Raw genomic sequence first — 1,076,589 nt, 5'->3', positions numbered from 1 at the left:
TCCTCTACGCCACGTCTGTCAAGAACACAATAAGAGCCTGCCCTCTACACTGAGGGTAAAGTGAACCCTTTCTCTTCCATCAAAGAATAATTCTGAAAATATGAGTCTGATATTTCGCCTCCAAACAGAGAAAGGCTTTAAAGGTTTTGCATAATCATTCAACCACCGTCTGAATATAAACGCCTGTTTTGATTTCTTGTTCTTTCTTGTTTATAATCAATCACCTAATTTCAATTAATACGTTTGAGTGCTTGCTAAGTTACTGAGTAAAACCAAGTTAAAATCACCCCAAATCTACCTAAAGTTGGACAGTGAAAGAGTTCATAAACACACTTTTAATTCTTTGGGATCAATCTCCATGCAACCAGGCCCAATCCATCCTGCCCTGTAACCCCTGAGCCAGGCTTCAGGGAAGGGACTAAAAAGAGAGATCCCCCAACTCATTTGTTTCCTGGCAGAGAGAGAGCAGGAGATTGAGCAGAAATTGAGGAAGACGGCCGCCTACCAAGCCCTGCCTAGGGGAAATTAATGCTTCTTTGTGTTTTTTCTCGGCTTTTGGCACTGTACTACGTACTGATTAAGGAAGCAAAGTCAAGCACTCAAAACTTACGAAATGGCAGAATTAAGGGCTGGGCTAAGGCAACTAAGTCTCTTAATTCTCCCTGAGTGAAAATGCATCTGAAAGTCTCTTTTGTATGGTCAATACATTCAAGGAAGGGAAACAAAATACGCACAAACTTCCCCTGTAGATATTATATAAACACACAGAAACACTCCTAAGCACTAGAGATGGGCTCTTAAACATGTAAAATGCCCATGGCTAAAGTCCTCAAGAAGGTCTTGACCCTAAATAACACTCAGTACAATGCGAAGTGGTGCTTCTGCAGACCACAGGTGTGTGAGCAAGAGTTTGCTGACTCAGACCCAAGTAAGGCAAGAACCAAGAAAGGGAGCTTGGAGGCAGGTGTTACTACAACACTAAGTTACGGTTGAGTAACTCAACTATACATTCTGTAACCCATTTTGGGCAGGAGGCTTCCTCGGTCACCGGTCTGAAAGTGCTCTACGCACCTATGAAATGTATCAGGAGCCCGTATTCCAAGCAATACCATTGTCTGTGCGAGACAAAGCACTGAGACTTTCACGGGAGTGTGAAAAACCACGTGCAATATTACAGGCACCAATACACAAGAGGTTTCTACCAGAGGACTGGCTGAACTGGCCACACATCCCAGAGCAATAGTGGTGGGAAAGTGGGATTTTAGTTATTTATGCTTAATACGAGATGTATATTCAAATGACAGATCTCAAGTGCGTGTTGGAGACATTCTGATCAGGGAAAGGAGGAGAAAGAGCTAGAAGGGAGAGGGATTTTCCCAACAGCATCATGCCAGCTGCCAGACAGGAGTGAATGAAGAGTGCAAAGAAAACGGCAGAAGAAGCCCTGTACGTCAGCTAAGGCCGCTCTCGTTCTCTTCTCTGCCGGGCTTTGCTGACTTCCAGCAACACCTTGTGTGTGAAATAAGCAGGAGGTTTTGTGTTTCTTCGGTGAGACCAGTGTGAGAAGCGCTGTTAAAATTTAATGCTGCGGGTGAACCTAAGCAGGCTGAGTGCCTTGGACCAAGAACCACTCTCTCCTAGCTGGGAGGGAAATAACAGGCTACTTGTTCATGTAAGCCCCTGTCACAGATACAGGTGCGATGGCCCAGATAAGACGGATGTTCCATGCATTCAAACCCACCCCACCACTGACGGAGGACTAGAGGGCAGCTGCAAGAGGAAGTAAGAGAAATACAGGATCAGTCACGTAACAGTTAGCAATATACAGTCACTGGGTGACTGGAATGTGATAGGTCTGTCTTGATTTACCAGTAGGACGATAGTGACATGTGAGGCTTCATCTCTCCCATGTGAGTGGCAATTTTTCCCTCTTACAAAAGGAAATAAAAGTGAAAGAAACAGATAATATGAAAGAAACCATAACTATTTATCCTGGGCCAGCAAAAAGACGGGAAGAATAGTAAGAGACCAACACGGCTCTTTAATGACCTGAAAATCAAAAGGGAATTGTATAAAAAGTGGAAACGACAACAAATTACGATGGATGATTTCAAAATAATAGTGCAAGCGTGTAGGGAGAAAATCAGATTGGCTAAAGCACGAATGAGTTACAATCAACAAAGGACATAAACGGCAATAAGAGGGTCTATACATTCCATAGAAGGAAAGGAAAGTCAAAGGACAGTGAAGGCCCTTTACTTAACGGGGAAGGAGAGCACAGAACAGATGACATGGACACCGCTAAATTATTTAATGCCCTTTCTGCTTTCCACATCTACTAGGTAAAGGCCCTGTAAGCCCCCAGCTCGCATCGCTCAGGGGAGGGGGTTCGGGGAAGGGGACAGAGCAGGGGTGAGGCTTGGAGGAAAGGGAGGAACAGGGTGGGGGCTGGGCCCATGGTGGAGGGGGGATTGCCCTGGCCCCCCCAGGCCCCGTGCCCCACTAGGGACAGCCCTCCGGACAGAGACAGGCACGTTTGTAGACACCCCCCGCCCCCTCAGAGGCCTAGGCGCCACTGGCCAGGTTGGGAAGCTCTGTCTGAAGCCAGGCTGCCTTTGCAAGCTGCTGACGTCACAAAGGTGTCAACTGGCAACCGGCGCCGCCTGAAGATGTTCCCATTTGCAAGCAGCTCTTCTTTGCTTTCCAGCCCCGAAAGCGAGCGAGCTCTGGCGCAGCAGCCAAGTGGGCGCTCTGCCAGGGCGCTGCCTGAGCGAGGACACAGAGAGCTTCCAAACAGCCTCGCAGCTCCACTCCTCTTCCACTTTATTGCAATGAGACAACTGCTCGGCCGCCCGGCGGGGCCTCTGCCCCTGCGCCCTCGGACGGGCTGAGAGCGCCGAGGAGCTACAGTCAATGAGGGGCCGGGTCATGTCCCCTCCTCATGGCCCCGACCCCCTGTGGCTGGTGCTTCTTTCTGCAGTGGGAGCGATGGCCCAGAGCCCGAACTGCCCAGCAAAGTGCACCTGTCAGTACCTGGGCGTGAACTGCACGGGGCAGCAGCTGCAAGAGTTCCCCACAGCCATTCCTCTGGACACGAGGCAGCTGATTCTGGCGACCAACAACATCTCCTACCTGCCGTCGGTGGAGCTGAACTTCCTAAGTGACTTGGTCTATCTAGACTGCAGGGAGAACGTCATTAGCGAAGACCTGGATTTCGCCTTCATCAGCCTCAACAAGCTCGTCTACCTGGACCTCAGCTTCAACAACCTCACCCGGGTCACCTGGAGCACTTTCTCCCAGCTGAGTAACCTGGTGGTGCTGAAGCTGTCGGACAACCCCAATCTGGCGGAGATCGAGAAGGACTCCTTTTCCAACAACACCGGGCTGAGGCACCTGGACGTGAGCCGGACCGGCTTGACGTTCCTGGATACTAGCACTGTCAAGGAGTTGCCCAATCTCAAGTCCCTGGGTCTCAGTGAAAACCCCTGGAACTGTAACTGCTCCTTCCTGGACTTCGCCCTCTGGATGAAAGAGAATGGTGTTCGCTTCCCAGGTGAGGACTTTGGGGCCAGCCCAGGCACCCTAAGAGTTGGCTGGAACAAAGCAGATGGCCCTGCTTTCTGTATCCCAATCTCGCTGTTATCCTTGCACATTCTGGGCCAGATTCTCAGTTGGGGTAAAGTAGCATAGGTCCACTGACGTCAAGTTACCTGTGCCAATTTACCCGAGTCGTGGATCGGGCCCTTAACAACACACACACTGTCAAACACGTACCAGGGCATCCATGCATGCCCAGCTCGCAGACTCACAGACCAGAAGGGACCACCATGCTCGACTAGTCTGCCCTCCTGCATGTCACAGGCCACACAGTTTCGCCCGCCCCCTTCTGTAATAGACTCCGAGCCTCTAGCTGAATTCCTGTCTTACGTTACAGAGAAACCACCATTTGCACTAGCTTAAACCAGCAAGTGACCCCTGCCCCATGCTGCAGAGGAAGGCAAAAAAAAACCAATCTGACCTGGGGAAAATTCCTCCTCAACCCCCAAAACGGAGACCACTTAGATCCTGAGCATACGGGCAAGCGCCACCAGCCAGCCAACAGAGAAAGAATTCTCTGCAGTAACTCCGAGCCCTCCCCAGAGAGTGTCCTACCCCGGACCGTTGGGGATGGAGAGTTGCAGCTGGGCCAGATGCCGCGGTAGGCAGCAACAGCATACCAACCCCTCTCTAACCTTATCCAGCTCAGTCGTGAAGCCAGGTAGGGGCTTGCCCCCACGGCTCCCCTTGGAAAGCTGTTCCAGAACTTCACTCCTCTGATAGAAACTTTCTAAGCCTAACCTTGTTGATGGCCAGTGTGTATCCTTTTGTTCCTGTGCCAGCACCGGCCTTTGGCTTCAGTAACTGCTCTCCCTTGTATTTATCCAGCTATTTACGCACTCCTAGAGAGCAATCCTCCGCAGCATACAAACAACCCTGCACGCACACACACAGACACACTCCAACCACCACAACATTCTAAGTGAACAACCAAGAACCGGCTTTGAGGTAAGAAACGGGCCTTTCAAACCCTGCTAGTGCCACTGTGGTCTGTCATCACTGCACAGCGCCACGCAGGCCCAACCACAAGGGAGGGGAAAAGGGGCCACCCAGAGGCCCGGTTGATCTAAAGGGCCTGGGGACCCCAGCTGCTACCGTGGTGGCAGTAGTGGCCGCCGGGAACTCCGCCAGGCACTTTTAAATCCCTTCCGCTCCTTTCACCTGCACCATCCCACTTCCCTCAACCAGAGCCACTGGGCAGGGCTAGGGAAGAGAGGGGAGGCGCCGCTGCGGCTGGCACACGGATCCTCCGGGCAGGTGGGGGATCCTTCTGCCCGGCCGGAGGAGGGGGGCACTCGGAGTTTCTCTAGCCAAGGGGACTTGTGGCTGCAGCCAAAAGAGGGGGGCAGGGCGCCCATGGATCATTCTGTCCTGGTGGCAATCCCAGAATTGCTGTCAGCAGGCCAGGGGCCAGGTCTCTGTCCTGCAGGCAGTTCTGGGGCAAGCCGCTCCCCTGAACCCATGTCTGAACCCCACCCTGTCTGACAGTGTTTTGCTAGGGACGTTAACGTTCTGTGTTTTTAACGGTCGAGTGAAATAACCCGCTGACGTGAAAACGCAAGAGGTACCCGGCATTCCAGCCCTGGGGCCTCCCACCTCGCTTCGGGCTTGCTGTACCCTGCTTTTCCAACCCCAGGCTCCCCACAGTTCTGCCAATGCATCCCCAGCCTAACCTGGAACCCCCTGCAGTTCCATCCCCAGGTGCCTCTCCTTGAATCTTTGGGCCAGCAACGTGGTCATTTTGCTCTGTGCACACATAAAGATGGAACTGAGTCTGCTCCTGTTCCCTCGGGACTCCACCTGGGACAGGTCACCTGGCCCTACTGAAGTCAGTGGGAGTTTTGCCATCGATTTCAATGATGCCAGGACATCATTCTACTTTCATAGCCTGCTCATATTTCTGTCACATGAGCAGTCCAGGCAGTGCGTGGCCTTTTTCCTTAAGGTTAAGTGCTGTTCTGTTCTCCATTTCACACCAGCTATCACAGCACTTTCATCTTCTGCCCTGAATGCAGATACATTTTGCACGGCACTCACTATTAAGGGCCCGAGCCACAGCCCACGCTGTACTTAGTGGGAACATTAAGTGTGAGCGTACTCTGGACCGTATCTCTTGTGGGGCTCCCGTCTGTTCTCTCTTGTTCTCAAGGATGCCGGCGCAAACTGACTCAATTACAGCATGAAGTCCTGGATCAGGAAAGTCCATGAGCACATGCTTACAGCGGTGATACTGAAGCACACGCTTAAGAGCGTTGTGAATAGTGGTGCTTTCCTAAGTTGGAGCTAGGGTTGCCAGGTGTCCGGTATTGAACCGAAATGTCCGGTATTTTCACCTCCTGTCTGGTAAAAAAAATTCAGAAAATACCAGACATCTAAAATGTCCGGTACTTTCTGATTTTTTCCTGGCCAGGAGGTGAAAATCCCAGGCTGTCCAGCTCAATATGGAGGCAACTTGGCAACACTAGTGCTTACCGGGTTCCGCAGGGGAGCTGTCTGGCCCGGCGCAGGGAGGTAAGATGGCAGGCAGACACCGGACGCCTGTTAGGGCCAAAAAGCCTCACCGTGCTTTTTTTTTTTTTTTTTGCTCAACGAACGTTTTCCTGGCGTGTTTTTTGTTGTTGTTGTTGTGTATTTTTTCCTGAAACCATCTGGCAACCCTAGTTGGAGCCTGAAAGATGATTTTTTTCTTAAGTCACCTGAAACACCTAGATCAAGCTGGTTTCCTTCTGCCTAAGTAAGAAGTTTGATCTGGATTATCTGGATTGTAGCTGTTGCTTACGCACAAGGTAGGAGGGTCTCCATTTCACTTTCCCAGAGCTGTTTTGGTCCCAAGAGTAAGAGGGGGTTTGGGAATCACAGATCTGTAGGCTGGCTTTTCCCCCAACTCCAAACAAAGACAAGCCCTAGTCTTTAAAAATTACACACAGCACAGTGCTGAGAGGGGATTCTGCAACTCGTCCTTGTTTAGGGATTGGCTGGGCAAGTAAACCCTCAGTAAAAGCAAAGACAGGAAGACTGGAGGCTGGTGGTACTCAGTGCTGCAGGGTTAAGGTTAATTGAGCATTTGCCTTTAGGGCAGGAAGCTCTTTTGTTGGCCTGTAAGTGCTATCCAGGCATATGGAGAACTAGTCATAGCGATAACATTGTAGATGGAAGAAACTGTAAGAAACCATATGCATTATTATAGGCACCGATACAAAAGAGTGCATCCCTCTCAAAGCCCCATGCAACAGCTGCAGGAAGCTAAGGGCTTTGGTTTAATATGTGTGTTTCTCTTGCACTAGGAGAGAGGTTACTCTCCATATTCACATCACAGATTTCATAGCCTGTGCTGGAGATGTTCACAGGTGGGGTGGAGGGAGGAGAAGCAGCAGCTTCTGCTAGGACTGAGGGGGAGGAGAGGGATTCTCCTTAGTAGCACCAGAGCTGCTGCTTATGGGTGTGAGGGCGGTGGGTGAATAGTTGATGCAGAGGGCAGAAGGCCTCCATAGCAGCTCTCATTCTCTTCCCTGTCAGGCTTTGCTACCTTCCAGCAACACTTGGTGTGTGTAACAAGCTGGAGGTTTTGTATTTCCTGGGACTAGTGTGAGAAGTGCAGTTAAACTTTAATGCTGCTGGTAACATATCCAGGCTGAGTGCCTTGGAGCAAGAGCACCTCTCTTTCAAGCGGGGTGGGAAATAAGAAGCTCCCTACTCATGTGAGCCTCGGCCAGAGATACAGACGAGATGGCCCGGATAAGACGGATGTTCCATGCATCCAAACCCATCCCAGCACAGGGGGACTCCAGGGCAGCTGCAGTTGATGGGCAACTAAAAGCAATGCCCCGTGCAGGCCTTTTAAAAGCTACTGATGCCTCAGGAAAAAACAAACAGAGCACCAACGTTTTATGCAGAGCTGCGTTTGGCTCCACATGCAGAAGTAAAGTTTGGGGGCGTTCCGGTTCATCCTGGATGTTGTTCAGTTAAGAGATAAAAGCACACTGATTGTACCCTCCCCGGCATCCCTTATTACCAGGGACATGTGCATGAAGACAAGTCATTTTTCTGCCTTGCCTCTGGACACCTATTTACTATTGCTCAAGTGAGTGTTTCTTCTGTGTTTCCTCTACAGATCCGAAGAACATCTCCTGCTACAGTCCAGCCGCTCTTCGTGGTTGGCCACTGCCTGAGGTGGAGTCGAAGCTCCACTACACATGTCTCCTCCATTTACAGGAGACAGACTATGCCTTCCTGGGGCTGATTGGCTTCTGCATATTCTCTGCAGGCACCGTGGCAGCCTGGCTGGCTGGGATATGCGTAGTGCTCTATGAATTCCACACTACAAAGGGGGAGGATGACGAGGAAGAGGAATATGAAGAAGCACTCACCTAGAACTGGCCTGATACTAGTTGTACCTTTCTCTTGGTCTCCTGGCCTTTCCCCATCTACCTCCCTTTCCAGATGTGATTCTTTTGACCCAAAGCACGATTACTGGAATACAAAATCCTTTTGCTGTAGTTTAACCCACTGTTGGGAATTTCTTACTTCCTTCTTCTGTACCCCTAAGTTTCTCTCTCTCTCTGGGCTTGGGCCATTGAAACATTAATTGATGCCTGCCAAAAGTATGGTAAGTACCCATCTATCAACCAGCCAGATAATTACTACTTGTTATTTATGGAGTGCCCCAACATAGCTAAGAACCTTACTGAATATGTAGAAAGCCAGGACCAAAGACAGTCCGAAATAGGGGCCTAAAATCAGGCTCCTCAGTTTATATTTAGGCTCTTGGACTATATGTTCCGATTTTAAAAAATGCCTAGCACTCAGCAGCACCAACGGAAATCACTGGGGGAGTTAAATGCTTTTGAAAATCGGGTTGTTTATTTTCAAGCCTAAATAGGGACACAGAAACCTCACTGTGGGCTCCTATTCTTGGAAATTTCGGCCCCTGTCCCAGAGACCTTGCACTCTAAGTACAATTTGTAAAAGGTACACAAATTATTCCCCAAAAGATGCTGGAGATGAAGCAGCCAAATGTTACAGAAAGAGCACTACAGAGTGACCTCTGCTGATGTGTATGTTTATCATGTCCTTACTGTTGCAGCCAGGAACAGATAATTACCTGCCGAGACCAGCTCAGCATAGCTCTGAGTGGCTGAAACCAATACCAGAATCTTACTTGAAAGATGAACGCAGATTGGTTTGGATATGATATTCACTTCAGACCACTGGATGGACAATAAACATGTTAATGATAAACGGCAATGAATCAAGTTTGCAGGAGATGTCTAGTGGGATGCTGTTTGGCCTGGACTTTCTTAATATCTTTGTTAGGGTGCGTCTACACAGCAGGGCTTAACTCGAAATAAGCTACGCAAATGGAGCTATGTCAATTACATAGCTTATTTTGAAACAGCTTATTTCAAAATAAGGAGCGTCTACACAGCACTTATTTTGAAATAGAGCGCTCTTCCTCCGACTTCCTTTACTCCTTGTACAGTGAGGGTTACAGGAGTCAGAGTAAGAAGTCCTCAAGCTTGCCAGTATTTTGACATTATTTCGAAATAATGTTGTTGTGTAGACGTACCCTATTAGAGCAGGGCTACTCAACACGCAGCCTGTGGGCTGCATATGTCTCATGGCCTGCTTGTTTGTGGCTTGTAGTGTGGTTTGGGTTTACATGCGGCTCAACACGTGGACCGCAGGTGAGAGCCAAAACAAAAAAGTAGTCAATATAATTGTTGTCTGTTGATATGCATTTTAGTATATAAATTCCTGGACTGTCAGTGCTCATTAACAGTGCTGTCATACGCATGGAAATTGGGTAAACACTGCATTTTATTAATATCAGCAGAACCAACTTAAATGGGGCCTATGTGTTGTGTAGTCTTGCTTTAATCTTTTGTATTCATGCCTGTCAGTGTGAAATGAGCTATTTGCATATATTTGCATATATATTTGCATGTCTATGCAACCATACTTAAGTTGCAGCCCTCCGCATGTGCTGTGAGTATCATTGTGACCCCTGGGCTTCCAAAGTTGAGTAGCCCTGCCTTAGAGACTAACTTGGGAAAAGCTGAAAATATCAGCAAAGACAGAGCTAACTCAAAGAGACCAAGAATGAAGAAAATGCAGGCAGAAAAGAAGAAGACCAAAAAGCTGTGTCTTGTGGAAATGACATCAAGGGTACGTCTAGACTACATGCCTCCGTCGACGGAGGCATGTAGATTAGCCAGATCGGCAGAGGGAAATGAAGCCGCGATTAAAATAATCGCGGCTTCATTTAAATTTAAATGGCTGCCCCGCTCTGCCGATCAGCTGTTTGTCGGCAGATCGGGGCAGTCTGGACGCGACGCGCCGACAAAGAAGCCTTTCTTGATCGGCACAGGTATGCCTCATGAAACCAGGTTTACCTGTGCCGATCAAGAAAGGCTTCTTTGTCGGCGCGTCGCGTCCAGACTGCCCCGATCTGCCAACAAACAGCTGATCGGCAGAGCGGGCCAGCCATTTAAATTTAAATGAAGCCGCGATTATTTTAATCGCGGCTTCATTTCCCTCTGCCGATCTGGCTAATCTACATGCCTCCGTCGACGGAGACATGTAGTCTAGACACACCCCAACACATGTGGCGTGGTATTACTCTGTGTGTTGCAGTAGCACTTCTTAGAGTGTGTTTTGTGCACATATATAATTACGGACAGGCCCCGTCTTTTACAGCTGAAAGGGATAGAGTGTGAATCCCTCACCCACACTGCAGTGCGGTTACTCAAATAAGTATTGCCACTCACTTCAGGAGGGCTACTTGTGTAATTGGTCACCAGTATGAATAATAGGTTCACAATCTATCCCAAACTGATCTGAAACATATTCAAGAGGCAGGAGAAACTTAGGAAACAGAAATGATGCTAGGAGATAACGAATTAGACCTAAGTTTGCATTGAGAGGGGCTTCTTTAGTTTAAAAAGATTCTTAATTGACTTAAGCTAAACTGAAATAAGCCTTGTTTAGCCCCAAGTCAGTGCCTGCACAGACTTTTACATGGGTTTAACTAAACTAGTTTAACATCACATCTTACATTAAACCAATGCAGCTTTCTCATGTAAACGAGACCTAAGACCCATATCAGTGTGATAGTCCTCTCTTTCAGACAAACGTTACTTACAACTCAGAAGTGCCTTACTTAATTGTGAAAATTCTTGTAGACTTCACGGGGCCAGATAAGTACCATTTGGAAAACCAACCTTTTGCAGGCATCTCCTCAGCTATTGCAGACAAAGACTCTGATCCAGCAAGGATTTCAAGCATTCCAGCAAAGTAAAATTTCTGATTAGCTTAAGGCTAGCATTCAAGTAGCTCTAAGTCAATGAAGCAAAATGCAGGACAATGTAGCACTTTAAAGACTAACAAGATGGTTTATTAGATGATGAGCTTTTGTGGGCCAGACCCACTTCCTCAGATCAAAAAGTTTTTGATCTGAGGAAGTGGGTCTGGCCCACGAAAGCTCATCATCTAATAAACCATCTTGTTAGTCTTTAAAGTGCTACATAGTCCTGCATTTTGCTTCAGCTACACCAGACTAACACGGCTACATTTCTATTACTACTGTAAGTCAATATTACAGTTAAGCACATGCTGCAGTGTTTTCCTGGATCAGTGCTTGAAGGAAGGCTTGAATCCCCTCTCTGCCTAAGCCTGCCCACCTGAACACCCCCTTCTTCATATTAGGTAAAGGGTGAGGTGAGGAGCAGCTAGTGTAGAAGGCAGAAGAGGTTTCTCTCCAGAGAGCGTTCCCCTGTTTTCCACTGCTTGTGGACTTAGAGGATGGGAGAATCCAGCTCCAAAATTCCAAATATCTTATCAGATGACATAGTGAAGTTGGAATTTTTTCATATTGTACGGGAGTGTTCAAAACTACCAGTTACATGTGACAGAATCCTCAGAAATGACAGGCATTGAGACACAAATCACCTCCGAGTTATGTATACAGAATATAAAAGATGAAAAATGTACAGATATAAGATCCTTAGTATCACAAGTGCTGTTGATTGCCAAAAGAAGAATCATCTTACACTGAACAAGGAAAGCAACTCCACATACGAAACTCTGGCCTCCTGAGCTGATCCAAAGCTGCACCTGTTGAGGAAAAAGGACAAGCATTAGAAAATGTCAACAATCCTGGTCAAAATTCACACACTGTCTCATTACAAATTATACTACGACCTGTACATAAGACTGTAAAACCGACTCATGAGCCTATAGCTGGAAATAACACTTGATGATCTTAAATCTAATCTCATACACAAGAGGATATACCCCAAAGTGCTAAGAAAGTATATTTTATTGATAAAATATTTTATTGATAAAATATATATACTGAAATACAATGGTTCTCAAACTGTGCTTCGGGATCAATGTTCGCTCTACTCTTTTCCATCTGTGTGCGGACTTTTTTCCATCCATGTGCGGAATAATTTTTTCTGTGTGAATCCCTGCTGTAACAGAATGAGCTGCTTCAATGAGGCCATAAACTCTTATTCATACTGAATAATCACAGCATGAGTACTCACAATGACTTCAATGGAATGACTTGTGGAGTAACATACAACTCAACGTGAGTAATGGTAATAATCTGGCCCATGAGGTTAAACAGAAAATAATCAGATAGTCTTGGCTACTGTTCAGCTAATTGATGTCTCATATCTTAAAAATGAAAAGCGAGATTTAAACATGCATCAATGACAAAGACGACACACTAGGACTCATATACTCATTCAGAGACCATATGTCAAAGTGCTCATTCTACACTGTGAAAGAAACTCAGATCAAACTGGTTCAAAGGATACCTGAAAAATGATACTTCCTATAAATGTTGAGGAAAATATAACAGGTCTGGGTTTCAATTTTCAAAAATGACTAGTGATTTTAGGTACCGTAGTTTTTGGGTGCCCAACCTGAGTCACCTTAAAAGGGCGTGGTTTTCAGAACGGAATAAGCACCTGCCTTTTGAACATCACGCCAGTTCAAGGTATCTCAAGTTGGGGATGGGCACTCACAAATGGAGAAATTGGAAGTCACTAGTTCCTTTAGCAACTGGTGATGGTTTTGCACTGTCATATTAGATTTCTGCATAAAGGTCAAAGACATTCTAAATGGTGTCAAAGGACTCCACATTCCATTTCATCTTCCACCTTAAGACTCAAATATTCCTTTGATGAGCTTTTATCAAAAACTTGGTAATCATCCTATTATGGTGAAAAAAACCCACCTGCTATTGATTGATACATTCTTACCATGGTCAAATTAATTATTAGCTTTACAGACAACTACAAGGACTCTATGGGTGCTCTATTCAAGCACCGTAACTCGAAATATGATATGCAAATTGCATATCTTATTTCGATGCTATTTCGAAATAGTTTATTTAGTCATTTGGCACTGTCTACACAGTGCCAAATTTCAAAATAAAGTGCTATTCCAAAACACCCCTTACTCCTTGTGGAATGAGATTTACAAGGATGTTGGAATAGCGAGCCCAAAATAACAGGCTTGCTGTTAAGATAGGGGATAGCTATTTCGGCATACTCTGGTATCCCGAAATAGCACTGCAGTGGTGATGTAGCCTATAAGTGCAGGACCTCTGAGTATGAAGGAAAGATGACGGATGCAGAACAAGAAGCAATGGTCTCAAGTTACAGTGGGGGAGGTCTAGGTTGGAAATTAGGAAAAACTATTTCACTGGGAGGGTGGTGAAGCACTGGGATGGGTTCCCTGGGGAGGGGGTGGAACCTCCATCCCTAGAGGTTTTTAAGTCTCAGCTTGACAAAGCCCTGGATGGATTGATTTAGTTGGGATTGGTCCTGCATTGGGCAGGAGGCTGGACTTGATTACCTCCTGAAATCTTTTGCAGCTCTATGATTCTATGATTCTATGTTTCCCAGTGCAGGAAGTTTTGGTTATGGACAATATTTTCAAAAGCTTGCAAAATATACATCACACCTTCATTGATTGAATTGTAATGTTTCCTGTTCTTAAAGGCTGCAGTGTTTCACTTGGGAGCACTCCAAGAAGTATGACAGCTATGTACCCATTCCCAACATCTCTAGAAAGTGGACTTTTTGCTAACATTCCCCCATGATTGCTCTCCCTGGGGAGGGTGATGTAATCAGACTGTGGCATTTCGGAAGTCCTCAAGGCAGGCAGAGGAAGCCAACTTAGACTTATGGTCACCTCTGTGAGGGGGAAGATTGCACATATTGACCTTTTAGGTCAGAATGGTGGCAGAAACCCAGGAATGTAACTGAAGAAATCTGCCGTGTGACATCTGGACAGAGCTTTTTGTGGCTTTCAGCCCAGGAATATGTAATGGCTCAAAGCAGGAAATCCCCAACCCATTAAAACGCTGTAAATGGTTGTTCCATCACTGCATACCTGCTTTTCAGCATTTGAGCCCTGATTTCCCAGCTACAATTACTACTCCATAGCTCAGATCAGCACTTAGTACCCTACCTCACCAAGTCCTGGTCTAGCAGGAATGGCTTCTTTGAGTCGCTCATACTCACCAGAAACGATGAATCCGTTGATCTGCAGGCTCCCTCGTCAAGTTAAGGACCTAAGTTATGACTCGGGGGCATCTGGTTCTGTTTTACTCAGCACCCCTCCCCCAGGAAGATCTGTCCTATCCATAGGAAGCCATGTGCATATGAGATGTCTTGAGGATGGATATGGTGCCCTCTGTGAAATTGCCTCAGTGGCCATGAATGGCTGAGTGAGTTATTTTGTGTTTGGGCAGCCCCCCCCCCCCGCCCCCATGCCCTCTGCGATGGAGATTAAGGGGGGATTTTGTGAGTGGTGTCTGAGGGATGTTATAGGTGGGTGTCTCAGAACTTGGGTAGCGCTCTGGAGATTGCATAGGGTTGGGGCGGGGAGATTTCCCAGGGAGGAAATGGGACCAGCTGGGTGTACTGGTGAATAAAAAGGACAATGAAGGACAGAAGAGTCTCAGTGACTTGAGGGTGTTTGGAGGCAGTCGGTGATTATCAAGGATTTTGTGGGCCACGGCTGTCATAGCGATTACAGGGGGCCTCATATAGGTGCAGGGTATGTCCCCCTAGGTCAGAGAGGGTGCTGGGGAGTGGGTGATCCATCAGAGGGGTGTTGCGGGGGTCGCGGTGACTGGGGGTGACACAGTGAATGGGGAGTGCGGGGGGGGGGGGTGTCTCCCCTCAGAGGGGTGTTGGGGGTGACGCGGTGACTGGGGGCGGGGCGTGTCTCCCCTCAGAGGGGCGTTGGGGGTGACGCGGTGACTGGGGGGCGGGGGGGTGTCTCCCCTCAGAGGGGCGTTGGGGGTGACGCGGTGACTGGGGGGCGGGGGGTGTCTCCCCTCAGAGGGGCGTTGCGGGTGACGCGGTGACTGGGGGCGGGGCGTGTCTCCCCTCAGAGGGGCGTTGCGGGTGACGCGGTGACGTGCTGAGGGGGGCGGGGCAGCGCCAGGGGGCGGGGCGATCCGGGCCAGGGGGCGGGGCCCGGGGCGGACGCGGCGCTGGCTCAGACGGTCCCTGCCCGGCTCAGGGTTCCCGGTTCCCGGCCGGTGTCCGCGCGGCGCAGGCAGGTGAGCGCGTCCGGGCCAGGCGGGGAGGCCGCGGGCGGGGCCCCGGTTCCCCAGCCCGGCTCCCGGGGAGGTTCCGCTTGGCCGGGCCCGGCTCCTGCCCGGTTCCCGGTGTGTCCCGCGGGCGGCTCTAAGGCGGCGGGAGGGGCCCAATCCCGCCGGCTCCGCTCGTTGCTTGCTGCAGAGCCGCCGAGCGCTAGCCCGAGGGCTTGGTCCCTGCGCCGAGCTGGCCAGCCAAAGCCCAGACCGGCCCCCTCCGGTCTGAGCCCCCTTGAGACGGGCACAGCCTGGGACCAAAGGCCCGCGCGGTAGCTGAGCCCAGCGTCTCTGCGGGCTGCAACCCCCGAGATCTGGATTTAGTGGTGGGCATTGCAGCGCTCGGAGTTCCTGCCGCTTCCTGTTCCTGTGACCTTAGCGCAGCGCTCTCAAGGTGCCACACACACGTGTCCCTCCTGAGACTCCAAACACAGCGAACATTCCAGCCTGGTGGGCGTGCGTCTAATTCCTGGATCTGTCACTATAGTCACTAGACCCTGTTGTGTCAGCCTCTGCAGGAATACCCTGTGTGACTTGGCTTCAACTTCAGGCTATGTCTACATAACAAAAAAAACCCAGACAGCCCTCTTGGAGCCTGGGTCAGCTGACTTGGGCTCACACTGCATGGCTAAAAGTTGTGGTGTAGACATTCTCATTTGGACTGGAGTGTGAAGCCTGGAAGACGGAGCTCTCCGAGCCTCCCCTCCTCATCACATAGCTAGTTTTAGCCCTGTTGTGTGAATCTGTTGACCCAGGCTCTGAGAAATGCTGCTGTATTCAGTTTTATGTATGTATGATTTTTTTTGTAGTACAGTATAGACATACCTAAAATGGTGACCAAAACTCATGCCCAATTTGTGTCACCATAGAAATATCGGGACTGTCCAGTCTGATCTGCCACAGTTTTGCTGGAGAGCTTAGCTCCAGGATTGTGCACTAATACTTACATGAATCTGTAGAGATGCTGGCTGTTACAAAGGCTTCCTTCATTCGAAATGTTAGTCCGAGTTAAACAGGACTTAACAAAGACCAACCAACCAGTGGCTTCTGAACAGTCTTGATTTCCTATTACAATTACTCCACTTTCACTCTCAGGTCTTGTGATTACACTGTTTTACTAGTTATCCTGGTAGCAAGTTTTCCAGCCTGGACAACTGACTCTCCAATGTCCCTCAGTCCCGACATTTTTAACGTTTTTTTATCTGGCAGGGAAATGCCACAATCAGAAATGAAGGTTGTGCATGTGAGTGTGAATCAGGCATGGTAGATGGCTACCATGTGTTGGACACTAGAGACTGCTGTGAAACTGCCAGCCTATGAGGATTATATGACGTGTAGATGGTAATTTATGTGCAGTGAGTTTGCTCTGGAAACTTGTTGCCTGAACTAGTTATCTCCTAGGTCTGTAGTGATGGTGTTAAAAGGAAATGCTCTTGAATAACCTTACCTCCTAGCTTAGGAAGTGTTTAATGGGACTTTGTTAATGTTTGTCAAATGCTGTGAGATTTTTACTGAGCTGGTCCTAGAGCTGTGGTCACCAAGCAGTAGATTGGGATCGACTGGTAGATCTTGGAGCCTCTGACAGGTGATCCTGACTGGTTTGGCCACGTGGCTATCTAGTGCCAGCACTTCAGCTGCTCCTCCTCACACTGCTGTGCATCTCTGGCCCTTTGCCTTGGAGCTGTTCCTCCAGGAATCTCCTGCTTCCTGTGCAGGACGGGGGCGGGGGGGAGGAAGAGGGGCGCTGATGTCAAGGTGCCCCCTCTCCCACCCTGTATCCTATCTCTACAGATCAGAGAGGGGACACAACAGGACTTGGGGTGGAATTTGCTGGCTGCTTTTGGGAGTGGGCCAGGGCCAGGGCCAGGACAGGGGTGAGCCTGCCTAAGCCCCATTGCACCACTACCCAGGAGCCACCTGAGGTAAGCAGTGCCCACCTGGAGTCCACATCCTGAACCCCTCCCCAAGTCATGAACCCCTTCCTGCTCCCCTAGTCCTGAGCCCCTCTGCATCCAAACACCTTTCCAGAGCCTGCACCTAGAACCCTCTCCAGCACCCCAACAGCCTGCCCCAAGCCCCGCTCAGAGCCCTTCTCACACTCCAAATCCCTTAATCCAAGACCAGATCCTGCACCCCAACCCTCTGCCCCAGCCTGGTAAAAGTGAGGGAGGACGGAGTGAGCAGGGGCAGGGCCTCAGAGAAAGACAGGGCAAGAAGCACAAAGGAGGGGGGCAAGGATATTTGGATTTGAGGTAGATCTTAGATTGCACTTAAATTCCAAAAGTGATCTTGTGTGTAAAAAATGTTGGAGACCACTGTCCTAGAGAGCCAAAATACGTAACTGGTTGAGGCGCACCAATAGCAGTGCACTTTGCTGAGAAATGTGGGGACTAACTTCAGGGTATACCTACATCATAGAGCATTGACAAAATACTTCTACCCCCAATCTGCTTTCTACAAATCTTTGTCATTCATGGGGAGAGGAATTAAGCACCACTACAAAAGTGCAAATATAGACGTAGCCTGAGGCTCTGTCTCAAAGCATTTACAGTCCAGTTGACTATTACATGTTATCACTAATTACAGTGTTGATTGTGTTTCTTTAGTCATTTGTTGCCTACTGAGCCACTGCAGGCTTTTGAGCATTGGAATATGTAGTGATCTGCATCCTCTTCAATCTTTTGAGCTCAAGTTGTCTCAAGTCTCTTAAGATCTCGACTACTTGGGAAAATTGACTGGCTGGGGCTATTCTAGAATAACTATTCCACTATCCCTGTTCTGGGATAACGCCCCACGTGGACAGTCTTATTCTGGAATAGTTGCTACATTTTAAATCCATGCTGCACGTTACTGGGGAAGAACTGCTTTTTATAGATAAGCCCCTAAGTATGTGCAACTCAGGGGGAATGACTGCAGCCTGGTGAACCATATCATTTGGTTTGTTAGCAGAGGGTGTGGGGTTGAGGTCAAAGGTTGCTAAAATACACAGTGTATGTGCAGGTCATAAAAAAATAAGACCTGAGTCCTGTTGAACTCCTTTGCCTCTTTTACTGTATTCTAGTGTGACCTCCGTGTAGATTTGTACAAGCATTTAGTATCTATTATAATATTGACTTTAATATAACCTACCATTGTGTTAGCCTTTGCTACAATTGAACATGGTTGTTCCTGCTATCCAGTGGTTGTAAAATTTGTTGTCAGTTGGCTCAGTGCACTGTAACTGTGATTATGTTACTGCTAGACTGACGATTGACTGTGCACAGAGGTTGTAACGTAGCAAAGTTTCCTTCAGCCCTGGCTCAGTTAGCAGGATTGTTCCAGCAATGCTGAGTCAGGATGAAAAGCCAGGCTAGCAACATCTATAGCAGTGTTACAGTGCCAAGGTCACTGAGACACTCTTGTAACCTATGGATTTATGCCATTGTGAGGCAGACATGAGACTCCTTCTATCAGGTGAAAGGATCTCTGTGTTGCTATCAGTATTCCCACACTTGTCCTCAGATGTTGTCTCCAGGCTCTTCCTTACAACACTTTCTTATTCCTTCTTGCTTATTTCTTTTGACTGTTTATCTGGTTAACATGCATTTAACATATTCACAGTGATACTCACATGTAACTTTCTGATTTTTCTTCAACTGTCTTTGAAGTATGGAAGCACGTTTTCCTTTCCTTACTCTTTTTCATTTGATGATACTCTTTAATTATGATTCACAGCTTTGATCTCCTCTTCTTCATACGTGTTTTGGTATTTGTTATGAAATAAAACTAACTTTGTGTCTTTGATATTGCAAAATTACAGAGCCACTTCAATGATCATCAAGTATCAGAGAGGTAGCCTGGATAGTCTGAATCTGCAAAAGTGACGAGGAGTCCTGTGGCACCTTATAGACTAACCAGTTTATTGGAGCATAAGCTTTCATGGGCAAAGACCCACTTTGTCAGATGCAGCTAATGAAGTGGGTCTTTACCCATGAAAGCTTATGCTCCAATAAATCGGTTAGTCTATAAGGTGCCACAGGACTTCTCATCGCTTTTTCAATGATCATGTAGCCTGCCCTTCTGCATAACACAGGTCTTAGAATTTCATTTAGTTGTTCCTACAGTGAATTATTCTTTCCTACCACATAAGAGAACAGGATTGAGACCAATAACTTGTGGATTTATCTAACCCTGGCAGCTGCTTCTAGGCGTCCAACACACCAGCCACTAGCTGCATGTGACTATTTGGCTGATTGAGTGTGGCTAGTTCGCTATAGCTGTGCATATAGTGGCTACTTCAGAACTGGTTGGACACCATAGATCTAGGTGTTTTTGGACATTTGGTCTTCGCCTAAAAATTCAGTTAGGGCTGTCAAGTGATTTAAAAATTAATTGTGCTTTGTTTGTGTGATTTAAAAAAATCATTTGCTTTTTGTCAAATCTGCTGTGAAAGTGTTCTTAAAACAAACATGTGCTGGGTTATTATCTGAGACTGCTCTAACATGACATTTATGACAAAATGTTGGTAAAACAGAGTAGGCAACATACAAATCTCCCCTAAGGAGTTCACACACAAATTTTACTAACACGTTATCTTTTTAATGAGCATCTTCAGCGTGGAAACATGTCCTCTGGAATGGTTGCCAAGAAACAAAGAGGTTTATGCATATAGGGAATACCTTGCTTTCAGGTGACATTGTAAGTAAAAAGTGGGAAGCATTGTCTCCTGTAAATGTAAACAAACTTGTTTGTCTTACTGATTGGCTGAACAAGAAATAGGTCCGAGTGGACTTATACATGCCAAAACAGCATTTCTCAAACTGGGCTCTGTGGATGCCTTGGGGTCCGCAAGGGAAGTCCAGGGGGTCCATGGGTCCCACTGATCAACCCTTCCCTCAACTCCTCCCCCTTCCTCAGAGTGTCTCCTGGGGCCTGAGGCCCAGGGCTAAGACAGGCTGCCTAACCTGTACTGGTTCCATGTGGCTCCTGGAAGCAGCCTCCCAGTCCCTGTGGCAGCCTGTCTAGGCACATGAGCAGCCAGAGCAGCTCCGTGCGCTGATCTAGCCCGAGTGCCAGTTTAAAGCTCACATTGGCTGGGTACGGCGACCAATGGAAGTGGCAAGGGCAGCATCTGTGAGTGCGAGGGCAGCAGGCAGCAACTAGGGACCTGGCAGCTGCTTCTAGGAGCGGCAGTAAGCAACACTGGGGCCCTACACCCCCAGCCCCAGGATGCCCTCCCGCATTCAACCCCTCCCTCCCACATCCCAACCCCCTTCATCCCAAACCTGTCATCCCCAGCCCAGACTCTTAAAGAGCCTGCACCCATCCCTCCTCAGCATACCAACCCGGAGGCCTCATCTCCATCCCATAGCCTGTACTCTCACCCCAATGCCCTCCAGTACCCCAAACCTCTCATCCCTGGCCCCACTTAGAGCCTCACCCCCTCCCAACGCTTTGCCCCAGCCTGAGGACAATGAGTGAAGGGTGGGAGAACAAGCAACAGGGCAGGAGGGTGGGGCCACAGAAGGGCGGGGCAGGAGGTCCCTGACATTTTTAAAACAAAAATGGGGGTTTTGCTCCAGTTTGAGAACCGCTGCTCTAAAGTTTTGCATTGTTTTGTTTGATTGCAGTTATGTAACTAAAATCGCTGCTTGTAAATTGCACTTTCATAATCCAGCAATTGAGCTACAGTGTTTGTATGAGGTGAAATAAAAATGTCTGTTGTCATTTTTACAGTGCACATATTTGTATTAAAAATAATCCTATACAGTGCACATGTGCACTTCGTTTTCTGTGTTGTAACTGAAATCTTTATATTTGAAAATGTAGAAAAGCACCCACAATATTTATTACATTGTAGTTGGTATTCTGTTGTTTAACTGTGCTGCAATTAATCACGATTTTTTTCATTTAATTGTGAGAGTTAATTGTGATTAATTGACAGCCCTAATTCAGAGTGGTGAGATTTTGGTAAGTTGTACCACTGATTAATTACCCTCTTCTGTATAGGAACTGCTTAGTGCACAGGGAACACACTTTATTTACAGTATTTCCTGTAGTGCTTGTTACCCTCAGCTACATGCAAACAGGAAGTAAAAGAGGGGTGGAGCCTGGCTCCAATCCACAATACTGCAAGTATCCAAGTTAATCCCTTGATGATCACTTCACTGTTTCAAATGTTGCATCTAATTTCCAATTTGAATTTACATTTAACTTCCAGTCATTGGAATTTGCTGCTGCTTGGCCTGCTCAAAAGCCCTCTGGGAACAGATTTCTTCAGGGGCTGTAAGCCTCTGCACAGGATCAAGTTACTTGTTAACTTTCTCTTTGATAAGTGTAATGGATAGGCACTCCTTCAGTCTCTCTCAGTGCTCTTCAGACCTAGACTCGTTTTTGTAACGCTTCTCTGCACCCGCTCCAAGTTTTGAAGCGTCTCTGTTCTTAAATGTCTGACACTGCGTTTGGCTGTACAAAGTCAATGGAAAGACTCAGAAGCATGGTCTAGGGGGAGCCTTACAAAAGCTATATCCCACCAGTGCAGCTGCAGAGGGGTTAGTGTCAATGAGGGATGTTAACTAACCTGTATGTGTGTAAATGTGTAACACTGGATTTTTAGTGGTTACACATTTACATGGGGGGGGGGGCAGAAAGCGAGTGACCACTTGGCCTCAGAAGCTGTGGGAGGAAAGGCCTTCTGGCAGGCAGTCTGGACTGCTGTGGCACTGTATGTGTAGGTTACGGCTCCTGTAACATCTCCCCACTCAGGTCACCAGTATCTGCTGCCTTCTGGTACAACACCCTCCCATTTAAATCAACAGTGTCTTGGCAGTGACTTCAGTGGGAGGAAGCTAAGGGCCCTAATCTAGAATTTGGGACAGTTGCAACAGTAGAATTTACATATTTCCTAGTAAGACTTACTCAGAACAATCAAGTGAATTTAGTACTGTTGAAAATCTGTCAGGTAGACCCTTCCACAGGCAGCTGCTCCAACACCGGTTTTATCTACCCTAAAAATTGTGCTGCTCCCAATTATATCAGAACAAGCAGCCCTGTATGGGTGGAGTTGTATCGGTATAGCTATTCCTGTATAGGAAGAGAAGAAACAATACCAGTATGGCACCTTTATACCACTGTTAGGAATCCACACTAAGGCTTTGACTAGTGGAACTATTGCAGTGAAAAGATTCTGCTGGTACAATTGAAATGTACGGCAGACCACAGTCACAGATGGGTGCAAGCCTTTGCCCGTCATCTCCTTGTATGCACTGGCCAACGGCTCCTCATCTCGACCAAACGGACCACTTGTGGGTCACTGGGTTTCCAGGGTCCAATCCATCCATGGCTGCTGTACCGAGAGTGCCAGAGAGGCATCGCAGTTGTGATGGAGATGGTTATGCTGTGGACACTTGCCTAGTGTGAACTGGACAGAAGGACCCTGACTTGTTTCACATAGTATTTAGCTGTGTTCAACAAGCGGTCTAGAGGTGAAAGCTCCATCATTTGTCACTTCCCTCAGCCAGCCAGGTCGCCAGGCTGGACGGATGCTGGGCTGTGTTCAGTAAATCCCCATTTCTCATACCAATGGGGGGTTAATAGCCCTGTGGTTCTCAGTCCTGCCCTGACATTGGAACCGAATACTCCTCTCTCTCAACAGTGTCAAGATGGTGGTTCTCTCCAAGGAATACGGCTATGTGGTCCTGACTGGCGTTGCCGGCTTCATCATGATCACACACCTTGCTGTGAACGTGGCGAAGGCACGCAAGAAATACAAGGTGGAGGTGAGTGGGGGTCCTGAACTTGAAGCAAAGGGAACGCCCTGGCTATCCTGAGGGAAAGAGGCCAAGACATCTCATGAGCTAAGTATGGCAGAAACACTGGCAATTAGGAGAAACCCAAGGCTTTGTGGGTCAGCCCCTTCGTTATGTGAGCTGTTTGGTGAATGGGAATCTGGACTCTGATAGATCCTGGTACATGAGGAACTTTGAAATAGAGGGTGTCATGAGAATCCTGCACTTCTCCAGTGTTTGGCTCTTAGCCTTGTGTCGCATCGTGTGTGCTACGTACGTATCCCTTTTGACGGGTCTGTTACAGTCCTTGGCTGGAGAGCCTGGTTCTTTAGCTCAGGCTCTCAAGTCCCTGCTTGGAGCTGTGAAGTCCTTGGTTCGGTCTCTGGTGTGTCGGCCAAGAGAACAGCAGTTGTGTTGTCACTGACTCTGAGGGGTTGTCCACGCTTGAAATACTGCAGCAGTGTACACATTACCTCTGCCAAGGGGAGGGGCTCTCCCATCCACGCGGGTCCGCCTCCCCACGGAGTGGTAGCGAGCTCAACAGAATTCTTCCATTGATCCTGTGTCCACAGTGCTGGGACTTAGGTCGGCTTAATTCTATCACTCATGGGTGTGGCTTTTTCAACCCTCGGGTAATGCCGTTGGGTCGACACAATTTTCTAGTGTAGGCCAGCCCCTAACGGGCAAAAATAGTGAGGTGAAGGAATTCAGACCTGTGCAGCGATTCCCCGCCGTGCATTTATCCTTTGAGTGAGCCTCCTAGTGGTGCTTGCAAGAACCCTCCCCATGGGAATTCTTACGCTCAAAACGTGAAATCCGCGGCAGAGAGCGGCTGAGTCAGCCCTGGTATCTGCATCTCTCTCCCAGTCACAGCAGGCTCCTTCCAGTGCCTACAGAGGCACATGAGAAGGCTTTCCCCTTCTTGATCTCCATGTCCAGTTGCCTGCTGCTTAGCTCCCTGGCTGTTTTCCCCAGGCGAGGCGAGGTACAGGACCTGGCAGCAGTGGGCTGAGAGTTCAGGCTGGGGGAGATAGGACAGGACTGGCTTTGCTTAGATGTTTTCCCCAGGCACAGACTGCCACCGCCCTCCCCACCTACTACAGCACCTTCAAATGACACCCCCTCGCTTGGACCAAAACTTTGCAAGGTCTCAATTCTGCCTTCTTCCTGTTCTACTCCTCTCCTGGGACTGCTCTGCTACCTACATATGCAGCAGCAGCAGCAGCAGACACAATTTTCTACACTCTGGGTCCTTATGGCGCTCCCCCCTTCCCCTCCCCCCCCCCAGTCTGGCACCTGAGGTGACCGCTTCAGTTGGCCTCATGGTAAGGCCAGCCCTGCCTTCTAGAACTTTTCTCCCTCCCCTCCCCAACCTAGCTGCAAAACCAGTTTCCAGAACTCTCAAACTTAGAGGCTACGTCTACACTGGCCCCTTTTCCGGAAGGGGCATGTAAATTTCACCAGTCGTCGTAGGGAAATCCGCGGGGGATTTAAATATCCCCCGCGGCATTTAAATAAAAATGTCCGCCGCTTTTTTCCGGCTTTTAAAAAAGCCGGAAAAGAGCGTCTACACTGGCCCCGATCCTCCGGAAAAAGTGCCCTTTTCCGGAGGCTCTTATTCCTACTTCAAAGTAGGAATAAGAGCCTCCGGAAAAGGGCACTTTTTCCGGAGGATCGGGGCCAGTGTAGACGCTCTTTTCCGGCTTTTTTAAAAGCCGGAAAAAAGCGGCGGACATTTTTATTTAAATGCCGCGGGGGATATTTAAATCCCCCGCGGATTTCCCTACGACGACTGGTGAAATTTACATGCCCCTTCCGGAAAAGGGGCCAGTGTAGACGTAGCCAGAATGTTGTGGCACAAACACCAGTTCCCCACCCTAAGCCTGGCAATCTGCCTCCATGAGCATGGGTGGGTGGGGAGCTGGCGGGTCTCTGCTCTGAGGCGCTAGCATGGTGCAGATCAGCTGTTTGGGAGTGAGTGGGGTCTCCTGAAGGGTGTCTAAAACAGAGACACTTAGGAGCCTTGTGACAAGCAAATAGTCCCTGCCCTATCTGGTTATCTGGTTATGCTTTTCGCTGCTAGGAGGGTAGGTCTTTCCCCAGTTTGGACTTGTAGCAGGGGACAGGGAGAGGATCTTAAAGAGGAACATTTAAAAAGAGGGGGGGCGGGGGGAGGGCTTGTAAAATGCAAAGGAGACACGTAAGAGGAACAGTAGCCAAGAGGACCCTTTGCAAACTCAGCCCCAGATCCACCCTGGGAAAGACGAACAGCTGACGCTGTGAGTCAGGGCCTTGGCATGCAGAGCTTACTGTGCCTGGAAGCAGCTTTGGCACTTTGCACACTTCCTCCAGGGCGTGATTTGTACACACTTGAGAAGGGGTGGAGGAGCTGGGTGGTGTCTCCCCAAGAGAGAGCCCGCCATTGTGCCCGAGGCTGCTGCAGCATCCGACTCCTGGGGTTTTGTGTACCATTGCTGCTCTATCCCCACACGAGCGGCATGTTCAGGGGACCTAGATCACAACATAACAGGCAGGCTGTGGAGTATGGCAAGCGCAGGGAACCTTTTTGGGGTTGGGGATCAGTGGAAAATCAGTCAGGCCCAAAAAACCCCAAACCCCAGTGACTGCACTTGATGCTGGTTCCTTCCTACACGACTTGGCAGCCTGTGTCAAGTTGTGGGCTAGCTTTGTGTTGTGGCGTGGCTATCCCCCGGGTGGAGGCAAGGGACTGTCCCTTCGTGCCCATTTGGAGTAGTCTGAGTCGAAGCACTGAGCAGTGAATTCAGTGCCGGCAGATGGCAAGAGAGGGCTTAGCATCGTGTAGACCCTCCCAGATGCAGTTCTACCGTTCTAACCCAGCTTGCTTCAGGAAAGCATCGGCAGCCAAGGGAGCGCTCGGATCTGCAGGGCTGGGGGGAGGCAATGCGCTCCCAGCCCTTAAGGACATTCTGCTCAGCCCCCCAGATGAGCCAGTGACCCGCATTTGTGGGGGCAGGAGCGTGGGGTGCTTCTAGCTTCCGTTCCATCCTTTGGACTGTCTCCACAGTGCGTGTGGGATTGCATAGAGAAGGCCCATCCAACTGCTGGCTGCTGCCGCTGCTTTTCCTCTGGAGGCCACGTAGAGCTGCAGGCATGGGCCCCCTTCTAGAAGCACTAGTGAGCAGAGTGGGGAGTGGTCTTAGCAGAGTAGCAGCTGCTCCATGGACAAAGCCTCCATTTCGTGTCACCTTGAGGAGCGTTTGCAGTCACTGAGATGTGCGGCCAGGATTCACTTCACGCTCTAGCTCGCCCATGGCCAAACTGTGGCTCTTTTACAGTTAAAGTGCAGCTTGCAGAGCCCCCTAGAGACTTGTCATTCTCCACCTACCAGACGAGGGGGAGGATGGGAGGGTCTTGGGGCATCTGGCCTGCTGTGGGGTGGTGGGACTAGGGGGTGCTTCCATGCACCCTGTCTTGAAGTGGATTCTATTATATACCGGATTTACAGGCTGGTTCACTGCATAGTAGGGGTACCAAATTGCTCCAGCACCCTGAGGATGGTGGTTCAAGGACTTTAGCCCCACACGGGGCATTAGGACAGAAGCCTCTTCCCTGGCAGCCTTCTCCCTCCCCTCCCCCCCATGGGGCAGGTTATGTGTGTCATGCAATTGGCAAACTTCTGGGGTCAGTTAGTTTGGCCGGTCCTAGCCCAGACTGCATGCACTGCTCAGCCAAGGCGCCCAGGAGTTCCGAGTGCAGCCTGCCGCTTGTTCTTGAGGTAGCACAACTGGGACCCCAAGGCAGTCGGGTGGTCTTGCCAAGGAAGCAGAATTGAGATTCAGACTGTCCTGGGTGAGTCCCCTGGGAAGTAACAGCCTCTGCGGGAAGCGGCGAGGGCTGCTGGAGGCCGCCTGTGCGTGCTAACACGGTGTTCTCTTTCACAGTATCCAACCATGTATAGCACGGACCCTGAACACGGCCATATCTTCAACTGCATCCAGCGTGCGCACCAGAACACGTGAGTACCTCGGGTGGGCCAGCGGGCTGCCTTGAAGAGCGACGTGATTAAGACCAGGATGCCTGGAGTGTAGGGTTTGCTGCTGTTGTGTCTGGGCTGGGCAGTGAAAAAGGTCAGACTCTGCTGCAGCCGCGTGCTTAGTAGGCGAGAGAGGCCTTTGTCCTGCCGCACACCATAGGGGACCACTGCCGGTCAGACTGGCCTTTCCCGGAGGAGGTTCCTGTGCTCCAGCAGTTTGCCCAGGTGGATGGATCCTAAGGCACAGAAGCGCTTTGTTTCCGGTGGGGTACGCTGTGCCCTGCCTTTTGATGGTCTCAGTTGTTTGGCTGCTTGATGAATGCCTGACGGTCTGGGAGAACAGATCGCCTGTTGGTCACTTAAAACTACCAAAAATCCCCATCCCTCCTGGAGTATCGTCATCCGTGCAAATCTGTCTTCTCTTTTCAGATTGGAAGTTTACCCCTCCTTCCTGTTCTTTCTAGCCGTGGGCGGAATTTCCCACCCGGTGAGTCACGTTCCTGGCTAGGTTTGAAAGGACTGGATTAGAAAGTAGCCTGTGAGGTGGAAGTCTGCAAATGGGGAAGTGCCAGTCTTGTGTGTTCATACTTGCTGAGATTACGTGCAACCCAGGTGTGGAGCGAGAGGCAACTTCTACCACAGGGCTCCAATCCAGAAAGTAGCAAAAAAACAAGCGTCAGAAAAGAGGGTTGAGCAAAGCCAACTAATCTGGGGGCTCAGCACGGAGCAGAGAACACCTTGCCATTGTATGGACTAGCCATTTCTAATCTCCATAGTCCCTTTAATGCTGTCACGTCTGTACCCGACAGTGCTCTCTGCACTGTGCATAGGATGCTGAGTCGGGGAAAGATCTGGAGCACAACGAAGAAAACAGTTAGAATTTGGTTAACCAACGTCTGGTAAATTAGGGTTACGATATACTAGTGGCTAGAGGCCTGGCAGGTCACTGGGGATGTTAGGTGGTGGATGGGCAAGAGGGCACATGCCATATACATTGTTGACACCAGGATCCATGTTAGGGCACAGTGTGACATCCATGTCTCCCTGTCCGAGTGAACGTGCCACTATGTGCTATGTTTTATGGCACCGTGTGCTCCTCTGGGACACTGATTTCGGGTGCTGCTCGCTGAGTGGGGACTCCACAGCCTAACAGGAGATGCAGATCCCTCCTCTACCTGACTCCTTACCATGCTGGCACCCCATATTTATAAAGCAGAGCCCTCAGAGGGTGGCCGAAGGAGCATGGCAAGGTTTGCGCAGCGCTGACACCCTTAACCTTTCCTGCTTTTCTCTAGCGTGTCGCTGTTGGGTTTGGCATCACCTGGATCATTGGCAGAGTCCTCTATGCCTATATTTATAAAGCAGAGCCCTCAGAGGGTGGCCGAAGGAGCATGGCAAGGTTTGCGCAGCGCTGACACCCTTAACCTTTCCTGCTTTTCTCTAGCGTGTCGCTGTTGGGTTTGGCATCACCTGGATCATTGGCAGAGTCCTCTATGCCTATGGCTATTACACAGGAGGTGAGTCTCTAGACAAAGGGCTCCGTTGGAGAGCTGGGCACCCAGTGCTGACCACCTAGCCTCTTTTGGGGGGAGGGGAAGGTCAGTGTGCCGGAAGGCTTCTTGTGCCAATGGGGTGACAGCAAAGACATGGCATTGCAGGCTGCTCTTGTCTGTCCCTGTGCATAAGCAGCAATAGCCTGGGGCCAGGGTGAGCTAACTACGGCTACCCTTGCTGCCATGGTAGCTGTTGCTCTGCCCCGGGACTGAACTCCGGTCTCCGCTCCCTTGTTCATGGCTCTGAGTTTGCAAAGGCAGGTTTGTCTCCATGGGGCAGTGTCCTACTTCAAACTGCATCATGGCCAAAGTGGGACGAGTGTGCTATTGCGTGTGTGTGTGTGTGTGTTGTCCCCTTCTCCCACCACACACGTGGCGGTCCCTCGGACTTAGAAGCAAGTTCCTTTAGTCCTGAGCAGCTTTCTCCTCCCCTTGTTCCATGACAAGCTTGATCTCCGGCCCAAACCGGGACTATTTCATTGTGTAGTTAGAGCCTTACTAACATGGGGCTTGTCTGCTTGCTTAGATAGTAGGGAAAACAGATCCCCCTCCCTTGTCCTGATGGGAACAGCAGCCCTCTCGACCTCCATGTATAGGGCACCATTCAGAAAGCAACAGAGGTCATTTGCCTCTCACTTTCTCCAAGCACGGTTAGTCCGGTCATTCGGTGTGCAGGCCATAGTCCCCCCCTCCCCACTGCTGGCTCATCCGTGTGGAGTGCTACAGATTTGTAATCTAGCGCTGGAGCCCCCAGGCCTAAAAGGGATTGGGTTACAGCGCACGTGTGTAAATGGATACAAACGTCACAAGCCTCTCCCTGGCGGTAACACAGTGAAGCTCTGTGGGGTGTCCTGCATTCAGCACTCCGACCCGCTGTGCTGCTCTGTCCCTGAGGGGTCTGTCTGCCTGCGGCTGTCTTACCCACTTGGTTTTAATTGTCCATGCGCCATAAAAGCGTTTTGGCTTCCCCTCCAAAATGGAACCCCCTGGGCAGCTGAGACTGAAGGTTCCTGCAGCAAGCTGAGTGCTCCCTTGTGAAAGGCACATGAACCCTCCTTGGAGCAGGGGCTGGTGCAGAGGAGCTGGGTGGGGCTGCTGCACTAGCTAAAGCACCTGCCGCTTTGTTTCTTTCTGCAGATCCCCGGAAGCGAAACCGAGGGGCCATCGGTTCAGCGGCACTCATCGGCTTGGTGGGGAATACGCTGTACTCAGCCTTGCAGCACCTTGAGTGGGTCTCCAAGTAGTAGCCAGCCTCCATGCCCCTTCACAGCTTCCTGCACAGTCTCCAAGGTGTAAACTGTTGGGTTGCTGGGAAGAGGTGTTTTTTGCATAATAAATTTCATAACTTCCCACTTACTGAGTTTTTTCTAATTGAAATGCAGAAGGAATTGTTTTCATGTTCAAGTACAGGGCAATAATACAGAGTTTGTACTATGCATACTGGGATGTGGAGAAGTCTAGGACACTAGAACTTTTGTGCAGCCTGGTGTGAGCTTAGCCTGCTTACCTATCACATGCTGGTCAAACTAGGCCACCTAGTTCCTCTGCTAGGACTGTACAGACAGAACACTAGTTCAGCAGCCAGTTGCTAACAGCAAGTGAGTAGAAAAGGTGGAGTTGTGTCCAGGTCTCAGTAGAAAGGTTTTTTTTTCTTTTCCCATGGAGAGAGGCAAGCTCTTGGTGCCCACATGGTGTTAGCCCAGCATCACTGGCCAGTTCTTGGTTGGCATTAGCAGGCAGTACTAGTTGAACTAGATAAACAGCAGGATCACTGACAATTCATCCCCAAGATCCTGCTGTTGAAGCGGCACTACAGCAATGGTACAAAGCTGCTGAAGTAGGAAATTCTGGCCCCTCTCTGCCAAAGATGGGTCCACCCTGGCCCTTCACCCAGATCCTCGCATGTGGTGATCCCCTTTCTCAGCAGGAGCTACGCCCGTGGTAGCAATACTGCAGCCTTTGCAAGTGAGCCTGGCCCCTGAGGTGTTTTACCCTGCACTCTATTGCTGGCAGCTGTGGATAACTTGCATTAAACTTTTGGATAAGGTATGCAAATGAAGTGGGGCCAGGACATGTGTGCCCTGGGGAACAGAACTAACTTTATCCTTGTTTCTAAGCTGCTCCTTGGAATCTCTCTCTAGGGGAAGAGGCACTCTTGGCCTTGCTTTAGAGGTGCAGGATATTTCAGATTACCTTGGGCAGGCCACACTGGGTGTTCCCCCGACTCCGTCAGGAGGAGCTGGAAACCGCTACTATTCAGTGTTGTGCACTCAGCTTTTGAACAATAGAAACCTTCAGTGATTCTTACATGTAAGGCATTTTTTCCTTATGCTCAGGGCCTCTTCAGTGTTAATCCCTTTCCCAGACAGCTTTACAGGCTGCTTCCTTCAGTCCCTCTAATGGTGGGTGCATTCAGATGGGCATTGCTGTCTGGGCCCCCCTAGCTTGCTGGTCCTAGAACTGACCACTGTGCTAAGTGCATTCTATTTACCACCTTCTGAGAGCAGGGTTTCTGTTAGGCCATGGGAGGCAGCTTTGCAGGGGGCAGCGCCTTCCTGTACTTACCAGTTCCATGTCTGAGGCTTTCCCTTGGATGTTGCATTTAAATACCCAGTCATCCCCACTGAGTCCTCCACGCACTAGTAGGTGGGATTCTGAGTTAACGTTCCTGAACTCCATGCTGGATGGCTTGAGCCTGCTCCATTCTTGTTCCCCGCTGCACACTCGTCCTTACCCCACAGCTGGTAGCATTTCTCTAACTGCCTTGCAAGTGACCCTGTCTTGACTTCTACAGTACTAACAAGGGGCAGGCAGCGCAGGGTGTCAGCTCCCATTCTTCCACAAACATCTTTCAGACAAGGCCATTACCAGCACTTTTGTACACTCCTTTATGTGAGCAAATACAACTGCGTGCATACATAAAGACTAGCTTGCCTAACTGTAGGGATGTTGGGGGATGATGACCCTGGGCAAAACTAGATTGGAGCCCTAGCGCTAACCCACAGCTGCAGGGGGATGCCATTCAATGAACTGTACTTGGAAAAAGGCCCAACTGAGCCTCAGTCCACTACCACCCATCTACAGACGTGGCCCTGTGCTGCAGCAGTAGCCCTCGCTGCGGAAGTAGTTTTGCCCAAGGGCACTGCTGTTCAGGACTAGTCTAGGAGATGTCAATCGTGCTCCTACCACAGCTCTCCCGGCTCAGTGTGCAAGGAGGAAACCTCTGCTGACAGACTGTGGCATCGCTGTAGGTTTTCTCCAGGCACAATGGAGAGTCAGAACCTGCCCAAATAGCTAGTCAAAGGGTAATTTCCAGTAGACAGCTGCTGAAGAATCAAGGTCACTTCAATTTGAGTCCTAGGTTCTCCCAAGCAGGTTGTGGAGAATAGGCCACTCAGACCCCCCCCTCCCCCCCAATGTTAGACACACCCATCCCTCCCTTACAAGCGAGTAGGATTGCAGCACACTGCCCCCAGCCAGCTTCCCCCTTTGGCACTGCCCCTGGAAAGAGCTAGCAGCAGTGGCGTGGAACAGCCCGTCCTTAGAACACCGACTCCACGTCACCCATCTCCACGCAGACGGTTTTCAGCTGCGAGTAGTACTCCATTGCTGCCTGGCCATTCTCTCTGCCGAACCCTGGAGGGGAAACACCACACCCAGGAGTGAGACAGCAGTGCCCCCACCCTGCTGTCACTGCCTGCTCCAGCGATAGGGTCAGAGCACAGCCCTACAGACCACTGCCCCGCTGGAGACAAGTATTTCGAGTTGTGCCTAGAGGGAGTAGCTGAGTCAGCTCTGAGCTAAGAGCCAGGTTAGGCTACGTCCAGTACTCTCCGGTGACTTCTCTGTATGCAACACAGCAGCCCCCTCACCAACCTCCTGCCCGTTTCTAACTGCAGCCTGGGGACTTGAGGGATAGGTGCTCAGAATAGCAGCCCCCCATCCCAATCTCCCAGCTGAGGAAGACACCGCCAGGTCCTGTCATCACAGGAGTAAGGACTAACCTCCAGCTTATCGGAATAAGGTTAACAGAGCCGGTGCCTTGCTCACCTGACATCTTGTACCCTCCAAAGGGCAGCTCCACGGGGCTGATATTATAGTTGTTGATGAAGCACATTCCAGCCTGGAGAGCAGCCACCACCCTGTGAGCCCTCTGGATATCCCTGGGGGAGAAGAACAAGGGTTAGCAAGAGCCTTCCCTTCCACGCTGATCCTCCCATCCTTCACACCTCATGCCCAGCAGCAGTGCTGTGGACCAGGGCATGCAACTCAAGGCTGCAGGCAGTGGCTTTGATCCCTAGGAGAGAAGCACCCCATTGCCAGGAAACCTAGTGCAGAACTTAATTACAAGCTAGCAGGACTAGATTGGCTGGCAGGCTTCTCCCACACCACTGCAGGGGAAAGCAGGCAAGAGCTGCCTTTGAACACTGTATGCATGAGCCCCAAAAGGAGGCAGAGTTCTCCCCCATGGCAGGGAAGACAGGTTGGGCTGTGAAGGAGTAGGAGTGGCAGCTAGAGATAGGTTAGGAAACTGGGATTGGGGGGGGGGAGGAGGAGGGAGACAAGACTGTTATTTACAAGGTCTATACCAGTGTGTCAACCTTTTTTATAAAGTACCCCTTTACCAAAAAAAAAATAAGTACCCCCAGTTTATAGACAGAACTTTTTTTCTGCCACTACAACACATTTGTTTAAACAACTTAATCATAGCTGGGTGGGCAATGAAATGTTTGGGTGTAAAAAAGTACAAAAATAAAGCGCTGTAAAACTTAAAACAAAGATTTCTCCAAATTTCAGTTGTGTTGACGTACCTCTAAATGCACTCATCCCACTGGTTGGGAAACACTGGTCTATGCTCTTGGCATGGTGCACTGTGTGTTACAAGCTCCTTGGGGCAGGCCTTGTTTCCTATTGTCTGCACAAGGGGACTCCGATCCCAGCGGGAATACAAACCACACCAGAGACTACACGGCCAGCGAAGAGTTAGAGGCAAGGACTGCCTTTTGTTCCAGGTTTTGTATGGCATCTCTCACAAAGATTCCCAGGACTCTGGGTGCTACTATACTACAAATAATAGTATTCTGTCCTTATCTGAGCCATCTTGCTCCTCAGTGGCTGTTAGGCAAGAGCATCCATGGTGCACAGTTGCCACCATGACTTCCCCTATGCCTAGGGCATTGCAAGGGCTGAGTGCTGCCCCCCAACCTGTACCTGGTAAAGACACCACCTGCCAGCCCAAAGGTGGTGTTATTGGCTCTCTCCAGGACTTCTTCCTCCGTGTCAAATGGCAGGATGGACATGACAGGCCCAAAGATCTCCTCTTTCACACACGTCATGTCGTCCTGGCAGTCCCCTGAAAGCATTGCAGCACACTTGTACTTGCAGCAGTGAATTCCGTATGTATAACCGTAGCCCCACCCCAGCTGTACATGACATGGCCAGTCCCTCTGACGAATCATTCTACTGGGCTCCAACCCGAAGCACTTCTCTGTCAAGGCCACTATGTCCCTGTGCCCGATCAAAGCCCATCAACCTATGAACCCTGCCTGCCTTGCACTGTGCCTGAATCCATCAGCTACATTGCTTGCAGGGCCCGGTGCAGTTCAGGAAGAGTTAGCTTCTCTGGCACCCAAACTACCTGGAAAAAGTTTCTGAAAGGGATATCAACTTGGGAGAGAGTGAGCACTATCTGCTCAGGAGCAGGGAGAAATTCCACCTCCCCCCCCCTTTGGGCCAGTTCTCTTGCAGTTGTCCATACTGGGGATGTAACACACCTTCCCCTGAAGCGCAAGATTCTGGTCGCTGCCAGAGACACAACCCACCACTGATCTTAGCCTCTAGTGTACCACGTGTTAGCTTGTGTAGCTCAGGCAGCTGGGTCCCTCTGAGAAGAGGGATGCCTTTCCCCAGCTCCCCTTTAGGCAGAGGGTCTGACTGAGCTCAGGAGTTCGTTAGCACCATCCTACGCAGGGGAGACAGCTCCATGGAGCTGAAGAGGATCTTACCTAGCACACACGGTCGCATGTAGTAGCCATTCTTCAGCTTGGGGTCCTCAGGAACGTATGGATCCCCACCGCACAGCACCGTCGCCCCCTGAAAGCGAGCCATCCCAGAAGATACAGGTGTCAGAGCCAGCACAACGCCTCAATGGGCCTGCTGGCCCGCAGCAGCCAGGGCCTTAAGAGGCAGCCTCAGGTGGCTGGAGTAGGCTACAGTCACAGGAACAAGGGATTCCCGAGGGAATGGCAACAGTCTAATCGGCTTCTAAGGGAGCTGAAGCCCCTGGACTCCTTGGGAGACTAAGAACAGGAGCTGGCACCCAGTGGTGATGTGGAGACCTGGCCAGGCAGCTCTCAGTGACAGGGCAGGCCCCAAAGAGCAGGAAGCCTCCCTCCTTCCCTGCATGCCTACAAAGTGCGGGGGAACAGCCGCAGCTTGCACCAATGGTTCAGTAAAGCCAGGCTGGAATCCCAAGGGTATTTTGCATCCTTCACCTCCAGCAGGGATGACCTCTCCCCTCCGGGCTCCTCTAAGAGTCTGGACACACACTGAGATGCTGGCTAGTCACACATCTAAGCAGCATGTCACTAGCCAGATGCATTCTGGGAAGCCTGCTCTACTGGCGCTCGCACACACTCATCGCCCGTGGCTTGAGCATGTGATTTTTAAACAATGAGGCCACCCAGCAATAAGCACTGAAAACCCTGGAGTGCAGAGTCACTCAAAGCCCGCAGATTGCCTGCTGCTCCCCAGGCCACAGCCAGAAAACACGGCGCCCAGGTGCAGCAACAGGCAGCCAACAGAGAAGCCTGTTTTCTGGCGTTGCTACTAAGAGCTGGCCAGGGTCCAAAGTTCAGGGCTCAGCAATCTCATCTGTAACCAGAGAACGGCAAACATGGCTGGTGGAGCCAGGAGCTGCAGTCCCTTGTTAGTATGTCAGAGCCCTCCTCTTGGCCTGTGGCTAGAAGAATGCATTTCCCGCTGCTCTGTCTGAAGAGCTCAGCAAGCTGTAATTGGAATCTGCCCAGGTGATCTGTTACTGGCCTGGCATGTTAAACAAAGAGCTCTGCAGTTAAACTTGAAACCAGGACCGTCAGACCCGTTCTGGGGAGAGAGCCAAATTCAGGGCAACGTTCTCCTCCCAGCCCACAGCAGAGATCCGACCGGGAGGGAAGTTTGCACAAAGAGCATGGGTGGACTCTAGCCTGCATGTAGTAAGTCTGGACCAACCCTTGGCTGGTGCAAAGCAGCATTCCTCCAGCAGAGCTGTGCCACTTTATACCAGTTAGGGACCTGACCCTTGGTTGCTCACTCTCTCAGTGCCATGTTAACCAGGAAGATATTCAACCACAGCAAGGAGAGGGCTTCAGCCTAGAAAAGTTAGGGAGAACACGCCCTCTAACAGCAGTGGAGGAAAATCCTTTCCCCAGCATGTGATTCTTTCCAACAAGCCTTCCCAAACCCAAGAAAGCCGGATGCTCTCACCTGCTCCTTCGCCTGCGAAATGAACCCCAAGACTCGCTCCAGGTGTGGGCGGCTGATGAGGGCCCCCATCCTTGTGTCTTCCAGAAGCGGGTCTCCAATTTTAATCTTCTGGGTGCGTTTCACCACTTCCTCCGTGAAGGCCTTCAGGATCTCCCTCTGCACAAACACTCGTGTGCCGTTGCAGCAAACCTGAGACATCGAAATCAGCACTGCCTTATACCAGGCTGTTCGGGTGGAGAAGGGTATGTGACACACTAGGGTCCCCCACGTGGCACGTGACCCCACCACGGAAGCAGCTCATGCACCACTTGTTTCGCTTACACTACCTCCCAGGAATGGGATTCGGCTGCCAGTGGCTACAAAGTGAGCAACGTACCAAGTTTAACCCCCTCAGGATTTTCCCTCAGGCACATTGGGAGTGAGCGCAAACATTCACGCTCCTTTTCTGACCAACACCAGCTCCCTCTGAGCCACCAACATGGCTGCTGCCTGCGTGCCAATCTGACTGATGAGAGAGGAGCTCAAACCAGCCTAGGAGCCATCCTTCCCAACGCCAGGGCTGCTCGGAGAGTACAGAAATGAACAGCCTTCTGCAGCTCAGGCCAGTGCCAGGGCCAAGGGGAAGCCCCACGCTGCTGCAGACTCTCAGCAGCCGGTCTAGCCAGTAACTGGAATCCTAGGAGGCCACAAATGGGATAGCAGAGCCTCACGTTCAGACCTCTGTGCGCCAGGCTGGATTCCGGTTGTTCAGCCCCTCACCGCTGAACACATCACAGCCAAGTACTTTAGCTCCCTCGCTGCCACCAAGTGGTGAGCAATATGATCCGAGCTGGCTGCTCAGACCCCAAAGGGACACTTAAGCATGTAGCCAGTCTGATGGCAGACAGGCCTGCCAAGAGGGGTGCGCAAAAGGGACAGGTGCCCGGGGCTCCTGCAGCAGCTGGAGCTCCAAGACCTTTAGAATCATTGAGCCATGTGCTCCAGCCGGCTCTGAGGGCCAGCAGACGGGGACCCTGCACCGGGCCATCCAGGCAGCACTGGGGACTGGTTGCCAAGCCCCACCCCTTCTGCCCAAGGGCCTGCCCCTTTGGGGGAGTGTGAAGCTGGCCCCACCCATAGACACAGTACCCACACCCAGAAATCGTGTTGGTTCCCTTGGCCACAGAGATTACAGAAAATGCTCATGTGTCCCTGGGGCTAAGTAACCTCTTACAGATAGGTATGGGGGCGGGACAGAGTATTATCAGCTCCTCGCTGCTGCAGACTCTCGGCAGCTGGTCTAGTCAGTAACCGGAATGCTAGGAGGCCACAAATGGGGCAGCAGAGCCTCACGCTCAGATCTCTGTGCGCCAGGCTGGATTCCGGGAGCCAAGCTGCAGGAATGGTGGATCTGGGTAAGGTACCAACCCAAAAAAGCAGCTCCCGGAGCGACCACCTCCACCCCAGGGAACAACATTACCTCCTGGAGCGAGTGAAAGAGGCACGAGAGCAGGCACTCAAAGCCCCATTTGCCCGCTACCAAGATTCTTGCTGGAGGCAGCACCCAGGAGGATCCCCTCAAGCAGGGTGTGCTGGAGCTATCTGCAGGACTGGTTTTAATCCCTGCTCCTCTGGCAGTGGGCTCTGCGGGATCCCAGTCCTGCTGTAGTCTCACGCGGGGCTTTACTGTGTGCCCTTCCCCAAGCCTGCGAAACAGCCTTAGCCTCCTACCCAGGCTCCATCCATACACTGCTCCTCGGGGCAGTTCTATCCCGCTCGAGGAGGGAGAACCCAACTTGAGTACGTTGGGACCTCAATCGCTGTAGTGGCGATGCGACTGGAGATGAGGAGGGAGACAGGATGGACCCCTCAACCCAAGAATAGCTTTGCTGCCCTCTCCCCAGCAGAGACTAAGCAGGAGGCAGTCGCATGCCCTTGGAGCTACGCACCTCGCCCTGCGTGAGGAAGTTGGCCATGAGGGCTCCGTTCACAGCATTCTCCAGGACGCTATCAGAGAATATGATGAGGGGGGATTTGCCACCCAGCTCCAGAGTGACTGGTTTGATCCCTTTGGCCGACATCTCCATGATCTAATACAAAGGGAGAAGGGACAGGATGAACAAACCAGGGTGCCAGGAAGGGCCCCGTCTGGTCCAGAAGGGCCACAGCGACCACAAATACCCACACTCCCTAGAGAAGGGGGGTGAGAGGAGCAATTCACTGCCTGCCCACATACCCGCCCTTTGCGCATCCAGGCCGTTAGGGACAGGTTTTTGTACTGGGGGGTGCTCAGTGCTGCTTCCAGGCTGCTGCAGTCAAGAGATCTTTTGCGGATTCAAATGGTAAGATGAAACCCAAAGAGCTGTGCATGTTAAATTCACAGATGTAAGGGTGTGTAAATCAGAACATGCAATTGACTAATGTCACGCAAGGTCCAGACACACCCAGGCTGCACATCACCTAGACTAGCAGGGCATGCGGGTGTGTCTGAAAATACCTACAATACCAGAAGCAGTGACCCAGTCTGTGCTGTGCTACTCTACTCTCAGGTCTCTCTGGAGCCTCGCCAGCCTCACAGAACGGACAAGGACTCTGGTTTCGCAGCAGAGAGGCTTTGCCACAGACTGGGAGGGGGTGGGGGAAGCAGGGAGGAGTGTTTGTTTGCTTCCGAAAATGCAGCAGCTACAGACTGAGGGGAATGAACGAAATCCCCTCCCCCCCAGGAAGTGGCCAGTGTCAGTTTGGAGCGGAGGATCACTGCTTGGTGCTCCATTGGGACGTCCTGGCGTTCCAGGCTCACGTGGCCCAGGAAGAGCAAACGGTCTCACTGCATGCCTAGGAGCAGCATTCGCTGTAGCTCAGGGTTTAATCCTACTTATTCCCCAAGATACCACTGCAAGGTAAGCAGCTGTCCAGTGACTCACGGTGATTGCTACCCTCCGTCTCCTAGGAAAAAAGGGGTCTCTGCATATTCGTTTCACAAGACTGGAGGGGAACATATTCGTTTCCAGGACTTCTCACATGTTGTCTTGCTGCTTAGTTCAAACACGTCCTGACCCAGGTTTACCCATTTTGAGACCTGTATTTCTTCCCTGCCAGAGAACCTGCTCTTCACCAGGTCAGAACAGGTTTAAAACACTAGCAGAAGCAGCCTTCGAGGCCCTCCCCCGACTCGTACGCCAGGCAGACCCTAATAGCATCTGCTCAGCCTTCTCCCAGACATTTCTGTGCCACATCAGATTAGCAGTAAGTCATGCCCATGCAACCAGCCATTCCCCAGGGCAAGCAGCTTGTGGGAGGACCGGCCGCTGCAACATACCATGTCCCCTGGTATTTGTGCCACAGTCAGAAGCCCTTTGCCCACCCTTAGTGCAGAGGGGTCTTTACCTTGATACCAGTTGGCACGCTCCCCGTGAAAGAGACTTTGGCCACATCCCGGTGCTGGCACAGAAATTGGCCAGTGGCAGCTCCCCCTTGCACCACACTGAATAGCCCATTGGGCACACCAGCCTGGGTGAAGATCTCTGCCAGCATCACCACTGAGATGGGGGTGAGGGGAGATGGCTTGTAGATCATGGCATTCCCTAGGAGAATCAACACAAGAGCAGGGGGGAAAGCAGGGTGTTCAGACCTGAGACACACTGGGGACAGGGAGGTGGAGGGAATGCATGTGCAAACATCTCACTCTCCAGCAGGAGGATGGAATTTGCAAAGAAACGGACAACAGGAGAGTAACTGGCAATTTTGTCCCTTTTGATCCCAAGAGGTGTACAGACATGGCTCCCAAAACACTCTCACTGAAACCCTTACCTATTTGGTGGGAGGCAATAAAAGCACCTGCTTCCTCATAGAAGACTAGGGGTGGAAGAGACCTCAGCAGGTCATTTAGGCCAACCCCTGCTCAAAGCAAGACCAACCCCAACTAAGTCATGTTCCTGCCAAAACAAGCGTGTCTTCTGAACAGACCTAAGACAAACAGATCCTTCACCACCCACTAACGGCTCTTAGCTCATGAACCCTTGACCGGACTGTCCTCCACCACATTATCACCCACATCAAAGAAACCTGCACAGATGGGGATGGGGGTGGGGGGGGGGGGAAGGGGAGTTCCCATTACCACAAGCCAAGGCTGGAGCCGACTTCCAACAGGCAATCTGGAAGGGGTAGTTCCAGGCTCCAATCCCAACACACACTCCAAGTGCCTCTCTTCGGGTATAAGCAAAGGACCCCCCGGGAAGCTGGACATGCTGACCTGGGCAGGGAGAAATACAGGTGGATGAGAACAGATGGTGTTAGATGAGCACAAACTAACAAAACCCTTTCCAGCCCTAAGACAGCTTCAGGCCAACTTTCCTGCCCCTCTGCCGAAGTGGGATCTAGCAAAGCCCTCTCTGCTAACAGGTTTGCAATTGCCCCCTAGACTGAACGGGATCTATCCAAAGAACTCAAGATATTAACTCAAGGAGTGGCTCCACCTCAGAGACTGAGTGAAACACTCACAATGCCACAGAAACTAGCAAAGGAGAGAGACTAAAGACAATTCTCTGCCAGCTCAGGTGGGTGCCCGCAAGCCCACTGAAACCAGCTGCACTTGGTTATACCAATAAGGGCACAACGATCTTGTGGTTAAGGCACTGGGCCTGAGATCGGGATGATCAGTTTTGTCAGACTCCCTGTTTGACTTTGGGCAGGTGACATCTTTCTGTGCCTCAATTTCTTCATCTGTAAAACAAAGATAATAAGCCTGTCTCCTCGCCCTTTGTCTTGTCTGTTTATGCTGCAAGTCCTTCACAGGAGGAATTCTCTCACTCCATGTATAAACAGCCCCTAGCAGAATGGGGTTCTGATATCACCTTGGGCTTTTAGGCCTGGATAACATGAATTTGGTCTCTGGATATAAAACAAAAAAGAAACATAACTTCCATTTGTGAGCTGTTTTACTACAGTCTCACCCACTTATATTATTGAGGGCTGTGCTCTCATCTTAAAGATTGCCAGCAGAGCCACCTTTAAGAGAAGACATTAAATCTTGGTACAGCATCTGAGTACAGCTCACTGTCTGGGTAGAAGCTGAAAATCCCACTGCACTTTGAAAAAGAAGCCGGCAATATCACTAAAGCTATGGCCAGCTGCCTTTCCCCGTCACAATCAGCATGAGTGCAAATGGACTCTTGCTACGTGGAGAATGGCTGCCTTGTTTACTTGGTCACCACATTCCCTGGGCCAAATTCTAGCTCAGTTTAATCCCCATGCACTCCTGCTTAAAGTCAATGGAGTCACATGGGTTTTAAAGCGGGACACAATTCCCTCCCTTCCATCTCTAATGCACCACCGCATAATGTGTTGGGATACCTGGGACAGGAAACATGGTATCTGAAGCCAAAGTTCTACACTATTCCAAATAGCCAGGGACTTTCTAGTGGCCCTAAGGCTGGTCAACATTTAGCTAAGTGATCATTGCAGTGTACTGGTGTTCACCTCACAGCTGGGGACAGAAATGAGGCCCAGTGACTAGCATAGCTCTCACCTGCGATCGCCCCCGCTAAACCTGCAAAATACTCCAGGCACTGCCAAGATATGTCGATGTCCACTCTGGCTTCAAAGATGGATTTCCCATTATTGATGGTTTCCATGGTGGCAATTTCTTCCCTCCGTTCCTAGAAGTGCAACACAGGACCAGCATTAGACAGACTGTTGCAACACCCACAGCATGCTAGCATCTTTCCTTATGCAGATGAAGGCAGTCTTTGCCATTAGCGATGTCCTAATGCACTCTACAAGGCATGTTTTTCCCTTGCCATTTATCAGCTTGCCAACCTGTGAAGCTGGGTGTAGAGCTGCATCTAACAAAGACTGCTGGGTCTGCCATAGGTCTACTCTTACTTAACATCCCCGTTTAGAAGTATTGATCATCTAGATTTTCAAGTGGGAGCAGAGAGAATATTAAAGAAGTTCACAGATGATACTAAGTTGGGAAGAACAGCAAACAGCAAGGCAATGAAAAATCCAAGGGCATAAAGGGCGTAAAGAAGCTAGAATCATTGATTTAAAAAAAAAAAAAAAAAAAAAACCACTACTGTTCAAAATCCTCTTTTTCACTAGACTGCCCTGAAGACGGGATTATGTAGGGATGTGAGCGACTAGTCGACTATCCAATAAGCATTTGACTAGTGATTTGACTACTCACCTCTGTCAGAGAGAGGCAGCAAACGGGGGGGGGGGGGAGCAGGATCCAATGCTGGGGGGAGCTGGCTTAAAAGCCAATTCCCCACAGCACCGTCTCCGTGGGGAGAAGGGGCAGGGCTCAATGGAGAACTAGCAGCTCTTCCCCCTTTGAAACGTCTTGCAACATTTCAAAAGAAGAAGCACTGTGGGGTGGCTGGGGCGAGGGCTCTTGCACATTTCAAAAGCAGGGAGCGCAGGGCCAGCGGGGGATGGCTTGAGTCCCCCATTGGCTGTGCTCCCAGTGGCACTTCTGCCTTTGAAATATAAAAAGAGCCAGCAGGGCTCTTGCTACATTTCAAAGGCAGAAGCACCCTGATCAACTAAATGAATAGTCAATGCAAATTACATCGACTATTCAATTAGTTGATTAATCTAAATTTAACCTCCTTAGTATCATGATTCCACTGTTGGATAGTAGAAGCTGGACTATGAAGGAAAAAATTAGCACAAATCCCTCCAAAAATATAGCAGAGGCAAACATGAAAAGCAGACAAGTATACGTTTCAGTTCAAGTATTCTTTCATTTGACCTAGAATGTGACTCTTAATAATGCACCACAGCCACGGGGTTACTGCATTAACTCTTAAACTATGCTATGAAGTTACATTGGTATAATACTCTAATAGAATTATTAGTCTTTCAAGGGCCACTGGACTCCTTATTGTTGTTGCTAACATGGCTACCTGTCTGAAAACTGGTATAACTATGTTGCTCTGTAGTGTGGAAAATCCACACTGCTGGAGCAACACAATGATACTGACTTCACTCCAAGCATAGACAGCGTCATGCTGAGAGGAGGGTTTCCTCCTGCTAACACAGCTACCAACTCTCAAGCAGATGGATTGACTACACCGACGGGAGACGCTCTCCCATCAGCAGGGATGTCCTTACCCGTATGCAGAACACACAGTTGTGTAGGGCACTCAGAAATTTGAGGCATCACTAAATCTTAATGTCCACCCATCCCCTTCTTCTGCATCTGGAGACCATCTGGTTAATTTGAAAGTGACAAAGCCGGCCAGAGCTAATAGCAGAACACTGAACCAATGAAAGAGCCATTCAAGTGGTAAATGGCTTCATTCACAGGCATTTGCCAATGCCAGGTATATACTGTCCGTTTCTGAATTTACTGCATTAGTCGGCAGGACCGTATATTTTCAAGGAAATTTTAAACTTTCTTTAGTGTGTTGCTGAAGATTATAAAGTCATCTCTCTAAAAACTGTCACCCTCAACCCCAGGCTGCCATCAGATAGAGAGGCACCAGTTCAATAGTTCTGCGTAGGGCCCCATAAATCTTAAGGATGGTGCTTCCCACTGGTGTTAGCAGCGTCTTCACTAAGTGCTACAGCTTGGCATAGCTAAGCATAAGCAAGCCCCTAGGAGTTGTGAAGAGAAGGCAGTGTAACAGTTACAAAAGCAGAGGCAGGAATAATGCCCTCTGTTTCCTGCAGGCACAGGAGTTCTGGACTTTGAGAGGTTACACTTCTAGGAAGCTTATATGGATTTTTATCCATCTGCTGTAAACAAAATTAAGTTTGCTACAAGGACACAGAAGCTGCAGTAGTGGGACAAGCAACCCAGAGACCTCAACCTCAGGCATAAATTTGATCTATATTCATTGGGAAAGGGGAGACCCAAGAGAAAGGGGAAGCAGGCACACTGAAGGAGCTGAAGAGAAAGACAAAAAACTAAGCTAGCGTCATATGCAAACAAAGCTGCCTTGAATGACCGGATGAGACCGGAGGGTCCAGCCCTGCCCAAAGGAATCTACCATCTCTGCTGATCAGAGGTGACTCTCAAACTGTGCATTATTCATGCAGTTTGATTAAGTGTTACTGCATTAGTGGTCTTCTCTAATGCTGCAAGCACAGGCTAACAGCAAGATGTCCAGGATATTAAAAGAACTGAGGAGGAGGATCAAGGACAGGACCACTCCAGTCCGCCACAAGAGAAAAGCTCTACCATGTACCCGGATAATCCTGGCAGCCTCCAGCATAATCCTGCTCCGCTCCATGCCTGATTTCTGGCTCCATATTTTAAAGGCAGCTTTGGCACTCTGCACAGCCAGATCCACCTCCTTCTCCCCAGAGAAGAGAAACTTGCCCATCACTCGACCTAAGAAGAAAGAAGCTTCATACTTTATAGGTTGCATTCAGAGATTTTTGCCAATAACCTTGCTATCAACAAGCATTTATAGGAGTAGCACCAACGTGACCATGGTTTACAATATCAGAAGAAGTGTTTATTCTGTCTCTAACTGCCTTTGCATTTATGCTAACAGATTTTAAGGCCCCAAAAAGTCATTGTGATAATCTAATCTGACCTGTATATAGACTTTCACCTCGTATTTCCTATACTGAGCCTAACAGCTTGTGGTTGGAGTACAGCATCTTTTAAGACGACATCCAATCTCATATTTAAAGATTTCATGTGCTAGAGAATCCACCACAGCCCGTGGAGAACCATTTCAACTTTTCTGTTCAAATTTTGCTCTTTATTTCCAGTTTGACTTTGTCAAGCTTTGACTCCCACTTGTTACCTCCTAAGATTAAGGAGTCTCCGCCCGCTACTGATGCTGTAGGACTAGTGAGAACATCGCCCCCTCCAAACATCCTCCCCCCAAAAGCCTTTTAATCCCAGACTTCCAAGACCATTGTCGTTTGAAATACATTTTGAACAGGCCATCTGACAGTACCAGGTACCGGAAGAGTTTGTTGGTATCATCAAGGGTCAGATCTTGTGGAGTGCTGCATGGAGCCTCCATTGAAGTCAACGGGCATTCTACTGAAGGCAGGGCAGAGCTGCCCATGTTGGGAATGGTATGGACTGGGCCAGCTTCTGGTATTGAAACTAATTCCAAGTGTTATTTGCTAAAATACTCATGTGACAGACAAATTGCATCGGAATAGGACCGTTATACTTCTAGCCCCAAGTGCAATCTGCTGGAAATAGGATTTTCCCAGGGCGGGGAGTAATCTCAAGATAATCCCCACCTTAAGACACTGTGAAGGGATCTGACTTTCAGAGACTGGGTGCCCAGTATCTTCTGAAAATCAGAACGTCAGCCCCCCCCCACCCTCATGAACCCCCAGCCCTGCACCCCCCACATTCTCTGCCCCCTGCCCTGTGCCCCTCCCCCCACACACAACCCTAACTCCTGCATCCCTCTACACACCAGCCGTGAGCTCCCCACATCCCTACCCCCTGCCCTGATTCCTGCAGCCCCTATATCTCCAGCCCTACTGCCCTGAGCCCTCCACATCCCCAGTTCTCACTGCCTCAAGTCCCTCCTCGCACTCCCCCACCCTGACTCCTGCACCCCATCCCCTACTCCAAGCCCTCTGCACTTCCCTTCACAGTTTAGTGTCTTACCGGTACTGTCATATAACCCCCTCTCCCAACCTCCTGCCCTCAGGGATCCCCCAGGGAGGGGTTTGCAACATGACAATATCTGTAAGAAATTTAAATTACTTCCACCCCGGCTGTGAGTAGGATTTTGGTCCCCACTTGACACGCTGAGAACAGCTGTCTGGTGGAGGCAGCAGGCAGGCGAGCAGCAGCACTGGGGGAGGGAAGAGCTGAGCTGCAGGGGGCAGGTGGACAACTAACCAACTCCCCAGAGCAGGGGTTCTCCTCCCTCTTCTCCCCCTGCTCCACATGTGCAGCCATTGTTATTCCTGTCCCCTCCCCACCTTTCCTCCCCAGAGCTGCCCTGACCACTCTGGACGGGGACTGTCCTGTCTGCTGCGCTGGGGGGCAGGTGGCTCATGTTGGGTGACTCCTTCTCCGCCCTCTCCGAGCTGGAGCAATGGGACAGAGGATCTGTGTGCACTGCTGCCTTTCTGGAGCTGGAGCTGCACTCTCAGTTGCTTGTGTGAACACAAGCCTGCAATCTCCTGATGCAGAGTGTTCAGTGCCCTTGCGCACTCAGGCATGCACGCTTTCTCCCCCTCCTCCGCCCCAGGGCTCCCTGTCTGCCTGTCACTCTCCCACCTGGGCGGAGGCATCCCTGTGCTCCCCTCCCTTTATTTGTGCACCCCCTGGGCTGCTTGGGGTGAAGCAGAAGCAGTCCAGTGGGGGAGCTGGCAGCACTAGCAGCTGCTTTGTGTATCCAGTTGGGCTAGCTTCCTCACGGGGGTGCAGAAGAGAAGTGCAGGAGGTAGGAATGAAGGGGGTACTGTGCAAGGGTTAAGGTCACAGCAGGGACGTGCAGGCATTAGGAGCCAAGAGGGCACAGCACAAGGGCTATGGGTATAGGAGGGACGTGCAGGGAGTGGGGAGCCTAGGGAGCCCATGGAGGACCAGCAATGAGGGGCACCATGACCACAGGGGCACTAAAATGCAAAGTTGCCCAGGGTGCCATTTTCCCTGAAGCCGACCCTGACGGTACAGCATCTATAGACATTCTCAGACAATACAACAGACGTGAGGAGCAGAGGTGCTGGCAGTACAACACATGATGTTGGAAATTCACGGGTGGCAAAGGGAAGAGCTAGGTCTATGCACCCCACAAAGTGGCAGTAGTGCAGGGCACCCAGCTAGAGATAAGAAAGTCCACACTTTCTTGTCTACCTCATCACACTAGGAATTTGGTTAGCACCTGTGTTATTTCACTCTCTTCTGTTAAGTATGAAAGAGCCCTCATCTCCATCTACATGAGGACTTGGGACCCAACTATCCCCAAGGCTGATGCAACAGAATGGATAATCCAGGCCACCTAACTACCACGGGTTTGGCAATGTGTGCTGCAGTAACAAGGACTAAGGAGAAAGAAAGACTGTCAGATAGTATCTCCTCTTTCTGTCCTAAGAATGTTCTCGTGGGGAAAAAAGCCCAGTAAAACATCTTTATGGGTAAGACGAGCTTTGTAATGTTATCCAAGTTGAAGGCAGCGCTGTTGTAGCTGGGAGAGAGACAAGGAGATAATATCTTTTAGTAGACCAATTTCTCTTGCTGAAAGAGACCAGTAAAGAAACTGGGTAAGCATGGAAGTTTGTCTCTTTCACCAACAGGAGCTGATCCAACAAAAGATATTACCTCACCCACCTGGTCTCCTCAAGTTATATAGAGGGTGACTTGGAGATACCGCATTAGCTGGGCCTCACAATGGAGCGTGCTATTTCATCAGCTGTGTCTATCTTGCATTCCAATCCAGGCCAGGGGCCCTAGTAAGTTATGCATCTTCAGGCAATTTCTACTGAGAATACAGCAGCTCCTCTTTGGATCCAGGATCCCAAGCCTCTCCTTCCCCACTAGAATGAAAAGCAGTTACCTGTAGCTGGTTCATACACTTCCTCACTGTGGCTTCCATCCACAGGCTGAACTCGGGCCCCAGCCCGGTAGTTGAGCGGCTGCTGCAAGTGGAAGGTGCCCGTGCTGCTGCTCATGGTGCCAAAGGAGCAAACGCGAGGTAAGAGGGACCACAGGGCGGGCCGTAGGAGCATCCAAAGGGAAAGGCACTAGGAATAGGCTGTCGGGAAAGAGAAACAGAGACAGGTGTGAGTGACCAAGTGCAGAGCCAGGAACCAACACCACCACCCCATGCAAAGGGGAGAAGGGGCAGTGGCTCGGAGGAAGATTTGAAGGGGCTGCAAAAGCCCCCACACCACCACCAAGGGTAGGGAGTCCACACTAGAGTGGGAGAGGGTATGAAATGCCCCATCACATCCTGCAGAGATGCTGGTATTAGGGAGTGAGAAGAAAATATGGAATCCCCGATAGCGCCCTGCAGAGGGGGCCCCAGCACTGGGGGCGGAGGGATACGGAATCCCCGATAGCGCCCTGCAGAGGGGGGCCCAGCACTGGGGGCGGAGGGATACGGAATCCCCGATGGCGCCTCGCAGAGGGGGGCCCAGCACTGGGGGCGGAGGGATACGGAATCCCCGATGGCGCCCCGCAGAGGGGGGCCCAGCACTGGGGGCGGAGGGATACGGAATCCCCGATGTCGACCTGAACTGGGGGGGAGCAGGCGGAGGGATACGGAATCCCCCATGGCGCCCCACAGAGGGGGGCCCCAGCACTGGGGGCGGAGGGATACGGAATCCCCCATGGCGCCCCGCAGAGGGGGCCCCAGCACTGGGGGCGGAGGGATACGGAATCCCCGATGGCGCCCCGCAGAGGGGGCCCCAGCACTGGGGGCGGAGGGATACAGAATCCCCGATGTCGACCTGAACTGGGGGGAGCAGGCGGAGGGATACAACCGCCCCAGCACGGGACTCACCTCACGAAGGGCTCCGCACGGCAGCCGGACAGCTCGACTTTACCCACCAGGGGCCCCCGCCCCTTGCGCCTGGCCCCGCCCCGCGAGCGGCCGTCCCGATACCCACCCTGTGTCCCTCGCTCGGGAAGGGGCAGGGAACGTGCGCATGGGCAGTGGGGTCTGCGGGCCCTGCCCCGAGGGACCCGAGCCCGGGGCCTGGCCCGGCCGAGGCGTGTCCGCGCAGGCAGAGCGGGGCCGGGGCCCGCGCTCGGCCTGGGGGGGGGGGGCCCGCGCTCGGCATGTGCGCACGGACTTAACCGCCCCTCCCTCGCCGCCCCGGCGCGCGCCCCGCGCAGATCGCCGCCCCGCGACGCTGCCAGCAAGGCGCACGAGCGCCCCTCCGCAGCGCGCGCCGGGCTAGCGGGGGGGACGCTGAGCGCTGCTCGCGGGTTCCCTGAGAGCCCCCCCCCCCCCAAAAAAAACGGTCCTTGCAGAGGGGCAGCGCGAGAGCGGCCTCGCGCTGCACTGCGAATAGTAGCGCGGCCGCTCTTCGTTTGTAAGCGCGCCGGTGGGTTCAGCAGCTGGACCCCGCTGGAAACGACGCTTAGAGAGGCTCAGGCAGCCTGAGACAGGGCTCCGGGGCCGGGATCTAATGCAGCTCTAGTGCCCCAGGTTGCCACAGACGCGTGGTCTTGCATTTAATTCAGGCCCATTGTCAAGGCTGCGTCCCCACCCCGCTAGGCTTCTGGCAAAAGGTGCGCACGTTGCAAACCGCACTGGGCCTGGCTTTTCTGCCTTTTTTTTCAGAAGCAGCTTTTCCAACAGTTGGCCAGTCTACACTGAGCCAAATGTCGGAACAAAACCCCTTTTTCAGAGCAACTCTTCTTCCTCCTAAAATGAGGGTTACAGAGAGCCAAAAGAGCACGGCTGTTCTTCCAAAAAAAAATTTCAGAAGAGCAGATGCTTCCCTGGACATGGCAGTTTTTCCAGGATAGCTCCATCTCAGAGAAACTCTGTAATGTGGACATAGCCTACATTAGTTCAGTTGTTAGGGCCCAAGTACTATGAATGATAGGTGCCATGTAAATACTTCCAAAAAACAGGCAGATTTCTTCCTCGGGAGTGGTATATAAAGTGTGATGGTAAGAAGAGCAGAGATGATATTTAAAGCCATTCCACCTCTCAGTACCTCTAGTACCGTCCATTATGAACCCAATACAAGTTTAGCTTCATAAAGTGAGTTGGGCTCCAAGGTTGAGTGTTGAGACCTTTGAAACTGATCACTCAAGTTGAAAGTACAGTAGCATTCAACGTCTAGTACATGCTGTGTGTGTACACCGTAACCCCAGGTCTTAAAGAGTAGGTGCAGCTGGTATCGACAAAAACAAATAAGAGGTTATGTAACTTGAATCAAAGTGAGTCTAAAGGCCAGGTTTGTTTCAAATTATGACTGCCATTGAATAGATTACAGCTGAGCAGACACTTGGAACATAGGCAGTGTAATGCTCCATAAACCAATGCCAAGCTGAACTCCTCAGGAGGAGGAGGGGATTATTCAGAAGCAGCACAACAAAACTCCAACTGGAGCATGGCACCGTAACCTGAGTACTGCACCAATAAGGAAACAAGCTGCAGCTTTAGATGTATTTTCACATACACACATTTGAGAGTGAACAGAACTGAACATGCTGAGTTTTGCTGTAGCTGAGTTCCTAATAGAGGTCTCCAGCCTATTTGTCTAAGAGAATGGGGACACAATTAGTACTAGAGCATGATGGTACAGGGATGTCCAAACATCTGTTTATTTTGCAGATCCTTGTCATCTGACACACCTTCTCTATGATGGCTCCCAATAAGGTTTTATTATCCTTGCAGTAGTTTTGCAAAGCAAGACAGTTCCTCTGTCCCTGCAATGTGATTAGGTGACTACATTGTAAATGCAAGGGGCTTGATCCTTTATTGCACAGACATCAAATACCTGCCAAGAATTTTGTTTCAATGGTGACAAGGTGCTTGTAGAATACTCCGAATACAAAAATGCTTCCGGGAAGGCAGTACTCATCCAAAAAGCCGCTTCAAGCGAACAGAAAGCCAGTTGTGGAATCCAATCTTGTTACAAACCAAGAGCAGTCTGTCTTTGATACCAATATCAAGGGGAGCTGCTCTGGAAGGTGCATGACTGTACTTCAAGAGAATTTCCCGGCTTGAGGAGGGGGGCCAAGGAAACCCCCAGCCTGCTTAGTGGCAGCCCGAGAAGGAGCCAGGCCAAGCATCTTCTGAATATTCTGTGGAAGTGAAAAACAGAGTGATGTTACAGTGGAGGGAGTAAAGGAAGCCAATCATAGGGTGAATCCTGGTTCCATTAGGCTAGTGGCAAACCTCTCAATTTCCAACTCCAAAGTTTTACAACTCAGTTTAGCCAGTGTATGTGTGATACACCTTGTATCCATGCAAAAGGGCCAGGAAGAAATGCAACCCAGAGAGATTAATTGATTATATGCATAATTCACAGTAATTAGAGGTGGACCCAAGCTCGAGTTTGTTTCCTAACCAACTCTCCCACAGTTGGAGTGGGTTCCAGTCTGCAGCTGCAATTTAATTCTATCTTCACCTACAGGGGCGGATATAGGGCAAGGCGAGCGGGGCGGCTGCCATGGGCCCCGCGCTTCAAGAAGCCCCGCGCATGCGCCATGGTGCCAACGTGCATGCGCTGTGTCAAAAGGGGGCCCTGCAAAATTGTGCTGCCATGGGTCCCGCAAAATCCTCATCTGCCCCTGTTCACCTACTAAGTCAAAGACAATGGACAGGTAATAAGAGTTCTTGGTGCAGGCAACAGCCTTTGGCTATATTGTTTTCTTTAAGATGGTCACGTTAGATGCATATGAATTGTAGGTGAAATGCAAATATAATAGCAGCTTCCTGTCTTCTGCTCACAGGCAGAAAAACTAGGAGCAGCGCTCTGCTGTTTTCACACATTCCAAAAACCACTGTCAAGGGAGGCTGTAATCAGAACCCAAGGATCTGCAAACAAGACAGGAAGGATCTCACACAATACAATCAGAACTGGGTGGCCCACCTGGCAACCAGAAGAATTGCTGAATTCCTGCCAAAGTAGAGCTGATTTCTATGCTAATGATGTAGATGGAAACAGTATTTTCTCTCCTAAGACACACATGGTACAATAATGAATACCTATCAACAACAAAAATAAGTTTGTGCAGTTGACCTCTTCTCTGCCTTTGTCCAATTGTTAGATTTTCAAATGTTGGAGCAGTGTTTTAACGGATCACACTAGTGTTATTGAAACATTAAGATTGAGAAAAAAATAACCAAGCATTTGATTCAGGCAAGTCACCTCTCAAGAAACATGTTGGAGTCACTGTGGACAGTTCTCTAAAAATCACAGAACACTAGAACTGGTAGGGACCTTGAGAAGTCATCGAGTTCAGTCCCCTGCCCTCATGGCAAGACCCAATACCATCTACAGTCCAGTGGTTCACAGACTTTTTAGCATCATGCCCCCTTTTCAATTTGAGAAATCCTCATGCCCTCCGCACCAAAAAAACAGCAAAACTTGAGGGAAAAAAAGGGTTACCCTTTTAAGAGCAGAGCAGGTATTGCCCTTTTAAGGCAGACATTTTGAAGTCTGTCCAGGATGCTCCATCCTCCCCCAGGCCCCAGCTAGACCAAGCTGCACATGTTCCAGTGGACACCAGAGCCAGGAAAAACAGAAAATACTGGACATTTCACATGGTATTTTCTGAATTTTACTGGATGGACCGAGGTCTTTCTTGGCGGGGGATTGAAGGGGGAGGCTGGGTCGCCTCGCATCCGCCCTGGAATTTCTTCACACCCCCCAGTTTGGGAACCTATGATCTAGACCATCCCTGATAGATGTCTATCTAACCTGCTCTTAAATATCTCCAGAGATGGAGATTCTACAGCCTCCCTAAGCAACTTTCCAGTGTTTAACCAGATAATCTGCTTAACGTGCAGCAACAGTCAAAAAAGCCAACGTTAGGAATCATTGGGAAAGGGATAGATAAGACAGAAAATATCACTTCTCACATTGCATGCAGTTCTAGTCATGCCACCTCAAAAAGGATACATTAGGATATATTAGAGAAAGAACAGAGAAGGGCAACAAAAAGGATTAATTAGGGGTATGGTACTGCTTCCTTCTGAGGATGGATAAAAAAAACTGGGTCTGTTCAAATTAGAAGATGACTAAGGGGGATAGGATATGAGAAATATAAAATCATGAATATAGATAATGTGTGGAACTCATTGCCAGACCTTGAAGGCCAAAGGATAACTGGGTTCAAAAAAGAATTAGGTAAGGTTTTGGTGGATAGGTCCATCAAAGGCTATTTGGCAAGTCTGGTCAGGGACTTAACCTCACACTTCAGGTGTCTTAAAACCCACCAGAAGCTGGAACTGGGCAAAAGGGGATGGATCATTTGATAAATTGCCCTGTTCTGTTCATTCTCACTGAAGGCTCTAGTTTCAGCTCATTAAGAGACAGGATACAGTGTTAGATGGACCAGTGGGGTCTGACCCAGTATGGCCATTCTTTTGATTTGCTGATGTGTTGAGCACTCACAGCTGAACTGAAGTAAATGGGAGCTGTGCTCTGAACATACGAAGCACTATACTGTTAAGTACTTTGCACATCAGGTCCTCAGCATCTCAAACTGGACACCTGAGTTTGGTCCACACTTTTGATTTTAAATCTTTGAGCCTCAGTTGTCCATCTGTAAAAGGGGACTAATACCCCCTCATCTCAGAGATGTGTTGTGAAAATAAGATCAGGAATGTTTATTAAACACACAGCTAGTGTAGTGCCGAGCATGACAGAAAAGCCCCTGAGAAGATTAACAGTTCCGTCATTAGAGGAGGGTTTGACTAGTGAGAGTAACCAAGGTCGGAGACTGTTGTGTACTGGGTTGTAGATATAGATCTTGTTATAGTAACTGAGTTAGGTCACTGGGGTCAGCCCAGCTGGTTTGGGCTGGTTCAAGTTAGTTCTGTGATATCCAACAACAAAAAATGGACACTTGCAACTATTCAAGCTCTCTGTTTCCACTGATTGCTTCCTATACTGTGGAACTCCACACGATGTAACAGAGGCCACACACTGAATGAGGAGGAGAAAACAGTGATGAAGTGAATTCTCCATCCTGTGCACTGAATGAGGCAGAGTCCTGTAGAAAAAATAACGTGGTCATTTGATTAAAGGCTGTATCATAATGCATATGCACAAGTGACCTTAATTCTGGCATTTCCTAACTTCTAAGTGCTTTGATTAGCAACTTTAATAATGCTCTTTTAACACAAAGCCTGTGTGTAATATCCTGGATTTTAAAAAAGCAAACTGGAAACAAAAAACAAATTCCATCCTGCATCATTATATTGATGCCCACATGGCTCATCAGCAAAGCTGAAATTTTACATCCAACCCAGACTTCTGCCACTTGCACTACCAGGGATAACCGACAGCATGGCAAATTCAGCCCAAAGGTTTAAAGCTTGGCAACGTTGGGAAACTAACATAGCAGGGCACAGACTGTCCAATAAGTTCTTGGACTGCACTGAAGACAACTTTTTATTTCAGAAGGTTGAAAAAACAACTAAGGGGGAAGCTGTTCTAGATTTGATTTTAACAAATAGGGAGGAGCTGGTTGAGAATTTGAAAGTGGGAGAGAGCTTGGGTGAAAGTGATCACATGAAATCATAGAGTTAACGATTCTAAGGAATGGTAGAAGGGAGCACAGCAAAATAAAGACACTGGATTTCAGGAAGGCAGATTTTGGTAAGCTCAGAAAGCCTGTAGGTAAGGTCCCATGGGAAGCAAGACTAAGGGGAAAAACAACTGAAGAGAGTTGGCAGTTTTTCAAAGGGACATTATTAAGGGCCCAAAAGCAAGCTATTCCACTGCATAGGTAAGATAGAAAGTATGGAAAAAGACCAGATCTTGCATGATTTTTTTTTTTTTTTTTTTTTTTTTAAATAAAGAGTCATAAAAAGTGGAAACTAGGACAAACTACAAAGGATGAATATAGGCAAACAATGCAGGTATGCAGGGGCAATATTAGAAAGGCAAAGGCACAAAACAAGCTCAAACTAGCTACAGACATAAAGGGAAACAAGAAGACATTCTAGAAATATATTAGAAGCAAGAGGAAGACTAAGGACAGGGTAGGCCCACTGATCACTGAGGCGGGAGAAACAACAAGAAGAAACTTGGAAATGGCAGAGGTGTTTAATGACTTCTTTGTTTCGGTCTTCACCAAGAAGTCTGATGAAGAAGGAATGCCTAACATAGTGAATGCTAGTGGGAAGGGGGTAGGTTTCGAAGATAAAGTAAAAAAAGAACAAGTTAAAATCACTTAGGAAAGTTAGATGTATGCAAGTCACAAGGGTCTGATGAAATACATTCTAGAATAACACCGCTATCAGCTCCTAAAGTATCTGAGCCTTTAGCCATCATCTTTGAAAAATCATGGAAGACAGGAGAGATTCCAGAAGACTTGAAAAGGGCAAATCTAGTGCCCATCTATAAATAGGGAAATAAGAACAACCCAGGAAACTACAGATCAGTCAATTTAAGCTCTGTACCAGGAAAGATAATGGAGCAAGTAATTAAGGAATTCATCTGCAAACACCTGAAAGATAATAAGGTGATAGGTAAGAGCCAGCATTGATTTGTAAAGAATAAATCATGTCAAATCAATCTGATAGCTTTCTATGATAGGATAAAAAGTCTTGTTGATGAGGGAGAGGCAGTGGACATGGTGTACCTAGACTTTAGTAAGGCATTTGATAGGTCTCGCATGATCTTCTTATCAATAAACTAGGCAAATACAACTTAGATGGGGTTATTATAAGGTGGGTGCATAACTGGCTGGATAACAGTTCTCAGAGTAGTTATTCATGGTTCACAATCATACTGGAAGGGCATAAGTGGGGTACTGCAGGGTCTGTTTTGGGAACAGTTCTATCTATTCAATATCTTCATCAACAATTTAGATATTGGCATACAGAGTACGCCTATTAAGTTTGCAGAGGATACGAAGCTGGGAGGGGTTGCAACTGCCTTGGAGGCTAGGGTCATAATTCAAAATGATCTGGACAAACTGGAGAAATGGTCTCAGGTAAATAGGATGAAGTTTAATGACAAAAAATTCAAAGTACTACACTTAGGAAGGAACAATCTGTTTCACACATACAGAATGGGAAGCAACTATCTAGGAAGGAGTCCTGCAGAAAAGGGATCTAGGGGTCATAGTGGCCCACAAGCTCAATATGAGTCAACAATGTGATACTGTTGCAAAAAAAGCAAACATGATTCTGGGATGCATTAACAGAAGTGTTGTGAGCAAGACACAAGAAGTCATTCTTCTGCTCTACTCTGCGCTGATTAGGCATCAATTAGAGTATTGTGTCCAGTTCTGGGCACCACATTTCAAGAAAGATGTGGAGAAATTGGAGGAGGTCCAGAGAAGAGCAACAAGAATGATTAAAGGTCTAGAGAACATGACCTATGAAGGAAGACTGAAAGAATTGGTCTTGTTTAGTTTGGAAAGGAGAAGACTGAGAGGGGACATGTTAGCAGTTTTCAGGTATCTAAAAGGGTGTCACAAGGAGGAGGGAAAAAATTGTTCTCCTTAGCCTCTGAGGCTAGGACAAGAAGCAATGGGCTTAAACTGTAGCAAGGGAGGTTTAGGTTGGACATTATAAAAAACTTCCTGTCAGGATGGTTAAACACTGGAATAAGTTGCCTAGGGAGGTTACAGAACCTCCATCACTGGAGATATTTAAGAGCAGTTTGGACAGACATCTATCAGGGATGATCTTGGTCCTGCTGTGAGGGCAGGGGTCTGGACTCGGCCTCTCAAGGTTCCCTTCCAGTTGTGGTGTTCTATGATTCTAAGGTTATGAATAACTGAAAACAGGCCCTTAAAACAGGAAATGGTGATGAACCTTAATAAAAGGGGATGCCTCCATCCCATTTGTGATGATATACAGGTACACTATAGTTTAATAAAAACGTTAAACACAGCAGAAAACCTCTAAGTAAATTGAAAGCTCTTACTACACCTTCCTACTTATGGGATAGTTGCTAGACAAGAAACACTAGGAGATGTATATAAAACAAAAATTTTTTTGCTGTGGGAGTCTCCATTTTGAGTCTCTTGTCCTAGGACTTTGCTGCAGATATTAGGGAACAGCTATGCAAAAGGGACTTGACTGACCAGTAGGGGGTACTATAGTATCAGGAGTGAGGCGCACCAATAGAACAGAATATAGTAGGTCAAGGCCAAAGAGCAAGGGGAAGCTTGCACTGTGTCCTTTCAATTCTTGTGCCATCACTCAGCCCCATATGTTCTACCTGCTCAGACAGGCTCTCATAATCCCTCCTCCCACCAGGGAGATCTAAGTGGCAAATGGACAAGTTGACTTGAATAGCCATCCAAACTATAGCAAATCCGAATCTCTGGCCAGCCTTTCTTCTCCCACAGACATTATGGAAGGCTGCACCATTGTGTGTTCCCACAGCATGATGCACACTTCTCTGGGAAAGTGATGGTAACAGCCACCAATGGGAGTGGAAGAAGGCAGCAGCAGGGGAGCAAGAATATTTGTACCACACAATAGTCCCACCCCCCCTCACGGGATCTGTTTTTTTAGTCCCGCCCCCCTCACCGGATCTGTTTTTTTGCTGTCTTCCTACCCCACAATCAGTGCAGGGAGAACAGATAACAGTTTCACACAGAAATGGTTAAGTGCCCTAGGGGAAGAAGAGTCAGAAACCACTGCCCTACCCCAGCACAATCAGGACAGTTTGGCTCCCTGTCCTATCTGTAAAGGGAAATTGCTGGCCCCCTCTCCCAACAGGAGCACATCTTGAGCAGAAGAAGGGGACAGGTCTACCATTCAAGCAAGTGTGAAAAGGAAACTAAACACTGGCAAGCGTCTATGCAATAAAGGTTTATTACCGGACGAACAGGACAGTTGAAGGCTGTTAGTGCACTAACTGCAGGAGGGGCCGAGGATGTAACTGACTTTCTACATCACACCCAATTCAGCAGCAGACTTCCCCAGCTGAAACCCAGCCGCTCACTGGCCTGTAGAAAACCTCCCCCAGCAGCACTCTCTCCAAACAGGAAGGCACAAGGAACTACCGAACAGGATTTACGTGCAGGGGGAGATGGGAATAACGCAGAGGAAGTTACTCACGGCAAACTAGATATTTCGGGAGATACTGGTAACAGGCAAAAAGCAGTCGAGCTTTTCTCAACACCGTGGTGGCTCAGGATTATGAGCCTGGGTGAAGAGTTGCTGTGCTACCTCTCCCCATCCCCATAGGCAAGGTCTGTTTAAATCAGTGGTCACTCCCCCTAGTTAGTCCTCTCCTCCCACCAAACAGACAGACATCCACACTCTGAATTCAGGCTCTGCCTCCATTCAATGAGTTCTGGGGATCCTCTGCTACACCCCTCCCCTCAAATGCTGGGATCTTCCCCTCCTGCTATTTAATTCCAGGACCCCTCTTCTCTGCAGCACTCCGTTGCCCCCATGGACTACACAGGGGTTCCTACACCTTCCAATTTCATGACAGCCAGTTTAAACTATACCTTAGAGCACTGGTTCTCAATCAGGGTCCAGGCCTCCTGGGGAACTGCAAGCAGGTTTCTGAGGATCTGCCAAGCAGGGCCAGTGTTAGGCTCACTGGGGCCCAGGGCAGAAAGCCAAAGTACCTCTGCATGGGGCTGAAGCCCAGGCCCCCGAGTCCCATCACTTGAGCTGAAGCAGAAGTTTGAGCAACTCAGTATTGTGGGGCCACATGTGGTATGGGACTCCAGGCAACTGACCTGCTTGGTAACCCCTAATGCTGATCCTGGGTTTTATATGCAAAAGAAGTGTCATTGTGCCACAAGTGAGCTATAGAGTTGTTACAGCATATCGGGAAAGCCCCAGAAAGAAAAAAGTTGAGAACCCCTGGCTTAGAAGCAAAATATTTGAGTATAGAAGGAAGAGCTGCCTCGTAACGTAGTGCTGGGAGTACAAAGCATGTCAGTTCTACAGGTTTAAAAAAAAAAAAAAAAGAGAGTTAAACTAGTGAGGCATCAGCATATGAAACAGCACAGCTGAAATAGCCTTCCCAAAGCAATGCTGCTACTTCCCCACCCCAGAGCCTTAGCAGGGACTCCCCAGCACAAGTAAAAACCCTTCCTGGAATTTCCTCTTGAAGGCTTCTTGGCCTGAACAAGCCAAATACTAGTAGCAAAACCCAAAGTGCTTATGTCTAGCCATTCGTTTGGTGCTGCTTCCAGTCTGTTTCATCACAGGAGACAGTAGGAAACAGCCAAAACAGGAATTTACCTTGGGATTTTTCTCTTTAAACATGTAAAAAAGCCACTAGGCCAATTCAGTAGCTGAAAAATGCCAAATATCCAACTGGAGCGGTGAAAACATGCAGCAGCCAGCACAATCCGAGTTTCACTCTCTCTGCACATGGCCTTTCAGGGGTGCAAAAGAGTCTACTGGTATCAGAACAGAAAGGCATGGAACCCCACTGGAACACACTGGTGGCAAGGAGAGTTTCCCCAGGGGACTGCAAGGCTCTGGCTAGTCATTGCGGGGCAGTCACTGCAGAACACACAAAAAGCCTCCCAGTGCATGACACAGAATCCACAAACAAGACAACAGCACTGCACCTACTAGCCTAGACCCAGGCCAGGGAAACCGCACTGAGCACCTGCTGTGCTGACAGCATTTAATAAGACGTCAGTGGAGTTGATGGCTGTTTGCTAATTTGTTTGCCTTGTTCCTTCACACAAGACTGGACAGAGCGCTGATTTAATGCAGGACCCTGCTGTGGAAGGAGGGAGAGAATTGGTTTGATCCATTAATATGCTCTTATTTGGGGGTATAGGAGCTGTCACTCTATTACTGAGACACTTCACCAAGCCCATCCTGACCCCTCTGTTAAAGCTGGCTCAACATCAATTTCCTCTGCTGACCTGCTGTAAGAGTTTCTAAGTCCCTTGGCACCTCCAGAGGAAAAGCATCAGAGATCTGCGAGTCAAGGAGAAATAAGCAGCAAGCATTCAGGAAGAGAACCAAGCAAAAGGAAAGATAAAAATAGAGAACCAGCTAAGCGCATCAACATTAACCCAACTTCCAGCATCTATTAGCCTCTCCCCACTCCCTGGGGGAAATTCAACAAGCGGAACACTCTGTCAGCAGCACTCAAGTCCCACTGGTCCTCCCCAACACAGACTGACACTCCATCCCACCTAGTCACATGCTAATAGCAGCTCTACTGTCAGTTAAACAGCTCCTTCACCGTTAACCCTGCTTTAGCGCAGTGCAGCTGGTAAAATGATGGCATCACTGGTTGGGCAAGGCACCTATCCCTAACCGCAAAGAAGCTTCCCATTTTCAAGGACAGCGCTTCTTACTTGCAGCAGAAGGGCCTCTGTATGGGTCACAGTCTACTACGGTGGTAAATTCTTAACGGTGTTCCCTAAAATGGCCTTGCACTGTGTCACACCAGACCCCCGTTGTATAAATTACTTTACCCACTGGTGATCAGGAACAGAGAATACTCTGAAGGGAAAACTATTCGAGAGAGAGAGAGAGAGAGAGACAGAGAGAGAGAGAGAGAGACAGAGAGAGAGAGAGAGAGACAGAGAGAGACATGTGTTGAGCAGGCAAGGGGAGGGAAGAGAATAAGGCGCTTGAGAAAAATGCAGACTGCTTCCACAGCAGATTTTTTGGATGCAGATTGAGCCTTTTGGAGTACCAAGGCAGCTTATGTTAGGGCTATTCTACACTGCACCCGGGAATGAGCCTCCGAGCCTGGGTCCACAGAGTTGAGACAATGCTCTCAAAATAGTGTGTGCTTTGATGAGCTTAACGTGTCGAGCCCACCTCCACTGGCTTCAGAACTGGAGCCATCATCATCTACTGGCCTCATCTGAATGTTCTGGAGCAACCCTGTTGACTTTTGCCATGTCTCCTTCATGGGCTGAGATAAGACCTCATATAAAGTGAGACTTTTCTGCACTTTTCCTTTGACAGCTAAGCCTACGGGAACCAAAGGCTAATCTGAAAGCTTTGAACAAAGGCAGACTACGTGTGATAAATTGGTAACTGGGTGCATGCTACTACTTACTGGGTGGCAGATCAATGCCTGCTCCATTCTCCACCCATAGGAAGCAGCACAGCACTCACCTGCCGGATAGACATGGTACAGAGAATGTAGAGGAAGATGAAGGAGCAGTCAGTGTAATCCTCCCCCAGCAGGTTGCGGTGAGACAGGCCCTGGATGTAGGAGAGGGGAATAAAAGGAAGTTTTGCCACCACTCGGCCATCAAATCTGGAGGGGGAAAAAAAAAATAGATGACTTAGCGTGAGAAGCCGAATAAGCACCCAGCACAGAGAAGTGGTACTCAGCCTGGATTGCAGAAAAACAGATGTAAGGGTTTACAATCAATCAATCAAACAGGCCTCCAAGAGGACAAAGCCCGATACAAGATCAAGTCAAAAACCTAGAAAAGTCACATTGCTTCACCTTCATGTGCACAAAACCAGAGAGACTAATATACGTACACACCTGCCATCCTCACACCACCACATCACAACGGCCAGTCATCCACTGGCTGCACTGTGCAGGCCTCCCTCATCACATGCTGTGCAATGACAAGGCGTCCCTCCTGGAGGCCAACCTATCAGGGATTAATGGTTGGATAAATTGCTGACAAAGGTTTGTGGGATACAGACTAGGAATCAACATCCTCAAGTTCTGACACCTGCTTTTTAAAAGCCAGATCAGACATAGGCTTTTCCATGTAACACTCCTGTTACTTTACCCCTGCTCCTCTCTCAGCCCTACAGTTACTTTATGTAGACTGGTGGATTTATATACTAGAAGGGTGTGCATAGAAAACAAACTGAAGCCCAACTCTGTTTTTTCAATCTGCTGCATTTATCAGTAATCAAAAGGGATGTGGGCACCTGCCCTGGAAAGATTCCTTTTAATACAATATTCTCTCTCTGCATTCACTCTTCAGAGCAGGGGCGTTAGATATTCAAAAGGTACTTGTGCAGCTCTAGGAGGCGGGAAGCATTCAGTACTACATTCTAGAGCTGGAGTGATGGCGTGAATTTGAGCAGACTAGAAGAGATTCAGCTTCACAAACCAGACCACCAATATGACCCTTTGAAGCAGTGCATGTACCATGCTGCATCAGCGTGCACTCAGAGCGTGAAGTTATTTTTTCCTCAAGTGCTGATTTTCTAACAGGTGTTTCTGGTTTCAAAAGCTTCTAAATGAGCATTCTTTCCTGTGGAAAGGCATTCCCACAGAGCTATGGCTCTACCATGTGCCGACTTCGCTTACACCTCACAAGCAGTTTGGCAGAAGGGCTAGGAACGGATGTTTGCCTCCTTGTACCATCCCCAGTATTTTAGGAGTCTGTGTTATTCCTGCTGTGGGGACATAAGAGTAGCTCAGAGGTGATACCTTGAGGTACCTACCTTCTCTTCTGGCAGGTAACCTAGGTTTTAAGGCACATGTTCTTTTAGGGAATTCTTTGGCAGAGCTGGGTGAGATTCAGGACTAATGGGAAAAGGTGTTCATGTTTGGAGAGTACCAAGAGGCACAGCAGGTAACTTCCCTCACCAGACACCCCTATCTGCCTGATTTTCAGTCAAGAATTCACCTGCAGATTGCCCTAGCAGACATACCTTCTCCATGGATCCTACCAACTTACAAAGAGATTATCCTGAATAGATCATCTGGATCCTCAACCTGGCTTTCTGCTTTTAGTAGTCAAGCCAGCCTTCTTGCATTTGTCCCTCCCATCCCTGAACTGTAGAATCATAGAAGATGATTGGAAGAGACCTCAGAAGGCCATCTAGTACAACCCCCAAACTGTGTATTACAGCTCCAATTTTCAACAAGAAAAAAGCTGAGAGAAACTACATTCACCCTTTCCAAAATACATCAAGTGTCGTTGTCCCCCAGGGACTCATTCAGCCTTTAAATTTTATGTAAGCATGATGGCAGATTTGGGACTTGGGGAAGGACCAGAAAATGGCTTTATGGTCAAATTCAGAGAGGGTGTCCCACATAAAGAGCTGCACAGAAGAAACTGTGAAGATTATTATGAGAGAGGTAGACAAATAAGGAGCTGAGGCTGGCATTACTGGTGATGGGGAGGTGATAACAAACCAACAGATAGGGATAGATTTGTGAATGATCAATTAAATTTGAGACATTCCACAAATCCAGAGACCAACAATCAAACTAGAACATAGGACTAGTCATGATTGCTGTGGACTGAAATCCTCCAGCATTTTTGTGTGTGTTTGTTTGGGGGGGGGGGGATTTTGTAGCTCTCCAGTGATTGCTCTAGTATTACATTCTTAAAGACAAAGAAAATATTCTGGCGGTACTACTTAGGCATATAAATACATGAAAAGTAGAGCTTATAGAAACATCCTAGTCAAGTCCAAAATCTTTTTTTTTTTTTTTTTGCGTCTCAGCTTTGGGGGGGAAAAGCCAGTACCGTTTTTAGAAAGCAACGAAGCAGCCAACGCAGAGGTGACAGAAAGGTCTTGAGACTGCAGAAGACTGCCTGAGCTCCACACAGCTATTTTGGATTAGCCAGATTTTCATCCTGGTCATATATTGCAGAACAGCGGGCACGTTCAGTTGTGGCTAAAATGCAGGCAGGAGAATCCCTGCACGCAATGCTCCATGCCAAGCGCTGTGACATGCAGAGTCGCAGGCTGCAACTCCCTATCAAAAAGGAAGAGAGCTACAGTTTGATCCATTTTACACACGTTAGGTGCAGCTCTCAACGGAACCCCATGAACATCAGAAGAATGAGTCCAAGTGGCAAGGGAGAGAGGGCATGGATGGGATACATTCACTTGGAAGACTCTGGGAGCGGGGGAGAGAAGAGCCAGACACAGCTGATACTTACATGGAGTTGAACATGCCCATGAGGGCAGTGAAGCAAAAGCCAATTGCAAACATGGACTTCATTCGAACCTGCAATCAGAGAGGTCGGAGAGGTTCATTATTGACAGCTAATGCAGAAAGAAGCCATTAGATCTTACTGTGAGTCCATCTGTTCAAGAACTCCTCCTAAACTGTCAGAACTAGGATGACCAAATTTGATATGCAGCTTCCTCTTATTAGAACTTAAAGCAAGTTCAGAGTTTGGTTGTGCCAGGATAATGGGATGTGGGTGGAACTCAATTGTTTCTCATAAAATGAAAAGGAAAGGGACTGGCAGAAGGCAGGTATGCTGCAGAATGACCATAGAGGGACAACAAGGGTCCAGAGATGGGGACTGGGCCAGCAGGGGTGGAGAAAGGGACAGCTCTCTACTTTCTATTTCAGAGTGTTTGTCTGTTTGCGTGTCTATCTGCATGTCTGTCCCCCAGCCAGGGAACATGCACCCCTCCCCCAGCTGTGCCCGCTGGAGTGCAGCACTGGCTACAAGCTGGCCACACTCTGCTGAAGAGAGAGAGGGCTAGGATTGTCCTCTCTTTCCGTGGCAGCCTGCATACTGAACCCTTCATTCCCAGCCCCACCCCAGAGCAACGATTTAAAGGAAGAAAAACAATACTTATTTGAGGTAAGGACCCAAGCAATGCCAGATACATTTTCCAGCTAAAAATGAAGACAAGTCCCGCAGTTAGGGCTTAGAGGCTTTAACACTGAATACAGAGGGTGTGCAGCAGCCTCAGGATCAAAAGAGAAGGCAACCTTGCCGCTTACTCTCTCAGCTTGTAGGAGAGGAGACCAGGACAAAAAAAATATATATATATATATTAAGAGGGGCTGAAGAACGACAAATACTGAAACAGCCATGAGTGGCACAACGGGTGCGAAGAGCTTGTGGAGGAAAAGGATTGCTCGAGGCTGTCCTGTTAACCAAGAGGTGACGACGCATACAGAAAGGAAGTCCCCAGGAACCATAAGGAGGGAAGGGAAATGACAAATGCAGTCAGCTCACTAGGACAATGGAGACTGAGGGGGATTGAGAATTAAAGAAGCTATGCGTGAAGAGAAGGGGACACTGAGTGTAGAACTCGGTGAGCCACACTGCAGCTTGCAGATGTCAAAGGTGTAGCCCATGAAGACAAGTGACTATGAGCACCTACTCGCTCTGTTTTAGAGCCTTAGACGTTAAGGGTGACCCTGTACCTCCTGGAGAGCTCAAGATTGAGCCCTTCACTAGTGTGGGCATTGCCCCTAATTTACAGCATTCTTACCATTGACAGGTCCCTGTTGTTGTTCTTCAGCTTCTCTTCTTGCCTCTCTGTAAAGTGGTGAAGAACACAGACGTTATTCCAATCCAGGCACCAGAATGATTTCACTTCCTTGTTAGCCAAACCAGTAAGAGTTCCAAGAGAGACACCAGCTCTGTATGCCAGACATTAGTGTGAAAAATGGCACACAGCCAACTGTCCTTGAATCACACAGCAGAACAATTATGAGAGGTTTGTCAACATTCAATGCACAATATGCCAAGATTGCAAGCTCTGAAAATGTACATGGCAACTGGAAAATCAAATTTTAAAAAAATCAGATAGTGCCAGCATATTGTATACTGAAGTAGTGTTGCTCTGAGAATGTTATTTGCACATCTAACCTTATTAGCTGTATGGATATGCTGCACTATATACATTAGCTCATCCTTCGTTACAGAGCTGTCCACAGGGATTCCAAGGTCAGATCACCAAGGCTGCACTTACAGTAGGATGAAAATCCTAACGTTTCAGACTTCAAAAGCATCTAAGGAACAATTTGTACAAAAATTGAATTTTCTCTGCTATATTTAAGTAAAATATGCACTAGCTTTCTGCACAGACCACTTTAAAATACTCTTCTCTGAAGCATTACACTGTATGCCCTCCCATGTCAGTCATCACAAACTCCAAGTTTCACGTATCCTGATAACGTCTCACACAAAGGCCACTCCAATTTTTTTTTAAGTTAGTCGTTTTTATTTCCCTGATTCAGGAGTGCTCTTTTGTGCTATGCCATGGTTAGCCACTGGAGCGGTCACGTTTCAACCGCTATTTGCACTGCCCCTACTTTGCCAGACCCAGAGACAACCTGGGAAAGCCAGGATAGGGGGTCGAATAGGAATGTGGAAAACCAAGAGATATGGACGAGGGAATGTGAACGAAGCCTGCGGTAGTCTGTGGCAATGCAGGGGTTGCAGAGTCCTGCATCTCTGTAACAGGGTATTAACACAACAGGTGGACCCCAAACACTGTTGCTGTGAGACTGCAGCACCCGGAAGGTCTGTCAAGCCCCAAAGTCATAAGCAGCTGGCTATAGGGGGTTACAATAGGAAATGTTAGGTGAAGCAGAAGTAACATATCTCATCTCTCCCCCTTGTGTCCAGTTGCTAATAATTAATCTTAACAGTATCACATTTTTAAACTAATTTTGACATCAAAACAAAACACTAGTGTCTACTCTGGCTCTTTGTCAATAACAAGAGGAATGTGAGTCTTCATAGGGGTGGAAATTTTTGGTCACCAAAACTGGAAACAAAACAGAGAGTATACACACTGCAATGTGACTTTTGTGAGGGGAAAATGCCCAAACAGCAGTTTTTTTATGACAAACTTTGGTAGCGTAGACAAGGTCCAAGGGAAACCGCATCTGTAAATGTGGGATTGACACTTCACTAGCTCAAAAGGGCATTGTGAAAATAATTTCATTGGTGTTGGTGAAGCACTCATACTTCAGTGAATAGATGAGAAGTCCAAAGGGAAATAAGGCATTCCTTGGCCACAGCAGGGTTTGGATACAAGCTGTAAATAAGGTCTAAGTCCACACTAATTAATGAGGATAAGAAGGAACAGCAAAAAGCTTCTTCATTCACTATGCACTTCCATCCTACGCTCTGAATGAGCCAGAGATTCTCTGGGATACAGATATGTCATTGTGTAATTAAGGCCTGTACCATAATGCACAAGGGGAAGGAATTAAGGTTCTAAACCTGGGAGAAGTCCAGAGATCCCAAGTTTGATACCTAGGAAAAGCTCTTAAATGATTTAAGCAGAGGTTTTATAGCTATTCTGAGCCTTGCACAGAACTGACTGTAACAAAGACACCTGCTTTTATAGGAAAAAGGACAAAAACACAGTCCAAATAAGTTTTGTATTTGTCTAGAACATTACAGATAAAAGTTCTCCTTAACTCAACTGGCTGTTCTGCATCACTCACTCACGCCTTTAACATTTGTGAGTAATGCAGCTAACCTACGCCCATATGCATTTCTTCTCCTAGAGCCTCAGACAAAAGATGTTGAGATGGTGTTAAGGAGTATACATCGGTAATTTAAGGGAAAAGACACATTAAATGAATGTTGTAATTATTCCACAACCAAATGCTACAAACACAGCTGAGACCAAGTCTGAAAGAAAGCTGAACACATACGGCTATAAAGATGCAGTTATTACAAACATCCTTGACTCCAATCTACAGTGATGCTATGAAGAAAAAAAGAAAAAAAAAATCTAACCTCTAAAAAGATAGGGACCACAAGCACTAACACACATTACAGCAATCCCACAGTTATCGCACGTTGATAATGCACTACAGCAATGAGCTCTCAGAGACAGCATCTGAGAACAGTTAAGACTAAAATATTCCTTGGTCTGGGTCCATGTGAACCAATCTTGCTTAGGCAGCAGTATACTTTGGAAATCCAATGCCACTGGGTTTGCCTAAGGTCAACCTAAAATGGAAAAGGCTAGTTCCCCTGAAAGATGTTTCCATAGGGAAAAAGAGAAAGTCACATTTTAGCTATCCCATCAAGAACCAAGTCTCCTTCCATTCCTAAATAAAGCATTACGGTTTTAACCGTCAGGGGAAGAGGAAAGGAAAAGGAAAAAAGTCACCTCCAGCAGCTTTTCTTCACAGCTTCCCCCTCACTTTTGGAGCATCACATCTCCCCTCCCCAAATCTTACCTATTTTCTTTTTTTGCTGTCGTCCTGCTGATTCAGTTATCGTTTCCTTCTTCTTTTCTACTGCAAAGGGCAAAGACAACACTGAATCACTTTCTCCACTGTTTGTATGAATTATACTACAAAACCCTTCTCCTCCCTCGTATACCCAAAGTCTTCATGCAAACGGGCAAGAAAATGCAGGAAACAAGATAGGGATATATGTCTATGATATAAGTTCAATGTCACAACCTGACAGAGAAGAACTGGTATAAATGTTTTCAAGACCAGGAATCTGAGTTTTTCAGGCCTAAATGAGGAAAAGAACAATTTCAATCCCTATCAAGAGCTAGAATTTTAAAGCCTGCCGAAGGTGATTCAAGGAGCCAGAATATCATTTTATCATTTAACAGCTCTTACTTGATTTGCCATTATGAATTCTAGACAGTACTTGCAATTCAGCAAGTGTGATGAAATGAGCTTTATGGGAAACTATGACCTAGCTATCTGCAAGTGGGATGCAGAACACAGAAAGGCCTCTGTTCTGTTCCATGGAGAATGCCTGCCTGTGCAGAAGAGACAGAAGTGCTGTCCTAGCAGTCTGGCACAAGCAGATCCATTCTTGCTGCCCATCCAATCAGGGCTGAAATAATTTTTATCTTCAAAATATTGAAAGTACGTATCAAGTTCAAACCTAGTTACCAAAGCTACCAGAAAACCAAATAAGACAACCAATCTAGACTGCAGACATTCCACAAATGGCTAGAAGCAAAGCCAACAGATATTCACAAGCTAGACTGCTGCTGACCTGCTGATACTGTGATCCAGCAAATTTGCTTTTCAATCTGCAAATGGAATCACCTCCATGAGCAGAGAAATTTTTTGACTGATGTTCTCAGAAAGGGAAAGCCAAGTTTTAGTTTCAGGTTTGTATAGCCAATACCACAATATGAAAATGGGATAATAAATGTTATAAGTACGGTTAGGATACGCAATATTGATAGCTTCCCCCTCTCCTCCCAACAGCACATCTGTATCGTATCTACTTTATAAACAAACCCATTTTCAGTCCCGTTTCCCAGAGTCAGCAGTGCAGAGTTCCGTCTCACATATTAGTACATCAGTTTGGTTTTAATGGAAGAATTTTTATTCCTGGCAAGGACCACAGTTCTCTGTAAGGAGCATGCTTGTGTGGCTGCGCACAAAGGTGTAAAAGGATGTGCACTTAGTGGTGTGCAGATTGGCTCCATTAATTAGGTGCGTCCTGGACCTTGGAGAGGACTTGGAGGAAGGTGAGATGGGGGGCAAAATATGGGGTTGGGGTAGGTGGGGGACAAGGAGTATGGGGCATCTTGACTCCCAGCAGAGCTTTGGTGGCAACCAAGACAGGAAAGAGAGTCGGACTCTCACAGCATAGCAGTCTCAGTTGGGGTGCCACTGCCGAGAAGAGAGAACTCACTCCCAGCCCCAGGCTGGGCTGGCGGAAGCAGGCTGCACAGAGGTGAGGGGGATGAGGTGGGTATGGGGGAGTTTAGGGTGTCCCAATTTTTTTACAGGTCTCTGTTGCACTTGCATATCATGGAGCCTATATGCTCAATTAAAATACCCGTAATCAACTATCTGGCATCTTACTTCCCTTTGTATTTTCAAGTGTTGCCAGTAGCTTATTTGTTTGTGGCTTTGTTTGCTGTCTACATTGCTTTATTACTTATTTGTATTGTTCTATGTGTGTGAAGTATTAATCAAATTAAGAGTTGACATGACAAAGAAACTGTATAAACCTGAGTGAATGCCTTTTACTCGCCTTTCAAGGGTCAGAAAATAGTGCATTAATAGTTTTAATGAGAGCATGACTACTTCTAGCTGACTCAAATTTGCTTAACATATTAAAGCTGGGCAATGTGTGCAGATAATAGGCAGGCAAGAGGGATAGTTCTGTGAACTGCAAAAGTCCATAGCATGCTAGTGTTCTGGCAGATGTCTGATTCTATGATTATAAAAATTGGGCCTCTGATGCATATTTTTTATGCTTTTACTTAATGGACACTGTTTTATTCATACAACTATTTTCAGTATGCTCCATTTTGGTGCGTTTATTAGCTTGAGATGTTACAAAGGATGATAAAATACTTGTACTTCGAGGGTAGTGTTAAATTTTCTTTTATTTGATTTCACATTAAATAAACATTTAACCCGTGCACCTTGTTATTTATCCCTTGTTTTAATATTTTTCTTCTTCCAAACTTATGAACTGTTTAAAAATATATAGATTTTTTTGTTTGTACTGGTAGAGCATATCCACACATTACTTCGATATTGGTGTTGCACATAAGAAAATTCAATCCATGCATGGGTGGAAAATAATAGAAGGAAAACTGGTCCTGGCCAAAACAGAAAGACCACGCCTAAATTTTCAGGCCACAGGAGAATCTGTGATACTAATTGACAAAAGTTTTGCGAGCCATAAACCAACCTTGCACAATTGTCAATAAAACTTAAATAGCACAGGCACAAAACCTATTCATCTGCTTTTACCACAATGTTGTTGATGAAAAAGTTAATCATGAAGTTTACTTATCTATAAACTAAAATCACACATGTCAGACAAGCAGGCCAGCAGGATTATGCAAGGATGATGCAAGCTGAGCAAAGGTCACTAAGAGTAAATACAATTGCATAACATTGTTATTCTTACTGTAACCACACTTCAGTCTTACAACTTTTTCTATTGTCAGATAATAATCAGACATCTATCCTGCAACTTTCAGGCTCGCTGAGTTCTGAGACAAGGCTGTACCATATACCAGAAGAATGTTTTGTTGAGAGATTAAATCATAAGCACTCCCCGATCTAACAGCCCTAATTTATTCACTTTCAAGGCTCATCTGTTTTCTGTAGCTGTGATAGAATGGCAAGGCTCTTACAGAGGAGCCCAGTGATCTTATCTCTAAGGGTTTGTTTTATTGGTTCTTGCTATGGGTACCTTGACAAATGACTGAAAGCTGTGGCAGGAGTTGTCTGTTTTACAGTTGTATGCTTAAGAATGGTTAAGGGCTTCCTAGGACAGATAAGTGCACCTTTTAAAATGGATATGTGGATAAATTGTGATTAAGAAATACTAATCAAATGTGAAATTGTAACTAATGTTTTTCTCAACTCTGTCATTGAAGCTGTAACTCATAATCAATTATTACTGATGTTGATGCATGCACCTCACACCTGGCACTTTGTGGACACGTGAAAATGAGTTAGGAGGAATTACAAAATAACCAGAGTAAAATCTCTACAGAAATAATAACATACCAGAGATTAATCTATACAAGCTGCTGCTAAGTTCCACAGCACTCAAATGAGTAGGACATTATCCTGAAAATCCAGCAGAGGATTTAGGTTGCTTTCATAACTTATACTAGTAGGTTTTATCCATAGCTCCTCTGCACTGTCTTATACCTTCTGGAACTGATCTTCTCCAGAAGGCTCAGGAAAGAGGGAGACAGAAGCCAACCCAAATCTTCTGTCAAGCTACCACTTGCTTAAATCCATCACTTCACTTATTTGTACTGATGCTTTTGTGCTCTCCTCTTATCTTATATCATAGACCTTCTAACTCTTCCTCCTCTTTATCCTCTTCCCTCTGTCACCATTTCTCATTTCAACTCATTTCCCTCCCTCCTTCTCCAACCTACACACACACAGAAGTCGCATGAGTTTATACAAGGTCTTCTTTCTTCTGTCATTTCCCCCCACCACCACTACAAAAACATCCTCATCTCCTCTGACACCTTTAATCTAATTTTTTATCTATGCCTCTCTAGTCTGTCATACCATTCATCCAACCACAATTCTTTTTGTTTCCAATAACTCCTCCTGTTCTCTCTCTCCTTCCTCCCCAGATCTGGGCTCCCTCTCAAAGAACACAGGCAGTCTCCATGAGTTCACCTCAGTGCAGCTGGTGGACTCTATATACACAATCAATGGTTAATCATGCTAAGGAAAGGAAATCTTACACCTATCTCTGTTCCTCCTCCCCATTCTTCAATGGAAGTTAGGTAGGGGGTGGAATTAAAATCAGAACAAGTCTTAGTACTAACCCTCTGCCTTCCAGCAAAGGACAAAAAAATAAAAAAGCTAGGGGCTGGTACCTTCAGATCAGAATGGAAGCAGTCAGGTGTATAGCTCCCAAGTATTCTGTGGTGAGGCAGAGACCCTCAGGAGTAAATGAAAGGTACCTCTTGCCAAGAGCAGACACTATTTTGAAAAATCCTGAAGAAGAAAACAAGGAGACAACAAGAACAGCCATATTTCCTATAGATTCAAAGGTAACACTTACATTTTTTGCTTTGTTTTTCCACCTCAGCTTTCAGTCTCTTGTATTTTTCTGTTCTGTAAACCAGCACCCATGTTATACCTGCAGTAAACATCAGACAAAATAAGGGGGGAAAAGAGTGACTTTCTATATAGCTCTATTGCAGTTTTCCCCGAGGTACCACGGCATTTAGATTTGGGTGCATTAACAAGGAGAAAGAAACCCAGAGAAGAGCAGCGAACAGTAAGCAGACAGCCGTCTTTGCCAGGTAAGGATCTGAAGGTGCAACCGTATGCACCATCAGGCTTATCGGCTAACGTTCACGATTACTCGTCGGCTCCTGTGCAGACCAGCTCCCAGGGAGCCTCCTCCCCACCTGCTACCTCTTTATCAGACACAGCTGCGCAGCGGGAGGGGGAAGGCGGGAGCCAGTTTGCACAGGGGGCCGCCTGCCACCCCACGTGTAACACTGTCACAGCGGACATGTTCAGCAATGATACGACCAGGGCACGGAGTCACCCCAAGGCCCTGCGGCCCGGGCAGGCCTGGCCCCAGTTACCGCTGCAGCCCCGGCCAGAGAGGAGCCACGGGGCGCCCCGGCTGCTCGCTGGGTCACGCCCCCCGCTCACCCTCGGCCAGCAGCGCCGTGCACACCGAGATGAAGACGATGAGGACGGTGTCGGCGAACATGGTACTCATGGTGCCCCCGACCCCGGGAGAGACCCTCCCCCCCGACACACACCACCACACCGGAAGCTACAGAGGCCCCGGCGGGCAGCCTAGCAACCGGCTCCCCTCTCCGGAAGTGACATCCTCCACGCTTCCGGCCGCGCCAAGCGGAACTCCCGCCTACCGCCCAGGGGTGGGGCGAGCTGCTGGTTGGGTGAGCGGCCTGCCAATAATAACCTTTCCGTTGCCCTCGCCCCGCCTTTCCCTACTCAGGCCCGGCCTTACCCGCGCCCGGTTAGCGCCTGAGGGGGGGGGGGGCTCAGGACCCGCCGCCTCCTCCTTTTCAGCCCGTGGCGCGTCTGACGGGCCCGTTAAGCCCCGGGGGCGCGCGCTCCGCGGGAGCTGCCCAGCGCGTGTCCCTGTCACGTGGGGTTGTGCCCATGGGGGGAGGGGTCTCACTGTACGTGCCCGGCTCAGCGTGGCCGCCTGGACTCCTGCAGGCAGACTCCTCAGCACCTGGCCTTGGCTCCCTCCCCTGGCTGCTACACGTGTGCACTGGCCTGATTTGTGACTCCTCCGCTACGGCTACACTGGCATGATTTTCCGGAAATGCTTTTAGTTTTCCGTTAAAAGCATTTTCGGAACGTTTTCGTGTCTAGATTGGCACGGACGCTTTTCCACAAAAGCACTTTGCGGAAAAGCGGCTGATTTTCTGGAAAAACTGGCCAGTCTAGACACAGCCCTCCTGTAAACACATCCCTCCAGCTCCCGCCCCGGTTATTCTGGGGGCTTTTCTCTTCCATGCCCTCCAGCTTTGCCCATAGCTGTATAGGAATTGGTTCTTCCACGTATACTTTTATTTCCGGTCTGCTTAAAGCTTAGTACTAGAGATGCAGCCATGTTAGTCTGGTCTGGCTGAAACAAAAGACAGGACTATGCAGCACTTTAAAGACTAACAAGATTATTATTAGGTGATGAGCTTTTGTGGGCCAGACCCACTTCCTCAGATCAAATTGTGGAAGAAAATTGGCACGACCATATATACCAAAGGGATACGATCAAAAACGGGTTTGATTCAGACCATAGGTTCCTTTGCATTATTTGATAATTGGTATTCACAGGTTTTTCTATGTGAAGAATGAAGGTATTAAATAAGACTGAACCAACACTAACATGTTAAAATCCTCCCTACAACTCGGTACATTGCTATTACCCTCTGTTTATAGTCTTTCTGCTAGTTTTCGGGCAACGTGACAGAATTCCTATTCAAGCCAATTTGAAGTAATTTCAAGTGTTTCCTAAGACAGTATCACATGTTTTAGTAAAAGTCAAATATAGTACAACTACTTCATCCACCAGCTATGGGCTGCACTGTGACTTGAACTATGCATTAGCACAGAGGTATGAGAGGAAGACTCTTCCACCCTGCAACAAGCTACCTGGAACAGAAGTGTACAAAAGTACACTTGACTCTGCCTTTCTGTGTGCTGGCTAGCACATCTGAGCCAGTGAAGGATACAAGGATGTTGTAATATGCTGTTGGCATAAGCTATGAGCAGATTGGTACCCTTGAATGAGAGAGGTGCCAAGAAAGTAGTATCTCAGAGCCACCTTTCCTCCTAAGGCTGCTACTGGAGTCATTCAGTTTATTCACAGCTCTTCACCTAGGATTTTGTCTGCCCTGTGCATCTGGAGGTTCCATCACCCTTATTCATGCTATGAGAGGGGGCCACTGAAATCATATCTACTATTTTCAGATGCTGGTACTTCACGCCATGACTAAGGGTCACAGAATCTGACCCTAAATAAGGCAATGATTTAAGCACTACATCAATTAAGCATTTAGGCAATGAAGCACTACAGCAACAGCACAGTTGCAGACACTGCCTACACCAATGGGAGGGGTTCTTTTATTAGCACGGGTAATCTACTTTTTGAGAGAGGGTAGCTGACAGAAGAATTCTGTTAACCAAGCACTGTCTACACCAGGGTTCTGGCTATCTTAATTATGCTACAGAGCCAGTGTTCCCTCTAATTTTTCTCACAGGTGCAGAATTAATTTTGTTATGTGCACCAATAGGGAGATGATGTATGGGGTTGGGGCCAAGGGGTTTGGCATGCAGGGTGGGGACAACTTCAGCTGGGGGTGTGGGTTTTAGGGTGGGGCTGGGGATGAGACGTTTGGGGGGCAGGCTGCCTGGGGAACCCCCTCCCTCCCAGCTCTCTCTCCTTGCAGCAGCACTTGGTCTGGGGAGAAGGGCAACCCCAGTTATCTCTGGTGCTCAGTTGGGGACAAAGGAGAGGCGCTCCTCCCTCAACTGTGGCAGATCCTGGCTGGCGAGCTTCCCTTATTACCTGCACGATGCTTACACAGCTTACAAGGAATTCTGGTTAGGAGGGTTGATTTTTCATCTCTCTGAGGTACATAGTTGTGTAAATATAGCTTTTTAGTGTAGACCAGACCATACATAACCACAGTGCTATAGCTGTGTCTCAGTAACCTTCTAGCATAAATGCAAACTACAGCGATGGAAGGGATTTTTCCATCACTGTAGGAACTCCAGCTTCCTGAATGAGGGTGGCTACATCAACAGAGTTCTTTTTCACAAACCTGAGCATTGTAGCTATGTTGGCCTAAATTGTAAGCATGGACCAGACCTAATACTGTTGTGGGCTGGGCAGAACATCACCGAAACTGATGAATGCTCAGGAAGTAGAACAATGTGGGCGGAGAGAGAGGCTCTGGAGTCCAGACACCTGTAGATTGAACAAGCACAGTGTGTAGCCCTGAGAAAAGCCTAGGAAGAGCTTTCAAGATGGGTGCTGCCAAAAGGAATCTTGAAGCTGTAAGCAAAGCTGTTTGATTCCTGCTGTGTTCTGGGAAACACGACTTTGTACATTCTTTGTAAATAAACAGGATTACATCAAAGAAATACCTGACCCCATACTAGCGGAAAAAACCCGCAGGGCCCCAAACTTTGGCCAACCACTCTTGTCAAAAGGGGCAACAGTACTATCAAAACAAAGGCATCAAAAGAGAATAAAGGAGCAAAAAGCACTCTCTTGCTTGCTTCCCAGCCTCAAATGGCTGCTATATTTTCCCTCTGCGCATATGGGCAAGAAGAGATGGGGAATAAGTCAGCTGAGCACCACTGGGGAATTTAAAGCCGGGGCAGGGTATGATCCATGTCACCCTTACCCACCCTGCACCAGAGCTGAAGGGGACTGTTAGGCAGATTGGCCCAGATCCTCAAAGATAATTAGATGCCTGCCTCCCATGGAAATCAGTTGGAATTAGGCACTTAAATACTTAGAGGATATGGGTCATTTTGACTTCCTCAGTCAGAATCTGCTTCCTGATGTGCTGCTAGGGCAACACAACAATGTACTGGTCCATATGTGGGGCTTGTGCAAAGCCACAATTGACCCCTTTTGTTTTGCAATAGCTGTGCTTTTTACCCTTAGCTCTTTATTGACAATATTTGGTTATTTCCCCCTCTTATTTGTTCTCTTATTCTCATCGTAGGAATAAATGTTACATTTAAGAGATCCTTTTGTATTTTGAACACTGCTATTACGTTTGCTTTCATCCAATCTTTCAATACCTTCCCATTTGTCAAGATTTTTCAAAACTCTAAAATCAGTTCATTTGCTGATCCCATTAATGGCTGGTATTCTATGATCAAATTGCATAAATATTCCATTACCTGTTCTTTATTGTTAGTCTTCCTTCCCCTCGTTACTGCAAATGTGGGAAGAAGCACTATGAGCCATCCTATGAAACCTAAGAGTCTGTTAAAGGGAGGATACTGGATGTGATGACTCACATTGGTCTTGATCCAAAACTCACTGAAATCAATGGAAAAACTGGTTGATTTCAGTGGTCTTTGGATTAAATTTGTGGAGAAGTTAGAAACATGAGTATGAAACTATGTTATTCAGATTGGAGAAATGCAACCTAATGCATGTGGAGAAAAATAATCCAGAATAACAATGTTTAATGAGATGGAGAAGCCTAAAAATCAATTGTGACAGATATTGCAACTGCATGCAGTATCTTTGGGAGCATATTGTATTACAGTTATGAATGGTTTGTTGTGAATTCTATGAATTAATGTATTGCTGTGGGGCAGGGATTGTATACATAGAGTCCTGCGTGGATACAAAATTGGTATCCGCATCTGCAAAAGTGGTCCGTGGATATCCGCATCCTCACTTGTGGATGTAGATACCCATGGATTGAAAGCGGATATCCGCAAATAAATTTGTATTCACGTCCATATCCGGAAAAATGAGCCATGGATATCCACACCGCACATATATAACCAGGGCTTGACAATTAGGGCAATCTACTCACCCGTGGCAAGTACATTTTAGCCCAGCACGGCACCGCAGTGCGATCAGTGCATGCGCAGCGTGCCAAATCAAGTGGCTGGAGAGCAGGGCTCGCCGCCGCTTGTCAAGCCCTGTGGATAACCATGGATACAAAGCAGATATCTGCAGATTTGCGGGGCACTATGTATATAACTGCAGCAGACAGGTTACCCTGGGTCCTTCAGGAACTGAAAACGGTGGATGGAGGGTGCTAAGGTGAATCATTCAGATTGTAACATCTCCAAAGAGGTAGCATTCCTGAGAGGCACTTACGTCTATGGTTCAAACTGGGTTTTCCAGACACCAACAAAGAAAGGGCTTTTGGTATTAAAAGGTGGTGTTTAAACTGACTTGGGGTCTTCTTTTTGATCCAGCAAACAGACAGGACCTTCTGCCCAAGAAGAATGTAAACCTTGTGGAAGGGTTGGAAAGACTTTGGCTGATCAGGATCCCATAAGACTGATGGGTGAGCTTTGGTAAACTTTTAGTGTGTTCACAGGGAATTGTATTAATTTGTATATGTAGCACAAACTGGTACCTGAACTGGATTCCCTTCCATGTTTCCATTATTGGTGTTTTTTGAAAGTTGATATTGTGTGTTGCCTGTCTTCTCCATTAAAGAATTTAATCTTAGATTCTCAAAGGTTAGGTGCAAATTGGGTGCCTAAATACCTTTGAGGAGCTGGATCTTATTTTGGGGGGCAAAGATTATATATATATTCTGAGCTCTTGTTACACTGACCAGGTCTACATTTAAAACACTGCAGAAAGTACACCAACAGGACAGCTTCTCCCATCGGTATAGCTGATTCACCTTGGCAAGAGGCGGCAGCTATGTCACATATGGATTTGTTACACTCCTGAGCAACGTAGTTATAGCAACGTAAGTGTGCAGAGTAGACCTGGTCCTAATTATTTTACACACACCTTTTTAAGACAGAAGGGGATTCCGAAAGATAACTTTAGGCTGAAATAGAGCCTTTCTTCTGATATGCCATAGGGGATGTTATTTCTGTATGTTGTAAGACTTTGTGTGGGGTTGGCCGTTTTTCATAGCATCCTAACACGATGGGATCCTATCTGTTTATTGATGGCTTCCTCAATTTGTTTTATGTGCCATAAAACTGCTGTTTTTAAGACTGGACTGTGAATACTAATAGGTGAGGAAATTCAGTGGTGTGCCTCTTGGAGAGAAACTCAGTTCTGGCTACAGAGAAGGGAGAATCTGCAATGGGTAATGGTCAGTGCAGAAAGTCATAGACATGATAGACATTTTGAGCTCTGTCTCCACATAGGGCCGCAAACAAAATGGGGCAGATCTGTATGTGGCCAAGTAGAGCAAAATGACCTGAAAGATACTAGACGTAATTCCAGAGATGGCTCCAATGGGGAAAAGGAGCTGATATCCAGATGCTCAAAGGTATTTAGGTGCATAATTTCCATTGCTCACAATGAAAGTTAGGTACCTAAATACCTTTGAGGATCTGAGCCTAACTAAAGGCACTGATATGCCCTGTTGTTGTGTTGTTTGTTACAAACATTTAATAGTTCCTCGTGCTTGTCACTGTGCCGCCAATCATAGTTTTAAAGTTGATATGGAGTCATGGGAATGCCATTGGAAATTACCCTTGCAGGAAGCTCTCATTTATTTCTCTGCCTATAGCGCTTCCTTCCTTGGCACTAGCAGAAGGTAGAGCACAACTGGCGCAGAGGTGGGCCCCTCTGACATTACAAGAGACACTCTGAGGAGTATGGGGACAGAAGAGATGACACTGATGAGCCCACGTCCTCTTGCAGTTCATATCCTGAGTGCTGGAATTTGGGTCCTGATCATGCAACCCTTTACTTGTTTTAAGAATCAGAAGAGTAGCCCTGTTATTCTGAATCTGCAAACACCATGAGGAGTCTTGTGGCACCTTAAAGACGAGCAGGTTTATTTGGGGGGCATCAGCTTTCATGGGCAAAATCCCACTTTGTCAGACTGAGGTTTTGCCCCCAAATACATTTGCTCATCTTTCAGGTGCCAGAGGACTTTTCGCTGTTTTCATCTACTTAAATGTATTCATGTGTGTAAAGTGAAGTGTGTAAGTTATGCCTATAAATTCCTGTATCAGATGGGGGGGGGGGGGAAGGGGATGAGTTCCATCATGAACATTACTGGGTTCAACTCCAGTAGCATCCCCTGGCAGCAGGTCTCTGGAAATGGCTTGGGGAAATGCATCCCCAGAAAAGGCTGCTCTGAGCTGATTCAGAGCAGCGGGTAAAGATGAGAATGAAATCATCACATGCATTCAGTGCCATATCGGGGTATCCTCCCTGATAGCAAGGCAGGGCATTGGGAAGACTCGGCGCCCCAAAGCCATGATACAGGCACTCCCAGGGCGGCCGGTTTGGAGCAGAGGGCTTCAGTGCTAGAGAGGGGTTAACTGGGCGCAGGTGTTGGAGGAGGCGTTACCCGGACACGCTCCGCTTTGTCCTCCGCAGCAGCTGGAGGCGGCAGTGGGCGGAAGGGGGATGGCTGCTGGGTACTTGCGGCTCCTGAGCCCCAGCCCGGTGGCAAAGCCAAGCCTCGGCCCGCGCGGCGGGAGCATGTGCAGCTGCGGCAGGCACCTGGCAGGGAGCCGCAGGCTGGGGATGTGAAGCAGGCGGGGAGAAAGGCCCTTCCTTGACTCGTCAGATCCATCCAGCCCCACCAGGCGACGGGCGAGCCGGCGGCGTCAGCAGCATGGCAGGGGACAGCGAGCAGAGCCTGCAGGAGCACGGCCAGCCCGGCGGCGGGGAGCCCTTCCTCATCGGGGTCAGCGGCGGCACGGCCAGCGGCAAAGTGAGCGGGGGAGCGCGGCGCGGCGGCCACATGGCCGGGGGCGGGCGGGCCCTGCCCGAGTGCCCCGGCCCCCGCTGGGCTGCAGGGACACGTGCGCGGGGGGAAGGGGCAGGAGAAGGCCCCGCTCACCCTGGGGCGCGGCTCCTAGCCAGGCCGGGCGCCCCTCTGCGCTCGCCGCCGGGGGCAGGGCGGGTGGCGCGGCTTTGCAGCCCGCCCCGGGAGCGAGCTGGGCTGCGGGCGCCTCCGCAGAGCGGCTGCTTCCTGCCCGCGGGGCTGCGCCAGACACAAAAGGCCGCCTCCCGGGGCAGGTGGCGCGGCGGGCTCGCTCCGGAGGGGCCCCGGCCCCGCGAGGAGCAGGTGTCTGTGGGGCAGGGGGGCCGGGGGGCGCCCCCCTCGGCCTCCCTTCTGCCTTGGGGGCGGCGCTGCCCCGCGGCGGGGGCTCAGAGCCGGCGCAGACTTGGGGGGGCCCATGAGTGTCCCCCTCCCCCCCCGGGCTGACCGCCCCCTCCCCCGGCCATGTGGAGGCGTCGCAGCGGGCCCGCCTGCCTGGCAGGGGAGGGCGGATAGACGCTGTTGTGAGCGCGCTTGGCCCTGGCACCGGTGCCGTTGTGTTAACCGCGCCCGCTAGACCGGCACCTGCGCTCCTAGTGGGGGGGGGGGTACAAACTAGGGGCACAGACAGCGCTGGCGGGCTGACAGTAACAGCTGTGAACTGTAACCAGGGACATTTCCCCAGACTAAACTCCTCCACTTTATTAACGCGAGAGCACCCTCGCTGTTCCAAATGGTTCATGAATCTCTGGGCTCTCCGTGTGTCTAGCTCGTATGTGTAAGCACCCCTAGGAGAGCTGGCTCGGGGATGTTCTAGCTGCCTCCAGAGCGAGGCGCTTAGCTCGTCACTTTCCTCATGCTAATATTCAACTTCTTGGCATAATCCGCTAGAGTAACAGCTTTAAAACAACACCAGTTTAACTCTGTCAATAGACCCCCGCCCCCCTGACTTCACCCGTGCTCTGGTCCTTTTTAGCTGGGTGCTGTGAAGCTTACACACGTGTCTGTGTACTATGCCGTCCCCAAAGATCTCTGGTAACTTGGGTGGTTTTACAATTGTATTGACCTTTACTGTATTTTGAAAGACTCAAACAAATAGAGGCAACACTGAAACTGGCTATCCGCAGATAATGAAACGGGCAGAGGAGGGAAAGGACAAATATTTACCCTTCTCTAAACCCTTTCTGGTGCAGTAATCTGAAGTGTTGCTTAGAATGATAGGCAGCGAGGGTCGTGATCCCTGCATGGGATGGGAACATGGGGGTCTCTTGTTGACCCAGATTGATAGCAAGTGTTGGAATCCTGCTGGGAGATGCTGACTCATAATGGCAGATGTGACTCCATAAACTCCACCCTTGACAAAGAACTGGAGGGAGGAAGGGAGGAGAGAGAATGTAGGAACTGCTGAGTTCTTGGAGAAGTGGCTTGGCTCGAGGCTTATGGTGGGTTTGTTTGAATTACTAGTAGAGGTGAACCCTGGCAAAGGATTGCTCTGCCTACTGTTTTTGCCTATTTCTGTGTTCCGGGAGGGGACTTCTTCCAGCACATGGTGTCCATTTAAAAAGTGTTCCAGGTGAATACGCTTAAGGTGGAAATGCTCCTGAAATCATCTTCATTACTGGGAGCACTAAATGCCTGGCTGCAACTGGAAGAGCATAGGGCTATGTGCCCTCAGCTTTTTATGTATTTATTTTTAGGTGACTTAATACATCAGGCCTTCATTGAAATGATAGCGGTGGCTTTTAGCTGTTCCTCTTGCTGGTTGAAAATACACATGTGCAAGTTCTCCGAGTGAAACGTCCCAGAGAAGGAGAAGAGGGGTGTGGAAATCTCTCTGGGAACCAACTCTGAATTGTTCCTACTGGTTCTTTTCTGGTGACTCAAGTGTTCTGGGCTTGTGGAAGGCCTTCCATGTATGGGCCTAGCGCTCTAGCTGTCTCCGTAGCATTGCCTGTCATTGCACAGTGTGATGTCTCAGAGCACTCTGCTTTGAATCCACAAGGTGAGGCCAGTAATTACAGTCCACTAGGGTACAGTTCCCAGCTTCAGAGTGAAACCTGTTCAGCAGCAGGTGCTGCTGTAAAACAAGGAAGGGATTTTCTTGTCTCTGGCCAGGTGGCTTACTACATGGCCTTTCCTTTATCAGCTTTGACTTCCCCAGGCCGTGATTGCAGGCTGCCCTTTAAAGGAACTCGGCGGATGAGTGCAAACTTCAGAGCTAGCTCTCTTGCAGTCACAGAAGCAGTGGGCAGAGATTATTGATGCTTACATTTTTAGTATCTCAAGGCCTCTAATTTTGGTGATATTTTGGATTGCTGTGATAGAAGGCAAGTGGGTTGTTGGAAAAACAAAGAATGCTGTAATATCTATAGTGATATGCACCACACTGAGCCTGAGACAAGGGGTGCCCTGCATGAGGGCAAATAAACTTGCCTGGGTGCCCTGTGGCTAGCAGTATGGCTGATGATCCCTTCTTAAGGTCCACGTGCACTGTCCCTGGTTAGAAGCAGAAAGGAGGTTGGGGGATGGGAGGGGAGAAGGAAGACAGATTTTCCTATTCCAAAGCTACAAGTCCCTCTAACTCCTAGTAGCATTAACTGTGGACTCTTGTAAACACACTGCTATCTTCATTCACTCTGGTGTGTTGCCAACCGAGGATGCTTTCCTCGCAAAGGGGTGCGTGCAAAAAAGCCGTTGAGTCACAGACGGGCAACAGTTTCTCTAGAGACTAAGCAGCTGTGAGACCATGGAAGGGGAGTTGAGAGAGTTTCTGTGGCTTACCACACCTGACTTTTAGCATGTCTCCTCTTGGTGAGCAAGCATTCCTTTCCAAATTGACCACCCTCCTCCGCCCCTCCCCCGAGGGTTGGGGAAGAGGAGTTCAGTTAGCATTTTGGTAAATGGATCCAATTGACTTTTTTTTAAAATTTTCTATAAAGAATAAATACAAGTGAAGTCCCGTATAAGCCCCCTGGATTGTATGTCTCTGAAGGCCATAAGCAGGGCCGGTCTTGGGGACAATAGTGCCATGGATGAACTAGTACAGTGGTCCCCAACGCAGTGCCCGCGGGTTCCATGGCGCCTGCTGGGGCATTTGTGTGCCAGCCTAGCGATCAGGGCCAGCCCCCACCCCTGGATGGCCGGCAGCCCCAAAAGGTTGGGGACCACTGAACTAGTATTTCCCCCCCCCCCGACCCTCAGGCTCCCCACCCATTCCCTAGCCCCAAGTACCCTGCTGGAGCCTCACACCCAGGGCCTGCCTTACCTCTTGGCTACAGTGTACTGGGCAGTCGTCCAATCACAAGGCCAGCCTTGCCCACGTTGCAGAAGCGTTGCTGGCCGAAGTAGGAATAGGCAGTTGAGAACACGGGTTGCTGCTCATGACTAGAGCGGTCACGGAAGAAGCGCTAATGTGATGGCCTAGCAGGCCACAACGCAGCTCCTTTATTAAGAGTCTGTTTTCCAGTGACGTGCATCGCTAGTAAGAGCTGGCTGGGATACAAAGCCTTCCCGCTGTCTGAGTTCAACCTATGCTGGGCTGCTCTAAATACATTACCCTCTGATGGTTGTGAAGAGGTAAAACTAGCCCCCCGTTGACAGTCCCACCCTTTCCTGCTCTCGTGCCCCTACCAGGTGATTTCCCAAGGCTGGTCTTAGTATTGCTTGCTATGCTTATTAAATCCTCTGCAACAGCTCTACTTCTTCTCCGAACCAAAGATCCAATGGAAACTCCTGCTGCCCTTCCTTTCTCCTTGAAGGAAGGATTCCCTGTAAGCTGGGTGCTTGTGCAGTCGCTCGGAGACTCGAGTGATGAGCAGAACTCCCAATGTTTCTACTGCTGGTGCACTTTTGCACATGCCTCTGCATGTGGATGGAAAAGAGTAGAGAGAATACTGCTGTGGACAATTTTTTTTTACAATGTTACTGGCATAGTGCACCATGGGGAGTGGGCAAAGCAGTGCATGAGGGAGGTCTTGCATTAATCCCACATGACATTCTCAAACAATCCAGGGATATGAATGGTTAACCAGTAAACATCACCCTCCCATATTTCTATGTGATCGCTCAGGACCTCTCCCATTTTACAGGTAAGAGAAACTGAGGTGTAATTCTAAGACTGTTCAAATACAGGTATGTCAAACTGGCTTTGTTTTACGTTGAGGTATGGAGGAGCAACAGCTTCCAAGCACCTGAATGAATTAGGCCAAATATGGATTTTTTTAATGTGGCCAGCTAGTTTTATGTTCTCAGCACTTTTGGGTGAGTTGGCGGAAGACAAGCTGCTTTCAGCGACATGCCTAGCTTTGCATGCTTGTGATAGAATATGTGATGTCACCAGGACCACAAAGGGAGCTGGTGTGAGCGCCGGGCCTGACTTCTGGTTCGTAGTTTCTAGCCCATTCCATATGTATAGCTTGTTGCTGGTCTGCCAAAATGAAGCTCAAAAGGTCCCTTGGGAATGTTGACTTTTGATGACAATCTAGTGGGCCCCTGCCTGGTTCCCCAGAAGTCTGTGCTGCCTGGCTCAGCTCTTCTTTGCAAGTCCTAGCTGCTTGCCCAGAGCTGGGGCTCTTTGGGCAGCCCTCCTAGAGCTGTTCTCTGAAATTCCGAGCGCCTCTTGATTCTACAGAATCTCCCCCCCCCCCCCCCCCCGGCCACTTACCCTCCCCAAACCTCTCACATTCTTGTGGAATAGAAAATGCTGCCTTGCGTCCAAATTTACTTGAAAACTGAACAGCAGAGAACCAGGCCCAGAGTTCACGTGGGCATCCTGATGGCACATTTCTACTGGTGAGTGAGGGCTGCTCTCTTGGCAGCAAAGCGAGGAAGCCAAGTTTCCCTGAAATCTCGAGGGAATTGCTGCTCCTGGAATGTGCTAGAGGAGTCCTGGATGGAGGGATATACTAAGTAGCAACTGCTTCCAGGCATCTGAATAAATGAAGCCCGGGAGTAAAGATATCCAAAGGGTGTTGGAGCAAGATGCCTGCCTGTCATAGGCAGGGCTGCTTCCATTTCCGCTAGGATTAGTGCCGCTATCTCTGCGGCCGGGCCCCCTCTCTGGACCTGGAGTAGGTGCACAGTTCAAATAGCTCTTCCTTAATGTTAAGTGAGCCGGGATGATTAGAAATGGATCTTTGAGCTTGGTACTTCAGAGGTTAATGTGGCTCCCAACTTGGCTTTGCAGGTGTCATGCGACCATAAAAAGACACCTTTGTACCTGATGCTATTCAATGCAGTGCAGAAAAATCCCAAATGCTTATGTTATAGCTGTCTTCAACATTTCACTTGCTAGTAGGTTGGATTAGCTTATGGGATAGATATTTGACTCATTCTCCTAATGTTAATGTTCTGAATAGCATCAGGCCATCTACAGAGCTGCTTGGATACCATGCATGAGTAGGAATTGAATATATTTGATGGATGCAGGTAAAATGAATGAAAGGAGTATTCCAGTCCTTACTAGCTGCCATTACTGAGTTCCTTCTACCCCTCTCTCTCCTCTTCTGTTACAGGCCATGTTGCATGTCCTCCTGAACGGTCTCCAGTATTCATTTCCTATTTTGTTTCCTCCTTGATTTTCCTTCCTTATTTTCCTCTTACCCTCCTAACATTGTCCAGCCTTGTGCCTATATTGCAAACAGATGTGAGAGTCTGCAAGGGAAGAGGAAGATGTTTCCGTTGCATAATATCTGCCCCTTTTTGCTGCAGGAGGGGCAGGGCTTGCCCAATAACTCTCTTCAGCCTGTACCCTGCTGGTACTCAGAATGTTCTCCAAGTCCTAGCAGAATGTCACGTGCATTGTTGCCACGGACTCCTGAAAAAGAGGAGCAAAAGAGAACAGGCCTAGAGTCGCTTGTCGCTCTGTTGCAGTGTGGGGTCGCTCTGAGCAGCAGCAGGGTCCCAGAGCAGACTCGGGAAGACCTCTCGGCTCCGACTTCACTCAGGTTACGTTACAGGCGCTTTCTTTGTGGCCACGAAAGACTAAACTAGTGTTGATATTTAAGTGAAAGCTTAGATTCTGGAAGAGGGGAAGGCCATCCCCTGGGAAAGCATCCTGTTCCTTGGTGCGTGGGTGGCTTTTGTCCAACTCCTTCATGACACGTGCCCATCTGCTTGCATCATATCCTTTCTGAGAGAGCATGACTAAAACCGAACGCCCTAGTCTAGGTGACAAGGCCACATTCGTTTTATATAAAGGGAGCTGCTTTATATGTATTTTACAGTAATGCCTAAAGGCTCCAGCTGAGATTGGGGGAGGGGCTTTGTGCTCATCTGAAGAGCTTGCAATCCAAGTAGACCGAACAGAGGCATGGGGAAGGGAAGGGACTTGCCCAGGCTCTCACTGGTCAGTAGCAGGAATCGATTGCAGGGCTCTGGGGTACTGGTGAACAGGACCACACTGCTCTCTGAAGGCTAGAGGTATACACAGTTACACCGCAGCCCACCCCCTTCATGCTGCTGCTTCTAAGCCAGATCCCCAGGAGCACCTGCCTGTCTCTTCCCCTCTGTGTGTCTCCTCCCCCCTCCTATTGCGCTGCCTCTGATACAGAGGCAGCAGGGAGGGTAGTTGGCTCCTGGGAAATTTCTGTGGCTACACGTTTACATAAATAAGCATGTTGTAACATCCCTGCAGAAGGCATTACCATAGCTTCTGTCCCAGTTATTGATCCTAGGACATTCTTTTACTGCCAGCTGCTTCACGTCGAGTTGTCAAAAAATGTCTCATCCCACAGAGCTTAGTTAATGTAAAGCCCAGCAGTACAAGTCCAGATTACTCCTTCCAATATGCATTACCTTGCATCTGTCAGCGCTGGATTTTCTCTGCCCATCCACTGAGCATGGCTAGAGCCCTCTGAATTTCTTCAGTTTCCTCAGCACTTCACTAATGTGTAACTTCTGTCCTCCGCCATCTTTGCCCTCTCTCTGGTCATGCCCTCTTCCAGATCGCTAAGGGAGTTTTCACGTCGCTCCCTAGTTGCAGTCTCCTGTATGTTCTACTTGGGATTTGCATCATTTGTAGGGGGAAGCTTCCCAATGCTAGAGGCATTTCTGTTCCCATGTGCAGGGAGCTTATGAGCTTGGTATCTCTAGTCTTTCCTTCTCAGAATCTTCCTTTCAAGCCAATGGCTGAAGTTTTACCACCAGGGCACCGTTCGTTGGTGTCCATCAGAAGCAGCTTCGCAGAGAGGGACTAGATCTTTTCTCTACACCACCAGCTTTTTGGCAGGAATTTCCTGAGGGCTTTTCCTCCTTGTACCCTGTTAGCCTGAAAAATTATTTGGGGGAGGGAGGAAGGAAGAGTTTTCCCCCAACAGTTTGATTGGATATGGGCAATCCCATTAGTGAACAGCTGAGCGAGTAGTTCTGGGGGGAGAGAATCCTCACTGTTACTGGAGTTTTAAGGGTGGGTTTGGGGCGGTTTAATTTTCCCAGCTGTACTGGCTGAAATGCAACAAGCTTGTTTGGGTGCAGAACTGAGGAAGTGAACCTGAGCCATCTCATTCCACTGCTCGAGCAAAGGGACGAAAATGGCTGCAGTGATGGAGGGGGAGGGGGAACAAGTCCAGCTTGTGAAATGACCCCGTTGGTGACCAGCCGGAGGGGGAGCGATGTGGCTCTCCTCCTTTCCCAGAGTCTGTCCCCCTCTTGGGACCCTAAGCCCAGCTCCCTGTGAAGCTTGGCGGGACCTTTCCTGGTTGCTGCTCCTGCAACAGGTAGTCTCACTTGGCCAGAACTAGCTCCTTCCAGCTCCACCCCACGGTCCCCTCCTTTGGAAGCACCGTTCCCTGCATGGTTTGCATGGATCAGCTCGAATCACGGACCGGAACTCTGCACAGCTGGAGGCTCAGGCTGCCTTGGCGCTGAATCCCTCCCTTGTGTGGGTGGGACACGTGCCCTTTCGGAGCAGTAGTTGATCGGAGGGTAGCATCCGTAGCCATCTTTCCTGGCTGGAGAGCAGGAAATCCCCCTGGGTGCCTCCCCCGTTGTTCCTGACAGCCCTTCAAATCCACTAGGAGAAGTGAAGCAGGCTCCTTAGCCCACACTGTGCTGCTTCTGCTGCGGCTATTGACAGCCACCCCTTCTGGTGCCTGATGGAAGCAGGCTGCTGGAAGGCAAAAGCAGCTTTCCTGTGCTCCAGCCAATTCTTGCCTGACTGCAGGGAGGCCAGAAGTTACTCCCTCGGTGTTCCCCTGGCTGTGACATCTGTTCTCTCCTGCTGCCTGGCACACTCTTTCTGTCTTTGATTCCCAACCGCGGGGACCCAACCCCCCCATCACCTGGGTAAACAAAGTGTAGCTCCATGGTAGTCAGACTGACACCAGCTGACAAAAAGGGCGAACTCCCAAACAGAAAGGTCATGGGAAACTTCCACAAGGAACCTGGCAGAGGCTGGCGGCGGGCTCTACCCGTAGCATGTCCTGACCATGATTCTCAGGGCTGGAATGTCAATATTGATGGGCAGCCGCCTATCTGCAGGGAGAGGCCGTGGAGGCTGAGGGTCTGTGTGGCAAGTGTTTATGACAGCAGTAGGATACAGTTTGATAACCCAGAGCGCAATGTTGATACGCAGCAGGGAAGGATTGGGAAAGCAAAGGGGGGAGGGTGATGGCAGATAAGCCATGTGGCTGGAGTCAGGAAATGCGCTGTCCTGCAGTGTAGGGCGGTGGTGGGATCAGATGCTCCAGTTGGACTCTGTTTTTAATTAGTCTCGATAAGCGAATACCCGTTGGTATCGACAGGAATTGTGTAGCTGACGGTTGCAGGAGTCGGAAAGGGCAGCCACCTCCCACGTATAAAGCACAACTGGCCGACAGTCGCTGAGGTGGGAGTGGGATGCACCCTTTCCTGACCCCCTGCACAGCTGCCTGTGTGCTCTCCACCCCCACTAACCTTCCTTTCATACTGTGGGGTTTTGGGTGGTGGTTTCTAAAGCTGGAATTGGTTTCAGAATAAAAAACACAAACCCAGGTGCTGCTGTTGTAGCTGAGTTTTGGGGTGCTCCAGAAACAAGCTCCAGCTGCATGCGAGGAGGCTGCACTTCAAAACCTGAAGTGGTGACTCTCATCCGGGCTTCAGGGCAGTTCTGCCTCTCCCAGTGCATGGCAGGAGGCGGGGTGTTGCTGGAAGCTGTGGGGCAGGAATGGAAACGTGGGGCACGTGGCTGGGAGGGCAGTCAGCCTGCAGGAAGGGGAAGGAGTGTCAGCTGGCGAGGCAGCAGGCTGGCTGAATCCGTTGGGGGGGGGGGGGGGGGGGAGTCAAGCAATAGCTCCTGATTTTCCCCCCCGATGCCTACCAACTGGATGCAGTGGCCAACATCTTGTAGCATAGGTACCCAGAATGCATTGCCAAAAGGCTGCCTGAACAGGCCAAGTGTGGCAGGCAGCTTTCCTCTGTCCTGCTAGTTCAGTTTTTAATCTTCGGACCTGGTCACACTTCAGCCTAATCCCCCAGCATCTGCACTTGGTGTCCTCTTTGCTGCCTTCCATTCCGGTGCCCCCATGTCACTTGCTTCCCTGTTGAGTCAGTTGGGTAGGAAGCAGCAGGCATGGAGCTGGGGACTTGCACCAGCCACATGTCTCCTTCCCCCTGCTGTTGGGACCCTTCCCAGACTAGCTTAATCTGCATCCCAACAACCAGATCTTGGGTATATCTGAAAGGGTCACTTCAGCCATCTTCCCTACAAACGGTTTGGGATCCCCAGCAGCCCCTCCATGGGGCCCATCCCCAACCCCCAGCTGCACGGCTCTTCTGCTCTGCTCCCTGTCAGTGTGAATGGGCAGGATGTCAGCCGGAGCCCTGTGGCCTGTGTCAATACAAACCGAGCTGCTCATGAAACAGCTTCTTTAGCCTCTGTGCCAAGAGGCACCAGGATGTGCTTTCTGCAGCAGCAAGCAGGGCTGGGAGAGCTCTGATAAAGGCGCTCGTGTGTTCTGGCTGGTACAGAATCCACTACATTTTGCTGGGCTTTATTTAGGGTATTGAACTGACTTCTGTACAGACTTTCTGCCTGCTAGCTTCCCCCAGGAGAGCCTGAATTCCGATACATCAGCAACGGCTGCTGAGAGGAGAACTCCGCAGACTTCCACGTGTGAGTGAGGGGAGAATGGGGCCTGCCACCTCGTGTCCCACAGACACGGCTCTTGGAGCCGGTTTGAAGGCAGCTCCCTGAGCCTCTGCTGCTCCTTGCAGGCCTGCTCGGTTGCTCTTAGTGAGGACTGACCCTGACCTGAATGGGAACCCCAAGGGCAGCGGAGCAAGTGACGTGGCTTCATGCTGAGGAAAGCGCAGAGCAGTCCCTGGAACTACTCCCGCAATAGGGGACAAGCCAGAGACTGGAGGAGGAATAGGATAGTGGAGATTTGTGGCAGCTAGAAGGTGTTGGGCTTGCTGGGAAAATGGGTCTAGTGAGTGCAGAGAGGGAGTCATGTGTCGGCTCCCCCCAGCAAGTAGGAGTCGGAGACAGGTGAGTGCTCCACTCCTTGGCTAAGGAGCAAAGCGTCAGCTGAGGATGGGACTGTCTTGCCCTCTCCCTCCCCCAAGGCTACCAGGCTCCTCCTCAGAGTAGTGTCCATTAGCATCAGCCTCCTCTTCTGGTTTCCCCCTTGCTTCATCTCCGGAAGTCGTCGGTTTGCGCCAGAATCGTCCAGCTGCTGGGCCAGAATGAGGTGGATTATCGCCAGAAGCAGGTGGTGATACTGAGCCAAGACAGCTTCTACCGGGTCCTCACCTCTGAGCAGAAGTCCAAGGCGCTCAAGGGCCAGTTCAACTTTGACCACCCAGGTGAGTGGAGCCTGAGCTTTGGGAGGAGGTGTTGGGCTGCAGAGGGCATCAGTGAAGCCCTCTGGTCCAAGCCGTTGCTTTCGTTCCACTGGCACAGACCCTCTTGGCAATGCCAGGGACCCAGCATCTTGCCCCCGTGCACCAATGCTGGGTGGATGGCTAACGATGCAATGCACCAGCTTGCTTGGGACCGGCGGGGTTCCTAGTGCGGTGAACCTGGGATGGAATGGGCGGGGGAGACTCTGATGGGCGCTCCCGTTCCCCTAAGAAGTCCACACCTCCTGGAAGGTACCCTGCTGAGCAGGGTCTCTCCAGAAAACAAATTAGCCTCAAATACAAAGGAAGCCCAATTCCTATCCCTACAACAGACTCTTTCAGCCGCGTCATGGGCTGGTGGGAAATTCCAGAACCGCCTCACCCAAAGCCCTGCTGCCTTGGGCAGTGAGCTGCCTGCTAACAGAGCCCTCTCTGTGAAGCTGTGGGCGGGAGCCGTTCCGGGAGAAAAGGCTGCTCTAGTCTCCCAGGGGCTGAAGTTTGGGAGGAGAGTCACTCTCATCTTGGCTTCAGACACAGTCAGTATGAGGATTGTATTGATCCTCCAGGGCTAGATCCCTGGGCTGCTGTATAGCAGGACCACCCCCCTGAATCGATGGCGTTTTGCCTCCTTTCACCAGCTGGGATCCTGGCCCATTAGCACACCGACCTTGAGACCCTACGAATCTGCCTGCCTGCCGTTCTGGGTAACTTACCAGGAACTCGGTCTAGTTGGAAATAGCAGGATGTATGGGGGCAGGGGTTGGCAGGCAGCCTTGGTAACAGCTTGTCTCTCCTCAGATGCCTTTGACAATGAGCTCATCGTCAAAACGCTCACAGAGATCATGGAAGGGAAGACTGTCCAGATTCCTGTCTATGACTTTGTCTCCCACTCCAGGTGAGAGAGAGACTCCTGCTGCTTTGGGCAGAGCTGCATTACCGCACCCTCCCCGCCCCAAGTCCTTCTAATTTGCAGTACGCTCCCTTCCCTGACACTCCAGGCAAATCTCTTGAGCAGAAATGACCAATCTGGGGTCTCCCCCCGTCAGTTCCTTTTTTGGCTCAACAAGTTTTGTTGCTATGGGGCGGGCGAGTGTTTCTCAAAAAGGGGGTGTGATGCCGAAAAGTTTGGGAACCACTGACCTACAGCGATTGCATGATTCTTGGTGCAGAGGTGGAGTACTCTGCTGTCTTAATCAAGTCTCTGGAATCCATCCTCTGCTAGCATGGGCCATCAGACCTTTCAAGCTTCAGTTCATAGCAGAGAGTGTCCAGAAGTGACTTGCTGGATTGAAGACAAATGGAGGATCCCCCAGGGCCCACTAGACCCGTGGCCATGTGGACGGGTCCCATTGTTCTCACTGCCAGAACCACCTTCCATGCATGACTCATCAGGCCTTTTTAGGCAGGTTTTTAGGCCCGCATTCCAGATTGACGGTTTGCAGGAAAGTCCATTCAGCTTCCTTGTTCATTGAACGTTCCTTGATGGGCCAATTAATCTGAATAGCCTTCCCCAGACACGCTGGCTAGCTACTCTGTGGGTTTTACTCCAGGGGCTAGGATCTGAAATAGACATGTAGCTATATTCACCTCTTCAAGTATAGAAATGCTACACAAGTAGTATAAACCGAATCAGCGAGTCATAAGCTTTTCATAGGCCTCTTACTTGGTACAAAATGCAGTGCACATTTATAAGCGTGAATATAATAACTTGTATGCCCATACTAGCGGGAGCAGGTGTGGCTCAGGAAAGTGGAGGAACAAAATTTAGAAAAACAGTAGTCCATTATTGTTTTTTGAATGGTAGAAAAGTTGCACCGAGTTCTATAGGGATTAAAATATATACCAAAAAATATAAAACAACCAAGTTTACATGTTATCAAAAACTTTATTGTAAACGATTTTTTTCATTATTCTTAACAAATATGTACAGATTTTTTTCCACTTCCAACTCTTGAACACACAACCTAGAATTGTCCATGTGAAAAGCAAGAGGTCTCCAAATCAATTCCAACTACTTTAAGTGACTGCCCTTGCGCTTTGTCAGGATACATTGTTGAAATATAAGTTGACAGTTGATATAACTGAGGTGAGGAGCCTGAGGGGAGGGAGGGGGAAGGGAGCTGCGCGTTGCTTCCTTGTCCCTCCGCCGGCCATAATAAGTGACTGGCCCTGCCGCTTCCCCCAGGAAGCCGCTTCTCCCTGCACTGCCAAGCTCGGTGCAGCCCCGGGGAGAGGCGTCGGTCTCATCTCTTCCCTCCCACAGTCCCTTAAAACCTTCTCCTGGATGAAAGATTATCCCATGCAAAGTTTGGTTGCGGCAGCTCTTATAGCGTCCAAGTTATTAGCGCACAAACATTCTCCTTTATATATTCGATTACAATCCACTAAGGTGCAGAGCCAATCAACAGCCAGCCCCAGCACATCTCCCATCAGAGCAGCTCTTCCTCCTGCCCTGCATCTTGTTCTGACATGCCTTTCTTGTGCATGGCAGGAAAGAGGAGACGGTGACGGTGTACCCTGCTGATGTGGTCCTCTTCGAGGGCATCCTGGCCTTCTACACTCAGGAGGTCCGGGACCTCTTCCGGATGAAGCTGTTTGTGGATACAGATGCAGATACCCGGCTATCCCGCAGAGGTGAGGCTGCGTCACTAGCCAGGTAGAAAGATGCTGCCTGGTGCATAACGGATCTGAGGAGCTTGCTTCTGTGAGACATTGAGAGCAAAGTGATTAGAAGCAGGATTGGTCTGGTAGATCAATGGAAGGGCATCTTCCTGACCCTGAGTCAGACAAATAGCAAGGGTGCTTGGCTTCGTGATCCAGGATATTAGATTCCCCCAGATGGCATCAGGAAACTCCTACCCTGTATCCAAGTGGTCATGGAGTGTGAGAGATGCTTCCCAAAGCAGCTGGCTTTGGTCAGTGTGAGTGACAGGCGTCCCAATCAGCTGTTCAGCTCTGTTGTGACACACTGCAGAGAGCAGCGTCTAGCTGTCGTGGGCCCTATGGATTCCCTTCAGAGCAGACGAGTGACTATAGCAAGGTAGAGTCTCTGCAGACATGTCTCCTGACGGTGAATAGGTGGCTGTCTCTTAAGGGCCTGCGCTGCCCCCTCCGCCCCCCCCACCCCCCCCCCCAAAAAAGTTGATGGCTAATGGCACTGCATCCTGGAACTCCTTATGTGTCTACTGCTGGCTGGAGCAGATGGTTTAGGGGTCAGTCCACCCAAGCAAAGCAATTTTTGGAAGTATTTCTGGGAGCTGATGGGTCTGCCTGCTAGACTTCCCCTTGCCTGGTTGGCTCCACCTATGAAGGCTGGCCAAGAACTGATGGTGTGGGGGGCATTGCATGGCAGTTTGGAGTTGGGAATGGGGCTATGTAGAACTTGGGAGGAGAGAAGGGCTTGTGACACTGGGTTGTCTTTCTCAGCTGCCTGTAGAGTTTGGGGAGTAACAGGCGTGTTACATCCACTAGTGAGAATCTCCCTGGAGTCCTGTTGCCTCTTCTGTCCCAGTTCCCCGAGGGCGCAGAGTAACCTGGGAACGTCTGGCTCCAGATTTCCCCTGCCGCTCGGAGTAATGCTCGTGGCAAGAGCCGGGCTGCCGGAGAGGCTGGACTCTGATGGGGCAGAGGAAGGCCCTGAGTATTCCGCCTGGCTCACACGGGCAGGTCAGTTAGACGCTCTAGTTACCATACTGCCAGGTTTTGGAACTGAGACGACTGACCCGTGCAGTATCCCTGAGCGCCTCGCGGTACCTGAGCCCTGGCTCCAGTCACCTGCAGTACAACATCACATGGGCACAGCACCACTGGCCGCACTCCTCCTTCTGGCCTGGTGTTGCCAGTCAGTGCTGCCGCTGGGTGGGTTGCATAAGAACGGCCACACTCAGTCAAACCCATAGTCCATCTAGCCCAGTGCCCTGTCTTCCGGCAGTGGCCAGCTTCAGAGAGAATGAACAGAGCAGGGCAGTTTGAGTGATCCATCCCCGGTTGTCCACCCCCAGCTTCTGGCTGTTGGAGGCTCGGGACACCCAGATCATGGTGTTGCATCCCTGATCATCTTGTTAATAACCATTGCAGGAGCTGTCCTGCAGGAACTTTCTTTTAACTCGGTTACAATTTTTGGCTCTCACAACATCCTGCGGCAACGAGTTCTGCAGGTTGACCGTGCATTGAGAAGTACTTTCTTATGGTGTCCCAGACCAGTTACCTATAAACTTAATCGGTTCTTGTGTTATGTGAAAGGGTAAATAAAACTTCCTTATTCGTTTTCCACACTTCAGAATCTTATAAACCTATATCCGATCCCCCTCTGTCTCTTTCCCAAGCGGAACAGTTGCAGTCTCTTTAGTCTCTCACATGGAAGTGGTTTCATACCTTTAATATTTGTTCCCTCTCTATCTTTGCCCAGCTCATAAAAAAGATGAATTATAATAGGAAACCAGCACTGCATGCCGTATTCAAGGTGTTGGCCTACCAGAGATTGAGTGTCACTGATATTACAGTTCTGCTCTCTCTCCCTTTGCTTATGGTTCCGAGTACTTGGCTAGCATTTCGACTTCTGAAAACATCCCTCTCAATATTCAGCAGAGCTATCCGCAGTGATTTCGCTATCTCTTGGGTGGGAACAGCTAATTTAAATCCCCACCTACTGCATGTCTGGTTGGGATTGTTTTCCAATGTGCATTTGCTTTTTATCAACATCACTCATCTTGCTGCCCGGTCTCCGAGTTCCACGAGCTCTCTTAGTAACTGATTGCAGAATGCATTGGGCCTCACTAGCGTGAGTAATTTTTTTGTAGTGTCTGTACATTTTAGCACCTCGCTGTTAAATGATTAACCGTGTGATCACTTACAATGTCAGTGTTTGCACCCGGGGCGGCAGCTGGCTCCTCGCGCACACCGGCTCCTGCCTAGTCTCAGGGAGCCAGCTGCTGCTATCTCTGATGGAGAAGCAGCAGTGCAAGGCAGCAGGTGGCTCCCCAGGAGCGGTGCAGAAGTCTGGGTAACGATAAGCTCATACCTGTTGGTTATCTGTTTACATGGCGCCACTCTTGCTGCCCTAGTTTGCACCTTTATTCCAGGTCGCTTATGAATATGTTGGACAGCACTGGTCCCAGGAGAGATCCCTGGAGCACCCTGCTATTTACCTCTCTCCAGTCTGAGAACTGACCTCTGATGCCTCTGGAGTAACCAGTTACGATCCAGGAGAGGACCTTTCCTCTTATCCCATCACTGTCGCCTCACCTAAGAGCCCTTGGTGAGGGCCCTAGGCAGAGAGTTGTTGGGATAAATTCAAGTTGCCCCTTCAGAAAAGGGTTTTCTTCAAGCTGCTCCAAACCGGTGACTTGAAGAGCCCCTGCGGCCCAACTCACACCGGTCGCGTTGCTGTAGGACTCCAGTTCCTTGGCCTGGCGGTGAGCTCTGCTTGTGCTGAGCAGGGCCCTGGCATAGCTCATTGTTTTCTCGAAGGTCTCGATTGGAGCAAGCCTGGCATGTAGAAAGCAGAGGATTGGCTGCTGGGGCGTGCTCAGCAGTGGCTAGGCCTTCCAGAGCAAAGAGGGGGGCCGTGGGCAGCCCTGCTCTGTGGCTGGAGGGGCAGCGTGGCGAAGAGGCCTGGGTTAGCACTCGCTACAGAACAGGAGTTGCGTTGCAGGGTGGCGCTGCCGTGCACTCACTGCCTGGCCTCCCCCGAAAAAAGGGGAGCCCCTGTGAGAGTGTCAGTCTGGACCTGGACTGATGACTTGATGCCCTGTGTTGGGATCACAATGCCTGAGCCAGCTGCTGCGGGTGCCTCGTTGCTAACGTATGGCCTTAAACCCAACTGTCTGCTAGGTCTGGCTCTTCCTGCACTGTGGGAAGGACTTGGGCACCAGAGGGGCTGGAGGAGACTAGCCACTGGGAAATACTGGTCAGGAGGTTTTATTATTATTGGCTTAAGGCAGGGATTCTCAAACTTGATACTGCAACCCCCCCCCAGTTGTTCGCGACCCCCCGGGGGGTTGGGACCCACAGTTTGAGAAATGCTGGCCTAAGGAATTTAGAGAACTTTTAATGGGAGTTGTCTTTAAATCCCCGATGCTTAGAACTTCGTGCAAATCAGCTTCCCAGAGGGCATGGAAAACGTGAAAATGCCCCTAACCAATATTTTAAATAGTTTTGTCTAGAGTAAACGTTGTGAAACTAATTCCGAGCAAATGCTGTGAAAGGGGACATTTCACCGTCCCCACGGTCGTCAGCTTTGCAAAGATGTGCTTTTACACTGGGCCCCAGCTACGCAGCCTTGGGTGTGCATCTCCGCAGCCAGGGTGTCGGAGGATAGATCGAGGACACCAGCGTAGATCCCTTCCTAGGGTTCTAAGGAAGGCCCGCCCAGTACACGTTGACGTCTTCTGTAGAACTCAGAGATGTGTCATCGTGCCGCTGAGCTGAGATTTCAGTGCTCATCACCAACGCTCGAGCCAGGATGCTGCAGGATCCCTGTCACGGCCAAGCCAACCGCACTGCCTCATTCGCAGCTGAGAGAGTGTCAGTGCTGAGGAACACTTCACTTTTTCACCCTTCTGTCTCCTCTGCCCAGCCGGCTGCTTGCGTGTGACTCATTCCAGAGGCTACAGCACAGTCCTGGCTGGGGAGGGAAGGAGAACTAGCAGGTCACAAACACTCTTGCAAAACAAGTCTCTTGCGCCATGGGCGTGATATGGGGGAATCTAGGATTTGCCAACAGTCGGACTTTCTCCAGCTCTGCAGGTGGCTGGCTTGATGTTCCAAGGGAAGGTGACAATCTCTTGCATTTGGCTGACATGACAACGCTTTGTATAGGGTCTCTGCACACGGGCCTGGCGCCTGTGCCAATCAGATAGTGCCATGAAGCATGAGATTTGGCTACTTCTGCCTCAGCATGTGACCTTGGAATGTGGCTGGTCTTACAATTATCCAGTCCCTTTAAGGTCCACCTGTAGTTCCTTCTGGTGCTAGGAACTGAGAAATGGCCCTCCTCCCAGCTGAGGAATGAACCCCCCTCCCACCTCCATGGAACAACTGAGCCACCTGATTTGGAGAGACCTCTTCATTGAGGGCGCAGGTGTGGCTTACAGGCCTTGGCTAAGGGAGCCCTGGGGGTTAGAAATCTTAGATAGTGAGGGGCCAGCCATGCTCCTGTGAGTACTCGATTACCCTCCTCTAGCCCTTGCCATAGATAAAGATCAGTGCCTGGGAGCTGTTGGGTGGAAAGAGATGGAAGGACACGCTCTGCCCATCCCAGCTTCTGAAGCCCTGCAGCCGGGCCCCTGATCACCAGCCAGCCAAGTGGAGAGCAGCTCCCTCATTGTTCAAGGACTCTCTTTTCCGGGGGGGGAGGGAACTGACTGACCAAAGACTTTGTGTTGCCTTTCGTAAGTGTCGCAGGCAGCATTAGCCACGGTCCCCTTTCTCTCCTCCCCTCAATGGCCAAGCACGTACCTGCCTTGGCCAGCAATGGGCTGGGGGAGTGCCGAAGGCCTGCGTTCAGCAGCAAGCCAGAGCTGATGACCAATGGCCCTTCCTGGCTGCAATCTCGGCTCTACAGAAACGAGGCAGGATGAGGCAGTGGGAGCTGGCTGAGTCCCACGCAGCCGACTCCCGAGGCATTACTGTAACCTCGCTGGGAGCAGCCCCCTCTCGAGGCTTTGGCTTTTGTAAATTGCATCATGGCCTTTCTGTTCAGAGAGGTCCTGCTGCCAGATGGCAGAAGTGGCCAGCTGCTCCAGATACCGCCCTGTGCAACGGGACAGATCGCCTCCCCTCCATTGACAGGAGCCTTGCCAGGGACTGATGGGAGATGCATCTGGCCTGATCTGACCTTCTGCCAGCCCCCCTTGCTCTCATGTGGAGATCAGGGTGCGAATCCTGCGTCAGCAAAACACACTGATGCTTAGGACCTAAAAAGGACCGTGGCTCCGGATCAAGCCCAATTCCTGGGGTGAGAGGCCTGGTGGAAACAGGATTAGTCTCCCTTGGGCACTCCCTGCCCGAGTCTGGCCCTACTGCTCCCGCTCAGTATCGCTGTTGGCACGATGGTGCATCCGAGGTGCTATACTCCCTGCCGTTGTAACCTGAATGCTGAAGCGCCCAGCCACGCGATCATACTTGTACAATGGCCAGTGCCGGCTGTTTCAGAGAGCGGTGCAAGCATCCCACAGTGAGTGGGATAAACTGCCCTGGGGAAGGTTTCCTCCTGTCCCCTGGTAGCGAATGCCCATGCGTGTCCTGAAGCATGAGGCTCTGTCTCCTAAATGCCTCTGGGAAGCCGTCTGGTTCTGGGCTCGCTTGGTGGTTAATAAAGCCTCATTGTGGCAGAAGGGAGCAGTGGAAGCCACGCTAGCCGTGGAGTCATGTGAGACCCTCACGCGCTTGCTAGGGAGTGCAGAGGGAACCGGGAAAGCTAAACGCTCCCTCCTCTCTCCCGGTGGTTGTGTGCTGCTCCGAAAACCCCAGCTCAGATCTCAGCAGCTCACTTGGAGAGAGAAGTCGGCTGGGCTGGGCGGCAGGGAGCAGCCACGGAGCTTGCCAGTCTCTTCCCGTCCCCTCGTGTGCGCCGCGGAAGGCGTGTCTCGAACAGAGCCAAGCCAACGCAGGAGACGCCAGAGCTGCTGGGCTGGCTCCAAACAAGCACTTAGAGCCCGGTGCTGCTCTGCCAGTGCGCTGGGTGTTCACCGCCCCGCTGGCTGAGCCTCCTGGGCAGGCCGTTGTGCCGACACGCTGAGGGGGGGAGAGTCCCTTCAGGCTCATTCTGAAATGACCCCTCTGGGTTTGCCCCAGCTTCAGCCGTGAGCTGGCTGCCCCGGGGCCAGCCCTTCGTGTAGGGGGCAAAGCCCCACCACACTAGTCACTGCTGTGACCGGTTCCCGTGCTTTGCTGGGGCTGCTGCAGCGGATTACGGGAGTGTCGGAGATCTCCAGGGCATGCGCAGCCAGGCTCTCCTGCCCCCGGGGAGGGGGAGGTATGGGATTGGTCAAGAATGAGACTTGGGAGTTCCACGACCCATGTGACCATCTCTTATCCCCGCCCCAAATTGTACTCAGACCGGCTGCCCCCCAAAGGGGCTCGGCATGGACACAAAGGCAGGGCTCCTACGTGGGGAGGGGAGGTGGCTTTCACTCTTCTGCCTAGAGACGTTAGTTGGGTCCCTCTCCTGGCTTGAGAGCCTCCACCCTCGCATTCCCACCCCCCAGATAGGACTTATCCAATTTGCACTGTGAAACCTGCTCTGTCCGCCTTGCCTTCTGCGTGCCCCGCCTTGGGGGCAGTGCAGGCTTGGGGTGTATCCATGCAGCCGGGTGAGATTGGAATGGGGGGCTGCAGGTCAGGATCGAGGAAGCGGGGGGGGGGCGGACTCCAGTAATGCAGTAGCCTCAGGGCTGCGGTGCTTGTATTGGGAGGACTGGAGGCAGGACTGGAGTGGCACGAACTGAAGTGTAAACATAGAACGGCCTCAGGATGGGGAAACTGGCACAGGCCCTGCTCCCCGTTGCCTGGTTCGGGCCTGTAATAGCCTCCTCACGGCATTGGAGCTGGCCAACACGTGGCATTGGAGTGTGAGTGTGTGGCCTGCAGGGGCCAGCTGGGGAAGGGGGTGGGGACGCATTGGCTGGTGCAATTGGCTCCTGACTGCCTTGTTTTTCTCCTCCTAGTGTTACGAGACATCAGCGAGCGAGGCCGGGACCTTGAGCAGATCTTGTCTCAGTACATTACCTTCGTCAAACCAGCCTTTGAGGAGTTCTGCTTGCCAGTGAGTGAGAGAAAACAACCGCCCCCCGCGCCGGCTGGGAGCTCTCCTCTTGCCCCGCCCGGCAGCCATGTCTCCTTGCCCCGGGCAACACGGCAGACACATGGCTCTTGCTCCATGGGGCTGGGATTCCCAGCCGGAGGCGGCAGGGCAAGTCTGTGTTAGCAGGTGCCGCTGGCGCATAGCCCCTGTGGCTTACAGGCCATCTGGCTAGGCTGGGAGGCAGCTAGTGCCCAAAGCTTCTGGGCCCCCAAAAGGAGGGGTGGGGCACTGCTCTACTGCAGCCGTTCTGGTTGCCTGCAAAGCCAAAGAGGAGCTTGCTGGGGACTCCTGGAATCGGAAGGGAAGTGACTCCAGGTGCCCCCAGGGGAGGTGGAAATGGTTTTGGCTCCCAAGGCAACCTGAGGAGGCACGGTGAGGCTGGGCTGGGGGGGGGGGGTGAACAGAAGGAACCCGCTGCCAGGCTGTCTCCTGTTTAATGACTGACAAGGCAGAATTAGGGTGGGAGGGGCCTGCAACAAAGATCAGGGCTGCTTGTGCCCGGCACTGACTAAGAGCCAGACCCTGCCCCACCGAGCATGTGTAGGCACCGTGGACCAGGAAGGATTTCCCCCCCCTTCTTGCCCTTGGGGATAGTGATACTCTGAGCTGTAGTGACAGGCCCCAGGTCATAGGTCGGTCGGCGGTGGGGTGGGACTAGAACCCAGAACTCCCGACTCTTAAGTGCTTTAACCATTGGACCACCCTCCCCCTTAACTGTGTGACTTTCCCATTCCCAGCCCTGCACGTCCTTCCCCTGGAGCCGAGGAGGGATGCCCTTGCTTTGCTCCACCAGGCGAGCTGCCTTAGCAGGTCCCTTGAGGAAGCAAGGGCTCTGGGACAGTCCAGGCTTGGCCCCTTCTCTCCAGCTCTCTGCCGTTCCACCTGGTGACTTCTGGGCCATGTGGAGTGGAGCAGCCCTGCCCCAGAGCCAGCTCCCTGCTTCATGGGGTCAGGGCAGTGTAGAGGCCCAGCAGGAGGGGGAGCTAGTCAGTTGCAGACGCGGGGGCAGGAAGCTGTGTTCAGCCAGCTTGGCATGCTCCTTTCCTGGTCACGGACCCCCGGCAAAGCTGCCCTCCCCTGCTGATGGCCCGGCAGGGGCAGGCGTGCGCAGCAGCGATGGCAGTAGCAGCTCTCTCCCCGCCCCCGTTCCTGCACCCGTGCAGAGCAGGCCAGGCAGCCAGCTGTAAGCACTGGGCTCTGTGGTACTGGGGGCAGGAGGGACACAGAAGCCCCCAGAGCATGGTTCCCAAGTCCCATGCTGGTCACTGAGGCTAGGGGGCTGGAGGTCGCATGGCTGGACTGCGGCACGAAAGCTTTGGAGGTAGGGGAGCAACGAAAACGGGTCAGTGACGCGCTCTGGTGTCTCCCTTCTCACAGACCAAGAAGTATGCGGACGTGATCATCCCCCGGGGGGCGGATAACGAAGGTGAGCGGTGATGCGCCGCCGTGGCCGGGGGCTTCATGGGGTGGGCGGGGAAGAGCGGCTGAAGTGCAGCCTGCCTGTGGGTAGCTGGCTTGGCTGGTGATGCGGCTCCCTGCCGTGCTGCCAGCCAGCCGCCTGACGTGTGCCTCGCTGCATTGCGGGGAGTTGGGGACAGCCCCGTTCTTACTTGCTACAGCCCTAACCACCTTTCTTCCCCCACCCCCAGTGGCCATAAACCTGATCGTGCAGCACATCCAGGACATTCTCAACGGAGGACACAGCAAGCGCCAGACCAACAGCTGCCTGAACGGCTACACCCCGCCGCGCCAGAGGCAGCCTTCCGAGTCGAGTAGCCGGCCACACTGACCCCAGACCCTGGGGTGAGGTTGGGGGTGGATGGTGGTTGGGCTTTGCTGCAGCCGATCTGTGCATACTGAGTCCGCTCGCCCCCTGCCCCCCAGATATTTAAGAAACCGGATGGAGACACATGCCTTTAATTTTGTATCTTGGAAACGAAAGAGGAGCAGCTGGGCACCCCGGATCCCAGGTGCTGTGGGGAGGCCGACCGCTGGCTTCGTTCCGTCAGCGCTCCCGCCGGAACCGGCTATACATAGCTATAAATACAGATTCGCTCTATTTTTGTGTAACAAGAACAATGTAAAACGACGTGCCATAAGGTATTTGCCAGGCTTGGTATTGCTGGGGGGTTGGGATGGCCGGGGGGGAGGGGGACTGCTGGGTTGGGGAGCTGAGACGCTCATTGGTGAGCGTAGGAGGGGGGTTTCAAACAAGGCAACCAAATGGTGTGAGGGCTCCCAGCGTTCAGCTGGGCCAGGCTTCAATGGGGCACAGGCTGTGGGACTCACTGGTAATGTCACTGCAGTGCTAGAGCCTCCCTGGAGACCCAGGTGGGGAGGGTGGAATGGGAGTTTGGGGCTGGAGCTGCACTGGACAGAGTCCCTTCTGCTCAGGCTGGGCTCCGAGGGACAAGGAATCCCCCGCGTGAACCCGGCGTCCTTCTGGGCTCTGCACCGTAGCCTCAGCTGCCTGGCGCTTTGCTCTCTTGCCCTCCGCAGCTCCCCGCGTGGGCCTGGTGCCTTGTCGGCTCATTGGTTGCCTTGGGTGCTGGTGGGAGGTTTGTGGGGCCCACAGTGGGCGTCTGGAGTCCTGCACGGCTGTGGCGTGTTTCTGGCCTTGGGCTAACTGGTGAGGAATAGCAGAGGCCTAGCGTCTCGGAGAAGGTTCTTCCATTCCCCCTCTGGGTTCAGCTGGAGGGTGTGCGGTGGTCTCTCGGGTGCGTCGAGACAGCAGCTCTATTTTGGGATCCTTCCGCAATCCCGCAATAGCATTTTCCACGGCTTGACCGCACCTGTTGTGTTGAAATAGTCGCGAGAAGCCACGCCGTTTGTGTCGCTCCAATGGCGTAGCTGCGGGTGCAGTGCAGACGCACCCTCTGAGACCTCCAGGGGGCACGGAGGGAACAGGTGCCCCAGGTCCGCACTGCTGGGGCAGAACCCTTCCCTCCTTTCCTCTCCTGTGGTGGGATGTGGGAGCCCTTCTCCCCTCCATCCCATCCAGAAACACCCGCCTCCACAACCTCTCTTGCCAAGGCCCAGAGCTGCCTGGGAGCCAGCGGCCAGCCCTTGGAGCCAAGGGCGAGGTTGCCAGGGGCTGGTGGCGACTGACGTGCTGTTCTGCCCTCCCCTGTAAATAAAGATGAAATAACTGGATCCTGGTGCTTGTCTCCTCTGTTGCAGGGGTGGTGCGGCCGTGGGTCTCCCTGCTTTCTGCTCTGGAGGGAGAGCCTGCCTGGCCCGTGGCGCTAACCCCCAGCTGCAGGTGCTGTTGCTGCGGACTGACGGCTGGCTGACCAGGCCACGCTCCTGGCTGCCGCGCCACAGCAGGGCGTCCTCCAGCCCGGAGGGTGGATTTAATCAGCAGCTGTGACGGGCCTGGCAGAGCCAAAGCTTTTGTGTTCTATGGCCCCAGCTTAGAACGGCTGCGAATCTTCCAGCTGTCCCATGCGGGCTGCTGCTCGTTCTCCAGCGTGCTGAGCTGCCAGAGCCTGACGCTGGCCCTCCAAAGAGCAGGTTGCCCACGTGGCTGAGGGCTCCAGTGGTGTTCCTGCCTTGGGCGCACCACTGCTGCTTGTGCACTCACCCAGGGCAGCGGTAGCCCTCCAGCTATCCTCCCTCCCTCAAAGGCCTCAGGCCTGTCATGCAGGAGTTCAGCCAAGGAGCCCCTGGCTGGCCCTGGAACCAGGGTGCTACTGCTCCCTGCAAGAGGCTTCAGTGCCTGGAAACCAAGTCCCTTTGCAAGGTGGTTTTGCCCTGGCCTGTATTTCAATATGCTTTGACCTTTTCCACACAAGTTAAACTCCCCTGCCCTGGCTTTCCTTGCCAGGTAATGCTGCTGGTGGATGGAAGGGCAAGGGGGAGATCCCTGCTGAGCCATGGGACCCTCCAAAGCCAGGGGAGTTGGGGTTCATGGAAGCTCTGCAGTGAATCTAGCCATGCTCTGTGCTTCCCTGGAGGGCCCTCGGGGCAGCCCCTGGTGGGAGCACGGCTCCTGTTGTGCTCCAAGGGTGGGTGGGATTTTTGTTTTAAACGTGAGCAAAGGGGGCAGCAGCCCTGGGACCAGCAATGTTAAAAGGCCTGGAGCGCCTGCTGCTGGTATGACAATGACGGCAGCAGCTCGAGCCTGGGGCCCTTTACGTAGCCACTGCCATGCTGCATGGGTGCCCTGGGGCAGCTCTCTGGGCTGGCCGGGAAGGAGGGAGCACGGCACATTTGGGGCACCAGAGTGTGGGGGGCCAGTGGGGACAGTGAGCGCAGGAGAGAGCTATCTGGCAGACACACTGGGGCCAGCCAGGCTGGGGCTCCGCCATCTTGCCTGCCACCAGACCGGGTAGGTTCTGGCCCCTGGCCTGCCACAAACTCCTTATGTGACCCTGAGCAAGTCACTTAACAGTGAGGTGCCTTAAGTTCCCCTTCTGTAACTCTGGGCTAATCCTGGCGTGCTGAGGTGTCGGGAGGGTTCGCCTGGGGGCGTATGCCTGCTGGTTTCTGCCCCAGACGTATTAACACTGGCCTGGCAGGGCAACAGCACGTTGGCGGGCTGAGGTAATGCAGGGACTAGGCCATGCTGCGCACTGAGGGTACTGTACCCATAAGGAATAGGGGGAAACTGCCGCAGGATTGATCCCAGGCTCCAGCCATTAAGCGTGTCCCTGGAGGATAATGCCATTGTAATGATTGCGCCTGCTCCCCAAAGCTGGCTGCAGCTCTGAGGCCCGGCAGCGACGTGACTGAAAATCCAGTCCCAACCGCCTGCATGGGTGGGGTGGGGTGGGGGGGCGGTACTAACACAGGCATAGCCTGAGATGAGACATCTTTCAGAGCTCCCACCCACCCGGCAGGATCTCTGCTACCAAGCCCCACAATGCAGCCACAGGAAATGCACCTCGGAGCAGGGAGACCGGGACAGACCAGTGCCCAATCCCAGGTGCTTCTGAGAGAATTAAGGGAACAGGGCAGTTACCGAGTGATCCTCCCCATTAGCCAGTCCCAGGTTCTGCCAGTCGGAGGTTTAGGGATACTGAGAGCAGGGGTTGTATCCTGGACTGTCTTTGCTAATTGTTCCTCTGGGAACTTGCCCAATTCTTTTTTTGAACCCAGTTATAATCCCCACCCCCCTCTCCTGCTCCCACATCCCCTGGCAACAAGTTCCACAGTGTGATCGTGTGGTGTGTGACCTCTTGTCTGTTTCAAATCTGCTGCCTATTAATTTCAGTAGGAGAGCCCGGGGTTTTGTGCCTTACAGAGGGGTTATTAACTAGAGCCCTGTACATCTGCAGCTATCCGCGAGTATCTGCTTCCGCCGTTCATTTTTTTACAGAGACAGATGCAGATACAAAATTTTGTACCGGTGCAGGACTCTATTAGTAACACCTCCCTATTCACTTTCTCCTCCCCCTGTATGATTTTCTGTGCCTCTGTCTATCCCTCCACCCCCACTCTGCTCAAAGCTCCGCTCCCATTAGCTGTGCCTAACTGCACCACTCCAGCCCACGGCTCCTGTGCAGACCCGCTGGAAGTGCTGTGATTTGAATGGAAAATGGTTCCTGCAGCAAGGGCTGGTGCTCTTTGGAGGCCAGGAGGGAGGCTGATGTCTGCTCTTTACCTCTGCTTGAAACCTCCCAGGCATGGCCAGGTGCTGTGGATCTGGAGCCTCCTATTTCCTGCTACTGCTGGCTCGATGCCAGTGGTTACAGCCCTTTGCTGCTTAACACGCCAGCGTTCCCTCTTTCTAGCCACGGGGCAGAGCCTTTCCAGCAGCTCCAAGGCCTAGGGGCACAGAGCCCCCTCCCCACCTATTCTCCTAGGGTTGCCTCTGGGCCAGGAAGGAACAGCTGGTGCCCGTTTTGGGGGGTGATAAGCCAGGGCTTCCCGTCACAAAGGCAATTTGCCCCAAATTCCATGGTGTTCTGGGTAGCTGCATGGTGCATGTGGGCTGTATCCGTGGACCTCTGGTGACCAGCCCTCACCCCCACTCCTGTGGGCTGCACCCAGCAGGGCCATCCCTGTGCAGGTGGGGGGCCAGGGACACCCCCTGCTCTGCCATACCTCCACACCACCCCTGCACTCACCAGCAGCCGTGGGAAGCGACGTGCCCTGGTCTTAGCCCGCTCTGCCTGCTCCCAGCCACGATGCTCCGTTTCCTGCAGCCGCTGAGTGTGGGCGGCGGTCCCATCCCCTCCCCCAAGCGGCATGGCTTGGAGCCGGGGGAGCAGAGTGACTTGGGGCTCGGTCACTCCACTTGCCACTGTGCCAGTGAGCATGGGAATGAGTCTCATCCCTGCCCTGCTCCTGCCCCCGGATCTCTGGGCCTGCCCCTCACAGCTCCTGCCCTTATGGCTCTGAGCACAGTCCTGCCTGCCTGCTGTGGGGCTGGCTCCGCCCTCCCAGGGAGGGGGCTGCAGAGGGCTCCCAAATTTCTAGGGACGGCCCTGGCTGGTGCCTCACTAAGCAACAAGGCAACTGTGTATATGAGGGTAACTCCAGGCTTGGCTCCTAATGTGCAGTCCAAACCCTAACCACTAGACAAGGCTGCCTCCTAGTGGGTGCCTAGGCCAGGACTCTGCTCTCTGGAAGTTCTAGGCAAGCTTCGGCCGCCTGTAGCATGGCTCCCATCTTTGTCCTTACCGAGCCTTTAACGCAACTCCCACTGGAAAATGGGAGCAGTGCAAATGCACAGGCAGGCAAGTCAAAGGCAGCAAGGGAAGCGTGGGTGTTTACAGACTCACTTGCCTTTCCCGTGGAGAAGGGCAGACTTGCCGGTTATGAGAGTGAAAAGCCCTGCCAGGCGCTTGGGGGAGACCTGGACCTGAGGGAAACAGGAGAGGCCCGGAGAAAAACGGTCCAGCTGTGTTCATCGTGCCTTGCGTGAGCCCCGGGTGCAGCATGAGAGCAGGCGGCAGATGGGAAGAAAGTGGAAGAAAGACTCTCGTGCAGGTTGTTACCATGGAAGGGGCCTGTCGGTTTGACAGGCCACACGCAGCGAGTCAGCTGGAACTCAAAGGTGCTCTGTTAATCGATGGGTCGTTTTTACAGGCCCTTTTCTGACCATCGCTGCCCTTTAGTAGTCGGCGGAACAGGTTTTATTACCTCCGCTCATGATAGAGATAGCAGCCAGGGGACGCGCCGAGTCACGGCTCCAGGGGGCTCTTAGTGTCACATACAGGGGCTGCCCTCAGCAAGTTCTTTGCACCCCCAGCGTGAGAGCCCCCTTTGGTTGCCTAGCATGTGTCAGCTCTTTGTGGCATTCGCCTGCCCCACTGAAGCCTTCAGAGCCAGGTCTAAATGAGGTATGGGCTTTGCCGTGGCCCGAGGCATAGGCTGAATTGCCGCTGGCGTGGACAGACAGGTACACTAAGTTTTAAAGGGCATTTTTACAAGGTGCCTGTGGCAACGGGCAAAAAAGCTGTTCCCTGACATACCCTTAGGATCCCAGGCGGAACTTGGCTGAAGGACACCGGCACAGGACACCGGCAAAGGCAACAGCTCCTCCCACAGTGGATTTGACTCATTTTGCAGCCCCTTTGGTGCAAGCTGGTGCTCTGCCTGCTGCTGTGGGAACGAATCACACTCGGTGGCGGAGGCGCTTTGATGCTTTTGATTAATTTTTGTGCTTCACCCAGGAGATTCTCCGAGCAGCCATGTGCTGGCTGCACTAGCCAGCTGAGCGGATGGAATCCATTCCGATAGCTCCTGGCCGAGTGCCACTTGTGGGCAGCCCTGCAGCACGGGAGGCAAATCCCCAGGGTCTGGCATGAGGAAAAGGAGCCCCCGCATAACCCTTGGAGGCCACCCCGGCTTGATGCAGAACACAATGAGCGTGTGTACCGGGCCCTCCCAGTCACAGAATGGCATCGATCCTAACGAGAAAGAGCCTGAGGTTTAAACAAGCCCGGGGAAAATAACCGAGAAGCACCACGAAGGCCAGACAAGGGAGCCAGAGCGCAGCCTCCATCCTTCGCCTGGCTGGGCGATCTTACGCTGCACCCCATGGTGGGGGGAGATGGCTATTTTTAGAGGCGCTTTCTCCTTCCTGTTTCAGGGGGCATGATCCTCAGAAGGTTTTCTGCCCTTTGGGACAACAGCGACGCCTGGGAAAGCGACCGAGAGGTACGGCCGGCTCAGCCTGAGCTTTGAAAGTGGGAAGTTCCCGGCCAGCTGGGGCTCTCGTGCGGGTCTGCAGTTAGGAGCCTGGCGGTGCAAAATCCACTCTAAATGAAGGGTCTGAGACGGGCTGCCCCCTGTTGGACTCACTGGGAGCTGCCGGTGCTTAGCCCCTCTCAAGATCAGCCTCCAGCTGACTCGAGTGGTGAAGCGACCAGGCTCCGGATCAGAAAGGGCCTAGCAGCAGGAGATTCCACCCCAAAGACAGTGTCTAGCCTCCTCCTGCGGGGGTGCCGCAATACAGCCTCATTGAACTGGAAGTGCCACTCCCCCGGGTGAGCGCGGGGGCAGCGAGTGCCGCATCTGACCCCACAAAGCACCCTGGCTGTCTTGGCGTTCAGACACTGAGCACAGCTGGAGCTGTCCTGCTGAGTCTCCCCGTGGGCCTGGCCCCGCCCGAAGCCGGGCTCCGGGGCTGTACTTCCGGTTGTACAACTACATGGGTGTGAGCCTTAAAAACAGATGAGACCTGAGCCAGGCAGGAGCTGTGGGAACGAGGCTTCAGCTTTTGTTGCAGTTCTGCGCAGACTTGGCGCTCTTCACCGTCGGAGGGCCTGCAAGACAGCAGATTTCCAAGCGATGTTCCGTTGCGCCCCGACTCTGCCTCCCCTAGTGCAGCTATGGACTAACGCGTACAGCAAGCACGGCCGTGCAGCTGAGTGAGCTAAGGCGACTGGCCGCATCGTCACCAGACCCCGAGCCAGAGGGCTACGCACACCGCTCACTTTTGTCAGACGTGCTGATGGGCCGTTCCCTTGCCGTATGCCCCTTCCTCGGGAGAGCTATTCAATCCCCGTGCTTTTAGGCTGTGGGCGGGGTTTCAGGCGGGCGCCTCTGACATGTGCTCTCCATCTTAGCTCCAGCTACTGAGCCTTTGGTGTCTAAGGGGAATCCCAGCCCAGATGTGCCGAGTGATTCCTTTAAGAGCTTACACCCAGGTCTCTTCCCCATTACTTGCTCTTCCCTCCCCACTCCCACCTGCTTTGCAGGCCTCTGGCTTCGTTCCTGGGAGGGAAGAGGGCTGGGAGAGGACAGTGCGGGAAGGTTAGGGCAGGTGAGGGACTCAGGGCTTGAGGAAGGCAGAGCCTGTGGCCTGAGCAAAGGAATGAAGTGAGGTGGGTGTGAGCACATGGGCAGGGCTCAGCTTGGAGCCAGAGAGGAGTTTCCAGGTGCTCTCCTGTGTTTTGGGTGGCTCCGAGGCCAGGGCAGCGCATGGGTGGCCGGGGCTGAAAGGCTGGGTGCCTGAGGGACTGCTGGGGCTTGGGAGCCAGCGGGAAGAGGGAGGGCGTCCTGGCCAGGGATCACCTGGGCGTGGGATACGGACAGGCAAGCAGTCCATGATTTCCTGAGGCGGTGGGAGGAAAAGAGCCCCCTGCAGCCCTGTTCGCATTCCTAGCTCTGCGTTGCTCCCCGGCCCAGGTGCCCACCTCTCCCCCGCCTGCCGTTCTGCAGAGCGTCTGGAGGGTTCATCTCTCCCTCCCCCGTCAGCCGGGATGGAGCCCAGCACAAAGCTACCCCAGAGGACCAGGGCATCAGGCCCATCATCTTTCTGTGGCCGCACACCCTTGGGTAATCTCATCCTACAAATGCCCGATCCCCCAGACCACCTGGCAACAGATGGGTGACATCTGCATCGGCATGGTCTCTCCAGAGCCCACCCTGTGTTCGGTGGTGATGACTCTTTGAATGTCGGTTCAGTAATTGATTCATGTTCACTAATGATGATTAGACACGGACACTGATGATCATATAACAGAACATAGAACCATAGAGCTGGAAGAGACCTCAGAAGGTCATCAAGTCCAGCCCCCTGCCCTAGGCAGGACCAATCCCAACTAAATCAACCCAGCCAGGGCTTTGTCATGCCAAGACTTAAACATCTCTAGGGATCAACCTGGCCGGTCCTGCCCTGGGATCCGTAGCCCCAGTACTCACGGGGCATGGCCAGCTTTGTGAAGATGGGCAGCATGATCTCTTCCAGATGCTGCTTCTGATCCACGAAGTCTTGCCTGGTGGGCTCCTTGGTGTTCTCAAGCCAGTCAGATTTCACCCGGCAGGCACTCAGAGACATGCTCTGTAGGAGGGATGGGGAGAGGAGGGATTCACCTTAGAGAGGGCGAGCTCCGGAGATCTATCGCTTGTTCTAGAGGAGGTTACATGGGGCCCCTCTCCACCAGGCAGGAGGCTGGAAAGCAGCTAGGTGATCTAAGCAAGCTTACAGGCCTGCCCCCAAAGGGAGGGGGCACCACTGGCCTGCTCGGACTGCACCTGGCCTCTCCTGCGAGGAGCTACCAATAAGGCCCAGGGTAGCAGGTAACTGCGGAGAGAGGTGCAGTGATCAGAGCACAGAGTGGGAAGCCAGGCACTCCCAGGAGATCAGCCAGAGCCTGATGCTGACTCTGCCTGGGCACGACTCCTCGCAGCCCAGCCGTGCTGTAGCTATAGGGGAGGCTGCGGCGTGACCCAGCACTGAGCGCCCAGCGAGAGGGCTAAGCAGCAGGCAGGGCCGCAGGCTCTGTTCTCCCTGTGTGACCTTGGACTCACCACTTCCCCTCCCCGGGGTCACCATCCCCACCTGGGAAAGGGGACAAGACACACCTGGCCGAGGACCCAGGAGGCCTCATGCATATGCATAAAGCTCCTGGGCTAGCTCCTCAGTGGTCTTTAGGAGCCTGACTCCCATTGAAATCAATGGGGGTTGGGCACCTAACTAGCTTTGAGATGGGAGCCCTGGGTGTTATCTGGCCCCTTCTCCAGCAGGCTATCAAAGGACTATCATAGGGACCATGGGAGGTCATCGAGTCCTGCCCTCATGGCAGGACCCATCATGCCTGGGCTGAGCTGCGCGCTTCTGAGGGTTCGCTCCTCCCCTCTGGCTGGGGAAGGCTCGGCAAGGGCGGTGCGAGCAGAGAACCTGTCGCCCCCCAAGCCCCCCGGCTCGGCAGCTCTAACATTCCAACCGCGACTAAGTCGGCTCTCCCGAGAAGAGCCCTGCACTGCACCTTGTCTTCCTTGTTCAGCCTTCCCTGCACCTTCTCTGGATCTGCAATCGTTGCCTGGACGTGCGCAATGAGCGTCCGCAGGGCCTGCTTGGCTTCTGAGAAACAGATCACATGTCACGAAGGGGGTTTGGATCCTGGGGGCCGATTCACAGACTGAGGCAGGGGCTTATCGCGAGGCAGATAGCTACACTAAAGGGAGCAGCCTCCTGGCTCATGTTGATCCAGATTTTGCCCTTCCTTGGAAGCCCTTGGGGCTTATAAATATTAATGATCTGATGGGGCTAGGTCTATTGTCCCATTGAACAGATTGGGAAATGAGGCACTACCGGGCCGATCCGCAGCCGGTGTAAATCTATGCTTTCAATGCCAGGGTATGCCAGGCAGGGCTCTAGGACAGATGGGCCTGCCCGTGAGATGGTGGTGCCCCTAGCTCCCCTGGACTTCTAGGGGAGTCCCAAGAGCTCCGCCCCTCTGGATCACACCAACACTCAGGCTGCAAACCTGGGGGGTCACTGCCCTGACCGAGTTACAGGGGGGGGGGAGAGACTGTGAACCTCAGACTCACAACAGAGCAGTTACCCACATGGGGAGTGCGACTTCAGCGGGGCTAGTAGTGTGCCGAGGGGGTTCCCAACCACTCAGTGACGCCAGGTTCCATGTTCCCCAGTTCCATAGTTATGGGTGACAGGGGAGGGATCACATGGGGATTACCTGTTGTGATCCCTCCCTCTGGGGCACCTGGCATTGGTCACTGTCGGCAGACGGGACACTGCGCTGGATGGACTTTTAGTCTGACCCCGTCTGGCCGTTCTTATGTTTAACTGGCTGTATCAGACCAGCGCCCTGTATTAGTAATAGCTTGCACTTACATTCCATCTGCGGATTTCAAAGCACCGCACCAAACGGGTCAGTAGTATCTCTGCTCCACAAATGGGGAAACTGAGGCCTGGAGCGGCTAAATCGGTTGTAGCGCTGGGATTATAAATCAGCCTTTCTAAGCCCTCGTCCCACTCTGGCCCCAAAACCAGGTGAGGCTGCTTATTTCTTTAACTCCTTACAGGGCCCGCCGAGAAAAGCTTTGCCGTCCTTGTGACATCACAATCCCTTTCCTGAAAGCAAACCACTGGCTGACGATGTCACCAGCTGACAGCCCCTCTGGCACTCAGGCCTGGAGTTGGAGCCAAGCCACGAAAGGCCGGGGGGTGGTGAGGTTCGTTGGCTTTACATCCACCCAAGGCAATACAGTATGAACTCTCAGGGCTGTTTGCTGCTGGATCTCTGGCTGCAGCTGGTACCCGCTGATGATCAAGTCACTGGAGCCCTTTCCTCTTAAAAGAGAAGATGATGTTTGTCCGAGATCTCTTCCTACTCTTTCCTGTCTGGATTGTCTTCTTGTTCCAGGACAGCCTCTGCCTTTGTGATCGCCCAAGTTGGGTCAGAGTGGGATGGGAAATTCTCCCAGAGGATCTGGAACAACTGCAGCTTGGCGCTCAGTTCCAATCTAGCTGCCTGCCCTACCCTCTGGACCAACTGTCTCACTGCTTTACCAGCCTGGAAATAGCCAGAGACTGCTTAGAGGTTCTGTATGGCAGCTGCAAGATTACTTTTTTCCTCCTGCTAGGTTTATGTGTACGCTGTCTTTGGAGCAAACTGAGAAGGCCTCAGAAGAAGGTGAGTGATGTAAAAGAGCAAGGTGGAAATGGTGAGGGTTAGATTAGAGCATGGAACTGAAAAAAAAAAAAATCAACTAACTCTGCTACTGACTCCTTGGCTGGCCTTGGGCAAGTTCCTTAAGCCTAAATTTTCAAACAGTGTCTGTTAATCTGGGTGCCTCCATTTTGAGGTGCCATTGAAGATGTGGAGCCAACAGGTTCAGAAATTGGAGCCTCAAGTGAAATCCACATTTGGACACCTCAGGCCTGATTGTCAAAAATGCCCAGCATTCCAGATCTCCCATTGACTGTACCCAATTCTCCAGGGTCTCTGCTCAGCACTTTGGGAAGTCAGCCACTTATGTAGGCGACCAACTATCCTGTGCTTTGAAAAGCTGGGCAGAGAGCCAGAGGCATTGTCAGCTTTTGAGTTTTGTGCCCATAATCCAGCCATAGGCTGTGAAAAGCTAGAGCCAAGGCACTAATATGGAGAAATAGCAACCAGTCCAGGAGAGCACCCATTGCTTTGCCTTGGATTGAGTCCCATTTCCTGGGGGAGATGGGAGCCCTCTGGGTGCAATCAGAGGTCTAGGGGAAACCCCCACCCCTGTGCTATTACTTGAGTAGCACTTGCCCCAATAAAGGATCAGGGTCGCATGGTGCTCGGTGCTGCAGAGACAGCAGGAAAACAAACGCAGTCCCTGCCCGGGGAGCTCAGTGTTTGTTACCGAATGGTGCTCTCAGTTCAGAGGGGAAAGGAACAGGCATTGGAGAGATGAGAGGGCGTCGCCCTCCAGCATTCGGTGAGCACGCACCAGCTGACACCTGGGACCGTGCCGCCGCCAACGAATCCAAAGTCCAAGGGCTTGTTCCAGCCGGCCCGTGTGGCAGGGCTGCCGTCTGCGCTCAGACCACACGGAGCCCTCAGTGGGGAGACGCTTTCACATGGAGTCAGCTCTTGGCCCAGGCCCTCAAAGCATTCGGGCTCCTAACGTCACTGGAGTCAGTGGAAATGAGGAGCCGAGATGCTGTTGAGGACCTGGGCCTTGGTGCTTTTGCAGCACGGTGCTATGGGCGGTCCTACATCCGACGGAGGGGCTGTTCACAAAGTACGCTGCGGCTCACATCGGTGAGTTTTGCCATCCACATCAGGGGGCCCAGGACTGGACCCTACACCAGCAGTGTCTGATGAAACGTGATTTGTTGATCATTGCTCTCTTCAGCACCGCTCCCCGAGGCTGACAGCCTCTCCGTGAAGGACCGGTTTTAAAGGTTCAGGTCAACTGGGCCTCATTGTCTGAAACGGAATTGTTATTCTGAGGACTGACCGTACCAGCAAAGGACACAGTAGCATGGGTTTGCTCAGGAATTTCTCTCAGGCCCCACGAATATAGCAACATAAGAATGGGCAGACTAGCAATCGTCCAGTCCAGTGTCTCAAGGACAATGCAAGAAACCCCCGCTAGGTGAATGTGGGGCAATCTCATCCTAGTCTCTAATAGTTAAGAGATTGATTTAACCCTAGAAAGGGCAACGGAGACATTTGAAAGTACTGTAACAGCGAGGGTAAAACCCAGAGGGATCCTTAGCAGATGAATGGGAGGGTACGTTTTTTTATAGCAACCTGCAGAGAATAAATCTCTGGAGAACAGGCTGGACCAGATACCCCTCTGGTATGAACCAGCATAGATCCATTAAGTCCATGGGCCAGATCACCAGCTACTATAACACAGACTAGTTCTCAAGTCAACAGGCCAGATCCCCTGGCGGGGGTCAATCAGCATCACCCCACTGAAATCAGCAGAGGTGATTTACACTGGCTGAAGATCTGGCCTGCAGTCATGTGACTGGGGGAGAAAGAAACACAGCCAGGCTGATGCCTTTTGGCTCTCTAGGAACAGAATCCCTGTAACCCCGTCGTCTGCTTTGTCTTCCCAGGTGTCCGTCCAAACCTCTTCCTTGTCCGTCACAACGGAATTCCACGCTGAGTGCACCTGCAATGTGGACAAGATGCTCTGCAGGCTGGTGGCGAACACGTCTGTCATGATGAAATACCTGAAGTACGTGTGCCACCAGCAGAGGAAAGAAGCCAGGCAGCGGAAGCTAAGTAAGAAGAGGAAGGGAGAAGAAATGAAGGATGAAGTGTCCTTCCCCATTTGTCCCTACAGCCACAGCTCCAGCATGGATACCGTGATGCAGGAAGTGTAGGGGAGCGGATGCCCCCGGGGACAGCAATCCTATTTTTGTGCTCTAATCGTTGTTTATCCAGATTCTGTGCAAGGATGTTGCTAAGGCAGGAGAGCGGGGAGGCCAGGGACAGAGCCAAGGCGCATGACAGTGTGAGAGCTGAATGTTGTTGAGGATCTTGTGGACAAGGGGGAAAAGGAGGAGGGGGGAACGAGGGACAATTAAAAACAATCTTTCAGAACATTGCACCGGGGAGAAAGAAGCCCAGGTTCTTTCCTTGATCCATCTGCTTTCCACCACTCCCACAATGCAAGGCAGCTGGAAAGCTGCCTCATCCAGTTAGCTGGGGGCTCGTCTCGCCAAAGGTGAATCCCCATATGCGTGGAACCAGAATAAGAGCCGGGCACCAGCCCGTCCAGTGGGTCTGGCCACGGGACAGGGGGCATGAGCCACTGTGTCCAGCACCACTGGCTGCTAGAATGGCCCCTTAGGGTGGCAGCTGTGGGGTGTAACAGAGCAGCTCTGTGCCTGCGGTAAGTCACACCAGGGGCCACACGGCTGCTTGACTGCCCTGCATGTCAGGGAGCTGCACAGACAAAGTAAACCAGCCTTGTCCCTTTCCCACTGGTCCGGCACCAAGCACAGCTTGGCAGGACCAGAGAACCCCAGCCTGATGCAGACTTTCCTTGGGGCATAGGCAGCCTTCCACAGTTACTGGAGCAGATCTCACGTTAGTAGCTGAATTTGTTGTTGGATCAGTCAGCTTACGGGCCAGGCCTAGCGTAGTGTTTGAAATTGCCCTGGCCTACAGACATGGGGGCATATCCTCGCTCAGCTGGTGTAAATCAGCTCCAGTGCAGCTCTGATGGACTTCCAACAGCTGAGGCTCTAGCCCGCGGTGATCACAACCCCTGTAGCCAGCCAGTGTGGGCGTTACCAGTCTCACCTGCCCAGTCCAGGAAGTCAGCACAGTCCGTCTGTGCATAACGGTGGGCTATATCTCGGGCCTTTTCACCCCGGAAGGTTGTGGCTAGAATATCAGCTTCCAGTTCTACCAGAGTTTTCAAAGTCTCCAGCTGGCCCCAAGCTGCCGCACAGTGCAGGAGCGTGTAACCTGGGGGACGAAAGAAAAGGCATGAGAACCAAAGGGAGAGGAATCTTGCTGGGGGTTAACTGCCAGCTAATAATACTTTGCATTTTCAGAGCAACTTTCTTCCCAAAGTGTTATGTACCCGTGGCCCCCACCTTGCCCTGAAATACAGCTGCCACGGCAGCGTGAGGGTGAGGAGAAAACTGTAACCAAGGGCAACCCTCAGACACAAGGTACAGGGATGGAGGGGAGGGGCAAGACATGTGGAGTCTGGAATCAGTCCTGTGACAGTGGAAGGGGTAGATTTGCAGCAAGGAAGTTGGAGAATTTAAGTTGCAGGAGGTGGGCTGGGGCAGCAAACCAGGAAGCTCAACTTTTAATAGTGAACAGCTAAAAGAAGGGAACAGAGGAGAGGCCAGGATGGGGGAGTGAATGGGCATGGAGAGGAGGTGAGTATGAAGCCATGTGGGGATCTAGGGCCGGAGCCAAAGCCAAGGGAAGTCAATGGAGAGGCTCCCGAGATGTCAGTGGTATTTGACTCAAGATCCGCAGAGGCAGAGGGAAGGGTGGACCGGACAGAGTAGGTGAATGTGAATGAAAGGGGCCAGGTTTTGCTTGGAGGAGCAGAAGGGCTGACTTAGCACCACTGCAGTCCGTGGGGTTAGCTTGGATGGGAACTGGGTCAGAGCTGGCGTCAGCAGGTGTGTGGCCAGCCTGCTGCCCCCAGCTGTCAGCAGCGTACCCCTGGCTGTTTTATCCTGCATGTCCACCCCGTATTTTGCCAGTGCTCTGACAACTGCACTCTGTCCAGCCATGCAGGTTGCATACAGGAGGTCTCTCCCTATGATGTCCTTGTCCAGGAGAAGCTTCATGGCCTTTTCCCCATCAGGGTCTTCTGGGTCAGCAAAAATCTGCTGCACCCCTTCCACATCTCCAGTGAGAGCAGGCCTCAGGAGAGGGTTAGAATACTCTGTCTCCTTGGCCTCCCCTGTATCGTCTGGCTGTGGCGCTCCTACTTGCTCCATTGGGTCGAGAGCAACACCTGCCGAGAAAGGAGGAAGAGGACGGAATCCTGTAAAGAGGATGGAATCCTGTAAAGCAGCTGATTGGTTTTGCACTGTGTCCCTTACATATAACCACCCGCGTCTCTTCCAAAACAGAATGCGGCACAATGTTTACCAATGACCCTCCCAGATGCAGAGGCACTCGTTTACATTGGTGCCAGCTCTCATTGTTTATCATGGATCTTGTCATTTGTAGGTTGTTTTTTTAAAGCCCCAGAGGCTGGAATCATGCTATTGCATGAGCATCTCAGCTTTCATTTAAAAAGCAAAATACAAGAGCAGATTGCTGCGATAAATTAAGACTGATTTCCATGAGTTCATACATCAGGCAGAGCTTGGTAGAACAAGACATTGAACTTTCTGTGAACTCAGTAGCCCTTATGTAAAGTTTTCAAATGTAATTTGCCCCTCTCAATTTAGTTCCATTACTGTATATTCATTACAGTGCTGGCTCCCCCTGCTGGCTAAAGAGAAGCACAGCAGTTCATTGTGTGACCTTTTACTAACCCTGCTGCTGTTTTTGATCTGAGGAAGTGGGTCTGGCTCACGAAAGCTCATCATCTAATAAACCATCTTGTTAGTCTTTAAAGTGCTACATTGTCCTGCATTTTGCTTCAGCTACCCCAGACTAACACGGCTACATCTCTATCACTATCCTGCTGCTGGAGAAGGATAATTATTTTGCTATTGGAGCTTGTGGGTCCCTGTCCTTTTGCAACTGTTAGGGATCTTGCATAGACCAATGATTAGAGCCAAAAGTTGGCATTGCTGAGTTCTAGACCTTGCTTGACATTTACTAGCAATGGGTCTGCTCCATCACCCACTGAAATCAATGGGAAAACGCCCATTGATTTCAGTAGACATTGTTTGAGGTCCTATGTGGCCTTAGAGTCACCTGACTTTTCCAGGCATTGGTTTCTCTGCTAGTAAAATAGGGATGATAATAATATACATTTCCAAGGTTGCTGTGAGGCAATTAATTACAGCCGTAGGAAACTAGCAACAGTGATGTCGGTGGGGAGATAGGGACATAGTATTTAATGCCATTGAAACTGGACACACTGGCTGTGTCTAGACTGGCAAGATTTTCCGCAAAAGCAGGTGCTTTTGCGGAAAAACTTGCCAGCTGTCTACACTGGCTGCTTGAATTTCCGCAAGAACACTGACTTCCTACTGTAAGAAATCAGTGCTTCTTGCGGAAATACTATGCTGTTCCTATTTGGGCAAAAGTCCCTTTTGCGCAAAGATTTTGCATAAAAGTACCAGTGTAGACAGCTCAGATTTGTTTTGCGCAAAAAAGCCTCGATCGTGAAAATTGCAATCGGGGCTTTTTTGCACAAAAGCGTGTCTAGATTGGCACGGATACTTTTCCACAAAAAGTGCTTTTGCAGAAAAGCGTCCATGCCAATATAGACGCTCTTTTCCTCCAATGCTTTTAACGGAAAACTTTTCTGTTAAAAGCATTTGCGGAAAATCATGCCAGTCTAGACGTAGCCACTTTGTTTTTTGTAGGGATGCACTAGGAAAATTATATGTATATAAGTATTTAACATGGACTGTCAATTGCAGTTAATGCAAGCGATTAATGCAAAACAAATAAAATTAAAAATAGTGACTAACTGCAATTACAATGACACTGTTAGACATTAATGGAATACCTATTTACATTTGTATAAATATTTTTGGTATTTTTCTGCATTTTCAAATATATTGATGTCAATTATAACAAGGAATACAGAGGGTAGAGTGCTCACTTTATATTATTTTCATTAGTATTGGTACAGAAAAAAAATCCAAAGCAATGCAGACCAAATGCACCTTCATTTGCATCATATAAGTCAGAGACCACCAACAGAAATTAACCTTTTTTTTTTTTAAGGAACATCATCAGCATGAACACATGTCCCGGAATGGAGGTCAAAGCGTGAAGGGGCTCTCCTAAATGTTTAGCATATCTGGCATGGAATTGCCTTGCAACATTGGTTACAATGGTGCCATGAAAATGCCTGTTCTCACGTTCAGGTGACATTGTAAATAACAAGTAGGTAGCATTATCACCTGTAAATGTAAACAAACTTGTTTGTCTTAGCAATTGGCTGAACAAGAAGTAGGACTGAGTTGACTTGTAGGCTCTAAAATTTTACTTTTTTTTTTAAGTGAAATTCTACATTTGTAAACAGGACTTTCATGATAAAGAGACTGCACTACAGTACTACTATGAGGTGAACTGAAAAATACTTTTTCTTTTATCTTTTTTTACATGGCAAATATTTTAATCAAATAATATAAAGTGAGCACTCTGCACTTTGTATTCTGTGTTGTAATTGAAATCAATATTTGAAAATGTAGAAAAACATAAAAAAATGTATAATACTTTTAAATTGGTATCCCATTATTTGCAGTGTGATTAAAATTGTGATTAATTGCAACTATTTTATCCCATGATTAATTGCAATTTTAAAAATCATTTGACAGCTGTAATATGTGCATTGTTTATTTTCATTTTCTCACAAAATAATTTATCTACAGATTTAAAATACATAAGCACTTTTGAGACTAAGGAATCAAAACACGGGATTTTAGTGTCAATATGCTCCATAAGAGTGGAACTTTCTAGGGATAGTTTGGCATGTGTTTCGCCAGGATCAGAGCCTAACTCAGTTAATTCGGGGCAGAGGATTATGGGATGTCCCAGTGAAGTCAGTGACACTCTGCAGAGGAAGAAGGGTCTGTACTTGGAAACTACCTCAGGCCCAATGTCATTTAAGCTGACAGGAAACATTTGGTTTGTTTTCTCATGACTGGGTAAATACATTCTTACTGTGTGGTTACTTCTCTCTGCAGCCATGGGAAAGTGCTGTTTGCACAAACATTTAAGAAGAGAAGCCATGTTAGAGGAGTATTTGCCCTAAAAAGACCTGATCCTGACTGGTGCTGGGTGTCCCAGACTCACTGATCCCAGTGGGAACTGCAGGCACCACGCTCACCCCCTTTTTGGGGTAACTGTGTTGAAAAACACACGCGAAAGGGCCAGTTGTCAAGGGGCAGTCCCCTGCACTGTGGCTTCGAAGCTCACACGGTGGGGGCTGACTGCACTGGATTAGGATGTAGCAACTTCACTGTTCTCTGCTCAGAAGCGTCTTGGTGGCTTCCAACCAGACCCCCAGCACCCAACATGGCACGTCCCACATCTCCCTAGCGCAGAGTCTCAGGATCAGACCCTTAATGAGAACACTGAACAAGACACAATTTGGGCCCCATAGTTCCTGTAGGGCTCACATAAACAAACCTGTGCATAGGATGTGTGTCCTCCCCTCCGAGTCCCAAGGAAACTATTCCCGGCCCTGACTGGCCCCACCGATGCAGACAGCTTCTGTTGTTGCCATAGCAACTGTACGCTGTGCGCCAGCCTCTCTGTGCCTGTCTGGATTCCAGGGAAGGCTGACATCACGGAAAGGCCCCGCCCAGCCAGCTGAGGGACCAGGCTCACTGCAAAGGGTGCACAATGCCTCTATGGCTGGAAGTGAGAGAGCCAAAAGGGAAATCACTGGTTAATACGGCTGGAGAAACCATCAACACCTTATGATGCCAGGAAATTTCAGAGGGTCTGTAACTTTAAAAACAACAAATGGTCCTGTGGCACCTTAGAGACTAACCAAAATACATAGAATCATGGGCAAAACTCACTTCATCAGATGAATTGGAGTGGAAATAATATATATGTTTCTGTTATTTCCGCTCCAATATATTATTTCCACTCCAATTCATCTGATGAAGTGGGTTTTGCCCATGAAAGCTCATGATTCTATATATTTGGTTAGTCTCTAAGGGTACGTCTACACTGCACACGTATTTGTATCCCAAAATAGCTATTCTATGTCTTGATAGCGTGCCCATTATTTCGAAATATCGTTCAAAATAACAGGAGCACTATTCTGACGTCCCTGTAAACCTCATTCCATGAGGATTATGGGGCATTTCAAAATAGCAGTGTATTTTGAAATTTGGTGCTGTGTAGACAGCAGCAAATTATGAAATAAGCTATTTTGAAATGCACTCAAAATATGCTACGCAGTTTGCTTATTTTGAGCTAAGGGTGCAGTGTAGATGCACCCAAAGGTGCCATATATATTTATATATATATCAGCAGAAGAAATACCTGTCAATTGTAGGACTTGTGTTACTGAGGCTACTTAAGTGGTGTGCTGGATGTGTCCCATACATAGCTTTTGATGTGGAAATGTAGCCGCCTTGAATATTTTAAATAGAAAGGTGGGGTAAAAATATTTAAATAAATAAAATAAACAAATAAAAATGGTAATGGCAGGAGAAAATTGGCTTTATAGCACTAACCAGTTAATTTCTTAGTTCTATATCCTGCCCTGTAACAAATGCGTGGTGTGATCATGGGCCAATCATGCAAACCCTCCATGCATCCCTTTCCTCATCTGCAGAATGAGGATAATGACCCTTACCCAGAGCACAGGAAGAAAACCCACCCCTCTCCAAAATGTCTAGGATTTCATTTTAAATAAGAGGAAATGTGCCAAGCCCTGTGTTTATGGATGCTAATATATCTAGATTAACGCACTTACAAATTTAGGATGTTTTTTTTTTAAAAGTGTGACCCTGTGTTTTATTATTCTGAATTCTTGTCATCAGAAGTGCTGAGTCATTAAGCCACGTTTGGTAATCTATTAATCGGTGGGTTGGTGACACTTCACTTTGGTTTGGCTATGGTTTGTCCCAACATGGTGATGCTTGCTTGAGATGTTCCTCCATAACAGTTCACTGTGAGGCTTGTGACACAGTGATACTTCACTATGCTGTGATGCCACTTTGCTCTGATGCTCTCCTGTGGCCTGGTGATACTCCATTGTGGCCTTATGACCCGTTAGTGTGATATGTTTCTCCATGACACATTGCCATGATGGAGGGATGCAGTACTGTGAAGCGAAGGCTTCTCCAAGACATTATGACACTCAGTGATGACCCATTGCAATGACACAGTGACAGTTGATAGTGCCCCATTACCATGCCACTCGGTGGTGACTGTTGCCTTGACACTTGGCAGTGACCTCTTACCATTCCCCTTGGTGGTGGCTGCCGTCATGACACTTCCCCATGACAAAGTGAGACAGTGGTTGACCTGTTACCATGACACTTTGCCATGACACTAGGTGGTGACCCGTTACCATGGCGCTTGGTGGTGGACTGTTGCCGTGGTGCTGTGACACGTGGCAGTGACCTGTTACCATGGCCATGATGCAGCGACCCTTGGCAACCCTTCAAAACACAAGGTCCTGTTTTCTCAGCACCCCCGCCCCATTAAAATAACCCGCCCAGGCTGGCCTGGGCTGTTTCTTGCTGCCTCTTGCAAGACTCAGCAGCTCCCCATCTTGTTGTGCAGAGATGGAAACACAAGGGCCTGGTGGCCACCCTGCTGGGCAGTGACCAGGCCCTGCCATGAGGCCTTGCAGGGAGGGGCGGGCACCCCCGGGGCCATGGCGCTGCCATGGCAACCAGGCATTCGCCTGGGGCGGGCCGGTTGGAGCCCGGAACGGGCGTGTGCGGCGGCGGTTCCGGGGGAAGGCTGGGGAGGCCGGACCGCCGACGGGCTGAGGGGGGCTGGTCACTCGCTGTTCCGGGAGCCGCAGCGGCAGCAGGAGGCACGGACCCGGCGCCCGTGAGTGACAGCGCGGGGCCTCCTCCGCCGGCTACAGCCTCCCAGGCAGGACCCGGCCCCGGGTCGGGGGCCAGGCTCCGCAGGCAGGGGGGGCCCGGGCCTAAGGCTGGGACTCGGTGCGGGGGGAGGAGCAGTTGGCCTGGGGTACAGGTGGGGTCCTGGGGGAATGCAGGGGAGGAGCAGGGGGGCGGGTACAGGGTGAGGGCTGGGGGGAGTGTGGGGGGGAAGGGTTCAGGGCTGGGGGGAGGAGCAGGGGGGCGGGTACAGGATGGGGGCTGGGGGGAGTGTAGGGAGGAAGGGTTCAGGGCTGGGGGGAGGAGCAGGGGGGCGGGTACAGGATGGGGGCTGGGGGGAGTGTAGGGAGGAAGGGTTCAGGGCTGGGGGGAGGAGCAGGGGGGCGGGTACAGGATGGGGGCTGGGGGGAGTGTAGGGAGGAAGGGTTCAGGGCTGGGGGGAGGAGCGGGGGGGCGGGTACAGGGTGAGGGCTGGGGGGAGTGTGGGGGGAAGGGTTCAGGGCTGGGGGGAGGAGTAGGGGGGGGGGTGGGGGCTGGGGGAGTGTAAGGGAAGGTTCAGAGCTGGGGGGAACATGGGGAGGAGCAGGGGGGATGGGTACAAGGTGGAGACTGGGGGAAGGAGCAGGGGGGACGGGTTCAGGGCTGAGGGGAATACGGGGAGGAGCAGGGGATACAGAGTGGAGGGGTGGCGGGAATGCAGGGGCTACAGAGTGGAGGGATTGGGGGGAAGACTGGGAGGAATATAGGGGGAGAAGCAGGGACTGTGGGGTCCAGACTGAAGGAAGGTGCAGGGGTAGGGCAATGACGGGAGAGGGAGTAGAAGATTCAGGGTTGGGGTTCGGGGGCGGGGAAGGCTAAGGGAGAAGCAGTTGGCCTAGGGTGCAGGGTCGAGGCTGGGGGGAGGTGTAGACGGAAGATGGGGGAGGAACAGGGGGTGCAGAGCTGGGGCTGAGGGAAGGAGGGGGAGTGGTGGGGCTGTCCATCTTCAGCCATAATAACTTGAAATTCCCAGTGCACCCAATCTCCCCCAAGGAGAGTGGATCATGCTGGTTCCTTGTCTGTGAGGACATTTAATTAGGGACATTACAGCAAAATTGTACATAAATTTCTTCTCTTGATTTTAATGATACTGAGAGAATAATTCTTACACAAAAGACTGTGAAGAACATAGCTTCAATCCCTTTAGTGTACAAAATACCTGCTGCATACTGTGAACATCTGCTCACATTCCTGCAAAAGGGGTCAGGTGTGGACATGCCCTTTTATCTAAATGTATACCAGTAATTTGTGACATGATACTGTTAACCTTGGGGTGGAATGATCTTTATAACTCCCTGAAGCCTTTTGATGCATGTGGAAAGTGTTGCACACATTTCAAGGGAGTTGTGTGTGCTCATCACACCTCAGGATCAGGTTTCAAATTATTTAGTAGTCAACATTTATTGGCAAATAATAAATCAGTATGATAATTTGAGAAGCCTGCAAATAGCAAATCTAAACATCATCTTGATTAACAAGCAAGCTCAATATTAGGGCAAAATGTTACATTTTCTCTATGCATTGATATAATATCGTGTTAATGGAATTTACATATATGGTCAAATCAAGAAACAATTATGATATTTATATAAATTAGGCTGCAGAAACAATAAGTAAAGTTAAACCTTAAATATATACAGGAGTTAGGGAATTATTATTATGCCTATTTTGTATATAAACAGATGAGTCAGAGACTGGTCTTAACGGAAGTGTGTGATAGAATAGAGAACTGAGTCCAGATCTGCTGAGTTCCTGTTTGGTGTCTTAACCACAAGTCCATCCTTGTGAAGCTTTATTTCGTATGTTGAGGAAGCCTGCTCTTGTAGATAGTATAATCTACTGCTTTCCAATCTCCTAGCAATATTGTTTGATAAGTGCCCTGTGATTCTTAGACAGAAAGCCTTGTGGAGTTAGAAAATAATGTTATAATGCTCTTGCTTCTTTTGTTCAAATGTTAAAAGCTGTTATGAAACACCTCAATAGAGAAGGGAGTATTTGGTGTTTCCATAAAGTTTAGTTTATATATTAGCTTGATGTTCCCATTTTAAAAGAAACATAAATGTTGGACTACTTTGTGTACCTACTATAGATTTCTTTTATCTTCTAAGATTGAACAGATATAGAGTATTTTAATATTTTTTTCATTTTCTTATTTGACAGTGCTTTTACTTAGTCAGTGCCCCTTACCAGTCAGTTTCTTCCTTTCTAAAAATACTTTTATGGTTATTAACATGGGAACAGGAAAAAAAGAGAGAGTAATAAAATAATCTTCACATCTTGTTTAAAGGATGCTGTATCAGTGTAGTAGACATCTTTAAAAATATTATAGTTGACACGTTCCTGTAAAAAAGAGGATGTACTCTGCATTAGAACTGAAAGTTGGTAATGGAGAGCATCTGAGGAGTACAAATTATGTAACTATTGCGTCTACTAAAAAGTACATATACAGTTAAGGGAATTGGAAAGTGAGTTACAGTATCATGCAACTTAATCTGTTTATTCCATGCATATGTGGCTTTGTTAGCATTTCTGTTATCTTGGGAACACAGTTGTCTAAACCCAAGTTTAGTCTTATACCAAATGCTGACCCTAAGTCAGAGCTGTGCTTTTAAATGAGTGCCATCCTTTTCTTGTAAGTGTGTGAAGCATAAATATTTCCTGACACTTTTCTGGAAGCAGAGAGAGAGCTCTTCCCCCATGTGCTAGATAACCTTTCATTTCTTGACAAATTGTTTCATGTCCAACATAGTATTCGGTTTACAGAGTGCATGATGGGTGTCACATTTGCCCATACTCTAAATGTATTAAACTCATTATTTTTAAGGTGCTTACATTTTCTTCTATTTTATTCTCTGCAACCCAGCCATTGTTTCATTAAATTGTGGATTTTCCAGCTGAACAAGGGCTTGAAGTCATACTGTTTGGGTATGGTCAGTTATTGTTTGCATGGTGAAAAGATGAAATAGGATATACTTTCACTTTTGTCATCCTTTCTTTTTCTTTAGGTCAGGCCCTAAAGCGTAAGGTGCAGGCTTCTCTTCACGGTGCATGGACGGAAAGCCAATGCGCAGGTAAGGTGCAGAACAAGAAATGATTCTTCTCTGATCAAAACTAACAAGTGGTATTGAGTTGATTTAATAAGTAGCTAGCTCATAGCATGTTCATTTGAAACGTGTATGCCACAAAATGATCTGCTCCGCTCTTCCTTAATCCCATTGTATTTGCTGATTTTCCCAGCCCTGCACACTGACGGAAGCTAATTTCTGAATATCTGCATAGTTGAGTGTGAATCTTTGATCCTTGCATACACATTTCCTCTCCAGTCTCCCACTCTTTGTCTTTTAATCAACCGGAGCATTCAGGAGCATCATCTCAGCTCTTTGTGTGGGGGAAGGCAGCCACCCTACCATATGAGAATCAAGTGCTGCCTTCTGTCTTTCACACCTCTAAGCCACTGAGTCATCATTTCATTCCCTGCGCATATTTATGCATAATGCACACGTAATGCAGTTAATTTATTATGCTGGTTCAGACATATGCCATCAGCTGAGTCCTTTTAATTCACTCTTCTGTGCCTCTGTGTATCAGCAACCCACAGTACATACCATCAAGCATCTGGTCTTCTGATCTAGTGTGAAAATTCCCAAGTCTACTGATATCCAGCAGTATCCAGAGATAAAAGAAAGGACTATGCATCACTTTAAAGACTAACAAGATGGTCTTCCAGAATTTGATCTGAGGAAGTGGGTCTGGCTCACGAAAGCTCATCACCTAATAAACCATCTTGTTAGTCTTTAAAGTGCTGCATAGTCCTTTCGTTTGTTTCAGCAAGATCAGACTAACACGGCTGCATCTCTATTACTATCCAGAGATAAGTTATGGATGATTTGGGAGTACTGACTTTGAATTTCCTTGCATCTGTTCAGTTTGCCTTAATCATTAAGTAACATTCTGTTAGGAAATATCAGATACCTTGGAGGTCCTTGTGACGGCACGTTGGGGGTTCCCCGTCTCCTGCACCCTGAAATGGCACAAACAGACTGTACCAGCCAGTGGAATTGAGGGTGGTTTATTGCTCCTCCAGCACAGCGCAGCACAGATGTAATCTGGTTACAGGAACTGGGCTAGGATGCCTCAGGCCCCCTTGAGATGGGGGAGACTGGGCCCCTAAAACTCCAGCTCCTCTCCCTAGGCTGTCTCGTCCATCCTCCCAGACAGCCACCAACCAACTAACCCACTTCCAGCCCTGCCCCCCAGCCAGGGCCGCATTCACCTTCCTTTGTTCCTCTCCATGGGGGGTGTCTGGCCACTGGTTCAACAAGTTTGTCCTTATCTCTGCCTAGTGAGGTTTTCCCTGCTGGGTCTTGCTCCAGACAGCAGGGGTCACCACATCCCAGCAAGTACCCCCACTACGTCACAGTCCTAGAATACCATGACGATGGGCATGGTCTAAGAACCTGAATAGAATGGAATCATTTTCATTAATAAGCCACAAATTCATCTATCAGTTTACAACTGGCTTAGTCTAGTGCAAGGAAGGGGGATTTCATTCTCCTCAACTAGAGACAAGGGGCTAGGGTTTTTCACTACACAAATTCAATTAATTGGCAATATAGTGTGAGCTGGGCTAGAAAGACCAAGAGCCTAAGATTTCATAGGGAGCTTTCCTCAGTCTAGAGGGTGCTTGTGATTCTCTCCTGGTTCTCTTGTCAGCTCTCAAAATCAATTAATGCCATGTCTACACTAGAGACCTTACAGCAGCACAGCTGTACGAGTTCAGCTGTGTTGCTGTAAGATCTCTCATAGAGTTGCCAGTAAAATTTAGGTCACTCAGGGGTGTGTTTTTTTCAGATAGTGGAAGTGGCTAAGTAAACCACCCTATTTGTAGGGGAGTAGCCTTTGCCGTGTGGAATGGAAGAGTTTGGGAGTGCTGCTCCAGGGCAAAATTTCAGGGGGCTTATGTAGTTAGGGAAACTCAGACGTGTCTTAAAATTCAGACATAAAAAGAAGCATCCCAATTTTCAGAAAGTGGCTCCCCTAATAGAAATAACCCACACTTTTCTGTGATATCATTTATAATTTCATCAGGGTCACTTTGCAGTTGGTGGCAGCATCTACCTTTCTCAGAGATGCTGTGGCTGCAAGCTTGTTCTCATTGGCCAGTTTTCTAAGTTGTGCATGGGGGTATCGCCGCAGTTAGTTTACACAATTCACACTGGAGAGAGTTTCCTAACAATGTATGTGAAATTATCTTTCTGAAAATGGGGCATGTCTTTGAAAGTGATGAGAGAGCCCCACCTTGTGGAATGAACTTGAAAAGTGCAGGAAGTGCAGTGAGAGTTTAACAATAAAAGGGTTTAGCAGAGGTGTTAGTAAGCGAGAACAGCGAGGCATATAAAAGGATAGAGTTGGGGGAGGGGGAAATCAGCCAAGCTATTCAAAGTGTACAGAGACCGAATAGAAGCAGCCAGTAGTAAAACCTAGAGGAGAGACACAGCTGAACCTGTGTAACCAAGATACAAGGGAAAGACAATAGTCTGAAACATCTGAATGTGATAATTGCTGAGGAAGTGGGGAGAAAAAATGAAACCAGTCTAAGATGAAAATGAATTATTTGAAATGTTCTGAAGAGAACAATTTTCCAGTAGTTAAGAAGTGCATTTGACCTCATAATGAAAGAAAAAGATGTGATCTATTTTTAATTCTTCTTCCTTCAAGCATACAGCAAAATGTACCATGCAGTTGCAAAGTGAGGGTAAATTTTAAGTGAGAATATTTTGCTGCTAATGGTTGGGAACAGCGTAGAATCATAGAGCTGTATGGTTGAAAGGGAACTTGAGAGATTAATAAGTCCAACTGCTTGTACTGAGGTAGGACCAAGTAACCCTGGAGTCGAACACCCTGACAGGTGTTTGTCCAGTCTGTTCTTAGAAACCTCCAATGATGGGGATTTCACAACCTCCCTTGGAAATCGCCTAGTGCAATGCTTAGCTCTCCTTATAGTTAGAAAGTTTTCCTTAACATCTATTTCTCTTGCTATAGATTTAACCTTCAGTGGACATGGAGAATAGTTGGTCACCACCTTCTCTATAACAGCTCTTGCTATATTTGTAGACTGCTATTAGGTCCCTTCTCAGACTTTTCTTGAGATTAAATTCACTCAGGTTTTTAACCTTTTCTCACATGTCACTTTTTGTTTCTCTCCTCTGGACTCTCTCTGGTTTGTCCACAGCTTCCTTACAGTGCGGTGCCCAGAACTGGAGAGAGTGCTCAGCTGAGGCCTCACCATTGCTGAATAGAGCAGGACAGGCACTGCCCAGGTCTGACATACAACACACATTAATACACCACAGAATTACATGAGTCTTTTTTGCAACTGTGTTCTGCCTATTTAGAGGCAACTTATAGAGGGGTAGTGTACAGTGCAGTTCCTACCAGGTTGTGTGGCTGGTGGTAATAGTAAAAAGCAGCGCCTCTACTCCTAAGACAGGCAAGAGGGTGGTGCACAACTAGGTGGTGCCTAGCGGAGCACAACAGAGAGCTATAGCATTGTACCTGTGGCTGAAAATTTTATACACCTTAGCTAATGACAGTGTTAAAAAAACAAAGTTACTGTTTATATATCTTTCTGAATGGCTTCTAATTTTTAAAGTTCCTATCTTGACGGTTTTTTTCCCTTTTGGAGAAGGGGAGTTGATTTTTTTTTTTAAGTTTTGTTGAAAATGTTTTGATTGTTTAGGATCCAGTCACACTAGCTGCAGTCCTTAGTATGTCCTTCCTTGGAGAAATTAACAACTTCTTGGAAACCACCGAAACGTCAGCGTGTGTATTGTGACTGAAGAGTCCAGGTACAATAATCATTGAGATAAATAAGTTAATGGATACTCTAGCAGCCTGGGAAGTAACCATGATAGTAGACATGCTCAGATACTACAGTGATGAGTACCAGAAGAGTCTATAAAACAGATATCAACATGAGCCTTTTGAAAGCTGGCTCTTGTTAACAAACTGGGTTGCTATGGTTTTGACTGATTTTTTTTTTCTCTAGCTATTTGATCAGAAGTGCTTGTTTCCCTAGGTGGCCAAGGAAGCTGGAAGTGGTGGTATTTCTGTGTCCAGATCAGACCGGACAATGATGGACACAGAGTCACCAAAGACATCTAGCAAGAGATGAGTCAATGCTAATCTTGTTCATTGCTTGCTCCTTTGCAGGTGTACCAGTACGCGACCAGGAGAGACCGGAATGGATGTGACGAGCCGGTGCACCCTTGGAGATCCCAACAAATTGCCAGAGGGGGTACCGCAGCCTGCTCGCATGCCCTACATCTCAGACAAGCACCCTCGACAAACCTTGGAGGTTATCAATCTTCTACGGAAGCACCGGGAGTTGTGTGATGTCGTACTAGTTGTGGGTGCCAAAAAGATCTATGCCCATCGGGTGATACTTTCAGCCTGCAGTCCTTATTTCCGGGCCATGTTCACCGGGGAGCTGGCAGAAAGTCGGCAGACAGAGGTTGTGATTCGAGACATAGATGAAAGGGCCATGGAGCTGCTGATTGACTTTGCGTACACCTCCCAGATCACAGTGGAAGAGGGCAATGTCCAGACCTTACTGCCAGCAGCTTGCCTTCTCCAGTTGGCTGAGATCCAGGAAGCCTGTTGTGAGTTCCTAAAAAGACAGTTGGACCCTTCGAACTGCCTGGGTATCCGGGCTTTTGCTGACACTCACTCCTGCCGTGAACTGCTGAGGATTGCCGACAAGTTCACGCAACATAACTTTCAAGAGGTAAGCTGCAGGGTGTGGGATCTAGGCATTTCTTGTTTAGTGCCTCATTACAGATCCTGCCTTTCTACCTGCAATGTCTTTTGTTCCTGGTCAGCGTTCAGTAGCTCAGTAAGGGTACGTCTAGACTACTTGGCTCCATCAACGGAGCCATGTAAAGTAGTTAACTTGGCATAGTCAAAGAAGTGGGGATTTAAATAATCCCCGCTTCATTGAAATAAAAATGGCCGCCGCGCTGTGCCGACGATCAACTGATCCGGCACAGCGCGGCAGTCTAGACACAGCATGGTCGACAAGGGAAGCCTTTGTCGACTGCTCTGGTATGCCTAGTGAAACGGGGTTTACCGGAGCGGTTGACAAAGGCTTCCCTTGTCGACCGCGCCACATCTAGACTGCTGTGCTGTGCCGGATCAGCTGATTGTTGGCACAGCGCGGCAGCCATTTTTATTTTAACGAAGCGGGGATTATTTAAATCCCCGCTTCTTTGACTATGCCGAGTAAACTACTTTACATGGCTCCGTTGACGGAGCCATGTAGTCTAGACATACCCTAAGAGGGAGAGGATATATCTGTACCTGTAGTACTATAAGTTGCATGATACTTCTGTATCACATGCTAGTTATTTTTCAAGTTGATGTTCTGGTGCGAATACTGTACATATTATAAACTGTGAAGCTGAAAACTAATTGGTGAGGGGCAATGTGTGTGGATTGCCTCTGGCATATTGTTCTTGAACAGAAGTTTGCTTTCAGAAGTGTTTGAGGTACTGCACAATTTAGCGCGCGCGTGCGCGCGCGCACACACACACACACACACACACACACACACACACACACACACACACACACACACAACCCCTCTTTCCCCCCAGAAGTCAAACACAGCAACATCAATCCAAAAACTAAACAGAGAGTTCTAATAAAGGACCTCGAGAAGCTGTGGCAAAAAGTGCAGAGGCCTCAGAGAAGCCTTCAACTCCCTTCCCTAATCAGAACCTGGTTTTCACATCTGTCATTCAGCAGCAGTTATCTCAGAGTAATTCAGATGTGTAGCTGCAGATGTGACCTTTTAAAACCTGAGTCCAGGTTTTTTTTTTGTTTTTTTTTTTTTTACTTTTTCAGTTATTTATAGCAGACTTGAAAGACTTGCTAGTCAATAGCTCAGTGAAGGAGTAGTCCTACTAACCAGAAGTAAATAAGATCGAATAATGTGGGGTCCCACCAAGGAACTGCACGGGCAAAGCTCTGGTGAGACGCATAGCCTCGCCTTACATTCTCCTTTGGGAGTAATAGGGCTGCATTTTCTATTTGGATGCTTTTCCTGGTCACTGCTGGGTGGTGTGGGGGCTATGTATTTTGTGTCAGCCTCTGGCAAGAAGGTGTTTTCTGACCTTCCAGTTGTACATCCCTGGTGGGAGAAGGAGTTTTATACCTCTCCTACCTACTCCAAAGCCTGCATTCCTTTACCCCTCATAGGAGGTAGGAGGCTTGAGAGGAGTTACCCCGGCTCAACCAATTATCTTGCTACCATGCTGTATGATAAATTGTCCTGATTACACTCAGCATGAAAACAATAGTGTAGCCCAGTGGTCCCCAACCTTTTGGGGCTGCTGGGTACCTGAGGGCAGGGCCGCTCATATGCCGGGCACCCGGGGGCGATGCGTGCCTAGAGCCGGTGCCTGTGCCACACGCCCAGGAGCTGGCAGCCCGGGGGCAGGGCTGGCGCCGATCACTCGGTGGGCGCACAGAAATGGCCTGGCGGGCGCCATGGCGCCCGCAGGTACCACATTGGGGACCACTGGTGTAGCCCATTCAAGACCTTTTGTAGAGTTATGAGTTTTCAGTAAGGAAGCAGCCAAATAGTCTATTAATGTTAGCCAGATAATAACTTGGAAAATTGGGACAAAGATGATGATTAGACATTTTTAAATGACACAATTGATAAATTATGTATGCTAGCAAGTACACAGAGGTAGCAAGTCCGTTGGTAGAAACACTAGCATTACTGTCAGGCTCTTACAAGACCTCCCATTATAAAATAAATTGGAGAGTTACAGGATTTTGCTCACTTCGGGACTCTGCTACTTTTCAGACTGATGCTCTGCAACTATCAGGGCCAGTTGTAGGCACAAGTTACTGTTTGTGGGGTTGGAAGGCAAACTCAACAGACATGCTGGCAGCCCAGATTCTACCTCCTTCTCTAGTAGTGGGACTACAGGGGCAAGGAACTTAATCTCAGTGACATGATCGGAATCCCTTCTAGCTACATGTGCTATTGTGAGCATTTGGGGTATTTTCGAATACACACCATATTTTGAATCAATTTGTCAAGTAGAAAAAAGGACCCATGCAGCTAATCACTAGAAGAGTGGAACTTAGGGCTGTTAAATTTTGATTAATTAATTGAATAGTCGATGGAATTTCCATCGACTATTCAATTAGTTGATAAGAACTTCTGCGTTCCACCTTTGAAATGTACAAGAGCCCCAGAAGGGGCTCTTGTGCATTTCAGAGTTGGAATACGATGTGGAGCTCAGGGCCAGTGAGGAGTCTTGCTGGCCCCAGGTTCCATGCTGTGCTTCATCTTTGAAGTGCACAAGTCCCTGATGGGGCTCTTGTACATTTCAAAGCTGGCTGCCTCTGCACCCCTACCCTCTCCCATGGAGCTGGAGCTGGGGGGAACTTGCTTTTAAGCCAGCTTCCTCTAGCACCCCTCCTTTGCCCCCCCCCCCCCCCCGTTACCTCTTTGTGATAGATGCAGCAAAGGGGGGGAAGCAACTAGTCAACTAGTGTGGTGTTGATCCGATAAGCTTTTGCTTATTGGAAAGTTGACTAGTCGATTAGTCACTTACATCCCTAGTGGAACTCTTTGCTAAGAGAATTTCTTTTTATTATGCTTAAGATCTTTCAGTCAGGCAGTTGAGTCTTGCATGCACCTTACTTCCTGGGGAAGGCCAATGTTCACGCACTTCATGTTGCTGAGCCTCCTTCCCAGCTGCCATGGTAGAAACTGGTCACATTTGTGTGGGAATGGGATGGCTGTCAGCAATTGTGCCGTGTACATAGTTCTGTTTTATTTAGGTTATTTTGCCTCTCCCATTGCCGTAGTATCTGAGTGCCTCAGTTTGATATTCAGTCTGTCGTAGCACACAGCCACCCAGAAAGGTCTCCAGTCTGCAGCATGGCTATGTAGTGTAGCTATCATGGTGCTATGATTTGGTGTGAGCATAGGAATGTGAAGAAAAATCTTGATCTTCTCGTGCTGGCTAATGTCTCCAGAGAAACTTTCTTCTTATCTTAGGTACAGAAGAAATTATTAATATGTTTGCAGATTGTCAGAGGCTTATATTTCATTGGAGATCAGTCCTTGGGATTTTTCAGAGGCTCTCATTCCCTTTAAGTGCATTTGAACTCTCTCACTCTGTGTATATATTTAGAGAGAGTGAAAGAGACAGAGGTAGGATCATATGAGTCCATCTGCTGTCCTGAGATACTTTCCGTTCTCCTACAAATCAACAAGAAGAAGATTTTTTTCTACATATCTACAGTGTCTCTGGTAATAGTTTTTTTGAGACTTTTTACCTTGAGTTCTGTTTTGGATTTATTATGTTACAAATAAAACATCTTTATTTTGATGCAGCTTTCCTCTCAATTGTTTACCAGCTGCAGAACATGTTTCTTGCTGTTGAATGTGTTCCCCATGGCAAATGAGGAGGCTGGCTTAAAACAGAGGGCTTGTTTTTTCTGAATTTTGAAACTAAATCAGTGAATTCTGTGACTTACCACTTTACAGAACTTTTCTATTCCCCATTCATTTGCATTGCCATCTAAAAGTTGTCTGAACTGCACTGTTGGAGCCCAGTTTTGTGAAGCAGTGAGGATTCTCCACTTCCACTGACACGATCAGACCATTAAATCCTCTCTAAAGGGAGGGATTTCTCCCTTAACTTTGAGGTAGGGTCCAGTAGCAGTCAATACTCTGAGATGCCGTCCTTAACCTTTTTCTTTATCCTCGTCTTTTTGAACAGGTGATGGAGAGTGAGGAATTCATGCTTCTTCCAGCCAATCAGCTCATAGATATTATATCCAGTGATGAGTTGAATGTTCGCAGTGAGGAGCAGGTGTTCAATGCCGTGATGGCTTGGGTAAAGTACAGCATTCAGGAGAGGCGACCCCAGCTACCCCAGGTAACCTTGAGCATGGCTCACATGCATCTGTTCTGTACAAGGCAAGAGACATTGGATTTTGTCAGTGTACGTAGTGGAAATAATTCCCCTCTTGACTTCCCAGAGGTGTTAAACCACTCACATTTTCTAGTCAATGAGCCCTGTGTCCAGATATATTAGCAATGGGCCCTTCCTATCTGTAAGCATTTCTAAACATAAGATCTGTTATACTGGATCAGACCCTAGGTTCCTCTACTCAGTTCTGTCTCCAACAGTGGCCAGTGCCCGATTCTTCAAAGGATTGTGACTGGAATAGCCTGCCCCTCGGGGAAATTTCTTCTTAATCCCGGGTAGTTGAATTATTCCTTGAAGTCTGAGGGTTTAATATTAGAGCTAGCCACGACAGTATCAATAAAATATGCTCTTTTGCGGTAGCATTATCAGTTTTAACAAAGTTTTTCAGGGGACGGTTCCTGAGTTCCAGGATTCTCTGGTCTTACAAGAGAAAGAGAGACTCTTGCTGCCTTTGTTTGCCCTTTTTGTTCCAAAATGAACATTTCAGCACAATTGCATTTAATGAGAACTTTCAAAAATTGTCATGAAACATAATTGTCATTCTCCTGTCAGCTCTAGTTTATACCGCCTTACACCTCTGTGACCCCTTGTAGGACCATATATTCATCTGTGTTTAATTCTGTATTCTACTATACCCGCGTGTGCATTTAAGGTATTAGCTATTTATGACATTTGTTGTAGTTCACTTACTAAACAGCGTAGTGTACACTCCAGAGGGTAAATAGATGATAAAACAAGTGCTTTGGGCAATATGTAGGGACATCTGCAGTCTCCTAAGGATTTTCAGTCAGGTTGTTGGTTTCATCCATTAGCAGTCCCATTTGATCAGCTCTTTTAAAATCTGATGTTCTCCTTCTGGATACCTCAATTGGTTTATTGAATTGCACAGGTGCTGTAGACCAAACACTGCACTGAGCTAGAATGCGACGATCTGAATTGTTACTGGGGCTGTTACTAGTCTCCTGTTGCTGATCTCTCTGCGCTTGTGACTAGGGATGTAATAGTGTAACCATTTAAACGGTTAACTGACAAGTATGAGCTTTTTGGTTACTGTAATGTTACACGCTGGTTCCCAAGGAGCCGTCTGCCAGCCTGCGCTACTGTATCAGCGCCTGCAGTGCAGGGCGGCAGCCAGCTTGCTGGGAGCCAGCTGCTACCCTACTTTTGCTGCCTCTGATACAGGGAGTAGGGCCAACTTAAAAGCAGACTCTGGCAGGCACTGGCTCCTGGGGAGCCGGCTGCCGCTTCGTGCTGTTGGCTCTGTGGTGTAAAGCTTATACTGCAGAACCTGCAATGCAGCCGGGAGCTGACTCCTGGTGCGCCCAGGAGCCAGCTGCGCTGTGGGCTCTGCATTATAAGCTTTATGTAGCAGAGCCTGCAGCGTGTAACCACTAAGATTTTTTTAACAGTTGCACGGTTGCCTAATTAAAACCTTTCAACATCCCTGCTTGTGACTGCAGTATGACTGAACTGGATCACAAAGCACATGGAAACAAATTAGCCGAGATTGCTCTCTCTTTCACCGCTCCCCCCATCTGTAAGGTGGTAAGTGTGTTGCTTATAATGATGTCCTGTTTTGTCTCATAGGTGCTGCAACATGTCCGTCTGCCACTGCTCAGTCCCAAGTTCCTGGTGGGGACAGTCGGCTCAGATCCACTCATTAAAAGTGATGAAGAATGCAGGTGAGTCCTGCTGGAAAGAGGGAAACTGAACAGTGCACTTATGTAAATTTCAGTTCATATGGATACTTGATCTGTATTTGCTGTCCAAGAATATTGTGGTTTGTCAATGGTAAAACTAGGGTGATACTTAGCAGTTTCCCTTTCTGGGATTGGGTAGAGAGGAGATAGAAGGAAGCACTGCATTGTGAGTATGTATTTGTGTAAAAGTTACCCTTGAAGATTTTTAAATCAGTATTTTGGTGGAAGAGAAAGGTTAGGATAGGCAATTTGCCCTTCTGATAAATCACCCTTCACAAGATAGACTGTGTTTATAGCGCTTTGACTGTAAAGCCAGTTGCCTAAGTTACCATGAAACCCGCTGACCACTACCCAGATGAAGCCATATCGTAAGCAACCTAAAACAGCTTTTCTGTATCTGAAAAGGTCATGACTTCAGTGACCAGTGTAGTCAGGGGTTCCCAAACTTCTTTTCCTGAGGCCCATCCGTGCAGCTACAATAGGCACCGCGGCCCACTATTAACACTTCTTGAGGAAAATTTATTAATTTTTAATTATTACATGTATATAAACTATAACCGTGTAAATAAACAATTGTATTCTTCTTTTTCATGTTAACGTAAACAGTTGTAATGATAGAAATCCCCAGCAATATGCACTCAGAGAAACGCTACAAGATCTTTGAAACCAAATAGTTTTATTAAAACTATACTTCACTTTTAAAAAAAGTGCTGAGAGCAAAATGTGGCATTCAGACAGGGAAAATGAAATGCATAATACACAGGGCATAAAATTGAACAATAAGCAATGCAACAATGTTAACAAAATCATTATTAACAACATTATTATTGATTTTAAAACAAAATAGTTGTTCAGCTTTGAATACTATATTACGTGTTGGTTCTTTTTTAGTGTCAAATTTTAATTTCTCTTCTATGTAAATAAAGACCCAATTCTACCTCCACTAAGTAGAAAATAATCAAATACGGTAAATCAAAATATAAAATAACAGTTATAATATACTGTGGCAATAGGTAACTCATTCTGTCTGATAAAGGAGAAACCAAACTTCCAATATATGTCATCATATATGCTTACCACTTTCTTTACTTTTTTGGATGGCTCATTTCATGTAGCTGTTGATGGTCTGGGGCTTTCAGTATCTTCTCCACCAGAAAATCCTGCTCACTTTCTAAAAATAAATTGATCTACATCAGATTGAAATACTGCTTGTCATTTTTAACAGTTGTAAATGGTGGTCTTTTGGGTGGGTTACTAAGGTACCTTGAAGTTAAATGTGCCATTGTATCCATGAAAATTAAATATTGACATATTGCAGCTTGTTTTTTTTAATAAATATTTTTTTTTTCTATATTCTGTCCAAAATATACAGGTCAAAACATGACATTTGTATTGCTCTTATTTAGCTTATGAGAGTCACACAGCGTTAAATATTTATTAAGACTGGACAGTGCAGTTGTGCTGGTGGATCACTTGAGACTGTGTCATGGCCTTGACCTTGCTTTAAGCTAGATGAGAGGAAGCTGCATACCCAATTTGGTGGTCCGAGCTCTTATAGTTTCAGGAGGTCTTCAACAAATGGGCTTATGGATGGATTGACTCACGGACAGAGACAGAAGCACAACTCTCTAAAATATATATTTAGATATTGTACATAAGTCATTCATATTGTTTAGTATACCAACAACTGGAAAGTGATTGATTCTGGCTGCTTTTTTGAAGGATGGCATGTCCTAAATAGTACTTTTTCCTGAAAAATGCCACTATCCCACAGACTTTTAGAATAAATGTTTTCTCTTGCACAGGGACCTGGTGGATGAAGCGAAGAACTACCTGCTGTTGCCCCAAGAGCGGCCGCTGATGCAGGGACCAAGAACTCGACCACGCAAACCCATCCGCTGTGGAGAAGTGCTCTTTGCAGGTGTGTCTGAGACTTTGGCTGAGAGGTTCCAGTGCCTGAGACTTTGGCTGAGAGGTTCCAGTCTATATGCTCTTTGTTTCAAGGTTAACCCATATAGCCAACCCTAACTGTCAGCTCTTCAGAAGTGACTTTTTATGTTACCTGTCCCATGCTTTCAGTTAACCTACAGTTTCTTCTGGTTGTGCATTATCTTTGTCTTTCCAAATAGAGTAGTGGCCCATGATTAGGGCTTCCAGGCACTGTGGTAACACTATGAATAATACACGCAAAAACAACTGGACTTGCAATGAGATTTGTTGGTCCTCAACTCATTTAGGCACTTCTGAAAATCCCATCCTCTTTTCTTATTGACAGTCTCCCATGTAAACCGTTCTGTCTCTTTGGGATACCGTGTCAGAAGCATCTTTGGGCAGAAGGGATAGATAATTTATTGCGGACACATGCCCAATGTGGATTTGATGTGCTAGCCTTACACTGCCGCTTTCATTGATTCCCGCAGTGGGAGGCTGGTGTAGTGGGGATGCAATTTCCAGTGTGGAGCGCTATGACCCTCAAACCAATGAGTGGCGGATGGTGGCTTCCATGAGCAAAAGGCGCTGTGGAGTTGGAGTCAGTGTTCTGGACGACCTTCTGTACGCTGTGGGAGGCCATGACGGTTCTTCTTATCTTAACAGCGTAGAAAGGTAGGTCTCTAGCCAAACATTGCAGGGTTAACTTGCATTCAGGACCTGGTGTTGTCTGCGTGGTTCATATGCTGAAAGGCTAAAATCCTACCTCTAAGCCCATCTCGAGTCCATAAACTACAGCGCGTAAGCTGATGTGTGCCAGTGGTTACTATCCTTTTCAGCATCTTTATCACTGCTATACTGAACTAAGACATCAGACATAGCAGCATTCCAGCCTTACTTCCCTAATTTAATGGTATTTTTAGTCTGAGTTCCGCTCTGAGCTTGCTATGAGGCATAGTCTGTGATGTGTAAAGGAGTAGGGAAATGAATTGTAAAGAGCAGGCCTGGCTGTAGTCTATGATGGGCATGGCTATCTTTGCTAGCCTCCTCACACATGTATTCCCATTGGCTTGTCTGTGTTGCTCATGACGGTGAGACTGCAGGCATGTATTTGCTTGTAAGATAGGGAAAACTATCCAGACCTTTTTTCTGGGGTTGGTGAATAGAGAATTATGTGAACGCTGGAAATACCTATGAGAGAATAGGAATGGAGGTCAGATTTGGGCCTTTGAAGCCTTCGGTGATTTCAAGTAAAAAGCAGTGGAGCCAGGTTTTTGTGGAGTCAATAACTTTCCCAAGAATGACTTCATGCTGAGTGGAAGTTTTACTGCCACCAGAAGCATGGGAACAATTAAGGACTTTGGTCCATCTTCCTTCTAGTTCCACTCTGAATTCAGTGTGAGCAAGTTCTGTTACACTCCAATCCCAAACCACAAGGGCACTGGAGATTTCTTTCAATAAACCATGCAGACTTGAAGTATTTGACACACTTTGTAGGTACGACCCGAAGACGAATCAGTGGAGCAGCGATGTGGCTCCCACCAGTACCTGCAGGACCAGTGTTGGAGTGGCAGTTCTCGGGGGATATCTGTATGCTGTTGGTGGCCAGGATGGCGTCTCTTGTCTCAACATTGTGGAAAGGTATTAAAAATAAAGAAGCGGGAGGGGAGAAGGAAAGATCTTAGAATAAGGATCAATTGGTGCAGGTGAGTTTGGAAGGAAGTGACAGAAGCTGAGTGGGTTTTAAACGATTGCATTTGGAGCTGGATGTCTTTAGTTTAAACCTGAATTCCAGCAAACAGCAACTGTCTGCCTTCCTGCCACGATGCGCATACGCTGAACCTCTTCTAGATGTTAGAACAAGAATAGACGTGTTAGTCTTACCCTGCCTGAATGCAAAATACGGGTCCCCAGATTCCTTTGGTTGCTTAATGCAGTTCCCAAGAGAAACAGGACCTGCTGTTTATATTTGAAAGCTCAGCTGGTCTGTTTTTTCTTGTGGCAGGTATGATCCAAAGGAAAACAAATGGACTCGGGTGGCTTCCATGAGCACCAGGCGCTTGGGAGTGGCGGTGGCTGTGTTAGGGGGCTTTCTCTATGCTGTGGGAGGTTCTGATGGGACGTCCCCTCTCAATACAGGTATGTCATTTCTCCGTACTGCACTGCAGTCGGTACCTTCCATTCTCCTGTTCTTTTGCCCATAACCCTTTCCCACACCACTGATACTTGTATGATCTGTTTTCTGAGTGGATTACTCACCTGAAGTTGATTTTGCTACACATTAGTACATCCCCATCCTCCTAAACAACTGCTAGCTCTGTGTGTGTGTGTGTGTGTGTGTGTGTGCGCGCGCGCGCGTGCGCATCTACTTCTCACTAGGACGTTGTGGTAGGCAGTTACTTTGTGCATTTGCTTAGCACTTCCCTGTGAAGAGCTGGTGCATTATCTCTGCAATATCTCTGCTTTTCATTGGCTTGGGCAGCAGGATACGTACTGAAGGTCACTCTGTCGCAACTGCAAATGGCAATACAGACCAGCTGTAGCTTCACCGGATTGTCATTCCTCAGATGAGGTGTATTAAATGATGGAACATCTGGATTTCCTGTCTGTGTTTGACTGGGCTTGGAGAGAAGGGACAGGGAATAGCAAGCCTTCTCAAGAAAGCAGGGAAAAGCAGAGTGGACAGTGACAAACCGACACAGTATTTTTTCTGGTGTGTGTGTGTGTGGGGGGGGGAATGTTGTCTCTTTACAGACTGACCCATGCCAAGGTTACAAGCACAAAGGGCTTCAGATAGTGTCTAAAGATTTATAATGTGACTTTCTCCACAGTGGAGCGGTACAATCCCCAGGAGAACCGCTGGCATACAATAGCTCCCATGGGAACTAGACGGAAGCACCTAGGCTGTGCGGTATACCAGGACATGATCTACGCTGTGGGAGGCCGAGATGACACCACTGAACTCAGCAGTGCCGAGAGATACAATCCCAGAACCAACCAGTGGTCTCCTGTGGTGGCTATGACATCACGGCGGAGCGGCGTGAGTAGTTCTTCATTTGCCAGCTTGTGCTGGGCATAAGTACTTAGCTGGAGCATAGGGAAGGGTTCTGTGCATCTCGTTTCCTTCACTTCATCTAAGAGGGAAATGTTTGTAAAAAGGCAAAGCACATTGCCACAAGGAAGTACAAGATGTAGCAGTAATAGCTTTCTATGCTGCAAGGGGTGAGTAGATGATGACAGCTTTTTCATACAACTGGGAAGGAGTAATTGCTTTTAGGAACGTTTTTTCCAAAGGAGTTCTGACCACTAACACTGAGTCATGAGCACTTAATTCTGAAGAAGGGGAATTCTTGCTCCTGACTCAGTGCTGATAAGTAAGCCATAACCCTTTCCCCCCTCCCCCGCACCTCCCATAACCTTAGAAGCCATTTGAGGAAAGAAAATGCCATTAAACATACATCGTACACTTTGGCGGAATTAGCAAATGAACATGGTAGCTCTCCGGCCACTGAGACAAACTAATAAACGTAGTGATAAATGGTCACTGACAGCAAAAATCATGCCACGTTCAGGCTATTTCCTGTTCCAAGAAACTGGTCCTCTCAAATTGATTGGTACACTAGATCTTACATCAAAGAGACCACCTGTAGCCTTTCCTGTAATACACTGTCTGAAGGTTTATTGATTAGGAAGAAGGCATGAGAGTTATTTACAGGCTAAAGCAAGCAAACATATACAAACAAATGACTTACCATCCGAATCCTAAGAGCGACAGCATTGCAGTGATCTCTCAATTCAAAGTGACATTAGGGAGACTCAGGAGGCAGTCCCTGGGGATCTCTGGCTTCATCTTAGACTAGAGTCTGACCCTTCAGAGATCAAACAGCCAAAAAATGGGAACATTTTCCTGTGACTTTGTTTTATTTCCTTCATTCAGCTTCAAGGTCACAGACAGGGCTTCCTTGCATGCAGCATTTCCAAGGTGTGATAGGGCCATTAACTCATCCTTTGTATTACAATGATCCTTGATGGCCTGTCTGACTTTGGTAGTCCTTCAGGGTGAGCAGGGAGAAGGATTGCCATGCCTGCCTGGGTTCACAAGTTCAGTGCAAACACTTCTAAAGTGATAAAGCAAAATGTATGTATGTTCTTATAGCACAGGACACAGACGTCGTATTTAGTGCATGCAGCAACTTGCAAGCATTTCATAGACTCTACACACTAAAAGCATTCCTGTAAGACTAAGACCTATTTTGAGCAAAACTAACACACAGGTGACTTGGTCTGCTCTCCGGCTATGAAGCGGTCAGTTCTTATCTAATGCTTGTATCAATGTCTCATTGACAGCAGTGACATTTAAATCACTTGTAAAACCACCGTGCTGATGTGAAGGGTGCGACATAACTGCCAATGCACCAAGCAGCGAAACGCATTTTTTGTCTTCTATCAAGAGGGAAGCTCTAATCTCCCTTTCCTTTCGGCTGACTCTACTCAGCATCCCAGAGAAGCAGCCGTGTGTCGTGGGGGAATCTTTACTGAAATGTTCTAGTTGAATTCAATTTCGTGCTAGGTTGTATGAATTTGTATTTTAACAGAAATACTAAAATATAGTCATCCATTCTCTTACCCCTCCTGCCTCCAGGAAAGTGTGTGCTATGTATTGACATTTCCCTAGCGCTTGACTCTGCAGAATGATTGAATGGCCTTTTATTGAAGTGTGTTTCTAGTGAGAGAATGTAACCCACACATCTAGTGTGGTTCATGGTCCCATGTCCGGTGGCGGTTACAAGAAGCCTCCAAGACTTGCAATGAAGCATGAATAACATGTGGAGGGGTTGTGTTCCAGGTTGGCCTTGCAGTAGTGAATGGACAGCTAATGGCAGTGGGAGGTTTTGATGGCACAACGTATTTGAAGACCATCGAAGTATTTGATCCTGATGCTAACACATGGAGGTAACCTTTCAATTCATGAAACAGTGAAATTGCAAACCTTAGGCCTAAATTACACCTATGACTAGTCTTCCCAGCAGCGTAGAGATGACCTTGAAAGTCCTTTACCCACTTCTGTGAATTAAGCCTCACAACACCATTAGGAGGTAGGGAAGTGGTGATTTGCCATCACACAGCTGGGGAAACTGAGGCCCAGAGAAGGCGAGTGACTCGGTTATGTGATGAGCCATTGGCACACACTGTACTAGAACCTTGACCTCTGAATCTGAGTGCTTACGCCTATAAAAATGTGCGAGCCGAAGTGGGAAGAAGTATACATGCATTGAGCCACGCCTGCTCAGTTTACCAACAAAAACAGACCCGCACCTTAAAGATACAGAGTGCAGAACAGAATTGCAGCATGCGCCTTTGGGGCTCTCTAGGCTGTGCAATTGTATGCGCTGATTCTAGAATCTCCCTCGGTGGGGATACTCTGTATTAAGCACTGCAATTTGAGTCTATGCAGTTCTGTTAAATCTGTAGGACCTGTAGTTAGAAAAATCGCACTTTGACTTGTAAACTGAGCAGGTCTGGTATGAAACCACTGGTGGAAGATGTGTTCTGATCAGAGAGAGTTTTTTCCAGAATTATTTTTCAGACCATAATTGCACTTGAAAACAATGGTTTGTACATTAATCTAATCAATTTCCAATTCCTATTTATATCCATGATAAGGATTTGCTGCTGTAAAAATCTGTCAGGGTGCAGGGAATAGGAAGAAACTAATGTCTTTGTCTTATTGAGCTGGCCTAAACTAATATATTGACCCTGGGGTGGATCTGTCCAGGCCCAGGCTACTCCTTTCAGGGGAAGAGCAAGTCCTGTCCACCCCAGCCCAGCTGGGACTAGCATCTGAGCCTGGTAAAGGGTTGGAGCTATTAGCTGGGGTGTCCCCAGCAGTGACCAGGTGCTCCAGGTGTCTAAAGTGATGCAACTGCATTGCTAGGGAAGGGCACGAGACCACTCTTGCGATCTCCCTTTGCTTCTCATACAGAGAGTCATTTTCTGTAGGGAAGCAAAGAAATCTACAGGGGACATGAATTCTGTGCACATGCTGTGGTGCAGAATTCTCCCAGGAGTAACTTGATTCTGCTTTTTAGCTGGATGGGGACAGCCACTCTCCCTGGCAGAAGTAATAGGACATACAGTCCAGAGACCTAGCCAAAGCATTTGTTTGTAGTTAATACAAGTCATTATTGAGGATACTAGTTTGTTTGTTACCAGCACTGAACTGAAGAAAGCTGGTGATTGTCTTCTGTAATCTTCTCTCTTTTTCTCTCTCTGTTGGTTGCTGGACTTTTTGCTTTGTGCAGCCTGTGGGGTAGCCGTGTTAGTCTGTAACTTAAAAAACAGCTAATAGTTCTGCAACACCTTACAGACTAACAGAAAATGTAGATGATATCACGAGCTTTCGTGGGCACAACCCACGTCTTCAGAAGTGAAGTTTTTCTCCTGTTTGAGGAGCACCCCTGGGAAATCCTTGATGTGTAATCTAGGGTTACTGGGAGGCATTAGTGACTGTTACTGAAAGAACTCCACGGTCAGATTTCATCCAGCAGACTAACTGCATCAGCATATAGAGGAATATGCAGCTGAAGGAAGAAATGGGAGCTGATAGGCATCAGATTTCTATCTGAAATGTGGGCACTGTTTCAGTATCAAAGCATGGAGAGAACAGATGTTAGAAATGCATTATACATTGGTCTGTTCAGCTGTGTATAGTATAAAGCAGATATAAGTCTGGAATTAGCTTTGCAACATGTAGATCTACCCTTGCTCCAGGGTTGCCCAAAGCATAGTCAGAGGGCCAAATGCAGCCCAGAGTTGCTGCCTTCTGTTCCTGTAACTGCAGGAGTGGAAAGGAAATTCAGTGCCATTCTCTATTTCTGGAAGAGATCCATATATAAGCAACTATGGTTATTTAATTTAGATGGGTTTGTATAGAGCGGGGACTCCTGCTTTATTCATCAGATCGCTTAATCACAGGCATCACCCGAAATGGAGACCAACAGTTGTGCTGAAGTACACATGCTCCCTGCAGAGGCTGAGAAGACAGTACATTAAGAGTCTCTAAGCAGTATGACCAGCAACATCTTTTCTTTGCAGGTTGTATGGCGGAATGAACTATCGTCGGCTAGGAGGCGGTGTAGGCGTTATCAAAATGACACATTGTGAATCCCATATATGGTAAGCATCTAATGGAGGGAAAGCCCTTGGTTCTCAATCCTATACAAACTGAAGAGACTTACTGACTCTGGAGCTCTGTGTGGCTCTAGTACAATATAGACCCACCTTAATTCTTTGCCGGTGCCTCTTTCTATGGAATTATACGTAAAATGACTTTTTTGAGCACACATGCCTAATGCGAGACCACCTTGTCAGACTCCAGGGAACCACCTACCACAACTAGAAGCTTTGCTTATGTCCATATTTTTTTCTAAACCGTGTCTCAGTTTTTTGAATAAACTGAACTGTCTGTTACTCTAGCATAAACAGTGACCTGGGACTGCAAGCTGTGCCAGGGGTCTGGCAAAGAGGAGGGCGTCTCCTCCTGGAGCAGTGGAAGTGTCATCCATGCAGTGGGCACGAAAGAGGAAAGTGATACTGAAAATAGTGCTTTTGCCTTATTTACAGAGAGCTTCATTTAAAAAATTTTTTTACTTGACCTGAAAGGTGCCACCTTTGCACAGAAGCTTTTCTGAGTGCAGAGTATATTTATTTTTCATTTAATTTGTATAATCTGTTTTCTTTATATTGCTCACAGTGAAAGATTCCATCTCTTTTAATTTATATTATATCTATATGTAATGAGGGATTGAGTTCTGACAGGCGGTTGGTTGGAGCAGGGCTACATCCTGTCATGCTTCTGGATACTGCAGTGCCAAATCACCCGGGCCTCTTAGAGCACAGGAGCTGTGAAGATCAGTGTCCTGAGTGTCTGGTCAGTTTTTCGGGAAATGAGGAGCAGGACTGAAATTCCCATCTTTCTGCTGATTTACTGATGCTCAAAAAGGAGGTTGGAAACGAAAGGTGAAAAATAGACTCCAAAATTATGCATTTTTCCAGTGTGCGGTACAAAAGTTCAGGATCTATGGTTTTCCTGTACATGAACCTTATGAGAGCATTTCTTGTCATTTAAAAATATCTCTGTACCATGCTGTCTGCTATACTTACCAGTTCATGTCTAATGCTCATATGGGAACCACTCGTTACTTTTGGAGAATCTAGAAAGGTAGACTGGCCATTTCCTGACACTTGCCACTATTGCAGACTTGAAATAGCTCCTGCTGAAAAACTCTGGTCAGAAGCCACTTAGTTCCCCTGTCTCTCTTCTGTTTCTTTGATTCCCGTTGGGGAACATTGGGATAAAGATCAGCTGTTACCTCCCTTGAGTGAATTTTTGTGCAGTTCCTTATGTTGGTTTTAGAGCTGGAAAGGATATGAGGCCTACTTAATAGACTTCTGGAGGAGGAGGTGTGCAATTGCATTGTGAGTAATGGGGTATATTTTAGTGAGTCTGAAAAGCAATGGGGTACTCTGCCATCCAGCTTGAGCAACTCGGACAAGTTTGCTGTACTGTTAAGCTCCAGAATGAGAGAATATCATGAGGCATACCTACTAAATTAAGAAATGTTAAAGTGTGGCAGGAATGTAAATCCTTGATATTAAACAAGCAATGCTAACATCTCAGCAGGATGGGATTCATATAACTCAGCACTTTAACGTGCTTGACGCTGTAGAAAAATAACACTATGCTAACAAAAATGAGTTATTAAACAAGCTTTTTTAAAAAAAACAAAAATAAGCCCCTTAAAGGTTGGCATTCTTGTGTTTACATTTGACGATCATTTGCACCTTTACAAGGAAAAACAAGTATTCTGTAAACAATTGTTTACATGTATCATTTATGCTTTTTTCTAGCATGAGTAACTTGTATAAATAGTAGTGTTACCTTAATAAATTTCTTCTATGCTGTTATTTATCACTTGTTCTTTTTGTGTAAAGCAATACATGGAGGAATAATTTAAGTTTCATTTTATGGCCTGACTGTGTTAATTTTGACTTTGAGAGAAAAAGAACAGGCCCATTGTACCATATCTGATAAAAACAGGACACAGATGAAATTCTCATAAGATGTTACAGTCCCACTCTCCAATAACATTATGGGGGCTAATCACTGCTCTGTTCAGGTATAATGGGAAGAAAAATGGCTCTCTGCCAACTGCACAGGGTATTTCTCAATAGGGGAGACATGTCCCTTAAGCATTTAGCATTGGCCCAGTGAAGACAACATACTGGACTGAACAGATGACTGGCTGAAACAGTTCCTATGCAAAACTGAGTTGTAGCCCTGCTGGTTGTGGAGAAAATGGTATGTGCCACATCATTAGCCTAGGAGTGGATTGTTCAGGACAAAACTACTTTTCTAGAGGGAAAGGTGGCCTAGTAATCTAACTCTAGCCTCAAAGTAATTCCACTGATTTACAGACAGGCGTTTATTCTAGTACACTACCAGCAAACCACTGTCATGTAACTCTGGACATATGGAAACAAAATTATTTTGCAGCAGGCTATTCATAGATGAAGTATTTTCTGAGTTGGAATGTGGCTGTAGATCATGCAAGGGAATGGCTCACTGATGTAAGATTTTCTGTATCACAGGTACAGTAAAACTCCAATTGTCCGGCAGCCAGTCGTCCAGCACCAACTGGAACACGGAAGTACTCCGGCCAGCTGGACAATTGGAGCTGCTCCGTGCTGCTTCCTCAAGTCTGCTGCTGCCACTGCTGAAACGACCAGCTGTCAACCTGGGGAAGTAGAGCAGAGCATCTAGGGTGCTGCAGGGTTGGTCCCGCAGTACTGCCCTCATCCCCCTGCTTGGTGCCTGGCAGCATCCCAATGGCTTCCCCAAGTCTGCCTGACCACTGGCAGACTTGGGGAAGCCCTGGGGCAGAGCAGCTGGGGTGCTGCCAGGTTGGTCCCGCAGCACCACTCAGGTGAGGGGCAGCGCTATAGGACCAACCCGGCAGCACCCCCGCTGCTCTGGCCCACGGCTTCCGCAAGTCCGCTGCTGCTGAAACTGACCAGCGGCGGACTTGGGGAAGGGTGGGCAGAGCACCTGGGGTGCTGCTGGGTTGGTCCCACAGCGCTGCCCCTCACCAGCACCTGGCTCACCCCACACTGTGCTGTTTCCCACCTGACCCTCTCCCCCCCCCCCCCCCACACACCACAGCCCCCCTGCCAGAGTACCTCCTGATAATCTGGCACCCCCTCGGTCCCAAATTATTGGAAGTCTGCTGTACATGGTATTGAATTTTCTTTCAGAGCTACGTAAGTCAAAGCTGGACTGAATATGGGCTAGTATTACATTTTTGTATTAAATTCAGTATATTTATTTCAGCTCTTGTAATGCAAACAAGAGGGATTTTGGTATCAGAGCAGCAGTGAGACTTATAATTTTGGGATAAGTGTCAGAATTTTTCTCCTAAACTGATCATCAGTGCAAGTCATTAGATTTCACAATCGAACTCCTCACTACAAACAGGAACAGTTTCAAGCAGCCAACCTTTGTATCTGTTCTCAGTCTCCTTCAAACATAAGGGCTAGAATGTACTTTTGTTTAAATGAACACTTAAGCCAGAAAATTTCAAAAATGGGACTAGGAAATTGTTCTAAACAATCAATATTTAGGTATTTTTTTATCCAACTGTAGCCATGGCTAAATGGGGACTGTCAAATGCTCACCACTTCTGAAAAGTCAAGCTGTACCTGTTGTATTATAGTAGCACCTAGAAGTCATAGTGCCAGGTACTACACAAATAACAAAAATATTTAAATACGGACATTCAAGAAGCAGTAGAGTACCTGAGTTGGCATCACTGTCTACTTCAATAGCAACACATATACTATCTCTATGGCATGGAGGCTGCATGTGCACAGTGGTGGGCTGATTGAGAACCACCACTATAGGCTATGCAGCAGGAGCAATGTTCCATCTTATGCCTGACTATGAATAATACTTAGATGCCACTACAAAATGTTACTTTATTGATGTGACCATTCTATTATAGCAAAACATGCATCTAAATTATTTTCTTCCTATGGGCCTCTGCTTCATTACCCATTGTGAATTTCAGTCCAGGAACCACTGAAGTCAAATGAAACGACAATGCTTTCACTTTGTGGACTGGCATTTTGTGAAGAGGCTAAAAAAATCTGCAGGAAAGCCAGCTTTCTGCAGTCGATGTCTCAAACATGAATATATTGCAGATGGACTTAATATGATCCAAGCAGAGCATCTGTCATGAGTTCAAGGCCAACAGACGTAGAGCACAAGGTTTCACTGTATCTGTGATATCGCCAGCTCTGTCAACAGCATCAACACTCCTATTAAGTGCTTGCTATGTAGGATCTGCAAGAAAACCATTAGCTGTAGTCAGAACAGAAATACAGTAAGCTATTTAAATCACTACAGTAATATCAGTTGTCAAAGTCTCTTCTACACATTTAAATAACAGAGGGCAATGAAGGATTTAGACTGCAGGTTAATTTTGTCACCCTACTACTTTCCCTATTTCTTTATTGGACTCCTCCTAGTGGGTATACATTGAGGGCTAGAGCCCTAGCTGCTCCTCTCCACATAGGCCTTTCTGATCTTCTCTCATCTTTGGGAAAAGAACAGCAGTTCAAGGGGCACACTGCTCTCACCACCTCTGAAAGGAGAGAGAAGTCCCAGCCATTGTGTTGCCTCACTCATAGGCTCCAACTTCTGCTCTAGCTAAGGTGCTTGTGACCCCACTTACTCCTGTACTTGCTCCTCCCCCTCCCTGCTCTCACTCCACCCCTTCCCACAAGCCTCCCCCTGTCCCTTTCTGCCCCCTCCTCTGAGCGTGCCACATTCTCTTTTCTCCCTCTCCCTCAAAGCCTCAACACTACAAAACTGTTTCAGTGGCAGAAGGCACAGAGAAGAGTAGAAGATCAGCAGGACCGCTGGGGAAGAGGGGAGCTTGGCTGCTGAGTAGAGATACAAGCAACTACTCATGTAGAATAGTAATAGAAATGTAGCCGTGTTAGTCTGGTGTAGCTGAAGCAAAATACAGGACTATGTAGCACTTTAAAGACTAACAAGATGGTTTATTAGATGATGAGCTTTCGTGGGCCAGACCCACTTGATCTGAGGAAGTGAGTCTGGCCCACAAAAGCTCATCATCTAATAAACCATCTTGTTAGTCTTTAAAGTGCTACATAGTCCTGTATTTTGAAGCAACTACTCAGATAGCAGCTTAGGCTTATCGGGTAGTCTAGTCACTACTCTCACATCAGGCAGCAAGGAGGGGAAGAAGCAGGAGCCAGCACTGAGGAAGCAGGCTTAAAAGCCAGTTCCCCTCAGCACTGTCTCTGGGGAGGTACAGCCGCAGCTGTGCCAGACACGGTTCAAGCTGGGACTGCTTAATCCCAGCTTGCACTGCCCCCAGGAACAACCCCCGCTGTGGCTCTGCATTTTAAATGTAGCAACAGCTGGGATGCCTGCATGTCTGGCTTCAACTACATTTAAACTAGAGAGCCGCAGTGAGGGTAGCGAACGCGCTCCCGCCCCCTATTATCGACTAATGGCATAGCGATGGATATTTTTAATAAAATGACTTACATGTTTTGAGCAATAAAGGAACATTCACAGAAGACTGTGACTTTACTAAAAATATCCATAACAAAATGGGGAACTCAGCTGTGGAGTCCTCACACCACCTACAATGGCTGGTCAACTGTGAAAGTTTCCAATGGTGTGGGGGGACCCTGCAGCTCTCTGCCCCATGGGGATGAAAGTCAGAGATACCTACAACTCGCAAATTCCAGGACTTCCATGTCAGTGAAAAAAAATTATCCCCTTACACAAACATAGGAATAGTATTTTAAAAAAAGTTAATACCAAATAATTAAAATGTATCTATTGGCTGTAGATTTCGTAAGTTTGTGTTTTTTAAATCAATTTTAGCCAAAATGAGGCAAGAGCTGTCTTTTGTTCTATGCTTGTATAACACCCAACAGAATAACTGAGGATTCACCACAATACAAAATCTTGACTACACAACTGCCAGCTATGCTGTGGTGCCCACTAGAAACTAGTTATGTCTCAAACTAAAGTTTTTAATTTTTTTTTTTAAAGAGGGAAATTGTTATGAGTACCAAGAAGCCTCCAACTTTAAGGACAGCTCTCTTTCTGGCCAGGAAGCACTATTTTAATTATAGTGCCTAGAACAGTATCAATCAAAACCTCGTAAGTGAAAGTTAGTTTAGTACCTTTATAGTCCCATCACAGTGTGCTGAGGCTATAGATGTGGAGACTTTCACCAGTCTTGTGGCTGACAAGTGGATCTTAAAGTGTCTATGGAAGTGAGAATAAAGGCAATCCATAAATAAATTCACTTCTTCTTGAGTAACCTCCCCTGGAGTTTTTTGGACTGTGTCCCATAAGGCTTTTGCATCCTCAGGGTGTATGGCATATGAAATGTCCAGAGTCTGGGGAAGGCAGGGCACAGAGAAAACAAGTTCTGTTGCAGCCATATGACTGTCAACTTCGCACCCAGTCCACATTGCAGCCATCCATGCAAGATTGAGTGGGCTGATGGTTAAACGACTGAAACAACAGTCAAAGGTCTTCTGAAACCAAGTGCCAACTATAGTTGTGTAACTCTCCGCTCCATTTGCAAGGAACAAAGATAAACAGGTAAAATCCTCTGGTACATTTTCCAAAAAATCATCTCCAGATACACAGCAGAACCAGCCTGACCACACCACTCTGTCTTCTGCATTTTCAACTGGAAGCTGAGATCTTGATGCAATCTTTAAAAAAAAAAAAAAAAAAAGTCTATTACATCTCCAAAGTTCTAGAATGCACTTGAGAGTTCTTAGCCAAAGCATAGGATGTTCTAATAAGATTTGCGAAAGTACAAGAATTTTCTCCAACATACTATTTTAACAAGAGATCAGAAGGAATCAGCTCCATTCAAGTCAGTGGTTTGATTTTCAGAGGTGCTGAAGTTGCTATCTGGGTTTGGTGTCCAATTTAAAAACTTTGGCCTTGGACCTCAATTTTTGCCACTGCATTGAACTGATTTTTATGCCATTATAATCAAGTTAGTCATCTTGATCATTTAAAGAGTTTTCACAATTCATCTATTACACCTATAGAAGGCCTGGGACCTACATCCGTCTCCCACTAAAGTCAGTGGAAGTGTTGCCATTTTCTTCAGTGGGAACAGACGACTCAAGTGTACATTAGTGCTGCTTAATGCAGCATTTGCATTGTGCATTAATTTTCCTATATTGTAGTACAGAACATTACAGGTCAATAGCATCTTTCCTCTGAGGAGCTCAGTGTTAATAGACCTTAACACTGGCAAGGACGTAGCATCATATGCATTTTACCAATTAAATAAAATGACCCATGCAAGGTCATACATTAAATTTATGTCAAGAAGAGAACTGAAGATAGTCAACTCCTGCTTCTGTGATCTAACAAAGATTTGTCCCCAAGTCTATGCTTGAACCAACTGACAGTTTATAAAGAGTTGTCTCCTGAAGATGTTAAACACAGACAACACACATTGATTAAAAGCAAAGAAATGCAAAAGTTTGTCATGTACAGTGAGCCCTCGCTACTTCGCGGTTCGACCATCGCGGATTCACGACTTCGCGGACTTTTTTCATTACATTATGTATATACGTGAATCCGCGATGGTCGAACCGCGAAGTAGCGAGGGCTCGCTGTATACATGTTAAATATGGTGTCCCTACTTCGCGGATTTTCAACTATCGCGGTCGGGTTTGGAACCTATCTACCGCGATAAACGAGGGTTCACTGTATCCTATGATTCAATTTCTATAGTAGGAGCCACAAATATTGTAAGGTGTTATAGGGAGGCAATTCCAAAGGATTAAGACACCCCATTACTATAAACAATGCTAGCTGCAGCTCTTACCTGGACAAGGATTGCAGCCTGGTCTTGATCCGTACCTTTCAGTCCTAAAAGGGCGGACAAAGTCACTTTGATACCAAGATCATTGCCCACTTCTACAGCAAGTCCTTTCTGCTTTTCAGCTGCAACAAAGGCACTCAGAAGTCTAGAATACTCCTTCAGATTACCGTAAGAAAATTTGTACATGGGTGTCACGCTATATAAGGTCCATTGTTTGCGTAGAAGGAATGCTATCTTCTGAGGATCAGCATTTTCCTGGAAGCAAGACAACAGCGTTCAGTTTTCTAAGCCTGCCCACAATTCCTGTATTGGAACTGAAGAAACATCTGCACATGACATTAAATATAAAACTTAATCAGTTGTGTTTATTCTATTAGCTATTTTTCCTAACCTGCCAATTATTCATTTTAACTTAGGGCCTGCCACCCTGCCCCACCCCAGCTGTGACTACTCACCATTGCTGTGGGATCCTGCTGCCTTGCCCACTGGCCTCTCCACAAATGGAGCTGCTCCAATCCAGCATGGCTGATGGCCACCAGAGTTCATCAGCAAGGGCAATTAACAAGTAAGCATACTAGTAAGCCTTATGAGGCTTACCAATATGCTTACCCGTTAACTGTTTAACATCCCAACTTAAGAAGTTACTTTACAGTACAGGCAGTCCCCGAGTTACGCGGATCCGACTTATGTCGGATCCGCACTTATGAACAGGGCTCTCTCGCCCCGGAGCTCGCAGGCAGCGGGACCGCCCAAAGCGCAGCAGTCCCGCCACCTTGACCTCCGGGGCGAGAAAAGCTGCTCCAGGTGCCCCTGGTCTGCTGGGGACCGTCTCCAGCAGACCAGGGACACCTGGAGCAAAGCCAGAGAGGCCGAGGGGTCCCGCACCTCTGAGGCTTTGCTCCCGGTGTCCCTGGTCTGCTGGAGACGGTCCCCAGCAGACCAGAGGCACCGGGAGCAAAGCCGGGGAGGTGGAGGGGTCCCGCGCCTCTGAGGCTTTGCCAGAGCAAAGCCTCAGAGGCGCAGCACCCCGCCACCACTGCGGCTTTGCTCCCGGTGCCTCTGGTCTGCTGGGGACCGTCTCCAGCAGACCAGGGAGACGTGGAGCAAAGCCCCGGGCCTGTGGTAGAGCGGGGGGGTACTGCCAGTTGGTCCCGCAGCACCGCTCCTTGGCGCTACTGGACCAACCCAGCAGCACCCCAGCTTCTCTGCCCCAGGCATCCCCAAGTCAGCCACTGCTGAAACTGATCAGTGGCTGACTACAGGAAGCCCCTGCCCCTGGCTTCCTGGAATCAGCCACTGATCAGTTTCAGCAGCAGCTGACTTGGGGATGCCTAGGGTTCTTAAGTTGAATCTGTATGTAAGTCAGAACTGGCGTCCAGATTCAGCCGCTGTTGAAACTGATCAGTTTCAGCAGCGGCTGAATCTGGACGCCAGTTCCGACTTACATACAGATTCAACTTAAGAACAAACCTACAGTCCCTATCTTGTACGTAACCCGGGGACTGCCTGTATAGTAAAAATCTTTCCACAAAGAGGATGAATTCCAGAAAGCATGGGTTAAAAAAAAAAAAATCATTTCATTGCATTACATCTAGGTCTACCCTTCTGGTCTGGTTGAAACTAGTAACTCCCACAACAATTAGCACACTGCTCTACAATGAATAGCCAAGTAATTGCAACATAGCGGAAAAGCCATTATATCAAAATAGAAGATACCCTGAGAAATACAAATGACATCAATGACTCAGCATACATATCCAACAATAGAATGGTTATTTAAAGTAATCAAACAAGATGTGACAGCTGATTTAAGATATGAATAGATACATTTTCTTAGTTATATTCATCTACTAAATACCCACCTGCAGCAAAGATGTTTGTGGAATTATTCTCCTAGCTGGGCTCTGACCAAACAGAGTGTGTGTTCTGATGAACGTCAAACCTCTTGAGAAACGCGTAGTACTTGTAAAGTTGATTCCAGTCTCTGCAGTTTTTCTTCCTAAAGGTGTCATGCCCAAAGAATCAGGAGTGCCCATGTCCTGTGAATGGAAAGATCCCAAAGACTGAGAACTTGTTATAGTTAGGGTGGAATTGAAATTATGTATTTACAAATACTTAAATGCTTATCGGATAGTTGATATGCTAGTCGACTAGTTGCTCCCCCCAGCTTGCTGCCTCTATCAGGAAGAGGCAGCGGGGGGAGGGAAGGAGTGAAGAAGGGCTGCCTCAAAGCTACAGTGCAGTGTGGAGTCCGGGGTCAGCTGGGGATTCTCCTGCTGACCCCAGGCTCCATGCTGGTGCTGCTGCTTTGAAATGTGTCAGAGCCTGATGCTGGATTCCGCACAGCATTTCAAAGCGCCAGTGCCGGACTGTTTGAGTCCCCCGCTGGCCCCATGTTCCCCACGGCGCTTTCATCATTGAAGTGTAACAACAGCCCTGGGAACTTCCCTCTGGCCCCCAGCTGCTCGGGAGTTCCGGGGCTCCTGTACATTTCAAAGGAGGAATGCAGAAGTGCCTATCCACTAGTCCGTGGAACCCCCTGGACTAGTAAATTACTTGATATTTAACATCCTTGATGTAGAGGGAAGGTCTCCGCTAACATGGCAGCGTGTAGGTGGGGGGTGGGGAGGCGGCGCTGGAGATGCTGCGAGCAGGCCACAGGGCAGTGTGACCCCAGCTAGGTCTGCGGTGTGGATTGGGTCCCAGACGCTTCCCCGGCCTGTGCTGGCTCAGGGCCAGGCACGTTCCCCAGGGAGGAGGAAAAGGCTCCCGAGCCCGACCTGGGACGGCTGAGCGGGCACAGACCGGCCCCCCCGCGTGGGCACGTTGGGTTCACCTCGAAGGCGGCCAGAGCGCTGGTGCAGCGCAGGCCAAACGGCAACGGGCCCGCCCGCCCTCGGGGGGGGGGGAGAGTAGGCCCGTCCGGGGGCCTGGTTCCGCGGGGGTCGCCTCCGCACGGGCGGGGCGCTGTGGGGATCGCGTCGGCCCCGCGCTCTCACCTGCTGCGGCCGCCGCCCCCGGGGACTGGGCCGCGCGGATCGCCTCATCGTCCCCTCAGCCCGCGGGCGCCAAGGCGGTTTGAATCCGCTTCCCGGCAGCCCGCGCGCCAGGCAGCCTCCTGTCACGTGACGCGCTCCCGCTCTCGTAGCCCGAACCAACGGGTGGGTGGGGGGGATGTGTCACGGCGGCCGGGCGGGGACAAACTTGGCGAGACTCGCACGCTCCCCAGCCCTGAGGTAGGTGCCGAGAGCGGCGGTGTGGGGACAGCCTAGCCCCGGCGAAGGGGGGAGGGGAGACCCCTGCAGCCGTTTCAACCCCAAACGGGCCCGAGCCTGGGGCTGCGCGGAGCCCCCCCCCCTTTGCTGGCCACGGCCTGTGGGGCTGGAGACGGGCGCTCCCCGCCGCGGCCCGCTCAGCCTCGCGCGTCATGCGGGGTGCCAACGTGACTGGGCCGGCCGTTAACCGTCGCCGCGAGCCTCAGCCCGCTGCTGCCTCTGGGTCAGTGGCAGCAGTGGGGGAGGGGCCACACGCTTACCAGCTCCCGCCTTGTCCCCCCTCCCCCTGCACCACTGGCAGCACGGGGGGGGGGCAGCTCCACAGAAGCGGGTGCTGATGGGAAACCTGCTTAAAACCCGCTTTCCTACATGCAGCGGCTCCTGGGGAGCGGCCCCTCTCTCCCCTCCCTCGTGTGAGTGTGTAGCCACTGACATTTGCACCATCAAGTAATTCAGAGACCTCTGGGTGAGAGAGGCTTCTGCGATGGAGGGCGCTAGACCATACACTATAATGGTATCGCGGAGGCCTGGGGGAGACGGGAACTAGAAGGGGTGACAGACGGGGCGCGAAGGTGGCGTTTGTACCTGTGATTGTGATTTATGTAATAATTAAACCCCCATTGTGCTAATCGCTGTACAGTAGCTTCTGAGGCGCAGTCTCTGTTCCAGAGATCCAGTCTAAGTTGACAAGACCGAAAAAGGTTGGGAGGAGAAGCCAGAAGTATGGAGAGATGAACTGACTTGTCCAAGATCACACAGCAGAGTGCCATCACTGTAGGGCAGTGGTCCCCAACGCGGTGCCTGCGGGCGCCATGGTGCCCACCGGGGCATTTGTGTGCGCCCGCTGACAACCTGGGCCGGCCCCGCCCCCGGCGTGTGGCGCACTGGAGGCGCTGGCCCCAGGTGCGCGACATGCACCAGTGCCTGGTGCGCGGCGCTCAGGCGGCCCCAGCCCCGGGGCACATGCAGGCGCGTGGCGCCGGTGCCAGCCCCAGGCGCGCAGCTCGGGCAGCGGCGCCAGCCCCGGGCCCACGGCACAAGGCGCTCGGGCGGCCCCAGCCCCGGCCCCGGCCCTGGGGCACATGCTGGCGCCGGGTGCAAGGGCATCCCCGCTCCTGGCGTGACCCTGGACGCGTGGCCCCGCCCCCCGGGCGCCCGGCGCGTGATTGGCCTCGCCCCCGGGCGCCCGGGAGGCTCTAAAGGTTGGGGACCACTGCTGTAGGGAATAAAAGTCTCAGGTCTCCTAATTCTCAGTCCAGTGCCTTAGCTGTTAGATCAGGGGTGGGCAATACTTTTCACAGGGGGACTCCACAAATTTTAGTAAGCTATCAGGGGCTGCACATTTCTTCTTAATTAAATTATGTCACCATCTGTTCCAGGAGTGGGCAAGATCTGGCCCATGGAACAATTTGACCTGGCCACAGACTGCATATGGCACTTACTATTTATGTCCTGCTGCCAGAGCCGTAAGCCTTTTAAATAACCGCAGCAACCGTGGGTAGCGGCCAAGCAATACGGTAGAGGCAGTGATAGTGCTACTTTTTAAAAGGCTTGCAGCTAACACTTTAAATAAGGTCCTGCTGCCTAAGCCATCTCCTGAAAATTCTGTGGCACTGGCAGCAAGACTTAAATAGTAAGCAGCCAGATGCAGTCCGTGGCTGGATCAAATAGTTAGGTGGACCAGAGCCAACCTGCTGGCCATATCTTGCCCAATCCTGTGTAAGACTATGTGGACCCTTCCAAACATTATGAGCAGCTGGCCAATCAAGGGAGAATCTGACACAAGTATTGACTGAAGAATAAAGACTGAGGGTTGCAAAGTGAAATTACGTTCCATGTTGCTGTTTCCTAAAACTGTCCAGAAGGTGAAAGATCCAGGACTGTCCTCCTGTCTCTTATCCAGCTGTTGTGGCCTGTAAGATGTCCTTCCGCCATGGGCTGCGACTGCTATACTGTCAGCTGCCTCTGTTCTCTAGAGAGCTAACCAGAACTTGGTGCAGATATGTTTCAAGCAGTTTGGCACTTCGCTCAGAGACAAGAGCATCAGGTGAGTTGGGTCAGAGAGAAGTCTGACTATAAATTTTTATTTTCACATACTGAGTTTGTAAAAACAGGTCTTGTATCTTATTTGTCTTATCCTCAACTTTGCACTTATTCTAGGTGGCAGATCTCATATGGTAGTCTAGACAGAAAATTAAAACGATTGCTAAAATGAGACATGCATTAGTTCTTCCCTGTAGATATTTTTTAAATGTATATTTTAAAAAGACGTTCACCTATTTATGCTGTTTACTTTTTGCACATCACTCCCACATGAGGCATGTTCCAAAGCCAATTTTTGTGGCTTTTAGATCACATTTTCCTCTCTGAAAACTGGCTTTTCCCTTTCCCCTATTGTAGTGTGAGGACTTAGAAAATTGATTGTCATAAGTTTTATTATAAACTTAAAAACCTAAGAGTACTGTGTAAATGTTTAAGAATGAGAGCATGAAACCAGCCAGTCTAGTTTTATTATCTAAGCAGTGATGCAGAGTCCATTGAAATCAATAGGAAATCATCTATTACCTTTTGAGGGCTTTGGATCAGGCCTTTTGTTAGTCTTGTGTAAAGCAGGTAGAGATTTTTCAGTTTTCTATTATGTGGCTTTGTTGATATATTTTGACCTTGATCTAGTGCTAGTCTGTTCCTCAACCTCCTCCTCCCTCTTACCCCCAGCTCTGCCAACATGACTCAGTCCATATCTGCAGTATCTTCTGCTATTTTTGTCCTTGGTCTTTTTTGAGAAGGAATTGACAAATATGGTGAATTATATTTAAATGTCATGTCAACATCAAAGAGCATCATGTTAAAATTAGGATGAAAGACCAGCAAGCCTTTTGTCACTGCTACATAAGTTCATCAAGCCAGGCTGCCAGAATTAGTATACACAGGGGCTACGTCTACACTGGCCCCTTTTCCGGAAGGGGCATGTAAATTTCACCAGTCGTAGTAGGGAAATGCGCGGGGGATTTAAATATCCCCCGCGGCATTTAAATAAAAATGTCCGCCGCTTTTTTCCGGCTTTTAAAAAAGCCGGAAAAGAGCGTCTACACTGGCCCCGATCCTCCGGAAAAAGCGCCCTTTTCCGGAGGCTCTTATTCCTACTTTGAATAAGGAATAAGAGCCTCCGGAAAAGGGCGCTTTTTCCGGAGGATCGGGGCCAGTGTAGACGCTCTTTTCCGGCTTTTTTAAAAGCCGGAAAAAAGCGGCGGACATTTTTATTTAAATGCCGCGGGGGATATTTAAATTCCCCCGCGCATTTCCCTACTACGACTGGTGAAATTTACATGCCCCTTCCGGAAAAGGGGCCAGTGTAGACGTAGCCAGGTTGTTTGACGCAAGGGTGTGGCAAACATGACTGTTCTTATTCTTAGAAAGCTGATGAGGTTCACATATGGCCATGTTTCAAATGTGCCTCCCTAAAGCTGTCCCTGTATTCTTTGGCTATACAGTATTCTTTACAAACCATTTTTGGCAAGATAAGTATTGTTTCCATGCCATCCTTAAAGGCTACTGGCTTCCTCCCAAGAGGTCACTTTAGTAGTGGGAGAAATGATTTGTTTATATAAGGCCATAAAATGCATTTGGATTATTTTTATTTATTTGTGTCACCGTAGTGTTTAGGAGCCCTAATCTGGAGCAGCACCCCATTGTCCTAAGCACTGTGCAAACACAAAACAAAAAACTTTGTGGAGCTGGGACTGTCCTTTTTGTTTTGTGTTTGTACAATGGTCTTTGGATAACAGGACCTAGATTGCTCTCATTGTGCAGCTACGTTAGCATTCGTACTCCCATTGAAATTGTTTTTCTCAAGATTTCAGTAGCTTTGTGGCTCGGACCAACACTTGCGGAGAGTTGCGTTCTGCTCATGTGGGCCAAGAGGTCGCCTTGTGTGGATGGATTCAGTACCAAAGGTAAATGCAAACCGTGTGGACTTTGGAGAGGTTACATTGCTGGAGTCAAGGGCCTGAATCCTGATTACATTAACTGCCTTTTACACCATTCCGGCAGAATAAAAGGGCTTAACAATGGGAGGAAACACCTCCCTGAGAATATCTTTAGTACGTGTGCAGTCATGTGTCTTTGTGCTGGGATTTTCTTGTTTCTCACAAAATAATCATGGCTGCTTTGGGTCACTTCTGGGTCAGAAGACCGCCAAAGAAAATTCAGGTACTGCAAAAAATGGCACTGAATGATTTTAGCTAGCTGGATGTCCACTTTTCATGGGTGTTGCCAAGTTTCCTGCAGACCCATAAAGTTTGTTTACAGCCATCAGTCCTGGCTCTCAGTGTTCTGTGCTGTAATTTAGCTCTAATTTACCCCTAAATGTCTCCTAAGAGCCTAGTAAACAGTGGAAGAAGTATTGATAATGCTGCTAGACAATATTGACCTGTGGTCCAGAAAATTCTCTGGTTCGGATCAGTCAGGTCCCAAGGACGCCAGACTAGAGAGATTCAGACTGTCCCTGAATCTAATCCAGATTAAAGATTTGTTTCTCTCCTGATTTCCAAAGAGGGTAAAGGGAGTCCTATATTCTTGCTGTTTCTGAAGTGTTTTGAAATGAAAGCCACAATATCCCCAAAATACAAGATACTAGCATAGGCTTTGGCTTAGAAAGCAAAAAAGATTGAACTCTGAGAGAAACAATTCTTCATTTTTTGTTTTCATCATGGTTCAGACAGGGCCTCTTCCTGGTTCTGAGGGACTTTCAGGGGCTGATACAAATCATCATTCCACAGGATGAGGTAAGGGCTGCCAAGGGATGAGTCTCTAGATTTGTTGCTTTAATAGTTTATTTGGCCCCAGGGCAAAATGAGCTGTCCTGCACTGGCAGACTGAATTTACTTTACAGGTTGCAGTCTGCTCTGATTTATGTACATCATCTCAGGCCCTCAATCTCCTGGCAGATTGCTAGTGCAGCCGCCAGCTGGGGAAAATTTGATCACTTCTGAAGTAAAGCAAAAGGACTGTGATTGCTACAGCTCTTGGCTGAGCTAAGGTCCTAACTAAGAGGGAGTTGTGCTCAGAATGTAAGAGTTCTTAGATTGCAAGCTATTTGGGAAAGGAGCCAACTTTTTGTTCTCCCTTTGTACAGCTTCTCGCACTGTGAGGTTCTGGTCCATGACTAGGGCTCTTAGGTGCTACAGCAGTACAATTAATAATAATGTCATCATAGCCATAAAGAAAGAAGAAAAACACCTAAGCTTGGCACCGATTGCAGTGTGACTTCACTTTCCAATGACCCGTTGATATTTTCTTCTTCCTGCAGGCACATTCCCATGTGAAGAAGGTCTTGTATGATGCCCCTGTGGAATCTGTTGTGAGGGTAACTGGGACAGTCATCTCTCGGCCCTCGGGGCAGGAGAACCCGGTTAGTGCTTTGAAATCTTCCTGGGCTTTTCTCCAGTTTGACACTCTGGGAAAGTGCTCTGAATTTAGAACAGAGGTTTGGCAAGTGGTTTCATGCTGTACATGCTATGTGATTGCTTTGCCATTAGCAAGTTTGTTTTCTCCAAAGTGTGGGAACCCATCTTGGAGTGATATGAAAGAATTGTGAATATAGTAAAATAGAATTAGCTGCTGTGACATGCACCTTTCAGGAACTTCATAGCACGTCACAAACACTCATGAATTCAGTCCCACAATACCCCTTTGATAGGCACTGGTCACTGTTAAAAAAATCCATGGTTTTGGTTTTCTAGGTGAAATATAAGAAATGCAGTAGTACATTCTGCAGTCATTGTTGATTGCTTTTACTCATGCCTGCTGTTGTAAATGTGATAGAGAAGCTGATGCATGTAGGTTAATGGCATAATTGTTTAGAGGTGATTGATATTCATAGCTCTCATTGTCAGCAGCAGAATCATACACCTCTGGTCACTGGTAACACTGAGTAGAGAATCTCTATGGCCCAGTCCATTTCTCTAAGTGCTAGGAGCTAATACAAAGTGGGTTGATTCTGGGCTTCACAGTTGTCTTCAACACATAAGAGTATGGGAAACTTTAATTTGTTCTTCTCTGAGTAGTAGAAGACGTTCCACTCTGACCTGCAAGATGGGAAGGAGTGGATTACAGTTTAGTAGACTTTATTGTGGGAGGAAAAATTCGAGTCTACCTTAGAACTCTGCCAATGGAAATTGGTGTAACCTTTACAGTTCCTGGGTGTCATAAGGGACAGTCCAATGAGCTGAACCATAGCTCTCCTCCACATTAAAGGCTAAGGGCCTGATACTGTCAACACTTCATAGATTTTAAATCTAAATGGGACATTAATCATCTAGTCCCATGGTCACCAACCAGTCGACCAGTCAATTGCGAGGGCTTGACCAGTTGATCGTGAGATGTTTGGGCTTCCCCCTCCGATTTCCCCCCACCCCCAAGAAGCCTCACTATCTACCTCCAGCGACAATGGAGGATGCCGGCTTCCTGCAGGGTGGACGGAAGTTTGGCAGCTGAGCACCACTTCCAGGAGTTTTGGAAGTGTGCTGGCTGCTCTCCTCCCCCAGGTCTGTGGTGTGCCAGGAACTTGCGGGAAGTCCCCAGAGGAGGCGCGCTGGGGCTTTAACCTTCTCTGCGGGTGGAGGTGTCGTCCCCAGAGGAAGCGCACGCCGGGGCTTTTCCTCCTCTGTGGGAGGGGAGGAGGGAGTCATCCCTGGAGGAGTCCAGACAGGAGGCGGGTGTGGGGACTCCCTGCTCCCTGCAACACCCTGTCCCCTGCCTCCTCCCCTCCCCGGCCGATCCAGCAGATTGTAACATTAAAATTGATAGTTTACATGAGGTATTTTGTCCAAAGCATCTTCACATTATCCACATTTACATTTATATTCGTAAGTTAAATTCATAAAGTATGGGGGGAGCCATCACCGTGATAAGAGATTGTGATCAAGTCACCCCTTAAGAGTCCCTTTGTTAAATTATATCGATTGAGCTCCTTGAGTTTATCACTATGAAGTATGGATTTACAATGGTTTAATCATTGTTGTGGCTCTTTTCTGAACATTCTCCAATTTATCAAAATCAATCTGGAAATCGGTACACGAGATTCCAGTATTGGTCACACCAGTGTCATATGTTTGCAGTTCCTCTGTGTATACATCTGTTAAGCTGATGACACTATTTTTGTGCATAAAGTTAAGAATCCATGAGTGTTGGCAGGATCAGGCCCTAACTCTTGCCTTGTTGTTGGTACGTATCAGAGAGAGCTGACTATGGGTAAGAAAGCAGGTTCACTTCTAAAAGGGATGGATACACTACTGAAGGAGAGTGAAACCCAGTGGGTCTTTAATAGGAACTGATCAGCCTTAATCTGCCAATGAATGTTGAGGAAGATTTGGAGAAACAGATCATTGGGAGAAATTCTCTGCTCTGTGCTATGCAGGGGGTCAGACTGGATAAGCATAAGAATCCCTTCAAGCCTGAAAATCCATGAATCTTAAAAAGAACCCCGTCCAAGTATTTTGCCTGATGTTCAAATCTATGTTTCTGTTTCAGAGAATGCCGACAGGTGACATTGAAGTGAAGGTGAAGACAGCTGAGGTCCTGAATTCCTGCAAGAAGCTGCCCTTTGAAATTAAAGACTTTATCAAGGTGTCTGCCAGTCTCTTGATATTAAGCATTGGCTCTTTAGAAGAGTTAGAATTTGGCATGCTGAGTGGAAGAGCAGTGTCTTTGCACCATTTAAGGTATCCTCTTCTTACCCCTGCCTTCTATGCTCTTCAGGAAAGAGTTGTTTACAATGGAATGTGGCTAGAGAGAGCTGAGAATGCTATTACAATATTAGAATTTCAAAGTAGAATGTAAGGTCTAAATCGGCTCTTGTGCTTTGGTTTTAAAAATATGTCAGTAAGAGTTGGTGGTGTTATGGGAACAAGAAACATTTGGGATCATGCCCATCTTTTGTGAAGCTAAAAGTGTCAGGAAACAGTGGCACATGTAAAGGTTAAGGTATATAGCATCACCCAGGCATACAGCCAGCTAGCATGAGACTTAATCCTTCCAGGACAACAAGATCAATCAGACTGATGGTTAGATATGTCTCACATCACTGATTGTGTCCTTTCTCTTCCCTGGGCAACTCAGGCAATGTCTTGTACCGCGATGTTCCCCGTTTGTAAAATTAGATCAGTGATTTAAAATACGCTATCAGTCCCAAGAGTGGTATTCATTATAATCTGTTGCTGCCAAGTGGAAAGTGAGCAGATTGTAGCACTTAAAGCATACAGAACCCATCACAAAACCCACAGTTACTGAGTGACCTAGGCAACTAATGCTTTTCCACATAAGTCATGAGTAACTTCCAGTAATACAGGGCCCTATATTTGCTCTCTGCTTTCCATTCTTTTAGGAAGCTATTACAGGTAGCGGGTTTTACTTTGCTTTTAATCACAATCCCTTTCTCTTTAGAAATCCGAGGCCTTGCGCATGCAGTATCGCTACTTGGACTTGCGTAGCTTCCAGATGCAACATAATCTGCGGCTGAGATCGCAGATGGTAATGAGAATGCGGGAGTATCTCTGTAATCTCCATGGTAAGAGAACTATACCTAGTGAGTATCTAGTTCTTAGCACTTGATCACATTTTGTTTCTTTTCTCCTTGTTCTCACTATCTGCTCTGCCTGACATGCTAGAGTAAAGGTGCTGGGCAAAGTGCTGCCCTGACGTGCTTCAGAGACATACCAGCTTTCCATGGGGACTACAGTGGGATGTTGCGATGTCTTAAGCAGGGATGTAAAATCCCATGTAAATTGTTAATCAAGGGCAGGGGGAGAGGGGTTCTGGAGCAGCCCTCCCACCCACAGTGTAGTAGGCCAGGCTGGGCAGGGCCCACTGCACCGCAGGCAGAGGGCTGTTCTTGCTTGGCTGGGCTAGCGTGCCCCATCCCCACCTGCAGCTAGGTGTGGTGGGACCAGGCAAGGCTCTCTGCACTGAGCTACTGTCAGAGGGAGGGCTGCTCCAGCTGGGCTGTAGTGTCTTCCTCCCTGTCCCCCCCCCAAGTATGGCATGGAGGACTGGGCTGGGCAGGGATCACCACACCGCAGGCGGAGGGGGCAGTGTCCAGACAAGTGGAGCAAAGCAGGGCCTGCTGCACCATGCGAAGGGGTGGGGGCTGCTTCAGGCCGCATGCTGCAGACAGGGGGCTGTTTCAGTCAGACCAGGCACCACCTGTTACCCTAGTAAACATGATGGTAAGGCAATGCTTACTGGTTAACTGGTTCAACCTTTACATCCCTAGTCTGAAAAGCACAGTGGCTGTCAGTCCCTTATCATGCCACAGATGATGATGTCTGAATGAGCAGTATCTATAAAATAAATGTTAAGGTCACAGTTTTAAAAAATGACTCGTGGTTTTTCTGCATCTCAAATTTTGGGAACCTAAGTTTAGATGCCTTATAAAGGGGCTGGTTTTCAGAGGGTAGTTGCTCATCTTAAAATTACTTTTGGAAAAAAATTGCCTAATTGTTTAGAGTAGCCATTGCAAACCTAAGCCACAATGCAGTTTTTAGAGGGGAAGCTAGGAACTAAAGTAATGATAGACGTGGTAGATGATCAGCACCGCTGAGGATCAGTTGTGTCTGTCCAGCTAATCCTTTGTCAGCCTGAAAAATAATCACACGGGTCTGTATATGACTGAGGAGCTGTATGCTCTGCCAGACAACCTTGAGCTGACTAACCACAGTCTCTAGCCAACTTGTCTCATACCAGTGTTCTTAGCATCGTCAAGTGTCTGAAATTTGTTTGTTTTTTAGGGTTTGTGGATGTAGAAACTCCAACACTATTTAAGAGAACTCCGGGGGTATGTATGCTCTGAGCCATCCTTCTTGGCCTCCTCCAGTCATACAGACTAATTTGCTCATGTCTCCTGGTCTGTCCTCTGCCTTTTTTTTTTGTGTACCTGCCAGTTAGGAGCATCATTTCAGAAAATTCCAGGGGTGGGAGGTAGGCAAAATTGTGTCAGTGTATAGAACACTATAAATGGTTATGTTGTATCCTGCAAGGGGTGGGGGACTGCCTCCCTTGCCCCTCAGCGAATGTTGCTCTCGCTGACAGTTCTAATACAGGCAGTCCCCGGGTTACATACAAGATAGGGACTGTAGGTTTGTTCTTAAGTTGAATTTGTATGTAAGTCAGAACTGGCGTCCAGATTCAGCCGCTGCTGAAACTGACCAGTGGCTGACTACAGGAAGCCCGAGGCAGAGTTGCTCTGCCCTAGGATTCCTGGAATCAGCCGCTGATCAGTTTCAACAGCGGCTGAATCTGGACACCTGGGACAGAGCAGCTGGGGCGCTGTTGGGTAGGTCCCTGCAGCGCTGCACCTCAGCGCTGCGGGGACCAACCCAGCAGCGCCCCAGCTGCTCTACCCCAGGCGTCGTCGGTGAGAAAAGCCTGGTCTGCTGGGGGAAGGCGCGCACTACCTGCGCCCCCCCCCCACCCCCAGCAGACCAGGGAGATGCGGGTGGTGGGACCGCCGAGACGCACCACGGTCCCGCCCGCATCCTCCACGGCTTTGCTCCGCATCTCCCTGGTCTGCTGGGGGGGGGGTTCCCCCCAGCAGACCAGGGAGACGCGGAGCAGCTTTTCTCGCCCCGGAGGACGCGGGCGGCGGGACTGCAGCGCATCTGGGCGTCCCACCGCTCGCGTCCTCTGGGGCGAGAAAAGCCCCATTCGTAACTGCGGATCCGACATAAGTCGGATCCACGTAACTCGAGGACTGCCTGTATATCAAATGGGCTCTCTTGGGGCATGAGAGGGTGGATAGGACAAGGGGAGAACCTGTATTTTGGCTCAGAAGCTTCTAGTCTTATGAAAGAACAAAGCTGCTTTCTTGCAGTGCAGTGCAGTGCATATGATGACCGTTAATCCTGTATTTTGAGGATCCTATTCCAGAAAACACCCATCCTCCAAACACTGCATTCTGTTGGCATCTCCTGTGTTAATCACGATAGTAGCATTCCCATGTAAGCATATTTATTGTCCAACTATGTATTCTGGACTTTTTTTGTTTAATTAATAATGTGGCGGTAGAGAGCGCTAGCCCAGGAATGAATGATGTAAGGATCTAGGGCAGTGGTCTCCAACCTTTTTACACCCAAGATCACTTTTTAAGTCTCAGAACAGGCGAAGATCTACCGCCCTGCCCCTTCCTTGAAGCCCCGCCCTCTCTATTCTCCTGTCCATCACTTGCTATCCCCAGCCCTTATACACTCTGTTAAACAGTTTATTTTTAAATTATGCAATATATAAAATTAAAATCACGTTTATAGTTATGAAATAAATGGTCTGTTTTTAATTCATGCTGTTTAAATGTCAAATGAAGCATTTACAATTATACATTTTATTCTCTGCTATTTTGTAAATCTAAAATCAAGTATTGATAATTATATATTTTTTCTTTTAATAACAAAGTCTCAGTGTGACACCTGTGACTGAACAGTATCTGCCAGTGTCTTGAAGTCTGGGTTGTAGTCTGAGATTGCTAGTTGTATACAGTCCATCAGAGGGCATCTGTGATCCTGCGCTCAGCCTGGGAAGCTTGCTCCAGCACAGCTGGAGCTAGACGCAGCCTCCCTGGGCTGAGCGCAGGGCAGCCGGGCTGGCGGGAAGAGAAGTGGCTGCCCGGCCAGCTGGCCATGGTGCTCAGCCAGGGTGCACCAAGCTCCATGTGGGCAGGCGCAGAGGAGAAGTCGCCGATCAGCTGGAGCGTGGGGCAGCCGCTTTCAGCTGAAAGCCACAGTCAGCTTGCTGGGGTGTTTCAGCCTTCCCGACCTCCCAGCTCCCACCATTCCTCGCAGCTACTCACCTGTGTTGTTGCTCGGTGAGTAGCTGCTCCTCAAATGAGGAAATCTAATGTAAATGTACTGAGCAGGCATGCAGTTCAGAGAGGGCTCAAGAGCTACTCTTAGAGCCCCTGAGATCTACCAGTAGATTGCGATCTACTGGTTGGTGACCACAGATCTAGGGTCTGTCCTCTGACATACATCAGTCTTATATTTAGATGGCCTTCTTAAATCCATATATTGGGGTACCATGTTATTGAAGAAGTGATGAAAACAATCCTTTGGGATATTTAAATAGGAGAACTTTTTATATACTGAAGGGAACCATCCAGTCCTTTCTGAGGTGATTCTACAAGATATATCTATAGGACATTTTCTTCTCGAACTAATAGGGGATGCTGGTTTTTAAGTTCTCATTTGTGAGCACATTGTAAATGTTCAGTCCAGATTTTAGCCACTTATGGAAATCCACACCACAAGCATTAACAAAAGGCTGCCCAGTTTCTGCATCATAAAAGCCTAGACTAGGCTGTGAGAGTTCTTCTGGAATAAGATTGTCAGGGCTTGTGTTATATTCTGCAAGGCAGAAGCCCACTCATTGGTTCTGAATCTAGCTCTGGTTGCACTGAGCTCAGCACAGAGTTTCCTTTTACATGGTGACGTGGACGTGCGACTGAAGCAGGAGCAAGGATAGAGAGGATCTGTGCGAAGCTTATTGAAAGCAATAAAAAGACTTTGAGTGAGCTTTGGATCAGGCCCTTACAGTGACTTTACCACAGTGACTAGAGAATTCTAAAGACAGCCTGAAGTTCTGTTAGCGCATTTTCCTTTGTACATCTCCTCCTTAGCTATCATGCTGACTTCTCCTGAATAGCCATAATAGGGCCCACCAACCTGTGGCTGCCAGACTCTGCTGACCCTTGGAATACGACACCAGGACTGGGATTCAAACCCAGATTGTATTCTTGCCTGTCCTATGTCCTGACTGCCTGAGGCCTATCATTTTCAACTCTTTTCCTGTGCCTGGGATTCCCATCTTTCCAGCAAAGATTTGGCTAATCTGCCTCTTTGGTTCTTGGCAGCCTAGTTACAACTAAGAGTAGCATTTATATAGCCAGCTGCATTTACCTGTTTATCTGTTTCCTAGTTTTCTGGGGAAAGACAGAGAAAAAGAAAATGTTGCAAAAAGAAGAAAAAAATTGCATTGACTCATAACACACCTGACACAGGAAAAAGAGTGAAGGGGGGGACACAAAGAGAGAGACCATCTTTTCCTATGTTCTGTCCCCTCCATCCTCTCCCACATACCTGCCTTCACATAGTACACTCATTTTTCAGTACAGTACCCTGGGAGAAGATTTTAGCCTCATAGATCCTTATTAGTGTAAAACCACATGTGCTATTCTTACTCATAGGTATCCTGAGAAAAAGTTCTTTGAAGTCCACGGAAAGTCTGCTGTTGACTTCAGCTGGCTTTTGATCAGGTTTATTATGGTTTAGTTCTCTTTTGAAACTTACTGAATTGTTTGCCTCAATAAGATGGCAGGGTTCAAGATAGCATTAAAAATTCTCTCTCTCCTCTTTGGTACAAGGGTGCAAAGGAATTTGTGGTACCTTCCAGGGAGCCTGGAAGGTTTTACTGTCTGCCGCAGAGTCCTCAGCAGTTTAAACAGCTCCTGATGATTGGTGGTCTGGACAGGTGAGCATTCCTTTGCCTTCTTTTCTCTAAAATATTAATGTTATGGGGTCTATTCTCTTTAACTTGAGAGAATTTAAAGATTCCTCCAAGAACTGATTTTGTGGTTTTGGGGGGGCGTTGTGTGTAAGATGGCCTTAAATGGTTGAGCTAAATAACAGAAAGTGGGAGAAGCTTAGAAACAGTAAAGCATCACTTTTGGGAGAATTCTGCGTCTTTGGGTACATACAGAATTGATGTCTGGTGCATAATTTTTTCCCCCCGCAAAAAATATATGCTGCCCCAAAAGTGCCGCAGTTCCACTTTCTTCACAGCAGAGGCCACTATGGTTCAAGAAAGCTGGGCGAAGAGGGGAACTGCAGCACTCCTCTGGCAGAATGTATTTTCTGTGCGTGCGCAGTGTTTCAGAATTCCCCCAGGAGTAAGAGTTCATCCCTGCTCCCTGTCCACGGAGCCAGATTAGCAATGACAGGGTGGAGCCCCCAGAGCTGAGAGGGGAGCGGGGATAGAGGGTCACAGAAGACAGAGATTTAAAATGGTAAGTGGCGGGGTGGGGGGTTCAGGAGCTAGTGGAGTAACAACATTGAGCTAGGGGCTAAATGGGAGTGGAGTTGCAAGGCCACATGGGTACAAGGGATGTGCGAGTTTGTTGCAGAGACCCATAGGGAAGGGGAGTGTAAGGACAGGGGCAGATATCCCTGGCTGAGAGGCAGGGACTTGGGGCCAGAGCCTGCATGGAGGAGGCTTTCCAATTCCCTAACAATTTCACTTCTCCCTCCCACACCCAACAACCCTCCAGGTTCGCTCCAGGAACCTTCCCTCTCCCTTAGCTCCTCTGTTACCCCTGACTCCCCCAAGCCTTTGCACTGCTGCGAGCAGGGACGGAAAACACTGTTCTATATTTCAATGTAAATACTTGCTCAAAGTTGTATGTTATGCCTAGCAAGGAAACTATTTGTCAGAAAAAATTACCAAAATCTGTTTTTGGTCTGTATTGTTACAGACATACTTGCTGGCAGAGATTTTGAAATAAATTACCAAAATAATTGAAACCGGCAATGGTTATATTGTGTTTTGACAATCAAAATGTGCAGAATTTTAAAATAGTGTGTGCAATTTTTAAATAAATGTTTGGTGCAGAATGCTGCCCAGGAGTAAAAACATAGACTATGAGTCTCAAAGTCAAGCAGTTCAGGGGGTTCTCCATTCTCTTCTCCCCCAGAACATGCAACAACTGCTTTTCTACATTAGATGGCAGCACTCAGGGCTATTGTCTGGGGCCCCACACCAAAGGGTGCCCTGTGAAACTAAGTTGCTCAGGCTTTGGCATCAGCCCCAAGTGGAGGGGCCTAGGGTCCTAGTCATGAGTTCTGTGCAGCAAGGCTTCAGCTTTTTCTTCCCTAGGCCCCACTGAGTCTAATTCTGCCCACGTACCCAGAGGCACAGAATTCTCCCAAAAGTGGTGCTTTATAGCTCTAAGCTGACAAGACCTCTGGTTGAGAACTGCTGAAGTAGTGACCACCACTGAAATGAATGGGAGAGGTGTGGTTTAATCACCTAATTGCAGGTTTGAAATTTTCCATTTTAGTCTGATTTTGAACTAAAGCATGGGAGGAAGTGTTTCAGGGAAGGGATGGATTTCCTGAAGAGCAGAAGATGAAAGCATGGTACAGCCTTCATCTGGAATTGACCAGTAAAACAAACTCCCATTTGTGATAAGAGACTTGGAAAAGACACAGTCCCAGCACGAGTGCAGTACCTTTTAACATGCTTCCTCTATGAAATAAAAGCAGGAAATGCCAGAATGGTGGGAAACATTCTAGAGGAACTTTTAGAATGTTTCTAACAACATCTGGTTGGTATCTCCTGTATGAATCTTCAGGAGGAATCATGGGACTGGAAAGGATCTTGAGAGCTCATTTAGTTCAATCCCCTGCACTCATGGCAGGACAAAGTAAGAACCCTTATAATTCATCCAATAGCCAAAATTTAACTTAGCATGCCTTTAATTGCAGGTACTTTCAGGTTGCCCGCTGCTATCGAGATGAAGGTTCAAAGCCAGATAGGCAGCCTGAGTTCACTCAGGTAATGTATTCCCAAACAGGCTTGAGCTGCTTAACTCTAGCAAAGTCTCGGGCCTCTCAGGAGATTGCAAACTGCATTGCTTGTTGCAGTTATGATTTGTATAGTCAGTCCATTTGGTGTGAAACTCATCACTGTTCACCTTGGAAACGCTGTTTGGCCTGGGGTGTGGGGATGTGTATTTCATGTGCCCTAGTGGGTGTTCATGTGTTCTCGGATGAAGGATGGTTTCAACTACAATGGGTGCCCGTAACAGCTAATTTGGTTATTTTGGCACTTTGGTAGTGAAACATGTTTTGCTTTCCAGGGCTGACCTGCTCCTCTTCCACAGGGGCTCCCAGGTCTGTGTACTTCCTGGCTTCTGGGTCTTAAACAGGACTGGTTGGCCCAATTCATTCTCCTTGTGACCTGAAGTCACTAACAGTCATTTAGTTTCTCAACGGGGGTGATTGCTGATGGCTTGGGCAGAAGGCTCTGTGATCATGTGTGTAACTATGTGAGGTTAGCACTATGCGCTTTGAGTAAGGCAGCTGGGGTGTATATAGTAGGTTAGATCTAATGATCTTTATGATCACTTTATATACAAAGCCTTTGGGTGCCAAGAAGAGCTATAAGGGGGGAATCAGATGCGGCTTTCCTGGTGCCTGTAGCTAATGTGTAATGACCCCCTTATTATGTTTTTAAGATCGATATTGAGATGTCGTTTGTAGACCAAGCTGGTATCCAGAGACTGATTGAGGACCTTCTCCAGTATTCCTGGCCTAACGAGAGAGGCACTATTACCACTCCTTTCCCTTCCATGAGCTATGCTGAGGCGTTGGCAGAGTACGGGACTGATAAGCCAGACACTCGCTTTGATATGAAGGTGGGTTGTCTCCCATTGGAAACATCTATCCTTTCTCTCCTTTTTGTCAACGTTTCCTGATCACCTCTGTTTAAACCCCACTTCCCTACCTGGAGGGAAGGAGGAAAGTCTTGGTGCATAACAGCTACAGGTTCTGATAGCCCTGCAGTTGTAGCTGCAGCTGATGGGGGCTCATAGACTACATCTCTCTTTCAAAAAGAGAGATGTAAATTAGGCAGATCAAAAGTGCAAATGAAGCGTGGATTTAAATATCCTGCGCTTCATTTGCATATTTCGCGTCTAATCGCTGTTTCGAAAAAGGATATTTTGAAAATGAAACTACAGTCTAGACACAGTTCTTTTGGAACAAACACAACCAAACCCTTTTTTGAAAGATCCCATACTCTTGAAAAAATGAGGAGTATGGGATCTATCAAAAAAGGGTTTTTTTCCCCGAAAGAACTGTGTCTAGACTGCAGTTTCACTTTTGAAATACCGTTTTTCGAAACAGCGATCGGACGCGATATATGCAAATGAAGCACAGGATATTTAAATCCATGCTTTATTTACACTTTCGATCTGCCTAATTTACATCCCTCTTCGAAAGAGTGATGTAGTCTAGACATAACCTGGAAGCTGTACTAGAGGCGTATTAAGGTAATGATGCAAGATGGATTTAGGATCTTCCAACCAATTGGTTCTTTTGGAAGGGGTATCCTGTCTTTCTCATTTATGGTCTTACAAGAATACAGTGGCACCGAGGACATGCCTTGCAATGCTGGGAATGAAAGTCCTCAAATCATCCATAGAAACCATGATTGCTCAATAATGTGTATCTCACTCCAGACCTGGCAGGACCCGCTCAAGGGATAGGCTAGTTCTGTCCTTGGTCTTTCTAAGACTGTCACCAAGAATGCCAGTTGTGGCTTTGGGTTTTTTTTTTTTTTTCCTTCAATAATTTTTACTGTCCATAAATGGATGGGGAAAACATCACTGGGAAATGTTGCTCAGCATTTTATACTTGCTTCTCTGTGACGATTTGAAAGGATTGCATCATGTCTGAGCTGAGCTGACATTATTCCAGTGTGGGTTTGTGCACTGGGGAACTTGGGCTGAGATCCCCAAACTCATGTTTCACAGGACACCCCATCGACAGTATATGCCGAAAGCCTTTGGCTACTGTTGATTTGACTTTGGCCACATTCAGACTGGTTGTCTTAAGAGCTGAAAGGATTTGGATTCCCTTAGCAATCTCTTAAGTCTGTTTAGATTTTCTCTTCCTAAAGTCTGTGACTTCTAAGCCTTTGCCCTCTTTGTTTCTTGAAGTGCTCTATGATTTCTTGAAGCCTCGTTTGCTGTTTGGGGAGATCTTGCTGCAGTTGGAGGATACTGGAACAGGTTCCCACTGCATGTTTCTGACTTCCCTTCTTTTTTATGTGCTGTTTCTCTTAGATAACTGATGTCAGTGATGTGTTTAGGAGCGTGGAAATCAGATTTGTGCAGAATGCTCTCCTCAAGTCCCAAGGCACTGTCAAAGCCATTTGTATTCCTCAGGGAGCGGTGAGTGATGTAGTTCTTCATGGCTAGTGGTAAAGAATAAGTATAAAGAAGGTAGAAATTAATAAGTTCTGTTGGTTTAAGTTGATGCTTAATTAATAGCAATTTCACTGTCACCATGTGACTAGCCCTAAATAACAGGAATACTCCTCTTACACAAATACAACAATACTTAGCTCTTCTATAATACTTTGATTCATAGACCTCAAAGCATTTTACAAAGGCGGGCAGTATCAAATAAGTTTATTGTATGATAAAATCTGTTAGGTAGGGAAGGTAGTAGATACTGGTTTATCTCTCTTGTGCTATTGCTGCACAAAAGGCTGTCTAGGGCTCTCCAGCCACAGTTTCTCGTTAATTACTGTTAGTTTGGCAGTAAAAGGTGCAGTCTGTGGCATCCCATGAGGTGGCGCTGTGGTGAGTATTTAAGAAAACAAAAACGGAATGTTGATCATGTTTCCCAAAAAATGAGTAATTCTGAAATCACGGTCTCCATGCAGGAACATGAGTTGAACCACTACATTTGGTTTCTGGACCTACAGCAATGATAACTATTTAACGTTTGGGGTTTTTTGCTTTTTTTTTTCCAGCGACATCTTCAAAATAAAGATTTAGAGTCTTTAAAGGAATCAGCAAAATCCCAGTTTAATCAGGTGAGGCACAAACACTTATACACCGTAAAGAGATCATCTGAAAGGGGCAGATTAATGTGTAAAGCATTATATGGAATTTGCAAGCAGATTCTAGATGGAAAAGTTAGTTAAGTTTTCCACCTTGTGTACATATAATCACCTATTTTGAGATAAAATTATTACTATAGATGGTGGCAGCTTCTTGTCTGTTGAAGGTAAATAGCCTAGCAGCTGTGTGTATTGCATTGTGCGCTGCATAAAGATTCTCTGTCTCCTGAGAGTGCCCTGGAGTATTCTAGTAAATAAGATGGTAAATCTGTTAGGTGGCTTTATAGGCTGTAGGAACTTCAGGAAGAATCTTCTGCTGAGTGAAAGAGACAAGTGAAACAAAGACCGTGGACAATTTGATCGAATGTGTGGCCATATTGCAGGAACTGAACGTGCCTCACAGCTGCGTCTGTCTTTTACAATAGGAAGTTTTACACTTGATCCTGAAGCCTGACGGGACCTTGAAGTCTCTACTTAGCAAGTTTCTGAGGGAGGAGCACCAGCTGGAAATCATCCGAGCACTCAAGGTCCAAGCGGATGATGTGGTGCTGCTGGCCGCTGGAGAGCACAAGAAAGTGGTAGGGAAAACTGTGGCTGTTGGTGAGGGCTGAACATTACTCTCTGTTAATATTAATAATATTAGCACATCTATAATTCTTTTCACCTTAGGCTCTCAGAGCGCCCTGAATGAAGTCCCATGATAACCTTTGAGAGAGGGGTGCTGTGAACCCCTTTTCACAGATGGGGAGAGGGAGACAGTGAGAGATGAAGTGACTTGTCCCAGATCACACTGCCAGGGCTGGGAAGAGAACCGGAATAAATGGACACGTGTTCTCTTCCCAGCAGCAGGTGGCAAGGTGTGTGGCTATGCAGCGTGCTTCCCAGCACTGTGAGGCACAAGCCCAACAGGAGTAAGCATTTTTCCCCTAGTTCGCTTTGTGAATCACTAATGAGAGCCGAGATAGAATCTGTTCTGGAAATACAACTTTAAATGAGTGTTTATCTCTGAACAGGGACTAACGATCTGAGCTACAGTTCTGAGATAGAGATTATAGTTAAACAGTCTGCATTTCCTCTCATCCTAACTCAGGAATACAGACTGAATAGGCCTTGCAACTGGGATCCTAATGCTTGTGTTAGTCAGCTCTAAGAAAGCCTTTGCAATTGAGTGAGAATACACTGGTGAAGGTAGTGAAAACTGCATGAGTTCATGTTTAAAAATCGGTTCTGGTCCTTGGCTCATGGAAATCCATATCATGAAGGTAGTCTGGTTTATAGAAGTGGAGGGTCTGAGATCATCTGACCCGGATGCATGTCAGGATACTTGTGATTAAATGTTATCTCTGAAAAGTGTGCATGCAATTCTTGCTGTTGTTAATTAGGGAGGCAGCGTTACATCTCACTGTTAGAGCCAGGAAGCTGTGAGTTAGTCTTGGAATCTAACCTGTTCTGCGATCATCTGTGAGTTGCCTTGAATTTCTGTGCCTCCATTTCCCAGTGTGTAAAATGGGGATAATATTGCTTACTTAACTCACAAAGCGTTGTGAAAATTAAACAGCATTTGTGAAGTGCACTAAAGAAGCAATAGAGGGGCAGAGTGTGCATTGCCCCAATGAGGTGAACTTCCCAGCTCCTGCTCAACCTTGCAGAAGCTGGAATGCTGAGGACTGGCAATAGCTGCATGGATGTCTCCCTTGCTGTGATGCTATCTCAGCAAAAGACTGATGCCTTCTAAAGATGTTGCAGCTAATGCAAAAATGCAGTGAAACTGACATGGTGGTTCATGTGTGTGATTCTGTCTGTGGAGAAAATTTAAAAAAAATTTATTCCCCACCACTGGGTACATGGGGCCCTTCCCAGGGCGCTCTCTGTGCATGACATTAGATGGGAGTTCATTGTTCTCTCTCTGTTCCCTTTCCTTCTCCCCCCCTCCCTGTGCCTTTCAGTGCTCTGTGTTAGGAAATCTGCGCTTGGAGAGCGCAAACCTGCTGGAGTCTAGAGGATTGGTGCTTCGTGATCCCACTGCTTTCCACTTCCTGTGGGTGGTGGATTTCCCGCTCTTCCTTCCCAAGGAAGAAAACCCTGCTGAACTGGAATCTGCTCATCATCCCTTCACAGCCCCTCACCCCTCGGACACCAGCCTCCTCTATTCTGAGCCAGCAAAGGTGACTACAGCCTCCATTCATCTGAAGAAGTGGGCTGTGCCCAGGAAAGCTCATGATCCCATCTACATGTTTTGTTAATCTCCAAGGTGCTGCAGGATTATTAGTTGTTTTAAGTTTTCCCTCTAGCTTAGTTTTTCATAATCACTTTCTTTGAAAAAATGGACAAAGCACAACCTTAAGCTGCTGAGTTAAGGGACATGAACTAATGCAGACAAATATGCATTTTACATATCTGCTGAGGAAAGGTAGATCCCAGGTTACTCAGAACTAGCAACTACCTAAGTGTGTCACCAGCTGATTGGCTTTCTTCCTGAAGGGTTATGGGAAAGAATTGATTGGAGTGAGGAGTTTCTCTGGAAGACGAAGCTGAGTGAGAAGTCTGCCCGAGAAGTCCCTGAGGATGGGTGTTACGTTCATCTGTAGGATTGAGGCAGTTAACAGCAATGTCTCCAAATGTCTGAGATTCTGCTGATAAAGCAATGTTGTAATATCTCTTTTTTTACGTGAAACTGTTGGCAGTCTGAGTGAGGAATGATGTGAGCACAGTGAACTGCACCCTGGGCATGCTAACGCGCTTGTCTATCTCCCTTCTCCAGGTCCGTAGCCAGCACTACGATCTTGTGCTGAATGGCAATGAGATTGGAGGTGGCTCCATCCGAATTCATAATGCAGAGCAGCAGCGTTTCGTTCTTGAGGCGGTGTTGAAGGTAACAGCCTGCAAAAGTTTTGAATGTCCTCTCAGAAGTTTTAAATGAATAAAGATGCATTTAAAACATCAAACAGCTACCTCTCTAGTATAGCACTCTTTGGTCCGGCAGCATCTGTGGTCCAGCATTTCAGTTAGCCGGGTGTCCACTTATGCACCCATGTTTCCCGCGGTCCCATAAACTTTGTTTAGTCACCAGTCCTGGCTTTCGGTGTTCTGTGTTATTTAGCTCTAATTTACCTCTAACTGTCTTCTATGAGCCCAGTAAGCAGTGGAAGTGTTGGGAACGCTGCTAGACAATATTGACCTCCCGTTGTTTGGCAAATTCTCTGGTTTGGCATTGGTCAGGTCCTGAGGGTGCTGGGACTAGAGAGGTTCAACCTGTAGTTTGCAAATGGTACAATTATTGGTTACAGAAATCCAAAGGAATTCGGTTTACTAATGATTATGCTGTGCCAATAGGAACCTCTCACTGACAGAAAAGTGAGCTACTTGGGAAGACACTAATGAGCCATTGTAAAATAAAAATTGTAGTCCCCAGTCCTGCAAACATTTATGTGTTTGTTCATATATATGAGCAGTCGCATTGATAGGATACACTGACTTATTCCTCTGTTGAGACTGATATTTCTTATGCCTCTTATACTTTTGGGAGTCACGCATGTACATTTCTTCTCTCATAGCTCTCAGAGAATGGTGATGCTCATGATAGCTAGCTCTTATGTCATGTTTTTCATCTTTTAAAGCACTTTACAAATAAGCCCAGTATAGCCTTAGACATGGGGAAACTGAGGCACAGCTGTAAAGTGTTTTGTCCAAGGTCACCCAGTGGGTCAGTGGCAAAGCTGGGAATAGAACTTAGGTTTCCTAAGTCTGAGGCCAGTGATCTATTCGCTAGGCAACACGGTCTCCCAAATCCAGATAGGGCTGGAGGTAGAACACCAGTTCTGTCTTGTGTGACACACGAGGAATAGACCATAACTCATACAAGAGATGAAGAATCATGTTTCTCTAGTGCCAGTGTACTATAAACTGTTCAGAAACCCTGTGCTACTGGGTTGCTGAACCCTGCTTTATCTAATTCCTGGTGTCTCACTGAGGCAGTTGAGAACTTTTCCAAATGAGCAATGATTACATGTATTTAAAACATCAAGCAAGTAATTACTGGCTTTGGATACACAACGTAACTTACAAGTAGCTCTGCCTTCTGAAATAGTTTCGCATGTATCGCTAGATGACACCTAGCTTGCTTAAGGCAAGTTACTTTAGGTGGTAGAACTTCTTTGTTAACCACTGTGACAGTGGGGGAGGGGAACGGGGCCACTGGACCACCATTGTGGTAATACAAGTAATGAAATGTGACTCCCGGTCCCAAGGAGTGATGACTCAGCTTCCCCTCTGTACCCAATACAAGCGTCTGGCTCAAGATGACATTTTGTGTGTGATGTTCCAGGAGGATCCCGAGTTGCTGTCCCACCTGCTTGAGGCTTTGGAGTGTGGCGCGCCCCCTCATGGAGGAATTGCTTTAGGTAGGTGCACCCAGTGGGAGATGGTCCAAGACCGCTGTGCTGGTGACTTTTCACTGGTATATTGGGACTGGAATAGCAACACACTCAATATCAAAAAGAGGGCGTGTGCCTACTGGCAAAAACCCTTTCTCCTTCTGATTGGGACTGCAGTGAGGGACTGCAGTACCACTGTCCGTGCTCACCTTGTCTCTCCACTTCTGATTCTGCACTATTGTGTCTCTTCATTCTGCCTAGAGCATGTAGAGAGGAACATGCTTCACCTGACAACACCCAGGGGCATGCACCGTGCTCCTAGGATTGCAGCAAGTATGAGGGAGGGGACAGGTTCCTGTTGTGTGGTGTTTTCAGTTCTTACGTGCGGATTTGGTTGCAGGGCTCTGGGTCAGAGTATACTCCTTGTCTACTGCATTAGAGATAGCATCCTCCTAGAAGTTAAATCAGTTAGTCCAGTGTTTCTCAACCAGTGGTACAAGTCCCCTTGGGACACTCGAGAAGTCTGGGGGGTACGTCAACACAAGTGAAATTTGGAGAAAACTGAATTTTTGTTTTTAAGTTTTACAGCACTTTATTATTTTTGTATTTTTTTACACCCAAACATTTCATCGCCTGCCCAGCTACGATTAAGTTGTTTAATGTGTTTCACAATTTTTTTCTACTATTGCATCTGAAAACTGTAGATACTGGGGGTACTTATAATTTTTATTTTATTTTATTTTATTTTAAAAAAGGGTACTTCATTAAAAAAAGGTTGAGAAACACTGATTTAGTCTATTGTGTCATTTGGCCACTGTAGAATTATTTTCCTTCGTTGCATGTCCTGCTGTTTATATCTGAACTAATCTTCAGTATGCCAAGCAATGGGCCAAAGGAAGCTGTTCTGTAGCCTGAGAGATCTCGCTATTATAGAACTTTAACTCAGTGCCCCCCTTTTTTTTTTTAATTTCATCCTAATGCTTCTCTTTGTCGCCTGTAATAATTCCTCTCCCTTCTTGGTATTTCTGCCCTTCAACTATCTGTAGAGTGGGATGCCTTTCCCCAGTCATAGCTCCCACTTGGTTGTTGCTGACCCCTGCTAGTGCTTATTTTGCTCAAGTGCATTGCAAGACGCTTTTCTGAAACTCTAAAAGCAAGTTTTATATTCCCCCCTCACCCCGCAAGTAAGGAGTGTGTAGTTGATGTGTTAATACAAGTGCTAAGATGTAAGAAAAGCTGCTTGCTTTCTTCTTTCTCTGAGGTGCTTGTGATGCCACTCATTCTGGCAGACGAAACAAGATGCCTTCCTCTGAGATTGCTCACGGCCCCTAAAGGATGTGATGATCCATCTCAGAAGTGATCAGGAGTGGCTTGAGGCCGGCAGCGGTAGCTGGCGCCCCAGGCGGAAGGCGCAATTGGCATCCCCGCCTACGTGGCCATCAATGGCCGTGACATAATCATCGGGCGCCCCGTGATATCATCATCGGGTGCCCTGGGCTGGCGGCACCCATGGTGACCGCCTAGTCTGCCTAGCCTCATGGGCCGCCCCTGGAAGTGGTTAAACCCCAGTGCTATTTACACAGCTTTACAGCAATGGTTATATAGTGTTTTCCTCTTTAGAATATTGCACGTCTGGGCTGTAGTTTTTAATCTGTTTGCATTTCACCTTCAGTCTTGCCATATACCTCGGTCCCCTCCGGTCATCTACTTGCTCTTGTTCTTCCCTGATACCTCTACCCCTGTTTGTCTACATCTACTAAGATGCTGAAACCTGAGCCCTGTTGTTCTGGGTGTCATCTCAGCCAAGCCCTAATGAGTGACTGTCACCTGCTCTGCCTTGTGTGAAGTCTTTGCCTTTTCAGCACAATTGCACTGGGCTTTTCTCTGCAGCACTGCACTGCAAACTCACTGTCAGCCCTAGGCCACCTTATCAGTGTCTCCAGTGTGTTCAATCCCAGTTTCTGATTCTTGCCCTATTTTTGTCCTGGTTCCCAGCAATGTGGTTTACTGCCTCATTCAAAGAGAAGTAATGTGAGGCTATAACACAGCTATTTTAACTCATTTAATGTCTGCTTCTAGGACTCGACAGACTGATCTGTCTCGTGGTTGGAGCTCCAAGCATTCGAGATGTCATTGCCTTCCCCAAATCCTTCAAGGGACATGACCTTATGAGCAACGCTCCAGATTACATTACCGCTGAGGAGCTAGAGCCGTACCACGTCCAGGTTGCATGGCCTGCTGCAGAAGCAAAGGCAAACAAGAACTGACTCGAAGCAAATGATTGAAGCTGATCCTATCAGCAGCATCATTCCTGCTCTACCTTCCAAGGACAGAAAACATTCACATGGTCTGAGACATACACTGCAGGTCACATCATTGAACTTTCAGAAGACAACAGCGACTGGTGGGGGGGAGAGGATGAATTGAAGCACAAAGGAAAAAAACTCAGGTTGCTTTTCCCTCTCATGTACAGAGGGGAAGCCTGGGACCATTGGCATGGTGTGTGGTGATGGGTCTGGCATTTCCTTTCATTTTGAAATGTACCAATGGAGTCTGAGCAACTCCCCCTGGAAAAGATCACATCTTAGCTTCTTTTTCAGGAGCCCTGTAACATAAGAATGATGGAATCATGGTTAGCTAAGGACTAGATGCTCCTGTTAGAGCAGAACTGTTCTGGGCTGAGAGCCCTAAATGTAGCCTAGGGTTGTCTGTTTCCTTTATCTGCAGGATGGGGATGCAACAGATCAACTACAACTTACTACTTATGAACTCTGCAGTACCAGTATCTGTTCACTCATTGAGGAGCAATATAAGCATACACAGAGATTGTGCATTTATCTTGTTAAAAATTGTGTATGCGTGTGAGTACATGCAGCCGTTGGAGCTTGGCAAGTTCCAAATGCTCTTGGGTCTTGCAAGGTGTGGTTGTGCTTATAGCCCGAGATGGAAAGTAGATCTGTCTTGGAGCCTGTGGTCTTGGTACTTTTAGAAGATTTTTTCATTCTAACCTTTTTATGTTTGTAAATCAAGTTCAATCCAGGAAACAAGGCTTTACTCTTTAAGGGAACATTGGTTTGAACAGAACTTCTCATTAACTTCAAGAAATGGATTGAAAGGAACATGTACAATGGAGTTTACTTACAGATGAGTCCGTGGCACTGCAGGAAGACAGGCAAGAAAATCTGTGATCATAACAGAAGTTCCACATCACAGTGCAGAGATTCTGCTGCAGTTGTGATAAAGCTGCCTGTGGCTCTTTGAAAGCTGTCAGACATCCATTGGCACTCTCACCACCACTAGTGCAGCCATTCACAGGAGGCGTTCCCCTGTTTCGCAGGAATGCAAGTTCAGGCAGCAGCCTGCCCACCCAAATGCCTCTGCTCTGCTTCCCGGCTTCTCAGATGTAAGAGTACAGCTGGCCCTGCCACCAAAAAAACACCAGTAGATGTCCCTTGTGGAGCACGTGGGCTCAAATGAATGGGAAGGAGACAGCAAAAAGAGAAGGAGAAGACTGGCTGAGAAGGCTAGAAAAATGGAGCAACAGGCGAGAATAGAGCAGCTGCGCTATGATTTGGGGCCGTGGGACATGGCGGGTTGGCCTTCCACACAAGTGGAGGGAGGCTTTCCCAAGGGCCTCACTGACCTACTCACAGTCTGACTGACTGCCATATTTGAGGTCAGGAAGGAATTTTCCTGTATCTCAGATTGGCAGGGACTTTGGGAGAGTGTTGCCTCCCTCTGAGGTGTGGGGCAGGGGTCACTTGCTGGATTGAACTAAAGTAAATGGTGGATTCTCTGTAATTGGAAGTCTCTACATCCTGATTTGAGGACTTCAGCAGCTCAGCCAGAGGTTACCGAAGTGGGTGGGTGAAGTTCAGTAGCTTGCAATAAGCAGGAGGTCAGAGTAGAAGACCATGATAGTCCTTTCTGGCCTTAAAGTCTGAGTCCAGAATGAAGCTGGGAATTCCCTCTCCCCCCGGCTGCCAAAGAGAGCAGAGAGATGTACTGGGGTCAGGCATAGGGAGAAGACAAAGCTCCCTACTCCACCAGGTAACAGGTGGGGAGAACGGGATAGAGAGACATGTGGAGTGGTCATGTGTCCTCCCCTTTATGTTATGCCCCCCAATATGTGGAGATGCCAGTTGTCTATGAAGGTAGCTTTCTAGGTTGCCATTACTTCTTCCAGAAGGGTCTGCGAAATCTAAGCTCTTATTTCAGAACCATCCTACACTGTCTTCTACAAGGGCCAGGTTCTTGGTCTTGCCGTTCCAGGATGCCTTCTTACCAGTCTTCTATCCAAAACCACACGCTACCAGTGAGGAACCAAAGACTCCCCTTGGTGAATGTTAGGCATTCAGGCAGTAGTCTTTTATAAAGAAAAGACAAAACCCTTTCAGAAATTGACTCCGCTTTTGATAGCCTTACAGACTGAAGAAAAGTCCTTCCAGTCTCAGCCCAGGGAATTTTATCGTGGATCACTTCTGGTATCCACATGTACTGTGACCTAGGGAAGGTCCCGGCTCCACTGACAGCCCGTTCTCCACGGGCTAACGCATCAGTGTCATCGTCCCTGGCTTAAATTCCGATTCAGGACATCAATAGAGGTCATCGTTCCATGTTTTTGCGTCCCGCCACGCCATCGCCCAGCAAGCTAGAGACTACATGGGTTTCAGCCACGCGGTGTTACAGTCAGCATTCCAATGAACCCCAAGCCTACGTTGGAATGGACGTGAGCAAGCGCTCAAAGAATTAAAGACAATTACTAACCTTCCATGACTTGTTCTTCAAGATGTGTTGCTCATGTGCATTCCAGCCCCCCTCCCCTCCGGTCACACTGTCAGAGGTAGCAGGCAAGAAAGAACTGAGGGGTAGGCAGGTCGGCAGGGCCCTTTACCAACACCATGAGGGTGCGACTCCAGGGGTCACTAGAGTCAACTCAATGGATGTCATAGAGGGAAAACTTTGCCAGTGGTGCTCGGAATGAGCACACACCTACATTGGCACAGACATGAACAACACCGCTCAAAGAACAAGAGTTACAGAAGGTTAGTAACAGGTTTTTTTCAGCATCTCTTCCATTTGGAAATACCATTTAGTCTGCACAGGCCCATTTAAATCAGAAACCGAAAGGTAGGTAGGTAGGTAGGGGTAGGGGTGTGTGTGTGTGTGTGTGTGTAATTTACATAATATAAAGTCGATTTATAAGACAATAATCTGAGCGTCTAAAGATTTTACAGCCTCTCCCCACTCCGACCCAGCTGCCGCCATGTCTTTTCCATGCATGCGAGAAACAAAACAATGATACGAAAACAACATCTCTGGAGAACAGTGCCGGTTGTTGTTCATGCCGTGGCCCCTACATTAAGCACAGTTGCTCTTTGTTGGGAGTACAAATGTCAACTGAGCAGGTCATGCATGGGGATTGGTTTTGTGTTTCTCTGTTTTAGGAAGGATGGGAATTCACAACTGGTTTGCATTTCTCCTAGAATTTCCCGCTCCCTTTTAAAAGCAACACCCATTGCTGCTAGCTGTTTGTGCTAGCTGAGACACCAGATTTATACCAACTGCTATGACTGGCCACTGCTGAGGTGGGCCAGAGGAAAGTTGCTGTTGTTCTTTCATGGCTTCATGTCCAGTAGAGACTAGAACCCCTGGTAGATACTGCATACCAATATTACACTGATGGAGAGACCTAAGAGCCTCTGCTGCCCTGGCCTTCCCATGCATGTGTGTGTTTTTGGGGAAATCTAAGGGTGCTGGTGCTGTTTCCTAGTCCTTCTCTCAGTACATCGGGCCAAAGCGAGTGCTTTGCTCTGGCTCCGGGTTCAGCAGAGAGCCCCCAGCATTGGTGAAGCAGCAGCAAGCTGGCCTCAGTGGAAGATGTTGCAATAGTAACTCCAGAGAGCCCGACACTGAGACGTGGTGCAGAATGCATGGTGTACCTGCCTCCACCCTCCTTATGCAACTCAGAAGCTGTGTGACGATGGCTTACTATTCCTTGTGGAAAAGCTTTCAGTGCAGATGCTGCTTTTACCCCCCTCGAAAGGCCAGCAGCCCTCTGTGCTCTGTTTGCAAGTGCTCTAGTTAGCCAAAGAACAGGCAAAGCACGTGTAGCAGCTAGAACAGCTTCCCCAAAGCCAGATCTGGAGGACTGTCCTTGTAGCGGAGCAGGGTGTTCAGTCTCCAAGACTAGGTAGTCATTTGGCTGGGTGGGAGTTCAGGCTCTGAATGCTTGTGCTTTAAGAGCCTCACAGTTGGCAATCAGCTTTTTTTCCCCATAGCCATGTTTATCCCTAATTTTTTTCTTTTCCCACACCCCACCTCGGTCCTTATGCGTACGGTCATTGAAATAACGGTGTTACACTTAGAGAGAAGTGGGCCCCAGTTTCAGTCATTTTAATAGGCTTCTTAATAAAACACCATAAACAGGAGCTTATAAAAAATAAACCCTTTTCCCCCAGGGTTGTCATTGTAGGGAGAACAAGTGACTTCTCTGATGTTCCCCTCCTTCCAGCATGGGAGTTTGTCCCTGAATTTCACAGTAGAATGCTCAGCAGGCAACAGACCCCTTCTGGAGGTGGCTTAATACATTAGAAATGGGCCCAAAAATCAGATCCAGGTTTGGGATTTCAACACCATAAAACTCAGGTGTGTTCAGCTCAAGGCTGTTTTGTTTACACCACTACAAAGATAGGAACCATTTGCAAAATTTAGATCAGATAAATTTCATTACATAAGGCTCTGGTTTAGGTATAGTGTTATACAGCTTCAACAGGATCTCATAACAGCTTTATGTAACCTCTTATACAAGTCAGCTGAGGGAGTCCATTAGTTTCAAAGTCTAGTTTTAAAAAAATACATAATTGGGAAAAATACTTACGAATTTCAACTGCAATCATAACTTTTGCTAAATACTGAAAATCATAGACTGTATAGAAACATTGGAACTATGGCTTATTACAACAATCTAACCCACTTACCGCCCCCCCCATGATTGGAGAGGTGTGAATGTACCTCTTCACCTTAAGTGAGCCTTTAAAATGTTAACGATGTATGCTAAATAATCCTCCTTCCTTCCCTGTAGCTGTGCCATTACATTTCCTACCCCCTGAAGAAGAGCTCTGAGTAAGCTCAAGAGTTTCTCTCCAACAGAAATTGATCCAATAAAAGGTCTTTCTTCTCCCACCTTTTGTCTCTAGATGTCAGCTGATAATGTCAGTGAAAGATGGACAAGAGGAATTTGAAAATGCACTGTGGCATACACAGCTAGAGTCTGTATCTTACTATCATTCTCTAGCAGCAACCTCCTTGAGTCAAATCAGTTACAGGGAGAAGTTATTTGCATATAATTCTGTCTTTGTCAGAGAGAACATAGAGCCAAATTACGAGCACAAGTGAGCACAGCCACATCACTCCCAAGTTACACAAGGGCTGAATTTGACCTATGGCTTTGAAACTCATGTGCCAGGTCCCATCCCAGGCATGCTGCAGCATGTGAGCAGGAGGTGGGGTTATTTGGGCTGGTTTTGCAGACAACCAATGAGAGCCATAGGGACGAGCAATGCTAGAATATTAGGCTTTTCATAACAGTGGTTCTCACCAGTAGGAATGTGGCGGGGTGGAGTTTGCCCATAGAGCACAGAAATAAACGCTGGAAAGACAGTGTTTTAAGAGTGTGCGCAGCTTGGAGACAGGAACAGCAACGTCACAGCTAGAGGACAATTGGGCTTACGCTTCAAAATGTAAGTGTTGGGTCCAATTTTTTTTTCATCTGCTTTCTAACAGCAAGTGCCTGCAGAATGGCATGACCAGGTTGCTCTTCCTCACCACTGTCGCTGTAAGAAACCCCCGTGGTTTTTCTTCTCCCCGTGACCCCACAGTGAGTGAGCTAGCCCAGGTGACACAGCAGCAGGATGGAGTGTGTAGATGGGGTGTTTAACGCTGGGGATGAAGTGGAATTCTCACTGAAAGAAAAGTTTATAATTTCAGGTGTAATGGGCAAAGTGAAAGTCACATAAATCAGTGACAGAGGGAAATCCAGCTGACCTTTACTGTTGTTCTAACTGGAAAAAAACTTAAAAAACAAGGACTGGTCCTGCAGCACCTGTTGTTCTAACTGTAATGTTGGCACTCACTATAAATTATGGTGCTCAGAGTTCTCGTTTGGAGAACTGTCTGGAGATGACAGGGCTATTGTTGCATGTTGGAATGTATTCCTTTACCCAGTAGCCCATTGTCTCATGTTTAGTGGTTCTCTGTTCGTTGCATTTCGTAAGCAGTGTTTACTGTAACTTGCACACAGAGTCCATTTGTACGTAGGAATTATCAGCGTTCGCCAGAAAGTTAGAGGCCATGTGACAAGATGTGGGGGAGGAAGGGAGTCTGAAATCAGTTCTAGGGAGAGAAACTCTTTCTATTCCAGTGCCCAGGAGATGAGAGCATGCGAGAGAATTTCCTTAAGTAATCAAAAATGAAGTGCTTTTCATCAAAGAGCAGCAAAAAAAGCAGGTGAAACCTAGGAGAAAAGGGAGAGCTGGCAGAGATACAGCATCACTGCCGTTGAAACAGGAAGAGATGGGGGTCAAATCCCCAAATATGATCAGTTCTGGATCAGACTGGATAGCGTGTCTGCTTCTGATACATACCTTGCGAGTCCGTCACTCTTCTCTGATGCCTTAGTGGTATGTTTTATGCCATAGGAGTGTGAGTGTATTACAGTTGGACCTTCTTGAATGGCCCCTTTGATAAGCAGTCTGCCTGCAGAACTGAGATGATCTCACTGCATCTGTTTGCTGGCAGGGCGGGGATGTTGTGCCTGGCCTTCCCTGCAGCTAAGTCACTGGAGTTTACAGCTGCATCTTGGTTTACTGGCATCAGTGTTTTGCCGTGTAGTGCTCTGATATGTGGGTGCCAATTCCCTGCTCTGTTGGGACTGCTAAAGCAGCTGTTCTTCATTTAGTAGAAGGTTTGAAATATTTCAGTGATCTGTGTGCTGCTTACTTGTTCTTATGTTTGGGAGCAAGTACAGTACATAACTTTTCCTTATTTACTTCTTCCACACCAGTGATGATTTTATAGACATCTAGCATATACCCCCCACTCAGTCTCCTTTTTTCTAAGCAGAAAAATTCCTGCCTTTTTAATCTCTCTTCATATGGCAGCTGTTCCAAACCCCTATTAATTTTTGTTGTCCTTTTCTGAACTTTTTTCCAATGCTAAGCTATCTTTTTTTGAGATGAGGCAACCACATTTGTACACAGTAGTCAAGATGTGTGCATACCATTGATATTCTGTCTTAATCTCTATCCCTTTTTAATGATTCCTAACTTTGTTTGCTTTTTTGACTGCTGCTGCACACTGAGAGGATGTTTTCAGAGAACTATCCACAATGACTCCAGGATCTTTCTTGAGTGGTAATGGCTAATTTAGTCCCCATCATTTTGTACATATAGTTGGGATTGTTTTCCAATGTGCATTACTTTGCATTTATCAACATAAACATTAATTTGCCATTTTGTATCCCTGTTACCTAGTTTTGTGAGATACTATTGAAGCGCTTCACAGTCTGCTTTGGTCTTAACTCTCTTGAGGAATTTAGTATCATCTGCAAATTTTGCCACCTCACTGTTTACCCCCTTTTTAATAAGGTTTTCTCTGCTTCCTTGAGGGCTAGAGATTCCATCTTTTAAATATTGTCGACTTTCACGTGACTCCAGGAGCTGGAGCTTAAAGGAAGAAACATGAGAGTTTCCAACACTGTAGTGTGGACTTTACCCCCTCTTGATTTTGTGTGATCTAGAACATACACCCCACTCCAGGAGGAGACAGTCTAATGTTTTATCTCCATACTTCACTTGCAATGGTAGATAGAAAAGGCAGAGGTGTTGCCTATAAAATATTATAAATCAGCTGGGAAGAAAATAAATGAGCTAGAATGATGGAAAGTCAGTGGGCAGCTGGAACTGTTCCTCAAGGAAAGGCTGGTTTGAGTGGGGCAAATAGAAAGAGAGACTATTAGTGGGGTCACAGAGGCAAACATTTGTAGCATCCTCTCCTTTGGCGGGTGTAGATCACATGGGCAGGTTTTGATAGCTGGCAGGAATGTGGGGAGAGGTCAAGAAGGCTGCAGACTCCTTCAGTGTTTAATCTCTTCCATCCATGTATGGAATAGACGTTGATGTGCACTGAGGCATTTGTGGGTGTGCACCACCAGCAGAAACAAAACTTAGCAGTGGTTGCCCTGCCAGCCAGCGGGGTGGCATTTGAATCTCTCCAGCGTGGCCACACAAGCGCACAGCTTACAGGGAACACCGCCTCCTTCCTTTTATTTCCCAAGCAGAGTAGCATTTGACAGCATGCAATAGCTGAACTGATACAATGCACCAATGACCTTGTCTTGCTGGCTAAGTTGGGTGAGCTGCTGCAGCTGATAGCCCATCTAGTTAGGCAAACAATTGTGTGCACTGGTATGGTAAGTAATCCAGATAAAATTAAGTTTGTGGCCATTACCATCAGGTAGCTTCCAATCCCAGAGTACAACCATCAACCCATGCATATCAGGTGGCAACTGGGCAGCTTTTGATAGCTGGCAGGAATGGCAACTCAACTATTTGGGGGAACTTTTATTGACAGTGCTGGGAATGCCTGAAAGATGTGGCAGCTGATGCCAAGTTTAACCCTCTTCAGCAGCCTCCGTGGCAGTGTCTTGACATCCCACTTGTTATGAAGCTGCCATGCTACAGCACCGTACTTATGCCGGCTCTGCTGCATGGAAGTGAAGCAGTGGCGCTGGGGAGGGCTGAAGGACACCAGAATGCTGGTTCCATCAGCTGCTTCATATCAAGTGGCAGCAGCAGATCAGAACAGAGTATTCTGAGCTGAACCCTGCAACCACCTCCACTAGCTTGGGTCTGGCTTCTTGGTATTGGTCTGGAAGGTCAGTTCATTCCAAAGCATGTTTAGTTGGTGGCACAGTGATGCACATACACTAAATATTCAGCTAGACCATCGGATGCTTCTTGTCACGCATCAGGCGGGGAGGCCCTCAGTTTGCAAGGGGAGGGGTGTCACATCCCTGGGGGTTTGCCATGAGGATGAGGAACAGCCGCTTGAAGATTTGCCCCTTGCCAGACATTCTGGCTCCATGTATAGATCTCATTCAGTGTGTGGCTTTCCAGAGTTTTACAAATGTGGAATGTGATGTGCATGGCGGTGGTCCCTGAGGCAGCAGTGCAGCTGCCCAGCCTGGTGTCAGAGTCGCTGGTTCAATTCCTGGGGTGACCAGGACAGACAAAACACTGGGGGATAAACCCATGGGCTAGCCATGAAAACCAGGGACATCCCCAGTGTTCAAGGCCTGTCATCCTTTTGGTGGCCTAAATGGACAGCAAGCACCTGCCAAGAGTAGAGGAGGAAGAGAGTGGAAGTGCTCTCTTTAGTGGCATTGCGCACGCCTGCGAAAACCAACATCAGGATCTGAGATTAGGCAAGAACCCTCGAGCCCGTGCACTGTGGGATATTCCGTCCCAGTGTAATGTTTCCTGCCTTTCAGCCCGGGCAAGATGATCAAGTCCTTCAAACAGACGTTTTTGTCATTGGAGCTGCAGTCACCCAAATGGAGCGCCGCAGAGACCGAGGTAAATGCCGGGGTAGGAGGAGATCACTGTACGAGTGGCACTGCCCATGCGGGCAGATGCTTGCAGCAATAAACTCATTAGTGCTGTCAGGGAAGAAGTCATGCAAGAAGGAAGCTTCCCTTCAACCTCTGCAGCTAGAGCACAGTGGCCAAGTGTGTCTTTGGCCTCATCTACACTAGAAAGGGTTCATGGGTGCAGCTGTCCTGACAAACCCTCCAATGTAAATTCAGCTTTTGCCAGTCCAGGTGGGGTGCCTGCTGACTGGATGAGTAAGGATGTGGATTGGGCTGGAACAAATGGCACAGATGGTTTGGCAGCAGGGGGATGCCCTGTTGGGGCAAGTGACTTGTTGGGGAAAGGGTGTATGACTATGGGGCAGCTGAGGGATTGCGAGGGGCACGCTCCCATGGAGGTGGTGTGGCAGGGAGGTGGGCGCTGGCGGAGACATTCCGGTGACCTGAAAATAAAAGCCCCCTTGACTAAGCGGCGTGCAGTAACTGTAGATCCGTTTCAGGTGCAAGATTATGAGCTGCGTCGCTACGAGACAGCCAAATGGGCAAGCACAGTAATTAAAGGAGAGGTGCAGAAGGAGGCGCTGCGCCAGGGCTTCTGGAAACTCTTCCACTACATTCAGGGGAAGAATGAGAGAGGTATGAAGTCACCCAGGTTTGGAATGGCCAGTGGGAAACCCATGGAGACAGCTGGCTGGAGACAGGACACAAACAAGAATGATCTGGGAACAGCAGTGGTTGGGGGAGATGGGAAATGCACCAGCAATGTCAGCGATGCTAGTCTGGGTGAGTTAATGTGAGACAGGAGCTTTCTTGTCCTTGTTCTTCCAGAGGTGAAGATTGAGATGACTGTGCCAGTGACGTGCTTGGTGAAAACTGGCTGCACTGACTTTAAGGTCTCATTCTTTGTGCCATTCGAGTATCAAGACTCACCGCCGCAGCCCACGGAGCCGGGTGTCTTCATCGAGGAGCGGAAGGGAGAGGCCATCTTTGTCAGGTAGCACCGTCCTGCTGCCGCCTCTTTGGCAGAGGAGCCAGCCAACAGTACAAAGCAGGGTGGGGAGGGCTGGCTGCTGCTTGCAGTTTGACCCTTTTGCTGTTCAATACAGCTGGTAAAGAGAAACCTAGCAGAGAGCACCCCCTTTAGAGCTGCCTTGATTTGTGATGCCCAAAGGCTTGTCTCTCCCAACAAAAATGGGTCCAACAAGCAGCTAGCACCGTGGGTCCAAGCGACTTTGCAAAGCACCAACCTGTGTGGTGAATGGCCAGGGCCCATTATGTACATTAAGATCTGCATGGTCACACCAGCACATGCTGGTTGAACCCCCCCATTAGGAGGTACCTGAGGGCCTTAGCTACACAATATGTAGCCAGATACCATCTGGGAATGTTTAGACCCAGGCTGCTGGTTTAGCCCATTTTAAAGAGGAAGCCCCTATAGGAAATTGAGCTCCAGATCTGGTTTCAAGTGTGGCTCTGGTGACATTCTGGTAAGTGGGAGCCAGCTGAACACTTCAGAATCCAGAATGGCCTCCCTCGTGTTTGAGCTGATCCAACAAAGCCCCTCTCCCTGCTGTCTTCCCCAGGTCCTTTGGGGGGTTTGCCTCCCCAGAGAAGTATGCAGAGGAAGCCCAGGCCCTGTCCAGAATCCTAAAGAAGGCAGGCCAGTCGTTCCATGAAGACTTCTATTACACTGCTGGCTATGACAGTCCCTTCAAGCTCTTCAACAGGCACAATGAAGTGTGGTATTTCAAGAAGTAAACTGGAGAGTGCTGGAGGATGGACCTCGCTTGTCTCTCTTGCTTCCTTGACTTTGTATGTACCAAAGAGACTTTATAGCTTTTTACCTAGGACTATAGATCAGACACCAACTTCAAAAACCCAGATCTCCAAGTACAGAAGGGAAAGGCTGTCACGGAGGAGCTCTGAAGTCTACTCAAACCTGTTGCTGAGGGGTAGCAGAGGTGTGTTTCCAGACCATTTCTTTCTGTGATCTGAAAGCATGTGTGTGTCCTTTGCAGTAAAATGATTTAGGAATTTCCAAAAGTTGTACCCAGACTCAAAGTAGGCAAATAACTGCTACTGTGGGGATAGGCTAGGATAAAGGTGAACTGCATTTTGTGTAGCCACTGTTATAGATGCTTGATTATGCCAAGGTTTGTTTTATCCTGTCCTCAGCAATAGGACACCCAGTTTTAACCATAGATGGGGGAGTGGTTGGGGGTGTGGGGAGAGAAGTGTACCAGCTTATGCCACTTACCTTTTAGTCTGAATAACCAGATTCACACTTAGTGTGGTAGTAACAATGCTAGTTGAGATTAATGGACTTTCTATACTACACTAACTTAATGACCTTTTCTCTTTAATAACGGTGTCTGAGTTTTTATAAACTGCTGTATTTCAAGGATGGCTTCTGTAGCTGTTTATCCTGGGCAATGGGATTTAGAAGCCAGCCCCACAATCCTGGGCTGTAGGGTGCAGCAGCACACTGCACTTACAGCTGGAGAGGCTCACTATTGCAGATACACTTGTATGTGTTATGGGGTTGGTTGTAGATCTCCACCACTACAGCTGCTCTTCCTAACAGGTGGGGCTTTAGCTTAGACTTTACTTAGTAAACTGCTAGAGGTATCACAGAAGGTACCAGCCCCGCCACTAGCAGTCACCAAATTGATCTTATTTGAGCCTAGCAGTCAGTGACGTGACTAGCAGCCAAAGCCTACTGCAGTGCCAAGCCAGGCCCTTGTACCTTTTAAACAGGTCCATGGGCATTTAGTGTTATGATGGGAAGTAGGAAGAGTCCTGTTGGAGAAGAGCTGCATGGGAGAGGGAAGCCCTAGTACACCCTTCCTTGAGGGGAAGAGTCCTAAACACCTTGACTGTGTCTACATTGGCATGAATTTCTGGAAATGCTTGACGGAATAGTATTCCATTTTCAGTTTTTCCAGAAAAGGAAGCTGCTTTTCCAGAAAAGCGTCTGTGGCCAATGTAGATGCACTTTTCCGGAAAAGAGCCCTGCTTGCCATTTCCACGATTGGGGTTTTCTGGAAAAAACTACTAGGCTGTCTCCAGTGGCCCTTTTCCAGAACAGTGTTCTGGAATAAGGACTTATGCCCAAGTGGGAGCAGAATAGTTTTTCCAGAATAGTGGCTGATTTTGTACATTGTTGCTTTTCCAGAAATTCAAGGGCCAGTGTAGACAGCTCGCAGCTTATTCCAGAAAAGCAGCTGATTTTTTGGAATAAGTGGCCCAGTGTAGACCACCCCCCTGTGATTGACTGGTCAGGGCTTCCTGATCAACCAGTCAATTGTGATCAAGAGGTTGGTGATTACAGGCTTAAGCCCACTGTCTGGTTAGATTTCCCCATTAGTGCTATGGTACAAGTCATCAGTCCTCAACCATTTGGGGCTGCCACACACCTACAGCACAAGAATAGCTTAGGCCAGCCCTTGGTCACTCAAGTGGTAAAAGTTGTTTATATTTACATCTACTCTAGACTGACAGGAGCTCTACAGCATCACAGCCTAAACAATTAAGTTTAGCTTATAGTATATTTTAAGAGACCACATCTTGAAACCGAGTAAAAGTACAAACTCCAGGGGTGCCATTTAGGTTTATTAATACATTTAAGAGAACAGCCTTTTTACTTTTAAAAGCAGTTGAAATACAGTAAATGTTTGTCTAGTTTAAGATGTGGGTCTTATAAGCAAGGTAGTGTTTTAACATTGACACCCACTACTGCAGAAAGGGCTCTGGTCTCTTCTCTCCCCCACCATGGCCACTACCAGCCATCTCAGAAGGGCAGAATTTGGACATTAGAATATCTCCTACTTCTCCCTCCCCTGCAGGAACCCAATAGGAAACAGACAAGAGTTGCCCTCCCATCACTCTGAAAATTAGAGGCTGTCCACTGCTCACCCTCCTAATTAAGGGCAGGAAATTTTGTATGGAGCAGTGTTAGAAAGTAATTGACAAGGTGTTACTAGAATGCTAGTTGAGCACTCAAGAGCCATGTGTGACATGCCAGGGTTTCAAGGATCCAGAGTAGATGTCCCTATCAAACTGTGCTAGCACAAAACTCCTGCTTCTTCACTGTTGCTCCAGCACTGGGAAGTGTCCACCAAATCTTACAGCTCTTCACACTGCAAGGAGAGAATAATGTTTAGGGTGAAGCTCTGAACTTAAGTACAAGATATTTATTAACAGGAATGGATCAGAACTTAGGTTTTCCATCACTCATCAGAGAGAGAGTTCAAGCTAAGTAGTAATCATCATCTATCCATTCCAACAATGCTTCTATCACGGATTAGTGCTGAATGCTAGTAAAGCCATACCCACCTTTCTGGTTCCTCAAGTGGTCAGGCATAGCTTGCTTCCTAGAAAGGAAAAATGGACAATAAGACAATAAGAATAAAATTGAAGTGTACTACTGATGGAGAACTTCAGAAAGAGTGGAACAAATTAAATAAAAAATGGAGGGCTACCTATCTCAGAACTGGAAGGGACCTTGAGGTCATGGAGTCCAGTCCCCTGCCCTCACAGAAGGACCAAGTACCATCCCTGACAGACTTGCCCCAGATCCCTAAATGCCCCCCCAGATTGAACTCTCCAGCCTGGGTTTAGCAGGCCAATGCTCAAGCCACTGAGCTATCCCTCCCTGTCAGGGTCACAGTACTGGAGCTCACTGGGCAGAAAAGTTTGTGTCTGTAAAAGTGGCAAGTGCACATGGCAATGTGCAGTAAGAATGCCACTTTCACAGTCACTTAAGCCAACAGTCTGTAGTGTCAGGATTCAGCAATAGCTAGATGCATCAGACAGGAGGGAAAGAAAGCTGTGCTCGTCAGAGTTCTGCTGAACTATCTTGCCAGCCCAGTATTGGGGTGTTGGGTTTCAGGCTGTCAGCCCTGTTTCCATGCTCCTGCTTTAGGAGAGGTAAGTGAAACAGACTAAGTTACTTGCCCCTTTAAAGCCAGCACATATTAATCATTTGATTGAGTCACCATGTATCTTAGGGTGACTAAAATGAGCTTCTAACTTTGACTGCATCAATCGTGGTGTTAGCATATGGTCATCACAGCAAATAGCTCAATCCTGCTCTCTTTAGCATCAATGGAAGCAAGAGACACAGTGCCAATGGCCAGTCATGTTATCTAATGGTTCATGAAGAACCAGGTGAACATTCCTGCTTGGTTAAGAGTCAGGAGAATTCTCCTGCCAACAGCAGAAAGAGCATCATGGGAGCCAGCAGCTAAATTCCCTCCACCCAACCCCCAGTCCAGCGCTCCTCCCCAAAGCTGAAAGCCCTATTTAAGAGCCCTCACCCCAACACTAAGCTGTCCTGGAATCAAGAGATTCCAAAAGACATAAGCCTGGAAAAAAGTCACTAATGTTTAACACAAGCTCCCAGTACTCTGCTTTAGCCTTACCTCTCAGGCAGGCAGGATTGCTTTACAATGTTTGACCAGCTTCATTCTGGAACAGAATTACATTTTTACAAACATGTTCTGGTTGATTGAGTTAGTAGACAGCTTGAGTTCTGTACTGTTTCAGCATAAGTGTCCTCCTCATTCTCTTTCAGAGAGATTCCCATTGTTTACAACAAAAAATCATCATTAACAGTACACACAGACAGCATTTCACGCTTGTATGTGGAACAGTTCTCATTCACTGCTGCTGGAGCTAAACAATACCACTATACTTCAGTATACAGAGCTGAAAGTCACACAAACACACAACCCTAATTCCAACTTGCCACAGGGACGGCTAGCATGCACACAAAAATATTAGATCAGGGAAGATACAGAATGCTGTTAGGTTGGTGTGACTTCTTCTGGGATGCCTCTGCTTTTTACAGTCAACAATAAAATTCAGTTTTATGAAGCCAATCTCACTGCTAGTTAAGATTCCTTCTCCACTTCACTTTCATAATGAGTGAAAGTATCAGATAAATGCAACAGCAGCCAATTTAGCATGAAGTCACAAGTTAAAGTGATATTACCTCAACTTAGTGATCCTTTATCCGGGAAGAGTGCCCTAGCTCTGAAATAAAAAAAAATTCAAATGTAAAATTCAAATTCTTCGCCCTGCCTGCAAACACAGTATTCGCTTCAAAGCCTCAGTGTGAAGTTTTCAGAAACGTGTTCTGTCCACTACTCTTATAATTCAGGTCCTCACAGGCTTTGATTCCAGCCCCAAACCAGGCATCCCTGTTCAGGCTGTAAATGAAAGTAAAGAGGAAAGGGAACCTGGAATCCAGATTAAAACCTCCCAACTGCCTATCTAAATGCTTTCACAGCCAGAATCCTCACTGAACACTGGAGGAACACCCTCCCAGACACCAATATCCATATTGGTAAATTTGCAGCTGAATCTGACTTGTGGTGTGAGTGTGTTCTGTCTGCCCAGCTCTGCTCATGTTAAAAAGAAAAAAGCATTTTCTCACCCCACCCCGACTACAATAGGAACAAGAGCTTACTCCAAGGTGTACCTACTACAACTGCAAGCTTAAAAATGTGTAGTTTTGACAATATGACGTGTGTTTCTTGGACCACAGTTAAAGACCTCAGTATTTAAGTGAAAGCCAGCCCCAGACGGCCCAATGGAAGGTTGGTTCCATCACACAATGCAGTTACTTTTACATTATTAAAACCCAGCTAGTTTGCCACAACACCCACAAAGGAACAAAATAAAATACAAACCTCAGTTGAAACGCTGTCGTGATCATCTGTCAATCTTCTAATAATGCTTAATGGGGACAAAAGAAAGTGGTTTCAAGTAACCGAGTTAGTAACCCAAATGAGCAAGACTAACATGCTCAATTAGATGTCCTCTCAATCTACGAGTTGAAAACTAGCAGCAGTGACCAACTGAAGCTTGAACCAGCTTTCTAAAAGCAGTGTGAATTTAATCATTTACGGAAGTGAGCAAATCATTCTATGGACCATCCAAAACAGTAGAGGTTTCAGACCCTGTCACCTCAGAGAAGTTCAGATGTATCATTTAAATTGGTAGTTAGGGCAAAGGGGACACATTCTAACAGCTGAGAAGGTACACTGCACTCCATGGGTTGAGCACAGCCGGTCCCTGACTTACGAACGGGTTATGTTCCGAACAGCTGGTTGTAACTCAATGTGTTCAGAAGTCGGACCCCATTCATTTCAATGGGACGATGCTGTTCATAAGCACAGATCGACGTTCGTAAAGTCGGGGCCATGCTTAATAGGAGGTTGGTCGTAAGTGTGTAAATGCGTTTAAGTGGGGGACCAGCTGTACACACATTTTAAAACCCCTGCCACTGGCTAGAGGACACTGCCTCACTTCTAAATTGGCAAGAGCAAGACTGTAACCTCAGAGTAAATGGAACGGAAAGGAGTAATATCACTGACATTCATTTGGCAGAATCTAATTTCATCACTGGTTACAACAATGCTCCTCCTAGCTACAAGTTAAACACGGGTCCAAACAAATTAAATACACTCACCTAAGTTTATTGAAGCCAAGGCCTAAAAAAAAAAGAAGTGAATCCATTAGCTTTTTTATCTCTCCATGAGTATAAAATAGAATGCAGTTCTGAGCACAGTAAAACAGTATCTTAATTTACAGGGTCTTTCAGTAATGAAGCAGTCCACATATTGATTTCAGGTCAGACATTTGTCAACATCATTATAAACCCTGAAGGGACAATTGCTACATGGATGAGCCTGCCACACGAGTCATCCTTCAAAAATCCAGTGAGTTGTGTATTCACAGATCTCAAAACAAAGCATTACCTATGGTGAAGCACTGCCTTGGATTATCCTTAAGTGACCCAGCAGGCTAATGCCTAAAATCTTAGGGCAGAAAAGTTAAGGACAAGCCAGGAAATCCCATCCTACTGCAGCAGACCTTTAGAGGGGTCAGCCCCTGGTCACCAGGCTATAGCTGGGAACCAAACAGGCAAACTTTTTTGGTACACTGAGGTCAATGGCCAAGTTAAAACCAAAGCTTTTACTAGTTTTGCTGACTACTTACCACTGCTAATCATAGCACTGTCCACATCCAAGTTACAGGCCTGGAATGAAGCAGAGTGTCAGGGAAATTCAGAGAATCAACCATGAAACAGGAAAATCCAAGCCAAATGCCTGAAAAATCAGATAGAGCTAATTACAGACCTCCATGGCTGAGTCAGTCTGTTTGCATTTCATCATACAGGCTGCTTGTGTGGACCAAACAATGGGCAGCAATGTGGTGGGGAAAGGCCAGCCAGTTAGATTTACAGCTCACACTGAGTGAAGATACTGTTAGTGTTGGGACCCTTGACAATTCTTCCAGCATCTTAACTATTTTAGAATGGGACATGCAGTAAGCAATCAGCATGTGTTTTTATAGAGGCTTATAACACATTCTGGTTAGTTAGAACCTCTGAAGTGAGGCACACTCTAGAATTCCCCTTAAGTTAAATACAATACTTACATGATATCCAAGCACCTTTGGAAGCCTGCATCTACAAGAGAAAACTGGTATTATTCGAGGCCTGTAATAAGCTTCTTTAGTATTTTATTTTTATGTGTAAAACTGTATCAGTGGGTAGTCAATTTTATCCTCATTAGGATCAGAGACCTGATTCAACATCATGTACAGCAAGCAACCTGCTTTTAATTACACAGGACATCCTCCTCTAACCTAGAAGATAAGCACTTACCTGAGAAGCCTACAGGAATCTTCCACTAGACCCTCGGGGGCCATAAAATAAATCACTCCTTCTTGGGTAGGCCTCATGATTTAACTTAGGTCATCAGCACTTGGATCTAAGCACCCAGGTAGGCTTAGCCTGGGTACAAGCAGCCTAATTCAAATATGCTTTGCAGTCTCTCCACTAATGCTGCGTTTACCTGTGTGTTTGTAGGACTTCTGGGTGCACACCCCATGGCTCTAACGCATTCATTGAGCTGTATACCCTGGGACAGGCCAGCTAGGTATGTGAACAGGAGTGTAGCAAGGCTCTTACTCTGGTGTGGCCACTAAGGTAACTGCAGTCAAGACCTAGGCCTCAGGCCTTGTTCATATCTGCCTACCTCCCAAATAAAGACACAGGGCTCCTTCTGAAGCAAACCCTGACTAACTTACATTTCTTTCATCTGCCAAAAGATGCTGACATACAGATTAGCCTCTCCCTCTGCAATTCTCATCTCTGCTCGAGCTGCTTACTGCTCTACTCTTACGGACAAAGATTTCAAAGGCCGTTCCTTCCCCACAGTTAGTCAATAGTAAGTTTAGCCTCCAAACAAGGTATTTTATCTTGTATCTAAAAATATTAGCCAACCAAGGAGTGTTTAGGCACCATAGAAGCACATTAAGCACTCCCTGTTCTGAACTACTTGTTCTAAACAGATGGGCCAGGGGAGGAAAAAAAAGTGAGAAATGAGGCATCTGGAGGAATCTGCAGCAGAACCAAGAATTAAACCTAGTACTCCAAGTCATGATTCAATCTTAAAATCTTTGCTGCCCTCCTTCCCCAGAGCAGGTCCAATACTACAAATACTTGAATACATTGAAAGTTACCTATTATTTGCTCCCTTCCCCTTAACGAGAATTTTAGCCAAAATACCCAATAACTAGTGCTACCACTAGTTTGGATTTTTCAAGCCCAAAGGAAATCCAAACTTTAAAGTTTCCCACTGCCAATGTTAAAACTCAATCATAGGCTAGAAGCAAAAGTATTTACAATTAAACAGGTCCTCTAAGTTACCTTCTGTATTCTCCTTACAAACAGTAAGTCACTGTGTTCAAGTTGGATTTTCCCCCGTATGCATCAGGCAGGTGGTGGGCAGAAGCCATCTATTTAACAGTGCCTGTAAAGACAAGACACTATGATACCTGTATCACTAATTTATTTATTATTTGTATTGCTGGAGCACATGGGTCCTCATCTATGAGGAGTCTCCTATTTCTGCAAAGGACTGTACTGACAGAACAGAGACAGTCTCTGCCTCAAACAGCCAACCATGCAAGAATAAAACAAGGTAATGGAGGGAAGACAGACTTTGGGGTGGGGGCAAGAGAAGGACAAAAACTAAACAAGCCAGATATGGCATCACCATGTTAAGACACTACTAAGGCTAAATGTAAATCTGTGCTTCACCTTATGTTCATTTGTGGGAAGACCCCCCCCCCACCACCCAACTTTGAGAGTCTACTCCAGTTACTCGAGACTGGCTTGCTTATAGCAAAAAAGTAGTTGTGCCAAGTCTTTCAGAACACTTTAGACAAGCAGAGAGGACACTTTCCATGTGAACTAGCTGCTGGAGTAATGCTCAAGCCACTGGAGGATGCATCAGATAGGAGCGAAAGACAGTACAGCATGTTCTTCATAGACCATCTGCTGAACTATGTTATCATCATATACAGCCTCCACTGGAGATGAATGAGTGGCAGTTGAAAATACAAAGCCCCTTAAATTTAAATGTAAACTGAAGCATTTAAACTGTCTGAAAAACAAGACAGACTTGGGGAGTCCACAACCAACCTGCCCCGTCCCGCCTGAATGATTTACCTTTCACACCAGCATTTGCCTTCCAGGACCTACATGAAAAGAAAAGGAAGTTACACACCATTTCAGCATTTCTAATGTGTACTGGGGAGGATCATGACAGCCAGATACATCAGATAGGAGCGAAAGACAAAATTGTTTTCGTCACTGTGGATTCTGCTGAACTATGTTATCATCATTGTATTGGCTTTAAGCTATTTTTCTAAAAAGGAATGTGGTTTAGTTTGAGCTAACAAGAAATATGGAGTGGTTCTAGAGAAAGCTACCCAACCAGAAGACAATCCAAGAGCCTCCAAGAAATAGCAAGAGTTAAAATTGTTCTGCTGCATTCAACTGATACAGAACCCAAACAGGTTCTTGACCCAGCCTAGTCATTGCACTGAATCAGTTCCATAAAGGAAGGAGAAACCCACAAAAGAACCATGAAGATGTTTTGTTTCTTACCAGAGAATCCATCTTGTATGGCGATTCTAAAGTCCTCCACTAAATCCTGAGGAAAGAGGAAAGTTATGAAGCCGATTCAGTCATCTATAGATTAAACTGCTCATGACTAATGTTGTGCCTCAGTTTGAAATACAGGTGGTTGAGAGTTCTCATCATTCTCTTGAGTCAAGAGTAGCAAATAAGTGTCATCATTGTGGCACAAGCAGAAACTGGCATTAAGCTGCTGGAACATGTTTAACTAGCATGCCAATCAGATTAAAAATAAGGCATCTAGACCACAATTTAGATGCAGTTCTCCTTAAGGTTAGCTTCCCTCATTTATGATAAAAATTAAACATGATTTTTACCTTGGCAAGTGTCACTAGGTCTTGACCTCCTAACAAAAACAAGAAAACCACACACTTAAGGCATTGCTATTAAAAAGTTAAATATCAGAGATAACAGGCACTGAATAAGCCTCAGAATAGAGTTCTCAGAAATCCCTTCTGTCCACTACTCTTATATTTATAGCATCATCGGCCATTCAGTTTAATAGCAGTCTTTAATGCAATTGTAGCAATTGGCCCCTCCCTCCCAAAAAGTGAATTCATTGTTTAGCCCCTTCAGGTGACCTCCAAAGATGCAAAAAAGTGTTACTAGTGGAGGGAATGGAGAATTACATCATGCAGTATCCCTTTGACTGAAGGGAGACAAAGCACAGGAAAAAAAATGGTGTTCACCCACTGCAGTGAGTGCCGGTACAGGCACAGAAGGCCAATTCAGAGTAATTTGCTATATAAGAGCAACACTGGCTCTGCACCTGGAGAGATCAGCCAGGAACTACAGATTTCTTGAGATTAGTCAAACATCTTCAAGTGGGCTTGTAGTAGGCCAGATGGTACTCTGCCACCTCCCCCCCATTAAAACCTATATTTAAAAAGCAATTCCTACCAGTTTTGTAGTTACCAGCGAAGAACGAACTTGCTTGATGCATCATGGCTAAACACAGAACGTTATAATGGTCAAAATTTCCTCAGTTTCAGAAAAAAGCCTAGCAAGATAGTGTGAAAATGTCTTGTCATGTTGACGACTCTAAAATGACCCATTCCAGAACAGCTACACCATATGCTGCACAAGTTCATCTACATCTGTTCTGTAGGCTGTTAGTTCACCAACTATCAAGAAGCCCATTAATACAAACTAGACAGCCTTTTGCAACAAGAAAAATCCAGCCACCTTTAAAGGGATATTAGTTACCCACCACTGCTTCTTCCGTGCAATTATAACCTTTACAGGCACTTAGTCACTCAGGCAACCACTAATACAATTTGATTGTTCCCAACTAGGTATGCTATTGCCCAGTAGCAAATACAACCCATGTCTCGCTCAGAGATGTTGGTATTCATCATGCTCTCAGATGTCCCTACCAACATGGTTTTCATCACATGCAGGTACATGGGAGGGCAAGTTCATCAAATGAGACACGGCACTGTCCCATTTTAAAAAAAGGAAGCCTGTTAACTATTACTATGGCAAAACCATGGTTGTATTGAGGCCTGCCTGCTCCTCCAGATAGGATTAGGAAATTCAACATGTTCCACCAGGCCACGTGTTCTCGGGCAATAGTCCTGTAATTCTACTTCAAGGTATTCCAATTTACTCCAAGGGTGTTTCCACTTTCTAGCTACACTGATATTTCCAATTCCATCTGCACCGTCACCATTTGGCCTGGAAGAAATACCAGCCTGTGTCCCACGTGTGATGACCCTGACTAGGGCTCTACACAGCATTATAAACCAAGAGGCTCAGGGCCGTGTAACTTTTGATCTATTTCTACAAGCGGCTCAGTCCTAACAAGCCTGTGTTTGAAGAGCTTTAGAGGAAGGCAAAGCGAGGCCTATTGACGAGTCCAGGCTTGCCCCCCCCCCCCCCCCCGACCGGTCTAATTCTCTAAGATAGTGGTTCCCAGGCTCTCTCCCGTGCAGACCCGAGAACAGAAGGCCGCAGCGCTGCAGTGGCCTGGCTCTGTTGAAGACCCGCCCATTCCGGAGAAGCTAAGGGCAGAGTCCCTCTCCCGGCAGGGCACCACGTGCAGCCCCAGCCAACACCCCTCTGGCGCCCTCCCAGAAGCCGCCTGCAGACCCCCGCCGCCCACGCGGAAGACCCGCTCCTCGGAACTACAACCCCCAGCATGCACCGCTCCGCCGGGGCCCAGCGCTCGCGGCCCCCCCCCCCGTTAACGCCAATGAAGCAGCCCAGGCTTCGCGCCGCTCCCTCGCGAGGAGCCAGCGCCACACACGGGGGGGGGGGGGGGGAGATAATCCGCCTCCATCCGCCTCAGCCCGCGCCCATCGGCGGCAAAGCGCCTCCCGCAGCGGCCGCCCAGCGCCCCGCGAGCGCGATGGGCTCGGTCCCCCTCAGCCCCGAGGCCGCAGAGGCGCGCGCCACTCACCGGCCCGCAGCGCACCCGCCGGCTGAAGGCGCGGAGGGAAGGAAGGAAGGGGGGCGGCGCCAGCGGTATATATACCCGCCCCGCCGCGCGGTCACGTGACCAGGGCGCTGCCGCTCCTCGCGGACTCCTCCCCCAGCGCCCTGCCGATGACGGGACACAGGCCCCGCCCCCCGCACGGAGCTATGGCGGCCGCATTCCTGTGGGCGTGGTCACATGACGTGCGGCCGCTCCTCACCGGGGCACCGGGGGGCGGGGGGATACGAACTGGCAGGAGGAGGGGGGGGAGGAATTTTCTTCCGGGGTGCGGGGCGCTCGGGGGGGGTTCGCTTCCGGCACGGCGTTCCGGCCCGTTCCCAGCCCCGGGAGGTAGGTACCTGCTCCCGCCCGGCCCCGCAGCCCCGGGTGCGGCCTGGACCCGCCCCGCCCCGCGGCGCTGTCACCCCCCGCGTCCTGCCCCGCCCGCCGGCCCTGCGAGGGGCAGCGCCCCCAGGGACCCCCCCCCCCCCCGCGCGCTGCTCCCCTCGGCGCCTCAGGCTGCCGGCCCCGCCCCGCGGCCGCTCCCCCGCTTCCCCCGGGGGCCGCTCCCCGCCACGTCCCCGTCCCCCTGGGGCAGCTCCCCCCGCCCCGTCCCCAGAGGACGCTCCTAGCGCACACAGCCCCGTCCTAACTCCCTCCCTCCCTTCCCTTCCCTTGAGTGTCTGCTCCGGCCCACCGAGAGAAAGTGCCCCTCGTCCCCCCCCCCGGGAGCTGCCCCCCCATCACCCCCCACAGCACCGTCGTACCCATGGGACCTTTCCCCTAAGCGCCATCCCCCCAGGGCTGTCCCTGGAACTACAGCCATGTCCCACTGGGCTGTCCCTCCAGGAGCAGCACTTCTCTTTTCTTAGCAAAAGGCAGGACATCCCTATCCAGCAAATTCTTTAGCCACCCACCAGCCTTTGAATCCTCCTTACACAAGACCACAGAGTGGAGGTTGTTACTCTCTAGACTTTTGGGGGGATTCTCCCTTGGGTGCACAGCAACAAGGCAATGCTAGCGCTTGTATGACTGCTTGTACATGCAAGGCATGGACTGCCACCTGTGTTTTCAGTCACTGTGCCCTCTAGATGTGCTCTGAGTAGGATGCTGACTACATCCCCACACTACAATTGCCCGTAGTGATGATGCTGGAACATCAGTGCAAGGTGTGAGGGAGAGAGCCTCCCACCCTTTCCCTGGGTTGAGAGTCCTCTCACCCCCTAGCCTAGTCCTTTCCATATGAGGGGCAGGATTCTGCTTCATCTTGGGGAAACCTCCCTCCCCCCATGTGTTACTTGTACAGCACAGTTATTTATACAAGTTGCAATTGTCTTGCTAACGTAAGATGCAGTCCCTTCCTTGAGGAACTTAACTTTTAAAGTGCAAGGGCAACAACAAGTAGTGGGAGGTAGAAGCCCAGTCAGTGATTACAATAAGATCCTGTGGTTGCTTCGGTTTGTGATACACACACACAGGATGGTTCTGCATTTTAACTGTTCCTTAAGAGTAAAAGCTTTTATCTTGAGTTCTCTTATTCTGATTAAACTGGAGTGGTCGGAGTAAAGGAGGGTAGATAGTGTGTGAGCACCAGAGGTGGTTAAGAAGCTGCAGGGGAGGAAAGTTGTGGGGAGATATGTGCAATGGGGGGGAGGGGGATAAAAAGCGATGGGGATCAAGAAGATAGATGCAGCTATTACATGAGGGAATTGGCAAGTTGTGACACTTCAAGTTAACTACCTCGGTGACTACATTCAGGCTAATGGAGATAAAGGAGAGGAAGGCAATGGTGAAATAAGTTTGTAGTGAAAGGTCCTAAAGACCTGACAGAGTGGTCAGCTTTTGCAGTCCTGCCATGTGAAGTATCTCTTGCAGAGATCTCCCTCCAGGACAGAGCTGGTCCTGGAGCAGAAGTGTGTGGCTTGCTTGAGGTGGGGACGAAGAAAAAATGGTAGCATCAGGAAAGCAGAGAACAGTAACTTGAAACATGCCCAGGCTGCTGGCATCAGTGGAGTTTCAGCAGAGGCTGTTTCCAGAATTGGGCTCAAGCATTAATTTTGGAGTTGCATAGAGTGTGGAATGCTGATTTGCTGTTCAGGTGACACCGGCTGGATATGTTGGACCTGTATGCTCCTTACCACCTTGTGCTTTGGCTATTGGAAAAAAAACCCTGTCTTAATACATTCCACACTCTAGCCAAGAAGCAGTAGCTACCAGAAATATTCCGTTTGTCTCTTACTCCTGTGCAGGGAGTTTATGAAGAGACTCAGGAATGAAGTGGGCTTTAGTATCTAGACAACGTCAGACTCTGTATGATGATGTATAGATTAAAACCTTCTAATACAAGAGCCCTATTATTGCTAACTCTGAGCATTCAGAAGTCCTGGTTAGGATGCAAACCCTCTCCCCAAATATTTAAAACTGAATAAATATGGTTTTGTTACCCTTTTGGCCCTTTAAAATCGACGAGTTCAAGCTTCTCTTCAGCCATGAGCACTAGAAGCTTTTTAAAAAAAGCTCCAAAAGCTGCAATTATCATCCAGCTCTAGGAGCAGGAGGGTTTGAGACACCAAATATAAACTCAAAAAACCCACCGCGAGAGCTGGCAAGTTTTATTGCTGGAAAAAGTTGGTGAGTTACAGAGACAAGGTCCCCATTCAGTTTATAATTTGGACCAAGAATTTGTCAATTACATTTTCCAGTTCAAAAGCTATTCAGTTGACCAGTGGCAATAGTTAATACTGCCAGTCCACAAGCACTACACTTCTCCTGTTTAACTCTCAACCCCTCCAACAGAGGGTTTGCAGCTTTCCCTGTGAGTCCACCGAGCCTGCTCTTTGTGTCTAAGGGTGAAGGTCAAGTTAAGGACCTTTCACTGAAAACATACCACGCAAACTTTAGGCAAAGATTGAGATACCATAGCAGTTGAGATCTCCAGAGTGAGGCATTTTCTAATATAAGCAGAAAACTAGTGTTAAGGCCAATACCTTAAGCAGTATTTAAAAATACATCAGAAGTCTCTACAGCCTCTGGGGCACATTTGTAATATGCTCCCTGTAAGCAGTACTGGCCAAGTGATGCTTCCAAAGGCTCTTCAGGTAAAGACCTGGAGGAATGCGTGTGGGGTTTGCTGTCAGACTGGAAGGGCGTATGAAGTGGGGTACCTCTGTTCTGGGCCTACTTCTATTCAATATCCTCATCAATGATTTAGATATTGGCATAGAGAATACATTTTTGAATTGTGCAGACAGTACCAAGTTGGGAGGGGTTGCCAGGGCTTTGGAGAATAGGATTAAAATTCAAAGTTATCTGGACAAACTGGAGAAATGGTCTGAAGTAAAGAGCATGAAATTCAGTAAGTTCAAATACAGAAGACATCACTTCAGCAGGAGCAATCAGTTGCACGTGTTGAAAACGGAAAATTACTGCCTAGGAAGGAGTACTGCAGAAAAGGATCTGGGGGGTTATAGCAGATCACAAGCTAAATATGGGTCAATGTGACACTGTTGCAAAAAACAAACATACATACATTCTGGGCTGTGTTAGCAGAGCTTTGTTAACAAGACACGAGAAGTAATTCTTCCGCTCTGCTCAGTCTTGATTAGGCCATTGTGTCCAATTCTGGGCACCACATTTCAGGAAAGGCGTGGACAAACTGCAGAAAGTCCAGAGAAGTTGTTAAAGATCTAGAAAACATGAGGGAAGATTTAATAAAAAAGGGGGGGGTGTTTAGTCTGGAGACAAGATGACTGAGGTAGGACAGAACAGTTTTCAAGTACATAAAAGTTTGTTAGAAGGTGGAGAGAGAAAAATTATTCTCCTTAATCTCTGAGGTTAGTTAGGACAAGAAGCAATGGGCTTAAACTGCAGCAAAGGAGGTTTAGGTTGGACATCGGAAACATTTTCCAACTGTTACAGTGGCTGAATTCTGTAATAAATTGCCTAGCAAGACTTTGAAAGGTTTTGAAAGACTTGGGAGACAAACACCTGCCAAGGGTGATCTAGAACTTAGTCCCCTGCACTCAATGCAGGATTGATCTAGAAGGCCTTTCACAATCCCTTTCAGTCCTACAATTACATAATTCAAAGTTGGGATGGGGGGGGGGGAGAGGCGGAGGGATTGTTTTTGGTTTTGCTGCAACACTACAGCTAGAAACTAATACCCGAAAATGCAAAAATTGTCTCTCAGGAGTATTGACTCCTAGGCTATGTTTACACTCGCGACTTCTTGCGCAAGAACATCTTGCACAAGGGTTCTTGTGCAAGAAGTCTTGTGCAAGAAAATGTCCACACTGCCATGTGCACGCTATGCTTTTTCGCAAGAGCTCCCATGGTAGTGTGGACGCTCTCTTGCGCAAGAAAGCTCCGACGGCCATTTGAGCCATAGGGCTTTCTTGCGCAAGAAATCCCTGCTGAGCGTCCACACTGCCCTCTTGCGCAAGAGCTCCTGCCCAAGAGGGCTTACACCTGTTAAAAAGGAGCGTAGCTCTTGCGCAAGAAGCCCTCTCTTACCACGCCGTACTGCACATTTCCTTGCGCAAGAGTGGGCGAGCAGTGTAGAGGCTCTGCGGATTCTTGCGCAAGAACGGCCGTACTTGCGCAGGAAGCCGCGAGTGTAGACATAGCCTTACAGTGTATGTTTATCTTTTGTTGATTGGGGAGGGGGCGGGGGGAAGCGTGTTAAAGGTGATTTTTCAAAGGGAAAGGAGGAAATTTGTCTGTGGACAAGATACAACCAAAAGCTCTCTCAGAAGCTTACCCAAGTCCTAAAGTATCATTTCTTCAGAGTCAATGTAAACAAAAATCTTCAAATCCCAGTGCCTCAAGGGGAAACAAACACATGTTCTGATTTTCCTCTGCCATCAGGGTTAAGGGAAATAAACTGACAGATTGTTCTTAAGATGTTCTCCCAAGAACAGCTGACTTCCCTTACCATGCCTGTAGAATACTACTGCCAACACTTCTATATCTCAGGCTGGGTTCCTATCCATTAACCCTTGCCTCCCAACCTAGGGCTGCCTGGTGCCCTAAGGTTTCCAGACCCAGATGTGTAGAATGTTGGTCTATTTAAAAATTCTAATCTGAGGATTGTATTACTTTAGCCCTTTGCACTCTGTTTTCTTGTTTGTGTTTTAAAAGACAGGAGAAAAAGGAAGAACCTTTAGATGTGTCACCGTGAAGTTACACAGTTGCTTTGGGCAACTTACAGGTTTTAATCTTATCCGCCCTGTAGATACACAAAATTTCTGTACTGTTTTGCAATTTTTCACACAGCTTTGTGGTATGACAGACAGTTATGTAGCTTCAAGCTTGGTATCACACTTTGCTGTGCATGGACAAACCTGCTTCCTTTGAACCCTGATTCCCTGATCTTGGAAAGACATACATACTTAACTTTATGTGTATGACTAGTCTCATTGATTTGTGATTTCTCAGAGTAGACGCAATCTAAAACAGGATATTCCTGGATTCCTCACTATTGTTTTGATGCCTGCTTCAGTCTGTCTAATCAGTATGTCAGATGCCATCCAAGTTGGAGTCTGTTTATGCCACAAGTGGTCTTTATTGAATCCTATTTAGTTTCATGGTCTCCATCTATAGTCTTTTTAATCATTCTTATTTGTATTTACGTTTGGCTCACTTGGAGTTTTTACCAGATAGAGCCAAGGCTCATTTTCATTGCCAACAAGATACTCAAGGGTCATAGAAATGAGTTAAGCCCCTCTGAAAAGTTCAGCCTTGTTTGTGGGAAGCAGGCTTTAGGACCCAGCGAGTCTAATGCCAGCCTGGGAAAACTCATTACAAAGGGGTCACGACTCACAACCCATTTTGTGGTCCAGACCCGCAGTTTAAGAACCACCGATCTAGACTGATTATCTAATCTGACCTCCTGCATAACCCCAGCCGGGGAATTTACCCAACATAATTCCCAGAGCAAAGCTTTTGCAAGAGCATCCAATCTCAATTTACAAATTGCCGGTGATGGAGAATCCATCATAAGCCTTGGTAAATGGTTAATTACCCTCCCTGTTAAACAAGTACACCTCGTTTCCCATCTGATTTCTCTGTCTTCAGCTCCCAGCCGTTGGATCGTGTTGTGCATTTCTCAGGTAGGCTGCAGAGCCCATTAATAGAAACGTGTTCCCAATGTAGTTATTTATACACTGTAATCAAGTCCACGGGTGGAAGGTGCTGCATGTGCAGATTATCACTGGTCCCATTAAATCCTGTTTTCCTTTCTAGCGGGGTTGTGCACCTACATCTGGGGCAGCCATGGAGAAAAGTGGGAACATTCAGCTGGAGATCCCGGACTTCAGCAACTCTGTCCTGAGCCACCTCAACCAGCTGCGCATGCAGGGCCGCCTGTGTGACATAGTGGTCAACGTGCAAGGACAGGCGTTCCGCGCTCACAAAGTGGTGCTGGCTGCGAGCTCGCCCTACTTCCGCGACCACATGTCACTGAACGAGATGAGCACGGTCTCCATTTCCGTCATCAAGAACCCCACTGTTTTTGAGCAGCTCCTTTCCTTTTGTTACACCGGGCGGATATGCCTGCAGTTGGCTGACATCATCAGTTACCTAACTGCAGCCAGCTTCCTGCAGATGCAGCACATTATAGACAAATGCACACAGATCCTGGAGGGAATTCACTTCAAAATTAATGTGGCAGAGGTTGAAGCTGAACTGAGCCAAACTCGGACAAAGCATCAAGAGAGACCCCCAGAGTCTCATCGGGTTACCCCAAATCTAAGCCGCTCTTTGAGCCCACGGCACAACACTCCAAAAGGGAGTCGTCTAGGCCAGGTCAGCACTGTGCTGGACATTCGGGAGCTGAGCCCCCCTGAGGAGTCCACCAGTCCTCAGATAATTGAGCAGAGTTCCGACGTGGAGAGCCGGGAGCCCATCTTGCGGATTAACAGAGCGGGACAGTGGTACGTTGAGACGGGCGTGGCAGACCGAGGGGGACGGAACGATGAGGATGTTAGGGTGCTCGGAGGAGTGCGCATTAAAACTGAGAACCTGGAGGAGTGGCTGGGGACGGAGAATCAGCCATCAGGAGAAGATGGAAGCAGCGCTGAGGAGGTCACAGCCATGGTAATTGACACAACAGGCCACGGATCAATGGGCCCGGAGACTTACACATTAGGGTCATCAGGAGCCAAAGTGGTTAGGCCAACCAGCAGTGAGATTGACAGGTGAGGTTCCTTTAACCCATTTACTGAGTGTGGTTGGAAGAGCAGAGTCCATGATATTTGTACCTGGCTTGACCATGTGTCTTTCCTGATCGTTTGCTACCGTTCATTTCACACGCTCTCCTTAGGCATGTGCGCTGAGAGATTTTCTTCAAAAGCATTTCTGTTACTAGTCCTCAGGTGTCTGCTGGGTGGTGAATAAGAACAGCATCTGCAGTTACAGGCTAGGTAGGATAAAATCAACCTCTTTCAGAAAGGAGCTGGTCGCCAGCTGTGACTCAGGAGGAAACTTCCTCCTGGTGGTACAGGATTATAGAATTCAGTGTGTTGGGGAGGGTGTTAAATCTTCCTCTGAAGCAGCCGCCACTGGCCACTTTGGGACAGAGAACACAGGATTGGATGAACAGCTGTTCTTTCCTGATGTGACCGTTTCTCTGGTAAGAACACAAAGCCTTGATTTATAAGAGGTGATTATATTTGTGTTGTGTCAACTCCCTATCCCTCTGCCTGCCTGACTTGTTCTGATCAAAGCAAAAGGTTCCGGCTGTGTTTGTTGTGTGCGTCTTTCTCACCCTTCCCTCTCTTCTCTCCCATCCTCCCGACTTTCCAGGCCTCTGAGAGAGCAGCTTCCTGGAAGTAGTGGATGCTCCGTCATTTAAAACAATAAAAGCTCTGTAAACTATACTGAGAGGTATCAGTCCTGGGCTTGCCCACAGGGGGAACAAACCGGCTCTGGATAGGTCTCGTTTTTAATTTCTGTGATTCTATTCATTCGTCTCCTTAGATCAGCAGGCCTTAGACACTTGGGTATTCATCGTTTTTCACCACACACAACGTTCACCACTTCTTCCCTGGAGCCATCTGCATCGCCCATGGGACATCCCTCAGCTGCATTTGCCCAGGGAGCTTGGAAGACTGGAGGTGCCTTTTGAGCAGAGCTTTCTTCTCTTGTAGTGCTTCCTAAGGCGTTGGGCTATCCCACTGCCTTTTTTTTATTTTAATAACAACCCAAAACCTGCCTGTTCCTGAATCAAGGTGATTGACACAGCTTCATATTTCAGATATTAAAACTGAAAGCACAGTCTGTCCTGGTGTTTCTTTTTCATTTGCACTGCTCTACGTTCTGTCTTCTGATGGGGAAGAGCAAGAAGAGATTCTCTGCGGCTATTCTTCTTGCCCCTTTGTATGTGTACTGACTGTACTGCACCGGTAGCCATTAAAAACTATTTCTGCTCTTCCCCCCCGCCACAGATTTAGCCCTTCTGGCAGTATGGTCACTGTAACTGAGCGGTTCCGATCGAAAAGCGAGTCTCCCGGGCGGATGGATGAGCCGAAGCAGCCCAATTCCCAGGTACACAACCTAGCACCAGGGGTTGGGTTTGCCTGTTTGGATAACCAGGGACTGATAGTGTTGGAAAGCTACAGTTACTGTATTGTGACCAAAAAGGCATGTCATGTTATATGATAGAAATACTGTATGGATCTGTGGCAACCAAAGACTTAGGCTTTTCCTTTGCTTCTTATTCGCTTGCTTTTTAAGTGCTTGGGTTTTATAAGTGGTGTAAGAGGTAATTCGCACTTTGGTTAAAAGAACAAGAAGACTCCTGCTAACCATGTTTACACAAACTCCTGGTGGTGCTGCCATGGGTGCAGCTGTGTTGATGGTAGCTCTGGAAGGAATTTTTTTCCCTAAAAATGCCCTCGGATTGCTAGAGTCATAGAAGATAAAAGCTGGCTGCTGGCTCACAGCTAACTTGAATAGTTCAGGCATTAGGAGTTTGTGCAGATGGTTGTGGATTCTGTCTTCATTGATGCTCTGGAGAGGGTGGCAAAAGTGCACCTTTTAAGTCATTTAAAATATGTCTTTGAGGGATAGAGGGATACATGGAAAAAGATTTTGCAAAGCTGTCAAAAAGCAGCCATATTAAAGGCTCTTACTCTTTGAATGTAAGTACTTTGTGTATTAAATGCTTAGTACACGCTTTGCTTGTCAGCAGTCCATAAACCTGGAAACTATGAGGCTTTTGTGTGGTTGTTGTTATAATGGGGGACTAATGGGACACATCTACAGAGCCAGGACCACAGCTTCAAAAACTTTGTGTCTGCTACTGGAGCCAGAGGAAGAGATTTCAGCATTTGGCACTTAATATATTGGTGCCAAGAGAGGATTTAAGTGTTTCTTATTGTCCTTCTCGCTGACTGTCTTCCTTTTTCTGTCTTTCTGGCCCAGGTGGAGGAGTCAGCCATGATCGGAGTGAGTGGTTATGTTGAGTATCTCCGTGAACAGGAAGTGTCTGAGCGGTGGTTCCGGTACAACCCACGGCTCACCTGCATCTACTGCGCCAAATCCTTCAACCAGAAAGGCAGTCTGGACCGGCACATGCGTCTCCACATGGGCATCACGCCCTTTGTCTGCCGCATGTGCGGTAAAAAGTACACCCGCAAGGATCAGCTGGAGTATCACATCCGCAAGCACACAGGCAACAAGCCCTTTCACTGCCATGTCTGCGGCAAGAGCTTCCCTTTCCAGGCCATCCTCAACCAGCACTTTCGCAAAAACCACCCTGGCTGTGTGCCTCTGGAGGGGCCGCACAGCATTTCCCCCGAGACCACCGTCACCTCCAGAGGGCAGGCTGAGGAAGAGTCTCCCCCGCAGGAGGAAGTTGTTGCGGCCGGGGAGACGGCACAGGGATCTGTGTCCACCACTGGGCCAGATTGAAACGGGCTGTGGGGGAGGACCCTATTCCCGTTTGGCTGTAGGCAGTCAGCACCGAGACGGCAGGCTGGTACTGTCATCAGCACAAGGCCACCACCGGACAGGATGTTGCCAAAACAGAAGAATAACACAAACAAAGTGCTAAAAGCTTTTCCCCGTTTCCTCATCTCCTTGGGAAAACAAACACAAAACAACTGGGTCATTCGACTTCGGATTCAGGGATCGACGGGATTTTTTAAAATGTTTTTAATATATTCAGCAGCGAGCCAGGAGAAGCAGCCGTTTTATTTCTTGACAACATTTTGGCTCAGCACCTCGGTCTCTGTGATGGTGTTGGCTGTAATGGCCCCGATTCAGTGCGTGCAGTGCACAGGTGTCTGTCTTCGAAACAGCTGCTGGTCCGTCACATGGGATAGCAGGGGCAAGGAACACGTTACCCTTCTCTTTTCCCAGGTAGTTGTCCTGTTAAAGAAATATCAGTCTCCTGGATCTTCCCCTGCCTTAGTGTATTTATCCCTGTCTTACTTTGGTGTGTGTCGTTCAAAATTTTAATTAAACCGTTAACGTGAGGGCTTTCTGCTTGCCCTTTCCAGGCGTGTGGCATCCTGCCCGCTTGTTAAAAGCGGGCAGCAGCCTTTGAATAGTATTCTAGAGGTCAGCAAAATCTGAAGCGTTTAGGCTACTGAAAGTGAAATTAACAGCTGTGAGGTTTGCATTAGACTCTACTACACTTTTTAGGGAGGGGGTTTGGGACAGGGAAGGCTTACTGGTGGTAGTATTAATAGCACAGAGCATTCCAGCTTCCTGACCCGTTTCTGCACACTGCAGTGTTTCACATGTTGCCAAGAGTTAGGAAGGGGTTTCTTGTCTGAATGAATTGACAAGTGAGAGGCTGACTACCAAAGTCATCTTTGGCTTCCCCTGCACTTGGTCTTACATAAGAGCAATACTGTCTATCGAAACAGTCCAATCCCAGTGAAATTGTCATGGGCTGTTGTTTTTAACTATGTCTCCGTGTACTACTTTGATAAGTTTATATAAATCAAATGCAAAAAAACCCAACATTAACTCCTCAGAATGGTTCAGGAAATTCAAAGTTGCTGTTCCTACAGTAATTGCAACTCCGTCCCTTGCACATATTATATTCCTCATAGCTCTAATAAGTGTAGCAAGCCCAGAGAGACATGCCTGCAGCACGTCTCAGAGGTGTTTGCTCATGCGCTTGTGGTTTTTATAAATAAAAATATAGTATCGATGCAAATTCAAAAGAGCAACAGTTTTGATGCCCCTTTTTAAAAGTCTTTAAAAATATGCAATAGTTTGAGAGTTTGCTTTGGCTTTGGTGCTGGGTTTTTGTGTAGGTGCAAATAGGGATGAACTTCTGGTCTTACTCTGGTTGGAGATTAGAATTAGGAGAGTCTGCGTGTCTGAAGGAACCCTGCCTTCAGAGGGAACGCAGAGAGGATGAACGCTGGGTTTGTGAGAGGAGCAAGGGGGCGTTTGAAAAACAGTGTAAACATGAGCACAGATTTGGCAGACAGGAGACCTCAGTGTTATTCCTTGCCCTTCTAGTGACTTTGCGTACAGCGATATAGCAAAAAAAAAAAAAAGACCTGTGGCAGTAATATCGGAGCTTCGTCAGCTGACCCAGACTCTGAGACTTGTTGCCACAGGATTTTGTGTGTTGCTTTGTTGATGTACCTGACAGTGAAATCTTGGCCAAACCAAACCTTCCCATGCCAGTTTCCCTGTCTGTAAAATGGGGATAATAATACTTCCCTACCTCACAATGGGCTTGAATGGAAGAACTCTAGAAGGGCAAAGTATTATTATCCATTCTCCTTCTGTGTACTCAAAGGGTCACACTGCCTCTTTCCCAGATAGCTCCGGCGGTGGTAGCTCTGTGCGTGCAGTGTAGGGGAGAGGAATTGGAATGAGCAGTTTGAATCCGGTGGTGCCACCATAGAATGCAATCAGGATGCTGTCTCTCAGGAAAGCTTTGGGGATGTTCTGAGGTAGGATAGTTGCAAAGTACAGAGCTGTTAATTACAGTTGGGATTGGTCCTGCCTTGGGCAGGGGGCTGGACTTGATGACCTCCTGAGGTCTCTTCCAGCTCTATGATTCTATAATAGTAGAACCTCAGTTATAAATTGGTCAGCCAAAACCAGAAGTATGCAATCAGGCAGCCACAAAGACAAAGGAAAAAGGAAAAAAAAAGGAGAAGGAAATACATACTGTGTAAAACGTAAACTACTAAAATAACAAAGGGAAAAGCAGCACTTTCCTTCTGCTTAGTAAAGTTTCAAAGTTCTAGTAAGTAAATGTTCAGCTGTAAACTTCAGAAGGAGCAGCCATAATGTTTTGTTCAGCACTGCGAACATTGAGTTACAAACAGCCTCCTTTCCCGAGATGTTCATAGCACTGAGGTTCTACTGCATTTAAAATGCAGAGGCTGATAATGTACGGGCCTGTCAAGTGGCAGCCTAAGACTGTGAGCTAGTGAAGGTCAAACAAAGTATGACCGGAAACCTTACGAGTGTTTGAAAGTGGTCACAAAAGAAAGGAGAGAGGTGGTTAGTAGTGTGGATTTCTCCAAAATCACAGCAGGAGGGGAAGTGGGAATCCACAGAATATGCTGCTTTAGTCATAGCTTTTGAACTTACCAAAAAAACCTACTAGAGAGCATCAGAAAATACTTGTAGTTACCTGCACAATTGTGTTTAAAATAGAACTTTTAAAATACTACCAACTGTAAAACATAAAATTATTTATATACATACAATATATATATTATATATATAGTGGGAAAGTTTCCCTACTGAGCTTGCTGTGAAGAGAAGGGTGAAGATGAGGTAACTGCTATATAAGCAAAATTTCTCCGAAGCTAATAGCAACAGATCCATCGGGATTAAGCAATGAAGGCCTGAGATGAAATAGTGAATGCCTTGTTCGTATGGCATGGGTGTGAGTTTCCTGAACAGGTTTTTACTGTATTGATACTGTGAACAGAGAAGATCCCAGTAATCGAGGATCATATCAGCACTTCCTTGCTTATTGATTCACTCCTTAATTGGCCTGGCAAGAGCCATGAAATTGTTTATTAGCCGAGGCTAGTCTCAGAAATAAACAATAATAAAGCTTGTGAATTTTTGTGTGTGTGCAGTACTTGCCGTTGTACAAACAACCATTTCTGATTGCATGTGAAAGAGCCAGTATTCTTGTCCAGGCCTTGTTGAGGTGAAGTTTATAGCTTGTAGCTAGGGCAAGTGTAAAGTATGGGTGTGGAGATCATTAGTACACTTCCTGTACCTTTACTGAATGAGTATGTGCGGATATTTGTGTGTGCGTGGAGCTCCTGGTGTCTCTTGTGCTTTCTGTAACAATGCTGAAAGCTATCTGCACTAGCAGTTTGAGAACCAGGTTGGAAAGGGCAGTTTCTGAAATTATCCATCCCTAGTGGTGCAGTTTTCTAGTGCAAACAAAGCCAGAATGGGAAATACAGGCAGTCCCCGGGTTATGTACAAGATAGGGACTGTAGGTTTGTTCTTAAGTTGAATTTGTATGTAAGTCGGAACTGGTACATATTGTAGGGGAAACTCGAGCCAAACATTTCTCCAGAGCTCAGTTTTATTCTCCCACACCTCACTTCCCTCAGTCCTTTATTCTCAAGCTGAGGTGTCTGCTGAGAAAAGCCGCTCCGTGTCTCCCTGGTCTGCTGGGGGGGAGGTGGGGAGGAGCGCTAGCTTCGCGTCTCTCTGGTCTGCTGGGGGGAAGCAGCAAGTGCGGGGTTGCCTCACCCCGTTTGTAAGTAGGGATCCGATGTAAGTCGGATCCATGTAACCCGGGGACTGCTTGTAACAGAAATGACCGGTGTCTTCCCTACAGAAGAAAAAGGAATGCTCATTTTTTAGCAAGGGTGCTGCTGCTTTTAGCAGCTTTTCATGGCATGGTGATAAAAACCTTAGGGTGGCACACATGGGGATTTTACTTCTATTGCAGCTCCACTGATGTTGGGGGGAAAAGATAAATATTTTTCTAGTATTGACATATCTTGGATTGGCTGGGGATCTGACTTGGCATTTCGCTGTGTAACTGCAGCTTTTCACCTTTGCCAAACTGTGATTTCAACTGTGATTTAAAGGGAGCTGTGTAGAGAAGAGCTCTGTTGTGTATTAATACTTCTGTAATTAACATTTCTGTGCAAACTTTAGAACCAGGGCTTAAAAGCCCACTTGCTTACATGCTCCAGGCAAAAGAGGAACATGGATCATCGATTTCTGCAGAATATCGTTTTTCTGAAGTGAGGGGAAAAAATTCGTATTCTCGACAGCAAAGATAACCTTCCAAATATGAACCGATGCAGGCATCTCCCTGAGTCTGCAGTAAGCTCTGGTCCCTTCACAGCTGGCCATAGCTTTGCCAAGTAGCAGCAGAGTGAAATTAATGCTACTCTGAACAGTTTCATTGCTGCTGCTGGGTTTTCCATGAATAGCTGGGGGGGGGGGGGGGGGGGGGGAGAATTGTGTCAGTACTGTGCTGCTGCTTTTCAGGAAAGCTGAAATGCCTCCTGGCAAGGAGAGGAATGGCAAACTCTCAACTACATTCTTGCAGCAGCCTTGAGACTCTGGAGTTACAGGAGGGGAAAAGAGAGCTGCTTCTCTTTTCCCACAGCCAGCTGGAGAAGGGTGGACGATACACATATTTGTATTTCTAGACAGGCTGATGTACAAGTTGGAGTCTCCTAATAGGATCCGGAGATAGCAACCTGATAAGAATCCAAGCAATCGACAGGGTGAGGGGGGTGGGGAAACCCCTACTTACTTTCGTATCAGTCTCTGGGCTTCTCATCGGGTTATTGCTGGTGGAGTTTCTTCATGGGCACCCACTGATCATCTTTCACACTCTGGTCAGTGCGGTTAGTCCTCAGGCAAGTCAGGTTGTTTGTAAAATTTTCTAGCAACCTTCTATAGAATTCAGCTGTCAAAGGCCTGGATAACGAAATAGAAATGAAATAAGGATAATTTCACTTGTAGATCACTGGTTTAAATCTCGCTGGGCTGTGTAGTGACTAAACTTTGTTTTCCTCTGGCAGCTGATCAGTGCAGGAAATATGTTTGGAACTAATTGGCAGCGTTGCGGAAAGTCTTAACAGAGAGACTGTGGATTGAATGAGCCCAGAACCAGGACACATGCAGCCTCACATATGGTCCTTCCAGACCAGAGTGGAAACAAATCAATAGGACAAGTGCAAGTAAACCAGAAGAACACATCCTTGCACTTGTGTGGAATCCCTTTGACTTAAATATAGATCTGTTTGAAGGATTTGGGGCCTTAACTGTTACATGCTACTGCATAAGCTGATGAACAAATGAAAAATGATCTGGAAGATGCAGTTTACTTAGCAGAAATTAGCCCGTAAAATGGATATGTTGAGTCACGCATTTTAATTAGCAGCAAAAATTAGCACCCAGAAAACCTAAGTAGTTAAATTTTATAAAAATCTGCTGGTTTGCACACAGTGGTGCCTGACTAATTTAGAGTGCAATTAGAGCAGGCAGATGATTTCCATTTTCAGGGCTGCTAACTGCTTTGCTTGCTCTTTTGGAAATATTTTGAGGGTAGCAGAGAAATGCTGCTTCTTGGAACATCAAATTGTTTTCTGGTTTTAGTTTGGGGTTTTGGTGTAATTCAAGTTTGTCAGAGAAGAATATTACCCTTAATTCTCTCTTTCATGAGATGACGATCTAGTGTCTGATGCTTGGGATCTGAAATCAGAAAATCTGTGCTCTTTGAACAACTCTACTGTGTGTCGCTGGACAAGTTTCCCTTGATTGAAATGGAGATAATGGTTTTCAGTGGAGTGCAATATATGTTGTGAGGCACAGTTCACTGATAGTTGTAAAGCACTTTAAGATCCTCGAGGGAAGGCTGTGGAGCTAGCAGAAAATGTTCCTTATGTAAGCCATTGTCATTCAAGGGAAATTTTTATATAAAAATATATATTTGTAACCAAATGGAAGCTAGTACTATGCAAACACTACAGGCTGTGGTTTGAAAGCAATCCGTGCCGGGTGTTTTAGGGCTGTTTGGGGAGTAGAATACCTTGGCTTTTAAACAGGCATTTTGGCCAGAAGAGTCCTCCCTTGTCTAGTTACCTTGGCGCATTGTTGCATGTGAATGAGCAGTGAAGTGCACCCTAAAAGGGCCATCTTTGAAAATGTAGCTTTCTGGTAAACGTAATGGGAAATAGAGAGCCTGGAGTTTGGGAAGGTGGAGCTGAAGTATTTGGGTTGCTAGCTACTAAAGCACAGAAGGGTCTAGTGCAGAAGTTCCCAAACTGTGGGGCATTCCCAAGGGAGGGGCCTCACAAGAACATGATGGGGCCATGCTGAAAGGCCAGGGTCGAGGTGAGGGGATTCAGACCACCCAGATTCCCTGTGAGTACTGAACCCTTTCCCTGATCAAACCTCTCTCCACAGTTACGGAGGGGCGAGCCTGAGACATGAATCTATGAAGATGGGCTCCACAAGAACATTTGGGAACCTCTGATCTAAAGAACAAGGCTGTGACATTTGCATGGTTGAGTGAGAGTCTGACTGGAAATGCAGGTCTTCCACACCGAGGGTTGAGTTGGCTTCTCAAGAATCTTCTTATCCCTGAATATTACTGAGGGCGAGTGGCTGGGATCCATTGTGTTAGTGTCATGGGGCTGAATCTAGGCCTATTGAAGTCACTGAAATCTCGACATAGACAGGACCAGAATTTGGCCAGTTGAGAGCAAAGAGTCTGATGTGGTTTGTGCCATTTCTCCACGTCAGGTCAGAGCTTTGCTTCTGGTGTGACTCTTTCGCCTTAACTTCTAAGGTGAACTCAGAATATCTCTAGCCAGACTCTTCATTGCTCTGTTTCGCTTCCTCTTCCCCAGGGATTGCGAGGTTTCTTGTTGTGTTCTCCTCCTCCAAACTGTGAAGAAATTACTACTGTCTCTTTTCATTTGCTTTTGTTTATAAAAGTCAGCCAGTCTGCAACTCATCTGTGTAAGTTTCACTATCCAGAGCTTTGGTATCTGGTATGCCCCAGGAATGGTTGCAATAGATCATATATGTTATGATACTGTGGTGGGGAGAAATTAAGCCATCAGTAAAGAAAACAGAATTTTGCTTATTCCAGCTATCAGTAGGAATGTATAAACTTTGCAATATTAAACCACCCCACAACATTCTACAGGCAGTCCCCGGGTTACGTACAAGATAGGGACTGTAGGTTTGTTCTTAAATTGAATTTGTATGTAAGTCGGAACTGGTACATATTGTAGGGGAAACTCTAGCCAAACATTTCTCCAGAGCTCAGTTTTATTCTCCCACACCTCACTTCCCTCAGTCCTTTATTCTCAAGCTGAGGTGTCTGCTGAGAAAAGCTGCTCCGTGTCTCCCTGGCCTGCTGGGGGAGGGGGGGGGGCGCTAGCTTCGCGTCTCCCTGGTCTGCTGGGGGGAAGCTAGTGCGGGGTTGCCTCGGATCCATGTAACCCGGGGACTGCCTGTACTTTAAAATCAACTTTAGTCTGGTCACAAATTATAGATTGCTATATGACACCTCTTGATAGCGGAAGGGCAGTTGGAGGGGATGTCTCTGAGCAGTTCTTAGAACTCTTATTTACATCCATCACTTTGACTTGGGAACCAGCATTGGTGAATCTCTTAAGAATTTTAACCTTGAAATCTTTGCGACTGGGTGAGGAGAATGGATTGAGGGTTAGAACAAGAGATTTCTAAATTATATTTTCTCTTCCAAACTAGTGAAATATTTCTGTTTTTGGAGACACAAGCTTTCTCCTTTTGGCTCTCGTTACCGACTTCTCTAGTACAGGGCAGGGCAATCTAGGCTAGAGAGTGGCCTCCTTCATCTCAGGGGGCCACAAAATTGTTGTAACCAAGACAGTCTCCTGGGATAAGGCAGATTTGCAGAAAGCGCTTGCGTCCCTAGAATTTGTGAGATGTGCCAATTGAACCGTAGCAGCACTTTGATTGGATGCCGAGGGAGCACATGGCTCTTACTGGGGATGTAAAATCCCGTGTAATTGGTTGACCGGTTAAACATAGTGCTGACGCTACATTTAACTGATTAAAGGGGCTTGGAGGGGTTTGCTCAAGCAGGGCTGGAGCAGCCCCCTGGCCTGCCGGGGTTGGGCTAGAGTAGCCCCACCATAGGAAGGGGTGCTCCAGCCCGGCTCTCCCAGCCCCCTGCAGGGCTTGGCGCAAACGTTCCTGCCGGACCCTGCGTGGGGGCTGCTGGTGGAACTGGAGCAGTTCTCTGCCTGAGTCTGGGCCACGGGCTGGGGGCTGTTCCTGGGTACTGGTTAGCTGGTTAACCATTATCCAGCAAGCCTCGCCCATTCAGGGTGATGCTTATCGGATAACGCTTAACCGGTTACCCGTTAACATCCTTAGCTCTCACAATGTTGTGTGCCATCAGCGCCCACCTCACCTCATGTGCCCTTGTTTTAAGTGATAGAAATGTAGCCGTGTTAGTCTGGGGTAGCTGAAGCAAAATGCAGGACAATGTAGCACTTTAAAGACTAACAAGATGGTTTATTAGATGATGAGCTTTTGTGGGCCAGACCCACTTCCTCAGATCAAATATTCCTCTATTTGATCTGAGGAAGTGGGTCTGGCCCACGAAAGCTCATCATCTAATAAACCATCTTGTTAGTCTTTGAAGTGCTACATTGTCCTGCATTTTGCTTGTTTTAAGTGTGTGTCACTTCTGTAATACTGGCAGGAAAAAACCTACGTGGACGAAAACCAGCACAATCTGGCAAGCCCATGCATGGGAAATGGTAAACAAACTGTCTTGTGGGCCACACCTAGTGCTCCAGTGGGCCACAGCTCACCCATCACTGCTCCACCTTCCCAAGCGTCTCAGAGTTTTTCAAAGGGTGCATTGTACAGTTAGTGTCTACTTAGACGGGACAGGCTACCCCAATACAGTTCACATCCCTAGCAGCTGCTGGTCCCTAAGGAGAGTTTTGCCGCCACTTCAGAAGAGGCATGTATCTTACTGTGGTGGCTGACCAGAGATCAGAGGGGTGGCATGAGGAATATGACTCTTGATATTACAACTTCTCCTATTTGCTAGTTCTTCTGTGTATTGGAATGAGTTGCTTTTCTTTTGCATCTGACAGCAGCGCCCTTTCGGACTACTGGCTATTGATAAATCCCTGCTTGAGTATGATAGCAAGAGAGCTGACAGGCAATGACATTAGCAAAGCAAATTGCTTCTGTCGATTTATTGTGACTCCACAGTAGAACGTGAGTTACTGCCTCTGTGATTGGCCAGAGAAGATAGTAGTAAGCAGAGATGTGGTTATTCACTTACCTTGAGTCTAAAATATCAGTGGCATACTCAGCCTGTAAGAGACCATAGGCCATCGCAGCTGAGTCAGGTAGGGAAGAGAAGTAAACATTGTCTTCATTATAATGTGACTATTCCCCTGACTATTTCATCTGTAATGCAGAAGTATTTGTATCTGTTCCCCTCTAAAGTTAAAGCCAGGTTTATATGGGGTGGCCATGCATAGTAGAGGAGAGTGAATTCTAAAATGCTCCACCATGGAAGGGAATAGTTATTTATAATTACAAGCAGTATAGTATTAAGGCGGATTAGGGTAGGTAATTTGAGTGCATGGCAGCCGGACCTGTGCAGCCAATTAGCGTACACGTTTGGTGTGCTTTAGAATTCACACCCTTCTAGTGCACATTGTGGTATTGCGTAGACGAGGCCTAAGTCTCTAACTGGTGAATCGGAAGGTTAATTGTGTGCAAGACATTGATCCAAGAAACTGCATTGTGCCAGCCTGGCCTTTCTGTTAGCACGAATGTTTTGTTGTATTCAGATCATTGTGGAAAACTTTCTGAAACCTGTACTCTTTTGGCAAGAGCAGGTCCTTTATCACTGTAATTTAGTCATGTTTTTGCTTGGTAGGACTGGGAAGTCAGGCTGCCCTCCTGATCGTTATTGTCACTCCCTAGAGAGACCCCTCATTTTGCTGTGCCGTGCACCGCATCAAGGGAAGTGGAGGTGACGGCAGGGAGAAGCGAGTACGGAATGGTGTTTGGTCTGGGTGAACAGCTGTCTTTCCCTGGCTGCTCACAGTCACAATCCACGCACAGTGTAGGGTCCAAACTGACTCCCCTCACAGGATTCTGTTTTATTACCACAGAAATAAACTATGTACGTAGCCCAGAACGTCTCTCCAGGCTTAGCTGCTCATAATGTTTCTCCCACTGCATTACTCAGCCCTTGCCCTAGAGCGGTGTTTCTCATCCTTTTTTTTTATAAAGTACCCCTTTAAAAAAAAATTGCAAGTACCCCCAGTGCCTACAGTTTTCAGACACACACATTTGTTTTTCTACTGTTGCAACAAATTTGTTTAAACAACTTAATTGTAGCCAGGTCGGCGATGACATTTTTGGGCGTAAAAAGTACAAACATAATAAAGCGCTGTAAAACTTAAAACAAAAATTCAGTTTTCTTCAAATTTCAGTTGTGTTGACGTACCCCCCAGACTTCTCGAGTGCCCCTCAGAGTACTCGTGCCACTGGTTGAGAAACACTGCCCTAGAGCACCTCCCTCTAGAAACCTTCTCCGTCTTCTCCTATATCCAGTGTGGTAAAGAGCCACCTCCCTCTGGGTGAGTTAGCAGAACTCACTGCACAGTCCCCAACATAATCAGTGTCTGCTAGCAGGGTGTCTGCAAATACAAAAAAGATTTAAGTTAACTAGTTTCTGTCTGGTCCTGCCTTGTGGGGACTAGGTGTTCCACTGTGCTAGATGCTGTACAAACACATAGGAAGGCATATCCCTGCCTCAAGGAGATTGGACGTACTTCAGTTTTGTGAAGCAAGACTTCCTGTATAGGCCAAAATTTCCTGACGTAAAGCTTAGCTTGCAGTCAGTTTGTGGCGTTTGTGAGGTTATGATGGACATAATAGCGCTATGGTTCTCAGCCTTTTTTCATTTGCAAACCCCTTGCCCATTGCAAATGGAGGTAGGTTTAGGCCCCTTTGGAAATTTCTCGTCCGTGTAGATAGTTGAATTCTGTTCAGTCAGATTTCCGGCCAAGTCTTTTGCAGAGCTTTTGGATGTTGTCCATGGAGCACAGGTTGAAAACCACTGCACTAATGGACCCTTAAGTACAGTTGCCTTTAACAGGAGCCATGGGAATAAACTAGTTCAAGGGGAGGAGTATAGAATCGTGGGAGGACGCTTGCCTAAGAGCAAACATCCCTGCTAACCAGGGAGGAAGAGAAGAGTCATCGAACAAATGGACAAATATTTAGGGTGTGCATGGTATTTCTATTTGTATTTGGGCTCAGATAGTTTGAAATCATGTCACTTTTATTAACAAGAAAATAGCCCCTTTTTTTCCTTGGAAACAGGCAGAATAAATGAACACTAATCTAAATCAGCTAGAAACCCCCACCCTGATTGCACAGTGGCTTAGTAAAGATACTCCATGCAAAGGGTTTTGGTGGGCAGTCTGGCAGTTTTATTTATGTAAATGCATGTTTACAACACTGTTTTCACATCTGCAGTCTTGAGCGCCTACAAGCATTTAATATGAACGTGCCACATTGTTTTAAAGCTTTAATGCTTGTTCTGGAAATCTGTCTGCAAAACGCACAGATTTTTTCCAGTGCAATGTTTTTTGCACTTTCTGTTTATAGTTAATCTTGTTTAGTACCCTTCTTTAAGTAGGCCTCTAGGCCAGGCTGATATCAGTATTACAAGTCAGTGGTATGTTACAAAATGTGGGGAAAGAGGTGAAGGGACTCGCGCCATGCACGAGGACAACTGGCAGATACCAGAGACTGAGTGAGGACGTTAAGTATTGAGGCTTACCAACTGTGGCCTGACATTTACTGCAGTGATTTCCTTTTCCTCCAACGTCATTGTCACTGGCCACCTGTTGCACGAGCTATGGCTGTAGTGTGTCACCCCTAACCCCTCTTAAGCCAGAGTGGTCAAGGGGATTAATGGTTGAAGTTAGAGTCGTTGTAGGTGTTCAAGTCCATTGGGAGGCGTGTAGCTAATAACTGAGCTGAGATGCTAGATACTAGCAGAGGGACCAGAGGAGGGTCGCTACAGAATTCAACCCCAGTAAAAGACTTTTTAATTTGCCGTTTACAGTGATCATTACAAATGATGCCCAAAATCCATTTTTAGCAAGACAGTAGTCATTCAGGGTCGGCCTCAAATGCCGCTCACTGTATTAGGTGTAGTCAAATGGTTCAGCTTCTGCATGGTGAAATGGGCAGTTCTCGTCACTGCCATTTTAGATGTCTGGGAAGGAGAAAGTGGCTGGAGAGTTTCATTTACAGATCCTTCAGGGGTCTCATTGTTCCATTTCACGTGTCTAAATCCCTTTTTAAGTCTCAATGTTCCTAAAGTCCTTATGGTATGCCAGTAAAATATGCTTTTGCACACGCGAGTAACTGCCCCTGTATGTTTGCCTGAGCCTTTACCTATTTGCACACATGTCCACACACATTGTGTTGGTGTAATTGTAGGGATGTTGCGTGTGTGTGTGTGAAAGAGAGAGAGGGAAAATATAGCACTTTCAGGGCAGGGCCTATTGGTCTCTCGGTAGAGAGGCCTAAAGCCCTGTTGTAGCACAGCGATTTGTCTGTTTCTGCCATTAAGGAGAGATGAACGATAATTTCTCCTCTTTCCTAAGAGTATTTGTGGTGATAGTCACAGCGAACCAGAGATGTAGAAAATGGCTCTCGCTCTACAAGCACTTAACAGCCGCCACCACAGTAACCAGGAATCTAGGTCCCATCCTTGAATCCACATATCACAGCTCATGTCTGTCCCCTTTCAGGGCAGCTGAAGAAGGCTCCTCCAGACCAGAAAAGTAATTGAGGTAGAGCTGCTGGCGCGGGTGACTCTCAATATAAAACTGTCAGGGCAGAGCTAAAAGTGATTAGTCTAAATTGGAGAGCTGGCAAAGTGAAGTCTTGTCTGAGAGACGACCTCTCTCTCCCTGCCATAGGGCCCCAACAAAGAGCACAGTCAGCCAAACCTCCTCCATACAGATGGGCTGGGATTTGCTAGTAGGGTGTTCCCTGGGAGGAGGCCACATTTGAAATTCATGCTCTCCACTGCCTGCAAGAGTCCAGCTCTGTTAACTTTCAGGGAGTAGTACAAGGCCCACCCTCCCCCTGCCTTCTCCAGCTCCAGTTGCGGGGGAGTTGAGGTTTGTGGTGTTTCAGTCACTAGGAGGCAAGTATTTTACGTTGGGAGGAGGAGCCTTTAAACTTTGTTGTGAACTTAAATGAAGCCCGGGAGATGGGCTTTTATAAATCACCATTATACAGAAATAATGCAGTAAAGAGGTGGAGGCCGCTTGACTACGTTGCAAGCTATAGTTTCTCCATGTCCATGAGAGACTGTGTTAGGTGATGGTGAAACAGCAGGTCAGGGAGTGGATGGAGATGAGAGGGAAGAGAAGTTTTTGGACTCAGACCAACACCCCTTACTGGACTGTCAGGTTGCGCCAGCCTCATACAATCCTTGCGAAGGAGGGACGCGTGGGTTGCTAAAACATACTGCATTTGATAACACACTGGCTCATTTAGCACATGCAGTGTGCGGCTCAGTTTGCGGCTGGCGTTCGGGAGCCCTAGTTTGCTCTTGCAGTATGTCTCTGCTAGGTGAGAATTTGCTCCTGCCTGTCGGATTTGTGACTGCTTAGAAACAAAGGCCCGTGGCCTTCTGCGCATAGGAAATGGCCTCTTGCTGGTGGAGGAGACCGAACTCAGTCGTGCTGTGACCGACCCGCGCAGAGTAGGACTGAGCTCCCGTTATGTACCGGGGTGGGTGAGTGGGCTGTGGGAAAACCAGGAGTGTGTGAAGTGCTGCGCTCGGTATTCCTACCTGCATCTCTCTGCTGAGCACGCCACGCCTGTTTGGGTGCCGGGGAGTAGTGTCGCAGGCCAGCGTGTCTAGCGTTCAGAATGCGGCGCGTTTAGACGAGCTGTTTGGAAACACGAGCACTTGGCTGCGAGTGTGATAGGTCTGTGCTGACTGAGGTGGCCGCCTGGCTCACACTCTGGGAGGGCTTCTCGGGCTGGGCCAGGAAGCAGGCAATGGGAGCGTGGCTGTGGCGGGTAAACAGAAATCCTGTGGCAGGTGAGGTTGGTTTGGTGGTATTAGCATAATGACAAAACGCGGGGGGAGGAGCTCGATGGGCCAAGGCAAGCGGTTGGCCCATGGCGTCCCACTGTTGTGTGTCAGGGGGATAGCTTTGTCTGCCCTGCCACTGTGCTGCACTGTCACTATGTCATTCAGGGGTGGGAAAAAACATATACCCCCCAGAGCGCAGCAAGGAACAGCGAAGCTCCCGGTGCTGTAACTGACCCCGCTTGCGGAGGTGGTTTTCCTAGGGCCGGGACCACGCTGCCCCCTGAAACTGCTGCCACGGCAGCGTGTTACACGTAGCAGTGTAGACAAAGCCTAAGTGTGGCTAGTGGCCGCCAGCAATAAGAGTGGAGGCACAAGGGGCGGAAATGCGCCTACGGAGCTTGGTGGGAAAGAACGGTGTGGCGCTAGCATGTTTCAGCTGCAGTGCAGGGGGAGGTAGCAAATTAAAAACGTAGTTAGATTCCTTCGGCACGCCCGGGGGTGCTTTCCCCGCATTGTATGTGTATTGTTTCTCAGCAACAGCCGGCATCGTGCAGCTGCAGCAGTTAAGCCCCAAGGACAGGCATTTCTGGTCATGAATGCTGGGCAAGGGGCCTGAATCCTGTCTATACCCACGCAGCTACCAGGCAGCGACAGGGACTTGCTGAAATACAGCAGTTACGTGTACAGGCAGTCCCCGGGTTACGTACAAGATAGGGACTGTAGGTTTGTTCTTAAGTTGAATTTGTATGCAAGTCAGAACTGGTACATATTGTAGGGGATACTCTAGCCAAACATTTCTCCAGAGCTCAGTTTTATTCTCCCACACCTCACTTCCCTCAGTCCTTTATTCTCAAGCTGAGGTGTCTGCTAAGAAAAACTGCTCCGCGTCTCCCTGGTCTGCTGGGGGAGCAGGGGGGCACGCTAGCTTCGCATCTCCCTGGTCTGCTGGGAGGAAGCAGCTAGTGCGGGGTTGCCTCACTCCATTTGTAAGTAGGGATCCGATGTAAGTCGGATCCATGTAACCCGGGGACTGCCTGTATTTCGTCTAGCCAAGGTGAGGATGAGGGGAAGCTTAGTAAAAAGTGGGCTGTGTGGGGCTCCCTCAGGCCTTGTGCTCAAACATTGGCTGAAACACACCGCTCTGCCTGAGGCATTCGAGTGAACGGCGATGAAGCACCTAGCTTTCCCGAAGTGGCTCTAAAAAGCCCTTTCTCTGACATCCTAGAGCAGGGCTCAAGCTTTTAAAACCAAAGAGCCAAACTACAGCAACCTTCAGGACAAGGGGTCGACAAAGAGCCGGAGAAGAACGCCCCTTTGCATGACTGAAAATAGACAACGTAGTATTATTGGTCATTGACAGGACGATGAATCATAGCATCAATGAAACATTGTACTCACGGGCTTTATTTAACGGGACTTCTGCTGCTGCATCTTGTCGCACATTTCTTTGAAGTTTACATCATAACAGGACAAATTCAGGTTCATACAGGCATTCGAGCCATGCAAGTAATTATGCGTTTCTAAGATTTTGAATTCAGCTTTCATTTTCATTTTAAAAAGTTGTGTGCATTTTGGGAATGACAAAAGAGCCAGATTTGGTTCCATACTGAGCCAGATTTGGCTTGAGAGCCCTAAATTGCAGATCTCTGTTCTAGAGCCTTTTTTTATCAGCCGTTGGTATTTTGAGTTTAAACAGCAGAAGGACAGCAAGGAGTGCATCAACACTGAAGTGAAGTGTAGAGGACTGTCAAGGAGTTTCCTGCACATGCCCCACTTTAAAAAATGTGACATTCACTAGGGGCAAGTGGCATATGTGCTTTTGAAAATCTTGCCTTAGCTCGCTATCAGCAAGGGATATGTGTATGTCCGTGAAATTACATTTCTTACCTAAAACTGTGCCATAGAAACCTGCTGCGTCATATTGCAGTTCTGGTTTTCCTGGATTGATACAAACCAACCAGGCCGAGCTTACTATAAGCATTATCATTTAACCAATGGCTCACAAGAGGCTGTCCAGTTCATATCAGTGAAGCTTTTGAAACATATTCAGGTGTCTTTAAATACTGCTGTGTAATTTCCTTTTTCAGTTTTACATGTTAAGGGAATAGTAATCTAAGGCAGTAATAAAAAACCATCCACTGCATTATTTTTCCAGGGGTAGCAGTCAGGTTTATTAAGCCCCGTATTTAGTTTGGTTTGTATAAACCCACCTTTAAAAACTTAGTCCGCATCTATGAATAAGTATTTTCATGATTTTTAGATAGTAGTGAAATGTATTTATGTAAACTTGCCCTGTTGGGTTTGGATTTTGAATACATGCCATTGGATAGGGCAAGGGAAATTGTGAAACGGCTTTGAAAAAATAAAGCGACCCTGCCCAGGCAAGTTTCAGGTGATTGTAGTGAAATACCGAAAATAGTGGTTTAAAAGGAGGGAAGTAAATTTTAACGCACTAAATCTGAACAAGCTTAAAAACCTAACTTTAGACAAAGACATTTAAAAAAAAAATGATTGTGTCACTTTAGTAGTTCCTAAGTTTTAGTAAAAGTTTTACAGTGTGAGTCGCATAAAGCCAGCAGATCTTTATCCAGCTGTCTAGGGCATTCAGTACAAATGGGAATTTGTGCCTCCCATAATGCTATATCCCTTAGGGTTTCACTTATAAGGAAGCTCTCTGGGTTACTGTGAAGCTTTTTATTTAATAGCTTTATATCCTCCCAATCAGTATGTGAACACACTGACACATGAGGGGGTGGGAGTAAAAGGCAAGCGCTAGGCTCAGTTTGTATTCGAAGCCAGACATTATGTACCCTTCACACTAGCAAAGTGTTGGCCACGTAGGAGCTTACAGCTCTGATTTGACGAATGGTTTTTGTGAAACATTCCACCAGTCTCTCGCTCTGCTGCGGAATGCTCTCCTCCTCCCCCACTGACTCCTTGCAAGTCGGCTGCAAAGTAAATCGGAGGCATCCTCCAGGTCATGGTGACTTACAGCACAGGCATACTCTGTTCACCCACCGCAGTAGAACACACCACGCTGTCTGGGTGCGTTCAGAATACAGGCCTCAGGCAAAACGTGCATCTTGTCTCTGCCACAGCAGCGCTAGAGATTTTTGGTGCGATGCGCTTCTGTTCTTCCTAAACACACACACAGCTGTGTGGGGGCTCCCTCCCTATAGGGAAAGCAGCATGTCTGAGCGGAGATCAGCTACGTGGCTTGCAGAACTGAGTCGTGCATTAATCGTATCACACCACTTACCAAAGCGGCATTTGTTCCCTTTGGCTTTAACCCTGCGTTCCCTCCCTTGGCACCATATGACTTGCAAAGGATTCTGCGGCTGTATCTTCAGCAAGACACCCGAGGCAGGGAAGTTTGGTTTTTTTCCTCCTTTGAATGAGGATGTGTTCCTTTTATGCGGGCGTGTGTGAAATTGCTGGGCGAGTCGTAGGCCAGGCAATGTGATATAAGAACCATCTTCTCGCTGTTGGAGGAAAAGCTAGGGGAGCACGACTTGCCCACAAGCCTGTTTTAAAACAGGCTGTTGGCTCTGCCATTGGGCATTCCAGTTGTACTGTGAAGCCTCCACCTTGTGCTGTGCTTACAGGGAGGGCAAATGAGTGATAAGAGAAGGAAACATAGCAGTTTTGAGTTGTGACATTGAAAACGAGCTATTTTAAGCAGTGCGTTTTGGGGGAGTAGGAGGAGGCTGGACGCAGTGCCTAGTTTGCTCCCTGCCCCCTTTGCACCTGAGCCTATATTCTATCCAGAATTGCCCCCCTGCAGGACCCTCTCCCTTGTCTCCGCCGACCCACATCTCCCATGTCCTACCCTTGTCCCTGCCTTTTCTACACAAGGCTGTGAATGTGCCCCATAGCCCCCTGGATGTGGGGCTACTGGCTCTTTGTTTCCCTTTGTAAATGTGTCCAGTAAAACGGCTTGTTGCATCAAATGTTCTGCTCTCGGCACATCAGCAGTCACATGGTAACCTTGAAGAATAGCTCTGACTGAGAAATCTCCAACCCTGCAGAGTGATGAATGGGCCCGTTCCCATGGAGAACGGAAAGAGTAAAAGTGTTAGTAACAAAAGGAAATTTAAACTTAATATTGTACATGGCTTTTTATTGCAATTTGCTAATCAAATTTGATTCATAATATACTAAACTGACAATCAATTTCTAAAATACAAAACCCCCTTATAGGGGGAGGATTGAACGTGTTTTCAGTAGAAAATAACCGGGGTAACTTTGTCCTTAGAAAAATAAGACAGGAAGTGGGTTTTGTGGTGTTTGTTTTCTGGAGCAATCACTCCAGCCACCGAGCTGCAGAAGATGCACAGGACAGTAACTACCTCAGACTGCTGAGGTTGGCATGCCCCACACATTGCTATTTACAAAGCTTTCACATAGAACAGTGGTTCTCAGCCTGTTTTCACTTGCAGACCCCTAACAAATTTCAAATGGAAATCAATTATCTGTACTTGTAGCTTAATGCTGGTCAGGCAGCCCTTCTACAGACCTCTTCTACATAGTCTGTGGACACCACAAGACAGGACAATGCAGCACTTTAAAGACTAACAAGATGGTTTATTAGGCGATGAGCTTTTGTGGTGATGAGCTTTCATCACCTAATAAACCATCTTGTTAGACTTTAAAGTGCTGCATAGTCCTGTCTTTTGTTTCAGCCAGACCAGACTAACACGGCTGCATCTCTTACTGTGGACACCACAGGTTGAGAACCACTGATATAGAACAAAGGTTTAATCTTCCCCCAGCTGTGTTTTTAAAATGCAGGTCTGCTCTGTGAAGTGACTCTGTGAAAATGGCACCCAGCATCTGTGTTCATTCTCACTGACTCTAGCGTTGGTTTACAAGCAAGATCTTTTTTTAACAGCCAGCCCTACCACTGACCTTTGGGCTCTGAAAGTCAAGCTGGGTTCTTTCTGGCTTGTGAAGAAGTGTGTGTGTTTGGGGGAGGGGGGGCAAGGGTGTTTTAACTTCTTGCAGTTAGCACTTAGTTAACAATCCTGTTAGAGTAGGGGAAGAATCCAGCTCCTTCCCTTTCCAGAAGAGTTGGCAGGGGTGAAAAGCAATAAATACCTTATTTTAGTCACTAGACAGTGGGTCTGACTCCACGGAGGAGAAACAGAACTGCTGAGTAGAAGGTGCCATTTTTACCAAGTCCCTTTTCAAATTAGAACAGCACTTTAAGTTACTTGTAAGGAAAAAAACCCATTACTGAAAAAAAGCACTTTAAATCTTGAGATGGGTGTGGCTGTTGCTGGCTTTGTAGCCGCTTGTACACGCAGCTGGATCGTTTTAGCAAGAGAGTTTGGGAAGGAGGGATGTTGCTAAAAACCTTTGGCTGCTGCAGCCTCCGGAGCAAATGCACCTCGACCGCCTACCTCAGCAGCCCCTCCTAGTGCAAGATCGGGGCCTAGGCTACACTTAAAAAGGAGAAGCCACTGCTGCACAGGTGGTTGCATTCTTGGGGCCTAAGCTACAGCTGTAGAGCATGTTTCATACCCATCTGCAACAGGTCAGACATTACATCGAGTTCTAGTACAGCAGATCTGCACCCACCCAGCTATTCAGGACTGTTCTTGGGTGTTTAGTGTAGCTGTGGCCCTAGTCAGGTCTGTGGTTTTAAAGTCCAATTTTTCTCCATCTCACACGGACCCTGTTTTTGCCTGGTGTTTAGAGCAACCAAAAATAGAAAAATCCGGACATCTCCTTAAAATGCTGACCTATGAATCTGAAAGGACATCTGTCTTAACCCTTGAGACTTTTTCCACAGGTAGGAAGTTTCATGCTGTACTAACGGCACTAATTATTTTGGGGTGGGGTGTTGCTGGAGTTATTTTAAAAAGGTAACATATCCACTGAGTCTGCAGTAGGTTGAAGGGGCCCCCTGCTCTGTATAATTTGTGAAGCTCAGAACTGGTCTTAAATGATTTTACACACTTCTCCCAAAATGGTCCTCGAACCTTCCTTTCCTCTCTGTGACCCAAGCCTGCACTAGCACTTAGTGAGGGCTGGCCAGTGCCCGCACTAATTACTGGTGGCGCTGACAGGGAAAGGGAGCAAGAGGACCAGGAGCTGAGGCATAAGGGTGAAGAAAGAATTGTACCAACATTTAAATCAGTTTAGCAAAAGCTCTCAGCAAACAGCTTTAAGAACAATGTGAATGAAAACGTAGCAACTTGGTTAGGAACCTTTGAAAAATTCTATAAATGTATACTTGAAATTCTGTTTGTATTAAACAAATTGCATTTTCTTTCTTTTAACACTGTAAAAGAACATTATGCATGTGAGTGGTTTGAAAATTAAATGGTTTAATACTCAATTTGTCATTTTTGGAGCCGACTAGTGTGTTCTAGGGCTGCAGTTCATTCCGGCTGTGATTTACGCAGTGGGAGGGAGCCATTCAAACACAAACTCTGTAGCTGGAGTTGGCCCTGGGCCATTTGGTCCTAGCCTCTAATTTTATTGCTCCTCCACCCCACCCTCTCCTTGTCAAGCTCAGGACCCCCTTGGCGTCTCCCTCCGTCTCAGAGAAGGACCGATGACTCTGATCCTAATATCTTTGGTCTCTCCAAGCTCCCCTGTGAGATTTATTCGTCTTAAGGACTCAAGAGGAGGAGAGGTGACCTTCTGATGACCATTTTGGGTCCCTTCCACCTTCCTCTAAGCTTGAAAGGGCCATTCTGGACCAGGATTCCTGTGACTTGTGCAGGCTGGGAGTGTCTGCAGATAACCAGCAGTCTTACCCTGCACGTGAAAATACTGAGTTGCCTTTCACACAGCAGGCTTTCCCTGGGGGCAGAGATGCTCTTAGTACCTCTGCACAAGCCACAAGGCCCTGCTGGGAGAAAGGCTGACACAGGCCCTGGCTGCAGATCTCCAGGTGTTGCCAGAACAGTGCTCTCACCGGTGGCCAGCCATCTCACCTATGCCTTGTTCCCTCCAGACCTGACTCCATGCTTCAGGGGCAGAGCGCAAGCAGAAGGCTGGAGAACTGGTTCCTCCTTGCCCCATGCTCTCTCTCCGATTTCCTCTTTACCCCCAGCACCATCCCACCTCAGGGTCCAGGGAGGGAGATGGATCTGAGGGCCCAGGGCTGGAGCGGTGAATTGAGGTCGAAAGAGGTGTCTGCTCTGGACAAGAAGCAGCAGGGGCAGCGGCCTTTTCCTCTCCTTTACTACTGGGCCACGTAGCATCCACCTGAGGATGCTGGGGTGCCAGCCTCTCTCCCTGCAGCCAGCACAACAGCCAGGCCTCCTCTTCTGAGTGTGATGCTTTGCCCTCAATTGCCTCAGGAGAGTAGCGGCAAGGGCTGAATGAAGGGGCCTGCTAGCCTTTCCTCTCCTACACTCGGTGCAGGTTTTGTCAGGCCACTTTCCCTAAGACGAGAGCCCAGGATCCCACAGCAATAAAACCATTCCAAAGGCTGAAGTTACCTGGACCTAGGATTAGAATTAAGATTTTAATTTTAAGCACCTCTATAAATAGTGATACTCTAAAAGCAAACTAGAGTCAGCCAGTTGGTCTTTCCCTACTAAAAGGTGACTGCTGGGGAAGTTAACGAACATTACAAGGAAACATACAGGGATTCAGTGCTTTGGCTTGAGAATCCCTATGGCACACCCTTAACTCTGCCCTCAACCCCCATTGAGAACTAGGAGTGCTGATGCAGCCAACATACCTGTCTGTACTGGGGAGGCCAGAGACTGGCCGATCATCTAACTTCAGTACCTTAGGGTCTGTCACTCATAGGGCTGTTGTGCCAAGAGCTAATTTTAATGACTTGCATAGCGGAAACCCTTTACAGGGCATGTTTCAGTGGTCTAAAATTCTGGGCCCTAGGCTACATAACCTTGGGTGCCAGCTACTGGCACCTTACCTTCAGGCATACCTACAATGTTTACTTATAGACATACACAGAGTGGGGATGGAAAATCCTGTTTAACCAGTTAACTGGTTTAATGGGACTCTGGAAGGGGGGGAGGGTGCCAGGAGGGACTGCTCCAGCCAGGCTGGAGTGCCACCCCCACAGTGTGGCAGGCCTTCCTTGGTCCACTTCAGCATCAGGCTGGAGCCTCCGTGTCAGATGAGGGAAACTGCTCCAGCCTGGTCCTTGGGTACTGGTAAGCATCACCCAACTGAAGTGCACCTCCCCATTCCGTATTAATACCTTATTACACTGCTGCCTCAAGGCCAGGCCCTGGTCCCTGACAAGGGACGGGCTTTTATAGCCCTTCTGCAGTGATGCCCCAGTCTGAATGCTGACTGGTTGTTGTGACAGTGACAGGAGGGGAGCACTGGGATTACCTTAACGGTGGCATCTGTAACCCGCAGTGGAAGCATAACGCACACGGAGCCTTCTGGCCTCATTTGCAGAGCGGATGGGAACCCTTTCAGGAGCAGCGTGTTTACAACCTTGCCCAGCAGGGCCTGTCACTGGTGGAGGAACAGGCTGCCGGTCGGCCTGTCTGACAAGCCAACACCATTTCAAAGCTGCATAGTGGGGGAGCTGCAGCTCTACAGGTACTAGGACCCAGAGTAGGGGGTGCCAGATGGTTGAAACAAAAATACCAAACTCCCTTCTCCCTCAAAAAAAAATTCTGTTGAAGGGGAAAAAAAGGGGGGAGAACAAAGTTGAGCCAAAAAAAAGCATGTCCCCTTTAAGAGTGAGTGCAGGGATAGGAACAGGGAGCAGTTGAGCATTTGCCCTAGGTCTTTTGGCCAGCAGCTATTTTGTGCCAGCAGCCTTGGGGAATCAGGTAAGGCTAGGGGCAGGGGTCAGGGGGGTATTGGGGACCGGGGGGAGGGGGGGAAAGAGAGGCCGGGTGCTGAGTGTTTGTAGGGTTGCTTCCTCCTGGCCAAGGAAGAATTCAGAAAATACTGGACATCTCAGGTGTCCGGTATTCACTGCATTTTTTTTTTTTAAACCGGACAGGAGGCAAAAATCCTGGACTGTCCGAGTGAATACCAGCCACCTGCAACCCTAACCCAGAGATATTTCTGCCAAAGCTTCTGGGACAATATTTGCCAATTAAATTGCTGCGATTCCTTCCTGGCAGCTGGGATCCTGCCTAGAGACCAGAACTGCCTGAAGGCTAACAGCATTGGAAAGGGCAGCAGCTCTCTGTGTGGAGGTAGATTCACACTGTAATGCAAGGCCACGCAGGGGGAGGAGAATTTGAGTCCAGCTTTGGACCCTTGCTCCGAGCCCTGAGTTAGCACAATTCATGTTCAGATGGAAGGGGAATTAGACCTGCTCCCGAATTTGAGCCCTGGGCTTACACTGCTGCGTAGACAGGACTGCCTTGCAGTTGATGGCTATGGAGCTGGGTGCAGCCTTAATTTAGCCCTGTTCTAATGCTAAATTTATTTCATTAATTTTGAGCCCATCCTGTTGACAAAAATGGGATTTTCTAATCTAATTTACATGGAATCGGAATTGTCACTACACTGATTTACTTAAATTAGAATCCCATTGCCGCAAATCAGTCTTTTGATCCCAATTTTGCATAGCTCAGGAAAACTTTTTAAAGCACATACCTTCATAACCCATGTTTTCAGGGCAGTATTGAATATGGCCCAGCCTCCTGGGTCATGGCTGAGAAAAGGCAGGCCAAATCTCAGTGAGTGGCACTATTAGCCCATGAGACTCACCACATGCCAGCAAGAGGTTGGACATATCCCCGCTCCCTATCCTTGGGAACAGCTGTGCTAGGCTAACTGCAGGCAGGAGGGAAACACCCGTGCGTTAAAGAGAAATCGTTGTGACAAGGAAGAAACTGGCCAGGCAAGTTCAGCTTGCTAGGTTGTTTTTTTGTTGTTGGTTTTTTTTTTCCCCAATGGAAGATGTAATCAGAGTTACTGCTGAGGCCTGAATGAGAACGATGATGCACAGTAAATCTGGGAGAATCCAGCCTCCATCTACTAGACAGAGTGCAGGATGGGACTGGGACTTTCCGCACTGCCGAGAGGCGCATCACCCGCGATGCAGCACCTCCGGTCCCATGACAGCGAGGGGCTAAACAGTTTAGAAGTCCACAGTCCCTAAGTTAGAAGTCATAAGGGAACAGCTGCCCTGGGCCTTCCCAACTGCTGGCCAGCAGGAGAAAATGCTGCACAGGAGACAGACAGACACGGGCGGGGATATTTTATTAATTGGATACCCATGTGGACACAGAGGCTGGACCCACAGCTCCTTAAGTGCAGGGGTTGGATATTCGGCCCATGAAGATGATGGTGTTGATGGTGGCCTCCCTGATGAACAGCAGGAAAGGCCTGTTCGCGTTGAAGATCATTTTGTTCATGGGAAACGAACGCCCCGAGATGACAACTGCGGTGGAAGCTGCTGCCTCGCTGCCTTCCTCATTCACCTGCCAACCAGACGGGAGATGGGATTAACGCACAGGAGAGAGGTGCACCCTGCAGTCCCCTCCCCCTTGCCTCCAGGCAGTAGGAGAGCCCAGACTGCTCCACATGGGTCCACAAGCACCTGCCACAGTTAAGGGAGGATTTCCAGGGATCAGTTTAGAAGGTTTTCCCCATTGGTTTCTGGCTCTCGAGCACAGAGAAGACTACCTGGGAGAAGGCCATTACACCAGGATAACCCCCGATGTAGCTGGACCAAAGAGGCCAGATTCTCAAACTCCTCTGTTTCCAGACTGAGGCGTTTGCTTCCCCCCGTGATTTCCAGCCTGCCCCGTATAGTCCCGTGCACGTTGGAGGGACCACCGCATGCCTGAAAAACAGGCCTCCCAAACGAGCTTTGCTAGTCTCATCAATACACCGACAATCCCGCGTCAAGAAGGGGAGGGACTCGTGCCCAGATCCTCAACGGTCCTTGGGCTCCTGCCTCCTGCTGGTCTCCGTGGGAGTTCAGCGCCCGAGAACTTCAGGATCTGGGCCCAGTAAAGGGGCGTAAGATGCAGCAAAGTTTAAATCCACAACGTTCGCTATGGAAACAAACCCAGCGTAAGGATCACTGGCTGAGCGATTCAGCGATGGGACTGGGCAGTATTAGCCAGCCAACCATGGATGAGCCATGACGGATCATATCCTTGGTGCTTCTCCAAATAACCCAGCCCACGGGGCCAACAGCATTGCCAAGGGTTAATACCGGCCTAGACCTGGGGTGAGCATTAAGTGGCCCGGCTGCAGTTCCCGAGTTAGCCCCTGGTGGCCCACCAGGCGCTTTATTTACCAGTGTGTGTGGCGGTACGGCCGTTCCCGGCCAACGGGAGCTGCGGGAAGCCTGGTCTTGGCCCGCACCACTTCCCGCCGCTCCCATTGACCAGAAACGGCGATCCGCGGCCAGCGGCAGCTGTGAGCAGCCAGACCTGAGGATGTGCTGGTAGATAAAGTGTTTGGCGGCCTGCCAGGGGCTAACTGTGTTCGCCTCATGGGCTGCTTATTGTCCATCCCTGGCCTAAACTGCTTCCTTAGACGTGCGCCTCGATTCTACCGCGGGAGCAAGGCCAGGGGCACCACACCAGTGTGGGTGCCACACCAGGGTAGCCGCCCCCAGCGTTCTTAGCACAACGTCGTCCTACTCAGCACCGCTCTGGTCTACCCAAATGACTTAAAATGCTGGCGGCCAACCTCTCCTTGGCCACACGGGAGCTGCTGCTGCTCCCCCGGACTCTCCCTGGGACGGGGCTATTGTAAACAAAGGCTCCAGTGCAGCCAGTGCCCAGAGAAAGGGGCAGGAATTTTTACGGGAGATCGGGGCAGTGAAGCTGCAAGGACCCGATTCTGCAGAGACGTTCACGTGGGCGGAGACGTAACTTTGTGCATTGAAAGTGGCGCCTTCGACTTCACCAGAGAGACGCGCATGCCGGCTCCTGCAGCTGCTCAGCGCACCAGCTCGGTGCTCGGAGGAACACGCAGACCCCCGCCCCGCCAGCCACTTCACGAAGCAGAGCAGGTGGACTGGAGCAGCATCACCCCACTGTGCTGCTGATGGGGGAGGCGAAAGCTGGGGGCCCCAAGGCCCTTTTAAACCACTTAGGGGCAGCAAGAGAGGCTGAGAGACTCTTCAGGGGAGGCCTGCGGGGGCAGCAGATGGGTCCGGGAGAGAGATCCAGCCCTGAACATGGGTGGTGGTAGGCCCCTGAACATTCCTGGAACCCAGGCACCACGGGCCCACACAACCCGCCAGCTGTGGCCACAGACTAGAACCTAGAAGTCACAGGATTAGATCAGAGGTGGGGGGGGGGGGGGGGGGAAGGGGAAGGTTTGTGGTGGTGTTCCAAAAACGACACAAAAAGTTACGAGAGAGAGAGAGAGAGAGAGAGAGAGAGAGAGAGAGAGAGACACCACAGATGCGCGATGGGAAGCCCAGCTTACCTCAAGGAAGGCTTTGTGGAAGGCATCAGAGACATACAGGTCTGTACGGCCCTCTGTAACGATACCTAAAAACCCCCCAACAAGCCGTAAGCAAACTGGGATCTTCAAGAACAGCTTTTTGAGAAGACAACACCCCAGGGATAAAGCATTTGGCTCTCACACCAGAGATAGTGAAACTGGCGTGCCAATTCTCTTCCAGAATATGACCTGAGGAAGTGGGTCTGGCCCACGAGCTATTAAACCATCTTGTGGATTTTGTGACCTGGACACTGGTGTACTGATGAGTGGCGAGGCTGCCCCAGGACGCCCCCCGCCCCTGCTTCGTTCCATTTCCCGGAGCCAACTCTTGGTGTGGGAGCCCGCCAGGACTGACCTGGCAGCTTGGCGAGTTCAGGGTCGAAGAGATCCACCAGCCCCATGTGCCGCAGCTTCTCCTTCAGGCTGAAGTTGTCTTCGATGCGGAAGCGGGGGAGGTAGACGGAGAGCGAGATCTCCTTCATCGAGCTCAGCCAGTCCTGCAGCCGCTCTGGGTTCAGGTCCCGCTCCACCGCCCCCAGGGACTTGCCCTTGTTGGGCAGGATGAGAACCATGGTGATGTCATCCCCTTTGTAAGGCAGCTCCACCACCTGCACATGGTCGCTGGGGACGGAGACGTGGCGGAACTTGGCCTCCTGGTACATCATGGGGGTTGTACAGACCTCACCGTCGCTTCTGTAGAACTTATCCATTTTGGTGTTCACAGTTGGGAACTGTGACTTCCAGTGCCCCTGGGGGATTGACACAATCAGCCACAGCTCACACAGAGAATCCCAGCCCTACCACCCGCTGAGTCACGAGACGGGGGCAGAGGGCTGCATTTCTCTGCCCTTTCGAAAGGGACGCTCTCCGGATCATAGAGTATTAGAACCGGAAGGGACCTCCAGAGGTCAAGTCCAGTCCCTGCCCTCACAGCAGGCCCAAGCACTGTCTAGTTCAGTGTTTCCCAATTTTATTTGGCCACTGAACCCTTTTCACACGAAAGAATTTTGCGGAATCCCTAATAACAGTCTTATATATGGAGCTGAAGAAGGAGACCACAAGAAAGTAAGGATAATAATAAACAAATGCTAAACAAAGTCATGATAGGTAGATTAATCTATCATGGTCAATTTGTGTGTGTCATGGTTACATTTTTAAACACAAGAAATCACACGACTATACCGAAGTAAGGTACTCGCGCGAGCATTGCCTGCGCACTCCCATACAAGCAACTGGTCTGACAGCTGGAGCTTCTACTTTGTCCGATGCAGCGCTAGTCTATTCGCATTCAGTCTCCCACATGATCCAAGCTCCCCGAGAGCAAGTCCGGGGATTTACGGGGGCATAGAACAGGCAATCGCACCACCGCGCGTGCAGTGTTGAGTAGTGACACCATCGTCCCAACTCTGTGGCTAAGCCGGCATTACACAGGGACACTTATCGTGGCAAATACAAATGAAAATGGTTTTCAATAAAATTCATAAATGCTTAAATATTAATTTTTTTTTTTAAATCATAAAATGTTCTTGTAATGGAACTTTCTCGCAGACCCCTTCTTTTCACTTCACAGGGTTCTGCAGGACACCACTTGGGAAACATTGATCTCTAGATCAACCCTGAGAGGTGTCCCTCCAACCTAGTCTTCAAAATCTCCAGTGATGGCATTCCACAACCTCCCTGGCTTCCCATCTGTGGCTAGCAGCACCTCCCATTCTCCGTGCAGGGAAAGCCAGGAGCGGGGTCAGCTGGGCTGTTGCAAAACTTCTGTGAGGATTTCTCTTTTCAGGAGCAAACAAATCAAAGTTCTATGGAACCTGAACTCCCCAAAGTTTTGAGGTCGAAGGGGACTGACAACTGGAGACAGAGCAGGGGACGGGACTGGATGACCTCTTGAGGTCCCTTCCAGTTCTAGGATCTTAAGGAGCTGGTTCCCCGCAGTTGCGATGAATAGCACTTTGCAATTCTGTCATGAACAGCATGAGAGGTAGCCTCACAACCAACCCCTCCAAATGGTGGGGTATTTTCTGGGCTGCAGAATTTGGAGCTGGATTCAGTATCAGACCCTGGCCATGGCTTAGGGGGGTTTGTGTATGGGATTGTGGCACAAAGAGTGGCCAGGCAAGGAATTCTGATCTGGATTCTAGATTCCAGACTACACCTACACCGCCCCCAGGGGTGAGGAGGTGTAGGGTTCTGGTTTGGGGAGGTAGGTTTGGGTTATCACAGACTCCCCCATCAATCCCCACAGGCTGACAGGTCTGAGCCAGTCTGTGCCTGGGTTAGGAGAATGATACCGACGTCTCGTCATTTCCCTAGGGGCGTTGGCTGTACCTTAAAGTAAATGGTGTTGACCAGCACCAGCACAGTGAGCGGGTCAATAGCTCCCTCGGGGATCACATCAGTGATGCGCTTCTCGGTTTTATTGGAGACCCACTCGTTAATTAGAGCCCGCGACTGCTCTGGCTTTTCCTGGAGGAAGAGACCAAAACAAAAATAAGTGACATGGGGATTTTCAGCACCCCCCTTGTCTCGCTCTGTAGGAAGCCGCCGCTGCCAAGTGGCGGAAACGTTTCTGGTGCAGACCTGTATTCTGCGCACCACGTGCAGTAGATTGGGTCCGTAGCAAAACTGTGCTGCCCCCAAGTACACTCAGTCACAGGCACCCGCCTCCTGGGTCGCAGCGCCCACCCTGACAAGCCAGCATAAGGAATAGGAAAGGGGTAGAAAGCAAAGTGCTTTAGACTCACTTGGAAGTTCAAGGGCCAGAGTTTGGCTCCGTAAACCACTTCACTGATGTTCTGGTAGGTCTCGTTGAAGGTCAGAGACTTCTCCCCAAAGAGCCGGTTGGCCGACACTAGCTCGGAGGACTTGTTGGCCTTCTTATAGAGCCGGCAGTTCAGCTTGGCGAAGAAGAAGTGGATCTGATCAGAGGTCTTCTCTGAAATGCTGTCAAACCGGAACACCTAGGGAAGCAAAGGAGTGAGAGAAGGAGTCCTAGACCAGACACCCCATTTCCTGCAGCCACAGGCTAATGGGACCGGCTGATTATCGCTCCGCGCCACACAGGAATGCCGGACCGCTCCCTCCGGACTTGGGGAGAGCGCTTGGTTTGTTTGGCTTTATTCACATGGAAGCAGAGAGAGGCCGGAGCCAATTGACTCGACCAAGCCTGTAAATGTGTGGAGTTTAGAGACGTGCACAAACTCTGCACCTAAGCCTCTCTCTCTACCGTCTTCTAAGCCTCCGGCCTCTCAGTTTTTGTTTACCACCTGTCCTCCGCCCCCTTTCAGGGAGCAGATGAAGCCCTTACGGCTGCTGCACTTGGAATCAGGAGACTTGGATTCCCTGAAATCCTGGGCAACTGGAAAACCCATGTTCAGTTCCCAGCTCTGCTGTGCGACCTTGGGCAAACCACAAAAGACTTGTTTCTTGTTTAATATCAGTGCCATTACACCACCACTATAGCGACCCATGGGGATGTGCTTAATCAGGAATAAGCATCCAAATGGAGCATTACACAAGTACAAATTGAACCTCTCTAGTCTGGTACTCTCCAGTCTAGCAACATCCGTGGTCCGGCATGATTTGAGTGAGCCAGATGTCCACTTTTCATGGGTGTGGCCAAGTTTCCCGTGGTCCCATGAAGTTTGTTTACAGCCACCAGGCCTGGCTCTCAGGGTTCTGTGCTGTTATTTAACTCTAAAGTACCCCTCAATGTCTCTGAAGAGCCCAGGAAGTAGTTCCATAATGCTGGGCCTCCCATGGTCCGGCAAAGTCTTTGGTCTGTTCCCAAAGGTGCCGGACAAGAGAGGCTATAAAATTTTGTGCATAAAGTTTCACAACTCCTTGCTTTGCCCTACTATAACTTTCCCAGGCACAGCTCTCGCCTCCCTGGGCCTCAGTGCCCCTCTTGAAAGGGATGGCGGCACTTCCCTACCTCCTAGTGCTGTTGGGAGGCTAAAGGCATTAAGGATGGCGGGATATTCAGTTACAGCCACCTTAGCCAGACCGATGATGGCTAGAGAGGAAGCTGGTGTCAGCAGAAGGAGCAGCACACCCGGCTCCCACTCCTGTGCCCAGAGCACCCCTCACCAGGTTAGTCTGAGCGGAGCAGAAGCAAAGTGAATGATACTAGAATCCCAAATACAATTGGGGCTCGCCCACTCCGCCCTGCGGGCAATGGATGGAGCTGGTTTCTGGAGCTGTCGCTTTGCTAAAGCCCCTCAATCATCTACTCAGCCTTTGCCCTGCTGCAGTAACCACAGCTTGGAGATCTAATGCCAAACAGAAACGGGCACAAGCCATTGATGGTCTCGGCAGCAATCCTCTCTCCTGGCTTCTGTCCCAGGCATGCGATGAAGGAGTTCCCTGGAAACTAACTCCGCCTTGGCCACAGGAGACTCTCAGCACCACACAAGCTATGACCTAGTAACACCGGTCTAAACTCTTGGGCAACCCGAGAGCCCTGCTCCTCGCTTCGGCCGCTCTTGGCTTCAGCTTTATTTGATCTATTGCCCATCTTTCCAGAGAGACGCTCGTGCAGGTGGAAGCTGCTGCAGTCAGCCTGGGAGACCGAAATCCTGTTTAGCCCTGGAACAGGAAGCAGCAGGGTAACCCTCCCCAGCATTATGGACACATGCCTCAGCGCTGACCCAGGAGGATATGGGGTTACCATGTTTCTGTGAGGTTTCCATAAGGAAGATCTCTCCCTGCGTGTCTAACCTCACCCAACTACACAACTGTCCGGTCCACTCAGAGCCGTCTTTGCTTTCTCCTCCCTGCCCCCAGAAGAGTTTCCCTCTCCTTCACTTGGAGCCAACAGACCCAAACCCAGCAGGGAGAAAGAGTTTACTCCATTGGAGTTACAGGAGTTGGGATTCCCACAAGACCAGGAGAAAACCAGTCCGGAGCTTCCTGCAGCGTTCTCCATAAGGACAAAGATGTCCTGACAAGGGGCTTGTTTAGCCGATGGGTCTCTTCCTCTAAGCAGGGAAACCTCCTGAGGGGAGGATCCCTGGCGGGAGCTTTACCGCTGACGAGAGCTGGCAGCCAGCCTTTAGTGACCTCACTCTAACTTCAGCAGCTAGAAGAGGTTGAGATGGCACCACTCACCTCCATGAGCTGCTGGAGGGTGCTGCCACAAGCACCGAGTTTGGTCATAGCGAAGGCCGTGGAGATGCTGAGGGGCGACATGAAGATGTTTTCGTTGTCATTCTTGGCATCTGCCAGGTGCTTGTAGAATTCCATGGCGAAGCGGGTGTTGGCCTTGGATAACTCCCAGACACGGGGATTAGTCAAGTCTGGGATCTTCTCCTTCTCTTGCTCCTGCCCTAGCCCCTCACTCTCCTTCTCGGGGTTACGGTAAATGCACATGGGATTCACCGGGATGTCCTTTGGCTTTGCAGTGCAGATATCCACCACGTGGTGATGAGCAGACGCTGCACCCCACAGGCCTAGGATCAGCCACACGAACAGATGCATCCTCCTGCAACCAGAAAGAGACGTTACAATCTGGCTGGAAGCCCTGCAGGAACCATCCCTCTGAATGGGCTCTCAGACAGAACAGCCCCTGCCTCAGCCTCCTCTCCAAACTCACTGGCCCCTCTGGCATCTTCGTATAGAAATCGGTCCATGCCTCTCCACATGTTCCCTGTCCTTAGTGGGACAAGCGCCACACTCCGTCCCAGCTCTACTTTATGTTACTGAAAGTTATCGACATGGGAAATACCAAGTCAGAAGAGAGAGGACAAGAATATGGTCTTTTAGAGGGGGAGTTCTGCAAGGTGCTGAGCAGTGGTGCTGTGGTTGTTTGAGGATCTAATGCAGTTCACATTCATTAACACCCACTGTGCCCCCGCGCAGCAAGTCGCTGGTACTGAAAGGCAAGTCAGGCCAAGCAAGAAAGGGGCTATTTTCACAATGCCACAATATGGCACAGGTTAGCCAAGTAACTATCACAGACTGATGGTCATCTCTCTGCTGTAAGCAGGGATTTTAAATCCCACCTTCTATTTGGCTCTGATCAGTAGAGCTCTGCACGGATACAGCTTGTTGTACCTGCATCTGCAAAAGCGAGCTAAGTCTATCCCGCATCCACAGATGTGATCTGTGGACAGAAAGCGGATATCCACCAATCTGCAGGGTTTTAGATACAAAATAGGCATCTGCAAAAATGAACCAGATATCTGCAGCCACATTTACGGATGCGGATACCTGTGGGTATCTGCAGGTTTGCAGGGGTCTACTGTTCAGCAGTAGCAGAGCACCCATAGCGTAGGTCTGGGGAGGAACACACAACATTTAGCAGACCTATATCTAAGGCTTCTGTCACCATCTGCATTGCTTAACATTGGGTATGCGAAGCATGGCTGAACATTGGGGCTGTTCAGATATCCCATGCACTGAAAGCACACAGACCATGTTCTCCTCCGGCTTGAAGAGGTAAGGAATGGAGACTTGGCTACTCACCCAGCACTCAACACTCCACGGAGAGCCTTTGCAAAGAGATGGCTCTATCTATCTTTGGCTTTCCCTTGTAACCAAGCATTGCTTCCCGCACGGCTAGGTTCAAGCGGGGATGCGTTTATCTGGAGTGAATTCCAGAGTTATGAAGAGCACAGCCCCAAGCAGTACAATTTGTACTTAAAGGGATTTAGACACCCTGGCATTCGGAAGGAAAGGTGGTTCTGTGACTTATGACACCGGAGAGGTGAGTTCAATTCCTGGCTCAGTCACAAACTCTTGTGCCTCACTTCCTCACCTAGAATGGAGCAAATATTTTCCCCCTCCTCTCCCCCTGCTGTTTTGTCTCGTTTGATTGCAAGATCTCCAGTGCCAAAGTCACCTTGTTAGGGGTCTGCACCGTGCTTTGCACAACCAGGCCTTGTCTCGATGACCGTGGGCTGTCGACCTAAGTCGCACAACTTCAGCTACACGAGTAACGTAGCTGAAGGCAATGTACTCAGGTCTGCTCACCACAGTATCTTTGCAGCAGTAAGTCCACAGCTGAAGCTCCCCTGTTGACTCCACTCACTCTCCTTGTTTTAGTGGAGTGCCAAAGTCCACGGGAGAGCGCTCGGACGGTGGTTTATCACATCGCTGCCCCTCGATCCAGAGGGCAGGGAAGACATGCCCTGAGGCCCTCATCTTGCTGGAGGGTGGAGTCACTTTATTAATGACCTAACAGCTAACAATGTGGTGATGACACACCATACCGAGATACCTGGAAACAGGATGAAGAGCCGCAGACCAATAGCTGGGAAAGCTCCCTGCAGTGCTAGCTTCTGAACATCTTTCCCAACGAGCAAGGGGTCCAGGCAAGACTGAGCTGGGCACATGCCGGATCTCTGCGGTGGACCTGACTAGCCCGAACAGCCCTTGCTTTCCTCACTTTTAGCCGGTGGCTCTTTGCTGTGGAAGGTTATTCTGGGTATTTCAACTGCTCGCCCAGCATTGTATCAGTGTCGGATTTTGCATCATAGCTCCCGTTTCAGGAAGTTGCGAGAAGCAGCAGCAAGCTGCAGGCCACAATTCGGCTCTCTGTCTCACCTGCGGGACGGACAGGGTTATAGGCAGGCCTGCTGCTGTCTGACAGCCTAATGCCTGAATAATGTGAAGCTAAAATCTCTTGCAAAGATGTGTGCCTTAATGCTCATCCGCACAGTGCCTCGGCGTTACTTTTTGCAGAACTAGGTGAAAGCTGAGCTGCATTCTTCAGGAGTGAATTCCACAGACCCAAGACAAACCTCACTGAAAGGTGCTCAGAGCATGCATGCAAGCTTGAATACGGCCGAGGTGGTCATGAAGAGATCACGCCTTACTCCGCGAGAAGACGGAGAGTGGTCTTGTTGTGCACACAGAGGGTGGAATTCTAGTCTGGCTGCAGTCAAAGGCTAAACAGTGGTGCCAAGTTATCACCCTTAGATTCAGTAGAAGCAGCATTTCGACTCCTAGCAGGATCACTTCAGACCAGCATACGTCAAAAACCATGCAACTTACCTTGAGTAAGTGATGCAGATGAAACATGACACGTGCAAAGAAACCCAGAACAAGTAACTCCACCCCAACTCAGAGATGGCATCTGCCATGCCCCAAGAGCCCTTGTTACTTTTCAGGACAGCATTTGTCCTCGTGATCTTGGCTAAAATGCTCCCCTTCTCCTGCCACTCTTGTGCAAAACGCCGTGTGGCGGACACTCCCCAGCCCAGAGGTGGGTGCACATGCATAACTTGTGGAGTGCTTTAGGATCCTTTCAGGAGAGGTGTGCTAGAAACAAACACTGTTGCTGATTCGGAGCACGCCTGGCCACAGAGGGGAAGATTTTTTCCCTTCCTCCTATACTAATGCTGGAGGAGGAGGGTTGGTAGAGAATGGCTCGATCAGCTCAAAATCACCTCTTGCATTGTTGGGGGGAAGTTCAGGCGACAACCTCATCCCCTGGCAGCAGCAGCGGGGTCAGTCAGTGAATCAGTCACTGTCCCCTCCAGCGCTAGCCACGTTTGCTCCACAGCTTGCCTTCTGCACTGCCGTCCCAACCCACCGCCAGCTCCCTGGCGGACACGCGCTCCCTCCACACCATGCTAGAAGCAGCGCCAAGAAAAAAAAAAAGCAGGATTTGCTCCAAGCGCTTTAATATTAAGGAGTCTAAGCTGCTGCGCTTTTATTTTTTTAAATTCCCAAGAAAAGTTGGTGCCTTCACTGTGGTCCCCCAACCGGAGATAAACAGCATTTTAGAGATGCTGTGGCTTTCCAACCCTCCCTAGCACATGAATTGCTCCCTACCGTACAGTTTCAGAAGTCACGGGTTTGTAGGCATTCTAGTAGGCAGCGCATGATTTAACCAGGATCTCTGGGGAACCTAGACCAAACTCCCCAAAACAGCCCCTCAGCACTACAGTCAGGGAGCCCCAAGCAGTCCTGGTGTGGCTGGAATTTGTAGGTTTCTACGGAGCGGGATGAGTCTGTGAGAAGCCCCGTTAATGAAGATGAAAATGGCATTGGAGGAAAGCAGGACTGGAACCAAGTCCTCTTACCTTGAAGTGGCGTCTCCGACTCCTTGCCTGCAGATTAGGGTAAAATCAGAGACAAAGCTAGTCAATAGTAGCTTCTGCGCTGAATTTCTGCACTCCACCAATGCTCAGTCCCGTCAGGGGAGGAAGAGAGGGAAGAGGTGGGACGTTCAGGGCAGAGGTTGATGACCAACCAGTGGAAGGTTAAGCAAAGAGTTGAACACAGCAATGTTTGATCTGAAAAAGGTTTTAAAGTTCAGACTGACAAGGGAAAGTTTGGTTACCTCTTTTAAGAAACACCCGCCCCCCAATCCTGGGTAACAACCACAGAGAAAGTTTTCCAGAATTCAAAGGAGCGTAGATTTAGAACCTTGGTGGAGAAAGTGGGAGGGATTGGCCTGAGCTAACAACCAAATACAAGTTTGATTTGTATCTTTTCCATTCTGCAACATACTTGGCTGAATCACATTCTTCTGTCTTTTAGAGCTCCCATTACTCAACCGAGGATCCATGATCCTTCTCTACCTCATAAGTGGCACGGATAGACGCAGGGTGCGGATCTAATTCAAGGTCTCAGGTGGAGTTTGCTTTAAAAACGCAGTATCATTCGATTAAAAAAACCCATCAGATCTATTCTATTATGCAATAATCAGTAATGTCGTCACAATAGAGGCAAGTGCAAGAACCACACAGGAAACCCTCCGTTGCAACCCTGCAGGCACGGCCAGCAGGACCCCCCAGGATTACACACAAAACCAAAGTTTTTGAGAAGTGCTGTTTTCATTCCTGACACAGAGCAGTTCTGGTAGAACAGGATCTTTGCCATGCAAGTTACTGAGTAACACTGATTTGGAGGCATTGTTTGAAATGCCTCTCCATGGGAGAAGAGCCATAAAGATAGTGAGCCTTAGCACAGGTCAACTAGAAAGGGGGCTTCAAGGATTATCGGACTATTTTTTGTAAGGTGCTTAGCACTCACATAACCCACAGACTTCAATGGGAGTTGGGGGTTCTTAACACCACTGTGTGGCAGTGTGGAAGAAAGAAAAATCAGATAACTGGTTTCAATTCACCAAATATCATTTGTAGGTCTTTTAACAGAGAACTTGCAGTGTAGCCAAAGGAAGGCATTTGTCATGCCCCCCCACCTTAATTCATTGGGAATATATATATATTTTCCTCCAGGACAAGAAATGTACATTTGCATTCTCATCGAGGAATTAGCCTGTCCTGCAACAATGGGCCAAGAGCCATGCCCAGCGCACCATGAAGTTGACAGTTACCTACTGTGATGGGTATTGGAATGGCACCGCCTCACAAGTTAAGGATGAAGAAGCAGACCTGTGGTATTGGTAATATACACACATACATAGGGCAGCTTATATTGGCAGAGGGTTTACTGTAGTGCAGATTTGGGACCATCTAGCCAAGATATAAGCCTCGCTGCTCCAAAAGTGATTGGACGTTAAAAAAAAAAATTTTTTTTTAAACAGCTTACAGGATTGTTTTAGCAATGGTGGTCCCATTAAATCCCCTTTAATTGGTTAAGGAAGTAAGGGCAGCCCTCCCCCACCATGACCTGGAGCAGCACCTGCTGTCGGGTGCCAAGGCTTGCCACAGACAGGAGCTGCTCCAGATGACCAGAGCAACCCTTCTCCGCAGCAGGTCCACTGTCCGGCAGGAGCAGCCCGACTGCTTGCAGCAGGCAGGAAACTGCTCCAGCCCCCACCAGTTAACCTTAACCAGTAAGCTTCATCCTTAGTAGGTGAGGCTTACCAGTTAACCATTCACATCCCTAGTGCACAGGGCAAGGATCAGTATCTCAGGTTCCTTAAAAAAAAAAAAAAAAGAATAGTCTTGCAACATCTTAGAGACTTACAGTGAGAGCTGGGGCTGGGGCCCCTCCCATACACTCACCCGGTGGCTAAGATTCCAAAGATCAGCCATAGTGCTGGTAAGGTCTCCCACCTTCAACTCCAGGGGAGAACAGCCACAGTTCTCACCGGAGAAAATAAGAGGCTTTGCAGAGTCTCCTGCACTACTGCCGGGAAAAGTAGACTGGCCTGCAGTACGTGTCACTCACCTAAGTAGACTGCCTTTTGAAATGCTGCTAGCCTTTGGATGTGCCTACACTTCTGTGCAATGCCTGGGAGTAGCAGGTTGGCACCCGCCACATCCACAAGGGGGCTGCACGAGGCAGTGGAGTGTGCATGCCTCAGTTTCCCCATATCAACACAGTTTTACTCTTGGCAGAGCCATGAACCTATTGTAGGTGGCTCATGTTTCAGGGGACAAAGGGTGTCGGGGTGCTTCTTAGCAGCCTAATAAGGCCTTGACCCCCATGCCGCAGAGGAGAACAAGGCACTGTAGGTTATTCAGGGCGGCTGTAGGAACGGTGGCCACAGTTTGTGGCACAGCGTCAGAGTTTTGCAAGGAAGGAGCTGCAGACAGGGAGACTCCAGGTCCAGAGGCATTCAGCACTTACAGTGGAGGATTTGAATTCAAGCAGCCGCATGATCCAGTCCCATTGTGACAGATTCTCTCAGTTGCTTTGGGAGAGACAAGACCTCTGCCTCAGTTACCTCATCCATAAAATGGGGAGAATAAATGTTCTCTCCAAGGAATAAGGGAGGGGTCAAATAGTATCCGTAAAGTACTTTGACTCAAACTGCTAATCCGCTCACGCAGTCTGAATGTTACAACAGGCTGAGCTCAGACGTGGGAGGGAGCCTTTAATGCACTCAGAAGCACCGACGGCCACACGACGAAGTGTGCACGTGGGATGGGAGGCCACATCGAAGAGGAAAGCAGCATGCACAAAGGGCGGAGTGAGATTTCAGCTACAGGGGCCGCTCTTGCTTCATGCTGAATGGGATCGGGTCAGGCAAGGCAGAATTTTTACTGCAGGCAGGACTTGCTCCACACACTTGATGTTCCCCCGGTCTCAAGAGGTCTACAAGCTGCAACCAGGTGTCAGTTTGCTAGCAACAGCAAGCAGGGGATTAGGGTGTGAAGAGGAACGCGCACAAACAGGGAACGGTTGGAAGCCAGGCTTATACTCATTCTGAAGCACATGTACTAAAGCAAATGCAGTATTCAATGAGGTGAGCTGCTTGCATTTCAGCCCTGAGGCTGTCAGCCTGGCACTTCTACAAGCTCTTTGAAATATCGAAGGACTGTCTCAACCTTCTCTTTTTTTGCTTATGTCTGGTGGATGCACAATGCACCGAAATCACTCTGTGCAAAGGAAAGGGTGCGAGCTGAGAACGTCAGTTGTGCCTGAGCCTGCAATGACTCCATAACCAGAGAGGGAAAAGGAAGTCTTCAAAAAGTCTTCTCTGCTTCGAGACTGGCCATCTCCGACTCTGTAGGATTCTAGAGGCTATGCTGGAGAAAGAGCTACTTGGATTACGAGGCTCATCAAAAAAACACAGATGACCACACACTTCAACCCAAAGAGAAAACGAGAGGTTTCAAATGCGTTCTCCATTCATTTCTCATTTAATACAAGCGCGGACAGAAAAGCAGGTAAGACCTTGTAGACACTTCCATCTGCTTACAAACCAAAAGGTGAATCACTCCTATTCTGCTTGCTCAAATAAATCCTTGTTTAGGGGCCTTAAAAACCATGCTGGAGCAACGAGGCGAGTCCGCTTCAAAAGGGAGGGAGGAAACAGCATTTCGCCATGTTGCCTTTTCAATATAATCAACATGTTCACAAAATAGGTTTGATTTGTAATACAAAAGTAAAATTGTTCGCTCCACACTTCTAAATTAAAATCACAAGGGAAAATAAACTTTTCGACCAGAGACCCTCCTGCTTTTCGTATCACTCAACCCTTCCTCCTTTCAACACAATATGCAGAAAGCTTTTACTTTTAAATTGTATCCATGATACTTTGGAGGATTAACACACAGGAAAAGAAGGAAAAGGCAAATTGCGCTCCCCGCCCCCAACATGGCACGTAAGTGTCCAACTCACATTGAAAGATGCTTAACCTGCCATGAAGTTCTCCCCTAAGCCATGCCCCCATGTACCAGATTTCAGAGTTTTCCTGAGCACATGCAGAATTCACAATTTATAGAATTCCATGCATGTCTTAATCTGTACTCTTTAAAAAGTGTGTTTTGAGAGGTATGAAGTGTATTTATAATATTCAGCAAGTGTGGAATATGCTGCCCCGTCAGATCTCGGGATTCCCCCTCCCGCTTCCCGAGGAAGAGGAATGAAGGGGAAAAGCAACATGGGGACATTAAAAAAAAGGGGGGGGGCAAGAAACAATGACATTTTGTTTAGCACTGACCGATAGGATCCAAGGATCCTTACTTATATAAAACCCTATGTAAGTTGAAGAAGTCATTCATGACTCGACTCAAATCTCATGGTCTCCTTTATTATCCTAGACTATTTTTTTTAAAATTTTATTTTAATTTTCGTTAAATATACCTCCGCAGGGCACAATCACATACAATCAATACGATTGGTAAATTACACGAGCTCTATCCCAAGCATATATGCACCAATGTAAAAAGTTATTTAAAAAAACAAAAACAAACGAAAAAATAAAATAAACTCCACCCAAAAAGGTGATAATGACGGTAGAATGTCTCGGGGAGACTGGTATGAACCAAAGAAAACTAGGTTTACAAATAAAGTATTTCTGTAGAGAAATCCCACAACTGGAAACAGTTAGGTGGCTTTTAAAGTGGGAATGCATGTGGTTGTGTGCTCTGTCTCCACTGAATGGAAGAAAATGGGGACAGAGCTCTTCACATTACTGTCACTGGTTATCAAAAGTAGAAAAAAAAAAATCAATCAAGCTACAGTGTAGCTGTTAAGCTGACCTTCAAGGAAAGCGCCTCTTCGTACAGAGGTTGCTCACCTGGCAAGCAGAAGCCTCAGGGAAGGCAGAAATTCCTTACGCTAGTAAAGCTAAAGTCCCATTATTGGCTATTTTGTCCACGTTGCAGCCACCCACTTAGAGGCTGCAAAGGAATGGCATAAAAATGATGAACAATGGATCAGCTGTGTTGCTTGGGGGGTTATTTCTCCTTTCTGGATTCAAGTTGATCTCTGGATGCACAGAAAGCTTCTGCCACCTCTACTAAAAGCTAGAAAGGAGCTCACTGCACAGGTCCAGTTGTGGGATCCATCCAGTACACAATCTGGTTTGGATGCCAAAGACTTGTATTATCTGCCACAAATTATTAACAACTTTAATATTACAGAGAAGCAAATGATTTTTAGTTTATACCATAAACATCAAATACACCAGAGGATTTTGGTTTTTTTAGTTACAGATACATATACATATTTCAGTGTATCTAATACTTCTTTCTTATCAGGGATTGCATCTCCCTTTGGTTGTACTTTCCCCAAGACCAAAACCAAAACCAAAAAAAAAAAAAAAAAAAAAAAAAAAACAAAAACCACCCACCAAACCCCCAAAAAACCCCAACCCAACACAAAAAAAAAACAACCAGATGCCCCAAACACCTTTTTCCTATTTTTAAGTTGATACTACTGTGTTTTCCTTGTGGGCCCAAACTTTCCTTGCAGGAGGAACCAGTGGAAAAACCCCCCAAAACTTATACATCTCCAGATCTATCAGGCAAAGATGTCCAGAATTTGGTAGCTGGAACTCAGCACCTCAATGGAAGATGCCTGATTTTCAGAGGTGCTGAGCGGCTGCAGGTCCCACTGGACTGAGAGAGGTTAACTTTCCAGAAGCTACAGGAGCTCAGCAGCACTGCAGGTCAGACCCCTTATTCGGGTGGCTAAATTGTTAACATCCAACTCTGGACATCTTGGCCACGGTGTTATAAAGTTTCACCTGCACTGGGAAGCAGTTGAGGAGGAAGTCCAGTGTACACAGAGGAAGAACCAAATTGTTCATGCACTCCATTAGAATGTAACAAAGAAAGTGGAGATGTTTTGGAAATCGTATTCCTCATTCCCATGGCATGAAACCACTCTCACTACTGATACAATCATTTAAAAAAAAAGGTCACATTAATATTCCCTTCCCCTCCAATGAAAAGTCCCATCTACATCACAACAACCAGTTGCTTCCAAAGGTGAGGCATGATCAGACACATTTAACACCTGGTTTTGACTACAATGTAGAACCTGTGTCAGGTGCCTCTATTGGAATAAGGCCTCCAGACTACTTGACTGGTGTCCTGCAACACTTGAGCCTCTTTCCAGTATGTGCCATTTTGTGTCAATGCAAGTAGTAGATGACAGCAACATTCCAGCATCTGTGTTTAATATTTATATTAAATTTGCCAGAAGAGCAAATCAGTTTCAATGTCATACGGACAATCTTGGCCCTGTACTCACATACTGCAAAGGACACAAAATGTCACTTATCTGCACAAAGGCTGTGTTTAGAAGGTGGCTCAGATGTGCCGACTCAAATTTAGCATGACAGGCTTTTCACCAATTCAGTGTGTGAATCACTACTCTGAATAAGACAGCGGAAGCATGTCACTCTGATAATATTCGTTTATACATCTCTTAACTGTCTCACAGCTAATACTGCCGATATTGGGCAGTGGGGCAGAAAGTGTACCTATTTTAGAGACGAGTGGAGGAGAAGGGAATCAATATAATGGCAAGTTATGGAGGTGAAGTCATGCCACAGTTATTCTGCCTGCTCATTTGAATGACTCTAGGTACTTTTCTCACAGCTCTTCCAATGATTTTTCCCCTTTATTAAACACAGAGGAGACTAACGGGCAGCACTGCTACTCAATGCCCCCGTTTTTAGTACTGAATTTATTGGGCTTTTCTCTTAATCTTATCAAGTACTCCCTCTTCAAAATACTGCCCTGAGGTTTGGTACTTATCACTGACCTGTGGCGGTCAGGATACTTTTAAAAGCACCACACTTTTGTGACTGGGAACAGCAAGAAGTGGAGAGTTTTCCCCGATTATTTTTGCTATTTAGGAATTCCCCTCTCAATTTCAAAAGTTAAATCTGCAAGAAATTTAAGCAAACTCCTGTGAAGTAGTTAAAAAAGGGCACGTGTCAAACTCAAAGCCCAATTCTACTCCTTTGCAGTTCAGTGAGTTGGTCACAGATATCAAATACCTATCATCAGTAGGCATGTTGTGCAGTACTTGATTTAAAGCCATGGTACAGCTGGACAGGAGTCTTGTCAGTCTCACTGGACACTCTTATAAGTCAGCAAAGATTCACATTTGCAGCAAACTAGTTTTTAGATATTTTAAATCCAACAGGTTAATCATGGATTAATTTTTATAAACATGGCTTTTTGAATGATGTAAACCTTTAAAGTCCCTCCTCCGTTATCTGTAAATTAGCTGAGTGCATGGGAGTGGATGAAAGAACAAGTATGACAGTTAGAAGACTCCAAATATATTAGGTGCTTAAACACACCTTTTTTAAATTGCGTAACTAGATGAACTGATGACTTACCACCATTTAACGTAGGATTAAGGCTTGATAATCATTAACTGTGCAAACTGCTACCAGGAGAATACAGTCAACTCACAAAGTTCTACAAAGATTTGACAATCAAAACAGCTCATTGAGGGGGGAAAAAGTGAAAAGAATGAAGCACAAGTCTTTGGCTCTCCTTTAAAGAAAAACAGCAGTTTACCATGTTTATACAGACCCCCTGTTTGCCTACCAGTAGGGGCAATATCACATTTGTGCATCACTGAGTAATAACACCATTAGAAAAGGCAACTTCACAGAAGTTATTGGCTAAGCGAATTCATTTGAATGCTCGGTTTTGAAGCAGCAAGCTGTCACTGTTGCACGATCAGGGAGGATGATGGGCAAGCCAGAGGGAAGAGAGGGGTGGACTGGAGGGAGATCACAGGGGCTAGCAGAAACCAGGCAGCTGAAGAAGAATTTGAGGTTAAAGTGGTAACAGCATTAAATGTATGAAAGGTGCTCAGATCCACAGGACTCTGATTTTGAAATGGGGCAGGGCAGCCTACAAACTGCTAGAAGATAAGCATATAGAAATCTCTCATTAAAATGAGGAACTGGGGCACGCGCAAGAAGGAACAAACCCATGATACTATAGAAAAAATGAGATTTTGTTTATATTCCTAACTGGTCACCTATTTGTGTCTGGCATCGTAAAGCTCAGCCTGCTATCTGAAGCGCCTCGTTTTTAGGGCTCTGTGCACACGATGGTTGAAACTGCGAGCCACAAGCATTTACAAGGTTCCATCTACACCAGCAAGTCTGCCCGACTAGTCATACAACATGACAGCACCCCAACCGTGTCCCAACAGTGCTCTCGCTAGAGTACATGGGACCAAGCCAGGCTGCAGCAGTTTCATTTAACCCAACTGGACAGTGGTCGGGTTTCATAGGGACAGGAACAAGCCACAAATGAGTGAAGCAGCAAACATAGCTGGTCACGGGAATTTAGGTTGTCTGCTTTAACAATCAATCCTTACCCCTGAAGAGTATTGGGTGCTCTCAGTTCTGCTGGCAGGATTTTTCCACAGAAAGTGGATTTCGGGTACTGTCTTCATTAAGATTTAAAGCCTTTTTTTCTGGTTCTGAAACCCTATTTCACTGGTTGTATCACCTACACTTCTCTACAGAAACACAGGGAAAGGGCAAAAGCAGGAGAAAAAGGAAACAAAGCCAAAATCAATAAGGTATGAACATATTAAACAGGCAAGCTAAAAAGCCAAACTACAATGTTAAACAAACAGGGCATTCACCTGGAGAGACTGATCACAACAAGGACACAAAAAGTACAGGACACAAAGGAGCGGGGGATAACACTGAGGTACTCTAACACATTGCTTTAGGAGCATTTATCCTCGTTGACCTACATGTACTGGTTTGAGCAGTTCTTACTATAGAATTCCCCCTCCCTGCAAAAGTTAGAGAGAAAAAGGTCAGTTCTGAACTGCAAATAAAATTAGTTGGCACAACAGATAACGGATCATTTTTTCCCCCTCCTTCCTCCAGATTTTCTTCCTACAAATTTTAATTATTTTACGTAAAGCAATTTTTTCTAGTCAGAAGTAAAAAATAAGACACCTGGCCTTCTGCACTTGCCCTCCTAGCTTAGAATACTGCTCGAAATCATCTCAACTAAAACGAGCTTGTGTTAATATAAACAGCAGAAAAAAGTTTCTTAAAAATAACGTCGTCAAGGCTGAGCAGGTGATGGTCTCTGCAGTGCAGGAGTCCAGCCCACAGCAGCATGCTGCCAACCAGTGCACTGAGCTCATCCCAAGAGGGAGAAGGATGGAAAACAAATGACACTCTCTCAGGGAAGTCAGCCTGGTCCTCTTGAGCGGGAAGGACAGAGGCTATGATCAAGGAAGGTGCAAGGTGTAAACATGTACCAGCAGGAGAAAAAAAAAAAAAAAAAAAAAAAGAGTGCAGCTGGTGAGACTCCAGGACAAAGAAGATTTTTTTTCTCCTTGATTTGTGGGGAACAAACACACACACACACACACACACAAACAAACAAGCCACAAAGCTGCTTTCCTTGGCAATTCTGAGGCCAACGTTCAGCAAAGAGTGAAATAAACATGCATAAAGTGTGGCTGCGAGCTGAAAAGGCTTTATCTTCATTCAGTGCTTCTACCTCCCAATCAGACATTTGATCAGAACAGCTGCGCTCATGCGAAAAAATTCTTAACACATACCCAATATATATACAGATATAACTATGTATATATGTATATATATATATATATATATATATATTTATTTATTTATATATATAAATTTTTATTTAAATAAAAAAGAAAGCTCGAATCCCAAGCCAATATGTGTATCAAATCCTTGACCAGCCAGGTCTGTAGGGCATAATCAAATTCAATGTGAAATAGTATATAAATGCGGTGCCTTGACTGGGCAAATTAAATAATCGCTACTCAAATGAGTCTTCTGTTTGGACTCTCTACTGGTAGGCAATAGTGGGACTGTATTCCCTCCCATTTTATTTAAATTAACGGTATGACAGATGCAAAGCTTAGTCCAAGGTTCCTAAGACCTTAGCAGGAGTTAAAGGTTAAGAAATAACTAAACAAGAAAAGTATTAACTCTTGCTTTTACCCAACCAAAGCAATGCAATAATTTATTACATAACCAGTGCTTTCTGATTTAGTAGTCTAATCCAGAAAGAAGAGCAAAAAGCAGGCCCCGGGGGGCATGGAGGGAGTAACACTACCCAGATTCTTTCCCACTGAGCTTTCTATGCAGAGGGACTCGTTCAGTGCAGGCTACAAGGGTCAAAACACATGCAGCAAGAGCAAACCCTCACTCATGTTTGTGCTTGTTAAGAGGAATTCTCAATGGAATGAGAACATGCAGGCCTGAAAGTCCTGTCTCAAATGCTTCTGGCAGGATCACTGTGGCACCTGAACTGGCATTACTGGATGCAACTTTTCTCCTAGAGAGACGAAATGCTGGCTCCTGAAAGGATTCCATGCAGCTATGACAGGCAAGGCTCAAGAGGAAGAGCCGGACTGCCAGCCATTGCTGTGTCCTGGTACACATGGATCTTACCAAACATTGCTACTACACCTGCCCTCCTCTATTTTGCCAATTACCAAGTGCTGTGCATGCAAGACAAAGTTCTTTTCCTCTTCCCATGAGAGGCCTTTCCTGACATCACAAATAAAACATTTTAGGCCAGAAGTGGCAGATTATAAAAGCAGAAGACTTCTATTTACACACAAGCAGCTCAATAATTACCAGTGAGGGGGGAGGGGAAGCTATAATTGAAATAGTGTTTTAAAAACAGGAAAACGGAAGGCCTGTTCCAAAGCTCACACAAGTCAATGGAAGTCTCTTCACTGACTGACTTCACTGGCTTTGGATCAGGTTGACAATAGGCAGTCCATGCCCTTTCTGAGGCAACCTTGGATGCTCGGGTTACAAAAAAGGCCCTTTATAAAAGGCTCTTCTCATGGCCTAATAAAGGAAACTTTCTAGTTCCTTAAAAATCGGTGTTCTCTTTGGGTATTTTGCTATTGCTAGAGATGAAAACTTTTTGGTGCCTCTGTCATGTTGCCCAACGGCAACTGCTGGTCGGGCAAATAGCTTAGGCTCGGGATCCAGACAGCCAATTTCTACTCTCTCTCCTGGAAGTCTGAAACATGCAGGTCTCAATTAGTTGAGGCCCTCTGCCGTTGACTCAACTCGCATCCCAGCCACAAAAAAAACACACGCCATCTAAGTTCCTAGCTCAAAAAAACAAAACAAAACAAAACAAAAAAACCATAACATGCATACACTGGACTCTTTGCTACTGCTGGAATCATAGCTTTGAGGATTCATGCTGCAGCAGGATGGATATTATGGAATGCTTTCACTGAGCTGAGAAAATTACATCAACTGTGGCTAAAAGCCAAGGGGTATAAGTGGAACGGTAATGTAGTCATTGACGTGAACGCCTAGTAACAAGAAGTTAACATTAAAAACAAAACTACGGATATTTGCTGCATGTTTTTTGACTCTGCAATTCATGGCTTCCCTCCATTCCATGTCCCTCATTCACCTTTAAATTCATACCAGGAGGCAGTTAACGTTGTTCAGAGGTGAAAGGGAGTAGAGGTGGTAAAGATTTATACACTGGGTATGTAATAATACCAAAGGAAAAGAAAAAACCTACTTCATTAAGATCATACAATTAATCAAACAGAGTATATATATATAATATCTTTTTTTTTAAAGCCCTGGGATCCAAGGCGTCCAAAGTTATTAAAATAAAGTTCATTCACAGAACAAAAACAAATTTAATCTGAATTGCTTGCAGATACTGCTAATTTTTTTTTTAATTAAAAAATGTGTTAAGTGTGAACTATGTGCAGGGTTTGTTTCTAGTAGTGGTGTTTGTGCACATTGCCTCCGGATCTCCTGCTAATGCTGCTCCTGTGTTTCTCTGACCACTGTTAGAGGGAAGTGTGATGGAAGCTACCAACTCCCCCTCCCCAACAGAAACTCGGGGTGGGGGGGATGCTTTCCTCACTTCATGGAGAAGAGGTGGGTGCAACTCCTGTTCTTTGGGAGTCCTGGTTATCTCCTCCCCCCTCTGGGTCCTCTGACAGGCTCAGAGAAGAGGTCTTGTTTGATAGGAGGCTGATGTTCTCTTGCGTCAAGACTGATCCATTTGGGACATCACTGTGGAAGGAGAAAAGGGGAATAAATGAACAGATTTTAAACATGGGAAACAAGGCCCAGCCTGTTGTTGCTGTGGTGTTTCAATAACCATGCATCTCTTTTGTAAGACAGTCACAAGACATTCATTGCCTTGGTCAATGAATCATTTACTGTTCATGTATACCCATCCCATGAGAAAAAAAAATACATTAAGGATACTGGAAAACAAAACAAAAACACTACAAGGGAAACATTTTAAGGGTCCTATAATAGCACTAGATTGTATCCATTATGAAATACACACAGAAATAATTAACTATCCTTCAAATTATAATTTGCATAAACAGAGTATTTAAAGTAGCCATTTTCCCCCTCCCCAGAACAGTTTTTTGAGATACGTGTCACTATTTCCACAGTGGAAGGGGAAACTGCTGTTCTGTTAAGACTTCCCTCTTGTGACTTTTGGCCCATGACAGAGTAGGGAAGTTTGTGCAGCACTAACGAGAGGAAAGATGAAGACTCGAAATAGCTCTAATTTCTCTGGACTTCTAAATGATTGCTATGTACCCTCCATTAGACTCCAACAAAGTGGTGCTATCAGCAGCAATTTAGGACACACTACTGTCTTCAATATTGATTCACTGTTAGGATGGCAAAAACATTAATATTTTTAGTGTTTATTTTTTACAGCTAGCAATTAGAATAACTTGAAAATTACATTGGAAAGACCAACATTTAAGTATGAATAAAGCACGATTGCATCACAGGTTCATTGCTGTTTCTCTGCTTACCCAATGTGCAAAAAATTTCAGGAATCAGTAATGGCATGATGGTCAAGTTAATACACCAGCTAACTAAAATCCTTCACCGATTTCCAAACACTGAGCTAATATCAATATTTACAATTATCTAACAGAAATTATACAAACTAGTTTCACTAACAACTGCAAAGCCTGTGTCCTTCTGTTCATGGTGGAGAGAAGCCACTGCAGTCTTTTCCAGCTCAACTACATCTGAAGACCTTAACAATTGTTGTAACCAATGCTTATAAAAAACCTCGAGATGGCTGTTAAGTGGACTTATAAAACTTTCCAGCCAACAGCATGTTGTAATGCTTTTAATTTATGGTAGATGCAGTCCTAGTTCACATCACGCAGCTCAATCTCTATTGGAAGCTTTGTGCAAGTGCAAAAGCAGAATTTTGTCCTGATTTTGCGTACTGGAATGAACACCCTCATTTCACAGCAAACTCCCCCGCCTCCCCCAAAAAATTATTCCTGTTACTAAAAACAGAATAATTTGTTTTACGTGAGAGACTAGCTAACAATTCACAAACAGCTTCATTTCATTTCTCCCCTTGGCTGAAATCACCCCACATTGAATAATTACATGCATACTCAATATAAAAAAGTGATAGAAATGCAACAGGTATCGGATGCTCTTCGTATTCTTAAGAGACGGGCCTGACTAACTTATCCTCTAAGGACCAATGGAAATTCCAATCTGTTACCTGAACGTCAGTGTGAGGTCCTCAGCTGGAACCTTGTTTGATGGTTCTAGTTGTCCATTTTCTGTCTGTTTATTGGTGCCCAGGCTGCTTTTCATGTCCAGTGAAGACTGGCTCTCCTTTGAAAGAAGAGGACAGAAAATACTGTTTCACATCATCCAAAGATTCTGTGGCTTCATTCCATGGGAACAGAAGAGAATGCTTGTAAATATTAAACAAAGCCCCTCGAGACAAGAAAACTGGTTCAGAGGGATCTAGCCACCCTCACAGGATACAGAATTTCCCAAAAGACAGGAATGATTCCTATTCTGTGAAGCAAAGATCAGGGACTTTCATGCCAAAGGCTGAGTATTGAACACTAGCTTTCTACTGGATGGAACTGCAAAATTCTTATGCATGTTACAATACAGACTGTGTGTTGTAGACACCTGAAAGGCAACATTTATAAGCCAAGGAAGACGAACAGCCATTTGGCACGAAGATTTTTTTTAATTTAGCTGTGCAGTTATAAATTAGTCTTACTCTTGTTTTCAAAAGTGCAGCTGAATATTTTAAGTACAGTAACATTCTAACCCTGTACCCAAAATGCTATTATCTGAAGGGTGTGACTAATACAATGATGAAAGGGAAATGACTAACATTGGTCGCAGTCATCCAGCAGAAAGCCCTATGGCCAGGGCTAAAGGGCTGCAGCCAACCAAGCAGTCCACATTCCACCTCAACACTTCCCCTCCCCACAGCACTCACCATGCTCAGCTCACGGGTTCTCTTCCCGATTTCCCTCTCCACCTGGTGCAGTTCCATACTCAGCTGTTCGCTTGAGATCATCCCAGACCACTTAGGAGGTGGCGGTGGAGGCTGTGGTTGGCCTGCCAGGGCGGTTGCCTCCCTCTGCAACAGCAGCCTGTTATTAATAGCCTAAATGCATAAAGCCAAGCACATATACAACTAAGCACACAACAAACCATGCAAAGAGATGGACCAGGCTGCAAATCAGGAGGATTGCCTAGTTGGAAAACCCAAGCCTTCCCTCCCCTTACATGGGTTACAATGGCTTGACTTTGAAAGCATTTCCAGCAATATTTCAAAGGTCTCTCCCTTACATCCAGTTACAAGATCTTTTGTTTGTTTGTTTTTTTAAAAGTGTCAGTATTTAACATGCAGTTATTTTATTATTGTAACAAATAATTAAGCCCAATAAAAGTTGTTCTGCCCCGATTTTTATTTTTCATTTGCAAATGAAGCCACCATACATTCATGTGGAAATGTTCTTTTGTGAAGTGTTTGCTCAAGAAGAGTTCCTGGAGGACAAGCAAACCCATATCCTTGGAATAAGAAGAAGAAGAAGAAGAAGTGAAGTGTTTTGCCCCTGTAGAGATCACCAGATCCTTGCAATATCAATGTAGATACAACACAACTACTTTTTAAAAATTGTTTAAAGATCCTAAAATGGGAGGTGCTGTAAGTACAGATAATGAGTGGTTCTTTCCCAACCTGTCAGCAAGCAACGAGGAAAGAGGAAGCAGAGGGAGATCAAGTAACTCGTTCCAAGTCACACAATGATTAAACAAGAATCCCAAAATTACATGAGTGAATCTCTGTTTTGTATTTAAACTTTTGAGACCATCTTTCCTTACAGCAATCACAGACAAGTGGTCAACAGTTAACACAGACACTTATTCATTAAAGTAAAAGTAATGAATAAGTAAAGGCTGCAGCTAGTTTAGACCTAAAGCTTTGTCTCTGGATTGTAAAAAGCTAGTTGTGTCTAGAAAAAAAAACCCATGAAAGATCCTGTGACCTGAACCGTGACTTGGGTCTCAAGGTTTTAAAGTTCTTAAAGTTCATATTCAAATCTAACCATTTTAAGAGATACGACAATCAAGATGAATTATAGTGGTATGTAGGGGAGGAAAGCCAGGTAGAGGTTCTGAAACTTTCAACTACTCCTGCACTAAGGCACCACCAAAGGCAAGCATGCACAATTTAAACACAATTTCCCTCTTGTTCCTGAATAAGAGCACAATAACACAAACAAGTCACTTCTCCAGTAACTGGGAAACACGTACTTCTTGAAATGGTCATTGCCACCCAGAGACATAAACACTTAATAGATGCACAATGAGGAGCTACTGTTTTAGCACCCAACCTTTTACTAGACTAGAGCAAAGACTTCTTAACAATACCCCAGCAATGTTTCTTGCTGAGAGAAACCTCAATCTGACTAGATGAGAGGTGCCTGAGAGTAGTTTTCTGTTGCCTTCAATAGGCAGATAGTGCTTTCCCTTCCAGACATCAATACTACAGTAACTAAGCTTTCCTACACCCAAAATTCCTTATTTGTGTGTGACAGCTGCCTCCTACCACACCGTCCCATAAAATGAAGTAAAGTTGTAGATACAGCTCATTATTCCTTTTGCAAATATCAACTCTCATATCATCCCACTGGGTACGAATTACAATCATTGTAAGTAGACATTAAAGCTGAGCCTTTGAAGTTAAAACATTTTCATGCCTATTTTGTTCCATTTTCTGGCTTGCGCTGTGTTTAGGAAGAAGAGAGCTACAGCACGAAGGCAAACACCACACAAAAGGGTTTAATTTTCTATCGGTTGAGTCTGATTACCTCAAAATCTGGAAAGCCAAGAACTTTATTTGCTTACAGATTAATGGGCTCTGAAAAGACCATGAGAGAGAAAAAGCAAGCAGGCATGAACAAACAGAACATACATGGTATGCTTTGCATGGGCTACAAGTCCTTTTTTTTTTTTTTTTTCCCCCTGTGCAAGCTCACAGTTCCTGCTGCTAAATAGTTAAAGGGTTTTTCTTTTGTGAGCAAGTGCTGGGAACTCTCAATGTCAGATGTCATGGATTTCAGTTTTTGTATCATGTTCAATGTGATGAGAGAAGAACCTCTGGCTTGTAGTAAGATAATCTGCCAATTCCGTCTCTCTCCTGCTCTCTTATGCCCCTTCTGAGACGGAGATACCAACCTCCAGGCCTCGTAATTGTGTCTGCTGGCTGATCTGATGGTTTAGTTGCTGCAGTTCCAGCCGGAGCTGCTGCTCCCTCTCAGCTGAGGCTAAGGGTTTCCCATGACTGGCCACATCAGGCATGGACAATCTCTCCCTTTGCAATTGGAAAGAAAATACGTTTCAGACAGTAGCTTTGCGAAGTCTGGCAAAGAACAAACTATTGTGAACAGAGTAAGTGCAGAGGAAAAGCGAGATGGACTACCTGTCACCGAAGCGTCCCTGAGACGGTATGTTTTGGTGGGGTGAATACGGAGAAGCTCCCCAGCCACCATGAGCTCCATATGGACTGTAATCTGCAAAGGGACAAAAGGAGTGACCCAGATAACACATGCTATGTCAATGCTTTGTGTTACAGAACTACACCTATAACACCCAACAGAGACTGGTATATAGGTTGCAAGGACTATCCATAGTAGCTGGTGGATATTCCACTAGCCTCTTCCACAGGAATGCTACACCTGAACTCTCTCATATATAAACACACTTTCAGATGGCCAAAAAAAAAAAAAAAAAAAACAAATCCCCATCATTCTCCAGGAACTTGCAAGTACAACAATCCTTGTAGGTAAAACAGCTGGATTATCAATTGGAGGCTTCTTCACTAAAACATCAACTGAGGTCATGTCTATACTAGCAAGAAGATAGACGCTGCAGCGGTCGATCTTCTGGCATTCGATTCAGTGGGTCTAGCAAAAACCTGCTAACTCGAACGCAGAGGCCACTCCCCTCGACGCCGGTACTCCTCTATTCGGGAGGAGTAAGGGAAGTGACGGGAGTGCTCAGCCCCGTTGACCTCCCCCTGTGAAGCTGGCATGGAAGTTCGAATTAAGGTACAATTAACGTAGCTGGAGTTGTGTATCTTAATTCAAACTTCCAGGTAAGTAGAGACTTGGCCTGAGATCATGATTCATTGACAAATCTAGTAAATCAACCCCAGTTTGAAAAATGAACTCAGAGAATTCTAAGGTATTTAACGATCTGCAACTCTAGAAATCTTCTGCAAAACAGCTATAAACAAGGATTTTAGTTTTCAACCATTTCTGCACAATCCAGGAAGGTAGCTTTGGGAAACTGTAACTAGGCCAATTCTCCAGGTGTTTTGTTCACTATATCTAAAAGAATCACAACTCGCTAGTATGAAATTGTTACCAAATCAATGGCATAGATAACACTCAGAAATTAAACATTATTTTGTTAGTGGATTAGCTGAGCATTATACAAAATAATGCTTATGTGAGGCTTGCAAGGATAATATTTGTAGCCTAAGTACAGTACTTTTTGTTGAGTTATACTTTCAACTTCTTAGAAAAGGAAGTCTCAAAATAAAATCTGAAATTGCCTACAAGAAGAACTACTCTAGAATTCCTATTGCATTTTAAATTCACATCCTATTTCAATCCAACATTATCTTTTAAGTGTCGGCAAGCTTTAACAGGAATGGGAAGTTCATAATTCCCCTCCAAACACACATATAGTGACCAGCTATACATATCTGAAGGGCGTAAATACGAAATAGGAACATAGCCTTACTCATGTACATGGGGTAGTTACTAGTAGCAATGAGATGAAACTGAGAAATGAAGAATACCAGGAAAAAGTTTCCTGACAGTTAGATCCATTCAGCTTTGGAAAAGTCTGTCTACACTACACTGACAGGGAAACAGGTCTTTTCTACCTCTCATACCTATAATTAATGCATTAGAATCTGATGGCATCCAATACCATTTAAAATTCTGACAAACATTTCCCAGGATATTTTGTACCTATACTCAGGACTCAACGATCGCGGTGAAAACCACTCGCCAGCCCCGCACTGCGCATGCGCGAACCGCCGGTGAACGGGGGCGACCAGCTGAAATCTACTCGCCACGGGTGAGTAGATAAACGGATTTGTCGAGCCCTGCCTATACTATAACACCACCCATAAGCAACATTATGCTAAAAAGAAAAATAACTACGTGTACTAGTTATACCTGTAACGTTGATAGATTTGGTGGAAGCTCCCTGAACTGCCATGGCCTGCATGGGGCCAGGACTCTGGTACATCGTTTTGGAAGTACGTGAGATGGCCCCAAATCTTGACACAGTTGGCCGGTCTCCAAATGGGATGAGATCATCGTCCCCAGCTTCTGCTGCCCTTCTCTGTAGGTCCAACCGCTGGTCACGCATGGCTTTACTGTCTATGTTCTGTAGAAGAGGTAATGAAAAGGGAAGTTGACCCCCAGCAGTGACAGCGTTGAGAAAATGAGGACATGACATATCATAGCATCTCTCATTAAGTGGCTTCAAGTTAAGAAGGAGATATTAGTTCATATTTATATCCAAAACCAAACCGAACAAACAGATGAACAGAAAAAAAAATTGTGCTGGAACAAATTCTCATTTTGAAAACAGAACATTTGATTGCAATTGTAAAACTATCCCTTTGTCAGATACATTTGGTCTGGGAAAAAAAAAAAAAAAGACATGTTGCAATTAGTTCAGTTAGTAAACAAAGAAGATCCCTCCCCCCAGCCCATTCTTGCACCCCAACTTACTGCCATCTCTACACTCCCTGCTGCCACGACGTCTTTGGGTTTTGCATCTTTGGTTCCAATGTAGGAGCCAATGGTGTCACACGACCAAGGAGAGTACTGGCTATAGTCATTTCCTTTGTATTTCCCAGCTACCTTCAGCTCTTCGTCCAAATACTATACAAAGACAAAAATCTGGTTCTGTAAGTAAAAGGCGGGAGGCATATCGCAGGCATTGTTGAGTCCTGTGCCACAGTTAACTTCAAGGAGGATGCTGACAGGACTTTAACTGGATGCAGCGTAGGAAGCTGCAAACTTATATTCCATATCATTTGTGAAATTCAAATCAGCTGGCTGGGCTCCTAGTATTGAATGTTCAGCGCATAGCAAGAAGTGGCGACATTCTGACCTTGATCTGGCTGAAGATTTGCTTTACTACTTAAGGTATAAATGAAGCTAAGTCTAGCAATGGTATTCTGGTCATTAATAGTCAAAGCAATCTTCCCACATTAAAACAGTAAGATTGGTCTCATGGCTGTGTAAATAAATAATTAAGGACCACTGATAGATCAGAAGTCTAATGGAGAACCAAGAACAGTCTTCCTCAGATGGCCACCATGTGGACCTCTGTAACTGGAGCACAAAAAGCTCCCTAAAATGTTTAATATACGATCCTAAGAAAGATATCATTGTTCAACCCTGGGCTCGCTTATCACCTTTCTTATCCAATAGACTCCTCTCAGCCTTTCAGAGCTTCAGAATCAGTGAAAGAAACTCACTTAGTAACATCGCATACCCCTAAACTAATTTCTGACTATACAAGCAACCCAAAAATCTTTGTTAAACATAGGCTTACCTCCTCTGTGTGGAAGGGGTGAGGCAAAGTTGGTGAAGGTGCAAAGGGAGGTGGGGAGATCACCTTCCTTTCTTCTAACTGGGCCATGATTTCCTTCCTTCGACGATGAAGCTCATCCAGGCTGGGATGGGGTTGAGGTGGAGGTGGAAGTCGGTTATAAGGCTCCTACGGTTTTAATATACAAAGTTATTCAACACGCTGTTTAACTCACAAAGTAGAAAAACACCACCCTACACAAGGATGATCTCTAACACCAGAACACAGTTCACGGTGTAAGAAGGACACAGACAATTTTACTGTCAAGATCCTTCTCTAAACTTTTGCCTGAATTTAGTGCTCATTCAAGTTGCAGCATCTTATTCACAGAAAGAGTTCACATGAGTGATAGAGTGAGTTTCCCTAGGGATATGGAACATACACAAGCTGACAAAACTGTTTAGACCCCTATTAGTGCAGTGAGTCCTAGCTTTTTTGATCCTCAACTCAGAACAGAGGCCAAATATTTGTGTCTCAGACCACACTACCTTCTGGTTCGTGCGGAGCAGTTAGCTTTAACTGGCTGTGAATCCCCAAGACGGGGAATGCCAAAGCTGTCACTCATCCTAGAGCACAGCACCTAGACAATATTGCAGGGGATATTCTATATCTTAACAGAATTATACCACAAACAGATTTATCAGCTCTTAAACTAGATGAAGCTATAAACTAGCTCAATTAAAATGTTTAAGCTCATTCATGGCCAGGTAATGGAATCCAGAGCCCTTAATCTCCATGTCACTTATTGGAAAAATGACTGAACATTTTCATCAGGTGGCTTAAGGAGAGCAAGTTAGTCTCCTTCTAGTTTACACTGGACTGATGACCAGATAAAACCATTACGCACTGACACTCCAGTTGGCAATGCCAGTCAAGAGGCTAAGTATAGAATGGTCATGAAAGCAGAACTCCTGACCCATTCCAGTCCAAGAACGGACAGCGCCTGGAGTTTCACATTACCATGTGCCCATGCTATATCTGTGCGGCATATAAAGAAAGGATGTCAGTTTGCCACCATGTCACAATCACGCCACTACACTTGTATTAACAAAGGTTAAGACACTATCTTCAAATGTTATGTTGCCACAGAAGTTGGGTCATGGAGGTTTTCACACGAACATATGGCGACATTTCTTTACTAGAAATGATTTATATGGCACTACATTCTTTCAAGAGTGACCACTGCCAATGTGCCGTTTCCATCAGTAGCCAGTAGTAATTTTAAAATTTGGCACAAGGTACAGGAAGGTGGTGAAGGGGGGGACAAAAGACTCCTGAGCCACTAATTAAAGCTTGAATTTGGGGTTTAATTCTCCTAAGAAGTGCTTTACCTCCCCTCCTTCAGAAAGTGCCCAGCTCCCCAAAGTTAATGTGCCCTTAATGTTCTCGCTCTCTGAGCAAACAACAAAAGCATTCAGAAAGTCGTACTCTGTGGTAGGACGGTCTGATCTGATTGAGATGTGGACCCACTGGATAATAACCCTCCACTTGCTGGTATCGGTCTCTGGATTCAGGTACGTAGGGAGGCACAGCAGCCTGTGGAATTTCAATGGGCACAGGGCTTCCTCGGACCATATCTTCTCGCTGGTATGGCTGGGCAGAGGGGTACACACGCCGGCTGTCATAGTGTGGTTGATACATAGGTTGTCCCATGGTAGGATACTGCTGTGGTTGTGTGCCATACGGTGAATTCACCACGCGATCCTGAAGGTAGGGTGGGTAATGGTCTAAGTAAGGACCACCAGGTTCAGGAGCAGATGGTGGAGGTCGGACAAAACGAGACACGCACGGTGAGGGCTGAGTAGGATAGTACAAACCTGGATTTATGAAACAAGGGTACAAAAAGTCAGTACACGATTGGACATAACAATGTTTCACCACAATTTATTCTTAGAGATCGCAGTCTCCAACGGTCTTAAAAAGTGATATCAGGTAAATCATTTCTTGACCACACACACCTGTCTCCTCCTAATGCTATAAATAATGCATTTTCATATAAGATAAGGTCTTCATACAAATCCAGCACAAGACATATGAGAAAGCAAAGGCTGATCTAGAGTCCAGGAAGTGAAGTTTAAATTAACCAAACCAGCCAGTATTGTTGCAGACAATCCACGGCAGCTGAAGATGAACCCAGCATAGATGAGAAGGTGCAGCCTTCTCCTGGGCCTGAAGACTAATTCTCACACGTTCACAGAAGGAACTCATCAGGTGTCTCTCCACGCTCACATGAGTGAACCTACCAGCCAGTGACCATGCTTTCATGGGCCCAAGTAGCCGGAGCTCCATTTTTCAGGAAGCCCTCAGAAAGAACAATTTACCAGACTCATTTATGTAACTGGATGAACCTAGACCAAGCAAAACTCCAGGTTAACTAAATATTGCTTATACCCCCTTCATGGCAGGAACAGACTTGAGCCCTGCAGAATACAAAGATCCCCACGGCTGAAGCAAAGATTTGAGGTGTACACACGTACACAGCATTAATTCTCCATTTCTGATAAAATGACAATGCCCAAAGACCTGGAATATCTGGGGCAAACAGAGGAGATGCAGCCATTTAGGGACTGGAACTGGCATGGAGAAATCATTGGTGGACTTCACTGAGCAGTGACCCAGGTGTGTGGTGGTACCCAATTCCAGGGCACCCATAGGTAAACAAAGGGGTCATGTTCAAATTCTGTGAATTGCTCACGTTCCCACTGGCACATGAAATCAACTATACATTTTAATTTGTTGCGCTGGGTATCTTGTTTTTATTTTCCCTTCCTTTCTATAACTATAGTTCACTCCATACTCATCTCTCCTTCCTCATTTCAATTTCTCCTTAGCCAGACTGAAGGTCAATCACGAGAATCTGCTCTTCAAAGCAGTAGCTTCTCTTCTAATCCTTTCCATCCCCATCAGGCTTTCTCCTCCAGAGCAGCCCTTCCGTTCCCTTTTCTAACCTATTCCTGTGACTGCCACTCCTCGTTCGCATTCATCACGCTCGGATGCAAACATTTCTGCAGCAGCCAGGAATCTTCCATCTGAGCAGGTCAGACAGACATCTATCAGGGATGGTCTAGACGGTGCTTGGTCTTGCTGTGAGGACAGGGGCTGGACTCGATGGCCTCTCAAGGTCCTTTCCGGTTCTAGTATTCGATGAGTCTACAGACTACCTCAAAATATCTGAACATGAATTAAGTCTTCTAAACACCCTGACTAGAAAATTACTATTGTTGCCATTTTCCATGACACCTTATGATTTTCACGTCATCTCATTCACTTTTAATGTGGCAAAGACTGTTTTGTGATGCTGGATGAGCATAAACATTTAACAAAAACCAGAAGAGCAAGTTCTTGTTTAAGGGCACAAAATCCTCTCTGTATGCGACTGGCTGAATGCTATCAAAGAAGAAATTATTTAGGCTGAAAGAAACTTCTACCACTAAAATACAACTTTTCTCCACACTGGACATCCATTTTACTATACTAGTGGCAATTAAGCATTCATCCCTCATGGTCCCACAGGAAAACCCAAAATTGAGGGGTTAAATAAAACACTGGTTATTGGGAAGCACAGGCACAGAACCAAGAAAATGTAATACTGACCCCAAACACTCTTACCTTGTTGATAAGTTGACGGCTCAAATGGTGGAGCAGTTCCTCTAGGATCCTGATAAAACATGTCGGCTTGTTGAGCAGGATACAGCTGTGACCCTCGTGGTACCATCTGGAGCTGCTTAGACACAGAAATTGGAGGCAGATCTGTAGGTCCTCTTGGTGGTACTGGGTGGGGGTTCACTGGTAATGCAGAAATAGAGCTCTTGGGGACAGACTCCAGCCTAAGGCAGAAGGAAGACAAATCAATAATGATCAGGCCACATCATACAACTCGGTGTGCTTTCAATACTGAATATCTCTAGCCAACGTATGATTTCAAAGTGCCATCTTTGAGTGTGTCTTGCCACTTTTTCTTACAAAAGCAGGAAGTAAAAGCATCTTTTTTCTAGGCCATTTTTAATGACTAAAAGGTGCAAAGCAGGAAAAAGTGTTATAATTCTAGAATGGATTTACTGGCCCTTATATTTCCTCCATCACACATTTACACATAGGACACTTCGAACAATAGTTAGGAAGATCCGTACAAGTCTGGAGGGGATCCAGGAGCACTGCTGCTCAGGTGGTCGATCTTCCCTGGCTTCAGAGTAGAATCATAGCCGGAGTCAGTCCCGCGGGAGATAAGCTGCGTCACTGTGCTGCTCGAGGACACAATCCCATTCGGCAATTTTCTACTGGGCAAGTCCACTGCCCCTTCATCCGAGAGGATAGTTGCTGAAGGCAGGCCCACCTCATTTAGCTGGCCCAAGGAGGCACTCAAGGGTCTTCGGGGAACCAGGCGTTTGTTCATTTTACGAAATCTTCAGGAAAAAGAAATCACACACCAAAAAATGAAACAAGAAACTAGAAGGAGATGGGTTTCAAGATTTTTTCACACAGGTGCTACAGAAAAAGAGTTTCAATTTTTAATTCAAGCTTCCTGAAGCTTTCGCCAGTTTTTTGTGGTTTTTTTTGGACGGTAAGTATAGCCAATATCTGGTAGACTGGAGTTTCTTGGTGCTATTTGTACAAAATGTTAGCAAAATGTTTTCTTTCAGAAGAACGAGTATGTATACTACATATTCAGCATAGATTATGGGCATGCATTAAGATGCAAAAAAAGAAAAGATTAACACAATGTAAAAGGGTTGTTTTTTTTAAATGGTAAGTTTTTCCTGGGAATTTAGAGTTAAGGTTCCCATAGTAAATTTAAACTTGGTTCTCCTTGCACCTATGCATTACAAGAATAGGATCTTCATTTACATGGGAACATACATACATTCAAGTGACCAAAATATTACATCTGTACAGCTAGAGTTTTAGGAAAAGGATCACAACAGACACTGTACAATCTAGTTTATTTACACAGCATTATTGCATGAAAAATACAGTGGAAGAAAAATACTTTTATCCTACTATTTGTCTAATAAGCCACTTCACTCAGCGTTGTAGGATGACATTTTATTTTAGGAGATTTGCAAAATACAGTTAGAGACCTAAGGGCAGGCACAAAATTTAACACATTATTTGTACTGAAAAGTAAACTGAGGGATTTCTTAAGATTCAGAGATAAAAATTCAAACTTCTCTACCCTCAAATTAATCTAACTTCTCCTCCACCAAAAACCTGTACAAATATGAACTTTATAATATGCCCTGAAAAACAGCAGACTAGGACTCTGTTGGACCAGCATAAAGAGCAAAGTCCAGAGTTGAATGCTCTTTACTAAAAATCTCCTGGAATCAGCTCAGTTATTAAAATTTGGAGGTGTGCTACCTTAAGCACAACAACTGGTCTCTACTGTTGGGACTGAACAACAATCATTTTCTATAAGGGCAAACTCAAAAAATTAAAAGGATTTTATAAATCAAAATCAACACCCTGAAATGCACCCAAAAGAAAAATCAGAAGCTAATGCAGAATACACACTGCAGCCAAGACTGCAAGACCCGCCACTTTTTTAAGTGGACAGATGCATTTTGCACCAGGGAATTTTCTGAGAGGTCTTCAGATGTAGGTGCAAGCACAGAATAATCCGATCTACCGGTGATAAAAAGGCACAGGTAGCACTAGTGAAATTTGCATTAAGGCAGGCATGTCCAAAGTCCGGCCCGCGGGCCAATTGCGGCCCGTGTTCCGGTTTAATACGGCCCCACAGGTAATTTGGCAATATCTATCTTTTATGGCCCCCAACGAATCCATATGTATTGAGATGAATACATTGTAAAATCTCAGTTAATGTCAGTTGGTCTAAATCAGTTATAAATATATTTGGACACAACATGTATACTTGGTGTTATGTTCCTGTTCATATTTTTTGAACTTAAAAGTTGACAGACAACCTTTATTACCAATAATATGTAATGTACTTTACAATGTTCCTGACATATATTTCAGCTTCTTGGATTTTTTTTTTCATCTGGCCTTCAGATATGAAAGGCAGAGTGATTTAACACCTGTTTAGATTTGTCATCCATGTGACGAAATGAAAAGTATGCTGTTTGCAATAAACTTTGCATAAAATAGTTAATTTGCGTTTAATTTTAATGGTTCAAAGAATGTCAGGCAAAATGGTCGGCCCTCACGCATGTTCACTTCATCAAATCTGGCCCTCTTTGAAAAAAGTTTGGACACCCCTGCATTAAGGGGAACAGTTGTGGTTTCACCATGCCTTAATTTAAAAAAAAAAAACAAAAAAAACCATTTATTGTTACTACTAATCCATTCAAAAGCAGACGAGGGTCTATCAGGACTGAAAGAACGAAGAGCTCACTAACAGAAGGAAGGTCCAAACCCTTCTAATAAAGGGAACACATACTAACTTCTCCATCTCCTCTGGCTGTAACTCAACCCTCTGCCTGGCAGCATTTAAACTTCAGCCAGACATTCATTCATCTAGACAGGGAATGTTGAGGGCACATCATTTAGATATGATGAAAGGGAGCTGTAGAACAGGCTCATTAGCACCCAAAGGACTGTACACCTCATGTTCCCTACTCTCTCTCATTCAACAGATAGTAACAGGACGGACTGCTGTGGCACTTAGCAGTTGCACAATACCACCCACTGGTAGAATCCCCCCCCCCCCCCCGAGGAAATAGCCATTTAGGCAGGTCCATGAATCCCTGTTGAAATCTGGAAATATACCAGGTCTCAAAGAGAGCTTAAAACCTGGATACTTGGTCTTTGCCTATAGCCAGAAGGGATAATCCACCAATGACACCAAGGTGCTGACTATTTTACAAGCTGTCATGAAACCAAGTTTGGAATGGGCCCATAGAAATCTGAGGACTCCAGCGGTTACCAGATCTGCTTCACTACAACTTTCTCAACAACTTTGCTCTAAAAGGGAAGGCCACATAGAGAATCAGCAAAATTTCTTGAGCAGATCTTTAGTGAGAGCTCATTTAAAATACCAGGCACTTTTCTTCTCTCTCTTTTAGGAAAGTACTGACCCTCTACTAACAATAATGAATCAAATAGCTCTTCACTGGAGCTCAGCAGAAAGGAAAGGCACAGATCAGAACACACAGCTCAAAGTTATCCAGCCACCTTTGAAACGTCTGTGAGCACGTAATTTGAAATTCAAGATGACAAGACATTTATCTCCACTCCAAACACAACTGCTCTAAATAGAGGCTGAATACAATAGACCTCATTTTCAAGAACAGATGGAACACCTACCAAAATATGCAGCTGTTTTAGAGTGGAGGTAACCTGGATTCACCTGTGTACCAACTATCTAAAAGAGCTTTGCCAAATCAGTACTTTATGGATACCATGGTGAAGGAAAAGAAAACTATTTCCATTACAATGACCACATAGGACTTTTACTAATTTGTGTCGTAACTGATCAAGCAATCTAAGATTTATACACCTGGTGCTTCAGACTCCTTGTTTCATCTATCAAAGATTATCTATATAACCATGACAACCTGTGACAATGACATAGATAGAGCTATAGTTAAGAGCAGAGTAGAAGTGACAGTTGAAGAGAAAAAGATCATTCTGTTCCAAACTATGTCTCATTCTAATGTTTAAGAGGGCACAACTGTGGTTATCAATTTTATACACTCAGAATGTGACATTGGTTCCCACCCTTGAATTTTAAAGAGAAAATTAAAAACATGACAATGCAGTACATTTTTGAATATCTGAATTAGTATTCTTCAAAGTTAAAAAGATAACCTTTGGGTTGAGAATGCTCAGGAGTAATTTCAGCCCCAAATTAACAAGTTTTAAGAAATTATAAGACATATAAAATACAAGTTTTGAACTACAGGATGAAATTTTAATTTTCTTTCAGCACACCACCACTCCTTCAGTTTTTTGACTTTTTAAAAAGCTGAGACATTCAGATCAACACAATTCTGCTCTGTCAAATATTCAGCTCTCTGAAAGGTCAGCTTCTGTAATTAATTTATTTATTCACTCGCACAGATGGCATTTCATTATGCTGTAACATTAGCTTTTGGGGTTTTATAAATCATTGCATAAACGACAAGTAAAAAAGTTCACAAGAGTTACTGTTGCAAAAATAGAGCTCTGAGCAGGGTTCACCCTGAGTTTAAAGCACTTGAAAGTGGTGTAAGGCTTAATGTACAAAACCAAGAAAGAGCTGAAGATTTGAAGGATTACCAACTCCAACCTACCTCTCACACCTGATTATAAAATGGAGGTAACGAGAAAAACACTTGAGAACAAAGTGGCACACTTGGAGTATGTTTAAAATCAAGGGGAAAAAACCCAATGCACTATGCGTGCTTGCTACATGATTTTCAACTGTTCATAGATGTATTGTTGCCAAACAAGAAAAACCCTGAATTCTACATTCAGAACTAAGTATACATCAAGCTCAAAATCTTGAAAGAAAACCTGAAGATTGATAGTTTAAGAAAGTATCACAAAAACTTCTTAACTGGTAAAACACACACTTACCCACCCTCCACTCCTTCTCCCACCCCCTTCCTCATTCTCACGATTTTTATAAATGGCTTCTGTTGGTAATGGCAGGGGAAAAGGGCAAGGAAAGGTTTTCACCATAAGAGGTACTCTTACTTTTCCAGTTCCTCCTGTGAGTGTGCAAAGGTACAGCTAGCTCCACGGGGACACCCGCCTCTCTGCTTCATGTCTCGGCACATATATGTCTTATACTTGCTGTGTTGAGGAGGCTATGAAGAATAAAGACAAACAATAAGGCACCTGAGTATAAATTAATATAAGCAATACAACGCTCAATAAAATAGGATGTTCAAAACAAACAGACAAACTTTATTTAGACAAGACCATAGGGTGAGCTGAGCAATGGATGGAGTTGCATGGATACAACTGTACACTGGGTTTAGGATTGAGTGCTCTGTCAGCAGTTCCAATCTAATTTCACACCAAGGACCAAAAACGTGCTACATTAACACCCATACCCAAATACCTCATCAATTTTCATGTTAATTTATATCCATCTGATTTATTTTAAAATGACCATTTTTACTTTGGCAAAGGAAAGGGGTTCTTCAAAGCCTACAGAAAACTATTTTTGAGTTACAGATTAAAGTTGTCATCCTCTACTTGAAACGTTGCCAGTTTAAAACTTACTTTAGTTCCCCTTTATCTCAAAATGGCCTATATCTACCACTTTTGAATGTCAAACATTAGTCATCTCTCATTGACAACACCTGTGCGAGCTGTATCTGAACATAGTAACTGATAACTAAAGTTAATGATTTTGGTGAATATTTTGGGAGCCAATCCTGATGATAGAGGTCAGTGGGATTTTTGCAGTTCCCCACCACCAGTATTTCCTCCAGTGGGAACTGAGCAGTGCACTGTGTATGTGAACATGTTGCCCTCTACTGGCCAGTTTCATGTAAGAATAAATGGAAGGAAATTTCTAGGACAGCTAGCTAGCAGAGCCCCATTTGCTCAAATGGCACAGGCCTGTTTTTTTGGAAAGTATGATTTGGTTTCTTGTAACAGGTGTGCAGCCTCCCCACATTAAGACAGCAGTTACAATCCCATGCTAATGGTAATTTTGATCCCCCTTACAGTTCCTTGCTTTAAAAGGTAACTAGGTTTGGTAAATTATATGACAGGTTACATTGTTTCAAGAACTAATTGAGATGGCTAAAGGTTTCTGGTTTGGGGATTTCTAACAGCATTTCACTCACTGCTCCAAGTGTTCGAGCTATGCAGAACCATTACAAGCTAGAAGTACAGGTATTGCTTCCCTCAAAAGGTGCCATACCGCGTGTGAAATATGCCATTTTTTTTTAAAAGCAACATTGGCATGACAACTTTGGAAAGAGGTTTGCCTACTGATTTGGCTGCAGCTTCAGATAGATTAGATTTTCTTTTCTTTTCACCCTTATTTACCGTGCAAAGACAAGTGAGATGAATGCCTACTAGGAATAATATTCATTAGACCAAAAAAAAAATAAAGACTCCCAAACAAGTTTTATTGATGTATATTTGAAGCATGGTCCCCCAGAAGTGACATACAAATACATCTGTGCCACTTGATCTAATCAATGATTAGAGCCTGAAAGTTTCTCAGATTCCTAAAGCTCCAGTTTTTACCTGCTGCTGATCTGTTCCTTTCTTGCTGTGATTCTGGATGTAATCAACTAATCCATGTACCACTGTTCTCACAGCAACTAATCCATTTTCTAGTTGCTCCCATGTTGGGGGAGGGGCATCTGCAGCATTCACAAGAAACAAAAAAATACTCTAATTTTAATTGTAATAAGTTTCCACATCTGATTATCGAGAATATTTCAATGTCAAAAAAAGCCCAAAGTACACAAAATCCCAAGTAGCAAGCCTTAAGGAACACCTTGCCTGGAATTAAATACAAAAAACACAGCCTCAGTATTCTTTAAAGAATGAAATTAACAATTTCAAAGAACTGAGCTGCACAAGACAATTCAGCAAACCAGTATTTAGCATACCTTAAAAAAAAAAAAAAACAGGAAACACTAGTGATTTAATTCCTAGTTCAGCTTTGAGAGATTGACAAGCAAAATCACTGCACGCATTCCTGGTTTTGACAGCTTTATAGAAACTTGAGAAACACACAAGTCTTTTGCACAGAAAATCTTGTGTCAGCAAGTCCTTTGTTTTCAAGCCACTCCTTTGTGCATCTCAATTTAAAAATACTGCATCAAAACATATTGGTTTAATATAGCTAGCTGACAGCTCAGAGGTATAGTAGCGTTGGATGCACTGGAAACAGTCTTTTCTGCAGGACAGGCCTAGTCCTCCAGCTACATGCCTGCCTACCCACGGCTCCACATTACACATGAGGCAATATTATCTACACTCACCATCAATACTACCCAAGATCAGATATTACCCAACTTTTCTTAGTGTGTCCCTCTTCCAGGTCTATCAGCTGCCCAAATGGTCCTACCCTTCTCATCACTGATATTCTGTATTTTTCTTAATATTACTGCTCTTTTGCCATCTGTCATGTACAACAATAGTTACTACGCAACCAGAAACAACAAATAAACTCTGATTAAGTTTTGGTTTCAGTTAGACTGGACAGTTGCTAGGCAACTCAACACACATTGTACTAAGGATGCTGAGAGGTGGCTAATCGTGTAATCGATACAATTTCACAATTAGTTGATAAGGGAAAGCGCTCAGTCCCAGCTCACACCACGTCTGGGACCAACTGCCCGCTGCAGCTCTGCAGTTTAATAGAGGCAGCAGCACGGGGAAGAGGCGGCACCGCAGAGACGGTGCTGGGGGAAAACTGGCTTCTGCTTCAGGGAAAGGGATGGAATGCGATTAGTCAACTCAACTACTTGCTTACATCCCTACATTGTACAGTGAATGGAGATAAGGGTTCTGTACATTAGCATCTCTACAGCTGCAGTCTCATTGGTACATCTTGAAGTAAATTAACTACATGAAACCTCATGGAAGTTTATCTTCACACAGCACACAGTCAGCTTGTGGAACTCCTTGCCAGAGGAGATTGTGAACTCCAGGACTTTAACAGGGTTCAAGAAAGAACTAGATAAATTAATAGAGGTTAGGTCCATCAATGGCTATTAGCCAGGATAGATAGGAATGGTGTCCCTAGCCTCTGTCAGAGATTGGAAATGGGTGATGGGAGAGGGATCGCTTGATGATTCCCTGTTGCGTTCCTGTCCTCTGGGGCATCTGGCATTGGCTGCTGTCAGAAGACAGGATTCTGGGCTAGATGGACCTTTGGTCTGACCAGTATGGCCGTTTTTATGTTCTCAGTGGTATGTACACTGAGTTATGAACAGACAACATACATCTCATTGGGAACTAGAAGTACACAATTAGGGTAATGTCTAGACTACATGCCTCTGGCGACAGAGGCATGTAGATTAGGCAACCCCGCATAGGGAAATGAAGCGGCAATTTAAATAATCACCGCTACATTTAAATTTAAATGGCTGCCGCGCTGTGCCGATCAGCTGTTTGTCGGCTCAGCGCACTAGTCTGGACGCTCCGCGGTTGACATCAAAGGCATTTGTCGACCTCCCTGGTAAACCTCACCCCACGAGGCATACTGGGGAGATCGACAAATGCCTTTGATGTCGACCGCAGCGCGTCCAGACTAGCGCGTTGAGCCGACAAACAGCTGATCGGCACAGCGCGGCAGCCATTTAAATTTAAATGTAGCAGTGAGTATTTAAATCGCCGCTTCATTTCCCTATGCGGGGTTGCCTAATCTACATGCCTGTGTCGCCAGAGGCACGAAGTCTAGACATACCCTTAGATAGCAGCAGAGACAAAAAGCAAAATACAGTACAGCTCTGTGTTAAACGTAAACCACTAAAAACACAAAGGGAAAGCATTACAAAGACTGACAAGGAAACTTTCTGTGATTGTTTCATTAAAGATGGCTCAAAGCAGCATTCTACTTTTGCATAGTACAGTTTCAAAGCCATATTAAATCAATGTTCAACTGTAAACTTTTGAAAGAATTTTGTTCAGTTACGAATATTTCAGAGATACAAAGAACCTCCATTCCCAAGGTGCCCATAGCTCTTAGGTTCTACTGTACTGTATTTTACATAAAATCCCCACAACTTTAAAGCTTCGCCTGAGTAGCCTATTGTGAAAAGGCAGTAAGTTAAACAAATTAAAATCCACCATTACACAAGTTTTCTTGCATAACTCCTCCCCCTCGAGATGTCTTACCAGTTTTGGAACTCCTGCCCTAGATCACCTAGTGGGGAACTCACTGAAAAATAGCACAATTTACTCTCACTCTACTCCAGAGATGAAACAGTACAGCTCCACAAATTAACCTCTATTTCAAACATGACACAATCAGCAATTATAGGGTCCTTCTCCCATGAAGGATTTTTATTCTTTTATCTGGTTGATTTCTCTTAACGTAATCCAGCAAAGGATACCATCACCAAGCACACACACACACACACACACACACTGCCTTGAATCAGGTGACCTCAAAGGGTTTGTCTACACAGCAGGGCTTATCTCGAAATAAGCGATGCAAATTGAACTACATCAATTGTGTATTATTTCAAAAGAGCTTATTTCGAAATAGGGAGCGTCTACACAGCACTTATTTCAAAATAGAGCACTCGGCCTCTGACTTCCCTTATTCCTTGTACAAGGGTTACAGGAGTCAGAATAAGTCGTCCTCCAGCTTGACAGTATTTTGACACTATTTCAAAATAACTGCCTGCTGTGTAGATGCGGACTAAGTTATTTCAAAATAGTGTTGCAGTGTAGACATACCCGAAGTGCTCTGCGTACCCAGATTGTCTCAATCTTTTAAACACATTAAGTGGCACTGCACCCATCAGATCTGTAACTTAATCAGACACCTTCTAGCCAGTGTATTCATGAACTATCTTAGTGGGATCCAGATATCACCAAGGTGAGAAGTCTTCATCCACTGAAGATTCATTTGCTGGGGAAAGGGAGGGGCACTGATAAGTACATCTTCTATAATCTGCCTGTACCTAAGTAGGTACCTGATACCTTTGAAGTTCTGCCCTCCTATAACTCCAGAAAGAGAGGAGACTTTGGACCCTTCTTCCTCTCCCAGAGTACAAAGTAGACAAGGGGAAGATTTCTCCTGTTCTCTCCCCACCCCACCCAGGTGCTTTCAAAGGATTTCCACAACCAATACTCCTGCAGCCACCTTGTGTTATTTTGTTAATGTCTCCCCAATTCTCTTTTCTGCTTCTTAGTTTTCCTCAAGCAGCAGCTTCTGCCACTGCCCAGAATATGGTCATGGGACTTGAGTTCCAGTGCTACCAGGGATTGAATACTAGCAATCAGCGTTCCCTAGAAGCTGCGCAGCCGCATAGCTTTGCAAGGGATTCATCAGTCCCGCCCAGTCAGGAAGTCCTGAGCCTCTGAACACTGCTAGTCTAATTCACTCCAAAATTCTTTCCCACAGCAATAAATAGCAGTAGCCGAACTCTTCGGCAGGTTTACAAAGAAAGCACTGCATTTTTTGGTTGTTAAGCACTGATAGGTCCAGATTTTGAAGGATCTCTTTGCAATAGAAGCATCAACTTTACATCCAACCAAAACCCTTTATCACATCTGATAGCTTAGGCCTCCACACTCACCATGGAAAGCTTTCCACTCACCACTAGTGAGTAGATTTAAGATTATAATTTTTATTTTACATGTGAGTAAAGAGCAGTCTTCAGCCACATAAGCCTAGGTTCCTCTCTCTCTCTGTACCCACCATTCCTCTATCACCTATTTTATCCTCCCCAATCCTTACTTGCTCTCTCCCTCCACTAAGTTTCCTCTCCAATCTCCCTTTTTTTCTTCCTTCACCAGATCTGGATTTCCATCTCCAGTCCTTATTTCCTCCTCCTCCTCTCCCCCACTTCCTTTCCCCTGCAGGGCTCCCTTTCCTATTCTGTGATCTTGGGAGGATTTTGACAATCAGAGTTTCTGAGTAGCCAGCAAAATGGCATAACACTCTGCACAATAAACAAACTAGCTTGTCTATCTAGCCTGCCTTTTCCTACTCTATTTAGCTCCCAAGTATCAGGATTAAGATGCCTAAATAATTCTTTACTGGAAAATGCTTTCTGATTTAAAAAAAAAAAAAAAAAAAAGAGTGAAGTCCAAATTTCTGAGAACTTACCACTATAGAATAGTCAAGACAAAAGAGAAAGACACTGGGGAAAAATTCAAGACATACGTAGTTTTTGATTAAGCAGCGAATACAGTAAGGCCATTTGGTTGAAGCAGGCACTACTATGACCTTACAAGAGGCTCGTGGGTTTACCTGGACTAGGGTCAATATTTGCCAAGAGCTCTAGGTGAGGTCGAAGCCGGTTCAGGTTAGCGGGGTCTCCAGTCCTCTGGAGAGCAATGGTTAATTCTTGAACACTCTGTGCAAATGAGGCTGGGGTCTGCAACTTAAAAAATTAGAATTATTAGCTTTCTACAGACAAGGCAACCCTCACTGCTTCTGCAGGCTGCTCCACAAGGTCATTGAGTCTTCTCTCAATTATTTCACTTTCATTTAAGATCATTTTTCCACCATGGTTACGTCTAGACTGCAAGCCTCTTTCGAAAGAGGCTTTTTCTAAAGATACTTTCGAAAAAGCCTCTTTCGAAAAGGAGCGTCTAGACTGCAACAAGTACTTTCAAAAAAGCAAGTCGCTTTTTCGAAAGAGAGCACCCAGGCAGTCTGGATGCTCTCTTTTGAAAAAGCACAGTTTGCATGACATAGCGCCTTTTTTCGAAAGAGCACTTTCGAAAAAAGGCATTATTCCTCGTGAAATGAGGAGTACCATCGTCGAAAGAAAAGCCACGTTCTTTCGATTTAATTTCGAAAGAACACGGCTGTAGTCTAGACGCAGGTGAAGTTTTTTTGAAAAAAGGCTACTTTTTTCGAAAAAACCCTGCAGTCTAGACACAGCCCATGTGATCATTTCTTCCTTGTTCTAAAAGGACCCCCTCCCTTTTTTCAGTATGCAAGACTACAATTCAACCAAAGATAAACCAGAACCGTGGCTTCTCCTTGGGATGTTGTAGTCATTTGTATTCCAGGGACAATCAGAATTGGTTTCCCTTGTACTGGACCTCTACTAAAAGGCCAAAGCCTTCTTTGGCCTCTGGACCAAGAAGTCTGCAACCTAATTTAACACAAGTGTAATAGACAAAAGAAAGGAAGTTGGGGGGTGGATGACAAAGGAACAGTCATAAGAATTCTTCCTGGCTATCACCTCTAGGGGAAGTGGATTAACTATGGTGACAGGAGAACTCCTTCCATCACTGTAGTGAGTAGCTACTCTAGACCGCTCCAGTTGTAGCACTGTAGCATTTCTAATGTCGGCTAGCCTTTTATCAACTCATGGCTAGTATCAGGTTACAAAAAAAAACGGGGAAGAGAAATCGTGGTTGGGCTGATTTGAGGTGGCTTTACCTTGTCAATGATGGACTGCATGTGGGATTTGTGGGACTGGTCTCCATATAGCAGCGAGGACCACTGATCTGGTGCAATGCGCAAACCTGCTTCCATGGCGATCTGCACAATCTGGGAATCATGTTCCCTTCGCAAAGCTTCATAGGTACGGAACTCCTCCTTTAGTTGCATCAGGGAGGAGTCCTCATCACGTTTCGTCACCTGATGGGGAAAAAGTTGCCGGTCACAATAAGCCAGGGATAAATCAGATGGCAGTTCTAATATCAGAACAAATAAATGCTTCATCTTGTGAAGGTTTCAGCAGCAGCAAAACACAATGTCAATTCAGCTTAGTCTCTTTTCCCTGTCACTTCATCATATGAATGTGTGCGCAAACAAGAATGGACCCACTATAAAAAACAATGGTTGGAGTCCGCAATAGTGTAGGGTTCTCTCATCTAGCTCTGCCAATGAATGAAGCACCCCATTCTAAGGTAGTCCTAACCACTGTACAATTCTACCAGCGAGCCTCTCCTAAGCAGACAGACAAGATGCTCATTCGTATGGTGGTTTTGATGCTATACATCCATTATGGCATATTCTGAGCCCAAACTTGCATTTGATTTGCAACTTAAAAATCTAATTTCAGCCAAAGTCTCCCTCCATGAAATTTAGTGAACTCTCTGAGCGCTTGGGACTAAACACAAGACCCACTCTAAAAAATAAGCATTTTATACATTCAATCATAAAATGACAGAAGCATAGAACTGAAAGGGAATTCAATAGGTTGTGTAGTCTAGTCCTTTGCACTCCAGGCAGGACCACAGTAAACTAAATCAGCCATGGCCAACCCAAGGCTCACGAGGTGCATGTGGCTCTCCCCCTCCCCAGGCGTGGCTCGTGAATCCCCTCCACTCCCCCTTCCCCGGCTCGTAAGCCTCTCCCGTGCCCCCAAAACGGCCCTCTCCTCCTGGCTCTCTCTGCTGACCTGAGCAGGGGAGCAGTCTGGCGTGGCCATGAAAGATGAAGAATTAAAGATGGCGACGGGCGCCTCCTGTGGCCAAAATGCCTCAAAACACATTTAAATGTGTTTTCTTAAAGGAGCAGAGGGTTTTTTTTGGCGGGGAGGGGGGCTTGACCAAACGCGACCAGGGACAAAAGGGGCTGTCCTTTTTTTTTTGCCCTGGATCCACTGCTATCTTGGCTCTTTGCCCAGAATGGGTTGAACTAAATCATTCCTAACGTCAGTTGGGGAACCTATTCTTAATCTCCAATGACAGAGATTCCTTCAACCTACCTAGGTAATTTGTTCCCATGCTTAATCGCCCTTGCTGCTCTTTAAGCCTACTGCTTCTTGTCTTATCCTCACAGATTAAAAGGAGAACAATTTTTCACCCTCCTCCTTTTAACAACCTTTTATGTACTTGAAAACTTACGTCCCCTTTCAGTCTTTTCTTCTCCAGACTAAACACACCCATTTTTTTCCAATCGTCTTATATAGAACATTAGACCTTTAATAAATTTTTGCTGCTCTTCTCTTGGACTTTCTTCAGTTTGTCTACAGCTGTCCTAAAATGTGGCACCCAGAAATGGAAACAATATTCCAACTGAGGCCTTATCAGTGTGGAGCAGAAAGAAAGAATTAATTCCTGTGTCCGGTCTATTGTACTCCTTTTAAGATCTCAAATTGTAGGTTTGTTTGTTTTTTCTGTTTTTTGCACAGTGTTACTCTGTTGACTCGTATTTAGCCTGTGATCCACTATAACCCCTAGATCCCTTTCCACAGTACTCCTTCCCAGGCAGTCATTTTCCAGTTTGTGTGTGTGCAAGTGACAGTTCCTTCTTCAGTGGAATACTCCTCAATTGTCCTTACTGAATTTCATCCTATTTACTTCAGAGCATTTCAAATTTTAATCCTAACCTCCACAGCCCTTGTAACACCACCCAGCTTGGTAATGTCTGCACACTTTATTAATGTACTCTCTCTGCCATTATCTATATAATTTATGAAGATACTGAAGAGAACTGGACCCAGGACTGATCCTTGCAGGACACCATTTGATATGGCCATTCAGCTTGACTGAACTAGCAACGAAGAACCACTGATAACTATAAATTCAATGATGCAAGCAAATAAATGCCTTCTTTATTTGCAAGAGGCATTGGTGCGCAGTTCCAAATGAAATGCCATCTTTTAGGATTTTCTGGAGCATAACAAGTAAAGCTTTCCTGTGCTGTGGAACCTCCAAGCAGGGTTCACTTCATACCTTGAAGCAGGAGGCTCTGTAAAGAAGCTGGACAACATGCCCAATGCTGGTTTTCGAAGCCTGAGGAAACCGTGGCTCCAATCTTTGCACCACAAAGAGAACCAAGACCTTTCGTGACAAAGCAGATCCATCTTCCAGAGCCAGCAGAACCAGCTTCAGTGCTTCCTCCTGCATTGCTGGAAAATACAAAGCAACAAAACAAGAACAAAAATGATAAGATGCACCAGGAGTGGCCTTGCATTAATACTGGATTTTCCATACATATGGATGTAGTAGGTAACCGAAAGGGAAAGGCAAAGTCACTTCAAAGCTTCCAGAAAATAGTGGGGCATACAGAAGACACTTTCAATACACTTTCAATACTCTTGCACTAATAATGGAAGGAGGGTGGTGGGATAGGAAGATATCAGAGTGAAAGGCAGGGGAGAGGGGCACAAGCAGAGAGAGAAAGCACGTTCATTGAAGTGGGGAGAAGTTGTTACAGCCATCATGGGGTAGCTGAACAGCAATAAGCAAGCCAGCTACCTGAGCTTCCCAACGGCCTCCCACTCTGCTGCAGTACAAATCCCTAGCCTGTCTGTGCCATGGAGATAGTGTGCCCAGTCCTCTCTTTTTTAGGGGATTTGGAGGGAAAAGAATCTCCAATTTTCAGGGAAAGGCTGAGCACGCACAAAAGTCAGGGCAAGGTAAGAAAATTTGTATCCACTCCTCCTAAATACCACGCTCTCCTAACTAGGGATGTTAAATATCGGTTAAGTAAATAGTCGAGTAACCTCATTAATTCTTATCAGTCAGTTGACTATTCTATAGTTCCTGGGGACGGGGCTGGCAGCCTACGTATCAGAGGCAGCAGCATGGTGTGCCAGGCAGGAGCTGGTCTGTGAGGGGAGCCAGTTTAAAAACTAGCTCCCCCTCACTGACCGGCTGCCTGTCATCCTGTGCTGCTGCTTCCGAGAAAGAGGCAGCAGCGCAGGGTGGCAGCAGTCCCTGTCTGGTGGGGATCTGAGCTCCCGGACCTGGCACGAGGCAGAACCAAACTGGGCTGCCTGCCAGCTTGGCTCTTTCTACACTTGAAATGCAGAGCTGAAATGGGGGTCGGTCCCGGACCCAGCATGAGCCAGAACTGAGCCGGGAGAGGGGGAGAGAAATGCATGCAGTCTATAGCATTAACCTATACGCTTTCGCTAATTGGTTAATCGACTATACTGTTACACCCTTACTCCTAACTAAGGGTATGTTCTCCCAATGCAACAACAAACAGACACAAACCAGGATGGATCAAAATAGATTTTAAAATGTAAATTAAATTCATTTCCTCCCTTTTCAAAATAAAATTTATTTAAAATAAAGTTTTAATTTATGAGAGCCTATAATAGTGCCTAAATTGACTCCACTGTCACAATTAAGGCATATTCAATTTTTAAAAATCCAATTGTTAAATGCTTGTGGTCAAAGTTTTAAAGAATGTCAAAGCACTGAATTTCTCTTGGCTAAGAAACCAGGGCATACTGAACAAGCTCTGTGTCTGTGCAGACAGCTGAAGTATTAGCTCAGCTTCTGACAGCAATAGCCTCGTCTGCAGGTATAGCGAGACTATTTTGATTTCAGTTTATTTAACTGACAAGTTTACTAGCAGCTGAGAAATAACCTCCACCTCAATTATTTTTAGAGCCAGACAGGTCATGGGCTTCCATGAATTTGTTTATTGCCCATGACTTACTACAAATAATCTTGACAAAAATCTTAACCTTAGCTGTAATTCCTCATATAGCCATGCACAGATGTGTGTATTCTCCTGGCTATTAAAAAGTACTAAATTTAGTGTATACACCCTATTTAGTCGCAAATCAATGTGTTTTAATAGTTACCACCTCTCTTTTTCTTTATCCTAAAGTACAAATGCAAAAATCAATCCCTTCTGTGAAGGTTTTCTCTTGCTGATTTAAACCATCATTTCATTAGGGATTTTAAAAATCGCTGATTTAAACCTGAGTCAAAATACTCAGTCTTGGCTGTTTGCATCAGCAACTAAGGACATCCGATTTTTGGGCGGCTTTGCAAAATAACAAGGCACAGGAAGCTCTAAAAGTAGTTCAGAGTATTAATACATCAGAAGGCCTATGGCAAATTATCTGAGGAGAAGCCACTGTTCAATTTCCAGCCATCTTTCATTCTCCAGTCTCTGAATCCTGTTCTTCAGCAGAACTAGTGATCTCACTGATCTCCTTGGGTACGTACCTGGCCCAAGGAACTGGCAACCCCTGGCTCTCACTGCAGCCCAGAGGTTGGAAGAGAGTTGCTGAGGATTTTGATGTTGAAGAATGAGCTCTGTGACTGTTCTTTCACCCAATGACCGTGCTGCACGCATGGCCCTGATTCGCCCTTCTTCCTCCACTAGCTGGCAGTGAACTAATGTCACAAGCTTCCTCTGCATGGGGCGACTTAGCACACTCTGGGTGGTACTGTTGAGACCCACACCTTCAGAACAAAAGCATACAAAAAGACAGTGAGACAAATTTCTCCTTTAACATGATTATCTAAATGCACTCCTCTAGCAAAGTCAACTTTCAACTTCTATTCTTTGGAAGCTGCTGAAAGGGCAAACCAGTTCCTGCTGCATGTCATTTTAGTGCACTGATCAAGACATCCAAACCTGACAACAATGCACTGTGAACTTTAAAAGATGTGTTTCAGGTAGTGCTTGAAAAAAAAAAATCCATTCATTAGATCACGTTAGTGCGGCTTGTACCTTTACCAGGAGACTTGCAAATTACATCAACTATTCGAGTAGTTGATTAATCTAAATGTAATATCCTTACCAGCCACATTCCTAATTTTGATGGATGTTTTAAAAGCAGTGATAAAGTAAGGAAATAGGGCAGTGCAGGACTTGCCTCTCGCACTGCTGAGTGGTTTGAGGTACAATGCCAGTTCTTCCACACATTTCTTGGCCTCCTCATAATGCTTGGTATCTTCTGCTCCACTGCACAAAGTAATTGGCTGCTGCTCAGGAACCTGAAAACAAACAACAGGTAAACTTACACACTGCAGTGTGCACACAAACACCATACCAAACTTTCATGTCAAATGTTCTCTCTCACACCCACTCACCCAAACTTTCCACAACAGCTTGTCAATGTGCTCCAGTTCTGCAACCCTTGACATTTCACTTCATCCATAGTATTCTTAACACCTGAAAAGTTCTCTCAGCCTGACGCTTTTAAAAACTGTTTGATGCCAAACACATTGTGTGGTGATGCTAACAAGTCTAACAGTTTCTCTTTATGTAGTTAGTTGTATAAGACAGCAAAAGGGTACTTTAGTGACCTTGGGGCACAAATCAAGGTCCAAGCATTTTGATTTAGTAGTTGAAATGATAAAAAACAGAATACTTATAGTTTATTGGAACCATCCCATGTATGAGATATTAAAGCAACTGATTAGTGATTTCATATGTACAGGTGATCAGTTTTTGATGCTAACAAAATATATTGTTTAGAAAGGATAAGCCTCAAATTAGACCTGCCAGGGGGGTTTATGGTTTGCAGGTATGTGCAGATCTGCACTGAGGATGACTTGGCTGCTCTAAGATTTTCTATAGAAAAGTGAATAGTCCGACTGCTACACAGCACAATAGACTTGTGCCTAGAATGAAGTACAGAAACTGCCCCATGTAATTGCTTAGTTTCCTCCCCTAACATGGATTACGGAAGGAAGTGACTTTCTACCTTTGCAGACTTCTAAACCCCCTACGGGAGTCTGATTTCTCTTGTGCACCCAAGGTTTCACCTCACTTAAAAAAACTGCTCGCTTACAAAAACCAGACATAAGAGTAATAGCACACTTCCTGAAAAATTGCTTACTTTCTCATTTTACCATATAATTATAAAATAAATCAGTTGAAATTTAAATATTGTACCTACATTCTAGTGTAATCTATATATTTAAACAAGTCATTGTCTGTATGACATTTTCAGTTTGTATTGACTGATTGGCCTCGTGCTTTTTATGTTGCACATTGTAAAACATGAGTTGATGCTACCCTTGGAAGATCTCTGAATACCCCAGGGGTACATGTATCCCTGTCTGAGAACCACTGACTTACCATTTTTAGTTTAGGAAGACAACAATAGCAAATCAGGCCACACTTGGTAAACAACTAGTGATTTGTGCTGTGTGTGCATGCGCGCGCACACAGAGCACAGCGTACGTTATTAGTAATGCTCCCTGTAATTTTTTCCAGCCATGTGCAGAATAGTTTTTGGTATGTGCACTGAGGCATGTACAGGTGTGCACCACCAGTAGAAACATGCTGCCATCTATGAGTGCTTTGCTGATCAGCTGGGCAGCATTTGGTGGCTGCACAAGTGCTCAGCTTACAGGGAACACTGGTTATTAGTCTGAACAACAAAAAGCCACAACTAACACCTACTGGGTATTAAATCATTAGGAATGGCATTCATTTAATTTTTTCTGATAATTCATCAGAAATTAAAACCATCTAAGGACACTGACATTTTTGCCTGGTTTTGATACGGTTTGTCTATTGGAGAGGATCTTTAAACCTGAATGAAATTTCAGTATATAATCATACTCACTTCCAGAAACGTTAAAATCAACGTACTCTGTGTGTTTTCACCTTAAAATTTTGCATTTGCTTTAAAACATATTAAGTTACACAACATTTACAATGCATTAATTGTTGTCAGTTAAAATAAAAGTGAGTACAAGCTGAACTACTATTACTCAAACCTAGCTTATGTAGAACAGTGTCATCTTGTCCATATCAGGTTAAGAATCACATTCTGCCCCCACAACGCCCATCTGCACATACTTGAGAAGACAAGTTAAATCTTAAAGGGAAGTTCAATCCTGGCAGGAGATCAAGGGGGCCGCCAGGCTTCCAGTAGAGTAGTAATAGTCGGAGGAACGGCCATCTACCTCCTCCCCTCCCAGCAAGACTCTTAAATCATAACTCTCTCAGAATTTCCTTCATATCTGAGTGAAAGAGGGCTTTAGGATGAAATGTTTTACTAGTTTAGTCAGTGGTCACTGCCAAAAAAGCTACAGTAAGAGCCATCTCAAATTGACTCTCTCAAATCTCCAGATATCTATTTAACCAATACCTTCAATATTACCCATCCAGGGATGTTAGTGGTTAACCGTCTCCAGCTCCCAGGGGCCTGCCGCAGGCAGGGGTGCTCTAACCTGGCTGGATGAGTCCTTGTACCCCATCCCCTGTTTAATCGGTCAACCAGTTAAACTTAAGGCTTAGCCGGTTAACCACTGAAATGGAACTTTACATCCCTATTAGCCCCCATTCTAGCATTATGCTTCCCTCACAAAGCCTCTTATCATTGTTACCACCTGCTTCTGCCTGGGAAAGTACACAAACAGAACACGTCTGGGTCTGACCATGTGTATCTATCTACATTTCTGCTGAGGCTAGCACTCTACAGAATCTTTGCTGTAAGATTACCATGTGCAAGTTTCCATTTAACTCTGCTTCACTCAGTCTAGGGACTATGGAACAGCATGAAAGACAACAACATTACATTTAGCAGAAAGATGGCTTGGAATTTGAGAGAGACAAGAACGCAGTGGTCAGCACTGGATTTATACCGTGCATCAGGGTAGATTTAGCATGCATTCACAGCACTGGTTAGGAATTATGCTACACACAGCAGAACTAGCTTAGTGAGAGAGACCAGCACTGTGTGGGCAACCAACCAACAAACTCTCTCCCCTCCCAGCAACAAACAGAACACACACACAAAACAATATTAAAAAAAGCTACCCACAGGCTAATCAAGCTACACAACGAACAATTCTAAATCCAAGATGTTTTAAGTGATACTTAGAAGTTCAACCTCTTGGTTTCTCCCCTTCCCACTAGGAAGCTCAGCTTGAAATGTACAGAACCTTTTTTCAATGTTACTTTTTGTGAAGTAACTGTGAAAGGGGAGAGAACCTGGCAGCTTGACATATAGCGTAACGCCCCCCTGCAGAGGGAAACCTGAATTTGGGCAAGTCTACATGCAGGATGTTAGCAAACATTTTTGTAAACATGTAATGGCAGAATTTTTCAGAGGTTACACATTATACCCGGGGGGTGGGGAGGGCAGGAGCCAGGACTCCGGCTTTTAAGCCAGCTTCCCCCATGTACTACCAGCTCCCACCTGTCTCTCTCACGCCCTGCACTGCAGAGGCAAAAGCACAGGGGCAGGTGGCTCCATGGGAGCGCATTCTGGCTCCCCCCCAAACACCAGCTCCCACCTGCCTCAGCCATGCTACTGCATCTGTGGGAAGGGGGCAGAATACAGAGGCAGCAAGGGGGGGGGGGTTGTGTGTAATCATTAGGATTAACCGATGAGCCCAGGCTTATTGGTTAATTGTGTAAATGACCACACTGACACCCCAACATCCACTTACACAGCTACAGCAGTACTGCTTGCCTCAGTGGACACATTCCCTACTGCAGTGATCACCATCCGGTAGAGGGGGAGCTACTGGTGGATCTTGGATCCTCTAACAGGCGATCCAACAGGTCTGGCCAGAAGACTATCAAGCACTGGCACTAACTGCTCCTTCCCCCACTGCTCTGCTGCACCTGCCTTGCAGTAGGGATGTATCAGTGTAGTTAAGCAAAAGCATATCCGTTAATGCTATAGATTGCTCACATTACCCCACCCCCTGCCAGTACGTTTTTTAGCAGGCTGGTCAGTAACCTGGCTCAGTTCTGGCTTGCACTGGGTCTGGAAGCTCAGACCCCACCCGGGACAGGGGCTGTATCAGAGGCAGCACCATAGGGCAGCAGGCAGCCGGTCCATGAGGGGAGCTGGTTTTTAAACTGGCTCCCCTCGTGGTCCAGCTCCCACCTGGCACCCCATACAGAGGCAGCAGTGCAGAGTGGCAGGGGGCACACTGGCTGCCAGCCTCGTCCCTGGGCACTATAGAATAATTGAGCAACCAATAAGAATTCATGAGGTTAATTGACTATTCAATTAACCGATATTTAACATCCCCTACCTTGGAGCTGCCCCTTGGGAGACGCCAGCTTGTTGGGCAGGAGCGGGGGGGAGGCTGATACGGGGTTACCCCCTCTCCCACTCTGCTTCCTATCTCCAAAGATCCCAAGGGGGCACAACAGGGCTAGGGATGGAGAGAGTTGGCTGGCTGCTTTGGGAGTGCTAGGGTGAGCCTGCCTTGGTCCCACTGCACCACCACCCAGGAGCCACCTGAGGTAAGTGGTGCCCAGTTGGAGCTCCCCTGCACCCCAACTCCCTGCCCCAGCCTGGTGAGAGTGAGAGGATGGAGCAAGCAGGGGCAGGGCCTCAGAGAAGGGGCACGAAGGAGGTGGGGCTAGGGTACTTGGGTCTGAGGTAGATCCTGGATTGCACTTCCAGTCAAAAAGCCATCTTGTGCTTAAAAAGGTTGGAGACCGCTCCCATCACTGTAGTTCAACTACCTCACTGAGAGGTGGCAGCTGGGTCGATGGAAGAATTATTTTGCCCACCTACCCCAGTCTCACATGGAGGGTTAGGTTGGCATAGCTACCTCTCTCAAGGGGTGTGGATTTTTCACACTCCTGAGAGACAACAGCTATTCCAAAATAAGTTTTCCAATAGGGATCTACTCTAAGTGTCTCCCGTCAGGTCTGAGCAAGCAATGTGCATGAGTGAAGTATTACAGATCTTTATCGTGTGGTATCAAGGGCTCTTCTCTTCAGGAGAACAAAACATACACGCGTAATTGTTCCACTTGAAAAGATAAACGATGACATGTGTCAACAAATTTTTACAAATGATTTGCCCTTTTACTAGCAACAGGATGTTGATTCCATGTTGGTTTGTTTTTACATTATTGGACCTGAAAATGGTAAAGAACAGGGAGAAGGGATAGTCTTGTGGTTCACTTGGTGCATGGCAAATCTGGGTTTTATTCTTGGCTCTGCCAGAGACCTGCTGCGTGACCTTAGTAAGTCACTGATCCCCAGAGTTCCCCTATCAGCAAAATCAGCAATTCTCCACTTTGCTCACAAAGTGACTGACACCTTGTCTTCCGTCAGTGCCAGCAAAGCACTTTGAGATCCTCAAAACAGATTAGTGCTGAAGTGTTACTTTTTTATTTTCATCTTCATCACAACACTCTACCACCTCATTTCCTCATCCCCTCCCCAAACCCAGTAGGGCTCACAGTGCAAACTAGTCTGGTGTAATTCTTTAGTCCTGCGCAACGGCCAGTTAGCGTGAGGAGAGGCAAGCAAAAAAAAAATCTCAAGCATATTTTGGTGTTTTAAATGTGCCTTTATTATCCATGCATCTTCCCCTATGATGAATAATACTGAGGATGACACTAGAATGCAGCCCATTAGTATAAGCAACTGCAATTGCAGGCAGAAGCTGGTTATAAAATATACGGAGTGGGGACAGAAGAAGAACGCTAAGTATACATCTCAAAGCCATTAGACCTGTGTTTCCCAAACTATGGGCCACGGCCCAGTACTAGTATGCGGGAAAAAATTACCGGGCATCAGTGTGGCTGCCGGGGTGTTCCGGGCTCCTGGAGTGCCTGTGCGGCACCGGGTCCCCCAAACCCTGGGTCGGGCTGAGCATGCAGCTGGATGTTCCAGGCTCCCGGCAGAGGTGTAGCAAGGGGGGGGAGCAGCTGGCTGGGATACGGAGGGGTGGGGGAATGCGGGGTTCTAGGCTCACTTGGGCTGCAGTAGGAGGGAGGTGCCAGGAACCCGGCGCTGGACGCAAGGGGAGGGAGAGGGAGGGAATCAGCACTGGGCTCAGCAAGTCTGCACGGTTTGGGGGAAGGTTCAGGGAAACGGAGCTCAGCTGGGCTGTGAGAGTGAAGAGGTGCAGGGTGCTAGGCTGCAGGAATGGGGAGGTACAGGGTGCTGGGCTGGGCTATGGGGGTGGAGGGAGGTGCAGAGCTCAGAGCTCAGTTTGGCTGCAGGAGGAGGGAGCTGCCGGGAACCCCGGGTTAGACTTGAGAGGGAGGGGCAGGAAATCAGAGCTGTGCTCAGCAGTTCTGCGGGGTTTGGGGGAGGTGCAGGGAAACAGGGCTCAGCTGTGCTGTGGGGGAAGCATGCAGGGAACGGGAACCAGTGCAGGGCTCAACTGGGCTGAGGTGGATGGGGGAAGGCAGAGAGAACAGAAGGGCAGATCAGCTGGGCTGTGAGGGGCTGCAGGGAACTGATGCTGGACTCCCTTGGATTGTGGGGGATGGTTTGGGGGTGGTGCAGGGAACCAGCAGGGGTGGGCAGCTCAGTTCGGTTGCAGGGGAGGGAGGTGCAAAGAAGCCTAGTGGGGTGGGGGTGGGGGGACCGGGAGCCTGACCTCCCCTGGTCCAAAAAAATCCCTCATCTGGGACCAGTCAGGTCCAGAGGGTGCCAGACCAGGGAGGTCCAACTCCTACCCAAGTCCCCTCCTTGCACCCTCCCTCCTAGCCAGATACCCTACCCCCAATCTGCTTCTGCCTCCCAGAATGCCCATGGGACACCAGGTCCCCCCTGCCCAGCCTGGGCCAGGGCTTAGGATGCAGCCAGATGTTCCGGGCTCCCGGAGTATCCATGTGGCACCAGGTCCCCCAAGCTCTGGCCCGGGTTGGGCAGCGGATGCAGCCGGGTGAAACAATGAAAAGTTTGGGAACCCCTGCATTACATGAATCTGAATTGTTAATTAACCTTTTGCTTTGGGGGGAGAGGCACCAGGCTCATTCTTTACAGCAGTGGTCTCCAAACTTTTCCTGGACAGACACCCTTCCCTCCCCCTCCCCCCCCACACTTACTGCAGTCCATAACCCCCCAGGGATTAAGGAGTGTAGCAGGTTCCCAACTGCCAGCCCCAGCCTATTTATCCCTGTCTGGTCTTCTCTCCCTCCTGCCCTTCCCAGAGATATGGCCCTGCTCCAGGTCTGGAGGGCTGGCAGACAGAAGTAAGGTGGCGGAGGCTGGCAGCAGGTCTGGAGCCAGGAAAGGAGCCACAGGCTGACAGACTGAGAGGGAGTGCTGCCCAGTCGTCACGGGGCTGGCCTGGGCCCTGTCATGCCTCCCTGAATGTTTCTGTAGGGGTCATATTAAAACAATATATATATATTTTTTCTGTGCAATGACACTTTAAGCAAAGGCACAAATATGTCACTCTCTCTCCTGAGTCCTTTCTTCTTTAAAAGAGATGCACATTTTGTTTCATGGCAAGAAACCCTGCTCAATGCTTTAAGTTCCTGAAATATGCTAGGCAGTGCTACTCAGCACGGAATTCCCTCTTAATGATGAATTTCAATGGTACTCCTCCAGTATGAAGGCACCTATCTCTAGCAGCACATTTCTCCTCTAAATATTTCTGTACTTTGATTTGGCATGTATGTGTTTCAGTATTTGCGTTTAAAAAGAATACTGAAAACTGCATTCAGTAAAGCTCTTACTACGCTTCATTCTTAACTCAGAGGGTACAAAGCTCTGTGTACTGTCTTCCACAGGCCTTGTGGAAACTGAGTTTTACATTCTCACACAATTTCATTTTTCTGACCCAGCCTGCTTCATTTAACTCAAGCCACTAGAAAAAAAAAAATCCACCTCCAGAGAAGGTTGGGGATTGATCTGGAAAAGAAAACTATCCCTTACCAGTATCCCATCTGCTATGTGGTCATATTAATTCCTGCTAAATGTAGTGCTGGGAACTATATTTAGCCCATCTGGAACTGAACTGAACAAACCTAAAGCTTGATATGTGGATACTAGTTGACTTTCGCCATTTGATGTAATCTGTTTGGAATGTGCACACTGCAGTTTCATGTGTCACAGAAAAAGGCAGGAGGGCAGAGAGATTGGATGTCAAAGCTGCGACCATGCAACCTCAAAAGACCTGTCCGGTAAATATTTAAAATGGCCAATCAGAGTAAGCAGTCAAGGGATACTTAACTAAACCACTTTGATCACCTTAAGAATTTCTTCTTTATGTTTTTAAACCAATCTATGCTGCCCATCACCACAAAAGCACAGCTACCACAGAAAGTGCTTTTAACGCCTGCACTGCATCTGTAGCAGCTACCACAATATTCCCACACACAGTTTTGCTTACTTCACCAATGATGCCCGGACACCAAACAAGCTAATGTGACCTATTTGTTTTAAGCAAGTTCTGTCATTACTTCTACTCCTTTTAAAATAGTTTTGTTTCATAAATTCATTGTTTTAAAAAACACGCAGGAATGAACCCCAGAAAATAAACAGTTATACATTTTTATAAGGGTAAACCCTTACAAAACTACTACTCTGAAGGTAGGAGGAGCTCCTGTCCCTCAGAATACAAGTTTTAAGCGTATAATGCATCATTTCCTTCTACTATTAAACTTCAGTTTTTGGATTTCATGCTTCTCTTTTTAAGGCTAGCGCTATTAGAGGTACAAAGACTGAAACTTGGACGTACTGCTCTAGTGTTACTGGGAAGTGGAAGCCAAAGCAGAGTAGTGTTAAGATTATGAAGGCTGGCAATACTGTAGCTGAGTGACATACTTCATAATCACGTTTTGTTGATCCCAGCTCAGTTTTGTGGAGATGTGCCAAAGAGAAAATACACTCACTACAAAAGAGCTCGAAGTAGTTGTAAGCCTCTCTCAAATGCCTTTCTCCCTCCAAATAGGCACCGTGCCGTGTGTTTGAGAAAAACTAGGGCAAAGTGGTAGCTTTCCCTGATGATCAGGACAAACATTAAGGACACCTTTTGTATTACAATAATGGTGAAAGCCCCAACCAAGATTACATAGTGCCAGGCACTGTAAATATGTATGGTGCAAGATTGAGAGCTCTTCAGAGCAAGATCTATCTAAAAAGAGATGGAGAGGATGATGTTCTCTGTGTTATTTACAAGTAGGGAACAGGAGCTCAGAGAAATTAAACCAATTGCCCAAAATCACAAACAGAGCCAGAAATTTAACCCCAATTTAGTGCCTTAGCCATAAGACCATCCTTCCTTTCTGAACACCTCATGCAAGTCAAACTATACAGCAATAATGCATTCAAATGCAGCTATGAGTCCCTATATTTAGCAATGACTGCCATGGAATCTTTAATAAATAAGTGGTCAGGATACTGCGATTTTCCATCTCATTAAAAAGGATTTTATTTTTGGGGAAGGATTTAAAATAAAGCACGAGCCTTGTGGATAAGGGAGAAGCGGTGGATGTCATATACCTAGACTTTAGTAAGGCATTTGATACGGTCTCGCATGATATTCTTATTGATAAACTAGGCAAATATAACTTATATAGGGCCACGATAAGGTGGGTGCATAATTGGCTGGATAACCGTAGTCAGAGAGTTGTTGTTAATGGTGCTAAATCCTGCTGGAAAGGGATAACAAGTGGAGTTCCGCAAGGGTCTGTTTTGGGACCCGTACTGTTCAATATCTTCATAAATTATGTAGATATTGGGATAGAGAGTACGCTTATTAAGTTTGCAGCTGATACCAAACTGGGTGGGCTTGCAACTTCTTTGGAGGATAGGGACATAATTCAAAATGACCTTAGCAAGTTACAGAAATGGTCAGAGGTAAACAGGATGAAGTTTAATAAAGAGAAATGCAAAGTGCTCCACTTAGGAAGGAACAATCAGTTCCATACATACAAGATGGGAAGAGACTGTCTAGGAAGGAGCATGGCGGAAAGGGATCTAGGGGTCATAGTGAACCACAAGTTGAATATGAGTCAAAAGTGTGATGCTGTTGCAAAAAAAGCAAATATGATTCTAGGTTGCATCAACAGGTGTGTTGTAAGCAAAACTCGTGAAGTCATTCTGCCGCTCTACTCTGCACTAGTTAGGCCTCAGCTGGAGTACTGTGTCCAGTTCTGGGCGCCACATTTCAAGAAAGATGTGGAGAAATTGGAAAGGGTACAGAGAAGAGCGACAAGAATGATTAAAGGTCTAGAGAACATGACCTATGAAGCCAGGCTTCATGAACTGGGCTTGTTTAGTTTGAAAAAAAGAAGATTAAGGGGGGGACATGATAGCGGTTTTCAAATATCTAAAAGGGTGTCACAAGGAGGAAGGCGAAAATTTGTTCCTCTTGGTTTCTGAGGACAGGACAAGGAGTAATGGGCTTAAAGTGCAGCAGGGGAGGTTTAGATTGGACATTAGGAAAAAATTCCTAACTGTCAGGGTGGTCAAATATTGGAATAAATTGCCAAGGGAGGTGGTGGAATCTCCCTCTCTGGAGATATTTAAGAACAGGATAGACAGACATCTGTCAGGGATGGTGTAGACGGAGCTTGGTCCTGCCTTGAGGGCGGGGGGCTGGACTCGATGACCTCTCGAGGTCCCTTCCAGTCCTATGATTCTATGATTGTAGTGTTCTTCTCTTAAAAACAAGCATACATACAAACAAACAAAAAACCACACCCAACCACCACCAAACAAAACAACCACCACCACCACCTTTTCCTTTATTCTCTGGCCTGGTTTATACTTACCTGGAAGGTCAAATTAAGATATGCAACTCCAGATACATTAATTGTGTAGTTGGAGTCAATATACCTTAATTCAACCTTCCACACCGTCTCCTCAGCAGGAGGTTGATAGGAGAAATGCTCCTGTCGACTTCTGTTAACTCCTCGTGAGGAGTTGGAGTGCTGGTGTTGACAGGGACACCCATGGCGTTCGATTTTGCAAGTCTCTACTAGACCCGCTAAATCAAATTCTGGAAGATCGACCACCACAGCATCAATTTTCCGGGAAGTGAAGACATAGCCTCTGATCAATTCACCTGAAAGCCTCCCGACACACATGGCAATAGCCAGCAACAGAAGTCATGTTAAAACTCTACCTTGTGAAGTCTACTTCATCCTCAAGTGCTAGTTTTCTAGACCAATGGAAAGATGAAAACTTGAAAGTAGCATTCACTATATTTCCCACTCTTTTATACCAGCCTTGATTTGCGCAACAGCACTCCCTAAGAGAGTCATCATAGTGAATACTTATACACATCATAAACTCAGATATTTGGCCAATATTGGTATAAGTTTTAGTCTTTCAGTGTGACTAACAGGACACCCGTAAGAGAATACACTAGCTAAGAAAATAAAAGAAAAACAAAATCCCATGGAGTCTAGTACATGGCAGCAGTTAGTGAAAAGGAGCAATCTATTCCCTTCACCTGCAATGCAGCTCATCAGCACAAAACAAAAATAAAATAATCATTCTACACAGTCAAAACTGCATCTCCTCTCCTCTTGCCTTAGCGTGCAATATTTCTAGCACCTCCTAAGCAGTAATAAGAAATGGGTGGATAGCAAAACTGAAGAGGAAGACCATCTCCTAACTATCCTCAACATTTGCTGCCTGCAACATTCATCCAGACCCTTCCTTCCCCTCTACCCTGACTCACCACTCAGAAACCAGTTTCTGAAATGATCCTTATCCCAAAATACTTCATAATCAGAAGCTTAATGGACTTGTTAGCCATGGAAAGAAGTCAGGAATGACTTACGCCCCAGGTGGAATAAGGATAAGAACTACTGCTGTAAGTAATACTGCCTCAGCCCCTTGCAGGCCCAAAAGCTACAACTGGTGAAATTCACACAGGTGTTTGTCTTCTCCACATCCATCTAGCCACCATTAGCAGCCCCACAGTTTTCATTCACTTGTTCTCACCTTTAAAAAACAAAACAAACAAACAAAAAAAACACGCAAGGAAAAACTAACAGAAGTAACAGAAGAACAAAACAAAGTGCATCGTTACCTGAGCACCCACTAGCTGCAACAAGGCGGAGTTCACAGGGAGGAGATCGATGTCTGTACTGATAGTGGTCTGGTCAAACGGGCATGCCTTTCGGTGGAGTTTGTTGAGGCACATCTTGCAGACGGTGTGGCCGCAGCCCAAGCTGATGGGCTTCCGGATCGTTTCGTCGAATGTCTGTGTGCAAATTGGGCAGGAGAGAAAATCCGTCCACTGTGGAGCTTGTACAGGCATTGCTTCAGAAGTTAATTCACAAGACAAAAATCTAAAGCACAGATTCCACTGGAATCAAAATCTTTGAAAAAAAAAGTTTGTTTTTAAATATCTTCTGTAAGTACAGACAGCCAGAACAGAGTATGAAACATAACCTGGAAGAAAAAAGAAGAAACATCAAGTTTGCTCTCTATCGCAACAAGTATTTTAAGCCCATGAGGTTATTAATCTAATTCTTGAAGAGGGACTGGCCCAGTTACTAAAGGCAGCGCAATCTAAAATTTAGAACAGTGGACTTTGGGTAAGGATCTCTGTTAAACTGACAGCTTTGTCTTGACCTTGGCCAAGTCACACAAATCTCTCTTTTTTTTACATAATTGAAAAAATGGGAATAATGATCTATTTTACAATGATGTTAACAAGCTGGATATTTGCAAAGAAACATAAGGTCACGAAAAACAAGCTGAGCAAATCAATATGAATCAGGTTAATCAAATAAACACCAACAAAGATTTCCACTGGTTTATGATTTTAAAACACACCTTTAGATAACTGATACAATGTTTTACACTGGGCTTGATCCCAATCCCTTTGAAGTCAGTGGAATGGCTCTCATGAAGTTCAACTGGCTTGGGATCATGCATAAAATGCAAGTGCAAAAAATAGCAGTGTTACATGTACATCTAGAAAATAGGACAAGGCACAAACTAATTCAACGACCTAAGAAATGAGAACACAGCTTACACTAATGATATGACCCAAATATCAGATGTGCATAGAATCTTGTTTTCAAAAATAATTTTCCTTTATAAGATGAGCTACAAGGCCAAAGCAGAAAATGTTAAATTACAGGTTTCCAAGCAGCATTCAGCCCAGAAATTAAAACACAAAAAGCAATAAATGTTCCCCCTTCCCACCATGAAGTTATCTTGATGCTTCCCAATCCACTGAACAGATCCTAGAATACATAGTTTAGTGATATTATAAATATACAGACTTATGTAATTCCAAGCTAGACTTCTGATATATGACCAAGGAAATCAAGAAGATTCTACAGAACAAGAAAAAAATTAAGAGCCAAGTCAAAATGCATATCTATCTTGCATGCCCATCACTCCACTTGTCATCAGGAATACAATGTAGATTTCTGTCTGGGTATCTCATTTTTATTTTTGCTGCAAGATCAACCTTATACACTTTCTCCACGACAAAATTCATTTTTGGGAAGTGGAATAAGTACTGCAGACAAAAAAAGTGAGAACACTGCTGCCTAATTTGTTCATTGAATGCATACATGATACCTTACTGCATGGATTTGGAGAAAACCCCTTGGTCTTTAGAAGATACTGAAGCACCATCATTCTACAGATGAATGAAGGCACAATATGCTGCAAATAAGGGTATCCTCATTTTGGGTCCCTGATCTTGGGAACCAAATCAACTAAATCCCGAGAGGCAGTGAGAAGAGAATTCTTCAGGAAGCCAATTCCAGACCACAATGAGCGGCAGCAACTAGTTTCAAGAGAGGCGCATCCAAGCCTTCTTGGTTGAAGAACTGTTGCCATAATATATGGCCTTTCTATATTTCAAAGAAACGCAGCAGAGATATTTCCTACTGTTCTGACTGATTCCATTTAAATATTTCAAGGGACTACAACCTGAAAGTCTTTATTACTAGGTTCTGTTACATCAGAGCATGAACTGAATGCCCAAAGAGGAAATGAATGTTAAGTGTAAGGAAGCACAAGATAAAACATCCGCTTGCTGCAAATAAATGAAAATAAACAAAACCACATCATGTATAGCATGAGAAACAGGGTAACAGACTAAAGATGTGTAAGAATTAATTATACTTGACCCACCATACTTCAGGTGTCCCTAATCTGGGAACACCTGTGATACAGAGGAGGCAGCAGCTCTGTGTCCCACTGCTCTTCCTCCTCCCCTCTGCTGGGGGAATGACCATGCACTGACCCATAGCAGTGGGGGGGGGGGGAAGACTGCCTGAGAGCAGTGGGGGGGAACAGAGCCACATGTGCCCTCGGGAGCAGGGTGCAAGGTAAGTGCCTCACCCTCATCACCCAGACCCCGCAGTGTCCTCTCTGGCCAGGAAAAAGTCTTTAATCCCTCATACCCTGTTTCTCAGGGTGCTGGATTAAAGAGGTCGAAGTGTATTAAAAGTAGAGTAAGATCTTTAAAACAGAAAGAGCACTGTAAATGAGATAGTACAAATGCCTTCTGTCTAAAAATGAACCTTATATTAAAAGTTAGCAAAAGCCAGTGCGTCCACATGGATTTAGTTCTATTCTAAGAAGGATTTTAAGTAAGAACTTTGTGTGTCTGTTCTATACAACTCTAATATTTTTATAGACATATTTTTCCCTCTTGCTCTCCCACTTTATAATTGCTCCTTGGAACTTTGAACATCATTTCCTAATGGAACTGGTTTTCCCTTTAATCAGAAAAGTGCGTATTTGTTTGCTATAATATATTCAAATAGAAAGTTTTATGCATGCAGAATAGCAGCCATTTGTCAAACATTAGTAGGTTGGGCATTTTAATTTAAAAACATAGTTTTAAATGGGAGACATATCATTCTCTGTTTTAATCAGAGGAACCCCTAATGCACCTATAAGTCACCAAAATATTTAGTCTGAAAAACCTGGTTAAGCTAGTGTGCTAGAGTTTAGGGCAATTATTGTATCCTACGTGATCAAAGAAAGTTACCAGTTAAACAATGGCCACCAAGACTTTACCAGCAACCCAGATGAAGACTGGATCAGCTATCACACCACTCCAAGCACTCTGACCGAAACAAAACAGAAGTTTAACAACTGTGTTCAGCCCACATTTTTCTCCACACGTGTGTGGCCATTATCTTGCCAGCTAAGGAGGAAAGTGAATTGGAATCAACACTACGTCTGCTAAGGAAGCTGTTATGGACTACCACAAGGTGCTAGTTGGAGACTTAACCCATGCCAAACTCCTAAACCTGGCCAGCCTATGGAGTGAGAAAATTTGAGTCAAGTGAAACATACAAACCAACCATAAACATCACAGGGGATTTGCTTCCTATCATTTGTTTCTACATCTGTCTCAGACATCAGAAGTAGCACTACTCTTAGGTAGCCAAACAAGCTTTTGAAGGACAATGGTTCCCAACTATTTTTATGCCGCAGACCGGCAAACCCAGTCACAAACTTTTGGTGGACCAGTAATGTTTTAATTGCCTATTCATTATGGCAATTAATTGTAAGAGGTCACGGGTTATTTTACATCGCATATGTACGCACACAATACATGTCGTTGCAACGGATCAGTTTGCGCAGATAACTAGCGGAGTACATGATGCCAGCTAGAAAAGGGAATTGAAGGACAGCTAACAATGCTTCTAATAATAATACCGTTAGTTTTCCCTGTGAAGCATGACTAGTCACTGTTGCCATGGGAATGTTACGTGATAATGAATGGGAAGGGCCAAGGAGGGACACTGTCCTCAAACCACAAGCTAGTCTGAATTACCCATCTCAGACGAGCAAGGGGCCTAGACGGCCCCTGAAGGGAGAGTTCAGGTCTAAGCTATGGGACAAGGGTACAGCAGGACATTGCCCTCCCCTTACTCAAAAAGCTGTGACAACATCTGTGTCATTCAGGAGCATGGCTGTCACACACAGTGTAGCTTTGAGCCCTTCTGTGCTGGCAGGGGCAGAAGCACTGCCACAGCCAGGTCCGGGGGTGGGCAGGCTCTCACTACACTTCAGATCCTCCCCATGCCAGTTCAACCACCCCCATGAGGGCCATTTCAGCTGCCCCCTCCTTATCCCCCCCCCATCTACCCCTGCTCTGTCCTTCTCTGCATGTTGTCCTGGAACAGGTGGAGAGGTCTTCTGGGCGAAGTGCTTGATGATGAAGGAGGAGAGGGTGCCCTTGCCAGAGCCTGACGGGTCCTTAATCATGGTCCACAGCAGTGGCCACACCACCACGGTGCTGCGCTAAGAGCTGGGGGAAGGGAAACCCAAATGGGGAGCCTCAGAAGGGGCTACCGCCCTGACACATCCTGCACGGAACCCTGGGGGCACAGCACACCTTGACCAGGAAGTAGAAGTGCTTCTGAGAAAGCTCAGCCTCCTTCCCCGCCTGCCCTCCTGGCACAGGCAGCACCCACAGCCCTGTGGCCCACTCACACAGACCACGAGCTCGAGCCCTGGGCTCCCTTACAGCAGGCAGCCCTGACCCTTGGGACTGGGAGGTGGCTTGGCTGGAAACAGGGGCGGGAAGGACAAGCCGGCCCCTCACGCGTGCCATGGCCCGGCAGCCAGTGGTTCGCGGCCCACCACTGGGCCGTGGACCAGCGGTTGGGAACCACTGTTGTAGGGTATCACTATGTTTTAAGATTCTGAACGAAGCAGGAAGCAAGACAAAAAGTATGTAAAATCTAATACCATGTAGTAGATATTATATGGGACGTACCCGGAATGGGATTGTTTCTCTTTCCTGTATGGTTTTATCAGACAGAATCACCAGGCAGGTGAAGGGGGCTGGCTGGAGGCACACCCTCCTCCTTCTGGGACTGCCCCTACAGTTCCCCCAGGAAAACAGCTGAAGCACCAAGGCAAAATAAGATTTAAAGCACTGATTTTAATCAAGTATTTCTTCTTGCTGGCTTAAATCATTATTAAAATGGGTGATTGAAGTTGCTTTCATTTAAAATCAACCCACCCTGAAAAACTGGATCAACCGAAACTAAGGAGCCTTGCATCGCACTTACAGCACAAAGCGCTCTCAATTCTAATGACACGGAACAACCTTTTTGGCCAATTGCAACATGTAGGAGACTTTTTGGGGGGAAGGAGCTACCCATCAGATGGTGTTAGGTTGGAAGCCTCACCCCAGCCATCTCTTGTCTTAGAGAGATTTCTTGGGCCCAACATCATCAATAGCAGCACCAAGACTGGGGCAACGGGGCATGTCTCAGGTCTCTTTGCAGAAGACCTCAGAACAGAGACTGGTCTTAAGCTCTAGAAGTAGGAATGAAAACAGCAGGTTGAAGGCTTAAGAAAGCCAAGTGCATGTTTATTCTTCTTTGTCAAGAAATAAAGGAACAGGCATCATGCACTGGGAGATGATACCGGTTTCTCTCAGATGCCCAAGACATTTAATACTGTTATCTATCTCGGAACATACAGATGAACAAGGTGCCCATCTTTTGAACTCCACATGAGACTCTGGGGCTTACCATAGCTTCAGAGGTAACCTGAAGTAAAGGGTCCCTTTACAATACAGTCAAGTTCAACAAGACTCTATAGTTAGCTCATGAATATCAGGTACTTCAGGGGGTAGCTAAGTTAGTCTGTACAGAATATCAGGTAGTTCTGTAAGTTCTCTGTGGTAAAGGAACTAAGGTGGCTGGGGATGTTCCCCCTTTTACAGACTCAACTAGGTCAGCACAGGGGTAAAGCACTGACTCCCCCAAGGATACTATTTTTCTATGCAATTCTACAGCAAGAGGCCAGAGGCACTGAATTTTGTACCTGGAAATGCATAGAAACCCTTGAAGAAAATTCATATTCCAGCTCCCTGCTAAAAATCAATGTGGTGACTTCTTTCACAACCTTCCCACTCTATGGATTTCATCAGTTCTCTTCACCCACCACCCTTATTTTCAGTGTCTTATTTCTGCCAGTTTCTCTTCAGGTGCCTTACCACTATTCAGATTACTTGTGGTCAGGTAACAGGAGACTAGGACTTTAAGCAGTGCATATAAGAAATAGGGTTTTAAATGGGTAACTGGCAGCCCAGCCTGCCAAGAGCAGCTCCCTGCCCATGGTGTAGCGGGCCCAGCTCAGCCCACCCGAAGCAGCCCCCACCACAGCAGGCCTGGCCAGGCTGGAGCAGTCCCCACCGTGGGATCCTAGTTAACTGGTCAAACATACCAGTTAACTTTAATAGGATTTGACACCCCTAATAACAAACTACAAAATGGATTTCAGACCAAAATTCATGTTCAACCGAATGCAAGAACTGGAGAGAGCTAGTCAGTTATTAGAGTTATTCTCATCACTGTGCCATATCCAGGACTCCAGGCAGTCCTTGGACTTACAACACAGTGGGTTTCTGAAAACTGCATATTAAGTCGAAACCTCGTAATTTGGAACCTAGATCTAAAACACACAGGACTGAGTATCAAAGTTGAAACCAACGTCAGAAGTCAAAACAGGATGTCAATTTATAGTAAGTGTTGTAAATGCCATTCCTAGCTTGAATGGCGTAAAGTTGAGTTCTGCCTCTACTCACTCCACCCTCCCTGGAAGGTCGCACATCAGTGATCCTCTCAGTAGCTGAGAAGAGCTAGAGGTAGTTCACTTAGCAATCCTCTGGTGGCTGGTCTTTCATTTGGGAGTAAGGGGATTCCTAGCGAGTAACGTTCATGGTCTTAACTGTCTTCTTCCCCCACCAGCCCCCAAACTTGCTCTTAAACTTAAATGCAATGTTACTTCATTGATGATCAGGGCTCAACACCTGTGTGTGTCTGTCCTGCCCTCACTGACTCACCTCATACCATCTTTCTTAAACCAGAACCCACTATGAATAAAAGGAAATTCTGTTCTGCTTCATGCTTCCACATCAGAGTTTAAAAGTAAAACTGAATGAAAGGGTAGAATAGGTGCAACCCTTATAAGAGGATGACATGGGTGGATCGAAGGACAGGAGGTTCCTTTGACCCCCCACGACTACATTTACTTAGGGATATTAGACTCAAATGAAAAGAAGACAGCAGCCCAGCATAAAAAGATGGTTGAATAGGTCAGTACTTTCATTTAGTACCTCCACTCAAATCACATTATTCTATACTCTGACTGTTTGGCTCTGAGTTAGTGGCATTTACAGCATGCCTCCTGGATTCCTGGCTGTGCCTCCAGATAATATTACTTATCATCTGCAGCTATCAACTGCTTAATCTTTATATACCGTGTCCAACATTTTGATAATTTTTTTCCTTTCCAAACTAAATAATCTTCCGCTCAGTCTTAATAATAATTATCTCAATCGTTAATAGGGAGGTCTCCATAGCCTCTTCTACCATAGTTTTTGTTGCCCTCTTCTGAATCTTTTCCATATTTTGCTGGGTCCCTTAAAATGAAGCAAATAAAACAATTCAATGTTCAGAGCGTAAGACTACCTTTCCAGTGTAGAAAGTACAACTATAAACAGTATAATATCTTTGTCTATTCGTTAGTAATACATAATATCTGAATTATTTAGTTTTGGCCACTGGGTGGATGCTCCACTAAGAATGTCTAAGATAACTGACAGAGGTTTCAACAGATTTATAAGTCAATTGGATATGCATTGCTTCAAGTTAGTCCTTCTGGTATACAGCGATTTGCTCCCATCTAGCATGAAATCACCCTGCTTTCTTGTCCAATTACCACTTTTTACTAAAATGTATCAGTTCTTCCTAGTCTTTGTTACTAATCACACCCCAGCAAAATTTGCCACCCATTTATTCATCTTAACTTGGACCCTGCCTAAACATAAGCAGATGCCAAAGACCCTAGAATGCTTCAACAATTTATGGCTTGATTCCCAATATTTCAACTATAGGAATGAAGTGCGACTAGAGACCTAAAAATAGAGTCCATGACATGAACTTTATTTTTTTAAATAATTGTATGTGGTTCTAGTGTGTGGGTGTGTATGGGGGAAATTCTACCCTGCAGAATGTTTGTGTGTGTGTGTGGGGGGGGGGGGGGAGGTGTTGTCTTGCCCTTGCCTAATGAAGAGTAGAAGACGGGGGGGGGGGGGGGGGGAGGGAAGGGGAGAGGCTGGAGTGCAAACTCACCCCACAGTTGTAGTTCTTATCCTATGAGGCTCTGCTTGGTTTCTCGCCCTAAGCATTGCCCTGCTGAAGCACTGACGTCTGGCCCTACTGTCCCTCCATCATGACAGAGAAGCAGCCAGCCAAAACGGAGGAGCACTGAGAACCCATGTGCCAAGTCACAGTGCATCCCCCTCAAATTTGACCAGTCACTCCCTCTCATATGGAGGAGCGGCTAGGCCAAACCTGAGCAGTGTTTCATTATATATATTTTTAAAAGGTTATTTCACATTTGCAAAATACAAGGATTCTCTCTCTAAGGCTCAATCTCCAAGATCAACAGGTAACATGCAAATCAATGCTACAGATAAACACTCTTATTCACTGTCAGCCACTGTCAGTTAAAACACCAACTCTGTACCTCACAAAAATCCTAACCACCATTTCACCAGGTTACATGGACACACAGCTCCTGGCTATTCTAACTGAAGCTTTTGCTAGTAGTTTATAACATGGCATTAATTTTGGAAATGGCTATTCCTCAACATTATCATAGGAAAGAAAGAAAAGGTAGTCAAACTATGTTTTATCTCCACTAGAAGCCTAATTTACCAGGTATGTTTCCTGTGCCTTTATTCATTCCATGTGGTGGGCACATCTGATAAACCTATCTGTTAGGACTCCCCCCTCAGATGGTGGAGGAGAGCCTTGGGATTAATCAGTTACTACATTCCTCCTACACTCAGGATTATTAAAAATAAATACTCAATGAGCAAGAGTTAACATGAGTGAGAAATACACAGAGACAGACAAACAGACAGCTCAGCATATTTGGAAAACTCACCAGCACAGAAGCAAAGGGGAAAAGGAGATTAGAGAATCAACCACCTTCTCTGGACCCTCCAGGACAAGGCTACAACCCAATGGGAAGACAGTATGGGGGAGCCTGTACTGTCATGTATAACCCAAGGTGAAAGGACTTGATTCTCTAAGCCTCACTTTTTCACCTGCACTTCATATTGAAAATAAATCTGTTAACAGAACTCAGTTTTGAGTTTGGCCTAGCTAGCCAAAAGCGTTACAAATACAACTGCAATATTTTCTCTCACTTCCTCTCACAATCCTTTTTAAAAAGAAGTCTTGTTAAAAAAAACAAAAACAAAAAAACATCTTTTCTTTTAAAAGAAAGTGAAATAACTGGTTTTACCTAACTGCTTTAACAGCCAGAAGAAAATGATTATTTAGATGCAGTTCAATACTAGGCAGCTTTCCTTTCCTTAAGGACATACAGAGCAGCCAACTGCAGCATTGATGAAAAGGAAAAATTATGTTACACAATGTTTCCACACCCAGCTCTGCCGAACAGCATCTGAAAATGAAAGCTTACTTCTGATGACAAACAATTTTTTGAAGTGGGGGAGGTGGAAGAAAAGTACGAAGAGAAGATGCCAAAAGGAGACAGATTCTTACCTTTGCTTGAACTCCATAACCATCACAAATATACTTGGTATATTACTGCGTGGTTACTGTATTTTAAGAACAAGGAAAGAGAAAAAAAAAAGCTCTCCGGACTGGTCGTACATGGGGTTAGTCAAATGACTGCACGTTCAGAGTGCTTCACTTCCTCATTCTTTACACATACACACACCCACTCAGTCCTACCAACAGCCATCCCCCTCAGAAATGCAGAGTTCGGTGACAAAAATCAAGACTTGAAAAAGTACTACAACCCAGGAGGCTTATGCCAAAACAAAACTTCTCCCTCACCCTTAACAGTAAGTCACATGAAATATAATCTACCAAGTATTAAACTCATTCAATGCAGTTGTTTGTGCAAGCTCCATGTCTCATTTTTAAGCTAAAAAAGAAGCCATAACCATGTCCAAAACCAGAATGCTAACTCCAACTTGTACAATTCAACACAAAGTGGGGGCTAATGTTTTTATACCTTCAATTACATTTATTAAGGCTGAAACATACAAGGAAGGGTTTCCTTCCCCTCTATAGACCACCTCCCACTAGCAGGAATAGGAAGGTCAGAAAGATCCCCCTCACAAAACATACACCTCCTCATTTTGTAAAAGTCACTTGTTTGATAACCAATACAATATTTTTTGGCAAAAACAATAGCCTATTAAGGACATTAGCCTTCACTCGAAACTTCCTGGCTTCTAAGAACATAAAAAACCCCGTCTACCAGAGAAACTAGGTTTTGAATCAAAATCTCACAAAAGAACAAATTCTGTTTATGGGTCCATTGTTCTGCATTTAACTCATTACTTACGCTGTTGAAATGTGCCAGTGACAAATCTGTTAATAAGGAAGACTTTCCCCACAGGGTAGCATTCATTCAGATTATTTTATTTGTATTACAATAGTGCCTAGTTAGGAAACAGAACCCATCACACTGGGTGCTACAGAAGTGCTGAAAAATGAGATGGAGCCTTATCCAGAGAGCTTTATAGTCTAAGTGTAAGACAAATGATTGATACATCTAGACAGACTGGGGTGTAGAAGGAAGCAATGAGATGATACTGGTTTGTGCAATAGGACGAGGTCTCAGCATATCAGTGGCTTAAGCATTGTCAAATTTTCTTTGTAGGGATCACAGCAAAGGAGAGGATCACCAATCCACAGTGCAAGTGCCATGTCACAGTTTAAGAGTCTTTTGGAGATGTCAGTGGAAGGATTCAAAGAGAAGGAATCATAGCAGTAGGCTCAGAAAAATGATCTCTGCAGCAGCACTTGGAGTGAACGATGCTTAGAGAAAAGGATATCCTAGGAACGGAGGTGATGAGTCTATACAAGACATAAGCCTGGATGGATAGTGAAAATTGTATCTTAGGGCTTGTTGCAATTTACAGTGCTGCAGTGCTTACAGAGAGCTTCTCCTGTCAGAATGGGTACTCCATCTCTCCAGGAGATGGATATGTGGATGGGAGAAGACCTCCATTGGCATGATGTTGTCTACAACAGGAGTTAGGCAGTTAGAACTCCATTTCTGTATTATTAGTATTATATAGAATCTGCAAGATGTAGAGATAGCATGGATGTGCAGGCACGGATGTGCAGATATAGAGTAAGGATGTAAAATCTCAATCAATTAACCGGTTAAATGTTTAAACCTAATGTTTAACCAGTTAACTGACTACGCAGGATCCCGGGCTGGGGACCTGCCCAGCCCGACTGGAGCAGCTCCTGGACTGCAGGGCTCTCATGCCCAGCTCCACATGGTGCTGCCTGTCGGGGCCAGCGTTGGGCAGTCTTGTGGGGCTAGCGCAGTCTTCTGACTTGGCAGGGTGTGGAAGGGGGGCTGCTCCTGGAGTTACCCATGCACAGCACAGATTTTAAATTGGGAGAGAAAAGGGATTGGGCAACAAAATGGCAAATGAAATTTAATGTGGATAAGTGTAAAGTAATGCACATCGGGAAAAATAACCCCATCTATATGTACAGTATGATGGAGGCTAATTTGGCTACGACAAATCAGGAAAGAGATCTTGGAGTTATCGTGGACAGTTCTCTGAAAACTTCCACACAGTGTGCAGCGGCGGTCAAAAAGGCAAATAGGATGCTAGGAATTATTAGGAAAGGGATAGAAAATAAGACCCAAAATAACTTACTGCCCCTGTATAAAACTATGGTACGCCACATCTTGAATACTGTGTTCAGATGTGGTCTCCTCATGTCAAAAAAGATATTTTGGCCTTGGAAAGGGTTCAGAAAAGGGCAACTAAAATGATTAGGGGTTTGGAACAGGTCCCCTATGAGGAGCGGTTAAAGCGACTGGGACTTTTCAGTTTAGAAAAGAGGAGGCTGAGGGGGGATATGATAGAGGTCTATAAAATCATGAGTGGTGTGGAGAGGGCCGATAAAGAAAAGTTATTTATTAGTTCCCTAAATAGAAGAACTAGAGAACACCAAATGAAATTAATGGGGAGCAGGTTTAAAATTAATAAGCGAAAGTTCTTCACACAGCGTGTAGTCAACCTGTGGAACTCCTTGCCAGAGGAGGCTGTGAAGGCTAGGACTATAATAGAGTTTAAAGAGAAGCTAGATAATTTCATGGAGGTTAGGTCCATAAAAGTCTATTAGCCAGGGGATAAAATGGTGTCCTTGGCCTCTGTCTGTCAGAGGCTGGAGAGGGATGGCAGGAGACAAATCGCTTGATCATTGTCTTCGGTCCACCCTCTCTGGGGCACCTGGTACTGGCCACTGTCGGTAGACAGGCTACTGGGTTAGATGGACCTTTGGTCTGACCCAGTACGGCCGTTCTTATGGGAGACAGAGGTGGTGGTAAGGTGTTAATCTGACAGTAATTGGCATAATCAGGGTAGTCAATTTTGTGTTTTGCAAATGAGGTTGTCAAAAGTTTACATTGTAGAGGGACAAGTGAGGGAGTTCTGTGGAACTCCTGGAGAAAGTTGAGCATGTGGCAGATCTTCTTAAAGAACAATTAGCGTTTGTAGTGTAGCCTTATTTGTTTCCAAATGTAGCTGCCTGCCTTTTTAGATAAAGGAAATTTTTGGTAATGTTTTAAATCTAGCTCTTGAAAAGACTATAATTAATTAGAAATGGGGCAGGAAAAGACTGCAACATTCATTCTCATGTATACACCTTGGGAATTGGACGTAGTCATTGTGTAAGAAACAAAGGTCAAGGGAATTTTATTGTTGACTGGTTCTAGCAGTTTGTTAGCACAATATTTAGTTTTAAAAAAGACAATAAGGTTTTCTAGATTAAAAAGAAATAAATAAGGCTTTTTGAGAGGTCGGTTCTGTTTTCTGGAGTAAGTGTGGAAAGATGGAGTTGGTGAAAAACAACATGCGCCATTCATGATCTAGCTCTCACATTGTTTTGAGAAAAGCCACTAGAGCTGTGGTGTCCACGCTAGCCACATGTGGCTATTTGGCCGGTTGACTGTGGCTAGTTCGCTCTGGCTGGACACCAAGGCACTAGAGGATGGTAACTAAGGTTATAGGCTCAAGCATAATGACACACAAATCTTGTGCTCCCTAAGTACAAAGAAATTGACGATTAATTCTGGGGTTCTCGGCATTTCCAAAAATAGGTAACCGATCTATTGTACAGTGCTTCACAAATTGGACTTATGCTTGTAGGAGGCTATGCTAATCTTCTGTATATGTTCCATCTGAAGACTATATGCTGCCAAAGCAAGCATTAACAGGTATTGGTTGGGATGTTTGCCAGTCCTCATAAACATCTCCATTCAGCCACCATCTCATTTTTTATGCCCCTGTGGCCTCAAAATGATAAAATTATGGTAACGTTGTGATATCTGTGGTATCATTACGATGTCACAAACAGGATTATGACTTCACTATAGGATGAGGCTGATGGAGGAACCCACTGAAAGATTAAGTTTAAAAATAAACGGGAATTAAAATAAATATATATATATATATATATATATATATATATATATATATATATATATATATATATATATATATATATATATAGGCTCGTTTGCAGACAGGGCTCTTTTTTACATGTTACAATCTGAAACATGGGAAAGACAATACTGTGGAAACAGGATTATTTCTTAGGTTGTCTTAAATTCCAATGTTAATTGATTGATTTGCAAATGTTTGTCAGAAGTGCATGATTAGATTCTAATATCTAACTGGGGATGGTAAGTTTGAGTTCTGCAAGAAAGAGCTCTTAATATTTTTCTTTGGTTTTCTCTCTCTTTTAATAGTAATAGAGTTATTTCTAGTGAAAGAGATGCAGGCTCTAGAAGCTTGGTCTGTGGGAATACATGTAGTATTTATTAGTAGTAGGGGCGAGAAAAGCTCCGTTCGTAAGTACAGATCCGACATAAGTCGGATCCGCGTAACCCAGGGACTGCCTGTATTTATGCTTTTACTTGTCCTCAAAAAAATTAAGCAGCATTTATAATGTGAAAAAGTTTCATAAACTGCACTGTCACCTTTCAAAGGAGGATCCAAAAAACTTCAGAAAAGGCAATTTTTCTTTTTAAATGTGGAAAGACAGGCAGACAAACAAAGAGATTGTGGGATTTACCCAACATTACCTTGTATCAGTTAGGAACACAAATCTTCCAATTCCCAGTCTCACACTAACACTTGGATTCTAAGGCTACGTCTACACTGCAGGCTTCTTACGCAAGAATAGCTGTCCTTGTGCAAAAACTTACAGAGCGTCTACACTGCACGCGCATTCTTGCGCAAGGAAATGTACAGTAAAGCGTCGGAACAGAGGGCCTCTTGTGCAAGAGTTATTCCTTTCCCCACGAGGAATAAGCCCTCTTGAGCAAGAGCAAGAAGGCAGCGTGGACGGGCAACAGGGGTTTCTTGCGCAAGAAACCCCTATGGCTAAAATGGCCATAGAGCTTTCTTGCACAAGAGAGCATCCACACTGCCACGGACGCTCTTGCGCAAAAGCTAATCTCTTGTGCAAAAGCACATGGCAGTGTGGACGCTCTCTTGCACAAGACCATTTGCGCAAGAACTCTTGCACAAAACAGTTATTGCACAAAATGCCCGTAGTATAGACGTAGCCTAAAGGTATATCTATCATGGCAACTAAAAACTTGCAGCTGCCCCATAGCAGCTGATTCAAACTCATGGCTATTTTAAATGCAGTGTAGGCATTTGAGCTCAGGCTGCCTCCCATCTCACAGGGTCTCAGAGCTCAGACTCCTGTCCAAGCCCAAACATCTACTACAACTGCAGTTAAACAGACCCTTAGCCTTGCAAGTCTAAATCAGCTGCTGTGGGCCAGTTGCATGTTTTCAATTGAAGCATAGACATACTTTCAGAGCTGAGTAACTCTTTGCTTATGTGCAGTTGAGACAGAAGGAATAAGAGGAACAAAGCAAACCATAAACACACTGAAGCAAACATTTTATTTCTAATAGGTTTTAAATGTTCTACAGTGTGAAAACTTTGGCTTGAAAAAAAATCAAGCCATGCTTTTAGAAAATATTGCGATGAATACAGACACCAGTAAAAAATGTCTCTAATGGCATAAATTTGCTTTTGAGAACTGCTATAAAAAGGAGTTACTCCAACAAACTAAAAAGTCTCCATTGCTCATTAATTTATTTTGGAAGAGTGTTTTTTGAGCACAGACCCTAGAATTCTTTGTCCGGGACATAACTCAAGAGTTAGTCATCATGAGCAATGAAAACACTTGATTACTCTCAAAATAATATTAAAAAACAGATGGGCATCTTAAGTGTTTTGTTCATAGTTGGCTATCACACACATCCCTCTGGTTCTAAATTTCTTTCTGTTGCGCAGGAAATAATTTCTAGGTTCCAATTATGTTATGACAAGAAGCACTAGGATATCAAGTTGCTTGATATACATATATTTCACCATGAGAAGAGTTATACAAACAAAAGCTTCAATTTATGCCACAACAAATTACGCTTTTCTAAGACCGACCACAGTGCTATATATTCAATATAATTCTATGCAAAATACTGTGTAAATAAACCCCTAGTGCTTGTCAACTGTGTTAACTAAAACCTCTTACCCCACTCCCTCAGCCCCCACTAACCGTGTACATACAATTTCCAGTAGATGAACCTTGTAGACAGAGCTATAATGGCACATCAAACTGTTCTGGTGACTGCTGTTTTTAAATATTGTTGTGAAGCACCATTCTACCTAGTGCAATGTTAGAAAAGTTATTTTCAAGCTGTTCAGCTAGCATAGTTTGGGTCTCCAGAATGGAAGACAGGTCAAGGTTTAACCCGCAGTGAATCCTTGATGGGTTTATACAGGCTTTAAATGAATATTGTTAGACAATGGTAGCAAGCACATGCTGACCCTCTAGTCCAGACAAGGGTTTCCACTCAACCGTCCTCACATGGCTTTAGACTGCATTAAGTAAAAGGGTACTTCTAAACCATGTTAATTCATTTTACCAGTGTTACAAGCCTAGTGAAGATGAGGCAGTTATAGTTTTAACACATTTTAGCTAGTGAGAACTTAGATACATTAGCTATCGTGCTGAGACAGGCCCAGATAATTTTTAGTCTGCTGTAAATGTTTGTAAAGGCAGGCCCCATGATTTCAAACGCTCTCTACATTAGAGAATTTTAGGAAAAAAATCCCACCAAATGGACAGTAGTTCAGATGCAAGCATTAGTGCAAAAGAGATTGTCTTCTCCCCCCCCCACACGTGTGTTAAATAAACCCACTTAATTTAACCCAAGCATGAGGCATGCTGCCTCCTTGCCAGAGTAAACAGAAGACAAGCCTATAACTGTATTCTGAAACAGTATTTTAGCCTAACGTGTACAGCACAGTCTTCTGTCAACGGTGGCAACAAAGGAAATCATAGTTTAGCCCACAACTACAGGCAGTCCCCGGGTTACGTACAAGATAGGGACTATAGGTTTGTTCTTAAGTTGAATTTGTATGTAAGTTGGAACTGGCTCCAGATTCAGCTGCTGCTGCTGAAACTGACCAGGGGCTGACTACAGGAAGCTGGAGGCAGAATTGCTCTGTCACCAGCTCCCTGGAATCAGCCACTGATCAGTTTCAACAGCGGCTGAATCTCGAGCTTGGGACAGAACAGCTGGGCTGCCAGGTAGGTCCCTGCAGGACCAACCCGGCAGCACCCCAGCTGCTCTACCCCAGGGTCCACAACAAAAGCCTGGTCTGCTGGGGCGGGGAGGGGGGGCGCGCACTAGCTGCGCGCCCCCCCCCAGCAGACCAGGGACACGGGGAGTAAAGCCGCAGCCGTGGCGGGGTTCTGCGCCTCTGAGGCTTTGCTTTGGCAAAGCCTCAGAGGCGCGGGACCCCGCCGCCGCTGCGGCTTTGCTCCCCGTGTCCCTGGTCTGCTGGGGACTGTCCCCAGCAGACCAGAGGCACTGGGAGCAAAGCGGCAGTGGCGGCGGGGTGTCGCGCCTCTGAGGCTTTGCCAGAGCAAAGCCTCAGAGGCGCGGGACCCCTCCGCCTCACCGGCTTTGCTCCAGGTGTCCCTGGTCTGCTGGAGACGGTCCCCAGCAGACCAGGGGCACCCGGAGCAGCTTTTCTCGCCCCGGAGGTCGAGGTGGCGGGACCACTGCGCTCTGGGCGGTCCCGCTGCCTGCGAGCTCCGGGGCAAGAAAGCCCCGTTCGTAAGTGCGGATTCGACATAAGTCGGATCCGCGTAACTCGGGGACTGCCTGTACTCAACTTTGGAAGCCCCAGGGGCCACAATGATACTCACAGCACATGCCGAGGGCCGTAACTTAAGTGTGATTGCATATACATGCAATATATATGCAAATAGCTTCTTTCACAGTGACAAGCATGAATACAAAGATTAAGGCAAGGCTACACAACACGCAGGCCCCACTTAACCCAGTTCTGCTGATCTGAATAAAATGCAATATTTATCCGACTTCCACCCATCTGACAGCACTTTTCATGAGCAATGACAGTCCAGGAATTTAACTACTAAAACATATATTAACAGAAGACCATTATATTGAATACTTTTTTGTTTTGGCTCCCACCTGTGGGTCATGTGTTGAGCCCTGGGTAAATCCAAACCGCACCACAGGCTGCAAACCAACGGGCTGTGGGACGCATGCCGCCCACAGGCCATGTGTTGAGTAGCCCCGGTCTGGCAATCTGTCCTTGCCTTGCATTGGTGCCAATCCAAAGGCAGCAGCAATGGTGGGAGGGCTTGCAAAGAGGAAATGCAGGCAGCTTACTGAATTTTAATCATTACTGTCCAGACCAGCTTTGACTATGGTTACCCAACAATGGTTAAAATGCCAAGGGCTAGTCTAAGCGATAACTTCTACCATACTATTTACACTGGAGCTGTATCAGCAAAAGTGAGACTGTTACAGAAAGATTTGTTCACAGATGTTTGTTACAATTATTTGCACGGCATATTCTAAACAAAAGCTCCTACGTACCCTCCAAATATTTGACCTGGTTGGAAGACTCTACTCCTTGGGGAATTCTGCAGGACTGTGTGTCTGCAGAAAACACGCTTCTCTCCCCCTCCTGCAAAAATAGCTGTGCGGGGGGGAAGGGGAGGGTAGCAGGGCAGCTCCCCCTATCCTCCCACAGAGGAAAGCATCGGGGGGGGGGGGGGGGGGGGGACGTCACATGCCACTGCCCTGGCCTATTTCTGTAAGCAGAGAGTTGCCCAGGTGAAGGAGGCTGTATGGCAGCTCTGCTGAATCTACAGCTGAACACTGCCTTCTGGGCCCTAGTGCCAGTTATGTTCTCCTCACGTGCTGACAGCCTTCCTGTTTTTCGAGCAACAGGGAGTGACCAATGTAGCTGGGTCAGGGGGGCATGAGAGGGAAATGAGGGAAGGAGAGATTAGGGGTGAATGGAAGAGGCACTAGGTAAGGAAGGGGGTAACTAGGGTGGGGATGGAAATTGGAGGATGAACTGGGCAAGACAGGGGAATAATGGGTGTTAACGGAAGCCAAACATGCAACATCCCCTTGGTAGCAGCTGGAGATCCTCTATTAAGCAGACCCATTGAATCCTTACCCTAAGGAGGCTTTCCACTCTACACCCAGGCCTCTTTCCCCACCAAGCACCCCAACCATCCGCCATGCCAAGTCTCATCTCCCCACATCCAGCTCCCACGCTGACCCCCAACTACTTTAATCTGAATCCCACAGGGAGCCCCGGGAAAATTAAGATGAGCTGCACACACTCAGACTGTCCCACACAGAAACCTTTGACCTCACACCTGGCTCTCCCCATATTTGAATCCTGCTGGGCTGGCCCCATAAGTAACTATGTAACTGGTTAAAGCTTTGGACAGTCCAAGGCTTTTGCACAGTTAGGGTACGCAATTGCAGTACCATCAACATGAACAACTAGATAGAACACTGCTGTAACCGGTTCTCCCGACTACACTCTAATTGTATCCTAAAGGGAACATAAGTTACCCTTGAGTACAGTGCTGGATGTACCTAGGCCCCTGAACATGGTTTGGAACTAAAACTTGAAAAGCGGATAGGTGGACAAATTGCTGGCCGCTCTTAAGTGGTGTTATATTCCAACACAGGCTGGGCTTGTCTTCAGTCATCCAGTAGGTGACAAAACTCTTGCTGAAAAGCAGGATAATTCAGGCACTTCTGATTACATGTACCTGAGCTTCATTTGCTTTAAATTCTACTGGCCCCCTGGGGATTTCATTTGTAGCAATGCTAAGAGGCCAGATCCTGGACCCATACTAACCTTGGGACAGGGCACTAATTTCTGTTTTAACCTTACAGTTTTCTTTGTTTTTAAATAGAGTGCCACTTTGGTATTAGACTCATTTACCCTTCAGATTTCCATAGGATAAATATCGCCTCTCTTTAAGGGGGTTTATAAAATATCACATAAAACTGTTAGTGTGGTTTTCATAAATGGAAACAAAAGCTTTTTGTTTCACAGTTTCCACTCACCCACCTACTGATCTCGGACAACAGGCATTTTAGAACTCAACCACAAAAGGAAGACTGCTGCCTCAGATTTTTAAAAAATGCAAAAACTTAAGATTATTCTCTGTTCTAAAGGAAAATAGTCAGCACAGGTACATGTAGATCCATCAGATTCAAATAGAAGACAGATATTTGCACTGTAAAAAAAACAAAAGAAATAATATTTTTCAGCTCTCCCATTAAAAGCACTATAATAGTCTATTATGAAAGTGAAACTTAGAAGTATAGAATTATGTACAAAAGATAGCTATATTAAAAAATAAAACAATGTAAAATTTTAGAGCTATCAGTTCACTCAATCCTACTTTTTGTCCACTTGGACAAAGAAGTTGGTTTACATTTTCAAGAAATAATGCTTCCCGCTTAGTTAGAATGTCACTTGAAAGTGAACACAAGTGTTTGCTGGCTACAACAATGCCATGCATCGCAAAATATTTAATTGCCAAATGTGCTAAAGATTTGTATGTTCCTTTACACTTCAATCCAGGGGACATGAGTCCATGAGGCTAATGGATGATGCGCAATAATGATCCAAATTGGTGAAGACTGGTGAATGTCCCTTTTCATCATCAGATGCCACCAACAGAAAGTTGATTTTCTTTTTTGGTGGTTCAGGTTTCCACATCAGAGAGCGTTGCTCTTTTAAGACTTCAGAAAGCACGTTCGACACCTTGTCCCTCAAATTTTGGAAGGCACTTCAGATTCTTAAACCTTGGTTCAAGTGCTGTAACTAACTTTAGAAATCTCACTTTGGTGCTTTCTTTGTATTTTGTCAAATCTGCCATCAAAGTGTTTGTTTTTTAAAAAAACATGTGCTGGGTCTAAGGATGTTAAGTGGCGGGTAACTGACCAATCGTGTAGTTGATATAATTTCTATCAACTACACGATTAGTGAAGGTGCTGTCGTGGCTTGTGCTGATCCAGGAGCTACCCCCACTGCGGCTCTCCAGTGGAAATGTAGTAGGAGCCAGGCGCACATACATTTAAACTGCAAAGCCACAGCGGGGTTAGGTCCCAGACCAGCACGACTTGGGAATGCTGCAGCTCTGCATTTTAAATGTAGAATCTTTCAGTCTTTGTATTTAGATTAATACAGGAAACCCATGCTAGTCATGGTGGATGTGTTCCCACATCCACCGTGAATGGCAAAATTCACGAATTCTGTCCCCCAGGGAACTCACCAGGGTTCCCGGCACCCGCCAGTTTATACAGATGACAGCATAAAAGGGAAAATCTAGGCACTGAAGCCACTATTCCACCTACACATTCCTACATTCAGCTACTCACTGCTGTTGCGGCAAAAGCAGTGACAGAAAGAGAAACCAAACGAAGCAATCAGTCTGAAGAGGAACCTTGTCAAAATTTGTGAATGAATGTCATTCCTAGCACAATTCCACTGATGCCTGTGAAGCCCAATCAGGATGAAATTTCTCTATTGTGTTGGAGACGGGTTAACGGAGCAAACTGCTTGAAGGACATTTTGTGGGATGGTGCAGACACTGACCAACAAACAGGCTAACTGCCAACTTTCATTGAAGAGTGAGAGCTCATGTGCCAGCACGTCACACCAGCATGACTATGACTGTACTCCTACTTTTAAATGTTACAGTGATTCATGCCATGTAGTTTCAAGATCTGTCAGGTGCGCTTAACAGATAGGCTGATGACCCTCTCCTTGTGATGAATCAGAGGCTCTCTGTACCATTAGGGTATGGACTGTCTACTTAACAGTCCTGCATTACTGAAGACTGGATTAGTTGCTCTATCATGGTCCCATCTAGTCCTACATTCTTGGGGTTCTATGATCACCACCTGAGCGGCTAAAAAAAAAAAATCCAAATTCTTTTGCACTACCAGAGAGCAACAGCATTTTTATTTCATGCTTGACTTCATCCACTGCTCACAGGAAGAAACAATGGAATCAAAACTCTTCAGTTTCTGCATGACAGAACTTTCTGAGAAACCCAGCATATGATCATTCTTGAGAGTAAGTTAGCCATCACACTGGCTTGCTCATGAATCAGCAACACCATTACCTCCACGGGTATTGGCTTAAATCTCACTAACAGCTTCTCCTTTTCTATAAAATCTTTTCTGCCTAATGTCCTGAAACAGTTTACTACAAATGAATTCCACCTGAACATACAGATTACAATTATACTGCAGGTTGAACCTCTCTAGTCTGGCACGCTCGGAGCCTGACGAGTGCCGAATCAGAGAATTTGCCGGACCACGGGAGGTCAATACTGTCTAGCAGCCTCACCAACACTTCCACTGCTAACAATGCTCTTAGAAGACATTTTGGGGGTAAATTAGAGCTAAACAACAGCACAGGACACTGTTGGCTGTAAACAAACTTTATGGGATGGCAGGAAACTTGGCCACACCCACAATAAATGGACAGCAGCTAACTAAAATCAATCCAGACCACGGATGTTCAACCTGTAGTCTAAACTAGCCAGTGGCATAATTTAACCACCCAAAGTAGCTGCAATCCTATCAATCCCCTTCAGAAACACTCACCGAGATTCCCATTCCACACTTATATTTAGTTTTGATCAAATATTATACTGAGAGTATGTCTACACTTGAACCACTGTAGCAAGACTACTTTAGCACTTGAGTGTAGACGACACTACCTACGCCAACAGAAAGGGTTCTCAGTAATTCACTCCCTGAGGCAATAGATAGAAGAATGTTTCTATTGATCTATCTACTGTTGTCTACACCAGGAGATATGTATCTATGCCAACCTCTCTCAAGGATGTTTATTTTTCACACCCTGAGATGCAGTTGTGCCAATATAAGTTCACAGTATAAATCAGCCATGAAATATTCCAGTGCCAGAGGAATCTATAATTGCCTTATTTGTGTAAAAATGTGTTAATGCTTGAAACATCGAGGAAGCAGCAAACAAACTCCCATTGGAAACACATAGCAAAGATCTGCAACCTTTAATGTGAAACCACATTGATCAGTGCTCTGTATCAGATGTCTCAAAAACAGGAAATCTAAAGTATACTTAAAATTGCTTTCAAAGATTGACGTTACAATTTGTGTAATTCGAAAAATCCTACTTTTATTCATTTTCTTTTACAACACTTAAGGAGAAAGAGCATTATGTAAATTTAAATAAATATTTTAAAAGTTATTTCCACAGGAACTTGTCTTATTACTTTGCAAAAAGCTATGTTGCACCAAGAAAGGAGTAGAACAATGTGTATGTCTACTTCCTTAACTAGTACAAGATACAGGTTCTTATACATTAAGAGTATATTATGGGATTTATTTTGTTTCAGTCATCAAGTTACTGGGTCACTATCCTCACCTGGGGAATACTCATCCAGCAGGAGTTAATACTTCACCATTCTCAGACCTTGAAGAAGAGGCTGAAAAGGAAACCCTGTTCACTACATTCATATGGAAGATAAGAAGGGATTACTTTCTAAAAGCTAATGTACTTGTTTTGCTTAAGCTATAAATTGAATAGCCAAGAGTAACCACTATTTCATGTAAATACTGATCCTGGAAGATGCAATAACAATTTCAACAACTGAGCCTTCAGGCTTTGAATTGCTCTCCAAGCACCAATGCAGCTTTCAGTAGTGCTTCCTAAATTCTTAATACTATTACAGCGACATTAATACCTAGTATCTGAACAGCTCCTTCCATCCTTCCTCTCAAACCTATTTACGAAACATGGGTAAGTATTTTATTGAAGAGAAAACGGAAGTGAAAGATTATGTTCCTTTCTCATTCTCACACTAGATCAAGAGAGCAAAACCATTTAGAAGCCCTGACTTCCAGTCCCATGCTCTTACCACCACATCAAGCAGCCTCACAGTATTAAAATAAAATAATAATAATAATTCAGAAGTCCACATAGTTCTGAAAGATTCCTGGTGGCATATGGAACCTTTCAGCTCTTGCTCAATGGTAAATATTCAGGTGATGTCATTAGGGATCAGGAAGTCGGTCAAGACCTATGTGAACCCTGCAGAACAACGGACATAGTGAGATCGATGAAGGATTGCCCACAAGGTGTGGTGAGGTACAAATTAAAGCACAGTAGATAAACAACTGGTTCAAATAATACACTGCACAGAGCGCAACTTCTAAAGAAACAAAAGTAACATGCTACTTCCTACAACCTATTCTGAAGGCATCGGGCCTAAAGCTTGAGCTTCCAATCCCTGAAGCTGGAGTGTTTCACAAGCGAGGTTAACATCAAAGTTTTCCACTGAGGAGAAAGCCTCCTTTCTGAGCTCTTTGCTGCACTAGTTCCTTTTTTTTTTTAATTAGTTCTACAGCAGGCAATTTTTTGCTATTGAAGTAGGAAAATGAGTCATACACAGGAAGGGTGGCCAGAGGAGTGGCCTCTCATTAACCCACCAATCCACTCTCTGAAGCCAATTCGACCTATGGCCAAAGCAGCAAGCCAGGGAGTTTGCCATGAACAATGCTCATTAGCTTCCTCTCTGGAGCAGGTGAGAAATTATGACACTCAGGAGGCCGCGAGAGGACAGAGTGTCCCACAATTGCTCATAAGACTGCACTGGTCCTCCACAATGTATTTCACTTCTATTATTGGAAAACGGTAATCTGAAGTAATTTTGAATGGCCATTGTGATGTGATTAATAGACAAGATGCCAGCTCTGTTGTCTGCATCGATTCATTAACTGGTTAAACCTAGCAGAGGGAGCATCAGGTAGGAAGAGAGAAACATAGCAGGAAAAGAGGAGGAGCAAGAACAGAGCAACAAAACCATGCAACTTTTTCAGTAATGCCCTGCCACACACTCAGTCCATGCCCCTGGGAGCTGGAGCAGTGGGTGAATGGAACAGGTGAGGGAGGAGCAGCTGCAGTAGGGGCAGGAGTCACCAGTACCATCCCAAGTGTAGCTCCAGCCACAGCACTAACTGCTGCTCTTCCCAGCCCGCCACTCCCCATAGTGGCTGGTTACTGTGGAGAACCAGACATTTAGTGTCTGACTAGCTGGGACTAGACCCAGAGTGGAATTGGTGGCAGAGTGGGGCTGGTGATGCCTTCTCCCTGTCCCCCTAGGGGGCTGGCCCAGGCCCATTGTGCCCCCTTCCCAGATGTTCCTCTGCATTCCCCAGGGGACACGTCCCACAGCTGGAGGACAACTGCAATAGAGGTAGGCTACATCTAAACTACATCCCTCTGTCAGCAAAAGGATGTAAATGAAGCACGGATTTAAATATCCCGTGCTTCATTTGCATAATCACACAATGGCGCTCTTTCAAACAAGCACCATTTTGAAAGTAAAACCGCAGTCTAGATGAGGTTCTCTCGTAAATGGGGTGCTTTTTCAAAAGATCCTGTAAACCTCATTCTTTGATGTGTACAGGATCTTTCGAAAAGTCTCCCCATTATCGAAAAAAATGCGTCTAAACTGCGGTTTCAGTTTTGAAATGGCGCTTGTTCAAAACAGCACCATGACAATTATGCAAATGAAGCGCAGGATATTTAAATCCCTGCTTCATTTGCACTTTCGAAGTGCTTCATTTACATCCCTCTGCCGACAGAAGAGCGTAGTTTAGAAGAGCGTAGCCGTAGAGACATCAATGAATTCAGAAAAGTTATCCCATTATAAATAGCGCCTGTCCTTGGACAAACAAAGAGCACCATTTACAGAAACATCAATTCAGGCTTTGGAAAAAGACAGGAGAGGTGGTAAGAATTAAATCATCTAACCTAAGGAAAACTAGTGACGCACTCAATTTTTCATTCTAGCAAATAAAAATGTTAGAATAAAAACATCAGTATAAAAAGCTAGCCAGTCTCTAGTGTCAAAGAAACTCTTCCTATTCTAGAAGATTATTTAAATTGTGGGAGTTATATGCTTAAACTTTTCAACACTGGCCAGTAAGAGATGCAGGTTATTAAACTTCTTTAGAGAGCTCAAAGGAATTGCATATTCTAACAGGCCAGCATTTGTAAAAAGATATCATACACTTCATGTGCACAACATGGAATAACTGAACAGACACCACAATTTTGGGAACAGTTACAAGACAATTTGTCAACTGAAAACAACTTGACACTATCTGTAAACATCTGTGCTTTCTATCCAAAAGTCTAAAAACAAATCACAGAAGTACTGGCTTGCAAAACAGACTCTGAAGTTACTCTAGAAAAACTCAACAAATATAGTTTAAATACATAAAATTACCCTAAAAAAATGTAGACACACAAGGAGGATGAGCTAATACCTTTTACTCTCAACTTCTACTGACTGGAGAGACGAGCTTTTGAGCTACTCAAAGCTCTTCTGGTCTGGGAAAGGTACTCCGAGGGTTTGTCTCCACTACACGGAGGATCAACGCTGCAGTGATCTGATTTACTGCATCAGCTTAGACGCAATAAATCAACCTACGAATGCTCTCCCGTCAACTCCAGTACTCCACCAGGACAAGAAGAGCAGCTAGAGTCGATGGGAGAACAGTCCTGGTTGGCCCTAGAACATAAAATATGCCACATTAAGTACATCAATTTCATCTATGCTATTTGTGTGGCTGAAGTAATATAGATTAGATTGACAGTGGGGTTTTAGTGTAGACAAGACCTGAATGCCCCAGCTAAATGCAAAGTGGAACAAATTGTTTACCCCAAATAGTTAGCACATATTCTACATAATCATTCCAGGTCCAAGGCCCTGTTAACACTTGTGCAGTGAAGCAGTCAACTCACAAAATTTATCACTTGGAATCCTTGTAGAAGAGTAGGCCTCTTCAACAAACACCAACTGCTGTTATCCAGAGTGAGTGTGGAAATATTCATCCTGTGCCTATTTACAAAACAAGAATTCAGGGGGTTTTAAAATACTGATTTTCCAAAATACTAGTATTTGCTTGATATGATTTGTTGAGTCCCGAAGCTATCCTTAGTTTTTAAGAGACATTCTTTCTTGCTATAAACAGCACAGCAAACAGCTGCTTAAAATATCAACATCACATGCAAGACCTTAACAGAAACAACACATGGCAAATGAGAGAAGTAAGTTTTACAACAAAATAATCCATTTTTTAAACCCATCTCTTTTGCAACTACTTGACATACTAGGGATGTGGTGGTTTAAACGCTTAAATGGTTAACCAATGAACGTGGACTCATTCGTTAACCTTCACGGTTACACACAAGACACACCTGCTTCCACCCACAGAGCCACTCCCCCCCGCCCGGCGTGTAAACATGTAACCGCTGAAATTTTCAGCAGTTACACATTTACAAAAAAAGCCACTTATTAACATCCCTACTAATTGTTATCCTCAGATAAGACAATGGGAAGAGAATTCCTTTTCTCTCCTGAGCAAGCACATTTACTAACTAATGCCTTACGTGGGAATTCAAAATTAGGCCTTTACAAGTTGGAAAATTCTCGAACATTTTCATTCTTTACACATACACTGTATTATTGTTGGGAAAGAGGAAAGGCACGATGTTACTCTTGTTCAAATTATTATTCAGTCAACATCACTGAAAAAGTAGAATATCAAAACGAGCAAGTAAGATTCTTATCTATATTTTTGATGTACTGGAAAACATTGGGCTCAAATTGAAGCTTCAACTGCTCCCAAGATCCTTTAATTTACTGACTTGACTTACAGTGGTACATATCTATCATCTGTTTCTCCTTCCATGCATCCTCTAATTTACACACATATAAACATTTAAAATGGCGAGGAAAAAAGCTGTTAATATAGATTTAACCTAGTCCAGCAACAGCTCATGCCTTTCTAGAACATGGATTTCAGCAAAACACCAGCTCAGGAAAACCAACAGATACTGCGTTAAGGTAAACACCCCGTGCAACCTTGACTATCCTCTATATGCAACTTTTACCTTCAAGGACAGCAATGTTTCTCCTGCAGTACTCCTAGGTACTAATTGTCACTGAAGAGAGAAGATGAATTGATTTTTTGAGACCATAAAGGACAGTGAACGTTTTAATATACAATATGTTGTTCATCCTTCAATTTCAAGGACAGACCATGACACCAATGAGGTCAGTCTGCTTTCTGTGAACATGAGTGGCTGATCAGTTTGCCAGAGAGAGTTCAAAGCTCAATTGGCCTAAACAAAAGATAGGTTATTTGATTAATAGCGGATATACCACTGCTGAGAGATTTAGGCCATGTCAATTCATAGTAAAACTGTAGCAATACAGTTGTGCTGCTGTAAGATCACTCATGCAGTTGTTTTAAAATCAATGGAAGAAAGTTGTCGATATAAAAATGGAAAATCCCACCTAAACAAGTAGTAGTACCTATGCTGGCAGACAAATATCTCCTGCCAGTGTTGTGCACACAAGTGCCTATGCCTGCAACACATATGTCCCTCTCTGTGCATGTGGTTGTTTTCACACCCCTGAATGACAAGTTTTGCCAACTTAAGTGACAATATAGATAAGGGCTCACGCTGCTGGTGCTTCTGCTCTGCCTCAGAAGTTCTCCTCTGCTCATAGATTGTAACTCCAGTAAGGATGAGGTTTCACCAGGTAGAACAATTCTGAGAGAGATCTTCCCAGAAGTCTGAGTCAATGTTGATACACTCCAAGGATAACTTGGGAGTCTTTGAAACATTTCTTTCAGCCTCTTTGAGATTGCTTTCCTCCCCTGAGCTCTCTATAAAAGATCTTTGGCAGTCTTTCACCTGTTTCTTGTGACATAGCCTGCCCATCTTATCTGTGATATCATCAGAGTAGGGATGCTTGGAAAGCCTGCTCATACGAGAAACTAAATATCTTGAACCTTGTCTTGCCATCTTATCTTAATCAGTTTCCTCAGACAACCCACTTGGAAGCAATTCAATTTCAGAGCATGGCGTCCATACACCATCTGGGTTTCACATTCATACAGAGATGGCAACACAATGACTTTGTAGGCCTTCAATTTTGTTTGTTAAATAATGCTTCTATGCACTCCCACACATTTGCACAAAACCTGCCCAAGGCCATGCTCACTTTTGCAATTCTGACCTTCGTTTCATCAGTGATGTGAAGGTGATAGTACTTCCAAGGTAGGTGAACCTCTCCACTGCTTGGAGGATTTGGCCATTCACTGTGATGTCAGGTTCTACGCCAGGTTTTCGTAGTGCACACTTCACTTCTGTCTCCTTAATGTTGTGAAACCCAAGTTGTCACAAGCTGAAGAAAAATAGCTTATAGTCTGCTGCATATCAGACTCAGATCTGGCATTCAGGAAACAGTCATCAAACAACACAAGATGAGAAATAGTCACTTCCTGTTCTTTCATTGTTGCCTGCACAATCATAAAAGATTAGGGTTGGAAAAGACCTCCAGAGGGCATTAGTCCAACTCCTTAATGACAATCCCCAAAAAAGATCATTATATTAGCAGGCCAGGGGCAACCCACAGACCTTCTTGAATCCATTGGTGACTGGGAATGGTTCCAATGACTCATTGCTATGCATAATGCAAGCAAGTGAGCATGCCATCACGGAATTCCCAAACCCCTGTGATGAATCTCCGGTCAATGTACTCTGCATGCAAAATCCTGGTAAGTAGTACTCTCCAGATGCACAGGAATTGCCTGTTCTTACAGAACTAGCTCATACACCGCAGTTGTTCTTCTGATGCTTCTAAACTCCAATTGCCTTTTCTGCATCCCCAGTACTCTTGAAAACGGTAGCCTGGACAATGCATCTCCATCCATCAGGATAACCAATTTTACAAACTAAGCTACAAGTCTTAAAAGGATTTATTGCAGGATTTACCAGACTATTTCAGGCCTGCATCTCATGACATTCTTGCAGAAGCCGATACCTGGCAGTTGAGTAGAAATTATGAAGACCACCCAAAAACTGTGCAATGTTGCACATACCTTGGATGGAAAAAATCCTGATGGACCCCTTAAAGGAGAACATCTTGTTCATGCAACAGGAATGTTTAACTGTCAATCTTTTTGTAATATCATGTATAACAGGCCATCAACTGCATAAATCCACAGCAACTGCATGCATTGTTGATTCTGCTGGAAGAAACCAAAACTACAGAAGCCTCACTAGTACCAATGAAGTCCATTAAATTAAGTTCCAGCAACAAATGCAATTTGCTTTCCTCGTCATCTGTCTCCACTGAGAGGGGATGATTGCAAGGTCTACCTATTTTTTCAGGCTTTTCTTGAACATGGCTTGAAAGGGCGGAAGACTAAAAATATTTTTACAGAAGAGTTGTTGATTAACGTTAGTTCACTTGCTGAATTTCGTGTAATTATTTTACATGTACCCAGCCATCACATCAGTGTTTTTGTAAAATAATAAAAAAAAAAAAAAAAATCAAGATGTATGCATCTCCATTCAGGATTTGAACATATTTGTGTGACCAATGGCAAAGATGAGGAAAAAATTTCTGGTTCAATACACTGTCCAGCAAACTCCAAGCAGCGCATGAGGCCTTGTGGGGCAAGGGAAAAACCACAAGGATTATATTCTTATTTCTCCCTCTTCTACTTTGTAGCTACTTGAACTCATTGTGCAATTGATTTCAGTGATGATCAGAAAGAAAGGTCAAGATTTAACAACAAGTTTGGTTAAACACGCAAGGGAGCTTTTGGGTGCTTACTACTTTTGGAAAATCAGGCCACATATTTGCGAGCCCAACTTTTAAGACTTAAATCTTTAAAAAAATGAGTGCCTACTCTTCATAGCATTTGAAGCCCACATTTCCAAACTTTTCAAAGATTGTAAATAATTATAATACCACCTAATTCTTATGCTGTTTACTGATGGAGAGCGCTATAAAGAGTTTTACAAAAGTAGTAAGTATCATTATCTCCATTTTGCACTTAAGACATTTAAAGTATTGGCTTGCAGTCAGTTGTTTTCTAGATATCAGACATTACAATCATTTTGGAATTCATGTGGGAAAAGAAATATGATAATCAAGACAACATGCATGGCTGACAAACCACAAAAAATTCCCAGTTTTCTAAAGGCATGCAATGCAGCACACCTTTTTCGCAACAGTGAGTCATGAGATAATGAACCTTACCACCATTAATTTGTTAAACTAGCAATGCTTCTCTTGGGCACTCGTCCAGTATCATATACGTAGGATTTGATTTAAATCAGCCATTGTTAAACATCTATTTCACCTGACACAGAAATCAACAAAATAATATCTCTCTATAATAGTCAGCAAGTACAGCTTCCTCCACAGCCAATACCTGCAGGGATCTGGTGTCACCAGACTGATGGCCACAAAGGGCACACTCTGCAGCCCCACTGTCACCTCTGGCTCACTCATTCACAGCCAGATGTAAAGGAGCCACCCCCAAGCAAAAGTCATCCATCAGTGGAATGGCCTCCTCTATGGTTAGGAGCCCACCCTCCTCCTTAGGATGGACCACAGCCCAGCTGTCAGTGCAAACCTAACACGAACTCCCTTAATGTTCTGCAATGGTTAAAATGAAAAGATTCAAAATAGAAAGTGCTTAAAAACAAAATCAAACACAATTACAGAAACTAATATTCTGGCAAGTCTATGTCTATACCAAGTCCCAAACTAGTGACATTTTCAATCCTTGCCACCATTTTCAGATTCCTTCCAAATATTCAGATAAATAAGAAAGCAATTCATTCAAAATTTTGGACGTATCTATTTCCTGAATTCAGAACTACTATAGAGTTCCAGACTGCCAGCATTTGTGACAGTCTTTATCTAGATAGCTGGTAGGTCACAGGCAACATGAGTTCAAGCTTCTCCAAATGGTCTCAGCAACATTTGTTCAAAACTGCCATCTTTAAATAATTTATGTCTTCAGCGTTTAACTCTGTTAAGCCTTTCGGTTAGCAAGAGTGGTGCTGGTCAGTGTCATGCAGACACTTACGCTTTGGGAAGCGGGCTGAAGCCATCATTATGGTCAGGTCTACACTACAGATCTAAATCACTAACTACATTGCTCAGGAGTGCAAAACATCCATAGCTCTGAGTGACAGAATTAGAGAGACCTAACTCCCACGTAGACAGAGCTGTGTCCATGAGAGCTCTTCTCATACTGATGAGATGATGCTACACTGGTGCAGCTGCGCCAATTAGAGATGTAAGTGACTAGTCAACCACCCGATAAGCAAATGCTTATCGAGTAGGAACTCGATTAGTTGCTCCCCCCACTCTTGCTGCCTCTATCAGTGAGAGGCAGCAGGGAGGGGAAGGAAAGCACGTGCCCGTTCCGGGGGGGGAGCCAGCTTAAAAATGGTTCCCCACGCACCATCTCCACAGGGGGCAGGGGAGGCAGAGGGCATCCGGGAAACAGCCTGAGCAGGAATTGAAACAGTCCCGTGTACAGTCTGACTGCTGATTCTCTCCCTTTGAAATATACAAGAGCTGCATCCAGCTCTTGTACACTTCAAAGGAAGAGGCACGGAAGGGAACCCTCACCAGCCGGGGACCTTTCCCTTTTAAATGTACATAAGCCGCTGTGGTTCTTGTACACTTCAAAGGGAGAGGCACAAAAAGATAAGAGAGCATCCCCCTTATTGACAAATCAAGTAGTCAGTGGAAATTCCATCGACTACTCAATTAGCTAATTAATCAAATTTAACATCCCTAACGCCAATGCAATATTTTACATGCAGATCTCCCCTTTGTTTCATGGAACAGACATCAGTTCAGACCAATGTCAAACCAAAAATATAGTATCTTGTTTTAAATTAAGTGTTTTTTGGTAGAAAAACCAAGCGATTTCCTCCTTGTCTCCATGATTGTTAATGCTGCTCAAAGGTGTTTTATGGACAGCCATGGAAATCAGAATCTATCAAACAAGTGCAAGTGTCCCTAAAAATAGCCAGCTTAAAGCATCTGTTCTGCAGGAGCCCTTTGCAGGGCAGGAATAATAGGCTGAAAATTTCAGGAAATTCCCTTTGGTGCACCCAGCTCTTATTAACTTTAATAGAAACTATATGTTCACCTCAATTATTGATGTAAACTACCACGTTTATGGATTGACAATTTTTATGCCAATTTCTCTATGTGACAACGAAGTGGACCGCAGTCCTGCCAGCACTCAAGCATGTGCAAAAAGTGTATTCATGTGTGTGTGTGTGTGTGTGTGTGTCAATGAAGTCAGTGAAACAATTAAGTAGATACCCACATTCATAAGAATGGGCAGGAGGGCCTAAAATAAAATAAATCGATGTCTGAAGAGGAGAAAAAAAGTTTAGGGGAAAAAGGTAATACTTCTACATACCACAGATACTAGGCATCACTATAGTATAAATGTAGAAATAATCCAACTGTCATTTTACAATACAGTGATCAAAGAGGAGTCGCTAGAAGACTTAGTGGTGAAAAAGTAGCACTGTCATGGACAGGAGTGAACCAACTTTTTTAACAAATTGCAAAAATGAGTTTAATAGTTTGGCCAATTTTCAGTTTATCAGAATACTGAAAGCTCCTTTCTAGTTGATAAAATGTCACCAATACATTTTTTCCATAATGAGAAACAACACAAGTTTTAAAACAACAGCTCAGGAGAAAGAAGTGTATGTGTGTGTGTGGGGGGGGGGGGGCAGGAGAATGATTTAATGAAATACCATTTTACACAAAAAATATCAGTTTTCCTATCTGTGGGCTCTCAAAATGGCACAGATCTCTCTCAATATGGCCCCTGAAGACAAAACATCATTTCTGGGTATTCCCCCCAACCAATACAGAAGGGTAGCTATTCAGAGCTCTGTTTCCTGGCAGGAAATCCTTGCCCCATCTTTTAACTCAGTGAAAAACAAAGACAAAAACACTTTCAAGTTCGGTCGCTCTTTTTAGGCTTACACTTCCCCGATGCCTGTCAATGTCCAGGCCCGCACAGAAAACGCGGGGCAGCTCACCCTGAATGTCCCCTACAACTTTGAGAGGCGCCCAAACGGGGTGAGCCAGGGCCGGGGGGAGGCAGAGAGAGAGGGGGCCTGTGTGTGTCTATACAGGTCTGAAACAAAGCCTCCGACGTGGGCCACATCTGCTCTGCAAATCCACAGCGTGTGGAGGCGGAACCCCCTCGAGGGCAGGGACCCCAACTTCCCATCTGCTCGGCGAGGCTTGCCCCGCCTCATCAGCAGGAGCGGGGGATAGAGTCTCCCTCAGGCCTCACTCTCCCCCCCCGAAGAGGCACCCGCTGCCCCCACCCCAAAGGGGCCCGAGCCCCTGGGACTCCCACCCCCTTCCCGAGGCCTCCCCCTTCCGGCGCCCCGCTCCACCGCGCCTCGGAGACGGGGCACTTCGGAAACGGAGCCTGAGGCCTAGCGAGGCAGGGACACAGGCCGGAGCGCCCCGAGCCAGCCCGCGGCCCCGCCGGGCCAGGCCCCCTCCGCCCCATTGTTCCCCGCCGCCGAGCGCGGGGCCCGGACTCACCGCACGGCTGGGCTCCCCGCAGCAGCGACTTTCAGCTCCGGGACGCGGGGCTGGCCGCAGCCTCCAGCGCCGGCAGCAGCAGGGGCCGCCCGGCCGCCGCCGCCTCCTCCCCACGACCCGCTGCTGCTGCCGCCTCTGCAGCAGGGGCCATCTTGTGCGTCTGCCGCCTCCCCCCCGGGACCGCTCCTCCCTCCCCGGCCCGGCCTCGAGCCTCTTCCCCTTTCTCCTGCCTCCTCTTCCTGCCGCGCCGGGGCAGGGGCGAGCGGAGTCCCTGGCGGGGGGAGCGACCCCGCTACTGGGCTCCCCCCTCAGCCGCCCTTCTGGAGCAAGCTCACTGCCGCCGCGTCCCCCCCGCAACAACAGCCAGGCCCTTTCTGAGAAGGGGACAAGCAGGTGAAACCGCCTGGCTCCTCCTCTTGCCACACTCCCACCCCCGTCTTTCCGAAGGGGGAGGGAGACGAATGGGTGCTCCCCCACAAAGCTTCCTCCCTCCCAAACGTCACCCACGTTTCTGGGCGAGGGGTGGAGAAAGATGAATGGCTCCCCCCTTTCCCTCGAAGGGAGCCTTCCATAATTGGAGGCATCAGCTGTTGGTGTTGCAAGGCCGGTGCATGCCAAGTGTCCCAGCTTGGGAGAGGCAAGTCCTTGGTTTCCTTAAGTTGTGACACTTTTCATACAGCTGTTACCATCGTTTAGAACAAAGGTAAGAGATTTCTGGGTCCTCCTGTCCCCACCCAAGGATTTGTCAAATGATACCTGGCACAGCAAGCCTGTGACTATTTGGGGATTTTAAACGACTTTCCAAGCATTAAGGAAGCCTCACTGCATTAATTAGTTAGTGTGTCCAGAGTTCAGGAGATTTAGAATGCTTAGTGAAAGCTAAATATTATTGTTAACACCTCTGTTTTACAGATGCATAAACTGAGATGCAGAGGTTGTCACTTGTTCAAGGTCATACTAGCCATAGAAACCAATAGTCCTGGCTGCCCAGTCTTGCGCTATAAATACTGGACCCCTGGTGTCCAACCAGTTCTGAAGCAGTAACCACTATAGTGACTACTGCTGTAGCAAACTAGCCACAATCAATATGCCAAATAGCCACATTATACAAGCCAAATAGCCGCTAGTGTGTTGGACACCACAGTAAACTAAACAAAACTGGGATTCAGTCCTGCAACTGGCTCTGTGTGATCAGACCCCAGTGCCCATATGAGTCCCGCTGCCTTCTCTGGGGTCTGCAAAGCGAGTGGAAGGATCAGTACCTTGTACTACTATATCGTTTCACTCTATCCTTTTGGAAGGTTAATTGACTCACAATGTATTTTTAAAAGGGGTTTAAAACAGATCTTTATCCCTCCCCTTCTACAAACTGCTTTCTTACACTGGTGCTTTAGAACTATTATTTATATTATACCACTCCAGGACCAGAACTCTATAGTGGCAGACTCATAAGAACATAAGAACGGCCGTACTGGGTCAGACCAAAGGTCCGTCTAGCCCAGCATCCTGCCTGCCAACAGTGGCCAGCACCAGGTGCCCCAGAGAGGGTGGACCGAAGACAATGATCAAGCGATTTGTCTCCTGCCATCCCTCTCCAGCCTCTGACAAACAGAGGCCAAGGACACCATTTTATCCCCTGCCTAATAGACTTTTATGGACCTAACCTCCATGAAATTATCTAGCTTCTCTTTAAACTCTATTATAGTCCTAGCCTTCACAGCCTCCTCTGGCAAGGAGTTCCACAGGTTGACTACACGCTGTGTGAAGAAGAACTTTCTTTTATTAGTTTTAAACCTGCTCCCCATTAATTTCATTTGGTGTCCTCTAGTTCTTCTATTTAGGGAGCTAATAAATAACTTTTCTTTATCGGCCCTCTCCCCACCACTCATGATTTTATATACCTCTATCATATCTCCCCTCAGTCTCTTCTTTTCTAAACTGAAAAGTCCCAGTCGCTTTAACCTCTCCTCATATGGGACCCGTTCCAAACCCCTAATCATTTTAGTTGCCCTTTTCTGAACCCTTTCCAAGGCCAAAATATCTCTGCATAAATAGAACAAAAAGCCATTTTTTCCTCTAAAGAGCTTACAGTCTAAATATAAGACAAAAGACACAGTTCAAGGAATGCTAATAATTAGGCTAGGAAAGATTAGTTTTCTTTAATTAGTAAATAACACTTTCAGAGACTCTGACAGAAATATTTCCATCAATAACATTCAGAATTTACAGATACTAGGTAAGGTAAGAAAATGTTGCTTGAGAGCTTAGCATTTCTTTCAAGGATAATTACATTGTATATTTTGACATGCATTGTTGAAAAATTGTTTTTAATGGTTATTAAGCTTTAACCTCACTGTCTACGGTCATTACATTATACGATCCCCTTATAATTTCTCACAATTATGAATTTAAAATGATGCACGTTTTTTTTAAAAGCCATACTTTTTTGCAACTGTGAAAATGTACATCAATCAATCAGTTGTAAACAAAATGCCAAACCAACTCACAATGCAGCTTTTTCTTGTCAGTGTCAAATATGATCTGACTGGTCAGCTGCTGTCTGACTTCCGGGAAGGCACCCAGACCTATAAAGTATAGATAGCTATGGGTGCATATTGGTAATTGCCTGCAAGGCACTGCAAGAAGTAAAAATGCTCCTGCAGGGTCCTGAGTTAGTAGGGAGAAATGCAGAGAGGAGACTAGAGCGAGCATTTGGTCTTCTCTACAGGGCTGCCCCCCAAATAGTGTTTTCCCCCTGCTGACTCAAGGCACTGTAGATGCTTTTTTATTTGTTACATGCATATGCTGATACTTAAGTGCCTTTCCTTAAGACCAATTGGGTAGCAAGTAATCAGTCCAGGTGTACTGGATCCTGCATCCCTCATGCAATATTTAGTTTCTCTGAGCTGAATGGTTCTGAAGTGTTATACAGGTTGAACCTCTCTAATCAAACCATATCAAGTTATCAAAGAGAACAAAATATGATCCCAATCCTACTCACAGTTATGCATTTGTTTAACTTTAAGCGTGTTTGTATGTTTTCATAATCAGGGCCTACGTTCCTGCACTTCTCATAAAACAAAGCTCACAAAAGCAGAAGAGTGAAGCAGAAGAGTGAAGAGTTCTGCACACAATAACATCACAATGAAAGAAGTCAATATCAATATGAAAGTATGTTAATACTACAGAACCATGACATCATTTATGAAAGGAGAAATAATTTCTAAAATCACTGGCATACATAAAGGAGAGCATGACAGCAATAATGTCCTGAATTGTGGCGTGACTGTTGATTTGTAATTGTCTTTCAATACAGTCAGCTGGCTAAGCAGTTCTGCAGGCAAGGACCTGGGAATGACAGCGGACAAGAAGCTGGATATGAGTTAACAGTGTGCCCTTGTTGCCAAGAAGGCTTATAGCCTATTGGTACCCACTAGTAGAGAGCAATGCCAGCAGGTCAAAGGAAGTGATTATTTCTTTCATTCATCTCTACTTCACCATCTCCTAGACAGATTGCTCCATTTCATCACAGCAGCGGTGAGTGCAGGGGCATGCTCAAACCCCTACTGCCAGCACTAGGCCCTCAATAATACCCTGGCTGTGTTGCTCAGGGCAGGGGCTTTGAGGGAAGGGGTGCAATAGGGATAAGGAGGAGGTGGAGCAAGGGTGGTAAGATGGGGGTGGAGCTTAAAGGACAGGGTGGATGAGAACAGAGAAGGGGTGGGAAAAGGCAGGGCAGGGCCAGGCATAAAGGGGGGGTTGTTTCAGGCCCTGACTGGAGGAAAGTCAAAGCAGAAAGGGATATGGCTTTAATAAACAAGGATTAAAAAGTGTGATTCATGAAGGAACTTGCAAAAGAATATCAAGAACTATAGACAAAGGAAACAAAAGGATGAAGGTTTAATGATGCATGCTCAAAAATCATAGATAATATACTCCATAGGCATGATAGGAAAAATGAAATAGTCATTTTCATTGCACCTTCAATGAAAAGTTAAACTTATGAAAAAGACATAAGGATGGGCTGAGTAATGTGTACAAAACCAAAGAAACTGTTGATCATATTTTATGGCATTGTAGGCAAGATTCTATGGGATACATTTATTTATAAAAATTGAGTTGGCTTAGAATCAAAGATTTTCCCCCTAAGACTAATGAGAAGGTCAGGATGTGCACTAATATTCAGAAAGGGAATTTAGCACCTGTCCTCCAGCTTTGAACAGGTGTGCTCAAGTTTAATTCGTAATGCTGTTATATCATTTCTCCAAAATAAAATACTGTTCCACTGTCATTTGTTTTGGAAAAAGTAGGATACAATTGAGCAACAAATGCTGGTATTTTCCCAGTGCCAAGTGGGACTCTAGAGTTGCTATTTTCAACTGCCATTACCAGTTTATTATTATTATTATTTATTATTATATTCTTTTTTAAAGAAGACAGTAATATTGCAGAAACAAAGAGCAGAACAAGAGGAAAGCAAAGGCACCTCAACTTTTCCTCATTATGTGGGACAGTCTCGATATCCTCCAATCACACAGACTGAAAATTGTTCGGTTTTACTGAAGTTCTGTAATTATGCAGGAACCAGTTCTGTGCACTTCCAAAACTCCTGAATTCAGAAGTGCCTTCCTTTTGTAATCATAGAACCTGACATTTTCAGCCCTTGTAAGCTAAGCAGGTTTACATTTAGTAGTTGGGTGGGAGGCCACTCAGAAAAAGTTAAGTGGTGTCGATTATTTACTAGGTAATGTGAGATCCTCCTGTTAAAATAATAAACCAGTGCAGTATAAAATGCACATTGCTCCTGAGTCTAGGATAGGTCCTTTGCTTCTATGAAAAGACTCTCACTTTGGGCAGAAGTGGTTATATTCATGGTAACTTCACTGTGTTCGTAGGGTCCTGGTCCCACAGTAGAGGGAGGTGATGTAAACTTGTTGCAGAGTGTCTGCTCAGGGATGAGAATCTCTTGGTGCACTTTCTGCATGACTGCACTATCTGAGGGGTGTGTGGGAATTGGGGGCCCCTGCTGCAGGTAATGGGCGGCTCAGGTATTTAAAGCCATGGCCTAGAGGGAAGCACGGAACTGTAGAGTCTGCAGCTGTTCTGGGCCATTGCTGAGGATTTAGAGTGCCATGTACTGCCATTGCAAAGTTCAAGCATGCTCAGCCTTGGAATTGCCACCCCTCCCATGACTAGTAGCTGCAGCTGACTAAGGCTGGCCTCTGGCAATTGGCCCCATGGCTGTATCCAGAGAAGCTGCAGGTAGTTCTGTCACTATTAGGGCCATTAAGCTAGGAGAAGATAAAGAAACTGGTGTTAACCTTAAGGAATAGTAGTCACCAGTGGTAAAGGAATATCAAGGGAGCAGGGAAAAAGGAAGCAAGTCAGGCTTACAGGGGGAGAACAGCCGCAGCCATCTGGGGAGCACGTCCAAGGTAGAAGAGAAACAATCATGGGGCAAGGCGGTGGTGAGCAGATACTAGACTAGCATGGAGATGGAAACACAGAGAGAAAGGCAGGTGATTTCAGGTACCCAGGGGCTAAGTGCTCACTTTGAGGAAATGATGTTTTCAAGTGGCTTGCTCAAATGGCAGGATAGGGTGCTGGGGGATGGATTTGGCAGGATTGATCAGGTAACTGCTGGTTGTGGCATTTTATTGAGGTGAGAACAGAATCACACACAGTGACTGGTGAAAAACCGGTGGTCCTGGATACATGGCTACAGAATGTCTGGATAAGGAAGGAGATAAATCTGTGGCAAGTTTCTTCTGATCACTATGGGTATGTCTACACTTGCATCCTATTTCGAAATAGGGATGCAATTGAAGACATTCAAAATTGCAAATGAAGCCGGGATTTAAATATCCTGTGCTTTGTTTGCATATTCACGTTATGGCACTATTTTGAAATAGTGCTATTTCAAAATAAAGCGTGCTGTGTAGATGTGTTATTTCGAGAGAAAATCCTTCTCTCAAAATAACTGCTAAACCTCACTTTATGAGGAATAAGGATTATTTTGAGGGAAGGGTTTTCTCTCGAAATAACATGTCTACACAGTGCGTTTTATTTTGAAATAGTGCTATTCTGAAATAGCGCTATAATGCGAATATGCAAATGAAGTGCAGAATATTTAAATCCCGGCTTCATTTGCAATATTGAATGACTTCATTTGCATCCCTATTTCGAAATAGGGTGCAAGTGTAGACATACCCTATGAAATTTCTGCTCACTGTGGACACTGGTAAACCCACAGGGATGTACCGCTCAATGAGAAAACCTGGGAGTTGAGGAAGTAGTGTATAACAGTATATACAATCTTGCAGCAGTATGTGATCAAAATGAAAAATGCCTGTGAGACTCAGTACTGAGTATACAAAAGCACTGCAACACCAGGCCCACACTCATAAGGGGCCGATAATGACTGCACTCATGGGGGCCCACCAAATGTTAATGCAGCCCTGATTGTCAGTGTAGATCCTGATGTCTTTGTTTTCTGTGAGGAGAAATGGAAGGCAAGCATATCGGACAGCCACATTTATGTGGAGCGATTTTTCTGAAGCAGTGTGGTCTCCAAGGTGTGCTCCCAACCCTGTAAGGGAGGCATCTGGGGAGTTAGTGACTGAGAGATCCCACTGTGTGAAGTGAACCCCCAAGCAGAAATTGCGAGGTGAGTGTCCACCATGTACGGGAATCTTTGACTGCAGGAGGAATGGGGACCAGTTTGGTGAAGGAGTGTATGTTTGGTCTATAAGCCGTACTGAGACATTCCTGGAAGCATCGCATAAAGAAATGTGCACTTTAGACAACCACATTGCAGGTGGCCATATGTCTGAGTAGCTGTTGTGGGCCATAACCTGTGAGCTGCCTTGCAGCTTGTTTACTAAAGCCTTGATGTTGTTGAATCTGTAGTGTGGCAGGGAAGCGATTGTGGTTGTGTCAAGGTGAGCTCCTATAAATTGTAGTTTCTGAGTGGTAATAAGTGTGGATTCGCTTACGTTTATTTGTAGGCCAAGGGAGTGAAAACAGTAGATGGTCATAAGGATGCTGTGTTGTGAATCTTGCAGGGAATGCACCTGCAGGAGGCAGTTGTCCAGGAAAGGGAAAATAATGGTTCCCATCTTTCTGAGGTATGCAGTTACTACCGCTGGTATTTTGGAAAAAAACTCTTGGTGCTGTGGAAAGGCCAAATGGTAGACTCTCTGCTGGCAGTGGTTGTGACCTAGGACAAACTGGAGAAGATGTGTGTGAGCTGGATGTATAATAATGTGAAAATATGCGTCGTCAAGGGATGAAAACCAACCCCCTGTTCCAGCATTGGAATATTAGTTGTGAGGATCATCATTCTGAATCTTTGCTTCTTTACATATCTGTTGAGAGCCCTGAGAGCAGGAATTGGGAACCATCCCGTTTTTCCTTTCTGTGAGGAAGTAATGGGAATAGAATCCCTTCCCTTTGTATTGGGTCATTACTGGTTCTGTGGCTCCAAGTTGGCAATGTTGGACCTCCAGTGGAGAAGTTGTTCATGGCAAGTGGTCCCTGAAGAGGGACAGATTGGGGGGTTGGGTGGGGAATAATAATGAGAAGAGAAGCTAATTGGATTGTTTGCAGAACCCATTTATCTTGGGTGATGGTAAGCCAATTGTAGAATGGGAGGAGACAGTGACCAAATAGTTTGGGAGATGTTGATGGAGCCGGAGAGGGCGAGAGGTTTTCTAAGCCCTCAACTAATTCCTCAAATCTGCTTTGGGGAATTAGTGGATGTTGTTGAGGGGTAGTGACAGAGACTGAGGGTGGGGAGGGGTGCAAGAGTGAGGGTTGAGGGGTAAGGACGGCCTCAGGGCAGAAGGGTGTCTCATTTGGCACAGACCTTTTCTTTCCCACCCACTTCCCAGGGCATTTACTGTCCTCCCAGCCACCCCCTGGCCACCAAGGGCATTTTCTATTCTCCTAGCCCTCCTCCCCCACCAGCTGCCAGGGGCCCTTTTTCTCCCCTTAGGTACCCCCCCTCTGCTCCCAGGGGCCTTTTCTCTCCCCTGTTCTGGTGCTGCGGCCAAGGGCTAGGAGGGGAGTAAAGGGTTTGGGATGGGGGGGCTACCTACTCAGTATGCTGGCAGGCAAGATGGCAGAGCCCTAGACCTGCTGGTTACGCCTTTGGTAGACACTCTGCAGCAGTGGTCCCCAACGTGGCGCCCATGGGCACCATGGTGCCCGCCGGGACATTTATGTGCACCTGCTGAGTGATCAGGGCCGGCCCAAGCCATTCTTGCACCCTGGGCGCGCAGCGCATGCGCGGCCCCTGCCCCAGGCACACGGTATATGCGCAGCCCCGCCCCGGACGCAGGGCGCATGTGCGGCCCTGCCCCCGGGCGTCCGGCAGCCCCAGAAGGTTGGGGACCGCTGCTCTGCAGGATAGCTCTCCCCTGTGGGCTCACTGCCCTCAGTGGCCACTCTCATATCACGTCTCTCTGAACAGCAGCCCCTCCCTTTGCATGTTATGGCCCTAGTTCTTACAGTTTAGGAGTTCTTCAACAAACCGACTTGCAGACAGACAGATAGACAGGTGCATTCTAAAATATATATGTAAGATTAAGCTGAATGTCTATGCTAAATGCTGTATGCTGCTGCCTCTTTGTGTTGTAAACTGCTCATACTTGTACTCAGGTTTCTGGGCTTATTGTAAATCAGCTTAAAATACAGTGTATGGGGGTTGGACACATGGACTTAGCACAAAGAAGTTTAACCAAAAAACAAAACAAAGAAAATAACCTGACTGCGACTAAATAGACATTTTGCAATCTACTTACAATCCATGCTTCAAGGTCCAGTATATTTCCATGCTCAGCATTATTTGTAAACATGGTAATTCTGCCTGGTTTAATTCATGTTTCTCTAAGATCCTAGCTTAAAACTCCCCCCAAAGAAAATAGCAGGCAGGTATATCTTCCAATTCAAATTTCAATACCTTTCCCACTGGCTCTCCTGGCTCCCTGCCAACACCCCATAGCTACATGAGTTTAACCTTTTAACCACTGAATGCTGGCCCGCACTCCTATCCATCACAGAGGGTATGTCATGAGAGCTCCTATTTCGCTTACTTGTCATGTGGGCAGGATTGTGATCAAGAATGATAGGTGAATTAGGAAGCAGGTAGCTTATGGGTTGAACAGAAGTCTAACGAGGCCTGTGAGGACGGGATTTAAGTGACATGATGAAGAATTGTGCATTTTTTGGATAAACATTCTGCAGCCCTGTGACAAAGCATTTAGTAATTGGGTGTGCAAATATTGATACTCCATCAGTCTTCTGAGCAGCGGTCCCCAACGTGGTGCCTGCGGGTGCCATGGTGCCCGCCGAGTGATCAGGGCCGGTCCCGCCCCCGGGTGCCCGGCGTGTGAGCGACCCCGCCCCTGGGCGCCTGGCAGCCCCAAAAGTTTGGGGACCACTGCTTCTGAGGGAAGGCAATAATGGCTGTGAAATGCACCCTAAGGGTATGTCTACAATGCACAGTTATTTCTGAATAAGCTATTCCAGAATAGTTATTTTGAAATAGCTTATTTCAAAATGGCAGGTCTACACTGCAGAGAAGCCTCAAAATTAATCCGAGGCAGGCTTCCATAATGTCGATGTACTATCTCGATTTAGAGCCCCAAGAGGAATAATTTAGAATGGCCCTGGTGAGGGGCTATTTCGAAATAGCAGAAGTGGAGCGTCTACACAGCTTCTATTCCGAAATAACTATTTCAGAATAGGCGTTATTCTTTGTACAATAAGGTTTACAGAAGTCAGAATAAGCCGTCCGTTATTCCGAAATAACGTTGCTGTGTAGGCACACCCTAATGGAGCTTGTTGAAAGTTCTGAATTCTTTAATTCTAGTAGATAATCTAACATCAACAGAAGTGGTACTATAACTGCAGTTATTTGCTTGTTCTGACACCATAAGAAGAACCTTTTCCGTTTTTTGGAGGTAAATAGCATGTGTGGTTAATTGCCTGCTGTTTAGTAATACATGTTTAACTTGTTCCGAATGGGTTAACTCATGATAGAGCCATGGAGGAGCCACACCTTCAAGTTTTTCCAGATCTGGGTGGAGAATCTGGCTGTCCTCTTATAATAATAGGTCTGTCCTGATTGCGAGAATTCATAGAGAGCATGTTGCCATGCATTTTAAGTAAGGATATCAGCTCTGTATGGGTCACATTGGAGCTAACAATATGCATAACTTGTGCATCACCCATGAAAGCATTGGTATTGGTGGGAATACATTAAGAAGTGGTGCAACCTACATTATTAGGAAGATATCCTCTAGATGAGATTAGGGTTGTTGTAAATATTTCAATGAGGGAACCCCCTATCTTTGGAATATGGATTGTAAGACATTGCCGCACAGCTCCCATTTGTGCTCCTGAGACACATCACTGTGTTTTGGTGACTGGATAGGTAAGAAGTAGTGATGCTGATGCTGTGTGGTTATGTGGCAGTTCAACAACTTCATGACCACGACACATAAGGGAGTGGGTTCCTCCTTCTCGATTTATAAAGAACATGCATGCAGTGTTGTCAGTCATTACTTGTATTGTTTTGTTCTTTATCACTAGGAGGAAGTGAACACATACATTACAAAATGAATGTGGTTAGAGAATGTTGATGTGCAGGTGTGTTTCTGTGGGAGACTCCTTCTCCAGAATCATATGCTTGTTTGCATGGGCACCCTTCCCAATCAACAAGGCATCCGTTGTGATCAGTATAGTTGGTAGGTCCTATTGAAAGGGGACCCTTGTGCACACATTCTCCAGCTAAATCCACCACTGTAAAGATAGCTGGCCATTTTGGTGTCACTTTTGTTCAGGCTGTGCCTGTTTAGTAGGTATGTAACAAGCAGGCTTTTGGAATCAGAATTGCAGAATCAGAGCTGCTTAACACAGGAGACACTCAGGCTTGCATGCTATCTGCAAGTGTTAGACAAAGGGCACTACAGCAGTGGAGCATTTTGAGGCAGCTGCTGATACAAACTCTCACTAATCTAGGTTGCACCGCACAATGTGGAAATGCTTACCAGGCCTGGGATATTCTAGGATAGATGTACAAAATGTCCAATTAGTCCTTTACTCGCAGAATTGGTAAGCAGTCATTTTGGCAATTATCTAAAAGACACGAGCTCAGAGCAGTAGTACTACACGATAGGATACAGGCGGCTTCAGGTGTTCCAGAATACACTAGTATAATCACACGCAGCAGACCAGGGGTGTGGGCAAGACCATTTTGGCTTCTTCACCAAGCTAGTGTTGCTACATGGATGTAATGAACCATTTCAAGAAGTGCATTGTAAACAACAACTTGAAACAGTCATTGTCCTAGCATGGGCCAGCCTGCAGTACTGGAGTTGCAGTTGTTTAGATGATGAGTCATGTGATGACTCTGACCCTCTTCTATTGGTCTTCTTCCTGGCATGTGGTTCTCCCCTCTTTTCCAAGGAAACTCCCATCACACTCCCTAGTCCATCATCTTCGTATAATTGCACTGTCACTACTTTCAGCCACAATTTTGGCCACTGATAAGCACAAGAAAACAAGGGCAACCATTCTCATATAAAAGACAGTTCTTCCCAAAGGCTTGTGAACAAGAGAAAGTGATAACAACGTTCTATCAGTTTAAATCCACACCTTAGATTACACCAAAAAAAGCCTTCTTTCATACACAAGTCCTTAGAGTCTCTAGTCTATTTGGCCCCAATAGTTTTGTTATTCTGATGACTTACAGGTAGCATGTGTCCGTTGGATGTGTGACTTACCCCTTCCTCACTAGTTTCTCTATCAGTCTTTCAGGTCATTAACAAGACAGCATCAATTTTAGAAATAGAATTTTAAAATTTCACATCAGTAAGCTATATATATTGTTGCTTATCACTCCTGCAAGACTGCTGCTCTTCTTGTCAATGTTTCATTTCTGCACACAGCATCTGCAAAAGACAACAAACGGTTTAATTACCACACAAAGGCCTCTTCAACAATTATCCTTTGTCTGGTGCAATCAATCATGCACCCATGAATTAGAAAATTTATTAAAGGTAACAGTTCTACACCAGTCCTTAGGTCTGGGCCAGAGGACCTAGCTTTCTTTTTCTAATTTCTGTTTTAGAATATTGTCTCTACAGCTTTTTTACAAGTCCTCTCTTGCAAAAATCTGCTGCTCTATCAGACTAGATTTGCTGTGTTGTTCTTTTTCAAGTCTCAGAGGCTGGCAAAATGTTCCCTTTTCAAGTCACATTACATTCTGTCTTTCAGGACTTTTTGCTCCTTGAGTCTGTATAGGTTTGTGAAAGAGAGGCTCACTTAAGGGAAGGTATAATTTCTCATGAATTGCTATGTCTAAAATAGGAGCTATGTGCTTGATACAACCCATTTACCACTGGTATAATTCTCAGTAAACTTGCCACGCAGGCTTGGGTTAAATTATCTGGTTTGACCTTTTTCACTGACAGCAACAGTAATCAGCTCCGCTGGGAGCGGTTAAGGATCCAAAAAGGACAAGTGTGGAGGGGGAATAGAGAGAGGAGGGGGGCAGGCAGTCCCCGGGTTACATACAAGATAGGGACTGTAGGTTTGTTCTTAAGTTGAATCTGTATGTAAGTCGGAACTGGCATCCAGATTCAGTCGCTGCTGAAACTGACCAGCGGCTGACTACAGGAAGCCTGAGGCAGAGTTGCTCTGCCCCGGGCTTCCTAGAATCAGCCAGCTGATCAGTTTCAACAGGCTGAATCTGGACGCCAGTTCTTACATACAGATTCAACTTAAGAACCCCAGGCGTTCCCAAGTCAGCTGCTGCTGACACTGATCAGCGGCTGATTCCAGGAATCCCGGGGCAAAGCAACTCTGCCTCAGGCTTCCTGTAGTCAGCGCTGGTCAGTTTTAGCAGCGACTGACTTGGGGACGCCTGGGGCAGAGCAGCTTGGTTGCTGCTGGGTTGCTCCAGTAGCGCCGCTCCTCGGCGCTACTGGACCAACCCAGCAGCACCCAAGCTGCTCTGCCCCAGGCGTCCTGATTCAGCCGCTGCTGAAACTGACCAGCAGTGGCTGAATCAGGACGCCTGGGGCAGAGCAGTGGGGGTGCTGCCGGGTTGGTCCAGTAGCGCCCAGCTGCTGTACCACAGGCGTCCGGAGCAAAGCCACAGAGCACGCGGGCAGCGGACAGCCCAGACGCGCCGCGGCTGTCCCGCTGCCGGTGTGTTCCGCGGCTTTGCTCCCCGTCTCCCTGGTCTGCTGATCTCCAGCAGACCAGGGAGACCAGGAGCAAAGCGGAGCAAAGCCGCGGAGCACGCCGGCAGTGGGACAGCCGCGGCGCGTCTGGGCTGTCCGCTGCCCGCGTGCTCCGCGGCTTTGCTCCCCGTCTCCTTGGTCTGCTGGTCTCCAGCAGACCAGGGAGAGGGGGAGTAAAGCCTCTGAGGACGCCGGCAGCGGGACAGCCGCGGCGCGTCTGGGCTGTCCCGCTGCCGGTGTGTTCCGCGGCTTTGCTCCCCGTGTCCCTGGTCTACTGGAGACCAGCAGACCAAGGAGACGGGGAGCAAAGCCTCTGGTCTGGGGAGACAGGGAGCAAAGCCGCGGAGCGCGCGGGCAGCAGACAGCCCAGACGCGCCGCGGCTGTCCCGCTGCCAGCGTCCTCAGAGGCTTTGCTTCCCGTCTCCCTGGTCTGCTGGTCTCCAGCAGACCAGGGAGACGGGCAGCAAACCCCGTTCGTAACTGCGGATCCGACATAAGTCGGATCCGCGTAATTCGGGGACTGCCTGTACTCCAACCCCACCTAGACTGTCCAACAATGGATAGCACCAACATTGCTGCCCAGTGTTCTCAGTCTGTGCTGAGAGACGGAATTCACTCTGAGTGCTACTTTCTTCAGAATTGTTTGCCACTTTCTCCCTCTTGTTTGCTCTCTCTTTTGTAGGAGAAAGGCCTCTTTGAGGGTCACTTTGAAATTCAGTGGCTCTTTCGCTTAGAAGCAGATTCTCAGCTGATGAAGCTCTTGAGTAGGGACCAAATGACAACACAGAGGGCTCAATTTCTTGTGTTGAGCTTCCTATAGTGGCATTTGCCATTCTGGGCCCCTATAAGAAGTCTCGAATTCAGCCTGGCAATGGATGCTTTGAGCGGGAAGAGACCAAGATATGCAACTATTTAGGTCTAAAACCACAATATTTAAGTCATTTTGGAGGTGTTTAAAGTTTATTTCTCCTAAGTCCTACACATTTGGACTTGCTTTAAGCATAAAACATAAAAAAATAGTCCTAATAGAAAGTTTTGAACTCTGAAACATTCCTAAAATAGTTCTGTAATATACAGAGAATATACAGACTACATGATGTTATGTTATTAAAGTATACTAATTCACCCTGAGATTATCTGCATAACTAATATTTATCTTGTGAAGAAAGCAATCATTCAAAGGTCATGACGATAACATCTTTATAACATGTACACAGGGGCGGACATAGGGCAGGGCAAACGGGGCGGCCGCCCCGGGCCCCGCCCTTAAAAAAGCCCCGTGCATGCGCCGTGGCGCCACCGCGCATGCGCATGGCGTCACGGTGCATGCGCTGTGGCAAAGGGGGGGCCCCGCGGAGTTACGCTGCCCGGGGCCCCACAAAACAGTCATCTGCCCCTGCATGTACATGATGGGCTAACTTTGTATTATCAACACACATAAGGGTAGTATAATAAACTACAGTAAAAGTGTTGGCGGGGGGGGATATCATGAACTAGTGCGTTAATACTTTATTTTATGATGAGAGGTTTAAAAATAGAAGGGAATTCTACCCAGATCAAGTGCCAGACTAGTGCCTTGCATGGGGCTATTATTTTTAATCCTCTCCAATACCCACTCTCATCCTCTCCCATGCTGTTTCGTGCGTTTTTATCCCATTTCCACCTCAAAAAACGTAATCTCTTAAATCCTACAAGAAAAACAGACTTCCCCATGCTCCCCTAAAACAATAAAAAGGTTGGGTATGTGCATGTGTATAATTTTTACCAAGAAAATAATAAACAAATATTGCTTAAATCATGTAAAACATACTTTAAGTCCTTTTACAATAGACATCAAATCTCTATCTTTTGCTTAAATTTAAATATTAAAAAGTTTTATTTTTTTCCCTCAAACTACTACAATCTGGAGGTTTTTTTGCTCACAAAACTTACCTGCAACAATGTACATTTTATCAGTTCTAGCTATTTTGGCAGCAGGTCCTGTGGGACCTCAGTCCTGGTTCAGGGCTCTGGATAAGAGTTTTTCTTTCCCAATGGATGTAGATCATGTTGACTGATAGTACAAGTATTCTGTATATCACATAGTTGTCTACACCCACAACTACAGGAGTCCTATAGAACTGAGTCTTCAAACAGTGAGCTAAGCATTATTCTCAAAGTTGGAACAGTACACAAACTACTTTTCACGAGGGTCTCCTTTCCTCCCATTTTTTCTCATTATGACTAGAGAAGCAGATAGTCCAATTCCAGAAGTCTTTATTCATTGTACTTATCTTTATTTCAAAACTAATATGAGAACTGAACTTCAAAGCCCTAACTTACCATTTAAAAATCAAGTTCCTAAAGGAATTACACACAACTAACACTCCAAGTTTAAAGAAATGAATGAAACCCTGAAATGGATAAAACTGCAATATTCTGGGGCATTACTATGTTCAGCCTAAGAGTTTTTATGCTTTAGAAAACTCTTAAAAGATTTGAGATGTGACAGACTTTCTCCCTTCTCCCAATCCCCCAGGCTATGTCTATACTACAAGTTTTCTTGGCAAAAAAATGCTAATGAGGGACTCATTTGCATGAGTCACAATCTCATTTGCATATTTTCGGCCAATACGTTTTTGCCTAAAGGGTTTTTGGACAAAAAGAAGCAGTGTGGACATTTCCTTTTTGTGCAAAAAACTCTTTTCCGCAAGATCAGTAAACCTCCTTTTTTGGGGCATAAGGATCTTGCGGGAAAAAGGGTTTTTGGGCAAAAAGGAAACATCCACACTGCTTGTTTTTGTGCAAAAACGCATCATTAGAAAATATGGAAATGAGATAATGACTCATGCAAATGAGTCCCTCATTAGCATATTTTTTTCCAAGAAAACTCGTAGTGTAGACATAGCCTCAGAGTATAAGCACTAGTTCAGAGTTGGTTGATGGGAATTTGCTACCTGATATGTCATATACCCATATTCAATACCAGCCTTAACATTTGCCAGGTTCTGAATTTCTGGAAAGATAATGCCGTACCATAAGTTGTCTCCACATCACTTCCAGTTCTGTTAAAAGAGGTCTGGCCCTATGCTTTCTGCTTCTAGAAAGATATCAAGGCCAGTTTTTGACTGCTCTGCAATGTGTGTGGTCACTTATTCTAGAGTTAAGTAGGGATGTAAGGGAGGGGTTGACTAGCTGACTATCCAATAAGCATATGCTTATTGGGTAGTTGAGTCGACTACTCACCCACCCCTCACACCTTGCTGCCTCTGTGTCAGAGGCAGCAAGGGAGGGGGAAGCAGGAATGTGCTGAGGGGAGCCGGTTTAAAACCTGGTTCCTCCCAGCACTGTCTCCACGGTGCAGGGGAACAGAAGGGGGCAGAGCCACAGCTCTGTTCAGTCCCAGCTCATGCTACCCCTGGGAGCTAACCCCGCTGCAGCTATGCATTGTAAATGTAGTAAAAGCCCACCGGCTCTGGGACCGGCTCCTGGAACTGCTTAGTTCCGGCTCATGCCACCCCCGGAAGCTAACTTTGCTGTGGCTCTGCAGACAGGAGTCGGGCTGCTGCATGCCTAGCTTCTACTACACTTTAAATGCAGAGCCGAAATTCCATCAACTACTCAATTAGCTGATAAACCACAATTTAACATCCCTGGTGTAAACTGGGTGTAACATGCTTCTAAAACAATAAGGAAGTATATTACATCCACTTTCTGCAAGTATAAATAATGTGCAGGTTAAAAGGAAGTGAGACTTCTTGTGTTCAAGTTGTGTTTTGCATGGAGGGGGAGGAGCGCAAAGACGCTGCTCAGTTTGCTTGTTTTCAAAGCTGACTCAAGTCATACTAAAAATCAATAACTTAAAATAGTGCATACATGTACACTGTCTCAGGACCAGAGGCAAGGTCACTGATAAAGCCAGGGTCTAAACAGCTAGAGAAAAAGTTCACAGTAGGATAAGATTTAAGCTTCAATGCCTTCCTAGATTTTCAGGTTTATTACAGGAGTTCTGGGTTAACCAAAATGATGCAAACTTGCTAGAAGTTTCCTTCCATACAAATTCACAGTTCTTATACACCAAAATAAATACATAAGCATCATGTTTTCCTAGATCTGCCGCAGATATTGGTCCCTAATTCCATCCTCTTTAACCCAGTCCTTTGTTAAAATACTGAGCCTAACCAGCTCACATAAATAACTATGAGTCTCTCTTTGAATTCACTTAAAAACTCTTTGAACTCAGAAACTTTTCTAGGAATTAACCTAGAAAAACTCAATACTTTTAAAACCAGTGATGCCTGTTCTTAGGGCAACTGCGTAAGTGAAAAATTGAGTCCTTTCTCTAGAGTACAGAAAGACCTGTACTTCCCATCATACTCCTCCAAACAGAAAGCAATTGCTCTGTTCCATTTACACTTACAGAGAGAAAATTCTATTGAGCATTATCACTTGTCAGGATCAGGGAATAATTAGGCTACTGCACTACACATCTCCTGTTATTTAACTAAGCAGCCTGATTCCGTCATACAATCTACCTGGCAACATGTTACCCTATGGCTCCTCCTACTGGAAAAGATAGAAAGATATTGGCATTGTAGCTCTAGTAGAGGTATATATATTTTTAAAAGGGTCTACTTTGATTAAACTTAGACTGTTCATACTACGGTCTTTTTTTTTAATCAAGTAAAAGTTTAAGTTTGAGACTTTCCATAGCGAGGAAAAAATATTTTTCCACTGCCATATTGTGAACGTGTCAATGCCTAATAGTTTGGTGATATATTCAGGGTTGACTGTTCAAACATCTAGGGTATGTCTACACTGCACAGCTATTTCGGGATACCGGAAGTATCTTGAAATAGCTACCCGGCATCTTAACAAGCCACCTGTTATTTCAAAATATTTTTCAAAATAACTGGTGTGCTATTTTGGCATCCCTGTAACCCTCGTTCCACAAGGGTTAAGGGATGTCTTTAAATAATGTATTATTTCAAAATGTGGTGCTGTGTAGATGCAACAAATTTCAAAATAAGCTAATCTGAAATAGAATCGAAGTAAGATGCAATTTGCATAGCACAAAGGCTGTGTCTACATTGGCAAGATTTTGCCCCAAAGCAGTTGCTTTTGCGCAAAATCTTGCCACCTGTCTACACTGTCCGTGAGTACTTGCGCAAGAACACTGACGTTCTAATGTATAAAATCAGTGCTTCTTGTGCAAATACTCTGATGCTCCCACTCAGGGATAAACCCTCTTGCGCAACTGGCCAGCGTAGAAAGGCAACGTTAATAACTTGTGCAAGAAAGCCCAATGGCTAAAATGGCCATCGGAGCATTCTTGCGCAAGAGAGCGTCTACACTGGCACGTATCAGCTGCTAGAAGTGGGCCTCATCCTCCTTGATTGGATCCACCTCGTCATCTCCAGCCTGATCCTGGCCTGCATATTTATTCCTGCCTCTGGAAATTTCCACTACATGCATCTGACGAAGTGGGTCTTTGCCCACGAAAGCTTATGCTCCTACACTTCAGTTAGTCTATAAGGTGCCACAGGACTCCTCATCGCTCCTACACTGGCACAGATGCTTTTGTGCAAAAGCACATCTCTTGCGCAAAGGCACATGCCAGTGTAGATGCTCTCTTGCGCAAATACTTTAATGCAAAAACTCTTGTGTTAAAAGTATTTGCCCAAAATCTTGCCAATATAGACGTAGCCAAAGTCTGTATCTTATTTCAAGTTTAGGATGCTGTGTAGATGCACCCCTAGACTCTCATATTATGTAAACTTTTGTGTCCCCCCACATGAGACCCCAGTGGTATCCAAATGTGATGAATGTCAACATGATACACCTGGGCTATTGGGAATTACTGTGCTCTGCTGTGTCAAGAAATTTAGAAGTAAACACAGGAAAGCTGTAATCAATAGTTCTGGAAAGCATGTACAAATACTGCTCTTGATTTCTTAAAAACATGGAAGATGTAGGCTGACTCCTATTGCATAATTTCCAGAAAAACATGGATGCTTTCGGAGAGAACTACAAAGCAACAAGACCCTATTCCAATCAAAGGAAAGTGAGTAAAGGTTTTTGTTTAGAAAAAATGTATTAGTAACCCCAAATAACAAAATTAATAAATCCTTTTCTTTTACTGGAGGAGCTGCAAATCAGGAAATTTTCAAGCATCTTTTTGGTTGAACATTTTTTAGGCAACTGTACCTCATTACTAGACTAAAAAATCTGATTCTGCAAGGCCTTGACTATATCAGACAGCCCTGCTGTCTTCCAAAATAGCCTGATCCCAGTGCCCATTGAAATCAATCTAAAGTCTCCCATTTAAGGTCCATTATTAAATAAGCACTGGTCCATTATTATACACTATCTAATGGAACATAGCTGCTTCAAATCCAGGTATTATGCTCAAAACAGAGCTAATGCTGTTCCATTAGAGCATACAGTTTAAATGGGGGATATTGAAATGCACATGGACTAAACAAAGGCTAATGGAGAAGGGAGAACTGTGAAGGCTAGAATATCAGTCTTCAGATGCTTGACCTGGTATTTGCTCATGTAAAGGAGAGCCTTTCCATGGACTTAATTGGATTTTGGTTTGGGCCCTTAAACACTCATGCATTAGCTCTAGTGATGGATATTAATGACTGGGAAGGACTGCTACGCTTTGATTAGAAAAGTATTTTGAGCAAAAGAGAATAGTGTTTAAAAGAAAATAAATTAAACACAATCTAAGTATAACTATTATATTGGAAAGGTACATTGAGATGCACTGCAAAATATCAAGGACCTTCTCACTTGCCAGAAATAAACTTTAAAAAGTTTTAAAGTTTTTCTTATATTTTTTGTTACAGTCTAACATGGCTACCCTTCTGAAACTCTTGACAGAAAAGTTACATGTGCAGCTGCACAAGCTTTGGGAACAGGAAATTGCCAGGGCGAGAGAGGAAGAAAGCAAGGTTATGGGACTTGACCAGTACTTGCACCATAGGTGCATGAAAACAAGCCTTCTCATTATTACCACTGCAGTTGGGAATGCTGTAATTTGCAAGAGGTGGACGTACTGTGTTTGGCACCCATGATGTTAGGGCCGAGCTGCAGGCAATTGCAAAGGTCGGCGTTGGCGACCGTTGCTGCGGCCTGTCTCTGTAACGTGGCAGGAGTCCTGCCAGCTCGAGAGACCAGGAAACCTTCAGACAGCCCCCTTCCCCCCAAAAAAACCCCACTGGTTCAGTGAGATGGGCTGGCCAGTCATGAAGTGGTTAATTTGCAATGAACGAGGTGCCATGGCTTGTTTTTTCTCATGCATAACTGATGCAGCAATGCCATAGGAGTGGGTGAGTTCACAACTAGCCACGCCACAGCTCACCCCTGGCACATACGAAGCGCTAGGTGGCAGCTGGAACCCACCACAGGCTTGTTTCAAACCACGTCATGACTGGCCGGCCCGTCTCACTGAACCAGTGGGGTTTTTTGGGGGGAAGGGGGGGGGGCTGTCTGAAGGTTTCCTGGTCTCTGGAGCTGGCAGGACTCCTGCCACGTTACAGCCAGGCCGCAGCAACGGGCGCCAACGAGCAGTAGCCAACGCCGCCCTTTGCAACTGCCCGCAGCTCGGCCCCAACATCATTAGCCACCCTGAGGCAGCCAGACTCCTCCCCTCAGGCGCCAGTGGGCAAGGGGCTGGGCTGGCAGAGCCGCTCCGCGGCAGCCGCGCGCCCACCCCCTTGCAAAGCTCAGCCGAGGGGGGGGGGGGGCGCGCCTACGCGCTAGGCGGGAAACTCCGGGCCTACAGAGGCCCCCCCCCGCAGCGCTCTTAGTTGGCGCGCGAGATCGGGGCGCGCGCGGCTGCCCCGCAACCGCCGCTGACCGTCTGGCGCGCGGCAGCCCCGCAACCGCCGCTGACAGACTGGCGCGCGGCAGCGGGCCCCTCAGAAGAGGCCGGAGTTCACCGCGCGCACCCACGGGCAGGCGGAGGCGGCGCAAGAGCCGCTCGCGCCGCCCTTTCCGCTGGCCGGCCCCCGGCGCAGGCGCCGGCTCCGTCAGCCTGGCGGAATGTTGGCCGCCTCAGCGCGGCTGCGCGACTCCCCGCCCCCCTCCGCTCCTGCCCCCTCCCACCTCCCGGGTGGCGGAGCGAGGCCGGGGCTGGAGCGAGCGCAGGTCTGCGGCTGGTGAGAGACGGGAAGGGGGAAGCACGTCCCGAGCCCCCCCGGGCTGCCCCCTCTGTGTGCGGACGGGAGGGGGCGGTAGTTCGCCGCCGCGCCTCACCCGGGGCGGCTGGAGCGGTTCCCTCTGGGCCCGCCGGTGCCAGGAAAGGGGCGGGCGCTGCTTCCTTTCGGGTCCGCAAGCCTGGCCCTGCCCTGGCTCCGTCGGGTGGCTTCTCCTGCCCGGGGGCGCCAGCTGTGACCCGCGGACGCTGCTGCTGCCTCGGTGTCCGCTCCCCTGTGCGCGGGGAGCAGCGGGGGCGGCGAGGTGTGTTGGGGGAGGGAGTTGCGGTGTCGCCTGTCCGGTCTCCAGGTATATGGGGGGGGGGGGTGCTCCTCTGCACTCCTGTGCCCCGGGTTAGTTCAGCCCCGGGGGGGGGGGGGGGGTTGTGGAGCTGGAGTGTGAAAGGGTAAAGTTGCCCTTCTCTTGAGCTGGGAAGGGGGGGGGGCAGGTGGAAGGGTTCCTCCCCTCCCCTTGTAGGAAAAGTGAAGTCACGTCCCAAGCCCAAAGCTAGCAAAGCAGCCGTCCGCATCTGTTGGCTAGCATGAGGAGTACAAACACTTCATTGACACACACACACAGCACAACCATTCATTCCCGCATGGAGACACTTTAAAAACTCCTTAAAACTTAATCCCAAAGGAGGGAGTCCTACTTGGAAGGCGTGAGACTTGTCAGGTCTCCTCTATTTCTAAAGTAATTACTTTATTCTCCCTGTCAAAGACTCAAGATGAGCCGTTTTGAGTCTGATTCTCTTGTATGTTAATTATCTCGCATCTATAACTTTTGGTGGCAAGGGATTCTGAATGTGTGTTCTGTTTTGAACTATAGGAAAGATATAGAGTACCAGCTGTTTAAAAAAGAACAATAGCCAGAAAGGAAAAACAACCCTTTTGTGTACAAGGAGCCTGTGTACAAATATTTATTATGTTTTCATTATCAAACTACAGTCTTACAATGACATTAATGACATGATGCCAAATCCATCTATGGTAAAGAGCAGCTGCACCTGGGATTGCCTTCACACACTTCCTGCCTATTAAGATTGAAAGCAACAAATTATGTCCTCTATGAACCCATATTACCTCCTTGAAGTGTTGGCTTGATTTAAGCAAAGTCTCACATCCTGCATGTCAAGTGCTTTGTATGCTTTGGGGACTTACCATTAAGTTGTAGGTAACGCCATTTGCAAATTATTGTTACAAAGTGCCTGATTCCAAATGAATTTTCAAAATGTAACTCTGTTTTTTTTTAAAGACATCTGCATATATTGAGGTTTGATATTGGTAATTTAAAGGTTAATGCCCCAATTCTGCTAACTTCCTGTGTACACGTACTTAGTCTCAGAAGTTAAGCTCTGAGCCTCGTTTTGTTTTGAGGGCTGAATTCAGTTTTAAATTTTAGTTTATGTGATAAGGTGTACTTTTAGGGCCACATGCAACCATTGTCTGCACTGAAGTTTCCAATGGTGTGAATAAGAGGTTTGCATAAAGATCAAGGGTATAGGGTGCTTTTTATTTGGTTATTAAACTTTTACTTACCAGCGCTATTACCATCACTGTTGCATTATTACCTTTACTTTCATCATCACTGAGTGGGAAAATGTACTTGCTCCTACTGTCACCTACAGTTCTGCCCCTTGTTCGTCTTCCTTCCCTACGCTACTTTTGCTCCAACTTTCCTGTTTTTTTTTGCTTCTGTCTTTTCTCAGCATTTCATTCTCTGCAGCAACTCCCATTTCTTCTTTTTTGAGTGTTCATTCTCACCCTTTCTCCCATTGCATATCCAAGATCAATGAATAATGTTGACATATGAAGTGCTATTATTAGGCTACATCTTACACTAGTGAGATTAATAGGGCAGGGTAATTCTCAGTCTCCACAAGGGAATTTTATGGCTGTAGATTAAGGAAGAGAACAGTACATCAGTTAACTTTTCAATCATGAACTGAGAGTTATCTTTGCAACTGGTAGATCAAGAATCTTTGTTTTTACTGAAGTCTTTCACTTTATGTCAAGAATCTTTGTTTTTACTGAAGTCTTTCACTTTATTTCTTTTTTTTTTTTTTATGTATAGGTCTTTATTGAAATATATTTGCAAGCCTTTAGTAATCTAGCTGGTAGCAGACCCTGGGTCATGTACACTTTTTTATGATATATATTTGAGGCGCACGGATACAAAAAGGTCTCTTTCCCAAATGCTTGGAAGTGGTGAGGATTGGCCTGAGCCCAAATGTCTACATTGCAGTTTTCAGCCCCTTGAGCCCAAGTCAGCTGTGCCCAGGTCTTTTATTCCAGAGTAGACATACTCAAAAAGGTGTCTTCCAGATGCCACTCTTACTTCTAAGTGGTGATGTCTGTACTTTCCTCTATCTCTTAGGATGTTTACTCTTAGCTAACTTTTTTATTTTAAAGTAGTTGTAGTTTCTCATTTTTGCAGGCGCTGTAGACTTAACTGTCTTGGGTTCTTCTGTTCTCAGCCTTGTTTCCACAAATATGGATGTAATTTTGAATTCATTTCTATTATGTTGCCTCTTCTTCTTTGCAGCTCTTATGCCATTTGGTATTCAGGGCTGATACTAGTAAGAAAAAACTTAAACAACAAATAGTCTAGTAGCACTTTAAAGACCTAAGAAAACATGTAAATGGTGGTATGAGTTTTCATGGGCACAACCCACTTCTTCAGATGACTGGAGTGTTGGAAGTCCAGATCCAAGAATAAATAAGGGAGGGGGGAGAAGGAAAAAAATTGAAGGGAAGGAAGAAAAAAAAGACAGAGTAGATAAGCTTCAGAGGGATCGCCGAGTGAGTCTGTAACTGGAAAAACTTACAAAAACAACAATTCGTCTAGTAGCATCTCAAAGGCTAAATAGTTAAAAGAGGCTGATAGCTAACTAACTCAGCTACCCCTCTGAAACTAGTAAGAAAACTAGCTTTTGACTTAGTGGTAACTCTGGCATTGCAAGATGCAGGAATGACTCTGTTTAATGTCTGAAAGGTATTACTCTGCTTCCCCCACCATTGCTGATGAGTGCTGGGCCACTAGACTGACCTCTGTTGCTGGCCCCAGACCCTAAGCCCTGCTAGTCCCATAGGCTGCATTGTTCGGGGAGGCGGGGAAGAGGCAGAGTAAGGGTGGGGAGAGGCAGGGCATAGAGTGGAAGGGGTGTCCTAACCCTTCTCCGGGCTGGGGGGCAGTCATGTGAGTGGTGGCAACCTTCATCAGTCACCCCTGGCTACCCTTTGCAGCCTCAGGAATGGCACAGACTCCTTTCAATCCCTTCTGGCTTTCATCAAAACTCTGTGTGCAAATCTCCTCCTCGTGTTTTTTTCCCCCTCTTAGTCCCATTTGTGTTTGACTTTTTAGTTTGTACGGTAAAACTCCATTAGTCCGGCATCCAGTGCTCTGGCACTCCGGATGGTCCGGCACCATCAGGAACCCGGAAGTGCTCGGGGCAGCCGGACAATTGGAGCTGCTCTGCACCCAGCTTCCCTGATTCAGCTGCTGCTGAAACTGACCAGCAGCTGAATCGGGGAAGCCGGGGGCAGAGCAGCTGGGGTGCTGCTGGGTTGGTCTCACAGCGCTAAGGGGCGGCGCTACCGCACCAACCCGGCAGCACCCCAGCTGCTCTGCCTCAGGTGTCCCCGATTCATCTGCTGCTGAAACTGACCAGCAGCAGCTGAATCAGGGACGCCTAGGGCAGAGCCAGACTATTGGAAGGGGGGGCTCTGATGGGTCTGGGGTGGCGTCCCCCCACCCCAGGCCCCTCATAGCCCTCCCTTCTGATAGTCCAGAATATCTGATAATCCGGCACCCCCTGGATCCTGAAGGTGCCGGATTATTGGAAGTTTACTGTAAATAGTTTTTAATAATTGTCAATAGCAGTACCTGGGCTGTAGTTTAGTTTTTGTGTAGTTTTTATAATTAAGGGTTTATTGTATGTGTGTTATAGTGCCTGATCTTGAGAGTTATGCATCATTTTCTGGGCTTCAAACATGACCTGCTGTGTGGGAGTGTCTATTCCCATCAATAACGTATACACTCGATGTTTGCTCTGTGTATGAGAGGGCCATCTTAAAGAAAGGTGTAGCATCCATCATCTTTTTAAAACGAGAACACAGATTGCAAGAGACCATCACCTGAGGCGTCACTTGGAGCAAACTATGAGGCTTGTGTCATCACAGGGACCCTCAACAGCATTTGATTCTAATAATCATCAGCCATTTTCCACCTCTAAAGAAGTGGTGAACAGACTCCTGGACTCTGGTTTTTCCTCACTCAGTCACAAATGGTTTCTCAAGAGAAGTGTTGAGACTCATTATTCAAGAGGGGCATACTTTCCATTGACTTGTTTGCAACGAAAACAAACAGGAAATGTGACTAGGTTTGTTCTTGAGCAGGGCACAACCCATATTCCCTTTCCAACGCCTTCATGTTGAAATGGATACTGGATCTAATGTACATGCTTCCTTGATTCCTGCCCTACAAGTCTTTCACAAGCTGAAATGAGATTGTTAGAATGATCCTTATATCTCTGGAATGGCCAAAGCAAAGTTGGTTTTCAGTTTTCTTCTGTTTCTCAGTTTCTCCTACTCACCACCACCTTATCTCTTGGATTTGCTTTTGCAACTTAATGGCTGAATTCAGCATCCTGGCAGGGACAGCCCCGACCTTTTAGCCTGACTTTTGACTCTAGACTAAGACGAGAGATTGAGTTTGTAATGGGTGGTCTGAGGGGCCAGATGGTCAGGGGGCCAGACAGTCTAGTGGTTAGAGAAAGTGACTACTCATCCTCTGCTTAGTGGTGGGTCTCAGTGCTTGAATGGTGGGTAAGTGGGTGGACTTGGGCTGTTCCTTTCTGCTAGGACCCTATATGTGTCAACTCCTGAACAGGGGCACTATACTTGGCAGTGAGTCTAACCCTTGGCTACCTCCTAACAGTCTATTCTGATTGGGGTGTGGCTGCTGTAGTCCACTTAGTTGGGAGGTCTGCTTTCTGTAGGGTCCTTCTCATGGGTCTTGAGCAGCATCTTGTCATGGTCCCAGGCTTCTTCAGGTGGGTGGCTGCAAGTTGGGGAGAGAGTCACTGGACTTTGCCTACTCACTTGTCTTTGGAGCTGGAGGCTTCTAGGTCTCCTCCAAAGTCTCTGTCGACTGCAGAGATGGTGCTTCCTTCCAATGGATGAAGTTAATGATCTTACCCCTCAGTTAGAGAGGTGACTAGCCTCCCGCCTCTTCGTCAGTCAGGCCTGATGTTGGTATAATGAAGTGAGGCTACCTGGGCCCAGTGGTTCTCTCTAATCCCTGATATGCTGTCTGACCATTGTTCTGGTTCATCAATGTTCAATAACGGGTCAGTACATCCTTTCAGCGTTAGGAAAGTAGTGAACCATACAGACTTACCTGGCTAAGCTTCAAAATTTTTTCATCTGGGTCTATCTTTGCAAGGTACAACCTTTGGAAACAAAGATCCAAGATGCACAAGAGTATTTCCTGCATCTGCAAGAGTGTGAGGGTTCCAGCTAGGGGTGCAGGCTCTGTGCTAGGACCATGTGTGAAAGATCCAGGCCTAAGATGAAGGGTTGGGATGCTATGGGTTGGGTCGGGGATGAAGGGATCAGGGCGAGGACATAGGCTTGGGGTGCAAACCCTGGGATGGGGCTCAGGGCTGGGACTGTGGACTAGGACGCAAGGTCTCTGTCTGGGGGTGGGTTCTCTGGGGTGAGGCTGAGGCAGAGAGTGGCATGCAGGGATGTGAGGAGGGGCTCCGGGGCCAGCCCAGAGCTTGAGAGTTCTGGTATTGGGAGGGGGGCAGTCCGGGACTGGGCCACTCAGGCCATGGCTAGGGGCTGGTCAGGGTCTGGGCTGACCTGGCCAGGTCACCTGGGCTGTGGTTGGGTTTAGCCAGGGCAGAGAGGTGCCTGTTTCAAGCCCTCCTCCCCATTTTATGCAAGTGCTTTAAGTGCCTGGATGGTGCTGACTAGGTGCTAACACCATGAAATTTCAGAGTGAAGTAGCTGAAAGATTGAAATAAAATCCTTTGACCATGAAATTGACCAAAATATGTCCTACTTATTAGTTACAGATTGGCTTATGACTGGAAGCATGGAGGCTTATAACTTATTTAATAAAACCTTTACTATAATAATTCTGCATGCTCTTGCTTGCTAGCTAAAAACAAGTTAAATATAATTTAATATGTAGTCTCTTTCAGTTGCTCAAATTTCAGTTTCTTGTGAAACCAATTTTACTGTTCTGGTCTGCCAGCAAAAACAACAAATGAAGATCGACTGGAGTGTCTGTGGGGAGAATCTTGTATGTGATGAGAATGTGGCTGAACTTGTCATGGTGGCTCAGTCAGAGGGACTTAACAGAGAGGTTTTTGATAAAATAAAAGTTTGCTGTTTGTTGACGCACTCCAGTTATGCAAAAATGTCAGACGTGGTGTCTGCAAGCTGGCTGGGGTAAGAAGATACCACTTTTAAGTTAAAATAAAAGTAAGTCTTCTCTGCTGTGTCATGCTTTCAGGGATAACGTTGTAAGGCTCTGGAAAATTCTCCCCCTTCAGGGTTAAATAACATTTCTGGTATACAGTAAAACAGTTTTAATAATTTTTATTGCTACAGGATGGACAAGATGTATTTTGTACTTGGGCTGGTAAACTTTCATGCCATCTCTTTTAATAGTAACTCTATCTTGTATTGTTGAGTGGATTTTAAAATAACTTGGTTATGAAGGTGTGACCCAACCAAAAGGAATAAATGGGCTTGATGATTTAGGATATGACCTAGTTGTACCAAAGTAAAGTAATAGATGTTTCTGAAAAATTGCATTTAGCTTACTTCTTAATATCTACATTTTAAAATATAGGAGGATTTTAATATTTTGGGTAATGTTAATACAGATTTTGCATGTTTGTGGGGAAACTTCTGTTTAACATCTTCAAGTGGGGACAGTTCAGGAAACCTGTTTACTCTTAAAATTATATATTCTCCGAATTTGATGAAAATTACATGTGTATAGAATAGATAAATTAAGAGGTTTTGCATTCTTAATTGGATGTGTTCAGTACCCAACAAAACACACTGTCAATATAATATTTTCAGCTGCAGTTCTTTGTTATCTAGTGATTGCTTCCGTTTGCAAATAGTGTATTAACTTTTTTGGAAGGCACTGAAAAATGAAAAGAAAGCTGCTCTTGTGTATGGACACCTATTCTTAAGGTAAAACAAGTTACTTTTTACCAAATCTGAAAACAAAATTAACAAGTTCGGAAAGGTTAGATTCTATGGCAGAGGTCTAGCTCTGTGAGCTAGCCAAGAAACCTTCCTGGATAAAGTCCATGTTTAAAGTTGTTTTGTTGTGTGGGAGACAAAAACAAAACAAAACAGATACATTTAAGATAAATTAAACAAAAGTTAACCTTCATCTGGGTGATTATACTCTGAGCAGGAACTGAAAGAGCTTTACTTATCATACCTGAATCAGAAATAAGTACTAACCTTCCCCTCTTGCCCTGGATGATTGCACACTTCCATGAGGTTTTTCACCTTTGCTCAGCCACATTGCTGCATATTTGGTTTGCCTTCCAAATAGGACCTAATTACACAGTTGACCTTGTCATATTTTCACATAGTGGGGTCTGTTTGCAGTCCAGACCATTTAAGACCAAAGCTGGACAGAGCTTTCATTTTTTTATGGATAGGCATTTAACCTTCCCTGTTTACAATCCATCAGGGAGTTTATTTTTCAATGATTCCATTCTCCTTGATTAAACACAGATCCATAAAATAAAAAATAATATTTGAATCTATGACAGATATGCTGGATTTGATCACAAAGACTCCTTTAGGCTTGTTCAAACTCATTTTTGTAGGCAGTCTCCCATCATTTGCTACCATTGGTGCTGTTCTGTTGGGAACAAGTAGTGGATGTGCTAGTGTCAGTGCAGATGTGTTTATTGCTGTGTGATCTGGACCTGCTCTAAGCAGAGTGTTAAATGGTATAATAATGTAAATGCCTGTGCCCTGTGTACAGTACTTTGCTTGTTGCTGCCATCTGTGGAACTGTATGGATTTTTGATGTATGAATAGGGGTAAACTTTCTGGATGTGATGAAGTGGCAGATTTCAGTTTTAACATCTAGTAAATGACATTTGCAATCTTCATAAATGTTAGTCAATATTGGAATGGAATTTAATTGGGTTAACTTCTCATTGAGTCCAAGGAATCTTAGCTTACTATCATGATTACTATGTTATTTCCAAGTGCAACTTTTGCCTGCCTTTGACAGTATTCCTTAGATCAGGTCACCTAGTTATTCTTAACCAATCAACAGTTAATTCACCCAGAACTACATAAGCAACTAATCACAATTCATTGATCAAGTGTAGATTCAACAAATGTTCTGGACACAGATTGCCCACAAATATAAAATTTTGTTTTGTAAGCAGTTAGTTCAGACCAGTTTTGGGGCCAGCTGCTATATCAGGGAACAACACAAACTACCTAAAATCTCTTGTTATATTTACTTATCAGTTACCAGATGTTTAGTACCCCTCATTCATTTTAATGTTTCCAGTAGTTTTCAAAGAAATACGGATATGTATACACACTCCAAATTATGCACTCAATTCCCCTATTTTACAAAATGTGCATGTGTGTGTATATAATATATATACACACACACACACTCCTTAAATATTATCCATACATGTCTTTTGCAGTTATGACAACTAGTGGGCTACTGGCTCTTTGTTGAGGCCTCACATGTCATCTTTTGGTGAACTCTTGTACAGATACCTGACCTAATAGTTCCATGTACAGCCCTATGTCCCCGTGTCTGCCATTTGGCATCAAGAAGTCCTTGGGATCACAGCATGGTGATGGCTAGCTTTACAGAGGCTGAGTTTACTAACTTTACCACCCACTGCTTTTGCCTCATAGAATTCTCCCAGGGCACCTAGACAGTAGTTGCTTGGGGGGAAGAGGGAGGAGTGTAGCCCTTTTGGAATCGTGGCAGAGGGTCTCTCCAGACTTAAGGTCTCTTAGAATTATTTATATTTAAAGTGATTCATATTGACATGAGAAACTACCAAACACTAATTAAACCATGATCCTGACATTGGGCCAGCAGCGTAGATACTGGGCCCAAAACCTAGGAGATGTGCAGCACTTCCTGCACCACTATTTCTCATGCCTATGGTGCTAGGACTGAATCCCCTTTTCCAAGAAGCAATGTACTCCTGGACTTTCTGTGAAAATAATGGAATTATGCTCAAAGCATTTCAACTCTCTTGTCCTTAGGCGACGCCTTTATAATAAAGTGACACACCCCTCATGTATGTTTTCCATTACTACCACTTCTCCATCACATACTCCTCAAGGTAAAACAGGCCACAGTCATTCTAGTAGCACCCAGGAGGCCCAGACAGGCTTGGTATTCTTAGTACCTCCAAATGATGACAATAAATCCATGGCACTTTCCACCTGTCCCTCCTCTCCTCACGCAGAACAAGGGTCATATATGCCACCCTGATACACAGGCTCTGCAACTCCGGTAGTGGCTCCTTGCTGGCTCTCATCACTAGAGGCATCTTGCTCTGCAATCGTGCAAGAGATCCTTTTGAACTCCTTCAGGCCATCTAACAGAAAAACATATTTACGCAAATGGCGCATATTCTCTAGATGGTATGACAATCATCACATGCTACCCACATCGACCCCTTCCCCCCATTTCCTGGAATATCTTTATTTCTCAAAAACACACGTATTGCCCTTAGTTCTTTAAAGGTATATTTAGCTGCATTAACTGCATTTCATCCCCCTCTTAAAGATTACTCTCTTAGTTCATCCCATCATCATGCACTTTATGAAGGGTATCCAAAATACTTACCCATCCATAAAGACCCCAGCTCCATTCTGGGACCTCAATTTAGTGTTAAGAGCACTAACAGGCAGATCATTTGAACCCTCTATAGCCATCAGTTCAGCAAGAAGGGTCAGTGAAGGGTTGTATGGTCACATACGATCTTCTATAAGGACAGAATGGTTCTTCGCCCACACCCTAGGTTCCTCCCAAAAGTACTTACCTCTTTCCACTGCAGTGAGTCCAATATATTTACCTGTCATTTCCCCAAAACCTCATGTGGGCAACAGAGAAAGTGTTGCATGCTTTGGTGGATGTTCACAGGACAATTGCCTTTTATTTAGAAAGAACAAAACCATTCCACAAATCCAAAAGACTATTTGTCTCGACTATTGAAAGATCCCAAGGCATGTCTGTTTCTAAACAGAGATTATTTAAGTGCATTTCTAAACGCATTTGACTCTCTTACTGCACCTTTAATTAAGAGCCTCCATCAGCAGCATGGACCCACTCCACAAGAGCAATGGCTGCCTCCATGGCCTACCTAAAGAATGTGCCTCTGTCTGACCTCTGTGGAGCTGGATCCTGGGCCTCTGTACACACCTTTACTAAGCGTTATACATTGGAGACTTACTCAGCCTCTAGCATGTACTTTGGAAAGGCTGTACTCTACAGGACCTACTGTGACAGACTGAAGCTCCCTCCTCCGAGCACGAATACTGCTTCATAGTTACCTAAGGTAGAACTCCCAGAGGGGCACTCTTTGAAGAAGAAAAAATGTTACTCACTTTGTCAGTAACTGAGGTTCTTGGAGAGGGTTGTCCCTGTGAGTGCTCTACCACCACCCTTCCTCCCCGCTGCTGTGGAATTTTCCATTTCTGGGGCAGAGAAGGAATTGAAGGGATGTTAGCTGTGCATGTGGAGTAGCCGCTCTGGCATGTGCTGGCTGTCCCATGTGCGCAACCTACTGAGGGCACTGCTACCATAATTCTCCAACTAGAGGCACAGTGGCACCCCAAACACCTAAGGTGGAGCATCCACAGGGACAACCATCTTGATGAATCTCAGTTATTGCACAAGGTAAATAACCTCTTCTATGGCATAGTCATATATTTTGATTTTGTTTTGGTTTTGGTTTGGTTTTTTGCTGAGCAGAATTTGACTCAGGTAGAAGCATCTATTTTGTCTTAGCACTACCTCATACTTTCCAAAGTCAAAAACAAACTGTCAGCCATATTTTCCCTAAATTACTCAACCTTACTCAGTGTGCTTAATTGGGGACAAGAAAGCCTCTTGAAGAATTAATGCAGAACTGTTTAATTTGTAGCACTTGCACTATTGTATCCTTGACACAGAACTGCTTCCTCAATACAAAATTAATCTCATAAGGCTAAATAGCATAAATACATAGTAAACACTCTCAGTATTACTTTTCTAATATTTAACTTGCAAGTATATTGTAACTTTTCTTCCTTGTGCTTTTATTAACACTAAGATCTGTATAATTAGTCATAACTTCCTGGCAACAAGAACAGGTCTGCTATTAGTCATCATCATATAGTGGTTTAACAAAATATGTAATTTTTAAAAAATGATGTAAACTGGTTGGAAAACTATAGTCAACTTAAACCTAAGTTACATCAGTTTAGCTTGATGTGTAATTTTACAGAAATAAACTAAAGTAATATAACCAGCTGTAATCTGCTGTCTCCACACTCATGTCTGCTCCATAGCTCCCACTGAGGTGTGAGCCTGTGTGGCCATGCACACAAATTTTTCTCCCTCCCCCTTCCTCTGAAGAGCCATGCAGCCACACTCGCACAGCAGGTGGCTGCTCCAATGGGCAGGGACGGCTGAGATGGGGTGGTAAGGGAGTTGCTGGGGGGGAGGGGAGACCTGCTCCGGTGGCTGGGGCTACCATGTGGCAGAGGGCACTGGGGCCTGTTCTGGCAGCTGGGGCTGGGAATAGGACCTGCTGCATGGTTGGGGTGGATGGGGTGTCTGCTCTGGTGTCTGGGAACGGGACCTGCTGCATGGCAGGGGTGGGGGGAGAGTTCTGCTCTGGCAGTTAGGAACGTGTGTGTTAATAAATTGAGTACCACGGTGGCACACATCCAAACCGGTGCACAAGCCAAAACTCATTCTGCTCATGGTTGGAAAATCTTAGAGGGAACACTGGTCTGCACTAGTGTAACTAATGGTTTATTTACTCATTGAAACCTCATAAAGGTGGGAATGTAAAGTGGGTTGGTAAAATCCCCATGAGGATCCTTGTATTTTGAATTCAAATGGCCCTCAATTTGCTTAGTTTAATACATTTTTACAGTAAATGAAACTAAACCAGATGAAGGTCATTTTAATTCTGAATGTGAGTATCCACACATGAATGTAATGCAGTTTAACTAACCCATTTGAAATTCAGACCCTTATATTTAGTTTAGATTAATTCTCCTGAGAGTCACTCAGTAGACAAACACTAAATCAGTTTATAAATAGTAGGGATATTAGATATTGGTTATTTTAGTAATCGTGTAGCTGTAACAATTTTTAGTGGTTACACAGTTACTAAAATGCTCCCTGTCGGTGGGGCTGGCAGCTAGTGTGCTCCCAATTCCCATGGAGCCCTGTGCTATCCCATGATGCTACCTCTGTATGATACAGAGGCAGCAAGGAGGGGAGGAAGTCCATGTAGTTGTTTGGATTAACTGATAAACCCAGGTTTATCAGTTAATTGTTTAAATGACTATATGCTAAGATCCCTAATAAATGGATGCAGGTCTCTATGTGTTGTTAAAAGTAAGCATTTTATTTTTTACTATGTTTTTAATGCCTGACATGGCACGGGCAGCTGTGTAAACTGGGATTATGTAACTTGTGCAACCTCGGGAGTACTGTCTACTAAATTCCAGTTGCAAATCTGTCGCAACACCTGTGTAACCTGTTGAAGGCAATGCGGTTGCACAAATGATGAAAGGGCATAGTTTGCCCTTTATACTGATTTTTACTGAGGATGTGTGAAAAAGAAAGGATCCAGTTTGGTTTTCTGAATGGAGGCTGAGCACAATGTTTGCCATTTAAAAAAAAATGGAGGGGGATTCATTTGTGAACTGATTTCATTTGAAAAAACTATACTAGTATTTCAGTTAGCTGTTCTGGTCGGCACGCTGATAGTGTGTTTAAGGTTGTGCTCCTTGTCTTGAGCCATGTTGTACTGAGTTGGCAGATTGTCTTTGTGCCAGTCACGTGGCTGGCACTGCTCTGGGCCCCTTCTTTCTCCAGCTTTGTTGGTTAAGGCTAGTCAGAGCAGTATTTTTCCCTCACTGACTTTAGAGTATGAATTCTAATGTTATTCAAGTGTTTTGGCACATACATCGAAGCCTGAGTAAGCAAAACATTATTTTTCTCCACTTTCTTATAAATGCATTGGTTTTCATAACATGATCTAATGCAAAGCACTAGTTGCAAAATGATGCATATATTATAAATGCAGTGTGTTTCAGTAGGAGAATAAAACTTAGCTTATATGATTTGATACTGATGCCATTTTCCTTAAGTAGTTGATCCTGGGTTACAAGCTGCAGGATGTTTCAAGTTTGTCTGTGGCCTTTGTAATGTGGCCCTCATTTTTGTTATTTAGGCACCAGATGCAACAACTTAACCAAAAACAGATGTTTTTTGTTTTTCCATAGACAGACCCAGTGACTATCTCTTGCCATGGATGGTAGTATTACTTTCACAGAATGTCTATTTTCCAAAATAAGTCATGATTTTTGGGTGATAGAGGTGTTTTTTTCTAAGGACTTCATCCTCAACACTGCTTTCTTGGAAGCTATGCAGAGCTAAGATTTCATGAATGTAGAAATATATTGACACTACAAAAAGGATGTGGACGCATTGGAGAGGGTTCAGCGGAGGGCAACCAAAATGATTAGGGGGCTGGAGCACATAACCTACGAGGAGAGGCTGAGGGATTTGTGCTTATTTAGTCTGCAGAAGAGAAGAGTGAAGGGGGATTTGATAGCAGCCTTCAACTTCCTGAAGGGAGGTTCCAAAGAGGATGGAGAGAGGCTGTTCTCCATAGTGAAGGATGGCAGAACAAGGAGCAATGGTCTCACATTACAGTGGAGGTGGTCTAGGTTGGATATTAGGAAAAACTATTTCACTAGGAGGATGGTGAAGTACTGGAATGGGTTACCTAGGGCGGTGGTGGAATCTCTATCCCTAAAGATTTTTAAGTCTTCGCTTGACAACGCCCTGGCTGGGATGATTTATTTGGGATTGGTCCTGCTTTGGGCAGGGGCTGGACTTGACCTCCTGAGGTCTCTTCCAGCTCTAGGATTCTATGATTCTGTGATAATATACATCTGTCTCTTCTCTGTTCTTGGAAACATTTTGTTCTATCCCATACAACACTATTAGTGAATCAAGAAAATACTAAAAGTTTACTAGTTTTTGAGAGATGTTTAACATTTTCTAGTACTGCTGGATTTAAGGCACTGGGGAAGCTTAATTAACTAATAGCAAGCAGACGTAATTTTTGTTAGTATCTTTATATTGAAAGTTCTCAAAGAAGTGAGAAGATGAAGGTTGGGGTGATATCCTGGCTCTGCCGAAGTTAGTGGGAACAATCTCATTGACTTCAAAAGGTCTGTTGATTTTCTGTCTTCCATGTAAACTATCAGCTACATGCAACACAAATGAAAGTGCCAGAGACATTTAAACATTAAGATGCAGATAGGCACTAAAACATAACGTGTTTAATTCAGTGGTGGATGTGCATGAATAAAAAAGGGTTCAAAAGTTGGATGTGAAAATTGTAGAGCTTTCTAGAAATAGGTCTAGTCTATACACAGCATTTAGGTTGGCACAGCTCTGGTGCTCAGGATGTGAACCACTGGTCCAGTGCTGTTGCTCTGCAGACCTATCCCTAGTGTAAATGCAAGTAAAGTAATGGAAGAATGCTTCCTCTTAATCTAGATAGCATTGCTTGGGGAGATTGAGTACCTACAGTGACCAGAAACATTGGTGAAGGCACTGTGTACATAAGAAGAGCCTTATTGGATCATGCATCTACCTCAGATCTTGTCTTCCAACAATATCCAGTGTCAGGTGCTTCAAAGAGAATGAACAGAACTGGTAATCATTGAGTGATCTGTTCACTCTTCGTTTCTGGCAATCAGAAGCTAGGGACATTCAGAGCATGGGGTTACATTCTTGACCATCTGATCATTTTTTTTCTAAAGCCTTCCTCTATTGACACCTCACTCTAAGACATTTCCTTTCATTTATCTGTGTGAATCTCCCTTGCATCCTCTCCAATGAAGACTGAGGCAAAGAATTTGTCTAGTTTCTCCACAACCTTATTTTCTTTGAGTGCTCAGTTAGCACTTTGATCATCCAGTGGCCCCACTGATTGTTTCCTGGTTCTTTTTGTTGTTCGTTTTTGTGTTTTTTGGCTAGGTGATCTTCAAACTTATTTTTTTAGCCTACCTAATTATACTTTGGCTCTTGATTGACAGAGTTTATTTCTTTCTGTTTTCCTCTTAAAAATTTTAAAGGGTGCTTTTTTCCCTCTAAGTGCTTTTTACTTTGTTCTGCTTTATGGTGATATACTAGCATAGCTGAAGTGACTTAGTTGTGCAACTTTAATGCCCTTAGTGTAGACATGGCCTAAGTCACTGGGCGCTAGTTGCTTCTGGCCTTCTTTAAACATAACTTTTATAATAATTATATTCCAGACATTTAAAAACACGCCCAGTTTTAATTAAACTTATTCATAAGAAAAATGGAGACAGAAGCCCAGCAGCAGAGTGAGGGCTATCTTGTTTATTGCGTTGAGTGTAACATGTTGTGACGTAGTGTTGGTACCATGCTGGTTGCTAGGCTGGGGCTGTGGGTGACCCCCACTGGCTGCTGTCTGTACCACAGCCCAGCAGAGTAGCTGATGGGACAGGGAGGTAACCTGTTCGACCGGTTACCTTCCAGGGAGAGGAACAAAGGAAGGAAGGGGAGTGCAGCCCCTGGCTGGGGGACAGGGCTGGAAGAGACTTAGGGAGTTTCTGTCTGGTATCATGGAGGAAGCAGCCTAAGCAATGGGCTGGTATTTAGGGGCCCAGTCTCCCTCATCTCGGGGGGGGGGGGAGGCTGAGGCATCCTAGGCCTGCCCTCTAACCAGATTACATCTTTGCTGTGCTGTATCCTGGAGAAGCAATAAACTCCCTATATTCTACTGGCTGGTGGAGTCTGTTCGTGCCACTACGGGGGTGCAGGTGTCGGGGGAACCCTGTCGTGCCGCCACACATGTGTGATTACCTGGCCTGTGGGCTGGTGGTGTATGTGTGCTCCCGTTGCAAGGAGCTCCTAACTCTCAGAGACTGAGTTTGGGCTTTGGAGGCCAGGGTGGCTGAACTGGAGGTGCTAAGGGAGGCAGAGAGCTATGTTGATGAGACTTTCCGGGACACTGTAGTACTGTCCCACCTCCAGTCTGAGACTCCCAGTGCTCTTAAGGAGGATGAAAGGCTCAGGGGAGCAGAGCATTCAATGGGAACAGAGGGAAACCATCCCATAGTTGGGACCCTCCTTCCAGAGGATGTTGGGGTATCCTCTTGCACTAGGGATACATCTGAGGGGGAGGGAATGCCAATTGTTAGGAAGAGGCAGGCGTTAGTAGTGGGTAATTTGATTGTTAGAAACATAGATAGTTGGGTTTGTGATCACCGGGAGAACCGTACGGTGACTTGCCTGCCTGGTGTGAAGGTTGCGGATCCCTCAAGGCATCTAGATAGGCTTATGTGTAGTGCTGGGGAGGAGCCAGTGGTCATGATACATGTATGTACCAATGATGTAGGAAAGGGTAGGAGAGACATCCTGGAAGCCAAATTTAGGTTGCTAGGAAAGAGACTGAAATCCAGGACCTCTATGGTCGCATTCTCAGAAATGCTTCCAGTTGCGCACGCAGGGCCAGGTAGGCATGCAGAGCTTCAGAGTCTCAATGCGTGGATGAGATGATGGTGTAGGGAGGAGGGGTTTAGATTTATTAGGAACTGGGGACACTTTTGGGAGAGGGGGAGCCTATACAGGAAGGATGGGCTCCACCTAAACCAGGGTGGAACCAGTCTGCTGGCACTGAACATTAAAAAGGCCTGTAGAGCAGTTTTTAAAACTAGGAGATGGGGGAAAGCCGATTGGTGTGGAGAAGAACGTAAATTGGATGGAGATTTCTCTTAGAGGAGAATCCATTGATAGAGATTCTCTAGACTGTAGTCAGTAAGAGAGGAGGGGAGAGGACAAACAAGGGGGCAGAGCAGACAAACAACCACATACAAAGGAATTTAATATATCAGGAAAGGGCAGACAAATAAACAGTGGCAAATTTTTAAAGTGCTTCTACACAAATGCTAGAAGTTTGACTAATAAGATGGGTGAACTAGAGTACCTGGTATTAAAGGAGGCGATTGACATAATAAGCATCACAGAAACCTGGTGGAATGAGGAAAATCTGTGGGACACAATCATACCGGGATATAAAATATATCGGAAGGATAGAGCAGGCCGGGTGGGTGGTGGAGTGGCACTATATGTGAAAGATAACGTAGAATCAAATGAAATAAAAATCTTAAATGAATCAACATGTTCAATAGAATCACTATAGATAGTAATTCCATGCTCCAATAATAAGAATATAGCAGTAGGGATATTTTGGTCTTGGAAAGGGTTCAGAAAAGGGCAACTAAAATGATTAGGGGTTTGGAACAGGTCCCATATAAAGAGAGGCTAAAGCGACTGGGACTTTTCAGTTTGGAAAAGAGGAGACTGAGGGGGGATATGATAGAGGTATATAAAATCATGAGTGGTGTGGAGAGGGTGAATAAAGAAAAGTTATTCATTAGTGCCCATAATATAAAGACTAGAGGACACCAAATGAAATTAATGGGTAGCAGGTTTAAAACTAATAACAAAGTTCTTCTTCACACAACGCATAATCAACCTGTGGAACTCCTTGCCAGAGAAGGTTGTGAAGGCTAGAACTATAACAGAATTTAAAGAGAAGCTAGATAAATTCATGGAGGTTAGGTCCATAAAAGGCTATTAGCCAGGGGGTAGGAATGGTGTCCCTGGCCTCTGTCAGAGGCTGGAAATGGATGGCACAAGACAAATCGCTTGATCATTGTCTTCGGTCCACCCCTTCTGGGGCACCTGGTGCTGGCCACTGTTGGCAGGCAGGCTACTGGGCTAAATGGACCTTTGGTCTGAGCCAGTATGGCCATTCTTATGTTCCAAGTTCTCAGGCATACTGATTTTAACACTTAACAGTAAGCTAACAATAAGGAGCTTGTGGCAGCAAATTAGTACGCGGTCCACCTCACTTTAGCAAAATAGAATCTTGAATAACAGTGCACATATGAATACAGCAGGATGACTCAAACTACATTAAAAGGGTCAGTTTAAGCCATGGCCAAAATTCTTTTGTTTTGTTTTTTAAGTGACCTTTTCTGTTTGTTTGTCCAATACATTATGTTTCTTTATTTGAAACATAAAAGTGGCAAGTTTGGGACACTAGCCAAAAGCTAGAGACAAAATGGCTGTTGGAGCGTTTTTGTTGGTCAGTTTAATTCTCCTATAAAATAGGATCTTTTTTAAAAATGGTATTTGTGCTTTTATGTATGTTGAATATGGGTATGTGGGAGGATGGTGAGGGGAAAAAGTTTATGGAAAAATATTTGTGTTCTTTTTTTCAGTGGTATTTTGTACTACATAATTACAAGTTTCACATACAACCATATTTGTGCCTATAACTTTAAAAGGTTACTAGGAAATTATTACTTGTTTCAGGGGCAGAGAGAGAGGACTAGTAACTCTTAAAAATCCTTCGACTCAATACATTGCTTCTCCAGAAGCTCTTGGGTTATGTTATTGTTAAATGTCCTACAAAGAATTTTTAATGGGTTGTTCCCTCTTTTGATACTATATTGTGTATGTCTTGTGGAATGTGATGTGTGTGTTTTGTGTGGACTTTTTCTCTACTTTTTTAGTTTTAAACTATTAGACGTATTAGTAGTGTAGACTTCAGCTTCTCGTTTTGTTGGCAGACTTGTTGGGTGATTGTCATATTTGTTGGGAGGTTTCAGGTGTTTGCTTTAAATAGGTATTAACAGAAACAGAATATTAAACTAAAAATAAGCATTCCCATTCATTTAATCATTTCTTTGATATGTCTGTGCAAACATATTTCAACTATAAAATAGAAAAACAGTTTAGGAATAAGAAAATGGGCTTTTAGGCTGTCTTTTTTAGATTGTGAGAAGGGCTCTTCCTTTCCCTTTTTGCATATGCCATTTAAAAGAGCTAAATCAGGACACCGTGAGAGACAGAAATTATAGGGGTTTTTTTGTTTTAAAACATATACAGTAAAACGCCAATTGTCTGGCATCCAGTGGTCCGGCTCTCCTGATAGTCCAGCACCAACTGGAACCCGGAGGTGTTCTGGCCAGCTGGACAATTGGAGCTGCTCCACGCCACTTCCCCAAGTCTGCTGCTGCCGCTGCTGAAACTGACCAGTGGCAGACTTGGGGAAGAGCAGCTGGGGTGCTGCCTGGTTGGTCCCGCAGGACTGCCCCTCACCCCCCTGCTTGGCGCCTGGCAGCACCCCAGCTGCTCTACTCCGCGTTGCTGCTGAAACTGATGAGCGGTGGACGTGGGGAAGCCAGGGCAGAGCAGCTGGGGTGCTGTCGGATTGGTCCTGCAGCACCGCTCAGGTGAGGCATGGCACTGTAGGACCAACCTGGCAGCACCCCAGCTGCTCTGTCCCACCGCTTACCCAAGTCGCTGCTGCTGCTTGCAGCCCCAGCTGGCCTGTTGCCGGCAGACCCTTCCGGAGTGTACACACACACACACACACACACACACTCACACGTGCACGTGCACGTGTGCACACGCATACGTGTCTTTTATTAATGTGGCCTTAATAAACTTACATCTTATTTGATCAGGAATTCTCAACCTTTTTGTTTCCAAGGTGCCCTCCCCGCCCCCAATATGCTATAAAACCTTTACGGCATCTGTTCCCTAACTCTTTTCTGCATTTAAAAATGCCAGTTCCCATGTTAGGGGTACCAAGCAGGACAGTTGCTTGGTGTTCTACACCACAGGGCCCATAAGCCACAGAGAGCCCCTCAAAGCTCAGTTGTTCAGACTTTGACTTTAGTCCCAGTGGCAGGGCAGCAAGACTACAGGCCCAGGGAGCCTGATGCTGGCCCTCCCGAAACCTGTTTGTAGCCTGCTGGTTCTTGAAAGCTGAGCTTTAGCTAGAACAAACTATTAGAGAATTGCAGGGAAAAGGAAGAGCAGGATATAGCAGCATTTAGGATCTGAGCTGAATAGGGTAAAGAAGGAAGAGGAAAAAAAGGACAAATATTCCACAGTCAAGTCACCATGGAAACTGGTGTCTGCTATAACCATTTAATGACCATTTCTTTTCTTTCCCTCTGCTAGAAAATAAATATTTTTAGAAAAGTTTAAAACTTTTTAGAGAATGTGTGCTTTATTGTAGGGATGCAAAAGGTTAACCAGTAAGCCTCACTCTCAATAGTTTTGATTTACTTTTAAGGGCTGGAGTAACTCCTTGCTTGCTCCAGGAAGCAGGGTGCTCCAGCCCCACAGGAGCAACCCCTGCCTGTGGCCGACCCAGCCAGTCCTCCCCTGCCACAGGTTACGTGCTGGCTCCCCAGGAACCCAGTTGCAGAGCCCACAGTGGAGTGTCCTTCCTGGGAGCAAGGCTGGCAGCAACCCTTGCCAGCCTTGCTCCCAGGGAGGTGGCTTTATTGTGGGCTCTGCAGTATAAAGCTTATTTAAGCTTTATACTGCAGATCCTGCAGCGCTCATGTAACTGCCATGATTTTTAGTTACATTTTAACTGTATGTTTACAGATCTATTATCACTGTAATTAACAATCTTCCTTTCTGCAAAGTAGAGGGATCTTCAAAGAAATTGAAAATTCAGATAGAGTATTATACCATTGCATAAATGGAGGTGAAAAAACTCCACCTTGTCACCTTGTTGTATGGGGAAATTATTTACAGAGGATATGAAGTGATTTCAGGAACACTGAGTGTTTCAACTAGTTAGCTGCAAAAATAATATATTAAAAGACAAAACCTTAACTCCATTTTCTCTCTCTAGATTTTATGCAGTTCCTGGGGGAAGTGCAAGCGGGATGTCATCTGAGGAGGTTAAATAAATATGGTTCTGTATTGAAACTTGTTATGACACAGCTAAAATTTCCACTTCTGCAGGTGTTAGTGATCACTTAACTAGAGCAACAATTGCTTTCATGTCTTGAGTTAAATACATCCCTTTTATAGAAATATGCAGAATAGCAGTGTGGTGGTCAGCAAGTGCATTTTCTGTACATCAGCCTCTGGACTTAAAAAAATTCTGATCTGAGGCTGGATTTAAGAGAGCAATGTTCATTGTTGGTTTAACTAAGCATTACTTAGTCCACCTTCTGTCTGGCCAATTCCGCTTAATAATCTTCTTTTTGAGAGGAAGTGCACAGAGGCCCTTGAAGTAAGACGTTACTGATGGCTGTGTTTCTTTGGGAGTTGCTGCTCTATATTCACACTCTCTACTCACCCTCCCAACTGTTTCAGAATTCTTATATTCCTTGGGCTATGAGGAGTAGCTGGGGGAACTGAAGGTCGTAAGGACTGCACTTCCTTCATGACCTTGGATGCTGATAGTTCAGTAGTGTAAGATGCCATTTTGGCAAAACTATTGAGTTGACATGATCTACTTGAATACAGAGTAGCTCAGCTTTATTAAGCAAGAGTATTTTGCCTGTGCTGCCCTTGTTAGGTATGATGAGAAACGTGCACATTAAGAGCTTGCTTTTGGCTGTTCTGAGCGCACAGGAAACTTACTTCCTGTTAGAAACAGTGTTTTGTATTGATTCACTTCTTTTTCAAGAAAGAAGCAGTGAGTTTAGTTTAATCTCATTTTGTTGTGGCTTTCTTTTTAGTTTATAATACTAGACGTGAAAAGTTGTTTGAATCCATAAGACACTATTTTAACATAGTCAACATCAGGGCCCCAATGTGAAGCTGCATAGTAAGAGACAGTCCCTTTCCCAGAAAGCTTATGTTCTAAGAACACAACGCAAAGCACAGGAGAACTGGAAGCCACATACGAAAAATTGGAAATTGAGGCCCAGAAAGATTAAGTGACTAACCCAAAATCCCACGGGAAATCTATGGAGGAGCAGGCAGCAATTTAATTCAGATGTCCTGAGTCCTATTTATTGCCATACCCATTTTACCTTCTACAGCATGGGTGGGCAAATACTGGCCCACAGGTCAGATCTGGTCTGCCAGGGTTAGCCCCTGGCAGGGTGTCTCGGCTATGTTTACCTGCACCTTCGCAGGTATAGGTGGTTGTAGCTCCTATTGGCTGTGGATTGCTATTCCCTGCCGATGGGAGCTGTGGGAAGTAGTGTCCCAGTGTGTGTTGTCCTGCAGCTCTCACTGGCCAGGAATGGTGATCCTTGGCCAACAGGAGCTACAATCATTGGTACTTGCAGAGGCACAGGTAAATATAGTGGCAGTGGTCCACCAGTGCTAACCCTGATGGACTGCCACCGTTTTATTGCCCACCCCTGTTCTACTGTGTCAGCACAATTCATAAGACTTTCCCAATACAGATTGTTTCGTGTGGTGGTTGTATTTTAAAACTACATAAAATAGGACACTATGTAGGACACTAATAGGTCACAAAAGATCCCTTGGGGGTTCTTCCCGGAGTGGTGACACAGCCACTGACACTCACTTCCTTGCTCTGTGGGGCTTTTCCCACCCTGTTCTTCTGGGTGAGCTCACCTGGTCTCCCCCAGCCAAGGTACAGAGCTGAGATCACCCTCCCCCCTGAGGAGCAATACAGACAAACTGCTCAGGTCCAAGGAAAATTCAATTTTGGGACCAGCTTCTAGGGATACCACTCCCCAAATGGGATCAGAACCCCAAATAAAGTATTTAAGTCTCCATTAACAATGAAAAGAGGATATACATACTGATCGCTCCCCTAGGGTACAGCTGTTTACATTGAGCTCGATAGTAAATAAAAGTGATTTTATTAAGTGCAAACAGTAGAATTTAAGTGGTTGCAAGTGAAAACAGGAAGAGCAAAGTAGATTACAAATTCAGAATAACAGAAAACACATAGTTAATTCTCACACTCACTCAAGCTTATTACAAACTAGCAGAAACACCCGGCGTCGCCTGGGGAAAATATAGTGAAAAGTGTGATGAATGAACTACGTCAATGACATTAACATAGCATATTTTTTGGAAATACTTTTCTCTTATATATTACTTTAAGAAATTAACATATCTAGTACTTTTTCAGTTATCATAGGGAAAGGATCTCGTAGTTGCAGTTTGTGACACGCTTAACTGAAGAGTCCAGCACCTATGATCAGGTGCTACTAAAAGCTTATTATCAGTGGGCCCAACTGGGGCTCTGAGAGAACTGATTTCGAGATATAACCAATCCAGTGATTTAAGTTAGGAAATCAGGAGTATCCGTGCAAAATTTGGTATTTCTAGCTCTTACCATTGCGGAGATCTTTTGGGACAAACAAACAAACTTTCAGAAATATTTATAAGATTCACCCTAACACTGTTCTTATTCCAGTTTCTTATTCCTGGCTGGGGCAGGAGATAGAGGTGCAGGAAGGGTTGCGGACTTTGGGCTGGTGAATTGGGGTCAAATTGGTTTGGAGTGTGGGAGGGAGCTGAACCTGGCCAGAATGTTCATGTGCATGAGGGGAGTGTGGTGTGCAAGCTCTGAGAGGGAGTTTGGATGTGGAAGGGCACTCAGGACTGGGGCAAGGGGTTGGGGTGCAGTAAGGGGTTCAGTAGGGACTAGGGATGTTAAGGACTAGTCAACTATCCGATAAGCAAATGCTTATGGGATAGTTGACAGGATAGTTGACTAGTAGCTCGCTCCCACCCACTCCCGCTTGCAGTCTCTATCAGATACAAAAGGGAGGTACTTTAAAGTGGCAGCGCTGCAGGAAGCTTGGGCTCTGTGTGGCACTGCTGCTTTGAAACACTGCGGCGCTAAACCTGGGATCAGCTGGGTGGCACTGCCCCTTTGAAACGCTGCAGTGGCGCTTCAAAAGGGTAGCACCGCACGGAGTCCCTTGGAGTCCCCAGCTGACCCAGGCTCTATGTGGTGCTAAATCTGGGATCAGCTGTGTGGTGCTGCCCTTTGAAATGCCGTCATGGTGTTTCAAAGTGGCAACACCATGTGGAGTCTGGGGTCACTTGGAGTCTCCAGCTGATCCCGGGATCCAGGCGGCGCTGCCCCTTTGAAACACGATGTTTCACAGGGGCAGCGCTGTCCTATCGACTAATTGAATAGTTGATACAAAAATGCATTGACTATTCGATTAGTGAAATACACGATATTTAACATCCTTAGTAGGGACAATGCCACCACCTTGCCAGCACCCTCTCCCCAGCACCAGTGGGGAGTCCTGGGCTATGCACTGCTGCCTGCATCCTGATGTGAAAATTTAACCGGTTAACCAATGGGGTTGGAGTAGCTTCTCTCCTGCTGAAGGAGGGGAAGGGCGCCCTGGACAGGGGCTGCTCCAGTGCAGCTCTGGCATGTGTTGGGCCCAGGTGCTCTGCAGGGAGGGACTGCTCTGACATCCCAGCAGGAGCAGTCCCTACCTGCAGGGAGCCCTGGCCCACCTCAGGCAGATGCTGCTTTGGTGTTGCTGGAGCAGCCTGTGTTCACAGTGAGCCTGGGGGCCCCACAAACAGAGTCTGCTCCAGTTGCTATGCCAGAGCAGCCTCTGCCTGTGGGGCACCTTGGCCCACTGCAGGCGGGGTCTGGGGGCATTGCAGGCCTCCCCTCAGCACGCTCCCATTTAATTTAATTGGTTAAACAATATGTTTAATCCATTGGCCAGTTAAGCTAGATTTTACATCCCTAATGTCAGTATGGCCACAAAATACTGCCATTCTTTAGGCAGAGCATGTCAAACAATTATATTTTGTGATTGGGGTTTTGAAATAATGAAAGTGGCCATCTAGAATGCAGTATTTTAATCCCTTATCCTTTTTAGTTCGTATTTTTAGATTGTTTTTCACACTTCCTTTAAATGTTCAGGAAGGAAATTAATAAGGTCTTTTTATCAAAAAATAATGGTTTGGGAGACCAAAAATAAAAAACAGAGTTGCTATTAACCATTATGTTTAAAAGAAGCCCTCTACATTTGTGGGGGGATACTTTCTGGAGATAAGTTTGAATGCCAAAATCCGTGAATATTGGCGTGGGCGTGGGTTGTTCATGACACAAAAACAACACGTTCAAAATGAGTGTTTTATTGCCTGCTGTTTCATGGTCAGCAAACAACTTTAACTTCAAAGCAATAGATTTCCAACTATACTGAAAAACAACTTCATCTTCAAAGCTAATCACCCAAAATGGTTCTTTGAACTCCTTCCTGCAAATCTTACTCTGACAGTTTTTTCCTCCAGGATTTCGGGGGGAGGGGAGTGTTAACAGGGATGTGTTTGCAAAGGAAAGTTGTGATGGGAAGCTGTGTAGTCTTGTTCTTTAACTCCTTTAATATTTCCTGGTACTACATCATCGTACCTTCAATTTCCCTTTTAATTTTCAAGTTCCACTCCATTGAGGGATCATACTCAAACATTTTGTCAGTGAGCTGTTTGCTGCATCTGAAGAGATCCGCCAACGTTTCTAAATTTAAGTCATGTTTTTCTGTCTCATCTTCCCTTTCCTCTTTATCTTCACTACTTGTTACAATTCCTGCTAAGTCCTCATTAGTCAGTTCCTCTGAATTTGATTAACTTTTTCTATCTCCATATCCTCAAAAACCTCCCCTCTAACTTCATGGGCTAGTCTCACAATCCTCTTAATCTCTTCATTGACCAGTGGGAGATCAGTGATATCATTGAGACCTCCTTTCCACAACTTCTTCCAACAAGCATTGATGTTGATGACTCCCTTATGTTAGTGATGTAGTTAGCAATGTTGTCGTCCTTCCAGCATTTCCTGAGATCAAGCATTTCATCACCTTCCAGTGCATTATGAATCTGAGCGAATGTGTGCCTGATATAATAGGCTATAAAAGTAGTACAGTAAAACTCCAATGGTCCGGCATCTGATGGTCCGGCACTCCTGATGGTCCGGCACCATCAGGAACCCGGAAGTGCTCCGGGCAGCCGGACCATTGGAGCTGCTCTGCCCCCAGCTTCCCTGATTCAGCTGCTGCTAAAACTGACCAGTGGCTGAATCCCGGAAGCCGGGGGCAGAGCAGCTGGAGTGCTGCCGGGTAGGTCCCGTAGCGCTGCCCCTCGGGGCTGCGGGACCCAACCCGGCAGCACCCCAGCTGTCCCCGATTCAGCCGCTGCTGAAACTGACCAGTGGCTGACTCCAGGAAGCCCGAGGCAGAGTTGCTCTGCCCTGGGCTTCCTGGAATCAGCCCCTGATCAGTTTCAGCAGCAGCTGACTTGGGTACACCTGGGACAGAGCAGCTGGGGTGCTGCTGGGTTGGTCTTCCTGGAGTCAGCCACTGGTCAGTTTCAACAGCAGCTGAATCCAGATGCCTGGGACAGAGCAACTGGGGCGTTGCCGGGTTGGTCCAGTAGCGCCGAGGAGCGGTGCTGCGGGACCAACCCGGCAGCACCCCAGCTGCTCTGCCCCAGGCGTCCCCAAGAGCAGCTGGGGTGTTGTCGGGTTGGTCTTGCCGCGCCAAGGGTCGGCGCTACCGGACCAACCCGGCAGCACTCCAGCTGCTCTGCTGCAGGCGTCCCCGATTCAGCCGCTGCTGAAACTGACCAGCAGCGGCTGAATCAGGGACGCCTGGGGCAGAGCCGGACTATCGGAAGGGGGGGCTATGAGGTGTCTGGGGTGGCATTCCCCCACTCCAGACCCCTCATAGCCCCCCCTTCCGATAGTCCGGCAAATCTGATAATCCGGCACCCCCTGGGTCCTAAAGGTGCCGGATTATCGGAAGTTTACTGTAATCACATCCAGATCGAGAGGCTGAATGAAGGAAGTTGTGTTTTATGTCAGAGTCATTGTCCAATATGGGTAGCAATTTGAAGGGCAGCCCTTTGAACCATCTGCTTCATGGATGAAACAGCTGTGACCACAGAGGAGCGTTACCACAGAGGAGAAGAATTAACCTGTCTTTTGCTGCCTTGAAGCCCAAAGCTGTTCTTTCGCCTTGGAAATGTGAGCATCCTTTTCTAAAACAAGGTGGTTTCATCTGCATTGAAAACTTATTGGGGCACATAACCCTTTTCCTCATTCATTTTAAGAAGCTGTGAGGGATAATCCCATGCTGCTTTATGGTCTGCCAATGCCGATTCCCATGTTAACTTCACATTATGTAAACTGTGCCTCTTTAAATTTGTCAAACCACCACCTTACTTGCGGTGAATGACACTGCATGACTTCCCCCCTTGCCACCTGATGCTTGACCAAAATGCTTTTGCACACTCAAAGCCTTTTCTTGAATTACAGCACCATTCACAGGTGGTTGTTTCTGTGCCATGTCTTCAGTCCAAATGCTTAATGCCTTTTCCCTTTTTCAATTATGGGATCACGACTCAGCCATGACCCCTTTTTGCAGAAGAGGTGTACTTGCAGCAACGCTGTCTCTTATGTTTTTCCCTTTTTAATATAACACAGAGTAGACTCATTAATGCCTTATATTTTAGCTACTGAGGTTGCACTATAACCATTTGCAAGCTTTTCCAATAATTCCGGAATAAGTCATCACTTTTTTCCCTTCTTAGCTTCATGACCATTGTCTGCAACACTTTTCTTTTTGATGCCACAAGTGATACTTTACCAATTGTAACTTTTTTACCAGAATGCACTGACAGAGCATCAGTAAGTAGCATCATGTGCTTGTGCGGTGTGGTGCAGCACACCAAGTGAAACCACAAACAGCAAAACCGCAGATGGCAAGGTCTTGCTGTATGCTAGAAGATTTACCTGGCATTGCTTGGGTCCAGTAGGCAGGGGGCCGGTGGCGTGGGGGGTGCAGGAGTCTGGGAAGAGGCTTCGAGATCTGGGGAAATTAGGGCAGGAGGCTGGGGATGTGGAGGGGGTACAGGAGTCAGGGTGGGGGTGTTGTACCAAATAAAAGCAAGCAGGATCTTATGAGGGGGATAAGGCAAAAAGCCACATTTATTGTAAAGATAATAATAAAAAAATAAAGAAAAGATAGAAGCAAACAACGTTGTTTAACTACTTATTCCTATCACTACTTAACCCTTATACACTTGTGTATATATATATATATATATATATAACCATTCATTCATACATCCATTCATTTAAGTTCTGTGTATAGTTACCAGCCTGGAAGTTGCTTGTGACAGAATACTGGCCAGGTACTCTGTACACAAGTGATGGTAGTGGGGAGCAAAGTCCTGATCAGATGCGCATCTGAAGCTCCTGGTGGGCTGGCAGCAGAACCTTGGACTCTGATTCCATTGTTTTTTAGTCCAGTTCTTATAGGAATTTCTTCCTATGCCAGTCTATGGAAATTGCTGTATCATGCTGATGTCTCCAGGGTGGCTGCCAGGTGCTCATCAGTGATCTCATCGGGTGGACCTCCAGTTTCTCCACTTGACACCTTTTGGTTGCACTGGCACCTGACGCCTTCTTCAGCCCTTTGTTGCTGTATTCTCAGGCTGGCACCTCTTAGAACCATTCACTCATCATCCAAGCACTCTCTCTCTCTTACATACATTCCTTAATGTTTCCCATACAATGTTTTTGTGTAATAATAACTTTACATATATCAGAGTTGTAGTTACAAAAAGTTTCTGGTAATAATAACTTTACATATATCAGAGTTGTAGTTACAGAAAGTTTCTGGGTGGTATTGCTTAAAATATTCTCTGAGTGCTGAATAAAGTTACAATGTTTTAAAGAGAGCAGGCCTCAATTAAGTAACAATGGCCTTAGTCAATTACAGGGCTTGGCTCCCATAGCAGAGTTAGTGGGAGAGTTGCAGAGTTGTTACAATGTATCTCTGCAATGTCAATTTCAAGCAGCCCCTTGCACAAGCTTGAGCATGCCCTGGAGCACAGGGGGGGGGGCTGTTTCTGGTTACATAGGATTATATTTTTAACAGTTCTAAGTTACATTACCTAATACATTATATTCTAAAGGGACAATAATAATAATAAATCTAAACATTTAACAATCTTAACAAATAATAATAATAATAAGAAGAAGAATTAATAATAAATCTAAACACTAAGTTGTGGGGAACAAATTATGGGGAGTCACTTCCATTTGGAGGAATCATTTTCAATACATTAATATGTTATCCCTACGGGGGGGGGGGTGAGAGGCTCAGGGCAGGAGTTACAGGTGCAGGTGTCAGAGCAGGAGTTGGGGGGATTAGGGCAGGGCGTGGGGGTGCAGGAGTTGGGGGAGGGGCCTGGAAGATGTGAAGGGATTCAGGGGAGGGGTGGCTTGGATGAAGTGGGGCCACCTGCTGCCTTCTCCCCAGGGCCAGTTCAGACTGGTGGGGACTATGCAGGCTGCCTGCCTGCCTGCGAGTTTCTCCTCTGGGCCAGCCCGGGGTGACGGGCTATGGTGCCCATCCGGTGACTGGTTCCCAGGGCTGGGGCAGTTGCTGCTCCCCTGTAGTCGTTCAGGAGTATAATTGTCCCTGCTATCACAGCCCTCTTTTTCAGTTTAATGAGAAACAATCCCCATTCCACACACATCCCATTGTCCTGGCACAACCAAACCCTGACCTTGCTTTAAATTATAAGAGGAAGCTGCATGCCAAATTTAGTGGTTCTAGCTTCTACCATTTAGAAGGAGTTTCTGAGCAACCAGACTCACAGGTAGACTGACACACAGACAGACTACAAACTCTTTCAAATATATATTAGATAATTTAAAATACTCTTATTTTGTTGTTAGTCACTATTCTTCTACAAGGGCTATTAAATGTATTTATCAATTAGAAAAGGATAGCTGTGTACTGTTTCAGACTTAACTCAATATTTCTACATATTTTTATTAGGTTGATGCGTCAGGTGGGGATTGCATTCCTGAAATGGAAGTCCAGTCTTCATTTGAAAAATTTAGTCAGTCATCTGAACCAGTTTCCACATTCAACAGTGAAGAATTTGTCTTGGTTCATCAGCATCCTGAAGATCCTCGTGTAAAAGATGAGAAACCTCAACTAAAAGTACATTTATTTTTTGTCTCTTAAATGCATATTAAAAATCCCTTATACCTTGATTTATATTACAATTTATTTAAGTTGTTTTTGTTTGTGCAGATTCTGAAAATCCTTAAACCTTTTTCTTCTTCTTGTATACATTTGCAAAATGAACAGACCTGCATGAGCAAATCTGTTTGTCTAATGAAGACTGCAATCCATTCACTCTTAAGTCTTTACACTGCAGGTTATTTTTAGCCATTTGTGCATCCTTCTGATTTATGCAATTAACAAGAAACAAATTTAAAAACATCAGATTGGGAGATGGAAAATGGTGGCTTTATGCTTTACAGGTGTAGAATGCTGTTTTGCTGCTTTGTATATGAGGTCAAGATTAAGCTATGCATGTATACACTGCACTGCCTTTTGCCCTATTGAGCTGCTTTCCTCTTTCCCATGGGAAAGATACTCTTGAAGAATTTCACAGGGACTTCAAGAACTTCCACCCCACCATCAATCTCAGCCTGGATCAGTACACACAAGTACGCTTCCTTGACACTGCAGTACAATTAAATGATGGACAAATTTCTACCATTTCTACCATTTTCTACCTACTCCAGATCCCTACCCACCGCTACACTTGCCTTCATGCCTCTAGGTTCCATCCCAGACACATTTCTCAATCTACTGTGTACAGCCAAGCCCTAAAATACAACCGAATTTGCTCCAATCCCACAGACAGAGACAAACACTTATAGGATCTATATAGAGCATTCATAAAACTGAAATACCCACCCGGAGAAGTGAAAAAACAGATCAGTAGCGCCAAAAAAGTACCCAGACATGAACTACTTCAAGACAGGCCAAAAAGAGAAAACAACTTAATTCCACTTGCCATCACCTACAGTCCACAACTTAAACCCCTCCAACGCATTATCAACAATTCACAACCTGTCCTGGAAAGTGACCCCTCATTCTCAGGCTACGTATACACTACAATGCTCTATCAGAAAAAGGTACACAAGTTGTGCTCTGCAATTTGCGTACCTTTTTCCGATAATTTCCTTCAGAAGAAGCTTTTCTGAAATTTGGCCCGTCTACAGAAAAGGCTCCTCTTTCAGAAGAGCCCTTCTTCCTCATGGGAGGAGGAAGACAGGGCTTCCGAAAGAGCGCGTCTGCTCTTCTGCCAAAAGAAGTGGAAGAGCAGACGCATTCGTTGGACGTTGCGGAGTTTTTCTGGGATACATCTGGTATCCCGGAAAATCCCTGTAGTGTAGATAGTCTGAGGCCTTGGGGGAAAGGCCAATCCCCTAACCTCAAACAAATTCTTACCTGTTACCCCAAAAATATTCTGACTGGAGATCACCCAGAGTTACACTAGTATGGGTTTATTTCCACTAGGTAAAACTAAAGACAAGAAAGCATCCACAAAAGGTTTAAACTAAAGAAGATAGATCTGTAGACCAGAAGATAGACCAGGCAGTTCAGGTCACTTTTGTAGCTGGCATTGAGAGGTATTTACGTGCCAAACACACTCTACAATAATTAAATAAATAAGTAGATTAGCTGAAGAAGTGTTGCTTGGCAAAATGTCTCTTTAAAAAAGTAGAACAAATGTTAAAATATATTAACATTTTTCAAATATTTGAATAATTACTCTTCTGGTAAAGAAGCAACCGTTTAAGTCTCTTGTGTCTTTTCCTTTGTATAGATATTTTCAAATGGAGATGAACAGCTGGAGAAAGCCATGGAAGAGATACTAAGAGATTCTGAAAAAGGCCAAATAAGTTGTGCTACTGATTGTAAAGACTTCCATAATGCTTGCAGAGAGTCATCTGAAGATGTTTCAGACAGTCAGAGAAACCAGTCTTCTTTACATCTATTTCTAGACCCTTCCACTACAGGTATTGGTTAAAATATTTTTGAGTATGTAATGAAGTTATGGGATGAAACTGAGCAAAAGAAAAATTGGGATGATTATTTGAAGTTGATGTTCCCAGGAATCCCCAGACATAGTGCTGAGGGAGAGGGGAGAGAGTCTCTCACCTTTCTGAGATTCTGGACTTTTCTGGTCCTCCACCACCCACCCCCATTAGACTTTCTTTCTTTTTTTTAACTGTCCTCAGCTGATTACCTTGCTAATTGCTTAAATATCCAGTCATTTACAATTATCTTCTCAGTATGGCCCAGCCCCTTATGGAAATGCCTGCAGCTCAAGGGGGAGGCAGGGGGGGGGGGGGGGGGAAGGAATGTATGAATCAACCTTAGGCTACTTTCACTCACAAGTAGGGAGAGATTGACACTAAATATGGAGTTATTTTCAAAATGTCTAAATTTTTTGGTAAATGATCACCCCATACTCACTCATTATTTCAAAAGCTTCACAAATGTAAAATAGCTGAGATTCAGGTCCTTGTGATTAATGTGTAGGGTAGCACGGCAGGGAGCCTTTTCAGTTAGAGAGAGATTTTTAGGTTTATTAATGTAGGCTTGCAGCTTTTAACTTGCACTAATTTATGCAATGGTTGAGAGATTTATTAACTTAAACTTTCTTCGTTTTCAGAAATCTCAGCACCTAACCCATGTTCCCCTAGTGAACCACCAGAAGAGGACAGTGTATTATTTAACAAACTTACGTACCTAGGTTCTATGAAGGTTTCTGCTCCTCGCAGTGAGTCAGAAGCTCTACATGCTATGGCAACTTTGAAATCTTCATGCCAGTCCTCTCTTCCTGTGACTCTCTATGTTCCGAATATCGCAGAAGGCTCTGTAAGGTGAACTACAGTGGTACTTCATACTGATGTAGACACAAAGAGTTCAGATTTTTACTTGGGTTACAAATGCCAAGCTTCCAGTAAAGTTGAATTGCGTAGGTCTGTCCAAAACCATAATTTGTCTCTCACACTGTTCGCTGCAGAATATGATATAATGAATACAAATCAAGGATATTTAAACCAGCAGGTAAAATATCCCAGTGGGGGAAAAATTCGTAAGTGGAACTTAGAATCTTGAATCCTTTCATTAAACTAATTTTATTGTGTAAGGGCGGCAGGGAACAGTCTCACAAACTCAATCTCCCTGGTGCATTGAATGAGAGAAAAATCTGTACCTTCTCTTTATTTTCATGTGCATTTGAAATATTCTAGATTAACAGATTACACTGTATAACGAGAAATATTCAGCCTTTCCACACCTAAAATTGAAATCAGTGAAAATTGCTTTTGAGAATTTCCTGAGTGTACTGTATTTTTATAACTAGAAGCATGCTCAGATTATTAGCATTTTCTTATATACAATGGTTGTAACTGAAGACAAAAATCCTATATGCTCAATAAATGGAATATTTTCAAAGACTGCAAAAAGTAATACGTACTTGCAGAAGGAGAGTTGCAAAGATTCTATTGCTGACCATTGTGTAGGGCTATCACAGAAATTATGAACTGAAAGAATAGCACTAATCTATGCCAATAATCTTTTGAGAGTGTAGTTACACATGTTCAATGAGATCTTGGTACTGTGAACCAAATTCAGAACTGAAGTCAGTGGGCACAGATCCTGTTGATTTCAATGAAAGTTTTATCTGCTTCATATTGGTTTTATACCTATTGTGCTTGAGCTTAACTCTGTAAATACAGTAGAATATACATGTGCATATCGTAGGTCTTATTGCAAAAATAAAGATCCTTGACTTTTTTTCCCCCCACAATGAAATTATATTTTTTAGGGAGCTTGCCTCCTTTGGAAAAGGCCCACCTTTTTGTTAGCTTTCCATTTCTGACTCTGCTTTTCATTGTTACTGTAGTCTGTTTTCCTGGTACATTGTTCCTCAAAGCAAAACCAAATAAAATTACCTTCATTAAATACATTCTGAATGAACAAAATCTTTCAGTTATCTGGTTTTCCAACACAATACAATATTTATTGTTCCTGTTCTTGATGGAACCACAAGGTGGTGCGTGTAAATATTTCCAAGGCTAATATATAATTGGAAATGACACGACCTTCCTCAATAATGAGACTGCAGGTCTAGACAGAAGCAGACTGTGAAGAACTTCAAAAAGATCTCACAAAACTGAGTGATTGGGCAACAAAATAGCAAATGAAGTTTAATGTGGATAAGTGTAAAGTAATGCACGTTGGAAAAAATAACCCCAACTATACGTACAGTATGATGGGGGCTAATTTGGTTACGACAAATCAGGAAAGAGATCTTGGAGTTATCATGGATAGTTCTCTGAAAACTTCCACACAATGTGCTACAGCGGTCAAAAAGGCAAATAGAATGTTAGGAATTATTAAGAAAGGGATAGAAAATAAAACCCAGAATATCTTACTGCCCCTGTATAAAACTATGGTACGCCCACATCTTGAGTACTGTGTACAGATGTGGTCTCCTCACCTCAAAAAAAATATTTTGGCCTTGGGAAGGGTTCAGAAAAGAGCAACTAAAATGATCAGGGGTTTGGAACAGGTCCCATATGAGGAGAGGCTAAAGCGACTGGGACTTTTCAGTTTGGAAAAGAGGAGACTGAGGGGGGATATGATAGAGATATATAAAATCATGAGTGGTGTGGTGAGGATGAATAAAGAAAAGTTATTCATTAGTTCCCATAGTATAAGGACTAGTGGACACCAAATGAAATTAATGGGTAGCAGGTTTAAAACTAATAAGCGAAAGTTCTTCTTCACACAGCGCATAATCAACCTGTGGAACTCTTTGCCAGAGAAGGCTGTGAAGGCTAGAACTATAACAGAGTTTAAAGAGAAGCTAGATAAATTTATGGAGGTTAGGTCCATAAAAGGCTATTAACCAGGGGGTAGGAATGGTGTCTCTGGAAATGGATGGCACAAGACAAATCGCTTGCTCATTGTGTTCGGTTTGCCCCCTCCGGGGCACCTGGTGCTGGCCACTGTCAAATGGGGGTTGTTTGCCTTTTACTGATATTTTTGAAGAAGATATTTGTCAGTTCTCACCATTATTTGGCATTTCAGCAGCATACTGCATAACAGCCTACATTTCAGACTAAATTTCTTCTCAGGCAATTTAAGATTTTTGTAACTTGCTGAATTTCTGAGCCTGTATGTACACAGTTGCTGTGGTTTCTAGTTAATCAAGCCATTTGATTCTAATGAAGAACTGCACAGCAGTGATTTTATGATGAATATTGGTTCTGTTATAATTTGGGGTACTATGTTTCCTATTTTATTTTTATATACATTTATTAAAATAAACTTAGTTGAAAATTAACATTTTTCTTTTTTACATTTCCTAATTGTATTTTAATGTTGGGTGCTTGCATAATGTTATAATATCGATAGTAGCTCATTCAGTTACAGAAAGAAGCTGGTGGGATATCTTTAAGTTCCAATTTATTTGACTAATTTCACATTTGTCACTTCTCCCTATAGAATAATAGACCAAACCACCAATTTGGAGATAGCTTCTTTTCCAATCTATAAGATATTATTCTGTGCACGTGGACAAAATGGAACTGCAGAGAGTGACTGCTTTGCATTTACAGAGAGTTATTGTGGAACAGAGGAGTTTCAGATTCATGTTTTCTCCTGTGAGATTAAAGAGGCAGTAAGTAGAAAATATTATCACCATTACTTGTTTATTGAGCATCATAAAAGTACTTTCTGTAATGTTCTCATTTTTTAAATATATGCTGTCACATGCTATCATGTACAATCAACCTCAGTACTTTGGCATGTGTGCAGTGTATTTCACAAGATGTGCAGTTTGTGTTCTGTATATTAAATAATTTAGGAAATTACTTTAATAACTTTTACCAAAATTTAGATCTTCCGTGGGTACTATCCAAACACAGTGCTAGTTTATAATGTACTGTACTCCAATGTAATGGTGAGATTTGGGAGATAATCCTTTGCTCCTGCTTTGAGTCTGGATTCATATTACAAAGAGATAGTGTGCTTGGACCCTGAAGTCATTAAGAAACATCTTAAGTATTCCCCCAGTAGTAATTCCTTTAGGTGGTTAAAGAAGAGCAGTTGGACATTTGAAAGAGCAGACTTATGCTTTCCTTGAGTTAATAATGATTAGCACAATATTAGGTCTTGGGGATTCAGACAGTAAAGAAAAAAACCCCACATTCTTTACTTTTTACAGGACCTGACAGATACAAACAGTAAGCAGTACAGATTTGTCAATGTGAAATGTAAAAAATAATTGAAATAACAAAGTCTGCAGGTCATTTAGCAACAAAATCATGTCCATCAGCTGTGTAAGCCAGAGGTGTTTCAACCTTTTTTCACTTGTGGACCTTTAAAATTTTGAATGAAGGCATGGCCCCCTTTGGAAATTCAACCTGTGGTCCACAGATCCGTACCATAGTAGTCTTAAAGTGAAAACTGACTGAACAGAATTCCACTATGAATGTTTCATATGCTCAGTGTGGCATTTGACACAACATGGAAAAGGGTTTTAAACTAATGAGGTTTAAGACAGCCCCCAACTTAAACCTGTCCAACACTTTATCAATAAACTACAACCTATACTGGAACAGGATACTAAACTCCGAGAGGCTCTGGGAGACAGATCCATAGTTGCCTATTGACAACCACCTAACCTCAAGATGATTCTTACCAACAACCACAGGACATACCACACTAATACCAACCCTGGAATCTTCCCTTGCAACAAACCCCGTTGCCAGCTTTGTCCACATATTCACTCTGCTGATACCATTATTGGACCTAACTAATTGAGCTATAAGATCAAGAACACATATTCCTGCTCATCCAGAAATATAATTTATGCTATCATGTGCCGAAAGTGTCCGTCTACTTACATTGGACAAACGTCTCAGACACTTCACCAAAGAATCTATGCCCACAAAACAGATATTAGACAGGATCACAAAGAAAAAACACTTTCTTGCCATTTCAACGAGAAAGGGCATTGTCTCAACGACTTGATTACCTGCATCCTGCTTCAAAGACCTTTTCACACCAGACTTGAAAGAGAATCCTCTGAACTGTCATTCATGCTTAAATTCGACACTTTACGCCTCGGTCTAAACAAAGACATTAATTATCTTACTCATTACAAAGATAGCTTCCCCAATTATCACCTCTAATATCATTAGCTCACTGACATTTACCTTCCCCCACCCCCACCCCCACACACACATCCTCCTTCTGTACTGAAATTTGATTTGTCCTTTTCATATGTGTTCATTTTTTTTTATTGTATCCTTTGGTATATATGGTTGTGCCATTTTCTTCCACTATTTGATCTGAGGAAGTGGGTCTGGCCCCTGAAAGCTCATCAGCTAATAAACCATCTTGTTAGTCTTTAAAGTGCTACATAGTCCTGTTTTTTGATTTTTATAGTCACCTTTCCTGGGCTGCTTAGACCAGTGTTTCCCAATTGGTGCTCCGGGGAACCGTGGGGATCCGTGAAGTGAAAGCAAGGGTTCCGGGAAGACCTGGCACTCCCCCGCCCCCTGTTAAAGAGACAGAGCCATGGCGAGGGCTTTTTTTTTTTTGCTCAACGAAACGCGGCAGGGACCCTTTTTTTTTTTTTTTTAAGACAACTCTAGGGGTTCCGTGGCCAAATAAAATTGGGAAACACTGACTTAGACATATTTTGTGGACCACATGTTGAAAACCTGGTATAGCCAAAACTTGCTGGCTTAATAATAATTTGAAATATTGCATCAGAAGCGCACAAAAACCCTCAACAAACTCTTTTATTAAACACTTGAATGAGGGAGGTGGAGAGGAAAAGAGAAGAAAGATTCCTTCTCTCTTTTGATTTTATTCTTGGCTGTATCCTTTTAAGAATTTCAGAAATATGCTTGCTGAGAAATTATCCCTTATGAAAGTATCACAACTGTGTATATTCTCCATAGGAAGATGAATGAATAGCATCAGTGCTGTTATTCTTTTTTTGTCCTCCCTTTTTCAGGTCAGCAGAATTTTATATAGTTTCTCCACAGCATTCAGACGGTCTTCCAAACAAGCTGCAGATCATGTAAAGGACTCTGTTCCTCCTTCCCCAGATAGTGATGTATTTACTTTCAGTGTCTCCTTAGAGGTCAAAGAAGATGATGGTAAAGGAAATTTCAGGTAATTTAAAAAATGGAGAAAAAATAGAAACCTCCATAAAACATGCACAGCTGTTTTGAGGGGTCTGTGGCTAACCAGCATGTAATGAAGCAGCTAGTTTTGGGTTAAATTTTTTTTTCTGTATGCTGATTTTTGCTTTGAGATTATTGGTTTGTTATTCTTACTTACATTTTTTTAGAAGCCCAACCTGATTAAAAAATAACAAGCAATGTAGCAAAACCAATATTAATCAGCTTTTAACAGTTTAAATCCTTGTTCTTGGTAGACATACTCAAGTGTACCTATGAAACTTGGAAAGGTAGTTGAGGTCTAAATTTGTACCAGTGTTTTCTGGGGTTTCTTTCAGTACAGTTATTTAACTCATTTACTTGAGTTTTCATAAGCTAATACATTTGAATCAGCATGTTGAAGGTACAGAAGCAAATCTTGGAAAAATGTCTTGAAGCACTGTAGAGGTGGGAAAGGAAGCTAATTTCACTAAGCATGAGCAGCATTCTCTTAATACAAGTCTTGTTTGGGTAAAATTTAAGACATTACAGATAAGTGGTAATTTGGATGGAAAGGGATAATAATGGAAATTTTTTGTTTTGTTTAACACTTATTGCTGCTTTTATGTTTTGCATGGTACCTAACTTATGGGCACCAAATATTCTTATACTGTATCTTAACTACTGATTGAGAAGCAGTCATAAACTGTAGTGGATAAATATATCTATAATAGCATCTACAGACATGAAACATACAAAAATTTAGGCCCCTAAGAGTGGGGCCAAAGATTGGTACTGAACAATGATTGCAGACGTGAGTGTTACTGGTAGAACTAAGTGGAGGGAGGGAGGCGGGTTATCACTAGAGCTCTGTGACTTTTCACAAGTAAAAAGTAACACAACATAAAATGAAATAAAAAACCTACCCAATGTTGAGGGTTCCCACTATTCCTGTCCCATGGGTTAACCAGGCCAAAACCCATTAGCTCTGCATCCCTGGGGACCAGATCACAACCCCTGGAGTGGGTAGCCATGCCCATCTCTCTGGGGTCAATGAAAGGTGACTTCATTTTGTAACACGTCCCACCAAGACTTCCCAATCCAAGACTGTGGGTGTGGGCGTGAGGAGAGATGTCCAAACATACTTCCCCTGGGCCTTGCATAATAAAATAAAACAAAATGTCCAACATATAAAATAAAAATAGCTATCACCACATCATCTAATAGTTATATCTATGCTAATGGAACTAATTCCTTCTTTTTAGCCCTGTGCCAAAGGACAGAGATAAATTTTATTTCAAATTGAAACAGGGAATTGAGAAGAAAGTTGTGATCACAGTCCAGCAACTCTCAAACAAAGAATTGGCCATTGAAAGGTAAGCATGATATAAAGTAAAACAGGGTAAGTGTGGGAAAATGGTCCCTAATGTGCTTATCATCCCCCTCACAAAATAGCTGTGATTCAGTGGAACTTTGTACATTATGTACTAATTTAATAATGTATATGTACTAAATTTTGACTTGGAGTGTTAATGAGCTAACTTCTGTACGTGGCATCAGTCAACTAGAGCGCCAAATATTTGGTCCTGTGCTGAGAACTTTTGGTGAATTCATCCCATAGTAGCGAGTACTGGTCTTAATGTGCTGAACTAACTCCAAAAATGATAGATTAGCTAAAAGGTGCTTGGCCACTAGTAACCACTTAACTTATATTTTTCTATTCCTTTGGATAGCTAAGAATAAAAATATAAGGTGAGTAGTTACTAGTGGATAAGCACCTTCTGGCTAATCTGTCACTTACGGAATTATTTCAGAGTGTTAAAACCAGTATTTGCTACTATGGGATGGATATAGCAAATGTTAGCAGAGCACAGAACCAAACTCTTGGAGCTACAGTTGATCGGGTCCCATTTTTTAAAAATCTATATGTTGGGTAAAGATTTGGCCACTTATTTTGGTTCCTGAGGTGTGTGGAGGGAAAGGCAAATAACTTCTGAAAATCTCACCGATTGTCCTTAGACAGGGCTTCTCATTCTGCTTCATCTCTTTGTTGTGTTTTTAGGTTTGCCTAGAATTCTTTGTGTATTATGCCATTTAACTGCTTTTGATGTTGCTTAACATGTCAAGTATATGGACAAAATATAGTACTGTAGATCATCACACCCTTTTGTATGTTCCTATTGAAATTCTGACAGCCATACCTGCTAAAGCCATATTTGCTATGCTAACAACTTAAAAAACAGAAATGGTGGTGAGCTAGCGTCTCACTGCATTAATAATGGGATATGAATCTTTCTTCAGTACCTTAATTTCAGATCCAACAAGCTGTGAGCTGGCATTAATGCCATGATGTCCATTAATTGGAATTCTTTCATTCATAGGTTTTCCGCTTTGCTTTCTTCCATGGAAGTCTCGACTGTTCAGATGTGACCATGATTTTTTTTAAAGCCTCTCTTTTTGATATTTTCTGTTCCCAAGGATTGTTTTGTTCTTGATTAAAAGTTTGATGAGTGTACAAAGTATGTTTGATATTTGAATATTGGTGCTGCTTTTTTGCCTTAAAGAAATCCAGATTTGTGATGAACTTTGTAGTTTTCTGTTTCATTTCTTCAGATTCATGTTTCTCTGCAATTGTAACAGGTGTGAAGCCTGCCTATTTGTGGTCTTATTTAAAATTAGTCTTAGAAGGTTGTTATTCATTTTAGCTTGAAGTTTTATGAGAACATGCCTCCTATTGGATGGATAAGCCGATCTTCCTCCTGTCTGGACTATAATGTCTGTGCAAGGTCCTATGATCTCTCATTATCCATACAAAGCTTGAATTCTTGATTTTGTAATTTCTTTTAATTTTACAATTTTTGGACAATTTTATTAAAATAATGTAAAATAATATGCATTGACTATGTACAAATAATGGTCTAATTAGTAAGAGGTAGAAATAAGCACAAGAATTGTATTGACCATGTTCTTAGGCACTAAGACTGTTCTTTGGAAGGTTTTTGTATAATTGGTTCACTCTTGGTGTGCATATGCCCCACGTATGCGAGACTGGATTCTTTTGGCTACTATTGTCTGATGCTGTGCCTGCATACTACATTTTTTTGCAATCCTCCTCCTCTACCTGCAGACAGTGAAGAGTGGTCTACTTGCTTCCGTGTGCACTAATGTTAGTAGGTACTAATATTGTTAATTAGTTAGTCATTAGTCACTTCCCACAAGCCCCAACTTTTTAGTCAGAAATTCAGTTTATAGCAAGGACCACTATATACAGGGTCTCTGAGAATGACAGAAGCAAATTCCCTGGTGTTCAAAACATGTCTCCTTTGTGTGAAGTGTCAATAAGTGCATGTATTCTGCAGAAAACAAAACAAAACTCTTCCTTTTCTTAGAGCCTCTGTCCAATGACTGTGGTTTGTGGGGCTTGTGCTCCATGTTTAAAAATAGCAGCATAGATGTTCCCACACAGTCTCCGAGACCCACCCCACTCGCTGGCTTTCAGAGTCTAATCACCAGCCTGAGAGGGAACATCTAAATTGCTATTTTTAGCCCTAAAGCAGACTTGGAGACTTGTTGCTGCAGGATTTTTGTGTATTTTGAGGCGTAGAGCTAACTGGTCCTCTTTTGTTTTGGAGAAGGACATTTTCTTGAGTGGTGGTTCAATATATTCCCCTTTCTTTAAATGGACTAAAAAGCTATGGGCCTGCCTAAATTTATTCCTCATTGAGTGATATCTACATGTGACTGGATGCTAAAAAGAAGGATGTGACTCAACCTTAGTCTTGCTGCCAGTTCCTTGTCATGAGTGTGTCAGTAAGGGAGATCCCACCCTGAGCTCCTGTTATATTGACCAAGAGGCCCCAGTTCTCTGCCTCCATTTTGATGTGTCTGACCTCAGAGAAGGGTAGGAAGGAGCACTGCTCCAAATATGTGCTAAGGTGCAAGTCACCCTTGCCTTCTGACTCTTATGTTCTTCTTTGAGTGCTTGCTCATGCCCATTCCAATTAGATGTGTATGGATTCCAGAGCTTTTCCCCTTAGCAGTACCCATTGGGCCAGCCAGGGAGCCCCTGGAGTGCCTCTAGCATATTGGTGCATATATACCCCTGCTGGCCCCTCACCACCTCAGTTCCTTCTTACCACCTGCCAGTGAGGGTAGCTGGAGCATCCTCAAGACTGATAGTCTTTATCCTTAGGCTGTATATAGTTCTTTAGATCTTTAAGTGTTGTTTCTCTCAGTTAATCAGTACCTCATTAGTTTCTGTAAATAGTTTTAGATAAGAACAGTTTCTCCCCTCCAGCTTCTCCCCAACTGGGGAGGGGATGCCAAGGCTGATGCTCCTTCAGCCCCACTGGTTAACCTTAATCAGAGAGCCTCACCTGTTCAGGGTAAGGCTTACTGGTTTCCCAGTTAAACGTTCACATCCCAAATAGGGATGAGGCGCTTACCTGATGCTCTGCAACCCTCACCACTTCCAGCACTGCCCCCGTTCCCCGCCTCCTGCCTGTTGCTGTGAGAACTGTGGGGAAAAGTCTCAGCAGAGCATGTTGCTCACTACTATTCTCCCAGCTGAGGAGAGGGGAAGCAGCAGTGCCTCCCTGCCAGATTCTGTACCATGGGTGTTCCTGAATTTACAGAGGTTACAGTGTAGTAGCATTAAAATATCCACCAGATGGCAGACTTTCCAAAAAAATTTAAATACGTCTCATATATAGTAAAAAAGTTGAAGCAAGTGATCAAGAGAGTCTCAGCACAAAATATTAAAAAAAAAACTTGAAAAAGACATGTCTTATTTTCTTCTAGATTTGTAGTAAAATTAAAATTCTTTAGAAGGTTAGAGTTTTCTTAAAAATTACTTTTCAACTCTATTGTATGATTTTCTGTAGCCTTAAACAACATTCCTGTTCTTCAGGAGCTTTTTTAAAAAAAAATAACTAAAAATTGGATTAAGAAAAAAAAGGTATAGAATAATTTGGCCTGTAAATCCACTCCTGGTGTCATGATGCAACTTCATCTCTGTACCCAGTAACTGTCTATAAATGGTGTATCCAATATAGCATTAAAATATAGATCTGGAGATTATATAACCCTTTCTTTGTTGTGGGAGTGGGGAAATTATGATAAAGTTTGTAGTTGCATAATCCCACACTACCTAATTTTTCCAAAGGATCCCTGCCTTATTCATCATGCAGCCTGTTGAGAGGAAGGATACAAGAGGTTAGAATTAAAGTTTTATGGGCAACTGTAAACCTGGTATTCCCTACTCTTTTGAGTGTTTGAATTTGCAGACCTTAAAGAACGTAGTTTTTATAGGAATATACATATATGTATAAAATGACAAATCATTAATTGTAAAGCTAATTCTAATTTTAGTATTTACCCAGGGTTTTGTTTATAACCACATAAGTAAAAAATGGTTACACATATTTTACTTCTACTTCACACAATTATTGTTTAAAGTGAAGCAAGCCATGGAAAAGTTCATCCTTAAAGTTTGAGTAGGGAGTACAACAATACAAAGGTTTTGTTAGACAGGAATTATGGTCTTGCTTTTTTATATGAGGCCTTGCAGATTACATAGCTGACCCTAGCTGGTCAGTTCTTCACTTTCTTGCATTTTAATGGATGTTTTGGAAAGGAAGTAATTAGTGTTCCTTTCTGTCTTTCAAAACTGAGAATTTATGCTTCTGGTGAGGGTACATAATAATAATATTTAGTTGAAACTCATACAGCAAATTCCTCTATAGGAGGCTATTCTGATCTGCAAAGAGCTAAGTTTCTTTACACCCAACACGATCCTGTGTAGTATTTTGTCTCCATCAAATTGGAACATAGTTCTGTAAGACTGCATGTGCTAATAATTTCCTCTTGGGGGTAGTGGATGAAAGTGATTTTGGATTAATTAATGACTGGCTCATGTATGATCCTCAGAGTCCTTGCAGCTCTTAGCAGCCAGTGACAGTTCAGGAATAGTCGTTGCATTAGTGCCTAATTATTTAGTTTTTACAAAAATGAAATTGCCTCGAGCTGATTACTCTTTTCTTCGAACAGTGTATATTCTTGGGGAAACACTAGGAATTATTGAATTGAAGATTTAAATATTCTTTCATTTCTAGAGACAGTGGGCTTGACTTGACCTCAGTTACAAATGCATAATAATTCCATTTACTTCTGTAGAGAGGGTCTGATTTGCACCAGTATAATTGAGGTTAGAATCTTGGCAGCTATCATTAGATCATGAGTGCAGAACATCAGCTGGGTGCTGTAATAGAAGGACTTAACTGTGGTGTCGTGCATATTATGTTAAAGCCACTGGGCTTACACATGGATAAGGCTTGCTGTGTAAATGGAAATTTATATTAATTTGAAGATGAGCTCAGTTTGTTTTCAGGGTGGTCCTGGTGCTACATACAACTTGTGGCATTTATGCAGAGTTGCACATTTCTCTCTAACACCATTGTCTTCAGTTGGATTTTGTGCAGATATAGTAACAAGCTGTGGGATTGGGGCCTAATAAGACAACCAGCAGTTTTAAATTGTCTGTCTGTCTTTCAGTTTCACTTATCTCCTTTCTGGTAATCATACTTACTGTTTTTATGTACTCCCTTGCATTGTGAAGCCAGCGTGGTTATTGTTGATCTTTTTATACTCTATAATAATAAATTTTAAAGAGAGGAAAAATATAATTTTGGATATAAATTACTACCACGTCTTACTTATATAATGAAGCAGAAAAAAGAATATCACATGCATGCAATGAATAAGAACAAACTTTGTTAATAGGGTAGTGATCACTTAGGTAGAAAACCTGTGTTTGTAACAGTTTTTAATGAAATGATATACACTTTGCTAATATAATTGCATTGTTTATTACATCTCTATTCATAACACACTATGCTCACCACAATATTAATTAGTTAGCTGTCAGTCATTTGAAAATTATGAAACTGCTTTTGTGGTATCCTGTGAATATAAATGTCTAAACTGTCTATTCCTTGTTATCCCTATTTGTTGTAAAATCTAAATTTTTGTGAGACAGTCAAACCTTTTTTCCATTAGAGAAAATTAGGCTATTGTGCAAAGGAAAACTGTCAAAAAAGAATAAAATATTGTCTGTGCTTTTTATAATTCAGCCTGTTACTAATACTGCTCAGATAGTTTCTTGATAGTGAGATCTAGTTTAAAAAATGTTCTATGTAATATTGCCCACAGTTTGCCCATTATAAATATGCCTATAGCTAACCACTCTATTTGTGGTGGTTTGGATTCCAAGAGGAAGGATTTACTAAGGATTTTTTTAAACTGTTTTTGTGTCCTTATCCTGTATAAAGGAAGCCTGAAAGGAATATTTAAAAAAGTATGTTCTACTTTTTAGGCACATTAGAGAGTATTGATGCATATTAAGCTTGTTTTTTTCCAGCTTTTGCTTGAGTGTTCTTATGGATCATAGAGGAAGTTTTTATTTTTGTTTTGTTTTTGTTTTTTAAATGTATTCTTTATAGAAAGATTGCTTTGTGGATCAGGCATCAGAGTGGGATTCAAGAGTTTGGTTCAGTGCAGACTCATGTCTGATCTTAGGCAAATCACTTGTTCTCGCTTGGAATGTCTACACTAAGCCAGAATCTGTAGCACCCAAAGCTTGTGATCTGGGTGTTTCCAAGCCTGAGCTTGGGCATCCACATTGCATTGTAAACATAGGTTTACAGTTGGAGGACCTGGCTCTCATAGGTGTGTTGATGCATCCATGCTGCACTATGCAGAGTTTCTGACTTGGGTCTGCTGCTTGACCTGCATCCACACTGCAGAATGACAGGGCTTGGACCTGACACATAGTAGGACTTAGACTTTGACTCATCTTCATAGTAGGGTCCTAGGGCCTGGGTTCTAAGTGCTTGCTGACCAGAGTCAAGACTGAGTTGTGTGTGGACAGAAGTGGGGTTTGGGGTGAAACTTGAGTTGGAGACTGGGCTTAGTGTGCAGTCTAGACATACTCCCAATACTTCAGTTTCCGAAGTGTAAAATGGGGATGGTAAATACTTTCTTTGTATGTCTGTTTACGTTTCAGGGTTTCTAAGTCAGGGTGCTGTCTTTTGTTATGTGTAACGTAAACAGGGGGTCCTGATCTCAGTTGTCACAGCTGCAGCCTGGTACAATATGTTTTGTTAGCTCATGTAACTTATTTGAAGGGCCTGGAGTACTGAGCATAGAAAAAGGATATACTTTCTCCCAGATGGTCAGTGGGGTGTGTATTCATACATGTGCATAATATTTAAAGGTTTATACATTTTATAACTTAATCCTTTCCCCTTTGAGTTGCTCAAATTTGAACAAAACTGTTCAGTTCATATGATGTATCCATAAAGAAATACAGAAAAAGGAATCTAGCCCAGTGTTTTTTCTCCTTTACAATTCAAATTTAAAGATAGCAAGTAACATGGTACTAAAACAGGGAATGAATGGAAAAACCTTTTCATTTTTAAGGAACACATACAGGCAGTCCCCCTTACATCGGATCCCTACTTACAAACGGGGTGAGGCAACCCCGCACTAGCTGCTTCCCCCCAGCAGACCAGGGAGACGCGAAGCTAGTGCCCCCCCCCCCCCCCTCAGCAGACCAGGGAGACGCAGAGAGGCTTTTCTCAGCAGACACCTCAGCTTGAGAATAAAGGACTGAGGGAAGTGAGGTGTGGGAGAATAAAACTGAGCTCTGGAGAAATGTTTGGCTAGAGTTTCCCCTACAATATGTACCAGTTCCGACTTACATACAAATTCAACTTAAGAACAAACCTACAGTCCCTATCTTGTACGTAACCCGGGGACTGCCTGTACTTATATTATAAAAGGCGGAAAGGAGCATTAGAAATAGTATTTAATCCTCTGTACAAAAATAGGTTAAGCTTTTGATATATATTAGGGATGTGAATGACTAGTAGACTATCAGTTGACAGACTAGTTGACGAGTCACTCCCCCCCCCTTGCTGCTTCTTATCAGAAGGGGAGGAGGTGCTTCAAAGCAGCAGTGCTGCACTGAGCCTGGGGCCAGATCCTGGGCTCCACATGGCATAGCCACTTTGAAACACGGTGTGTAGCCCGGGGTTAGCTGGGGACTCCCCCGCTGATCCCGGGCTCCATGCAGCACTGCCGCTTTGAAACTCCACGGGGAGCATGTGGCCAGTGGGGGACTGCTTGAGTACCCCACTAGCACTGTGCTCCCCCTAATACTTTTACCTTTGAAGTCTTGCTACGCTTCAGAGGTGGAAGCACCCTTATCGACTAATCAAATAGTCGATGCAGATTGCATCGACTGTTCAATTGCCAATGAATCTAAACTTAACATTCCTAATATATATTCCTTGATGTGGTGCAATATTGAATATGTTGCTTTCAGTCTCAAATTCTTCCTGTGTACCAGGACTGTTTTACTAATTAAACTATATATGTTAAGCTTTATACTTATTTAAGAAAGGTTGGCTGTTCAGAAGAGAAATTAATACTTGATTTTGCCTTTATCATTTCAGTAGACCATTTCTTGATCATGTCTAGTATATGTGGTAGCATTTTCTTAATATGTGTGATAACAGTACAAGCACCAATTTCCTGTAAAAACGATTCTCCTACTTAAAGGGAAAATACTGGGTGATTTCTCTCATGTACACACTCAAGAAGGTATTGCTGTACTTTTCAGTCACTTTCTTAATGTCTTTAATTTTTAAAAATCTTTGCAGATGCTTCGGGATGCTGTTAAGCCCAGGTCGAAATGTGAAAAACAGTGACATGCATCTACTTGATATGGTAATAATCATGTTCTCTAACAAATTAGAGGCTATGGGGTGCAGTTTTCTGTTCCCTTTTGAACATTTGAGATGTTGCCTTGGGGAAGAAAGCATATCTAAAAGAATTAAGTGGACTTTATATGCAAAGATAAGAAATTAAAAAAAAAACCAACAAATTCAGATGCCAGCTGTGACAGTGTCTCTTTATGGAAGAAAATAACCTATACTTAAAGGTGGAGGAGCTTGATTCGTGAGCTGATGCTTAATTCTTACGTCTTAGAAGTAATTGGTCTTTCAAGTATTATGCTAGGCATATATGCAAAAAAAATTCAAATATTGGTAATTTAAAATGAGCTATGTACATTCATAGAATCACAGAATACTAGAACTGGAAGGGACCTTGAGAGGTCATTGAGTCCAGTCCTCTGCCCTCATGGCGGGACCCACTACCATAGACCATCCCTGGCAGATGTGTATCTAACCTGCTTTTAAATATCTCCAGAGATGGAGTTTCCACAACCTTCCTAGGAAAATTAATTCCACAGTGTTTAACCATCCTGACAGTTAGGAAGTTTTTCCTAATGTCCAGCCTAAACCTCCCTTGCTGCAATTTAAGCCCATTGCTTCTTGTCCTATTATCAGAGGTAAAGAAGAACAATTTTTCTTTCTTGTCCTTGTGACACCCTTTTAGAGACCTGAAAACCGCTGTCTTATCTCCTCTTAGTCTTCTCCTTTCCAAACTAAACAAGCCCAATTCTTCCAGTCTTCCTTCATAGGTCATGTTCTCTAGATCTTTAATCATTCCTGTTGCTCTTCTCTGGACCTTCTCCAATTTCTTCACATCTTTCTTGAAATGCGGTACCCAGAACTGGACACAATACTCCAATTGAGGCCTAATCAGTGCAGAGTAGAGAGGAAGAAAGACTTCTCGTGTCTTGCTCACAACACTCCTGTTAATGCATCCCAGAATCCTGTTTGCTTTTTTTGCAACAGCGTCACACTGTTGACTCCCACTATGATGACCTCTAGAATCCTTTCTGCAGTACTCTTCCTAGACAGTTGCTTCCCATTCTGTATGTGTGAAACTGATTGTTCCTTCCTAAGTGGAGTACTTTGCATTTGTCCTTATTAAACTTCATCCTATTTACCTCAGACCATTTCTTCAGTTTGTCCAGATCATTTTGAATTATGACCTTAGCCTCCAAGGCAGTTGCCAACCCCTCCCAGCTTGGTATCCTCTGTGAACTTAGTAAGCGTACTCGCTATGCCACTGTCTAAATCGTTGATGAAGATATTGAACAGAGCCGGCCCCAAAACAGACCCCTGCGGAACCCCACTTGTTATGCCCTTCCAGCAGGATTGAGAACTGTTAATAACTACTCTCTGGAAATGGATACCCAGCCAGTTATGCACCCACCTTATAGTAGCACCATCTAAGTTGTATTTGCCTAATTTACTGATAAGAAGATCATGCGAGACCATATCAAATGCCTTACTAAAGTCTAGGTATACCACATCCACCATTCTCCCTTATCCACAAGACTCGTTATCCTATCAAAGAAAGCTATCAGATTGGTTTGACATGATTTGTTCTTTATAAGTCTATGCTGGCTGTTACCTATCACCTTATTATCTTTCAGGTGTTTGCAGACTTGCTCCATTATCTTTCCTGGTACAGAGGTTAAACTGACTGGTCTGTAGTTTCCTGGGTTGCTCTTATTTCCCTTTTTATAGATGGGCACTATATTTGTCCTTTTCAAGTCTTCTGGAATCTCTCCTGTCTTCCATGATTTTTCAAAGATGATAGCTAAAGGCTCAGATACCTCCTCTGTCAGCTCCTTGAGTATTTTAGGATGCATTTCATCAGGCCTTGGTGACTTGCAGGCATCTAACTTTTCTAAGTGATTTTTAACTTAGAAAAGTGTTCTTTTTAAATTTTATCTTCTAAACCTGGCATCTTCCCACTAGCATTCACTATGTTAGGCATTCCTTCTTCAGCAGACTCCTTGGTGAAGATCGAAACAAAGAAGTCTCTGCCATTTCCAGGTTTTCTATTATTAAGAGCAGAAGAACATAAGAATGGCCATACTGGGTCAGACCAAAGGTCCATCCAGCCCAGTACCCAATGCCAGGTGTCCCAGAGGGAGTGAATCGAATAGATAATGATCAAGCGATCTCTCTCCTGCCATCCGTCTCCACCCTCTGACAAACAGAGGCTAGGGACACCATTCTTTACCCATACTGGCTAATAGCCATTTATGAATTTAACCTCCATTAATTTATCTAGTTCTCTTTTAAACCCTGTTATTAGTCCTAGCCTTCATGACCTCCCCAGGCAAGGAGTTCCACAGATTGACTATGCACTGTGTGAAGAAGAACTTCCTTTTATTTGTTTTAAACCTGCTGCCCATTAGTTTCATTTGGTGGCCCCTAGTTCTTATAGTATGGGAACAAGTAAATAACTTTTCCTTATTCACTTACTCCACGCCGCTCATGATTTTATAGACCTCTATCATATCCCCTCTTAGTCTCCTCTTTTCCAAGCTGAAAAGTCCCAGTCTCTTTAATCTCTCCTCATATGGGACCTGTTCCAAACTCCTAATCATTTAGTTGCCCTTCTCTGAACCTTTTCTAATGGCAGTATATCTTTTTTGAGATGAGGAGACCACATCTGTACGCAGTATTCAAGCTGTGGGCGTACCATGGATTTATATAAGGGCAATAAGATATTCTCCGTCTTATTCTCTATCCATTTTTTACTGATTCCTAACATCCTGTTTGCTTTTTTGACTGCCGCTGCACACTGTGTGGACGTCTTCAGAGAACTATCCACGATGACTCCAAGATCTCTTTCCTGATTAGTTGTAGCTAAATTAGCCCCCATCATATTACAGTAAAACTCCGATGGTCCGGCATCTGATGGTCTGGCACTCCTGATGGTCCGGCACCATCAGGAACCCGGAAGTGCTCCGTGCAGCCGGACCACTGGAGCTGCTCCTTATCAGCCCCTGATCAGTTTCAGCAGCAGCTGACTTGGGTGCACCTGGGACAGAGCAGCGGGGGTGCTGCCGGGTTGGTCCCCGTGGCACTACTGGACCAACCCGGCAGCGCCCCAGCTGCTCTGCACCAGGCGTCCTGATTCAGCTGCTGTTGAAACTGACCAGCGGCTGACTCCAGGAAGCCCGGGGCAGAGCAGCTCTGCCTCAGGCTTCCTGGAGTCAGCTGCTGATCAGTATCAGCAGCGACTGACTTGGGGACACCTGGGGCAGAGCAGCTGGGGTGCTGCCGGGTTGGTCCAGTAGCGCCGAGGAGCGGCGCTGCGGGACCAACCCGGCAGCACCTCAGCTGCTCTGCCCCAGGAGTCCCCAAGAGCCGCTGGGGTGCTGCCGGGTTGGTCTCACCGCGCCAAGGGTCGGCGCTACCGGACCAACCCGGCAGCACTCCAGCTGCTCTGCTGCAGGTATCCCCGATTCAGCTGCTGCTGAAACCGATCAGCAGCGGCTGAATCAGGGACGACTGGGGCAGAGCCGGACTATCGGCTTTTAGCCTTGTTCATTCATAGTTGTTCATTCATAGTTGAACATTTAAATAAATCACCTGGATTCTTCTAGAATCTGCTCAGAAACGTTCAGCTTCTCGTTGCTTCATTACAACTTAAAATGTTGTCCATTGCTCTTAACTGCTAGTTGACCTTTTCCCACTTTAAACTTTTCCGTTGCACACTCCATAATGAGTTGTTTATAGGTTAAATACGAATCCCAAGTTAAAAGTTTCTGTAATACTTCAATTTTTTTTTTTTTGGTTACTATTCTACAATATTGCGACTTCAGTCTCTTCTAGAAGAGCTTAACTTAAGCATATCGGTACAATAACCTAGATTTACTCCCAGTCCTTTTATGTCCCTTTGGTTTCCTCTGTAAGGTGAAAAAATGGGATAATCAGGGCTATTCAATCCTGATGTGTTTCATCGCAGGCAATAAATATTGAAGGCATTACATTATTTTGCGTTGTCTCCTCTAGCAGTCAAGGAACAAGAATGCTAGTTCCTGACTAAATACCCCTCTAAGAATGAAAGATAATTCATGAAGACTTCATTGGAAAATAATTTTTGGAAGTCAGGAAAACATTGTTTCTTTTTTGTGGAAAAAATTATCTTCCTCATATGAGTTCTGGCTCAAGTTGAAAATTTCCAGTGTTGCACTGACATCTTCAAAGAGTACTACAATGTCCCATGCCAGCAAGTCAAAAAGACACGTCAGTGCAGTGAAAGACACTTCAGAATGTTGGCATGTTTCTAGGGGTTGGATTTGGCTCAGATGTTGAGGATGTGCTTTACTCTCTATGAAGATCAGAGTTATGCACCCTGATGGGATCTCTACCACCTGTTGTCTTTACTGACATCCAAATCCCTCAGTCACTTTAAAGAATTCTGCTTCCTGTCCTGATGCAACAGGTTTTTTCCTAATGAGAGTTCTGCTATAAATATATTTTTTCTTTTTTAAAAAAATCATCCAAATGACAGAGAGTACATGATACTAGCTTGAGCCAAACACAAAATATGCAAATATTGGGCATACTTACAGAAATGTATAGGGCTGGAATGACCCTCAAGAGGTGTCTGCCCGCTCCAAGGCAGAATTAAGTATACCTAGACATAGAGAGATATTAACAAAGATTTTAATGCATGCATTTACATGCGGGAAAGGACTGTTTTGGATATTTCTGCACATTGCTCTGAAATTTGGCCCCTCAAAGTTTTAATTCTCAAAGAAATCTACTTTAGTGGTGGCATATACAAATCTATCTGCCAGCAGCAAATACCAAAGCAGATGTAACAGGTACAGCTGCACTGAGAGAGATTTCTGCTTCCCTTTTCCCTGAAAATGTGGGTGTTGATGAGGTCCTCAGATTTTTTTTCTAGTTTTTATACTAAGTGCTTTCTTCTCTATGCTTATAGGCTTGTTCTCTTCTGACCTTGTAGGGATGTTAAATATCGGTTAATTGAATAATCAGTTAACCTCACAAATTATCGGTTACTCGACTATTCTATAGTCCCTGGGGGTGGGGCCAGCAGCCATTGTGCTCCAGCCCCACTTCTGAGGAGCCCCCTTGCACTTTGCACTGTTGCTTTTGTATCCCAGTCAGCAACGCGGGGTGCCAGGCGGTAGCTGGTCCGTGAAGGGAGTCAGATTGAAAACCAGCTCCCCTCGTGGACTGTCTGCCTGTCACCCCACTCTGCTGCCTCTGTCAGAGGCAGCAGCATGAGATGGTAGCTGCCCCTGTCTGGGGGTTGGACTGAACTCCCAGTCCCAGCCTGAGCCGGGGTGCTGGCCAGCCTACTAAAAAATGTACTGGTGGGGGGAAATGCATGTAGTCTGTAGTAATAACCTATAAGCTTTAGTTTATCATTTAATCGGCTACACTATTATATCCCTACTGACCTTGTCTACCATGTCTGCCTTTCCTCCTCTCACCTCCTCCTCATCTCTTTTCCCTTTAATTGTTTGTCTAATCCCCCATTTCAAAACAGTAAAATGTAAAGCCAGAAACATGGTCTCCCAAAACAAAAGTAACCAAACTAAAGGAAAATAAATGAAATGTTTGCAAACTAGTCTGCTTTTACTTTACTTGTATGTTACATCTATCCTTCATTTTGTCCATCTTGTCTGTTTAGATTTTAAGTTTTTTGGGGTAGGAGACTGTGTTTCTGTTCAATCTGTAGCACGACTGGGCCTCTGGTATTGCTTGGCATGTAGGTAGCTCTATAATGTAAATAGTACATGTGTTTATTCTTAGGAGTCCATGGGAAAGAGCTGTGATGGGAAAGCTTATGTTATTACTGGAATGTGGAATCCTAATGCACCTATCTTTCTAGTACTTAATGAGGAAACACCTAAAGGTAACTGTTTTTTTAACAAGGTTGCTTGCTTGCTTAGTTATTATTAAATATGGTAAAGAATACTTAACCTAATTTAATGAATGTTCTCTTTCTTTCTCTTCCTGAGACCATGCTTTATATTTGAGTATAATATTAAACATCATGGTAACCCCAAGTCCTCAGTCAGTATCACAACATCACTATAGTGGGGAACTGTACAAACCCATATAACATAAAGAATTGCTCATGCTGGCATCTGCTCTTGCTGCCAGGTCAGAACCCTGTAAATTAGCAGTGTTTGAGGTCACTGGCATGTTTCTCTGGAGATCAGAATTTTGAATCCCAAGAGTACTCAGGAGCCGTTTCCTCACTGTGCATGGTTCCTGGTTTACTGCTTGGTTGAATCTGGAACTCCTGTCCTTTTTTTAACCTTGATTTTGTCCTTTAACAGAATATTGACTAGGGATGTAAAATCCTGTGTAATTGGTTAACTGGTTAAACATGTGATTTACTTTGATTTAACTGGTTAACCAGTTAAGGGGGGGGCCACTCCAGCCTAGCTGGAGTTAGCCCCTGCCTGCGACAGAGGCTGCTCCAGAAGCCCCCCATGATGGGTGGGGAGCTGCTCCTGCCCCCACCAGTTAACCAAAACTGGTAAGCATCACCCATTAAAGGTGATGCTTACCAGTTAATCTTTCACATCCTTAGTATTGATTACATTAATCTGCTATTTATTTGAGAGCATTTGTGTGTTTCCCTTTCTGTCTGTTTGTCCAAGAACAACTCCTAAACAATAAGAGCTAGGAGCACCAAATTTAGTATGCAGCTTCCTCTTATTCTAACTTAAAGCAAGGCAAGGATTTGGTTGTGCCAGGACAATAAGATGTGCCTGGAATGTAATTGTTTCTCATAAAATGGAAAGGAAGGCCTCAGCTTGCAGGGACAGTTATACTGATGACCATGAAGAGGCAGCAGGGGCCAGATATGGGGACTGAGACAACTTTAACCACATTGCAGCAGCAGGAAGAGAAAGGGACAGCTATCTACTATACCATGGGTAGGGAACCTTTTTTGGGTTCGGGGCTGGTGACTCTCAGAAAAATGAGACGGGGCCGCACACAAGTGAGAAGCAAAAAAACCATCAAACCCCTCATTGACATGGTCTCTGACTGGATGGTGGTGTGGGGCTGGAGCGCCAGCACGGGCTCCCCAATACTGGGAGAGGGACCTGAGCCTCTGAGGCTGGATTCAAGCAAGCCGGGGGCCTCATGTGGCCCCTAGGCCTTAGGTTCCCCACTCCTGTACTATATCCTTCAGAGAGTTTGTCTATATGCTTATGTGTCTGTCTGTTCTGCAGCCAGGGGTTATACATTCCTCCGAGCCCTGCTGTTCTTGCTGCATGTGCAGCGGCCATAGAGAGGCACTTCTCACCTGGCCCCAAACTGCTACAGTGAGAGAGCCCTGAGGTTTTCCTTTCTCCCTGCGGCATCCTGCATACGAACCCCTCATCCCCAGTTCTACCTCAGAATAATTATTGAACTGAAGAATAGCATATTTTTTCTTATGTTGGATTTAAAAAAAAACCTAAGACTTACTTAAGAAGTCTTATTTCTAACTCACAAGGAATAGATACCATTCACTCATTTTCTACCAGAGTGCCAACAGGGCTTAGGACAAATGGAGCATGATGTTGTGGATGTCTTGTCATTGAGTATCTGGATTATAATACAGCTCGCTCCTTCAGAATTAGATTGCACTTTCAGCTTTGTGACCAGACCCAATGTAATTTTCCAGTCATTTGACCTCAGACCATGGCTGTGATCCACAGTTTTATATCCTTGCCACTTTTCACCTGATGTGGGCCATTTTGTGTCCATTCTTGCAAATGCTCGCTTATGTGAGAAAACTACCAGAATTATTTGATATAAAGGAGAATATCCCAATGGCCATTGTGCATTTCATTCTATGTGGATATGTGACATCTAAAACTCAAATAATATACAAATGAAATATGAGCTGCAGAGTCAATAGATTTATAGGAAGGGATGCTACATGATTTGCCCAATACTCTGGGGGTATGCTCATTTATCAGGGTTACTCTTATGGGACTGAGGGAAGGTTAACCATTCTATCAGTGTGCTGTTTGTGCTTACTTGTGCTCTCATATGGAGCTGAATTCTCCCTGCTGCCAATTCCCCCTCCCACTGGAGCTCTCCTGCAGGAACTAGGTTCCTCGGGATGGGGTTCTTACCACCTTAGCAACACACACACACACACTCACACCTACTAATCAGAGCACATCTGAGAGGACAGGGTACTCAGCACTCACAAGCTGACCCCCCTTAGATGTCCCTGGACTCAGCTGGCTGGATTTAACAGCAATGCCACACTGCACCCTCATGTGCCTTTGGAGTCCGTGGGTTGGATTAAACAGCACTTTAAGCTGCCATCCTCATAAGCCCTCAGGTTCAGCACCCCCTATCCCCACTTTCACACCACAGTCATTCACTGGTAAACCACATGGTGAGCAAACCACAGGATTTTGGGCACTACAGGGATCTTTAGCTTGGGTACAAGAAGTGTTGTTGCAGAGCGAATGGAGAAGCCGAAGCAACACCCCTTAAGGAAGAGTGAGCAAAAGAGAAAGAAAGAGAGAGAAGCAACCAGCTTAACAATGAAAGTGATTTATTTCTGAGTAGTGAATAGATATAAAAAAGTTACAATAATAAATCTAACAGTTACAATATTAAATCTAAATTGAAACTGATTACAAATGTTAGGTAACCATATAACAATTTATATAGGGCAGGATCAGGAGGCTATGCTTAGAGAGATAGTTGATGGGAGGGAGGGAGAGAGAGACCTCACCACTCCACGGAGCTTGCACTGATCGGGGTTCCCAGATGATGATGGTAGCCGGGGGTCCAGAGGGCAGGAGACAAGCAGAACAGAGCCCCCAGCACAATCAGACAGGAGATGAAGAAGTCTCAATGGAACTGATGCAGTTTAAGTCCAGGTATCAGAACAGTTTTTCTTGGGGCAATGATAGGTGTTTTTATAGGGATAGTTCAAAGAGAAAGAGGAGAGACAATAGAGGCTGATCACCCCTGGTTATGGGTGATGTTCCTTGAACGAGCTCACAATGCAACTAGGCAGTTTCAGTGTTTTAGATGTCAATAGGATCGTTACTAGAATTGGTCTGATAATGACTAATTTGGGTGTGAGCAGGCCTGGGTTCATTACATCTGGAATAGAGATTTCCCATTAGGCAGTGCTTCTCTGCTTTCGGTGTCCCATAGTTCACTGTGGTTCCTGCCTTGGAAGAGCTGCTCTCCATTCTGTATGCTAATGAGATGTCCCTCTGTTCCATCTTTAATGCAAATGAGGCTGGGGTGTTTCCTTAATTGTATCACCCTTGTCTGAAGCAGTTTAGGTGTGTCTTCCCCCGGCCTTTTCATTGCTTTGTCTGATTCTAGCAGAGGCCTGCGGGAGGGGGATGATTTTCCATTAATGTCACTCCCTAGATCCCCAAGAGCACAAGGCTGACAGGTGACCATGTTCTGGTTCCCCAAGAATCACAGAGCTGGTGGGTAACAGGGATGTGAACCTAAGTAACCTGTGATTTTTTTTTTAACTACTCAGTACCTTGAGAAATTGATTCTTTTTTAGATTGACTGTGTTTATAAACATTAATTTATTGTTGTGTTCCAGATAAACGTATGTACATGACTGTGGCAGTGGATATGGTGGTCACTGAAGTGGTAGAGCCAGTCCGCTTTTTGCTGGAAACTGTTGTTCGTGTGTACCCAGCCAATGAGCGTTTCTGGTATTTCAGCAGAAAAACCTTCACAGAAACTTTCCACATGAAGCTAAAACAGGTATAGCAGTGTTTTCTAATAAGAATATAATTGTCTTTCTTTAGGAAATATTGGTTTTGGGAGTGTTAGGTCTACCTTTTGTTTCTTTAGAGCTTCAAATGGGTTCCTCATTCACTTTTTATGGTGTTGTGTGGGGAGAGGAAATATTCCTGTTTATGGCTCCCAAAGGGCTAGTACCACCTTTGTAATGGAGATAAAGAACAGCATTTAAAAATGAAGAAAAGTAAATCCTTTGTCACAATTTTATCATGATATTATTTATCTCATTTTATTTTTATACACGCATGCACACAAATAAATAAAATCTATTGATTTTAATTTGTTTTGGTAAAATTTGTTCACAGGTCCAACTTATCTCAACTATTCCTTTTCATGCTAGTCAATGACAGGGCCTTTATTCAGCTCTAGGCATTTGAGTTTGTATTCTAGCATTACAAGTTTTATAAATGCTTAAATTGAAGCTTCCTGTCTAGTTCTAAATCGGTTATTAGTGCAATGGTAAATTTCTACATATCTACTATATATTTGAGAAAGTTTATCTGTTAGCGTTTCTTGTCTGTTCAAGAATTGCTCCTAAACCATAAATACTAGGGCCACCGAATTTGGTATGCTGCTTCCTCTTCTCATACAATAGTTATATTGTATAATGACCACAAGGGGGCAGCAAGGAAGCCCCATTGGGCCAGCAGGAGTCTGGGGTGGAAAAAGGGACAGCTATCTACTATATATTTGAGAGAGTTTTTCTATTTTGTGTGTCTGTTTGTCCCCCATTCAGGGGACATACACCCCTCTCCTGGCTATGCCTGCTGCAGCAGCCATGGATAGGTGTTTCTCACCTGGCCCCAAGTTGCTGTGGTGAGAGAGGGCTGGGGTTGTCCTCTCTCCTTAGGGCAACCTGCTACCAAACTCATCCACAGCCCCACCCCTGGGCACTGAAAACAAAAATTATTTCAATTCAGGAGCTGAGTAATGCCAGGTAAATCTAGTACATACAATAATGTAGCTCTCACATTAAAACAACCCAGGCATTTTCTATGCATTTAAATATCAACAGCTCACTCTAGTATTGTAGTTGATTACTGCATCATTTATTCTTCAGATTATTTTATACAAGAAAATTTACCTGGCATTGCCTAGGTCCTTGAGGCTAGCGGGCTGGCAGCATGGGTGGTGAAAGAGAGCTCAGAGCAGAGGGCCTAGGATAAAGTGAGGATTGGCTGGAGGAGGGGTTCATAGCAGGGGCTCCCATCTGGTGATGCCATCTCTCTGCTCCCCCCGCGACACCATGTGGCCAGCAGGGGCCTTCTCTCTTCTCCCCATTTGCTGGGGGGGGAGGGGAGAGAAGGGGATGGGTGCTACTTACCTGGTCATGCGGCAGGTAAGATGGCAAGCCCCAGCTGTGTCAGCCGATGGTCAGGGCTGTGTGTGTGTGTGTGTGTGTGTGTGTGTGTGTGTGTGTGTGTGTGTGTGTTATATACACACCCGAGTCTCCACACCACTCGTGATTTTATATACCTAGGTTCTGGCATTGTTTTCGTAGCTCCTCTTTCTCTCTCTGAACTCTTATCAGCTCTGTTTCTAAGTTCCAGTAGCTAGTGCAGGCTGCTTGCCAGGCACCCTTTAACAGCCAAATGCAAGCACCTTTCCCTTTCCCCTTTTTAATCTTGCAAGCGGCTCGCCAGTTACAAAACTGTTCCCAGATTTCCTTTGATTGTCCCTAGTCTTTCTCTAACATGTCCTTATCCCGTTTAGGGTTGCCCCATCCCTCTCGGGCAAGCTATTTCTCTATACAGCTAAAATCCGTATCTATCATGACTGGCTTCATGTTGCTGTATGTGAACCAGTAACACAATCCTGCCAGTCATAGTGGCAGACGCAGATAGAACTGGGCGTTTGGGTTCTGTTGCCTCCCCGGGAAAGACCTTTGGGGCACCTGTCGGCCTTCCCTAGGCCGCCCACTGCGGCGAAGGGACCTTGCGTTCTAGCAGCCAAAGACTCGGGTGTAATAAGCGCTCTCTGCAAACTTTTGGGGCACCCGTCAGCCTTCTCCAGGCTGCCCACTGCGAAGGGACCCTGTCTTAGCAGTTGGAGACTCGGGTGTATAACTAACTAACTAACTAACTAACTAACTAACTAACTAACTAACTAACTAACTAACTAACTAACTCACACACACACACACACACACACACACACACACACACACACACACACACACACACACACACACACACACACACACACACACACACACACACACACACACACACACACACACACCACGTACTGCCCTGACCATCGGCTGACAAGCTGTCTGCTCTCCTGGTGGTGCAGCTGCCTCCAGTGGTCACTCTGTAGTAAAGCTCACTGCCCCAGTGGCCACTGAGTATCGCACCTCTCCTCTCAGTGCCTTGCCTTTCCATGTTATAGAAAACAATCCTATTGGGGACTTCTTATTTTCCTGGCACAACCAAATTTACCTGAGAGATGTTTACCTGAATATAACTCTGGTTTTGGTGTGTGGAGAAGTTTGCCACATTGTCTCCTCTTGAATGTTGCTGGTGAGGATGCAAAATTGGCATGATTCATGTTCTGCTTGAAGTAATGTCATGGAAGTGATGTTTTGAAATTGCTCCGCATGAAGCCTGCCAGCGTTCTGGGGTAGTATGCCTCTTCTCACAGAGCATGCTGATATTAGTGCAAGAAGCTTATATTAAATTAATGGAGATTGCCTATCTCCTAGAACTGGAAGGGACCTTGAAAGGTCATTGAGTCAAGTCCCCTGCCTTCACAGCAGGACCAAGTACCATCCCTGACAAATTTTTGCCCCAAATCCCTAAATGGCCTCTGTAAGGACTGAACTCACAACACTGGGTTTAGCAGGCCAATGTTCAAACCACTGAGCTATCCCTCCCCCATCTTTGACCTTCATGGGTCTGACCTCAGAGCATTCAGGATCCCCTTCCACATTGTGTGTTTCTCATGGGAGCCTGGACAGGACTCCCGGAGAAGTCAAAGGGATCTGCACCCCATCTCGGCAGTCAACAGTGACTCTCAACCAAGCAGAGCTTTGTTTGGCATTATTTGTATGAAGGGACTGTCTAGTTCAATCTAGGGGATGTGGAGCCATGTTACAGCATGCTGCATGTTCCCTCTGCATGGCTTTCCCATGGCTGTTTGTATGTGATTAACATGATTTTGCATCCCTCCTTGCCATCCAGACAAAAGGAGCATATGCTTCTTAGTATGTGTAAGCTTTCCTGAATGTTGTTTAGTAATGTATAGGGGATGTTAAATTGCATGTAATCAGCTAATTGAATACACAGTGGAATTTCCATTGACTACTTGATTAGTCGATAAGGGGGGAAACTGCACAGCTGCAGCGGGTAGCTAACCCTTTTGACTGTATTAAGAGCTGCCAGGCAGAGGCATAACAGGGGGACAGATGTCAGCTGGGAATCAACTGTCCCATCTTGCTCCCTGTCCTCTCTCTCGCACTGCACCTCTGCTTTGCCAGGCTCCTAATACATTTAAAAAGCAGAAGCTTGCACCCTGTCCCCTCTATGCCCCTGCCCTCCCAGGTGGAATTTTAAGCTGGCTCCCCCCAGCACCGACCCCTGCCTTCCCCTATTTGCTGCCTCTCTCTGATAGAGGCAGCAAAGGGAGGGGAGGGGAGGAACAGCTAAGTCTCTACTCAGCTACTTGATAAGCATATGATTATCAGGTAGTCGACTAATCGCTTACATCCCTAGCAGTGTGGCATCCAAAAGTCTCCCCCATATTCCTTCTGCCCTGCTTGACACCCAGTTACTTGCAGCTTTCCATTATTATTCAGTTCTTTCTGGAATTGTATAGAGTTTCATATTCCTGCATTAAACATGGATCCATTTTCTCCAGAGATTTACACGTCATATTGATATTGGCTCAAGATCTCGAGAATGGAGTCTGACCTTCTAATTTATGTTGTATTGCAGTGAAACCACAACCCTGTGGCTGACTTAAATTAATAGCTTCAGAGGGGCAGCCGAGTTAGTCTGTAACAGGAAAAACTTAAAAACAGCAAATAGTCTAGTAGCAACCGAAAGACTGACGAAACATGTAGCTGGTATCATGAGCTATTGTGGGCACAACCCACTTTGGTTATGCCCATGAAAGCTCATGATACCAGCTACATGTTTCGTTAGTCTTTAAGGTGCTACTAGACCATTTGCTGTTTTTAAGTTTTTCCTTTTTAAATGAATAGGAATGACTACATTTTCTGATCCTATGCTAGAATGCCAATTGTCGCCTTACTGAGGGATAAATCAATAAGTGCTGAACAGCTAGTGTTTTTACTATTCAGTCAAGGCACTAAATACACTTAGTTCCCTCCTGACTAAATCAGTCTTATGCAAGCTGTTTTCTTTGGCACTCCTGCTCTTCAGTTTATGCAAGCTTCATGTGGGCCTGCTCCATCCCAGCTGGGTCCACCACACAGTGATGCAGGCAGGGGGCTGCTCCAGCCAGGCCCACTGAGCCATGCAGCACAGGATCCTGTTTAACTGGGTAAATTTAACATTTAATTGGTTAACATCCCTAATTTAAAGAGATTGTTGAATACTATTCCAACTCCTCAAATTAATGCTAACCCTCCATTGCTGCTATGTTCTGAGCAGCACCCCTCTCTGTCCCTCCAAAAGGATTTCTGAGATAGTGATAAATTATGAGATTATCAGTGATAATTACTTGATAGTGACATCCTGGGAGATGAAATGTGTACACATTGTTAATGGACCCAGCATCTCCCTGCTAAATTTTACTAATCACAAGGATCATTTATCTAAATTACAGATTGTAGCCCAAATTTCATCCTATACTTCCAGAACGGTATGAAAAACTGTCTGATGCTTGGAAAGAGAAGAGGGTCCATGTCCTGCTTTTCCCTAGCATGAAATGGTTACCATAGAAACAGGTGTTGATGGACTGATCTATAAAGAGTAGGTAGATAACTTCAGAGTAGGGGAAAACATTTGACTTTGTCCGACCAGAGGCAGCCCAGATTTAGACTACCCTCTGGAACAGATCCATCAATTGAAATTGTAACTGCAGGTGGTATTTAGAGTGGAAGATGTTAATTATGAGGGTGGAAATTAACCAGCAAACTGAAGTTAGTAATTCTTTTTTGTTAATGAAAACTACCGGGGACTATTCAGTGACAAGTGGTCAGTGCTTTGGTTTTACACAGCAGCTTCGTACCGTCTACGTTTTTTATTAGGCTCTAAGGTACTGCAAGACTAGTTGTTTGGTTTTTAAGTTTATTCAGCTTCTCATCTATTACTCCTATATTGTTGCTGTCAGAAAACCATTCTATTTCTTGGTAACCTTTTTCTTTCACTTATCCTTTATTGGATAGCCTTTTTTTTTCTCATGTGGTTAACATTGTGCTTCTGAGACAAATTTAATACTGCCTACGTCAGACTACTTTGATTTGCTTTTTGCAGTTGACTTGACATTATTAGCCTGTTTGAAAACTCACTTTATTTTAAGTGGTATTATGTAAGGTTTGCAAAGAATGAAAAAGCCAGAAAAAAACCTCTAATCTAAAACTAGTCTTAAAATGTGTTTTTTGGTTTTGCTTTATCTCCAGTTAATTTAATGCAGCTATTTGGCTTTATTATTGTACACCCATATAAAAATATATGAATCGCAGCACTTTTTGTATAATAATGAGTACCTGAGAGAAGAAACTTTTTAACACAGGAGGGGGCAGGAAATAGAGAAATATACACTGTTGTGTAATTTCTGGGAAGCAAAACAGCTTTGGCACACATTGGAAAGCAGGCATCTAGGAAAAGTCCTGGTGCCTGGTTCTCTTCTCTTTTAGGATTTAGTGTGGAAACAATAAAGAGCTATTTTATTGATTTTTCTTTTAGACTTATAAGATTCATATTTCCAATGCAAAGGATTTAAGTACATTATATTTTAAAAAACATATGAAGTAGAAATTGTTTCAGTCAGCAAAATAATTTGATGGATCTTTAATGAATCTCTTGTTACACCTCATGCATGTTTTTTTAAAAAAAAGCATTAGAAAATGTACCCCTTGCAGTGTGCCTTGAAAGCTACCAAACCTAGGCATAATCAGGTATGAAGAATGCCATCCAGTAAGAGCGTCTTTTTCCCAAACTGTTGCAACTACGATTATTGAACTCAACCATCCCAACTAATTTCAGCTACTGGATAAAGCATAAATATACTGGATGCAGATCCTGAAGGGTTTTATAGATAAATGCACACACCTTGATTTTCCTCTTGGAATTAAGTGGAAAACATCTGGGTCCCTAGAGTTCAGGTGAATGTATACATTTTACACAACCTGCTTCTAAGGATCTTTTAATGGCACATGGCTTATGTGATGAGTATTGCAATCTTTATCATGTGGAACATGCTACCTACTGCCAACTTTCAGAATTTCTACAAAATGTCTTAAAACTTGGTATCTCAGAAGTGTTTGGTACTTTATTTTTATTATCAAAATATTATTCCTGTCTGTTCTATGCATTTTTTTCTTGCAGCAGTTCTCTCCATCTCTGTTTATTAAATTTAAATGGTAAAGTTTGTATTATAATTGCTCTTATACATAAAGGTGGTTGTGGAGGGGTGGGGGAAAAGAGTTTTAACAATATTAGTTCTGCCTTTTCATTGTTATGTTTTTCTTCTTCCTTATATTACATTCAGCAGTGTCATATATAAATCTCAACCCACATGTATAGTTCTCATTGAAATTGGATAGAGTTTTGTCCCCCCCACTCCCATCTACTGTGTCAATCCTTAGTGTAAGCCTAACATTAAAACTCCGTTTTGTGTCTTAATTTTTAGTCTGAAGGGAAAAGCCACACAAACGCTGGGGATGCCATTTACGAAGTTGTAAGTCTACAGCGGGAGTCTGAGAGAGATGATGAATCAGTCAGTCCAACAAGTGGAGGGGTTCCACTATCGCCGCAGGAGGATGAGGCAGAAGAAGGTAAAAGTAAAATGAGCATGTACTATTCCCATATATGCTACTGTGTTCCTAGTTTTTCTGCCTTTTATTCCCATATAAAAGAAACAAAAAGTGCATCTTCATACCAGCAATAGTGTCAGACACTTTAGATTGTCCTTTCTAGACTGTGTTATTCAGATGCTGCAGCAGACAGAGTGCATCCATATAGTACTGTGCGTCAAAATTTATCATTCCTTCTTACCTGCTAGGCTAACAGGATAGCAAGCCTCTGTTAAAGAGGGTTTCCACCAATCAGAGTCCGTTGTTTGCTAGAAGCTCTCGTAATTAACAGTGAAGCCAAGAAGCTCTTTGCTGTTTATAGTAGTGATGATTTCTGACTCAGTCTCTGGTGCCTATGGATTACTTTTTATGTAACTTAAAAATTATTTGTGGATTTTTTTTCCTGTGTGCTGGCAATCTATCCTGAATATATTTCAGATGTATACTAAGTGTTCTTTATGCACCTTGTTTGACGGAGCAGTCTTGAATAATTATTATTGCACTATTTATTCCTTTTCCTCATGGCGTGTTATTGAGAATAACAAGTGATTGTTAAAGGATTTAATGAACACTGTGCTATTAGAAAATAAATATTCTCTAGATATTGTCCTCTTGTTACTTTGTACAACAGCTTTCTTTAAAAACGGGGTAAATAATAGTACAGAGGTGTGGATAGCATGAAAAATAAAATGGTGAGTTAAGTTTAATGTTAGTTTCCATATGTTAAATTGAAAATACTTGCAAAGGAAATAATCTTCTTTTTAAAATTTCATTATGATGTAATACTGTTCTCATGGAAACTGCATTTAAAGTACTTGCCTAGAAGTTATTGATCCTGCTAGGTGTTGAGATTAAATGAGTCACTACCAGTTGTTCTAAATACATTTCCATTCTTAAGTACCTTCTTTTGCAGATTAATCAGTATCATGGAAAAATATAATATTTTCCATTCTGATGGCTTTCTTTTGTATTTTTAGATCTTGAATTTGTTTGTATTATTTCTGTTTAAGGTCCAGGACCATAGATACATGTCTTCATATTTGTTTTCTCTTTACCTATGGCATGCATTATATTTTATAGGGGCTTTCCCACTTCATAGGCTAACAGTTGATCCATGTATGGTTTGGGAAGAGGGTTGTTCTTTGTTCTTTATTCTCCACTCCATTAGCTCCACCATTCCTCATGATTCATTGTATGACATATAAGCCTGTAATATTATTTATTTATATAGTGCCATAAAAGTGTATGGTGCTTTATTTGCAGCCTGAACCTGCTTCCTTTCTCTATGCAGTTCTCTCAGTTTCTGCCAACTGCAGGACTAAGCATGGTCCTTTGTAAGCTAGATGATTCATGCCATAATTGAGAGTGGAAATGGCACTTGAAATATGGGACAAAATATTCTTTCAGTTCATACGTGAAGAGAGTAGTTGAGTAGGACTTCTGTGCTGCTGTTTTGTTTGCAGACCAGGTGTAGCTTTTCCTCCTATTCTGGTTTCAATGTTATTAGCATTTTAATGTGAATGGGAAATATATTAGTGTGTAGTAAGAGCAAGAGCTTATATAAAACTGGATAATCTTTTTCTAATACATAAATCATATCTTTGTTCTTACTGGTACTTTGGTTTCATCACACTGACTTCCAGAATAGTGATAGAAATGTAGCCGTGTTAGTCTGGGGTAGCTGAAGCAAAATGCAGGACTATGTAGCACTTTAACGACTAACAAGATGGTTTATTAGATGATGAGCTTTCGTGGGCCAGACCCACTTCCTCAGATCAAATAGTGGAAGAAAGTAGTCACAACCATATATACCAAAGGATACAATTAAAAAAATGAACAAATATGAAAAGGACAAATCACATTGCAGAACAGGAGGGGATGCGGGGGGGGGAAGGAAAGTGTCTGTGAATTGATGATATAGAGGTAGGGAGAGTGGGATGTTTGTGAGTTAATGGTATTAGAGGTGATAATTGGGGAAACTATCTTGGTAATGGGTGAGATAGTTCAAGTGTTTGTTGAGTCCTTTCTGGAAAGTGTCGAATTTTAACATGAATGACAGTTCAGAGGATTCCCTTTCAAGTGCAGATGTAAAAGGTCTTTGTAGCAGAATGCAGGTGGTTAAGTCATTGAGAGAGTGTCCTTTCTGGTTAAAATGGCAAGAAACTGTTTTTTCTTTGTGATCTTGTCTGATATCTGTTTTGTGGGCATTAATCCTTTGGCGAAGTGTCTAAGATGTTTGTCCAATGTACATAGCAGACGGACACTTTCGGCACATGATAGCATAGATTATATTTCTGGATGCGCAGGAATATGTATTCTTGATCTTATAACTCACTTGGTTAGGTCCAATAATGGTATCAGCAGAATGAATATGTGGACAAAGCTGGCAACGGGGTTTGTTGCAAGGGAAGGTACCAGGGTTGGTATTAGTGTGGTATGTCCTGTGGCGGTTGGTAAGAATCATCTTGAGGTTAGGTGGTTGTCTATAGGAGACTATGGGTCTGTCTCCCAGAGCCTCTTGGAGTATGGTATCCTGTTCCAGTATAGGCTGTAGTTTATTGATAATGTGTTGGACAGGTTTAAGTTGGGGGTTGTAGGTGATGACAAGTGGTGTTCTATTGTTGGTTTTCTTGGGTCTGTCTTGAAGTAGATGGTTTCTAGGTATTCGTCTGGCTCTTTCAATTTGCTTTTTTATTTCTCCGGGTGGGTAGTTGAGGTTTATAAATGCTTGGTAGAGATCCTGAAGCTTCTGGTCTCTGTCAGTGGGATTAGAGCAGATGCGGTTGTATCGAAGGGCTTGGCTATAGACGATGGATCGTGTGGTGTGTTCTGGATGGGAGCTGGAAGCATGTAGGTAACTGTATGAGTCGGTGGGTTTTCTGTAGAGTGTGGTGTCTAATTTTCCATTGTTGATTTGTACTGTGGTGTCCAGGAAGTGGATCTCTCGTGTAGAATGGTCCAGGCTGAGGTTGATGGTGGGGTGTAGGTTGTTGAAATCTCTGTGGAATATCTCCAGTGTTTCTTGGCCATGCGTCCAGATCATAAAGATGTCATCGATGTACCATAGGTAGAGGAGGGGTAAAAGGGGACGGGAGTTGAGGAAACGTTGTTCTAGGTCAGCCATAAAGATGTTAGCATACTGTGGGGCCATGCGTGTACCCATGGCTGTGCCGCTGATCTGGAGGTATAAGTTGTTCTCAAACTGGAAATAATTGTGGGTGAGAGCAAAGTTACATAGGTCTGCTATCAGGTTGGCAGTAGTGTCCTCTGGGATAGTGAGGACTTTCTAAAAGATCTTTCTAAAAGATCTCTGCAAAATCACACAGTGGGCCATTTAGGAATTTTTCAAGTGCACATAAATTTTCATTACTTTTTATCACTAGCACTGCAGCTTATATTTCTGTCAGCTCAGTCATCAAATCTGAGAGCTGGAGGCGGCACAGAAATGTTCCTTTGCTTAGGTGATCTCTATAGTCTTATTTAATTAATATTAACAGTTTGCTTGTCAAAGCAAAAGAATGCATTGAACCTCCACACTAAATTGCCTTACTTTGCTAACAAGATTGCTTAATTCAGACTATAATTTAACTAAAAAGATATCCAGATGTATATTAACTAAACTTTCTCTTATATGTTGTTGGAAGAGGTCTCAATTGAATTTAATTAGGGTATCTGTGTTCAATTTCATAATGCATGGCAAAGTAGTGGGCGGGTAAATTATTAATGTGCAATTTTGAACTTTGACAGGGTCTAAGGCAGGACTGGTTCAAGTACACTCATATAGGGGTGTCCTTTGTAATTTTTTTAAATTTCCTCTCCCATTTAAAATTGCCCCAAGAGAAGTCCTCAGACAAAGAGCCTTGAGAAGCCAGGAAAGAACCGCAAAGGATGCATCTAGATGATGGAGGCAGGACTCACCTGAAAGCGGGGGTTTGCAGGCATCCACTAGAAAATGGGCACTATGAAATAGCTGTTAGGGTGGAGACTTAGAAGGCATGATGAGAGGCAACATGTAATGAAGTTAGGCAGTTGGTAGGTAGTGAGGAAAGACAATTCTCCATTACTGCTGCAAGTCATCTATGACCAAACTTCAAGTTTTAGTATCCCTCTCACGTGCCTGGCCAAGCCTCCTGAGAATTGCTTCTTAGGACATGACAGGTCTGCTTTTTGGAAGGCTAAGAGGTGGCTGGGAAGGAAAGCAGTTTTCAGGCCTAGGAGATATAGCACAGGTTTTCTCATGTTCATTCCTTATAGTGTGTGATGGAGGAAGGAAGAATAAGTAGGCTCTGAACAAGGGAAGAAAATGAAACAGTGGCTCAATACTGTTGAAATGGTTGCAACTAAACTGGTCCTCCCTGTTTTTCTTTCCACTGTGTGTTGTATAGTCTTCCAGAATTAGTCTTGGTGCAAGCTCACTGAATTGAAGGCATTAGCTTCAGTTTCCTCTGAACAGACACTTGGGGGAAGGAGTATAAATTGGTTGCTTAGGAGACAAGAGTTGGAGACTGCTTATGGGAAAGCAATGTCTCTTGCTTGAGAGCCTAAGACTGGATTGATTAGGGGATGGGGAAAGTTATTATTTGTGAGTTAATTTATTTTTATTTCTAATGAGATTTGCTACCCTTCGAAGGCAATCCTTGATGACTAAGTCTGTTTTTTGTTTCTGCTGAATCAGTCCATCAGCTCAGTGCTCCTTTGACATAAAGTTGCTATATAGCAACTAGATGTAAATTATTTCGCAAATTAACTTGTCATCATTATATCTCTCACAGTCATTAAATTGTTATTACAATGATGGCTTCTGAGTTCTTGATGTGGTTTTGCATGATTTCAAAAACTAAGGCTTCCTGCTGTTGCCCACATAAAATTATACTTAATATTCAGTACTTTTAGAAAGTAGTTCAGAAGTAGGAAATTGATAAGTAAAATTCTTTCTTTACAAATGTGCCAAAATTACACAAAAAGTTGAATTTATTTAGTGTATAGCAACTATAAGGTAGTTTCAATGACACTGTTTTCCTAAGTAAACTTTTTATTTTTGTTAATTGACAAAGAATAGTCTTCAAAAAGCAATGCCTCATTTAAAAATAAGTAATGTTTTATTAGTCAGGTGGCACTAATAGTAACTTGATAAGGAAGAAGCATCTACCCAAAGGTCAGTCATCTTGTAGAACATTTTTATGATTTCCTGAATGCATTGCTTATTGGAAAACGTAGGGACAGTCAGCCTTTTGGTATAGCAACAGATCTTGTAAAGATGATTTGGCCTCCACCATAGCTGACACACCAGGAATTGAATTGGACGTCCTTCAGACATGAAAGCATGAGTGTGTCTGATGATGCAGAAGGAAGAGACTGTACTATAGGGGCCTGTTGGAAAGTGATTAAATATACAGGCAGTCCCCGGGTTATGTACAAGATAGGGACTGTAGGTTTGTTCTTAAGTTGAATCTGTATGTAAGTCGGAACTGACATCCAGATTCAGCCGCTGCTGAAACCGACCAGCGGCTGACTACAGGAAGCCCGAGGCAGAGTTGCTCTGCCCTGTGCTTCCTGGAATCAGCCGCTGATCAGTTGCAACAGCGGCTGAATCTGGACGCCAGTTCCGACTTACATACAGATTCAACTTAAGAACCCCAGGTGTCCCCAAGTCAGCTGCTGCTGAAACTGATCAGCGGCTGATTCCAGGAAGCCCGAGGCAGAGCAACTCTGCCTCGGGCTTCCTGTAGTCAGCCGCTGGTCAGTTTCAGCAGCGGCTGACTTGGGGACGCCTGGGGCAGAGCAGCTGGGGTGCTGCTGGGTTGCTCCAGTAGCGCCGCTCCTCGGCGCTACTGGAGCAACCCAGCAGCACCCCAGCTGCTCTGCCTCAGGCGTCCTGATTCAGCCGCTGCTGAAACTGACCAGCAGCGGCTGAATCAGGACGCCTGGGGCAGAGCAGCTGGGGTGCTGCCGGGTTGGTCCAGTAGCGCCCAGAGCAGCGCTGCGGGACCAACCAGCAGTGCCCCAGCTGCTCTACCACAGGCATCCCGAGAAAAGCCTGGTCCACTGGGGAGGTGGGGGGGGGGCGCACTAGCTGCGTCCCCTCTCCCCCGAGCAGACCAGGGAGTCGCAGGCGGCAGGACCGAGACGTGCCGCAGTCCTACTGCCCCAGTCCTCCACGTCTCCCTGGTCTGCTGCCCTCCTCCCCCATCCCAGCAGACCAGGGAGACGCGGGGCAAAGCCGCGGAGGACCGGGCGGGGGGACAGCCCATACGTGCCGCGGTCCCACCGCCCGGGTCCTCAGCGGCTTTGCTCCGCGTATCTCTGGTCTGCTGGCCTCCCCCCCCCACCAGACCAGGGAGACGCGGAGCAGCATTTCTCGCCCCGGAGGACGCAGGCGGTGGGACCGCGGCGCATCTGGGTGTCCCGCCGCTCCCGTCCTCTGGGGCGAGAAAAACCCCGTTCGTAACTGCGGATCCGACGTAAGTCAGATCCGCGTAACTCGGGGACTGCCTGTAAATGAATTTTACTAGGGAGGGAAATATGAGTTTATTGGTAGCAACCTGGGTTTGTAGAGGTAGAACTTCAGGAAGGAAGACCAGATGTGCAGCAGAATTTATCTCTTGGTCCTCAGACTATTTTGAGATGTCTCTACTTTGTTCTTGTTTCTTGAGAGCAAGTGTATGTGAGGTTTGAGACATGAAGGAGAAGGTAGTGTTACATGTAATCACCATGAAATTTTAAGATGAGAGGGAGAGCAAATTGATGAAAAGGCACGAAAGCTGCCAAGAAAGCTGAGAGAGTTTTGTATTGGAGGGCCCAGAAAGATAGGATAGAGTAAGCAGTGTTAAATTATGTGATCATCTCAGATTGTGGTAAAAGAAAAAAATGCCACATTGCCAGTGTATGAACAGTTTTCATAAAACGTTCACTCCATATGTAATTTTTTAACACTTTTTTGTCCTCAAAGGAAACCTGTCAACTCTTTCAAAAGACAAGCCTGGAAACTTAAATTTAAACTCTGCTAAACTCCAAACCCCGTGAACTTAATAGGGACTTGGTTTTGTGGCTCATTCTAACATTATATAATATGCCAAACTGCCTTCTATCCTTGAGTGATCGCTTCAAATCCTTTATGAATAAGAGTCTATCCCTCGATTGCCCACTTTGTTTCAAGTGATCACTTCCAACATATTTCCTCTTTATGTTAAGTCTGTCCCAACTGGTATTTAGTGCAGACACTCTGATTTACTTCCCCAGACATGAAGAGCTCCGGGTAGCTTAACAGCTTGTACCTTTTACCAACAGAAGTTGGTGCAGTAAGAGATTCTCAAACTTCTTGTGAGTCTCTCACACTGGGACTAATATGGCTACAGCAACACCGCAAAGACTTATGAAGTTGACTTGGAAAGAAGAAAATATGTGGGATTGGGCAGGGACAGGAAACAGAAAGGGGGAAGAACCTCAGTGCCATTACCATGGTCTCCGGGGCAGGAGAAATGAGGATGAGAGTGATCGGAAGAAGGTAGTATCTCAGAATGAATTCCCATTTTTGGGCAATTGCATAAGAGCTAGTAAATTACACAAGAACATTTTTGGGAGAGGGAGTAGACCAGTGCTTCTCAAAGTAGTCTGCAAAACAACTTTCAGATAACCTGCTAACTGGCCACTCTGGTGTGTTTATTAACCAGCTCTGCAGCCACGGAGCATCACAGTTCCCATGGGCTCCGGTTTGCTGTTTGCAGCAAAGGGGAGCTGCGGGAAGCCAATTTGAGAAACAGTGGAGGAGACAATTCTTCATTTTCATACAAATTAAAAATAACTTTCTGAAATTTTGTTTCATTCATAAGAACTATCAGAACCCCAAAATAGGCTGCTACTGAGTCCTCCTTCAACCAAACAAAACTTAAATATGCTTTGCCGTTTAATTCTCATTGTTCTAATAAACAATGAAAAAATGTTAAATTTATGAGGAGACTTTGTTAGAGACTAATTGTGTCCCATGTTCAATCAGATAAACCTTTGTTGCAGTCCCAAGAGATTTAACTTTTTATACAGCAACTTCTAATGAGTGGGCATCCATAGCATCTCACTTAAAAAAAATTACATTGGAGATGAGTCAATATCTAATTTTTATAGGTTGTACATTATGTTCTTTAACATTAGACCATTCTTATAGCATTGCAATTTAACTTTTCCGTTGTTAAAAATACATATAATCAACCCCTACAGCAATGTTACTGTGCTATGCAGTAGTTTCTAATCCCTTCTGTAACTGGTGAAAAATTGAGTACAGTGTATTATTGTTTTCTTGCCCTGAATGATGTAACACGCACTTGATGATTTAATTTGATTTATGTTCATACTATAAAGTTACTGGATTCAAGTGTGAATTCTCAGTTACAAAATGTTAACATTGCAATGCAAAACATTTCTGTAGGATGGAAGCCTACCTGGAGTTGCAATGACACGTACATTTTTCACTTCAGTCGGTGAAATTTGGATTTTCATGACTGCTTCTCGTGCTTCTAAAATTATTTTAGAATGAAAGTTGCTGTGGCAGTAGTTTGGAGTTGGGGTCCTAGCTGCATGACCTCTCTTCTTCTCTCTTCTCCCTCCAAGTCTCCGCAACTCGTGAAAGTTTTTCTATGGAAACACATTTGTGATACAGGCGGACTGGGTAAGCATTATATGCGTGGGTTTTCCCCTTTCTCTGTCAAACCTGCTCCCCTTGAGCAGTAAGGGATAGTTTCCAGTTTAGGGCTTTTTTGTGAATGACCTTTGCCCTGTGTGAGTATCCTGATATTTCTGAGTATTTAATGGGATTCCATGTTCTTTGATTGATGGTCTCTCTTTCTATATTCCACATTTGTGCATCCATATGTACCATGTGGAGCACAGACCCTCAGCTGGGCATGGGACAGAGAGACATGGGTGGTCATCCTCTACTTGGTGCCTGCCCCTCCAGTATGAGGAGAGCACCAGTTGGATTGGATAGTACTGGATGGGTAGGGTGGGAGAAGCTCCTGAGTCCCATCTCCCGTAGAAGTGTGAGATGGTGGGGGAAGCCCCAGTGCCTGGATCCCCACTGTGGTCCTGGAATTGAAGGAGCTCTGGCTCTCTGATGCAGTCTCAGGGCCCTGGCAGGAGAGGGTGGGAGGACAGAACAGAACCCCAACCCAAAAAAGGATCCCCACCCCTGATCTAGACCATCTCTGACAGGTGTTTGACTAACTTGTTCTTACAAATCTCAGATGATGGCGAGCCCACAACCTCCCTGATTAATTTGTTCTGATACTGAACCACCCCTATAGTTAGAAGTTTTTTTTTGTAATGTCTAACTCAGTGGTCTCCAACCTTTTTAACCACAAGATCACTTTTTCAATTTAAGTGCAATGTAAGGTCTACCTCAAACCTAAATACCCTTGCCCCACTTCCTTCCTGCCCCTTCTCTGAGGCCCTGTCCTGCTCTATCCCTTCTCTGAGGCCTCACCCTGCTCACTCCATCCCCCTTCCGCCCCCATTCTTACTCATTTTCACCAGGCTGGGTAGAGGGTTGAGATGCAGGCTCTGGTCTTAGCACAAGGACATTGGAGTGTGGGTGGGGCTCTAGGTTTAGCCCAGGGTGGCGGGATTGGGATCCAGGAGGGGATTCAGGGTGCAAACTCTGGGGAGGAGTTTGGGTGCAGGGGGACTCAAGTCTGGGGCAGGAGGTTGGGTGTATGAGGAGGTTCAGGGCTGGGACAGGGGTTCAGGAAGCAGGCTCTGGCTGGGCACATTTAACTGAGATGGCTTCTGGGTGGTGAAGCAGTGGGGTTAAGGCAGGTTTACTCCTTCCCTGGCTCTGCACCACTCCTGAGAGCAGCTGGCATGTACAGCAATGGCTCGATGGTACCACGTGCTGCCCCTCACCTACAGGCACTGAGCCCTCAGCTTCTACTGGCCACAGTTCGCTGTTATTACTCAATGGGAGCTTCAGTAGTATCTGCAGACAAGGACAGCATGTGGAGACTCCCTGCTTTGCCTTTCTCAGGGGCTGTAGGGACATGCCAGGCACTTCCAGGAGAAGCAGTTACCTTTGGGATAATGACTCCAGCCATGACAGGTTCGGCATTTTAGAACTCACCATTCAAAGAATTAAATTTAAGCATAAGAGAAAATTGAAAATTATGAAATGCACAGACCAATCAAGCCACTTTGCAAGCAGTACAAATAGTAACAACAATCCCTCGTGTGTGTTGGGTCAGGAGATGAGAGTGAGGACTGTGTGTGCTATGAGAGTGACATACACACGCAGTCTGTGAGAGTGGTGACCACTGGTCTAATCTAAATCTCCCTTGCTGCAATTTAAACCCATTATTTTCTTCTTCTGTCCTCTGTGGATAAGGAGAACAATTTATCATGCTTATCTTTAAGAAATCAAAGACTGTTATCAGGCCCCCTGCTTAGTCTAAACAAATCCAGTTTTTCAATGTTCCATCATAGGTCATGCTTTCCAAATCGTGACTCATTTTTGTTGCTCCTCCACATCTTTCTTAAAGTGTGGTGCTCAGAACTGGACACAGTTCTCCAACTGAATCCTTATCGGTGCTGAGTAGAGTAGAATTACTTCTTGTCTCTTGCTTTCAACACTGCTGCTAACACAGAATGTTTTGGAATCTGAATTGTTACTTTTCAAATTCTGGTTTATCAACTCTGGTTCAACTTGGTTGGGTTTCTGGGATGCTTAAAAGTGGGGTTTTGATAGTTTTATCTGCTAATCTAATCAAAGGCTAAAATATAGTTACTTCAATTTATGCTCTGTAAAATTGACATTTTACCCTTTAAATAATAGATTACAGTAAATTGATGTAGCTTGTGCAGAGTGCAGAAACAAGCCTGCTCATGAGATTGAATAGCTGTGATCACATTACGCCTGTGCTGCGTTCTTTACCTTTGTTACCTATAAAATGGATATTTATTTTTAAGGTATCCCCAAGAGGGGCACCTTAAAGTCTCCAAGGGGAATGGAGTTATCTATGCCCTCAATAACCTCTGTGACCTTTTTTCTGCTGAGTGTCTGGGTTCTGATGCAAAATCCATTTTAAAGTCTTACTGTTATACCCTATGTTGTTTGACTTAGATTCTTACTGTTCTGGTCTGCAGGGGTTAAGTATTACTCCCACAAGACATCCAAGTATCTCTCATCCCACTCTTTTAAAAAAAAACAAAAAACTTCTCTTTTTTGCATTTTCATAGAGATGTCAAACTCAGATGGTACAGTATATTTTGAAGGAATTTACATTTATAGGAACACTTATCTATTGTGCAGCATTTAATTGGCTTTGTCATCAATGTGGGTGTAAAACTAGTGAACTGTAAAGAAAGTGATGCTGAATGAAGGAGTGGGGGAAATTATCTATTAAGATTTAAGTGAAGTATATACCAACTTTTCAATTTCCATGCTTAGCACCCTTTTAGGGTTTGGTATTCATGAATATATATGAGTGAAGTCTTCTTTTTGAACAAATGTTTTTACAAACAAATTCTTGATGCATAGATGACACTTGTGCAATGAGTAAACAAAAAATTGTTTTGAGTGAAAGTATATCAGGGCCTCTAAGATTTTATCTGAAGATGAGGAAGAAGCCTGAGATCAAGAGAGACAGGGCTGGAAATGTCCTCTGGCCCATGTTTGCTTCTGAGGCTTCAGGGAGAGATACTTGCTATCTGCAAGTCAGATGAGCTACTGCACCCACAATAACATCGCTGTAATCTACCATCACATCACCCCATGAAGAGGAGCAGAAGCAAGAAGGAGATCTGCTGGGAAAGATTCATCCAGAGGATGTCTCATCTGTGATGTGGAATTGCTGGTTCTCCTCTTTTTATTGTCTGTGTCACCATTGTGCCACGCAATAGATTGGAAAAGGGGAAGAAGAGACTTTTCTGGTTATGAAAATTGTATTTGCTGTGGATGTGAAAAAAGTGCATCATTCACCATAATAGTTTTTAAAGCAGAGCCCATAACCTTATTTAAATTATTACTTTACTGAGGGTAACCACCTCAAATTACCCAGTAGGGTTTTCCATTGCAGCTCGCATAAGTGGTATATCACGATGTGTTATAAACCTGAGTGTGGGGATGGTGGCCATGCCCCCTCTTTACTCTCTTGTCTCCTAAGAGATCCTGACTGGAAGCTCAAGTCTGCTGCCTCTAATGTGGAGAAGGAGAGAGAGTATGTGGATTTGCAAGCAGCGTGAGACAGATTGGCATGCCCTCTCACCAGACTGCGTTGTGCCCAGGGTCAGTGCCCAAGTAGTCCACTAGATTATAGGGCTCTCAGCAGGATCCTTTCTAAACTCTCAACTGCACTGGAATCTTCCAGAGCTGAAATAGGTAAACTTGAAAGTTAGACTCTTGAATTCCAGGTGGAAGGTGAAAAAAATCTCAGAGCAGTTTGCCACTTTTGCCCTATGAGAAAAATCCTTTCCACATACTAAAATGATAGGCTGGTGATTAGCCTAGCTCCCATCATCACTGCAGACCCAGCAACTAGATTAGATGGAAAGAACAGTGCTGAAATAGGGAGCCCCACAATAGTTAGCCTGTCCAGTCCAAAAACTGCATCAACCCTCCTTTATGCTCCACCACCAAATGGGAACCACATCCACCAGTGGCAGGTCAGATCCAGATGCCGCGAGTAATTTTCTCACTGTCCCACCCCCTGCAGCCTGAGGAGAGAGGGGAGAGAGAAGTAGCCCCCACATCATGAAGTCAACTTCGGTTGTAAGAGCAAAGCCGCGTGGAACACTGTCTCAGCTGCTCCTAGTTGAGATTTCATCCTCTGTGCCAGAAGTCGTTGCCAGTGTTTCCAGCCACATCAAAACCATGACTTACATCAGCAATGGGCAACTTAGGGTAGTGAGTGGGCTGCATGAGCGGCCTTCCTTCATCTCAGTGGGCTGCAAGATTGTTATAACCAAGATGGTCTCCCAGGATAGGATAGTTTTACTAACTATGCTTGTGTACTTAGAATTTGCTGGTATGCTGATTGAACTGTTACGATGCTTTGATTAGATGCAGAGGCAGCGCCCAGCTCTCACAGTCAATGTTGTGTGTATTGAGCATGAACAAATATTTACTTGAATACTTGATACTTAATATTTACTTGAATGAAGAGTGTCCCTTTTTAGTTTAAAAAACAAAAAATAGTCTAGCAGCACCTTAAAGATTAACAAAACATGTAAGTGGTATGAGCTTTCGTGGACACAACCCGCTTCTTCAGTTTGTCCTCTTTCGATCAGTGTACTTCCTTTTCTTCTAAGGCATTGTCTATCCTTACCCTACTTAGGTCCTCCACTTCTAGCTTCTCATTTAATCTGAGCAGGAGGATTGTGTTTAGAAATTATGGGAGTATGTTAATTATGTTTTTTCATTCACACACTCCATATTTTAATTTTTTTCTTGAATAGTTATAGCTTCATATTTGCTAAAATTATTCCAAAATATTTTGAAACAAATATTAGGATGGGGGAAACTATTTTACAGCATTTCTATCATTTAAAATTAATCTTCTGGCTAAGTTTTTTAAATATTACCTCTTTTCTCGTAATCTTAGGAAATGAAATTATACTTCAGTGACTCACTTATGGCATAATTTCTTAGCACCAAGGCCTAAAATAACTAAGCTAAAAATGTGCAGGCCTTGCACTTCAATCCTGCTTATTTAGAGACCTAATACATGATTATGTCCATCTATAATCCTGCAATTTAACTCTATTTAGCATATAATGATTCTATATAACATAGCATGTTAATTGTAACCACGCAATAAATTAACAGTAAGCTAAAATCATTGATAAACCATGAACTGTTTGAACATTAAAGCTCATAGTTGAGCCATTTATTATATTTCTCCAGCTGGTGTATGACAGACCTTGCATATTTTTAAAGTATTATACAAACACAATGTGTTGGTATTAATAGACTAAAAATGGTTTTAAACTGTCTTAAAAATTAAATTGCAGAACACTAGCAGTAGTAACACCCTCTGTAAATGTATGAGGTGTCACATCCCCCAGGTTTTCGGAGGAAACTTGGCTTTAACTGTAGTGTCAGTGTAGCTAGCCTGTTAAGCTAGGCCCGTATACTTCCCCTTTTCCACAAGAGATAGCCGACGTTTGACAGCGTACACAACAGTTGGCATTCACAGGTCATACACATTTATAATAATGCTAAACTAAGAATAGATGTAAATAGGAAGATGTGGCCATTGCCTTCTACAATTTTTAGATTTTATGTGTGTACAAAGATGCAGATGAATGCAAACACGGTGCACTCAAATGCAGCAATAAAAAGCAATGGTTAGATGGAAAGTTTTGATGTATTGACTTGCACTAGTACTAGTTTGTCACTGATGCTGTCTTCCTGCAGAAAGCCAGTCCTTGTATTTGTGTTTGTGTTTGTGTTTGTGTAAAGTATTTGTGTTTACTCTAGCTTTTCCTTGCAGGCCTTGACCCATTCCCATGCAGTCATATGTAACTGAAGCCAAATAGTCTTAAAAAAAGGCAGTATACATTCTTTTTGAAAATTACACATTTGCAGACTTTGACCAAGGAGCACATAGTCTTCGATGTTATTTTCATTCACATTCACCTCCATGTTCTGTTCTTCCCTGTTGTTTTTAGATCAGTGCTCTATTTTTTTCATCGATTGCATGTTTGTTTGAATTAAAAGCAACTCTCTTCATGTTACCTGTGTATCACTTATCTTTCTAAAAGGTTGTGCAAAATAAGTTGGGTGATAAACTGTATAGATGACAGTCCAGTTGCAGATCTCTTCAACTATAAGAATACAGGAAGGGTTTATATTGGGCAGTACGACAATGGGACATTGCAAATATGCTCCCTTTGTTGGGGAATGAAGTGGAGAGACATGATGAGCATGATATAAATATTAATAAATCTGTAGCTATCTGTGCAGCCATGGCTTCAGCTGGATCTGCTGGGTTTATGGGGAAAATGTTGACAAGACTGAAGTTCTCCAAGTTTCATCACAGAGGTCTTAATGTCTTAGGGATCTTTTTAGCTCTGAATTGCCTCGGTCATGGTGCTGCTGTTATGGCTGTTGCTCTCTTCTGAGCAGCATGAATCTGCCTTATGTTTGGATCAGGTCCCTTCTGAATGCGTTTTACCAGTCTGTTAATTTTTGCTACCAGTTCTTTACCTATTGCCCCCTCAGAAAGAAAAGGGAGAAACGGACATAATATAATCTGATATTTTTAAAAAGTGGAGTCCACATGCATAGCTAAAATATAATGGTCTTTTGCTCATACTGCTTTGAGGAGGCAGTTATCTGTCAGTGTATTTTAACCAAAGCACTTTCTCTCAGAGTTTCCATGCAAAACCTTGATCATGATCTTAGCCATATAGAGGTAGTTTAACTTCCCACATGAACACTTTGGGCTCGTCTACACTGGTCCCTTTTCCGAAAGGGGCATGTTAATTTCACAGGTCGTAATAGGGAAATCCGCAGGGGATTTAAATATCCCCCGCGGCATTTAAATAAAAATGTCCGCCGCTTTTTTCCGGCTTTTAGAAAAGCCGGAAAAGAGCGTCTACACTGGCCCTGATCCTCCGGAAAAAAAGCCCTTCCTACTTTAAAGTAGGAATAAGATCCTCCGGAAAAGGGCTTTTTTTCCAGAGGATCGGGGCCAGTGTAGACGCTCTTTTCCGGCTTTTCTAAAAGCCGGAAAAAAGCGGCGGACATTTTTATTTAAATGCCGCGGGGGATATTTAAATCCCCTGCGGATTTCCCTATTACGACCTGTGAAATTAACATGCCCCTTTCGGAAAAGGGGCCAGTGTAGACGTAGCCTTTGTGTGACAGTCAGACATGCCAGACTGCTCATAGAAATGATACGAACATATGAGGTCACCATTAAGGCTTTGTGAAACAGCATGGTTTGAAGCTAGGCTATGTATTCCTTTTTTATATCTTTTTGGTGGGAGTGTTGTGTGTTGCAGGTAACATAGAAGTAGCATGGATGCAAGAGATGTTTCCCTTATTTCTGTATATTTAGGGTATTGAGAAGGTGGGATGAGTCCTGATACAACTGTAATTATTTCAAAATGTATGTTTTTTAAAATATAATTAAGCTTGAATATGACACAGCCTTTCATGGATGGGAAGGGAACCATGCATACCTTGCCCAATTAGTTTATATTGATGTGATGAGATAATTCTGTATCTGTGATCAGCTTCTATTACAATAATGTGATTCAGTCCTCCCCCAGCCACTGTTTTAATTGCCTTTCCAATCAGGCAAACAGAATCAACACCATGTGATGCAAGTGACTAATCTCACAATGATAATAAAAATAGTAGACACTCAGCAAATAGTTTGCCAATAAACATGTTGGAATTTGTCAGTACAATATGGTTGTTGAAGAATTTTGATTGGCAAATTCTGTAAAAATTGAAGTCTGTTCAAACAATTCGTGAACAAGTGTAAGGGTGATACTGAATGGAAAAATTTGTTTGCTACAGCTTTTCAAAGAGCTAGCAACACACTATCGTAATTTTTTAAGCCCCCCCTTTTGTTTTTGCTCTCTGTTTAGATATTCTAAATAGCTATTGAGAAATATTTTCCTCCTACCATGTAACTTACAAAAGTCCAACTTTTCACCCCCTCCCCGTCATTATTCACATTTATGCCCAGATTTGTAGCTGCATATACAAAGGTAATGCTGCATCCAATGACTGATTTTCTCTTCCTATGAACTATTTTACTTTAATGTGTAAATCTAATGTGCTTCTAATTTATTGTTAACTTATTTTTCTGGTGTTTCATAATCAATGTGTCATCTGTAGAACTGGCTGGATTTTTTTAAACAAAAAATGCTGTTTCAATAAAATGGATATCTGTAAGGTTGTTTTAATCTTTTTGCATTTATATTGAAATAAAACTCATATTGTCATTGAGAATTCCATTTTTTACGCAAATGATTTTTTTCAAATTTTTCTTGGGAAATGTTGAGTATCTCTGATAATTTGTCCTCTTTTCTCTATCATTACTGCCAGAACACATACTGATCCATGCTCTGGTATTTCTGATCTCAGCTTAACCTATTGTAATCTGCGTCTCTCTGTTCTTTCTCACTGACATCTCTATGTTTTATTTAATATGTTCAAAATGCTGCTGTCAGTTGCATCTCCCTATTGTTCCTGTGACCATACCTCATCACCTTCAGGCTTTATATTGACTTTCCCTGTTCTCGGATGTTTAATTTAAACTTCTCATTTTCAAAACACTCCAATGACATTACCACCTACATCTGACCTAATTTCCTTCTCCTATACCTCTCTTCCCACTCCTTGTGCTCTGCTCAACCTTCTCTCCTGACTACTTTTTTGTCACCTTCACCCACTCCAAAGTTTCTTTTGTTTGTAACAGGTTCGCAGTTAAAGCTCATCATCAGCCTTTTTTTCTCCTTAGCCAAGCAAATCTGCTTTATATTCATGCACATTATTTCTAACACTGCACTTAAGTGTTCAAATTGTAAGTTCTTTGGGCCAAGGATTTATTTATTTGCATGTGCTAAAGATGTCACTTAGAATAATTACTTCTAAGTTACTATATAAATTAATGATACTCACTGAATCAGATCTCCTGTTCCTTGCTGTTTTAGAACAGCTGCAGTTATTGAAAATGTAGTGCAAAGTACTGCATATATGTAATTGGTTTTAAATACTAGAGGGAGAGTAATAAGTCTATTAATGACTTGTTAAGTAGAATTCAACAAAAGGCCCCCACACAAAATGGAGCCATTAGTTTTCTCCTTATAAATACAGCCAGACAGAACATTTGCAACACATCAATTTTTTTAGGATAATAGTTCTAAACCAGAATTGGTTTAATCATTCTAAAGCAGTCAAATAAATCTTGACAAAACAAGAATCAACTAATCTTGGTTTGGGCTCTGAAGTTCTCTCCTTGCGTTAGTCTCTCACTCAGCAAATGAGTGGGCATGTTGTATAACTTGGACTCTCAACTGTTTTTTTTATAGCTTTCTTTAGTTATGTGTGGGACCAGGATGACCAAGAGGAGGAGCCACCTACTAGCTTTATAAAATGGGGACTGCTCTCTTGACGGAAGTCTATTGTTAAAAACTGCTTGGCAGCAATATTTTTAGCTGTTCTAAGGAAATGCTTTAAAATTTCCCTGCCACTCTACAGCAAGAAAACTTGAAAACAATTTGAGATGCCCCTGAAAGTTCCAATGGCTCAGCTGGTCAGAAGTCATAAGAGTTATAATACTCAGTGTTGCCTGCGTCAGTGTTCCTTTAAAAAATGTGTTACAAAACAACTAAAAAACCCTCTATGAGGATTCTTTTTTTTAATGATCAGGCAGTATAAAGGTATCTTTATTCTAAAATCACTTATAACAGCACTATATTATATAAAGAAATAGGGAGGAGCCTGTGCTCCACAGCTTTGCAAGGAGGCAATAAATCCTCAGAAGTGGGGGTATTCTTCATGAGATTTATACGTAGTCAAGCCAGTTACAGACCAGCTAAACAGAGATCAGCCACGACTCAGCCAGGATGATGCTGTTTGCTTCTAGAATGGCTAAAATGGGACTAGCTCCTTCTTTCAAAGGAATCTTCAGGGTGTTTCCACTATCATGAGACTTTGTCATAGAAGCAATGGTATAATCTGAATCCATTTTTTTGTTATATTTCACAGTATGGGTAATAGGTTTCCGACAGAATTAAGAATACTCTTTCTCTGAAGATGCGCAGTATGTGTTACTAAATGTTAGAACACAACTGGACCAAAAAATTGTTATGATGTGAAATAGAAAAGATTTTCACTATGGATAGCCCAAATTCAGTCCATATTTAAAGTATTGTTTCTAAAGAACAAGTGTGTGTGTCACTTAGGTACATTTAGCTGCAATCAATGTTTCATACACCACTAGATGGAAAATCCATACTTCTAATTTTGTTAGGAAGTTTCTAAAAAGTTTACTAAATCTGTATACCACTATGAAAAGCCCTGCTTGGAATTTAAATTTAGTGTTATCATAGCTTGTTTCTCCACTTTGCACTGTCATCTGCTTTTTCTCTTTAATTTTTCAGTTAAACTGCATTTATTACAACTATAACATTAGCTAGGAGAGTTCTTTGAGTGACGTCCCTGTGGGTGCTCCACTGTTGGTGTCCTGCTCATGCCGGGCGCCACCGATCAGAGACTTTCAAACAGTCACCAGGCAGGCTGGGCATTTGTGAGTGGAGAGCAGCATTCCTGCCTTTGAAGTAGCATGCACAGTCCTCTTTTCCCTCAGTTCCTTCTTGGCTGCCCTGGGCTACCGACCTAGGGAGCTCAAACCTCTCTTCCTCAGCGTGCTCTGCATACCAAAGAGAAGCAATTGACAACTTTAGATAGTCAAAGAGAAACAATTGAGTACTTTAGATAGACTGCTCTCTTTATTCAAACAAAAACAAACAAAAAAGCTGGTAGCAGCTCTCACAGGGACAAGCCTCGGCAGCTGAATCAAACTGACCCCCCAAAAAATAAACCAACTAATAACCCAAGCAGGCAGCTTGGTTTACACAACTTGGATGGTATACTCAGCCTTGGGGCGACATGCCAGTCTTGCCTACGGTCTATTGACAAAGCCCTGGACCCTCATACCTATAAAAGGGGCAATAAGGGCTCGAGCTCAAAATTCCCTTAGAGCAATCCCTCCGGTCCTTTACCTCAGAAGGCATGGTGAGAAACCAGATCCTCAGCAGCCCATTCTCTCCCCACAAGAATCAGTAAAGGGGATGATCCAGGCACCTTGGGCATGGGGAAATCTCAAGCCTCCTCTATGACAAGCCCAACAGTGCGCTCTAAATGGGTGGACAAACCACCTGCATAGGCATCAAAAAGGGCACCTACTAAGGGCCCTGATGAAACAGAGGCACCAATGGCATCAAGGACAGACGGGGTGCCTCGAGCACACTCAGTATCCCTGGCACAACGTTAACCCCCATGCAATCTCCACCACAGGCGCTGGGAGGTGACAGGACTAGTCCCAGCTGCCCTCCAGTACCTCACACTAACTCCACATCCCATCGGGTCACAACTGCACCCATGCCACCACCTCATGTACCAGGGGATTCAGCAACCGTTCACAGGACATCATTCCACAGCTGATTCCCAATGAGCAAAACACAGGTACCACCGAGACAGGACAGGAGGATCAGAACTGGGCCCTCTGCTCGGCCTTCAACAGGGCACTGCTCTTGCCCCCCATTATCGATAAGGGGCTCGCCATGTTCACCTTCCTTATCTCAAATCAGTGCCTACCAAGGTGTTTCAAGGAGTAGGTTCTCCTCTCAACACTCCTCCCCAGAGAGAGCATATGCACCTTACGGTGCATCTTACCTCTTCTCAATATCCTCCCTGGCATCCGGACTGGCACCATTACGACGGACATTATAGCCAATGGATCCCCTGTCACTATGGGGCATATCATCATACTTCCACTGCTCCTCCTACATCTGCACAGAGGTTTGTGACCTCTATATGTTCAGACCCATCATGTCCCCCATCCAAGGGCATGGACGTAAAAGAAGGGCAAATTGAGGATGAACCAATGGCCCAGCAATCAGACATACCACGCAATGATAACTCCTCCTCCACTCCTGATAAAGCGGTTATCCTGAATGAGCCAGGACCTAGTGATGACCGTAAACAGTTCCAGGAGCTATTTAAGAGAGTAGCTGAAGCAAAATGCAGGACAAGGTAGCACTTTAAAGACTAACAAGATGGTTTATTAGATGATGAGCTTTCGTGGGCCAGACCCACTTCCTCAGATCAAATAGTGGAAGAAAATAGTCACAACCATATATACCAAAGGATACAATTTAAAAAAATGAACACATATGAAAAGGACAAATCACATTTCAGAACAGGAGGGGATGCGGGGGGGGGGGGGGGAGGAAGGTAAGTGTCTGTGAATAGATGATATTAGAGGTGGGGAGAGTGGGACGTCTGTGAGCCCCAGACTAACACGGCTACATTTCTATCACTTTTTTAAGAGAGTAGGTATCAGTTAGGAGGTAGTCTTATCAGAGGTGCAGGAAAAACAACACAAGCTCCTAAAGAACCTGCAGCCCTCTGCAAAATTGCCCTGCCTCTAGATTAAGCTATTTTTGAGGCAGCTGACGAAGTATGGCAAACCCCAGCCATGGCCCCCCCCCCCAACCAACAAAAGTGCCAATAGAAAGTATTTTGTCCCATCAAAGGGCATGGAATTCCTGTACTTACACCCTCACCCTAACTCCTTGGTGGTTGATGCTGCGAACCAAAGGGCCAAAAACCCGCAGCACAAGGCTCAGACACAGGACAAAGACCACAAACACCTCTGTGTCTTTGGGAGGAAAGTATGAAGTACCTGCAGCTTCTCATAGCCAACTAAACAGGGTTGCGTGCGTATTGTGATTTGACAGTTACACGTCTCTAACAGAGCTTATGCACAATATTGCAGAGGACAAAAGACCTATCCTTAAGGCAATCATTAAAGAGGGATTCACTATATCCCAGATAATGCTACAAATTGCCTAGATACTGCAGCTAGGTCTACTGCGATGTCTGTGGTAATGAGACTTGCATCTTGGCTGCAAGCAGCAGGAAGTCCCTAAGGACCTCCAGGCCAAAGTAGACGACCTGCCATTTCCTAAAACCAAATTATTTGCTATAGGTACTGATGAGGCCTTGCACTCTAGCAAAGATTTGCACACTACTTTGCACACTCCACTCTCCCGGAGGAAGCGCTACACACCTTACCAGAGACACAGGGACACGGCCTTTACTAGAAAACAGCAGCACCAGCCTTTTCAACAGAATCCCTTCCAACCTCGAAACCACCGTAGAGGAGGCCCTAACAATTGCTCTTCCATGACTTACGCCTCTAGGCAGCAAGTTTGAGAATTTGGTCGAAGGTCTGCCCAACCTCCCTTCCACTCCTGTACCTGGCAAGTCCAACATATTTCACCACTGCTTGTGCCCTTATTATAATCAATGGGCAGCAATCACCACAGATCGGTGGGTACTAGAAATCATCAGCTGCGGATATTCTATCCCCTTCACAGCAATCTCCCCAACCTTCCTACCTTCTTCCTCCCTCTTTAGGGACTTTTCTCATGACACACTGCTCCGCTAAGAGGTGCAACATCTCCTCAATATAGGAGCTGTAGAATGAGTCCCAAAAAGATTCGAAAGGAGAGGCTTTTAGTTCGAACGACTTTCTCACCGAGAAGAGTTCAGGAGGGTTGGAGGCCCATCTTGGACCTGGGGCAATTAAACAAGAACCTCCGCAAGCAGCGATTAAAAATGATCACTCACCACTATAATTCCGGCATTGGACAGAGGGGACTGGTTTGCAGCCCTCGACCTTCAAGTTGCATATTTTCATGTCACAATACATCCCGCATGTAGGCGTTTCTGATTTGTGGTAGCTTCACATCACTTCCAGTACAGAGTCCTTCCATTCAGACTCTCCTCTGTCCCTAGAGTCTTTCCCAAGTACCTCGCAGTGGCAGCAGCACATCTCAGACACAACAGCATTACAATATTCCCCTATCTGGATGACTGCCTTATCAAGGGCTCCTCACAACACACCACAAGAGGCATGATCAGGTTTACAAAGGCCTTTCTTCAGTCTCTAGGCTTCCTTATCAATCAGCAGAAATCCACACTATTCCCTACGGAATCCCTGGAGTTCATAGGGCCTCACATAGATTCCATAACACCACGAGCCTATCTCCCCAATCACTGTTTTGACAACATAAAAAGCCTTGTCACTATCGTTACCACCAGCCCACGGTGGCCATCGCATACGTAGTTCTGCATGTCAGGCTGCGCTTTTAATGTTTCCAGCACTGGATTTCTTCAGTGTTCACGCTAGCCAGCTGCCATGTCCACAGGCACGCCTCGCCTCCTCCGTGGGTCCTAACCTCCCTCCGATGGTGGACCCAGGTGCAGAACGTATGCAGAGGGATGCCTTTCCATTGTGAGCAGCTGTCCAAACAGATTACTATGGACACCTCACTGATGGGGTGGGATGCACACTTCCAACAACAGGTCGCACAAGGAAAGTGGTCCAAAGATGAGTCCAAACTCCACATCAACCTGCTCGAGCTTCGAGCAGTTCACAACCCATGCAAGCACTTCCTCCCACACATCCAGGGGTCTTCGGTGCGTATCCTCACCGACAACATAACTAGGATGTTCTACATCAGTCGCGAAGGGGGTGCAAGATCCCATCATTATGTGTAGAGGCAATCAAGCTGTGGAACTGGTGTATCCGCCACAACATAACCATTACTGCAGCATACTTACCCGGAGACAAGAATATTATGGCAGACACTCTCAGCTGCAACTTCCTCAAAAAGCATGAGTGGAAGCTGCAAGATCATATCACCCATGAGCTCTTCCAACATTGGGCTGTACCGCAGATAGACCTCTTTGCGACCAGACAGAACTCCAAATGCCCCCAGTACTTTTCTAGAGCAGGCATAGGATATGGCTCCCTGGGAGATGCAATGCTCCTTTCTTGGAGGACCCATTTACTATATGCCATTCCTCCTATCCCCCTCATTCCCAGAGTCCTCCGAAAGATATAGGAAGATGGAGCCTGGGTGATTCTAATAGTCCCAGCGTGGCCTCGACAGACATGATTCCCCTATCTTTATCAACTGTCTCTATGTCTTCCCTGTCTGCTTCCAAACTGCCTGGACCTTCTCACTCAGAACACGGGCTCAATACTTCACCCCCAGCCGCGAACGCTACACCTGACGGCATGATACCTATCTGGTTCTCGGAAGTGGAGCAGCAGTGTTCCCAGCAAGTGAGAAACGTATTGCTGCACAGCAGGAGGCAAACACCACCCAAGACTTACCTGTACAATTGGCGTGGCTTTATGCAGGGTGCACACACACAGGAATCCAACTCTCTGGGATGCCTATTCACTGATACTGGAAAAATTATGCACCTGAAACAACAAAATGTACTGCTCTCATCACTCCCAGTGCACATAGCGGCCATTACGGCCTTCCATCCCCCGCATTTTTGGGTCCTCCATATTTTCCCATCCCATCTCTTAAGAGATTCTGGAAGGATCTACAAATCCTTCACCCACAGCGTACAACCATACCTCCCACGTGGGGCTTAGGATTGGTCCTCCACTCATTCGCAAAAGCACCTTTCAAACCATGGGCAACTTCATCACTTACCTTCCTCACCATGAAGACGCTGTTTCTCCTTGCAACAACATCCGCAAGGAGGGTTCGCGAACTTGCAGTGCTCATGGCTCCATACATGACCCTTCACAAGCCCAAGATTATTCTGCAGCCTCATCTGTCTTTTTGCCCAAAGTTCGGTCGGAATTCCATATCAATGAACCGATAGTCCTTCCCACCTTCTATCCAAAACCGCACAGCTCTAGAGAAGAGGCCCTTTTACACACTCTGGACGTTAGAAGGGCAATTGTCTTCTATCTTGATAGGACTATGGTGACCAAACGTCCCTTTTTTCCGGGACAGTCCCACATTTAAGGGTTCTGTCCCAGTGTCCTGATAAAGGCAGCAAATGTCCCAGAAAACCTGTTGGGATCCGACTACAAATGGTACCACCATTTGAGAGGTGTCAGTGGGGGTGGGAGGGTGATGCGAGAAGAGGGGAGGGGCATTGGGGGCACGAGAGGGGAGGTGCTAGGAGAAGGGTTGAAAGGAGGGGTGGGCATAAGAAAGGTGGGGATGGAGCAAGGGTAAAGGAGGGTGCAGGGGTAAGGGAAGTTGCAGGTGCCAGGGATTCTGGGGGGTGAAGCAGAAGGGCAGACACCTGCAGGGGAGGGATCAGAAACAGAGGAGAGAGGCATGGCAGGTGTGTAGAGGGAGGTGTTAGGAGAGGGGACGAGGAGAGGTAGCTCAGATGATCAGAGTGGCCCTATCCTCTCCCAGCATCATCCTGTCCCCCCTCCCATTGACACCGCCCCTCCTGCCCTTTTCCTCGTTGTCTCCACTTGGCTCCCTGGCATTTGTCTCTCCTCTATCCTGTCCCTTGGTGCCTTCCCCTTTCTTCTCCTGACCCGCCCCCCTTCCCTCAGCACAAGCCCCTTCCTCTCCCACCCCTGCCTCCTATTTTTCTCCCTTCCCCTCCTCTCCTCTCCCTTCCCTTACTTTACCTTACCTTCGGCTAAACCGGCTTCTGCCTTCCAGTTTGTGGGGCTGGAGTCAGAGCTGGCCCAAGCTATAGGCTGGCTGGGCCCTAGCCTGGGGCATCTCACTTTAAGGGGCGCCGCGTGGTGCTGTCAGGCTGGGTGGGGACGAGGACGGGGCTGTGGCCTCAGGTGCAGAAAGGGCGCCGTGCAGTGCTGCTGGGACGGTGATGGGGACGGGGCCGTGCGCACAGAAAGGGCACCACGTGGTGCTGCCAGGCTGGGTGGAGGCGCCCCCGGGCAAGGAAGGGGTGCCGCAGGGTTCTGCCAGGTGGGGACGGGTGGGGCCCGGGGCGCAAAAATGGCTCGGGCCGGCGTCTGTGGTCAGGGCCCAGCTGCTTCTGCCGCGCACGCCCTCTCTCTGCCCCAAAGTGCCCCATAGATGGCTGCAGGGAAAGTGAGGGGCTGCGGCTCCCCATCTCAAATCCCCCTCTCCACCAGCAGCCGCTAGCTGTCCGAGACATTAGGGTGTTCCTGGGCACACCCGGCCTGTGCGCACGCCTATGACTGTAACAGAAATCCCATTTCAGCGTAGAAACTACCTGATTCAGCTGGAAAAATCAGCAGGGGCGAACTTTATTTGTTTTTGTCAATTACTTTTTAATTTTTAATTACTCCTCAGGTTGTGAGGCAAATGAGGATGGGTCCACAACATTTTCTATTTGTATTAGAATTTAATAATATACTTTGTAGATCTGGACAATATAGTACAGTTCCTTGGGCATCTTATTTTTTGGTATACCTAATTGTATCCTTGCTTTATAAGGAAAAATTGATTTTCTGAGCTCAGTGTTTCCACTTTTCACGAAAGGTTCTGAATCTATCTAATCAAAATTTTGCCTGTAGGATTGTATTGTGATTAAAAAAAAGTGTGTGTGGGGGGGGGAAGGGATTCATTCAAACCCAGGTATCCTTTATTTCAGGACCTATTGTAACAAGGGGTATTCTGTGGGACACTACTGAGAGTATCAATTCAGGACAAATTGCTTAGAAACTAGGCCACTCAGCCCAATACTCGGGTTCCTCCACTTACAAGGTATACCAAACCGGACAAAGAGCACTTCTGTTTCACCATAAAGCTGACAAAATATCATACAAGCTATTCCTTCAGGTGCTTCAGTTTCCCTGTATTATGAATAAAAGGTTCTTCTGATCCCAGAGGACCAGTCACACCCCATGTCTTACCCCAAAATCATGCTCTTACCAGTGTTCCTTGTAAGTTGAGTGCTTGGGCAGCCACCCAGGAGAGATTCAAATGATTAGCAGAGCACCCACAACCAGCAGCATGTGTTTCTGTTGGTGGTGCCTACCCACACATGCCTTGTTGCACATAATGAATTTTATTGCACACATGGATGAAAAAAATTAGAGTGAACATTGGCTGTTACCAATACTTTAGTATCTAAAATCTAAAGGTTTAATCAAGGAAAGAAGAAAGGATGAGAGTTGAAATTGTTTAGAGGAATCAAATACATACTGGTTCAGGCTTGTCTCAGAGGTTAAAGAAACTGCTGACCTATATTGTCTTTTTAAAACATCTGCAGGTTGGTTAGGTTATTCAATCCTTTGTTTTAGAGCTTCAGTTTGTAGCAAAAATTCCTCCAGAGGTAAGAAGCAGGACTGAAGACAAAATGGAGGGGTTTCCGGGGCCTTTTATATCCGCTATCACATTGAAGGAAACCCATTATTCTTACTGCAGAAAATTACAGCAGCAAGCTGGAGTTTGGAGTCAAATAAACAAGTACATGCATGACTCAGTTCTCATCAGATGTGGATTAGCTCCTCCCAATGCCCATTGTCAGTTAAGTATTTCTGTTCAACTGGAATAGTCCTTTCTTAATAGGCTGGCCAAGCGCTTCCATGGTGCTATTCAGAATCCAACATTTTGAAATAAAACTATATGGCCAATACTCGTAATTTCAAATACAAAAATGACACATGCACACACACAGTGTAATCATAACCAGTGAATCGTACGCTTTTCATTAGACAACTCTCGTGGGACACTTTTTACAAGATTTGTTGCAAATATATAGAATCATAGAATCATAGAATAATAGGACTGGAAGGGACCTCGAGAGGTCATCGAGTCCAGCCCCCCGCCCTCAAGGCAGGATCAAGCTCCGTCTACACCATCCCTGACAGATGTCTATCTAACCTGTTCTTAAATATCTCCAGAGAGGGAGATTCCACCACCTCCCTTGGCAATTTATTCCAATATTTGACCACCCTGACAGTTAGGAATTTTTTCCTAATGTCCAATCTAAACCTCCCCTGCTGCACTTTAAGCCCATTACTCCTTGTCCTGTCCTCAGAAACCAAGAGGAACAAATTTTCGCCTTCCTCCTTGTGACACCCTTTTAGATATTTGAAAACCGCTATCATGTCCCCCCTTAATCTTCTTTTTTCCAAACTAAACAAGCCCAGTTCATGAAGCCTGGCTTCATAGGTCATGTTCTCTAAACCTTTAATCATTCTTGTCGCTCTTCTCTGTACCCTTTCCAATTTCTCCACATCTTTCTTGAAATGTGGCGCCCAGAACTGGACACAGTACTCCAGCTGAGGCCTAACTAGTGCAGAATAGAGCGGCAGAATGACTTCACGAGTTTTGCTTACAACACACCTGTTGATACAACCTAGAATCATATTTGCTTTTTTTGCAACAGCATCACACTGTTGACTCATATTCAACTTGTGGTCCACTATGACCCCTAGATCCCTTTCTGCCATGCTCCTTCCTAGACAGTCGCTTCCCATCTTGTATGTATGGAACTGATTGTTCCTTCCTAAGTGGAGCACTCTGCATTTCTCCTTATTAAACCTCATCCTGTTTACCTCTGACCATTTCTCTAACTTGCTAAGGTCATTTTGAATTATGTCCCTATCCTCCAAAGAAGTTGCAACCCCACCCAGTTTGGTATCATCTGCAAACTTAATAAGAGTACTCTCTATCCCAATATCTACATCATTGATGAAGATATTGAATAGTACGGGTCCCAAAACAGACCCTTGAGGAACTCCACTTGTTATCCCTTTCCAGCAGGATTTAGAACCGTTAACAACAACTCTCTGACTACGGTTATCCAGCCAATTATGCACCCACCTTATCGTGGCCCTATCTAAGTTATATTTGCCTAGTTTATCAATAAGAATATCATGCGAGACCGTATCAAATGCCTTACTAAAGTCTAGGTATATGACATCCACCGCTTCTCCCTTATCCACAAGGCTCGTTATCTTTTCAAAGAAAGCTATCAGATTAGTTTGGCATGACTTGTTCTTCACAAACCCATGCTGGCTATTCCCTATCACTTTATTACTTTCCAAGTGTTTGCATACGATTTCCTTAATTACCTGCTCCATTATCTTCCCTGGGACAGACGTTAAACTGACCGGTCTATAATTTCCTGGGTTGTTCTTATTCCCCTTTTTATAGATGGGCACAATATTTGCCCTTTTCCAGTCTTCTGGAATCTCCCCTGTCTGCCATGATTTTTCAAAGATCATAGCTAAAGGCTCAGATACCTCCTCTATCAGCTCCTTGAGTATCCTGGGATGCATTTCATCAGGACCTGGTGACTTGCTGACATCTAACTTTCCTAAGTGATTTTTAACTTGTTCTTTGTGTATCCTATCTTCTAAACTTACCCTCTCTCTGCTTGTATTCACTACGTTAGGCACACCTCCAGACTTCTCGGTGAAGACCGAAACAAAGAAGTCATTGAGCATCCCCGCCATTTCCAAGTTCCCTGTTACTGCTTCTCCCTCCTCGCTAAGCAGTGGGCCTACCCTGTCCTTGGTCTATATGGTCATAGTTTAATTGGATAACCTTATACCAATGAAAATATGCAAACTGCTTCTGGTTTGGTTTGGTTTTGGAACCATGTTTTGGTTTGCCCTGAATTCATTATCTCAGCAATATTCCCCCAGCATAACCCCTTGTTACAAGAGGTCCTGAAATAAGAGAGACCTGGGTTTGAATGAATCCCCAAACCCCATTTTTTAAATCTCAGTCTGATATATCTAAATGGGAGGTGGCGGAACTCTAATAATTTTCCAAACCAGTATTTCTGTTCACATGGCTTTGAGTGTCTTTGAGGTGCAATACACGAGCAATCTTCGTCCTCATGATTGATTGTCAAATTCCAGGATTAATATATTTTCATTTATGTCTTGTACATGACAACTGGTCAGATTATTAATTAGGAACCTGTAACTGGGGTCAGAGTGACTGTGATAAAGCTTTAGTTAGGAGAGAATTCATGCAACTATGTTGGAGAGAACCTTTTCTACATGAAATACTTTTGCTAACAATAAATCAACTTGTTTCTAATGAAGTGTTGAAAATTAAGGATTTTGGAAGAATCTTAAGAGTGTGTCTGAACTCATCACACCCTTGTGGGGCAAAAGTTGCTTTAAGCCATCTTTTTGTGCTCCGTAGGTTCTTGGGATAATTTGCCCTCTGTCAAAATTTAAAGCATAAGCAGACCTACTCTGAACTATGCTTAGCTACTTTGGGCATACAAGAATAACAGGAACACGGCAGACATTCCTTTGGGGTGCCAGAGAGGTACAAAAGAACGGTGATTGGGCTGCTCAGTGCCAATTCTCTTAAAAAACATATTAGCTTCAAATATGTAACCATATTTTATTTGTATTTTGCTTTTAAGATTTTGCTTGAAGATCCAGGATTACTAGTAAATGTATAATTGGAAATCTGTGCTTTCAGTGGTTGGGACCAAGAAAAAGTTTGTATAGATGGTGACTCCTTTGTATCGTGTTTATTTTTGGTGATGGTGCTTGCTCTGATATTTCAGGGTACGTCTGCATAGCAGGGCAAAAGTCAAATTAAGATATGCAACTTCACCTATGTCAATTGTGTGAAGATGAAATAGCTTAATTCAACTTTTGACACCGTCTACACAGCAGGAAGTCAAAGGAACAATCTTCCTTTGACTTCCCTTACTCCTCGTAAAAGGAGGGTTACTGGAGTCGAAGTAAGAAGTCCTTCATCTTGCCATTATTTCAAAATAATGGCTTGGTGTGTAGACACGCCTTTTGTTATTTAGAAATAAAGCTGCTGTATAGATGTAACTTCTCTCTGTATGTGAACCACAAGGGTCTCCTATAATTTGATTCTTGTGACAGGATAACCTGGCCCTACCCTGGCCACAAATTCATCAGCATCATTCTGCATATTAGAGGAAGTCAGGTGAGAGCAATGTGAAATATTCCCGTGTGAGACAGAGGGGTTTTTCCTGTAGTTAAAGTACTGGACTGGGACTCTAAAGATCCAAGTTCAGTTCTCAACTTTGACACAGTGTGTGACCTCAGGCAAGTAACTTAAAAACTCTACATGTCAGTCCTCCATCTGCAGAATGGGACTTAGACTCCTAATTTAAGCAGTTTAGAAACTGTTACCTGTAATCTTATCTTCAACATAATTTCTGATTCACAGACTCATGACATCCATTTTACCTCTGTATTTAACTCAGTCAAAGCCACTTACCCTTAACGCTACTGAGATTGCCTTTTCACTTCTAACTTCCCATATAATTTCAGCTTGCAAGTCATGCTATTAGTGCTCCTCTGTAGATCATTTTAGTAAGATGCCTTTTTGCCCCTGTGAGATGTAATCAGAGTTCCTGAGGCAAGAACTGTGCATATTATTCTGGGTGTGGTACAATGTAAAGGACTAATATCTGTTCTAGCTGATGGGAAATTTCTCAGTATGTAAAACCTGGAAATGGAATGGTCTTTTATTTGGCAGTAGTACTCTTATTAATTGTATCACAGATAATTTCTTCACTTAATGCCTTTCTAAGTAATAGTTCCCTAATCTGTCTGTTATGTATTCTTTCCTATGGGCAGGTCTACAATACAGGGACAGGTTGACGTAAGTTATGCAATTTGAGTTACGTTAGTAGCATAACTCAAATCGACATGTCTTAGTTCTACTTACCACAGGGTCCTTACCAGGTGGAGTCAACAGAAAAAACTCTCCGATTGACTCCCCTTGCTCTTCTCAGTGTGATAGAATACCAGAGTCAACAGGAGAGCAATCGGCAATTAATTTGACACATCTGTACTCAACGCGATAAATCACTCCCCTACTGGATTGATCACTGCCCTATTGATCTGTCCCATAGTGAAGACATGCCCTAAGTGTGTTGTTTTAAATCTCTGCGTCTTAAATTTCATCTTACACTCGTCCGCCCAAATCCTGAAGCTTTCCATATTCAGTTGTATTTTCTGTCTTTGTAGTGTTATATAATTGTTTTGTCAGGAAAAAAAGTTATTTAAAAAAAATCTATTATCTCTTTGGTAAATCTGTGCATGTTTTTATTTCTTTGCAGAGAGCGATAACGAACTCTCAAGTGGTACTGGTGATGTATCTAAGGATTGTCCCGAGAAAGTCTTATATTCCTGGGGAGAATTACTGGGGAGATGGTAAAAAATATTTTTTTCATGTAGAGTTTTTAAATACTGAACCTGTTCACTCTCCAGAAGAGCAGATAACAGCACATAAAACAATACATGGTCGAACATTCTCTAGGTTTAAATTTAAATTTTCTTTCTCCATTAAAAAAAACCCCTTGAATATTTTAGTTATGATTAAAAAGTAAAAATGCTCCATATGAAAACATGCATTTAAGCCCAGTTCATAAAGAATTAGCACTTGTATTTTTAACTGTCAATTATTCTGAGGATCTCCCAGTACTTCCATTAACACCTTGGTCCCTGTGTTACTGCATTTTCAGAGCTTGATTTGCCTAATTATTCTCCTCAATCTTGGGTGTTCACAATGGTTCATTTCATGTTTTCCCCCTCATCTGGTTTAAATGCTTTATAGACCAGTTTATTCATTTGTACTAGATTTTCCCTTTCCTAAATCTTTTCTCCTTATGACGTTACATGTTGTGAATTACGGTTGCATTGGTATTGATTCTTTCTGTTGATCCTATACATGATAGTATCCTAAGAGGACGCTGATCTGTTGTTTTTCAGATGCCAAGCAGAGTTTTTTGTTTTTTATTGATAAATCATATAATAGACTTCAAATTGCCTTGCTTACTGAAAACTAAATTTGATCAAATATATTTTTTGCAAAATTCTCAATGCCAAGTTAACTTTCAAATATGTATTCACACAAGGCTAGAACGTTAAAATGGTGGTTTTATATATTAGAGGCACTTCGTCCTCCTAGGTAAAGAAATGCATATTAACCTCTTTTTTTAAAAAAAAGGCAATCTGGGATTCATGAAAGGCATAATGAAAAGGTAAAATTTGGTGACATATCTTAGAAATTCTCTAAAACAGATTGCAGCTTTTTTCCAAGCACTGATAAAAATCTTCATTTCACATTTTAACAATTCAAAAATGACCTGAAGAATTTTCCCCAAATTAAAATAAAATCCTGTTGAGATAAAGACCAGGCATTGAAAATCTTAGCCCATAATGTAGAAGTAGAACATTATGAGCATCTGCAAATTGAAGACTGTAATATAAACAGTTTTGCAAATAAGTAGAGTACATACTGCCCATGCATGTGCAAATAAAAATGGAATCACGTAGCTACATGGAGAGTGCCAATATGGATGGACTGTTAGTTTTGGGACTTTTGGCTAAATGGGAAGAAAAGCAAAGTTTGTGTATTAAGGAACCAGCAAGAGATGTGTGCACCAGACCAGATTATCTTCATTACCTTATTTTGACTCTTTATTCCTTATCTTGTATCCGTTTTTGCTCCTTTCAGCTGCTGAATCAAGTCTGCTATTAAAGTGTAAGATCTTTAGGGTGCTGTAGGTATTTTATTTTTCGGTAAAGTACCTAGCACTCTGAGGGTAGACTGTCCACTGCCCTACACGATCCTTGTGTGGATGGTCTTCTCTGCTACCACCACCTCAGACACGGGGAGGGAGTTTGGAAGTGTGCGTGGAGCCCCAGATTGACTTGATGAAGGCTTCAGTTAATGAGGGGTAGGAAGAAATGGATTAAGGCTAACATACCATTGGCCAAATTCAGCTTTAGTAGAATTCCACTGATGGATTTGGCCTGTTCAGTATTTGAACTTTTGAGGAATAACAGTGTCTTTCCAGGATTTTTTGAAAAGTATAGCATTAAAACAGTTGATCAGAAATGTAACAGTTTGAAAATTAAAAATAGTTCAAATAAAATAAGCTCCTAAAATATGCCAACCACTACAACATATGCTGAAAGAAGATACATGCGTCTGTAAGAAATTAACATTTCCATTTTGAGATTTGGTGCACTTATTGTGTAGAAGATAAAAACTTTGCTGTTAATTGCTACCTTTCATTTTATGTTACTGTAAACTAGTGGACTGACATGACAGAAAAATTGCATAGATGTAGTCTGTAAGAGATTTCCCCCTCCCCCTCCAAAAGATAAGTAGGAAAAAAATCTAACCTTAAAATAAGATATAACAAACACCAGTGAAGATAGAGGGGAATGATGTCTTCTTATTTATTTAATAAGTCACAGTATGTAACACATCTTAGAATGAGGTTTATTTTTTTTATTTGAACTTCTGTCACAACCAGCTGAATGCTCAAAAAGATGCAGATAATAACTTCTGATGTTTACAAATATAATGGCCATGCATAGAACTCTTTAACCAAAAGTATTTATAGCAACTGTAATTTTGATTGCTCTTTTGTTATTTCCTCCCTGGCTGTAATCATATGGTCTTGACATCTCTGATAATATCATGTATTTGTATTTTGACCTATTAAATAATAGCTGCTGAAGTGTAGCCAAGATAATAATGCACTTTGTAAGAAATTAAAGACGTGATTCCACTAGCAGCCGTAAGACCAGGTCCTTTCTAAATGCCAAACTGTCGATATAATGAAGAAAAGCTTTGCTTCCCCCCCTTTTTTTCAAATAACAAAAAGCTGTTTCCATAGCCAAACAGATGGCAGAGGGTCATCTGGCAACAGAGAAAATAAAAAGCATATGTATGTATTTTCTACAGTAAAACGGACAGCAAGGAATATAAATAATTTAAACTATTTCCCAGACAGACTCAGATTCCTGAAGAGTTGCTTATTGCAAAGGAACAGAGTTTTGCTTGACTGCATGGTAATTTTATAATACAGACTAAACTATTTAGTATTATAAAAATGAAGTGCGATCTGTGCAGTAAAGAATGTACTTAAGTATTTATGTAACAAATCCATTATGATCCTGTGCATGCAGTGCTCTAGAATGAACATGCTTGGAAATATATGATGTTGCTAGTACATAGAGTATTCAGCTCTGTTGGCTATTACTGTAGATTATTATCTGTGTGCTCTTCCTGATGGCAATGAAGAATTGCTTACTGATGTGCATGTCCATATGCATATCAAAACGTACCATCTTAGCTTTTTCTTCAATTTAGCTACATGTGAAAAGGTCAGAATTAAGTAGGCCTTTATGTTCACTTACAAAGAAAAATTGTCATCTGTGGTTTCTGTAAAGTATCCCAAAAAAGAAAAAACTAATTAAATGTGCAGGTGTGGAAAGCACACTAGAAAGTAAAGCATGTATCTGAGCGCATGTCTGCACTAGGAAATTATTTTGAAATAACTAAATTTGAAATAGCTCCCCACATAACTATTTCAAAATAAGTTTATTCCCCAAGGAAAGCAGAAGTACAGATTTTGAAATAACCAACCCCAGATTTCAGGCCTGCAAATTTCCCAAGTCCTGCAAATTTTGAAATAACAGGCTTGGTAGTGTGGATGCTCCACTTATTATTTCAAAATAAGGGGGATTATTTTGAAATAACTCTCTATTATAGACCAGAGCTGAGGGAATTATTGCTTCAGAATTGATGAGCTTCAGCGACCAATTTCAAACTGTTTAAACTTTGTATATTCGGGGGACAGACAGTTATTTGTTTGGTTTTATGACAATAGTATTCAGTTCTTTTTTTTTCTCTTGTTCCCTTCCTACCACATGCCTAGTGGGTTCTTGTTTATCTTTATCAGTTTAAATTAGACTAGAAAGTCTGTGGGGCAGGGATTTTATTGTTTGTGCGTAGCAATGGCAATATATAAATAATTACCAAACACATCTTGAGCTACTTTCTTATGGGTATGGATATGACACTAACTAGTTCATGCTCACTGTATGTGTTACTTGCATTTGAGATTCAGTTCACACCCACTTATTTGCTCCTGAATAGAAATTTCCTTACTTTGAAGATGCTTAAAATATCTAACCTTTAAAATATTACTGTTGGATAATAGCTTCTTCTTCTATGAGAAATACATTAGTCACATGTGACCCACCATAAAACATGATACAAAACAGGAAGGGGACAGTTATGTCTTTTGTTTGCCCGACTGGAGTGGTGGAGATTGAATGACCTATCCTGAAGTGAGATTTTTAATTTTCAACAAAACAGAAAATGTTCTTGTTTATGATCAGTCATTGAAAACAGTTTGTTTTCCAACTGTTTACAAGAAATAAAGGCTTCTTTGGAGAATATCGCAAAGTAGATAGGTTTGAGATAGAAGTCTGTCTTCCTTTTCATTAATTCCTGAAAACCATGATTATTATTTTAAACATTGGTAAAAAGTTTGTTGGCACAGCACAGCCCTTTAACACTCCAGCAGCCTGCTAGCATTTTGTCTAAATTGGCATGGTGGTAGTCTTCCACTGTGGAAAGAAAAGGCCTCCTGAAGTGAGGAGCTGCCAAAACCTGTCTCTACTGTTGCTGCTTTCAGTTGCTGCTGAAATCTTGCCCTGTTGTGGGGGAAGAGCTCCAGCAGGAGTGGGCAGCTGACAAGAGCTTCCCCATTTAGAAGGAAGGACTCCAGCAGCAGGACACTACATTGCTAAGAACAGCACTGTAGACAGGAAGGAACAGTTTTGGTGAGAAATATCAGAGGGGTAGCCTTGTTAGGGTATGTCTACACTACAGCACTACAGAACTAAGCTAATTCGAATTAGTGCATATAGACCTAAAAACTAATTAGAATTAGCATTTTCCTAATTTGAACTGGCATGTCCACATTGAGTGGACCCTGAACCGAAGCTAAGGCTGGCCAGAACCAGTGCCAGCAGGACATCAGGTTAGGACTTAGCGTGTGGAGCTGCTGCCTGAGGCTAGCCGAGGGCTGTGCTTAAAGGAACCCGACCCCCACCCCGGACAGACAGTCTCAGGGTTCACCGCTTGCTTGTCTAGCTCAATGAGGGACAGCAAAGCAGTCCTGTCTTGGAGTGCCCTGAGCGCCCACACTCGGCACATCACAGCACTCAGCCATCAGCCCGGCTGCCATCCGGGGATGCCAATTGGGAGGCTGTCAGGATCCAGGAGGCCCTGCAGGAGAGCTTCTACCCCGAGGAGCCTGCAGAGCCACCCCAGTCTTCCCCATCAGGGGCTCGTGTCCCATTCCTTCCTCACCTCCTTCCACTTACCCTTCCCTAGCCCCCCTTCCTGATGTAAAAAATAAAGGACACGTATGTTCAAAAATAGAAACTCTCTTTATTTAACAAAACTGGAGGGGGGGATTAACCTCTGGGGAGACTGGGAAAAGGAGGTGGGAGAGGGAAAGAGAGAGGGTGGGAGAGGGGAGGTGGAAACCTGAGAGGAGGGAGCTGGAAGGGGGAAGCTGGGGAAGAAGGAGGAGGGGAAGTATAAAACTATGGTACGGCATATCTTCCGTACTGTGTACAGATGTGGTCTCCTCACCTCAAAAAAGATATTTTGGCCTTGGAAAGGGTTCAGAAAAGGGCAACTACAATGATTAGGGGTTTGGAACAGGTCCCATATGAAGAGAGGCTAAAGAGACTGGGACTTTTCAGCTTAGAAAAGAGGAGACTGAGGGGGGATATGATAGAGGTATATTAAGTCATGAGTGGTGTGGAGAGGGTGAATAAAGAAAAGTTCTTCATTAGTTCCCATAATAGAAGGACTAGAGGACACCAAATTAAATGAATGGACAGCAGGTTTAAAACTAAAAAGCGAAAGTTCTTCTTCACACAGCACATAGTCAACCTGTGGAACTCCTTGCCAGAGGAGGCTGTGAAGGCTAGAACTATAATAGAGTTTAAAGAGAAGTTAGATAAATTCATGGAGGTTGGGTCCATGAAGCGCTATTAGCCAGGGGGTAGGAATGGTGTCCCTGGCCTCTGTTTGTGGAAGGCTGGAGATGGATGGCACGAGACAAATCACTTGGTCATTGTCTTCGGTCCATCCCCTCCGGGGTACCTGATGTTGGCTGCTGTCGGTAGACAGGCTACTGGGCTAGATGGACCTTTGGTCTGACCCAGTGCGGCCGTTCTTATGTTCTAAGCTCAGGGCTCAGGGTTGGGGGTCTCACTGGACCAACTTGATTTTCATGCAAACCTGCTCCTGGGTTCGCATGTGGCCTTTGGTGGCCAGGCTGGCAGCTATCCTGCCCTAGACGGCCACATTTCTGTGCCTAGTGCGGAGGTTGTGGACGTTGGAGGTCTCCCCTCAAACCTTGATGAGATCCACTATCTCTGCACTAGACCAGATGGGTGCCCCCCTCTTGCGGCCCTGGGTAGGCTCCTGGGAGTCACCAGCCTGGTCCTGGGAAGAGGCAGAGGGCTGGGTGGCAGCGGGTGGCTGGCTCATCCTGTGCCAGGTGCAGGGTCTGCTGGCTGGGTTCTGGCAGGCTTGCAACTGGCACAAGCACTGTAGCCAGACCGTGCCCCTTTAAGGGCTCCGGGGCCGGGAGGGGGCAGAAAAGTTTCCCTGGTTTGGCTCAGAGTGGCCACCAGGGCAAGCTGGGAAGGGCTAGCCTCCCACTAGTTCGAATTAAGTGGCTACATAGCCCTTAATTCGAACTACTTAATTCGAACTAGGCGTTAGTCCTCGTAGAATGAGGTTTACCTAGTTCGAATTAAGGGCTCCGCTAGTTCGAATTGAGTTCGAACTAGCAGTTTGTATGTATAGATGCTATGAAAGTTAATTCGAACTAACGGCTGTTAGTTTGAATTAGCTTTGTAGTGTAGACATACAGTTTGAATCTGCATAAACAACAAGAAGTCCTGTGGCACCTTGTAGACTAACAGATTTATTTGGAGCATAAACTTTTGTGCTGCATCTGATGAAGTGAGTCTCTGCCCATGAAAGCTTATGCTCCAATAAATCTGTTAGTTTAGAAGGTGCCGCAGGACTTTTTGGTGAGAAGTGAGCCATGTAGGTTATATACTCAAGTATGTGCCTATATCCTTCAGGGGTTTCTTTACTCACCTAAACTGTGTTTTACTGTCACAACCTCCACATATACCTATCTGTGGATGGGAGGGGCTTTGTGTGTGTGTGTATACCACACAAGGCTGAAAGAAGAGCACAGTGTAGACACGCTGCCTAATGTATACAAGGCAAAGAATCAATTCAGAGAATGATCTCCTGCTGTATTTTTGGAAATTGCCATGCTAGATAAAACCAATGGGGCATCCTAACATTAGGTGACTGGTTGGGTGGGATTTTTCTGTGAAATATTATTGATATGTCATAGTCAATCAAACCAATCAAGTTAATGTAATTGCAAGTGGTACTAGTGATGTTATCATTCATGCAATCCTTTTAAAATTCTCATAAGTCCTTTCCCTCAATATTTGAAGTAAGTTCCATAGGTTAATGATGTGTTAATTAAAAAAAAAAAAAAAAAAAAAAAGGTATGTCCCACCCCTGTGTGAACCTTTTCCATTTTCAAGACTGGGAGTGGCAGTCAGTGGAAAAGCAGTGGACAAGAAGTCTAATAGAGAAGTGCTAATTTTTTTTTAAGTATCCACTTTAAATTAATTTCAACTCCATTATTAATGGATTTACTTCTAAATTCTTAGAAAATTAATTCAGTATTGAGAGGAAGTGCTGTAATTTGGTGGAAACACAGTGTACTCTTCATATATAACAAAGAGATTAAATCCCTGTTTTATATGCAAAACACAACTCAGCCTTAACTATGGTGCTGTAACTAGTGCCTCCATAATAAAGGTATTAAAATATTCACAATGCCACTTTTTATAAAACCTAGTGTATTTTATTTGTCTTTTTTACTGCTGTGGTATGTTGAGCAGATGTTTTAATTGAACTTCCATGATGACTACATCTTTTTCCTAAATAGTTAGTTAATTTTGAGCTCATCTATGTGTATAAATAGTCAAATTGTTCTATTCACTGCAGATTGTTCAACTTGCCTGCAATGCATTTCATTTATCAGTGTCTAGATTTGCTCCCTCTTCACTTCTTCACTTTCTTAGTTTTGACTAAATCTCTCTACTCATAGACCTTTTGAGCACTGAGCACATTTTGTTTGTGGATATTGAATAAATTTTGTTACCATTCCTGGTAGGAATTCTTAGAGTCCTGCAAATCTGTAGATATCCTCTTAATATCCACCGGTATCCATAGCCACGGATGTGGGTATTCGCAACTCATATTTGCAGAGATGGATGCAGGTACAAATTATGTATCTAGAACCCTGCAGATTTGCAGATATCCACTTTATATCCAGGAGTGTCTGCATCCACAGATGCCAGTGCACATATCTTCAGCTCATTTTTATGGCTACAGATGCGGCTATACATTTTTGCATCTACACAGGGCTCTGGACATTCTTGTGGCAGTTTTGCTAGTAACTTGAGAAGTACTTGCAAATATGAGCTATGAAATAAATGTTTATGGTTTGAATGAGTGGTGACTGCTTTTCGGAATAACACCCATATTCAGAATACTTTCCATGTATTTCTCATACTGGATATTTTTTGTCTCCTCGTATAGAAGAGGTAAACACTTATTTGTTTTCTCAGGCACAATAACCTTACTATGCGACCAAAAGGACTATCTACACTGGTGAAGAGTGGAGTTCCAGAGGCACTAAGGGCGGAGGTTTGGCAGTTGCTAGCAGGATGCCATGACAACCAGGCTATGCTGGACAAATACAGAATTCTTATCACAAAGGTAAACATTATTTATTCATTTGTTTTCTAGAGTAAGCTAGATAGAAGAACTTCAGTTTGTGGGGCTGCAAAGTGGCAAGGGTTACAGAACTGTTTTAAAAATTGAAATTGTGATTAATAAACGTTACCTCCTAATGTGAGTAGCTGCTGGATGGCATTAATTAACAATAGAAACCAATGACCTATATCCATGGTAATGGTTGACATTTAACTTTCTGCTTGCCTTGATAACAACCACTGTATAGCCCTGTTTCTAAAGTGTTGGTTCTTATTTAAGATTTGCTTGGTAACATCAGCCTCCAATTGCAGAATATTTTAATTTTGTCTCTTTATTGAAAGAATATGATCTTGGTAAAGGATTTGTATATAAAATATTGAAAAGCATATTTAAGAATTAAGAGAGTTGGCGCCTGTTCTGAACACATGATTTCCAGTGCATGGTCATCTGGAGCAATGGTTCTGCAAACATTTCATTCTGTGGACCACTGTTGGAGTGGAGCATCCTCTCATGGATCACCAATCCTCTCCATATCACAGTGCCTCTTCTGCATGGGTTACCTAATCAGGCAGATTATCAGGAAAGGCTTTTAGATAACTGATGGCCATAAACTGTAGTTTGAGAATCATGGTGTAAGTTACAAAGCTTCTGTGCATTGTCAAAGATCAGTCATTCTTTGAGTGCTTGTTTGTCAGTTGTAGGTGTGCATACGCCCACTTGGTTGACCATTTCAGCCTTTGTCTTAAGAGTACCTGTAGGGCTGGCTATGGTGCGCCATGGACTGCGATGTTCATGCTGCAGGTTATCGGGCATTACCACCAGCCCTGTGTTCTCTCAGTTTACCTCACCAGTGCTAATCAGTTGGAGTGCCCCTGTCCTTTGCTTTGCTAGTGGTTAGCATTTTTCCTTATCTGTTTAAACTTGTGCACCTTGGTAAATACTTCTAAGCATTATTAGATAGTAGTTAAGTACCCTTTACACGTTTAGTTAGATAGTGTCTCAGCAGGAACTGCTTCTGGCTTGACAAAGTCCTGGCTGGGTTGATTCAGTTGGGATTGGTCCTGCCTTGGGTAGGGGGCTGGACTTGATGACCTTCTGAGGTCTCTTCCAGCTCTATGATCTCCAGGTTTCAAGCCCTGCTCATCATGTAACAGGTCTGTGACTGTAAGTGCCCCGCATGAGAGTTGTTTGCAGTGCCTTGGGGAACCCATATAAAGGAGCACTGTTGTATTTGCCAGAACTTTCATCCACAGGCTCTGCTGATTTTGCTAGCGTTCAGCTGTTCTTTCTGTGCAGCAGCTGGGGCCCTAGGCTGGGCGGCGCAATCTGTGCCCCTGTCTGCACGGCTGTGACGTCATCACGGGGTGCCCCGGTGCCCCGTGGTGACATCATCATTGGGCGCCCGGTCCAGCGGCGCCCTAGGCAGCTGCCTACCTTGCCTAGGCTCACGGGCTGCCCCTGACTAGGGCTACCTACATAGGAAAATGCAAGTGGTTCACATGTTGGGCCATGGATCATTGTATCCAGGCAAAGAGGCCCCCTGGAGTATGACGGTATATATTATATATGAACACTAATATGAATTAAATTATGACAAATACTAAAATAATTTTTATTCTAATTTGGAATTCTAGCAATGTACACATTTTTTGAAAATGTCATACACCCTAGAAATAATTATGCAAACATACTTCAAATTCTTTAACCATGTTGTCAAGTAACTTCATAAGTATTGTTCTCACATTGCAGCATATGGGTTAGTGACTGCATACAATGATTATGTTATTTTCATTTTTAGCCATGCAATGACACCAGAATAGTCTTTTAAATCTAAACATTGAAATCTAACATTTTGTTTTCCTTTTTTGGTGAATGTTCAGGTTTTTTTTTTGGGTGAGATTGGGGGTTTCAAACTCAAAACAGGAAAGGAATATGATTCCCCTTATTAGAGAGATGATTTTTAATATACTTGGTTTTTCAAGGGACATATCTCCTGGTTCTCTACATAACACAGAGAAGCAACCTGCAAAAGCAGGAAAGCTAAATACAGTAGATTCACCTGCTGTGATAGGGCCTGTCGTTTGCTACAGGTCAGTTGTATTTTAGTTCTCACCAAAGACAGCACTTTGCATGTGGGCCAGAGCTGACTCTTAGATAGGGCAAATGGAGGCAACTGCTTTGGACTCTGTGCTTTGACATCTCAGTGTCAAATGCAATACTTCACACACACCTGTGAGAGTGTGCATGTCTGTTCATTGGGACCCCCCCGTGGCGGGCTTTTCGCGTTAGTTCTTGGATTTGTCCTGCAGCGTCGGAGTGGCAGTGATTGTCCCCAGATGGGCCCCATGGCTGGTTGTCCCAGAGACAGGGGCCTGCAGTGGTGGTAGGATAAGAGGCAAGAGGTGGTGCCGGGGGAGGGTGAAGGGGTGAGTGCAACTGGGTGGCAGCATTCCACAGTCCGGGATCTTTCAGCCTCATCCCGGGCACTTGCCTCTCGCTAGAGGGTCCATATATTACTCAGTCCTGGGACAGTGCTGCCCCCTAGTAACTTTTTAAAAATTATATGAACTTCATTATAATTATATTTAAGAACTAAAATATAACTACATTATGATTATACATCTGGGTGCTATTAATATTTAACTTGTAGCCTGGAAATGCCTTTGATGTTCACTGTAACCAGATTTCATCTATATAAAAAAAGTTAAAGGGGCCTTTAGAGGCTGATTTGCCATAGGCTCCCACTTTTCTAGGGACAGCCCTGCACATAGGTATCAGTCGCATTTAAAGTTTATGAACTTTTGTTTACAGTTCATAAGCACTGTCCTACCCACAATGTCCTATCCATAATCAGTTTCCAAAGCTGTTTACAATGATTTTAAATGAAAGACTCTATATAAATGTAAATTATTATTTAAAGAGGCACAAGTGCCCTATTACTGAGGCATAAAAAGGCATCTCACTGCAGAGGACTTGCTGTATTTGAAAATTAAATAAAAATTAAAGTCTTTCCTACCCTAGGTGCATCTAATTAATGTTTCAAGTTGCAGAGGAGTATATGTGTTAGTCACTTTCAGCAAAAACGAGATCTGTGGTACCTTAAAGACTTTGGGCATACGCTATCATGGGTTGGAACCCACTTTGTCAGATACAGATCTGACAAAGTGGGTTCCACACCACAAAAGATAATGCCCAAATAAATGTGTTAGTCTTTAAGCGCTACAGAACTCCTTGTTACTAATGTTTCATAATACTTTAAATTTTGTGGCTTGATTCTTAAGAAAAAAAAACCCAAACTTATAATAATTTGCCTTGTTCTATTATTAGTGTTGCCAGAATTGAATCATCTAGAGAATTATTGTTCTTTGAAGTTCTCTGTGATTGCTTAATGGGGTGCTGTCAGTTTAAAATCACATTTCTCTGTTTGCCAAGGTGCTAGATAAAATATTAACTATGTTTCCTAACTGCATACACAGGAACAAATGATCAAGGACAGGCAATTAACAGACAATATGAAAAGAACACAGAGTGATTTATTTAGAATGCGGAGAAAAAAACTAAATTGTTGTTATTATAGGATGTGTTTGAGGTAATATGGGCTGATCAGTTTGGATGTGGATGCAATACAAATTTCCTAAAATGGACCGAGATCTCTGGAGAACCTCAGGAAAGAGTGGTTGTATTTCTGAACGACTTGACATGTTTAGGGGAACCAGACAAGGCTGCCCATGATTGTCATTATTTGCTATGGAAATAGAAGCATTTGCCCAGAAAATTAGATATAATCAACTAATTAAAGTAATAGAAGTGGGAAAAAACCAGCCAAAAATTAGCTCTGTTTGCTCACTGTGTAATGTTTGTATCTAGGCCAAGAACATAATTACAGGCCATTCAGTTGGAAAGCAACCTTTTTGGAAATTCTTTGGGGTTTCAGATTATGGGAAATTTGATTATGAGATTAAATTACAAATCAGGAGAACATATTTCTTTAAAAAACATAAATTGAAATTAACAGAGGTAAGCAATTGCCATTCAGTTAGGGGCCAGTTGAATGAAAGTAATTATAAATGTCATTGTTGACACAGATCAGGGGAGTTATGGAAACTCAGAATAAATGTACTATTTCTTGATTGATTAAAATCTCATTAATCAAAATGGATTTACTGCCTAGTTTATTCTTTCTGTTTTGAGCAGTAGACATTAGGGATGTAACAGTAGAGTTGATTAACCGATAAGCAAAAGCTTATCGGTTAATGCTATAGACTACACACATTTTCCCCCCATCGCTTGCCAGTACATTTTTAGCAGGCTAGCCAGCAGCCCATCTCAGTCCTGGCTTGCACTGGGTCCTGGACCTACCCCGCAATGGCTCTTCATTTAAAGTGTATTAGGAGCCAGCAGGTAGCCCGGCTCAGTTCCGGCTCGTGCCGGGTCTGGGAGCTTAGGCACCTCCTTCCCAGACCGGCACTGCCTGGGGACTATAGAATAGTTGACTAACCGATAATAATTCATGAGGTTAATCACTATTCTGTTAATCGATATTTAACATCCCTAGTAGACATATTATAGTGATACAGGTTCCATAATTTGTTTTGTATTGTCTCAATTTAAATGGGAAAATTAAAAACTCAGAATTAAGGCTTCAGGCCTTTATAGATCCTTTAAATAAGATGGTTTTATGGTCTCTAATGTAAAATTAAACTTGCACATATGTCCTCGGAAAAGAATTGCTTGCAGCAAAATCAAGATAAGCTATAGCAAATAGAACAGAATGCACTGATGTAGAACTGAATGTAATCCCCTTGATACCAAAAAAGTATAGACATTTCAGTATTTGCAACTATTCATTTTGAAATCTGATTCAGGAATTCTAGGATAAGGTTATGAACAAGCTTATGTATTTCTATAAGCATTATTACGGTTGTAGATAGCTCAGATTAACCCAAAGAATGCTAGTGGATTTTGGGCAAATGGTTGGGAGGGGCACCTGGGCAAAATTAGGTGAATAAATCAGGTGTTTGGGCTAAAATGTTCATGTTTTACAAAAATGAGGTCAAAACAAAATATAAAATGCCCCTCATCTTTTGTCAGTATATGCTATACAACACTGTGTGAACAATTGAGACAGAAGTATCCAAACAGGGGAATAATAAGGGATTAATTTGTAACATATATACACTTTATGAGAAGAAAGACTAAATATACAAACAAGAAATGTTATATGAAGAAGGGGAAAAATTACTTTTATCAGTGATGTCTGGAGTTAGGGAGCATGGTTACACAGCAGGAACAAACAGATTCTAGACGGAGTGTGAAGGAGGAAGATTTTTTTTTAACTTTTTTTCTGTAATGGACATGCCCCTTAGACAAAATTAAAGCACATAAATCACTAATAGGTAGATTTCCCATTCCAAACCACCCAGGAGTTAGGTAGGAATCTGGATAAGAATTTTTCCATTATGTCTTCTTTCTTTCTATTCTGATCATACCTGGGGTTTTAAAAAGCACTTAGTTTGAGTTCCTCTTCTCATGAAGCACATTCTTCCACAGAGCTGAACTAATTTTATGCTAACAGAGTTTTAATAAAGCTATTTCTGTGCATTTTCTTGTTAATTATGTGTACAAGTTGAGTACAAAAAGCTTGATGTAAAAGATTAGCTCTCAAACAATCAATGTAAACCTGTTAAGAACATATGCAAGCATTTATTTTTTCAACATTTCAAATTCTAATAACTATACTTGTATAATGGGGGAAAACTTTGCTACACATTTAATATACTTTGCTTTTAACACAATTAGTTATTAATCTCCATGTTTCTAAAAACAAGTTAACTAATACAGCTGGAAGATATAAGGTGAAGGAAATTGGAAGTGGGCCAAAGCTTACATATCTGTGAGTAAATCTAGACTACTTTGAAGTTCTTTGAAATTTTTGTATTTTCTGTTTCGATTAGGAAGCTTCCATCTTAATTTCCTAATGCAAATATAGCCCTGAAATGTTCACTTGTAGATTTGAGGATTACTTCTAACATGGAAAGATTCCATGGATTTGGGTATTAAATAGATCAAGCTTGTTATTTCTAGTGGCAATAGAGGATGTTAAGTTAGAACGTAAAGGGAGAAGCATCTTTAATCCCAGTGCACAATGCAGGCTTATGTTGTTAAATGTTCTGGGACTAATTAATGAATAAAATACTGTAATTAAAAAGGGGTTTGCTCACCAGCTGCCTGTGAAGATTGTTTGTAAGAAAAACCTATAGAAAAGAATATGTGCATAGCAACTTTCTGGTAAATTTTTCCTGTGTGGGACATTTCATCTGTTTTTTCCAATTGAGGGTGCCTAAATTAATCCTTCCATTTAGAGTGAAACACTTTCTGTTTCTCCTGTCTAGTGTCCTGAAAAGCTTCGCTTGCCATTAAACTTGCTGTTTAGTGACCTGTCTCTAAAATTAACCTATAGGAGAGTGCTAGCAGTGGGCAACATTTTATTCATTTTTAAGTCCAGCATCTTCTTGATGATGGTTTTTTTTTCAGCGAGGTGCTATTATTTTTAAATAGACTACTTTCTCTCTAATAAAGCAAGTATTTACCACAGGGATCCTTACAAACTAATTTATGGCTAAGATATGTAAGATAACAATCTTATTTCTGTGAACGTTTGTCTTGGGATCTTTGGAGACCATATCTTGTCCAAGCTGTGCTTTCAAACCTGCTTAGACAAAAATTACATACAACTGAACATTACTTTATTTTTCTTTCGACGTTTGGCGTGTTCTTTGGCTGAGTTGTATTTAAATATTGAGTAGGCATGACCTCTTTACCTCCTTAGAGATAATATCACCACTCTGAGTGGTGTGGCTGCAGCCTCATATAAATCTTCTGTAATTGACAATGAATAAGGTGGCTTTTTTTCTTTTGCAGTTTGCTAAGATAAAAAAGAAAAAAAATCTGACAATTTAAATATTATTAAGGCAATTAAGTTTTTATCTTTCTGATTAAAGGGTGAATATAACGTATAAGTAATTCCAGTTAATCAGATCACATTAGATCTGTTATATATTGTTTTTTTAATGAGTGCATGGGTATTGGGTGAAATAAATTCTTGAGAGCCTACCTTCAAGTATTAGTATCATGGTGTTATGTCTAGGAACTGGTAGCCCAATTTTATTTTTGTTTAATATTAGTATTTTCAATATCCATAGCAGATTTTGCTGCTCTAATTTTATCGACCTTTCCCTGGAGACAAAGAATAAGATGGTTCTCTTCACACACTTAGATCGGGAATTCACATAATATGGCATGAACAATCTTTTATAAGTATAATACATTTTACTCTTCATGAAGGACAGTTATTTCAAGTATCTGTTCAGACTGACAGGACTGCATGTTATTTTCTGGTATAAGTTAATAATATTGTGAGTGGTATAAGTGCTGAAAGTTCGGAGATAGAAAAGTCTCATGTTTTAGCAACATTTCTAGTAGATTTTTTATTTATTTTAGTAGTGCTATATTTCTGTAACTTTGAAGATTTTGGACTCATATACCATATGAACTGAAAATATTTATTAAAAATAATTGGTAAATGTTGAAGCATATTTTTGCACTTGGAAAGCCAACCCATTCCTGTTTTCCTCTGGGTAACCTTAGTTGTTGGAATGAAGTGACTCATAAATACATATTTGTATTATGTTTTAATAAAGTAATTAAACTCAGATTTTCAGTGAATTGAGTACATATTTATGTGCATGTTTGAATTGGTGTGTGAAGCTCTTATGAGTGCCCATAACTCTTTCATGGCATGCACAAAAAATGCACACATACCTGTTTTAAAATGTGTTCTCTAATCTGTTGAACCCATTGAGATGGTATTTGCGTAGTGCCAAACACATTAGTGCTAAACAAATAATAATGGTTTATTGTGCATGGCTTCTTAGGTATCATCTAGCTATATATTTTTGAGGTGTGTGTCTGTCTCTGAGCCTGTTTGTTCAAGAACTCTTCCTAAATGGTAAGAGCTAGGACCAGCAAGTTTGGTATTCTGTTTCCTCTTCTCCTAACTTAAAGCAAGGTCGGGGTTTGGTTGTGTCAGGAAAATGGGAAGTGCGGGGAAAGGGACTGTTTTCCATAACATGGAAAGGGAGAGAGTGTTCGGAGGGATGCTATACTCAGAGTTGGGGGCAATTAGTACAGGAGAGAGCTACTGCAGAGTGACCACTGCGGGCAGCCGTACCACCAAGGGAGTAGTGAGCTGGGGACAGGGCTTGCTGTTTTGCCTGGCACCTGACTGAGTAAGGGGGATCCCTGCCCAGGAGACAGCCCCTGTTGGCCCTCCCCACCCTGGGAGGGAGAGAGCCTCTAGCATCTTCTCCTGCATCCCCCCCATCTCTGACCTCCAACCCTGAGCCCCTCACATCTCCATGGCACTGACCTGACTCCTGAACCTCTCCCCTCTTCCCCCCCCGTACTGCCAGTCTCCTGCCCTGAATGACCCGGGCATTGCCAGGTAAGTCTTCTAGTTTTGCAATAAATTAATATCCAGTTAATGAACAAAATTGTTAAATACAGTAAGGCACTTGAATATTAGATTTGAATGCAATAATCTAATGAAAACAAGGAACAGCATTTATGACAAAAAGATCATATTCAAATCAGTGATGTGTATTAGTTAAAATGCTTTACCTAAAATACACTGTTACTAGAAATTAGTAGTATTCAGCTTTAAATGCTTTGTTTATCCTTAGAGGTTGATCATATGACTTGTTCCACCTTTAACTTTCATTGACTTCACTGAGAATTAAAGGTGCTTGGTGAATTGAAGAAGAGATGAGTTAGACTGCAAGATCATCTATTTAACTATAATGAGGTTTCTGATATGCTTACATTTTTTGTTTGGTAATTGTAATACAGGCAGTCCCCGAGTTACGTGGATCCGACGGGGCTTTTCTCGCCGCGGAGGACGTGGGCGGCGGGACCGCCCAGACGCGCCGCGGTCCCGCCGCCTGCGTCCTCCGCCTGGCCTGCTGGGAGGTGGGGGGCGCACTAGCTGCCCCCCCCCAGCAGACCAGGGAGACACGGAGCGGCTTTTCTCGCCGTGGAGGACACGGGCGGCGGGACTGCCCAGACGCGCCGCGGTCCCGCCGCCCCCGTCCTCCGCAGCGAGAAAAGCCTGGTCTGCGGGGGAAGGGGGACGCAGCTAGTGCGCCCCCCCCCCCCCCAGCAGACCAGGCTTTTCTCGCCGCTGGTCAGTTTCAGCAGCGGCTGAATCAGGACGCCTGGGGTAGAGCAGCTGGGGTGCTGCCAGGTTGGTCCCGCCGCTCCAAGTGTCGGCGCTACCAGACCAACTCAGCAGCACTCAAGCTGCTCTGCCCCAGGCGTGTCCGATTCAGCCACAGTTGGTCAGTTTCAACAGCGGCTGAATCTGGACGCCTGGGACAGAGCAGCTGGGGCGCTGCGGGGACCAACCTGGCAGCACCCCAGCTGCTCTACCTCAGGTGTCCCCAAGTCAGCTGCTGCTGAAACTGATCAGCGGCTGATTCCAGGAAGCCCTGGGGCAAAGCAGCTCTGCCTCGGGCTTCCTGTAGTCAGCCGCTGGTCAGTTTCAGCAGCAGCTGAATCAGGGACACCTGGGGTACAATATGTACCAGTTCCTACTTGACATACAAATTCAACTTAAGAACAAACCTACAGTCCATATCTTGTACGTAACCCGGGGACTGCCTGTAGTTTTTATGCTGCTGCCTTTTGTTTGGTCTGCTTGAATATAGAAAATGTCAGACAAATTCTGAAAAATCAGCAGGAAGCTTAGATGGTAAAATTTGATGAAGGATTAGTCTCTTGTCTTTCCTCCAATCCCCTCCATTACTGTTTGGTTGAATATCCAAGTCTCATATGTTGGACAGACTTACCTGTGAGGCAAAGGTGTATCCTATATTTTGTATGGAAAAAACTACAAATAACAGGCCAGGTTTGGTGATTTCTACCAGCTAAGCATCTGGCCCATAATTCTTGATTTACCTGAGCAGGGAAATGCTTAGAAAACTAACTTCAGATTGTAAAGTCTTAATTCATAGCTTTCTCACTTAATATTTAAGGAATTATTATAATACTACATAATAAACTGATATACTGAAATAATTAGTTGTTACTTACGTGTCTGAAATATTCCTTCCTCCCTTGGCCTTGTGTACATCACTTTGAAGATAGTTTGTCTTTCTATAAGTTTATTTAGCATTGTTCTTTCAGGTAATTTATTGGCCATTCTCAATTTTTCCACATTAGGAAAGTCCTAATAAGACCACAAAACAAACAGTTAACTCTTTGCTTTGCTCGTCATAGCACAATATAGAACAAAGTGTAAACTGAATTTTCATTGTTTCTGGCCCCACGTACAAGAATAATACTGATCAATTAAGTAATGGCAAATGGAAGGATTGTTGATATTCTTGCATGATGTAAGTGCAGGGTCTGTACAAAAAGAATATATTCTTAAAATGTGTTTGGCAAGCAATGCATAAGTACTGTCTACCTTAGCCAAATGTATTTTATTCTCTGTCCAGCCTGATCATCAGGAAAAGACAATCAAGGTCCATTGATATATATTAGGTAAAGAGAGGTATCAATCCAACAGGTTGGGAATGAGACAGCTTAGCATATCTGTAACCTCAGGCAAGAGAAATTTGGTCTGGGTTTTACTTTCCAAAGAATGCATTGCAAAGATTTCCTGGTCTGTAAAGACAGGGGGCTGACCCTCAAGTGATAAGCAATCGAATCTGCCAACTTTATATACAATACTGTTTAATAAAATGCATAGATTAAAGTTTTTCTGAAAGCTGATGACACTGGTAAATAATGTAATTATGAAATCTGTATTTTAATATCAGTAAGTATCCATATATGGTATTATGCTTTAAAAGTGTGTGGCCAAACAGGGAGAAACAGGTTCCTTCCCAGACAGAAGAGAACGCATAAATAGAGACAGTGTCCCATATTGTAATTTGGTAGTTTTCCATTCTGGAAATCTAACATCTGGCACCACTGAAATTCAGAGAATAAAGAGTTAAAATTTACTTCTGGATTTAGGGCAGATTTGCTTCTGCCCTTAACACATGGATAGTGATGAAGATATAAACCCTACTCATTAGGACAAATTTCAGCCAGCCTGCACGTGGCTTCTAAAACTGCAAACATATTTAGTAATAAAAGCTTCAGAGGGGTAGCCGAGTTAGTCTGTAATACGAAAAACTTTAAAAACAATAAATAGTCTACTAAAACCTTAAAGACTAACAAAATATGTAGAGGGTATCATGAGCTTTCGTGGACGCAACCCACTTCTTCAGATGACTGGAGTATTAGAAGTCCAGATCTAAGAATAAATAAGGGAGGGGGGAAGGTGGAGAAAAAAAAGAGAATAAAGGAGGGGGAAAGAGAAAAAAAGAGAGCCAGCGAATAGATGGTTCCAGTGGTTCAAATAGTTATAAGAGGCTGATAAGAACAATTAGCACCTTTATTGTTTGTTTGGTAGGTAAGTCATTAGGATGTGGAAGGTATTTGGTAATATAGATCAGGTGGTTGAATGCTAAACTGCCATATTTGCATGTGACAGTGCAGATTTATATGCCCAAATGCAGTGATTGTATGCAAAATTAAACTCTGCCATTGAAAAATTGGGTTCTGTTTACTTTTTGAACATTTACCTGATAGTCTCCTGTACTTCTGCCAATCATTTGTATTTTAAAATTGTCTTGTGAGTGAAGTAAAGTTGTACAGCAAGTTTCTTCTAGTTCCAATTCTATAAATCTGAAAGATGTATTCAGCCAAGTGAAGCTCTTTAGCAATACTCTGCCTGGCATTACACGGCTACCATAAAATAAAAATAAGTATAAAAGTAAAGTTTTAAAATATATAGTATTATTTGATGTCACATGTAAGTAAAGCCATTCCTTTAAAAATTCTATATTATTTATTCCTAGTTTCTATACGATAATATCTATCACGGAGGCAGTTTAGCATACATAGATTTAAACACTAAAACAAGAAGACGACAAAATTAATTAACAAAAATTGAGTGAAATAAATACCAGAGCCTCTGTACTTTAGTGTGTTTTCTCAAAGAATTTTGGTACTGTACAAAAAGTATCGATGTCTCTGTGACCAGATGAACAAATGACCAACAGTGACTATATTGTACAAATCTAAGCATGTGGCTTTCCATTCATATCCATAAAGAAATAAAAAACATTTTTTTTTTCTTGAAATGTGCAGCTTTCGGGGTCTGTCTTTCTCTTCTTGAGTAAAGACATGATGATCTTTTGTAACAAGCTGAATAAAGCGGGAAGCTCAAGAGCTGGATGAAACTGTTCTAAAGGGCCAGATCACACCTGTGCGCCATATATTTGACACCCCTAAATTAAATCGTCTTCCAAAACGAGAAAACAGTGCTATGGTACATGTACTCTTAAGTCAGAATACAGTAATTTTTGTTTAAAAAAAAAGTGTACCCGTCTGTTAAACATGGACCTAGTTTTTCAGAATACTCCCTATTTTTTGGAGATAGAAAAAGGATGGAAAAACAGCTTCTTGTGATTAATTTTTTTTAAAAGTGTTAATTTATATCCATGGGGATATCTTCAAATCAGTTTTAATTTAAATTAAAAAAAGGATAGGGTAGGAAGCTTACACTGTATTCATTGTTACTGCATATCGACCAATCCTTAGAGTCTCCTTGAGCCTAATCTTTGATTAGATGACTTGACCATCACCAAGTCTATTGGCTCACCAGGATGGCTCACCAGTCTCAGTCTGTACCCACGGCCTTTTATTCAGGTTGTTATGGCCTAATGGCCTTGTCACAGTATATGTCTCCTTAGTCAGGGTATCATGACCCAGTAGTCTCAGTTTATGCATATGATCCTCTTTTCAGAGTCTTCTGGCCTAACGGCCTGAGTCCAGGTATTATGGCCCAGTGGCCTAAATCTATATACAAGCTTCTCTACTCAGGGTATTACGGCCCCTGGCTTACATCCATATACACAAGAAAAGCTCCCCCACAGGAGGGTATGTTCAGAGGGGGGTAGGAGGACCTGGGCCCCCCCACGCCACCAGGTCCCAGCCCAGGGCACTGTTGGCAGTGGTATGGTTCACTGGTTGCTCAGCAGAGAATCCTGCTGCAACACGCTGAGTGCTCAGGGCTCAATTCCCTGCTCTGGTCTACTTCCTATCTGTACATGGCAGATTTCTTCCTCCCTTGGAGCTCCTTCAGCGCCTCCTTCCCCTTCAGAAGTCAGCCCTGGCTGAGCTGCTCAGGAGGCTTTTATAGGCAATCTCCAGTTAGGGCATGCCCAGCAGGGCTGTGGGGGTGGGACCCTCTCAGCCAGCTGTGCCAAGGTAACTCTGTCAGCTTCAGTGAGGGGTAGATACATGCCATCACAATGCAGAACAGTATTTTTAAATGGTATACAGTTATAATTTTTAGCCCAAATTCCATAATAAAATCCTATTTCCCTTGATACCTTCTAGCTTAGTATAGTCCAATTTTAAAGACAAAGGAGCAGTTTTTATCTATTGATGACTAGCAGATGCTGGAACCAATAAACCAGACATGATCACATATGCACCGAGCAGATTTTATACACCGGGGTTCTCAAACTTTATTATACCTCAATTCTCTTTTAACAACAAAAAATACTACAGCATACGACTTCAAGAGGTGGGCACCAAAGCCTGAGCCCAGCTCGGCCCTGCTGCCCTGGTAGGGAGGGTCAAATCCTGAGCTTCGTTGCCCCAGGTTGGGGAGGGTAAAACTGAAGTTCAAGGTCTTCAGTTCCAAGAAGGGGCCTTGTAACACAAAACCCTGTCATCCTGAGCTTAAAACATTGGGCTTTGGCCCCAAGTAGTGGGGCTTGGTCTTGATCCTGGGCCCCAGCAAGTCTGACACAAGCCTTGGTGTGACCCTATTAAAATGTGGTCTTGACCCACAGTTTGAGAACTGCTGTTATACACTATATAGTCTTTTACCTAGATTTTCACGGGGGCATTCAACTGTTTCAGCTGCTGAGATTTTTCCCCGATCACAAGGATAAGATGTAGCTAGTTAATGTTGAAGACTGTGACTGAAAGTCATTGATACAGAGTTATGCATCATGGTTTTTCCAAATCATATATTGTAAGATAATGGAGGTGGGTGCGATCCGTTTGCTTCAAAAATAGTGGTTTTCTTGGTCTGATTTGGGGTGGGAGGCGGTGGTGTCTGGTTATGTATTCGCTTGGATGTAAAGGAAAATTATTGACTTGTCAAATTGAGTACTTTACTACTTCTTATATTTTAAAAGATAAAGTGTGTGTTAGAAGGGGAGATTTATGTCATGGCAAAATCTTGATGTTATAAATGCAGATTCACAGTTGAAAGTTGCATGATCCTTCTCTTTTTCTATGACACTTTCTCTTCAGTTACTTCACTTCTCCTTTTGTGCTAAATATGAATACAGACACACAAATATATTTTGAAATGAAATGCACCTCGCAAATAGCAGAAAAATGTTGTATCCCTTATAAAATAATTTGATCACGTATACAAGTAAGAAAGAAATGAGACTAGTTGATGCAGAATGCTAATCTTTTACAGAGGACAAAAAATAAATATATATTATATGAGACTGGCATTTGGATTGTCCCTCCTCCTCTATTGCCTTGGAAGGCAACATCCTGGAGTCCTAGCACTTGAAATTCAGCATCATTGCAATGAAGGAGTTCATTTCTTATAAAATCGATGTTATATCCGGATGGCTTGTTCCCCACTATTGGCTAGCCCATGCATATAGCCTTTGAAGTATGGAACCTAGTACTTTAACTCAAGTAGTAGAGGCTCAGTATTTTACATCAAGATGAGTCAGATTTAATCCCTTTAGATGATGATTTATCTAGGGGCATTGTTCCACATAAGAGTTTCTGGAAGACAAAGCTATTGACTAGACTATTTAGCTGTCATAGCATCTCAAATCCTTATCTGCATGTAATAGCTGTATCACTCCCTGTCATCCTATCTCCTCTCCCAGCCTCAGATGGTACATCTTTACTGCATGGTAGCCTGGATTTAGCCTAGCATAGGTGTGAGTAGCCACATTGCAAAGCCACAGCTGAGTTCCTGCATCCTGACTGTTGCTGGACTCTGCCACATGTGTTGCTGGGACTTCTGAAGGTGTATCCCATGATTCTTTGCACTGCAGTCAGCTGAGCCACTCCCTGTGAGTTGCAGAAGACCAAGTCTGTCTTTCTGGACACACAGGGAGGAATTTTGGGAAGGCAGATTGGAAAACTGCCAGTTCTCAGAGTGGGTTAACCAGCATGCATGTAGCAAAGTGGGAGGATATCAGCATGAGTGAAAATGGAACCTAATATCTAACCTGTATTTCCAGCAGTACCAGCTAGCCCAGATGGAAAGCACCACCAAATATGGTAAAAATGTTTTTGGGTATGGATGGGAGTAGGTTAAGAGAAACAACTTGGTAAGAGTTTGGGCTGATGCTGAAGTTAAGAATACCCAAAGACCAGTATTCCCTCTAAACTGCATGTCAGCACAGCTTGGCAGGTGATTAATCAGCCATGCTCAGTCACTCTGCTAGATGCAAAGAGCCCTGAGCCTCTGACTGGGGGGGCGGGGCTGATCAATCACCTGTGAAGCCCTGCTACCCCCCAGCTTAAAGGGAACGTTACCAAAGACATGTGCTGTCTTCAGTTGTGGTCCTCTGCATTGTTATATCTGGAATGCTACAACTTCTACAGTGTACAGTTAGGGGTCTCCAAATTATTTACATTTATGAATTGTTTTCAGTTATACATAACTTTATTACATTTCATTCTTGTAGCTGAAATTTTCTGTTCCTTTCTCTCCTTCAAGGTGGATTTTCATATTAAGCAAAAATGATTCTTCCATTTAAATAAAAAATAAACTTTCAGACTTAAAAAACCCAAAACAAATAGAGCCAATTAGAAAAGTGATTTTTTAAAATGAGCTCTTAAGAAGAGGAGACTTTGCATGTTTGGGCTGAGATTTGTTCTCATTTAACTCAGTTATGAGGCTTTGAAAGTGCACTTTGAGAATATCCTAAATTTTTAACAAAAGTAGTAACCTAACTGTCATCTGATAGTGCTTAGGGGAAAAGGCATGCTGTGATAAGCTGTCTTGCACAGCAATTAGCTTTATAGTAAATATACACATCTCACTAGGATCCCAACAATTGTATTATGTATATTAGAACTTTAAATATACTGTGGTATTTGAGAAAATTTGTGATCCATTATTTAATCTGTTTTCTAATTCATACACATGAAGAGTTAATGTCCTTAATTTTGATATTACCGTAAAATCGCAAGTATAATGCGCACCTATGTATTATGCGCACCTACCTTTTAAATGTCAGAATTTTGGAATAAACTGAACTCTTATCTATAATGCGCACCCGCATTGTACTTGCTATTTTACCGTGTATATATAGGTAGGAAGGGGTTGCTACAGGCTCGCCAGAGAAAAGTGCGCGCAGCACCAGGGAGCCGGCGGCGGAGTTTGAAACCTGCTCCCCGCCCAGCTGCTCACGCCTGCTGTGGGAGCCCTTGCCCCCCCCCTTCCAGCCCAGCTGTCCCACCCGCGGGCTCCTCACCTTGTCCGGGAGCCTGGCTGACCTCGTGCCTGTTGCGGGGGCCCCCTGCCCAGCTGAGCTCATGCCTGCCGCAGGGGCCCTCTGCCCAGCTGTTGGCCAGCCGTGCTGAGCTCGCACCTGCTGCGGGGGCCTCCTGGCCAGCTGCCCGTGTGCTGCACCTTGTCCGGGAGCCTGGCGGGGAGGGTGAGGTAAAAATTTTACAAATTATCTCCTATGTATAATGCGCACCCTGGTTTTAACCCTTTAAAAAGCGGGGGGGAAAGTGCGCATTATACTCGCAATTTTACGGTACTTGACTGCATAGTTCTGAATCGTTTCTTACTGAAATTTTTTAAGTGTCATTTGTACACACCTATAATGAATGCCATAAACGTTATTTATTCCTGGTTTATATCATACTGATGTTGTTCCTTGTGTAGATGAAGCTGCAAGGACATCCGTGAAGTAACAAAATATGAATATTTTTACCAGCTGAGTATGAGAAGTCTGAATGTCCAATGTATTATTTTCCATTCACTTTCACTTTCCTCACATTTTCTATTACCTTGAAGAGTTTTTAAAAAGTTATATCGTGGTTCTGATCTCTGAAGGAGATTCACAAAAGCAAAAGAATTTGTATCTGAAATCGCTTCTGAAAATTGAGTCATAGATGTTACATTCTAAGGCAGCTGAAGGTTTGATTATTCTACTCTTGACTGCTTTTAAATTTCCAGTTGCCATAACAACTTTGATATTTCTTTATTTTTAGCACATCAGTTGCCATAACAATAAAATACAGCTTTTTGAATGTAACCTTTTTTCTCATATTTTTTGTCCTTTTTGTTTTACAGAAAAATTTCTGGGGAAAAAATGTTTAAACGCATAACAATTTTTTCCTTATAATATGAACTCTTTAGTTAGAATATGAATTATGCTGAAGTAAATGTTTTCATGTCATTTTAATGGGTTTTCACTTGGGTCTTTGAAGGCTGATCTTTTATTTCCATGAATTTGAATTGAGTTTGTGCACAGGTGTCTTATAAAAATGAATAGTGATACCTGTGTCAAATCGTCTCTTAGAGAGCAAATTAATTAGTGCAGGAATTGTGTTTCGAGTTCTATACATTTTGTTTTTGCAAAGAGTTTAATTCTTCTAGATTCAAACAAACAAAACCTGGTTTTCCCTAAATATGCTTGTTTATATTTAGTGGTTATTTTTAAGGCATAAAAGAAGAAACTTGATATTTTTTTTCTGTTGAAATTCCATTCCTCTTTTTTTTCTGACATTCTCATTTGGATTTTTAATTCTATAAAGATTGCCTTAGAGACTTACCTTTCAAGTTTTTTGTTGCTGACGGAATAGCTCTGGCATTTAACATTCATATAGTTGACTATTTCTATAAACTATAGAAGATTAGAAACAACACGCATACAGAAAGAACACAGAATTCCTTTTTCACCATGTTAGTCCTTATTAAAACCAATACATCAATTGAATTTTGAGTTGCTAGTAGATGTCTCAAAGAGGACATTTTGATAGAGTTGGGGATCATCCATGTCAACTACTTAAGTCTTTTAAACATACAGAATTTCCAAAATAGCTGGCTATATTGTTCTCTTTGCAAGGATGGTGGAAAATTTGGGGCTCTCTTTACACTTGCAGTACAAAGTGGAAGCATGTTGAGGAGAAGAAAGGGCACTGAAATTATTCCAGCAGTGTATGGAATTACTTGACTTGAGTAAGGCAAATTAACTCCAGAGGCCTTGTGGCATGCAACCTGTAATGAGGCCAGTGAGATTTACAACTATGTAACAAATAGACAGTGCTTTAATTCCTTATGCTCCTCCCAAAGTTGCCCCGCCCAGAATTCTTTGGGCATTCCACTTAATTCTCTCTACCTCATGAGTGCTTTGAGTTAAGGACTCCCTGTGCTTTCCCAGACATGGTGGGGTAGGGCGATAATATAAGTCAATATGTGTAGCTTCCCAGCTTTGTTGTGATGAAACAAGTTAAGGAAGTCATTTACTGATTTGAAAATAGTATGTTTATTATAACCATAATTTAGTGTGTCTTTTAAAATGTGGTGTTAAAGTTGGTAAAATGTGTCAAATTTGAACTCGTGGTCACTAGACTGGTCTATTTTCAGAGTCCATTTGCTTAGGCTACAGGGTGTTTTGTAGGGTAAATTGTCAGAGATATAGGAATGCTTGAAAAAAATTGCCATTTTAAGCAATTTTAAGTGTGAGATGCATGATAGTTCACATGTCCGAATGTAAGCTTTAGAAGTAGAGAACTCTCAGCTACTCCTTCTGGACCACAAAAAAAGCTCTTCACAGACAAAAATCAAGTGTTTAATAAGAACCTGGTGTTTATTTTATGACTAATTTCTCTAACCATTCTTCAAAATTTGCAGCAAATCTTGTCTTCTAATTTATTACTTAAAAATGTGCATTATCTGATTAACCTGGACCTGAAAAATAAGGTGGAGTAAAATGTTTTGCAAGACCTGAAAATAAAAGTTTGTGAAATCCCCCAGTAGGATTTGCAACTCTGCATTGTGCCAGTGTGCAAGATTTCAAAAGTGAAATGTACAATATTTAAAAGGAAAACTGGGTATTTAATTTCTCATGTCCAATAGAGGCCAACTGTAAGCAAAGAGCATAAATACTGAAATGCAAATTCTTACAATTCTGTTTTAATTAACTAAGTTCATGTTAGTAACAGAGCTAAGCATATTTATTTTTAGCAAGCAGATATTTAACCTGATCTTCTGTGTGCCAATAAGATACATATATTTCATTTTTTTTCCCTGGAGTGGTGGGAGGATCTTTATGGGAAAAGTGGCAGTTTCCTAGAACTAAGTAAAATCTAAGACTTGTTCTCCAACCTACACAATATTTATAACATATTCCACTGTATTTCTAAAAGGGAGAATTTTCCTCGTTAAGCAATAAGGTCATATGAATGTTGAAACCAAAAAATTAATTATTGGAAGTTAAAGATAATTAAGCAGCAAATTTCTTAAAGTAAAACAATTGAAACAGTTATAATGTGTTACAGTTGATCTTTATGCATTTTAGCTTAATGTTCTATTTGGATTCTTGGGAGAAAATTGCTTGAAGGGTCATCTTGTGGGATATACTCAGGCTCATTCCATGACTTCCATGACTTCCAGGAATTACCACTATTCCTTCTGCAAGCAGGTTTAACAGTAGTTTGAATTAGGAGCTTTAATTCAAACTACCTAGTCGGTGCCACGTGTAGCCGCGGGCAGGTAGTTCGAACTACGGGGCATTTAAAAATAGCGGTGCCCGGGAACATGCAAATGAAGCCCAGGATATTTAAATCCCGGGCTTCATTTGTAAGTTCGTATGCCTTCATTAGTCACCCTAGTTCAAACTAGGATGGCAGTGTAGACATACCCTTTGAAACTGACTACCAGTTTCAAAGGGGCCAAAGGAGCAATAGTTCTGTGCATTGTGTGAGCTGAACATCAGGGTTGGATTCACTATTCTGAGGGCCTGTGGCTACTAGATTTTGTAGTTTTTCCTAGGCTTTGGAGTAGGGCCAAACATTAGGGGATCAGTGTGTGGGAGGGGGCAGTGGGATGAGACAGGAGGGGGTGAGCGCTCTGACTGGGGATGTGGGCTCTGTGGTGGGGCTGGGGATGATGCGTTTGAGGTGCAGGGAGCTCCAGGCTCTAGTCAAGGGATTTGGAGTGTAGGAGAGGCTCAGGGTAGGAGTCTAGGGTGGGAGTGCGGGGTCTGCACAGGAGTTTGAGTTTGGGAGGGGGCTCAGGTTTGAGGTTGGCCAAGTGGAGTCTTGGAGGGAGTTGGGGACTTAGGGTACAGGAGGGGGAAGGAGGTGCAGGATCTTGTCAGGAGCCAGGTATGGGAGGAGGCTAGGGATTATGGTACAGGTACTTATCTGGGGCATTTCCCATGGGGGGGGGGGGGCGGACAGATGTGTTTGTGTGACCCATGTTTGCTTCCAGGCACCACCCCTGGACGCACCCAATTGGCCACGATTTGCAGCCAATGGGAACTGTAGGGAGGTGCCCCAGCAGATGAGGGCTGTGCTGGTACAGAGCTTCCTGGTACAGTGCTCATCATGATGACATGGCTGCAGAGGGGTGAGGAAGGGAAGAGGGAATGACAGCATGGGAAGTATCTCCTCCTCCTAGCTCTTTGAAGCAGAGCTGGCCTTGAACACAGCACACCAGGGCTTTAATGACTGCAGCCTGTGGCCTGCCCTTAGCCCAGGGCTCTGGGCTGCAGCCCTCAATGCCCCTTTCATAATTCAGCCCTGCTTCCCTGATACTCGATGTCTGAGTGCAGCCCATGCTATCAAGCATAACTATGCAGAAGTTCCTCTAGGTTCTAAATGTTACACATCCAGGACTGTGTGTCACAATGTTTCTGAGACTACCAACCAGGCTCCTCTTCAGAAGAGAAACACGTCTTTTACTCTGTGATCTTGGAACGAATGTTATAGAATGTACATAACATTTTCTTAAGGAGTGGATCCATCCAAACCACTTCTGTAGCACATATCACCTTTCACAGCTCAACATCTTGAAGAACGGTGTCTGCAGTCCGCCGCATATGTTTCAATAAAAAGCATAGCGTACTCTGCTATTTCTGCCGAGGAGGTTGCCAACTCCGAAGAATTTCTCGAAAGATCATTGGCAAAAAAATTATCTTCCTTTGGTATGTACCACATCTATGAGTCTATTAAATCAAGTCATAGTGCTACATAGTGAATTTTCCATCACTGCGGTCGTACATTCAGCAGGTCAATGGCCTTATGATAAAGACCCAGAAGAGGCAAATGATTAGTTTCTAAAGTGAATGTCTTCCTACTAAATAGACCTTGAAGCATACAATAGCAAGGACTTAGATTCAACCTGGAAATATTTTGCTTCCATCCTGAGAGTACAGAACAAAAATAGGACCGTCCCTTAGGGAGAAGAACTGCACCCATATCTCAACTGTGTGCATCAATTTGAATCACCGAGGACTTGCATGGATCAAAATAAGCATGTGATTTAATCCAACAGAGTTTCATGCAGGCTTTGAAAAGCCTGCTTTGTTTCTTTAGTCCAAACTAATTTTTTTGGCCCTTGATTAAATCCCACAGCAGTATAGGAAGGATCCTAAAATGAGGCAGAGCACAACCATATATGTATTGAAGTAGACCAATGAACAAATGTATGAACCCCCAGTGGGTAATGGCAGAGAAGCAACTGCTACACATGGCAGATTCTACATTGGAAACTCTACAGCATCTTTTGCAAAACTACATGTGGTTGCATTTAACTTTATGCCTATCTATTAGGTTAGCACCATGGTGTCCAACCACTTCTGAAGCACTATAAGAAGTGCTAGTGCTGTAGTGAACTAGCCACACGCAACTAAGGATGTTAACTCGCAAGTAATTTACTAGTCGAGTAGTCGATGGAATTTCCATTGACTACTTGACTACTCGATAGGCACTTCCCCATTCCTCCTTTGAAATGTACAAGAGCTCCCGCTGACCCTGGGCTCCATTCCACAGAGCCTGGGGTCAGTTCCGTGTGACACTGCCACCTTGAAAAGCTGGTGCGGCATTTCAAAGGGGCAGTGCCGCACAGAGCCTGGTATGAGCTCTGTGCGGTGCTGCTGCTTTAAAGTACCCTCTCTCCCCCCCTTGCTGCCTCTATTTAATAGAGGCAGGAACGGGGGGGGGGTGGGGAGCGGGGATCGACTAGTTGATAAGCATTTGCTTATTGGATAGTCGACTAGTCCTTAACATCCTTACAACCAGCCAAATAGCCACATTGTTCAAGCCAACTAGCCACAATCAACTGTCTTAGTTGCCACATGTGGCTAGCAGCTAGTGTATTGGACACCATCGCATTATGCTTGGGAGTGGTTTTATCAAAGGGGAGAATATCATCCAAACAGCACTTTGTAGGCTAGATATTAGGAAGGAGCTGAGAGACCATGCTCTGAAATATCCCAGAAGTAGAGACTAAGCCAAAAAGGAATAATTGATATCCATACCTTGAACTGATGTGCTAAAAGTCAGTAACTGAAAACCACAAATATTTTCCAACTAGAAGATTTACTTGGTGTTGCTCAAATCCTGTTTGTTTTGTTTTTCTTCATTTAAATCATTGTTCTGGGGTGGGTCTGAGGATGAAGGGTTCAGTATTAGGGATGTAATAGTGTAGTCGATCAACTGATTAACTGATAAGCAAAAGCTTATAGGTTAATGCTATAGACTACACGCATTCTTCTCCCCCAGTACATTTTTTAGCAGGCTGGCCAACAGCCTGGCTTAGTCCTGGCTTGCACTGGGTCGAGGACCTACCCCCACTGTGGCGCTGCATTTAAAGTGTATTTAGGAGAGGCTTAGTTTCGGCTTGCACTGGGTCTGGGAGCTCAGATCCCCCACCCCCGGGCAGGGGCTGCTGCCACCCCATGCTGTTGCATCTGTATAAGAGGCAGCAGTGCAGGGTGACAGGCAGCTGGTCCACTAGGGAAGCTGGTTTTTAAACTGGCTTCCCTCATGGATCAGCTTCCTCCTGGTACCCTGCACTGCTGCCTCTGTTAGGGAGGCAGCAGCACAGTGTGGCAGGGGACTCCCCAGGAGTGGGGCTGGAGCACACTGGCTGCCAGCCCCATTCCCAGGAACTATAGAATAGTCGACTAACCAATAAGAATTCATGAGATTAATCGACTATTGAATGAACTGATATTTAACATCCCTATTCAGTATGCAGGTTACCTTAAGGAGATAGGACAACCCCATCTCTCTCTCATTACAGCAGCCTGGGACCTGGTTAAAAGCACCTGTCCATGGCCACTGCAGCAGGCACAGCTGGGAGTGGGGTACATGTCCCCTGGTTGTGAGATGGACAGACACACAAACAAACTCAGTCTCTGAAATATATAGTAGATAGCTGTCCCTTCATGCCTGCCCCTTGCTGGCCCAATGGGGATATAGCTGCCCCCCCGGTCATTCTGTAGTATAACTGTACCTCCTACCAGACCCTCCCTTTCCATTTTATGAGAAGCAATCAAATTCCACATACCTCCCATTATCCTGGCACAACCAAACCTTGACCCTGCTTAAAGTTATGATAAGAGGAAGCTGCTTACCCAGTTTGTTGGTCCTAGCTCTGATTGTTTAGGAGGAGTTCTTGAACAAATGGACTCAGACGGATGGACAGACAGACAGATGCACATTTCTAAAATGTGTAGTAAGGTAACTAGACTGGTAATCCAACAAAGAAAAATCTGGGCTCCACATACCCAGTGAGTCACTTCTTCAAAGCGCTGACAATTGAAACTGCTTGCATGCCATATTTATTGATTTGTGTAGTTGAAAATCACTATTCTTTTTGTATGCAGGCTGTAAACCTGTCCCCCTCCCAAGTGATAGCATTCTTTTTCATGCACTACAGGTCTACTTGAATCTTGTCAACAAGTGCAAGAAATATGACATGCAGGCAGTGCACAGAGTATTAGCAGGATGCTAAATGTGTTGGGTTCTTTTAATTGCTGGTCATTTGTCCAAAAATGTATGTATATAGCAATTCATAATTTTATTTGGCACTTGAAAGTTTTGTATAGTGTTTTCAATAGCTAATTTATTTCACATTACTCCAGTGTAATTTTCATCTGCTGAGACTACCTATGTACATTAAGCTAGCTGAACAGTGGATGGATACAGTGTAGGTTTTAGAATGCAAAAAGGGCAGTTTCAAATGAAATATATGTTTATAGACAGACTTTAAATATACTGTCGCGATCCATTAAACATTAGTCATATAGCCAGAAGAAAAGGTTAAAGGAGAAGGCAATGCAAATAACATTGCCTTGACCAGCATGCCTGGGACAGTGGTAGTTAATGCCACTTGGTATATTTGTCAACGTATTATTTTTGCATGGCTCATATTGTTAGTAGTGAAGCAAGCTGGTCAGTTTTAGTGATAATGTCTGTAGCCACATGACCCTGGCTGAGGGCATATGTATGATTGTTGCTGTTTTCTCCTTCTTAAAGCAATGCCCAACTAAAGTGAGTCCTGACACTTATCTCCTTCAAGTTAAGTCACCTAGTTTCTTGCTTTATAGTCTCTTTCCACTCAATAGGTGCTCAAAGAATGTGTGCTTATCTAACTTGATGCTGTCGTGCTACTTTTGCTGCCAGATATTACAGCCACTTAGTAAGTGATGAAAAAGAGCAGTATCCTTTACATTTCTCCCCAGCACCCTCTTTGTGTAAATCATCCTAAAGCCAGTTTTCCACAGGGGTTTTAATTTTAATTGACTCGAAGAGTGAAAATATTCCATGAATTTCCACAATTTATTAGTCAGATACATATACAGTGCTCTCATTTGAGTTTGTCCTAGAGATTCCATTTGTCCTAAAGAGCACTGTGCCTGTGTAATCTCAAATGAAATTGTAGTATTCCTCCCCTCGAATGGTGAGATTTCATAAAAGGTAATTTAGCTGTTTGATAATTCACCAGTTTCTTTACCACATACCTGTATGCATTTGCTCCTGATGAGTGTTTTGAAGAGATATATTTGTGCAATATACATAAGTATGCTACATCTCACAAATTAGGGAACTGCCCTCTCAAGTTTGGGTCCTCTTATAAATTGGGCATCCTAGAGTTGTTTGAAGTGGGCTACTGAATATATAATCACAGGGCTTTTCTGTGGGTGGGTTTACATCCCAAGAAGTTAATCTTATGGGTTTCAAACCTGTGGCTGATATCTGTATGATTTCATAGGACACCCTGGAATTGATAATACTGGCTGTGCAGCTCCACTGCTGGGGTGATAAATTCTCCCCATTATCTTCCGTTCTGTATATTCACTTGAGCAGAGGCTGCAGCCAGAGTTTTCCCCTAGCTATTAATTTTTTGTATTGTGGTTGTTATATTTGATAGGCTTTCTATATGGCACAATTGTGTAGCAAATACAGATATTTAAAACAAGCTGAAAACAATTCTGATGAATTTTAGCCATATGCCCCAAACCGCTTTACTACTACTCCATATTTGGGCTACTGATTGGGACAACATGCATTATATAAAATAGGAGAGAGCACCTGCTACCAGAGAATGCCTCCCACTAGTTGTCATTAAAAATCTGATCACCTGTTTCTATTTGTTTTCTTATCAGTTTCCAGATTCTCAAAAGCTGCCCAGGCACAGATATGAGAATCCAGCAATTGGTTAGCTCTGTTTGCCAGTTGATTCAGTCTGGGTGACCAATTCTGCACAGTTCCCTGCAGGTCTGATTACTTGCACCACAGTAACAACCTTGAGTGAAGTAACTTTTTAATACTAACTTTTTTAGTACCAGTGGGTGGAGTGGAAACAGGATGAACATCAGTGGGGTGGGAAGTACATAACATGGCTAAGAGAATTCTTGCTAGCAGCTGACAGGGAAAGTGACTTGGGTGCAAACTGGAAGTAGGGAAGAGACTAGAGGCTGTGAGTTGGAGACTATAAGTGAGAAGAAGGACACAACATTTGCATTTACTTAAATACAGAGGTAGAGAAAAACTAAGGAGGCAGGAGGATTTCTTTTGCAGAACAGGAAAGATGACAGGAGAAATGGAATTGAGGAGAGTCCAAGGGAGTGGTGGTAAGGGATTAGGGGACAGAAGCAGTGGCAGGGATGGAGAACAGTGAGCTCATGAGGAGGGGACATGAAATAAAAATATGAAAATAAATGTTCAGGAAAAAGAGCTGAAAAGGGAGATAGACATTTGGGATGAAAGGGGAAACAAGGCATACAAACTCAGGGGAGGGGGAGAAATCTAGAATAGGAAAGAAGGAAAGAGAGACGGAAAGAAAAGGCATTATTTAAGTGGAAAGAAAAGGCTTTATTTAGGTGGAAATGAAGTAAATTATTAATAAATTAAATGTTTTAGAAAAAACATAAAATATTGTTGCCCTTTTGGCTGGAGATGATATTCATTATTCTGGGCCTTGCAGAATTGTTTCTGTTTGGAGAAACTGATGTCCTGAGTCAGGTATTTCTTTGGTGCAGTCCTGTTTATGTTCAGTGAATGAACACAAATTCCTGTTTCCCAGGGCATAGTAAAAAGTTACAACAGCAGGGAGTTTCCTTACTCACAGTTGCCAAGTCTATCTTTCTAGAGATTTTTTTGCATCCAAGAAGCTCTGTGTAGGGCACTGGTCCCCAACGTGGTGCCCGCAGGTGCCATTGCGCCCGCCGGGGCATTTATGTGCACCCGCCGAATGATCTGGGCTGGCCCTGCCCACGGCGCATGCACTGTGCCAGCCCCAGGCGTGCGGTGCATGCGTGGCCCCGCCCCCGGACGCGTGGCGCATGAGCAGCCCCGCCCCCGGACGCGTGGCGTGTTAGCGGTCCTGCCCCGGGTGCCCGGCAGCCCCAAAAGGTTGGGGACCACTTGTGTAGGGAAACCATTCCTGGTATAGATTTTCTGAAGCCCTGTCGTGTAGCCTTTTGCTTTGGTAGCTTCTGTTGTGTCCAGCTCTGTAAAGGACATTTAATTGTTCTGTTCATGTGCATGAAAGAAGGATGTTTGAGCCAGGTCTGTGATTGCAGCCATTAACATCTTCCAACATATCCCTGTATACAAAGGAGAAGTAATGAAACAGAACAAAAAAGGAGGAAAAATTTTGTTTAAAAATATAATTACGGTCTAGTTTGTCTCCTTATGGATCTCCATGTGGAGGTCCTTTTTGTGTGGGACTTGCTCCCTGCCCATTCAGAAATGGGGCAATGCTGCCTCCAAGACATAACATCAGTTTCTCCATATCCTGCAGACTCCATGGGTCTGGCAGGTTGTCTAGTTTCTGCTTAATTTTCACCCCCATCCTCGAACATGTAAAAAGACAGTATAAATTACTGTAGACAGTTTGTTGTAACTTGCACTATTTCCCCTTCAGCTGTTTGAGAATATCCATAATGAGTTGGACTCTAGGAGCAGCTGAGGTCTGCGGAGTTACTGGCAGCTTGCCACTTCGATTTTTGTTACTGGAAGGGGGAGTAAAGTCTGTTTTCAATCCCTAAGTGGAAAAATTCAAACTCCCATACTTTTTATGGTCATTCTCACACGGGGAAGAAAGGGCACTTTTAATTAACCCAGTTACTTTATCGCTTTTATTATAGTTCTTTAAACAGTATCATTTTACACACATTGAAAAAGGCCAACATATGTTGACGTTTTTGCCACACTATGTTACATGCAGATTGTTAATATCCTCTTAGACTCCTTGTACAACTTTGAAAATAGGAGGCCAGGGCTGCTGCTTCGAAGTATGGGTAGGACTCTTATCGAGCCCAGTAAAAAAACAAACCCCAAAACTGGATTTTGAAAAAGCTGGTGGACCAGATCTGATGAGTGAGGTGATTCTCAGTGACAACTTCTATTTAGTGATGCATTCCTGCAGGAAGCCCAGTTTGATTATGCAGATTAGTGCTTGGAAGTTTGAGCTTCAACATTTAAAATTATTGCGAGGAAGTTGCCATACATACTCCATTATTTTTAGGTGACAAATACGAGGAGCTGTCCCAGATGAGGTTTGGAGTGGATGAGTAATGTCTTTTTATTGGGCCAACTTAGATTGGTGAGAGAGACAGGCTTTCGAGCTACGCAGAACTCATCTGGTCTGGGAAATGTACTCAATGTCACAGGTAAATAAGATGAAAACCCACAAGATTGAGGAGTCAGTATAGGAAATTTTGGAACAAACTAATCAAACAGTAATAAATTATCAGGACCAGCTGGTACTTATCCAAGAGTTCTGAAAGAACTCAAATGTGAAATTGTAGAACTACTAACTGTAGTATGTAAACTATTATTTAAATCATCTTTTGCACCAGACGGTTGTAGGATAGCTAATGTAATACCGATTTAAAGAAAAAAAAAAAAGACTCAAAAGGTGATCTCAACTATTATTATATGTTAAACCTCATTTCATTACAAGGCAAATTAGTTGAAATTATCATAAAGAACAAAATTATCACACACAAAGAGAAATAAAATGCAGGACAATGTAGCACTTTAAAGACTAACAAGATGGTTTATTAGATGATGAGCTTTCGTGGGCCAGACCCACTTCCTCAGATCAAAGAGAAATAAGATATGTTGAGGGAAGAAGAGTCAACATGGTTTTTGCAAAGGAAAATCATGCCTTACCAGTCACTTAGAATTCTTTAAAGTTGTCAACAAGCATGTAGAAGAGGATGATCCAATGGATATACTGTACTTTGACTTCCAGAAAGCCTTTGACAAAGTTCCTCTCCAAACTTAGCAAACATGGGATAAAAGGGAAGGTCCTCTCCTGGCTGAAAAGGCAGAAAATGAAAGGTAGGAATAAATCATCAGTTTCATGATGGAGGAAAGTAAAAAGTGGGATTCCCAGGGCTCTGTACCAGGACCTATTCAAAATATTCATAAGTGAGCTGGAAAAAAGGCTAAATACTGAGGTGTCAACATTTGGAGATGATGCAAAATTACTCAATATAGTTAAGTCCAAAAATTAACTCTGAAGAGTAACAAGGGATCTCATTAACTGGGCAACAGAATGGTAGATGAAATTCAGTGTTGTTAAGTATAAAGTAATGCACACTGAAAAATAATCCCAAGTATACATACCTATGAGAAGGTGTAAATTAACTATTACCACTAAAGAAAGAGATGTTTGAGTTGTGGTGGAACATTGTCTGAGACCATCCACTCAGTGTGCAGCAGCAGTCAAAAAAGCCCACAGTCTGAGGAATTATTGGGAAAAGGACAGATAATAAAACAAAATATTGTAATGCTACTATTTGAATCCATGTTATGTCCACACCTTGAACCCTGCATGCAGTTCTAGTCTCCTCCCCACCCAAAAAAAGATAGATTAGGATTGCAAAAGGTGCAGAGGAGGACAAGGAAACAGATTAGATTATGGAAGAGCTTCCATATGAAGAGAGATTAAAAAGACAGACTCTTCAGTGCGGAAAAGAGAAGACTAAAGGGAGTTGTCAACTTTCTAATCAAATAAATAAAATACCCCTGGCATGTTCCAAGGTCCCATTCATGCCCCACTCCTCTGAGGCTTCACTGCCTGCTTGTGCTGTCCCCCCCTCTGTTGCTCACTCTTCCCCACCCTCACTCACTTTCCCCAGGCTGGGGCAGAGGGGTTGGGGTATCGGAGCGGATATGGGTTGGGGGTTCATTCTCCTGGTCAGGCTAGATATGAGGGGTTCAGGGTATAGGAGAGGCTAGGGCAAGGAGTTATAGGGGAAGGTGGAGAAGTAGTTGTGGGTTCTGGAGTGGGGCTGAGGATGAGGAGTTTGGGGATGAAGAAGGGGGCTCCAGGTTGGTGCAGGTAGGTGAGACTTCGCTTGGGGGTGAGGATGGGAATGAGGGATTTTGGGTGCAGGAAGCAGCTCTGGGCTAGGCCACAGGGCTAGAGTCTGGGGGTGGTGTTAGGGCTCTGGCTAGGGGTGAGGCTGGAAATTGAGGGGTTTGTGGTGCAGGAGGGGACTCTGTACTGGACAAAGGATTGGGATGAAGTGTCCTGGTGGTAGTTACTGTTGCTCCCAGGAAGCGACCACGAGGTCCCTGTGGCCTTTTGGTGCATGGATGGCCAAGGATGCTTCATGTGTTGCCCACCGTCACCCCCTCTACAGCTGCTATTGGTCACGGTTCCTGGCCTGTGGGAGCTGCAGAGCTGGCCCTTGGGGTGGGGCCAACACACAGAGTCTCCCAGTCCCTGACTGCCTCATGCACCTAGGGGCACAGGACTGGGCAGCCACTTCTAGGAGAGGCTTGGAGCCAGGGCAGGTAGGAAGCCTGCTTTTAGCTCTGGGACCCTGCTGCGCTGCTGACTAGAATTTAATGTTTTGGTTGTTGGTGGCAAGCAGAGTTGCTAGGTCCCCTTTTCAGACACCTGGCAGTCTTCGTCACAGCCATAGGACACTAAGCCATAGCCCAACCCTGGCTGCAGACACTGACTGCTGAAGAAGTCATGGAGGTTTGGTAAAGTCACAGAATCTGTGACTTCAAGATTTCCATGACTAAATTGTAATCTTAATAATTGCCTTGGTCTGTTTGTACCCCCTGAAGCATCTGGCACTGACTCCTATCAACATTAGAATACTGGCTACATGGACCATTGGTTTCTCTTAGCATGGCTGTTGTTATTTAGAAATGAGTAAGTTTCAAAACTGTTCTCATGTAAACTTTGTTTTGAATTGATCTTATTACCCTTCATGTTAGCTTTAACTGCTGTAACATTTGAAGTGTCTAATTTTCATTGTTTTAAAAGGTGTAAAGAGCTACAATTTTTGCATAGATCAGCAGAAGTAAGGGAGAAGTAGATGTCTCATCTACGTTTCCTTTCCCAAGCCTCCTTCTCACCCACATCATTGGCTGCAAGGAAGTTGGAATGGAGAGGAATCAAAATACCTTTCCTTTGCTCTCCTTTTGGTGGAACTAGGTGTTACTCAGAGCTGAGTCTAAAGGCTCAATCTAGTTCAAAAGTGTTTTGTTGTAGCAGTTTACAATAGCAAGTGATTGGAATATCTTTAGTTTAATACTAGAAGATTTATCCGGTGTTGCTCAAGTCCTTAAATAAATTTAGTTTTTCTTCGTTTAAATTATTGTTTTGGGGTGGCAAGCTACCCTGTGGAGAGAGGATAACCCAAACTCTCTCTCATTGCTGCAGCCGCAACAGGTACTGCCGGGTGAGAGTTGCATGTCCGCTTGCTGGGGGATAGGCAGACAAACAGACACATAAATTCTGAAATATATAATAGATACCTGTCCCTTTCTCTACCCTTGTCCCCCTGCTGGCCCCTGTGGGGGGGGTAGTGGGGTTATAGCTGTCCTTGTCCCCTTGCTGCTCCCTGTGGTCATTCTGCAGTATAACTGTCCCTCCTACCAGACCCCCCCCCCCTCCATTTGATGATAAACAATCACATTTCAGGCAGATCTCATTATCCTGGCACAACCAAACCCTTACCTTACTTTAAGGTATAATCAGAGGAAGCTGCCTACCGAATTTGTTGGTCCTAGCTCTTACTATTTAGGAGGAGTTCTTGAATAAATAGACTCGCAGATGGACAGACACATGCACATTTCTAAAATATATAGTATATATGAATGTAATAAGGTGAAAATGTTGTTTATTTTTTCTTATATCCTTTGACTTGAGGAATTGACTTGAGTGTCACTGCCAAATTACTACCAGTATATTCGTAGTGATGCAGTTATGTTGCTTCAGTTCAGTATACAGTTTTGATTTCTAGAGATTTGACATTCAGCCTTGAAAATTTGCTCCAGGCTAAATATAAAATACGAGGTGTTACCCTAGGAGCAACTTTTGCCAAATTTGATCTGTGATTTTATGTAGCAGAACTACAAGAATGAATAATTAGACATTTTACTTATTTTATTTTATTCAGTCTCTAAAACAAAACCTGGTGGCCAATGTATTTTGCTGGCCATTAGCCCAAAATACATATTAGTGTATGACTGGGTATTTTCTAAATATACTGAATGTTTCAATTTTGTGTTAAAAATGTGTCTAGTGTGCAGGCAATCATTATACTTTGTACTCACTTTAAATCATGGAATCACAAAACATATATATTTAACAGATCCATAACCAAAAAAGTAATAATATGAATATGTATTGATATTACACAAATAAGTTAATTGAATTAAAAAAAACTTTAAATAGATTTGATCTTTTACATTGTCTCAGACTTACCTACTGAAAGAAAATTGTTCTTACAAAAATATTTTTTAAATAATTTCCTATATATACAAATAGTGATTTTGAATTATTTTAGGGACTTATTTTCATTTTCCCCTTTAAAATCTATCTGTAATTCCCCTTATTTTTATATTGAACTAAAACAAATAATTGCTTAATGATAAATCACTTAAACATTTAGAAGCGATAGGTATTAGATTAATTCCCAACAAATACTGTGAGAATAACTTGTTCAACATTGTATTTAGGTATTACAATATATCATGCATCTATGTATACATTAATATACTGTGCTGAGATCTCTGCATATGTAGTCATATTAGCGTGAGGTATTCAGGTGGTTTCAGCCTTAATTTTAAATGTCTTTGTATTTTTGTCTTTTTTTTGGATCTTAAACATTGCTTCAGTGTACTTTTTATGATTTTATAGTTACGAGAAACTGTCTACAGTTATCTTGTTTAAACACATCAGCAATTTGATTTGATAAGACAGTAGAAGTTGACTTTATACTTTTACAGATCAAAATTGAACTGCATGTTTTTTATTTTAAAATAATCAGTTTGACTTTATGAAGGTTAGCACTTATTTGTTTAATAATTAATAGGCCTTTTCTGCCAATAAGGATTAAATTACTGCTGACTAGCTTTAGCTGGTGGTGGTTGTAGTAATATTATGGTAGTTTCTATGTGGTGTGCAAAGGTACAACTATGAATAATTTCATGTTTTGCTAATCTTCAGGATATAACCCTGTGGAAGTATTAGAGGGGAAGCCTCTTTCAGAAGTTTCCAAATACCATTAATATAGGGAATGGTCAGTTCCATTGTCTTCATTTGTCATTCTTATTTGCAGCTTGCTGTATAAGCCTGCATTGTGCCTGGCAACTGTTACCTAGTGACAATTTCAGCTGCTTTAGCCATTGGCTGTGCTGTTGATTGGGGCAGAAGGACCGAGTCACCTTTCTGATGGTGAGTTCTTCTGCATCAGCTAAGGATAAAGAGGAGGAGCAGACTCAGGTGCAAGCAATAATTTCAAGAGAGAATGTGAGAAAAAGTGACAGCATCCTTGTAACTGCCTCACAGTAAATAGGACTTCTTTATCAAGCTGTTCACCGTAGCAGCTGATAAGAATGAACAGAGGAGAGAAACATTGGCTTATTGCTGTAGCAAGAGAATTTTTTTAAAAAGTAGTTATTTTGTAACAGATTACTTTTTAGGCAGAGGGAATGGATAACTGACAAGTGTTTTGGGGATGCATGGAATCAAAAAGAGCCTTCTGTACAGCATGATGGTGCACCACGGAAAATTAACTTCAGAAGAATGCTTTTTATCAAACTACTGCATCAGAAGTGGAGGAAATGCTGCTTTTCTACAGAATGAAATTCCTTCAGAAGGCACAGTGAAGACTATCAAAAGCATCAGTGAGATGTCAGTACTTTTAATGGGACTTAAAGCGAATGCTAATATAATATCTGAATGACCTTGGAAATCTTTTTATTTGGATTGCTTCATTCTTGTCTGCCTGTTCCTAATCTCAGGAATTCTACAATTAAAGATATTTTTAGTATTTGTGGGGGCTTTTAAAAACAAGACTGTGTACAGTAACCTAGCAAATGGTCCTTGCACTAATCAAGCATTTACTCAAAAATGAATGCAGAAGAGGCTTTCTTTTAACGTTTGGCTGCTCCATATCTGCAAATACAATTAACAGGTAATGTCCAGCTATTAGAAGATCTGTTTTTGAAGCAGTGATTTATCATGCTAATCATGTAATAAAAACAAAGTCTATGGCAGCCTAGAAGATGAAACTGAGTGACAGAATAATGGAGTAAACAATGGCAGCTTTTCTAGTCAGATCAGCATTTCATTAGCTTCACAGCAGAATGCAGAGGGAAGTTTTTGTTCTTGTATGGAGCTTATGAAAAGATTCAGGTGTTGCTACAGAGGTGAGAAATATCGTGGATATAGCTATGAACTTCACAGTACTGATCCACTGTAGCAGATATGTCATTATTCCTGAAGAAAATAATTTTTGATTATCACTGCTGCAATTAAATGCAAGAAGGATGTATTTTGTCTGTGAGGACCTTGGATTGTTCTGCTGACATTGATAGTTATAGTGGACCATAAATGTTTAAGAGTTTTTAATACTGACAAACTCCAAAATTTATTTATTTTTTTTTTATTTTTAAGTGATTACTCACAATCTTCCTCATTGTATAGGTAGATGTATGTTTTCCTTCCTGGGAGTTAGAGGACAAACCTGGCTCTCCCCATACCCTTCTCCCTCCAAATAAAATTCATTATTCATACACAAACTGTGGTGCGTCTAGTGGCATTAACCTTGACAGAAATGTTTTCCTTACATCTCTAATGAATAGAATAGATGAAGCAAAAATCTCCTGAACAGAGCCCAAAGACACAGAATGAAACAATGAACTTTTCTTCAGTTTTCCAGACAATCTGTGGTTTAATTATTTAAATGAACTTAAAACATTAATTTGTTTCTAATGATTCCTGATTCAGGAGACTTGTGTTATATTAAGACTTTCCCCCCTTTTTATTATTTGTATATTTCTAGCTAATTCCAAAGAAATAGCCTTTCTCAGGAAAAAGAAAAAAAATCCACAGAATTTTTGGAAGCAGTTGACTTTTTCCTGTTCCTTTTCTTTTTATTTTATTTTTAATTTTCATCTTCCACAAATACAGTAAAAAGAACCTGTTTTCTTTAGAAGTGCCTTGTGTTTGATAAAGATGGATCAAGAGCACTGGAGGAAACTGGTCAGTTGCCTTTTTTTCTTCTTTCTGGCTTTTTTTGCTTTCCTCAAAGCTAAGGTGTGTCAGAGTTTTGCCCTGACGCTGAAGAGACAACAGCTATGAGACTGTAACCTCCCTGATAGAGGTGCTGGCAGTGTCTACCAAGAGAGATCATGAGACGCTGAAGCAGAGTTTATCTGATGTTGGGCAGGTCACCTGCTCACTGTAATTCTGATTGCAGTGTTCCCTAACCCCAAACCATGAACTACTCCAGATGGATTGAATGGAGGACTCTGAACATGAGCAGTAACCTTGTGAATTTGTCTGAGCATCTCTCCTGCCCGCTAGGATTTGGCCACTACAATGCAGTCGACATCTGCATCCTCGAGACAGCCGTCATTGTTTTGCTAACATTTTTAATTATTGCTGGTAATTTGACTGTAATATTTGTTTTTCACTGTGCTCCCCTCTTACACCATTATACCACCAGCTATTTTATTCAAACCATGGCCTATGCCGATCTTTTTGTTGGAGTTAGCTGCCTGGTTCCTACATTATCATTGCTTCACTACTCTACAGGTGTCCATGAGTCTTTGACTTGTCAGGTTTTTGGATACATCATCTCTGTGCTGAAGAGTGTCTCCATGGCATGCCTTGCTTGCATCAGCGTTGACCGCTATCTTGCTATAACAAAACCACTTTCCTATAATCAACTGGTCACACCTTGTCGCTTGAGAATCTGTATAATTTTGATCTGGATATACTCTAGTCTGGTCTTCTTGCCTTCCTTTTTTGGTTGGGGAAAACCTGGTTACCATGGCGATATTTTTGAATGGTGTGCTACCTCCTGGCTCACCAATGCCTATTTTACTGGCTTTATTGTTTGCTTATTATATGCTCCAGCTGCCCTGGTAATCTGTTTCACATATTTCCACATCTTCAAAATTTGCCGGCAGCACACCAAAGAGATAAATGACCGGAGAGCTCGTTTTCCTAGCCATGAAGTGGATGCTGCTGGAGAGACTGGGCACAGCCCCGACCGCCGCTATGCCATGGTTTTATTTCGGATAACCAGTGTATTTTATGTGCTTTGGCTCCCCTATATCATATACTTTCTTCTGGAGAGCTCGAGGGTGCTGGAAAATCCAGCACTTTCCTTCTTAACAACGTGGCTTGCTATAAGCAATAGTTTCTGCAACTGTGTGATATATAGCCTCTCCAACAGTGTTTTCAGGCTGGGACTCCGGAGGCTGTCGGAGACAATATGTTCATCTTGTATGTGTTTAAAAGACAAGGATGTACGGGACCCCAAACCTAGAAAACGGGCTAATTCCTGCTCCATTTAAAGAAAACTGGGACAACTAAGGAAATGCAGTCTGACCTTGGGTTTGGATAGCATTTGAGACATCTGGAAATTTGCCACAACAGAAATATTTACTTGAATAGTTTCTACGACATGAGATGTGGGTTTGAAAATGATTTGTAATAAAGGAAAAGGTTGCTATTAAAGGGCACTGCAAGGGTACACAAATTATTGTGAATATGGATCTTTAAATTGAGGGGTGGTATGACAGAAATTGAACAGATGAAATAAATCAATATCTCATATCTTCCACAAGGCATGAAATAACTGGCACTTCACAGCAGGCCCCCTCCCCTTAGGATAAATTAGTGACTTATTAAATTTTTTTCCTTGTAGAGAAATTGTCATATATTATATATGTGGCAGGATATACAGTAGCCTCTAGTATTAAAATACACTTTTTAAAACATGAGTGGCTGTCTATAAACAATATCTGTAGAGGATGCATACTAAATGTTGCAACTTAACAGTCAGCTGCACATAGTCTTTGCTTGTGTCTTGTACTATTTCTTTTGTACAAATCTCTGCTAAATATTTCTTGCCTCCCCAAAAAATAAACTCCACACAAATTAAAGAAACTGGGTACAATTTTTGGATAAAATTAGTTTGTTTTTTTGCATTTCTGGTGCAGCTTCCACAAAGCCTCCTTCCAACCCCATTTCCATTTTTTATGCCATGCACTATGGGTTCTATTATTCAGATATGACACAGTTAATGAAGGACCCTATCAGATAAACTTAATTTCAACTAACTCCTTCCTTCAGAAAACAGTGTCTGTTTTTACTAGTTGGATGGTTGCACTCTCTATATTCTGATGAGTTTTTAAAACTTCTGTTCTCTGGATCCTGCTGAATTAGCACACAGTATTGATGTGGTGTCCTTTAGAATGTACTAAAGCTTTTCCTTTAACAGTTGAACAAATAATCCTGTTGCAGATATGATAACCACACACAGCAGTGTGAGATCACTGCTCAATGAATTTTAAAACAATTTTTAATGGAAAAGAACTTTTCTGTGGGCTCTGAATAGCTTACTGTTGTAGCTGCCAATCCTTTGTGTGAACCTAGCTTGCACATAATTGTATTTTTTTAAAAAGAAAATGTAAAGTATGTGATCTGTGCCTAATGTTTTCATAGCACATGGAGTAGGTTAATTTTAAGTCTACGGGATTTTAAATAATAATTACTTGCTCTAAGAGAAATACTTTTGTGCAGTTGTTATATAGATATTTATTAGAGGAGGCAGTGGGGAGATAATTAAGTATAAAATATAGATAAGAGCCTCAGTGTTGCCTTTTGTAATGAACTGCCTTTCAGGTTCACTGCTTATATAAAATATTTCGCAAGGGCACTACATATGTAATAAATTGCCTGGGGTTCAGATTTAGTATGGCAGGTAGTGAAATATTTAAAATATTATTTTGACCGAAGGTATCATTTTCTCAGATGGTGGTTTTTTTTTTTTTTTTTTTTTAAATAAAGGCCTAATTCTTGCTGCACTATAGTTTCTTGTTTTACCAAAATGCATATAATGAAATTGTGCCTATGACTTTTCATAATGGAAGTCAACCCTTTTTGCACACCAGTGTTTTGACTACAGTAATCCCTTTAAAAATAAAAATATGCGCATTATTTTATTGAGGTGGCTCTGAACCCCTGTACATTTTATAAACTGTAAGAAAGGTAAGAAAAAATAAAAATAATAAATTAGTACTATATATATCCAAACAAGTCTTGGCTTTAGTTCCCTGATGTTTTTCTGTTTTCTTTGAAAGTCCAAATGGGTAACACCTAAGGAATTAGAATTAAAAAAAAAAAATCTTTAATTCATATTGTGTGCTTTTTTTCCTTTTCTTACACTTTGTGTCGGTCATTGATTCTAATACAGTGTATTGCTGAGGAAGTTTTTAGTGCTACTTGAAACTCTCTAGCTATGCTTATTACCCCCGATTGATACTCCACATAAAAATTGTGAAGAATTCCTTGCTACCTTTGTCTTAACCCCATATATCTCAAATTTGTTCCTTTCCAGACAGTTGAATCTATTCCTTCTCTTCTGAAGACAATGGGTGGAATTTCTAAATGTGCTTCAGTGATTTAGTTTCATTTTAAAAAGAGTTTTAAGCATTTTGGTGCCCATGTCTCATTGAAAGAGAGCAAGATTTAGATTCCAGGGTGGATAGAAATCTTTTAAAAAAGAAATCAAAATAAGAGTTTATTTAAATTACATTTTTCTTTTTTAAAAATAAACCCTTTAAAATGGCCTGTGTTAAGACCTAAATTTACTATAATATATGAAAATAATTTAAATAAATAAAAGACAAATGTTGCTTTAATGAGGCCTCAAATGTTAATGTGTTAATGGTTTCTGCTTTTATAATGATACAGAGAATCATCTCTAACCTTTGCAGTCAATTTAAGCTTTATAAATGTCATAATACCATATTAAGTATCTAAATTATTTTTAATCTGTGCATTGAAGTGAGTGCTAGCATTTATATTTACTTTCAGTTTCTGCTGAGCAGAAAAGCTTTTTCCTTAATTACTTTTGTCTTCAGTTTAGCTAGCAGGTTAAGAGAAAATATTTTCTTAATTTGGATGAATTCATTCAAAATTGAGAAACCAACCAGGAATTGAAAAAGCAGGAAAGCATGTTTTCATTCAATCTGTGAATATAAACTAGGTATTAGAGAGAATTAGATCTATTTGAAGGACGTAGGGCCAGATTTTCAAAGGTGTTAAGGTGCTTAAATATGCCTACAGGTTGAACCTCTCTAATCTGGCACGGTCTGGCATGGCAATATCTGTGGTCCGGCATGATTTTAGTTAGCCAGAAGTCCACTTATCGTGGGTGTGGTCAAGTTTTTTGTGGTTCTGTAAAGTTTGTTTATGGCTACCAGTTCTGGATCTCAGCGTTCTATGCTTTTAGCTTTAAATTACCCCTAAAGAGACCAGCAAGCAGTAGAAGTGCTTTATCATTTTTATGCTTTATCTACTTACTGCTTTGTGCCAATACTTTAAAATTGTGTAATAACACTAAAACTTTTATTATGAAGGGAGCTGATAAGCCTTGGCTAGATATAGGCTTATATAGTGTATATCAGTACATTCATACTCTATTAAGCAGCATTGCAAGCACTGTTCCATTTATTTTCCTTGGTGAAATAAAAATAGAGAACTACTTGCTACAATATTGACCTCTTGTAGTTTGGCACTTGTCAGGTCCTAAGAGTGCTGGGTTAGAAAGGTTCAACCTGTACTAATGGTGTTAAGCCACTAGATACTTTTTTTTAATGTCCTGGTCATCATAGGCCTGATCTCCAATCTGTCAGTTTACTAACTACAATTAATATTTCCTTCGTTCAATAAATCGGTTAATCTTAAATGCAAAACCAGTTGATAAACTGATGTGTCCGTCACATTAAGATAGTTTTTTTTATTATTATACATTTTGTAATGGTTTTCTTGATCATTTTTTAATTAATTCCAGTTGCCATCCTAATGTAACCCAATGTAATACATTTATTGAATAACAATATTAATCATCTGGAAAATGAAAAAGCACCATTAACCATTTTCTAAAAAAGTAAAAAGTAAGAATATGAATAATTGTATGTTAAACTATATAATCGTTTAAATAAATGTGTATAAATGCAGGGTATTCTGTTTGCAAAAAAGTATCAAGTTTACTGTAAAGGTTATATTTACTTGCAAATCAATATGTTTGAATGGTTGTATTAACCAGTGAGAACAAGCCTTTCTTTTAGGAAAATAACTAAAATATAATTGCAAAAAAGGATTAAACCAATGATTTATTGAAAATGGGATTAAGTTCCTTTTGAAAATTTTACCCAATGGATACTTTCTCGATATCCCCAACTCTTCTATAATGTATGAAATCAAGCTGAGGTCTTCAGGCTTTTTCTGGTTTTGCAAAACTGTATAGGGTGATTCTTTGACTTTTGTGGAGAATTGGTACCTGTTTGTTGGCCTAAGACCACTCTGTGCCCACTACTCATAATTCAGTTTGTAGTGAAAGTTGCCCGTGGTAAGGTGAAGTGACAGCATGCCAGTCTCTAATGAAAGAAGTGAAGTTTTTAAGCAGAGAGAAAACTAGAGTACCTGTCACCAAAGTCTCAAGTTACTGGTTTTTATATACATCACAGTGGTTCAAGTCTTAAAGGTGATGTGAAGAGGGGGGAAAATAGGACTTGTGCCTCCTGTTCTTATTTACGGACAGTGTAGTATAAAGATAGCAAAAAAGTGTTTTGATTTCTACAATAAGTGAATATTCGGGTTTTTCTTAACCTTTCATATATCAGACTACATTTTGGGGACCCGAAGATGTGAATGAGGAGATTTTACAGCACCTACTTGAAAGTGAGGGGTGAATGTGTAGCAGAAGAGATTTTCTTCCAACTCTTTGTTAGGTGTTTGAGTTCAATGGGTGTTAAGAAAAACAAACAAGAAAGCAGTTTGAGTAAAAATCTCTTCCTCTAAATTGAAAAGATGTTACTTGTTTGGTATTTTTGATACGATAAACAAGCTATGTCTTGTGTCATCTGCAAAGTTTGCTAAATAAAACATGATAGACAAATCCTGAATGTACAATGTAAATTAATAGGAAAAAAAACCTGTCTGGCAGTTTTAGTTGTAATATAAAGATGTAACAATCACAAATTAACCTCTTTTCCTTAATAGGTTGCCTCTAGTTCTTTGTGGTGATATTAAACAACTTAACAAACCTCATAACTCACTACTTTGGCTCAAAATGCTAATATTGTTTTTTTTTATTTTCTCTAAATCTATTTTTGTGTCATTGTAACTGAAAAAGTGCCTGATCCATGGGACAGCTATATAGGGTTTTCAGGATTAGGATCAAAATAAGATTTTGTTTAGGATTTACTACTACTTTGCCTTCCATTTGCCATCATTTTAGTATGCAAAATGTGCCAGCAATGTGAATTCTGCATTTGAGCTTTGGAGTTTTGATTATGATGCTTATCCATCCCTTTATAATTATTTCCATGGGTGAGTAGTCTGCATATGCTCTGTGATCCCCAAGGGTCTCACAGCTGCAATAGCTTCTTTTATTCCAGATAATTTTTTTCTAGCTGATTTCAGCTTTTTATGGCTGCCTAATCCTACCTCAGTCTCAGAAGCAGACCTGGACCCACCCATCCAAATTATTTTACATAAAAATAGGGGATTCCCTGAGCCTGTTCAGCATATCCCAGATATGCAGGGAATGGATCAGTTATAGACAGCCAAGAAATAAATTAAAAAATTCATTTTAACTCTGTTCCTTGGCTTGTCCCACCTATGTCACCCATAGCAGCTCCATATGTCCATGCTACTTATTTGCACATTCTTCCCCTCTGACCTTCAGCTGAGTCAAAAAGTCCAATATGTGACTGCTGAAGTTTATGGAATCCAGAAAGCTGCATAATTTCTCTTCTAAAGGCCACATGATCCAGGTGGTCAGTTGTTTTCTTGAGATTAGAAAGAGACTATTTAAAAAGAGAGATCAAATTGAAGATATGTTTGTTTTCTGGGAAGACACTTTCCTAAAATGCATTCAGAATTCCACTGCAGCAGTGACAAGGTGGGGAAAAGCAAATGCTGGCAAAGTTAATGTTTTGTATGAGGAATTACTTATTAACTGGTAAAAGGCATTTAATTGACTCCCTACATCCTGGTGACTAGCTGTGGGTATTTTTAATAAGGTAATAAGAGTCTAGAATTACTGAGTAAATCACAGACATGTCTTAAAGTTGAACAAATGTTTTATTTTAACAAATTTTTACTGCTGCACAATAGGTGTATCTGATAGTTTACAGACCTAGAGACTACTTCACTTCTGCAAATAAAGTGCAAATGATTAGCCGTGGAGGAAAAAAAAGTTATTTTGCATATGTAGCCAGTCTTGAGCCATGTAAGGGCAAAACCTGGCCATGTTTGGAGAGCTGACTAGAACTCTGTGACCTCGCAGTTAGAATTCTGAGATGGTGTTTCACCTTATAAATGCTGCAGCAGAATATATATCAGGTGGCCTTTCTTGTCCAAGGAGCAGAATCTGTGATACTTACCTCCCCGTCCCCTTCTCGATCTTTGGAGATAACAGCTATAGGGAAGATTCTTTTCACCCTCGGCTGCAGGGCAGTTGGAGGTGGGTTAGGTTAGAATGCCTTCTGAACACAGCCAGGCCCCTCTGCTCAACAGGAGATCACATTGTTTCCTTCTTTTTGGTGCCCGCTATTTCTTTCCTATAACAGTTACACGAATTTACTGCAGTCCTAGGCAGTGTACCCTCTAAGCTGCATGGCAGCATATCTTCACAGGTTATTAATCAGCCCGGCCCAGTCAGAGGCTCTGTGCACATGGAGCTGGTGGAGAGGGAAGGGGTGATTATTCTGAATTTTGGATGGAAATAAGGCATTTCCTCACCCACCATGGCATGACAGGCTCCTCACTACTGTGTGCCTAAAACCCTTTTGAAATTAAAACAAAATGTAAGAAAGATGAGTACAGATATTAACCAAATATCTGTGAGTCCTGGAGCTGAGGCTGGAGATATTTCCTCACCCACCATGCTTGGAATCTATCAGGCTGGTTGCTAAACCTTCCAACTCAAGAGTTAAAAAGCAGTGTATCTCTTACTCCCATGTGCCAGAATATTGGTTAGAATCTTGCCTGTAAAGCAAGCAGGACTACCTAGAATTTTGTTTTAAAGTTTGCTCTTCTGAAAAGGGTTTTCTAACAAAGATGAAGTGTCTGTAAGTTTTGCACAAATGTTTTTATTTTCCTTAACTTATGTTTGAGGAATCCATAGGTGGCTTACCTCCTTTTGCTGGATGTATGGTAGATAGTTCTTCTCAGTATGTCAGTCAGGCAACTGCCTAATTTGTCACACATCCTAATTTTCCATGAAGTCTCCCAGTGTGTATGAAAAACAGATAAAGGAGAGAGTGCTCTGATTTTTTTCTTCATAAACGTATTCCATCGTTGCAATTTCTATTTCTTTGTAAATTGTAAATCACATAACTATGCTGTTAATGACATCCTCCTCACTACCGTGTGCCTAAAACCCTTTTGAAATTAAAACAAAATGTAAGAAAGATGAGTACAGATATTAACCAAATAAATCAATGTGTGCGACCAAGTTATTAAACCAATGTGGTAAATAAAACAAACATTATAAACTCACCCTTTGCCATCAGAATGTTGGAATCTTCTGAAAGGTTTTAGGAAATGACCCACAGTAATAAAAAATTAGCTGTTAAAGCAAAAAATGAGACTGAAAAGGTTGAAATGAGGACATGTCCTGTACTGTAGGTTAAGCAAAGAAAATTTGCTTACATTTATGTCTGAGCCTGAGATTCCCCTTGTGCAAATGTGTATAGATTGCATATGTTGTGCCATGGTGTTTTCTATTCCATTTCTCCTGAGTATTTGTATTGGTACCTCAAATCTGGTTTTACATTTATTATGGAAGAAGCTATGTGAATGTGATATATGAATGGTTTCTATTTAGGTGTAATTGCATGCCTTTAAGGCTTGGGTAATGGAAAAAATTTAGTAGCCATTTTATGATGGTAAAAGTATTATTTATACAGTGACTTTTTCCAGAGAAACGTGCTTTCTTATTTTCTTGAATCACCAAATTTAATCTCTCTCTAACCTTTCTCTCCAGAGAAAACCATAAACAATGAAAGATACACAATGCCACATTTAAATGTGTTTTCTTGTTGGAAGATCTTCCATGTTTGCTGAAAAAGCTAGAATGCTGTTTTGTGGCAGTACTGTGGAAAGAATGACACACTGTGCTGTATACCCTTATTAGTTTTTGTACCAAGTCTATGTTCTCCCCCATTCCCTACCCCAGAACAAAGTGTTTTTTCCCTTATGGATCTAATATATTTTTTTTTTTTTTTTGCTGTATGGGATCTATTAAAGATCATTTTAAAATTGTATTTGCTGGTCTATTTCAGTGAATATTTTTAATGTCCACTAGTATTTCCCTATTGAATTTCCCATGATCACTTTTAGTTTTCACACTGAGCAAAATGTAATTAGAATATCTTTTAAAAGAAGTTTACCTGTCAAATTGCATAGTATCACAAAGTGGCTATAGAAGGAAATACATCATTGTGATGATTAGATATTGCCCTAGTGTATTCTCTGTACGATGAACACAGTTTAAATATAAACAAAAGTTATAGTTATTAAAACAGTACATCAAGATGGCCTGGCAACACATCAGATATTACAGTACCTCCGAGTACGTTCTCCAATGTGAAATTACTTTATCTTCTTTTCCTGTCATTAAAGTTGTAGGCAAGCAAATAAAATGTATGGTTTTATTAAGCTAGTTAATTTCTGAGGGCCTCGCAGTACTCAAGGATCCATGCTTCCAGCCACAATGGAAATGTCTGTCTCATGGGCCCTATAGCCATGGGTGGCAGGTATCATAGAAAGGGGGAGGCTGTGCCTCCACAAACAGTCCGGCATGGCCCCACTCACATTCCACACCCAGTCCCGTTCCTGCAGTTCCCAGTGCTCTGCCCTGGTCGGGCTGGCTGTGGCTGGCTCCCACAGGGGCTCAGGGCGGCTACAGCTGAGGTTGTGCTACCTGCTTGGCCCTCAGACTCTGTTCCTGGCACTCTGGGGCTGAGGATGCTACAGCTGCGCTGTCTGGTCACCCAGCATACTGGGGTGGGGAGCCATGGTGGGGGTGCTCTGGGATCCTGTTGGGGACAGGGTATAAAGAGAGGCGCAGGGCCTCAGGCACAAGAGGAGGAACCAGAAACTTAACTTCCCCCAATACGTAAGTTATTGTCAACCAATTTCTATAGCAGTTGCAAAATGTCTAGCAATGTGGCACCTTTGAAGCTGTCAAGGAGAACTGCCAGCAGCATGGGGGTCCAAGATGCTGTGGAGACCCAACTTCCATGAAGATTCTGGAACCTTCTGAAGATAAATGAAGTTTTTCTTATCCTTGGGAGATGAGGTGGTTGCAATCCCTGCCGCCCCAATACAATTAGTGGGATAAGTGAAAAATCCCATTACCACTTTCTTCTTCTAATATGGATGTTTCATGGGAAGGTGGCTTGGACTCTGTTACTATTTGTGGAAATACATTATTCGTCATTTAGAAATCACTATCACTTTTGGATCCTTCTTATTACTTTTGTAAAGTAGGGATGTTTAACCAGTGAACTGATTAAGGGTGTGTGTGTAGGTGAGTGGCCCACTTCAGCCTGGCTAGGCTGGAGCACCCCTTCTCCCCCGTCCTCAGCATGCCTTGCGTAACCATTCACATCCCTATTTTGAACATTAGAATTTGAAATGAGAAATTATACATTAAACGACTAAATGACTTCAGGAAAGAAAAGAAAAGCAACAAAATCAGTATTGAGCAGGGTGGCCAATAATTTTTGGTAGGGGGGCCTCCCCAAGATTTTGGACATTGGTCAAGGACTGCACTTTTCTGTGGAGAAGATGCGGGATCTAGGATGGTACAGACGGGTGCATGGGGTAAAGGACTGGGCTGCAGTTGATGGGGTGTTAGGTCTGAGAGAGAGTTTGGGTGAAGGAGGGAGTTGTGACCTGGGTCAGTGGATTGGGGTGCAGGATCTGGGAGCGTGTTTGGGTGCAGGAGAGGATTCTGGCCTGGGAGAATGGTGTAGGAGGGGGTATAGGATCTGGGAGGGAGTTGTGACGTGGCAGGGTGCGTAGAGGGTTTGGATAGTGACCTGGGGGAGGGAGTTGGGGTGTGGGAGAGGCTGAGGTGCCAGAGGCAGGCTCTGGCTGGGAAGTGCTTAGCGTTTCCTGGTCTGAACCCCCTCTTCCCCAGAGCAGGCTGGGCTCCCTGCCTGCTGCAGCATCAGATAGTTTTAAACTGCAGGCTGCTCCCTCCATTTGGCGCTCAGCTCTGGGAGGAGGAGAGGCTTGTGCTGCCCAATCCCTCCAGGGCTATCTCTCAGCTCCTATTGGTTGGTTGTTTCTGGCCAATAGGAGCTGAGGATTGGGATGGAGGCAGGGTGATGACTCAAAGCCTCTCCTTCCCTCCCCTCCAGAGCTGAGAAGCACATAGAGCAGCCGTGTGCTTAAATCAGCAGCTGCTGTGTGCCTTAGGGTCTAAGCAGGGGGAGTCCAAGGGCTGGATCCGGTAGCTTGGTGGGCGGTATCTTATCCACCCCTGGTATTGAGACTGGATTTTCTTACGCAGTATTTCTGGGAACATTTCATTTATTAATGGGAGCATAATCATAAACTGTGTTTGGCCAAAGTACAAGCATTATGTTTTTATTTCTTTTTTGGTGTTGACAAAAAGGTTCCTTAAATGAAAAATATTTGGATTTATTATTTTATTTACATTGTAAATTCTATACTTTCCAACTATTAACAATGTCTTTTTGATAATTAAGAGTCTGCTCATGCCTTCAGATATGAGCCTCAAATGAGAGCAAAAAGAGTAAAAGGTTCTCTCAAATCAGTAGCTAGTCTGATAGTTGGAAGCAAGTTGGGCTTTAAATAACATCATGGCCACCCTCCCTTTTCTCTGACACTGCAGAAATCCTTCTGCAAATTGTGATTAAGGTTCTCTGACTTTTTGAGTGTTGAGGGGAGAAGGGAGAAAAGCTGTACACAATATAACTTTGTTCTCCAACAAAGCCATGAGAAAATACAGGCAAGAATTAATGCTGACCATTTTCACAGTTAATTCCTGTGGGCTCTGTAGAACTTCCAACTCCCCTCCAAAAGTGGTTTTTGGCACAGGTGGGACACAAGGAGGCTACGTCTACATTGGCCCCTTTTCCGAAAGGGGCATGCTAATTTGACAGGTCGTAATAGGGAAATCCGCGGGGGATTTAAATATCCCCCGCGGCATTTAAATAAAAATGTCCGCCTCTTTTTTCCGGCTTTTAGAAAAACCGGAAAAGAGCGTCTACACTGGCCCCTATCCTCCGGAAAAAAGCCCTTCAAAGTAGGAATAAGAGATCTCCGGAAAAGGGCTTTTTTCCGGAGGATCGGGGCCAGTGTAGACGCTCTTTTCCGGCTTTTCTAAAAGCCGGAAAAAAGCGTCGGACATTTTTATTTAAATGCCGCTGGGGATATTTAAATCCCCCGCGGATTTCCCTATTACAACCTGTCAAATTAGCATGCCCCTTTCGGAAAAGGGGCCAGTGTAGACGTAGCCGGACAGTGCAGCTTTTTCAGCCAGGGAGTAGAGAGAAGGTTTTCAGGACAGTGAATGCCACAGTCCTTTATGGATGACATGAGGTCAGTGTGATTTTTTTTTTTTTTCAGCTCTGAGGACAAGTGCAAATTTGGCTTCTCTCTGCAGTGCCAAGCCTCATCCAGTGATCCGCCAATATATAAAGTTACTTAGTTAAGATATGCCCATGTTTTGATTGTAATTATTTTTCTTTTCACCCTTTTATTCATGTTCCCTTTTAATTTGAAATGGAAGATAGAGATGATTATTACTGACATGTAATGAATAACTAATGAATGAATTATCATGGGCATTGTGGAAGAGGTCAGTTTTCAGGAGACATTTAAAAAGTGAGGTAGTCTGTTCCATGTGTTGGAAATTATATGGGAAATTGCATGGTACATAGTTCCAGGTCCAGGACATAATAATCTTGAATTCTCATACACCTCAGATGTGAACCTCTTCAGGTACCCAGTTACAGGAGTATTTTTTTATTATAAATGTGCAACTTCTTTAAGTATTATCTAATTTGCATGTTTATATTTAATTTGGTGGGGTTTTTTTTCAAGCTTTGCTTCTGTCAGTTCTCATTGTTTTACTTCTAAGTTTAGAGCTGTAAATGGACAAAAGATATTTTCAATGGCTAGGCAGATACATTCTGACCCATGAAAGGATGTATAGTACCCACAGAGCTTGGAATGTTTATTACCCAATTACATTGTTCATTTTCCTGCTAGCTGTTTTGTTGTAGAAGTAACAAGTCTATAACTGGACTGCTCTTAATCTCTCACTTGAATTTATAGCAGCAAACTGTTTTTATATTTGAAAGAATTCGGTGGAGTCAGGCCCAAATAGTGGCTTCCTCTGGGCAAACCCTTCAGAGTATGAAAATTGTACAAATTCGTAGTTCATGTTAATGCAGTTGAGGGTGTTCCTTTGTTTTGGTTCTTTTCCATATTTCAATCAAATGAATTCCAAGTACAAATTATTTGTGCAATCTTGAAATGTATAAATATGTTCTTAATGTCCTATATAGACATTTATCAAGATGGCACTCCATATAAAGGGAAGGAAAGTCCTAACACATTTAGAAAGCAGATCTTCCTACTGAAATTACTGAATTGAAATAAGGGTGTGTCTAGATTACAGGTTTTTTTTTTTTTTTTTTTGAAAAAAGTGGCCTCTTTTCAAAAAAAAAACTTCCCCTGCATCTAGACTGCTGCCGTGTTCTTTTGGAAGTAAATCAAAAAACTCGGCAGTTTTTTTTACCTTGGAAAACCTTGTTTTATGAGGAAGAACGCCTTTTTTCGAAAGTGCTCTTTTGAAAGAAGGTGCTATGTAATGCAAACTGTGCTTTTTCAAAAGAGAGCATCTAGACTGCCTGGGTGCTGTCTTTAAAAAAAGCGGCTTGCTTTTTCGAAAGTACTGGTTGTAATCTAGGCACTCTTTTTCGAAAGAGGCTTTTTCGAAAGTATCTTTCAAAAAAGCCTCTTTTAAAAGAGGCTTGAAGTCTAGACGTAGCCAAAATGAAATAGGGACTAATCTTGAACTAAACAACTCTTCCTTCAGTTGTTGAACGGTTTAGATTGCAGTACAGGCAGTCCCCGGGTTACGTACAAGATAGGGACTGTAGGTTTGTTCTTAAGTTGAATTTGTATGTAAGTCGGAACTGGTACATATTGTAGGGGAAACTCTAGCCAAACATTTCTCCAGAGCTCAGTTTTATTCTCCCACACCTCACTTCCCTCAGTCCTTTATTCACAAGCTGAGGTGTCTGCTGAGAAAAGTCGCTCCGCGTCTCCCTGGTCTGCTGAGGGGGGGGGGGGGCGCTAGCTTCACGTCTCCCTGGTCTGCTGGGCGGAAGCAACTAGTGCGGGGTTGCCTCACCCCGTTTGTAAGTAGGGATCTGATGTAAGTCGGATCCATGTAACCCGGGGACTGCCTGTACTTCTCTTTAACTTCTTCATATTATCTTATCAGGTACATTTTATATATTCAGCATTTTTGTCATTTTCAAGGTTTAATATATCTTGGAGGAATCAAGACAGATTTAGAGTGATAATGGATAGATTTTCAGTGATGATTTTTTGTTTACTCTGAGGGCTTCCCCTCCCAGAATAATAGATACATGTCCAAAGATATTTCTGGCTCAGTTGTGGCTGTGTAATGTTTGATCTGTTCACAGTGGTGGCAATATAGGGATTCCTGGAAATGATATACAGGAACATGAAGTCTAATAGATAAAAAAAAAACTCTGTTCTTTTTATTGCAGTTAATGAGCTCTCCAGTTTTAAAAAATATTTCCTGTGAATTGTATTTTTCAATGCTTCCCTCTTTAATTTCTAACCACATGGATTTCCGAGCCAATTACTGTAGTAATTTTTCTTTTACCACAGTATCTGTGCCCCTCCACCCAACAAGCCAAAAAAAATAAGATGCTATTTTGCCCCATTACGTGGGTATGAACACCCGTTTATCCACCGTCCTTTGGACTGACTTGTCATTGATGCTGCTAACCAAAAAGAGTGTCAGGGTTGTCAGGATTCCTCCCCAAAAAATAAGGAAGCAAAGTGTCTCAACCATTGTGGTTGAAAAGTCTATTGCACCAGAGGCCTGCAGCTCTGTATCTCAAAGCAGCAGGCCATTGTAAGTAGGTATTCCTACAACACAACTTTGGCTGGGACTAGATTTATGGAGCTGCTGCCCTAGGATCCCATCCTGAATATGTTCAGCCATGGTGGAGGAGGACAAGTTGATCTCCAGGGTGCCTTTTCAAGCCGCCCTGGTTCTACCTGGTACAGCCACAAGAGTAATGGCCAGGGCATTGCCATGAGATGGGTTTCATGGCTCCAGCTGTCAGACCTCCCATGTGAGGTCCAACAAACAATTCAGGTCGTCCCACTTGAAGGTCCATCTCTTTTTTCAAAGAAAATGGATAAGAGGCTCCACAGCCTCAAGGACTCAAGAGCTATGCAACAGTCCTTGGGGATTCACACACCTGCCACACAGAGGAGGCACTTCACTCTGCATCCTCCCCATACCCATTCCAACCTCAAGGCTGTCAGGAGGCCCAGCATAGGAGGAACAGGAGTGGCAGGAGGTGTCCTAATCGGTCAGACTAGGATTCAGGCCAACAGAAACTACCTTTTGAAGGTGCAATTGAGAGCGATGCCCATCCATGGGAAGTTACTGTTTTCATGGCAGTGAGGGTCTTCAGAGATGTCTTTCATTTTTGCCCATCGGTTAAAGAGCTGGTTACCTTGTGGGACCTTAATATTGTTTTAGGAGCTCTTTTGTGATCTCTGTTAGAGCCTATGGCAACCTGTTCTTACTCCCTTATGCATCAAAAACCTGCTTTCCTTGTGCAAATCACACCTATAAGGAGAGCGTGAGAGTTGCAGGTGTAATGGCAGAGAACTTTTTCCAAAGACAAAATAATCTTGCAGCTGCATCCTACATTTTTATTTAAGGTGGTTTCCCAGCTTCACTAGAATCTTACACACTTCACTTAAATATCTACCAGTGTTCTTCCCTAAAATGCATTTAATTCCAGAAGAACAGTCTCTTCACTTTTTGTTTTGCTTTTTATCTGCATAGAACTAAACCTTTCCATTCCTCACCTCATCTGTTTGATTCATATGTGGATCAAATGAAGGTCCAAGCAGTCGCTTCATAAATAGTCTCCAGGTGAATAATTTCCTGTGTCATGACGAAGTACAAAGGAGCCCTGGGTTCATTGACTAATGGAATATGACCTCATTCTACATGAGCTCAAGTGACGTCAATGGCATTTTTAAATAAGATTCCTATATTGGACATTTGCATGGCAGCTGCTTGATCCTCTGTGCATACTTTTGCAAACCACCATGCCAGTGCTGCATCATCCAGATCAGATGCAAATTTTGGGAAGACAGTCCCCCTTTAGAAAGATCCACTACCTGCATGTGTTGCTTGTGACTTCATCTACTCAAAGAAGAAAAAATAGTTAACCGTTCACTCTACATCAGGTCTGTACTTCTGATTCTCAGTGTGAAGGAACTGAGGAGATGGGGGAGGTGCTGCCGATATAAAGTCAGGCATGGGTGTGTGGCCACCAGGCGTCAGCATTGCCCCTACAGGTAATGTCAGGCAAAGTTCTCTGGCTCCAGTGTGTAGGGCGCACATCCCGTGTGGAATATATATCCATTACTTCTTGAAGAACTATAAACTTAAAAACCAACAAATGGTCTGGTAGCACTTTATAGACTAACAAAACATGTAGATGGTATCATGAGCTGTTGTGGGCACAGCCCATTTCTTTATTTTGGGTCTGCACATCCTAAACTCAAAACTCCAGTCATCTGAAAAAGTTGGCTGTGCCCACAAAAGCTCATGGTACCATCTACATGTTTTGTTAGTCTATAAAGTGCTACCAGACCATTTGTGGCTTTTTAAGTTTATCCTGTACAAACTAACTCGGCTACCCCCTGAAGCTTCTGAAGAACTATACTTAGAGATAGGTAACTGGCTTTTGTGGGGGGAAGAGGAATGGAGTGGAGGACTGAGGATGCAATAGCAATGTTGCATTTACCTGACAATATCAGTGAAACGTTCCTCAGAGATCTAGTTTTATCTAGCAGTGTGGATGGGGCAGAGAGATTCGGTTGTGTATCTACCTTATGTTTAAAAATGATTTCACCAAGAGGCCACTAATTCTGAAAAAAATTAGAGGACAGATCCTTGAAGGTACCATGTGTCTGTGTATGGTGACACACAGTTGTTCACCATGACCAGCTGGCTAATATTTTCCCAGTTCTCATTGGAACCACCAAAGTTACAGATACTTCAGCGACTAAATTCCTTAATCATCAAAGTAATAATCCTGGTCATCCATCACAAAAGCTATTGAGAGATCAAGTGTGTCTAAAAATGGCGAACTGGCTGTCACCTTGCCTGAGTGAGTTACAGTTTAGTATGCCAGATTCTGGACAAACTGTTGAGAAATAGGGCAGATTCACCCCAGACTGATGGTTATTCTGTCATTAGGTATATATCAAGCCAATAACAAAAGTGCACTTCACTCTCACCACATTGGTTAACAAAATTTCAAAATGCATCATCAGACATCCCAATTCTTATTTCACTACACACTCATTTTTCTGAAGAGTAATTTCTGAAAGCCAGTTTTATCAAACAAAGGATTTCTCTGATCTCAAGAGATAAGCCACATAACCAGGTCAATATATAGCTCAGATATTACCTTATAAATAATCATAATAGCCCAGTAATACTAACTAAAATTGAAAGGTTTATTTAAAAGTGAAAAAAGAAAAGAGTTAAAATAGTTAATATATCATATATGTACACTAATGACAATGTGCTTATATCACATTTGTAGCAGTGACATTATAGACTGCAGCTTGCAAAGTCACAGGGACAGTCATTGGCCATTTGGAGGTTATGATGCCCACAGGAAGATTCTCTGAATGGGAGGAGTTTCTTCTGTGATTCATCATTATAGCAAAGTGTTCTTTAATGGGCAACAAACTTGAATAGTCCATTCACAATGTGCTGGCTAAACTGGATGTAAAGTACCTTGTGGGTATTACCCCAGGAACAACACATTTAACATATAGATACACAACCAGTATTCGTAATTTCAGATACAGTGGTGATACATGGATTTACACAGGATAATCATCTTTAGCAAATCAAGTTTTCCATGACACCTTACGCAGTGGTCCCCAACCTTTTGGGGCTGCCGGGCACCCGGGGGCAGCACCGCACATGTGCTGCGTGCCCAGGGTGGGAGCCGTGCATGTGCCGCACCCCCGGGGCGGCATTGTGCATGTGCCCGGGGCACACGAATGGCTCAGCCAGCCCTGGTCACTAGGCGGGCGCACATAAATGCCCTGGCCGGTTCAATGGCACCCGCAGGTTCCGCGTTGGGGACCACTTCCTTACATAATAGGCTTTGTACAGATTTTGTTGTAGTTGTCTCATGGTGGCATTGACTATATTCATGACCATATTTCAGTCCTCATGGTGGCCACCACGGTTTAGAAACAACAGAAGATAATTCAATCCTTAATCACCCTCCATTCAAATAGAAGGTCCTAACCCAGACTGAGACCTATCCTGCAACTCTTCGGTGTAGCTGCAAATATATTTTGATACGCTGTGTATGTGTACCTACCCAACAATGGAGTTATGCCTAGACGTTTGCAGTGCAGGGAGATGGGCTTTGTCTTTCCATCAGTCTCTCAGTTTACAGTTTTATCTGCTGATAGGCTAGAGTGTTGAAAAGACATGCATTCAGTCTGTTCTTTTCTAGATTGTCTAACCTTCTCAATGTCTACTCCCTGAATGGTTAAATAATGAAATTCTAGTTCTGCTCTGAATTCTCGTTTCCTGTGCTGCAGTTTAGAATGCCCATTGGACCTTCAGGCTAGCCTAAAGTCGTCTTTCTCTTGTTTATGAAATCAAGATGTTGAAAGAATGGGAAAATGTCAAAAGAAATCACAGCTTAAAGCAGTGAAGCTTCCATGTTTAAATTATTTCATGATTTAAAAACATCCTGTTCACGTTCTTGTAGAAAGATGTATATGACTAGACAGAGACGAGTAATATCCTGGGATTTTGTAAACTATTTTTCATTCTTCACCAAAAATGAATTATTTTGAGACAAAAATCGCTCTGTCTGTATTAGAAAAAAAATATTCTTGTGCAGCTAATCTTAGTTTCAGGTGTATACTTTTAGATAATGTCTCTTTGTTTGGCTATTTTCCTAGGAGTCTCATAAAAAAAAACCCTAAAAAAAATAAAAAAAATTAAGGTTAGTATCCCAAAGTAAAAATGTCCTTACTAAACTTTTGATGACTTACACAATGGCGGATTAAAATATACTGAGGGTAAAATGACTGGAAATACAAATGTATACAGTGTAATTGCAGCTATGTTGTCCCAGTACATTAGAGACACAAGGTGGGTGAGGTAATACCTCTTATTGGACCAACTTCTTTCAGTGAGAAAGACTAGTGTTTGAACCACTGTTAGTAATTTCATTGCTAGACCCAGTTCTTTATTTCTTGGGTCTCGTGCCAGAGAAGCCTTTTAAATATCTTAAAGTTGCCACATTGTACATCTTTTTGAACACCTATATTTAAGGTTGCAAAATGGTTTCCCCTAACTCTTTTCAGATGTTCATAACATTCTAAAAATTCCTTTGGGGTTGCAGCTTTCAAGGCTTGTAATTTCATTCCAGCCACACGTTCTACATGTAGCTATTGCACAAATGAGTGAAGTTTGAAATCAGGCCCATGATGTCTTGGAAAAGTATCTGTTCTTCACTTTTTCAAGATTTTCCTAATTTTATCTCATCTTTTTACAATGACTTGGTTTAAAAACTCCAATTTTGTTTTGATTTTATTAGCCTTGTGGAAAATTGCCTTTTAATTTTTGAGAGGGTGTGTATGTGTGTGCGTGTGAGTGATATTAAGAGACCTGCTATTAACTCCTGGCTCTTGGGTGCAGCAGCAAGCTGGGCAATGGATTGAGGGTGAGCAGGAAAATGGTAGAATGAAAATTGTTGAAGTTGGTACTTGGGAGGGAGTCTGGGATGGGGGGAGAGGGGAGATTGAAAATGGAGAGAGAATCAGAAGACAGGGAGCATGGAATAGCAGAATGGAACTATGGGGCCTTTTCTTGGAATACAGGCAGTCCCCGGGTTACGTACAAGATAGGGACTGTAGGTTTGTTCTTAAGTTGAATCTGTATGTAAGTCGGAACTGGCGTCCAGATTCAGACACTGCTGAAACTGACCGCCAGTTCTGACTTACATACAGAATCAACTTAAGAACCCCAGGCGTCCCCAAGTCAGCTGCTGCTGAAACTGATCAGCAGCTGATTCCAGGAAGCCCGGGGCAGAGCAACTCTGCCTGGGGCTTCCTGTAGTCAGCGCTGGTCAGTTTCAGCAGAAGCTGACTTGGGGACGCCTGGGGCAGAGCAGCTGGGGTGCTAATGGACCAACCCAGCAGCACCCCATCTGCTCTGCCCCAGACGTCCTGATTCAGCCACTGCTGAAACTGACCAGCAGCGGCTGAATCAGGACCTGGGGCAGAGCAGCTGGGGTGCTGCCGGGTTGGTCCAGTAGTGCCCACGGGCGGGCGCTGCAGGACCAATCGGCAGCGCCCCAGCTGCTCTGCCCCAGAGTCCAAAACAAAAGCCTGGTCTGCTGGGGGGGGGGAGCACACTAGCTGCGCCCTCCCCCCCCAGCAGACCAGGGACACGGGGAGCAGAGCCGCAGCGGCAGCGGGGTGCCGCGCCTCTGAGGCTTTGCTCTGGCAAAGCCTCTGAGGCGCGGGACCCCCCGCGGCTGCGGCTTCAGTCAGGGTGCCTGTGGTCTGCTGGGGACCGTCCCCAGCAGACCACAGGCACCCTGACTGAAGCCGCAGCCGCGGGGGGTCCCGCGCCTCTGAGGCTTTGCCAGAGCAAAGCCTCAGAGGCGCGGGGAACCGCCGCTGCTGCCGCCGCTCCAGTCTGGATGCCTGTGGTCTGCTGGGGACGGTCCCCAGCAGACCACAGGCACCCGGACTGAAGCCGCAGCCGTGGGACCCCCCCACGGCTGCGGCTTCAGTCCGGGTGCCTGTGGTCTGCTGGGGACCATCCCCAGCAGACCACAGGCACCGGGTCTCATGCGGCAGCAGCGGGGGTTCCCGCGCTTCTGAGGCTTTGCCAGAGCAAAGCCTCAGAAGCGCGGGAACCTGCCCTCTGCTGCCGCTTGGGTCCCGGTGCCTGTGGTCTGCTGGGGACGGTCCCCAGCAGACCACAGGCACCGGCACCCAAGTGGCAGCAGCAGCGGTTCCCGCGCTTCCGAGGCTTTGCTCTGGCAAAGCCTCAGAAGCGCGGGAACCCGCCCGGTGCCCCTGGTCTGCTGGAGACGGTCTCCAGCAGACCAGGGGCACCGGAGCAGCTTACGAACGGGGCTTTCTCGCCCTGACTTCCGGGGCGAGAAAGCTCCGTTCGTAAGTGCGGATCCGACGTAAGTCGGATCCGCGTAAGTCGGGGACTGCCTGTATAGAGATATAAGGAGGCAAGTGGAGAGTGGAAGGACACTGTCAAGATGTGAAACAGGGAGGAACAGGAAGCAGAGGATAATGAGGGCATCAAGGAAATTGGATTAAGGGCAAGAGAGGGGACATAGAATGGTTGTGCTTTACAGGGGTACGTGAAAAACGCCAAAGTAGGACTCCCTTCATATGGACTGCATATCAACTCAATCAGTTTTAGGCACTTATTCAAAAACAGGGAAATTCCTAAACAAAACCTTTAGCAAAATGTTCATGTTAATAAATATCCAAAACCCAGTTCTACACGTTTCTTATGGAAATCCTGCAGTTGCAAACTATCAACATTCTATTGAGTTTGGAAATGAATAAAGGATGTGGGAATTTGGTATAACTGTAGCACCTCACCATTTATCCTATGGTTGGTCTGTGAATCAAAATCAATATGTATTACAGATTGTTATATAGAGGTACTTATTCATTGTTGTGCTTAGAGATGCAGAAACCACATAACCACAGGCTTGCACCTTGAACATAAGCATAGGTTGCCTTAAAGCACTTCTAATTTCAGTGGTAAGCTGTTATTTGACAGTAGTCATTTAATCATATTACATGTTGTGTAAGCATTAATCTACAAAAATATGGGTTTAAGATCAGCAAATGTGTGTTTTCACTGGAAAGCTGACCACCTGTATCTATTTGTATATTATCCAATTCTAAAGGTATTTTTATAGGGCTGTTGCAAAACATGGATACTTGATCACATGAAGAATTAAACACTACAGCACTAAGTATCAAGTTAACTAGAGAAATGAATACTTGGTTTCATATTATAGGGAGTTGATCTCTTACAACGTTTCACTCATTCACACTATTTTCCTTGTCAAAATATTCTGTATATTCTCTTTTTTTCCTCTTCAGGATTTTTCTCCTTCCATTTTTCAAGTGTGAAGATGTATACACGAACAAAATTTGCCATGGGTATATTCATTCAAGAGATTTCAGTTAAGAAGTCAGTATAACACTGCAACATTTTCAACCGCTTTAGATTATTTTAATGTGGCCTTTTCTTAGCATACATATTTATTACTCACAAAATGATGCTTGCTTTATTCATCACATCTTTCATTAACTTTAGTGGGAGTCTTAGATTTGCAAGGAATCTTAGTTTAATGGTGTTTTGCATGTTGAGATTTTAGTTGTAGATTCTTATCAGAGTAATATCTAAAGCTCCAGTCCTTCAACACTTAGGCAGATGCATAACTTATTTATGAGTAGACCCATTATAATTAAGAGGCAAGCATGGAAACTTTAATAACTGGACTATTTGTACAGGATTATCACAAGTATAATTATGCATCTGCTTAACTGTTTGCGTGGTTGAGCTGAAGAGGATATATAATATATTCAACAAAATCTTATGTCTAATCCCTACTTCATTCTTGATTGAAACTATTAAAATCCACAGTACATTAAAGAAAAATATGTAGCGTATGCTAGTGTAGCTCCAGTTTGCCACATATCTAAAACTTTGCATTTTCGTGACAAGCAGATTAGTTACTTTAACCATTACATTTAGGATAACCTGATTATTTTTTCTTTTTGTAAATCTGAGCTCGCCTAAGAAGAGATGAGACCTGTAACAAAATTTTGCTGCTTTACTGAACTACCAAAGTCCTTAATATGTATTAACTATATAGCATATGATTAACACACTGAAAAGAGCATAACTCTTCTAACAGGACATTGGTCTAGAGCTAATGTATTTCTGTATCACAAAGAGCACATTACATTTATCAATATAATTACAATATTTTGTATTTGTGATTCTATACAAATAGTCCAGTGATTAATACTATAATATGTGGGTCTCATTTGTCATTAAACAATTTTAGGTTCAGACATTCATGTACCCTCTTTAAAGTAATGAGAACTTTGTGTTGGTGAAAGGGGCCAATATGATATAATCCTGCATGGGGAAAAAGACAAAGTAAGATACACAACAGCCCAGAATGACAATTACTTTGAACAACCTTTATTTTAACATCACATCTGAGTTTTAAAATCTGCCTGTAGTCTTCAGACTTTGTTCTTAAACAAGTTATGAAATGGTAGTGAACAAGCTGGAAAAATTCCCTATAACATCTTAATCCTCCATTATTTCATTAGCAAGATGTTTTTCAAATAAACTGGACAGATTTTCTGTGGAAGTTTGGGAGGTCACCAGGATTACTAGACAGTTTGTGTTACAAGTTTCATAAATGTCTCTCTAGTGTACAAATTAGGTTGAACTAGGAGGAGGAACTGCTGGGATTGCTGCTTTTCCAAGCAAAAGAAAGGAGGAAGCTATCCCATATCTGTTAGCAGGAGATGTGGAGTTATATTTTCCTCTACTTTAACCTGTCTGCATCACTGAGGAGTTGTAATGAAATGCTCGGCTTTAGCTTCCAGATGAGGGGTCTAGGAATTCATAGAAGCCCTTTATTCTTGGTTGGAGTCTTCCAAGTTGTCATGGGAAAAGATTGCAAAATTAATTTGATTTGTTTGCTCACTAAGCAGTATTCAGTTATTTTATATTCTTTTGATTTGAAATTTTTGTTAGTTGAGTTCATATTTTTAAAACATAATTTACGTCATAATACTGAATACTTAAAAGTTTAAATTAAATGTCTAATGTGATCTAATTGTAAGAAGAGTATATCGTTTCAGAAAAGTACATTTGTATGTGAGAGGCTGTAAATATTCAAAGAATATTAGGTTGTTACTTAATACTGAATATTATTTAGAAACATTTTTGTCACATAAGTGGATGAGTTAACATGGCCTTTTGATACCAGAAGTGGCTCTAATTATTTTAGTGGAAGATTAATTAAAAGGGGGAGGGCTAGACTACTGTATCTGGTTTTATCATGGTGCTGGATTATGGGTGGGTGGAATGTGCAAAAGATATGCACCCATTTTAAGTGGAGTTGTGTGTGAGTGTTTGCTGACCCGTGGGGAAGTTAAGAGTGAATCTTTTGACCCCACTCCGGTGTTGAACTTCCTGGCCTCCTATTCCTGTCATGATAGGACCTTACTGACTACTTCAGTACTTTCAGAGCTGAAGGAATGAGTGTCTTTACTTTCCAGTCTCCCAAACAAAGAGACCTTCTGGTATAACCAAGATGTGCTATAGATTGGTTTTGGTACTAATCCGGTAAACTTCACAAATCCTTGAAGCAAGGCAAATTACAAAGAAATGTACCACATGAAATATTTCACTGGCAGAAACACACTAGATGACCTAATGGATCTTTTTCGTGTCCATGATTTATGAGGCTATAAAAGCATCAAGTTCTCAGACTCAACTTCAGTGCTCTTAGTTGTGGATGGTTTTATGGAGAGGTTATATTATCTAAGTAGCACATTGGCTAAAAGCTTGTGTCTTGTTTTTGAGAGCGTGTCTTTTTGGAGTTGTCAGATGTTCTCCTGTAGCATTGCTCTTTTTGTGCTTTTGGCTGATTAACTGATTTCTCACAGCAGGGCTCAACATGAAAGTGGAGAGTGATTTAAACAACCATCCTTGCATTTTCTCTCTATCTGCTAATCTCTCAATACTTTGATTTTTAGGAAAAAATTATTCTCTTGGCTCTAACTGAAAAGTTACTCAGAAGAGCGAGAGTCATTTTCTTATTAGAATCTTGGATGGCTTTAAAATGACATTGATTCAGTCCCCTTTCCCTCCCTCTCTTTTTTTTTTCCTTTCCAAGGAATATTTATGGGGCTTATCTCCTCATTTTCTGGCTTATATCTTAGATAAGCTTTTATTTTCAGTCTCTTTTTATTTTGTATTTTTTTCATTCTGTTCTGTCCGTACTACTCAGAGACCCAGTAATAGGTTGTATGACATTTAATTGTTATGGTCCTAGGTAGATAATGTATATTCTGTGAAATTCTACCTTTATTATTATTCAGATAACATCAAGAACTTAACTAATACAGTTTTAGTTGGGTGGAAATAGCTTCCAAACAGTTTTGTTCCCATAGCACTTCCCAGAGCCTCAGTTGAGTTGACCCTTTAAGCCCAGAGACTGTGTTCACATTCACAGGAGGAGCTGGTTTGCTTGCAAGCTTCTAGGGTTGCCAGATGGTTGAAACAAAAATACTGAACATCCCCACTCCACCCCCCCCCCAAAAAAACGGAAAAAAATTCTGTTGAAACGGGAAAAAAAGAGGGTGGGGGGGACAAAAGTTGTTGAGCAAAAACAAAAACAAAAAAAGGACTCCAAGGACTTACTAAGCCAAAAAAAACCCCCAAAATTAAAAGCCTTGGGGAACTAGGTAAGCATGGGGGCTGGAGTGTTGGGAGCCAGGAGTGGTCTTGGGGGGGCACTGAGTGTTTGTAGGGTTGCCAGGTGCCCGGCATTTTCGCCTCCTGGCCGGGGAAAAATTCAGAAAATACCGGACATTTTAGGTGTCTGGTATTTTCTGAATTTTTTTTTTACCAGACTGGAGCCGAAAATACCAGACTGTCCGGGTGAATACCGAACACATGTCAACCCTAGGCTGAGAGCCCATGGAGAGCGCCTAAACAACCACAAAGCACGTGTGGGCTTCTGTCCTGGATTACGGCTTCACACCCTTCTTGAACAGCACTCAGGGATAGGGTTTCTCTTTCTCCTCCCCAAGGCGTCACTCCTATGCCAGAAGCAACCAGCTGAAGGCTCCCAACCCCCGATTGTGCTCCGCCACCCAGCTCCTCCACCCGCCCCGCCAGGCTTCTGATGCGACCAGAGGCGATCGTGGCCCAGCCTCCCAGCCTGGGAGTCCCAGCTGGGAGGCAGGGCCACGATCGCCGCTGGGAGCCTGTGATTGCATAGAAGTCTGGTGGGGACGGGGGGGAGTGGCTGGGAGTCCCAGCCACTCCTCCCGCCCACATCAGGCTTCCATCCGGTGCCCAGCTGGAAAAATCAGAGCATACTGGACATTGCATGTGTCTGGTATTGTCCGATTTTTTTTTTTTTTTTTTTTACTGGGCAGAGGGTGCAAATACCAGACTGTCTGGTAGGATACCGGACACTTGGCAACCCTACAAGCTTCTCATAAATAGTTGGAAGCTCATTCATAAAAGCCATAACATTGCTCCTCTTCAGCTGCAAATTAGTCGGAGTTTCCCTTTCCATCCCTAAAAAAATTTAGTGTTATAGGAGATGGAGAACTCCAGGCTTCCTCGGCCTTGAAGGTCACGATTGGGCAGTGCACCCTGTAAGCTGAGTGCTTGGGCAGCCACCAAGGAGAGATTCTGATTAGCTGCTTGTTTGATTAGCAGAGCGCCTCCAGTGGGCAGCATGCGTTTCTACCGGTGGTGCATATTCACACATGCCTTGGTGCACATAATAAAATTTGCTCCACACATTGATGGAAAACATTAGAGGGAATATTGCTGCTAGGTGGTATAGAAAGGACTGTGAATAACCAAGGATTTTTAGGGGAAAATATTACATCAAAAGCTTTTCAATGCCTTGATTATTTTAAATAGAAAGGCAGGGTAAAAAATTTAAATAAATAAAATAAATAAATGTAACTGTTATGCTGTTGCATTTTGAAGGCAGTCCTCACAGTGGAAAGAGCTAGGACAAAATATTCAAACCTAGGTACCTAAAGTTAACATACTAATTCTATATTTAGGCATCTAGGTGTAGAGGTGGCCTGATTTTTCACTGTTGCTGAGCAACCCAGTTTCCCTCTGAAGTTGAGGAAGGTGGAGCACTCAGCAACTGAGGATTCACCCTGTTATATATTTGGGGGGAAATGTGATCCATAAGCAGCTTGATGGCATAGTGATGTGAAACTTTTCTTCCAGCCTTCCATCTTGTATTGTAAAGTATTTTATAGCTCAGTCAAGTTACTTGTGCTTTTAATACAGCTCCCTGCTACTTCCTGATGCTTGAAATGGCTTTTCTTAAGCGAGTGCTTTTCTTTCTTTGATTTTTAAGAAGTTCCATTTTTGGCAGTATGGAATTTTGGTTTTATCTCTACTTTTCCTGTTTTCTACCTTGTTTTTCCTCAGCTCTCCTTTTACATTTTCTGAATTCTTCCTACCTTACTTTTCTCCTTTCCTGTGTTTCTCCTCCCCTTTCTCAATTTCTGAGATACAGTTGTCAGCCTTTGCTCAGTAATCATGGAAGCTCTGCTAATTGTTGTGTCTGTTATCTGCCCATGCACTAGTCCTACTGTTCAAGGTGCATCCTGAACTGAAGTGTCTTGACTTGACAGCTCACTGTTTGAAGTAGAAGAGAAAATGGGAAACAGGGTCAGAGTAGCTGGACCTCTTGGATCGCTACCAACACTGTATCTTCAGATTCTGGTGGGAGGGGAATGACTTGTCAATGCTATGATTTGGTGGGGAGAGTGAAAGCATGGAAGGGCAGACTGAGAACAGTGGCTTCAGCAGAGTAACTGAGCATGCTCAGTACAAGCCAAGCAGCAAACTGAAATCCAAGGGTTCAAACATGGAGCGGGGGCTATTGACCACCCTAGTCCCACATAATTGGCGCCCTTTCCTGACTGACTAGAAAAATTGTGTCTGTCTATGTCAGAACATGCCAACATAGAAATTGTGACACCAAAATGAGATGAACTTTCATCTTCGGTGATCCAAATTAAAAAGAAAAATCTCCTGCCTATATTAGAATGATCAGAGATTGGAGAAGACCAGAGAAGTGAAATAACATTTGAATATTGGTTACAATTATGACCTTGGCATTTGGAGATGAAGAGTCCTAGAGAAGCAAAATAGAAGTGCTGTTAGATAAATTATAGGAGTGTGTGGGAAATATGAAAATTCATGGAGCTCATTTTTTGAACTTGCAGTTATTTCCCTGCGATCTGCAGGGCAGAATGCTTTTATACATTGCTTTAATTAAGCCTGAATAAAAATAGCTCTAAACTATCTGGTTTGTACTATCCTTAATGATCTCATGCTCATTCAGGCTGTGGGGAGCTCAGAAAAGCTTTCTCTGTAGATTTTACCCAGAAAGAAAGGTAAATATTATTACTATGAATAGGTAATTTCTGAATGTACCAGAGTGGCTTTTCTCAAACTGCTCTGCAGAGAATTTCCTGGTGATCTTGAGTAGAGCTAGCTGGTCTCATGATGCTGGCTCTCCTTTGTCTCTGTCTGCTAAATCACATTGAAAGCTTCAAAAAGCCATAAACGCTGTCCTAAACTTAATCAAATTATCATAGGGATGTTTTATAATAACTATTTCAAGGGCAGGTGGCTCTGGGAAGGAAGGAGAAAGTGCCAGTGGGGGAAGAAATGTGCATGAGATAAGTTCTCCATGCAGAGTAGGTCCACACTTACGGTAGTGTTTAGAGCAAGGATGAAGAATCTTGAGTGAAGGGTCACTGACCCACAGAAAAATCAGTCAGAGGCTACATGCAAATGAGAAGCCATAAATAAATAAATAAATCCACCTCACTGAGGAGAAAAAAGAACCCTTACAAATGTAGCTCCCAAATGAGAAGCAAAAGAAAGAGACACCTCATGGCCCTCATGCTCCAGCCTCTGGGGAGGGGGGATATGTGATGAATCTCAGGTCTTTTCCCCCCACAAGGCTGAATTAACTCTTCTGTGAGCCTAGAGCTAGTAGATTTTGTGGGGTCCCTCTAGGCTCTGGTGTGAGGCCAAAATGAGTGTTCGGTGTGTGGGAAAGGGCTGCCAGAGAGTGGGGGGAGGACGGGATTGTGAGGTCTGGGTGGGAGCTAGGGAACAGACTGGGAACACTGGTGCAGTGTCTGAGGGAAGGTAGGCAGGGTGCAGGAGTGGGGTGGGGTTGTGGGGTCTCTGCAGGAGTAGGCCTCACTGCTGCTGGAGCTTTTCCCCACCACAGCGAAAGGCTCCAGTAGTGGGGAAAGATCCTGGCCAGGGGTAAGCATCAGGGAAAGGCTCCAGCAGCTCTCAATTGATGGAACCTGTGCCACCTGCCAGAGCCTTTTACTGTAGTTATATGTACCCTACATACCACTTCAAGTGTATACAAGTTGAGGACCACTCTATGGAAGGATATAAGACTCCCAATATTAGATAGTCCAGATTGAAGTTTAGAAGAGATTGTACTTTATCATGAAATAAACTGCAAAGAGAATCTGGTGAAAGGATACTTTGTCCAGGATCGTGTAATTTTTAAACAAGACATGTATGAGTTCAAACATTATGAGAATGAAGAACATTTTGGCAAACATACTGAAACATATTGAGACATAATCTTATGAAGAGTTAATGGATTAGAAAGTAAACAAAACACATTCTCCCTCCCCTATGCACCCCTGAAAACTTCATCACTCAGGATTTAAAGGTTAAAGAATGAGGAGGTAGTTACCAAATAGACTTCATTGTTAGCTGTTAGAAAATAAGGAATTGTTAGTCAGCAGCAAAACAAATGAATGCATTTGCTATTTTCATTGTTGAAGGGTAATAGGAGCCATAAGAAAAACAGTTTAGTAATAATATCAGTTTTTATAGTAATAGTTCCAAATATTTCTCTCTCAAAATAAGGCCTATCTAAATACAAAGTTCCAAGAATGACTGAACTAGCTAGTATACTCATTCTCAGAATGATTGCTAAAAGGATACAGATGAAATGTTTCTTTTTGTGGGACAAATTTCCTACATTCTCATTTTTTGAGGAGTAACGTTAGTTCGAACCAAGGGGTTTGATTCGAACTAATGCAGCCCGTAGCGCACTTCCTGGTTCTAATCGGATGGCGATTGGAATAGTTCCGGGCGAGATTATACTAATGAAGCGTGGGATATTTAAATCCCTGCTTCATTAGCAATTTCGGTCAGCTACATTTGCATCCCTATCTCAAGATAGGGAGCAAGTGTTGACATACCCTCAGTAACATTGTTTGTTTTGTCACAGATATAAGTGCATCTTCCCTGACATGCTGTTATGTTGCAGAAACATTTTTAATGGTGTAGTCTTCAGTAGTACAGATCTCTAGCTGATAAGATTGGAATAGAATAAGTTATTTGCTTATAGCTGCAGCTTTTTTTTTTTAAGTATTCTCCAAGGAACATCTATCATCATTAATGTTTTTAGGTTGTTTCAAAAAGAGAATTAGTAGTAGTCAACTGGAAATGACATTGATCTGCTATTAAGAAAGATTATTCATTTTAAATGTTTAAAATCCTATAATACTTTCTAATATTCTGAATACATTATCTAGTGTGTAGTATAAATTGAAGTCAATTGCTATAATTACAAGCAAAAAGTCATTCTACTCTAACAGGATGAGTGGCATTTCATTTCTAAGTGTTTTATCATTTTTATGCTGTACAAATTTATTTTAGTAGCATAATCAGACCTTTTATATTTGCGGTTTCTTTTTCATGTCTTTATGAACTTTTCCAAACCTTCTTTGCATTATTATTATTATTATTATTATTATTATTTGCATGTAACACGGTTGTCTGTATTGTACATCAACTGCATGACTAGCTGGGTAGTGGTCTGTAAATTTCATAGGTATTAATATAGAATGTGATCTCATTATTTTGTTTTCTAGACACATCATCAGGCTGGAAATTATTTGGGGGTACTACATACATAAACGATGAAATAGAAAAAGAAATATGTTGGTTTAGCTCACACCTTCTCTCTCTCTGTCTCTCTCTCTGTGTGTGTGTGTGTGTGTATATATATAAATATATATATATATAAATGATAAGAAACAGTGTAGCAATATTGTCACTGCTACTCCTTTGGTCCTCTGCACGCTAGTCTCTCCACTAGCACATTCTCTCCACTAGCCACTCATCCTGTTAGAGTAGAGTGACTTTTTGCTTGTAATTATAGCAATTGACTTCAATTTATACTACACATTAGATAATGTATTCAGAATATTAGAAAGTGTTATAGGATTTTAAACATTTAAAATGAATAATCTTTCTTAATAGCATATCAATGCTATTTCCAGTTGACTACTACTAATTCTCTTTTTGAAGCAACCTAAAAACATTAATGATGATCACCATTAAAAAGCAGCATTTATAAACAATTATGAAACTGCAATATTTCCTATAAATTGATTGCTAGTGGATTGATCTCAGAGCATCGATCCGGAGCATAGTGTAGACATAGGTTTACGCAATTGAGATCCCTTTGTAACTTTTACAGTCAGCTTAGGACTTAAAAATCTTGAGTAATTTTGTATCATCTATAAATTTTTCCATATCCTTTTCTAAATCATTTATGAAAATGTTGACTGGCATATGTCCATGTATAGTTCTTTGGTGGTTCTGTTCTTTAACTCTCTCTATTGAAATCTGACCACTTATTCCTACTCTTTATTTCCTCTTTTTATCGGTTATTCATCCATAAGGGGACTTTCCCTCTTATACCATGACCTCCTACTTTGCTTAATTGCCTTTGGTGAAGGACTTTGTCAAAAGCTTTTTGAAAATTCCAGTACACTGTGTTAGCAGATCACCCTTGTTCTTCTGTGAAGACCAGTGTAAACAATTTATTTAGCTTGTATGCAAATGCTACTGTAGCATCTTGATTTCCAGTGCCCCGAGTGACTGTTTGGCAGGCTTTCTGCTTCTAATGTACTTAATGTGTTTTGCTGTTATTTTTTAGTGTTCTCAATTAATTGCTATTAAAAACCTTTTTTGACCTGCCTTCTTATACTTTTACAATTCACTTGACAGAGTTTATGCTTCTTTCTGTTTTTCCCACTAGAATTTGAATTCCAGTTTCTAAAGGCTGCCTTTTTACCACTAACCACTTCATTTACTCTGCTATTTTGCCAGGGTCCTCTTACTGTTTTTGTTTTTATTTTGGTAAATATTTCATTTTAGTCTCAATTTTAGAGTTTTTAAATAGTTACTGTGTCGTTTGCAGGCACTTCGCCCTTGTGACAGTTCTTTTTAATATCCATTTAATTAGCATCTGTATTTTGTACATTTTTTTTGGCATTCTCCAACCTACAAGGATGTTAAATTTAATTACATTATCCTCATTGCTAGCAAGTGGGTCAGCTATATTCCCCTCTAGAACCAGACTCCACTTAGGACTAAATCAGGATTTGTCTTTCCCTTTCTGGGTTCCAGGATAAGCTGCTCTCAGAAGCAATCATTTATGGTCTCCATAAACTTATCTCTGCACCCCATGCTGAGATTACGTAAACCCAGTCAATATGAAGATAATTGAAATCCTCTGTTATTATCATGTTTTCTCCCTTTGTAGCCTTAGTAATCTCCTTGAGTATTTCAGCCACCATCCTGGTCAGTGGTCAGTAGATTCTAGTTGCTCAACTCCAACAGTGCAGGCCGGTATGGAATTTCTATCTAGGAAGGTGGGTCAGCTATATTTTATATTGCTAGATAGAAATCCTGGTACAGTTGATTTCATTAAGATTTTTAGTTTATTTAACTGTGCTTGTTTTCACATATCATGCCACTCCCCAATGTGTGCAAATTACTCAAGTCATTCCTATGTATTTTGTACACTGATAATGCCATGTTCCACTGATTAGCCTAATTCCACCAAGTTTCCATGTTTTTATATCGTTATCCTCACTTAATGCTGGCACTCTGGTTCACTAATCTTAGCATTTAGCCTTCTAGCATTTATATAGAAAGCACCTTTCCTCAATACTCGTGTCTTCATCTGTTATATTTAAACGGGACATTTAGATACATGACTGTTTCTCTCTACCTGTAATTTATTAACTTGTTTCCCATCTTGTTTCCTATTCTTAGAGTGGTTTTGTTTTGCTTTGTTTTTGGGTTGGGGGGAGGGAGTGTTACTGACATAATTTTAGAGAATGTCTGCGAGGTATATTTGTCTCTCACATCCCCTCTCTAACCCTTCTTGCAAAACTCCAGTTTACTGCTCACAGAATCAGCAAGCAAGAAAGCACACAACAAAGAAAGAAACAAACTCACCCTAAGGATCATGTAGCCCTTCCTCTTTCACCTGGAGAACTGCTGGACCATGGATTTTGCCAGACTAGGGAGTCCTGGTTTACAGAGGTTCTACCTGTCATCGTTAACTTGGGTTATGATAAGCAGCACCATGGACAGCTCAAGTGGCTACTCCTGCTGGAATGACATTTGTACAAAAAACACTCTCCATTCTGAGGATATGGGGAAAAAAGCACTATTGCTCCTAGAACAGATGTGAGGGACAAGAGGGAGCTGTATATTGAACAGCTGCAGGAGCTGCTTTAGAGAGGGTGCTCAGAGATTTGATTTTTGGGGGCTCAGTGAGCAGTGAAACTAGCAAGGTCACTGAGCTCTCAAGGGCCTTCTTGATGCAGAATAGATTCAGAAATATCCTCCTCTTATTACCCACTTGGAGGTCCTTTGATCTCTTGACAGGTCCCTCTGTCCTATCTTTTCCCCCATGTCCTGTCTCAGAGCAAGGGATTCAGAACCCCATGGGAGTGGGGAGAAACAAGGCACAGGTATTCTCCCAACTCTCTGTAGCTAGTGTGGGGTAAAGTTAAATGACTGGTACAAATTCACTGCCTGCTAGTCTGATCCTCTAATATCCCTCTGTATCCTACTCACTGTTTTTGGTTTCTTCCAACACAATTCAGCACACTTCTCTTTTCTCATGAGAGCTTCTTTTGCCCTTCTCACCTATTCCTATTTCGTGCTGATTGTGGATGAAATTGTTTTTCTTCTCCCCCCCTCCCAGTTCACTGTGAGAAGTCCTGCTTTGCTGGAGGTGTTCTTTCTTTTATGCTGCTTTCTTAGAGCCACAATAGCAGCCGCAGTCTGCTTTTGTCAGAGCTTCAGCAGCTTCAGGTGCTGTTGTTGACACTATCTCTGATGATGATGTATGAGTAGGTGGCAGCTTCTGGCATGTGATAGGAACCTTCTTAATAGAAAACAGAAAATTAGAATTTTTTTTTAAAGGCTCACAAAATAGAGTAAATTAACTTAGATAGCTATATACATTTCCCTAATCTGTTACAGGTGCATGCAAGGCCACTCCTGGAAATTTAAAAAATAACATTGAGATTTTATAACTTCTGGCTTTCATTTTCAGGATGTGATCAGTCTTTGAAATTCTTTGCTTTACAAGGCCTTACATATGGAGGTCTTTGCTTAAAAGGACAGATACTATCCTTATTTTTACCGGAGAAATAATCAGAAGCCTTTGTTTGTTATGTTTTTATTTTCAGTGTAATTGTTGAAAAACAAAGAGTTAGATCCCAGAATACAGATCCCAGCAATCCTTCCTAGGGATTCTGACTGAAAATATAAGTTGCTTATCAGCTGTCTCCACTTTATCTGTGGTTCTGTTAATGTCAGGGAGATGGATATCATGGTATTAGCAACTTTGACATTGATTACTTAGAAATTAATTCCCTCTTTCTTCTTATCTTCAAGACCATGACAGTACAGTAATTACAGCAGTCTCTCCCAGAAAAGGAGACAAAAGGTCTGCAAACTGATTGCCTTAGAGATTTGATTTGTTCCCAAACATGGTAGTTTCATGGACTCAAACTCATTAGAATTATTTATTTAATTTTTCCCATTAAATCTACACATGTTGTTTGCAGGTTAGATATAATCTTCATGTAGTGTTTTATGTTTTATTAATTGGATTTGGAGATATTGATTTACAGAAGGCCCTCGACTTGCAACAGAAACTGTTCCTGGGGAAGCGTTGCAAGTTGGGGGGTTGTAACTTGGGGGCATCGTAACTCATTTACGATAGGCGCCGTGCGCTGTTATAAATGCGGGCTGAAGACTAAGTCAGGGGTTTTCGTCCCCTTCCACACTTACAAAAATAGTTGTAAGTGTGGGGGGTCGGAACTCAGGTTGTCGCATGTCAGGGGTGCCTGTATAGTTATCTTAACTTAGGGCCTGACGTGCAAGGTGCTAAGTGTCCCTAAAACTCTTTGAATTATAAAAAGCGTTAAGGGCTCTTTTTAAGCCCTTATAAGATCAAACACTTAGGGCAAGTCTGCACAGCAGCATTATTTTGGAAAAAACTGATGTTATTCTGAAATAACATAGTGCACAGCTATACTAAAAGGCTACGTCTACACTGGCCCCTTTTCCGGAAGGGGCATGTAAATTTCACTAGTCGTCGTAGGGAAATCCGCGGGGGATTTAAATATCCCCCGCGGCATTTAAATAAAAATGTCCGCCGCTTTTTTCCGGCTTTTAAAAAAGCCGGAAAAGAGCGTCTAGACTGGCCCCGATCCTCCGGAAAAAGTGCCCTTTTCCGGAGGCTCTTATTCCTACTTTGAAGTAGGAATAAGAGCCTCCGGAAAAGGGCACTTTTTCCGGAGGATCGGGGCCAGTCTAGACGCTCTTTTCCGGCTTTTTTAAAAGCCGGAAAAAAGCGGCGGACATTTTTATTTAAATGCCGCGGGGGATATTTAAATCCCCTGCGGATTTCCCTACGACGACTGCTGAAATTTACATGCCCCTTCCGGAAAAGGGGCCAGTGTAGACGTAGCCCAAGTCTTTATTTCAAAATAATGTCGAGCTGGAGGATTTCTTACTCTGGCTCATGCTAACCCTTACTCATGAGGAGTAAGGGAAGTTGAAGGAAGAGTATTCATCCTTTGACTTCCTGCTGGGTAGACAGCGCCAAAAGCGGAATTAAGCTATTTTGACTTAAGCTACGCAATTGAGGTACCTTAAGTTGTGTAGCTTAATTCTACTTTAGCCCTGCTATATAGATGTACTTTTAGTGTCAAAATGCAGCAGTCATTGTAAAGGGTGTATAGGTCAGTCTGGGATAGAGCAAAATAAACAACCACATGTAATCTCTTTTTGGAAGGGCCGTATTTATTTTTCTAAAATGTCAACTTACATTTCCTCATAGAAGGAGAGTTTGCTTTTTGGGTACATCACAAGTATAAATTCTTTGTCGAGTAGTGTCCCTGTGGGTGCGCAACTACAGGTGTCTGGCTCATCCGCAGCTCAGAGAGCTTTCCTTAGCAGTAGCTCCCACTGGACCGTGCATGCGCAGATGCCGCCTCGCGCCGTTTGCACCCTTTCTGTGGAGCGGTTCAGCCGGCCAGTTCCTCCTAACCATCCACGGCTGCAGATGGAATCTGGATGAGCTTCTCCATTCTGAGGAGAAAGGAGACAGAAAACAATTTTAAGTAGAAAATTCTGTTTTTCGTCCGAGCTAGCCCCTTCCCAATAGTTCTAGTTCCAGTTTCTTTTTAAAAAAAAGTTTTTCTTCTATATATAGTTATATGCAGTTCACCGTCGTTCACAAAAAAAAAGAAAGAAGGAAGGAAAGAGAGAGGAAGAAGGACTTAGCCTTGCTTGTGGTGTCATCATGTCCGGTTCTAAAACGTGCGCGTCATGCTGGGATGCCATGCCAGCATCAGACAACCACTCCTGCTACATTACGTGCCTTGGTGAGAGTCATATCCCCCAAAAGTGCTTTCACTGCTCCAAATTAACCGCCTGAGCGAGGCGGGACAGGGAGATGCGGCTAAAGATGCTGCTGTTCAATAAGGGTATGTCTACACTACAGCATTATTTCGAAATAGCTTATTTCGAAATAGTTATTTCAGAATAGCTTATTTCAAAATAACACGTCAAGACACAAAATGCATTTTGAAATAGCACATTCCCACTGATCGGATGCTGAATTGCATTTAAGGTCGGCCGAAACTGGTTCTGGAAGGGCATCAGATCAGGAGTTACTTTGTGTGGCTGCTGCCTGAGGCTGTCTGAGCCTGTGCTTAAAGGGACCCCCGGACAGCCAGTTCTAAGGTTTCCCTGCTTGCTTGCCTACCTCGCTGGGGGTATGTCTACACTAGAAAGTTAGTTCGAACTAACGGACGTTAGTTCGAACTAACTTTCCTATGCGCTACACTAGCGCTCCGTTAGTTCGAACTAATTCGAACTAACGGAGCGCTTAGTTCGAACTAGGTAAACCTCATTTTACGAGGACTAACGCCTAGTTCGAACTAGCTAGTTCGAACTAAGGGCTGTGTAGCCCTTTAGTTCGAACTAGTGGGAGGCTAAGGCTTCCCAGGTTTCCCTGGTGGCCACTCTGGCCAACACCAGGGAAACTCTATTGCCCCCCTCCCGGCCCCGGAGCCCTTAAAGGGCCACGGGCTGGCTACTCACTTTGTGCCAGTTGCAAGGCTGCCAGCACCCGTGCCTGCACAGCCTGCACCTGCCACAGGATGAGCCAGCCATCCGAGGGCTCCCAGCCCTCCACTGCTCCCCACGACCAGCCTGGCGGCTCCCGGGAGCCTGCCCGGGGGCGCAAAAGGCGGGCGCCCGCCTGGTCAAGTGCGGAGATCGTGGACCTCATCGAGGTTTGGGGGGAAGCCTCAAATGTCCACGATCTCCGCACTAGCCACCGGAACGCGGCCGTCTATGGACGCATGGCTGCCAGCCTGGCCGCCAGGGGCCACCAGCGCAGCCGGGAGCAGGTGCGCTGCAAGATTAAAGACTTGCGGCAGTCCTACTCCCGGGCCTGCCTGCCAGGGGCTGACCCGGAGGCCTGCCCCCACTTCCATGCCCTGGACCGCATCCTGGGGCCTCATGCCGTCCCTGCCCCCCGGGACGTGATTGACCCCGGGGCAGAGGGACCGCTCCTGGACACCGAGGAGGAGGAAGAGGGCTCTGAGAGCCAGGAGCCTGCCGCCAGCCTTCCCAGGACCCGGGACCCCCGAGGCACCCCACAGAGCCGCTCGCCTGCATCATCAGAGGCCGGGGAGGCATCCACCTGTGAGTACCCTCGTGTTCCCCTTATGTGTACGGGGGGCTGGGGCGAGAGGGAGCCCCGGGACCGTGCGCCTGGGCCTTGCCCACTACGGAGCAGCAGCTGGGGATCCTGCAGGGGCCCTGGCCTTGCAGAGGGGAGCTGGGTTTCACACACCTGGGCCCCTGGGGTAATTGACCGCTGGTCTTCTTGCACCACAGCTGCAGCACCGGGGACTGCAGGGCGCACCACACCGCCTGCAGCAGCCGCCCGCGCCCGGGCAAGCAGGACAGCCAGGAACCAGGAGGACTACCAGAGGCGGCATCTCCGGTTCCTGGACCGACAGCTCCGTCTCCAGGACCACTGGGTCCAGGAGGACCTCAGGCTGCGCCAGAGGAGTCTGGAGGCCCTGGAGGAGCAGGGCCGTGCCCTGCGAGGCCACCTCCAGAGCCTGCTGGACCGCTTTCCATTTCCTCCTCCCCCTGCTCCCCCTCTTGCTCCCCCTCTTGCTCCCCCTGCTCCCCCTCTTGCTCCCCCTCTTGCTCCCCCTGCTCCCCCTCTTGCTCCCCCTCTTGCTCCCCCTGCTCCCCCTCTTGCTCCCCCTCTTGCTCCCCCTGCTCCTCCTGCTCCTCCTGCTTCCGCTCCTGCTTCCGCTCCTGCTTCCTCCACACCCCCTGTCCTCTCTGCCCCCCCCTCCACAACCATTCCCCACCGACGCCCCCGGACCCGCAGTGTGGCGAGACGGGAGAGGCACCCAGACTCCCACCCCTGAGCTTTCCTTTCCCTTCCTCCCTTCCCTCCCCTCCCCTTCCAGCTCCCTCGTCCCAGGTTTCCCCCTCCCTTCTCCCACCTTCATTCCTCCCTCCCCCACCCCAGTTCTGTGAAATAAACAGACGTTTTTGTTGGAAAAACAGGTGTCTTTATTTGACAGTAGGTAGGGAGGGGAAAGGGGAAGGGGGGGGTAGGGTGGAAGAAGGCCCCGGTGGGGCATGCAGGGAGAGGTCAGTCCTCCTCCTCCTCCACCTGGAAGCTCTCCCGCAGGGCTTCCCGGATCCGGATGGCCCCCCGCTGGGCTTCCCGGACGGCGGCGGTGCGGGGCTGACCGTAGTGTCCAGCCATGCGGTCAGCCTCAGCCATCCAGGCTGGCAAGAAAGCCTCCCCCTTCCGCTCACACAAATTGTGGAGCACACAACATGCCGCCACCACGGGAGGGATGTTGTGCTCAGCCAGGTCCAGACGGGTGAGGAGGCATCGAAAGCGGGCTTTCAGTCGCCCGAAGGCCCCCTCCACCACGATGCGGGCCCTGCTCAGCCTGTTATTGAAGGCCTGGCGGGAGGGATTGAGGTGCCCCGTGTAGGGCTTCATGAGCCAGGGCTGCAGTGGGTAGGCGGCATCCCCCACCAGGCAGACGGGCATGTCCACGTCCCCGACCCTGATGTGGCGGTCGGGGAAGAAGGTCCCGTCCTGCAGCCGCTGGCACACGGAGGAGTTCCGGTACACCCGGGCGTCGTGTGCTTTGCCGGACCAGCCCACATTTATGTCCGTCAACTGTCCCCGGTGGTCACACACGGCCTGCAGGATGACGGAGAAGTACCCCTTGCGGTTCACGTACCGGGACGCCTGGTGTTCCGGGGCACGGATGGGGATGTGCGTCCCGTCGATGGCCCCCCCGCAGTTGGGGAAGCCGAGGGCGCCGAATCCCCGGATGACGGCATCCGGGTTGGCGAGGCGGACCACCCTGCGGAGCAGCACCCGGTTGATGGCCTTGACCACCTGCGGAGAGAGACACAGCAAAGCGTCAATCAGTGGGGCGCCCGGGTGGCTGGGAGCGTGCGTGCCCTGGCAGTGCCCCGCGCCCCACTCCCGGAAGCAACCCCCCTGGCGGCGTGTAGTACGGCCGGGACAGCCCGACCCCTCCGGTGCGGGGCGCCTTCGCCTCCTCCCGCCCCCCCCTTTGTCCCTGGGGCGGCCCATCCCCTCCTCGCAGCCCCCCTCCCCCCCGGCTCGGTGGCCGACGAGCGCCGTACCTGCATGAGCACTGCTCCGACAGTGGATCTCCCCACGCCGAACTGGTTCCCGACGGATCGGTAGCTGTCCGGCGTGGAGAGCTTCCAGAGGGCGATGGCCACCCGCTTCTGGAGGGGGATGGCGGGCCTCATGCGAGTGTCCCTTCTTTGCAGGGCAGGGGCGAGCCACTCGCAGAGCTCCAGGAAGGTGTCCCTCCTCATCCTAAAGTTCTGGGTCCACTGTCGGTCGTCCCAGCGCTCCAGGACGATGCGGTCCCACCAGTCGCTGCTGGTGTCCAGACGCCAGATGCGGCGGGGCACGCCGGTGCCGGGGCGCCGCCGCGGCTCCTCCACGGCCCCCAGGGCGGCCAGGCGGAGAGGCAGGGGGCTGACGTTCCCCAGGTGGTGCCAGGCAGCCTCGAGCCATTGCTGGCAGGCTTGCAGCAGCAAGTCCAGAACGTGCACCAGAAGGTGCAGGGCGAGCCGTGGCTCCATGTTGCCACCTGCGGCGGTCCCCCCCGAAGGGAAGCACCGACACAGACGGGCACAGAGACCGACGCTTTGCTGTCCCTCGGCGAGGTTGGCAAGCAAGCAGGAAAAGCTGAGAACCGGCTGTCCAGGGGGGGTCCCTTTAAGCACGAGCCTCAGATAGCCTCAGACAGCAGCCACACAAAGCAACTGCTGACCTGATGCCCTGCCAGAACCGGTTTCAGCTGCCCTTAAATGCCCCCCTGCGTCCAATCAGTGTGGACGCGCTAGTTCGAACTAGCAAAACGCTAGTTCGAACTAGTTTTTAGTTCTAGATGCGCTAGTTCGAACTAGCTTAGTTCGAATTAACTAATTCGAACTAAGTTAGTTCGAACTAGCGCTGTAGTGTAGACGTACCCTGAGAGATAGCAAAGAATTTTTTTCTCTGCGTGCTCTGGTTGCCCGCACTCAGGACAGCACAGCACTCTGCAGCATGGAGCCAGAGCCACCCCTGGGCACTCTGGTGCTTCTCCTGGAGGTGTTGCTGTGAGCCTGCAGCACATTCTGCAGGCAGAAACAGTCTCCCTGGTGTGCCCCACTGGGGGTTTGTGCCTCATTCCTCCCTCACGTCCTTCCACTTACCCCTCCCTAACCCCCCTTCCTGATGTACAATAAAAGACACGTGTTCATTACAAAAAAGCCTCTTTATTGAACAAAAGTGGGGTGAGGGGGGGATAAAACTGAGGTGAGACTGGGGAAAGAAGGTGGGAGAGAGGAGGAGGGCAGGGGGAAACCTGGGAGGAGGAAGCTGGCAGGAAGAGGAAGGGGGAGGAGAAGCTCTGGGTTGGGGGTCTCGCTGGCCCAACTGTCTCCCAGCACCGTGAGTGCGGGGGCCTCGGTGTCCCTTGGGCTGTGGGGAGGAAGGAGTGGGTGGAGGAGTGGTAGCTGATGAGGCAGCAGGGGCTGGAGCAGCAGGAGGCAGCAAGCTCTGCCCCAGGGTTGATGACCATCTAGGGGGCATAGACCGCCCCGCCCCCTCAGGATGTGGTCCAGGGCATCAAAATAGGGGCAGGGGTCTGGGTCTATCCCTGGTTGGGAGCTGCCCCCTGTGGCCCTGGCATACGCCTGCTGCAGCTTGTTTATTTTCATGCGAACCTGCTCCTGGGTTCGCATGTGGCCTTTGGTGGCCTGGCTGGCAGCCATTTGCCTGTAGATGGTTGCGTTCCTCCATTTAGTGTGGAGATCATGGATGTTGGAGGCATCCCCCCAAACCTGAATTAGGTCCATGATCTCTGCACTGGACTAGGCAGGCGCCCGCCTTTTCCGGCCCCTGGCAGGCTCCTGGGAGCTAGCAGACTTGTCCTGAGGAGCAGTGGAGGGCTGGCTGGCACTGGCTGCCTGGCTCATGCTGTGGCCACTGGGTCAGGTTCAGCGACTGCTGGCTCTGGGCTGGCAGGCTTAGAACTGGCACAGGCACTGTGGCCAGAGCCTACCCCTCTAAAGGCTGGCTCAGGGGAAGGGGGAGGAGAGGAATTTTTGTGGTTGGGGCTAGGGTGGCTGGCAGGGCACCCTGGGAAGGGCTGGAGGCCCCCTATTTCGAAATAAGCTTCTATAGAGCGCTTATTTTGAAATAGCAATTTTGAAATTGATGCTATTCCTCGTGAAATGAGGTTTACTATTTTTGAAATAAGCCCTCCGCTATTTCAATTTAATTTTGGCTGTGTAGACACTGATAAAGTTATTTCAAAATAACTGCTGTTATTTCGAAATAACTTTCCTGTGTAGACGTACCCTAAGGCATTGCAGCTGCCCACCACAGAGCACTCAATGGAAGAGGCTCCTGTGGTGCATCAGTCCCAGAACAAGCGGACCTCCGCCCCTACCAGGAGCGTTAGTGCGGGAGATGGACCGAGCACATCGGGGTTGCCGCCCAAGCCCTTTACGGCTAAGGCTCCCAAAGGCCGCAGTACATCAGCGCCTAGCCCCGCAATTCCATCTGACCTGGCACTGCCGACGGCACCAAGAGCCTCATGCTGTTCTGAGAACAACCCCCTCGGCGCCGAAGTGTTCGGCACTGCACCATTCCCCGTCGGTGCCGACATCCTCGGCACTGATCACAGGCTCTTTGATGGTGCCAACATTACCAGCACCGGCACCACTAATGCCACCTCAGCACCAGGAGAGGTCGGAACTGAGATCCTTGGCCTCAACACCGACTAGCCCTACGAGTTCCGCTCCACCTCCTGCGCATGCCTCTACAATGCCTACTAAGGTGCAGCGCAAGTCTAGGCACGTACGCACACCAACACCAAGCCCTGAGGTGGCTGTTTTTTCTCCTGAACTTTATTCTCCATCTTCCTGCCGCTCAGGAAGCCACAGACATGAATGCTACATTTCACCTCCACAACATTATTAGAGATCCCCATGTCGGTCATGCTCACTTCGTTACTACCGATCCTACCATTCCCATCCACCTTCACACTACACAGTGCAGTCAAGATCACTGAGGTCACCAACGTCATGATATTCTCACCACTACAGGAGCACAGGTTCTTATTCTCCAAGGCACTCACATCAAACGTATCACCATCACACCCGGCACTACACCTACTACTATCATGAAAGTCCACGTTTGAGAATTGTGGTCTATTCTGGATCTAGATCACCGAGATCCAGACAATCTCAGTCTCCACAACGTCCAACTCATGACATCCCACCTCTTAGACACGGTCCTCCGACACCCACAGGTGACGCACTCTCTGTTTCGAGCCAGCAGAAAAGGGATGATAATATAACCTCCCATCGCAAGCAACAGCATATGGACTCCCCCACTTATCAGTCGTCCTCCTCCTCACCAGACAATGCGGTATTCCAGGGTGACTCTTCCCTAGCGGATTACTACAAACAGTTGCAAGAGCTGTTCAAAAGGGTAGCCAAGTCCCAGGAACTGCATACCATGGACATGCCACAGAAACAGTATACCATGTGTTAAAAAATTTACAGCCGTCCCAAAAATCCAAGTTAACGCTTCCCTTCAACGAGGCCATCTTGGAAATTGCCAGTGACATCTGGCAAACTCCAGCCTCGGCGCCACCGTCGAACAGACGTGCTGATAAGAAATATTTTATCACTTCTAAGGACACTGAATTCTTATTCACACACCCCCAGCCCAACTCCATTGTTATGGATGCCACTCAACAAAAATCAAAGACGGCACAGGGTAGAGCAGCGACAACTGATAAGGAAGTGAAGCACTTAGATTTGTTGGGCAGAACAGTCTATTCCTCTGCCATAGCAACCCTCAGGATGGTGAACTACGTGGCTCTCCTTGCCAGTCATGATTTTGATAATTATACTAAACTGGTTGCTCTTCTGGAATTTCTACCTGAGGCAAAAAGGCAAATTTTGAAGGCAGTAGTTCACAAGGGCTACACAGCAGCCTGACAGTGCTTCAGATTGCCCTAGATATCACTGACACTGCTTCCTGGACCACAGCAACATTGGTGGTCATGTGGCGCGCTTCCTGGCTCCACCTGGCATCCATACCGAAGGACCTCCAACCAAAAGTAGAGGACCATATAGGTGTAAGAGATTTGGTCCGTACAATAAGCAGAGACCTTTCTCATATGCTGTGCCCCGCTTCAGGCCATATGATCAGCTGAGGCAGAGACAGCGTACACAGAGATGCTGCAAACAACCAGGGAAAGTGTCCAACCAACAGCACCCTTGGCAGCAGGTTTGACATGTCGATCGAGGGACTGTATGCTATTCCCCTTATAGAGGCTCCACATGACGCAACCACATTATTCCCATCACTGGTTGAGACCATACCACCTCCGCTGATTCGTGATAACCACAGACCGTTGAGTCAGAGAAATCGTCACATCCAGTTTCGCCATCCCATTCTCTACATAGCCCCCTTTCTCCCCTCCTACCCTGTCCTTCTTCAGGGACCCCTCTCACAAACTTCGTTTGCACCAAGAGGTCTCACATCTATTTAAGAGAAGGTTAGATAAATGTCTGTCAGGGATGTTCTAGACAGTACTTGGTCCTGACATTGAGGGTAGGGGACTGGACTCGATGACCTCTCAAGTTCCCTTCCAGTCCTAGTATTCTATGATTCTTTGAAGTCTTCTCTGATGCCTTCCCAGTCTCTTGAGTTCATCGGGGCGAGTCTGGACTCCGAAGGCACTACGGTGTATTTACCCCAGACAGGTTCCGTACCATCCAAGACTTTGGAAATGTATTACTTGCCGCCCCCAAAACACCCATACTTACCTGCCTTAAACTGCTGAGTCACATGGCAGCCACCACTTATGAAGTACTCCACGTGAGATTCCACCTGAGGTGCCTTCAACATTGGGTACTCACCATATACACACCGGGCAACGAGAGCACACGCAATTCTTTTGTTGTCCCCAAACACATGAAAGACTCCTTACAGTGGTGGCTCAACCCAAAGAGTATCCTATCGAAAGTCCTCTTTCACAGCCCGAAACCAGCTGCACAAATCACCACAGATGCATCTCTAATTGGTTGGGGAGCTCATATGCGTCACTATCGTGCTCAGGGGCTTTGGATGCATCAAGAGTCCCTATTGCACATAAACTTTCTGGAGTTGCGTGCTGTGTTCAACTCCTGCAAACACTTCCTGCATGTAATACGAGGCATCACAGTAAAAATTCTCACTGAAACTACATCAGTCGGCAGGGTGGTGCCAGATCCCGATCCCTCTGTGCCAAATGCATCTGCTTGTGGAATTGGGCTGTCTGGCATGGAATCACACTCACTGCTGCTTACCTCCCTGGCAGGAATAATACTGTTGCTGACGCCTTGCAGCACAAGTGGGAATTGCTCGACCAGATAGTCCGCAACCTCTTCGAGCATTGAGGGTATCCCACCATAGACCTTTTTTGCTACTCGGGTCAACAGGAAGTGCCGCTGCTATTGTTTGAGAGCAGGCATAAACACAGCTTCCCTGGGGGATACCTTCCTTATTGACTGGGGACCTCACCGCTTACTCTACTCTTTTCCCCCAACCCCCTCATTCCATGGGTGCTAGAGAAAATAGCTACAGAGGGGACGACAGTGATAAAGATAGCACCGTTCTGGCCCCGACAGATCTGACTATCTCAGCTAACACAGATGTCAGTATCACAACCACGATGACTTCCACAGTTACACAACTTACTGTTGCAACAGCATGGGTCCCTCCTTCTCCCCCACATCGACCATTTGCACCTCATGGCATGGCTCCTAGCTGGCTTCAGGGCCCAGAAATGACTTGCTCTCAGGCAGTGAAGGACGTCCTCATACACAGTAGATGCCAAACCACCCAAAAGACCTATCTTCACAAATGGCGTCGATTTCAGTGAGGGTGCGAGGTAAGGGCTGTCGATCCTCTAGCGATATCGGTCCAGCAGATACTGGACTATATTCTATAACTGAAGACCAGAGGACTAGCTACCTCCCCCCTTAAGGTCCATCTAGCGGCGATTTCTGCCTTTCGTCTGCCCATCAACGGTTGGTCAGTTTTTGCTTACCCACTTACCAAAAGATTCCTAAAGGGTATCACAAATCTGTATCCGCCTCACAAACCTCCCCTGGAACAGTGGGACCTAAGTCTGGTCCTGGACACGCTAAACCATCCTCCTTTCGAACCACTTACGACGTGATCTGCGCACGCTCACAATGAAAGACACATTTTTGCTTGCCATTACTTCCGCACGGCGCGTGAATGAACTGGCAGCACTCTATGCTGATCCCCTATGTACGTTATTCACCGAGCGGTGGGTAACACTGCGCATTCACCCTGCCTTTCTGCCTAAGGTCAACTCTTTGTTTCACATAAATGAACCTATAACCTTACCTACCTTTTCCCCCAAACCGCACTCCAACCCTGAGGAGGTGCACTTACATATGCTAGATGTCAGAAGACCGCTTTTTATCTGGAAAGAACGCGCCTCTTTCGAAAGTCACAACGTCTTCTATTATCTTTAGTGGATTGTTCTAAGGGCTAGCAACTTTCCGCACAGCTCATTTCCACCCTTATCGTATCCTGCATCACTCGCTGTTACTCCTTGCGTAACAGATGTTACTGCACAGGCAAGTAATCTAAAAACTCACCAGTAAATTTGACTAAAATGTGGGTTGCCTTTCTGTTATGTTGTCTTGAAATGATATAATCTATTCCAAAATGTAGATTTTGTTTAAAAATCAATAAAAACAAAAAACCCAATCCACATTTTAAAAACAAATTTCTATGATTAAGAAAAATGTAACTAGAGATTTTAAAAAAAAAATGTCTAGTGGAAAACACTTTCCTCAGTAAATATTTCCATCACTGAAGTTATTGACAAATAAGTTTTTCTGCAATCTAAAGTTTAGTCTACAGTACAGTTGACTAGAGACTGTTGTACAGAAAACTAAAACTGCCTTTTTTGACTGTGTGGACTGAGACATAAATAACTAAGCAGCATGAATAGTTAGTTGTACACTAGTTTTAATGACATTTAATTTTAATATCAAATTTTATTGGTAGCATATATAATGCTATTGTAAAATAAGATTTTTAACTTGACCATATCTCTTTAATGATACTAAAATATCATAAATGATAATACACTTTATAAACTGAAATAATCTACTATTAAAATGTTGTTATGCCAAATCATTTTATTAACATATATTTCCTTTTTTCTTTTTTTGTGCGTCTGCTATTCTGAGATTCTAACTGTCTCCCAGCAGTTTCTGAAATAAAAAAAGACTGGTGTTTTCAATTAAATTGGGTAGAATAAATATCATAATGAGCTCTCTACAGAAATGTATTTGTCATTTTTAAATATGCAGAGAGCTATATAAGTAGGGCTGAACAAATTTATTTCAAGGGAAGGTAATTACAGCTTCACTGGTGAGAAGCAATCTTTTAAAAATAGCCAGTCTCAGGTGGTTGAGAGAGGTAATTAAAGCCTAAAGACTAATGATATGTGCCTTTTTGCTCTGCTGCTCTACTTTACTGCTTCGGGCATAGTGTTTTACAATCAAAACTAGCTTCAAGCCCTGGAAATATCACTGTGATGTAGACTAACTACTTGTTGCAACAAGGGGAAAAGGTTTGTATAGACTTAACTGATATATCACATCTAACATATCCTTAGTGAAATGTATCACCACAAAAACTTATACTATATGTTTTATCTACAACACATTTATGTCAATTTTATTTTATTTTATTCTTTGTGAAAAAGAAAGCACCATCTTAAAAATATTTTTAAAATGTCTTATTAATCTTTTCTTATTCTTCATAGCTTTTCTTACATACTTAAAAGGAGTGAGTTACTGGTTGCATAAATAAACTTCTGGATGGTTTTCATGGTAATACATCAGTTATTGCCAGGAATGTCCATAAATCTCTTTGTATGCAGATGCCATTCCAATTCTGTTATGAACAGAATATATAATATACATGCTGCATGTAGTCTCAACATTATCCTTCCTTGGAATTTTGCTTTATTGGTCATTCATTCATTCATTCATTCAATAACCAGATATAAACATAATCTTTCTCCCCAGATTTGGCTCTAGAATCTTCCTCGGAGGATCTCTTTCATCCTGGTTGGAGGCAGAAGTCTGTCTGTAGTGTGAATCATTAATAATTATACTTGCCCTTCATATTTAGGGTTCAAATGCCTCAACAGAGAAATCCAGTCTCCTTGTGCAGAGTCCTGAGCCTGCTATCCTTTTCAGCTAGTCGTAAGTAGCAGACCTTCTCTGTTAAGGCTAGGTAGGGAAGGATACCATATTGGAGTCACAAATTAAAAGCTGACATGATTTCTAGAAATAGCCTTTACCGGTGTTACCAGAAAAATGGTTATTCGTTGGTGTGATGAAGCAAATGACATGTCATTAGAAGATTCTGAATTAAAATGGTGATTCTGTCTTAGTGAAAAGTCTACAGACAGGCAGTCTTCTCTCAACACCTGTGGCTAACTGCTGAAAAAACACTCTCTAGAAAGCTGCAGCAGAGATTAAGACCACCCAAGGAGAGGTGTTAAAAATACTTAAGAGTGATAGAAAACAGGGATACTGCAAAAGACTAAAATCATATTGTTAGGACATAAAAGACTTAAAAGAATTGGCCGAGATTTTCAAATTGATGAAGGATAGAGTGAGAAGTAATCAAAAAGGCTGTGACTCTGCAAATACTTATGACCTTATTTAAGTGTATTCACATGAGTGGTCACTCTGACTACTGTGGGCTTGCTGATTGAATAAAAGTTATTAAAATGCACAAGCATTTGCAGGATTAGGACACACATTTTTGCCCTGTTGCTTACCGAGAAAGATTAAATTAAAGCGTAGTACGTTTAGAATAAATAAGAGGGAATACTTTTTCAGACAGCATATAATCAACCTGTGTCACCGGAAGCACCAAGAGGTCTAGGCAAATACAAAGACTGCACACACATGCACGCGCTCACACACACACACGCAAAATCAGTGAATTCCCCCTTCAAAGACAGGGTAATTTAATGACTGTTAACATTTGGAGTTATTCAAACTAAAAGAATTAGAAGGGTGATTGAACATCATGCGTATGGATGTCTTAAGTAATTTGTTTTTCCCTCATGATGAATAAAACACTTTGCAGTTGTGTAAGTGCACTGCATTGTGGGTTTGGCTGTTGCCTTTGGTGTGCATTGCCATAAGTCTAATGCTGGAATAGGTGCACAAAAGATCTGATATGACAGATTCTGTGTTCTTATAAAAGTGCTCTTGACATAAATTTCTATATGATTTGGTTTAATATATAAATTGGTCTTTGTTTTCCTCTCACATTCTATTTCAAGTTAACTTGTTGAGTGCTAAAAAAAACCCTGAACAGTATTATCAGAAGTGAGAAAAAGTGCAGTGCTGTTTATTGGACCACTTGGGAGAGAAATTACCCAGAGGACTGGAAGAGTCAGGTAATTTAATCAGGCAAGAAACAAGCCCAAAACACATGCTGTTATTCCATTTGCTTTGTGAAAGCATTGATGTTCATTTTCTTTTTAGCTGAAAGATTATTTTTTAAATTTATTTAGTAATTGGAGTCCAAAATGTGTGTGTTGTGCAGAGGGTAAATTGACTGTGCCAAACAGAGTATTAAAGCCCCAGTCTTACAAGTGACTTAATGAGGACAACCTCTGGCTTGGTAAAGAGTCCCACTGAAACCAGTGAGGTACCACCCAGGTGAGGTAATCAGTCTTCATAGTTATTTGCAGAACTGGGAGTGATGTGTATAATATCTGTTAGTGCTAATTGTGTTGCTCATGTTGGTGTGCATCTCATAGAGGACCTGATTCTCCTGTCTCGCCAGTGTTACATTAGCATACCTCTATTGACTTCAGTTGGAATTATTCCTACTATAAAAATCAAGTCCATCAACAGTAATGCATGATTTACTCTATGGGCATGGTCCCAGTTTGTTTGCATACAATTTCCATTGTGTTCAGTTGAGTTAAGCATATAAAGAGACCACAGAATTGGTCTCCTTACATCAGCGTTTCCCAAACTATGGTCCGTGGACCACTACTGGTCCGCGGGAAAAAAAAAAGGCCGGGCCTCAGTGTGCCTGGTGGCTGCTGGCCCTTAGGCCGATTTGACCCATTCGGTCAAATTGGGCCCCACGCCCCTGCACCCGGAAGTGCCGGCGAGTTAAGAGCTGGGGCCCTGTTTCACCACTATGTGGAGCTGGGTCTCTCCCCAACTCTACCTGGAGCGGGCCCCGGATCCCCCTGCGCGTCCCCCCATCCCGCCCCCAGAGCGTCCCCCTCAGCTCCGAATGTTCCTGCCGCGCGCAGCTCCTCCTCGCCGCCTGCCGCCCATGTGCGGCGTTGCACGTGGGCGGGGAGGATGCCCGGGCGTTACGTGACGTCACGGCCCGGGGTTTTGAAACCCACGGGAGGCACGTTGTGGGGCCTGGCTGGCTCCGGGTTTGGCCTCCGGGGCCTGAGTGCGGACTCCGGCCCCGCAACATGGAAGGAGAAGATAGGGAACCGGCTCATGCGGCGGCGGAGGCGAGGCGAGGAGAGGCGTGTGGGGGGGAAGGGGTGAAAGGTGAAGGGACTTGGGCACCAAGGGACAGGGGTGCAGGAGAGACAAATGCCAGGGGGCCAAGTGCAGACCATGAGGGAAAGGGCAGGAGGGGAGGTGTCAGTGGGAGGGGGGACAGGGTGATGCTGGGAGAGGAGAGGAGAAGGGCACTGGGGACTGGAGGAGGAGGTGCTGGGAGAAGGCTTGAAAGAAGGGGTGGGCATGAGGAAGGCCAGGATGGAGCAAATCATGTGTGAGGGCACAGAGGGGCAGGAGGGGAATGGGGCAGAGACTGGTGAGGGGGTGGGTATTAGGGAAAAAGAGGGCAAAGGGAGGCACCAGGAGGGTGCAGGGCTAAGGAAAGGTGCAGGTGCCAGGGGATTCTGTGGCCACCGGAAGCAGAACTGGACAGGGGAATCAGGGCAGGCTGGGAAGATTGGGGGACGGTGGAAGCAGGGCTGCTGGAGGGTGTGAGGTTGGGGGCAGGGAGCTGTCCGGGGAAGATGTGGGTGGGGTGGGAGAAGCGGCCGCTGGAAGGAGAGCTGGACACAGGCAGCGGGGCTGGCCAAGGGAGATTGGGAGGAGAAGCGGGGAGAACTGACTGCCTGGGAGGGGGTTGGGGGAAGTGGGGCTGGCCAGAGGCGTAGCGGGGGGAGTAGGGGGGGAGGAATGAATTGGCCTGCGGGGAGTGGGACTGACCTAACCCTGTTCCCCCCTACCCTCCCACCCACAACGCACAAGTTAGTCGGGCACAGGGATTCTACTGTGCCCTCCCCCCCCCCCCACACTCCTCGAGTAGTTGCAAACTATCTGGCTGGTAGACACACTCATGCAGCCTGAGCACATTTACCAGCCAGGCAGTTCGAAACGACAAACTAATACATCTGGTAATAAAACAACTTACCTACTGAGAAAACACCAGACATGTTATATGTCTGGTATTTTCTCAAGTTTGTTTTTCATGTGTTTATATTTTTGAGCTGCAAAAAGCAGAACTGAAAAAAAAGGTTCCAATTAAAGTAAAAAGTTTGGGAAACCCTGGTCTAACCAGCTTTCTGTCTGTCTTACAGCCCATTTATCCAATCCATATTCCTTAACTTTCTGGCAAGAATATTGTGGGTGACCATATCAAAAGCTTTGCTAAAACTGGCACTGGGAGATTTGGGAGGACCAGAAACAACTTATTTGAATATTCATCATTTGATTAATGAATATGCAGATATGAAAATGAACATTACTGGTCCTCCAAAAGTTCGTGAATGGATTTACTGGTCCCCATGTCAAAAAGGTTCTTTGTACATGCAGTCCACTTAGAGAACTGAGTCTGTAACAGTGTATGACTTAAACATAACATAGTATCCTCATGAAAAGTTTATTCAAAATTTTATTTAATTTTAACATACTGTCATTGCCATGTAATTTTTATATTAATGATTTTTATACACGACAAATTTATTATATTGCCATTCACCAACGTTCTCCAATTTTTGTTCTTTTGTAATGCCTGCAAAACCCTGATGGCTGACCATGGCTAGGAAGATGGCAAACTGTGATTACTACCTACCATGCCAAATTTAGCCCCATTTTATGCTTCTCTCATCTTTCCCTTTTACCTCCTCCTGTGATTGTTTTATCCACCTACTGCATCTTATCAGCAACCAGAATTATATGATTCTCTGTGGCAGAGACTGTCTTTTTACTTCTTGTCTGTACATTACCTAGTGCAGTGGGTCCCCATCCAGGAGCCTCCTGGGACATCTGTAAAGTACTTACATCAGAATTTAGCTACTTGAAGTATCTGTCACCCAATTAGTGGTGGTACAGGCAGTCCCCGCGTTACGTACAAGATAGGGACTGTAGGTTTGTTCTTAAGTTGAATTTGTATGTAAGTCGGAACTGGTACATATTGTAGGGGAAACTCTAGCCAAACATTTCTCCAGAGCTCAGTTTTATTCTCCCACACCTCACTTCCCTCAGTCCTTTATTCTCAAGCTGAGGTGTCTGCTGAGAAAAGCCGCTCCCTGGTCTGCTGGAGGGGGGGCGCTAGCTTCCCGTTTCCCTGGTCTGCTGGGGGGAAGCAACTACTGCGGGGTTGCCTCACCCCGTTTGTAAGTAGGGATCTGATGTAAGTCGGATCCATGTAACCCGGGGACTGCCTGTATTCTTTTTTATTTTGAATAAAACATTATAGTTTTATTGGATATGTGTAGAATGTTCTGTGGTTTTATCCCTGTCTTATTGACTTAGTATCCTCTGTGCTGTACTTTGGTTATTGTTAAAAAGAGAGCTCTTAGGTTACGTCTACCCTACAATAAAACAGCGGCAGTGGGCCCTTGTCACCTGAAGTAGGTTTGCAGGACTATAAAACTGCAGTGTAGATGTCTGTGCTCAGGCTGGAGCCCAAGTCAGCTGATGTGACCTAGCTACAAGGATGTATTGTGGAAGAGCTCTTGCTCAAGAGGGCTTATTCCTCATGGGGAGAGGAATAACTCTTCCAGAAGAAGCCCTATTTTACAACACTATACTGTAAATTTACTTGCACAAGAATGTGCGTGCAGTATAGACAGCAGGCAAGTTTTTGCGCAAGAACAACTGTTCTTGCTCCAGAAGCTGCCAGTGTAGACATAGCCTTAGTGTTTTAGGCTTAACATGTTTTGTTTTAGATAACTTTTGATCTGTCTGTTTTAACTTGAGGTCACTTAAATCCCATTTTTTATATTTAATAATAAAACACTCTGGTTATCAAATCCAGTTGTTACCTGGGGGGGATGAAACCACTGTGCATATCTCCCTTTCATTTGACAAAGGGGATGAATTCTATGAGCGTTCTCTGTGTAAAACTTTTATACTAAGTAAGATGGATTCATTTGGCGTTTTGGTGCCTTTTGAGGGCTTTCCTCGTGGGTGCTGTCAGGTCTATGACTGAGCCCTTCCAGAGCTGAGCTCATTCAGCACCTGTGTTACTCTGCATGGGAGCTGTTGTCCCATTTCTGAGCCTTTGCTGGGGGAGATCAGAGCTGCTGACCCAGCGGGATAGGGTGGTGGGTTACCTCAGAGGGCAGATAGGCAGGCTCAGTGGTATGATTAGCCCTAGGGATGTGAACACGTTAACCGATGAGCCTGTATCAGAGGTAGCAGCGAGTGTGTGTGTGTGGGGAGGCTTCTTGAGAACTGGTACGTGCAGGAAGCTGGCTTAAAAATCTGGCTCCCCCTGAGCATCGGCTCCGGCCTGCGGCCCTTCTCCCCCATGTTATTGCCTCTGATACAGAGGCAGCAGCAAGTGACGGGGGGAGGTGGCTCCACAGGAGCCGCATCTCCCTGCATGTAAATGTGTAATGGCTGAATTTTTGAGCAGTTACATATTTACTTGAATAAACGTACTTTAACATTCCTTATTAGCACACCGAGTGACAGTCTCAATGGTACTTCTGTGATCCAACTTATCGGAGAGAGATGCAGAGGGCACAAGTGTTGGAGAAAGGGGAAGATGAGATGGGGAAGGAATGTAGAGAGGTGTGAAACGGGGAGGGATTAGAGAAGCCAGGTGTCCTGTTTTGGACTGGAACCCCCGGTCCCAGACTTACAGACATCAATTCCAGGCCCCAGGACATAAATCAGCGGGGCCCTGCCCCCCTCCCTTGGCCAGGCCAGAGGCACCCCCCCCAAAAAAGTCACAAGCACCTCTCTTCTCCACCAGAAGAGCCCTAGGCTGGCCCAGCCCTGTCTCCCACCTGATTGGAGAAGCTCCAGGACAATCATATTGGACCTTCCCTCCCCAGATCCAACATGCCTGCTGGGGAAAAGCCACAGTAGTGCCTCTTGATTCAGAAACAAGCAGTCCTGTGGCATCTTTGCATCAAAAGACACTTTTGCTTTCTGCAAGCAGAGCTGCAGCAACCTCCAGGAGCTTCTGGACCCCTTCAGATTGCCCAGAGCCCTGGACAATTGCCCCCATTCCCCTGTCGGCAGGTCTACCTGGTTCCAAAGTACCACTGACTGAGCTATTGAATGTCCAGTTTGTGGTGCTGCAGGTGCCCTGCTAGCTTCTGTGCATCCCGCAAGGAAGCAGCTGTGCTGCATGTACGACTCCTAGCATTAGAAGCTACTGGGGGAGTCCGTGTGCTGCCCCACTCACACCTCCCATTGGCTGTCAGGGCAAGGGAGGAACTATTCCCAGGAAGTGTGGTGAGCAGAGGTGGCCAGTGATCCAGCTGCCCAGGGAGGTACCCCTGCCCTTCCCCATTTGCCCCCATCCCTCGCTGTGACAGTTCCCTCAGCACAGTGCTCCAGGCAGCACAGCCAAGGGGCAGGGAGCAGGAAGGATCTGAGTCGTGGGGCTGATCAAAGGAATGGGAACAGGGGTGTCCTGGGGGTGAGTAATAAGGGGGTTGGATAGTGGGCGGGGGTCCTGAGGGCAGGGCAGGGAGAAGAGGGATACCAGGAGGTGGGGAGCAGAGGGGACTGGGTGGGGGTTCTGGGGAGCTAAGCAATTGCTCAGCTGGCAATGTCTGGCTGTCTGGGGAGGCACAGCCACCCCCAACCTTCCCCACTCAGCCCTCTGTACCCAATGTGGGTCTTGAGCCAAAATGTTTGCCCACACCTGAAGTAGCAGCACTCAAGCACTCAGCAAGCTTGCCCCATCCCAACCCCCACTGCACCCACGTTCTCACTGCATCCCTCCCTGCCCCCCATACGCCTCACTGCATCCTTCCCCATCCCAGAGAATAACCAGCAGCACCGAAGGGGTTAAGGAGCCTTTGGGTCCAGCTAGCCGTGCCTTGTTATTTCTGCAGCCCTGCCTCTGGAGGGCCGAGAAAAAGGAGAAAGCCAAAGGAGATGTGCTGTGTCCTACTGGAATGCAGAGGAGAGGGGGCTCTGTCGACTTTCTCCTGTCAGCTCCCAGTGTCCCTCTCTCCCCCACGTCCCTCTGCCAGTGATGCTGGGGGAGAGAAGCAAGAGCTAGACTCTTCATTCTCTCTGCCCCCTCTAGGAGTCTGGGATAGGGCTCTCCCAGCCGCTTCAGGATGATAGGATCCAAAGCCAGGCACAAAACTGGCTGGAGCGTGGTGCCCTTCAAGGCCCAGGCTTATTACTGAACCAGGAAAGGAAGAGCTCTCATTCCCTGCTCTGACTTGGCATCCCCAAGGGAAACACTCCTCACTCACTGCCCCTGCCGCCCCTCGGAGCTGGCTGCTAAACTTAAAGTTAGAACCCTGGGGGTCACTTACTAGAGGTCAGATTCAGGGAGGGCTCTGGTGAATGGGAGCAGGCTGTGCTGCACATTATAGCTCTGGCTCCCTCCTGGGACATTCTGGCCCTGGTCCAGAAGCTGACAACGCTGTAGGGAAGGAAGGCAGGTCAGGGTCACTGGGCAGATGCACGTGCTGTACAAATGAGCCACTTCCCATCCCTTGGGGCTGGGACATTGTGCTCAGGTTGGAATGCCTGACTCAGGGATTGCAGAGCTTTCAAAGGGGGTTGAAGCACTTGGTGCTACTGTGCTTGTGAACATTGTCCCAATCAAGAGAGTCACAAGTCATCACCTGTAGGATACCCGGACAGTGCGTGTACCTTGCAGGTGACAACTTGTCCCTGTCTCTCTTGCTTGGGAAGGCATTCACATGCACAACAGCACTGGGCAGAGGATGTGCACATAACCTTAATTCTGCTGTTTCTAACACTTACAGGCCTTGGCTACACACAGTTCTTTGTTAAAGAACTGTTTTGAGTAGGGGTGTGACGGGGCAAGGGCGCCCCGCACTGAGATGACCCGCCCGACTGCGTACGTGGTGGTTCTCGAGGGTCAGGCCGGGAGCCCCGAGCGGGGCGCGCCACGAACAGCCGCCCGTGCGGCCCCTGCACGCCCCGCCAACTGCTGTGTCAGCTGTTCGGCAGCGGCCTTCTGGCTAGAAATGCCGGAGGATCTCAGGGAGGCGGCCAGGCGGATGACGCCATCGTGCTACTCCGGCCGCCGACGGGAGATGTCACCACGCCACGCCGGGTGGGGCCGCGACGGCGGAGCAGATCCGGGGGATTAAAATTCCACCGGCAGGGAAGGAGGGGGAAGCAGGCCGCGAATGGCCTCCTTCCCTGGGGCCATTAGGTGGAGGGGCCCGAAGCCGAAGGGGTAAGCCTTGCTCAGCAGGGTGAACCGGAGTGGGGAGAGGAAGCAGCCCAGGGCTTCAAAGTAGGAATAAGAGATCCTCCGGAAAAAAGCCAGTGTAGCCCAGAAGCCCAGAAAGGAGAGGGGGAGAAAGAAAGCGGCGGACATTTTTATTTAAATGCCGCGGGGGATATTTAAATCCCCCGCGCATTTCCCTATTACGATCTGAAAAATTAGCATGCCCCTTCCGGAAAAGGGGCCAATGTAGACGAGCCCTTAGATTGAAATAAAACAGAGTCAGGCTATTGTTAAAGGGAAAGGAGAGCTTGCCTCTCCCCAGGACAAATGGCACTCAGATACTTGGCCTTCTGATACCATTGAGATGGGCACCAAACAAAAGTTCTAACTAAACAGCTCCCATAATCCATGTAGATCATGATGGGGAACCTTTTTTGGGTTTGGGGGGGGCACTGACCCACAAAAAAATCAGTTGAGGGCCGCACACAAGTAAGAAGAAGGAAAAAAACAAAACCAAACCCACATCTTAGAGGAAGGAAGGGGCTGCATGCAGCTCTGCGCACTGCAGGGAAATGCCCCCTGCAGGCACCATTCCACTGCTCCCATTGGCGAGGAATTTCAGCCAATATTAGTGACAGAGGGGCAATGTCTGCAAGAGGCATTTCCTGCAGTGGAATGCAAGATCTATCCTGCCCCTTTCCTGATGCCCCCTTCCCAAAAGCCCTGCCCTGCCATCCCCTCCTCTCTGTTACTCGCTCCCCTCTGTTACTCGCTCACTTTTACTGCTCTGCAGCAGGGTTTGGGGTTCAACAGTGAATATGGGGTGCAGGAGAGGGTTTGGGATGCTAGCTAGTCTACGCATTTGGGGTACAGGAGGGGTTCAGGGTACAGGAGGGAGTATGGAATGCTGGCTCTGAGAGGGGGTTCAGGGTTGAGGTGGGATTTTGGGGTGCTAGTTCTAGGAGTGGGCTCATAGCTAGGGCTTGGGATGCAGATGGGGATTTAGGGTGCTGGCTCTGGAATGGGGCTCATGGCTGGGGATTGCTCTGGTAGAGGAGTCAGGGCCAAGGATGTAGGAGGGGGTGCTGGCTCTGGGAGGTTGGTCAGGTCTGGAGCAGGGCGCTGATGCGCAGGAGGGGATTCAGGATGCATCGGTGGTATGGATGCTGGCTCTGGAGTGGGGTGCAGGAGAGGGTGCACTTCAGCCCTAAGCTTTGTGAATTGTGTCAGCAGAGGTGCACGAGGGTGTCTTCTTACCATAGGGATTGTCAGCTGTCTGGTGGCAGTTAGCTGCTATAAAAATATGAAAAATAAGCATATTTCAGAAAGATTCTTACATTCAGATCCATAAAATGAACATTTCATTTCATTTTGACAAGTGGCAAGCAACCAAAAAGCTATTGTGCTTTGAAGGTACTGGAAATATGAAGGGGAATATATGAAATATGGCACATTAACTCAAATAAAAGCTAAAGTGTATTTAAAAAAGCAAATCAAGGCAACATTTATCCAATTAAATGCATTGGTAGAAACTCCACATACACATTTGAAAATGTTAACATACATTTCATAAATCACATTCAATTTCCAAATGGTTTCAGAAGAAGTCTCTGGGGATAGCTAATGGCCTGATCCTATTTCTGCTGAAGTCAATGGGAATTTTGCTGTGAACCACAATGAGAGGAGGATCCAAGCCTAAGCACTTTTCAGAAAAAGAACTTTCTTTTCAGTTAGCCCTACTAAAGTAAGTATAGGTCATAGCAATGAAAAGCCAAACCAGCTGAAGGAGAGATCCTATTCAATTGTGATAATTCCTTTTCCATTTACATTGATTAGCTTGATAGCTCAGTCTCTTGTTAATTAGCCTGTGGTTTTGTAGTAATGTTACTTTATGCCTGAAGATAGTTCCATGCGATATGTTTTGCTTAATTGTTTGTGAATACCAGTACTTAATAAAGTTCTTGGGGTAGAGGGTAGTAAGTGCTGTAATGAATTAATGCATTAAACTTTTATCCTGTGATAGAATCTGGATTATGTCAGAATTTAAAATGTGTTTGTTTGGTCATCTCATTTTATCTTTCTTGACAGACATTTCTTCACATGTGGAAACAGAATTGTTAAAATCAATCTGTTTGGAGATCAAATCTTGAAGTTAATTGAAAGAGCAGTCCCTGGCCCTGTAAAACATGCTTCTGTTGGTTTGAAGGATCTGAAAAGTATCCTGAACTATCATGACAAAACAAAACAAAGCCCCCAATTCAGCAAGTACTTAGGCATATGAATAGTCACCTTGAGGTCAGATGCATACTTTAGTACCTTACTTTGAGTCAAGGCTTCCAAAGATGGCCTTGAAAGCATAAATATAGACTGTGGTAAATGGATCTCTAAGGTTGAAAGGAATGAGCAGCTCTATATAAAAAATTCCACTCTATAGAAAAAATAAGGGGAGATCTAAAGAAAACGCCTTCTTTCATGTTCCTCGACACGGTTTTTGGGCCAGTTCCTGGTCATTGGCAGGAGTGGTGCAAAAAGAGTAAAAAACTACCTTACCAGGGCAGCTGGGGATTTTTCTAACAGGGGAATGCATGGGTGACGTACAGCCAGCATAGTTTTCTCTATATCATCTGCATTCTGCCCCTCTCTCTCTTCCCACATTCAAAGAATGCTCAAGCAAGCCAGGGGCAGGAGGGGATGGAATGGGGTGTTTTTGGAGCATATTACACTGTCAAAACTCAATAGTGAGCTGTCTGCATGCATGGGACAACTGTAATCAGCCTGCTGCTCTAAGTTATACTGGAGGCCATCTTGGCTCTTACCTCATGGGAGCCAAAATGTGGCTTGGAGCATTCTGCTCCCCTCTCCATCCATTTTCTCAGGTTCTGTGCTGCGCTCAGTTTAGTCAAACATAGAAATATGGTTCTTATGTAAAATGGATCCATATAAATTTACGGATTTGAAAAATCATCTTACCTAACCCTTGAAAGGCTTAGGTTGGCCTGGTGCGTAATGATGCAATAATGATGGGCGGCAATTGGTAACTTCTTGGAGGGGGCAAAACCTTGTCTTGTATACACACCTAAAGTGGTGAGTCAGGGTTTTGTTTAAAAAAGAACAGAACCAAAGTTAGCTTTGTTCCCCTGACAGAAGTATGGGGGGCTGCAACAAGCCGGGATTCAGGTGTATTGCAGTCATTGCTGATTATGTGATAATGAAAGTAAAAATGCTTGAGGGACTGTTAACACTAAAGAATAATTCTGCAGACTATCTTACTTACAGGATATACATAATATTGCTAAATATGCTTTTAAGAGTCTCTTAGAACCAGTATGAATTCTTTATAGTAGTGAATATCCAAACACAGTTAATTATAGTAGTACCATTTCTGTTCCTCACCTCTTTATCTCTGTCTTGCACTATTATTTTCTATTGCTGTTGGCTATACAGCATCAGGACTGGCAGCACTGAAGTGTGAACACAATGCCAGCATTGCATTCAGCACAAGAATAGAAAGGCAGATGGCAGAACGTGCTATTTATAGCTAGAGCCAATCTGCCTGAGGTGAGTGATGCTGAAATGGTTATCAGGAATATTTTCAACTATTAAAGGGATAAGAATAAAAAACAGATACAAATCCAGGGTTCCTGGACTTGGGGGCTTTGCTGGGGTGGTAAAGTAATTCAAAGTAGTGATTACCTATTTCATAACTGGAAAAATCACATTTTTTCCTCTTGCTTCCTCCGCCTGCCAATCCCCCACAAACCTTTCAAATGCAAGCTTCATTTCAGCTTTGTAGCACTATTCATGACTGAGCTTGAGGAATTTATTGTTCTGTTGAAGTATGGCTGCCATAGCAACTTAGGCACACTGTATTTTAATTGCCAGGCACTGTGTAGATTTATGAGAATAACTAATAAAAATAGTATTGGGGATGATTTCAGTGGTGCTACTGGTATATTTCTCTTTCCTGCTGGGTCTTTCACTCCTGTTAGTTTGGGTTGAATAGAGGGACAAGCTTTTTCATTCTTAGTTTTAATTGTTCTGTTATGAGGAATCATCCATATGTCTTCACCTTGCTAAACGTTGTTTTCATATAAAAACGTAGACCTTGATTTTTAAACCCTTGTAAATCCGGAGCATGCTTTTCTACGTTTTCAAATTCTGACTTGTATGTACTGTACACGTTGAGTTTCTTCTTTGAGTCTCATATCTATTGGTGCTTCACCATAGGTGTATGTGCGTCCTTGTGCTTCTGATCGGAGATCTTTAAATGCAGCATTCTTTCAGTCTGCATGTGTGCTCTTCCCTCTTTGTGCTGCCTCAAAACTAATTAGTGCTGTGTGGGTGAACCACCCTCAGAAATCATTGGTTGCATATACACATCTGGCATTGTGCATGTGCTATCAGATGCATGCCCTTTTGAAAATCTGGCCCAGAAAGTAGTGTGAAAAAGAGGAATTGATTAGTATTAATGTTTTAATTATCTAGGGATTATACCAACAAATATACATTATCTTCTGTTTGTTTCTTATATTTTTATTTCATAGAAACATTGTCTCATTGAAAGAGCAGATTCCTATGGAACTGTGGACAAAATCATCTTCTGCATGTAAATTTACCTAGGGAAGGAAATGGAGAAGTAATGGCTAAATAGGGGGTCTACGAGTCTCTGTGTGTGCACCTGGGAGAATATCTTGGGGAAGAAAGCAGAGCTCATTCACCAGCACTACTTAGTGCTCTGGAAAGGATGTGTGAATGCTGCCCCTTAATATCTGATGTCAGTAATATAATGTGTGGGGGGCAATTCATCTGTCCACTTCCCCAATCCATTTAACCATTTCCCAGTGAGACCATGGAGCAATATTGCTTGCATTATAAGCCTCTCATTTAGTAGTAAGTCCATTTCTGTCACCAGGACATTGTGCAAGACAACCATGTTTTGATAGGATGGAACAGAATCAGTTTTCCCCCGTTAATTGCTCAGAATGGTGGCACATTGTATTATATGTAATCTATAGACTATAGACTAACAAGCCCTTGCATAAACCGATTTGCTCATTTTGTCTGATTTGACAGTTGAAGACTGGAGAATTTCAAAAAATTTCCCTTTCTTCTTGGATTAATCATTTTTACCTGAGAGTGGAGAGCACACTGTGATGGGTTGAATCACAGAATATTTCACCTACCCTTGGAGTTTGTCCCCTGGTGTGCTGATCATGTCACTGATGCCCCGCCTTTCTGCACTCTGGGGCTCCCCACCACTCTGTCCTGCTGGGCCAGATCTTCTGGTCTCCCCCAGACAAAGCATAGAGGTGGGATTATTGCCCCCTGTAGAACTGACACAAAACCAGTTCATCTTCAGAATGGCCCAGGTATAAGAGCTCAGCACCCAGCAAACCAATTCCCAAGAGGGACCAAAACCCCAAATAAATCTGTCTTACTCTGTGTAAAAATTTTACAGAGAGAAAGCTCATAAGGTCTGCCCACTTTATCATTTGAAAGAGAGATATGCACAGTGGCTGCTACCCCCATTTGGTGGGAAAGGATAGCATTTGATGGGGCGGGGCGGGGCAGGTGGTTCAGTGCAGCTCACATTTACTTGCAGGCACTGCCCCCTACAACTCCCATTGGCCAGGAATCGCTGGCAATGGGAGCTGAGGGGGATGGAGCCTGCAGATGAGGGCAGTGCTGGGACAGAGCTTTCTGGTGTGGTGCTTGTTGCGGTGATACAGCTCCGGTGGGGTATGTAGGAGGAGGAACAGCAGCACACTGACCTGTCTCCCCACCTCCCTAGCCAAGCAGAGACACCTGGAACACAGCATACAGGGCTTTAGTGGTTGCAGCCCAGGGCCACAGGTCCTGGCTAAGGGGGCTCCCAGCTACAGTCCATATAGCTCCTTTCTTAATCCAGTCCTGATTGATGGCTATATATGTAAATTAGATTAATTAGCCAGAACAGTGACCATGGTACTGGCTGGATTAGTTTAATTCTTTGTTACTGATTATTTTTTAAACTATGTTAACTTGCAAAATTGTTGTTTATTTTCTTTTTTTAAAATCTGTTCCTCTTAAGTGTTAATGCTTTGTAAATGCGTCTTCATGACTTCATTATTAAGCAAGAAAAGCCGTCTCTAATATCATTTAAAAAAAATTAGTGTAATTCATTATTCTGTATCTCTTAGGTGTTTAAGGATAGTGCATCTATTACCCTACATTCATCTGTTTAGCTAAAGTGCAGCTTTTGCAAGGCCCTCATATTTGTCAAACTGGTAGGAAATCAAGAATTCATTCTGTTCATTACAGTTGTGTGTGTCAAGTTCAATTTCATTAGTTTTGATTAGGACCAAGTTTCTGAAATCTGTCCTAACTGTCCTGTACTACTTTTATATAAAAGATGTTAGATTTGAAATAAGCTGCAGTTTTTCACAATACATTGGCCTTTATTTTGTGTGATAAAGCACAAAATTAACTTGACCCAATTTAAGTCAGTTTTTGAGGTTTTTTATTTTTGGCCTCAGTTCACTTGTAACACAGTCTTTGTGTCAGATTCTTACCTCATGTGTATGTGATTACAATTTACATTTTTTTCTTCTTTTAAATAAATAACTCAGGCTTGTGGGACTCAGCGTAATATGGAACAGGTTTGAGGAACACATAAATACCCTGTGAAGATTAAAATATTTCTAACGTGGTGTTGTACCAAATAAAAGCAAGCAGGATCTTATGAGGGGGATAAGGCAAAAAGCCACATTTATTGTAAAGATAATAATAAAAAATAAAGAAAAGATAGAAGCAAACAACGTTGTTTAACTACTTATTCCTAACACTACTTAACCCTTATACACTTGTGTATATATATATATATAACCATTCATTCATACATCCATTCATTCAAGTTCTGTGTATAGTTACCAGCCTGGAAGTTGCTTGTGACAGAATACTGGCCAGGTACTCTGTACACAAGTGATGGTAGTGGGGAGCGAAGTCCTGATCAGATGCGCATCTGAAGCTCCTGGTAGGCTGGCAGCAGAACCTTGGACTCTGATTCCATAGTTTTTTAGTCCAGTTCTTATAGGAATTTCTTCCTATGCCAGTCTATGGAAATTGCTGTATCATGCTGATGTCTCCAGGGTGGCTGCCAGGTGCTCATCAGTGATCTCATCGGGTGGACCTCCAGTTTCTCCACTTGACACCTTTTGGTTGCACTGGCACCTGACGCCTTCTTCAGCCCTTTGTTGCTGTATTCTCAGGCTGGCACCTCTCAGAGCCATTCATTCATCATCCAAGCACTCTCTCATACATTCATACAGTATTTTGTATAATAATAAAAGTTGTAGTTACAGAAAGTTTCTGGGTGGTATTGCTTAAAACATTCTCTGACTGCTAAGTAAAGTTAACAATGCCCTTAGACAATTACAGGGCTTGGCTCCCATAGCAGATTTAGTGGCTTGACAATGCATTGTTACAATGTATCTCTGCAATGTCAATTTCAAGCAGCCCCTTGCACAAGCTTGAGCATGCCCTGGAGCGCGGGGGGGGGGGCTGTTTCTGGCTACATAGGATTATATTCTTAACAGTTCTAAGTTACATGACCTAATACATTATATTCTAAAGGGACAATAATAATAATAAATCTAAACATTTAACAATCTTAACAAATAATAATAATAATAAGAATTAATAATAAATCTAAACACTAAGTTGTGGGGAACAAATTATGGGGAGTCACTTCCATTTGGAGGAATCATTTTCAATACATTAATATGTTATCCCTACAGTGGCAGAGATACTTTTTTACAAAATATTTCCTTAGTGAACCAAATAATGAAGTACAAGTTATTAGTAAGAGCTGAAAACAAAAATATTTGCTGATTTTAAGTAGCAGCTACTGTATGAGAATCTATTTTAAGAACAAAAAAAACCCATGCAAACCATCTGGTTTCGATCACGGGTCCCAGAGTTGCCGAATACATTAGCTAATAAATGTAGTACACCACTGGCAATTATTTTTAGAAATCATGAAGAATTGGAGAGCTACAAGAGGACTGGAAAACATCAAATGTTTCTAAAATATAGCACTAAGTCTAACGTTAATACTTATTACATTGGAGAAAAATATTGAGAGAACAATTTGTAATAGAGATATACAAAAATTAAAGTAGTGGACCTATGAATGATAATGAACTGTGTGAGTTCATAATTCATGCCAGATAAAACAGACCTATTTATTATTTATAGAATGCTATCCATTGATAGGGTGCTTCACAAGCAGTAAGTTGTTGGCATTTACATTACAATCTGAATGGTAAAACTAGCGGATAAAGGGATGTAAAGTATCTGGATTCCAATAAAAATTTAATATAAATTGTCTCAAAATTCTACATAAAATATATGCAAATTGTCCTATAGCTTTGATATGAGCACTGTGACAGAGACTGAAAACTGACATAACCAAATGATAACGGTAAACAGCAATGTTACAGGAGAATCTTAATGCTCTAGGAAGTTGTCAGATGTTATCCAGTGTGCAATATATTCTCCCCTCAAAGTTACTGCTACACTAAGGCCCCTGCATAAGGGAAAACTGTGCTGCAGGAGGCTGAGATCTTTTCAATGAGATTTCAGGGGGTAGTAACATGATCTTTAAAGGTGTGGTTGCAGCGATACTTTTGGAAGTTACCAAAGGGTTCTGGGATGAATCACTGACATCTGCTCACAGCGGGAGAGAGTTCTGCCTGCACCCACACTGGGAACCAGTCCGCAGCCACTGGTTGCTTTGCAACGCAGGTGCTCTACTCCTGGCTCCAAGAGCCCTGCTCTTTTTTTGTGCAAGATAGAGATTTACACACTCCACTGTGTTACACTCAAGTGCCCACTTCCCTATCGTCTAGTCCCCTGTAATGTGTATTGGTCCTATGTTTCCATGGAAACAGCAGCACAGTTCACTGGTTTCACATCAGTACAACACTCTCCTTAGCACAAGGCACTTAGGTTTATAGTAAAACCAATTAACATTTATTTAACCAAGCTTGAGATAAGGAGTCAAAATAAAGGATTTGAAAAGATGAGAGTAGTGGTAAAGGAAACCATAAAATGCAGTCGCTAGTCTATACTTATTAACAGTTTACTTACCAGGAGAAGAAAGCATTTCTCACTCCTTGAACTTGTCCCAATTATAAAGTTGGGATTCAGGGATGGCGACGACACCAAATCCCCACACAGAGGGTCCTCTTCTGTAATGGATAACCACATGGGACAATTAGACGACACCAAATCCCCACACAGAGGGTCCTCTTCTGTAATGGATAACCACATGGGACAATTATCTGCTTGCATACAATCCTACGCTATTGTCTCAGGAGTAGGTGAGTGAGGGTCAGTAGCCTACAATATATCAGAAGTCAGACTAGATGATCATGATGGGCCCTTCTGACCTTAGAATCTTTGAGAATCTGTAATCTGTAGTCAGACACTCAGATACCATAGAGCATGCTCTGAGGAGAAAGCTGGGATATACAGTTTAACACATTCAAAATCTCCTTCAGCAAACAAGGCCACTCCACTAGAGGAATGCATTGCATCATAGAATGGCCACCCAGATACCCCAAGAGAATCTGCTTGGGTGCTGAGCTTGGTGGGTTGGGGACTCTCAGTTTTAAATCTGTGGGACACTGGGATTCTGGGCTCTCAGCTTTTGCCCCACAGAATTCTGAGGATCCAGGCTGTTGGCTTGAGCCCCAAAGGGTCCTAGGGCTAAGGGCTTACAGCTTTAGCCCAGTGGGGTGGGGGGCTTTCAGCTCCTGCTCCATGGAGTTGGGGGGGGGGAGATGAGGGATTTAGCCCCATGGGCTACTGGGGCTCCAGTTTCTCAGCTTTAGCCTTGCAGGGTGCCAGGAATGTGGATTCTCAGTTTTGGAGCTCTGGGTTCCCAGCTTCTACTTTGTGGTGCATTTGGGCTCAGGGCTCTCTGTTTTAGTTCTTGGGGCACTAGAGCTTGGGGCTCCAGGTTCTCAAGTTTAGCCATGTGGAGTGCTAGGACTTGTGACTCATGGAACCCCTGTAATGGCTCACAGACCTTTGATGGGCCACAAAGGCCAGGTTGAGAACTGGTGATACAGAATGTGATCATTATGTGCAGCTACATTTTCAGAAGTGGCTGATACTTTGGATGTCTCTGATTTTTGGAGCTCAACTTTGGTACACCTTGGGCTGACCTATGGAGATATTGAGCACCTGCAGCTACCATTGAGTTCAGCTGGGATTGTCGGTACTCAGCAATTCTGAACATCAAAGCTAAGCTGGCTCATAAGTACAAGAGCTGTAACTGCGGCTTTCCCTCACGTGGGAGGTTGTCCCTTTCCTCTTGTACAACCATGTAGGGGCCGACTGTAATATAACACACAAGCATAATGGAGAGCATTAAAAAAAATTAATTCCCTAAGAATTAACAGTAAGGCTAACAATGTACACCCTGCAATTGCAATTGTCTGTGTAAAAAATAAATCCACACCACAAGCCCAGCAATTGGAAGAAATCTGATAAGGCAGTGTGAAAAATATAACTTAAAATGATTAAAATATAGTGAAAATATTGTTTAAATCACTTTAATTTGTCAGCCCTTTTGATTCTTTCAGCATATTCTGTGTTGAATACAGACATTTTTTCCAGTGACTTCAGGATGTAACATTTGCATTTTTTAATCAGTTATCAGACTTGTATAGTTTCATGAACATAGAATTCTTTATGATCCAGAAAGGATGCATCTGGCTCACAACTTTACTATGTGACCACTGAAGTGTTAATAACATCAGGGAATATTAACTTGAACTGTAGTTTCTGTAAACATTTTGTGTCCTTACTTCACTCCAGACCTTTCAACTACCACTTATTTTTTTCGGTTGCAAGTCTCCTTCTATCAGTTTATCAATTATTGACGGGATCTGCTCTTGCACCATTTGCTCATAATGAATAATTCCAAAGGCAGAAAAAACCACTGTAAATTTAATGTATTTTCATTTTATAATGTTTTATATTGCCTTTTCTTAGGCTGTGTCTAGACTACTTCCCTCTTTCGACAGAGGGATATAAATTAGACACTTCAAAATTGCAAATGAAGTGGGGATTTAAATATCCCATGCTTCATTTACATAATTGCGTAATGGTGCTCTTTTGAAAAAGCGCCATTTCAAAAGTAAAACTGTGGTCTAGTTGTGGTTTTATCGAAAATGGCAGGCTTTTTCGAAAAATCCGGTTCTCTGAGGGTGCTGGACCAGGGAGGACCAACGTGTATATACAGTATATTTCTTCTTTGAAACTGTGATGTATGACTGATACCTACGATAACTAGGAATGAAAAATTTTGTGATTCCCAAATAGAAAAATATTGTACCTTTATGTCCCTCAGGCACTTTATTTCCTTCCGTTTTTTATTGTTTTTCTTTCAGACAACGATGTTGTGTGTTGCAGAGGCTGGATCAGGGGGAATATAAAATGAGTGTTTGACTAGGGGTAAAAATCATCTTCCAAAAATGATATGTCTATGAAAATCAAGTAAAGAGAAACAACTTTATGACAGCATGGCTTCTTTGCCTTTTAAATAAAGATTTGCTTATTTACTTGCAGTGTAAAGGGCATTGTTACCCCCTTGAGAGTTTAATTAAAACCTGGAACACTGACTAATTATATGGCAGGCCTGGGATTAGGGACCAGACTATCCAATTACTTATCTTTTCTTTGCAGATAGAGAGTTTGAATCATGACTGTGTGGAGCTGGATTCTACTTCTGCTCTTGAGAACTCAGCCCCCAAAATGAACCGTTCTTGGTTTGGGAGGGGAGTGTTTAGGGCAGCTAAGCAATGTACTGAACTAACACGTCTCCTGGACAATGTCACTTGGAATTTTGTGTACTTGTATGGAATGCCAGCCACAGCTAACAACTGCGTTTCTTGGGGAAGGTGGTAGCATGGGGAGCCTCTTAGTTTTATTACCATCTCTTTTGCCCTCCTGAGTCATGGTGGTTAATGCAAACATCACATGCCCTCTCCCGGGGATGATTTTTTTCACTCCTTTGCTCCATTTGTGAATCAGCTGAAGAAACAGCAGCATGTATGTCTCATTCTCCAGTAGTTTGAAATGTAAATGAATGTTGTACCATATTTGATATTTCTAATGCTGTCTGGAATTTCAGTCCAGGAGAATTTTTTCTTAGTGTAAAGGGCTAATCATTTTAAATTTTCCATAGTTGGCACAGCTTCTTAGGTTGGTCAACACTTTTATCTGGCTTTTGTTACTGCTTGCTTTGAAGCTGTGAATTTTGTCCCCAGGAAAACTATGAAGGTAATTTGAAACCCTTCCTTCAAGCTGAACTTTTATGGTCTGTCTGTTTTTTCTATGATAAAAAGCAAAAGTGAATTAAAAATAGATTTTAAACCTAAACTACTGAATAAGCTGCTATCACAGTGCATATTTTAATAAAACCAAACTACACAGTCACTTAACAGGATTTGATAAATTAGGTAAAATCTTCCTTAATAACAACTCTCTGTCCTGGAATATGATGCATTTATTGTTGGAGTTCTTGGTCTCGTTTAATTTGTTACATAAGTGTCATTAGGAAAGGGATAACCCCTGGAGGACATGGTATTTTGATAGTAGTCTATGGTCCTATGCAGAAATCCAGGTACAGTACTTCATTCAGTACCATCAGGCCTAGGAGAGAATACTGTTTCACTTTGTGTAGGCTGTAATCGTTTCAACCATTTAGAAAGGAAAGTACTGACTCAATTGTTCTTTATATACCATTTGTATTGACTATAAAGTGATGAGAGACATCTTGCATCCTTGGGTGGCATTTGATATATGGCAGCTATGTGGAGACATTAAAGAAGGTGTCAGTAGATTTTGATAAAGGGATCTATAGGAAAAAAGGAGGCAGTTCTACATTAATAAAGCAATGTGGTCTTGTAGCTGGGTTTCCCAACCTATGGGTTGGGACCCAAATATGGGTCGCCATTTCATTTAAAAAGGGTCGCTAAGTGTCTCCCAAGGTTTCTCTGCCCTCCCTCCTCCCCCTGTTTTTGAATTGCCTTCGGTCACCAAGTCTTCCTGAATTATCAAAATGGGTCCCCACCTGGAAAAGGTTGGGAACGGCTGAGGATAGTACTGAGTCGGCACAGGAGCACTCTCTTGTGTTTTATTCCTGTTTTTTTTCCTGCTGACCCCCTTTATGGCCTTGGACAAGTCACATCAGTGTTGTATGCCTGAGTTTCCTCACCTGTAAAATGAAGACAATACTTAGAATAATGATAGAAATGTAGCCGTGTTAGTCTGGAGTAGCTGAAGCAAAATGCAGGACAATGTAGCACTTTAAAGACTAACAAGATGGTTTATTAGATGATGAGCTTTCGTGGGCCAGACCCACTTCCTCAGATCAAATAGTGGAAGAAAATAGTCACAACCATTATCCATTGGTATATATGGTTGTGACTATTTTCTTCCACTATTTGATCTGAGGAAGTGGGTCTGGCCCACGAAAGCTCATCATCTAATAAACCATCTTGTTAGTCTTTAAAGTGCTACATTGTCCTGCATTTTGCTTCAGACAATACTTAGCATACTTAACTCGCAGGGGTATTGTTGGGCTTAATCGTTGTTTATCAAGAGCTTTGTATGGAAAGCAGCATAAAAGGGTCTACCACTAACCACAGCTACTAGTAGTATTCATTATGGAGTGGTAGCTTATAAAATTATCTTCGATACACAAATGTCAGTTATTTTAAAAAATATTTTTCATGTTTTCAAGTAGAGGAGCTGTGAATGTATTAAATCCAAAAGCATTTTTTCCTTTCTGATATTTGTCATGTAGAGGGGAACGACAGAATCTGAGAATGAGCAATCCCAGGTGTTTTCCTGACATAGATTTTTGTGTTGCCTATAAATAGCAATCCATGTTTATATTTACTGATTCTTCCCAGATAGAGCTGCCATGGAAAACTTTGTTCTGCTTTCTATTTAAAATCAAATCTGTCTGTATATAATATTTTCAATGTTTTCCTTCCTTTATTTCGCGTATTGAAGGTCATTTATGTGCAGAATATTCATCTGCCTCGTTATCCTTACTAGAAGTCATTTATCTATGACATTATACTTAACTGCTTCTCTTCAGGTTCAAATAGAATGCCCAGCACCACTTCTTAAATAAATATGCATTGTTGCTGCCCATTTTTTGATAGGAGTATAGTTCTGATGCCAATTGGCAGACCAATTATTTGAAAACCATGGACCATGAAAATTATTTGGACCATGGATATGTAAACATTTCTCTTTTGCAAGAGATCTACTTCAAATGCCATCATCAGGACTGTGGGTAAGGAGGAAGTTCCCACCTTCTGAAGATCATGGCTTATGCAAAAAGCCCTGTCAAAAAATAGTAATTTTACTGCTCTTTAATTCCAAGCTGCCATTTCTTTTTAAAATAAATTGTAATGCTGTTCTTTGAATCTGGCATCAGGTGATATGTGCAAGCGAGGCAGACCCCACTACCTTAGCTGGAGACTGGTGATTAGCTCTCATGATATTCCCAACATTTGCTGGATATCTTCCTTAACTCAGTAAGGCCAGGTCTTACAAGTTTAGTGGAGAACACAACAGGATGTGTGGGAGAGGGAAAAAAAGTGTAGTGAGCACAAGAAAATACCATTTTTTCCCCTCTGGTGAGGTCCACCTAAAATAAGAATGATCACCTTTATAGAAAGAAAGGCAGGAGGCCTTTATGAAGGAATTAGTTTGGGGAGGAGAGGAGAGAGAAATGGGAAACAAGGCTGGAAAGTATACCATCAGAAAATTTCCACCACTCTAGATATAATTCTCATAAAGAATATTAAAGAAACAGAGATTTGCCACATGTTTTATAGAAGGAACCTGAGGACTCATGTGCTGTGGTAATTTTGCCAGCAGGTAACGGGTATGCCAGTAGAGATTTATGTTTCTATAGCTAGCTCCCAGAGATTCTAATACTTGCAGAGAGAGGGAGTTAAGGGATTGGTGAATCTTCCATTTAAATATCAACATTGTAAGCGTAACCAAGGGTAACAAACAAGTATGTGACTGAAATTTGCTGATACTATTTGGTTTGTTTCTGAAAGAACATATTGAATCTATCAGTAGCACAGCTTAGCGTAAAACTTTGCTCTTTGGACCTGGTGCTGGTGAGGACCTTGTAGGGGAGCCCTGAGCATCATCGTTTTACAGAGATCATTCTAAATGCATCAATAAGAAGTGTACCCTGGTTGCTCTTCAGATGTATTGTACTTGATTATGGATCCAGTGTAAGATATCTATGGAAGGGAAAATTTATCAGTATCCCAGAGACAGAGTGACTCCATAGAGGAGTGTTAATCATCCCCACCTTTGCTCAAATTGGTGGCAGAATTTGAAGACAATACTCTGAGGGGCTCATCACATGAATGCTCAGAGTTCTTGTGAAACTATATTCACTAAAAAAACTACAGTTACTGGCAAGTGACCTTTATTTTTTACAGTATGTGGTGTAAGTGACCTTGAGTAAATTCTGTGAGTAAGATTAATACTGTGCTCTAGTTGGGGCGTGAAATAATTCCTTGAAATATAGATATGTATTTTCAGCATTAGTATGTAACCTAGCACAGAATGTTTAGTTCTATTGTGTTGTGCTAGGGAAATAATCCATTTGTTTTGCTTATTGTTAAGCAAGGTTAAATTTTGTTTGGCCTTGGGATGATATATCTAGTCACACAGCACAATTGTAATTGCAACTAGCAGCTGAAAGATGGTCTCTATGGCAACATGTCTTTTTATACCAACCTTGATTCCTCTGCACTTCATTCAGTATCATCTAGCTTTTAGTTTCTTAAACATTTTTGCTCAGATTACATAAACTCTGTTTTTGCACAGACCATGTTAGGAAGGACACTTCAAGTTGTTTATCAACCTTTATTTCATGCCAGGCTGGTAGTTGGATGAGAGCATCAGTGCACGTCAGAGTGGGGAAACCTAGTTCCTAGGTTTGGATCCCAGATTGTTAGAGCTCAGGTGTATCTCAGAGTTCATGTGCCTGGACCACAAAAGTGCAAATGACTATGTATTGTTTGCTGAACAAATGCTTTCTACAGGCCAATCATTTGTTGCAAAAAGTTGGCTCTGTAGATAGTATATTCCCTTATCTCGAGGACTTAACTGACAATGACTGCTTTGGGGTATCTTTATTTAAATTATTATTCATTATTAATCTGTGTTGGCTGTGGTACTACCTAAGTAGCAGTGAATATCAGGACTCTATCCTGCAAGGCGCAGTACAATCACAAAGTAAAAGACAGTCCCTACTTCAAAGAATTTACAATTTAAGAGGATGAGACAAATGAAATCTTTAGCTGGTTGTTCCTTTTCCCCTAAAACCACTTTGATGTGGGGAGAGAGAAGTAATGTGAGTCATAGTGCCCTCAGGAAAGGAGTTTTCCTGCACAAGTCTGAATCTTAGAAATCCTAGAGGGAAACTATGTGCCTAGATGGAACCCATTTTCCTCCCTACCTCCAGAGGTGCCCCTGAAGACTCAGTAGAAAATGTGTTAAATAGCAGATTCTGTCCTGGCACAAGTGCATGCAGTGCCACTGATGTCAGAGTTTTTGTAATATGGGCATGATCTTTTGGCATCAGACTAGAGGGTTATGTCTCAGAATTCACCAAGTAGTCTTAGACTGATATAATAAACATGTGAAAATGTTAATGTAATGAGGTAAAGATAAGTGTCTCTTGCTTCAGACCAGTCCGTTTAACAGTTCTTATAGGGGACAGATTTTAGGCCTTATGAAGTTGGAAGGGCTGCTATTAATCTACGGGAGAAATATTTTATTTGTTTCAAAACTATTAGAATTATAAACTATTGTTAGCTATGTTGTAATAACAATGGTTACCCTGTACTTATTTATCCCAGTGTAATACTTTAAAAAAATGTACATGTTCTATAGCTGAGCTTTTGTTGTAAGGTTACATTTTCAGCACAAGAGTTGTTAATTTTGGGAATTACTTGCCTGGTTGCTAACTTCCACACTGAAATTGACTCAGCAACATATAAACAAAAAACAATATGATGGTAAAATATTCTTAGTGTACAGCTGCAAGACTTTAAAATTTAAATAGTGAAAGAGTCTATTTTAACAGTACAAGAAGATAATTTGGAATTAGTCAAAGAAATGATTAACCAATAAGCCTAGGCTTATCGATTAATTCTATTTATTTACTCTCCCCACCCCCCACTACCTTTGATGCAGAGGTAGCAAGGGGTGGGGAAGCCGGTGTTGTTAAGCCGGCTCCCCACGAGTACCAGATCCTGTGGAGCCACCTGCTCACCCACACCTCTGTGCTGCTGCCTCTGATACAGAGGCAGCAGAAGGTGGCAGGTGCCTCCCCGGGAGTAGGGCTGGTACCACACTGGCTGCTGCCCCTGGGGACTATTGAATAGTTGTGTAACCATTAAAATTTGATGTCAATCAAAATCTAACATCCCTATTTGAAATCATGGCATTTGAAACAAGTACAAATTATTGCATGTATGAAAAAATGCTAAACGACTAGTTTTAGTTTCTGGGGACTTTTATGCCACATCTGTACTTACACACTGGAGATAGATCTTCTGGAGTTTGCTTTAGTGGGTCTGATCAATCGAACACTGAGGGTTCCCCGGTAGGTGCCAGTACTTTTCGCAGTCGTGAGGAGTAAGAGAAGCTGATAGGTGCGTTTACTCCCATCAACCTCCCACTGTGAAAGAAGGCACCGAGGTCAGGTTAAAGGACGTCAACTCCAGCTGCATTATTTACATTGCTGGAGTTGTGTACCTTAAGCCGACCTTCTGGTCTTACACATCTCTCCCAACATATTTATTCCATGCTTAAGGCAAAACTGTTCAATGCTGATAACACAGAAGACCAGATTTCCAAACAGTGTTAGACATAGGAACAATGCAAGACAAATGTTTTAGCATTTGGGGCCAGTATGTGCTGTGGGTTAGGCAACTTACAGTCTGGTTACTGCTGACTGGGATCCAACCCCTGCTTCAGACTAGAACCCACACCCGACCCCCAAGCTCCCTCCTAGAGACTACACCTGCTCTTACACCCCAGTCACCTGTCCCAGACTTATCCCAGAGCTTTGTAGAGCTCTGTTCCTCACCCTCTCCTGCACCCAAACTCCCTACCATAGTCTGACCTCTCACCCCCTGCCATACATCAGTCCCCTGTTTCAGCCTGGTGAAAGTGATTGGGAGAGCAAGCAATGGAGGGAGAGGAATTGAGTGAGTGAGGGGCAGGGCATCAGAGAAGGGATAGGATGGGTCATGGCCTCAGGGAAGGGGCAGGACATGAGGCAATTCAAGGTTCTTAGGGTTGGCAACTCTAACAGGAGGGCATGTAGGAAGCAGTAGACATGCAGAAAGAGCATGCCTAGCAGCACAGCTGACAGCTTGTTGAACACCATCCAGCGCAGGCAGAGCACTGCCCAAATGACAGGTGGACCACATCTGTGTAAGCATAATGTGTATGCATGGGGCCCGGTTGACTGTTCTGCCCTGAGCCCCAGAAACATTGTTAGAATCCCTGGCTATGAGAGACCCTTTACCTAACACAGCTCTATCCCGCTCAAGGGCCATGTGTTTCGTATTCCCTGTAATCCTGCACATCTGCAATGGGTAGTGGAACTGCATCGGTTACATTGCTAGAGCATGCATCACATCCATGGTGGAAGAGGCAGGGTTTTTCTCATAGTGAATTGTGGAGTGGAGATTATGGATCCTTAAGAAAACAGCTGTTGTTTCTTTACTTCATCTTGAATAGTCATCACTGAGTACACAATCTGTTACAGTGAAATAAGTAAATAGGGCTCTTCCCTGAAAGTCTTGTTCTGAGTAGAGCAGGTCTATCCTCCCTAACTGCCTTTACCATGTGGATGTGGGAGCTGTTTTTTGGAATTTGACCCAAACCAACCTGATATTGGAGAGCCTTCATGTGATTCATTTCCTAAAGACTCAAGATGAATAGTGGTAGAGATGTAGCCGTGTTAGTCTGAGGTAGCTGAAGCAAAATGCAGGACAATGTAGCACTTTAAAGACTAACAAGATGGTTTATTAGATGATGAGCTTTCGTGGGCCAGACCCACTTCCTCAGATCAAATAATGGAAGAAAACAGTCACTGTTTTCTTCCATTATTTGATCTGAGGAAGTGGGTCTGGCCCACGAAAGCTCATCATCTAATAAACCATCTTGTTAGTCTTTAAAGTGCTACATTGTCCTGCATTTTGCTAAAGACTCAAGGCATTGCACCTCCCCAGCCTTGTGCACACTCCTCAGTGTGGCCCTCTAGAGAATTATATTTTCAGACCACAACAGTAATATTGAAACAGCGTTGTTTTCTTGTGCTCTTACTCTTTAATTCTATTGCTTTAAATTTATAACAAGTGTTAGAATTTACCAATGCCTTCTGTGTAACAAAGCAACAAACCAAGTATGACTGATTTTCTGCTTAGACTGGTATTAGCAATACAGAGACTGATAGGAAGCCATCTATTTTACCCGCAGGTTGCCTCGTTAATTCTAGCAGGAGAACAGCCTAGATAGACAAAGAAATTATTACTGTGGGTTTGGCTGCCACTGGAAAATCAGTTGTCACTTTTAAAAAACCTCTCAGCACTTTTCAAAGTGATATAATTCAGTGCTCTCTGGCCTTTAGTGTTGTCTGGGATGTAGGTACTGCTCTGTTCTCAGAAAAGAGATGTTAAGAGGCTCTTAGAACTATGGATAAAGTCTTAACCTGGCATCTAGGTCCCTACTCTGCAATAATAATAATCCTTTGACCTTTCCAGTGTAACCTTCTCAACTTGGATACATATCATCTCATGTGGAACATCATCTGACCTAAGTTAGAGTATAAAGCAGAGATGAGAAAACTACAGCCCACGAGCCACACCGGCAACTCAGACCCTTTAATCCTAACCTAATGCTGTCACCAGGAAGTGGGGTTGGGAGCGTGCCCTGCTCTGGTGTTCCAGCCTGGGACTAGGGTTGGGGGTTTGCCTTGACCTGTTCCACATGGCTCCCAGAAGCAGGGGCAGGCAGAGGGCTCTGCATACTGCCCCTGCCTCAACCACTGGCTGAGAATTGTGGTCAGTAGGAGCAGTGGGGCAGTGCCTATGTATAGGGCAGCATATAGAGTTATATGGCCCTGTCTCCACATGAGAACAGGGGGGAACAGGCTGCTGTTTCCAGGACCTGCTTCAAGTAAGCACTACCCAGATCCTGCACTTGAGCCCCCTGCCCTAGTCCTGATCCTCCTCCCACCCTTTAACCCCTCCTTCCCATCCTGGAGCACCCTCCTGCAATCCAAACCCCTTGTACCGGATTGGGCCCTCCTGTCCCAGATTAAGCCATTCCCTTTAGGGGTTCTGTCTCTCTCCCCCCCCCCCCCCCACGGGGCTCGACCTCGCTTTCCAGCCCACCGTGCCACCTTGGGTGTTTTTAATCCCCTAAACCGCGTTCCACACACACGCCAACTCTGCCGAGGGGAGTGAGCGGGACCTGGGCCCGCCCTCTCTCCAGGTCCCAACCCAGGGCCCTGAAGTGGGGAGTTCCTTCCCCCCCAACCTGGCTGACGGGGCTGTCCACCACAACTTGTCAGCCCACAGGCTCCACTTGCCCACCCTGGGTTGTTTCCTCACCCTCCTACGGCCTCACCCTGGTGCAGACCCGTCCCTGAGTGGCTCACTGGGTCCGAATGGCCCCACCTCACTGCCTCCAGCTGTCTGCCCCCTCTCTGGGCTTGCTGTGCCCTTCTTACGGGGCTACCCGTCTTCCGCCGGCCAATCCCCATTCATCCCTGTCCCATGGGGCTGCCCCATACTTCCGGGACTGGCCCCTTGCCATCCCGACATCAGCCCCGCCAGCTGCGCATGCGTCCGTGTCTTCTGGGTCCGCGGATGCCGTGGTTCTCATGCCGTGCCAGTGGGAACCCGGCCTTCCCCCGGGTCAGTCCTCTCGGGGGTCTCCCTGCTAGTGCAGGGTTTCCTCACCCCGTCACACCCCTCATTGCCAGCCCAATACCAGAGTCTGTACTGAGATGTGGTTCTCAGGCCCCAAATTTTTCCCATCCATCTTTATAAAGCCTTGGGCAAGCCTACCAAGTATTATGTGAGTAAAATAATTTGTACTTACAAAATTAGATTCAAGAGAAGTGCAGACTCCACAGTAGCTCAAACTAATTTATCTGTATATTGCAACATTCTTTGATACCTTTTAAGTTTTTAAAAATAGAAAGGTTGTTAAATATTTATTTCTTTGATTTAACAAGTTAAGCCATAGCAGCCTGAGGCAAAAAGGTCAAACACATGATTGTAAAAAATTATATGATAAATACAACATGAGCATTGGTCAGCCAGATATCCCATCACACCTGATAACCAGATGAAAACAAGCTAACGCCCTTTGGAAGCGCAGTGCTCATTATCACCAGGATGAGCCATATTGCTCACAAACTAATTTTCCAACACTAAGAGCAATTAAATACAAGTAGTGAGCAATAATATTTGGGAGCAGCAGCATTCAGCTGCCCAAAACAACTCTGAGGAGGAAAAGGTGAAATTTAAGTACATCAGCATGTAGTGATACAGATTTTAAGGTTTTGGAAAAATATGATTGTATAGCATATCTAGTGATAGATTCTATAGGGCTCAGAAAGGACAAGGTCATTCTTTGATTTCATAACTATATGTGGCTCTTCTAGGGCTCTGTTGCCTTTTCAGAATAACAGAGTACAACCAATCTTATTTGTGATGCAGTCTATTTTATCTTGGTTCAGACTGCAGGTAGGATGCTTGATTTATAGCTTCGGTGAGTGAATGAAAGCAAAATCAGTCTGGTGTCTCTCTTCTGTCTTTTTTGTCACTATGATTTATCTTGTTCCATTTCCTCTGTATGTCTTCCTTCCTCTGTCATCTTTCTGACCATGTTCTGTTGATCCATTCCCATCCCTTTTATGCTATTCCTCTTTCCTTCTCTTTTGTCTTTAGTTCTTTTCCTATCTGCCATCATTTTCCTCTGTTGTTGTCTATTTTTGTCTGTACCATATATTGTTGAGTATCTTGTAGATTCCTATTCTGTAGTAACATCGGTCAGACTGTCATAATCACATGTATACAGTATTCAAGATCAAGACTTAACCACAGTTTAGACCAGGGCTACTCAACACGTGGCCTTTGCAGCCTGCAAGGTGGTTTGGGTTTATGTGGGACTCAGCACACAGCCCACAGGTGGGATCCTTGGAACATGGCCTCCACTGGGAACATGCTGCACAACGGTGAGGCATCCACCAGGCGGGGTAAGCTGATGGGCTGGCTGGAACAGACAGGTACAGGATGTCGGCGTTTCTAGCCCCCAGGGAGGAGGTGCCAGGAGCACCGGGGCATTGTGGGAAAAGCTTTATATTCATGCCTGTCAGTGTGAAAGAAACTATTTGAATATATTTACATATATATTTGCATGTATATGCAACCACACATAAGTTGTGGCCCTTGGCATGTGCTGTGAGTATCATTGTGGCCCCCGGGGCTTCAAAAGTTGAGTAACCCTGGGTTAGACTCTTTTAGGTGCAATGTAGGTATACTTATAGAAGAGGAACAAAACTGACATGGTAAAAAATGTCATAGGTAAAGCTATACACGTATAGGAACTCTGACACGATATAACTAGGTGGTGGTCTTCGTTAAACAACATAGTACATGCAACAGTGCCATAATTATGACAGATGTCATACATGTAACACAGGTTAATTGATTCTGCTTTATGACAATTTGTTTTTGTTATTGGTAATTTTTTGTGAGAACACCAGAATTGTCAAACGTTTCTTCTTCCCAGCTAGGTCTACTGACCCTTTCATGATGTGCATGATTACCTTTTTGATTTGTCAGACATGATTACAAAGCCTGTTTCTAGTTAGCATTGTGTCATCTCAAAAATCTTTCTTGAGCACTTTTATATGCCTGGAATTAAAAAGGACATTGAAGCCGAAATGTAATGTGGCAACTGGTTGGCCAGAACAGGCAGAGAAGGAGCTGTTTTTAGTTCACCAGGTATTTGTCAGATAAGTATTGTGTTGTCCAGTCCTTCTAGAACAGGTTTGGTTTGGTTTGGAAATTAGTGAAATTCTGTTGATAAAAGGGACACCATCTTGAAAACGAATCAGTTATGCCAGTTGAATTAAATGTAGTCTCAGATGCTACACTTACCCCTATAATCACATTTTCCTGTGTAAAAAAACATAACAAAACAAGCTGTTCCCTGTTGTGGTATGAAAGACTTACAGAAATAGTGATTTATCTGTCTATAGACAAAATAGTAAAACTGACTATGGAAAAATGCCAAGTGCACCAAATAAACAAATTTATAAAAACATGCAGAATGGTCTTTCTGTCATAGCAATAGTATTCTAGTAACAATTTAAGTTAAAAATAAATTAGACAAAGCTGTTTTGAATTGATGGTGACCCTTTAAACATATTGTAAGAAAACGAACTCTGTTCAACTCCAGATCTCTGTTTTTAATTTGTTTACTAATGTATCTTTACTTTGACTGTTGTATATTAATCTGTGATGTAAGAAAATATGTGACGGGCAGTATGTTATTAAATTAATAAAAGTGGCTCTGTAGCTTTGAAAGCAGGCTCTGTCTTCTGATATTTTTCCAACAATAACTTCTATGTGAAGGATTAGCATCATTTTTTAAGGTTTGTTATTATTTTAGAGTATAACTGTCTCATTTCTCCATGCCTGAGGGCACATACTGAATGTAGTTCACTGTATTTTCTGATAATGAAAGTAGCAGTTTTCATGCATTTCATGGTTATTCTTTGCTTCTGATGAGGCAGGAGATCAGCAGTTTTCTAACTGTGCTGCTGACTGACATGATTGTTCAAGGGCACTAAGAAAAAGGGTATTGTCAGTTAATTTATAAATTTGCATATTTTAAACAAATTCTGGGTTATTTTAGTCATGGCAGAGCAATCATATATTCAAGAAGTATGTTTATCCACCAGGTATTGTTTTGAAAATGTCATTCAGTGAGAGGCAATTGTGAAATGACAATACTATCTGTCTAATGAGAGAGCCTCCTCACTTAACTAGAACAATTAGAATAAATTAAGTTAATAAATTAAATAGCTGGGAAGGAAACAGAAAAGAAGAACCTACGATGAAGGAAAGGAGAAAAGCAAAAGGCTTCTTGACGTCTGTTAGAAATCTCGCTGTGCCCATCTAATTTAGGTGGGAAGTGCCTAGATATGATGATAATAATGCATGCTATTGAAAAAGATGGATTGAAATCAGTGATTAAAAACAGATTTTTTAAATTCAACAACATATTTTTTCAAAAAAAGGCTGTTTTACATTAAATTTTACATTATAAGAACTTATGCTCACACATAAACTTACTCTTTTTTTCCCTTGTATTTATCCCATCAGATGGGGTCCACTGTACCAGTCTTCTCCCTCCGAAATGCTCAATGCCATATCCTCTATCAAAACTTATAACAAGTTTTCCTTTATGACATCCCACCACTTTTCTTGGGTTGAACTCTTGTCTTTTTATAAGTTTAGTTCTAAGACTAGAAAAATCAAAGTTGAGAAACCAGATAGGTGTTGAAAACACAGGGAAACTTGTTTTCACCTTCTGATTTGTGAATCCAATTGGGTATGAGAGGGTCTGATCATCTAGTTCTAAAATCTTGAAAGACATGGTGACCAGAAACAAGCAGTTCATTTTGCAACCTATAGACAATGCTACTTTTGTTTAATAAATCAGTTTCAATATTTGCATATTTTGATACACTTTTTTTTCTGTATAAAGCACAATTACAGCAGGTATTTTTAAACTAATAAAAACAACATACAATGCTATTTTATGCATGTGTAATTGAATTCCAATTTCCTTCCAAATACAGATTAACACAAATCATTAATGTGGTGTCAAAAGTCATAGTTGTAAATTATTGGATGCCATATAATTTTATTTTTGAAATTACTAAAAATAATAGTTTAGAAAAACAATAAATGGTAGGCCAGCTCTACTTAACTGTTTCTCAGACCACCAGCTCAGGAATATAGTTTTCACTCTTTAATCTTTTACATGTCTGAGGGAACATTGTGATTAAGTCCAAGTAAAATGATCACGGTTATTAACCATGACTACGTTGTTATTAAAAAAGGGAAAGAGAACATTAGGCAAAGCCACACAAATGATTGAACACAAACAATAAACTGATTACTTTTGGTACAATCTCTTCTGAATTGCCTTTTGGACACCTTGCCCTTGATAAGTTAAGACTAAAGTACATTCTTCTCCAAAATTATTGTGAATTCAGTTTTGTTATCTTATTAGATACTTACATTAATTTGACTATACAATTTTAAGGGCAATGAAGCCTAAATGTTAAAAATGTAAATAGTTTATAGCTGGGCAAAGGAATCTTTACTAAGTCCTATTGAATCAAAGGAGATATTTTAATTAGTTACTTAGAAGAAGCTATTTAAGGAGCTGTCTTAGGCCAGTCACAAATATCAAGAATCTTAAATCCAGTTACATTTCACTATTTCTCTGTTTACCAATGGTTAGCCCCCATCTCCTCTCCAGGAATACACCATCTAGCTGGTTAGTGATTTTAAAAAGAAACTTAGTTTTTTAGGTTACAGCAGCATTTCCATGTTCTAACAAATAATTTTAAACATTTTAAATCCAATCTCTAGGCTGTGTTTTAATTTCCTTTCACCAATCCATTCTGAAATCTTGGGAAGATTTTTCTAGCATTGGTTTCTTCTTGTGTCTTCTCTGTTTTTCTGAGTTGTTTTGGCAGTGTGCTTTTTGGAGACCTCTATTTGAGCTGGGTAGCAAGTGTGTGTGAAGGCTATTCACTTAAGAATTCTTATACTCATCTTTATATTTTCATGAAATTATGGGGAAACATATCACTTTCAGGCTTGTTAGTCTCAGAATTGGTTCTTGTCTCCCTTTCATTGCTATCATGCTTTCAGGGTTGTCTTATATGACACTTTTAGTTCCTAAATATGTAGTCTGTATAATGAATATGTAATATTTCTTTAATTACCTTTATTCTTCTTGTGGCAAAAATGATCCAGAAACATTTTGAAGTTAGTTTTAACTTTTTCTTTTTATTCAGTCCAGTTTCTGATATATTCTTTCAATTTTACTGGCATTTATAAGGAAATGAAACTGTGTTTTCAGAGTATCCAAACACTCTTGGCTATATGAAAGCTTATTGATCTCACATCAGTCTTTTTTAACTTAAATAATTCTTACAAAATCTTTGGCTTAAATAGGTAAAAGTTGTTGACTTTGGAGAGATGGCTTTGGATTCTTGTCTTCCAGAATTACTTGCATGCCAGTAATTAATTGCTTTTCCATTGCTATAAATATGCTATAAATAAATAGCTTTTTAAACTAGTTTAGTGAGGTCATTAGATTCCATGTTGGTACATAAAACATCTTACTATTTACAGAGTGGTGACAGTAGGAGGTATGTTAGGAGCTTTCCATTTAGCTAACATATTGCAAGTATACAAGTGTCATTTGATAGATTTTTTTAAAAATGAGTGTACAATTTTGGTTTGATAAAGATAGTAGTACTGATATTTAGACTTCTGTAAGGTATTTGACTTGACATTGTAATTAAAAACACTAGAAAAATACAAAATTAACATGACTTAGAGTAAATGGATTAAAAGCTGGCTAACATTGTAAATGGGGGTTATCATCAAATGGTGTTTCTGGTGGAGTCCTGCAAAAATTGGTTCTTCACCCTTTGTTGTTTAACATTTTTATTAAAAATCTGGAAGAAAATAAAATCATCACTCATAAAATCATAGAAGTGGAAGGGACCTCAAAGAGGTCATTGAGTCCAATTCCCTGCCCTCACGGCAGGACCAAGCACTGTCTAGATCATCCTTGACAGGTGTCTGTTTAACCTGGTCTTAAATATCTCCAGTGATGGAGATTCCACAACCTCCTTAGGCAATTTATTCCAGTGTTTAACCACCCTGACACAATACTCCAATTGAGGCCTAATCAGCACAGAGTAGAGCAGAAGAATGACAACTTGTGTCTTGCTCACAACACTCCTGTTAATGCATCCCAGAATCATGTTTGCTTTTTTTGCAACAGTGTGTCACTGTTGTTTCATGACTCTTGTTGTCAACTATGATCCCTAAATCCCTTTTAGCAGTACTCCTTCCTAGACAGACACTTCCCATTCTGAAACTGATTGTTCCTTCCTAAGTGGAGCACTTTGCATTTGTCCTTATTAAACTTCATCCTGTTTAAACTTCAGACCATTTCTCTAGTTTGTCCAGATCATTTTGAATTATGACCCTATCCTCCAAAGCAGTTGCAACCCCTCCCAGCTTGGTATCATCTGCAAACTTAATAATAGTATTTTCTATGTCATCATCTAAATCATTGATGAAGATATGGAACAGAACCAGTCCAAAAACAGACCCCTGTGGAACCCCACTTTATGCCCTTCCAGCATGTTTGTGAACCATTAATAACTACTCTCTGTGAACGCTTGTTCAGCCAGTTATGCACCCACCTTATAGTAGCCCCATCTAGGTTGCATTTCCCTAGTTTATTGATAAGAAGTTCATGTGGGACCATGACAAATGCCTTACTAAAGGCATAAATAAATAAAGTTTGCAGATGAAACACCAGTTATGAAAGTGGTAAATAATGGGGAGGGCAAGTCACTGATCACTTGATAAGCTAGATGCAAACAAACAATCTGAATTTTAATATACCAATGTAACCCTTCTGCTGGGTAGGCCTGGCAGTAACCAGGGCTGGGTTCAATATCTTGGGGTCCATCTCACACAAAACCGGCTCAAGCCCCCACCCAGTAATCTGGGAAATTCACACACTCCTGGGTGCCTCTGAGAGGCAATGCTTCCCCACTCGCAAGCACTGAGTCTGAGTGTAGGAAAGAAACATTTAATGAAACAGAGAGAAGTCATACGGCATTAACTTGGGGGAAACACCACAAACAGAGTTCATAACCCAAACATGAACTAAGCCCCCCCCAGCCAAGAATCACCTGAAGTGTCCGACACCCCAAAAGTCTCTGTCCCTGGTCCGTGCCACCCAGAGTCCCAAAGTTCACCCACAGGATTTCACTTCCCAACCTGGGTAGAAATGGGGGCGGCTGGATAGATAGGGGACACCTTACAACACTCTGCCACGCTCCACCAGCTGTCTCGTCCCACACCACCGGACGCTCCGCTGGTTGCCTGCCGCCGCTAGTCGCCACTCCTCATCTACTGCTGCTCCACACCACGCCGCTGGTCACCGTGCCACGCTGCTGATTGCCGCTCCATGCCACTGGTCATCACTCCTCACCTGCCACCGCTCCATGCCACGTTACGCCACCAGCAAGTGATTCCCACCAGCCACTCTGCTAGTTGCCGCCACTCCACTGGCTGCAATGGGTCTGGCTCTCAACCAAATCAGCAATTTCAGCTCTCCATGATTTCAACTCTCTAGCCACCAGCTGGACTGGCAAAGGAGTCCAGCTTCCACTGGACTAGCAAAAGAAAAGACTCCTCAGGGAGTCTGCTTTAGGTTTGTCCTTAAAACAAAGGGGGAAAGGGGCAGGTTGGGCCAGTCTTATAGCTCACACATGGTAGGTGTGAAGCAGGCTGACTCCAGCCCTTTAACCCTTCCCCCCCAGCTCAGTTCGCTCAACTCTGGAAGGGGGGAGGCTTGTTCCTCCGAGACCTCTTACCGTGATGGTGGTGTCTCTCCTGCAAGCACTGGTGGCATGTTTTACAGTTCCCACATTTAGGGGTAGCATGATTAGTGACCCCCACAATAGTCCCAAATTATTTACAATTCTCCACATTCCATTCCAACACTGACCCTCCATCAGCCCTGGCTGAATGGGATTTATATAGCCACACCTCGGATTCTCTCGTGAGCTGTATTTACATATCAACAGTTAACAGTTAATTACCTTGCAGAGCTAAACAATTGTAGTGGGCACACCCACCCCTCCTTTTAGCTGGCTGATAGCAAGCAGCAGTTCAGCCCCTGTTTACACCAAATGCAAATGTATATATCTAGGAACATGGAAAGAAGTCTGTATCTATAATAGGATAGGGGATTCTGTCCTGAGAAGCAGTGGTTGCGGTGGATTATCAGTTGAATATGAGCTCTCAGTGCAATGCTGTGGCCAAATACACATTTTATATTTGGACTCTTAAAAATTGGAATCTTAAGTCAGAGGAAAGAGATTATTTTACTTTTGTATTTGGCATTGGCGTTTGACTATTTTTCTAATTCTGATGTCACCAATTCAATAAAGATATTGATAAACTGGAGAAGGTTCGCAGAGAGCCACGAGAATGACTGAAGGATTAGAAAATATGCCATGTAGTGATAGAATCAAAGCATTCAATCTATTTTGCTTAATAAAGAGAAGGTTAAAGGGTGACTTACCCTTTATCACAATCTATGAGTACATACATGAGGACCAAATATTTAATAATGGACTCTTAAATCTAGCAAAGAATGATATGACCATATGATCCAGTAGTTGAAAAATGAAGCCAGACCATTTCAGCCTGGAGATAAAGCAAACATTCTTAATAGTGGTTTGGACTAGATGACTTTGGCATCTCTTCTTACCCTATGGTTCTATGATTGTATGAACTTGTAGGAGCTTACCAAAGGCCATGATGGACTCTCCTTTATGGACAGCGTTTACATCAAGATTGGATATTTTTTGTAAAAGACTATTTTGGGGGAGCTCTGAGTCCTGTTATACAGGAGTTCTGAATAGATAATCACAATAGTCCATTCTAGCCAGGAAATTTATGAATTTATTGAATTTCACATTTTAGAAGTATGCCAGTGTTTAAAACATCTCTGACTGCGCATTTATCTCTAAAGTTGTTAAGAACACAAGGAAGTTTATAACAATATTATTAATATCATTTTTGCATTAGTCTTCAGATCTCTCCCCCACACTTTTTCACCTCACATGAATAAACAAGGAATGAGTCATTCACTAGATTGTAATGGAATAAACATGTGGAGCATGTGTATAATTCTAGGGCATGCTTCTGGTGAGCAAAAATTCCCAAATTATGTCAACCAACCAGAATAACCTTTTTTCAGGAAAAGAACTAAAAAGTACAAATGCAAAACAAGATTGAAATTGGTAATTTTAAACCAATGTTTCATGATTACTGATTAAGATTATGATTAAAGTTGATGATTTAAATCACTTTGATTTACATCAAGCCACCCTCTGTAGCAAACTGACAGATACAGTTTGAAAGGAACTTAAGGAAAAGTGTCTGTTTTTCCCCTGTCTTGCCTTACCACAATTTGGTCATTATTAGGACTTCCGGGGTATTTTCTGGGCCACAGGTGGCTGCTTTCTAGCGCTAATGTTAGTTAGCGATACAGAGATGTTGAGTATTGATAATTTAAGAATTATGTTCTATGCCTTTATAATGGCCTCAGTCTAACAAATCAAAATTATTTAAAAACATTAATTACTTTCCCTGTGAGCATGATCATCCCAATTTAAGAAATAAGGGAATTGATGTACAGACGTTTAGAATTCACCAGTCAGCCTATGTAGGGCTTCAACAGGTTATGACAGAACCAGGACTAGAAGGCATATTCTCTGACTCCCCTTTCTATCCCTTAATCCCAAGACTGCCTTTCATCTCCTGGGATACATGTTCTCTCATAGAGAAAAGAAAAGACCAGTTTTGGAATTGGCTGGCAAGTGATGTTGAAAGAACGTTACAGCAAAATTCTATCAGCCTTAGCAGCTGTAGTCTTATATTTCTTCTAAAGCCAATTGCATTGATAAGTAATGCAAACAGCTGCTAAACTAACAGAGAAATTATCAGGCCACCACTGAGACTGGATTTTCTTCTATAAAATGCAAAGATGATGGACTCCAAATAATTCTTCCCTTTTTCTGTAAGATTTCCAGCTTTTCCCCTTTCAATGTACCTTTTTGTCACTGTACACAGCTTACTCAAACCTATAATGAGATTGTTGATCCTTAACCATTCTGGAGAAGAGTGGATTCAAGAGAGTAGAACATGCTGCAGAATAACTAGTCTATTTCCAAATGAGGGGACTGAAAAAGCAATGCTGTGATGACAGATATTGACCCGTGTCAAAGTCAGACAGGACTCACAGATTTGTCAGACTGCTCTTTTTATTAGCAAAGCCGCTCTGCTAAATGCACCCAGAAAATGTGAGTACCATACAAGATTAAAACTCCTTGATTTATACAGTCAAAAGAAAGCCAAGTTAACAAGATTAAAAGAGAGGCAAAACTTCACATGATTAGTATGAGGCTAGTCAAGTATCTTCATTTCCACATCAAACACACAGCAATCTCCTGTCTATATCTCCCTGGTTATCTCAATTGCTTTCTGCCTAACATCTAATGTTTCCTTTTCCTGTTACCCCAGGTATACCTGGCTAGCACTTTGATCTGCATACCTACAAACAACATTAACATAATTTCCTCTTTCCTGTTCAGAGACAAACAGTGTTCCTTCAACTTATTCAATTATTACAGTATAATTCATCTTTCTCTTACAATATAATTCTTTCTACTTTCACACCCGGAATATATTTGGAGTATCAAAATGCTTGCTGGACTGTATGGCTCTCATTAGAGTGTTGGCAGGTGAACTTCTGGATATTCTTATTGGTTGGAATAAGAACAGCCGGTCAACTGAAAATACTGTGGTAGAGTTTCTGCTTGGATTATGAGGAAAATTGTAGTTGTCCTAGAAAGGCAGAAACAAAAGAGGCTCATGTCTCCTTTTGATAAGGATTACTATATGCAGATAAACAGCTATAAGCTTTAAAGTCTCCGAGGGGTAGACGTGTTAGTCTGTAACTAAAAATTAAAAAAAACCTTAAAAAAACAACAACAAATGGTCCTATAGCATCTTAGAGACTAACTAAAAATATAGATAGCTTTCATGGGTACAACCCATTTCTTAAGATGAACAGAGCCAGAGGTCCAGGGGTGCAAATATGTAGCAGAAAAAGAGGGGAGGGGAGAGGGAAAAAACCTGTCAAAGTATCTGTGCTAAATTAGGCTAATAGAGTGGGCTGTAAGTGCCTGATACTTAGCTTTTGATGTCATTTGAGGGTTGAATATAACAGCCCATCCAAGATCTATAAGCTTGGGATACATTTTAAAATCAGTCTATCAGCAACTCTTTCAGTCTGTGTAAAGCTTAAAGGAAGCTGTTCCATGACAAAACCCAGAAACACTGAAGACATGAGCTTAATAGACTTATAAAATGAAAATGCTGTAACATCAAATATTAATATTTTGCTAGCAGCAGACAGTACAAATGTTAGCTGCTGCCTTGCATTTGAAGGCCTATTAAATTGAATTTTATTAGAGCCATTTCTCAGACCTGTAGTCGCTCAGCTTGCAAGTGAAAAATCAGACCACTCTGAAGATCAGCAGTTCCTTGAAACCTTAAACTTTTACACTTGTCTTCTCACCTCCAAAACTAGGTTTCATTTCAGAACACACATAAACATGCAGAAACACAGCCAGTTGAATAGCCTCTCAATCTGTTGGCTAGTATGGTTTTTTCTTTAAATCCTCTCACTTTAATAAAAGTTTGACCTTAACCTCTCTTTTATATGACTGACATTGTCTTCTGAAGCAATAAAAATACTTTGCCCTTGTATAGGGTCTTCTAGTGGAGCTCTCAAAATGTCATAAAACTTAGTAAGCTTTGCAACATCACTAATCTATAGATCCAGAAAGTGAGGATGCAAAGGAAGTATGGGCCCAAGTTTGTCACCTTTGCCATACTCTGCAATTAAAATCAATACTCTGAAATAATCTGATATCAGTGGAGTAAGGTACTGTTTATTGTGAAAAAGCTTCAGTGGGGTAGCTGAGTTAGTCTGTAACAGGAAATATTTAAAAAACAACAATAGACTAGTAGCACCTTAAAGATTAACAAAACATGTAGATGGTATCATGAGCTTTTGTGGGTGCTGCCCACTTCTTTCAGATGACCGGAGTTTTTCCTGTTTATTGTGAGTTTAGGTAGCTAGTTGGATATGAAGTGATTTGCCCCGATTGGCACAATGAGTCAATTGCACAGTCAGGAATATTCTGACTCAATCCAGTGCTTTAACCACAAGAGACTTCCTCAGATTCCTTTAAATCTCATTTCCTCTATATTCTTTAGTCTGATGAAGAAGACCAAAGCCAAGGACATAATAGAAAAAGTAGCAGGCAAAAGGCAAATCAGGAACTTAAAAAAATTAATTTCATGAAAGCGCTAATAAATCCGTGGAATAAGTTTTCAGTCACTTATTCAAGAGTAGCTACTTAGATTTGTTTCTGGACTAGAGAAACAATGAGATTGAGAAGGCTGGTGGAATTAAGAACAGTGTAAATAGTATAAGCAAGCACGTTGAGTCAGATGGCCTTTACTGAGGCCTTAAATGTTTTCCATATACTGAATCAGACTTTTTTAGTTAATAACCATGTTATTTTTTTTAATATTCAAAGCTGCCCAAAATCATCTCCTCACATTAATTATAGAAGATTAAAAGACGTGTTTACTGAATTTCAGTGTGACCCAAATAAAACACAGGGCAAGACAAAAAGGAAAATAATTTTCTGTCATCTCTTCTCCATATACAGTGATCACACTGAGGTCATGTGCAATTAAAAAAGAACCAAAATTGGCTTGAGTTCTGTTCGGATCTTGGAAGCTTCTCTTTTATCAGTGGAAACTGGCTGAATAGGATATATTCTCTCACTCAGTTTGTCTGTCACCAGGGGTGACTGGTGAGGAAATAACGTGGGGAATAGGGCACTGGCCATGTGACCCATGTGATTCCTTTCCATGCTACTCTGGGAAGGGCTGGGACAACCCCCCTCCTTGATGTGGCTTGGGCCTAACAGGGGGCCCAGGCACTGGTAGCCATGGGGGGAAAAGGAACAACATGGCTCCATTTTTCTAGTGCCTGCCTATGTCATTGCACTTTCTGCCAGTGAGAGTGAGGAATAGTTTTGCCCCTCCCCCAGTGATGCAATCAGGAGCCAGGGAAGGGAAGCCGTGTAGCTTCACTTTTCCCTGCCACTGCTGTTGACTGTGTGGGGCCCCAATCCCTGCTGCAGGTGCCAGGGCCCCCAGGCTGCCCAGAGGCTCTGGCCTCTTTTCCTTCCCTTTCACGGCATTGGGGGGGGACATAGCCTCTTGCCCTTCTTCCTCCCCACATATCACCAGTGACTCTCATAGATTATTTCTGGCATTCGCTAAAGTGTGTGTGTGTGGGGGGGGGGGGGGTGCAAGCATGATTTTTATTATTTTTTTAAGTTTTCACATATACCCTCTGTCTCTAGTGCAGTCACTTTAACTTTTTAGTAATATTTGCTGATCCTTTACTAAGTAAAATCATCAGCTTGAGAAATCAAATCAATACCTTCTTATGGAATGAAGCAATCTCAACTCCCAACTAATGGAAGCAGCATGAAAGCAAAATATAAAATATTTAGCAAGAGGCACTACAGTAATACAAATAAATACGTGCAGGATTGTTTTCTGTTTATTTTTTATAATTATATTTCTTATGGTTTCCAGTAACAGCCGTTCAGGATCTCACTGCCACTTGAAGGAAACTAGAAATAGAAAAGAGCCTTTTTCACATTTAGGGTTGCCAGATGGTTTCGACAGAAATACTGGACACACTTGACGTTACATCACAATCTACATTACATCTTATTTAGAAAATACCGGACAGTTCTATTTTCTCAATTTGTCTCATGAACAGAAAGCTCAAAATCTGGACTGTCCAGTTCAAAACTGGACACCATGGTCTGGGATTTTAGTCTGCACACCATGGTCTGGGTATTTTCCAAAGGCCAGATATCGCCAGCCCCGCCACCCCCGCCACCCCCTTTTTTTTTCAGCCCACATCTCCAATTCCCCTAAGCCAGAGGCAGAAACACTGTGTAATATACAGGATCTTGTCTTCTGCATGGAACTTCAGGAGATTCTGATAAGCTTTTAATGACCTCTTTATATGTATAGTACAGGTTGGACCTCTCTAATGCAGGACTCTGATCTGGTAGCACTATGGATATTCTGGGTCCACGGAGCCCCTGGAGTCCGGTGGTAAGAGAGCTGGTGGCCGGCAGTCCTACTGGGGTGGGAACCCATCTGGGTCAGCTGCAAAGGGGCTGGCAACCCTTCTGGGGCCGGGAATAGCTGGGCTAGTGGCAGGGGAGTCGGGAGCCCTGCCAGGATGGCAGCAGGAGAGTTGGGAACACAGCTGGGCTGGTTACAGGGATCCCAACCAGGCTGGGAGTGCAGCTGGGCCAGCAGCCCAGCCCAGCATGAGTGCTGCTAGGCTGGCAACAGCGGGGCTGAGGGCCAGGGGCCAGCAGGGAGCCTAGCAGCTGGGGGAAACCCCTAAGACCGGCAGCAGAGGGACTCCATTGACCTCCTGTGGTCCTGGCAAACTCTCTGGTTCGGGACTGGTCTAGTCTCAGAATGCTGGCCTAGGGAGGTCCAACCTGTGCTCCATCTCAGTGGGGCAAGCTGGTCATTGAGCACTCAGGGATTTAATTTAATGTCATGAAGTAAAATGGGCCTTTGAGTTAATTTTTTTTTAATATCTGAGCGGATTGACACAAGCTACAAAGAAGACAAGTGTCAGTATGTGGCAGAAAAAAAGAGAGCATGCATAATAGAGAGGAAAAAGGGAAAGAATGAAGAAAAACTCAGGGAGAGTAAAGGTTGTGGATTTTTTAAAATAAATATTGCATTATTAATGCTTTTATCAGATCTAATCTCATAATGTTTACAGGAAACAAATTTATTTTAGTAAGATGGTGACCTGTTAGCCTTTTAGGTGGGTGGTTACTTTTATCTGTGTCTGACCTGGTGTTACCTGACCCCTTTGAACTCTGCATATCACTTTCTTTTTTTCTGTAAAAATGGGCAGTCATGAAACAGTATCTACATATGTATTTCATTGTTTTAAACTGTTAGTATTATCATTTTGTATTTTGCAATGTTCTTTGGGACACATGAATTCCCAGACTAGATAGACCCAGAGTCCAACTGGTCTGCTATCCTGTCTAAGCACCAGAAAAATGCACCAGAGAAAACTTGAGGAAACCCCCATCAGAGGCCAAGATGAGGGATAAGGGAGGTTTCAGAATAGTGCCTTATTTCAAAATTAATTTCGAAATAAGCTATTTGAAAATAACATTGAAATAAACTATGCAATCTGCTTAGCTCTAATTGCATAGCTTATTTTGAGGTATGGGTGCTGTGTAGATGCCCTCTAAGAGAGCCTCAAGAGAACTGATTGTACACACTGAAAGGGCAGGAGAGAGACATAGCTTACAGTAATTTAGACAGATACCCTCAGTGGACTTTTTTGAAATTCAGCCTTTGAATGTGGTCTGGTCTACAACATAAATCCCATCTATCACAGAAGAGCAATGTATTTCCAGATATGTAGTAAAAGCATAATTGTATATGATATCTTGGCAATACTGTAGTTTTCCATAGGCCAGAAGAGCCCATTAGATTATCTAGTCTGACCCGTATATTATAAAAAACAACAAATGGTCTGATAGCACTTTATAGACTAACAAAACATGTAGATGGTATCATGAGCTTTCGTGGGCAAAGCCCACTTTTTCAGATCATTTCATCTGAAGAAGTGAGCTGTGCCCACAAAAGCTCATGATACCATCTACATGTTTTGTTAGTCTATAAAGTGCTACCAGACCATTTGTTGTTTTTTTCTGTACAGACTAACTGGCTACCTCCTGAAGCTTCTGTATATTATAGGCTCTTATATTTCACCTAGTTACCCTTGTACCAAGTCCACTTTTATTTAGTTACAGCATAATTTATATTTGGCTAAAGCATATTTTCCAAAAAAGCATCTGTTGTTGAGCTGAAGACATCAAGCAATGGATATCAATTGCTTTCTTTGGGGGTTTTCTAATTGGTTAATCACTCTCTCACTGTTTAAAAAAAAAAATTTGGATCTAATTTGAATGTCAGTTTTACTGTGGACCAAACCAAATCCAAACTTCCTCCATCTGAAAATAATTAATCTCCTTAACAGCAAGCTGTTAGAATACTTAGAAGCCAAGATTTTTTGAATGACTGGTAATTTTGGGTTCCTAAACTAATAGTCTTTTCGAGACCACATTTTCAGAGGAAAGATGCTCATCACTTTAAATGTATTCTGTTTCAGTTTGGGTGCCCACAAACAGAGGCATGAAAATGGAGACATTGTTGTTTTTGAAAATCATGGACAGAAAAAAGGCTGAGACAGTGGAAGACAGTTGGACGAAATAAGATTTCTACTGTCTTGAAAAAAGAGGAATTGATAATTCACAATACTTTAATGGTCAGAGATTGGTCTAGGATACACAATTCATAGTCAGTTTGAATTATCAGAATTTTAGGCTATTCAGGTCTGAAGTTTTGTTTTGGGCTGATTTCTAGCAAGACTTTTATATTTTAATGCCAGTACAAGCTATGTAGCAGGTAATACATTTGAGACTAAGATAGTGTATTAGAGAATTAAATTGACCCATATATTCAGTGGGCTAACCTAACCATTCTCTTCATCTAAGTATCTTGATATTTAACTCTGCTAAAAGCCTCCCAGGAATACCCCCTTCTGCTTTTTCTCAGTTCCTGTCTCCCTTTTAATTAGTGCTGGTTGATCCGTGCATTTTATACTCTCAGATGAATAAAAGCTGATGATAATTGAAAGATTGTCTATTTATGGAAAGGAGCAGAACTGAACTGCACAAATCTTACAAAATCTCTTCTTTCATTCAGTATGCAAAACTGCAATGTGTGACATACAAATTCTAATGTGAGCTATTTGAAAAGGAAAATAATATTGAATTTTAAAAATAATAGTTCATAGGAACTGTGGGATTGTATGGGATTATATACACGCTGGGTCAATTTTATATGCTTTTATATCAAATATGGAGAATGAGGAGAGGACCGTGAGTGAGAGAACGGGTACACAGGATTATGTGTTGTGAAGTTTTATTGATGTATGAGTTTGGGAAAGCCATATTAGTCACAAGTGGCAGACATGTTGTCATCCCAAACCATTGCTAACAAAACTCCGTGTCTTCATGTATTGTGTATGTGGCACATTTTAAAAATGTTTTAGGGAATTTTAACACAATATGTTGAGATTTTTTTCCATATTCCTGATCCTGTAAATTAGATGTCTTAGCTAATTTTGCTCAACTATGTGGCGCTCAGAGGGAGCCATAAAAATTTCTCAATATGTCCTAAAGTAGCTTTTGTAATAGCTAAAATGTCCACTTGAAGAATCAATGTGTCTGGACCTTCCAGCTGCTATTCTTCATACATCCTGTCTTTCTTCCTTCTAGTTGACCTACAGTCGCATCTTCTTCCCTAGTCAACATTCCCTATCTGCTGGCTCCCAGTCAACATTCCTCCTTATCCAGTCTCTTCTCTTTGCCATCCTGCTTCTTTGTCACAGTTTGTTTGCACAGCCTGGCCCAGTCTCCCTGCTCCCCCGGCAGTTTTACCAACTCTTCATAAAATCTGGTTCCCTTCCCTCTTCCTCCCTCAGTGGTTCTTAGTCTTCTAACCCAGCCTTCATCTGATCCCAGTCTCTTCCTCCCAGTCCCTATTTCCTTCCCTGCCTCCTGTTCCAGTCTCCTTGCCCAGGCGGTCACTGTCTCTTCTGATGTTAGACCAACTGATATAATGGTTCCTTCTGGCCTTAAAACCAATAAGTCCTTTCCCCCCATTCAGGTACCAGTTTGAATCTCCTTGCCTTGGCAGTCACTGTTTTCCCTTTCCCAACTCACCCCACTTTCTCCACCCCAAATCTCAAAGCCAGTTGCATCTCCCTCCATCTTACAATTTCTTGTGCCACTTTGATAGCTAATTCCCTCCTCCTCTCGTTTCAGGTCCACCTCTTATCCCCTCTGCATTTGAGTCATTGCGAGCACAGGCGAGGTATCCTGCCTGCTATCAGTTCTGATGCGTAGGTTTACAGCAGCCCATGAACAGCAATTGGAGGGAAAGTTCTGCTTAACATCAGGCTGGAGCATGCTCAGTGCAGATGGACTCTTCAGTGCTTTTATTTGCAAAATTCTAGCAAGTTTCTGTTCAACATGTGAAAACTGTGATTTTTTTTCAAAGACTTGCCCAAATTTTGGCAGTTTTTTCACAGGGTTGGCAAAAGTCACACCTGCCAAATTTAAGTCCCTGATGCGAAGCGTGGGGGGCTTGCAGCTTTTCAAATAAAAGTTCACCAAAATTCTTTAACCTGGGCAAAACCATACCCCCCCCCCCCAACCTCATTCTCAGAAACAGCTGAACCGTTTTGGCTGACTTTTTTTAACAGCTGGAGGCAGGGACATAGCATGGGCAATTTCAGCCCAGACAGTTAGTTTGGTAAAGTTATAAGCAACTGAAAACAAGGACTTATAATGGGATATAGCAGGCAAGCTTAATAATAAAACACCCATAATAATAACAATAATAATACATAAAAAGTCAGCTCTAAGAGGCCTAGCACAGAACTCACAGCCCCATAAGAGCAGAGGAGGAAGGTACTAACATGGTATTGTCTTTCTTGGACCTGCACTGGTTTGAGGGTTGGGAAACCCCAGATGTAACTAGTAAGCCCTGAAAGCCTGTCAGACGTTGCAGCAGCCTTGTGGGGCTGCCCTGCAGGCTGCTGTATTAATCAGAATGTCCACGGTGTTGCATTTTGTGACTCCAGCACATCCTATATTCCAAAGCTTGTAAGCTAGGGTCTCTCTGGCTGTCCCCAACAGTGTCTGCACCAGGGTCATTCTCTCCATAACAGATCCAGGACTTTTAGGGCCTCTTTATGCCATTGCTACCCTTTTTTCTGGCATAAATGGGCTGGAGCAGATTTGAAGATCTTACTCGTGGTATTTATCCATTTTAATTTATCATAAGACTCTGCAGTTTATCATATGGATATTGCCACTGTATGTGTGGAGTATGCAGTTATAGCTCACATATACATCTTGCCTGGGAGGAAGAGTGATCCTATGGAGAGGGTACCAGATGGTAAATTAAGAGTCTTGAGCTTCTATTTCCAGCTCTACCATTGACATATAAAGTGTAAACAAGTCACAAATCTGAGATGTGTAGGTAGATAATTCATTACCTCTGAATGAAGCTGTTGATTGAACTGAGGTGCTAAGCCACATCAGAATCTCTTATGTGTAAGTGCTAAGAGTATCTCCTCTTTGGTTTAATGTTTCCGTTATGTAAATTGGGCTACAGACCCATTTTTATTGTATGGTAACTAAACAACAAAACCACATAACCCCGAACCTCCATATTGTTTGTACTAGACCACTGTCCTCACTGTATGTTCTTATGGTGTTTTTTTGATGAGGTAAATGTCCTGTGTTCGCATTAGTGAGTTCTTGAATATAGTTACACTAATTTTTTAAAATTTTCTGTGGTCCATTTTGCTTTAGTCTGTGTGTGTTAATTTTTGTGGAGTCTGGAGGCTGCCTATTACACCCCATCCTCTGATTCATCTTCTTGCTAAGTCTTAGACCAGTGGTCCACAAACTGTGGGGCAACCCCCCAGAACATTTAGAGGAGGTATGTGGCAGGGCCTAAGCCAGCCCCCTCCAGGGTGTGGGAAAGGAACCCCATGCTTTCCACCCCATTTTGCCCCCAGCTCAGCTCCAGCCACAGCACTACTCAGCCCCAGGCCAGCTTTGCCCCTCATTTCCCTCTCCTTCCCCAGGCCAGCTCTGCCTCTAGCCCCAGTTCCTCTTGCATCTCCAGTTCCCCCTCCCTGTTTTCAGCCCAGCTCCTCTACTGAGTAAGCCTTGGCTGTGCAGTAATAGAGGGAGGTGAAGACAGATTTCATTACTGGTGTGTGTGTGTGTGGGGGGGGGGGAGGGGTACAATAGAAGAAGTTGGGCACCATTATTTTAGCCTGTCTCCCCTGAAGGCTATGTTTTGTAGTGCAGCGCTGGGACCTTATTCCTAACATAATTTATTTATCTTCCTTTCCTGCTTCAGTATTCACATAATTTAAAAATGATTGATTAAACTTGCAGAGAAAAATGTGCCTTCCATCCACAGAGTGCTGAAGGTAACCAAAAATCAGATCTGCTAATGTAAGTATGATTAGAGTATACTCCAAGTGGACCCACCAGCAGCACTTCAGAATAGACCTATTGGTGAGGTTCCCATGGATCCCAAATATGGAAGTAATTTAAATAGCTGTAATTATAAAAAACTAGTTTTATACACTAAGGCTTGTATTTTAAAGCAAGTTTGCTGTGTAGCGGGTGTATGAAAATAGTCTTTCCCTCAATCATTCTTCTGCATGGGCAGCACCGAAACCATTGAAATATAATCAAGATGATCAGAACTCTTGTACTTCATGCTATGGCACCTGAATTTCTTCTTTCTCTTCCTCATAAGAAAGTAACTGATTTCAGAATGATAACCCCCTTCCCCAAGTATGCAACTTACTATAGCCATAGACTGCTTTAAATCCCAGATCTTTGCAGTATAGTTAGTGTGAAACTGAATTGTAAACTTAACTCAGGTGAACTGGAAAGTTTAATGAGGTGCATCTTATACAGTTTACAAGGTAGCCCTTTGCTGACCTTCAAAGCAGACTGTAAAATGGCTTTTTTGAGGGGTGAGCTACAGGTTTATTGCATTTCAGACTCCTGGCTTCTTTTGAGAGTTTTCCCTCCATAAGGAAAGGATGCGATTTTGAGACTTTTTACAGCCAGAAAATTCCCATCCCCAGAAGAACTATGTTGTTAAATCTCATGTACCTAATTAAATGTTCTGTTCTCAATAAAATGGTGTCAGGGAGTTGGGGGGAGAGGAAGAGAGCTTAAAATCTCTTCCAGATAGAAGAGCATCTAAAGAACAGGTTTGACAGCTTTCCTGTAACTTACTTTAAAATATCTCTGTGCTTGTCTTTTATAAGTACATGCTGAAGAATGAATGGGGTATTAATATGGAAAAACAGCTTGTTCTTTAGAAAGATACTCATATGAAGTGCGTATGGGAGTGGGTGGGTGTTAATTTAGGTTGGTATGTAGGAGAGGCAGCTGAAAGGGAATTTAAAGCAATCTATGGCACATTCTGGATATTTAATCACACTATCATATTGTTAGGCAATATCTTCCTTTCACTCTTGTTTACTATTTACATGATGTTTAAATGTTTTGGTTATGTGTTAGAACTGTCACTATGTCAGAACCAATAAAGAAAAGAAAAATAGATTCCCTGACCGCATTCTTGAGACAATTTGGGTTGTAGTTCCATTTGGAAAATCACTAGAAAATATTGTAGTAGAGCAAATGACACACGAGATACATTGTATTCAATCTTGTGCCCTCTGAGAGAACTTTGATCTAACGAATTTTCTGTATTTTAATTTTAGTCGGCTGAATTGCCCTCTCCGGAGTAAAAGCCATAGAAGTGGGCATTAATGCCACAAAAATCTTTTTCTAGAGATTCCCTCCCATTATTACATTGGGAATGCAGGTCAATGAGCCCTGTGGAACTGACTGTGAGGCCTGCCTAGAAATATCCCGAATGTTGACTAGTAATAGAGAGGTAGCTGTGTTAGTCTCATCTTGCTAAAACAAAAGGAAAAACCATGTAGCACTTTAAAGACTAACAAGATGGTTTATTAGGTGATGAGCTTTCGTGGGCCAGACCCACTTTCTCAGATCAAATTGTGGAAGAGAATTGGCATGACCAGGGCTCGCCAGCCGCGCTGTCCAGCGATCTGCGCATGCACAGATCGCCTAAACCCGGCTCTTCCAGGTTGTAATCTACTCGCTACTTACATAGATTGTCGAGCCCTGGGCATGACCATATATACCAAAGGAATACAATGAAAAAAGTGAACACATTATAAAACTGACAAATCAGATTTAGTACAGAAGGTGGGGTGACGGAGAAGGAGGGAGGGAATAGCTATTTATGAGTCAATGAATGGCTAATGAGGGGTGATAAGTGAGGAAGCTATCTTTGTAATGATTAAGGTAGTTAGCATCTTTGTTAAGGCCCATTCGTAAAGTGTCAAATTTAAGCATGAATGAAAGTTCTGAAGTTTCCCTCTGTAATCTGGTGTTAAAGTCTCTTTGAAGTAAGATGCATGTAGTGAGGTAGTTAAGACTATGTCCAGGTAGGCTTAAATGAAAAGCAACTGGTTTTTCCTTGTGAAGATGTCTGATATCTGATTTGTGGGCATTAATTCTTTGGCAAAGTGTCTGAGAAGTCTGTCCAATATGCATAGCAGAAGGACACTGTTGGCCCATGATGGCATAAATTATATTTCTGGATGAACAGGAATATGTGTTCTTGATCATATAACTGACATAGTTAGGTCCAGTGATGGTGTCACCAGAGTAAATATGTGGACAAAGTTGGCAACGGGGTTTGTTGCATGGGGAAGTTCCAGGGCTGGTAGTAATGTGGTATATCCTGTGGTTGTTGGTAAGAATCTTCCTGAGGTTAGGTGAATGTCTATAGAAGATGAGTCTGTCCCCCAGAGCCTCTCAGAGTGTAGTATCCTGTTCCAGTATAGGTTGTAAGTTACTGATAATGCATTGGAGGGGTTTAAGTTGGGGGCTATAGGTGATGACAAGTGGTGTTCTATTGTTGGTTTTCTTGGGCCTATCTTGAAGCTGTACCCATGGCTGTTCCCATAGCCATGGGTATTCAGAAACCATCTACTTCAAGATAGGCCCAAGAAAACCAACAATAGGACACTAGTGAGTGGCTCCAAGTTGACTTACAGTGGTCCCCAACCTTTCGTGGCTGCCGGGGGTGGGGCCGCTCACGTGCCGGGCATCCGGGGGCGGGGCCGCTTATGCACCACGCTTCCGGGGTGTGGTCATGTATGCGCCACACTCCCGGGGCTGGGGGCCACTCACGCGCCCTGAGCCCAGGGCCTGCACCGTGCATGTGCCGCACGCCCGGGGCAGGAGCCGCCCACGCGCCCTGGGCCGGCACTGCACATGTGCCACGCACCCTGAGCTCAGGGCCGGCACCATGCATGTGCTGCGCGCCCAGGGCACCCGGGGCCGGCAGCATGCATGTGCCGTGGGCGGGCCCAGCCCAGATGTTTTGGCGGGTGCACATAAATGCCCCGGCAGGCGCCATGGCGCCTGCGGGCACCGCATTGGGGACCACTGACTTACATCATCATACAGTCAATAAGGTGGTTTCCTATTTATAATGAACAATTTTATCTTTATTATGAGTTTCCAATTTGCCTTGACTATAGGGTAGCCCTGAAATGGACGTTATGACTCCAAGTCACAATCTTCCTCATGGCCGTCCTGCTGTTCTGAGGAGGGAATGAATTCAATCGGTTCTATACTGAATGCAGCATATGCTCCCTGATGTGCTGGTTTAGCTTCTGCATGTGTTGAGGGAGGTAGGGTCTTGGCGCTGCCAAGCATGGGGAGGGAACGTAACAACAGCAAAGACCGCTTTCCTTCCTGCTTTGCTGTCCATGTTATGAGTAGCCAGCACCTGGGTGCAACGGAGCACTGTGGGCTCCTTTTACCCCCTGTGTATCACCATGCTAGCAAAGCCATAATTTGGCCTAATATTTGACATGCTTTTAGCATTTTTTTTTAATACAGAGGTGCTGTCTTCTTTCTAAGTGGACAGCGAGATCAGAATAGCTTTTGTATCATCCTGGAGTTTTCCTTTAACATTTGCTTTGTGGTTTTCTTTGAAATAGACCAAGGATTCACTGTTGATTAATGTAGAAATACAATGTAAGACACTTGCTTGAGTATAAGAAAATAAAGATATTTTCAGAGGAAACTTTTAAAATGTTGAGATACATTCAGTAAATGTCTTCCTCATTATACAAATGTGAGATTTGATTGCTACAATAATTACAATAGTGATCTAAATTACTATGTGATCTGTTACTGTAAGACTGCATACTGTTATACTGAATATTGTTTATTCACTAGCCAGAAAAGGATAAGCAGCTCTTGTCAATGAGCTATTTTAGAGAAAATGTTCTACCTCTTGACCTAAACTTCCATTAAAAGAATTACACAACTGTGTAACAAGATGTATAGACACAGACTGAGTGAGAGAGAAGAGCAGGCCTACAGTTTGTTTAGACCTGTGATATTCAACCAGTTCTGAAGCAGTAGCCACTATAGTGGCCACTGCTGTAGCGCACTAGCTACACTCAACCGGTCAAATAGCCACATGTAGCTAGTGTGTTGACATCACAGGTTTAGAGACTTTGTCCTATACAGACATACTATTATTAGGGGCTTTGTCTTATTCACACAGCTATTATACCCCCACCCACCTTTCAAAAACATTTCCTGGTTTTTCACACTTGCTCTCTGGTCACCCTAACTCAGTCATGGATAAGAGCTTATTCCCTCGCGTGGTTGGAGAGCTATAACTAGGAAAATGCTCATTTAAAGAAGGGGATTAGACATTTAGCTAGCCATCCCCACCAGACTAAATTAAGGAACTGTGTTTATTAACTGTGGTTTTGTTGCTCTGGTGTTATGCATGGTCAGTTGTTCTCTTTAATTGCTTCACATTGCATAGATAGCTCAGTGATAGGTACCTTCGGAATACTTAGCATAGATTAGCCAGCAAGATGCTTTTTTATAAGATATGGAATAGATAAAAGTCCCTGCACTGAACAGTTTTACAGTTAAACAAAGGCAAAACATCTGCTCAGACAATTGAGGATTAGGAATTGTTGCTGACCAGTCTGATAAGAGAAGGAATCATGGGAAAAGTGGGCTTTAAGGAGGGGTTTCAAAAAAGAGAAGAGAAAAGATGGTGTTTGATGGGGAAGGTAGAGCTGGGAGGAAGGAGTGAATCTCAGAGTAGGGAAGAAGAGGAGAAGCAGTTGGGATTTGTACGATCATAAAAGGGAACGAGAGCAGAGATGAACGGGGAACTAAAATAGAATGTGTCTTTAAAGGAATTTTGATCTTGTCAGTGTCACTGCTCAGTCCCGTAGTGTTAGAAGCCAGTTTAAGCGTAGACTGCATTTACACAAAGTTACACCTGTGGCTGTCTTTTCAGCTGCACAGCTAGATAGACAGGCTCCTTTTGTGTTCCCCTAATCCTTCAAAAGGTCGGGCACTTTTCCAGTTCCCAGGTGCAGGTTATAGCTGTCTGAAAGATGTTTTAACATGCACCAGCTGCTAATGGTCCCAACAGGCTATTACTATTTCACGGGATTGCTGTAGAGATCCAGCCATATCTCTATAGTGGCAGCTGTATGGTGGGATGGCTTGGGTCTCTTCTGAAGCTCTGAAATGGCAGGGTTAAATAGAGGAGATTTTCTGGCAAATAAATTAGGGATGCTTTTTGCTGATGGCCCAGTTTAGACAGAGAATTAGAAGCCTCTGTAAAGTGAATGCAAGTGTTTTATTTTCATAGTAAATATACCTTAAAGGAACCCTCCAATGTTTCATTCTGTGCAACATGTCTGGGTCCCATGAGATTTTACCTGCAAGGTTGCAAAAAAATAGAAAAGATTTCTATACGACTATATCTACACAGCAAAGATATTTCAAAATAACAGCCCTTATTTTGAAATAACTTTCATAGCGTCTACACAGCCAAACCGCTATTTCGAAATAAATTCGAAATAGCGGAGTGCTTATTTTGAATTTCGTAAACCTCATTCTACAAGGAATAACGCCAAATTCAAAATAGTTATTTTGAAATAAGTGCTGTGTAGACACGTATTTAGAAATAGGAGGCCTCCAGCCTTCCCAGGGTGCCCTGGTGGCCACTCCAGCCTCAACCAAGAACACTTCTCTCCCTCCCCAGAGCCCTTACATGGGTAGACTCTGGCCACAGTGCCTGTGCTAGCTCCAAGCCTGCCAGCCCAGAGCCAGTAGCCACTGCCCCTGACCCAGTGGCCCCAAAACATGAGCCAGCAAGCCACTGGCAGCCAGGCCTCCACCGCTCCCCAGGAACAGTCTGCCAGCTCTCTGGAGCCTCTAGGGCCCAAAGAAGGTGGGAGCCTTCCTGGTCCAGGGTGGAGATCATGGACCGTATTCAGGTTTGGGGGGGATACCCCCAACGTCCATGATCTCTGCACTAGAGGGAGGAACGCGGCTGTCTATGGCAGGATAGCTGCCAGCCTGGCCACCAAAGGCCACATGTGAACCCAGGAGCAGGTTTGCATGACAATCAGGTTGGTCCGGCGAGACCCCCAACCCTGAGCCCTGAGCTTCCCCTCCCCCTTCTTCCCTTTGCCTCCCCCTTCCAGCTCCCTCCTCCCAGGTTTCCGCCTCTCCTCTCTGTCAGCCGACGGGGTCAGGGCAGTGTGTGTGTGTGTGTGTGTGTGTGTTTCCGATAAAAGGTTTAACGTTCGTGTCTTTACTGCTAGGACTGGGGTCCCGTCGCAGAGGGTGGCCAGCAGGCCAACAGACGCCCCGTTATATAGGAAGAGCTTATTACACCTTAGATTTTAGCTGCTAGAACACAGGGGTTCCTTCGCAGCGGGCAGCCAAGGAAAGGCTGAAAAGGTGCCCCAACGGATCTTGTCACCTGGGAGTGACACAGATCCAAACGCCCAAGCTCTCCTTATATCTGTCCCTTTATGACCGGCTGAAGTTCTTTTAAATTGTGCTTGGTTCTGTTACAGCAACTGAAGGAGTCAGGTTAAAGCTTAAACAGTTACAGGTTTATTAAAGAAGCTTATAAATCATATGGTTACAATGGCTATTGCTCTATTTCTTAAATGCTAGCAAATATATATATATATATATATATATATAGGTCTTAAAAATGATTACAGGAAAAAGGTAAAGACAGAAAATAGAAATAATGGTACCAAGTGGCAGCTTAATCTTTAAAGAGCTCTAACACTATGTATATATATACTTAAACAAAGGACCACATCCAGGTACAATTTTTACCCCTTTCTGTGCCTCTCGACTCCAGCGTGTCAGGCCAGGGCCGGTCTCTCAATTCCTAGGAAAGACGAATACGAGGTGGGCGTCCCCTCTGGAACCTCGGGAGATCAAAGACCTAACCCGACCAGCAGATAGATGGTAGATTGACACTCAGAGAAAATGTGCTGCTGGACCCATCTATATACCCCTGGGGGCCCGTATCCTCTTTCTTATCTAAGATGCCAAATTGTACTGGTCCGTTTTGTGGCGCCAGTTCTTACAAGCAAGTTTCAAATTAATTTACACTTGCAAGAGAGATAACTAAATTGTGCGTACTAGACATTTTTTTACTGGGCGAGAGATTCCTCCCCCCGCGGACGGCTGTGTGTTCGTATCAATATGGGTTTGAGTCAAGGACACTCCTTGGCAGCCTCTTGGTCAGCAATTGGCATATCTCTGTTTACAGCCATTCACGGTCACGGCAGCCTGGGCCTTCTGTTCTGTGTGCCCTGTATGCTCCAGGCAAGCAAAAATGGATGTTACAAGGGGGGTTCCTGTCTGGCTACACTCTCCCACCCTCTCTTTTCCGCTCTCCTGCCTCCTTTCCCCAGTCTCACCAGAGTTTCATTCTCCCCCCCCCCCCCCAGTTTTGTTAAATAAAAAGAGTTTGTCTTCATGAAAATACGTGTAGTGTATTTGACATCGGGGGGGGGGGGGGGGGATAGGGAGCAGTAAGTGAAAGAACGTGAGGGAAGAAGGAGGCACAAGCCCCCAATGGGGCAGATCAGGGAGGCTTTTAGTGCTCCTCATGGTGGAAGCTTTCCCACAGGGCCTCCTGGATACTGATAGCCCCCAATGGATCTCCTGGATGGCAGCCTGCAGAAAGTGCAGCCAGGCTCACAGCAACGCGTCCACGAGAAGCACCAGAGTGCCCGGGGCAGCTCTGGCTCCATGTGGCAGAGCGCTGTGTTGTCCCGAGTGAGGGCAAGCAGAGCATGCAGAGGCAAAATGCTTTGCTGTCCCTCATCGAGGTAGACAAGCAATCAGGGAAAGGTGAGAACCGGCTGTCCGAGGGGGGGAGGGGGAAGTTTTAAGCACAGACCTCAGATAGCCTCAGGCAGCAGCCCCACACAATAAGTCCTGACCTGGTGCCCTGCTGGAACTGGTTCCGGACAGCCTTAAATGCCATTCAGAGTCCATTCAGTGTGGATGCACTATTTTGAAATAGCAAAATGCTATTTTGAAATGCATTTTGTGTGTAGATGCGCAATTTCGAAATAAGCTATTTCAAAATAACATTGTAGTGTAGACATACCCTACTAGTTCAGGACATGCTACTCCACCCCCTGTCTCCAGGGAAACAGGTTAATGCTAAGGTGACTGATAGAAGGAGGCTTAGGTTCTTCTGTTGTGGTAGCTATAAAATAAATGCTTGTGTAGCACTCCTTGGTTCAGAGATGCCAACGTTCCCTAATTTTCCACAGTTCTCCCGATTTTTTGCATGTAATTACGAAATTACTAATTCAGATGTAAATCTTCTAATTTCGCAAGTGCGTGTGTCACTCCCCACCTTCGTGATCCAAAAGACAGGACATAGTTCTGTGGCTCCAGGAAGAGCATTCTTCTCCACTTCCCCTGTGGCAATGGGCAGGCTGCAGGAGGTAAAGGTAAACTACCATGATTTTGAAAGGGTTTGGTGCTGCTGGATTCACCGCCAAAGCTCCAGGCCAGGTGCTGCATTCTGCCTGCCCTTTATGAGCTCTTGTGGACTATGTTCGAACCCTCTGGGCACCTGGAGCACAACATGCAGCCTGTGGCTTGGGCAATGAGTACAGCCTCCCAAACCCCTCCGAAGTCACCACAACTTGCCTCCTATCAGACGCTCACAGTCTGCAGGATAGATGAAGCCAGAGGGGCAAGAGAAGTTTGTGGTGACAAAAGAAAGAGGGTAATAGAAGAATGAGAAGATGAGGAGGCTCATCCCAGGCAGGAGGTCCAGGCCTGGGACTGGTCAATGCAGTTAAGAGCCCTGGTGGCATTGGAAAGCAGCTTACCAAGGGCTGTTTCTCTCTTTCTCCCTATTTTGGGAGTAGGAGTCAGGGTCTCCCTCCAGCTCCTAGGCATAGACAAGAAGCAGAGGGAAGAGAAAGGTCCAAGCAAGCTCCCTCATTCTGCCCTAATGTTTGTGAGCATTCCTAAACGTCTCAGAACCAGGTTGTCATCTCGGCTTGGTATATGCTAGGAGAATTTTTTCAGGATTCATTGGCAATAATTTGGATGTTTTTTGACAGTCGCCCAGCTTCCCAAGCAGTCTGCTTCCTTTTGCACACAAATAGATCTAATTACTAGCCAACATGAAAATGCAGCTGAATTAAAGAGGTATAGATAGCAAGGGAAAGTATGGACTTGCTTGACAGTTAATCCTTTTGCTGCTTTGAAAGAGAGAGGATAAATATTTGTGTGTGGTCATTATGGATTCTAGTAAAAAAAACCTAGAATGTATTTTTTTTCTTGAGATCATTAAATGGTAAATTTTAAGTATTTTCAAATAGTCAGGTTCAAACTACTAGTTTTAATTTGTAATTAGCACTGTTTTGCTGTTGGTTGATAAGTTTTGAAGAAATGCATCTCAAAAGTGGCTCAAGGCAGCTGATTCTGTTTTCTTGATATTCAGAAGGACATAGTGTGCAACATTTTCAGGAAAAAAAGCAACTACAGTTACATGACTAACAGTTTCCTTAAAGTGCTACCAAAGTTTAAGCTTTTTGGATCCTAAGGCTGGAGGAAGAAAACTTGCCACGTTGCTCTTACTAAAATAGCTGTCAATTGGTTATTTGAGTTGAGGCTTTTTTAAATACATTTTTGGGAGACAAGTCAGAAAAGCAGTTTTCTGATGTATCAATGTTGACTGCAGATAGAATTTTACACTCTGCATATTATACATACTGCAACTGTGCTAATAGTATTATTTTTTCTTTCATAGGACTCTGCCCAGGAGAGTGTCATTACCCGAGACATTCATCGAACATTTCCAGCCCATGACTATTTCAAGGACACAGGAGGAGACGGGCAGGAATCACTATACAAGATCTGTAAGGTATGGTCAGTTTTCTCAATAAAAAAAATGGTTTGAGATTTTGCAGTGATTTTTAATTCTTTCTTATAGCTTTGGTCTGGTTCAGATCAGTGCTCAGTAAAATCCTAAAACTTTATTTGGATTACAGATGTAATTTCAGTGTTCCTCTGGATTAAACCTACTCAAGTGGTTCTTGTAACTTCATATTCTGTATCTTCTCAAGAGAGTCTGGGGAGATGATATGCTTTGCTGATGAGCAGTACCATCTCACGGGTCTGTGGTAACTCTTAATGCCAGGCAACACAGGTTTATGGAAAATAGATCTTGTCGTACTAGTTTAATACCTTTGTTATGAGATCACAATTTTGGTTCTTTAAGGCATTTGACTTGGTACCACAAAACATTATATTTAAAAAACTATATCAATTCACAAAAAACACCAAAATACCTCAAATGGATTAACTAAGGCAGAGTGTTAGGTTCAATACGTGATCGTAAAAGTGTTTTCAGTGGAGTCCTGAAGTGATTGGTTCTTACTCCTATGCTGTTTAATGTTTTTGTCAATGATCTGGAAGTTTGCAGATGACACAAACATTAAATAGGTAAATAATAAAGAGGACGGGTCACTGATTCTGTGATCTGGATTTCTTGGTAAAGTGGGAGCATGCAAATATGCATTTCAGTATGGTCAGATTCATACATCTAAGAAAAAAGAATGCAGACCATGCTTACAGGATGTGGTTTTTTACCCCCTGGGAAGCAGCAACTCTGACAAGATTTGGTAATCACGATGGATAATCAGATAAACATGAGCTCCCAGCGTGACACTGTGACCAAAGGAATAGTGTGATACTTAGGTGCATAATTGGAAAGAATGAGGAGGAGTATAGCACACAGTCAATCTGTGGAACTCCTTGCCAGAGGATGTGGTGAAGGCTAGGACTTTAACAGGGTTCAAAAAAGCCCTACAGGATCTCTTGTACATTTCAAAAGAGGAATGCAGTACTCTGCGTGCAGCCCGGGTCCAGCGGGAAGTTCCTCTGACTCTGGGCTCCATGAGGGCACTTCTGCTTTGAAACATATAAGAGCCAAGGCAGCGTTTCAAAGGGGCAGCACCGTGCTTAGCCTGGGATCAGCTGTGCAGTGCTGAAGGAGGGAAAACAACAGAATAAAGATAATGGACTTCACAAAAGCAAACTTTAACAAACTCAGAGAATGGGTGGGTGAGATCCTGTGAGAAGCAAGTTTAAGGGAAAAAAATTAAGGACAGTTGGCAGTTTTTCAAAAAGATGTGATTAAAGGCACAAAAGCAAATTATATCTATGCATAAGAAAGATAGGATGTATTGGAAGTAGTTACCATGGCTTACCCAAGAGATCTTCAGTGACCTGAAACTCATATAAGAATCATACAAAATGTGGAAACTAGGTCAAATTACAAAGCATGAGCATTAAAAAAATATAAGTATGTAGAGACAAAATTAGAAAGGCTGAGGCACAAAACAAGATTAAACTAGCTAGGATATAAGTGATAACAAGAAAGCATTTTACAAATATATGGGAAGTAAGGAGGCCAGAGACAGAGCACACTCATTATTAAATGAAGAGAGAAAGACAATAATAAAAAATGCAGCAGTGTCTGAAATTTTAAATGCCTTTTTGTTTCAGTTTTCATAAAAAATATAGAAGTGAGGAGATGATTAACATAGAGAAGAACAGTGTAAATGAGGTAGGATCAGAAATTAAAATAGGAAAAGAACAAGTTGGGAATTACTGTGAGGAGTTCAATGTTTTCTTGTCTGCAGAGCCTGATAAAATACATCTGACTAAAGGAACTGACTGAAGAAGTTTCTGAGCCATTAGAAAATATCTTTGAGAACTGTTGGAGGATGGGAGAGATACCCAAGGAATGAAAAAGGGCAAATATAATACCCATCTATTAAAAGGGGAATAAGGAAACTCCAGGAATTGTAGACTAGTCAGCTTAACTTTGGTACCCAGAAAGATAATGGAGCAAATTATTACATAAGCAATTTGTAAGGACCTAGAAGATAAGGGAATAAGTAATAGTCAACATAATAGTCAACATCATGTGAAACCAACAGGGATAGGGGAAAGCATAGATGTCATAAATCTTGACTTTAGTAAGGCTTTTGATACTATCTCGCATGGCCTTCACATAAATAAACTAGAGAAATATAGCCTATACCAGGCCTGGGCAAAATATGGCCCACGGGCTGGATGCAGCCCACTAAGCCACCGGATCTGGCCCATGGAGGCAGTGGGGAGCCGCAGGCAGACTCCCTTGCTTGCCCTGCAATCCCGCACGCTGTTCAGAAATGCAGCTATGAGGCACTTTCTCTTTCAGTCCGGAGAGAAGGGGGGAAGATTCAGAGGCTACTCCTGCCCTCAGCATAATCCCATTGGCTGGTTTCTGGACAGACACATGGCCAAGCAGGCAAAAACATTTTAAGTTTTGTAAGTCTTTAGCTCTGCAGGCAGGCAGCCTGGTAAGTCTCCTGGTGAGAACCTGGATCTGGGTCTATTCAGAATGGTGTAGAAAATGCACTTACAAAGTGTGCAGATGATTCCAAGCTGGGAGGAGGTGCAAACTTGCAAGTGCTTTGGAAGAGAGGATTAAAATTTAAAATTATCTTGACAAACTGGAGAATTAAATAGATTGAAATTCATTAGGGACAAATGCAATATACAATGTTTCAGAAGGAATAATGAATTGCAGAAACTCAAAATGGAAATGACTTCTAGGAAGGACTACTCCAGGAAAGAATCTGGGGGTCATAGTGGATCAAAAGCTAAATGAGAATCAATGTTGTAATACTGTTGCAAAAAAAAATGAACTTCATTCTGGGATGTTTTAGGAGGAGTGTTATAAGCAAGACACAAGAAGTAATTCTTCCTCTCTTCTCAGCTCTGGTTAGGTCTCCACTGGAGTATTATGTTCAGTTCTGGGCAGACTTCAGGACAAACTGGAGAAAGTAGAGCAGCAAAAATGATTAAAGGTCTAGAAAACATGACCTAGGAGGAAAGTTTTTTTTTAAAAAAAGGCATTCACTGGGGCAGACCAAACTATTCAAGGAGGGCACTACACCAAGGTTTAAGAGGCATCCTTCCATTGCTCGGAGAAGCCCTGCCAGTCAGGGAGGAGCCAAAGTTAGCAATCCAGAGGAAGGCAGTCTGAAAAAGAAGCAGGCTCCTGCCAGGCCCCTGGAGCAGGAATCCGTATGAGCAAGAGCCTTAGTTACTGGGGGAGAATACAAGGGTCATTAGCTCTGGCATTCTGTAGGTAGAAAAGAGGGCAAATGTACTGTCACATCTCCCAGTAGTCAGAGGAAGGGAAGATCCCTGGCTGATCAGGAGGAATAAGGGCCACTATTGCCAGCAACTTCCAGCTTTTGGGTGAGTGTAGTATCCTGTACTGCTGCTTCTGTGATAGGGAAGAGCCTGGCATCTCTGCTTCTTCCAAGCTGGAGGAAGCATAGGGCTCGCCCACCCTCTTGTGCCTCTCCTCCCCCATTTCTTCTGGGAGCACAATAACTGTCAGCAGTCAAGTTGAAAAACTAGGAGCAAAAGCACTGGTGAGGAGATGATAAAAAAATGGATTAGGAATTGGACAGGTGGGATGAATGAGTTTATGAGAGAGTATTTAGATTAATAGATTTTAAGGCTAGACTCTCAGTAATCCTAGAATCATAGTAATTTAGGGCTGAAAGAGACCCCGATAAATCATCCAGTACCATTCCCAAATGGAGGCAGGACTAAGTATTATCAAGGCCATCCCTGACAAGTGATTGTCTAACTCAGTGGTTCCCAAACTTTTTGGTATCACGCCCCCTTTCTGATTTTTGAGAAACCCTCACGCCCGCCTCCCAAAAAAATAACAGCAAAACTTGGGGTGGGATTGACAGGGGTGTGTGGCTGGGTCCCCTCACGCCCCCCTGGAATTTCTTCACGCCCCCCAGTGTGAGAACCCATGGTCTAACCTGTTCTTGAAAACCTCCAATTACATAGATTCTACATTACAACCTCCCTAGGTAATTTGTTTCAATGCTTAACTACCTTATATTTACGAAATGTTTCCTGATGTCTAACCTAAATCTTCCATGTTGCAATTTAAACTCATTACTACTTGTTCTATCCTCAGTGGCTTATAACAACCGTCAAAGTACTTGAAGGCTGTCTTCTCAGTCAGTCCTCAGTATTCCCTTTTGTAATGAGTTAATCTCAATAATAGGCTAGCTATTCATGCTGCAAAAGCTTGTGTGGAGTTACTGAGGATTCTGGGGGGGGAAATGAGAAAGTGAGCCTAGTGTGCTGGTTGTGCTGTGGCCTGCTTCAGGTGCACCTGCCAGGCATGGCCACTTTATCATATATGGTGAAGAACATGGGCAGGCATCAGTGCCTGGAAGAGGAAAATCGAGGCTGGGGGGCTGCTGAGACTTTAGAAGGGTGCCCAGGAGGCAGCCACTCGATGATAGTACTATCAGGGCAAGAAAAAGTAATTTGAAAAAACCAAACCTCAGAATTCAGTCTGATAGCATCACATGTCTGCAAGCTCGGGCCTTGGGAATGTGTCTATTGTGCCTATATCTAATCTGGTCCTGAGTTTGCTACATAGTACAAGAGCCTTGTCAAGTTTTAGAAGAACTGTTTATAAAAATTAATGAACTTTCTTATAAGAGAAATGTGATTTCATGAAAATCTTCAGTGCTGAGAGCAATGGCTTTGCAGCTTTGTATTAGAGAGAGTCTTTTAACGGATACTGTGCACTCCTGCTGCTCTCCTAATGTGAAAACAGGAGATATTTGAAGAATGCTGCTGTTTAATAGGGCTAGGAAAGGTCTCTGTATTCTAAAATAGGAGAGTAGAAAGCTGAAGATAAGAGAGTTTCTCTGTGCTCCTGTGAAATGAGAAATGATCTGAGCCATCAGATAAGAAGGAAGACTTAAAAGCTCACTGCCATGTTTTAATGGGTCTGTCAGTTCTTGTTTCTTCTCTTAATCTCTTCAGAATAGAAGGAAATCAGGAAAGTTTGAAGCTTTTTCAGTTGCAGCATAGTTGTGTGATGAAATTAAAACTCTAAAAAGGAATTTGTATGGCTGAAGATGGTGATGACTGATGAGAAAAGAACAAATATTTTCTTTAAAAAGGTTTTTATTTCTTGCAGTTTTGTAAATTTTATGAAAATTAAAGGTTATTTTTGAAGAATTCATTCTGTGTGTCAGAGTATAATGGAATAGTGCTGGTGACCTACTTCTAGTTAAAGACACTATGATATTGAGATGCGGAGCAATGGGCAGAAATAGTCTTCTCAGCTATTTTGGTTTGGTGCATCTGCAGTGCACAATTTAATTTGAGACATGTCTTGTTTTCTCATTTTCTGATTAAAGCAGCTCCTATATGATGGAGAAGCAACTGCTGTGACTTTAATAGGAAAAATAACATATGTTGCAGAGAAATCAATATTCCAGTTTGCCTAGGTTAATAATCCTATTGTACAAAGAACAAAACACAAATAAATTTAGCACTCACCTGTTTCTGCAGACATGGCTGTGTTTTACTTCAGAGGCTCAGAGTGAGTGTCAGTGTTTCCATTAAGAACTGGGGCACTGAAAAAGCCCCCAAGTCATTTATGACATGGCACCTTTCATTACTGGACACTTTGTCTCTTTTTGCTCATCTGGTTTGTAGTTTGTTCTTAATCCTAATTATGCTTGTGGAAATGGGGATGAATTATTGAGCACATCAATTGGTTTACAATGGAATAACATAATCCCACTGCAGCGATTGTCTGAGTCACTGTGTTTTTGGTCCTCAGAAAGCTATTTTTCTGGAGCAGTTAGTAACGATCATGCCCAATGTACTTTCCTTCGGACTCTCTTAGCTATAGGAGATAATGTATTGGACACACTTTATTGATTTATGCTATCATTATGACACGACTTTTATACTGTGATGTTCCTAGTTTGATTGTTTGCTCTTTGGCTTATCCTTCAGTGTGGCAAAGCTGCTCTGTAACGCTAGTCAGATAATTTCTTCTTTGTTTATCCATCTAACCTCTTTCCCGATTCACTCCATTACAGTGTCCTTTCCTTCAGTGCTCTCTTCCTGTGACCAGGGTTCCCTGTAAAATATGCCTTTGTGTGGCCACTCGGGAGATTCAGATGCCGCCCAGTGGATTAGCAGAGTGGCCACAGCTAGATTTTTTTGTATCTGCTGGTGGTGCACATTCACACATGCTTCAGTGCATATAAAAAAATTCTATGCGCAAATGGAAAAAATCTGCATCTACATGGAAAAGATTAGAGGGAACTTTGTCCGTGATCCTAAACATTCCTGTACTCACACCTGTTGCATTAATATTTGGACATAATATGCCTTGGGAGGTATTATGTAAAAGCTAATAACATGATCGTTATTAGTATCTTGTCAGATGCATGCTTTAATATTCAATATGAAGTTACAGATTCCCTTTTTGTGCTGTTACTAGAACATGTTTATCTCAATATTTCTATTCACCATAAATAAAACCATCAAACTAAACTGGTAAGGGTCGTCCTGATCCTGCACTTGAAAAACAAGAGACAGAGAGACACAGAAGACTGAATCCCGAGGATCCCTTCCTGACTTGTAAGACGGAAACAGTCCTTTTGGGGATATAAGAGAGAAAGAGAGAGTCTTTCTCCTTCACCTCAGGAGACAAAGGAACCAGGCAATCTGATCACTGTATAAGTCCTGGTGAATAAAAATTGGAAAGGAGATTGGGTCAGAGAAACCATCTTGAACAAAGGCTGTATTGTTTTAGATTGTTTAGTCTTTTAGATATATGTTTTCACTGTTTGCTTGTAACCATCTCTATCTTTATCCTTTTTGCTTGGCATTACTTAATCCATGCTCTTATGTTAACAAACCTATTTTGCTTTCGCTATGAATCATCAGAGCTGTATAAGATCTGTAAAGTGGGTGCTTCTAGAAAGCTAACAGATTGCAATGTGTTACCGTGTCTTGTAAAGGCAGAAAATGGAACATTTTCTCTGTGATGGTGCAGGAAGAGGGACTGGTCCCTGCAGTAGGATGATTTGGGGGCCAAATCAGAGCTAGAATGGTACTAAAGTCAGCCTGTCAGGAATAGTAAAGCCAGTGTGAGGCTTGTGTCCTTCTGGCAGGCCGTTGGGGTCAGGGCTCTGGACTGAAGCTGCACAGCCACAAGACACTCAGGGGGCTGCAAGGTAATTGGTGACTGCAGGGCTGGTCTTAAGGAAAATGGTGCCCCGGGTGAAATTTATTTTGGCATCCCTGGTGCCCACAGGCACTGCCCCTTTTGGCCTTGGCTCCCACGGGCTCCCTGGGCTTCCTCTCCCCACCATTGAGTGCAGGAAGGGCTGCAGAAGGAGGAATTGTGAGCCCAGCCATATTCCCCTCCACTGTGTCCCTGGGAAGAGGACCCAGAGGTTGGCCGCCTTGCTCCGGACGGGTGAGCCTTGCAGTCTTGGCCTCTCCATTAGGCTGTCGGCTGCGGATGGAATTTCCCACCTCATGAGGAAGAGGGGGGACCAATGCTGGACTGTTGGCTCTGCAGGAGCAAGCCTTGCTTCCTGCACCTCCCTGCCAGGATGCTGGTTCTTGCAGGAATGATACTCCTCTCTTCCTGTTCTGTGTGGCTCCAGCCTGGGCTCAGCTGCACTCACCCCTGCTCCGGCAGCCTGGGCCTGCCAGCTTGCAGGTGTCTCTCCCCACACACACCTACCAGAGTGTCCTGGGTGTTTTCCCATCTAAGGGCATCAGTGAACCCCCAAACCTCACATTTGCAACATTCTTATTTTCCCTGCCCCCCCCAGTATTCCCCATAAGTTACAGTATGAAACATGAAACTACACTGTCTCCTTAAAAGCCTCCCCACAGCTACTCGGGAACAAATCCACACAGAAACACCTTCTGACCCCCGACCAGGATTGTTCTATCTGCTTCCCAAGATCCATAAACCTGGGCACCCCAGACGTCCCATCATCTCTGGTATTGGCACGCTCACTACTGGTCTATCCAGCTATGTAGACTCTCTTCTCAAACCCTTCACAACCAACACTCCCAGCTATCTCCGAGACACTACTGACTTCCTAAGGAAACTACAAAACATCGATAACCTCCCCAATAACACCATCCTTGCCACCATGGATGTAGAAGCTCTATATACCAACATCCCACATGAAGACGGATTACAAGCAATTAGAAACACTATCCCAGAGGACACCACTGCCAACCTGATAGCAGACCTATGTAACTTTGTTCTCACCCACAATTATTTCCAGTTTGAGAACAACTTATACCTCCAGATCAGCGGCACAGCCATGGGTACACGCATGGCCCCGCAGTATGCTAACATCTTTATGGCTGACCTAGAACAACGTTTCCTCAACTCCCGTCCACTTTCACCCCTTCTCTACCTACGGTACATCGATGACATCTTTATGATCTGGACGCATGGCCAAGAAACACTGGAGATATTCCACAGAGATTTCAACAACCTACACCCCACCATCAACCTCAGCCTGGACCATTCTACACGAGAGATCCACTTCCTGGACACCACAGTACAAATCAGCAATGGAAAATTAGACACCACTCTCTACAGAAAACTCATACAGTTACCTACATGCTTCCAGCTCCCATCCAGAACACACCATACGATCCATCGTCTATAGCCAAGCCCTTCGATACAACCGTATCTGCTCTAATCCCACTGACAGAGACCAGAAGCTTCAGGATCTCTACCAAGCATTTATAAACCTCAACTACCCACCCGGAGAAATAAAAAAGCAAATTGAAAGAGCCAGACGAATATCTAGAAACCATCTACTTCAAGACAGACCGAAGAAAACCAACAATAGAACACCACTTGTCATCACCTACAATCCCCAACTTAAACCTGTCCAACACATTATCAATAAACTATAGCCTATATTGGAACAGGATACCATACTCCAAGAGGCTCTGGGAGACAGACCCATAGTCTCCTATTGACAACCACCTAACCTCAAGATGATTCTTACCAACCGCCACAGGACATACCACACTAATACCAACCCTGGTACCTTCCCTTGCAACAAACCCCGTTGCCAGCTTTGTCCACATATTCATTCTGCTGATACCATTATTGGACCTAACCCCAAGTGAGTTATAAGATCAAGAACACATATTCCTGCGCATCCAGAAATATAATTTATGCTATCGTGCCAAAAGTGTCCATCTGCTATGTACATTGGACAAACATCTCAGACACTTCGCCAAAGGATTAATGCCCACAAAACAGATATCAGACAAGATCACAAAGAAAAAACAGTTTCTTGCCATTTCAACCAGAAAGGACACTCTCTCAATGACTTAACCACCTGCATTCTGCTACAAAGACCTTTTACATCTGCACTTGAAAGGGAATCCTCTGAACTGTCATTCATGTTAAAATTCGACACTCTCCGGAAAGGAATGAACAAAGACTCTAGCTCTCTTACCCATTACAAAGATAGCTTCCCCAATTATCACCTCTAATACCATTAGCTCACAGACATCTAACTCTCCCCACCTCTAATATAATTAATTCACAGACACTTAACTTCCTTCCCCCCCCCCCCCCGCATCTCCCTCCTGTTCTGAAATGTGATTTGTCCTTTTCATATGTGTTCATTTTTTTAAATTGTATCCTTTGGTATATATGGTTGTGACTATTTTCTTCCACTACTTGATCTGAGGAAGTGGGTCTGGCCCACGAAAGCTCATCATCTAATAAACCATCTTGTTAGTCTTTAAAGTGCTACATAGTCCTGTATTTTGCTTCAGTATGAAACATTGTTACTTGTCTTTCCTGCCCCCCAGAGTTCCCCATATGTTACAATATGAAAAGTTATCTTCATCTGCCTCTCTGTTGCTAGTCAGTGGGCAGGCCCGACTCCTATTACAACCTGTTATGCCAGTACCTGGAGGAGCTTAAAGCATAAACAGTATCTATTTAAAGACTTTTTTCAATGTAATTTTAGAGTTTTTTACTTATAGGGTTGAAAAGCAATTTTGTAACATTCTCCTCTTCAATGTATGTATTAATAAGGCCCTCCCTCTGTGCATCAGCTAGGAAGGAGTAATGCTGGTCTCACATATGAATTTTCTGCTGAGATTGCATCAGATGGTCAGGTTTGTGAAGCTACACAGTACTGGAAAGAAAATAAATGATTTATTGTGCTAAGAGGCCTGCCTAAAGAGATGGTAAATTTTCTTCATTCTCCAGCTCTCCAATTGTCGCTATAGCTCTGCATGAGGCTTATTGTGTGAAACTGAAATGCCTTGCAGTGGCTACTTCATAAATGGAGTAAATAATTCAGTAATCATAACTCTATGTAAACACAGTGGGATGGGAGGGAGTATATATGATACAGCTAAGATGTCCCAGCTTTAGATAAAATAGTGGAATAATATTGTTACTTTGCAGCATAGACATACAAGTAGCTGTTCAACTGATGTGGAGGCTGAGCTGGAAATAATGGTGCAACAAAAATTATTAAGAGACCAAACAGGAAGTGAATAATCTTCTGGCCTCTTAGCTCTATATGTTGTTAAATGAGAGCTCCGGATTCAAGCTCAGGTGCAGTCTTGGGAGTCACAGTACCCCAGAGGTGATACTCTAAGACTCCAGCAGACTGTGTTACAGCATGCACAGTCTGCTTGAATACCCTAGCCATGGGGGACAGAGCAGTGTCGGTTTGTTCTGTGCAATATGCTTTCTCTTGCAACCCAATTATAAGAGCAACAGCCAGATTCTTGCTGTGGGCAGAGCAAAAGGAAGAAGAGAGGTGGATTATATGAGAGTCAGAAAAGGCAGTTCGGAGCTAAGAAAGGTGAAAACCCTACAGCTCCCACTTTGACACAGCTTTAGTTCTGCCTGTGCATAAAGAAATGACAAAGAGCTCAGATTCTTATATAAGACCCTCCGCTGCACATTAAAAAAGAAACTTAATTCAAAATCAGCTCCTGGAAGGATAGAGTCATTGAAGTACAGCGCATATCTGTTAGCACAAGTATACTCTAAAGGCAATTCTATTAGACTAAAACTCTGGTAATATAAAGGCTTAATTCCTTCAACACACATTGTTGGCATATCTCTCAGACCATCCTTAGAAATGTGGTATTGCCACAAAAATAAGTACAGGCAGTCCCCGAGTTACGCAGATCCGACTTATGTCGGATCCGCAGTTACGAACGGGGTTTTTCTTGCCCCAGAGGACGGGAGCGGCGGGACACCCAGATGCGGCGCAGGCCCGCCGCTCGCGTCCTCCGGGGCGAGAAAAGCTGCTCCTTGTCTCCCTGGTCTGCTGGGGGGGGAAGCAGACCAGGGAGACGCTGAGCAAAGCCGTGGAGCACGCTGGCAGCGGGACAGCCCAGACGCGTCGTGGCTGTCCCGCTGCCCGCGTGCTCCGCGGCTTTGCTCCGCGTCTTGCTGGTCTGCTGGAGACCAGCAGACCAGGGAGACGCGGAGCAAAGCCGCGGAGGACCCGGGCGGTGGGACTGCGGTGGGTCTCGGTCTGCCGCCCGCGTCTCCCTGGTCTGCTGTGGCGGGGGGGGGGGGGCGCAGCTAGTGCCCCCCCCCCCCCAGCGGACCAGGCTAACTCCTGACCTGATGCTCTGCTGTACCTGGTTCCAGCCAGCCTTAAATGTGATTCAGTGTCCACTCAGTGTGGACGCGCTATTTCAAAATAGCAAAAAGCAATTTCTAAATGGATTTTGTGCATAGACGCATTATTTCAAAGTAAGCTATTAAGAAATAACGCTGTAGTGTAGACATACCCTTAGAGACTAACAAAATATATAGATAGTATCGTGGGCTTTTGTGGGCAGAACCTACTTCTTCAGATGATAGGCGCAGAAGGGAGACAACCCTCAAATTTAAAGCAGAAAAAGAAGGGAGAGGGGTAGAAAAAAAAAACCCAGTCAATTATAGTGCCTATGCTAAATGAGGCTAATAGCGTGGGCCGTAAGTGTCCCATACTTAGCTTTTGATGTCATTTGGGTTTTAAATTAGCGGCCCATCCAGTTCATGTCTTTGTTCTATCTCTAAAAGATAGTGAAATTTGCATATGAAGGCCAGTTCCAGAGGTAGTTGGTTCCTGAAATTACTGTGTAAAAGAATAGCTACTTTAAATCCATTATTGACTGCCCAGGCGTTAGTGGCATCATTCACTAATAGCAGCAGAATCACAGAAATCTGAGAGTTGCAGTTCAGGCCAGAAGTATTTCTATTCACCTTTGAAATGTATATATTTCTAATTTTAAAATCTAGTTAATTATACTAATGGTTAAGATCGCAATCAATTTTCAATGACTGTTTTTTTAAAAAGACCATTTCTGTTGACCCTAGATTTCTGCATTCTTCTGTTTGGGTCACTAGAGTACTCTGTGTCACTAGTGCTATTTTAGGAGGTTGTGTTGATCCCAGCAGGTGCGATTGATGTTATGATAACTTGAAAATCCCTTACAAGTTGCCGAAGACAGATAGCTGTTATAAAGAAGCTATTGATCGTGTAGATGTGGCTCAGTTTCTGTTTGTTATTCATTAGTTGAACAAGATAAGATGTAAGTCTCTACTGGCAGTCTGGTCAGAAGTCTGGTGTTTTAATTTGAAAAATCCTGTGTCATTGTGGGGGGAAGGGAAAGTATAGGAATCTCTCTTCACTTAGGACAGTAAGCATAGATTTCTGAGTAGCAGTCCAAGAAGAATACTAGCATAAAGGTTAGCTAAATTGTCCCAGGTCATTCAGGGACATGTCCTGTTTCTAGTCAAACAAATGGTAAAATTCCCATTGACTTCATTGAGAGCATGACTTTGTCTGAAAAAATAACCTAGGTGCTCCTAAATGAGGTTGCCTTGAAAACTACTGTGGATGGTCTTGTTAGATATTTAACATTGTGATAGTCCCTATAGGTAGCACCCTTATTGTTGAGGGTAAATTGATGAAGTAAAGCTTTTAGTGATGCTTTGCAATGAAAAATGTTACAGATTACTGAAAAAAAAAGAACAAAACCAAACTTTGTATGTTGAAATGAGCCTTTAGCTATGATTTTTGAAAAATCATGGCAGACAGGGGAGATTCCAGAAGACTGGAAAAGGGCAAATATTGTGCCCATCTATAAAAAGGGGAATAAGAACAACCCAGGAAACTACAGACCGGTCAGTTTAACGTCTGTCCCAGGGAAGATAATGGAGCAGGTAATTAAGGAAATCATATGCAAACACTTGGAAGGTAATAAAGTGATAGGGAATAGCTAGCATGGGTTTGTGAAGAACAAGTCATGCCAAACTAATCTGATAGCTTTCTTTGATAGGATAACGAGCCTTGTGGATAAGGGAGAAGCGGTGGATGTCATATACCTAGATGTCATATACCTAGACTTTAGTAAGGCATTTGATACGGCCTCGCATGATATTCTTATTGATAAACTAGGCAAATATAACTTAAATAGGGCCACGATAAGGTGGGTGCATAATTGGCTGGATAACCATAGTCAGAGAGTAGTTGTTAATGGTGCTAAATCCTGCTGGAAAGGGATAACAAGTGGAGTTCCGCAAGGGTCTGTTTTGGGACCCGTACTGTTCAATATCTTCATCAATGATGTAGATACTGGGATAGAGAGTACACTTATTAAGTTTGCAGGTGATATCAAACTGGGTGGGGTTGCAACTTCTTTGGAGGATAGGGACATAATTCAAAATGACCTTAGCAAGTTAGAGAAATGGTCAGAAGTAAACAGGATGAGGTTTAATAAAGAGAAATGCAAAGTGCTCCACTTAGGAAGGAACAATCAGTTCCATACATACAAGATGGGAAGCGACTGTCTAGGAAGGAGCATGGCGGAAAGGGATCTAGGGGTCATAGTGGACCACAAGTTGAATATGAGTCAACAGTGTGATGCTGTTGCAAAAAAAGCAAATATGATTCTAGGTTGTATCAACAGGTGTGTTGTAAGCAAAACTCGTGAAGTCATTCTGCCGCTCTACTCTGCACTAGTTAGGCCTCAGCTGGAGTACTGTGTCCAGTTCTGGGCGCCACATTTCAAGAAAGATGTGGAGAAATTGGAAAGGGTACAGAGAAGAGCAACAAGAATGATTAAAGGTTTAGAGAACATGACCTATGAAGCCAGGCTTCATAAACTGGGCTTGTTTAGTTTGGAAAAAAGAAGATTAAGGGGGGACATGATAGCGGTTTTCAAATATCTAAAAGGGTGTCACAAGGAGGAAGGAGAAAATTTGTTCCTCTTGGTTTCTGAGGACAGGACAAGGAGTAATGGGCTTAAAATGCAGCAGGGGAGGTTTAGATTGGACATTAGGAAAAAATTCTTAACTGTCAGGGTGGTCAAATATTGGAATAAATTGCCAAGGGAGGTGGTGGAATCTCCCTCTCTGGAGATATTTAAGAACAGGTTAGATAGACATCTGTCAGGGATGGTGTAGACGGAGCTTGGTCCTGCCTTGAGGGCAGGGGGCTGGACTCGATGACCTCTCGAGGTCCCTTCCAGTCCTATTATTCTATGATTCTATGAAATATACCAAACACAAGGCTTGAAAAATCCACTCACCTTGCGTGAGTATGAAACTTTCCTGGGTGGATGCAGTTGATTTCTTCAGAATCAAATATTTTAAAAAAAATCTCTAGCCCTCTTGATTGTGGCCTTGGGACCTAGCAGCACAAGTCTCACCCTGACAAGAAGGCTAGGGTAATTCTCCAAATCCTGCTTTAATATGACTGCCTGTCTTTTCTTTGATTAATCGCTAGGCAGGTGCTTCAAATGTTTTTAATCTTTTCCATGCTATTTATATGTGCTGTGAACTTGTGGTCTTGATATCTTGTGGCAGTGGGTTTCAAGGGTGTATATTAAAATATTTTAAAAGGGCTCAATATTAATGTGAATAAGAACATTAAGCAGTTACATAAGATAAGATTTGAAATATTACAAGGGATGTAAATCCTTATGCTTCAGAGCATAATCCAACCTCTAATTTCCTGAGGTTAGGCAGAAACTCCCTCAATAGGCATGTTACTCCATAATTACCCATTTGTGGTTTTTTGCACCTTCCTCTGCAGCATCTGGTAGGATACTGAAATAGAGGAAACATTAGTCTGATCTGTTATCACAGTTTCTATGTTTCTATCTACAAGTTCTCTACCATGAAATGAAATTTTTATGATGAAAAAGGAGCATGTACCTCAAGAATACTTACTATAGAATGTCCCGGGACTTTCTATCTATAATTAATTGATGTAGAACATACTTGTTTTAAAATCTCTTTGAGCTAGTTAGCTGTTGCTATTTTCAAACCAATTATCTGTTATGTAACTAATTGCCCACCACAGATAGAATTCTGTGTAATGTCTGTCATTTGTTATTAATTTTGTGTTACTGTTTAGATAATTTTTTTAAAACGTAAAACAATAATAGCAATGTTTTTTCTTCAAAGTGTGAAAAAATTAGTGAATGTTGGAAATAAATTATTGGCTATTTCTTTGGGTGTTTGCTACTGAAGAGCACTGCCCTTTAAAAGGAAGATATGAAGCAATTTTTGAAAGGACTAAATAAATAAGGAATGAAGGCCCACAAATTGATAGAGGTATGGGAACTCAGATGAAAAAAATATTCCTTTATTGCTTTTTCTTAATTAACACTATTTTTTAAACCAGTCCTGGCATTGGTTAGGACATGTCCAGCATCCATTCCATTTTAACTCTTAATTAAAAACATTTTATATTGATTCAGTGCTTGGGGTTAGTAGACCAGGAGACTGATTTTAATTAAATACTTAACAAAATCTACATCTATTTACAAGAATGATAGATCAAGCCACTTAGGCACCATGGAGTTCTCCTACCTAGTAACCTCTAGCTAAATTTGTCTAAATTAGTAATCAGGTTTCAGTTTTAGTATTAAGCTGTTTATGTGAATCTGTTTCCTTAGCTAATTGAGGATATTAATCTCATTATATTTGAGCAGATGATAAAAAGAATAGATCTGAGTTGTTGTCTGTGTTCTGGTTACTCCATGTTTAATACAACCAAAAGTTTAGTAAGATAAAATGATATTATCTGTGGATCACAACTAGTTTCCAGACAGGGAGGCTATAAATGCAGTAGGAAATATGAATACATGAGATTCCCTAGTCAGGACACTTGTGGGCTCCTCTTAAGAAATACATTTAATGAACACTGTTTACAGACACTTTCTAGAATTGTTACTCAGACTCTACAGAGGACTTCGGAGCTACTTCTGCTTTAGCACCTGGCAATTAAAGCAAAAAAAGAGATAGCTTAGAGACTCTGTTTACTTTGCAACTCCCATTTATGTCTGTTATAGCCTTGCCTGGCAGAAATCATTAATAATTATTTTAGGGTTGTTGGCCAAAGAAGTTAACTGTCAACTAGGACAAGTTTCTCTCAGCTTTTGAGAGCGGCCAATAACCCATCCACTGAGATATTGTGAGATAGACCCAGATGGTTGTGATTTCATATGCCACAATACATAAATGAAACTGGAGAGCCCTGATTTGGAAGATTTTATACATGATATTTAAAGGCAATTATTTCTTTGCTTTGTAGCTGGTTGCTTCAGATGAGTAAGAGTAAGCATGGTTGTTTTTCAGACCACATTGATATTTTAAGAATCTGTCACCCAGCCTAGGGCTATGACCGTGAGAAACATACTAGTGAATGTGACACATTACATTGTGGGCAGTAGTGATGAAATTTCTGAAATGAGGAATACTGTATTAGTTCCCCCTTTGTTACCAACACAGCACCTTTATTTGCTGCTGTATACGTTGTTAACACTCAGAGTCTGCCTCAGATTGTGCAGTTATTACCAGCCTCAGTGCCAAAATGGAGACAGTTAATCCAACAAATATTTTGCAGGAAAAATGCTTTGTTAGAAATCTGTTACTCTCACTCTAGTATAGGAGGTGGCCATGCATTTCATGAGTGAAATATGGACCAGCACTAAAAAAATCTTATATGTATTTTAATGCTCTTAGAGCGTCCTCCAGCATTACTGGAAGCACTGCAACAAGACCCCAATGAATATGCAACACATGAAAGTTTTATGTGTGCGGTCTTGCTCTAAAAATATGCTAAAGGAATTTGAAACAGAAGTGAAAGTGGCTTTCTTCCCAGATACTGAGGAAAGGATTCATTGCCACTGACTCACTTGATGATGGCAGCTTCACAAATACCATGGAAGTTCGGAATAGGGATGTAAACTCCTGTTTCATCAGTTAACTGGTTAAACATTGTTTAACTAATTAACTGTTTAAATAGGGGCAGGCGGGGCTACTCCAGCTGGGATGGAGCTCCCCACTCCCCACTGTGCTGGACTGGGCTCACTGTGGACAGGAACTGCTGTAGCCAGGCGGGAGCACTCCCTGCCCGTGTCAGTTAACTGTAACCAGGAAACCGGTTAACCATTCACATCCCTAGTTCAGAAGGGCTCCAGAAAAACACAATACTGAATTTGATTTCTATGATCAGAAACATTGTGAGTTATGTTAGTAATTCTCCCAACATTGTGAACATCTGTACAAAGGCAAGGGAAAGGTTGCCTAAAAGGTCACATCTGATCGAAGATATGACTACCTCTGTATTTCTGCCTTTCATGTGTTACCACACCTTTCAAAAAGCTGACTACACTATCCTATTTGCACACTATCCAGTGTATCCCCAGCTAGTAAAATTTGCAGCATTGTCTCATCTGAGACTTAGGCCTCGTCTCCACTACACTGAGGATCAACCCTGCAGCGATTGATTTATTGTGTCTGATTAGATGCGATAAATCAATCTAGAACTCTCTCTCGTTGACACTGGCGAGGATGAGAGGAGTAGCCAGTTCCACGAGGATGAGAGGAGTAGCCAGTGTTGATGGGAGAGCAGCCCCCGAAGACCTTATCTCACACAAGATGCAGTGGTAAGTACATCTACTTTAGCTATGCTGTTTGCATAGCTGAAGTCATGTGGATTAGATCAGTCGCAGGGGTTAGCTTAAACTAGGCCTAAGAAACAAAACACTTACACAAGTTCCCAATTCAAACTACTATCTCGCAGGATCAGATATTTGGTAGGGCATGGAGATGGTTTTGTGATTCACATTTGTGGCAGCTGAGACATACATAGCCTGTGTTGATGGCTCTTGCTATTTGTTTCATATTAAAATAAAATGTATTATTTGGAACTCAGCTATGTCTGTTTTATTTTGTGAAGTAATATCATGTTTCTGGGTGTTCAAAATGTACTATCTTCCAAAGAGGAAAAAATCGCCCTAAAAACACTTTCAGAAGAGGCAAAGTGCAAAAAGTTATCAGAGAATCAGACATAGATGGTGAAAAATTCTTTTTTATTAACCTTTTGTTTATCCTGCACTTTGCCTGTGTAGAAGATCGTTTGTGTACAGAAGTAGTGCATCACTTACATTGAGGATTTAATGAGTATATGTGTGGATTTGTTTTAGAATTACAAATACAGTACTTATTTTACGTGTTTGGGAGATGCAACAACAAAATCAAAGCAACATTTGGTACATTAGTCAGACATATGGATCACGGGATGAATAGTGCTATTATAAAACTATGTTGCATCTCATTAAGTGTACCGTCAGGAATACAGGCAACATGAAACTTCCATGTGAATTGTATCCAGTTCTGGGGCCCCCAGTATAGAAAGGATGTGGACACATTGGAGAGGGTCCAACGGAGGGCGACCAAAATGGTTCGGGGGCTGGAGTGCATGACCTATGAGGAGAGAATGAGGGATTTGGGTTTATTTAGCCTGCAGAAGAGAAGAGTGAGGGGGGATTTGATAGCAGCCTTCAGCTTCCTGAAGGGAGGTTCCAAAGAGGATGGAGAGAGGCTGTTCTCAGTAGTGATGGATGGCAAAACAAGGAACAATTGTCTCAAGTTACAGTGGGGAAGGTCTAGGTTGGAAAAACTATTTCACTAGGAGGGTGGTGAAGCACTGGGATGGGTTATCTAGGGAGGTGGTGGACTCTCCATCCCTAGAAGTTTTTAAGTCTCAGCTTGACAAAGCCCTGGATGGGTTGATTTAGTTGGCATTGGTTCTGCCTTGGGTGGGGGGCTGGACTTCCAGCTCTTTGATTCTATGAATTACATCATGAGGTTTCTCATGGTACCCGATTGCTCATAACATATCTGTAGAATCTATGGCTGAAGAGCTTGATTTCTTCACAGTGAGTATGAGGGCTGTTTGCTGTTCTCTGATTCAGGAATGCCTATCTCCAGCGGAAGTTAGAGCTCCACAGATGCAGTGCTAATCTCATGATTGGCATATGATCTCTCAGGAACTTTACACCAGGGGAGGATAAGATGAAGGATTTTTTCTGCAGTTTCAGCTTTTTTTAAAGTAGTCTCTAGCTGTTATGGTTGAGAGGAAAGTACTTAAACATGCGCTAAAATGCAACTGATGTAATGTCTTCCTGAGCTTTCAGAGAGCTTGAAATAAAAGCTTTGAGGCCTGAATGGAACCATTAATTTCAGGGGGTCCTAATTCAGATGTCAGTGATAGTTTTTTCCCCTATGTTAACTGTTTTACTACTTTTTAAAACGTGGGAAAGGAGGGGAGGTAGGTGGTATTATTAAGATCTACAAAATAAAAATATAAGGACTTATATCAAATTGTTTTTTAAATCCATTTAATTAAAATTCTAAAATATTAATAGACTTTTAACAATGCCAGGATGGCTTGGAAGGAGGTGCAGTTAGTTACATTTCCTTGAAAGGAAGCTTTCAAATGTTTGGAAAACATTGTTTTAAGCCTCATTCCTATAATGTCACTAGAAATACTCCATGGAATTACAACCTTGTTAAGAGCCAGCTGAGTATTATTATTTCTTTTCTGAAAATTAATGAGGCAGGGAAAACTGTCTTATGGTGAAAATTTAAGTTTAAACTTACTCTTGGTGGTTTTCTTCTAAACATTCTCAGGTCCCCATGTACCTTTGGCTTTTTTTAAAGGTAACTGTTCTAATTCTCCTCACATCAGTTTTACACTGATTTAACTCTATTTCAGTGGAATTACTACTGATTCACACTCGTTTAAGTGGGAGTAGAACAAGACCCAACATTCTCATGCAGTGAAAGCAGTACCTTTGCAAATAGACAGTGTTGATAGAGGACAAAGAATACTGTAAAGTATACATGTTTTATTTGATGCACATTAAGCTTTCACCAAAGTGGTTACAATTCCATGCACTTTAGTGCTTCCAGATCCAGAATATGCCATGATCTGAATACTGTATTATGAGACAAGAACTGCATGAATTTTAAATATTTAATAAAGTAAAACTTTATTTTTTTCTAGGCATACTCAGTCTATGATGAAGAAATTGGCTATTGTCAGGGACAGTCCTTCCTTGCTGCAGTGTTGCTGCTACATGTAAGTAAATTATAAAATGAAGGTTCTGACATGGTGAAAATTAAGCAGTTTTAAAAATTTTAGTTCTATAACTTGGGGTAAGTCAAACATTCACCAGTGCTAGATTTCTGTTCATTTTTCCTTCCCTGGGGAATCCTTTTTGCCTGGAGAGAATACATGTACCTTATACCTTTACATATGTGTGGTTCTACTCAAGGAACAACTAAAATATGAAATTGCAGAGCTACTAACCATGGTAGGTAACAGCGGCAGATGAGGATTTTGTGGGGCACAGGACAGCACAATTTCGCGGGGCCCCCTTTTTGACACGGCGCATGCGCGGGGCTTCTTGAAGCGCAGGGCCCGGGGCAGCCGCCCTGCTCGCCCTGCCGTATATCCACCCCTGGTAGGTAACCTATTGCTTAAATCAGCTACAGTACCAGATGACTGGGGAATGCTAATGTAAATCCACTTTTTAAAAAAGGCTGCAAAGGCAATCCCAGCAATTACAGACCAGCAAGCTTAAATATAGTGCCAGGCAAATTGGTTGAAACTATAGTAAAGAACCTAGTTTTCAAACACATAGATGAACATGATATATTGGGGAAGAGTCAACACAACTTTCGTAAAGGGAAATCATGCCTCATCAATCCATTGGAATTCTTTGACAGTGTCAACAAGCATGAGGACAAGGGGGATGTTGATATAGTAGCATACTTGAACTTTCACAATATTCCTCTCCAAAGCCTCTGAAGCAAGATAAACTGTCATGGGATAAGAGGAAAGATCCTCTCTTGGCTCAGTGACTGGTACAAAAATAGGAAACATTGGCTAGGAATAAATGGCCAGTTTTTATAATGGAAAGCAATATATGTAAATAAATAAAATATAAATAGCAGGGATCCCCTAGGAATCTCGGACCCATACTGTTCAACATATTCATAAATGATCTGGAAAGAGGGATGAAAAATTAGGTAGCAAAGTTTGTAGATAATACTAAATTACTTAAGCTCATTAAGTCCAAAGCTGGCAATGAAGAGTTACAAAGGTTATCTGGACATGCCACAGGATCTCACTAAACCATGTGTCTTTGCCACTAAATAATTGAAATTCATTGTTGATTAATGTACAGTGATGCTTATTGCCAAACATCCCAACTAGACCTCCAATAAAAATGAGGGGGTCTAGCTAGCTGTTACTACTCAAGAAAGATCTTGGATATCTCTCTGTTAACATCTGCTCAATGTGCAGTGGCAGTGCAAAAGGTAAAAGAATATTAATTAAGAAATGGATTGACAAAAATAAAATTTCATAATACCACAATATATATCCATGGTATATCCATCCCTTGAATACTTTGTGCAGTTTAGGCCACCCCATGTCAAAAAAGATACATTAGAATTGGAAAAGGTGCAGAGAAGGAAAAATAAAAGTGATTAGGGGCATGGAACATAAAACTGTGCATACTGGATCAGAGCAAAGATCCATCTAGCTCAGAATTCTGTCTTCCGACACAGTAGCCAATACCAGATGCTTCAGAGGGCATGAACAGAACAGGTAATCATCAAGTAATCCATCCCATTCCCAGGTGCTGGGAAACAGAGGCTAGAGACACCATCCCTGCCTATCCTGGCTAATCACTATTGATGGACCTATCCTCCATGAATGTATCTAATTCTTTTTCGAACCCTGTTATAGTCTTGGCCTTCACAACATCCTCTGGCAAAAATTGTGCATTGTGAGAAAAAAAATGTTCTTTTGTTTGTTTTAATCCTGCTGCCTATTAATTTCATTTGGTGATTCCTAGTTCTGGCCTTATGAGAAGGAGTACATAATGCTTCCTTATTGACTTTCTCTACACCAGTCATGATTTTATAGACATCTATCCTATCCATCCTTAGTCATCTCTTTTCCAAGCTGTAAAGTCCCAGTCTTATTAATTGCTTCTCTTATGGAAGCTGTTCCATACACTTAATCATTTTTGTTGCCCTTTTCTGCACCTTTTCCAATTCTAATATATCTTTTTTGAGATGGAGCAATCATAACTGCATGCAGTATTCAAGATGTGAGCATACCATGGATTTATATAGAGGCAATACGATATTTTGATATTCTCTGTCTTATTATCTATTTCTTTCTCAATGATTCATAACATTCTGTTTGCTTTTTTGACTGTTGCTGCATATTGAGTGGGTATTTTCAGAGATCTATCAATAATGACTCCAAGATTTTTGTCGGGTGGTAATAGCTAATATAGGCACAATCACTTTATATGTATAGTTAGGATTATGTTTTCCAATGTGCATTACTTTGCATTTATCAACATGGAATTTATCTACCAAGTAAAGTAAGATTTTTTTTTGTAACTCTTTACAATCAACTTTGGACTTAATGATTTTGAATAATTTTGTATCCTCTGCAAATTTACAAAATGCAAAAATGCATTACTTTGCATTTATCAATATTGAATTTTTTCTTCCCTTTCTTGCCTACTCACCCAGTTTTGTAAGATCTTTTTGTAGCTCTTTGCAGTCTGCTTTGGATGTGACTATCTTGAGTAGTTTTGTATCATCAGCAAATTTTACCACCTCATTGTTTCAGAGGGCATGAACAATTTTTTCTGATCTATAGGATTGGGTCCCAATACAGATCTCTTGGGGGACACCACTATTTACCTCTCTCCATTCTGAAAACTAACCATTTATTCCTCCTACCTTTTGTTTCCTGTCTTTTAACCAATTACCAATCCATTATTGAACCTTCCCTCTTTATCCCATGGATTAAGAGGTTACTTTGCTTAAGAGCACTTGGTGAGTACCTTGTTACAGGTTTTCTGAAACTCTAAATACATTATATCCACTGAATCGCCCTTGTCCACATGCTTGTTACCCTCAAAAAGTTTAGTAGATTGGTCAGACATAATTTCCTTTTACAAAAACCATGTTGATACTTTACCCAGGGCCATTCCTAAGGTGACAGTAGGCTTTGAGCAACTCACGCCTAAGAACTCTAGATGTGGGACTTAGGGCAACCACCCCACTACAAGCCCCACCCCCACATTGATTCTGCTCTGCCCCTATCTGCCTGTTGCACCCCTTGCTTGGAGCCCTCTCCCCCAAACAGTACCAGCCACAGGACAACTGGGGGACCTGCCTCAGGGCAACAGCAGTGATTGGGCCACCACACTCACCACTGAGGTAGCGACCTGGAAGCCTGCTCCTCTCTGCCCACTTCCCAGCTCACTGCACTGCACTTCATAGGCCATAGTGTATGCTCCTTTCTATTTTCTTCACTAGGATTGAACTGCCGTTTGTTAGAGGATACTTTTTATTGTCTTACTTTTTTGGGGGGAGGGAGGGAGTGTTCTCTTACAATGTTTTTAAGACTGTCCATCTTAGAAGAGAGACAATTAAGGGGACATGTGGTGGTGGTCCAAAAAATCGTGAAGGGTGTGGTGAAAGTGAATAAGGAAGTATTATTTATCCCTTCACCCCATACAAAACTGAGATCATCCAATTAAATTAATAGGCAGTATTCAAGATATGAGCATACCATGGATTTATATAGAGGCAAAATGATATTTTTCAGTCTAAAACAAAGAAAAAGAAGTATTTCTTCAAACCATGAAGAATTACAAGTGTTTCTGCAACATGTAGTAAAGCTGCAGAACTTTCTGTCAGGATATGATGTGAAGGCCAAACTTACGACTATGGGGTCAAAAAAGAATTAGATTCCTTTGAAGGTAGGTCCATCAGTTCTCATTAGCCAAGAAACCCTGGGATGCAACCTCATGTTCCGAGTGTCCAAAAGCCTCTGGCTAGCAGAAGCTTGGACTGGGATGACAGGGAATGGATCCTTGATCTGTTCTTTTAATTCCCTCTGAAGGTTCTGGCACCAGCCACTGTCAAAAGACAGGATACTGGTCTAGCTACGTGACCATTCACCCAGTATAGCTATTCTTATGTTCTTAAGAATCCATTATGTCAGGAATAATTAGGTTTTGTTATCATAGAAGCTATTATGTATTTTGCAGAAGTCCATTTTTATTTGATGGTAAAGGGTACCTTTTTGAATAATCTACATTGTGTGCCAAATCCTGACATTTTTAATGGATTTTCATTTCATTTTTAATGTCTTCATCAGGCCAATTCTCACTGATGGTGTTGGGAGCTTGTCTGAGGCTGGGATTCTCATCTCAGTGGAGCATAAGTACCATTGATTTTCAATAGGTCTTGTGCTCCCAAGTTGCTTGAGCAGTTTTGAATTTTATGAGCAAAAACTAAATAAAGGATTTGACCCATTCAGTGAAAGATATAGTTGGCATTCTTGACTGTTAATTTATATTGTCATCTTTCACTTCCAAGATATTATAACAGTTTAAAAATATGAGATATTTATAGGCTGCTAAACAAATTTATTGCTACATCTATGGCGTGAAGAAATGGGATATTGGAAAGAGTATTTAAAAAAAAAAGCCATGTTATGCTTTTGTTGATAATGTCACATTAATCACTATCGGAATTTATTTTAATTTAGAGTGTGGTTATTTACAAGACCCTTAAATATTTATTTCTCACACTCGCAGCCCAAAAGGAAAAAAGTTACTAAGTAAGATATCTACAAGAAAAAGATTGTTACAGGCAGCTATTACACCTAGAAAATCTAAGTCGCTGATACCCCATAAGAGTAGTGGAGAGAAATGATGGTCTGTTCATAGACACAGTTGAAACTAGAACCACATTATCACTTTCCCTCCTCCCCACATATTCCAAAATCAAACATTCCATCACTTATTTTACGTGTCATTTCTTACCCAACAGTATACTTTATTTTTTTTAAAGTTTGGTTTGGATAAGATAAGCTATTTGTAGAGATGCAAGTGTTCAAAAAATGAATAAGCTCCAAATTCTAAATATGATTAATTTTCATTTGACTCCCCTTATCTCCAAAAGTGTGATGCTAGGTTAGCATTACTCTGGAGAATTGCCTTTGAATTGAGATTATAATACTGTATTTAAACAAGGTGCTGAAGAAAGACGCTAATATTGTTTCTAATGAGTATAGATGGGGCCTAACTAATGTCTTCCTCAAGGAGAATAAATTACTCCCCTAAATTGTTTGTTTTTAATCTAACAGATCTGTTTGAATAACTTCATTTTTTTTCTGGTGTGCTGGCAGTTCAGGTTTTTTATCATTTATTTTAGATTGACTCAAAACAAATTTTTTCAAAAACTGTGATGAAATAAAAAGGAAGGGGAAATAGTTTCAGATCAAACAAAACATGTAAATTGACTTGAAACAAAATCCTTGTTTTTTATTTCAATCTTTTTAATATTCTAAAAATAAAATTAAGGAAATTTCAAATTAAAAGTATTTTTGAATTTAAGAAATTTAAACATTTAGATTTTTTTCAGAATCTCCTATAGTACTTTAGCAAAGGGAATTTTAATTTTACAGCTATGGTATTTCAAATCTCTGCATCGTCATTCGAAGTGTCTTTGTGCATTTTCCCCTGCAGATGCCAGAGGAGCAGGCCTTTTGTGTGCTGGTGAAGATCATGTATAACTACGGCTTACGAGACCTCTACAAAAATAACTTTGAAGATCTTCACTGCAAATTTTACCAGCTGGAGAAACTAATGCAGGTAGGATGAGGATCAAGAACTCTTGTCCTTTCTTACATGGTAATGTTGTGTTGGGAAGAGGAAAGCTCTTCTCCTATAGCTGTGGTTCTCAACTTGTGGTCCATGGACCACTGGAGATCCATGGTGACTTTTTCGGCGGTCCACAGGAACATTGTCCAAAGTCACACGGCGTGAGCAGGCACCGCTGTTAGGCTGTTTTATGCCGTGTTCACAAGCATGCGACTTGTCATTCATAGCATCACCTGCAGGAGGAATTCTTGGATCTGAAAAATGGTTTTGTGGCTCAAGACGTGTACCAGCAGTCTACCATAGAGAAATTTTGGGCCAGCGTGACCGGGAGTTACCCAAATCTGTCAGCGCACAGAGTCAGATTTCTTTTGCCATTTGCATCAACTTATACATGCGAGACTGGATTTTCGTGTTTGTTGCACGTTAAGTCCAAACAGAGGAATTGGCTTGCAGTGGAAAGCGATATTCTTTGTGCATTATCAAGTACTGCTCCAAACACTGAAAAGTTTGTCAGTGAGAAGAGAATCCAAAAATCTGTTAGTAAGAAATCAATTTCAAACTAAAATGTTTGTTGTCTGCTCTTTTTTATCATGTCTTAAAAAGGAGGTGGTCCATGAAAAATTTTTGATTTGCCTGCTGGTCCGTGGACTGAAACAAGTTAAGAACCACTGTCCTATAGCTTTAGAAACATACAACTCTCTCCTTTCAGAAGCATATTGAACAGAATTCTTGGATCCTAAGAGCCCTGATATGAGGGACGTATAAAATCTGAAGCCAGTTGTTGCAGATCTATCTGTCTCTATTTTCTTTTGGCTTTCTTATACTTATTCTTGTTAACTTTTTAGATTCAAATAACATATTTGTGTTTCTCTCTTCCCTTCTCTTTTTATTTTTTTAAATTAATGTGATTACAGTAGAACTTCTGAGTTCTCTCAGAGCATATTATTTTAGTATAGTACCATTGTCTGAGTTTGATTGACTTGCATTATGAGTTAAAATATTTTACAAGCTGGGACAGTTCTATGAATATCAAAAATAAACACAACACAGGACATTTTGCAGGTCATGGGTCATTTGACTGTGATTTGATACGCATCTAGTTTTTCTCACATTTTATTTTTCGCATTAAAAGCAATTTAACTCTGAATAAACGATTGCAAGTTTTATATGATGTCACTTGACTAATTAAGTATTATTAATAGTCCACTAAAATTTGACCTGTAGTACAGTCACAATAATGGAGCTTGCTGTTGGAATCAGTTAGCCAGAGTAAAAATACAGCTGTTGTGCAAACTTCCCTTTCTGAGATTTAAAAACTAAAATACAATGGCTGGGTGCTTTTCAGATAAAGTGTTATGTGGTGCTACATAAAAAAAAAATTTGTTCTCCATATGGATTTTTCATATTTATACCAAACAGCATCAATGGACTTTATCGAGTAAGTGTATCTTTAATGACCAATGTATATAATCTAGAATTGGCATTACTACATACCTGGTGGTTGTATATATTATATTCCTGGCATGTGGAACTTGTCTTGTTATCTAATTGTTAATATTTTTTTTTTTTTTTTTGCTGATCTTTCATGATCCCTGAGGAAGATATACATTTCCTGCTCCAACATCCATAATTTAATTTTTTCCCCAGACGAAAGCAATCATAATAAAAGCATTAATGTGTTTTTAATAGCTAGTTTCACACACGGTATACATGGTAAAACTACTCTACCGTTCCATAATTAATATCATATAATTTCTCTCTCTAATCCCATGACAGATTATTGGTTTGTTTTTGCTTTGAATAGCTAGCATGCTAGAATCTGTGATGGATAACACAGAGAAGAAGCCACCAAAAATGAAGGTGAAATCCTGTCCCCACTGAAGTTTGTAGCGGAACTCCCATAGGAGCTTTAATGGAGTCAAGATTTTACTTTGCTCTTTTCTCTAACCTCCAGTAATCTTGCTGGCAGTGTTTCTGAAGCTGGAGAATTGCAGGATGACATTTCCCTTTTTTTGTTTTCTTATTCTAGGAGCAGCTACCTGATTTATATAGCCATTTCTCAGTTCTGAACCTGGAAGCTCATATGTATGCATCCCAGTGGTTTCTCACCCTCTTTACTGCCAAATTCCCACTCTGCATGGTCTTCCACATCATTGATTTACTACTCTGTGAGGTAAAATGATACTGTCCTGGAATCAGAGGAAATGCTTTTTGTCTAAAAAATGTTAATAATGTTCCTTTTTTTACTGCATCTTGTGGGAAAATGTAGTCATGCGTTGCTCAGTTTCTATCCGATTAATTTCTAAATGAATGCTGAATGTGTTAAGCAGAAGACACTCACAAAGGCCCTTGCTCTTTATAAATATGGTTTTGTACTAACTGCAAGTGTTTAATTTTTTCAGGATGGATTTAATAAGTATAGGTTCAGTTAGTTAACCATTTCCTTTTTAAAATGGATGATTCATCCAGTTTAACAAATCTGTCTTCTGGCAGCCAAGAGTACTGTGGTAGATTGTTCCCCTAGATCAGAGCCTCCAAAGATAGTGTGACTATTACACATAGTTTCTGATAACATGCTATTTTACAAAGAGCGGGAGATTACCAGAGAGTGCTAGTACATTAAACTCTTAGGTCTGACAGACAGAAAATAACCAAGCACTGCCTTACTCCAGAGAACAGCGCTGCAGTTTCTTGGGGGGACGTCTACACTATCAACTTATCTTGACCTGTATTAGGTCAGTTTACAGCCACCACAGTTATTACAGCAGTGGTTCATGTTCACACTGCCCTTCTGCTGTGGATGGTATGCATCTTCTCCAGGAGCGCTTCCACCGACTTAAGAAGAGGGCAGTGTGGGGGGCTGAGAGCTAGGGCTCTCAGCACTGTGTGCACCTCCCCACTGATAGCCCACTCCCTGCCGGGAGCCTGGCAGCCCCTTCCCCACTGGGGCTGGGGCAGCCATACCTGGCTTCTTGGCTCCCTGCTGGCAGCTGGGTTGATCCCCCTCTTTCCCCCTTGGCTCCCTGCTGGGAATAGGGCAGCCGCACCCGAATTGCTTGGCTCTCCGCCAGGAACAAGCCAGCTGTACCCGGCTTCTTGGTTCCCCACTGGGAACGTGCCAGCTTCACCAGGCTTCTCAACTCCTTGCTCCCCACTGGGGGTACAGGTGCCAACCAGATTCCAGGCGCTGAGCTGCCAGCCAGCTGCAGCCATGCTTCCAGTGAGGAGAGTGAGCAGAGAGCCTGTGGGAGGGGCGGGCTCTGGAGTGGGGCCAGGGATGAGGGATTTGCAGTGCAGGAGGAGGCTCCAGGCTGGGATGGAACTGAGGGGTTCAGATTAGGGGAAGGCGCTTCAAGCTGCAACATGGTTTTGGGGTGTGGGAAAGGGTGTGGGCTCTGGGCTGAGATATGGGGTTGCGGTGCGGGGGGTCGGTGAGGGCTCCAGCTTGGAGTGTAGGCTCTGGGGTGGGACTGGAGATGAGGAGTTTGGGTGCAAGAGGATGCTCCCTCTCCCCAATGGGAGCTGCAGAGCCAGCACCAGGCGCAGGGTATACAGCCCCTGGCTGTCCCTACATATAGGAGCTGCAGTAGGGACATACTTCTGCTTCCGGGATACGCACAGAACCACTGCAGGTAGGGAGCCAGACCCCTCCCCAGTAATCCCCAAGCCTGCATCCCTTGGAGGAAGGGGCGCAATGGTGGGTGTGGGGGAGAACAGGCAGTGGCAGGAAGGTGAGGGGCTTGGGGGATGGGTATGGAGACACACAGCCGGGGCCGCTGGGACTCTTGGGATGGTTTGCAAAAATGCTTGGGCCATAGATGGCCTGCAGGCTGTGAGTTTGAGACCCCTGCTTTAAAGCTAAAACTGCTTAATTTATGATAGCTAAACAAATAACTCTGACTTCCAGAAAAAATGCAGCCTAAAAGTACTTGGGATCCAGATAATTTTAGAGAAGATAATGGTCAACAATGGTATTAGGTTTGTTCTATAGTTAAAGCAAAAGTGTGTCTGGTCATCAACGGAGAAGGAAAACAAAATCTAAGGGCAGATGGAGCTTGAGAGAAAAGAGAACTAGGACTGCGGTCATATTGTAAAGCTATGTCTATGTCTCCAACCAGCCTCCAAGAAGAGCTATGCAGCACAGCATTGTCTGCATTGAATAGCTCTTTCTTTTATTTCTTAAAATACAGCAAATCTGTAATTCCAGCACCTGGAAGGATAAAAAAGGTGCAACCGTTAACAGTGGAAAATGTCCATCTAAAAAAAAAAACCCTTTGAAGTGAGCTTTTTTGTTGGTTTTTTGTATGGGTTTGCAGCCTTTTCATTAACTTGTCTTTGTCATAAATACAAATGAATTTTGAATGACTTTTTACTTCCTTCCTGGCTGAGCTTTCTCTCTGTCTCTATCCTGCCTATAATTGACAAAATATTTACATCCTAAGTAACTTTTTCAAACAGGAAAAGATGTCTGAAGGAAGAAAAATGGGTAACAAAGTGCTGAATACATGGCCCAGACTAGTCATTCACAATGAGACTCTGGTCCCTGTTAAAATTATGCCAATTATGGTATGGATTAACAGACAGGGATCATTTCAGATGGGGTTTGTCATATTTAATTTATCTGTGATTGGAGGGGGAAGAACATTGATAATTGAAAGGGTTTTTTTAAATGCTCATTCCAGAAAGAAAAAGCATTTATTGGTGACAGCAGCATCTCATAATGAGCAAGTATGCTTCATGCCACTGAAAGTCTCATGGAAGAAGTCATTAATGAACCCTAACATGTAGAGAATATAAGAATTTGGGAAGATGGAGGATAGGAAAGAGGAGAATGGCAAACCAATGATATAGTGATAGATAATGATCAGGATTTTTTTAGCTTTATCTTAGAGTTTGTGCCTATATAGAAAAGATCTTTTCATCATTCTCTTACATGTAGCTTGATGGAGATAATTACAGGCAGTCCCCGGGTTACGTACAAGATAGGGACTGTAGGTTTGTTCTTAAATTGAATTTGTATGTAAGTCGGAACTGGTACATATTGTAGGGGAAATTCTAGCCAAACATTTCTCCAGAGCTCAGTTTTATTCTCCCACACCTCACTTCCCTCAGTCCTTTATTCTCAAGCTGAGGTGTCTGCTGAGAAAAGCCGCTCCATGTCTCCCTGGCCTGCTGGGGGGGGGTGGGGGCGCTAGCTTCGCGTCTCCCTGGTCTGCTGGGGGGAAGCTAGTGCGGGGTTGCCTCACCCCGTTTGTAAGTAGGGATCCGATGTAAGTCGGATCCATGTAACCCAGGGACTGCCTGTACTTCCTTGTTAGAACTCATAACAGCCTGGAACTTGCCATGCAAGATCACAGCAAATGTTGGGAGAATCTCAAATGGCTAGGTTTGAATATGTGCTCAAACGCTTAGGTGTATATCCAAACCACTGCCTTTTTTGATCATTCCCACCCTATCATCTTCCTTGTAATCTTCACTCATCAACCCTCCTATCTATCTCCCAACTGTTGAGGATGTGATGTAGCCCTAGGAGCTCCAAATTTCCAATGTCCCTGCACTAATGCCTCCTAGCAATTTCTTATTATTTGCCAGTTTGGTGTTTCTCATCTGCCCCTATCTGGAATGGGATGGGTTTTACAGCTGGGGGACTTGAGCAGATACTATTGCTACTGAGAGAAAATTAGGGGTAGGGGTATGCTTGTCACTGTTCTTGTTGGTGTTTGTTTATTTATTTAGATTTTAATAAGCCATACAAAATGCGGTAGGTACTCTGAATAATTAATCTTACACCAACATAATAGCGACTACATAGCATCATTAAAAAATCAAATACAGGTTGCAAAGGTAGCCTGTCATTGAACAATCAAAAACTGTAACAATTTATCAGGAAAATGTCATCATACAAGACCAATAATCATACTCGGGAACAAAGGTACATATACATAGCCTGGACCTTTCTGCAAAGTCTGTGAAGTAAATGGCTTTTGCAATTTAATCAGAACATCATCAAATTGGAGCTCTCTGGAGCAAGGTCTGCAGGATATTGATGGTTGGAAGGTGAGCAGATTAAATTAAACCTAGATTTAAGGAATGTGGAGTTCTCCTACACAGAACAAAATGTTAGGAGAATTAAAGGTTTCACCCATCTAATAGATTTGTATATAACATTCTAAAATCTATTTCGATTCAGTTATATTACACCAGCCCCAAATGAGAAGTGATTTCCTTTCAATGCAAATCTCATAAAAGTAGGCAAGATACTGTTACCCTCCTTTGCTGTCGACATTCCGTCAATCTTATTTTATCTCCAGTAACCGATTCTTCACTGTGCTCCATTGCTTGTCTTCTTTAAAGACTTACCCAAATTGGCTTGTCCCCATACTTTCTCCCTCATAATTTGCATTTTTAAGGCAAGCTTTCCATCCCTCTTGGATTATTGTGGAGATCTCTGGAGAACTCCTTTAAAAAAAATTATATCTGCTCTGTAGGTCTTTCTTATTGTGATGTACATAAATTGATTTAGAAATGCTAGAAATCATATTTAATAGACCAAGGACCTTATCTTATCTTATCTTACTCTTTTTATTTCTATTTGACAAATTACTTTCTTGCAAAGTATCTTGTGCCACACACTCAGTACTTTCACAACCCTGAAATCTTGGTCCATGTATGTATATATGCTTAATGTATATTTACATAATTGTATTGGATTCCAATGGATTGACATTTTGTTTATATAAGTCTAATTACGTATTTATTAGAGTGCAAAAAAAAATCCTGACAGGTAAATTATATGCAGTTATAACCTTTCATGAAATTTTCTGTTAAAGGAAAAGAGGATGAGTCGTGATACATGCTGTATTGTCAAAAGCCAGGAAGTTCAAAGCTAAAGCTGTCACTCTACTATTAACTTTGAATTTCCTGACACTTGTTGGTTTCTGTCACAATTGTAATGATAACATGAAATTTTTTGTTTAGTTTTTGATTACAGAAGGTCATTTCTGTGCAAAACATTGAGGATGCTGAACTGCATAAGGATTACATTTCTCTCCTTTTAAAGGGTATATATTACATGTTGGTACAAATCTTGTGGGGCTTGGTGTGTGTTTTGTAGTTTAAGTCATACCACAAAGGGTCAGTTGTCGCAAACATGAATGGATGAATGAGCTGCCCTTTTGGGATCGATATTTCTGATGAATGAGAAGAAATGAGTTACTGGGAATTCAACCTGTTGTTTGTAAATTACATGTATTAATGTATTAAAGATTATAATTATAGTAGTCAGAAACTGGAAAATCTGAGTCAGAGAGGTGAAGCTAACTTTCCCAAGGTCACACAGAGACATAGTGGTAGAGCTGGGAATAGAACTAAGATCTTGTGACTCCTTGCCTTAAATTATAACTCTGGACTGTTCTCCTACCATAAATATTCAACACAGTACCTGGGTAAAATAATGTTCAGAATCAGCCTTGGTAGATTTGTATAAAATTATAAAGACTGTTGAGATTTGTGTGTGAATAAATCTGAGAAGATGTTATTTAAAGTTAGTGAGAGCACATGGATAGAGTTAAATTATGGAGCAGTATTGTATAGCTATGTTTCTTGTAGAGCACTGTGTTTCATAATGAAATAGTTAAAGTCTCATAGGGAGTATAGATATTGGCATAGAAAATTTGATTTTTCCAGTGCAGTGTCTTGCTGGTAAAGGAAGTGCTGGGAAACACTAAGCAGAATGGTATAGCTCAGACCAGTAAGGCTGGTTGGCTCGACACATTAGTTCTGCCTCTAGTCCTACAAGTCATAATAGCTTGTTATTTTTTATCTATTGTTGTCAAACTCTGCAATAATTCCATCAACAAAGCCACTTTGAAAAAGAACAGATTAATATTCAACCTGTTAAACTTCCTCAGGATTTGGATCTGGAACAAACTCATTTCCTCCCCAGATCTACAGTGGAGTAAAAATGAATTTTAAAAATAGTGTACAATATTTTATCTTACCAAGGTTTTGTTGACAAAAAAGCTGGAACTTTTCAGAATTAGCTATATTGTCTATCAAACCTATAATTACATATGTCAGCATTTCCATTATGCATGTTTTAATACAGCTTCTTAAATGGCAGAAATGGCTTTCTAAAAATAAACCCTATTTTAGAGCTGTAACAATTCAGTCTTAAAAACTGGCTTTAAATCAAAATTCAGTGCAGAAAGTTTCAGCTGGAAAATGTATCATTGCAACATTGCATGCCATTCAGCAGGACTATATGGTAGCACAGATGTGTGTTACATTCTGTTCCCTTCACTCCTGCAAGTCAAAATCTTTATTTTAAATCAAAAGGGTATAGATCAGTGGTCCCCACATTTTTCTTTAGTCTTCCTCATCTCTCTGAGATCCTGTGGTAATATTTTCTTTCACTGGGTATGAGTTTCTTCTGCGCCCACCAACATTATTCCTTAATTTACTTAAGAGGTTATTCTACAGGGCCTAGGTAGGTTGTTAGCAGCACTCAAGGGGTACGTCTACACAGCGGTGCTATTTCGGGATAACGTCCATTATCCCGAAATAGAATTCTGCACTGTCTACAAAAGAAGCCCGTTACTTCAAAATACATTCGAAATAATGTGCTTCTTATTCTGGCTTCCTGTAAACCGCCTAGCACGAGGATTAAGGAAGATGCCAGAATAGCAATTTATTTCAAAATTTAGCACTGTGTGGACAGCACCAAATTTCTAAATAAGCTATTGCAAAATAAGCTACGCAATTTGCATAGCTCAAATTGCGTAGCTTATTTCAAGGTATGGGCTACTGTGTAGACATATCCAAGCTTAGGTACTAAAGGCTCAAATTGGAACCTATATGTCTAGCAAGGAAATCCTGATCTACTGGATCCACTATTTGCTAGTTTGAAAAAAAAAACCCTGTAAATGAATTAATTAATCCACTCTCAAAACCGGTGAAATTAATTGCTACTCGTAGTCCATTTACTAGTTGACAGGATTCCATATCACATTCCATCTCTTTTCACAGACATTATTTGATGCTGCTCTTTGCAGTCTCACAGGTAAAGTATTCAATAGGCTAGTGTCTGTAATGTGGATAATTAGAGGGCTTTCATCTAAAAAGTTTTCAATCCATCATCTTTGCCCAATGTTTAAAGATAATTGAAGATTACAAATTCTTTTTTTAAAAAGTCATTACAGCTGCGTAATGTGTCTTAAAATATTAAAATGCTAGGACTTTGTATCAGGACTACATACCTGCTACATAAAAGATGTGTGTTTGTGTACATATATTTATATGTGGCAAATAAAAATAAGTCAACATGATTATGAATGCTACTGAATAAGGATGGATCTGCTACTGTGGTGATGTATGCTGTGTAACAAATTATATAGATTTTTATGTAGTCAGTTTTAGATTAGATTATACAGCTGGTGGTCCTCTTTCATGTTCTCTCCCCTCCCACAACATTAAGGCAATGGAATTAAGTTTTCTGTCTGAAATTTCTTGTTTTCATGAGTTTAGATTGATTTTAAACACAAACAGAATATATCTTGTGGTTACTACTTTACCCCATGGGGGTAAGGGAGAGAATTTCTAGTACTGGAACAGAAAAATAAATGAGAACAGTTCAGCAATGGGTGTAGTGTATGGCTGAATGAACCAGCAAAGTTTTTGTTTTAAATGGTTAAGATTAGAATCATGAAGCACTTAAAACTGGTTTCAAACAAATGCTCACAAAACAGAGGAAGAATAAATAGCTTAACTAAATGAATATAAAACTGCAGCCATGCACATCAGCAATGGAGTTGCAGTCTCTTTCATTGCCACTGGATCATCAGAAAACAGACCATAATTATCCACCTTTAAAGCCATATAGAAAAAAAAAATCTAAGCTTGGGTCTATGAAAGGACTACTTAATGGAGGACACCCAGAAGGACATGATGTGGCCCACAAGATTTGATACAGCCTCTTCTGTTGCCACCCAGCTAGTCTTGTGTGCATCTGTAATTTATGTTTCTTCAATCATAGCTCATACATGAAGTTTATTTCAAAAGGAATGTATAGTTTCAGGCTAAAGCTGGTGACAAAATATGAGCAAAGCAAGAAATGTCACGCAGAGCAATCTGCATCTCAGGATAATTTGTGAGCAGAAGCTGCTCTTGTCTGTGGCCAGCTCAGGTTGAGTGGAGCTCCCTTTTGTACTCTGGTTCCAGCTGTAGCATGCCCAGCAGTAGTAGGCGGGCATGATTTCCGTAGCCCACAGAATGTGGTCAGCCACTTCTGTGGGATAGATATGCACCATCAAAATATGGCAGAAAATTTAGCAAATTTCAGTGTCCTGTGCTGATTGTGGTAGGACAGAGACATCCAGCACATAATTTAAAAACTTAAGAAACAGGAAATAGTCTTGTAGCACCTTAAAGACTAACAAAACATGAGCTTTTGTGGGCACAACCCACTTCTTCAGATGAATGCAGTTATTAAAGGTCCAGTTTCTAAATAAATGGGGGGGGGGGGGAGGAGAGAAGGAAAAAAAGAGGAAAGAGTCCATTAGTGTGTCCATGCTACAGGAAATTGATAAAGAAGGTGCAAATTGTTCTTAAGTACCCATTGTTTTATGTCAGTAGGATGTGGAACGTGCTGGGCCATCCAGCCAATGTCTTTATTCAGACCTTTGTGATAGGAATCAAACCTGTAAATTAAGTTAAATTCTAAGGCTTCCCTGAGGAGTTGGCTTGTGGAATTGGCCTGAACCAACACTGTGACTTTGAGATCCATTAATGAGTGCTCGAGCAAGTTAAAATGTTCCCCAACAGATTTCTGTGTTACCTTTTCAGATATCTGATTTGTGCCCATTAAATTCTTTCTTCTTCGAGTGCTTGCTCATGTCTATTCCACTTAGGTGTGCGCACGCCACATGCACGGATTATTGGAGTTTTCCCTTAGTGGTACCAGTTGGGCCAGCAGGGGAGCCCCCTGGAGAGGTGCTGCTATCTCAGTGCATATATACCCCTATTGACTCTCCACCTCCTCAGTTCCTTCTTAATGCCCATGATGGTTGTTGGAGCTCCTTTCTCCCTTGTTTGCAAGCGTGATCCCAGCGGTATCCGCAAGCCTTTTTGAGTAGTTAGCACCTAGTTGAATTTCTTTATTCTTTCCAAGTTACTTTCCCTGTTAAGTGCCAGTTTAGATAGAATTAGATAAATTCGTTTGGGTTGGTGCTCGCCTGTTGTGTCCCCTTCCTTCCCAGTCCATGGGGCATGCCAAGGCCTCCCAGCTTTAAGCCCTTTGTTGACTGTTCTAGGCCTATGCCCTGTGGTGACCCGTATGATTTGTGCCTGAAGTTTTTGAGTGAGCCCCATGTCCTGGTTAACTGCAGAATCAGCTGTAGTTTTAAGCCCCAGACCCAGCACGAGAGGGACTCGCGCTTGAAGATACGCATGATGGATTCAGAGCTTCGTCCAGCACTGTCGACAGACATGGCACTGGATTCCTACAGCGCATAGCCCTCAATGTGGGATACACCAAGGTCTTCAGGAGCCTTGTCAGTGTCGAGGTGTCCTGTGGCACGGCACTGGTTGCAATCTCCAGTGCCACACAAGAAGAGGAGGACAGAGAGGGGCAGGTCTGCGCCCCAGCATCCGCCTGTGATGTGCTCCCAGTCAGGGCATCCTGTTGTGCCCGCACTGGCGGTGAGGTCTGCCCCTATTGGGTTGGAGTGTGGCCAGTTGAGTGTGACCAGGGGCCACGGTTCAGTGGAGGAGCTGGTTCTGGTTGAAAGGCCTTCCAGAGTGCCAGGCCTGACCTGGGCCTGTGCCTTGCCCACAGCACCAGACCTGGGTAGACCTGCACTGTCCTCCACACTAGCGCCCCATGCGGTGCTGCTCTTCCCGGCGCTCACGTCTATGCCGGCACCAACAGATCCTTTGGTACTGGTGACCTTACTCTCTCAGGAGTCCAGAGAGAGCTCGGCATTTAGCACACTCATCCTGGTGGTCCATGTTACAGCACTGGAGCACCTGCCACTAGTGTGGCACCGAGGCAAGCCAGCATTCAAGATTCATCACTGGGAGAGGCACCGATCCCCGGGTCCAGCCTCAGTTCCTCCTTGGTCAGAATCTGACTACTCGTTGGATTCTGACATGGAGTCGATGTGGCCCAGGGCATTGCTCTCCTGCTCCCAGCTCCACTAGGACTCTTGGCACTGATCCTGGTCCCGATGTCGCTCTCAGTCCCGGCGCCATTCCAGGTCTCAGCACTGATCCAGGTCCCGGTGCCGCTGTTACTCCTGGCACTGTGAGCGTCATGACAGCCATTCACAAACTTGGCCTCCGTAGTGGCAGCATTCAGACCAGTGGCTGTTTTGGACCCGTGGGCATACCACCAGGCCCAAGGGAGTGCTCCCTCCACAGCGGGATCCTCATGTTTGGGGATCTGGGCCCCATCCTCAGCCACTCCATTGCTTAGTGCCCTGGCACCACAGGCCTCGGCAGTGTGGGGTGAATCCCCCGAGCCTCTGTTGGTTGGGGGCGGGGACCAAGGGCTGTCGAGATAGTCTGTTCCTTCTCAGGTGTCAGAGTGTCTGCATGAACTGGAGGACTCGACTGCACGTGAGTACACATTGTCCTCCCCTGACGAGGCCCTAGGGTTGGCCTCTTCGTCAGTGCCGGCCATGGACTCCCGGACTCATCAAGAGCTCCTCCGGAGACTGGCCTAGAGCCTCGGGGTCCAGCTCAAAGGGGCCTCTGAGGACTCCGATCCAATGGTTGACATGCTCAACACAGAGATGCTGTCTCATGTGGCCTTGCCTTTGAACAAGACCACTGATGGCCATGGAGAGGAAGTGTTTGGAGCAGGTCCAGGCAGTTCTCCTGGGAAGCCATAAGCCTTCCACTCAGTTCTCTTACCTGGCAAAGTGGTAACACTTTGTTATCTAGTCTGATGGCAAGGGGTTCTCTCCTATGGAGGCCCTGTGCCTGCTATCTTGGATTACCTCCTAGGACTCAGGGTCCAGGGTCTGAATCCTTCCTTAGTATGGGTGCACCTAGCAGCTGTGTCAGCCTTTCATTCAGGCTCAGGTGGCAGGACTGTTTTTGCAATTCCCATGGTCCACCACTTTCTTAAGAGGTTGGATAGGGTCTGTCCCCAGGTGCACGAGCCCTTGCCCTGTTGGGACCTAAATTTGGTTCTCACAAGGCTCATGGGCCCCTCCTTTGAGCTGTTGGCGACGTGCTTCCTTCTGTACCTTTCCTGGAAGGCATCCTTCCTGGTGGCCATTACTTCAGCCAGGTGAGTGTCGGAACTGAGGGCCCTACGTGTGGACCCCCCGTTCACTGTCTTTTTCAAAGATAAGGTCAGGCTGTGTCCCCACCCTGCCTTTTTGCCCAAGGTAGTTTCTTACTACCATGTCCACCAAGACATTTTTCTTCCTGTTTTTTACCCTAAGCTCCACAGCTCTTGGACAGAACAGGCTCTGCACAAGCTTGATGTGAGATGTGCTCTAGCTTTAGAGAGGCCCAGGCCCTTCCGTAAGTCCCCTCAATTGTTTGTATTTATAGTGGACAGGATGTAAGGCCAGCCAGTGTCAGCCCAGCATGTCTCATCCTGGATCACAGCTTGTATCAAAGCATGCTACGAGCTGGTGCAGGTTCCAGATCCACCCATCACAGCTCATTTCATGAGAGCCCAAGCATCTTCCTTGGCTTCCGCAGCCCAGGTGCCCATCATAGAGATTTGCAGGGCAGCTACCTGGTTGTCAGTGCACACTTTTGCAAACCACTGTGCCATTACGCAGCACGCCAGGAAGGATGCTGCCGTAAATAGAGCTGTGTTGCAGTCTCTCTCTCAGTAGGCTTGTCCCCTGCACCTCTTGAGGTTTAGCTTTGGAGTCACCTAAGTGGAATGGACATGAGCAAGCCCTCGAAGAAGAAAAAATGGTTACTTATTACATAACTGTTCTTCGAGATGTGTTGCTAATGTCCATTGCACATCCCACCCGCCTCCCCTGCATTGGAGCGTTTGGAGCGGTTCAGTAAGAAGAAACTGAGGGGGTGGAAGGCCAGTGGGGGTATATATGCACCAATATAGTGGCGCCACTCCAGGGGGCTCCCCTGCTGGCCCGACAGGTACCGCTAAGGGAAGACTCTCCGACAGTCCTTGCACGCAGTGCGCACACCTAAGTAGAATGGACATGAGCAACACATCTTGAAGAACAACAGTTACGAAGTAAATAACTGTTTTTTTCCCATAGAGACTGTCCAGTTTGGCCAATATATATGGCAGAGGGGTATTTGCTAGCATAGATCACATTAGTAGATGTGCAGTTAAATGGGCCTCTGATGTGGTGGTTTATGTGGTTAGGTTCTGTGATGGTATCACTTGTATAGGTGTGTGGACAGAGTTGGCACCAGGGCTGATTGCTGGGGTGGGTTCCTGGATGATTATGATGGAGGTGTGTTGCGTGGTTACTGGAAAGATTTGTTTGAGGTTAGAGGGTTGTCTGTAGGCTAGGATTAGCCTGTCCCCCAAGGTCTGTGAGGGCGTGGGGTAATTTTCCAGAATAGGTTGTAGATTGTTGATAATGCATTGGAGAGGTTTAAGTTGTGGGCTGTAGGTGATAAGTGGTGTTCTGTTGTTTTCTTTTCTTGGCCTGTCTTGAAGTAGTTGTCTGGGTACTGTAACTTTAAAAAAATTCTTTGATTCTAAATCAACTGGGTGGGTCTCAATTCTTTGTTCACGTCTCAGAATTCATCTTTGTATGGCTTCCATGCTATTCTGCTGGAAATCGTTGCTATTCCATTGAGCAGTCTCATGGGATCTTGGGAACATTTCTTATGTATTTTCTTTATTTTTGTGGAGCACTATGCAGTTTTTCCTTTGTTTTCTTTACAGCAGCTTTGAACCATGGAGTGCATTATCAGAACATGCTTTTATTCTCTGTCTCCAAAATTTTACGAGAGTGTGGCATACTACAGCCACAAAATTTTACACTAAGGGCTTTTAAGCCACTTTCTATCTAATCTCCCCGTGGACAATTCTTCTAGGAGTACAGTACATTTATGTTATTCCTGCCTAATATTTGCTGCCATCTACTGCTTGTGGATAGAAGCAGATTCTAGTCATTCCAAGCAGTACAAAAATCAAACCCACAATTTCAAAAAGAAATATTAGAAATAGAGGAATGGCATTATATTAACCATTGTTGTATGCACTGTTGTTGTTTCCAGGTAGGTCCTAGATATGAGTGAGATGACTTAGGTGAGAAAATCTCTTTTACTGGATCAACTTCTGTTAGGGTTGCCAAATGGTTTCAACAAAAATACCGGACACACTTGACATTACATCTTAGTTAGAAAATACTGGACATTTATATTTTCTCATTTATATTTTTTGAATTTGTTTCCCGAACAAAGAGCTCAAATACTGGACTGTCCAGCTCAAAATCAGACACCTGGCAACCCTAACTTCTATCATCTGAGACAGAGGCGCTTACACATAAATCTTCTTCAGGTCTGAGAAAATAACTAAGTTACACCAGGAGTTAGTTTCCCAGACCTGAAGAAGAGCTCTGTGTAAGGTAAAAAAACTTGTGTCTCACCAACAGAAATAGGTCCAATAAAACGTATTACCTCACCCCCTCATCTCTATTATATTAACCAGTCCAACAGGATCAGCTGCTTTCTTTTTTTGAAGAATATCGCTACTGAAATGTACTATATTTCTTACTCTAAATATGGGGAAATAATGTCAGCCTTCCCGATCTGAGTGTAGTCACCTAGTTCACAACATCCTTTACTTTGACACTTGAGATTTACTGGGGTGCTTGCATTTCAGCCCTCATATTTGTGGCTAGTAATCTTATACACTCATTTAATTGTATCATCTGTTGTTGTGATTAATTCATATGTAATCAGTGTGTGATGAACAGATTTAGGTTGTAAGTATAGAAATAAGTAGATAGGATAGTATTATAGGGATAGAAGGTCAACAAGTATTCATAAGTGACTAGTTATATTAGCAAAGTAAGGCTGTAATATAAAATAAGGCTGAGGCCTGCAAGGTTTTAACTTATCCACATTAGGTCATGGGGAGGTGACCCAAGAGTAGCCCTGTTTCAGAAAAGTTACAAGATTATTGTAAAATACAAAGTCCAGCAATATTCATGGTCCGACATGGTTTTAGTTAGCCGGATGTTCACTCTTCATGTTTGTGGTCAAGTTTCCTGCTGTCTCATAAAGTTTGTTTACGGCCACTAGTCCTGGCTCTCAGTGTTCTGTGCTGTTATTTAGCTCTAATTTACCCATAAATGTCTTCAAAGAGCCCAGTAAGCAGTGGCTTTGTTAATGCTGCTAGACAATATTGACCTCCTGTGGTATGGCAAATTCTCTGGTTCAGCACTGGTCAAGTCCCAAGGGCGCAGGTCTAGAGAATTTCTTCCTGTATATGTTAATAGGTGATGTTTGGGAAAATACAGCACAAGGAACCCAGAAATATCACGATACCCAGTTGTAACACTCCAGCAATCCTAGATTACCACGGGGACTAATTGTCATAAATGGTAATGAAAATAAGTGGTACTAAGAGGATAGTCTCTAAAAAGCATGGCATCCCAAATTTTATAAGTATGGAAGTCCAGATAAGGAAAAAAGGGATGGAACCCTGAAGCATATGTATAAGCAGGGCTCCACAATCTATGTAATCTACTTGCCTGTGGCAAGTAGATTACATCCCAGAAGAGCCGGATTTGGGCAATCTGTGCATGCGCAGAGCGCTGGACAGCACGGCTGGCGAGCAGGGCTCACCGCAGCTTGGCGAGCCCTGTGTATAAGGTTATAGGCATGAGTGTCACAGAATAAAAGGACTGAATGGGGGCGGGGAGAGAATGACTCAGGAGACCATCTACAGGTGACCACTTGTTGAAAAATTGACCCATCTTCATTGGTACCCTTGGGGATATGAGTATGAGACCTTTGATGCTGGTACTTTCCCATCTCACTTAGGTATCTGTAACTGTGACATTAATTATATGTATAGTAAGGTTTTTAACAAAGAAGTGAAGATTAATAACTCATGAATGTCTTTGTGATCAGTGCTTTCATTCCTCATGTGCCCCTAGAGTCTCCTGTCCTAGTGATATTTCCAGTAGTGATTCTCACCCAGCTAATTCCATCAATATAGCCTTCGGGGACCACAAACCTATGGCATGAATTACTATGGTTTAAAATACCATTGGTAATATCAGCCCCTTGACAATATAAAGGTATTGGAGGCAGCCGCTTGGGAAGACCTTATCAGTAGGGGGCCCTCAACTTTGGAATCCATTTGATCATTGTATTTTAATGTAATTGTTAAATGCACCTAGAAGCTATGGTGAAAGCTATATAAACTGGATTAAAGAGATAGGAGCAGGTCCTCTGAGTGTGCCAAGTGCAAAACTCAACATGCATTGTTTTATATACCGTACCTGCCGTCACAGTAATGTCTTCCTGTCCTTTGGAAGAGAGAAAATATGGTACAGCCATGACTTTCGGAATGGGGAATGTACAGATTTTAATGACATTCATTGTACCATCACTTTGAGATCCTTCCTATGCAGTGAATGTAAATAAAAAGAAAATCTGTATTGGGCCCCTGTGGGTTAGTGGCTTAGGCATAAATCTGGAATCCCAGGTTCTTTTTCTTATTTTGCAACTGACTCAAATATATTTAGACAAGTCACATATTGGGAAGAACTCACCACTCACAATTAGGGCAAGATTTTCAGATGAGCTCAGTTCCTAGTTAGGCACTATGCTTTCAAAAGAGCAAGAAGTTAGATGCTGAGGTTTTTTTGAAAATTTGCCCAAAAGTGCCATAATGTCCGGGGGCTGAGCACTTTTGAAAATCCATCCCCAGTTGTGTGTATTGGGCACTTAAAAATCTGGCCCTTAAGGCTTGGCTCTGTTCTGAAAGTGATTGATACTGTTTTTCTATCTCTTGTTATCTACCAAGTGATCCAATTTACTTGCCTATTTAATCTAGTCAGTTGAATCTAATTTAGATTCTTATACTCTTCCCATTGCTGTGGCATCTGAATGAATTACCAATACAGCAAAACCCTGTTTATTGTTCTAATTGGGACTGTGGCAAAATAGGATTATGAAAGCTTGGCTAATCCAGAGAATAGGAAAGTGTGAGTCTGTAATGACATCTAGCGGCCACAGATTCATTCACTTTCTTCTGGGCCCGTGCTGGATGGTTCTGAGAGCTGCTAATGGATGGGATCTACCCTATATTATAACAGAGACATGAAGATTTCAGTATTTTCCTTTCTCTTTCTCCTTACTATAAGAACTCCATTTTTATTATCATTGTGTTTTCATAATAGATGATTTTGGTGGGGCTATAGAAAAAGACTAGCTTGAAGAAGTAAGTTATGCCTTCTACTCTGAAGACATTGTGGTTTATGGTCATTTTGATTTATTTCGGAAGTGAATTACATATTTGAGGAATAGTTACTAAGCGAGCTGTTTCTGTTGCCTGCCCCAGGCTTACTCTGTAACAGAATTACAAATACAAAAAATTTTCAAGCTGCCAGCTCTGGAAAATCACCCTGGAATGGGAGAGTCAAATAGGATTCTTGTTGATTATCAAAAGAGTAACAAATATTTTGCGATTGAAATTTAGGAATTCTGTTAATGATAGATGTGCCAAAACAAACTCTCTCCATGACTTCTCCCCAACAGCAATAAATAATGCTAACAAATTATTATAATCAGTAAAGCAAGCAGCTAGGACTCTGACTACACAAAAAGAACAGATAGATTTTTTGAGTAAGAAGGTGCTCTCTTTTTATATAGTCACTTTTCAGAGTTGGATTTAACCTCAGTATCCCTGTTTTACTGATGAGACTTCCAAGGTACAAATGGGTACGTTTACACTTGCTCCGTAGTTTGAGCTAGGGATGCAAATGTAGGTGACCGAAATTGCTAATGAGAGGGGATTTAAATAGCCCATGCTTTATTAGCATGATCTCGCCGGCATGTTACTCCACTCAACAGCTGGTGACCGAAATTGCTAATGAGAGGGGATTAAAATATCCCATGCTTTATTAGCATGATCTCGCCGCCGCGTTACTCCACTCAACAGCTGATTTGAACCAGGAAGTGCATGCCGGGACGCGTTAGTTTTAACCAAACCCCTCAAAAAATAAGGAGTAATGTTAGTTTGAACCAAGGGGTTTGGTTCGAACTAACACATCCCGGCACTCATTTCCTGGTTCGAATCAGCTCTTGAGCAGAATAACGCACCGGTGAGATCATGCTAATGAAGTGTGGGATAATTAAATCCCTGCTTCATTAGCAATTTCAGTCGCCTACATTTGCATCCCTAGCTCGAACTAGGGAGCAAGTGTAGACATTCCCGATGTGATTATCAAACTATGAAAAGAGACAGCCTTTCTGCAGGGCTCTTGAGAAACAGAATTGTAAAGTTTAAAAAAAGTTTCCATTTGAACTCTCATTTGCAGTCTTAATCTTAGCACATACACATGCATTCTTTCAGCTGAAACTGCATATTTTACAATTTTGATTAAATCTGATGTGTCTGGTTTGTTGTTTGGAATGAAAAAATCCCTAAGAAATCAGCTTTTCCACTTATTTTGAACTCGAGTCAGTAATGGTTTGGTTTTCAAACTTTTAGAACTAAGGGTCAGATCATATGTGCATGTGCAGAAGGGCCATGTACCTCGCACAGAAGTGCTAGCTGGGCGATGCAGTAGTCGCTCCATGGTGTAAGAACCTGAGCTGCAAAGTGGGCCAGGAAAGGGAATAAGATCTCTTCATGCTTCTTCATCCCACCACCCTTGAGGGGAATTGCTCAGAAAGTTATTACTTTACAGTATTAATACTGCATCCCTCTGACTTTTGTATGCAACCATGTAGAAGGTACCTGAGGGGATGAGAGGGGAGATTCAAAGCAAGTGAAGAGTCTGTGGAATCACAGGTTCCTTGAATCCATGCCCTCCCACACAAGACTTTTATAAAGGCACCTATACTTTGTCAGCTAAGGCGCTGAATTCCGGAGGCTTAGGGATTGAAATCCCTGTTTGTTTCAGAGCAGTCACCTTCCCAGAATTTTGAGAGAACAATACAGAGGAAGTGTTGCAACGCCACTGTGGCCTGGTTTCTTGCTCTTGCTGTGAGTTTTCTCATTTTAGAATTATCTGAGCCTAGTTTCTGCCCCAAGCCTCACTGAGGATGAATTGGTTTAACTTGTGAGAAGAAAATGTTTAAACTGACAGAGCCATCCTTGAGCCCAGTGAACTGAGCAGGAGTAAAGGTGGTCAACAACTGTTCAGCCAACAACAGGAATTTTAGATTCTCCCTCATATCAGCAAGCTCCTCTCTTTGAAATAACTTGCACAGATGGCATGTGCCTTGGGTTTTGATCAAGTCGAGGAAAATATATATATATATTTTACAAAACTGCAGCCATTTACAACTGAAGCAAAAATAGAAAAATAATCCCTGTGTTTCATCAATTATATTGTTTACAATCCATGTTAAATTTGTTTCAAGAATACTATTCATTAGCCTATATTTTATCAACATCACATCCTAACAAGCCCATACATCTGTTCAGCAGCCTCCTCGCTTCTGTTCATTTCCTTATCTTCAGCTGTGCACAATGTGTCGATGAGATTTCTTTTCTGTCACTGGTTTCATTCAGACCACCCCAGGGACTTTAAGGACTTTAAAGTTGTACTTTGTAAGAGTATGTTGTCATATAGGAAACTCAGGATAGAATATGTGGGGTGGGGAAATATCAGTTTCTCAGGTGAAAAAGCCCATTGTGTAGGGCTTTGTGAAGAAATAAGCTCATGAGCTTCCCCTTCCCTGACTCTTACCCAAACTTTTTTTTTTGGCCAGAGGGATGGGAGTTCCCCATTTTAGTACAGGTTCATTCTCCAAAATGCATGGAATCCTGACAGTTTCTTGTTTGTGCAAATCACTATTCATTATGACAGCAGTTGTGACTTTGAACCAAGTGACTTATAAAATACAGAGCACTGTTCTGTCTGGAATCAGGCTGAGAGATTATGGAATGGCAATATTGGGAGTTTGACTGTTGCCATCAGTGCTTTACCTGTTGTATGAATTTCAGTTAATATGGTTGACAATCCATCACTTTTTGAGTACAAATAAAATTGCTTTTGGTATATACTGCAACTGCTGGTATCACCCATGGAGAAGGATTGTTCAACTAAATGCTCCTCTGGTTTCAATGCTGCTCCAATTCTGACCTCTGGTGAAGGGCATGAGATCTGTTGCCATAGCATAGGGATTAAATGTAGAGTTACCAAACAACTTGTCAGCTATTGTATTTGTATACATTTTATTGTGGCAGCAGCAAGGAGCCCCAGTGTGCACCGTGACCCCATTATGCTCAGCATGACAGACCTCTGTCTCACAGAGTTTACATTCTAAGAAAACTTTCTAAAAGGTTCTGCAGCTTTTGATGAAGTCTGGTTTGTTCAAGACATGACAAACTCCACATTTTTACATTTATATCAAAGATATAGAGCATCTCATTTAGGGAGAGGCTTGGAGGACTTTTTATCATAGAATCCACCAATTTCTCCAGGAGGAGGCTCCTTCTACCTCCTCCAACCAGCACCATTTTTCTAAAGAGCAGAACCGCTGGCTCCGTAGCCCTCCCTATGCTATTTAGCTTAGGGGATTGCATGCTGTCGCTCTTAAATTTGCTCTGTCTGGATTTTCCTAACAGAATCCTCACCCATAAATGACACAGCATGCCTGGAAACCCCTAGCAGCATGTGAGTTGGTTTCCCAAGAGTGGTAGGCAATTTGATATACAGCTGCTCTCCGAGTTACGAACGAGTTACAGACCAACACTTGGTCCATAACTCGAACTGTTCGTAACTCGGATCCCATAGAGTTACATGGCGACTGCGCTGTTTGTAAGCGCGGATTGCAGTTCGTAACTCGGATCCGCATTTACGACCACTTTGGTCATAAGTGTGGATGGTCGTAAGTGGAGGTGGACGTAAGTCGGGGAGCGGCTGTATCTCTAACAGGGAAGCTTTAAACAGCTGGATAGAGTTTGACGGCAAATTGTTGGAGGTGAAATGTGATGGAGGGGAATTCACACCAGCATTTTTGAAGCTGAAAAAATATTTAGTTCAAGGGATGGGCAAAAGGGCTTTTAGTCTTGCAAAACCAATTCACTTATCCTTAATTAATACAAATATGTGAGATTACCTCAGAAACTCTATTATGATATTGTTAAAATAAATTACAATGTGCGATTAGCAAGGAACCAACTGAAATCTTGTTATTGCACAATGGGAGATATTAAGGAAATCCTGTGATAATCCCGTAACAATGTGTATTATAAGGGCAGCCTTATTCTTGGCAAGTCTGTTGGAACTCTTTCATATGTTAAATCTGAGTGAGGCACTATATTGGGTTTTAAAAAAAAGTAAACTAATAGTGATAAATACAAAGGAAAGTCAAAATAATACAGTAAATGTGGAGTTTATAGAATACAGTATCTACCGGACTCAAAGCCCTATCTCAAAGCCCTGAATGAAGTTAAATGGAACTACATTTGGCAAAGTAGTCACAGATAGCAGAACCTGTTCTGTTGACAGAAGGAATATTTGATCCTGCATAATATAGCTGTACTCTACTCTTTGCCCTAGTCTACACTTGCAAGTTGTACTGAAATAACTGTATCGGTGAGGAGTGTCATATTTTTACAGCTATCGTTATACTGGGACAAGCCTTCATGTGGATGCAGTTATACAGGTATAAAGGTGCCTTGCCATGCTTTACTGGTATAAGAACTTTTGTACCGCCATAGCTGCAGCCTCACGAGAGTGGTTGTAGAGCTTTAACTGTACTGGTTAAGCATTACAGCTTTTATGACTGTAGTAAGAAAAAGGCTCAAAATCTTTATCCTTGTCCTAGAACAGCACCAGATGAAGGCAGAGTTGGCCTGTTTAAGGTTCTGTTAGAAAGGACAGGTGGGAATACTGGTACCTTTAATTTAGCTCCAGCGAGCCTAACAGTTGCATCACTGTCTTCTCTCGGGATCTGAAATCAGTGGAGCATCACTAGTTTATCATTATTTCCTTCACTATCTGTATTTGTGTCTATTGAGCTATATGTTTGCAGTCTAGTGAAAATGGCAAGCACAGTAGTGCCAACCTTCCAGGATTGTCCTGGAGTCTCCATGAGCTAAAGATTAGTCTTTAATTAAAGATTAAGTCTTGTGAGCAAAGCTCCAGGGTTACATTGAGCCAAAATTGATAATGTATAGCTGCCTGATGTCTGCATTTGAGTTGATATAAGAAAATGTGTGTGTTTACCACTTGGGATTTTTGTGGGTGCTTAATACAGAAGATTTTGGATACAAGCTGCTGTCTTTGGACTGGCAAAAATTATATTCACTAGAATATTTGGTTCTGTTGGCTTTGAAGAAACAGACTGTCCCAATGGTCTGCTGCTGTTAGTATTTTGTACTGCTCCATGAGAGACCAGGTTTGACTGATACTCAGCCAAAGAACAGAGGGCTGCCCAAAACCTCCTGTCTGACCAGTCAGAAAGCAAAATTGCTGGACTTCAAAGAGTCTCGGTACCTATCTGCTAAAAGTTTGGAAGCTGCATCATGGAGCCTTAAGAGTGGGGTGCGAAGTGGGAGGGAATTGGGAGAATCTGAAGATTTGGACAAAAACCCTGCAAATCTCCCTGGTAATAAATGTGGGAACTAAGGGAAAATTAAAGCCTGGTACAGTGGGACTGCTTCAGCTCATTTTTTTTCTTCTTCCCCTTTTCAGGGTCTGAACATAATCTTCCACGTAGCCTTGGCACTCCTAAAGGTAAGAAATTAATTTTAACCCTTTTGTTAAATATTCACTGTATCACAGGTTTGCTTAATTGAAGATGTCAAATCATCTGATAACACCACCTTGAAAGGCAATAGTGGTTGGTCTCTCAGAGTTAACATGGAGGAAAACAAATATATTGTAAAGGGTCAGGTTGGGGGAGAGTGGTCCTTAAAAATGTGAGCTTTGTTGTTTGTATTAACAAGGGCATCATTTATGAAGACTAGGGAATAGTAACACCCAGCCAAAGTTTGAACCCCTGGATTTCATACTTGAGGTCTGCCTAAAGCCCATGCCCTTAACTGCAACAGAGTTTGAGTTGCTTGCAGCTTTGCCTTTGGGGAGGGAGTTTGTTATAAAAAGAGGGAGGCAGGTGATTAAGAATAACAAAGGCTGGGCATTCAAGTAATTGAAGGATCATTAGATCATCATGAAAACATTGCCAGGTACTCCAACTAAAAAATATGGGTAAAAAAGAATAGGAATAAGTATTGTGCTGCTGGGATTTGCATTTGGACCACTGCTGTTAAACCTATAAATGTTCTTGAAAAAGGGGGTAAACAGTGACTAATCCAAAGCTGACTGCAAAGAGTTATAGAGGGATCTCACAAAACCAGGTGATTGGGCAACAGAAGGGCAGATGGAATTTGGTGTTGATAAATGCCGAGTAATGCACATGGAAAAATATAATCCTAGCTATAGATACAAAAATGACAGGGTCTAAAATAGCTGTTACTAGTCAAGAAAGAGATCTTAGAATCCTTGTGGATAGTTCCCTGAAAACATCTGTTCAATGTGCAGTGGCAGTCTAAAAACTAAAAAGCTAACAGAATATTGGCAGTCGTTAGGAAATCAATAGATAGTAAGACAAAATACCATATTGCCTCTATATAAAGTCATTGTATGCCCACATCTTGAATGCTGTATGCAGATCTGGTCACCCCATCTAAAAAAGATTATTGTATTTGGAAAAGGTACAGAAAGCGCAAGAGAAATGATTAGGGGTAAAGAACAGCTTCCATATGAGGAGTGATTAACAAGACTTGGGCTTTTCATCTTAGAAAAGAAATGACTAACGGGTGAGGGGATATGTTACAGGTCTAGAAAATCATGAATGGTGTGGAAAAATAGAATAAGGAAATGTTATCCATTCCTTCACTAACATTACACAAGACGCTGACCCAATTACATTTCTGGGCAGCAAATTTACAACAAACAAAATAGTGACAGACAATGGATCATGATGATTGCTTTTTCTGCTTTGTCCTTCTGAAACACCTGGCACTGGCCACTGTTGGAAGACAGAATACAGGGCTTGATGGACCATTGGTCTGACCCAGCATGGCCATTCTGATACTTTTATATAGAGCTGAAGTGTACTACCTGCTGCTGTAACCCAGTAAACCCCACACCCCTTCCACAGCTGAGTTAGAGCTAAGGATTCCTGACGGGGTGGGTCTCTCTCCACAAATTTAGTAACAAAGTAAGAATATATATTACAATTTTAAGGCTAACCAGTGTCCCTTAAGTGTCTTGCCACTAGAAGTCAGATTATGCTAGTTAGAGCTGAGCGGGTCTAATATTGATTTAATTTTCTTTCTTTTATGTAGGAATTAGATAGAGTGCTTCTGTCAGCTAACTGCTAAGCTGACTGCCAAAAAAAGTAGAGTTTTCCAGTGCCTTAGTAGCCCCTGGATAGAGATGATGCATGTGTGGCATGCACGCTGTGAAAACTGAGTTTCATTTGGTCAAGAAGGATTGTGGGAGAGAGTTGGAGCACTAGCAGCAACTGAGTAGGCTGCTAGCTTGCCTCTACAAGACAGGGCCACTAGGGTTTTGCCTCTGTCTTTGGTCATGCCAGCTAACTTGAGTTACTAGTATGGTAGTACATTAGACAGGAGTTTTTGAGTGTGAATGGGAGTCAGATTAATAGGGTTTCTTGAACTATAACATGAATCAGCTTCCCAGTAAAGACAAGCCCTCCAAGAGGAAAAGTGATTTTTATCAAGAGTGTTGAATACTTTTTTGTTTTGATTTTGTTACTGCTTGTTTAACACTGACTATGCCTAATGAACAAGTAATAGGAACGTTTCCTTTTTCAAAGATTCAGCATCCCATTATAGCAATGAAGGGCTGAGAGAGTTCCTAATCCACTTCTTTGGGTTTTCTAAGGGGGACCGTCAACAAGGAAGATATGTGAGACTTCAAACATGAAAGTCAAGCACAATGATCCAAGGATTCCAGTAGATTTGTTTTGAAGTCAACAGTTCTTACATGTTTTCCCCAAATACCTCATAATTCCCAGTGTCACCAGGAAGAGCAAGTGGGACAAAGTGTTATTGATAGCCCAAAACTGGACTGAACAGCTCTGGTTCTTGGATCTCATGGATCTAGAGTTGGACCTTGAAGTCTCAGGGTATGTCTACACTACAGCGCTAATTTGAACTAACTTAGTTCGAATTAGTTAATTCGAACTAAGCTAATTCGAATTAGCGCATCTAGACCTAAAAACTAGTTCGAATTAGCATTTTGCTAATTCGAACTAGCATGTCCACATTGAGTGGACCCTGAACAGAGGTTAAGGATGGCCGGAAGCAGTGCCGCCAGGGCATCAGAGTAGGACTTAGAGTGTGGAGCTGCTGTCTCAGGCTAGCCGAGGGCTGTGCTTAAAGGGACCCGACCCCCACCCCGGACAGACAGTTCTCAGGGGTGCCCCGCTTGCAAAGCAGTCCTGGCTTGGAGTGCCCTGAGAGCCCACACTCGGAACATCACAGCACTCGGCCATCAGCCCGGCTGCACTTGCCGCAGGCTGCCATCTGGGGGGAGGGGACAATCGGGGGGCTGCAGGAGAACTTCCACCCCGAGCAGCCCACAGAGCCAGCCCAGTCCTCCCCATCGGGGGCTCGTACCCAATTCCTCCCTCACCTCCTTCCACTTACCCCTCCCTAGCCCCCCTTCCTGATGTACAAAATAAAGGACACGTGTGGTCAAAAATAGAATCTCTCTTTATTGAACAAAACTGGGGGAGACTGGGAAGAGGAGGTGGGAGAGGGGAAGAGAGAGGCTGGGAGAGGGGAGGGCAACTACAATGATCAGGGGTTTGGAACAGGTCCCATATGAAGAGAGGCTAAAGAGACTGGGACTTTTCAGCTTAGAGAAGAGGAGACGGAGGGGGGATATGATAGAGGTCTCTAAAAGTATGAGTGGTGTGGAGAGGGTGCATAAAGAAAAGTTCTTCATTAGTTCCCATAATAGAAGGACTAGAGGACACCAAAGGAAAGGAATGGGTAGCAGGCTTCAAACTAGTAACAGAAAGTTATTCTTCACAAAGCAAATAGTCAACCTGTGGAACTCCTTGCTGCAGGAGGCTGTGAAGGCTAGAACTATAACAGAGTTTAAAGAGAAGTTAGATCAATTCATGGAGGTTGGGTCCATGGAGTGCTATTAGCCAGGGGGTAGGAATGGTGTCCCTGCCCAAAGTTTGTGGAAGGCTGGAGAGGGATGGCACGAGACAAATGGCTTGGTCACTGTCTTTGGTCCATCCCCTCCAGGGTTCCTAGTGTTGGCTGCTGTCGGCAGACAGGCTACTGGAGTAGATGGACCTTTGGTTTGACCCAGTACGGCCATTCTAAGTTCAGGGCTCAGGGTTGGGGGTCTCAGTGGACCACCTTGATTTTCATGCAAACCTGCTCCTGGGTGGCCAGGCTGGCAGCTATCCTGCCCTAGACGGCCACTTTCCTGTGCCTAGTGCGGAGGTCGTGGACGAGGTCCATGATGTCTGCACTAGACCAGGTGGGTGCCCACCTCTTGCGGTCCTGGGCAGGCTCCCGAGAGCCGCCAGCATGGTCCCGGGAAGAGGCGGAGGGCTGGGGGGCATCGGGTGGCTGGCTTGAGCCGTGCCAGGTGCAGGGTCTGCTGGCTGGGTGCTGGCAGGCTTGCACCTGGCACGGGCACCGTAGCCAGCCCGTGCCCCTTTAAGGGCTCCGGGGCCAGGAGGGGAGCATACGAGTTTCCCTGGTGGTGCCCAGAGTGGCCACCAGGGAAAGCTGGGGAGGGCTAGCCTCCCAGTAGTTCGAATTAAGGGGCTACACAGCCTTTAATTCGAACTAGTAAGTTCGAACTAGGCTTAGTCCTCGTGGAATGAGGTTTACCTAGTTCGAACTGAGCACTCCGCTAGTTCGAATTAAGTTCGAGCTAGCGGAGCGCTAGTGTAGCGCCTATCAAAGTTAATTCGAACTAATGTCCGTTAGTTCGAATTAACTTTGCAGTGTAGACATACCCTCACTTCTTAGTTTCCTTATTGCATTCTCTCAGGATTGAAACTGTATGCTTCATATGTAAGTTGCTCAGTCTTGCAAGTTGGCTACTGGCCTGTCAGGAGGTTTCAGTTCTGACTGTTCCACAGATGTTTAGGAGATCATTTCATAGACAGTTACTTGTGCTGAAATAGAATAGGATTCCTGTATGGATTTCCCAGAATTAATGAGTTCCAAATCCTGATAGCCGATCCCTATATCCTTACCCAAAATTTGTTTTACTAAAATAGCCTTTTATTTCCATTTTAATCAGCTTATTACTTTACCTGTCTTCTTCCCTACATCTCATTTGACTCTGAGAGAGATTAGATTATACACTGAGAGCTCTTACTTATTTTCTAGATAAGACAAAGCCAATTAATTAAACTCTTAGACTACTCATAGTTTGTGGAGCTAAAGCTAGGGGCCCATTTATCTCATGATGGTGTCTCTCTAAACTAATTGGATTACATGTACACATGTGCTTCAACCTGGCAGTCATTCCACTATTTGGAGTATTGGAACATACTCTGCTACATCCAAAGCTGTTTCAGTTGCATGCCTCCATGATATTTCTATCTCAGATTCGTGGGTAGACTTCTGGCAGTGTTTTATCACCATCTTGATTAGGATTACGTGACATGGTTTTTAAAACATCGGCTGTCACACGTCTCCAGCAGAAGTACTTCCACCATCGCTATCACTTGTGCAGCTGAGCTGATATTAGCAACGCTAGTAAGTTTCTAGAGAATTTCTCAAGTGTATGCAAGGGCCATTGTGCCATGTTGGGAAAAGGATTGAACCCATAAACATCGATCTTTAGAAAGGCCATGTTATGATTAAGGAGACTTCTTGTTTTAAATAATTAGCGCTAATTATGTGCAACATAAAACACTCATTCTAATTACTTGATTATCTTCCTTGACAACTGAGTCAGTTCTTTATTTGGCTACTCCAGAAAATTAGAAAGGAAAACTTTTAAGAAGGTATTCTGGAATCACTTTAATATAAGCACTTAACAAGCATAAGACCTGCTAAATCGAACACAGAAGGCTCCCCCATCGGCAGCCAGCACTTCTGTGCGGCACTCCCAACGGTCTCCCACTTTGTGGACAGCGGGAAAACTTGAATCAAGGTGCATTGACACTAGCTATGTAATTAATGTATCTGTATTTTAATTCGACCTTCCCATTTAGTGTAGACCTGTCCCCGAGGAACTGGTTCCTTACCACAGCTGGAGCTGGACGCTGCTTCTCACTCAACAGCTCTGGGGTCTTGGCCTAGGTAGACCTCACCCTGGGCCTAAATTAATGGCAACTTTAGGATGTTTTCTCCTCTGTGATCTTTGGGGGTGATTTCTAATTTTAGGAATCATTAATCAACAGGCTATTAAAGAGTCTTTACCCAGTAAATGTCATTTCTTCCTGCATCCATGAGGAACATTCAGGGCAGACCTCCTGTAAATTACCAACCGAATTATAACTCTGCTCCTGAACTGTTTGGTAGCTTAGTAAATGTCATTACTCTACCAGGTGCCTAGATGAAAACTGAGCTGTTGCTAGAGTTTAAAGTAGCAGTGAAGCTCCTCAGACCAATAACCCACTTAGAAGCTTCAGGGAACACATGATAGTCACGGGGATCAGAGATGAATCTGCTTCCGTCCCCCACACACATTCAAAGCAAGGCACGGATGATTAGAAACAATCGGGTTTCGGTTGCCTTTTTCTGAACAACAGCCGCTGGCCAGTGCCATAGACCCCCAGAGCTGATGGAATATTAGTTTGATCCGGAACAGGAAACAGAATGTTGAAGGAATAAACAGTCCTCCTCTTTGCTGTGTGAACAAGCGGAGAATTTTCTTCTCAGCAGTACCTGTTGGGTCATCTGTGGAACCCCCTGGCATGGCCCCTTCCTGGTGCAGTATATAGGACACTGCCGACTCCCATCCCACCCCACCCTCTCTGTTCCTTCTTACACCTAGAGATGGTTGCTGGAAATTCCTCATGCTTTTGATGTGTAAGCACTTTCTTGGTATCACTGTTTGTTAGTTGTTCAGTTAGTTTAAAGCAGGGGTGGCCAACAAGTTAGAAACTAAGAGCCAAAACAGCTATGGATAGAGTGCATAGAGCCACGTATTATATATTTATTTTTATCTATCTATCTAGATAGGTATAGTACACAAAATATAGTGATAAAAATAATGTTACAGGACATTTCGGACAAGAGCCCTTCCTTAGCTGTGTTAACAGAGTGCTGTGTTGATAAGTTATTATTTCAAATTTTTGTTCCAGAAGGTGCTTAAAACATAACATTCATTCCAAAGGGTTCCAAAGTTCCAAGACTGGGTGGAACTGAGGGAATGACAAAATACATTTGTTGATATCTTAATGAGAGCAAGTTGCAACTCTGAAAATGTTGTCAATATACCTCAGGAGGAGATTGGGTTTGTTGCCAGAAAACTGTTGAAAAAACATCTTCTCTACAAATCCCACAAATAGACAGGCATAAGAAGGTCCCATTATAGTCCCTGTACTAACACCTCTTACTTGAGAGTAGAAGTTTGAATTAAAAGTGAAGCAATTTAATGTAAGCACAGGCGCAGCCAGTCTTAAAAGAATATCAGTAGACAGGGCTGGCTTTAGGAAGTGCGGGGCCCAATTCGAACAGTTTTGGCGGGACCCCCCCACCCAGGATTTTTTTTTGAGCGAAAAAAAAAAACAACCTTCACTGCAAACCACAACCACACGCAAATATCACATCAGAAGTAGATCTGATCAAAATGTGTATCAATATAGTTGAACATTTTTTTTTAAAAGCCATCCTTTATTATGCAAAATTTTACACAAAATTAAATCAGTTGCCTTAAGTGTAGGTCAAATATTTTCAATTGCAAACTATCTAATCTTTTCAATAAAATTTAAAGTTTGATTTTAAAAAAGTTACCAGAGAGCGTTGCAGTTTTCTGTTATATTGTTTTACTTTTTAAATAGCAAAAATGGAGTCTTTGTTAAGAAAGTGTCAGTTCTGTGGTCAAATTCCAGTCCTTAGTGATTTCAGCACCAATGATTTCACTAGGTAATGAGATACCTCACCACCACTGCCTCCTTTGCACTGCCCTTCAACACATTGCCTGCATATTGAGTCCAAGGTCAGTCTACACAAGATTTTATCAATAATTTTTGCTCAAGCGATCACTAAGACAAGACAAGGACTCTCAATTGATTCGTGTCAGCTCTGCCTTTAAACACTGGATGTAAAGTGTCAGATACAATTGAGGACTCCCAAATAGACTCTACACCACCAGAAATAAAACCTGTTTCCATCTTTTGTGACTTTCAGTTAGATGTGACTCGCTATCCTCTGCGTAGTGTTCAAGTTATGGTAGACCCTAAGCCAGGTCATATTAAGTTCTGGTCTTTTTTCCTTTTAATCATACAATATGGATTACAACATTTCATTCTCCCAGCTCCAAGTCTTAAGTGAATTTCAACCCAAAAGAGCCAAAATTGATCACCTTGACACAGCAAGTGTGTCTACTGGTCTCTGTGGCAAAGTAGGTATGTCTATATAAATAAGTAATAGAGATGTAGCCGTCAACACATATAAAAAGGACAAATCAAATTTCAGAACAAATTTCATTAGCTCACAGACATTTACCATCCCCCCTCTGTTCTGAAATTTGATTTGTCCTTTTTATATGTGTTCACTTTTTTTAATCGTATCCCTTTGGTATATATGGTCATGCCAATTTTCTTCCACAATTTGATCTGAGGAAGTGCGTCTGGCCCACAAAAGCTCATCACCTAATAAACCATCTCGTTAGTTTTTAAAGTGCTACATAGTCCTGTTTTTTGTTTCAGCTAGACTAGCCTAACACGGCTACATCTCTATTACTTATTTATATAGACATACCTAATCTACTGAAGGGAGAAACCTTTCTAAATTCACCAATCAAAGAGCAGTATTGCCAACCCAAAAATCACAAGGAAAGCCTACATAAAATTATGAGAATGGTCTACAAATCATAAGATTTTTTTTTAAATAAAACATGTTGGATTTTTATTGGCCTTTTGTTTCTTGAGTATGTAGGGTTCATGTTTTAAAGCTTTCCTCCTTAGCTGTAAGGCCCAGAAGTATAGAGAACTTTTTTTAAATGAAAGCTGAGATTCCTACATAATCAACTGACTCCAGGCCTTTAGAAAAACACCAAATGTTTTGAGGCTCATGGTAAAACAATGGAGGAATTCTTGTGAACCCATGCTTTGCCCACAGTATAAATTAAAGAAACCCACAATATCTTCTCCACTAAACATCCTAATGAGATACTGCAAACAGTAAACTGAATTCAGCAGCTCCTGATATGAACAGGTATCTACCTAGTTTTTCATATTTGAGATGGGTTACCAGGAATCATACATGACAATATGAAATCTTTCCACTCTCAAGTCAGCATATTCACAAAGCACCTATAATTTTGATCCATGCATTTATTGGATAGTGAAAGAGAAAGGAGGGGAATTAGTGTAGATAAATGTTCAAATTAAAAAAAAAAAAAGCCTGAAGGAATTAGGACTGGGCTCCTACATCTCACGTTCAGAACTGACTAGGACACTTATGATCAGATTTCCAAAGGTGTGTACAGATCTTTGAACATCCGAGTTAGCAACTGTCTCTTTAGGAGCTTAATTACCTTTGAAAATCTGAGCTTAGATTTCCAAGTCCAATTTTCAGAAATGAATTGTCACTCAAGTGCTTTTGAAAATTTTAACTGGGGGCCTAAAGAGACAAAAATAGACAAAAGGCAGGAGATATGGTATTCCTTTTAAAAACGTGTGACATCTATTTTAAACTAAATTTTATATTATTTTTCTCCCAGGGGCAACTGACCCCTCCGGCCCCCTCACTACGTCACTGCCGCCTCTCCTGCAGATCTATCATCTTATGCATGTGAAGATCTGAGAGAGCCATTCCATGAATCTGCAGTTAGTGTCTGTGGCGCCTGCTTCTGGGTAGTGTCTCAATGCTGCCACATTCACCTCGAAAGAGGGAGCTTCCCAAAGCAGGCTCTTGCTGCAGATCCCCAAGGCATCCACAAGTCCAGTCTCCTTTGAATGAGCCCACTTCCCCAGGGCTCATTGATCTTGGATCTGGCTTCCATCCCCTCTCCAACCCTAACAACTGCCCAGAGGTGCTCACCTTCCGCCTTATACATTCCCACCTCATTCACCCCACAGGGACAGTCTGTGCCTCACTTGTCCTAGGGACTATTCTACCAAGATGTAATACAAAGTTTCCATGTAAAAAGACTCACTACAAAGCTAAAAACTTCAATGAGAGAATGATTAATACAGAGATGGGTCTACATCTGCTGCAGGGAGATACCTCTACCTGCCTACACCCCTCTCTCCCAGAGTCTACAGCCCCATTGCAAAGCGGGGGAGTGGAAGGAAAGAGGCTGAGGCCCATCAACGGGACTGAAGCAGTCATGAGCAAGCCATGCCTAGGAGCCATTCTCCTGTCCATTGCTGGTGCAGTGTTGCTTCAGGCACGCTGAAATGCATTCATCCCTAGGGTGGGCTGGACAGCTGTTTAACACCTGAACAAGGTTTCAGGAAGGGGGCAGTGCGGGCTGCCTTCCTGTAGAGCCCCCATCAGAACTACTGTGCCCTCCTGGCTTAGGAAAAGAATAAACAGGAGGATTGGAAATTAACCCACCCAGTCTCACGTCCCCGAGGCAGGGAATGAGCCATCTACATTAGGCCCCAGCTGGAGTATCATGTCCAGTTCTGGGCACCACATTTCAGGAAACGTGGAGAAACTGGAGAAAGTCCAGAGAAGATCAACACAAATGATGAAAGGTCTAGAAAACATGAGATATGAGTCAAGGCTGAAGAAAGTAGGCTTGTTTACCTTTGAAAAGAGAAGATCTAGAAGGGACCAGGTGCAGGGGCGCGGGGCCTGATTCTACCGAATCGGTCGAATCGGCCTAAGGCCGGCCCTTTCAGTAGATGGGTTCTTAACAGTTTGATCAGCGAGGAAAGATAAACCACAATGTTATTTCTTGCCTTGCATATTACAGTTTTTGACTCAGACTTTTGGCAATCCTTGCTTTCAACAATCCTCTTCAGATTGGGCCTATATTTGGTTGAGGCCACTCGATGTAATTCCCTCACGTGTGTGTCAGTTAGAATAGATAGATGCTTCGATATCACTTTTCAATGTAGAAAAAACTGACTCAGAAAGGTATGTTGACCCAAATATTGACAATAGTCTGAGCGCAGCCCGTTTAGTATTGGGGTATTTTTTCATTGGTACAGTTTTCCAGAACTCAAGTGTGTTTTCCTTTAGAAAAGACTTCAATCTATCGTCCTCTGACAGTTCAGTCATCTCAATCTGAGAAGCTGCTTCGTCTGTGATTAACGGAGCTTTCAAACAGTCAGCCTCGCAGTGAAAAGGTCGACCAGGAATATAATCTGTGGCCTTTTCAATTGTAGATCATAGAATCTTTCCAAGAAACTATCTTGAAGTTTTTCGATCAATGTTGCATACCGTGCTGTGTTTTTTTTCAAGGCTTCAGCTGCTTGTTGATCCGTATTTAACAATGAAGGAAAATGTGTTAGTTCCCACCTTTGAAGTTGAGCCTTGAACAGCTTTAGTTTGTTGACAAATGCAAATACACTTTGCATCAGGTCAGGCAGCATCTTTAATTTCCCTTGTAGGTCCAGGTTGAGTCTGTCCAGATGACACAGCATGTCCACCAGAAATGCCAAATCTAAACCCAATGCGGATCTGAGAGCTCAGGATATTCCTTATGCTTCTCTTCCATGAACAGTGTCACAGCATCCAAAAGTTCACAAAATGAAACAGCACTTTGTCTTTTGAAAGACACCTTACAGTACAGTGCAGTGACAGGTCTCCTGGAAGACCTTGGTCGAGCTCAGCAATGAGATTCTTGAATTGTCTGTGGTTAAGAGCATGTGTGCGAATATAATTGACAATTTCTAGCACGGGTTTCATTACGTGGTCTAAATTCAGGTTTTGAGACACCAGTTGCTCCTAATGGATGATGCAGTGAAACGTCCAGAACTCAGGGAACCTGTAGTCAGCTCTGCATAGCCCCACAAGTCCATTCATAGATCCGATCATAGACGGTGCCCCATCCATTGCTGTTGCTGCAAGTTGCGGTAAAGGCAGATTTGTTTTTGCAAACACTTCCATCAATGTTTCTTTCACATCAGTGCCACAGGTTCTTTCTTTTAACGGTACAATATCCAGGAGTTCTTCGTTGATTACACAATCCTCCGACACCATCCATACAAATATTGCCAATTAAGATTTGTCCTGTACATCACAAGACTCGTCCAGTGCAATATTGAGGTACTCGCATTTCTGAAGATCTGAATATAAATGTGATTCAAGTGCATCATTTATGTCAGATATTCTGTGTTCAATTGTGTGGCGTGAGTGTTTAAAGTCTGAAACCATTCTTTTCTGATTGTCGCTTTCTGGAGACAAGATGGAAACAACACCTACAAGGTATTTTTTAACAAACTCGTCTTTGTTGTAATGGAAGGTGTGCTTTGTGGTGGCTGAAGCCCTGAGAGCCCCTACCCCGCTGGTCAAAAGTCCTGATGCAGGGCAGGAGCCCAGACCTCCCCCCAACGAAGTCTGGCACTTGTGGCTTGGCCACCTGGATGTATAGCATCCACAGAGTAGTCTCAATTATATTTCTGTCCTGTTGGTGGCAGTATTATACAATTGCTTATTGGTTAGGTACTTAATTTTGTACCTGTAGCGGAAGCATTGTTAATAAGTTGAGCTCATCAATGTAAACAATTTCTTTGCTTTCTCCTCCCATTTCTCAAGTGGGAGACAGACTAAGGCACAGCAACATAAAATGAATATTCATGTTTAAATGGCTGATACACTGTTAATGAAGGGCAGTTACTTTAGAGCACTTTCACAAGCAATTTACTATCTTGACATTTTCATAAAAAGGATGCTCATTAAGATTATAGGTTTAGAATCGTAAAAGGAAAATGCTTTCCCATTCCAGTATATGGCACACATTCAAGTGCCTTTTATCTCCCTACAGCCAGCTTCCTTGTTGTGGATTGCAAATTAAACATTAAAACATTGCATCTCTTAGGAAACCTCTTCCATTAAAGGTGTCATTGACATCCCATTTTAGACAACTATAGAATGCAGTTTTAGCCATGGCAAGCCTGTTCATTCCCATTCAGAAGCTCTTAATTGAGTAAGCTGCAAGCGTAAAGCAAGGTTCACAATGGAATTTACATTTTTGATTAATTGCTTTCAAACTTATGTAGCTATATCCCATAATTTGACATCTAAGCAAGTGCTCTCTTGTTTATGGTTTAGCAAACATCGGCATAACACAGAGCGACTCAGGAAAGTCCGTTTTTTAAATCAGATTTGTAGGTTCTACATATTATGTATTGTTTCCTTACTTTAATCTTCCCGCTCTCATTTTATTACCTGGACAATTAAATGCACACTTTTCAATTCCGTTTTGAGGGCTAGCAAAATGAGGCAAGTATAAAAATACATAATCCTACTGAAGCAAAAATGTAAATTACAGCACAATGTGTGCACAGTGTGCAATAACTTAAAGTGTAAGGAAACATGAATTCTTGGACATGCACATTTTCATTATGGGAATGAGCTACTTTCAGGCTGTGGACAAGACCAACATTTTATCCACTATTCATAAAAATTCTCCAGACCCAAGCTATTGGACAAGTGCAATGATCTAGGCAACTGCTAAGAACATATTGGATGGTTGCTAACAGATCAAGGCCCATCCTTTGGTCCATAAAAAGACTGTTCAAATGTACCGGGGTTGGAAATCTTTTTAATATATTTTGTTATCTAGAACATCTTAAAAGTTAGTGATAGGGAGTACTTCATACAGCTAACTGGTGGGGTTGGGCAGACACAGAGATTCCCCATTTCCAAAAATAAATGAAAACTAGAATGAAAAGGGTGGCTTATTTGATATAATTATTCTACCTTATCTCCTCTTTCCCTTTTCTGTCCTTTGCTACCATCACTCATCAGATCAACCTGTTAGGGGTAGCTTGCTCTCGGGCACTGAAAGTTACCACTCCTCATAGGGCCATCCCAACCGATGTACCTCTTAAAGGCAAAGTTTATGTGGGAGACAAGTGATGCATAAGGCTTACACTGGCCCTGTGCATTAGGGGAGATTTGCTCCATAGTGAACTTCCTGCCAGTAGTGTAGGGAGCCTTTTTTGTTCTGCCCTCATGCCACCATATCAGATCCTAAGTGGACACTTATACCTACCCAATCCCAAATGTTGGTCATCTCTCATCTCCTGGGCAGGACCAGGATTTTAAAAATCAAGGGTAAGATTTTGTTTTCTGCCTCTCCAGGCTTGTCTTCACTACAATGGTAAGCTCAAGGTAGTACACTTGAGTTACTGCATTTGGGACAGCATCCCTTGAGAGCAACCAACTTCAACATAGCACTGCAGAGTAGGGATGTGAATGGGTAACCTTATTGGGTGATGCTTACCGGTAACTGGTTAACCAGCACCTGAGAGCAAGAGCCAGCTGGGCCCACTGCACCATAGGCCAGGACTAGCAGCCCTGTCAAACCCACAGTCACGGCCAGCAGTCCCTCAGGGCTGGCAGCTAGGAGCCAGCAGCCCTGTGAGGCCAGCAGCTGGGAGCTCTGCAGGGCTAGCAACCTGGAGCTGGCAGCCCTGCAGGGTTTGGCAATCAACAGCGCCATGAAGCCGGTGGGGCCAGGAGTTTGGCTGCCCTCTCCCCTTTGTAACCTCACCCACTCAGGATCCAGTTAACGGATTAAACAGGATTTTATATCCCTACAGCAGAGCAAGCCAGAATGGCCATACTACCCTTTGCCTTCATTGTCAGCCACTCCTTCTGTGCCAGGGTTTGTTGTGAAGACCTCTCAGGACAACATAAACTGCCTTGCACCAAGCCTGCACTAGGAGGAAATCTCTCCAGACTGGATGCAGGCAGGGCTCTTACGGACCTTAATTGCTTGTTACCAATAAAGTTATTGCAAATCCTGCATTAGTAGATATGAAATCTGCTAGTCAATTATAGTAGTTATGTATTTTTAATTTCTGTTGTTTTAAACGATTTCTGGTCGAACCTCTACCATGTTTTTTTGCAATATCCTATCACTTGCCGGTTGATATATTTGGCCTGGGGCATGGGTGGCCTAGTAATCACTAGTACAGAGAAGGGCGTTGGAAGGTTGGGGGGAGGAGAGGACTGGATTGGACTGATAAGTTGTCTGACTGAGTTTCCCTCATGGTTTATTTACAGTAGACATTGATTTCTTGGAACTCTAACAGCAGGACTACAGGGACATCAGGGAAGCAAAGGCAGAGGCCAAGGAGGCATTTTGTATCTCTTGGCTAACTCAGTCAACCCCAAATGTTAAGATATGTCTCATCAGCCCTAAAAAATCTTGAGATTTTAAAATATATGTCCGTGGTATCTGAGTGTGAGCCTGTAGGAAGATGTAAGTAAGACTTAGAACTCCCTATTCTTAAACTCTGAACTCCGTCAAATACTTAGAGTGAAGAACAGCAGTCTAGATAATACTCCTGCCTTGAGTGCAGGGGACTAGACTGGAAGACCTCGAGATCATTTTCAATAATATACTTATATGATTCTGTGAATGCAACAGAACTAAAATGTCCCTCCTCAACTGTCAGCCCTAATCTCCCAAAATCCACAACCTCATCTAAAACCTCCTGAACTTCATTCTGCCACAGATTCCTTCCCATATGTATGTTTATTGTGATTTATATACTAGTACCATTGGGGCACCTTGACACATTTTCAGATACAGCGATATGTCTGAGAGATGGCTTTATACCATACTGTAAAGATCAACAAATGTGGGCTATTTTGATCCATACTGGGGAGTGAATTCCAAAGTTCAGGAACCCCCACACAGAACGCTCTGCCAGCAGCTCCTTAAAAGCTAAAGGGAGCTCTGCGTCATGCATCTCGGCTGAGCTCCACTGGGAGACTGTCACATGGGCAGAGAAAAAGTCTTTTGGAGAGGAAAGCTTAGACCATTTAGGGATTTCTGGGTCAGAACCAATACCTTAGAGTCCACTGAGAAGCTCATGTACAGCTTATGGAGATACAGAGAACTAGTGCTGGGTGCTGACCAACTGCAAGACAAACAGCTCAATTTGCAGGCTTTGCTTTCAGTTGCACCAGCCTGGATTGTGGAGGTGGCACTTTAAAGAGCGTGTTGCAGTAGTCTAATGGCAGTTCTATGGTCTGTACCAGAGAGAGAGGGCTGGAACTTCCTGACAAGAGATGGAAATAAGATGTCCTGCTCACATGGGCTATAAGTCTGCAGCAGCTGGGAGTTTAATAGGCCACCAGATTGTAGCCAAATAGCAGGTCCACTCTCAATCGGAGGGCTTAAGATAATTGTTGCCATATCTTCCATTGTTAATTCTCCCTGCCTGCTAATAGCACTGTAGTCCGGGTTCTCATTCGTGTGCCAGTTACAAAAGGTTCTGCTTAGTAGTGTCCTAGTTGATGACAACTTTCTGTTAATAGAACCATTCTGCCTGAAACTGATACTGTACAATGGGCTCCAATGTTAACTGCTCTGGATACTGGTAACAGGCATGCAGGTATTCACAGCTTGGCTGTGCAAAGCCCCAGTTCCTGGCAGGTTTGTGGGGCTGCGTGGAAGTACTGGACCATGCAGAGCCTAGGCCCCAGGGTAGGCTGCAGGCAGATGCCCAGATGCTGAGGTTTTCCCATAGGATTATACAGTACCTCTCCCTGCATTCTTCAGGTTGCATTCCACCCTGGCATGGACTCCACTCATGCCAGCACTCCTGCTCCCCATGGAATGCCCCAGGTGCACGCAGGATTGTGAGGCCGCAGCCAAGGAAGGAGGAGCTAACTTGTGACAAACCCAGGCCCATACAGACTAGAGACTGCAGGGAGAGGTTCTGTGTAGCCCAGATGCTTCCTTCCCTGGCTGCAGCCCCCCCTCTCCCCCACACACCTTCCAGATCACAAGCCCTAGACTCTACCCCTTGTATCAAACCCATAACTTGTTAGGTGAGTTGGTGTTAGAGCATGCCTCTTTGTAGCAACACTGTCACTCTTGATTTAAACATTTCAAGGAATGAGGAATGCACCGCATCCCTTGGGAAGCTGAGCAGTGGTTAATTATTCTCACTGCTAAAAAATCACACCTTATTTTCAGTCTGAAATTGCCTCGCTTTAGCTCCCAGCAGTTGGATCTCATTATTTCTTTGCCTGCTAGAGTGAAAAGACATATTTGTATTCACTTCACAAGCATATTTGTTCTTCATACATAAAAAGAAACAAGGTTTATCCAAAATAAAAACTGTCTATAAGAAAAATAAAAGAACACAATAGCTGAGTTGACAGTCTACTAAAATTAGCTCGAGGTCTGTGGATCAGAGGGCAGGTCTTTCCAAAATTGACAAATGCGGAATGGAATTGTTCTGCCTCCTGTTGGTTCCACTGACTAACCAGGCCTCTCTCACCAGCCACTCCACCCTCTCTGCTTCTAGATAGTTCTGTAAGTTCTTTATCATTTCCCAGGAGGCATAATGAGAAACTGTATCTTCTCATTGCTGCCCCTATAAAAACGTTTTTCAAGTAAATCTGTCATTTTGAAACCTTTGATTATGATCCTGGTTTTATAATCTAGCAAACAAAAGTCTGTCAAGATGGGTTGTTCAGACTGGAAATTAGGCATAAATTTTTAAAAGTGAGGGGAATTAACCCTTGGGTCAACTTACTAAGAGGAATGGGGGATTCTTCATCATGGGCAATTTTTAAACCAGGTTTGGATGTTTTACTAAAAGATCTGCTCCTCTTCAAACTGGAATTATTTCAGTGAAGTCCTATGGCCTGCAGTGTACAGGGGGACCCTTCTGGCCTTGGAATCCATGAATCTATTCACAGATTGACACACTTCCACATTCATTATGTTCATATAAATATTTAAAAATTGCAAAACCAAAATTGGAATCTCCTCTCCCATACGTTGTTTTGTTTTCTTGAGTGGAACCCCTCAGTTTTTTCCCAGTCCAGTTAAGGCATAGCTTCTCGCTAGCCCCCACAATGGGCCTCTCCCTCATTGTGTAGAAGTAAGAAGAATCTTGGTAATGACACACGAGACCTTTAGTGCACTGAAACAATGATACATGGCACTCATTGGAACCATGTTACTAAGGAGTCATATGTTTTCCTGCTTGGGCCTTAAGCAAATCAGGACTGCCTCATGATGAACATGGAAAGTCAGTCAATAAATCTGTTAATGTGGATGTCTCATCATTAGTCCTTAATTAGTATTTAAGTAAACTGTGAATGTCGTAACTGGTCAGAAGTCAGATCTACAAGGACCAAAGATCTCAGGATTCTATAAAATCAGAGTTTTCACCACAGTTTTCTCTGTAATCTTAACTCAAATGGAAGATCACAGGTGGTCAGATTGCCTGTTGCAAATAAAGATTTTTTGTGCAAAGGACATACACAATTACTTTTTAGGGGTGCATCTACACTGCACCCATAGGGATACGCAATTTGAGCTATGTAAATGGGGTATCTTATTTCAATCTAATTTCAAAATAGCTTATTTTGAAATTTGGTTCTGTCTACACAGCACCAAATTTCAAAATAAAGCACTATTCCGAAACATTCCTTAACCCTCGTGAGGGTTACACAGATGCCAGAACAGCATGCCCGTTATTTCTAAATCTATTTCGAAATAACTGGCGCATTTAAAGACGTGGAATAGCTATTTCGGGATACTTCTGGTATCCAAAATAGTGCTGCTCTCTAGACATAGCCTAAGAGTGCTAGGAAAATCTACCAATCATGGACTAGCTATTTTCCAACCAGCCTCCACACGCCAGATGCAAGGGGTAGATCAAAGTACTCCCTGTACATCCCAAGCCTCATTGGGCATCACTAACGTTAACTATGTCAGAAATGAGCAAGCCTCCACGCCTCTAAAATTCTGTTCTCAAAATAGCCCAGTCCAAACATGAATGATGTGCTGTGTGAAATATTTCCTTGTAGTATGATGTACTCACATCAACTGCCAAGGGAAGATTGCTTGGGTTGAATAGGCTATCCACTACCAGAGCAAATCTGTAAGTGCTGTGGATGAGTCGATGAATGTTGGACAGTCAGCCATAGTTAGCTCATAGCTGCTGCTGCTCCAGCTATTTTCCCATGCACTTCATCTGTCCCAGTGAACCAAGATGACAAATGAAGATAATGTTATTTTGCTGATACCTTTCCCATAAAGTTATTTGTCAGTCCAAGAAAATGTGTTCATGTTCGAATGGAGTTCTGTATAGAAGGAATATTAGCCTGAATTGCATCAACTTCACTTTAGTATTTCTCATTTCTGTTGCAGTTTATCCAGACTTGTCTTAATAAGTCAAATCTTCTTCACACTTAGACTACACATATGAGAGCATTCTGATTCTGATTTTGACTTGGTGGCCCAGTGTTGTGGAATTTCACTTTTTAATAATGTTTTGGCTAGTAGCTCTGCTGAAGGTGGTTGTACTGAATATAGGAAGCCCAGAGACAAATGCTTTTTGCACATTCATCTGTATTTGCACAAATACAGCGCCTTGTATAATTTTCAAGGATCTATTTGTAGAGTTAGAAAAGATCTAAAATTGCCATCTTTCTATAAAATAGATACAGAATTGCACTGTCTGCTTAGGCCGGGGTATTATTTTAGTTTTCAGTCTAGTGTGTGAATTGTTCCAAAGATATGCTCGGTTGTATAGTACATTTTCTAATTGAATGATTTAAAAACACAGGCTCACAAATTCATGCTTTCTTAAGCACACTCCTAATGAGCTGAAGCAGAACCTGGTATAGAGGTACCTCTGTGTGTGTATATAACATCATAGCATTTCTCTCCACAGATTTGCAGTTCTTTTGTGTCATATTTTATATGTTTGTAGAAATTCTGTTCCATCAGTGCAAATTTTCTCCATGTTCAGAAATGCCTCCTGAAATCATACTACCTGAAACTGTAAGGCCTCCTGCACAAACAGAGGCTGTGCCATTCCAGCTTCTCAGAATCCTAGTGCTGTGCTGTCTCTATCAGTAGTCCATCAGTGCGTGCTGGCATTTCTTGCTGTTCCGTGCAATAATCCAGAAGGGACTGGAGTGTTTTGCCCTGCCCACATATATGTGCGCAGCCTTGAATCTGTGTGTTTTGAAAGCAGACATGGATAAGATGTGTGTGTGTGTATTAGTTGGCAGTCTGATTTCTTCTGAGCATCATCAAATGGCAAGAGAATGTAATTCCTGTATCTGTGAGTTCAGGATTCAAGAGCAGAAACTGTCTGACTAACATTGATCTAAGGTAGACTGGGAGGGGGAGCTTATTGGTTCAGCAGCTCACTATTGGCTTCTTATTACAGCATTCTCCCCCGAGACACACTCTGCATGCTCATTCACCTACCTCCTTCTCTCCCCTCCCCCTCCTTTCCTACCCCTTATTACTGATTCACAGCAAGAGGCGGCAGCAGCAGCCACGCGATTGTCACGAATCAGGGATTGCAATGAGCTCATCCTTTTCTCTTTGCAGCTTCATAACTGCCCTGGTTTTATTGCTCTTATTGCTGCTCCTGTCTGCTCACACTCACATTCACAGATGCACTGGGCCCTGCTAGCTGTCCTTTGCTTTCTCCATCAGAGCTTTCCTGCTCACATTCTCTGCCATTTTCCTGCTTTTTCAGATATATTTAGATGCGTGTGTCCTTTGGTGGTTTTTTTTTTAATCTACTTTGGATTCCTGCTAAGCCAGCACGGTGGATCATATTCTTCTTTGATTCATAGCAAGATGCTTTGCTCTTTCTAGACATTAGCTAACATTGCTGCAGGCGGAAGTGTGAATCTATTTGGGAGACCTGAGGCTATCTCTTATAATACTGCAGTTTTTCAAATTGTGACCAAGAGACGGTGCTTCTCATTCTGGATACTTACTGCTTATTGCTCATGGAAGAAGGGGTACCGTACACAACCCCAGCTGCCAAGCTCCCACCACCCGTCAAAAAGTCACAGGACATGCATGACGAGAGGAGCAAGCTGGTAAATGAGTATGCATGTCGTGTGCTGGAACTTCTGGGGATGGGGCATCGCCTGTTTGTGCCTCGGCTGCTCGCGGTGAGATCACATTTTCTTGAAATTAATTCATAGCTTATCTGCCATCCTCCTTTCCCCTCCCTCTGCCTCCGAAGATCCTCTGCGCTCTTGAGATACATGAGGATTCCCCCATTTTTTCCCTGCTTTACCCAGCTACCTAAGCAGCACAGAATCCTGCTTCCTGTCGTTCTAGCCAAGGAAGACTGGATGGATATTCCCTTCTGATCACATCAGTGCCACTCCTTAACTGGGGTGAGGGGTGTAATAGTTGGGGCTGCATTAGAGAGGTGTGAATGTTTTTGTGCTTAATTTCATGGTGATTGTTAGTGCAGTTGTGCTACTCGTTCCCAAATACTAATGTGGAATGCATTGGTGTTTAGCGTTCGGAATTATTAGCGGTTGATGCCAAAGGTTAATTTCAGACATGCAGACAATTTCATCCATAATTTGAAGCAGTAACACTGTATGTTTGCTTACTTCCAACATTTCTGTGCTTGATTGTAAAAATCCAGCTGGCAAGGTGTAAAATGTCTAAATTATCTCTGAGAAGGAAATGGTTAAAGATGCTCTTATCTGCTGGAGCACCTGAGCTGTGTGTCTGTGAAATGGCCTGAAGCTAGTATGGCTTGTTATGATACAGACACGTCTGATCTGGTTATCATTTGTACAGGAGCACAAGAACAAAGCCAAACCTACACAATCATTTTAAGTAAAGACTCTGAAAATCAGTAGCCAGTCCTATCAGTTTGCTTCCATGAGTCTGTGACTAACCCAGGCTACAGTTCTGTAGTAGCAAAGCAGTTATCTAATATCAGTGTTTCATAGCTGAACAGAAGTATTCTAACTAATCTTGTTATTGTGTGCTGGGGAGAGTTCTTTAACTGAACCCAGACAGTTTTATAACAGGGAATTGGTTTTCTAGATGATTTCTTTACTAATCCTCTTCTGTTCTAACTAATCCTGTACTGTTCCTAAAATGACCTAAACTTGTTTTTTTTTTTTTTTTACAGTTTTTACAAACCTTTTCTTGATCTCTATGTTCTCCAGTAGACCCAAATAAGTGACAAACCATTCCTTATAAGATGTTTGAGGCATACGAAGTTTGCCAGGATACTCTTTCATCTGCATTGTGAGACATTAGATCAAACCCCAAGTAGTTTCAATTATTTGAAAAGTGATGACAAATTTGAATAACATAATTTGGTGAGAGAATGGATTTAGTGCTCATCATAGACAAAAGATGATAATAGGTTTGAATCAATCAAACTATCAGCATTATACAAGCTTTCCCCTGGAACACTCCTAATGCGCCCAAATTCTGGGCTGCATGCAGAATGTATTCCATTAAGGAGTTATGTGAAAAATATCTGCAGCAATTACATCAGCCTTATACAATTCTACTTACCCATCTGTGTCAAGTACACTTGTTGAAAGGTAGTTGAAACGGCATTATTTTCGTTTTGGATTTCCCTTTATTATCACCATGGTTAGACTGTGTGTGTCTAGTCTTTAATTTTGTGTTTGGGCCTATACATGTTTGTGATTCTTTTGTATATTTGACTTACAGTGCCTTTTGGAAGTCTGTATGTACACACAGCTGCACTGGAGAGATTTTGAGAGTGTTCAATTATAGAGTTATTATCAGTGCACTTGTGGATGTCAGTCCATTGCGTGTTAGACTTAGGCCAGGTCTACACTAACACTTTTGCTGGTATTGTTGTCTAGCATTATGATTCTTTTTTAAAGACATTTTTATACTTGTTTTCTTCCAGAAAACAGTGTAAGCTATACTTGCAAATGCTCTTTTGCCAGTATAAATTGCATATGCACTAGAAGAATATACTGACAGATCATTTTCTAACATGGACAAGGCCTTGGTTTTCAAAGAGTTTACTCACTACACCAGTAGAAAGTACGGTAGTTCAATTTTATCTTGTTGGAGTGGGACCATAGCTAATACTTATAGGGCAGCATGATGGGAATCAGGTCACATACAGCACTGCGGACTTTGTGCTACCAATGCAAAAGGAATGGATTCAAAGCTTTAAAAAAAATAAGTAGATAATCCTTGATTTTAGATTTCCAGATTTAGAATATGTGAGAGGGTAAATAGGAAACAAACATCGTCTGACCTATTTGTCTTAGTAGAGTACATTTTATACTGTGCAAGATCAGTAATAATAATAATGCATCTTCCAGAGAAAGGCAAATATTATTATCCTCATTCTACAAATGACGAAACTGCATAGGATAAGAATATTTTGCATAAAAAACAGCTATAATAGTAGGGAACTTAGTAATGAATTAGGGAGAATGGGGTCTGATTCTCTGCTGCCACGCACTATGGAAAGACATTGATTTCTTGTCAAAGAGGGTCTAAAATGCTACCAGTTTGATTTGGTGTTTTACACTGTGTACAGACAGGAGCAAAGGATTATACAAGATACAAGACAGTGAAGAATCAAGTGCAGAGAGTACAGTGTGAATGACCCTGAATCTCATATGCCTTGTCACTTCCTAGGTGACAATTAGAGTCATCGTTGATATTGACATTACTGAAGTAGGCTGGAAATTTCTACAAAGCAGGACAGAGCAATTACGTTTAAGGAAAAAAAACAAGTCAGAGTTCCATTTTCCACTTTGCATGCATCTGCAAAAGTGGTTTTCACACACACAAGTTTATTCCCAAATAAATGTTAGTCTTTAAGGTGCCACAGGACTCCTAGTTGATTTTCCAATTTGCACATTCTTAACTATTTTGAGGAACTTCATTGTGACAATTGTATACTCGCAGAAAAAAGTAATCAAGGTGCATATGTTATACTGCCCATAATTTCAAAGCAGTGGTCTTTCTCTTCTCCTGTTTCATGCTTATGATTTTCCAAAACTGTACCTTTTCAGTGCAAAGTGCTTTTTCTGCATTTCAGCAAAATCCTTTGAAGGGCTTTTACATATCTCCAAAAACAGACCTTTATCCATAGAAAAAAAACAAAAAACAAATTTACCCACTCTTTAAAAGACACAGTTATGATGAAATAGGCTGAAGTTTGAAACTTCAACTTATTATGGCAATGGAGATCTTTGATCTCTAGTATTTTTGTTTGGCTTGAAAGAAAAATGAGTTTAATAAAAACAACTATTTGAGAGTTGCTTATGAAGTATTTAGTTGTGTCCTTAAAAATAGGGAATTCAGCTGGACTTGATGGTTTAACAAGCTTACAAACTTTTTTGGTAAAAGGAGGTGAGTTGACTGCAGAACAAGTGGATTGACCGCAGAGCAAGAAGTTAACAGATAATTGCATGCTGAATGGCGCCACAATTCTTCCTTGATCCATCATTAAGGTTGCTATGTTACAATCTCAAAAAGTCAAAAAATGGAAGAAAAACTTCTTTTTCTTTGTTTTAAGCCTGCTGCCTATTAATTTCATTTGGTGACTCTCATTTCTTACATTATGTGAACAAGTAAATAACTTTTCCTTATTCACTTTTTCCACACCAGTCATGATTTTGTAGATCTCTATCATATCCCTCCTTAGTCTCCTCTTTTCTAAACTGAAAAGTCCCAGTATTTTTAATGTGTCTTCATATGGGACCTATTTCAAACCCCCTAATCATTTTTGTTGCCCTTTTCGGAACCTTTTCCAATGCTAGTATATCTTTTTTGAGATGAGGCGACCACATCTGTACGCAGTGTTCAAGATGTGGATGTACCATGGTTTTATATAGAGGCAATAAGTCTCTGTCTTATTCTCTATCCCTTTTTTAATGATTCCTAACATGCTGTTTGCTTTTTTGACTGCTGCTGCACATTGAGTGGATGTTTTCAGGGAATTATCCACAATGACTCCAAGATCTCTCTCTTGAGTAGTTATAGCTAAATTAGTTCCCATCATATTGTATGTATATTTGAAGATTGATACTTTGGTGCCTGTTTTCAAATAGTGCTTTCTCTTCTTTGCTATTCCTGCACCGTATAAAGACATACTGGGACAGTTGTAATGTGTATTTAATTGAGTTGATGTAACAGATTTAGAGGGCACCTGTATGGAGCTGTGGGCGCAATATATTAGTTAAAAAGTACAAATAGAATACAGACAGCAAAAGTGAACAGATTAACCAAGGCCAATTCAAACCAAAAAGTCACCTAATGTTCTCATGTTCCTTCACTAATGATCCCAGTGGCCTCATATACTATGAACAGATGAGTAACCAAATAGATCCCTGTGGAACCCTACAAGAGAGTGTTTGCAACAGAACACGTGCTCTCTGGAATAACACACAAAAAGGATCAGTGCTACTCAAGCTACTCCAGCCGCTCCTTAAGGGGTCATGAACCTGTCAGCTGTACCTTACAAAGTTTGCCAACACATCCAAAAGAATCAGCAGGGAAATTTAATCTTCTGTCATTTGGAGGAGATCATTAGTCAACTCACCCTGTATAACTTATATCACATACATGGACCTAAAGCCTGACTCAAGAAATCCAAGGCTCCAAAAATGGTCACAGTTCTACTACTATAACCTTCTCCATGTCATTTCCCCAAATGGGAAATAAATACAGGTCAGTGACTGGGAAGATTGTCAGTATTCAAGTGGCTTTCTTCAGATGCCACCTTCATGTGCTCAGCTACTCAAGAGATTAGTGGACCATGAAAAAGCCCCCTGTTTCTTCCTGCCACTTGAACAAATTAGATACACAATTTTAAGTAATTTTAAAGGTTTTTTTCTGATTTGTGCACTGTATGCTCTCACTATGAAAAATGGTTTCCCATACAAAAAGGAAGAAAAATGTAAACACCTGCACAATCTTGAGTATCATTTAAAAACCGTGTTAAACTTAACTAGAGTGTTCCTTTTGGATCCCTCCTTCCATCTGTATTGGACCCAGCTGCTTCTGCACTTTCAAGAGGGCTATTGTATGTGGCTAACTTTGGGTCACGTCCTATGCTCTGCTGTTTCTGGTACATGATTTTAGTGCATGCAGCTTTGTTATTGAAATATAATTTAAGACATTTCTGAAAATATTTGTGTGTTTTTTAAAATTAGGTTTAATTATTAATATGTAAATGAGCCAGTCCTACAATAAGAATATCCAGGTTCACAAGACATATAGCGCTCTTCCATATATGAAAGGATCAGGATCATTTTCTCCAATTAGATTTTCACAGATTTTAAGGCCAGAAGAGGGATCATTAGAACATCTAGTCTGATCTCCTACATAGTACAGGCTATAGAACTTGATCCAGTTATGCCTGTATTGAGCCCAATCACTTGCGTATGACTAAGGCATATATTCCACTGGTGAGGCTACATTTGAGAAACGGAGTTGTTCACTTTCGGGATTTGTGCACACACATACACATTGCATATGTGCAGCCCTCACCTGTGTGCAAACATAGTGCACTTGTACACATGGGAGCTGAGTCTTCACACTTGAAAATGTTAGCTATGGTCCTTTCTATTCTCTCAAATGCTGCAGTTAACCTTATTAAATTTTATCTACATTTTTTATTAAGGTGTGAGTAGAAGAAATAAATACTAACCTCTATGATATTGTTGGGTTTTTTTTATTTCTTTGCCTTTTTATTAATGATTACTTTTTAAATACTCTTGAAACCCACATTTTGGACTCACAGCTTACATAGCTTGTCTGAACATACACATCCTGAATGTTTAATAAATTTTTAAAAGTGAGGTATTTGTAAAGGCATAAAATGTAGAACTTAATAAATGTAAGGATGAACGTGTCTTTTCCATCCTGTAGTTCATATTACCTTGTCAGCAGCACTTCTGGATTTCTGTTGAGTCTTCATCTCCTCCCTTTTCCAAGAGTTGGCTATGGTTGTGGCTCAATACCATTGTGATAGCCATTAAATTGAAAACTATAGAGGTGGGCTATAATGCTTTTTCTGGCACATTTCTACATATGAATTTAGTGTCACATTAATTATTTGATGATACCTTTTTTATCTTAGAAGCACTTTTACTTCTTGGCTGTGTCTACACTGGCATGAATTTCCGGAACTGCTTAAAACGGAATACTATTCCGTTTTCAGTTTTTCCGGAAAAGGAGCATCTACATTGGCAGGATGCTTTTCCGGAAAAGCCCCTTTTCCGGAAAAGTGTCTGTGGCCAATGTAGACGCGCTTTTCCAGAAAAGCGCCCCGATCGCCATTTTCGCGATCGGGGCTTTTTTCCGAAAAAGACTACTGGGCTGTCTACACTGGCCCTTTTCCGGAACAGTGTTCCGGAATAAGGACTTATGCCCGAGCGGGAGCAGAATAGTTTTTCCGGAATAGTGGCTGATTTTGTACAGTAGAGCGTCGTTGCTTTTCCGGAAATTCAAGGGCCAGTGTAGACAGCTCGCAGCTTATTCCGGAAAAGCGGCTGATTTTCCGGAATAAGTGGCCCAGTGTAGACACAGCCCTTCTGATCATCTCTGTAGCTATATACAGTATCTTTCTAGTCGGGCGTTACAAAAATCAGCAACAATCTAAGATGCGCAAACCATCTCAAAAACACCATAATTCTCCTCCTTTTTCTGTCCCTGAGTTCCATCTTGACATGCTTTGTTGTAGTCACTCTCTCAATCTCCAGATACACAAAAAAGTACACCAGTTTGTTAAAGGCCTCTTATCATTCTACTTTGCCTGGGTTTTTTCTGGATGTGTGCTTGACTTTTATTTCATCTTATGGAGGTGTAGGTTAGAGAACTGTTGTCCTAGAGAATGGTTTTTGAGCTATTGTGAGCACTGGTTGTTTGGAATAAATTTAGCAGATGATAAATCCAGTGATAAAGCAAGTATGGATGTTCTCTGTGTTTATAATAGTCCTTGTCTGTATTTCATTGCAGACCTCAAAAGAGGACCTTTTACAGGCAGATTTTGAAGGAGCTTTAAAATTCTTCAGAGTTCAACTGCCAAAGAGGTACAGAGCAGAAGAGAATGCTAGAAGACTGATGGAACAGGCCTGCAACATTAAGGTAAGAATGATCGACACTATCTCTAAGTCAGCCAAAGTACATGCAGAGAAAGAGGTAGCAGAACATGGAAGTAGACGTGAAATTCTTACTCTTTCTATATTTAACAAGGTAATTTCTCAATCTTCTTTGAATAGAGCAACTAATTAGAATAGAAAAATGGATTTATAGTTGGAAAGTAAAAGTAGAGATTTTTTAAATTAGTTAATTTGTGAATAGAGAAAGGACTAAAAAGCTGGATGGTATTGTCAGAAGCACACACCCCCATTTGTCAGTTTTGGTTACCAAGTGTCTACTGTTTGGGGCTATTCATCTCCTAAGTATTGTTTTGTAATGTAAATAATTCAGAGAAGAATACCATCTCTTCAAGTTTATTCTTACCAAGACAGTGGTCCTCTATCCAATTGGTACCCTATCCAAAACCTTATTTGCAACAAAGGGCTTCTTAGGAGCTCTGTGGTAGAGTACCATTCTGGTACTGAACGATGGGTAACGTGGGGAAATTCTCACAGTTCTTCCATAAGTCTTTGCTAGGGGAAATAATTACTTTATGTGGGCAAAATGCAGGAGGATATAGAGGCGAGGTGTCTCCTCTTTCATCTGGCATTTTTCTGTTGAAACGATTATAGAGGTAGAGAGCTTAACCATTTGGTATCAAATGTTGGTCCTAATCACAGAGGGGTGCTCTTAACTCAAGTCTTGAGGCTTTTCTGTTAATTTGGAATTGTATAAGTAATGCTCAGCAAAATAGGCTAAGAGGGTATCAGCAGAACGGTGATCTTCCCACTGGGGGAGAAAAATAGAAAATAAAGCTTTTATTTAATCACAGTGCATGATTAAGAACTAATTTATTTATGTTTTTCTAATTTAATACTTTATTAGATTAATACTTTGCAAGTCGACTAGTACTTAGCTCATGCAAGTGAGAAAGTTGCAGCACCAGATGAATCTAGCCTACAGAAGGCAAATGCTGTGCATTTTTTTCTCCATACTGTGCTGCCAGTGTACTTCAGCCTTCATCTGGAACGGCACTGCTAACCCAATGTATTTCTGCATTTGATTGAAGACTGACAGTCTTCAATCACATGCCATTCCACTCTAGGTGAGTGCACCCAGAGAATGTTTGCCAGAGATTTTTTTTTTCAGCAGAACCTATGAAGGAGCTCAGGTGAACCTCTCTTTGGTGGCTGCCCCAAGCACTCATCTTACAGGGTACACTGGTTACGAGATGGCTGGAGGCAAGACTTAAATGTGCTGATGGTCAATGGCAAGCCAGTGGCTAGAAGGATTTGAGACTTTGAAGTTGCTTGGAAGTTACATGACAGTGATGAAAAGGAAGTAGTTCTGCCCTCAGCAGACCACAGGTTTTCCAGGCTTTATCTCAATTCTAGAAATTACGAGCGGTGACCACTGCCACTCTCTTCTGCGGACTCATCTTCTCCCAATCTAGTGCTTAGTCCAAACAAGTGTTTTGTCATGTTGGCCAAGGATGGACCTGTCCCCAGAGTACCATCTGCTCCTACAGCTCCTACACCTGACCCCATTTGGCCAGTGTTTACCCCACTTCCTAAGTGCTTTGTCCCACATTATCTCAGTGTGTCTTGAGCATGGTGGATTTAGGATTCGCCCACCAGTTTTTCTTTTCCTTCTTCCCAACCCCCTTATCTTTCTTTTTTCGGGGACCACTCACAAGATCATTTTCTTCCGGAGGTCCAATCTCTTCTTCAAAATGGGGAGGAAGTTACTCTTCTCCTCCCAGAGAGGGGGTTTTAATCCACTATTTTTTTAGTCTGAAAGCAAAGGTGGCCTTGCAGATAAATCTAAGATAGTTAAGTAAGTTTGTGAAGAAAATAAAAATGTGCCTGGTTACTCTAACTTCCATTATTCCTTGGAGCGAGGGGACTGGTATGCTGACCTCAGCTAAAAAGATGCTTACTTCCATCTGGTGACCCACCAGAACCACCATAAGATTCTCACATTCTTGGTGAGATTCTCACATGCACTGGGCCTGGACATGTACAATGTATCTTGAAGAGCAGTAATTACAAAAAGGTAGGTAACCATTTCTGTGTCAGATTGGTTGACAATTATGTGCTCTTCAGAGACAAGGTTTATGAAATGAAGATAAGGTTAAGACTAAAATCCCTTTTACCTGTGACCTAAGTCAGGACTTGGACTCCTTCTCTTCAGAGATGAAAGTATGGGAGGGAAAGGCTTCAAAAGTTAAGCTTCAGCTTTGACATGCCTGAATTCAGTCAGACCACGATTCAAATCCTGGTTTGAATAAGGAATGTAAAATCCCATTTAATTGGTTAACTGGTTAAACAGATTAAAGATTATATTAATTTACAGTGTCAGAGTTTCGTTATTATTACAACCAATATGATGGGTCCTGTGATTTTAGCTACATATCCTTAATAAGAGGCGTATTTGTTTCAAACTTAGAATGGCTTTCACTCTTTTTGGTAAACTAAATCTATGCAGAGTATGGAATTCTCATTACATTCATAGTCATGCTGTGTCATTTTTACTTCCAACTAGTTCATTATTCTTTTCAATGATTTTGCATTAAAAGTTTTGTCATTTGTTGTTTTTGTTCTCCTGCAGTTTTTCTAGCTGAGTACCTATTTGTTGGTATGCAGCCAAAGCTATTAAACTATTTTGAGGTTAAAAATTGTTACAAAGTTTGCATCACATAGATGCAAGTCTTAAGCAAATAGAAATTACAAAAAAAACCCAACAACACAGTGCAATATGTTTTCAAATTAATTTTCTTAGAATAGTCAATCCTAGTTTTTAAAAATCTATATCAATAGAGTGCAGTTTTATTTTCTGTATAAGAACATCTTTTATAAATGCTGGGATAGCAATTTGTATCTTTAAATGATTCACAGCATTAATTAGTACAAGATAATATTGTGGTATACATTACAAGAAATAATGGTGTGCAGTGAATAGATGAAAGCAGTCTGCCAGAAGACTGATAATGGAGGGAGAGAGAAATTAGAAGGGATAAGCCAGGGAAAGCAGACATGACCTGTGAAAAGGTGAATGAGATCAAATGAAGCAGACTAAATGGATCTTCTAGATAGCAAGGATTGCAAAAAGTGTGTTCTTTAATGAAATGTAGCCATGTTGTGTGGAGAAAGGGAAACCAATACTATTTTAGCAAGTGAGAAAGAAATCAAGTCTGAAAAGTGGCAAGAGCATGGCATCTTTTTAAACAGGGAACGGAATCCGGAACTAAGTCCCAAAGTGAATTGGAAGTCAGCTGAGAAGTTTGAGGGTGTGATGCAGACACAGTTATTTATATGGATGAAAAGGCAGGAAACAGAATTCTGCCCGTATTGACGGTAGCAGGGCAAGATATAGGCACAACTAAATTCAGAAGAGGTGGAATCAAGGCACTGTCCTCCATGTGCTATGCTGCAGGGATATGCACATCCGATAGGGCAGGGCTACTTAACCTTGGAAGTCCAGGGGGCCACAATGATACTCACAGCACATGCCAAGGGCCACAACTTTAGAGTAGTTGCATATATATGCAAATAGCTTCTTTCACACTGATGGCATGAATACAAAGATTAAGGCAAGACTACACAACACACTGGTCCCATTTAATTCAGTTCTACTGATACTAATCAAATGCAATGTTTACCCGATTTCCACCCATATGACAGCACTTTTAATGAGAAATGGCAGTCCAGGAATTTAACTACTAAAACACATATCAACCCGAACCACACCGTAAACCCACACCGCACCACGGGCCGCAAATGAGCCACAGGCCTCATGTTGAGTAGCCCTGCAATAGGTAGTGTTGGATGGAGGGGAAGGACAACTCAAGGTTAAGAATGATGCTGAGTTCATCAATAGCAGAAGCAAATGGGAGGGAAATGGAATTAAATTAAAAGAAAAATGTCAATTTAGATTTAGTGTCACAGGCTGGCAGTGTGTGTGTGAAATACCCCAACCCTGTTAGAAGGAATCTTTCCTGAGAAGAAGGAATTTTAAGTGGGTTTTACTGACTCACTGGAACATGTGTCTCATTAGTTTGCTCAGACATAAGAGAGGTGGGAGGAGATCTGGCAGTCCTGTTATAGAAATCCTAGGATCAGTCAAGCCCAGTGAAAATGTTTCAGCTGAACTTCACTATCTTATCGTTAATTTCTTCTTCGGGAGATTACACAGATGCCTACCACTCTTGTGGCTGGTGTGCCCAGTGTAGGGTTGTCAAACTTTCTCTTAGCAGTACTTTTTGGGAAGCTTGAGCTCCCCTGCTGTTGTACAGTGCTGTAGCCCCCCCTCAGTTCATCTTTAGCACCCGTGACCATCACTGGAACTCTGTTCAATGCAGTCTCTCTCTGCCTTTGTAAATATCCTGTATATAGAGAGTTGATCTAGTCTTCAGTATATAGTTAGTAAGTTTTAGATGTACTTAAACAAAAAAGAAAAATAGTTTCAGCTTTGTTGTGACATGCACTTCTTGCTCCAGGACAGTGCCAGTGAGCGACCTGCACAATAGCAGTTGGGGAAAGCACACTTTAAGGGCTGATGCCATATTTTCAGCGTTCGAGCCTACAGCGAAGGAGGACAGGAAGGCTGGGCTGAAATTCCTGCTGATGGAGGTGGTGCTCAGGCCAATATTGGAGCTGTCCTGGTCTGACCCGGTGCCAAGTGCAGCAGCTTCAGTGAGAGACTTGCCTCCAGCTTTCGCAGAATCTCAGCACCTCTGTACCAAGGAAGAAATACAAAACTTCCAGCGAGGCCCCAACAGGGGGAAGGTCTCGGCTGTCTAAGTCTGTTAAAGAGATGAGTATGGTGCACCTGAAGACTAAGCATTCTTCCTCCAAACCAGTGTCTAATTTGGCTCAGTTAGCTCTGGTGCCACATGGAACAATGTTGAATCTGATGCCGGAAGCAGCAGCATCAATTTCTTCAGCCCCACAACAAGAGACCCTCTTGGCTGACTACCCCGGAGACAGTTGTGGCAGCAATAAATCTGCTCTGCTTTTTGGTGCTGGTGTCTCCTTCCTTACAGGAATCTAATTCCTTGGCACTGATGCCCCATCCACCCTTGATTCAACATCTGGTATCAAAGGTGCCTGCTTCCAGGACAGATGGGACCTTGGTACCATCCAAGGAGAAGCCTGCAGTTATGGTGGCTTCCTCCATCACCAGGTTCTCAGTACCAGTCATCACACTGACTGGATCAGCCCCACTATGGTCAGAAGAGGAGAAATGTTCGTCATCGGATTGGAGATCAGCTCTTCCATCTCACAGCCCTGAAGCTGGACTCACTGGTTTCGCCAAAGATCTTCTTTGTTGGCCTACCATTGTGACTTTTCAGTAGGACCTGCTTTGGGAATGTGATCACGATAGTGGGGCCCTGTCCTGTATCTGTGGCTGTTTTGGACCCTGAGGGTTCCACCAGCTTCCAGGTATTTCACACACCATGCATACTCACTTCCTTCACCCTGGAGAGTAGAGTCTGCTCAGCAAGTGGCTCAGGTCCTAGAGTCTGATACAGAGCCAGTGTTGAATATCAAGAAGAGGTTCCAAGACCAGCAGCAGCTTGTAGAAGAGATTCTACCATCTACAGTCTGAAGCCGTGTCTTCAGTCCGAGGAAGATCGATGTTGTCATGGAGTTTGATTTAGCAGGTTTAGTAAAGATCCACTAAATGGAACTAAGAAGGTGCCCTGGTTGGTGGCCAGTACTCCTGTTTCTGTGAGGAGTAAAGTCTGCATGGTGAGAGAAAGAGGGGGCAGTAGGAAAAACCTCTATAGTCACTTGCTAGAGAAAATAGTGTTAGCGAGGGCCAAGGAGTGTGCTGTGGGACAGTGAAGCCTGGGATCCCATCCTGGATTACAGAATCTGGCAAGAAGCCCAGTGTGGGGAGTAGCCACTGCAAGTGGAGGAAACTCAGGCCAGTAAACCCAGCGGTGGGTCAGGAGACCAGGCAAAACAGGGCCCGAGAACAAGTAGACCATGCCTGCTAAGTGTATGGTCTCTGGACTGGAACTCGGAGCAGTGGACAGAGTAGGATTCCCCTACCAGCCACTGGGACAGTGGTACTGGACTTGGACCAGAGGACTCCCTGACATGGCATGTGGACAGATTGTTCAGTGAGACTTTGACATACAGAAGGGGAGGATTAAATCATGACTGAATCATGAAGAGGGAGCGCACCCCAGGTCCCAGAAGCTGCAATGCTGCAACCCATGAAATGGGCCAGGAACAGGCGAGAGCTAATCCCTGGGCCCAAGCCACAATGAGAAACCCCACACTGAGTGTAATTGTGAGGAGCTTATTTCCTGGTGGCCTAAATATATTGGTTACTGGCAGCTCTTCTGCCTCTACTAACAACATATGCCATCAAGCTTCTCTTCTGCTCCCTCCTCGCTCTCGCATGCAATCTTGTATACAGGGGTTTTCCATCCACACTTCAGAACAAGTGGGGTTCTCCCATTGGGTGGGTAACGAGAGAGGATGGAGTGCTGTTCTCACCACCATACATAAACAGCAGCTGCAAGGTTTGACAAAATTGTGACTTCTTCGTTATGAAACAGTTACCCAGTCTCTTGTCTCTGGGGCATATTAACAAGGTGATCTGTGCATTGTGGGCATACCCTCGGCTTTGCCTTCGGGCAGGCCCATTGTGATACATAGATGATCGTTCCACTAGATGAGCCAAAAAGAAAAAAAACAAAGTGAATAGGAACTGTGCCAAACTTGTTTCAGTTGGAAATTTTTCTTTATATAGCTTAAAACAACATTCATTAATAATGTTGCTATTTAAATGGTTCCAGCTAGGCTTTGAAGCTAAAACCTTCCTGAGATGAATACGTGATAATGTTCACATTTCTGTTGAAACGGCCATTTGGTCTGGAAATAGTTTCCCATTGGACTGGCATAACTAGTAACCATGCACTGATCAGTATGGACAGGAATTTTTGCAATGGGGCCAGCTAAAAATCTTATTTTCCTCCAAGAGGGAAGAAGTCCACCCAGAAACCCAGCAGAAAAGGGATCCTATAGAAAGACTCCTAGGTTGCAAGGGCTGTTCTCTCTCCTGGCTCTGCCAGTGATGCATCACATTAATTTTCTAACATAAGGGGCAGAAAAAATTGCTCATCTATCAATTTATGAAGAAGTCAAATCAAACTGGAGAGAATTGTTTTCAGGCCTTTAGAAAGTGCTGCCATGTCATGTGGGATTTCTAATTAAAAGCTGATGTTCAATTCAACGTATTGTCTGGGTGCTGTTATCTCCAGTGTGCAGAACTGCAGTCCTGTCAGCATAATAAGGAGGGCCGTGTGTTTTACTGTGCATTCTATTCTCTACTTGCCCTACATGGTACAGCAGAGTGCAATGAACAGGCCCCTCAGAATGTCCAAGTCTTCCATTTACAGAATCATTTCCGATCCCAAGTCCTTTTTTCCTTTGAGTATCACGGTCGCTGTGCGTGCCTTCTGTGTACCCAGGCCCAGAAATGCTTGTCGGTCTGCAGTTATGTCCTGCATCTTGTCATGTTGCAACCTGAGTGTATAAAGGGTGGTATTGGCCAAACTTCTCTCAGTTCTTTTCTGTCACTGGCCATTTGGGACAGGTTCCTCCTATATCCATTAGTCTTCCAACATCTACTTAATCCATTATCTGTAAATATTGTACATAGTTGTTTGTTTCACTCTTTTGGTAGGTTCAGAGAATAGTGTGCACAGTAGAAAAACATGGTCCTCCTGTCAGTGACAGTGTTCTCTGAGAACTTCCATTCCAAGTGAGCAGCTTTCCTTTACATTCCTTAAGTAGTGTTTCATTTGGTGGTACCTGGTCTGGGAGGCTTCAATGAATAACATATTACACTGGCTACGACATCTCTGAGAGACTAGAAGTCTGGCTGAAAGTTTCGTAGTAGTGGTATAAATATTTTCAGATTCCCCTTGTATCACTGCTGTGGCATTCTCCAGATCTATGTAACTTCTTTGCTTTCTAACGGCTCTGGCTTCTTGTGGTAGGTCTAAACTGCGCCTTCTTAATAACCTGCATATTTAAAAAAGTGCCTTGCTGGAATACAAGTGCAAAAAGCAGGAGGTGGGGCTGTGGAACTGAGACAGAATGTGCTTAGCGGCTGAGGTGTTAAAATATTCAGAAAAGATGTTGCTTAAGTAATCAGCTAGATGGAAGAGTCACAATATTTTTTTCACTTTCTACAGAGGTGTTTCCTTTTAATTGAGAGGCCTCTTTTCCCTTCTTCAGTGGTGTCATGGTGTCTGGGTTTCTAGCACTGTTTGAAGTTGAAGTATTTGTCTTGTAGCATTTATTATTATATTCTGGTTTTCTGTACAGTACCTTATGCACCTAGGCAGGGAGAATCTACTTCGATACCAGCTCCTGACCATAATATGTAGCGTATTTACTAGGGAATTTATTTCTCTCCACAAGGCTGCTTGCTTCACCTCCACTCCTGCAGCTTTTCCAGGAGCAATGGCCAGTTTTGGAACTTCAGTTCTTTGTCAAGTTATCAAACAAGCAGTTATCAGAAGCAGTGTTTAAATGACTCATTAGAGTTGTTATCTCAAGGTGCGCTGTCCTGTCAGTGCCGGGTGCCACAACACATCCATAAGTGGGGAAAGTGGTTGAAGGTGCAGAGTGATCATGTTTGTGCTCTCCCAACTCACACCCTGCAGAGACTGCTCCAACAATCTTTGCATTCCCTCTCCCTGCTCCAACCCCCGTGTTCCCTGGCTGTGCAACAGCAAAATCCATACAACTCTAAAAATATATGAGCAGTTGATAGAAAACAGAAATCCATTGACCTGGTGACCCAGTGACTTGCTTCCCTTTGATTGCAATCATACCCATTGTTCAAGAAACATGTGACACATTTGAATCTTTCATCCTCCCTTTATTTTATGAATGCAAATTTCCTTGACTGTTCTGAAAATGCCCCAACGTATATTCTCTAAAAGCCACCAGAGGATACACCTTAACTTCACAGTGCAAGGCGCAGTGACCATAGGCTGTCACCTTAAGCCTCTCAGTTACTGTGGAAAGAAACTGCCTGCAGAGCCCTGGTCTTGCTGCACATGCATGTTTCACTTGTTTAGGTCATCAGTATATCTCTGAGATGGATTCTAAATTTTACTCTTTCTTCAGTATTGTTCCCCTAAAGGGGCAGTGGGTGCCATGCACTAGCTGAGATAAATTTTGAGTTTGGGGAAGGTTAGAACCATTGTGTAAACCCCAGATAAGACACAAAAGAGGGTTTGAAGAACTAGGTGATTTTGTTATATTTTTTAGAGATGCTATATCTTGGGACACTTTCACAAATAACTCCAAATTTAGACTTCTAACACTACTCTTGACTCCCATGAAGCACAATATATTTCAAGACAAATGGAGTAAGCATGTGGATTTTTGAGCACTTAGAATAGTTGCTCTCTAAACAATAAGCAAAGCTCAACCGTAACTGAAGCAGAGCTACCGCTCTGCTGTAATTTCAGAAAACAGAAACTAATCAGTACTTTGATTGCCAAATATACGATGTGTCTCTTAGGGCAGATGTGTCTCTTAGGGCAGGTCTACATTCTAAACGCTGCAATGGGCAGCGGCACCATTAATCCTCTTCTGATAGCGGTGGTAACTACAATGAGGAGAGGAGCCCTGCTATCAACATAGGGCTGGGTTGGTATAAGCACATCGCCTGGCTGGGAGGCAGCAGTGGATTTTTTCACACCCCTGAACAACATAGTTATACTAATGTAAATTATAGTATAGAACTGACCTTAGACTTGCTCCATTCTCTTCACCAAGTAACTTGATCCTAGATACCATTAGACACTGCGTGCAATATCTAATACAGTATATTTCTGACTTCCTCTCACTATCTTGTTAAACCCACCTTGGCACCATAAGGAAAGATATATTATCAAGTTGCTAGCTCTGATGCCCTAGCAGTCTGGGTTGGCTGGTGGAGGGGGAGCCGGGGAAGCCCCTTCTTATCACTGCGTGAGTAGGTATGTTGGTTATAATACTTGTACAGTTGGGGGCAGGAGCTCTTTCTTTAAGTATGCTAATTTTCCTCTTCTCCCTCTAACTTCACTTCTTCCATTTCCATCCTTAGATTCAAATGCACAGTCCCCATTGCCTTTAGAAGAATCTATGTATGTGCAAAGGCAGAATTTGGCCCTTCTTTGCCTTGTAATATAAAATGAGATTTGGGTTTACTTGCAGTAGCCCTCCAAATACATGGGATAACTCTTGTCGCATATGTGAGTGCAGTTTGGAACAGACAGTATTTGTGTCACTTCAAGTAAAGGACCGAGCACAGAAAATTCTCTGTTAGCTCAGTGCCTGGGATGGTGACCCAGATGGCTGCAATGCCAACCAGGCTGTCATCATTTCCACTTTCTGGCTTTTCAGTTGTGCATTGTGAAAGCAGCGTGTTCTGATGATGTGCAGATGAACAGGCAGGTGCCACCTAGTCCGGAAATGATAATTCAATTCATTTTTGTCTCATATTCTGAGATGACCCAGAACCATCCCTGCACACAGATGTAACACACCTAAATGCTTCTGGGGCCTGATAAATTGCAGAGACAAGTTGGGTGAGGTAATACCATTTATTGGATCAGCTTCTGCTGGTGAAAGAGAAAAGCTTTCAAGCTACACAGTTCATTTCTTTCTGTCATTTGTCCAGGGAAGAGGCATGATGAAAACAAGAAAGACGCTGCATTTTTGACACTGTACTTAGAAACCATTGAAAATCCTTTTCCTTTCCTTCTACTCTCTTTGGTAACAAAAACCCTTGCATTGTGTGGACTGAAAGGATTCTTTACAGAAACACTATTAATTGCTCAGGGAAGTATGAGGATGGATGGGGTTTGGGTGACTAGATGCCAAGAGTCCATCTTGTGTTCTGATTACTATTATAAATCTCTCTCCATTGGCCAGTTTTTTTCCCCTCAGGAAGTAGATTAAGGTCCTAATGGCCTATGCAAGCAGGAAACAAGGAACATATTTATTGATTTATTGCTGCATTGAAAGCTCATGTATCTGCCAGTTAGGATTCCTGGCTCCATTGGATAGAATAGAGAGTTTCTTCTTATTTTTTCATTCCTTAAAATCTCCCCCACATTCCAGTGGTTCCTATTGCTTCTGATCCTGATCCGTGATTTCCACATACAGAATTTTTAGTAAGAATAATACTGCTTTGAACGGGTTTAACTGAATGTAGCAAATAGCATTTGATAGGATAACTTGGCTTTTAGCTGGCATTTTATTTATTTTAAGGGACCCCAAAGAATGGTCAAGAATGATGAAGTGATATTCGGAACAAGGTGAGCACAAGTCAGACCAGGTATATACAGGTTTTCATGCTAGATTGTCCTGTATTTCCCTTCACTGATCAAAGTAAATAGTAAAGAGACTATAAATAATGATGTCAAGTATCAGAGGGGTAGCCGTGTTAGTCTGAATCTGCAAAAGCGGCAAGGAGTCCTGTGGCACCTTATAGACTAACCGAAGTGTTGGAGCATAAGCTTTCATGGGCAAAGACCCATGCAACTGATGAAGTGGGTCTTTGCCCACGAAAGCTTATGCTCCAACACTTCGGTTAGTCTATAAGGTGCCACAGGACTCCTAGCTGCTTTTATAAATAATGATGTGCTTTGAGAAGCAAAAAAAGTAGGTAACTTCTGGCTGCACAGAAATGCCAGTACTAAGGGTAGTAAACAATGTAATGCTCCTTATGCTAGTACACAGAGACTTAAAATCAGAGACATATAAACCCTTTTAGCTCTAAAAGTCATTCTGAGACTGTAAAGACCTGTCTGTTGACATTGAAAGAGGAGAGGTTTGTGGCTGCTACAGAAATGTAAATAATTTATACAGAATGTACGATAGGAAAAGATTGGATTTTTTTCGTGAGTGTTGGCATAATAGTAAATTACTTACAATACAGTACAGTTTGATAAATACATGTAATTTTATCAGTATTGTTCATTCCCTAGAGTTCAGAGATTGGCCTAAAAATGAGATTTGGGAGTTAAAAGGAAGAAATAATGGTTTTGTATATTTTCTGGTTTTGAACTCCCCCAGCCACGCCAATGTGTGTGAGAATTACACGTTGAAAATTCAGTTGTCAGTAGTCTTCCCTGTAAGCTGTGCATTTGTGTGGAGAGATGCCATCTAACAAATAAGCAAAGCCCAAACTGCTCGGTATTTTGTTTCTACTGGTGGTGCACATTCCCACATAAACATTTTTCTGCACATGGATGGAAAAGATTAGAGGGAACATTGACTATCAGTACATACAAAATTACGGTTGCCACTTGTCCAGGCTTTCCTAGGATCGCCTTTTTGAGAGAGCTGTCCTGAAAAATCTGTGAGGTCCTCAGAACATGCTGCCAGCTCTTCAGTTTTATTGACTCAAGGGCCTCTGGATTTTCGTGGGTTTTTGCATCTCAGAGATACTAAATATGCACACACACAGATTCAGCCCCCGGCTCCCCAAGGCCCCTGTTACCTCCTTCCCCCACTCCAATCCATTGCTCAGAATCCCCCTGGTTCCCCACCAGAGGCTTCTGCACACACTCCTGCTCCCTGGCTGGCTCCAGCCTGCAGAGCAGGGGCTTCACCCTGGGCTCCTACCTGCATTAACTTCCGCTCCCTCTGTTGTAGTGAGGATGAGTGCTGTTGCCAAGCTCACAGGAAGGGCTGTCTCTGCTGTACTGCACCTGCTCCAGGGCTGAGCCCCTCAGAAGGCACCGCAGTGCCTATGCACTGCAGGCAGCTACTCCGCCTGCCTGCAGCACGATGCACGAGTGACACAGCAACCCCTAGTTGGGGACCAGGGGACTGAAACTGGCAGACCAGAAGGGCTGAGTGGGAGGTTGGGAAGAAATGGGAGCACGAAGAAGTATAAATAATAATGGAGGGGCATCCATGAGGGGCTTTGGCAATTCATAAAATGATTAAATTATGAACTCAAAAGGATCCATATTTTCCTTCTCTTATCTCACCTCCTCCACTCTGGCTGTTATAACAGCCACAATCACCAGTTTGTCTGTTCCTACCACAGATGTCTTTCTGATTTCTTATGCAGAGAAAATCTTCCCTGAACTTAAAAGTAAGGTGACTACCATTACCTCCTTCAGCATCCATTTCTGCCAGAAAGCAGCCAAAATATAATGGGGGAGGCTGGAAGGGTTTATAGATATGTAAACTATATGCTAGCTGTCAGGATAGAAAAGTGTGTGTGCGCGTAACAATTGCCCATTAGTCAGCCCAAGCTGTTAGCTAATATTGGTGTCATGCATGTTGTTTCCATTAGGAGGAGAAAGTGAAGATAGTCCGGGGTTGTTGTGTTTTTTTTTTTTTTTTTTTTTTTTTTTTGGTGCAATGCTGTTTCTTTACAAAGAATGAACACAAAATGTTTCCCTGAACACAGTAGCAATAAACAATAACAGGCAGTTTCCTGGCTCACAATTTCCAAGCTTGCCTTTGCTGCCAGCACTCTGCCCAGAAAAAAACCACCCTCTTTCTCTTGGCTTCCTTCCAGGGCCACGCTCTCACTGCTTCTTTCTCTGTCTCTTGGCTTTCTGGTTCCTTTCGTGCGCACACACGCAGGCTTCCTGATCAGAGTCCTAGCCTCTGAGTTTGCAATCAGTCCCAAGGCAGATTTAGTTAGTCTTGCTCAGACCTTCCTCTGCAATATAGTACCTTGGGCAGGAATTGTTATTATTTCAAGCTATCTTACTTCATAAAGCAGCTTTATTGTCTTCCACTTGGCCTGACTGAAAGGTGGCGAGCAAGCCCATCAGCTTCAATGAGGTTTGGGATTGCCCATAGATCAGACACATGTTATATGTTTGTAGCAGCCACAAACAATCTAGTGTGAATATAAACATTGATGGTTTCCTTCTCTACTCTTCGTGTGCTGCTCATTTTCTTAGCTTGCAGGGTACAGACTAGGTATGTAAAATCCCATTTAATTGGTTAATTGGTTAAATGTGATGGTTAACCAGTTAACTCATTAAAGGGAGTGGGCAGGTGGGGATTTCCCCTCCACTCCCCCCCTCCCCCCCCCCCCCCGCCATGGCCAGGCTGGAGAGCCTCACCCCTCCTCGCTGCAGGCAGGGGCTTCAGCTTGGCCAGAGCAGCCCCTGCCTGCAGTGCACTAGGGCCTGCCATGGACAGAGGCTGCTCCGGTCAGGCTACAGTGCCGTGCCCTGTTCATGGTGGCCCCATGGGGCTGGAGCAGTCGGCAGTGGGCGGGGAGCTGCTCCAGTCCCCACCAGTTAACTGACATCACTTAGCTTCACCTGTTGAGGACTGTGTCTGCTTTGTTCGGTGCCCGGCACAGCAACTGCAATATAAATAATAGTGAGTGGGTGGGGAGCTTGCTGAACAATGTTCAGGGTACGCGGGATGTGGGTAGGTTTATATGTCCTTGTGACAAGAGCATAAGAAACGGTAAGACAGAGATGTCTTTCTATAGAAGGGATGTGTCCATTTGGGATGGAATTTCTGGAAGGGAATCTGATCCCCTTGGAAAAGACGTGTCATGAGGTTGAAGTCTCACTTTATAACAGCAGCAGTCTACTCTGGCATAGTGCGCTGCCTATGTGTGCTTCAGAGGAACAAAACATTGGAAAATGCACCCCACAGAATCATTTTCAGGGTTTGGAAATAAAATGCTGTGCATGGGCAGCGGTATGGTGGGGCAGTGTGCTGGGAGTCACTGGGTCCAGCCACGGAGTCAGGACTGAGGATGGCTGAACAGTGTTCGGGTAAAGGGAAAACCTCTCCCTGTATTCCCTGGTTCTTATTACTGAAAAGAGAATTGCCTCAGGTCAGTCAGTCACATTGTCTAGAGTGACCAGCTGTCCTATTTTTAAAGGGACAGTCCTGTATTTAAGCCCTCCTGCAGGTATTCCAACTTTTTCTTAAAAACAGGCAAATTGTCCTGTATTTTCTGTCTCCTCCCATCAGTAGTGGCAGGTCCTGCTGTTGGCTGAATCCCCGCTTGCCAGCAGCCCGCTTACTGAGGCGATGGGGGTCCTGAGGACAATAATGGGGGTAGATGTGCACAGCTGGTGATTGGGCAAAGCTGCAACATGTGGGGCTGCCTTCTGGTTTGTCAGCAAGCACAGCTCCTGCTGTGTGCCGGCTCTCAGCCAGCGGAGCCCTGCCCCAATCACATTTCCAGCTGTCACTGGCTGCTTGGTGCACTGGCTAGTGAGTGTGGGCAAGCACCAGCCAGTTATGGGTCACCTCTGGTGCCCACCCATTGTCCCATGAGGAATAACGCCAATTTCGAAATTGCTATTTTGAAATAAGCGCAGTGTAGACACTTATTTCAAATAAGGGGGCATCCAGCCCTTCTCAGGGTGCCCTGGTGGCCACTCTGGGCACAACCAAGAAAACTCCTCTTCCTCCTCCCCTCCCCGAAACCGTTAAAGGGGTAGGCTCTGGCCACAGTGCCTGTGCCAGTTCCAAGCCTGCCAGCCCAGAGTCATCAGTCGCTGCATTTCACCCAGTGGCCCCAGCATGAGCCAGGCAGCCAGTGTCAGCCAGCCCTCCACCGCTCCCCAGTACTAGTCTGCCAGGGGCTAGAAAAGGCGGGCGTCTGCCTGGTCCTGTGCGGAGATCAGGGACCTGATTCAGGTTTGGGGGGATGCCTCCAACATCCGTGATCTCTGCACTAAACAGAAGAACACAACCATCTACAGGTGGATGGCTGCCAGCCAGGCCACCAAAGGCCACATGCGAACCCAGGAGCAGGTTCACATGAAAATAAAGAAGCTGCGGCAGGCATATGCCAGGGCCACAGGGGGCAGCTCCCAACCAAGGGCAGACCCAGACCCTTGCCCCTATTTTGATGTCGTGGACCGCATCCTGGGGGGCAGGACGGTCTGTGTCCCCCAGGTGGTCATCGACCCTGGGGCAGACCCTGCTGCCTCCACAGCTACCGCTTCTCCTCCCACTCCTTCTCCGCCCCCCCGCTTCTTCCTCCCCACACCCCCAGGGACGCCGAGGCCCCCGCACCCATGGTGCGTGGAGACAGTTGGGCCGGCGAGACCCTCAACTCTGAGCCCTGAGCTTCTCCTCCCCCTTCCTCCCCCTGCCAGCTCCCTCCTCCCAGGTTTCCCCCTCCCCTCTCTCTACCTCCTCCCCTCTCCCACCTTCTTTCCCCAGTCTCACCTCAGTTTCATTCTCCCCCACCCCAGTTTTGTTCAATAAAGAGGCTTTGTTGTAATGAACACGTGTCTTTTATTGTACATCAGGAAGGGGGGTAGGAAGGGGTAAGTGGAAGGACGTGAGGGAGGAATGAGGCACAAGCCCCCAGTGGGGCACACCAGGGTTAACTGCCTGCAGAACATGCTGCCAGGCTCGCAGCAACATGTCCAGGAGAAGCACCAGAGTGCCCAGGGACGGCTCCGGCTCCATGCTGCAGAGTGCTGTGCTGGCCTCAGTGAGGGGAACCAGAGCACGCATGGAAAAAAATGCTTTGCTGTCCCTCAGTCAGGTAGGCAAGCAAGCAGGGAAACCTTAGAACTGGCTGTCTGGGAGGAGGGGGGGTCCCATTAAGCACAGGTCTCAGCCTCAGGCAGCAGCCACACAAGGTAACTCCTGACCTGATGCCCTGCCAGAACCGGTTCCAGCCGGCCTTAAATGCGATTCAGTGTCCTATCAGTGTGGACGCGCTATTTTGAAATAGCAAAACGCTATTTTGAAATGCATTTTGTGTGTAGATGCGTTATTTCAAAATATCTTATAAGATCTTAAATAAGATATTTTGAAATAATGCTGTAGTGTAGACATACCCTAACATTTATTTGGGCATCTGCTTTTGTGGACAAAACCCCACTTCATCAGATGCATCACACTTGGGCTACGTCTACACTTTGAAGTAGGAATAAGAGATCCTCCGGAATAGGGCTTTATTCCGGAGGATCGGGCCAGTCTAGACGCTTTTTTCCGGCTTATCTACAAGCCGGAAAAAAGCGGCGGACATCTTTATTTAAATCCCGCAGGGGATATTTAAATCCCCTGCGGATTTCCCTATTCTGAAGTTTAAAATTAGCATGCCCCTTTCGGAAAAGGGGCCAGTGTAGACGTAGCCTTGGAGAGGAAGATGATGCCTATCTACCTGTGTGAGTTTTTTCACAAAGTTGAGGGATTTCCATTCATATGCTAAATTCTGTGCCTTGCATGGTAACAAGTCTCAGAGGGGTCGCCGTGTTGGTCTGTAGCTGCAAAACCAGCAAGGAGTCCTGTGGCATCTTAAAGATTAACAGGTTTATTTGAGCACTTGACAAAGTGAGTTTTTGCCTACAAAAGCTTACGCCCAAATTGAACACAAGCAATTTCACCAGTGTCTCGTATTCAGCATAGGGAAATAGGGTCATCCTAACGATGTCCAATTGATACAGCTGCCAGTACTTTGCATTTCTGCCAGACATTTAACTATCATAATATACATTACAAATATTAATGAATTAAGTCTCATAACACCCCTGGAAGATGAAATATTATTATCCACATCTTGCAGAGAGGGAAACTGAAGGGCTGTGTCTACACTGGCATGAATTTCCGGAAATGCTTAAAACAGAATAGTTTTTGTTATAAGTATTTCCGGAAAAAGAGCGTCTACATTGGCAGGCTGCTTTTCCGGAAAAGCCCTTTTTCCGGAAAAGCATCTGTGGCCAATGTAGACGCGCTTTTCCGGAAAAGAGCCCCGATCGTCATTTTCGTGATCGGGGCTTTTTTCCGGAAAAGACTACTGAGCTGTCTACACTGGCCCTTTTCCGGAACAGTGTTCCGGAATAAGGACTTATGCCCGAGCAGGAGCAACGTAGCTTTTCCGGAATAGCGGCTGATTTTGTATAGTAGAGCGTCGTTGCTTTTCCGGAAATTCAAGGGCCAGTGTAGACAGCTCGCAGGCTTATTCCGGAAAAGCGGCTGATTTTCCGGAATAAGTGGCCCAGTGTAGACACAGCCAAGCAGACAGAAGTAACCTGTTTCAAATCACAGTGGATCAGTCAGTAGCATTTGCAGTAGCACTGCTGCAAGTAGAACACAAGTGTCTTGACATAATCTGCTGCTCTAGCTGCAAGACCACACCGCTACCAATTAATTACTGTAAGCATACCTCATTTTTTTGGCTTGTATGCCCAAGGAATCTCATGACAGATTATGCAGTCTCCAGCTCAGTTTCTTTCCTGTGAGATCAGATAGACCCCTTTGGTAGGTTCTCTTACTTGTCTCATTAAAGAGATGGTTGCCATCTGTCCCGTCTACCTCACCAGTGAGCCTCAGTTGCCTTCCTTCTGTCAGATCCCAGACAAACTAGAAAGTGAAACAGTGGAAATGCAGAGAGTTATGACCATCAGAGTTATGAGCTGACCATTACACACATCCTTGGGAACCAGAAGTACGCAGTCAGGCAGCAGGAGAATCAAATGAAAACAAATAAATAAAAAACTACTAGAAAAATAAAAGGGACGTTTTTAAAAAATAGACAGGTGAGAAAACTGTTTCTGTGCTTGATTCATTTAAATTAAGATGGTTAAAAACAGCATTTTTCTTCTGCGTAGTAAAGTTTCAGAGCTCTGTTGTCAGTGTTCCTTTGCAAACCTTTGAAAGTACAACCATACTTGTTTTGTTCAGTGTTATAAACATTTCAGTGTTACAAACAGCCTCTCTTCCTGAGGATCTACTTTATTGCCACTCTGGCGTCAAGATTTCAGCTCTCCAAGACACACACATTTCTCACCTGAATTCCCTGAACTGAGCCCTGAACATCTTGTGCACTCTCATATCCACACACAGCTGTGTGTTGTTGGCTTTACTTTACAAATAGTTGAAATGGAGTCAGTAGGGTGTAGTGTTTCAACAATGCTCCACATGGGTTTCAATGTGGGGTGGCACGTGACAATTAGAGACATACAGTCAAAGGGTTTTTTTCGGTAGTGAAGCAGGTTCTCTCTGGGTCCGTGGGTGGCCCATTTCATGATACAAACGGCTTCTCTCGTAGTGTGTTGTTGTTTTGTGAAGGTGATTTTAAGTGTGCTGCGGCAGTGGTTCTCAGACTTCAGGTCACGACTCAGCACTGGGTCACGTAATGTAAATCATTGAGTCACCTTGCTTAGCACTCAGGGTTCCTGTCAATCACAACCCACACTTTTGAAAACCACTGCTAGTCCCTACTTGATCTGACACTGTGCGCCCCAGAAGCAGCCAGCAAGTCCAGCTCCTAGGCAAGTCTGTGAGCTGCCCCCTCGCCAAGCACTGGCTCCACACTTCCATTGGCCAGGAATTGGCAAGTGGGAACTGGAAGGGGAGGTGCATATAGAGAGCCACATGGAGCTGTTTGCATGCCTCCACCTAGGAACAGAAACTGTTGCTGGTTACTTCCGGGGCACGGACCAGTCCAGCAGGGAGCCTGCCTCTGCGCCCCGCTGCACCATTGACTGGGAGCTGTCGGTGGTAAGTTCATGCGCCAACCCCCCTGCCCTAGTCCTAAGCTCCCTTCTACACCACGAACCCTTCATTCACAGCCCCAAAACCTCACCCCCAGCCTAGAGCCCTGATCCCCTCTTGCATCCCAATCCCTTGCCTCAGCCCAGAGCCCCCTCCCACATCCCAAACTCTCATCCCCAGCTCCCAGTGGGGTCATGAGCATCAACAATTTTCTTCGCCAGGAAAAGTTTGAAAACCACTGTGCTAGGGTATGTAGCCCCCAGTCTTTCTGTTAGGAAAATATTCTATGGTATCTGAGTGCTCGGGTGGAGATAACGGATTCCTTGGTATGTGTGGGGTGATTACTGAATCGACAGTGGTAGGCGTTGTCATCACTCAGTTTCCTGTATATAGTGGTCTATAGGATTCCACTGATGAAGCTGATCACGGTGTCGAGTAATTGATGCTGGTGCTGGTGTGTTCTAGAGAGTGTGATGTGTGGGTAATCCTCGTTGAAGCTGTGGAGGAGATGTATGGGGTGCTTAGGTCATTTGCCCAGAGAATGAAAATGTCCTCAGTGTATTTATGTTACATGTGGCATACAGTGATCTGTCATTAATACCAGCAGGGGGGTAGTCTAAGGTGATGGAGTTTGTCATTCAAGGTAGTTTAATAAATAGTAAGCACATTAGGTGACTATAACAGACATCATTTTAAAACTGATTACATTATTTACTTGCTACTCATTCCTTGGAATTTATCAGTACCAGTCCAGAGCAAAGCCTCTTTGCAATATCATTTAAGGTCCCTAACACTCAGGAGACACCCATCTCATCTGATTAACAAGGTGATGCTTTTCTCCCTTTTGCTATTGAAATGACACATCCCCAATTTTATATTAAATTTGTCTTTTTCTGAAAAGCTGCTAATTTCATGCTGCTTTAGTCTTGCTGTGCAATGCCTGTTACTTAGCAACCGACAAAATAACAAATTGGCCTATATCTAGCTACTTGCTTGGAGCTTATTATTTATTTGTTTATAGTTTTTGGCCACCAGAGCTGAACGGATTTGTCCTTAGCTTGGATAAAAGACTCTAAGCCTCTGTGTTTGAACATCGAGCAGTCCTGTGACAGTTTAGAGACTTAACAAATGCATTAGGTCAAATGTATGAGCTTTTGTGGGTCAAATTTGGATATCTGTTTGTCTTCTTTCTCACAGCATCATTTGTCACCTTTTTCATCCTTTTGTTCCTGTCCCTCATATTAACAAACCTTGCCATATTTGTGGAGCAAGAGATTCTCTCCCAAAGATGCTGAATATGAATTTTAGGAGCATAGCCTGCCACAGACTGGGACGGTGTCTCATTCAACAAGAGAGAGCAGCCTGGAATCTGTTCAGTCTCAGCAATTCTTGATAGAGGAAAAGAGGGGATGGGAACAAAGATGGCTTTAAGCCACATTTGTGCTTCCTTTATTCTTTGACTGCCCTATCTTATGCTCAGCTGCACGTGGTGTAGTTCCATCAGACAGTGAGTGCAATAGTGTTTGTCGTGCCCCTTTCTCCCTGGCCATACCCTCGACACTAGATTCCCCTTTTGCCAAAGGTATTTCTCCAATGGTGAGGTCACTTTATAGCCATGGTGTCCAAAATGCTAGCCACTAGCTACATGTGGCTATTTGGCCGGTTGAGTATGGCTAGTTCACTATAACTGGTGGGACACTACGGCTTTATAGCAACAGAGCACCATAAAGCATTGTAACATCATAGAGCAAGAATCATGGTACCCCTGATTATGGAATCACAGTTGTTAGGTTGCTGTAGCTATTTCATACAAGAACTACATTTCTATAGTATAAAGGCTCCAAACGCTGTATGAGTACCATCATAAGTGGCAGTTTTTGCACCACACCTGTAGGTTCTTCTTTGGGTGATGTCCCCCTGGGTGCTCCACGTAAGGTGTAGGGATGTTCCAGAACCATGGAGCGGAGCTTTTATAGCAATTGGCTGCAGGCCACGCATGCACAAAGGGGGCCTCGTGCTGTGCTCAGTTTGGCGTCCTGCACTTGCGGTCCACCTCCCCCCCCTTCAGTTCCTCTTCTGCCGTCCTCGGGCATGAGTGGAGTTCTTCATCCTCCTCAGCTTCTCCTCGGCGGTCGGGGGTGTATGTGTGTGTGTTAAAAACCTTTTGGTTTTCCTTCCCTTACTTCTCCTTTGCATTTTCAACGCCATGCTTCATCCTGTTTATCAAAAAAAAAAAAAGTTTTTTCCTGTCAGCCTTTCACGGACTCGCTGTTTATCCCGGCGCCTGCCCCTCAGGCAGCTGGCAGCTGTGCTGTTCCCTCCCTAATTCAAAAAAAAAAAAAAGAAAAGGAGGAATTTAATAATACAATAACTGAAAACCACAATAATTACCACAGTTTTTACCAATACAGGGCAATAATTAACATCCAACATAACGCTCGCTCTTACCACCCTTACCGTCGGTGTAGTGCTGGGATCATCTGGCTTTAAAAAACTGTCATTCGTGCCAGGAGCTGATGCCTGTCTCGGACAAACATGCGGACTGCATCCACTGCCTTGGGGAAGCACATGTTCCCCCAAAACGTGAGTTCTGCCACTCCCTCACAGTGAGAGTGAGAAAAGATAGGGAGCCAGAGTGCTCTCAGGCCTCTCTACCGGCAGGCACAGCCTTCAAGAAAGAGAGCCACCTCACCATCTTTCTATGAGCCAGCTAAGAAGGGGCCATCCCTCTCAAAGTCTCTGTCCCCAACTCCATCCTCCTGCGTGCCCGGAGGAGACAAGATGATCACCCCCAGCACCAGGGAACCAAGTGCTCGAACTGGCACTGTGACCTCCATGTCACACTCAGCCTTGGTGCTGAAGAGAGCATCATCGGCACCAGAAAGCTCTCACCAGTGTTCCCACACGCCGGTGCCAGCACTATTGAGGGATGTAGCACCAAGATCCATGCTGCCCCCAGACAAGCAGCCTTCCCACAAGGGACTGCCTTTGAACAGAAGCCCCTCACTACCCAACTTGATGCTGCCCCCCCATGGAGGCACCAGCATGGACACAGGATAAGGCAGTCACAGATGACAGGCGAAGCTTCCCTTCTACCACCGTCTTCAAGGCTTTCTCCACGATATGCTAGGTCTCCTGTACTCACAGAGCATGCTGTCTTTAATCAGGGGAACCAATACAGTGTTTTTCATCACAGCACTCATCCCCTTCTACCTCTCACCATCTTTACTACTACCATGATAGACCACCATATCTTCCTTGGTACTCAGAGTGGCCGTACCCACCACCCCATTACCCACCTCACTGGTCACCACAGAACCACTGGGACCCGTGAAAAAGATACTCTGCCGCATCGTCTACTTCGAGGAGGAGAGTCCTTCTACCCTCCCTGTTTCACACTGTGCCAACCACCGCAGACTGATGAGGAGGAGGGCCAACTCTCTGATGAACATACTAAGTTATGGCACACCGAATCGCCTCCCGATAACACTTCTTCATATCTTGAAGAGGTGGTAATACCGAATGATACTCACCTGTCAGACAACCTGAAACATTTCCAGGAGCTGTTTAAGAGGGTGGTGAATCGTGATCCCTATCAATGAGGGAATAATGGAGGTATCCAATGAAATCTAGGGAACCCCCACCTCAGTTCAGCCAACGTGCAAGAGATCTGACAGGAAGTACTTTGTACCACCAAAAGACCTAGAATTCCTTTTCTCGCATCCACAACCAAATTCTCTTGTCGTGGACACTGCTAACCAACGTGCAAAGGCTTCTCGGGCCAGATCAGCATCTAATGACAAGGAACACAAGAAACTAGACCTATTTGGGAAAAAGATCTATTTCTCGGCTACCCTTCAATTAAGAATTGCCAACTATGCAGATTTGCTGGCAAGCCACGACTTTGATGGACAAGTTGATGGAACACCTACCAGAATCCAAAAGACCCATACTCAAATCAGTCATACATGAAGGTCACACTATTGCTTGTACAGGACTCCTTTCCTAGATAGATGTAGCCAACATGGCAGCCAGGGCAACGGCCACAGCCATGGTAATGAAAAGAGCCTCTTGGCTTTTATCAGCGGGGGTACCCAAAGAACTCCAATCCAGGGTAGAAGACCTCCCCTTTGATAAGCTCAAGCTTTTTGTGGCTACTACGGATGAAGTCCTACATAGTAGCAAATACTCCTGCACTACCCTTCGTATGCTTGGCATGTATACCCTGACATATCATCGAAGGCATTATACTCCATACAACAAAAATAGAGACAGCTACTGCAACTGTATCCGGCAAAGTCGGTATGAGTGCAATCACCCTAGACAACATCCTCAGAGGAGACACCCACCTCCAACTCACTCCTCTGGTACCCAGGCAACAAAGCAGCAGGTTTGAGGATTTGGTCGAGGGCCTGCCCAACCTCTCATTTGAACCTTTGCCAACGAGCCAGTACCATCTCTTCACCAACAGACTCCATCCCTTTTTACCGTCAGTGAGACGTTATAACATCAGATCAGTGGGTCTTAGAGATAATTTGCACAGGATACGCCATCCCATTTACATTGCTTCCCCCGCCTGTCCCCCTACCCATCTGCCTCCTGCCCTTCGGAGCAATAGAGAGGGTCCCCCTGGCCTATTGGGGGAGAAGGTTCTATTCCAAGTATTTCCTGACACAGAAGCGTACAAGAGGATGGAGACCCATATTAGATCTCCACAAGCTAAACAAATTTCTGTGGAAACAACGCTTCAAGATGGTAACACTGGCATTGATTATACCGGCTCTGGACAAAGGGGACTGGTTCGCAGCCCTCAGCCTTCAGGAGGCATACTTTCATATCGCCATATACCCATCACACAGACGTTATCTCTGATTTACTGTGGGTGATGACCACTACCAGTGGTCAGAATCCTCCCCTTTGGATTGTCTTTGGACCCCAGGGTCTTCTCAAAGGTCCTGGCTGTAGTCACAGAATATCTACATCAATAGGGTGTCATCATCTTTCCGTACTTAGACAACTGTTTTAGAAAAGGCCGATCTCAGACAGCAACTATCGACATGGTCATCAACACCATACAGATCTTTAGCCATCTGGGCCTCCTAATAAACAAAACCTAACCTTTTGACCCACACAGGGCATAGAGTTCATTGGGACCTGCCTCAATTTGTTGATGGCCAGAGCTTATCTCCTACTGCACCGATTTTCAGCACTATGCGATCTCATCACTGTACTTCTGGCAACTCCTACCATTACCCTTACCTTCCTCCAGGCAATGGGCCACATGTTATGCAGCACGCTCGCCTCCATTTCAGAGCCTTACAACACTGGCTAGCGTCAGTTTACAAGCCTGGACTTCACCTCTTACACAAACAGGTCATGATCCCCAAGAAAGGGACTCACATGATAGACAATTCCCACCAACCTTCTTACAGACCTCTGCCAGTTCCACCAAAGGTGCACTCTACTCATGCAGCTGTGACTTCCACTGCCTTTCTTAGCAACGTAGCACTTAAAGACATTTACTGGGCAGCCACCTGGTCCTCAGAACATAACTTTGCTAAGCACTACGCCATTATGCCACAACTGGTGGCTGATTCAGCACTGGCTACAGCGGTGTTATCTGCAGCATCTAAGCAATGACTCTAATTCCCACCATCCTGTCGATTCTGCTTAGTAGTCACCTTATGTGGAGCACCCATGGGGACATCACCCGAAGAAGAAAAGGGAGTTACTCACCATGTGCAATAATGACTATTCTTTGATGTGTGTGTCCCCGTGTGTGCTCCATGACTCTCCCTTCCTCCCCTCTATTTGGAGTCCTAATTACTCGGATGGGGAAGAGAAACTGAAGGGGGTGGGTGAGCGCCTCGCGCATGTGTGGCCCGCAGACAGCTGCTAAAACAGCTCCACTCCATGCTGTGCCTTTCACTTGCCCCTTTTTTGAAAAAGAACAAAGAGAGGTGGATAGATGCTTTTTTGCCTCCCTGTGATTCACTCAAGATTTGGGCCTTAGCACTGTAGGTTCACACACAGTGCAGCATTCCAGCATCAAGGGTTCAGAGGTCTAGATGATCAGAGAGAGGTCTGCATCATTGAAGAATGGTTATAATCTCCTTATTGCTAGCCTGAGATGATGATAGAAACTAGGTCATTATTACTATGCTAGCTAAGAATTGAGGAGCAAGGCAGACCCCAAGAATACAAAGAACGCTAACAAAAAAGGAAGAAATAGTCCTGTAGCACCTTAGAGACCAACAAAAATATTTATATCTGGTATCATGAGCTTTTGTGGGCAAAATCCATTTCCTCAGACAAGAGTGGAGAAAAAAGGGGAATCTTCCCAATTTATAACAGAAGAAAAAAAGAGAGGAGGAAAAAACCACCTGTCAATTGTAATGCCAGTGCTAATGAGACTAATTGAGAGGGCTAGAAGTGTCCCATTCTTAGTTTTTGATGTCAAGTGGGTGTTGAATATAACGCTTATCCAGTTCATGTTTTTGTTCAGTCCAGGAGAGTGTGTTAAATTAGCATATGAAGGCCAGTTCCACAGTTTCTCTCTGTAGTTAGTTCCTGAAATTCCTTTGTAGAAGAATGACTATTTTTAAATCCATTAATGAGTGCCCAAGTAGGTTAAAATGTGCTCCTACAGGTTTTTGTATATTACCATTTTTGATATCCGTCTTGTGTCAGCCATAACCCCTTTGGGCCACTAGGGGGCAGGGGTGGAGAAAGGGAGAGCTATCTACTACATATTGAGAGAAACTTTAAAAAAATGAATAGTGTAACAGCACCTTAAAGACTAACAAAATATGTAGATGGTATCATGAGCTTTAGTGGGTACAACCCACTTCTTCAGATGACTGGAGCATTAAAAGTCCAGATCCAAGAATAAGGGAAGGGGGGGAGGGAGGGAAAGTGTATTAAAATGTTCCAGTTACAAGAAGTTGATGAGAACAGTTTGCACCTTCTCTAAGTGCCCATTGTTTAGTTGGTTAAATCATTAAGATATGGAAGGTAGTGTGCTAGCCAGCCAATGTCTTTATTCATACCTCTATGATAGAAATCAGACTTGTAAATGAAGTTAAGTTCCAACCCTTCCCTGTGTATTTGGTTTGTGGAATTGGTCTGAGACAACACTATGACTTTGAGATCCATTAATGAGAGCCTGGGCAGGTTCATGTGTTTTCCAATAGGTTTTTGTATGTTGCATTTTCGGATATCTGATTTGAGTCCATCCAATTCTTTCCTGTAGAGACTGTCCAGTTTGGCCAATACACATGGCTGAGGGGCATTGCTGGTATTTGATAGCATAGATCACGTTAGTGGACGTGCAGTTAAATGAGCCCCTGATGTGGTTGGGTCCAGTGATGAAATCGCTTGTGTAGACAGATATGGCACGAGGGGTGATTCCTGGGTGATTATGATGGAGGTGCGCTGCGTGGTTACTAGAAGGAATTTGTTTGAGGTTAGGGGGTTGTCTGTAGGCGAGGATTGGCCTTTCCCCTAAAGCTTGTGAGAGTGAGGGGTCATTTTCCAGGATAGGTTGTAGATTCTTGATAAAATTATGGAGGGGTTTAAGTTGTGGACTGTAGGTGATGACAAGTGGAATTCTGTTATTTTCTCTTCTTGGACTGTCTTGAAGTAATTCATGTCTGGGTACTCTTCTGGCTCTGTCAATCTATTTTTTCACTTCTCCGGGTGGGTATTTCAGTTTTAAGAATGCTCTATATAGATCCGTTAGGTGTTTGTCTCTGTCTATGGGATTGGAGCAAATCCAGTTGTATTTTAGGGGTTGGCTGTAAACAATAGATAGAGAAATGTGTCTTGGATTGAAGCTAGAGGCATGAAGGTAAGTGTAGTGGATGGTAGGTTTCCAGTATAAGGTGGTGGAAATGTGTCTGTCATGTAAATTGTATTGTAGTATCAAGGAAGTGGCTCTCTCACGTGGACTGATCAAAGCTGAGGTTGATGGTGGGCTAGAAGTTGTTGAAATCCCTGTGAAATTCTTGAAGGGTTTCTTACCCGTGGGTCCATATGATGAAGATGTCATCAATGTAGTGTAAGTAGAGTAAGGGTGCTAGAGGGCAAGAACTGAGGAAACATTGTTCAAGGTCAGCCATAAAGATGTTGGCATATTGTAGAGCCATGTGGGTACCCATAGCTGTGCTGCTGACTTGAAGATACAAATTGTCTCTAAATCGGAGGTAATTGTGGTTGAGGACAAAGTCACAGAGCTCTGTAACCAGGTGTACAGTGTTGTCATCAGAGATGGTGTTCCTGATAATCCTGTAATCCGTCTTCATGTGGAATGTTGGAGTAAAGAGCATCTATATCCATGGTGGCCAGGATGGTGTTTTCAGGAAGATTACTGATCTTTTGTGGTTTCCTCAGGAAGTCCGCGGTGTCTCGAAGATAGTTAGATGTGCTGGCAGCATAGGGTCTGAGGAAAGAGTCAATATAGCCAGATAATCCTGTTGTAAGTGTGCCAATGCTTAAGATGATGGGTTGTCCAGGATTTCCAGGTTTGTGTATCTTGTGTAGCAGATAGTTTGTTTCTTTGTGTGACTGTTTGTGTGTCTGTTCTCCATTTGGGGGCCATGCACTCCTCTCCTGGCTACAGCCGTTGCACTTATCACTTTGCCCCAAGCTGCTGCAGGGAGACAGGGCTGGAGTAGTCCTCTCTCCCTGGGGCAGCCTGGATACGGAACCCTTTCTCCCGAGCCCCGCTCCAGAGCAATGATTTAAATGAAGAAAAACAAAACTTATTTGAGTTAAGAGCCCAAAGCAATACCAGGTAAATCTTCTAGTTAGTTAGTTCATCAGTCAGTTAAATAAATTAAATAAAGTACACAAACAAACAAATCAATTAATTAATGAAACATTGCCCAGATTATCCTAATTAGGACTTGTTCATACTCTTGCAATACAAGTAATTAGGGCTGTCAAACAATTAAAACATTAATTGCGATTTAAAATTAATTATGCTAATAATAGAATATCTTTATTTAAATATTTTGGATGGTTTGTACATTTTCAAATGTATTGATTTCAGTTACAACACAGAATAGGAAGTGTCCAATGCTCTCTTTATATGTATTTTTATTACAAATATTTGCACTGTAAAAACAAAAGATATAGTATTTTTCAATTCATCTCATACAAGTGATCTCTTTATCATGAAAGTATAATTTACAAATGTAGAATTATGTACAAAAGAATAACTGTGCTCAAAACCAAAAGAATGTAAAATTTTAGAACCTACAAGGTCAGTCAGTCCTACTTCTTGTTCTGCCAATCGTTCAGACAAGCAAATCTATTTACACTTGCAAGAGATAATGCTCCCTGCTTTTTACTTACAGTGTCACCTGAAAGTGAGAACAGGTGTTTGCATGGCACTTTTGTAGCCAGCATAATAAAATATTTGCATTCCAGATGAGCTAAAGATTCATATGTTCCTCCCTGCTTCAGCCACCATCCAGAGGATGTGTCCATGCTGATGACAGGTTCTGTTCAATAACAATCCAAAGCAGTGCAGACCGACGCATGTCACCAACAGAAAGTTAACTTTTCTTTTTTGATGATTTAGGTTCTGTTGTTTCCACATCTAGAGAAAGCATGTTCTATATCCTTCTTAGATTTTGGAAGGTACTTTAGGTTTTTAAACCTTCGGTCAAGAGCTATCAATATCTTTTGAAATCTCACATTGGTACCTTTTTGTATTTTTTCAGATCTGCAGTGAAAGTGTTCTTAAAACAAAAGTGTTCTGGGTCATCATCCAAGACTACTATAAAATCAGATATATGGTAGAAGGCGGGTAAAACAGAACAAGAGACATACTATTCTCCCACAAGGAGTTCAGTCACAAATTTAATTAATGCATTATTTTTTTAAGAAGTGTCATCAGCAAGGAAGCATGTTGTCCTGGATGATGTCCGAGTTACGAAGGGACGTACAAATGTTTAGCACAGCTGTGGCCAACCCATGGCTTGCGAGCCGCATGCGGCTCTTGCCCCCCAAAAGTGCGGCTCATGAAGCCAGCTCCTGCACCTGCCCCAAATTTCTCTCCCCTCACCCTCCGTCCCCTAGCTTCACTGTGCTTACCGGGTCGGAGCTGCAGGGTTTTAAAAATGGCGCCCAAGATGGCAGCTGTCTTAAAGAGGTAGCCTCCTTTTTAAAAAAAAAAATGTTTTTAATCTTTTTGTTTTTGCTTGACAGTTCTGTTCTGGGGGGCTTTTTTTTTTTTTTTTTGCTTGACAATTCTGGTGTGGCTCTTTGCATTTTTTCGCCGCTGTTTTGGCCCTATTTGTTAAATAGGTTGGCCATCCCTGGTTTAGCATATCTGGCATGTAACTACCTTGCACTATCGGCGACAAAAGTGACATGAGAAGACTTGTTCTCACTTGCAGATGACACTGTAAATAATAATCAGGCAGCTTTCTCCCCCATAAATATAAACAAACGTGTCTCTCTGAGTGATTGGCTGAACCAAGAAATAGGACAGAGTGGACTTGTAGGTGCTTTAAAGTTTTCCAGTGTTTGTGTTTGAATGTTTGTGTTTGAATGTAGTTATGTAACAACCTTCCTCCCCTACATCTGTAAGTTGCACTATCAGAGTAGATTATACTACAGTATTTGTATGAAGTGAGTTAACACTGACCACTGACATGGGTCACCTGGCACTGGCCACTGTTGGAAGACAGGATACTGGGCTATATGGATTTTTGTTCTGACCCAGTGTGGCCGTTCTTAAGTTCTTATTGTATATAATTTTTACAGTTAAAATATTTGTAATAAAACTATTAAGTGAGCACTGTACACTTTGTATTCTGTTTTGTAATTGAAACAATACATTTGAAAATGCAGAGAAAAGCACCCAAAATATGTAATACATTTCAAAGATTTTGTGGTACTGTTATTTGGTACTGTTATAAGGGAAGAGACGAAAATGAATTCCAGTATAAAATGTCTGTGCTTTCTCACTGCTGCAGCTTTAAATTCTGTGAGACAGAGAGCTGGAAGCTATCACAGAGCCAGCACTCTGATCACTTAAGCATCAGTTGGCTCCCTGGGCGATGACTGATAGGTTATGTGCACGCTAATTGCTGATTGGGCTGGGAGGCTGGATGAGCTAACTAGTCCATTAACTGAGCTATATAAGAAAGACAGGAAGGAAGTAGCAGCAGGAGAGATGGTGTAACCAAGGCTCATTGAGCCCAAAGCATGCAGAGATCTCAAAGAAGGGAGACCTTGGTCCTGTGGGAAAGGATTAAAAATAGAAAGACTTTATATATAATATTGCTGCATGGCTTGTACTGGTGTTGGTAATGGGAATATAAATTAAAATTACATGAACTTGCCACTCAGTGGACTGAGTCTGAGAGTTCCTGGGGCACCTGAGGATGGGAAGGAGTGCACCTGAGTTAGAAGAGCATGTATTTTCTCTTTCATGATAAGATCAGCAGAAGATTCATCCATATCAGTAATTGTAGTATTATGCAACATATGAAATAGAAGAACAAGTTGCTTCAAAAAAATTATCAGTGTGAAAGTCTACTTTCACAAACATTCTGGAAAGTTCAGTTATTCCATCTGCTGAATCCATCACCCATCCTTCAGGGGATTCCTTCAAATGCCAGTAGAGTTGCTAGGTCTATTTGTAGTCCTCCATACTATTTTGAAGAGCTGCAGCTAGGCACTCCGCTCCAGAACAGCTACTTCAACAGAAGAAATACAAAGTAGTATTCCCATGAAATAACCATAACCTGTTTGGCAGTGCAGATCAAATCCCTCACCCGCTTCACAGCATATTAGAAATCGAGTCATTCTTCCACAAACATAGCAGGAACAATTCTTGAGACAACAGACATTTGTAACCCTTCTAAATATTGTAAGTATACAGAGTACTGGATTTACATTATGCTGACAGTCATATGGGTGACAGCAAAGTAATGTCTCTTTTTTCACATTAATTTTAACATTTACTTGAAAGCACCTCATTTCCCGATCAGCTTCATGTATTAGTTTAAAACAGTGCTGCAACAGAGTAGGGACACATTTTTCAGGGCTTTGTCCTGAGGTCTCAAATAGAGCCTTATGTAAACAGAAAAAGGTTGGTTTTTTCCTTTTTAATTTGAGTGGTAAACACAAACTTGGAATCTTAATAAAACCTGAACCTTCTGCATACAAATGGATGTTAGGCAGGAGCGGTCACATTTTTACAGTTCTTACCCAGCCTAGTAGCTGAAGGGGAGAAGCAAAAGAGCAAACAAGGGTTAAAGGGAATACTCTCAACTTGATACATAGCTAATTTTAAAACCAACATGTTAAAAGTTGTGTCAGCTGCACAACTGCCTCAGAGTCTCCCTGAACATTTTTATGGTTTCACAAACCAAATTTTGTTTTTTTTTAATGTTTTCTAAAGTTTTGTGAAAGACCCAAACAAGCAATTGGGGACTAGTGACGCTGCACAAAGTGTGTTACTGTGTAGTTACAATAATCTTAGGTGTTATTTGTAAGTAAAAATGGTTTGGGAAAAGATATGATGCTTAGGTTGATGTCCCTTTAAAAAATAAGGGAGGGTATCTATCTGAGGCAAATCTGCCCTCTAATATATCTGACAATCCCATTGTAATCTATGTGGGAAGAATTTGGCCTAAAGAATATTTCTGCTTGCGCAAGGCATGCTGAAAATGCAGAGCAGGATTAGAGTTAATCGCTTTATTGGCTTTTAAGACATAGTCCTGTTTTGGGGTGCTGTAAGGAGACACCGCACAGGAGCACAGCTTCTTTAGCAGTACAGAGGGAAGTACTGCTATGGTTTTAAGAGAAAGTCTCTTCTTTCTTATGCCAGCCAGCTCTGTCTCATGGCAAAAGCACTATCCTTGAATAGTCCAAGTGGTACATTTTGACGCAAGGAGAAAGAGGCTCCCTACATTCCCGTCTCTTCTGTGGGCACTTGCTGTATCTGGATACATTTCTTTGTCTTTATTTAGGGTGTGAACACGTCCACTGGCTACATAGACTTAATAGCAGTGATGATATTGTGTCATAGTGCAGATCATATCTTACTTGGATAAAAAACAAATTGGAATTGGAGGAGAAAAGCTGAGGAGTTGCAAACAGGACATGCAAATGTTTGAAAATGCATGGTGTCTCTGATGTTCAAATCTGAGTCAAGAAATATTTCTTTAGCGTGCCAAGAATTGCTTCAATAAACTGTGTAAGATGCTCCCTTCCCTTCCCCCTCACATACTACTCCAAATCCAAAGATAAGACTGTAGTGTCAGATAAAAAAAAAATCTTGAAAAAAATCATAGCTTTTCTACTTGTATTACATTTTATTGAACCAGTGAGTACTAGACACAATTTCCATATTAGGAATCTGGATCAACACAATTCAAGATTGAAAGAACTTGCCTACTGACCCTCGGACAATATAAACCTTTGAGGAGAAACTCTCCTTGCTTCTGATTGTTTTTTCCTCCAGATGTGGACTTTATTCCTTTCATTGAAGAGTGCAATGATAAACCGAGACTTCATGACAAAGGTAACTTGACTCTTAGAGTGTGGTGTTTCTGGTCATTGTGTATATAATTTACCATGGTGTGAAATGTGACAGAGTCTAGATAGTTTCAGAGCCATAATGTTTAAAACTAGAGTAAAATAGTCACAATTAAACAAACAAACCTCCCAACAAGCATGTGAGTTTTTTAGAAGTGAGTTTAATACAGAAATTTCCCCTCGAAAGTTTCTCAGGCATTCACTTTCCAGCGTTCATATCATTTTAATCAAACTAAGGGCTCAGTTGTGGAATATATGGCCACAGATCTGCATGGAGTTGGCAGAGTGCTTCTCAGATTTCCAGGGACAGCACAGCCACTGCATCCACCGTAGTCTCCTCTCCCTGGACCTGGTGAGCTCTTTTGGCGGGAATGGAGGGAATGGGAGCCACTTGCTTGCCTCTCTTAGGAGATTGTCATGACCCTAGCTTTGCAAGCATTGCAGAACTCTTTCACTCTCTGGGTGTGTCTCATAACACAGCTCAAGTTATAATGTTGCTCTTACCCCAACACACACAAATTTCTAGGTTGAATTTAGTGGCCTTTTCAGCTCAAGCTAGCTTATGTTGGTGTCGCTTATGTCACTCAGGGAGTGTTTTTTTCACACACCTGGAGCGATATGAATTGTACTGGCATAAGTGTTAGTGTAGACATTGCTTTAGAAAAGAAATGAAACAGAATATAGGAAATGTAAAATGTTTAAAATCTGGATTTAATTCTGTAGGAAACAAAAGCCATAATGTAAAAGGCTGGGTGAAGCTGAATTGCTGGCAGTCAATATGTATCAAGGTACACATGCCAGAGGGTACTTGGAGGTACTCAACTTATCTCGATCAGTGTTTCTCAGCCTGGGGTTGCAGCCCCCAGGGACTCATGCAACAAGTCGGGGGGGAAGGGGGGAGGAATCATAAATGCAGAGCCCACATTAGGCCATGGCAAGTGGGCAACTAATTGGTCGGGGTTCTATGCCACGGGGGACCTAGTGAAGCTAAGTCACCTGCTTCAGCCACACCACCTGGGGATCAAGCTTCACACAAGGCTCACAAGTGAAACAGACTCAAGTAGCACTCTGAAATGTAGATACAACATTTATATTCCAGTTGATTTATTTTATATTTATATGGTGAAAATTAAACACGTTGGTATTTTTATGTCTGATTTAGCCAGTAAGTAGTTTTTAAGTGAGATGGAACTTAAGGTGGGCAAGACAAATCAGACTCCTGAAAGGAGTCCAGTATTCTGAAAAGGCTGAGAATCACTGGCTTAGAATCAGAGGTACAGTGATTTATCACCTGTTTAAAGACTACATACATTGTAGAAAGCAAACAGGGTGGGTCTGGTTTAGCCAGTTCGCATCTTTCCGCTTTACTTGAAACTTCAGAGAAACACGAAACCTAAAATTCTACATAAAGTTATGAACCTTTTACACTCTGAGCATTAAAAACCATCTCTAAATATGTTAAACAAAAATCAGAATGAACTGTGTGTGCTAGAAAGGAGTGGCTTCAAAATCACTTTATCTTCACTGCCTCAGGGAGCCATCAGCTGGCCTGTTCCCTCCCTTTTGCTTTTGAGGTGTGTGGCAGGGAGGTGAATAGATCAGCCCAGGAAAGAGGGTCCGTGTCAGGCAGATCTTTACTCAGCAGTGGCCACAGTGTTAGCTTTCTGTGTGGCATGGAGATGATTTACAAAAGGCTGGGGGAAGAAAAGAAGGAGTTTCGGTTTTGCAAATTGGCTTCCTTATAATCTATAGAGACGTCTTAAGCAATATTAAGCTTTTTTGTTTTGTTTTTTGTATTTGTTCTTTTTAACTTTAAAATAGGAGTAAAGCAAAGCAAGGGAAATAAATCTCATCTCCCCTCCCATCACCAGTGCATACTGTACATTCAAACACAGCCAGAGCATGGCCATAAAATAAAAAAGAAGCAAAAGTCTGGACCTTTTCTCTAAAACTTGCTACAGATGTACATTGAGGGGGAGAGAATTGCAAAGACACCGGCTTACTGGAAAAGACACTGCCTCAGCAATTCCAATCCTTTTGACCTCTGCTACCACCCAAATAATAATGGTAACTCTCTAAAGTATACTGGATTACTGGTTTAAATGTAAGCAAAATTTTGCCTGCATCCAAGTTAACAGGAAGGCAGTGCATTTGCAAAGTTTGAGGATTTGCATGCATGCATAGTTTACTGCAGGTACTACCCTGACTTGTCATGCAGATGAGATTTTTGCAGATACATCTCAGGCACACAAACACATTTTCTTAAAATGTAGGCTATGTTATCTGACACTTAAAAGTAAAACCTGAAAAGCATTTGCCCAGCAATAGGCAGTTGGCTCAGCATAATTTACAGCTATGAAGTTACATATGACACTCTCAATGAATAATCCCTTAATACTTAATGAACAACGAGAAGTCTTGTGACACCTTATAGACTAACAGATTTATTGGAGTATAAGCTTTCGTGGGCAAAGACCCACTTCGTCAGATACAGCTGACAAAGTGGGTCTTTGCCCACAAAAGCTTATGCTCCAATAAATCTGTTGGTCTATAAGGTGCCACGGGACTTCTTGTTGTTCTTGCAGATTCAGACTAACATGGCTACCCCTCTGATATTTAATACTCAATGTTGGTGTTAAACAAAAAAAAATCCCAGGAGGTTCCTAATTTATTATGTTTCTCTTAAAACTTGAATTAATTCATTATTAGAATATGAAACTTTACTGTGGTGCTTGTTTCCAGTTACTTTGTAATGGTTCATATTCCTTCTCAGAGGTATGTCTGCATAGGACTGTATTGATTATCACTTTAACTTACGGTAGTTAACAGCTAAATCAAGGCTGGTCTGGTATTTCCCAGGCTGCAAAAGTTTGCTTTACCTAGGAATCAGCCTCATGAAGAGAGTGGGATTAAACTCTTCACTGGAAGGCCACAGTATTGTCTGGGATTGTCCAGATGTCATCAGCCATTTTAAAGTCCTAACATCTTATTCTGTGGAGTAATTTTACTCCCTCTGCAAATTAAAAGCTAGACTTTTTTTTGGTCCTCTCGCTTCTTAATTGCCAGTAATCCTCCTGGGGTGAGGGGGAGGGTAGATATTTAATGTGTGATAAACAAGCTTTCTATTCTAATCAGCTGTTTTCCACTTTAATTACTGCATTTGAAACAAATCTTACATTTCATTGCGCAGTGGGGAAGTTACGAAAGGGGGATGATAGTACCATTGTTCATCCTGTATCGGCTGAAAAACTATGCAAAATCGCTTAAACACTGCCAAATGGCACTTCAAGTGCTATACAGACAGCCAAGTTTGAATTTAATTGTCTGAAGTTTGTTATGTTAATGAATCTGGGAAGTTCATGAAATCCAACTTGTGACTTAAGCAAACTCCAAACTGCTCCATAAAAAGAGTAACTTTAGTGAAAAATTAACAAGACTCTAGAGAGGGCCCTTGCTCAGCATACATAACACTTATTGGTGATGCTGGTCCTAGGATATTGGAAAGACAAAATAAAATGAGTGAGATGGATGGTAAAAGAGACGCTTTTGAGCTACACTCTCATATCTCTTTGACCACAGCCACCCACCTTGTTTCGCTAATAATGCTTTTCCGTCATTCAGGGAAAGGTCCCTTGTCATATGGCAGTAAGACATTACTGAAGGTAAGGTGTGGGGGGGGGAATCTCGTCTGTCGAGGAATCAGAAAATTATGCAAAATTCAGTAAAATTCCATTCATATTTTCTTTTCCTCTAAACATGTAAAATATCAGCAAATGTGATTCAAATCAATTATATTAGCTAGTGGAGTCTTGTACTGCTGTCCTAGCCATTTGCTGGCTGGCTAAGATGGCCTTTCCATGACCACCTGATTGAAATACAAATGACACAGGGAAACTGCTTTACCACTTCCTTGATGGCTGCGGCTGCAATACCTGTGTGGTGTTATGCAAACAGCAACATTTGATACAAAAGAGGGGGAGGAACATAGATTTTATGTCATGTGTCAGATGTTATTCATCCAAGGAGCGCTTAAAAATCTTTCGGTAGAAAAGGCATGTCCCTCTTCCCAATTTCAACAAGCTGATACTCTGAGCCATGTCTTGACAGGCAGACTGGTTGCGTTTGTAATTGTCTTAGTTTATTCGAGTTCTCTTAATGTGACTGAAAAGCCCAGTTAACATACAGGTACTAGCCATGTGGCTCTTCCTGGGCTACAACCCAGTCGTCAACACAGAATTACACAAAGCCTCCATTCTAATGGGGCTTTTCAATCATATCAGCTGTGCTCACATGACTGAGAAATACCCTTTTAAGTCAGCGAACTGTTCTGCTGTAAAATGAGAATAAAATCTAGCCCATGATCTCTGACCATCAAATCACTGGTTAGAAAGATTTAATGATTTGAACTGGGTATTATTTTGCATACCTGCATTCCCCACCCCCTCTTCTGGTTGTAGAATTAAATTGTGCTCTCGCTAACACAGGAATGCTTGTTGTTTTTCTGTGTGCTCACTCCCTGTGTGCATACATGACAGTTCAAATGTAATTTCAGTCCCTGTGTGCAGCCTTTGAACAGCTGCCAGCAAGAAGTGTGGAATTATGGGTAGTTTCTTTCTTCACCTCCTACAACAGGTGTCTTTGTTGTCAGCACACCTCATATGCAGACACTATATGCACACACTGAGTCACCATGACTGAGAGAAATGTGAATGCAGGAAGAGCCGCTTTCATTGCCACCAAATGTTGATACCAAGAAAAGCCTGAAGTCATGAAGCAGAAGAGAACATACCTGAAGAAATTCCCAGTATGAATTACAGCATTTCTGAAAATATATGAAAGATTTTAGAATATAAGGTATGATCTATCTACTGGACTCCTTGGTTAACAGATTGTTTACTGGATATCAGTCTTAATTTTTAATCTGAATTGCCTCTACCGAGGGAAAGAAATACAAGAAATATTACAAACAACTTCATATAAGCAAAGTAGAAATATTCATCTCAAAAGCTGCACTGCAGAGAAATTTCAAGTAAAAATATTTTTCTTTTGCCTGCAAGGGTTAAACATGATCAGAAACTGTCTTAATCTCAAGGATTTTACCTCAAGTGCCGCATTTTTCTTTGCCATAAGCCTATTAGAACACTCTCCTGTTTCCTAGCAATAACGTGTAATTTTTTCCTCTCCTATTTAAGCAAAAGAGATGTTGGTTTTTTATCCTGAACATTACAGCTGTTGCTCAAGTTTCCTATTCAAATGCAAATAGCACCTGATGCTATTTAAATACGTATGTAATCTTTGAAAGATACTTCAGGAAAAACAGGAAAAAGACAAGAGCAAGGTTTATCTTATCCTGTTTGTTCTGGAAAGCAAGCGAATGACAATATGCTACTGGCAATTCGGACTGGAAATCTGTAAGGTCTGCAGCGTCCAGCATTCACTCTGATTTGGGACAAACATCCAGCTGAATTCATTTATGTTTCTTGCACAAGTTGGAGTTTTCATCGCTGGAACAAAATGCTACTAGAGGGGGTAAAAATGAAATAGATGTGGGGCTCACTAGAAGCACAGGCTGTATCATTTTAGTGTGCCACCATTTGGCCATTATTACTTTTCCTTGTAAAGCTGAGTTTAAAGGTGTTTTTCTCAGAGGGTATGTTTTGTTTATTTCTTTACATCAATTCAGACTTTTCTGTAGAACTATATTTTCATTTGTTGTTTGATAACTTTCAATTTCTTGATCATTTTCCAAAATATTCTTTCTGTTTGGCAGCTTTTCTTTGTAATATGAATATCTAGGACAAATTATTTGACAAGACTGATTCTCTGGGAAGCAATCAACAATGCTCCCCTAGCACTGTTTGAGACCCTGTCATTTTTGTAATTAAAAGGAGTAGAAGTCCTGAATATTTCATGCTACGGACAATCAAGCCTGGGGGAAAAATATGGATTTCTATTGGCTTCATTTGCATGAAAACTATATATTTCCTTTTTAGAGTACAGATAGTGTAGATAAAATATTCTTGATTTTTTTCATGATATTCTGCATTTTTTAGGTGACTGTTTTATTCTCTGTGTTACAAGAAGAAACTAACATCTGTTAAATCTCCGTTATAGGTGGCACTCTTTTTTGCTTGTAATTCGTTATCATTGCTGTAGAAGACCTTCGTGTGCTTTACTTTTACTATAGGTTTTCCAAAAAACTCTAAATGACACAAACTACCCAAAACTGTGGATAAGAAAGCAACTACTTTTTCAACTATTTCTGAGAATAGACTTATAAACTTGTGAAAAATTCCTTAGAGGGCATACGAGAGGTCACATACACACTCCCTTTCTTTGACTGCAGAATAAGCACAAAGCAAGAATTCAGTAGAAAGTGAAACTCCCCCAACAAGAAGAATCATCTGCCTGTGGATAAACATTGGATTTAAAGAGTGAATCATTGCAAAGAACTTTGGGATGAACAGGTGGGATTAAATAGTTTCCTAGGATTTGAGAAAACTTCAGTAAATTACTTTTCAAGTTCTTTGAGAACTGAAGCAGGTGTTTATAATACACACTTCCTGTGAAGATAAGACACGCAGACACCCCCAACCTCAAGAGGCAAACTACATACATGAGAGCTACTTTGGTTGGTTGGGTTTTTTTCTTGTGACACTCCACCCACTTTAGCTTCTTCAGGTGGGTGTGGGCGACCGTCACCCGTACAGAACTGAGATAAGGTTCATTGTTGGATAGTGAACCTGCTGCTGCTGCTGCTGCTGCTGGTAACTAGGAGCTTGCTGACAAAATGATGGAAGAAATCTCGATAGTGGTGGCCTACAATGCCCATGTTTTTAGCCAGCTATATGATGAAGATTTTCTGACCAGCCTGGTGGCAATCAGCAAACCCAAGTCTGTGGTAGGTGTTGCTGTTGTAAGTGTGAACTGTTGTTCAGAGGTTGTTGATCCTTTGACTGTAACATGTGAAAGTTGTACTCCTGCAGGAGAGGAGCTCTTCGCTTGCAAGCAGTACTGTGCTTCTAAAAACTTATTTAGACCTCTCTGAGATTTGTCTACATGTACTGAGAAATAGTATACATAGTAATAATAGTAGTGTGATTTGAAGTAATAATTTCAACTATTCACATTGAGTTAATGGCTTTCTGAGAGACTGAGGTGAAGAGAGGAGGAAATGCTCAGTAAAACTAGTTTCGTGTTGCATATAATCTATAGGTTTTTTGGTGTAATTTTGATATGAAGTTTTGTGGATCACAAGTGTTTTGAGTTCACTGAAAGAAGTAAAAATGAGATTGAAACAAATTCCAAAGTGCCTCAACACTTGTAGGTCTTAGCATGTCAGTTAAAGACTCGTGGTCAGATTCTTAGTTGGTGTAAATCAACATAGTTCCTGTGAATCTGGTCCACATGATGGTTCGTAGATTTCACACTCATTTTATTGTTGTTCTTGTATATCTTAGTTTAAAATCAGCATAAGCATCTATGCAAACATTTTAGATCAAATACAGCAGCAAATTACTGTTCTGAAGCATTTTAGGGACATGTACACTATTCATACACATTATAAGCACAATTTAGCCATGATCCTGCATTGGGATCTGTGAATGCAGATCTGTGTGGATATATGGGTTACCGTTGAGGTTAACAGCTTTATCTTCAGTGCCAAAAGAGGTGCATTTTTTATAGTGAGGTAACTCATGCAGTTGCTATCCTGTTGTAAAATCGTGGTTGAAGCAAGGTACAGGTAGTGTTTACTGTGATGTAATTACGTTGGAGATATAGCGTTGACCTCAGCTATGTCAGGGTAAAAGCTTCCCTGCCCCTTCTCCTTTAGGATTTTCAAAGAGTGCCAAAAGTTGGGCTCCTAATGCTACGTTTTTGGGGGTCAGATTCTGTGGACGACGTCATGGTAGGGTCAACCAGTGATCGAGGAGTTATAAAATACAAGCTTGATTTTTTTCAGAAGGGTTGAGTTTAACTATTCATTGACAGATGCATCATTTAAAAGCAGGTTTTTTATCTAAAAGCCTCTGTTTAAACACCCTTTTTGCCACTTTTGATCTTTCTGTTTATTCTATCTGTGTAAGTAACTATTTGAGGGAGAGAATTCGTTTAGGTTACAGTGCTTGGATTCCTCCATATGTGGCCGATCTGTAATCTTCACAAGAGAAAAAAAGTACCATATGTATGTATTTAAAAATATATTACATTCATGACTTTAGCTCTGCACTTCCACCAGTGGAAATGACAATGTATGTGGGCCAGACCTCTCCCTCATTACACCTGATTAAGACTCTAAAGTAAGGATGTTAAGGACTAGTCGACTAGTCCAGTTGACTAGTCGATTCCCCCCATTGCTGCCTCTATCAGATAGAGGCAGCAGGGGATGGGGGGAAGAGGAGGTACTTCAAAGTGGCAGCGCCGCACAGCTGATCCTGGGCTCAGCTGTGCGGCACTGCCACTTTGAAACGCCCCTATGGTGTTTGGCGTTTCAAAACAGCAGCGTGGAGCCTGGGGTCAGCTGGGGACACCCCACCTGATCCCAGCTCCACATGCCACATTTCCGTGGAAATCCCGATCAATCAGTTGACCAGTTAAATGTTAGGTTTACCTAATGTTTAACTGGTTAACCGACTAGGCGGTATCCTTCCCTGGAGTGAGGGCTGTTGCTGCTGCTGCCAGTGCCAGTAGGTTTCCAGTCCTGGGGCTGGGGCTGCTGCCACCACCAGAGGCTCCCAGGCCTGGGGCTGCAGCAGTTGCCACTGCCAGAAGGCTACAGGTCCCGAAGCTGCAGCTGCTACTGGCAGGAGGCTCCCAGCCCTGCTGGGTCATCCCTCCACCTGTGGCAGGCTGCGGGCAGGGGGCTTTCTCTTACCATTGCTGTCAGTTGGCTAGCAGAAGGACTAGAGCAGTTGGTAGTTACGTGCATAGCTATGCTCAGACTCAGTCATGCTGGTGAGTTTCACCAGCCCAAGAATATTTTCCTGAGTGTCTCCCATGCTGAATTGCTTCCATGCTACTGGGCTATTTTTCATGAACATTTAGATAATATTTTCATTGTAAGAAACACTGCATTTGAGTCTCAGCCTACAGGTTAATTATTCGAGAAGTTCCAGTTACATCGGTCTAGCAATTGTGCCCAGGCTTTATGCACATTCAGAAAAGTGCAGACAATAACATCTTATACACAGTTTGGTCTGAATTCTCTGCAACATTTGTTCCCCAGGTCTGATGTGAGTCACTAATGCTGAGTGGTTAGAGGAGAGTTGAAAGCCTTGACTAATTCTAGCACTCTCTATCTGTATGATGAATTAATAGTGTGGTCACTTTTTTTTCCTCATCTGTGAAATGGAAATTGTACCTCACAGTATATTGCAAGTTTTGGATGAAATACACTTTGGAAGGGCAAAGTATTATTAATTATGTATTAGTAGTAGTAGTAGTATTGTTATTATTGTATTACTTACTTTAACATAATAAAAGGCATGTGGTTATCAAGTGTACGGGCTTGGTTCCGAAGCAACCAGATTGTTATATGTGTTTTGGCACACTGGGGCAATCCTTAGCAAAGATGAAAACCAGATACTTGACACTTCTGAAGCTGATTAATTTTTAGTCATGTCAGGCTCCACTTTGATACCAGAAGGCAATTGTAGTACATTGTAAGTATTTCTGCTAGTAATGTCAGTCAGTCTGGAAATACACTTAAAGGTCTCATCTTGGATTGAACAGCAGCATATGATTTTGGGATGAAGTTAAATAGAAAATAGTGTTGAATCTGTTTTGGTCACTTATACCAGATAGCAACAAGATTCCGCAGAATAGTTTGTAGGGATTTGACTTTAGAAATGGTTCCAAGTTTATTTGTTTTCTTTTAAATTGTAAGGTAGTTTAGAAGCAATGTTAAGTTTTTCCACTGTCAAAACAAGTTACCTGTGGAGTTAATTGTACCCCTCTGTGAGAAGAACATTCCCCTTACAGTTTCCTCTGCTTCTTCCGCTTTAATTTCCTGGATGGGCCATTATATTCAACACCCAAATGACATAAAAAGCTAAGCATCGGACACTCTATTAGCCTGGTTTATCACAGACACTTAAATTGACAAGATTTTTTCTTCTCCTCCCTCTCTCCCCTTTTTCTGCTTTATATTTGTTCCTCTGTGTCTTCTTGCTCCATTCATGTGTCATCTGAAGAAGTGGGTTGTGCCCATGAAAGCTCATATTACTAGCTATATTTTTTGTTAGTCTCTAAGGCGCTACAGGACCACTTGTTTTTAAAGTTTTTTTAATCAGATCATGAGTTTCTAATGTTGGCATCTTTCATGATTTTATCACAAGACAAGTGATACTTGGTGATTTTCTTAAAGCTCTTGCATCTGGATTTCTGCAGTTACATGAGAATTTCAGCTTGCTTTTTTTTTAATGTTGTTTTTCTGCCGCTGTAGAAAAAAGCTTGAAAACATGAACTCTAACGGCTCCAGCATTGCAAAGCAAGTTACTAGATTCCAAAATGTATTATTTTTTTTAAAATCTCAACTTTTAAAATAATTTGGGGGCCTGAATCATAATTTTTGGATGCCTAGGGATGGCAGTGCAAGGTCATCATGATTCCTCCTCTCCAAGAAGTTCTCCAGTAAGTGACAGATAGTAAGATAGTCATCTGACATGGATCACGATGTAAAAAAGGCTACTGCTAGTAAAAGTAACAAACATGGGCTTATACTAGAGGGTCCAGTGCCAAGATGTGCAGGTGGGAATCAGCCCAGTCTTTGAGTTGCCAAATTAGCATAAGACTATGATGCCCACAGGCTGTTGCTTATGTCTAAGCAAGGCCAGCCCTACTTACCTTGCTGGTGCTGTTGAATTCTGATCACACTGTAGAAGAAAGGATCTTGCATGAACTCTCAGCAAGAAGGGAAACCACTCCCCCACTCCCTATGGTGGAATTCAGTTTCAGAGTATTTCTTAGCTCACATCCATTTCAGCCAGTTTCCACAGGAAATGGAGCGACTTTTCTGCACCTTTCTTTTGCATTGGATAAATACCAGTGGGTTAAATTGGACTACAGCATTTGCACTATAAAGAAGTCTTTCCAAGGCACTGACAAGTTCTTTCTTTGTGTGTGTACAGCACCTAACACACTCAAGTCCAGTTTCTGAGACCCATGAATCCATGAAGAGCCAAATATGTGGAAGATCTCGAATAAGATCTTATTAAATTACATTCCAACCCCATCACTGCATGAGAGCAATACTTCTGTATGTTTTTGATGCTGAAAGATAGCATATATTGCAAATAACATAGTTTACTGTACTGCAGCTACATAGCTAATATTATTCTGTATAGTAAATTAAAAAGAGGTTTATGGTTCTGAGTTGCCAAGTGTGTAGTCAGTCACACTTATGCAAAGTGAGTGTCAAATGCTATCATTAAGAATTTGTAGTAGGGATGTTAAATTTCGAGTAACTGACTAATTCGAGGCTGTGAAGTCTAGGTCTGTGATAGAGTTTAAAGAGAAGCTAGATAATTTCATGGAGGTTAGGTCCATAAAAGGCTATTAGCCAGGGGATAAAATGGTGTCCTTGGCCTCTGTTTGTCAGAGGCTGGAGAGGGATGGCAGGAGACAAATCGCTTGATCATTGTCTTCGGTCCACCCTCTCTGGGCACCTGGTGCTGGCCACTGTTGGCAGACAGGATACTGGGCTAGATGGACCTTTGGTCTGACCCAGTACAGCCGTTCTTATGTTCTTATTGTCTAGTCAATAGGGCACCTCTGCCTTTGAAGCGTAGCAACAGCCCTAGGGATTTTGCTACACTTCAAAGGGGAAAGCTCTGCGGGGAGCACGGGGCCAGCAGGGCAGTCCCCAGCTGGCTCTTTGTGTTCCCCACGGCGTTTCAAAGTGGCAGCATTGCATGGAACATGGGATCAGCTGGAGACTCCCCCCTTGACGCTGGGCTCCATGTAGTGCTGCTGCTTTGAAACGCTGTAGGCTCTGTGGCATCAGGTTCCTCATGGCATTTCAAAGCAGCAGCGCTACATGGATCTGGGCTCCATGCAGCACTTCCGCTTTGAAATATCCCTTCCTCTCCCCCTTCCCCCGCTGCCTCTTTCTGATAGAGGCAGCAAGGGGAGGGAGTGACTAGTTGACTCGGCTATGCGATAAGTATTTGCTTATCAGATAGTCGACTAATCATCCCTAATATGTAGTATTTTACATCTGTTCTGCACTAGTGCAATTCTCTACAAAAGGTGCAAGGCAGTGGATAACCAGTTGTATAGATTTCTTAAAAAAAAAAAAAGCACAATGTTTTCAATAAACTGCAAGCACAAAGCTGGAATGCATCTCTCTTAATTCAGTGCACCATTAAAGGGGGAAAGATGACTGAAACTACTGTGCACTTAGTATTCTGAACTTGACAGAGGCAAGTCAAAGCTTATTGTCCAGATTGTATCAGTACTGAGTAGTTTTAATGTAGGGAATTTTAATTCTCGGTTTTCCTAGATAAAGCTTGTATCAAAATGTTTAACTAGTATAATCCAGTGTAAGACAGAGTTCAGGTGTGCTTAGTTGTATTTTCATTTGACTGTTCGTCCTGTTGTTTTGTGCCTCTTGCATTGGCCACTATCAGCAGACAGGATACTGGGCTAGATGGACCTTTGGTGTGACCCAGTATGGCCGATCTTATGTTATGTTCTTTTGGGGGATATTGATTCATCTAACTCATTTGTTGTTAGACACTAGTAACATCATCTTAATGTTTTTCATTGACATTATCTCCAAACAAATAATGCAGCATGTACCTCTCATTTAGGTGGGGGTCCTGGAATTGAGGCCTGTCTTGTTGAAATTGGGACTTTTATTCTGGACTCAGTGAAGCCCTGTAATAACTAGTCATCTGTGTTGACCTGTCTCCTATACATACAGCTTCTGTGTTGTGACCCGTAGGTCATTTTTAAAGTTGCCCTGCAAAGGAAAAATATTGATGGGTGCCCTTTTTGTTCTTTTCTTCCTTCTCCCCACAGCCATCACACACACACACACAGTTTTTTCCAGCCTTTTCTAAATATTAACAGGATCAGGAGCATCAAGTTTCATCTCCCTTGTTATCATTTTATGGAGGCCTCCTAGGACAACAAGAAAAATGGAGTGGGAGTTCTTTGTTTTTAGTCTGAAGAGGAAGGTTATTGAAATTCTTAGAGAGCTTTTCTCCTATGTGGTTTTCACAAGCTTGTGTTAAATTGGTGTTTAAAAAAACCCAAAGAATTTAAAACATTCTTGTTTCTTTCTTTTGTTCCTCTTCTACCACCCCATCCCACTCTATTTTATTCTTTTGACTTTTGTGATTTCACAAACCAGCATACCCTATGACAAGCCTCACAGAGTATCTCTAGCTGCCAAGACTCTCCTCCAAACTCCTCAAACGCCTTCTGACCTTTTCATCTCCAAAATACTTCCCTGTCTACATCTCCTTTGATGGTTTCTAACATGCCATGTGGTCTGTGTCTACACTCTGGCATTTTCTGAGCACTTCCACTAGAACTGACACTTGTTCTGGGATGAGCCCTAGTGTAGAAAAGGCTCCAGAACTTCTTACTAGAATTTTGTTTATTCTAAAAGGCCTTGTCTGTTCACAAAAGTCATACCCCTTTAACTTACAGTGATTCAGTCCCCCTGGTGTGAACACAGTTATACTGGTACAGGTCCTGCATGGAATGACTGAAATAGTTATCCTGGCACTTTTGTCACTAAACACACCTCTGATGACAAAAGTTTTAGCTACAAAAAGCGTTGGTGTAAGCAGAGTGTTTCCCACTGATGAAGCTGCCTCCCCTCATTGGGGTGGTTTTAGTTTGTTACTTGGAAAACTATTCAAGTGGCTACACTGTGCACCTTACAACAGAGCAGCTGCAGCGGTACAGCCATGCCGTAGTACAGTATACTGTGTAGATGTAGCCATAGCCGAAAAGAAGCAAACGTTGGCCTTAACTTTTCTCTTTTTTCTATCTGCTCTTTCTCAATATTCTATTCCTCCAAGGATCACAGCGATGTGTAGGATAAATAGATACTTCATCTGACAGATTGTTAAACATTCACAAATATATTCACAGGTTATACTTGCACCCTTTGAATCTGCCTGTGACAATGGAAGCCTTGTATTTGTTGGGTAGATTTCAAATCAATAATTAATTTATCCATTGCAGGCTGGTCAGATGGTTTGGTTTGAGGTACGCAGTCAGGCCTGATAAAGTGCGAATGTTGTGTTTGCATATAGCATTTTGCTTTCATGGTGACGCCAGTGTTAAAGAACAGCATCACAGACAACGTCAGCAGTGCCCAGAGAGGGCCTGTGAAATGTCTATCCTTTTGTTCTGTACACAGGTCTCAATCCTATATAATGAACTCTGCACCCATAAACCAGTTTACTTCAGTAGGGGTCTCTATGAGTGCAGGGTGTGCCCATATGGAACTAATTAAAGATTCTGGCCAAAGTCACTGGATGCGATAGATGGACTTCAGCTTAATTAGTTGCTCAGTAGCTTAACTCTTTATTTCAGTCTTTGAAAATATTTTCTATTACAATTTAAGTTTTTATTTTGTATTAAACTGAGTACAGGTTGAGCCTCCCTAGTCCAGCATACTCTGTCTGGTCTGGCAACATCCATAGTCCAACATGATCTTAGTTAGCTGGATCTTGTCTGCTTATCATGAGTGGGGCCCAAGTTTCCCTGTGCCTCACCTCATGCCCCTGTCAACACCCCTCATTTCCCCAGGCTGGGACCACAGCTGGGGGTGAGGGTGGAGTCTAAGGCCAGGGGCGGAGTCCTGGGGCCAGTGGCCAGCACCCCGGGGGTAGCAGAGGAGCTGGCCCTGGAACCCTGTGGCAGCTACCAAAGCCCCTGAGGATGGCGGTGGGAGGGAGTTCATTATGCAACAACAGTTCAGTTCTTGGCCTCTCTCCTGGGACTGACAGCAAGGAAATAATTGTGAGGTGGACACCTGGCTTTCAGTACAGTACCTTTCATGAATAATAAATACAGGTTAAACCTAATCCAGCACCCTCGGAACCTGACCCTGAACTAGAGAATTTGCCTGACTTTGGGGCTCTGAGAGCAGCCTCAAGGTCCCAGCTGCTAGCCCTTCTGCTGCCCCTGGAATTCTGGCCACCAACCCCTCTGCTGCCCCCAAGCTCCTGGCTGTTGCCCCCTCTGCCTCTGCCTCCGCCAGGGGTCCCAGCTGGGATCCTGTCCAGTAAAATTTCTGGAAATGTTTACATAGGTATGTATATTTGATTCAAATAGTGAATAAGTATCTTTTCCATTATATTCACATACATGTAGGTTGTAGATAGCATGGCAGTTGCCACAATATATTTTGCTTTCACCACTGACTTACCTGTGAACTCTGTAGTAGAGTGGATCTAGATTCTCTGTGGCCCCATGTTCTATGGCTCTTAGGCCTTGTCTCCACTTACCGAGCAATTGACACTGCAGAGATTGATCTCCTGGGATTCGATGTAGCGGGTCTAGGAAGGACCCATGCCCCCGTCATTTATGGTACTCCACGAGGTCACCAGGATTAAGGGAAGTTGACAGGAGAGTTTCTCCTGTCAAACTCTCACTGCGGGGATTGCACAGAAATTTGAACTAAGGTACATCAATTTCCATCTATTTCCCCTTTTTCCTTGTGCTGTATGTTGCTCTTTTGTTTCTTAGTGCTGCCATCACTTCACCACCACCAGGATAGGCTCTAGCCAAGGCTGTTCTTTCTTGTTTCAGGATTTGTGGTTTTGTGGCCATCTAATAAACTGTTCCGAAAGAATTCGCAGTTTGCATTCACATGTTCTGTCTACATTTTTCCTCCAACCAATTTTACTCATAATTTTCCTCATTGAGCCCTTTTGAAGTGTGAAGTGTGTATGTATATATGTGGAAAACTCATTGGGGCTGTCCTCTGTTTGCCCATATTGAATATAATTAGATCAGGATCCTTGGTTCCTAGGCAACCATCAACTTCCAGTCCAGCGATTAATTCATCCTTGTGCATCATTATGAGGTGCAAAATAGTACCTTGTGTTGAGTACACTGCCTTTTATGTTAGAAAATTATCATACACAATTTTTAGACACTCTAATGAGGTTTGACTGACTACATGAGACCTCCAGCATCTGTCTCTCGAATTGAAGATCTCTGTTACAGAAATGTTTTTCCTTCAGTGCATGATAGGGTGCTTTGAACATTGAACATGCTTCATTGCTGTAAGCACTAAGTATGTTTTGCATAAATAAGACAATGATAAATGCAAGTTTCGTTTCTCTTTTTCTATCTCTTTGGAGGGATCTTCCTAAGAAAATGAGTTAGCTAGTAGGACAAAAACAAGCATATCTAAAACCAGTTTCTAGTGGAAAAAAGCAATAAAACTCTTTCTTTATAGAATCCTGACTTCTCCCTAAGTGGTGGATGGAACAAAATGTAAACACTTACCTATCCAGGTGAAAAAATGAGTTAAAAATAACTCATTCTTTCATGCAGCCCCCAGTTTTATGATACTGTTTTCACTAATTCTGAACCCATTTCTTACAAAAAGTTTTATCGTGTTGCTAAGTACAGAAGTTGGACAGTGTTTCAGTATTGTTTATCCTTGCTGTTGTTTGTGCTCTCCTTTCTCATTCACTGTACACCATCCCATCTGTACTTATTTGCTCTACTCCCCTAGACCAGAAGATGGAAGAATGGAAATCTTCCACAAAGAACATCATTGTGAATTCTCCTCTGGCACTTGCTAACCACAAACTTTGCTCTCCTGAGAGGCACTCATTCAGAACCTTTCTGTCAGTCTTTGGTGCTTATAGCCTCAATGGCCTAAGTACCTCCAGTGTCTTTAACGTTTGTGTGCTTACTGTGATATTACTGCCATGTTACAGTGGGGGAACAGAGGCATAGAGAGACTAAGTGACTTGCCCAAGGCCACACAAGGAATCTGTGGTGGAATAGGGATTTGAAAGTGGGTTTCCCAAGTCGTAGGTTAATGCTCTAACCATTAAATCATCCCTTATTCTACAAACTACGTTTTTTCAGTAACCTTTCCTGTACAATCTTTAGACAACAAGCCATGCATTATGGCTGGTATCATTCAAGGCATCTACTTATCCAGTTTGCTGGGCAGATGGTTTTCACAAGTTTAATTGCACGTTTCACAAGATGCACCCAGTTGATTGCTTGTTAGCTGAAAGCTGTTGGCTTTGCTATGTATGTTTAAAATGTGGATTTGTGGAATATTTTCAGCTTTTGCAATCTAGATGTCACTGAAGCTGAGCAGTGGCTGCTTACACACTGTGTGCCCACAAATTGTAAGATGATAAAATTAATATGCATTAATTTCAACATGCTGTAAGTAAGAGATTGGGAAGTTAACCCTCCCTCAATTTAGTTGTGGTCTCTGTGTTGCAGGAACTTTTTTCCTTCTTGGGATGAGTCGAGAAAATTGTAGAGGGCATTTTCCTGATTTTCTAGCAGCACTCTTGCTCTCTTCTGTATTTGTTCTGGCTGCCAGTTGCAAAATCAACTTTCTTTTCCAACCAGTCCTTCCACCCTTTGATTGTGAAACAGGCACACCCATTCCGCCCTTGTAAAATGAATAGGATCCACAATTTGCTAAGTCACAGTCTCCTGTTGTGTATATTGGCTGTAGCACCACTGGCCTTAGTTTTATGCTCCCCTGCAATCCCTTTAAGGAGTCTGAGCTGTTGTAAAGGAAGCTGGAAAGCCAGTTTAACTGGTTACTGAAGAACACCTACATATGGTTGTTCATTGTGCAGAGTGAGCTGCCCTGTGCAACTCCTAGAATGGGGTGTGTCTGTCTGGAGACAAAAGCAGATGGCTGGAGAAATCTGGCTGTTCTTCGGGCAGCTGCTCTAAGTTAGAGGTCTTTGGGACAGTCTCCTTCTCCTGGGTTCTCCATCTGTTGTTATAGGACTGTGTATTGTAACACTGTTCTACTGTCCTTAGGGTTGCCAGGTGTCCGGTTTTGAACCTGACAGTCAAGTATTTGAGCGTTCTGTCCGGGAAACAAATTGAGAAAATACTGGACATGTAAATGTCTGGTATTTTCTAATTAAGTAAGTTTTATTATTATCATGAGTATCAGTTGCATACTGCCTGGCTGGTAGACACACACACACTGCGTGAGCATGTCTAGGTAGTACGCAACTACACAGAAGAGAGGAGCGGGGTGGGAACAGGGCCCTGGGCGGGGTGGTATCCTGGGGCCGGACTCACCTGTGTGCCCCGCCGGGACCGTGCTCGGGAGGGGCAGCTCCCCGGCATCCGTGTGCGCCCGGGCCAGCTCCACTCCCCGCCAGTCGGTTCCCCTCACCGTCGCAGCCAGCCCTGTTTCCCGCTGGCCGGTTCCCCCCTGACCGGCCCTGCTCCTCCCAACGCCCTCCCGGCCAACCCTGCTTCCTGCCAGCCGGTTCCTTTCCCCAGCCTCCCCCAGCCAGCCCTGCTTCCCGCCGGCCAGTTCCTTCCCTTGATCTCCTTTGGCCAGCCCGCTCCCCCCAATCCCCTCCCAGCCAGCCCTGCTTCCTGCTAGCCGTTCCCCCTCCCCCCCATCTCCCCTGACTAGCCCCACTCCACCCGACCTCCTCCTGGCCAGCCCCGCTACTCTCCCGGCCCAGCCCCCCCCTCCATCTGAGATCAAGTGTGTCCGGTATTTTTTTGAAATCATCTGGTAACCCTAACTGCCCTCTTCTACCCTCCCCCCTCCCCCAGCTGTTCTCCTCCTCATTTCAGTGACTAATGGAAGGATGAGTGGAACAGGGAGAGCTGGGAGACGAAAGCCCTAGCTCCTTTGGACAGTATATATTGCCCTCATTTTCTTTCAATTGATGACTCTGTCAGCAAAGCCAATAGTGCTGTTCTGCAGTTGGCCCTGAGTCTTCCCTTTTCCTGGGACCCATTTCTTTAGTTTAGAGCCAAATTCTGAGTCCCATGCAGAGCCTGAATAAATCTGCTTGGAGCCAGAGTATAGAGTAGAAGTATTAGCACAATATGCCACCATAGCAGTCTCACTGCAGCCTACAACGTAACATGCCTTTTGTCTTGGCAATTAGACAGATAGACCTGCAGTGTTGGTGGGACTGTTGACAACTCCCTTCATGCTCACCTGCATTACAGTGGGCACAGCTATCATACAGCAGTGCTCTGTGGCATGCAATGTGATAGCTTCCCTCTGCAGTGTCTCAGTGGTCTTTATCCACACAGAGTGTAGCAGACCTCCAGCAATTCCTCTTCTTTGTGAGCCTTGTGAACTCGCCCAAGGAGCAACTGCACTTCATAGTGTACATTCAGTAAGAGTTTTCACTGACTTGAGCATGGGGGAAATTGAGTCTCCCGTCTACATTAGCACTGTTGTCCGTATAACGTATGTTGCTCAAGGGTGTGAAAAAAATTGCCTGCTGAGCGACATAAGTCACACCGACAGAAGCGCCGGTGTTGACAGGACTACGATGATAGGAAACACTCTCCTGCCAACACAGCTACCGGTGCTCTTTGCTAGTGGTTTAATTATGACAGCAGGTGAGCTCTCTCCTGTTAGCACAGAGCGGCTATGCAAGGTATCTTACAGTGGCACTGCTGCATCAGTACATCTGTGCTGCTGTAAGATTGCTGGTGCTGACATACCTAATACTGAGACTTGAAGTGTGATGCTGCAGTCACCTAAGAGAAACAGGAGAAAAAACCACAAATGCAGGTTGTACTTCTAAAAACCAGGACTCTGTGGTCTGGCATGTTCCTGGGCCAGATCCCTGGCAGCAAGAGAGCTTGCAAGAGGCTGTCAGTCCTTCTGGGAAGGGCAGCAGTGGGGATGGCAGGCTGGCCAGGGATGGCAGCAGCGGGTACAACAAACAGAAGGCCGTCCAGGGTGGACAGTCTGAGGCTAGTGGCCCATCTGGGACGGGCAGGTCGAGGAGAGGTGGGGATGGGGGGGGGGGGGGAAGAACGGGAGGACGGACAGGAACTGGCTGGGGCAGGTGGCCAGGCAGGGTAAGAGAGTGGTGTGACAGCTGGGGCCAGGAGTGGGGCCTGGCAGGGGGGCTGGAATTGACCTCTTTTGGTCCAGCAAACTCCCTCGTTTGGGACCAATCAGGTCCCAAGGGTGCCAGACCAGGGAGGGCCAACCTGTACAAATGTAGGTAAATATAACATTCAAAATCTTAAAACGTGGCAATGGAATGATATGAATCAATAGACACATCTGCTGATGGTTCAGCTGCAGTTATCTGCTACTCTTTTATCTTGAATAGGATCCTGTCCCCAATGCCTAAACAAAGTGACATTTCCCTTAATTATCTAATCTTACATCATGCCCCCCAGGATAAATTTACTGAGATTATAAGATTCTGGAAGCAAGAACTTTGTTTGGAATGTTGGTCCTAGCCTTCCTTAAATGATGGCTAATAATAAAAATAGTCGTTTCACCTGATATTCTTGAAGTATTTCTCCTTTTCCTCTTTATTCTAGTCAGCCAGAAGACATTCAAATGCAAAATGAATTAGGTCTGACAATGTGTATATAGCTGTTTCTCTCAAGTGTGCACTTCACCATACTAAATCCCTTATCTGCACTACTGTTATAGATCAGCATATATGCATACAAATATCATTTTTAAACCTCATTTAAGAAATGCGGAAGTACCTTTTTTAAAAGGCAAACTAGCCAGGAGTAAGCTGATAACATGCTCAGTAGAATTTGAAATAAAAATGAATTTAGGAACATGTGGTGCTAATGCAGGGTTATGACACTGTACTCTGAAGAATCTCTGCTGCAAAGAAATTTTCCCCAGCTCTTCCCCTTTGTGGAGCTTTCTGTAGATAGTGAACATGTCTGTAGATAGTGAACACTTTAATGAGTGTCAGCGGAGTGCACTCCAATGGTTAGAGCCAGGGGTTGGGGAAGCTGCATTGCTGTGTTCTGTTCCCAGCTTTACCCACGGATTGCTGTATAATCTTGTACTTCCACTTACTGCAATCTCTCTCTTCCTTGGTTTAATCCACTTACTTCACTATCTCACATTATGAGGCCTAATTAATGAAACCCTTAAATGAGAGGGCTATAGAAATGCAAAATGCCATTGCATTGATTGGTGGCTTCAGGATCTTTTGTAAAGATTGATCCCCAGCCTTAGAAGTGTTCCCTGTTCCAAAGCCGCTCGTGTCATCACTGGAATCAGGGTAACTCATCGCCATACAGTGGAATATTTTCAAAAGATCTCTCTAGAATTCCACAAGTTCCTCTTTCCAGTTTAGCTGTAGCTTATGCATTTAAATAATGGATTGATGATCCTATTAGGATAAAATAACAGACACAAACTTTAGCCCAGTCAGTTTTTCTTGCCTCCAGTTAGGATTTGAATGAGATTCTTATTCGTCTTTAGACTCCTTAGTCACAAAATCTATGTCTACATTGAAAATCAGATGATTTGTTAAAAAAAAAAAATCTCTTGCTGAACTGAAAGAATATTGGTAAGTGTGATTGCTAAGGGAAAGCTGCCTGGCTGCTCTAAAAGGAGAGTCTTCGTATATGCCTCCTTTCTGGAATGCTAAATGGCTATTCGTGCCTCATGGAAAGGAGCTTTCTCAAGTAGGTTTGCATCAAACAGTTGGGCTTATGCAGCAAAACCTGGCTCACTAGGAAGCTTGAACGGAATGTCCCCCGTGGAGGGTGTTGAAGGTAGAATATAGCATGAGGCATTCTGACCCCATAGCAATGCACGCAGTGCACAAATCTGAATAGAATAGATTAGAATATCAGCATCATTGGTTCATTCTGTCCTTCACTGTGAGTAGGCTGTGAAACTGAGCAACAAGCACTGTTTCTGTACCAGGACGTGGCCAGAAGCCAGACTGTGAAGAATATTGCTGAAGGTGTGCTGGTAAAATCTGCTTTCATGCTACTTTCATGATAATCTTGCTTGAGAAAGAGAAGGAGACTAGCCAAAAGTTAGTGAGATTGTTGGTGTCCAGTGTTGGATATTCTTTAGTATGCCTGCTTCAAGGATGCCTGCTTCAAGAGGAGAGCATTCTCAAGACTACTATGAAGCAATATTGTCACAGAGCCACCAGTGAGCTGTTCTCAACACAGTGACAAAAGAAATAAGGTGGATTCCCTCTACATCTGTTCCAGTTATTCCAACCTGTGAATTTTCCTTGGGTACAAGCTGCTTGTTATGGTTGATTTCCATATTTCTTCTCTAACAGTGGGTCAGAAGTTTTTTTGCTCTAAACTTTAATTTTATCCATTATAAATTAAATGTTGCCATTTCAGATTTGCGCTTTTTCTCCCACTGGCACTTTATTCGTGTAATTAAATGGAGTCTCTCTGGAGAATAAATTATTTGGATTGCCTTGCATGGTATCATATCTGGTATATTAGTCCTCTAGATTTAATTTCTTGTATATTACAAAAAAAAAAAAGAGTGGAGTCTATTGTGTTCTGCCACTGTGACTTTTTTTCTTGTCCTTTGTGTGTGTGTGTGTGTGTGTGTGTGTGTGTGTGTCTGTGTGTGTGTACTCACTTATTTTACCTTATCTTTAATCTAATCCATTGTGTATCATATCTCAAGGTACTTCTTGAGTCCTCTTAGCAATTTTATTGTTACTGAAAGGGCAAGTCAGTGATCTGCATCAATGATTATACAAGGCAGTGATGCTTTAAGGGAGTTTAATTATAAGTTTGACTATTACATTCATGCCGTAAATAACCGTACTCAACTGTTTGTATAGAGTAGTATTTTCCTTCTTTGACCCAATTTAGCTGAATACATTCTTTTTAGAAAGTATATTAACTGGAAGAACCGGGTACAGCAACAACTTCTAATACAAGCCAAGATTCTATGAATGATCTTAATTCATTTTCACTACTCTGCATTGAGAGTATGTTTGATCTGTCTGATCCTTACCTGACATACTTCAATTATCCAAACACCATTATAAAATGGATTTAACATTTGGTATTTTTATAATGTGGAGAAAATGTAAGTATTCACTGGTTTAAAAAAATCATTAGATTGTGGTGGAATCTTGAGTTGGAAATAATTTAATTTCTCCTCCTAATCTTGAAATACAAAGGAAAAGATAACAAATGGAGCTGAAAACGTAAAATCACCTACTTCAAAGAAAGTTAGAGGAAAATGTTAAATATTTAGATTATTTATTTATTTTCCATATAGAAACCAGAGAGAATGGTAGAATAGTACGGAAATCATTCTAACTGAATTTTAGTTCAGTTAGCAAATTGAGTCGTCTATTGAGTTTTTAGAGTACATGAAGCAGTGTATAGTGAGGCTATTAGGAGCTGTGCGTCTGTTGTTAAAGGAAGATGACTAATTAATGATGTGCTGCTTAATGTGGTCTATTAGTTAGAGCTGCAGATTAGGAATTGGGAGTTCTGTCTCTAGCTCACCGCTGGCTTGCTTTGAAACTATGGCAGGCCACATAACAGCTTTGTGCCACAATTTCCCTGTCTATAAAATGAGCCATGATAGTAACTCATGTGGAACTGCAGCTAAATTACTGTGGGTGATGCATTCTGAGTAAGGATGTTAAATATCAACTAATTGACTAATCGAATAGTTGATGCATTTTGCATCGACTATTTGATTAGTCAATTGGGTGAAAGTGCCACGTGGAGCCTGGCATCAGCTGGGGACTCCAACTGATTGTGGGCTCCATAGAATACTAGGACTGGAAGGGACCTCGAGAGGTCATCGAGTCCAGTCCCCTGCCCTCATGGCAGGACCAAATACTGTCTAGACCATCCCTGATAGACATTTATCTAACCTACTCTTAAATATCTTCAGGGATGGAGATTCCACAACCTCCCTGGGCAATTTATTCCAGTGTTTAACCACCCTGACAGTTAGGAACTTTTTCCTAATGTCCAACCTAAACCTCCCTTGCTGCAGTTTAAGCCCGTTGCTTCTTGTTCTATCCCCAGAGGCCAAGATGAACAAGTTTTCTCCCTCCTCCTTATGACACCCTTTTAGATACCTGAAAACTGCTATCATGTCCCCCCTCAATCTTCTCTTTTCTAAACTAAACAAACCCAATTCCTTCAGCCTTCTCTCATAGGTCATGTTCTCTAGACCTTTCATCATTCTCGTTGCTCTTCTCTGGACCCTCGCCAATTTCTCCACATCTTTCTTGAAATGTGGTGCCCAGAACTGAACACAATAATCCAATTGAGGCCTAACCAGCGCAGAGTAGAGCAAAAGAATGACTTTTCGTGTCTTGCTCACAACACACCTGTTAATGCATCCCAGAATCATGTTTGCTTTCTTTGCAACAGCATCACACTGCTGACTCATATTCAACTTGTGGTCCGCTACAACCCCTAGATCCCTTTCTGCCGTACTCCTTCCCAGACAGTCACTTCCCATTCTGTATGTATGAAACTGATTGTTCCTTTCTAAGTGGAGCACTTTGCATTTGTCTTTATTAAACTTCATCGTATTTACCTCAGACCATTTCTCCAATTTGTCCAAGTCATTTTGAATTATGACCCTACCCTCCAGATTAGTCGCAATCCCCCCCAGCTTGGTATCATCTGCAAACTTAATAAGCGTACTTTCTATAACAATATCTAAATCATTGATGAAGATATTGAACAGAGCTGGTCCCAAACCAGACCTCTGCGGAACCCCACTTGTTATGCCTTTCCAGAAGGATTGTGAACCATTAATACCTACTCTCTGAGTACAGTTATCCAGCCAGTTATGCACCCACCTTATAGTAGCCCCATCTAAGTTGTATTTACTTAGTTTATTGATAAGAATGTCATGCAAGACTGTATCAAGTGCCTTACTAGAGTCTAGGTATACCACATCCACCGCTTCTCCATTATCCACAAGACTTGTTATCCTATCAGAGAAAGCTATCGGATTGGTTTGACATGATTTGTTCTTTTCAAATCCATGCTGGCTGTTCCCTGTCACCTTGCCACTTTCCAAGAGTTTACAGATGATTTCCCTAATTACTTGCTCCATTATCTTCCCTGGCACAGAAGTTAAACTAACTGGTCTGTAGTTTCCTGGGTTGTTTTTATTTCCCTTTTTATAGATGGGCACTATATTTGCCTTTTTCCAGTCCTCTGGAATCTCTCCTGTCTCCCATGATTTTCCAAAGATGATAGCTAAAGGCTCAGATACCTCCTCTATCAGCTCCTTGAATATTCTAGGATGCATTTCATCAGGCCCCGGTGACTTGCAGGCATCTAACTTTTCTACGTGATTTTTAACTTGTTCTTTTTTTATTTTACCTTCTAAAACTACCCCTTTTCCACTAGCATTCCCTATCTTAGGCATTCCTTCAGACTTCTCGGTGAAGACTGAAACAAAGAAATCATTGAGCATCTCTGCCATTTCCAAGTTTCCTGTTACTGTTTCTCCCTCCTCACTGACCAGTGGGCCTACCCTCTCCTTGGTCTTCCTCTTGCTTCTAATGTATTTATAAAAAGTCTTCTTGTTTCCCTTTATTCCCATAGCTAGTTTGAGCTCATTCTTTGCCTTTGCCTTTCTAATCTTTCCCCTGCATTCCTGTGCTGTTTGCCTATATTCATCCTTTGTAATTTGTCCTACTTTCCATTTTTTATATGATTCCTTTTTTATTTTTAGATCGTGCAAGATCTCGTGGTTAAGCCAAGGCGGTCTTTTGCCATATTTTCTATCTTTCCGACACATCGGAATAGCTTGCTTTTGGGCCCTTAACAATGTCCCTTTGAAAAACTGCCAACTCAGTTGTTTTTCCCCTCAGTCTCGATTCTCATGGGACCTTCCCTATCAGCTCTCTGAGCTTACCAAAATCCGCCTTCCTGAAATTCATTGTCTCTATTTTGCTGTTCTCCCTTCTACCCTTCCTTAGAATTGTGAACTCTATGATTTCATGATCACTTTCACCCAAGCTGCCTTCCACTTTCAAATTCTCAACCAGTTCCTCCCTACTTGTTAGGATCAAATCTAGAACAGCTTCCCCCCTGGTAGCTTTTTCAACCTTCTGAAATAAAAAGTTGTCTCCAATGCAGTCCAAGTACTTATTGGATAGTCTGTGCCCCGCAGTGTTATTTTCCCAGCATATATCTGGATAGTTGAAGTCCCCCATCACCACCAAATCTTGGGCTTTGAATGATTTTGTTAGTTGTTTAAAAAAAGCCTCATCCACTTCTTCCACCTGGGTAGATGGCCTGTAGTAGACTCCTAGCATGACATCACCTTTGTTTTTAATCTCTTTTAGCCTAACCCAGAGACTCTCAACACTTCTGTCTCCTATGTCCATCTCCACCTCACTCCAAGTGTGTTCATTTTTAATGTATAAGGCAACACCTCCTCCCTTTTTCCCTATCTATCCTTCCTGAGCAAGCTGTACCCTTCTATACAAACAGTCCAATCATGTATTATCCCACCAAATTTCTGTGATGCCAACAATGTCATAATTGTACTTATTTATTAGCACTTCCAGTTCTTCCTGCTTATTTCCCATACTTCTCGCATTTCCATGTGGTATTGCCACTTTGAAACACCATGTGCAGCCTGCGGCGTTTCAAATTGGCAGCTCCACATGGAGCCTGGGGTTAGTGGGCGAGTCCCCAGCTGATCTTGAGCTCCACGCAGCACTGCCACTTTGAAGTACCCCTTCCTCTTCCCTTCCCTTGCTGACTCTTTCTGATAGAGGCAGCAAGTGGGGGGAAGTGACTAGTCAACTAGCTCGCCAGCTATCCGATAAGCATATGCTTATTGGGTAGTCGACTAGTCCTTCACATCCCTAATTCTGAGATCCTTGGAGAAAAGGAGATGAAGATGTGTAATTTTCCATGTATAAAGCAGGCTGAGTTACAAGTTAGGGTTACCATATGTCCGGTTTTTATCGGACATGTCCTCCTTTTCACTTGTTAAATCTCTGTCTGGCCGGCTTTTTTAAATGGCTAAAAATGTCCAGGATTTTGCTCTGCAAACGGGATTGGGGAGTGGGCGGGAAACATGCCTGTCACTCAAATTGAACATTTGGAGCCGTGTGCCTGGACGTTAACAGCCGCTCTGTGCACGCGCCCCAGCACCTGCAGGGAAAAGTGCGTGGCTGTGGCAGTGGCAGCTCTGGTGAGACCCAGGGCAGGTCCGATGTGTGTGTGGGGGGAGGGTTGGCTCCTCCCACGGAGTCACCATGTTATCCTCCACCGCGCTAGGTTATGTGCCCGGCTCTGGGGGAGGGAAAGGGTTAGGGTTAGAGCAGGAGCGTTGAGGGTGCTTGGCTCTGGGGGAGAGGTGGATTAGAGTGGGGTGCCTGGCTCTTGGGGAGGGGTGGGTGCATTGGGTTAGAACAGGGGCGGTGGGGGTGCCTGGCTCTGCAGGTGGGGAAGGGCATTGGGTTAGAGCACAAGGGCTGGGGGGTGGCTGGTTCTGAGGGAGGGCAGGGGCACTGGGTTAGAATAGGGAACTGGGCATTAGAACTTCTGGCTTCTTTCCTTTCCTGTCTGTGGGCAGTGGGTCTGTGGGTCAGATTTGGGGGTTCCAGTCTCAGCTCTGTGAGGACTGAGGGAGCTGGTGCTGTTGGTGGGGTGGGCAGGGGAAAGGAAGGGATTCTGGGAAGCAGGATTCTTGGGTTCCTCTTCTAGCCATGCCACGTCTCCTCTCAGTGCCTTTAACTTCATGCCCCAGGATGGGCCCCACACAGCAGCCTCCCTGGCCCTGCAGCAGCCCGGGCTGCTGGCTGGTTGGCGGCACCACTGGATTCGGGGCAGTGCAGCGGAGAAGCGGGAGCCCAGCATGCAGTATCCCCTCGCATCATGAGAGCCAGCAGGAGCAGTGGCAGCCCCGGCAGGAGCAAGGCGGTGGCCAGAGCCCCGAGCTTGGTGTGTGCCGGAACGACTTTGCCGGCTCCTGAGCCCGGCCTCCTGTGCGAGTGGAGCAGCCACCGCTGCAGCGGCACCAGCAGGCACCCCGGGTGGCCTCTTTTTTGGAAGTTCAAATATGGTCACCCCACCGTAAGTCACTAAAACTAGTATTATATGAAAGAAAACTCTCCAGCGGCTGCGTGGACACTGATCCCTCTTGTCCTGGCCACCCATGGTTGGTAGAGAGCAGTGTGCTGTCGTACCTCAGACTCTTCCTTTACAGCAGCTGTAGAGCTTGTTCCTGTGAACTGGGAGAACAAGCCAAGAAGCAAAGTATTATTTGTCCAAACCTGCCATTTCACAGATCCTTTGAATGTTCACTACACTTAATAATGACATTGGTTTTGTCCCAGTCAGAGCTTTTGCCCTCGTGCATTTTCAGAGAGGCTTTGTTTGTTCAGTTGCTGGTGTTTGAGTGTTTTATTGAGATCTGCTGCATTCCTGGCCCTTTGTGTATGTCTGGTTGTGACACTATGTTATACTAGAATATAGTACAATAAAATAAAAATCAAAGGTATGGAATAGAATATGAGATATTGAGACACATAGTTAAGCAAGGTTTATAAATCTGAAATTTGATACAGCACCACATCCAGTCAGCATGTGCCAAGGTGCTAAAGAAAGACGAAATCAATAGTGTAGAAGCTTTCATGGACACTTTTATGAGCATACTCATTTCAGCTGCAATCCATGAAGAGTGAAACATGGCTAACATAGTGTAATTATTTATGAAAAGGCCTAGAGATATATCTGATGTTTGTAAACGAACAGATAACAGTTTGAGACCATGTGTTGGGCAAACTGTATCAAGGAATTAATTGGAAATATGAAATATGGAAATGAGCATGGATCCAGGATAAGAAAGTGCTATAAAATTTGTCAGACTCTTCGGAGAATATTATTGTTTGATTGTAGTAGAGACCAGTTATTATTCATATGTAATATTATAATATATGGAGTTATTGTCCTCGAGAGGGATGTTTTCATAGTACAGTACAAGCTTTTTCTTAATTTTGCAGGGACAGTATTTCAGTGTATTTGGATACTCGGGATTATACAAATGTGGCATAAGTGGAAATATATTTGTCTGAAGGGGGATGTCTCTTTTTGAGCATTGAAACTTCTTTTAACTGCATTACTCTTGTATCTGCCAATGTAATTCTAAACCTGTATAGTAGTAGCATTAGGGAGATGGTATTACACACCTTAAGCAATGGTAAGAGAATACAGGTATAACATTTGCTCACAGAGCGGGGTTCCAGGTGAATAGCCCCTCCTCTCTCTCCCACACTCCCACTGCAATTATGTTTGGTCATAAGCATTTGAAGAGGCGGCTGTCTTCCCTTGTACAGACACATGGGATAAGGGCACAATCCTGCCATTAGAAAATCAGAGGAGAGACTGTACAAACAAGTAATTTGTATGGAAGGCTATTAACTAAGTAGCACTCACCACTGAACTCTCAGTAAATGGAAAAGTGAGAGCAGACTTAAAGAGGCAGTAGATGCTCTTGTTTCTAGGGCTCACTGTGTTTGACTTGTTTTCCATAAACATTCATGGATTAACATTGAGATTTGGATTGATTTCTGCTGCCCCTGGGATGGGTGGTTAAAGCACAAGTAGAATTCCACTTCCTCTCCAGCTAGAGAATGGACTCCTAAGTAAGGCTGCTCCCAGGTGGCCAGGTACATTTTAAAAATGTAACAAGCAGAGGGGCATATTACTGGTGAGTGTATGTAGTCTCCTGTTAATGGCCTGTAACACTATCCTAATAAGGAGAACTTAGTGTTGTTGCCTTTTGACCTGAGTTGCCAGTTCAGGGCACTGGGGATGCTCCAAGAAGTGGAAATTGATAGAGTCTGATACTTTGTGTGATGCTCTTGTTTAGTTGTGACAGACCCTGGGGCAGAACCTAGCCTGTGGGATGGCTGAGACTCCTTTAACTCTCTGGATCAGGGTACCCCACACAGTGTACTGCTAATGGCAAGCAACCCCTTCAGGCTTTGCGTTTTCACAGCCATTAACTGGGAGGCCATGCCCAAACTTACATACAGGCTCTCAGCCTCTCATGAATTATACACAGGGAGACACCAGCAAATCTTCCCAACTGCAACCTTGCACTCCAGAAATGTACTGCCTTATCCTGCGCAAACCCTACTCTTCAACAACGCAAACTCATTAATTAGTTCACGACTTCATCAAAGGAAAGTGAGCGGGCACTAGCCTTCTTAATCTGAGGCACTAGCCTTCTTAATCTGAGCAGATAGTTTCACAAAAAATACTGAACATGGTGGGGAAAATATTGGTTGAGAAACCCCCCCCCCCCCCCCACACACACACGGGGACTAAAATTGTTGAGCCAAAAAAAAAAAAACCCCATGCAAAAAAGAGTCACAATGCCTTTAAATCCCCACGTTCCCCCCTCCCCGCACCAGATGCAGCAGGAGAAGAATGTCCCAAGCGGCCTTCCGTCCAAGAAAAACAGAAAATACCGGACATTTTACATGCCCAGTATTTTCTGGTTCTTTTAAACCAGACAGAAGCCGCAAATATCAGACTGTCCAGGTCAATATCGGACACCTGGCAACCCTAATCTGAGCAGATTCTCCAGGTACTTTATGGCCCATCTACACTGGGCCAAATTTCAGAAAATCCTCCTCTTTCAGAAGATCCCTGGCAAATGAAATTTAATGTGGATAAGTGTAAAGTAGTGCACGTCGGGAAAAATAACCCCAACTATACGTACAGTATAATGGAGGCTAATTTGGCTACGACAAATCAGGAAAGAGATCTTGGAGTTATCGTGGAGAGTTCTCTGAAAACTTCCACACAGTGTGCAGCGGCGCTCAAAAAGGAAAATAGGATGCTAGGAATTATTAAGAAAGGGATAGAAAATAAGACCCAGAATATCTTACTGCCCCGTATAAAACTATGGTACGCCCACATCTTGAATACTGTGTACAGATGTGGTCTCCTCACGTCAAAAAAGATATTTTGGCCTTGGAAAGGGTTCAGAAAAGGGCAACTAAAATGATTAGGGGTTTGGAGCGGGTCCCATATGAGGAGAGGTTAAAGCGACTGGGACTTTTCAGTTTAGAAAAGAGGAGACTGAGGGGGGATATGATAGAGGTCTATAAAATCATGAGTGGTGTGGAAAGAGCAGATAAAGAAAAGTTATTTATTAGTTCCCATAATAGAAGAACTAGAGGACACCAAATGAAATTAATGGGTAGCAGGTTTAAAACTAATATAAGAAAGTTCTTCACACAGCGCATAGTCAATCTGTGGAACTCCTTGCCAGAGGAGGCTGTGAAGGCTAAGACTATAACAGAGTTTAAAGAGAAGCTAGATAATTTCATGGAGGTTAGGTCCATAAAAGGCTATTAGCCAGTGGATAAAATGGTGTCCTTGGCCTCTGTTTGTCAGAGGCTGGAGAGGGATGGCAGGAGACAAATCGCTTGATCATTGTCTTCGGTCCACTCTCTCTGGGCACCTGGTGCTGGCCACTGTCAGCAGACAGGATACTGGTCTAGATGGACATTTGGTCTGACCCAGTACAGCCGTTCTTATGTTCTTATGTTCCTCATGGAATGAGGAAGACAGGGCTTCCGAAAGAGCACGCTTGCACTTCCTTAAAACAAAAAGCGGAAGAGCAAACGCGTTCCCTGGACGCGGCGGAGTTTTTCCGGGTTACCTCTGGTATCCCGGAAAAACCTCGCAGTGCAGATGTACCCTTAGACTAACTCACTGGTAAAAATAAAAATAAATCAGTTTATTAACTGCAAAAAGATGAGTTTTAAGTGATTATAAATGTTAGACTTAGACATAGTGGGCAGAGTTTATTACCTAAGAAATAAAAGGAAAAATCACGGTCTAAATCCTAAACTTTATTAGGCTAAAAAATATTTGAATCAAGTAGTTTTTCACCCCACTGTAAGCAACTGACCATTTTGAATACACAGGCTGAATTCACTGCTCAGCCTGGACCAGTCTCCCCAAGAGAATGTCTCATGATGGCAAAATGCAGGACAATGTAGCACTTTAAAGACTAACAAGATGGTTTATTAGATGATGAGCTTTCGTGGGCCAGACCCACTTCCTCAGATCAAATAGTGGAAGAAAACAGTCACAACCATATATACCAAAGGATACAATTAAAAAAAATGAACACATATGAAAAGGACAAATCACATTGCAGAACAGGAGGGGGATGCGGGGGGGGGGGGGGGGGAAGGAAGGAAGGTAAGTGTCTGTGAATTGATGATATTAGAGGTGGGGAGAGTGGGATGTTTGTGAGTTAATGGTATTAGAGGTGATAATTGGGGAAGCTATCTTGATAATGGGTAAGATAGTTCAAGTGTTTATTCATTCCTTTTTGGAGAGTGTCGAATTTTAACATGAATGACAGTTCAGAGGATTCCCTTTCAAGTGCAGATGTAAAAGGTCTTTGTAGCAGAATGCAGGTGGTTAAGTCATTGAGAGAGTGTCCTTTCTGGTTAAAATTGCAAGAAACTGTTTTTTCTTCGTGATCTTGTCTGATATCTGTTTTGTGGGCATGAATCCTTTGGCGAAGTGTCTGAGATGTTTGTCCAATGTACATAGCAGACGGACACTTTTGGCACATGATAGCATAGATTATATTTCTGGATGTGCAGGAATATGTGTTCTTGATCTTATAACTCACTTGGTTAGGTCCAATAATGGTATCAGCAGAATGAATATGTGGACAAAGCTGGCAACAGGGTTTGTTGCAAGGGAAGGTACCAGGGTTGGTATTAGTGTGGTATGTCCTGTGGTTGTTGGTAAGAATCATCTTGAGGTTAGGTGGTTGTCTATAGGAGACTATGGGTCTGTCTCCCAGAGCCTCTTGGAGTATGGTATCGTTTTATACTCTCAGTTCATATGCCTGGAAAAATACTGGCTCGCACATGGAGTCAAGCATCACATGTCCTGATACTTTGCTAAGTCATGTACTTAAGCAATCCCCATTGCATAGAGCTTGAGCAGCTGTCTCTTACTGAATTGTAAATCTCGTTAATAATTCCCTTCTGGTCACTTAGCACCTGTCTAAGTGTGGGTCACCCCCTTTTGTTGCCTCTGGAGAGCTAGCAGTGGGGGTGTCCCAGGCTCATAACATATTTCAGTAACAACCAGAGCAAAATCTCATACTGCCATACAGAATGTTGATATGCATATTTTGACAGAACGAGTTCCAGCAAATCATGACTTTTCATAGGATGGGAAGGGGGGCCACTAGGTGCTATTTTGAGGTACAATATGTAGAGTTGCCAGGTGTCTGGTTTTGAACCAGACAATCTGGTATTTGAGCTTTCTGTCCAGGAAACAAATTGAGAATTTGTATTTTCTAATTAAGTAAGTTTTATTATTATCATCATGAGTATCAATACATAGTTGTGTACTGCCTGGCTGGTAGACATGCTCATGCAGCGTGAGCGTGTCTACCAGACAGGCAGTACGCAACTACACAGTGGGGGGGAGGGGGATGGAATCCCCGGGGCGGGACTAGCCCGTGTGCCCCGCCGGGACTATGCGTGGGACGGGCAGTACCCCAGGATCTGTGTGCACCCAGGTCAGACGCACTCCCCGCCAGCCAGTTCCCCCCTGCTTCCTGCCAGCCGGTCCCTCCTCCCTTCCCTCCCTCCCCCCCCCGATCTCCCCCGGCCAGCCCCGCTCCGCCCAATCCCCTTCCAGCCAGCCCAGCTTCCCACTGGCCATTCCCCCCCCCGGATCTCCGCCACCCAGCCCCGCTCTCCCCTATCTCTTCCCGGCCAGCCCCACTCCCCTCCTGGCCAGTCCCCTCCTCTCCCCATCTGAGATCAAGTATGTCCGGTATTTTTTTGAAATCATCTGGTAACCCTAACAATATGTCACACAGGGAGTGTATGGAATCCTGCTTCTACAAAGGCAGGCATCTAGAACAAAAAGGAGCAGTTTCTTAACTTACAGCCCCCAAGCCTCTGCAGCCAATAGAAAGACATTCTCGCTATAGCTTTTCCCAGGGTCACAGGTTACTGTTTGGCTCTCTAGCTGTTTGCTTTTGGCTCCCTCTCTATTTTATTTCTTCTCAGTTTGGGTGTGTTCTGTCCCCCCTCTCCCCACCTTTTTCCCTACAGCAGTATTCAGCAGAAACACCTGGGTGGGATTCACCGGTGCAGTGGCTGAGTGGCTAAGGCACTGAGGTACAGCACTGAAAGCTGTGGATGTAAGTCTCAGTTAATTGTGTGATAAAGGCCACTTCCAGTTAATACAGTTGCAAATGATTACTTGCTGCATCATGTTAGGGTAGGCAAAGGCACTTGTCCACCTCACTCCCTTTGTTCCATAGGCTATGCAATTGGACATGCATTAACCATTTCAGCTCATTGAGCCGTTGGCGCGGGGGTACTTCACTTTTATCCCAGGTGGGCTTTTAGCCTCATGCCTAATAGAAAGTTGTGTTCACACTTCTCAGTCTCAATATGATTTTAATGCAACCCACAACAAGGTTACACCCAGCTCCCAAAAATACTCTTAATCGGACAAGCAAGACTGCTTCCAACAGTTGACCAAGTATGTTGTAAAGATGTAACAAGGAGTGCTGCATACTGCTGGCGAGCGTGCTTAGATTCCTGCTAAGGACCTTTAACACAGTCCCAATAAGGAGAACTAGTCCTCATTCGTTTCAATTACAGACACTAAACTGGTACCATAAAACCTCACTACAATGCTCTTTGTAGTACTGTAGTTTGCTTTATGGCAATGTGTGTCAGCCCTCATTCAAACATGCTAGTATGGGTAGGGCCAAACTTGTGTCCTTCAGTTTATTTGTGTTTCAGTTACCCATCTGTACCATAGGGTAACAATCCACATGCCTGAGATGTGAAGTGATGAATGTCTGTGAGGCACTCAGATGCAATGTGATAGCAGCCATGTCAAGACTTACTTAGATATCAAGAGGAAGTGTGGGCCTCATGCTTCCAGTGTTAGCTGTGCAGAAACTCCACCAGCTCTTTTAAGTCCTTGGACCTTTGAAGAACTGGTAGGTCTGCACGAGGCCATGCTTTTAACCATCAGGATCTTCTAAAGGGTTCCTTTCACCGTGCAGGAGGACTGTAATGGTAGACGTGCATAAAATAGAAAAGGGGCCTGCTTAATTGGTAGTTCTGTTGAACACTGAATGCCAAACAAACATTCATATATTGTTAGGGTTTGACTTAAACTCACAAATACCTGAAAGTAAAGAGTGCAGGTGACCATGAAATCCTTCTCTGGCCTCTTCTGCTTATCTTCCTGGCTAGCCAATCTAATTATGCATTTTTAGAATGTGTGCCCATCCCATAAGTATGTATGTGTGCAAACTCACACTTGGTGTGTGTAAAGAGGTTTATCACACACACTTTTGCACATGCTCCTTTAAAGATTTGATACATTAATACTAAAAAATAGTGAGAATTTTCTCCCTTTTCTTGTAATTGACCTGAAATTTTCATCACTGCCTAAAATAATTGTTTGACTTGCAGTACAGCACTTCAAGGTGCAACAATTTGTCCATTTCTCCTTTTGCTTCATAAATACGTATGCTTTCTATATCTGTAACATGCTTCTCCCCCATTCCCTTTTTTCCCCTCTATTTTGTGCCAGTAGCAGGTAAATGCAAAACATCACACAGCAGCACAAGAGAAATAAGCTTTGGAAGGTATCCTAGCGACACATCATTCTGGGAACCTGCTCTGTTTTTATGAGCAAGATCAAAGCAAACATCCTGGACTCACAGCATGGTGGGACTAGATTGGGCTTTGTGTATGATTGGTTCATTTCCTTAAAATCTTACTTTGAAATGTACATTGAACTCTAAATGTTAAGGTAACCTTCTCAGCCACAGCATGGTAGGAAAGAGGAAATAGTGTGTACTTCTTGAGAAGCCCTGCGTCTCATATACCTAATAGAGGCCAGCTGACACACAAATGAGCATTTACTACTAAACTATTTTCATTCAGATATGTTTTCAGGTAATTATTAATACTACCATCTCCCTCTTAGACAGCACTTTTCCTAGCTATTCATTTAAGAGTTGAATTTTCATAAACATTTATCCAGAATTATTGAATTGCTTATGTTCTTCCCTCTAGGGTGTTAGATAGTGAATAGTCATGTAAGCACACAAAATATTATCGGTTATAAAATAGTAGTCCCCGGGGTGGGGCCAACAACCAGTGCACTCTAGCTCCACTCTGGGGAGCCCCCTCTCAGAAGCAGCAACAGGAGGAGGTGGGAGCTGGTACACAACGGGAGCCAGTTTAAAAACCAGCTCTCCATGCAGACTGGCTCTGTTTGCTGCCTCCGATATGGAAGCGCCAGCGTGGAGCGGTACCTGATCAAGATCCCCATAGACAGTGGCTGCTCCATGGGATGCTGGAGCAGCCCCTGTATGTGGGGACCTTGGATCCCCTGCGGAGAGGGGCTGCTGCCATGGAGCAGTGTTTGTCCGTGGCGAGCCCAGGCCCGCTGCAGACTGAGGCTACTTCGTGGCAGCTCCCCTGGCCTAACCCTTGCCTCCTCCACTGCTGCAGTGAGGGGGGGAGGATGGGAGGGAGACAGCAGCAAGGGGAGAGCAGGTGGGTCTGTGGAGCTGGCATGTGCAGAGAGCCATCTTAAAAGCTGGCTCCCCATGTTTATCGGCTCACCTGTCCCCCTCACCCTCCGTGCTGCTGCCTCTCTAGCAGAGGCAGTAGCACAGGGGTGGGAGAGGACAAGTGGATCTGGTGCTTGTGGGGAGCCAGCTTTAAGACAGCTCCTGCCTCTCCCCTTCCCTTTCGTTGCCAAGGCATGTAGTCTGCTGGATTAACTGATAAACTGTTACCCAGGGAATGAGAGAACATTAATTTTGAATGTCAGTTAGGCTTGCTCCAACTAGCTGTTAATGATCCCTGATCCAGAAGCGAGATTCACCTGGTAATCCATATCTCTATCAGCAGCGGACTGCTGATCCAGTAATCAGGCACACAAGGTTTAGGGCCAAACCATGTATTTTAGAAATTTAAACAGAAAAAACAGGAGCAATAAACGTAACCCACCCTATCCCAAGATATAAAGAAGACAGAAAAGATCCCAATACAAAAGGTAATACTTTACAAAATGTCAGGCAATCGGCGCTTGCGACCTGTAACTTCTTAGGTAATTTAAAGCCTTGAAGGAGGACCAGCGAGGAGATCCCTCAGTGCAGTGATCCCAGCCTGTTGGCCTAGGGTTGCCAGAAGATCCTCAGTCGTCTAGGAAAATGGCTCTCCCCGGGTACGGCAGTGGTTGGCTCTTCAGCGAAACCGTCCGATCCGGAAGGCAAGTGGGATGATGACAAAGTCCAAGTCCAAAAGTAATATGACTCCAACCCAGAAACCCTATGTGGGTTTCCACACGTGGGTGGTACGTGAGTCAAAAACAAAAGGCTTCACCACAGTCCACTAATTCATAGATGTTATACTGAATAGACACGAACACAAAAAGGTATGGAACCTAAGGAACCCAAAGAACCAGAGGAACCCAAACTCTCCTCAGCCCAGACCTTTTATTGGCCTTGCAGCGGGAAAAGGAGTTGACGTGCTGAGTGCAATAGTTAGGGCCTTGTGCAGATGATTAGAGGGCTGAGTGCAGCTTTGGTGAGGAGTGCAGCCCTGTAGGGATGAGTGCATAGGAAAAGTATTGTGTGCAACGCTGCTCTTTTGGCGGGAAGCTACATTTGTGGTAAAGACATCCGTTATACGAAATGGCGGCTGCACAGACTCCATTTTGTGTACCCTTATTCACATTGAGATTACACTCAGGGTTACAAAGCCTAGGCTTATCAGTTAATCATTTAGTCGACTACACAATGACATCCCTACTATCCTCTGCTCCTTATCTCTTCAAAGTCTTTCTCTTTGGGCTGTTTAACAATGGGCAGCAACTGTTCCGCTGTGCTGAATTAGCCCTTCTTGTGTCTAGCACAAAACTCCCTTTGACAGTGTATTGTGCCTTGCAAGCAAGATTGGCTTTCCACATCTTCCGGCTGTCAGTCCTCTCACCCTCTCTGCTGTGATTTTGGGAACTTTCCTATGGCAAAGGGAGAAAATCCCCTAATGGAAAATTGAAGTCAGAAACTATATTAACTCCCACCCACATGCACCATGCTGTAACCTCTAGTGGCCATATGGCCCAGTGACCATTATGTTCTCCCAACACCCGCTATGGACAGCCCAATCCTGCCGGTAGCTCTGTACTAGCATGAAATGCCCCTGATGTAATCAGTTGCTTAATAAGCCGGGGGGGGGGGGGGGGGCGGCGGACGAACTAAAGGACTGGCAGAAATATCACAGGAAGAGATCAAAGAAAGCTAATATATTTGTATATATCACGTTACATATTCTTCCACATATGACCTTGCCTACTGACAGTCTATGCCATACAGTGTTCTTGCCTGTTCTGGGTTGTATGGGAACACTATATTGCTGTGAAAGGTCTGACAAGGAAGAAAGCAATGGGAGTATACATAAAGCTACATTTTAGCCAACTAAAAACAAATGTAAAGCTTTATACCTTAGAAACTTTACACCTAAGAAACACACAGATCTGTATCCTGACTGATTTTTTTTTAAAAAAGGATGAATATTTTCATGTAAATCCTACTGTCTGCAATTTGACCTGTCTGTACAGTTGTTTACCAACCTGCCTGTGATTTGATCTGTAGCTGACTCACTGCTTCCCTGCTGTGGCTGGAAGAAAGCAATGCAGCTTTATCAGTGTCATAGGGCATCACTTAACTCAGGGACACTAATACCAAGACTTGCAGTGGGTAGCAAGTGGGCAGGTGAATTAAGAGCAGAGCTTCTGGTAATGTTCTACCACAAAAGCACTAGCCATGTCTCCAATGAGACTTCACAGAGACTAGGACAGGTCTGAGCTCAGACGTGGGTGGTATATGATCTATTCTGTTTGACGGAAAAACTGATCCGTACTGTCAAACAAAAACATCACTTGATTCTCCTCTAATTCATTCCTCTACACCCTCCTGTTTGAAAATTCTAATATTTCACTTTTCACATCACCCTGTCATTACTGCTCTCAAACACTTCCTGTTAAATTTTCAGTGGATCAAAGAGACCAAAAGAATCATGTTCTCCATGCCACTTTTCTTTTATTCCCTATATTTATGCCTCTTTTCCTCCTCCTGGTTCTTATTTGAAAGGTTTCTACTTTAGGATTCTGGTTTCCTTTCAAAGAATTTAAAAATAAATGACATTAAGTTTAGTAAAGATTCTGTCTGTGTGCTGTATTGACAACTGTTTGGTTTGCCTTTTATTACTGTCAACAAAAATAGAGTGCAAAAATGTTACTTTTCCCCCAGCTTTCATCCCATCTCTCTAGCAATAGTTGGATGAGGAATTAATTATTCAGGAAAGAATATCCAGAGCTTCCTCTGCTTCCTGTTTGCAAGCAAAGACTTCTGGCAGCTTTTTCCTGTGCTTCTCCTATCACTCAAAGCATGTTTTTCTGAATGTGTTCCACAGGTGCCTACAAAGAAGCTAAAGAAATATGAGCGAGAGTATCAGACAATGCGAGAGAGTCAGCTGCAGCAGGAAGATCCAATGGACAGATATAAGGTACAGGGGACACTATAGGGAAACCTACTCTATCGGCTAAATTACATGGACTTGTGATCAAATTTCACTAGCCAGAAAGAGATGCCTACGCCAGTATTGGGATATGCCAATACAGTACAAGAAAACTACATGGGGACATAAAGCAGTGGGTCTAATTACTGTAATTTTTTAATGATCACTTAGTCATTCTGATTTTCCAGGACTATTTCAGTCAAAAAATATTGAACACTTAAGAAGCCCTCAAATAGCCACATATAATATTTTTCTTCTTTCAGTTTATATGTTTGTAGGTAACTCCCCTGCTGTTTCGCTTTTACTGGGAATCTGCATGAGACGCTGAGAGACTGAGGGTGATACTCAACTACTGACAGAAAAAGGAGGAAATAATTCTTTTTGTTTAGCAAAAGCTGTGCATGGTCACATCCACAAAGACTGTAGGAAGGTGATCTCTTCCAAAACTGACATATGGTCCTTGTCCTTAATCTTTGTTTGTAGCAAAGTTTAATAATTTTTGTTAGTACACAAGGGCCCTGATCCCTGGTTGGGGGTCCCCTTGGTTCTACTGCAATAGAAATAATAATAAATAGGATTAAAATAAAGCCCCAATGATGTGTGAAGTAGAATAATGTTGGTAATTATTACATTTATTTGAATTCTTATCAATTACAGTTAATGGGATGAACAACACATAGTCACAGGTTCAACATCCAATGTTTTGTGGAGAAGCCAAGTTATTAGTTTGTTAGGCTGATGGCTCACAAAAAAGGATTAGCTCAATAATATATCCGAATTTCTGATTTCCAAGGTAATTGGCCCCCAATGCTGAAAGCTGCTCTCTTCAGGCAGACCACCACATGCACATAGGTCCAGCCACACAAAACAGATTATTGGGTCGGGGCCTGACTGTATGACTATCCAATAGCTTGCCAGGATTGTGTTATATAGTATATACAAGCAGGTATAAGTATGTTATTCTTTGTGGTGGTTGTTTTCTGATACTGCATAGACAGGCAGATCAAGAATCATTCATTCAATGAACCCATTTATAAATAATTTCAAAGAATGAATAAAATTGACAGTTCCATGATCTACTTATGAATAGGGGAGGCAAAAATCTGCGGAATAAATTTACAAATTGTGGCCTAGATCCTGCATTGAAAACCAGATATGCAGCTCCCTGCACCTGCATGAGGCTACATTGGCTTCAGTGTGGCTCTGTCCAGTTGGAGGAAGTCTGCCCCTGCAATTCTCAGTACAGGATTTGGGCCTAAAAAGCACATTTTGATCAAACTGTTGACATTTCACCACAATAACCTTATACAGTCATGTAGTGAAAGATTGATGTTATAATGCTTACACATGAAGAGGCAGAGTTAAGACTATGTGTGAAAGACTAATTGGCATTTCTTGGTTTTTGAGGCTAATTAACATTTTTAGCATAATTCTTTCTTTATGGAATACAGCATAGATCTGATTTTCTGTAAGAACTAGTCTGCATTCATGGCCAAGAGAATGTTAGATAATTTCCCTGTTTAGAGAGAACCATATTTACTGCTCATTAACTTGGATTGTTTTCCTTCTTGTTTGCTCGTACTAACATAGAACTAGAATAATAGAGACTGTAGGGTACTGAGCATCTTCCAAACAATGTGCAAGCATATTAGCTGGTTAATCTTACAGCACTTGTGGGAGATGGATTCCCATTTTGCAGCTCATGAAACAGGAGAAGTGTCTGACTTTGCCACAGCAGAGTGAGTCACTGTCAGAGCCAGGACTAGAATCCAGTATTCTGGCATACAGTAGTAATTATTATCTGGCTCAGATAAGGTCACCTTTTGTTGATACATCGATCCCTCACATTCAGCTGAGCCACATTTAGTTCACATTTTTTATCTGCTAGGTTTCACGCATGGAAAAGAGGTTCTCTTAGTGGGGGAACATATCTGTTATAAGTGCATTAATTCCCGTTTTGTATGTTTAATTTTATGAGTGTGTCTTGATGAGAATGGTGGGAAGCAGCAGTTGAAAATTATGCATATACGGCTCAGTTAATTATAATTCCAGGCTTGCATGGATGCACAAGGGGGAGAAAGCAACAAGAACCCAGCCCTGCCCACCCCTGCAGCCCTTGTGTTTCAGAAGTGCAAAGACTATCTCCACACCGCTAGGCTACCTAAAACTGGAGGATAGCACTTTGCACCTTGTCCAAGTGCCCAGGCTGGCCTGAAGTGATGCCTTCAGGACCTCCCACTGCGATGATGTTCTCCATATGGGTTGTGGCTTAAAGACTCAGTTTTCCTAAAAGAAAATTGTTTTCAGTTCACCCTTCAGCAGGGGGTGTGGCTTTTGTTTACTGATTTCTTCCTACCTCAGTGGAACAGGGATCTGTGCAGCATGTTAATCTTTTGGGTGCAGACTACATTTAATCTCTCCCTTGTTTTCAGCATGTGTTTCACTACTAGTTCAACACTAGGGTGATCATTAAGATGTACATCAGTAGCTTTGTTGTATGTCACTTTGTTCAGTATTAATTCAGGCCCATTAAGGTTCTTAAAGAATAAAGCTGTCCTGTGAATTGCCCCCACCTAGATGGGGGAGTAGGGCTTGCAGGACTCTTAAGTGAAGAAGGGTTGAAGCTTCCCAATCTTATAGAGCATGTGGATCTGCAGGGAAGGGCCCCATAGACTGACAATGCCAGGAGCTATCTGTTCAGTTGGCCTTCTCTTCTAGCAATCTGGCTCTAGTAGAAACCATGTTATGGAGTCATGGGAGCAGAGTTGGGAGAGCTGAACAGCTGAGGTATGTTAGCTCCTAGCCACATTTCCAGAGCAATCCAATGATGGTGATACATAGGGCTAGTCCTTCTGCCCACTCTGTTCAACACTCAGTGGCATCTCTTCTGGGCAGTACACCTATAGAGGGGCATGTGGGTCTTCTGGTGAGGAGAAAAGAACTTCTAAGGAAGAATTTTTCTCCCCCACCTTTCTTAATGCAGCTCTTCAAAGGAATAGGCCTAGACATAGAGATTATTTCTCTGCCGAAGAATTTTTTTAAACAGATAGCAACAATTCACAAGATGTTCTTCACCAAGTTCAGTAGAGTGATATGATCGAACAGACTGACACTAAACCAGGAAGGTATGGACAGAATTGTACATTTGTGATTATTACATTCTAAGAACTGTCCAACTCCAAACCATCTGCAAATTCTGAGATAATTTCACATTTGGATTTTTACATCATCTGATTAATAATTAGCTAGCCAGATCCTACATAGACTGAGTGGAAGCAATGTAGTACTGTATGCTACTTGTACAGTATGATGCAAGAATTAGTTATTGGGCATACTTATTTTCTGTAAGTGAATTGACAGATTTCATTCATCACACACACATCAGAAATTCACTCTGAAATTTACTTTGGGCTTTCTTTTTTTCCCTTAATTTAGAAATATTTCATTTAGGAAAACTGGATACATACAGACACATTTCTGCAGCAGAATAATTTTACTGTTGTGTTTTTTCATTCAGAGAAATATAACATCTGACATTTTCACAGACTAAAACAGAAACACAGCTGAGTTGTCATCCTTCAGTACATTTAATTGACTCTCAGTTAAAATGAGTCACAAATTGTAGAAGCCAGTAAAAAATATGAACTGCATGTTTAAGAAAAGTAGCAAAATAATTCAAATATTTTCCTCATATTCTGGGTGATTTTCCCAGCTTCTGAGAATTTCTCTCATAATATTTGTTGATAGGCTGTATCAGTGATAAAAGGTATTGGAGCCCATAAAGAATGTCATGTACAGTCATGCAAACAAAAGCTAGAATCCTACAGGTAGACCCTGCACCTTTCCAGAATCCCACTTGACTTCAATGAGAGATCTACATCCACAAAAGGATCAGCTCACACAACTCAGAATAGATTAGGACCAAAAATGCTAAATGTCACTGCCCTATTTATCTTACTGAAATAAAATAGCGAAGTTTTCTAGTCCTTCAATGTGTTCTTACTGTAATAAGGTAAATATCTGCTTTAATTTTTACTGCTAGAATATGATCCTTAACAAAAATTGTTCACATTCAAAATTGCTTTAACATTCTAATTTTTCACAAGAGCCCTGATCCTGCAACAAGATCTGTGAGAGGGAGTAACACTGGTATGGCTCCCACTGCCATACTGGAGCAGTTTTTAATCTGTATTAATGTATAAACCAGGTGCATTAGCATTGAATATGCCTGGAGTGTGAATAAGTAAAAATTAATATTCCAGTAATTGTTATTTTGGTGCTAGTTGGCATTCTTGAATGAAGAAAAAGGAACATTTGATAACTGTTAGAGTAGTTTTGTTTTTTAACTCAGCACTTTGACAGTTGAAGGAATGTTTCTTTAAAACCAGAGCCAAGAATTCATCGTAGTAGCAGATTGGACAGTGAAAAACTGTATGATGCCTGAAAACCTCTTTGTCCTGGATAATTGTTCCTTTAAAGCTTTGTGGCTTTTTAGCCACCTGATATTTCTCAGTTTTTCCATCTTGGAATTAACCTGATTGATTGTTCTTTTGGATTGACTCAGGAATACCTCAACCTACCGCAATGTATGTGAATTCTATTCAATCTTTTCATTTCCTTCTATCAGGAACAAACTGTCTGTTTTAAGAACTGCTTTTTGGTACAACAAAATGTGAAATTTAAGATTTCAGCAAGATTTGTGACAAAGTCACACCCTGCTTTAGAAACAGCAGAAATGAAAACAATTTGCATCATCATTGGTAATCTTGTATATTCACCCTTCATGCTAGCTTGAGGATAGCAGAGGGGGTGGAGTTTAGCCTTTTAGTCTTCCTGAGCTGGGACTTGCCTACAAGTGTCAAATCAGCTTGCTTTCGTAAGTCAAATGTTTGTTTTAATAAGTGGAAGCTGTAGTAGATCATATCTTAAAAAAAAAGAAAGTGGAAAAATCCCAGTATGGGATTAGTGGGTCAGGATTTTTTTAAATTCCTAATTATTTTGTTTGGTATTTAAAATTCACTGGATATCCTGTTTTCACTGTTTTGACACCAATGATTGAAAGCAGTAGTTGGTCTGTGACTTTGCAGGAGGTAAGTTTATTTTTGTGTACATGTTACATATGTGTTTGTCTCTATTGGAAATGCAGTATCCTCCTTTTATAGACACTAACTAAATTTAACCAGCTGTCCTTTGTGGCAAAAGGAAAGAGGTTAATTTGGAAAGCTGCATCTTTTATTTTACTGCTTGTGGAAACTGAATGATACCAAAGAGAAGGGAATATTTAGTACAGGCAGTAAACTTTTATAAATGCAAAATGCTGTGTCTTTAGAGGCAAGGTAAGAAGTGATTGGCAGGTTCTGTTTACACCTGTATAACATCTAGCAGGTCTGACTAGTCAGCTCATGCCAGGTTACAAAATGCTTGCTCTGATGTGAGCCCAGTTGTAGCTAATAAACTGCAGGTAAATTGAATCTCAAGATTGCATCTCCTGCAAATGAGAATGTGTAAAGCTTTGCAAAACACGAGATGTGAGAAAAGTAGCTCACTTCCTTTTTTGAGAGTCGCAGTTTAGTTAGTATCTTCCTCTTTTTTTGGTTTGGATTTAAACAGATTTAAGAAAATGCTCCTGAGGATGCATGCAGTTCTTGATTGCTAGGGTTTGGGAAGGGGCTGGAGAAGACTAGTCATAGCTAATCTTAGTTAGTTTGCATCCTTGTTCTGAAGGAAAGGAAGAATAAAGGCAACTTGAAAAAATTATCCTCAGCTTGAAAATAAGTCTCTGTGATTCTACATATATTTAATACCTGTTAGCTGGTATATTGAATAGAATGCACATCTAACATTTTAAAATCTGCCATGCAGACTGCTGTTTATGAGGAGGATAGTGCATTTCCAACCACATAGCTTGCTTTTCCACTTGTCTAAGTCCAGAGAAGGAGTTTGGATCTTCTCATTATGCTGCTTGCTTTGCAGACACTGAAGCTTCTGTAAAAAGCAAAGTGAAGAATGTTAAAGCCTACCAACTTTTAGGATTATTTCACATAGGTCTGAAAGGAATCCAGATTTCTTCCTTATTTTTAAGTATTCCTATAATTAGCATTACAACACCTATGTTAGTAATTTCTGTCTAGTGAGAGGTTTTAAGTAAAGTTGGTCTCTTTCTGAGCTATATTGTCAGGCAGCCATCTTTGCCAATAAAATTGGCAATCCTTTGATGGTTTGAATAAAGTGCTGAACTAAAGACACTTGATACTCTCCTGAGACTGTAATTTAGTTTTATGTCAGAGTGTATATTCTCCTTATGTGAAGAATTAGTTTTTAACAATTGTATATTTATAACAGAGTACACTGTAATTTAAATAACTCAAGAGTTTTGTATATTTAAAAGATGTTTACTTGACTAGTGTCAAATCATAAGAAATAAGGTCTTTTATATAAGGCTTCAGTAACCATGTAGCAGTTGTTTGTTTAATGGATGATCTCTTTAAAAGGAAACAAATCTGCCTTCCTGTGCAATATTTCAGGCACTGTTGCACAAGGTCACACTGAAGATTAGGTATTTGCAAAGGCTCTACTTCCTGGTACACAGGAAGCTGTTTAACAATATGAGAGGGTTCCCCCCCCTTTAAAAAAATCCTTTTTGAGCAGTAGTTCTTCTTGTTTGTATTAGGCAAGAATATGAAACGCTTTTTGTAGCAGAAGGATATTGGAGCAAAACCTGTGCTGTATATCTGGACTTAAAAGGAGAAATGCCTTGCCAATGTCTTCACTTAGGATTGTTATGAACATAGTTGCAAGTAGGAGTAAAATTAAGAAAGCTGAGTAGCATGTTTATGCAGTGGCTTCAAGAGTTGTTTTGAAGCAATCTATTGGTTGAGTAACTCATAAAAGTTTATTACAGAGGCAGTATCTTGCTATCTTAGATGTTGTAATGTATTTCATTTTAGTTCAAAGGAAAAACTGTCATCTGTCCTGAAGTGAAGAGATGGTAACATTTTAGGAAGACTATGTGGAGATTTCCTTTCTTCAGTCAGGAGAAAGTTTTTCATTTTGCATAGCTCAGAATTTCCCATCTCTTCTTTGGTATGAGAGACCAGAGGCCATTAAACAGGGCTAAGGCAAACAAATCTGCTGCTCTGTGCAAATTCATTTGATTACAATCCCCATATTTAGTCCATTCCCGTCTCAGAGCCCTTTACAGCTCCATGTTCAGCAGCCTGACTCTACTCACCCTGAGACACCTTTAACAAATGTTTCTGCCTTATGGCCCTTGGCCAAGAAATACAATTCCATTTATGATAAAAGCATTACTTATTTTTCTCCTCTCTCCCCCAATTTACTTACACCTTTCCAAAGTGGTTATAAAACATCAAAGAATATGTGACTCCCAAGATGCAAAGCTGGTGAGAATCAGGCCATAGTCATTTTTTTGGAATTTGTATACGTTTCAAAAAGAGGCTTGCTGTCCATTTGCACTCTTCTTTGGCAGATGTCCTTTGAATACACACTAAAATCCACTTGCACGGATTTTGGAGAAAGCAAGTGGTTTTGCCTTCTTGAGATTCAGCAGGAAGACAGTTGATACATAATTTTCTGAACATAATCTTTCAAGATTTGAAAATCAGTATTTGGTAAAATGGGGCAGGATAGATTTTGTTTTGGACCTAAATAGACTATTAAGAATCTCTCTTTAAAATGGCTCTTGTTCACTGAACATTGTGTTTTGTGTATTATTTTATTACCTACCAAATTTCTGTTAAAGCGCTCCATGTACGAGCAGGGTATTCTTATGGTAAGAAGGTTGTTTTTGTGTTCAGAAAAACCTTAGTGTGTTACTTGAGTTTGAAACATAAATATGTTCATAAAGAGCTCCACAGGAATGGAATTGGAATTACTGCCCTTCAAGTTACATTTCCATAGTTCTGTTTTAGTTTTTCTAAACAGGCCCCGTCAAATGGGATACTGCATTTGCACTGCTGGCTTAATTCAATGTTTCCCAAAGCAGCAATCTTGCCTTAATTGTGCACTCATGCCTTTTTGCTTTTTTACACTTTTTTTCCACTCTCTCTTTCACACTATTCGCTTGACTTTTTGTTGTGTCCTTTAAAATTTATGATTAATTTATTCTCGTTTTTTCGTCTTTCTGCAGAGGGAGAACCGCAGACTACAGGAAGCCAGCATGCGGCTGGAACAGGAAAACGATGACCTTGCCCATGAACTTGTAACAAGCAAAATTGCCCTACGAAATGACTTGGACCAGGTAATGCAGGCACTGTATTGTAGCCAAGCCATCTAATAGTATGTAGAGGTGGGTAGAGCATACATTATATTGAGATAATACATTAAATTGCATTCACAAATGAATATACGTGCAAAATTGAAGGCATTGTTAGTGCCTTTATCTGCACTCATTGAGATCTCTACTAGGGATGTTATAGAGTAGTTGATTAACTGATTAACAAAAGCTTATAGGTTAATGCTATAGACTACACGCATTTTCCTTCCCACTTCCTCTCACCAGTAAATTTTGTAGCAGGCTGGCCAGCAGCCTAGCTCAGTCCTGGCTTGTGATGGGTTTGGATCCTCCCTAGACAGGGGTGGCTACCATCCGCGATGCTACTTTTTTTTATCAGAGGTCTGCGAGGGGAGCTGGTTTTTAAACTCCAGAGTGGAGTTGCAGGGTGCTCCTCGGGAGTGAGGCCAGAGTGCATCGGCTGCCAGCCCTGCCCCTGGGAACTATAGAATAGTCAACTAACAGATAAGAATTTATGAGGTTACTCGACTATTCAATTAACCAATATTTAACATCCCTACTCTCTACCTGATTTGTAACTGCAGTCAGGAAGTTAGGGCACGTCTACACAGCAGGGCAAAAATCAAACAAAGCTAAGCAACTTGAGCTAAATCCATTGCATAGCTTAAGTTGAAATAGCTTAATTTGGCACTGTCTATTCAGCAGGAAGTTGAAGGAAGAACACTCTTCCTTTGACTTCCCTTTCTTGTCGTTATTCCGAAATAATGCTGTTGTGTAGAACTATCCTTAAGTATCTACATGGATGCAGTTTATTGGCACAAATATCTCTCATGCAAATATAAGAATATAGCTACTAACTTGAAAAATGTATGTCATACTCTCCAAAACTTTGATTTGCATCAATGCCTTCCACGGTGTCTCTCGCACACACATTCCTTTACTCTTCCAAAACCACGTAATCCTACCTTCAGCTACCAAGATTGCAGACAGCACTCCCAAGGAACCTGAGGAATGCTGGCAACAAAAGTCAAGATGTTTACTGACAGAAAAACTAATCTGCTTCCTAACAAACCTAAGCTATAGCACAGCAGACAAGTGCTGCGGGAGCTCTTTACATTATTCGGTTTACTTTGCAATGGTTATTATACACACAATTAGGGTGTTGTCTATTTCTTTACAATAGTGCATATGCTTTAGAGTTGCATCATGTTTTCTGCTATGTTCTTTGGAGGTGAACCATTAGTAATTATTTAATACATAATAATAAACCGGACAGATTCTGCACTCTTACTTCAGTAAGTAACATTTTACTCCAGTTGAAGCCAGTAGAAGCTGTTGAGTGCTAAGGTGCTCCTCGGTATGAATAAGGGTACCTAAATCTGGCTCTGCATGATTCTGCTTGGACTATCTATGGTTCCCAACTTACATTCAGAAATATCGATCATGCCATAAGTTTGTAGTTACTCTACCTTTGAATGTCCGTGTCTTCTGTTTTAGACTTGGTCACGCCTATAGTATGTGGAAGATTGACGCTGCCACGGTCGATCTTCCAGAGTTCAATTTAGCTGGGTCTATTACAGACCCACTAAATTGAACTCAGAGGGTGCCCCCGTCAGCACTAGTATTCCTGCTCCTCACAAGGAGTAAGGAAGCTGATGAGAGTGTTTGCTCCCATTGGCCTTCTGCTGTGTGGATGGCATGGAAACGCGATTTAAGATACTTCAACTCCAACGCAGCTGGAGTTGCGTATCTTACTTTAACCTTCCACTGTAGTGTAGACCAGGCCTAAGAGCCTGAGCCATGCTGGCAGGGGAGATGCACAAGTGGAAGAGGGTAGGAGTAATGCCTCTGGCCAGGAATAGACAGTAAGATCTTGTGGGAGGCTAGGCGGTATAAACTCCCCAGCAGCAGTTGCAATACACAAATTGTAATGCTTTTCCCACAGCTGCTTATTTCTGCCTATTTCTGCTCTCATATTTCACCTTTTATGTAAGATAGTGGTTCTCAATTTTTTGGGGACATGACTCACCCTGCTCAATGCAAACCTTTCTATGGATCACCAGCCCCCCATGACAACAAAAGACTGCAGGAGCAGGCTAGGGAGTGGAGTATCTGTCCGGGAGATTGGATGCAGGAGCAGTGTGTGGGGGGAGGGTCTGGGCAGATGGAAGGGTGCAGGAGTGGGGTCTCAGTGGGAAAGGATGCATGAGGGGGTAGGAGTGTGGGATCTGGGCAGGAGGGGTGCTTACATGGGGCTATGTCTAGACTGCAGGCTTCTTTTGGAAGAAGCTTTTCTGGAAGAGATTTTCCAAGAAAACTTCTTCCAAAAGAGAATATCCATGCTTCAAAAGCACATCGAAAAAGCAATCTGCTTTTTTGACAGATCGCGTCCATTCCGTGTGGACACTATCTCGTATTTCAGCTGTGATTACTGTGAATGGAATAGCCACCAGGAAACATGTGCTTTTTCCTCTTCTTTTGAAAGAACTCCCTCTTCCCCGTCCACATGCCCTTTTCCAAAAGAACTCTTTTGGAAAAAGGCTCTTTCCTCGTAGAAAGAGGATTACCAATGTCAGAAAAAACCCTCTATTCTTTCAATTTTCTTTTGGAAGAATGTGATTGCAGAGTGGACATAAAAAATTCTGTAGTGTTGACATACCCTGGCTCTGTGCTTCCCACTGCTTGCAGGCACTACCTTCTGCTGCTCCCATGGCTATGATTCCAGCCAATGGAAGCAGCAGGAAAAGGCTTCAGGAGAGCAGTTTCCTAGTCTACTGTTCTTTCAGCTGTGGGAGCGGGGGGGGGGGGGGGGAGGGGGGAGGGGAAATGGCAGTGCATGGAGGCTTGGTGCTCCTCCCATCCAGTGGGAAACCAGTGCTGGTGCGCCAACCATGGGGGGGGGGGGTGAGGGGTGAGACTAGAGCACACAGGTTCCCCTCTGCGAGGGAGGGAGGAGCTGCAAGATGGTCATGGACCACTTAATGGTTCACAGACCATACTTTGAGAACCACTATTGTACAGAGAGCTGCTTCTCCATTCCTCATGCTCACAGATACCTCCCCCCCCCCCCAGTATCTCTATCCTGGTGAGTCCCACTCCTTTTGCACCTGGATTCCCGCTCTACCAAGCCCCCAACCATATGCATTTGGTTATACTCCTCCAGGATCTGGACTCCTCTACTGTGCCCCCACATCCTCTTCTACTGCTGAGCTCCAACTACCTTCAATCGCCCTTCAAGTTCACATTACATTGCACCCAGAACTGCCCCAATAAATCCCTTTGCATCCAGATTCCCTGTCCCGGATCCCCCACTGAACCACCAGCACCCAGACTGTCACACAGAGAGCCCTTTCAATCCACAGCAGGATTTCCCTCACTGTAGGCCCTTCCACACTTGGATCCTGTCTTGCTGAGCCTGCCTGCCCAACCTAGGATACTTGGCATGGAGGGCCTGGGCCCTGGGATATTTCTGGAGTAGGCCCCGTCTGTGCACTATATCAGGATTGGGTGCAGCCTTACCACTGAATCTGTGTCCAGCATGGGGGCCAATACTGTGATCTCCCTCTGTATTGTCAGTGGCCTGTGCTCCCCAATGCCATGCTGGAGCCTCCACATTTGACAAATAAAATTTGCAGAATTAAAATAGTGTGTGCAGAATTTTTTGCACCGAATGCCCTGAGGAGTAATAAGGCAATAATCAAGCAAGCAGCTGCTAGAAAAAGAGTTTTTCCTGAGTGAGTGGGAGAATATAGGAGGAAGAGTTGCATCAAGATTTTTTTTTACCTCCCTGCTTCTGATTCTCAGGCTGAAGACAAGGCAGATGTTCTGAACAAGGAGCTTCTCCTGACTAAACAGAAGTTAGTGGAAACTGAGGAAGAGAAGCGGAAGCAAGAAGAAGAAACTGCCCAGGTAAAACTTGTTTGGATAAGTAAGAATGCCCAAACACACACAAATCCTAAGTGTTTAAGGATGTAAATTAAACAACAGTATCAAGCATTTATTAGTGCCCACAAAGGAATCTTTCTCTAAGTCAGGTGAAAATAAATAATCCGCATAAGGATAAAAATGTGAAATTATGCATTTCTGATCATCTTGTGTGTTCCTACTGGAACGCTGAGCAATTATTTAAATCGCCGCTTCATTTTCCTGTGCCTGGTAGTCTAGCCTACATGTGCCTGGTAGTCTAGCCTACATGCCTCTGTCACCAGAGGCATGTAGTCTAGACGTACCCTTAATGGAAAAGTTTTTCCATTAAAAGTATTTCCGCAAAAGCACGTCTAGATTGGCACGGATGCTTTTGTGCAAAAAATGCTTTTGCGCAAAAGCATCCGTGGCCAGTCTAGACGCGATTTTGCGCAAGAAAGCCCCGATCGCCATTTTAGCCATCGGGGCTTTTTTGCTCAAAACAGTTCTTCCCTGTCTACACTGGCCCTCTTGAGCAAGTATTCTTGCACAAGAGGGCTTTTTCCCGAGCGGGAGCGTGAAAGTGTTTGCAGAAGCAGCACTGATTTTGTACATTACAAAGTCAGTGCTCTTGCGCAAATTCAAGCGGCCAGTGTAGACAGCTAGCAAGCTTTTGCACAAAATCTTGCCAGTCTAGATGCACCCACTATGTATACCCAAGGAGGCTTAATCAGACCTTCTTCAGAACCCACAACAGTAGCTGGTGGCAGCAAATTAAAGCCATATACTGTCTTATCAGTGCCCTCACGCCTTTATCCCAAGGACAGACTGGAGGTGAGGTTTTTCCTGTTGGGTCTCACCTGATACTGCATTTATAGACTTTTTTTAATTAACTATTTTTAATCTTGAACAGTGATCTCCATATTATTGTTTCAGTAGCAAAACCACTCTCTCATAATCCTGGAGGTTTTCTTTGTTACTTGGCTGTCAGCAGAGGCTGGAGCAATAAGTTTTATTTTGCTTCACTGCATTAACAAAAGATTATCAATGTCCCACAAAGAACAATCCTTCATAGTTGAGTTTCTCAAGAGTCCCCTACTCTCTCTGTGTCATAGAGCTGTGCTACCTCTGGCAAGAGAGCAACTTCACTTGTGTTGAAAGGTTTCTGTATCTTCCTGAGTGCTTGCTCATGTCCATTCCAATTAGGTGTGCGTGCACTGTGTGCATGGATTCCAGAACTCTTTCCCTTAGCAGTGTCCATCGGGCCAGCCATGGAGCCCCCCGGAGTGGCGCTGGCGTGTCGGTGCCGCAGCTGGTATCAGTGCCAATGTCCATATTAGGGCCGGTACCGATGTCGATACCGGGGCCACAGTCAGTCCCAGTATTGGCACTAATGTTACAATCGGTGCCGGGTTAGGCAAGCTTGCCCAGCTACCGTCACAGGCAGTAAGAAGGAAGTGAGGGGCCAGCAAGGATATACATGCACTGATATGCCAGCACCACTCCAGGGGGCTCCCTGGTTGGCCCGACGGGCACTGCCAAGAGAAAAAGTTCCGGAATCCGTGCACGTGGTGCGTGCACACACCTAATTGGAATGGACATGAACAACACATCTGGAAGAACAACAGTTATGAGGTAAGTAACCGGATTTTTTTTTAAATGGTGCTAAATGACAGGGCGGGGCTTTGGGAAGTGCATTACAATACTGTTATAAGTGATCAGATGGCATTCAGCCAAGAGTTCTGAAAGAATTAAAATGTGATATTGCGGAACTATTAACTATAGTTTGGAACCTGTCCTTTAAATTAGCTTCTATACCCAATGACTGAAAGATAGCTAATATAACGCCAATATTTAAAATGGACTCTACAGGCGATCCCAGCAATTATAGACCAGTAAGTCTAATGTCAGTACTGGTTAAATTAATTGAAACAATTGTAAAGAATAAAATTGTCAGACACGTAGAAGAACATAAGTTGTTGGGCAAAAGTCAGCATGGCTTCTGTAAAGGGAAATCATGTCTTACTAATCTATTAGAGTTCTTTGAAGGGGTCAACAAACATGTGGACAAGGGGGATCCAGTAAATATAGTGTACTTAGATTTCCAGAAAGCCTTTGACAAGGTCCCAAGGGCTCTTACATAAATTAAGTTGTCATGGAATAAGAGGGAAGATCCTTTCATGGATTGAGAAGTGGATAAGAGACAGGAAACAAAGGGTAGAAATAAATGGTAAATTTTCAGAATAAAGAGGGGTAACTAGTGGTGTTCCCCAACGGTCAGTCCTAGGACCAATCCTATTCAACTTATTCATAAATGATCTGGAGAAAGAAGTAAACCAGGAGTGGCCAACCCACAGCTCGTGAGCTGCATGCAGATTCCCCCCCCCCCCCCCTTTAAAGTGCGGCTCGTGAAACCACCCCTCGTGCCATTGCCACGATGGCAGTGGCCGACGGGAGCCTGATGTGGCCAAAAAGCCTTTTAAAGAGACAGTGTCTTTTTTATTTTGGGGGGGCCTCAATTCGGGGGGGGGGATGATGGGGAGCTCTTTTCTTTAAAAAAAAATTCTGGTGTGACTCTCAGCATTTTTTCCGCCACTGTTACGGCTTTCTTCGTTTAATGGGTTGGCCACCCCTGGAGTAAACAGCGAGGTGGCAAAGTTTGCAGACGATACTAAACTGTTCAAGGTAGTTAAGACCAAAGACTGTGAAGAACTTCAAAAAGATCTCACAAAACTAAGTGATTGGGCAACAAAATGGCAAATTAAATTTAATGTGGATAAATTTAAAGTAATGCACACTGGAAAAAAAATAACCCCAACTATACATACAATATAATGGGAAAGAGATCTTGGAGTCATCATGGATAGTTCTCTGAAGACGTCCATGCAGTGTGCAGCGACAGTCAAAAAAGCAAACAGGATGTTGGGAATCATTAAAAAAGGGATAGAGAATAAGATGGAGAATATCTTATTGCCCTTATATAAAACCATGGTATGCCCTCATCTTGAATACTGCATACAGATGTGGTCTCCTCATCAGAAAAAAAAAGATATACTGGCATTAGAAAAAGTTCAGGAAAGCGCAACTAAAATGATTAGGGGTTTGGAACAGGTGCCATATGAAGAGAGATTTAAGAGACTGGGACTTTTCAGCTTAGAAAAGGGGAGACGGGGGGGGGGGGATATGATATGATAGTCATGAGTGGTGTGGAAAAGTGAATAAGGAAAAGTTATTTACTTGTTCCCATAATATAAGAACTAGGGGCCACCAAATGAAATTAATGGGCAGCAGGTTTAAAACAAATAAAAGGACGTTCTTCTTCACATAGCACAGTCAACCTGTGGAATTCCTTGCCGGAGGAGGGTGTGAAGGCTAGGACTGTAACAGGGTTTTAAAAAGAGCTAGATAAATTCATGGAGGTTAAGTCCATAAATGGCTATTAGCCAGTATGGGTAAGGAATGGTGTCTCTAGCCTCTGTTTGTCAGAGGGTGGAGATGGATGGCAGGAGAGAGATCATTTGATCATTATCTGTTTGGTTCACTCGCTCTGGGGCACCTGGCATTGGCCACTGTTGGCAGACAGGATACTGGGCTTGATGGACTTTTAGTCTGACCCCGTATGGCCATTCTTATCAGTATTGCTATTCTGAGATGCTTGGGCTGGAGAGGTCATTGTGATAATCATGGCATGTTCCTCCTTCATTTTCACCAAAGAGAAAATTATATTTGAGTACGGCATTTGCAGTTTAGTGGGCTTATTTGTAATCAGTGCTAATAAAAAATGTTCCCCAAACTCTAGAGAAGAATTTCCCAACCAAGTATATGCAGTATGTGTCCCTATTCTTAAACGGCTGCTCATATTCCTGGGAATACAATCATACTACTAAGTTAACTGTACATTCAGTAAAATAGAGGCTATAAAAAGGCTTGACTGCCAGGTATTATCATGTAAAGGGAATTGGTAATGAAGACTAACATTATTATAGCTGCTGAATATGTTCAAGTGATCGCTCACGTGTTGAAAAACTCCTCAAAGCCCACCCACTAATTTGATTTCTCTTCTTGTACTTTCCAGCTGAAGGAAGTCTTCAGGAAACAGCTAGAGAAGGCGGAATCTGAAATAAAGAAAACCACAGCCATTATTGCAGAATATAAACAAGTAATGTTTATAGAGAAACTCGTTTTATATAATTACTTGCAAATCATTCTTCCTACTCCCCATCCTGGGCAAGCTGACTGCTCAGAGTTCTAGTCCCTGCATTCTTGACCAGGGCACGTCATTTCATTCCTTAGAAGACAGCAGTTCCTAACCACCAGTCACTGGCTGTGGCAACTATTGGAGCTCAAGCCAGCTGTTTGCGGTGACTCAGTTCCAGCAGCCGTGGTAGCTAAGGTGGCAACAAGAAGAGGTGGAGCAGGAAGTGCCTGCCCCTCTCTCTGTGCTTGGGGAAAAAAGGGCACAAAGGAGGATGGATCGTGTGCATCACCAATGGAAGCTGCCACTGCCCACATGACCACTTTTGCTGGAGGCAGTGCTGGGATTGAGGCGGCAGCAGAAAGAGGCAAAGCGGGAAGCTCCTCCCTCCCTCGATAATGATGGCCAACCGAGGCGCTGCACTTTCCCCCTTTACCTGTGGGGGCACAAGACACACTTGAAGAGGGAAGGAGCATGAAGGAGGAGGGCTGCTCCCGCTACCCACATCGCAGTAACGGCCACACTCCCTAGAGGAGGCAGCCTTGCTCAGGAGAGTGCGGGGATGGGGGCAGGCAAAAGAGTGTTGTCAGAGGCTGTGGTGGGATCACGGCACAAGAGGGTGTTGGCATGAGCATTAGTGGTGGGGAGGTCAAAGGCTGTTAAGCACTGGGGCACAAGGTGCTGGGTGGGAGCTAGGCAGACAGTAACATTATTTGAATATTCATTATTTGCATAATGAATATGCAAACATGCAAATAAAATGTTACTGGTCCACCAAAAGTTTGTGAATGGGTTTGCTGGTCTACGGCATAAAACAGGTTGGGAACCATTGTTCTAAGAGCATGAATTGTAGACAGTTTATATTATTTCTAGAGTTCTCCAAATGAAATCAGCTAATTTCTGTGGAGAAGAATAATTCCTTATCAAGCCATCCCCAACCCACTACAGTGCACTGCTTCTTTGGCCCTGCTGCTGGCTAAACGTGTAGGCCAACTCCTCATTGAATTAATCAAAGCAATCTAAGTGTTAATGTTCCATCTTGGAAGATTACCATTTAGACTATCTTTGTCTGCTTTACTACTACTGATGGATTCACTCTGAGGAACTGACTGTGTGTGACTTTGGTAAAGCCATAAGAAGCTGTAATAAGACTACTGAAATGTATCACAAGATTTTTTTAAAATAAACTCTCAAAAGGGGCTGTTTTCTCTCTTCCAGATTTGTTCCCAACTGAGTACCAGACTAGAAAAACAACAGACTGCAAGTAAGGAGGAACTGGAGATTGTGAAGGTGAGAATAAGACCTCTGTATGTGATGTGTCATTAGCTCAACTATTCATACAAGCTAGCAATAAGATACTGAAAAGAATTTGAACTACAGCCATATATTAGCAGCCTTGAGAGCCAGAGAGATGGTCTAAAATACACTTTCAGATGTTTCACAGGGTGAAAACAGTTGTAGAGTACATGCTCTTGTGGATATCAGGTACATTGGAGATTACAAACTGGAATGCACAGAACGCCTGTATTTTTTGCTGCAGAAATGGATAAGTCTTTATATATCCTAGTAAGATAACAGTCCTTTGTGGGAGCTTTTTAACTGCATTTTCATTTTGTACTGTGCACACAACTACAGTGCAGAGCAGAGAGGGCAACAGTGGCTTTGGACATGAATGATTCTGGGCAGGCCATGGAGCTGCTCTGAATTATGATGGGTCAGCCTGGCCTGCCCCAGACTTTCTATAACTATCTACCTCATGTCCTGAATACCAAGGGGGTATGAGGAGATCTTCATACAGCTGTCTGTCTGTCCTACAGTCTTCCCGCTTCGGGAATTTTCCCATTAAGGGACTTTTGCAGCACTTTTATACTGCCACAGCAACATACATGGAATCTCTCCCTTTACATACCTCTCAAACTTTCTTAAGCATTCGTATGATCTGTTGCTATCCAGTGGCAAGCATCTGCCTATTTGATACATTAAACAGAGCATTTTACACGTTTTACAAGTAGGTGGCAGTACAGCAACATGCCTGTCTTTTTTTAATATTTCTGTATCGAGTGCCATTTCCTGCAACCACTGTTCTAAGATTAAAATTTAGTAAGAGTAAAGTCTTATGACATTCAGCTAGTTTCTTAAAGTACTTCAGTAAACGTATTAACTATGGCTAAGTGATATGAGAGCCATATCAGCAGAATTATGTTAGCAGAGAGTGGCTATTGTTAATGACTACCAAATATTCAAGCTACTATTAACAACACAGGTGAAAGAATGCAAGCCAAAATAGGGAAAAAAAGTTTAAAGATTTAGATTAATTAGAGGGCTTAATTTTAGGTAGGTAAAGAAACAAGCCCTTCATAAGACATGAGTAGGACAAACACTCTTTAAGTAGGGGAACAAAAAGGATCCACGGAATTATAGACCAGACAGATTAATTTCCATCCCTGAAAAGTTACTGGAACAAATTGTTAACTTGTAACACCTCTTCAGGCCAAACCAATATAGAACTTGCTGTTATGTGTTCTTGACACTAGGAGCATCCTGTCAGACGATGTCACTATTACGTGCCAATATTGATAGCTATTGCATCCAGAATGGAGTGCTGGCTTCTGACAAGCAGGGAAAACCTGGGTGGCGGTGGGTTTCTAAGTAATACTTCCTTTGCAAAAAGCCATATTAACCATAATATTTGAGTAGAGGCATTCTGCTTTTTTATTAAAGCAGACAGTTTAGCCAGAAAAAACCCTGCAATCTACTAAATATGCTAACATTAATGCAATACTGTAAAAATATCACAAGCCTTGGCAAGAAGAGGGTAAAGGTGACTTCTAAAGTCTGGATGTGTTGAAAAAAATCTGATGCATGTGCCCACATCTATTGTTCTTGAACTTCTAAAAATCACATGAGGTAAGACTGTGTGACAGTCTTACACACTTGTGGCTCTACCATTACTACCAAACAGCAAATCTAACATAAGAGCAGTTCTTTCAGGAAACAGGATGTGTCCTGTAACATGGCTAAAAATTGATTCTCTGGCTGTTCTCAGGGTAAAGTGATGGCTTGCAAACACTGCAGTGAAATTTTCAGTAAGGAAGGAGCATTGAAGTTGCCTGCTATAAGCAAAGAGACCCAGGGAACAGAAACAGATGATGAGAAGGATGCACTCAAGAAGCAGCTGAGGGAGATGGAGCTGGAACTGGCACAGACCAAATTGCAACTTGTGGAAGCAAAATGCAAAATTCAGGTACACACACAGATAACCTTCAGCAGAAAAGACTGTATTAAGCCCTGTTTACCCTACAATTTATGTGGAATCCGGTTGCATCATGACTGTTTCCTTGACCTGGTTCTGTTATGTAGTGCAGATGGTACTAGAATGCTACTGTGTTTTTATACAGAGACACTAAGTAAGGCTATATGTAGACTGATACTTTTGTTGGTCAGGGGTGTAAAAAACATCCTCTGACAAACATGTTTTACCAATGAAAAGCACCCCTGTTGATAGTGCTTTGTCTGAGAGATGTTCTTCCTCCAGTAAAGCTATTGCTGCTCTTTGAGGGTGGTTTTATTTTGCCAACAGGAGAACTCTCTCCTGCGACAAAGAGGAATTATGTAGACCTTACAGTGGCATAGTTGCAGTGGCACAACTGTGCCACTGTAAGGTAGGCTGAGTAGACATTAAAAAAAATTGTAAGGGGTCTCTTTCTTTCATTCCTGCTCCAAAGCCGAATAGTCATCCTTGCACTTCCTACAATGCTAGCCAATGCAGAAATATGCATATTGCAGCCTCTTAAAGTGACACATTGTACACATTTCACCTACATGGTAGGGAGCTCTGGGAAGGGTTTGAAATTCAGTGCCTCCTATAGATCTGCTGGAGGTAAATATAATTGTACAGCATTCCCAATCCATGGCAGTGACTATCGAACACAATCCAGCCATTTAGTATCATAGTACTATGTCCAAAAAAAAAAAGCACTAATTAGTGGCTTTAATTTACCTCTGCACTATCTGGTCTTTTGTTCAAGCACCTGTCCTATTCTGCTAAGCTTGTGGAGTCACTCTCCAAAAGCGACAACCTCCATTCTGGATAGTAGTATCCCTTGTGGCATCTGTCAGTACCTATCAAAAGATGTTTCATCCAAGAAAGGCAGTACCCTACTCCTGAGATACTACCCTTCCTCTGTTAGATCAGGGGTAGCTCAAGATACACCCTTCCTTTCATACCACTGTTCTACTTCTGGACATCTACATACAGCTGCCAAGCTATCAAAGCACCATACCATTGTCTTTTATCCTAATATATTTTTAAGCCTTGTGCACCTACTGTGTGTGCACGCGCGCATGCTAGTCTGCACTACTGCTACACCCACACATCACCTTGGAGAACTTATTTTCTGCCAGTCTAATTGGACTTAAATAACTTGTGAATTTCTGGGAAAACAGGATTTTCCTTTTCACTCTCCCCTTCCAGTCTTCAAAGAAAATGGGCTCTAATTTGTGGTCTTACCTTCTGTAATTCTACTGCCTCTCCCACTCCTTCTCCTTGTGACAGTAGAAGGAAAGAATTTAAAGGGATTGACTGAAGATGCCTCTGTAATCAAGAATTTTTATCAATTCTGAATATTCTACTTCCTTAGGAGCTGGAGCACCAGCGAGGAACCCTTATGAACGAAATTCAAGCTGCTAAAAACTCTTGGTTTAGCAAAACCCTGAACTCTATCAAAACTGCCACGAGCACCCAGCCACCACAGCAGCCTCTGCCATCCCAGCCATCTAAAGAGAGCAGTACATAGTTCCAGCCAGACCTCAAGCACAAGAGCACAAAGAACAAAGCAACTAATACCCTGGAGGATTTTTCCCAAGGGTCTCTCTTCTTGGGGAAAGGATGAAAGGCAGGAGTGTGGGACTTGAAGTAAAATCCTTCAGTGTCTTTACTCATTCTGTTGTGACCCTTCCAAAGGGAAGTTATTTAAAGAATCTAATTTCATGTTGAATACTTACTTCCCAACTGCCTTCCTGAAAGCCACATTCCAATACCGTTGTCCTTTTACACTTTCTTTTCTATGCTAGAGGTTAAGATGAATAATAAATAACTCAGAACTAAGTGTTTAGTATGTGAACTAAAAAAGTTATTTTTATCTTGCATAAAAGATTTTTCTTTTTGGGAAAGAGAAGGCAGCATAAAGTACTGAGGCATAAATCTTGTAAAAGCACAGTATAATGCCAGGTTCTATACTCATGCTATAGGATCATCTCAAGTTTACTGTAGTGATTGCATCCTGTAAAGAAGCATTTCCCCTTCCTTGTAAGTCTTAAATCACAGCCAAAATAGTCTTGTGCTCTTTCTGGCATAGCACAAGTATTTAATCTTCCCTGTGAATATTCTGATTGATTTTGGCTATTAGTTTCCTGCACAGATTCAAGGAGCAGAGATCTTTCCAGGTGCTGAGTGGCAGCACTATTTAATTCTTGTGTATCACACCTGAATTGGAATTTAAAGTGAAATCTTCTGGTTCCCATCTTATTTTATGGTTTATTTTCAGAACTGGAGACATGTTAGTTTTGACATTCTATTAAGACTTTGCAATAAAAGCTATTTTCAGTGTGAAGTGGATGGAAATATTTTAATCTGAAACACTGGGCCAAGGGTTAAGCATTGCATTTGGCACAAATCTGGGCCTATCAAATCAAAAAGCTCTCTTTGCACAGAAGAAACAATCATCATGGAAAAGTTTTTGTTTTTGTCACTTTATTAGAGAATCTTAAGTTGCTGTATCCTTTTTTAAAAGGACAAAATATTTAAAATGCAAGACAGATTTTACACTTGAGGTAAATTCTTTGATGATTATTCCTGAGTCTGTCTGAAAACCTTAATATCTCTAAGTTGAAGTGAGAAAGCAGTTGACATTTTTGATTGAACTTAAATGTTTATAGAAATACTTATTTCATGAAAAATTAAACTATTGCTTAAACTGATGGAAATATTTTTAATTTTATTTAACATTTTATAAGATGGTCTTGCAGATAAATATCATTGCTGGATAAGAGGTTGGTTGTGTATTAAGTTTCCCCATGTTATAAAATGTTCTAGGGACATTAGCCCTTTTTGATTTTTTTTTTTAAATTTAAGTAATGCAATATCTTATCAGCTCTGTACAATAAAGTTTAATGATACATGCTTTATTTTCAGGCATATTTGCAGAAGATTTTTACATGTTGTACAAGTTTAACATTTACCCTGTGCCAAATGAGAAAATTTTTGAGGAGCAGCCAGCTGTTTGAAGTAGAGATCAAAATAGTCACTATCCACAGGCAGGCAAAGTCCTGCCACTTGGTGATTCTGGTTCTCTTTTCTAAGTAGAGAGATGAATAAAGAGTTAAGTTCCTCCTGTTAGAATAGTTTATAAACTTATGTGGAAGAACAGTGGTTTGTTACTCTAGATGTTGTTACAGAATGGAACCAAAATAAGAGGGTCTACAAATTAAACAGAATTTTGGCATGCTTTCCATAAGTTTTGTGCTATAGAATACTTATGTAAATAAAATGTTCCTATCCTGTGGAATTACTAAATTCAGATGTCACTGGCAAATGAAATTAAACTTGAACTAAATTATATAAAACTGGAGGTGACAAATACACATGGCTAAACATTAGGCTAATAACTATTTAATACTTGGAATACTGTGCTCACAGCCAACATTGTTATTGGTATCAAACCACCAGTTTTGTCCAAATTTCTCATTTAATTCTAATCCTTTAACTGAGATCATGCCCATAGCTTGGTTTGTAGTGTTTTCCAAACAAGGTCTTCAGTGCAATAATAAAACAGAAAAGTGACTTAATGGCACCTTCTGGTAGTGTTCACAAAAACATGGATTGGCACCATGTTGGCTCGTTACACCTATTGGAAAGGAAGTTGGATCCTATTTTGCCTTCAGGCAAAAGCAATAAAAAATTGCCAAGTACTGATGACAGAATCTTAATTCCTGCTAATGACACAAGAGGCTTGATTTTCTTCCCCATCCCAGGTTGAGCATCTCCTATAATTTAAGAATGATTAACAGTTAGACTTTTAAAACTGCAAATCTTGTTTGAAATCAGTGAAAGAATGAACAAAACAGCTCTATTTTCAAAATTACTTTCCTAATTAATGATAGTCATTCAATAAGCTGGAAAGCTAACAAGACTGTAGGGTAACATACCACTTTCTGGCTGTATATATAAATAACCTAACAGTGTAATAAAGATAAAATAAGTTTTAGTTGGCTCTTTCAGTAGTAAACGATAACCAGGTACATAATGAAAATATGTACCTTCAGAGCTCGCTGATTTGTGGCAAAACCAGATGTTCGTATAATTTTTTTCCAACGGTAAACATTCTGAACTATTGTCTCACTAAAACTATTACGTATCTGTTCCAAAACCACTGAAATAGTTAATACAACTCAGTGTGGAAGTTAGGTTTTTTTTTTTTTTTTTAAAGCTTCAATATCAAAATACATGCCCACTTTCAGCAGTTGTACTAAAGGTAACTTGTGTCCGTCCGTATGTAAAGAACAAGCATTATTGGGGATTTTTATTTTTACTTCCATTCAGAACAAGTAATTCTGAAATATGGCCTTAATTTCACTTAAAGGAACAAAACAAACATTTTGGTGCAATTATTAACCTTGTGGATACTAATACCTCACTGGAGTGCACAATGCAAAAAGAACAAGTACTTTTTCCCCCCACTTTATGCAGAAGTTTTTTATTTGAGAGAAACACTTCACAGGATAAATAAGGCAAGTTAGGTTGATTACACGGAACATCAATGCACTGATCATGTTTTTGTGGATTAAATATGAATGTGTGTAAAATAATTGTGCGTACTTCATGAGACCCAGATTTTTGAAAAGTTAACGTAGGTTTGTATGCTTCAATGCTGGATAGAAGGAAAAGAGTCAACCAGAAACTCAATATAGCCAGCTGATATACACATCCCAGTCTCCGGCCTGCTCATTAGATTGTACATCTTCCCATTCGCTACAGCTAAATTATATTTAGATAAGCAGAAAAGTCTTTTTGTATTCTAAGTTGTGTGGCAGAACTTTGTATAGCAGTTGAATTTCCTGTTTTATGCTAGCATATTCTGTTACATTGTCTGGTATTTCATTAAAAAGCTATTTTGAAACAAAAAGGCATGAGATTTCTCCCTTCTCTAGAACAAGATAGATTCAGGTAGAGAAGAAACCCATTCCTCAACATCAGAGTATATTAGTCACAGCAGACTCTTGTAGTCCAAGTAGAAATAAATAACATTAGGTTTTGTTGCAAACCTCTAGCACCATGGTGTCCAATCAGTTCTGAAGCAGTAGCTACTATAGTGGCTACTGCTCTGGCCAACTAGCCACATTATTCTGAAAATATGTTTTATTGTTCAAGCCACCACACTCAACTGGCCAAATAACCCCCATGTGGTTAGTGGCTAGCATGTTAGACACCACCACAGCAGGGATGTGAACGACTAGTTGACTATCCGATAAGCAAATGCTTATTGGATGGTTAACACACTAATCAACTACAGGCAGCCCCCGACTTACAACACAATCTGTTCCTGGGGAAGCATAGCAAGTCAGGGGCATCGTAATTCAAACCCACATTTATGATAGGCACTGTGTGCCATCATAAGTGCGGGCTGAGGTCATAAGTTGGGGGTATCCTGTAGTTGCTTCCCCCCACCCTTGCTGCCTCTCTCTCAAAGAGGCAGCAAAGGGGGGTAGGCGGGAGAGAAGAGATGAGGAGGTGGTGCTTCAAAGTGGCAGCACCACATGGAGCTCAGGACCAGACCCCAGGCTTCATGCAGCATTGCCACTTTGAAATGCTGTGTGCAGTCCAGGGCCAGCTGGGGACTCCCTAGCTGGCCCCAGGCTTCATGAAGCATTTCAAAGTGACAGCACCTTGTGAAGCCTGGGGTCTGCTGCTTTGAAATGCTACGTGCAGCCTGGAGCCAGCTTGGAGTTCCCATCTGGCCCAAAGTTGCACGTGGTGTTTCTAAGTGGTGTGGAGCCTGGGGCCAGTTGAGGACTCCCCAGCTGACTCCAGGCTCCATGCAGCGCTGCTGCTTTGAAATGCCACAGGGAGCACGGGGCCAGTGGGGGACTACTTAAGTTCTCTGCTGGCCCCGTGCTCCACGCAGTGATTTTGCATGTGAAGTGTAGCAACAGCTCTGGGACTGCTGTTACGCTTTAAAGGCAGGGACACCCCTATCAACTAATCAAATAGTCGATGCAAGTTGCATCGACTATTCGATTAGCCAGTTAATCTAAATTTAACATCCCTACACCACAGACCTGGCATTTAATCCTGGTGCCAGTAAAACAATGACAAAACTCCTACTGACTTAAGTGGGGTCAGGATTTCACCCCTGGAGTTGAGTCTGATATGCTGATGAGCCTCAGTGATTGTGTTCCTTAACAGAGTAGAAAAACTGCCTGTACTGGCTGCTACAGTATCATGATTTACAAATGTTAAGTATGCAGAGTTACAAAAATCTTGCTTTTGTGATGTCACAATCTCTTGTTAGGAAAGGTGCAGGGCTAAATTCTGGTGCTCTTGTAGTTAGTAATATCATACTGGACATGTAATCCCAATGAAATCTACAAAATTACTCACATGAGTATGTAGCAGAATTTTGCCATTGATTTGGTCAGACAGGAGACATTCTGGGGGAAAATCTACACATGATTACATTAATTAAGAACTGAATGTTTTTCTCTTGAACTTACAGCAGCCATTGGGGATACCTTTTTGTTCAATAGCCAGCTTTAGTAGATGTATGGCATTGCATATGCCCATAGATATAACATAGCACTGTCTATTTTCCTCTTAAAAATACAGATTTATTCTAAATTCCTGTTCAGGTTATTATACTAACCAGCCTACAGATAGCTGTCCCACTGAAAAAAAAAAAAAAAAAAAAAAGATTTTCATCTAAATGGATGCTCACACACTACCTCCACTTTGGACTATTCAGTGTAGAACGTTCTGAACACACCCAATACACTCTTTAAAACCAGACAAATTTTAAGAGAGACTCACAATGGAAACTAAAAATGGAGCATATATAGGCACAAATTACAATCCAACTTTTCCCAGTTCAGAGCTCTACAAAACATTTCAGGACCACTACTCACTATGTAGATGTTTGCCCTTCAGGAGTACAGAGCTGTCATTAGTTTCTTCCTGACTCCCACTGGTTTGCTTCTGAATGTATTTCATGTCTATTTTTACTTGGAAAGCTTATGGCTCAAAAATTAATACTTTTCTTCCTTCCCTTATTTCTTATTCAGTGTAACTTGTTTCTATTTAACCTGTAAAGGAGCATATATGCATTTTTGGAAAACTATATATTATATATAGAATAATATATAGGAAACTGAATTAGGAGATAATACATCAGAAGGGTCTGGTGTCACAAATTTCAGTCGTGATTTGATAACCATCAGAATCCTGGGCTGTACTAATTTCCTTTCAGATTTCTCTTATTTTTGTATTTTATATAATACATGGATCCTACTACCAAGTCATATGAACAAGAGAAACATTTCTTGGCCTCCTTGTTTGGTTTCTTCCTTCCCGCTCCTCAACAGTCCCCCGGAGGAAACTAATGTGGATGATGCTTTCAAGAATTGTATTGGGAAGCATTTCATTAGAATCTTCTGTAAAAACCCTAACTCTGGAGAGAATCTTCTTTATAGTTCAAGAAGAAAATAAAATAATGTCACCTGCAAGTGGAGATGGGCCCTCTCCAGATTTCTAGTTTTCCAAAATTCAAAAGGAGTTCAGTTCCACAGGTTTTATGCTGCCTCTTTAAATAAGGACCAGTTGCAAAGTTTGGATCTAGAGCAAAGACTTCCCAGCTGTTAGGGTTATTCAACTGCACAGGTTTTTTTTGGGTCCAACTTTAGTTACAAGAGAAATACGCTGATAATGGATTAGGGAAATACAGGAGCTTTGCTGTGTGAGACTTATTATTTGGGACCATTTCTAAACTACCAATCAGTCCCTATGTAACAGATCCATGTATTTTATAAAAATGTAATGTAATGCTTGTTATTAAAAGTGCAATTTAATGTACATTGTCACAAATGTTTACTTTTTTAATTGTTACTAACATGCTTAGATCAGTATCTTGTTTTCATTGTGTAAATGATACCTTGTAAAATAAACAAATGCAAACAAGATGAGAATGAGAGGCTTGTTTTCATAAAGTGCTCACATTACTGTGTCCTCCATGTCCATTCAACAAATGGCTAGAATCCCTTTACAGTAATAATTCTTAACAGCATCATTTTATATGCTTATTGCAACTCACTTTGAGCACTTTCAGGCATGCAGTATAATGTATCAAGTCCTATTACTAAGCTTAAGACTATTAGAGTTATTTATAGTAAAAGCCATGGACCAGTTGTGGGCAATAAAAAAAAAAATTCAGAAGCCTGCAATCTGTCCCTGACTTTTACTAAAATAACTACTAGTGAGAGGAGTAAAGGGGATCATGTGCTGACCACCATGGGGGAATTGAAGCCTGAGTCTGTGTGTGAAAATTCATTGACAGACCAAGCAAAGGAGAACTGAAGCCAAACAAGTGATCGAGATTTGTTAAAATAAAAGGTCACAGAATCCCCTAACCTCTGAGACTAAATTGTATCCACCTATCACTGAATTCAAATTTAAGAAATCCACCAGGAGATATTACGTAATAACCAGCTAATTTCAAAGGGTCTGGGGCAATGGTAGTCAGACAGACAGACTGCAGGCCAAATCCAAACTAGACATTTATTAATAGACCCCACATTTTTATGTGCTAATTATAATAATTATGTTTTAATTATTTTCTCTTGTGGCTGTACCTTGACAAAACATTGACCACGAAATTTGGACCCTGCAAAAATAATTGACTTCCTCTGGGTAGAGATGTAAGCCACTAGTTGAGTGACAGTCGCTCTCTCCCCACCCTGGCTGCCTCTATATAAGAGGCAGCAAGGGGGGGAAGCCAACTTAAACCAGAACCGTCTGCGCAGTGGGGGGGGGGGAGAAATGAGACACAGCCCCCTGGGAGCTAACCAGGCTGCAAATTCCATCAAGTACTCAATTAGTTAATTAACCAATACTTAACATCCCTACCTCTGGGTTGGATAATGCTAAACCACACCTGTGTCTATGGTCCATAGCTCAAATGCTGGCAGTCCAAGAAGAAGTGACAAGTCACATTGCTCCTTTTTTCAAATTGTTTCTAAAGATGTCTGGATATTAGGGATGTTAAAATTAGACAAATCAACTAAACAAATAGTCAATGGAATTTCCATCCACTATTTGATTAGTCAGTAAGGGCACTTGCACTTAGAAATGTAACAAAGCCTGCCTGTTGCTACATTTCGATGGTGAAAGTGCAGCCCTGTGTTCCGCCTTTGAAATGTACAAGAGCCCAAGCAGAGGCTCTTATGCATTTCAAAGGTTTAAATGCTGTGTGGAGCCCAGGGCCAGCGGAAGACTTAGACCCCAGGCTCCATACAGCACTTCTGCTTTGAAATGTACAAGAGTCCCAGTGAGAACTCTTGTACATTTCAAATGTAAACACCACAGATGCGCCCCTGCCCCCTCCCACAGAACTGAAGGCAAACCAGCTTTTAAGCCAGCTCCCCTCAGCCCGCCTTCCTCTTCCGCCCCCCCACCCCCGCCTCTTTCTGACAAAGGCAGCAATGGGGTGGAAGCAACTCATCAACTAATGTGTCAACTATCCAATAAGCTTTTTGCTTATAGGATAGTCGATTAGTCACTTACATCCCTACTGGATATATTCAGATTCTGTAGGCTTTGCTGCTAGAAAGCAAAGATACCAGTCTGTCTATATATAGTATATACACCATTCCTAAAGGCTGATACTACATAAGAGTGAAGATACAGAAGCTTGTCTCAAAGAGCTGTTTATATCCCTAGGAGCACTCACAAAGGAAGGAAGCATTGGGGCAGCCCAGCGTGAAATAGGGATGTAAGAGTGTAACCACGTAATCTCACCATTTATACCCTTCATAGGGCTGCTGGGAGCCAGGAATCCTGGTGGCACCTAAGGTCTGGGAGCCATTGCGACAGCCAGGGCAACCCCGGCAGCCTTGCAGCAGTCCTGGAATCCACGCAGGGAGTTGCAATTAACCACATAGCCCAAGGGTAAGGAACCTTTTTTGGGTTGGGGTCCGCTGACACTCAGAAAAATAAGTTGGGGCCACACACAAGAAAGAATAAAAAAAACAACACACACACCACCTCACTGACATGGCACCCGACTAAGGAGAAAGACATGCCTGACATTCCCCTCACATGCCAGAGCCTAGGGGGCCCCAGCCTAGTAGATTTTGTGTGCTCCAACCCTGCAGTGGGATGCGGGAGAGGGAAGCTGGAACACCAGCACAGACTCCCCAAAGCTAGGAAGGAGCCCCAAGCCTTGAGGGCCAGATCAAGGCAAGCCAGGGGCTGCATCTGGACCCCTGGCCTTAGGTTCCACACCCCTGGTGAAGAAGATAGAAATTCTATCAGTTACATGGTCAGTAATTTTTAAGATTTTCCCTAGTGTGAAACACTTTTTTTTTGTTTTAGGGCTGTCAATTGACTTGTGTTAATGCCTGCGATTAATACAGGACAAGATTAATGCATTAATTTTTTTAACATGTTAATCACAGGTATTAATGCTGGGGACTTCAGCTGATCCCGGGCTCCATGCAGCGCTGCCCTGTTGAGATGCCGCCGGCATTTCAAAGGGGAAGCACATGCGATTAATCGCGCAATTAAATGTTTCAATCCCTTGACACCCCTAGTTTGTTTTAAACCTACTGCCTATTAATTTCATTTAGTGACTCCTAGTCCCAAGGAGGAGTAAATAATGCTTCCTTACTTATTTTCTCTACAGTCATGATTTCATAGATCTGTATCATAGCCCTCCTTAGCTGTTTCTTTTTCAAGCTGTAAATTCCCAGTCTGTTCCACACCCCTAGTTATTTCCGTAGTCTTTTTCTGCACCTTTTCTAATTAGGGATGTTAAAATGTGTGCAATTTTTTAACGGTGTAACTGCTGCAAAGTTTAGCAGGTGCACACGAGGTGGCAAGCAGCTCTCTGGAAGTTTGGTCTTTAAAAGACCAGTGTAAGGACGCTAATTGAGTCAGGCTGGATGTGTCCAATTCATAGCTTTTGACATGCAAATGCCACAACACGTTCAGTCCGACTCAATTAGCGCTATTAGCATTGGTCCTATCACTGACAAGCCACTGCTTTTGCGGTTATACTCTGAACTCTCTAATTCCCTGAGGGAGTGGGTTTTAACCACAAAAACTCTCATCGGGAGATAGCACCATATTAGCCTCTAAGGTGCCACAGGGCTGCTCGGCGTTTCTAGGTTCCTGTTGTTCAAGCATAAAACTCTTATCCACAGAGGCACTACACGGCAGTTCGCTTCAGTGGAGATTGTCTCGTCCTTCGGCACGAGGCTCTCCTCCACAGAGCGCCCCTCGCCCACCAGCCCCGCCTCTACGGCGCCCCACTGAGTAGCCTCCTTGCGCCCAGCTTCGGCCCGGCAAGGCACACGGCAGATAGGGCGCCAAGGCGCTCGCTCACCTACCTTCCCCCGGCTACTGCTCCCGGTCTGTCGGGCCCAAACTAGAGGCAGCTGCTGAGGAAGGGGGCAGCGAGCTCGGCCCCAGGAAGCCGAGCTGGGCCTAGGACCTGACCAGCGCCCAGGCCCCGGCGGCTCTGCCCTGACTGCGCAGCCCCGGCTCCTCATCCCTCTCCCTGGAGCGCCTTGTCGGCCGGAGGCGAGTCAGACTGCCGCTGAGGTAACCGGCAGCAACGGCCCGCCAACGGCTCACACGCTGAGGGGGCGGGGCGCCCGAGCAGAATTGTCCAATGGGCAGCGCCTCAGCGCGGCTGTCTCCTTGGAAACGGCCCCTCGCCCTCGCGCTCACCCAGCTCCGCCCCCTCCATTCCCCGCGTGGAGCGCGCACGTCGATAAAATGGCCGCCGAGCGCCTACACCAGCTCCGCGGTGCGACCTTCTAAAACACCCCCCCCCCACTTCCCGCCAACCCCAAGCTTCTTCCGGGGGAGGAGGGGGGCGTGGTTTCAGGGGCTGTGCTCGCTCAGGGGCGTGGTCCCGGCTCCAACTCTGAGGCTGAAGCCTGGGATCGTCAGCGGGGGCGTGGCAGACGGGTGGGGGAGGGGCTCTCCGGAAAGTTCCAGAGGGGGGGAGGGGCGAGTCGAGCGTAGCCGCTGCGTCAGTGTCAGGTTGCCCCTCCCCCCGGCTCGGGTGCAGCGTCCCCGATATGGCGTCTGCGCGGGAAGAGGTGAGAGGGTCCGAGCGGGGCGCAGAGCCCGGTAGAGGTGGGGGAGGGGCCGACACGAAAGCGGGGCCAGATGTTGGGGTCCCCCCGGGCCGGTCCCCCCTCGGGCCTGCTTTGCCTGACTCGGGGATCCCCCAGGCGCAGGCAGGCTTGGGAGCGATGGCGCCCCTCCCCCCAGAGAAACTGAGGCCCGGCGCCAGTGAGGGGGGGGGGGCGAGCTCAGCCCCACCGTTCGGAGCTCGAGCCGGGCAGGCGAGGCCTGAGCCCCTGGGGGCTGGAGCAGCCGCCTGCCCGCCGCGCCCAGCCCTGGCTGTAACCGTTATAGCTGGGGGGGGCCCTTAGCCGCAGCTGCCTGCCCATTGCCTCTTCACCTTCCGTCCCTCTTCCCTCGGCCATCGCCCCCGCACCTCGCCCCCCTCTGCCTTCTCAAAATACTGGGGGAGCGGGAAGTGTAGTGCTGAACTGTCCTGTGTTTCCCGGCCGGAATTATCCTGCCCTTCTGCTCTCTGCTCCTTGGCATGCAATAAGTGTAATCCCTGATGGTCAAGATGTTTTTCTAAGCCCACAGGAGGGCTACGTCTACACTGGCATGATTTTCCGGAAATGCTTTTCATGGGAAAGTTTTCCGTGAAAAGCATTTTCGGAAAAGTGCGTTCGGAAAAGCGCGTCTAGATTGGCAGGAGGCTTTTCCGCAAAAGCACTTTTTGCAGAAAAGCGTCTATGGCCAATCTAGACGCGCTTTTCTGCAAAAAAGCCCCGATCGCCATTTTCGTGATCTGGGCTTTTTTGCGGAAAACAAATCTCTGCTGTCTACACTGGCCCGTTTGTGCAAAAGATTTTTGGAAAAAGACTTTTGCCCGAACGGGAGCAGCATAATATTTCCACAAAAGCACTGACAGTCTTACGTGAGATCGTCAGTGCTTTTGCGGAAATTCAAGTGGCCAGTGTAGACAGCTGGCAAGTTTTTCCGGAAAAGCGCTTGCTTTTTCCGGAAAAAGTGGCCAGTCTAGATACAGCCGAGTAGTTGTAGCTGATAGGAATGTGTGGACTCCTGCTACTATAGCGCTTTACAGTTGCACTTAAACCTTTCCATTCGTTTCCTGACTGGGGGGGAGGGGGGATTACTGGCATAACTATGCTTGTCTAATTGTACTTAATTTGTTGTTGGCCCTAGACTGAATAAGAGACATGGTGGGAGGAGGAGGATCCTAGGAAGCAAGAGATCTTGGGATTCCTAATTTTGGAAGGAGGATCTGCCAGACAGACAACAAAGCAGGATTCCTCCCTAAAGGCAGAATCTAAGTTAAAGTTCTCTGTACCTGTATGAAGCAAAAAACAGGCAGGAAAGGCTGCTGTGCATAAGTCTGCAACAGAAACATCACTGAGGTAATCAGTAGAGCCCTGCTTCTCCTTGTCTCAGACCGAATAAGCCTGGAGATTGTTAATATTCAAGTCAGCCAGGCCATAGCAATCTGAAATGCAATCAGCCATTTAAAGATGGTCCTCCTAATGATGAAATTGGGTAAGGAATCGTTATCAAATCAATGTTAAGTGATTTACCTATGGTGCTGCACAGACATTTCTTGAAGACACTGAATTGTCTTACCTAGGAGGATGGGTGGGAACAAGACTACGGACAATAATGCTAAGAAGATGAAGAAAGCAAGTGCACAGTTTTGGGTGTGAACTCAAAACACCTTGAGCTGAAGGCTGGTGTGATGCCTTCTGCAGGTGCCCACAATAAAAGATCAGATCATGCCACCAATAGTCTTTAAGGCCCAGCATCCTTTTGTCACTTCTGGGCCTGAGATGGCTGAAAGGCCATGGGATCCCTGAAATAATAAGGGCTGGATGTAACCTAATTTGAAGCCATAAGAACCAGGATTATGCTGAAGAACCAGAGCCACATAAGTGTGAATATGGATCCATTTTATATTAGCTTGCTCAGGTGTCATGTTTTAAATCTAAAATATAAGACAATAGATTTGCCAATTTGATAAATGTTAGTCAATATTGGAATGGAATTTAATTAGGATAACCTTCTCAAGAGCCACATAGATTGGTAATCTACCCTATTATTGCATTTGGAGAGAGAATATTGTAGGAATGTACCGACTACAATGTAATGTCTTGCAAGCAGATGACAGAACTGTATTGAGGCCAAGCAGTTATACTACTGAATAACAGGAATCACTGAGATTTCTTTCTTGCCACCAGACATCAATTCTGTAATATCGCTAGTGCATTTATTATACTTTAATTTTCCAAAAAAGGATCTGTTATGAATATGGATCCTGGTCTCTTCAATGTTTGGTTTGAATTGGAATGGTTTAAAACATCAAAAGAAATTGATAAGTTATTGTTTGAACTTCTCTTAAACCAATATGCCTAGACTTCCAAAGGAGAAACATACATTTGTCATTGCTTAGTTAAAATCCAAAATATGGTTACTTAAGGAGAGTGCAGACCCAATATAACTTGCAGTTATTTACATTAAAATCAAAACAAAATTAAACTACCATCTTTGGAGTGAGTCTCACCATCTCTCCATTTTGTTAACTTGGAGAGAGGCATCTGTTCCTGCAGTTGGTCCAAGCATCAGTGCACCTTCTGAATTTTGCTGCTGCTTTTTTGGATTCTGCTAAACTCTGGTGTTCCACAGGGTAATTTCAGTTCATATATGCTGTTCCAGGGTTTGTTGGGGGCAGGCAGGACCACACGCATACACAGTTTTTATTGTCCATTTGAGAGAGGCTCTTGGATTTCAGTTCTCAGTTTCTCTCTGGCCAGTGATATCCAGTAGCAATGTGAATGACTAGTTGAATAGTCGACTATCTGATAAGCAAATGCTTATCAGATAGTTGACACCCTAGTCTGCTAGTCACTCTTCCACCCCAGCCCCCTACCTTTGTAAGAAAGAGGCAGCAATGGGGTGGGGCAAGAGAATGGGCTTCAAAGCAGCAGTGCCCCATGGAGCCTGAGGACTCCTGCGCTAACCCCAGGCGTCATGTGGCACTGCTGTTTTGAAATGCCATGTGGATCCTGAGGCCGGGCTCCCTGCGGTATTTCAAAGCAGCAGCGTCATGTGAAGCCTGGGGTCAGCTGGGGACCCTGGGCTCCATGTGGCGCTACCGCTTTTAAACACTGTAGGGAGCAGGGGACCAGCACTTTTGCCTTTGAAATGTAGCAACAGCCCCAAGTTTTCTGCATTCTATAAAGTTTTACAGCCATGAGTCCTGACTCTCTGTGTTCTGTGCTGTTTTTTTAGTGCTAATCTACCCCTAAAAGTCTTCTGAGAGCCCAGTAAGCAGTGGAAATGTTTTAAATTGAATCTAGACGGTATTGACCTCTCATGGTTCAGCAAATTCTCTGGTTTGGCACTGGTCAGGTCCCAATGGTTCCGGACTAGAGAGGTTCAGCCTGTATTTATAGGCCATACACAGAAGGGATGGGAAGGTTTAACCAGTGGGGCTGGAGCAGCTCCTGCCTGCTACCAGCAGGGAGCTGCTTCAGGGGGCACCCTATGGTGGAAACGGGTTGCTCCAGTGCAGCCTCTGCTTGTCGTGGGCCCGAGTGTCCTGCAGGCAGGGGTTGCTCAGGTGACCTGGCTGGAGCAGCCTGTGTCCATAGTGGGCTGCTGTGCTTGATCTTCTGGAGTTTGATTTAGATAATCTAGTTAAGACTCACTAAATGGAACTCAGAGGGCACTCCACTGGCATCCAGTATTCCTTGTATTTCAAGTAGTAAGGGAAGCAAACTGGGGCATTTGCTCTCATCAGCCTCCTGCTTTGGGGATGCTGCCAAGCTCAGCTTAAGGTGAACTGACTCCAGTTACATATTCTGCATAGCTGGAGTTACATACCTTAAGCCACACTTCCAGGTCTGGCATAGATCTGGCCTGAGAGAGAGAAAATTCCATACCATTTTTGTCACTAATTGGTAAAGTGAAACGTGTTGTGTGTTTCTCTGCATTTTGCACCTCTTGCTGATGGCTGCTTTAGTCGTCTGTTTCTTTCTGTAACCTAGACCACCCCATTCTAGGGTACTGGCTGTCCTCACTATGAGTCCAAGGTACATTCCCCAAAAAACCCTTGGACTTATAGCAAAACAACTTAGAGTGGGGAATCTTTTTCCTGCAGCTGACTTCCATTTGTGCAAATTGTGGTGGGGGAGGGGTTTGCACGCCTTCAGAGCAGGGAATGGGAGAGCTTATAACATATCAGCTCCTACAACCATCAGCAACTTTAGTGCAGAACAGATGCATACCTGGGTGACTTATAGCAGGCACGCCCTGTAACAAAGTCCAACAGAAAACAGTTTACTGCAAATGATCCTTTTGTGAGGGGGCCTCTCTTCTGGGCCCCATGGTCCTCATACTTTTTTCCCCTCTGGGCTCTCTCAGAGGTTAGGATTCCCCTTGGACCCCACCCCAAAATCCCAAATTAAAAATACGCACATTTAAACCAGTTTGCCTTCGAGTTTGACCTCTCATCCCTGCCACTCTATTCCTCAACTGAGTGCCTCCCTGGGCTCCTTGGCACACCAAATCCTGACTCTCTCTCTACCAGGGCTTCCCATTGGAGCTTGTTCCACTCAAGAGGCTGTTTAGTCCCTTTTCTGGCCTCTTGTCAGACTTCCTCACACAGAAGAGGATCCCAGGGCCAGCTCTCTTTCTGAGGAATGGGGTCCCCTCTTATCCTTCTACTTCCAGACTTCTTCACTTCCTATAAGCAGCTCCTTTCTGCTCTCAGCTTCCTGCCTTTAGAGTGGCTTGTCCCCACCTGGGTTTCATTTTCAGTTAATCCTAGCCCACTCTCTATAGGTTGGCGTCTCAGCCCTTATCTCTTTCACGGCCCGTGAAGGGTATGGACACCATCACAGTTCCTCAAAATGTAGTGGACATAGGCCATGCATTCTTTGATTATATTTAATATTTCATTTCACATCTTTCAGGTCTTACACTATGTGAAGGAATACATGAAACATGTACAAAGAGTGATTGCCTTTGATATATAAAACAGACAGATATAGATCTTTAAATTTGGGATGAAAGCTAGTTGGTTTGAATTTCTTAGGATAACAGACAGTTATCAGTTGCAATTGATCTTTGGTCAGTTCTGGGGTTGACTAACAAGTTATTTCTAATCAGCTTACCTCTGGTTTAGTTGCTATACTTATCTATGGTTTTTGATTAACATACAGCAGATGATAGAGCATTTTGAAAAGGACATGAGGAAGTTATTCTTGTCTCTTCCCTTAGCTCAACCAAAAGAGGTAGGAGTCACTGCTTTGAGTAGGTGAAAGACTTCTTTGCAGGGGAATATGTACTTCTGTATAGGGATGTTAAGTAGCAATTAATTTATTAGTTGAGTAATTTCCATCGACTACTTGACTAGTCGATAAGCACTTCCGCTTTCCACCTTTGAAATGTACAAGAGCCCCAGCGGGGGCTCTTGTGCATTTCAAAATGGAAGCGCCTGCTTGGAGCCCAGGGTCAGTGGGGGACTCAAGTCCTGCGCTGGCCCCAGGCTCCGTGCTATGCTGCTATTTTGAAATGCACAAGAGCTCCCACTGGGGACTTGTGTACATTTCAAAGCTGGCATGCCAGGCGGAGCTCAGGGTCAGGGACTCCCCAGCTGATCCTGGGCTCTGCCCCGCATTGCAAAGCGGCAGCACTGAGCCCCGGGTCACCCCCCAGCTGACCCTGGGCTCAGTGCGGTGCTGCTGCTTTCAGGTACCCTCCTTCCTCTCCTCCTTGGCAACTAGTCGACTATCCTGTCGACTACTCCTTTACATCCCTACTTCTGTATCAACTTAATTGATGCTTCATGGACCAGTATTACATGTATTGGGGTGGACATATTGATTCCTCTTGTCTTTAGCTCGAAGTGGAAACTAAAATTTTGGAATGTGATTTGAGGTGATTAGTTACAATCTAAGGTCTTGTCTATGCTCACCAGCACCATCTATCTCCTTCAGCTATGTAAACAGCTACATAAATAGCATAGCTGAAGTCGACATATTCACTATGGCATCTTGTGTGCAGTAAGGTCAGCAGGGCTGCTGTCCCATTGACACTGGCTACTGTTCTTGTCTTGGAGTACCATTGTTGACAGGCACATGCTCAGAGATTGATTTAGATACGATAAATCAACGTCTGGTGAATCAATTGCAAAAGTGTCGATCCACGGCATAATGTAGACAAGGCCTTAATTGTCATGGAGAGTAAAGTGTTTGTAGTTTAAGATCTGATCCTTCAGAACCTACCAGCAAGAGAACACTTACTGTGTATCCCGGTGGAAGAAGCTGTCAGTTTTTCCACCTCTAATGGCACAAAGTTCCATGCTAGCTTTGAAAGGACTACACTGTTGCTGATCCAAGACTGAATATTGCCTGTCTTGCATCTCAAAGCACTGTAATTGTTGCTGGGGAATGTCACACCTGTGAAATTCTTAGAACTGAGGGAACTATTCTCCAGTAGGTTGGTTATTTTTTTTATGCCACTGCATACATCCATGGTGTATTTATCCCTTGAATATTGTGTCTAGTTCTGGTCACCCCCATATTAAAAAAGGATATATTGGAACTGGAAAAGGAGACCAAAAATTATGATAGTCATGATATGTCTTCTATACAATGACATACTAAGAGAATGATGGCTTTTCAGCTTAGAAAAGAGACAAGTGGGAATATGATAGACACACTTAATCATGAACGGTGTGGGAAAAGTGAATAGAATGCTATTTACTCTTGAGTACCGTATTTTCCGGCGTATAAGATGACTTTTTATGCTAAAAAACATCCCCCAAAAATCGGGGGTCGTCTTATACGCCGGGTATACAGGCAGTCCCCGACTTGCAGGTAGGAACGGGGCTTTTCTCGCCCCGGAGGACACAGACTGCGGGACCTTGCGGTCCCGCCGCCCGTGTACTCCGGGGCGAGAAAAGCTGCTCCGCGTCTCCCTGGTCCGCGGGGACCGTCCCCAGCAGACCAGGGACACCGGGAGCAAAGCCGCAGCAGCGGCAGGGTCCCGCGCCTCGGAGGCTTTGCCAGAGCAAAGCCTCAGAAGCGCGGCACCCCGCCGCTGCTTCGGCTTTGCTCCCGGTGCCCCTGGTCTGCTGGGGACCGTCTCCAGCAGACCAGGGACACCCGGAGCAAAGCCGGGGAGGCGGAGGGGCGCTGGGGCGCTGCCGGTTGGCCTCTTAAGGGGGGGTAGTCTTATACGGCGAGTATAAGACGAAAACCTATCTTTTAACTAAAAAATTAGGGGGTCTTATACGCCCAGTCGCCTTATATGCCGGAAAATACAGTATATAATGCAAAAACCAAGGGAGTCAACCAATAAAATTAACAGGCAGCAGGTTTAATACAAACAAGAGGGCATACTTATTTATATAACCATACAATTAATCTGAGGAACTGGTTGTCATGGGATTTTGTGATAACCAAAACTATAACTGGATTAAAAAAAGAATTAGACAAATTCACAGAGGGAGGCTATCTATGGCTATTGGCCAGAATGGTCAGGGATGTACTCGACAACCAGAAAGAGAAGATGGGTGGATTTTCCCCAAATTACCCCGTTCTGAACGCTCCTCCCTGCAGCTCTGGCACTGGCCACTGGGCTTGAAGAGCCATTGGTCTGATCTAGAATGGGAGCTTATATGTTGCTCTTATTTCATCAGAGCCCCAGACATGAGCCAGGATCCAGTTATGCTAGAGCACTGTACAAACACAGAAGAAGAATCTCTGCCCCACTTAAACACTTAAAATATCTGTTCGGAGTTTTTAGAGGGAAAAAGCAAACTAAACATTGGGGAAAAATTGCAGACTGTGGAATAGGGAAGTGGTGGTGTTATTGTTCTTTGCAGTACTTAATATTAGACTGAACAAAACATGGTAGGTAGCAGTCCATGGGGCTGGGATGGACAAGACCTGTTCAGTTGTCTAATCCATCTCCTGTTTCTTGTTACTTAGATGATTGAATGGGCTCAGCAGTAAACCTCAGATAGAGGCATATGTCTAATGTACATACATAGTTTTCTGTTCTTAAACCCAGCTGGAGAAAGACTTGGAAGAGGTGAAAGAGCTAATGAAAAAAGCCACTAGGAAAAGAGTTTATGATATCTTGATAACAGAAAAATACAAGCTAGAGATGGAAATCAAGAATCTGCCAGCAATCAAGATAAAAGAAGAGGCTATGGAGGAAGAGAAACCGCCAACTGTGGGATACACAGTGAAAATCAACAGCTATGGTAGGGTCGCTCTTCCACCCTCATCTCTGACAGAGCTAAAATGAATGATAGAGACACAGAAAGCGGCATTAGCGCCAACTGGTGGTTAACTCAGTTTGTCGCTCATACTCACCTTATGTGTGTCTTTAAATGACAGTGGTTATAATTGCTCAATATAGGCATTATGTTTTAAAAGTGGGAAGGTTAAGGGATCCCAAGATCTCTGTCTCCAAAGCAAAAGTAATCTGAAGAGCAGTCCCCTAGTATTCTTTCTTGGCACCAGCAGGAGATAGGGAATGGTCTCTTTGGGTTTACCTGCAGCTGGAGTGTGGGGGGAGGGCAGCAGGCTTCAGAGGCCCTAAATCCTCCAGCATTAATGGGTTGGGGATTACTGGTCCTTGTCCTGCTCACTCTAAAATTTCCCTCATATTTGACAAGAATTAGAAGAACGGGTCCTCTCCTGTTACAATCCAGGCACAAGGATGTGCGGGGAGTGTCCAAGATGCTGATCTGGGGAGATAGGGCCCATAGTCCAGCACCCTGCCCCAATTGAATAGAGTACTGAGTGAAAGTGAGCATCAAAGGAAGACGTCAAGAGAGCTGCAGCTTCATCTGCCACCGAGCTCCAATTCTTCCCACTTATTTCTGCTAAGTCAGGCAGAGGTGCCTTGCTTCTCTCTGCAGTGGTAAAGTTGCTCTTTGCACTATGGGGACCAGTGGAGCAGAGCCCTGAAGGTTGTGCCTGGCCTCTCCTCTTCCATTCCTCCATTCTCTGAGCAGCTACCGCCTTCCCTCTGCAGGCAGTTGCAGTAGTGTATGGCCTGTAGTGGAAGACATGCTGTCTTTTAGGGGAGCAGTGGTTGTTCAGAGGAACACCTCTCATGAACCACCGAGAGCTGGGAGACACCTGTCTGATTTTTCTCCCTTTCAGGTTGGGATCAATCAGATAAGTTTGTGAAGATTTACATCACGTTAAATGGAGTGCAGCAGCTTCCGGCTGAGAATGTGCAGGTCCACTTTACGGAGAGGTGAGTCCAGACTGTGGTTATGTTGTACCAGGAAGAGCATATTGGAAGAGCTATGCACTGAGATTCAGGGGCCTTTTGTAATGAATCGTCTTCTAGATTAAAAATGTAAATTGTGCAGTCATACTTTGGCATATGCATATGTAGCTGTCTTCATAAGATCTCGAAGTATTTTATTAATACTAGTTAAGCTGTACATCACTCATATGGGAGTTTTGGTGGTAGCCCCATTTTGTGAGTGACAAAACCAACATTGAGAGGTTAAGTGATTTAGTCTGAGAAAGCCATGAAAAGAATCCTAAATAGGACTTCTAACTTATAGTTTCTTGTAACCTTTAGATAATTGTTCCTCCAAGGAATCTTCTAGTATTGCAACAAGTAGGGAATCAGAACGTCCTAGACAAACAACCAAAGCTTGCGGGTTCAGTTTCGCGAAGAGTGAGGCTCTTAAGTATCTGTTTGCACATTGTATATGATAAGGAAATAAAGTCTGTGCATTCATTACCCACACACTTTCTTTATTCCAGGTCATTTGATCTTCTAGTGAAGAATCTGAATGGGAAGAATTACTCTATGACCTTCAATAACCTTTTGAAACCTATCTCTGTGGAAGGCAGCTCAAGGAAGGTCGGTATATCTAACCTATGTAGGTACTTATTTAGACTCCTAAATGAGCCTGATGCAGCAGAATGTAACCTTAAACCTTTTCACATCAGCCTCAAAAAGGAAACAATAATCATGACTTCATATATTCTGTTGCTGCAAACTCCACTCCATGTAGCAGAATTGCATGCCAGAATCCATGTTTTTCTTTTAAAGCCTTGGGGACTATATTTTCAAAGGTATTTAGGTGCCCAAAGATGCAGACAGATGCTTAGCAGGATTTTCAAAAGTGCCCAAATACTTTTGAGGATTTCACTGAAATCAGTAGGAGTTAAGCATCCATTCACGTGCTTTTGAAAATCCAGCCTAAGTGTCTGTGTATATCTCTAGGATCCTAAAGATCTTGAAAGTTTGGTCACAGAGTCTAGCTCTTAAGATTGCAAAAAAATATTCCAGACACAGAGAGGGCTTGTGTATGCAAACGCTTACTTTGTGGCAAGTGGGAGCATGAATCTACTTTGCTGCGCACCATCTGTCCATAAGGACACTGCTGAGGAGCACTAAGAGTTAGCGTGCTTTGATATATCCTGAACAAACTCTTAGGGACCTTGGTGGGGTCCAGACAGACACATGATGTGCTGCAGGGGAGTGCAAAGTAGATTCATGCCCCCGCTTTCCTTGCTAAGAACAAAATATTTGGGTAAACAAGCCCAGAGAGTAAGTAGATGCCTGAGTCTATACATAGCCTGAAACAAGAGCTGAGTTATCCCATTTGACTCAGTGGGATTGAAATTAATAGGCATGAGGTTTAAAACAAACAAAAGGAAGTATTTCTTCCACAGGTTGACTGTGCATTGTGAGAACTCTCTGCCACAGGATGTGAAGACCAGGACTTTAACAATGTTCAAAAAGCACTAAATAAATTCATAGAGGATGGATCCATCAATGGCTGTTAACCAAGATGGGTAGGGAGGGTGTTCCTAGCCTCTGTTTGTCAGGACTAGGAATGGGTGTTGGGGGGGTGGGATCACTTGGTGATTCCCTGTTCTCTTCATTCCTTTTGGGGCACCTGGCATTGGCCGCTGTCGGAAGACAAGACACTGAGCTAGATGGACCTTTGGTCTGACCTAGTATGGCCTGCCTTATGTTCTGTGTTCAAAACAAAATAACCCTGAGTGCTCCAGAGCAAAATACTAACTGAGACAGCAACTCACTGAGGGTATGTCTACACAACCCCCCTAGTTCGAACTAGGGGGAGTAAGGTAGTCATACGGAGTTGCAAATGAAGCCCAGGATTTGAATTTCCCGGGCTTCATTTGCATGAAGCCGGCCGGCACCATTTTTAAATGCCGGCTAGTTCGGACTCCGTGCCGCACGGCTACATGCGGCACGGAGTCCGAACTAGCCGGCATTTAAAAATGGCGCCAGCCAGCTTCATGCAAATGAAGCCCGGGAAATTCAAATCCCGGGCTTCATTTGCAACTCCGTATGACTACATTACCCCCTCTAGTTCGAACTAGGGGGGGGTAGTGTAGACATACCCTGAGAAAGTTATGAGCATTCAGCAATAGAATACGAGACTCTCTTCTGATACTTTACTTGTTGGGGATGTAACAACTACCTTCTATAGTAAAAGTCCTGGATTCACCTCTTACTGTCTCATTTTGTTTTCTTTGCCTCCCCTTATAGATCAAGACGGATATGATCCTTGTGTTGTGTAAGAAGAAACAGGATGAAAAGTGGGATTGTCTGACTCAGGTGGAAAAAGAGAGCAAGGAAAAAGAGTGAGTGTCCCTTCACTCCACCCCTAACAAAACTGCATTAGTGTCACAAAAGGAAGCGGATGTGTACTGTGCCTTTAACATCTCCCGTCTACGGAGTGAGAATTATTGGTTTAAGGGTCTAGCATTTAAGCTCTTTTTATGGCCTAAGAATTATTTCATAGTTATTTCCCTGTTCTCAGTAATCATTTGGTCTGGGGATTCCTTTGGCACTAATGATTAGTGCACTGGGAAGGAATCTGCACTGAGTTGCTAAAGTCATGCCACTTCTACTGCTTGAATGCTCCAGGTGAGATGCCCTTGGTACACTCTTAAATGGTTTCAATAGGCTACCTGGTGACTGGTGCAGTACAAGAGGTGTGGTGGTGAAGACTAGCAATGAGAGGCTTAAAGTTAACTGTTCATCAAGCCACATGTTCCTGTCTTGAAGGTTATATCCCCTGTAAGTTGTGCACATGTGCAGTCATGCAGGAGAGATTCACATGCTGCCCAGCTGATCGTTCTGCAGTTGCTCCCAGGAGGGACCCTTTTGCAGAGTGGGGGGAGGAGGGGGAGTGCTGATGTCAAGGTGCTTCCCTGCCCCTGTCCTCAGTCCTACAAAGAAGGGGAGGGACACAGCCTGACTCAGGGGAGAACTCCAAGCTACTACAGTCTGAAAGGTGAGTGACTGCCTGCCTTTCTTAAAGAGGCAGTGTATGCTGTTTCTGAGATTTTGCTCAGCAGCTAGCTTACACAGTCTGTCTCACTCATTCACACACATTCACAAACACATACTCTGTCTCTCTTGCACTCTTTCCCGTCCCTCCACCCCCTTTGTAGAGCGGAGGGGAGATGAGGGCTCAGGAACAGAGCAGGACAACTTTCAGTGTCTTAAAGCGATAGCACGTAAGGGTTTCTGAGAAACTTGCCTAGCAGAAGCTAGCACATACACTTTCACACGTTCAGTCTGCCTCTTTCACGCTAGGGATGTAAAAAGTTGTTTAAAACAGTAACTGTTCAGTATCCTGTCAGTTATATGGTTGTTTGTTTTGCCTGGGGATGTACAACTTGCTTCAAGCTCTGCCATAGGAGCTGGCAAGTTCCATCGGAGCACACACTGGGTCCTGGTAACTGGTCCCGCTCTCCTGGTTGGCTGCTTCCCGCTGCAGGCGCTGCAGTTTAGCAGCAGGCAGGCTCCATCTTGGCATGTGTCATGTCCTGGCAGTCAATCCTGCTCTCAGGGAGCCGTCTGCCCCCCCATTGTGGGCTCTGCAATTTAGGAGGCGGCAGGATCCCTGCCTGCACTGGCCCCCTGCTACCAGCTCCTCTCCATGGATCCCAGGCTCCAGCTGGTGCTGTGGGTTCTGCTGCCAGTAACATCCCAGCCCGCTACAGGGTCTCTGCTGCTGGTCATCTACCTCTGCTTTCCTGCAGTTAGCCTCCTGGCTTGCCCCATGTCCTGGCTGCTGCTAGGACTTGGGGTTCTGCTGTTAGTCGCCGACATCAGTTTCCTGTATGCCTGTCTTGGTGCCAGCGTTCTTAATGTGGGATGCTGGCTCCTACTGGAGCTTTGCTGTCAGCACTTCCCTAATCTTCCTGTGCAAAATATCCCTCCCTCCCTCACACTTTGGTAGTATCCCTCAAAGTCTTTCTTACCACATGTCTTTGTTTTCCCCTTCAAAGTATTCCTTCCCCACTTTGCTAGTGTCCTTTCAGTTCCTTTGTACCACGTCTTTTGTTTCCTACCCCCAAAGTATTCCTTCACCCCTCACGCTTTGGTAGCGACCTTCAAGCCGCTACCACGTGTCTTTGTTTTCCTGGGCAAAATACAGCAATAATACTTTGCCAGCGTTCACTTTGTGACACTTTGCCAGTGTTCTTCACAGTTCAAATAGCATTTAAGTTTTATTTTATTTTATTTTTGGTGACAGTGGTTGCGTAGTTAAGATGGAGCGATCAAAAAGGAGTGCTGCCTGGAATCATTTCACAAAAATAAGTGAAGACGCTGTTAGATGTAAACTGTGTTCTGGAGAGCTGAAATATGCAAAGAGTACCGGATCAATGCTCAACCATTTGAAGCTGAAACATCCATTTCTTTCATGTGACACAGAAAGCAGAAATCAAGCAGCGCTGACAGCGTTTATTTCTGGCAATTCAAGAAAATGCACCGCAGAACGCGAGGAACAACTAACAGAATTGTTGTGCACCATGATCACTACAGACATGCTACCTGTGAGTGTCATTGAGGGTTCAGGTTTTCGTGCACTGATGAATTTCGTAGAACCAGAATACAATGTGCCTGTGAGACAGACAATAACTTTGCGATTAGAAAAGTGCTATGAAGCCTGCGTGAAGTCTCTCCGTCAAAAATTGGACAAAGCTGTTCAAGTAGCTTTCACCACTGACTGCTGGACGGCATTAACTACAGAAAGCTACATGACTATCACTTGTCATTACATTGAAAATTGGGAGCTTCGATCCTCAGTTCTGCAAACGGAAAGTCTCGCAGAACGACATACAGCAGAAAACCTTGCTGCAAAATTAAATACTGCAGTGGACAGATGGGGACTGGCAGGCCGTGTCCTGGCGTGCGTACATGACAATGCAAGCAACATTGTGCTTGCCAACACACCAAGGTATGTTGCATGGGAATCCATCAGTTGTTTTGCTCATACCTTGCAGCTAGCCATAAGTGATGGATTCTCTGTCAGTCGTGTGGAATGTGCTGTTACAGCTGCTCGTAAACTGGTTGCACACTTCCACCACAGCCCTGTGGCCACAAAAGCTCTGGAAAGAAAACAAATTCAGCTTCAGGTTCATCAACACAGTCTGATCCAGTCCTCTAAAACTTGCTGGAATTCCGTATATGACATGTTCGAAAGACTCAGTGAGCAAAGGTGGGCTATAACAGCTGTGCTTTCAGATAGCAACGTAACAAAACAGTCTGATGCCCGAATGCTTCAGCTGCAAGATGAGCACTGGCAATTAATAGAGGATCTCTTACCGGTGCTTTCTACTTTGAAGTGCGCAACAACTGTCATGTCTGCTGAACAGTCAGCTTTAATTTCCAATATTTATCCAATTTGCAACAGTCTTCTCCAAACACACCTCAAAAGCGAAGCTTCTGCTGAAAACGCAACTGTCACTGCCTTCAAGAGTGCTGTTAGTTGTTCTCTGGAGCGCCACATGACACCCAGTGATCCTGAAATAACTGGCAAACCAGCACTTATTGCCTCCTTGTTAGATCCACGCCATAAACACCTGCGGTTTCTTTCACCGGTTGTCCAGGTTGCTGCTAAGGCAAAGCTTCTAGAGCTTGCATCCAGATTAGAAATAGAAGAACTTCCAAGTGCTGGAGCTGAACTGCGAGGTGCCGAGCCAGATGAGCTGGAAGAGCCACCACTGAAGAAAAAGACGAGTGCCATAGTGATGCTTCTAGGTGAAGGTTACACGGAAAAGGAGAATGAGGACGCTGTGGAAAAAGAACTGGAAGATTACTTCAGGGAGCCTTGCCTTTCCTTGGAAAGCAGTCCACTGGAGTGGTGGAAGATGAATGGCCAGCGCTTTCCACGACTTGCGAAACTGGCAAACAGTTACCTGTGCATTCCCGGAACATCTGTGCCTGCAGAACGTGTGTTTTCTAACGCTGGCCTGACTGTTAATCGGCTCCGCTCCAGACTGACACCAGAGCATGTCAACATGTTAATTTTTCTTAACAAAAATAAGCAGTAGAATTGAAAGAGTAATCTGACGTGTTGGGCTTTGGACAGCTCAGGGATACAATGAGCAAAGTTTAAAAAGTTAGTTTAATTTTCACACACAAGGCTGGGCTGTTTTTCTTGTTAATAAAGGCATTTGAATACATAGGTGTGGCTGATTCATTGTGAGCCCTTGGCACTGGAACATCTGTAGTGCAGGTGCAAACACTGCCAAGCTGAAATGCCAGGTACACCTGGAAGGGATCCGGGGCTAGCAGCAGGGACCATAGTTCCCTGTCGAGAGCACGCTTGCGTACCCGTAGAAAAGGAAAGGAAAGGCCACACGTCTAATTGATGGCATGCATGGCTTTGGTTCCACTAATTAGGTGCCTTTGAGGACCCTAAAGAAGTGTGGAAAGTGAGCAGAGGTGGGGAAAATTGATGGGTCAGGTGGGGTTTGGGATGTCCCACTCCCAGCCAGGCTGCCTTGGACAGCCAGGGAAATCCCTGCTGCAGCTGGCAGGCAGAGGAGCATTCCACTCCATGCAGCCCCAGCTGGCCTGGAATTGTGAGCTTCAGCTGTACTGAGGCAGCAGGGAGAAGACAGTCTACCTCCATTTCAGCCCACCTGGGCTTTGGGAACTGGGAGAAACTGAAAGTCTGAGCTCCAGCTGCACTGGGCAGCAGGAAGAGGGGGGGGATTCCCTTTAAGCCCCAGCAGGGCTAGGAGGAGACAGACAAATTCTGGCTGGAGAAGAACTCCAGTAACTGTTGGATTTCTTTAAAAAATAAGTCTTGTATTTTTAACCTGTCAAGTCTGTCTGAGCCTGGCTGCACTGGCACTGACCAGGAGAGATGCCTCCTCCCAAATCATTTCTAAAACTTAATGGAAACCGCTTGGATTCCAGACAAGTGATTTCCATTAGGTTTTACTATTTGTTTGGGGACAGGCACTAGATCACGTGTAGTTCCAGTTCTTCAGAGTAGCTCAGTGACTCATAAGAAAGAAGCACTAGGTTTAGTGTTGTGCTTGCGGGATGAAGACCTTATTTGCAAGCTCTGGGATGCAGGGATAGAATCATAGGACTGGATGGGACCTCGAGAGGTCATCGAGTCCAGCCCCCCCGCCCTCAAGGTAGGACCAAACTCCGTCTATACCATCCCTGACAGATGTCTATCTAACCTGTTCTTAAATATCTCCAGAGAGGGAGATTCCACCACCTCCCTTGGCAATTTATTCCAATATTTGAGGGATGCAACCTCAAAGCCATTTGTTAAATGCTCTGTTTCCTTTAGGGCGTGGGGAGGGAAGAGTTAAAATGTAATGAGCGTACTCTGATTTTTTTTCAAGTTGGTGAAACAGTGTGAAACCAGGAAAACTTTGCCTTTTTGTACAGGGCTTTGCAGCATTTGCACATTTCAAATACACATAACCGACCATTTGTTTTATTTTCCTTGGTGGTGTTTGCTTGCTTTCTGTATTACTTACTGTATTTATTTTTACTGATTTCTGTGGGTGAAATATTGAGCTGATATCCCTTACAAATTGTATAAACCTATGAGTGACTTTTGTACTCCTTCCAGTATCAGAAAATATTGTATTGGTATTTGCGAGGTGGGCCTGATATTTTTAGTTGACTCAGATGTGTTTTTCAGCATCATAAAGCTATGTTCAGATAATACGTGTGATTTTGTGAACTGCAGAATCCATAGCATAGTGCTACTTTGGCAGATGCTTTATTTTGTAAGACATTTCCCCTGAAGATTTGGTAGTATGTCTAGTAAGAGAAGGTTATTATTAAATTGGGCCTCTGCTGCTTAGTTTTCTGCTTTCACTAATGGCTATGCCTTTCTTTATATAGCTGTTTTGTGTGTGCCACATTTGGGAGTGTTTACCAGCCTGAGATGTTAGAAAGGATGATAAAATACATGTACTCCAAGGGCAGTGTTAATTATTTTTTTTGTTTTCATATTAAATATCTTAGCAGTGACCTTGTTAATTATGCCTTGTTTTAATATTCTTCCATATCTACGCACTTTTTTTGTTTATAAACGTGAGGATACATGCCACAAGATCTCAATATTGGTGCACATATTGCACACCAAAATTGAATCTGCTCATGGATGGAAAAAATTAGAAGGAACACTGGCTGACCTAGGACCCCGAGAAAGGGACCCAGGAACCTGCCAACCATGGAGTCCACAGCATGAAGCAATTAGCGCTCCAGGAGTGGGGCTGGCAGAGCCCTGTGAGCACAAAGGGTAGGTGGCTGGTTCTCTGGGAGCAGGGCTGGCTGCCAGGACTCTGCGCTTGCTAGGACGGAGCTGGCCATTCCAAGTTAAATAGCAGAACCTGCAGCGGAAGGCAGCCAACTCCCTGAGAGAGAGGCTGGCAGTTAGGACCCAGTGTGTGCCTGGACTGAGCCTGCCAGCTCCTAAACTGCCTGGAGCTGGGGGCAGCTGGCTGACTGCAAAGACCCTGGGATAGAGCCTGCAGAGACCACAGTGAATAGGGAGAGGGGGCACAGCCAAACTCCCCAGCTGGGCGGTTTAACTGATAAGCATATTCTCTTTCTCTCTCTCTCTCTCTCATGCTCATCTGTCACACTCACCTCCCAACACATACCTGTAGTATAGTTACTACTTAGTACTTCTTACAATGCACATAATCTCTAAATTCATTTTTTGAAAGTGTCATTTTAGTGTTTTCACTGTTCTGTGCATTTCATAATTTGTATTTCTCTTGCACTTGAATTTAATTCTTTGAGTTCTAAAATTCCTGTCCTGAGCAATTATTCACATGGTAACTTTAAAAAAAAATCTTGGTTTGTTGTTTCTACTGGTGGGGCAAATAGCACATGTGAGAGTGCACATAGGATGTATTCTATTCATAGATGGAAGAAATTAGAAGCAGCACTGCTTGGAGGCAGTATTGCTGAATATGAGCTGCTGTAAATGGGACTGAGTGCTCTTAGAGGCTTTTACCCTGCAGGAGGTAGTGGAATTTTCCCTATCCCTGTTGGTGATGGTCTGAGGTATTTTTTGGTCCCTCCTTTGTAGCTCTGCATTATGGAGAAATAAAATGGGACCTTGTTGGCATTCCCAGCAAATCCATTGGACCTAGCTACAAAATTTGGGTTCAGATCAAAACTACCTTCCTTCTGCATCCATATCTCATAAGTCAAAAGATGCAGGACACTGTCACGGTCCCAGCTGATCTATACAGGTCTATACTACAAATTCAAGAAGAGCTAAACTATATAGTTTGAGTTACATTAGTAGAATAACTCCGGTCAATGTAGCTTAGACCTACTTACTGCAGGGTCCACACCTCGCTAGGTCGACAGGAGAAACTCCCTTACTCCTCTTGTTCCAGTTGGAGTATCGGAATGTATGTCTGAGCAATTGGTGGCCAATCGCCATAGCACAGTAGATCCTGGCAATATTGGAGACAAGCGCTTGGGCTCAACTTTTGGAGACTGGCTCTCAGCATCGAGTCCTGCACCTGGGGGACTTGCTCCCCCTGCTGGTCAAACATCTTGGTTCAACCCTTGGCTTTTTAGTTGGCTCTTCTGCTAATTGAAACTCCTTGCATACAGTACTAGAGGCAAGATGACGGCAGAAGCCATGGGGCGGGGCAGTTCCCCCTCTGCTTGCCAGTGAGAGCAATGTAAGTGCTTATGGTTATATTTCTGATGATAGTCAGCTGACAAATAAGATGACCAAATAAGTCAAAGTATATGCCCATTTATCCTTTGGCAGTGAAACCTGTTTTAAGGTGCCAGGTGGCTTAACAGATGTAATAGGCAGGGATACTTCAGGATTGTCACATTGGTAGGAAGCTGATTTAGTGATCTGGGGCATTGATTTCATGGTAACAGCAGACATTGATTTTTGGTACTTCCTGAATCCAGTGCTATATTTAGCTACCATTTCCATGAACCTAATCTACACCTATTTCAAACCCTAGTGCCCTCTACAAGGTTCTTCCTGTGCTCTCCTGCTCTCCCCCTTTATTGGGAGAGCTCAAACAGAGAACTCACCTTGAGACTCCATAAACACCCTTTTCTAAAACCCAAGGCAAAATGCTGCAGAGAATTGTTATAAATGACTGAGGCTTGTAGATATCATGACACAAATAATACAATGATAAACTTATTTCATGCATTTTAACCTGTCTTACAGGAAAGCCTCATATGACACCTCAGACCCTGGAGAGGGGCTGATGAACCTTCTGAAAAAGATGTATGCAGAGGGAGATGATGAGATGAAAAGAACCATTAACAAGGCCTGGGTTGAAAGCAGAGAGAAACAAGGCAAAGGGGATATACCATTAGATATTTGAAACTTCTCCAAAGGCTGCTTTGATATGGACCTTCCATATGAGACTTTTGCTGTGCTGCAGAGATCAGTTCTACAAGTGCATTGTTTACACATCCTTCTTCCAAGCAAAGACACACACCTGTTTCCCATTTCAGGTTGGAGAAAATATTTAAATAAAATATACATGTAAAGCATTTATTTCTGTTGAGTGGTTTCCTCCTCTTCCCAGAAGAGTAGGAAGTATTTGTATCGCTTCCCTGCCAAAGAGCTTTTAATTGGTCTGCTCATCTGAAACATTTGTGAAACTGACAATTATGGAAAAATTGTAAAAGGGAAAAAACCCTTAACTGCTGTTGTGTGTTTGTCAACATGTCACTTGGCTGCCTGTTGCTGTGTATTAATCCAGCCTGAGCAACTTTACATTCAGGAAGTAGGGGAAACTCTCAGACCTCAAAAGGACAGGCATGTTGAGATTGCTGAAGACAGTTTAACTGTAGGAATGGAATTTGCATCTTTAACTTTACTTACTGGCTCACTGAGCTGAAAATAAGCTCTTACCTACTGTTCTAAGAAGAATAGTAGGAGGCCTGTAGAAAGTGGGCTGAGCAAATACCTGTTGCTAGTCAAGAGAATTGCTTGAGTATCCCCAGGAAAAGCTGAATGTGACCATCTTATCCGTAATCCACCCATTCTTTCCACTGCCTTCCCAAAGGGCAGGAGACCTAGCCGAGTAACAGCAGTGCAGTCAGTAGCCATAGAAAGGGAACATGCAAGAAAAATGTCTGGACTGACACTAGACAAGCTTGATCACTCTCTACCCTTTAAAGTTTTTTGACCTTTGATGGGAAGGTTCTGCGTCAAGCCAGTAAGTTGCTATAACCGTGATGCCCTTTTGTTAGAAAGTGGTGCTGTCTAACAGAGGACAATACAATCGCTGACTTCTTTGCACTCTGCTTTGAGGTGATGAGGAGCCTATAGGCCAGCAGAACCAAGTCTCAGTCCCCATACTGGTTCCTGTGGAGCTCATTGTAGCTTCCCATATTAGGGGTAGGACACTGCACCTGCTGCTGCTTTAGAACCAGAGCCTCTGTAGGACTCTTGGCAGAATGTGCGTAAAGAGAAAAAAGGCTCAAACACCCTCCTCCCAGTGATGTGAGGGATGGAGACAGCATCCCAGAATAGGAAGGAGGCTAGGATCCCCTGCACCCCAAACTGTCTCCCTGAATATAGAGGCTACTGCCAAATTCACTATCACTGCTTCACCACAGTGGTGAGGACGACCTCTGCAAACACGGTCTACAACAGTGTATTCCTTTTCAGTGTGAGGGTACAGAAGGCCACAGGCTGTGACTAGCTCCCTAGTGCAGCCCCTCTCGGTGCCATTGTCCTTTCCCATAGGCTACAGCAGGGAAGGGAAGCTGAATACACACTGCAACATTACACTGCCTCTGACTGCAAGAGGCAGCAGCTCTCTGCTGCTCCATTTCAAAGCAGAGATAACAGATGGTGTTAGCTCACCTAACTCCTAGGGCAGATGGTGCTATTGTTCCTGTTCAGCAGGAACAGAGATGTTAGGAAGTCAGATCTAGGTCATGTATCCAACTCCTTACCTGTGCAGAGAGAGGAAGCCCATTGCCCTTCAGCTTAATGGGCTCTTCACCCACACCTGGTCTGCCAGTTATAACAACATATAGGCTATGTCCACACTCGCAGCTTCTTGTGTGGGTAATATGCAAATGAGGTTAAGCATGGAATATCACCAAGCCTCATTTGCATACCTAATGAGCCACCTTTTTTTCCCAAAAGAGGCTCTTGCGCAAGAAGGAACGTCTACACTGCCCCTTCTTGCACAAGAAAAACCCTCTTGCGCAATGCCATTCTTCCTGAAAAGTAATAGGTGTAACGGCATTGCGCAAGAGGGTTTTTCTTGCCCAAGAAGGGGCAATGTAGACGCTCCTTCTTGCGCAAGAGCCTCTTCTGAAAAAAACGGTGGCTCATTAGGTATGCAAATGAGGCTCGGTGGTATTCCACGCTTAGCCTCATATGCATATTACTCACACAAGGAGCTGCAAGTGTAGACATAGCCGTAGTGTCTACAAATATCTAAACTGACAGGTGCATACTTTCAGCTATTTGGCTACAGTAGTTAGAGCTTCTCTTCCAATGTACTGCAGCACACTTACCTGCTATAGGGTGCGATTACTAATTTGTAGTGGTACTTTTGATCAAATAACTTTTGATCAAAGAGGTCATTGCAACCTGAATGTAAAGAGTGAACCAGAATTACTGAACAACTCTTGTACTGTAACTTGTTTTTAATTAGATGTTGCTTTACATTACAAATTGCAGCTCAGCCTAACAGAGTAGTTACTCTTCATGTCAAAATAAAACTGTCTCTTGCACAGCCTGGCTTGGTACGTTCCTACTCTTCTCTACCCCTTTCTTTGCCATTCAATGTGTAGCAGTCCCTCTCAGTGGTATCCCGGCAACTGAAATGACTCCTCTTTACTCCCTTCCCCTACTTGTTCTGGTACATTTATGCTGATTTTAAACAAAGGATAGTCTTGATTTGTCAGTTACAGGAATGCAAGAGCTGGCCCCATCTGCCTCTCCTTGGCTAAGCAAACAAGTCCTGGGTGTGATTTTACCACATAGCTCTCTGTATCCCGGACATCTGACTGTGGTCAGCCAGATGGCGAAAAACAATTCGACTAAGCCTCCAGCGCCGCTTCACACCTCGGGGACGGGATGTCAGCACGCATCTGTTCCGGATCCTCACAGGGCAGCTGTCACGTGGCAGAGCAGCAATCTCTTTATCTGCTATTTCCTGCAACAGAAGGAAGGGCGAGTGAGTTGGGCCCATCTGTTTCATGTTAGCTGCCTCACCAGTAGTAGGAATGTACATGATTAACTGATAAGCATCTGCCTATTGGTTGTGGTTAAACTCTTCTGCCAGCCATGCTCCTGGGAGCCAGCTGATACCCCACACTGCAGGTTCTGCAGACCCTGTAGTGCATCCTGACAGCCAGTGAGCACCCTTAGCCAACTTATATGTTGGCTCCTTATATGTTGGCTTCTGGAGTGCATCAGCTACTGGTCCTGCTCCTGAGAAGTTGGCTATAATGCAAGTTCTGCAGCAGCCAGCTCCCTGGGAGCAGGGCTAGCAGCCAGGAACCAGCTTATCAGCCAGCTCCCAACATGCACCAGCTCCAGGCTGCTGCCTTGCTCTGCGGGCTCAGATATTGCAGAGCCTGCAGCATGTGTAACCACTAAGATTTGTAATGGTTACTTAAACTTTTTTGTATCCCTACTCATCAGCTGAGAGGCTCCCAGGCAGATAAAGGAGTCTACTCAATCGGAGAGAGAGACCTACAGCAAGCAGAACAGTTCCTGCAGGGACCCAGTGTCAGAAGAGATTGTGGAAGAAGCACTCAATGTCTACCTAAAAGTCCTTCTGGAAAATAGGGATGTTAGTGGGTAACTGGTTACCCAGTAAGCAACAACCTTAACAGGTGATGCTTAACGGGTAACTATTAACCAGTACCCAGGGAGTAACCCTGCACCCATGGCCCACTGCGAGTAGAAGGCTGCTCTAGTTCCGCTGGGCCCCCGCAGGCTGAGAGCCGATAGCCCTGCGCAGAAGCGGCTCCGCTGGCCCCATACGGGCTGGGAGCTGGCAGCCTCATGTGGGACCTGGAGCATCCCCAGCTTAAATGTGCTTTTACATCCCTACTGGAAAGACTTATAAATGCCCCATTTTAATAGTGCATGTAGGTAAGTAGTCCCACTGATTTCAATAGGGCTATTTGAAATTAACCATATGGGTAAGGCTTTGCAGGATCAAGGACTAAGGTTTTAAAGTAGCAAGGGAGCAGAAGTCAGCCAGGATGTACAGAATAGTGGTAGAGATGTAGCCGTGTTAGTCTGGTGTAGCTGAAACAAAATACAGGACTGTGTAGCACTTTAAAGACTAACAAGATGGTTTATTAGATGATGAGCTTTCGGGGGCCAGACCCACTTCCTCAGATCAAATAGTGGAAGAAAATAGTCAACCCTATATACCAAAGGATACAATTAAAAAAAATGAACACATATGAAAAGGACAAATCAAATTTCAGAACAGAAGGGGGTTGCGGCAGGGGGAGGGTAAATGTCTGTGAGCTAATGGTATTAGAGGTGATAATTGGGGAAGCTATCTTTGTAATGGGTAAGAGAGCTAGAGTCTTTGTTGAGACCCCACGTAGAGTGTCGAATTTTAGCATGAATGACAGTTCAGAGGATTCCCTTTCAAGTGCAGATCTGCAGGAGCAGACTGTGGGGTCGGGTGGGAGGAGGCAGGTACCCAAATCCCCTGTCTGGCTCGGGGAGCAACCAGGGTGGAGCCTGAAAGCAAGTGCAGGGACAGAGCTTCCCTGCGCTGCCATGCCCCAACCAGGAGAGGGGGAACAGCAGTGTGTGGAGCTGCTTCCTCCCCCACCCAGACAGAGCCCACAGCTCGCCCCGCTGCAGAAGGGGGAGCCTGCGGCCATGGGGTCCGGGTCCCGGGGACGTTACCTGCAGCTCTTTGGGCAGGATGTTGTTTTTTCGGAGCGCGTTGATCCGCAGCCTCTCGTCCGCGTACTCATAAGCCAGCCTGCGCCTCTTGACGTCGCGCAGCATCCTCCAGTCCACGTAGTAGCCCCGCGCGTGCCCGGCCCACGGCGAGGGGACCATCTGCCCAGCGGGAAAGCGGCAGGTTCAGCCCCTCGCCCAGCCGCGTGCGCGCGCTGCAACCCCCCCCCCCCCCCGCCGGACCTTGCACCGCGGCTGCGCGCGCCGGGGCAGGGGCTGGGAGCGCGCGCGGGGGCCGCACAGGCAGTTCCCTGCGGGCGGGCTGCCACCCCGCGGCGCTGCGGGACCCGGCTGGCGGGGAGGGGCGGGGCCGGCGCGCGGGGGGGGACTGACCTGCAGAGCGGCCCGCAGCGCCCGACCCAGCATGGAGGCCGCCATCTTCCCCGCCTGCGCATGCGCCCGCGCCCGCGCCCGCGCGAGAGCCTGAGGGGCGGGCTGGGGGGGAGGGGCGGAGCGAGGGTGTCGCGGGGCGGGGCGGTTGGCGGTGGTTTGAGCGAAGGAAAGTGGGGGTTGGAGGGGGGGAGGAGGATGGGGGGGTTGGAGGAAGAAGGGGGGTTGGGGGAGGGGGGTTGGAGGGAGGAATGGGGGGGTTGGAAGGAAGAAGGGGGTTGGGGGGGGGGTTGGAGGGAGGAGTTGGGGAGGGGGGTTGAAGGGGAAGAAGGAGGGTTGGGGAGGGGGGTTGGAGGGAGGAATGGGGGGGTTGAAGGAAGAAGGGGGGTTGGGGGAGGGGGGTTGGAGGGAGGAGGGGGGTTGGGGGAGGGGGGGGGTTGAAGGAAGAAGGGGGGTTGGGGAGGGGGGTTGGAAGGAAGAAGGAGGAATGGGGGGGTTGGAAGGAAGAAGTTGGGGAGGGGGTTGAAGGAAGAAGGAGGGGGGGTTGGGGGGGGGGTTGGTGGGAGGAAGGGGGTTTGGAGGGTGTAGAGGAGTTAGGGGAAGGGGTGGTTGGGGGAGGAGGAGAGATTGGGGAGGGTGGTTGGGGGGAGGAAGAGGAGGTGGGGGAAGCATGGCTGGAGAGAAAAGGCTTTGGGAGGCTTAGGGTAGAAGGGAGGCTTGGGGGTGAGGGCTGGATGGGTTTTGGAGGGTTGGGAGAGTTTGGTGGAACCAGGCAGAGCCATGGGTTTGAATTGTGGTTTGTTCCCCTTCTGCAGCCCAACCCCCTGGCACCAGCTCTATTTCAGGCAAACCTGAGGAAGCTGCTGGCCTGAGTGACAGTGAAATCCACAGGTGGTAAAAGCTCCTGGCCTGGAGCGAGAAACCCTGTCCCGACTCCCCATGAAGACGAGTTCACAGGCCGAGATGCCTAATTTGTGTGTCTGGTTTTATTATCCACCAGACTGCAGACACTGTTAAGTGATTGCAGTTGTTTAAATGTATTCACTTTGTCTTATTCTGTTGCAAGGGCTTCTTAGTGCTCTACAGATGTAAGCTCTCCCCAGCATACGTGCAAATGACAACCACACAGAGGAAGATGTTGTAAAGGAAATTGTATATTGATAGCACCGATTGTGAGGGAATGTGGGGTTTTATGTAGCATTGCTGAGAGGTATTCTGCCTTCCAATGCAGAATTCAGCAGTGGTTACTGTTAGAGACTAGCAGATTGGATGGACCTGTGGGATCTTCTAGCAATCTTTGCTTCTGTGGAAAGAAGATAAAAACAGTGTTTCAAGCACAGGGGATCGCATTGCCCTCCCAAAGTGCCAGGCAGGGGTCCACCTACACTCTGCCCCCCAAATGCCTACTGTAGGTGCACTGGGAGAGGAGTGTTGTTGCTCCCAGCCCCCAGTGCTCGCTCTGCCTGAACTCCAGGGCCGGGGAGTATGGGGCTATGTGCCCTCCTCCCTCCCCTGTGTTCTGGGGCTGGGGAGACTGGGGCTGCATGCCCTCCTCATTCCCCACTGTGCTGGGAGGGGCTGGGGCCCTGCTCCACCCTACTTCCCTGTAGTGCTGGGGAGTGGGGCCTGGACAGAGGAGGCAAGGTTGGGGTCTCCTCCCCCAGCCCTACTTTTACCCTATGGCTTCAAGCTACAATAATCACTTAAAAGAGTAGTAATCTTTGGGTCAAAATGATCAAGGAATGTAGTTATTGGCTGGATAACTGGAGATTGAATCCACTTGGGAGTGATAATTGGGAGGGTCAGTGATGAGATGTATTTGAGGATAGCAATACAATATTTTCTAGATAGACTGTAGCGTACACACTTCCTGAGGGCTACATTGTGGAGGGAGGGTGATTCCTTACATTAAGCTCATCCACCTTGCAGGATTTGGGTTACAGCTGGCCAGGATTGTACAGCCCTTGGGCTTCTATTGAACTTGTTTCCTCCAAGAGGAATTCACCCATACTGGAGTGGGAAGTAGCTGTGGCTCTGCTCCCTTTCCCCTTCCCATCTAACAGAGGTCAGCAGAACTGAGTAGTTGCAGGAAGATATACTGCACTCCCTAGGAGTGTTGCAAAATACCTTTCTCTTGGCCTAGCTGGGGACCTTCCAGAGCTCCCCTGGGTCAGTGCATAATCTGCTTGAAACTTGGGTGAATTCCTACAGTGCAAATCCCAGCTTCCTGTGACTACATTAGCACGTTGTACCAGATCAGCGCTATTGCTGGTTGTCCATCAGTTTCTGGACTTGTGCACATTTCTGGTGCAGACAAAACCATAGGAGAGGAAAGTTGTCATCGTGCTGGGGGACAGAGAAGACCCCCTAATTCCTGCTCTTATTGCAGCTGTGTCCGTATGCAGGGAACAAAGAAGAGCTGGGCTAGACTTGCTATAGTTGCTTGCTGATACAAGCGAAGAGTCCATCATTAACAAGGATGTTGACACCCTCCTACCACTGCAGAGCTGATGAGATCTCTTGCTACCATTCTTGGAGGAAAGGGTGTGGCTCTTTTGCCCAGTTTGCCTTTCCTTTTATAGTGAAACTCCGCTTTTGTGCAGGGAGGAAGGGACCACAAACTGTTTTCGAGGTTTACACTGTGTAGGAACTTCATCCCAGTGCTGATGTCAGTCTGAATAAATACTGCCCTCATTTCATTAAACTGGTAGCCTTTGCAAAACCTCAGGCTAAGGTTTTGTGCAGACCTCAAGGATCTGATGTTGGGAGGAGAGAGCTTGTAAAAATGATGGGGATGGAGTTCCAACAGGAAAAAATGATGTAATGTGGCTAAGCAATATACCACACAACGTGGTCATTTTCCATTTAATATGTCTGTGCTGCATGTCCATAATTTCTAGGCATTTGGTTTGTCTCAGTCTCTTTTTCCCATCTCTCTCTCAGGCTGCTTCTTTGTCTGCCTGGCTATTCATAGGTCTTGTTCTTGGTTTTTAGAGGCAAAATTCACGTCTTCTCAGCTCACACATTTTGATGAAGTACTTGTGGTTTACAGGCATAAAAGAACTATCATGACCCTCTCACCCATGAAAAATGACTGGGAAATTCTGCATGGGTGGTATGTTTCTTCCTCTACTGTCTTGCCTTGAAAGAGTAGCTGCCCTTTTGCAATGTGTGGAATCTCAGTCAAGATGCTTTAAAGTAACTGTCTGCTGCAGTAAACAGAGTTGTGACTTCAGGGGGAACATATTTTCGGCTCTTTATTTTGAAATCAACCACTTAGCGAAATTAACAATTCATATCTGCTGGCTGCAGCACCCAGAAAGTTTTGCCTTTGAAATTAGCTCCTTTCACGGACCTGAAGTGCTTTCTTTTCTGACAGGTTTCCTACTGAGATGTCTGAGCAGAGGCAGAGGAGTTCTGGTGTGTTACAATAGAAGCACAGTTCTGTGCAGCCTGTTATTCGAGTCCTGGGGATTAATGTTTGTTTGTGCACAGCAAAATCAGTAGCATGATGAACCCCAACTTTTGCTAAAGAACATCAACTCCTTGCTCATGGCCTGACAGGACTGATTTTAGGGTTGAGAGGATAGATCAGCCTCCAGAGCCTATTCTATCCTGGGCCTCCCTGCCAACTTGGGTACTACTTGTGGTGGATGGTTTCTGTCATGTGGACCTCTGTTCTCTAGGCACTGGACTGAGACCACTAACTTGCATCACAAAAGTGCCATAGTATGGTAGCAATTTTCAGTCACTACTCTCTACAGATGGCTCGGGACCAGCAACCCAGAGGGGCAAGGCTCTGGGCTAAATCCTGCCCTGGTGCTGGCCCCTTTGCCCCGCTTTCAGAGAAAAACTGTGAGAGAGTTGACCTAGGAGGGTAATTGAGGGTAGGATATAGGAGCCCCTTACAGCTGTTCTTATCAAATGAAGATTCCTCTACACCGAGGGAATCCCCGGTACCTGAGGAGCACAGAGCTCTGAAAATACAAGGATAGCCAAGTTCTTGGACTGTAACTCATTTGTGAGCAGTTTGTTGTGATGCTAAAAACTCAAACTTTGTGCCTCTGAGCACCGAAGTTCCTTGCATGGTGCGTGTCTGGTCCCTGATGGGCTGAATGGAATGCTTAAAATCAAGTTTTTGGTGCTTGCAGAAGAGAATGATACATTTGCTTTTCCTAGATTTTCTTTATTATTTGCTTGACTTCTCCATTTCTGAAAACAGGCTGGTCAGCGAGCTCCTTTGCTAGAATATTTGTGGGCTGCAAATGCAAAAAGGGATATGGGCACAGCCCAAGAGATTTTGTTTACAAAAATAAAAACAATAATCGTGCATTGTTTTTTGCAGCATATGCCCTGCTGAGCAGCTACAGGGAGAGCTGGCGAGTCCAGCTGGAAAATGGCAGAGGTGAGTGTGGGAGGTGCTGTGTATGAGGAGTATGCCCCTGGGGAGGGTGCGGGATATAAGAGGAGACTGATGCCAGGAATCCAAGAGGACAAATGCAGCTCTAAGCTCTGTTATCTCTTGAATTTAAAATCCTGCTCTCGCATCACATCATAGAGTCCCATTTGACCCACCCAGTGCACAAACAGTAAATGTGCAGATGTGCACACTCTAATGCACACGTTGCCAGGCAAAGGCTGCTGAACTAAATGAGATTTGCACAACTGGCAGGTATGTAGGAATCCTGAGGAATATTTCCTATCCTGTACACTTGCCTGAGTTATGGGGAAGGCTGCATAATTCCCATGTACTGTGTTTTTCCCTCTGGCTTTTAGTAATTTTGTGATTTTTAAAAATATTCTTAATTCAAAAGAAGGTTATCTGCTCACAATTCCAAATTCTCCTCTCAAATTTATCCCCATTACATCACCCTTTGGGCCAGGAAAGGGCATGTCTGGAATCACACCACTGTTCTCCAGCAATTCTTAGTTGTAGATGGTTCCTTGGAGACGATAGCCAGCTAGCACAGGTTAGAGCAGCTGCCATGTTAGAGTCAGAGCTGCTAATGGGAAAGAATCAGGGAACTGTAGTTGGACATCTGATGGGCACGCTCCTCTTCCTCTGCCCTGGGTGGATCTCCACACAGGAGAGAATCTGGCCCTGAACTTCACTATTTTATTTCTCCAAGATTGTTACCAATAAAGAGCATGACATCATTGAGTAAATCAGAGCTGTCTGATGGATCATTGTTCCGACATCCTCTGCTGATGTGGGCAAAGCCTGTTGGAGTTCTTAGATCAAGTCAAGATTTGTCATGAAAGCATAGTTTTACCTTTTCCTGAACACCTCCTGGAGTCCTGTCTGCTCTCCTATTGCAGCAACCATTTAGAAAAACAAAGGAACAAGTAGGGCATATTAGAGTCCTTTAGATGATGAGAACTAATAGTTTCTTTAATGTGGATCTTCAGGATGTCCGTTAGCCTAAACTGTTTTGTCCAAGTGGTTGCAAGCAATGTCCAGAACCTCTTGAAAATACGGTTTTTGAATTCAGTTTGCCTTTGCTGACGAAGTTTCCAGAATATCTTTTTCTCCCTTCTTTCAGACCATTGTTGGTGGGAGTTGTTTAATCCAACAGCTCAGACGTAACGCCTTGACTTGCAGTCCTAGCGAGGGTTTGGAAAAATCTGCTCTGTGCAACAAAGTGCACCATACTTCATATCTGAGCCCAGAAGATGAGAGAAGGAGCCATCGATGCATGTCTGTGATACTTACCATTTGCACTGTGCCTTGCATTGCGGAGTGCTGGAATCCGCAACATCCTGGGGAGAAAGTTAAGTGTGATTGGGTCAGATCCTGAGCCTATTCTGAGCCAGGGTGGCCCCCTAATGTAAGTTAGGGTCAACCTGCACTCTAAATAGCTCCAGCTGCCAGTGTTTCCAGGGAGCCTCTGTGATAGGGAATCAGCAGGGCACGGAAACAACCTGGGTATGGCCCATTTTTCCTGGCTATGCTCCCTGTGCCAGCAATAGGAAAAGATGGTAACACAAACTGGGCTAATGGAGAATCGGCCGTGAACAACTGTGCTGGCTCTAGGGCCATGAGGCATAAAGTGCTGTATGATACTGGAGGATCTGGGCCATTGTCACCCTGTCACAGACTGGGAAACTGATATTGTGAAAGACTACAGGCAGTCCCCGGGTTATGTACAAGATAGGGACTGTAGGTTTGTTCTTAAGTTGAATTTGTATGTAAGTCGGAACTGGTACATATTGTAGGGGAAACTCTAGCCAAACATTTCTCCAGAGCTCAGTTTTATTCTCCCACACCTCACTTCCCTCAGTCCTTTATTCTCAAGCTGAGGTGTCTGCTGAGAAAAGCCGTTCCGCGTCTCCCTGGTCTGCTGGGGGGAGAGGGGCGCTAGCTTTGCGTCTCCCTGGTCTGCTGTGGGGGGGAGGGGCGCTAGCTTCGCGTCTCCCTGGTCTGCTGGGGGGAAGCAGCTAGTGCGGGGTTGCCTCACCCCGTTTGTAAGTAGGGATCCGATGTAAGTCGGATCCATGTAACCCGGGGACTGCCTGTAATTGACTTGCACCAGGCCCCTGCGGTGTGTCAGAATCTAAAGGGGGCCAGCGTGCAGCTGCTCCTGGCTCAGAGTCCTGTGCTTAGACCGTTGGCCCATGACATGTTGCCTCCCCTGAATCAGTCCCCAAGAGTCAAAAGGTCAAATGATAATGAATATAAAAGGCAAGAAATAAACCCAGAGTCCCAAGCCTCAAAAATAAAAGTACCCAAGGCAGCCTCAGTTGACAATAGAGTCCTGCCTGGAATACTGAAAAGACAGTGGTGCCTTTCTTGCCCCTCCTCCCCAATTGACTCCAAATGTACTTGGCAAAAATCTTCTGTCATGCTTGTTTTAAAGCCCTCTTCCCACTTATGAGCCCCCACTCCTTCAGTGGGGTAATATAATGAATTCAAAAAGCTCCTCCCAAAAATCAGGTTCTATCTTTATTGGATCCGCTTCTGTTTGTGGAAGAGACAAATCTATGAACCCACAGTGCTGCGATTTAATCGGAACGGGTTTTGAAGTTATACTTTTTTCTTTTTTGTGCTCAGTATGCCCAGGCCTCAGCAAAATGATGCTTTCAAAGCGCTTAACAGTGTATGGGACTTCACAGCAATTCTGAGATCTTTGCTCCTGTTTTTGCAAAAATATTAACATCTGCTGGTTTTTAGTCAAAACCTAGACATAAAGTGATAGGGTCTGATAGAATGAGAGACTGAGACACAGTGAAGAATTTTTCATTCTCTGTCAACCCTTCTTCATTCCTTATGGAAAGCTCAGAAGGGAAACACCCAAGTGTCTCTATTGGCTCCTTCCATCTAGCCTGAATGAGATTTAAACTCACAGAGGGGGAAAGAGATATCAGAAGCTGAGCTGGGAAGAGAAGAGCAGTTGCTAAAGCTTAGTTTGTTCCAGTTTCCTATTACAGGTGGCAGCCAAATCGGTGGGACCCTATTGCTTATCAGACAACTGAAGAATATTCCAGTGGTAAGGGGAACATTTTTCTAGTTTCCTTTAAGATAAGAAATGAGAATATGATTAGATCTTGATGAAGCATAAATGATATTTTTTTTCCTTTTATAGTGCCTTTCACCTAAACACCTCAAGCACTTTACACACACTAATGAAATAAGCCTCACCACACAGGTAAGTGTTATTAGAATATATATTTTCACAGACAATTGTGTTCCAGTTAATATACAGTATGTGCTTCAAGTTAAAATGTTTAAACTTGCTCAGAGTGTTTTCCTTCAAAGAAATATCTAGAATGAAATGTTGTTTCCATTGAAGCCAATGGGAGTTTTGCCATTTGCCTTCAGCAGTCAGGATTTCACTACTGGACTGGTTATATCAGGATCTGTTGTGTTATCTATAGTTTCTATTTCAGACACTGTTTTCTATGGTTTTTTTGTATTGTTTTATTGCCATGGGATCATACTAAGGTTTATTCATATTTACATGTTCTGATTGCCACACAAGCTAATATCAAACTGCTGATAGGGCTGTCAAGCAATTAAAAAAATTAATCGTGATTAATTGCCCTGTTAAACAATAAGACTCCAGCTGACCCCGAGCTTCATGCAACACTGCCCCTTTGAAACGCCATTGTGGCATTTCAAAGGGGCAGCACAGAGCGGAACCTGGGATCAGCTGTGCGTGCTGCCCCAACACCGCGGTGGTGTTTCAGAGGGGCAGCGCCACACAGCTGATCCTGGGCTCTGCTTGTGCTGCCCCTTTGAAACTCTGTGGTGGTGTTTCAAAGGGGCAGCACCACGGAAACACCTGCGATTAAATGCATGTTAAAAAAGTTATCGTGTGAATTCTGTCCTGCGTTAATCACAGGTGTTAACACATATTAATTGACAGCCGTTAATATATAAATTATCTACCTGCTCCGGAGCCTTTTTCATGTCTTACAGTGCACATATTATTTCACAGGCTCCATAAGACCAAAATATTTATGCTCTTTATCATCTGCTTATTTTTTTAAAGAAAAGTTTATTTCATTTGACCAGAAGTGATTAATATAATTCAGAATTTTTGTAATGATAGCATTTATAACAATTATCTTGCCTTAGAGAGAGACTTAATTTAATAAAATAATAGCTAATGCCACATAATGAATAATGTAAATATTTGATTGGTAAGTAACATATAAAAATGAAGCTAATGTTACACACTTTTTACAAAAATCCTTATTATATTAAAGAACTCAATCAGAAAATAAATAAAAGCAAAGATGTAGACATTTGCAAAGCAGTCTATGGGATTTAGACATAAATCTTTCAAACTAATTAATTAGGAAGCCTGGTACATTAAAAAATGTAGACCTTGTGGAAGAAAAAACACATGAGAAGAAAAAGATAATACCCAAAGGCCCCAACATTTACCTTACTTGTTCCCGTTCTGTTTTCTAATAACTGAAATAATCCAAAACTTGTGTAAACGTAGGTAATATGTCAGTTGGCAAGCAATGTCCTGGAAAAAGGCAGTATCACTCATGCAAAAAAACAAACAAACAAAAAAACAACAGTCTAACCAAGTTAGATTCAGTTGTATTCCAAGCAGAATGTGGTCAGCTCATATTGTACCTATAAGATATTGTGGCTTATATTGTAACTCATATTGTAGCTACAGCGTATTGTAAATCATATTGTAGCTCCATTTCTTCTGGAGCCCCAGATGTGTTTTGTGTTCCATTAAAATCAGAATTTAACTTAAACATGCTCATACACACCCACAAATTATTAAAAACATCAACCCACACAGGAAAATAAAATTGTTAGGAGCAGCTTTCTACAGGAAATGGCTTTGGAAATAGAAGCAGTCTCAGTGCAGAAAGTAAACATGAGAAATTCAGCCATTTACACAAAATTAAGTTTATGGAAACTGTAAAATAAGTAACTTGTCTTTTCAATCCACATGACTGAATGCCCCACTAGTCTGGATAAACAAGTATATGTATAATAGGCAGCAACTGGCCGGGATATGGACTAGAGTATTAGAGAACTGAATGGGAATTTTCCATTTCTAATTTCTGTGAAAATGTCTGCCTCTTGGGCACAGTGGGTATTGGGTATTTTGTGGGGTGCCAATGAATATAGAAAACCTTCACATATGAGTTCTGCTTTTCACTGGTGCTGGTGTCTATTTAGCCATTTTTCATTGGTATCGTTGCAATGTCAACAATGCAGAACGGGCTAGATTCTGCTCTCATTTAAACTAAGATAAATCAGCAACAACTTAATTGATCTCAGTGGCGTTACTACAGATCTACTCCAGTGTAACTGGGAACAGGATTTTGCCATGTACCTCTGACAATACCCCCTTTCCTATTTGCAAGCTGGTATTGCACATGACCCTGTTTCAGAGCTATTGAACTGTTAGGTCTTAACTAGGGATGTTAAATATCAGTTAATTGAATAGTCGATTAACCTCATGAATTCTTATTCGTTACTCGACTGTTCTATAGTACCTGGGGGTGGGGCCAACAGCCAATGCCTGTATCAGAGGCAGCAGCATGGGGTGCCAGGCGGGAGCTGGTCCACGAGGGGAGCCAGTTTAAAAACTAGCTCCCCTCGCGGACTGGCTGCCTGTCGCCCGTGCTGCTGCCTCTGATACAGAGGTAGCAGCAGCACCTGTTTGGGGGTGGGGTCTGAGCTCCTGGACCCGGCACAAGCTGGAACTGAGACGCGCTGCCTGCCCACCTGGCTTCTAATACACTTTAAATGCAGAGCCGCAGTGGGGTAGGTCCCAGACTCAGCACAAGCCGGGACAGAGATGAGCTGCTGGCCAGCCTGTAAAAAATTTACTAGCAAGGGAGGGGAAAATGTGTGTCGTCTACAGCATTAACTGATAAGCTTTAATTGACTTGGTTAATTGACTACACTATTACATCCCTAGTCTTAACACGGCAAATAATTTTATAGCCAATGTCTGTGCTGTGGACACTAGGATAGAGCTAATGGTGGCTACTCACACTCAAAAGCCGTTGAATCCCAACATTCCCAGGTTCAGACAGGCAGGGATGGAATAACTACGTTTCACAATATTTGTTGCACCATATGTGGTAAATGTTTGGCCATTTCCCTTTAGCTAGCCCTGCTTCAAGGAGCCAGCCCCCCACAGCCTTCCTCACGAAATGTCCATTGATGCTCAAACCTGTCTGTGATCCCAGCAAAGTGCTTTAGAAGCAGCTTTCTCTCCCCTCCAATAACCACAGCAGCCTTGGCAGTTTCATTCTGGCATTATCATCGAAACTGCTCCTCTCTGGGAAAAGCACAGCAGTATGAAATCCCATAAGGTTCAAGTCTCAGCCCCATGCTCGTTCTCCGATTAGCCATAAAAAAGATGGCTTTAATTTGAGCTAATACTTCTAACTTTTAAAGTATGCACATTTTCACCACCTCACGACCTGCCTTGGCCAGTGTGTCTCAACTTCCTTTAGCAAAATGTCTCAAAGCCCGACGTGCTTCCTTTAGGGAAAAGGAACATCCTCAGATGAACCTGATTTCCTCTATTTCTCTCCAGGATGTGGGCCTCGGATTTGCCTATCACTGTCTGCAATACTGGAGTTACCCTCCTCTTCCTGGGTCTCCTGTGTCTGTGAATCTCTCTAGTTCTACCTGAGCAGCACTGCCTGCATATATCCCCACTTCTCAGTCCCTCCTCTGCTGAAATCAGCATCTGTGGTTTTATCATCCCTTGTCTTGATTATAGTAGCTTCCATCTCTGCAGTGTTGCCATGCTTTAACTGAGCATGTACAGAATGAAAACAGCCAGGAGTCCGGTGGCACTTTAAAGACTAACACGGCTACCTCTCTGAAATGAGTCATGTACAGAGTGCTGCTCATTAGCCATGAAAAGATATGTAACCATGCCACCTACATCTTTAAACAATAGCCCTCTTTCCCTCCATTTCAGGATCTGGTTGAAAATGAACCCCATTGTTCTTAAAGCCCTCCGTAAACATGCTGCATTGACTTTTGGCCAGATCCTCTGCTGGTGTAGATCATTATAGTTCCAGCAAAGTTGATCAGGCCATGATGATTTACACCAGGCGATGAACCGGCTGATTGTCTCTCCATTCCCCTTTCTGTTCATCCCCCTTGCCTACTACCAGCATCCTCCCTGCCTCATTTCACAGTCTCACCACTATTGGACCTAGAACCTACTCCTTTGCATCTCCTGCCATCTGGAACAATCTCTGTGCATCTCGACTATGCATCTGTTTTCCTCTGAAAACGTACCCTAACTCCCGGCCTCTCTTTTCCACCACAATTTCTCTTTTCCACCACAATTTATTTTTTTAAACTTTGTAAATCTAGTATTTAACTTATGGAGTGTTTTGAGGTATAACTAATGTGTCAGACACTGTTCCAAGATAAAGCTGTGTTATATTTTGCAGAGTACAGAGAACTTATGTCATTTCCTTCTAGGTCATAAAGCAAGTCAGTGAATAGGAATCCAATCCAGGTGTACTCATCCTTATTGGTACGGTTTAAGAACTAGTTAAATGAGACTTAAATTATTCTTTCATTTCATTAGGCAGAGCATGATGGGAGCAGGGGAGACAGTGTAGCATCTACTGACAATATATCCAGCTCAATTAGTAAACTCTTGCTCTTGGGGGCACTGAAAGTTGCCAAATTATTATTTTTTTTAAAAATAAATAATTAATTAACCCCCCCAAAAATTTCTAGTTTTAGACGATTGCTTCCTTTGGAAAAGATGCAGCCATCTGACTCAGTGCTAGGAACCATCCATTTGGGCCAAACCTTTGATTTAAGGTTTGTGTTGTGCTAGCGCTTACAGGCCAGAGGCTATTCAAGCCCTATTATGATAGGCACTGTACAAACATGCTGTAAATTCTAGTCCCTTTCCTGAAGAGCTTATAGTCTAAAATGGTAAGGAATGTACAGCTACATTATTAACAGCCTATCAAGTGCTTTGAGATGTAGGTATGCCAGCCTTGCATAAGAGGTTGTGGGTTCAAATCCTATGAAAGCGATCAGAGTAAAGATTAGAACTATGGTACCATTTAAATGTTTGCTTAGATGGTCCTTGCCCCAAAGAAATGACTTATTTTGTTTCATGCTTGTACAAATGCCTAGCAAAAAGAAGCTGGGGCGATTAAGTGGCACTGCAGTACAAGAAATATATGTAACAGCCAGTTAACTAGAAGAAATACAGTTGTCCAGAACAGCAAATTGCGAAATTCAGTACGCAGTAGAATACATGGGCATAGACATTGGGAATGGAAAAGACCTACAGGATTAGATCATCTTATTCCATGAGAATATCGACAGTGTCTTATTAGCTAACGTTCTACTAACTTGAGGTTTAAATGTCACAAGCAATGTATTTTCCACCACGTCCCTTAGGAGACTATTCCATAATCTAATAGATCTGACTGTTAGGAAAAAACATTCCTGGTATTCAGTCTGAACCTTTCCTTTGCTAAGTTTCACCCTATTACTTCCTGTTACATGATCCTACATATGACAGACATAATGTTCTCAATGAAGGATTGGTTACATCCACCCTCTTCTTCTTAAACAGCAGGGAAAAATCTCTTTATTACATGATATTGAAGCCAGAAGTATTGTTGTCCTCTCTCATTACACTTGACAGAAGTGCTATGTTCAGGAGTTTTTCCCTTGAGTGATCTGCTTGTCCAGGAAAATCTGAGATCAATTTGTGGTGCTCAAGATTCTAATTAGTAGAGACATCATGTTACGACACAGAATGGCTATGCGGTACCCAGAGCTGAGAGAAGGGGTTTGTGTGTGTGCGTGGGCAGGTTTTCCAGCTCCAGGGCTTTGAAAATAAGCTCTGTAAAACAAGAGTCTGGGCCTTCTGGCTGTGGTCTATGGTAAAAGTGCGTGGATCGCAAGCACTACGTTGTCTCAGAGCCTTAAAAAAAGGGCAGCCCTTTTTACTTGATTTGTTCCAGAGGGCTAAAGAGAGATGGAGGTAGTTCATTTCTATGGCTCTTTGCCTATGAAAGGGGAGGGTTGGAAATAATTTGGAAATGGAATAGCAGATGATGGTAGAGAGAATCAAAAGCCACATCTTCCTTGGCTAACAGGTGGTTGCAAAACCTCAGAACAAGGATGAGGAAGTCCTGCATCAGCAGAATAATGTGCAAATGCTGAAAGGAAAAAGTTACAGATTTTTCTCATTTTTAGATTTTCTTTATACATAATAATGGCTCATGGAGTGAATCTGAAGTCCTTATGCTACTTCACTCACTCTTTCCCCTGGCAAAACTCCTATGATCTTCAATTAATGCTCTGCCTGCATATGTGCCAAGTAAGGTGTTCAGCATTTGGCCCTACATTCATTTGTGTTAGATTTTTTTATGATTATTTTTTAAGGAGCCCAGAGCTTCAAGCTGCTGAATAGACATGGTACTTTTCCTGAACCCAGGTGGCAATGTTTGCACTCCAGGGCTGGCAGGGGCCATGCTGCCAGTCTGCCATTGTTGCTCTCCAGGCTGATCCAGAGCTGGTGAGCGTGTCCTTGCTTGCTGCCCATCTGTGGTCATTTGGGAGTATAACTGTCCCTGCTGTCTCAGCCCTCTCTTTCTGTTTGATGAGAAACATTCACATTCCACACACATCCTATTGTCCTGGCACAACCAAACCCTGACCTTGCTTTAAGCTAGGAGAAGGGCCCCCCACTATAGAAAGGATGTGGACGCATTGGAGAGGGTCCAGCGGAGGGTGACCAAAATGATTCGGGGGCTGAAGCGCATGACCTATGAGCAGAGGCTGAGGAATTTGGGCTTGTTTAGTCTGCAGAAGAGCAGAGTGAGGGGGGATTTGAGAGCAGCCTTCAACTTCCTGAAGGAAGGTTCCAAAGAGGATGGAGAGAGGCTGTTCTCAGTAGTGAGGGATGGCAGAACAAGGAGCAATGGTCTCAAGTTACAGTGGGGGAGGTCTAGGTTGGAAATCAGGAAAAACTATTTCTCTAGGAGGGTGGTAAAGCACTGGAATGGGTTCCCTAGGGAGGTGGTGGAATCTCCATCCCTAGAGGTTTTTAAGTCTTGGCTTGTCAAAGCCCTGGGTGGGTTGATTTAGTTGGGATTGGTCCTGCCTTGGGCAGGGGGCTGGAGTTGATGCCTCCTGAGGTCTCTTCCAGCTCTATGATTCCATGAGGAAGCTGCCTACCAAATTTGAGGGTCCTAGCTCTTACATTTAGAAGATGTTCTTGAGCAAATGGACTCATGGATGGATGGACAGAGACAGATGCACAAACTTTCTCGAATATATAGTAGACTTGTACAGTGTAGCTCCTCCCAAAGATTCCCCCCAACTCCACAGTATTTTCCAATTAACAGCCAAACTAGATGCAGTAAAACCTGCACAAAACACCATTTGTATTTGCCAACTTCTTAAGAGGCTGGCTCAAGATACTATGGGCTGAAACAATTCTATTACAGACATCAATAGAAAATGACCTCGGGTAAGGAGCTGATTTTTGTCAGTCTCTTGAATAGCTGCTTTAAAGTGTGCTTCACTGTATAGGGCAGCGATGAGCCACCTGGGCTAGTGAGTGGGCTACATGAGCGGCCCTCTCTCCTGTCAGTGGGCTGAAAAACTGTCGAAATCAAGATAGTTTCCCAGGATCGGGTAGTTTTGTTAACTGCTCTTGTGTACCTAACATTTGTAGGGCGTACCGACTGAACCATAGTGGCACTTTGACTGCAGAAGGAGCGCACAGCTCCCCTAGAGACAGCTAAAATCCCATTTAATTAGTTAACTGGTTAAACGCTATGTTTAACCAGCAAACTGCTTAAATGGGCACAGGCCGGGGGCTGCTCCAGCCCAGAGCGGCCTCCCTGCCTGGTGTGGCTGGACTAGAATGGCCCCCCTGCCACGGGCAGAGGTTGCTCCGGCCAGGCTGGAGTACCCTCACCACGGCGCGCTGCTCCGGTTAGGCCAGGCCCACTGCAGATGGGGACTTCTTCACCCAGATTGGCGTGCAGGGGCAGCCCGTGAGCCTAGGCAGACTCAGTGGTCACCGCCGGCCTGGGCGCCTGATGATGACGTCACAGGGCACCTGGGCGCCTGATGATGACATCACAGCCACTGACGGCCGTGCAGGCGGGGGCGCCGATCACGCCTTCCGCCTGGGGTGCCAACTGCGACAGCTGGCCTCGGGCCACTCCTGCTGACATGCCCCTCCCCCCCGCTCGCAGCAGGCCCCACCAGGTTGAAGCAGTCCCCTGCCCGTGACAGGCAGAAGGTTGCTCCAGCCCCCACCGGTTAACCATTCACATCCCTAGCTCTGTCAGTGTTGTGTGCAGTCAGCATGCATCGCACATCATGTGTGTGGCACTCTAGTAGGAGCGGGATCTGGCAACCCTGCACATGGGCAACAGTAAACAAAATGTCTCGTGGGCCACACAGAACCCATGTGGCCCGTGGGCCACAGGTTGCCCATCACTGGTATACAGAGATTACTTCATCCACCATTGAAATGCAGCCATCTCTGGGGTGAACTATGTTTAACAGCTGACTGAAACAGTATACAGCAACTTAATGTAATAACTGAGGGGAAAATACAATATCCATTGAAACTGCAGAGGAATTTTGTTAGAGCTAATGGCGGGTAGGGCCAATACTTTTAAGATAAGTAAAGGTACAACAGGACAGTTAATAATCCTGATAATTGGTACTATGGTTTTAAGGGTGTTATAAGGAGAAGGGAGAAAAATTGTTCTTCTTGGCTTCTGAGGATAGGACAAGAAGCAGTGGGCTTAAATTGCAGCAAGGGAGGTTTAGGTTGGACATCAGGAAAACATTTCTGCCTGTCAGGATGATTGCACACTGAAATAAATTGCCTAGGGGGGTTGTGGAATCTCCATCTCTGGAGATATTTAAGAGCAGGTTAGACAGGCACCTGTCAGGGATGATCTAGATGGTGCTTGGTCCTGTTGTAAGGTCAGGGGACTAGACTTGATGACCTCTCGAGGTCCCTTCCAGTTCTATGATTCTATGATAAGTCTCGTGTAATATGGCATCTTGCAGAGCACAGTGCCTGCCAATGATGGGCCAGGACTCTAATTCAGTACTGACTCATAAGGAAAAGTGTCACCCAGTGAGTCAACACCATCACCATTTTCTGCATCACCGTAGGCATTCTTTACAAGTGTCCTATCCAATTACTGGCAAACCCACCACTGGTGAACTTGTGAGCTCACAGCACCAGATGGTCTCTTTGAATTCACTGAAAAACGGTTTTATGGTAGAAGTTTCTCATCTCCTTTTCTTTTTCCTCCTCCAGTCAGATTCACTGTTTTTATAGGGTCAGCTTCCCCCCGAAGAACTAGAAGATGAGTTTTTGGAGGTGGCTTGCTTTCCCTCAGAGGGTGTTGCTGTACCTGGCTCTCCAAACAGCTGCTGCTCAGCTCTCCCCTGAACCCAACTGCACCAGCAATGACCAGAAAATATCCTTCAGCCACTCCTACAAGATCGACCTGCCCAAATCATCTCAGCTCCAGGTGGAGGCGGACCCTCTGCCGCTCAAAGACGACAGTCATGTGCTGCTTGCAGCTGGGGGTGCTGCTGAGGAGGAGGAGCAGAATATCATATTCAGGCACAACATCCGGGTTCAGACGCCAAGAGGCGACTGTGAAGCTTTGGGACACATCAGAGACCTGCTGGGAAGGGTGGAAAAGATGGAGAAGGAAATGCTGGAGCTCAAGGAGGCCTGCAGTACACAGAGGTGCTGTGGGGGAGCTCCAGGTGTGCATCACACTGTGATTTATTTTTTGTGGTGTGTGTGCTCTCCAACTCCAGTGACTTGAATTGTCGGTCCCTCTCTGTGCTGTGCTGTCCGCCCCCGGAAAAGCCCTGGGCTGGCTGCAGCCCAGCTTTCTTACACCGGGGCACGGAAGGCTGAGGCGTGTGGAAGGAGGGATTCATTTGCTGAGTTTGAGGTGGGGAATCTGGGAGGGAGGGGGCGACACAGTCATCCAAAAGGCCATTGAAGCCAGTGGAAAGGCTCCCATTGACTGGGCTTTGGGGCTTCAGATTCCGGAGATTTGGCTGGAATTCTGGTGTTTGTGGCAATAATGGGGAGTGTGGTTTGCAAGGTAACTTGACAGCCTGATCTTGAGGGAGCGGAACTCTAGACTCACCAAGCTGGGGTGGGGCTCGGGTGCCTGAACGCGGAGAGGCAATCTCAAGTTCCCAAAATGTGCTAATGCTCTAGCGTGGCGGGGAAGTCAGGACAGGGAGTTCTTGAGTGTGCGAGAAGGGACGTTCTGGAATTCCACATCAGCCGGAGGCGTGGTGGTGGAATTCCCAGGGGTGGTTTGGTTGGGTTTCCAATCCCAGAACTTTCAACTTTGAAGGAAAATGTTGAGACTTTGTTTGGTTTCAAACATAGAAGAGAGCCCAGGTGATGGTCTTATGTGGCACCAGTGGAAGCTAGAATCAGTCCATTCAGTTTCTTGCTCTCTTTCCCAGCAGTGGTCTTGACCAGATCTTCTCAATATCTGTCTACGGCTCTCTTTCTAATTCCGCGTGTCTGCCTCTTTTCTCTCCTGCGTGCACCCTGCTGATGTCGGCGCTGGGCCCTCAATTGGCCAGGAGTCTCGAATTGCAGTGGCCACGGGACTTTCATCCAAGAGATCTGTGGCTGTGATTGTGAGGAAGGCTGGGAGGGCAGCGATTGCTCCCGTCCCCACTGTCCCAACAACTGCCATGGTCACGGCCGCTGCGTGGACGGCAGGTGCCTCTGCAGTGATCCCTACGTGGGCGAGGACTGCGGCCAGCGGCTGTGCCCAGCCAACTGCAGCGGCAACGGGGTCTGCAGCAATGGCGTGTGCCAGTGTTACGAGGAGTTCATCGCAGAGGACTGCAGCGAGAAGAGATGCCCCAACGACTGCAGTGGCAACGGCTTCTGTGACAGCGGCGAGTGCTACTGCCATGACGGCTTCATTGGGCTTGACTGCTCCCAAGGTGAGAAGCACCTTCCTCTTCTCCCTTCCCGCCGTCTTTTATCCGGTCTCCTCTGTCCCCTTCCTCCCTGCCCTCCATGGCATGTGTGTGGTGCCCTCTGCCGCCAGCTCCACCCCGTCTCCATTACTGGAGACGTCGCTCTCCTCACCCCATTGCCGGGCCTGGTGGCAGAAGCCTGTATCCAAGGAGAGATGCTAACTAAGCCCATAGCTTGCTCCTGGGAATAAAGGCAAGGGGGCCAGCCAGATCTGCCTGCCTGCTGCTCTCTGCACAGGTTGTCAGCCTGAGGAGTCTGTACAGGCTCCGAGCAATGGTACAGGAAAAGCTCTGGGCGGAGACATTTAGGATTGGAAGGGACCTTAAAGTCCAGCGTCCTGCTGTCTCAGACAGTCTCATCACATAATCCTGTCCATAAATTGATCAATCTCCATCTTAAATCTCGGTCGATTGTTTGCCCCACTGCTGCTGTTGGAAACTCCCATTCGGAAAGCGATTCCTTGTTCTGTTGCAGGCTGCCTGATTCTGGCCCTGCCACCCAAAGAGAAGGGTCTGAATGCAGCATGGCTTCCTGCTTCCCAGACTGTTGCTGGCCCAGGAGTATGGGGGACTTGCTATAAAATGAATACACCACATTCTATCATTCCCTTTGTATTGGAACTCCGGACTAGATTGGCAAGGTCACAGAAAGGAAAAAATACTTTTCCCAAGGCCTGTGTCAGTTTGGTTGCTTCAAAATGTACCTGCCAAACTCTCCTCTTCCAATGCCATCAGACTGGCCTTCATAGTCTGCGAAAGAGACTTCTGGATCCGGAAAGATCATTACCAAGTGCTGCTCTTGAACATGTTCACTAGTGTTTACATCTCTTTGTCCGCCACAAGTTGTATTTAGTGATTTGTTGTCATTATTATTGGCATATTTGAGCCACTAGAATTTACTCGCTGTTCTCAATTCCCATGGGTCACTGCGACTATGCCTCTTTTTGTGCATAAGCAGAGAACTTCAGACTCTAGGGCCATTAATATTGTTCTGTTCACCTGCACTTCATTCATTGGATCAAGCTCACAGTTTGCATTGGAACAAAGGCCACTGGAGTCAATGGAAAGACTCATTGAGGCCACTGGGCTTTGGACCATGCCCGAAGAGGAGATGTCAGTTTAATCATTTCTTCTCCCTTTTTTTCCTGCAGTGGTTACTTCTCAGAACGTGCAGCTGCTGAAGACCACAGAAGATTCTTTGACCTTCAGCTGGGATGAGGTGCCCAACGTGGATTATTACCTCCTCAGCTATTATCCGATAGGGCATGAGGCCTCTGCAGTACAAGTCCGAGTGCCCAAAGGACAGCTGAGCTATGAGATCCCGGGCCTTCGCCCTAGCACAAAGTATCAGGTCGCACTTCGCAATGTGAAGAAGGGGATTTCCAGTAACGCAGAACACCTACAAGCAAGGACAGGTGGGAGCACTAGAAAGTCCCTTTCCTCCAACAAAGGTCTTCACAGTCAGATTCAGACTAAGGGGAGCGAGCTGATAGGCTTTGGAGGAGTGTGGCACGTCACATGACCTCTGTCTATGCTTTTGGAAAGACCTGTTCTCTCGGCCTTTCTTCGCCCTTTAAAGATGTTTTTCCAAAAAGTTTTTTGGGGGGGGGGGTGTGAATTGCCCCTCCTCCCGTAGCCATTGTTTCCTGCTTCTAATCCCAAGGGAGTTCACAGTGCAGGAGATGGTCTACTCTCCCAGGATGCAGGAATGTTTCACTGATATACTGTCTGGAGTAGTTCATGAGTGCTGATCTCTGGGCAGGCACCCCACATGGGTGGTGTGTTCTCTAAGCAGATTTCACTGGCTCTGTAACAAATGGGAACTCCTGGATCACTACAACAGTCTTGCCACGGAGTCATAGATAGACTGGAGAGTCTAGGGGACTAGCTTGCCACATAAGTCATCTGGGCTTGATGGTAAATGGTTACTTACACCAAAAATCACAGAAGGTTCAGGTTTGTTCCCAGTCCTAAGAGACCAATTGCTTACCCCAGATCAATCTGAGTCAGGACTTCACTTGTACACAGGGCAGTGCCGGGTGCACAGCACTTCCAAATGTCCTGCTACAATGTTGTAGCGTTATAGGCTCAGAGGGCAGAGCGCCTGATTTGAATGGTCAGCACTCCTTCCAGCAGTAGCTGTTTGCCTCCGGCATCTCTGGGTAGATCTGAACTAGTCTGACCTTCCTTAGGTGCTGAGATCTGATGAATTCACCAGGGTAGAAAGGCTGCAAGATTTGAAGCAACCTTCCTAAAACTGAGATGATTCTGTGAATGTGGGATTAACAGTTCACACTGCCCCCGCCAGGACCTCAAAAAGCCTGTTAAAGGGTGGTATTAGGAGGAGTAGGTTTTTATTTGTGATAGAACACATAGGAGCCAGTGTCGTCTATGGCTGGGTTAGAGTGGTACAGTAAAGAATAACTGCACTCTGCCTAGTGAACAACCCTTCAGTTCCTCTGAGAAACTGTACCTGGTTTTGAGGCCTGAGACACTCCTGTGGAGACAGTCTGACTTTTTCCTGTCTTGGGTGCACACGTGGAAGGGAGGTGGCTTTGCTGCTGCTGAAATGAGAATGTGTGGCTTCCTCATCACCTTCCCCACTCTTAGCCCTATCCGCAGTTAGCGCTGCCTGGGTGACAGAGGAGATGGAGGACTCGCTGGAAGTGGAGTGGGAGAACCCCCCAACAGAGCCAGACTATTTCAAGCTGAGATACAGCTCACTGCGTGGACAGGAGAAGGAGGTGGTGGTGCCTAATAGCAATGACCCCAAGAGCAGATACATCATCAGCGGTGAGTGATTGGGTATGGCGGAGGAGAAATGGGCAGAGACAGACAGGAGAGAGAGTGATTCTTGAACCCATAACCTGAGACGAGACTCTCTCTTGTTTCTGTATGGCTGATGCTCAGAGCACGCGCAGACAGAACTCTTCCACTTCATGCCCAAGCTGCTACTATGAGATATACAATGCACTGCCAACCTCCATCCATGAGCCTTGTAGTAACAGATGAAAGTGCCGGGTTAACCACCTCTGGCACCTACTGGGCAGGCTAGGAGGAAGAGAGCCAAGCGTTTCTCTTACAGTAGCTCTCCCTGTGCCGTTAGGTCGAAACTCTCCTGCGTTCCCTTCAGAACACCTGTTCATTGATGAGGGATCAGGACTGGAGTTTAACTAGCAGAACCCCAGGATACGATCCATTTCCATTCAATCTGATCTCAAATCACAAAAGATTCCGAGACTCCTTTTTGAATGATCAAAGCGCTTTATTTAGCTGGTCCTTGTAGCAAAATAGGTGAAATGATTCACTTTTTGTCCAGCTGGGAGTCTCCCTTTCAATATCTCCTATCATCTGGGGCAAATTCACGGCTGGTGTACCCCAGCATAGCTCCACTGAAGTCAGTGGATTCAGCCACTTATACCAGCTGGGAGGGAATCTGTCTCTACTGTTTTGCACCAAGTCCTGCACTTGTTCACATCGTCACCAGGTAGTTATCATGAGGCTGTTCTGTGGGAGGGCGGGGGGAGGGAAGGGTGATACCGGACATCACATGTGGCACAGACAGTAAATTTCAATGCACGTCCATTCCACTTTAATTCTACCCTCATCCCAGGAATGCAATTGACTCTTTCATTTCACACCCGGGAACACTAAGGATGGGTAAAATGGAAATCCCCACAATTTATGATGAGTACGGGTGATAGAGATGGGCCTGATCCAACACAGCCCACCCACATGCTCCCCAACCCGGAAGTACAAATTCCAGTTCCACAACTCAAACTCCTCTGTCATGGAAAACCAGGGACCAGAAGACACTTTCAAATGCCATTTCTCTAAGAAAATGTCAAGGTACATTCCTTAATTGCTGGGGCTGCTCCTCTTGTTCTCTTCTAGGCCTGAAGCCGGGCACAGAGTACAATGTCACTGTCGTGTCCGTGAAGGATGAGATAGAAGGAAAACCATCTACAGTGACTGGCCAGACGGGTACGTATCTAATGGTCCCAAGGAGGATCAAAGCACCGTTGAGCTCAGTGCTGTGCGGACATGCAGGGATGCCAGGACCTCAGGTGGTGATGCTTGTTTTGAGATGATTCGTGTTTTCAAGCTTCTCCCTGCAACCGTGAGGGCTAGAAACTTCAAAACAACACACAAACCCTCATCCCCTTCAGTGCGACCAAGTCAGCCAGCTCATAGACGTTTAAAGGAAGTTATAGAACGTAAGTGCCACACAGCTGCAGAAAGTGTGCTGCGTACCAGCTGTGTAATGGTTTTGTGGAACAAGCGCTCCTTTAGGAGAGCTCCACGAGGTTGGCCGGCTGCACAGATGCAGTTGGATTGTTCTCATAGGCCCTCCCAGCACTCCATGCTTAGTACCAGAGAAGCCAGGGACGGGGAAGACTAACCATTGCCCATGCTGGGTACAGTTCCCCAGTAGAGGACACCTCCAACAATAGTGATCTTGAGGCATCTCTCCAAACGTGTTAACAAAAGGCATAATGAGATCCAGTGACTGGAAACTGAAGTTAGACAAATGAAAACTGGAACTAAGGTGCAAAATGTTAAGTGTGGCTAATCATTGGAACCGCTCACCCAGGGAGATGGTGGAGTTCCCATTACTGAATGAAGTTCCTTGGTCTATGTGGTTCAGGAGATCAGACTAGATCACCACGATGGTCCTCTCTGATCTGAACCTCTATGAAATATTCAGGGCTTCTCTTTTTTCCTTCAAGGTAGTTTTCTTGCCATCTTTGGGTCATTCTCTCTTCTTCCTTCCCCATGGGACTGCGCAGGGAGCTCGGGGGGCCACTGAAACGCATTCATGGAGAATGCTAATTTCTTCTTTTAAGGTGCCCTGTGTCAGGCACTTAGTAAGTGGACTAGTCCATTCCTCTGAATATAAAGCTGGGAACCAGGAACTCCCGAAACTGACTTAGCCCTTCTCTCTTGCTGTCCCTATCTGCAGATAACAATACCTGCCTCAGGGGTGCTGTTATGAAGCTGGATTATTTATTGCTGGTAAAGTCATTTGAAAATGAAATGTACTAAGTATTACTATTCTCCCCAAATGTCAGTTCTCTTCAGACGGTGTCAGTCTAGTAAGGACTGCCTTCTGCATTCAAGACAGCTGTTTAAAAGACCATTCTGCCATTTTGTCCCCAAATAATGTATTTTCAGTTTTTAAAAGCCACCATATTGATAAGATCCACCAATGTCACTCTCTGATCCCCACTCTCTGGCTTTGCGTTAGGATTTAACTCACTACTTGCATTGTCAAAGCTATTTACCCTCCTGCTACCGCACCAATAGCACAGGTGCCCCGGCCAGACGGAAGCTAGGTTTGTCTCTACATTGTCTGGAAGACACTCAATGTTTGCCAAGTAGAAGACATCAAAACTAAGAGGCAGAAAATGTTTCCAACCTCTTGAAAGCTTTGCTGAGAGTAAAAGAAACACACCACTTGACAAAGAATGTGACTGTTGGGATCAGGTGGAATATTGTCCAGGAGTTGTTTACCACTGCCTGTTCTAACTCTCTCTCAAAGGAATAGACAGCCCAACTAACCTGGAGACTGACAGAGTGACCGAAGACACAGCCACCATCTCCTGGAACAGAGTTCTGGCTCCCATAGACCGATACATGGTGAGCTACACCTCAGCTGATGGGGACACCAGAGAGACAGCCGTGGGGAAAGACCAGAGCTCCACCACACTGACGGGTCTCAAGCCGGGCATGGAGTACGTCATCCACATCTGGGCGGAGAAGGGAGGCCAGCAGAGCAAGAGGGCAAACACCAAAGCTGTGACAGGTAACTAATGGCAGGGAAAGAAATGTGGACCTAGATCATGACCTTACGTGAGTGTGTCAGCTCCATTGACTTCCCTGACGTTACTCGTGCTATACACTGGTACTAGTGAGACAAGAATCCAGCCTGTAAACTGTAATTCTGACAGGTAGGCTGAATTGGCCTTTGGTTGTGAAAATGGAGCCTTGTAATCACAAGTGGTGGTACGGATCCCTATTCACAGACACTAGTCATTACTATCGCTACAATGCAGGGCATTCACTTCGTAAAACAGCCATTATTAAAACCTCTTAGTCAACAGAACATGGAGTTAATGACTTGCCTTAGAAGGCCAGGAAGAGCCTCAGAACCTCCCCTCAGTGTCCATTCTGACCTTTCCTGCACTACGCTGAGAGTAAAACACTGAGGGATATCAGGTGTGAGGGCTGCTGGCCCTGTGGTTTGGTGGCTGCCACTGTGCTGGGCTCAGCGCCCCTCTGTTCTCCCACACTTCTGCTGGTGGGATGTGTTTTTTTTAACAGAACCAATACAGTTGCACTCGGAGTAAATGGAGGGTAGCAACCACTCCCTGAGAGGGCTTTTCCCTCTGAGCTCCTTCGTGTAGCAGTTTTGCTGTTGGCCTAAGGCACAGTATCACCTTCTCATTTGGGGAAGGACTCCTAGTTCTTTCCTACTGTAGTGTTGGGGAGAGTCCTCACTGCAGTTCTTCACTTTTAAATCTTTTCTTAAAGAAATGGACAGCCCAACTAAACTGGAGACTGACGGAGTGACTGAAGACACAGCCACCATCTCCTGGAACAGGGTCCTGGCTCCCATAGACCGATACATGGTGAGCTACACCTCAGCTGATGGGAACACCAGAGAGACAGCCGTGGGGAAAGACCAGAGCTCCACCACATTGACGGGCCTGAAGTCAGGCATGGAGTATGTCATCCACATCTGGGCTGAGAAAGGAGGCCAGCAGAGCAAGAGGGCAAACACCAAAGCTGTGACAGGTAACCAGGGGAATCTTTGGCATGGGATATTAGCTAACTGCATATCACAGCTAACTGTTTTGTTCTGTTTTCTTCCAGTGTAGGGCTGTCTAGTGTGCGTTATGGGACAGTTTGTCATGTGGCCAAACACTGCCTGGGTTCATACATGCTGCAGAACACTCCAAGATTGAGATTTAGGACTTACCTCCACTCCTATTTACTCAGTTGCAAAATTTCATTGACTTTAATGGGGTGCTTGATTGGTTCCATAATGCACATAGCTTCTGTGCATGCTTCCCCCATAGGGCTCTGCCAGGGCACCACAATCTTCCCCTGTGGCCTCTCCTGAGCTCTGCCAATGTATCTAAACCCTGACTCGCAACCAGCTTACTTCTCCAGGCAGGGTCCCTCTAAAAGTCCTTAGTCCTCCATGTGTGAGTCCCAAAACACCGATTGCGAGAGGGGTATTTACTCAGGGAGACCTAGAATGATTGTAGGACTGACAAGTAAGCTCAGCAGCCTTTTGTTTTCCTCCACCTCACACAATAGCTGAGGGTGTGTAAAGGTTTGAGTCTAGAAGACATGATGTCCTAGGAGAGTCCCTTGAGAATCAGTAACATTGTAATTAATAATCAAGGCGTTTACTCACAGCCATTGACAGCCCAACTAACCTGGTGACTGACCAAGTGACAGAGGACACAGCCACCATCTCCTGGAAGAGGGTCCAGGCTCCCATAGACAGATACATGGTGAGGTACATCTCAACTGATGGGAACACCAGGGAGACAGCCGTGGGGAAAGACCAGAGCTCCACCACCCTGACAGGCCTGAAGCCAGGCATGGAGTACATCATCCACATCTGGGCGGAGAAGGGAGGCCAGCAGAGCAAGAGAGCAAACACCAAAGCTATGACAGGTAACCAGGGAAGTCTTTGGGATGTGAACTACAGTAGCAGACTGGATTAGCTGTAAGTGTGTCCTCCCCTAGTTTGTTACACACACTGTAAAACCTAGGACTTCTTGCCACACAGTGTTGTGCTGTAGGGATGTGCCCCTTGCAAGCGTCTCAAAGCTCTCAGAACCTGGTGTGGCTGTGAGAGGAAATAGCACTGGCCGACATGGGGTGTAGCATGGGTAAATGCTATGTGCTCTTGTCCCTTCTTCCCCCCTCTGCCAGTGTGCCACAGCTGTAGTCTGTAGCACCCCCACTAAGCTAGTTCTGCCCTTCCTCCCAACAGCTCTGCTGCTGACCCCATGTGTGACCCACAGCACCTGTACTGTTCATTCCTGAGTCCTTTTGTGTTTCAGTTTTGGGTGAAGCCCCCAGCCAAAAATTCCAGTCCTGGCCTTCCCCAGGAGTTCAGCCACTGCATTTTACTTGCAGCATCACCTGCTGTACCCTGGTGGGGCATCGACCAGTGCATCCCAATTCTGACCTTCAATTGAGCCAATATTCCAGTACTAAAACTGAGCTGAGAACACTGGACCCTATGGACTTATTATCCTTCACCTTGAAAAAGTTCTAAGAGTGTGAAAATAAAGTTTAGAGACCAAAGGGAACACAGGAGACAGACAGCCAGTTTAGACTCTGTTAATAATGTTCTAATAGTCCCCACTTTTACTCACAGACATCGACAGCCCAACTAACCTGGTGACTGACGGAGTGACAGAGGACAAAGCCACCATCTCCTGGAAGAGGGTCCAGGCTCCCATAGACAGATACGTGGTGAGCTACACCTCAGTTGATGGGGACACCAGAGAGACGGCGGTGGGGAAAGACAAAAGCATCACCACCCTGACGGGCCTGAAGCCAGGCATGGAGTACGTCATCTACATCTGGGCTGAGAAGAGAGGCCAGCAGAGCAGGCGAGCAAACACGAAAGCTGTGACAGGTAATGGGGGACTGGAGGGAGGAGAAAATAGATGGTGACATCTCGATCCCTTTCCTAGCTTGTCTTTCGTGATTTCTTTTTGTATCACTGTGTATAAAGGGAACTTTGCCAGTCAGGTTTTAGCTGCTTAGAAATTCTGCACTGGCCAGACCACCGTGAAGCTAACTGGATGAGCTGTTAGAAATGGCACAGAGAGCAGAACTAGACAAGGCAAAAGCTATATGCTCCCTGAACACCTGCAGTTTCAATGGTAACTTCACTTTTAACCCTCTCAGATCTCTAGCTGTCCCCTCTCTTTGGGCCGGGCCCAATGTCCCACGCTCCTTGGACTGAGAGTTTAAAGCTGCAGCTTCCTGCTCTGTACTGTGATCATCCTTTGCAGGCCTGACAAATGTTCAACCCCTGCTCCTTAGTTCCTTTCTAAGGACAACAATCCTGTTTTTACCAGTGACCACAAAACTCTCCCAAGGCAAACACGTGTGTTCAAAGACAAAAGCACCACAGAGAAAAGGTGAAACAAAACCAGAATCTAAATTCACGCTGACTGTACCAGTAATTGCCCATCTGGTCTGTAGGACCCTGGTAGGCCTGAATCCTTCCAACCTGTCAGTGAGGCTTGGGGCCGCCTTGGCACCACACATCCTGACCATTTGCTGAAGCCCAAGAAAGACCCAAAGGCCCACTGAAAATGTTAGGTTGACATAGCTATGTTGCTTAGGAGTGTGAAAAATCCACTCCTCTGCGTGCAATAGCTAAGCTGACCTGATCCCGGTGTAGACACAGCTAAGTTCATGGAGGAATATTTCCAGTGTCTGAGCTGCCTGCTCGGGACGTGGTGTTCCCACTAGGAGCGGCCTGAAGCCGGCTGCGGCAACTGGCGCCCCAGGTGGAAGGCGCGATCGGCGCCCCCGCCTGCACGGCCATCAATGGCTGTGACGTAATCATCGGGCGCCCCGTGACGTCATCATCGGGTGCCCTGGGCCGGCGGCACCCTAGGCGACCACCTAGTCTGCCTAGGCTCACGGGCTGCCCTGGTTCCCACAGCGATGGAAAACCCCTGCCATTAGCATAGGTTGCACCTGTACTACGAGCTTACAGCACTGTAGTGATTCTGCTATTGTCTTTGTAGTGTAAACATGCCCTGCGTCTGTTTCACCTCAGCATTTTATATCCCAGGTTCGTTCTTTTTCTCTTGCCTCTCCTCTGCGACTGCCCTACGTGCGCATATGCAAACCACCCCAGCGGTAGTACGTCTGTGGAGCTGTTTGTAGCCTCAGGGATGGTGATAATCTGCCCCCACTGATTTGAGTTCTTGGAGGAGCTTTGGTAACCCTACCCTTATGGAGAGGCATACAATCCCTGGCCCACAATGCTACAGAAGCTTCAGGGGGTAGCCAAGTTAGTCTGTACAGGATAAACTTAAAAAACAACAAATAGTCTGGTAGCACTTTAAAGACTAACAAAACATGGAGATGGTATCACGAGCTTTCGTGGGCACAGCCTGTGTCAGACATTGCATATGGTTGCAATGTCTGTCACAAATGGCATCTAACCTGTCTGGATCCGGTAGCATTTTATATCCTCTTTGCACTGTTCAATGGAGAACCAACCCTCTTATATTTTTTCAGTTACTCCATGTTAGTTTGGGTTAAAAATAACAGGTCAGGCCCTGAGCTCTGGTGGGTTACTTCATGTTCTCAGAAGAGTGTAAAGCTTTAAAGCTTCTTGGCTCAAGTAGCTGGGGATGTCTCCTGCAGAGAGGCACGTGCAGTATGTTTGAGATGGGGGGGCACTCCCTTCCTGTGATCCCCTAATTGGTGTAGGTTAGGGTAGCCCAAAGCCCACATTTATGTCCGGGGTCAAGCTTCCCCCCCCCCCCCAGCACTCTTGTGAACTGGGGAGAGCACAAGTGGGTGAGTGTAGCTCTGTTGAGGCTGAGTATCTGGGCTAATACCCCAAGCTATTCAAAACTCAGAAATTCCACCTGGGGCGGGGGAATTGCAACATTTTGGAATTTGTTTTTGCTCTGAACAGAAAGGAACAATGTTCGCAATTTCTTGCAAAATAACACAGTTGAAAAAATCATTTTAGGTCAATTGGAACATCTCATTCTGAGCTACAGATTTCTTTAAGAAATTCAAAATGAAGAATCAAACCATTTTGATTTTTTTTTTAATAAAATGTCAAAATTGATGCATTGATTTCAACAAAATGGCGCTTTCCAATGCCAGAAAATTCTTGACCAGCTCTGCTAATAGCATTAAAATCTTACTGAAGACAACACCTATCTGTTTAGTTTCGGTACTTGTGTATCTCCCATTCTTTAATGGATTCATCTCGTCTTACAACACCCTGTGAGTGAGGGCAGCCCCATTGTACGCATGGGGAACTGAGGCACAGAAAGTAAGTGATTTGCCCTGGGTCACACAGGAAGCCTGTGATGGAGCAAGGAATTGAGCTGAGTATTTCTGCACGCTCATACGTGTGCATATATTTCTGTGTCAGTAGTTGGTGCTGTTTCCTGAATACCGACCCTGCCCACCAGACACGCTCGGATTGAAACAGGGAGGGACAGAGGAAGTGAGACCAAATGGCCGGAGATCTTTGTGAAATTAGCTACAGGTTCCCAAAGGGTCTTATCCCAGAAAGCACCCAGCATTGTGTGAAAACTTGGTGGATTCTTCAGTGATTGTTGTTACTGAAAAATTCAGCTTGGGAGCTAGGAAGGGATCATTCCAGAGAAGAAGGGTCAGAAACCCCTCTGATTGCAAAGAATGCCTTTATTCTTGCATGCCCAGTACAAAATAATATCAGAGGCTATTTATGTTCACTGTGAAATGGTTTTGGTAAAACTAAAGCCAGCCTGCTCTTCACATTCAGGGAACAAGCACACAGCTATTTGAATGTATGGCTTGGCCTTTGCTTTTAGTGCCCATGCTCTGGATCATACAAAATAACAGAGGCCAGAGGGTTATTTTGCACTTGTACGTTGTTCAAATAAGCAAACATATTAAAATGAAAAGTTTCCAGTGCTTGCAAAGGGAGCTGCTTTTCCATGGAGGCGTTATGTGGGTACAGAGTGTTAATGCAAAGCCCCCAGGTTTGGTGAAGAGAACCCCACATGTGGCAGTGTGTACCCTTGGAGAAAGAGAAGGGCCACCTTAATTCATGTCCCTGCACCCTTACTGCACCAGTCCATGGGACTGGAACCTGGCTCCGTGGAATCTGTCCCCATATTGCCATAAGGTGGCTATACCTGACCACACCCAAGGGGCACTGTGGAGATTAGGCACTGCAGGAAGTGCCACTCAAAGGGTCCTGAGCAGCAGCGCCCTGCAGCTTTCTGATTGGCTTTTGCTCACCTTTTAGTCTGAGAGGGTGCCCCAGAAAGTTGTCTAGGCAACTACCCAGACCCTGGCCTCCTGATCCCAGCCTGGTAGCTGCATCCAATCTCCAGTCTCTGACCCTGGGCTAACTCTGAGCCTGATTCCTTTCCTTAACAATTCCTGCTCTAGTGATTACTCTGATGCTACCATATGGCCATCCTTGATTGGCAGTCACCAGCCCAGCCCTGATAGCTCGTCCAGATCACACATGCCCTGGACTCTTATACCAACTCCTCAAGCTTTAGAAGTGAGAACTACGTATCTGCTGTCAGGCTGGTTTGCTCTCCTGAAGGGAAGAGGAGTGTGTGACTGGGAATGTTGATGACCGTAAACATGTGGGGCAGGTGGCGCTGGTTGAAGATGAGCTTGGTGTTGGCTCAAGGTGCAGGTATGTGCTGAGAACTTCCCATGTGGTTCTGCCAAGGAACCCAAGTTCAGATCATAAGCTGCTCCTACTCTCGATTCCCTCACAGCTCTGCCAGTGCAATTCAGTACTCACCCGATAGCACTGTATGCTAATTCAGTCCAGGGTGACACTGTAGGGAATAATTCTGGACACTCTGGATGCAGGTGAAAACAAGCTGAGGATTTATTGTACACCAGCACTGGTGGAGTACCAACCAGGGGTTAACCTGGAAAGCACTAGTTAATCAAAACATTACATTGAATTATATAGGCAGCAGGTGGGTGGAGTGGAAGCAATTTCATAGGTTCTGGCGGCAAGACATAATGAGCATATCATATATATATAGTAGCCCAATGTCTGTGACTCTGTAATGCTGAAACGCTGGCTGTTCCCTCTGGGCGGCGCTGTTGCCTCCCGCCATAGCGCTCGGCTGACTTCTGCGCCGCTCAGCCGGGATGCCGCGTGGGAGCATGGGGGTGGTGCATGGAGAGGGTGGGGCCCAAACGGCCGCTTGCACCGCTTTCTCCTGCAGGGAAGCCCAGCTGAGCGGCTCAGAAGTCAGCTGAGCGCCACGGCGAGAGGCAACAGCGCTGCCCAGAGGGAACAGCCAGGTGGCAGGGCCTGGACAAGCATGCATCCCAGATGGAGACAGAGGAGAGCAGAGAGAGAGTGAGAGGCAGGAGGGGGAGAAGAGAAAGAGAGAAACGGAGAGAGAGGCAGAAGGTGGAGGAGAGCTGAGAGAGAGGGGGAGGCAGGAGGAGGAGGAGAGAGAGAGAAAGAGACATGGAACAAGAGACCAGAGGCTCAGGAGAGAAGACCGATGTGGAGGAGAGACCTGAAAATACTGTCTTATGATGGGCTAATTGGCTAGTAAGCCAATAAACTACAAAGGTTACACAGCATCTCCGCCCACCACCAATTAAACATCTTATCAGTAATACAGGTAGTTATTCCTAACAAGCTAAATAAGCCAACATAAACAAAAGACATGTTGATGGTAACTTTGTCTGCTGAAATTATGATGCGTCTACTACAGGGGTGAGACTGTCTTGCATTGGCACGGTCCTTGGGATCCAGGCTTATTATCTAGGGTTAAAGAAGACAGAACAGCTTCTGTGAAGTTTGTTTTGGTACCAGCCAGGGCATCATCGGAGTGAGGCTCTTTTGGAATGTGGTTGCCAGGGCAACCAGGGTCATGGTAGCTGCTTGCTCCGTGTGTTCCCAGGCCTCAAATTTAGGATTTGAATGAGAGTTTTAGCAAGATAGCATGGACTGCCTCAGTTTACCCCTACAGCCACCAACACCTGACAACACTCTATGCTATTTCCATTGCAGCTCCATTGGCTGTGCGTTTGAAGTTTGATTTGCAGCAATCTTTACTGTCTCAGTCCTGGGTCCCCACACTCTGCTAATGTACCTCAGGCATTCCTTGTTGCTAACCATGAAACAGCTTCTTAATGCTCTGGCCAGTTAAAAGTTCTCTGCCTCCATACCCAATGAAGGGTCACTCTGTGTTGATGTTGCTTCTTCTCAGAGGTACTTATACAACCAGACAGTTGGATTCTCTTCTCTGCTTTTTGTCTGAAATAGAAATTGACCCTCCCAAGAACCTCCGTGTATCGGATGTGACGCAGTCCAGTGGCATTGTTACTTGGATGCCACCTGCAGCACAAATCAATGGCTACACACTGACCTACCAGGCTCCAAATGGCACCAGCAAGGTACTGTGAGCTCTTCAATTCCTGCTTGTTGCAAACAGCCCCCTGTTTAGAGTGCACACGTGATTGTGGGTTAATCCATCAGATCCCATTATTGAGACCACTTGCACAACCTTAGAATGTAAGTGGGGAGATGTCCCGGAGAGTGGAACATTCCATCTTATGCTTGTTGGGAGATGCCCCAACTGGATGGAGTGTACCACTGTGGACCGTTGCTGGGTGTTGTGGAATGGGCAGATCCTTCATGGAATAGGAGAGTTCCATTGTAAATGGCCTTGATTTTGGGGGCAGGGATGTGTTTTATCTTTGCTTTTCCATGTGTTTATAAGTGGCAGAGACACCTTGCACGTGAGAGATCTCATTCACAAATGGGCGTGCATGCAGCTTAGCCCCGGTGGATACACTTGTTTGTAGGTTTTGTGCAAGTTCCCTTTTCCGCCACATCCTCACTTCAGGGACAGGGAATCCTCATCCTACCCACTAATATACAGACTGACCTGTATTTATGGGACATACCCTGCTACCAGCATTTTTCTGGCTGTGCCCAGCTCACCTCTACAAGCATGCCAAGTATGGAAGCAGCATGGCTACGGAGTGGGGCAGATCTTTAGTCTTCCTTGTCTTTGTTTGGCAGGAAGTGCACCTGGGCCCCAATGAGCAAAGATTCACATTGGAAGGTCTGGAACAAGGAGTGAGGTACACAGTCTATGTGATGGCCTTTAAGGGAGACCGCCGGAGCAGGAAGGCAGCCAGCATCTTCTCAACGGGTAGGTTTGGCACTAATAATATTTAGCACTTCGCATTTAAGGGTTTGTGGTGTTGGTTCCACTCTACAGAGGCCAGGAGAGATTAACTGACTAGTCAAAGATCACCCAGTAAGTGGGTGGGAAACAGAACACGGATCTTCTGACTTTCAGCCCAGTGCCCTGGGCCAAGCTGCCTGGCAGGTTGCAGATGCAGTGGGGGAAGAGCATGAGTTGACTCTGATCAGGGTGATGTTGCTGACAGAGCCCATTGAGTACAGTGGATTGACTGGTTGTGAGAAGCTGATTGGAGGTAGGGAAGGTGATCGCCAGCCCTGGATCTGCTTGTATCATCTCAGTACCATGGGGGCAACGTGTGTCTTGCAAGCACTCCTTGTGGCATCCAAGAGCAGCCTGAATTCACTAACTGTGCCCAGGAAACTTGCATCAAAATGCCCTCCTGTTGAGGAGCTTTTCATGCCAAAGTCACGCAGGAGTTTGTCCTATTGCGGTGTCACCCTCTGAATGGTGCAAGTGGGAAGGGCCACTCGCTCTCCATCTATAACCAGTACTTCCCTAGGCATCCTCGCCTCCAGAAGTATCCTGTTTTCCCTGACACTCGCTCAAGGACCAGGCTGCCTCCTGCAGGCTCCAGGGATCCATTCCTGGGTCAGGAAGACAGCCGGTAAAGCTGATATGTAGCTTAGGTGGAGGGAGTCTTTACTGGAGTCTGGTAGGGCTCATGGCATCAGTTGAGAGGGGCCTGTGGGGATGCAGATAGCGCAGAGAATCTGTGTGATCCCACAAGCCTCAGGCTGTCATTGTTCCTGTTCAAGCCACAGCCTCTTTAGGAGACTCAGCTGGGAATGACTTGCTGACCTGGGCTTTCCCCTGTCTTGTTCCCACAGTTGGCTTACTCTACCCCTACCCTGCGGACTGCAGCCAGACCCAGCAAAACGGGAACGCTGCCAGCGGCATGTACACCATCTACCTGAATGGGGATGCTGGCAGGCCCCTGCAGGTGTTCTGCGACATGGCCACCGATGGAGGCGGTTGGATAGTGAGTCTTGTGGGGGCCTTTGCCCAGCTGTCTCTTAAAAACCACAAACCACCCAGTCACGTGACTCGGAGGCTACGCTGGCAGCCCTGGAGACTGAAATGGGTTTATGGCCAGCACAGGCAGCAGCGTCGGCAGAATCTCTCCTCGTGCTCGGCAGCGCCACGCAGTGTTTCTCACTCTGGCCCGGGAGATTCCACTCTAGGGACAAGGGGCTGTTGCTTTTATGTCCAGGCTGTCCTTGCATTCTGCAGAGGATGCCAGTTGGGTGGTGTCACGGGGTGCTCTACTCACTGCCGGTGGCACCTCCTCCTGGCTGTTCTGGGGCCTAGCTCTCTTCCAGCCCCAACTCCTCCTTTTGTGGTCTCTCGCTGCATCTGCAGCCCCTCTCTCGCTGGGAGCTGCAGCTTTGTCTTCGTGACTCAGACCTCCGGCCAGCTCATGATGTGGTTTCCCCTTCTGCACTATGGAGTCTCACTAGACCCACTGTCCAGGCACTGCCACTCTCTGTGGCAGGTAGGGGAACCCGGGGCTGCCCACTGCTTCAGGTTCCAGCCCAGGGTCCCTGCAATGTAGCCAAGATCTGTTCAGTGTTCAAGCTTGCAGCTTTCTCCCTGGTCTGCTTCCTACTCTGCCTCCCACGGGCTTCCTCGCAGAAGCCATTTCTGTTGCCAGCTTCCTGGCGTTGTACTAGCCCAGCCCCCTTACTGCTCAGCTGAGCTCCGTCTTCCAATCAGGAGTTATTTCTCAAGCGTAATCGCTCGTACAGCCTGTCCCACTATTGGTCCCTTTCTCAGTTCCTGGGCGCTTTTGGGACTGATGGGAGATGAACGCCAATCACAGGTGTGGTGGTTGGGGACTGGGTAGTTCATTGAGATGCAAAGCATTTCATTGGCTGGTCCCTTATTCCAATCAGGCCGTGGCATTAGTGACTGAATGTCATTACCACCTGATAACTGCATAGTGTGAAATGAACATACAGTCTTGAGTCCAGTTCCTAGTGGACTGCTGGCCACAACATAGAAACCATGACCTATGGGTATTGTACAGCTGGGCAGGAGTATAAAACTGTAATTCCTGTTGTCTCTCTCTCTGGAGTGACCCCAGCCTCCACCAGAGGAACATTATCTTCATCTCTCTCTTTTTTTTAAACATTTTTATTTTAGTGAAGGCTGAATGATGGTAACAATTTCCCATGACTGTTTGTTCCCGTTAAAGAGAGTTCCCATTGGTTCTCTTGTATATCTAATTCCAGTTTACGTAGGTGTTCATACCCTAGTAGGGAGGGTTTTCTCCTCACTGTCCACAAACAGGAGTGAGATTTGATGTAACTGAGGGCAAACAATTGTGGAAAGCAAATTTTGAATTCCCAGACACAAGAGCTTGTGTGCTTCTCTAGGCAGGGAACATTACAATAAAGCGTGTGTCATCACCTGGCCAATCGCAGCTTGAATTATGAGCACTCCCTTTTATTGGACAGAGCTGAATTGTGGATACATGGGAGGAAATTGCAAGCTGCTGGATGCATATTCCACGCGGAGAAAATGAAGATGATTTACCTAATTGTTCATGACTCACTCGGCAGGGCTTGTTTTGCAGGTGTTTCAGAGGCGGAACACCGGACAGCTAGATTTCTACAAGCGCTGGAGGAATTATGTCGAAGGCTTTGGAGACCCCCTGGAGGAATTCTGGCTTGGTATTGTATCTGCATGTGAAGGGTGAACCGCTAATGATAGGCTTGGTAGAGGCTGGCCAGCATGTTGATGCTTATCTCAAATACACAATCCTCTCAGATCTGCAGTCAGGTTGGAAACAGCCCTGGGCATGTCTCTTTCGGCTCTTGCTTGTAAGTGCAAAGGCAAATGAAACAAATCCAGTGTCTGCTGAAGTCCAGGGGAGTCTGATCACTAACTTCATTAGGCTTTCACTCAGAGTGAACCAAAATTTTCCATCCCTCAGAAAAGGTCCATTCAGGGGTTGTGTGATCCTGTACCAGGAGAGGAGTTACAAGATACCAGCGCCCCGATTTAAAGGAGAATGTGGCATACACTCCAATGTGAAGAATAGGAACAAAAAGGATTATGTTTGGCAAGTCCATTTTCTGTGTCTCCTTTCCTGCAATTTGAGCTGACTGCTTAGATTGGTGAATTCTGGTCCCAGACACAACAGTGGCTGGAGTCTTTAGTGGCGCTCAGAGAATATTTCTTCACAGTCTGGATTACTCCTCTTGCTCCAGCATTGACAGTAGACTCCTATATTTCTGATGTGTCCCCCTGTTGCCATGAAGCCGAGTATTATGGTGCAAACTCCTCCTTATTGGTACGATGTAACTTTAGGATCAAGTAGGGGGAGAATGCAGGATGAGGAAGCGCAAACCACTGATATAACCCCAAATGTGGCAGGAAGAAACCTTGGAACAGAAAAAGTGAATCAGTTTTGACACTTGTTTTCCCTCCATAGAATAATTACTTTGGCTGCTTCTCCCAGGTCTTGACAAGCTGCACAACCTCACTAGTAGCACTCCCGTTCGGTATGAGATCCGGGTGGATTTGCGGACTTCCAATGACTCCGCCTACGCCGTCTATGACTCCTTCCACGTGGCTTCGAGCAGGGATAAGTACAAGCTTTCGGTGGGGAATTACCGTGGCACTGCCGGTGAGAAACGCTTTGTGTCCTCGCTGCTTCTGTCGCACGAAATTGACGCAAGCATTGGGATTAGGGACACTTGCTTTCCCATTAGCACAGGGGCTGGAGTACACTGGTGTACATTAGAAGTCCCGTAAGCCAGCTTGCTTCCTGGTGGGTCTCTAAGGAGAGACATATCCATTGGTATTTCTGGCTGGGCCTGGGGGAGCAGGCTTGGCAGGCCGTCCCCTGGAAAGGAGGTGGGGAGGGGGCAGGGGGGCTTGGTGTGGCTCAGCTGTCACTGGATGAAGAGTTAGAGAAGAGGGAGGAGGCCCATGGAACTGTCCCAAGACTGGATCAGGTGGAGCAGGCCACCCACTGAAGATGCCAAAATAGGGAGCGGTTCCTGCAGATGAGGCTGTGAAGACACTGGAGGGCTGTTGGGCATTTCCAATGAAGGGAGACAACATTGGGGCTGGGGGGAAGGAGGAGGGTTGTGTGGTGAAGAACTGGACTGGAATTCAGACTCCTGGGGGGTTCACTCAGAATTATTTCCAGTCCTTTGTCATCTGCACTCCAGGTATTCCCTGCTACCTGTGCCCTTGACTTCCAAGTCTCTGACTACCGCCTACCGCTCCATCCCTTCCAGACTTCTGGGGATCTCCTGTTCCCTACACCCTCTTAGCCTCCCCTCCAGCAGTGCGATGTGGCAGCCCCAGGTCGCTGTGCCTCACATTTCCTTCTCGCCACTTGTAGGGGATGCACTGACGTACCACAATGGCTGGAAATTCACCACCTGGGACAGGGACAATGATGTGGCTCTCAGCAACTGCGCAAGGTCGCACCATGGCGCCTGGTGGTACAAAAACTGTCACTTAGCTAACCTCAATGGCAAATACGGAGAAAACAAACACAGTGAGGTGGGTGCCAGGGTTCTGCTATCTGTGGACTGCTTCTCCCCAGCGTCAGGGACACAGGTGATGCTGTACAGCACAGAGCGTGGCTGCGTCAGGAAGGGCTGCCCAGACGCATCCCGTGGTTATAGATCAGGCATACTTCTTCCCTTTAAAAAGGGCGCGTTGGAACCAATCCACGGCATCCCAGTAACTTCACAGTCATTACTATGGTCCCCACCATGGGCACCTGTAACTTCAGTGTGACTGCAGGGGGTGGGACTTCCAGCACTCCAGTCAAATAGCACAGAGCCGACGCGTGGCCGGCTGTTGAAACTAATCCCCAGTGTAGGGCCTATGAGACCGGCACACACACACTCAGAGTGATTCCAGTTTCATCCTTTGAAACACAGCTGCGGACACACTGATCACAGAACTGAGCATTGAATTTAGTGGTGCTGTGAGGTGCTGGATTGACAGCAGCGGGCAAGCGGAGTCCTCTGTTGATCCACAGAGCCAGGGCAGCATGGGTAGCAGAACCTCTCTCATGTGATCTGGATTTGAACCCTAGTCTGTAGAGGCAAAAAGCTGGGGCATCACCTCAGGCATGTTGCTTCAGCTCTCTGTGCCTCTGCTGAGCCACCAGGAGAAGAGAGGCTGCTACCTGCCTGCCTTTGTGAAGCACTGCAGCTCTCCATTGGAAAAGTGCTGTCTGATGCTCAGTGCAGTGCCCGCCTATCAGCTGCCGCTGCTGCCCCATGTTCTACACTGGCTGCTCATTGGTTTCTGGATAGGATGCGGGCTTTCACTTATCAAGCTGCATAGAGCGCGGGACTTTGCAATTTGAGGGTATGTCTGCACTGAAGCAGTGGGGACAGTGTGGCATGGGCAGTGGCTTGGGCTGGGCACCTGAAATTGGACCCTGAGGGTCAGGTGGGCTGCCTCCGCTTCCATGGCTGCTGAGGAACCACCCTGCGCTTTGTGCCATGCTGCCTTAGCTGCAAATGAGCAGGAATGTTTGAACGGGATCCTCCTCATTTTTCAAGGTGGAGGGTTGGCAGGACAATACTCTCTGCAAGGGGAACCTCAGCACAGAAATGGGCTCCCCCCTCAGGCACCTGTCTGACATCGTCCCCGGCTGAGGGTGTCAGCGCATTACACAAAATGCATCTATGTCGGGGGTGTGTGTGTGTGTGTGAGAGAGAGAGAGAGAGCGCGCGATGCGATGCGATGCTTGTTAGGGGGCTCAGTCCTGTTGGGTGCCCAGCTGTGTGTGCATTAACTTCTGTCCAGAGAGCGGAAGGGACTCTTACTACTTACGATAGAAATCCAAATAAATAACCCTCCCAATATCTGAGTTATGTACTGTACTATCCCACTCTCCTACCCATGGCTTGTGTGCTTAATGATGGGAGTTCCTTGTTCTCTTTCCAGGGGGTCAACTGGGCACCGTGGAAAGGCCATTTGTTCTCCATCCCTTACACTGAAATGAAGATCCGTCCTCAATCATACAGCAGCGAACCGATCCTGGGGAGGAAAAAGAGGTCTCCGGCAGGGAAGAGGAAGAAGATCAGGGCCTAAAATGGCCTTAAAGCAGGGCCAAGCCTGCCAACACCCGACAAAGGAATTCTATTGTTTTGTAACAAAGTGGACCGCTTGTTCCAATACTTGTGTAGCTAATGCCCAGCCTGCTTCAGTCCCTGCTCAGAGCCCAGGCTGGGTTGACAGCCCACCCCGCTTCAGCATTTGGAGGCTATCGACAAAAATCACCAGTCTGGGAGCAGCCGCAGACTGATGGGGAATATTAGTGTTTATAGCTATTCCTGATTGGCTGCCCTTGACAAGGACTTGACTGGTCCAGTGCAGACAGGTGACCTATTTTTCCTGACTATTACAAACCTGACAAGCAAGCTTTAACTCAGGCTGCTGCTTGCCACCATCCAAGCTGCTTATCACCATATATGCAAATGCCCTTCACTGCAAGTTATTGCTACTAGCTACAACTATAACCTCTCATGCCTTGGGGCATTCTCAAGGTAAAATGCAGCAAGTTAAAATACAACCCTTATCTATGTTGGAAATAACCCTGTGGGTTTATATTTGTGGAAGTCTAGTTTACTTCTATTTCTGCTGCTTCACCCCGTCCCCCAGTTTCTGGCATGGCTGACGAAAAAAGACCATTGCATTTCATCAATAATCAGCCTCTAGCCACTTTCTCTTTCAGACCCTCATGCGCTAGCATGTGTCATGGTGTTGGGGTTGCATACACTCTGAGGCAAGATTAGGTTTTCACACGCTTCTTTTGGAATTTTAAAACAACATGGGATCGTTTCACCTAGTTTTAGGCTTTTGTATAAGCTGCTTTTTATAAAAACATACATTTTCTCTCTAAATTAAAGCTGTCACTTTAAAGCCCCTGATTTGAGGTCCCCCGAATTCAGGTTTATTTTTAACTCCTCTCTGAGCTGCTCTATAATTCTCTTTGTTTACAGATTCTCTAGTTGGTTGGAAAGGGAGATGAGGAATATGTACCAATAGATTTGTTGGCGGAGGGCAGCAACATTAGAATAGCTGAGAGCACCCGTGTTCTGACAAGGCTTCTAGTCACCTTGGACAACTCATTTAATCCCTCTGCGTCCTTATCTACAAGATGGGAAGAATAATAGTCACCTGATATAGGTCTGTAGTGTCAACCTGGCCTAATTGCCTCACTCTTTTTTGGCATCCTTTTTATCAGTACAGAAATAATCACAGTGGGACATTTGAATGGTCATCGTTAGGCTCCAGAATTAACACACCAACATGGCCAAGGTCATGCTATTCTTTGGCCTGTTATTTCCAGCAGTCTGCAGACTCAGACAGGCAGCCTGCAAGGGTGTACAGCCAGTTCACATGGCAAAGGTTTTCTTTACAGCCTTAAGGGTGAGACATCACTTGCCTGTGAAGAAAGCTCAGACCCTGCAGCCAAGAGGGGAACGCACCAGCTCACCAGACTGTGAGCCAGTCACATTCAGTCACTACGCCAAACGGCTAATCAGTTGTGCCAGTGAGAACATGAGCATCCTGTGTGTCCTTGTCTCTTGAATTGAAATGGACCTTAAATAGCAAGTATGCCTGGGAATCCACTCATTCACAGAACACATGGGGGCCTTCACAATTACCAATAAAGACACTTCCAAAGCAAAATCTTGCCCTAGTGGGAGCCTTTCACGCCTGCTTTGCTCTGGTGTAAAAGAGAGCACAAGGGAGCTGATTCTTATTTACACTACGGCCCCTTTACGCTGCTTAGACCCTGATATACCCCCATTTTCAGGTCCCCTTCCCATCCCCAGCTTTACAGAAATAATTCTGCCCTGCCCCACACCTCCCAGCCTGGGAAGTGGGAGAGGCAACCCTATGGCAGTCCCACACCCAGTCTGGCATGGGGGTGAGGAACCCTGGGGTCTACAGGAACTACGAAGCTGAGGCTGGGGGCCAGAACTGGTGGGAGGCACAACCAATGTGGGGATGGGATTGATTTGGGGCAGAATTAACTGCTGGGCAGCAGGGCGTGGGGGTGAGAGCCCCTGCAACAGGGAACAAACTCACCTCAGTGAATCTGGGCAATGTTAATTTTTTCATACCCAGGGGATGGGCGGGGGGGGGGGGGGGGGGAGAGTTCAAACATCAAAAGCCTGGCCAAAGCCACAGTATTATCAAAATAAACCTAGAATTTCTGGAAAGGCCTGAGTCGTGATTTTTAAACCGTTCAGGTTGATCTGGGCCCTGGGTGTCTGCTCCCTGAAGAGAGAGGAGCACTGGTTTAAGGTATGTTCCACCACTGTTAAGGTACATCTACACTGTGACAAAACCCCAGCACCGAGTCCCAGGGCCTGCGTCTGCTGATTCAGGTGCACGGGTAAAACGTGCAGTGTAGACGTTCTGCCTGGAGCCTGGACTTTGAGGCCTTCTGTCTCCTCCCCACCCACCCCAAATCTCAGGTCCCTGACTCCAGCCTGAGCCTCAAAGGCCTACGCTGCAATTTCATAGCCTCACAGTCTGGGCCGGGCCCCAGCCAGAGGACTTCTATCACAGTGTAAACACACCCTTGGGGTCTGTTTGAGGGTCATTTCAACAGCTTCCGGAGGCATGTGGTGAATTCTCTGGGAGTGTTTAAATCGTGCCTGGATGCCTCTCTGGTGCTCCGGCTCTTCCAGAAGACCTTGCTACAGACCTGCCTTTTGTGGAAGGGAGGCAGCAATGGCCAGAAAAAGGCGTCTTTCCGTTCAAAGAGCCCTTTCCCCACTAAGGCTGCATCCTCCAGCGCTAGCCCCAGACAGGTGCATTTTCCCCCACAGGGTCTCACATTGTAACTGTGGTAGAGATTCCCCTTCCTCCCCCTCAGTGATAGTAGTGAAGATTCCCCCTCTTCACCAGCCTTTGGTGGGCTCTCCATGGGGCCTGTGACCCCATGTGAAGGCCTAGGCCGCTACAGATGACCCCTGGAAATAAGAAACCCTGCTAGTCTAATTTCTCAGCTGTTGCTTTTAGCATCTGGGCCGTTCCAGATCAGCTGCTTTCTGTACCACAGACTGCTTTCCCCCAGACCTTTCGCAAGCGCTTTCAAAATGACTCTCTGGGCACGTCCGTCTTGCTCTCCTACCACTCCGATAAGGTTTTGTTGCCAGGGAAACATGCTGTTTGCCTTTCAGGTGTGTATGGAGCCAGGCGCCGCAATTATCATAGACCACACTGGGGGAAACTCAGCAAAGCCACCAGCTTCAGCTAGCCTCCAGACTGAGGGTCAGCATGAAAGTCGGAGGGAAGGCAGCGTGTGTGTGTGTGTGTGGGGGGGGGGGAAGATCAGGGGAGGAAAGCCCTTTAGACATGTGAAGGGAGCTACCCCAGTCCCTGCTCTCAGTGTACGAGGCTGGAGCTGGCAATGAACAGCCCACAGGGTGATATAATTCCCTCCTCTCCTTCAAACGAGCAGCTTTCAGGAGTTGGCCAAGCTGGGTCACCCCAAGAGCTGTTGGGGGCCTTAGTCCGGGGCCTGCTCCTCCCAGGCAGCATGAGTGAGATCTGAGGGGCCAGTCTCTCGTGCACAGCAGGGCTGCTGTACTTTCAGGGACCTTTGCCAGTCTGCCCCACCACAGGTGCAGCCCTGGGCGAGGACTGACTGCCCCAAGTGGGCCAGGTGGCTTGTTCTGAGGGAAATTCCTGCCAGCGCTGCAGGGGCAAGGCTGTTACAGAGACTCCTGGCTAAAGAGAGTGTCTGCCAGGGGCTATTGCTGAAAAAGGGCTCCCCAGGATTGCCCCCGTCCTCTCCCAAGGGTCAGCCAGAGAGACAGCCCCTGCAGAAGGGTCACTTCTAAGTGGAGTTTTGTGGCCACTGCTGGCTGCTCTCAGGACTTTGGGCCCTCTTCTTCCTCCCCGGCTCACAGCTCTCCCACTGCGCCTCCCAGCACAGGCCACGGGGGGAGAAATCAGCAGAACGGCCGCAGCTCCTCACTACGGGACAAGGTCAGAGCAGATCTTCATACCGGCGCTGCAGGGGCTCTATTGCTACAGGAACGGCTTAAAGGGCTCCCTGTGGCTCTGGGGCCATAGGGCTGGAGGCTGTCAGGCTGCCCAGCTGCTGTAAATCAGCACAGCTCCATTGGCTTCAATGCTGATTGGTACCAGCTGAGGGTGTAGGCCTCAGCCTGCCACTTCCCCCAGTGAGCAGCCTGGTGCTTCTGAGTCAAACAGCTCCCTTAGCGTGCTGAGGGCTGGGCTCAGCAGGGCAGGCCTGGGCTAGACTGAGTTGGAGAGGCTGGAAGCCCCCAGCGTGTTACCAAACCAGGGCCACCCGCAGAATGAGAGCGAATGTCTGGAGTGCATAGGAATGTGGCGGAGGGTCTCAGGTAAGCGACACTTTCCCCTTGTGAGGGGACAACCCCACGCTGGCTTGTACGTGATGAGTTGCTCCACTAAGTCATGCAGTTAAGGGAATAGGTGCTGTACACAGTCCCTTATCCAGCCCCAGCACTTGGTGCTATAATTCCAGTTTTTGCTGGCTCTAGTGCAAAACTGAAAGGCAGCATCTAATGTAGCGAGTGGGTGCTGGGCTGTAGCAGTGGATGGTGTCACTGTGCTGGATTGAGAGACATGAATGTTTGTCAGACATATCTCTTTTCACAGAGCAAGAGGCTCAGTTGTTCTCAGTCAGCTGTGCAAATCTCAGTGGCAAAAGCCAGCCTTCAGGGAGGGCTGTTGGTGCAGGCAAATTCAATAGGAGAGGAGGGCTTTGTGTGACACTTTCTGCTGCTTTCCTAAATGGGGCCTTCCCTTCCCCTACCCCCCAAATGAGACCCATGTATTTATTGGTAGCTACGGATGGAGTTTATTTGTGCCTGATTATTTTGGGCTGCTATCTTTCCCTAGAAATGGTACACCACATGGGGTATGTCTTAGTCCCCAGGAAAAGCTTAGCCCCAGTCCCATGCATGGGAATATTTACAAATAGCCACAAGATGGCACCCTAGGTCCTCTTCATTTCTCTAGCCCATCTTGCTGTGTGGCTCAGCTGCCCAGCTCACATAGGCAGATGTTTTGCTCTGTTGCCGGGGAGTTAATGAATCAGTTCATAAAAGGGCAGGACTAGCTGTTTTGATTAGAGTCAGAGCTGGCATAAGTAAGGTTTGTGAAAGCTTCCTGGTCCTCCTATCCCTGGCTTTGCCTGTCCATCTAGATCCCAACCCACAGCTACTCCCAGCTGTTCCGTTCCAAACTCCCACCCTGCGCTGCCCATGCCTTTAGCTCCTGATGTGCCGCACGCTCTGTCATCCCAGGCCTGAGAGGCGAATCGATCTCCCAATGCACCATTTCAGAACTCGGCCTTTTTTAAGGGCTTGGTTTTTCAGAAGAGCTCAGGGCCTTATTTCCAGACATGCTCAGCACCCATAACTAAGGCATGTCTTCAAGAGCGCAGCAGCCAGTAATGCATGAGAACGTGGGACCGGCCATACTGCATCCGAGGAATAGTCCGTCTCGCCCAGAATCCTGAGTTCTGGCAGGGCTAGTCCTAATCAATTGGCGGCCCTGGGCAACTGCCCGGACAAAATGCAGGAACAAAAATTTGTCAAGCCCCGCCTGTCCCCCTTCTCCCCCCCCCCCCCCAAAAAAAAGGTCAGGGAGTAACCAAGGAAACCTGGGAGGAGGATTCAGGAGGTCTGGTTGAAATGCGGTCGCCCACCCCTGAGACCAGCTCTGGTGGCTGGGATCAGGTACTTCAGAGGGAACGAATAGAACAGAACAATTATCGAATTATCCGTCCATCCCCTGTTGTCCAGCCCAAGCTTTGGGCAGGTGGAGGTTTAGGGGCACCCAGAGCATGAGGTTGGTTCCCTGATCATCCTGGCTATCTTCCAGGAGCTTAATCTAATTCTTTTTTTTTTTTTTTAAACCCAGTCATGTGTTTTGGCATTCACGACATCCCATGTTGAAGAGTTATTTACTTATTCCCACAGTATAAGAACTAGGGGTCACCAAATTAAATTAATAGGTAGCATGCTTAAAATAAAAAGGGAAGCTTTCTTTCACGCAGCACAGAGTCAACTTGTGGAACTCCTTGCCAGAGGATGTGGTGAAGGCTAGGACTTTAACAGGGTTCAAAAAAGAGCTAGATAGCCATTGATGGACTTAATCTCCATGAGTCTATTCGCTAGGATGGATAGGAATGGTGTCCTTAGCCTGTTTATCTGGAAATGGGTGACAGGAGAGGGATCAGATGAGGATTCCTGTTCTGTTCACTCCCTCTGGGGCACTTGGCACTGGCCACTGTTGGCAGACAGGACGCTGGGCTGGATGGACCTTTGGTCTGACCCAGTCTGGCCGTTCTTATGTTCACGGCAGAGTTCTACAGGCTGACTGCGTGTTGTGTGAAGAACTTTGGTCATTTAAAACCTGCAGCCTATTGACACAAGCACCAGAGAGAGTCTAATTCACCCTTTTACATAATGTATAACATTTCCTTAGTCACTGTTTCCACACTGTTCATGGATTTATAGGCCTCTGTCACAACCTGCCCCCGTCCTCATCTGAGTCGTCTCTTTCCTAAGCTGAATAGCCTCTTGGTGTGGTGTGGTTTGTTTGTTTTTAAATCCTGTCCCACGTGGAACCTGTTCCATCTCCTGCTTTTCTCTGCACTTTTGCCAATTGTAATGTGTCCTATTTGAGCCGTGAGAATGTAATGCAGGTGTGGACGTACCACAGATTTATACAGTGGAATTATAATATTTTTCTGTTTTATTATCCATCCCTTTTCCAACAGTTCCTAACACTGTTAGCTTTTTTGACTGCCGCTGCACGTAGTTCTCTGAAAATATCTGCTCAATCCACACTGACTCCAAAATCTCTTTCCTGCATGTTAACGGTCAACTTAGACTCCATTTTGTATGTATAGTTTGGATTGTTTTCCTATGGGCATTATTTTGCATTTATAATTTCATCTGCCTTTCTGCTACTCAGTCACCCAGGTTGGTGAGATCCTTTGGTAACTCTTTGCTGTTTACAAAATTGCTCAAGATAGTTTTCTCTACCAATTTGTTGCCTCGCTGTTTGCTTCCTTTTCTATATCCCTTATGAACATGTTGGCCTGTAGTGGCTTCAGTACCGATCCTTGGGAGACTCTGCTGTTTACCTCCCTCCGCTGTAGTGTGACCAGGTGTCTGGTTTTTGACTGGAACACTCAGTTGAGTCAGGACCCTGATGGCTCCGGTCAGCATTCCCAACTGGTCCGTTAAAAGTCCAGACAGCGGTGCCGCAGGGCTAAGGCAAGTTTGTTGCTACCTGTCCTGGCACTGCACTGTGTCCTGAAGTGACCAGCATCTGGCCATGGGGCTCTGCATGCTGCTCCTACACCTTCTCCCATCTAGGAACTGGCCAATGGGAGTAGGGGGGGGGGGAGGGAAGAGAGCAGCTTATAGGTCTCAGCGGTGCAGGTTTCCTGAATCCGGACCACCCCCATGTAGGTGCTGGACTCACTGGCCCTTTCTGGGGCTCAGCACGGTGCCAGGACAGGTAGGGACTAGACTGCCTTAGCCCTGCAGCACTGCTAGCTGGGAGCTGCCTGAGGCAAGCCTGCATCCCACCCCATCCCACAGAAACCTGAACCCTGCTCCCGCATCCTTAATCCCTGGTCCCACCCCAGAACCCTCACCTCTTCTCCTCCCCTCTCTTCTTCCCCCCCCCCCAACATCCCAGCCACCTGCCTCAGCTCTGAATGCTTTATCCCTGGGCTCCGGCCCCACCCCACAGCTCTCACCCCTGCCTCAACCCATAGCCCTGCCTCTTCTCCTCCCCTGTCTTCTCCCTCCCCCCCCCCCAACATCCCAGCCACCTGCCTCAGCTCCGAATGCTTTATCCCCGGGCTCCAGCCCCACCCCACAGCTCTCACCCCTGCCTCAACCCATAGCCCTGCCTCAACTCCAAATCCTCTGGCTCCACACCCCTCCTGCACCTCAGACCCATCATCCCTGGCCCCAGCCCAGACCCCTCACCCCCTCCTATACTCCTGCCCCTTGCCTCAACCTGCGGGAAGGAGTCTCCTCCTGTACCCCAGCCCAGTGACAGCGAGTGAGGGTGGTGAAGAGCGAGCCACTGAGGGAAGAGGAATGTAGAGCAGGGAATGGGGCCTTGGGGACAGGAGTGTTTGGTTTTGTGCAATTAAAAAGTTGGCAGTGCTACTCGACTGTGAAAACTGACCACTCATTCCTTCTCTTGACCCGTTACTGATCCATGAGAGCCTTCCCTGTCCTCCAATGACGGCTTACTTTCCTTAACAGCCGTTGGGGAGGGCTTTGCAAAAATTCAAGTACACTCGGTGCCAGGGGTCTGGAACTCCTGGCCCACGGAAAAGACTCTGGCAGGCTGTGTGTGCGCGCTCATGCAGGGGTGTCTGTTACTGCGTCCCAAGCCCCGCCCCTTCCTGCCACACCCCGTTTCCTCCCCCCCCCCCCCCATACCACATTGAATGCATTGGGTGGGCGCATTCACTACGCTTCCCTGCATGCTTGTGGACAGAGTGCCATGATGGGGCAAGGGTGGGGTGATGGCAGGAAGGGGTGGGGCATGGTGGCTGGTAATGGACGGGCTCCCCCTGGCCTGGTTGGGAGTCCTGGGCTGGATTGTGCAATCGGACCAGTTGGGACTGACTTGTGGACCGTTAGTGAGACCCCCCCCTTGCTATATGCTCTGGATCACCCTTGTCCACATGCTTGTTGCCTCCCCCTCCAAGGATTTGAATAGATTGGTGAAGTGTGATTTTTATTTTTCCCTTTTCAAAAACGCTGTTGACTCTTCCCCCAACGAATGTGTCCACCTGTGCGTCTGATTTTGTACTTCACTGTAGCTTCAACCAAATTGCCTGGTATTTGAGTTAAGCTGACTGGCCTGGAGTTTCTGGGCTCACCTCTGGAGCCTTTTACAGACACTGGTGTCGTAATAACAATCCTCTGGTGCAGAGGCAGATTGAGGTGACTACACACCACAGTTAGTCGTTCTGCAGCTTCACGTGTGAGTCCCTTCACGATTCGTGGGTGAATCCCATTTGGTTATATTGACCTATTACTGTTTATCAATATGTTCCCAAACCTTCTCTAATGACCCCTAAATAAGCTGCATGTAAATAAGAGCAGAATTCTTGGGGGAAGGAAGGGGAAGCTGAGCACCTCACATACCCCCAACATGCTAACCGGTGTACAATAGAAATAGCTGTAAAGGACTAGATTAGCATAATTAAGCTTGCGGCCTAAACCAGACTGGAACCAAGATCAACTGAACCCCACCAAGAAAAATATCATGTACATCACAACTCCTGTAGAGTCGAAGCATAATTTTTTTCCACTTTTTTTTTCCTGCCAAGAGGTGTTTGTCTGCACTTGTTAACAAGGAGATACTTTACTAATCTTTAAAGTGCTCTTTTAAGAATAATGTATGTGACTGTCTGAAAAGTGGTGCCATTCCGAAAGTGGTGCCATTCCGCATTCCTCTTGACTGATGCCATCAAAGATCTATTCCAGGGCAAGCGAGATGGTGCAAAAAGATTGATTTTTTTCCCCCCCCCCCCCCCCCCCCTCTCCCTGTCCTGCCACCCAAACACATAATTGGCTGAGATCTGGAGACAGAATGACTCATGGATTTTAAAAAAGTTTTTTTATTTTTAAATTAACTTTTGCTTGAGCATGAACTGTGCAGAAAAGAAAAGAGGCCGACACTGAAATCCAGATGCTGTTCTTCCAGTGCACCCTGCATGGCAGAGGCTGTTCCTTGCAGTGCCAGAGCTAAATGTCGGAACCAGAGAAAGTGGCGCTGATATGGGTATACTGAATATCCATCAGACCCCGGAGCCTGCTGGTTAGCATGCGTCTCGAAGACCCGTGGTCTCCTGCAGTTCAAATCAGATGCTCTTGCTGCCAGCGCTGGTTGGATTCCCTGGTATGGGCCAAGATGGCGGCTCTCTTATAAGGTGCTGCTTAAGTGTTGCTCTTCTGACCCTGTGTGGTGGGTAGAGATGGGGCCAAGTCAGGGGGAGCTAGGGCTCTTAGCCCATTAAAGAGGCAGCACACGTCTACAAAGTTTGGCTATGGTTCCGAACTGTCCCAGAGTTCGGCTGTAATGGTTTGGGCCGTGGTAGAGTGCTGATATTCCTCCGACTTCCTGGTCCCTGCTGACATTTGCGGGTACAGGTTTGAGGGCCCTTGCAGATGCCGTTTCCCAGCATGCCTTTCTGTACCCTCGCTCTATGGCAGAGTGAAACAGCTACAGGTCGAAGGATGCTTCCTCTCTGTCAGCTGGTAAGCGCTCGCAGCTCCTATTACACTTCCCCTCGCTTTGCCCTGTTTACGCCTGAGCACGTCCTTTCCCAGGGCCTGGTTCCATCACAATGGGGCTGGTCAGAGGCACCCCATGCAAGGGCAGAGTGTGTTTGCCCCTGGCGGAGGGATGCTGTCCCAAGCTTGTTTAACCCGGCAAACCATAGGGGTGGGGAGAGTATAACACTGCACCATTTTGGAAAGAGAAATAACGGCACATCCCAGAGCAGAAACGGGGCCCTTAAGGCTCCAGCAGGGGAGCCAGAGCTGTTCAGGGAGAGTTTAGGCTTTTTGGGTTAGATCTGACTCTTACTGGTTGCCTCAGCCTTGAAAATGGGGGTCCCCGTTGTTTAATGGAGACAAAGCGGCTGAAGGAGCTGAACAGCATCTCCCATAAGGTCCTGGGTGAGGCGACATCAGGGGCTGAAGCCAAACCCAGTGACGTGATGTTGCCAGCGGGCAGGGACGACTTATCCAGTAGACACAGTGTCTAGGGCCCATGATACTTGTAGGGGCCCACGAAAATGTTTTAATTTCTTTTAAAATCAGAAAAAAAAAAACTTTTAGGGTTGAAGAAAATGTTTTAATTTATTTCTCTCACCAGAAAAAAATGAAACTTTTAGGGCTCACAAAAATCTATTAAATTTTGCCTAAAACAGAGAACAAAATAAAATGTTGAAGTATTTAAAGTTATATCAAATATTTTTTTTTAATGGAGGAAGGGGCCTATGTAGGCAAAAGAGCCTGGGGCCCAAGAAAGTCATCATGCGGCCCTACCAGCAGGGCTGCACTTGGCCAGCCCAGCTCTCCCGGGTGCTCACATACCCTAGGGGAGGGGAATCCCAGAGGCAAACTCCTCTGGTGGAGGGAGACTGAGGGGCCCTGCTGCAGATGAGGTCCCAGCACCGGAGTCTGCCACACTGGAGTCTCCGCCGCTCAGCGCTGGTCCGGACGGGTTTGTGTGTTTTCCCTGAGCTGTCGGGGCTGGAGGCTAAAAATAAACTGAAGCAGAATGTTCTCAGCAGAGCCTTGAGAGTGAAACTATGTGTCTGGCCCTGGCTCCTTGGAAAGAGCAGCTGAGTCGAGGCCCCCACCCGCTCTGCTGATTTGCAAGCTGTATAAGTGAGACTTCAAGAAGCCTTGATGCTCGTTGTGATGCAGAGGCAGGAGCCAGGCAAGACCTCTGGGAAATAGACTTTGCAGTCCCAAGAGGGTGTGGGTGGGGGCAGAGGGGGAGCAGGGGACACAGAGGGCTGTGATCTGCTGTCTGGCTACCTGCTGGGATGGACAAGCTGCCTTCTTGAGAAGAGGAAGGTTTCCGGAGTGGGAGGAAGACCTGGGGGGGGGGTGTGTTGGGGAGATAGGGGGGGAAGGGAGGGAAGGAAGGACACTTTGGCGGGTGAGAGGTAGGGGGTGGGTCTGTGTGTGTGGGGAGGGAAGGATGCTTTGGCGGGTGAGAGGTAGGGGGTGGGTCTGTGTGCGTGGGGAGGGAAGGATGCTTTGGCGGGTGAGAGGTATGAAGTCATCTGATTTAATCTGGATTGCAGGTCCCCTTCTAAGCCCCCATGTGGCATTCCAGGGCCAGCGGCTCTTGCCCTGGCTCCCACAAAGTTCTCCCTGGGCCAGCTGCAGCGCGGGATGGCAGGAGTTACTCCCCACCGGCACACGGTGGTAGGGTTGCCAGGGGTCCGGTTTTGAACTGGACAGTCCAGTATTTGAGCGTTCTGTTCGGGGAAACAAATTGAGAAAATAGAAATGAGAAAGTAGAACAGTCTGGTACTTTCCGGATAAGATGGAATGTAGATTGTGGTGCCATGTCAAGTGTATCCGGTATTTTTGTTGAAACCATCTGGCAACCCTATGCGGTGGGGGGGGGAGGGGGTGTGCACGGCCTGGGCGTGCCCATGGGCCTGGGGGGCGTGGTCCTGGCTGCATGTGTGTCTAGCATGCTGGGCGGAGAGTGGCCTGAGTTATCACGTGGAGTCCATGTTCTGAAGCCCTGGTAGTCCCCGTGGGCCTTTGGTCCTCAATGAACCCTTCCTAGTCGCCATTAAATAAACCGCTTTAATGCTGGAGCCAAGCCTCAGGGCAGTATCTGCTGGACTCTCCTCTCTTGCTGCAGGGTAGAAATGGAGCCACCTCCCCTGCAGCAGAATGAGCTGCCCAAGGACCCGTCTGCTTCGAGACCGGGGGAGCTGGGCTCTGTAATGCCAGCGCAAAGGTTTCGGTCCCTTACTGTGCCACCTTTGAGCTGTTCTTGCTGCCTTTTCTGGCTGCCAGCCGTGGGGGGAGCTTTGCTGGCTTTGGGGAGCATCCTTTGGTCCCTAAGGCAGGGTGGGTTCTAGGTGCCTCGTGGAAGCTCTGATGATGGGATAGATCCCCATCGTCAGGAGCTCAAAGCAGCCGCTTGCCCGGGTGGGAAGGAAGCCCTTTCCGTGGAGCTGTGGCTTTGTGCTGCTCCCTAGGCAGGAGCACGCGTCCGCATGCACGGGGCGGCGTGCAAGGGTGGGTTAGCTTTAAGGGCGTGTGTCTGTGCGTGTCCCTGGACGCGCAGGTCTTTGTTCCCGCAGCGTAAGGCCTGTTTGTGTGGGAGTGCAGGTCTGTTGTGCCCATGAAGGGTTCTATCCCCGTGCATACAGATGGGTGAGTGCACAAATGTCCTTGTGCACATGCATGTTTGTCCTGGAGCGTGCTGCCTCGTGCAACGATGGGTGTGCACGTAAAGCGCCGCCGGGCTGCGTGCCCTCTCGTGCCGTCCCCGAGTTCTCACTCGGATTTGCAGGACAAGCCAAACGACTTGTTAAAGTCACAGCAGCTCCTCTTGGCGCTCAGCCAGCAGGGCTCCCTGGAAGCAGGGTCCCACCTCCCTTCAGCTAGACCGGCAGCGACAGCGTCTTGTCCAGCAGGAGCAGCTTGGGCTGAGCCGAGATCCACAGGTCGTCCTCGCCCTTCTTTTTCCTCTTTTTGTTCCTCTCCGCTTGGACCTTCCTGTTGCTGCCGCTGCCCTGCCGCCGGCTGCAGCAGCAGGCATGGCAGCAGATGAAGAGGAAGATGAGGAGGACGAGGAAGGGCAGCCCGATCAGCACTGCCAGGCAGACGGTATTGAAGACGCCCTCCTGGTGCTTGGTGTGAATGAGTTTCCAGAGGGAGTCAAAGAAGGAGCTGAACTGTTCCATGGTGGCCGGCTGGCTGGGCACCTGTTCTCCTGCCTGGGGCTGGGACGCTCCCCCGGCTCGCAGCCCCCTTGCTCCGCGTCGGGCCCTGAGGAAAGGCAAACGGGATCCAGAAGCCGCTCTGGCCAGCACCTGCGAAGACCGAGAACAGAACAGGAAGTCAGGAAACCGCCCTGAAACTCACGTTTGAGCAATGAAGCTTGAATGCTCCTCGTGGGGCTTGCCAGCCCAGTGAGCGCTCAGCCGGCTGCAGCAAGGAGCCTGTAGCCCCCCAAAAGGGTAACGATCTAGGTGCTTGGTCTGCAGGACGATGCCCATGGACAACCTCTGCCCAGCAGCGCTGAAGAGCCTCCCACAACCCTCCTGCTTCCAGGTTCTTGAAGAATTCCCCACTGGCCGGAGCAAAGGTGTGAACCCAATGCTGTAGCTGCCTTCCTACAGCTGTTCCTTGCTGGGCCTGTGGCCTCGGGGCTGCTAAGGCTGCGTAGGCCATTCCCACTGCTTCTGCTCAGCCGCAGACTAACCTCCTCCTACAGAGAGAGTGCTCCTTGCGCCATGTTCCCACCCCCCTTCCAGGCCACGGTGAATGGGACCAGGGTCGGGCCTGAAACTCCTGCCTGTGGCAGGGCAGCGAGTGGATGTACGGGTCCGAAGAAACACCAGGGACACTCCATTTGTCAGCTCTAATAAGTTAAAAGCGTGTTTGGATCGTGCCTTTCTCCCGTTTGCCTTGTCACATGGCTCTGTACTTCTGGAGACCCAGAGCAGTGGGAGAGGCTGGGCCCAAGAGGCTTCCTGCCCTGGAGAGTTATCCAAACGTGACCGCTTTACCTGGACTGACCCGTGAGAACTCTGGAGACCTGCGCGTCCCTACGTTGACTATAGGGCGCTGCAGCTGTCTGGGCCACTGACCCTAAGGAAAGGGGGACGCATGTGACGGTGGCTGGGAAAACAAGCTGGCATGGAGGGCCCAATGCAGATGGGGAGGGAGTCTTTCAGGCTGACTGGTCACATGTTGTTACAGAGCTCTCACAAAGCCAATGCCGTGCCAGGTGGGAGTTCTGTTCTCAGGGTTTCTACGCGGCCACCCTCCACAGGAGTGTCAGAGCACCTTGTGGTCATGCATCATGCCACACGACTCTGCATGGGTCACACTTTCTCCTCCTTTCCCCAGCAGAGACCTGTGTGTGGTGCAGTGTTTGGTTTGGCAGGGCTCTCCGAGGCTGGCGAAAGTAGGTTGAAGTGCACCTTTCACTTGGTGTAGAAACTGGCTAGGGACTCCTAGCTAAAGCCTCATCTTGCCACTGGCCACAATGCCTCAATCACACAATGCCACTACTCTGGCGAGCTCTGAGTCTACACAGTGCCTCTGGGCTGTGGCTGGCCTAGTGGCTTCCAGAATGAGGACTAGAATGTGAGCTCTCCTTTGCAGCATACAGGGTCGCTGTTCCCCCTCTTTTTCCACCCACAGGCAGAATACATTTTGTTGTGTGCACTGAGACAAGTGAAGATGTGCACCACCATATAAACACGCAGATCACACAGAGCCAGCAGCTAATCATCTGAGCAGAACCCAAATCTCTCCTGAGTGCTGTCTACCCTGCACGCTTACTTTGAAATAACTCCTGTTTTGAAATAACAGAGCATGCGTCTACACAGCGAGCCCGGTTACTTCGAAATGACTTTGAAATCTGTCACCCTCGTTTCACGAGGAGCCAGGGAAAAGCGTTCCTCCTTTGACTTCCCACTGCAAAGACAACGCCTAAAGCTGAGAAGTTGTTTCAACTTCAGCTACGCAATTAACATAGCTGAAGCTGCGTCTCAACTCGACTCGAGCTCGTAGTGCAGACGTACCCCTGGGGGGCTGCCCAAGTGCTCGGCTTACAGGGATACGTCTGTGCTGCAGTCCAAGGGGTGACTGCAGATGGGACAGAAGGATGGCTAGAAGCGATGGCCCAGGCTAGAAATGCAAGTACAAACCAAGGGTCCAGAGGGCTCACTGAGCATCCGCACAACTATTTCTATCCATTCTGGCCTGGGTAAACAGAACCCAGGTTTGCCTCCCTGAGCTGCAATCGCTGCTTAGCTTGCACACCCACAGCACTTGGACGTTAATGCTGCAAAAGCTGCCCAGCTCTGGCTTTGAACGGGTGACTTTGCAGTTAAAGGCTCTGTAGCCCATTGCTCATCCCCTGAGCCTCTCGCTCCCTTTTTAACAGAGCGTTTCTTCTGGTCCAGGCTTCTTGTGCGCTGGATAACGCCTCGCCTCCAAGGAGCCTCTCAGAACAAAGGCTGATGTAACCATGGCATTCCCCTTGCTGTGCACGTAACCGCAGAGCAGAATTCTTGGCAGCACCCCACACCACTTCCCCTTTGTCGGCATGCTGCACTGTTCTCGCCTTGCCTGATCCAGCCCTTACCTCTAGTGGTTACCATCCTGTGCTGTATGGAGGACAGCCAAGCTGCCATGAATCCACAAGGTCTGCTTTCAAGTGATTCCACGAGGCTTGTATTTACCCGGAGGGCTCAGAAGTTGAGCTGGACTAAACTGTTGGGGATGAATTCACTGAAAAGTGCACTTTCCAGGAAACCAAAGCTCCTCTCAGATTTGAGTCGAATGCAATGAATGGCTTTGGGTGGGGGGAGGTGTTAAATTTTTTTCAAGGGGCATTATTAAAACTTCTAATTTCAACTCTTTCTGAACAAAAATGCTGAAACTGTTTTTAATGTCAATTTCAACTAGCATTTTGAGAAGTTTCATTGGATCCAAACAAACTGGTGTGGGGGTGGGTGGGTGTGTGTTTTGTTTTGTCAGTGAGAAACCAAAAAAAATTCAGTTTTTGGTTCAAAGGTAACCAAACTTTTGTGCATGGATTTTGTGGTTTGGCCACCAAACCCAAAAACTCTCGCTCAGTGGCTCTCTACCTTTCCAGACTACTGTATCCCTTTCTGGAGTCTGATTTTTGTCTTGTGTAGCCCCAAGTTACACCTCACTTAAACTACTTACTTCTGTATTTTGTGTCTGATTTTGTAAGTGTCACACATTCTATTACTCATTTTACCATTATAATTATGAATCAATTGGAATATAAATATCATACATACTTCTGTGTAGTCTACAAAGCAGTGTAAACTTCAAGTCACTGTTTGAACTGACTTCACTAATGGTTATGTAGCCTGTTGGAAAAACTGGACACCTGTCTACATAAATTGCATAGGGGTGCATAGACCAGTGGTTCTCAACCAAGGATAGATTTGGGGTGTGTGCGTTCACACATACGGTCCTAGCTCCTGGCATGCCTACAGAATCGTGGACTTTTATTTTAAATCTTAGTAGCAGATTAACCCCGTATTGCTGGGGTCCTTAACTAAACTGAGTTTCCTCCCCCTCCCTTTTTTTTTAATACAAGGAAAACACAAATGCTTTATTTAAATAGTGTTATGAAATTTAATTTTTATTTAGGATTTCTTTAAAAAAAATTCCATCTAATGTTTTTAAATTGGAATTCCGTCGTGGGTGGGGTGTGTGTGTGTGTGTGTGTGTGTGTGTGTGTGTTTTTTCTTTTCTTTATCCCTGTAAGGTCTAATCCTTGGCTATGCTTTAACAAAAAAGGCTACAGTCAACTTATTGGAAACTAATGTTTTTCTAGTTTTTCCAAAACCTGTAAGTATTGAATTAGTTGGGTCGAAACAGAGCACTACTCCAAATGTCTCCATTTTTATCTCTTTTTGGTAAGGTTTATTGAGAAGCAATCCTATTCCAGATCCATCCTATGTTTCTGTCTCCTCTAGGTTCAGTCTTTTTCGTTCAACATTCGCTCAGTTACGCCAATGTAGAGGACAGTGCTTGATGTGATGGTCCTGTTTGGGTGTGGGGTGGTTTTTTTTTTGGTTGGTTGGTTTTATGAGATGCAATCTCACTTCAGCCGTTTTTCCTGACACAACCAAAACCCCAATCTTTCTTGAAGTCAGGACAAGAGGAAGCTGCATATGAAACATGGTGGTTCTGTCTCTTACCACCTAGGAGGAGTTCTTAGTCAAACAGACAAACTCTCTTTAATATCTAGTAGACTGTCCCTTCTGCTAGGTTAGTGCTGTCTTGCTTGGGCTAACTTGGCAGGTGGAAGGCCTGTGGAAGGCCGCTCAGACAGCAGCTGGGTTCCTGGTGGGCTTGGATGGGGCCTTTCATCACCAGGTCACTGGCTCACATGTTGGGTGGTGACTGACGGGTGTCAGAGGGAGAGTATAACATCCACCTCGCCATGGCAGCTGGGGTCTGGGTCACAGCCCCTACCGCTACCTGTGGTGGACTGCAGAGAGAGCAAAGAAGAGCCGTAGACCCGATTCTCTTCCTAACTCGAGGTGAGCCCAGCAGGCCATAGCCTGATCCAGTGCACCCTGCAATCAAAGGGAGTCTTGCTGTGGATTTCAGTGGGTGTTGGGGAGTGCCTGGAGGTGGGTGGAAGACGCCTGCCCTTGTGGCTACATTAACAGGACCGAGGCCTCCAGGGAGGCACCTTTCTCCCAGGGCTCTCTTTAAGAAGCGTGCATTTCTCTGACCCAGGGCCAGAGGCAACTGCTGTGACTCACCTAGCAGTTTGTTGCAAGAGGTGGGTGGGGCTGAGGGGGGAAGAGCAGCATTTTTGTGGCCGTGTGTCAGGCTTTCTTCCTTAGAGTGGGTGAGATGCTGCTGACCTTCAGGTTCCCTCAGGAAACCGACCTTTTCCTGGGGCAAGGCCAGAGGCCTGCCTCTGCCTCTTGGAGCCTGCCCAGGGTCCAAACAAAGCCCATCAGGGTGGTGCTCTATGGGCCTGAGCTGCCTGAAAAGGGGGGGGGGCTCGGAAGCTTTGCTGCTCCCCCCCTCCCCCAAGTGACCAGCACGAGGAGAATGCTGGGGTTGTGGTTGGGAGAACTGGTGGGTGGCTGAGGGGCTAATAAAGCAGATCGGGCCCTCTCCTAGTGTGTTCCACTCAAGGATCAGACCACACGTGGGGTGTTCTGGGGGGAGGGATAGCTCAGTGGTTTGAGCATTGGCCTGCTAAACCCAGGGTTGTGAGTTCAATCCTCACAGAGGCCATTTAGGAATTTGGGGCAAAAATTTGTCAGGGATGGTACTTGGTCCTGCTGCAAAGGCAGGGGACTGGACTCAATGACCCTTTCAAGGTCCCTTCCAGTTCTAGGAGATAAATTAATGGAGATTGCCTATTTGGCTGAAAGCACACAGGTATTGTTAGTTGTTAATGGCTTGGCCTCCATTTTTAACTCCAGTCCCACAGCCTCCCTGGGAGGCAAGGCCAGTAATGGAACTTACCTCATATAGAGAAGGGAAACTGAGGCAGAGAAAGGGACAGTCCATCTCTTTCACATAGGATGCCTAAACACACCCACACGTAGCTCCAGAGGCTCAGAGGGGGTGTACTTGGCTCTGCCAATCAGACCTTGCGTGCGCGCTCACAGTCGGTGACATGCAGAACCCAGTTATATGGATTCCCACTTGAGTTCTACAACTGCTAAGTGACGGGAGATCTCAGCTGTGTGTGTGTGTGTGTGTGTTTTGGGGTCCCCAGGGAGTCTAGTTTAATAAAGGACCAATGTCCTGTATTGCTGTTGTCCTGTTGTGGGCTGTGTTCGTTGCTGTCTGACCCTTTTTGTATCTCTCCCAAGCAAAGAAACACTGTTTTACCCTCTTGCTCGTGTCTCTGATGCTGGCGAATACATCTGGCCAGCAGATCAGCACATCTGGTTAGTATGTGGATGCTGCTACTTGTCCAGGGCTCTGGGTCTGCAGTCACACATTCTGTTTTAATGAAGAGCAAAACTCTGTGTGTGTGTGTGTGTGTGTGTGTGTGTGTGTGGTTTTTTTTTTCTTTTTTTCTAAACAGCAACTAACATGTATGTTCACCCTTCCCAGTCTTTCACTGACTTGCCCAGCCACAGGAAGGATGTGACACCCTCACAGCAGGTGTTAATCTGTCACAGAGCATGTTTGGTGCAGTTTTGCCCACATGTGCACCCAGTCTCTGGCTTCAGTGACATCCTCCTCTCCAACTCAGGCCTGTGTTACAGGGCCTGAAAGAGGGGGCAGAATTCTGCCCCCTGGAAATTCAACATTGTAACCAGATCAATGGTGCCTCTCTGGCCACATCATTTTTTTGTTATTTTTATTTTTATTTTTTTTGTGTGTGTGTGTGTGCTAAACCACAGAAAACCTAGAGTTGAATGCTCCACTGCTCAGTCCCTGCAGAGGAAGGCAGACTTTTTTTTTTTTTTTTAAAGTACTTGGGTCTTATTTAAACACCAAAACAAGGGACGGATTTTTTTTTTCTTTTCCCAAAAACACTCAGCATTCAGCTACTCCCACTGGGACGCTTCCAGTTGGATTTTTCAAAAGGCTGCAGCATTACAGCTGCATGGGAAATGGCTTGGATTTTTGTTTAATTGTTGTTTTTATGATAATTTAAAAGTTTTTTTTTTTTTTTTCCCCCTAAACTTTCTACAATTTTTTTTTTGGGGGGGAGGGTGATGGCTGCTGAAAACTTATTTTAAAAAAACCACTTCATTTTTTGGGGGGAGGGGGACTGAAAACTATGGAGCCCCCCCCCCAAATTTTTTTTTTCTGAATTTTTGCCCAGTCTACCGAAATCCTCAGGTGCTGGTTACTGCAAATAGAAATATAGTTGCAGTTCAGCTGCCCCAAAATGGAAACATTTTCAGTGTTTCTGCAGCAACAACAGCAAAAACTTAATCAGAAATGGACAGTGCCAGCAAACATTTCTGCTTTGACAAAAACACTATTTTGTTTTAAAATGAAAATGGTTTTTGACGCGCGTACTCACAAGTAATTTGGAAGCAGCCGGCTTCACTCGGCACCCAGCAGGCTGCCGGTTGCTCTTGTTGCCCTCAAAGACAGCAACTCCCCCAGACCTATGGAAGGAAGTGCCCATGTGGAGCAGGGTGGTTATAATGGGCACCAGCAGGCTACAGATTGTGACGAGCTTCCGTTCTTCTGGGTTGGGTCCCTTGATTCTGGCCTCCTCTTGCCTAGGTTGACATGGGTCAAGCTACCTACTCCCTTATCTGCACACACATACAAACCCAAATGCTCTGGGATGTTTTGGCCCCGTCTGAGTATCATGCACACTGAATCCTGGCTCCAAGTCCCATGGCTGGTGCAGACCTGGCTCTCTGGGGGGTGTAGGCAGCAGCAGGAGAACCATGACCCAAGGCAGCCTGGGTGTGTGTGTGTGTGTGCACGCTCCTGACACGGCTTGCTTATGTTTCAAGTTGCTATAGGGAACTTTCTGGGTGTCTGGCTGGTGAGTCTTGCCCACATGCTCAGGGTTTAGCTGATCGCCATATTTGGGGTCGGGAAGGAATTTTCCTCCAGGGTAGATTGGCAGAGGCCCTGGAGGTTTTTCGCCTTCCTCTGTAGCATTGGGCACAGATCACAGCTGAAGGACTCTCTGCATGTTGGGTCCTTCAAAGTATTTGAATGCTTCAATATCTTTGATATAGGTGAGAGGATTATTCTAAGAGGGGTGGGTGAGATTCTGTAGCCTGCACTGTGCAGGGGGTCAGACTAGATGATCATAATGGTCCCTTCTGACCTTAAAGTCTATGAGTCTGAGTCAAGTGCTCCCGGCTGCATTACGTGATGCCAGTCAACACCCCATTTGCATGTGGGGACACATCCTACCTTTGCTAAGCATGTTCGTGTGCGAACCGGGTGGCTTTATTTGCATGTGACTCTGCAATGCCTGGATACGGCTGGAGTCAGAAGCAGAAGTGCCAGAAAACTAGAGGGGAGGGATTTTGGAGGGCATGATCTGGTGGCAAAGGCCCGGTAGCCAGGAGATCTGGGTTCTCTCCCCTCCTCTGCCACTGAATGCTCTGTGAGCTTGGGCAAGTCACTTGCTCTGTGCCTCAGTTTCCCCACCTGTAACCGGGGAATAGTGCTGCTTCTCTACCCCCCAGGGGACTCATGGGGCTTAATTACTGTTTTAAGATCAGTGATGCTGCACACTTTTTAGACTCTGTACATGGAGTGTGAGGCTGCCATCTTGGCACAGGTCAAGCTGCTATTTTCTCCAGGAGTGAGGGCATTCCTGCCTTGCACAATGGGACTGGCTGCCTTAGCGATGTCCTTTCAGGAAGCTTCCAGCAGTGGCCTTTCCTGAATCAACAAGTGGCCCCATGTGCCAACGCCATGTGTCTGTGAGCATCTGTAGCTGGGCTGACTGACTAGCTGCCGAACACACAAAGGGCCTTCCTTTGTACCCAAAGCCTCTTTTCAGCGCCAGGCTGGATCATTTACATGCGGGTGCCTGGGCAGCACAGCGAGGGGTTAAACAGCCTGCAACAGGCCGAGCAGGGTTCGAGGAGAGGCCAACCGGGCTGGTGTCCAGCTTCTCCCTCCCCAGCCTCCCGAGTTGCCAAGCAGAATAACTACAGCCTCCTTAGCAACAGTCAGATTACACCATCCAGCCGCCACTCCTCCTCCTTCCTGCATTCCAGACTAGCAGAGCTTTTACTGTGGCAGGATCCCGCTGACGGCAGCCTCCGGGACAAACCTGTCATGCCCTGTGGATTGCAACAGGGCCACCCTGGTTACTGGCTTCATAGAGGAGACCAATCCAGCCCAAACCTGCACACTGCATGCCTCCTGTCACGTGCAGGGCCTGGTGTGCATGTGTGCGGAGGAGACCCTGGAGTTCAAACTACCATGTACAGGGTGCTGAGGAAGGGAGGGGAAAAAATACCCAGCAGGGAATTTCCCTCTGGCCGTTACAGCTGAAGTTGCCGCCGGTCTGTCTGCTCGCTTGGGAGTGGGCGAAGACCCACCCTAAATTTCTGCGCTGCCGGGAATGGATGATAGGAGTGCTCCTTCCCCCCCCCCCCCGGTGATCTGTTTTTTCCATGTACCTGTCTGGCACAGAGCCAGGGTACAGCTGTGGATTCTGGTGCACCCTTTACAGGCCTAACCATAGGACAGCGCTTGCAAACCGGTGCATCAGGGTGTCCTGGGTGAATTGTTTGCAATTTTACTATGGCCCCAAATGCAGCCATTGCAGAATTCCCCGGGACTGTATTAGACTCTGCTGTCTCCCTACAGTACATAGTTTTTCACCCTCCTACAGGTGGCAATTACATAAGGGAAAATGTTTTGAGAGCCTCTTGTTTAAAACATTCAAACCCTACACTCGTCCCCCTCGCTCCGGGAGCGTCCTCTGAATAAGGTAATTTTTAGAACTGATTTGTATTTCCCTATTGATGTTTTCCTGCGGGAATTGGGGGGGAATAATAATCGATCTGCAGAGCAAACAAACCAAGTGTCTTGTTTTTGTCTGGCTGTCTTGTATGTGACACACTATTGCTGTTTATCCGTAAAGGGGAAGTCAGACTCCCATAAGACTCTACTCCGTAAGAAAGCCATTTCAGACCAAACAGGATGCCTATTTTAATTCCCGCACTGAGATGCTTTTCTATTTGCTGCCTTCGAGGTTGGAGTTTTTCTTTTTAAAATCGTAATGACTTGGTTACAGAAAAGCCAAGCAGCTTAAAACGTTGCCACGGCTGCCTTTCCCCTTTGAAACGTACCTGCATACACCGTGTGGCTCTAACGTGTGTTACGTGTCTAACCCAAGGGTGCCCCAATCTCTTTGATGCAAGCCCTGAGTAAGGGGCAGGGTACAGCTGTGCTGCTGGAGGAGCAGACCACAGACTAGACTGTGGCACTTCCTCTCGAGAAAGGGGGAGAAACATGCATAAGCCTGTATCCAGTGTGGTGTAAATTACTCCCTCCCCCCCCCCCCATGCTAGTTCAGTTGTGCTGGGTGGAGCCCACAAGTGCTCTCCCCAAGGCTGTTAAAGGGCACCCCCCTCTAGTCGAGACCCCCGTCCAGCCAGAAGGAATCTTACACAGATCCCTGCCTACACGCCTTCCAAAGAAGCAGGGAAGTTTGACGGGTTCTCCTGATACCCTAGGCCCATGTTGGGACTGAGATGCCTTGGCAGGAGCTGTGTCTGGAGGACTCAGGCTGGAGCAGGAGGGAGAGCTACAGGCTGACTCATTTGGACAGTCAGAGATATTTTGGGGAGGGTGAGCAGGACTGATTAGAGCCGAGGACGGTACAAATGCAATCAGACCTCGGGAAAGCCACTTGGTTCACGCGGAAAGCAGTTATGGAAGAGAGACAGGAGTGCATTAGAACAAGCCCTTCGCAGAACTGGGCTTGGAGGAGGAACAAGTCAGAATGTTTGTAACTTGGCCTTGGAGAACTTGCTGCAACTAGGACATGTGCTCCTAGGATGTGTGTGTGTTCTTGTCCCTCATTTTATGTATATACATTATAGAACTTAGTTGTATACAGTTAGGTTTCTAAATAAAGGATGTGACGACCCCCCCACGCCCACCCCCAGCTCCGGAGAGGCCAAGCACCTGGAGCTCCTTTTAAAATTTGTCAGGGGTGAGCGCTCGGTGAAGTCACTGCTTTAGGTACAAAATGAGAATTTAGGCATCTAATTATAGCGATCTTCACTTGACACTTGGACCCTGCAGTCCAAGCAATTAGCATTGATACTATGTAAAGGTTGAAAGATCAAGCACTAAAAATATCAGGAAACTTCAAATCTAAAAGCTGTTCCGCAACACAAGTTGGCCACATCCTGTATATTTTGTAGCAACTGTATATCTTCTAAGCGGGCTAAGATTTGCTCTGGACAAGGGGAAAAGGACTGGAAAGCACAGTGAGGCTACACGACATGGTTTTTGTGCAAAAACCCACGGAGCATCCACACCTCAAGTGTGTCTTTGCGCAAGAAAATTTACAGCAGAATGGCAGAACGGAGGGTTTTTTGCGGCGTAGGTATACCTCTTTCTATGAGGAATAACTCCCTTTTTCCATGAGTTCTTGTGCTAAAAGGCATGTGTGGATGCTCCGCAGGGGTTTCTTGTGCAAGAAACCCCTATCAGAAAAAGCACAGGTGCTCCGATAGCCATTCTGTGAATGGCTAATCAGAGCTTTCTTCTGCAAGAGTGTCCATGCAGTGTGGACACTCTTGCGCAAAAGCGCATCGCTTTTGCCATGTGCTTTTGTAGTGCGGATGCGCTTTTGCGGAAGATCTCTTGCACAAAAAGCCTGTAGTATAGACATAGCCTGAGTGAAGAGTCCTGTAGCGCCCTTAAACTCCCACCCTACAAACTGATCCATGCACACATGCCCTGATGCCTGTGAAGGGCCCGTCTGACTTCACAGGGACTACTTGCAGGCGCCTCTGGATTCTGAGGCTTTAACTTTTGGAATAGGGTGACCCTGAGTGCTTGTTCTCACAACTCTGACACTTTGTGTATTTAATGTCTTAGCAGTGGGTGGCAGTTTCTAAGGGATGGGATCGGGAGGAGAATAGAAAACTTCAAAGCTGGAGGATAATGGCTTAAGCGATCCCTTGCCAGGCACTGGAACAATTCACCAAGGGTCAGCATGGATTCTCCATCATGGACACTTTTTAAATCAAGTTGGGCAGTTTATCTAAAAGCTCTGTGCTAGACAGAATTGGGGGAAGCACTCTGGCGTGTGCTATACGGAGAGCAGCCTAGATGTTCACAATGGTCCCTTATGGCCTTGGACTCTGTGACTCTGAAATGTCCACAGGCTCTTGTGTGTATGTAAGAGGAATTTTGCCTGGGTGTAGCTGCATGGTCTGGATGTAGGTAACATTGCAAACCCATAATGCAGATGGGGGAGGGGAATTATCATGTACTTTATTTGGGTAATTTATCAAAAAGCTACACTGTTAGGAGTCCCACTTTGTGCCATAACAACCTGCCTGCATTTGGAGTTTGCGCCAGTGCAAGGGCTTGTCTACACTAAAACGATTTTGAAATCACTATTTTGGGAGTGAATCAATTTTAGTTTCCTCACCATGAGGCAGCCTTGAAATTAGTCTGAGGCAGGCTCCATTAAGGTAGGGTTACCATATCTGAACTTTCAAAAAAGACACACCCCTCTCAGGAGTGTATCGTCTGTATCCGTATCTACCAACTCGCATTGTATTAATGTGTGAGATACTCTCAGGGGTGTCCTCTTTTTTGAAAGTTCAAATATGGTAACCCTAGTTAATGTGGACATGCTACCTCGACTTAGTACCCCAGGAAGCACTGGGGTGTAATTACAGGCAGTCCCCGACTTACGCGGATCCGACTTATGTCGGATCCGCACTTACGAACGGGACTTTTCTTGCCCCGGAGCTCACGGGCGGCGGGTTGCCACCCGTGTCCTCCAGGGCGAGAAAAGCTTCTCCCTGTCTCCCTGGTCTGCTGGGGGGGTCTAGCAAGGCCGCTGGACCCCCCCAGCAGACCAGGGACACCCGAGCAAAGCTGCCGCCTGGGCAGCTTTGCTCATTTGCCCGGGAGCAAAGCCGCCCAGGCAGCGGGACTCCCACCGCCTGGGCGGCTTTGCTCCTGTCCTCCTGGTCTGCTGAGGGGGTCCAGCAAAGCTGCTGGACCCCCCCAGCAGACTAGGGACACCTGAGCAAAGCCGCTGCCTGGGCGGCTTTGCTCGTAAAGCTGCCCAGGCGGCGGCTTTGCTCCGGTGTCCCTAGTCTGCTGGGGGGTCCAGCGACTTTGCTGGACCCTCCCAGCAGACCAGGGGGACAGGAGCAAAGCCGTCCAGGCGGCAGGGGTCCCGCTGCCTGGGTGGCTTTGCTCGGGTCTCCCTGGTCCGCTGGGGGGGGAAGGGGGCGCAGCTAGTGCGCCGCCCCCCCCCAGCAGACCAGGCTTTTGTTGCGGGATGCCTTGGGTAGAGCAGCTGGGGTGCTGCCAGGTTGGTCCTGTGGGAACCTACCGGGCAGCGCCCCAGCTGTTCTGTCCCAGGCTCCAGATTCAGCAGCTATTGAAACTGATCAGGCTGATTCCAGGAAGCTGGGGGCAGAGCAACTCTGCCTCCGGCTTCCTGTAGTCAGCCCCTGGTCAGTTTCAGTGGCAGCAGCTGAATCTGGAGCCAGTTCCGACTTACATACAAATTCAACTTAAGAACAAACCTACAGTCCCTATCTTGTACGTAACCCGGGGACTGCCTGTAGTTTGAATGACTCCGAGGAGTAGTTACTTTAAAATAGCAACACCGGAGCATCCACACTATTTCAAAATGAGCGTTTTTCCTGGATGAAAGCAGTACAGCTTTTGAAATAAGAGGCCAGTTATTTTGAAAGAACGGCTTTTTTTAGTGTGGATGCTCCGCTTATCAAATCGACCTAAGGGGAGTTATTTTGAAATGAAGCCCTGTTGCATAGCAGGGCACAGAGACTTAGTACATGGCCAGCTGAGATGTAAATCTATAGTGGACTAGATTACTGTGCACTGACCATGTGAACCCTGCTCCAATGCACTAAAAAGTCACATTGCACTACAGAACTTTTGGGGCCTGGTAGCAGGGCTAATGTGGCCAGTTATTGTGAGCTAGAGCCCTGCAGATTTACACCCTGCCTAGCCAAATGCTCAGTCGCTATATAGAAAATACCAAGTCCGTGCACTTCCACAGACTTTTTTTTAAATATAGACAAGGCCTAATTTAGGGGCTAACCTCTACCCAGTCCTGCAGTTACACACCTGTGCACAACACCAGCATTCTGATATGGTAGTATTTCCCCTCCCCCTTCTCCTTTGCACAGGTATAAATGACTAAACATGGTACATGGCTCTACTGACCTCCTCAGAAGAGCGTGCAAGTTCTTCCATTGGACCACAAGAGTTATACTAGCCACATGTGTACTGGGGCTATTTTTCATTGCACGCCTGCTAGGAAATGCTTCTCATCAGGGCAAGTTTCACATTGAGCTGGCTGCTTTGTAACCTTGCCTAAGAAGGCCTCATTAGGATGTTTTGCTCCCTTTACTCTTCCAGAGCTCCAAGGACTGGAGGGATTTTGCTCAAACTTCCTGAACCTGCCCCCCCCCCCCGGAGGGGGGGGGAATCCCCTTCAGACAGAAGCTGCGAGTCGAGAGCGTTTCCTCCCCAAATGTGAATGATTTGGTAAGTTGTAAACGTTTGAAAACACTGGGTTAAAAGTGATACTATTTTGCAAATGTAACCACAGATGTCTGGGCCCATGCATGCTTCTAACCTGGGTGGGTGGATACAGATCATACCATAAAATGAATTGACCAGTTTGAATGATTAAAAAAGGGTCAACCAACAAATACTGTTTCTATCTGACTCTCTCTCTTTTTTTGTTAATGCTTATAATGTTATTCACAAACTTTGTCCAAAACAGCTTATGCAAAGAGACTTGGTAAATGATGGATCCTTCACAATGTGTTATAAAATACTGATGTTCCTATTTGATACCAGCTGATCTCTGCATAGGGATGATCCTTTCCTACAGCCTGAGACAGCTTTTCTGGTGACTTGAGCAGGTTCCATGTGTCCACACAGGCTACATTTAATTGATAACTTTTGTGAGTCTGGCTTGACCTAGGTAAAAAGCCATGTAATCAATCGAGCACGACTCCTTTGGTTACGTTTTTCTTTCTGGCTGATCTGAAACTTGGGCTGCGTCTGGTGTAAGCTTCCCCAAAGCTCACAAGTCCTTTTTGGAGGCACTTTCCAGAGAGCCTGGTATGCTTTAAGGCGTAGGGAGGCCTTGCTGTGAATCTTGGAGGCTTTGGCTGAATGTTGTTCTGAGAGGGGGAGGCCTCATTCATTCCTGAGTGCTGTGTGAGAAACTGATAATAAGTTCTAACTAGAGATTGACTGGAACTAGCAGCCTTGTGATTTGCATCTCCCTCTGGAGCTAAAATGTGTGGCTCAGCCCCATCTCTAGATCTCATGACCTGTGAACTAAAACCCTCCTGCATTGCAAAACTTCTGTTCAGATGCACATTCCAAAACACTGGGGGCAACGGCAGTTTTTTGCCATCCACCTGTAATGCACTGAAGAATATTTAGCCAGTCAAATCGGCGGACGCCTGAGCAGCCCTGCTTCTGCTAGTCCCCTCTCTCTAGGCCAGTGTTTCCCAATTGGTGCTCTGTGGAACCCCGGGGTTCCACGAAGCGGAAGTAAGGGTTCTGTGAGAATGTGGCATTGCCCCGCCCCCTCTTAAAGAGACAGTATTTTGTAAGTTTTTTTTTTTTTTTTTTTTTGCTCAACCAATTCTGGCAGGGCTTTTTTTTTTTTTTTTTTCCTTACCAAATTTTACCCTGGGAACCCTAGGTGTTCCTTGAAATTATTTTAAGCTGAAAAGGGTTCTGTGGCCAAATAAAATTGGGAAACACTGTTCTAGGCTGTCTCCAGACTCCTTTTGAGAGCCTAAGGTGCCCTGCCTCTTCTTGATGAGCGCCCTGGCACCTCTGGAGCCTTGGCCCAGGAACTCCTGGCTCAGCCCCAGAGGCCTTGTCAGCACAGTATCTTGCATCCGTTGTACAGCGCGGCTGCTAGCCATAACACTGGGCTCGGGCACGTCCAGCGCCACGTTATGAAACTCTGCCCTGAGCACCAGTGCTGCAACCTGGGAATGACACTTAGTAGAGAGAGGGGGCGGGGAGCCCACAGACATGGAAAGCAAACATCCCCCTCTTCTTCCTCCTCGGGCAGAGCCTACACGCTTTGCCTATCATTCCAGGAAGCCTATGATCATAGGAGTGGACGGGATCCGCTCCCCTGCACTCATGGCAGGACTAAGTGTTACCTCGACCATTCCTAACCTGCTCTTAAAAATCTCCAAAGATGGAGGCTGTGAACCCTCCCTAGTCAAGTTATTCCAGTGCGTAGCCTGTCAGGCACTTTCATCGCTAAAACTTTTGCCGCTCGGGGTGTGAAAAAACACCCACCCGAGTAACACAAGTTTTAGTAGAGATGCTAGTACTGCCCCTCACTGTGGTGCCTTTATTTTCTTGCCAGGAGAGCGGTCTCCCAGCAATAAAGAGCAGCCACAGTGTACCCCTTACAATGGAACTGCACTGTTTTAAGGTGCAGAGCACAGACCTAATCTTAGGCCAGGTCTATAATAGACCCAGAAGGTCGGCTTAAGATACGCAACTCCAGCTACGTAAACAACATAGCTGGAGTCGACATACCCTGAGATGAGCTTAGTGCCATCTTCACAGTGGGAGGTGGATGGGAGCAGATGCTCCCAGCAACTTCCCTTACTCCTCATGACTATGAGGTGTACTGGAGGTGCCCTCAGCATTTGATCTAGTGGGTCTTAACTAGACCTGCTAAATCAAATGCCAGAAGATCAGTCTCCAGCTCATAAGTATAGATGTCACATGAGGAAGGTTCTTTCTAAAGTGGAATCTAATCGGACCTTGCAGCATTTTGAGATCATTGCTGCTTATCCTGTCCTCAGAAGTTAAAAAGAATAATTTTTCTCCCTCCTTGTAAATCACCTTTAGGTACTCAAACTGTTATATTTTCCCCCCTCAATCTTCTATTCACCAGACTAAACAAATCCAGTTTTTTCAGTCTTCCTTCATAGGTCCTGTTTTCTAGACCTTGAATCATTTCTGTGGCTCTTCTTTGGACTTCCACTAATTTATCCACATCCTTCCTAAATGTGGCACCCACAGTTGGATGCAGTACTCCAGCTGAGGCCCAATCAGCACAGAGTAAAGCAGAAGAATTATTGCTCTCAATCTTTCTACTGTGCCCCTTTCTGATTTTTTTTGTCTTAAACTATCTGCTTACAAAATCAGACACCAATACAGAAATGTCTCACACTATTACTGAAAAATTGCTTTCTCGTGTCCGCCATATAATTAGAAAATAAATCAACTGGAATAGAAATACTGTAATTTTCAGTGGCTAGTATATAGATCAAACAAGTTGGCACTGACTGTGCTAGTGTTTTTTATGTAGCCTGTTGTAAAAGTAGGCAAATGTCTAGATGAGATGACTTACACCCTGGAAAACCTCTGTGTATTTCCAGGAGCGCGCACAATCTTGGTTAAGAAACACTAGCTTCTATCACTCATGCTAATGCATCCCAGAACAATCACTTTTTTTGCAACACTGTGCCACTGTTGACTCATAGTGTGTTTCTGAGCCGCTATGACCCCCAGTCTCCTTTCTGTGGTTCTCCTTCCCAGACAGTCCTTTCCCATTTTTGTGTGTGCAACTGATTTGTTCCTTCCTCAGGCAAAGTCCTTCGCTTTTTATCCTTATTGAATTTCATCCTGTTTACTTCTTCCTACTCCTCCAGTTTGTCCAGATCGCTGTTAATTTTAACCTTTTCCTCCAAAGCCCTGGCAACCCCTCCCCGCTGGGGATTGCCCACAAACTTAGTGTGCCGTCTGTGCCACTATCTAAATCACTGATGGAAAATATTGTACCGAACTGGACCCAGAACTGGTCCATAAGGGACCCCCCCCCCCCCATTTGCCCTTCCAGCTTCACTCTGAAGTCCTGACAGCTGCTCTCTAGTTTTCAACCAGCTACGCCTCCCCCTTTTGTAGTCGCTACGTCTAGGTTGTATTGCCCTAGTTTGAGACGGTATCAGAAGACAAGAGGTAGGATCAAGGAACCTGCGTATCAGAGTTGAGTCTTGTACTGGGATCCCTGCATGATAGAGTAAACTGGGCTTGCTCCCTCTTCCGCAGGAGCTGTGCCCCTCAGAAAAACAGCAGGTGTGGGCCAACGACACCATTGCCTTTGCTGGGACCTGCCTTTGCTGGGACCTGGGCTCGAAGCCCCTTGTGTTTTAAAACCCCAGGAAGTTTCTATAGAAAGAACAGGAAGCTACTGCATAACTCAGGTCTACTTCTCTGGGTGCTAGCTCCTGGGCCGGGAGAAGGTCCCAGTCAGCTATGGGGGAAACAGGGTCGCTCCTCTTGGAATGAGGAAGGGAGCCGGGCCAAGCTCAGGGAAGTGGAGAAGGGGCCTCCCCTGATTTCGGAACTGCCCCCATGGGAGACTGCTTGGTATGGCTGCTCCAGGGCTAAGAGCCCAGCAATGTTCCTTATAAACAAGGACCAATGGGCTAAAATGTTCTGCGGGTGGCACCTGAGCAGTGACCGAACCTCCCCCCCCCCCCCCCCGGCCCAGGGCAGCTCCCCCTTTCTGACTCTGCCGTGCCTGGCTGTTTCCAGAGCGGGTTCCAGCCTGGTGCTATTTACTTGGGCTCTAGGAGCAGCCGGGGGCCCTAAGGGAGCAGCTCCGCCCAGCGTGCTGAGCCCGGGGCCCGGCCCGAAGAGTTTAGAGGGGAATAGACCTGACCAGGGAAGGGGAAACTGAGGCACGGAGCACAGCCGTGATGTGACCAGGGCAGGAACACGCTCCTGCCTCCCAGTCCCGGCCCTAGGGGCTGCCCCGCAGCGCTGAGCCCCTGCCGCGACCGCCTCGAGGCTGCAGGCCGGGGCCCGCCGGCGTGCCTCAGTTTCCCTGTAACCAAAGGAGCGCGCTGAGCCGCGGTCTCCGCGCTCCCCGCTTACCTGCGCTCCGGCGGCCCAGAAGTTTCGCAGCAGCCGGAGGAAGCGGGAGCCGCGGCTCTGGGTGTTTGCTGTCAGCGGCCGCGGCGCGCTCCGCCCCCCGTCCGGCCCGCCCTGCCTCCCCCGGGGCTGCCCTGGCTCGGCCCCCGCCCTCTGCCCCACGCGTGGCGCTGGGGCACCCTCGCCCTCCGCACACCCGCGTGGGCTGGGGACAGAGCCACGCAGGAAACCCCGCGGCGAACACGCGCATCCTGGCCACGGGTGCCACCGGGCAGACACCCCCGCAGTGGCCGGGGCACAGCCCCAGGCACATTAGCACAGCGCCCTGCCCCAGGCGCCCACAACACACACACACTAGCCACAACACACACTAGCCACAGACGCGCTCTCCCTGCGGGGTGGCGAAGCCCTGGGATAAATTGCCTAGGGGGCTGTGGAATGTGGGTCCCTGGAGAGGGGAAGAGCAGGCTGGATAAACATCTCTGGGGGATGATCTAGATGGCGCTTGGGGTCCTGCTGCGGGGACTTGCTGATCTCCGGCGGTGCCTTCCAGTTCTAGGATTCTGTGCAGAACCATGGGCCATACACACAGGCATACAGGACACACCGTACCAGGCATGCTGTCCACAGACATAAGAACGGCCGTACTGGCTCAGACCAAAGGTCCATCTAGCCCAGTAGCCTGTCTGCCGACTGGCCAGCACCAGGTGCCCCAGAGAGGGTGGACCGAAGACAACGATCAAGCGATTTGACTCCTGCCATCCCTCTCCAGCCTCTGACAAACAGAGGCCAGGGACACCATTTCTATCCCCCTGGCACAGACATATGTGCTACAGGCAGAGAGACACACTAGTGCACATACATACCCCTCCAGAGAAATGCAGACACTCTAACTTATGTGGGGAGAGATCTGGTAGCTGTTTCCCTGAGTAAGGTGCTGTATTATTAACAGAACAGCTGGGAAACATACACAAACTGAAGGGGACTGATGGGGGAAGAATGGGACTGGTGTGTGTGTGGGGGGGGGGGGGGGGGGACGGACGACACACCAGCCCTATCCCCGGGATACTATGCAAGCATTGCAAACAACATGGCTGAATGGTTCAGGCCTTCGCTTAATCTCAGCACATCTGAGCTCAACCTGTCCAGCAGCAAGAGTGACTGTACATTAGGAAATTTGGCACCCGGTGCAAAGGGCTCTCACCCAGCCTGGCTCTCGAGAGCGGGGCTACTTTGAGAGGGAGGAGGATTGCTGGTCAGAAGACCAGGGTGGCTGGATCGTGGCCAGGGGCGCTATTTCTCAGCCGTGCCTTTATCGACCGTGTTTTTGCAGCTGCAATATCGCGAATGACATGAACTGTAGTGGCAAGTCGTTGCTGGTACAAATTGCACTGGCAGTTATTTACATGGGGCGTTTGCAGGCCTTCATGTGGAGGGGGGAAATTGAGACCCAAGCTCGGGACCTTAACTTCTGCCTGTCCAAGCAGAGGCATGACCAGGGCTCGCAGCCCAGAGGGTGAACACTGCGCACCGGTGGAGGGACAGATGGATGGTTCTATGCCGAGTAGGAGAGTGTATCCTGGGCAGGATGACTACACACACAGGTGGGAGACGGAGGACTCCTTCATTATGGAATCTGGTCACCACGTGCCCAAGCTGCCCCCCATAGGCAGCTGGCAAGCGAGGGGCGTGTGACCATGCCGGCTGCTGTCTCAGGCTGGAGCCACTCTGGCACACTGCACATCTCAGCTGGTGATTCAGGGACTTGAGTGTGTGAGCCAGTCTTGAGCCTGAGAAAAGAGGTTGCCGCAAGAGCAGGAAGGGGCTGCCTTTCCGCCAGAGAAACCGGCGGCTTGCCCCAGGGGCCACCTGCAAGGAGTGGCTGGGAGATGGCTGAGACTCAGGGATGTGATGCTGTCTCTGAGCCTGTGAGTGTATCTGCTTTCAGGGTGCATGCGAGCTGCTCTTAAAATAGGTGCCAGACTCGTTTGTGGTATGGGCACAATGGGCCATGCTGTTATCTGTGCTGAGGAGGAAGCTGTGTGGTTCTCAGCCAACGCTCTAAATGGAGTCCAGTGCAGGCTGATGGGTAGGATTTAGATTTATAAGAAGTAACAAGCCTCTGTCCTGGATCTTAGTTGTCTTTGATATATAAAAAACCCAGCCATTTCTCTAAACCAGCAATTGGCCACCCCTCCAATACAAAATGGGCAATACCCCATGTGACGTAGCGGGGGTGCTGTCTGCTCTGTAAACCGGTGCCCTCCTGAGTTGTGGTGTACGATTCCCACTGACTCATCCACGTGTTGTGATGTAGTGTCAGTTCCTTGCTGATTGCTGGGCTGTGGGCTGTGGATGACCCCTACTGGCCTCTGTCTGTGAGCAGTGCCCAGCAGCTGGGCTGCCTAGGTCACGGAGACAAAGAGCCAACCGGTCAGACCGGTTGAGGGCAGCGAGGGAACTAAGGAAGTGAGTGTGCGGGGCAAGGAGCAGTCTTGGGCTGGAACCACAAAGGAGACAGACTAAGGAGGGGGCTAAGAATCTAAGGGCCCAGGCACCCCATCTCAAGGAGGTCTGAGGCATCCAGGCCCAGACTCCTGTAGCCACAGCACATCTATGCTGTGCTGTATCCTGGAGAAGCAATAAACCCCCTCTATTCTACTGGCTGGCAGAGTCTATTCGTGCTGCTACAGGGCTGCAGGATCAGAGGAACCCCAACTTGCTGTCACACCCTGATCAGCCCTCTCCCTTAAGGGGTGGGCCTCCTGCCTGGATGCTCAGATTTGGAATATTTGCGAGCGAGGGAAGGTGGAAGAAGGTGAATTCTGATGGAGACCAGTGGCTCCGTCTCTCTATCCCAAGAGATCCTGCTGGGAGACGCTGTCCTGATGTGTAGCATTTGAAACTTCCCAAGCTATGTGCCTCAATGCTCCTCTGTCGGGTTCAGTCCTACCCCCTGCTCGCATGCACTGTCTTTCCTAGCAGCACTGGGAAAAGGCTTCCCGCCCCGGGGCAGTGAGAGGCCTCAGCAGGGTGTGGTAGGGAGCTCTTGTGACCAGTAGAGTCGCAGTCTGAATGCGCTCTTGCCCCTACCCCTAGAGTCCCCGAATCCGAAGGCTGAATATCTCGCTAAACAAGATGCCGCAGTTCAGCCTGGAGAGCTAGGGCTGGGAGCAGGAATCCCCAGGTCTGTTAGGCCAGGCAAGTTTGTGCCATTACGAGGGTGCAAGAGACGGGAAAACCCCAACGTGCCATCACAGGGACTTGATTTGCATGGGCTGCCCGCTGGCTCTGTTCTGTTTCCTCTTGGTTTGGTGTTCTGGGAGGCCTGGGAAGAAGCCTCCAGCTGGGCGTACGGCTCAGCTCATCCGTCAGTGACCTTGGCTGCCCGGGCTCTTTGCCACGCGATGCTAATTAGCCCGTCTCGTTCATCTCCCAGGATGGACCCTTCCTCCATTTGGGCCTCTGGAGAGCCCTTGAAAATGAATAACTTTGGAAGTCACCGTCTGAATTCGTATAGGGCCTCAGAGGTGGGGCGGGGGAGGAGGGGACAGATGTTCTGATGCCCTCTCCTGGCATCAGAGCCATGGGGCAGCCTGGTAGCTAATGGGGAAGGCTGGACAGTCTCTAGGTCCCTCCCTCAGCGGTTGGGGTGGCCCAGTTTTATGACCAGCGTAAGATCGCCCGAAAATGAGTCGCTTTAGAGATTCTCGAGCGGATGAGGGTCTGAATCCAAAGGGGCAAACTGATAAGGGGCGGTTGAACACATCTCGTGCAGACCACTCGCTGCTAGTGGAAGGAGTAGGAGTACAGGGGAGGGCTGGATCCTTTCAAGAGCGCTCAGCTCCCTTTTTAGCTACCCCCAGGAACTCCCGTGGTTCTCAGCAGCAGGTGAATTCTTTGTTCGCAGGGGGAGTTGCTGGGCATGGCTAACATCTGTAGATTTGGGCCACTTTGTTTTGGTGCCTCGCTAGGAGTTAAACTCTTTTGGACGTCTCTCTATTAGGGTTGAGGCTGCTCAGGCAAAGCACCCACGGATTTCAGCCCACATCGGTGTCAGCTGGTTTCCCTGCCTCTTGCGTTTTACGGGGGGGTCACATCCGGCTCTTGGCTCTCCCTTTCCTAACTGATTATGCTGCTCCACTGATGGCAGGTGTTAAGACAGGGAGCTCTGAGGTTCGGGCTCTTCTCAGAGATTCATAAGAACATCAGAACAGCCAGAGTGGGTCAGCCCAAAGGTCCATCCAGCCCAGTATCCTGTCTGCCGACAGTGGCCAGGTGCCTCAGAGGGAATGAACAGAAAAGGGAATCCTCACGTCATCCACCTCTGTCACCCAAACAGAGGCTAGGGACACCTTTGCTGTTCATTCTTGCTAATAGCCATTGATGGACCTATCCCACATGAATCGATCTTAGTTGAATCCTGGCCTTCACCACATCCTTTGGCGAGGAGTTCCACAGGTTGACTGTGCGCTGCCTGAAGAAAAAATTCCTGTTTATTTTTTAAGCCTGCTTCCTATTAAATTCATTTTGTGACCCCTAGGGTGCATCTACGCAGCACCCTAAACTTAAAATACGATATGCAATTTGTACTACGCAGATTGCATATCTCGTTTTGATTCTATTTCAAAATAGCTTATTTTGATATTTGGCTCATCTGCACAAATTGAACGAGGGTTACAGGGATGCTGAAATAGAGCGCCCGTTATTTTGAAAAATATTTTGAAGTAACGGGCGGCTTGTTAAGATGCGGGGTAGCTATTTCGGGAAACCTCTCTTTACCCAAAATAGGCATGTAGTGTAGACGTACCCCTAATTCTTATATCATGGGAACAAGTAAGTAACTTTTCCTTATTTATTTTCTCCACACCAGTTGTGATTTTATAGACCTCTAGCCTATCTCCCTTCAGTCGTCTCTTTTCTAAGCTGTAAAGTCCCAGTCCTAGTCATCTCGCCTCATATGGCAGCTATTCCATACCCCCAATCACTTTTGTTTCCCTTCTCCTGGACTTTTACCAATGCCCAAGGTATCTTTTTTGAGAGAGGGTGACCACAGCTGCGTGCAGTGTTCAAGATGCAGGCGTACCATGGATTTATATAGAGGCAATTAGTTACTCTTGGCCTTATTCTCTATCTGCCCTGAGTTGAGTCTGCCCTGGGGCCAAGTCAGGCAAGGAGGGTGGAGAGCGCAGGCCAGGGAAAGTCAGAGGGGTGTGTGTGTGTGTGTGTGTGTGTGTGTGTGTGTGTGTGCGCTCCTCTCCCCGTGTGAACTCTAAAGCCTTAAAGATAAGGAGAGGTGAAAAGAACCCAGTGTTTGTGTTTCACAGGGGCTCAGGCAATTAATCTGGACATTTGTACTGCACGGTTCTGATTAATGGCCGTGGAGCTCCCCTGATTACGAGTCATTTTACCAGGTGCTCTGTGCTGAGCGTAGGGAGCGACGGTCCCCTTATCTCACAGCAGCGCAGTGATCTGAATCCGCCTTCCGGGATTGCGGGGGCTTTGATCTCAGGCCTGAGAACAGACCTCATCTATTTTTGTTTGTCCTTTGGGACAAAGATAATTGGGCCTGGAGGTCCTGGCAGAGACCGCGCTGCGGCGGGCGGGGAGAGAAGCAGGCGGAGGCTGGAGGAATAAGCTACAAGTGCCTGATGTTGCTGTGGGGCGCCCCCTCCTGGGGGAGCCTGGCACAACCCAGCGTGACCCTATAGGAAGCTGCATGCAGTTCTGCTCGGTCAGATGTATGGGCCAATCCAGTGGGATATCTGGGGTAGAGGTGGGATAAAGAAGACACTAAAGGGATAGCAGAGTAACCTGGGTGATTAGAACACAGGACTGGGAGTCTGCAGACCTGGGTCTCCTTCCTGCCTCTGCCACTGACTCGCTGTGTGGCCTTGGTCAAATCCCTTAATGTTCTGTGTCTTGGTTTCCCCTTTTGTAAAATGCTTGTTGATTGCTGACCGCCCAAAACTCCAGCTTAACTCAGTGGGTGCTGAGCCTGTATGACAATCAAGCCTGTGGTGTGTCAGCGTGGGCACCCGGAAACATATGGCTGTTTCAGGAAGGCTGCTCCTGACCGTACCTGGTGATGTTAATGTGAACCCATAAATTAGCAAGGGAGGGGAGTGAAGCACTGGGGTTTCTCCTTTTCAAGCATGAGCTGGTGCTTAGGGAGGGGCACAGCTCTGGGTGGCCCCATGGGGCCATGGTCGGGGGGTCTACTCTGGAGACCATGTAGCTGAAGTCCCCCTGGGCAGGTGAGCAGCCTGTCTGCTCTTCAGCCATTGGAGGGACTTAGCCTAAGAGTAAGTCAGGCCCTTTGCAGCTGGGGAGGCCTAGTCCGTGGTCTGTAGCAAAGTCATCCAGCACCTCACCACACTGGGGCAGCTAAGAGACCGCACTCAGAATGCGGCGCAGCAGGTGCTGGCCAACCGCTCCTGGCAATCAGGAGAGGAAGGGCAGGAGGGTAGGTTATGATCCTGGTATGTGTTAGCCTGGCACCTGGCTTTCATTCCTTGCCCCACCCCGGCCTTTCTGCATGACAGGCAAGTCTGGCCTCCCTGTGCCTCAGTTCCCCATCTGCACAATGGGGACAACAGCCCTGTCCTGCCTCACAAGGCCTAGTGAGGTTAGCAGGCTAAAGACTGTGAGGCTCTCAGACACTGTCGTAATGGGAGCCATGTAAGTCCCTTAGCTGGAAAGGGTGGGATGGGGGGGAGGGGGAGAGAGGGACTGACTGACTCCCCCTCCCTCCCTGCCTCAAGCAGTGTGCTGAGCGTGGGCAGGCAGGTCTAAAGATCTTAACCTTGTTATACGGCACAATCAGCAGCAATTCTCCCCTCTCGGCGGCAAGAACGCTTTGGTGGGGAAAGCACTTCCACTTTGGGGATTTCTGTAGCACCCTTCAGTGCGGTATCTAAGGGCTTCCTGGATAAACGACCTCTTCCGAGCTGATTGCAAGACGGCGCTTTCTGGTCTTCTGCCTCTCCCCAGGAGTCGGGCCACCTTGTCTGTAGCCGCACGGACTTCAGCTTGGCTTGGGATTGTGGAGCAAGATGCTGCATTGGCTCCAACTGTGAGGGATAGAAGTTAGCTAACAGTAAAGATCAGCCTCCTCTCCCCCTCCCGATCAGTTCACAGAACCACAGGCCTGAAAATCCTCCGGCTTTTGGATTCATAAGTTTCATAAGTGCGATTTCCCCCTCCCTGTAATGGGCCAATCCCAGATCCAACCCCTCTTTCCTGTCTGTTGGGAACACTTACACGTAGGCCCAAACTTTGGGTGGGGTTTGTTTTTTTTTCTGACTCCTCTCCTGGACTCACTGCGACTCTCACTACCGTAAGGTTTTTCTTACCTAGGATCTTATATAAGGTCTGAGTTTCCTCCAGCTTTGCAAGGGGCGGAGTGGCTTCTAATTTATACCAATATGAAAAAGGAACCAGGCTCAGAACATCCCTGGGCCAACTCCCCTTCTGGAAGAAATAGATTCATCTCCAGTGGACTTTCATTCACTTCTGCAAGCTAACAATTTTATCGAGGCAGATATAATGCCCTTTTATTTCAACGTCTGGGCCAAAGCCAGTGTGGAGGAAATGTGGCCTCACCGCAGGCTAAGCTCTAGGCAGGAACACACCTTGTTGGCCTGTCCTGCCGGCTCTCTTGGCTGTCTGGATAGCTGAGAGTTCTCGCACGGCACAGACTGGCTGGGATTAAAGTAAGCAATGGAAAATTCGGCTCACGGAGCCGCATCCCTCTCCTTTTTCCAGGGTGCCTCCCTGTTCTCCTCTTCCCTGCCCCTCACCTCAAGGGCTCCTTGTTAAGCACTAAAAATAAAACTCATCCAGCTGTTGGCTGGCTAAAAATAGACCCTCCGGTCCCTTATTTCTGTGCTGCGTCAGCCGGAGCGGCACTCCAAAGTTGGGAGTGGGGTGGGCTGGACGAGCCCGCCGAGAGCCGGGTAGCCGCCGAAAGCATAAACGCCGAGCTCTGGCGTGGCTGAGCTCCGTGGCGTTCAGGGTTGGCAGGCTCCGAGTCAGCCCTTCTGCTGCCTCCTGTCTTCTCTTGGGGCCTTTTTTGAACTCTCTAGTCTGTATGGGCCACCGCTGCTCTCCTGCCTCCTGGCCCTGCCAGGGCGACGCAGGACTTACCCAATGGCAGTAGCAAGTGGGGCACGTGCGGCTGGATTCTTTCTCGAGCATAAAGGGACCTTCAGCTGCATTTCCAGTCACTTTGAGGTTTCTTTACGCCACTGCCAGGCTCTGGCTATGCTAAAACCGCTGCTTTGCCCCGGCCCGGCCCACTTTTCCCTTGGCCACTACCCCCAACGCACAGCGGGCGATGGCCTGGAGAGCTGGCGGGAAAGCTCCCAGATCTCCCAGTTCTCAAGAGAGGCCTGGGACACGTATTTCAGGAAAACGTTGGCGAGAAAGTCTCCGTTTTTCGAGGGGCGCCAGGTGCTGTCCAGCCAAACCTCTCGGAGCACTTTGCCAGTCCGAGGGCTCAGCAGCCCCCGTGTTAGAGGGGCGGCGTGTCTTTCCCGTAGGGATACAGCAGGGCTCTGGCAGAGTAAGGGTTAGAGCGGGGAGGAGAACCTCAGGACCGGGATGCGGCCCTCAGCTTGCCTGGATCTGGCCCACGAGACTCCGGGAGTTTGTGTTGGCCCTCCAAAATCGACTAGACAGGTGTGTGTGGGGGAACATGAGGAGGGTCTTTCTTCTCCTCAGTGAGGGGCCATGGCAGGGAGCTGTGGGGTGTTTTTCAGGGGGGTGTTGTGTTTGGTTTTTTGCTTCTCACCTGTGTGCGGGCCTTGACCGATATTTCTGTGGGTCAGTAACCCCCGACACAAAAAAGGCTCCCCCCCCTCCTCGATTAGAAGGTCCGGGGGGACCTCTAGCCAGTGTATGGGGATCCCAGGTTCAATTCTCCTCCCTATGTCTTGTGTGACCAGGGGCCGCTTGTTTAGGGTCAGATTCCTATAGGCACATAGGTGCCCTCTGGGGCTTTCAAAAGCATCCCATCGGTTTCAGTGGGTGGTAGGTGCGCTGGTGCTTTTGAAAATTCTGCTAGGCACCTTTATAATCTGGCCCTCACCCCCGCCTCTGTGCCACAGTTTCAGTCCATCGGGATAATATCATTGCCCTGTCCCCCAGGGGTGCTGAGAGGCTAAAATAAAGACCGTGAGATGGGGCTGTGGGCTATGCCACAGTGAGAGGACGACACTCCCACTGTTAGCATCCAGCCCTGGCTGTGGCAAATTCTTGGCTCGCACCGCGCTCTGGTCCGTTCCAGGCCAGTGCCCAAGGTGCCAAAGAAAGCAGAGTCTGTGTCTACACTGCAGGTAATTGTCAGCAGAGAGTATGCTAATGATGCACTCATTAGCATTTGTCATTTGCATAGTCTCTGCTGGTGTTTTTTGCACAGGAGGTTTTTGCACAAAACCAAGCAGGGTCCGTTTTGCAGGAAAAAAATCCCCCTTTTGCGCAAGATCCTGTAGACCTCCTATTTTGAGGCATAAGGGATCTTGCACAAAAGTTTTTTTGGAGCAAAACGGCCCTGTCTACACTGCTTGTTTTTTGCACAAAAACCTCTTGTGCAAAAAGCGTCGGCAGCGAATATGCAAATGACAGTGCAACAAATGCTAATGAGCGCGTCATTAGCACACTCTGCTGCTAAATACCTGCAGTGTAGACAGAGGCTGAGAGGGGGATGGAATATACCTGAGAGATCATATAAATACTTTGCTTGTATCCCGCCTCTGCTTTCCAGGGTTCTCCGTGTGTTTTGCAAACGCTGCGGGCCCGGCCTGTGGACGCAAGGCCAAGCTGCCTGTTTCCTGTTCACCTTGCGGTGACCCTCCCACCGTCCTCCAAGTGAAGAGAAATAAAAAGCATGGTCTGGTCCTGGCCCCTCCGCAGTAGGCTGGCCCGGCTCCGGGCACTTCCCCTGGGGCCCAGCTGCCCAGCAGGCAAGGCGGCCCATCTGAAGTAGGCCTGTCGAGGTTGGACCCTGCCTTGGGCTCAGCACCGGAAGAGGGGGGAAGAGGATGGCGTTGTCCCTCCAGCAGGCTCAGAGACGGGAAGGGAGGCCTGGCTAGCCACTGCTCTGGAACCGTTTGAGAGCCCTGCTAGGGGACTGGCCTGCAAGTCCGGCAAACGCCATCCCAAGTTCCCAGGGGCTCTGCGATTAGCTCCCCAGGGCTAATGCGCTCTCCCCCCTCACCCGGTTTTGCGTGTGTCCTTTTGCTTGCTCTGTGCGCCTGGTTTCTGCATTATAGCCCCACAGGGCTCCCAGCGCTGCTGTGAGATAGAAAAAGGAGTTACTCCTTGTAAAGGACCCAAGAGACTCCTCCCTGAGCTCCCAACCCTGTTGCCCAGCCTTTAACACTCCCCTCCAGTTAATCTCCAGCCCTCCTTCTGGCCCCAGAGTCAAAATAATTCCCCGAGAGGGTGAGCAGGGAGCACAAGGAACTGGGAGAGAAGAACGGCCACACTGGGTCAGACCAAAGGTCCATCTAGCCCAGGAGCCCCAGAGGGAGCAAACAGAACAGGGAATCCTCACGTGATCCCTCCCCTGTCACTTATTCCCAACTTCTGACAAACAGAGGCCAAGGACACACTCCTACGCATTCTGGCTAATAAGTATCGATGGACCTAACCTCCATGAATTTATCTAGGTTTTTTTGAACCCTGTTAAAGTGGTGGTCTTTACCACATCCTCTGGCAAGGAGTTCCACAGGTTGACTGTGCACTGCATGAAGAAAAAAACATGGTTTTGTTTGTTTTAAACCTGCTGCCTATTACTTTCATTTAGCGACCTCTAGTTCTGATGGTACGGGAACAAGTAAATCACTTTTCCTTACTCACTTTCTCCACACCTGTCATGAGTTTACAGACCTTGATCATATCCCCCCTTTTCCAAGCTGAAACGTCCCAGTCTTGTTTACCTCTCTTCATGTGGCAACAATTATAAACCCCTAGAAGAGCATTTGGTGATATCAAAAGGCAGCCTAATCATTAACCTCATCTGTGCCTCCGCGAGGCTCAGTCATAAGCCACTTCTGAGAGCGAGGCAGGAGGGGTTGGTGTTTTAGTCGTTCTTGGAGAGGAGACATGCCCTATTGCCAGCGCATCTGAGCCTGCCGGGTCTCGCGGCACTGGCCCGGCTTTCGCCCTGTTCTGCGCCGCACAGGTAGTTTGTGTTGCTCTTTTGGCCTTGTAGATGGATGGAGGGCGCACTGATGGTTTTAAAGGAGGAGGCTTGTGGGATCGAGGCACTGCTAGCTTTGCCAATCAAATATCAAACTTCCTTGCATATTGGAGCTCTGCGGATGGATCTTGGTCCATTGTATGCCCTGCTACGCCAGGCCTGAATCTTATCTCTCTGTTCCTTGACCCAGGCAGCAGACAGCTGGCCTGAGTTACAGCTGTGGCCCTCCCCTGTCCAGGTGTATTTACTGCCCCTAGATAGTGACTTGGTGATACAGACTAGGAGGAGAGGGGTGTCTTAGGAACCCGGTGGAGATCTCCAACAGTCTCTATGTACTAGTGGTCTCTGCAGGTGAAATATGCCACTTAACACATCAGCTGGGAAGGAGGGATGCTAGCAGGTTTCCCCCGAAAATCTCCTGGGAGGATGCAGCTGTGGATCTGAGGCTCAGGCGGGGCCCGTTGCTCTCAAGTCACTTCTGCAAATCGTGAGAGCTGTGGGTGGAACCCGCCCAGGGTGGGAAGGAAAGTGAAATGCAAATGGAGTCCGTTGAAAGAGAGAAACGCAGAAGTTGGGGGCGAGGGGAGGGTGTGAAAGGGTCGTTTGAGGCGGATTCTTCGCTGCGCTGAATGGCCTGAGGAGAACTGTACCTCACCTGGACGGGGAGAAAGCTGTTGTCGTGTCTCCCCACCCCCCCACACGGGTGACTCTCAGGAGGCTGTTAAGGAAATTAGGTGGCCAAGGGGTGAGAGGCAGCATTCTGTCACAGATGAGCAACCAAGCAAGAGACAGTAAACAGAGCGATAATGGTTCAGTTCCCAGTGGGGCTGAAGGGTTTCGGTCGGTGTTCCCATAGCTCGGCACTGGGCCCCGCAACCAGCCAACAGTCAGGCAGCAGCTGTGCTGAGACCACCACTGCCTATTGCGCTGCCCTGTGTTGCCTCGTTGTTACCCACCGCTCCTGCCTGTCTCCGCTTGTTGGCCCTTGGCTTGTCCTGGGCTGTTGAGCTCTTCGGGGTGGGGACTGTCTGTCCGTTCTGGTGCCTGACGGGGGTTTCTAGCTGCTGCAATAGGAGTAAGAAGGAGCTCAGTGACTGGCTGTGACCAGACCCTCACCAAGACGAAAGCGGTGACGGGACCCCTCGGCCGCTGTCAAGCCTGCCCCGAATGGAGGACCTGCTTTGCACGGGGCTCTGGTAATCTAGGGGGTGGCCAGGCTGTCTACAGGCAGGAGGCCAGTTAGTAATTTCTGGGACCAGAGGACTCCCCAAGGGAAGGCTTTAGACAGTGGGTAAGGCCCATCTGGGCAACCGCTCTCCTTTTTCTCTCCTCTTCTCCCTGACCGGGGCAGCTCACTGGATGCTGTGAAGGGAGCCGGGAAGCCACCACTGTCTGAATCCATGAGAGAGCCTGAGCAACTGAGGGAAGCTGAGGGGTGGGGCCATGCCCCAAACTGAAGAGAACACTGAGGGGGCAGATAGGAAGTGGCCTAGGGGAGGTTGGTCTGGGGTATCTAGAGGGGATGGAAACTATACTCTCTTCCCTATGCCCCAGACCCTGCGCCAGGATCAAGTGGACAGGGGTGGGCTTCGGTTGTCTTATCCCTCCTTCAGCTCTTGGCCCAACCGGGGGGGGAACTGGGGGAGAGCCTGACAAGCTCCTCCCCCACCCAAGACTTTGGAGACTGTTAAGTTGTGGCGTGCTCATTAGGCCTGCTGGCCCATAAGTGATCTCTGCTGCAGGGAAACATGTGACAGGGTAACAAGCCTTGTGTCTAGGGGGAAGTGGTAGATGTGGTGTCTCTTGACTTCAGGAAGTCTTTTGATATTCTCTCACATGCCTTACTAGGGAAATACGATGTAGATGGTGCTACTATAAGGTGGGTGCATAACTGCTTAGAAAACCATTCTGAGGGAAGTCTCAGAGGGGAAGTAGCCGTGTTAGTCTGTGTCTGCAAAACCAATGAGGAGTCCTGTGGCCCCTTGGAGACTAATGGATTTATTAGGACATAAGCTTTTGTGGGTAAAATCCACTTCACTAGCTGAATTGGAGTGGAAGTTACAGAAGCAGGGGTATATGTATAAGGAAGAGGTTGTGCTAATGAGGCTAACCAAGTCAGGGTAGAAGTGGTTCATTCACAGCCTTTATCTGGAGATGTGAATATTCAGGGAGGGGAAAATTGCCCACAGATTTATTAAGACATAAGCTTTCCTGAGTAAAACCCACTTCATCAGCTGCATTGGAGCGGGAGTTACAGAAACAGGGATATATTTCCCCTCTTTGGATATTCACATCTTCACGTGGACTGTCAAACGCTTAAAAAATTAATCACAATTAATTGCACAATTTAAAAAATGGTTTAAAAGCACAAATAATCACAATAATAGAAAGCTATTTATTTAGTTTTGATGTTCACTACCTCTTCAAATGCTTTTATTTTTATTACTACACAGAATATGAAGTGTACAGTGCTCAGTTTATATTTATTTTTTATTACAAATATTTGCACTTTTTCAAAAAAGCAGTAGTATTTTTTTCAATTCCCCCTTACAAGTACTGGAATGCAATCTCTTTATCATGAACGTTGAATTTATAAATGTAGAATTATTTACAGAACAACCCCACCTGCATTCAAAAATAAAACAGTGTAAAACTTTAGAGCCTACAAGTCCACTCAGTCCTACTTCTTGTCCACTGAGACAAACAAGTTTGTTTACATTTGCAGGAAATAATGCTGCCCGCTTCTTGTTTACAGTGTCACCTGGAAAAGAAAATAGGTGTTCGCATGCCATCCTTGTAGCCAGCATCACAAAATATTTCTGTGCCAGATGCGCTAAAGATTTAAGTGTCTCATTACACTTGGACCACCGTTCCAGAGGACGTCTCCATGCTGCTAATGGATTCTACTCAATAATGATCCAAAGCAGTGGGGACAGACATAGGTTCCTTTTCATCATTAGATGCCACCAGCAGAAGGTTGATGTTCTGTTTTGATGGTTCAGATTCTGGAGTTTCCACGTTGGAGTGTTGCTCTTGTAAGACTCTCGAAAGTCTGTTCTGCACCCTGTCCTTCAGATTTTGGAAGGCACATTAGATTCTTCAACCTTTGTTCAAGCGCTATAGCTAACTTTAGAAATCTCACTTGGGTACCTTGTGTGTGTTGTGTCAAATCTGCAGTAAAAGTGTTCTTAAAAAGCACAACAGCTTTTGGGTCATCATCCGAGACTGCGATAACATGAAATTAGGGATGTAAAATCCCGTTTAATCAGTTAAACGTTATATTTAACCAGTTAATTGTGGAACCAGGATCCTGCGGCCCACAGCATAGTATGGTGCACCTGGCCGGGCAGGGGCTGCTCCTGCCCATGGGTTACCGGTTAACTGGTTACCGGTTAACCAGTTACATCCCTACATGAAATATACAGGAGAATGTGAGTAAAACAGGGAGCAGGAGACAGACAATTCTCCCCAAGGCACTGAGTCACAAATTTAATACATTTTTTTTTTTAATCGAGTAGCATCAGTATAGAAGCATGTCTCTTGGGAGAGTGGCCAAAGCACAAAGGGCATACCAATAGTTAGCATATTTGGCATGTAAGTACCATGCAATGCCCACCAGAAAAGTGCCGTGGGGATGTCTGGTCTCGCTTTCAGGTGACATTGTAAATAAGAAATGAGCAGCATTATCACCTGTCAGTGTAACCAAACATACGTCTCTAGCCGCTAGGACGGCGTGGACTTGTAAGCTTTAAAGTTTGGTATTGTTTTATTTTTAAGTGCAGTTATGGAATAATAGAGATTGCACAACAGTGTTTGTATGAGGCCTATTGAAAAATACTATTTCTTTTGTTTATCATTTTTACAGTGCAAATATTTGTGTAAAACAGACTATAAAGTAAGAGCACTGTACACTTTGTGTTCTGTGTTTGTAACTGAAAATGTAGAAGAACATCCAAAATATGTAATATTGGTGTTCTATTGTTTAGCAGGGTGACTACAATTGCGATTAATCACAACTTTTTTGAGTTAATCGTGAGAGTTAGGAGCGAGTAATCCACAGTGCTACTAAAACGATCAGCGCCCTTCCTAAGATGCTCCCAAAAGATGGTTGTTTTCAGGGCCTATCCCCTCCTTCCTTCCCTTTCTTTGCTTGGACCAAAAGCGTGAGTTCCCCAAGACGGATGGTTAACCTCGGCTGTAGAGGCCTCTTGTCAAGGGCCTGTTTGGTAATAAATGGTCTAAAACTGCAGTTTGTGGCTGCAGATCAGGGCATGACCCATGTGTCCCCACGCTTGAGGCGCCCTTTGGAGAGAGATGTGGTTTTGAGACAATGCAGGAAAGTAAACACTTTGTAGCTGGGCAGGAAGTGAAGGGCGAGGCCCCATACACCAGAAACGCTGCAGCTGCAGCATCCGTATGTTTCGAGTACATGCTACTTACTGCCTCAGGGCACTTTGTCTTCAGCGGCAACGGACTTTTACTGGCCTGGCTGGCTTGGAAGGGAAAGGATCTTGGCTACGACTGAGAGGTGATGGGCTCTCTCCTAGAAGGATGGTGTGGCCGCTGATTGTACAACGTGTGCTATGTGGTCACTGTGAAGGGGAGTGTGTGTATCTGTTATGTTCTCTGCCCAAGTGTGGGACTCCATATCTTAGACGTGAGGCAGAGCGTGTCCCTCGATTTGCTGTTCCTACATGGACCACGAGACATCTGCTTGGGCTGTGTGAGATTACTGTGTATCCGAGCAGAGTGAGATTTGTTTTTTCCACCCTCTGGCAAATTCTGAAATGTCAACATTTGGCTTTGTTCCAGAGAGAGGCGAAAAGTTAGAACTTGAAAATTTCTCACAGAACAGACATTCTGAAAGGTTTCCTCTGGGAAGTAGCGGAACGTTTTCGTTCCAGCATCTCGGAGAGAAACGCGATGTTTTGACATTTCCCCAAACTGAAATGTTTCTTTCTGGTTTGTTCAGTGGACCCCAAACAATGAATTTCAAGTCAGTTGCTTTCGAAGCCGCATTTTCCCATGGCGACGCATGGCCTTATGGGAGTTGTAGTTCAGGAGTCTGATGCCCTCCCTTGCCATTCTGTCCTGTGCTCCCCGGCTAGACCACAGCTTCTGTAGTACACCGTGCCGATGAGGCGTCGGGATATTCACATTGCATTATGGGAGATGTAGTCCTCCAGGGAGCAGAGCTCAACAGAGCATGGGGGCTCAAACTATAACTCCCACCTGGCAGTGCACTGATACAGAAATACCTTGTCATGTTTGTTGAACGGATGGAAAACAGACCATAGTATCCAGGGGCGGCCCTAGACTAGCTGACAGCAACTGGTGCCCTGGGCGAACAATGCAATCGATGCCCCCGCCTCCAAACCCCTCAATGATGTTGCGCCACCATTTGGCGCCCCATTGAACTTGGCGCCCTAGGAGACTGCCTAGTTCGCATATATGGCCTGGCCACCCCTGATAGTATCAGGAACCAGTCATGGTGGTGGGGAAAGAGACTCGATCCAGGCAGAGAAGGCAGCTTGGAAGCTGGGCTGCTGGAGAGAGAGTAGGCCAGGACTTGTGGTGTTGGGGTTAGGGTTGCCAGGTGTCCGGTATTGACCCGGACAGTCCAGTATTTTCGCTTCCTGTCTGGTTTAAAAAAAAAGAAAAGAAAAAAAATACCGGACACCTAAAATGTCAGGTATTTTCACCAGGAGGTGAAAATACCAGACACCTGACAATCCTACGACACTCAGCAACCGGACTCAGCCCCTGGGTGCCTCCCGGACCCTCTTCCCCCCCGCACCGTCCCCAACCCCCTCTCACTCCTCCCTGCTTACCTGGTTCCGCAGGGGATCTCTTTTCCAGCATAGAGTAAGAAAACAAGATGGACACCAGCAAAGAAAGCCTGAAAGGACTTAAAAGGGGCCATGCTGCTGGTTTGTTTGTTTTTTTTTTTTTTTGCTAACTAACTGTCTGGGTCCTTTGTTCTCCTCCTTTTTTTTTTTTTTCTTAACAGTGGTTTTGGGTTTTTTTTTTGGGGGGGGGTCGGTATTTTTGGTTAAACTATCTGGCAACCCTAGTTGGGGTGGGGAGGCAGGAACCCCAGAGCCACATGGGAGCACAGCCGGGGTAGGCCCCTATCAGTAACATTTCTGCTCTTGTCCCCCTTTTTGTCACCATCAGACGACACACCGCGCTGTTGCCACAGGCAACAAGCTATGGGGTGTGCCCCATCCCAAGCTGGTCCGTTTGAGGGAGGATTGTATGGCACACTCCTTGCCATAAGGGCTGTGTCTTGGTGCCCGCACTATGCCTGACATCCCTAGTCTGTTTACAAAGCCACATCAAGCCGGCACCTCTGGTCTTCACGGGGCAGGGAGAAGATGCTGCTGCTTAGCAGCCCCGGTGCTGTCTTCCTCTTGCAGAAATCTCTCCCTGGCAGCCAAGGCCGGCCTCAGAGCGGGGCAAACTGGGCCCACGCCCAGGGCTGCATAGCCACTGGGTGAGGAGCAATGGGGCATGAGTGTTGCTGGGCAAAGGGGGTGCAGGGTTCTGGGCTGGGGGCAGTGTGGTGGGACATACTGGAAGTGCAGGCCTGGGGTTGGGGGCAGGGGTTGGGATGAAGGCGGCGCTGTGTAGAGAGTAGGGGCAAAGGAGGCACAATGCAGGGTTGGTGGTAAAGGGTGCTCTCCTGAATTCCCCGATAGCCCCCTTCCTCCTCCTCCTCCTCCTCCTCCTTCCCAGCTTTGCATTCGTTTGGCAGCTGCTCAGACCGGGGGGGGGCGCAGCCGGGGGGGCAGCTGGGATGCTGGGAGTGGGCCTCGGCAGGCCAGACATGGTGATTCGTGCGGCACAATTTGCAGAAGCAAACCTGACAGCTGGCGCTGAGCTGTGCCACAGACTTCCCACGCTGGGGCTGGGACGCCCCTTGAGACAACACACCTCCATGTAAGCACGGATGGGTAGGAGGGAGGAGTTAGAATAGAGGGGGGACGGAGGAAGTTGCACCTAGAGCTGGCTGAGTGGACCGGACGTGAGGCAGTTCTCTCTAGGGCAGCGGCTCCCACCTTTTCCAGCATACGGACCCCTTTTCAAGCTATTCCAATGGTCCGGACCCCCGGGGAGCTGTGTGGGTTGAAGGACTTTGCACCCCTGCTGCCATCGGCCTCGCTCCTCACTGGCAGCCAGAGGCTGGCAAGCAGGGATCTGGCCAGCCCCCGGACCCGCCAGCGCTGATGGAGGGAAGGGGGGAGAGAAAATCTGGGACATTGGCTCTTAAAAACGGGCAAAATCAGAACCTTAAACAGGGAACCGTCTCTTTAAAAACGGGACGTCCGGTCACCCTCCTGCTAGTCCCTTGTGTGATGCTCTTGAAGGGGCATGAGCCGCTCAGATCAATTTGGGAACAGGCCAGTCTGGTCACACTGGTGCAGTGAGCGCACGTGTGCAAGGTGCATGCTGGGAATCAGACGGCGTCAGTGGCCGAAAGAGAAGTGAATCCAGGAAAGGCAGGACAGCCTGTTTCTGCCCGACCCAACGGCTGGGTAACCGGGGGAGAGGCCAGGCGCCTGGCCGAGGGCTGAATGGAAAGGAGTGGGCAGTCTCCCAGTTCTCCCCGTGAGGCTGACCAGGCGCACAAGTTGCTCCTTTGGAATCTTTTATTAACGTATAGAAAATGCATTTAAAAAAAGGAACTATACATCGACTAAGAGCAGTCAGGACTAAAAATACTAGTTAACAATGGCCAACAAGCATGGAGCCCTTCCTCCCGGCTACGGTCCCACGGCGGGGTCGGGCGGGCTGTTGCGTCTCCCCGCCCCCGTCAGTTACGCAGGTTTAGTTCAGTTCGTCCGAGGGAGCTTCCTGCCTCCTTTTCCTTAAATAATAGACACGATTCCAGAGTAATGTATGTACAAAGAGGGTGGGGGCCGGGGCTTTTTTTTTCTTTTTGTTTTGGTCGCCATCCTCCTGAAGAAATAACAGTGGCCAAAGTCCGGAGGGTTTGGAGTTTGTCTCCCCAGCTGAGGAGAGACGAGGGCCTATTTCTGGGGATTCGCACTGAAAGATGCTGGCTCCTTGCACCTTCCTTGCCCCTTAAGGGTGCGACTGATTCTGGGGAGTTAAAGGGCGCTAAAACTCCATTGAGCGCCTTACCTAGTTCCTATCAGGCAGGACCAGGATGAACAGGGGGAAATGTTTATTTCTGTGCCGACCCTCGTCCTCTGCCTTATCTGTAGGAACCCCGAGATCCTGCTGGGCCGCCGGGGGAGTTTCCAGGTGGGAGCGCGTCCTGTGGCTTGCAGAGGATCGGTGCCTCTGAACAGGTTCCCTAGAGGGGCGGGAGGGGAGTGTCTGTGTGGGGCAGATCTGAAGGGATGAGCACTTTGTGGGCACTGCCCAGCGTGGGTGACTCCTCTGACTGTTGTACCGCGCTGCACTGAGGCCGGGGAGGTTGTTTGCCTGTATCAATATGTGTAGCCTTGTACGGCGTGTAGACACGCCCAGGAAAATGTATTAAGTAACCTGCCCCCATTCTCCCGTTGCCCTCCCATGCACCATTGGCACTCGTAGAGCATCGGCAGGAGGGGGGCGGGGGAAGTCTGAACTGGTGACCTTTGTGAAATATGGACTTTACCTGACCTCCAGGAAGGACGAGAGCTCCTGCTGGGATTTAATAAGGGGCACTTCTCCTGTCTCCCCACAGACTCGGTGCATTGCTCATCCGAGCCTTTCTCTAGTGCAAGGGGCTATATCACTGGTTTCCTGGCCTTGTTGTTTTCTGGCTCGTATTTGTCCCGGCCCAGCTGTGCCACCACAGGGATAGGGCCCCAAGGACTGTCTCTCATGTGTACGTGCTTTGGGGGATAGCGTGGCTTCTGACCTGTACAGTATTCTCCACCCGCTGCCCTGTAGCTGTGGACCCCTTCAGAGGAGAAGACCTTTGTAGACATGAACTCCCCAGACAGGTGAGGTTGGATTTGTCACGGAAATAACTGGTGAGACAAAGCCAGGACAAAGCAGACTTGCCAGGCCACATCCTCACCTGATGTCACTCTGCTTGGCTCTGGGGAACTCATGTTTACAGTAGGGGGGGATCTGGCTCTTTGTGTGACCTTCATCAAGGGTACGTCTAGACTACCACGTTTTGTCGACAGATACTGTCGACAAAACTTCCGTCGACAAAGAGCGTCCAGACACATTGAATTCTGTCGACAAAGCAAGCTGCTTTGTCGACAGAACTCCGTAGTCTGGACGCAACGTTACAGGCAATAACACCTTCTGTCGACAGAGTTCTGTCGACAGAAGGTGTTATGCCTCGTAAAATGAGGTATACCAGCGTCTACACTACCGCTGAGTTCTGTCGACATAACGTTGACAGAACTCAGCAATGTCGACAGAACTCAGCGGTAGTGTAGACGCTGGTATAGTTTTGTCGACAAAAGTCCACTTTTGTCGACAAAACTAGGTAGTCTAGACACACCCCAAGTCACCTCATCCTCCACCCTCCCCTTGTCTCCGGGCACTCAGTTCTCTCTGCTCTAAATTGGGGAAAAATAGAGTTTGAGGGGGTGGTGAGGGTTAGTTCATTTATGTGAGCAATGTGACCTGAGACCGTTGGGATATTGCTGTCGTGAAGTAGAAGAGGAGGCAAAGGTTTCTCGAGGCTCCGTGGGCAGCAATGAACTCAGCCAAACTATCAGAGATCACCCTACGAATGTTGCTCTGGCTGTGCGAGAGAATGCCTCACTTTTTACGTGCTTTTAGCAAAGCCAGAAAAAGCCTCTCTCCCTTCGCTAGCTGCGGATTTTTTTTCAGGCACATCTTAATCCCTTGCAGAATGAAGAACAGAGCAAGGGCGGGTGGACTGGCTGAGATGAAATAGGGATGGAGTTGAGCTTTCCCTTAATGCTGATCCAAACCCAAACAGAACCATATATAGCAAGCTGTCTCCTTGTATCCCTGCATGTTTAATATTCAGGCCCCTCTGCAACTGCAGATGGAATCAGAAGCAGAAAAGCTGAAATACTCCCCCAGGGCAAATTCTTGAATGGGGGGTCCACCGATCTTGGTTGTGGCCTCTAGATGCACATAGGAATAACGCCATTTCTGGCTGGTTAGAAGCAGGCTGCCTGTTCTCAAGAGCTTCCCAGCTTGATTTTTGCTGGCTTGTGGTTTGGAGACACATCGGACCTTATCGTAGGTTAGGTTTGGAAGAGATCTCTGGAAGTTATCCGGTCCCGGACCCACCAATGTGTCCCAGACTACGTGCTCTGGGGAGCACAGAGAGCTAGCTAGGAGCACGGAGTCGGGGGCCCCCTCTCTTGCCTAGGGGCCCAGCGAATCTGTCGGCTCGCCTGTGTGGTCCAACCCCCTGCTTCAAAACACTCATAGTCAAACCTAATCCAGCCTCCAGCGCTGACGGAGGTTCATCCGCTGCCATAAAAGATACAGCCACTAAGCCCCAGAAAAGCCTCTTCTCTCTCCTCTCTAGCACTGGTGACCAGGGGCCAGGATTTCTTTTAACCCGTTTAAAGAGCTATCACACATGGGCACGTTGCCTCAGCCTGTACAAAGGTGCTTTGTTGTAAGCACAAGCAAAGGACAGGCAGGCCGTTAGCACCTCGCACTGAGGGTCTTCTACTCCCATTTGAGTCAATAGCCATAGGGCTTGCGTGGCCCTTTCCAGGGCAAACCCCAAATTCCCTTCACTGATGTGAAGAGTTTTCCTCCTGTGGGGGAACAGCTCCCTGTGGCTTCATGGAGGCCTCGGCCTTGCTGTAAGTTAAAGGCTTGCAACGAAAGCAGCGGAGTGGGGGGCATCGTGCCAAGAGAGAGGTCTGGTCTAGGACTCAACCGTCTCCTCAGGCCTAGAACTGGAGAAATAGAGAGACGATAAGCCATGGCTCCCTCAGCAACATCTGTATGGGATTTACTTTCCGGCCAGTGTGCTCCTTCTGGGATTGGTTTCTTATGAATTCTTGTTTGCTTCATGTGCATTTTCAAGCCAAGATTAGTTCAGTTGCAAAGCCAAACTAATTGGGTAACAAAACCAAATTTGTGTTGGCCGGAGAAGCAGATTATAGAAAGCCGGCTCATCCAGCGCGGCAGCACGAAATGAGGCCGTGTTGAAACAGGTGGTCCGTCCCACCGCACCAGGACTGAGCACCGTTTGCGTCTGACCATTTGCGGACGGCTTGATGGTCCAAAACATGAACTGAACCAAATTGGAGCCTGTTCCTGGGCAACAGGTTTTGCCAGATGTTGATTGGTTGCCTAGGGGTACCCAGGATATCACCATGGCTACAGAATCCTAACCTTCTAGGCATCTCTCCTTGGAGGGGTCTAATAGTTTTGGAGACTGAGGGTGTGGGAGGGCAACGGCAGTGGTCCTAGGGGCAGGTGGTCTCTGATTAGCTGGGAGGCCAGTGCTGGGAAGCTACACAGACAGACTGTGTGTGTGGTGGTTCAGAGGGTGAAAAAGAAGGAAGATGGAAGAAGCAAAGATTCCTCCCCAGCTTACTCTTGGCCCACATGTGGCTAAAATGAGGCATAACCCCTGCCAAAAGGCTCAGTGCTCGGCCTGCCATGCCTACCTCTTCCTGCCCGTTCCTTTTCACGCCCCGCGGTGTCGGTTGCTGAAACCTCGTAACATCACGAGCGAGTCTGCGGTAAGAACTTGCCACGGGATCTGCTAGGATCTGCCGACAGGCTTCATTTAAATGTACATGGCTGCCGCGCTGAGCCGACAAACAGCTGATCAGCTGTTTGTTGGCTCAGCGCGCTAATCTGGACACTCCCTTGCCGACATGAAAGCCCTTTATCGACCTCCCTGGTAAACCTCATCCTTCGAGGCATAACAGGGAGGTTGATGAAGGGCTTTCAGGTTGGCGCAGGAGCATCCAGACTACCGCGCTAAGCCGACAAACAGCTGATCAGCTGTTTGTCAGCTCAGAGTGGCAGCCATGTACATTTAAATGAAGCCACGATTATTTAAATCGTGGCTTCATTTCCCTTTGCCGATCAGCCTAATCTACATGGCTCCATCGATGGAGCCATGTAGTTTAGACATACCCTGGGAGACAAGAAAGCCCAGCCGAGCCAAGCGACGTGTCCAACATGGAGTCCCCGGCCTCAGCTGGGGGTGGAAGCCAGGACGTTCTCAGGAGCCGCCCTGAGTTCCAACCATTAAACTCCCCGGCTTTTTCGTGTCATAAGGTCACCGCTTGTCTGGGGGCTGCCAACGGGCGGGGGCAGCTTTCATACAAATCGTTGCTAGGCCTTGCCCATTGCTTCTGTCAGCCCGAACTGCTGCTTCTCGCTGGCCTTTGGGGTTCCAAAGTGACCCACGCCGCTGAGAACAGTGCAAATCTCACTGCATCCTCTGAGAATTTCCAAGCCCCCTCTAGTTCTTCTTTGAGGCCTTCTTGCTCTCCCTACACCTCATCTAGTTCCTGGGGAGTTACTCAGGGCCTCGTCCAATGCTTGCCAAAACCAACAGGAGACTCCCTGCCAGCTTGGGCCATGGATCAAGGCCTACCTCCAGCGCATATGTAGGACTAACCCTGCCTGAGCACTGCCCCTGCCTGAGCACTGCCCCCTCATCCATTTGAGTACTCAATGAGCAGGGAAACTGCTGGGGTCAGGGCAGTGTAGGGTTGCCAGATACTCACAAAGAATACCGAACATGGTAGAAAAAAATTGGTTGAGCAAAAAAAAAAAAAAATCAGCTTGTTGAGGGAAAAAACGAAAAACTGCCCAAACCAAAGAGGGTCACTGTGCCTTTATCCCCACCAGACGCTCCAGGGGAGCAATGTCCCAAGTGGCCTTCCATCCAAGAAAAACTGAAAATATTGGACATTTTATATGTCCAGTATTTTCTGCTTGTTTTTTTTTCTGGACGGAGGCCACAGACCGGACACCTGGCAACCCTACGGCAGTGCCTTTGTAATGCTAGGCCTTACCAGTGCCATGTCACTGGAAGAGGCTGCTGGGTGTTTGAAGGCTAAGGCAGCTGCAGCCTCATTCTGCCAGATCAGGCTAGTCACACGTGGGCGCTTTCCTAGTGACCTTACAGCCGGGCGTTGAGGGTTGTACCTAACCCTACACCCAAGTTAGTTACGTTTTCGTGTCCCAGTGCATGGCCCGAGGCACGCGAGTGTGGGGTGGAGCCTGTCTTTGCTCCTCAGCCTCCTGTCTCTCCCCTGGACGCAGGCTGGTGGGAGCCAGTCACACTTCTCCAACCTGTTTAAAGAGACTCTGCCCTGAATTCTCCGTTCCACTCAGGCCCTTTACGTGCTCTCTGGAAGTGGGCATCCGTGCAAAGCAGCGTGGTGGGAATGAGAGGCCCGCTCTCGACAGCGATGTCCCCGGTACCTTTGCTGCTGCGGTACGGTGAACCTGAGCCGAACAGCTGTGTGTGAGTGCATGGGATGCAGCCGGGGAAAGCACCTGGCCTGTTCTCATTGGCCAGACTGATGAAAGTGCAGAACATAAGCAGCATCAGCGTGAAGGAATAAATGCACTGTTTGAAAGTCACTTTTAATAATGAAAGGTGTTGTTAGTAACAACAGGTAGGGAGGGGCTAGAGCCTTCACATCCCAGGGTTTTGTCAGGGCAGCGTCCCTTCATGGGGAGGGGAAACGTAACGATTGGAATTTGTACGGGACCTTTCCGCCAAGCACCTGAAAGTGCTCAACAAACCAGCGAATTGAGGGAGAGGAGAGTGTAATTCCCAGCTGAGTGCTAGTGGGACCAGCTCCCAGAGAGCTGGCAACTCCCCAGGATCCCAGAAGAGGCTGGCGGGAAGGGAATCTCCACTGAGGTCTTTTCCCTTCAGCACCAAAGCATCCTTCCTCCGTAACACCAGGGGACACGGGCAGGAGGCCCTGATGTCACGGCACCCGGCTGTGATTTACTCTGCAAGCTTCAGAATAAACTACAGCCTCTTGCCAGTTCTTCTGCTCGCTGCTCTTCCTCCAATACTCTTTGGTTTAGGACCAATGACAATGCTCAGATGCAAATATAACCGTGAAAGGGGGGCCTCCGAGAATTTCCTTCAGAATGACGTGGCAGATTCCTTGGAAGCTATTTTCTGTGATTCCTCCCCTCCTCTCCCGCTGAGCTAGGCTTTATAAGCAAAAACCCACAGAAGGGCTTATGATGAAGTCAACACGCAAAGAAGACAGGCCACCCTAGTACCCCAGAAAGCCCTAGAGCGACTCTCACCTACAGACAGATGCTGTACTCCATCGGTTCTCTTACTGCTCTACACAGGAGGTGACCTGGGGCATCTTAGCAGCAGGGTGAGGGTGGGGTTCCTAAGGGATCACTCCAAAGGAGAGGAGAGATGGATGCAAAGCAGACCAGTATCTCATGCTCCACGTGAGACCTGGGACTTGCACCAACCCGGTACACAATGCCAAGCACGATCTTCACTTCTCCCCATGGTGCGTGGGCGTGTACTGAGCTCACAGGGATAAGGAACACTGGGTGTTCGTGGTCAGAGGGAGGGGGGCAGCTCCCGCATCTTGGCTAACGGAGGAACCGGGTATTAGGGGGAGGGCAGAAGGTTGTTGTGGCAGAGGGAGGAGGTGGGGCTCAGTCCCTGGGAGGGGCATTAGAGGAGTTGCCTCGGAGTATGATCAAATGGCAGGGCACTGGGTGCGGTCCCTCTTCTCCAGGTGCGGCTGGCACTCCTTGTCACCTCAGATGCAGGCCCTCGTCCGAAGCTCAGCCGAAAAGCGAGCCTGCCCCTCCATGTGGCTGGCCCTGATTTTCCATCGATTTCCCCGGCTGACAGGACCTGCCACGCAAAGGAGGCCCTGCTGGCCAGGGAGCGCCTTCCACAAAAACATGTCCCGTGGGGTTTGCCTGGGATTTATAAGTCTTTAAAAAAATACGAAAAATCCATCTCCCTCTTTTCACGTTGTGGGCAGGGGGAGTGGGCCCGGGGCATGTCACAGGGGAGGCGTGGATGTCCTTCCCTTTCCAAACCCACCCACCCACTCAGTCCCCCCTTCCAGGACTCCTATGGACCAGGTTGCTAGCTCAGAGTAGTAGTATCTTTTTTTTTCCCCTTTTCAGATTATAAAATACAAACGAAGGACAGCAGAGGTCGGGCGGCTGGGGGAGGGAGGGGCAGGATTCCGCCAGCTCACAGCTGTAGGGACCGTCGTTTCCTTCCCGAGGCGTTTCGGTGGTTGTAAGGTCGCATCTTCATTTCCACAAAGGGTATGGAGAATTCGTGGCCTTTCCAGTGGAACCAATTGATCCCCTGAAGGCAGGAAGGAAAACAAAGCAAGGGGCAAAAAAAAAGAAAAACACAACAGGTGGGGGTGGGGTTACAAATGGGCTAACTCGTGACTTTTCCTGCATCTCCTACTCAAGCCAAGAGACGTGGATTAAATTTTCCTCTTAAAACCAGATGGAATCTGCCCAGTATCATGCAACTGAAGGGCCAGGAGAAGACCCTTTGGGGCTCTTGGTAGGAGAGGCACCGTCTCTCTCGGGGATCGGGGCTTACCTGGCTGTGCCGGGACTCGCCGTACTTGCCATTGAGGTTGGTCCGGTGGCAGTTCTTGTACCACCAGGCCCCTTTGTACGACATGGCGCAGTTTGTCACAGCGACGTCGTTGTCCCTGTCCTTGGTGGAGAAGGGCCGTCCCTGGTGGTAGGTGAGTGAATCCCCTGTAGGAGGAGAGATGTTCTGAGGTCAGGCTCGGGTTGTGCCCACGGTGTGTAAGCACGACTCCATACCAGGCTAGACACGCTACAACGAGCAAATGATAACGACGCGACAACATTGTTCATTCTGCTCCTGGATAGCTCTGCAGTTCAGGGACTTGAAGATTGGCAGATTACTAAAGGAATAAGATTAGTTTGAGTTCCTCACCCCCTGACCTCATGGATCCTCGACCTTTCTACTGACACTGGGGTAGAGGGGCCCGTTCAAAACCTAGATCCCTGGATCTGAACCTCTTGAGCTTTGGTGATGGTCAAAACCTGCTGCCAGGTCCGGTTCTGAATTTCGTGGCTTTAGAAGAGGCTAAAGCAAATTACTGGATCCAAACATTACAGACCTGAAAATCTAGATATAGGTGTGTGGTGAGGACCCCTCGCTGCTCTGATAAAGGTTTTCTGTTGGCCAAAGATATTGTTTTCTCCCTCCAGCCACTTGGTCCTTCTCAAACCATGGCCTGACTGGCTCAAAACATAAATATGGTAATTAGAGAGAATCCTGAGATGCAAAATTTGGGGCTGTTCAAATACAGGGAGGTGGTTTGGCTCCTTGTAGGCAGCGGTTGGCTGCAAAGTGTGCATCCTGCTGTGAACTTTCTTACTGTTGGCAGAGTTTTCCAATTTAGGGTTTTGGGGTTGGGCCTATCTTCTGCTTCATTTTTGTCCTGCGTCTCTATTTCCAAAATAGCCCTAAATACACAATGGGCAGTAAGGAGTGAATTAAGTCTTTGAAATGCCCCAAGAGAATACCAAAGAGACCAGAAAATACTAATTACGCACAGTCCTGAAATAAGAACGCGGAGATGTGCCTTAGATGTGTGGGAAAACCCAAGGGAAATTATTTATCGGGGAAACCTTTACTCTGCTTTCTAGGGGCAAAATGTGCCGCTATTAACTCTGCAGATAAGGGTTTGAAGCACAGAGGGATTTACTGCATTATAATTCAGCCAGTTTGGGGACAGGAGAGGGAGTATCTGACTATGGCCAGGATCCTCAAAGGCACTGAAGTGCAACTCCCCTTGGTTTGAGTGGGAATTAGGTGCCTCAGTACCTTTTGAGTCAGTGTCAAACTGAACAGTTCATCTGATGCACTGTCTTTCCGCTCTTAGAACTAGATGTCTTCTAGACATGAACAATCCTGCATCTTGCCTGTAGTGGAGGGTTTCTTGCTAGCCCCAGGCAGAAAGAATGGCTGTGTTGTGCTTGGAGTGTGGGTGTTAAATGGTTCATTAGATGCTTTTACCCAAGCTAGCCTAGCTGTATCCTGACCCTCCCTATCTTAAACCGGTAATCCAAATGTGACCTTCTGGAAGTAGGTTGCTAACCACTAGACCTGGCTGCCTAAGTCTGTCCCTGACACCTTGTGGCTAATCTTGTTGTTCAGTGGAATGTCTAGTCTTAGTTGTGGAAGTGAGTCTCTACCTTCCCCCCCCCCCCCCGAAGGTATCTCGATGCTAGAACATTGTCCAGCCAACACTGTGGTGGGACAAACTTAGAGGTTCTGTCTCATGCTAGAACAGCGGCTGTGTTGATATTCTAGCAAAAGCAGCAAACCTGTGTCCCGTACGGCACAGTGCTAGATGGATGACGACAGCTTTTCAGTTCATGTGGAAGTGCACCGTTAGCAGGCTGCTCTGCTGCTGGTGTGGAAAAGGGCTCTAACTCCCGTTACCGATCCGATGAGCTGACCAGCAATGGGTGTGGGCTAGTGCTGCTACTCCCCAGTGGAAAATTCCATGAGCTGATTAGACATGTGCCTCCCGGTGATCACCATACACATTTATCTGATGATCCACAAGGAAGCAGAGACAACTAAAGGCCTCCAGTTGGATAGGGCAGTGACCTCCGGGAAGGGAATTATCCTTGGGGTGCTGGGATTTCCTCACTCTGCTCAAGACCCACCAATCCAGCAAGCTCCCTGCTGCCGTTAGCAGCTTGTAACTGAGAGTGTGTACCGGAGGTGCCGTTGTAGTCTCCTATCCTGAGCTTGTACAGACTCCTGGCGTCACCGAGGGAGAACTTGTCATAATAGGCGTAAGTCGCCTCTTGGCCGTCTCGCATGTCTATTCGTAGCTCGTAGCGTCCCTGCGAGGTGATCTTGTGAATGTTCTCCAGCCCTGCAGGGAGAAACCAAGGGGGGAGGTGAGAGCTGGCAAATCTGGGAGCAAAATGCCAGGAGGTTCAGGGTTCAGTGAAAATGCCCAGCAAGCAAATGCAGAGGAGCAATCCCAGAAATCCCCAGTGCTTTCAGAAAAGCCACAGCGGTCTCAGTTCATAGCTCAGCCCTTCATGACTGAATCTGGATGCTACACTGATGTATTGGAACAGGTGTATTGGTGCTGGGATCCAGCTGTTGAAATCTGGTCTGGCCCCGATTTCTAGCATCACTCGCCGGAGGAGGGTGTGAAGGCTAGGTCTATAACAGGGTTTAAAAGAGAACTAAATAAATTTGTGGAGGTTAGGTCCATTAATGGCTATTAGCCAGGATGGGTAAGGAATGGTGTCCCCAGCCTCTGCTTGTCAGAGGGTGGAGATGGATGGCAGGAGAGAGATCGCTTGATCATTACCTGTTCAGGTCACTCCCTCTGGGGCATCTGGCATTAGCCACTGTCGGCAGACAGGACGCTGGGCTGGATGGACCTTTGGTCTGACCCAGTGTGGCCGCTCTTATGTTCTTATGTAAGTCTAGATTTGGGGAACGGCTCATTGCAGTAGGAGTCATTTGTAAAAATCAGAATCTGGCTTCTGATGCCAAACACCTTAAATGCGGAGGGTGTTTGCAAGTTGATCCCACCTCCAATGTGCACATGCACTAGTCCTGTCCCTGCGTGACAGCAGTGCTATCCTCACTAGCCCTTTTTAAGCATTTCCTCGGGTGACTATTCTCCCTCATTTAGGAAAGTCGGCTTAAAATATGCAATTCCATCTACATAAATAACGTTGCCGGAGCCAACATCCCTTACACTGAGCTTGGCACCATCTCCACAGTTGGAGGTGGATGGGATCAAACTCTCCTGTCGATTTCCCTTACTCCTCACAAATCGAGGAGTACCGGCACTGCCCAGGGGCACCCTCAGCATTTGATTTAGTGGGTCCTTAGACCTGCTAAATCGAATGCCAGAAGATTGATCGCTGCTACAGAAAGTATAGACATGGCCTTAGTTTCCACGGTTCTAGGCCTGTACCTCTTCTGAGAAGAAATTGCCAATCCTGTTACATTGCAAAGTGTATTTCTATTGCAGACAAAACCTTCCAGGGAACTGGACAAAATACCTAAGCTCCATTCCTTTTGTGACCTAAGGAGATTTGAAACCAGGTCACTACAGGTCAAAGGCCAGTGGAAAAGCCGGTTGTGCTACCTAACAAATCAGGCGCTGCTGCACCTTTGTGATTTCCTTTTATGTTTCCACCACAGGACACCTCACTAATGATATGAGCGCAGGCAGAATAAAGGAAGGGACACCATGGGGAAAAAAGGCAGCTCAATAGGGGAGAGATGGACAGATAACCTCTCTAATGATAGGCAGACACAGAGAGATGGAAATTAAGCTTGCTAAGATAAGTCTACAGTTCAAAGATACAAAGCATCTCATGATCAGAGCCAGGCTGCCAGTGTCTGTGACAAAGAGGTGAGGGCATTACCCAGCCAAAACTCATCCTCTAGGTTTCCAAAGCCCACGCGGTAATCCATCCACTTTCGAAAGAAATCAGTCAGCCCGTTCTGCCGTCTCTGGAACACCTACAAAGGGAGAAGCAATGAAAGCCACGTGGGAGAATTTTTGCTTTATGCAGAGATGACAGATCATAGCTCAATGGGCTTTGTTATATGTGAAATTAAAAGATGGTGACTTGTCTTTCTATGCCACCCTTCAAGTAAAGAGCTTGACAGGTTAATGTAATAATTCTCACTACAGACCTGGAAGTTAGATATAGAATCATAGAACACTAGGACTGGAAGGGACCTTGGCAACAGCCAATTTACAGATGGGATAAACTAAAGTTACGTGATGCCCACTGCAAATCAGCCGCAGAGCAGGGAGCAGAATCCAGAAATCCTGTTTTCAAGTCCCCTGCTCTCACCAATGGACAACACTGTCCTTTCTCCAGCATGTGATTTTGTTCTTAACCAGTTATTTCCGCATGAAATCAGGTGTGAGGCTTTGAAGTAGAATGAAAAAGTAGGTAAAAACGTTGGTGAAAAATCCATACCAGCAGTGTTAGGAAATTATCCTTTGGTTTAGAGGGCCCTTTTGTGACCGCATGTCTGTGTATGTAATAATGTGTGAAAGAGAGAGTGTGCCAACCCAGTCCGGTTGGAACAGCAAAGGATCCTCTGGTTCTGCTGCCAGTCCACCCGAAAAACGAGGCTGTGTTTATGTAATTCAGCTAAGTGGCATTTGCCTCTAAAAGCACTGTGCAAAGCCAGTCCAGCTGATGGCTGACACCACCATATGGGGAGCCCCGTGAGTGCAAAGCATTTACTTTGAAAGCTGGTATCCATTTAATTTCACGTGTCAGATAATGTATCTGGGTCCACTTGACTTCATTTGCAAACTGAGCAGCACCAGGCTGGGTTTGTACTTGGCTGGGAGACTTGAAGGAGGAACCCCATTGCTACGGGCAGTGAGGGCTGGGGCTATCTCGGGGTCCATGGTCCCAGTGCCCTAGCAGAGAGCTGTGCTGCTGGAGGAGGGAAGGCCCTATGGCATATTTTGGACTTGTTTATTTTTAGCCCTGTCCTTGCACAGGGCAGCAGCGCCTGGCCCTCGGACGCATTGGGCACTGAGGAGGAGTGGGCCTGCTGCTGTGCCTTGCATTGCTGATGTGCACCCCTGCCTTCTTGGGGGGCGGCTTGTGCCCCAGTGGCTGCTAGCTGGGAGCTGTCCCTGCAATCAGAAGATCCCAGGGACTTTGATTGTAGCCAGAACGCGAGGAACAGGAAGGATTCTTGCACCTTTGCTCCCCTTGGCTCTAGGATGTGAATGGGTAACCGGTACCCGGGAGCAGACCCCTGCCTGCGGCCTGCCACGGGCAGAGGGCTCTCCAGCCCCACCATGGTCCCGGACGGGGCTGCTGGCTCCCAGCCCACATGAGTCCTGAAGCAGCTGGGCTGGAGAAGCCCCTGTCTGTGGTGGGAGGATGGCACCAGCCTCCCTGACTGCCCTGCTGTAATTGGCTAGCCGGTTAACCAATGAAATGGGATTTTACATCCCTACTTTGCATGACCACTTAAAGGCCAGCTGCAATCTAGCCCTGAGACAGTAGTGATGCTAGTCCTGGCACCCACCCAAATGGCATTCTGCCTAGCTGGGTTTGTCCCTGCACTTTGATTAGGGTAATTGTTGCCGGGTGGTGTCAAACAGCTGCTGTGTTCCACCCCAGAGGTGGCCGCTGGCCTTTGTGAATGATGTAGCCCCTAAGGATTGTGGAAGGATCCTCTGGAACAGAAGGCTGGTGCTTGGAAATGAAAACCCATTAGCAGAGCTATGCAAATAACCCATGTTCCCATTTGCTGTCCAAGCTGCAAACAATAGGCAAAAATTGTTTGTTTGTTTTTTTTACCCTTTCAAAATGATTTTCATTGGAATTGTATTAAGTTTTGATAAATACAATTTGAATTGAAAAATCTAAACCTTTTGAATTTGGGCAGGGGAGGACTCCCCCCCCCCCCCCCCCCATGAGAACATTTTGCCAATTCCGACAAAAATTCACATCACGTTTCCATGCACCTGACCCTGCAGTTTTCAATGGGGGGAGGGGAGGAGGTTTTTTTGTCCTAAAAATCTGCCCCAGCTGTCATTGTTCTGATAGATTCTACATGGAGGCTTACAATCCATCCTCCCCCATCCGTGGTCATGTCGCAGTACACCTGCACTCGCTGGGTGAGGTCCCCGTTGATGGAGACGGTGTAGATTCCACTCATTGTGTCGCCATTCATCAAATGCTGGGCACAGTCCTGAGGGTTAGTGAACACACGGCCTCCTGTGAAATTAGAGAGGCAAAGCTTTGAAGCGGGCACAGCATCTCCTGACGCACAACATGAATCAGGCTGATAGGTCAGGGTAGCTCTGTCGCTAGCTCTTGGCTTACTTCCCCATGTCGAGCCGCATCGTGCCATAAGCTTGTAAACCCTCTACCACAAGGCATAGTGGCTTGACACTGAGTAACTCTACTGGGTACAATGAATGAGAGCGTTGTCTCTTGTGATATTTATTTAAATTAACTGTGCCTGATCTACACAGAGTTTGGGAAATATTCATGTTCTTGCCTTCTGGACTCTAGTTCTACAAGACTGACTTCAGTAGAGTTACTACATCCACATAAGTGTCAGACAATCTGGTTCATGAAGCTCCTGCCTTCATTAGAAAACTCGGCGGGGTGTACCCATGGGCCAAGCAGATAGAGTATGGAGCACAACTGGTCCTTGGCTGTGCAGACTGGAAAGTCATGGTCAGCGCTGTGGTAGGTAGTAAGGTTCTTCATGGTCATGTTCTAGCTTGATGCAATTTTCTAATGAAGACATGCTCACGGTGAGTGGCCTGAGGTAATGGTTAACCTGTCCTATATGATCTCACCAGGTCTGCAGTATCAGGAACCTGCACCTGAGTCTGACTCACCAAAGTTGGACATGAGCTTAGCCGTAGCATAGAGCTGTACTGATTTACATTTTTGTATCTAAGGCCAGGTCTACACTAAAGGGGAAGGGTGAATCATAGAATCATAGAATAATAGGACTGGAAGGGACCTCGAGAGGTCATCGAGTCCAGCCCCCCGCCCTCAAGGCAGGATCAAGCTCCGTCTACACCATCCCTGACAGATGTCTATCTAACCTGTTCTTAAATATCTCCAGAGAGGGAGATTCCACCACCTCCCTTGGCAATTTATTCCAATATTTGACCACCCTGACAGTTAGGAATTTTTTCCTAATGTCCAATCTAAACCTCCCCTGCTGCACTTTAAGCCCATTACTCCTTGTCCTGTCCGCAGAAACCAAGAGGAACAAATTTTCGCCTTCCTCCTTGTGACACCCTTTTAGATATTTGAAAACCGCTATCATGTCCCCCCTTAATCTTCTTTTTTCCAAACTAAACAAGCCCAGTTCATGAAGCCTGGCTTCATAGGTCATGTTCTCTAGACCTTTAATCATTCTTGTCGCTCTTCTCTGTACCCTTTCCAATTTCTCCACATCTTTCTTGAAATGTGGCGCCCAGAACTGGACACAGTACTCCAGCTGAGGCCTAACTAGTGCAGAATAGAGCGGCAGAATGACTTCACAAGTTTTGCTTACAACACACCTGTTGATACAACCTAGAATCATATTTGCTTTTTTTGCAACAGCATCACACTGTTGACTCATATTCAACTTGTGGTCCACTATGACCCCTAGATCCCTTTCCGCCATGCTCCTTCCTAGACAGTCGCTTCCCATCTTGGATGTATGGAACTGATTGTTCCTTCCTAAGTGGAGCACTTTGCATTTCTCTTTATTAAACCTCATCCTGTTTACCTCTGACCATTTCTCTAACTTGCTAAGGTCATTTTGAATTATGTCCCTATCCTCCAAAGAAGTCGCAACCCCACCCAGTTTGGTATCATCTGCAAACTTAATTATGTCACTGGAGTTGATGTACCTTGATTCAAGTTTCCCCACTGAACCCACAGCAGAAAGCTGTCAGGAGCAAATGCTCCCATTGGTTTCCCTTACTCCTCACAGGAGCAGGAGTACCAGCTGCCCTCTGAGTTTGATTTAGTGGCTCTTAACTAGACCTGCTAAATCAAACTCTGGAAGATCAATTGCAGCAGCGTTGATCTTCTGCTGAGTGAACATTTGGTCTCAGAGGAGGAATTTGCCCTGTTCGGTGGAACTATTTGTGATCTAATGTAACTGTAATAAGTATAAGGCCCAGTGGCCAGAGTTGTGATCACCCTCAATGAAAAATATTAATTATAATGAATCATACTTCATACTCAAGGTCAGATTCAGTTTTCATTCAAGCTAGATGCAAATAATGAATAACTCCCCTAAAATCAGTGGACTTCTACTGGTTTACATCGCTGTGTATGTGAGGAGGATCTGGACTACAGCACAAATGGGCACAAACTAGAGTGAAAATATTTGCCTTCAGTTTCAACGATGGCTTATATGACAGTGTCAGTTACATAGGAAATGGGTCTAAGCTTCTTCCTCTGGGGGTGCAACGCCTGTGTAAATTTAACATCGGAGAAGGTGGAATTAAAAAACAGGAAGATGCTACAAACCCTGATTTTGTTGTTTTTCTATTCAGTCTCCGCCCCTTTTCTTGGTGCGTGTATAGTTGTGACGTAGTGGGGGTACTTGCTGGGCTGTGGTGACCTCTGCTGTCTGGAGCAAGACCCAGCAGGGAAAACCTCATTATGCAAAGGTGACTCAAAAACCTGTCTGACCTGCGGCCCCCCATGGGGAGAAACAAAGGGAGGTGGAATGCTGCCCTGGCTGTGGGCAGGGCTGGAAGAGGGGGAGTTAGTTCCTGTCTGGAAAGCAGGGGAGAAGGAGCTGGGGAGGGGGGCTGGGACTCCCCTATCTCAAGGGGGGCACTGAGGCCTCTTAGCCCCAGTTCCTGTAACCAGATTACATCTGTGCTATGCTGTATCCTGGAGGAGCAATAAACCACCCTCAATTCCACTGGCTGGTGGAGTCTGTTTGTGCCATTTCGGGGTGCAGGAGACGGGGGACCCCCAACGCGCCGTCACAATAGTCAAGTGATTTCATTTTGGCCCAAGAGCAAAGAACCCCTATTTTATAGTCTCTGTGCTTTTTAACACAAGATCTGGTGGGAGACTTGTCTTTTATAGCACTAAACACACAATGATATCTGCTTCAAAGGCAAATACTTTGGCATCCCTAGTGCTTTGTGAAGACAACTTTTCTTAATTTATTGTCAGTTCTTTAAAATCAAAGCTGACCTGGAAAGAAATTTCAAACGACAAATTATAATGTATTGATTGTTTTTTGTACCATTTGCATACAATTCCACCAAATTGTATACACTTCCTCTATGTACAAAGATGAAAGACAATGGATCAGATACCTATTAATATGCTAGAAGAAATGAAAGAGCCCTGTTATGTGTGTTGTGAGCACAAAGAAGCAAAACGTCTTGAATAAAGGTGTTTTTTTTTTTTAAACAAACCAACAAAAACAACCTATTGTTCTCCTAGAAAGTGCCTGGCTCTTTGGCTAGAATAAATGGAATGCGGTGCCCTGGTTCTTAGACAAGGGAATGGTGGAGCGACCGCAGTCTATAGATCTCATTGTTTCATTGTTCATCCCCAGATGGTTCTGTTTCATAGATGTATTAGAAAAGAAACAGGTATATTGTGCTTGTTACTCGCTTCTGTTTTCACTTAAACCTGCTTCTAACATGTCTCTCAGGGGAGAAGCCATCGACAATACATTTTCTGACTCTGTATAGGGTGAGATCCTCAACTGCTGTAAACCTCAGCGTAATCTCCCTTGTCAATGGAGCCAGGCCGATTTACACCGCCTGGGGATCCGGTCCTGTCTGTTTTCATCCTGAACTCGAGTTCATCCCCAGCAAGTATGTCTATTTTTCCATCCCCGATTGCATATGCTACAGTCCTTTGTGCCCAATGGAGTGGAGGCAGGAGTAGCACATGTGGCCCTGATGTATAGATACACCAGAAAAGAAGGGTTTTTTGTTGTTGCTAGCTTCTGTTATCACATAAAAGCAGATTACAAGGCCTTTCCGCGTGCTTCAACTGGTGTGCATGTCTGCGGTGGATTTACAGGGAGCCCTTCTCATCTAAGGATGAATACTGAGGCAGAGATTTCAGCACTGTGGAATGGACAGCATCTCTGGGCTTTTTTGTCATCTCTTTTGAAGAGCCGAGGCACAGAGGTAATTGGATTCTGCTTGGCACAATGTACCTAGTGCCTATTGAGCGCCGGTCTCTGCATTAGCTCTCCCACACTGGATGTTCTACGCAGCCCACATTCTAAACGTGTTTACAACATGTAGGGTTTCCATGCATACAGCAGCACTCGGACAATAGGGCCGTGGGGACTGTGAGTCTCAATCAGCTTAATGCCCCATTCATTCCACGGGGGCAGAATATTTAAGAAATAGGACTGATCTACAGAACCAGCAAGGAGGGATATCGGGCACTTAGAACATCGTAAGGGCTTTGAACAGGTTGTACAGCATGGTAACTCGATTGAAATTGGCAGAGTCGTTCCTGATAGTGATCAGGATCATGTCCGCAGACATGGAAAAGCCCCATTAGGTCATATAGTCCATCCCCTGCCCATCAAAAAAGTATCCCCTGCCCTGGATTTTCTCCTTCTTTGAACCAGACACAAGAGTAAGATAGAAGGACCAGTTTGAAATGGGTAATCTTTGTATTAGGCCAGGTCTATAATGGGGGAGAAATTCAGTTTAAGATATGCAACAACAGCTATGAGAAGAGCATAGCAGGAGTCAACGTACCTTAAATTGACTTTCTGGGATGCCCCCACGGTGGGAGGTCGATGGGAGAAACTCTTCCATCAACTTCCCTTATTCCTTGTGACTCCAGGGAATACCAGTGTCAGTGGCAGCAACCTCAGCATTTGATTTAGCGGGTCCTTCCTAGACCTGCTAAATCAAACCCCAGAAGATCAATCTCCAGAGCGTGGATCTTCCAGTAAGTATAAACAAGGACGTAGACATGGGGCCTGGATTCATATCTGGATCTGGGTCCCATCTTTGCTCTATACCCTATGCAGGGAGAAGGGAGGGTAATTCCTGTGGGAATGAACATTGAGCTAGCATTTAAGTCGTGGCTCTCTGTATTTGGGTGAGTTGAGGGGTGGGGAGCCAAGCCCCTGGAACATGCGCGGGGGTGGCGCTAGGGGAGGCGTTGTCTTCCTGAGCACTGAGAGGTGATAGACAATCTCCTAGAGAGACTCAGGAGGCTGTGACTGGTGCAGCATGCCACTGCTGGTCAGAGGAGGCGAGGCGATAAACTCCTGACCTGTGATGAAGCTGGTGGCGGTGAATCCACTCCTCATCGCATCCTGGGCTGCCTGCAAGCGTACAGTGTATTCTGTGGTCTCTGAAAGCCCCTCTAGGCGGATCCAGGTATCCTCGGCATCTACGATCAGCTCCTACAGATGGGTCACAAGAGGAGATGGGAGCCAAGAGCAACAGACTAGACAAGTTACAGGGAACCGAGACAGCAAGTAAAGCAGGAGCAGAAGCCAGAAATGTCAATAGTGCTGCTGTCAGAGTGGGGACTTTAAAGTCATTTGCACCCAGAAAACTTCTAGCACCCCTGGTAGCTAGCTAAGTATTATCCCCCCTTTCCTCCAGGAGCAAGCAGGGAATGTGGTGTGCCTAAAACAGTGTCAGAGAAAAACTGAGCCTCCACGTGGCCTGAGTCCTACGCCTGGGTTTAGCTGCTCAGCCATGTGTCCTCTTTGAACAGCAACCAGGGGGTGGTTTAGGCTGACTAACCAGAGCACGTCTTTCAGATCAGGGTCTGACAGGCGGATGCTATTCATGGACCCTACGTACAGGGAGCAGGTTACCACCTCATTGCAAGGTGACTGAGGTGCTTTGTGGAAAAAGTGAGAATATTAAAAAAACTTTTGGATCCCTGATTCGTTTGTGTGAAATTCAGCCCTTGGCAGAGATGTAGGTACCACTTACCCTATCGGGGCGGTGGTGATGGGGCTAAGTGGTACACAGGCCATTTCCTGTTCCTCTGCTCAGGGGTGTATTTCGCTCTTCCCTGTAGATTGAATAACCACAACCAATGGTCTGTTTCCTGTACCTGCCAGGACCGGAATCAGGAGGATGTCTTTTCCTTGCACCAGGGCATCTCTGATGCTCAAAGCAGCGTAAAGAGTGGAGCTCCTTACCCCTTTTGTTAACCAACTCCTTGTCATAGAATCATAGAGCTGGAAGAGACCTCAGAAGGTCAAGTCCAGCCCCCTCCTCTAGGCAGGACCAATCCCAATTAAATCAACCCGGCCAGGGCTTTGTCAAGCCGAGACTTAAACACCTCTATGGAAGGAGACTCCACTACTTCCCTAGGTAACCCATTCCAGTGCTTCACCACCCTCCTAGTGAAATAGTTTTTCCTGATATCCAACCTGGGCCTCTCCCACCGTGTTCTCTGTTGTTTTCATCTAGCGGTTCAGCTAGATTAACTGGCTAGTATTGAATCCCTTACTGTAATGCCAATATTGTACATCCTGTGCAAGCCAGTATTATGGAAAACTATTAGGTATGTTTGCAGGGACCTATTTCTGATAAACCAATGTTCTATAGGCAGGTTTTTTCCACATAGTCAGATATTGACATGCTCATTTAGCAATCAAACATACTGTGCTGTAGGGTGAATTAGTTGCCTGTGTCTCTTGTTCTCCTCTGCCTAATGCTAGGTACCATATTAATCGCCTTACATTGCTTCGGTACCTTTCTCTTGGCTCCAATGACTAATTTTCTGAGGTTCCGAAATTTTCTTCACTACTTCTGCCAAACCTTCCAGGTGTATCTTGCCCATTCAGACCTGCATATGTGGGCACTGATTTTTGTCTCCATCTCCTGGCTTACCCCTTGCACTGGGATCTCTTCATGCATGGTCTAATAGTAGCGTCTCTGAAGAAATTTGTCTTACATATGCTTTATGTAAGGCGGGTCATGTGAGAAACCCTTGGAAAGGTTATGATTTACCAAATATAGCTGTCCTATTTGTATGTCATCTGGGTCAGCCTGAGCCCCAGTATTTTGAGCCTCAGAAACATTGTCCTTCCCCTGGTGACTTGGATTGCCTCATTTATTAGTCCCCACCCACCACTCCTATCTCTAATTCTTGTTGTAGCCCAATCCCCTTTATCAGTGAAAACTCACCTTCCGGCTTCCATCAGGCGATCGGTAGGTCATGATGTAGTTCTCGATCGGCGCCATTGGTGGTTGCCATGAAAGGAGGGCGCTCCGGCGGGTGACCTCACTGGCGGTCAAGTTAGTCGGGGGATCCAGAACTGCAAAGGCCAATAGGAACCCAGGGAATGGGGCGTCTGACACCCTAGCATTGCTGTGACAGCTGACTGACACAGCATCCTGGATCCATGAATCATAGTGACAGGAGTGCCACGTGATCCACAGAAGTCTGGGATTTCTCTCACACTGCGCATCCTACCCCTTGCTCTCCAGACCAGTTTGCCCATTCCTGGCTTGGAGGGCCCCTTACAGTGCACTAGGAACCCGATAAATATTCCCGACGTGCTCATTTTGTAGTGCTATCGCTCTGAACTGCACACAGCACAAAACCTGTCAAGTAGCCATCTAGTAGTGAAACGGATTCAGTTGCTCTCCTGGAATGGACTCTGGATACAGCCTTACAAGAAAAGGTTCTGATAAGGATCTTGAAGCCATCAGGACTTATCTAAGGGAGGATCAGCAGAAAGGAAGAGCTGTGTGTTTGAAAAGCTGCACCATGTGTATCATTACATTCTGGTTCCCACACCATGCTTGTCGTCGTGGTGTGCCACGGCATGCCATATGCTTAGCATACGAATGTCCTATCTGGGGTATCCTTTATGTAAGATGGGTCATGTGAGAGATCCTTGGAAAGGTTATCCTATTTGTATGTGTGCATCACTCCTGTTTCTGGAGTTAGGAATGTGGGCCTTAGATTTATATTACCAATGTGTTTGTGCTGGGTGAAGCCTTCCACCTCCCCTTCAAGTGCAATGATGAAAAAAGCCCGACAGTGTTGACAGCCCATTAGCAGAAAACAACAGATTGTAGAAGAGCTTAGTCGTCCTGCCACGGGGTGGGTCAGCCTGTGAAGAGTGGCACCAGGGGTCCTCTGGAGACATGTGACCATGTCGCCTGACACTGGAAGCCATCTCGAATTCTGTGCTTTTCCATGGTTGGGTGGGGAATCAGACAAAGGCTTCCTGTCTTATGGAAATTCGATGGAAGGCAGGGAAGGAAAGCAATGATTGTCGTCAGCTGGCTTTGCCTCTGCCTCTCCACCCCCAGGAGATACTTGAAAACACCTGGACTCCAAAGGACTGTAGCTGCTGGATCCAGGCCAAGCAACACCTGGCCTGTGAAGGATTGACTTGAAGCGATAACTAGGGGAGGAAATTAGTATTTGTACCTTGTTACTGAGAGAGTCTAGCTTAGGCTGTATGTTTTGTACTGTTTTCCTAGTAACCCTGTTTGCACTGAAAATACACCTTTTCTTGGTCAATAACATTATTTTCTGTTTATAATGTAACCCAGTTTATGTAATTTCTAATGTGGGGGAGGAGAGAGAAGCTGTGTACACCTTCCTTCACACTGAGAAAGGAGGCAAACTTCATATCACTAGGCTGTTGTGTGTGTGTGTGTGTGTGTGTGTGTGTGTGTGTGCGTGTGTGAGAGAGAGAGAGAAAACGAACAAGAACAAACACATCTAGGTGCTGGAGTAAATCTCTTTGTCGTCTGAGTCCTCCTAGACCCAATCTGTGTCTGGATCTGAGCCTGTGGGTTTTGCTAGAGGAGGCTTGAGAGCCTGGCTCAGCAAGATCAGGTAAAAGGGGGTCCAGGCTGCAGGGAAAGGGGGCTCCGTGGTGCCTAAGCACCTCCGGTGACACCCCAGGGGTCCCAACCCATCACACATGGTATCTGGTTGCCTGAGTGGCCCCTGGGCACGTAAAGCAGGTTGTTCAACAACTTATTTGGCTTTTGTTCCCGAGATGGACAAAAAGAAAACCCGCAGACCTGGACACTTAGTTGAGAAGGGAAGGAGTTTCCGTACTTACGAGTTGTAAAGTTGGTGCTGATGGTGCCGCTAGTCAGAGGCCCACTGGTGGCATACATGGTGACCATGTAGCTAGTACTGGGCATCAGGTTAATCAGCTGGTACTCTTGGTTGGCCCCATCCACTAGAACGGTCTTCCCTGCAACTGAAATCAAATGGAGGTGGCTTGGACGGAATACAGAGCCCTTCTGTGGTTAAAGTAGGACTAGGAAAGAACCATTTTGTGGCGGGTTGCCTGGGGACACTGGGTGGGATTTTACCATGCGGTGTCACCAGCATGTCTCTGCTTTTGGGGGTGCATGACGTCCCCCTTCCTGCAGATCACAGAGCCATACATAGCCCTCCCCAGCCCAGGGTCTCAACATAACTTACAAAGAGCATCAGGATGATGAACCCCATTTTACAGCTGAGGAAGAGGCGTGGAGAGGAAGGGCGAGTGAGTCATGCCAGGTCACAAAGCAAGTCCTCGGGAGTCGAACCCAGCTCCCTCCCTGCTGCTTCCTTACTTCCGACTAGCGTGTAACCCTGTTGCCCTGCAGGCCTTGCGCAGAGCAATTCTGTCTGGTGTCGAAGCAGGCTCGGGCAGGAGTGGGTTTAAAGCAACAGATGCAAGGAGACGTCAATTTTCTGTTTGGCGGCTCTACCGGGAGCCACACTGAAATTGGTGAAAAAAATTCCTCCTCAGTCAGAAGGGGGATTCCCCACCTGGCACCTGCAGGAATTGGGTGTCACCAGCCCGGCAGCAGTGTAGGGAGCCCTGCAGGGCCTGTGACACCTGAATCCTTGCCTGAGGATGGAGCCAATCAGCAATGGGGCAGCCTGCACCATGGCCTGTGGCTTTTCCTCCTCCTGGCTGGGTCTCTGCTGTGCTGGGCAAGGATTTCAGCCTCTCCAGTGCCTTGCGCTCTGCCCCCGTAGCCCTGCTGTCAGCTCTGAGAACCCTCTGCAGCCCTAAAATTCTGCCAGCCCTATGCAAAGGGGGCTCTTGTTTTACCCACTGGCTTCATCATCTCCTGAAACTTCCCCCCTCTTCAGTATAGGGGCAAAGTGGAGGGACTCCATGTTCATATCTAGTTTTGGGGAGCTGGGCTAGCTGTGAGGGCATCTGGAGCTCAGATTTCAGGCTCAGCCTCTGGACTCCTTGTCCCCAGAGTTTAGGAGCCGGGAGAATCGGGGAGGGGGCTATCCTGGTTGGGCGCATCTCCTCTGGGCCGACAGATCGTTCAGGCAGCAGTGGCCTGTGAAAAGCACAGAGCTGTCCTGATCCATACTCAGAATACCCAGCTGTGTAGGGCACTGCTGGGTCTTAATGTCCACCCACCCATCTCTTCCCGTCCCTGTTCTCTGGCTCAGCTTCCTCCGGAGAGGAACAACTTGACTTACAAGGGAAAAAGCCAACTAGAGCTAGTAGCAGAACCTGGAACATGGGAAGGAGCCAATCAACTGGTAATGAAGCCATCGAACTGGCATTCGCCAGCCCCAGGTATCTCCTGTCAGTGTCTGAATTTACTGTGAGAGTCGACAGGGTTTAAAATTTGCTTGACAAGATTTCATTAGCGTGTTGCTGCAGATTATAAAATCACTTCTCTGACAAACGGTTCTCCCCTGGCCTGCCGTCGGGCAGAGGAGCACCAGTTTAACAGTACTGCCCAGGGTCCCGTAAACCCTAAGGGCCTCCCTGGTAAAGCATGTGTAAAAACATCGCCCGGATGGCAGTGAAGCAGGAATGGGGGTCGGCTGGAAATCAGCACATGGCTGGCCGCTCTGCCATCCTGTCCCAGCTCTCCTGGTCTTTGGCAACCAACACTGAGAGCAACCCCCCGCCCTCGTTCCCCGTAACGAGAGAACCCTTGTAAACCAGCTGCCGTGTGTGTGTGTGGGGGGGGGGGGGGGAACAGATGAATTAATTTCTGAGGCCGCGAATGGAATTTACCGAGTGGCACTAAAGCGACATGCAAATCTTGCCGCGTTGCAGGCTGGGGGCCAACCGGGTCGGTTCCCAGACCTACCCGTGTAGGGCGCTAGCACAATGACGTAGCTCTCCACTTCGGAAAGAGGCGGGTTCCACTGCAGCAGGGCTTCCGTTGGGGTGACGTTGGTGGCAGACAGCCCCAGAGGGTGGTCCATGGCTGAGAAGGAACCATAAATTCATCAGGTGAAGGGGGCGGAGAGGAACTGTCCTCGCTCGGAGAGAGGGGAGGGGTGAACTGCAGATTAAATCCCAGGAAAAACTTGCTTGGGGTTAGGACAGTGGAGCAGCCTGGCTAGGGAAGTTTTCTCTGCCAAAGGAGGCTGGCCAGCCATCTGTCTGGGGCGGTTAGATGCAACAAATCCTGCAGAGGGCTAGCTGGGATGACTCTCGCGATTCCTGCTAACCCTCTAGTTCTGCGAATCGAGATCCAGTTCACACAGTTTCAGTAGCGACTGTTCCCCCTGGGCGGTTCTTTTTTCATCCATGGGGCCTTTTTTATGCTGCTGCTGCGAGCTCTGAGGGGTGGATTTCTGCTATTGCTGCCTACAGGCTACCCGCAGCTCCCCATTGGCTCGTGGCTACGGTGCATCCCTCCCAGAAGGGCTGGGACTGGTGGCTGGTCCTTTTTTCTTTTGCTGGGGCTAAAGCCGGGGTGGGCAAATACCGGCCCACAGGCCAGATCCAGTTTGCCAGGGTGAGCCCCGAGGCCCCCCGCTGCCATACTCCCCTGCGCCTCCGCAGGTACAGGGAATCACAGCTCCCATTGGCCGTGGATCACCATTCCTGGCCAATAGGAACTGCGATCGCCCGCACTTGCTAACCCTGTGGAGCCGCCGCCGTTTTATTGCCCACCCCGGTGCTAAAACATCCTTTCCTGGCAAGCCCATCTTCCACGGCATGTCCTCTGGCCACACGGCGGATGCAGGCTCCCCTCTGCACTGAGGGGTTTGGTTGGACACTAGGCCCACGGGCGCCTGGGTCGCTGGCTGGCAGGTGGTATTTACAGTCAGTGTGTGGGTGCCTCTCACAGCGCCCCTCTCCCTGAGCCTGTAGCAGGCTTAGCACATCACCGGGGACAGAGGCTGCAGGTTGGAGTCTGAACCCGTGTTAAGCGATGACCATCCAACCAAGGAGGCCACCCTGCTGGGCTGCGCTGCCCTCCTGCCTCCCTGGTTCCTACTCCCTGCCAGCGAGCCGCGCCCGTACAACCCCCTGCCATGCGAGCGCCCCCCACCTGTGTACACCACGCTGGAAATGCGCTCGCTCTCCTCCCGGCCCCGCACGCTGCTCAGGCTGATCTCGTGCCAGGTGGCGGGCTGCAGGCGGCGGAGAGTGTACTCGGCGACGTCGTTGGCCACCGCCGCGCTTTCGGCTCTCCCTGCAACGCGTGGGCAGAACAAAGGGCTTGGTGGCCACCCGTTGGCTCATCTGCCCTGAGCAGGAGCCAGCAGATGCTCAGGCTGCCTGGTGGGGGGCAGAGACCCCGGCACAGCTCTGGGGTACAGGCAGTGTACGCAGCTCTGGGGTACAGGCAGGGACACAGGCAGTGTACACAGCCCTGGGGTACTGGCAGTGTAGGGGACATTGAACCTCTGTCCTGGGGCGGGGAGACACGGGCAGCAATGTGAGTGGCCTTTGGCCTCCTGCCTTGTTAGCCTGCAGGGACCAGGCACTCTGCAGCTCTGGCTTCTCCGTGCAGCAGCGTGCCTCCCGGCTGCTGTGCTAGGCCAGAGTGAGCCAGAAAAGCCTTTGGAGCGGGCTGCTGGCTTACCTTGTGCCGATCGGTAGGACACTCGGTAGTGGTCAAAAGCGGCCTCTGGAGGGCTCCAGGACAAGGTCACTGAGTCCTTGGTTATGTTGCCCACAGTGAGGTTCTTCGGGGGGTCGATCCCTAGAGGTGGCAGGCAGAGGAGCAGTCAGGGCATGGGGCCCTAGTGGCCAAACCCTTCTGTCTCGAGCGCTCGATAGGGGCCAGAGAGGGTCTCCCCGGTAAGCAAGGCCAGGATACACGGCCAGCGTGGGCGTGTGCAAAGGAGTGACAGAGAGACAGGCCACCGGGGGAGCTGCTCCATAGCCAGACTCACAGGGAGGCAGACCTCAAATGCCCTTCGGGGGTCCCTCCCCCCCACCGGGCTCTGAACAGGAGCCGAGGAACCAAACGGCCAGACACGAAGCCCAGCAACAGAGCCCCACTGGCTGCCTGCAGAGGAAGGCCGGAGGGCTCAGCCCTTCTCTGGGGTGCTGCTGTGTGTCGGAAATGGCTTAGCCCCCCTGCCCCGGCCCTCAGCTCCCATCTCTCTAAGCCCGTTTGTTTACAGCAGCTTCATCCTCCGCTGAAAGGAGGCTGCTGACTTGGATTTTGGGCCGCGTGCAGTGTTTGGGCCCCGGCAGAGAGTGCAGGATGAAGGGAGGCTAAATGCTTAACCCCTCCTATTGTTTTGGATTCAGTGGCCACGGCAAAGACGACAATGCGGACCAGGATTCGTAGCCTGCTGCGGTGGGAGCCCGAGACACATGATCTGGCTCCGGAGCGCGCCGGCAGGAGGCCTTTGACAAATGGCTTCGCTCGGGGGCAGGTGGGACTGGTGCCCGAGATGAATAATCCCTTTAAAATAACGATTTACCGGGCCAGCAACTTTCCTTTGTGACGATCAGTGACCCGGTTGGATCCCACTTTGGAGGAGTTTTGAGCCAGGAGCCGCCGTTATCCCCCGCCCGAGATTAGACGTGAGCATTACGTCCCGCCGGATGACTTTACCTGTTGTGATGGAGCCTACGATGGGCTCGGAGCTGACCAACCCATGCACGGCCACCAGGGACACGATATACTCTGTGGACGGCTGCAAGCCAGACAAGGGGGCGTGTCTCTTGCTTGCATCCAGCGTGACCTGCGTGGTCTCCTCCTTGTCTCTGGGGTGGTAGTTCAAGAGAAACCTGTCCGCCGGAGGGGAGGGGTCACTCCAGGTGATGTTCAGGCTGGAGGAAGTCACATGAGAGAAGTGCAGCTGCGTGATTGGCCGGAACCCTGGAAAGCAGAGAGAGGATTGGTCAGGCTTCGAGGGAGGAGCTTCGCATGCAACAAGACGCCTGTGTCGTACGGAACTGAGTCGATGCAAGTCTCATTCGAGCGGAGTGTCCTAGGCAAAGGAATGGCTCCGCCCTGAGACCCGTCTCGCTGGGCTGTGTCACTCCTGTAAAATACTGGGCCTCGCCACCCAGCTGGGCCAGATCGAGAGAGGCCAGCGCTGGCTGGGAACGGGAGGCAAACAGAACAAAGGGCGCTCAGGCCACAACAGAGGCCTCGCTCAGAGGCGACTGGTACCTGCTCAGGGGTGGGGAGGGACAACTGAAAGATTCGTCCTCTCCAACAACTTGAGTCCCAGGCACTCCCCCTCTGACCCTCAGTGGCCCCTTCCTGCAGCACCCAGCTGCTTGCTGCTTGTCAGCTCCAGGAGCTGCCATGCAGAGAGGGGCCCTGGCCAGCCAACCATGACAGAAAGGGGGAGGGCGCATCACCCTGCCCGGCCCCCCACGCCTCACCTCTGGCCTGCCTCCGGGAGACCCCGGACATGCGCTGCGGGTGAGACAGATGTTCAAACTCTGATCCTGCCCATTACATTCTGGGGGGGGGGGGAGAGCAGGAATTCGCCTGCTCGTGGGCTCTGCAAGCTTCTAGGGCAGAGGGGGGAGATGGTGGTATCTCCCTGAAGCCACCCGTCCCTCCCAGGAGATGGCGCAATCCGCGATGCCCATCCCCTCCCCCCCCACTCGTGAGCTTTCGCACTCAGTGACCCAGGGAGTGACCCCGCTAGTTCGGGGATCGTTGCTGGGGGCCCTCGCTGAGCCGCGTGGGCAGCTCACGCCTGCTGGATGGGCGGTCCCAGACTCGGGCGGACGTCTCTCTCTGCTCGCTGCGCATTGGCTGGCTTTCCTTTGCGCCCGGGACAGCGAGAGACCCGCCGGCCGTTGCACCAATCTGAGCCCTGGCAGCGCTGGGCCCGGCCCCTCCCTACCTGTGAAGGCGTCCACTGTGGACTCCAGGCTCTGCTGGCGGCCCCTCTCGGCAATGATGGAGATGGTGTATTCTGTGCCGGGGTCCAGGTCTGAGAGCGTCAGCTCGGCCTCGTCCCGGGGCACGGTCACCTCGGAGGCCATCCCCGAGGCCGGGATGAAGGTGACGCGGTAATGGTCGATGGGCCCCCGGGCCGGGGTCCAGGCCAGGGAGACGGACGTTTCTGAGGAGGCTGTCACCACGAGGTCCCGGGGACTGTCGAGCTCTGTGGGAGCAGACCGTGGCGGTGAAGGGTTGTGCCAGCCCCGGGGTGCAGCACGTGGAGTTCGCTGTTTGGATTGTGGGCAGCTGAGCCTGCCCAGAGGTGACTGTAGCATAGGCTCTGGGGTGTGAACAGGCGGGGAGGGGCAGGAAGGCTAGTGCTTCTGGCAGCCACAGGTACCCTCCCCTACTCACAAGACCCAGGCATGCGTAGGAAGCCCATGGCTGTGGGCTACGTAGGAGCTTGCACTGGTGTAACTGTGCCGCTGTCAGCTCTCTGCTGTAGCCACACAAAGCCGCCGGGAGACAGCCCCGAGCGACAGCAATGAGACCCACAGAAGCAGTAACAGAGGCGTAAGCTGTGCCAGCCTAGCGGGCAGGGTGTTGTAGCAGAGGCTGCACCGCACAGCCTGGGTCCCCTATCACGCCCTAGGCTAAGGCTGGGCATGGGCCTAAGGAGGCAGCGCTGGGCTTTCAGAATGATGCCGGGAGCACTGCGCTGGGTGTTTTATTTTGCCTGTGGCTAGGTCCATGTAACTCACCAGTCCTAGCGTTCATGGTGGCGGGGATGCTCTGCTTGCTCTCCATGATGGCCGATATCCCGACTCCGTACTCCGTTCCCGGCACCAGATCTGCCACACACACACACACAGACACAGGATGCTTACACACAAAGACACAGGATGTTAATGTGCATGCACGAGTCTGCGTGTGTGCGTGCGTGTTCCCAACCGCATGACTGCATCACCGTTGTCTCGCCTTCCCGCATTCTCACTTCACCGTCAACCTTGCCCTGGGAACTTCACGTTCTCTGGTGGAGCCGTCAAGATGTTTGTGAAAAGCACCGGTCGCGAGGTGCAAAAGCGGCTGCCGAAAAACGGCCAATGAAACGATCTGGAGGTGCGGAATTATTTCTTGGTGGTCAAGCACCGCCTTCCCAGACGTGCCCCGAGTGAAACGACAGGGGCAAGTCTTTGGAGGGGATGCACCAGACCCCAGAAACCAGCCTCCCATTGTGAGAGGTCTCCCAAGCAGCTACCCGAGGAAGCCATCGGCCGTGCAACGATTTCTGTGGGTCCGCCCACATCCGGGAGGTGGAGCCGTGCTACATGCTCTTGATCGCCCTCTACTGGCACCTGATCTAGGAGCTGTTTAATTCTATACACCCCTGCCTTAGTGCACAGCATCTACTCGACTGGCAGGGTCCACGCGGTCAGTCACTGCAGGGTAGACTCACACCTGAGCTCGCCATGGACTAAACGTGTGCATAGAGCAGCCCAGAGTTACCACTTTAGAGCAGGGGTGGGGAACGTAGGGCCTGGGGGTCCGATGAGGCCCCTGGCTTGCCTGACGCTGGCCCCTGAGGCTCAGGGCTCCCTCTCAGCACTGGGCAGCCCGTACTGGTGCCCCAGCCTCCTTCTGTGTCCCTGTAGGGCTGGAGCGTGCAAAATCTACTAGCCTGGGCCCACCTAGGCTCTGGTGCACGAGGGGGATGTGGGGAGGGTTGTTCTCCGGCTCAGTAAGGGGCCACGGCAGGGAGAGTTTGTTTTTTATTTTTTTGCTTCTCATTTGTGTGCGGCCCCCAACTGATTTTTCTGGGGGGCAGTGGCCCCCAACCCAGAAAAGGTTCCCCAGCCCTGTTCTAGACCCTGCTTTGAAAATGGAGAGCACTACAGAAGTGCTAAGTCATATTCTTAGAGATCAACACAAGTCACGTTCTCCTGGGCCTCTGAGGATGGGACAAGAAGCAATGGGCTTAAATTGCAGCAAGGGAGAACATAAGAACGGCCGTACTGGGTCAGACCAAATGTCCATCTAGCCCAGTAGCCTGTCTGCCGACAGCGGCCAACACCAGGTGCCCCAGAGAGGGTGGACCAAAGACAATGATCAAGTGATTTGTCTCCTGCCATCCCTCTCCAGCCTCTGACAAACAGAGGCCAAGGACACCATTTCTATCCCCTGGCTAATAGCCTTTTATGGACCTAACCTCCATGAAGCTTAGGCTGGACACTAGGGAAAACTGTCAGAGTGGTGAAACACTGGAATAAATTGCCCAGGAAGGTTGTGGAATCTCCATCACTGGGGATATTTAAGAGCATGTTAGAGAGACGCCCGTCAGGGATGGTCTAGGCAGTGCTTGGTCCTGCCGTGAGGGCAGGGGACTGCACTCGATGACCTCTCGAGGTCTCTTCCCGTTCTAGGATTCTGTGATTCTATATCTTGATTAAATCCGGACCCATGGATTTGTGTATGTCTAGCAGTTCTTAACCTGTTCTTTCTCCATCGAGGGCTGCCCACCTCCTTCCCATTCTGCGTTGCCTAGTGCGGTAGTCTGGGAGCTGACTTTGTCTGTGAAGACCGAGGCAAAAAAAAGCATTGAGTGCTTCAGCTTCCCTGGGTCAAAACCTTGCACCTGACGAAGGAGTTTTGACCCATGGAAGCTTATGCCCAAATAAATCCATTAGTCTTTAAGGGGCCGCAGGACTCCTCGTTGTGTGTGTACAAAGCCCTTCAGAGCCAGAGACTCAGCCGGAGAGATGAAAACGTGAGACTGGCTTTGTTCGCCATGGTTTGACGTCTAACGCTGTCACCTGCGTTTCTTATTTTTTTGAGGTGCAAATGAAATCCTCAGTAATTAACGAAGGGACGGTCTGGTGTCCTCTGCGGTAGGCACCGCCTGTGCTTTCTGACTCCAGAGAGTGAAATCTGGCTAATTTCCCGGGCACCCGATTGCAGATCACTCTTTTATCTAGGTAGAATATCTCCTCGGTTTCTCTGTCACTTCCCTTTGGCTTCTGATGGGTTTATTTCTCTCCTGCCTGGCCATTATTGATCGCCCCCATCAAGTTAGATAAAGCTGTAACAAACCAGCAGCCAAGCGAGACTCACATCCACAGAAGCAACTTGGCTAAGTTGTGACACAGCCCCATGGGGCAGTCTCTACCTCGGCACAGCCTCCGACCTCTTCCTGTCCTTCTGTGGACTAGGGGGGCAGGGTACATAGGTTGTATTCTCTGCCACTGCACTGCTAGGCGGCCTGCAAGTCCTGCCATGTCTCCGTGCCTTTGTTTTCCCGGCTCTGCTTTGCCTGCCTTGTTCAATTAGATTGTACACTCGGCCTCTCTCACAACCTCTTTGTACTGCACAGAGCTCAGTGGAGCACTGATGTCAGCGGGGGATGGCAAATACTACTCTAAATACAAGTAATAACGATCATTTCGGCACCAGAGCTAGTGTCGTGGCCGGCGCTTCTGCGTGGAAAATCTGGCCCAATTGTGGGTGCCGAGCACTGGAAACCGCTCCGAGCTGGTTGGAAAAGCTGGGCCCGAGCAGTCGCACGAATCTCATCCATTGGCCCCACCTTGATCAGGAAAGTCAGGCCTAGACAGCAGGGCTGGTGGGGTGGCGTTCCCCCAGGCTCTCGGCAAGTGCTCCGAGTCCTCCTGCTGGCGCATGTGATCAGATCACAAAGAGCTTTGTTCTTTGCTCTGGCCAGGGAGAGGGAAGCCAAGCAGCTAAACCATCCCTGGCTCTAACTAGTGACTGCATAACTAGTGAGGTGTGAACAGGCCACACCAGAGGTCCTGTTCTGTGCACGCTTCCTCTTGGCACAGTCGTGGACTGGGGAATCCAACTCGGATCTGCCCTTTTAACAGCTGCCAAAACGTCCCTCCCTTTCCCCGCATCTGTGTGTACAGAAAAGGGAGAGTCCTAGTCCTCCTCCTTCGCACGGGCCCATGCAAACACCAGGGCCCGTTGTGCAGACGCAGCAGAGGTCTGGAGAAGCACCCTGCCTGAATTCAGATGGCACCCGCACCGTGTCCATTCTCTCCAAGCCACCTTGGTCTGCAAAACCAACCTGGCAATCTGACCATCTTCTGAGATTGCCAGGACTTCCAGCTGCTGGCTCTGCAGGGGGTACCAGGAGGTGGCCTTTTCCTGCCCAGGTTTGATCCAGGATGCACACGAAAGTAAATCAAGAATAATACAACAAACTGAAACTGCAGCACCTCCCAGGTTCTGAATGTCAAGGGTTGCTATGAGCTCTGAAGAGGCGTCTGAGAGAGGGTGCAAAAAGACAAGCAGCAGAAGCAGCCAGCTTTGTGCCAAGAGAGAAAGACAAAACAAACACTAAAAATAAATCCCCCACTAGGGCAGAACGTCCTTGCCAGCAGAATTAAAAGAAACATGTTTCATGCGTCTGTGTAGCCCAGTCATGAGATGCAGCACAGACCAGCTACTGATTCTGTGCAGCGTGAGAGTCCTGCTTTTCCAAGCAGTTCAACTGAGATGAGAGATCTCTTCTCTCTGGCTCCTTCCTTCCTTTTGTTCTCAGGACAGGGGATTCCTCCAAGGCCCATGTAAGGATGAGTGATGGACAGCAGCTCCAGGCCCATCTGGCCAAAAACCAGGGAGGAAGTTGGCCAAAGTTTAAGAATAGCTGTGCAGGTTATTTTGGGTTTGCCTGTTTGGAAAAGGATCGGTGTTTTCAGTTATTGGACGTGTACGGCAAAATGTTCGGGTTTGGAATTTTCCATTTGCTCCTCCACCTCTCCTGTTTCCTCTGCAAAGGGGGAGGAAGAGCACGAGGGAAAGGACCAAGAGGCAGCAGGATCAGCAGAGAAGGACCAACTAAAAACTGACCGTGTTTATTTTTTGATTTCCTGGGCGATAAGACCCTGGGAAATTAAAATTAAAACATTTCCCACAACAATTTCTGAGTCTGAAAAAAGGCAGGTGTCCAGCTGAAACATTTAATTCCAGCGCCGCCTCCGCCCATGTGCCAGGGTCACAAACATGATCTTCCATCAGCTCCCCTTCTCCAGCGAGGCCAGATCCTTGGCCAACGGAAAGAGACTCTCATGGAAAGACACCAGTGGATGCCAACTGGAGATCTTGCCTTACGCGTCTGTTAATTTTTATTGCTGCCAGCACTGGCAGCTAATGGTGGAGAGGGAGCTGGCATATACTCTGAGCTGTGTCTCGTCAACAGAATTGGTCTCTGAGTTCCGTTTGCAGAATCCCAGTTGCTGAGAGGCAGCGTTGGACAGGATGCATTCAGACCCTAGACATGGGTAAGAGGGATAGCAGCTCAGCTCTGCTTTCACCTTTCAATGGAGCCAAGCCGGTGGTAATTAGGTGGGGCCCGCTACCGCACAGACCCACTTTTTCGCCTGTCCTTGTACGTTGTACCAGCTGAGCATGAGCTAGTTCACTCAACCAGCCAGTAGGTGGCAGGGCTAGTCCACGCAGTAGGCTCTCCCCAGCCCCTGTGAAATCACTGGGCATCTTGGCCGACATGGCGCTGGGCTATCGGTGTCCAGGATGAGCAGTAGCTAAGGGTCAGGCCAAAGATCATTAGACCTGGGTCGCTGGGCTGGCGTGCACGGGGGCCCAAGCAGGAGGCTGCGGTTCAGGGACACCTGCCGGGGATTTGGCTGCAGAAAGGATCCATCTGTCCAGAAGACCCCATGAGCTGGGATTCCCCTCCCAAAATCACATACTGTGGCTGACAGGCCAGCAGGCAGATCCTCTCCTTTGGGGTAAAAGGAAACCAACCGGCTGCGGGAAGAGAGAGGCAGGGAGGGGACTGTGGGAAGGGAAGGAGATGGAGAGCTGGGAGAGCCTGAAATAGTCTTTTGTTAGGTGTCCACCCATGCAGGACCGAGTCCAGTGAGGGGTTCGGTTCCCTCCGCGTGGACATGCCCGTTCGTTCTTCACTGCAGCACCCAGCAACGTACGGGAGAGTAAGGAAAACAGAGAGTAAGGAAAACAGCCCTTTCCCAGGCCACTGACAGCAAAACTACGTGAGTCCCCTCCAAAGAACCGCATCACTGCATCCACTCCAGAGGCAGCCCACTGCTCGCGCGGTGCCGTATCCTGGCCGGAGCGGCAGCTGGGGATCCCAGGCGCTCGTGAGGCGGCGGAAGGCAAATGCTCTTCCTAGCAGTGCACAGCCTGGCCCGGTTCTCTCCCGCTGCGTCCGCCACAAAAGAAAGGAGAGTTGCACGTTGACAGGGCCAGCAGGACGTTCCTTGCCACTCGGTTCTCTCCTCCCACTGTCAGCATGCCCGGAGGCACGGATGCCAGGCCACCTACGTAGAGCTCTTCCCTGCGGAACTTCCTCCCTTCTTGCTCTCTGCCCTCTGGACTCCAGTCCAGCCAGACTGCCTCAGAGGAGCAGCGTTCGCCTGGGCCGGTATTTGGCTAGGAGCTCTCCAACGCCGAGGAAGTGGTGGTGGGTACTCAGCAGATGCCAGGCATCCCCCGGAGCCAGCGGCGGTGCGGTGCTCTCGTGGCATTCGGAGTTTGGGGCTAGCGGTTGGGTGGCGCGTAACCCCCACGTCCTGCCCAGCTGTGATTATTACAGCTGTCACAGCACTCATTGCAAAAGGAGGGACGCTAGCGCTGGAGGCCGGCTCGGTTTCCAGCTTGGCTAATTACCTTCTGCTGACCTAAATTCCTCTTGCAGCTTAATTGGATACTGCTGGTCTTTTTCCCCTGCCTCTCTCGGGAGATGGGGGGGGGGGGGGCAGTGTTGCTGTGTTGTGAACCAGCTGCCAGTCTCCCATGATGGGCAAAGTCATTCCTGTGTTGTCTCTTGCGGAGATTGCGTTCATCAGCGGTTTACAGTGCTAGAGTTACCCTGTATTTGATTTCCCTATACAGTGCCGAGGCTTTCAATGGGAGTTGGAAGGTGATAATGGAAAAAAGACTCTAAATAAAAATGAGTCATTTACACTGAAGTAGCGTCTGAGTCTATGGAGATGAGCCGTGTAAAGGAAGAGTAACAAGAGGAAGGGGAAAGAATCATTATGGTGTGTGTGCCGGGACAGCGCTCCTTAGGGGTAATGTGGGTGGGGTAATGTTGATCTTCTCCGTAGTGTAGACAAGCCCTAGGATCCAAAACTCAGTTGCTACCCCAGCCAGCGGCAAGAAATACAATAGTATCGTAAGTCTTATTTCTTCACACAATGTGCAATCGACCTGTGGAACTCCTTGCCATAGGATGTTGTGAAGACTGGGACTTTAACAGGGTTCAAAAATGAGCTAGATACCTTCATGGGGGACAGGTCCATCAATGGGTATTAGCCAGGGTGCGTAGGAAGGGTGTGCCTAGCCTCTGTCAGAGGCTGAAAATGGGGAACAGGGGAGGGATCACTGGAGACCTGATCCTGGATCTGAACCCCTTTGGGTTTGAAGGGAGATTTGAGTGCAGCTCCAGGTGTCTCAGCCGTGGGCCATCTCTGCTAGACACTGGGATTTGTGGGAAAGAGTGGAGTCACAGGTGACCTAGGAGACGGAACCACGTTTCTGTGGGGACCAGAAAGCCTAGCTGTTACGAAACTTGTGGTGTTGCTATTAACCAAAGGGTGCCAGCTACACCGGGGAGACGTCACGCCCCGCAGAATTCCCGGTGGAATTTCTGTACATAGTGCAACTAACAGGAGACTCTTAGGATGCTCAGTCCCTTTACTGTCCACATACAAGTGCCAGACCACTGGCGAATCAGCTAGAGAGATGCAGGTGGGTCCCACAGACATGGCAGAGGTGCGGCTTCGCTGCTATTTTTAGCCATGCTAGTTAGATCCAAACTAGATCAGGTATGTCTGCAGGTGCTGCTGCACCCCCCCTTGTCCGCCATGCAGACATACCCCAAGTCTCACCCGTGTCAGTCAGGAAGCACCACTGCAGGCGGACATGGGCGAATCGGGCCCAGGTTGTCTCAAGAGCATCTCAGTCCACAGCAACCCTGTCAGACCAATCTGTCATTTGCCATGTGCCTTCTTAAGATTCTGATCCAAAGCCCAGAAGGTGAATCGGGGACCAATGCCAGACAGAATTTGGGGCCCAAATGCCTTTGGCAGCATCCCTTTAGAATAAGGAGTAGATGCCCCATGCCACCCCAGAAAATGCCTAGAAAGAATTTACAGAGGACTGCAGTGAGATCCTGTTCCACGCGCGGGGGAGTTTTGTGATCTCCTCAGCTGCTGACTCAACGTAAGGTAATGGGTTTTTGGGGCTTGTCTCTCTTCACTGTGCATCAGTCCCTGTCTCAGAATCATGGACAGAGACTGGATCCTTCATCTGGACTCACCCTCTCATGCTACTTTGCTCCTGATGATTTTTGCCACAATAACCCCTTTATCGTGTTTGCTTTCATGGGCTTTAAACTTGGCAACTGCTCCCAGTGAAATCTTTCAGGAACAGACGATGCTCTCAGTTACATGGAGGCAAATCCAGACTGATGCCCTGGATGATATTCATGTGAAGGGAGTAACGTCAGATTTGCATCGTGTAACTGACAGCAGAATTCGGTCCATTAGCCGTGTGTACCTGTTTGTCCGTACAGGCAGGAAACGTCTCTGAAGAAAGCCGGCTACTGAGTTAAACCAGATCACTGGTTTTGTGAGTCTGTGATGCCTCCTTCTAATCAAAATCTGCTTCTCAAAGCAGTTCCCCCTCATAAAATGCAGCAAAAATTACTTCTAATATTGTATTTTTCGCTCACACCCCATTGTCACACTCATTGCTCTAATTGCTTTCCAGCCCTGCAGTCTTTTTTGTATGTGATTGTGTTAGGTTTGCAACTTTCCAGCCTACCGGCGTATGACATGGGCTTCCCCCAAAATCACTTGTTTTGCCACAGGCTCTAGCTCGACACGTGCCAGACCATCGGGGGGAACCGCTAGACGGATGGCAGAGGCGGGGCCCGCAGATTGTGCATGGTCTTGTGTGCTGAGCATGACCTGGCAGAGGTCTGTCTTGGCTGCTATTTTTAGCCACGCTCGTTAGCGCAAAGCCAGATCAGGTGTGCCTGCAGGTGCTGCCGCTCTCCTTCGACTGCCGTGTAGACGTACCTAAGTCTGACCGGTGTCGGTCAGGAAGCACCACTGCAATCAGTGATGGGCGAACCAGGCCCAAGTTGTCTCAAGAGCATCTCAGCACACAGGGCGTGGGATGGGGAAGGCCGTATGATGCATGGGCTTGGGAGACCCCTTCGCTGGTCTCCTGAATGAGGCCCAGTGCATGGAGAAGAACATTCCCCGCAGCCTGGCAGGTCTGCAGAGGGATTTACCTGTGAGTGTGGCCCGGGTGGTCATGCCAGCGCTGCGGGGCACCAGCATCTCGTGGTACTGCTCGCCTGCGAGGGTGCTGTACACCACCTTGTAGGTCTGTACCTCCGCCTCGCTGTTGTCCCACTCCAGCTCCAGGCTGGCCGACGTCCGCAAGCCCACCCGCAGGTTCTTGGGCGCGTCGATCTCTAGACGAGAGAAGAAAACGAGAGCAGCTGCCGCGTGTCTGGGATCACAGCCGAGACAACGCTTCCGCGCGAGGGCAAGGAATGCAAGCTGGGCGCTGGCGAGGCCAGGAGATTCCACAGCTCGAACCTCTCTAGTCCGGCACCCTCAGGGCTGCCTGATTGGCACCAAACCAGAGAATTTGCCAAACCACGGGAGGTCAATACTGTAGCAAGTCTCTCCGTACTGATGCAGCCTACGGCTACCCAAGGCTTATCAGCTCTCTTCATAACAAAGCGCTAGTGTTGTTACACAATTGGACTGTACTGGCACAAGGAAATAAGTAGATCAAACCCAACAACATGCTCGCGTTTAGCAGCATTGCCGACACTTCCACGGCTTGCCGGGCACTGAGAAGACGTTTTGGGTTAAATTAGAACTAAAGAACAGTGCAGAACACTGAGGTATATCTAAACTACACCCCTCTGTCAGCAGAGGGATGTAAATTAGCTGTATCGAAAGTGCAAATGAAGCTGGGATTTAAATAGCCTGTGTTTCATTTGGATAATGGCGGCCACCACTTTTTTCCGAAATGGGGCTTTTCGAAAAAAATCCCCCGGCAGTTTAGATGGGGCATTTTTGACAGAAATGCCCCATTTCGAAAGATCCTATACTCATTTTTTGAAGAGTACAGGATCTTTCAAAAGGGGGCATTTTTTTTTTTCAAAAAGCCCCATTCCGAAAAAAGCGGCGGCCATCATTATGCAAATGAAGCGCGGGATATTTAAATCCCGGCTTCATTTGCACTTTCGATACATCTAATTTACATCCCGCTGCTGACAGAGGGGTGTAGTTTAGATGTAGCCTGAGAGCCAGGACTGGGGCTGTAAACAAACTTTATGGGACCGCAGGAAACTTGGGCACACCCACGATAAGTGGACATCTGGTTAACTAAAATCATGCCGGAGCAGGGATGTTAGTAAATCGAAGGCTGAGAGCCCCCCATTGGCGCCGATACTCCTACTTACAAGGAGTAAGGGAAGTCGACTGGAGTAGTTGCTCCTGTTGACCTCCACATGTGAGGGTGGCACTGAAGCTCGACTTAAGATTTGTCGACTCCAGCTACATATTTTACGTAGCTGGAATTACAGACCTTCAGCCGACCTTCCCCAGGGTGTGGGCTGAGCCTCAGTAGACCTTGTCTACCTATATATTTGTTTTGTTTTTGGAGGGATTTTTTGATCCTAGCATCTCTTCGAGATAATACAAGGAAAGGCAAATTCAGCAGCTTGATAGCTCTATATAGCTCATTCTAAAAATATACAGTAGACACTACATTCGCTGTCCTACAAGCACTGGTATCCACCGATAATATACATGACAGGTAATTTATAAACCATAAAATAGCACTGAAATATGCTCTCTAGCTTCTCCTTTATGGCGTGGTAAATTAAACCCGTTCGCCCTTCACAAGCTTAGCATCAATTAGAGTTTTACCGACTGGGTAGAATATTCGTATAAAGTATAAAACCAAGATAACCAAATTTGTAACTGTGTCCCTGTCAGCTACGTGACAGCAGATTGTCTCAGGGTGGAGGATACACCCCCCCAACCTTCTCTCTCTCTCATTGGGAATAGATGGGGCATTCCCCCCTCCCTCCTCCCAAAAAAGGTGCCTAAAAGCCTTCTTTAAAAAAATCTGGGGTTTTTTTTAGTTAGTTAAAGACCCATGCCAGAGCCTGCTGTCCCACTACCCTAGGGGTGAAGCCCAAAGCCTGAGCTCTGTTGCCCCTGGAAAGTTGGGGAGCTGCCTGCTCCCCCAGCGCTTGCCCCAGCTGTCTGCAGAAAGCTCCAATCACAGCCTAGGAGACTGTGGCTGCCCGAAAAGCCCCTCATGGCAGTCTGCGAGAGACACTGCTATAAACCCACACCCTCGCGATGGGCTGCCATGCGACAGGGCTGGGGGTAGAACTAAAACATGGGTCTGAGCTTTGGGGGCCCAGGCGTATGACGTACCCTCACGGAAATGAATTCCTGTCCCTTCTTGCACCTTTCAGCCAACCGATGTCTCTGGGTTACGAAGCGCTGCCTTAGCGCAATACTTACTAGGCAAAAATCAGCACAGCTCCATTGACTTCAATAGAACTACACTGATTTAAGCCAGCTGAGATTCTGAACCCTTGTGGAGCACTGTAGACGTAGGATTTTTTTCCCCCTCCTGACAAATACCTATTGCAAATAGGACAGGCAACCAGATTCTGGAGATAGAAAGATGGCCGTGTATACACTGCACAGTACTGATAGATGGCTATGTACTGAAGAGGAAAACATACAGAGATACTGAACAGAGCTGCCAGCCTAGAAAGTCCTTCGCCCAAAACGTGTTTACCCTGACGTGCTGCAAAATCAGAGATTATGCAGTGAGTCAGAGCGGCACAGTACAGTCGTCTCCAATTGAAGGTTGCCGTAAGAAAGGCTCTTGTGGAGCTCCATGGTGTTGGTTCGGCGGTTCACACAGGCAGCCGCTGGTAGCAGAGGAGTGAGGGGTCGTGTCTGGTTACTGCTCTAGTGCGCGGAGAAGATACAGGGCGTGACCTCTGAAGGAAAGAGGCTCCGCTCCTATCATGAGCAGAGGACGGGCATTTAGTCTGGCAGTGTTGTCTGTCTGTCAGGCAGTGTGTCCTTTAAAGCCAGTTGCCTACCCAGTCTGTCAGTCCATCAACCGGCCAGCCAGCGGGGTGTGTCTGAGTCTGTCAGTCAGTGCTTTAGCCTGTTGGTGGGGTCAGGCAAGCAGAAGGTCCTGGTAAGCCTGTCGGAAAAGGAGTCAGTCTATTTGTGAGGGCAGCTGGTCTCAGCCTGGGTGTCACCGAGTCAAGTCAGTCTGTTCGTCGGTTATCTGGTGAGTGGGCCTGTTTGTCTGGTGTCTCGATGGCTGGCTGCGTAGCGCACCAGACTCTGGCCAGCGGGCTTTTCAGTGGCACCAATGTACCTGTCGTGAAGGTGGTGACAGCAGAATCACTCTCGTTGGTCCCTCGCACTGCAGAGATGGAGACGTCGTACCGCGAGCCGGGCCGCAGGGCCTGCATGGAGTACTGGCTGAGGGGAGGCTGCAGTCGGAACGTGGTCTTCCCCCCTTCCCCGTTCACCAGGCCGTACTTCAGAAGGATGTAGTCTACTTTAGCTCGGGGCGGGGTCCACTCCACGAAGGCGACTGTGTCCGAAACGTCTCGCACCAGGATTTGCGTGGGCCCGTCAATTACTAGATACCAAAGAAGCATATTAGTTGGGGGAGTTAAACACAGACAGAAAATGATTTAGATAATGGCATAAGGAGTACGCTTATGAAATTTGTGGATGAGACCAACTTAAGAGGGGCTGTAAACGTTTTGGAGGATAGCATTATAATTCAAAATGATCTGGGCAAATTGGAGAAATGGTCTGAAGTAAATAGGATGAAATTCAGTAAGGAGAAATGCAAAGTGCTCCACTTAGGAAGGAGCAATCTGTTTCACACATACAGAACGAGAAGTGACTGCCTAGGAAGGAGTCCTGTGGAAAGGGATCTGTGGTCATAGTGACCACACGCTAAATATTAGTGAGACACTAGTGCAAAAAAGCCGGTTGTACCAGTGAATTGTCTTCGCTGTCAAAGAATTGTGCCTGAGTTCTAGTCGGAATGTGTCTAGTTGCAACATCTAGTCATTCTGCCTGTCCTGTTTTTTTCTGCTACGTTGGCACCTTCTGCTCCTCAGGGTCAGTTCTTATAAAGTACGAACATATCACCCCTTCCCTTTCTCTTTGTTCAACTAAAGAGGCAACTCCTCCATGGTCTGTCACCTATAAAGCATGTTTTCCGGTCCTCGAATCACCCCCCTTGCTTTTCTCTGAGCCGTCTCCAATTGAACTGTGGGCTCAAGAACTGGACACGGGGTTCCAGCTGCGGTCACCTTCCGGGCCAAATACACAGAAAATATCCCCTCCCTATTCCCGCTTAATATTCCTGTTTCTACTTCCAAGGATCATATTAGCCCTTTTGGCCGACAGCACTGCAGAGGAAGCTTGTGCTTAGCTGATTACCCACCATTACCACCAAGTTCCTTTCAGAATTGCTGCTTCCGCGATCCTGTAAGTAAAGCCAGCACTCTTTATTCCTAGATGCATGACCTTTGGTCGTATTCAAATGCATCTGATTTGAGCTCCAAATCAATGACCTCTTCTCGTCACTATTTACTGCTTCCCCTATCTTTGTGTCATCTGTAACCTTTACCAGGGATGATTTTATGTTTTCTTCCAGATCTTTGGTTAAAAACATTAAATAGCCTTGAGCCAAGAACTGATCCATGCAGGACCCCACTAGAAACATCCAAGCTTAACGATAATTCCTCCTTTCTAATTACATTTTGACACCTGTCAGCCAATTTTTAATAATCTTAATCCAGGGTTTGCAGGATGAGTTTCCAGGGTGTTGAAAATACGAGCAGAGTTGAGAAAACAACTAGCACTTTCCAGAGACTCTTGAAAACGTGACGTTCGTGACAATATCCCAGAGGTTCTCCCCATCCTTTGAAAAAGAGAGAGGACTTGTGTGACGTAGTGGGGGTACCTTGCTGGGGCTGTAGGCGACCTCTGCTGTCTGTAGCACGACCCAGCAGGGCAGGGGGTGAGTCATTATGCAAAGGGGGCTCCAAACCTGTCTGACCAGCTACCCCCCAGGGAGAGAAACAAAGGAAGGTGGAATGCCGCTCCTGGCTGGGGGACAGGGCTGGAAGAGAGTTAGTTAGTTTCTGTCTGGGAAGCAGGGGAGAAGGAGCTGGGGAGGGGAGCTGGGATTATAGGGCCCAGCCACACCCCATCTCAAGGGGGGGGGCACTGAGGCCTCTTAGCCCCAGTTCCTGTAACCAGATGACATCGGTGCTGTGCTGTATCCTGGAGAAGCAATAAACTCCCTCTATTCTACTGGCTGGTGGAGTCTGTTCGTTCCATTTCGGGGGTGCAGGAGACGGGAAAACCCCAACGCGTCGTCACAACTTGTAGGCCGATCTTTAGAACGTGGAATGATTGGGCTAGAACTCTCCAAAGAGAAGCAATGCCTCTTGGGATTTCCATTGCTCCCTTTTGGGTCTGGAAATCCCACAAGATTGTGTTGACATTTCTACTTCCTCTGGAAGAAATCCAGAAATGCAGGGACTGCGTGGAAATAAAAAAAAAAATCTAAAAGAAAAAAGCTACATGGTGAAAAAATTTGGATTCAAAGTCTGGGTCAATGCTGGTTGATTCTAATTTGCTTTGCCTGTCTGTAGGTATTGTAATGACAGGAGGCAAGCATCTGTGTGGTGTTCATATACTGTAGCAGCATTAACATGCAGGGCCTGCCGTGTGGCCATTTCTGAGTCTTTCTTTCTATCTGGGAATCTGAGACCTATTATCCAGGTTTATATTGTACGGGAGCTTGTTTGTTTTGTTTTCCTAGTGACAGCCCATGTTGTATTTATGGAGCTAGTATTAAATACGCTGGTTGTGAAGGCCAGGGCTTAGTTAGGGCAAGTGAAAAATGTTCTTTTTTTCAAGTGCATTTTGAATGTTGGACAGATTTCATCAGATAACAGACACGGAATATATAGACACCCAAAGGCGGCTGGAGTGTTGGAGTTATTTAAGAAGTTTCCTACACACACACTTATTCAGAAATAGCTCTTCCTGATTAGCTGCGGGGGTGGACGCTTTGATTCCAAAATAGAGTAGCTCATTCAAAATGAGTTCAGTGGATTAAGATTGTGGGTGTTCTGTTCCTGGGCCACGAATCCGATGCCTACCTGTCCCCCATGCATTGCTGCTCAGTGTACCTAAAAAAATCAAGGGTTTTTGGCCACAGAAACTGCAGTTGTGACAGCAGAAACAGCGAAGCTTGTATTTTTGGCTTGGATATTCCATGGGAATAGCCCACCCGTCTCCCTCATGCACCTTTGCAAATTGCAGCCTGCATGTGAACCTTTAACGCGCAAGTGCTAATGGACTGTAACTTGGTCATCAGTCTGTCTAGAATTTTGTGAATTCCTTGTGGCAAAACTTCAGGGAAGAAAGTTTTTTCAACTCCACTGGCCAAGGTATCCAGGTTCCAGCCAGACTAGGGTGTCTCAGATCTTGGGAGCATGGATTGCGCAATAGCTTTGGGTGGAAATCATGGGAAATCCTGTTTGTGCTCAAACCGAGGACAGTTCGGCTGAGCTTCATGATGGGACTTTGGGTTCATTGCCTCTTGAAACCAAATGGGCAGGATCCCACTGGAATCCCACCCTCCCATGAACCAAAACAGGAAAGAAAAGCGTGCATGAGAGATCGTCCGCCTCCTCTCAAGATTCAAAAATCTCTGGAGTGTTAGAAGCAGTCCTTTCCAGACCCAGATTCTGTGGCTAATCCCCTCTCTATATAATGGGTGGGCTAAGCCACACCAAACGAAATCAACTCTCCCCCAGATCGAATCCCTCACGTGTTGGGGCAGCTGGGACCCATCTTTTTGTAGTCAAGAACCACACGTGTTGAGTGAGAGGCAGGAATCAAGAGGTGAAATCCTGGGGCATATGTATCACAGGAAGTCGGACTAGATCGGGGTGGGCAATAAATTGGTGGTGATTCACCAGGGTTAGTCCCTGATGGGCTGCTGCTGCTATATTTACCTGCCCCGCCACAGGTACAGGCGATGGCAGCTCCCGTGGCCAATGAGAGCTGCGATCCACGGCCAATGGGAGCTGCACAGGTGCAGGTAAATACAATGGTAGGGAGGCTCACCAGCAGCTAACCCTGGCAGACCAAATCCAGCCTGCGGGCCAGTATTTTCCCACCCTGAGCTAGATGATCACAATGATCCGTGCTGGATGGAAGATTTATGAATCTACTAATCTAATTTGCGTGGTCCCTTATGAACGGAAACCATTTGTGTTTGAGGCTGCTCTACTCGCAACAGCTTCCCTAGTTAGGGGAATGGAAATGTTGAGTCATGACCAATAGGTGTCTCTGTTAAGCCACATCCTACAAGCGGGGGCTAAGCACACACACACACAATGCCAAAGGAAAGACTTTGTGTGTGTTTGCGGAGATGGAGACCTTGTCTGCACTGAGGTGATAGAGTTTCTAATGTTAGAAAGACCCTCCTGTGCTGACAGCAGAGACCTCTCAGTTGTAGTGCGCATTTTAGGGTACGTTTCCTAGCAGCCTTTCAGTCTCCAGATCCATTAAAGCCCTAATTAGCAACCTCATTAGACCATTGCAGCTCTGTCACCGTTTCTGTCTGTAAGTGGTGTGGCTGGAGGGAGCACTCGACGGGCTTGCCAGGATTCAGAGTGGGAACGTAGATGTGTGCTTTGCCCCGTGTTACATTTGACTCCGCCTCGAAAGGGTTCGTTAGCGGTGTGCAGGCCCAGAACATCTACTCTAGTCTGCTGTCGGGGGGTGGAGGTGGGGGGCGGAGAAGGAGGGAACAACTGATGAGGCTTGTGGCTGGTATAAAATATTGGGTTCTGAAGAGACCTGAATCCATCAATGTTAGCCAAGGACCCTCAGCATCGCTCAGGCTTTGGACCTTAATCTGGTACCTGGGTGTGCTGGGTGGGGACTCGGTTGGGGAACTGGGAACGCTCAGCCTCCATCTCAGAAACGTGCCTAAGGTGAGCTCATGAGAGAGGGGTAATTTCCTTGCACAGAACAAGAACGGACCTGAGCTTTTACTTAGAGCCAAAACTGGGTCTTGTTCAAGCTCAGTTTCTCCAGGCTTCCCTGGCATGTGCATCATGCCAGGAGCGGGAGTTGGATCTAGCGAGGTGCACAGAGCTTCCCTGCTCTGCATATTTGTTCCTAGATGGGCATTCGGCCCAGCAGGAATTACAATTCCGAGGGTGGAAGAGAGGAGATGGCAGAGGAGAACGTGAGCTCGGGTGGAACAGCGAGGATTCATTTTCCCTTTGGTATTGTCACACTTCCTGAGCCTTGCGCAAAAGGGTGTAAACACCAAAGACGTGTCAAAATACAGCGAGATGGGCTGTTCCCGGGGCACTCCTGCACCTGCTGTGCTGCCCAGATGGAATCGGACAGCTGTGATAAAGCCTCCAGGGCCTGTGTTTCACCCGAATCGGCTCTCCGTATAGAGCTTCGCCCCTCCCTAGTGTGCATCTGAGATTGAAATGGCACAGCTCAGTCACGTGGTATCAGGATAACGGGGCCTGTGCCAGAAAATTTGCATTTGTGGTGGGGGAAAGTCAGACACAAAGTGGCTCTGATGTTGCAGTCCGGAGGTGTCTCTAATTATTACCTTCCTTGCAGACACAATGGAGGCCAAGGTACTCCCTGGGGCAAGTCGGGGATGCTAGCCCCAGGAGGAATTTTCCCTCTGAGTTTGTCTAGCAAAGAGTAAAAGCAGCGTTGCAAGGTAACCTCAGTGAAGAGGGTGTATTTGGATAAAAGGAGCAGAATGCTCAGCTGACCTGCCAAGCACACCCACATTTCCAGAGGTTAAAACCATTTTAGTTTGAATTCAGTGGAGCAAACCCAGGTGGGGATCTGGCCCATTGCTCGGCTGCTCTGTTGGTGACAGGTGTATGAACACCCCTGGAGACTAGATTCTTATTCTTACGCAGGGCACTAGTACAACATGGGCAACAGAAATGTGAACTGCCCCACGCCCATCGGGGTGCTCCTGCCATGCTCGGGGGCGTGTGCGCACCTCTATGTGAGAGAGAGCAGCTCATCCATTCCTGGGCATCTCTGCCGAAACAGCCGATAAGGGAACCCGGGAATGCCAATTGTGTTGGTGTGTTTTGTGATGCGGACGCACGTCCACTGGGTTGACACCAGCGCCTCATTTCGCCTGGCCACCGAAGGGTCTCCGCTCTCAGGAGATACCAGCCTTCAGCTTGGCTCTGCCCTGGAGGGGACGGGCTAAGCCACGTGACAGGCCCACGCTGGGCTCAGGCCCGTTTCTGGGTCTGGGAAGATGCAGCAGGCCCGAAGGCTAAAGGACGAGGGAGTCACTCACGGGTGGAGACACTGCCAGAGGTGGCGGGGCTCCTGGCTTGCTCCTTCAGGGCTACCACGTTGACGATGTATTCTTCCCCCGGCTTCAGGCCCGTCTGGTTGAAGGTGGTGACGCCGCTGGGAAGCTGTGCGATGACGCCCCCTTCGTTGTTCTGGAGAGATTAAAGGAGAGATCAGCACAGAGAGGCGGCGGGGGAGTCTGGCCCTGGGTGCAGTAGCTGGAGAAGATGATGGGGCTAGATGGCAGGTCACCATGGCCCCAAATATAGCGCATCAACAATCATGGGGGGGTATTTCCACCTGGGGAAAACTTAAAAACTCCCTGCATGTCTGTTTCATCGATGGGAGATCTTCCTTATTCAGTGATCCCCATTGTTTTCATTGGGCCTGGGGAAGTGCTTGGAAACGTGCCCAGAAGGCATCACACCCCTTGGGATGGGTGGACTCCTTCCCCAAGGGCGGGATCCCAATGCCCCCTCGCCGCCAGTCGCAGCTCAGAGAGTCAGAGTCATCTGCTGCCGCTCACCCCTCAGTTATTGCTTCCAGGTGGCAGGTGGGCAGGCAGCGTTTTTTCCCAGCCCTCGGGTTTTTAACCACTGTGCGCACGCACGCAAGCTGGTAGAGTGACTCCACATGAGACCAGGTAAAGAAAAGGATCCAGGATTCATCCCTTTCACGTCTCGGCTGCCAGGCACATCATGGGGTTTATATAAAGCTATGAAACAGCAAGGGCTGTGGGTTTGGCACACAGGGCTTTTGAAGCATCTCTATTAAGTCTTTCTACTCCGTGTATTTCCTCTGGAAAACAGGAGTCTTTAAGCAAGTGCAAATGTCACTGTTCCCGCCAGGGTTAGCCCAAATGAAACTTTTCTAGTCATTGTCCTCGCTAATAATATACTAAGCAAATCTCTGCACATAGATTTCCATTCATCTTCTTCCTTTTTCTCGTGAAACTAGCAGTCTTCCACTGCACCCCTAAACTGTCATGTTACCTTTTCTAATTTTCTTTCTTTTTTTAACCTCTTTCTGTTGCTTTGTCATTTTCTGTGAGCTCTATTGTTTTGTGAGCCATTCCCTCTACTGCCGCAAATCTCATTGTGTGGGTTTTTTTCCCCTTTCACACAGAGCCAGCACAGACTTGTCTTCTGAAATCACTTTTATTTTATATTATGGAGTAACAAGAACGAACAGAATTAAAGTCTTCTTGCAGGAGCACAGGGAGTCTGTCTCTGGAGCAGTTTGTGGGGATTGCGAGAACAAAAGGGTTGCTGCCTCATGTAGGTTTCTTAGAAAAGTAATGGTGTAGTGCACTGAAAACAATGGCATCCTACCTCCATAGCCACGTACACCGCAGCTGTAATGTTAATGTGATATTAATGCCCTTGCCTATATCGACTTTTCCCTGTCCCTGCTGTTTAATGTTTGCATTTCTTTCTGGCTAAACAATGCAAATAGACTGATCAGTTTCATTATAGTTCTAATCAGTGTTGATTCGCTTTTCATTGTCAGGGTCTTAGAAAGGCAGTGCTATGCTGTGGTGTTGGGTGGGGGGGGGGTTTGGGCAGCGAGAGGGAATTTTGCTTTTTGGAATGTTTTAAAATACCCTGGAAATGTTTCTGTTGGTCTTAGGACTTTAAGAATTTAGCTTTTCAAATGTTAAAGTTGGGATACATTTGACCTGAACAGTTCACTTGAAATTTACAGATTTTACAGCGTTTAGGCTGAAAATTTCAAAGCCACTGGGAAGGATCTGCCTGCCCTTATTAATCACATGCTGCAGCATGATCAAAAGCTATTGTCTTATTTCTCCTATCCTATAGAGCACCACTGTTTATAAAATTCAGGTGCCTCACAAACTGTCTTATTTCATCCCAAGGTGTTTGTTGTACCAGTACTTACATTTTGCATTTGTATAATGTGGGCTAAGGTCTGATGGGAAAATGGCAGCACTTTTTCGTGCAGGCCGAAACCAACGTGTCACAGATTGCATTGTGACATCATTGGCTTGTGCTGACACATCACAATGTCAAGTTAAAGCAGGACTCCTGCATTGTCTGTGCACTGTCATGCTATTCCCTTGGGACCGGGGACAAAGCCATGAACATTAGGTCTGTGCAAAGTCTCTAGGGAGAGCTGATTTTCACACAGAAATAGGGTAAGATCGCCAAATGCACTTTGAGGCTCTGTTTCCCCAGAGGGAGGTCATAGCATTTCTGTCAATCCCTATGTTGTAAGGATTGATTCACTAGTGTTTGTAAAATGTTGTAAAGATCTGTTAGTTTTGGCTAGTTCACTTAAGGCTTGGGTAGCTTTTCCATTAGGATTTATTTTTTAGTGGTTTATCCTCATTTTGATTGAAAATTACCTCTGGGTTTATACATGCAATACATGAACTGTGACTCTTAAAACGGGTGTGTACGTGTGTGTGTGCGTGCGTGTGTGTGACTCTTAAAAGGGTGTGTGTGTGTGTGTGTGTGTGTGTGTGTGTGTACACAAACATCAAATTACAAAAAAATCCCTCCAGCCCTTTTGGAAAACAAAGCTGTTTTTGTCAATTTTCACTCTTTATTTTTCTTTTGTACTGGTGCTGGCTGTAGGTTTTCACACCTTCAGGGGCCCAGTTCTGCAGTTCTTTATTGCACAGAACCCTTGTTTACTTCAGTGGCAGCTTTTCCTGCACCCAAGTGATATAATTGGGCTATTCATCCACATTTCTTTTATTGTAAGGTACGTAGGATATTCCTGTGGAGACGTGTCGGATACAGTTTGCGCAGTAATTCCATACAGGTCGTGCAATAACCGAGAATAAAGATTAAATATAGAATCAATAACAACTTTATTGTGGTTTTATCAGCGTTTGAAATTTAGGGCAATGGTTTCAGCCCTCAACCTTCATTTTAGCAAGCTCTGTCACAGTGGTTACAGGTTTCCAGCCAGCACTCTTTGTAGTTGTGATTTAGGCTGCCAAGGGCTCAGGGCTTCTGGAAATCAGAATATTTGGGTGGGGAAAAAATGAACTTTAGGGGTGTAGCTTTCGACACCCAAGCAGGTTTCTAAAATGGGCTTTCAGAGATGCTGATCAAATGCCTCATCTTCACACTGATAAGATAGGACAGATGAATCAGTCACTGAATTGCCCTGCCTTTGATTAGACTTTTCTGAACCAGAGAGAGAAAACAGAATGAAGTAGGGGGAGAGAGAAAGGTAAGAGGGAGGAAATGGAGGAAGAGGAGAAGGGAAGAGAGCAAGAGGCCACGTCAAGGAACAGAGGGTGGGTGAAACCCATTGGTTTATATAAATGTAAGATTGTTTTCATGGAATTCCCTTTATACTAAGAGTGCATGTCCTAATCCCAAAGGTCCCTGGAAAATACGGTTCAGCGCAGAGCTTGAGGTTAACTGATCGAGATTGCGACCTGAGGTTTTACTGCTTTTTTGGGGGAAGGAGAGGGCAGCGTAGGGTATTGTTCAGATGGAGTTCACCCAGGCCTTGTCCTGCATGTGTGACTGCTCCTTTAAACGGGGACCTATTAGCGTGACCGTCCCACACAGCTGGCTTTGGGCGGCCAGCAGTGATACTGCAGTGGTCTCTGGTGTTCCTACCTTGGGGATGAAGCTGATCTCCCAGCCGTCAAAAGAGAAGGAAAAGGGCTCCCACTGCACCTCCACGGTGGTCTCCGTGATCGTCTTGAACTGCAGCCCTCGTGGCGTGGAGAGATCTGGAATGCAGCAGCGTGGGTCACATTAGCTACGCTCTGGCTCTGTTCCTGCTTTCATCCACCGTGCCCACGGCACAAGGCATAGGTCTCCTTTGACTCGGCACATACAGGGGTAAACCTGCCTGCTGGTGCCCAGTGAGGTACTGCCGGCTGGTCAGGAGTGGTCTGTGTGAATGAGTTTCTGGTGGGAAATGCCCCCTTCTTCAAACCAGAGATTATTGTGGGAAATTTTTTTTTTCATTTTTTGCTTAAAAAAATTAAATTTTACGTTGGGAAAATCCAAATGACTGGTGCCCTGTATCCCTGGCTGGGAGGATCCTGTCGGTGTCCCTTTGCTTTGGAAGCTACAGCGGGGAGGAGGGGGAGGTGGGAAGTCTGACCCCGGGAGAGGTGGGGAGTCGGCCTCTGTCAGCTCGTCTGCAAGACTCATGTCCATTTCAGGTTCTCCCTGCAGGCAGAAAGTGAAATTGACATGAGCCATCCAGGTGGCCAAAGGAGCAGCTGAAAAATTCCATTCTGATTCTGCCCTCGCAGATTTTTCTGGAATTTCTGCACTGTGAAATGTTGCGGTTCCTCCTTCTCATCCTGAAAATCTTTCCAAAACCTCAGATTTTTCCGTGGGTCAAAATTCCTCTCTCTCTCGCCTCTCTCTTGTGTATTCACGATGGCAGCATGTGACAGGTTCTCATTAAGAAAAAGCATCAATGTAATAGAGAGAGAAATGAAGTGGGATTATTTTAACCCTTCCCGCCCCAAACTGTTCCCTGTGTCAAGCGGAAATTCAGTGATGAGAGGAGGAATACATGGCTGATAGTGAAAAGAGTTTTAGTGTTTTTAACAAGCCTACATCACACCCAGACACATTTCTAATAGCGCCGCAGGTTTTATCTGGGCCATTTGTTTAAAAGGGCTGTGGTAGAGAGGGAGAATATTCCAGTGGGTAGGCTGCTAGCCTGGAATGTGAGAGATCTGGGTTCAGTTCCTTGTTCTGTGACCTTGGCCAAGTCACTTAGTCTCTCTGTGCCTCAGTTCCCCATCTGTATGATGGGAAAATGAAGCTGATGGTGTATGTCCTTCCCTAATTCACAAGGCTTCTGTGAGGACACACACTCTGACGCTATGTCTAGACTACAGGCTTCTTTCAGAAGTAGCTTTTCAGGAAGAGATCTTCCGGAAAAACTTCTTTCGAAACAAAGTGTCTACAGAGCAAAAGCACAACGAGAAAGCGATGTGCTTTTTCGAAAGAGAGTGTCCACATTAATTGGACGCTATCTCACATTTCAGTCGTGATTACTGTGGACAGTGTGGCCATCAGGGCACCTGTGCTTTTTCCTGGAGGCCTCCTCTTTCGAAAAAACACTCTCTTCCACGTCCACACACACCTTCTTCCGAAAAAGCTTTTTCGGAAGAAGGCTGCTTCCTCATAGAATGAGGTTTACTGCCATCAGAAAAACCCCTCCGTTCTTTCAACTTTCTGTCAAAAGAACGTAATAGCAGTGTGGATGTACGTGTAGAGATACCCTGAAGATATTATAGTAATAATATCCATATAAGTACCTCAATGGGTCTAGTAATAAAAGCCAGCTAAGCACCTCAGAAAGCTAACGCAGTATAAGGAAGGGCCTGATGTGGGAAGTTGGGATGGAGCAATGTTTAGTTCAGGGGATAAGTCTGGATAGGCTTTTGAGAATTCAGACCAGCCATGGTGGGTCATAGCAGTGGCCTCTGTAGCCCAGTATGACAGCAGCCAATGCCAGAGGCTTCAGAGGGAAGGAAGAGAACAGGGCGATTTTTGGATCGATCCAGGCCCAGCTTTGGGCAGTCGGAGGCTTACAGTCGCTGAGAGCATGGAGCTGCCTCTCTGACCATCCTGGTTAATAGCCACCCATGTGCTCCGGGAATGCACTCAAAGTGAATCTGAGCTCCCGACGCTCGCTTCTCATTACTCAACCCTAGAGATGGACTGAAGCAGCGTCATGGACCAGCCATTGGGGATGCACGTGTGATTTTTGGATGCTCATGTCCATCTCGGTTATCAGATTTAAAGGGGAATGAGCCAGAAAAGGCATGCCTGTTTCAGGGGCAGCCCTGTAGGAGAGGCAGCCTTGTACCTTGTGTGTTTATGAGGTTGAGCGGAAAACTACTTCTAGGGCAATCTTAGACCTGACTTTTACCCCCATTGGACAGCATTATATGCTTAATCCCAGTGGAATGAATGGAAAGGCACCCGTCAGCTTGGATGGGTTTTGGATTAAGTTCTGTATTAGCAAATATACCGCTAGCACTGAAAGGGTGTTACAAGGAGGAAGGAGAAAAATTGTTCTCCTTGGCCTCTGATGACAGGACAAGAAGCAATGGGCTTAAATTGCGGCAAGGGAGGTTTAGGTTGGACATGAGGAAAAACTTCCTACCTGTCAGGGTGGTTAAACACTGGAATAAATTGCCTAGAGGCACTGTGGAATCTCCATCACTGGAGATATTTTAAACCAGGTTAGATAGACACCTGTCAGGGATGGTCCCCAATGCGGTGCCTACGGGTGCCATGGCACCCACTGGGGCGTTTATGTGCGCCTGCCTAGTGCCACCCCCGGAAGCGTGGTGCGTGCGTGGCCCTGACCCCGGGCAGCCCTGCACAGTGCCTGCCACCCAAAAAGGTTGGGGACCACTGGTAGACAGTACTGGCTCCTGCTGTAAGGGCAGGGGACTGGACTCGATGACCTCTCGAGGTCCCTTCCAGTTCTAGTGCTCTATAACTCTGTGATTCATTCCACCAGAGCATTATGTCCATAACCGCCAGCTTTAATCCAACAGCCAGAGCTGGTTGGAAAATGTCCCCTCCCCAAGGAAAATGAACTTTTTAGCAAAAAAAAAAAAAAGCTGAAAAGGTTCAGCTTTAAACTTTCAGTTTTAAAATGGAAAATCTGCGTTGGAAATGCTGCAGTGACGCCAGATGGGAGTTGTATTTCAAGCCCTCTGTATCCCCATTCGCCTTTCGGGGCCAAGTTTCCCAGTTAGATGATATCTCTCAGGATGCCCCACAATCTTCCCCTCTTCCTGAGCCACCACCTACGTGCGTCTGGACATCGTCGGCCATGGAACGGCACAGAGATGAAATTTGGCTCGGATCCCAGTCCTAGAGGAGGACGGGGCAAGCGAAACCGTGGCAATATTTCCTAAGAGAAATATTTTGGGGTTGTGGCCAAAACCCGAAAGCTTTTTGGTTTTCAGATGTTCAAGCTTTTGACAAAAAATTTAAATTTTCTGAGAAAAATGAGCATCTTTTTGTTAAAAAAAATTCTGACCGCCCCACCCACCACCACGTTTCTGTTGAAAACTATTTTTTTCATGAAAACATTTCAACCAGCCTTGAACGATGGCAGCCATGTCCTAGAAGCTGTGAGAGTTTGGGAAAGCTCTCTATGAAGGTCAGCAGATACATATGAGTCTGGTCTTTTCTCTAGGCCGGAGGGTTACCTTTGGCCAACGGGGGTAGAATTATAGGGCGGAGATCAATACTTACGGGTAGTCACCTTGGTTGTGACCGGCGCGCTAAGGCTGTCGCTGATGACCGCATAGATGCTGATGTTATATGTGAGGCTCGGCTCCAGCTCCTTGAGGGTGATGGCGCTCCAGTCCCCGGGTACCTGCTGCTGGAGCTGAAGGCCCCCTGGCACGGCTGGCTGATAGGAGATCACGTATTCTGTCACGGCCATCGGCCCATCCCATTCCAGGTCAATAGACCTGTCGCCGATCCCAGCCACGCGCAGCTCCTCGGGCGGGGCCACTAAAGGGAGAGGAGGTAGATACGGAGTGTCAGGGCGTGTGGCTCATCCGCCCTCTGGCTCACTCCTTCAGGCACAATGCTCTTGGGCTAGGGTCCCGTTTGCAGACCCGGTCTGATCTGAGAGATGCTCTCTCCTGAAACTTTTCACCCGTTCCTGGGAGCCAGTATATATCGGTGGTGCAGACAGAGGGTTGGAACAGAAACCTAAGGGTCCTGTTCTAATTCCAGTTCCTCTTCACCTCTCTGTGCCTCTTTCCTTCCCCCCCTTTGTGTCATGACCTGGGGCCTTCCGGACCTGGGTCATCCCGCCCCTGTCTTCCACCCAGTGGGTTCCTGGCATCGAACTAGGAGCCCTTGCAGCGCCATTCAGAGAGAAGGCTCTACCTCTGGGCCCTGATTGGTGGAATACGAGCGCTTCTGATTGGCCTGCTCCCTCCTACTTAAGCCGGAAGGAGGAACAGGAAGCTGTCTGCACAGCTGGGCTCCACCCTGCTTTGGGCTGCTCATTCAGTGCTACCCGCTCTAGTCTCCTGGCCCGGACGAGCGTGTTTCCTGATGTGTGGCATCTGACTTATGGCTCCCACCCTGGGCTCCTCACCTCCTGGCATGGGTGACCTGGCCCCCTACCCTGTGCTAACCACTAGGCAGGGCCACCTACGTCCCCGCCCTGACGTTTTGTCTGCCTTGTCAATTGAATCCCTTCAGGGAAGGGGCCGGAGGTGGTTGTCCCGTGCAGCGTACAACAGGGACCCCTCGGTCCTGCAAATAATCAATGGCAGTAAATGCCCAACGGTCCTGCACGATGGGGATCTTCAGTGGACGAGATTCAGCGGGCCTCTCGTGCACGCGTGTGTGTATGGGGAAGGGTGTTACACGGGATGTTTTCATGGGGTAAACTGGGATTGACTGACACTTTGAAAACTTCAGTTAGTCCAAGCCAGTGTTCGTAGCACAGAATATGGGGGGGAGGGGCTGATAAATGCAATTTCCAGTACATGTATTTTCAAATAAACCCATTTCCACTTTATCTTCACTAGAGGGTTGTCCTAACTCCGTGCCCAGCCTCAGCCAGCCACCGGTTCCCTTTTCGAACAAGCACCCTTGCAGTGTCGCCCTCATGCTTGGGAGGAGTGCCCCGAAAACATCCACAGGAAACCTCCCGGTCCTCCTTCAAATCCCTCCTAAAACGTCCTTTCACCCGAGGCCCACAGAAACGTGCCAACAGCTGGGCTGCTTGTGCTCTGAGCCCACTGCTCATCAGGCTGACCAAGGGTGTGCTCCTTATCTCTCTGTAGCCATCTGTTGTACCTTGATTGGGAGCTCTTCCAAGCAGGCGCAGTTCTGTGTTTGTACAGCACCAAGCACAATGGTTCTGGATTAGACCCTAGTGTGATCCACGGGGAACCAGCTGTGCGAGTTGTCTGCTTCGGCAAAGTCTTAGAACCCACCTTGGCGGACTGAGGTCTGACTGCCGCATGGGGAGGTGCCGTTAGGGATAGGAAGAACAATCAAAGCCCGGGACTCTGGTGGTCATACCCGACTGTGATTAAGCCAGGCGTTGCTTGGACCCATTGCAGAGGTGCAGCAAGCCGTAGATTCTGCTCCAAAGCTTTATAAGTCCTCCTCATGTCCTAGGATCTACTGGGATAGGCTCTGTACAAACACAAAACGGTCCCTCCCAGGATGGAGGAATTCCAGACCTTATGCTGGATTTGCCTTCCAGACAGCTCATTTGCTTGTCAATCAAGCCCTTTTAATGCCCCTTGTTCCCCAGTGATTGAGAGATGCAGCGTTTCTTGGAATCCTAGAAATGTAGGGCTGGAAGGGGTCTCGAGGTTACCAAGTCCAGCTTCCTTTGCTGAGGCAGGATCACGTCTACCTAGCCCAGCCCTGACATGTGTTTGTGCAACCTGTCGGTAAAAATCTCTAGGAAAGGTAATTCCGCAACCTCCTTTTGGTAACCTATTCCACAGTTTAATGACCCTTAGCTTTAGACCCTTTCCCTGAAGAGCTAACCTAGATTTCCCTTGCTGCGTGTTAAGTCAATTATTTCTTGTGTGACCTTCACAAGTGACTGTGGAGAACAGCTGCGCACGGTGCTCTTTATAACAGCCCACAACTTATTTGAAGGCTGTTATCAGGTTCCCCCTCTCTTCATTTTTTTTCTCAAGACTGAACACACCCAGTTTTTACTCTTCCCTCAGGTTTTCTAGCCCATTTGTTGTTGTTCAGAGAAGGAGCTGTGGTAGTCTGTTTCAGCAAAAACAAGGAGTCCTTAAAGACTAACAATTTTGTATAATTTTTGTTGTGCTCCTCTGAATTCTCTCAATTTGTCCACGTCCCACCCAAAGGATGGAGACCTCCCCAGTGTCTAGCCCTCCCATGTGTTACAAACAACCCCCCCCCCCGTTAATGTTCGCTTTTTTTTGCAACGGTGTCATGTTATTGCTTCATATTCAATTTGTGACCCCCTTAGCCCCCAGATCCTTTTTAGAAGTACTCCCACCTAGCTGGTTAGTCCCTGTTTTGTAGCTGGTGCCTCTGAAATTTCCTTCTGAAGGGAAGGACTTTGCACTTGAATTTCGTCTTATTGAATTCAGACCATTCTCCAATAAATCAAGGTCATTTTGAATTCTGATCTTGTCTTCCAAAGAGGTGGTAACCGCCCTGCCTCGGGGGTCATCTGCAGATTTCATAAACTCGCTCTCCACTCCATTATTCAAGTTATTAGCGAAAATATTGAATGCTGCCAGACCCAGGGCTGACCCCAGTGGAACTCCATTAGATGCGCCCTCTTGGCCTGACAGCGAGCCATTGATAACGGCACTTTGAATATGCCCTTTCCATCGGTTGTGCACACACCTTATAGTCACTGCATGTAGGGCCCAGTGCCCTGGTTCGCTTATGAGAATGTCAAGTGGAACTGGTCAAAAGCCTCACTAAAATCCAGCTATATTGTGACTACTGCTTGCCCCAGGCACTGTGCCAGGATCCCTGTTGAAGAAGGCCACTATGCGGGTTTGGTTTTCTTGCCAAATCCATGCTGACTACTGCTTGCAACTCTGTTCTCTTCTAGGTGCTTGCAAATAGTTTGATAACTTGTTCCTGTCTCTTTCCACATATTCAAGTTAGGCTGATTGGGCTATAATTCCTGGGTCCTCTTTGTTCCCCCTTTAAAAGACAGTCCTCTGGTAGCTCACCTATCCTCCATTAGTTCTTAAAGATAATCACTAATGATTCCGAAATTGCTTTAGCTGGTGCCTTTAGCACTGTAGGATGAATTTTATCAGGCGCTGCCAATTTGAACACATTTAACTTGAAATATTTTAACCTGTTCTCTCCCTGTTTTGGCTTGTGTTTCTTCCTTCTTGTGGCTAATATTAATTATTTTTGGGGATCTAGCAACACAGGCATTCCACAGCTGAGCTTTTTTGATGTCATCTGCTATTAGCACACCTTCCCCACTCATTATTTTTGGCTTTTAATTGCCTTCTGTGAAATAAACAAGAAAAATAAAGAAGCCATATGTGACTGAGAGGGAAATGTGCCACCTTTAAGTCTGCATAAAGCTTCTGAAAATAATTCTCAGCTGCATCCTGAAAGCCCCTTGTAAAGTTTTCCACCGAAGGCAGCTGTAGAGGGGCATTGGGACATGGACCGGTGTTCACATAATGGCTCTCACCTCTTTTTTTGCTTCCTGTCCAACCTGATCATGTTGTGCAGCCTTTTTTTTTGTTGATTTGCAGCTGGGAAGAGGCCAAGGGAAAGGGGGCATTGGGTGGGTAACGGCAGCTGCCGGGAACGCAGATGCAGGACAGCAGACAGGGCAGAAGCAAGAACAAGGTGGAGGGGACTGGTGACCGCACAGAGGCTGGGCAGAGCGCAGTACAACGGTGAGGGTCAGAAGGACACATGGAATCTGGAGAAGTGGTTGGTTGTCTGGCCAGCACTGCAGTGCCCATCCTAAAAAGGAGCAGTGTTGTGTGTTGCTCAGAGGGAGGGAGCTTGGGGTATGGAGATGCAGGAAGTGGGGTGGGGCCTGGGAGGGAGTTTGGGTGAAGGAGGCAGTGATGACCTGGGGCAAGGGATTGGGGTGCAGGGGCAATGGGATCGTGGTGACCTTGGGCTTGTGGGCAGGGGCCGCACGCAAAGTCTCTCCCTCCTCCCTCTGGGCTTGCAGCTGTTGAAAGACAAATGGCCCCACAGCGGGTTTGGCAGGCCGGATCCGGCCCGCGGGCTGTATTTTGCCCAGCCCTGATGTAGAGAGAGGGGTTGCAGAGAGCCAGCTGAGACGACCAGGCTCTGTGAGTGGCCAGGTTCACCTACAGGGAAACCTCCTTGCTGCCCTGTGACCGACACAGTTTTAGCAGGGCCGAAAGGGTCACACTGTGAGTATCTTGGCAGGTCCCGGGGGCACTCGCCGGCTGAGCACCCTGGCTGCCTGGGACTGTGCACTCTGGAAAAGGCCCAGGGGAGGTTGCCTCCAAGGAGCTGGGAAGAGCCCACGAAGGAGCAGCTTGCCCTTGGCCTTACTGGGTGGGGGGAGTTGCCGAGAAACAGCTGTGGCTTGCACAGTGATCCCGGCAGAGGGTGCCCACGTGAGCACTCGGTCCCCCCACTGGTGTCAGAAGGGCCCTGAGCAGGCAGGCAGAGCACGATGCTGGGGCCTATGTCCCCCTGGTAAAGGAGGGAGCCTGGCTGAGTTGGCGCAGGATGGTATTTTCTGTTTCCTACCCCAGACGAATCGCTCTGCAGAAATCGCCCCTCCCGCTTTGCTCTAGCCCCATCCGCATGCCACGGGCCCACACCAGTCTCAGGCCCCGAGTTCCTGTTCCTGTTGTCGGGGCACGGACCGGGGGGAGGCTGTGCTGTGCCCATATACTAGGCTTGGGCAGTGGCCTGAGGTAAGGCAGAGCAACCCCAGGGCTGCTCTCACTTGTGCTTTGCATCTCTGGGGGCCGCAGGGAGCAGAGCACAGCTGCAGTGCGGTGCGTTCCTGCCAAGCCAACCCAGCTCGATATGCCCCTGAGGCCCTCGCTTCCCAAGCCGGCTGAGAGCAGGGCCTCCCCTTGCCCCAGCAGCCCTCCTACCTGCTGAGCAGTCCTGTCCCTGGTAACCTTCCTCACAAGCGCACAGCCCCTCCTGGCAGAACCCGCGTCCGCTGCAGGCATTCATGCACCTCAGCTGAGCGCAGCCTTCCCCCACGTAGCCCTCCTGGCAGACGCAGGTGCCGTTGGCGCATCTCCCCTTCCCCGAGCAGTCGTCGGGGCACCTCAGCTCGCTGCAGTCCTCCCCGGCGTAGCCCTCTTCGCAGACGCACTCCCCGTCCACGCAGAGGCCTCGGGAGCTGCAGTCCGTCGGGCAGCGGAGCTCCGAGCAGTCGTCCCCGCCGTAGTCGTCGTCACAGATGCACTGGCCTTCGACGCAGATGCCCCGGCTGGAACAGCCCAGCGGGCAGTGGGGCTCGGAGCAGTTTTTTCCTCCCCAGCCTTCATTGCAGATGCAGCCGCAGGACTCCAGGCTAAAGTTTCCATGCCCGCTGCAGTGGGGGACGAAATCTAGCTGCCCTGGAATGAGCGAGAGCAACAGGTCAGCTCTTAGGGGTGGAAAATCCCGATTAATCAGTTAACCAACTAAGCAGGATCCCTGGCCCAGCAGCCCTCACCCGTGGCAGGCCACGGATGGGGGGCTGCTCCTGGGCACCCATTAATCCGCACCCGGTAAGCCTCACCTAGTAAGGGTGAGTCAAAAGGGGTAACCGGTTACCCGTTCCCATCCCTATCCGCTATCAGCAGGGCAGTGTGGCAGGGAGAAAGGACTCCTCACAGCTGCTGCAGACACCATGTGATCTTCTTCCTGTAGCGCTGTAGTTTTCTGTGGGATTTGAGGGGGGCTTCTACGTTCAGAGGAGTAGGAGCTTGATTACACTGAGTAACATTCCCGGGCCAGCAGCAGTGACACATGGGGGGGCACACTGGGCCAGGGTTTAGAAGCCAGGCCACCAACCCCGCCGCACACCCCCTAGAACCTTTAAGTTGTGCCTCCTCCCAATTCTCAACATGGAGGCGTTGTCTCCATCGGCCAGGACGCTTTGCTGTTAACGTGCAATGCGCCTCCGCTCTCCCAGTCCTGGGCAAGTGCCAGGCGTCCGACTTGCCCCCATGCTCTGCCGTGGTGTTTCTGACATGCATAACAGGTCCATCTGGGGCGGGGGCAGGATACACTTCACACAGTCTCCACGGAGGGTTATTTGGAACATTCCCAGCTCCGTCCAGGCTCAGTGGAAAGGGTTTTGATGTGGCACATGCTGCAGGCCAGGGCGAGAGCTACTAGCTGTGGAAGGCCATGGGATAACGGACGTTAAAGCGGTGATGTTGGGTGTGGACGTGGGCGGGGGGGGGAGGGGGGGGAGAAGCTGTTTCCAGAGGTTTTTATGGCCTCTCTGAACCATGTGCAGACCTGCGGGGCCGAGACACCCTGGAATTTAAGGCCCCAACCCTGCACTGGTGTATTTGTTTGAAGTTGCTCGGGGGGTTGGAGAACATCAGGAGTAGACCCGGGGAGGGGGCGGAGTAGCGAGCGGAGAGACTATGGGGGTGGCCAGTGGTGAGTGTACGGTTACATAGCTCCTGCCTAGCCCTGTAGCGAATCACACGATTACCATTCCCTACGGGCCATTGGGATTAGGGCAAAGCAAATGCTTTCTTCCATCTTACCCCACCCTTCTTAAATTGCCTGGTTGCCCCCTGCGTTCAACATCCTCAACGGGAAGGGTCCCGTGGGGGGGAAACCAGTAGGCGTTTATGTCATGTAGCATCATGCCCTGGGGACTGAATGTCGGATGCAGGGGCAATTTTAATTCGGGCATTGCTTAATGTTTGGCTTTGCAATTGTAGATTGCTTGATGTCGCTTTTTAGATGTAATGTCCTAATTTGTTGGGGGAGGGGGGGAAACAACTGGAAAAAAGAATCCTCCAGAAATTCTATAATATGGGACCATACCCACCACCACTGTGGGTCATCAGCCGAGTTCAGACCTCCCGGTCCATAGCAAAGACCTCTATAACGTGTGCTAATGGAGTGCCTGATGGCTGTAGTAGACTGTTATCTTCTGGGTATCTTTTGCAAAGCTTTTGAGCAAAAGGGCCAGTGTAGACAGCTCAGATTTGTTTTCCGCAAAAAAGCCCCGATGGCGAAAATGGTGATTGGGGCTTTTTTGTGGAAAAGCGCGTCTAGATTGGCACGGACGCTTTTCCGCAAAAAATGCTTTTGCGGAAAAGTGTCCGTGCCAATCGAGATGCTCTGTTCCGAAAATGCTTTTAACAGAAAACTTTTCCATTAAAAGCATTTCCGGAAAATCATGCCAATCTAGACGCAGCCAAGTGTGTTTGGTTACAAATGGTGACAGGACCATTTAGGCTCGGCACACAGCAGGGGTGGTGTTCGGATTTGCCTTCAGATTTCACACAAATTAAATTGTCAGTCGACGAGAGAGGATTCTTGAATGCTTGCCAGAAAGCGGTGGATCCTTTGCGGAACGCCTGGCCCTGGAGGAGCGTGGGAGGGTGACCGATTCTCATCTGATTTACACTGGCGTTAATTCAGAGTAACACTGAATTGAACAAAGTTGCTTCGGATCACCCTGAGGTAGCTGAGATTGGACTGGAGATTCTACAGCATGATAAATATTTACTACGTTCATTTGCATACATTATAAATAACCCAAATAGGCCTTTTGACAACTAATTCCTTTCATGTTTTGTCTCTTGACTTTTATGACTGGATTTTAACAGTCATTATTCAGCGCTTCGATTTAATGACGGATGAGTTTACATTTTATTTTTTACCTAATGCAGTTGTTAATAGGTGTGTCTGGATGTAAGGGTATAGGGCTTGATCCTCAGGTGCGGCAAACTGGGGTCACTAGCCTTGGACATGTGCAGATTTATACCAGATGCCGAGCTGAGCCATACACATTTCTCTGTGTTACTGTGTTCTCTCCGAACCATGATGGTGAGTGCATCTCTCTCGCTTACATCTCTCATGAGCCCAATTCTCCTTTTATCTAGTGTTATCACTCCGTCGGCTTCAGTGGTGTTACTCCTAATTTACATTGCTGTGGAACTAAGCAGAAGGTGAGGGCCAATGGAATTACATGCGTGCACAGGCCATCCTGATCTGTTCCAAAAAGCTTGGACTTATAGCAAAACAACTTAAAGCGGGGAATTTTTTTCCCCGTGGCTGACTTCCATTTGCACAAATTCAGGGTTTTTTTGCGTGACTTAAGACTGGGGAATAGGAGGGCTTATAACACATCAGTTCCTACAAGTGTCAACGACTTTAGTGCGGAACGGATGTATACCAGTGTGACTTATAGCGGGGACGCCCTATAGTCCATTGGTTCAACAATGCTGTTTGCATATTCTCTCTTTTTGTGAATTGTGGACTGACTCCGAAGTCAAAAGCATGACACACATGCCCGTGTTATGCTGATTACAAAGTAACAAGCTAAAAAAGTAGAAGACATGGGGGAGCAAAATTTGGGGTTTTTTGTTTGTAGCCACTTCCTGTCTGTCCCACTACAGGAGGAAAATAGTTTTCTACACCTGGGGGAAGCCTTTGAATACCTCCTTTGCCCAGGGAGGTTGTGGAATCCCCATCTCTGGAGATATTTAAGAGTAGGTTAGATAACTGTCTATCAGGGATGGTCTAGACTGTATTTGGTCCTGCCATGAGGGCAGGGGACTGGACTCGATGACCTCCCGAGGTCCCTTCCAGTCCTAGTATTCTATGATACCTGCTGTACCTTGTCATTTCCTTCCCTTGAGTTCTCATACGCCCCATTAGAGGTTTTATTTTCTATGCTACACCATTCACACAGGCCCAGACACATACTGTTAAGGAGTCAAGCAGAGACTCTTTGCGGAAACATCCCTCTTTTTATGAAGCTCCCTCAGATGTAAAAAATTGTCACGGCTCTGGTTTCTCCCTCTGTTGAAATTCATTGGATCAACAAACCCCTTCATAACCCATCTCATTACAGCAACCTGCTATTTCCTGGGCTTTGAAGAGCTGCCTTGTTGAGATGATGAACTGAACTTTGTCTTTTGAAACAGTAACCCTAATGGAAGGTTTATAGAAAGCTACACAAAGCTGGCGCATTATTATTCAGATGGAACACTCAGTTGATAGTTTTGTGCCTTCATTATAAAAGGGTTTGTTTGTCTTTCATGGCAGCTAAAGTTATCCCCAGATTTTTTTTTAACTGTGATTTTCATATCCACTCAGTCTTTCCAGGGAGAGGCTAGAGAACTCATCTATTGCTGACTCCTGTAGCGCCGTATTGCGTGAAAGGACTACTTAAGAAATATTTCTTCGATAGATATATCTTTTCTACCAATCCCATGAAAAGTTACAGAACTGGCCTAAGGAGCAGGGGGCGTACGAGATAGCCTAGCTGCCTCATCCCCTTACTAGCATCGTGCAGTTATGTTTTAACCCGGCTTCAGCTTTGGTGGTGACTATGCCACTGGCGAAAGGCCTTGAACTGCAATGATTTAATAAAACGGCTCGTCTTGGCAGGAGCCTCTGGATTGCGCTTGCTGTTCAGTTCAATTCCTGTTTACTTCTAAATCGTTAGAAGGCTTGCGCCGTGCGGGTGATACCGGGGAAAGAGGCCCTGGAGTTCAACGCAGAGCGTTAGGGCTACGTTGCGAGGTGGCCTGCATGCCCCTACTGGGGATTAAGGAGGGTTAAGCATCCCCCGCACCTCCCTTCCCAACATGGCTACCCAGACTGTGATGCATTGTTCTAGGAAGGGAGCAAGCTGGCATGGAAGGGCGAGGAAGGAGCAGGCCTTTTGACCCTACCCACCATTTGCCGAGCAGACCCCCAGAGCCAGTGCAGGGGGACTTGTACCTCACGGTCAGTAGAGACGAGGAGGAAACGGCACTCCCTTGCCATGAACAAGGAGGAAGCAAGCAAGGAAGGAACTGTGACTCGGGTGTATCTTGGGGTCGCTGTGCTACTTGGGGCTACACCAGGGCTGCTCAAGCTTAGACCTAAAGGTCAAATTTAGGCCTTAATGCTTCCTCTCAGGCCAAGAGAATCATAGAATCCTTTTTTTCTAGGAGGGGGAGAACAGCCACCCCTCTCCCTTAGGAGCTTTAGCAGAGGAGGGGGAGCTTTAAATTCCATCCAGGGCTCCATAGGAACCATGAATCCGCTTATTTCCTGCCTCTCCCTAGTCGGTCCCACCTGCTTTGTGGGCCATGCAAGGCTGGCGTTGGGTTACCCAGCAGTGTGGAGACTTATGCTCTTGTGCCCAACTCCAGATGGACTTTCCACCTCCCAGAGCCTGCATCTGGCCCTCTCTGCATAGGTGGCTGAGTAATTTTGACAGTGCTGAGCAGACGCACTGTCAGGGCACCATCCCCAAATGCAACGTTTCCTCCCTCGCTACTCGTCACCCCCTCTACCTCGCGTCCTCTTTTGAGACCCTGGTCCCCAGCAAGTTCTGACCGCATCAGTGACTACCTGTAGCTGCATTTTCTTGGCAGCAATTGGAGTTGCATTGGTCCCGGAGCACGGACACCTCCCTCTCCAGCATCTCAATTCTGCTCTGCAGCTCCTGCATGACCTGCGTGGAGACGAAGCACTTGCAAGCCTGCTTGGGGAGGTTTATCCTGTGGGTGAAGGTGACCTGGCTCTCGGTGTCGGAGGTTTGCTCCGTGTACTCCGTCATCCTGGCGTCCTCCGCGCTCACCTCCTGGTCCGAGGACGCCTCGAGCGCCGAGGCGCAGAAGCTGTCCAGGGGGACGTTAATGTTGTACACATGGTTGAAGACCATGGACTGCTCCTTGAGAGGGGGGCTGTAGTTGGCAAAGTTGCCTTCCTCGTCCACTACCTGCCTCCTCGTCCGCTCTGTTGTCACCTCGAGCCGGCACTCGAAGGGCTTGAGGACTGATCCCAGCAGGAGCAAGTTGAGACCGATAAGCAAGTTCCTCAGGGCTAAGTTTTCACTGTCAGCCCCCATTTTCTTGGGCAGGGAAAGCAGCTTCTAAAGAACTTCTAAGCCAGCCTCGGCCAACGGAGCTGTCTGAGACCCCGGCGACCCTGAATGGGAAGAACATGAATGAGATTAGCCTTTCAACGGGACTGCCATGTTCAGATCACAGGAGCAGATTTTTGCGGCGCAACATACGGGGCTAGATTCTGCATTGATGTAACCCAGTCATGTCCCATTGGCCCCGGGTGCAAACCAGCCTGGGACCACGCCCATCGCTGGCAAGGCAATAGCTGTGTATTTTTAAGGGCAGGTGAAATGTGACTCATCAGTTGTCGAGGTGGTGCAGTCTGATAACGCACTAGCCTGGTGCAGCTGGAGGTCTTACGTCACAACTGAAGGACCAAATTTGGGCTGTGCGGGGTGTCAATCAGAGCAGTCTTTGTCCTCGGGTGCATCCTATCGTTTGTCTTTCTCACCACCAAGGGCCCTGAGCTAATGCTCACTGAGGTCCAGGGGGCCGTGGCCCCAAGAGCTCAGTCCTGCAAGGTGCTTAGCATTTCTGGGGTGGTGCCAGAACCAGTGTTCCCTGTAAGCTGATCACTTGGGCAGCCACCCAAGTGCAATTCAGATGCTGCCCAGTTGATTAGCCGAGTGCCCATAGCTTCCCACAACCAGCAGCATGAGTGTGTATTGGTGGTGCACATCTGCACATACCTTGGCGCATGGAACAAAATTTATTCTGCACATGGGTGGAAAAAATTAGAGGGAACATTGCTCAGGACCTTGAAGGATGATGCTGAAGTCTGGGGCAGTTTGCCAATATTGGAAGTCTTTGCTCATGAGAAAGTCCATGTACTAGAAGGGAGATGGAGGTTCCTGCCTGGGGTGTGCTGGGAGGCTGGTTGGTACCAGCTGTCAGAGTGATGCTGTCTGTCATTTAGCCAGGCGATCAGTACCTCGCTTCCGTGAGCTGTCAAACACCCCCGGAGGGTGAGATCTGGGCCCACTGAATCACTGGGAGTTCTGCCATTTCATTCATTGGGGACCGGATTTCATTCCAAATCTTCACACAGGGTCATGCACATTTCGCATCTTACTTGGCAGATTTTTTTTTTTTTTGGTAGTGACAGGGTTCATTTGGCAGCAACACATCATTGACATGCTAATAGATGGGGCACAAATTTCCAGATGGGGACCTATTCCGGGTGCACTAATTAAAAATAGGGCTGTCAATTAACACGTGTTAACGCTTGCGATTAACGCAGGGCAGAATTAACGTGTGAATTTTTTTAATGCATGTTAATCACAGGCGTTTCCACGGCACTGCCCCTTTGAAACACTGCCACGGCGTTTCGAGGGGGCAGCACTAGTGGAGCCCAGAATCAGCTGTGCAGGTGCTGCCCCATGGTGGCGTTTCAAAGGGGCAGCACTGCACGGCGCCTGGGGTCAGCTGGGGACTTCTGCTGATCCCAGGCTCTGTGTTGGGCTGCCGCTTTGAAACGCCACGTCTGCCTTTCAAAGGGGCAGTATAGCATGGAGCCTGGCGTGAGCTAGAGTCTTATTATTGTGCAGTTAATCGCGATGAATTTTTTAAAAATCTCTTGGCAACCCTAGTTTAAAAACATGTTCATGCTATCAGGATGGCATCTCGAATGGCATTTTGGGCCTCCGAAACTCCACGCTAAATTGCCAGGTTTAATTCAGTGGCTGTAGTAACGCTGTTCAATTAAATGGCACCGTATTAAGTTTGTTTAGCTTTATGCTCTGGGCACACCAATATCTTCTGTTGAAGTCCTTTTGTCCCCACCTGTGGCCTGGATTACAGGGTGAAGTGTCTTTATTTGGAACAAGACAACTTTTCATTTTCTTATTGATTTATGGTTTCCAGGGCGTAATCCCAACCCTGAGGGTCATGCTTTTTCCTGGTATAAAATCACGGACTTCAGTGGAGTTGCCCAGGGGTGAATTTGGCTCTTGAGCTCTTGCTGGGACTAATGAACGTTGACCAACAGTTAACTCCATCTGTTCTGCTTTAAAGAATCGCAGCCTAACCTCACAGGGAGGATGAAGCCAGCAGACAGGCCGGGCTGCACCCGTGAGTCCAAGGGCTCTGATCGTTCCTAGTGCAGCAGAAAGGGCGATTTACATGCACCTGCGTTAATTGCTGTCAATCTGTTTGCCTTGCATTTTGGGAGGGGTTGGGTCATTAGTTTACAGTTTATGCCATATAATTGGAGTGCAGTTGTTTGGAGGAAGGATTGTTTAGCAGTAAGGCTGAGAGGCAGAACTGCTACAGTTTATATTCAGTTCTGCCTCCAGCTCGTATGTTTACATGGGGGCAATTCACTTTAACGTCTCTGTGCCTCAGTTTACCCAGCTGTAAAAGAGGGATAATAATAATAAAGACTTGCTGGAAATAGTTTGTCTGATGTTTGATGGGCAGCTGTTCGTGCCGTGTTTTTCATTCCAGCGTGGTGGGAAATGCAGCCACCCCATTTCAATTATAGTTTGAGAAAATGAAAAAAACAGTCATCTCTCAAATTGGGATGAAAAGCAGAAATCTTGAAGAGTTTTTACAAGCTGAATCCAACCCAAAATTTCAGTTTTTGTCACTCACATTTCATCACAGTAATTTCTAAACATTTCATTTTAATTTGGACTATTTTTTTTTACTCTCATTAGCTTACATTTCAAAACGAAAAGTCATTTTGAACCAGGAAACTGGAATTTTTCATTTAGAAAATGTTGTGACCAAAATTTTTTGATCATTTCAAACCAGTTTTGTTCCAGAAATATTTTAGAGTAGAAATATTCTTTGAAAGAGCTCCTGTCCCGTTACAAGTTTCATTGTTGTTCAATTGGCATTTGCAGTTGAAGAAACAATTTATTGAAAAATCCCTGTGACCCGCTCTAGTTATTCATCTCACCTCCCCGGGAGCGAGAATGGCTTGAATTAATTAACATTGGTAAAACGCTCGGGGTGCTTTGTTCAAGGCTCCAATAGAAATGCAAAGTATTATTGAATTTTAAGCATTGTCTCCTGTAGTAATTACTGTGATCATGAACTGGAGTCAGTGAGCATATGGGTAATCAATTGGAGCTCAGCCCTTGGCAGGATTGAGCCCTTAATGTTTAATATAAAAGATAACGGTTTCAAATATTTCTAAATGAATGCAATGAATCGCGTGTCTTGCTCCCATTGACTTTCAAGGGGACGTAGATGCCGAAAGTCTGCAGGCCCTTCTGAAAACTGCATGCAACATCTCCCCAGCCTGCTCTTCCCACTTCCCCTCCATCATTAGGGCATAACCAGCACTAGGCACGTATTTGAAATACAGTAATAAATACCCTCCTCTAAAGCATCGTGAAATATACAGTATGAAACCCATGAAAAATGTCAGCACAACATCCCACAAAAGAAGGCGAGAAAAGAAGAGAGATTTCATGGCAAGTGCACATATATATCCAAGGGCAGGAATCGGCCCATTGAGTTGACAACCCTCATTAATTACTTATGTCAGCCAGGGTGCGGAAGAGCTGTACCATGACATTGACTGATGGACTGGGGGGAAAGACCTTGCATAGACCGACCTACTCTGCCTTGGGGACCGGCAGAGTGATCAACGTGCTCAAGCTTGGCTATTTGGGTTCAAATTCACTTTAGTCATGAATGCAGGGTTCATGGGTTGTTATCTTATGGCCTGATGAAAGGGTATCGGAACGGTACCTACCATAGAATTTCATAGAATACTAGGACTGGAAAGGACCTTGAGAGGTCATCGAGGGACCGAGTACTGTCTAGACCATCCCTGATAGACATTTATCTAACCTGCTCTTAAATATCTCCACAGATAGAGATTCCACAACCTCCCTGGGCAATTTATTCTAGTGCTTAACCACCCTGACAATTAGGAACTTTTTCCTAATGTCCAAACTAAACCTCCCTTGCTGCAGTTTGAGCCCATTGCTTCTTGTTCTATCCTCAGAGGCCAGGAAGAACAATTTTTCTCCCTCCTCCTTGTGACACCCTTTTAGATATCTGAAAACCGCTATCAAGACCCCCCTCAATCTTCTCTTTTCCAAGCTAAACAAGCTCAATTCAAAGTCTTTCAGTCTTCTTTCATAGGTCATGTTTGCTAGACCTTTAATCATTCTTCTTGCTCTTCTCTGGACCTTCTCCAATTTCTCCACATCTTTCTTGAAATGTGGTGCCCAGAACTGGACACAAAACTCCAACTGAGGCCTAATCAGCGCAGAGTAGAGTGGAAGAATGACTTCTCATGTCTTGCTCACAATACACCTGTTAATGCATCCTAGAATCATGTTGGCTTTTTTTTGCAACAGCATCACACTGTTGACTCGTATTTAGCTTGTGGTCCACTATAACCCCTAGATCCCTTTCTGCCGTACTCCTCCTTAGACAGTCGTTTCCCATTCTGTATGTGTGAAACAGATTGTTCCTTCCTAAGTGGAAGACTTTACATTTGTCTTTATTAAACTTCATCCTGTTGACCTCAGACCATTTCTCCAATTTGTCCAGATCATTTTGAATTATGAGCCTGTCCTCCAAAGCAGTTGCAACCCCTCCCAGCTTGGTACCATGCCCTAACTGAGGGTCACCCTAACTGTAACCTGCTTGCTAAGCGGGCAGTAGTGATGGCAAATCCAGGTACAACTAAGGATTTGTCTTCACTACACAGTGGATCAACGTTGCAGCGATCGATCTACCAGCAGTTGATTTATCATGTCTACTTAGACATGATAAATAGACATCCGAGAGCTCTTTTGTCCACTCTGGGACTCCACCAGGATGAGAAGAGTAGCTGGAGTAGATGAGAGGGCGTCAGCCGCCAAGCTTACCACATGGAAGACACCTCGGCAAGGACGCTATTTGCATAGCTGAAGCTGCATGCCTTAGATCGATGGGGGCACAGCGTAGGCCAGGCCTTGGGGTGGTGAGGGAGAAGTGTTGCTCCTTGGGGAAATGGACTCTGTTTGAAGTGGTATGGAAAAAGAGCAGAGGAGAAGTCCTCCAGGTGGCAGAACCCTGGACAGGATGTTGCTGGGACTTTGAGGCAAAGCTGTGGGAGAGGGCAAGGACGGTGCAGATCCATGGGGACATGGCCCGGGGAGCGAGTTGCAGTGAAACCTTAAGGATTGGCACCCAGCAGACACCTGCTTTTTACAGGGTCCCTAGGCCGGGATCCCGAGGCGGGGGTTCCCTCAACCCCCAGTAGCTACTAAAGGGGGCAGGAAGAAGCCTGGTCCTAGGCAACGTAGAAGAAGGGACATCAGGGATACCCTCCATTCCCAGAGCCAGGAGGAGGAGGAGGAGCTAGTGGACACACTCCCTCAGCCAGAGGGGGCGCTCAAGAGAGGGGGAGGCCTTTATAGGTGGTTTGCATTATGATGAGTCACTAATGCTGAGTTTCTTCTCCTTTGCAATGGAAGTTTCCTTTTGTTTGCAAGGGGGGAAATTTTGCCTGGTGTGTGCCGACGAGGGGGAGTGGTGGAAGGAGGAAACTGCCCCCGGGCCCGGCAATTTGAAAGGGCTTGAGGTTCCTGGCCACCCAGGATTGGAGCCCTGTCCCTGTACGCCACTGCTGGAGCTCTGCTCTCAGAGGGAGCATGGCACAGTGTGCTCTGGGCAGTACTGAGGACTGGCTATTCCTAGCCCGGCCCCTCCTACCTGAGGCCCCGCCCCTTCTGGGGGCATGGAGCTGGGCCCCCCACCTTGCCTAGGGGCCCGGCAAGTCTGTCTGGGCCCCTCTGTGCATGGTGGAGAGTTTTCCAGCTTTCTGGGTGGGAGTTTACGCCAGTTCTGCTGTGTGATGTTAAGAGGGTTGAACCTGGCTGTGCTGCTGCTGACACCACCTGGCAGAAGGGTTACATTTAAATGAACAATACTCTTCGAAGCAGGGCTGGCTATTTGGTGGAGGGAGGAAACGGCCCCAGTGCCCGGCGGCTCACAGGAATATCCAGAACTTACGTTAATGCCGACAGCGTGTTGGGAAGGAGGTTACACCTCCTCTTGTCAGTGTTTCAACCAAACTCTGGTGGATTAGGATGGAGGGGGCAGATCACCCCATACCTGCCCACTGTAGAGTTTCTTGCACCTGAAGCATCTGTTGCTGGCTGCTTTTGGAGACCGGATACTGGCCACTCCAGCCAGCTGGAAACACAGTGGTTTTATCAAGGAAAGACAAGAGTTTCCTGTAATCCCCTAACTTTAGGAAAAGCACCAAATATGAGAAAACTCCGGAGAAAATCACGAGGCTTAGCAAAACTGTTGTACTGAACCACGTCCCAGGAACAGTCTAGTTACCCCGCTGACAGCCCATGAATCTAGGGAGCGTAGCTGAGTGTGGGGCCGAGGGAGACACTGGGGGCGAGGAAGCCGAGTGCAAATTCACAGAGAACTCATTTGCCGATCCAGACTGGGGGCTGTTGCTGAAGTCTGAGCTCTCCCAGCAACTGTCGGTGCAGTAATCATGTGAAATTGCCCTGTATTATTTATAATTATTTTTGCGCCTTGCACCGTATCCTTGTTTCCCGTGGGGATGGCGGCTCATTTCTGCACCCCCTCACCCCTGCAAATGCCTGTTTACTGCTTTCTCTCTCTTACTTTGCTGTGCCGCGCCTGAAAACATCACTGTTCAGCCGCCTCTGCAGCGTTTACAGGGCTGTTATCCTGTATTGGCTAAATACTTCCGTTGCGCTTCTCGTTCCCTGGCTCGGTGCATGTGGCCCATGGCTAGTAAGCATGTACACGGGAACACGGTTGGTGCGGTTCCTCCTTTTTTCCTAATGCTTTCGGGAAAAGTGAGGAAAATACATTTCATTCAGGCCTGACGTTGGGGTAGCCAGCCTCCAAGGATGGCTCTGGTCAAATCCTGCAAGTTCCAAGTGCAAGTTACTCATCAGGTAGGCGTTGGCCAGAAAATGGGAGTAAAGCGGCGTGAATGGCAAAGAAGCTGTGTGAACTAGTGGGCAGGACACTGATCTGGGTGTTGGGTGCCTGTTTTCTTTTCCTGGTGCTGCCGTTCCCCTGGCGTGTGACTCGGCGAGTCATTCCCCCTCTTTAGCTCCGTTTCCCTTCCCATCCTTGGTCTATTTCGAGTGGACGCCCCTCATGCCTTCGTTAGTGTTTGTTCATTACCGAGCACAATGGGGCCCTGATCTCAGCTGAGGGCTCGCTACACTAATGCGAGCCATAAAGTCCAAGTTTTGTAACTTGCATCTGCTTAGAAGTCAGTGGGTGTGGGAAATGACCCCAACTCACGCACCAGTGGCCACATTCTACCCGTGCTGCATGTGGCACAGTTGGAATCGCTAGGGAAAGAAAGAGCAAGGAGGTAGGTGCAAGAGGGAGCAGTTGTAACTGGGCACATCTCCAATTGACTGGCCCCTGCGCTTGCTAATACCTGGGTGAGTTTGGTTCCCTTGGATCTGAACGTCATCCTTTGGACCTGGCTCTACCGCCTGGATCCCAACTGGGAGTCCTTATCTCAACGCCCTCAAACTTCTCTGAAGTGTAGGTCTTGGTCCACGCTTCTTGGCTCAGTCTCGCGTCTGGTGACGAGCAGCGTGCGTGTCCACTGCTGTTCATGTCGAACCAGAGCACCTCAGGGTACTGAAGCGCTTCCCCTGCATTTCGCAGTGTCTTCTCCTCACCGCTAGTTTTTGAGGTAACCCCGATCCTCCTGTTAGTTGGTAGCTGGCCCTGAGGTATCTGATGCTAACTCGATGAATGAGTAGCTGCTGCCGCAATCTGACCCTGGCAAGTGCTGGTCTCAACGGGCTGCGGTTCCCTAACCTCCTTTCTGGAGTTGTTGGAGACCCCAGCGCTCCTGCTCGCAGCCTCCCCAGGAGGGAAACAATCCAGCTTTCCTCTTTCGCTTGATCTCAGCCTCATCTACCACATGGCTCACGGGCGGGCAGTGTCTTTAGTAAGTGTGTTCTGTAGGCACCTCCTGTATCTTGGGGTAGCCCCAGGGGTTTCACTTGAAAACTGTGGACAATCCCAGGGACTAATTAGAGCTCGTTACCTTCGAGGGACTTGTGTTCCTTAGACGGTAACTACCTGCCCTTTGGCCCTCTTTGCCTTTTGTGTGGCAGTGGGAAATGCAGGGCAGTAATTGTGACTTGGAGCTACTTGTACAGGCTGGGACGTCAAATAAAACCAAAATAAAACAGAATTATAGACACGGCTTAGAGGGGCGAATATAAAATCCCCCCTGCTTTTCTTACCAGAGTCTGGTTCAAGGGGAAGGAAAGAGCGGTTTAGAAGAGCAAACAGCAATCTGCCTGCCGAGGAAATGAGCGAGGGAGAGACAGGCAGATGACAGCCCGAGATATGAAAGAGGCAGATGAACAGGCTAAGGGCGCCGGGGTGAGATGGATAGACACAGCAGTGAGATAACCGATGCAGGACCGAGATTACTAACTAATGACCATAAGCAGGTCAGCTAGCTTAATGCCTGTATAAATGCGAAAGAGTGATGGAGTAATTTGACAGACTGATACAGTAGAAAGCTGGGTGGCTTCATTGATCCAGTCCTCTGTATCAATATAATTATCACAGCAGACATCAGCGGGCATGGGACAGTGACCCGTAGTTAATTTATAAGCAGTAGATGATGGTATCTCCTATCATTCCAATTTAATACAGTGGTAATGAGGCAGGTGGGGGGCGTGGCAGAGTCAGGTGGATTACCGATGCGTGCACGGTTCGTATCCCGAGTCCTCGCTGCCTAATGAGGGGCTCTGTGTGTGATCTTGATCCGTCCCCTCTTGCTTTCTGAAAGCGGCATCCTTCTTCCTGTCCCCTGCACGGCAGATACTTCAAAGGGGACCAGAAAGGAACTCCGGCCTCACCCACTTCATTATGCCAGCAGGCAGACGGGAGGAGGCAAGAACTTCTACACTCTCTCGACCCTAGAAACGACCCATGTTTCTGCCTTCACCACTGGGCATCAGCGTGTGTAATTTGCACCGTATCTCCAACAGGGTTTGGCCTTAACTTTGGTGTAACCGGCCACAGGAGGAGCCCTCAGCGTAACCATCCTCCTCCATACTCCGGTCTGTGGTGGGCATATCGGGTGTGAAGCTGGAGTGTCCCTGAAGGGTACTGCCCCTCCCGCCAATGTGGCCCTTTGGGAGCTGCTGTTGTAAGCTCTCAGGGTCAGAGAGCGCACCCCTTTGCACGACCCTCCCCCATCACAGAGTCCTAGATTGCTCCTGCCCTGCAAGTCCGAGTCAGCGGTAGAGGGCGCTCGGTGCCGTTAGTAGCGTTGGCTGTCCACGTGCAGCGGTTTGCAGTGCTGCAGCTATGCTGGCGGCCGGTTGCTGACGTCCGTAATTGGGGCAAATCTCCAGGGCACACAAGGGCTAACGAACGCTGAGGAGCAGAGCTGGGTGAATAACAGATGCTTTTGGCTTGCTGGGAATCCCAACAATCAAAGGAAGAACTGGTTTCATGTTGACCTGAAAATGATTTGTTTCAAAAAACGGAGTAAAAAAGTCAGGAAAAATTAATTTTAGGCCCAACAAAACCTTGTGGGAAACTAAAGCTCTGTCCCCTCCCCATCCCCATCCTGCTTATTCCTGCCTACTTGCCCGGGGCGGGTGGGGAGCAGCCTTGCAGTGGCTGTCCCTTGTGTTGCTACACTCAGCCTGATGCTCCTTAACTCCCCAGTGCTTCTGTGCAAACTGGGTCAAAATCATGCTGTCTTGGGGTACCTCCCCTGGAAGAGCAGTTCCCTCGCTGCCTGCCTTGAACAACAGCCGTGTTAGCTGTGAAGAAGTGATGTGGCTGCAAGGGATGGTTCGCCAGTAGCACGCGCAAACAAACAAGTCCAGAAACCAGTTCTCCAAAGCAGCCTTTCTTCCTTGAAGAGGGATGGACCAGAAAACTCCAGCGTTGGACTTAATATCCACACACCGAGCTCTTCTCCCTCCCTTCTCTGCCTCTGCCCCAGTTCCTGCGCCTGTGAAGGAGGAGAAACGACAGTTATGTACAAATCTCTGAAACCAAGAAGAAAGGATCAAAGAGAAAGACCCTTGGGAAGAAGAAGGAACTCTCTATACAAGACCCTCGTGCGAAGCAGTGGAAAGAGGAATAAGTTTAGCTGAAAAGCACTACCTCCAGGAACCCAGCCCCAGGGCAGGCTGGGAGAGGGAGGTGACAACAAGTCAGGCCAGCCATGAGTGTGCTAGGGAGGCTGGGGCGCTGGAAAGGGAAGTTCACATTCCAAGAAACAAGAATGAGGAAGAGAAGGTGGGGGAGGTTCTGTCTCGGCTGGGACCAACTTCTGCCGTGAGTGAGGCAGGCTTTGGCGCTTACCCGGAGCTCTTCTTCTGGCCTGGGAAAGGTTTGCAGAGTGTCTCGGAGAATCAGCAGGGCAAGTCCACCGGGGCTTAACATGGAGCCAGCGATTAACACGTTGCTGTCTTGAATCAAAGACCTCAAGGGAGGGCGAATCCCCCATGTCCCTAGCCTGTGGGAAGTCAGCCTGTGAGTTTGTTTGGCTGCTAGGCATTGGATCAGCCATGTCCTAGCTGGTGAGGGTCTCTCTCTGTGAAGCATGGAAAACCCTGAACTGACTATGGCTCTGTCATGCTGCGTCGAGAGGAAATGAACCCGGCGAACTCTAGAAAAGGTCCCTACTCCCGTGTTCTCTGACTCTTGGCTTTAGAATTACTGAGAGTCGCAGATTTCTAGCCCAGAAGCAACAGGCTCTGCTGAGTCAGATTCCTCCCACGGATTCCTGCCTCAGGCCCGCGAACTTGGAGTGGAACTGGGGCATGTCCTTTGATGAAAGGAAGGCGAGGCCCTGCTGGGAACGAATGAGCCTCTAGCAGGAGCTGCTGACTTTAAGCACAACTCCGGCCATCAACTCCTCCCAGGAAAGACTCTTTCAGGATCTGGCTTTAATCCCCCGTTGAAGCTCAGGGCCAAGTTTGTTAGGATAGAAAACCTGAAGGCGCATGTTACACCTCAGTGTCATTGTCACTTCTTTGGCCGGATGCTTCCAGTAAGGTGGGCAAGATGCATCCAGCGTGATCAACAAGAATTCCAATATCAAGACCAGGAGCGAAGGAACCTGGCTCAGTTTCCTTGAGACAGGTTGAAAACTCACAAGAAGATGCTGCAAACCAGCAGCCCCATCTGACTTGTACAGGCACCCAGCACCAAATCAACACAGTAAATAAAAGGCATTTATCCCTCCCATTTCCAGCTAACTCTAGAAGCCCTGATTTCCAAGTGGGTTCTTGTGACGGGGTGGAATAGGCCCGATGGCCTCTGCTGGGGGATGGGGGGGGGGGTCCAGGCCTGCCCATGCCTCTGGGTCCTGGCCCAGGCACCCTGTGAGTAGCAGTTGTCTGCTAAATGTCTCTAGTGTCTGTTGCTACCTTGCTCCCTGGACCACTTCCCCAAGACGCTGCTCCACCCACTTCTTTCTCTCTGGGCTTTGAGGCCCGGCTCTCCACACACCCTGTCCTGGGCTCTGCAAAGTTTGGTAGCCAGCTGTGACTAGTCTTGTCTCTGGACCTGGATCTGAACCAGATTTAAAGTTCCGCTTGCACTTGGAGCTATCCGAGGTGCTGCTGTCCTCCCAGTCAGAGCCTAGACCTGGCTGGGTCAAGCTTCTTTTATATCAGCCTGCTGGGCCCTGATTGGCTGCAGCAGAAGCAGCCAGTCTATCCTGCTTGGAGGACCTCTCTTCTGCTCTTCTCCCTGGGGTGGGGTGTGGCAAGGCCTCCAGCAGAGGGCCTCGAGCCTACTCTACCCCGTCACAAGAACCCACTTGGAAATCAGGGCTTCTAGAGTTAGAACAGAATGGGAAACATCTGAGCTTCAATTTCCAAGTGCCTCTGGCAAAGCACGAGATGCATAGATTTATAATTTTATTCCCCAGGTATCTGAGAAGCTAGGCAAGAATTACTCTCAGCAAGACTCTATATTCCTTGCAAAGCACGAGCCTTCATTTGGCTTGAGAAACCTAGCTGATTATTACATTTCCCTAGGAGAAAAACCCTATTGTTCAAATGAAAAATGGGCAGAAACCAAACTCTCCCATCCTAATGAATTATGGATCTGGATCCCAGCTATTTGCACGCAGCTCAGTATAGGTGCACCATCTACAATTTCAAAACAATATTCAAGAGCTTTTGCAAATCCCATCACAAAATTAGGCTCCCCCATTCCGATCTTAATGGCTCCTCTCTGCCCAATGTTGTGTCTTTTGGACTGCTGAGGTTAGAGGTAGAAAAGACTTAATAAATCATCTAGTGTGTGCAGCTTAACACTTTTGCTTGTTAGATGTATTTGTGTTGTCTCTTTGGTGTTGAGTGCACAAAAGGGAGGAGGCCTGTATTAAGAGATGGCTTAAAGACCTGCACAGAAGAAACCATCTGCTGTGCATGACAAGTATTTACTGGCCCTACAAAACCGAGGAACTCTACTCCATGTTCTCGAGCACCGTTGACTGGCAGTTCAGCGGTTACCAATGTAGACTTTTCTCAGTAGAGTCCTAGAAGGCAGGCAATTGAGGTGGAAATTGAGAGACATGGGTTCTGTTGCTCCCTCCACTAGTGACCCACTGAGTGACCTTGGGCAAGTCATGTCACTGCTCTGTGCCTCGGTTTTCCCCGTCTGTATCACGAGGGTAATGCTCACGACAGTACTTTGGAAAGCATGTTGAGCTTGACGGGTGTAAACAGCTAAGGGTAGTTATGATGTAGCAAGGGTGGGAAATAATCGTTGACAGGGGGCCACAGCAAGATTTTGGAAAATGGTTGAGGGCCGCACTCTTCCATGGTAGTAATGGAGGAGATGCGGGGTATGGGATGGAGGTTGGGTGCAGAAGAGAGCTTGGGGTAAGGGACTGGGGTGCAGGAGGGAGTGTGGGGTCTGGGAGGGAGTTGGGATGAAGCAGGCGGTTGTGACCTAGGGCAGGAGACTGGAATGAAGGGGTTTGGAATGTGACCTAGGATAGGAGGGGATTGTGATCGGGGGCAGGAGATTGGGGTGCCAGATTTGGGAGGGAGTATGAGTGCAAGAGGGGTGCAGAGGGTTTGGGTATGTTGATTGGGGGGGAGCAGATGGTTGGGGAAGAGAGGGGTTGGGGTGCTAGGGGCAGGCTCTGGCCAGGAGACTTACCAGCCAGCAATCCAGCCTGCCTGCCTGCAGAGCTTAAAACATTTCCCAGCCAGCCTGCCTGGCCATGTGCTTGTGTGAATAACTGAGCTGAGGAGAGGGGGAATGCTTCTTCTTGCCTCTTATTCAAACAGGCAGCTCCCATTGGCCAAAAACCGGCCAATGGGATTGTGCTGGGGGCAGAGGAAGCTCCTAAAGCTTCCCCTCTCCCCTCCAGTTTTGAACTAGAAACGGAGACCGGCAGCCGTGTTTCTGCACAGCGTGTGGGTCTGTGGGGCAAGCAGGGGAACCTGCCTGGTGCTCCCCCTGCCTCCGCGGGCTGGATTCAGCCCGCAGGCTGTATTTTGCCCGGGCCTGTCATATAGTCTGGGGTCATTGCTTAAGGATTTGCTGGCCACTTCAGATTTTGTGGGGCAAGTCCCACATTAGAAGCAGCCAGCCTCCTTCCAAGCAAGAGATTAAAAAGGGACGTGTGGGGACCACTTCCCCCAACTGCAGCGGTGTGACATGTGCTGCCATGGGCATGGCAAAGCGGTGATGGTTGGCGATGTGACGGCTTAACCTTCGAGACCCGTCCCTCCTGCATGCCACGAACACTGGGGCTGGCTGAGTTCATAGGCGGGCTTTACCTGTGCCTCAAAAGGGGGCCTTTTGCGAGGTTCACTTGGTTCTTTGGCACCTATTTATGTGCGCTTTAAAAAGCGTTTGGAGGCGGGTCCCTTCCCTGCTGAAAGGTAGCCCTGATTGTATTGTTTTGGGGTGGCATTGCTGTCTGTCCACGTGCAGTGTGGTAAAATCTGGCCAGCAAAGCGTGTCCGTGGCCTAGTGTGGTTACACACAAAATACAGCAGGGATGTGCTGAAGTTCCAGCAGCATCTAGAGATTCCAGCCAACATCACAACCCCCTTGTGTTTAATGGGGTACAGAGCAATAGTGAGAGACAGACCATGTGGCACGCTCAGGCCTGCTGGCGGAGAGGGGGGGAGGAGAGAAGGGGGGCAATTGCCCCGGGGTCCAGTGACTCAAAGGGGCCCGAGGCTCCTGGCCCTTTAAATCACTGTTGGAACCCCATGCCGTGTGCTCCAGGCAGCTCTGAGGGCTAGGGGGCGCTGCAGTGCAGTCTGGGCGGCACTGAGGGCTGGCTGCCTTGGCTCCGCCCCTTCCTGGAGTGTGTAGCCAGGGGCCCATGGGGGCTGTCAGCTCCCCGTACATGGCAGCCCAGAGTCAGACAGGAAAGCGGTAGCAGGGCTGAGAGATTCAAACCCAGCTCTCTTGAGTCCTGAGCCAGCAGCTGACTCACAAGCCCCTAATTCCTGCTCAGGCTGATGTGAAGGGATGAGTGTGTGCGGATAAACACCAAAGAGGGTTCTGCAGAAAGTGTCTTGCTTGCAGCTCGGGGCATGAATGGCTGGCCAGGACCGGGGTGAAGAACCAAATCCCTGGCTTTCAGCACGGGGGCGTGGCTGTGTCTCTGAGGCTTCGTCTGCGCTGTGAGTTTTTGCCGCAGAAAATATGCTAATGAGGGACTCATTAGCATAAGTTGTGATCTCATTAGCATATTTTTTGCCGTTTCTTTTTGCACAAGGGTTTTTTTGCACAAAACGGAAGTGGCTACACTGCTTCTTTTTGTGCAAAAAGAAATGGCAGGAAATATGCTAATGAGATCACGACTTATGCTAATGAGTCCTTTATTAGCATATATTCTGCCACACAAGCTCGCAGTGTAGACATAGCCTCAGTGTATTGTGCAATATGTTGCATGCAGAGTATTAGCTAACGCTCAGGGGTCTTTGAACTGATCTTGGGGCTGTCTCATTCAAGCTGTGCTTTGTTCCACCTCGCCCCTTTTTGCATGTTCTTTAGCCACGTCTCAGCTCTAGGAGTGTCCTTTGGCAGCCATAGCACACAGATGTATGCAGCTCCGACGAACGTGTTGAATCACGAGGGTGTTTGCTTGTGTGGAGGGGTTTGGGTGGCCCCCAGAACGTATCAGTCTGAGTTTTAAATCCAAGTACAAGGGGGAAAGTTTTCAGAACAATCATGAAAACGCGTTTGGAAGTTGTTCACCCGCACACACATCTTCCCAGACTGCTTGCCCTACCCCTAGATTATATTTTTTAATGTGGAGCAACGTATATAAAGAGCAGAATAAATCGGTAACTGACTTGTGGTTTTTATTTACGCTGCTCAACATAAATCACCTAAGATTTATGGGGGGGGGGGGGGGAAATGTGGAAAACCTGAAAGCATCAAGGGAGTGGAAATGCCCACTGCTCTCTTTGCCTTCCCCCCTGCTGTGGGTTTACTTATCACTCCACAGAAAAAGCACATCAGCTCCTCTTCATCCAACTACCTCCAGTGATTTAGAGATGAGTAAGATGTGAATCAACATACTGTAGTACTTCGCTCTCTGTAGCTGTCGATCTCAAAGTGCTTCACAAAGTATGCTAGTTTTGACTATCCCCATTTCACAGATGGGAAAACTGAGGTACACAAGTGCCGTGACTTGCCAGAGTCACCCAGCAAATCCCTTATTTCCTGTCTATTATCACCCTGTGTCCTAGGCTTGAGCAGTGGGACACTATAGAAATGACTATTAGCCACCAGGCCAAGAGTAATTCATGCAAGAGAAGTGCTGAGAAAGTCACAATCTTAGGGCACATCTACACAGCACCCTAAACTCAAAATAAGATACGCGCTTTGTGCTATGCCAACTGCATATCTTATTTCGGCTTAATTTCAAAATAGCGTATTTCAAAATTTGGCGCGTCTGCACAGCACCAAATTTTGAAATAACGCGCTATACCGAGACATCCCTTAACCCTCGTGGAACGTGGGCTACAGGGATGCCGAAATAGCGTGTGCACTATTTTGAGACCTATCTCGAAAGAGCGGGCGTGTTCAAAAGACACGGGGTAGCTGTTTCGGGATCCTTATGGTATCCCGAAATAGCCCTGCTGTATGGACATATGCTTAGGGATGTGATCCAGGCTGGAGGTGGACTCAATCGCAGAGCATGTATCGCTGGTAAAGATGGAGGTTTGTTGGTAGAATTGTGTGGAGCCAGAGGATCAGAATAGAAAAGGGTGCCGCAGGTTCTAGGGGCCTCAGACTCCTAGTCCATTGGCCATCCCAAGCCAGGGCATCCCTTGGTAATCCCTGAGGCTGTATCCCTGAGGGACGGGGTGCCACAGGGCGGAAAGGAAGGGGCGGCACTGGTGCCGGCTCAAGCCATTCCTGCGCCCCAGACAGTGGGCGTGTGATGCGTGCGCGGCTCCGCCGCACGGCGCATGAGCAGCCCTGCCCCCAGGCACGCGGTGCCCCTTACAGCTGCCATCAGGCGCCTCCCATAGGTTGGCACCCCAGGCAGCTGCCCGGCTAGCTCCCTGGGCGGAGCTTGAGGGATGGGAATGGACAGGCCCCTCCGGCCTACCAGGACTCCTGGGATGGATTGTGCCACTGCTCCGGCTGGGGATGGCCAGCGGGCCGTGAGTTTGAGCCCCCAGGGAGGGAGGCTGGGAAAACGTTGTGTGGCGTTGGCACCAGCGGAACAACAGAGAGGTGCTGCAGGTCAGGAGTGAGCTACATTGGCAGAGTTTGGGGCTAGCGCCTGCCTGCCAACAATCTGCCTCACGGTAGCCACCACTGCTGGAAATCACCCACCCGAGACGTGCAAAGGAAAGAAAAGTGTCAAGGGAGGAGAGACGGGGTCCAGAACCAGATGCCAACAGTTGTGAGTTGCCTTTCTAGTCACACACAGGGCTGGCACGTTCCAAAGACATTGGGATGTATCAGGACTCACTGTAAAACTCTGTAACTGCGTGTGCGAGCAAGTCTGAGCAATCCCCTTTTCAGACAAGCACGGGGGGCGTGCACATGTTTCCGGGGGTGAAAAATGGGTTTTCTTTTGAAAAGCCGTAATGGGTGTTCAATGGCTTGTGAAGACAGCCGCCGTCACCCATTATTTATTTCTGTGACGATTCCCAGAAGCAGCCCCGCAAAGCTGCTGAGCAGTTATTGTATAATATCGCTGGCAGACGTATCCAGCGCCGCCCGGGTCTTTCACAGCGGGGGGCTGCTGGTATGCGGGGGGGCGGGCTTCTGCAAGAGTCAGAACAGGGCAGGGCAGGAGGCTGGGGGTGGGAGTGTGAGAGAGGAAGAGTGAGGAGGGGCTCAAGTTGGGGTTCCTATCCGACATGGGCCTTATTTTGCCCCCCCCCCCAGCTGCCAGGGGCATTTTCTCTTCCCATCTCAGCTCCCTCCCATCACTAGGGCCTCCCCTCACTAGGGGCATTTTCTTCCCCCTCCGGCACTGTAGCCAAGGGTTGGGAAGGGGCAAAGAGTTTTTTTTGGGGGGGGGGGCTACTTACTCGGTGTACCGGCAGGCAAGATGGTGGAGCTCCGGCCCTGCTGGCCAGTCTCTTGGTAGTGTGGCTACCCTCAGTGGACACTCTGTAGGATAAGTCTTCCCGGAGGGCTTGCTGCCCCCAGTGGCCACTCTGTGTCTTGTCCCTCCAAACAGCAGCCCCTCCCTTTGCATGTTATGGAAAACAGTCCCCTTCCTGGGGCTTCCGGATGTCCTGGCACAACCAAGTCCTAACCTTGCTTTACGGTAGGAAAAGAAGAAGCTGCCTGCCAAATTTGGTGGCCCCAGATCTTACTGTTTAAGAGGAGTTCTTGAACAAACGGACTCACAGACAGACACTCATCTAGAGAGAGCGAAATTTTAAAAAGATTAAATTATAATCACTAAAAGTAATTGAGTAAGATGCATCTACTTCCATTCTTGTAGCCATGATGGTCCCACGAGATTGGACAAACAATCATGTCTTTTTGTGGGCCAGTGTCTGTTGGAGAGGGTCTAGCTTGAAAGCTTGTTTCTTTCACCGACAGACGTTCACCCCCTTCAGCTTTCTCAGTTCTATCCCGTGGAAGGCTGTTACACATATGCAAACGACGCTTTGGATTCAGTGTCTCTAAATCGCTCTTATGTAAAAGTGTCGGCATTTTTGCTGTCCCCTCCAAAGGGATGTTTTGAAGCCCATACAAATTGTATATGAGTTGACAGTGAGTGTAGAGCTGGCAAAACGAGACAGATGGAAAGCCTTAGAGACACAAATCCCTTTTCTGTCGAGGGAGCAGCGACAGCATGAGCTATGTGAGTATAATCCTTCCCCCACCCACACTGTCTGTCACTGCACATCCATAGCGCCCAAGAACGAACATCTCAGGCAGTCAGAGGAGAGTTCAGTGTGGGTAGCCCAGTCAGACCTAGCCTGATTTGTGGCAGTCAGTTTAAATCAAGGCTGCTACTAAGTATGTGTGCCATTGAAACCCCTTAAGCAGTTAAAGGGAAGGAAATGAACTTGTATGGGAAGAAAGGGAGCTCTTTAAGTTCAGTCCCACTTTATACAAGCGCGTCTATCTATATATTTTAGAAATGTGCATCTATCTGTCTGTGCAAGAACTCCTCCGAAACGGTAAGAGCTAGGACCACCAAATTTGGCAAGCTGCTCCCTCTTCTCCTAACTTAAAGCAAGGTCGGGGTTTGGTTGTGCCAGGACAATGGGAAGTGCTGGGAATGGGATGGTTTTCCATAACATGGAAAGGGAGGGGCGCAGAAAGGAGGGGCACGATACTGAGAGCTCTGCCACGGGGAGCAGCCGCACCACCAAGAGAGTGGCTCCAATATCTTGCCTGCCACCAGACTGGGTAAGTAGCCTTCCTGCCCCAAACCCTTCCCCCCTGCCGTTGGCCTCAGCGCTAGAGGGGAAGAGAAGGCCCATGATGACTAAGCAGACTGGGAGACATAGAAGGGCCCTGGTGGGCTGGGGAGGGGAGAGAAGGCCTCTGGCAGCCAGAGAGGTTAGGGGAGAGATAAGGCCCCACCAGCCAGATAAGTGGAGAGAAAGTTCCACCGGATGGGACCCCCTGCACTGAGTCCTCTCCAATGCTGGCTAAGTTTTCTAGTAAATAACCTGAATTATACATATTTGAAAATCCACCTTAACTCTGCCCCTCTGGCTGTCACCTACCCACATCAGAACCCGCACGACTTCAGACATTTTTGAAAATGCTGATCCTCTGCTGCTGTAAATTGCTGTAAGTTCATAGACTTCAAGGCCGATTTACCTCCATTTGACAAGGTCACAGCAGGGAAACTGTTCTCTCTTAAGTAGTCACAAGCTCAACAAAGGGCCTTTCATATTTCTATTACCATCGTACCTAGTGGCCCCAGGGCGGGGCAGGATCCCACTGTGCTGGTGCTCTGTGTACTTCTATACAGGGAGATATAGACTCTGGCCAGAAGAGCCTACCAGCTAGCTACTTATGCACACGCTACAATACATACAGCAGATACCGCATATACAAGTTTAGAACAGCCATTACTGACTTTGATCATTCCAAGCCCCCATGTGAGGGTTTGTGTGGAAATCCAACACTATGGGCCATTTCCAGGAGTAGCAGTAAGCACTTTTGGGCTAGGGCAGTACAAGGACAGAAAACACTCGGCCAAAATCCGCAACACACAAAGAGCCCGAAGACTTGACTGAAAAATTCAGCTCTGCCTAGAGAGAAACGTAGCAATTCTCGAACCATTCTGCTCGCTATAGTTACAGGTGGGGCTAAAAATAGGAGCTGAACTAGGGAGCATTTCCGGGGCCTGATGCTGACATGCCCGGGGTTTACAACTGTGCAAGGGAAGTGGGCATAGAGGACAGTCACCCCGATCTGTAAGAGAATCAGGGTTACAGCAGATTAGGCTCATTGTCTCTTCATAATGGTGCTGAACGTGGGCCAGATCCTTCGAGCCGCTGAATTCCAACAACGTCAAATAGGATCAGTACCTAGAAAGGGCGCGCCGCCGCCACCTAGCTTATACCACGGGGACTAGACCGAGACCTGCGCGGTGTTTCTCACAGGTGACCAAACAGCCCTGAGACGGTCCCTGCGGACTACCTGCATATTGAAGGATTAAATACTTTGCTGCTTTTAACAGCCGTTCTCTAGGTATATAAGGAGGCAAAAAATCTATAGTTCCCTGAACGGACTGTAAATTCTCCGGGTTTAATAATTCATGTATGTCATTGTGATTGCCGTTCCACATTACATCTTTCTTTCATTATATATTCTTTTTTTATTGAATTTTCCCAGCATACATCAATAGCCTTTATAAGCTCCTGCAGGAAAGAAGTCAGTGGCTTAATACAAAGGTTCTGGGTGATATCATTTCATTTGCGCCTTAACAGGTATAGCACGACTCCAGCATGTTTGACTTCAAATCTTCTTACAGCGATATTCAGAATGGTTTGTCGGATTGCTATCTAAAGCTTGTTCCGGTATGAGGCCCAGAGACGTGTGCTGCTGTATTCTTATGTAGAAATTTACCCCCTAGGGGAGACTGCCTTTTCAGCTCTGCGATGGTGCCGCATGTAATCCAAATCCATCCCGGCATTTTAGCAGCTCTGCAGTTCATGGCTTGTGATTTTTTTCCTGCCGCCTTGTATATGTCGAGCTACTGGCTGAATAAGCGTAAATCAATTTGCTCCCCCTTTAATTAAGGCTTGAAAGCTGCCTGCTCGATTTTCTGTTGGACAATTGCACATGGAGGGTTAAAATTGTCCACCCTGTTCCTGTTTGGTGGGACGTGGACACTTTAGTTAGTGTACACAGTAAAGCACTGGCCACTCGGTTCAGTGCTTAACCCTGCCAGATCCGTTTTAATATTCATTCATTCAGGCGGTAGCAGTGTCTGGGAGTCCTGGCTTCAAACCAGGTGCCTCTTGTGCTTAGCGCTGTACAAAACCAGAGCTGAAAAATGGCCCCTGCCCCAAAGAGATTCCTAATCTCGACATTTCCATGTTGATTCAGGCGTGAGAATTCAGGGCTGTAAATTAGGCCTCGGAGTCTGAAAAACATTTGGTAGGGCCCGATCCAGGCACAACTCCTGGGGGGCGGGTGATCCACCCTTTGCAAAGACTAGCCCCATTTCTTAAGAGCTCAGCACCCAGCGAGGTGCATAAACAAGAGGCCCGAGAGGATGCTGAAATCTTTTGAGCACATGTTTCCCAATAGAAGGTGCTGGCTGCGTTTCCAGTCCGGCACTTATGTAGGTACCTGATGGGAAAGGAGTTCTTTTGAAAACAGAGCCCCAGGTATGAGCATGTCCGAGGGCAGTTGCCCCTCTGAAGGGCCAGGGGCCCCGCCCCTATTGCTGACAGGCTCCAAGGGGGAACGAGGGAGCTCAGCTTCACCTAGGAGGAATTAACTCATGGAGTAACTGGGAGGCAGCTAATTAGGCAGGGAAGTATCTGGGCATGCTAGGCAGGGAAGGAGTCGAGTTTAGAGGAGGAAGCCCTGAGGATCAAGGGACAGAGAGAGATGGACAGATGGATCTTTCCAGCATACGGGTGAGAAGCTGCCAGACACTGACACGTCAGGAGGGAGAAGCAGGGCAGGAGGAAGGAGAAGGCCAGAGTGATAGGCAGTAGCTCAAGGAGCCTTAAGGGGCTGAGAAGGGCAGGTTTGAGCTGTTCCAAACTGGAGCCTACTGGCAACTGGCATGGGCTGGCGGAGGTTCTCTACCAACCCGCACCTATATTAGAGAAGCTACTCCTAAACCCAGGTGGCTGAGGGCTGGGGAGCCCTTACTAGAGCCGCAGCCAGCCCTGAGGGGGTCAGGTACGGAGCAGTTGGAAATGTGGGTAGATTTACACACTCAGGCTATGTCTACACTGGCGCGATCTTGCGCCAGAGCTAGGCAAATGAGGCTAAGTGTGGAATATCGCCGAGCCTCATTTGCATATCTAATGAGCCGCCATTTTTGCAGAAGAGGCTTTTGCGCCAGAAGGAGCTGTCTACACGGCCCCTTCTTGCGCAAGAAAAACCCTCTTGTGCGATGCTGTTATTCCTGAAAATAATCAGCGTAACAGCATTGCGCAAGAGGGTTTTTCTTGCGCCAGAAGGGGCCGTGTGGACAGCTCATAGCCTCAGTGCCTGTAAAAATCAAAGGAACCGTTTGTATTCTCACCTGATACATCCGTGCCCACTGTTTGCATTGGGGTTGAGTTGATGGCTGGCCGAAAGGCTTGCTTTCAAGGCTCAGCGCTAGGAGCAGGCCAGGGGCTAAGACATCTCCCAAACACACTGAGCGAAGAGCTGGGCCACACGCTGTTTCAGGGAACCTGCCTCTTTCCACACTGCTTGGGAAGGGATTCTTCAGACATGCTAGCCGGCTGCCTGCATCGGAGAAGGATTTCAATTTCCTCCGCGGTGTGGAGTACAGAATCAATCATGCAGCACCTGCTCGGGTACGTCCATTAGCCAATTAACTTAGTTCAACAAAGAACAGGTGAAACAGCATTTGCAATATCGTCGTAACCAGCTCCCCGACAGCTCCCCCGGCTGCTGATTTATTCACGGTCAGTGTGAAATGGTCAGTGCAAAAGTAAAAACTCTTGCCTGTGCATTCGCAGAGCTTCCACGGGCTCATCGGCTACGGCGAGCCATTTCGGGGGCCCACCTCGAGGCAATTTAAAGGGGCCTTGTTTTCAGAACGTGCCCGGCACCACCCTCTGGAAAATAGGCCCCTTTCCAGCATTTCAAATTGGGGCCCCCAAAACTGAGTTGCTTTTCAGCATCTGAAAAATCCACCCGCCCTGATTCTCCAGTCAGCCCATGTGGGTACTCCCCGGAGTGGGCCTGTTTTGCCTCCAGCATTCTCTGGCTGATTTTATGCTCACCATCCACCTGATCTAGTTTAGAGCCACCCCATGGCTGCTCTATGCTTTGCCATCTGGCAGCCCCAAAGGATTGTCTGTCAGCTGGGAATTGCCTACATGGCTGGAGGGGCGATGTAGGAGCCAGGTTTGCTGGTTCTGCACCCAATGGAAACCCCACCATGCCCGAGATATGGAGAGAGCCTGCTTTGTGCCATTTCTCTGTGCTCCTGTCCTGTGGATCTTAGAGGGTCTGTGTAGAGGAGATGATGGGTAAGAGCAGAAACAGATTTAGAGGCTTTGATCTTCTCTCTGGGGGCCCTCCTGATAGCTGCCAGAGGAGATGAGCCCCAGAGATTGTTGTCCTCTCACAGGTCTTTAGAGGAAAAAATTCTTCTTTGTCCTCTATTGATAAACCACCAGAGTTACACTTTCAGGCCTGTCTCATATGCAAAAGGATGTAGAAGAAGGGTTTACTTGTGTTTCTGGCAGGAGACGTGAATGCATTTCACGACTCTGCCACAGACTCCCTGCCTGACCTTGGTCAACTCACCTACTCTCTTGGTGCCTCAGTGTCTAATATGGCACAGTCTGTTTAGGCACTGATCCTGCAAATCTTACACATGTTCTTTGCTTCATGTGCTGCAAGGAGTCTGACCATCTTATATGACGTTTCCTAGGACAGATTTTCAATTGCCATGTTTCAAATTTGGGAGCAAAGAAAATTAAACTTTGGGTGTCATATCAGCCAGGGCTGTGGGAAAAGTGAAAGTGTGTTTCCAACCCTTCTGGGTTTTTCTCTGGGGAAAGGTTATAAGGGAAAAATACTTCTTGGACTCTAGTGAGGAAACCCATAATCCGGAACCCCATAACTGATCCACATCGGACAATCCTGCATTGGCCTCACATCCTGCCTGCCTGTTGGGAGGCTGATTTGTCATTTTTGGGTGGATTTTAGGAAGGTCAGGCAAAATCCAGGCTCATGACAGAAATTGCCTCGGTAGCCATGGATCAGCTGCCTTGGCTGCACACTACTTTTACTGAATTGTCGTCGTCGCGCCTGTGGGTGCACTGTGTACAAGTCGTGAGACTCAGGGTATGTCTACGCTACAGCGTTTTGTTGGGAAAAGGGCCGTTTATCGGACAAAACCTGAGTTACGTCCACACTGCAATCGCGTTCTTCTGAAAGTCAATTGAAAGAACAGCGGGGTTTTTCTGGAGGAGGAAAGAGGAAAAAGCACAGGTGGCCATAGTAATCACAGCCTAAATGCGAGAGTGCGTCCATTCAGTGTGGACGCTCTCTTTCGAAAAAGCAGAGCGCTTTTTCAATGCGCTTTTGTGTGTGGATGCTCTCTTTTGGAAGAAGTTTTTTCAGAAGCTCTCTTCCCAAAGAAGCCTGCAGTCTAGACATAGCCTCAGTCACGCTTTGGGTACACTACAGGGGCTGGCCTGGGGGCAGTGCCTGCTCATCGGCTGCTGCTGCTCTTGTAGAAGAGGTGCAGTTGTGCCTACTGGGAGTTTCACTTTTCAAGTTCTTCTGCTGGTTGTGTTTGCTGCCGAGCATTCTGATCTCTGCGTCCTGTGTCCCGTCTCCAGTCAGAGATGGCTCGTGAGTGCCTCTCGCCTAATGCCCAGTGGGCAAAAACATTCGCTCCACAACAATCTATGCCAGGGATGGACGACCTAGGCTAGTGAGCGGCCGCCTTCATTGCAGTGGGTCGCAAGATTGTGGTAACCAAAACCGTCTCCCGGGAGAGGGTAGTTTGGCTCACTGCGCTTGCGTACTTCGAATTTGTGGGGTGTGCCGATGGACTCATAGCAGTGCTGTGATTGGATGCAGAGGGAGCACGTGGTTCTCAGTCAAGGTGTGTAATCAGCACGCATCTCACTTCGTGTGCCTTTGTTTTATGTGGTGTGCGAGTCTTTTTAGTAACTCTGGTAGGAAAAAAAACCCTATACAGTAAACTGTTATTTACTTGTTCCCATAACATAAGACCTAGGGGGTCACCAAATAAAATTAATAGGTAGCAGGTTTTAAATGAACAAAAGAAAGTTTTCCTTCACACAGCTCTCAGTCAACCTGTGGAACTCCTTGCCAGAGGACGTTGTGAAGACTTTGGGTTCAAAAAAGAACTGGATGGATTTATGGAGGTTAGCTATTAGCCAGGCTGGGTAGGAATGCTGTCTCTAGCCTCTGCTTGTCGGAGGCTGGAAATGGATGACGGGGGAGGAATCACATGATGATTCCCGGTCCTGTTCGCTCCCTCCGGGGTACCTGGCATTGGCCACTGTTGGAGGACAGGCTGCTGGGCTAGTGGACCTTTGGTCTGACCCAACATGGCCGCCGTATATTCTTACGCAGCTGGAAAACAGTGGAATGTGGCAACCTTGCACGTGGGCAGAGGCAAGTTAAGTGTCTGGCAGGCCACGCATAGAACCCCACGGGGCTGAGGGCTGCCCACCAATGCTATGTGCACCGTGTTGACTACATGTACGTGCAGCCACTCGGTGCTCTTTAGGGGAAGAAGCTTGGATGAGGAGCGGGACGTCAGTAGTATCCAGCCACGCGATGGCTTCTTCCCTTTCTTGCCGCCTGCACCTTCTTGCCAGCAGTGCCCAAGTGAAACCTGAGCAAGATGGCCGCTGTCACAAAAGGACTTGGCCTGTGGCGCTGAGCACCCCGTCAGACTGGGCCCTTCACGTGAGATAGGTAGGGCAGAGTACCTAGACTCTGGAAGTTGTGTGCATACCCACGGGCAGAAATGTGGGTCTCCAGTCGACTGTAACGGTGGAAATGGGGGTGCCGAGGAATGCTGGGGATGGTTTTGAGGCTCTTGGTGGTACCCAAACGTTGGATGCAGGTGCCTATGTTCCTCCTGTGCAAAATTGTGTCAGCACCAACTTTCAAGCAAACCTGCACGTGTGTGTTCTCCAGCAGTAGAATAACCACTGGGAAAAAATCAGCTTTCAGCTGTATCACTGGCCAGGACCAAACGGGGCTACTTTTGATAAGAAATCCCATGAAAACCACGGCTCTGCTTTGCTCAGGGCTAGTAATGAATTCAGCAAACAGGCAGGCTGCCACCAGAGTTGCAACAGCAGCTAACCTCTTATGTTTCGGGGCACTTTGAGCCGACGGGAATAGAATTAGCAGGTTAGCCCGTGTGCATTCAGGACGGGATAGTCATCCTCTGAAGTGAGTTTGCTGAGCTCCCCTAGACAGACCAGGTGAGTGAGATAATATTTTATAGTCCAGTAAGAGAGATTACCTCACCCACCTTGTCTCTCTGATATCCTGGGCGCATCACTCCTTCACTGATAGGAGCGCCTGTAATTGTTGGGTTAAAACAGTGCAACCCACATAGCTAAAGTCAGACGTTTTGGCGACCAGCCAGTGCAGGAGCTAGGATTACAATCTCAATAGACCGACGGCATGATATGGCATGGCAAATCCTACATCCCTCCCTGTGTGTAATCAAGTATAGCTTAGTCAACAATGCTCTGAAGTCATAAAGGAAGAATTACCAGTCATTATGTTAAGTCACAGGGCATAAACACCCTGTAAATCTTCTTTAATTATGTGGTAGCACTTGATTATTTAATTACATGGCAAGTAAAATGTAAGCACAAAAATAAGTACAATTTTATTTTTATCCTCACCAGGGGGCGAGGTGTTCATGGCAATTAATTTGAGGGTGATAGGCCCTCGTCAAATACAGACACATGTAATTATCATGGAGCTACTGTACAAATGGTGGTAAAACATGAAAAGGCCTTGCAAAATTATTTGACCTTTGAGAAAAAGATTCAGACTTGTGTAATGTCTGGAGCTCTCTCTCTCTCTCTCTCTCTGGGACTTATATGGCCCCTGTTAGCATAGAATGAGAGTGCCTCACAATCGTTTATGTATTTGCTCTCTCAACACCCCTGTGAGGTATTATTCCTACTGTACAGATAAGAACTGAGGCATGCAGGGGCTAAGTGACTTGCCCAAGATTGCTCAGGAAGTCAGTGGCAGAGTAGGGAACCGAGTACCAGGATGCTGTCATTACCCATGATCGGCCTTCTTACGTTCACCCTTTTCAGTTATAGGTGTCAGCCAATTTCATCTCTAGAGAGGGTAGTGGAGCATGTACCTCTCCGGACAGAAACTTGTAGAAAAACAGCAAGAGCGGATGCCTCAGAGGGATGCCGTGTCAGTCTGTATGTGCAAAAGCAATGAGGAGTTCTGTGGCACCTTAGACACAGATTTATTAGGGCATAAGCTTTTGTGGGTATCAGATGTACTGGAGTGAAAAATCACAGACGCAGGGGTCTATGTATAAAAGTGCAACAAAAGAAAGAAGTTACTTATCAAGTGTAGGACCAGTCTTAATGAGGCTAATCAAGATGTGTTAATCCTGTGCCATAAGGCTCAATAAAAATTAAACTCACCAACCTCAGTCCATGGCCAGAGTCACCCTATTGCTGTGTGTATGTGCACCCAATATGGATTGGCACCTGCCAGTGGCACAGTGTGAATCCACTGCCTTTGGAGCTGTAATGTCATTCCGCCTTCCTTTCCCCACTGCCACTCCTCCTGTGTTAAAACAGACATCTCCTTATCATCGCAATAATGTGTGATTTTATTTTTTAATGCAGTGCCGGTGAAGGATGCTGGATTGATAGCCCTGCAGAGCAAAGCCCCCATCCACGGGTCCAGCAGAAACCAGTCAGCAGAAATCCAGCCTGTCTTGCCAATGGCATTCCACCTGGACCAAGAGGAAGCAAGGTATTCCCTCTCCGGGCCCATTTGAACCTGGGTCTGTGCTGAGATTCCTGGTTCCCACCTCTCCGCTGGGAACCGGAGTGAGACCATCAAAACCTAGTTCACAGAGGCCACCGCATGTCCATTGAGTGACAATGACTTTAGGTCGCTAGCAATCTGGACTGGACACCTGGATATTTTTCCCTGTCATTCTCAAAGCTGTGAGAGAGGCCTTATGCTCACGCATCTAATACATGGCTGTCCTGGTCGGAGCTTGGAGGCAACATAGACCTCTTCAGGGGCCTCTCTGCTTAACTGAGACAGTGTGCTTCTTGTTAGATGCAAATTACATAGCACAAGCTGCCACCTCCCGGACACCATCAAAACAGTCCATGGGCACAGCAGGTGCTGTGTCAGCTCAGATCTATCGTACGGCTCAGATTTTTAAAAAAACGGTGAGTGAAATGCATTGATGATACCGGCAACAGGGCTAGTTTCCATATTGAATGTAAAAGAGACGAAAAGATCAGACACATTTAGGAAGGTTTTAAATTAGTTATTGTACCTAATGGGACTTCCTTCCTCCTTGCTGTGCTTCCCCAAACCCCTTTTCAGGCAGTATCCCAACGCAAACATAAACCTAACAAGCCAGGTCAGTGGCTCTGAAGCAGCAGAACATGTGACGTTTGAGAAAATAATCTAAATCCATAGAGTTCTTGGTCCTCCAGGATGTAGAGAGGACCGGGATACGTTGTGGGGTGGAGCTCAATGAGCACCTTGGGATAGAAGGCCAATAGGAAATCAGCTGGCTTGAAGAAGCCTGTATCACCTAGCAGCGGGCTCCCGTCTCCATTATGCCAGCCAGATATCACCCCCCTTGGAAGGCGTTCAGAGCCCCACCAGTGTGCTCTTCTTCTTGCAGTGCGGTTGCCATGTTAGGAGGAGAGGCGATTAAGTCCGTTAGCCAGAACACTCCTGAATAGAAGCCTGTTTCAGCCCCATTGTGCTTTTCTCTGATCAGACCCCACTGAACCGTATAAACACCATGATACCGAGCCAATGTCACGCTGTTCTCAGTAGAGGCACTGCAAACCAGTTAGAAAGAGCACTTCCGTTATCCTATTACTGCAGAACAGGGTAAGAATCTGGGATAAGTGTCGCGAGAGGACCAAGCATTGGGTTTTTTTGGCCACATCCGGAAATCTTTGCGCAGGCAAAATTCCTGTGGAAGTCACAGGAGCAGACTGAGCCTTGCTGTTCACCTCATGTCGTTATTTACATGCGGGTAGTGGGTTTAAACCACTGACTAGTGTGAACGGAAAATTCTAACTGGGAACAGTTTTGCCTTCATTTCGCCTAGGTGTGAATTTCTACAGCAGAGGAGAATCCAGCCCAATATTATGTCAGCATTAGCCCCTAAGATGCTTCTCTTAAGTTGTGTATAGTCCCCATGTGAGCACATTCTTATTTTTCTCAAAATACGCATTGCGGTTGATTTGTGTGCACGTTCAATTTTGGTATGAAACAGCAGGGATCAAGCAGTCTGAACGCCACTGAACTTTCCTTAGTTTTGTTTTTTATTCATCTTTCCATTGTCATTTTTACTATGATTCCGTTGAGTCGTGTAACAAAAGATTGCTCCTCCCACTGGACCAAGAGCGTGCTGCCTATGGCAAAGTTTAAAGCCAGCTGGGACTGCGGGTTTCTAAGAATCAAACAGATTCACAACTGAAGAAGCAGCAATTATCTTTTTCTCGTTGCCGTGTATTACGGTTGGGGCTCGGTTGGGGCTCTGTCGTTAAGGATGAGGCAATGGACAGGTGTCTGTTTGGTGGAGAAGCTGCACTGGAATTTAACGTTGCATAAATGTAGTGATCTTGGCATGATGATGACCTTCCATGGCCCTTTTATTCAGCGTAGGATCATTCTCAGTTTCTTTTGGAGCATCCAAGGGGAAGTACAAGATCCTCCCAGCAGGTAAGCGTTGGCTGCTACCACAAAAGTGCTGGGAGGGTTACTGCTGCTCTGGTTAGTGGTAGCTCCCAAGTATGTATTTGGGGTGCAATCCTCACCCCATTTAAGTCAGCGTAAAAAACTCTCATTGATTTCAAAAGTGTCAGGATTTTACCCCATCTCTGCACGACCGTGGGCAGATTCTGCAGAGCAGCATGCTGGTCATCCAGACATCACAGAGGGGTTTTCGCTATGTCAGGGAAGCTGGAAATGCTGTTCCTAGAGAGCTGTGGAGTTAGGGCTTTGCACGGTGGCAGGTGGCCCTAATACCATTTAAGGCACAGCTGCTTAATTACAGGCCTAGCCCAGATACAGTCCCTAACTTGTACGTCCTAGGATCGGCATTAAACTATAATCCTTTTAAAGTTTTGCTTGTGTTACAGTTTCCTTTACCTTCCCCCCTACCTCAACGAGGAGAGAGATTAATTCCTGCTGTTTTTCTACGTCTAAACAGGGAAACGAGAGCTGCTATTTTTGGCACTTCTGGAATCAAGAAGTGTAGCAGCAGCAACACATGATGAAGAGAAACCGAGGCAAACTTTGTGGGTTATTGGAACAAAAAAAGTTTTACTTTGAATGCTGGACAAAGGTTATTCTGCCTGCAGGATGGAGTCCTAGAATACTAGAACTGGAAGGGACCTCGAGAGTTCATCGAGTCCAGTCTCCTGCCCTCATGGTAGGACCAAGTACCATCTAGATTATCACTGACAGGTGTCTGTCTAACCTGTTCTTAAACATCTCCAGTGATGAAGATTCCACAACCTCCCCAGGCAATTTATTCCAGTGTTTAACCACCCTGAGAGGCAGGAAGTTTTTCCTAATGTCCAACCTAAACCTCCCTTGCTGCAATTTAAGCCCATTGCTTCTTTTCCTATCCTTAGAGGCCAAGGAGAACAATTTTTCTCATTCCTCCTTGTCCCACCTTTTTAGGTATTTGAAAGCTATTATTGATGTCCCCTCTCAGTCTTCTCTTTTCTAAACTAAACAAACCCAATTCTTTCAAAAACAACAAATAGTCTGGTAGCACCTTAAAGACTAACAAAATATGTAGGTGGTATCATGAGCTTTCGTGGGCAAAACCCACGTCATCTGAAGAATTGGGTTTAGCCCACGAAAGCTCATGATACCATCTCCATGTTTTGTTAGTCTTTAAGGTGCTACCAGACTATTTGTTGTTTTTTAAGTTGTTCCAGTTACAGAATAACTCGGCTACCCCTCTGAACCAATTCCTTCAGTCTTCCCTCATAGGTCACGTTTTCTAGAACTTTCATCATTTTTGTTGCTCTTCTCTAGACCTTCTCCAACTTTTCCACATCTTTCTTAGAGTGTGGTGCCCAGAACTGGACACAATACTCCAACTGAGGCCTAATCAGCGCAAGGTAGAGCGGAAGAATGACTTCTCGTGTCTTGCTCACAACACTCCTGTTAATGCCTCCCAGAATCCTGTTTGCTTTTTTTGCAACACTTCCCTCACTGTTCAGATGGGCACAAGTCAGCAGAGTAGGATGTGTCTTCTGAATGCCTGGGAAAGTTTGCAGTTGTTTGTATCCAGAGGCTGATAGTTTCGTACCTACCGGGTCAAAATTCTGGCAGCGGGGATTGGACGCGGGGAGAGTGGCTGTTAGGAAGGAGGCATGGGTTGGTGACGAAATTGTACCCCTTGACAATAGGGAAGGGGCGGTAGGTGACATGCATTTGGGAATCTTAAGTCTCATTGGCACCTGAATCCTTTCCAATACCAAGTTTCCTCTTGGAGAATGCCTGCCCAGAGCCGATGACTCGCGGATCCTTTTAATTCCTGAATCATCCTTCCGTCTTTCACCTGAGGCAGCGACTCTCATCTAACCTGAGCCGCTAGATCCTGAAGACCTCACTTAAATCTTGCCCTGGCTTTTCCACGAGGTTGGCCTGGGGGTGCCAGAGGCTCTTATTCCAAGCATGTCCCACAGTACGCCTCCCACCTCTACAGCCAGCCAGGGAGGCTGCATGTATGAGGTCCGCAAAGAGCCCATAAGTGGCTTCTTTCATCTTTGATTGAAACACGAGAGAGAGAGCGCACGCCGGGGAGAGTGACAATGAATTGTATTTCTGCTGCAGAGACTTCATTTGATACATTATGGATAGAGAGTTTGCAGTAGTAAGTGCTTTTTCGGCCGGCGCGGGTGAGTTTGGACACGCTGTACGTATCCCTCCCAGACAGGGAGCGAGTGGAAGCTGCAGGCTGCTCACATGCTGTGTTGTGGCACAGAGGTTAATCGGACACTCTGCCTGGGACAGTGAGGCTGGGGCAGGAGCTCTACTGGCGGGCAGAAAGGATGGGGTCACGTGGCATGTAGGAAAGACCAGGGGGTTAATCCGTGGCCTCAGGACAGCCTGGCTGAATGGCGACGGGGAGGAAGGACAGCGTTGGGATGTGTCGGCCTGTGGCAGCGTCACTCGGATGAGCCGGGGGTTCCAAGCCAGCCCACGCTGGGCACGGGCCGCGCTGAAGATCATAGCGAGCTGGATAGGTTCATATCTAAGAAGGCGTGGAGTCACCTGAGGATGCTTTTGTGGTGTCTTTAATTCTCCCCTCTGTAAAGTAGTCCAATCCTTGCCCCTGGCCTGCTTAGGAAAATCACTCCTTTTCCCGTGCCTTAGTTTCCCCTGCTGTAAAAGAAGGCTACTGATGCAGACAGTGTTGAGCTCCACAGCCACCTAAGACCTAGGTGGTTTTATCATGACTTCTCGTTTGCTACGGTGCAGACCTGCCTGCCCGTTTTGTAACTGAGAGAGCAGGGCATCTCTTTTTTTCTCTTGTCCACGCGCTCCATCTAGCTCCCATCTGCCGATCAAATCGGAAGCATTCTTTGTTACACACAGGTGAAATGTGGCTGTCTCTGTAAAGGGCACATGACATCCTCCCTGCCTTGCTTGCCTCCTGCAGACAAACCACAAGCTGGCTGCAGCAAAGAAATTGGTGACATACTTCTAGAGGGAAAATGGGCTATTTTGGAAAGCCACCTAAATATCTCCTATTTTGTTTGTATAAACTGTTCAGCAAACCATCTCTTCTCCCTTATCTCATGCTGATACTATGACAGTGTGAACTGAAGGGCATACATGATGGGCAGCTTTCCTGCCTCCACAATTTGCTGCTCCTTTGACTGTAAACAGCACAGCAAAGAAAAATTAAAAAGCCTCCTTTTATGCTTGGTTCTTCTTATTTCACAGTGCAAAGGAGCCCTGAAGCAGGCCAGGATTGGGCCCTAAACCTGCATGGATGTAAGAGGATAGTTATACCTTGCAAACAAACCATTTCTTACGTATTTGCAGCTGAAAACCTGCTTGGACTCTTTGAGATGTAAGAATCAGATGAGATTCTGTTCATTCCGTGTAACAAAGAGAGTCCAAGAAGCGAGGCAGTTGCAAATACATGAAAAATTCTAGCATGGAATTTGAACTGAAATGACCGTAATCAAGGCATGCTGAAGGGGATGCCCTGAAATAATTTTTTAGTGCAGGCAAAGAGCCCTTTGTTGGAACTATCGGTTTAAAAAAATATATTTGTTCCTGATAGACTTTGGTCACTCTATAACCCAGAGCCACTGGGAAACGGTTTTAATCCATCCACGTTTTATATTGCTAGGTACCAATTAGAAACAAGTGTGGCTCTGTATTGCCGAGTGAGGGTTAGATCCTGAACCACTCTAAAGCACCAATCAGTGGAGCAATACGGATTTACACCTGTGGAGCAGAGGCAGTGCGTACAAGCCTCTTGGGTCGAAACATAAATATAGAATTAAGTAGCACAACTAAACATGCCCTGCGATTTCACTACGCCTGGCGCGGGGGATGTCTCAAGGCATTTGGAAGCCAATAGACAGGTTGAACCTCTCTAGCTCAGGAACTGACCGGTGCCGAACTAGAAAATTTGCCAGATCACGGGAGGTCAATATTGTCTATCAGCTTTACCACTTTCACTGCTTATGGGCTCTTAGGAGACATTGATGGGTAAATTAGCAGCACAGAATGCTGAGAGCCAGGCCCGGCAGCTGTAAATAAACTTTATGGGATGCGGGAAATTTGGCCACGCCCATGATAAGTGAACATCCAGGTAACTCTAATCATGCTGGACCATGGATGTTGCCGGACTAGGGAGGTTCAACCCGTACTCGTTTGCCACATAGGCGAAGCTTTTGTTTGCTTACTCAACAATTCTGGACAATATCACAGGGGTGGATAGCGAACGGTTTACAAGTGAGCAATTGGAAACAGTGCCTGTATTTTCTTCTGTGCCATAGAAATGCATTATGTGATGAGCCACTGGATAGATAAATAGTGATAACTTGGAGAGGGCGGTTTGCGGAACGGTGACATTCTAGAATGGTGGGCGCAATTGTGCCTTGCTGGAAAATGGGAAGTCACCAAACACAGTCGTGGTTTAGAATTCAGCGCTGGAAAAACTCGGGATGAACGGCTCGGGGTGCTGCCGCTGAAAGTTAATGAGAGAACGCGCCTCGCCTTCCATGGGCGCAAGGTACGGTCCTGAGAGATTAGGGTAAATTCTGGTATTTCCTGGGAACGTTAGAGGAATAACAGAAATGTTCAAACTAGAAATGACCATACCCCCTGAGTCTTACAGCAATCAGCGACTGGTTATGCAGAGTGACGCAAGGGCGGCCTTTCACTGAAAGAGGGAGGGAGGTAGCCTGTGAAAATCTCCCCCAGAGGGTTTGGATCACATGATGAGATATTGCTTTGCCTTGAGGATTGGGTGGCACTGCACTAATAGAACACCTCCGGTGAGCAAGGGCTCACCAGATTTCCTGGGGAGGGAAAGCCTCTCTGTGCCGATACTAGTAGGACAAGATGCGTAGATTGATCAGCGCAGCATCGGCAAAGCGCGGGGCTGGTGGCACACAATGACGTCCGGATGGGCAGCAGGGAGCGGCCCGTGGACAGATCAGAGAGATGGATGCCTACTTGGCCCCTCCCTCCACACCAGCCTATCGCACGACGGTCAAGATTTTCAAAAGTGCCTCGTGCCTTTGGCTGCTTCAGTCTCCAGCTGATCCTTTAAAGGGGCCAGATTTTCGGAAGTTGCTGAGCACCTGCCCGCTGGCAATCCAGCCCCCGCAGGGGGGGTCTAAAACTGAGCATCTAAAGTCAATCGCTCTTCTGGAACATCTCGGCCTGCGGGGGCAGCTCTGGCCGACCATGTGCCAGGCCTGGGGGAGCGTGTTTCTTGAGGCGTACGTGCTGCGCTCAGCCAGCCTGTCATCTGTTTCATCAGCTCCTCTTTAGGGGAGCTGACTCTGCCATAGTCTAGCAAGACAGGGGGAAAAAAATCTTGCTCTGAAGCTGACAGGGCGCTGAGGCAGATCCGGAGAACAGGGTCATTTTCATTTTGCAGGGCTATATGGTTGTCTTAGTTCTGATCAGCAGTGGGAAGAGAAGGGCTGGCAAGCCACACATGCTGGGTGCTTCTTACTGTTGTTTACAGACAGATGTATGTAAAGAAGAGAGATGAGAGCAGCTTTCCAGTACCGAAAAGGGTGTTACCAGGAGGAGGGAGATAACTTGTTCTTCTTGGCCTCTGATGACAGGACAAGACGCAATGGGCTTCAACTGTAGCAAAGGGGGTTAAGGTTGGACATTAGGAAAACTTCCTAACTGTCAGGGTGGTGAAACACTGGTATCAGTTGCCTAAGGAGGTTGTGGAATCTCCATCCCTGGAGATATCTCAGAGCAGGTTGGTCGGACACCTGTCAGGGATGATCTAGATGGTGCTTGGTCCTGCCGTGAGGGCAGGGGACTGGACTTGAAGATCTCTTGTGGTCCCTTCCCGTTCTAGTGTTCTATGAGTCTATGAAGCAGCAGCAATCCATTTGGTCCTGTGCCGGGGAAAACCACCCCCAATTATTTCATTTAACACAAACACTTCCAGTGCGCCTGGTTTCAGTCGGCGGGGCAGGCAAGTCTTGTGGAGTGGAAGGTACGGCCAAGTGCGCAGACTCATATTTTTGCACAGGCAGTTCAGATTTCAGAGCAATTTTTTTCTAGTGATTGAAATCTGAAAGGTGAACCAGTGAGCATCACCCGGAATGGGAGATAATTACTGGTTGCGGTTAACCAGTGGGGGCTGGAGCAGCCCCCCGTCTGCCGCAGTTCAGTCAGAGCAGCCCTTCTCTGTGGCATAGGGCGGGTGGCCTGGAGTGGGCCCCGTTTAATCAGTTCACCGGCCAAACATAATGTTTAATTGATTAACTAATTAAACAGGATTTTACTTCCCTATTGCTGAGGCAGTGGGGCCCAATCAATATGGCATGGGTCTGGCATTCAGCTCCCAGCTTGGGTGATCTTGGATAAGTCATGTCACTGCAGTCTGCCTCGGTTTTCCCTCCTGGAAAATGGGGATAACCTAACACCCTCCCCTTTTGTAAAGTGTGCCAGCTCTACCGATGAAAATATCAGAGCAACAATAGTTAGACTCTGCACAGAGGTGATTTTCATCCTCTATTTTGTAGGCATCAGGGAGTATTATATGGCCCACAGTCCTTATTCATGGAGGTCTCTGCATGTCACCGTAGAGCACCCGCCCGCAGAAGACCTGAGACACGCAGACAGGATGCCACCTGGCAGACTTAGTGGGTGTAGGTAGCCGGCTGAGCAGGAACAGGTAGACGGAGGGGTTCCGTATCTGAGCGATTCACGTAGTTAGTTCTGAGACCTGTGCTGCGGTTTAGATGGGTCCTCCTATCTCCATTTCTAATTGGTCATCGAGCTGGTGTCTGAGAAGCCCGAACCTCGGTGCCTTTGATAGCTCACGCTCTTTAATGTGAAAAGCAGGGGAACTAGAAGAGAACACGCTTTTCATGCGCCATCTCTGCTGGGAGATCAGTAGCAGCTTAACATGCGGTTTTGTGTAATACGCGCTGTGCCGAGCTTTGTAATCAAACCGCTGAGTGTCATGCCGTACATTGGGATGACAGGCTGGGGCCCTGGTGCAGGGCTGTCTGCTTTCATCACCGCTGCCTCCCACGGAGCCGTCGGAGCAATAACCACGTTGCAGAGAGGAAAGGAAGCAGGTTAGTTTAGTCGCTGCGAACGGGGCCCCCAAAGCACTAGGCACGAGCGGGTTGATTTGAGGGCACGAGCTGGCCTACACATCTGTTTGTTTGTTTGACATGAATCAGGCCCCCGTCGGTTGTCCACTGCCGTGAACCTGGGTAACTCCTTGGAAGCCCTGCCCTGCCCATTGTTGCTCCCTGAGCTGTACTGGAATTTAACCGGCGTTCTCACCGGAGGATTAAAATAAGATCTTCACATGTGTCTCAATAATCATTTTAAGACAACTGCAATCAAAGCGAGAACCGCTGTCGTGCTCCTTGGGGGAGTCAGGCTGGTAGCCGTCTCTCTAGCCGTGCAGGGAATCTCAGCATTTCATTACTTCCTATGAGAGAATCCTCACTCCTGTGTGCGTCGGACCTAGATACCTACATTTATTGTTAGCTGTATTGAAATGCATTGTTTGCTTGTGCTCCGCTTACCAAGCGATCCAGATAGCTCGGTACCAAGGACCTGCCCTCTTCATTCAGGTGTTGTCTGCAAATCTCATCACTCATGATTTTAGGTTGGCTTCCAAATGATGGATAAAAATGTTAAATTCCCTAGGGCCAAAAACCAGTCTCTGTGAAAACACACCCACTCCGCGTTTGCAGTCACATTTTGAGACACATCAGTTAGCCAGCTTTTAATCCATATAGCGTGTGTCAGCTTAATGTTAGGTTCTAGTTTTTTAATCAAAAAGTCGGGCAGTACAGTGCCAAAATATATTACATCGACATATTATCTTTATCAACCAGACTTATAATCCCATCTAAAAAGATGTCGAGTTAGTTTGCATCTATTTTCCTTAAACTCATATTGATAACATTACCCTTGCTTAATTAGTTATTAATTGAATATCATATCAGGCACTCATTTATCTTGCCTGGGCTTGATGTCAGACTGACAAATATAATCACCTGGACCATCTCATTGACCCTCCTTAAATATTGGTACAATGTTCGCTTTTTGGAACTCCCTCTGTATTCCAAGTCTTACTGAAAACTCAACACGGATGGATCAGCCAGCTCTTTTAAGACTCTTGGATGCTCGTTATCTGAGCTTGCTGATTTTAAAAATGTCTCCTTTGAGTAGCTGCTGTCCTCGTGAGACACGAGTGGCATTTACTGCATTGGTTCCTCCTGCATTTACTGCAGAAGACCGGCTCCCATGCACCTCCCTGAGGATGTTTATGAGTAGGCTTGACGAAGGTGGCAGATAATATCAATGTTTGTTTTGAGCCTTTTTTTTCATTAATTACATTTTCACAGCTGTGTGAAATTATGGGACAGGGCCCGCAAAGTATTTAATGACAGTAGATTCAAAAAGCTAATGCTCTGTAAGCATTAAATCACACATTGTCAATTTCACATAGCAAAGTCAATAGCTGTAAGCCAGCAAACCGTATTGGTTGTTAACTGTTCACTAGTGCATTTGTTACAAGCCTAACTCAAAAGTCTAACCCTCTATGTTGACACGGCACTTCGGTGTAGACACAGCCTGTACCGATGGGAGGGGTTTTTCCTATAGCTTTAGGCAGTCCGCGTCCCTGAGGGTGCGTCTACACTGCATGCTTATTTCCAAATAAGCGATTCTGGGAGAAATACTCCAAAATAGCTTACTTCAAACTAACACATCTACACTACTGGGAAGCCTCAAAATTAGTCTGAGGCAGGTTTCCCTAATGTGGACGTGCTATCTTGATTTAGAGCCTCAGAAGGCACTGGGGAGTAATTACTTTGAATGGCCCCGGGGAGGGGCTATTTCAAAATAGCAGCAGTGGAGCATCCACACGAAATAGCCATTTGGGAATAGGCATAATTCCTTGTGGAATGAGGTTTACAGAAGTCGGAATAAGCCATTCGTTATTTCAAATTTATTTCAAAATAACAGAATTGCTGCGTCGACGCTCACATTGGCATCACGGCCGTTATTCCGAAATAACACTGCTGTGTAGACGCACCCTGAGAGACGGTAGCGAGGTTAACGGAGGAATTCTTCCAGCAACTTAGCACTGTCTACACCTGGGGTTAGGCTGGCATAGCTCTGTCTCTCAGGGCAGGAAAAGCCCCTGAGAGATATAGCTATGCTGATGTCCATTCCTAGTGGAAACCAGCCCTAAAGTGTTGGCTTTGGCTTCTAAATTTTCAAGCAACAATTTCCCTCACTTTGCCTATCTGTAAATTTTGATGATTCGTGACCGATGGATGGTTTTGTTGGCCTGTGCGTGATCCATGAAATTGAGGCTTACTAACTGTTCCCCATTAAAAGACTGAATCCTTCCAAGCCAAGTTCTGAGGCTTAATTCGTGAACGTTTTCAAAGCACGCTGAGGTCCTTTGATAGACGGCACTGTGCTAAGAACAAGGTATTATCATCATTCTAATATATGACTAGACTGCTTAGCAGGAGGGCAAGTTTCCCACTCTTGCCATTCACCGGTAGAGAGATAGCGAAAGAACGACAGGCATTCTAATACTCGTTTTGAAATTCATCTTTTGACTAGACTTCTAGTTGAAACGCTCTGTAGCTCTATCTCTTCACGGTATTAGAACGAATCATCGGGGGTGGGGGAGAGCCAGTAATCATAAGTATCAGACCGGCTCTTTGGTCGCAGGAAATCAGCATAGCTCTGTGGATGACAGCACTGATTTACACCCGCTGGGCAGCTGGCCGATTTTTGGCTGCTGTGAGCAGACCAGAAAGAACAACGCCACCGCGGTGGGAAAGAGGCGCCGAGACAAAGTCGTTAAGGCGCTGGATTCTAACGATGAAGGTTGGGGGTTGCAAGTCTCACGTGGTCTCTGGCGAGAAGGGAGCGTACAGTTCACCAAGCTGCAAACTGGGTACCTGGCCTGTCAGGCTGGCCCTGATGGTGGCCGTATCACTCCCTTGTGCATTGTCATCTGTGACACTGAGGACCGGTATCTGCTCTGGGAAGTGTGAGGCGGGTGTCTTAGAAGGCTATTTCGCTGGTAAGTTAACAGGAACAGGCTAGGAAGGGCAGAGCGGTGGACATTAAGACCCACTGGTAGCCATCCTTACCCCTACACAGCTGCCTAGGGCACCACGGGTCTTACTGTCCACCCACCCACTCTTCTCATCCCCCTTCTGGGGCTGCTGCAGCCTGGTGAGTCGTCTTCTGGAGCTGAGCTAGTTAACAGCGGAATAGCCTATTGGTAGAACATTGGACCTGTGAAAGAGCCATTCAAGTGGTTTGGAAGCCAAGTAACAGGTCGATCGGGTCAACTTCTGAATGTACTGAACTAAGAGTAGAAAATTGTATCTTTGGAAACGATCCTGCTCTCCCCGCCCTGCCAGGCTGCCCTCGGGCAGAGGGGCACCAGTTTAACCGAATTGCCTAGGGCCCCCAAATCCTAAGGTCAGCCCCTTTGAGTCCCCGGGCATAGAGTCCCAGCCGCTGCTCCTGTGCAACACAGCCCCTTGCTGATCCTGGCGCTTTAGCGTGGCTTTGTCCATTTCCTTGACAAAAAAACTCCTGGGTCCCCCAAAAAGCCAAATTCGGGTGAAAATCAGTAAAAACCAGAATACTGACTTTTTGAAAACTTGGGATTTTTTCCCAGAGCAAATCAGTAAATACCGCACATGATGGGCCTCGTATTCACTGTTCTGCTGAAGGGTGGTCTTTTTGACAAGAGGTAAAACCTAGGTCTTCGTCACTTGCAGCCGTTACAAGGCTGTGGCGCTTAACGCTTTCCATATCCCTTTTTGGGCAATGGCATTTGACTTATTTAACAAGGTCCCTACAGTTCCTTACTGGATACAGCATTGCGCCGTCTTTCTTTTAGTAAGCCATTTGATTATGTTCCACTCATACCACAGATGGATTCCACCCCAGAGGAGGCTGCATTTAAGAGAGATTAAATTGTTTCTTTTATAAAGCATTTTGGGAACCTTTGACATGAAAAGCCCTATGTTGTATATAATATAGAATTTTAATATTATGAATCCAGCTCTGAAATTGATTTATTGGGGGTGAGGGAGTGTGTGCAGGCTCTGAAGACAGAGAAACTAAGGCGCGTCATTATTGGATTTGTGCAGTATTTCTTGGGAGGCACTAAACAGGAGAGAAAATGCTTCTCTCATTCCGCGTAACAAATGACTCTTGGTTTCTGGTCACGCCGCCAAGAAAAGAGGGCGCGAGAAAGAAAGAAAGAAAGGTTATGTTTTTCTATTTGTACTTGGAAGTTTATTTTGCATGTTGCTGTTGAATACTGTCTGCGTGATACTTCACACGAGAAACTCATTTTAAAAGTACATTATTCTTGGAGCTGAGTGAAAACCAGAATTTCTACCCTGCGGGACATTTATGCTGTTTCCCCATTTTGTCTTTCCTTAAATCAGGAGAAAAAAATTCCAGTATTTTTTAAAGAACACTTGAGCAATGGAGAAAGGTTTCATTTTGGTGTATTTGATCAGAACAAAATGTTTTGTTACTCCTGAGTTGCAGCATTTCACTTTAGGTTACTGAACGGGTCCCAAATATTTTGTGCCAGGTCAATATTAAACTGCATTGCTCTCTGGTGGCACACTGCATCATGGGGAATGTAGTTCAGCCAGGGAATGTAGCTCATAGCGCAGACCGGGGAGGCGTTAGAACCTCAAAGCAATGCATCACTGCAGTGAAATGCAGTTTAATGTTCCACGGACTCTACCGAAACATTTTAGGTTAGTTCAACAAAGCAAACTATTTCAACTCCCATTGAGATCAGGGCCCGTTCAGTCATACCCTGAAGGCACTGAATCAGCAGTATCAAACAGCTACAGCTGTCCACATCTGGTACCTTGCTGCTTCATTATGAGCTTGTTAGCTGGCAAGATGATTTTCCATCTCCTCCTCCACAAAAATCATCTACTGTTGTAGCCCTCATCCCTTGGCACTTGGCACAGCCCATAAAAAAATTTACCACACCAGCACGGCAATAAATCAAAGCTTAAATACTCATAAAAATTCTGCAGTCACAGAAGTCACACACTTTCTGAGGGGGAGGACAAGGAGAAAACTAAGCTCTTGATAGTGGGTGATTTTGATAATAGAGTGTGAGGAGAGACAAAAAATGGAAGAGGGTGGAAGAAATGCAGGCAATGAATTTGATTACAAACGATTGATCTACAAATATTTGAAAGGGATCAACAGGCTGAATTTGCCACTCTGTGACACTGCTGCAGAATAATGTCAGCGAATTTCACACGAGTCTCACTGTGCCAAGGAAGAATTGTGTCACAGAAGGCCCAGGGGAAATAACTTGGTACAAACAGATGAAAGTTAAAGGAAGATGTGGGCTGAAAAGTCTTGACTAGTTGGGTTAGTTTCCTGAAGGCAAAAGCTTCTGTCACTTGGGCTATTTAAAGGTACATTGGAGGAAACGCTTCTATGACTCTGGATCAGCTGGAGAGAGAAATTTGCTAAGCTTAGACCAGTCACTGGAGTAGAGTTGGGTGCAGTTTTGGGACATTTCCTCCTCTAGAACACGGATTCAAATGGCGAAAACATTCCATGACTTTGTATCAAATTTACCCGATTGTTTTGGTTGGGAAACGGCCAAAAAACAAATTCAGAAAAAACTCCTCCCCCAAAAGTTTAATTTTGCCATTTTTGAAGTGCATTGCTTGGGTTTTTTCAATTCACAACAACTTTTTGTTGTTTCTCTTTCAGGTTTTCTAAAGGCATAAGGGGGAATAAATAGCCCTTCGACCCATAATGCAGCATTTCAGTTTGGGGCAAAACTAGATGTTCTTTGACCCCAAATGATTTTTTCCCCAACTTTTTCAGTTAGTTGAAAACAAGTCCATGTCAGGTTGACCCAATAGGATTCCTCCCTCTGTTCCCCCACTTCTCCCTCCCCGCCCCCAATTTTTCAGTTGGGCCAGTGACCTGAACATATAAGTTATTCATCCAGCTCTACTCAGCAGACGCTAGTAGCTGAACATAAGGTTGCCGTCTACACATCTGCACTAGGTGCAACGGTTGCTGCCTAGGAGTGGGCAGGGCCAGCCCACGGCGCACGCGAAATACCAAATTTTCAAGTGCCCCTAGTGTGGGCCTGTGGGTGCTTCAGGGCTTCCCCCTTCCCCACGTGCTGGGGGGGGGAGGTAAGGAGAGGAGGCCCCCCCGCATCTGTAGCTCTGGCCCCAGGGAAGCCCTGAGTCTGGGTTAGCTGCAGCGAAAGGAGAGGAGGGAATCAGAGCAAAGGGGGGCAGGACGCCCCACCAGGAGCCGTGCGTGTGGGGGGAGAAACGAGTCAGGGAGGGAAGCCCCAGGCCCCCAGCAGGAGCTGCAGGGAAAGGGTTGGTGGGGGAGGTAAGCACCTGGCGGCCAGGCCCCTGGCAGGAGCTGTGCGGGATGGAGCGAGGAGCATGTGGACCCCAGGCGAAACGTCAGGCCCCATCCTTTGTCAGGAGGGCCCTGGGCGCAGGCCAGGCCAGGAGCAGCGCTAACAGCCCTGCTCTCTCCTGCCAGCCTTGTGCCAGATGCCTGCTGCTCTGCCTCCAGCTCTCAGCGGCTGTTGGATCCTCGCCCACGCTCTGGCTCCTCCCCTGCAGCTGGGGACACGGGCTGCGATTTTATGCAACTATTCGGCAGGAAAGGACTGTGCCTGAATGGCGATCCAGGAGGGGAGGGGCCCTCCTTTGACTCGGGGCCGCGAGCCACCGCGATCCCCCTTCGAAGCCACCTGCAGGGGATGCCAGAGGCTGCCTGTCTTGGCCACCCGGCAGGCAAACGGCAGAGCAGACAGCTGAGGCTAGTGCAACGCTCTTCCCACTAGGAAGAGGTACCGTTGGCTGATTTCAGATCCAGATTTGCCTTCGGCTAAGTTCAGAGATGTTTTGTGGGAGGGTTTTGACGTGAGCCTAACTGATCCAGAGAAGGGCTGAAGGACTCCAGCATGGCAGGCGGCTACTTCCCATCCCTTCCGCCCACGCAGACACTGCCTTCAGGTTTCTGCTGCATCGGTCCAGAGAGGGGTCAGGATGCTGAGGCAGGCCCAGCCTCAAGTCTCAGAGGAGTCCTGGAGGAACGAAGACAGGAGAGGCCAGTCCAGGGCTGGGGAACAGAATCCTGACACGGGGCCAAAAGCAAACCCTCGAGCGTTTGCTCTTCCATGGGGCCGTGCCCAGCCCTGCTCCCCCATCACTGCGCAGTGAGTCCGGCTGATCGCTTCCCTGCGGCACTGCGGGGCGCAGGAGGGCCATCCCAGACATGGCATTAGTGGAGAACACCCTACAGCAGCGTCCCTTGTGGGACGGGGCCTCAGGGACCAGAAATCAAGTGGCACCCAGCACCTCTGCGGGCGGTGCATCACGCTGATTGAGTTCAAACCTGCTGCCTCTCTAGCACCAGCTGCTTTCTAAGCAGGGCCCCACAGCCCCTGCCCAGTGAAACAATTCAAGGACTAAGGAGTCTCCTTTTCGTTCTTGAACACAGCTCTGCCCTCCTCCTGCCCCCTCCCCGTGATGGCTGGCGCCCTGTATTCCTGCCAGCCTGCCTTCCTTGCCAAGAGCCCGTCCCTGCCAGAAATGGCTCCCGAGCTATTCATCAGGCTTGCGCCGGCGGGAGGAACGAGTGACTGAGCGGGAGGTTGCTCGGCCTTCATCTTGCTAAGCGGTTCCAAACGAGGGTTGTCAAACCAGACAGCGGAGCGGCGTCTGCGGCGCGTGTGTTCTCCTGCCCGACGCGCGCAGGGACGCGCAGGCCGCTGCTGGGTGCAAATGAGGCTGGTTGCAGGAAGCGTTGGGATTGCCCCGGCCACCCTGCTGCGGCGGGGGGAGCCCCCGAGTAATTTTAGGATGGGCTTGCCTGGCCCGGGCTCCGCAGCCAGCTCGAGAAGGCAGAGACTTCTGCCTCTTGAACGCAGCCTTGTCATTTACGTCTGGGCTTTCCGCCCTCTGCCTGGACCCATCCCGGGAATGTAGCAGTCCACGAAGCCGGCTCCCTGGATAAGCAATGGGCGGGGGAAGTGCGGTCTCCCCACACCTCACGCGCCGCGTCATGAGCTGATGCGAGGGGCACGGGGTGCCTAAGTCCAGGCTGCAGGGAGGCCCCGAGCTGCGCGTAGAGAGCCACGAACAGGACTCCGCTGCGGTGGTGCCTTTGTCATTTCCTCAAGTCAGCCAGAAGAGGAAGTTACGGGGCGTGGCTTCGACTGGGATCAATATTATTGCCTTGTTCATGGTAGAAATGAAACCATGTTTAAGAGCTGCCCCGCCTTCCATTTTGACTATTTTCGAGTGCCCACAAATGTGGCTATTAATTTTAGGGCCTTCTCTTGCGCCATTGACAGTGATGGGTGGGTTTTCTTTTTATTGTCTTCGGTGGGAGCCAGATGATGCACTCGTCACTGTACGGGATCTCTGGTTCAATTGCTTCTGAAGCCGAGCTTTTCCTCCCAGGTTTTTAGGAGCGGTGACGTTCCCGTTGCTTTGGTAGGCCGGGTTATTTTGATTTCTTTCTTTTTTTTTGGTTTTGTTTCAAAACTGATTAAAAAATAATCAAGTCCCTCCTGTGACTGCAAATGGCCTTTTGGTGATAAAGTATGTTCCTGGGTTATCTTGGAGGGCTGTGCAATCTGCTGTATTCGTCTCTTTCCCGTTTTTCTCCATTTCATTGATTTTGTTAGTGCTTATCTTCCGTTCTTTATTTCACAGTTGCCTGAGCATTAAAGGCCATTTCTTCTCCTCAGGCACGGGTAACCACCGCCTTCAACCGCTGTGCATGAAACGCTGGGCTCCCAGGAGACTGGCAGAAATGCTCCCTGAGCGAAATGGCCAAAGGGGCCTTCACATCACAGCAGCAGCTGCGAGTTACAGCCCCCTCGGTGGACCGGCTATACCAGGGTCAGGCCTGATCAGACCGTCCTTACTCCGGGAAGGGAGTCGGCGCTCTCCACCCTCCGTGCCTGACTGGGCCCCCAGGACAGACCCACCTCTCCTGGTGCCTGGAGCTGTGTCTTCCTGAGGCACCACATGGGGGGCAGGGATGTTGGGAAGGGACGCGTTCCACGGGGGGGTTACGGGAGAGCCGTGGGGTGGGGGGCCTGGAAGGCCCATAGCAGTGAGAGGCAGCGAGAGGGGGAGCAGGGGTCTGATGGGTGCGCAGCAGCAGCAACCAGTAACCGGCCACCATCTGGCACCTGCTCGCACTCCCCAGCCACCGCTCCTCGAGGCGCACAGTCAGTGCCGGCTGGAAACAAGATGGAGGATGGGGCCCTGCTGGCCGAAAGCTTTGCCCTGGCACCAGCTATGCAGCCCCACTGCCGCCGTCGACCACTGGATCTGGCCAGCACCAGGACCCACCAGCGCTGATGGGAGGAGACGGAAAATACGGGACACGTTGCCCGTTTTTGAGAAACAGGCGGGACCCTGCGGCAAGGCTTAAATACGGGACTGTCCCTTTCAAACCGGGCCGCTCCCTGCCGGGCGCGCTCCTTGCAGCCCGAGGACGGGGGAGGGGAACGCTGTGCGTCGGGGCAGCGAGGACTCGAGCCACGTCGAAGCCACGCCCCGTAACCCCGTCTGTCACGAGGGTTCAGACGGTCAAAGGGGCCCAGCACCTGTGGCTCCAGTTGGTTTCAGTGGCAGCCATGCTGCTTACTTAGCTGCCTAAATACGAACCCAGCTGTCTCACCAGGAAGCCTCCCAGGCACTGCTGTGGGCCTGTGTGTCTTGTGGCCACGGGGAGCTGGTCGCAGTCTTGCCAAGGCAGGAAACAATCCGCCCGGGAGACCCACCAGCTTATACGTTCCCAGGTCTCCGAGGCAGCTGAGACGGGAAAGCGGCAGCTTGCTTTGCCTCGGGCGCTTGCTGCTGAGGCAGTGGGCCTAAAATAGTCCTGCCCGGAGCGCTTTTATCTTCACCGCACTCACATGGCAGGAGCCAGCGCGTGGAGAATAAAGAAGCCAGCCCAAGCACGCTGTGGCGAAACGAGGCTGGATCGGTGACCGTGCGAAAGGCCCGGGCCTGGAGGGACGAGCAAGACTTTGGTTGGGACCCACAAATAACGTCTTCATCTTTATTCCTTCGGCGTGATGTCGATGCGGAGTGGGCCGGGGTGCAGCCTTCGACACACCGGTTCAGTTCTTGGTCTTGTTTATCGTTCACACGTGCGCTGGGGGCGTGGTCGGGGCCGGGCGAGAGGCGAGCAGAGCCCGTTCTGTGCTGCGCTGGAGGTTACTTTCCGCTCACTTGAATGACCGCTGCAGGACTGGGTACCCTGGGTTTGTGCTGTAACCCACTTCTCCGCGGGAAGGACGTCATTCTTCCGCCGGCCGGCCTAAGGCCCCTTCGCGTGTCAACCCACAATCACTCTGGTTCTCTCTCCTTGGTCTGAACCAGACGGTCTTTCCTCAGCTCCCCATTAAGATCCCGCCTCAGCGGTACTACTCCTTTTGAAATATTGTAGCCCATCCGTAGCATTTCAGCTGTGACCTCCCCGGGTCTTGGGTACACCAACCCAAAGCTGGCTTCCCAATGCACGACCCGTGTAGCATTCCCCTTGCTGTGGGCTGGGTGAACCTGGGCTTCTACAAATGCTACTTTATCTAGCCCTGCCCGTCGCTGATCAACTCTGGGACCGTTACGATGTGGCCCCGGACCCAGAGAGCCTCCCTCCTTCCGTGAGACTGAGCTGTGTCCCAGCCTCGACTCCTTGCGGCCACCCAGCTTTTCACTGAGCCATCTGCAGTCTCCCACTGCCCATTGCTCATCTTCCTTTTCCTCACTGTTATCGCCTCATTGGCATCACTCCCACGCCAGCCCTTCCCAGCATGGGCGGTGGGCGATGGTCCAGCTGGGAGAAGGCAAGCCCTGGCCCCTCCCCTTCCCCCTGAGGCCCCGCCTCTTCTGCAACCTCCCCCCTCTGTGGATCCAAGCCCGGCCCGCACCCAAGCTTACTACCCCCAGTCCTCTTAGTGGCCCCTGTCCCAGGTTGCCAGAGTGTTTGGGGCAAGCTGGGGAGCCGGGAAGCCGCATGGCAGCACCTGTCCTCCTAGGCGGCTAGAGCCCTTCTTGGCGGCTGGTGGAGAGCATAAGCATTTTTGGGAAGGCAACAGCTTCCCTGGCCTATGTTACCCGCTGCTCAGCACCTTCCCCTTGCTGGGTTCCAAGCTCAGGAGGGCAGCATGCCCCTAGAGCACAGAGCACCACAACAGCCCCCTGGCTCACTTAGTGCGTCCTTGCCAGCTGTCACGCCTGCTCCACGCAGCAGGGCAGGGGATCCGGCCTTCCGCTGAATTCCAGTCATACAGGGCCACTCCCTCCATCTTTATCTCCGTTTCCCTTGCGTTCCAGAAACTGGCAGCTTCAGTGCATCTGTTCTTCATTATCCTCACGGTCACCTCTGCCGCCGCTTCTTAGCATACACCTCGCCTGCCTCCCGGTCCTCGTTTCCGACATAGCAGCAATCTCCTCTCCCGCGGCAGCCATTACCTCATTACACCTCCATTCCCTTTGTCCACCGTCTCCATTAGAATGCCATTAGCTTGAACAACCTCTCCATTCCAATCTCTCATCTTCTTTACTGTCGTTATCTGCGCCTCTGCCTTGATAACGATCGCCTCCTCAATTACCGCTCCATTATCGTTATTACTGCCCCTGCCACCGTCCTAACGATGCCCGTTACAGTTTTGATATCGGCGTCTCCACCCGTCCAGGTCCAGCTCTCCGCCACCAGCAGCAGCAGCAGCCCGGCTTTCGCATTCAGTTCTCTTCATTGCCCCCATTAGATATTTCAGTTATCTTCGCCATCACCACCTTTATTAGAGCCATAATTACCTCCCTCCCCATTTTCACACTAATTATTTTTCCATTAGAGATTTATCGGCTTTCATTAGCCCGCTCCTCACCAGTCAACCTCTCTTCCATGGCAGTGTCGTGGGCCCCATGCGTAGACACGGCCAGAGACACTAAAGCCAGCGGAGATTTGCCTATTTACACTAGCTGAAGATCGGTCCTGGTACTTCATCCCTGTTATCTTCATCCCCTCCCAGTTCCCTGCCATCATCATCACCGACCCCCGTTACACATCCACCATCGCCTCCTCTAGAACGATCATAGTGATCTCCATTACACTGGCATTGACCTCCGATTTCCCTCCAGTGCAGGTTTTATGTTCATCATGACCCACTCCTCTCACTCATCAGCATCTCCTCTGCTAAAATGACGATTCCACCGCAGCCAGCCCCTCCATCACGGCCCCCTTCTTTTCATTTGTGCCCTGATGTCAGGGAGAAGCGCTTCCAATACGGGGCGACTCTTGGTTCATTTGTCTACTGCAGTCTGCCCACGCCCACGTCTTAATTCCGTTGTCTCCAGCAATGACTCAATTAGAGTGTAAGCACACACCACCTGTGGCTGGCAGTTCATCCGTGGCCATCTGAATTACCCATGGACCCTCGCCCTCTTGGAACCGTCTTTCCTCCCCCGGGCCCGCTGTGGTGCAGAACGCCCTCCGCTCCCGCTGATGATACGCTGCTTTCCGCTGTGCGCAGTGTAGACCCCTGGTGGAACGGAAGGCGCTGAAAGGCACCAGCCTGATGCAATGTGTGTGTGCGGGGAAAATAGTGGGCAGCAAAGTCTGGGCGGGTCTCTCCATTGTGTCAGCCTTCGTATAGGAAGAGACGGCAGCTAAAGCAGAAGGTGCGACCTGTGCTACTTGCACTAGCTGGAGAAACACCCCTTTGAGTCCCTGGGCCGATACAGGTTCATAGAATTACAAGCAACGTTGCGAGGTCAAGTCCAGTCCCCTGCCCTCAGGGCAGGATCAAGCACCAACGAGACCAGGGCTACTCAACACGTGGCCCGCGGTGTGGTTTGTGTTTACACGGGGTTCAACAAGCAGGTGGGATCCTTTGAACATGGCCACTGGGAACACGCTCCATAATGGCGAGTCAATATAATGGTCTTCTGTTGATACCCGTTTTAGTAGTTCAATTCCTGGACTTTCTTTGCTCATTAAAAGTGCTGGCACATGGGTGGAAATTGGGTAAATGTTGCATTTTATTAATATCAGCAGAACTGACTGAAATGGGGCCTGTGTGTTGTGTGGTCTTGCCTTGATCTTTGTATTCAGTGTGAAAGAAGCTATTTGCATATATATTTGCACAGCCCTCGGCATGTGCTGTGAGTGTTGTTGTGGCCCCCGGGGCTTCCAAAGTTGAGTAGCCCTGACCCAGACCATCCTTGAGAGGTGTCTGTCTAACCGGCTCTGAAATATCTCCAGAGATGGGGATTCCACAACCTCCCTAGGCAACTTATTCCAGTGTTTAACCATCCTGACAGTTAGGAACTTTTTCCTCATGTCCAACCTAAACCTCCCTTGCTGCAATTTAAGCCCATTGCTTCTTGTCCTGTCCTCTCAGGTCAAGGAGAGCAATTTTTCTCCCTTCTCCTTGTACTGACCTTTTAGGTCCTTGAAACCGGTTGTGTTAGTTCTCAGTCTTCTCTTCTCCTGATGAAGCAAGCCCAGTCTTCCCGCAGAGGTTACATTTTCTAGGCCTTGGATCATTTTTGTTGCTCCTCTCTGGACCATCTCCCGTTTGTCCACATCTTTCCTGAAATGCGGTGCCTATAGACCCAATGCTCCAGTGGAGGCCTTTTCAATGCAGAGTAGAGCTGATATGCGGATCTGAAGCCTATGCAGGCCCCCCCGACGCCTCAGAAAAAGTCTGATCCCAAGCCTACTGCAGTCTCACTGAGTACAGTGGAGCCCCAAACAGACCGACTACACGGAGGGGCTCTAGGCAGACAGGGCCGAGGCCCCACAGGGCCCTTGCTGCCGTCCCCCGCTGCTTAATCTTCCCCCAGTTTCCTGGGCCAGTTCCTCCCTTCCAGGCTGTGCATCTGGTTGTTGTTTGGGACTCTCGGTTCTAGTAAGCTCAGTTCCGCTTTCCATGGAATGATAGAAATGTTGGGCTCGAAGGGACCCTAATAGACCATCGAGTCTGCTCCCTGCCCTGAGCCACCACCAAGTACACTTAGACCATCCCTGCTAGGCCGTGCCTGTCTGGCCTGTTCTCAGAACCTCGGTTGAGGGGTTGTCACAGCCTCGCGTGGGAACCTGCCCCGGGCGTAGCGCTCCGGACCATTACACCATTTCCCTTACTATCCCCTTCGCTGCACGCTAAGGCCAGGCCCACCCTCCAAGGGCAGGTCGGCTGAAGATGCCCAATTCCAGCTCTGTAAAACCCGGAGCTGGAGTCGACGTACCTCAAGCCGAGTTTTGGCCCCGCCCCCCACGCGGGAGGTCAGTGGGAGAAACGGGGGCGCCCTCAGCGTTGGATTTAGCAGGTCTTTACTAGAGGAACGTGCTGGTCACTTCCAGGAGCAGCACAGGGCCAGGGCAGGCGGGGACATGGCTTTAGCCCGGTGGTGCTGCTGGCCTGTCGGGCCAATCTCCCAGTTTGGCTGCGGGAGTCTCTGGGAGATTGAGCCCAAGGAGAGACCCAGGAAAGCTGGCCACCCCAGCCGGCGGTGGCACGGCGGTAGCTGCGTAGGCGGCACCTTTGCATGGGGGGCGGGAAAAGGAACCTGCACCCCCGACAGTGGTAGGGCCTGTCCAGAAGGGCTGGCCCTGGTTCCCTGCTCCGGGCCTGGTGACAAGGCACGTGGCTCCGGGTGGTGCGACAACCTCATGACGCCACTCTGCAAATTTGGCCTGGCTGCCTCTAGATCGTGCAGGGGGATCAGGTCTCACTACCCGGGGTGAGGAATCGGGCCCAGCCCCCTGGGCCTGGGAGAGCAGGGTAGGCAGCCACCACCGAGACACCGCTGCCATGCTCCACGGGTCTGGGTGACGGCGCTTGCTTACCGCTTAGTTAGTGTTTGTATAACAGCAGAACGTCCGCGTCCCACCCACCCTGAGGGCCCATTCCGCGAGGGGCTGTACGCAGCTGTCACAACCATAGTCCCTGCTCCCGGGAGCTTGCAAGCTTAGTTTACGACAAGACCCAAGAGGTAGCTAAAAGCAGTCGAGAAGGGATGGGCAGGCGCAGCAGCAATACAGCCGGTTTGCACCATTGAGCTGTGAGCACGGCCCGTGGGCACCGCTTGATTTTCCCAACGGCGCTGGCTAAGCAGATCAGCAAGAGCAACGGCACTTACCTCGGACATAGCCACTAGCAGCTTGGCGTGTTTGGTCGGCAGCACGCACAGCCCCTCTCCGACAAAACCAAGTGTCACTGTCACATCGGGACACCGAGATTGTGTAACAAAATACCTGTGCCCTCTCTGCCTGCTTTCTGTGTTTGCTGCATCAATTCCTTCACGTTCGAAACTTGTCTGGCTACATGGTACCTGTGCTTAATACCTTGATGGCTGCCCCCCCACCTTGAAAAGATTTATTACTGTAGCAAGGCGCCCATTTGGCTGTGATTACGACTTTTTTCATTCGCTGCTCATTAAAGCTATTTTTGTAAAGACGCTAATACATTTCCATGAAAAAAAATGTCAAAATAATTGTTTCCAAAATAAATCACTGGAGGTTTAGTGATTTACACCAACAGAGGAACTATTTCACTGACTTCACTGCAGTGGGCATGTTTTACACCGGTTGGGTTCCTGGCCCGGACACTTTATCCTTTGATAAACAAGAGCAAAGACTCTTTGGAAAGCAAATGTAGGGGGGAGAAAGGCCGAGAAAAATAAAATAACACGCTAAATAACTCATTCTTAGAGAAGTGCTGCACTGTGTGATTCTTTATGCCCTTTGTGACGGGAAAACGAGAACATCTGGGCGGCTTTGGAATGAAAAGGAAACAGGAGTTTTCTTTACACCCCCCAAAGAGTTATGAGCAATGCTGAGGGGCCATAGAGATGTTTTATTAGGGGCTCTGAAGCACTGGCAGATTTTGGTGAGGCGAGTAAATAATTCAGACAGTGATTTGTGCCGGCCCTTCTCAGCTCAGGTATTGCGGGAATAAAGAACAAACCCCTGGCATCAGTCAGCACCGTAGTACACTTTTATTGCCAGCCACATGATCACGACGTTCCTGAAGTACATTATTAAAAACCAGGTTCGGACTCGCTGCTCTAGACCCCGTCAGGTCAGAGGCCCAGCTTGCGAGGAGTCCGATTAATAAAGCACTGTTGTTGGGGGGGCATGTCATTAGGGCTGGGCAGCCAGGCATGAATGCAGAGTTCTGAGCAGGCTCCCAGCCGAACCCCACCCCTGCAAAGCACCGAGGGACAGTGAACCCCACCGGGACTGGCCATTTGGGCAAGAGGGGAAAACACAAAGCGAGACGGTCCGGTACCTGCTGGAGTAGCTGGTTTGGTGGTTCCCGCCTCGGCACCCGTCCCTGGATCCAGTTCTCCAACGGAAGCCGCCCGTTTAGCGAGGCCCAACACTGTCGCCACCTGTAGGCAGAAAGGCAGGAGAGTCTCAGAATCCAGCGTCCAGGGACAGGTCAGGGCTGTTTCCCACTTGTAGCAGGAGGGTGGCAGCTTTTGGCTTGTCTCCTTTCCTGCCTCCTCTGTCAACCCAGCAAGCGCCCATCCACCTGTGAGAGGGCAGTGACTGTCCTTAGCGGTGACACCCCTGTCAAAGAGAAGGCCGTAAAAGCCTGCCGTTTGGAGGGCTGTAATCAGATACCCAGGCGTCACAAAGCCCTGCTGGGTTACCAGTCTGAAAATAAGGTGACGATTTTTCATTGGGCTGGTCAACGCCCATTGGTCTCAGAGCAGCGGCGCTCAACCTGTCCAGCCTATCGGACCCTTTTTAGGCGTCTGATTTGTCCTGCGGAGCGCCAACAGGCGGACCCAAACCTGGGACCTGTGGAGCTCAGGGCAGGAGCCTCTACAGCAGGAGCTAAAAGCCAGCTAAAGCCGGGGAGCAAACTCCTTCCCTCTCGCTGTAAGTGCCACACCCGGGGAGAGCGCAACACCCCCCCCAGTACATGTGCGGGTGATACATGTGTATTCCTGACTTACACCTCACATAAATAATACTCACTTTCACAATCAGAGAAAAAACACACAGGCGCAACGGGTGTAGAAATATTGTACTCACATTTCAGGATGTAGTATACTGCGCAGCATAACATTGTCTGTGTGCGATTTTAGTGTGTACTGACTGCGGTGGTGCTTGCTGCGTGGTCTGTGGTAAAACTAGGCAACTCTCTAGCTGGGTTGACATACCCTGGACGCTGCCTGTGTGCTCCCGACAGGAGCGGTAGTCCTGGCGGAGAACCACTGCCCCAGGGACGGGCTGGAAGGCCAGGACTAGAATCGCCCCCCACCTTCCACACTCTCTGCTTTGCTGCCTCATCCCTGCTCAGCAGAGACAGAGCCGTCTCTTGCCCAAGACCCCTCAGGCTGCACCCCAGACACACCAGGCTGCCGTTTATTCGGATTATTCTGGTCAGGTTCCTCGGGAGTCGTGGCTAATTAGAAATGGAAGTGACCTGCTACGTTCTACTACTGGAAGATAATGGCTTTGCAATCGGCCACCGAAAGGGTTCAGAAGCTTTGCGGGATTAAGCGGTACAACACCTTCGTGGTGGATGGAAATACCGTTGGCCTCGTGTGGCGGGTGGGGAAACCGAGGCAGGGATTTCCCCACATCTTGCTTTCACGAGAGAGATGCCAAGGGGTAGATTCCAGCCCCGAATGGCCCATGGTGAATTCCCCTGGTGGAAAGGAATGCCCCACTGCCCAGTAGGACCTGGTGTGCTGCCCCCCTCACCCGTAAACACCTGCCACGTTTCAAGGTCTAGATTATGCTGTTCCTTGTGTGGCTGAAGCGGGGCAAGAGCCTTAGGGGTGTGCCCCATGGATGCTCCCCGAAAAGGGGTGGGCTGTAGTGGACTTGCCCTAGATACCGCTGGGCAGGCGTGGTTCCCCGGCTGTGCTTTATCGACTCGATCGTGATCCATAGAGCGGCCTCTTACTGAATGTTGGGCCGAGACTGTCATGCCCCTGGTTGGAGCAGCCACTTCCTAGGCGAGGTGCCGGCTCACGGCCTTGCCCGCGGAGTATTTCCCGCTGAAGCACCAGTATCAAGCTTCTAGTTTACAGACGGAACCGCGCTGTCCTGTTTCCTCTTTGTATTTCCAGCCCCCGTCAGTCTCTGCGATGTTCGTCATCTCACCCCCCCCTTTTCCCAATGCTGCCCAATTGCACATCAGCTGGGCTGCCCTCCCGAAAGGCCCCATTCGCCACCTTCTGGCCCACTCACGAATGGCGATAAGTAAAAGGGGGCCTGCAGGGGCACCCTGCCTGCCCCATGCCCCCCACTGCATTAGATCGCTCCCCTCCCCGAGGGCACGCCAGCCAGTTTTCAGTCTAGGGGCGCGCGCTCATCTCCAGCCCCAAGCAATGAATTATTCAAGGAAGCGTGCGCGAGGCTTTCCTGAGTTCTAAACACATCCCACAGCCGTCACATTTCCTTCGTGCCCTCGTCTGGCAATCCATTACCAAGTTAATTAATTTTAATGTCTGGCTTTCTGTATTGCCGCCTGGAATGGGCTTTAAAAATAAAACCCAGCCAAATCTGTCAGAACCAATCGCCCCAGGGGACTGATGGGGACTGGCTGTCTCGCAGCGGGCGGTCGCCCTCCCTCCTGTCCACGACGTGGGTTCAGCAAGAGGGCTCCTTCCTTTGGAACGCTTCCCGGGAGCTGCCGAAACAGGTCTGGGCTCTGCTTCGGCGGTGGCGGCATTTCAGAACGGCGATGCCTCCCGTGTTACCGCTGGGGCTGAGCTCCCGAATGTGGAGCTGCCTTTTGAAACCTGCCAAAGGGATTGGCCAAGGGGCCAAGTCCCCTTGAGTGAGGCAGCTAAGTGTCTCACGGCAAGTCCGGAGGGACTGCGACGTCAAGGAGTCTCTTGGAAGTTTAGGGTCCTGACTCACTGCAGGCGCATCGGAAACGTTTCCCCACAGGGCTCCCGCCCACTCGCTGGCTGAGACTTTTCCAGCCTGACTTCTCCAGCTGGCGACCTGACCCAGACCTGGAATGTGAAGCCACCCTGGGCTTTCCCTGTTCTTAGGGATACGGCCGGAAGGGACCACTCTGTCCTGTAGAACACAGCCTGTAAAGCATCACCCAACACATGGGTCATTTCAAGCAAAGCTCAAGGTTTCTCCACATGCACCCGGGGGAAGCCGACAGCCTCCGTGGGCCCCTGGGCAAGGTGTGTGTGTTGGGGAGAGGGGGGGACTCTGCACATCTGGAAGGGGTAGGGCCTTGGGCAGAAGGAGCAGGGCCGGAGGTATCCAAGCCTCTGTGCCCCCCCCGACATGCACCCTCACCCCACCCCAGAGTGTTGGGTGGCACTCCAGTAGAGTGTCGCAGGAGCAGGATGGTGGTCGGGAGCTGAAGCCCCTTTGAATTGCCAGCCCCTTGGAGCAATTGCCCCCCTTTATCTACCCCCCCGAGGCAGACCTGACTGTGTCCATGCAATCGCTCTGTGGGCAACACTTGCCAGGCTGTTTAAAGTTCAGCACGTGGTTAAGTCCTACTGACGTCAGTGCAACCTACGCTCTGGCTTCACATGCTCAAGTGCTGCTCTGCGGCGGGCTGCCTTCCTGCTGTGGGGCCACCATGGGCCGAAGTCTCGTGCGATTTGCTTCGGCACCTCTCAAGGGCCCGCCCTCTGCTTTGGGCCCGGGGCCCCCGTTTAAACACACGTTTCTGGAGCCCGGAGCGTCAACTCCTGCCCCAGCGGGGTCCCGCAGCTCGCTAATCAGAGCCATCGCGTTGGTCTTGGTCCCTTCCCACATCAGTCAGCCCTCCGTGCCCAGCTGGCGTAAAACGTCTTGGGACCCTTTGGCAGGGAGGGGCCTGGAGTCACGTAGTCGTGTGATGGCTGCTTGCTGGAACAATCACAGCCGGCCTTGCACTTCCCCCCTCCCTCGTGGCTTGTCGCACGCGTGTGTCAAGCTCCCCGGAGGCAGGGACCGTCTTTTCATTGGGTGCGCGCACACTCTGCAGCCCAAAGGGGCCTCGCACGCTAGCTGGGAATCCCCATCATACAAGCAAATAATAGAGACGCGCTAGAAACGGTCACGCTGTGAACAAGGCACAATTTGGATTCCTTCCCACCCTGCTCTGCGGACAGCAGGAATCTAATCTGGCTGTTTGGCAGCCTTTGAATAGTCCCGGCCATTGTCTCCTGGGGGGGGGGAGGGGGGGGGAATTTCCGCTATGCACGGCTGGCTGCAGGCTGCAAATCGCTGAGTGTCAATGGGCTACAGGTTCCATACTCTGCCTGCTGAAATGTGCTGGCTTTCCTGCCGTGGAACGTCTCTGCCGGCTGCCTAGACCGCTGCTCCGGGGACAGTGTTGAACCAGGATATTACTCTCCGCGGCCCGGTGCGGGCAGCCCCTCGGCCATCCCGCCAGCCCCCCGACGAGCGCCTGACTAGCGCGATTGCTGCAGCACGCGGTGGAAACTTGCCCTCTGGTTCCGACACAGCCTCCTGCCTTAATGGGCCTCCGGTGCGCCATGGCGACGTGAGAACAAAATGTGAAATGCTCCATTGCAAAGGGCGCACGTTGGAGAGCTCTCGGATGGAGCTTAATTACATGAGTTGAGGGGGTAATTTAGCATCTCGAGACATATGCTTTGCTCACTACAATGAGACCGAACCCAGAAGTGAAGCCAGCCTGGGAACGTGCTCGCCCAGGACACGGCGAGACTGGCTCTGCCTGCTAAGGAGAGAGGCATTGCCTGTACAGTCTACATATGCAGCACTTCTTGTGTCCTGTGCAGAGGGAGAGGAAAAAGCGAGACCTTGGTGAAGGTGGCGTTAAGCTCTTCGGAGCAGGGACTGTCTCTCACTATGTGTTTGCAGGGCACCTAGCGCCATGGGGCTCGGAAGTGGTTGGGGCTTCTAGAAAGGTTGCCAGATGGTTTTATAAAAAATATCGAGTCTCCTCCCCCCCCCCGCCCCCCAAAAAAACAGGCCAGGGAAAATTCTGTTCAGAAAAAAAAAAGCTCTGGAAAATTTGGGCTGCACCCAAGTCCCCCCACCCGGCATGTCTCAAACTGCCTTCCGTCAGGCGCCCGAGTCGGGCCAGCGGAAAAACAGAAAATACCGGACATTTTAGATGTTTGGTATTTTCTGATTTCTTTTACCAGACAAATACTGGGCTGTCCAGTCCCATTCTGGACACATGGCAACCCTAGATGCTATTCCAATGCAATCCAGTGTTGTTTGGAGTTGTCCTACTGAAGTGAGCAGGATTGCTGCCGGAAGTAACAGGGACGTGTTTGCAGGATCAGGGCCCCAACAGGCATCATTTCAGTAAACTAAAGTCAAGCCGAGTTTAGCGCCGTCCTCACAGAGGGAGGCCAATGGGAGCAAACGCTTCTGTCGGCTTCCCTTACTCCTCCCAGCTGCCAGGCGCACCGGAGCCACCCTCAGCATTTGATTTAGTGAGTCTTAATTAGACCTGCTAAATCGAATGCCAGAAGATCCATCTCCAGTGCGGTGGGGATGTGGCCACAGTGTTTAAGGGACTGGTTTAAAAGACGGTGCCTCTGTTTGAAATCAGTGGCGCAATGCCAGTTTACACCCTCGGAGAATCTGGCCCCACTTCGCTGTAGAACTGCCACCCTCAGAACCTAGGCTGTGGCTTGTCGAGGTGACTGAGACCAGGTGGGCAACGGTGCCTCCCTTTGAACCGACACGGGACTGTTACTCCTTTGTGACTGAACCCAGATGGTAGGGAAAGATTACTGCAGCCTCCGAGTCTATGAAATTGGTACCTTTCGGCGGTGCTGACTTCACCACAAATAGCAATAAATAAATAAAACGCCTCTGCATTAAATTCTGAGAAGCCCATTGAAGACTGTGTACACAGTGAAAGCAAATACATGATTAAATAATGGCTCCAACAGTATTTCTCTAAAAATCCCGCTCTCTGAATAGAGTGCGGAAGGGGCGTGCAAGTGCCAGTTAACCTCTGCTCAGAAAGATCATTTTTATCCCATCGTTACAGTCAACCAATTAAAATGGAATTGATTCCCTCAGCGCCCCATTTCCAAACACTGCCACGTCTAGTAAATTTAGCACAAAAACAATTCTTCATAATATTAAAGAGCCCAGAGAAACCTAACCCACGATACAACCCAGCACATGAGAGCACATGACCAGGAACACAACTGGATACAAAGAATTAAACAGCTATGGTTAGACAACAATAGACCACAAAGCCCTTTATAAAGGAGTTCAGTTTCATTGCACCCAGTTTAAAGATGGGAAAACTGAGGTAGAAGCAGCATCAGGAATAGACTCTCCCCATCCAAATCTACAGCACAGTCTGGCCTTCTAGACTCTAGGGTAGGCTACGTCTACACTGCGAGTTTTTGCAGTAGAAAATAGGCTAGAGTACCTCATTAGCATAAGTAGTGATCTCATTAGCATATTTTCTGCAGCAAAAACTCAAAGTGTAGACAAAGCCTTAGCCTGAACTTCACACAACTCAAACCAAACCCTTTGTCAGAGGGACAAATCAGCAGAGTTAACATGTTTAACCCCACACTTCCTTCCCTCCCCGGGGGATAGGAGCCAAAGACAAAGACAATCCTATGATTCAAACGCAGCATGGGAAGCCAGGAGATGTGGGTTCCATTCCTGACTATCAGCAGACTTCCTGTATGATCTTGGGCAAATCCCTTCACCCTTTCTATGCCTCAGTTTCCCCTTCTGTATAATGGGTCTCACATTTAGTTGCTTCCTGGGAAGGTCACGAAGCATCATCCACTAAATGCTGGAAGGGTGAAAGTGTTCAAAGTGCCAAAACAGTACGAAAACTGTTCCCGTACTGTTATAGCCGGGGGATCTGGCAGGAAAGTTGGATCTTAGCAGATGAAAGAACCTTCTGTAAATATTTTTTTTCCCTGGTCCGCTGGCCCACATCCTTGACAGCATCAAGACAGCATCCTTGCAGGTGTCATGGAATGGGATGGTTTGGGATAGTCAGGTGAAGCCCCCTCTTTGGCCCGGCTTCCGTTCCCTGCTGGGCTGCTATTCACAATACACCCTGGGTGACTATTTGAGCGTGCAAGTCACTTGTGCAGGGCTGGCGTGTGCACGAGCAGGGGGCAAGGGCGTGAGCACTCGCAGAATGCCAAGCTCAATGCAGCCGGAAAGAACGTGGCGTCAAAATGGTATTTGAATTCAGCTGCTGATTTTCTGGGTCCTGGCTGTAACTCGGAATCTCACTCCGCCTTCTCTCCCCGGCCCTTAACTCGTCTTTGCTCTTCCCCTCCTCCTCCTCTATTGCTCCCCTCCCCTCCCTAGACATGAGGTCCTCCAAAGGAAGCCCGCCTCTCCACACGGCCCAGGGTTCTTGCTAATTAGTGCAGCTCTTTGCTCACAGCCTAACTGCTGCTCCTCCCCAGTGCCCCATCCTGGCCTAAGGCAGGCGAGCCACATCCGCGTTGGGGCAGCAGACAGTGATGTGGGAAAGACAGGAGTTCACATTAGGGACTGTGCTGCAGGAGGAAGCGGAAAGAACTGCGGGGCGGCTGGAGAGAGGAACCCAGTGGGGGCCCGTGAAAATTGCAGGAAAAGCGGCTTCTTTGTGCACAGTCTTGCCCTTCCTCCAAGGGTAGGTCTCAGAAACGCTGTAAAACGAGCGGTCTGCCCACCGTGGCATTTAGCATGCACGCCTGGGACGCCTGAACTACTTGGTAGGAAAGGTTACATGAGCTATTAGTTTGATGAACTATAAAATATCGAGTCTGTTTCACCTGGCTGCTCACAGAACATCCAAAACCACTTCGGAACGATGACCGGCCATTTGTCTTCCTCTTCCCCTTTCCTCGGAGCAGCTGGCAGCCCTCAAGGTCCTGTCCTGAGTTCCCTTTCGTTTCCCTGTGGATCCTTGGTGGGCGCTCTGGGGATGCCCGTCCTGCAGCCTGTGTCTCATGGCACACCACCGGCTTTCTCCGACCTCCCTCCGGAGCGCAGACCAGGCAGCGTATGCTGGCCTGACCCTGTAAGTGTCTGCACCACTAAGCTCCTCCTGTCGATTTAACTCACCCGCCACATCAACCTCATAACACCACCTCGCTGAGAGGCAGAGCCCTTTGGTTCCCAAAAAAGAACTAGATAGATTCGTGGAGGTTGGGTCCATCAACGCTTCTTAGCCAGGATCAGGGCCGGCCCTACCCTGAGGCAAACTGAGGCAGCCGCCTCAGGTGCCAGGTTGGGGGGGGGGGGGGGCGCCACTAGGACCCAGAGTGTAGAAAATTGTCTGCCGCTGGTGCAGATGTATCCTCTCTGCTCTAGATGCACAGAGCTGGGGGAGTGCTGTGCTGGAGGAAGGAGGGCACAAGAGACATAACAGGCAGGCAGGAGAAAGGCGAGAGGGAATAACAAAGCAGCAGGAGCTGCAGGGAGAGAGAGAAGCAGCAGTCCCATGAGAGGAGCAGAGCAGGAAGAAGGCAGAATTGAGACCTTGCAAAGTTTTGGCCCAAGCGAGGGGGCCTGGGGGCGTCATTTGAGCTCCCCGCCTCAGGTGCCAAAATGTTGTGGGCCGGCCCTGGCCAGGATGGGCGGGGATGGTGTCCCTCGCCTCTGTCTGTCTGGGAATGGGTGACAGGGGAGGGATCACGTAATGGTTCCCTGTTCTGTTCGCTCCCTCTGGGGCTCCTGTGTTGGCTGCTGTGGGCCGACAGGACGCTGGGCTGGATGGACCTTTGCTCTGACCCGTCTGGCCGTTCTTAGGCCGAAGCAGGGAGGCGAGCGCAGTGTCGACTCCGCCGTGCTGACATTGGCCCCCTGGGCTGACGGCCAGACTCCCACCGCCCGAAGGCTGACGGCGCGAGCCCCACTTGCAAGCGCAGCGGGGACACAAACAACCGACTGAATTCCTGCGGTGGCTGTCGGCCGACCCCGTGGGAGCCAGCCTCATTGTGTAGCGTAGAACCACCCTTCGACCTCCCCAGCGGACGTTCCGCCACCGTCACAAGCTCAGCCTCCCGCCTACACAGCTTCCCCTCTTTCTCCTAACCCTGCCCTTTCTGCTCCAACCCTGCTAGCTCGCCCAGGCTTTCCTCTCAGGAGCCATTTCAAGTCACTGTCTTCTCGCTCCACGCCTGGGCCCTCGCAGAGTCCCGGCCATTCTTTCCAAAATCTGCCCTTCCCCTTCCTCAGGTGGGCGGGGTTAGCTGGACGGAGAGAGCCACAAGGGGGCGTAGAGCCCGTGGAAACGGGAAATAAAGCCGGTCTTGGGTTCACTTCCACAGGGCTCCTGGATTGTCCACCTTGGGTTGGAACAGGCTAGAATAAAACCCTGCAAGATCACACTGCGTCCGTGCAAACCGGAGGGAAGAAGGAAAATACCCAATTCGCCAGCCCAGAAAGTGGCACCGAGATAGCAGCAAAACAAGCAGCGAAGAGTCCGAAAAACAGAGGCTATGTCTACACTTGCGGCTTCTTGCTCCAGTCATATGCAAATGAGGCTAAGCGTGGATCGCCGAGCCTCATTTGCATACCTGATGAGCCACCCTTTTTGCAGAAGAGGCTCTTGCGCTGTCAATACTCTCCCTTCTTGCACAAGAAAACCCTCTTGCGCGATGCCGTTATTCCTGAAAAGTAATTGGCGTAGCGGCATCGCGCAAGAAGGGGCAGGGTAGGCAGCTCCTTCTGGCGCAAGAGCCTCTTCTGAAAAAATGGCGGCTCATTAGGTATGCAAATGAGGCTCGGTGATATTCCACACTTAGCCTCATTTGCATATTTCTGGCGCAAGAAGCCGCGAGCGTAGACATAGCCAGAGAGCCCAAAGCTGTAACAGGGATGATAGGAGGACATGATATACCAAAGCAAAACCTAACCGGCTTGCTCCCTATTAAGCACCCCGAGGGACGGCCGCTCTGGGGAAGCCGCTTCCAGAGATTTTGTCTGGCTTCTGGCTGACCTCAGCAATCAGAGGGGAACAAGTTAATGCCCTGCTCTGCGCAGCGGGACCTTCAGCAAGGAAACTGCCTTTTGCAGAAGCCTCCCAGCGACTCAGATTAAGCAGCTGGCTGCAGTTAAAGAGCTGGAGGAGCATTTCACGCCGGGCGGCAATAGGGCGTTGGAGAGCGCGGCTCCAAGCTGCAAAAGCAGGAGGAGGAGTCAGTGACTGATTCAGAACTATGCCCACTGGCCTGGGGGGCAAATGGGGCAACTGCCCCAGGGCCCAGTGACACAAAAGGGCCCAGAGCTTCCAGCTGCCACCACCACTCCTGTGGCAGTACTGAGAGCTGGGTGGTGGGGGTTAGCTGCGGTCCAGGTGGCACTAAGGGCTGGCTGCCCCTAGCTCCGCCCCTTCTTCCCAAGCCCCGCCCCTTCCAGGGCACAGAGCAGCTTCCCTCCCCTCCCCTGGAAACATTCTAGTCCAGCCAGGGGACACGAGGGAAACGTTTATCAGAGACAGGTGTCAGAGGGCGGGGGACAGCCAGCTATCGATCATGCAGCCCCGTAGCAGCAAGAACAGACTCCGCCAGCCAGTAGAACAGAGGGGGTTTATTGCTTCTCCGGGATACAGCGCAGCACAGACGTGATGTGGCTACAGGAGTCTGGGCCAGGATGCCTTAGGCCCCTTGAGATGGGGTGCCTGGGCCCCTCGACTCCCAGGCCCCCTCTAGAGTCCCTCTCCTTCATGATTCCAGCCAGAAACTGGCCCTTCCCCCAACACTCACTTCTTTAGTTCCATCCCTTCCCTTAACTGGTAGAACCAGTTTGGTCACTGTCATGGGGGCCCTCAAGACGCCCCCCCATTGGGCAGCGCGTACAGACAGAGGCCAGTAGGGGTCACCCACAGCCCAAGCACAGCCACCAGCAAGGTACTGACACTACATCACACCAATGCAAAGACCAAGGGAGACCAACGCAAGCGTGGAGCCAGGGAAAAGCAACGCCAGAGGTGCACGAGCGGAATGCCAGGATGCGCCAGATCACCACTCAGCAAACGGCTTGCCCAGACACATGCACAGTGTCTAAAAAGCGGCCATGAAGCGGCAGTCCATTGGTCTAGCTGGCGTAGCTCTAATCTAGGAGACCTGAGCGATACTGAGACTGCTCACTTCAGAGCCAGAAAAGACAAACCCAACGAACGCCCATGAATCGTCTAGGGGAAGTATGAAATGGACTTGACACCGGGGCTGATGTGACAGTTGCTCCAGACTCACTTGACAGGAGGATGAATGCACCGAAACCTCAAGAGGCAAAAAAGCCATTCAAAGGTCCAGTAAGTGAGAGGGGAAAGTTTTGGCCCACTCTGAAACTGGGCGAGAAGACTGTGTCCCAAGAGTCTACACTGCTCTGCTGGGCGGCCCAACAATCCCAGCCACAGGCCTAATAATAAGGATAGAATCAATCTTCCTGAGATTAAAAGGAGGGTCCCTAAAATTGTTCCCTGGACTGGGCGAGAGAAAGGGAAAATGCCAACCATTTCCTCCGTTGACACCTAGAGGAATCTCCCTTCCTTTACGGCCCAGGGTGGAAAGCAGAGCTGAGGGGCCAGGAGCCGACGGTACCGTACAGGCTGTAGGCCTCGCTCCGACATCTTCGTCGGCACCGCTGCGCCCGGATATTTCATTTCCTGTCCGCCCTTTTGAGCGAAAAACCGGACGCCGGTAAGAATCCTGCAGCCTCGCATTAGCCTCCTCGGCAAGGAGGGTCTCTGACCCGCCGGCAAATCCCCAGCCGCTTTCCCCGTGTTTCTAACGAGCAGGGTTTCCGTGTCAACTGAAGCAGGCGCCGCGCTGGAGCCCACAGCGTTTTGGAAGGTGTTGCCCTCCGCAAGCTCCCTCAAACCATTGCAGAAAGGAAAAGCAAAGCTGCAGCAGCGATTCGCTCGCACCAGACCCCGCCGACGGACTCAGCGCGGCGATCAGGGATCCCAAGCAGGATGAGTCGGAAGAGGCTCCTGAGTGGATGTTTGGAGTCACTGCCGGGGAAGACCTGGGTTTCAGTGACACCCCGTCCCTGCTCAGGAAGCGCCCGGGGGGCTAACCCTAAGCCAGCGTCTGGTGGCGGGATGGGCCCGATTCCTCACGGAGCCAGCGCAGTCGTCAAACCAGCGACCCAGCTGAAGAAAATTGTGAAGGCCCCATGACCCAGCATAATGATCTGGTTTGACCAGAGGGCAGGCTCCGAGGAGGGGGGGGGGGGCGCAGGGATGAGGGGTCCAGGGTGCGGAGGGTGAAGGCTTTGGGCTAAGGGGTGGGGCCTGAGATTGGGGGGTTGAGTATGTGGATGGGGACTCTGGGCTGGGCATGGGGTGGGGTGCAGGGGCTGCAGGCTCTGGGATGGGGCCGGGGATGAGGTGTTTGGGGTGCAGGGAGGGGCTCTGGGGGCTCAGGACTGGGACCGGGGATGGTTGGGGCACAAGCTGACCTCCGTCCTGTGCTGCAGTGGGACGGTGAGACAGCTGCCTGCCTGTCCTGGAAGTGGCCAGCAGCAAGTCCAGCTGCCCAGCCTGCCCCGGCCCCCAGCTCTGGCTCCGCACTCCCCTTGGCCGGTTCCTGGTTTGTGGCAGACAGTTTTGAGCGGCTCCCCCTTTCTGAGCCCACTTTTTAAACTTCACCTCGCTGCATGTTTCGGTGCCTTCTTTAGCCGCCTGCGCCTGCGCCTGCGCCTGCGCCTGCTTAGGGAGCAGCCAGGAAATATCTGCAGGGTAGCGGAGCCTAATCTACTCTGTTTTACGGCGCCAGCGTGCAGCGCTGGATATTGTAGTCGGGGTCCGAAAGCCGGAGCCGCACAAGGATGCTATGGCCAGTCATCACTTTGCTTCTCTGCCACTGAGCTCTGCCTGGCAGGGCCGGGGAGTTTGGGATCTAACCCTGCGGAGCCCTGCTAGCAAAAGGCCGCCGAAACCGCTGGGGGGTCCCGCCACTGGAGGGGGGCAGGGAGCCCCGCGGCATAGGCGTGTGTCGTGAGCCCTGCATTGCTTCCTGCTCTGGCTGCATTCACAGACCCGGGTGACTCCAGACCTAGTTGAGAAGGCGCCGTAGGGTCCCCTGGCGGGGGGATGTGGCCTGGGGAGTAGGCAGAAATCGCTGTGCCAGAAATCGGGGGGCGTGGCCTAGGGAGTAGGCGCCCCACCATGTTTGGAGGGGGCTCTCTCTGGCTGGCTGGGCTCATGGGGAGGGTTGCGACTGGATCGTGACCCAAATCCAACCCCCCTTGCCCTGTCCCTTCCCTAAGGCCCCTCCCCCCCTTCGCTCCATCTCCCTTTCTCCGTCACTCGCTCTGCCCCACCCTAGGTTGCGTGAGGGGTTTGGCGTGTAGGAGAGGGCTCCGGGCTGAGTCCAGGGTGGGGGTTGCAGGCAGGAGGGGGGGGTGCAGGCTCTGGGTGGGAGTTTAGGTGCACCAGGGGATTCAGGGCCGGGGCAGGGATCTGGGGTGCAGAAGGAGTGTGGGGTGTGGGCTCTGGGAGGGGCACTGAGGTAGGCCAGGGAATTGGGGTGCAGGCTCCAGCCAGGCAGCGCTCCCCTCAGGCAGCTCTGAGTCCCAGTCGGCAATGCAGGGGGGCTAAGGCCAGAAGTGGCCAGAACATCCATGCAGCCCCTAGGAGGTGGGGCCAGGTGGCTCTGTGCGCTACACCTACCTGCAGGCCCCATCCACAAAACTCCCATTGGCTGCAGTTCCTGGCCAATGGGAGCTGCAAAGTCATTACTCAGGCCAGGAGCAGCACACAGACACTCCCCACTCCCTCCGGCTCACCTAGGGGCTGCAGGGGCAGATGTGCCGGCTGCTTCTGGGAGGGATGCAGGGCTAGGGCGGGCGGGGAGCAGAGAGATAATCCAGTCCTGCATGGATGCTCTAGTCTTCCACCCAGGGGTGCATGGGGCTGCTTCAGCCCCTACCCTGGAGGTTTCTGCAGGAAGCAACCTGCTGCCCACATATGCAGCTATGAGGGCATTGAGCCGTAAGGAGACCAATGAAAGAAAGACCATTCTGTGTAACCAGATTCCAATTCTGGTTTTTAAACTCAGCCTTGTCGTTTTTTATCCATCAGTAGTGCGCTGTAAAACTTCTGAGCCTGGCTCACGGCCCACTGGGGCCATCTCGGATTTCTCTGGCTGCAGCATCCGTAACATCGCACCGCATTCAAGAGCTGGTTGCGAGGTCTGGCTGGGAGAGGGAGCAGACTCCTTTTTTCCCAGGGAGTCCCAGCAGAACCAACGCCGGCGCTAGCAGAGGACTTTCATCACGCTTCAGCAGCCGTACGTTTCCCTGCTCGGTTTAGAGAATCCCATGAAATATGTACGAAGCCAGCGTTTTCTCTGGGACAGCATCGGGAACTGTTGCTCTGTAACACACAGGCCGTATGTAAGCTCGAGAAATCAATACAGTTCCTTTTTCATTGCTCCTTTTGTGTGAACACATAATTCTCCCTTTTTGTTCCAGGAGAAGGGAAATGTCCATTTCTCAAAACGTTTCTCATTTTAGTGGGTCCAGTTTTCTTGCCCATTACCTTGATAACAAGCATGAGTAACAAAGAGGGGTACCCCAGAGGCAGGAACCATGAAGCAGTTTGTTTCGTTAGTGAAGGGGAGGCATTTCTGTTTCTCTGACGGACACAACGCCATATTCGGGGACACCGACGCTGAGCTAGGATGAGCAGAGAAAAGCTAGGGTGGGAGGTGCTGGAAGGATTTAAAACCACGGGATTCGCACAAGTGGCTTGAAATAATAATGCCCCCTCTTCCTTCTGTCCCTTGAAATTGGAATGAGTGGGAGAGGCGGCTTGGGAAGGCTTGTCTCACATCGGGAGTTCAGTGTTAGAAATTGCCAACACACAGCGCTCTAGGTAAACCACTCCTGGGAGGCGCGGGGGCGGGGGGGTGTGTTTTTTCACACCCCTGAGTGAGAAAGTGACAGCGGAGTCAAGTGGCAGCGTGGACAAGACCCGTGTGTTCACAAAGAGCCTATCGCAACAAAGCTGACCTGGACTGACACCTCCGGGCACTGCAGTGATATTAATTACACTAACACTCCAGCTCCGAAAAAGGTCCCATCCAGTGACAATGCTACAGACGCTTTGGGGGCCTTGTCACGCCGCCAGCTCATCGGACACCGGGCTCAACTGGCTGCATTAGCTGGGTCCCCGGTCTGTTGTCGTCGGGGGAGGTTTTACGGGCTGTGTTATGCGGGGGGTCAGACTGGACGAGTAAATGGCCTTTCCAGCCACCATTTCTGCCGGGGGCAGGAGACAAACCCCTCCTAGTGCCCTGTGCGCAGTGGGCAGCCAGCCCACACGGTCCTAAAATCTGGTGGTTTGCAGGTCTCCAGGAGCGACTGTAAATTCACACACGCAGCGTGGCGTGCCTGCTGGGGACATCCATTACGGCAGTGCCTCTCGAAAAGGAAACTGCAGTGTCACATGAAAGAGTCTAATTGCTGCATCGAATTACAGAGGCGAGTAAATCACCTCGATTTTTTCAGAGTGTCTTAAATATAATAAAAAAGAATAATTAACAATCAAAGGGGGAACGCCGTCTTGACACTTTAACGGCAGGCTCTATTTTGAGACACCGAAAATGCAACTCAGCATCCCAGCGCCTGAAAGCAGCAGGCAGCTGCAAACGCTGTTGTCAGTGGCGTTTTCTGTGGGCGTTGCTAGCTTTGGACTCCGCTGGATCTTTTAAAAATGCCTGGCTCAAAGCAGTCTCGTTCAGATGGGGACTGGGCGTCCCGATCTTCTGGGGAGCTGTTGCTAATCTTCGCCTCAACGTCTAGGAGTCAGATCCCGGAGCCTTTGCGCAGCAAAGCAAGCAGAGAACTGGCTTAATGTGCCAGTCGGAGATTTCCTAACATAGAGATTTCCAGAGCTGTCTCCATGCAACCCTTCCCTCTGCAGCCCAGGGCATGCTCCAGTGGGCCCCGGCAGCTGGAACAGCTCTTTGGAGCCACAGGCAGAACTTAGAGCAGTCTCGAGGCTGCTCTAAGACACGCCAGGCACTGAGTTGTCTACTGATCTTCCCTGGTCTTATACCAAACTTGGCTACATCACAGCACCTAGCCCTGAATCTTGGAAAGCTGCTGTGGGGCCCAGCGATTTAAAAGGGCCCTGGCTCCCACCACTACTACCTCAGCAGTGGCAGCGGCTGAAAACTTGGACCCTTTAAATCACCGCCGGAGCCCCCAGCGATGTGTGCCCTGTGGCACTGAAGGGCTGGCTGGGGGCAGGCGGGAGGGCTAGTCCTAGCCCTGCCCTTTCTTATATGACGGTGAAGACTCTCATCAGTCCTAGACATGTCCATGGCCTCCCAAAAGGAAAGTGACAGATGACCAGATGTGACATTCCTGCTATGGCTCAGGAAAGGACGTGGGTCAGAAGAAATCATCTGCACAGAAGAAACAGGCGAACCCCTCCAGTTCCTTATCCATCCTACGGATGTAAAACCCAGGCCCGATTTAAAACCAGAATCCCCTGCCGGTCACCGTTAGGATGGAGAGATTTATCAGTCCGCTTGCCTGGCCAGCGGCAATTGTGCGGATGCTGCATAAGTGATTTTATGGCGTGATGTCTCAGAAGCCCATCCAGGGGATAGATGCAATGGATCGACCAAGTACTATGTGCCGGCTGAATCAAAAGGTCCTCATCTGTAGAAGCGGGGCAAATCGCAGGGTAGCTTGAAGGCTCCAAGCAGGACAAACTAACAGCAGTTCAGTTCTCTGGGAGGCAGCGGGCAACTTGTTCCCGGTACAGCTCCCCTTCCGCAGTGATGAATGAACGGATAAAAAGGTCCTCTCTACCTGGCCGGAGAGCTTGCATCGCAGTAAGACACAGACCAACGGACAGGGAAAGGGCTACCACTTATTAGCAAAGCAAACATGCTGCTGCAGAATCCCCATCCCTCGCTTGTCTAGCGTAGCTCATAAAAATTGACATTTGTCTTAAAGCGCCAGCTCCCGGAGTCACTGGATTATGGGACTTGCACACTTTACATTTTAAAAATGCCCTGGCTAGGGATTGTGTTGCAAATGTGACCTCCTACAAGTTTAAAAAAAAACTAGAGGTGACTAAAAAGAACCCAAGTCTGATTGTTTTTAAAAATCATAGGATGATATGGGGGGGCCTGAGTCATTTGAGCACTTGGCGTTGGCAATACGACGAACTGGATGCTCTGGGTAACCTCTTGTGTTAACAGCACAATGAAATGAATGGCAAAAATAGGATGTGGTGATGTCATTCTAGGGTTTTTTATGAGTTGCACGCAAAAAGGGGCTGAATTAAGGTTGCTGAGGCAACTTAATTAATGGTCTTTCCACATAGCTTAGTGTGTGCGCAGTAGCTCTGTAGGTTACCCCCAAGTCCACAACCTCTGCATAATCAGCTAGCGAGTTGCTTGGAGGCGTCGCAATAGACAGGAGATATTTGAATGTAGCCTGGCAAAGTAGCTTAAGAAGGGGGATGGGAAAACTATGAAGGAGCTGCTTGTGGGAGGAAGGAATGAATGGTGGAGGTGACTATTTAGAGGTTTTCCTTTGGGGATTTATGTCGAGTTTGGAGGCAAACGGTGTGGGTGGGGCTCTGGAGGCATGTGGGACAGATGGACAGGCAGCTGCTAGGCTTGTACACCTGGGGAAAGTGGTGTAATGAGGCACCGTGTGAATTCACCACCATTTTGCGCTGGCGTGATGGTCTGACCCAGGGGCAGGGCGACGGTGAATCAAGGCCCCCCCGTCTCAGGGTCGGGGCCTTTGGAGGAGCCCTGTGAAGTGGCACAATGCAGTGGGTGAGGCTGCTTCCTGGTGGGGGTTGGACGTACGGGGGGAGGGAGGGGACTTGCCCTCCCCTCTCCTCAGCACCAAACTCACTTGGGAAGAGCCGGCTGCAGGACTTGTTTCCCCAGCAGAAATCCGGGGGCTGCCTGGAGCAAAGGAGGAGGATGCAGCAGGCTCTCAAGAGAGAGAGAGGAAGGCCAGAAGATGGGGCAGGCGGGTACCACAGGCATGCAGCGTTGCAGGGAACTCCTCCACACAAGAGCCATCCTGAAGGGCCTGCCGAGGGCGATACCTGGGGCTGCTGCTCTCTCCTGGGGGGGCAGGACAGGAAATGGTTGTGGCTGTCCTACTGCCTGCTCCCTGAGGTGACAGGAGAGCCTGGGACAGCAGCCCATTGGGGACACCCTCAAAGCTTCGCAGGGGAGGCAGGAAATCGCCTTGCTGGTCCACCTCCCCAGAGCTGAGGACAGCAAGGAGCCTGCTATGTGGCTTCAAAGGGGGTGTCTACACCACAAGGAAACGCAGACACGGCCAGGACTGGAAGCAGCCTCCAAAGGACTCATTGTGCTATGCCCTGTACACACAGACAGTAACAGTCGGGGCCTGCCCTGGAGAAACTACAAACTAGACAAGGCAGCCAATGGAGAGGAGGGGAAACTGAGGCATGGGGCAGGTAAGAGAGTTGCCCAAGGTCACACAGCAGGTTAGTGGCAGAGACAGGAATAGGCGCAAGGTCTGCAGCATGGCCCTGTCTAGATTGTTACACCCCCCAACACCTCCAGACCGATACTGACGCTCCCCCGGACCGAGGCCACACCGCCAGACTTCCGAATGTTCCTTTTGATCCTGCCCTCTTTCAGGGCGCCCAGCCTGCCCCCTCCAGCTGCCCCGCCCTGCTGTCGGCCAGAGGTTAGCTCTGCGCCCGCGGCTCCTTTCATGCCGCACACAAGGGCCGGGTCCCGCATGCCCAAAAGCTGGGGCGCACGGCGGTCTGCCTGCTCCGGGTTCAGCTGCTCCGTGCTGGAGACAAAGCCTCCGCCATCCCCCTCTCCCACCGTTGCCGCCCTCACGGCCTTAGCCCACGCAGGCCAAACGCCCTTCAGAGGCAGGGCTGGGTGAGGCAACCCGGCAGCTGACCCCTGTCGCTAGAGTCCCTGGAAAGGCGCCTCTCCCCTAGGGCAGAAACCAAAACTTGCCCCCTTGGCCAGGACTCGGCCCTCTCTGGGGAAAGGCACGTGGGGGGGGGGGAGGGCGTTGTCAGCAGAGCCGGGTGAAGAAACATTGGCCCACATGGTGCCTGTCACGCTCCCGCAGCGATTGGGCAGCGCTCCAGGGAGCCATTAGCCACCGGCTAGATTGCGTGGCAAGAGTTCGGCCGCTAGTCACATTAGAGGCCGCACGTCCGCCTTCGTATTCCCCGCCAGCGGCAGCCGGGCTCCTCGCCTGCGTTATTTATACCCGCTGCTGCGCGAGCCCGGGGAGCGGCTCTGTCACGGCGGGGAGAGCTGCTCTCTGAGGCAGGGCAGCCTTTGCCCTCGGCAGCGGCTTCGGCAAGGGGCTCACGCACAAGAACGTCTGGTGGGCTGTCGGGGAGCAAGAGCAGCCCTCGGCTGGGATGGGGAAGGGGGAGGGGACTCCTGCCCTCGGAAAGGCAGTGCAATTCATAGGCAGGGCTCTTTGCAAGCCGAGCTCTGAGTGAGCGAGCGGTGGGGGGCCTCATTAGTGTGGGGGGGGAATCCTGGGACTTGGTTACGGTATCTTTCCGCTGCGGGCAATGAGCGCCTCCCCAAACTGGCTTTGCTGAGCGGGAGGGCGCAGGCTGCAGAACCCACGGCAGAAGGGTTGGTGGGGACACTGAAAAGCCGGGAAAAATACTTCTGGGCGTGGCTGGGGATGAGAGTTTGGCAGGGATCCCCGCCCCGTTTCTGCCCCTAGCCCTGGGGGAGACGGTGCCGCCCGGCCGAGCAACCTGGACCGCCTCGTCTGGAAGGGCCAGAGCCAGAGCGGGCTGGAGAAGGGCCGTGGCGCGTCCCGGGGCGCCCTGGAATTGCCAAGGGGGCTGGGGGTGGGAGCCTAGCACGTCTCAACTCGCCCCGCGACACCGAATCGGAAACCCAGAGCCCAACGTGGGTTGAGAATTTCTCGGGGCTGTTGGGCCTGGTGGGCAGGAGGAGGAGCTGGGAATGCTGGGAGCGTGGCTAGGGTGCCACAGGACTACGCGCCGCCCAGCCCGACTCCGTGGAAGCGCTTCGTGGACTAGCTGTGGCTCAGGCTCCTCCGTCTGGGAACTGCTGGCTTAGGCTGATGATCGCTGCCCCCAGCTTTACTGCCCTCACTTCCCCCCTCCCCCCCCGAGGCCTGTACCGCGGCTTGGCTGCCCGCTGGGCCTTGGGGGCCCTCCCCGCCTGCCTTGGCCAGCCATGGCAAAGTCACCAGCGGGGACGTATTCCCAGCCTGGGGCTGGCTCGCCAAATTCCTCATCTGTACCTGAGAGGCGGGAATAGGTTTCAGGCAGCTTCAGCCTCCCAGGCTCAGGCTGGGTCCCTGCCAGCTTCCCAAACTGTGTGTGTGTGGGGGGGGGGGAAACGCGGTGTGGTTGGGCAGTAATTCATAGTCTCCTTTATGAGCACTGATCAAGTTGAGCCCGGTTACGCCTGGCGCCGTTGCAGCAAATGGCCCCTGCGTGGTGACAACGTGGCCCCCGTCTCCAGCTGTCCCCTGGGGGTTGTGCTGCTTCGCGACCGGCATCTAGCGCCCGGGAGCGGACGTGGCTGCGGCTAGGGACATCGTCTCACCCCTGGGCAAGCCTCCGCGGACGAGGAGATGTCTCCCGCCCTGCAGTGAGGACGCTAAGGGGTACGTGCAGGTATCGCATTGCTGGAGGGGAGCCCAATGCTAAACTGTCTGGGAGCCAGGCTGCTGCTAACGAACAAGCCAGGCGGCACCTCCGTGAATGGGAGGTGGCAAAGACAGGAGTGTGGTGGCTAAGCTCTGGGGCAGGGCTGCTCAACTTTAGAAGCCCCGGGGGCCACAATGATACTCACTGTAACATGCCAAAGGCCGCAGCTTATGTGTGGTTGCATAGACATGCAAATCAATATGCAAATATATGCAAATAGCTTATTTCACACTGACAAGAATGAATACAAAGACTAATGCAAGACTATACAACACGCAGGCCCCGCTTCAGTCAGTTCTGCTGATACGAATAAAAGGGAACATTTACCCGACTGCCACGCGTCTGACAGCGCTTGTAATGAGCAATGCCAGCCCAGGGATTGCACTACCCAAACGCACATCCACAGAACACCGTTATATTGACTCCTTTTTTGCTTTGGCTCCCACCCGTGGGCCACAAACCAACTTGCCACCTGTTGAATAGCCCTGCTCTGGGGGGTACATATCGATGGGGGGAGGGGAGAATGTAGCTCACATGACCGTGCCTAAGGAGGAGCAGCAGAGTCCAGTGGTGAATAGGCTAGAGTGGGACTCAGGAGAGGTGGGCTCTATGCTTAGCTCTGCCCTGCCCTGCTGTGTGATGCTCACGCCTCGGTGCCTCAGTTTCCCCTCCTACTCGGTGACTCTCTCTCACTGGGTGCAGGTCCAGACTTGTGCCTCTTCCCTACTCATGTCCCTGTTGCGTCATCTGGCTGCCTTCTGCGGGTTCTGTTCACCCCACAGAAATCCAAACCCAACCAAGGCAACTCCGTTAACAGAGACAGGTCAGCTCAGATGCACTCCCTCGGCCGGCTACTCCTCAGCATTCCTCTTTCCGAACAGCTCAGCCCACCCCCTCTGTCCCTTCTCCCCACTCGGCCACTCCCCACCCCTCCCTGCCGAGCTGGGCTGAGTCACCTGCCGCTGTGAGTCAGCAAAAGCCATTTAACCCTTCCCAGAGGTGTCACCAGCTACAGGGAGGCTGTGATGTGTCAGGCAGAGTCAACCTGCTACAGTCGCTTATTTGCAGCAGGCTGGAGAGCCACGGGAAATTACCCATCCAAAAGCCTCCCCCCCCACAGCGTTTCTCTCCAGGCGGGAAAGGGCTCGGCAGAGCCAAAGTTGCCATGGTAACAGAATCAGGCCCAGGCATAAGGCTGAGGGATTTTAACATGGGAGCCCTTGGCATCACCCAGAGTGACTGGAGAATTCACCCAAATGACAGGGGCGGTTTGGGGAAGGGGCCTTAGCACCCAGGCTGCGGGACAGCAGCTCCTCCCAAGGCTGGTAAAAGCAACACGCCCCCTTTCTAAGTGGCTTGGCACGGCCTGGCAGGGCCACATCCTCCCTTGGGATCCGGGGCCCGATCTGTGCCGAGCTGCTGCCACCGGGCCTAGCGAGCACGAGGGGTGCGGGCTGGCCGGCAGGAGGCGTCTCAGTACCGATGCTGCTGGCTTGGGGGGGAAATGCCGTGGCTGGAGGAGTTGTCCCTGCATCCTTTAGGGCGGCCCTGGGGCCGGATGCGGCCCATGGCTCATCTGGCTGCTTTCTATTTACATCCTGCAGCCCATGCCACCGAATTTCCAGGTGGTGGCTCAGGCAGCAGGATCCTTTCAATGGCTCCCGGATCCAGAATTACCCCAGCAGGGGCCAGCGCCATGAGCCCTTTAAACAGCTGCAGCAACCCCGAGCTGCTGCCAGGCAACGTGGAGCCGTGAGCCCTTTGCTGGGTTTTTCATTCAAAGCCTCTGGCCCCAGACGACTCTGGAGGGGAGGCTAGTACCCAGCCCCACACCCTTCTGCCCCAGAACCCACCCTGCCCCTTCCGGGGGGAGCTGGCCCATGACCATGGACCAAAATTCATTAAGTGGCCCCCCTGCAAAAATTATTGTCCATCTCGGCTTTAGGGGAATGAACATGTTCCTTGCAGCTGCTTTCGGCAAGCCCATCTCAGCCTACAGCGAGGGGAGCGCTCACGCCTCAGAGAACAGCCCGGGGGGGAACTAGGCTGTGAAACAGTTGATCCCCACCCCAGGTTGAGGAAACCCCCTCATGCCATCCTCGTAGCAGCTGTACCGCATGGTGAATGCCCGGCAGTGAGCGGCCTGTGTGGTAGGCACCAGTGTGTACCTGATTCTCCTCAGATGCCGGTGTCAGGCTGGCAGAACTGCACTGAATTGCTCGGGGGCTGGGACAGAGGAGCCCCACGCCCTGTGTTACTCTGTGCAGATGTGCCACAGTCGGCCGGCGGCGGAAATTTCCACTTGCATTGCAGTACTCCCTGGGGGATGGGCAAGTGGCTTCCATGCAGGCCGGGGAGCCGGGAACGCCCCTCGCTCTAACCCCATCTCTCGACACGAACTGCCTCTGCGGCCTGGGGCAAGGCGCTTAGCCTCAGTGCCTCAGTTTCCCCATCTGCAAAACAGGGCTAATAAATCTCACCGAGGCGTTAGGAGGTGTGGTCTGTCGATCTTTGTGGGGGGCCACATCAGTACTAGTCCCGTGTGTTGTGCCCGCTAGCGCTGGACTGCGGGTGCTAGTGATTCACACTGAAGTCCTGCTTCGTTGTTACGTGAAATCTGCCCTGTGGGGCTCCCTTCCCTGTGGAGAGGATGGCTCTGCTGGCCTTCTGGAGCCTGCTACAGGGCTTGGTACTGGTTTTGGTTCTGGGTGGAAACTCAAAAATATACCCCACGGTCATCCAAACGTGGCGCCTTGTACCAACAAGACTCAGTCTACGGCCCATTGCTGGGCTTGCTACTGGTTTGACTGTCCGGGGTGCCAATGGAAAATGAAGGATACAAACAGATCTCCCTGCAGGGAGGCAGAACCCTCCCATAGCCTTGGCTCCTTTAGCAGAGCTGTCCTGCCCCCTGGAACGGCTGAGCCCCGTGTGGAATACGAGGGACACGCAGTGGCTACAGAGGAGAAATGCAGGCTCTTAAAACCCTTCTGGCTTTGGATTCTGTCCCCGTGTCCCTCTCTGTCAGGAGAGCGATAAGAGTGAGGCGGTTCAGCTGAAAGATTGTACCTGCCTGGACATGTGCCGCATCCCCGAGCTCAGAAGAAAGAACACACAGTACTTGGCGGATGAGATCACAGCTCGAGAACGGATTTCACCAGGAGATAATGGAACAGCTCCCAAGATGTGAGCTGGAGCCAAAAAGTGACAACGCAATTTCAACTAGTGCCTAGAACTATGCAGTAATTCAACTCAGATGAGACAATCAGAAAATATGTGTGCACACACACACACACACACACACACAAACAGAGTACAGTTGGCGTGCCCCACAATAGTTTTGTACAATCCCCTTCCTGACCATTCAATAGATGGGGAGGGAAGGCAGGTGTGAGAAAGGTCAGAGACACAGGAATGCTGGGAGCTTGATTTCCTGGCCGTAGGACAGAGGTTAGGGTTATAAGACAGCTCCAAGCCCATTTCACTGACCCTTTCACTCGGATCCGGGGAGAAATTGGGCCTGGAGCGGCGATAGTTAAGTGTGCTCCTCGGGGACAGCAAAGCTCACTGGAGCAGGGAAGAGAAAGGACGGGTTTGTAGCAAATCCATAGAAGAGTCTCTCTTTCCGCTCCTGGCTACAGACCGACCCTGCACATTCTTCTGGAGTGTGACATGAAGCACGGGCTTCTTCAGCCAGAAAACCGGCACGATTTCCTGAATCGATCACCACCTGGACAGGGATGATGCAAACACTCGTTCCGGCCCACGGGGGAGATCGGAACAGGCCGTGCCCTGACTTACAACGGGCGGCTGCAGCTGGCAGCCTCAACGAAGGATCCCTTTTCAGAGCCTCTCCCTCCTCCGCTAGAAGGAGGCTGGAAGGATATTGTGGCGATGGGTGTGATAAAAACACACAGCTCCGTGGCCCTGGGCGGGCTCAGACCCACGCCCGGCATTTCTGGAGACACCAACAGGGGCCCCTCGATTGCCGCAGTCACCATCTGATCAGGAAGATATTGACAAATCAGAGGGAGCTGGCGAGAAGCAAAAATGAGGAAGCGCTTCGGAGCAATCTACAGCGGTCTGCATGGCTGGCACAGCGGGGAAGGGCGGGTGGAAAAGGGGCATGCTAGGAAGAGCAGGATGAATAGGAGGGAGACCTGCCTGATATGGAGAAATATACGTAGCCATGTAGGCTCCATGGGAAAGGGGCAGGAGCCCCGTTGGTACGTTTCAAAGACGAGAGAGCAAACGGCAGGGCAGAATCCGGCGCTGGCGGGAAATGGAGCAGGTGGCTTCCTCCAGCCGTTCCCTCCATCTTCTGTGACTCTACAAGAGGGGGCTGCGTGCGCGTAGGGACAGTTCCACAGCAACTCGTGGCCTTGCAGAGGGAAAGGAGGCTCCCGTCTGTAGGCTGAGCGTCTCTCCTGGCTCAGGGAGCTCTGGGCACAGGGCAACTGAGGTGAGACTGAAGCTATAACCAGAGATAGTTACAGACTCCCGGCTGGGATTCTCACAGAAGCCTAATGCCAGTGGGAGCCTGGCCCCTAATTCTTCGCCTGCTGGCTATAGGCTTAATATTCCGATGCAAACGGATGCTTTTACTGAAGAGAAAACTGTTAAGTTTGTGCATGGCCCCTTGGTGCTAGGCGCTGTACAAACAGGACCAAAACACTGCTCACAATCCAACATTATCTTCTGGGTTTGCGAGGTGGCCGACACGCCCAGCACTGCTGCCGTGAACCTCCTCCCCCACTGGAGTGCCCACCGTTCCCTCAGCCTCCCGAGAGCTCTTCTCCGCTCCCTGCGTGTCAGTGCTGTTCCTGCCACCGCCCCACAAGGGTCTGCCAATAAATGGAAAGTGAGCCCATCCCGCAAGGCACCTTCCATTCCTGACAGAGAAGCGAGTGTGTGCATGAATGAATGGGCGTTTGTGTGACTGAGTGCGCGAGTGAGAGCGTGTGCACGAGTACGTGAGTGACTGTGTGAGTGCATGTGACTGAATGAGTGTGACTGTGTGCATGAATGTGTGCATGAGTGTGTAAATGACAGTGTGAGTGACTGTGCATGTGCGTGTGTGCATGACTGTGCAGTGAGTGTGCATTGAGTGTGAGTGACTGAGTGGGAGTGAGTATGTGTACATGAGTGACTGAGCGAGTGAGTGACAGTGAGTGTGTACGAGTGACTGAGCGAGTGTGAGTGTGTGAGAGTGACAGTCAGTGTGTACATGAGTGACTGAGCAAGTGTGAGTGACAGTGTGTGTACGAGTGACTGAGCGAGTGTGAGTGTGTGTGAGTGACAGTGTGTACATGAGTGACTGAGCGAGTGTGAGTGTGTGAGTGACAGTCTGAGTGTGTACATGAGTGACTGAGCGAGTGTGAGTGACAGTCTGAGTGTGCACATGAGTGACTGAGCGAGTGTGAGTGTGTGTGAGTGACAGTCTGAGTGAGTGAGTGGGGGGGGCAGTCACGCGAGACAACAGGTGGCCTGGCTGTCGGGGACCCTGCCACGAGAAGCGTGCCCCCCCACCGCCAGGAAGAGGCGCGCTGCCGGGATACGCGGCTGTGGCTAACCAGGCCGGTTGCGTCCTTGCAGGCCGGGCGGGAGCTGACCCAGCGGAGGAAGCTGGCGAGATTAAGCAGGGATTAGCGGCGCTCTCCTCTCGGTGACTCGACAGCAAGCAGGCTGCGCTCCTGAGCCGTGCATCTCTGCTGATTATCTCTCACTCCTACTGAGAGCCAATATTGGATTCACACGGCTTGTTATCTCTCTCCACAGCAGCCGGGGAGAACCAGGGCAGCCGTCAGCGCTGTGCCCCACCCCACCCCCTTGCCTTCAGCACAGACGCCTGCCAGCTGCCCCGAAACCCCTCACCGCCCGGAGGAGGCGCTGAGGCGGAGGCACATTCAAACGTCTGCCGCTCGGGCGCAGGCCCCTCGTTCCCGCTTGCACACAGGCCGGGTTTTCTGCCTCCCTCGCAGAGCTCCCAGGCGCTGGCCGGCTTGGATGGCTGCAGCCTGCCTTCCCGCTCACCAGGGCCTGGCAGGAGGGCGGTCTGCAGTCCCTGCTTCCCCAATGGGACCCCGTAAACGTCTGGACCCCATGCTGCCTCTGATCCTTCTCGCAGCTCCCACCTCTGTGGGCACTGGGATTTTCAAAAGCGCTCCACTTCGCGGCCTGCGCCCGATGCCATCGGCAGTGCTAGGCCCCCAGGAACCTTTCCCCCCATGGCACTCCCTCCAGGAGGCTGCGGTAGAGCAAGGACTTGAGACCAGATCTCTGCACTCGCCCCCCAGTACCCCATCCCAGCTTGACGGCCGAAGGCGGACCTGACCCAAACACCCCGATCCGCACGCAGAATCTTGATGCAGGCGTCAAAGGCCGGAGCCGAATGTCTCAGCTGGCCCCTCTCTGGGTCAGAGACAGACCAGGATCAGCCGCAGGTTCCTGTGCCGAGAGGCTGGGCTTCCAGTCTGTGCCCGGGTTCCCATTTCACTGTGGGCCCCGTGCTCTCAAACAGGCCCAAAGGAAGCCTCAGGGTCCAACACTTGGAACTTGGGGGTTTTCTGAGTTGTGTCCGGGGGTCTATTTCTGACCGGCTGCCTGCGTGCACAGCTACCCCGCTGCCACACACAACTGCCAGCCCCCATGTGCTCAGGTGGGAGTGTGGGCAGCCCGGTCTGTGCACATGCTGCAGTTGCATTTTATGCCCTGGACTTTCAGCGAGGGGGAGAGAGGCGCATGCCCCTCACCACCAGCTCCCTGCCCTAAGTGACCAATTAAACACCTCCACAAGGCTTCTGGTACAATGAGAATAGTAATAGAAAAGTAGCCGTGTTAGTCTGGTGTAGCTGAAGCAAAATGCAGGACTACATAGTCCTGCATTTTGCTTCTGGTACAATGGTCTTTGACCTTCTCCACTCAGCAAGTCATTTTCACGTGTCCCTGGGGCAGTCATTTAACACAGTTCACTGCCCATGGCTCTGGAGGAATTTGCAGTCGGGTTTGGCTGATTGATTGGTTATCCTACCTGATAATTCCTGGTTGCTCTAGTAATCCCTGTCAATCTTTTCCTCCTGATAAACAGCCCAGTCAATTTCCTCTCCTTCCCGCCACAGGCATCGCGGCACCTCAAAGTCACTCTTAACCTCTCCTTGGGTGCCAGCTGGTCCGTCGCCCTCCTCCGGGGTAAGCCAGGTGTTGGGTCGGACAGACGAGAGAAGGGGTAATCGTCTACCCATGTTGCTTTGCAAGCCCAGAAGGATTTCACTTTTTTTAGGCTGCTTTTACGCTTTTAGCTGGGAGAGGAGGCCCATCCCCAGTTTGAATAGCCATACTTGCCCTATCAATAAAAATAGTAGTGCAAGGCGCACAGGCGCGTGAACAGTGGAGACGTGGGCTAATGGGACTGAAAACATGCCCACAGAGCCTGGGTGGGTGTTGTCCTGAGCCCGGCTAGCCTTTGCCCCCAGGCAACATAAGTGCCCTGCTTTTTGAACGCACCAGCCCTTATTAAGCTAGCATGAGCCTGTCTCTGCGAGCAGGGAATCACACACCTGGTGTAAGTATAAATAGATGGCCCTGTATCTAAGGGGATTGCTGTTTATTTCATAGCTCAAGAGGCTAGATTTTTTTTTTGAGGGGGGGGGGGGAAATAAAATGTGTCCTCTCTCGCGTTTCTGCCACAGGAGCAGAGCTGCATCGTGTTGCCTGCTGCGTTAGTCTCTTTCAGCCGCACTGCACAGACTTAATAGTGGAGACTCCCACCCCTGATGTGGGTCAACGTCCGTCCATACAAATGTCTTATTCCCACACGGGGAAGGATTACTAGCCAGCGGGAGGAACGCCCTGGGGTCCTCGCACGCCGCAGGGCACTCGAAGGGACTGGAGTGTCCAAGCTGCCTTTTAGAAATGACCAAGTTCTAACTCATTCAGAATAGTGATAGAGATGCAGCCGTGTTAGTCTGGTGCAGCGGAAACAAAACCCAGGACTGTGTAGCCCAGAAATTGACTGGGCTGTTTATCAGACCCACTTCCTCAGATCAAATTGTGGGTCTGGCCCACGAAAGCGCATCACCTAATAAACCATCTTGTTCGTCTTTAAAGTGCTGCATAGTCCTGTCTTTTGTTTTAACTCATTCAGTGTATTCTGGTCAATAAACCACAGCCTAGCGACTTTAGCAAAGCCACTTGGAGCCCATTTGCTCCGCAGCCCTGGGGGCTGTCGACACCCTCCGTCAAAGCCGAGACCTCTTTAAAACGATCAGCCGAGAAACTCCAGCGGGTGCTCGCCAAGCCCCCGCTCCGGACCTGGAGAGCTCTGAATGGAAATTGGGCCAGAGGCAGGCACGTTGCTTCCATTTTACAGAGTTCACTAGTACACAGAGATATTTAGGCAGCGAAATCCCATTGATTTCAGCAGCTCCTGGGTTTGACACAGTGCTTTGTTATTGTAGGGTGGTTTATATGTAGCGTGGCGCTCGCATCACGGGTCATTTTTTATTTGGGAAGAAACCGTTGCTAGACAAAGAACGACATTGACATTTACAATTGGATTAGGAGGCACGATGCCCTGGCACCTTCCGCAGCAGCCCTTTAATCTTCCAGCGGGTGTCTCTCAAAATCCCAGATCACTGATGAGCTGGAGGGGTGTGGGGGGAGGAGGGAGGAACCAACAAGTTGTTTCTCTGTCTCTCTCTTGATATTTCCGGATGAAACGTGTCAGTGTGTCCATCCAAATACATCACCTCTAGCCAGGGAGGTCCCCTATAGCTGTCCCCATTTAGGCCTGAGTGACCCCTTTGACTTCTGGGGGAGGGGGGGCGTTATGTAGGTGGGGCAGACAATACAAGTGCATCTGAATGTTAAGAGCTTCACTTACAGACCTGGGGCCGAGTGGGAAGAGCGAGGAGGGAGAAGGTCTAAACCCAGCGTTATCACTCTGTGATCTTGAGCAAAACCCAGAGGGTGGGGGAAGGAGCTATGTGGCCCCAGGCAAGCGGCAGGCACAATCAATTTCCCTCTGCTTGGAGGGCAGGGGGTTGGGGGGGAGAACAGGGGCTGTTCCACCCTTAGCATCCCTGGGCAAACAAGCTGTTCTGAATGCCAAGTGCTATTCGCCCCCCCGCCTCCCTCCCTAATGAATAAGTCAGGGATTGTAAAGCTACCATCGCAGCAGGCCACATTCATTCTTCTTGGCTCCCGCACCATCCTCACTCAGCTGACAAATGGAAATCTCGGCAAATCTCCGCTTTGGACAGGAGCCCTGGCGCGATCCAGGGGATGCAAATCTGTCCCCTTCCCCAGCTGTTGCCGGCTCGGCTGCGAACCAAGGGCCATCGCCCCTGCTCCTGGCAGGAAGCGAAACAGACGTGACCGAGCTGAGGATGAGCCCCCGAGCAGCAGCTGTTGGGCCTGATCCCGCACGAACTGTTCAGGGGGATTTTGCACCGCAGCCACGGCTGCAGGATCGGGGCTTATTTTGGCACGGCTTCCCCTCGAAATTGCAGGACGCGGCTCACTCAGGGTAGCGCTCTCCTTGCCAGGTAACTGTTTAGCGCTTAATCAGATGGCTGGTCCCTCCTACATGAGAAGCCGGAGGGTAATTAGCCCTGCAATAACAAAGCCAGCGTGGGTTTCGCTCCGTCTCCTACGCCGCAGGACAAATTACAGGGGAATTGGTCTGGGACGCGGTGTAAGTGCGATCGTTACCACATATCAAGAGGCACCTGGGATTAGAACACAGCCAGGCGGGGTTCTGAGGGTATGCGCTTGGTAGTTACCGGGTAATTAAAGAGTAATGAGGGAGGATTAGAACGTGCGGCCTGTAATTTAAAAGTGACGACACTCGAACCTGCCTCCTGTTTGGAGGAACCATTCATCGCCATGCCGCGCCAAGGCAGAACCAAACAGGTTTCCGTCTTGGGGGGCCGTCGGACTCGGTTACTCCATTTCTACGGCTGGACGTGCCGGGGTACTAGCCAGACGGATGGGTAGCTGTAACCTGGGGTGGCCTTTCCAGTGCCTTGAGGCCTCCGCATGCAAGTCACTCCTAGCCACGACTGGGGGAGCTACAGCCAGCCAGCTACACAATGGTTCTCCCCAGCCCTTAAGAGTCCACAACGCGCTCCCAGCACGCTCCGAGACCTACACACACACCCCCCAAAATGGCGCCCTGGACTGCCCAGCCCCCGCCTGTAATGAAACATAAGTCAGAAAAGGTGGCCAGACACAGAAAGAGAAGACGTGTCCAAGTGGCTAACGAACAATTCGATTCAAACCAAGTTGCTCACCACGTGCTTCCAACAGTTTTACTACCAAACGCTTTTCAGTCAGAATCCCCTCCCCCGGAATCCCACCGCTGCCTCCATTGAGGTTTTGGGGACCGAATGGGCGTTTGGCAGGGAGGGAGCCAGAGAGGGGTGTCTTAGGGTGTCTGCCTGTGCCCCCTTTGAGCGGCATTTCCAGCTGGGAGCAGGGCAGCAGGCGGGCTGATGGGAAGGAAACGCCAAGTGGTCTCGCGGCTTAAATGCCAGTTTTTGCCCCTGCTCCCATCCCCGCCAAAAAACGGTCACTTAGCAGGTAATGGTCCAGCAGCTTTGTTTACACCTGGCTGAGGTGTCAGCTTGTCCCTGAGGAACCAATTCAGCCACGCCTCAGATTTCTCTGGAAAAATGCACTTGGAGGCCCCGGTTTCCACTGGTGTTCATCACTTCACAAACCAGGCCGCTGCGTGTGTTTTTGTACCGTGCTACGCCTGCCCGGCAATTGCTAGCTCTGACGTGATCCCTCCCAAGGCGCACTCTGTACAGATATGAGTACGCAGGCGGCGAACACAGGGGGGTGTTCGGTGCGGCACCACGGGGCAACGGCAGCCATCTTGGCGCTTCCCGCCCTCAGGGACAGCCGGCCACCGGCCTAGCTCCCAGCTAGAGCAGCCATTGGCCTTCCCGAAGTTGTGCTCTGCCCTCCATGCCCCTTCCTGGCTCCGGGCTCCATGGTCTCTCCCCACCCTGTGTGCCAGGGCCGGACTGCGGGCAGGACTGGTATAGAACTGTTACGCCAGTGTGCCCCCAGCCCAGGAGCCGGGGTATTCTCAGGGGGCTCTCTCTGCCCCCTTCCCGGGTCGTTGAAAGGCCCTGGGCATGCCAGAGGGCGTGTTTTCAGCACACACACCCTCCTGGAGCGGTACATTTGCCTCCCGTGTATTCCCAACGTGCTACTGAACTGCCTGGAGGGGAAAAGCAGGCCTGGCCAATGAGGCTTGCCCATGTGTTCCCCTCTTCGTGGGGAGAGGCGAGGAAAAAAGTTGGAGGGGGGAGGGGAAGCTGGGGGTTGGGGAAAGGGAGGGGGCTCTGTGCTGGGCAAATCCAAGCAGGCTGCCCTGGCCCCCAAGACCGGGTTTGGGGAGCTAATTCCCAGTTCAACTCCTGCAGAAACTCGGCTTCGCTTCCTGGCTCGGACATCTCCCTGGGCCTCAGTCCCCCACCTGTAAACTGGGGGGGGAGGGGAATGCACTTTCCTTTCTCCCCCCCTTAGCCAGAGCAGGGCTCCACTGTCCAGAGCAGGGCTCCTCCCTGGCTCCGCCAGGCGACTGCCGTACGCATCACGGTGCGCGGGGGACGCCACTTGCTTCTCGTGCCGACGGCCACGTGTGTTTAGTTTCCGTTCGGCCAGTCATTGGCATTCCACCGGCCCCCTCTCCAAGGGCTCCCCCCGAGCGAGGAGATTGAGCGTGATAGCAGGTTTGCACAGCCCGCTGGGGGGAGACACTTAATGGATGATTATTATATCTGTCAGCTTAAATGGATCGTTGCAGCCCTGAGCTGAGTCCCGGAGCGCACCGCAGCCCGGGGTGCTGCCAACTCAACTTCCCAGGGGGCGCACCAATTGCTCTGGGAGGGAGGTGGCTTTCCTGCCCAGCCCCCTTACCTGCCTCTATTCATATGCCCAGTCCCGCCCTGGCTAGAATGTAAAGGTAGGAGTGCGCCACTGCCGTGCCAGGTCCCTTCTCCAGGGGTGATGCAGATGTCGCACGGCTGCATTTGGTAATTCACGGAGCCCGTCGGGGGGAGGTAGACGTCGCACGGCTGCATTTGGTAATTCACGGAGCCCGTCGGAGGGGAGGCAGACGCCGCACGGCTGCATTTGGTAATTCACAGAGCCCGTCGGGGGGGAGGCAGACGCCGCACGGCTGCATTTGGTAATTCACGGAGCCCGTCGGGGGGGAGGCAGACGCCGCACGGCTGCATTTGGTAATTCACGGAGCCCGTCGGGGGGAGGTAGACGTCGCACGGCTGCATTTGGTAATTCACGGAGCCCGTCGGGGGGGAGGCAGACGCCGCACGGCTGCATTTGGTAATTCACGGAGCCCGTCGGGGGGAGGCAGACGCCGCACGGCTGCATTTGGTAATTCACGGAGCCCGTCGGGGGGAGGCAGACGCCGCACGGCTGCATTTGGTAATTCACGGAGCCCGTCGGGGGGAGGTAGACGCCGCACGGCTGCATTTGGTAATTCACGGAGCCAGTCGGGGGGAGGCAGACGCCGCACGGCTGCATTTGGTAATTCACGGAGCCCGTCGGGGGGAGGTAGACGCCGCACGGCTGCATTTGGTAATTCACGGAGCCCGTCGGGGGGAGGCAGACGCCGCACGGCTGCATTTGGTAATTCACGGAGCCCGTCGGGGGGAGGCAGACGTCGCACGGCTGCATTTGGTAATTCACGGAGCCCGTCGGGGGGAGGTAGATGCCGCACGGCTGCATTTGGTAATTCACGGAGCCCGTCGGGGGGAGGTAGACGCCGCACGGCTGCATTTGGTAATTCACGGAGCCCGTCGGGGGGAGGTAGACGCCGCACGGCTGCATTTGGTAATTCACGGAGCCCGTCGGGGGGAGGTAGACGCCGCACGGCTGCATTTGGTAATTCACGGAGGCCGTCGGGGGGGAGGCAGACGCCGCACGGCTGCATTTGGTAATTCACGGAGCCCGTCGGGGGGAGGTAGATGCCGCACGGCTGCATTTGGCAATTCACGGACCCTGTCGGGGGGGAGGCAGACGGCGCACGGCTGCATTTGGTAATTCACGGAGCCCGTCGGGGGGAGGTAGACGCCGCACGGCTGCATTTGGTAATTCACGGAGCCCGTCGGGGGGAGGTAGACGCCGCACGGCTGCATTTGGTAATTCACGGAGGCCGTCGGGGGGGAGGCAGACGCCGCACGGCTGCATTTGGTAATTCACGGAGCCCGTCGGGGGGAGGTAGATGCCGCACGGCTGCATTTGGCAATTCACGGACCCTGTCGGGGGGGAGGCAGACGGCGCACGGCTGCATTTGGTAATTCACGGAGCCCGTCGGGGGGAGGTAGACGCCGCACGGCTGCATTTGGCAATTCACGGAGCACATCTGCTTGGACAGACTCTTAGCCCTTAGGAAAACGATGGAGGGTGTGTAGAGCCAACGCTGCATGATCACTAAGCTGTGAGGAACCCAACACAAGGGAAGCCCCGGAGGTCAAACTTGGCGATAGGTTAGCTAGCTGTGGAGAAGGCATCTGTACACTGCCAAAAGCCCCTCTGCGCCAACCCCGGCCTCCGAGAGCTGAAGATTTGGCTGCGGAGCTGTCCCGGGGGGAGTTTTTGCCAACTAACCTCCAGCCATTCAAAACAGCAGCACGCCTCCTCCCTTTGCCTTCCCCGATGGCCAGAGCTGATCCAGCAAAGCAGGGCAGATGTGAGGGTGTGAGCCCAGAGCCCAGCGTTGGCCGGGGGACGGTCGAGCAGGACTTGTTAACACCGGCACCAGATGGCGAGCAGGGAACTTGGGACGTTGGAACATAACAAATCCCTTCCTCGAGAACCCAAGCAGCTTTCTGCTGCAAAGCCCGACGCCAGGGAATCGCTGGCGCGCGCTTCCCCGTGTCCAAATGCAGCCAGCTTAGGGCCTCCTGCCCATCTCCCGGTCCTACAGACTCCAGCTCAGCCCAGGGGGCATCTAGAAATCCTCCCAGCGAGCAAAGTGGAACGCCCCAACCAGCAGAGGACACAACTTCCCCGGAGAATGAGCTCCGTGAACTCCCCTAGCGAGTCACCCGCCTCCCCTTGCGATTCACGGTGGCAGCAGCACTGCTCTCAATGGCTGTGGGAGATGCAGACATTTCCCAGGGATGATGGACAACGAGGCCCAGGGAAACGCAGTTAATCAAATTCGTTTGCTGTGTCCTGCAGCCTCCTTCCCTGGGAGGACTCGTGTGTGTGTGTGGGGGAGGGGGGGGCTGTCCAGCGCTGCACAAGAGGGATGCAGTTCCAGCCTTCCCCAGCAGGAGGCATGCTAGGATATGGGGGAGGAAGGTAGGCGGGTGTTAGGGAGGTAAAAAGTCGGTTAAAAAGGTAACCGTGTAGCCGTTGAAAAGCTTCCCTGCAGCAGCAAAGCCGCTTCCCCAGGAGCTGGGCACAGTTTAACCAATAACGTTAACCGATCAGCACTAGCGTATTGGTTAATCGGTTAAACTCTAACATCCCATTGGGAACGGGATGGAGAGCGAGACAGAAAATATCACAGTGCCACTCAACCTGTGGAACTCCTTGCCAAGGGATGTTATGAAGATCAAATGTGTAACTGGCTTCAAAACAGAATTAGATAAGTTCCTGGAGGATTGGCCCATCTGCGGCTAATAGCCAAGATGATCAGAGAGGCAACCCTAAGCAAGCCCTGGGCGTTCCTAGCTGGGAGCACCCAGCTGGAGTGGATCAGATCAGATTTGTGATCGTGTTGCTCCCTGCCCCACCTGATCCCGGGCCCTGGGAGGGTGGAAGGCTCTGCCCTGGGGGACAGCATGCCGATAACACATTCTCCATCTGCCGTGACCGGCTGATCTCGCCGGGGCTTTGCTGGAACAGGGCCAACAGAAGGGTTCAGTCTCAGAGAAAAGGCTTCGTTGTACGGTTCCCGGACTCGTTGTGTGCTGGGGCTGCTAGAGTCAAGCAGGCTCATGGGAAACGGGGAACAGGTCACATTCTGTGGCTTTGCTTTGCTGCATTCCGTGCACAGCCACAAAGAGCCATTTTACCATTCCTCCCCGGTCGGGATTGGTTCCAAGGTGGCATTTTGCCAGCAGGATCGGTTCTCAGGAATAGGCAGAGAAAATCCACTGAGCCCCAACTGGGAAACGTCACACCCATGCTGCTGTGTTCTCTCTGCTCTCCTGCCTCGCAGGGTGAAGAACCGGGTGAGCCTCCTCAGGCAGGTTTAACAGGTAGCAGATATAAAACAAACAAAAGGAAGTTTTTTCTTCACTCAGCACCCAGTCAACCTGTGGAACTCCTTGCCAGAGGATGTGGTGAAGACCAGGACTTTAATAGGGTTCAAAAAGGCACTAGATAAATTCATGGCGGTTAGGTCCATCAATACTTATTAGCCAAGATGGGTAGGAATGGTGTCCCTAACCTGTTTGCTATAGGCTGGAAATGGGTGACAGGATACAGATCACTTGAGGATTCCCTGTTCTGTTCGCCCCCTCTGGCCATTATGTTCTTAAGCTGGTACCCCGTTGCTGAAGTCAATGGAGCACGGCAGCGTATTGCGGCTGAAGGGCTGGCCCGGGGCCATTGACCCGACAGAGAACTCTACTCTGAGCTGCCAAGGGCACTGAGGCCTTTGGAGGGGACGGGCGTGAGAACTGACTCCTTGGGGATGACCCCCCCCCCCCCCAACGCAGCTTTGAGCGAGAGGCCAATGAGCCAGCGAGACAGAGAAGGCTCCCCCCAAGCAGGGGCAACCCTGGGGCTCCCTGCCCTTTGGAATGGGGGGAGGTGGCGTCTCAGATTCATCCCCGGCCCTCAGGCAAGCTGGGAGGAAAGGGGCAAGGACTCATCTGGAAGAAGACCAGCCCCACCCTGCCCCCGACTGGCTGTGTGGGGTGGAGATGCAGGCCCCCCCCTTTCCCCGAACAGGGGCGCTGAGCTGTTCTAGGTGCCCCCCCCGACGCGGCGCTGAGGGCAGTCTGGATGGGAGGGGGATGTAGCGCTCTCCCCCGTGGCCCTGGGCTATCCGGGACTCCATTTCACACGCGCCTCCTCCGTGGCTTCTTCCCGCTGTTCCATTTAGCCTCCCTGTCAGCCCTTCTTTTAATAAATAAACCGCGCGGCAGAGAGCTGTCAGGGCTATTTCACACTGAATTTACCTGGGACGCTAACTCGCTCTGAACACCCTGCCGGGCAAACAGCCCTGGCGTGGCTGCCGCGCTCACTTGCCATCCCGCCTGGACCAAGAGGGGCTCTTGTTTAGTCCACCGGCCATAATGCTCCCTTGTCCTGACCGGCATCCCAGCTGCTGTCGTACTGACCCCCCCCCCCAGTCCTGCCAGTGCCCCTCTCTCTGGGCCTGCACCCCCTACAACCAAACCAAGCCCCTCCCCACAGCTCAGCCAGTGCCCCTCTAACGCTGCCCACAGCCGCTGCTGTTCTGGTCCTGGGCACCGCTCTGCCAAAATAGTTCAGTCCGGACTGTCAACCCTTCCACTCCCACCTCAGCCCATCCTAGGTCCCCCGCACTGTGTCCATGCACCCCGCCTCGATGGGACTCCCCGTGCTGTTCCAATCCAGCCCCGCGCTCTGAAACTCCAGCCTTTGCCAACCACCAACTCCACGAGCCAGCCCCGGTTCCCCCAGGCTCACTCTGAGAGATCTGCCGACAGTGGTCAATGCCGAGGGCCCCAGAGGGAGGGAACGCAACAGGGAATCCGCACATGATCCCGCCTGTCATTCATTTCCCGACAGAGGCTACAGACACCATCCCTACCCAGCCTGGCTAATAGCCATCGATGGACCTAACCTCCATGAATGTATCTAGCTCTTTTTTGGACCCTGTTAAAGTCTCAGCCTTCACCACATCCTCTGGCGAGGAGTTCCACAGGTTGACTGTGCGCTGTGTGAAAAAAACTTCCTTTTGTTTATTTTAAACCTGCTGCTCCTTCATTTCATTTGTTGACCCCTAGTTCTTATATTGTGGGAATAAGTAAATAACTTGCCATCCAGGTCACCAGGGGGAGGGGCAATGCCATCCAGCTCGTGCCGGGGGGAGGGGGGAGGCGCGTGTGGAGAGTGTATCTGAGGCTCCTTTCTTGGCAGGTGCTCAGAACAAACTTGGCCTTACAGGGGTTCGTGGTGAAGGAGGGCCGGGGGCCAAGGCTGGGAAGCGCTGTGCTTGGTTTTGCCTTCGCCTAAGCGCCTTTGGAGCCCGTAGGCCTGTGGTGGGCACCATGCCTGAAGGCCACACGTGGCCATTGGGGTTCTTTGTGTGTGTGGCCCACGGGACCGTCTGCACCCCCTGCAAATTCCAGACACCCGAGCGCCGTGAGCAAAACTGCCTTATCCCAGGAGACCAGCTTGGCTGTGGCAGCCTTGTGGCCCACTGAGATGGAGGGGGCCGCTTGGGTACCCCTCGCTGCTCACACCACCACCCTCCACAATAATTAGCAGCAGGCCTTTCGAAGGCCTTCTCTCGAGAGAGACCCGTTCACTGCTGGGCCCCAAGACGAACTCCTCGCTCCGTCCTGCCCTGGCAGCGTGAGCCTCACGTGGCCACAGGTGCCAGTGTCTTCTGAGACACGGACATGGGGCCGCAGCGAGACAGAGCGAGCTCCCCACACGAACCCCATCTCTGCAGTGGGATCCTCTCAGAGAACAAATTGCAGCCCGCCCTCTGCAAGCTGCCCGTTGCCAGGCTGCTGTGAGATGGGCTGGCCTGGCATTGGAAATCAGGAGCCAGTTTCCAACTGCTCTGGGGCTGGCTTCCTCCGAACCCTCTCCGTCTTGCCTGGCACGGCTGCGCCAGCGAGAGAATTTTAAAAAATGTACCCGGGTGCACTGAGCCAGCCAGTGCTAAGTGGGAGGTTTGCTAGATGGCATGGGTAATTACAATTCATTAAAGAGTCTGTAACCCAAATTATTTAATTACTGGGGCTTCCCTGCAGTCGTGGCGTTGATTTAATCTCACAGGCTATAAAAATTAGAAACGCCACCAATGGGATCTTATCGCCTCGCCCGTGGTAAATAAATAGGTTGGCATGAAAAGAAACAAGGTGGCAGGGGTGGCAGGCAGCTGCTGGACCCGGTGGCTCGTGGGAGGAAAGAGTGAAGGTGTGGGCCGTAACACGGCAGCATGTAAATTATCAGCAGGTTGATGGGAAGCATTGGGGTGGGGGGCAGCTGCTTGTTACTGCTGTTTTCCGTAGCGTTGAGGTGTTGCGTCTCCTGGAGGCAATTTGGGAGTCAACCAAGCCCGATGCGCGAATTCACCTGGGGGCCAGGGCAGAACTTAAAGGGAACAAGAGGCAGGGGTAGGTTTAGTGTTAGGAGATCTGGTCTCAAGGGCTTGGCTCCACCATGTACACCCCGTGTGACCTTGGGCTGGTCATTCAAGCGCTGCATGTGTCAGTTCGTCCTCTGTAACCTGGGGATAACAGCCCTGCTCTCCCACGCGTGTCTGTTTCTCACACGGTGGGTGGGAACAGGGTCCCATCTCCGTTGGGGCCTCCGGGCCCCCGCGTGACAGAAGTGATACGGAGAAGAATCTAGCCCAAGTGCGTCGTGGCCCTAGTCTACGTACAGCCCAGTGGCTGGCCCGTGGGAACACGCTTGGTTGCCGCCTGGCAGTTTCCAAGCATCCGCCTCCAAAACCGAGCCATCGGATCTGCTTTCTTGCTGGCAAGCTCCACGAAGAGGCTTGGGATGGACGCAAGATGGAGCCTCTCCCTCCCGAGACATGGTCCCTCCCCGCCAAGGGTGAGACCTATTGCAGGGCTGTCTGGGGAGGGGGCCTACATGGTTGAAGCCCTCAAGGCCTCCAGAGAGAGGACGAGAGTGACCTTGTTCAACATGCACCTGATGTACGCGGATGCAGGTACTGTCTGTGGGAGAGAGCACGGTGCTACAGGGAGTGGACACAGCTGAATCAACGGGTCCAGGTGGCCTCCTGATCCCACTCTCGGCCCTGGGTTATAGTCTTTGGGAAATGACATCACACCGCGCTCTCTGCATCCATGGATAACCACAGGGCACAGGATTCCAGTCAGAAGCGTGGGGAGGACGGACAGGGTGTGGGCAGTGGCCAGGGATGGTTCCCTCTAATTAACCGGGTGGGGTCTGGATTGCTACCACTCCGCGGCCCTCTGCCCAGCTGCGTTCAGATTTGACGGACTGAATATTCATGAGGATTGTGAACTGCTCTGAACAGCTCCACCCCAGCTACAAACATTATCTGCATCCCAATATCAGTGGCTGCGAACATCCGTGGCAGCAGCTTAGCGGACTCTCAAAAGGATTAGACATGGATATGAATAAGAAGAACATCTCGGTTCTGTGAGAGAGGCGAGAACCATAGAAAGGACAAAATCCCTCGTGCGTCTGGGCACCAGCCCAGCGTAAACTGCCCCAGATTAGAAGGAAACTCCCATTCTAAGAAGGTTATTTGGTGCAGAACTCCCCTCGCTGTGGGGAGGGGGCATTACACCTTTTTTTTGAATCTTCTACCACCAGGGCAGAAGTCGTCTCTGGATCGGCAATTCCTACGTTGTGATCTCTCTTTAGGGCAATCTTGAACAGAGTCTCACATTTCCAGCTGCTTGGTTAACTCACCCTTAGATACAGCATTTCCTCCTGGCTGTAAATAAGGCTTTGGATTCACTGGGACATGTACGTTTTTGCCAACGCCTTTCCAGACCTCACCAACTCCCACAGCTTAAGAGCAAGGAAAGCAACCGATCTGATGAAAAGTGCTGAAGCTAAATCTAACCATGTGCCCTTCCATGGTACCTGTGTTTGAGGAGCTCAAAGCATTTTACCATTGGTTAATGAAGTTGCTCAATATCATCTGATTCAGTGAAGTGAGCCTGGTCTATCACATCCCCTAGCTTGGAAATACACCCATCTCTGGACCGAAATACGCCGTGTGGTTTAAACCCCTAGGAATACATTGCAATAGTTTCACTCAGGAAGTGGAGGACACCATATTCAACTGAAACCGCAGAGGGCATTTTAAGCAGGCAGAATGAAATCAGATGACCAGCACATTCGCCGCGATCAACATGCCTGTGTTGAGGGGAAAAGCCGAGGGAAGTATCGCCAACCCCCCAAGTTAAAACCCGTGAGTGACACTGCCCTCCCCCCAGAATAATGAAATTGCCTCAGAAATCACGAGTTAAAACAAACACTGATGACAGTAGTTGGGGCAGTCTTCTGATTTTTAAACTCTGCCCGGCTCCCCTCCCGATGCGTGTTACAAGGAGCACTGCCAGCGGATAGTGAGAAATTCCATTTTGGACATTGCACTTCTATGTCAACTAATTTTTACCCCACCTTAACTTTGCATCCCACCTCCCAACTCCCCTCATTCTCAGCTGCCTCTGTCCTCGCATCTCCCAGCCTGCACCTATTCCCAGCGTCCCCCCTCCCCGTCCTCTCAGCCCCACACCCAGTCACTCGGGCACACAACAGCCCTGCTCTCCTCTCGGCCCCCAGCTCTTCCCCTGCCCTTGGTCCCAATTCGCACTCGGTTCTTCGCACTCCCCCCAGGGTAGGCCTGGGGAGGCCACCCCCAAAGAAGGTTGCTTCTCCCCCTTTGCAGGCCCCACGCTGCAGAAGATCAGATGGGGAGGAGCAGTGACTAGGAGCCGGGGGAGGAGCACTGCTCAGAGCTTCCCTGAGCTGTGGCCCCCCCCAGGAGAAAGTCATCAGCTGCGTTCTCCTCCCCTTCCCCATCCAAAAACTCCTCCAGCACCTAAGGATGTCGGAGAGCTCGCCCGGCTTCCGGCAGTGGGCTGGGCTGTTCTCCTGGGGTGGCAAGGACGTGGGGAGCGCAGCCAGGGGGAGTTTTCACCGGGCCAGCCCCAACATCTCCTGGCGGCTGGAGCTTCTGGTGTCCTTACAAGACCCGGCACAGGCTGGTCTTTGAGCAGCCAGGACTCTTGTAGAGTGGTGCTAGGCAGAAGCGGAGCGCCCCCTAGCACCAGGCTAGAGAATTGCTCCCAGAGACAGGATTCATCTCATCACACGGATGCTCCTGCACGGATTCCTCTGTAGCCCACATAGTTTACAAGAGCTAACAGGGTCGCTGCACGAGGTGCTTCCACACTGCAGCTAGGGTGGCCAGATGGTTTCAACAAAAATACCCAACACACTTGACATGACACCACTATCTACATCACATCTGACTTAGAAAATACTGGACCGTTCTATTTTCTCATTTCTATTTGCTCAACTTGTTTCCCGAACAGAAAGCTCAAATACTGGACTGTCTGGTTCAAAACCGGACACCTGGCAACCCCAACTACAGGCCAGAAACTAACCCTAAAAAGTGAGAGAGAAAACTCCCCTGCTGTCGGGTGGGACAAACGCCTCTATAGTATCTAAACAGGTCTCAAGTATCTAAAAGGGTGTCCCAAGGAGGAGGGAGAAAAATTGTTCGCAAACTCTGAGGATAGGACAAGAAGCAATGGGCTTAAATTGCAGCAAGGGAGGTTTAGGTTGGACATTAGGAAAAAGTTCCTAACTGTCAGGGTGGTTAAACACTGGAATAAATTGCCTAGGGGTGTTGTGGAATCTCCATCATCTGAGACATTTAAGAGCAGGTTGGATAGACATCCATCAGCGATGGTCTAGATGGTGCTTGGTTCTGCCATAAGGGCAGGGGACTGGACTGGACTCGACCTCTCGAGGTCCCTTCCAGTTCTAGGATGTTATAGCAAAGGATCAGGAACCCATACAAGGAGGCTGGTGCTTTAATCCTGGTGAATTATGAAGTCTAGCGTTAATCTTGTGGGACTGAGCTATGTCAATTTCATCTGTCACAGGCTGCATGACATTCTCTCAGTCCCTATCTATCCATCCTCCTTATAATCGCCTTCCTATTTATCCAGGCACCCTTCTGATCTCTCTAATACGGGTCTCTATCCATTTCTAGTGTTCCTCTGCCTTGTTCCTCCATCCATGCTGTGCACTTGTCTTGCCTCAGCCATTTATTCACCCCTCTTCCCCACTAGCTGAGTGAGGCGATCTGTCCATCTCCGTGATATTTGTGTAAATCCTTCTCTCCTATCTGCAGCCTAGTGTGGCAAGTGCTTGAGGCCGGAGACTGCCCCTGTAAGCAGTAAAAAGTATCTTGCAGGTGAGAGATGCCTCTCAGGAGCTCCAAGTTCAGTTCTTGGCTCTGTCACCAGATACCTGTGGTGCCATTCGTGCCTCCATTCCCCACGTATCAAAATCAGGCTGCCGTGCTCCGGGAGGTTCTGCGCCAGGCTACTCCAAGCATATTTTAAAGCACTTAAATATCACAGCAAGAAGGGCCATGTAGGCACCTAGATAAGGTGATAACCCCATTCAGTGAGACATTGTCTTCAGAATATTCCTGAAGTTAAACACACGCTTCAGTGTTGTGCCGCACAGGAATGTACTTAAGCACGTCCTCAAGGATTTGCTAAATGGGACCTAGATGAGAAATACAGGGTTTCAAATTCGCCTAATTTTGCTAAAACCAAGGCATTTGTATTTTTAAACCTAGCGAGATCTCTATGCCTTGTTAAATTTACCGTGCTAAATTTGCACTTTCTAACAGCAGCAATTTTTTACCTCTTCCCATTTAAATGACTGAGTTAGATTGTTTCTTTAAAAAATGGGAAAAAGTCCTTTCAAAATAAAAATCAGTCCTGAACTCAGCAATGGAAGAAGAAATTTTGCTCAGGCTGTCAGAAAAAAAATTCAGCATCAGACAGAAACCCAGGGACATCCGAATCCAGGAAGTTGTGAGCAATTTAAAACAAGTTCTGAAACATGATCTAGGAACAGTAACTTCAGTAGATGCAGTAAGCGACTACAATATAGATGGATGGATGGATTTATGGACAGAGAGTCAGATTGCACGTTATATATATTTGTGATGCATTTGATAAAAATATATTAATTCACCATGGCCTGCTTTTCTGAAGGTCTTCCAAACATGTGAGTATGGGAACCATCATTCCATTTAAGAGCAGGCTCCATTAGTCTGAGATCTTGTCTCCAACAGTGAGCATTACCAAATGTTTCATAAGGAGGAGACAGAAACCCAGCAATGGACTATTATAGAGTAAGTTGCCCCACAGGAAAAGTTACTTCCTAACCAAAAGCAGTTAGCGGATCATTTATGCTCTGAAGCATGAAGGTTTATATCTCTTCTAATTCTTTTTTTATTCTGTTGGCTACAGCTCTGAATGCTGCCATTAATCATACAAATTGCCAATCCTTTTTTGAATTCTGCTCTTGGCTTCAGGAAGAATTTTCTTGACCTCAAAAGGTACCTTGGGGCAGAGTGTTCTCCAGGTTAATTGAGAATGTTGTAAGAAATGTTAATATTAAATCAGAAACGCTTCCATATATCAGTTTTACCTGTACTACCTTTGAATGTTATCAACAGTTTGTTCTTGTGTTAGGAGATAGAAGCAGCAGCAGGTTTAAAAACAAACAAAAGGCAGTATTTCTTCACACAATGCAGAGTCAGCCTGTGGAACTCCTTGCCGGAGGATGTTGTGAAGGCCAAAACGTTAACAGAGTTCAGAAAAGAAACTGCTACACTCACAGAGAATAGGTACATTTATGGCTAATAGCCATAAAATGATCCATCTTCTGTAACCCATTCCCAGCTTCTGGCAAACAGAGACTAGGGACACATTTGCCTATCCTGGCTGTCTGTTCATTACCTCTGGAGCACCTGGCATTGGGACAGGATACTGGGCTAGATGGACCTTTTCCGTGAGCCAGTGTGGCCATTCTTACATTCTTATAAATACGGGCACCTAATTCACTTTCTCTGCATCATTTGTTATTTTATGCCTCTGTTCTGTTCACACTTATTCATCTCACCAAACTAAACTTTTCACCAAACTTTCCAGTCTCTCCTTCTATGGAAATCACCCTGCATCTCAAAGCATTTGGCCACCTGTCTCTGGACCCCTTCTATTTCTGCTAAATACGCAGTATTCCAGGTAATCCCAGTGAGCGAGAATATCAGAATGCCATTCGGTAAGAGTTCTTCCTACTCCTTTCTTTTCACACCTTCACAGCACTTTACCCTCACTAGCAAACTAAGTCTCAACATCCATATGTGCATTATGCTCTTTTTGGATACATGGGGAAACTGAGGCACAAAGCAGCACCTTGCCCAAGACACAGATCTAATTAAGGCCCAACTAATCTGAGGCCCCCCCCTTCCCTCAGATCTATGGTGACTCCTGCTACAGCCGCGCTTGCACACACAAGAAAGAAGAAACAGCTAACAAATGCAAGTAAAACTCAACTTTCTCCATGGCTAGAGGCAACATTTCTCCCAGATTAGGAGTGAGTGAAGGATTTCTGCAAGACACTTCAAGCCGCCCCTTCCAAATGTCTCATTTGGAGAGGGACATCCCTCTTTTTGCTACTAAAATTCTCCAGCCCCCTCACTTCTATTGTTGAGGTTTATTCATTCCAGAAACAAAGAATCAAGAAGGTGGGGCTGGGGACAATCGGTCACATGACAGGAAGGAATCCCATCACATGGTAGTTTTCTCCCATCACCACCCCAGGTGTCTTCTCCCCCCCCCAGACTCAGCCACAACTCAGATAACTGTGGGGATGTGAGTCATTGGCCATATGGACCCTTTCTATAACAAACTCTTTATTTCGCCAGGAAAAAAGCATTGAAAACAAGTTCTTATTGACACGGGAGACCTCTCGCTGCAATGACTCACCATCCCCAATAAATCCAGTATTGTTTAGCCGACAGAGACTGGATTATGTAGCAACGTACAGACATGAAAAAACAAAGCAAAGATGACATCCCAACGGAGGCAGGGCACACACGACCGCTCCAGAGCGGGTAACTCACGAGACTAGCAGCCGCTGGGAGATGCAGGACACTTCTACGCTACGTCAAATCTGTGCCATGCCCTAGTGACCCATGTAGGTTATCGAAGAGGACGAGGACTCAAAGGGCGCGAAGGCCAAGATGTGTCAAAGTGATGTGTGACTTGGGGGGTGCTCCGGTTTTCAGGCTCACGGGTTTCTAAATGCTGGGCACAGGCAAGGTGTGTCATGATGGGCACCCAAAGGTCCCTGGTAGCTCTAGAAATCTTGGTTAAAAGACGAATGCGCCTCACCAGGGGGTTCTCCCCCATCAGGAATGACCCACATGGGCAGGGAGCAGTGTGAGACCTGAACCAATGCTGCTATTTCACACCCGGACCACACTCACAGGTGCCCATGTCTCTCAGGGCTCCCCTGCAGCATCCTTGTTGTTCCAGGCCTGGTGCACTCCTAGACAGAGGCTCATCAGCCGACTCAAATTGCAGGGTGGTGCTGGGAGGCGGAGACACATCCAAATACAACAGACTTGAGCCACCAAGCTCAGGTCAACTGCCTCTCAAGTCACCCTGGAGACCAGGTGCCCAGAAGTAAAAGACACACGCACTGACCCGCTCCGCTCGACAGTCCCTGACTTCTCGTCATTGGCGTTAGTGTCGGCCAAGTCTGGCCACGTGCCATGGGAAGACAGAGCAGGCTCAGAGTCTCCAGGCTAGGCGCTCAACAGAACAGCTGGGTGGAACGGCAGCAGCTGCACATGGCTTGTGCAGGCAAGCCAGCTGGTGGCACCGCCAAGCTGCAGCGCTGGGGTGGTCCAGACTTCAACAAAGCTGGGATTTCACCCTCAATCCTCTGGATAAGATCTGACCGGCGACAGTCACTAAAGGCCCCAGGGTACCTCTTGCAGAGGGTAAGTCTGCTGAACGGGCGGCATTCAGGCCGGAGTAGCCACATTCTGTCGGGATTCACTTTGCCGTTTAAACGGATGGACAATTCTGTCTCCTCCGACGGGCGGTGTTGTGGGGAGCTGTTATAGAGGTGGCTGCCTTTCAGTGTGGGGTGAGGTAATTTCTGTCTGTTTCATTTGTAAATTTCAGTAGGACCCCATAAGGCAAATACCGCCAGGCACATAAGACAGTTTAAAAAAAAAAAAAGATCCATAAACACAGCTACCTCAAAAGGCCAGGGCGTTCCCTCTCCCCCAGTAAATAACCTAAAAAGGCTCTAACAAGAAGAAAAGCAGCAGGCCCTGGGTGCCGCATTCACGGAGCTACAACACCCCAGTGGTCACTGGGCTGTTGCATCTCGCAAGAGAGACCCGACCACAACCCTTCAGCGAAGCCCCTTCCGGACCGGGAGCCCCCGTCCAATTCTGCTCCGCGGAGGATTTGACAGGCCTGAGTAGGCAGAGACAGGAGAAATTAAGGGAGTAACCGACTTGCAATCTGACGCCCCGGGGGTGAAACGGATGCCTGGTATCAAGGCAATTGGCCTCTGCAAGGGCCCAGCATGGCTCTTCCAGGACACAAGCCTTCCCTTCCCAGAACGGCGCCTGGCAGCGGAGGAATGGCGGGAGAGCAGCAGGCACACAGCAGCCTGCAGCTGCCCTATCACAGACAACGGCCTGGCAGAATGGAGCCAATACACGTGGCAATTCTTGCCCGACCCTCCCCGTTAAACTCCTCTCTCTTCTCCTCTCCCATCCCTCTGCCTTCCAGCCCCTCTCTCGCCTCCCCGGAGCTCTTCCCTGTCAAACTGCAGCAACCACCCGGCGCGTCCCTGGCCCCGGACACTTTCCTGAGCACCCTCCCTTCCCTCTCCTCCTTGGTGCCTCCTCGGAAGGTCTTCTGTGCAGCTGGCTCTCCCCTCCCTCCCTCCTGGCTCGCTTGCCTTGCCCTGGGCATTTAGCACAGACCCTTGCCTGATGCCACCTTTCATCCATGGCACAAAGTATCCCTGGCTCTGTTCCGGGAGGAGGGGGGGGCCACACCGCGTTGATCTCCTCCCCCCCGGCCCTCAGTTCACAGGGGGATGGGAGAGTGCAGCGGAGGCGGCCTTTGGGGCGACCCATCGCCAAAGATGGCAGGGCAGCGGGACAGCCAGAGGCGGGACCGAGGAAGAGTGGCAGATCGGCAGCAGGAAGTGCATCCCGCCTGCCTGGGGGCGGGAGGGAAATCGGCCTCCCCACACCGCCAGCCCCGGCGAATTCGCCCTCTGCGGGGTCACTAACTCAAAGGGGCAGGGCTGAAGGGGATGAGCCTGGCACTAGAGGCACCGCCCAGCCAGGGGCCGTCCGAGCTGCGGCCTGGGATCACGCAGGCGCGCTCTGGAACAACGTCACCCACCAGCTGGTCGGGATCTGCCAGGAGATCTTGAGGCCTCTGACGGGATCCTGACTGGTTTGGCTGGGAAGCTACCAAGGGCTGGCCCTTCCATTGCCCCTCCCGCCACTTCAGGCTGCTCTTGCCCCTGCCTTGCAGCTGCCCCCCGGGAGCCTCCTGCTTGCTGTGCAGGGTGTGGGAGGGGGAAGGGGGGGCTGATGTCAGGGTGTCCCTCTTCCCCCCACTCCTGTACCCTGTCTCCACACAGAGAGAAGGGGATGGAGGGAACTTGGCAATGCAAATCGATGTCTCTCTCTCCCCCCCCAACCCACGTGGGGGGTGGTTGTTACTCCTTGTGCTGCTTGCAAAGTGGGTTAGTTTGGGGTTTGACTGGTCTGTGCATTTCATCTTTTTCATTTCTTGCTTACGCTTATCCGTAATTCTGAGTGGTGAGTTCTAACATGCCAAGCCTGGCGTGGCTGGAGTCATTATCCTGGTGGGAACTGCTGCTCCTGGAAGTGGCTGGTGTGTCCCTGTAGCCCCGGAGAAAGGCAGAGCAGGGGGTCTCCACATGCTGGCCTTGTCTGTAGACACCGCTCCTCCAGCTCCCATTGATCAATAACAGGGAACTGTGGCCAGTAGAAGCTGAGGGCTCAGTGCCTGTAGGTGAGGGGCAGCACGTGGTACCATCGAGCCATTGCTGTACATGCCAGCTGCTCTCAGGAGTGGTGCAGAGCCAGGGAAGGAGTAAACCTGCCTTAACCCCACTGCTTCACCACCCGGAAGCCATCTCAGTTAAATGTGCCCAGCAAGAGCCTGCTTCCTGAACCCCTGTCCCAGCCCTGAACCTCCTCATACACCCAACCTCCTGCCCCAGACTTGAGTCCCCCTGCACCCAAACTCCTCCCCAGAGTTTGCACCCTGAATCCCCTCCTGGATCCCAATCCCGCCACCCTGGGCTAAACCTAGAGCCCCACCCACACTCCAAAGTCCTTGTGCTAAGACCAGAGCCTGCATCCCAAGCCCCTACCCTAGCCTGGTGAAAGTGAGCGAGGATGCGGGGGATGGAGCGAGCAGGGGGAGGCCACGGAGAAGGGGTAGAGCAGGGCGGGGCCTCGGCGAAGGGGCGGGAAGGAAGTGGGGCAGGGTATTTGGGTTTGAGGTAGATCTCACATCGCACTTCCACTGAACCAGTGATCGCGTGGTGAAAAAGGCTGGAGACCCCCGCCCTAGAACACGATCAAAGCTGCCTGGCAGGCTGCTGGCGCTCATCCCAGAGGAGCGGGAAATACCCGGCAGAGCTTTGGGCCGAGTTCCCCGCCCTGCGTCCTCTCCGCCTGGGCAAAGCAACTGCCCGACCCTGCAGTCCTGAGTCTGCCCTTGCTCCCGTGCCCCTTACACAGCCCCACCCTCCCCCGCCTAGCGGCTCCCAGACAGCGACAGCTCCTACCGCCTGCCTGTTTGCATTGAGTCTGGCAGCAGTCTGGGATTTCCGCCAGCCTCGAGAGTCCCTTCTCCATGGCGAAGCGCGGCTCGAAAGCCTAGAAATGGGCAGGTGCATGGCCCCCTCCGATTTCAGCCCCTGCTCCTGGCCCCGGGGGCTGCTAGCCATGGTGCTGAAGTGCCCGTGCGGGGAGGCTGCCCTAGAAATGGGGTCTGGGCTCATTCTGGGCTGGCACTGAGCCACCTGGGCCCAGTTTGCTGCATCTTTCGACCTTGGGTCTGGCCCATCTGCCCTGTGCCAGTCAGGGATCGGCGCCATGCCAGCCAGTCCCATTGCGGATCTGCCCGTGATCCCCAGCTGGCCTCCGTGATATGCTGCCACACACACACACACACACACACACACACACACACACACACACACACACCCCCGTGGTTGCCCCACGCCCCAGCCAGATTTCAGAGCCCAAAGGGGGGAACATCCCCACCGCTAGCTTTAGTCCCAGGTGCTCAGCTGCCCCAAGCTCGGAGACCTGCTGCCAAGAGTCCGTGCTAGCGGTGCAGACACACCCGGAAGAGGCTGACATGGGGGGGAAGGGCGGAGGTATTCACCCCATTTCACCTCCACTCTACGTCTGCTCTCCAGCATTCAACCCCCACCCCCACCCCACCCACCCGCCCGCCCTTCCAAGGGAGCAAGGCTGAGCCTACTACATTCCCTGCACACTAGTGGGAACCCATTGCCGGACAGCAGCCGACTCGCCAGGTCTTCGTGGCCAATCTGAGCCCTGTCAGGGACCAAGGATGCATTGTGGGATTTCCTCTGGGTGCCGCCACGAGCGGTGCACTAAGCTCTCCCTAAGGCCGTGCCGGGCAGGGAGAGGACTCCCTCCGCCTGTTCATACACTTGGAATAAGGATGCGAAGGCATTTCTACAGAAAGCGATTTCGCTGCAAATCCGCAATCAATACAGAGAAATTTAAAGGGATTAGGCTTTCTGCCTGCCACGCACACAGGAGACTCCCCATTGGCTCTTCTCCAGAGCCCCTTCTGCAGCAGAGAATTGACCCCTTCACTGCTGCTGGCTCTCAAGGCCCCTCGGGGACGGCTGGACTGATGGGGCTGTTATTCAAATATGGGTGAGGCCCTGCCGGGGAACAGCGCCTGGCCAAGAGGCCTAGACTGGAGAGAACTTGGCTTATGAACAGGGCTGGTTCCAGCCGCCCCCTCGCACCAAGCAGAGCTGAGGGACCCTTCATGTAGCACAGGAGGAGTCTCCTCCCTGGCCAGCCTCCACTAGAATGTGTCATTCGATCTCTGGTTGGCTAGGAGCCTCCGTCCCATCCCGGAGAACAAGGGCCTGGTCTCCGTTAATCATTCCTTCATAGAAGGGTAGGACTGGAGGGGACCTCAGTAGGACCTCTCATCCCATGCCCTGCACTCAAGGCAGGACCAAATAGACTATACCTAGGTCAGCGGTCACCTCTCAGCTGGATTACGGCAACACGGCGCATCTGGGCCCAAGACCCGCCACACTGGGTCAGACCACAGGTCCATCTAGCCCAGGGTCCTGTCTGCCGACAGTGGCCAATGCCAGGGGCCCAGCGGGGAATGAGCAGAACAGGAAAGCATCCGGTTTTCCATTCCCTGAAGCCTTCAGCATGTAAGAAGGCCCACTTGGTACCAAACGCTGCAGCCTATCTCCTCAGTGACATGTTACCAGGGGATGCCTTCCGCTCTCTATCCTGGCTTCCCAGAGAAGAGCCCGTCAAATTCCAGGCATCAAGGCCAGGACCCAGCACATCGAAAAGAGCCTGAAGCACCAGGGTGAGCATGGTGGTCAGCCCCTCACTGCCTTTGTTTACAGATGAAGGTGATGCTCATCCGAAGAGAAGATGGGGATTTCCCGGATGTGCCTGAAGACTGTGGAATGAATTTCCCGAGGATCTACGATCCATCATTTAACCTCATTGATTTCTGCTTCAAATGGAAGGGCCCTCCTTCAACCTGCCTTCTCCAGTATGTATCCCCATGGCCCCCCGCCCAAAAAACCCAGTCAAAACACAACACTTCACCACACATACAATTCGTGCCCGGTGAGGGCATGACAGAAAAGGAACCACGTGTGACACGTTAATCACATTGCTTAATGCCTGCCTGGAAGACACTCAGACACAACGGTGATAAGGGTGCTAGGAGAAACCATACTGAACAGGACAGAATACCCCTTGTTCCTCAACCTCTCCCTTCTGACTGCCAGCCACAGAGGCTATGTCTTCACTATGGGCTGGATCGATGGGCAGCGATCGATCCAGCAGGGGTTGATTTATCGTGTCTACGACAGACGTGACAAATCGAACGCCGAGTGCTCTCCCGTCAACTCCGTTACTCTACCCAAACGAGAAGAGGAGGAGAGCCTCAGCCTGCCAGCTGACCACGGTGACAATACGGCGGGACGCAGACCTAAGCACGTCGACTTCAGTTACGTTGTTCACTAGCTGAGATTGGGTAACTTAGCTTGGCAGCCCGCCGTGATGTAGACCAGGCCAGCTAGGGAAGACGTTTTGTGACCGGATCGCTTGTCCACCAGACTCAGCGGAGCGGCCGTCTGAGCCATCGCCCTCCAGTATCTGTTCAGACCCCTCTGAAATCCTCATTCCCCATGCTTGATCCACCCAAGACAAGAGCCTTTTTTCTCTTTCTGACCTGTTGAGTCAGCTGCTCGCTGCCACCCCCTTCCACCTCACTCTGGCAGCAGCTATGAGCCAGTGTGGGGTAGTGGGGGGGGGGGGGGAAGACTGTCTGCTCTGTAACCCGGGGTCCCCCTGCGCTGTGTGATTCCCACTGACTCACCTACATGTGTATTAACCCAGACACCTAGGCTCAGTCTGAGGAGGTAACGGGATTCCCAGGGGGAGAGACAAAGGGAGAGGCGGAGACCAACACCAGGTGTCGGGGGAAGGGGCAGTTGTTGGCTGGGAACATGAAGGAAGCAGCCTTAGCTGAGGGTCTAGTGATGACAATGAACCCCCTAACCCAAGGAGTCTGAGGCATCCTGGCCCCGACTCCTGAAACCGCATGACGACTTTGCTGTGTTGTATGCTGGAGGAGCAACAAACCCTTTCTATACTACTGGTTGGCGGAGCCTCATCTTGCTGCGGACGGGATGCAGGTACCCGACGTGCCACCACAGCCAAGCTAGGCCCGAGTCACCCCGAGAGGATGCAAGGGAGCATGGGCGCGTGTCTCTAGGTTGCACGCGGAGAGCGAGCGCTGCTGCAGCAGCTCCCTGGGGGACCCTCATGCGACGGAGCAGTGAGCCTGCCTGACTCCCCAGTCGGGGGCACTGCTGGGTAACGGGAGGAGCCGCAGGTGGGAGCCGCGTGGGGACAGCCCTGCATGACGGCTCCTGCCCAGGGAACGCAGAATGTTAACCCCAGGATCAACACTAGCTTACGGGAACCCAGGCAAACATCTGCAGAGGGCAAGCGCCTCCTAGCAAACACTTCCCTCCCCCATTCCCAGCTGCTGTAAAGTTTCCCTTCTATCTACCCTGGTGCAAAGCTTTGGCAACGGCCTGCCCCCGGGGCTCGTGGGAAAGCGAAGGGGAGAGGCAGAATTCCAGCTTGGAGCGGAAACTCACTAGAAGGCAGGCGGTAGACGGCGCTGCTGCGCCTACCTTGTTGGCATAAAACAGAAGGCACCGGGCAGGATGCATGATCAGTTTTCAGCATGGAACCACGTTACCGAGCCGCAGAACATCATTCAGAGCGGCTGTGTCGGGAGAAATGGGTGAGGAACTTCAGAGGGATTTAATAAAGCCGGAGAATTGGGTGACACGAGGCAGGTGGAATTCGATGCCAGCAAAGTGCATATAAGGAACAATTTGAAGTCCTCATACACACGGATGGGTTCTAAATGAGCTGTAACCACTCAGGGGGGGAAAATGCCATGCAGGAGCAAGCATGGTATTTGGCTGCATTAAGAAAAGGGAAAACGGAATAATAGTGAAAAATAGTAGAATGGTCGTCCATAAATCAACGGCACGGCACCAGTGTGCCCTCGCTTGGTCATCTCTTCTCAACAATAGAGCAAGAATAGAAAAGTTCCAGAGAATGGCAATTTCAGTAGAACAATTGACGGAATCGCCTATGAAGAGCATGCAAAAATAGTAGCCTCTTCGGGGATGTCTACACAGCAGCATTATTTCGGAATAAGTGACTATTTCAAAATAACAAAGAGCGTGTCTACACAGCAAGCCATTATTTCGAAAGAATGGCGAGCTGGAGGACTTCTTACTCTGACTCTTGTAACCCTAATTTTTCAAGGAGTAAGGGAAGTGGAAGGCAGAGTGTTCTTCCTTCGACTCCCTGCTGTGTAGACAGCGCCAAAAGCAGAGTTAAGTTGTTTCGATGTCAGCTATGCAATTGATGTAGCTGAAGGTGCATAGCTTAACTCAGCTTTTGCCCTGCTGCTTAGACGTACCCTGCAGGTGCATCTACGCTACACCCATAGCTCAAAATAAGCTACGCCATTTGAGCTATGCAAATTGCATAGCTTATTTTGAATCAATGTAGAAATAGCTTATTTTGAAAGTTGGCACTGTCTACACAGCACTTATTTTGAAAGAAAACTCTATTCCAAAATGACCCTTACTCCTCATGGAACGAGGTTTACAGGAACGTCGGAATTAGTGAGCCTGTTATATTTAGAAATAATGGGCTCGCTTATAAGATGCAGGATAGCGATTTCGGGATACCAG

The 1,076,589-nt window shown here is 46.2% G+C and overlaps 21 protein-coding genes, 4 long non-coding RNA genes and 9 other non-coding genes across 70 annotated transcripts; 14 read left to right on the top strand and 20 right to left on the bottom strand.

Annotated features, from left to right (window-relative positions):
- Positions 1–2,468: 2,468 nt before the first annotated feature.
- Positions 2,469–8,837, top strand: LRRC52 (leucine rich repeat containing 52). Its single transcript, XM_006139392.4, has 3 exons — positions 2,469–3,553; positions 7,709–8,203; positions 8,681–8,837. Exons 1-2 carry the CDS (start codon positions 2,914–2,916, stop codon positions 7,966–7,968), a joined length of 900 nt encoding a protein of 299 aa, XP_006139454.3. The 5' UTR covers positions 2,469–2,913; the 3' UTR covers positions 7,969–8,203; positions 8,681–8,837.
- A 6,190-nt stretch (positions 8,838–15,027) lies between these two features.
- On the top strand, positions 15,028–29,903 carry MGST3 (microsomal glutathione S-transferase 3). 3 transcript variants are annotated; one of them, XM_089780616.1, is made up of 7 exons: positions 15,081–15,184; positions 17,009–17,139; positions 22,851–22,974; positions 26,907–26,980; positions 27,428–27,485; positions 28,443–28,515; positions 29,689–29,903. In XM_089780616.1, the coding sequence occupies exons 3-7, from the start codon at positions 22,858–22,860 to the stop codon at positions 29,793–29,795; spliced, it is 429 nt and encodes a 142-aa protein (XP_089636742.1). In that variant the 5' UTR covers positions 15,081–15,184; positions 17,009–17,139; positions 22,851–22,857; the 3' UTR covers positions 29,796–29,903. The 3 variants fall into 3 exon arrangements, with proteins under 3 accessions (XP_089636741.1, XP_089636743.1, XP_089636742.1); XM_089780615.1 differs by lacking the exon at positions 17,009–17,139 and having other exon boundaries at positions 15,028–15,184; XM_089780617.1 differs by lacking the exon at positions 17,009–17,139 and having other exon boundaries at positions 15,043–15,180.
- Positions 29,904–31,415: 1,512 nt separating this feature from the next.
- Positions 31,416–48,619, bottom strand: ALDH9A1 (aldehyde dehydrogenase 9 family member A1). The gene is made up of 12 exons (XM_075936955.2): positions 48,462–48,619; positions 47,514–47,711; positions 44,211–44,356; positions 41,543–41,672; positions 40,133–40,267; positions 39,403–39,599; positions 37,965–38,105; positions 36,037–36,225; positions 34,557–34,644; positions 33,763–33,904; positions 32,602–32,714; positions 31,416–32,187 (listed from the first exon to the last, which is right to left on the bottom strand). Exons 2-12 carry the CDS (start codon positions 47,683–47,685, stop codon positions 32,093–32,095), a joined length of 1,548 nt encoding a protein of 515 aa, XP_075793070.2. The 5' UTR covers positions 47,686–47,711; positions 48,462–48,619; the 3' UTR covers positions 31,416–32,092.
- Positions 48,620–50,218: 1,599 nt separating this feature from the next.
- TMCO1 (transmembrane and coiled-coil domains 1) lies at positions 50,219–72,511 on the bottom strand. Of its 2 annotated transcripts, none has more exons than XM_006139370.4 (7): positions 72,373–72,511; positions 71,768–71,845; positions 67,462–67,521; positions 64,743–64,789; positions 63,443–63,510; positions 60,684–60,828; positions 50,219–50,725 (listed from the first exon to the last, which is right to left on the bottom strand). In XM_006139370.4, the coding sequence occupies exons 1-7, from the start codon at positions 72,440–72,442 to the stop codon at positions 50,627–50,629; spliced, it is 567 nt and encodes a 188-aa protein (XP_006139432.1). In that variant the 5' UTR covers positions 72,443–72,511; the 3' UTR covers positions 50,219–50,626. The 2 variants fall into 2 exon arrangements, with proteins under 2 accessions (XP_006139432.1, XP_025035414.2); XM_025179629.3 differs by lacking the exon at positions 50,219–50,725 and adding an exon at positions 54,451–59,522.
- Positions 72,512–79,251: 6,740 nt separating this feature from the next.
- UCK2 (uridine-cytidine kinase 2) lies at positions 79,252–103,437 on the top strand. Its single transcript, XM_075936954.2, has 7 exons — positions 79,252–79,610; positions 90,284–90,443; positions 91,278–91,374; positions 92,971–93,113; positions 100,148–100,245; positions 101,662–101,710; positions 101,934–103,437. The coding sequence occupies exons 1-7, from the start codon at positions 79,512–79,514 to the stop codon at positions 102,071–102,073; spliced, it is 786 nt and encodes a 261-aa protein (XP_075793069.1). The 5' UTR covers positions 79,252–79,511; the 3' UTR covers positions 102,074–103,437.
- Positions 103,438–108,933: 5,496 nt separating this feature from the next.
- On the bottom strand, positions 108,934–120,885 carry ANKRD45 (ankyrin repeat domain 45). 2 transcript variants are annotated; one of them, XM_025179595.3, is made up of 6 exons: positions 120,732–120,885; positions 117,121–117,420; positions 116,235–116,402; positions 111,450–111,544; positions 110,383–110,521; positions 108,934–109,001 (listed from the first exon to the last, which is right to left on the bottom strand). In XM_025179595.3, the coding sequence occupies exons 2-6, from the start codon at positions 117,401–117,403 to the stop codon at positions 108,949–108,951; spliced, it is 738 nt and encodes a 245-aa protein (XP_025035380.1). In that variant the 5' UTR covers positions 117,404–117,420; positions 120,732–120,885; the 3' UTR covers positions 108,934–108,948. The 2 variants fall into 2 exon arrangements, 1 of the variants encoding a protein (XP_025035380.1); XR_012906054.2 differs by lacking the exons at positions 108,934–109,001; positions 116,235–116,402; positions 117,121–117,420; positions 120,732–120,885 and adding an exon at positions 112,319–112,472 and having other exon boundaries at positions 110,477–110,521.
- Positions 112,623–115,536, top strand: TEX50 (testis expressed 50). The gene is made up of 2 exons (XM_006139368.5): positions 112,623–113,120; positions 115,040–115,536. Exons 1-2 carry the CDS (start codon positions 112,791–112,793, stop codon positions 115,307–115,309), a joined length of 600 nt encoding a protein of 199 aa, XP_006139430.1. The 5' UTR covers positions 112,623–112,790; the 3' UTR covers positions 115,310–115,536.
- Positions 120,886–122,987: 2,102 nt separating the features above from the next.
- KLHL20 (kelch like family member 20) lies at positions 122,988–147,800 on the top strand. Of its 3 annotated transcripts, none has more exons than XM_075936948.2 (12): positions 122,988–123,128; positions 126,187–126,252; positions 130,394–130,967; positions 134,992–135,150; positions 136,792–136,886; positions 138,710–138,825; positions 139,325–139,508; positions 140,331–140,474; positions 140,839–140,972; positions 141,665–141,873; positions 143,680–143,786; positions 145,929–147,800. In XM_075936948.2, exons 2-12 carry the CDS (start codon positions 126,230–126,232, stop codon positions 146,011–146,013), a joined length of 1,830 nt encoding a protein of 609 aa, XP_075793063.1. In that variant the 5' UTR covers positions 122,988–123,128; positions 126,187–126,229; the 3' UTR covers positions 146,014–147,800. The 3 variants fall into 3 exon arrangements, with proteins under 3 accessions (XP_075793063.1, XP_014437172.1, XP_089636740.1); XM_014581686.4 differs by lacking the exon at positions 122,988–123,128 and adding an exon at positions 124,113–124,388; XM_089780614.1 differs by lacking the exons at positions 122,988–123,128; positions 126,187–126,252 and adding an exon at positions 127,235–129,501.
- Positions 147,801–149,847: 2,047 nt separating this feature from the next.
- Positions 149,848–157,356, bottom strand: CENPL (centromere protein L). 3 transcript variants are annotated; one of them, XM_075936953.2, is made up of 5 exons: positions 157,335–157,356; positions 155,662–155,838; positions 153,803–154,054; positions 152,121–152,663; positions 149,848–150,234 (listed from the first exon to the last, which is right to left on the bottom strand). In XM_075936953.2, exons 2-5 carry the CDS (start codon positions 155,833–155,835, stop codon positions 150,163–150,165), a joined length of 1,041 nt encoding a protein of 346 aa, XP_075793068.1. In that variant the 5' UTR covers positions 155,836–155,838; positions 157,335–157,356; the 3' UTR covers positions 149,848–150,162. The 3 variants fall into 3 exon arrangements, with proteins under 3 accessions (XP_075793068.1, XP_075793065.2, XP_075793066.2); XM_075936950.2 differs by lacking the exon at positions 157,335–157,356 and adding an exon at positions 156,799–156,956; XM_075936951.2 differs by lacking the exon at positions 157,335–157,356 and adding an exon at positions 156,811–156,943 and having other exon boundaries at positions 155,662–155,841.
- DARS2 (aspartyl-tRNA synthetase 2, mitochondrial) lies at positions 156,931–183,168 on the top strand. Of its 5 annotated transcripts, none has more exons than XM_075936943.2 (18): positions 156,931–157,035; positions 158,937–159,121; positions 160,928–161,027; positions 161,792–161,858; positions 162,383–162,484; positions 164,605–164,700; positions 165,517–165,640; positions 166,860–166,906; positions 170,480–170,586; positions 172,599–172,668; positions 173,351–173,530; positions 174,962–175,069; positions 175,657–175,719; positions 176,172–176,324; positions 177,693–177,911; positions 178,508–178,618; positions 180,071–180,146; positions 182,199–183,168. In XM_075936943.2, the coding sequence occupies exons 2-18, from the start codon at positions 158,995–158,997 to the stop codon at positions 182,384–182,386; spliced, it is 1,938 nt and encodes a 645-aa protein (XP_075793058.2). In that variant the 5' UTR covers positions 156,931–157,035; positions 158,937–158,994; the 3' UTR covers positions 182,387–183,168. The 5 variants fall into 5 exon arrangements, with proteins under 5 accessions (XP_075793058.2, XP_075793061.2, XP_075793060.2 ...); XM_075936946.2 differs by having other exon boundaries at positions 156,965–157,035; positions 158,978–159,121; XM_075936945.2 differs by lacking the exon at positions 156,931–157,035 and adding an exon at positions 157,045–157,297.
- A 4,535-nt stretch (positions 183,169–187,703) lies between these two features.
- On the top strand, positions 187,704–202,231 carry LOC102455460 (heme-binding protein 2-like). The gene is made up of 5 exons (XM_006139361.5): positions 187,704–187,861; positions 191,671–191,755; positions 192,270–192,405; positions 192,598–192,763; positions 193,353–202,231. The coding sequence occupies exons 2-5, from the start codon at positions 191,681–191,683 to the stop codon at positions 193,525–193,527; spliced, it is 552 nt and encodes a 183-aa protein (XP_006139423.1). The 5' UTR covers positions 187,704–187,861; positions 191,671–191,680; the 3' UTR covers positions 193,528–202,231.
- On the bottom strand, positions 195,361–205,256 carry LOC102455120 (uncharacterized). The gene is made up of 14 exons (XR_016350293.1): positions 205,170–205,256; positions 203,669–203,716; positions 203,086–203,114; positions 202,739–202,784; positions 202,298–202,326; positions 201,494–201,596; positions 200,218–200,248; positions 199,777–199,816; positions 199,247–199,268; positions 198,465–198,510; positions 197,765–197,805; positions 197,193–197,238; positions 196,105–196,142; positions 195,361–195,908 (listed from the first exon to the last, which is right to left on the bottom strand). It is a non-coding gene; the product is annotated as an uncharacterized LOC102455120 (long non-coding RNA).
- On the bottom strand, positions 195,973–196,051 carry LOC112544087 (small nucleolar RNA SNORD81). The gene has a single exon (XR_003087411.1). It is a non-coding gene; the product is annotated as a small nucleolar RNA SNORD81 (small nucleolar RNA).
- Positions 197,306–197,387, bottom strand: LOC112544088 (small nucleolar RNA SNORD79). Its single transcript, XR_003087412.2, has one exon. It is a non-coding gene; the product is annotated as a small nucleolar RNA SNORD79 (small nucleolar RNA).
- Positions 199,110–199,185, bottom strand: LOC112544089 (small nucleolar RNA SNORD47). Its single transcript, XR_003087413.1, has one exon. It is a non-coding gene; the product is annotated as a small nucleolar RNA SNORD47 (small nucleolar RNA).
- On the bottom strand, positions 199,371–199,434 carry LOC112544084 (small nucleolar RNA SNORD78). Its single transcript, XR_003087408.1, has one exon. It is a non-coding gene; the product is annotated as a small nucleolar RNA SNORD78 (small nucleolar RNA).
- Positions 199,893–199,957, bottom strand: LOC112544080 (small nucleolar RNA SNORD44). Its single transcript, XR_003087404.1, has one exon. It is a non-coding gene; the product is annotated as a small nucleolar RNA SNORD44 (small nucleolar RNA).
- Positions 202,071–202,155, bottom strand: LOC112544082 (small nucleolar RNA snR60/Z15/Z230/Z193/J17). The gene has a single exon (XR_003087406.1). It is a non-coding gene; the product is annotated as a small nucleolar RNA snR60/Z15/Z230/Z193/J17 (small nucleolar RNA).
- On the bottom strand, positions 202,399–202,481 carry LOC112544081 (small nucleolar RNA snR60/Z15/Z230/Z193/J17). The gene has a single exon (XR_003087405.3). It is a non-coding gene; the product is annotated as a small nucleolar RNA snR60/Z15/Z230/Z193/J17 (small nucleolar RNA).
- On the bottom strand, positions 203,193–203,259 carry LOC112544085 (small nucleolar RNA SNORD75). Its single transcript, XR_003087409.1, has one exon. It is a non-coding gene; the product is annotated as a small nucleolar RNA SNORD75 (small nucleolar RNA).
- LOC112544079 (small nucleolar RNA SNORD74) lies at positions 204,095–204,174 on the bottom strand. Its single transcript, XR_003087403.1, has one exon. It is a non-coding gene; the product is annotated as a small nucleolar RNA SNORD74 (small nucleolar RNA).
- Positions 205,257–205,367: 111 nt separating the features above from the next.
- Positions 205,368–223,689, top strand: ZBTB37 (zinc finger and BTB domain containing 37). Its single transcript, XM_075936949.2, has 4 exons — positions 205,368–205,535; positions 211,428–212,380; positions 213,629–213,728; positions 214,608–223,689. The coding sequence occupies exons 1-4, from the start codon at positions 205,383–205,385 to the stop codon at positions 215,094–215,096; spliced, it is 1,695 nt and encodes a 564-aa protein (XP_075793064.2). The 5' UTR covers positions 205,368–205,382; the 3' UTR covers positions 215,097–223,689.
- Positions 223,690–239,432: 15,743 nt separating this feature from the next.
- Positions 239,433–250,851, bottom strand: SERPINC1 (serpin family C member 1). Its single transcript, XM_006139359.5, has 7 exons — positions 250,695–250,851; positions 246,775–247,147; positions 244,410–244,625; positions 243,994–244,131; positions 242,018–242,411; positions 241,645–241,709; positions 239,433–239,672 (listed from the first exon to the last, which is right to left on the bottom strand). The coding sequence occupies exons 2-7, from the start codon at positions 247,141–247,143 to the stop codon at positions 239,499–239,501; spliced, it is 1,356 nt and encodes a 451-aa protein (XP_006139421.2). The 5' UTR covers positions 247,144–247,147; positions 250,695–250,851; the 3' UTR covers positions 239,433–239,498.
- On the bottom strand, positions 250,769–337,735 carry RC3H1 (ring finger and CCCH-type domains 1). Of its 5 annotated transcripts, XR_012906052.2 has the most exons (21): positions 337,598–337,735; positions 303,727–304,091; positions 291,877–291,997; positions 291,221–291,460; positions 288,983–289,158; positions 286,737–286,937; positions 285,591–285,723; positions 280,895–281,013; positions 279,380–279,492; positions 274,870–275,142; positions 274,349–274,566; positions 272,168–272,556; positions 270,704–270,868; positions 269,872–270,024; positions 269,308–269,521; positions 267,537–267,627; positions 267,293–267,428; positions 265,047–265,217; positions 264,303–264,418; positions 259,117–262,813; positions 250,769–250,907 (listed from the first exon to the last, which is right to left on the bottom strand). XR_012906052.2 is itself a non-coding variant. In XM_075936937.2 (20 exons), exons 2-20 carry the CDS (start codon positions 303,955–303,957, stop codon positions 262,663–262,665), a joined length of 3,411 nt encoding a protein of 1,136 aa, XP_075793052.1. In that variant the 5' UTR covers positions 303,958–304,091; positions 337,598–337,735; the 3' UTR covers positions 255,044–262,662. The 5 variants fall into 5 exon arrangements, 4 of the variants coding, with proteins under 4 accessions (XP_075793052.1, XP_075793054.1, XP_075793053.1 ...); XM_075936937.2 differs by lacking the exon at positions 250,769–250,907 and having other exon boundaries at positions 255,044–262,813; XM_075936939.2 differs by lacking the exon at positions 250,769–250,907 and having other exon boundaries at positions 255,044–262,813; positions 265,047–265,190.
- A 21,107-nt stretch (positions 337,736–358,842) lies between these two features.
- Positions 358,843–781,200, top strand: RABGAP1L (RAB GTPase activating protein 1 like). 6 transcript variants are annotated; one of them, XM_089780609.1, is made up of 27 exons: positions 358,844–358,986; positions 388,992–389,159; positions 390,844–391,036; positions 391,696–391,906; positions 394,542–394,716; positions 397,066–397,226; positions 398,479–398,589; positions 406,936–407,002; positions 412,780–412,882; positions 416,573–416,739; positions 423,598–423,742; positions 455,349–455,442; positions 463,792–463,942; positions 607,156–607,269; positions 627,653–627,727; positions 633,225–633,350; positions 635,389–635,532; positions 657,206–657,247; positions 684,620–684,748; positions 717,722–717,781; positions 757,275–757,367; positions 765,529–765,639; positions 769,438–769,542; positions 773,612–773,695; positions 774,950–775,021; positions 776,778–776,975; positions 778,372–781,200. In XM_089780609.1, the coding sequence occupies exons 1-27, from the start codon at positions 358,882–358,884 to the stop codon at positions 778,525–778,527; spliced, it is 3,360 nt and encodes a 1,119-aa protein (XP_089636735.1). In that variant the 5' UTR covers positions 358,844–358,881; the 3' UTR covers positions 778,528–781,200. The 6 variants fall into 6 exon arrangements, with proteins under 6 accessions (XP_089636739.1, XP_089636735.1, XP_075793033.1 ...); XM_089780610.1 differs by having other exon boundaries at positions 358,850–358,997; XM_089780612.1 differs by lacking the exon at positions 358,844–358,986 and adding an exon at positions 359,112–359,298.
- Positions 429,667–433,930, top strand: LOC149523955 (uncharacterized). The gene is made up of 2 exons (XR_016350292.1): positions 429,667–431,264; positions 432,283–433,930. It is a non-coding gene; the product is annotated as an uncharacterized LOC149523955 (long non-coding RNA).
- On the top strand, positions 496,511–511,343 carry GPR52 (G protein-coupled receptor 52). The gene has a single exon (XM_075936913.2). The coding sequence runs from the start codon at positions 499,352–499,354 to the stop codon at positions 500,435–500,437; it is 1,086 nt and encodes a 361-aa protein (XP_075793028.1). The 5' UTR covers positions 496,511–499,351; the 3' UTR covers positions 500,438–511,343.
- LOC102453231 (uncharacterized) lies at positions 762,429–788,785 on the bottom strand. Its single transcript, XR_012906050.2, has 4 exons — positions 788,387–788,785; positions 773,513–773,651; positions 766,492–766,647; positions 762,429–763,364 (listed from the first exon to the last, which is right to left on the bottom strand). It is a non-coding gene; the product is annotated as an uncharacterized LOC102453231 (long non-coding RNA).
- Positions 788,786–788,956: 171 nt separating this feature from the next.
- Positions 788,957–808,940, top strand: CACYBP (calcyclin binding protein). Of its 7 annotated transcripts, none has more exons than XM_075936928.2 (7): positions 788,957–789,106; positions 790,278–790,489; positions 797,163–797,358; positions 798,269–798,365; positions 798,890–798,989; positions 800,655–800,749; positions 802,657–804,589. In XM_075936928.2, exons 3-7 carry the CDS (start codon positions 797,196–797,198, stop codon positions 804,455–804,457), a joined length of 2,256 nt encoding a protein of 751 aa, XP_075793043.2. In that variant the 5' UTR covers positions 788,957–789,106; positions 790,278–790,489; positions 797,163–797,195; the 3' UTR covers positions 804,458–804,589. The 7 variants fall into 7 exon arrangements, with proteins under 7 accessions (XP_075793043.2, XP_075793044.2, XP_075793042.2 ...); XM_075936929.2 differs by having other exon boundaries at positions 797,081–797,358; XM_075936927.2 differs by lacking the exon at positions 790,278–790,489.
- Positions 808,941–811,041: 2,101 nt separating this feature from the next.
- MRPS14 (mitochondrial ribosomal protein S14) lies at positions 811,042–813,763 on the bottom strand. Its single transcript, XM_075936934.2, has 3 exons — positions 813,691–813,763; positions 813,301–813,459; positions 811,042–811,573 (listed from the first exon to the last, which is right to left on the bottom strand). The coding sequence occupies exons 1-3, from the start codon at positions 813,733–813,735 to the stop codon at positions 811,391–811,393; spliced, it is 387 nt and encodes a 128-aa protein (XP_075793049.1). The 5' UTR covers positions 813,736–813,763; the 3' UTR covers positions 811,042–811,390.
- Positions 813,764–814,340: 577 nt separating this feature from the next.
- Positions 814,341–855,312, top strand: TNN (tenascin N). Of its 8 annotated transcripts, XM_075936905.2 has the most exons (21): positions 814,341–814,699; positions 816,740–816,802; positions 818,033–818,092; positions 819,231–821,174; positions 821,271–821,333; positions 830,481–830,941; positions 831,791–832,162; positions 833,350–833,613; positions 834,809–834,991; positions 836,093–836,182; positions 837,741–838,004; positions 838,733–838,996; positions 839,627–839,890; positions 840,603–840,866; positions 846,249–846,379; positions 847,011–847,143; positions 848,028–848,179; positions 849,776–849,872; positions 850,664–850,831; positions 851,558–851,721; positions 853,129–855,311. In XM_075936905.2, the coding sequence occupies exons 6-21, from the start codon at positions 830,530–830,532 to the stop codon at positions 853,273–853,275; spliced, it is 3,369 nt and encodes a 1,122-aa protein (XP_075793020.2). In that variant the 5' UTR covers positions 814,341–814,699; positions 816,740–816,802; positions 818,033–818,092; positions 819,231–821,174; positions 821,271–821,333; positions 830,481–830,529; the 3' UTR covers positions 853,276–855,311. The 8 variants fall into 8 exon arrangements, with proteins under 8 accessions (XP_075793020.2, XP_075793018.2, XP_075793016.2 ...); XM_075936903.2 differs by lacking the exon at positions 816,740–816,802; XM_075936901.2 differs by having other exon boundaries at positions 816,740–818,092.
- A 1,988-nt stretch (positions 855,313–857,300) lies between these two features.
- LOC142830623 (uncharacterized) lies at positions 857,301–1,022,882 on the top strand. 2 transcript variants are annotated; one of them, XR_012906051.2, is made up of 4 exons: positions 857,305–857,579; positions 880,602–880,730; positions 997,403–997,963; positions 1,015,312–1,022,882. It is a non-coding gene; the product is annotated as an uncharacterized LOC142830623 (long non-coding RNA). The 2 variants fall into 2 exon arrangements; XR_016350291.1 differs by lacking the exon at positions 1,015,312–1,022,882 and having other exon boundaries at positions 857,301–857,579; positions 997,403–997,964.
- On the bottom strand, positions 864,898–885,266 carry KIAA0040 (KIAA0040 ortholog). Of its 2 annotated transcripts, none has more exons than XM_075936936.2 (2): positions 885,126–885,266; positions 864,898–866,833 (listed from the first exon to the last, which is right to left on the bottom strand). In XM_075936936.2, exon 2 carries the CDS (start codon positions 866,702–866,704, stop codon positions 866,402–866,404), a length of 303 nt encoding a protein of 100 aa, XP_075793051.1. In that variant the 5' UTR covers positions 866,705–866,833; positions 885,126–885,266; the 3' UTR covers positions 864,898–866,401. The 2 variants fall into 2 exon arrangements, with proteins under 2 accessions (XP_075793051.1, XP_075793050.2); XM_075936935.2 differs by lacking the exon at positions 885,126–885,266 and adding an exon at positions 873,538–873,930.
- On the bottom strand, positions 911,371–1,022,980 carry TNR (tenascin R). The gene is made up of 22 exons (XM_075936915.2): positions 1,022,878–1,022,980; positions 969,409–969,987; positions 963,963–964,439; positions 958,609–958,872; positions 954,973–955,088; positions 951,372–951,522; positions 945,336–945,605; positions 942,184–942,369; positions 933,647–933,736; positions 932,845–933,108; positions 931,590–931,856; positions 930,603–930,722; positions 930,066–930,209; positions 928,869–928,988; positions 926,861–927,004; positions 924,957–925,087; positions 923,074–923,206; positions 917,891–918,042; positions 915,703–915,799; positions 914,016–914,177; positions 911,846–912,009; positions 911,371–911,596 (listed from the first exon to the last, which is right to left on the bottom strand). Exons 2-22 carry the CDS (start codon positions 969,905–969,907, stop codon positions 911,477–911,479), a joined length of 4,071 nt encoding a protein of 1,356 aa, XP_075793030.2. The 5' UTR covers positions 969,908–969,987; positions 1,022,878–1,022,980; the 3' UTR covers positions 911,371–911,476.
- Positions 1,022,981–1,076,589: the final 53,609 nt, after the last annotated feature.

Source organism: Pelodiscus sinensis, chromosome 9, assembly GCF_052426305.1.
Source record: "Pelodiscus sinensis isolate ZL-2025 chromosome 9, ASM5242630v1, whole genome shotgun sequence".
NCBI classification, from domain to species: domain Eukaryota; kingdom Metazoa; phylum Chordata; order Testudines; family Trionychidae; genus Pelodiscus; species Pelodiscus sinensis.
The sequence above is the reverse complement of the archived record's forward strand: the minus strand, read 5'-3'. Positions and strand labels throughout refer to the sequence as shown.

Bases quoted from the DNA above. Each gene is read 5' to 3' on its own strand.
- RABGAP1L (XM_089780609.1), top strand. From the start codon at position 358,882: ATGTTGGCCGCCTCAGCGCGGCTGCGCGACTCCCCGCCCCCCTCCGCT. The intron at 394,717-397,065 runs GTAAGTAGAAAA...TCCCTTTTTCAG, and splicing joins CCTGTGAGATTAAAGAGGCA to GTCAGCAGAATTTTATATAG. The intron at 757,368-765,528 runs GTACAGGGGACA...GTCTTTCTGCAG, and splicing joins ATCCAATGGACAGATATAAG to AGGGAGAACCGCAGACTACA.
- ZBTB37 (XM_075936949.2), top strand. From the start codon at position 205,383: ATGACGTGCGGCCGCTCCTCACCGGGGCACCGGGGGGCGGGGGGATAC. The intron at 212,381-213,628 runs GTGAGGTTCCTT...CCCCCGCCACAG, and splicing joins ACCAGCAGTGAGATTGACAG to ATTTAGCCCTTCTGGCAGTA. The intron at 213,729-214,607 runs GTACACAACCTA...TTTCTGGCCCAG, and splicing joins CGAAGCAGCCCAATTCCCAG to GTGGAGGAGTCAGCCATGAT.
- MRPS14 (XM_075936934.2), bottom strand. From the start codon at position 813,735: ATGGCGGCCTCCATGCTGGGTCGGGCGCTGCGGGCCGCTCTGCAG. The intron at 813,460-813,690 runs GTCAGTCCCCCC...CCCGCTGGGCAG, and splicing joins CGCTGCGGGCCGCTCTGCAG to ATGGTCCCCTCGCCGTGGGC. The intron at 811,574-813,300 runs GTAACGTCCCCG...CTTCTGTTGCAG, and splicing joins TCCTGCCCAAAGAGCTGCAG to GAAATAGCAGATAAAGAGAT.
- MGST3 (XM_089780615.1), top strand. From the start codon at position 22,858: ATGGTGGTTCTCTCCAAGGAATACGGCTATGTGGTCCTGACTGGCGTT. The intron at 22,975-26,906 runs GTGAGTGGGGGT...TCTCTTTCACAG, and splicing joins GCAAGAAATACAAGGTGGAG to TATCCAACCATGTATAGCAC. The intron at 28,516-29,688 runs GTGAGTCTCTAG...TTCTTTCTGCAG, and splicing joins CTATGGCTATTACACAGGAG to ATCCCCGGAAGCGAAACCGA.
- SERPINC1 (XM_006139359.5), bottom strand. From the start codon at position 247,143: ATGCATCTGTTCGTGTGGCTGATCCTAGGCCTGTGGGGTGCAGCGTCT. The intron at 244,132-244,409 runs GTGAGTCTAAAG...CTCTTCCTCCAG, and splicing joins TCTGGCCCTTGAACTTCCAA to GAAAAGCCAGAGCAGTCGCG. The intron at 242,412-243,993 runs GTACAGCCAACG...TCAATCCCCCAG, and splicing joins TCAACACCATTTACTTTAAG to GGGCACTGGAAGTCACAGTT.
- DARS2 (XM_075936943.2), top strand. From the start codon at position 158,995: ATGTCCTTCCGCCATGGGCTGCGACTGCTATACTGTCAGCTGCCTCTG. The intron at 164,701-165,516 runs GTGTCTGCCAGT...CTTTCTCTTTAG, and splicing joins AAATTAAAGACTTTATCAAG to AAATCCGAGGCCTTGCGCAT. The intron at 172,669-173,350 runs GTAATGTATTCC...TATGTTTTTAAG, and splicing joins GGCAGCCTGAGTTCACTCAG to ATCGATATTGAGATGTCGTT.
- RC3H1 (XM_075936937.2), bottom strand. From the start codon at position 303,957: ATGCCTGTACAAGCTCCACAGTGGACGGATTTTCTCTCCTGCCCAATT. The intron at 289,159-291,220 runs GTACGTACCCAA...TGTATTTTCCAG, and splicing joins TTGCCAGTTCCTTGGGCCAG to CAATGCAGGAGGAAGCACTG. The intron at 264,419-265,046 runs GTGAGTGCTGTG...CTTCTTTCAAAG, and splicing joins GAACCCGTGAGCTGAGCATG to GAGAGCCAGTCTTCACTGGA.
- KIAA0040 (XM_075936935.2), bottom strand. From the start codon at position 873,645: ATGGGCACTTCCTTCCATAGGTCTGGGGGAGTTGCTGTCTTTGAGGGC. The intron at 866,834-873,537 runs GTGAGTACGCGC...CGGTCTTCGCAG, and splicing joins CGGCTGCTTCCAAATTACTT to GTGCTGGCCAGAGCGGCTTC.
- ALDH9A1 (XM_075936955.2), bottom strand. From the start codon at position 47,685: ATGCTCCTACGGCCCGCCCTGTGGTCCCTCTTACCTCGCGTTTGCTCC. The intron at 44,357-47,513 runs GTAACTGCTTTT...CTTTCTTCTTAG, and splicing joins AGTGTATGAACCAGCTACAG to GTCGAGTGATGGGCAAGTTT. The intron at 41,673-44,210 runs GTACATGGTAGA...TTGCACTTCTAG, and splicing joins AGGCTGCCAGGATTATCCGG to GAACGGAGGGAAGAAATTGC.
- CENPL (XM_075936950.2), bottom strand. From the start codon at position 156,846: ATGAGGCGATCCGCGCGGCCCAGTCCCCGGGGGCGGCGGCCGCAGCAG. The intron at 154,055-155,661 runs GTGGGTATTTAG...TCTTGCTTCCAG, and splicing joins CACAAACATCTTTGCTGCAG to GAAAATGCTGATCCTCAGAA. The intron at 150,235-152,120 runs GTACTAAACTAA...GTTTTCTTGCAG, and splicing joins ACTGTGATGGGACTATAAAG to ATCCTACATAGCAAGCACTT.
- TMCO1 (XM_006139370.4), bottom strand. From the start codon at position 72,442: ATGAGTACCATGTTCGCCGACACCGTCCTCATCGTCTTCATCTCGGTG. The intron at 71,846-72,372 runs GTGAGCGGGGGG...TGTTTACTGCAG, and splicing joins CACGGCGCTGCTGGCCGAGG to GTATAACATGGGTGCTGGTT. The intron at 64,790-67,461 runs GTAAGATTTGGG...ACCACTTTACAG, and splicing joins ACAGCAAAAAAAGAAAATAG to AGAGGCAAGAAGAGAAGCTG.
- TNN (XM_075936903.2), top strand. From the start codon at position 830,530: ATGAGTTTTTGGAGGTGGCTTGCTTTCCCTCAGAGGGTGTTGCTGTAC. The intron at 833,614-834,808 runs GTGGGAGCACTA...CCCCACTCTTAG, and splicing joins ACACCTACAAGCAAGGACAG to CCCTATCCGCAGTTAGCGCT. The intron at 836,183-837,740 runs GTACGTATCTAA...TCTCTCTCAAAG, and splicing joins TACAGTGACTGGCCAGACGG to GAATAGACAGCCCAACTAAC.
- ANKRD45 (XM_025179595.3), bottom strand. From the start codon at position 117,403: ATGGAGCAAGTAGGAGCGCCACAGCCAGACGATACAGGGGAGGCCAAG. The intron at 116,403-117,120 runs GTACGCTGCTGA...TTCGTCCCCCAG, and splicing joins GCAGGATAAAACAGCCAGGG to GTTACACGCTCCTGCACTGT. The intron at 110,522-111,449 runs GTGCAGTGCAGG...TCCCTCCTACAG, and splicing joins GGCTGAACAAGGAAGACAAG to AGCATGTCTCTGAGTGCCTG.
- TEX50 (XM_006139368.5), top strand. From the start codon at position 112,791: ATGATGTTTGTCCGAGATCTCTTCCTACTCTTTCCTGTCTGGATTGTC. The intron at 113,121-115,039 runs GTGAGTGATGTA...TTGTCTTCCCAG, and splicing joins TGAGAAGGCCTCAGAAGAAG to GTGTCCGTCCAAACCTCTTC.
- CACYBP (XM_075936927.2), top strand. From the start codon at position 789,086: ATGGCGTCTGCGCGGGAAGAG. The intron at 789,107-797,162 runs GTGAGAGGGTCC...TCTTAAACCCAG, and splicing joins TGGCGTCTGCGCGGGAAGAG to CTGGAGAAAGACTTGGAAGA. The intron at 798,366-798,889 runs GTGAGTCCAGAC...TCTTTATTCCAG, and splicing joins CAGGTCCACTTTACGGAGAG to GTCATTTGATCTTCTAGTGA.
- LOC102455460 (XM_006139361.5), top strand. From the start codon at position 191,681: ATGATCAAGTCCTTCAAACAGACGTTTTTGTCATTGGAGCTGCAGTCA. The intron at 191,756-192,269 runs GTAAATGCCGGG...GATCCGTTTCAG, and splicing joins GGAGCGCCGCAGAGACCGAG to GTGCAAGATTATGAGCTGCG. The intron at 192,406-192,597 runs GTATGAAGTCAC...TTGTTCTTCCAG, and splicing joins TCAGGGGAAGAATGAGAGAG to AGGTGAAGATTGAGATGACT.
- UCK2 (XM_075936954.2), top strand. From the start codon at position 79,512: ATGGCAGGGGACAGCGAGCAGAGCCTGCAGGAGCACGGCCAGCCCGGC. The intron at 91,375-92,970 runs GTGAGAGAGAGA...TGTGCATGGCAG, and splicing joins GACTTTGTCTCCCACTCCAG to GAAAGAGGAGACGGTGACGG. The intron at 100,246-101,661 runs GTGAGTGAGAGA...CCCTTCTCACAG, and splicing joins TTGAGGAGTTCTGCTTGCCA to ACCAAGAAGTATGCGGACGT.
- GPR52 (XM_075936913.2), top strand. From the start codon at position 499,352: ATGAACTACTCCAGATGGATTGAATGGAGGACTCTGAACATGAGCAGT.
- LRRC52 (XM_006139392.4), top strand. From the start codon at position 2,914: ATGAGGGGCCGGGTCATGTCCCCTCCTCATGGCCCCGACCCCCTGTGG. The intron at 3,554-7,708 runs GTGAGGACTTTG...TTTCCTCTACAG, and splicing joins GAATGGTGTTCGCTTCCCAG to ATCCGAAGAACATCTCCTGC.
- KLHL20 (XM_089780614.1), top strand. From the start codon at position 129,365: ATGTCACTTTTTGTTTCTCTCCTCTGGACTCTCTCTGGTTTGTCCACA. The intron at 130,968-134,991 runs GTAAGCTGCAGG...CTTTTTGAACAG, and splicing joins CGCAACATAACTTTCAAGAG to GTGATGGAGAGTGAGGAATT. The intron at 136,887-138,709 runs GTGAGTCCTGCT...TCTCTTGCACAG, and splicing joins AAAAGTGATGAAGAATGCAG to GGACCTGGTGGATGAAGCGA.
- TNR (XM_075936915.2), bottom strand. From the start codon at position 969,907: ATGGGGGCTGACAGTGAAAACTTAGCCCTGAGGAACTTGCTTATCGGT. The intron at 930,723-931,589 runs GTAAAGTCATCC...TGCCACCTCTAG, and splicing joins CGTAGGCTCCATCACAACAG to GGATCGACCCCCCGAAGAAC. The intron at 927,005-928,868 runs GTAGGTCTGGGA...ATTTGATTTCAG, and splicing joins TGTGCTAGCGCCCTACACGG to TTGCAGGGAAGACCGTTCTA.